Source organism: Meleagris gallopavo, chromosome 2, assembly GCF_905368555.1.
Source record: "Meleagris gallopavo chromosome 2, MGAL_WU_HG_1.1, whole genome shotgun sequence".
Lineage (NCBI taxonomy): Eukaryota > Metazoa > Chordata > Aves > Galliformes > Phasianidae > Meleagris > Meleagris gallopavo.
In genome coordinates, this window is record NC_139405.1 from 98,963,306 (window position 1) to 100,116,738 (window position 1,153,433).

Genomic DNA, 1,153,433 nt, shown 5'->3' on the forward strand with positions numbered 1-1,153,433 from the left:
AGGACAGTTCTCACTGTTTGAGTTTAATTAGGAGCAACTGTGATAATAATGAGGAATTTGCCTTTTCCCAATCAGTAAGGTTGGATTGATATATGCATAGTGTCTGGTGTCTGGTGTTATATAGAAAAGATTGCTACAAATTTTGAATACTATCAAGTTCATGTAAAGCTTTTGGACTATTTGTTACTGTGAAGCTCTGTAGTTTAAATCTTTTCTTCCAAACATCCTGAAGTGAGTCAATACAACATACAGAGATATTGCATCAGGCCTGTGGCATATAAAAGTAAGATTTAACACACTTAGCTTTAGTGATGCTGAGGTATTGGGCATCATCCTACAAGAACAGAAATAAATATAAACATTATGGAAAAACTAACAACAGGTTGTGCAGAGTCACTTCCAAAACAAATACATGCAATATAAAAACACCATACGGCAAAGCTCTTTCTACAAACCAAGGACATCCACATGAATTTACAACGAATAAACTTATGAAAAAGAAAATCAAATCTCCCTACAGAGAAGTTTTTTTACTGAAGGCCAAGAGGAAGGATGAGATTTTTATCACTCCTTCACATGCCCTTGAAAAATACAAGTATTTGAGACATGCCAAATCCTACTGAAAAGCCAGTGTATGCCTCTGCATTGCTAAGGAAGCCTACTGCACTGAACAAGAATGTTAACTTTTATTTACATACTTATTTATTCTGCAACTTCAGTAGCTGTCTGTTTGGGTATATCAGATCGCTGCTTAAGTTTGGGATTGGGTCATCAGAGAGATGGCACAAGTTAGAACTAGGTGTTGCTGCAGTCTGAAAGTACATGGATTTCCCTTGCTGCTCTTATGGTCTTTAAATAAAAATAATAACCATAAGAAGGGTAGCCGAAGCCTATGATAAGCATATCCACCAAGAATCTTGAAAGTCCACCATAACTGACACAAATTTGATGCCTAAAATACATGTGTTTTTTTCTAATTAGTATGTTCCTTATTTTATCTCACACTTTGGATTTGAGCAAGAATGTTTTTTAATCTAATAAGGAATGATAAAAAGTTTGAAGGCACAGGAATTCCTTGAGCACCAATTATTATTCAATATCATTCTAGTAAGTTCCAACAATGATTAGAATAATGCTAGCTCAGACTAAGTCAGCTCTAGGCAACTACATTTATTATGGGGAATCCTATATGATAAGTCATAGTGATGTACTTCAGACATTTCAAATTGTAGCCTTTTCTTGGGTATGTACTCCTTAGAACAGTTTCCTATTTTATGAACAGGTTCTTAAGCCTTCAGTGTATTAACACATTGTTTTTAGTTTTGACTTGTCTAGATTGTGATGTTCTTAATAAGATCTGACAACCATGAAGCATGCTCCTTTCAGAAGCATATGTTTTCCAGACCAGATTTTCAAAATATCTGCAAAGTATAACAAGTATAACATAACAAGTTTGAGGAATAATGAGATTGGAGTGTATTTTCCAGCAAATAATAAAGTTACATTTGGGATATGATTATTGGGTGAAAGGGAAACTGTCATTCTTTTGGGTGTTGACCAGTGATCATGAACCAAGCTGTGCAGAATGAGACACAAAATAAATCTGTATTACTACAATAATGTTCCTTCCTTCCTCGCACAGTAGGATCACTTCAGCGAGAGGTGGGCATATTTGTATTGCCTGATTTTGTACCTCCTTAATATCATAAATTTACAAATCAAGATCAAATTCCTTATTCTGTGTTTTTATTGCAATGGAAAAAGAAAGCAAGAAAAGATAACGGAAGAAAATAAAATAGAAACAGTACAGATAGAAAATAAAATGAAGATAGAAAAGAAGTACTTTTTATGATCTAAAGCTTTAACAAGTTATTTTACACTGCTAGTTCCCTAGCATTAATTGCAGGGATATCCTTTAACTTTGCTGTTCCATATTCAGTATTTCAAAAATGAACTCAAATGTAATTTATGTAATGATATACTTGTGCTTCAGAGAGTCTCATTATTTGAATGAATTCCAATGAATTCTTGGATTCAAATTTATTTCCAATAACGTTTGTTGCTATAAAAATTGCCACTTTCACTAACTAACCTTAGAAGTGTTTTTAAAGAGGCAATGGTAAATTCTATTTGTATACTCCCACTTTACAGTATGCCAAGACCCAGAGGAAAAAATACCAGGAAGACTTTCAGTGTGCTAGAGATAGCTTCAGGAATCACACCCAAAGTCCAAATCCACTGTTTAAAATTATTTGGTGTGTACTATCAATTCAAGGTAAGAAAAAGTAAATTTAAGTTTTCAGCTCCTGCTTCTTCATCACTTTCCAGTTCTCCATTTGTTGACCTAACAATATAACCCTTGTTAGTTTAAAAGAGGTATCTCTTTTAACACCACAGAAGAACTAGTTGTGGAGGTGTTGTGATAAACCATAGGACACAAGGAAGATTATTCTCAGTTTAGTGTTGTTTTCCTGATTTCAATAAGGAATATGCTTACTTTTGTTTATCAGAAACTTGTATGATGCACTTATTTGCATTTTTGATGAACACAGAGTTGATAACACACTGATATTTTATTGTAGCTGAGCAGTGCTGCACAGATCCAAGAACTTTTCTGTTTCTCGTGCTGCCTGCCAACAAGGAGCTAAGGATGTACAAAGAGCTGGGAGGGGACAGAACCAGGACATTTGGCCTAAACAGGCCAGAGGGATATTCCATGCCAGTAAAACTGCGCTGAGCAATAAGACTTGGAGAGCTGTCCAGGATAGAGGGCTGCTGCTGCCTCTTGAGGACTTTTACTATTATTGCTATCATCTTTTTCTGTACAATTAAACTGTCTTTATCTCAACTCATGAATTTTACTTTTTTCTCATTCTCTCCCCCATCCCAATGGGAAGGGGAGATGAATGAATGTCTGTGGTGCCGAGCTACCTGCTGGATTAAAGCACAACAGTTGTTCATTTCTATGTACGTCCAAAACTTTCCGTACCATTTTCATCACAGAAGGTGGTGATGCCCTATGTATCATTCATCCATTGATTACCTTAGATTTTTCCCCTAAGAATCAATTGCTTGCTTAGAATGATTTTCTCAGTGCATAGATATGTCTGGTTGCGTTTTTGTTTGTTTGTTTTCATCTTTTATTATTTACAGGCCAGTTCTTCCTGATTATTTTTGATGACTGAAATATAGCTATTTTTGATATCATTAAATTATCACATTTTTCCTTTGCTGTCAAAAAGAAGACAATGAATATACATGTTACACAGTAATCTGATAGTCATCCCTAATAAGAATGAAGAAGATATTCTTAACTCTCACATTTTCTTTCCAAGCACAGAAAGCCACAGCAAACTGTAAATGAACATGGATTCCTTGAAGCTAACTAGAAATCTAGAATTTCCTTTCCATTGCTTGCTTTTGGGGTACACCGATTCATATTCTTACTTTCTCAGTATCATTTACTAGAAGATACATTACAAATTGTATCTTGGAAATTTCCAACTTTTTTCCTTTCATCATCATCATCATCATCCAGCCAAACAAGCATTCTTGGCTGTGAGAGCACTCATTCAGAAGTTCCAAGTTCAGAGGTCCCTAAGGCACCCCAAGATTCTCTTGAACATCCATTTATGCCTGCTAAATTTGCAGTGTTAGCCCTCAACAAGTTACTTATCAACAAGTTCGCTGTCAGCGTGTTCACTGTCAACAAGTTCACCACAACAACCTCGCAGTCAATATTCTGCAGTAAACAACTCTGCTTCAGCAGGGGAGTTTTGAGTTTTGCCCATCCTGTCTCCACAGGGCTCCCTCCTCTGACCGCATCTTCAGCCTTGAATATGTTGTCATGGCAATGGTCTTATCTTGCAAGTATTAGAGACAATTCCAGGCATACCAGAGATAAAGTGCTTTTCATTGGTCTGGTACACATGCCAAAATGCCAGCTTGTACGAGAAAATGAAGCTGAGATCCACAGATCCAAAACATAAAAAGAAATGGTAATGAGAAGATATCCAGGAAGAAATTATACAGTCACACAACTCTTTGCAAGGAAAGACTCACTGATAATGAAATGTAGCTCCTTAAATTGTTTCCCTCGTTTGTAAATGAAATCAGGCTTTCAGAATCCTCTCAACAAGAACACACAAGACTGTTTTTATTGTGGTGAATGTACCTGAATACAGTTTCTGACCGTGCTTATCTTGCTCTTACTCCTTTCTTTTTGTATTGAAAACTGCCTCAGTGCCAATTTCAGTGTCTGGTTACTCTGAATACCACTGAGGATACTCAGACAGCAATCTTGAACTTATCTCTAGGAAAAGCCAGTGCTTTATTTCTCAGACTTTTCCAGTGCCACCTGAATTCCCTTCAGCACTGGTGATAACAGAAAAAATGTTTTGGAAGCCTGGATCTCCTCCAAAAAGCTCAGCACTGTACTACAGAACCATGTGGTGAAGGTTTGCTCTACTGTGATGTATTTTAATACTGTAATGAAGAAGACACAATTGTTTATGTCAAATCATTTAAAAGTAAAACAAAAAACTCCATTCATGTTTAAGCATGAGAAAACAGACAAACTTCCTCGCTACTTACTAAACTGTGAGGAAAGAGAATTTAACTTTGGAAAAAATACATTTATAAATTTCTGTGTAAATGTACTTCAGAAAGAAGGAATTGTTCAAGTAAATGTGAGCAGACAGAGTTAAAACTGGAATAACAAACATCTCTGTAACTAATAAATGTTGGGGGAAAACAAACATACAAAGAAAACAACAACGACAAAACAGAACAAAACAAAAGCTAAAAGGAAACTATTCCTTCATGACTGAAAGAGGAAATTATGAATATAAATAGATAAGAACACTTAGGGGAAAACAGACATACATTTTCATCAGACCACTATCTGGCTGTACTTATTTCCTCCTGTACATATCTATCAGTACACAAATGCACTTTGTGTTTAGATCTCTTATTCTTTTAAGAAATAGATTGATAAATGAAGAAGTACGTCTCCTGAATCAAGATTCTTTAAATATTGGATAACCATTCACAGGCACAGCAAACACATGCAGAAAGACATTCCACTGTGCAACAAGTGCGCTGCAACAAGTGCACCCATATTGTGCTTAGATGTATTTTTCCTATCAATTTTCACTCCATTAGTAAAGAACATTTTGTTATGTTTACCTGTCTTTATTGAAAACCATTAGTTAGCTTTTCCTATTGAACTCTCAGAAAAATTGATTGCATCTCTACGTGATGGCACATACCTTCCATAATGTACCTTGGCTGTCCCTTTCTAAGAAATGTTTTAGCACCATTCATATGGAGAAATAGCACAGGGTCTCATCCCTGAAGTTTTCTAAACTGAGCAAAAATACTTGCTCAACAGCAACAATCGGGTTTCTGAAATTTAACACAAAATAAAAAGTCGTACACTTTGCATTACATGAAAGAAAGAAATTTACAGTTCTCTCTTTTTTTTTTTTTTTTTTCCCTTGGTATTGTCTGCAGGGGAGCAAATAGTGCTCAAGTTTTAACCGAAGAGATGTAGTCAGAAGGGAAAAAATACTGATAGATATCAGGGAAAAGGGAGCCATTTGTTTTATTTGTTTTGAATGTGTTCATTACACCAATAGCACTTTGCTAATGACAGATCAAGTAATTTGTTTAATCATCTAAATGCTAGTGATAATTCCTCACACATACACAAAGAATACATTATCTTTATACCATTATTATGTGTGTCTATGCAAAATCTCTTTATCAAAAACTAATGGTGTTAAAGAGGTTCCTCATTAAAAATTATGAAGATTCGCAGTTTCTTTTGTCATAGAATGGAAATAATCTTCCTTATTCTTCAATGATAATTGACCAGCGGCATGAAGAAAGTAAAAGTTTATAATTCTTGCTCTCATTCTCCTTCACACACTGATTTTGTTTACTATTTTGCCCCAGCAAGTAAATGAAGGCCATGACAAAGGCATGGAGAAAGATTTTTTTTAATTATATTGACCTTGTCTTGATAATAAATTAAATTACTTAGTTTATACAAATTCTCTTAGAATATGTGTAAACAGAACCAACGAGCGAGTGTCTATCACTTAAACTTCCTGAAACAAACTGCTAAAATTAGGTTGATACTGAGATCCCAATTCAAATGAAAGATGCAAAATAAATATTGGACACAACTTCTTGAATTCTGAGATTATTTATTACTTTTACAACTTAGTGTGAAAGACAGAAGTATTGTTTCAGTCCTAAGAGAAACAAACAAGCAAACAGAGTGGAAGATGATGAACGTTATAAGACATCTGCAGTGTAAGAAATTAATGCAGTTAAGTTCTTGCACCATTAAGTGGATAAATATATAAAGACACAAGGAAAATTACCAGTCAGATTGTTGAAGGGATATAAGAAATCTGTAGCAGTTTGAGAAGGGACATGCATACTCATCGGCATTTTAGCACTTGAATATCTCTCGTGATCACAACAGTTCATTAGGTCTACATGTCCACCTGCACGTGAGCAGGAGCAGAAGTGCCCACTTCCCTGCACCTGCCTGTCTGCTGTGTTCCCACTGGGTTTTCTCCTACACCTTGAACTGGGCAAGTAGATAAATGCATATCAATCCAGAAAGTACGTTTTATTTTGTGGAAAAAAAGCTACATAGCCTCTGGCAGTTGAAACCCTTTTTTCTTCTTTAGGTTGTAAAGGCAACTTCTCGCTATCTTTTGATAGTGGCTTTAGAGTCTGGAGCTTTGTTTTTGTATCAGCCAAAGAAGAATCAGAGGAACCCCTTGCTATGTACATGCTTTGATCTCTGGCCTCGTGTTTCCTAACGCTTTTTGATATTCTAGCTGAACTGCTGCTACAGACTATAGATAGGGCACTCAGAAATTAATCAGTTTTTCACTCTCACCATAAAAACCTGGTGCAGCAGCTTACTCCTTAGCATTTTGGATGTCCTGGGCAAATTCTATCGCTTTGGTAATTTGAAAATCAGAAAAAAAGCACATAGATTAAGTCTAATTAAAAAGCAGATATCTTATGTCTCGAGTCCATTTACATCAACGATTTACATCAGATCAACAAATTTATCTCTGTGGGCTTTTTTTTAGAGCCGGTAAGTTGAGATAAAATGGTTAAAATGGACATGTTATAGCTGCTGGTTTTTTCTTCCGCTATGTGGTACACAAATAATCATTATTGCTATGGAACAATCCATCCTTTTCATTCACAGGAAAGCGATTAAACTAGTTTTCAGTGAGGTTTGGATCAGAAACTCTGTCAGTGTGTATTCCCATAGCTTTAAATAGAAGTTTCATAATATCTGGGAGCCCCTATCAAGCAGTGAACAGTTTGTGGAAGATATGAGTCAGCTTTCCAGATCATTCAGCACCTCTTCCATCTCCAGCCAAGAACTCCTTACTATTTCAGTTATAAAACATAAATCGTGTATAATTTTTGGAGACTAGATTACCAACTATAAATAAAATAATTAGAGGAAAATAATTATATAATTTAATGATGTGTTCATTTCTTTATGGGTTCTTCATCATGGAATCTGGAACGAACCATAGTTTGTAAGTTCAGAAATTGCTACTAACAAATTGGTTGAAGAGTGGCATCGAAAGTCCCTGTATTTTTGAGACTTCCTGCAATACAATCATTTTTTTTCAATTTTACACCTTCATCTGAGACAGATTTTTGTGTTCCACCATTCAAAAAGAACATGTAATTAATTAATACTTAACACAGCTCCCATACTTTCAGCTTTTATCAAGGTTTATCAGTATTTTCTGCCAATTTCTGGTCAATTTACAAAAATGTTGTGTATTTATTGTGTGACGAGAACTTGGATTTCTGAGTTTGTTTCCATGTTGGTGTGATTGATGATATTGATCTTAGAGAAAAGAACACACACTATCTATGATATCTTTGGAGAGAGAGTGAGAAATAACAATTGGGAATGCATGTGCTGTCACCAGTTTGTCTGGCTCCTTTCAACTATTTCCTTTCACTCCAAGGAAAGATGTTTTGGATTTGAAAATTCGAAAAGTTAACCAAAAAAGAAAAATTGCTCATTCTTTTTATTCTAGTTATCAATATTTTCAAATCTCTTAATTTTTGGCATTTTTTTTTCTCTCACTGTTAACATACACACACACATATATATAATGGCAATAGTTTATTATTATTTATAATAGTTTATTATTAGCTTATTATTATTAGCTTATTTAACTAAAAAAAAAAAAAAAAAAAAAAAAAAAATGGAAGGCAGGTAAAATATTTTAAAAATGCCAGATACAATGTGATTCCTTTCCTGAAGATCAACATGTAGTTTCACAGCATCACACACATGAAATAAAAGAGAATTCGTTCAGCCAGGAGATTTTGCTAGAAATCACAACAGTTTTTTTTCAACAAAGTAACCAATGAATTGTTCATGTAATTCTACTGCTTATTACTCAGTTCATGAAATCAAAGTATATTTATTTAACTCTAATAGATTTTACTTAACAAAATATCTACTATCAGTAACTAAGAATTTTCTCAGCTATGGATGATACATAGACATAAGCATGATCTTTTCCAAGCTTAAAAAAAAAGAAATATTTAGTCAATACTGTCCTTTCAGTTGACATTTTTACCATCATTATTGAATCTTTACCACAATGAAGATTATTTATTCTATTTTTTTTCAACAATGCCTTTTTAATGTACTTAATGCCCCTAAATATAATATTTGGCTAATTCAAAACAGTCCAAGTACACATACTATACAAATGTGAGTTTTTGCTTCTGCAAGCATCATTCACCAGATTAAAAGCCAAAAAGTGCATTTGGGTATTGTTTTGAGAATTCTTTCAAGAAAATTATACTGCAGAAATCTACTCCAGCATCTATGACTCTACCTGAGGGCTAAAGAAGTATTTAACTTGCATTCAGCAGTATTTATCAATACATTCAGTGAGATTAAAAGTTCTATTATCAAATATTCCATCAATAGTTTCAGTGAGTGTATGCATTATGACCAGAGAAGTTGGACCTGCTATTGAAATATTTTCATTATTTTAAATTTTCAAAAGATAAAGCAAAACAAAATGTAACTAACTCAAGTTACATTGCTGTATTTAGATGTTTATCACTGTATTCCAAAAATGTAATTGTCCTCTTGAGCTCACTGAATTCAAGATTGCATGAGAATCTGAAGTTCACATGCAGAACGTCTCTGCAATGCTGTCATTAAACTGGTCTCTACATGAAAGATGTTATAAAAATATATTCAGTGTGCATTTGTAAACTACAGCATGGTGCTCCGGAAGAAGGTTTTGTTAATGCACTGAATGTCAAAACATGTCAAAATTTGATCCCACCAAACTCAGTACTGAATACCCTTAAATTGTACTGCAGAAGTCTGGAGGAATGACTTCTAAATGAAGTTTGGACTTGTTTATATTAAATAGAAAATGCTGTCAAATAGGATTTGGGAAATGGGGATTACACCTCCATGGGGCCTGAAATAGTTTTATATTCAGAATCAATGGCTGGATGAATTCCTGCATGTTGATTTCTCACGAATCAGAAAGCAAAACTGCGACACACAGCCTCAGCTGAGGAGATGCAGCACTACCCCCAGACCTTGTCTGCAAAGGAATTCCCAGTGTCTCATGGATAAATGAATGTACCTATTCATCGCTAATTCACATTCACATGTATGTGACTTTGCACCAAGCAGATATAAAGTCTTAAGGATGATCCATCATTTTCCAGGCTTTCATAGGCCTTTGTAACATGTCTTCCTCCCAGGTTTGACAATCTGGTCTTTTATGTGAGACAGTCCTATATTTCAGTGGATATATTATAAATTCATGCTGAATTACAATTATTCCATTGAAAAATGATAAAAGAGAATTTTCAGTAACCTTTACTCCTGTTCAAAAATATTTCACTTCAAATATTCAAGATTTTGATTGGTATCATCATATTCCAGCCATGTATTCAGTGGTTCTTGTATTGACACAGCATCAGCATATCAAGCTCCAATATCAGGTGGACCTTATCTTGAATACAAACTATCTTTCCTCCTCAGAGTAACAGGCAATTAAGTCTGATTAAACTGCATGTTTCAGAAAAAGTAATCTTTTTGTCATGTTCCAGAATCACTGTTAAAAAAAGAAAAAAAAAAAAAGAAAAAAAAAAAAAGAAAACTTTAGGAACATTTTGTTTGAAAGTTTCCTCTCCTGCAGAGGGGAGACACTCTTAGAGCCTCTTCAATGTTAACACATGCAGATAATGTGTTAAAGGGCAAATATCTGATCTTGATTTGTGAAGAAATTTAATATGTTTTAAACAATGTGGCATGCACCTTGGAAAACTGAAGCAGGAGACTTCCTTGATCACAAATCTTTGAGCAGTGAGAGCTGCCTACCAAAATGTGTTACACAAATGAAGGCACATCGTCAGAGAGAGGAGACTTAAATAATTAAAACAGCTGACACAATTGAGAAATGAGTTCTGTTTCCATTTGACATTTATTTTTAATCTATTCAAATCCATTGTACATTTGAAAGAAAAAATATTGAAAAACAGAAAGGGTAAAAATTTACAAAAATTGTCATTGGTAAGGAGATATTAGATTTATGAATGGTTCTCATAAATATACAATTGGGAACTACTACAAGGTGATGAAATTAGTATTCTAGACTCAGAATGGATGTTGTTATTTTCTGATCATGGTAAAAGTATTTGACAACATGCAAGTGAACAGAGTTTTGTAGAGACTGTCATGCTATGTTTTACTGTTATATGTTTTTGAAAAAAAAACCAACATGATCAATATTAGACTGTAATTGCCAGCAATATTTGAGGAAGTGGAGAAATATTATGCTTCAGTGTTTAGCAAGGCAGTATTTTCAGGCTGATTGATCTGATGCATCAGCTGATGCTCCAAATTGGATTGAACATTATTACAAGTATTTGCCTGTTCACCCACCTAGTCTTAAGAACTCAATGAGAGTGTGAGTTTCTTGGTTAGAGCTGTTTTAGCCATCTGCACATCACTGCAGCACATTATTATCATATGTCTTTAAGGTTATTTTATTGTGAAGATGTAGAGATACGAATAGACATTCTTGATGAAGGAAATAGAACATTTTATTTTATTATTTTATTTTATAATTCTTCCCATTCCTCCCTAAGGAACAGAAATCCTATAATTGAAAATGGAAGAAAAAGATGTGGCATAAGAATATGTCTAGCATTAATTTGGGAAGCTGCAACACAACCATGTTGTTAGAATAATTCCTTTCTGTTGTTCTCAAAGAAAACAGCTGCTTATTTCTATCTAGAGCATTTAGAAACTATAATAAAGCCACCAAGAATACCACAAAGTAACTTTCCATTTTTAGTTATTTAATTTTAGTTGTTTGGACCCCTGCATAAGATTTTATGTCCTGCAGGATAGAAAAGTATGCACTGTAGCCTTGTATTGCTCTGTTACAAGTAAGAAATTCTCATGCAAAACAACAGTTCCTATCCTGAAACATATTGAGTACATAAATAATGAATACAAATATACATACTATCTGTGTAATATTGCTTTTTCATGCAAGTTTTCCCCAGTTGTTGTAATTCATACTCTTACTTGTTGCTATAGAAGCTTCTTTGACCTGAATTCCTCATTTTCATATTTTAAGGTCCTTCCCATATTTCCCATGGAACTAATATAAAAATGGAGAATACATGAATAAGATGATAAAAGGTGAGATCTAATTTACAAACTAAAGGATTCCTGGCTCTGATATTTCATTTGGAAAACATGGATAGTGAAATACTTTGGTAACAAAGGTGCCACATGATTTCATCCCAATTTTATAATGCAGAGAATTAATCTTGTCTGGTAATTACTGCCTAGGAGTTGGAGTCAGGGATTATCTTTTCATTTGTTTGTTTTTATCTGCATCACTGACTGTTACATTAAGATAAGTAGTTTAATATGTGGACTATTTCTCTACGTAAAAAATTGCCATGTTTTACAGCAGTGTGGCACATCATAAGCATTGTCTCCAACATCCTGTGTATACCTTATCTAACTGATAATGTAGAAAGGAGAAGTACTAATATGATGTGCTTAGGAATTAACTAGTATATTCAGCTGGTTACACAAACCAGAGCAGTATCTCTATAAATAGTTTCTCCATTCCTTCAGGACCTGAATGAGCGATATTATTCTTTCTTCATACAGCTATATTTTTGAATAATAGTGCATATTACAATGTTAATGTTTATAAATGAAAATAAAGTTTCTGTTGAATATCTCAAATACTCCCAGAATTATCTGAGTATTCCTACTGACCTTTAAACTTCAAATATTGCATCCTCAAGACTGCAAATCACGTTATCCTTTCTTAAAAGGAACAAAAAAACCCCACGCATTTGCAGTATAGTTACCAGGCAGAATAGTCACTTCCTCAGTGATTGACACAAATGACATTTTAATATTGTCTTCCTAACTGATACTTCAAATCCTAGAATGTTTCCAAGCATTCAACAATATAACATACTGCAGAAGAGATGAGGCTCTGTCTCCATACTTAATAAGGTGATTAGTTTTTTTAATATCTCATTTAAATTTTAAATCTTTCAGCATTTTTTTCTCACTGAAAATGGGGAATGGAACAGAGAATGATACTGATAAAAAAATTAAAGTTAAAATGGAATATTTTTTTAATAAGATACCTTAGAAAAATTGCATTTAGTGTAAGGTTATTAAAGCAAAGTACAGAGCACAAATTCTTTAAAATATATAAAATTTTGTTCTCTCCTATCACTCTCTTAACAAATGCTTTAATGCACTAATTGCCACCTAATTTATTGTAGACTGACTAGCAGGAAATCAGTGCTCTCCTGTGTCGTATAACAGCTAATCCATTAAGTGGAACAGTAGGATGTGAGGGCATCAGGAGCCTCTGCAAGAAGTGATCTATAACTTGCAAAGGAAGGTGGGATGCTGGCTGTGCAGAGGTATGTCCTAATCAAGTTGCAAATGCCTGTTCCACTCATCTTCATGGAAATACATTTATGGTGCTGCAGAGCTGTAATAGATATCTATGCCATCAAAGCTGGAAAAGTAGTCTTCCCTTTCCTTCATGCTGCGTTGTGTGTTGACTGCAGACCTGGAGCTAGACCTTAGCTCAGAGGCAGCTTATTTATTAGTTTTATAAATTAATCTGTCATGACTCTTTGCTATGCATTCCAGACTAAAGCTGTTGTCTTTTTTTTTTTTTTTTTTTTTTTTTGTAGGTGATGTTTACAATGTCCCTGCCTTCTAGCCAGCTATTGATTTCCTAGAAACTGTAGGAAATTAACTAACCCTGGGATCTACACTGGATTTTTGATGGTGGATGAAGGGTTTAGAAATTGTTAAGGGCACAACCATATATATCGCCAACATGATTGTATAGTATTTCTGTAGGAAATCAATTTCAAGCTAGAAATAAGTATGGAGTGCAAATTGTTACAGTAAATGACAAAACACCCTTAATTCTTTGTTGCACAGGCTTATGGGGATCATGGTAGAAGACAACTGTGCAGAAATACTCCTACTCGATTGTAGAAAGACAGCTTTGTCATGCATGAATAACAGCACCCCTGCTATTTCCACAGGTTTCTGTATATTTGATATCTATTATACAATGACCGTATTGAATAGATAGGTAGATAAAATTTTCTTAAAAAAAAAAAAAAGAATTTAGAACAACCACTTTTTCTGCTGATGTCAGAAGAAAGAACTGCAACCTAGAAAATAGCAAATCCTTACTGTGGGCCACAGACTTCATGTCTTCCCTCTTCTGATACCTGTGAAGCAAAGAAAAGGAAAGGGCAAGAGAAAGTGAAGATTTTTAACTGAACAGGATGTTTAAATCACAATTCAATTTTCAGAAAATTGCTGAAAAAAAAGTTCTAATTCTTTCCTTTAAAAAAAAAAAAAAGTTATATTGGTGTGCATATATTTAATTAAATTAAATAAGTTTTATCATAATTTTGGCTTGGTAATCTTGAAAGATTCAAACGTTTTCTTTTCAGCAATACACTCACTTAGCATATTAATATGTCTCATTTTCTTTTTCTATTGATACATCATATTTTCTAGACCCTTTGGTCCATTCCAAAATTCAGCAGTTAGGATTAGTTAGAAAAGAAAATGTAATAAATAGACTTCAAAGTGAGAGTTTCTGACTAAAACAATGAATGACATTCTTTAAAAACATGTTTAAAAGTATTTAATTTAATTTTAAAATTTTAAAAAATAATTTAAAAAATATGAAAATTGCATCATAAGTAGAACTGTGCTGTCAAATCATGTTCTTCCATGACAGTGAATTTTAATGAGAATAATAGGAGCTAATTTTGAATATTAATGAGCATTACACATATGATAGGAGAATTCATTGTTCGATAGATAACTCATTTTAAAAAGTCTTCAGTTTGGATACTGCGCTTCTAAACAAAATGCAGGCAGATTTGGAAGAGTTCAGAGGAGCACAAGAATATCAGATATAACCCTTAAGAATTCACCATAAGGAGTAGCCTTTTCAGACTAGAAAAGAGCAGCCTAAGTTAATTTTCCTTGAAATACATGAAACATTGTGAGATAGAGACTGCTGAACATTTGTTCTCCTCATTTACTGAAGAGATGATATCAAGAAATTATGTTGGATATTAGGACACTTTGGGAGATACTCTCATTAGGGACAGCAACAGAAGTGAAACCTGCAGGGTTTTTAGTTGAAGGAGGGAAGATTTAGGTTGTATATCAGGGGGAAGTTCTTTACAGAAAGTGTGGTGAGATGCTGGAACAGACTGCCCAGAGAGGTTGTGGATGCCCCGTCCCTGGAGGTGTTCAAGGTCTAGTATTAAATGGGGAGGTTGGTGACCCTGCCTGCAGCAGGGAGATTGGAGCTCCATGATCCTTGAGGTCACTTCCAACCAGGGCCATTCTGTGATTATGTGGTTCTATGATACGCTACTCAGTGACTGATGCAACTTTTCAGTATTTAAAATCAAGGTTCAAGATATCACTCCTAAAATTTTATAGAGAATAATGTCCTGTTTTCTTTGTATTTATTTGACTACATTTATCTTAGTTATTTTGACCAAAAGTATTACCAGATATGATGTTTATTCATTTTTATTTTACTCAGCCTGAAAATAGGCTGCAGAATTTCAATTTTGGGAGGAAAATTACATTGCTTTCAGTTGTTCAGTCAATCAACATAATTTTAAAAAACAGAACCACTTCTTGCAAAAGAAAGCTTCAGAGCACCTTCAGTTCTCACTTCACTTCCAAAATTTGCTGACTGTACCCCTGCAAAGCAATATTTTGGCTTCAGTGGCTTTCATAGGCTATAAAAATGGAAAGCATTTTGAATTTCTGAACTGAAGGCAATTAGGTCTGTTCTGCAATATAGATAGGCAGATTAATCAGTTTAAATTCTTTTGACACACTGATGCATATCACTATGATCATTCAGCAGAAATCATTATTGAGGCAGAAAAATGAACCATATAAAATAATCATCTTTAAAGCAGAGGAATCAAGTAATGTATTATCAGTGTGGTCAGTGAAGAGTTTGCCATAGCACTTTAGCAGACATTAAACTGAAAAAAATGCATAGTAAAACATCACATTGACAGAAGACCAATAGCTCAGCACAAGATCCGGGGGAGGGGAAAAAAAAAAAATAGAAAGGGGAAATGTTATGATTCAATGAAATGTAAATATTCTTTACATAAAACAATACCATTGCTATAGGTATTTGCACAGGCTGAAATTTTGTAACAAATCTATTTTGACAGATGCAGCTGCATAAAAACCAAGTCTGTTAGAGAAAAATATAGAAAGGAGTTTGACAAAAAAGAAACCCCAAGTAAAAATCCAACTGTAATCAAGAAGAGATTCAATCTGACCCCTTCTCAAGGAAAGCCTGCATATCAGATTAAAACATATGAAATTCTTTGTTTACCTTCCCTGGGAAAGAAAAAATAAATAAAGGCACGCAATCTAATTTCTTATAAAAAATGTATTGTTGTGGCATAATTATCTGTAAAAATAAGTGAAACAAAGCTACTTTAGTTTTTACGTCTTTCCATAGCATTTCTGAGCCTCTGCAGCAACTGAGGTTAACACTAAAAACCTACCTTCACATCTCCTACATGCATAGGAGATTTCAGTCTTTGCTCTTATTTTGAAGCAATGTACGTATCTAAAGTACAGTGTACTTTAGAAATTAGAAATGTCGGTGGAGGTATACTAGAAAGACCAAATTAAGAATGTGTTGTTATGAATTAGCTATACCTGTGACTATGATACAAAAAACAAGTAGAGATGACAACTTTTTAGAAGATTTTTGTCTAGAGATGGCCTTTAGAAAAGCTGTGCATCTGTCACCTGAGAAGGAATTTTAAGTTTCCTATGTGATACCTCCTAATGAGCAAGACTGTTGTAGTGGAAGACCATTTCTTCCAGAAATTTGGCCTAATCTGATAGGAATTCAGAAAAATAAACAAAGTTGTTTTTTTTTTTTTTTTTAATCTATTGAAGGTTTTTGAACCACTGAAGTAATTTTGATGACTCCTGATCAGTACAACAGAATGGGTGAGGCTGTTTAATTGAATTTCATCAACATTTGTTAACAAGCTACAGTGGTAAGTTATTCCATGAAGGATGTCAAAGAATACCACTCATTTTGTTTGATGGGACTCAATCCAATAAGCTAGAGACAAATCTAATTATTTCTTCTTTGTAGAACTTAATTAATTAATTTTATGTGTGTGTTCACATTTTTGTGAGAAAACCAACCTTGGTAAAATCATTCCTCCTCTTTATTAAACACTGTCATCTTTTTCATTTACATGACATTTAGATGGACTTTTCTTGTGCTGATTCTTTAAGCCCAAGAGTACCAAGATACATCACTGTGTTCAGCAGAGGAAAACTGGTCAAAATGATGTACATACTTAACCATTTATACTTCATCTGAGAAAAGACTTTCCTTTGTGCTTGTTTTGTTGGAATTTTTAGTTTATAATTTCTTTTTATATATATATATATGTAAGCAAAAACATAGGAAACTTACCAACTTATCATTCTTCTAATGAATGATAAGTAGTCTACAATCAGTAAATGAGAGTTTGGGATGGAATACATCCCCTTTTTCAGAGGGGGTGGAATAGGAATCTGGTACTGTTATCATGACACTGTAAAAAATCTTGAGGAATAGGATATCATGAGATTGATCTAAAATTATAACACTTCACTTGAAGATTAACCAATGGTAAGAATTGATATTAAAATTCTCTAGAAGAAAGTTCTCAATTGCTAGGGTTGCTCTGAAAACTTCTTATTTTGTTATGTTGGCCCATGATGTCCCACTGATATCCCGTTACATGTTGTTGCCATGTGACAGATGGCAGCAGAGGGGCAGTCTGACAAAATGGCATCTGACATGGAAGTACAGATGAAGCAAAGGTGTGTCACTGAAATTTGCAGAAAAATGCAGAGAAAAAACTTGCACCCATTGATATTTATTGACACTTACTGAAAGTTTATGGAGTCCAAACAGTGGATATGAGCACAGTGAGGCAGCGGGTGATGTGTTTCAACAGTGGTGACAGCAACATGAAAAATAAGCTGTGTTCCAGAGAGTCAGTGCAGATTTTTATTAGCATGGCATGCAAGCTTTTGTTCACTGCTCTCGGAAATGCATAGCTAATGGTCGTGACTATGTTGAACAATAGTGTTTTGTAGCTGAGAATTTGCACTATTAAATAGTGCTATTGTGCACTCTGTATCAGTTGCCATTTCCACAGAAATAAATAGGAGATATCACATTTGGTGTGACCTTAACAGTGTAAGAAGCCTATGTGCCTAATTGCATTTATTGGTTCAACACATAACATCAGCATTCTTATTCTCTCTTTTTTATGTTGTAGAACTGAATTTCAACACTAGCAGTGTGCACTAAGTAAAACATCCATTTAATTGTCTTATTTAAGGCATCTATTGAGATACATTGTTTTGCAAGAAGCTATTCTTGGTAACTTGCTGTCCTTTCTAATTTTGTTTGTGTATAAAAGTCAGAAACTGATGAATAGTGATGATTCCTAACAATGAATGGGAGAAACAAAACTCTTTGGATGCCCCAGGCAGGGCTGTCATGAGCAGGATATCAGAACCAGATAACTCAGCAGTTTCCCACATCACCCATACCACTCTGGTGTTATACTCCTTCTGTAAGTTAGTACAATAGGCTGGGCAAGTGACCTTGGAAATGCCATTATAATGCTCCCAAGTTTTCCAACTACCATTGTTTCTGGAGGACATCCACTCTGCACAGGATATCCATGCATGCTGCTGATATTTCAGCAGCTTATGTTCAGCATGCATAGGAATCAATAAGAAATTAGGCTATAAGTAACATTATTAAACAGTTAAATAACTTAGATGAGAATCTGAGATAACTGAAATGTCCACAGAGATGCACAGTTACTACATGGTGAGAAATGTGACCTAATTTTATATTCTAGATCTGAAATGAAAAGCTGAGGAAAATGTAGGAAATTCTTAGGTTTTTTTTCTGGATGTTGATTGAAGGTAACCACTAACATTTTCAGGAAAACTTAACTGATCATGGAAGCAAAGCTTTATGCTTTATCTTCATGCATTTTACATCCACATTTATGCAATATAATTTATTTTATAGAATGCGTATTATTTTTTGCAAAATTGCTTAGTCACAGCAAAAAAAAAAAAAAAAATCAGCCCAAAATTACAAATAAGAATTAAATCTGTGTTTAATTATACTGAAGTGAGGCTGATCTGGAAACAACAGTCTCAGTAGAACTTATGTAAAAACTTACACAAAACACTTTCTGTTAACTGAATCTTATTTTCTAACCGTTTCATTTATGCTTTAGGATTTACAAGACTGCAACCTACTTATTTCTCATTTTACTTCATATAAGCTCACACAATTTTTATCAATATTATAATCAAAAAGTGGAAGGTAAGCTTTTGTAAAAGCTTTTTGTTTTAAAAGATCAGACCTTAAAATATTTGCCACATTACTTATGAACCATGATACTTCCATACTGAGTATTTTGACCTGTTTTAGCATTCAATCTTCATTATCTTTCACATGGAAAAAAATTGACGAATATCAGTCCTTTGCTCTTTGCGCACCCATAGTTTTTTTATCTTTTCTTAGAACTTTTGGAATATAAAAATAGAAAGAGGAATGTTTTTACCAAGGTAAGCTGTCTTTGAGTGAGTCACAGTAATTTCAGATGTGATTGTATATTAGTAATTCCTCATTTTCACTGATATACAAAAAAGCTCTCTGCTATACTAGCAGGTATTGAATTTAAATGTACTGCCTTATAATTATCTTATGCCTCATTATATGAACTGTTATTGCTAGTGAACCAACGGGACACCGACACCTTCATTATTTCTCTATTTCCTTTTCTTAAAAATAACTACTGTATACTGGATTATCCTATCCTTTGTCTTTCCACATGCATTTCTGAAAATATCTGACAATTTATGAACTATTTAAGACAGCTCCTTCCTGAAATAGAGTAACTTCTCACAGAATTTTAGGAGAAATAAGGCTATTCCTCACTGATGCATAATATATTTCATCAAATATTGTTCATACTCATGCATTTATGTCTGTGCTCTGTTTTTACCTTCCTTTGCCATGACACTCCCCTCTCTTTTTAGCTGTCTGAAGAATTGTTATATGAAGTGTTCATTCTCTATTTTAACATGTATCTTTGTATATAGAATGTGAGTGAGAGAAAATTACAGAAAAATATCTTATTAAGCATTTCAGCTTTCTTCTTAGCATCTGCTATTTGCATTCTTTCCTTGGAAGTATGATATGTTCATCTAGCAGAATATGATTGATTAACTGAGCAGAAGGGATATTTTGTGTGTGTCAGTACTTGGAAATGCCATAGTCTGCATCTATTATGCTGCCAGTCTCTTCTCTCACACGGCTTAATACAAAATGCCACTATTTGTAGGAGCATGCCATCTTTCCTCTAGTTTCATCTGCAGTATTCTGGAAAATTACCTTTATTTCATGCAAATAAGAATGATTTTATAAGCTAAGGGGAAAAGGCATACACATTATTTTGAAAAAATATATCGAATTCTTTAAAATGTCCTACATATTTATGAATTTTTATAACATTCTATTACTTCTTGTCTGGTCCTGCCGTTTGCGTGTCCATAGGTGACAGGATCACATTAAAAAGTGTCCTGAAGTGCATATTCAGCCAGATTTGGGTTTATGTACAGTCAGTCTATGCAATTCTAGACTGTGTCACAAGGAGAAGTTAGAAGTGGCTAGTGGGAATGACAGGAGGTTTCCTTTAAAATGGAATTAGAACTGAAAACACGTTCAGTGTATTTAGAGGAACAAAGATACAAAATTGCTTGATGTCACTGTAAGTGGTTGCTCATCGTGGTTCATTTGAAAGTAGAAGTTTCTATTCTATCATTCACAGAGATAATACATCCAGTGGCTGGAAATTCACACTGATTAGGTTTAAGATAGAAACAACATGCTTGTGTTATCTCTTAATATAAATGACCTAGACATCAGTTTCATACCTTCTGCAGAGGATTCTCTATCACTTGAAATATTGTTATGAGAATTTTCTTGAAAGATACATCTTTGGTTTTGTGACTTAAAGTTCATCACAAGTAGTAAGGAGCACAGAGATAAAATGACACACAGAGCAATCCCAGTAACTCAGGCTGTCACAGGAAGATACCAGCCCCACAGAACAGGGACAACACCCATTATTCTAAGCTAAAAGTTCTTACAGATGGATCTCTTACTTCCTATTGGTCTATAGATACTTTAAATTAAGTTTGGTTAAGAGCTGTGACCAGTAAAATACAGACTGAAAAGTTAGAAAATTGCTGTGTTGTCTTTTAGGGTGTATGAAGACAATGTTCTTATTAATGCCTTCATTCTAGCTTGGGCTTTGTGCCACAGACTTCAGTGGATACCAAGAAAAAGCTGGTCAGAAAGGAAGATGGGAATTCAGATACATAGATAAGAGTTTCTAAGGGAGTTCAGCATGATATGATCTGATGTTCTCTCCCTCCTTCCCTCTTCCTTTTTCTCTTTCCCTGTTCATCTCTCTCTCTCAGCAGTGACCTACTAATTAATGGATGAGAGAAATTTACTCCGTTTTGAGAAGGGTTCTTTCTTATTACCATAAACTTTCAGCTTGTACTTCACATTTTCTGCAGTTTTATGCATAGTTGATTGTTATCTAAAGGTAATTTACATACTTTATATTTAGCACTAGTTATGACTACAGTTCTTAAGAAGGCCACAAAATATTTTTCTTTCTAAACTGGCCATGAGAATATCGAAAATTTTCTAAAAAAAACAAACATGCTAACATTTTTTTCTATAATCTAGTGAAATGAACAAAAATGTTACACATTAGTCAAGGACAATAAATATTTTTCAGGATTTGGAATGTTTAATTTACAAAATGAATGCAAGACTATGCAGTTAGAAAGAAAGAAACAAACAAGATCAACAAGAAAAAGCTGTCAAAAAGAGATATTTTAATTAAAACTTCATTTTTATCTTAAAAATACTTAAAATATTTTGTTTCATTTCAGTCCGATGTTCATTTTTAATTGGAAATACATTGACAAAACCATATAAACATTCTGTTCCATCAAGTAGTCCCATACTGCTCAATGCTTAAGACTTTCTTTACTCAATTTTATAATTTGTATTATAAACTGAAAGTCAGAGAAACCAACTAAATTTATTTTATATTAATCATCGTGAAGGAAAAAGCTATGGACCAGTAGATAGCTGATAGACATAAAAGCTAAAACAGGATAATACAATTAGAAAAGTGGAAATTAAAAAATTATCAAACATATCACTTCTATTTTCCAACCCTCTATGAAGAATATTGACTTGACAAACTGGGCAGTGTGGAAGAACACTGTGTATTGGCCCAGATAATGCAAGATACAATAGATTGGTTTATTTTGCTTAGTGGTGTCTGTATCAATTTGAAGCGATAGTGGGGAACACACAGAAATCTAGATATTCTGTGTTGGTTTTTTTTTTGTTTGTTTGTTTTTGTTTTTGTTTTCTGAAATCTGCAGTGATTCTTTCTCTATCTGAAAAGAAAACTGCTGTAGGATGGAACTTTACTGAACGTAATGCAGAGTGATTGCTTGTCAGGGTTGTTGTTAGTATGGTAGCACATCTCAGTTATTATTGTCATAAGGTAAATTTTCATATGATTTTGAGAGTACTTGGAATTTTCCTCAATTAAAAAAAAAAGGGGAGGGGGAGGCATTATCACAGCTTCTGTTACTACATTTAGTACTATTCCTAGTGAAAATTTTCCATCAAGTCTTATGCAAAAATAGCAGGAAAGAAGAAAAGTTCCAGTCACTTTAGGTGACTTATATTGTCTAATGTTTTAGGGTACAGACCTGTGGCCTAACACACACACACAGTCTACTTAGATAGGATGCATGAGCCAAATTTGTGGAAAAGACAGAAAAGTATCTTGTCTCTTCTTAGGATCTGGAAAGATACATACAAAACATGGCCAGTTAAGGTAAACAAGATTGAGAGAGGAAAATATCTTTGGGAATACTGCAGGCAGGGAAGCAGGAACACTGCATTTAAAAGTCAAATATATTCCCATATAGAAAATATGAGTTTTCTCCATTGGAAAAATATATCGTTATAATAAAATTTATTTTTGCTTTTGGAATGCCTTTTTGTCACTTTTTCCCTTTTCAAGGAAAAAAATGCATGCAGTTCTTCAATTTTCTGGGATACTAGCACAACTACAGAAACAAAAGAATAGTCCAATGTAATGGGAGAGTCCAAGTTGAAATTCAACATAATTAATTCCTTGAGCACATGAGGCATTCACTTGATTTTCTGTAAATCACCTGCCCCTTTATATATATACCCTGTGTGCTTGTGCCAGTGGAAAGGAAAACTGAACAAAGTTACTTTTCCTGAACTGAAAGGGAGGATAGTGTTAATGTATGCTTTGTCTCAAGCAATTTTGCACCCTTAAAATGAAAACATTTCTTAGAAAACACAAAACTACTAAAATTTTATGAGCCTAAAAGCACCCTGTAAAAAGATAAGAACCTGGAGAAAAGTGCTGAGATCCCCTATTAGACATGTAAAGCTCAAATGGATTCAAGTTCAGCATTTTGCTGCATGCAGAGTAACACTGAGTGCTGGCACAGTGGCAGAAGCTCCCCAGATAAGTGACCCAGTTTCGTCAGCATTACCACAAGTCACTCTTAATAAAACTAAAAAACAAACTCATGTAAGAATCAACCTGACAACAAAATGTCACTGAAGGTACTCCCAAGTAAAGTTTAATTAAGGTACAAAGGAGAAAAAATGTATTGAAAATATTTTCTGATCGATTTTTCAGAGAAAGAATTGCAGCTGTTCACATGCAATCTTCTGTGCTTCTTAGACAAAAAGACCAGATTGAAACTGATGATAGGATCTGTAACCAACAGAAGACTTATTTACCAGGCAACACATACTTCATGAATTGGCAGGCAGATCTCATTCTGTGATGGAGATGAAAACATGTTCAAATGCTCTTGAACCAGAATGATTTCTTCAAGGTACTGAAGGGCATATATAAGAAGAGGGGGATGTCTCAAGGCAGTGTAAGCATGATGTCGATGTGCTCGTATTTCCCAGGATTGGTAGTGGGGCAAACATCTGAGGTGGGACCTGGATAATACTAAAAAGTTGGTAGAAGACAGAATATTTTGTCTATATATAGTTCTCCTTTGTACACCTGTAGAGTATGGGAGGATCACAAAGAAAGGACATCTCAGGAAAAATATTGTTAAATATTTTTTAAAATTTGATCGCACTGTGGATTTCTGCTGTCAACATAAAATCCCCTTGAATCAGGTACTGGAGAAGCCTGCAGTCCCCAAAGAGAATCCAGATTAAGGGAGTTAATTACAAGAAGGTTGGAGACAACTGTCTAATCCATCATCTTTACTTTTCTAGTTTATTTTCAGTTTGTTCATTATTGGTAAGGCAATCATTTGAGCTGGAAGAGATCCTTATAGGACATCTATTCCAACTCCCCTGCAATGAACAGGAACACCTATGACTCAATCAGGTTGCTCAGAGCCCAATCCAGACTGAAACGAAGGATATGAGAAGAATCATGAGATATACGTGTTTAAAAATGTAGAACAGAATGTGCATGGAAAAGATGGATATCCGACTGAAAAAAACCGTACAAGAATGTGTCCACATTTGTCCATCTAGGATAAAATGATAGAGAGCAATGAATCTAAACAGTGACTCACATGCTACTTAAGATATCTACAGAATAAATTATCTTTTTGAGATTATTATTTCTCAATTGATCAGGAGGATGGCTAAACCATTCAAGCCACATGACTTTAAGGAACTCAGAGAGCTGTGTAGAACGTGTCCTGGACAAGTATAGTAAAAGAAAGATAGGCAAACTTTTTGTAATATTTTGTTTCTGTTGTTCTAAATGCTAATTGTAATGGAGAGTATTTACTTTACTAATTCTGACAGTCTCATCTGCTGCTCCTTTTTCTTTTCAGTAGTAAACCTGTAAGGTCTTTCCTATGGGGTTATGTTTTGTTATTGAGTATATAACTTCACTGCAAAATTGAAGCGTTATCATTTTGAGTGTGTTCAAAATGTTAGTGATAGTGAATTTCATGTTCTCCAATTTAGTAACTGAATTTCTGCACTTTGCAATTACTATCACATTGACCAATCATCCACAGAAGGTCAATTAAATGTAAAATGGTAGCAGGTTTCCATGTATTACAGAGATGCTCATTTTGTGTCAGCTAAGTGTGTGGATTGAAAAAAACTCTTGGACAAGCAATATTAAAATTGGACCTAAATGATAAATGAATCAGGAAAAAATATTGACAGGATTCCCTGCTTTCATAATACACCAGAGATTAAGGGCTTATTCTACTTTATTTCAAAATGCTTTAAGGTTACTATCATTAAAATCACCTCTTAATGAATGCAATGATTGTGATTATAGATAACATAATAGTAAAAACCCAAATAAAACCAACCCTTTGGAAAACCATCAACACTATCATCGAAAACACTATTGCAGCTGCCATCTGTATTAAAATTACAGAGAGACTGATTTCAGGACTTCACAAATCAGTTGTTCAAAGTACAGCTTCTTGGATGAAGCAAAGTATCTCTGTTTTCCCTTTGGGAAAACAATCTTAAAAAACTTGTATTCACTTTTGTGTCATGAAAGAAAAACACAAAATGCTTCACAAAACTAGAGCTTTGGACAGGTCCTCCTCTTCTTCATAGAATTATTTTTTATTTTTATGCATTCAGCAGACACAAAAAATAGTGAAAAATACACAATAATTTGTGGAATCATATAGAAGATGAAACATCACCAGAGAAACTTGCACTACCACTGTCCATTTTTTTATGGATAATTAATGCCAATTTCTAAGGGTGCCATTACTTAAAAAGGACAAAATCCTATTGTAGCAAAACAGAGTAAATAAATTATGAAATAATTACTAAAGCAAAAATATATCACATTCTCTTCTGCTCTCTTTCATATTTTTCCTATCTGAAAGATTCATCTTCTGAAGTGCAACCTTTTCTTCTGACCTTTAGAAAATTAAATAAAAATGAGGATTTTCCCTCCTCCTCACTATCAGGATGAAAAATGTGCCTCTAATATGAAGAAAGAAAAAGAAAAGGAAAAGAGAAAAAAAGAAAAAGAAAAAGAAAAAAAGATTAAAGCCTCCAGAATGCATCTGAGAAAATCTCCTAAATATCTTTTCCATCACATGGGATATGTGCAATTATGGAATATATACATATCTAAATTGTTAATGGATTAAAAGCCTAAATTGTGATTAAAATACACATCAAACTTTCTACCTTCACCACAGTCAGTTGTTTCTGACATAATTTGATGACAGTGAAATTTCAATAAGAGCACAAAAATGACTGAAATGTGTGCCATCTGTAGCCTTCATGTTTCACGTGGTTCCTTTACATACTAAGACTTTTGAGCACCGTGTACAGTAACAGGTTTGATTATCCTCAGATGGATTTCTGTTACTGAAAAGCTGGATCATTTCTCAACTATGTTTCAAATACATGATCACAGACATTTGTCATTGTAACTTTTGGCCAGTATTCTGTGTGGGTTGCATGTGGTGACAGAGATGGAAGAATATACCTGATTTAGAATGGAAAAAAAAGGGGGAAGGGGAAGTGGGCGGGGAAAGGGAAGGGAAAGGGAAGAGAACTGGATTTCATGGTAAGCCAGATCATACCCCACCCTATCCTTTTAGTTCCTCCAAAAATCAGGAATTATCCCCAATGAGACAGGAGTATGCAGCTATATTCAGGAATGAAATCTTTCCTCTTTTCTTCAGTTTAATGATGCTTGAAATCTACAGTCAAAGTTTCTACAGGATTAAATGAGGTGGCTAGGTGCTTTGAAATATACAGGATCCAAAAGAAAAACTTACTGTGTGGATTCTCTGTTACCTGACTTGCTTTGACTCCAAAAATGCTGCAGTGTACAAAGAGGAGATTACTTACAGGCTCAGCTACAAGACATAACCCTTCATCTACAGAGAGCTTTCTAAATAGGATCATGTGAAACAAAATTCTGTTGCTCTCTAGTGAATAATTCCACCACGTGTGAAAATGGCTCTTCTAAAAATAAAATAAAATAAAAATAAAAAAATAATAAAAAAAATGCACAAAGCAGCTAATGTGCAGTATGACACAGAAGTTAGCTTGTGTCTAGTGAAAGGCAGCTTGAACATATGCTGATATTCAGAGTAGGATGGCTACAGTTCATTCACATCTACCCTAAAAATATCATGCAGCATATTGCTGAGGAAGTAGTAGGAGAAGAGCAGGCAGCAACAACATTCATATCACTGTACCAGGATCTGTCTGATGAAAAAGGGAACTGAGAAGTGCAAGAAGAGGATGGAGATGTGACCTTCATCTGCTCTTGAGCAGATGAACTTTCAGGGCCTTGCTGTCCTTTACTGCTGTCACAGTGAATGTTATCAGCACAATTTTTTGCTACTGTGACACCCTTAAGAAAGGCACTTAAAGAGAAGGTTCATAATGATAATGATTGCTCTGTATCTTTCCTTAGAAGACAGGGAACAGGGTGACACTAACCTTAGCTTACAAGAATAGCATGTAAACCTCTGAAACACAGTACCAAGAGAGCTGCAACAAATGCTTTTGGCTGTGTTTTGTGCAATGTGTTTCATAAGCAGAAAAATACTTGGCTCCAGGAAAAGACTGCAAAGATTTTTACTTTTTTTCCTTCAATAATGTTTATGGTTTTGCAGATAACAAGACTAAATTGTTCCTTATGTTCCTCAGAGACTTTCTCAGCTCCTAAACATTATCATCTACAATTTATACATGAAATCACAGAGAAAACTATTGTAATATGGTGAAATATATTTTCTTTTTTATCCTGTCAAGTATTACCACTTGCTGTTCTTTATTTAAATTGAGGTCCAGAATCTTACAAAAAGTTAAAGGGAAAAAAAAAAAAAAAAAAAAAAAAGGTGTGAAATACATCTTGCAGAATGTGGGATAAAACTTAGTTGAGCTCTTTAGGACTGTAGATGTTTAGGACTATGGAGCATGAGTTTCTGTGAAATAGTGTGACAGACTTCTAGGTTTCAGGTCATCTGAAGATGGCCCCTGTTCTCTAATTATCTATACCTGCCTCTGAAGAAAATCTTAGACCTTCTATTCAGGTGATAACTTCCTACTGTAGAGGGGTGAGATACTGGCACAGACTGCCCAGAGAAGCTATGGATGTTCCACCCCTGGAGGCATTCGAGGCCAGGTTGGATGGGGTGCTGCACAGCTGGGCTGGTGAGACACAACCCTGCCCAGAGCAGGGGTTGAAATTGGATGTGCTTTAAGTTCTCTCCCAACCTAAGCCATTCTGTGGTTCTGTGATTCTGTACAACAAAGGGTAGCATCCATAGGTGATTTTAACTGAATATACTTTCAAGATGGCTGAGGTATTTGATTTGGATATACTCCTATAAATTTCTTTCCATGAAGATTGGTAGAAATTAAAATCAAACACCAATGTTTGCCCTTACACAGTTTATTCCACTCTCCTTCTTCCAAGATGGTTTAGTGCACATTATGGCCTATTTGAGGTGGCAAATGTAGGTCAGCCCTTCTGTTTTGGTTTGCTGGGAGGAGGAAGATGCTATGATTTCTTTTGGTGAAGTGTTCTTCAGATGACCACAGGGGTTGTGCATCAGAGAAGCTGCCACCAGACCATAAAATATTCCAGGACCTAAAAATTTTCTAAATGTCTTCAAGAAGCCTTCCTTTAATTATATATTATTTTATTATTAAAAATTACTCTACATGCTTCAGTATCTGTTTTAGGTTGCTTGGTCTCTCTGTTTCTCCCTGTACACCCTTTTCTCTTTGAATAGTTTAACTACCAGGAGACAGATACATTAAGCAGAATCCTTTTAATAGAAAAATGGATTTGAGTTCTTGAATTGTGTTGCTTTGGCAGCTCTGATAAGGAGAAAACACCCGCAGTGTGGTGATAATGTAGGAAAAGCTTCATCGTCTGTTATTTCTCAGTCCTTTGCTGCATTTAAATTATGTAAGAGTCTGCTTCCATCTCAGCTTACTGCATCCTACTTAGCAGCCTGCATGACTTTGCAGTTAATTCTTGCAGCTACTGTAACTGCCTTTTGAAATTATTTGACAGCACACCCTGCAAAAAAAGGCATATCTGAAAATTGCTTTTCTGCAGTCTTACAATCTCTGCGATTAACCAATCCAAAGCCAGAGGATCACACTCAAAGGAATTGAATTTCCATACCTGACTAATAGAGCCTGTCTGCACTCTCATTTCCAGCCAGTCCCCCATGAAGCAGCAACTTTTTGGTAAAAAATTCTGAAAAGGGATCATTGAGAAAAAATTAAACGGATTATTAACATTTGGACTCGATCTTTGAAGATAAAGATTAAAGAACATTTGTTCCTTGGTGATTTTTAACATCTCTTTGGAAGACAGATTTTTTGTTGTTTCAAATTTATAGTTTCTGCCCGGAAATCGATGTTACAACAAACTTTATCAAAATAGAGAGAAAGTATGTGCAGAGACACATGCCACTATTCACTTTTGGAAAGAAAGAAAGGAGTCTAAAATCTCTGTAATGCAGTCAAGCAAGACCAAGCCTCCTAAAATTCTCATGAAAAAGGGCTGTCACTTTGAATTATGTGAGCTGCTCATCATTCTGTTGTGGGGATTGCAACTGGTGTTAATAAGCATTTTGACATTCCTGGTCCCAGTTACCTAACATGTTAAATTTCAAGAACGAAGCTCAGATGTTGAAGTTCCTGTGCAATATGGGAAGATTATAAGCTCAGCTTTCTTGTGATTATCTTGTAATAACCAAAATCTTTATGAAGGGAGAGCCATTTTTGCTACTGATTTTTTTCTGTTGTACATTACAAAGTAGTAGTTGGTATTTCATACTTTGTTGGTTAGGACAGGAGATTGTTTTGTTTGTTGGATTGGTTGTTACATTTTACAAATATTACTAACTCTTCTTGAAATGCAAGAAAAGACTGATACTTCTTTATGATCGTGAGGGTTAACAGTATCTTCCGTGAAAGTGCACAGTCTATGATTCAACTCTAAAATTAGTTCTGGCAATTTCTCTTTGATTTGGACTCACGGGGAACAAGAAAAAAGATCCTAAAAAAACATTTAGCTTTTTTATGTTTTAACCCCAATCTTTTTTGAGGTTCTCTGTTCAAGTGAAAGGAAAAAAATCATTTCTAGCAACTTCTACACAAGCTGTGAAGAAATAAGGATTTGCTATTACGAATCATATACTCTTATCTTGAAGTGTGCTGGGTACATCTTGTAATGTACTAACTTCAGTTCCCATTGAAACTAAATGGGACCAAAGGACATTCAGCACCTTGTTAGTGCAGGCTGCTGGCTGACAACCAACACAGTTTATTTGCAGATGTGCTACACCGCTAACTGTTTTTATAAGATAAATTTTCCCTTAGATAGACAGCATTGAGGACTTTCCAAGGACACAGTACTTTAAAGTGTTTTCAAACCTATAGGCTAAAATAGCATCTGAGATATATGTTCATTTCATATAAAAAATAATGAATTAGCTGTACAGTTAGTATGAAAACCTTTGCCAAAAGAAACTATTTCCTATCAGAGAAACATTTCTTTTTTTTTCTTTTTCTTTTTCTTTTTTTTTTTTTTTTTTTTCTGCAGTAGTGTTTTACATACTGGCCACAAAGTACACTGCACCAATCTGCAGAGAATCACAGAGAACACTTCAGAAGTTTGCAGGAGTAGTAGAATACAGTCTCCAGCAGTGGTAGTGTCATGACTTCCTATGCCATGTTGTTAGTGTAAGGGCTGCTCCAAAAGTAATGCATCCTATTTTATTATGTTGGCACATGACATCAGAGGTGCACATTGGTGATACGGTGGTAGAAGCTGAACTTCTGCACCAAAATTATGTTTTATTTTGTTGTCTCGTGACAGATGTCAGCAGAAAGGCAGACTCACAAAATGGCGTCTGACATGGAAGTGTGGATGAAGCAAAAGGCGTGTCACTGAATTCCTCCATGAAGAACAAACATCACTCGTTGATATTCATAGCTCGTTGGTGAACATTTATGGAGACCAAACAGTGGATGAGAGGACAGTGAGGCAGTGAGTGGTGCATTTCAGCAGCGGAGACAGTGGGTCACCTCCACTGGTGCAGATTTTTATGAAAGTGGTATGCAGGCTCTTATTCATCACTGGCAAAAATGCACAGCTAATGGTGGTGACTATGTTGAAAGATAGCATTCTGTAGCTGAGAATGTGCTGTATAACTCTGTCAAATAGTGTTATTGTGCTCTTTGTATTTACTGTAGTTTACATGGAAGTAAATAGGAAGCATCACTTTTGGACTAAAGCTATGTGTATATAGTTTAGAATTATACAGAGAAAAAAGCTCTTTAATTCCTGCCATGTGTTTTATAAATATAATACAAATATGTTCAGCATGAGAAAGGATCACAGAAGTGATGAACATCTGGAATTATGGCAAACAAAATCCATATACGTGTGTGTGTTTACACACACAGATGTACCTGCTCCTGTGGTAATGCATGTTACGTGGTGTAAGTTGCCAAAAATTCTCCATTCTCCTTTGTGCCACCTCCTTGTGACGCTATCAACTTTGGTAATTAACTAAGCTGTAGGTACCTTAAGGTACATAAGGTAAGGATACCTTAAGGATTTTGAAGACTTCATTAATTCTACTTCTCAGCTGTCTGAGTCTGCATATCCAAAGTTAACTGCCACTTTACAACCTATTTGTCCCTATCTGCTATCAGCAAGACACATTTTGGTGACCTGCAAGTGTGTTCCTCTCCATAAACTGCTGTCTTACAGAAAAGCCCTGGGTTTCTCTGGAGGCAGCTCCTGAACCCTATGGATGCTGCAAAGCAGGATGGCTCAGCAGCTGCTGGTGCTCACTGCTGTAACAGGCAGTCTGCCCTACAGAAGAAGATGGGAGCTGCTCCCTCCAAGGGAACATTGTCTTGTTTTCCTCCTGTATGAGGTGATAGAACCTGAATCTTACTCAGTTCTGTAAGTAAGAGGAAGCTACTGGTTCACATGGAACAGCTTGTTCAGGAGTACCCAGAATTTGCATGTCTCTTGCTTTGACTGTCATTTGACTGCCTTTGCTCTATGAGTACAACCTTTCATTGCTAGCAAAAGCAGCCTGATTTTACTTATCATAGAGTCATAGAATCACCAAGGTAGAAAAACGTCCAAGATTATCCCGTCCAACCATTCACCTACCACCTTCATATACTGTCTAGTCATTTCATTACAGAATTTGAATATCTTTATAGTAAACATATAATTTTCCTTCTGTCTAATCAGGAAAGAATTTGTCTTTCTGTCCTCTGATCAGGTGTCTGCAGGCAGCACTAAGGTGTCAACTATATCTTGTCCAGGTGAAACAGATACAGGACTTTCAGCCTCTCCCCGTATGTGGTGTGCTCCTTCCAGCTCCCCAGTTAGCTTGGTGGCCCTTGTGAGATTCCAGAATACAAGTATCATTCTTGTACTGGAGCTCATACCTTCATGTAGTAGACCAGATTTGGTGTCACTGATGAACAGAGGGCAAGGATAATCTGCTTGGATCTGCTGGCTACACTCTTCCACTCTGTATTTTAAGTGCAAGTCAGTCTTTTCTTACAAGACTTTTCTTCAGGACAGTACAGTAGCAGAAATAATTGCTTTGGTTGCCTTCAGCTTCAGCAGCAAGGATTCCTAAGCCTTTATGATAACACTGGTGGACACTTTTTTTTCCAGTTCATGTCTCTGCCCACCCTGTCACTCACACAGCTCAAAGATCTTCCCATTCAATCTTATTCTCTCCCTTCTTCAGGATTTCCAATTTGTCAGTTCTGTGAAGCAATAACAACTGCCTCCTGCCCTTCCTTCAACCAAAGAATAGCTGTTTCATAACACTGAGGTGTTATACGCTTTCTATTAAGCTGAACTTCTTTAATAAAATTGAATTCTTACTTAAAAAGCACTTCTGTGTATTACTGTATTCTAAAATTGATGACAAGTTTTTTTAAACAAAAAAATTCACACAAATTGTCTTTGTTATCAGTGTAGTCTTTCACTGGCACCGCTCCTTCCATTACCCAGTGCATCCTGCACAGTTGGCAGGATGCACTTTATGCATATGCAGTTTTAAAAGAAAAAAGTTTGAAACTACTCTTTTTTTTTTTTTTTTTTCCTCAGTAAACAACATGAAACAGGTCTATTCAGGGAAAGGCATCTGTAAGAGATTATTCTTTTACATCATTGTCTCAAAGCTTGCTGGAGATACAGATAAAAGGTCCAGTCAAGTCCTGGGCAAGGGTTGTGAAATCCCTTGTCTGAGGGACACAAATAGACAAGGTCAAGGGCAACGAGAGAGAGAGATAAGCTGCCGATTAATGGTCATGAAGCGGTCTTTTGTGTGGACTTATCTCAAGGAAGATGGCCATCTCAGGAGGTGCTGCACATGACTCTTGCTCAAGCACCCAGGGATGTCACATAGGCAGGAGAAAAAGGAGGATAAAAGAGGAATTGAAAACCAGAGGTTTTCTGGCAACAGATTCCTCATGAAGAAGAAGAGGTTTCTGCCATGACAAGCCTTACGACCTGCCTCTCTTCCTCCTGGACTTGCTCTGTGCTCTACCACGATCCTGAAGAAGAACAAAGGTGTCTGCCATCAGATTCCTCACAACGGAATTCCTGCATGCTGACGCACTCTCCTGGGCCTGCTACCCAAGTCCTGCTGTTTCCTCCTGGATTGACTCTGCGACTCTGCAACTGTTTTATCATGCAAAAACATAGCTGTAATTTTGCAGACAAGCATTTGCACTTCCATCCTTTCAGTCAATGTCAAATATGACTGCTTGTGCGTTACTGTAGCATGGTGTTGTAATTCACATTGAATAATGTGAATAAAAAAGGGCCAGTGAGTGTTCCAGCCCTGATCCATGCAAGGACTGCACTGAGTGTTTCCTGACACAGCTTAGCAGCTTAAAGGGCCAGAGAACAACTCATAGCAAGCAGTTGGAGTGCAGTGACCTTCTTTTGGAGACTATGAGAGTTTAAAAGCACAGGTAGGATGACTTCTGCAGCTCACAGAATCATAGCATTGCAGAGTCATTTGAGTTGGAAGGGACATTTAAAGTCTGTCTAGTCCAACTCCCCTGCAATGAACAGGGACACCTTCAGCTACATCAGGTTGCTCAGAGCTCCGTCCAGCCTGACCTTTTCTCCAGGGATGAGGCATTCACATCATCTCTGGACAACCTAGTCCCAGGTTTAGTCCAAGGACCAAATAAGGTTCTCTGGTAGTGATTATTTCAGAAGTAAGGAAGCAGCCAGTGACTCCTCAAGCAGGAGGAGTTCCATCCTAATATGAAATAGGAAGAGAAAAATACATTTTCTGGGGCAAAGAAAACAAAACAAACAGCAACAACAACAACAAAAAACACAACTACACCTCTAAACAAATTACATTTGTATGAAGTGTGAAATTGTGCTGAAATGACTTTATTTATAGAGCATCTCCCCCTGAATGCATTTCCACAGATACGGAACTGGTCCTTTATATTCTTCCTCACCTTCCTAGTGAGAAAAAACAACAACAACAGTTCTTCTCTTTCTTTTGCTCATACTGTTTGACTTTTTCCCTAAAAGAAGGCTCTGGAAATCTTTTCATGGAATCACAGTATATCCCAAGCTGGAAGTGATCCACAAGGATCATCACGTCTAACTCCTGGCTCCATTCAAGACCACACAAAAGACAATCCCAGTGTCTGAGAGTGTTGTCATAGTATCTATAGACTAGCATGTTCAAACAAAGGTTTTTTCTTCATCAGTTTAAATGAGAAAAGTTTCTAAAGTTCAAAGGTTTTAGCTCCATTTTAACATGGGCCTTTCTATTTTAGGCATGCATCTGATCGTTACCAAAGTAAATGCAATAACCTTTCAGCTAAGCTGTTATCTTTAGTGAAGCTTAACAACAGTTACATCCTTATTTCTGCAGTTTCTTTTCAGCAGTTTTTTAAGTGTTGGGTTTTTTTCTTGTTTCTCACACTCCAAGAGAGAATGAGAAGATGTGCTGAGTTCATTTCCTTGATTGAATTCACTGTTTAGTCTAGTATTATCGTGTCTGTTCTCACTCAATTCTCTCACAAGGAGAACTTTAAAAATGGTCAGTGACATCTCTGAACTTTCCTTAAAACTAAAAATTTATCTGAAAGTGAAATGTCACTTAGTTTTTTCCTCAAAAAACAAATATATTTACTTTCACGTCCTCTATGCTGTGAAGTAATTCATATGTACTGGAGAGTGGTCATGGGATAACTTGAAAGGTAAAATTTGACACCGATTTGACTCCACAGTTACTTCGCAGAGAAGTTGACCCACATGTGAGGCCAATCTTAAAACAAATGTTGCTAGTGAGATATATAGCCAAGGATTTAGCCTCTGGAATGGGCAGCTGCCAGGTTTAACTCTTTGCTGTAGCTTCTGCAAGAGGCAAAACAGGAAGAGAAAAGGACATTAAAATACAGTCTGCCAAAGTAATGTCAGATGGCAGCAGTACAAATGGAGAAAAATATGTCTAAGTCCTGTGTAAAAACAAAGAATTACCAGTGTGTTACCTTACACAGCAGACTGAGCAAATGGAAAGAGTGCAAATGTTAATGGAATATGTGGTGAAGTATTTAATAAAGATGTCAATTCTTTTTAAAATTAATTTTCTACTCTATGTTTATTTACACATCTTTCTCCCTCTTTTTTTTTCTTTTTTTTTTAATTTGCATTTCTTTTCGTAGTGTCAGCATTATTTGTCTCACCATAGCATACATCTTATTTAAAATATGTTAGTATTATCCCAAGACAGATAGATACAACCATTAATTGACAACATTAGCACATTTTGGGAAAGTTTTTTTCATTCTTTAGCATAATTTATTCTGTATTTGTCATTTAGTTCATACACAATAGAAATCCTTTTAATACTCTCAAGATGTTAGTGACTATGTAAAAGAGTAATCAAAGTAACTTCTTGCTCTCCAGTTTGACCAGCAGGTCCTGGCTCAGCCTTCGTTTCCTGAGTTGCTGCACCTTCAGATGAAAAGCTCTTGCATCGTAAGGAAAACTTCCTTAAAGTTCTGCCAGCTCTGCTCCACTCCCTTATCCTTGAGGGCATATTCCCAGGGTGTTTTGCTGACTAACCCTCCAAAGAGATGGAAGTGAGCTTTCTTAGAATTTAGCATCCTGATTTTAATTTTTGTCTGTCCCATATCCCCGGGATGTGTGAACTCAGTCATAGCATGGTCACTACAGCCCAGGCAGCTTACAATCCTGATGTCACCAATCAGTCCAGTATTGCTTCTCCCGCTGATGCGGCTGTTAATTACCTGGCTCAGGAAGGTATCCCCAGTGCATTCCAGGAGCCTTCTAGATTACCTACAGCTTGCTGTGCTACTTCTCCAGCAGATGTTGGAGTGATTGAACTCTCCTTTTTTAAAGTAATTGACTATCTTTTTTTTTTTTTCATTTGTACCTCCCATCACATTTAAAAAAGCACACATTCTTCCTAGCCTAATTATTTTGAATAGTCTACTTAGTTTCACTACAGCATCATGTTACCTAGCAACTCATTCCAGCCCTGCCAGGCATGTAAGCTTAGCAAAGAATGTATGTTCTTCAGAGGAAATTAAGCCCTCACTTTGCATCTCCAGATTTTTCTCCTAAAAACAATGTTCTGCCTTTCAGATCATTCTTCAAAGCTAAGCTAGATGTGGCTCTGGGCAGCCTGATCTAGTTGTTGGTGACCCTGCATATAGCAGGGGGTTGAAACTAGATAATCATCACGGTCCTTTGCAACCGAGGCCATTCTATGACCCTATGATTCTACAAAATTATCTCACTGGTCCTTAACTGTGTTCGTACTGTATAAATTCGTACAGTTATGGTTGCAATGCAAGTAGATAATATGTTGAAAGAACTTAGCTAAGGCTCAGCTACATCTAATCCATACAGTCTAGAGTGACAAATTCTAATGTATGTTATTTGGGCAACATTAATGTATCCCACTATGCCCTTCGTATATTTTGGACATAGCTAACTGAAGTATTTCCCTTCCATCTCTGTGTCACACCAGCTAGTGATGAAGACATACTGACCGTATTGGGCAATCAAGCAAAAAGAAGCAGGAGAACGTCTATGTACAGAGTGAAAAAAAGGAAACTGGAAAGTATATTTATCCCCAACTTTCTGAATCTTTTATGGATGCCCTCATCCTTGCTTTTCTTTGTAATTTAAACAATAATAAACCACAATTAAAAATGAAAACTGAAGTGAGTAACATCCTCCACTCTGTTGACATTTCATTTAACATTTACTTGAGGCATTCTACTTTTGTTTAGAACAGAAAATAAAGAAATATTGCATTATATTAAATATTTATTTAACAGTACACTTCAACAGTGGACTTTTTTTCTGTATCAAGGATGATTCCTAAAGTCACACCAAAAAAATACCCTTCTATGTTTATCTTCTTTTGCTTAGCATTTAGAAGAAATGGAAAGCACACATCTCCTTCCTAGAGTGACCCATTAAAGCAGGGTGAGCCTTGAGATACTTCCCCATGGAGGATTCACTACCAGCCAGGTGGCATACACTATTCTTACACTTGTTCTGGAGGTGTCACATTTGGCTACTACAAACATCAGAACTGATTTTGGTGGGAAAAGGTGCCAGTGAGACAAGCTTAGCAGTTGATTTCATTTCTTTATGCAAGATCCTAACATAAACCTTTATGTGCTTACAATGGCAAATTAAGCCAGGTTACAGTTTACTTTAGGAATGGCTGCAATTTTCTAGTTATTTTCATATTTTATTATAATAACTGTTACTTCTCAAAATACAAAGCTATGAACAAGTTTTCAGTAGACCCTAATTTTTCCTATTATCTCATAGTTCCAGATCCTATGAGTGCTCCAGAAGTAATGCCTCCTGTTTTATCATGTAGGCCCACAACTTCAGAGGTAGATGATGGTGATATGGCAGTAGAGGCAGAATTTTCCCACCAGTGTTCCACATTGCTGCATGACAAAGAGGGGCAGTCTGACAAAACGGCATCTGACATGGAAGATTTTGTGTAGCAAATATGTGGCACTGAATTCCTTCATGCAGAAAAAAATGGCACTCACTGACATTCATTGACACTTGCTAAATATTTATGGACATCAGTTGGAGAATGTGAGCACAGTGAGGTGGTGGGTGGTGCATTTCAGCACTGACAACAGTGACAGTGGCTCCCCTAATGCAGATTTTTACCAGCTTTACATGCAGGCTCATTATTGATAAAAATGCATAGCTAATTGTAGTGACTGTGTTGAAAAATGGTATTCTGTAGTTCAGAATTTGTTCAACTGCATAGTGTTAGTTATTATGTAGTGTTATACCTGTTGCAGTTTCCATTGAAATGAATAGGAAGCATTTCTTTTGGAGCAACCTGCATATGTTTCTGATTTTGCACTGTTAGAGTGTAAAACATCTTAAAATATACAGCCTCAATAGACATCAGCAGAGCTCTCTCAGGTTGACTATGGAGTTTTAAATTGAAATGTTTTCCTCTGAAATCAACCAAATCAGAGCTGTCTATTTCTTTCAGGAGAGTTAAATATAAATAAATAAATTATGCCCTAAAATGTTTTTTATACTCCATCTAATGTATTTTCCAATCTTTCTCGTGTTTTTGGAGGTATCTAAACTTAAAGGGAAAGGCTAATACTATTGAATGATGTCCTACCTATGGTTATCTTTGTTCAGTCATGCTGATGTCAATCAACTATGTCATGTCTGGCGTAGTTTAATCTTTACAAAAATTTAGATAAATTCCCTTGCATTTACTGTTGAACAGGGCTACTAACATAGACAGTTATTCCAGAGAATGTAATACGTAATGAGTTCAAGCTCCACCTCACCTCAATGAAACAAAATAGAGATGTAATCTGGTTCTTTTTGATACAGGATTTTACTGAATTTCTCCACTGTATCAGTTCCTTTTCTCAGTTAGTCATAAGTGGAATAAATAGGAACTGCAGGACAAGATTCAGGAAACCATATCATAAATAACAATATTACAAGAACTGAATAAGTGAGTGCAACAGTTTTAGTAGTTTACCAGACTTCTGTAGGGGAATCAGATTCCATTTTGGGCAATTACAGCTCCAAAATCTGAGTTTATATTGCTATAAGCACCATTGGGAATAATGCAAATCATTTGCGTTTTACAGGCAAAAACCAAAATTATTCTGGGCAAGCCCACTCAATAGCACCTAGACAGGCAATATAAATATATCTTTTTTCCTTGGAAAACCACAAACCTTCCCTTTTCCGTGTTATTCAACTCCTTAGTAGATTGTAAAATGTGAGTCTTAGACTTCTAGTTGTCTACTACAGGATATAATTGGAATGATGTTTAAAAAGAAAAAAAAAGAAAAAAAAGGAAGAGGACAATTAATAGGCATAAAGCACAAGCAATTTTTGTTTTTTCATTTAACTATACAAACACCCACAGAAAACATGATTAAAAACAAATAAAACACTCATGAAAAAGAGAAATTGCATAGGACCTTGCAAATTCAATTCTATTTCTACTGTACTTCAGTGGCAAATCTAAATCACAAGAAAATGTGAAACCAATAACAATTATTGTATCAGTGGTTGAAACTGTAATTCTTTAATACTCGTGGAAGAGCAATGAGACCAGCTTTAGGTACAATCATAGGGAAGACAAAGTGAGCAAAAAGACATAGCTGAATGTAGAGATTTTTCCAAAGGTAGGGGATGAGGAATTCAAAAGAGTCTTTTAAATCAGATTATATTTACAAATAGATTACATATTACAAATTATATTTTCATGCGGAAAATTTTTGACTTCTTAAATTAAACAGTTCTGAAACAGAATGATGGAAATAGCAGTATTTTCAATTTCCAGTAAAATGTTTACATACACAAACAGTGGAGAACAATCCATGGCAATGAGGATGTGTTTGTGAGTAAAAAGCTGTGTTTAGCTGAAACCTATTTTTTAACGTGAAAATGTTCCATTACCCTTGCTATCCTGCCAAGCAAGAATGATGGCGTTCTGATCATGCTTCTCAGGTTCTTTGATGTAACTTTGGATTTTCTAGTTATTGGATCAGATTTGGGCTTAACTCAATAGCCTTAACCAGTAGGAGCTTACATAGACATTGTTTTTTGTCTGTTAAACCACAGCTATCAATACAGCACTTAAGAATTCAGGTCATTTTGCAGACATTTAATGGAGAGTAATTATAATTTGGAAAAAAAAAATCTGTCAAGATTAAGAGATGGAAGTATCTAAATTTGATGATGTTAAGGTGTTTTGGTTATTTAAATAATGACATAGTATATCTAAGTAGAAAAAGCATACTTAAGGTTCAGGTAGATGTCAATTGTGAAGTTTAAAAGAAATGTTATTTAGGAGGATAAATATGTGATGGAACCATTGAGATGAGAGTCAAATCTTTTTCACACATAGTCAATATTGCACATTATCACAGTATTATACACAAAAATATTTTAATACTTCTAGTCAAAGAAGTTAGTTAATTACAGTGGTCTTTCTTGTACTCCTTGTTTGTTCCTTAAAAATATGCAATTAAGATCACTTGGTATGAACAAAAGCAGGAATTTCTAACTTCCACTGTAAAAATCTGTCCTTATGCACAGAATTAGTCCAATAATTCCTAGAGAATAAACATCCTGCATACAGACGAGACTGGGATCTAAATGCTGCAAAATTGGAGTATACTCCATACATTTGAACTCAGAGTCATATCTCAAAGGCAAAGCTCTGCTTATGTATGTCAGTTTAACACTAGCCAGTGCATCAGACAGGAAGACAGAAGAAAACCAAGTAGCAATAATATCTGTTTGGGATTCAAGCCTCTCCAAAGTTTTCCAGTATTTCAGATTTGAAGGACGAAAAATTGTTTCTTTTCTTGTAATGGATTATAATAGAAAGATAATATGCTGTTAAAAAGAAAAAAGAAAAAAAAAGAAAAAAAGAGGAACAAGGAGGAAAAAGAAGGAAAAGGAAAGATTAGCAAAACTTTGGCAAGGGCCTTAGCAACACAAATCCAGCATCAAAGCTCTAGATGTGTCTGATGCTAGTGGCTTATCTTTTACACCAATTTATTAATTTTGAATGCTGTGCATGTTTTACAGTGATCTTTTCTGTGAGGAAGCTTATTCATCAATGCGTAGACAAAGAGATCAAAGAAAGCCTTTAATGCAAATGAATATGGAGAGTGCAATATTTCTCTTAATTTTATGTCTAGCTTTCCAGTTTACCATTACAGTAATATAAAGGACCTTCTAACAGTGCAAAAGATAAATTTTTCTTAGGTTGCAAATTCCTGTTGTACTCCTTTTAAGAGTTCATCTTCAAAGGATAAATGGTTATTTTTACAGTAAACTGACTTCATAGCTCTTTAAAGATTGAACATCTGAATAACATGGTATGACCAGAAGTGTTGCATATATCAAGCTAACTCACAGTCTGAGAAAATGATTGAGAAGACTTGCTATTGCTATTTCTTGATAAATCTATTTGTGCAGTCATTATATTCAACAGGCAATTTACTTCAGACTCTATCAAGAAAGAAATGGAAATTACTGTAAAACCAGGGAATTTTGTTCCAAACTAAATCACTCTTCCACCACAGAAGGCTTTCAGTAATTAATATACTGATGTAAAAAGTTCTGCCTTAAAGATGTCATTTCCTGGACAAAATAAGAAGCCTTTTCCTTAAGGAAAAGAAACAAGCCAACAAAGAAAAACTTCATTTTCTTTTTTTAACATATATTTTTTGAAATAAGTAAAATACAGATTTAAGAACATTGTTTAATACTGCAAGATAGCAAATACTCATTACATATTATGGAATTCTTATTATGATTACTGAAGATTGCCAAGGATCCAATGCATCTAACCTGTTATTATCTGGCTAACCTAAATCTCAGGGAATTAAAACACAGCTACTTTCAGTCTTTTAAACGCACACTGGTGTTTTCCTTTCTCTCGTGGATCTTCCTTTTGGCATCAGTGGTATAATTAAGGACCTAATTTAAAAAATTACATGTTCCTTTCTGAAAAGGCTCATGAAAAATAAATAAAAATACAAGTTTTCCCACTTAATGTTTTGGATCTCTGCTTTAAACTCAGCTTGATTTAGTTTATGATGTGAGTAGCGACATGCAGCACTACTGTGACTCTCCTCAGATCTGCACTGCAGTTTGCTCGTGCTGTGGGAGAGCTGAGAGGCACGCTGACCATGGGCAGACTCTGCCTATAAAAAACCCTTATGACAAAATGACTCTTTTTTTTTTTTTTTTTTTTGATGTTTCTCCCATTATTTTTGATGAGGTTGAATGAATTAGTGTCTGTCAGTAAGGAATCCAAAATCACTTCCATATCTCTCGGTTCTTTTCCTGTTCTCATCTAACTTCTAGTCCCACTTGCCAGGTTTAATTTCAAGTGACTTTTTCATCAAGCTCCTGTTTTCCAGTAAAACAGCAATTACTGAAGAAATCCACTTTAGATTATAGATGAATAGATAAATAACCTTTACTATCTTTAACACACCTGAGAAGATAAAACCTGGGAAGTGAGAATGTTTGAGTCTCATTCCTGTGTCTGATACTGCAGTGGCCTTACCATATATAGTTACCTCATTTTTTGCCTTGGAAATAATCATAATAGTACAATATTCCTGAAATAAATAAATAAATAAATAAATAAATAAGATCATGATAACTATAAAAGATAATAATTATGTAAATGTTAGATATCTTACATTATGCTACAACTAAACATCCTGAACTAAACTAAAACCACCTCATCCTTCTCCCTTCCAGCTTCTTCCCAGGTTCAACTTCACTCCTCTTGACTCATTTACCTTCACCCTGCTGAGCAGTACAGTCAGTTTGTAATGCGGTGTCTCTGATGGTCCTTCCTCATACTCTTAATTTGCTCCAGCATGGGGTTATTCCCACAGGCTGCAATTCCTGAATGAATGCAGACTGTTCCAGCATAGGTTCCCCATGGACTGAAGGCTGGACAACTATGTCTTCCAAGGAGGAGTCAGTTTGAACTATCTCTGCCTGATGGCCCCTGGTCTCTTCCCACAGAGGCCAACCTTACACACAGAATCTTGCCATGTAAACCTAAGTACACACTGGGAATAGGAAAATTCTGGAGCAGCTACATGATGACTCCTATGCAGATAGGGCAAAAAGAGTCCAATATATGCTTAGCTTTAATAACTATTCTGTTGTGGTATACATTTAAACAGCAGCTGAACGTAGCTATAAATACACATTTGTTATTCTGTTTTTCTGTATAGTTATTCCAACTACTCTAAGTTGTAGGCTTGTTATTGTAATCCGTAGATATTTCTTAGGCATAACTATCTCTTTGTAAAGTAGGTACCTAAAATATTTGTGCCTTGATTATCAAGAGAGAACAGATGACTTAGTCAGATGTAGACATTAGAGTGAACAATTATGTTTGAATTAGGGAGTTGACAGCCAGGAACACAGATGATGTTCATGAATTCATGGATATATGGAGGTCTATTTGGGATTTGATAGCCATATAAATGTTTCTGAAACGTACCTGGTCTCTATTAGCAGCTGTGAATTCTTGTTAAAGTTAGGACAGAAGGAATTTTCTAAGGCTTTTGCTGGTTTGATTAGGTTTTTATTGCTCTGTATTACCACAAATGCTGCTTTCTGTAATGAAGTACTATTGGTAGTAGCAATACAAACCAGCCAGTCTTGAACAGTGAAAGCTCTCTGCTGCAAAGTCAGCAGTTTGGATAAGTGACCTTCAAGGTAAAAGCAAAACACTCCTACCATAAAAGTAACAATTTCCCAACAAGCCATTTACACTTGTGTTTGGATCAATAGTATCCCAAAATTTTATGATTATTGACATTCCTCTTTCATCTACAGGAAGGCCAAGATCTAAAGCACTATTTAAATACAAGATGACACTGTCTGTTCTTCAGCAAATGCAGAATTTGTGTGGAATCAATGTCCCTCGCTGTAAATAGTTTAATTTCTCCCAGTAGAACAGGAAGACATATGGGAACTCATTCAGCCTGTTTTCTTTTAGCAGACTTGCAGAGTCATAAAAATCGCTTTCACTGATTGTTTTCTATTTGCTTTTGCTGAAGCTCTCAAATGTATCAGAGCAAAGGTGATTATAACCAAGACACTTTGCTGAGTTCTATCTGCCTTTTGTTTAACTAAACAAGTGAATTTCCACAGTTCTCAGAGAACAACTGTAGTGGAAAAAAAAAACCAATCCCTCTGGCAACTTCATTTCCTATTGCACCTGCCGGTTCCTGACACTTCTTCCTACAAATATTGTTCAGTGGTTATTCAAAAATGAGACTTAATTCACTTTCCCAGATATGAGATGCCATTTCAGTGAAGGATCTTGTTCCTCTGACATTTCAATCAGAGGAATGAAACATCAGTATCTGACCTTTACTTTGCAAAAATGGAAAGTACTCCACACATGGAAAAAAAAAAACACAAAAAAAAACTTCCATGACATCCATATCTAATGCTAGGAACTATAACATAATGAATGGGATTTTGCAGCCTAAGTGCAGTAGTTTTTTCTTTTGAGACAATCTATGCTATCTGAGACATTTTAATGTGGCTTGACACAAAACGTTGCACAAGACAGCTGTCTTCTGAAGGTAGAGTGGGAGGCTGGAGAGCTATCTTAAGGCATTTCAGGTAGCGATAGACCATGTTTTGGCACCTGAAACACTCCCTGTTAATCAGTTACAGGCCTATGGTGCTTTTCACATTAAATCAAATTTGATTTGCAATCTTCACCCATCATCACATTTACGCTCCACTAATCTGTTCCACCTATTCTGTCCCTGCACAAGCTGACTCCTTAACTGAATTGCACTCATACTTAAGGGTGCTCAGAATAAATAATGCAAGTATTAATAAAATAATTAATAAAATAATGTTGTATTCACTAGTGACTGAGCAAAACCACAGAAAATCCCACTCACTGTTCAGGTCTCCAGAAGGGCTTAACTCCCCAGGAGAATGGGAACAGGCCTGCTGCCAGTTCTGCAATAGAAGTGGCTCAGTGGATTCCAACCCCAGAGCAGAAAGTCTTTTCCCAAGTCACAGTGCACTTGCATTCCATAAGGCCCAGGTGACCTAATGCATGCACAGTCTGGACATCATCAAAACTTTCCAGGGAAACAATCCAAATATATCTTTCTATCTATTTTTTTAAAAGAAAATAAAAAATCATTTTCAGCTTTTTATTTCAAATATTTTATTTAAAATCATTTCTCCTTTCACTTTTACTTAGGCATAATATTCATTCCACTTTGAACACCACAGTGTATTTTCTTTAGGCACCAACATCTCCTATAGTTACTTTCCTCATATGATTTATTTAAAGTACTATACTATTTGTCTAGTGGATTTCCTTGTATGATCTTTGAATATTTGCACGTAGCAATCCCAAAATAGATGAAGATGCATAGTGTCTGTATGTACAACACACAGAAAGTAGCAGGCAGGGATCATTTAAGAAATCTAATTTAACAGTACACTGGTCAATGTTTGGATGCTGCCTGTTTCTGTGCTGTTGTTTTTCGTGGAGTTGTTGCTTAGGATCTGCAATGCAGTAAGTCATTTTCACTTGACTACAATTTTCTTGACATTTGTTTTTAAATCCCAGTACAATTCTCCACACATATAGATGGAAAATGTTTCTAATATTCTTTTTAGAGTACAATTTAGAGGTGTTGATTGCTAACGAATAATGCATCTGGGGACATAAAGAAATTAGTACACTAAATGGATCAGATAAACATTATTGACAGAAAGAATTCACTGAAGACACAAAGTAGTTTTGAGATTCATATTATTCATATCATGCCCTCAAATGAACCATTGCAATGTGTTTTCTGATGGCACAGCATGCAAAATTGTTCTTGCCTTGAAAAGATGCTAAGTTGTTATTTCACAGCATGGAAGTCCCATCAGTTCTGTTGTATTCTCTAAATGTAAATGATTTACAATAATGAATGACTCTCAGTTTTGCCACCTTATGAAATGTACTGATTCTGACTGTAATAATGCTGTGGTAAAAAAATGATGGTTTGTTTCTTTACTGAGAATGTAAACATCTTCAAAGAAGAAAAACATTACCCTATTCCTTATTTCCAACTAGCTTTTACTCTGAAACCTAAAGATTAAAAACCAGTTATCAGAATGAAGTAGTTCAATAAAGCAATTAATTTGTGTTTAAGTACCTTAAGTGAAGCCTTTAGAATACTTTAAGCTTGAAATCCAATTCAGGTTTCAATGACATTCAACTCAGAAACATCATAAAGAAGATTTTTTGCATAGAAGGAAGGCATACAAGAGCAGTTTATCTGACATTCTTGCCCCATGTATATTTTCTCATGAACATTTTCTGCTTTTCACAGACGCTCAACTAGATGTTGTAATCCTTTAGGCTATAAAATTAAACTGTTGTATACAACCTTCCTGTTGAAGGCACTGCAGCAAACAAGAGGACTTGGAGGAGAGTCAGGCCAACTACCTGAGGTAAACAGCTTAGGTGATGTTGATTCAGAATGAATTACTTAAAAGAACAGATAAGTTCCCTGTACATCCATTGGAGACACTGGTTTCAAACTGATGATCTTGGATTTTAAGAACAAAACCAACCATTGAGATATATAGAATTTTTTGTCTAATTACTTGATCCATTTAAGGGGAGACTAGAAGTTGCCCCATAGCAGATTTCTCATTCCAGTGAGCATGCAGGGTGTCAGATTCTCTTCTGAATGCATGCATACACATAGAGCTGTAAAACAGCTCGAGGCTGGCAGCACATTCTAGTATAGATCACATATATCTGCAGTCAGAAGAAATTCATTTCCCTATTCAATCATTCTTCATTGCCTAATATGTACAGGTAGAAGGGGCAGAAAATTTATTCATCATTCTTATCGTTGAAGGTGAAGGATTCTGCAACCAAGAATGAAAGAATTGTAGCACATAGGAAGGAAATAACAAACTGTAGACACCTAGGAGTTGGAGAAATGAGCCAGAAGGGAAAGGGTAAGAACAATTCAAAGACCGAATGCTTTTATGAACTTTGTTTTGCACATGCATACCCCAGAGGAGGTGGCTGCAATAAAATTCCTTCATTTATTTCCACAGAACCTGACAATGCTTCCAAATAGGACACCTTACACTTCAGGATGGACTTGTCTGTATAGCTTTTGATATGTAGTTAGCATGGAAGTCATTACACTTGATTCCTATAAATGTGACTTTATTAGTGATGAACTAACAGATGGGAGAACAATAAATGGAGAAGCAGAGAGATTTCCTTAGAAACGCAGATATCCCAAGGGATTATTTGTGGAGTTAATTTATTTTCTACAATAAAGGATAATGATTAAGCAGAATTGACATATAATGGTAGTTAGAGAGAAAGTTAGAGACTTCATTTGCTTGAATTCATGTGGAAATGAAATGTGAAAATGAATTTAAAATGACATTATGAGGTGAAAATTGGAAAACTATTTTTTACACCATCACTAAACTAGTGGTTCATCCATGCTACTCAGCTTACTTCAGTTTCACAAGTAAAAAACACTGGACAGGGAGTGGATTAATATAACTACAAATACTTGCTTTAGTGTGACTCTATTTCTAAAATGTATTTATGACATCTGTTGGTATGGAGAACACAGAAGAAACTAGTTAAACATGTCAAAATGTGTACTGCACTGTCTAAAGCATGCACAGAATGTGTTTCTTGTTCTCTATAAGAAGGAAATAATTTGCCTCTCAAATGGTCTAGTAAAATATCTGTCATACAATGTTCTAATACAGGATACTTGGATATGTAAATGGTTTGCAATTTAATGGAAGGTGACATACATAAAATCTAAATAAGGTTCCTAATTCACCATAAAGATAGGAAATCATAGCAATGTCCAAATCAAGCACTGCTGGGGCAACAACACAAGCTCTTGAATAGAAAACTGTACACAAACAGTACAAAAAAAAAACAAAGACAAGATAACGTTCAGCAAAATGTTAAATGTAATATAGCAAAAGCATGAATCATTGCATTCTCCTTACAGATAGTTGTATAGAGCAGAGAAGTTGTAGGGAGCCTTCACATTAGTCAACTTTCTGAAGTTCAAGAAATCTGCTTGTGTACAGAATCCTTATCAAGCATACATGTGTGATTGCTGATTGTCAAACTTTGTGCCACAGTAAATCACTAATTTCATCATGAGCAGTAAACTACTTTCCCTTATATGTTCAGATTTCTATAGCCATATTTTTTTATTATTTTTTATTTTTAATAGAATCACAAGGTTGGAAAAGACCTATAAGATCATCTAGTCCAACCGTCTTCTCATTACCACTACTACCACAAGCTACTAAACCATATCTTGCAGCTCCTCGTCCAGATGCCTCTTGAACACTGCCAGGGACGGCAACTCCACCACCTCTCTGGGCAGCCATTCCAGTGGGTGACCACTCTCTGAGAGAAAAAGCTTTTCCTCGTGTCTAACCTAAACCTCCTCTGAAACAACTTGTAGCCATTTCCCCCGGTCCTGTCCGTTGCCTGGGAGAAGAGGCAAAACTCCTCTTCACCCCAACCTCCCTTCAGGAAGTTGTAGAGTGCAATGAGGTCTCCCCTGAGCCTCCTCTTCTCCAGACTGAACAATCCCAGCTCCCTCAGCCGCTCCTCATAAGACTTGTGCTCCAGACCCCTCACCAGTTTTGTTGTCCTTCTCTGGACACACTCCAGGGCCTCTTTCCTGTAGTGAGGGGCCCAAAACTGAACACAATACTCACCTCCCTGCTCCTGTTGGCCACACTATTTCTAATGCAGGCCAGGATGCCACTGGCCCTCTTGGCCACCTGGGCACACTGTCGGCTCATGTTCAGCCAAGCATCAATCAACACCCCCAGGTCTCTTTCTTCTTCACAATCATCTAGCCACTCATCCCCAAGCCTATAATGCTGCTTGGGGTTGTTGTGGCCAAAGTGCAGGACCCAATACTTGGCCTTGTTGAACCTCATCCCATTCATCTCAGCCCAGTGATCTAGCTCATCTAGATCCCTCTGAAGGGTCTACCTACCCTCAGGCAGATCCACACCACCTCCCAACTTGGTGTCATCTGCAAACTTATTGAGGGTGCACTCAATCCCCTCATCTAGGTCGTCAATAAATATATTAAACAAGATGGGCCCCAGTTCCCCAGTTCCCTGGGGAACACCACTCATAACGGGTCGCCAGCTGGACTTAACTCCATTAACCACTACCCATTGGGCACAGTCCTCTAGCCAGTTCCTTATCCAAAGACGTGTATACCTGCCCAGACCACGAGCTGCCAGTTTCCCTAGCAGAAGCCTGTGAGAGACTGTGTCAAAGGCTTTGCTGAAGTCTAGGTAGGCTACATCAACAGCCCTTCCCTCATCTACCAGACTGGTCACCCAGTCATAGAAGGAGATGAGATTGGTCAAGCACAACCTGCCCTTCATGAACCTGTGCTGGCAGGGCCTGATCCTCTGGACACCACGCATGTGTCGTGCGATCTCACCCGAGATGATTTGCTCCTTTACTTTCCCCGGTATCAAGGTCAGGCTAACAGGCCTATAGTTCCTCGGATCCTCTTTACGGCCCTTCTTGAAGATGGGAGTCACATCAGCAAGCCTCCAATCCTCCGGGACCTCTTCAGTTAACCAGGGAATTTCCATGAGTCATGCATAAAACTGAATGCTTAATTTCTGAAGTTTGTAAAATGGCAGAGAGAAAAAATGGGAAAAGAATGATTTTCTTTTTTTTTAGTTCAACAAGATTTTTCTGAAATCTTGGAATATATTTCTATCAAATCTTGTGAATTTGAATCTTGCAAGATTCAAATTGTACTCTGGCTCATGGTGGAAGAGAAATTAGTGTGCAATAAAGAATATTAGAGCAGCTGAGATAAGTAAGATCTTCTAGACAACTGTGTTGTCCTTGGCAGTGGACAAGTATCAGATGCTGAGGATTACAAGCAAGAAATTAGAAATGATACTTCCTAGTACATTCTCCCATCTTACAACAATCTGTTCTTCAAGGGCTGTCTAATCCACAGCTATTATCATTATATTTAATTTGCTGTGATTCTTTTCCTTCTTTTATGTTAACCTCTGTGCATCCAAAGGAGGAGTTCTGTCTTGTAATGATGCTTGTGAAAAGTATCTCTTCCTGTTTGCTTTTGACTCTGTCTTCTGACAGTCTGCTATAGGAACAAGTAATCCATCTTTATTTATCTTCTTTCTGTTGTTAATCTATTGAGTGATAAAGTATAAAGGATAATAAAAAAGGCTTCTTCAAGTATGTTAACAGCAAAAGGAAAACTAGAGAGAATGTGGGCCCCTTACTAAGTGAGGGGGGGGGGTTCTGGTAACGGGGGATGCTGAGAAGGCAGAGATACTGAATGCCTTCTTTACTTCCGTCTTCAGTGAAAAGGCTCTCCCTCAGGTTTCCCACACCGTGGAGGTTAGTGAGAGGGTCTGGGGAATGGGAGACTTCCCTGTAGTCAGGAAAGAGGACGTGCGTGAGCGCCTAGGCAGTACTAAGGTCCACAAGTCCATGGGACCTGATGGGGTGCATCCACGTGTACTAAGGGAGCTGGCGGAGGTCATTGCCAAACCACTCTCCCTCATTTTTGAGAGGTCTTGGATAACGGGGGAGGTCCCTGAAGACTGGAGGATAGCCAATGTCACTCCAGTCTTCAAAAAGGGCAAGCAGGAAGACCCGGGTAATTATAGGCCTGTCAGCCTCACCTCCGTCCCTGGAAAGGTGATGGAACAGCTTGTGCTGGACACCATCTCCAGACAGCTGGGAGAAAAGGAGGTTATCAGGAGTAGTCAGCATGGGCTCATCAGTGGGAGGTCGTGCTCGACCAACCTGATGGCCTTCTATGATGCTGTCACATGCTGGGTGGATGGGGGAAGAGCGGTAGATGTAGTCTACTTTGATTTTAGAAAGGCATTTGATACTGTCTCCCACAACATCCTTATAACAAAGCTGAGGAAGTGTGGGATAGACGAGTGGGCAGTGAGGTGGATTGAGAACTGGCTGACTGGCAGAGAGCAGAGGGTCGCCGTTGGTGGTGCAGAGTCTGGCTGGAGACCTGTGACCAGTGGTGTCCCCCAGGGGTCTGTGCTGGGTCCGGTCTTGTTCAACATCTTCATCAATGACCTTGATGAGGGGATAGTGGCCACCCTCAGCAAGTTTGCTGATGATACGAAGTTGGGAGGATTGGCTGACACGCCTGAAGGCTGTGCTGCCATTCAGCGAGACCTGGACAGGCTGGAGAGCTGGGCAGTAAGAAACCGGATGAGGTTCAACAAAAGCAAGTGTAGGGTCTTACACCTAGGAAGGAATAATTGCATGCACCAATACAGGCCGGGGGATGAGCTGTTGGAGAGGAGCTCTGCAGAGAGGGACCTGGGCGTCCTGGTGGACTACAGGTTGGCCATGAGCCAGCAGTGTGCCCTCGTGGCCAAAAAGGCCAATGGCATTCTGGGGTGCATTAAGAAGAGCGTGTCCAGCAGGTTGAGGGAGGTGATCCTCCCCCTCTACTCTGCCCTGATAAGGCCTCATCTGGAGTACTGTGTCCAGTTCTGGGCTCCCCAGTACACAAAAGACAGGGATCTCTTGGAAAGAGTCCAGCGGAGGGCCACAAAGATGGTGAAGGGCCTGGAGCATCTCCCCTATGAAGAAAGGCTGAGTGAACTGGGTCTGTTTAGCCTTGAGAAAAGACGACTGAGAGGGGACCTGATCCAGGTTTATAAATATCTGAGGTGTGGCGGCCATAGAGGTGAGGCCAGTCTCTTTTTAGTGGTACGTGGAGACAGGACGAGGGGAAACGGACATAAGCTGCAGCACAGGAAGTTTCGCACAAATGTGCGTAAGAACTTCTTCACGGTGAGGGTGACGGAGCACTGGAACGGGCTGCCCAGGGAGGTTGTGGAGTCTCCTTCTCTGGAGATATTCAAGTCTTGCCTGGACGCCTACCTGTACGACCTGGTGTAGGGAACCTGCTTTGGCAGGGGGGTTGGTCTCGATGATCTCTAGAGATCCCTTCCAACCCCTACAATTCTGTGATTCTGTGACTTCTAAGTTTTTCCATCCTAGCCAAAGGTCTCTAACTTATTCAGTGTTTACTCAGTCAAAGGCTTATCTACATCTTTGGTATTCCCTGGCAACTTTCCTGTTGAGATGAATTTCTTCTGAGAAATAAGGAACATACCCCCCTGAAAAAAAGAAAAAAAGAAAGTGCAAGAACTTGTGGTTTGAGATAAGGATTTTTTAATAAGGAAGAAAATTAGAAAACTAAAAATAAAAAAAGAAAGAAGATTTGAAAAAAAACAGTAACAACAAAAATAGTGTACAAAACAAGTGACGCACAATACACATTCTTACCACCAGCTGACAGATGCCCAACCAATCCCTGAACAGTAGCAGACTCACTGGCTGTCTCCCTGAGTTTTATTGTTCAGCATGATGCCACATGGTATAGAGTATTCTTTAGGACAGGTGGGGTCAGCCATACTGGTTCTATCCCCTCCAGTCTCCCTTTGCCCCCACAGCTCCTTGATGTCAGGGTGGAATTAGATGCTGGAAGACCTTTGATTTAGTGTAAATTTAGCTCAGCTAAAATATCAGTGTGTTAACCTTGTTCTCATCCTAAATCCAAAACAGAAACATACCTACTATGAAGAATTAAATTAACTATATTCCTGTCGGAACCAGGACAAATGTGGAGAGTTTTGCTTTCAATCTAAGCCTTTAATGGAATAACCAATTCTAAATAAGCAAAACCAAGTGTGAATATTTTAGACTCTCTTCTTCATTCAGGGCCAAGTTTCTAACAGGTAATGTAAGGGACAAATTACTTATGGGATACCAGATTTTGAGAGACTCATTTCAGCCAGAAAACAAGGCAAATCTTTCAGTATACACACAGTATTCTAGTGTACTAATGATCAGCGTATGTGTCAAAGCTCACATTTATTGAAGTACTGACATTTGTGAAATATTTTAAAATTTTCTAGGTAAAGAAGATGTATGAAGCCTCATTCATTCTATGAATTTCTGTAGTGTTTAGGTCTGTAACTGAACTGCCAGATCTGTAGAATTAAAATGATAATAAAATACTGTCAACTGGGAAAAATAGAGAAAAAGCAATATGACATTTTCCCTTAAAAATTCAATAAAGAGAATTCCACGTTCAACCAAATTAATCTAATCTCAAAATCTGCTTATTTGTATTTTACTGCAAATAATTCCAACCATTTATTTTATGATCACCATCTCTGATGATTTATTCTCTATTTGACTATGGCTTACAGAAGAAAGACATATGAGGGTGGTATTTTCAAACATGAAGACTTCAAATTTTGACTTTCCTAAGTCTTCCCAAAGGTACTTCTACATATATATAACAAATATAAAATGATGTAAACTCCAACCTATTCTAAAATGTGCAGATTTTTGGATTACAACCTCAGCTCTAATATTCCTATTTTTCTGCACCAAACTTCCAAACACATTTTAAGGTTCCAGTAAACCATCACTCAAAAAAATTCATAAATTTGTTTAAAGATACTGAGGGTAATTCAGAATATACTGATGATTTTCATAAAGGTGATTTTGTTTAGCTGAATGTAGAGTGCTATTTTGAGTTGGGAGATCACATTCAAGGAGTAATTCTCACTTCTTTAGACTGCCTGTACTGGTCTTTACTGTTCTGTTTCACCAAAACTTGGTGTTGAGATGTGATTTATGTATAATATGCTGATTCCTCTTCCTGCATTTTTATTCAGAGCAATCTCTAATTGCTGAATTACAGTGAAGATTAAAATAAAAAGATGAAAACAAACTGATTAAGCTGAGAGCACTTTAGTACATTCTGCATAATTGTTAAATATTTGTAGAGTTAAGTCTTCCTATTAGGCATGTATTAGCATTTAATAAATGAAGATGCAGTGCTTTGATTTCAATTTTGAAGAACACTGAGTCATAAAAGTACATTGTGCTGCAAAGGTGTAATTACAATACATCCAACAGTAAAGTCACTACACATTTGATTTCTTCTACATAATTGTCTATGTGAAATACAGTTAAGTTCTGACATGTAAAGTGCTTTCCATTCCAAGTGTTTGACTTTTTAGTGAGATAGTATTTAAGATGAAGTATGCACAGCTTGTTGCCATGGATTCAAGAATTTGAGACAAACAATGGAGTTTGAAAACCTGAAATCAAAGTTAAGTTAAAAATTGTTTTAGTTAGATAACATAACTTTAGTTTAGAATATGCAGCAATGATCTACATGAAGTAAAATTAATGATGCTGTTGGCTTTTTTTTTATGTAAGAAAATGAGTCTCCACACTAAGAAAAGTGTGCATTCAAGTAAAGAATGTAAATATATTTCATCTTTTTGTGTTTTATGAACACAATTATATAATTATTGTAACTGAAATATTTAGTTTAGATCTCTTGATTGAAATAACTACCTAAAAATATTTTACTTTCACACTTTACTTGAATTCAAATAAACTCGTCTAAATCTAAGTTTCTTTTGAAAAGAGAAAGCATAAAAGTCCCTATAATCTTCTGTAACCACAACCACATCAGAAACACCTTTATGTGGAAAAAAGGAATGTCTTTTTTTCTGACGTGCTGCTATTTCCTCAGTTTTCAGGGACAGAATTTGCATGCTCATCCTGCCAGATGGAGAAGAACATGCATGATATGAACTATCTCAAAGATATCCTGCAACCGTTTCCCATCAATGTTTGAAAACAGATGGGTAAAAAGTTTCCATATCTTTCAACATAGCCAACATCTCCTCTTCTAATTCTGCTTCTTACCTGTGTTTTCATTCGAGAATAAGGTTGATTTTGTGGTGAACACTCCATATTGATCCTGCAATGGTGGTACACTGTCTCAGATTGCTTACTTTCTTGGCTTCATCCCACTGCAGTTCATCTGGAGGATCTTCATTGATCATGCTCCTCATGTTCACTGCTACTCATGCTAGAGTCATCTCTTGGATACAAAGTGTTATCTGCTACAACCAGCATATTTCTCTAGTCTTTTTATGCCATAAAGTGAATATGAAGAAAACAGTGCTCACCTTGAGAAGACGACTATAGCATGTACTGAAGTTAATATGTTTACAACTCTTGTGGAGGAGTGTCCAGAGGAAGATTAAACAATCCAGCTGCAATAGCAAAACTCATCTGCCCAGCAAAGGCAACCGGTGCCATTTGAGACCTCCTATAAAATGTAAGCCATTGCCAGGGATCTTGTAAATCCAGCAAAGTGGAGGTCTAGCCTCAGCTGAACTGCCAGGAACACTCACTGTCATGTTAACAGTAATTCTCATAGGTTTTATCTGGAATCTGTTTTACATTTCAAACAAGTTCTCATTTGCCAGTCGCTTCAAACTCCAGTCTAATATTACCTTGACATGGGGAAAGAAGGATAACATTAATAAGCTGTGCAGTGCAGAGTTGGGAATTGGACTAGATGACTGGTCCAACTAGAACAATTCTATGATTCTATGATTATTTTCTTATTTATTATTTCATAACATAGTAGGTCTGTTTTTCCTTTGGGCAGACTCGGGGTGGTTTATCACACAGAAAGAAAATTGTAAAATATCATGAATAGGAGTAAAGTGTTGCAGTGGAATGCTGAAAACTGTTCATTTGTAAATTAAATACATACCTCTGGACTTAAGAAAAATATGTTTTAATATTTTATGTGTGTGACTAGTAAGCCCAGAACAGAAGCGGTTTTTGTGTTTGGTTCAGAACAGAGAACTAAAGAAATGTGTATTGCCCTAATCATTTTGATTCCATCAGTCATCTGAAAGAAAGTGACTCTCTATGCCATCTTAATTCTTCATTCTTATCAACATAAAATGATCATAATATTCCATGGAGAGATGGGCTTTAAAAAAAAGAATCACTGAAAAGCAAAATAATTGTAAGCATTTTCAATATTTGCAGAAAATAAAGTGAAACTTTAGTACTTCCACAAGTACTTTGTTTAAAGTATTTTTAAAGCTAAAATAAAATGTATTATGTACCAGAAGTACGTAACAGCTGGTAAATACAAGCCTGTGTTACAAGGCTTAGTTAAGAAAACACTTGGAAAGTGTGGAGAATTTTAAGAATTACTGTTATGTGAAATTTCATATTGCTTTATAATATTTCATATTATTTTAAAGCAATTTTAAAAAAATTTTAAAAGATATTTTGCTGTATTTACCTTTTCATAAGTAAAGTCAATAGTCAATGAAATCCATGATTTTCATATTCAAATAGATATTTTGTCTTTTTTGATTGTGAATTCAGTAAGCATTCCTCTTAGATTATTAGATTAGAATAAAGAATTGCTGAAGAAGAGCATATATTTGAGAAATAATTTGTATGTGCATTACTCGGAACAAATACAATAATTTTCAAAATGCAACATCTATATAATGGAAATATTGGATCCTATCTTTAGTTGTAGTATCCATATATGTTATATGAGTTAACAGTCTTAAAAATGGATCAAGGTTTGTAGCACCTTGTCATGGTTTCATGATTTTTCATTATCGGTATTCCACATCATAACATCATGCAATGCACTGGGGGTTTGACTGCTGATGCTCAAGTTCCGGGTGCCTGTCCAGAGGAGAAGAGCAGCTACGTTTCCCCAGGGGGCTTTGCGGTCAGCGAGGAGATATAACTCCCGGCAAGGTCACCTGATGCTCTTCTTCTCTGCCTGCGCTGCTTCGCTTGCGCTTCTCTGCCTGCGCTGCTTCGCTTGCGCTTCTCTGCCTGCGCTTCTCGCCTGCGCTTCTCTGCCTGCGCTTCTCATCTCAGCGTTGTGGTAAGGCCGATCCACTATCAATTTCACATTCTCTCTCCTTATAAAATTCTGTTGATACCATATTTAGTAAATTACTTTGTTTTACCTCAGATTGTTGCCACTGTTTTCAATTATTTCGGGGTCCCTTATTTTCTTTTTTTTCCCGGGGGCGCGGATCCGCGGATCCCTCCGCCCTTCTAGTCACGGAACCGGGCCGAACCAGCCCGTAAACCGTTGACACACCTGAAAGATAAAAGCTCTGATTTTATTTGTTCATATATCAGCAAAGCGTATCTACAAGTTTTGAAGACAAGGCCTTAGGTGTCTCATTAGTGATGCTTATTGCAAGGCACTTTCTATCATGAGAAAAAGAAAGACTGGATTCTTGCAGGTGGCTGCACTGTCCTATTAGAATGAAAACTAGGGAAAATATAAATAAATCATTGGTGAAGACATCATGTAGAAATAAATCATCCTACATAATTTTAGGCAGGAAAACTTGCTAACTATTCTCCTTAACCTCCTTCTGCACACAGAACATGTACATGGGGCATGTCTATCTTCCAGGTGTCATTGCAGAGGGATGCAGGTCTCATATATTTGTTGTGACATAACTGTCATTCTTAGGTATTAGATACCTCTGATTATGGAACCCCTGAGCATGTTATATACTTGCCTAACCTCAGGCAACTGAATCAAGCATCTCGTCAGTTTAATCATTTTCTAAAATCTCTTTATGGCATGGATACTATTTCCTTTGGCAGTAAACTTAGAAACCTATAATCCCATAAAGTCAATTATCAAAAAGTAGGTATCTTAACTGAGTCCTACCACTGTATATATATATATATATATATATATGAGATAAATCCCATCACCAGAGATAAATCCTTTTCATTACAAAGGTTGAACTCAATATTTCTGATGTCTTCTGAGCCTTATGATGATCTGTGCCAGGAACTAGAGGGGCAGAGCAGTAAGTTGATAAAAAGAGAACAGATCATGACCATCATTTTTAGATCACTTAAGTAACTTGCCCTTTGTGACATATTTGGATATGACCCAGTTAGACAGCGAAACTATATGTTTCTCAGTAGGTATCTACTTGACTTTTATAAAATTTACATTAAACAAGGTACAGCAAGTACAGCATTCACAAGCCCAGCAGGTAGCACATACTTCTTAGTTTAGCTTTTAAAGTTTTGCTTTTTTTCTCTTTTCTTTTTATACTAAAAGAACACTGACCTCTGTGAGACTCATATGAATTTCCAAGAAATATTCTGCTGCTAATGTCAACTTCAAAGTTATAAGAATAAAAAAAAATTCATAACCTTTTTATTGTAAAATCTCTTCTTGGAAATTAATATAGTCTTCATATTAGCAAGATAATATGTAGGGCAATAAAAAAATCTATAAACTAATTAAAATTGTGATTATTAGTTGGAGCTGGTTGAACACCTACTGTTTGCAATAGTAATTCAGGTTTTGCAACCATGAGGGACTCTTGGGAACTAAGGACTACTAAGAAGAAGTGGAAACCACCTGACCACTAGCTTTAAACTAGAAGCAATGAGCAAAAGATATGATGTCTCACATTCAAGTACAGAAGTAGTGGACCACTTGGTTGGTAAGCAAAGGGTATAGGATGGGGTGGACAGGAGATACCTTGAAAACTAGAAAGAAGAACTGAAGGGGGGGGCAGCCTTAGGCATCTATACATAAAAAAAGATGTACTTGCAGCATTAAGGTAGAAATTCTCATAGCTTTTCTGGGATAAAATCATATTTTTGTGTCTCTGAAGTGCCTATATTCAGGTGCACACAAGAATAAAGATACAAAATTACAAATCCGTGTGCAGTTGTAGGGTTACAATACGATTGGGATTAAAGATGCAATGGGTTAACTCACATGACTGCAGATATTCCAAGGATGGAAACAGGTTTTTTAGGAAGAAGTGGCCAGGAAGGTGAAAATGTGAATCAGACTTCATGTTAAAAAAAGATGAAAATATTTTCTTGCTCAAACTTAAAAACAGATGATAAAAATTATTTGATTTCAAGCTGAAGCATTTGGTTTTAGAGTAGTTGGACAAGATGACCTTTGAAGATCCTTTCTAACTGAAATATTATTTGATTCTATTCTATTCTATTCTGTTCTATTCCCTTTTTAGTTCATGTCATTTTTTCTATAGTTTTGCAAAACTCTGAACTAATGTTGAACAATGTGTGCATGAAATCTCAGTTCAAAAATTAAGTTTAATTCAAGTTTAATTCTATTACATCTTGGTTTTATTTTGGCTCCTGAAATGAGCAAAATGCCTTCATGTGTGATTTATGTTATTCTAAATACAGGAAAGGTCTGTAAATTCCTTTCATAGTAAAAAAGTTATATTTTTACTGAACTGATATTCTAAAGCAGAAGCACATGACTGAATATCTGAATATGACTAATTATAGACTAAGCCCTCTAACGAAGTGTGCTTTGTTTCATGTTTACTTACTTTGATTTTGTGAATCTTCAAGCATGACAAGAATGGGCTTCTACCCGTGTTGTTTTCTCACTCCCTTCTTCCAGCTGTTGTTACACAGCAGTTTTTCCCTTTCTTCAATCTGGTCTCCCAGAGCACACACAGCTTCTCTCACAGCTCAGTTCTGCTCAGCAGTGCCCTTTGTACAGCTAGAGCTGGCTGTTCTCTGACATGGTGTTATCTGACGTGGGATCTGCTCACAGAGGCCAAAATTTCAGACTTCTACCAAAACCTTGCCACCTCAGCCCAACAAAATATGTTCTGATCAGATAGTTACAAAAAGCATTAAGGTTTTCCTGCATCTTTTCTTTCATGCACTGAGAAGAATCAGCTTTCACAGACCATCCTTGCATGATCTATGCTTCAACCCCTAATCGTGACAGTAAACAATAACTTTCCAATCATCATAAATCTCCTCCAACTGCAGTGGTTGGTTGTGGAGATACATAGCAGTCTTGCAACGACATCAGCCCGCTCCAGAAACACCCTTGGATGCATCCCATCACAACTCATTCATTTTGTGCATGTCCAGGAGGGTGATATTATACTTAAGATTATGTTACTCTATGGCACATATTCTTACATTACCACAGTCTCCTCTAGGCAATTCAGCTCCTCTTCAGTTCTGAGGAGGCTGTCTGAAGATCAGCAAATTTTCTCAGGCCTCTTTTCCTTCAGGCCATTTTCCTACAGGATTCTTCCATGAAGGTCCTTGAAAAAGAAAGTCAGCCTTTCTTATATACACAATTCAACCCTTTGTCTTGTTCAGTTCTTTTATTATCTTAAACTCCACAATTTCGTAGTCGCTGCAGTCAAGACTACCTTCATATCTTCAGCTAGGGCTTTCCTGTTTATGAGTAGCAGATGCCACAGAGCACCTTCTCTAGTTACGAGAGGTAGCGGGATCGATGCCAGCATTCTCCACCAAGAATGTCAACAGTTTACGGGCTGGTTCAGCCCAGTTCCATGACTAGTGGGGTGGAGGAATTTTGCAAAATCCACGCCTCCAGAAAAGAACAGGGAACCCCAAAATAATTAAAAACAGCAATGATCTGAGGAGAAACAAACTAAATTTACTAAATATTGTATCAGAATGCAAGATAACACACCATAATACAATATAATTCGAATTGAAGCTAATAAATCAAATATAATGAGAGAGAGAATATCCAAAAGGTGGATAGGCCTCACCACAGCGTTGAGGTGAGATGTGCAGTCCGGTTGAGCAGCAGGGAGACAGGAGGAGAGCTGAAAAAGAAGAGTGGATGAAAAAGAGCCCATCAGGTGACCTTGCCAGGAGTTATATCTGCTCTCTGTGACCACAGAGTCCCCTGGGGAATGTAGTTCTTCTTCTCTTCCAGGCAAGTACCCAGAACTTGAGCATTAACAGTTAAACTCCCAGTGCCCCACATGATGTTATGATATGGAATACCAAGAAACAAAAATCAGAAAACCATGCTACTGATTACCTGTGTCAAGAAATTGTAGACTTTTGGTTCCTGGAGTTATTGTTGTTCTAACAGGTATTGATATGGTTAAAGTTGTCCATAAATACCATAGGGTGTGATTTTGATGATATCTCCATGTGCAAAGAAAACCTCCTTCTCTTTCTGATAATTCATTCTGATATGGGTATTTAAAACTTCTATGCAATTCTCCTTAGAAATGACAACTTATTCTTCCCACAATTAATATTTACTATAAGGTGACATGATACATTTCCTGGAAGAACTTTTATTTCAGCAGTGTCTCTCCTAGGGTCTACATAAATAGCTAAAGTATATGCTTAACTTATGGGAGTCTAATTTTTAGGTAGATAACTTTTAGCTTTGGTGAATTTAATTGTGATGAATCTGATCATCAATTTATTAGGAAATAAATTATTGTATATTATTCTGAAAGTGCACAGAAATTAATCTTTATATTCACTTTCCATTCTATCACGAAAAGAAAAATATATATATATATCTAGGCTAAAGACACCAGTAAAAATCCATAAAATATCCTTTATCTGTAATTTTTTCATCATTTAATTTTGATGATGGCTATACTTTTGAAAGACACTATACTGACATAATTTATTTATTTTAAGTTGAAAAAGGTTAGAACAAAAAGACACTGTGATATTAATCTGCTCCCATTTAGATTTTTTTTTTTAATTAAGTTCAGGTTTTCTAGTCTGATTTAGATCTTGTGATTCATTCATAGTCACAGGAGAGAAACAGACACCTTCAGATTGCAATTCATCTCACTGTGACATATGTCTAGAAGAGTTGAGATGAATCATTCTCTAGAGCCCCCGGTTCCTTTCACTGATCATAGAAAGAGCCAAAAGCTTAGAGTAGATTTGTAATCTTTGGATATTCTATCTCAAGTAAGAGGATTCTCAACCTTCTATCATAATTTCTGCATGTTAACATGGCTTCCTTTATCGGAAATCAGTTTTGTCATCTTTAAAGCAAGCTTTAAGAGTTTTCATTTAAGCAGGAGTTGAGAACTTTTTGATCCTAATGAGTACATTAGTAGTCTAGATGTAGACAAAGAAAAACTATGTATATAATACATTTCTTTTGTTATTTTTTGTTTGTTCATTTCAGTTCACTTAGCTCCATGCCTAGCAAGATCTCAGTGTCAGAACACTGACACAGGTAAATCCAAAGGATGACGTGGAGCATCATCTGATGATGATTTACTACAGACATAGCTTTGAAGAGTTCTCACCTAATACTTGCCAACTCACAATAAATGAAATGAATTCACGTTCAGGCAGGGCTTAAAAATGGCATGACCAGTTGTTGTCTACTTTGATACCATGTATCACAGGCCATAAGTTTCACTTTTGTGTAAGGTAAGAAATAACTGTTTCACTATAGGAATTCTTTTTGCTGTTACAGATACTCTTTGTCAACATCTAAGCCTTGATTTGAATACATCACTAAGAAATAGAATTTATTTGTTCCTTCCCATTCAGATAGAGGGTCAGTACAGGATGAATACTGATAGAAAACAAGTCAGTTCCCACCTGGAAGTATTTTTCTTTCTTGACTTCAGCAAGAAAGCCTGCTTTTTGTCATTCTTTGGTTGGTTCTTGTTTGCTTGTTTGTTTACTAAACAAGTTTTGGAACTGCTGTTGGTTTTCTTGCCTCTATCTTCACATACTAGGCAGAGCTAGAGTGAGGACCATTTACACCAACGGGGGTGTTCTGGACATTGGCCATCAGTATGTTTATCTTCCTTGGAGATGAAGCTCTCAATATTATAAAGAAGATGCATAATTTTTCATAAAAATAATTTCAAAAAATGAAATTGTTTCATAAAATTTGAAAACTAAATCATATGTGAAAGAAATATTTTTTTATAAATAATCCAATTAAAACACAAAATTATGCCATGAACCTGTTTTATTACAAGTTTTATAAATCATTTCTATACACAAACTTTGACAACTCTTCTGTATACATCCTGAAATCTTCAGTTTATATAATTTATCTATTAGATAAATCAACAAGTCTTCCACACTTTTATTTGCTATTTGGAAAATAAATCATTGCAATGTTACATCCCTAAAAACTCTATTTTTTCTGACAGTCTGCTAAGGAGGTGAAATTTTATTATCAAAATAATAAATTTATTGATACAGAAAATTGATGAAAACAAAAATAATGCTGGGTGGAGTTAATTTTTCTCTTCACTTTGGCTTTTAGTATCACTATGTCTATTTCCTTTATACTTATTTTCACTCTGCTCTTTCCCACAGAGCAAACTGATTCACCTAGGAGTTCAGCTGGCAGTGTACATAAAAAAATGCCTTATCTAAAGAGAATCTTTCCAGTGGGAGTTATTTTACTTGACATTCTACTGTACGAATTGTTCTGAATATGCTCTGGCTTCTTAGTGCAAGGAAAATTGGATTTTACTGCCTTGAGGATGAAGGTTGGATTCTTCTGAGAGGATTGGAAATAGTAATTATTTCTTCCGTGAAAGTATTTATGCCTGTAGCAGAGATTATTGCCTATGACACCTGCACTCTGCTCTTGGCACAGCATTCTGAGCTTCCTGGGGATGCCTACTGTAAGACACTATCAAGAGAGATGTATGAGAGATGTATCTGTATTCCATAGCCTGACTAAGCCTTTTCTACCTAGTTCCAGAAAAGGAACAACAACCACAATGAAGACCAAATGTTGTGGAGCAAAAGTTCAAATTATTTTTCTTAACTTCTTTTTTAAGAAAGTCACATCTTCCCCTTTATTTTTCCAGTCTTAGATCTTATCATTGTGTGCATGCATATAAGAATTAGAGTTCGCAGATACAGCACGTTTAATATCTTATTATTTATTTTACAGAATCTCTTTTCATGTTGATTCTCCAAAGTTAAACTATAAATTAGAAATTTCTGTTTTATTTGGGTAAAAGGTTCACAATTGGGTTTAGTGGGTGTCACGAGTCTTACTGAAGAGGGCAAATTAGAACAACAAACTAGCAGTGTATGATAACAAGATGAAAAGATGGAACATTCAAGTGGATTCACTGTAGGTACTCGGATTGCTTTGTTTTCTGTAGGTAAGTCAAGCAGTGATGATTATCTGGTTGGGTGATTTAGCTTCACTGGCTAAATCAGCAAACTGATGATTTCCATTGTTCTGTGTACCATTAACAGAAAACAGTAAACAGAACTACTGCAACAATACAGAGTGTGCTTGGCTAAGTATGTGTTTTATCATCGTTATGCGCAGCTTCATCTGAAGTAAGAAAATGAGCTTCAGAAATACTACATTTTAATATTACACTAAAAAGTCTCCTAATGTAGAATACAGGTCTCGGTTCATTAAACATCACTGCTACCAAGACAGATTTCAGGCCAAGGTGTTAAAGACTGAAATGAAATACTTTGGAACTATATTTTATACTTGGATCTAAATTTTCTGACTCCTTTCCAAATTTATATTTATATACCAAAGATTATCTTAAGCATTTGCCATCAATTAATATTGTTAAATTTCTTTTTTTCATATAAGCATATTTTACGCAGGGCATTTAAGTAATCATTTCTTTCACCCTCCAGCAATTCTGTGATGCAACATGTTAGTTTCTATGCACTTTACAGAGATTTGGGTGCCAAAAAGGTACCTTGGAAATGAAAGCTACACATTCAATGACTAAAAGTTGTTAGTATGTCTGTTTGGAAATGATGGAAGTAATGGGAGGTGGTAGCATGGGAACTTTCCTGCAAAATAACTTAGATGTAATTCTCCTGGGTTTTGGGGAGGTGATCTGAGATGGTTAAGCTGTAGAAAGGCATGTAGTGCTATGTGACAATTCCTGGACAATCGTATTTACTAGTTGTAGTATAGCTTAGGGTGAACCAACTAGATACAGGAATATTTGGGATAATATTTGCAAGATAACTAGTCTAAGGAGAAATTCACACTTCCTTATGTAACGCAGCTTATAGGTGCCTGAGTAATGTAAATTATTTAGGTATTTTGCTGCAAGCAATTTAGATGAGTTACAACTCACTTTACATAGTATTATAATGTGTGCTATTATGTTGCATTAACATACCTATGTCACATTAATCATATAGTTACCTTTGCAATAATCTGAGCTGCATTACTGTGTGACTTGAGGGATTAATAAACTATGATTTTGATGAGTGAGTCCAGTCTGCTACCAGTCACTGGACTGGTCACTGAAATGCTAATGTATTAGCCTAATTTTTTCAAGCTGTGCATTATAACTGGTAAGTACTACAAATGCTGAGCTACATAATTACTGTTATGCATAGGATTAAAATTAGAAAATCATGTATATTTAGTGGAATACTCTTACTCTCATTAGTGAGTAGCTTGCCAGGCTCAGTGAGTTGTACATTTTCAGTCTACAGACCTATATCTACTGGCAATTCTGATTTTGTACGGGTTTTCCAGATTTAATATGTGAATACCATATATTGCCTGGAGGATTCCTGTCAGTGTTCAGATCAGCACTTCAGCACATGAACAAGTAAGACTGAAGCAAGTCTAGTGTGATGTAAAGAGTTGTACCATCTAGTAGATGGTGGGTTTCAGATTTTCAGAGGGGCTGAATGAAGGCATCTAATGAAATCAACACTAAATTTGTAGTTAGGTCAAACTTCAAAGTTAGATCAGGATGCTCATGAACTTGTTAAATTGGGTTTTGTATATCATCAGAATGGAGATCCTACAAAAAACATTACATAACTTTATCTTTTCCCTCTAGAGCAACATTCTTGAACAGTCATTCAATAAATGTCTACAGTTATATTGGCCAAAATCAGCTTCTGAAGAAAACATTATGTTTTGAAATACTGGCCTTGGAAATCTTAATTTGGATGACAAGACATTTGCTGCCTGAAGAAGGCTACTGTGATACTACTAGACAAAGCATTATGTATCTTATAACACTTGCATTATAATTGTGATCATAGAATAAAGCATACAAGCTTTTGTTCATGGCTGGCAAAAATGCATAGGTAATGGTGGTGACTATGCTGAAAAATAGTGTTTTGTAGTTGAGAATTTGCTCTATCAATAGTGTTATTGTGCTCTTTTTAGTTTCTTTGGAAATAGATAGGAAGCATTACTTCTGGAGCGGCCTACATATATTTCAAACTTAGAATTATATTTGGATCCCAGTAGAATAATTTAAATTCATATAATTTAAATGAGATTTGCTTTTTAATTCTGTGTTGTTGAAATTATGCAGATTTAGGAGTGACAGGCTGTGCAAGTGAAAGAAGCTTAGCCTAAAACAATTAATATCTTAAATTGTGCAACTTCTCATTTATATGAGTGTTAGTCTTAATAGGCAAAATCTTGAGATGTTTTACATAGAGCTAAATAATTTCTTCTTTCAGAATTGACAGCAGAAGAGTAGAATGAAAATGAATGGATAAAACCTAAAATTTTCCCTTTTTTTTTTTTTTCCATGAACTTTCCACTTCTTTCCTCTTTGTTTTGAGCCCTACGATCACACAGTTTTTGTGTCTCCAGTACAGTATTTTTTTAATCAGCCTCCTGCATTTTTTTAATGTATTCTTTCTTTTCTGATTGGATTGATTTTTCCTTTAAAATTTTTATATTTCTTTTCTCTCTTTCAAACCATCATAGATTGTCACAGATGCCATAAAAATGGTTACAGAGAAAGTGTTAAGAATAATGCTGATAAAGTATCTAGGGATGAATAGGCTATAGAATGAAACTTCCTACTATTAAATTAGTCCTGCAAAAAGACATAATATGGATTATTGCTGCTGGAGGCTAATGTTGGAAAGTTGCAAATCTCTTCAAAAAATCTTCTTCTAGAATGGAAGGGAAATTTACAATTAGAAATTGTAGAGGTAAACTTACAATTAGAAATTAGAGTTGTATTCTGCACATGAGGCAAAGTGACATTTCTCAGTACTGAATGAAAACAGAAGTTTCGAAAGCATAGAAGTGGAGGCATTCATGTAATTATCCACACAATTAATGTGTCTCTCGACTCCACTGGTCTTGACCCACCTGCTGCTTCGTAAGCATGTAGTACATTAGCAGGACTCTTGGGTATACCTTAATTCCAGTGTCCTCACCAAAAGAGAATTATCATCTCTGTTATACCTACCACCCAAAAAGGGATCTCTTCAGTCAAGCAAACAGCAGATGTGCAGATAATTGTATCAAGTCCACTGAGGAAAAATGTGATCTTCTTAACTAAAAACAAGTCTCTATGAGTTTTACAATGCCTGGTATAATTTACCCTTCCTCCATTTCCCACTTGAGAAGCACATGGATTTCTTAGAAGTACCTTGTCAAATCTGCCAGCTTTCTGTGGATGTCTTGGTGTATATTCCAAGTTCAGCAATCCACAAAGTAAAAGAAACACCAATTTCTTCATGACTTTTTTTCCAGTTTTCTCATAACTAGAAATTTTGACAATACACAAATTCTGTGCATATCTTCTTTCCATCCCTTGGCTGTCATAATGGAGCTATATATTTTATATTTTTATGTGCTCAGATGAGTTTAGCTGTCATTGTATCATTGACAGAAAGGTTTACTATCTTGCATTAATATTTCATTCTTATCCGCATAGAATAAATTTATCTTACTTCACATCAGGTCAGGAATATTTGAATTGGTAAATAAAGATTTATCAAGTACAAAATGTTTTTTTCAGATATCTGATAATTAGCTTTGATTCAACTGCATTCTACTGATGGATGAATAGCTGCGTATTTGCCTGTTTTATTTCAGAAAGAACAGGATTAGCAAACTTTGTTTTCCCGTAGAAAACAAGATACACTGTCTTCAGTAAAAAGGTCAGTAAGGAACCTTTGCATAACTTGAAAAAATAGTATTTGTTTTACTAACTATGCTGTACTGTAGTACTGTTAATATCTGTCAGATGTTATCATTTTTTGAGAGAACTAAATATTCCTTCCTTCCTTCTTTTCTTTCCCCTTCCTTTCTTTTTTCTTTCTTTCTTTCTTTCTTTCTCTTTTTCTCTATTTCTTTCTTTTTTGTCTTTCTTTCTATTTTCTATTACAGAAATAAAGGCACTCTCCTGCATAGAAACGCATAAATCCAACAGACTTCCCCCAGCAACTGTACTATTTTACTAGTGACTATAGAAAAAAATCTCTAGTCTCCAAAAGGAGGCATTCTCCAAATGATGTATTCTATCTGACATTGACTGATCTTCCACAACTGAGTCCCACTTTAACTGTTGCAGTCATCAGAAGTTCTCTGCTCTTCAGCACGTAATGTATTCTGGCCAATGTACTGTATCATCTCCAGATTTCAGCTGAAAAGTATGATATGACTCAAAAAAAACAACAACAGAAAAAAAACAACTGATAAAAGTGATATTTCTATAGCTGCATGAATTAGGATTGAATCTGGTAACTCTGGTCTGCATGAAGCATCAAGTTTTACAAACTCTGTTTACCACATGTTGCTTCACATATTTGAGACAGAAATTATCTTTTCATAGTTTACTTGTAGCAGTTGCATAGGCTTATGTGTGAAAATAAACCAAACTAAATAATGATGTGTCTTTTGGTGGATCCAACATTCAGAAAACATGACTTAGTAAATGAATGAATGAAAAACAATTTTAATGCTACTAGCTCAAGTTTATTAAGATAAATGCCATTTAAAATCTGTGAAAGGACTTCATGCACCCAAATTTCAATTTGCAGAAAATGTTCATCAGCATCACCTCAGAATGTTTTGTAGCACAAATTTGAACTCATATGTAACCACAGATGTACCATGGCTAATCATATTTGGCCTGCAAGATTAAACCTGTATGTCTCTTAGGACTGCTTTAATGCATGGAGAACTCTTACCAAGATAAGAATGACATTGCTCTGTTTCTGCTTTTTGATACAGAGTAATTCAGCCCAATTCCCTGCTGCCTGAATGTTTTTAGAATTCTTAAGTGTTGGGATTCAAAACACTTTCATTAATTTGCCTTTAAAATGTCAAAAATTGTTGACGTGAAATATCTAATTTGAACTGTGGCTTTACCAAATCTGTCTCTCTGATACTGAGAATACAGAAAAAGGAGTAGTTGTAATTTTTGCACAGAGGGGACATTTCCATTTTTTATTTGACTCTTGCAAAAATGTCATGGAAAAACTTAGCCCTTAGAATTTATCATGCTAGAAAATAACAGACGTTGATTTAGTTGGACAGAGCCTTCTTTTTGCCATATGTTGTATTTTCATTAATAAGAACTTCACCAACTTCTATAATCTTGAGAATAATTTAATAAAATAAAGATAAATAGAATCTCACACTTAGAAACTATACATAACCACAATTATTAGAAACAAAATATCAGTTTGTAGTTTTCGTAGTGATAATAATAACAGCAACTTCAGCATGGTAGAACAGAAGAGCCTCCAGAATATTAACCAAGACAGTGCTGGGAATTTAGCAATCCTCTTTTCTGCATGTAAACTATCAATCTGAACATCAGCTAATAAAAGATTCCAAAGCAGAGCAAAAAAATGAAATAAATGATGAAGTATAGAAAAGATTTATACAGATTTATAATCTGAAGCTTTTGATAAAAATTATCTTCAGTTATTACATCTGACATAAAATCTGACTATAAATGAAAAATCTTTCTGACACTAGTCCAAATATGAAAATGACTTCCCATAGAAAACTCTACAAAACTGTTGTCTACTTTAAATGAAATTCTGCAAGTCAAAATAAGTAAGGTAAGGTAATAATTTCTATTGTTCCCAAAAGTCATAGCTAAAGAAGGGAAACAGAAGAATGAAATATATACAAATAAGTTGTTTCCACTTCTTTTTATATACTGAATAGAGAGTAGATTGATAAAATGGTGGTAGTAACAGCAAATTGAGCCAAAGAGAGAAAAAACAGGGAAAAAAAGAAATGCAAGTGAGAAAATAAAAGTATTTCAAAAATGCATTAATTGCAGGTTATGACTAGGAAAAAAGTTATAGCTGCTGTGTTAATAGGAATTTTTACACTATTCCCAAAGGACTTTTCTCCAAAATATTTTTTTGCATAGAACTGTCACTCATACAAAGAGCTTGCAATGCCCTTTAGCATATTTTCAAATAGTTTTTTGACAGAGGAGCTGAAAAAAATAGTCATCTCTGCGGTTCCTGAAACCAGTTGTTTTGCTTAAGCACTGTGCCATTGCATTCAGTTTCCTGGTTTTACTGGCTATTGGACAAAAAAGGACGGAGAGGATTCTCTAGTCCTAGCCAATGTCGTTCACATATAGACAGCATCCAAGGAGGGAGCTTTTATCTGGTTGAAGTCCTCTAGATCACTATTGTCCTTATTCTCTTTCTTCTGTCAGAATTCTTAAAGTTTTCTCAATGTCCTTGAATTTAGGATGATGCCCCTTCAGTAGGGTACTTTACATGTCTTTTGCAAAGCTATTAGCAGGTGCAGAAGTTCACAGACAGTGTAATGAGTTAGAAACAAAACCACAGAATACTGGCCTCCTACCGATTTCTGAACAGCATGAGGTACTAAGTTAAGAAAGTACACTTAAATGAAAATACACTTAAATGAAAATCTTATAAAGAAGAAAGTTATTTGAGAATGTGAGGAATGACTGAAAGTTAAATCTACACTTATTTCACAAGTATAAATGATCAGCACTAGCAAGAAGAGGGAAAAAACTTTCTGGAAGATTATTGGCTTCAGTTTATTTTCTGTTAATTCAGAAGATGATTTTGAATTACTAATAGGGAACTTCGAACTGTGGTTGTCCTCAACTGAAAGGAAGTTGTGAGCAAAATGGGTCTTGGATTAAAATACTTACAGTTTTATAAACTTTGAAATTTAGAAGAAATTACTGAATCCTTGTCCAGTCTTGACAGTTATCACTGAAGCAAATAATCAAGTCTTTAAAAATAGACAAAATAACTGTCATTGGAGGAAAGAGCATATAATAAAGGGACAAACAAGCATTGCAGTGGCTTGCTTAGGTTGCTAGCACCTTTTCTTTCGGCTAGCATCTTCCAGTTGTATTTCATCCCAGACATTTTAATGGGAATATTGCAACAGAGTCTTGAAGAAAGCACTTAAAAACAGGCTTCTTGAAGAAACAGAATCCACACTTAACAAAACAATTATTAAAATTCATCTAGCAGAGAAATCACCTAGTAGTGCTCAAAAGGAAAAGGCAATTTTCTGACACTCTGGATGTTATGAAATATTCATAGCTTTACCATGAAAGATTTGAGGCTGAAAATCAAATACATTCAATGTCAGTTTGGAAGCAACAGTAAATATCACAATTCAGTTTGATTCCTGGCATTGGATAAAGTTGTGAGAGCCCAGCACAGGAATTTTCCCACTTTGCAAGAACCTGCAAAACATACATAGTGGGAATGCTAAGGATGATAAGAACATCTCTAGATTGGACGAGTTCTTTATGAAAACACTGGAGAATACTGCAGGAGAAGGTGATAAGACTACCAGCTTGAAATAAGCACAATATTTAGTCATTTTCATTCTAGAAGTAATTATGATAATTGAGATAGAAATAACAAAAATGAAAGAGCAGTAAAATATCAAGATGATAAAGGGAACTATGGGTATGGCTATCTAGCTGGGAAAACAAAACAAAACAAAACAAAACAAAACAATAACTTTTAAGTTTTAGTTTGCGATTCCACCAACACTCAACTACTGAAAAGCATGACCTGATCTTGTAAAGAAGAAAGTTGTACAGGATGGACAAGGGGCTAGAAGTTGAGTGAGGAGTTGAATTTGTGTTGAAAGGAGGAGCCCAAAGTCAATGTCCAGCTGCCCCTGCTTGTGTCTCATTGCAGCTCATGGCACCATCCTAGCAGGTGCATTATCAAGGAGATGTAAACTGGCTTCCTACTCTCAGTCACCTACAGGAAGAGACATCTCACGTTAAATAGTACCCTCAGAGGCAAGTTTCATTGAACTAAAGCCCTGTGAACTCATATGTACCTTTTCTTCCCAAATACGAACGGGGTCTGAGTACTAACAAATACTCCTTCATAACTACGCTACTTTACACCAGTGAAGGCAAAGTTGGTGAATAGCATTTCTTGGTCACTGAGGCCAGCTGGAATGTAATAACCCATTACTATACCAAAATGCTTTCCCTCCAGCAAGAGAGTAATGACATCCAAATGGTCTGTGTGGAAATGATTCATGGTGCACTCTGGTTCCTGAGCCTTCTTGGGGAACCATTTTGGAAAGCAGTCATTGGTACAGGCCAAGTATTGTCAGGGACTTCCTCTAGCTGTTGACTGGTGTAGGTAAAAGTCATTCCAGGACACTGGTCCCCATGTTTCTGATTTCACTAGTACAGCTACTGTGTTTGGCTATACTCAATGTTTTTTTTTCCAGAGAATTTAATATATTTTGCATGACAAAGAAAAAAAAATGAAATTAACATAAATTTTTTTGACCTCAGGAAAAACAGTAAGAGATCAGGCTCACAGCTCTAAAAGTCTTAGACAGAGAGATAGATGTTGAATAAAGCTAAGCTACATAAAAATTTAAGTTTCATGAAATAGAAACAGCATGCCCAAGAGAGGCATTAATACTGTAAAATGTACAGAAGAATGAAGGAAAGACTGATAGTATCCTCAGTGTGCTCTCATGGAAAGATTCAAAGGAGAAGAGGGGTCCTCAAAGGTGCATGCATGGAAATGCATGCCAAATTCTATAGCTAAAAAAGGAATTTCAGACTTCAACATTATCAGATATTTTTATAGTGACTATGTAGATATCTTGTGAAAAAAAATTGAAATTATTCAGGACAACATTTACAGGATTACTGCTGTAAAGGAGAATTCTAAACTTAAAATATACAGAAATTATTAGATATTATCTCCTAAAAGGATATCAGTTCCCATTCTGTGCCAGTAAGTGGAATATAAAGTCAGTAAATACCAATTTAGCAGTAGCCTCTTTTACAGTACATTTCCTGTCTATGTTTTGACTGTGCCAAAATTTAAAAAAAATAAAATTCTAGTTTAATGTTGCAGTAGAAATCACTGGATAAAGTTCTGTTTCTTTCTTCTTGTAGTGCTCCTGATTAATTAATGGAATACAAAATGGTCAGAATATGCATTAGAAAATTTCTGTAAACTTAGCTTCTATAAAATGCATATCTCTGAAGAATGGAACACTGATAAACAACTGCAGTATTATCAAGTACTTTTCTCTTATGCCTTTCATTTCCCTGCTTAAAAACAAACAAACAAACAAACAAAATAGTGGCAAAAAGGCAAGTACGACTGTATCTCTCTACCAAGTGCAGTTACACAACTCAATTGACTTTGCATCTACACTCAGGGACTTTCCCTCTGGGCTGAAATTTTACTGTGAAATACAACTTGTTTTTGGTTTGTCACATGTAAAAACAAAATCAGAAAATCAAGTTGATCATACTTGCTATCATTGGGATTAATAAAAAATTTATCATGCCTGAACATACTTTTTAATTTATAATTTGTTTGCTTTTCAATTATTCCTGAGTGTTAGGAAAAAAAAATAAAAAGGATTTATTCCAGGATAGAAATGTGGTGACTTTGACTAAATGGCCCCCTACATCAAGAACTTTTTGATCAGTTTTCCAACCACTGAGCACTGAGTTTATTTATCCATATGAATATGGGAGTGTGGTACTCTGTGTGCTTTTTTTTTTTATTCCTTTTTCAGGATTGTACTTTGTTTGCCAGAAGCTTCTGTTTCACAATTTCATGTTATTCCTCTGAGCCAAGAAATACTATAGATGATTCTCAAAGTGGAAGCAAATATAATATTTTCTTTTTTCTAGTACTGTTTCTGTTACTATATAATTCTGCTGTCATTATCTTTGGGATATACTGTTTGTGACTCTACACAGTTCAGCTTAATCTCTATGGAACAACAACAGCATAACAGAAAAACACCTTCCAAATAATACAGTCTGAACATTCATTTCTATAAAGTACAACATTTTTTAACTCTTTCAGAAATTTTAGAATGTTCACATTAGTTTATTCACCTAATGGCTATGTGAAAAAGTAAACGTCACAGAAAAATGTAACCTGTGAATACTATATGCTGAATTCCAAAGATCAAAGATCCCAGTGTTCACGCTAAAGATTGAGGAAAAGAGATCTAACTGCTCTTGGAAGACTATTTTTTCTTCTAAGTGGACATTATATGTGGTTTGTGACACTGAAAAGGACTATCAAAATAAATTGTAGCTGCTAAGAATAAAAACTGGGTAGCAGTGACCAACAGGGAAGTCTGAATGCAGTAAAACACTGTACCTCTTCGATTCTGCAACTACATCTGCCTCACAATATGCAAATTACTTTCACTCGCTTTATTAGAATGTAAGCAGCTTCACAGCTGCTAGCTACTTCTCACTGGCTGGCATCATTTTCTTCCTGACTGCTTGTTTGAGTAGCCAACCTCCCGATTGCTCTGTGTGGAAGCATGTCTACTTATGAGCAAGTCAGGATCTATGCAGGAAAAGCATTTTGCTATCAAGCAACATGTCACTATGCAAACAATGATATTCCTTGTTCACAGCAGTCTGCTGTACATCACCAAGCAGATCCCAGTTAAGAGATACACTGTGCTGATTGTGTATCAACCTTTCACCAGGGCTCAATCAATCGCTGTCTTTGTTGTTAGAAGGATGAGAAATCAAGCTGCATTCAGGAAAGCCGCACTGTGCATTCTTCATTGATTTTTAAATCTCCAATTTTTTTTTTTTTTTTTAGATGAGTGGATAACCTCGGTTTGTACAGCATACTCATCAAAGTATCAGAGAATAAAGGTGCTGTCTGAAATACAAATCTACACATATAAGATGCTAGAAGCTGTGGGAGGCAAGGCTCACCCTTCCTGCAGATGCAGTGAGCTGGAACTCAAAGGCTGGTTATTTTCCACTCGCCCTTGACTTGATGAATTACAATGTCATTTAGCACCATACAGATTTATGAATTGTTGTTTGACTCATCGTTCTAATGCCATTAATTTGTATTGATAAGTGAAATGTTTATGCACCTCTCTCAGTCCTACTAGACAGAGAACCTTGAAATGATAATGATACCCTCGGTTACATTTTTATTGAGAGCTGGAATGCAGTGTCCATCATCTTTCTCTCAACAAAAATCCGACACAATTAAAAATGTGCCTCAGCAGCAAGATTCTCTTGTGGTTGGGTTTTGTTGTTGTTGTTGTTGTTGTTTTGTGGGGTTTTTTTTTGTTGTTGTTGTTTGTTTGGTTTTTTGCATGCAGAAACAGCTTGAAAAGTAAGAATGGAAACAAAGGAGCAGAACTCAAGTCATCCTGGCTGAGTGATGTCCCACGATTCCTGTGAAAGCAGTGCTAGCTCTGACATGTGTGTTTCTCAGTTCTCATCAAACTGATTATTATAGAATCACTCATACAATCATAGAATTGTTTGAGTTGGAAGGAAAGCTTAAAGGCCATTAGTCCAACTCCCCTGCCATGAACAAGGAATCCTACAGCTATATCAGATTGCTTTGAGTCAAGGTCAAGCCTGACCTTGAAACATCCAATATGTCTCTGGGCAACCTGTGGCAGTGCCTCACTACCCTAAGCGCAAAGAATATTTTTTATATCCAATCTAAATCTCTCTTCTTTTAGTCTGAATGCATTTCCCCTTGTCCTATCATAAAAGACCCTGCTCAAGAGTCTGCCCCCTTCTTTCTTAAAGCCCCTCTTTAGATACACTAGTGCTGACTTCAAAATCCCTCAGGACTTGTCTCCCTCACTTGCATTCTCATGACACTAAAATACCCCTGCTAAGTGTCCCAATTAAAATGTTTCATCCTATGATTTATTTTATTCTTCCCTCCCAGAGTATCTTCCTCTCCTACCCCCTTCTCTTCTTCCCTGGTTTCTATTAACATCAGCTCTTTTGAAGCAGTGCCTCCATCAATGATTTCAAGTACTGCACCCTTGGAACTGACCAAAAGCCTCCAGCAATGGAATCCCACTCAGTCTTTATCATTCTTTCATCTTTTAATCTTGCACTGTTATCACTATATCATATCCTACAAAACCACATTTTTGGAAGATCCATCCACACTCCCCAAGCAACACCCTACCAGAAGCATACCACCATACCCTGGTTAGTATCCAGAAATTTAGTTTCTTGAAATAGGCAGCAATATTCATAGAACACAGTAGAAATGAGTGAAATATAAATTGTTTAGAAATACTGAAATATACATCAGATCTTCTAGTGACATCTCATCCTGTGATCACCTGTGATTTGATGGTACAGCTCAAAATAGAGTGTATTTTCTTCCTGTTCCCCTTCTCTCAAATAAATTATTGCTTTAGGTCAAAATGATGACAGAATGTGATTGATGTATCAAAAAGAGATCGGACAAGGATTTTTCATTTATTGGTTAAGCCTCAATGACCTAGAGTAATTTTGCAAATCCACTTCCATGTAGGCCATGTGTTGACTCTTCCTTCTGTGTTGGTTTATTCGGAGCATGTAAACATACCGAAACAATGTACAAAACTTTTTCCACATCCAGTGAAAGTTTGCAAAATTAAAAAAAATAATGTTATCTCTTATGCAGAAGATCATAAGATTTCAGGTATATCTGCGTATGCCAAGGAATAACTCAGAATCTGTAGATCAGAAATTTGTTCTGAAACTCTCTACTTTTTCGAACTTCTGATCTGATAAATATTTAAGACTGTATCTAAAATGGATAAATCTAACAGACAAGAAAACAGAAATTTAGCCTGCTAATAATATCAGAATTCTATATATTTTCATTGGAATAAGACAATATATTTAACATCCCTTTTGTCATACCTCTTTTCTGCTTCACTTACCAAAAATTTTCTAGAAAAATGTCAAAAGGCAGTTTTTTGGAGAAATGACAGAATACAGAAGAATCTGAACTTGCAAAGTAATATTTACCCCAGTAACTTAAAGATTAATGTTGTTATATGAAAAAAAAAGTCTCTCATTTGAAACAAAATAGCACTTTTGTGTTGTGATTCTCCAAAAGTAGAATATATCCTCAGGGAATTTTTAAAATCATTATCTTAAATAATGAAGAAAACAATAAACCTCAGAAGTATTTAGCAAACAACTGTATTTCCAAAGAGCTCATTTCTAATTAACCAAATCTGTCTCACTTTTTTTTTTTTTTTTTTACTCTGACATAAAGCCAAAAGGTTTTGATGGATTTTTCAAGCTCTCTGAAAGTAATGCCTCCTACTTTATTATGTTGTTCCATGATATCAGAGGTGGATGTTGGTGTTATGGTAATAGACGTTGAATCTTTCCAACAATATTCTGTTATGTTTTGTTGCTGTGTGACAGATGGCAGCAGAGGGGCACAGTCTGACAGAATGACATCTGACTTGGAAGTGCAGATGAAGTCAAAGTGTGGGATTGAATTCCTCAACTAATAGTGTCAGCTCCTAAATTGAGGGTCTGGCCTTCACAGACCATTTTCTACTAGAACAAGTGAAAACTACAAAATGGATGTAAGAATGTAGTCTGAGCTGTATAGCTGATGAAAACAAAACAACAACAAAAGTAGTGCATGGATCAGTTAACGGAAAAATGTTTTCTAGAGACCATTGATGACAGCAAAGATTACATTTTTAATTTGGCATTCTGAATTCTCATGGCAGCAAATTCCCTAAATCCAGCAAAGAGAGGTAAAGGCTGCATAAATGTTTGCAGTCATTATATTTCTCAGATCTTCACATATTTAGCTGTTAAATTCATGGTCCTAACAGGAGTTAATCCAAACATTTTTTGTATCTTGTGAAAGAGTGGAGTGTTGACTAATCTAAGAAGCTTAAGTGTTAATTAGTGAAAGAGAAATCAAAACAATCCCATTTCCATGCACATTATTCAGGTTGGTTATCATTAATTTCATGCTTTGTAGTAATTGCTCTGACAGATGAAGTTATAAGAGTATGCTCGAGGTAAATGATGTAGACAAATTATTTTCATCAACTGGATAACCTTGTTACTTTGAAAGCAACAGGCAAAATGAGAACTTTCAAGTAAAATGTGAAATTGTATATAACAAGCCAGAAAAAAAACATATTAGGAATTTATATAAAAATGCAATATTGAAAATAAATTTGGAACAGTAAAAATAAAAGACAAAGTAGATAGAATTTCTTCATAGATACAATTGGTTAAGTATGCATGCCTGAGAATTAAATTATTAATAGAAAAAAAATTGCATTGGTGGTTTAATTAGCACGATCCTAGAAATACAAAAAAGGCAGGAGAGCTAAGCATACTGATGTATGTTTGACCAAACCTATGACCCTCATGACTGTGTGACCATTCAGAAAAACAGATCAACATACTTCAAATCCTCTTTAGCAAGAAGTTTCTCTTCATAATTTAAGCTGAACATCAGTTTCTTCCATAGCCATTGGAGAGACTAACAATGTCTTGTACTCATCTCACTTGCCTTGGAATGCTACCACAGGATGGGTGCAATGAATCATGCTTTCAAGACTCTGCTATCAAATAACTACAGTGGTAATCCAGAGTACTAATTTAATTACAGACAACTTCATCTTATAGGGTGGGAGTTAGGAGAGATGCATCTTAAGGTATCACATATTATTATGTGCATATCAGCACCCGGAGATCACAGTCAAATTCTATAAGTGAACTGTGCTGTGCATGCATGAATTTTAGAAGAAAATCTGAATAGTTCATATTCTAAATATTCAAGGCAGAGCAAAGAATTATTGTTATCTTCATTTTACAGAGAGTAGAGGAATTTACCACTCAGTTATTTCAGTGAAAAATAGGCTAGTACATAAATCAGATAAAAGCAGAAATATGGATAATTCACATGCAAATTATGCTGTAAGCATACATTTAGTATATCTTCCCTTAAGAAAAAAATACAAAGAGCTTTTGCAGAATGCTTTTATACAGCCTGTGCAGAGTCAGCTCTGATGTGAGCAGCATGTGCCTCTGTCGTTGTGCCTTCACCAGAGAAGGTAACACCTGGTTAATTTACAATCCAGATAATATAATTGAGGCTATAAATACATTAATATTTAGGTTTGGAGTAGTGGTGAGGTCAGGAGGCCGATTCCCTCAGTTGAGCAGTTTTAATATATTTAAATGATGGCAGTGTTTTTGAAGGCAACTATACCAGTAACTCCAGCTATGCATCACATACGCATGAAATCTGAATGGAAATATAAGGGCTTTGAGTCAGGTCTCATTCATGTGTATGATGAGTATGTTCAATTTCCTACAAAATTTATCCTGAATTAAACCCCTCTCTCCATCCCTCAAACACATGTAACGTAGACTGAAGGTTTCAGTCAGCTGCCTCAATCTTCTGACACGCTCCTACTAAGCAGTTCTCACTGCAAACAGCCAGAGCTGACTCTGATATCACTCAGGGTTTTGCCAAAGTCTTTTCTTCATTTGGAATATAAGCAAGTACACCTATGTAGTTTCTCACAGGGTGTTTAATATCCTAGAAACTATGTTTAATATATAAAGTTTCCGTGGGCAGTTAACCCTGATTTCTATTATCATTCCTATTATTTTTCCTACCATTTAAAGTGAGTCATTCCCATATTTCAGTCTGTTACTTTTCCTTTCCACCATGCACATGGAAAACAAATTGTTCATTGCCTTTCCATAGCAGATTTCTACACGTTTGAATATTACTAGCATGCCGAGCTCCCCTATAGTTTTTGTTGTTGTTGTTACTCTGCACAAACTCAGTCTGTGTAATCTTCCTTAAGGGAAGCAAATGAAGAGGAAAGACTTCAGCAGATTCAAGAGTTGAACACATTTCTCTAAGTTTCGATCCAATGCTGTAATCATGAATCTGTCCCTCTTTTCTGACATGGTGACTGCTTTGCAAGGTCACTGTGTTCAGATTAGAAGTAATTTTAATTTTTCATGTGAAAAATTGCTGAGCCCTCACAGTAAGCATTGACAATGGAAATATTAATTTTCAAAGTAATTTTTTAGATCTTTCACTTTTTAGAAGGCTCAAAATCTTAAAGAAAAAGAAAAAGAAAAAAAAAATAAAGAAAGAAATGAATCAAAACAACACAAAACCTGGAACTTCTAATATGGAATTTCTAAGCTACAGCTTCTGAAAACTGACTGCTATTCATCTTTCCATTTCAAATGATTTTTGTTTCAATGGCCCTTGTCAAAATATATTTAATATTATAGGTAAACAGTGACGCTCATGGCTTTGATTTTGGAAGGTTACCTTAACATTATAATAGAAATTACAGTTTGACCAGTTGTTCACATGCTCTACTGTTTGTCATTTCTCAAAATCTGACCAGCCAAATGTGAAAAGCTTCACAGGTTAGAAATTCCAAGCTCTAAAATGCAAAGGAGGAGTAACAATTAAGAAAATCAAGATTTAGTGCATAAAATTTGAATTTAAATTGTCAAAATTATTTATTAATTAAATTGTATTTATATAAAAAGTAAATAGTGTCTATTGAATTAAAACAAAGGAACAATTTTTAAAAAATTTTCATGATCATGCTGTATCCTAAATCTATAAAATTTGCTGTAATTGACACAAACACAGCAGAGAAGAACATGATTCCAAAGGCAACCATTTCCAAAGGAATCAATTTGATTGCCTTAAAATGAATTGGAAAAATAAGTTGGAAAAAAATAGTTTTAAGAATACCTTAAAATAAGTTTGAAGAATGTAAGCGTCTGTAAACAAGATAGGTAACAGCCATCTTTAAAGCCTACAGAACTTTTTGTCTTCTGTTTTAACAAATGAACTGAGAAAAATGCACAAGTGTTAAACTTTAGGTTGACTAGATGCTCAGATGAGTATGTGGATTTTTTTCAGAATAGAAGAACAAAAAATTCCCCCTGTATGGGTATTTGAATCATAGAATCCTAGAATCATAGAATTACTCAGGTTGGAAGGGACCTCAAGGATCATCAAGTCCAACCGCAGCCTAATCATAGTACCCTAACTCTAACAACCCTCTGCTAAATCATATCTCCGAGCACCACATCCAAACGGCTCTTAAACACATCCAGGGACAGTGACTCAATCACCTCTCTGGGGAGCCTATTGAACCACCCTTTCTGTAAAGAAGTGTTTCCTAACATCCAACCTAAACGTACCTTGGTGCAACTTAAGGCCGTTTCCTTTCGTCCTGTCACCTGTTGCCAGTGAGAAGAGACCAACCCCACTATCGCTGTCAGCACCTTTCAGATACTGGAAGAGAGCAATAAGGTTTCCCCTCAGCCTCCTCTTCCACAGACTAAACAGCCCCAGTTCCCTCAGCCTCTCCTCTTTGACCCAAGCTCAGATCCTCGCACTAAAATACTGGGTGAGATCCACTTGTGAGTTGTGTGATGCTTCCCTAAACACTCTTTTTGAGCAAGCAGCCCAAAGTGCATCTCCATGAGTTACTCTTGTGGTGCGTAACCCAGATCCCCAAAACTGACATACATTGCTGGTCTTACCAGAACTGTGGTATGCCAAACCCAGGAACACCGTACACTCCATACCTGTGGCCATGCTTCACTACCTTCCAGAGAGATGCTCCTGGCTCATGACTTGCCCTGGAAGAACTACAGGATGTACCATTCTTATTGGCCTTTGACCATGAGAAGATGCTGACCTGTGACCAATGGTGTCAGAAATGCATTATTGTCTGATATACAAATGACCTGTATCTTATTTAGATTTATGGTTTGAGATAAATCAAGTCTTTGGAGTTGTTTCAAAACGACCAAGAAGGTGATCAGGAAAACAGTGACTGAGACATGTCATCAGCACTTCTCCAAGTCTAACTGAGGAGGAACACCTCAGGAGCACATCCATTCCTATGGAGACTGTACCATATTAAAGCGGAAGATGTACAGACAAGTTGTACAGAAAATATGCTTTTCCCGATGCATAACATAAATAGAGCAAGATGTCCAACGAGGGGATATATTTCTCTTCACTTGCTACACAGCAAGGTAGATTAAACCACAACTCACTTTTTTTGCAGCAAATGAAAACTGTAATTGATGCTTGTCTCCTATGATCATTTGTGCCTCATAATTCTTTAGGAATAAAAGGTTTAAGAAATAAAAATATGGGGAATAATTAAGTATCCTATTTATTCCTTTCTACTTGGATGATCCATAAATTCATGCTTTACCACATCCTCCAGGAATCTCTAACCACAAATGGCTTAAAAAATGCATTTAGAATTGGCTCAATTATGAGAAAAGGTAAAGCATAGAATTCATACAGAAATTTTCTTTTAGTTCTTTTAAGCTGAATTGCTATTCTATTTTTACTTTTTGTTTCTGCTTGAGCTTCTCATAATTATGGGGCTTTTTTGCAAGGAACAAAGAAAAGCTCTTAAAAACACATGGCAACAACTCCGTGTGAGAATAACTCCTTTTAACATTTTCTTTCTTGCTACCAGTTCACAAGCATATCACCACCCAATTTAGCACAGTTAAAAACTTGTGCTAAGGTCTAATTTCCAGGGATTTACAAAGCAACTTCTAACTAGATCTCTGCTGCTCATCCACAGTCTTATTTTCATCTGTGCACTGTGCTCACCCATGTTCTTACACAGTCAAGTTTCATTTTTCAGCTTTTTAACTTCCATGTGCACTAAAATTAACTTTAGAAACCGCACTAACAGAACAGCCTTGCCAGCCCTGTTCCATTTTGTTCTTCTTTATTGAATTGAGCCTCAAAATTGGCAATTGCATAAGAATACATACGTGACTAGACTGTCATATCGTGGAAGTCTGCTTGGTATGCATCTCACATCTTCCCCAGGCTTTCTATCACTTAGTGCTGACAACATGAATGGATGCAAAGATTTACTGACTGACACTGCAAAGTTGCCATTGTCAGGAGAGGCAGACGCCCTAACGATGCGCAGCGCTGCTGAACTAAATGGGAGGAGGAAAGGGACAGAGAGAGAGAGAGAGAGAGAAAGGGAGATGTTACCATGGCTACACAGTAGTACTTTTTCCGTATCTCTTCTTCATACAGCCTTCCCATCTGTGTCTATTCTGCAGATAGCAGTTGATTATGTCTCATCAAGATATTTAATGACTCCCCAGTTATTAATTAGTGCAGATTCAAATAGGATTTTGCCTTGTTGTAAACATTACTCATACACTAATCTTGAAATATACTACATAAAGCACATAATATCACCCCTACCAAATTTAACTACATATACATCAATAGATCTTGGAAACCAATTCCATAGAAAGTTGTCTACCCCAGACTTCCTTGCAATGACCACTGTTTGTTACATCAGGGCAGTGAACAACAGTGGTTCTTAGACTGTAGCTTTTAGCATCTAGTTGTAATATCATTGAAATCTGAAATACTGAAATAATAAAATCAAATTAAATCACTAAATTAAATCTTGACCCTTCGACTAACAGAGTAACCCAAAGAGCACATTTGCAACAGTGGCATAAGCCCTAAAATCAGTAGGTGCCAGTGTGTATACTCAGCCAATGGGAAAAGAAATGTATCGACCAGAGTACTGCAGTCTGCCTTGCAGGAGAACCTCCTTTCCATGGAGCTCAGGTATACAGAGACAGTCTTCTAGATCCAGCTACACACACACAGCAAAGTCAAATTGAGGTACATATATTTGGTATCTGACTGAGGCATGTACTTTCTAAAACTGCTCGGTAACCTCCTGTCTACTGACCACAATCTCTACTGGATACCTTACAGTGACATAAACTTTACCATGGCAAGTGGAGCCATTATGTACTTGCAGAATTAATACCATACAATAGGGGAGAAGATTAAAGCAGATGGAAAGCTATTAACATGGAGGATGGGATGTCCAAATAATGTTTTTTCATATTTTGAAGGCAAAAATGACTCATTTTTAGATATTTTGCCCTGGATGGAATCTTTTACTGAAAAATCTTTTTGCGTAATTCAATGGATTTGAGTACGTTTACGAGTATCTTCTGTGGATTATTCTTTATTAGCTTAGTTGTGGCCCTTCGGAGAAAACAACATTCATTTAACTGACTTCAGTGGATTCTTTTCAGCTAATGATTACAAATTAAACACTAAATATGTAGTTAAAACATTTCCAGTGTGCATATACTCTCCTTCTTAACAAATTTTTTTATACTAAGTGACTTTACTTGTTTCCAAAAACATGCAAAAGCATCAGAATGTTTATACATAAAATGATGCAAATCAGCTCTAGGCTGAAAACGTCAAAATGTGAAACGATCAAAAGAACTTGAAGAACATTTCCTAGATATTATGCATACATCTACAGCATAATTTCCTTTAGCGTCAATGGGAAATGCTTTTGTGATAAGAGTCAGAGACCTGCTGTTGTGTTACAAAACATGATTAATCTTTAATGAAGGTTTTTGTATCACTGAGATACAAGTGTCCCAAGAGCCACACATAAGACTTGTAATCCATTTCCCTGCTGAGAAAAATGAACTTTTTCAGTCCTTATTTTACCATCCTTACTGTATCGTGTAGGCCTTTAGTTCATGTGAATCATCTCTGCATACAGTGAATCATCTCATATGAGAGTTACAGAAGAGTTTCTTCATTACATGCTGCCTACTTTGAGAAAGACATGCAAATAATTACTAAAGAGATGCCTCAAAAGATCACCTTGTGCCCAGAGCCCCATCATGTTTTTAAGGCACTGCACATACTCAAAAAAATCTGTCCCTGAAATTCCAAATGCAAAGATGATGCCAATCTACAACAATTTCTGCAAAAAAAAAAAAAAAAAGCCATGAATACATTATAAATTAGTCAGCTACTGTAAGATAAATGTATACAGTGTGAGAAATTGCAAATTAATGTTCAATTTTGCGAAGATATACTGTACAGTATTATGAGTTCCACTATGCAGTTTATGAGCAGAAAGACCACGAGAGTGACTACAAAATTGGTCTCTGACTGGAATCAACTCCTGAGAGAGAATAAAGAAACAGGATTTGGAGTTGGGCTTAGCTCATCAATCCCTCTGATGTCAGAAATATGTATGAATTTAAACAAAACAACTTCCTCTTCCAATACACATATTGGAACTCTATACACACTTTGTCTGTGGAAAACTGGCCTAGGTGCTTTTGTGATGCTTCTATTCTTTTATGTTCCCATTTACACCAAAACATTACAGCATGTTTCCATTTTTAGTTAACATTATATGGATATTGATCAGATTAACTACAAAATAGAATGGACAGCATTAAAGTCTATCATGTTTTCAGCAAAATTTTCTAAAGTTCCTCAGAGAATAGGGAACGTTATAGTCAGGTTCACTTCATTTAGTTTCAATGCCCTAAAAACTAGGTGTCTGGCTAAGCTGAATTTAATCCGAATTGCTGGGAAGACATAAAATCTTCAACAGGACAACTCTTCCAACCTCCTCTAAGAAACTACTGATCATGCTTTGAAAGTCCTCTCATTCTTCCCAGAAAGCGGATGACACAACCTTGATCTAGACATTTAATTTTATGACAGACAAAGTTAACTTATAAATAACTAATGCATTTATTTCCATTTAAGGTAGCTCTTACCTTTGACTTCTATTGTCATAGTCCTTAATACTGAACACTATAGAGATTATCTGTAAGTCTCCAGAATGCAAATTAACCTTAGGATCTTTCCTGAAGTTAGGTATGAAATATACTATCCAGGAATACATCTATTGTTAATATTTCCTGCAGATGACTCAAGCATATTCCCTACTATTTTCATCTTCAATATTCCATTTTAGTCCACAATTGTTTATCTTGTTGATAGAGTTTTCACTTGTTATTAATTAATCAGAGAGTATCACTCAGTATACTCTTGGCCACATTTCTGCGTTGCAGTACTGAAAGATAGCTGCACTGCTATTGTCTTAAAATAGATCTCTAAACCTCATTACTGTATTCCCAAGTAATTACGTAAAATTTTTCACAAAGAAAATACTGTTGTTTTTTTTTTTTTTAGTCAAAGACTATAAGAATGTTTGGATTTATCATAGAGTCATAGAATGGTTTGGGTTGGAAAGGACCGTAACGATCATCTAGTTGCAACTCCCCTGCCAAGGGCGGGGACACTTAACACTATATCAAGTTGCCCAAAGCCTTATCTAACTTTGCCTTGATACCAGGAATGTGGTATCCACAGCATGTCTGGACAGCAAGTGCCAGTGCCTCACCACTCTCATAGTACAGAATTTCTTCTTAATATCTAATATAAATCTTTCTCTTTTAATTTAAAACCATTACTCCTTATCCTATCACTAAACTCCATGATAAAAAAAACTCCAGCTTTCCTATAGGCCTCCTTTAGGTACTGGAAGACTGATCTAAGTGTCATTAGAACCTGTTTTATTACAGGTTGAACACCTTCAACTCCCAACCTGTCTTCTGCTCCAGCTTTCTGATTATCCTTGTGGCCTCCACTGGTCTCTCTCCTAAAGTTCTATGTCTTTCTTAACGCTGGATCCCCAGAGCTGAGTGCAGTACTGCTGTGGGGTATTACATGAGCTGAGTGGATGGGGACAATCACCTCTCTCTCCTTGCTGGACATGCTTCTTGTGATGCAGCTCAGGATACAGTTGGTTGTCTTGGGTGCAAATAATTTCAGATAGCCAGGCTGGGAAAAATAAACATTCTGATTTGGGTTTTGTCCATAATACATTCAGACCAAAATCTGAAAGATAATTCATGTTGAGCTGCAATATCCATTATACCAATATCTTTCAGTCTGAGTGACGGAAAACACAAGATTCTTTCAGGATTGTGACTCATTATTTTGAACATGATTATAAGAATGTCTTGAGTCACACTAAAGGTCTTTCTTTTTTCCAAAAGTTGATAAAGGCAGAATTATCATGAGTATAAATACAAACCAAGGATATGTGGAATTTTTTGCTAATATTTTCCTATTCTCTGCTTTATAGCACAGAGATATCCAAAGATGGAGGTGGTCAATATGTATTTAATAAACTCAGTGTTTTTAGTAAACTTATTTTCCATGGAATTTCTCAGTCTTCCCTGAAATACATGCATATTCTTGGAATTTCTATCTTTGGAATCTCTAAATTTGGAGTACATTTTTCCACAGATAATGAAAATTGTTTCTGCAGAAACAATGAAAATTATCATGCAAAATTAATGGAGAGTTTATTTTGCATAAATCCTTATTCTTCTCATCCATCTCTCTGTTAAATAGAGATCTAGATACACTGCATCACAGTTAAGACATAAATCAAATGGAGATAATGATATAAATTAGAAAGGTAACCATGCAGCTATGGCCAGAATGACTTTATCATATGCTGTAAAACATAGCCATGATTTCATATGATCATGAGGTCAGTCAGGGGCAATGGGACCAGAAGAGTTCTATAGTCCAACTTCCTGCTCAAAGCAGGGTCAGCTATGTGGTCAGATAAGGTTCTTCAAGGTTTCGTCTCTACTTCATGGGCAGTGATGGCATAGCTTTGAAGCAATCTGCTCTTCTTATCTTTCATGGAAAAAAGCATCCACATTTTACTTTAACCACGTTATGTTCAACTTCATCCCATTGAGCTCCAGTTGGTGTTTGGCCTTGAAACTATAATATATACTGTTGAATCAGAATGTAGTCTTACTTCTCTACTGTTCTTCACTGTTCATGACACTGCTTCCTCCTTTAGGAACAGCAGCAAAACTAATTGTTAGCCTGAATTTAAAGAAACACACTCTCCCATTTTAGAACTGACTGCTTAATGACCATTGTTCACCTTCTTTGACAGTATAATATATGGCTTTATTTCTTACTTATATCTTGCTTTAATACGATGGTTGCCAAAAATAACGATGTTGCCCATTGGGAAGTCTGTCAACGAAAGAGGAAAATGTATCAAAATTATCTTCCTTATTTTTCAGTTTAAAAAATAAGTAAAATCAAAATAAATTAAAAAAAAAAAGGCATTATTAGCATAATTTTGTTCTCTGCAATGCAGAGTTTGTATTTCAATAATCCATTTACAATCCAAGGGGGTCCTAGCATCAGGATACCATATTAGATAGAAAAGCAGCATTGATATGGATTTGTATTGTAAGCAATTGCAGATTTCCTGTTAAAATATTTTGGGCAAAGTACTCTTGTAAAGTATATATAAAAAATATGCAGAGTGAGTGTGTTTGTATTAGGAATTCTTACAAATCTTTGTAGCCTACCTGTCTTCCTGCATTTAATTTTTTCATATATTCATATATTTTGTGTTAAAACTATAACAGAATAAGAAGAACAACAAAATAAAACTATTGGTAATGTGGAAATTGAAAAAATGCAGATATATACATACCTATATAAACTACAACTGACAAATTTGCTAATGCAATAAGTGAAAAATCATTAAATAATCTGGAATACAGTGCTTTCCCAATTATGATGTGAAGAACAATCTGTGGTGTAGAAGCCATCTACCCTAATTTAACCATACCTAAGAATCAGCTACATAGCTTCCAATAATAATTTCAGATTCTCCGCAAATAAAAATAAAGGAGAGAGAATGATGACTTCATCCTCAAACAACTGGAATGAGTCAATCTTAGGAGGAGCTTATTTCTGTCCAGACTAGAGGGAGGCTACATATAATAAATACAGAATGGGATGGTGATATAGAATTCAATTTGAGACATTAAAATTAGATGTCAACATAAATTAATCTGTCAGACCAAAATTAACTTGTCCAGAAGCATAAAAGCTGTCTAGGTTCTCACTGTGATCAATGAAGTTGTAATCAACATACATACAACAGTACTGAGCAAACTCACCTGACCAAGTGAGGGTGGCAGCTACACTCAGTGTAAGTGAATAACTAACTGTTCTCGAGTGGTTTTACTAAGTAGGCCTTTACGAGTGATAATGACAGTTTAAACATGTGGTTTACCTGTGGACGTATATATAAAGGCCAGAAGTATAGTCTGAAACTGAACCTTTTGTCACTGCCTTTTTAGATAGGCAAAATTTGGTGAGAGGAATCCCATGAAGTGATTTGGATTGCGTTAGGAGTCTCACCTATTTGTACAAAATGAAATTTAAAGGCATCCAGGAGGAAATTTACATGCCTGGAAGTGAGGAACACCAGCGGTACATACTGCATGGTAAGTATAGGCTGTGTTTTGTGCCCTGATTGAAAAAATAGCTCACATGGTGAATGTGAGCAGGCAGCAGATAGCTGTGTTTATGTGAGGGGTGAGTGAATGTCCAAAATGGAATTTTTCAAAATCTCAGGCACAAGCCTGATAATTAGTCTGTCTTACCTGTTGGACTGGAAAAGCTACCAACAAAAGATTTGTATGTTCAATGGATAATTCAATGCCAGCTTGCATTGCACTTTTGTGATTCAGAAGCAGAGTGCAGTCATACAAAAACAGCAAAAAAAGAGCAAATAAGATCTATACAGTAACCTTCCTTTTTATGGCACTGATAAAAAGGAAACTAAGAAAGGATACAGAAAATAAGTAGCTTGAAAATTATTTGATAGTAGAAGAAAGTGCCTCCTAGAGTGAGACAAAGAGCTCGATTTTCCAGTGATGAGTTCCATTGTGACTTTAAAATGAGTACTGAAGAACACATCACCTAATGCTGGATGTGGTGTAGTTAGAAACATAGCTCATGCAGATCTTATGAGTGGCAATGTATATCTATATTTGTATACCTGTGTACTTTTAAACATGTTTGTATATGTTTAAGTAGGGACAATGCCAACCAGAGAGGTGCAAGCGCCTGTAGCCCACACAGCGTTTGGCAGGATGCATATTTTTTGGGTTAGTTCCAGCGCCTATTTCAAAATCTGCAGCTCTTTGGTCTTATGAGTAGTGGTGCAGGTAATCTTTTTTACTACCAATATGGATCATGAATGCATGGTTCACTGTTAATCAGCTCAATTCTTAACAATTCCATACACTTTTTGGTCTGTTTTGATGAACTGTTTTTCCATGTAACACCAGTGTGCCTGTCTGTGAGTGGCATGCTGCTATATAGATCCCATGGATATAACACACAAATGCACATCTGTGCAGCATATGTTGTTTAAAGCATCTGAGTATCTTTTGCTGTACGCATACAAAAGAAGCTACTAAAAACAGACATATTTCACGTCTTCAGGGAAAAAAATACAAAGATTGCAAATGGCAGCATACATGTGGATCACAAAAATAACTCAGAGAAGAAAGAATTCAAATAGGAAGGATTTTTCAAAGGAATGATTAACCTAAAAAAAAAAGTTGACCTGAAGGAACCTCAAGTGGTATTGTGGTACCACAATATTCAGTGGTATTCGGTGGTACTGAAGAACAGCTTTCCATAACAAGCATGCTTACTGATGTAGAATTTGTTCACTTCTCTTTTTACTCTGTACAAAATGACTTTCTTTGATTATCCTCCCACATTCTTTTCAAAATAGGCCCATGATTTATAAAGCTTCTAAATAGCTAGATTAAGTATTCTTAAAGGTCATAGTGACATCTGAAAATAGTTCCTTAACATTTTTTAATGTTATGGTAGCTTAAGATACTACATTTGAATAGTAAAATAGCATGATTAAGATTATCAAGGAAAAAACCTGCTAAATAAGCATAACCTTTCAGGTTTTGTATGGATTTTTAGTACCATAAAAATGTGTGAAAAAAAATCAAAGGTCAGTTTTAGACTCCTCATGTTTAAGTTGGAAAAAGTCTCACTGTAGTTTAGTAGAAGTTTAAAGTAAAAAATTCAGTGCTCTTTTGATCTCCATTAAGGAAAGAGAAAAATAACCCCACACTCTACAGTATTAATAAAGGGCCAGAAAGATAATCAAAGGGCTGGAGCACCTCTCCTATGAAGAAAGGTTGAGGGAGTTCAGCTTATTCAGCTTGGAGGAAAGAATGCTCTGGGGAGATCTCACTGCAGATCAGCACTTGCTCCCAACTTGGTGTCATAAAACAAGAAAGTTTGAATGCATTTTTTCAAGCAATATAAAATGAGGATAGACTGTTTCACCTTAGCCTTCAGTGCATCAGAATACTAAAAGATTTGCTCAACTTCAAGACAAAAACCTGTGCCAGTGCCTTGGTCTACCTCAACACTTCACCTAATTCAACCCCATGACAGCACCGCAATTTCTAAATCCTTAAAAATGAAGAAGATGTCTTGCTTTACAGTTCAATCATTCAGTTGATGTTGCAGCAACAGTATGTAGAGTTTCCTCGAGGTGGTAAAATTTATCTCAAATGGTTGACAGTGTTCAGATCAGGATTCTGTTCCTCTTCCACCAAGGTCAAATCAGGTTTCAGTGATGAAGCACTGACAAGTCTGGTATCTCAAGTTAACTGGTGGTTTGGAGATCTTTCCAGACATTAGTAATTGCTGAAGTGCCTAAATAGAAAGCATGTGTTTCATTTCCCTGAATAGAAAACACTGATAAAAGTAATTCTGATGCCTAAAAATAAACAAATGTAATGTTTCAGTAGTATGCTGAAAAAGAGGTACTCTAAAACAGTCAGATTTCATCAGATTGTTTCAAATACTTAAATTCTATGTTCTTTGTTATGTACTGTGTTTAACTGTGAAGAAGTCAAAGAATGTTGCTATTTTAAATACAGAGAGTACATAAGATTCCTTTTCCTTTAGGACAGGAAGAGGGAGGACATGTTTAAAACAGCATTGGATTTCTCGCTGTGAGAATTCTACAAAGTATTGTACACATTTATTATACGAATGGATTCAGTCACATATTTGTTTTAAACTGTTTTTAACCCTCATACATATGCTAACTATTTATATCTGAAATTGATAAGGGAAGGTAGAGAAGTCAAAGAAACTTAGACTGCTTGAATTTTTCTATTTAGATATCCTCTGGAATGTAATGGCAATCTTAGATACTCAGGCTGATCAGTTATTTAAATCTGAAATTTGAATTGAGCTACATTCTGTAATATGTAATATACATATTGCATTCTACATTCTGTAACTTAAAAAAATTTAAAATGTATGTATTACCATATAAATAAATGTTATTTATTTATTATTTTACACACTTTTCTTTCTCTAGAAAATAGTGCAAATAGGGACTACTTGTGATGGAGAAATCCACTTTTAAAAAGACAAAAACAAACAAACAAAAAAAAGCATTTTTTTTTTCTAGATGTTTAATGAGTACATTCCTCCAGACTAAGCCTCCAAAGACTCTTTGAAGTGCCTTTAAAAGTTCATTTTCTATGTTTCTTCCCACTTGCTGCAACCAGAAAGAGGAAACAATTATTTCCTATGCCTGAATGGCTGGACTGGAAAAATTGTTTTCACACTGCATTGTTAATATTCATCTCAGGATACATTAAGCTGCAGAGGAGTTACATTAAACTTTAGACGTGATAGTTCTGCCTGTAGAGAATAAACTTTTATTAAAACTTATTCACCTTTACATATTGTTTCTGTGAGTCACCACCTATCAAAAAATCAAATCTTGGAATGCATCATCATGTGGAACAATCATTTGTATGGGTAGCCACAAAAGAAAAAAAAGAAAGAATAAAGAAAAAGTCTTAGTTCTCAAGTCATTGTAACAATTAGATTTGCTAGTACATGTTGGTCAGATTGGAATACTTCATTCCAAGTGTCTGCAAGTGCTGAGAGCAGTTCAGATTCATGTAATTGAATTTCTTCCACTTATGGTAGACCATCAAATTCAAGAGTCCCTTCAACATCAGATTCCAGACAGTTCAGTTACTCCAGTTATGTAGACTAGTTCAAGGTCTACAGGATATGATCACCTTGATCACCTGATATGATCACCTACTAATATACAAAAATAAAATAAAAAGCATGAACTAAGCTGAGGAATTGATTTTGTAAACTTCTTGATGGATCTTTAACTCTAGGAGACTAGACATTTTTTGTTAGTTAGTTCATTGATTTTTGAATGTGTGAGTGTGTGTATCTTAAGGTGAACAGAGGTGTGCAGATGCTTTTTTATATGTGTCTGAATCCTTCTTTTTTTCTTGGATCAAAGACAACTCTGTGAGACTTTTTGGCAATAAGGACAATTTTACATTTGCAAGTATTCATTTGGAGATGTTTGCCTTCAAAAGGGAGTGCTCAGAAGTGTTTATTGGCAGAGGACCTGGCCTGTGAACAGATAACTCCAACTTGATATGGGAGATTGGGGGATGACATCATTGTATCCTGTGAGGACAGGATGCAAGCTGGAGTCTCTCTGTTTCCTCTTGTCTGCAAGGCGTGGATGATGGGAACAAAGGAGTTCCTGTTGATATCCCAAAGCCAGAAGCTGCCACTTCAAAAGAGCTGACTCAACTGCTTCGACTATAAGTAAGAGTTTGTGTAGTCATAGTTGAGCCATCAACTGAAAAACACAACCTCTGGTGACTCATCACTACTGAAGATCATCATCTGACACTAGGAACAACAATGGAACCTTGCTGATGACCATTTTGCTTTCTATAAAGATTCCTTGTTTTTATTTCCTATCTCTTTTCTGTCACCCATCCTCCTTTCCCCATCTCCCTATAAGTGGCTAGGATTTATAATAAACTGGTTGGGCTAACATCTGGTCTTTGTGTCTCAATCTCACCATCAGGTATATATCAAAGAACTTCCTCTCCCTCCAATAATTGGAGTGAGACAATATGTTATCAGTTTCATATATTTCACAATTTTTCTATTTGATTGACAGTTGGGGATTAATATATCTCATTTACAACATTTTTGTTGTTGTTGTTCATAAAAATATTCTTGTGGAATATCAAGGCAGAGATAATCACAGATAATCACATGGTGATATTTAAACATTATTATCTGATTCATTCAAGTTCATTCTCTGGATGAGAATGAACTTTCTTCTCTTGTCTTGTACTCTGGGCATATTTGTTATGTTAGACATACTCTGTTACAAATCAAACAGCTATGTGTGCTGTGTAACATTTATTGATTCCATCTGTTTCTTTTTTTAAATCATGGATGGTCCAAATGTTAGTTAAAAGCTGTTTGTTATCAACAAACTGCTTGTATAAAGACATGAGAATGACTTTTCTTTGTTGAGTACTTCAGATTATATCTTGAAAAGCTTAAGATATATACAAAGATATTTACAATTGCAAAAAGAATAGCAACAATAGCAACAGCATCTTTATCACAGCATTATGATGCCACCTCTATGCATGAGGGTGAAGGCACTAGGAAAATAACAATAGAAAGGAGACAGACAGATGTAACGGACAGAAGTCACTATGCAAAAAGCCTGGAGATAATGTGTCATTTTTGTGAATGCTTTTACTGTAGAAACACATTTGTAATGAGTTAAATACACCTAGAGGTATATTTGTTGTCTACTGTAAGTTAAATATGTGAGTGAAAGGTTCTCTTAGCTTAATGAATGGCATATTATTTCTACTGGCAAAATACAGCTAACCTAATAAGATTTGTTGGTGCATATGTGGTCACCAGCACATGAAAAGAGGGTGCTTTGCATGCACTGAAGGAAGGTTTAAGGCTTCATCAGAAAAACTAGTCTGCAGTTTCCATGCAGAAGAGTGTGTTATAAAGGCTGTTCATATTTGCCTGCAGAGACTTTGCTTATACTAGTTATTTCTTTTTAAAATCTCAGGAATGGGACTATTTTTAAGATTTGCCAAGGAGAAAATGATCATCACTGAAGGGTATTTATTGGAATTTCTGCCTCCCAATAGGATACTGTTGGCTTTGCAATAATGCTGACAATTAAGGGATATCAGTTTTTGTTTGGCATAGATACTGGAAGGAAAAGGTTATTGAAATTGCTTGGACAGAATTGTTTCTACTGAAATAACACAAGTTATTAATTTTGTAGCTTTTATTAAAGATAACTTTAGGTTCATTTAAGACTGACGTACATTTTTCAAAACAAAACAAACAAAAAAACACTTTTTTTTTTTTCCAACTAATATGTTTTGATATAAAAAACATTTTTTCCAATGAAGCAATTAAATGAACTCAGGCAGTTTCAGTCAGTCCAAAAGAGTATTTTAAAGAAAATGTTTTTCCTGACAAATTCCACTCATTCGAGGTATTATCTAACTTCAGGTATTATGCCGATGGAAAATAGGGAAACAAAGACAGTTGAGAAGAGATACATTTTGCAAAGACATATATTAACCATACAAAGAGTGACGTGAAAATGTATGCACTGGAAAGAAGCAAAAAGCAAAACACTGCAAAGAGCAGTGCAGTCCAGGGAATAGCACAGTAAGATGTAATGGTGCATATGTGCTAAACTGCAATGTTCTGCTGGACATCCTGACATGAGGTTCAGCACTCAGCCGTATGTCCATAACCAGTTTATATATGTGCTAATTTAGAACAGCAAGATGATTCATTGATGTCTCATTCTCATTCCCTTGTACTGCATGGTAGTGTGAGTGGGTCCCATTCAACTCACTGACTATGCTTGAAAAAGTGGGTCTGACTAGTGCAAGAAATTAAAAAATAATATTATTTGAAGCTACAGATATTCTTATACTCTGCACAAGAGTGTGAGCGAGGCAGAGAATGAAAGCAAGATATCCAGTCTGTAACTGACTATGTTGCCAGCAAAAAGCTTTTGGCTGAGTTCTACACATTGTCTTCCTGCAAATGAGCCAGCCCTTTCTAGGAGAGAGCCCAGCCTGCCTCTCAACTGCCTTAATGTGTATGGGACAGGAGAAGTGGGAGCTGAAGTGAGATGCCCTTTGCTGTGCACACCCTGTCTACACTCTAGGTGTGTTTTCATACCTTGCTCTCCAGATTCAGCTAAAGACAATGCTAAAGGGTATGTTTGTGTGAGCTGGTTTGGAACAAGGTAGGTTTATATACCTAAACAAAAGTTCTCACTTCTGCTGAGAGGTGAAATGTAATTCATGTAATGTAATCTTGAAATGTAGTCCATTTCAACTTTTCATAAGCAAATTAATTACTGTTGGAAATTTTAGCAGTAAAGGTTAAAGACTTGTTCAATACACAGCAACAGAAATATATATATATTTTTTTTAGCTGAATAAACAAGTTTTCTTAGTGAACACTGAGATTTTACAATTAAATTATGAAAAAATTGAGTGGACTGAAACTCATTTGCTTTTATATGAGCATTTGTGTACCCTTCTGGGCTATGTATCCATTAGCCTTTTCAATGAGCAATTAATATAGTGATTTAATACAGTGAAAGACAAATTTCTCACAAGTTGCAAGTTGCTATACATAATACAGATGTTGAAAATAGGCCTTGCTTCTTCTTTTTTGAAAGAATAGTTTTTCTCCAGAAACATTACAAATTTGCGTAATCTAAACATTCCATGGGAAAAAAAAATATCTGAAACACATTATAGCTTCCCCATATAAGTGGTCTATCTGGTGATTTCCCTCTGTGTTCACTGAACAGCTGGAATGCTAGAAAAAATAGGCATCTAGTCTAGCCAGTCAACTCACTTTCTGGCCAATTTAATGACTAGTGGACTCGTTGGTTACTTACATATCCAGTTCCTCAGGAGAAAATAAGTTTTGGTGGATTGGGGTTTGGTTTTTCTTAGCTTTTTTTTTGTAATTGATAATTTTTGGAGTTTTATTATATGCTTATTATATGCTCTTTAATTAATACCCGGGTAGTATCTATAATATTCATTGTGAAACTAAGTGCCAATGCAAATAAATTTCAATAAAATGTAAAGTACCTTTATGTAGACTGAATGTATACAGAAAGACTCTGTCACTCAGACAGGAGCTCTCAGATTTTGTCAACAGTAATTTTAGCTGTCCTAGTGACAAGATCAGTGCTCATCCAGCTTCTTTTTTCATTTTCTCACCATTTTCTTGTATGTTGTGGTCTCCTAATATTTGGATATTGGGATATTTGGGGTGCAGTTTAACACCACTGAATCCTCTGGGTATTTATTTTTTATTTTGGTTCAACACTAAATGCCAATAATACCTCATCTATTTTTGCTGTAGATGCTTGTGTATTCCTGGAACAAACACCTCAGTTACACTGGAGTGGGAGAAAGAGGAATTACAACAAAAGCAGAATTAACACAACTCTTTCTGTTGCTGATTCCCTGGCCTGAAAATCCTCTAAAATGAGAGCCAAAGCACTAACGGAGTATTTTCTAGTTTGTTCTTTGTTTCTTCTTCAGCAATAAACAAAGCTTAGAAGCAATAAGATGGGTAACATAGGACATTAAATGAAATAAAAAGAGAAGAGTAAGAAATAGCTGTAGTTCCTCCTAAGAAAACAGTAAAATCAACTTTTGCATTGAAGTAGAATAGGAAATCTCTCTAATTACTGGTAATTTGTTGCTTCTCAACTGATGATGTTGGTGAAATATGATGACAATTTTTTCCTCAAGAAATCTAAAAGCAACATATTACTGAGGCTTCTTATCAGAGAATTATAGAGTGTTTTTTCTAAACAGATCAGATTATATTTAATTATATCATATCCAAGGGGAAAAAGCAAGCACTGTAAGGATCTTAAAATAGATTTGGGCAAGTGATGACTTCTCTCAGACAAGGATTGTACCACTGTGTTATTCTACCCAAGGCAATCTATTTTCAGAGCCAAGAAAAGATATTTGTAGGTCATAGACTCTCTCCAAGAATATGTTCTTCTCTCTTGTTCACTGCTGTAGATATAGACATACTACATTAAATACACCGAGAAGTTGCTCTTGAGGAAGTAACAGAGATAAAAACTCCTTCACTTCCACAAAAATAGTGTAAAAGTCTTAGAATAGTGCAACATATAGCTGAAGAAGAAAGAGCTTATTACAAGAGGTTTGCACCTCAGTGCTCTAGCTAAATTTTGCTCTTCATGAGCTCACAGGACAGAGAGAGATAAAACATAAGAAACATGACTGGTTCAGATCCTAGGACAAATAAAAATGTCACAGACTAAGAAAGGTGAATAACAATGACCCAGGAGAAAACAGTGAATATTTATTTTAAAAACGTTTTCCAACTCAGTATCACTGACCTTTTCTCAAGTTTCCAGAGCAAATTAAATACAAAGCCCATTCCATGAAATTAGAAAATCAAAACAGATAAGCAAATTAATACGATTATTTGCAGTCATTCGGTTCCATGCAGTATTCTGTGATTGTTTCTTTAATGAAATGGAGAAAAGCCTCCTCACTGCTGTAATTTGACTTAGAATTGCAAATAGCACTGAGTATACTTTATCAGCCCTAACAACTGGGCTTCTGAAGGCCATGGTCTGAACTGCTTGGCAAGAGATCAAATATTACGTAGAAAGCAAATATATTGAATAAATTGTAAGTGTGAATTTGTAAAACGTAGACAAAAGTAAAAAGTAAAAAGTCTTCCCTCAGAGAGGTACTTCCATTCATTCTTAAATATTTCTTTAAAAACTGCCAATCTCAATTGATGTTAATAGTACTTAGGCATACGCTTAAGTATTTTGTTGATCTGAAGTCTGAGGACATAAGCAGCATTGTAAAGATTATAGACTTCAAATGGCATTTAGTAGCTTTGGAACAGGTTCTCATGTAAATAGATGTGGTACGACCACAAAATCTCACTGTCTTTTCTGATAGCATTTTTCTCACCTTACTGGGTGTAATTATCTTTCAAGGTCAGCTTTCCGCTGTTCTTCTTCAAAAACTGAATTTCACTGTCAGCTGTATAAATGAAATAGCACCATTTCTGGTTCAAGTCAATTTTGCTTCCGTAGATATTCCTTCTTTCCTGTGTGTTTCACTCCTGTGTGACTTGTTAGCATTTTCCTTTGGAGAATTTACAATATGGTTGCTTTACTGGTTCTTTCTTCTTCATATAAAATATATCATTTGACTGCTATACTACACCATAAATTGACAAGCTTTTTCTTCTCCTAATCACACAGTTTCAGTATTCCTATTAGGGTATGCCTTTTTACACAGCATGTGATTCTTTTCCATGGGAAAGACTGTCAAATGCAAAATATTGATTTGTCCTTATGAGAAAGGAGAGCCTCCTGACATTCACACTGTAACGTACTGTCTGAATGCAAGGAGTTCAATCCAAGAACTTGTTAGAGGCAACTAGTGGCAAAGGCACTAGGAAAAAGCTATTAGAGCCATTACCTGGGAAAAGTCTCAGCTCAAGTCCTACCATGCTAATGAGAATTACATTTTTAGGCTTGTGAAAATCAAGATGAGAGTGAGTCCTTGACCTTCAGGAGTGTTGGTACTCAGGAAGTTAAAAAGTGGCTAGGACAAATAACACCAAACCAGACCCTTTTCTGCATATGAAAACCCTCCTTTTCAAACCCCAATTTCTGATTACTTTAGTCTTATCCATGCTCTATCTTATCTAGTATTATTGTTCTAATAATTCTTTCCTGTACATGTTGCAAAACTGTAAATCCAAGGATATTTAATCTTTAGTTTGAAAATACTTCTGCCACTAAAAACTTTTTGAGAAAAACAAATTTGGGGATCTCTGTCAGAGATTTCAGCCCCCACTGTCTGTTCAACATTAACATTGTTTGGGAACCCTGAGATCAGAAGAAAAATATTTGTTTTATCTGACCTACCTATGTGCTAGTGAATTGCTTAGATTCTTGGTCCACTGTCTACTGGATTGGTATCTAGTAGGCACACTGTATTCCAAGTAGGCATCATGCTCCTGTCTTTAAAGAGAACGTGGCAGAAATTCTCACTCTTGTTTCCATGTTTCCATGCCTCTTTAATGTGGAATTAGGACTCCAGATGTGCTCCTCAATCTATTAGATTTTACACAGTGTAATCAGATAACCTGTCTCTAAATAATGAGAGGAAAATATAAAAAAGTCACTGATCTGAGGAAAGCAGCCGTGAAGAACCAAAAAAAAAACCCTAAAGAATTAACTCATCTGATAGCCATTAGAATTGTTCAAATTTCAAAAGTGTATTCCTTTTGTTATGGCTGCCATGCAGAAATCAATGCAGTCTGTGACTTCAAGTAATTTTTTTTCTACTAGGGTAGAAGTAATTTCCCTTTGCTAGTACAAAGATGGCAGAAATGTCTCAGTACTTATTTGTAGCAGGAGTTTTTTAAGGTTTTTTTTTTCCGTTTTTTTTTTCGTGCAAGCCAACAGGTTTTCCTGTTCTTATTAATGTTCTTGTCTTTTTCTTGTCTTTTCTTTTACTGTGGTTCCTCCTTCAGTTCATATCATTTGGTTTGTGTTGCTTCACCTTTACAAGTTTCAAATTCCTTCCAGATGTTGGCCTATGGAACTGTTCCTGGGTAGATGACAAGCACATTAATTTGCAGATTGCCTTTCTTCATAATTTTTCAGAATTATTGCATTTTACTAAAACAGTTTAACCTTTGAGATATTTTCAGCCTTATTTAAAGCCCATTTTAAAGATCTGTGCAAAGATTTTCACTGAAAATTGGCATGTGTTCAGATACTGTTCACAAATTACCAAGTATACACCTGTAAGAGAAAAAATTGACTTCAGTGTGGTTATTCCAGACTCATGCTCATAATTTTAAGGATTTCAGCAATTCCAGTATTCTCATCAGCTGCAACAGTCTGGGCTCTGATATATGGCACAGTATTGAAGTAAACTAAGATAAATGAATGCAAGTTACATTGATTTTTTTTCCCCCATTTGTTCTTAACATTTCCACAGAACTCTCTGACATGTAATTTTCAGAGCTGAAAATGTGATGAATAATCACTCTATTTCCATGAACTTGGAAGAATGTTTTGGGAATTTGGTATGTGGAAAACTGATAACTTTTAGGAGTGTAACCTGAGCTTCTGTGATTCATTGCTTTCAATCCAGTATCTGACTGAATGGAGCTGTAGGAGTTCAAAAGAATCAGTATCAGTGGCCAAACCTACTCCTCATTAAAATGTTTACAGAATCACAGATTGCCAGCAACCCCTGGGTCCATCTGGCCCAACGCCTGCTCCAGCAGGAACACCCAGAGCAGGGTGCCATGTCCAGGTGGCTTCAAGAGGTCTCCAAGGAGAAGACCCCCACAGACTCTGGGCAGCCTGTGCCAGTGCTTCATCACCTGCTCAACACAGAAGTGCTCCTGGTGGTCAGATGCAACATTCCGTGTTCCAGTTTGTACCCACTGCCTCCTATCCTGGCACTGCTCACTCCTGACAAAAGTGCGAAACTTCCTGTGCTGCAGCTGATGTCCGTTTCCCCTCGTCCTGTCTCCACGTACCACTAAAAAGAGACTGGCCTCACCTCTATGGCCGCCACACCTCAGATATTTATAAACCTGGATCAGGTCCCCTCTCAGTCGCCTTTTCTCAAGGCTAAACAGACCCAGTTCACTTAGCCTTTCTTCATAGGGGAGATGCTCCAGGCCCTTCACCATCTTTGTGGCCCTCCGCTGGACTCTTTCCAAGAGATCCCTGTCTTTTTTGTACTGGGGAGCCCAGAACTGGACACAGTACTCCAGATGAGGCCTTACCAGGGCAGAGTAGAGGGGGAGGATCACCACCCTCAACCTGCTGGACACACTCTTTTTAATGCACCCCAGAATGCCATTGGCCTTTTTGGCCATGAGGCACACTGCTGGCTCATGGCCAACCTGTCGTCCACCAGGACGCCCAGGTCCCTCTCTGCAGAGCTCCTCTCCAGCAGCTCATCCCCGGCCTGTATTGGTGCATGCAATTATTCCTCCCTAGGTGTAAGACCCTACACTTGCTTTTGTTGAACCTCATCCGGTTTCTTACTGCCCAGCTCTCCAGCCTGTCCAGGTCTCGCTGAATGGCAGCACAGCCTTCAGGCGTGTCAGCCAATCCTCCCAACTTCGTATCATCAGCAAACTTGCTGAGGGTGGCCACTATCCCCTCATCAAGATGTTGAACAAGACCGGACCCAGCACAGACCCCTGGGGGACACCACTGGTCACAGGTCTCCTGCCAGACTCTGCACCACCAACGGTGACCCTCTGCGCTCTGCCAGTCAGCCAGTTCTCAACCCACCTCACTGTCCACTCGTCTATCCCACACTTCCTCAGCTTTGTTATAAGGATGTTGTGGGAGACAGTATCAAATGCCTTTCTAAAATCAAGGTAGACTACATCTACCGCTCTTCCCCCATCCACCCAGCATGTGACAGCATCATAGAAGGCCATCAGGTTGGTCGAGCACGACCTCCCCTTGGTGAACCCATGCTGACTACTCCTGATAACCTCCTTTTCTCCCAGCTGTTTAGAGATGGTATCCAGCACAAGCTGTTCCATCACCTTTCCAGGGACGGAGGTGAGGCTGACAGGCCTATAATTACCCGGATCTTCCTTCTTGCCCTTTTTGAAGACTGGAGTGACATTGGCTATCCTCCAGTCTTCAGGGACCTCCCCCGTTATCCAAGACCTCTCAAAAATGATGGAGAGCGGTTCGGCAATGACCTCCGCCAGCTCCCTTAGCACACATGGATGCACCCCATCAGGTCCCATGGACTTGTGGACCTTAGTACTGCCTAGGCGCTCACGCACGTCCTCTTTCCTGACTAAAGGGAAGTCTCCCATTCCCCAGACCCTCTCACTAACCTCCACGGTGTGGGAAACCTGAGGGAGAGCCTTTTCACTGAAGACGGAAGTAAAGAAGGCATTCAGTATCTCTGCCTTCTCAGCATCCCCCGTTACCAGAACCCCCCCCCTCTCACTTGGTAAGGAGCCCACATTCTCTCTAGTTTTCCTTTTGCTGTTAACATACTTGAAGAAGCCTTTTTTATTATCCTTTATCACTTTAGCCAGATTCAATTCCAGGCGGGCTTTAGCCTTCCTCGTTGCATCCCTGCAGGCCTTGACTACATTCCTATATTCTTCCCAAGTGGTCAGACCCTTTTTCCACATTTCATGGACTTTCTTCCTTCTTTTGAGGTTGCGCATGAGCTCCTTGCTCATCCACACAGGTCTCCTGCCACCTTTTCCCAATTTCTTGCTCACAGGACGCACCGATCCTGAGCTTGGAAGAAGAGCTGTTTAAATGCTGACCAGCTCTCAGAGGCCCCCTCACCTTCTAACACCCGAGCCCACGGGATAGCTCCAAGTAGGTCCCGGAAGAGATCGAAGTTGGCTCTCCTAAAGTCCAGGGTAGCAATCCTACTTATTGCTTTGCTTCTTCCACTCAGGATCTTGAACTTCACCATCTCATGATCACTACAACCCAAGCTGCCCCCAACCTTTACTTCCTTAACACGTCCATCCCTGTTGGTGAGAATAAGGTCCAGTAACACCCCTCCCCACGTCGGTTCCTCCACCACCTGCATCAGAAAGTTGTGTTCAACGCACTGCAAGAACCGTCTGGACCGTGTGTGTCTGGCCATGTTGGTCGTCCAGCAAATATCTGGATAACTGAAGTCCCCCATAAGCACCAGTGCCTGGGAACGTGACGCTACATCCAGTTGCTTACGGAAGGCCTCATCAGCCTCCTCATCCTGATCAGGGGGCCTGTAGTACACACCCACAACAGTGTCACCCTTACCAGCCTGCCCCTTGATTCTCACCCATAAGCTCTCCACTGCTACATCACTGTCCCCCAAGTGAAGTTCAATGCATTCTAGCTGCTCTCTCACATAAAGAGCAACTCCACCACCCCGCCTAGCCAGCCGATCTTTCCTAAAAAGCACATAGCCCTCCATGACAACATTCCAGTCATGCGAGCTGTCCCACCACGTCTCCGTGATCGCAATGAGATCATGACCTTGCGACCGCACGCAGAACTCCAGCTCTTCCTGTTTATTTCCCATGCTACGAGCATTAGTATACAGGCACTTAAGAGAAGCAGCGTCCCTCCACCTCTCTCCAAGCCTTTGAACTCCACTGTCTCTACCCATCAAGTTCTGTTTGGAGCCTTGAACTGCCACCTCAGTTCCAGCGGTCCTCATTTTGTCCCCTTCCCCCTTCATACCTAGTTTAAACACCTGTCAGTACCAGTTAAACCCCTTCATACCAGTTTAAACACCTGGAGCAGGACTTGTTCCTCCCCAGGATTCTGCACTTCTCCTTGTTGAACTCAGTGCAATTCTTGTTAGTGCACCACTACAGTCTGTCAAGATCCCTCTGCACAGCCCCCTGATGAGTCAGTCACTGCCCCAAGATTTGTGTAAGCTGCAAATTTACTGAGGGTGCTCTCTACCTCTTTGTCCAGATCATTAAGAAAAAGGTTAAACAAGACTGGACCAAGTACTGACCCATATTCCAGATGAACACTCTCTTTTGTTTTAACTCAGATGTTTGAGAATGCAGAATGTAACAATAAATGTGTCAGAGCCTCTGAATTTGCTGTTATCACCCTTTTTTGCTTATCTGCCAAGAGCTTATCATATTAGTGTCAGCCCCAAAAGTCAAGTGAAGACACATTTAGTGATATTTTCTAACTGCCCCATGGTGATATGCTTATAAGTCATTACTGACACAAATCTCACTTTTACAAGCATTGAACTAGGGTTCAAATTCCCATTTTAAAGTAGCTGAGAAATTCAAAAGTATATTGACAAACTGCAAATTGAATCTCATCTGGCCATCTACAGTTGAACTATAATGAAAATAAAATTTTTTGTAGAAACATCACTGAAAGTTATGATTTTTTTTTTCTTGTTCTACTAAATGAACTGATACATTCCAACTGTCTTTGTTTATGTTCTCACATGAACTTGATTGTCATCAGAGTGGCAAACCTGAGAAAAACAGGGTCCAAACTAACAACTGAAAATTGTATTCCAATTTGCTCTTTGTTATAGGGGCACTGTCTTTCATCCTTGTGTTTTATAAATTCCTAGGAAGAATAAATCCAGCACCAAAGCAGGCAAGGGAGGGCAGTACATGTTTTTCTCCATTTTTTGGTAAGGCATCTGTATCACAGACAGAAGTAGCAACTCACTAATGTCGTAAAGTCTGATTATGAGCAGGCTGTCCCAGACATCAGACACAAAGCTATTTTTCTTCTGTAACACTTCTTTAATTCACTGTCATTGAAAAGATTGGTACTGACTGTGCTGGCTGGTAAAAAAAGCTGATAGATGCACTGGACCATCAGTTTTCAACAGCTGCTGCTTGAGTTCATAACAGGGGAAGAATTCCAACAAATGCACAGTAAATGGCAGATTCATGTCCACAGATATATGCTCTACCAAAGAGAAAAACTGTAAAAAGTTAAAACTGTTGCTATAAAATGGATTCTTTCACTGCTGTTGAAAGTGTGCCTTCAGTTATAGTTGTTTACCATTCTACTGAACTTCAGTGATTCTACTTGCTAAAAGTTCACCTTATGCTATAGAACTAATGCATATTTTTTTTTATTTTCATTTTATAGATCTCTATTTCCCATATTATTGCACATATTATTTTTCCAGACCATTCTTTATCACTTACTCAATAATTTTATGAAGATCTTTTGTATTTGTCAGATATTTTCGCATCTCTCTCTTCAGCAGCATGTTGGGAAAGATTTTTTTCTCTCTCTTCATGTTTTATTCATATAGAGAAAAATGTGAGTCTGCTGATGTTGCTGAGAGTTTAATATACTTTGTTTTAAGTAAACAATAGAAAACATGGTGTGCTAAGTTCCACAGGGAGAAAGGTTTTCCATTATTTTCTTAATATCCTAGCTTCTAGAATAACGTGAATTTTCTACCAAAAGAAAACACTGAGTTTTGGTTTTTGGAGAAATCACAAAAAATTGAAATATTTACTCTAACTTCATCTCTGGAATTAGGAATTACTTATTTTTCAGATAAGAAAGGTAGAAAGGTAACACAAATGGAAATTGGACCTAACTTGAACCTCATAAGGGGCATTTGGTCCATTTGGTCCCTCATCATCCTCTTGGCCCTCAAATGGACACTCTTTAGGAGATCCCCGACTTTTTCGAACTGAGGAGCTCAGAACTGGACACAATATTCCAGATGTGGCCTCACCAGGGCAGAGTAGAGGGAGAGGATCACTCCATTTGACCAGCCAGCCATAATCTTTTTAATACACCCCAGGATACCATTGGCCTTCTTAGGCACAAGGGCACACTGCTGGCTCATGACCAACCTGTTACCAGTAAGGTCCTGCTCCAGAGAGCTCCTGATCTGTACTGATTGCTAATTAAGATACAAATAGCATCGTTGAATTCAGCTTTGAACCAGAACCATTTCTGTAAGTTGGTGGTTTACACAGTGGTTTCTGTCTTGTTACAGATGTTTTTTAAAATGCTGTGATTGAAAACAGATGTATCAGTCTAAAAAATGTGTCAGTCCTTTGTTTAGCCCTACTAGTGAAACAGCAACTTTTTAGATAGAAAGTAGGAAATGAAAGAAATACAAGGCAAAATTCGGATAGATGCTGAATGAAAGCTATTCCTCCCTTCTGGAACTCGGTGCTTACTAAGCACAGTACTTTGACTCCGACTCCAACAGTCATGAAACCATACCACTTGACATGGGCCTCAGACAGGTTCTACAAAAGGTTTGAAGAAGAATGGGCAGAAAAGGACTTCAGAGAATCTTTCTTGGACTTATTATTTCATTGCTGTTTCACAAAGAGTGGGATCAAGGTGAAGGCATCCAGCCGTCAAACATCTTTCATTGAGTGGGTCCTGAGCGTTTCATTTAGACCTCAGGGTCAATCCAACTCCATGTCACGCTAGTTATTCTGCATTTCTCAAGTGAGTTAGTTAGTTAGCAGAAATTGAAAGAACTCCTAAATGCAGCTGTCATCCTAGGTATTTGATTCATTTTCATAAGGATTTCCATTAATGATATTGAATTTTATTCCACTGCTAGATTCTGGATTCTAAGTGCGCTATCCAACAAAAGTATTTCAAGTAGATGCAAAAGCTCATATTTCTCATTGTGTAAGTTTTGAAAGAGTACTGAAAGACCCTTTTGCTTGGATGCCCAGAATAGCTTCCTTTGAGAGATACTTTAAACATGGTTCTGGACATCTTGGGTTTTATTTTCTTGAAAAATTAAATAACATTGTTTGGCACTGAAAGGCTTTGAAAAGTTTATGTTTGCTTTGTGATATGAGACACTGATTTATTAGTGGGGTCTTTTGCTGATGGCACATGTCACTCATAATAATGTTAGTTTTAGGGAAAAAATAAAAACTAAAAGGGAGAGGAAAAAGAAAGAATGGAAAACAAACAAAAAAAAAAAAAAAGGAAAAAAAAATAGAGAAAAACTCTGCCCCATGTCCATCAATGACCATCTTGGAAGGTAATTGATTGACTTCCCCAAAAAGCATCTCCCCTGGGCTCCTCCCCAGAACAACAGGTGGTCTCAGCAATGTTTTCCTACAAGGGCAATATCATTTTCGTTGGCCTGTTCCACTCTCCTGTTGTTGCTTCTGGTGGATGCTGCTAATGCTGATTTACACATGCTTTGAGCCAGGGCTGGTCCTTCAGGCAATAGATTGATAAGGTATGTGTCTTATATCTCTTAGCCTCAAATACATATCTTAAAAGCTGCAATCAAAGTACAGAAAAAATAGGAGGAAAATAGTGAGTCTTACACTGAGAGTAATTTGTTTCCCAGAAAAGTCCACCTATTGGGTTGTTCAGGAGCAAGGCCATGAGGCACAGGAAAAACTGCATAATAGCAAAGTCAGAAAAAAATGGAAAGCCCTGCCATGGCAGTCTGGGTGAAAGTCTGCAGAGCTTCAAGGAAAAGGTAGTCTACAAAACTGGAGATAAAAATATCTTAACATTACAAAGGTGAAGGGACATAAGGCACTGAGCATCACTTCTGAGTTTGAAAAGTGATATACTGTACATTCCCTCTGCTGATACACTTTCTCCTCTTTTTCTGATAAGTGAATGCAGTCCCTCTTTCTCATATCATCTAGACCCTGTTTCCTCTTTTTCCTCTGTCTTAACATCTCTGAAATACACTCTCTACATTACATTAATGTACCTATACTATACATAGAAGTATCTCACCTATAACCACAAAAAGCCTTCTTTTTCCTATTTATCTGAACAGCAATAGTAGTTTTCCTATTTATTGAATAAAACTTTTTTCAGCTTTGGAGCTGCCTGGAAGAAGACTGCCTGTTTTCTTAATGATCTCTTTACTGATAATGAGACAAGATTGAGATTTCAAACACCACAACACCCATATTAGTGCAAATCCAGAGCAAGCTGCACTTGTGAGCAGCACAGCTTCATTAGTTTAGGATGCAGCAGCACAGCTACACGATTTCCAGCTCTAAAGTTTTTCCACTTCAGCTTACACACACAAACTGAGCTTTGTACTCCAGAGCTTTGCATTCAATTCTGATCTCACTGAAGTCAGAAGTGCAAACAGCTTAACAGTACCTTGCAGGATCTTGCAGTGAAGAGCGAGCTGCTTTCTTTGCTTTGTTACTCACAACTGACAGCAGCTGCTTCAGTACATAGGACCCTATGCAGACGAAAAACACTTCATCCTCACATAATACATTTTCTTTAAGCAAATGCCTAGTGAGTGTATTTGAATGCAAGAAATTATAAGGAAGTACTTTCATAGGAGAAGTGCTATGCCGTTTCTTGTCTTTTTTATTGGCATTAGCAAGAGTTCAGTAAGCTGAAAAGGGGATGAAATGATTTCATGGATTCTTAAGTACCAGTTTGGTCTTACTATAGAACTGAGAATATATCCTCAGTCTGGTTAAAGCCAAGAACTGGTGGATAAATCACTAGAATACTACTTCTCCTGAAAGTTTCAACATGACTTGGCAATAAGAGTTGGGACTAGAGCTGATAACAACAAACAAAGATTTTTGCATATGAAAAAATACATGAATACACTCTCAGTCACAAGCAGCATTCACGATAAATTTGGGTCCAAACTCTGGGGGAGAGAAAGGGAAGAAATTATATTTTACCAGTGAACTTATTTCTCATTTACAGCTATTTCTAAGGGGCAAAATTTCACTATTTTTGTCATTTTCTCCCATAAATGTATAACGCACTTGACTACATCTCAATCTCTTTATTAAACTTATCTCTAATAATTCAAATAAGCTCTTCTGTATAATGCATTTTCTCAGAACTAAAATTGATCTTCATTCTTCTGCTCTCTGTTGTTTATAAACATATATATAGAAAGACTTGAAAAATTGGTAAAACTACAGAGAAAGGGAATTCCTTCTAAGCCCCATTTATATCAAGTAACAACTAAGTACATTCTAAGGGATCATAATATGCTGTTCATGCCTGAGAAGTGCAGTAAGAGTTTCAGTTAACTTATTTCTTCATCATGGCCTCCTTTTCCAGGATAAACTCATTGCTTTGTAGCCTGACATTGTCCAAGGAAGAATGCCTTTGGGGTCACTCTATCCCTCTTCATGTCTATCTTTGTGCTAGCCTTATTGTTTTGTGATATTTAATCAACTGTTTGCTGTGATTTGAAAAAGAATTTAAAAACAGTTCAAATATAGATTTTGTCATGACAGCACACTGGAATACAATTCAGGTTTTGTTTTTCAGTACAAATTTTAAACTTGAACTGCAATAGAGATTAGTTAACAGAAACTCTGAGTAGGCTGAGTAGGTTAAAAATACCCTGATTTTTTTTTGTTCAAAATATTGCTATGTGATGTATTCCTACAAACCTTAATTCCCTGATAATTTCTGTAGTATTTTTTAATTTCTTAGAAGTTTTCTAGTCTACTGGTTTACATTAAATTTCTTCATGATCATGAACAGTATAAATATAGACATATTTTTATGTCAGAATATTATCTTTAAAGATTTGAGCAGAAAAATATAACAAAAGATTACACATTTATTTTGAGATTGATAATTATTTTAAATCTGGAAATATTACATACACATGAATAGAGTTATATACAGTTGGAAGCAATAGTTTAGAATCACTGCACTTCAGAAATGTCAACAATATTGTTTGGTTTGGTGCCAGGGAATTAGAGCATCCATGTTCTTGTAATATTCTAGCACTAATCACAAGACTAGAAATATCACAGCTGAGGAGATGGATTTTAAAAACAGCAAGAAGAAATAGAGTAATCACCATTCATACTGATAGCGGGGATCTGAATGCAGCTTCACTCAACTGTGTGAGCTGGTGCCTTTCAGAATTACCGTGTGTTCAAAGGACTTTCACAGTTTTCTCAAGAGGCCAGAAACAGCTGCTTTATTAGCCTGCATCACTTAACATTTTGCAGCTTTCTTCCTTTATCTTTCCATCAACACTTAGCAAAACCATGCAGACGGAGACTCCTGATGAATCTGATGACATCTGGATGTTGATGCTGCATTGTGATAAGCCACCTGTCCAGACAGTCCTCATCTTCCCAGGATGCTAGCCTGCAGTAGACGGGAAATTTTCATTGACAGCTCTGGGGAATTCAAGTCAACTAGTCTTCTGCCCAGCCTAGAAACATATGTATGCCTGAAAAATTGCCTTAGTCAAGGTATATCTACCCATTATCTATCGGTACATTTCTATGTAATGCTGCTGAGATTAGAAGAGCAGACAAGTGTGACATTAGCCTTCTGCATTGAACAGGTTGAAGTCTTTCTACTGAAGTGTCATTACCAGATCTGCATAGTCGAAGATCCAAGAGCTCTCAGCAATAAATCTAACATATTTATGGGTTCCAATATTATAACTCCTGGATAAAATACAGCTGACTTTGTGACTCAGGAGCCTGGAATTGTCACAGGCAGACTCTGCTCAGCAGGATCACGTAGACTGTGGCCCACCCATGAAGTGGAGCTTCCTATCACCATGCATGGTAGATAATGGTTTTCTACAACATAAGCTTGAGAACTCTTCGAAAATCAGGTGTCTGGGGAAAAAAAAAATTAAAAGGATTTTATTATTATGCTACTTACTATTCTTAAGGATAGAAAATAAAAATTGCAGTATATTAGGTATCCCCAGTACAACAAAATGTAGAAAAAATTCTATAAGCACCTAGATTAAAAAAAAAAAAAAAAACACATAAAAAGATAAAACACAGAACAATTGTTTTCAAGAAAGAGAAATAATCTGTAGTTGGTGCTTTAGTTTATGAAAAACTTACAAATTAATGGCATAGGGGAAAAAATTGGATACCAAAGCAAAGAAGATGAAATAAAGGCTCTTGAAAACTAAAATAACAAAATTAAGTAATTACAGCATGAAAATAAACACAGTTAATTAACCTGCAGTACCTACAGTTGTGGAGTCAATTATATCTAGAGATCCCTTCCAACCCCTACAATTGTGTGATTGTGATTCTCTGATTGTGTAATACAAAAAGGCACAGGTGAAATGAAAATCTTACAAGGGAAAAGAAATTTAAGTCCCTCAAACTGTGCAGTGTCATGGTGTCAGTGAAAATTCAGAAGCTAACAGAGAGAAAGAAAAAATCAAACTGTGGCTGAAGGAACCTGAGATGTGCAATGACAGCACAACTGTGAGTAGGCAGATCTAAAAGATGGATTTATCTTGCTTCCTCTGTAAGGTCATGCAAGGACACTGCAAAACAAGGTGAAAATTAACAAGTACTTTAAGAAAAATATAGAAAATTACACAGTACCACTGACTACTCAGCCTATTGACTGTAAATTTCTTGAAAATACAGAGCCCATTAAAAATCATAGGCAAAAAAATCTGAATCCTATTGAACATAATATAAGAGTGTTCTGAAAACAACCAGATTACATCTTACTAAAATGCTCCAAATTTCCTTTTTTCTTTTTTTTTAACTTCATTACCTGAGGACAGAAGACTGCTTTTCATCAGAAGAGCAAATGAAGCAATTTTACCCTTCCCACTTCTGTAAAAATGGTTGTGTGAGAAGGGCAGAATAACATTAGTCCCAGGAGACATTTTTCTGCAATTATGAAGGAAAAGAATCAGATTTTCTCATGAAGTTAATATAACCAAGGAAAATGTCAGTTTATCTGTGAGTTTGACAGGCACTTCTGGATGGTAACGGTGTCAAATTTTTCTTTATTTCCTCCTCTTTCTGTCTGCTGTTGTTGAGTTTGGTGTGAAGCACCTCATTCACAGTATCTTGGTCAAGAATCATTTGATTATAAAGAAACTTCTTATCTTTTGTTGATACTTGTTAATGTAAGCTGCCCATATTTAAGTATTACTACATCAGTTGAATTAAAACACAGATACAGGAAAATGACTTAAATCATTTACCTATTCTGTGCAGTGAGATGTATGGCAAAAGTGGATTTTGAAGATAAACTGAATTAAACAGTAAATAGAGAAAATTCAAACTGTCATTCAAGTAGTCTTTCTTGTGAAGGGAGAGCGATGCATGGGAAGGCTATTCCAAGGTTCCTACCTGATACACGGATTTGGTGAGGCGCAGCTGACTGCATGTGACACTTGGCAGAAAAGCAGCAAACAGCAAAGCATCATAAAAATCCTTTCAAGAATTTTAAGCAAAAGAAAAATGTACAGAATAAAGATTCTGTTCTTGAGACTGTCATGGTGCCAGTGAGACAGACACTGAAAATAAAACATTGTCTTGACTGAATATTTACAGTGCAACACTGCAGTCATTTGTAAAATTTATTTTCAGGAGAAATGAACAATAAGTCTACTTACTGACTGTGCATTGCACCTATTTTTGCGTTTTACATATAACAGCTTAACTTACATTGTGAAACCTTGGTTTGGATGTAAATATAGCATAATGAAGTAAAAGGACTTCACAGGCATTTTATGTTCTCTTCATTAATTTGTATCTTGGACACCTTGTGAATGCCAGGCAAGGAATATAATACGAAAATTTGTGAGAACTCTGTTAAATCTCTGCTGCAAGCTAGGAGACAACAGAAAAAGAGTTTACAGGTAAGAACATACAGCAGACATATCGCATCCTTATAAATGAACGGGAACATTTTATAAGGCAATCAGGGTGCAACAGACCTGGTAGGGAAGCAATGAGATCTGTTTTCTGTCATGGAATGATATCACCATGGTAAAAATAAATAGTGATAGAACATTTTTTAATGCATTATTTTTTGTTTTTTAAAAGAGCTGATATGTTCTCGGGACAGGTGCAGCAGTCAACATGAAGACTACAGTACAGATCAGATTTTGAAGCAGAGAAGGAAGATATCATTTTCACTTGTAGTCCAGTAAAGTTTCTGGAGACTACATAATTTTCTTTTTGTGGTTACCTAAGATACATCTTCCCCTTATACTAAAGAATATATTTTATTAATTTTGACACGTTAAGTCACACACCTATGACTAATCACTAATTGAGGAGTAATTTTTACAATACAAATCTCTTCACTAATTTTCCAGGGTGGCTGGAAAAGGTAATGAAAAGTTTTACCATATCGTATCCCTCCCACTAGTTCAGCATCTTGTCATTTTCAATAGGATTCAAATCCCCCAAAGTTAGGGAACATGTCTCCCCCAGCTTTAAAGCAGTCTGTATAAAAGTTGAAGTCTTACACAGCCCTTACATCACCATAGCATCTGCCTACCCTTCAGCCTCCTATTACAGGCTCCTACCTTTCTTCAGTTGCAATGCTCTTACATAACTTTCCTGCTTGGAAGAAATGGAAGAGTGCTATTTTTAAGCTTTTTAAAGCTGCCTTGTTTGAGTGTTTATTTATAGCTAGAGGAGTTGCCACTTGCAAAGGAAAATTACGTTTTGAAGCAATTCTTTTTACCAGTGAGTGCTCATTGTATATTGTATATGCTCATTACAAAGCCAAGGTCTAAATATATGTTTACACCACAGATTGAGATTCCGTTTGGGTATAGTTTGCAGGGCTTGCTTTTAACCATGTAATGAAGTCAGTCCATTACCAATGACTGAATTGTTGGCAGATATGGACAAACTTCAGCTGTTTGTTGCAAGAAATCACACAAATCCAAGGAAAAAGAATAGACCAGTCATGTTCTAAAAAGGACAAAAGATATGCATGGTATTGCAGTCACATTGACTACATGAGTAGGAAAAGTTTTAATAAACATGTACAAAAAGGAGAGTACTTATATGGAAATACAGTGTTTGCATTACATATTAGCAACAATGTGAGAGAATTTACATAAGGTACATTAGCAAATTTTCAGTTGTAGTTTTTTGTTTAAAAGCTGTTCATATAGTTCTAAGTAGTATTGGAGTTTTGCATGGGCCAACCATAAATACATACGTAACCATATAATACATACGAAGCTTGAGGTCCAATTCATCATGTATTTCTAAATGACTGTAAACACAGTAGACCTCCATAAAAAGTTCATCAACAGCAAAAAAAAAAAAAAAAAAAAAAACAACAAGAAAAATAAGTCATTTTAAATCAATTCTGTTTGCCTTAAACCAGTTCTGCAAATCAATTTCACTACCTGAGACAGGCACAGTCATGAAGACTCTAAGAGAACTCATAAATATAAATGAGTTGACCTGGAAGAAATAGAAAGGTTATCCTTTTTCTCTAGTTCTTTTGGAGATGAGAAAAAGTGTCGGCACTTGGTACAAGAGATCTTTTCCTACTATGTCAGAGATGAAGATAGCTGCAGCATGCTTCCCCTTTCTCAGTCACCAGCTAAGAAATAAAAGAAATCTATTTTCTTCAACATAAGTAACCAATTGAAAGGTTTCTTTTTCTCTCTTGTGTTGAGAAATGGCTGCATATGCATATATTTCATATCAACAATTTCATTGTCATTCTCCCATCCTCTTTTTTGTGCTAGTTAAAGTATCTTGGAAAGGGGCAAGCGTGATTTTATAAGGAATCCTTCAGTCCTAATCTGTAAGGATCTGATGGAAGTCCTTGGACCACTTCTGTTCTTTTTAGAGGTTTTTGGGTTTTTTTTTTTTGTTTTTTTTTTTTTTTTTTACTGATACAACTGTGAAGGTTTAACAAGGCATACAGCTGTAACATAAGCAAATTTCCAGAGAGAGATTTCCTACAGATATTTTTTGTTAAGTAGTTGAAATATGCTGTCGTAATGCAAACTCTGTAGTTACTGTATAAGAGAAATGGCCAAGAGGAAAAACCCTTTTGGCACAGAGGTATTGTCATCAAACTTGCTCAGCCTAAAATAGAAATGTTCAATAATTTTAATAACTTAAGGAAGTTTGTTTCAGATGTCCTATAAATACTTAGGAAGGAGCAGTTCTCTCACAAATAATTCTTATTCCAATTTTGTATCTAAAACCTGAATGGCTATTTTTTCTTTTTTTGTATTTTTTATTTTATTTTAATCTATCACTTCTAACACAGGAAATAAGGTAGAGAAATACGACTCGACTCCTCTGAAGGAATAGTTCTATTAGGAAAAAATGACTCATGAAAAAGGCTTTGTTCTTTGTTCGTATTCATATACATCACAAGGCTCCATGGTTTGCATACTGCCAGCTGAGAATTCCTCTCACCATCTTTGCTAGTAGTGTCTTTGATGTCAGAAACTGAGTAAGTGTTTTTAACTTGCTAAGATGGAGAAGAATGATGGGAACAGAGCAGCAGGAATATTTCTCCTCCCTCATTACTGTAGATAACTTAAGCTTCTACACTCAGAGAAATGCCCCATGAATTGCCATCTTCACCTCTAATTGTCTGACAGTTTTTCTCCTATGCTAACAATATAACAGTCTGTGTGTTATTCTGTGGGCTGAGAAGAGAAATATTCTTTCCAAACCTTTTACCTGCATTTGAAGTGCTTTTATTGAATATCACAGGCGGACTTCAGACATCAGTGATCACCCAGAACTCCTGCAGGAAGATGGCCTTCTGCAGTCCTCAGTTTTGGTTGGGTCTTTCCTTAGGTTTCTCCTGCCCATCTCTAGCTCTTGGATCCTCCAAAACTGATCACCAAGATTTTCTTTTTTAAACCTTCCTTACACACATCTTTTATCAATATACTGCCGAAATTGTTTTGAAGATACTGTTAGTGTCTGAATTTCAACACTCAGACACAAGTTTGTGTGCATGAGGCCTACCTAGAATCACAGAGTCATTTATGTTGGAGACCCTTAAAATAATCAAGTCTGACCACCAACTTAACCATATTTCTGTTTGTGACCCTCTAACTTTGCAGGTAATAAAGATAATATTTTGATTTAGGGGTTGGCATCAGAACACATTACATTCTTACAATAAATGGAAATTCCAACATTCTGATGAAATAAAAAGAACAATTTCTTTTCTTCTGTATAATCTAACACAGCATCAAAAATATTACACTTGTTTGCTTCAGAAATATTAAAAACATGTTATACTGACAGAAATTCATCACAGATCATCCTCAGGTAGTCTAGCTTCAATGTCCCATCGCTGTCCTCCCATGTTTGTATGTACATTTCCTCTTTCATAAAAGTTTCATTTCATATTGTTTTAGAAGTATGGATAGCAAGTTTGTAAAATACTGATATGTATATGAAGTTTGTTATGATTGTAGGTACAAGGGCTTCTCTGAAAGGAGTGGCTCCTACCTTACTATGTTGGTCCATGATGTCAGAGGTAGATGGTGGTGATATGGCATTAGAGGTTCAACCTACCCACAATATCCTGTTACATTTTATTGCCTTGGGACAGATGGCAGCAGAGGGACAGTCTGATAAAATGGTGTCTGACATGGAAATGTATATGAAGCAAAGGTGTGGAACTGAATTCCTCCATGAAGGAAAAATTGCACGTGTTGACATTCATCGATGCTTGCTGGACATTTAAGAAGATCAAACAGTGGATGTGAGCACAGTGAGGCAGTGGACAGTAAGTTTCAGCAACGATGCTGTCACAACAGCTGTGAAGCAGTGGATCACCTCCACTGCTACAGATTTTTACAAACACATCATAAAGAGTCTTGTTCATGGCTGGCAAAAAAGACATAGCTAATGGGGTGGCTATGTTGAAAAACAGTGTTTTGTAGCCAAGGATTTGCTCTATCAAACACTGTCTTATGCTCTTTTTATTTGTTTTAGTTTCCATGTAAATAAAATGGGAGGCATTATTTTTAGAGCAACCTTATAATATATGAGAGATTCTTGAAAAGCAGCAAAAGATAATACATACTGTTAAGGATTACAATATAGTTATATGTTTGCGTAAGAAAGCTATCAAACAATTTAAATCCAGCATCTATTAACATTTAATAAAGTAGAGATCAATGGACCCTTAATGTATCATGAGAGTATTTTGTGCATTACTTTCTTACATTTTCTAATGTTGTTTGGTTCCTCCTGTTTTATTCAGATATAAGACAAACCAAAAACTTTACAGAAATCTTTCTTATACATATCATTAAAAAGTCATGGTTTAACTCAGCAGTTGGCTTAGCAACACAAAATTGTTTGTTCACTCCCCCCCTTTCCCATGAGATGGGGAGAGAATCAAGAAAAACAAAGTAGAACTTGTAGATTGAGATACAACTACTTAATAAGATAGAGAATAAGAAAAGGATAATGATTATGACAAATACATATATATATGCATATAATGTATATAACAAGTAATGCTCAAGTAATTGCTTTCCATCCCCCAACCTTTGTCCAGGTAGCCTCCACAGCAATGGAAGAGAAAAAAGATGAATTCAGCCCCTTTAAAACTCTCTCCACATAATGTCATCTTGTATGGAATATCTCTTTGGCTAGTTTAACTTAGCTGTCCCAATTCTATTCCCTCCCAGCTCCCTCGCTCTTCGCTGCAATTGGCCTTGGCTCTGTACAACACTGATTAGCAGCAACTATAAACATCAGTATGTTATCAACATTGTTTTTCTCCTAGAACCAAAACATAGCATCATACCAGACTGAAGAAAACAATTACATTCCAGCTGAAACTAAGACAAAAGTAAACTTGTTGATCATTGATGACAAATCCTTAGCTGCAACTCACTGTTTCACTTCAAGGGTCATAAAAATACTGAGTGTTCCAGTTGGCCTGGCTTTTCTGTGAAATCTGTTATTCCATTTGCCGTGCACAGTAAAGATTTATGACCTTTTATACCTCCTGAATTTTCCAGAAAATTGGGAGAAATAATCTCTGTAATGCATTATAAGTTTAGATATTTTATCTCCAGCGATCACTGATATATATGTCTGAATTTTGCTCAAATGTGAAAAAGGTTATTACACTTAACACAGTGTAATTCTTATATTTATACATATAGAAATAAAAAATCTATTCAATTCCTTTAGAAATTAGTCAAACCAAATCCACAAAAACACAAATGCACCTACATTGTATGAGAGAAAACAAATACTTGCATTGTGCATTAAAAAAAGGTGCTTCAATTCTAAACATAAACGTTTGGCAAGATTCCCTATCTATAGCAACACTGAAGGAAACTTGGAGTTTTGATGATTTTCTCTGTTTAGCCTTGCCTCCTATTTGTTTCTTCAATTACAAGGCCAAGGTCATAAAATACATGTGTAGGGAGTGCACAGTCATGCCTCTCCTAAAGATCATTTGTTGCACAGCATCATAAGCATAAAAATTGGAGGAATTAGAGCACATCAAGGATTCTTCAGGATCAAGATCTCAGACATAGATATCTCATATCTCATAGATATGAGAATAAAGGCGTGTTTACCTTTTCCGATGAAACAGTGCTTCAAGTGTCAAGAATTTCAAACATTGCCTTGCTGTTCACTTCAGAGCATAAAGCTTGCTTCTGTAGAAAGGAGAGGAAAAATATTTCAGGAGTACTGGAGATTCAGTATAAAGTATATATATTAATCCCCAAAATTGTAGGTTTCTTTGAAATATCTATTCCTCACTTTTAGAGTGTTTAATACTGATAGTTCTCTGTGTTTGAGAGAAAGACTATCCAGCTACACAGCTGAGTATGCACTGAAAAAACAATTGCCAAGCATGCATTAAATAAAACTCAATCTTCAAAGAATATGGTACAAACTGCTGAAGATGAAGCAAAATAAAAATAATAATATAGTTGAGAATAGATCAGGTGCATAGGTCTCAGCTAGTGGCAAAACACACAATTTCCATCTATTCTCAATTAGTCCAGAAATCACTTTTATCCCTGCTGTCTGTTTTTCTAAGTAGTTGATAATGCAGGAAAAGTCCCAACTTCTATTTTTCCTGTAGCCATTCAAAATCTATTCTTGAGTGATAAGAGATGTAAAATTTGAGGCCACACAGAAATATCATCATTTTGTCACACAGTTTCTGGATGGGGCAGTCTGTCTGAGAGGTAAATGGCTGCCCTCCTTTTCATGATGTCAGTTACTGGAGTTAATTCAGGACAAGACTTGCTAAATGCTAACACAGAATTGTCAGGAGCAGGCCATGTCAAAACCATCTAGTTTCTGTGACAGTATAGCAGGCCTGCCTTGTTGATAGGAGAAATACAGCAAATGTCACAGAAGACTTAAATAAGGCTTTTGACACTCTCTGACATGATATTTGCATAAGAGAACATAAGAACCAGAGTCTTGAGTGAAACAGCTGTAAGGTCAGTATGCAGCTGATTTGCAAATGTTACTTGACAAGAAGATGTTGTTTGTTGCTTGCCAGAATAGAAGGAGGTACCAAGAAGGATTTGATGTGGGTCTGTTCTGGACTCAGTATTACACAGTATTTACTACAGGAGCTGCAAGTTTAGAGGGAGAACCACCTCTTTGGAAGGGAGGGTAACATTTCACAGTCATCTTACTAAGCTGCAAAATGTGAAAAATTATGGTGCAATTCAAGGCAATTTAATGAAATAGCAGAAGAGTGATTAACAACATGAGTTGTAATGGGAAACAACTAATCAGGCACAGATGTATCCAGAAAAAAAAATAAAGGGGGGGAGGGGAGAGAGAGAGAGGAATAAAGAAGACAGAAGATATCCTAAAAATGTTACAGCAAAGGAAATGAAAGTCATGTGAAAAGGGGAAGGGGAAGGGAACATTCAAATATGTCAAATATTACTAGAAAGGCGAAAGTTATGAAATGTTCTTGGGAGAGGATGGAAATATCTTCAGCTTTCAGTGAGTCAAATATATTAGAGTGCACCTTATTGGGACAGAGCAATGGAACAGAGGTCTCTGAATCCCTTCCAGTCCTTTTTCCTTTGAATTCTATGAGATGCAAACACACTAGTTAGAATTCCTGAAAGTGAATGAAATACTGTTTCAGGGAGTGATTTTATGGCTTCAATCCCAGTCTTTTTAGAATACCCCATCTTCCAAATATTTAATTTCCCACACTACAAAGAATAATAACAAGGACGACAAGTTCTACTACCCTATTGGAATAGGGCCAACGAGAAAAAGGTATTGTGTGTACTGAGCTTGATATTGATTTTGTGGAGACAAATCTAGAAGACAATGTTATGTGTCACTATGAAAGACGGCAATATTGATAATATGATTTGACCTTGCTTTTCTATAAAACGGAACCTTGAAATTTTTTTCTCATGGAAATCAGGACTAAAGTCCACAGAAAAAAAAAAAAAGCATACATCTCTGAAATGCATAAGACACAACCGAGTAACTTTAATCAATATCAAATAGGCTTTGTGTTCTGTTTTTGTTTTTTCATCTTAACAAATGGGTTTACAATCCATCCTAGATTGTCACCCACGATAGAATCAACATGTTTTTAACAACCTAATATTTTTCGGTGTAGGGCTTCTCATTTAAACATAAATGTCAGCCAATTTATTGAATATCTCACTCAACATTAATTTCATGACAGACTAAAACTTAAAGTCATAGTACAAAGCTGAATTTTTGTTTTTGGAATGTATATGTAACTTCATTCAGCCTCATACATTTCACTCCAAAAATCATTTCCAGGTTAAAACAAGTTACTACAGTCTAAGTTGTCCTTCCAAACTTATCTACTTTCTGCTTAAAAGTAACTTAGAAGTCCAAGACAGAAGCTTCCTCTACAGTTTAAAACATAGTTTATACAAGAAAAGTAATGAAGTTCAAGAAGGAGAACTCTGAGGATTTTGAGGATCATTATTTTGGATTTAAGCAGCAATCACTGGAATAAAATGTTTGGGAACATAGCTTTGAATGGTTTGCTGAAGGTCACAGCACAGTGAATTTGTTGTAGAAAAGGGAATTGGATCTGGTTTGTCTTAGTCCCAGCACATTATCTTATTCGTTGGACCCTCATTTCTCCTTAGTTGATGCTTGTTCTATGACACATTATCCTTTCCTCTCTACACAAATTAACATCATTTTGAAACATTCTAAGAAAACAAACAAAAGCAAACAAGCAAACAGTTTAAAAAAAAAAAATGTTAGGAGCAACTCTAGAAAGAAATTCATCACTACAAATTTGGCTACTGTTACCACTCAAAATTAAAATAATTATTATGGTCACACAGAGTCAACCCTGGTTTACATCTATTTTCAAACAATTTCCTTTTCTCTGAAATTAAAAATATTTTTTACCATTTTTTAATTTACAAAGCATATCAAAAATGTTTTGATATGCTTAGTAAGAAGAATTACTTCAAAAAGTTGTAATAAGTGCTGTGAAAATATTTAATATAAAAAAGCTCAGTTAAGACTCTGCAAAGTAAATGTAAAACCAAGAACTCTAATCTCAGTCTAACAGTAAACTTCAAGATATTTCCAAATATAAATTGAATCTGAGTGACCTCAAACTCTCAATTGCCTTTTTGAAAAGGTAGCTCTTTGCTTATCATAGGAAAATGTAATTGGAAATTCTGTCCATTTTTCATTTTATTATGCATTTTTTGCAGTACATTTTTCACTTAGCTACAAATTCATTCAGTAATATCTTTTCACTCTTGCAGAAAATTTGCACATGATTTCACAAGAATTTGGGGTTTTCTTTCTTTTTCTTAACCATTGTTTCATAATGGGTTGTATATTTGATGATGACTTGGACAGAGAAATAAAATCCAGAACATGTCATACGAAATTGTCACTCACATAAACCACTCTAAGATGTGATTTTTTTTCAGGAAAGAATGAACTTCAACACTAAACCATATTTCTTAGCATCATGCCCACATAACTCTTAAACACTTCCAGGGATTGGCATTGTTCCTTTTCTTGACGAACCTCTGTGTGAAGAAACATCCAACCTAAAACTTCCCTGGCTGAATCCTGAAGCCATTTCCTTGTTTCTTATCACTTGTCACCCAAGAAAAGAGATTGACACTGTCCTCACCGCAATCTCCTTTCCAGAAGTTGTAGAGGGCAATGGGGTCTCTCCTCGTTCTTCTCCTGACGAAACAGAGTCACTCCTCATAAATCTTGTTTTCTAATCCCATCATCAGTTGAATAACTCAGTAACTTTGTAGTGAAGGGCCCAAAACTGAACACAGCACTCAATACATTATTTCTGATGCAGGTCAGGATGCCACGGGCCTTCTTGATCACTTGGACACAGTGCTGGCTCATGCCCGCCAGCACCCCTAGTCCTTTTTCTGTCAGACAACTTTCCAGCCACTCTTGTCATACCAATATCACTTCATAGTTGTTTTAACTCAAGTTCAGCATCCTGGACTTGGTGACTGTTCTGCAAATGATGGAGATGCCTGAACTCAAATCTTGGCTTGTATAAGCCAAAACATTAGTAGATCTCAGGGAAAGATCTCGATATAGGTTTACAGCAGTAGGACAGCAGCCTCTACAGGAAACACATTTTCTACTTGCTGCTGCTTAGGACAAGAGGCAGACCATAGCTAATCTCTATGTAAGAGAGAAGCACTGGCCTCTATCTGCATTATACCCTTGTCCACTGTTTTGCAGCCACTGGAAACACAAGATAGAGATATTTCTTATTCTACTTTGTTTTTTTCATATCCCCCCAGTAATGTGTATGTTGCCTCTGAGTACAACACAAAACACAAATAAAAAGCTGAACTTTAAAGTAATGTCTGTACATTTGTGTGGAAATCTCACACATACCCATTTAAATTCCATTGCTCTTTTTTAAAGTGGAGAATATTGTTTTCTTTTAACTATCAAAAACTAATTTAAAAAAAATTTAAATAAAAAGAAAACAAAAAACACCGAACCCATAAACAGCACTTATAATTTACTGCCTTTTTAATATACACTTCTTTTCCATCATTTCTGTGCTCACTATAGCTATATCAGTTGGCAGCTTTGTAGTATTCCTTTGGAAATATATAATACTGGCTTCCTCATCTATAACACAACATGTCTAACAGGCTCTATTTAAGAGTTTTGATAACTGAAAAAAGAGAATAAAGAGCAAATACTCTGCTTTTGTATGCTTCTTGTTTCTTATATTTCTAGGAGGCAAATAAAACTGAGCTTTTCTTATCAAGACCTCTGTCCTATTGTGTCTCTTTAAATTTGATTTGCTGCAATGCAGTATTTTGTTTACTCTCCAAGAATTGAAGTAAAGGACAGTGCTAAGTAGCTACAGACCCAGAGACTGCAGCACAGAGTCCAAATGCTTATGACAGCTGGTGTTTTTTAAGGTCTCCTGTACTTTGAAAAAAATGTTTAGGGAAATACCTCAAAATGAAATATTTAATGAAAGACCTAGTATGGTTAGGAAAATAAAATAGATTTTAGGCTTCACATGGGAGAACGAAGAAAATAGAATTTCTTTGTTAAGAAAAAGAAAGGTGAAGGTAGGTGACAAAACCAATGCTGATATAAGGCAAAGTGATTACATAACGACTAAAGATTCATAAAAGATACATAAGACATACCAATTATTTATGTTGCTACATTTTGATAATTACAGCCAAGAAGGTTTTTGTGATTCTTTTCCCCTCTGCTCAGAATGACTTGGCTTTTTAATGATTTTATTTAGGGATGCTTTACAGAAAATAAATGAATAGCTACAAACTGGCCATGTATTGTCTTCATGCACATAGTGTTTAAAATGTACATAAACACAAATAAACGTATATAGGTAAAATTTCTTGTGTAATACCAAGTCCAAAAAAGGGAAGATACACAAGAAGACAGTTGTTTGTAATATTTTGCTGTTACTATTTGCATTCACTATTGCTGCATAGAACTATGCAGTAGATAGATGATCAGCTCATGTCTTGAAGTCTCTAGCAGACCTACTTTTCAATGAACAAATTAACCAATTTATTTACAGTGAATATTTTTGCTAACGCTTTCAAGAAAAATATGCATACATGTCTCAAAGAGTTAACTACAGAAATAGACAGTATAGATGTTCAGTGCTGAATTACAGAAAAAAAAAAAAAAAAAAAAAAGAAACAGGAAAGGGATGGCAAGGCAGTTCCCAAAGTGATGGGAAATGGACTATATGCAAATCCCCAAACAGAAAAGAAACATAAGCTCTCCACTTCCCCCTGTAGGAGAAGAAACAACCTTATGGAACTGATTTGCACACATTATTTTTATTAGTAGCAGTACATTGGTGCACTCCATGAGACAGTCCTTTGCTGTCTGTCATGCTCCAATTCACAAATCAAAAGACATAGCATATGTAAGTATCTAATAACTAAAGAGAACAGGTCAGCCTTAACTGCAGTTACTTCACTTAGATAGGGATCCCAAACTCACATTTATGGAGATATTTTTGTCTATATTTTATTGTAAAAGAGACAGTTTCTGTGGTTATTAACTTGGATTTTATCGAAGATATTATTAATTCTGCAAAAGTGTGACTGAAGTCTTCACTAATCATTACTTATTAGTACAATTCAAAGTATGCAATATTTTTGCCCATATATAACAGTTCCCACATTTTTTATTGTCACTTGTTTCTGAGGAGCAGCTGCAGTGCAGTACTGAAGATCTGTAGCACGCAAGTGGATATCAAGAGTATAAAGCCATGGAATTAGGTACATAATTCAATGAAAAGATGAGAAAGTAACTCTATACTGTGAAATACATATGAAAGATATATTAGTCTTAGAAAAAAAAGATCTTATTCCGTCATTCTGTTCCTGTGATTACTTGTAGCATGCCCTATTCATGAAAATCCCAAGTAAAATTGCATTACTTGATTGTGCTCTATTGATTCTCTGAGTTACGTTATTTTTAGTATTTTTTTTTAATTTAAGATCTAAAATTTTTAATTGTTATTCTTGAAAAAGCTGTAAACAATTTCACATGTACCGAGTATGAACTTTGTGGAGATCTCCTTTATGCTTCATTCTTTTTTGGTAACGACTTGTTAAAATTCCTTGGAATATATATTTGTCCATGAATACGGTGAAAGAGTTGTTTGTACATTTAGCAAGCTATTTTTTAACGTCTGTTGTTCCTTTCATCTCTTTTCTTACTTTCTAATTTCTTTACTTTATCCATAAAGATAACTGCACATTGGTGTTTTTTTTACTGTTCATGATAGCAGTACATTTTGTTACTTATCGCAGACGTTTTGGAATATTGCCAATGTTTAAAATGTATAAATAATTAAATTATTTTGATCAATAATGTTTTGCCCTTTAAATGAATATGTTGGTGAATTATGGATCGGTATGGATGCAACTAAAAATCAGAAAGAGCATGAAAAAGTTAACTTTAAACACATATCCAAAAAACAAACTTTATGTTAGCATTGCTACAAAATACAGACTTTGTAAAAATGCTTTTTCCATTCACTAAGACATTCGTCAACACAAAACCGTAAGAAAGTGTTTTCTTCTGAGAAGTTTTTCTGAAAAATTTTGAAAACAAACAGTTCTAATAGATTCTAAATCTCAAAAGTCCGAATTTATACTTTCAAAATAAAAAAAAAAAAATTTATTCTAAAATTAATTTCCAACTTAAAATTTCAGAAAGATAAATAATCAAATGAAAGGCAAAAAATCAAAATAGGATTGCACAAAGAAAACAAAATGAGATATTCTGACTGACAAGCTCTCTTGTTTTTTCTACTGAATACTTCCTAGAGTTTTATCTCACTTCTGCACAAAAACATATTTATGTTATCTTGAAAATTCAAAACGATCAAAAAGACAAATTAGTCACAGAAATGGTCAGCTATCAAGAATGCTAATCTAATTTAAGAAGGTATCATTACATTTTGAAATAAATGAGGGAAATGGAAGTAAGACATTTATTTGCTATCAACAAGATATTCTGTGGATAGGAAGCAAGAATCGTATACATCGGTGTCATCTTTAGTTACACTAAGCAAGTTTTTATTTGTCTAAAAGTTGTTATCTCATCTAAATTCTGTCTCTGAGGAGAAGTAGCATCTACCGTAAGGCAAGATTCATTATAGCTTGTGTCAGGCTGAATTGTCTTTTAGAAAATCTATTTCTTTCCTTATGCTGCTCAAAAAATCTTGACATTTAGCTTTATCCAGATAATTATGTTTAGAAAGGTGAGATAATATTACCTTTAACTATATGGACCTTCAGTCCTTACTCTAAAAAGTGTTTCTGAATGTTACTTTTCAATCATAGCTAGGGATGCAAAACTGCTGGTGAACAGCATTCTGCATATGGTTAATAGAGATATGTTTTCTAAGATGAATATTGATGTGTTTCTGGATTGTTGTAGCTCTTATATAAAAAATCAATACTTTGGCTTAGGGTCAAAACTCATCCAGGTACAGCAGAGAAGGAACTAGGCATCTGATGTTACAATGAAGGTAATATCACAGTAAATTTATAAATCCAATTTTCTTCAAAGCAGACTTAGATTAATGGAGGTTATAGGAGTGGGCAAGCAGTTTAGCAAATATTATCATTTGCAGGTTTGTCTTCAACTACATTTTGTTATTCTTGTAATTAGAGAAACCAGGTGATTTAAACTGTGAAAATTATTTAGCTTAAATTTCCGTGAAAGGTACCTATGGAAATTCTCAGACTCTTCCAGTACAAACCTCTACCTAGAAGTCCAGGCAGCTTTGACAAGGTAACACTTTTCCTCCATCAAAGCAATGACTTTGAGAGCTACACCATAAATAATTTTATAATGGGTGAAAGAATAACTTTCAATATTATTTATGTCAAAACTCCTCTCTGCTCCCAGTCTACCCATACTAATCACAACTTACCAAGAACATTTCATCTTTTGTCCTTTTTTATCCCCCAGACTCCCCATATGAACCACAAGTTAACAAGGGCACTTCCAGTATTTATTCTCTTTGTCTCTTTTCTCACTGCAAAATGACATTTAGTAATCAATATGATGATGGCAGTGGTGTTCACATCAAGTTATATGACCACGGTGACAGTTCATGGCTATGAGAAGCTCTGCAGTTTCTGTTCCTGGCCAGGAGTCTTGCACACAGCCAACTGCTTGGTGTAAGGGTTAACTGCAGTTACAATGCAGGTTTCCTAAGGAATACAGAAATGACATGTGGGAGATGAATGTGTGACTGAGTGGGTCATCCTGGGTTCTGTAACAAGTGAATATTTTCCTATTGACAATTAAAGGGCCACGGTTCCTTTGCTGTGGTGCAGCCCTCAGACCCCTCAGCAGCGCACTGTCACTGCCCCCTGCTTTTATATTCTATTTATAAACAAACCAACCAACAAACAAATTACTATTTATAAATAAATAAATAAATAAACTACTGAAATTTTAGCAAGGGCAACAACAATCAGGAGAACCAGGGATGCTGAGACCACTGCACATTCAGGGAGTTTCTTGAAGCTGTCTTTTGTGTCCAAGTACAACTGAAAAAATTCCCTATAATGCTTTGGTGTGCTGACCACTTATTTTGCATACAAGGAAGCAGAACAGGGGCTTCAAATAACTATAACTGAACATTAAATTCTTAGTGAGTAACACAGAGTGGTATGATGGCAGTTAAATGCTATAACATCTCCCCTTCTGGGAAACTGTTGTGTTCCAGAAACTCCAACTTTTACAGCATCCATAAACCAGATAGACAATTAATTTATCTCTCATGGGATTGTGCTGTGACAGAGACCTTGACTGGGACTCGTGGCTTATACTGCTGCCATTTGTAACTTCAGTGAAGAGCCATGAGAAAAATTTTTCAAGACAAAATCTCTCTCAACAACATATGTCTAAGAAATCCACAGTGAATGGGAATGAACAGTTTTATATCTCCCTGCCTTCCTTCCTTTCTTCTTTCCATCATCCCTTCTTTCCTCCCTTCCATTATTCCTTCCTTCCTCCCTTCCATTTTCCCTTCCCTTCTCCCTCCCTGCTTTCCTTCCTTCTTTCCTTCCTCCCATTTCTTTTCCTTTCCTTCTTTCCTTCCTCCCTCCCTCCCAGCTTCTTAAACTGCCACTTGGAGGATTTCTGATAGAAAGAAATTTCTCAGCAGCTGTCCTTCCTTCTATTTATCCATAGAGATGGTGACAGGGACTCCCTTGCTTTTTATAGCTTCAGGCCAGTAGGTTTACAACCATACTGGCTGAAGAGTGTCTGCACTGTAATTCCTATATTGTACCATGATATTTTTATTTTTACTCTTTGAAGAGTGCTTATGAAAATCACTGGAGAGTGCTTAAAGAGCGGATTAGCATTTATCTGGAAAGCTTACCCTGAAAATGACATTTATAATACCAGATTTAACCCCTTGGTACTTTTAAACAGAAATGACATTTAGCCATAAATCCTTTCTGCGGCAGCCTGCAGAAACAACATATCAGGGTTTGGAGGGCTTCTGCTTGGACTTCATCCCTGCCTCGGTCTAACAAGGGCACAAGAACGCTGTAGGATCTGAGGATGGAAAGATTGGGTTGTATCCAGAGATATCAGAAGCCAGGTGGAGTTAAACTGCCAGGAGGTTTTGGAGTCCTGTCCTGTTTTATCATAGAGAGACTGCATTTCAAACTGCACACTGTGAGTGTAATTTCATAATCTGCAAGAAAGGCAGCTACTCTGAGAAGGCTCCTTGTTTGCTGCTGGAAAACAGCGGAGGCAGTGGATTTCCTGAGGCTAATGGACATATCTGCCCTCAGGGGCTTTGGGAAATATAAGTGGTACAGCAAAACTGTTTAAGAAATCTTTCATTTATGTATTTACTAAGAATATTCATAAATGCAGAAATACTGCAGTAAAAAAAAAAAAGCCTTTGAAAAGACAATTTTTTTTTATTTACTTTATCTCTAGAAAAGGGATGATGTAAAAGTTTAACCTCAGTTTGCCCATTTATCAGATATCCTTTACATCCTCTTTTACAGGGTTTGAATTTACTTCTTGAATTTTAGAGATCAATAGGGAAATTCTGCAAAGAGCTGGCAAACTAGAACTGTTAGATCAAGTTGCACTCCAGTTTGCATAGCACACAACAAGGGGAAAAAGCCATCAACACTCCTCTCCTACAAACAAAACAGACACCTCAAGCAAATCACTTGCTTCACATTCATCACATTCATCTTTTAGTTCTTTGATGCCAGTTACATTCGAAACCAGACAGTTTGTGTCCACCCACATCATAATGACCTACTGCATCCTTTTAGGCGCTTCATGACCAGTCTGACTTTCCTTTTCCACTGTTTTTATCATTTCTACTGGGGACATTTGCAACCTCTTTGTGTCCTTATCACCTCTCTGTAGGAAAGCCCTCTCATCCCTCCACTATTATTTTCAGAAATCAAAGTTTCATCATAATTTTAGGACAGTTGATATTTTCTTTCCAAATCACAGCTCTTGGGTCAAGTTTATATGAGAAAGAGAAGAGAGAGAGCTTTCATACAAATTATTTTTAGCTACCTTGTTCACAGTGAAGACGTAAATATTAACTTTCCACTATTTCAAAATCCAGGAGTAAAGATGGAGCCAACAGGGCAAGAGGGACTGGTGTTTAATTTCTGATCACTGTCACTCGGCAGTCACATAATAAATCAGCTCATGACCCAAGTTGCAAGTTCATTCCGGACAGATTTTTGTAAGATTTCCATCTTGTTCTGATAACTGACTCTCTTGGAAAAGAGGGAACATTTGTGTGAGGGTAACTAAACTGAAAGGGCTCAGAAAGTTGGGAACATTAATAGACATATATGGCATTGCAGCAAATATTAGGTCGAGAATTATGCTTTCATTTACAAAAGGGGTGTGTTAAGCCTATATGTCTTCAGTACATCAGTCAAATGCACATTCCAGTAAGCAGGAAAATTTCCCTCACAGACTAGGAATTGAATTCAAACTTTGGCTGCACAGTAATTACAAATATAATTTAAAAGAAATGTGGCATCTGCTCTGGACAAGACCTTCCAGATGGTCAGTCCTTAAGATAGAGGAACTGCTACAGCCTCCTACTTCCATTCGTATATTTTGATACCTAGAGAGACTTATACAGAGATAGGTATGAACATATATATCTATAAAATCAGGAATTATGCCAAGAACTGAAACAATATGCAATCCTTACAATATGTTCATCCTTCTGAAGTCAGTCCTTCCAAATTAGAATCAAGATACAGCAAACTCAAAGAATCGCTAATGTTACTCTAACTGCTCCATAAGTGAATAAAGGATATCATCTTGAGAACAATTGCAAAAACAAAAAATCCCTAACATAAGTACACTAGTGGAAGGAAGGTGAAGTCTAGCAAGAGTAGATAACTCAGAGGGGGCATTTCTGTTCAGTAATTTGACACTAAATGAAAAGCATAGGTCTCAGAAGCTAAAATTCTATAACTGTTGTCAGAATAACTCGCTCTTCTTTTGTAAAGAGTTCATCATAATGAGTGTATATTGCAAAAATAACTAGATTAATTAAAGAAATGGTTTTCTGAAGATCAGTGGTCTATGCTATTCATATAGCACTGTCAGATTAGGAATAAGGACAAATAGGAAGAAGGTGGTATAAAATTTCAAAGTAACATATTTGGCATTTATGAAAGTACTGTAAAAATATTCTTTCTTTTAAGAGTTTGCTAGCAATGAGAAGGAAGAAATAGGCAACTTGATTTACAAGCACACATCCCATAGACCTTACTGATTAGCATAAATGATATTTCCCAACAAACCTAATTTTGGTTCAATAAAAATTACTGAGAATTTAAATGACATGAAATAAGATACAGAACTGTGGATTTATGATGAACTAATTCATTTGTAAACAGACCTCAAGTCAGTTGGCTTCACAAATTTCTGTAAAGAACTGAGTCAGCAGATCCAATTTCATACCAAGAAAATCATTTCGCACACTTCTCTGAGAGTGAAAATTCAAAACTTCATTAGATATAACAACTATATTAGTTCATTTGAACACAAGAACCATGGAAGAGGACCAATTCTTGGAGTATGAGACAAAATCTTGGAGGAAGTATCAGTATGAAAACTTTCTGCTGCTCATTTATAGGTAGATTAGGGAAATACATGTCATTTAATTGTAATTTCTCATTTTCACCCATTTGCCTAAAATTACAGAGAACTATTGAATGAAAGGAAAATTTTTGTATCATACTTACATTACTGTCATATATGTTGTTCAGAAAACAGTAGGCATCCCCAGTGAGTAATTATTGCCTAGAACAAGCAGCTGTGAAAGAACAGATTGGTGGTCTGCATTTTCTGGAAAATAGTTTTAGGAACCTTCTATAATTTATAAAAGCTTCAAAGAGGAACTTAGTCATCTGAAGTAGATATACAGCATAAAATGTAAAGTTCTCTCTTTTAATAATATTTCAGAAAGCAAATTACATCACTTGAACACAAATATTTAGAATTAACTACTCAAAACAGTAATTCTTGTTTCTCCATTACAGTCCCATGTATTCATACAAGATAAAAACATTTTGGTCAGCAGTATTTTTGCTGCAAATTGATTATGCAAACACATACAGATATGTTTGGGTGTGCATGTAAGTGCATAACATAATTATACTCTCAGCATGATTTGTGCAGATTATCAGTACTTCCTATTTCTGTCATAATTAGTCTTTTCCATAAGATGCAGTTTGTGAGGGGTGGGGAGGATGTGATGCAGTCTGACTAATGCACTGTGTTCTCAGAATGTCCTTTCACTTAAATGTCCTCATCTGCACCATTTTATGAGTGCTCCAAGGAATGCTCCTACACTCACGTGTCATTTTAGTTACATTCAAAGTACCCTTTGGGGAAGGGCATCTGAGATTTTTGCTGGGGACTTGCTTTGTTCGTGACCCTGCCAGACACCACAACATTTCTGGAAAGCCAGAATACTTATATTCAACAGCATGTTTAGGGAACAAATCAATGAGCTTTCTCCAGTATGTATGGATTTTTGACACTCTTTATTCACCATCTGCTTTGACAGCATTTTCCTTGCACTTTTTGCAGACTTAAGAGAATAAAGCTCTCATAACTATTCATTATGATGCTTCAAAGCATTGGATGAGTAGCCAAAGGAAGTAGCTGCTTTTGAATAGATTATCGTCTGCATTGAATTTTTGTAGTTCTGGAAGTTTTTTTTATTTTCTTTACATAATAATACCTTCTCCCTTTTCTAAATAAAACTTCCTTCCAAACTCCAGGTATTTAGACAATTTTAAACCCATTTATGTGTCAATCCATCCATTTTCTTGGCATTCTAGTGGGAGACAGAGTAAAAGTACTACCAAACTGTCATGTTCTATTGTGTTTCACAGTTTTAAAGATACTTCCCTCAAACTCAGTGGTTTTTCACAGATTATATCCAGAGGCCACACAATCATATCAGCTCAGAGAATCTTCTGCAGCCCTAATGATTTCAACACAAACAGCTTCTCTAGGTGGTCTCTAAACTCAGTTGTTGGCTCTACTTTTCCCACCTTCAGGTGTGCATATGGATTTTCAAAACTGAATTTGTCTGCAAGAAATAACTTTGATTGGAAAAGTTGTGAACAATACTAGCAAGCACGATCAGTTTTTCTGCTAAAATATTTTTCCCTCATCAATCCAAAAGTTACATTGAGAAACAGTGGTTGAACTTGCACCTTCACAGTCGTGTAAGCAATATAACTCCAGTAGATGATCCAAGTTGGCGTAACTTGGTGGATTCAAATCAAAGAAATCATACAACTGAATGATCTTACTGGTTGATACAGTAGCACAGTATTGTACAACTAAGGAAGATTCTTCTTTTTTTTCTTTTTTGTTAGGATTCTAGCAGATATAAATGATATCAATATAAATGATGAAATATAAATATATAAATGAATATAATAATATAATTATAAAAATGATATTCTAGAATGGTCTAGGACAATTTTTTTTTATTTTTATAATTTCTGTTTCCTGCCATACTCATGCATTTAAAAAGAAAAAATAAAATAAAATAAAATAAATAGTTTCTGAAAAGTTTGAGCTAAAGCTTAGCTAGCTTCATCAGATAAAGAAAGTCAGCCCCATTCTTAAAGAGAAAAATGGACATTTAATATATGCTTTCATCACAACAATCACAACAGCACCTATGGGAACTAGTGACCTACTCAGTACAAGGGTATTATTGTGCTGAGCATGGAGTACGGAAAAACCCAAAAAGGCTGTCAGAGATGAATGCTGAGGAGTTTGGAAAAAGAGTTCAGCTTCCTGAACATGTTCTTCTAGTGCCAGACCCCCAGTGAGACCCTGGTAGACCTACAGCTGCTGCTTCAAAAGAGGGCAGGTCTCCTGCAGCTTATGTGTAAGTAAATGCATGCCTTGCTGTTTTTCTGATGGAATTAAACACCAATATTTACACTCTGGCCTTTTACACTACATATAGCACATAATAGAAAACACATAGCAGAATTCTTTTCAAATGTAAACCATCTAAATTTATGTTATATGCAATGGCAGTAACAATCCCAGCTCTCATTACAATCTGCAGAGATCTAGACTGTACATTTAATGAAATTAGGCAGCTCTTCAGCTCAGCCTGTACTAGGTGAAAGGAACTCCCACCAGTTGCTCCTGGTTTGGATCCCGCTCTCTTTTAAAACATCCTTGAATCCACAACAGGGCTTCCAGAGAGGATACTGTCTGGAGCCGATCTGCACCAGATTTTCTCTTCTGAAAGAGCAGGATGCCATGCCTCCCTAGAACCTCAATCCATAAAAACCTAAAAAAAAAAAAAAAAAAAAAAAAGCACTGAAAAACAATGCCTATGCAACGATGTCCTTTACAATATAAATAAAGCTTTTGGAATTATTTTTCTTTTTTTTTTTTTTTTTCCTGAGTAATCAGGGTTATTTTAAAATCTCTCTGTCTTTTTACTGTCATTACCACCTGACTCTTTCATTAGGCTTCCATTATAATAGTTCATTCCATATTGCATTTTAACCTTCCATCAACCTGGTTATTCATAGACTCCTACACACAGAAGGATCTAATATTAGTAATTCATTCAGAAGTACTACTAGAATTTGCCAGATTATGCTGGGTCACAAAACAGATGAACATGTATTGATCTTAGAAGCAAGGCAGTATATTAAGCATTGATTAAAAAACAATTGTTGAAAGAAGTTTTTAAACTTTAGAAATCTCAAAACTAGTCTGATTCTAATTATCATTATACAGAACAGGAATAACTGAAGTAAAATACAATTTTTCTTTTTCAAAAAATAATATTTTTTCCTCAGTCAGATATTTAATTATCCCTAAATTTCATTGTTATTTTGGGGGTTGAAAATTGCTTGCAAAATTTATTTCATCTAGTAATTGAGCTGAAAGCTTACACTGCTAACTACAGATCAATTATACAGCTAAAATTACTCAGATAATTTTAATGAAGATAATATCATATTGGCAGTTGACATACACATTGGTGAAGGCATAAAGAGAGTTTATTGTGAATGGCAACCTTTTCCTCTTGGCCTTTATACCCATTTATATGACAACTCCAACTTTAGGTAACATACTGCACATTTAATAAAAGTAAGATCAAGACACAGGATGACTGCAAGGCATTCCACAACAGTTTAATGACATTACTTTTGAAGTTGTCTGAGGTAACAATCACATTTTCTCTATTTTTATTGGAATAGAAAATATATCATTATGAGAAAATCTACTGTAGATTCTGTTGTTCTTGTTGTTTAAGACAGTTTTCCACTTTCAGAGCTGTATGATTTATCAGTTACAGGACACTAGCTCTTCGTGTTTCGGTGAAGATGCGACCTGAGACCCACTCAACTGGATTTTATTAGCAAAATAATACATAGACAATCTGAAATCTTTGCTGCAGTGAAAAATTTCCTTATTAACTTTGCTTTGAATTAAGTTATTCCAAATGGTTTCTTTATATAATATAATCTGTATAATACATACATACATAATATTAAGCTACAATTTGTTTTGATATTGATGTTTCCTTACTTTTCTTGAGAAGTATCAAAACCAGATGAATTTAGAAAATTTAATTAAAAAATTAAAAATACTTTTTTAATTCTGCTCGTGGTTTTTATTCATTCAGGAAACAGCTCTTAATATTTTTTAATACATGAAAACAACAAGTATTGGCATGTGTACTTTCTATCTAATTTACTAAAACTGCTGTTTCGTTTGCATTCCCATGCTGATTTCTCACAGAAGTCTTAAGGTCTATCAACATTCAAATTGAATAATCTTTCTCAAAGACATTAAAAAGGAAGCACTATTACACCTAAGCCTTCATTTCCATAAGAAATTAAGTTTTCTGATCCTGCACGACATTAAATGTTGACCATAAAAATTCATAAAAAGAGGACACAATGCCATTAAATTACCACTAGTAAATAAGTTGTCTAACTTAATTCAGTCCTGTAGAAAAAAAAAAACCCATCGTTATATTCCTGTGTGGAGTTTTACTCAGTGTGATATGTTTGGTTTGGTTTAACAGTAAATACCCTGCAAAACTACCATGCCTACTGCAATTATCCAGTTCCTGGCATCAATAATTTATTCAAGCTATTGTTTGCAATTAGAAATAGTAGATAATTAATGTCAGTTGCTGTCAAGAAACACCTTCAAGCTCACCCTTTACGTGTAAACACTGGCTATTTCTCTAGCAAAAATGCCTTTTAAATATTCAGGATAAACAAATAGAACAAAACCAACAATATAGATACATCACATTGCAGAAACCTGAGATGATTTAAAGCATTTAAACATATATCTCAGTTTTAAAACTGCAGCAATATAAAGATTTCCAATAACAATTTTTTTGCAAACCCATTGACTCTAGCATCTGAACGTGTAAATGAATAAATAAATAAATAAATAAGCAAAGTAAAGAAGGTTAGTATGCAGGGTTTTTTTTTCAGATGTAATCTAGTTTTTGATCTAGATTTGTTATTATTTGTTCTATGTCAATGAATCTAGATATCTAAAGGAAAAATGGAAGAGGTAACATGACAGGCAACATTGTGACCCATATGGTCTGCACATGCCATGAAAGTCAAACTGAGATCTATTCCAGTAATGTAGGCTAAAAAGAATTTATGTACTAAATTTTCAGGTATCTTCAAAATGATATCAGATTCCAATAAACTGAATTATTTTGTGTCTGGAACAATCTATCTGAATACTCCATGAAAACCTATGCAAAGGTGCATAGAATGATGTATTGTGTCCTAATATATGTTGGACAACCTCTTTTCTCCATTCTGTAGTCAATGAATCTCTATTGCACTTTCATCGGTACACTTGGTTTATCCTCTACTGGGATTCAGGTTTTGAACAAAAGATTCTCTGTGACCTGAGACATTTTTTTCTAGATCACAGAATCACAGAATCACAGAATTGTAGGGGTTGGAAGACAGATGAACTGTTCAGGATTCACTGGATCAAATGCAGTTGTCTTTAAGGTAAATTTCTGCGTCAGAGCTCCTTCAGGAGGGATTTACAGGGACTTCTAGGGAATGGCTTATCTCATTCTAAGTTAAGCATTTAAACTGCTCAGGTGAATTGCAGAGAATGGTCTTCCCCTCTTAGTTAATTATAAAAGAGAAACTAGATGATGACTCTGGTTCAACCACTGCAAATGTTTGTTTAAAAAGCAGATGAGTTCAACTACATCCATAATGCCTGCCACCTTAGTGTAACCATGAATAGTGTTCTTACATAAAGCTCTTTCAATATGTTATTTATTTGGCTTATATATGAGCAATTTCATCATTCATAATACTAGACTCTGTGTTAAGATTAGGCAGTAGTGTCCTTCTTCAATCACATAAGACCATTTTACCCTATGGAATTCTCCTTTATACTCAATCTTCTTCATAATAATGTATTCCTAGAGTATACCCTTCTCAAATAAATTCTCCTGTAGGTCATAAAGCACTGTCAAATACTATTACTCTCAACTGTCAATACAAGGAATTAGGTACTTACCTTTGGCAAATCAATTAATTAAGAGTGTGATCCCTATCATTATCACTATAGAAATACATATTTCACATAAATGATACATGTAGTCTGCTCCCAATGTTAGAATGAGATGGATTGTCCCACAGAAGGAACTATTTCTCTCCATAGTCCAGAATGACTAGGCGAGATGAAAAAATATTTATATTTTAAACATCTAAAATCAGAGGGGATAAATCTAAGAATGTGAAAATTCAGTAAAATTTTTAAATTTGTCGAATTAAATTCATACTTTATATTTTATTGTGCCCCCCAAAAACTGCATAAGTATGAAAACATAAAGTTTAAGCATTTATTTATGCAAAGGATGCTTATGTTCAGCTAGCAATTTTTTTTATTCTTAGTGTCATATTATCCACATTTTTCTTGCAAAACACCAGAAGAACTAAATCTTATCCATTATACTCTATAGAGAAAAAAAGATGGTATATTTGTTATAGCCCAGAGAAAAAAGACTTTTCACATTTCATATTTAAATAATAGGGTCATTGTCAAATACTATTTTGAAATAGATAATGCAGTTTTTATTTTTGCTCATACTAAAATTAATGTTCATCATCTGTTTGATTCTATTGGCTTCATTCATCCATTTTAACTGTCTGATAATACAACATGTAAATGACAAGATGCAACTGCAACTCTATAACTAATAAGCTTCACATAAATCACCAGCTGATGCTCACTGGATCTAAATATGTTGCTCAGTTTGCTAGATGAGACAATTAAAAGTCAAATACATAAGTATTTTCATATATGCAAAAATTAATGGTGCTATTTTAAAATTATACAGCTCAATGTTATCTATATATATACTTGCAAATTATCTGAAAATGAAAGATGATTCTAGAAGTATATATGTAAGAACTGAGATAGGATTTCTATTGGAGTTCATAAAAATGGTCTTAGGATGTATCTTGAAAATGGGATATCTTACAGTAATATAAACACTAGTTGAAGTTATGAATTCTTGGGATATGGCTCGGAGAGATCCTGCCAGCAAAAACAGTATTGACAGAGATTTGTGAGAAACTGACAAAAGTAGAAAGCAAAATATTTGAAATGGATTAGGTGGCAACAAGAAAAAAGTGTTTTTAATAAATGCTACATACAATACTAATCGATTTCCTCAGAAATTATCTGAAATTGTATCAAATGTATACATATACAGTGTACTATCTATATCAGATCTCAACTGCTAAGCTCCCATAGGGCTGGGGAAGCAGAGAGAAGTAAGTATTTCTGGGGCAAATCTGTCTTGTCTCTAAACAGACATTCAAAATGGGTTGAAGGAATCTCTGCCTGGAAGGACGATAAGCTCAGATACAGATATCTAAGTCATTGCTATCTAATGTTAAGTGAGATAAAATTCAGCCTTTCAGTATTTCTTTAAACCTTACTTAGGATCAAAGGGTTGGATAAAGAATATCCTCCTTATAGTCTTTTTGTAGGCACCTTCTATGCTGTGAGCTATTCCTTTGGGTCCTGGTGTGCTTTATTTGGCAGTGATGGGAATATTTGAACTTTTGAACTTGCATTTTTCGGAGAAGTGGTCAGTTCTGGCCCGAGGTTTGTGGTTTTGTTTTGTTTGAATACGGGTTGATTGAGAAGGGTTTTTTGCTTTTGGAGAGTTTTGAAAAAATAACAGTTTCATAATGCAGAGTTATCAGTGTCACAATTAATCTGGAGTGAACAGATGGGCATTCAAATTCACATAACGGATGTTATATGGATCAGTGCTCATATAATTAGTTGTGTATCAGTGACAGGACATTAGGTCACTGGGTAATTTTGTTGTCTGCCAGATGATTTGCCTGCATTCAGAATGAGCATCAATCAAAAACCACATTATATTCCGCTAAGAGGTAGAGACAAACTCCAGTTGTCAGCTGATATTTGAGTTGCAGATGTAATCTTCTTAATTGGTCTCCAGCAGTAGTAACAAAGGAATGAGATGTTAGCTCCATGAGATTTTGGGTACTTATGCATGGCTGGGACAGAATCACAGAAGACTCCCTTTATCAAAGACCAGTGCTCTCTTCACAAATACTATTTTACAAACTGTGCTTTTCTCATCTCAGATGCCCATTGCCATCTTTTCTATAACATGTGACAAGCATAAGAAAAAAGAAACATAGAAAGTGGTGTTTTCTTTTAGTATCAAATATGAAATTAATAAAGCAAGACAGTTATGGTATTTTGTGTTTTCCATTCACAAGGTTTTTCCTGAGCCATTAATTTTTACTGATTATATATATATTTAAACCAGCATGACATATTTCTCTCATAATAATGGTCTCCATTACTTTTTTAGAAAAGCTTTGATTTTAATCAATTGTAATAGTACAATTTTGGGTCAAATTTTTACTTAGAAACAGGATATTAGTTTCACTTATCTTAGTCTGGGAATAGGCCTTGTCAGTGTCAGAATGCAGGTCAGTGATATCCAGATGGATCCATAAACACAGGAAGCATTTTCTTGAATAGAAGTGCCCCAGGTCTCCAGTCTTATCACAGAAAAAGGAAAGTCAGAAAGGAAGTGAATAAAGGAATGATTTTTAAGTAAGGGAAGATGATGTAGTACAGATCCTGAAAAGAAGCTCCATCATGTGGATTGCCAGGTACTCAGCTCTTCCACAGCAGTCACCAAGAAATTAAAATTACATGAAACCCAGTAGGTCAGCATGTATCCAAGCTCTAGTTTTTTTCTTCCATTATCCATTCCACTTTGCTGCATCAGTATATCAATCCCCATTTTCCACCTTCACTCAGACCTAGCCAGCTCTTGTCTGAAAGGTGAATTTTACCCAGATTAATTTGGTAAATGGTAAAATGGAATGGTAAAATTACAAAATGGGCACTGATTTTCTAAAGACTTAGGGCTTCTTTCAGCCATGGCTACCAGATCACTTAACTAGCCTGGAGAGTTAGGATTGATCTCCTTCAAATTTACTTTAAGTATTTGCAAATACATTGTTAATATTGTGACTCTACTATTCTGGTATTGAGAAGGCAAATGTCTTCACAAAAGTGAAACATAAAGCTGAAGAAACAGAGCCTGCACTCTTCTCCCTTTGTCCTAGATTCTGGGGAATATTTATTCATTCATTAATAGTCTACATAATTCCAGACCCAGCTCAGACTGCCATGCCCATTTATTCCTTTGACTACATTTCCTCCAAGAACTTTCAAAGTTTACAGCACTGTACTTTAAAAGTATTAATAAATCTTCATCTGGTTGCAGCTCTGGACTTTCAGTATCAAAATATCGTCTAGGTTGTAACATCAGCACTCAGAAATAGCTCAGGTAATGGGTGGTCTCTTCAGATAATTTACCAAAAACTCTTAATCCTCATTAAACTTCAAACAAAATACTGCTCTTCATGCTCCTATAGAAGCAATACACTCTACCATACAGGATCCTTTCCAAAGTCTACGCTTCACATTGTGTAGTCTACAGCAGGCATGCTCTTGTAGAACATCTCCTTCATAAAATTAAATCCTCATTTTTACTTTGACCTTCTTTTGCCATCAAGCTATACAGTCTCCATCTTGTTCCCTACAAAATTACATATAATGAAATAGAACACAATTTAAATTATACCATTTTGTGGCATGTTTCTAATGGTACCAAATTCAGTGACGTGCTATATTCACTCTCTATTAGGTTATCCAATCCCAGTAGGTACCCAGCAACTGCTTGGTTATCAAGCCTAATGTCTGACCAATAAATAAACTTGTTTTCTTATTTTATTTACTTTTGTTTTAAATCAATCAACATTTGAAAAATGGTTATGAAATGAAAAGGTTACATGGGAATACTAAAAAGTCATGGAAAGATCAAATTCTCAAATTGAAAAACAGGCACCAACCAGGTTCCCTTTTTCTCACAAAGCTGCTAACTACAATTACCATACTGCCTTGACCCTGCTGGATCCACACATTTCATTACAACCACTAAGTGGGAATCCCTGCAGCAGACACTGGTCTCAGCATCCAAATTTTATGTGGATAACCTCTACTGAATTCAGTGGGAAGTTAATGCTGTAAATGTTTACAGTGTTTGGCCTTCTTTCTTTCTTTTTATCCTCTCTCCCCAAGATTTCAATTGCATAACTGTAAAAACTTGCTAATCCACAGATCAGATGAGAAAAAAAGCTCTAAGAGAATAATGCCTTCTCACACCTTGGTCTTTATGCTTGTTCTTCTTCACAAGTGTGGACCTGATAACCGCGTGTTCTGACAAAGAAGCAGCATATTAACATCTTGCAAAGAAACAGTACTAGCTAAACGGGGAATGAATAAAAGCTTCCTCACAGTGAAAAAATCTGGAGGAGTCTGAACACAAAAGAAAACTTTCTTGTCATCACATTTGATTATCTTGTAACCATATATGATTACTTTTTCAGATTGAAAGAAAAAGCAAAGCAGACACAGTTGAAGATGGAAAGCTGAGCAATGAAGGAAATACAAGTATGGATCAAAAGCTTCTTTTTTTTCTCTCTTTTGAAGCAAAATGGAGGAAAAAGAATGAAAATATTTGTTAGTATTTTTCTTTATTCCAAGATCTATGACTGTTCTGTCTCAGAGTGGCCCTGTTTCTGTGAGGTTCTAAGAGGAAAAAAATAAACCTAAAATATTCTGTGGGCTTTGGATCAGTTTTTTGGCTCCTTTCCACTGCCGAAGAAGCCTAAGCTTGTTAGAGTGAGATCTGATCTCAGTGAGGACTCCTGCTGTGGCTGTGCAGAGGAGTGAGCATGCTGCTTACACCTCCAAATCTCTGTTCTGATCCTTGTTGCAGCTTGCCAGGCACAGACCCCTAAAGCAGAAGAAACAAGGGTAGGCTGGATGAGTGCAGTTTAGTAAATGTTTGATGGGAATTGTTCTTTAACTTTTTCTTACTGTTACTAGTACGCCATTACCTCTTCAAAGCAAGAAGAAACTTACAGAAAAACACTATCACATAAAATGTGACATATTTTCTGAGTCATGCTTCCCCGGAGTATACTTGAGCGGGTGCAATTGATGCTCATGGCTGTATTTAAACTGTTCAGCAGAGGTACCTGCCGTGCAAAGCTCTTGTTTTTCACTTGCCAGCTTATGCAGCTCTGTAAGTAATAACACCATGGTCCCTTAGGACACTGAGAATATCCAGTCTATTACTTTGCAGGAGCTCCATCTCAGACAGAGGTCTAAAAACTATCATAAGCAGTTGTCTGAAAGAAGGAAATTGTTGATGGTTTAGGAACTGTTATGGGAAAAGAGGAAAGCTATTGGCCTTGTCAGACATCTGACAAGGACTTCTTAAATTGGTCAAGACATCTTTGTTTCTTTCATCACAGTTTGTGAAAGAAAATAATACATTCTCTGCTCTTTTCCTCGTAGTTGTTGTGGATGCCTCTCAAGCCTGGCAGAATGAGGCTGGGTTATTCCACATTACCTGCAGGAGCACTGGGGAAACTGCAAACCTGTGCTACTGTGGCAATTTTCTTCAACGTCAATTTGTTTGAGAATTTCCTTCCATGAGCACAGCTAGAGTAAACCTATTTACTCCCAAACCCTAAGAGACTACTCCATGCAAAGGAATCAAATCAAAAAGGTGCAAGACTGTCATCTGTAAACAGATATTTTCCACATTCATGCTCTGCCTTTCATGAATCATCACTGCCTCCATGTTCACTGCATGCCCCTCCACCCAAGGGGCACAATGCCTGTGCTTCATGCTGTCGCATGGAGTGTGGGCTGGAGGAGGCAGAGCAGCAGAAAGCTTTATGTTTCTAGCTAGTGTCTTTTTCATAAACTATAGACTGAACTTTTTAAATAGCAGTGATCAGTCATAGAGAAATAAGGGTGAAGGGAACAGAAAACTTTTATGCCCTTCGTCTGCAGAGTGGTTTGTCTGATCCCTCAGAATATGCCCCGTGAGCATTACATAAATAAATTAAACTTCAAGCAATAAATATTGTCTATTTGTTTGTTAATTTTGACAGTTTTCCCTACAGATTGGTTATTACTGATCTTCAGCTACATGGCAAAATTAATTGGAAGAGTTGGCATACACTTTCCAGTATGACTCCTGAGACTTTTCCTGTGGGAACTTAAGCCATCTCTCAGAATAGTTTTGCAGTTTGTGATTCTAAGTGCATTGGTAATTACTGCATACCTGTTCTAATGGGTTCCTGAAGGAAAAACAAGACCACAGACATGCAGCTGCATTGCACACTGCCTGCCCCAAATCTCTCCTTAGGTCATACCTGCACGGGTTTACACTGTATTGCCACTCAGCTGAAATGCTGCTAGCTGGCAATGTGCTGCAATGCTAAAGCTACCAGAATTGAAATTAAAATGTATATGTTTGCAGTAGGAATACATGTTTGAGAAACAAAACTTTCCCACAACAACAGTCTTCTTTGATTCTGAAAAACACATTAACAAAAATGCGATCTTTGCCTCCATATCGTGCTCTCTCCATTTGCTCAGACACTTCCTGATCATTCTGCATTTTTGTCACTGCATTTGCTGAGCTAAGATAATGTTTACAAAGATGTATATTAACCAAACCACACGTGTTAAGGGTTCCTTTTCAATGCATTGGCTAATATTACGTGCAAAAAGGTCGTGATATTAGCTGACTCCAATAATAGAGGTGTGCAGTGCGATTTGTTGACAGGTGACATTTCTGAAACCTTTCTTGCTCTGGCATATTGTTACACGCCCTGCACCATAGTGTTCCCTGTGCTACAATTCATCATTCAAACAGGTCAATGCAGCTCCTGACATTTGGAGCTACTTTCCTTTATTCCACAGGTTCATTGATTTGTTAGCTTTCTTCTAGCCTCAGGAAACCGTCCTTCCCTCTTTGCTACGTCTTCATTTCTCTCCCTCGTATTGCAGACCTCTTTCAATACTTTGATTTCATAATTTGCTTACTAATACGTTTTACACAAAAGCAATAAAAGAAGGAATAAATGCTTTGTTGTATTGAACTTCTTTTCATTTTTTTTTTGCTTGAACCATCATTTTTGCCCAGCTGGCAGATTACACTGCTGTTATACTATCTTGCGTACAACATGCACCAGCTAATCTATCTATATATATTTTAAATATAAAGGGTAGAAAATTAGTCCCCACCTTGTTCTTAGCCTAAGATAACCAGCACAACTCAGCTGCTGAGAGGGCAGGATTAGAGACAGATCTGAGTGGCGAGTGCTCCCAAAGAATGAGGATAGGAAATTTTTAGGGAAAATTAGCAGAAATAGATTTATGAGACGGAGTTCTGGGGTTAACTTAACTTTCATAATTCACAGAGATGGTGAATCAAAGATAACCTGCAATAATGCACCTAAAAATACATCAATTTATTATATCTGGTTACCCAGAAGGCAGCACAAAGATAATATTGGAAATAATTAAGAACCTGATTCCATCTTGTTTTAAATAGAAATTAATGAATATTTTCCATCAAGTTACAAGTCTTTCCCAACTTACTTTTCCAAGAAAAGAAAAAATATTTATTTAAGTTTAAAAATGAAACATGAAGTGAAAATTGAATAAACTTTAAGGTTGTTATATTATCTCTGTCCATTCCCCCACATGCCTTGGCCACGCAGGGGCTATGAAGCTGACACAGCACACAGCTTCTGCACACTACCAAGGGAAGTCATGTGCACCAGGGCAATCTAATACATCTTCAGATAACTCCTGAAGTGGTCAATACTGACAGCTGCAACTTCTTTAGAACATTACAACATTTCAAAAAGCAAATATTTAAAAGGAGAAGGAGATCCAACACCAAACTTTAACAGAAAACTGAGGCAGAGGAGGAAAAGGTAAGCATTTCCCTAAACTGCTCTCATACTGACGTTCCTCAGTTTGCTCTGAAGACAGTAGAAGTTCAGTATTCAGCTCTCTTTGCAGGAAGTGCCCACATACTAGTAGATGTTAGCTCTTTAGTACTGTCATACATGTCTATCCTCTGTACATACAGAGTTGTGCATCAATCTCGGCATTACCTTCGAGTGCAGATTAAAAACTGCAACAAATAATGTCTTTTCTGCTTGACGTTTTGGCTGTATAGATTCACATGCATGCTGCTAACCGTTTTCCAATGTTCCATAACATACACAGACTCTGCTCTCAGTTTGAGGTGAACTCACTTTTCTCATTTTCCTACTCAGCATGTAAACTGTACAGGGAACTTTTCCTATGACTAATAATGGTATGAAAGGTTACATATAAAATGGTTGCCAATTTTTTTCCACCGAAGCCAGTAATTTTTTTTTTAGCTTTAGATTCAAGAACAATGGAATGAGAATTGTATCTCACAAAAGCACTTTGCATCTTGATGTGTGTGAGCAGAGAATGAGAATTAATGGGCCATAGCAGAGTGCTTATTCCAAAGATCCAGCCAAATAAATAATCCCCCACACTTTCAAAAGCCACCCGCTTAGATGCTACCCCAAAATAAAGCACCAAGTAGTGAAGGTGAAGCTGCTGCCATAAGGAAAATAGCTTATTTCATTGAAATAAGTGTCTTCTTCAAGTCCTACTTCAGAAAGGCAGCAGCAAACTTATATACCCACATCTCCTCAGTACAGTCACAGTTAGCAGCCTTAAAGACAGCAGCTGCACCATGCAATCAAAATTGTCTTAGATTTCTTCCTCGCTGGAATAAATAATGTTGCTGTCACTCTGTTCTGGGAAAAAAAAAAAGAAAAAAAGAAATAGATATTACTGTTAAAAAGTAGATATATTGTTTTATGAGATCAGAGTGAAGGAATGAATTTCTCAAGGATTATATAGAAAAGTGCTGAATTAAACTGCATATTTGCTTGTGCTCTTTAATCCCAAAGTCATTTCTGCACAGTCTTAACCTTTTTTTCAGATATATTAGATTGCCAGTGATGCTGCCCTGTAACTATTGTTGTATATCACTTTCCCTGTATTTTCATATTCTATAATAAATCATAGCAGACGGGATTAAGAAACGAAATCTCAGCCATCTGAGGTAATAATTACTAATTACACCATAATGGTATTTTATTACTTGCCATTTGTACAGCAGCCACCATCTCCAAGGGCATTTTACAAACAAAACCTGACAGGAATAACCTTTTCATACGCGAGCTTTGGGCTGCAGCAAGTTCTGAAAGCTGACATAAGTTTTTTTCCCCATGTCCTCCTCCCTCACAGAGTGGCACTTTGTTAGTACCAAGTTTTCCAGTGAAGAAAACCACTTTAAGAAACCCCAGGCTAGCATGGTGCCCATAGCACCATGATCACACCAGATCAGTGCTCTCTTTTTGCCTCCTATCCCCAGGCAAAAAGCAATTCAGAAGATCTTACGGACCACATGGAAACATCCACTGGAAAAGATCTTGCAGAGAAGCCAACAGCTGGAATGCACTGAAACGGAGTGAAAGAGGAGGGTTGTCAGAAAGTATAAATTGCCCTTTGCCCTAGGTACAAGTTGCTGTTGCTTAAATTGTAGGTGTTGTGCATACTTAATTTGCCTTGCAAATATTTATGGTACCTCTTTGCTTCTATTACACTTGACCCATCGTGAAAATGGATCTTTTCATGCTATGAAAGAAGCAAAAAATATATTGGGATGAAATTCACTCAGATAAGCAAGGGACAAAGGCATTACATCAGCTGAACAAGATTCTACTACTGCTGAAGAGAAAAAGAATGCATTAGTGGGAGAGAAAACTTCACATAACAAATCCTGCTGGGTTGCGGGCTTTGTTAGCTTCAGCTCACTGTGACTATACTGCTGGCTGACTCTCTATGGCTCAAAACATTAGCAAAGCAAGTTAACTTCTATCTGGAATGTGCTGCTGGAGCCAAAGAGGATGGGATGTCCTCCAGACAGAAATCTAGCTAGATGTAGGAGAGTGAGTCCTGTCAGTTGCTTGGAAAGCTTCTGTGAAATGTTCTGTGAAATGTTCTGTATATGGAGAAATGTGGAAAATTGAAGGAAAAAAGTGTTATTTAAAAAAAAATAATAATTCTATGGTAAAAATCCAGGGAAAAGGCACACTCATATGCAGCAAATGAAGGGGAAGAAATATTTGTAGAGAAAATACACTTTTTAAATGTTTTCTCCATTCAATGATATAAGAAATACCATTTCTCTTCACCACATTTCTGACTAATGACACATCTGTCTTATGAAAAGTTGGTTATAGTTATAAGATTAAATAAATAGTGGAAAATCAGCCTTACCCAAGCTCTTTTTTTTTTTTTTTTTAGCATATGCATATTTTTAGTCTGTACACATATATTGTAAATATAAATTAAGAAAAATGTGTTCCCTGTTACCTTACAGTAAAGGTTAAGCCTCCCCAAGAAACTTGCAGACAGAAATACTATAATAATTTCTAAAATTAACTGAAAAGATGAATGTCTCATGCTGAAACTAGCAAACTTTGAATGTACATGTGTACCTGTTTGCTTCTGATGTAAATTCTACTTCCAAAGTTAGCCAATGGAAAAAGGAACAAGAAAGATCTTACTGCATTCTTCAGAATAAACTAGGAAGCAAATATGCCATTTAAGAGCCTTTAAGAGCCATCCTGTATAGTCTTCAGACAGTGGAGAATATTCACAGTGTCTGCAAGCATGTACCTTTGGTGCCCAGGTTCCCTCTACAGTCAGCAGAGAGAAGTGTGAATTAGCAATTAGAGCTCTCAGATTGGAAACCTTACCACTGCCAAACTGAGGCACTCTGACATGCTTTCTGGAGAACCTGAAAACTTAATGGTCAGATATGAAAAAAAAAACCCAACACATAAATAGTATAAGAATAATAAAAAGACACTTGGTTACTCATATCCATAACTGATTCAAGGGAACACCTGCTCAATTCTTGCATAACTTAGAGGAGACTTCACTACAATCCAGTCTGTCTCCAAATGTCTCAGCATCCATTATTTAATTTCTATTCATGTCCATCATGACTAAACACAAACAATAATAATTTAAAAAAGGAAGCACACTGAAGGAAGTGTGGCATGTGAAATGAAGTCTTTGTATGGCATATGAGGTTATTCAAGAGTGTTACCGAAGCTGAATTATTTTTTTCAGTAGGTCGAAAAATATCTGTTCTTCTCATATAGTATTTGAATGCATGCAGTAGGCAACCAATAAATAAAAGAAGACACATGCACAAATCCCTTCCTAAAGAAGATTCATATGCAGTGCCCAAACAACTGCCCCACCACAATGTGGCAGCCATGAGAGTCATCATCTCTCTTGTTTCACTTTTTTTTTCCTCTCCAGTTCCTCCTGTAATGTCTGGAAAATGTACTTATATTATAAGTATAATGAAGAAATATTTGAAGATACATTCACTGTTTTGTTTTCCAAAGCATAGCATCAAAATGTATTTTGCATCCTATTAGATTATATGCAAATAGCTTCTCACAGACATGATACGAAGGAATCTCTTTGGGAATAACTGGAAATAATCTGTTATATATATTTAATAATGAGATTTAATATTCCTAGAAAATTTGATTTTTGGAGCTTTACTGCATTCTTCAAGGAAATGTTATTCTCCAAAGAACAGTTCTGAGTTAATACATCTGTATTTCATAGGATTGTAGAATCATAGAATCATAGAATGGTGTGGGTTTTTTTTCATATAGCAAATAATTTTCTTCAGAAAAACTGGAATTAAAAGAATGAGTTGACAGTGAATTAATACTTTCTTCTGAAATTAATGCATACATTTTTCAGAACTATTTAGACTTGATATCCTCATGATGATTGAGGTTTATATAGATGCAGAGTCAAGAATCTCATGAATGTTGAGTTCTGTAAGGATAATCTGCAATGTGGTTAGAAGCAGATTACTTTGTTCTCATATTTTCCATCTGTGGGAATTTATTTTCCATAGCTGATATAGTTGAATGGTTTGATACAAAAATATGACAGAAACAAATCACTGGTTACTATCATGCTTATTTATTAGAAATGTGCATTTGCATATTAGTGATTTAAATTTTAATTCAAAAATTTCATATAAATATCTTGCCATTTGAAGAATGAAATATTAAAATTATCTAAGAAATTTTATCTCAAGTGCCACTTAAGATATTTTCCCAAGAATTTAGACTTTTTTGAGATCAAATTTTGACACAATTTCATTGATTGATTTTTTTAGTCTCTTTGTAAACAGAACTTGAGTTCCTAATTCTCCCTTTAAGGACTGAGAAGCTACCTGAGAAAAATGAGTACATGAAAAACAAATGGAAACTGACCTTAAAGATCCTGGTGGAGGATTTCCTATCACAAGGGCAAAAGTAATTACAACTCTCCTCTATATGCATTAGCAAATTAAATATTCAGCCCATGAATACACAATGGAACATCCTACAGAGGTGCTTATTCAATTACAGCTAGGGCTTCAAAGCAAACCACTCTAAGGGATGTGTTCCCATCATCATTGTGGTCACAGAGAGCCATATGTAGCTCTTAGCTCAAGCAGCTAGCAGCAGCAGCAAGGACCCAGCTCAGCCTGTTCCTATCACCTCTACCAAGAAAATGCAACAGCGTTACACAACTAGCTAACATTAGCAACACCACAGTAAAAACAAGCCATAAAACTGGTTGAAAAGAAGCAGCATTACATCTCAGTGCTACTTCTGCAGCATTGTATCAACAAGGCTTGTTTAACCTTGGTAAAGGGATTTTACTGGAGTACCACTAGCAGTCTGGATTTCAGTTTTCTCTGCAATAACATTAATGAGTTATCAAAATGCTAGTGACATTTAAAATACCAACAAATTTCACTGTTTGTTAGTACCAGATTGGATAGTTTCTGTGTTCCTGGAAAGAGGACACAGATTAATCATGATAAATAGAAGGAAATAGGAGTGTAGCAGTGTTTAATTTGAATTTAGGGTTGTTAATCTTCATTATTTTGCCTGTCTCAGTCTCTTAAGAAAATGTTCATTTTATTTTAGAAGCTAAAAAGGACTTTTCACTTCCAAATATACTAGGCTCAGTAGTTCTTCCCTTTTATAGGTATTAAGAGTATTTCTACTAAAAATATGGATTTTTTAAAAATAATTCCATACTTTTTTAGTTTTTATAAATCTACATAAGAGTTTCACTTTTACACATCTTTCATCTGTGATGTTCTTTGGTAGGATTTTTCATCTCATTGCAGAAATATTTTGCTTTGTCTTTAGTTCTGCTTACCCAGGACTCAGCATGGCAAATCCATTCCCAAAGTGAATTCTACTGAAAGTACTACAGAAAAATACAGAAGATAGGCTTCCCTCTCTTACAGTGTCAGATACCTTCTTAGCAGTATCCTTTAAGTATTTCCTGGCAATTAATAAAAAATTGTTCTTTGAAACAGAGAAAGATCCTCTAGCCTAAGTTTATCTGCTCCTGAAGAGTCTTTCTCTGCCTCTACGACAAAGTGAGGTGCACCAGAAGGATTATTTTATCAAGGTATAAAAGAATTAGGAATAAATTAGGTATTTCAATACAATAGTCTGAAGCCCACTGTATGAGTAAGTGGCTATGATGTTTCCTTAATCCTTTATCTCTGAATTGCAAGATGTAACAACAATTTATTTAGTGTTCCTTATAGAAATATAAACAGAGAAAGTTTAAAATAGTATAAATTAGACAGCACTGAGGGGAGCTGAGATAAATTTATTTCTAATGATAACTGAGAGTTTTCCCAACAAACTCCCTGAAAGATGCTCTTTCACAGAAACACTGCAAGAAATCAGGATAGTAGCATAATAGGGCAACTAACAGGTTCCCAGAAGAAGACCTCTAAATATTTAACTACTTCTCTTGACTCGGCTGTAACTCTTTTTTTCTGTGTTAGGGGGAAATGTGTTGCTTTTTCTTCCAACAAAAAGTTGGAAGGAAGAAAACTAACTGAACTATCGTATGCCCCCATTTGCATTACGTATGTTCTACTGAAGAAAACACACTCTTGGTGAAGCAGAGAAAAGTACAAGTCAGCACTCACAAAGGCACATAAGTAAACCAAGACACAGCTTGGATTGTTGCCAAGAAACTTCAGTGCCCAGCTCTGTGTTTGCAATGCTCTCATCCACTCATCACATTCAGGTAAATTTCTGCCCGCTGCTTGAACAGCCACAATGATATCTGAGCTTTGCTTGAAGAAATCAGACTGGGAAAGTCTTGCTGTAGTGAAGCTGCAGTATAACATACAAGACCAACAGTTCTGGAGATTTTCTGGAATTCTCCAAGGATCTTGAAGAAGTAGGTGTGGGTGTGGGATTGTGGTGCTGCCAGGACGGAGAGAACTACACCAGCTCTCGAATAGAGATAGAAAGGGTTCTCTGCTAGGTATAAAAGAGATGTGGGGATGAAAAGACAGTCTGTGATTACAGGGAAGAAGAAATCGTTCTCTAACCTAGTCCCAGAAATGAAAATCTAGTTTTCGAGATTTTTATTTCCCAGAAAAGTAATGAGCAGAGGCTTAGCAGCTGGAGCTGTGTTCTATGGGATTTTCATGTTCCACATAGACATGCATATATACAGATTCCCTACTAGCTAACTCTTTATTTCAGAAGAATCAGCTAAACTCCCAATGAATCCAATAACTCCATAGCCATAAAAATGATCTGCACAATCTTTTCCTTCACACTCATGTTTCTACTGTGATAAATAAAAGGATTTTTTAAGAAATCTCAAGCAAAAAAAATCAAGCCCTCAAGGCACAACTTTCTTCTGAAAGGGAGTAAGGGAGTACTGTCTGATGTTGTCAAGTGCTCTTTTAAATTTTATATATATATATATATATATACACATATATGTATGTATGTATATAAAATTCAAGATGTTTAAATGGACAGAGATAAAAAATCCCAGATGAGAATAAAAATTTCTCTGAGCAAAATTTCCACCATTTCTGAGCAACAGGATCACAGAAGTCCTCTGCTCTGAAGGTATCCCTGGCACTGAGTGGATACAGGGTGGGTGAACAAAGTGGTGAAACCAGAAGGCAAAGATTATCAGAGCTTCCTTCAGGTCTGATGTTACTAATTTATTTCTCATTCAAAATGTAGAACCTATTGCTGATTTTAATATCTTAGTAATTCCAGGCACAGAACTGAACAGAGTCTAAAGTTGAAAAGGAGAAATGCATAAAACCTGAATTGTTACCGACTGGGGAAATTACTTAAGAGTGACATAGGGGACTATAATTAAGATGAAAGGGAAAAGGCAGGCTGTCTATCAGAAAATAAGCTCAGAAATGATAAACCAGAATATTCCACCAGCAAATCAGATTGGAAAATACTAGAAAACAGACAGCATAACTGTTCACAAGATCCTTTCCTGTATGGCACTGACTCCTGCATCCACAGCAAGAGATCTCAAAAGAAATCACAGAACCATAGAATCACAGAATCAGTAGGGCTGGAGAAGATCTTTAAGATCATCTTGTGATCCACCTACCACCAGTATTGCCCACTAAGCCATCTCCCTAAGTATGACATCTACCCTTTTCTTAAACACTTTCATGGACAGCAACTCCACCACTTCGCTGCAGCCCATTCCAAGTGTTCATTTTCCAAGCATTCACTTTCATGATCTAAATGTTCATCTCCAAAATTGGCTTCATGCACTGGAAAACTGGGGATTAATGAAAAAGGCAAAGTGAGTGAACAATTTAAGCTCAAAAACAAGTAAATATTATTTTTTAAATACAATTTTTTTTAAAGTCACCTGTAATCATTTTGAGTGCTGACTCCAGGGTGAGAACATGGGGATGGCAATGCAGTTTGAGGTTCATGCTAAAAGGATGGCCTCTAGCAAAATGCATCCCCAGCATCAGGAGGGCAAATTGCTGCTGCCATCTGCCTCTTTGGGCAGAGGAAGTCAACAGATTGAAATAGAGGATGAACTACAGCAAAGCAGAGGCTGCAGGATGCTCAGCCTACAGCCTTATCCATTTCTACGGAAGTCTTTGATACAGAATAGATGATGGTTTAAATAGTTAAATAGCCTTGAATCATTATGTTTAAACACAGATAATTAGAAGTTGCACATAGAGCTTCCAGTAAGGCAACAGATGGTTAGAGCTGATTGAATTTTTTCCAAATTTGATTTTTAATAAAAATATTCCTGAACATTTTTATGGATATGAAATTCCACAAAAAATATTTTTTCCATAGTTTTTTTTTTTTTTCTTTTTCATTTCAGTTCAGTTCTAATAAATCTGTGAAATTGAGCTTGTGTTAATTACCTGCTGAGACAAATGTATAGAGACTTTATATTTTTTCTTCATGATGTTTCTTACTAGCAGGTCTTTTGCCCAACAGCTTCCTATGCAAACAAATGCCAACTTACTGCAGCTGCACTGTATTTTGTTATATAAGCCTTATGGTTCCAGGCAGCTCATCCATCTCAATGGAAGAGCAGATTTTTTTCTACTTATCCGATATCCTTCTTATCCAATAAAACCTCAGTCTCTAAATACACACAGATCGTTACCACAAATAAATGTTTTTTCCCTGTCCTCAGCAAGAAAGCCTAGATTTTATTTACAATTTATCATGGTGCTGAGCATAATTAAGAGGTGAAACAGATGAATGAGTCAAATTATGGAACACTATTGTGAATAATTTTTAAGTAGAATTTTGCTAAAAATCCTTTGAGAATAGAGTCAGTGCTCTTTCATCATGGAGCTTGTATTAGATGATTTAACATCTTTGGCCTACCGCAAAATCTGGAGTATAATTAACTGCCTGTTTTTCTTTTTTTTTTTTTTTCCTAAGATTAAAATAGAAATACTGAAAAAAAGGAGAATAATGAGACCTGTCCTTTGATTTCTTTCTTTTCTTTTTTTTTCTTTATTGCACTTCCTACATACTCAAGGTCATTTATATCAGTGAAATGAACTGATTGTCAGATCTTTCACCCCAGAAACAAGGAGAGAGATACTTCCAAAATAGAAAATTAATTTTAAAGGCACAAAAATCTGCCAGTTGTATTCCAGTACTAGAACAGAATAGTACTTAGATATTATTTGATTTCAAGTACTTGGCTCTGTGTAAGCACTGATCTGCAAACATCTATAATATCATTGTGTTATCACCACTATTTTCATCAAAAATCCAAACCATAACATCATATCCTCCTCTATGAAGAAAATTAATTTTATTCTCAGCCAAAACCATGATACAAATCTATTGCTGGAGTTAACTAGATGTCAGTATTTCCAGATATTCAGCATAAAGTTAGCTTCAGGTTGGAGCTCTCAAGTGAAATCTCAAGACATACTACAAGAAAGAAACAAACAAACAAACAAACAAACAAACAAAAGCAACTCCTTTATTTTTTCTAGATCTTAAATAAGTGCTTCTACATGGTTTTTTGTTTGTTTTTGCTTCAACTCACTAAGTCTCTTTTCATGTCCTTTATTGACTCTCCACTCCTTCCTTTACTCTGATCCTGACCCCACATTTTCAGTCTTCCGATTCACAAATTCATCTCTCTCAGTTCTGAATAGAAAGTTAAGTAGGAACATGTGTGTCTACATGTTGTACATGAGACAGGTCACAGATTTCTGTGGGCTCGGATGCATTCAACAGCAGTTCCATATTTTCAGGTTTGTTAGGAACAACTCTTTTCAGCTATGACTTGTGGATTCGGGGTATAGAAAAGCTTCTGATCTATCAGTCCTTAGTATTTCTAATAGCCACGAGTTTATTGATTTTGTGTCATATGGTAGAACCAACATGGAAATATGGCAACCTGATTGTTAATTTCTTATGAAGTCATCTCTCTCCTTAAATGAATTTTCAACAAATACTGGAAATGAGAGAAGGTGTAGCGTATTAGCTATATGTTATTAATGAATAAATCATATCTCAAACCCAGTCCTTCAATCCTACTCGCAGTGCAACACCCACCCAGAAAACCCCCACAATCTTATTTTCATCTGCTTGGTTGATTTGTTGTCAGCTGGGTCTGAAGATACCTGTATTACACAGAGCCCTACAGGTAGAATGAGGCCTGGTCTGGGAAACCGCTGAGATTTAAGGTCAAGCTTCAGGTAGTTTTTTGGCTTTGATAACTATAGCAAGCTACTATTAGTGGGTTTTGAAGTCTGTAATATCTTCTAAATGTTCTGGGTAGGTGTTTAAAGAAGCAGTTTGGGGTGGATCAACAAAGGAACTTTGGTTCCTTTCATTCCTACATCTTTACTTTCAACAAAGAATCCCAAAGACACAGATTTTAAAGTTCAAAGACTACATTTCCCTCTTCCTTTTGAAGAAGGATGTTCACTAAGATGTACACTCTTTTATAGTTTTGCCAGGCTGCAACAATGAAGGGGGATAAATAAAGTATTACACTGATTTAGCAATTGAAGATTAATTTCTTTTCAAAATAAAGAAATAGATTGTGTTTCATTAATCCCAAACTACTGTTTCCTTTTCATTATAAATTATACAATACCTTTGTAAAACACATATTTTTCTTTTTGGAAAGCTTCCTGGATTAAACTGTTAGAAACCCAATCAGTAGCATTTTCTATTTTCAAACAGATAAACATAATAAAAATGCTTCCAGTAGATACATCTGTAAACAGTATTCTGTTCCTAGCTTCTCATTTTAGTGCCTCCTCATTTAAGTGCCTGTGCATACCTATTGTCAAATTCAAGCAAAGACATATCCTATTATATATATACACTCTATATGTGCAACTTGATTGCACTCTCAAAGCCTAACAACTGAACAAGTTAGGCAAGCAAAGAAGACAACGCAGTCTTATTTTTTGCAATTAAAACAAACAAACAAACAAACAAACAAAAAAGCCAACAAACAAGAAGTCAGGGAAACACATTAAAAGATAGTGCACAAATCTAGTGATGGGTATAGGAAGTGGAGCAATGTAACTGGAATCAAGCACTTAGTACTGTTAATCATAGTACTATATAAAGCCTCAAGGTTATAACTTTTTTCTGCAACTGGGGGCAAATATACCATTTTTACTTAGTTAAAAAATAGCAGGTATTATCAATTAAATGCATGTATAAATGGATACACATGTCTGGAGAAGTTTATTTATGCATACTAGTATTCTTTTATAGTATAAATCTAAAAATTGGAATCAGAGCAAAAATTAATTTGTAAAAGAAGAAACGAAACTATGCCAAACACAATTTATTGCACAAGCATATATATAATTATGATGCCTAACTCTGAGTCATGACTGAGCTTTGGCAAATGTGAGCAAATGGTTTTAAAGGTTGTGCCTGTTATGTTCAAATTAATTTTCAATAATAAGAGTAAGTAATTCAATTAAAAAGGCATCTTGGGAGGTAGAGGAGGGTAGCCAAAATGTATCAGCTGAACAACACAAATCTAGCAACAGCTGAGAGGCTGCCAAGATATACACCAGTGTGAAGTAAAACAGAAATGTGCAAAGAACAGATTTTGAAAAAAAAAAAAAAGGTAGGAAAAGGACACCTGTGAATACCTTTATAGGAAGAAGATAATAGCACAAGATATGTGGGAAGACCTTGGTTGACCTATTTAATTATGCATGGAAAACAGTTTTAAGGATATCCACAGGCTATATAAAACAGAAAGGAAGAATTTTCTCTTGTTTCAGGAAAAGAAAAATAAGATAAAACAGCAATAGCAATATTTGGAACTGAGAATTAAGCTGATATCCTTTTACATTGTTTTCTTCTTTTGGCAGCAAATCCTCTACCTTTCACAGTGAGTCAGCAAGGATCTCTTAATCTTGCCATCACAACTAGGACTAATTTAACATAGCAGAGAAAGCACAGGAGAAATAAACCATCTTTAGAAAACAAAGAGAAGCTCCCATGGATTTTTTTGCTTTTCCAGAGCTCAGATATGCACAGATCCTTAGTTCAGCAGAATCCTAGCAAATATACCAAAGCATGGGAAGGTGTTGAATAGGAGAGGTTTACACCACTCTGAACTCAGCTTAGCTAGGGGGTTTACTCACTCCCTTCCTTCACCCAGGAGGTCATTTTCAGTGCTTGACACACAGCACAGTTTTTTCCATTGTACTATTAATGTGTAACACCACGTGGGAAATACATTTGAATTGTTGCTTAAGGGAAATATGCTTGGTATGGGTGATTTTGGCTTACATAACTGGCACTAAGCCACTGGCCTCAGGAGAACATCAAGTGGAGGTCGAATTGATACTGATGTGCTACCAACAGCGTCTGGTGGATTTCAGTGCTGTCGGCCAAGGGAACACAAGAATTTCCACATCTGCTGCTGAGACTGCAAACTATTTTCACAATGCTGGAGATGGCTCAATTACTAGCAGTAGTGGAAGTCAGCATTTACCTGCCTGCCAGACAGTCTCGACCGTGTGGTATCGCAGTAAGCTAATTTCAAGCTAGGTCCAGTATAGATTTGGAGCAGTGCACTAGCAATAGATGCAGTCAACTAGACTGGAATTATCTACAATATGCAAGTTTTTTTACAGCCCAGTAACAACCAAACAAGAAATATTCATATCAGTGTGAAAACTGGATTTAAGATAGCCAGCCCATGACAGATATGTTATATTCTGAATGTACAGCTAACTGGATGACTGAGCCAAAGTAATTGCATGAGGTTCAAAAAAGATAGATGTGAAGTCCAGCATAAAACATCATAATCCACAGATGGAATTATTGCTTTGGGGTCTGACTGTCTGTTGAGCAGCTCTGCTCAAAATGGCCAGGAACCTTGGGTAAGAGCAAATTCAACATGAATTGCCTGTGTGCCCTGGCAGCACTAAGGGAAAACCATGTCCTCCGCTGTATTACCAAGAGTACAGCCAACAGATCAAGGGCTGTGGTTCTCACTCTTCACTTGAATATTTCTAACCTCAGCAAGTATCTATTCAAGGAGAGTCAGTAAATTGCTCTGTGTTATCTCTTGTAACTGATAATAACCACTGCATAAACATTTGATCGGCTCAGTGCCAGATGATTATTCATTTGCATAATTTGTGGGTAATAAACTAAAAGTGATTTGGTCATTACCATAAAGCATCTGGCACCTTTTTCTATAGCTTTGATACTATTGACACTGGGAAATATCACAGACCTTGCAATATGTGCAAAAATATTTCTGGCTCTTTAGCTATTGAAAAGTACTTTAACTTAAAATCGATGAAGCGGTGAATGGAAGGGCTGGTAACAGAACAATATGATTTAAGGAATAGAGTGCACTCCCCAGCAAGCTTTTTGACAAAAAATCAAGAAATGGGGAAAAAAAAAAAAAAAATCTTGCAACTTTGTATTCAGTTCACTCCTAATTTAGATAGTTGTTTGATGACTTAAGTGTTCAAGCACTTTAATTCTAATTTTTTAGATACATGAAATAGCCACAACTATAGGAAAGAACATAAAAAACAAATAAGGTATTTTTGAGTTTCTGCCCCCAAAAAACATACAGAAGTAACCAGAAGGTCACAGAGGAAAGCATGCAGGCACATTCTGAATATCTCCAAAGAAGGAGACTCCACAACTCCCCCGAGCAACCTGTTCCAGTGCTCTGTCACCCTCACTGTAAACAATTTCTTCTGCATATTTGTGTGGAACTTCCTATGTTTAAGATTTTGTCCACTGCTCTTATCCTATCATTACACATCACTGAAAATAGTCTGGCCTCATCCAATTGCCTCCTGAACTTTAGATATTTATAAACAAACAGATCCCCTCTCAGTCTTCTATTCTCCAGGCCCGTCATCATCTTTGTCATTCTCCTCTGGGCTCTCTGCAGGAGATCTGTGACATTCTTGAACTGAGCAGCCCAGAACTGGACACAGTATTCCAGATGTGGCCTCACCAGGGCAGAATAGAATTAAGGGAGGATCACCTTTCTCAGTGTGCTGGCCACACTCTTTTTAATGCACCCCAGAATACCACTGGCCTACTTGGCCACAGGGGCACATTGCTGGCTCATGGCCAACCTGTTGCCCACCAGCACATTCAGGTCCTTCTCTGCAGAGCTCCTCTTCAGCAGGTACCATTGAGGCCAGGAGGTGGTGTCCTGGGGTACATTAAAAACAGCGTGGCCAGTAGGTCAAGGGAGGTAATTCTACTCCTCTGCTCTGGTGAGGCCACATCTGGAATACTGTGTCCAGTTCTGGGCTGCTCCATTCAAGAAAGTCACAGAATTCTCCTAGGTAGAGTCCAATGAAGGGCGACAAAGATGATAATGGCCTGAAGCATCTCCTGTACAAGAAAAAGCTGAAAGACCTGGGACTCTTCAGTCTAGAGAAGACTGGGGAAGAATCCCATGCCTGTTTATAAATATCCAAAGTGTAGAAGTCAAGTTGATGGAGCCAGACTCCTCAGTACCTTGCAATGGCAGAACAAGAGATAAGGTGCAGAAGTTGGAACACAGGAAGTTCCATAAAAACACAGGGAAGAACTTCTTTACAGGGAGGGTGACAGAGCACTGGAATAAGCTGCCTGGAGAGATTGTGGAGTCTCCTCCTCTGGAAGTATTCAAGACCCATTTGGACACTTTCCTATGTAACCTACTGTAGGGAACTTGCTTTAGCAGGAAGGATGGAGTCTCTGATCTCCAGAGATCCCTTCCAACCCCTACAATTCTTATTTAATAATTTTGAAAAATTACATTAATGTTTCCAAGCAGTTTAGTTAAACTCTTATGTGCATTTTTTTAAGTGATTTTGCAACTATTTACATAACATTTTAAGTGACATAAATATAATATGGGTCTAAGTTCCCCACCTGCTTAAGTAAAGCAAGAATGTGGAAGAACAAAAGCAGCTTTTTGTATGCTTAGGTCTAGTTAACATTTGGGGAAAAGGTACTTGCAAAATAAATTCCATTGCATTCTTCTCTACCTACAATTGTTGCAAAGCTCAATAAAAATATATAATTCTTCTGCAATCTTCACCCATTCCATTAGAGTATAGATATGTTTTGAAGATGTTTTGCCACTCTACCAAAATATTTTACCCTTACTGAATGAGTATATCTTTGCATTAAAGATACTGTCTTCCAGTATTTTGGTCTTGTTTGTTAATTAGTTGTTTAAAACAGCTTTAATTTCTTCTGAGTTTTGGGTTCACAGATCTTAATTCTCTTTGATCATTTGTCCCCAAGCGCTTCAGTTTCTATCTAGATTACATTAGAAAAATATATCATATTCCCAGTGTTAAACCTCACTGCTATTTCCTCCAAATTGTCTGCAAAGTGAGATAACTTTACCTTTGTCCTCTACATGTCTTCTCTGACCTCTAGAGCAAAGGCCCGGATTCAGCAGGACAGGTAGGGAACATTCATACTTTAGTTTAGCCTACAGCCACATAACTTCACTTATGGCCCTATATAGGCCATCTTCTTTTTGTTTTTCTATATAACATGTGATTTGAGCATAAAGCCCAGCTTCCAAACTCCTGTTTTCAGTCTCCATGAAGTTCAGGAGAAAGGCTTTCAGAAACTTTTTTTTTTTTTTTTTTTTTTTAATTTACTGTTTGCAAACTTAAATATCCTCATTCTCTACAGACAAGTATCCCCACCCAAGACACCTACCTCATTTCACTTTGTATAATGAATTTTAGGTATTTAATCTGAGTTCATTGTCTGGTACAAGGAATTGTGTGGGTACTCAGAGAATTGTCATACTTAATCCCAAATCCACAAAAGGTACTTAAAAAATATCCCATAACCCATTTGGGAATATGGGACCTCTCCAATAAAGCCCAGTATGGCAGCTTGGCCCTGGCTGATTTTAGCTCATTCTGATTTTTCCTATAGAAGTGCTCAAATTTGAAAGTGAATGGCCATAAATCCTGTCCCTATCTGTCATTACATTGGGTTGGGAATAAAAATGAAATAAGAAAATTGGTCACAAATCTTCAGATTTGAGGTGACAGGTTGAGTAAGTAAAGTATAATCATTTTCCCTTCCATTTTGATCTCTAATGTTAAATGGCAGACAGTAGTACAAAATGAAATGCGTTTATTAAGTCAGATTAATGTGACTTTAAGAATGATAACATGCCACTGCTTAACAGTCTAGCTTCACCACAGCATTACAAATACATTTTCATGCCTGTGTAATGCCATAAATACCATTCTATTCTAGTTGATCTTTCTGTAACATTCGTGTAATCATGAAGCTTCACTTAGCTGAATATTTCTCAATAGCTGCTCCTAACTGGCTGTTTTCTATTATATAATACTGATGATATACGATAAGTATAATTTCCTTATGAAATTTAACACCAAGAATTGTAATGCATCCTTTTTTGATTGTTTTTCTTTTTCAGTACAGCAGATCAAGGGTTGCTATGAGGAATAAAAATCACAGTAATTATATCTGTAGATAATAACCATGAATGCAAAATTCAGTTTTAAAAAGCCTTGATCTTTTATAAATCTTAATTATTACCAAACTCCCCTGCAAAAATATTCTTAAAGGAGTACTTCCTATCCTGTTTTTTATTTTGTAAGGCTTTGTATTACATTATTTTTGAATGTTCTGGTTCAGATCACTGCTCCCAGTACTGATAAATTGGCTACCCATATAAATATGCATTATAGCTTTAAAGGCAGAGAATTGCTATTCAGTGTAAAAAAATGTGACGAAAGTGTCACATTGCTTTATAGCAATTTTATACCACAGGGAAAATAATCAAAAGCACAAAACAATGAGTGCTCTAATCCATACTTTTATCTTCCTGACAACATAGTGATGGAGGTATCTATGCTGAAAACTCTTTTAGTTAAAGAGGATGCAGGTGATGTAGGTGCTGCTTTCACATACCACAAAGTTGCACTGTGGAAATTGTTAGAAAAACAGACTAATGGAACAATCTGAGCAGACAAACAGAAGAATCTGACCATGGTACAGCAGAGAAAAAGAGTTTTAGCACAAACAGGTGGAGGCTTTGTAGCAGGGGACTTCCTCTCTCCATTCTAGGATGTGTTTACTCCTATTAACAATCCAACTGCTGTTAGTTGCACAGATTTTGTAGGAAACTGGAAAACAAATGCAGGAAAATAACTATGCTCAGTCTCATACACATAGAAGTGTGAGGACGGGAACCCTCAGGGTGAATAGGAACCTCTTCCACAGTCGTCCACAGCATTCTGAAGACTGTGTTTCAGTTATATTAAAGGGATAGGAAGTCCCCTGCACTCCCTAAATATTTTGGGTGAAAAGGACTTCAGGTCGGAGTTTCTGCTGGAGATACTTAAGGACTGTGCAGAACAAAGCAAAACCCATCTCCTCTTCAGTCATCAGAAATTTGTGGCAGACAGGCTGTGAAACCCATTGCACCATTGTACCTGGAGAGAAGGATTGGATTTGCTTGTTAGGATTGCTTTTAAACAGTAGTTAACTACCCTTCTATCCACTCATATTCAGAAGAAGTGATTCAGTTCACCAGCAGCACTGACCCCAGGCACAGCTCTCTGCACCTGGCTACTTTCTTGTCTTTTTTTCTGGACTCTGTTCATACTTTTTTCCCTGGTCTGATTGCACTGCACATCTCTGGTAGTTTTTACTTTCCTGTAAATCTAAAGCAAATCAGACAGGGTGTTTTAAGCAGCAGATCAACCCTTTGCTTTTTTTCCCCTTTACCGCTTTCCTCTGGCATCTTCACTCCATGCCTTGCTTCCCAAGGCAGGTAATGGAGCCCATTTATTTACACTGCACCTCATGCTCAGTGCTAGTCAAAGCACAATTTCTTCCTAAAGTGTTAATATAGACCACATATAAATGTTCAGATTTTTAATGTTTCATTTCTCAAGCCTTTATTTTCTTTTCACCAGCTGCCATTGTTCATGGCTTTCTGGAGAAGAATGTAGGAAAATATATCAGGTGTTAGCCCAGTCCTTTAAAATGGTACTAAGAAATGTTTAGATTACAAGGGGCTGGAACATCCTATAGACAACAAGCCAAGCATGGACTCATTCATTATTAGCAGCAGTATGCATTGCATCCTCAAAATACAAGACCAAGGAACTGGTTTACTGTCACACCATCCATTCAAAACTCCTTAAATGTGGTGATGAGGTGATGCACAAGAGTTTATCATAAAAGATTTGTGTGGCACTGTAATTAAATTGAATATTATGGAGCTGGTTAAGTCTCTAGGGTAAATAGCATATATTAAAAAACATTAGTTGCATAGCATACATTTTAAATACATTATCATTTAAAAATAGCTCTTTTATAAACTGTAAGTATATAATATAAATATTAATTAGGGTAATTTTTTTCTGTAATATAAGCAAAAAGACTTTAAGAAGGACATTCTGATTTCTCAGCTAAAAAATGAACAAAATCAGAAAAACGCTTTACAACATGCCCAGAGATCTGAATACCTCAAGCCTGTTCTTTCAAAAAACAGCCAACTCAAATTAATTAAATTTTAGGCTAGAAGAGTCCATCTAGGTCAATTCTACCTAAGTTTCTTCTTAGAAGAGAAAGTTCATTAAATCTCTTTAATAATTTCCCATAAATATTACTACTCACATAATGATATTATGCTGTTGCTTAAAAGTGCTACGAAGAATATGAGTGCTGACAGTCCACTGATCATTTAGAAACAGATAATGCATCAAGAAATTTATCAATGTATGCACAGTCTATCTGACAGATCCCAATGCTTGATGTCTTTAACACAAGTCCCAGCTGATTATGGAAAAAAAAAGTCAGTATAATATCTCATAAGTTGCTTTCAGGATGCAAGTGGGCAGAGAGCTGGGAAAAGACTAGGAGCCTGACAGGAAATAACCAGTGACTCAAGCTCTGCTCTCACTCTGAGTGAGAGCATTTAGCACAGGCACTCCTCCATTCCTTTGGATTCCCTCCTGGGATATAACGATTATTGGAATTGTTGACAGCTTCCAAATAATAAGCCTTCAGAAATAAGCCAAATACACAGCTTATGACTGTTAAAACTCTTTATATGCCAGGATTCCAATAGCTCCATAATGTCTATGTCTAAAATCTTCAGTATTCATGTATGTGTTGGATAAGTTCTATGTACCAACTCCTGTAATATGCTTTCATTTTCCTGCTTACATTCTGGGAGGAAAGTCAGAGGGGGGTGATCCAAGAAAGATCCAGCTAGAGAATGAGATGACCACATTTCCAAGAAATACCACAGCACAAACCCAGAGCATAAGGAAGCCAATTGTGGTTCAACCAATATTTATAGACTTCATTTTGAACCACTGTTAAATTTGTTGAGACGTAAGTAACACTATGGGGCAAAATCAGTATTAGCCTTCTAACAAAACAACTATAAGGCAAATTCATAGAAGTTCAGCAGAGCTAAGATAATGAAGCTGCCCTTCCTACAAACTCTCACATCACACAAAAAGAGTTCTAATCCTCACAATGAAGATGAATAATCTTATAAAGATGGTCACAGAAAGAGTAATACTTATAAGAGTTTACTTTAAAGGGAGCATATAAACAGGAGGGGGAACGGCTGTTTACAAGAGCGGATAGTGATCGGACAAGGGGGAATGGTCTTAAACTGAGACAGGGGAGGTTTAGGTTAGATACTAGGAGGAATATTTTCAACAGAGGGTGGTGACACACTGGAACAGGTTGCCCAAGGAGATTGTGGATGCCCCATCCCTGGAGGCAATCAAGGCCAGGCTGGATGTGGCTCTGGGCAGCCTGGTCTGGTGGTTGGCGACCCTGCACATAGCAGGGGGTTGAAACCAGGTGATCATTGCGGTTCTTTTCAACCCAGGCCATTTTAAGATTAAAGGTTCTGAGGAACTAGTCCTGTGAAAACGGGACTTCCAAAACATCATCTCTTAGCACCTCTTTTTACCATTGTTTACCATTTCTCATTCCTGAGCAAAATATTTGTATCCTTCTGCATCATTGCTGTGATATAAATATCTCTTGAGTTGACCTGTGAGATTATCTGCTGTGAGGACATATGTTATTTAGTATGGCAGTTGCAAGTCTGAATACAAAAATAAAACAAACAAAAAAATTAACAGTTTGGATTTTTCCTTTGCTCTTTAAATACAGGACCTGGCATTAAATTTCACTTGAATGAAAAAGTTTGGTTCATGAAGAATCGAGTTGTTAAACTGTAGAAATTGTTTTAAGATTAAGATGGAAGAATTCACGGATTAGGACATGGTTAAAAGAGGTGTTGCCAGGCAATACATCACTCTAACCACAATGATCTGGAGTTTTTATTCTTCTGAAGACTAAAACTTATAATACAAAGTAAATTCAGTTATTTCTGGTTAGATAACTAGCTTTGTAGGTTATTAATTGTGGTCTGATTTTTTTAATACTATATTGTCTTTTTTTACTATAAATTTAATCCGGATATTTTTTAGATTTCTTGATAGAATAATTAATTACTCCTGAAAAGGAAAACCTCTACAATATAGGCGTGTAGATCCAACCAAGTAACTCAAGGCAATCTATCAGCTGTTTGAAAAGAATCACAGCAAAGAGCACTTGCTTCTCTTCTTTGACCTAAAAGACAACCCAAGGTGACTAAAAGGCAGATGCGTCCTATCTTCAGAATCTCATTGTAAAATGACATTAGCCCTTACCCACATAATTGGATGTTACTAACATAAATCTTTTTTTTTTTTTTTTGGTCTAGAAAGGGTGAGAAGTACAAAATTTTGAACAGGGAAAAGGTGAAGTATTATGTATGAAAAACATATTTTTAGACCATATTGTTATATTTTGATGTACATATACAAAATATCATGCTTTGATTGTGATGCTACCATTATATTTCCCTACATGGAGTCTTCCTGGATTAAGCATTATAATGTTTTTTTACTTCTGTACATTGCTGGTTCAGTTACTTTGGTGTTCTGTTTTATTTTTCTCACAGAACAAATAAAATCGGCCAACTCTTGCAGCCTGATAAACATAATTTCTTAAATGATAATCATGTCATTAAGGGAATAGCATTGATTATGACTACACTATCAAGCCTGAGCATCCAAATATTTCAAGAACAGATCTTTAGAGATTCCTATAATGTTCAAAATAAAAATAGTGAACATTTTTTGGTAATTAAAATGATTTTGTTTATGAATTAGTCCTTGAATAATATACAAGCAGAAAGGAGAAATGCACTTGGTTGAAATTGCAGTTCTACATAAGACATTTTGCTGAAATTATATCTTTTTTTTTAAGGAGTTCTGTCCTGAAACATCTAATATTATACCTTGTTCTCAGCAGGGAATCAGTTACTGATATACAATGCAAGTCATTTGACAAAATAATCAGAAGAAGGTGCATGCAAGTTAGAAAAATTCTTTTTCTCCCTCAGTCATGTTGTCAAATCTTGCTGTAAACTGATGAGAAACTTCAATGAGAGTACTGCTTTCAATTTAATAAATAACGAGACACATTCTTACATAAACTTGTCACTGATGTTCCTTGTTCATTGATGTTGTTTTTATCTAATTCATCCTCATCTTAAGCACTGTTTTACTGTTGGTTTGATACAAGATCCTGTGGATTTCTGGCTGAGGTTCTCAAAGCGGTTCCACTGAATTCAGCAGGAATGATGGCAGAGACAAGATATAAGCAATGAGAATTGGCTACCACAGAAAGAACAGAGAGAATTTGCCAGCAAAACCATGGGTAAAAGCAATTCTTTAGAAATTTAAAGCTATGGTCTCAGTCTGTTATCTCTTTACAGACAGTTATGAGGAATTATTTCAACTACTTGAGAATGAGATATATATAATGTTATGATGCGTGTTCATTATGTTCCCTGAAGAGTACTATTTTTAGAGGCTGATGGCACATGTTGTACGAGGACCCCAGCAGGTGAGGCTCTTGCTTAGAAATGCAATCTGTTCCTACAGCCTGCAACAGCACTCACCAAGCAGCACCTGTCTGGCTGTGCAGGCACCAGCATGGGAGGCCCAGTCCTGCCCTCCACAGTACATCTCTCCATGAAGAAGCTGGTTAAACCTTACCACCCACTTCCACAATGATGCCAGGCTGCTCTTCCAAATTCACCAACATTTCATCTTTCTTTTCATACTCTGAGAAGCAAGAATAGACTAAAGGTGTTTTATTTTCAGAAGGAAAATCCTTCTGTTAGTAAAATATTGATGCATCTTCATTAATCTACTGATTAATCTACTGAATTAATCTACTGATATTTATATGAATTCCTTACTCAGGAACTATTATTGAGGACCCATTTTAAAGAGAGAGCTGCACAATACAAATGAGGCGGTGAGAAAGGATAATGAATATCAGAGTATTCTCTGATATCAGAATGATGTCAGGAAAGAAGGCAATAGACTCTTTATCAGGGTCTGTTGTGATAGAGCAGGGGGAAATGTTTTCAAATTATATGGGGTATATTTAAGTTAAATATAAGGAAAAAGTCTTCAACAGTGGGGATGGTGAGGCACTGGAACAGGTTGCTTCATAATGTGGTTGATGCTCTGTCACCGAAGACTTTCAAGGCACAGCTGGATAAGGCCCTGGGCAACTTGATCTGTGGATGTCTCTGTTAATTGCAGTGGAATTTGTCTAGATGGCCGTAGGAATCCCTTCCAACTCTAAGGATTCTATGATTCTATAATTCTAATACTTCTTAATATTGAAAGATCTGGACATTTCAACTCATATATATAAAAAACAGATCTGCTGGTTTGGGACATAGCTCAGCCCACTCTTTAACTGCCCTGTAGAAATGTTTTGCCCTGCATCCTGATCAATAGGATTAAAGAGCCCTCTTCTTATCTTCTTGCAAAGAAATATGCAAGAATCTATGAGGAAAGTTCTGTGTCTTGAACTAAAAAGTATCTCTCTCCTTTACGTGGATAAACAATTTCCTGAGCACCTCATGAAAGTATTTCATACACAGATTTCATTAAAGGGTTTTAAATTCTCTAAGACTTTAATGGTTTCTTTCTTATAAGGAGTGAAAATTTATTGCAATTGCATGTGGGGAAAAATAATTAAAGGATAAATCTTGTAAAAATTCTTAGTCTTGTAATGGAATCTTTTGTGTAGCTTTCCTCTCAAAAATATAGATGAATTAAAATCGTGGCACTTGTGGGTGGCAAAGTACTGTTTGATATGTACAAGTACCATCGCTACATGTAAGAATACATATCTCATTACTAATAAATCTTTTTATATTGAGAAGCTAAGTTGTTTGGTTAATAAAACAGGATTTGTGCAATTTACTAGATGAACTCACTCACAGCAATCTCTTAATGCATATCTTCAATGACATTGCTGGACACTGATAATTTTCAGAACACAATATATATTGCCATCCCTGAATATTAGGATCTCTCTTTTCTCTTTCCTCTCCTCCACTTGCTCCACCTCATTGGAAGACAGAAGCATATTCCCATTGTTTTTATTATTTTGCATTTTTGTTGCCACTGACCTGTTTTCAACAGATGGAGAAAGAACAGCACATCCTCCTCCTGTTTAATGCACTCCTCTCTAAAATGAACACTTTTCATTTAAATCCTGTGAGATACTATAACAGAGTCCCAAAGAGGAGGTCTCACAACTCATTAAGCTGGTTGAATACCTGGTAGCGCATCCCCAGGTGGCAATCACCACCTTATGGGTATCTGTGGATGTTCAAGCTGTGAATCGTGTTTTCATGAGAGTGTGAAAGTTTCACAGACTGTACCCTAAGTCAGCAGACAGATTTTATCTGGCCACAGCCCATAATACCTTTTGTGTATAGTTCTAATATCTATCTCAGCAGCATACAATAATGCTCACATCTTCTTTAACACAGCTCACAGATTCTGTTTGGTTAAGTTGCTCTTTAGAATATCAGAGTGAGGATAGGATGACAGTGGTTAACTATATTAAAATAAGCGAGAAACTCGGCCATTCCAGTCCATTCTTTCACAGTGATGTTTATCCTCAGAATGGCTGCACTACTCACCCATTCCTCTTTTGTGCAAAGCAGGTAGCCCACCAAAAGTCACCTGAGCATCACTGAGCACTCAGTCATAGCCAGATACTTCAGTGAAAAACACTTTTACTGTAGGAATGCTTACTGCAGCTTAAGTGAGAAGATATGTTTTCCTTGGTGTTAAGACAGTCTGCTTCAGCACACTTTCAGCAAACCTCATGCTGCTGAAGGTGCCCTGTGGAATTCTGTCATACCCTAAAACCTATTTCACACGTGGCTCAGTGGCAATCTTTTTGGGGCAGCATAGTGCTGTGTGGCTTTTTTCCTCCTACGGTATCTGTGTTTTGAATCCTCTTTTTTTGGCTCATCCCTACAAAGCCACAATGTGCACTTTCATAGCTATGCAGATGCTACTTGATCTAATCCCTTCTTCTGCCTTCTGCACCACAGTTTCTATTCTGACCAACTGTTCTTGTTCAACGACGTGCATCCTGTCGCTACACAAAGCTGAGCAAAGCCTGTAAAACCCAAGTACGTAAGGGCAGCTGTTCATCTCATGATGCTTCCAGGGTGGACTTCTGACCCTCTTTTACCACCTGTCTTGAACTTGGGCAGGATTGAATATGTTGCTCTTAATTTGCTAAAGCTGTTATACAAGAATTATCTGAATTCTTTTTTTTTTTAATCTTCAAGTAAAAATGAATTGGACATATAATGGCCAACTCTTGTTGCAATTCCCTTTGATTTTTATTCTCTTTAATCTTTGTCCCAATACAAAAGGTCAGTCACTAAATATCAGAACTGCAGGAGCTTTTAATTCTCTCAAGATAAGCAGAAATTTATGCACTTCTGGAGCATATGGTTTTTACCATATCACAAATGGATCCCAATACTTCAGGTGTCAGAAAGAACTTATTCCGCAAATATTTCTGTCAGTTTCTCCAATTCTGGAGGTAAGTACCAACTAATGCCAGGATAGGCAACACTGACTTTTGTTTTTCAGGGTAGATTTTAGGGAAAGTTCTGAGACAGCTCTTATTTATTGGACTGCCTGAAAGCAGCCAAGGAAGCTGTGCAGTAGGATCATCGCTTTCCTTACATTTTAGCCAGTTCATGCAACTGATGACAAAAGAAATAAAAGTACTGTTTCCTCCTCTTTCGTGTATGCCACATTTTCACTTTTTTTAGCAAGGAAATCCAGCTGAGGTGTCAGAGCTCTGCAGAGAAAGAGAACAGATGTGGGCTTCAAGAGGCCAACTCAACCTGAAGATCTACCTCTCCTTGCCTACAAAGGGAGAGAAGATAATGATGGAAGAAGCCTTAAGGACCTCAAATTAAAGTGAAGGAAATCCAAGCCTTAAAGTTCAGAAAGATCTGAAACTTCATCTGAAAATAGTTCTACTTGAACAATGTATGTTTCATAGCAGATCTAAGGAAAGGAAAACCAAAACTCCTCTACGCATGCTGTCTCTAGGAAAATATATATACTAATAACTAGATATATATGCAATACTTTTTTTTCAGATGTGTTTTTTAAAAAAGATAAAAAGTTTATTAATATGTAGCAACATCAACATCATATTTCTTTTGTTAGCCATAAAATAATGTTCTCAAGCTCTTGAAAGTTAACTAAAAAATAGATAATGGAGATGAACATAGAAAAGAAGTTAAACTAGCCCAGTTGCTGTTTGCATATTTCTCTCTGTAGGCCCAACAGCAAATTATACATAGATATGAAACAGTCTCTGCAAATACGTTCCTGCAAAATTTTATAGTGAATTATTTCTGCACCAGGTCAGGCTAAGAATTCTGTGTTAAGGAACTTCAACTGATTTTAAAGCCTTTTTGAGTTACTACTGGATCCTTTCTAACAATGAAGACTATTCGTTGGAGTAAAGGAGTAGAAACTAGTTTTTCCCATCCTCCACTGCCATCCTGAAGACATCATTCCCCACAGGCATGGCATATAGCATAGCTAATAGCCACCTAAGGGCTGTGTTGGGATAATGGAGGTCTCAGAGACAATTTAGAACCAATTAGACGCAAAAAGACACATTTTTTGCAGTAGAGATAGAGGTTGTATGAGAGCATCCTGTGCCTCTGCTAGAAATTTAAGGTCTGTGGCTTAGCAGGGAGAGAGAACAAAGGATATGATCATGTTTCCTTGAGTTGGGCCTTTGCTTTGCTGTAGAAAAAAAGACAAAAATACTTCCAAAACAACTAAATAAAAATAACTTTATTTTTTGTTTAATGGAGTAAAACTTAGGAAATTGAAGGCAAATCAGAAATTAACATCTATCTTCTTCAGAAACTTAAATTTCTGAAATCAGGAAAAAGCACATAACATCTCTCTCATATGGAGAGCTAGGACATTCAAATAACCCAGAGCTTTGAAATGATTTGCTGTATTCTTCAAGTGAGCACACCAAAAATAACAGGAGAGAGCTTTGAATTGCTAGGTTATGCTCTATGACTTTTTAACGAGAAAAAAACAAAGTGGGTCAGACTAGAATAAAAAAAATGTTCCCTGCCTGCTATGTCCTTGAAAGTTGTGCATATTCCTGCAGTCTCATTTTGAGTCCAGCAATTGTTGGAGGCTTCCTGAGCTCCAACAAAATCAACACTTTCCCCAAAAGCCTTTGGAAAATCCCCAAGGTCTAGCTATGACCACTCTCAGCTCTTCTTAAGCTTATCTGATTTCTGTATTTCAATCTTCGTGCTCCCATAGTCCTTGTGGTCCCATGTTCATCCTGAAGAACAGAGATCCTTCAGTAAGAGCAATCCTGACACTGCAAAAATGGGAAATCTCTTCCTGACTTTTCTCGGGATCTGCCTCTTCACCTCTTTTCTAGACAGATGTTCAGGTTTGTTCCACGTAACAAAGAAGCATAGGCACCAAAGAGAGAGTTCCAGAGACATCAGATCTTATGTAGTGTAAATTGTCATCTTAAAGTACTTTATTCCCACTATCTGTAGAGGGAGATACAGAAACTATACATCCAGTCTAAACAGTACACTACTGTGTCCAACGTTTGGTGTGATTAACATGCCAAATTACTAAAGAATTCTCTAATGACATTACAATATGATTATTATTTATGTGCTGTGCCACACAGAGACCCATCCTTTAGACACTTTTAGAGTTGGGATGATACTTATTCTAGATGCATAAGTTCTCTCAGAAGTTTAAGTACAGACCTGGCGTAACATAACTCTTCTTACTGCAGCACGTGGGTGAGATTTGTAAATCTTACACATATCTTCTAGAAATCTTATTTAAGCTGGAATAGCGAGTTGTGAGGAATGTGTTAACTCAAGGACTCATATGCCAAAATAGCAAACTGCGGTAGCACTTGTCACTTTTGACCTATGCTACTAGAGTTAGTCCCAAGACCATAGAATCATAGAATCATAAAATCACAGAATTATAGAATCATAGAATGGCTTGGGTTGGAAGGGAACCAAAGGATCATCAAGTTCCAACCCCCTGCCATAGGCAGGCCCACCAACCTCTGGATCTGGTACTAGACCATGCAGAAATACCACTGAATGAAAGAGCACCACACAGATAACTTTACAGAATCATCAGAAATTTCAGTACTTCTTTCGGTCTGATCATACCACTAATGGTAGAAATTGCATCTAACCAGAATATACACACCTCACCAAGTAAATTCATTCCCCTCAGGAATAAAGTATATTTTAAACTAGAATCTGATATTATCAGAATATTTTCCAGTAGGAACAGATTTTGAAGATTATACAATAACCAGGATTAAGCTCAAAAGTTTAAAATCAACAGCAGTTTAGATATATAACTGACACAGAAAAAAACGTACCACATTTGCCCTAGTATAGGCTTTCACTTGCTAGCTATCCCAAGTCCTGCAGGTACCCAAATCTACACTATTGTCATAAAATGATTAATCCTCATTCTGGATTCTCTCTGTTTCATTCCCTTGTGATGCCAGATGAATTGGGTTTTAAAATATTACTCATTTTAAATTTTCTGCAAAAGATCATGATGATCAACCTTCCAGGGCCACATTTGTGTCCATTGTACCCAACTGCCAAAGCAGGCAGGGTTTTCTCCCCTGCTGGTTTCAAAGCAGAAAGCTGGCCACGCATGCCAAGACAAGTTTCTAGTTCTCCAAACACTCATTTTTTTCTGAGAAAATTACACTGAATTTTTCATTTTAACATTCTTTCTCATGCTATTTCTTTAATTACTGTCAGACAGAAAGGTTGACTTTCTAGTCTCTTGGCATGGAATGAAGAGTACTGAGACATAGGATCAGATGCAAATCTCTGTTCCAGAAATTGATTAATTATCCAAAGCAGAGCAATTTCTATAAAATTATTGAGTAGTACATCCCTGAACACCTGTACTTAGCGTATTGCTATGTACGTTAAGTAGGTTAGTTCATATGCTTTTCAGCTATTTAGAAGGTCTGGTCAGAACAAGAAGAAGTTTCTTAAGTCTCCCATAAGCTCTCCAACCACAGACTGTACAGAGATTTTATTTGAGAGTGGAGAAAGAATGATTGGTTTGTTTGCCTTTATTTCAACTTTGGGTATTAAACTCCAGGAGAACTTTAAAAGCTGCGTTGAAAAATTCTGGCAAACTCATTTTGTTGCTTTTCTTCTTTTGCTTAGACACTTCTCTGTAGAGGACAGACATTGAGTGTGTGTAACAGTTTTCACAGAGCAGCAGAACACCCAACAGTTAAGCATTTCATCATTGGCTTTGTAGTACTGAAGCTCCTTTGTATGTAGGTTGCTCCGAAAGTAATATCTCCTATTTGTTTCCATGGAGACCACAACAGATAAAAAGGCATAACCTTATAACCCTTTCTGATACAGCACATTCTCAGCCACAAACCACCGTTTTTCAGTGCAGTCACCACTATTAGCTATGCATTTTTGCCAGCTATGAACAAGACTCTTCATGTTACGCTCATAAAAATCTGCAAGGCCATCTGCAACATGGCTTGTGTTCAACATCACCATTACTGAAATGCACCACCCACTGCCTCACTGTGTTCACATCCACAGAAGATACTTCTGTTCAGCAAGCATCTGTTCAGCAAGCATCGATGAATGTCAATAGATACAAATTTTTCCATATGGAAGAATACAACTCCACATCTCTGCTACATCTGCTCTTCCATGTCAGACACCATTTTATCAGACTGCCTCTCTGCTGCCATCTGTCACATGGCAACATGTAATGGGATATCGGTGGGAAGGTTCAGCTTCTACTGCCATACCAGCAATATCTGCCTCCGACATCATGGACCAACATAATAAAAGTAGGAGGTATTACTTTTGGAGCAGCCCTCATAGCTTTATCTTTAGGCACGACATGAACTTGAGCCCTTTATACCCTTTTATAAAAGGCAGTAAAGGAAATGCAGTCTGTGAGATTCTGATGAGCAAAGAAAGCAGTGTACTAAAATCTGAGCCATGTTGAAATGTGCTTCTCCAGGAATCACATTATAAATAGAACTAAGTTTAAAAAAAGAAGAAAAACAGCACAACAACACAATCACAAGCAGTTCTATAATGTTTATATATGCATTCTCTTAATACAAATAAAACCTATTTTTGAAGATTCTGAAAGCATTATTCTCTTGGTCATGTACAACGTGGCAGTAAGCAGTACCAAATGGTGGTCTCTAATGAGCAAGAAATGTATAGATATTTGCAAGCTGTTCTGGACAGCAGTGCCTTTAAACGTACTTCCTTTAAGAATTCTTCAGCAAGAGCAACAAACAAAATTGATTTCCAGCAGTCTCTGTGATGAGATATAACAGATGGGACCACATAACGATTTTAGCTGATGCTACACAAAAGCACTGCTCCCTGGCTCTTCTGAGCACAGAGCCTGCACTGCCACGCGGCTCTGCTGATTTGGCTTCCAGGTGGAACTGAGGAAATGTTCTCTCCTCAGAAGAAATCCTAGCCTTTAACATTTCAGAACAAAACCCTAATTAGTAAGCAGGCTCTAGGAATACACTGAGTTATGGCAACTTTCCGAAAGCATCCCCAAAACTTTGAGCATTTCTTTGTTTGCCTGCTCTGAATGAAACAGCAATGCATCTTCCTTTCAGACAGTCCTGAACAGACAGACAATCTACAAGTCTGTGTACAGCCAAAATGGCTTTTCAAAGTATTCAGCTTCTGTGCTGCTACAGCTCAGCGTGGATGTCCCTCTAACCTCACTCAATCAGCACGGCAGCTGATGGGGAACGGGCTGTATTCATATACAGCTTGGAAGAAGAAAAAGGGGTCAGGATCTGGAGCTCCCTCCTATCTTATGCTTGTCTGCTCATCCATCCGTGAGCAGAACTATTCTGTCAGTCAGTTTTCCTATAAAAGAGATGACTCGAATCTTTCCAGCTTGTCTCTTTCCCTCCAGCTTCTCCAATTGCAGATTTCTGCATTTTCTGAAAAAAGTACATCAAGAATGATCCTGCATTTGAGCTATAACTTGTTTTTAAGGCATTAAAAACCATAAGCTACACTTTATGACTTGGGAAGAAATATTTTGAAGTAAAATGGGGGCTTCAAAGTGAGAGTTCAAGTGCTTTCTTTTCCTCCCTTATCTTTTGATGTGATCCAGGAGTATTTCAGTAAGAATGGAGTTGCACCGTACCAAACTTCGCATTATAAAATGTCAGAGTCAGAAGGTGTGAAACAAATATGTTGGCACTTAATGTAACTAGCAGAAAACATTTAGTGGCTTCAGGTTATACAGCAGAAAGCCTTGTAATGGCTCTATGTCATTTGTAATAGAGAAGCTATCAGAGATTTGTGCCGTATGCTTTTAAATGCAAGTCTTTTCTTAGCCTCTATTTCTGTTGCAACCATTTCTCCAATCACTCAAGTGTCCTCCTGATCACAGCACACTTTGTAGTCACATAGATACAAGCACACACTGCAAAACGGGGGGCAAACTGTGTGCTGCAGGTGGGATATGCTGGTAAAAGTGTCTGAAAAGATTTAGAAAAAGAGTAACCAGTGGTGTATAAGAGCTTCCATGTTTGAAATGATTGAGTAGGCTTGGGGTCTTTGAGCCTGAAAAAGAAATGACCTAGGAGAGTTGGCAGAGATGTACAAACCATGCATGGCACAGAGACAGTAAATCTGAATTGGCTGTTCACTTCCTCTTTCAATAAGATGGCTAAATAAGGTTATCAGTGGCTTGAATCTTGATAGAAAATCCAGGATGCTGATTCATTCTCCAGACAGGTACATCTGAGGTTCTTTAATTGACATCTCTGTGTTCTCTTTCCAGTTAAATAGCAGGATATGGGCATTTCTGTTATCATTCTTTTTCAGACTGCATTCCCCATCTTTGTTTTCTCTTCTGCATTTTTAATCCCAAAGGAACTTCGTCTTTGAGACTGCAAGACTACACAGTTTAGATCAGGCCAATGAGTTAATCAGTGTAAAGAGGGTTACCTCACATTTTTTATTTATTTGGCCTTTTTAGTTCTCAATTTTGCAGTTCTCAGAAGACAGCTGTTTTATTTTTGTGGGGAGATAATATCTATTTCTATTTCTTTGCAATTTTCTTTTATATAAAAGGCCAATAGTTGAGCAGTAAGGTTCATAACACATTATGCTAAGCTTATGCTATGCTGCATCATTTTGTCCACTGGAGCTGCACTGCATATCCAGGAAACTGGGACTGATGAAGCATTATTATTTACAGATTCTTATCTCATTCTTCACAACTACACAATCCTGAAAAAATTCTAAAATGAGAAACAAACTACAAAGGGATCATAGAATCATAAAAATCTTAAAATGGCTTTATCTGAAATAGAAAAATACTGGAAAAAAAAATGCATGAGAAGAGGAAATAATACATTTGTGAATGTGGGCACTTGCCCCTGGATAGCAAGAGCTGCATTACAGATGTTTTGCTGCTGTGCAGTTCTGGGGTAAAAACAAATCCTATAGGCAGAGGTAATAATTTTTATTAGGTCAACTGATACAAACATAAATAAATAAATAAATAAATAAATAAATAAAACCCAAATAGATAAAATGTGCAAAAACAAAAACAGAAAAGTGAAAAGCTTTCTGGCCCTTGAGTCCTTCAGATATGAAAGAAGCAGACAGCAATCAGCTTCCAGTTTTGTAAGGCACTGACTTCCTACATACTCTGCCTGCCAAAAGCTAAACTCACAGCAGAGCTTCTGGAGTTCAGTGGATGTATACAAATGCTGCAGGGGACAGATGATCACTGTGGCAACCTGCAAAAACAGGAGAGAGTATGGAGACAAAAGAATGATGGTTTAAAGGAACGGAAGGAGAATTAGATAATAAACATTTCCTGAAGTCTTCCCATCTTAAAATCATCCGTACCATCTTCATTTTTGAAGCAGAAGCAAGGTGCACTTTCCTATTAACCTCTCAGCTGCTGTCCTGAAGCACACAGACACTCACACTCTGTTCTTTCAGAAATGATTGTGCTGGGGAGGACACAACACAAACAGTATCTTAAAGAAATTACAGAGGAAAAACAAAACAACCAGGCAGACAGGGAAATAAGGCAAATTAAATAAAATATGTGATCAAGAAACTATACAGCAGCTGGGATTCTGTTAGAAAGACAGCTGAGGATTTACAACCACAATATGTCTGACATGTTTTTCAGAAATGAAAATCTCTTGACCTTTTTTATGTCCACAAAACTTAATTCTGCCACAGAATTAGCATTTTACTACCCAGCGTAGTGACAATATTCACATTTATATTTATATAAATATATATATTTTTATTATGGCATCAAACTTGCCAATACAAATTGCACGCTAACATAGAAATATACGAGCATTGCTCCAAAGGTAATGCCTCCTACTTTATTGTGTTGGCCCACAGTGTCAGAGGTGGACATTGGTGATCTCACAGCAGAGGCTGAACCTTCCCACCAATATCCCATTACCTGTTGCCGTGTGACAGATGGCAGCAGAGAGGCAGTCTGGCAGCATGGAGTCTGACATGGAAGTGTATGTGAAGCAAAGGTGTGGAGTTGAATTCCTCCGTTGATGCTTGCTGAACATTTACGGTGACCAAACAGTGGATGTGAGCACAGTGAGGTGGTGGGTGGTGAGTTTCCACAGAGACAACGGTGATGTCAAAGACAAGCCACGTTCTGGAGGGCCATGCACAGCTGTCACACCACAAAATAATCAGCTTATCCACAGGAATCATATAATGGTGGTGACTAAGGTTGAAAAATAGTGTTTTGTAGCTTAGAATTTGTTCTATCAAATAGTGTTATTGTGCTCTTCCTATCTGTTGCAGTTTCCATGGAAATAAATAGAAGGCGTTAGTTTCAGAGCAACCTACATATAAAAACTTCTCCAGTCAAATGCCATCAGAAATAAACAAGAACATCATCATTTTAATGCAGCTTTTCAGCTCAGTTGTTTCCCACATTGCCAGGTGGGATGATGCATTATGACACACTGGTAGAAGGGGAAATCATCACCCCTGATCTAAGGAACACATATCACGCAGCATGTTTTTATTGTAGTTAAGTAGTTATACTTTTCAGAGTTTTAAAACGTTTAATTTAACCTTTGAACCCTCTTTGATGCCATTTATCCATAAGATGTTTAAGCTGCTACAGCTCATTTCAAGAGTGAAAGGCAGAACTGCAAACAACCAATTTACCATCAGCATTTCCACTCCACCCAATCCTCCCAGTTTTTGTTGCCTTCCACCCACATGAATGACAAGAATTTAGACATTTCAGAGTTATAATATTTTGTATAACAAAAGCCATGTGACGAAAAACACAGCCACATTTACTGCTTTTATTTATTTTGATCCTTTCTTCGGAAGTGCAAAATTTTTATCATTCTAGATCAAGAAATTCTGTTACCGAAAACCAAGCCTGAGTATTCCCACTCTTTATATTCTGTGTCTGTTTTTTTTTTTTTTACTCACATAGATGAAGGTAGGACTTTTCCATAAGAATCAGAGTATGATCTCCACTCCCACTTCCATCTTAAATAACGGTCCCCCAACAAAACGTGATAGGACTCAGAAAATGGAGAAACTGTCTTTGGATTGTTGGTTGTTTTTTTTTTTGCTAGTTTTTTTTTTTTCTGATTGGTTTCCAATTATGACAGTGAAATGGATCCGTTTGTCCAACTGCATTATTTTTCTCATCCCACACAAGAAGGAATTTCCCTGCTTCAGAAATTTATGTGTTAAAAATATATAGAACTGTTTCCCTTAGTTTCCTATTATTTCAATTTGGGACATAGGGTGTGAAACTGAAATACAAGAAATATTCTTTCCACTTATTCTCTTCCTAGCTATGCTCCTTACAAGCCCCAGTAGCACAGAATTATCTCTTGAATATCAGTAGCTGTGGGCAAGAAAGACAAATGCCCCATCAGCTTTCCCTTCTCCAAGCTGAGCCAACCCCACTCTCTAATGATGCTCTCCTACATCCCAGGTCTTTTAGTAGACATAAGCATAGACTGCTCAAAGCCTGGCATGGTCTGTTTATTGGCATTGCAGCTCCCCTGTTCTTAAGTGGACTGCTACAGGGATCCTGGAGGCATTTATGCTGGACACTGCCCTTATTTGCTGAGTTCAATAGGACACTAATTCTGTAAATGAAGACAGACTTCAAATGGGTTAGTTGCCATGGAAAAGTAAACACGTGCACACTATTTTTTGATGAAAATTGAACCCCAACATCTTCCTCCTACGTTAAGTAGCTCGGCTGAGGTCAGAATAAATTGTAAAATAAGGACAGTGAAATGTCAGCCCAAATTAGGGGTTACTATTAAAATAATAGCAATGCAGATGGAAAACACGTATTCAAAGAACTCAGTGATAAATGCTAACTAGGGGAAACGTACTTGGATACTATCATGTTTTGATGATCCTATTTAGAGATGAGTCATAACTGAGCTCACATTTCTATGCTCCACACTTGTTCTTTTATTATAGTTAGTTCTTCTCTTGCTTTCCAGGACATTCATAAGGCTTGAGGAAATGCTGCATTCAGAATAATTTTCTTGACAGTAAAGTTAGTTTTATATAAATATCACTAATGCCACAACAAAGGATAACACTGAAGATAAAAGTGTCTCATGCTTTGAGGAATTCAGAAACTAAAATCAATTTCTAAGGCAAGTCCCATAGAAATAGCCCATGAGCAGGGGCACAGTGCTGCAGTAGATACAAAATATTTTACTTTCCCTTGTGTTTCAGACCAGTCTAAACAATTAAATTAACAAAACGTTGTCAGAAATCTCATCTGGCATTTTGTGTTGTTCTGCAAATATATGCTTTCACATTTTATTTTATTTTAAGGTTACTTGGAAGAAGGGTCATTGCTACAATAATTGAATTACATGCTCTTGAATTCTATGTCAGATTCTTTTACTGGTTTAGAATTGCAGATTTTTGTATATAGCTCAGGAATATTTTTGTGAAAATGGAACCTTAAATATCTGCTTTGGTGCCCTGGAGTAGCTGATCACAAACTGTTTCCTCAAGTGTCACATCTTCCTGAAATCTTCCTCTGCACTGATGGGTTCTTTCATTCATTCACAAAATCAGTGTTAATCCTTGTTTTAAAGGAGATAAGTAAAGAGATTAGCATGATTCGTGTAGCTCTTTTGTGTTGCCCCTTTTGTTCATTTCTACACATACAGGTGAGACTTTGTTCACCGACATCAACACAGCAGACACACCAGCCCATAAGTTTCTCTAACTACAATATTTTTATTTATATTCATGGAGAATAGAAGTAAGCTCTGGAAACAGTATTTCCTTTTGGATTACATCAATCTATGTTGTAAAATCAAGCTCAGATTGGAGCTAGGTTGACAATCAGACTGAAATGTCACGAGAGGTTCACATGAATTTTGCAATTCATATGAAAAATATTAATTTGCCTTAGATGTTTTGTTGATTTTATTTTTTCTCAGTTTGAAAAGAAGAAATATATTCTCAACTTTAGCCAATCTCTTTTTTTCTTTTATATTTTTCTTTTTCTTTTATTGAGCTACATTTATACTTAGCAATTAAAATTTATTTTTGTTTTACATTAATCCAAAAATTGCTCCTGTTTCAATGGGAATTGCTTTCTTTCAGCAGTGTAATCCCAGATGTGTTTCAAAATAAGCTGTACTGAAGAGGACAAGGGAGAGGATAAGAAATGGTATGACCAGAAACGTCTGGAGAGATGTTGAATCTCTCTCTTAAATTGACCAGACCTGGATGGACACACATTTTCAATTTGCTATAACAAACCACAGGAAGAAATCTAGTTTTCAACAAGTTTACTGGGGGAAAAAAAAAGAAAAAAGCAAAAAAAAAAAAAAAAAAAAGTTCAAGTATTCTCAATCTCACACCCTGTGCTACATGTATAAACGCTGAGCGTTATTGGTGTGGAAAGGCAGTCACATCAAACTGCAGCTTGGGTCACTTCAGGATGCTATGCTCTAACACAGAGCTGCAGCACTGGATTAGTGAACACTGACAGTTGTTACTTAATCTAGAAAAATATCATGTGTTGGCTTTAGATTATGTAAAGGAAACTGTTCAACCTCCTGCAGCCACAACATCCTACTGTTCCATGTGATGCCACAGAATCATAGAATCTTTGAATTGGGAAGGGACTTTTAAAGGTCATCTATTCCAACTTCCCTGCAATGAGCAGGGATAACTACACCTCCATCAGGTGCTGAGAGCCCCATCCAGACTGAACTCGTGCATCTCCAGAGATGGTGCATTAAGCCACGAGTGCCATAGGTTTAACTTCTGCTGAAATGCAGAGATGATCCAGGCCATCTTAACTGAGAACCACTGTTCCAAGCTCCTCCTGTCCCTCACCATGTTCTATCTCACAAGACAGTGCTACCCTGACAATGTACAAAGTTATTTGCTTTGTTGCAGAGTAGGCTCGTACAGAACCACAGGTCAATCTACACTAACAATGAGGGTGGCAGTGCCAGTGGCACGGCAGCTATCTGCACTGTTGAACTGTTAGGCTGCTCCCTGACAGTTTTGGCCCAGGATGGCTATTATTCCTGAACAGCTCCTGGGCACTTCTCAAAAGCCAGTAGAAGCCAGGCAGCGTTTCCAGTGTGCAGTGTTCAGGCAGAAACTCGTATCTCCAGGGGATTCCACACTACAGAATGATTCCATACTCCTTTAATTTCCCAGTACAGATTCAGCTTCTCTCTTGCCATTCAGTCACTAGCTAGCTGGTTATTTCTCTTTCACATCCTCCTTTTGGAACCTCCTCTTAAAACATCTCAAAACATGCCTCTTGTTCAGAACAGGTTTGAGACCTGGACTCATCACAGAGCAGTTTTCATAAACAAAATGAGTCTGAACTGGAATGTAAATAAATTTGAGTTCAACCTCTGTCTTAAGTAGCAACATTATTTGAGACTCTGAGCACATTACTCAGATTTTGGGTAAGATTTGTGTAGAACACCACACATCTGAAAGCAGAATATATTCTTTTTACATATAGCTGGAACAAAATATAATATTGCTGTGTATTGATAGCATTAATAACATAGATGTGGTTTTAGATTTTGATATTAAGCATTCCCTAAAATTTTTAATGACCTTTTTTTTTTTTTTTTTGTGATTAATAGCATACTGGATATGAGAAATTATAGCATACAGCCTAAATCAACCACTAAAAAAACAAAACAAAACAAAAATCAACTCACATAGCTATTTTTCAACTTTCTGACTGTTTTAAATGATAGCATGAAGGAGTTCTGTAAAATAAGGAGATCAAAGATATCCATGTTTGAGAAGCAACAGTACTTCAGTGATAGAAGCACTATTTGTCTTTTAAATGCTTCCAGAAAAAAAAAAAAATAAAAACAACAAACACAACTTACATTGTGGAGAGATAATCTAAGACAGCATATGGTTCTGGTTGTGATTTACAGACAACTCCTGCTAAAAATGCACGTATTATTCCAAATCTGAATTTCTCCAAATAAAACTTAAGTGATGGAGGAGTTTATTTTCTCTATCTTGTGTTACCATTCAGAATATTTTAGTAACTAAATCAAAACATACTTATACAGTCCTCAAGATGTAATTCCAGAACCAAATATCTAGGTGTTTGGCTTTTGATACTTGCAAGGCCGTGACACAAGACCTACATCTTCAACTTGGAGCTGAGCTGCATCCTTGTAACAAAAGAAGATATATTTATTACTTAATTTCTTCTCTGTCCTTAGGGGCAGACCATAGCCTGCAGCACATACCCATGTTACATACCAGTTGTAAGGCACTTACTTCATATTTCTGATTTCTCATCTGCAAGTTTTTGTTCATACATACAAGCAGCAGGAGAAGCAAAGTAGGTTCTGTGTTATTCTTGTATTTTCGGAGTGATGCAAAACATCTGTAGTATATTGATTAATCTACTTCAAATGTGTTACTTTGTCAATGTGCTGCAGTGATACCCTGCAGTTCTGACTCAGAGTCCCTTCCCTTTACTGAAGCAAATCTAAGCCAGACCACTGAATTGCTTGGGAAATGGTGAATAATACTAAATATAATTTTAAAAAGCATGTTTGGACTCAGTTTAGGCACAATGCAGGAACATGACAATAATTAATTATCAGCACTTTCACCTGCAACTGCATGCAAAGGGATTTATGTTTTAATAGGTCTTCCAGGAAATGGATGAGGCACATGACAGTCAGTTCATGGGGTCAGAGCTTTCCTGTACAACTCTATATGCCCAATGGATAATCAGAGGATTTCATTTTCTGGTGCTTGCAAAACTCAAACCTTCCACAAATACAGACATTGTTTTCAAGGAAAAAAAAAAAAAAAAACAAAAAAAAACCCCAAACCCCCAAACCAACAAAACACTGAATTATTTAGATGCAAGAAACTAGCTGTAGCCATGCACATTAATTGCTTATCAATAATAGCTTCATTCATATGTTATGAATAGCTTCGTTCATGTATTATGTTTACAATAGATGACTGGCAACTGCCTGGACAATGGTTCTAATGTCTCTATCAGCTCTCTGTGAGGCTTCTTCTCCTTGAACTGAAAGAAATCAAAGATTTTTCAGGTGAGATGATAAGCAACTGAAGGCCTAACAGTGAGATTCCTGAGGCATTCTCCTGCATTAATAGTATCAGAAAAGGATCCAGAAGACTAACAAACTCTTACAGTAAATATGGATTTTATTTTGCAGGCTGCTTTACAAGAATTAAAAAATTACTCAAATTTCAAAATACTAATGTTGGAAGCAGTGTATGTCCTTAGTAGAAATAAAAATCATGCTATTGTTTTCATTGCTAAATGGGACATGATGGATAGAAAATAAATTTTGTTAGCCAGATACAAATATCTTCCACTATGGTCTGATTTTTGGCTGGTCCTGTGTGGAACCAGGAGTTGGACTCAATGATCCCCTGTGGGTTCCTCTCAGTTCAGTATATTCTACGTTTTTTTTTTATTCTTTCCCTGAAATTTGAAAAATATTTAAAATACTAAGTAAAGAGATTCTTGCTATGATCAACTGCGGTATAATTTTTGCAAAAATTCACAGATAAATGATGACTCCTTCAAATATATACACAGATATACAAAAAGAACATCCTATCATCTCTTGCATTTTCAAGCCTTGTAAGTAAAAAATACAAATAAATAAATAAATAATATTAAAAAATAGCCAGAACAAGCTGAGAGCTTCCTATGCAGCTAGCACAGAGAGAGCAAAGCAATTTCCAAGAAATAAACAGAACCATAGATAATGCTAGCAGGTTAACTTGATTCACCCTATTCACTGTGCTACATCACAAAGAAAATGGTAAGGGGAGATAGAAGAGGGAAGAGAAAACTAGATTGCAAAAAAAGGAGTCAAAATGAATTTGTACATGCTGAGCATCTGGATCTCAGACACTGGAGATATGGACTCTTTAAAAGTCTTCCTAAGCACTAATTTAAATAATAAACAACGAAAAGAAAAAAAAAACAAAAAAGAAAAAAGAAAAAAATGGAAAAGAAAAAAATGGAAAAGAAAAAAATGGAAAAGAAAAAAATGGGAAAAAAATGGAAAAGAAAAAAGAAAAAGGAGAAAGAAGACAATACTGTCCTTCAGTAAAAGGCCCAAAGAAATCCATCTCTCGCAGACTTCTAACTTTCTCAGTGCCTTCCCCAGTGTTAAACTGGAACAGTTCTTGCAAATTTGTATGTGTTAAGACAGGATCACCATGTTCTCATATATTTTTACGTTGTAGAAGAGGAATAAAGGATTTTGTTTTTTTATTTCTGAACGTAAAATGATCAACATGTCAGTTCCGGGTGGAGTTTATGTAAACACAAATACTTGGTGAGTACGGACTGAGGTACCAGAGTAAGAAAAGGCTACTTAGTGCAGAACTGTCACCTGCCCCTATGGAGAAATGCACTACAAAAGTGCAATAACTAGAGAAGTTAACAGTGCTCATAGAGTATAACATTTAAAAAGTAGGACTGATTTGACAGTTAGTTTAGGAGAGATCTCAAAAACTGTAAGCAGTAGCGGAGCAGAAAATAATGATCCTTCATGAATTAAAAAAGCTTATTGTTAAAACACGTCTTTTCAACTTCGACACCAACTTACCATTTACCTTGATTTCTACAAGGACATGCATGACTTTCAGGAAGTAGCAAATACATATTGTTTGAGAAAACCATAAAATGAAGTTTTTCAGTTCCCAGTTTGCATCGTGCCAGGATGCATCAGCACCATTCATTTATCTGGATTGCTCTTTCCCCATTCTGTCCTACCAGATAATAAATTCCCAAGGAGAGGGGTTGTGATTCTGACTCTTTCTGCAAAACACAAAGTAATAATGCATACCCAATCATAGAATCGTAAAATGGCCTGGGTTGAAAAGGACCACAATGATCACCTAGTTTCAACCCCCTGCTATGTGCAGGGTCACCAACCACCAGACCAGGCTGCCCAGAGCCACATCCAGCCTGGCCTTGAATGCCTCCAGGGATGGGACATCCACAGCCTCCTTGGGCAACCTGTTCCAGTGTGTCACCACCCTCTGTGTGAAAAACTTCCTCCTAATATCTAACCTAAACCTCCCCTGTCTTAGTTAAAAACCATTCTCCCTTGTTCCATCACTGTCCATCCTTGTAAACAATCATTTACCCAGGGAGCTCTATTCCTTTTTCCTTCCATTTTCTCTTTGTAGACATTCACCAAGGTTTTATTTTCCACTCTCACTGGTCATAAGCCAGCAACAGATCCATGATTTCTGGGTTGCAGCAGCATAAAAGAACAGCCGAGCTCATTAATTCCTATAAATTTTTTGAAAATCAATTCTCACACACTAAGTTCTTTCTATTGTTATAAGATAAATTTTAAATGCCAAATGCAACATTTTATTTTTTTGTGTGAACTATCAAATTTCAGCAGATAGAAAGGACCAAATTAAAGTCTGCACTAATTCAAGCGATTTCACCAAGAGCTCAGCAAAGTTCAATTGCCTTTTGATCTTCAAATGCTGGAAGAGATTGTTATGATTACATGGATCCACATCACGGAACATATACATATCAAAGGGTGTAAGTAAATTATGTGGTTATTCTTGCACTTTAAGATACACAGCATTACAAAGCAGTTCTGTAAAAACTTTTTTTTCCCCCCACAGAAAAAAATGATTTATTGGAACTGAAACTTTTTACCAGTCTGTGGCCTTTTTCTCACTCTCCTCACTGGGACAATTTTCACAAACACAAAGCAAAACTGTAATTACAGCTTACAACATAAAAACCTCCCCATTACTGATATTTTGTTTTCTGGAACACTTCTGGAGATGCAAGAAAAACTACTCAGAGTTTTTAAGGTGAACTGATGTTACTTCTGCTTGAAAAATGATTTTCTGTCTCATTTCCCCACACCTTTATTCCATCACAGTTCAGAGTAGGACTCTTTTTTTATTAAGATTTTTCAAGACTATTTTCCACAGAGTCCAATAAGCTATGTGAAAAAATGTTTGAGGTGATATTTATGGCACTATGAAAATACACGTATCACCTATGGCAAGTATGTATAGTAGAGAAAGATAAGTTTCTCTTTCCCTTTACCAATGCAATATGAGTTTACTGTCCTTAGAGGAAAGTAAGCTAATTGAGAACTCATCGTTCTTGTTGATTGCACAGATATTTTCTCTTTATAATTATGGATTAAAATGTGTGATAGGAACAAAACTTTATACTTGAGATTCCTATTTTACATATATTTACAGCAGATAGAACCTTCTTTATTATTAGACATTAACATTATTCAGGTGTGGCACTATTTAAAATATTTGTTTATATTATTCAAATAGAGCAATATGTTTTTATTTTGGCATTCAATTTTTATCCTAACAGTGTAGGTATATATGTTTTCTATGCATATTCTTTTGGCCATTGGAGTACTGCGCTGACTTTACCATGTAATTGTTATTGGTACATACAGAAAATAGATTCCCAGCATAGATTCCCATTATTCTCAATTCACCATCCAGATCACTGTTTAATTTCATTTATACACATGTGACTTCTGGGTGCAAATCAATCTCAGGATCTTTGCTGATGGTGAAAATAAAATCCCAGTGGATGTCTGATCCATGCCAACGGATGCTCTCTGACATCCAAAATTGCTTCTCTATACAGTATTTATCCTCTAAACTTCTGAAGGAATCTTGGAACAGAAACCAGGAGATGAAACAGAAAAAAAAAAATCTGCCACCTACATATATATTAACTTTGTTGGAAGTTTTGCCTGACTTTCTGATGTGAGAAATGTCTTTTCTTATATTCTGGGATTTGAAAAGGATCCAAGAAGTTCTTGGAAAGAGATGTTTAACAGAAGTATTGCTTTTCTGTGTCTGCTCCTGGAGGACCTTATTCAATGTTCACCTAATTATACTGCACATTAGCATGGTCCTTTCTTTCAGATAACTTGACATTTAGATTCAATTATAAAAACAAACAAACAAAACAACACAAAGCAACAAAAAAACCCACAATGCATATCTTATCTTCCAGGGCAGAAGGCAAAACACCCAAATTAGAACACAGGGGTTTCCATGCAAACACTGATGAGCACTTCTGTACTGTGTGTGTGATGGAGCACTGGCACAAGCTGCCCAGAGATCTCCAGCAGCCACCTGCATGTGGTGCTGGGTGCCCTGCTCTGAGTGTCCCTGTGGAGCTGGGGTTGGGCCAGAGGGACCCAGGGATCCCTGCCTACCTGTTGTTCTGTGGGTATGTGATTCAAACACTAAATTATATATATAATAGTAATTATTTAAAAAATGAAATAACCTATCCACCTAGAATATTTACTACTTTTCACCCTCTCGACAAATTATCTGATTAAAAAAAAAACAGGATATGATATATAGGCCTTTCACCTTTTTGACAATGTAATACTTATTTATCCCTTTGCAATTTTCCTGCTGTCCCAAGAGTATAGTATGAAAAAATGAAGGATAGGAACATGAATCATAACTAATGTGATCTGAAAAAGACAGCAGAGCATATTTAGGAATTTTCCTTTTGTTTTAAGCCTTTGAATTTTCTTTATCCACATGTACAAGATGACAGAATTGCCACTTTACCTCCAAGGACAAAAGCAAAAGCAAGGACTTCTTCCGTTAAAATGATGTTTATAGAGATGCTGCCATATCTACTATGTATAAAGATTTAATGATATTTAATTTTGAATCCTGTCCAGATAGGAAATGTTGCATTGTACACTCATTAAGCAGACATTTTGCTTGATTTTGTCCACTGAGGCCCCAGAACCATTCTAGGAAGATAGGTCACATTACTTTGGCAATCATTTGGAGGTCTTCGTGTCTTGATTTTGATTACGGCTTCCAGAATATCATTTTAGAAACAAAAGCCAAGTGTGTGTATCTAAAACCAGAGCATTTAGGACTAGAAATGTATTTAGTCCTCAAAGGGAAACATATTTAATTATCTAGACAGGAGCTGTCATTTAAAGTAATTCCTTTAATATCCATGATATCTTGCTTGGTACTAATTTCATGATAAGAGCTTATGCATGGATTCTGAGGTTATAATGCAAAATCAGAGGGCTTAATTGTTGTAACTTACTGAAGGAGCATAACATGAAGACACAGATATCACAATTAAAGAATGAAACACTTTTCATCTCTCAGAATTCAGACATTTCCCACCCTTAGAATAATCCTTTGACCTATTTGCTGTAATTCTTCTAACAACTTCATTTAGCATCCCACTGCATCTGCTGCCTTTCTCTACAGAACTTCTCCTGTTCTTTTTTCTCTGACCCATTTTGCTCCCCAGTTAATGCACGCAGCCCTGCAGCTTTTAGTTTTCTTGTTACCACTTTTGCTCCTAACTTCTTCCATGTTGTACTCTGTTCTCAGAAATAATGATGGATGACAGTAAGACATACTCTCCTTTTGAACCCCTTGGAATAAAAAGTTTCTTCCATGGCAAAGTTTGCCAAATCCTAACAAATATCACTCTGTCACATAGACCCTTTAAACCTTGTTCCTGTGTGCTTGTCTACTATTTGATATAGGCAATGATTCTGTGTCTGTGCCCATCGTGTTGTGCAGCACATTGCCACTGCCTAAGAAATCAAAATAATCATGAAAAATACAAGGATTCATTGCTTGTATGAGAATTAGCATCCACAGAATTTAGTTCTGCAACTGCCTCACTGTTTCTGAATGGGATGAGTAAGTCCTCTGAGTCAGCCCTCGTGCCTCAGTAGAAACACTGGTGACTGACTAAGCAAGAGGTGCAATTATTAAAAACAAATAAATAAATGAAACGTACATTTATAATGGCTAATTGTTGTGATAAATAACCTGCAAGGACACAACAAGCAATAAAATGTAAATAATAGAGTAATATTATTTCACTACTGGCCTGTTACCTTAATGGCATTACAAGACAAATATGAAGGGCTGATAGTTCTAGAGACAGAAGTCATTTTTATGACCAGTTAATTCAATGGTGAAGTGGTGTTACCTCTAGAGCATTTTTCATTCAAAATAAATGGTATTTAATTAAAAATGTTTTATCAAACACCGTCAGCTGTAGCCTATCCTAAACAGAGACCAAACATAGAAAACATCTCAGTTTTTTGTTGTTTACAGTTCTTCTGCACACACCCAGAAACGCAGAACTCTGAGTAAGTCCTCTTTCTCATCTGGTGCTGATTCATAGATTGATGTTCCTTTGCTCTGCTGTAGTACTGCAGACTTGGAAACGTCCTCTTTAGAGCATATTTAACACAAATGGGGGCTCCTAAAATATAACAAAAAACAAAACCCAGAGAAAAACTGGAAAAAGACAGAATTTTGTCTTTTTTTAAATCATAACATCACTGCATCAGGAGCATTCATGAGAGACATAGGAGGCTTAAGCTCAGTTGCCACAACATTCTGGAGGAATTCAAACTCTTACCTCCTGGAAATATGAGCTTTTCACACAGCTTAGGCTCTGCTCATTTTTGTAGTCAAGAATATGACATTATGCACAAAGAATTGTACAAAAAAGAGCTCATGTAAGCAGCAATACCACAGCACTCATAACAGAAAGTGTGATTTGGTTTTGAGCCCAAATTAAGATAAATATCTCAAGTAAACTCCTCATTTCCCAGCTGAGACTTGTTTTTCTTTTTTTTCTGCTCTGTTAAAGTGCAATTAATTTAATTTTAAACCACAGTGGTTTTCAGCAGAGAAGCTGCATGCTGCAAGCATGTCTTTGTTCCATTGATGGAAATACAAACAAGCTTCAGCTGTTAAAGAGAGAAAAAGAGAAGCACAGTTTACGGGAAAGTCTCTGTTGAAAGGCAAGAGGTCTAATCTCTGTTGCTACTGCTCAGCTGATGCTGCTGTCTGGCAGCATGAATGCTTTTCCTTCTCTGCTCAAGTTAAAAAAAAAAAAAAAAAAATTATAAGAACCAGTTATTTGGCACCATCATAAAATAAAACAGAAACACAGTGTTGGTTCCCACCAACTCATGCTTGTAAAGGGACACCATTTTACAAGCTTAGGATGTTATGCATGCTAGTGCCTGGCAAGTTATGTCACAGTCCTCCCACCCAGGGTAATGCACAGTGTAGTGGGGTTGACAGTTAGCAGCTAGAAGGTTGTGCTGTACGCTCAGAAAATATATATTCAGTTTTTTCATATATTCAACACTCAGACGTACAAAAAATAAGTAATGCCATTCCACTTTTTTTTTTTTTTACCAGAAAAGTAGTGATAAATGTGCTGAGCCTAGTGAAGTTAGTAGTGTTCCAGCAGCCATTCAGTCTATTTTTTTAAAATGAGTTTGAAATACCTTTATTAAAAAGTGTTCTAGAATTAAGAATAACCAAACTGGAGATTGTTGCCTCTGCTACTATTTACAGCAGAGTTGAAGTCTAACACGAAAAATCTCCAGCCTAATAGTTAAATAACAATTTGTGTTCCTGATATATAGCAGTGAATTTATAGAGGATGTCAAATCATTTGCGATTTTCAGCATCAGCGCAATACTACAATACTATCACTTTCATACATGGTAGCACTTTTCATACGTGTAGCTGAAAGCAACAGTTCCAAAATGGCCACCTCAGTCAGAATACAAACAAAAAAATTAGTCTGAAGTCTTACAGGACAGACACACAGGACTCATGAAATTGCAGAAACAATCACAGCAAATTCTGCTTATTTTCAACCTTCATTTTTTCACTAATATGTGGGCAGAAGGATTTCTGTATACTTTTCTATATTCATCAAATAGAGAGGTCTGAATTGCCTTCCATTTCCCTAAAAGTGGTAGCATTTGTTCTTGGCTTGGATTTGGGGTCAGATCAAACTCCACATAAATACTCTAGCTCCTGGAAAGACTGGAAATAATCAGCTGAACTGCCAGCACTAAACTTGATTTTGCTACTGCATATTTTTCTCTCTCCTTCATTTGGAAAACAGACAAAAATGGTAAGAATGGCAATAGCTTTAGAGGACGAAGGCAGTCTAACTAATGTGTGATCTTGCAACCTACACAAAGTATGAGTCTTCCCTGAAAATCTGCAGTGAACCAAGGAATCTGGGGTTTAGATGCTCTGACAGGTATGAAGATGTTATTTACCTGGCCTGAGTAGTGAAAGTTCTGAGTAATTTTGAGGTTACAAACACAGTTGTAATTCCTCGGTCATATCAGAAACAATATTATCTAACTCAAGAATTATTCTGAATCTCGATAGTTCCTGGGCTCATCTGGAGGCTTCCAGCCCACAAGTAATCAGTGAAAGTCTCAAAATCATGAAAGAGTATAAAAAATGTATTTATAAAAGGGGGAGAGCCACTACCTGTAGCTCAGCAGCAATTCAGGAGGGGTAGACAAAGCCACTGTCCTGATTTCTAATTGTATTTCCTATCAGACTTGTCATTAGTGACATCACCTGAATGCCAATGTGCAAGATCACTGTACCTCAGTTCCATGGCACCCCAGCCACTCCAATACAGCCTACATCTGATTTTCTTTGCCACGGTATTACCTGGAACATTCCCAGGACCACAGCTTCGTCTCTGTGCCAGAGTTTCTGGGAATTTAATGCCTGTGGATTTCTAGACAGGATGTGAGTACTCAATAGCAGCTAGAAGGTGCCAGCACTACATCAGAAGTGTGTTAGTATAGCCTCTCTTTCATGCCGGGAATAGTGTTACTGTAAGTCTCTACATTCCACAAAAGCGAAATTCTTAAATTTTATGCACCATAAACTTCATTTGTCTTCTCTAAATGCATGTAGGATGATTTAAATACTATCCACTTTACCATCTCAAAGTGTAAAAAGGTTCCCATTGGAATTCTCAGATGAATGAAAATTCACTCTTTTTGGTGCCGCTATAGCCCAGAAGCTTTTGAGACATTATGTTCATTAAAAAAAGGAAGTCTTTGGTTTACTGAAACTGTCACATCCTACTAATGTAATTTGCCAGTCAGCTTTTCACCAAGCTTTTAACTTCCCAGAGCAAATAAATACATCAGTGAGATTAATTTTGTTTTGGCCATTTAAAACTGAAAGGTTAAAAACCAGACTCACACAGAAACTACTGGCAACATTAACTACAGAGAATATATCGTTAGAATGTCCTCTAGGCAAAAGATTCTGTCTTATGTCAATAAAATGTATGTTACCAAATCCTTGGGTTTCTGCTCACAGAAAGGTACACCTTCTCACTGCAGTGTTAGGCCCTGAGACAAACATGAATTAACTGCATTTTTTATTTCTAAATTTCCCCAGGAAGAACATGAAACAGATAAAATAAAACACCACTGTGATTGCTAGCATGTACTTTGCATGAAATGATCCCTAAATGCATTAACTGGAGAAGAAATAACTTGGTAACTCCATGTAGAAGCACTTGTTACTGTCCAAAGTCTGTCTAATAGCAGCTCATTGCTATGTCACCATTGTTCCCATAATGACACAGCTCACTCCTACCTGCTGCAAGCTAAAAATGCTTTATCCTCTGAGGACTTTAGCTTGTGTGGGGTTTTGGGCTTTGTTTCTTGCTGGTGTTTTGCTTTTAAATCTGCATTCAGGCATCTGTGTATAATGTTCTTTATAGCCAGTTTGTTCACATCCCTCTGTTTTTCTGACTGTCTTTAAATGCCTACCCCTGTATCCTCTGCATTGCAGACACTTGCTGGGGACTGTATTGATTTTAAGTGATGCCGGTGGATTTGCTGTCCTTTTTTTCCAGTATAAATTACAGAAATGTCATCTCTCTGTCAAATATTTGGCATAACATTTCTACGTATAAACAGAAAGGGTTTTATATGAGTAGCAATGTCATACAATTCTTTTTAATTTTACTTCACTGTATTTACTGCAGTTGCCTCAGTTTTCACCATCCTTCTTATCTAGGTTTATATGAAATAGTTTCTTAATGAATAAGCCATGTCTAGTGATGAAGGAGTCAGCGTTTTAGTAAGCTGGTCATTTAGAATGGCAACACCTTTAGCCTTTGGGGATGATTGGCCTACCTCTAGTGATTTTCTGGGGGTCTTCTCAAACTGGTCATATTTTCTATAAGGGAAACTGTTAGTAAGAGGTATAGCAAAGTAAAAATCCCAGTGAAAGTCCTTCATAAGGGAGAGGCATTATGTATAACTTTGCTGGTAACTTGTTTTACTTTGAGTTAAACTTGAAAAGAACAGTTTAATTTATTCACAGTACTCATTTTAGATGCTGTTTATCCTTGAAGAAATGAGCAACATGGGAAAGGTGATACATCTCAATGTGTGAGACTGAATCAGACCTATCAGCATAATTTTATAATTCTTTCCTTGAGAGCAGACACATACATTTTAATTTTGTTCCAGTAGACCATGCAGAATGCATTATTTTTCTTCAGATATATCTAACTCTTCAGAGACTATAAAACCTCTGCTACATTCAATGTGAGCCATACCTCACTCATGTCAGATATATGGGGCAGAACAGAGTTTTCAAAATCCACTTCATGTGGCTAGCTAAGTCTCACCTCTATAGCTGTTTACCTTTATTTTCCTTTAGCTTACAATGCTAAAAGTACCTCTGTGTATGTCAAGCCACCCTACTGTGAGTAGGGGCATATCAGCTCAGCCTCAGGATACACAAACATCTTCCTTGGGATTTAATCTATAAAGTTTCTTAGACTTATCTGATGTTAGCAGAAGCAGAACACGCTGCAGGACACATCTGTGACAGCACTACCCACCCTTCACCCTGCCATATCTGTGCAAAGTGGTACTTATTTTCTTTTCACCCTTAAAAGTAAAATCTCCATCTGTCAAGCATGCCAGGTAGTAATTCCTGAAGGCAGGATGAGAATGGTGGAACTAAAACCTGTTCGCCATCACTGAAACTATCTCACCAGAGAAACTCTTTAGACCATGTTACCAGAAACATTCAGTAAAATGGTGATTAGGGAATTCAACTGAGAGCAGTGAGTTGTGTCCTGGTCCACTCCCAGAGTACTGTTTATGCATTTTCTTATTAAATATGAAACAATGTTAGGATCAGGACCTAGACAAAGAAACATCAGACTCTTTAATCTAACTGCCTATTGATCAAATTATTAGAACACAAACCTTATAATCCCTTCCTTTCTGAATTCTGTGAATGACCTGTCTTTCTACCCATAAAAACGGCCTCCCCAGAGGCTGAGAAATCCATCGCTGTAAAGGTATTTTCAAAGTGCAGTGGGAAAAGATGGTTTAAACCTCAAGCAAAGCAATAAACTGAAATATTCTCTCATTACTTGAATTCTGTATACAAAGGCATACATACACCAAATGTGCAAAGTCATGTATCACCACATTCGGGTGTTCATCTACTGAGCTGGGAAAAAGATAAACTTGGTCTCTGGGATCCTGATAAAGTGTCATGTCTGCAGTCATTTCCTCACTCAGCTCTGCTGATGGCCTTATTCTGGATAACATTTCCTGCACAGCTGCATCCAGAGAGAAATTGTAGGCACTTCCTTTTGTAGGCTGGTGAATGAAAAGGATGAAGGTACTCTGTAAACCTATTTACAGCAAAAGAGAAGAGTAAGATCTCCCTCGTTATCATCTTTTTCTCAACATCTCTGGGTGGTTTTGGTTGCTTTTTTTTTTTTTTCTTCCTGAAGAGACGTTTGATAGGAATGGGGATTTGAATGAAAGATGAAACAACTCTCTCTTGTGTGGAGGGGTAAACATTTGCCCTGTGACTTTGCAAGACCCAAAAAGTTAAAGAATGTGATGGTTCTCTGTAACTGCAAAGTTGTCAAATTTATAGTAAATACGTTCTATGGGGGGATGGATTTAGCAGCACCCAGTGTCACTGTGGCACAGACAGATTCCAAGAATGTAAACAAGCTCAATCAGGTGGCTGCAGGTTTAGTTAGCATTGTCACAACACTTAGAGAAAGAGTCTAATTTCAAATAAACTGATTTGGGAAACAGGTTTGTGTAAGCAAACTTCAGGTCATCCAGGCACACAGGATCACCTTACGTTTTCCTTAAGCAGGTCAGAAAACTCTGAGATCTCTTCCAACCCAAGCCATTTTAAGAATAAACCACACCTAGAACAAAAGGCCAACAGTGAAATATCTGCTGGTGTTGAAAAAGTGATGATATGTCAGCTTGAGTTAGCAGCATGAATTCAGTCTGTAACTGACCTCAAGATTTAAAATTGTAGTTTTAAAGTGTTTATAATAACAATATAATGCTGAAATTCCTTTATATCCAGAAGTTTGCTCTTTTGGCTTTTATTTTTGGCTGAAATGTTAAGTCAGCACTCTTCCACTCCTCAGCATTTGTTCATTAATTCCTTAATGCTGAAGTACTACTTTTTTTTTTATAAGAAAGGTTTTTGCTGCAGTGTTCTGGCCAAGCACCAGCTTGGCACTTGGACAATTTTGCCTGACTAAACCGGAGTTCTGCTTGACACAAGAGAGACTTATTCTCTCTCTTAAACTGTGGTGCTCTTCATTTCACTTCACAGCTAGCTGCTCTTCAGTGCCACTGGTAATAATTCCATAAATTAGTGTAAATGCACAGTTTTTTGGGGGACCTTGCAGAATGTATATGTGTGCATCTCTGGTAGATTGTCTCATAGTAAAACAAACATGGCCTTGGAGTTAAGAGCCAGCTGATAGCCCATAAGTCCTCTTTCAAATTAGATTTGCCACAGCAGAAGAAAAAAATGGTTTTAAATGTACAGAAAGTTTCAAGGAATGGTATTCAGTTCTTCTCACACAATTATCGTTTGGCTGACCTTTGCTAGATTCTAGTAAATGAATATTAATGAATCACCAGCACAGAAATAATTTAATGAAAAAACTTAAAAGTATTTTGGTCATTGGGAAGCTGCTTCCTGCTTGCCTAGTAAACCTATTTGCTAAATGTTCAAGTAAAAACATAAATGTAAATTTAATGTTAATATACTGTAATGGCATTTTTGTTACAGATCATGCTACATTGGGAGCTTCAAATTGAAATATCCCTATTTTAAGAGAGATTCAAATTAATTCACTCAAGCTACAATTAGATTTCATTTTGTTTTACAATCAGTTTCCTTCGTTATTCATAGGTTTGAATTCATTTTCTCACTCATGAAATAAAAACCATGGTACTTTTTACCCTTTTGTCTACATTGAAGGATTGAACATTAATGTTATTTAAGAAGATACATTTACCCTACCTGTAGTATTAGTGTCATGATTTCAATACATATTCTTTATATTTTAATTAAACTAAGGGTTTACAGTTTAATCCCAGCTAAAACTTGTTTCACCATGTTACAAAGTCAGTGGGAACGAAGAGCAGCCGACAAAGCAATGCTGGTTATTCTGATTACAAGCCAGGCCTGATCCAAAGCACATGGACTGAATTATTGATGTCATCCTGTCTTCAAAGGGCCTGGAATCAGACCCTTCGAGGAGACAATCAATAGTGCCAGTCATAGGAATGAATAGCCAAGTCAGTTGATAAATAAGAAATAGCAAGTAAACTTTATTTAGATGGTTACAGAAAATTGAATGATGTCAAGGAATACAGTAAATTAACATCTTGATGAGTCGTGTTCCTATGCTGAAAAATCAATTCTGATTCTTTTAAATTTTAGGGGAGAAAAAAAAGACTGAAATGAAAATTAGTTTGCCTACGCCACACAGAGAAAATACAGAATTTAAAGTGTTTTTGAAAGAAATGTGTTAAAATTGCTATGTACTGCAAAGTAGTGGAAGCATTGGAGTCACAGGACGAGTGGAAGAGAAAATAACATTGACTGTACTGTTAACATATTTTTAATACCTTTTCTCTGTTTCTGTATGCCCATCTCCTCTCACAATTTTAGGTTCTCAATCTTCATATCATTTTCCAACATCAAATATACTCATTCATACTATTCATATGAAATAAATTGGTATTAGAGTACTATAATTGAAAACGAAACATTTAATTTACTGTAGAACAGCACAAATTTGTAGAATATTGGAAGAAGAAAAAAGATAACTTACTTTTGCCTTAATTTCAAGAAGAGTTTATTATAGCTGACAAGTGCTGTATCTAAGATGAAAATTTTGAGAAGGTAAACTGTTGGTTGATACCAGTTACTTCTATCTGCTAAACACCGTCATTTTTCTGTTATAAAAATATGGGATCGCGTAGCTGGCTTCAGTGAAATTGAAGATCTATGAATGGATGAATAATGACAGAATGTTTCCTTGTCTTTCTGGCTCTCGGTGTTATGCAAAAAAGGTTCCACACAGAATATGCAACATTACATCAGCTCACACACATCTTTCTGGACAGAGAGCACAAACAAAAATGCTTCACTGCTCTCTTTGTTCAAATAGTGCATTCACAAAAAGTACGTATTTTTCAGAAGTCTGATCAAATACTGAGTTTCACGCTTCAGGAAAAATTAATTTGAGCCAGTCATATAATTACTGAATCATAGAATATCCTGAGTTGACAGAGACCTGTAAGGATAATCAATTCCAACTCCTAGCTGCACGCAGAACCACTCAAAAATCAGTCTTCTGAAAATTGATATTCATACTGACTCCTTTCTTTTTTTCAGATTGTGTCTTTCCCAGATCCACGCTGTATAATGTTATCATCTTATTGCTCTTAATTTTTTACACAACTCCATTATTCATGGCAACAATCCTGTAGCTGATGTGAGAAACCAAATAAAAACACAGAGAATTCCGCTCTAGGAAACACATTTTAAAGTGCATTTTCTGAAGGTCCACGGTGGTGTAGGTTCCTGAGATAATGTTAAGTAAAGGTTATCAGTGGAAAGTAAGGTTTCAAATCATATTAGCTTATGCTACGCTTCAAGGAAGAATGACAGTCATCAGAGTGGGGCCTCAGAAACAGACTGGGAACATCAGTACAGGTATTTGGAAAATACTATATGCTCTGCATGAAAAAAAACCCAAAAACATAATAAGACAGCCCATTTCCTTCACTTTCTAAGGAAGGTACAAAAGGATCCAGACTGAAAGTGCTCATGTAGGTATGTGTGATCTGATCAGCTAGGAAGTGTTGGAGAAACTGCAGGTTCTGCCTCTTTCACTTTGACTGAAATCTGGCAGCTATCCTAGAACAGGCTTACTAAATCAAGAACATGAGAGAGGAAGTTACTGGTGGTTGTTAAGACTGACAGTAGAGAACTTGACAATCAAATTCATTTAATCATAATCTTCATAGCAAGGAGAATGGTCTGAGGCATGATGTACCATTTAATAATAAACAAGTTAAAACACTTCTGGCAGCTTCCACAAGACCAATACAAATTCAGCGCAGCATTCACCAAAGAAACTGAATATAAAAACATTTGATATGGATGCAAGAGTAAAAAATTTAAAGATCTTGCAATAAACATGAAATGAAAACATTCTAGCTGACAAGGATGACAATGTGAAGCAGAAAATACAAGGATGAGAGAAAAGAAGCTGACATTTTTCTATGCCATTAATTGATTCCATGTGAGTACAGTGTGAGAGAGGAAGCTTCTAAGCTTCTAACGGGCTCAGTTTGTGCGGTTCCATAGAGAAATGCACTCTCCAATTCTGCAATTTATTACCCAATCCTCCTGGATTAAATGCTATGATACAGAGGCTCTTTACTTCTTTAGATACCTCAGCTCCTGAAAGGACCAGAAAAAAGGAGAGTTGCACTTTATACCTCAAAACTCTTAGTAACCAGAGGCCTTGCTCTTCAGTTCTGAGCTTTTTTTGGCACTGAGAGTGAATAATAATACTTCTGAATGGGATTTATTCAACAGATCATTAGTCATCTTACTCACTCTGAACAGACTAGAGTAGGCCAAATGGTGCTGACAGAAGCTATCATTTGGGCAATCAAGTATTGCTGCCTGTGCAGTAGGTCAGATCCAGAGGAATCCTCCCACCAGAGTTGACAAGAAAAGCAGATGGGGCGTATGACTACAAAGGAACAAAAATCTCTGTATCGTAACAGCTAGCAGAGAGGCCCAGAAGACCATATCCAGTTTATTTATATCTAACTCTTTACTAAGCACAAGTACTTGGATTTGATTTTCCAATGGAGTGGATTTCAGTGAAACTGCTTGTTTCACTGAAGAAAGTACTTGAGTACTTTCTAAGTACAGTTTGATATACTTCAAGATTTACACTAATCTAGGAATTGAAATGATGAAACAATCAGTAAGTCAACTCCTTCAAAAAACACAGCTCATTATTAATGTTACCATCTGAGATGCTAAAATTGATATTAGCATGAGGCTGAGATGGAGAAAAAAAAAGTCTAGCTACATACGTAGCTCCTCCTCCAATAATCACTGGCCCCATCACAGAGTTTAGAGTTCTCAGCTCATTTATACACAAAATCATTTGGAATTATGTTCAACGGTATCATGCAGATATAACAACAGTTATCATGGTGTGCATTTAAGAACTGGGAGCTCAGAATGCTGTCTCAGAACAGAACCACTGCAGTAACAACAATGTATTCTAGCATGTTACTCTAATTTCTTCTTCTAAAGTTCTTCCATCTTGTACAAAAACTTAAATATTCACGATAGAAGAGATCAGAATGACATCTGAGGTTAAGTGCTCACATACTTATTGAGAAGATAGGACAAGCAGCCGTCAGTTCTTGTTAAAACTCTGCAGCTGATGCCTGAGTAAAGATATACCCATACAGTAGGACACATAAAGCATTCACCAGGCAGGCAGAAGTGAACATGTGAAGTTTCTTAAGGCAGGATTTGAACAAAAGCCTCCCACATCAGTATTATGTAAGTGTCCTGACTCCTCACCAACGGCAATGTTCTTAGCTGGTGGTGCAACTGGTGTCTGAAGTTTCCTGCTGCATTTCTGTTGTTTGCTTTTGTTAGAAATATCTTCACTGAAAATGAAGTGCTATGTCTGAGATTAAGCTAAATGCTTTCTTGAACCAAAACAAATATTTTTCTAATGAGAAAAAACAATGCAGACAATAACAAAACTATTCCAATGCATGTACTACTTTTTCACATTTGGCTCAGTCTCAAGACAAAAAAAAAATCTGTTGCAGAGCCTTGAATGAGATCACCTTTCTCATGAAGAAACAACATGACAAAAATTGTCAGCAGCTCACAAGGGCACAGTAAGAAATGCCACAATACAGTATGGAGCAAGGATGGAAATAATATACCCAGCTCCTTGCCATGGATGCAAAGTCGGTACCTCAACACACAGCCTGACAATGATGATGGTCAACTTGCAAAGCCATTGGCAGCACAGCATCAGCAGCGCGAAGCGCAGCAATAACGAATGAACCAGAGGAGGAAAAAAAATAGTAGTTCCAAATGTGAAGAACAACGACATTTTCTCTAGAACAGTAAAGCCAGATGACAGAGTTGTATGGCAACACGGGAATCCAGAGTGATATTTGTAAGCTCACCATGAAATTTCAGATGGCTATGTGCCAAAGAAACAATATCAACTGTTATCAAATTGAGAAACTCAGTATCACCTCCTTGAAATATAACAATCTCAAACAGTGAGTTAATGTGGTGGTCAATAACCTGCCAGTAATGGGAAATCTCAGATAGCAAATATTCTACTCACTATCCTACTATCCTGAAGGAGTTAGTAGTTTTCTAAAAGTTTTCTATTGCAGTGTTGCCCAAGAAAGTCCATCTGCTTTTCTAGGGGTTGTCCTGAGTTTGTTGGAAAGAACTGTCAACAATTAAGCTGTAAATGTCTGAGTATATAGATATTAAATACCAAGATTGACAAATTTCTACTATTCCCGCTCTTCCTTGCCCAGGAGTATCTCGCTCCTCACTGTCCTACGGACTTGTATCTCAAGAAATCATAAAGGATTGTAGCTGTGAATCAGGCTGAATTAGAATATATTTTTACATTTTTTTTCTAGAAAAAAAAAAAGCCAGAAAAAAAAAAAAGATGTAAAACAAAACAAAACACTACAAGATTTGTCCATCAGAAAACCTGGCAATAGCCAAAAAAAACTCATATTTGATCTAGCGATAAAAAAAAACAGATATCAAAAAAAGAGGACCATATTTTTCTCTTTCCTTGAAACCTCCAGAAGAAACATCAGCTTTAATACAGTAAGTGCAGAATAACACTGTACTTTGTGTTATTCTGTGTCATTAATGACATAATTCATGCAGGTAAAGATTCATTATAAAAATAAAAGCGATTAGCAATACAATTTTATGCTTCCTAAGATTCTGCTTAATGCTGAACCATTTATATTTCCTATCAAATATAATTCCTTGAACTTACCTGGGAAATGCAGCAAATATAGTATTCCTTTGTTACTGAATGAGAAAACACATTCAACAGTGTGTAAACTTATTTGTACGTATTCCAGAGACAAAATAGAAAGTAAGTGGAGAACAAGTGTAATGAAGGACTTGATACAAGCTTGGACTGATGATGTTTTTAATGGAAATTTTTTTAATAGAAGAGCACAAACATGTATTTTTAAAAGCTGGATAAACAAATAAAAGTAGCTCTGGGCAAATCTAATCTTCACAGCTAGCACTTACAGCATGCATTAAAGAATTTAGGCTGACACTGACCTTGACAGCACTTGCAAAAGAATTTTCACAAGGAGGAACACATCCTACACTGTGCCTTCAGTTTTATGAACAGTCCTGTAATTTTTTCAGTTTTAACTATACTTATTTCTCATACCTCCACTCTTTGCACCCTATAATTAGTTTTGAACAATAATGTTCTAAATGCAAGGGATAAAAGAACAATATCATAGTGTAGTGTACAAGTAGATGCCTTTATCCTCCTCTTAAAATGATCCTCTTCTGAAAATATGCCAAAACATTTTTTCTATAGCTTTCTTTTATCCTAAAAACTATTTTACAAGTACATTGCTAATGACAGGGTTTTTAAAAAACAAGTAAAAAAATAGACATGTTAAAGAGAAAGATATACAAAAAGAGTGAGCATAGGGCTATCCAGAAACACTTAGTACATAGAGAGAAAAAGAGGACTTATGTGTTAATTTCCATGGCACTTATAACAACGGCTCCAAAATTTATACCATGCTCATGTTCCCTTGACAATCACATTCCACAGATACCAGGAAAATTAAGATTTCTAATGCTGCTTTTTTTTTAACAACCATTCCTGCTACCAAGCAGGACTCAGAACAGCTAGTGTTAACAAAGGCACACAGGAGTGGTTGGAAACTATTCTGAGATAATTCTGCATCTTTTACCAAGGAACTCCTCATACAGTGAAGACAGCAGAACAAACCAGTAGTTCATCCCAACCTGTAAGTCATGATGTACTTCTGAAGCACACCCTAGCTTCTGTTGTAACAAGAAAAGTCAGCTATATTTGCTTTATCTTTATGCTGAAATAACCTCAGCAAATTCAGGGATGAGAGCAGCTATGAAGTGAAGAGTGCTATGGGTAAGGGCACATGTTGCTGGCTGTATTAGCACAGAAGACACTAAGAGTTTTCTCAAGTTCCAGAAAGGCTGGGAATTAAAGTTCTGTTTTCAGACACCCGTAAGATTAACAGATTTTCTCACTATCAGCTCCTGCCTGGCATACATACAACCCATCCCTCAACTCTTGCATCCCTCAACATACTCCTCCAGTAAACTAAATAATGTTCAACATGAAAAGATGCCTTTACCTACTGTGCAAATAAAATGAACACAGAATAATCCAAAAATAATTAAGAGGGCTGCTCTGGAAATAACATCTCCCATTTTATTATGTTGACCCACAATATTAGAGGTGGATGGTGGTGGGGTGGCAGTAGAAGTTGAACCTTCCCACCAATATTCCATTACATTTCATTGCCATGTGACAGATGGCAGCAGAGGGGCAGTCTGACAAAATGGCATTTGACATGGAAGTGCTGATGAAGCAAAAGTGTGCCACGGAATTTCCCTGTGCAGGAAAAAAAAAAAAAAAAATCCTATTGATATTAATTTATGCTTTCTGGACATTTATGGAGACCAAACATTGAAGAGGTTCTACTCTTGATAATATAGTGCTGTGAGCCGTTCCTTTCCTGTACCTGGCATTTTTTCTTTTAAAATACTGTATAAAAAGAAAAAAACAAAGGTTCTATGAATTATGTAAACTGGAATACATAATACAGAAATTTTAGGAAGAAGCTGTGAAAGATATCAATGGGAACACCAACGGGGAAATGAAAGTCCATGAAGGGTTTACTTTGTTTTGTGAGTAACAGAGGCAGGCTAGTGACAGCAGACAAGAAGGCTAACGTATTCAATAACATTTTTGCCTCAGTCTAAACTACTGACTGCTTTACACACAGCCCTCAAGCAGCTTGTTTAGAAGGTGGGAACTGGGGGAGCAATGCCCCTCCCACAGTCAGAGAGTGATAGAATTATAGAATCCTTAGAATTCGAAGAGATCTCTGAAAGCTATCTAGTCCAACACCCTTGCAATGAACAAGGACACCACAACTAGGTAAGATTGACCAGGGCCTAATCCAGCCTCACTTTGAAAGTCTCCAAGGATGGGGGCATTGACTACATCTCTGGACAACCTGTTCCAGTGCCTCACCATCCTCACTGTAAAAGGCTTTTTCCTTACATCCAACCTAAAACTACCATCTTTAAGCTTGAAAACACTGTCCCTTATTGTATCAAAAGAGACCAAGATAAAGAGTCTGTTCCCTTCTTTACTGTAGCACCACTTTAGATAGTGAAAGGACACTAACAGCCAGACTAGGAAGTTATACTCAACACACTCCAGGAATCTCCTGGATTGTCTGCCATCCTCTGCACCACTATCCCAGCAGATTTCCAAGTGTTTGAAATCCCCCATCAGGACAAGAGTCCATAAGCATGACACTTCCAGCAGCTGAAGCAAGAAGGCCTCGTCAACAGGCTCCCCCCGATCAGGCCTGGAGCAGACCCCAACCACTGATGGCCTTTGCTGGACCAATCCTTGATTTTAGTCCAAAAGCTCTCGATCTGTTTCTCAAACACAGCTCTTCTTAATCTAACCTCTCCCTAAAATAGACGGCAATTCCCCCACATCTCCTACCCTGTCCATCCTTTCTGAAGTCTGTAGCCGTTAATAAGAGTATTCCAATCGCAGGATTCATCCCACCCTGTTTCCATGGTAGCAATCAGGTCATATTTTCCCAATCAGGCCATAGTTTCTAAGTCCTTCTGTTTATTGCCCATGCTGTGTGCATTGATATAGAGGCACTTCAGCTCTACACTCAGTTATTGGCCTCATTGCCTTCTCAGAGGAGCCTTTCCTAATACCTCCAGGACAAGTCTGAGGTTTTCCCCTACCACCTCCCAAGGTGACAGCATTCCCACGCTCGTCTCTGTCCTCCTTCCCCCACCATATTTAGTTTAAAGCCTTGTTAACCAGCCCAGCTAGCTTGTTCCCAAGAATATCTGTGGCAACTTCTAGTCAGTCAGATTCCACTGTCAGCATTTCCCCTTTCTCAAGGCTGCATCCTAAACCATCTTACCCGAAGTCCCAAGTATTACACCATTCGCAAAGCTATTCATTCAGCATGACCACTCTCCTCCTTTTGTCCGGATCCCACTCACTAACTGAGAGGACAGAGGAGAACACAACTTGTGCTCCCAATCTCTTCAGCAGTCTTCCCAGACTCCTAAAGTACCTTTTGATCACCCAAGAACTTTTGTCTAACTCTTCATTTCCAATGTGGAAAACTAGTAATGGATAATAATCAGAGGGCTTGTTGTTAGGAACACCACTGAGCATCTCTCAACCAGGCACCAGGCAGGCAACACATCATGCTGTGGGACAGGTCCAAGCACCATACCAGACCCTCAGCTCCCATCAGAACACAGGGACTTGTTTCCATCCCTCGCTGTCTGAGGTCACCCCCTCCCACCTGATTGTGAGAGGGCAGACGATCCCGCACAGCTTGAGGAGCATCTCCCAGTGCCCTTCCTATAGGGACGGTTAAATCTGACTCCACCGGTCAATCTCCCTCTCACGATACAGGATGCTCCTCAACCTTTTTAGTTCCTCCTTTAGCTCTATCACCAAGCTAAGCACGTCATCATCCACCTGCTCACACCGCGCACAGGCAGTATCCCTGCTGCCCTCCTGTAGCAGCGACAGGGCCAGGCATCCTGTGCAGCCTGAGACCTGAACTGCAACACAGACATCCATGCTTTCAGTCTGAGAGTCCACGTCCCTTTTAGCAGCTGCTCACATCCCTTTTAGCAGCTGCTTGCGGCCCTGTGGAGACCCAGGCTGCACATGGGTGTGTCCAGAGAGCAATGTCCCGCTAAGTGACCCGTTAAGTGTTAAGCGTCCTCGTAAATGTGCAAGGCGCCCTGGCAGTGCCAACGGCCGCACATCCCCAGCGTCCCCGCGCCCTGTCTGCCAGTCCTATTCGCTGCGCCCTCTGGGCTCTGCCTTTATTCGCACAGGGAGGCGGTGCCGCCGACACTCCTGGCTCCGCCCACGCGCGTCAGAGCCACCGCGCCGCCGGGGGCAGAGGAGGATGCCTCGCTCTCCCTCAGGTCATTGCCCACAAATCCCTGGGCCGTGGGTGCTGAGGGAGCTGGCAGAAGTGACTGCCAGGCTGCCCTTGATAATGTTGCAAGGATCTTAGGGAATGGGAGATGTGCCTGAGGACTGGAGGATAGCCAGTGTCGCTGCAGTCTTCAGAAAGGGCAAGAAAGAGGACCCGCGCAACAGCAGGCCAGTCAGCCTCACCTCTGTCCCCAGAAAGGTGATGGAGCAGCTTGTTCTGGATGTCATCTCCAAGCAATAGGAGGGAAAGAAGGTTATCAGGAGTAGTCAGCATGAATTCACCAAGAGAAAGTCATGCTCTACAACCTGGTAGCCTCCTGTGATATCATCACTGGCTGGGTAGATGAGGGGAGAGCAGTGGCTGTTGTGTACCCAGTGTCAGCAAGTCATTTGACACTGTCTCCCCTAGCATCCTTGTAAAGAAACTAAATGTGGGATAGTGAGCAGACAGTAAGGTCGATAGAGAACTGACTGGTAGAGCTGACTGGTAGAGCTCAGAGGGTCGTGATTGAAATCGTGGCTGTTGGGCAAAGTCCCCGGGGACTGGAGAAAAGGAAATGGAGGAAGGAGGACCTGGGGAACTGCATGCCGGTGGGCCTCACTTCTGTGTCTGGGAAGATCACGGAAGAGATCCTCATGGGAGATGCGTTAAAGCACATGAGGGATGAGTGGCTGATCTGAGACAGCCAGCATGGCTTTACAGAGGGAAGACCGTGCCTGACCAACCTGGTGGCCTTCTATGATGGAGTGGGTGATGACACTGGTGGACAGAGGGAAGGTGACCGATGTCATCTACCTAGACTTGTGCAAGACCTTTGATGTGGTCCCCCACCACATCCTTATCTCTAAATTGCAGAGATATGGATTTGAGGCATGCACTGTTCAGTGGATAAGGAATTGGTTGGAAGGCTGTAGACAGAATGGAATGGCACTATGTCCAGGTGGAGGCCGGTGACGAGCAGCGTCCCCCAGGAATCTGTCTTGGGACTGGTGCTTTTCAACATCTTCATCAGTGACATCAGTGATGGGCCCAAGTGCACCCTCAGTAAGTTTGCTGATGACACCAAGCTGAGTGGTGTGACTGATACGTTAGGCGGAAGGAATGCCATCCAGAGGGACCTTGACAAACTCGAAAGGTAGGCTCGTGTATACCGAATGAGATTTAACGTAGCAAAGTGCAAGGATTTGCACTTGGTTCGGAGTAATCCCAGATACGTATACAGACTGGGAGGAGAACTCCCTGAGAGTAGCCCTGCAGGGAAGGACCTGGGGGTGGGTCGTGCTGGATGAAAAACTGAACATGAGCCAGCAGTGCGCTCTTTCAGCTCAAAAGGCCAATGGTATCCTGGGCTCCGTCAGAAGACGGGTGGCCAGCAGGGACAGGGAGGTGATTGTCCCTCTCTGCTCTGCCCCATCTTGTGAGGCCTCATCTGGAGTACTGTGTCCAGGTCTGTTGCCCACAGTAGAGGAAAGATGAGGAGCTGTTGCAGGGGGTCCAGAGGATGGCCAGGAAGATGATCTGAGGACTGGAGCACTTCCCCTACAAAGACGGGCTGAGGGAGCTGGGCTTGTTCAGCCTGGAGAAGAGAAGGCTGCGAGGAGACCTCATTGCCACCTTCCAGTATTTTAAACACAATTATAAACGGGAGGGAAGTTTATAATTTCCAGTTTTGAAATAGAATCTATAAAGTTGCAATCAGACATTCAATTTAAATCTGGTCACGTTTCTTTACCAGATTTCTCTCTTTTACCAGAGAAACTTATTCCTACCTTCACTGAATCCCCTGGAAAACTCATTTTTTATATATTATTTTGGAAATAAGAGGAAATGGAAATTTTGCAAGAGAGTCATTTGCTTTTCATTTAGGATTAGAATCTTCCACAGTTAAGTATGTTCCTAACCATAGTTAAGTATGGTACAGAAATAGCAAGGCTGGGATGAATCAACTGTCCTTTCACAGCTTATATAATGCAAGGAGACACTGCACATCCTGCAACTGAGAAAACTGTATTATATCATCTCAGACTCGTGGTTTTTGGTGTTCTGAACAATGCAGTGGAAGCACATAGACCCATGGTAGTCTGTTCTGTTTCGAAAGATCTAGGATGAATAGTAATTCAGACATATATAGGGCATGGGAGGCAAAAAAGTTTCTGGCTGTTTTGTGCATTGATTCTTCAGCTGAGCTGCTCAGCTTTTCAAGAGCCTATGAACTGCTATTTGGGAGAAGAGTGTGAAAAACTCCATTCTGCAAGCCATCACCCTTACTTCTCCCAATTTTAGATTAGGGATGTTACTTTGCATATTTCTCTTGGAGTCTATGTGTCTATTGTCCACAAATTTGTTTAAGGGCTTTTTGAACATATTGACATTACCATCTCCATTGCCCATTACAACAGGCATTCATATTACTCTCTGTGTAAAATGGACTCTGTTCTATATATTTTAAAGTGACTGACAATTAGTTTCAGTACTACCCGCATATAGTACTACTGTATTTGGTGAATGCCAGTTCCACAATCTACAGCCTCCTAACTTTGAGGTTGCCTTGCTTTGAGTATCAGGTAGGTCTAAATGACTTCCAGAGGTGATCTTGTATGTAACTGATCTTCCAGTATACGCTATTCTGCTATCATGAATGATGTAAACCATGACCATATCACTCTCCAGTCCTCCCCCTGCCAAACTGAAGTCTCGGCATTTCTATGATTTCTTTATATTCCATCTACTTGGGAAATGGAAACCAGAGCTATGTATCATAATCAAGCTATAGAGGTACAAAATTTTATGCAGTATCCTTTTGCTTTCTTCTCAACATCTTTCCTGATGATATTCACTGTACTGTTGTCTTTCAGCTATTGCTGTCCACAAATCAGATAATTTCTGAGAACTGTTACTGATGTCCCTAGGGTCTCTTCTCCTGAGGTGTACATATTACACTCCCTAAAGCTGTATGGCATAACATTCCGTGGTTCATGTCTAAATCGACTGATCCAATTTTTATATTTTAGCTTTGATGGATGTCATAGAACCATATAAAGGTTTGAGTTGAAAGGGACCTTTAAGATCACGTAGTTCCAACCCCTGCTATAGGCAGGAACACTTCCCTCTAAACCGGGTTGCTCACAGCCCCAACCAGCCTGGCCTTGAATGCTTCCAGGGAGGGGGCATCCACAGCCTCTGTGGGCAACCCGTTCCAGTGTCTCACCACCCTCACAGTAAGGAATTTCTTCTTACTAGCTAGTCTAAATCTACTCTCTTCCAGTTTAAAGTCATTTCCCCTCATGCTGTTAACTACATACCCTTCTATAAAGTCCCTCTCCAGCTTTCCTGTAGGTACAGGAAGACTGCTACAAGGTCTCCTTAGAGCCTTCTCCAGGCTGAAGAACCCCAACTCTCTCAGCCTCTCTTTGTACAGGAGGTGCTCTGAACCTCTGATCATCTTTGTGGCCCTTGATAAACTTCAGATTTCCTGCTTGGTATTTTTGGTACACTACATTCCTGTCTGTGCTGTAACTGTAGATTTCATGTGCATTTTGAAGCATAAAAGGCAGAGAAAAAATGGATAAAGATAACACCAGCTTCAGGGCTGCAAAATGACCAAGGTCCACCAAAACCTGGTGGAATGATTCCCGTGACTGGAGTATGGCTATCAACAGCTACAAACTGATCAGAAGGGACAGGCAAGGAAAGAGGGTAGGGAGTGTTGTAATCTACATTGGGAAAGGAATACAGTGTGAAGTTCTCTAAAGAACAGTCATGAGCAAATCGAAAAAATACGGGTGACAGAGACTGAGGCAGCAGAGGCATCCTTGTGATCGGTGTCTCCTACAGGCCACCAGACTAGTCAGAGCCTGTTGATGAGACCTTCTACCTCCAGCCTACAGGAGGCATCCTGATCGCAATGGCTTGTCCTGCTGGGGGACTTCAACCAGCAAGACATCAGCTGGAAAAGTAGCATGGAGAGCTGTAGGCAATCCAGGAGGCTCCTGGAATGGACTGAGGATAACTTCCTGAGCCAGGTAATTGACGGTCCCACCAGGGGGGATGCAGTACTGGACCTGCTGCTTGCCAATGCAAATGGACTGATCGGTGACGTCAGGATTGTAAGTTGCCTGGGCTGTAGTGACCATGCTATGGTTGAGTTCATGCTCCAGAGGGATATGAAATTGGCAAAGAGTAAAATCAGGGTGCTAAATTTTAGGAAAATGAAATTAGTCCTAAATTGTCCTCATGGGTAAGGGTGCAGAGCAGAGCTGGCAGACTTTTAAGGAAGTTTTCCTCAGGGCACAAGAGCTCTCCATTCCCAAGTATAGCAAGTCAGGAAAGGAAGGGAAGAGACTGGCATGGCTGAACTGGGAGTTGCTGGTCAAACTGAAGAGCAAGACGAAATTGCAGTGGCAATGAAAACAGGGACAGGTACCCTGGGAAGAGTATAAGGAAGCTGCTAGGCTGTGTAGGGATGAGGTCAGGAAAGCCAAAGCCAAGTTTGAACTAAACTTGGCTAGGGATGCCAAAAAGAACAAGAAGGGCTTCTGCAGGTCCCTCAGCCAAAAAACAAAAGTCCAGGAGGGCTTACTCCCCCATAATGAGTGACACAGGCAAGCTGCTAACAACAGACAAGGAGAAGGCTGTGCTGAGACCTGTCCTGGAATACTGTGTTCAGTTGTAGAGTCCTCCATAGAGGAGATATGTAGAAGTGTGTCCAGAGGAGGGCCACAAAAATGATCCGTGAGATGGAACACTTCAGCTATTTGGACAGGGTGAGACACAGCTTGGGCTCTTCAGCCTGGAGAAGACTCCACGGAGACCTGATAGCAACTCTTCAATATCTACAGGTAGCTATAAGAAGGCAACAGACTCTTTAGCAAGGTTAGTTGTGATGGCACAAAGGGAAATTATTTCAGACTAAGACAGGGGAGAGTTAGATCTGATATAAGAAAGTATGTTTACACAATTAAGGTGCTGAGGCATTGGAGCAGGATTCCCAAAGAGGTGGTGGAAGTTCTGTCCTTGGAGACGTTCCAGGTCAGACTGGACAGGGCTCTGAACGACTTGATGTAGCTGTAGGTGTCCCCTTTTCATTGCAGGGAGTTGGACTAGATGACCTTTAAGGGTCCCTTCCAACTAAAAAGATTCTATGATTCTGTATATAAATAGCTTGTGAGTGTCTTCCAAGGCTTTCTCTGCAATCTTCCGGCTTTAAGTAACAATAACTACATGGATTAAGTCTTCTTCAGCAGTATAAGGCTCAACAGCAGATGTTGATCCCTTTTATGTTTCAAAGGAAAATGTTCTGTGATTCACAGAAAATTTATGATTAAAAATGATATGAGAAACCATTTGTCATTATGAACCATAATGAACATGTGTGCAGATTTACTGAAAAGACACTGTGCATTCTTCTCCCAGAAAAAGGAGAAAATATTTCCTTTGGTTCAAAAAAAAAAAAAAAAAAAAGAGTATAAATCAAACAAAGACAAACCTACCTACTGAGGATGGATGGGAGAGACCCCACTGGAAGAGGGAACACTGGGGAAGAGCAAGGAGCAGCAGTATGGAAATCATTGCTTTGCTGGACTTGTCAGGGCCAACAAGCGGTTTGCGGGCTCTCAAAAGTGAGAGCACAGCACAGAGCCCGCAATTCAGTCCTTCCTGGTGAGAGGCAGAGGCTTCGTGTGGCCCTGCACAGGACCAGGTCTCGGTGTTGGGGCGGGCCGGCCATGGCCCCGCTGTGCCACACCCCACTGTCCCTACATCACAAACGTTGCCATAGCAGCCAGCTGGTGACATGGCAACTACATCACAAAGGGGACAACCCCAAGTTCTGGGCAGAGCGAGGCTGGGTGCCACTTTGCCTGTGAGTTGCCTGGAGAGAGGAGCTTGACTGCTTGGCTCTCTTTGCACATCACAGACATGGCTGATTTCTGGGGAATTAGCTTTTTCCTCAGCCTGGAGGATGACGATATCTTCTATCCCATCCTTGGGATCATGCTGATCATATCATTATTTGTATTCATTATGGCCTTGTGGAAGTGGAAGGTAGGAGTCAGGGCTGGTGCTGAGCCAGGCGCTGCAACACAGGGAGGGGGGTCGGTGGGGTCAGGGCCATCCGCAGGGCTGGGCTGGGGGCCCTGCCTGGGAGGAGAGGCCGTGTCCCAGCGGGGCCTGGCCAGGCTCGGCCAGGAGTCCCGGGGCAGGCATGGGCCTGGGCCTGGCTGTGCCCTGGGTTGGAGGATGCTGCTGAGGCTGCTGGGGATGCTCCCCTCTGACTTGCTGCTTTCTTTGCCCATATAGTGTGGGAGGACAAGGAGGTACAGCTGCAGTGGCAACACAGAGAATCGCAGAGGTGAGCAGCATGGGCAAACACAGGTGCCCTACAAAGACACCCCCCTGCCCCACATGTCCATGGCTCCATCAGGAAGGGTCTCTCTATCTGTTCACTCTCTGTCTCTTCTACCAACAGCTGCAGACCTCCACAGTGCTTCACAGTCCTCAAGGACACAGTAAGTAGTTAACTCCCTGGAGCATGACAGCTCCCTCTGGTCATCTACCAAGGGAGGTCCCGCTAATGCTGCTCTCTGTCATTCTGCAGCAGTTCCCTGATATTGGAGAGGGAAGATACACAAGAAAGACTCTGGAAGCTGGAAAGGAGACTTGAGGAATTTCACAGATACTTGGAAATGTGAGACCACAGAAAGGATGGTAGTGGAGATGGGCTTGGGTTGGGGATGGAGATGGGGATAGGGCAGGGAGCACTGACAAGGGAAAATGATGAGGGCAAGGCATGGCAAAATTCACAAACCTAAAGTGCAAGCGGCAATGCCATTGCAGAAGTAATGGATTTACCATCCGGGCACAGCAGAGCCTGACAGTGCTGCCAACTCCTCCTGAGCTTCTGATCGCAGCAGGTGTGGGGGGACCTCAGGCACACACAGGGTTGGTCTCCACCACAGTAACACAGCTTGTCAGCTCCTTTCAGGCAGAACAGTCATGAGGCGCTCAGAAATCCTTGATCAAAGCATGCTATTATCCCCTTCTACCACAGGTCAGTGATGGAGGCGTTAGAGGACACCAATGACCCACTCACTTCCGATAAAGCAGTGGATACCAGATTAACACCAGAGATGTCTCTGTCCTCTCGGAGTGACAACTCCCTCACTTCCATCATGGCGGCGGAAAAGTGGTGCTCTTCCAACATGGCAGAGGGAGCCCGCAGTCCCTCAAAGGCCTCCCTGTCCTCTAGGAGCGATAAGTCCCTCACTCCCGTCAAGGCAGTGGGAGCTGGGTGCTCTTCAAGGGACTCTCTGTCCTCCTGGAGTGACAGCTCCCTTGCTGCCTTTGTGGCAATAGAACCTGACTGCTCTTTGAGAGCCTCTCTGCCCCCTTCCAGGAAAAGCTCCTGCACTTCTTCCAAAGCAGATGAAGGCAGCTGCATTTCACAGCTGACCCTCAGCACTCCTCTGCATGGATCAGATTCGAGTCATGCTGCCCTGCTTGACCTCATGCTTTCTGATGCTCTTGAGCCTCAAGAAGTCCAGGAGACCTTGGACTGTGTTGTCCCAGAAGGGAAACCAGAGGAGGAAGCGGGCCTGGCAATACATGGAGAAGGGACTTTGCAGGAAAAGTCTGCTCCTCAGATGCCTCAGCAACTATCAGAGCCCCATGTGGAGGTGGAGCCCAGGGTGTGGAAGCCGTTGTTCCTGGATGAGGCTGTGAAAAGGCAGCTGGAGAGGCACATGATAAAAATACAGATACAGCGGTGCTTTGGGCTACCAGAGAAGGTTCTGGCCTCCTACAAGAAGGCCTCAGAGACCATCCCGGAGCTACAAGACTTCCTTCCTCCTCCACAGTGGCACACTGCACTGCCCTACCACTCGCCCTTCCATTGCTGGGACAGGCAAGTTCGCACCAGGAAGATGGCAGTGCGGCCCTGTAGGCCACAGCAAAAGTCCACAGCCCCTGTGAAAACAAGCACGCGAGGAACACAGACACCTGTCTGCTCTGTGCCAGCAGCTTTCATGACAGTGGCAAAAGAGGTGCCTCGTGAAGATCTGGAGAGATCCCAGCAGAAAAGGATATGTAGGGGAACAGCAAGAAGTAGCAGCTCAGCCAGGAAGAAGACCCAGCCCGGCAGTTGCACAAAGGAGCAGGGCCCTTTGGCACAAGGGGGTGATCCCGGTCCCTCCTTTTCCATCCAGGAAGAGCAGACAGTGCCACAGAGCAAGGGAGCTCCTCAGGAAAAGGAAGAGCAGGACAATGAGAACGCCACCATGCCCAGCGGGGGCAACATGGGGATCCAGGAGCTGTCACAAGGCAGGACAGCTCCTTCAGGAAATAATTCCCCACAGATAGAAGACATTTTCAGTAAGGACACTCCCAGAGCTGTGCCACAACCTCTGAACCCTGCAGAGACCAGCCAGGAAGAAAGACCCAGCCTGGAAGAGATATTCAAAGCACTTATAGACTTCTACAGGGTCAGCACAATGACTGAAAACCAGCAGAACCAGCTGCTGGCTTCCTGGCTGGAGCAGTCCGGGGACGATGTTGGGCACTCAAGGTCAGAGCCAGCAGCAGAGAGTCCCACTGCCACACTCTACAGAGCAGAGAACGAAATGCAGAAGAGAAAGGGACTCGAGCAATATGGAGTCAGGGCCAGGAGGCTCTGCCCCAAGTGCAGCAAAGCCTCCTGTGTGGATGGGAGTGAAGACACCTGGACTTCAGCTTCAGTTGCAACTGCAGCGCCAGGCACAGGAGGAGACGAGGCAGTGGGAAAGAAGCATCTATCTGGGGAAGGGGCCAAAAGGGAGCAAGGTCAGAATCAAATTGCTGATGCTGCCCAGCAGCCAGAGGGGCGCCGTGTCTACCGCTACCTGATAACAATCAGTACAGTCAAGCACAGGACGCTTCTGTTCCAGCAGGCCCCTACCAGGACCCCGCTGTCACAAACACAGTGGCTGCCCAAATGTGAATCAGAAACAGACAGGAGCCCAGCACCATCTTTGCCAAGCTGCTGCTATGGTTGTCTCACCCCTATCCTCCTTTCCCTACAGAGGGCATGGGCCAAGCTCCTAAGTGCAGGGAAAGCCCTATGTTCCAAGATAAGGAAGAAGTGAAGTAGGAGCCCCAAGAAAGAGGACCAGCCATGGACAGCCCAGTCTCACCTTGGGATAAGGGCATAGCTCAAGACTCCTGGGGAAAGGCTGCAACCATCTCAGGAGGCAATAGGGAAGAACTTCATGTATTTGGGGCTGAGACCTTCTTAATGGGAGTGACAGACAACATCAAGACTTGGTGCCAGGCAAGCATGGAGACAGCAAGGGACTGAATGACAGTGGGAGGAGTCCTGGGCACCTGTGGACGCCGGCTCCTGCTGATCATGGTGAGTCAGTCCATGTGCTGCTACTTGGAAGTTCAAACAGCAGCTACACCCTATTTGACTCATGTCCAGTCCCAGCCCAGTGTGACTTTCCTCTTCCCTTTACTCATTTCCAGGGGTAGCACCAGCCTTTGAGGGACATGGACCCAACGAGCAACAGATCCCTGCCAGGACCACCAAGGAACAGGAGCTCTCCCAATAATAAATACATAAACATCACTTAAATACATAAACATCACTTAAAATATGCTCACTGATGTCTCGTCTTTCCTGCCGAGGACCACAGTTGCCTACTCACTGCTCATACCTCCTAGCAGGGGCAAGGTGGGCAGCTCTGCTGGTGCCTTTTGGAGGAGAGAAGAAAGAGGACTAGGTTGGCACTCCAGGTACTTGAGAGCAGGGATGTGGGGCCTGCCTTCCACATGAGGCTTGTAGAGGCAGCGAGAACTGCCCAGCTTGCTGGGGGCCTTTGCACAGTACTTCTGGTTTAGAAATACTTCTGGTGTGAGAGCAGAGTGAGTCCTTCAGGACCAGTGGCAGGGAGAAATGAGGGTGGGAGTCAGCCATGAGACAGAGAAGGCAGAGGCAGCCATGCCGTTATTTTGCCTGCAGTAAGTTGGGCGGAGACCCTTGGAATAGCAGACAGAGGCCTCTGTGGGCACTACCTCTCTTTTTTGCTGTGGGATGGGATGTATGTATCTCGTCTAGAACCCCTTCCTCTCCCTTTCAAGGGTGTTAAGAGTTGTGCCAATGTGGTAACCTGAGGGCCCCGGGAGGGTGGCAGGATCTGAGTTTTGAGCTCTGGGGCTCGTGAGGAGCTCTACCTGCCCAATTACGTCCTAGGATGAGAAGAAAGGGTCAAGGAGGAGGAGATGAACAGAATCCCTAAGTAGGCAGGGCAGTGACGGCCCTTGCAGGTCTTATTCTTTTCAGTACTCATAGAATGGCCTGGGTTGAAAAGGACCACAAGGATTATCTAGTTTCAACCCCCTGCTACGCGCAGCTTCGCCAACCACCAGACCAGGCTGCCCAGAGCCACATCCAGCCTGGCCTTGAATGCCTCCAGGGATGGAGCATCCACAACCTGTTTTGGCATCAGTGGGACGGATTCCCCTCCCCTAATCCTTATCTAGAGGTTCAGGGTCCTTGATGACATGGGAAGCCTAACCACCAGTGAAGACTGAGGCAAAGCACTCATTGAGTACCTCAGCCTTTTCTATGTCTGAGGAAGCCAGCTCTCCATTACCTTTTATCAGAGGAGGAACATGCTGCTTGGCCTGTCTGCTCTTGCCTATGTACCTGTAGAACCCCTTCTTGTTATCTCTCAGTTGCCTTGCCAAGTTCAGCTCCATGTGTGTCTTAGCTTTCCTAATCCTCTCTACACACCCCAACAACAGCCCTGTACTCCTCCCAGGCTACACAACCCTGCTTCCACTTCCTGTACATTTCCCTCTTTTCTCCCAGTTTAAGCTGCAGGTCCTTGCTCAGCCGCGCTGTTCACCTGCCTTCCCTTCTCGACTTCTTCTGCTGGGGGATGGAGAGCCTTTGCACCCTCAGAAGGGAGTCCTTAAAGAACTGCCAGTTCTGTTCTGTATCCATGCTCTTAACGACAGATTCCCAAGGGGTGCCATCCAGCAACTCCTTGAGCCGCCACAAGTTTGCTCTCCTGAAGCTCAGGGTCCTGACTCTGCTTTTTGCCAGGCCTGCACACTTCAAGATCACAACCTGCACCAGGGCACGGTCACTACAGCTCAGCCTGCTATCCACTCTTAACCTCTCCAGTGCTCTCTTCTGTGGAGACCGTGGCTGCACCTGGGCGTGTCCAGAGAGCAACGTCCGGTTAAGTGACCCGTTAAGTGTTAAGCGTCCTCGTAAACGTGCAAGCTGCCGTCCCCTGCCCTCTCAGCTCGCCTTGCCTGCACCAACCGCGGCAAAAGCCGCCGTACCCGCCTTCTGGGCTCTGTTTCCATTCGCACAGGGAGGCGGTGCCGCCGACACTCCTGGCTCCGCCCGCGCGCGTCAGAGCCGCCGCGCCGCCGGGGGCAGAGGAGGATGCCTCGCTCTTCCTCAGGTCATTGCCCACAAATCCCTGGGCCGTGGGTGCTGAGGGAGCTGGCAGAAGTGACTGCCAGGCTGCCCTTGATAATGTTGCAAGGATCTTAGGGAATGGGAGATGTGCCTGAGGACTGGAGGATAGCCAGTGTCGCTGCAGTCTTCAGAAAGGGCAAGAAAGAGGACCCGCGCAACAGCAGGCCAGTCAGCCTCACCTCTGTCCCCAGAAAGGTGATGGAGCAGCTTGTTCTGGATGTCATCTCCAAGCAATAGGAGGGAAAGAAGGTTATCAGGAGTAGCCAGCATTTCTCTTTTCACCAAGAGAAAGTCATGCTCTACAACCTGGTAGCCTCCTGTGATGTCATCACTGGCTGGGTAGATGAGGGGAGAGCAGTGGCTGTTGTGTACCCCAATGTCAGCAAGTCATTTGACACTGTCTCCCCTAGCATCCTTGTAAAGAAACTAAATGTGGGATAGTGAGCAGACAGTAAGGTCAATAGAGAACTGACTGGTAGAGCTGACTGGTAGAGCTCAGAGGGTCGTGATTAAAGTCGTGGCTGTTGGGCAAAGTCCCCGGGGACTGGAGAAAAGGAAATGGAGGAAGGAGGACCTGGGGAACTGCATGCCGGTGGGCCTCACTTCTGTGTCTGGGAAGATCACGGAAGAGATCCTCATGGGAGATGCGTTAAAGCACATGAGGGATGAGTGGCTGATCTGAGACAGCCAGCATGGCTTTACAGAGGGAAGACCGTGCCTGACCAACCTGGTGGCCTTCTATGATGGAGTGGGTGATGACACTGGTGGACAGAGGGAAGGTGACCGATGTCATCTACCTAGACTTGTGCAAGACCTTTGATGTGGTCCCCCACCACATCCTTATCTCTAAATTGCAGAGATATGGATTTGAGGCATGCACTGTTCAGTGGATAAGGAATTGGTTGGAAGGCTGTAGACAGAATGGAATGGCACTATGTCCAGGTGGAGGCCGGTGACGAGCAGCGTCCCCCAGGAATCTGTCTTGGGACTGGTGCTTTTCAACATCTTCATCAGTGACATCAGTGATGGGCCCAAGTGCACCCTCAGTAAGTTTGCTGATGACACCAAGCTGAGTGGTGTGACTGATACGTTAGGCAGAAGGAATGCCATCCAGAGGGACCTTGACAAACTCGAAAGGTAGGCTCGTGTATACCGAATGAGATTTAACGTAGCAAAGTGCAAGGATTTGCACTTGGTTCGGAGTAATCCCAGATACGTATACAGACTGGGAGAAGAACTCCCTGAGAGTAGCCCTGCAGAGAAGGACCTGGGGGTGGGTCGTGCTGGATGAAAAACTGAACATGAGCCAGCAGTGCGCTCTTTCAGCTCAAAAGGCCAATGGTATCCTGGGCTCCGTCAGAAGACGGGTGGCCAGCAGGGACAGGGAGGTGATTGTCCCTCTCTGCTCTGCCCCATCTTGTGAGGCCCCATCTGGAGTACTGTGTCCAGGTCTGTTGCCCACAGTAGAGGAAAGATGAGGAGCTGTTGCAGGGGGTCCAGAGGATGGCCAGGAAGATGATCTGAGGTCTGGAGCACTTCCCCTACAAAGACGGGCTGAGGGAGCTGGGCTTGTTCAGCCTGGAGAAGAGAAGGCTGCGAGGAGACCTCATTGCCACCTTCCAGTATTTTAAACACAATTATAAACGGGAGGGATGTCAAGTTTTTACAGGAGCAGACAGTGATAGGACAAGGGGGAATGGATTTAAGCTCAAAGAGGAAACATTTAGATGGGATGTCAGGGGAAGTTTTTTTACAGAGAGAGTGATGAGGTGCTGGATCAGACTGCCCGGAGAGGTTGTGGATGCTTTGTTCCTGGTGGTGTTCAAGACCAGGTTCGATGGGGCTCTGGGCAACCTGTTCTTGTACCAAATCTGGTGGTTGGTGGCCCTTCCTGTGGCAGTGGAGTTGTAACTTAGTGATTCTGGGGTCTCTTCCAACCCAAGCCATTCTATGTTTCTATGCTTCTGTGATTCTATAATCATTGGCACAAAGTATTTGAAGGCCTGTAACTAGCAGTGTACTCTGGATACTAGCAGTGGATACTGGGGACTCAGTACTGAGTCTGGTGTTGTTCAATACCTTCATCAATTTGGATGAAGGGTTAGAATCCACTTTCAGCAAGCTGGCACACCAGATGGCAGTGCTGCCATTGAAGGAGACCTGGATAGACTAGTGAGTTGGGTAGAGAGGGACCTCTGGCAGAATTAATTTTGTGGACATAAAAATGGCTAAGTGGTTTTCATTTCTGGAAAACATTTTGTATGTATATTTTTAAGGTTTTAAATTCTCAGCTGTAACTGTCTTTCTGACAAAACTCCAGCTGCTCTCTAGCCCTTCTTGAGCATGTATTTTATTTAATTTGCCTTATTTTCCTGTTTGACAAATTTGTTGTTGTTGTTTTTTTCTCTCTGTAATTTCTTGAAGATACTGTTTGTGTTTCTTGTGTTCTCTCCAGCACAATCATTTCTGAAAGAGTAGAGCAGACATGTCCAACCCATGGTCTGTGGCCGCTCCCTGCCCCATGCCATCATGGTGGCAGCTCTGTCCCAGGCTGGCCTTGGCTGTGCACCCATTGCTCTCAACTATAACTATATGATGATGTGCGATCAGCACTGTCTGGGCTGAAACTGGGACACTGGGATGATGCAGTGCTGTGATAACTCAAGTGATGGCAAATGATTTTATGCATTTTGATGCATTGGCTAAACAGAATTCTGTGAACAGCACGAAATAGGCAGCTATGGTTTCCATTTTAATAAAGGAATTTGTGAACAAGTTTTAAGATTCCCAAAAGATCATCAATTTGCAACTCCATTTTCAACCCAAATACATTCCAGTTTTCAAATGAAATGCATAGTGTTGCAATCAGACATTCAATTTAAGTCTGATCATGTCTCTTTACCAGACTTCTATACGCCCTCTCTTACCAGGGAAACTTATTCCTCACTTCATAGTCACACTTCATTCATGTTGTCACTTCTTGGCAGTATATACATATGTGAGCAACTTTTCCAGGATGAAGTATACTTACATACCTTAACTATATTAAATATTTTATGAGGGCTGCTCTGAAAGTAATGTTTTATTTGTGTTAAGAGAATGTTTATGTAAATATTCTATAATTGTTTGTGAATGTGTTATTTTGCTGCATTTTGTTGCTGTTGATTGTATGTTTGTTTGTTTTTGGTCTTAGTTCTATTTATAATGTTATTCCTGGAGAAGCACGTTTCAGCATGGCTCAGGTTTTAGTACACGTCTTTCCTTGTTCATCAGAATCTCAAACTGCATTTCCTTTACTGCCTTTTATAAAAGGGCATAAGGGGCTCAAGATCATGGCACGCCTGAAGATAAAGCTGTGAGAGCTGCTGCAAATATAATGCCTCCTTCTTTATTATGTTGGCCTATAATGTCAGAGGCAGATATTGGTGATATGGTTGTTGAGGTTGAACCTTGCCACCAATATCCCATTACATGTTGTTGCCATGTGACGGATGGCAGCAGTGGGGGCAGTCTGATAAAATGGTGTCTGACATGGAAATGCAGATGAAGCAAAGGTGTGTCACTGAATTCCTTCGTGTGGAAAAAACTGCACTTACTGACATTCCTCGATGCTTGCTGAATGTTTATGCAGACCAGACAGTGGATGTGAGTGCAGAGAGGTGATAGCTGGGGTGTCTCAGCAATCATGACATGATTGACATGTCACATTTTGGACAACCATGAAGATTTTTACAAGCAAGGAATGCAGGCTCTTGTTCATCTGTTGGAAATGCATAGCAAATGATGGTGACTATGCTGAAAACTGGTCTTTTGTAGCTGAGAATTTGCTTTATCAAATAATGTTATTGTGCTCTTTATAGCTGTTGTATTTTCCATGGAAATAAGTAGGAGGTATTACTTCTGGAGCAGCACAGGATGATTTTTCTTTGTGAACAAGTTCAGTAACAGTTCCTGTTTATTAAAAAATCATCTGTACTTGTACATACAACAGAATTCAATTTTTCAATAGGCTATAATTGAATCCTTTTGTATTAAATAAGCCGTGGCTATATACATCATTTTAGTAGCTGATAAAAATGGTCTAGAAATGTTTTTTCTGCTTACTATTAAGATATGAAGGCACATCAACATTTGCATTTCTGTTAGACTCAGCATTCTTACCTGACCTTAGTTAATTCCAAAAAAATATCGCCAGATAACATTTCTGCAATGAAAAAAATCAAAATCTATTCATATTTCTTTTAAAAAATATATGCTAAGGCATATGGCAGGCTCTTCACTTGGCAATTACCCACACAGCTCCAGTGAAGCCAATGGAACAAGGCCAATTCATAGGGCTGATTTATACAGCTGAACACTTGCATCCTTCTCTCTGGTCTAACAGTGTACCTGAGCTTTTCCAGTTGACAGTGGACAGGGAGGATAAAGCTGGCAGAAGGCCAGACTGGTATGCCCAGTGCAAATCCTTTCTCTGTTATTTAAGATGAAGGCATGCTGCTAGCAGCTATCTTCAGCTGAATGATCAGCAAAGCATGAAGTTTACATAATGTCTCAGCTGTATTTTTCTCGTCTGCACGGTCTGATTGTGTATCTCTTTATTTGGTAGATTTGTGGTTATGTTGATTTTGCTTATTTGTTGGTTGCTTGCTTAGTTTTTAAGTTTGAGAAGGCAATTTTTTGTTTCTGGTATGTTCTGCAGTGTCACTGTCTTTCTCTGAACACGCTCCATGGCCTCAGTGTCTTTCTTCTACTGAAGAGATGACCAGATGCCTGGAGCACTTTTCCTTTGAAAATAGGCTGAGAGTTGGGATCATTTTCTTCTAGAGAAGAAAAGGCTTCAAGGAGACTTTAGAATGGCCTTCCAGTATATAATGGGAGCTTACAGAAAAGATGAGGAGGGACTTTATCAGATATTGTAGTTACAGAACCAGGAGTAAGAGTTTTAAACTAAAAGAGAGTAGATAAAAATTAGATATTAGGAATAAATTCTTCACTATGATGGTATTAAGGTACTGGATAGCAAGGTTGCCCTGGGAAGTTCTAGATGCCCCATGGGACTTTGAGCAGCCTGATTTAGTGGAAGGTGTCCCTGCACAATACAAGGGAGTAGGAATTAGATGATCTTTAAGGTGCCTTCCAACCCAAACCATTCTATTATTCTATTATTCTAACCTGAATTTCTATTACATTTATGCTTCTACTCCTTTTGAACTCTGCACTGAAAAATTTTCTGTGTCTAACCTAACAAGTACATGGAACTGAGAGTACACCAGGTGAAACTTACTCTGAAGCCTAAGCCATAACCCTCCAATTTAGTAATCTAAATTTAGCTTCCTGGAATTGTCCCTTACACACTGTTACATTTGTAACAGAAGTTTTTAAAACTGAGTTTTTAAAACTATTTAAACAGGCAGAGGATCTTAATGATGTGTAAGACAGAAAATTTCAACAGTATATTCTAATAGGTGAGAAATGCATGTCAAATTTTATTAATATTGCATGAACTTTAAAAGTCTCATCTTTCCACTAACATTTCTACTAGAAAACATTCATCATAAATTTATTTGCTCTCAAATATTCACTATTCTCAAGTATTCATAAATAAATAAATTACTAGCAAGTATTACAGTATTAACAACTAAAAATATATATAAACCATGAAGTTCAAACTAACAACATACAAATGCAGCATAAAAACTTTTCAACAATTTTCAAACAGACTTCCATTTCAAGACAGGTAAGAGATTCCAGCAAGTCATTTCAAATAAGGATGAAGTTTCTGGGGCCTGGCTTTTTTTGACAGCCCAATTCTGATTGGTCTTTTGCATGTTTTAAGAGGCTGTACTCTTGTAACTTCATGTGACAGAAAGTATCCTAAGTATTCTACAAACAAACAAACAGAAATGTGAAAGTGAAAGTAAAACCAGAGTTCCACACCATTATTACACCAGAAATATATACATATATATAATGTATTCTTTTAGGCTGAAATTGAAATACTAGCAGCCTCATCACACATGGATCCTTTCTAATTAGAAAGATCCTCAACATAATATTACAGAACTTTCCTAACATACTGGTAAGTCATATCAATCAGCATTCTGAGGGTGGAGGAACACACAGAGAATTCTGCTTTAAAACTTACCACTGGTCTGAGGGATTTAGATGTGCAACAACAAATCAGAGTGAGGCATCACTCCACTGGTGATAGTAATCATAACCCTTCATCTCGTGTCACTCATTTCACAAAGTAAAAGAGGAGAATTGAGATTTTCTGCTCAGTAGTCTATTAGGTAAGCTATGTAGCATCTGGTAATCTAGAGTATGATTAGTCATCTTTGAGTAGCTATTTTGTTTTACATACAAATTCTATTGAATAGTGTACAATAGTGGGATAGAATGAAAGACAATGACGTTTTCAACTAAAGACTAGGATAATGAAGCATCTGAAAGAAATAACAATCTCACAAATAAGAAAGTGTAAAATTTCAAGATCCTTTCCAGTTCTAGTTTTAATGATTCTATGAACAGAAGAAGCAATGAGTAATTAGCTAGGATATCAAATAGTGAACTCATCAGAGTCTTAGGCAGCCAAATGGAATCCTACTGACAGGAGAAAAAAAAACACTCCATTTTTAAGTCAGTGATGAGATAGTACTGCTGCTATGTCTTTTATAAGACTTGTAAGAGTCTGTTGGAAGAATAGTGTGGAATAAAAGTCAGACAGGTATCATGGGCGACCTGTAAAGCATAGCAGTTCTGAAATTAAGATGAATTGTAACACTGCTGGTGATAAATCTACTTGTCCCTCCTTGGTGTTCCTTTTCCTGACAGTCACAATTGAGGCAACAGTCACTTCATATGATGAAGCAGTGGGATGTAAAACAAAGAAATTACTGATATCAGAAAGTGTTAAACCTGTCCTTACCAATCTTCCTTCTACCTGTGGGAGCAACATGCTGAATTATGGCACAAAGTTTTGGTAGCTTAACTGGCTAAATTAACAGGCTTGAACGCTATAGCTGAAACAGTATTCATATCTAAATCTGAAACCAAATCGAATCATGTAGGAGCACATATGGTGGCTCAAAATCCTATTGAAAAGTTAGGGGAGGCAGACACACATTAGTATATCTTCTGGCATTGACTCCTATCAATACTGTTAGTAATCCCTCTGATAAAAACAGATATGGTCTTTCCTTCAGAATAATCAATGGCAGTGTTCAGCATAAGTGGAATAAAATTCTCTCTGCTAACCATGGATGAGAGCAAAGAAATAAAATGCCTCCTCAAGGAAAGAAGATACTCAACAGTATACTTTCTATCAGCTGAAAAATAAAAGATGAATTGAACATGAAATTTTTTCACATTCTTCTACTCAAAGTGCCTTAGGTGCCTATTGATTCTGACTAGTTCTGGAAATAAAGTATTGGGTGGGACACCTCCTGAGAAATCCACATGACAGGAAAAGATGATCCTCACCAATCATGTACGCAAAAGGAAATCAATCATTGTTAAGGTTTGATTACAAACCTAGAGAAGCTTAGATGGGAACTATAAAAAAACTAGGAAGTGGTGTGTAGGAAATAGTTGCTGCTAATTACAATAAAGAAATTGTACACTTTTTCTGTCCTTGGCTCTGTGGCCCAAAGCAATAGAGGAAGACAAAAGGAAAATTGATCTGCTGCTTTTTTGCAGGAGTTGCAATGTTTGACCTAGCAAGCTCTAACACCGGCTGCTGCATGACCAAAGTAAAGATAGGACAGATTTCCAGTAAAGTATCATTTTAAACAAACAAACAAACACAAAGATTGCTATACACATATACATAAGCTATGCATATTTCTTGCCACAAGCAATAAATAAATATGTGTTTCAGAAAGAAGTTTAGTGGCACTGGCATTTGTGGTATAAATAACATAAAAATAATACTCTTACCTCCTTCTTTCTGTAAATTATAATTTTCTTCCTTCAGAAGTGTGCTGGATAAAAAGGCAGGGTCCCATGTGTATGGCTTTTTGTAAATGGAACAAAGGTAGCCTTAAAAGAGAAGTATAAAAAACAATTAAGATTTTAACTAATTTTAAAAACAAATAATTACATTTGTTTAATTAATTTATTAATTTGTGAATGTAAATAAAACCTATATGTGTGTATTACAAGAAATATTTGTGAAGCTTCAGAGTTTTGTACTCAGAGGCCTGGCAAAATCTTATTAACATATTTGCGTAGATACAATGATGAAGTCTTTAGTCCTGTGAAGACATATTTTCTTCACTCAGATCTTCTCACTCCAGGCTTAGAAAAGTGATCACTTAGTGACCAATTAATGTAGTAACCAGTTAGGTTTTCGTACTCTGGGACAAGGGATGCAGGCTTAAGTTGCAGCATATTATTATACTGTTAAAATTTCACTGAACAGAATGCTCTCCTGAGCTTTTCTATGACGCTCTTCTAATTGTTTCGCGAACACTAATTACCTTCACAAAACCTCTGCAGTTTCAGAGATGTCTATCTTGGAAGCCAGAACCTTAAGTGATATGCATATGCTCCCTTCATGCTGGATGGAAAAATGCCATTTAATAGAGGATGCTACACAAGCATTGAAATAGATAAGGAACATGTGACTCACGCTACTGATCACCTAGCTCCAAAAGATCTTTATGATAGTATTCTACTCCATTTCATTAGCATTCTACTCTTCAATTTCCTCAGAAAAAAGAAAATTCTGAACATTATGCAATATTCATTTTGAAAAGTTAAAGTTGATTTTCATGACAGTGTGAAAGTTTTCAGTAGAATACATTTGTTCTATGACAGTTCTTTTATATCCTTCCTTCATATCCTTGCATCCTTTGTTCATATTGTTTATAACTATCACAGAATCATAGAATGGTTTGAGTTGGAAGGGACCTTTCAGATCATGCAGTTCCAACCCCCTACTATAGGCAGGGACACCTCCCTTTAAACCAGGTTGCTCACAGCCCCAACCAGCCTGGCCTTGAATGCTTCCAGGGAGGGGGCATCCATAGCCTCTGAGGGCAACCTGTTCCAGTGTCTCACCACTCCCACAGTAAAGAATTTCTTCCTACTATTTAGTCTAAATCTGCTCTCTTCCAGTTTAAAGCCATTTCCCCTCATCCTGTCACCTCATGCCTTTATAAAACGTCCCTCCCCAGCTTTCCTGTAGGCCCCTTCAAATACTGGAAAGCTGCTACAAGGTCTCCTTAGACCCTTCTCCAGGCTGAAGATCCCCAGCTCTCATAGAGGAGATTCTCCAGCCCTTTGATCATCTTTATGGCCCTCCTCTGGACCTGCTCCAACAACTCTATATCCTTCTTGTGTTTGGGCCACCAGAACTAAACACAGTAAGTACTCCAGGTGGGGTCTCGCAAGAGCAGAGTAGAGGGGCTGAATCACCTCCTTCGACCTGCTGGTCACAATTCTCTTGATGCAACTCAGGATATGGTTGGCCTTCTGGGCTGCAAACACACATTACCAGCTCATGCTGAATCTTTCATCTATCAGTATCTCCACATCCTTCTCCTCAGGGCTGCTCTTAAGCCATTCTCCACCCAACCTGTATCTGTGGTTGGGACTGCCCTAACCCAGGTGCAGGACTTTGCACTTGGCCTTGTTGAACTTCGTGAGGTTAGCATGGGCCCACCTCTCAAGCCTGCCCAGGTCCCCCTGGATAGCATGTCTTCCCTCTAGCATGTCAACTGCACCACTCAGCTTGGTGTCATGTGCAAACTTGCTGAGAGTGCATTCCATCCCGCTGTCCGTGTCACCTACAAAGATGTTAAATAACACTGGTCCCAACACTGATCCCCAAGGAACACCACTCATCACAGGTCTTCACTTGGCACTGAGCCGTTGATCACAACTCTCTGAGTGCAACCATCCAGCCAATTGCTTACCCAGCGAGTGATCCATCCATCAAATCCATTTTTTCCTTCTTCAGAGAGTGGTCCATCCATCAAATCATGTACTAATTGAGTCTGTTCTCTCTTCAAACGGGCATCTTACTGACTTTGTGATGTTTTGGGGGGAATTTAGGGCTTATTATGACAAAATTTAACAACAACAAAAAAAATAGAAACAATCTGTAATGGAATAAGACTGAATTCTGAACTATGACTGCTATTAGAGTGTACAACAGCACTAGGAGCATGGCTGTTTCACATTTGACTACCCATAGGGAAATTCCTTTCGCCCCACAAACATTGTACAGGTCAGTGAAAACTCAGCTATTGTTGTACTTTCTGAGTTGAGAAATGCAATTTTAAAGAAAAATATATCTGTATTGCAATATATGCATATATTTGTTTATTGACAGTAATTTCATGTACTTACCTTCTGCAATAGGCGAATGTAGCAACTCTTCACTTGACAGTCTTGACATACAGTACTCCTTAGATGCTTCCATATTTTCATTTTCAAGTGAAATTTTTTCATTTAATAACCTTTCATTACTGACAGTCATATTTTCCCCTTTTATAATACCACAGAGTGGAGAAGAAATATATGTTTTCTTTTCAGAAATACTTTCTGTATTTTCTTCTATACCATCAGAGCTAATTAATTCACTATAATTGTTGTGAGAGTTTGTTTCCACACTAGATAAATTGTTTTCATCTTCTTTGCTAATTTCATGAAACATATGTAGCTCTTCTAGCACTAAATCAAATTTTCTTTTCAGTTCAAATTCATATGTAGTTTTATTTTCTGAAGGTAAATATTCATCTTTTACATCTCCAAGACATCCATTGTTCATTAAAGATAAATGCATTTTAAATTTCTCCTTTCCAGCAATGAATGTTTTAGCTTCATCTTCTGAATGTGACATAATCAAGTCATTCATTACAGTCTCACATTGACTTTCATTAGTTACGTGCATTTGTTCATCACTTATCTCTTCCTCTTCTTTTACATATTCAAGATGTTGTTTCAAAGTTGCTGGGTCTAAGCTGACAGCCTTATTTGTCTCGGTATGTCCTTGTAAAGAAAAATACACCGTTTCACTAGCCTTTAATTGCAAGTATGTATATGTTACAGTAGGACATCTTGTGCATAAATAAGACATAGTGGCATAATTTTTTTCAATTTGTTTTTGTTTGTCTGCATTTAAGGAAATCCTACTATGTGTATCTTCTCCTGCATCTTCTCCATCTTTATTGACAGAAGAGTTTTTAGGTAGTAGTGAAGTAATATACAGATCACCACTTAAGGAACTAGGGAATATATTTCTAGAATTTAAATAAGCATTTGGAAATTCTACAAATTCCTTTTCATTAAGTAAATGTAGGGTATATGCATCTACTGCTTTGCAATATTCAGGTTTGCTTGTTTGGCTGTCTTGTAACGAGAGAGAACTACATTTTTCCATAGTTGTTTTTGACAGCTCAGGTAATATTAAAACATCTTTACTTTTAGCAGACAAATTATGAATGTTTTCTGAACTAATGGCTGTGTTTTGTACAATTGACAGTTTTTTGACAGAATAATCTTGATTTACAAGTGAAATCTGGTCAAAGTCTTCAGGATCACTATTAAGGGGAATTTTTTTGTATGTGTCAAAAAGAGGAAGCGATTTTTTAGAAAAAAAATAATGGGAATTTATTTGCAGATCTTTGAATTTGGAATTCTTCTTCCTGTCAGTCTTTATGCAATTAAAAATACCTGAGCATTTTTTCATCTTATATATAATTTCCCTTGTCGTCTTTACACAATTTCTATATTTACTTGTTTTGTGTTCTTTATTGTCTCTTAAATGAAGAGGTAAAGCTCTAAGTCTTTCTCTATGAAAATAACTGTTGAACATTTTCCTCAGTTTGTTCTTTGTCCATTTCATGGTAGTTACGGGTATTTGCTGATTTGAACATTTATTATTTACCTTTTCAAACCTCAGTTGTGAACAGGCAGGAAGGTAACTCAAACATCTAAGATTTACTCTTGTCAAGTACTGTGGTTTTTTTATATTATAGTAATACATTTTCTCTAGGGAAGAACGATCACAATTGTCCTTCAACAAAATTAGGCATTTAGCAACCAACATTTGTTTTTTCATGTCCTTTCTATGGCTGACAGACTCCAAGTAAGTGCTGTGGAATCTTTCACTCCTTCTGGACAAGAGGTGGTGCTTTCTGACAAATCTTCCTTTAGATAATCCACTGCTTTGGTTATGAAAGAAGATCCTTCTGGTTAGGGAAGTGGAATTTTCATTACTTGGAGATCTAGAAAAATATATTTTCTGGAGTTCATTATGCAAGTCAAAATTAATGCTATCCACAAATTTAAAACTTATGGTGCCTGGATAAATTTCATATTTTTTATAATAATCTGTGTTTTGCCTCAGATTACTCTCTGTGCATGAATTTAACTGCATTTGCTTTCTGCCATATGAAGCACGTTTCTCCACTCTCACCAATTTTTCTTCAGTTGGTAATAATGCATTCTTCCTATTGAAAATGGAAGTAAGAATTTTCTTTTGTAGTTTCACCTTCAGATGCTTTAAAATAATAGCCAGCAAATAAATATGTGTTTTATTCCTGTGGCTTGCACCGATACTGCTCTTTACTAACTCTCGAGTATAACACTGCTCATTTAATGCGACACAGATATCAAACCAGTGCATAATATTGTCAGCCTGACACATAAGCATAACTTCAGCTAACAATTTGGTCTGTGTCCTGAGCGCTCCAAATAAAAAGTTTTGAAATGAAAACTTTATTTTGAATGTTTTCTTTTCCCTCGTTACACCAAAACTCACTTTTACATCTGGAAAATTGTGTGCAACAATGGGAGTGCAACTGCTTTCAAATATAATGTTTTCAATTAAGTATCTTTTGATGTCAATTATTTTATTTGTAAATAGTTTTGATTCTGCTTCTTGCAAACTAATATCACTGTTGGAATCATGCAGACCATAATGTAGGTCTAACTTATTTTTCTCTAATACTTCTGTTATCGCTGAAATGCTTGTCTGTGTATGAAATGTTATCACGTTCTCATGGCTGCTCTTCCTCCTCATTCCCCTCAAAATATCCATAACATTGATAAATTTCTTATTCTGAACTTTTTTAGCACTAACGCAAATGTGAATCCTTGACTTCTGGTCATCATCATCATCTGAATTCTCCAGCACTTTAAAATCACTTCCAGCAAATATTTGATTACATTCTGGATCACTGCTGCCGTCCCTGATGTAAATTACAGGCAGTTTTCCTCCTTCTGCCACAGCACTGTGCTTTTGTTTGTTAGTTGATTGATAATTCTTTTCTTCAGATTCAGAACCAACAGATGAAGCTTTCACAATGTTTTTATCACTCTGCAATTTCTGGTTCCCTACCTCAGACATTTTTTGCACACCATGTATCTGTTTAGACTGCATCAAAGTTGGTTGGCCTTCTAGTATCTTCCCAACCATCTCCTTCAAGTTAGCTGATGGCATTTCGCTATTTATTCTATTTGAGATGCTAGAAAATTGAGATGTGTTCTCTTTCATCAAGAACTTAGGAATTTCCAATGGTTGCATGCTTTTAAAACGTTTTAGTGTTGGAACGATAGATGATGAATTATTATTATCTCTTTCTGTAGTAGTTGCATGATCATTATGGTAATAATCTTTGCTTTCTGTACTGCATACTTTTTCCAGAAAAACATTTTTCTCATTTTCTACACAAGAAAGCATAGAACAAGTACCACATGAAAATGGAACTTGTGAAAGCTGATATTGCCTCCACCTCTGAAACAAGTTCCTGTTTAAAGGTGTATCTGAAGACTTTTGTTTAAGTTCATTGTCAGCTTCTATTTTATTCTGTTCCATATTGTTCTGATGCAGTCGGATAGGATTTAGTACATGTAGGTTTTTACCTGTGCTAGTAGAATTCCACAGATTGCGCAATTCTGTTTCACCACGCTCTCTATATATATTTAATGAAATGTCATCTTCTATAGTATTTTGACTTTCCTTTTCAGGACTCCATTTTTTGATGGGCAGTTTATTTTCTAATACTCTACATAGTAATCTTTCATTATTAGAAGCTTGAGAATGGAAAGATTCACTTACGCAAGGTTTTCCGGCTCTATCACATCTTTCATTTTCTAATACCCAGCTGCTTTGTATTTCTGATAAATATATAGGTTCATTTGGTGGTGTTTGATAAGTGTTCCCACAATGTGTACTTTGTTCCAACTTTTGCTGCTCCTCTTTCTTCACGCTTTTCTGATGACTTTCTATTTTAACACACTTTGGATATAGGTAGAATTCATTGTCATCTGACGGTACAGATACAAATGTTGGAGAATATGTGTTTTCCATGTTCAGAAAAGTAAGTTCTATTCTTGCAGAGACAGTCTGAAAGTTAAAGAAATATTCAAGTATTAATGAATGATCTTTTAATGATGCTATTTGTCCTGCATGCATGGCAGAGATAAAGACAGGATCGCTGAACATTATTTAATACCACGATCTGGAATCCAGGAGGTTATTTACAAATGAGGCAGATGTGCATCCACGCTGTGGAGAGCACCACGAGACACATCGCTGGTGTTTCTGCTGCCTGAGGAGCGTTCCCCCTGCAGCAGGCAATAGGTCCCCTCTATCATCCCCTCAGGTGGTTCCCTCCCTGGAGGACAGCCCCTCGCCGCCCAGCTCTCTGAGCAAAGTTTCTCCGTGAGGGAAGCCGCCTCCCTCCTGGTTCTCTTACCTGCCCGACCCCGAGGCGCTCTCACCTCTCAGGGCTGACGGAAGCCCGCCCGCCCGCCTGCCTCAGGGCACCGCGCCTCACGGCGACACCGCCCCTCGGCCGCCCTCTCTGTGCTCAGCTTCCTCCCGCACTCCGAGCGCAGGTCACCCGGAGAAGCTGACCTCGCCCCTCACAACATCGCGAAACTCAGCCTGTGGCAATGGCACCGCGGCATCACCGCCTCCCGGCTCCGTGCACCCCGGAGAGGGGTGAGCCGCCGGAGGTGGGAAGAATCAATTCCTCCTCCCGACCACCGCCTCTCACCCCCTTCCCTCAGTGGCGTCGGGTCCCTCCTCCCTGAGGAAATATCCGGCTGCAGTTGCAGATGCGGCAGCAGATCGGAGTTCCAGCTGCTGCGAGGAGGGATGGCTACAAGGACGGGCTACGGTGCCTGAGCAGTGCGGTGCTGCCAACCAAGCAGCCTGCAGGCAGTTATCTCTACAAGCTGGATGTCATTTTATGTAATTACAAAAGCAAGAAGCTTTCTGCATGCAGATGCTCACATCCAGGGCCTTTCCCCACAATTTTTGTCCACTGACAGCAAAAAGGACACTTTTTCCATTCATTCAGCTCTGTGCCTCTGAAGTAGCTTTCTTCTCTTCCCCTGCTGAAATTTCCTTTCAAAATAGTTATTTTTAAAAGTGTACACTAACCCAGCTGGCTGCTTTAACACCATTAACAAGAGGCATTTAAAATAGAATCATAGAATCATAGAATCATAGAATCATAGAATGGCCTGAGTTGAAAAGGATCACAATGATCATCTAGTTTCAACCCCTGCTATGTGCAGAGTCACCAACCACCAGACCAGGCTGCCAGAGCCACATCCAGCCTGGCCTTGAATGCCTCCAGGGATGAGGCATCCAAAACCTTCTTGCACAATCTGTTCCAGTGTGTCACCATCCTCTGTGTGAAAAAATTCCTCCTAATATCTAACCTAAACCTCCCCTGTCTCAGTTTAAAACCATTCCCCCTTGTCCTATCACTATCCACCCTCTTAAACAGCCATTCCCCCTCCTGTTTATATGCTCCCTTCAAGTATTGGAAGGTCACAACGAAGTCTCCCCAGAGCCTTCTCTTCTCCAAGCTAAACAAGCCCAGTTCCCTCAACCTTTCTTCATAGGAGAAGTGCTCAAGCCCTCTGATCATCTTAGTGTCCTCCTCTGGACCAGCTCCAAGAGCTTCACATCCTTCCTGTACTGGGGGCCCCAGGTCTGGATGCAGTGCTGGAGATGGGGCCTCACAAGAGCCGAGTAGAGGTGGACAATCACCTCCCTCTTCCTGCTGGCCACCCCTTTTTTAATACAGCCCAGAACACAGTTGGCTTTCCAGGCTGCAAGCACACACTGCTGGCTCATGTCCAGCTTCTCATCCACCAGGACCCCCAAGTCCTTCTCCGCACAGCTGCTCTCCAGATCTTCCCCCATTTGTATAAATACCTGGGATTTCCCCGACCCAAGTGTAGCACCCTGCACTTGGCCTTATTGAACCTTGGTTTTCATGGGCCCACTTCTCCAGCCTGTCCAGGTCCTTCTGGATGGCTTTCCTTCCTGAAGTGTATCGACCACACCACTCAGCTTGGTGTCATCTGCAAACTTGCTGAGGGTGCACTCGATGCCATCATCTATGTCATTGATGAAGACATTGAAGAGTACCGGTCCCAAGACTGACCCCTGAGGGACTGGCCTCCACCCTGACACAGACCTATTGATCATAACCCTTTGGCTGCGACCAGCCAGCCAATTCCTAATCCATTGAATAGTCCATCCATCAAATCCACACCTCTCCAATTTAGAGAAGGATTGTGGTGAGGGACCATATCAAAGACCTTGCAGAAGTCCAGGTAGATGACATCCACTGCCCTTCCCCCGTCCACCAAAGCCATCACCCCATCGCAGAAGGCCACCAGATTGGTCAGGCATGATCTGCCCTTAGTAAAGCCATGCTGGCTGTCTCGAATCATCTCTTTATCTCGTATGTGCCTTAACATAGCTTCTAGGATGATCTGTTCCATGATCTTCCCAGGCACAGAGGTGAGGCTCACCGGCCTGTAGCTCCCCGAGTCTTCCTTTCTCCCTTTCTTAAAAATGGGAGCAACATTTCCCTTTTTCCAGTCACCAGGAACTTCACCAGACAGCCATATAGAACATATATATATATGCCAAATAGAAAGATCTTTAAGGATGTGTTACTGCCAATATTTCTGTTAGGGTTTATCTCCATGCCACAGAGACCAGGTCCTCTGAAGCCCAGCGGATCCTTTGTTTCTGACAGTAAATGCATTCAGGAACTGTATGGAGCTGAGACTTTAAACGGTTTTCAGTATTTCTGCTTTTGTAAACAAATCTGGCTAATATCTGCTTCCTAACGCTCAAGAAATAATACTAATTGAATCAATCTTTAGTTAACAAGATATGATTTCTGTCTGCATTCAACCAACAAATAGTCTCATTGAAATCAATTAGATTACATTCACATTTCAAAATACTCACAACAACGTATGGAACTAAAGTATCTAAAGGGATGCTATAAGAAAAAAGGGGACAGACACTTTAGCAGGGTGAAGCACTAGCACAGGTTGCCCAGAGAGGTGATGGATGCTCCATCCCTGGAGATACTGAAGGTCAGGCTGGACAGAGCTCTGAGCACCTGATCCAGCTGTCCCTACTCATTGCAAGGTGGTTAGACTAGATGGCCTTCATGGGTCCCTTCCAACTCAAACGATTTTATGATGATTCTATGATGAACAAAGATTGTGATATAAACTAAAAATAGGATTTTAAGGCAGCAAGTTCACCATGACACTTCTCTGTGCTACGTCCTGCGCTGGAGAAGTATCCAACTGGCACTCCTAGAAAACGAATGTTTGAAAAGTTATTGTGTTCACAATGGTTTCTCACATCTTCTGAATGGTACAGCTCCTTGCTTGGTTGTTGGCATGAAACCCCTCAGTGTGCATGATGGATTGCAGGAAGATAGGAGTTGATTTAAAAATGTGAAACTAATGGGAATTATATGAAAAATAAAGACTGTTTTTTCTTACAGCTATATGGCTATAAATTAAGATTGCTTACTAAAGTCCACCCAGTTGTTTCACACTTACGGCTTATTTTGCTATATACAATGCAGATTGTAAGAATAATTAACAGACTTTCACTGAAGTACATTCTGAATGCTCTGCATTCTTCAATTTTCAACTATTGAAGAAAAAAATAATAATTACACTTAATTACTGATATTACAAAATGAATATGATGTATTTCTACTAAAGGAGCAGAAAAGGACATACTTTTTTTCTCACTATCATTTAAATAGTATTTTAATGAGATTTAAACTCTCCACTTTTTTCATCATTAAAAAGACATATTTTCATACTTACGAACAGGTTAATTAGTATTCTAGAATTAATCTTTTTCAACATTTTAGTGTCACATATTTGAAACAAGCCCTCCATCATTAAAAATATCCATAGAGTTGCTGAGTGAAAATACTTTATACTTTCTATCATAACTGTTCAGTCTGCACCTCAAACTCAAAAACATCCTGTCTAACTATGCAATTTTGAAATACTTTAAATATAAACTTCCACCATTCCCTCTGTTGCAGAATAATCCATATTCTCTCCTGTAATAAATACTTAGCTGTTAAACTTTTTTGTATATGTTCTTTGATAGATTACAGATAGAACTTCAACTTTACCCATTGTACTCACAGTCATAATGAAGCTCATGTGTTTCTACAGGTATCATACACCTTAAACCCATATCTCAGCAGAAGCCATACGCATCAACGTTAGCAAAAAGCATCACATAAGAAATTCACTATATTACCATCAGCTTCCATTCTACTGAACAGTTCTTTTAGAAGAGAATGATTCAGCAATGTTAGTTCCACTGAGCTGGACCTGGAATAAAACTGTCCCCAAAATCACAATCCAAATGAAAAGTTAATTAGTAAATATTTACTACATGCTGAAGTAGCATTGAGATACTATTATTTTTATATTCCATTTTCTTCTTTTTTTCTACCATTATAAAATGGTGACAACTCTTTTGTTACCATCACAAAGTAGCCTTCTTCAAAAAAAAAAAAAAAAAAGAAAACTATTTCAAAAGCAGATTGTATTTCAAAAGCAAATTGTTCTTTTCCAGACTCAAACAGAGTTAAATTAAAAATACTGATGTAAAACAGAGAATGAAGGGTTTGAAGAATCATGGTGAGATTGCTTTAGGCACTGCATCTAAAACTAAGACTAATAGGAACATAGGATCTCCTCTTAAACCTTTTGAAAAGAGTTACGCACATCTCCTTCCCCATGCACAGACTTGAATTTAGAGTTTCTTTAGAGTTACTTTGCATCTTGAGGGACATGAAAGCAACATGCTTAAGATGCATTCAGGAGCTTAAACCAGTCCCATTTAACTGTTGTGTGAATCATCCCCGTGTGACCCCTTTCTTTTGTCCACTGCAATGATATTACTGCTTGACTGCTTCATATCCTACACATTTGACAGCTGTCACTTTGAATAAAAATTGTTGCATGTTGGACTTGATATGTTGGACACATTCTCTTCCTATCACCTGATACACTGTTTGATCGTACTGCCCGGCTGCTGTGATCATATCATTCTCTATTATATTAACTCCCTCTACATCCCCAAAGACATTCTCATTTTCCAGCTGAAGTACCTTGTTTGCAACTTGATTCCAAAACAGAAGCAAAAAAAGGTATTTTGTATACGGAGCCCTAGACACAGAAATACAAAGGACCTTAATCCAATTTTAGCTGCCTCTATCTATCTTCTTCATAAAGGGAAAGGGAGAAAATAGTTCTGCCTGCTAGACTGTTCAAAACTTCTTTGTTCTAAGCCTGCATTGCTGCTGAATCCAGGTCATACACACCTAAGTGCATTCAGAATGCCAGTACTCTTCGTGCTAGCAAGACAATTAATTCAGTCCATATGATCCCTAGGCCTGACTTATTTTTGTTCAAGAGACTGTACAAAACATACGGTCATATTCAAAGGGGAAAAAAAAAAAAAAGAAAAAAAAAAGAAAATAGGCTGGAGATCATCTGGACAAATCTGCTCAGAGCAGAGCTACGCTTCGGGTTGTGCATAGCTTCAATCTTTGATCAAGCTGTGCAGGACTTTCCCAGTTAAGCTCTGAATACTTCTAAGAGTAGAGATTCCCTTTTGCTTCTAGAGTGCTTGATACAAAAACTAGTCACAGCACTACATTTTAAGCAATCCTCTTTCCCTTTTTCAGTGTTGTTGTCTTCTTTTAATCTGTCTGCTTATCACGTGCAGACTAACTAAACCATGAGCATAAGTATGAGTAACATGCAGTGATTCATTTAGTCTTAGAATAGTATCTATTTCTGATAAAAAGCTAGCTAAGAATAACAGCTTATGTTTAAACAAACAACTCTTCAACAAAACACATAGTGAAGACACCAAATATCTATATTTCTGCTTTCCTCTAGAACTCTGTTTATAGTTAAGAAGTTATTTGTCAGAGTCACGATAAAATGAAGACTTAGTCATAGCTACTTACCAGTAGATTTTTATGTCCTTGGAAATGAGCCTGGTGAACTACAAGCAGAGCATCCCCCTCTGCAGTGTAGACGCTGCACAAGCTGCAGGGTGTATCTGCTCAGACAGCTTCCTAGACAAGTGGAGCCACTTAGGAGATGATAAAGTATCACAGAAAGCCTAGTTTACCTTGGGAAGTCCACAATGTCCAAACTAAGGGCAAGCTGCACTCACATAACATTCTGCATATAATCAACGCGTCAAATATCCTTGGGGCAACTGAGAAGTTGTCCCTATATTGATTGCATCTCCTGCATAAGCTAAATGCAACTCAAATAAGGGTTAGACTGTTTTAAGGCAATAAAAGAAGTGCAGATTACTCATTTTGGTTCCTGAACTCTCACATAAAGCTATTTATCCAAGCACGATGTATCATGTCTTGATAGTTTGGGGACATTTAGGAAGCAGAATGCTCTCTCATCAGGGGAATTAGAAAGATTCTGAAGTGCTGCTCAGTGACTTCCCATCCAGCTTCTTAAGATTTTCAAGATTGTATTGCTAAGTATGCAAAATTAAAGTGCAAAATTGATGTGAAAAATCAAAATCTGAAGTGCACCTTGAGTATTATGTATTTAGTCCCTGCCTAAGGCCATCAAACCTCTCGATGGGCCTGACATGGCCTATATTTGTTTTCCCTCTATTTCTGAACAGCCTGTGCTGAGAACTATTTCAACATATTTATAAATGATTTGGAAAATTATGTGAAACAGATCACGGTTATTGGAGGTAGTCATAGCTATAGCTGATTGTGAAAAATGCCAGAATCATCCTAAGTGACTGCATGATAAATATGTAGAAAGATTTTATTATTGATAAATGAGAACTAATATGTAGAAAAAAATAACTATAAACATACACTTGGAATACATTTACTTGCTGTTACTATTCAGGAAAACAAAACAAAACAAAATAAGATCTGGAAGAATTTGCAGACAGTCTCTGAAAACAGTAATTCATCATTAACAGTCAGAAAAAAGAACATGGAAAAAGAAAAAATAATTTATTGGGAAAAACATTATCATGCATTTCTGTAATGCATGGTATGTCCAAAGATACAATAGAGAATCCTACTCAGGTCATCCCATCTGAAAACAAAAAAAGATACACTGGGAGTGTAGAACGTTGAAAAAGTAACAGTGATGATCAGTAATGTTAAACAGCTTCCAGATGAGGAAATACATACATGTAGTGGAACTGGAACTTTTAACTGAAGAAGGAGAATGATTAAAAGGGAAAAAGATACAAGTCTATAAAGTGATTAAATTATAAAACTCATAAAAGGAAATCATGATCCATAGAAATTTAGAAGGGCCATGTTGCTTCATACTCAGGTCAGTCCAGCGTAGCATTCCATCCGATAGCAACCACGAGCTCAGACACTTGCAGAGACAGTAAGAATGGGATGAAATATACACATTCACTAAGAATTTTCACAGTCTTCATATTTCTACTTCACTCCTTGTCTACATATTTGGGATTTCCTTTCTATATTAAGTACATTTTTCTCCATTCTCCCTTTAAATACACATCAATTTTTATCAGCTACAAAAAGCAGAAACAAAGAATCTCACAGCTTAAGCGTTATTATTTTGAGAACAAGCCCTTACTGTTTATTTGAAAACTGTGCCATGCTTTGATGCCTCCCCTTCTTGAGTTGAAAGAGAGTGAACACTCAATCCCTATATACCTCTCCCATGCTATTTATTCAAGATATTCAAAACTGTCATATCCTGCTCGAGGATTTACTTCTCAGATCGAAGATCAATCTGGCTGATTCCAGTACAGAGGCAGTTTTGTACTTTTGTTTATTCTTAGTCTTCCTCTGATCCATTTTCATTTCTACTATATCTACATACCACATAAGATGGGGGCTAGAAGTGTACAGCAACAAGTTAAAGGCAGGCATATATGTAGGCAGTGGCATACTAATATTTTCTACTCTCCAGTCTGTTTTTTTATTCCTTTCCTATCAATTTTAAAATTCAGCTTTGTGTACTGCTTTTTCTTTTTTTCTTTTTTTTGTTTTTCTTTTGACTGGTTGATTTGGGGGTGGTTTGGGTTTTTTTTGGCTACTGAATGCTGACACGTTCATTGAACCATCCATCATAACTTGAAGAGCTGGCTTCTGTGCAATAATGGTCATTTCAAAGCCCATAAATTTAAATTTGGAGCTGCAGCAGTTTACATTACTCCAAACTGAATTTTAAGTGCCAGATTATTATTTCATCTCACACGGTCCTTCTATAGTTCTTCACATGTGGTTCTCATTTCTACTACACTAAACAAGTCTATGTCATCATTGAACCTTCTCACCTTGCTATGCACTCCTTTTTCCAGTTCTTTTTTGGATGTCAACTAGGCAATAAGAAATTCCTTGCAGGACAAGAACTGGGGCATATCACTAAAATTAATATTCTGAAAGCACAGCACAAACAAAATATAGCACTTTCCATATAAAAGTAAAATGTGGAACTCCCTACAACGTATAGCCATGAGGCTCAAAGGTGTAAGTATTTTCAAAACAAATCATAACAAAATTCAGGAAAAATATATCCATAACCTATTAGACACGATCCCTTGATTGTAAACCAAGATTCAAAAAACAGCAAAATGTTGATTGTCAGAAACTAGATAGTAGTAAATGTGTTCTTATACACTTCCCCTAAGCACCTGCTATTGGACACTGCTGGAAACAAGACAGTGTACATGTGCACGTGCATATACCTATTCACATACATATATACACATACACACATATGGAGATATACATATGTCCAGTATGGCCATTTTTACTACAATTTTTAAATTAGATTTGTATTGCAGATTGTTATTTAAAATGTGACATATCCATGAAATTTACAGGAAGAATACATTTACTCTTATTTTCAAGTGTGCTACTAATGAAAAGTGATCAAACCCAAATATTCATGAAATAATAAGCGACTGGCCTCACAAACTCAATGCTCAATATGCAGGTTGAATGCCCATCTCTCTTTAAACCTATTAAAGATTTTTGAATGAATTCTTCACCTTTTTCTTGATTATTAATGTTTGAACTTGCTCTGAAAAGAGAGGGTACATTGATTCTTCATCATACAGAACAGCATAGTGCTATGTTTTGTTCTATTGACTGAAGGTTCTGACTTCGAGAACAATTGACTGGAATTACTCAGTAGTAAATGTTTCAGAGGGTGCTTTCATTAAAGAGAGGGTGCTTTATTTAAAATGTCTGATTTGGACACTGGAAACATTTCTTTCAACGGGATCACAATTGACAATTTGTCATTTTTCTTAGACAAAAATCTGTTCCCAATTATCTGCAATCCACGACTCTAAAATTCTTCTCCATACACGGGTTCCTCTGGTCCTAAATACCAGATGTGACATGTACATAACTTCTGAATTCTTTAATTTAGTGTGATTATGACATATTTGCCAAGCATGAAGCAAGATTTAAATATTAATAAATCTGATGTATTGCTTACACTGTAAGGGAATCAGTACACTGTAATTTATAGATACATTATTTTTTTTATTATTTATTATTATCAACCACTCTCCATTCCAATCTAATAAATAGTATTTTGGACATTAAACATGGTCACAGAACACACTTGTTTGATCAGGCATCCAAATTTGATTCTCAGATGTTCTTTTTGGCAGTCACACAGAACTAATGTGAAGTAGCTGAAGTGTGTCACTGAGCACTTATGTGTTACCAGTTAATTTTGTAAAGTCTTCAGATGTTGTGGCTGTTAATATCAATACTGTGGGTAGAAGTTGATCCCTGTTTACAAAATATTGGAAAAAAGTGAGCTTCTAAACTTCAGAAAAATCTGCCCTAAGCTTCAATTCTCATCCCAAAATATAATTCCTGCAATCACACAAAACTGAGGATGCTTCTATAATACACAGCTGTATGAGCCTTCTGTTTTGGAAGCTTAATGTTTTATGTTTCTTTGGTTCTAGGCTGGAGACATCTAATATGAGGCATGCATACATCTAGATGAGGGGATCTGATGCATCAGCACATCTGTAATTGTGATGATTTAATGCACTGTAGCCTCACTTTTTACAACACATCTTGTGTAACTGGGCATTTTAAAACTCTCTTTTCATGTATTTAATGTGGAATCGCTAGTAGTTGATTATGGCTTTTCATCTGCTATATATAGAATGATGACTAAAAGATGAATTATGTTAACAGTGTTGACAAGGCTGAAACACAGTGCAATTACAAAGGTAAGGATATTTGTTATTATTTGAGGAAAATGCATTTTATAATCATGAAATGCTCTACATTGCTTCTAATCAAAGTGCAAATCTTTTTCCCTGCAGAAGCATCACTAACAGTGACTTTATGAATTTGGAATGATCAATAACAACACTTAGACATCTTGAGCATTACCTGTAAACTTAAAATGTTTTATCTAAGTTAATTGTAAGGGGAATAGATAGCAACTTTCATAGCTTTTAAAGTTGTCCCGATCTGAACAGTACAAAAAAAGAGAGACTAAGTATAAAATGCTGTAGATCCAGGTGCATACTTTCAATTGTTAATGTTTTAGACAGCAAAATACAGAAAAAAAATGAAAAAGATGACAGGTCCTGCCCACCCTGTTGACTGAGCTAGATGAGAGTACGTTTTCCTGTGATCGTGGGCTTTCCTGACACTGCTGTAAATTGCAAGAGCAATGCATGTGTCTTCAGCAAGCCCCAGGACACAGGCATAGCATACAGGTAGATAGGCTGTTCCTCATTACTTATCACTATGTATTTTAAAATATGTAGTGATTTGGTATAGCTGAAGGTCAACTAATGAGTCATTCTAGCAAATGGTAAATGCTTTCAATACTGCTTGCTAAAATAACTGTAAGACTGTATTGATTTAATATGCATTTTGCTTTTAAATTCAGCTATTATTCTTTAAAAACTATTCTCATATATTCAGATGTTGCTACTTTGAAAGAGAAATGGAATTTCGGTAATACTCGTGACATGAATAGAGATGATTTAATCATTTTGATCAAAATCTGCCTTTTAAATTATTTTCACAGCCTTAGGGGAGAGAAAAAAAAAAAAAAAGAAGGAAATTATGAGGGAGGAAAAAGGAAATGAGCGAGGACTTTAGGGTTCATAAATCCAGGAAGAATTCAATGTTCTCTTTTCAAGAATATGCATCAGACATTTGTGTTCAATAAAAGCCATAGGGACAAAAATCTTTACAAACACAAAGCTTTTTCTTTAGTTTCATGCTTAACAGCTGCAAAATGAGATGGCTTCTCTCTTCTGCTAGGTCAGTCCTAAACATGGTCAGCTATCAAACTCTGACCTGTTAGAAATCATGGGCTTTTCTTTTACATAAAGTATCTTGCAAACTGACAAACATAATTCTCATATAAAAGAAATACCACATATACACATATAGGTTTATTTATTTTTTTATTAAAAATATTAAGTACATTACTATATAACATAATTATGTCCTTTAACACATTTTTATATAAAATAGATTATAGTGTGCACAAGAACACATAGAAATAAAAAACAACAGCATCCTGAAAACCAACTAAGAAACAATAAGCAAAGGAAAAAAAAAAAAAAAAGGATAAATCAAATTTAGCAAAGAAGATACTGAGTTATTTATAAAAATCTACAAACAGGAGAACTGATACATGAGATTATAAAATAAATAATGCATGTTTAACACTGTGTGTATTTGTGTGTGGTTGCATACACACACAAATTATGTATATGCTTACCTACATTTAAACAACTCTGACAGACCATAAGATTTATTTGTCAAGAATTATGCTATTATTCAAAATTAAATTAAATTAAGTGGGACAAAACATTCTGTAATACTCTAATAAAAGCATTTGAGCAAAGAATCATAACTCACTAGCTGTTTTGCAAAGATGAGGCATCTAGAACACAACTGGACTTCAAAACCTGAACAACAGCTTCCTTACAGTATTAAGCTTAAAAGCAATCTTCTTAGTAAGAAATAAATGAGTTCTAAACAGTAGCACCATTCACTGTGTAGCTAATGATCACCCAACCACTGTAATTTAAAAGTTAAATGTCCAGTATGGGATATTTTCAACTAGATGTTGATTCATCTAAGTCTCTAAGACAAAGAAGATGTGTTGCCATATGGTGATAATGCAGCCAGTTACAGAGAATGCAAATTGACTTACACTAATGATCATTTCTTTATAATAAAGTTCAATTAGGTACAATTACTTCCACTGAACTTCTGAAAAATCAACATGCTTTACCTCTAAGAGGTGAATCTACAATTGACCTCTTAACCATTTCTTACCGAACTTATCTAAAAGATACTATGAAAAACAGAGTACTGATTAATGGATTATCAGACTCAAATGAGCATGGACTGTTTTAGGAAATACATTATATCTGCAGAAGAGGAAATAGAATCTAAATTAATGCAAAATTGGCAGTGAAGCAACTGGGACGACAGTGTAGATCCCACAGATTTGACCACCAGTATTACCATTTATACAATTAGAGGTATTTCTCAGCAGTCTGAAAACTACAGGGTGCTTTCCCTGTAATCTAATTTAGGACATCTGCACTGAGGGAACCACTCAAGGTTCCCTTTACAGACAGCGGAAAAAATAAGCACTTCTAGGCTGATATTGAATCTCAAATCTTAGATGTTCAGAAGAAGATAAATTATAAAAATGCCTTTTTCTTCCAGCAGACAATACTGGTAGCACAGTGTGGCTAATTCAAATATAGAGGGCTATCCAATGTCAAAATTCAGTCAAGGGAATTTTAGTCTATGCTTGCTAATGATGAGAGATGTCAATACAGTTATTACAGAAAAAGATGGAGAAAAAATGAGAGAAAAGATTGTGCAGTAAATGGCATTGCAGAATGCAGCATTATGAACTCTAAACAGTTCATATACAGGAAGGAGTTGCACCAAGGATAAATAAAACAGGATCCTAAATAACACTGGCATGACTATCCTACTGACGGAATGTCGGTGAGCTTGTTCAGAATTAAGTGTCTCCATCTGGTGTAGCACTGTGAAGCACAGACACATCTTTTATCCAACACTATTATTTTACTGGCTGTAACCTGATAAAATCTGTCACTTTTCCACTAGGCACACTCAGTGGGATCAGAAGAGGGAAAGATTATCTCCAATGAGGCTGATGTTTGCAAGTATTTAAACTGAAGCATCTTGTATACCTCTTGACTTTCTAGATTGCGTATGCTGATGGAGTTGCTTCATTCAGAAAAGAGAGTGTGGAATACACTCTGCTTTTATCAGTGGGCAGCTCTTCAGGGCACAAGAAATAGCAACTGCCCCCCTCCTTAGGTTTGTCACTATGTAAGGCAGTTAGTTAAGAGGACAGGAATCATGGACACCAGTCACAAGTGGTGCTCCCCAGGGGTTGGTACAGGCATCTGTCCTGTTCAGTATATTTATTGATGACCCAGCTGAGGGCACTGAGGGCACCCTCAGTAAGTTTGCAGATGACACCAAGTTGGAAGTAAGTGTCGATCTCCCTGGGAGTAGGAAGGCCCTACTGAGGGATCTGGACAGGCTGGACAGCCCGGCTGAGGCCAATGGGAAGAAGTTCAACAAGACCACGTGCCAAGTCCTGCACAACAACCCTAGGCAACGCTACAGGCTTGGGGCAGAGTGGCTGAAAGCCTATGTGGAAGAAATGGATCTGGGGGTGTTGGTTGATGTTCAGCTAAACATAAGCCAGCAGTGTGCCCAGGTAGCCAAGAAGGCCAAAGGCATCTTGGTTTGTATCAGAAATAGTATTGCCAGCAGGAGCAAGGAGGTGATCATTTCCCTGTACTCAGCTCTGGTGAGGCTGCACCTCGAGTGCTGTGTTCAGTTTTTGGCCCCTCAGAACAAGGAAGACACAGAGGCCCTGAAGCATGCCCAGAGAAGAGCAACAGAGCTGGGGAGGGGCCTGGAGCACAGGTCTGATGAGGAGCGGCTGAGAGAGCTGGGACTGATTAGATTGGAGGAGGATCAGTGCAGACCTTCTTGCTCTCTGTAACTACCTGAAACACTGTTGTGGAGAGGTGGGGGTCAGCCTCTTTTCCTACGTAACTAGTGACAGGACTAGAGGGAATGGCCTCAACTTGTGGCAGAGGAGATTCAGTTTGGATGTTCGGAAAAATTTCTTCTCCAAAATTGTGGTCAGGTGCTAGAATGAGCTGCCCAGGGAGGTGGGAGAGCCACCATCCCTGTAGGTGCTCAAAAAACATTTAGATGTTGTAGTGAGGGACATGGTTTAGTAGGGAAATACTGGGGGTAGATGGATGGTTGGACTGGATGATGTTGTAGGTCCTTTCCAATCTTGGCAATTCTATGGTTCTATGATTCTATATGCTGTAATCAGCTTCTGGAACTTTCATAAAGTACAGAAGACATATGAAGACAGGATCTTATCTCTTCATCCCATTGTATGAGTACAGGTTGTGATGAATATTTGTCTAACAACATATGAAAAAGAACAGTATGGTGGAAGGAAGTGGTCTAAATAAGTTTGCTGCATTCACAGACCTGCGCAGTTCCAGTTTAGTTACTTGAAAACTATTTATGCTCTTTTTTTATTTTATTAACTGGGAAAATATTATCTCTTTTGACTTAAAACAATCTTCAAAGTAAACCATTTTCCTTGTAAAATTCTTTCAAAAATCATTAACTAAGGCAATGTATGAGGTGCATTAAGAGGCATTTTTTAACTACTCACCTAACACTTCTGATCTGGAGAGACAAATTACTGCTCAAAAATTCAGGACTGTGGGGTCTAATAATACTACATGGAGTAAAATATAGTCAGCATTTCCCTAGACCTCGTTAAATCTGATGAAAAGGTGTTATAAATACTGATTTAAAATATCTAGTCTAAGGCCTCCATTAGTTTCTGCGATTATTGAAACTCATCCAACACAGCACTACTTTCATTTCTTTGCTCTTCATGCTGAGGTACAGTGCTATATTTTACAATACACCATCCAGTTAGCAGCAGCCCGTAGTGATACAATAATGAGCAGGGGCATTTTTATTTTTTGCAGCGAGTTGATTTTAAGTTAATTTCAACTTAGCTCATGATTTGTTCACTTCCCAAATTACAGAAACTAACGTCCTCATTATTGAACAAAACAGCATCCGGGAATGACTTAATGAATGCTGCCTAGTAATTTAGGTATCATTCATTAGTAAGCAGTACAAAACTTATGATCAGTAAAGATTTGGAAAACTGGAGGAAGGCTACTTGCACAGTATACACTACAATATGATGAAACAATCTATCAAACAGTTTAAAATAATTAAAAATCTCTGTTAAAAATAAAACAGGATTCTGTGCATGCAGAAAACACTCATTACATCCAAATTGGATAAACATAACAAAAGCATATAATAATGCGTAAATATTTTTCATTAATTTCCAGATCCACAGATATCTCAGGCAACTACAGTGTAATGATTACATCTAGAAATGCTTATAATGCTTCAGATGACAATTTTTGCAAAGAATTTGCTTCATTTGTTTGATGTATTCTGGTTTCAATTCTATATTGCTACAGCATGAATTGTTTCTGACAGCAATAATATACTGTTCCCTGTTTTGCTTCGGGTGCTTTTCTATTAGTACTAAACAAATCACAAGAGTAGGTAAAAAAGAAAAAAAATAATAATCTGATATGAGCTAATAAGCCACTTTTGAACTTTATAATACATACACAGTTGTTTTCTTCCTTTTTTTGGTACAAATCTTTATCAAAAACAACAGCCACTTGAGGCTTGTGTCCGAGATAAACCAAGGAACTCAATGAGACAGAGAATATGGGAAACTCCAGAAATGAGGTAGAGACATGGGACGGCTACACAGGGATCAGAGGTGGAAGACAGAATGGATGGAAATGTAATGATAAGAACTAACCATAGGGCTTCAAAAGGGAGTGGAAGTTATTTGGAAGGCTCAGAGAAGCAGAAACATTTGATAATAATATTTGGTGTACAGTCATACTATCTAAGATGGTTCTCAGAGATCATGGAATCATAGAATCTTTAAAGTTGCAAAGGACCTTTAAAGGTCATCTAGTCCAACTCTTCTGCAATGAACAGGGACATTTACAGCTAGATCAGGTTGCTCAGGGCTTGATCCTGGCCTTGAAAGTCTCCAGGGATGGGGTATCAACCACATCTCTGGGTTACCCGTGCCAGTGGTTTGCTACCCTCACTGTAAAAGGGTTTAGAAATGTATTGCTACTACTTCACTGCATGACAAACATTTTTTTTTTCCTTATATCTAACCTAAATTTCCTTTCTTTAAGCTTGAAACCATTTCCCCTTGTTCTATCACCGCAGCAGGGTCTAAGGAGTCTGCCCTCTTTTTCCCTGTAGCTCTCCTTCAGATATTGGAAGGTTGCTATCAGGTCATCTCGCAGCCTTCTCTTCTCCAGGCTGAACAGCCGTGGCTCTCTCAGCCTGTCCTCAGAGGAGAGGTGTTCCATTCCTTGGATCATTTCTTTGCCTCTTCTCTGGATGCATTCCAACAGGTCTATGTCTCTCCTGTACTGAGGGCTCCACATCTGGACACAGTACTCCAGGTGAGACCTCACCAGCACAGAATAGAGGGGCAGGATCACCTCCCTTCAGCTGCTGGCCACACTTCTTTTGATGCAGCCCAAGATATGGTTGGCTTTCTGGGCTGATGAAGGGGTTTTGAGTTCTTAGGAGCTGAGAAGATCGCCTCTCTTCCTCTTTCCCTCTTCATTCTTTCTCATCCGATATAATGATCCATCAGCAAAAACTCAGGTGTTCTCCAGCGTTTGACTTTGGAGGAAGACTCCTGAGTTCTGCAGCAAGCACACATGGCAATGGGATGTGCTGAAGAACACCTATTTACAAGCTTAAAAAATGTTTTACATTTTTATCAAAGAAGACTGAAAAGCAGTAGCCAGTTCAGTATTAAGCATCAGTTTAAGCTTTACGTGTATCTTTATATTATGTAATTTAATTATTTCCAAATTTGTACTTTAAATTTACTTCAGTTTTATACACCAATATTGCACAGATTACCTTGAGTGTAGCACTGTATTTCTCACTGCTGAATGTGCTATGAGATGTATTTTGAAGAGAAAAGCAGCAGCGTGATTTTGACAAACACAGATGTTGGCAATAAGAAAGGTACTTAATTAATGGCTTAAGAGATATAGAAAAATTAGACCTAGTATTACAGATGGAAAGATTTAATTACAGATCAAATTGTGAAATATTTTTTTCAATATTTTTTTTAACTTCTTTTTAATCTAATGAGCACCCCTGTCTGGTGCTACTGAACAAATCTGATGTCCTGCAGCCTGCTTTCTGAGATGCATCACCACTCCTAGCAGCACGTCCTGATTTTGTGACTGCGATCCAGAAGTGCTGATTCTCAAATTAAATGTAAAAGTATTAGTTCCAAAACAAACACTGCTATGAGAAATCACTGTGTCTCACAGTGAAATTGAATTATAAGAGGACAAATTTTAAAAGATTTTTTTTCATTTATAAATAGTATACAAAGAAAGATCCAAGCACATTTTCACTCCACTATGCTCCCCTCCTATTTTTTACTAGAAAATGTATACACAATGCAATTTAGAAATGTATTACTACTACTATTTAACTGCATGACAAACAGTAATAATAAAAATAATGACAAAAATACAAGCATACTAGTTCTTCCCCACTCCTCCCTCAAGAAACCCTAAAAGAAGTTGTTTTTTTTTTTTTTTTATGAGTTGGTATAACAAGGTATTTTATTATTAGTATGATAATTTATCTGAAATATGTGCCTTTACTTTTACTATTTGCAGTAACTCCACAGCCTGTACTCCAACTTTTTACATGTCACTATTGCAGTACTTTAGCTAAAGACAATCACTCGTGGATCAAATAAACAACCAATGCCCTCTTGCAACATCTCAAAACTACGTGACCAATTGGACTTCATGGGAATTGTTTTGTATATGCAGGAGTTCTGCCCTGAGCTAAATGGCAAAGGAAGCACGATGCTATGTTTAGGACATTTGTAGAAAATGAAATGCTTCTAAGTTTTGTCATTCCTATCCTTCTAAACAATCATTATTTACTTGAAGCTTACACTACTCAGGTCCAAAATGTCAACCTTTTATTTCCGCTTGAGCAAATGCTCACTTGAGAAGAACAACCAGAGCTTCTGTAGGAAACAGTTTACTGGTGTAAAGCCTGGGCTCATGCCATTTAGCTTTAGGCACTTTATTTACATGCCTCAATTTAAGTATATTTTTTCTTCACTCCCAGTAGCCAGATTTCTGGTCTGATTTACTCTTTCAGTGCTTTTTTATTTCCACTGATACCAGAAGCAATGCAAGGAAATAGGAAATTAACTTAGCTATCAAATTCAGGTATCTAAAGTTAGGCATTGCATGTACTCCTCAGTTGTAAGTACATTACATAACAGCAGAGATGATGTTACATAAATGATATCTCTTCACATTTCATTCCATGAGACTGAGAAAACGAGGACTAACAAATAATCTGACTAATTAAAAGAATGAATTGTGAATTATTTGGTTTGGCACATTAAAAAGTTATCTACCTACGTAAAATAATTTTATTTCATACAGAAGAAAATAATGTACTTATTAGTGAAGCACATTTTATTCTATTTTCTTAGGGGTATTATTAAAAAATGGCTGATATGAATGTGAAAGATAAACTTACGTACACATAAAATACATGTAGCACATTACAGAAACAAGGCAATCAATCTACAGTTGTTTTGAAACTGATCATCTTGGTCACTAGCACTGTTTTCAATTGAGTACGAAGGATCTCACCCTTTTCTAACTGCAGTGTGTTGCAGCAGCTTCATTTAATCATAAAGCAGCTCTCTTCTGCCAATCCCTGCAGCCGCATTGCTGCTTCCAGCTCCCTATGTAACAGACAAGTAGATTCCAGCGTGCAGAAATGGCACGAAGGGGGCACAGAAAGGAGAAAGGAAATGTCTCCTTCAAAAGGCCTGGCAGAATAAGAAGTCTACAGTTATAGATGTAGATACACTCAAATTATTTCTCATTGCAGTTATTCTGCAGTTGATATGTACAATACATAGATGTCACTAATCAAAGAACCATATAACAATCAGCAACTATGTAAGCAAGCATTAGGAAGCATTCAGCATGAGAGGGGAAGAGAAAATGCAAACTCTGAAATGGTATTCTGCAATTAGATTGGTTTTTCTAAAATAGGAGGGCATGCAAAAAGAAAAAAAAAAACCATAATCTTATTACCAGTAAGCCACCTGGCAAGATAGTGACTTCTCTCAGAGAACGCTGTGCCTTTTAATAGTGAATTCTCTAAAGCGAGGAAGGGAGAGAAAATAGGAGAAGATCCTCAATTTCATTAGATTTTGAATTTCCCTCTGGAGATGCCTACCTCCCTTGATAAGAGCAGAAGTACAGAGCATCACTTGGCTTCTTTCAAAGGCATAGGCACACTGTTCAGCATTCAGTGCTGAAAGCTTAAAGGAAACCCCTGTAAGCCATCAGAGGCTGTAAAAGGAGAATACACCTAGACATGCATGCTATTCATTTGTATGCTAAGAATTATTACATTTATACTATTCAGTGTTATGCTAAAATAAACTCTGATACACATAAAGTAGAAAATTTTGGGTCAGATCCTGACTTTGTTGAAATTGCTGTAGCTCCATTATGAGCAATCTGCTCTTTAGCTTCAAAACAAATTTAAAGTTGCTAAATGGCAACAATTAGTTTCATTTGCTAAATCCAAAGAACTGAATAGCAAGAAAATGAAAAATCCTACAATTATCTATATGATAAACAAGCAAGATGATCTAATTCTCTGCAGACTAACATACAATATTATCATTTACATAGATTAAAAATGAATGTGAAGTGACTGAAAATGCCAATGGTCTGAACTAGTAAAATTTCACACCCAGCTAACAAAAGCCTTCAGTAACTGCATAAGGTACAAGACAGCACAGTGTGAGACGTATCATAAATAGCATGAATGCCGGCAGTGCCATTATTTCCTTTTGAATGATAACCCCACGTATGGCTTATTAGGCAACATTTATTACATTGCTGACTTATGTCGAAATGAAGCATTTTCATGGATATTTTAGACTGAGCAGTAATGCAAGGAGTTTTTATTTACATTTAATTTCTGAATAGGCTTGTGTGCTGCATTGTTACTGCGGTGCAGTACATAAAAACACAAAATAAAGTCTTCTAGAATTATTAATAGCTTACATGTTTCTCAAACCATGTACCATGATTTCAAATGCACTTGAAAATATAAGTAACCTGAATTTATGAACAAATATCAAAATGTAGATAACAAAAATCATACATGAAAACTCACTACATACTATCATCTGCTTGAACTACACTTTTTCATAGTAGGTGGAATTTTTTCCACTGAATGCCATGGAAAAAAGAAAAAGCCACATGAGAAAAGTTTTATTTATAGGTGCTTTATCTCTAATGTTTAAAAATAAAGCCTACGCTTCTCTCTTTGGGGGGAAGCAAATGCTCAGCATCTCCTTGAAATACATGCCCCTCAACGATACTGACAGACATGTCATGTATAGGTGACAGTCATGCAGCAGACAACCCCAAGCTAGCTTTCAGCTAGCTGAGATATTGCCACCTCGGTAGCTGTGAAAGAATGAAACAGCAGTAAAATCACCTGAGATATGAAGGAAATACCCAGTCCTGCAGCCAGCAGAGAGCTCTCTGAGCTTCAGAGAGCAGAAGATTTATTAGAAGATGGGCTGAAGTCATGCAGTCACTGCAGTATGGGCACAACCAGAACAGGTCACGCAGGAGAGATGGTACTGTGATGGCAAGAGGCAACCACACAAAGAATGGAATAAGAGACTGAAAATATGTGGGAACAAAGTGGTTAAAACATAGCAAGCAGATGCCACAGCACCCTATCTTTCATTATGCTAAAGATGATTATTAATGATCTGGCAGGCAGAGCAAGCAATGAGGTAGTAAATATGGAGATGGCACTAAACAATTTAAATTAATCAAGATCAAATAAAGCAGGAATTTCAAATAGTTGGTGAGGTGCATCACTTCCTAACTGTATGCTTGGATGCAATCTCAATTTTTAGCATTTTCAGGCTGCATTTTTGCATATGCAGAAAACTGAAAGAGGAACTGAGGAAAAGAAATACTTTGGAAAATTTAAAAAAATATATACAAACTTAAAGTTGGAGTCATAGAAAATCCCAAGTTGGAAGGGACTCATTAGTTCCAATTCCCATTGAGTCCAACTCCTGGATCCACACAGGACCACTCAAAAATTGGACCCTATTTCTGACAGCATTATCCAGACACTTCTTGAACTCTGGCAAGCTCAGTGCCAAGAGCACTGCCCTGAGGAGCCTGTTATTGTCTCATTGCACAACGAGTTAGTAATTTTTCCTTATCGGAGAAGAATAGCTTACAAATTCAGTTATCTTTATTAGCAAAGTAAAAATACTGTCTTCCTGTGCATTTGTACAAAACCTAACACATCACTTTGTGTTGTAATTGAATTGAGCATTTCACCATTAAACCAAATTTTGTTACCATCTATCATGTGTCATGCATATTCATGATTATTTTTTTCCTGAAATAATGAGTACCATAATAAAATTGCGCATGATTTGCTCCTTTTCTTAATATACACCATTATTTTGCCTTCATTTCATTTCTTTGCTGTATACATCTGCTTCGTTTAGCATTACTCTTTGGACACGCTAAATATACTTAATTTACGTACTGTAAACAGTCAGTAGCAGAACTCACAGTGCGTAAAAGTAAATATTTACGTATAGCTTTGACACGGAGAGGGCCTAGCAATAGGTTATATGTTGTACAATGTTATTAAGGCTTACTATCACTATTATAGCAGTAGTGACAGCAAGGGAAAGGCTAGATGAGCTGGGTTTTATATCGAAGGGCAAGATCAGTGGGGCTGCATATCACAGGGCAAGATCGGTTGGGTTTTATATCAAAGGGCTGAGCAACATTAGACCAGTCTAAATATCTAACATTAACTTCAACGCTATTTTAAGAGGCTTGTGGAAAAGAGCCATGGCTGAAAGCGCTGACTGTAATGCAAGATGGTGCCTCCATGTGTGCACGACGGCCGCAGCGGCGCCGGGCACAGGATCCATTGGTCAGAGCACAGCCTGTAGCACGAGCTGTGTCCTCACACGTGTGCGCCAGGTAGAGGGGCTCCAGCCATGAGGGGACAGCTGCCGGTGGCGGTGCAGCACATGGCAGAAGGCACACACACACATCAAGCCTCCCAAAGAAGCCCGCATTTGGCCACAGCACACCGGGGACTATCGGGAACAACCTGAAGGCTGGGGACGAGACGGCTGGAGGCTCTTAAGGGGCCATTTTACCCCGTCAGTGGGACAGACCTCGTGCACCCGCGTCGGTCTGTGAGACAGCAGGTGCTCGTAACGCTGATACCAGCGCTGCCCTGCGAGGGTACCAGAGGCGGCCCCTCGGGATGCCGGCCCCCTTCCCGTCGCCCCCACACCACACCGCGGGGCCGCGCCTTCCGCGCGCTCTCCCTTTCCCTCCCGCCCGCGGCGGCCGCGCGCATGCTCGCGGGCGGCGCGTGCGCGGGGCCGGCGCGGGGCGGCGGCGGTCTGCAGTGCGGGGCGGGCGGGCGGCGCGGGGGCGCGCACTGAGCTGCGGCGCGAGCGGTGCGGGCGGGCGCGCAGCGAGGCGCCGTCCCTCCGGCCCCAGCACCCCGGCGGGACCCCGCGGCTCCAGCGCCCTCCTCCGCACCGCCGACCGCTCCCAGCGCCGTCTGTAAGTGCGTCCGGGGACCGCGGGCCGGGGCAGCGGTGCGGGCGGGATGCGGGACGCGGGACGGAGGGGGTCGCGTTGGCGATGCTGCGCCCCGAGGGTGCGAGGTGCGGCGGGCGCGGAGCTACCCGAGCGGTGCGTTCCGAGGGAGCGAAGCGCTCGTTCAGTTCCCAGTGAAAAAGAAACAAATAATAAAAAGAGAAAACCCACGGTGAAGGAGTGCGGGGAGCGGAGCAGCCCGCAAGGTCACCGCGCCGGCGGGGAGGAGGGAGCGCTCCCGACCCTCGCGATCGCGGAGCTCGCACCATCCGTCAGAGGATTTTATTCTTATCGTTTCGATTGCTCCTGAACGCGCTCGGGTGTTGGGGCCGGAGGTGGGTGGGGACAGCGGTGCTCCGCGGTCCCGGGCATTTCCCACCCGAAGGCGTGAGGAGGAGGAGGAGGAGGAGAAGGAGGAGGAGGAGGAGAAGGAAGGCGAGGAAGGAGGAGGCGCGGGGCGAGAGGTTTTCCAGTTCCAGCGCCCACAACAAAGGAGCCCGGGCTGAGGCACGGCGTGAGCGGCTTCGGAGGGCGGTGAGGGGGGTGCGAGGCGCGCAGCCCGACGCGGGGCTCTACGGGGCGAGCGCGGGCGGTGGGGGAGCGGGGCCGGGGGCAGCGCTCGGGGGCGGCCGCGGGGAGCGGGCAGGGCACGGCGTTGCGCTGCGGCGGGGACGGGGCCGTGTGCCCGGGCCGGTGCGCCGTGCGGTGCGGTGTGATGCGGGCGCTCCGGTGGCGACGGCTGGAAGCCCCCCTCCATCCCCCAAGCGCTGCTTTCCCTCCCGTCGCTCTCTGCGAGGCTGCCGTGTCCCCTCTGTGCGGGGCTCCCCCAGCCCTCCCCGCCGCTTAGCGCAGAGGGTGTCCCCAGACCACCGCATCCCCCTCCGTGCGGGATGTACCCACCACCACATCCCCACCCTCGGCCGGAGTGTCCCCCTCCCCTCCTCCCCGTCTCTCTTCTCCTTTCCCCCATCCTGAGCTCGGCGCTCTGCCCCCCCCGCCTTGGGGATGGGTATTTCTATGGGAGGGCAGCGCGATCTTATGCAACTGCAGCCCCCCCCAGAGGAGTCCCGTGGAGGCTTTGTGGAGCCGGGACGGGGCTCGGTGCCTTTCCACGGCAGGGAGAACGAGCTCGAGCCTGGGCACCGGTAGGTATACCAGGTACCGGCGGGTACAAACGTACCGGCGGGTAGCGGAGCACTGCTGCCCACAACACCGGGCTTCCCACCTCTCAAAGAAAGGGCATCTCACAAACCTGCCCTTTTCATCACTACTGAAACGTGATTACTCACAATTAGCCGAGTGCAAATATATGAATAAATTCTGCACTGAAGATGTTAACGTAGCAGATGTGCTTAAGAGATGCAGCTGCTTTTGCCAATAATTCCGCCGGCAAAATATTTTTAGTGACATTTTAGAGTGAGTGTTTTTGCAGATAGGCATTCTCGTCCTTCATATATCGGAAAGTTGAGCTCACAGAGATCTCACCACCTCTTACGAAGAGGAGAAAGACACACGTATTTATTAAGCCAGGGCTGATGAACAGAATCCTCACATGCGGAGGAAAATGAGAACGTGAAGAAGCTCGGTCTCTGTGAGATGTGTACGCACTGACTCTTTCAGAATGCACTGCTTGTTTCTATGGCACATCTTCAGATTCACTAGTTTTCACTACTGCCCTTATTCCTGTCTGAATGCTCTTTTTTTGGTTAAAGAACACAGTTCATTTGACAGCATTCATTTACTTGGAAAGTTTTCCAGTATGAGGTTAGCACGGCACTATCCATTTCAGTTTTGTGGACCACAATCAATTTTAATTAAAACTTTAATTACATTTTGCTTCTCCATTCAAACAAAGCACGAAGTGGTCTGGGCTAATGTTGCTGTGAGGGAAAAATAAGGAAACATTCTTAATCTTCATTATGTGTTATTCCTGCCTTTTAATTAAGGACTGAATCCTTATCCTATTGGACTCGAAAAGGAATCGAATCACAAACTTCTGTGGCATAGAACTGCGGTGTTTAATCAGGCTGCTGTCTTCCTGCCCCACACAGACACACTGTACGTAAAATCCCACCGCTGAATTTTGACTTGTTTTTAGAAGTACCCGGTGTTCTGGAACGCCGAGCTGACGTCGCATCAGCAGTAGTGTTGAGCAACACCTGTCTGAGGCGGGCATAGCTTTATGTAACCTCACAACTGCAGAGCAGATGCCAGAGCCGTCACATTTCCCTGGTACATGAGAAGAATCACAGTTGGTGTCACACTGTGGTACCAACCAAAAGGAAAATTGTAGTCGGGACAGAAGGGTAAGGCAAAGTCTCAATGGGCTGGGATAGGGTAGGGCAGGATCTGCTGGCAGCAATTTTGCTGCCTGCATGGGATGACAGCGGTGCGACAAAGCTGGCTTCGGTGCTGCTGGGAAAAGGAACCACATGGTGTAGGAGGTGTGACATCCCGCTGCCAGGGCTGTGCCGGGCTCCCCACCTTCCAGCACCTCTCCATACCGTGTTCCTGCATCACCATTCCTTCTCCTCTTTTCAGTCTGTTGAAGTGGTGTAGCCCTCCCGACATTTCTTGCTTTCTCTCCATGTAGCTGCGAGAACGTTCTAGATCTAAGAATGCAGATTCTTTTTAACAGGCACACGAACGTGGTGAGCTTTGCTACGGAGCTCCCAAAATTGTTTACTTGTCAAGCTGTTTGTTCTGGTTTTGTTTTTCAGTTTTGGAATTCTAATTTTATGCCTGGCTGCACCGTGCATTCCTGCGTATTTTTGTGTGTTGTATCTGAGCCTTGCACTCCTTTAGGGGTTCAGTTCCACAAATGCTGCAGATTCCCTTGGATTTCCAGAGGTTTGTGTCTCTGGGGCAAATAATCCTGGCTCTTCTAAATGTGAGTTAAACATCAGTGTGCACTAGTTGGAATTACAGTCAGAAGGTTTAAAATGTGATAGGTACTTTTGATTTTAAAATATATACTATGGGAAACATAGCACTTACCACAAGAAAACCATCTTGTCTCTGATGTAAAATATTTTCACTACTGGTCTTTATCCCTTCCTTGTTTAATGTATATTGTTTTCCTAGTGTGGGTAGTACCCACCCTTTGTTTTTTAATAGTGGTCCAAAAGGAAGATTGTTTCGGAGCAGTTTGATTGCCTGTGGATCGTGCCCTTCCAGTTTTGTCAGACACTCATAGATAACAACTGTGCGTTCTTCCTGCATTATTCCTCATGCCTAATTGTGGTTCAGACTTCACTGTAGCGAACTAGACCATTTAATCTGTTATTTTTTTCTTATGGGTCCCCATTACCCCTGTCTGCATGCCTCTTGCCGTCCCATACATCCTTTGCCTTTTTTTCTTCCTTCCCTTGGAGTGTAATTTTGTTTCTTCTCCACCCTTCATGTGCAGTGCTTGCATCTTTGGATCCCTTTCCTTTACCAATAACGTTCTTCTTAGCCCTTGGGAAGAATTGTGACTTTATCACTTCTGTACGTGGCATTGCTCAGAGCAGTGCCTGCTACGAGAGCTCAGCAGGAGCAGGGAAGGCAGTGAGCATGTGCAGTGCTGTGGGATGCTGGGATCCAGCTGTGCTCCATCACGCTGAAGCGCTTTCTCGCTTTAGCTCCAGCTCCCGTCTTTATTCATCAAAAATATCTCATCCTTTCAGTTTTATACTAATGCTGTAAGGGTGATAGCCATAATCCTTTTCAAAGATAACGAAACACGATAGAAAGGATACTTACTGTGAAAAACATAATCTCCAGGTAGTGCTTCAAATCCATGTGGCTTTTTACGCTATTATTTAAGTTGCAAAGAAGATGCATTTTTTAATTTGTGTTTTAAACTTACGTGGATGTTACCTACAGAATCTCTGCTTTTTTTTTTTTTCCATATATCTTTATGAATATGATCCAACAGACAATAATACACACATACAAAAAAAATAAAGTCAGGTTGTTAGAGATGGTATCGTAGCTGAAAGGTGTAAAACTAAGTGGTTTCAAGGAGACAGCTGAAAGAGAAGGAAGAGATACAAATGTCTCAATACTCAATTTCACTGATGTATTTATAAAAATATCAAACTATTCTTCTTCATTATGAGTTCCTTGAGGAGAGTAAAGAACAGAATACATTTTCTAGAAGATCTTGTAAAGGCACCATTAATTGAAATTAACAAGTGTTCATTTGGAGTCGGATAATAAACGCATTGACCTAAAAATGCATTCTGAAACTCTGGTGTCAAGAACAGAGGAAGAAGAAGTATGATAGATCATACTGAAGATTTTCTGCCCTGAATAGACCCCCTCTAAATCAGGTTTTCAAGTGCAGAAATGTACAAATTTAACAGATTATATTATCATTGCCGTAATTGCAGTGTTTTGACAGAGGCAGAGTTTGCCGTGTTCTAGAGTTTGTCAACAGTGTTTTGATTTTAGAAGTCGTGAGAGTTGATAAGCAATCAAGTGGATTTTTAATTACAAAAAATATTTTCCTATGAGGAAAATAAAGACTTTTAAAACAACTTTATCATCAAAGAGCAATTTGATGAGGGATATCTATATGGTCAATATTACACAGCTTCAGAATGGGGGACAAAATACACACAAAGCCAGGCTGTAATAGTGATATTTATAGCTTTTAGAGTAATATACATGAGATACTAAACTTGTTAATGAAAATTACTTTTAATCACTTTTGACTTATGGCTGATTTACTTTCAAAAAGATGATGATTTTGGAACAACATCAGTTCTGTGCAGCTCTGCTGCGTCGTCTACCTAATGGGATGTGTGTACCTATTTCTCCTGTCTGCAAACAGATCTTCTCAATATGAGAACACCTACAAACTGAGATCTGTGGCGGTAACGCAAATGGAATAATGGCACAAATGTTTTTTTTTGTTTTGTTTTGTTTTTTGTTTCTTTAGTAGTGGAATTTTGTTTAACTCCTGACGCGTTGAATCAAACAGTTGAATACCCATCAGTGGGATTACCTTGATTGTTCACTTTGATGAAGACTATATTCCCAGCACTGTAGAAGTAAAAATGTATACTCAGGAAGAAAACAAGCTGTGATGATAATTTACAGAGCTTTTAGACTAATAAATATAAGACTCTAAAGCATTTGATGAAAATTGCTTCTATTTTAACTTGGAGCTAAATATGAAGCTCAGACAGATGAAAGGTTTTGAGTCCATGAGTGTTTAACTCTGCAAGGAGTAATGAAAATTGTAACCAAGTGTCCAGCACAGCCCATAACACTGACTCACTGATATCCATGTGTAGTCTCTTAGTCATGATCCACATTCTTTTTTTCTTTTTTTTTTTTTTGGGGGGGGGAGAGGAAATAAATCAGTCATTGATTTATGAAATTATGAAAAATGATCACGGTTCCCCTTAAGTTGTAATAGCTAATTATCCTTGGTGTGCACCTTGCATCTTACCTCTGGACTTTGTTACCATTTCTTGAGCCAGTGCCTCCCTGAAGCAACTGAAAGGCAATCACTTAAATAGGTCATCTCTTGAGCCAGGTGTCTGTACGGGACCTGAGACTTGATTTTAGCATCTAAAAATAATGCCACAAAGGCACTATGTTACTGGAAATGTTTGTGGGTTGGATTTTTTTGTTGTCGTTGGATTTTTGGTTTCTCTTTCTTTTAAATAAAAGATTAGTGTTCCACTTTGAGAACATTTTTACTCAAAAGTAGATATTAAATCATTTGCCATGAAATGGAATTAAATGGCATTGAGGAGAGCTGAATAATACCCTTTCAGTGGACTGCATTTCAGAATATCTGTGTATTTAATTAAACTTTATTCAGAATGGAGTCATCTAAAATTAGAACATCTTGTTTATAAAAGCTAGTAGAATACAGCACATTTCTGCGTACTCTTATCAGCTATATTTAGAAATATAAAGTAACTGGAGACTCTTAGAGGATGAAATTGTGGATATTAGCAGTTTGAATTAAAACGTTCTTGCTTTTTAATAGAATTTGGCACACATAAAAAATGGTTATTAAAAAAGTTAATAAAAATAAACATTTTTACAAGGCTTTGGCACTGTAAATAAAATCTGCTTGTGTAATGGATAATGCTGCAAAAACTTATTTGTGTCAATATTGCTAATGTCCAGCACATATCCAACTGACATCACCATAACTGACAGACTTTCTTTACAACAGAACATACACTATACTTTTGGAGGCCGTTGTTTTTCATTTTAAATGTACTTATTTTTTTCCAAATGATACAAGTAAGTGCTGACATTCAGGACACTGGACATCTTGGAATACCTATCCTGAAGAGGATAAAGATTTCAGTTTGAAAATGCAGCAGTCTGTGAAGGAGTTTTTGTTTGATTAGTAAGACATCAAATCATACTGATGATTTTTGCAAATCCAGCTGGTTTATACAACAGAACTGTATCTTCAAATAAACTCTTAACTAATTTTGACTTGCATTTTTCACTTCTATTTTTTGCATCTGTCTGACGGATAAGTAGCCGTGTATCTGATCACACTGCTCACCTTATAAGGGCAGAGGGTGCTCAGCAGCGTGCTCCAGCAGGCATGAGAACGTACAAAAGGTTAGCATGCTTTTGGATTTGAAATCAGACAATTATATGTTTTACCTTGTTAAAGCTCCGATTTATGCACCCTTAACAGAAGAGGGTCAAGGAGTCACAAACTGTTTTTCCTGTACAAGTAGATAAGATATGCCTGCCTGTCAGTGATCTTCTGATGACACAGCTGTGTGACTGAAATGCCACTGTGTTTAAGGGAGCTGCCAAGGCTCCATATCCCTCCTCAGGTATGGTAAGTAGGTCAGCTTAAAGATAGCTTTTATCATTTTTAATTAAAAAACAAAACAAAACATTTACAAGAGCTGTCTCTTGCTGTGGTACACATCAGGCAAATGCTTAGCTATTTAGCTCCATGACATTTTTAAATTTAATTGTTATCTAGGGAAATAGGAGAATTGGAAGGGGTTATTATTATTTTTATTTGTCTCCTGTGCCTACCACAGATAGGTGCTACTGGACCACAGATCTATAAGTGATATCAGTTTCTGCATGGTTAAAGGGTGAACATAACTCATCCAGGCTTCCCTCTCTGTTGTGTGAGAGTGTAACCCTGAGGTGTCAGCAGGTGCTAACTCTGCCTTACCTTATCTCATCCTTCAGCTTTCCCTGATCCCCTTTTTTCCTCTCTCTCTGGCTCTGCTTCCTCCCTGCGGTAATTCTGCTCCATCAGTCCCTGCTTGCTGAGAGGCTCCCAGTCCTTCCCGCTGCCTGGCGGTGCACACTTCATCACGATGCATGCCTCCTCCATTTTGGGCATTTTAACTGTGTTTTTTTTTTATTACTGTTATTTTGTGAGCTTTGTAAAAAAACGATCTGGCCCTTGTAGATGTTCTAAGAAGTGCAACTGTATGTTTTTACAGCCCTATAACGTTAAATATTTACATTAAAATTTCAACAAAATATAGGAGGTGTAGTAACTACACTGCGCAGAAAGATAAGATGCGTATTCAGGGGCTTCACAGGGAGATTGAACCAATCCATGTCTGATAGCAGTGGCTGAGTCCATATCCTTCAGAGCTTATTAAGGTGCATTTAATCTGCAGTCATGCTGTGAATGAACTATGCTGACATACTCCAGTATTAGATGTACCTGCAGCAAGCCGGACACATCAGTACAGCGCTTAGCACGGCTTACGTACTCAGGTCTTCAGCCTCTTCAGCCTGTCCTTCAAGGGGTTTTGCAGCCTACACTGCCCTCTGCTTTGCCCTGACGGGGCTGCTCCCAGTGCCAAAGCCAGCAGGACTGCAGTGCAGACAGACCCTAGAAGACATTATGCACAGCTGGGTCTGCATCCAGATGTCTCTAGACTGATATTTTCAAAGAGGTCTTTAAGAAGGCACAGTGCAATGTGAGCAGATGTTGAGTACAGCTGTGTTCCTGCTGTGTGCCTGTCTGCTTTGTCGAGTGAATCACAGGCTTCAGTGCCGCAACTCTCTATGTCTTAGTGCAAGGTCCAATATGTCACTCCTGATAAATCTCTGTAGTGGGGTGTCACGTCCTGTGCATGGCATCAGAGCCTGTTTGTACATGCTTTTGTTTTATTTTCTGTGTTGTTTAATTACAGGGTAGGAAGATGTGATGTAGGAGGCTGCTGAATTATTATAAAATTTTCATAACGTATTCTTCAGATATAATTCCTGTTGTTATCAATAATCAGATGTACATATCATTTAAAGCTGTAACATCTATGCTGTTCATCTGCTGTTTTTAGACAAGAAAGAGCTGGGCAACACTTTTTTTTTTTTACTTAATTGCTATGTGATCTATTGCTGTAGAACCTCCTTCAAAGATTTTTCACTGAATGTAGGGTAGTAATATGCAACTATAAATGAGAAACAACAAGGGTGTGGATTGTTGCATGAGGAATCTGCAGTAAACATAAAATAATAAAGTATTTTGTTTTTCAGCATCAAGCATCTTTTCTTGCTGTTGTTTTAATGTTAGTGAAACAATTTAAAATCAATTGAAAAAAAATGTCCTGCAACTTCATCTGTTTCAAATATGTGAAAAATAACTGTGTTTGACTGTGACTTGAGTTGTAGTGGATACCTTATGTTTCTGATTAGGCAGAAGAGAAGAGAGTAAGATATTTTGAAAGTTCTACTTCTTCCCTACAAATTACATGGGGTTCAGGACAACAACATGTGTGTTACCCATTCCTTCTCAGTTCAGTGTCCTATTGCCAACAGGAACGTGTTATTGAAGATTAACTACAATATATCAGTGGTGTCAGCTAATCTCCAGATAGAAGAAATTATGTCCTGAGCCACTAAAACACTTCTGCACGTGACCAGATTGAAATGCACAGGGAAATCTATTGGTTTATACTCACAGAGTTGACTACAGATGTAGGTGTAAGTGTTCAGCAAGCTGGTAGCCTGAAGGAGATGAAATTTGGGGAAAAAGAGCAAGTGTGATTGTGAATCATGCCAGAGATGTAGGCAGGATGGGATCTGTGAGGATTTCAGTGCTAGGGAGATGGAGTTGAAAATGAATCAGTAAGGAGGAGGGAAGTGAGCACAGATACTTAGGAAAGGGAATAGGATATCATTAGTTGATAGCAGAGTGTAGAGGTGTCAGTATCTAGGGGAAGCTGCAAGACTGAGGCGTGGAGAGCCTCTCACAAAAGGGGTGATTAATTTGAAATGTGAAGCTACAACAGTTTGAACACTTCTCATGACTTTGTAGATGCTGTGAGAAAAAAACGTGTTGAGAAAATTTGAATTACCAGGAAAAACTGAATTTGGTGAAAATCCAGCCGATTCTTGCTGCTTTTCTCTGAACTGCTTCTTCATAGGCAGTGATGGCCAGGCTCTATCAGAACTGCACTAGACCGAAAGCATCCACTGATCTGGGTGCTCAGAGGATATCTCACTGAGATGAACTGTGATAACTTTGTATATTCGAGATGGGTGTTAAGTGTTGCTGTCGAGGAAGAAGAGGAATCAGGATAGTTTTCAGCCACCTACAAGTAAGTCCTAAGCGTGACCAGAGGAGCTCCCCCAGAGCTGGCTTCTCCTGGCAGTGAGTTCTGTGCGGGCGTAGTGGGATGGGTGCGTTTGGAGGCATTTGGGACATGAAACTAAGCGGGGAGAAGGATTGAAAAGTAAAATGTGAAGTGTTCGCATAACACTTTCTGAGTTCTCTCATATGATTCATTGGTCTTGTGATTAAACTGCTGCTTTTTAAAATCTTGATTTTCCACAGTAAAAAGCTGTTAGTTTGGGGCTCTGATTTTGAAGAATCTAAATGACAAGTTGCTCATTGTTTTGCATTTTGTTTTTATGTGCTATGTAGTTTTTTATTGCTGATGTCAGTTTTGGATGGGATAATACACCTACAGTACTGGCAAATTTATAGAATTTGAAATGCTTTCATTCACATCACATTATATGATGAAGCAGGAGGCAGTAACGAGACTTGGCCCAGAGCCTCTGGCAAAGTAATGGCAGAGGATGGGATCCAAGACCCTGGAATCTTGCAGTGAATTGTCTGCTTTATCGCAGTGCTGTAGTGCAGTTTCTCTTGGGACAACACAGTTTGCACTGCTAATTTGAAAGGAGAAAAAAAAAAAAACACCTCAAAACCCCTATTTCTAGTTGTTACAAGTCATATTGAAAAATGTTGGCATGTGTGTAAGTTTTTTTCTGAAGCTACAAAAGTTTGTCCTATACATCAGTAATGGACCAACTCCTTCTCAGAAGGGTTGCCCAAACAGCTCAGATGTAGTTCTTGTATTATTGTCTGGCTTCTGGATCCGTCAGCAGGAGCTGTCATACAAGAGCTGTTGATGGGGTTATCAGGTTTGCGGTTTAAAAAGAATGATGATGCAGACTTAGAAATTTGGATGGCAGCAGAGTCCCATTGGACTTCTGTTTCTACACTGATCTGTCCCAGCCACACAAATCCCTGGGTGTACATGAGACTTTGGACAAAGAGTTGGTTAAGTTTCTTTGGAGGGTATAGCCCTTTCTAGCAGCAGAACTGGTTAATATCAGATTAAAATCCCTATGAAGTCATCTGCCCATGAAGGAATGGGACCAGTACAGACCTGTTGTCTGCCTGTGACCCATTCCTGAGGCGTATCTTTCCTCATGGCTCTCTGATGCACTCAGCATGAAATTAAATTGGTGTAGTTCAGAAATATTGGCTACCTTGATGCATTTTTACAGAAGCCAGTAGTTTCTGTGCTGCCTGTATGTAGTTCATGAAATAAAATTAAAGCAACAATGAACTAAAAGTGTTATTTTTTTTACTTAAATTTAAATGACCAGGCTACTACCTGTCCAGGCTACTACCAGTTTAATTTTCTATGAAGTGGAAATCAGCAGGTATTTCCATTTTTTCCCAGGTACCTCTGCTTTTGCGGCTGAGATCTGTTGGGCAGTGGTGCAATAGTAAGGATCCACTTGGGTTAGAGCTGATGAGAACATGAATTACAGAGCAGAGATTGGGCTCTTGGATAGCGAGGAGATGCAGAGATCTCTGTTATCTCTGAGTTTTAATTACGCTGGATTAATTACATCACTTTATACACAATTATTGTATCGGGTTTAATTATCACTTTAGCCACAGTCCTTGACATATTTTTTTCGGTTTTATTTTTTTAATAATAAAGTGCAGGTGTCAGCACTCCACTACATATATGAAAATTGCTCATGCACAGATGCTTGTCAAAGTGGGGATAAAAAATGAAGTCCCAGGTCAGTTTCTTATATGGATTTGAACAGTTAGCTTTGTAAAGAAACAGCAGCTGACCTCAGTTGTGTGCTTTATGGCAGAGTATAAAATGGGAGAGCTCTCCTATAATTTATAGCTGCACTCCGCTTTAGACAGGTTTTGTGGCTTTTTCCCTTTGAAATGTGAAGCATTGCCCAGAGATCAGTTTGATGTGGATAAACGGGAACGCAAAAATTTATCAGCAGAGTGCAATAAACCTGCATAACCAGTTACATTCTGCTAATCCGTGGGTTGTGCCTGAGAGTTGTCTCTACAATAAGAGTAGGCAGAAACAGCCATTATGTGTGCTTGTTTGTTTCTGAGGGGAATGGGTGTGACGCTGTTAAGACTGAGACCAGGTAAAAATACATTCTTTTAAATATTAGAGCAGAAGAATAGTGAAGGTACATCTTTTATGAGGAACGGGCCAGAAGTTGTATGTTTCCTGCCTCTTATTTGAAAAATCTCTATTTTTTTTTGGCCAGCTGTGTTGGTGATAGTTACTGCCCAGCTATTATTATGGCAAAACATTTGAAAGTGAAGTCGTTTGAGCACCAGTCATGCTGGCTGTAAGCCAATTTGACTCCATCAGACTCCATCAAGTTGTTATTAAGTGCTGTCAACCAGCTACACATTGAAAAAGACAAAAGATGAAAATCTGCCATGTTTAAGTGTTGGGTATCGAATTTTTTTTCAGCATAGCAAGAATCTGGGGCTTGTACAACAAACTCCAGGTTAGCTGCATGTTCTGAAAGTAGGACTTTACAGCCTGGTTGCTCTTCAGCAAAAGAGTTTGATGGTTCTTTTCTGTTCCTGTAGCTTCAGGCCATTCACTGGAACTTGAGAGCTGTAAGTAAGGTTTTTAAAGGCATGTTATAACTGCAGAGGGTCCTTGCTTGGGCTAGAACAGCTCTACATCCCATGGCGAACTAAAGGGGTTTGGTCACTTGATTTTTTGCTTATTTCTCTGCCTGAGGCACTTCAACAGCATGTACCCTAATGAGCCCCTGCAGTTGTGCTTGTTCTTGGGGCGAAATGAATAAGCAGGAGGAGACGATGTCTGTCAGCACTCCTCTGGGCAGCTGGCATTGTAACCAGCAGGGCAGCTCCCTGAACTGTGCCATTCCTGCAGGGTTTTCCCCAAATCTCCTTTCCACTCGGTCAGAAGAAAATCAAGCCTCAAGGAGCGGAAAAAGCAGAATATGCTTGGTGGAAAATGGCAAACAGCCCTTTCATCTGCAATGTGCAGATGAAACAGTGGTTCAAAAGGAAAGTTATTTTTGAAATACACTCCCCAGAGTGGTGCTTCCTCAACCTGTCTAAATTTTTCTCAAAACTGATCAGATGGTTTCTTCTGGTTTTGTGTCAGGTGATAACCTCATGTGCTTTCTGTAGTGAAGTGAATAACAGAGAGGAGCTCTCCTGCTTCTGATGTTCTTTGTGAAAAGCTTCTCAGAAAAGATGTACACATTCTCTTAGTCCATAAAATTGTAGTTCTCTGGAAGAGAATTGTCTGTGTTATCAAGGTGCTTTTCTAAAGAACAAGAAAGGAACGTGAGTGTTATTACTTTGAATTTCTCCGTAATAGCTTTTGTATTTCTTATCCACTGCCTCTTCTAGTCTGAACTAATATTCAATTATAGGTATGTCTGTAGTGATTGAATCATTAGAAGAATTTGGAAGAACTACAGAAACTTGAAAGCCTGCAGTTATCAAAACAGTGAGAGCCCGGGATAGCTCTGTATATGGAAGAATAGAAAGCAAAGCGTGAGACTGAAACCAGGACTTCTTAAATGGGCTGACTACACAGAGCATTCCTGCCCACAAAATCCAGGAGGTAATTACCTGGCTTAATCAGGCACAAATGAAAGGCTGCCCCAGGAAGAAATTACCTCATCCTGGGCTTGGAACAAAGACAAACCTTCCTGGGCTTGAGAAAGGTGTATTTACCTTTCTCAGGATTCCCATGCTGTAACAACCTATTCGTGAGGTGCTTGGTGGTTAATATCTCCTTTTTGTCTCAGTGATGCAATGAGCCTGTATTCATTTTCCGAAAGCTGAGCGTTGTCTGAAATGCCACCGTGTGACCCGTGGAGCTCAGTGCTCAGTCTGTGGAGCTTGAAGGGCAGCCCACACAGTTTCCAGGGTGTAGGAAACATTACAAAATGATGACAAAATTGGTGTGATGAAATTAACAGTATTCTCAGGTTACTCTTTATCTTACTTTGAAAACATTACTTTTTATGGGCAGATTTTCCAGTGGGAAATGCTGAATGCAGCTCAGGACTAGCTTCGTCTAGACTTCTACTGACCCTAACTCCAAAAAAACCTCTTTGGCTCCTTGTTTACTGAGGAAAGCTAGAATAAATTCCCCTTTCCCAAGAGGAAGTCCCCACCTGATTCATTGCCTAAGACCTTTATTGCAACTGGAGACCCATATCAGCATTTTCTGATGGATAAATAACTTCTGCCTTACCTACATTTGTATGTAATACCCTGACTTGGGTGTAGCGTTTGTTGGTCACATAATCTCAAGTATTTTAGTTATCTGAGAAGTGCTCTAGCAGTGCACGCTGCAGGTGTCCAGCTGCTGGAGACGGTTTTGCTGTTTCTGTATCAATGTTCTACAGACATTAACAGCGCTGCACTTCAGAGAGAGCTGTAGCCATAAACCAAGAAATGAATCCCGACAGCTTGGCTCAATAGGCTGCTGGAATTGGACAGCTCTGGCTGTACCCACTTGAGGCTCAATGCCAATCTTGTATTTTATCCTGAAATTCCACGAGGAGACACTCAAAATAAACACTGCGATAACAACACTTTGAATTATCTTTAATGCAGTAGCTAGCATCGGTTTCTCTTGAGCCTCTGTGTGGCTTTCTTCATTGAAAATCCATGAAGTTTGACCTTTTGGATACATTTACTTTTATTTATTCGCTCTCTTGAATACAGTGGGAATTGAATGGATGTAGCTGAGAATAGAATGGGTATAATGTAGATGCTAACCTGTTATGACTAAATTGTCCCTGTTAGTCCCATGTTACCCAGTGCCAGCCACTTTCCATAGTGCTTATCTTTTCAGTAGCTTGCTTTCAGGACAAAAAAACCCAACTATAAGATCTGCGTTTGATGTTTTTTAGGAGGAATACACAAAACAACCTGGAAATTACAGGATCATTGCAGGCACCATTGCTGAGATATTCGACTTTTTGTTATGCAAATACTGCTTCTCCCTTCCTGCTTTTGGAAATAAGCTGATCTGCTCATTCTGTATTAAAGCCTAAAGGTGAATGTGATCAAAATAACCAGTTGCCAGGGTCAGTAGAGTCCTTGAATCAGTTTGCTAAATTTAAACTTCAGTGTTTTTCAGAAAGTATATTTCGCAAGAACAGAAGAGGTAGAGTGTGGGATTGGGACAATGCAGATCCATACACGTTGCTGCCAATGAAAGCAAAGCTTGCAGGTCTAATTTTAGGCTTTTCAGCCTTGGTATTCTTCCTTACAACACGGTTATTTTCCATACAATACAAAGCAGTCCTTTTTTCATGTTTTATAAACTGCTTTGGAGAGCAAAGCAAGGACAAAATGAGCATATGTCATAGTTGAAAACAAATCAAAAAACCTTATCTGAGGCTGAGGTTAGCAGCAATCTCATGTCATTTCTATTTTCAGAAGTCAATTCTTTAAGAAAAGCGAGAATCCAGAGAAACCTACTGTAAGATGTGAAGTAAAGAGAGTTATATGGTGCCTGAATAAAGACCATACAGGTTATGAATGGTTTGCTTAGCCCATTAAACCCAGGCAATTAATTACACTCTATTTAGATGCTTAGTAATTTACTCCTCTTAAAATGTAAAAACTACCTGTAGAGTTCGGAGAGGCAGGACGTCTATAGGATGTCTATCTATCTTCAAGTGCTAAATTCTTTACATAATACCATATGAATACTGTTTTCTAACCTAGCCTTTTACTGATGCATTCATTAAAAAATGATTTTTGTCACTGTAGAGTTCTAGGAACTCTACAAATGCCCGATCCCTGGAGGCATTCAAGGCTAGGCTGGATGTGGCTCTAGGCAGCCTGGTCTGTTGGTTGACGACCCCGCACATAGCAGGGGGTTGAAGCTAAATGATCATTTCTAGGAACTCTACAAAGTCATTATAGATACAGTTGTGTTTATTCCTATGTATGACCTGAACCAGTGGGTACTAAATCACTCCCCATAGAACTGTCAGCAAGTCACTGGTACTAATATGTTTAAATTATTCAAAATAGCTTTAAAACTAACTGAATTAACATAGCCTGAAAGAAATTTATCAACTAAATGAATGTATGATAATGGCTTCTAGATAAGGACTGGAGAGGAACCTGAATTTTGCCTTAGTGGGATTTTTTTAGCAAATATGGGCCCTCAAATGAGCTTTTTTTGAGCCAGGTAGATACTAAATCATATTGTCAGAAAATTTCTTGGGCAAAATCTACACAGGGACTGCTTTAACACTGAGCTGTTGTTTTGTCCCCACATTTTTAGCAGAGATCCACCACCTCTTTAATGGACTTCTCTGGCTGGACAGTGCCTAGATTTGGGTCCCAAGGATTAAAGCAGAATTTGTTTATGGGCTGTGTAGTTGTCCCAGATACAGAAGAGTCACCTAAGCCTGAGCTCCAGCAGTAGACTTTGTTTCATGCCATCTTTGCTGTCTGACAGGTTTATCATCTATACTAATCATGTTGGCTTTCTTGCTGGTCAAATGAGAATAGGAAGGCCTAGAAAGCAACTAATTCCACTTATCTTCTATACACACTTTAGCATGGCATGAATTACCTCTTGGTGAATTGGGTGCCTGTTTTTCTCCATTGTACATTGGAGCCCTGATGACTAGTTTAGATTAGATATCCAGCACCTAATGGCTACCACCCAGGTAGAAACAACTGTAATTAATCACTTTTCCTGCCGCAATACTATTCTGTGCATGATTTGTGGATGCTGTACTAGAGAAAATGTCGTGGTTTCCTTTGCAATCATTTCAAATTGTTTGGTGTTAAAAGTACAGTTGCTCAGTTTTTTGTTGTCCCTTATCACGTAAAAGTTTCAAAAACTGGAACTGATTTTTGCTATTAACTGTCATCATTAATAATAGAAACCATTTTCATTTCAGTTTCTTGAGGGAACGAACCAGTACAGACAGGCAGCTTGTTGTCTTTCTGGAGCCTGGCCAGATTCTAGGAGTCGTAAATCAACCTAGCTCACTTCAAGTTAGGGAAAAATAATGTTTCTAAGCAAGTTTGGAGCAGCAGTACTGGAGCAGTCTGGATGTATGACATCAGAAAAGAATGCGCAGTGCAGAGTGGCTTTCCTTGGTGGTAGGAAGTAAATTGATGGAATTCCTTGGCTATTCGGAAGATTTGATCTCCTGTTGCATGCCTGTTAGATTTAAGATTTATTTATTTTTTTATTTATTTCGACCAATCTGCCTAGGAAAGAGAACAGACAAAAAATTGATTGTTCCTCCAACACTGATTGTTCTAGCTGACCATTTTTAAAAAAAAGAGAAAGTACAAGTGGAAGTGGCATCTCTGACCTCACCATCTTTTTTTTTAACATTTTATCATAGAATCATAAAATCATAGTTGGAAAGGACCACAATAATCATCTAGTTTCAACTCCCCTGCTTTGTGCAGGGCCACCAACCACCAGACCAAGCTGCCCAGAGCCACATCCAGCCTGGCCTTGAATGCCTCCAGGGATCCACAACCTCCTTGGGCAGCCTGTTCCAGTGTGTCACCACCTTTTGTGTGAAATGCTTCTTCCTAATATCCAACCCAAACTTCCCCTGTCTCAGTTTAAGGCCATTCCCTCTTGTCCCATCACTATCCACCTCATAAGCAGCCGTTCCCCTTCCTGTTTGTGTGCTCTCTTCCAGTATTGAAAATGAGTGGTGAGTGCTGAGCCCTGTGTGGTTTCAGGTGGTCAAAGGAGGGCATGTGCACACACAAACCCCACACATCTGCCTATATATGAGGAGATGTGCAGCTGTCTTCCTCGTGTTAGCATCTTGCACCTGCAAACCACAGCATTTCTCAGCTGGCAACCTTGGGTTGTCGAGGTGTTACACATTGTAATTATAAGCTGGATCATTCACGTTACAGTCTGCTTTGTTAACGTTCTAAAACACTGTATAGAGCAGCACCGTGTCCAGGCCTGCCCCATCCCTCCTGATTCATGCCTGTGCAAGATCCTGGCTGAACCACACTCCTGCTCTGCTCCACTGGGTGCCTGCCTTATCTCCATGCCTGAAGGCGCCCAAACTGTTTAAATGTCAATAAGATGTTGCCCAGATGATTCTTCCTGCAGCTTAAGTAAATTTACATCTTTTTTACCTTAGGCATACACCTGGTATGCTATGAACACTGCTGCTCTCACTGTTTTTGCTGATGAAAAGCCAACAAAAGGAAAGAAAGACAACAAGGGTGATGAGAATTGGCACTGAGCAGGGAATAGGAGCCAGGTAAGAAGGAGAGAGGGAAGGAAGCTAGGAGAAAGAGTCGTGATAATCTGGTGCAGACTTACTGGGAACGGCTTGGCAGGTGCTAATGGGGCAAGAGGGAACCAGAAGCGTAGGAAAAGGATGAGAGGGACAGCCTGGGACTGAGGCAGTTTGGTATTATCTAACCTGCCTGACAAGAGCCAGGGTCACACTGTGTAGACACCTTTAGCACTAAGCATGTCTGCAAAATAAAACCAGCTTAGCCTATATTTATTGCATGTATGTAGAGATGCAGCTGTAGGTCTAGGTGTTATTCAGCAGCTTTATAGCCAGGACTTGCACTGGGCACATTCCTTATCCCAGTCTGTCAGTGTGCTCACAGCTTGGCCTGCTTAGCTCCCCAGGACGTTGTTAGTGAGACATAATTCATGTGCCAAGCTATTTTTATGAAGCAGTAAATGCCAACCTGCATGTTTCACGGTGTATGGGAGAAATTGAGACCCCCAGAATGCAGAGCAGAGGTACCTCACAAAGCAAGACATGGATGCATTGGCTGTCAAAATGAAGCTCAGTGCTTGGGCTGCTTTGTATGCTGGTGTCATTTGCTTAGAAAGCGGAGGTGACAGAGTTTAAGTTGGATTTTGAGCAGGGGATGCAGCAGCTAAATACTTCAGATGAGATTTGCATAGCTATTTAGGTACTTGGTGAGATTTTGTAAGAGCACTCAAGCTGCTGGAGAGCCAGTAGACGCATTTCTCCTGAACCTCACCTTGACTTGTTTGAATACAAAGGAATCAAGGAAGTTAGATATCAGTGCCTACATTAAGCAAATACCCCAGTCCCATGGAGGTGCTTAAATATCTTTGTAAACCAGGTTCCTTACAATGCCTGTCTTAAAGTCTTCATTTTCCATTCTGAGAGGCTCATATTTTCCCATAGAATATAATACAGAGTTTGGTATAAGTGAGAAAAGACATTGGATCTTTTTCCCTGAAACTGTTTCTTGACATATTTCTTGACTTGCTCACCTCCCTCTTTGCTTGGCCTAAGTTTACCAGGCTGCTGTGGTCAGCAACAATGAAGGGATTTTTCCACCATGCAAAAAGCAGGCAGATTTCCTGAAAATTGTTTGTTCTGTATTCCCTCTTTTTCTCAGGTTGAAAATATTTCTACCAAAAGTCCGTCATCTGGAGTCTTTTCTTGTTCAGTTCCAGAGGGGATTCTGTAACAAGTTCTTTCATACTGAGTCTTTTTGGAGTAATTAAAAAAATAAAAATAAAAATAAATGCTACAACTATAACCAGCTCAGACAATTCTTTGCCTTCTGGCCGCCAATGGTATTTTATATTTCATCCTCTGATTTGATTTTCCGGCTGTTCCAAGCTCCTGGCAACTGCTACGATAGCTTTTAAGATCGCACAATTTCTTGCTTTATTATTATTATTATTATTATTATTCTGGTATTTACCTTGTTTTCTGAGCTGTATGCTTTATTTCCTTTATCTTTTCTCCTGTATTGTTATGCTGGAGAGAAGTAAAAGCCTTACCAGTATAGCATTTAGCACAAACAGGGCCTGATCCAAAGAATATGCCACTGTTTGATCAGGTGGAACGTCCTGCCCGTGATTATAGCCACATGTATGATAAACAGCTGGTACAATCACAGAAAGTATAGAAGAAGGACACAAAGTTTCTTAGGAGTATGGAATAGAGACTAGATGGAGTCTGACTCGGTGTCACGACCAAAGAGGAGCAGCTGATTAAGAAATAGTCACTGTTTCTCACGGTGCAAGAAATAGGGTCACCACTGAAGTTATTGTATAACATTTAATTAAATTATGAAACTGATTTCCACAGGATGTTGTGGAAACCAGGATATAAATGTGGTCAAAAAGGGATCGGACAAATTCAGAAAAGCTAATTTAATCAATGATTATTAAACATGATAGTCTGGAGAGTCAACAGAGAGAGAGCAGCACCTCCATTGCATGACTCACCCCATCCTAGGAAAGATGTCTTAGCTCAGCTTGCTGAATCGCTGTCTGGAGATGACTGCATCTCCATTAGCCTAAATATCTACTGTAGTATAGGCAAATCAAATCAGAGGATGTTCAAGCCAGGTGATTGGGTTCCTCTGTAGGTGGGATCTCTATTGTAAAATTTCCGGGCACTTTTGAAGTTAAAAAAGCTGTGGATAAAATTAAATGGTAAAGATGGCATTGACTATAAAGAAATATTTATCTGTTTGTCATCCAAGATAGTTTTGTTCTTTCTTAGCAACAGTTTTTGTACTTTATTGCAGAAGCATAAAAAATATCAAATAAATAATGGCAACATCAAAATCACTCCCAGCCTCTGGAATCATTAGAGAGAGCAACAGCCATATTTTATCATAACCCTTTTCACTTCAGCATTCCCCAGTGGTGAGTGGAGCAGTCATGATGCAATGCCAAGGAGGACAGTGTTTGATATTTCTAGCTTTCCAAACTCTACATACCTAAGTAGGGCAGGGTGGCTGTCAATGCAGTTGCAGCTGCTAAGTGTCACAGAAGGGAATTGAAGTATTTCACCCATCTCTGTCACTTGTCACCTGGGAGAGCAGTTGCTATGAAAAACACAGCCGTGTGAATGCTGTCCAGGCAGTTCCTTGTTGCTTGTTGCCTCCTAGAATACCCCTTTAACTTGGAGACAGACTCTCTTGTTGGCTGCAGCAAGACCCCCGAAGTTGTCTCAGCTAGTGCAACGCTCTTTAAAACTGAATTTATTTATTTATTTAACTATTTTGTTATTTTATTTATTTGTTTGTTTATTTTTCTGTCCATCACCTTTATAGTCCAGTTTTGGGGACCTCATCTATTCCCATGGACAACCCAGTGACAGCCAGCCCTATTAGAAACAAACATTTTGCCCTCTGAGAATTAGAATTATAGATCATACCTTCCAGGGTTCATAGCCTGTATTACTGTCTTTTTCTTGCTGGCTCTCCTGAAGTAGTTTTCCTAGGTGGTCTTTATCTATATAGCAGGCAGTGAACCTGAACAGAATTTTATTTTCCCAGGCCATTTAATGAAACAGCAGCTGGTCTTTTAGATTTGCTGTTTAGAGACCATCACAGGGATTCCGAACCAGCTTGTCAGGCTGTAGCAGCCTCTGTCAATTTCTCTATCTCTGTAGATAATAAACATAATAAAGGAATTCAGACAGTATTTTTGGTGAATTTCATAGTGCAATAATTTAAATATTTATATAACTTTCACTTGTTTTCTTTCATATTTTTCATCTGCATTGCCACTGCTTTCTAGTCTTCTGTTAGATATTTTGCCACTGCCTGTTCCAGTGTATTTTGCTGGAGGAATTCTGAACGCATGGATGTCCAAATAAAAAACGTTGCAAGCATTTTTTTATTCACCTTTTTCTCTCCTCTCCAGAGAGATAACTCCTGAACTGCGTGTCCTGGAAAAACAGCACTTAGAATGCTATCTGAAAAGCAAACGTGTCTTTCAAGTAGGAAAAAACCCCTGTGTACACTGCTTATTGTGTTTCACAGGATGTGGCACAGAAATTCTGGACATCGTGGTTCTACAAATACGTCCTTTATTGTACAGGTCTCTTCCTTTTCCTCCTCCTTCCTCAGCAAAACAGATTTTATTATACTTGGACACGATAAGTGATAGTGAAATTGAGATTTTGCCTCTCACTGATTTCTGTCTGTCTTTGATTTCTCACCACAAAAAAGGCACGTGTGCACACAGAGATTCATCTGGGCAAGGATATGAGTGCTTTATTAGCACAACTGCAATAACCAGCTATAAAGATTTATTCCAGTAGAGCTCTCATTGAAAACAGTTGGAAGAAATTGTTCCAATTATTTTTAATGTATGAAATTATAAAATTATGCAGTCCTTTAGCATGAGGGCTTTTTCTCTCTCTCCCTGCCTCCTCTGGCTTATCTTTTAACAGAAAGACCATATGCTTGATTCATGCTTGAGATGTATGAAAACTGGCATTTTTTTTTTTTTACCTTGCTGTCTTTTGCAACAATTGTACAACATAAAAGAAGTAAAAACTGGAATAGCTAGCAGCTTTCAACTACTGCACATCCTCGATCTTCTGCTTTATATCTGTAATAAATTTTAAGTTATGAAGGGCGTACACAAGGCTCAAAGGCTTGCCATTAAGGTCGTGAAATAATAATGAGGTTCCTGTACTGGGGACACAGAGTCTCCTCGGAGAGAGGCAGCTTTCCTTTTGCTCTGTCCTTCTTGCTCATTTTGCAGTTTCTATCAATATTAATGTCAAAGTGCATTCTTTCCTTTTCTTTTTTCCCCGTAAATATATAACCTTGCTAGGAGTTCGGTCATCTGTAAAATACTTCCATTTTTCCAGAAGGGATGATTCGTGAGATTCATCTAAATTATCTATCAGTCTGATTTCAAATAGCATGCACTAATTAATGAGGAAATAGGGAATGGTAATGATTGTGTGCATTTTTTATGCCGCATTTGCCCACGTAGCATGGATTCTTTGTGCTGAAAAACATTTTCTTGATCTGCATTATAGCCACTTCTGTATTTTGAATCAGTTGTGTGTTTTATGATACAGATTAGATTGACAGCTCTGGAAAGTGAAACTCTTGAAGGAAGAAGCACGCATAGTGAATACTTCTAACTTCAGGCTTGGAGGGAGTAGTTTACTAGTTCAGCCTCATGCTTCCCCAGCCTTGACCTTCTTGCTCCAGTCTCCATTAACGATGCTAGTCACAGCTAAGAAATGACTTGAAGATCTCAGCTGTGATTAAACCCGTTGTGTGTCATGCTGTAAAATAGCAAAGGGGCAGCCTGTAAGGACAGGCTCCCTGCACAGGTCTCCCTGAGCTGACATGACAGCTGACTGTGCACTCTACTGGCTGCATGCATGCTAGCATGGGTAAATGGGGAAATTGACAGCTTGTTGGTAAGCATGGTGTAGCAGACCGTCAACTGGTTCATCTAGGCTAGAAAAAACTTATTTCTTTGCTAACCACCAGGTGCACAGCACCGTGCATAACCACGGGTTAAAGGAAGGCATTGCTGAAGAGTCCAGAGGGAGAGCCTATAGATAGAAGCCTGATGCATAAATTTAGATGAGCAGGATTTCTCTGATGACTTTTTGCTCTTGACCAAGCAGGTTTAGGTCACAGCAATCGATACTCTCTAAAGCACGAGTTCATGCTCTCTTTGCTGTGAGATGTTTCCCAGCCTGCCTACATAGAATTACATTGAAAAAGGGTGCAAACAAGCTGTCAAGTAGCAAATCTTTCAAACTGTAAAAATCAAAATCGACAAAAAAACTTTATAATTCATACAAGAGCAATTAAGCACTTTTTGTTTGGAAATTATTTCTGAAGGAAACATTTTGAGGTTTGCTTCCGTGTTTCTTTTATACCCAGTCGGACTGCCAGTCAAATTTTAACCGTAGTTTTCCTCTTCAAGCAGTTTATGTGATTCATTTGCTCACTTTTTTCTGTGAGTAATGTGTTTGACCGCCCTTCGGTGTCCAACTCAAAAGTGTAAAGCCATTGATTTCGTTCCGCAGACTCATGATTCATCTTCTCAGTAATGTATTTCCTCTGCATTTAATCATGCTCCATCTGAAGCAGTCACAAGGGATAGTTCTGACGATTGGTTTATAATGAATTTGGAGCGAGCGGTGTGCCAATGGATCACTACCCACAACGAAAGCGCTTTGTTTAGACTCTGAAAGGGTTTTAGTAAAATAAAAAGCTGTAATCTGCTTTCCCGCTAACCTCTTCTGTTAATATCTATCATAATGCAGTCATGTGGTTTTTAGTAATGTAGTTGTTTAGCACTCAGGTCAAAGTCATCAGCTGTAATACACTCATTCACAGTGGGCAGATGCAAACTAACTCCAGAGTCTGAAATGTGCTCTTTTCCTGCAGGAATGGAATGGAAGCAAAAGATGTAAAATTAATCTGTTTGTATTGGCTTGCATTTATTTTAGACCAACCTTTTCCATAGTGTTAAGATGCTCACAGTGAAGTTTCTTCTCAAATAATATTGTATTTAATACATATTTTTCTCATTCTTTGAGGCTGGGACTTTGGCTGACATAAGGGGCATAACGAGAAGATATTTAGGAGCATGATCTCTGCATTTTGGCTGCTCAAAACTATTTCATTCTGGGGGACACGAAATAAGGGAAGAGTTGATTTTTCCACTTTAGAAGTAAATAGCAATAAAGAAGAGGTACACCAGTACACTGTCCTTGCATTGGCATCCATCGCGCCTGAGTAGAAGTTTTAATACAGAGGAACGATTGATTCCAAAAATCTGCATGCTTCCTACTGAGCTCAGGAACGACATTTCAATTCTATGTTCTCCACTGCTGATGAGCATGGTGGGATCTTTCTCACTTCAATTTAAGCATCTAGAAATCCAGTTTCACATCTAAGCAAGTTTGCCATGTGGCTTGTACAACCATCAGTAAGAAGGAAACACTTGTAGAGGGTGAATCATCCTGTCTTAAAATAGAGATGCATATATTCATCCTGCCTCTTACAGACAACTTTCTCTGCATGGAGTGAATCACTCTGAAGATTGCTGGCCGTCTCCATTGACTGCAGAAGGACCAAAGACAAGTAACATTTTAAATAGCTAGTGTTCGATGTGATTCATCCATCAGGGCAGAAAAGTAAGATGGTGATAAGGAATGTGGATAAAAAGTTTGTATCGTGAGCAGAACTCCATGGTCCTAGAAAGGCAGGTGGTGACTTCAAACCCAAATTAGAATAAGACTGGAAGGTGAGCAAGAACTCTTAGTAAACATACAAATGTAGAGAATTTTGCTAATTTTCTCATATCAAGCATAAGGTTACAGTGACTAAACTAGCAATAATGCAAACTGCTAGCAAATCAGACTGAAATATGTGTGGAATGAAAACATGTATTCTTTTTCCAGAACACTGTCTGGAATAAATGAGTATTTACTTAAAATGAACAAAAAGAAAAAAAAAAAAAAGTGGTTGTAGGTAAATGTGGTCAAGGGCTATGTCTGAAGTCTAAGAAATCTTATCACCAAGCATGAATCATCAATAGTGTTGATCCAAAAGAAAAACAACATTTGAATAAACTCTGGTCTACAAATTGACAAAAAAATCAATTTCTCAGGCAGATGCAATGCTGGTCTAGTTTGACATAACAAAATTAGATGTGTTTCTTTATGTGTATTTATATATAAATGTGGTCCCATGGCTCCAAAAGAAGTCTGGAACTCACTCTGGAAAACTATACTTTTCAGTTGTCAATTTTGTCTTCCAAACAAACAACGTTTGCAGCAGCTGTCCCAGAAGAGGTGGAATAGTCAGTAAGTCTCTGAAATACCTAAAAATCAGCTATTGAAATGCACATCTCTTAAAGATCAGTGCTGAAATGCAACTTGTTCCACTGGGCACATTGAACTCCTGACATCCAGAAAGTCATGGATTTCAGGGTGTCTCACATGGAAAAACCTTTTGGAAGCTATAGATTCTAGAATAAAACCTCAGACCAGTCAATCAAATTATGTTTGATGTAAGGCATATAACAAACTTGTCACAGAATCCAAAGCTCCACTGGTGGAACATTCTGGATGATCATACTAGCCATTACGTAAATTGATTGGAAAGGTGTTTAGCATATGAATTATTACAAAAATATGCAGTAAATGTACTGCAGTAATGAGGGCAAATTTGGAGAGAATAGACCAGTTTAGAAAATATTAATCCAAATGCTGATAAATGAAACTTCTTCACAGCTCACATTCCACATTACTTACTGATGACCACAGCTAATAGAGGCTGGGCCAGTAGCAAAATGAAACTATGGCAACAGATGCACTTACGTGTTTGTCTGACACTAACCATTAACAAGCATATTTATTGTTCCCTTTAGGAATGATTCTCTCAATTGTCTAGGAGATCTCAGATAGGTCACCAAATGCTGTCTGGATGCTGAGAAAGAGAAGTGAACATGACAAAAGAAAATAAAAATGTTATTTTATGGCATAAAATGAAGCAAAAAAGAATTAAGGAGGAAAAGTTCAGTAAAAATTTTCTTAAGATCATCCAGAGCCAATACTAGTAGACATATGGATGCCCTCCTTCTGGTCTAAATAGAGCAAGAAAGGGAGAGATTTTGTCCCTGTCTGACAAGGATAGAGCTAAGTGGTAGAGCCTGGAAGCTCTTTTGAGTTCTTTGGTTCTGTTGACCGACACAGATGAGCCTCTGCTTTATGCTGCAAATTTTCTCCTATGTCCACTTGCAAAGGAAAAAAGACAGTCATGGCACGCCGTGAGCAGTTTCCTAATCCTGATGAGGAGAGGAGCAGAAATAGGACCCTGAGATGTACATCAGATCACAACCTGCTGGCTTTGGAGTTCGGCTTTGAATAAGAGCCCCACTGTGACCCACAGGAATGGATCAACTGTGGAGTGACCGGTGTGTCTAGGATTGCTCTTAATTTGCACATTCAAAGTGTGAAGAGTTCCCATTTTGTTTTATTTCACACTCAGCAGAAAAAAAATTCCAGTGTTTTCTCATTTTTAATAAAATAAATCCAATTTCTGTTCCCTAGTCACCTAGAGAAAAAAAAAAAAAAAAGCCCTTCCTACCAGTTGTTATGTTAGAGCATCCTTCTTTGCAGCTTTTTACCCTTTCAAATGTTTTTTTATTATTATTATTATTATTATTGCTTGAATCTAATTGAATATCCATCTCGTTTCAAGTATCATTTAAAAATATATATCTTTTCTTTTGCTTAAACCTCTTCTCTCCGTTTATTATTCAATTCAGTTGGATAATTGCATTCCTTAATGTCATTACCCTCTATTTTTCCCATTTCTTTTATGCAGAGAGATTGCAGGCCTGAATCTGATCTTTAGTAAAGTCAATAGAGTAATCTAAAATAACTGGATTTATTCCAGTTTTTACTGTAATGTAATGTTATCAGAACCTAGCCTGTTTGTTGCAGACTTAGTTCATGTCTTATGTTATCAACAGAATGTTATGAGCGTTCCTAACATCAGTATGGGGTTATATACATAAATTTAGCTTAATTATGTTTTTTTCTACTGTTTTCCCGGTGTGAAACAATATGTTTGGTGAAAATTTCCTAGCAGGGGCTTCAGTATCGTGTAAGGGGAGACCTCTGCACTGCCTGTCCCTGTTGGTGCCTTCAAATTGTTGTAGTAATTCGATGCCACTACATTACAAGATCCTTACGGTATCATACAGCACTAGCAGGACTATCTTGTCTAAAGGATCATCATCTTTTTCACGTAGAGGTAGAAAAGGCAGTGTGGTTCTGCAGTGGGGTAGGGCATAGCTGGGGGTCATCCCTGCTTCATGCAAAATGGCTCGGAAATGGTGATGGCAGCTCAAAAGAAGAGATGCTTCACAAGTTGCCAAGGAAGCACTGCTGTTGGACGGGGTCATTACAATTGTAGCCCGTATGTGAGGTTTGGATGGGAAAAATCCTCTTCCACTTATACTCTTCCTTGGATATTTCTTCTTCTGGGGCTTTGGATGAGATTGTTGGCTTTTTTGTTTGTGACAGAATAAGGCTCCAGATTTCTTCTATGAAACAAACAGTAAGTGCATGTGAGGGATCGAAGCATCTGTGTGATTTGATTCTATCCATCCTTCATGCCGACATTAGCAGAGAAAGGGCAGTGGCAGAAGTAGCCCGAGGAGAAAGGAACAATGCTGGGTGCTGTCAAGAGTTACAGTTCTTAGCAGCACATAGCTGGAAATTCAGTTAACAGCCTGATCAAAAATAAAGGGAAAATTATTCTGTTATTGTGAATTATATGCATAGTTCTGTGCTTTCCCCAGCATTTAATTGCTTTGGGTTTTGTTCCCCCTATATATCTGTGTATGTTGGAGTCTATACAGTGTTTAATGTACCATTAATAGATTTGTATTGTGTCAAAGATTGCAAAGACACCCACCATGCTTGCCTGCTTAGTGCCTGGATTTCACATGTAGTCCCCAGGAGTCGGCACATTTGTGTAGGAGGCTGTGGGCTGGGAGTGGGCAGAGGGGTGGAGATGAAGCACAGCTTTCCTTCCAACCTAATGAGTGCCTGCCAGCACAGCTGAGCTGGCAAAGGGAATGTTGTCATTTGCTTCTGGCACAGTCCACACGACTCATTCTCATTTCTCCGAGCCAGGCAAGAGCAAGAAAAATGTGTGCCTTACTAGAGGACTCATTTAATGCACATACTTCATGTAGCTGCAGAGATGCTGATTGACCTTCCCCCTCAGGTCATGCAGGATGACTGGCAAAGCATGAGCAGGAAACCAGCAGGTGTTAAAGCAGACAAAATGTACTGATAAGTTGGGGCAGTGCTTAGAGGCAGGTAGGTATCTGTGCCCAGGGTCATAGGTGAATCTGCTTGCACTCCTTTGGGGTCGATAAGGGGAGGAGGTGACTGTGGTCATCACGTCTAAATCCTTTTGATTTGATTTTGATCCTTTTGATTCCCAGCTACCTAGGGAGGAAATTTAGTGAAACTAGTCTACTGGGGATACCAATAGTCAAGCAGTATGTCTGCTACATTTCTCCCTAATTGTTTCACAGTCAGTGAGGTTGCAAGGGACCTCTGGAGGCACTGTAGTCCAGTACCTTCTCATGCAAGGTTCTCAGGTAGGCCATGTCCAGCAGGACTTTGTGTATTGCTGGGGATGGAGGCTCCACAACCTCTCTGGGTAACTTGTACCTCTAAAAAAAAAAAAAAAAAAAAAGTTTTTCTACAGCTTTCAGAATTTCCTGAATTTCAATTTGTGTCCATTGCCCCTTATCTCCCTGCTCACTACTCATAGTGCCTCTCTCTGTCTTTAAATACCCCCTGGGAAGTTGCACATTGATAGGATCCCCCTTGAGCCTTTTGAAATCCAGTGTGAGCAGCCCCAGCTCCCCCAGCCTCTCTATGTATGACATATGCTCCTGCCCCCTCCTTGGCTCTACACTGGGGTCTCTCCAGCATCCTCAAGTCTCTCTTGTATTGGGGTCCCAGAACTGGACCCAGCTCTCCGGTGTGCCTCACCAGTGCTGAGCAGGGTGAAAGGATCACTTCTCTCCACCTGCCGGCAACACTCTTCTTAATGCAGCTTGGTAAGAAAATAGTGTTACATAACTGATGTAAGCAAAGCAAGCAAAAAGGCACAAAACTGGATTTTTGGAGACCTGACTGGACTTTGCTGTTGCTGTCTTTTCAAAGGAATTTAGGTCCTTTTTCAGCACAAAATATGACATCTTTAGCAGTAGTGTTTACTCTTCCATAGAAACGACCAGAGTTCTATTTGTTTGCACTTGGTACCTTTCAAATTGAAAACCTGCCGAGGAGGCCAAAGGGGAATAGAGAGAAAGGGAAAAAGGAAGCAGGTGGGATTGGAGCTGTTTTAGCAACAGTTTGGAGTTGTTTTGAAATCATTAAAGAGCAAAGGAGCTTCCGTAAGTCATGTTTTGCTATTGAAATTTAACTTTGTTCTTCTTCTGCTTAGCTTTTAATAATCAGAACTTCAATCTGATTATTAACTGATCTCACGTTGGTAATTTAGTACTAGCAAACCATGTGGGAAAGGCAGATTTGATGAACCTGTGTGGGAATAGCTGCAAAATACTCCAGGGAAAAGCCCTGCCGTTGGCCAGGGGATTTGGGTGATGGCTGTATGGAGGCAGGGAGTTTTTAAATGTCTGAACCTCATGTGGAACATGGGGTAACATCGCGGGAAAGATACTGAACAAATGATTCATCAGGGGAGAACTGGAAGACATCTTTGTATTTTCCCTGCCTGCTGCTGGCACAGTCTGGGCTGCCCCAGTTTTGGAATCTGTTCTTTAATAAAATTCCAGCTTTTAAAACTGACCCTCCAAGTGTAAAAGCAGCCGTTCAGGTGCTGCTGTGTGACAGCCGACGTCCTGCTGCCCTAAGCTTTTCTGGGAGGACGATGTCTGTGGGTGGCTGATGGTGTCTTTTAGCACTTGAGCCAAGAGGATGTGTCTTTTAAGTTCAGCCTTTATTGCTGTTGCTGTGTGTGACACAACATAAGAGTTTCAGTATTTTTCTTGATCTCTATCCTGCATTCTATTGCTCTTGCTAATATTAATAAGCATTCTCCTACTAAAGAAATTTAACTGAGAACAAGCTCGACACTTTTACCCATGCTCAAAGCCACCCACTTCACTCATTCTTTCTTAATCATGAATTTTTCCCCCATACTTATTTGGAACCAAAGCATGTTGCCTTTTTTTTTTTTTTCTCTTTATTTTCCCCCCACGTTTTTTTTACTGATCAGAAAATGCAACAGAAAATGAATAACACTGCTTGAATAGTCACGTTGCGTGGTTGGAAGCATGGAATTTGGAAGCAAATTTGTAGTTTGAAAGAATAAAATTTACTAGACAAAGAAATGCTTGCAGAGTGACCTTTCCTCTTGAAGATTTAGTGATTGTGCAGCTGTGCTCTCCTGTATTTTCCTAATGCATATTCATAGATCTTCACAAGGAAAAAAAAAAAAAAAACATGTTTGGGAAACCATGATTATAAGTTAATTAAAAGTAGTTTTCATTTTAGAGAATTAAATTGTTGGCAGTGGCATACTCATTGCTAATGGGTGATTGTACTTTTTCAATAATAAGGGATTCAATGAAACTCCAGAAGATGTAAGAATGTGATTAACTAGATAATCTATGTATTTGAGTTTTTATTCCCAAATAAGCTGGATCTCCCAGAGCCAGAAGTGTGCGTTTATATTTGATAATTATATGAGCCTCTTGAGCATTCTTACAGATTGTAATTCAATTCTGTAGGAAAAGAGCTTTGAATCGAGAAGAAAGAATGGGTGCCTAATTACAGGAAGGCACTGTGACCAGCTTGGTCAGCTTGTGCAGTCCCTCATCTCAAACAGAGCAAGGCACAGCATGTCCCACACTGTACTGGAGCAGCAGGTAAAAGTACAAAGCCCATCAGTCCCAAATAATACCTTCTTCAAATACTGGTCTGGTTCTGTAGAACACTTCAGGAAGGTCTTTATTAAGATCTTAGCCATGCTTTTCATTGAGTTAGTAGGGGATGGAAGATTTTTAGGACTCAATGAACAACCTCTGTCTGAACAAGAAGCTTACCAAAACTAGAGGCCTGCATCACTGAGGCAGAAAAGCCCTGTCTTGTCTCTCTGTATCTGGTATTAGAAGAGGTTTCATATGTGAATGTTTGTCCAGCTCTTTATTCTTACATACAGGCAGACATGCTCCATTTTGTGCAGTTTTTTGTGCCCATACTAGCAGTAATAACGTAGCAAACTGTGGAACAAGTTCTGTCTGCTTCCATCGCAGTGTAAGTTCATGGACTGTAGAGCAAATACAATGAATGCAGAAAAGTGATTTTTAAACTAGCAATAACCGAAAATCTGTCAGTCAGAAATACCGGATCTTTGCCCATCTGAAGATGCTTTTTTTTTAACACTGAGGTAAATATTAATAGGGTTAAAGATCCAAGTGAAATGAGTCAGTTGAAAGCATACCAGGCTAAATTATGAGATCTAGAATCATAGAATGGCCTGGATTGAAAAGGACCACAATGATCATGTCGTTTCAACCCCCTGCTGTGTGCAGGGTCGCCAACCAGCAGACCAGGCTGCCCAGAGCCACATCCAGCCTGGCCTTGAATGCCTCCAGGGATGGGGCATCCACAATCTCCATGGGCAACCTGTTCCAGTGTGTCACCACCCTCTGAATGAAAAACTTCCCCCTAAGATCTAACCTAAACCTCCCCTGTCTCAGTTTAAGACCATTCCCCCTTGTTCTATCACAATCCACCCTCATGAACAGCTGTTCCCTCTCCCATTTATACGCTCCCCTCAAGTACTGGAAGGCTGCAATGTGGTCTCCCCAGAGCCTTCTCTTCTCCAAACTAAACAAGCCCAGTTTCCTCAACCTTTAGGTAGCTTTGTGAAACTACCTAAGGTAGTTGCTATAACTGATGAGAATTTTTAAGGGTCCTCTGTGTCCTAAACAAAGCACCTTATGACTGCAAAGGGTAATATTTTCATAGAAAAAGAAGAAAAAAAGACAAAAAAGGATGGGGCAACTGTTCTGCATGCCATGATTTGCAACCCATCATTCAGCAAAACAGGTAGTTACTAGACACCTGCACATACAGTTAGGCCTGTGGGATTTAACGGAAAGGTCGAACTCTCCAGTGTTTGTGCTGAAGTGACCTTTGTACTTTCCAAAGACTGGATTTCTCAATTTTGTATGAGCTGAATGCTTTGTAGAACAACATTGTTCTTCTTGGTGCTAGGGATGCTGCTGGTAGCATGGTACCTGGGGATGTATTGGTCGTGCAGAAGTGGGGAGGAATGGGAAGCTTTGTGCCTGATCAAGGATGGTTCCTGTGAAGTTTTCTAAATATACTGATTTGCTGGAACAGAACAAAGTATCTCTTTCTGAGGGGAAAGAAACTAAACATAGAAATAGGAGAAGATGCCAAAAGCGATAGATTAATATCAGTAATGGGTGGTGCTGTGGACTAGAAACCAATGCATTCAGTGCAGTGCTGTCACTAGAGACAGATGCTATACTGGAAGATAAAAATGGAAATGCTAAGCTAGGCTAAGGCAAGAAATTATTCATCTCTTTGCAGTGCTGTACAGGACAAGTTAAGTACTGTGTGTCATGCAATTACAAATTAACTGAGAGACATCTCCTGTCATGAACTAACTGTAGTTCAGTTGTACTGGAACAGGTTAAAGGAAAGGATTTCTTAAAAAATCATCTCTAAAGATATCTCTAAGGAAAGGTCAACATCGGTATCTCTGGGAGTTCTGTGCTTACATATGCAAACATGCATATTTTGTGTTTTGTATCCATGAATGCAAGGTGAGTATGACAAATGTGGTGGAGATCTCTGGAGTTAACAGTGATGCTGTGTGTGTCACTGCTTCTCCACGGTGCAGCCTGTCAACAGCCCTGTACCTGTGAGGAGTAGCTGCTAATGCCAATGTCATATCAGAGACATTGTCAAGAGAAAGATTCTGTGGACATCCCTGAATGTGTGAAAAGTTTTTGTTAGAGAGAATTGAAGTCAATGTTTTCAGCCTTCGTATGAAGAAAGGCTAAGAATTAGAAGAATCACTAATATGGAGGCAATTTTGTGATGTGGTAGTAGCACTACAGTGAAACGAGATAGTACTTTCCAAAGGATGGGGAATAATCTCTCACCAAATCAGAAAGAAAATAAATCTTTCACTTAGGTGATATTGTTATTAAAGGCAAGATATTTCTTTTCATCATTAATTTGAAGGTAGATGAGCCGTCCGTGTCCAGGCCTTGAATGATAGAAGTACGTTGTATTTTTCACCATTTCATTCTCTGATGTTCATACATAGCCTAGCTTCTTGTTCACTGGGGGAATCTGTAAAGCTGTGTTTGACTAAAAGCAGCAGCGAGTGACTGCAAAACAAGTGATGCGTTTGAGCTTCGTCCCTAATCAAGTTTAAAATGATCACAGCAACTTGGCTAATTATATTAATTTATTTCTTCTTAAGGCAGAATGGGGAAACAGAATAGCAAGCTGGCCCCTGAGGTGATGGAAGATCTGGTGAAGAGCACGGAGTTCAACGAACATGAGCTAAAACAGTGGTACAAAGGATTTCTAAAGGACTGTCCAAGTGGTAGGCTGAACCTTGAGGAGTTTCAGCAGCTTTATGTAAAGGTAAGTTATTAATTTCCTTCTGTTTGGCTTTACAAGAGGTTACAAGTAGTGCAAAGCAGCACATGGTCTTGAGCTGCCCTTCTTCTAGACTAAGGAATTCCTGGGAGAAGCAATGGTGAATACAGAGAGGTTAATAGGAAGTGTTGCCCTCATTGTGCCAACTCTTCTGATAGCTACAGTAACTGGAACCAAAAGTTTAAGAAAAAAAACCTGTGAGTTATGCAAAGAAATGCACTTTCTGTAGTTTATGGGCCTGTTTCACCTTCAGTGAGTGGTTGCAGTTCAGGTCAGTAAACCATACACTGCCTCTGTAGTACCACTGGAATATAAACCCTGTGACTGATGGACCTACATTGTCCTTCTGTTAGTTCCAGCAAAACTGCTGAGGTGTTGTGGCAGTATGTCCTGCAGATAAATTATGCACTGTGTACAAAGAATTTCCTTCTCTAAATTTTAAGTGCTGCCTTTGTTTTTTCTCTACTGTCTCTTGATAGCCAGGTTGCTCAGTTTATCTTCTAATTCTTTATTATTTTATCAAATGTAATGTAGCCTTTTCCTTATATTTAGCATGCATTTATTCTGTAACATGAAGTGCATGGGGGCTGAATTAAAAGTGTGTTCATGTTACAAAGATAATTATATTTTAATTCAGAATCGACTGTCTGCCTGAAGGTCAGAGACTTCAAAGTAATTCTAATTAGGAAAATACAGGATAGCAGCGATGAAGAACAGGATCAGAACAGTTCATAAATACAATGTGAGGCTGAATAAAATTTAAAAAAGCCTTTCAAATGTGAGTAGTTAATACTGAGGACGATTTCTGCAGAGAAGTGGGACTGTCTATTTCCTTAAACGTGTACTAGAGCCCAATCCTGAAATTCTTCAGCCCTGAACCAGATGACTGTAAATTTTCACCTAGCTCCTTCTTTTTAATGAGTGCCCTTGCAAAAACTGCTAAGTTCAGCTTACGTAAATAAGCCTCTGTCTACATATTTTAATATTAATGGCTAGAGATGTTGCCTCACAATCCTTTTCTTAAAAAAGACTGACTTTTTAATAACTGTTATTTTCAGTTGAAAGAATTTTTACTGCCTCAGGTATTGTGCTTGTTATTGACTGATAATTTATAGCTTCTATTTTAAATAGTACTTGGTGTACAATCCTGAGATTAGACATCTAATAATTTCTCTTACGTGTTTCTGAGGAATGTAAATGGTCTCTATGAAATATTCCTAATAAAGTATGTCAAGTGTTTAACTCTTTAGAAATCATAAATTTCTTTCTGTCAAACTGCCTATTTTTCTTCTTCTTTTTTCTTTTTTTTTATGATTTTATGTGTAGTGAGGGATAATATCTTCCGAAATAGCTCGGAGCTGCTAGGACTTCCTCCCTTCAAAAGGCTGTTTGAAGTATTCACAGATAATTCACGAGATACTTCACTCATCAGAGAGTAATTTCAGTATTAAATTTACAAAATGCTACTGCAGAATGTGAAATGAAGAGTACAAGAGTACTGAAATTTGGAGACAGCCCTGTACTCCTAGGGAGCTGTAGTATCTGGCTTTTCGTTTTATGACCTTACATATTTTTAGAAGTATACACCAAATAAGATGGTCTCCCTTGCTTTGGTAGTTATGCTTTGTGAGATCTGCTCAGTAATGTCGCTGTCATATATTTATTTCTAGTTTGCAGAAGAGAAATACGATTAGCTGTAGTAAATCCAGAGCTTTACTTCTCCTTCTGCCACAGAATTTCTTCTAAACTGATGGCCCTCGGCTGTCTGAGAAACTAATAGTCTGAGTGTTGTCAGTCATGGGGACCTCTTGTCTGTAGGGTGTTCTGCCTGTAGCAGACAAAAACCCAAACTCAACGTTTAATCTTTGCAGGGGAAGCCACCAACAGGAGATCCAAACATTTGTAACATTTCAGTTCCTTTGATGAGTATTCAGGTGTGAAGCTGATTTTGATTTGTAATTTCTCTGTGTGAACTTGTAGTGGGAGAGATGACGTTTTAGTTCTTGGTCGGAATAGGATTTTATTGAAGAAGATTTCCGTACATTTTGACATGGATTGGTAAAAGGGTGTTGGCCATTGTACTAAGATGCTAAGGAAGTTCTTTTCTTGTACTCATATACAATGGAAGATATCCTCAGCTTAAGGAAAAAAACATACAAACATATTTTAGGATTCCCAGGAGCATTATTTTAAGGTGAATTGTCCTGATTATCTCTTGTTACTATTTATTTTATTTTTTATTTTTTATATTTTGCACAGTTACAGAGTGAGTGCATAATCCTAGGGCACAGAAGCTGCATTTTTGTGGATGAAACTTTTTTAGAAAATGCATCCTGGAATCATACCTAATGTATTAGTGTTTCTAATGCCTGCTCATAGGCATGCACTTACTCGATAGGTCCAGGCTAGCACTGGTCTGAGTTAAAGCATCCGGAACATGTGTGATGTGGATGTCAGGTCCTCAACACAAACTGATTCATTGCCTATTTGTGTCGATTGTACTGTGCTGTTTACTGATGTAGATGAAGACTGTATTGATTAAAAGGGGGAATTACTGTAGCTTGGCATGGAAATGTTTGCTATTGAAGTTTCCATTAGGAATACAAATCAGGCAATTCTTAAAATAAATAGCAGTTGTGCAAATGGACTATACACAAAAATTATTTGCAGCGCTTTAAGTGGCAGTGTTTATAGAAAATATTTCATCAAGAACAATCTTTTAAATAAAAACCAAATAAGAAGAAATATAATTGTTACTGTTGTATTTTTAGCATTGCTTGTAGTCTTGTAGGTTCATCAAAACTTCTGGTATGCTTTTTGGTGCACAGATTCTTGTTCAGATGCAGAATCTTTGGTCAGTTATTAGGTCTCATGTCTAACTCCAAGTGCTGAACTACTTGAAGGCTTGTACAATTTTCAAGTTAATTTCCCGATGACTTCTTTATGCTCTGTAGGCCCAGAACCACCAAAAGATTTAAATGCTGCCCCACATTAGCTGCCCCAGCAGCCTACACAGAGCATGGCAGCAGAAGAAACTCGTGGATGCCATTCTGAGAAAGTTAAACATCAAGGCAGCCTGCAGTAAGCCAGTATGCCGAAGCAAAACCACAGGATAATGCTCAGGACAGGAATGTGTCTGAGGCTCAACATTTCTTCAGGGTATATGCATCTGTTTCCATGTGGGAGTGGTATCCTTCACGCCTCTCCTGCAGAGAAATATCTAGGACTTTAGAAGTGAAAGCAAAATCAGGTGATTGGAGTCCTTTTAACTTTTTCTCTTAAGGAAGGTAATATGAGAGCCTTATCTTTACCACTCTGCTTTAAGAACTCTTCAAGCTGTAGGAAATCTGGAATCAATTACCATGTTCTCTGTAAGGAGTTTGAATCTGCTGATACTGCCCCTGCATCCTTTCTCTACCTGTGATGAAATGAGTCCTTCTGGTGTGCTCACAGCATTCCAACCAAACTCTTGCTGCTAGAAGTAGTATTAAGTATCTTAGTGGGTCTGTGGACAGTCTGGAAACTATGGTTTGTATATCCAAAGTGAATGTTCTAGCCATTAAGCTAAATCCTTGCTTGTTTCCTTCTTCTCTTTATGTTTCTTTTGTTGTTGTTGTTGTTGTTGTTGCTTTGTTTTTTATTTTATCCTGAGAACTCTTTAGTTCTTCTATCTTATGTAAAACATTAGCATTGTGGGCAGAGAGATGAAGAAATTAATATACAAAATTCTCATTAAAATAAAATATACAAATAAAACATGCTGGACTATTCCCATCATTATTTAGGGTTTCTTTCAGTCTAGAGGGCCAAATAAATTTTGCTTCAGATGTTTTGAAATCGCTGAGTTTAGATGAATATGCCCTAGAGTGTGCAAGTGTGCATAAACAGTAGTAATATTCACAGGAATTATGCACGTTTATTAACTGGAAAATAGGCCTCTATATTGTGATACTTGTAGGAACTAGGTCACTGGACACAAGAAGTATATCCTCTGGATTATTAATAGCAGAAACAAGCACCAATGGTCCTTTTACCTGGAAGGGAAGGGCTGAAAGTCACGGTATAATGCTAGCATTAAATAAAGTGTGTTGCTCAGTGAATTTATTGCACATCTATTATTTAGCTATGTTTTGGGGCTTTATAGATAGCATGTAACTGAAAAATATAGTAATGCCATTTGATAAATTACAGTCAAATAACTGTCGTATTTTTGGCTTCTATCTCATATTTCCTGCCTTGAAGGGAATTGATTTCTAGTTGCTTATTTTAATGTGCATAAAAAAAGACTCAAAAATCTGTTGAAATGTAAATGGGTATATTTGCATCTTCTTCTTTATCCAAATTTTCAAGATGGAGTAGCATCCTTCTAAAGAGGGCACATTGCTCCTTGAAATATTAGGTTACAGCTTCATTTCAGGCTCAATGCATGTTAAAAAGTGGAAATCCAGAACATCACTACTGTGCTTGCAGATGACCTGAGCATAGATGCAGTTACTCTGGTAAAAACTGATTTTCCTGAGATATATCTCTGCTAACTGGAAGAGCTGTGCTGGTTTTACAAGTGCCATCTGACTACTGAAGTTCTCCCTGTAACAAGAGTAATTTGTAGGAATACTATGCCAGTACTGCTGTATTGCTAAAGATCAGGCAGATTATAAAAAATATTGATGTATCTACCGATATATTGATTTTATATATGCTGCTGATACTTTCCAAAAAATGACATTCACAGTGCTTGCAGTCTTCCTGGACAACGAGATAGTGTGTTCCTGCACAGTAGGGCGCATAATGTTACCTGCAACTCAGAAAACCACATACGTATGTCTTTATTTGTAAATATGATTCTAGAAATCGTTAAACAGGTTAATAGTACTGCTGTGTTATTGAATTTTTTAAATTGATATGGGATAATAAAACCATTATTGTTACATTAGAGTCAATTAGAAATAGCATTGGATGCAAACAAGCAAAGCAAAGAATATCTCTGGTCTAGGGCCATTACAGGGCGGCTCTGCAGGAAGCAGTGCATGTAGTAAGAAATAAGAGTTAGATACTGGCATCAGTGAATGTTTTGCTTGGTGGGAGGACTGTAGAACAATCTGCTAGGTGAAGATCCTTAAGGCATTCCCGAAATATTTAGTCAAAATCCACACATTTGAGACAACTACAGGCAGAATAGTTAGAAATATATGAGGCTTAAAGAGGAAAAAAGCCTTCAGTAGAAGTGCAATTGAAGTTTTTGAGAAAGGAAAATTAATATAGCAGAACTGAAAAGAGGAAAACAGTCACGACTGTTTACTAGGGTGGATAGTGATGGGACAAGGAGGAATGGTTTTAAACTGAGGCAGGGGAGATTTAGGGTAGATCTTAGGAGGAAGATTTTCACTCAGAGGGTGGTGACACACTGGAACAGGTTGCCCAAGGAGGCTGTGGATGCCCCATCCCTGGAGGCATTCAAGGCCAGGCTGGATGTGGCTCTGGGCAGCCTGGTCTGGTGGTTGGTGACCCTGCACATAACAGGGGGTTGGAACTAGGTGATCATTGTGATCCTTTTCAACCCAGGCCATTTTATGATTCTGCGATTCTATAATGTAGAGTATTGCTGAAAAGCAAATGTATTTGCAGTCCAGCCTTGAAGACTGATTGGATTGTTGTAAAGTTAAGACCAGAAGAGACGAGAATTGCTCTTCATACAGAACTTGGTTAATACATATAAAAAAAAGATATGGTCTTGCTGCCCTCTCACCTTCCTTGCAAACTGCTTTTCCTATTGTTCCTCCTCCTCTTTTTCCATATAAACACAAATAGGTGCTCTGCCAAAACGCAGGCCTTCTAGAAAACCACATAAGAGGTTTGTTACGTGTTTCAAACAGAAGCTGAGATTGTGCTGTGCAAATTTTCAAACAAAGGCCCAGAATTCTCCTTCCACATAAAAACAAAATCAAACAAACCCCAAAGGCAGTGTTAATTTTGGAGCTGACTGAATTATTTGGGGAAGGGAAGGATGCTGGTAACGTGCCTTTCTGCTGCATTTCTTCTTGCACACATCCCAGGAAAAACACTGACTGGAAGTCATTTTATGGAACATCTTTTTAAGTCTGTCTTTAGTATACAGAGCTTTAAAGATGAACAACTGTACTGAAGAATAAAATACAGTAAAAAAAACAAGAATTTACATTTAAGCTACAAAGTAGAATGAGAATAGTAATTAAGAGGACTGGCACACTGCATAATGAACTCTTCTGTAATTATGGCCATTAAACACAACACTGGGTTGTAAGAACCTTCGACAAGGTAGAATAGATTCACTTCAGGTTGAAATCTTAACTTCATTTAAATTAATGAGATTTTTCATTCCTGATTCTTATTAGAACTTAGAACTGCACTGAACTCTTGAAATTGTTTGTCACCCTGAGTCCTGCCAAGTCTGGTGCAAGCTGCTTTAAAATCCATTTCTTCAAGCTGGATCTGCTGTATGGAGAGCTCCTCTCCTGAAGTATAATAACATACACAATACTAAATGTCACTGAAGGAAGCAGTTATTTAAAAGCTGAATCTGAATGGATGAATGGTGAGTGTAAGGGTCCTGACATTATTAGAAGAGTAGTTTTGGAGGCAAGAAGGAAAAATTCATTTATTTTTATAGTGCTATGGATAGTGTCCAGGCCCGTGGAATGAGCCCTGCTGATAACAATTCAGTTATGCTAACACCCCTTCCATGAGAGGAAGGAGGGGTGGTCACAGATCCGTAAAGCTGTCTGAAGGCATCTCCAGTGCTTGAAGTCTCAGATGTGTGGGGTCTGAAGGTTTGGATAAAACCTCTGATTATTACTAAGTATTGAATAGTGCAGTGGTTGTGTGTGATTCCTGAAGTGTTTAAACTAAAATGGAGTCCAAAGAATTGAAAAGAATATGTCCGTCAGGGCAAGGCAGTCCAGCTGAATGCTTAAAAACCTCACCACGTACATGCATCCCTAGTTTACAACTTATCGTGATAAAAGAAGCCAGTCTGAATAAATTCTCCAACAACAGCATGTAAATCTGCTTTTGTTCTTTTATTGTTATTATTTTTGAAGTAAGCTAGACGGTTCCAAAAAATTCTCATGCCCTTTTATAAGGAACTTTGTTTTTTTATGGCTTAATTTTGCTTTGTGTTGGATTCCTTCAAAGAAACCAAAACAATGAATTTCGAATGCTGTAATTATTTCTGTAGGAAAACACTGCATTCATGAATACAGTTATGATTCCCCTGAAGGATAATACAGACAGTGTGGTGCAGCCATGAAGGAGACAGCCACTTCTAACACCTAAATGTCAAAGACTTCCAAAAAAAGACCAACAGCAAAACAAACCCGTGGTCAGAGCCAGGTTTCAGAGCTGTCATGGTGTTCAGGTTTAGTGTTTCTTGTACTGATACTTATTTTAACAGTATTACGGTAGTCCTTGGAGCAGTTGTCAGGACTGATCAGTAGTTCACTGCCTTTCTGAAACCTGTTACAAAACTCAAGTAATTTGGACTTCTTCCCCCCTGAAATCTTGTGTCTCCTTGCTCCCTTCATACCACCTCAGGGTTTTCCTTCTCATCGCAAGGCAGGTTGCTCACAAACTAGTGTAAACCCTTCAGGTCTGCATAGTGCAGAGGTTTTAGTGATATTAACTGTCTTTTTTTAAGATATATTCTTTTCTTTAGCAATCAACTAAAATGAATAGAGCCTAAAATCTCTCTGTATTATGTGTGGATAGTCAAGAAATCAGTGACTGAATCACTTGCTTGACGTTACTCTTTGTGTCTTCACTTTACTCCAAGAGTAAATCTCTGGCTCCACGCCACATCTTCAGCCTCGTTCTAGTCTCTTCCCTCCAGTGAACACATCATTCCTTTAGAAAACTACCTTAGTAATAATAAATCTCTGTACTTCCCAGACAGACATTTGTGAGTTGCTGTAAATGGGTAGGAATACTCAAAAATTATAGGATCTCGATTAGTTTGGAACATTGCTTTCCTGGCTAGCCATTGCATCTCAGCTTGCATCATGTGCTTGTGGTGTTAGACATGGCATGTCACAGTTAGCACTGCAGTGCATGCTGCTGTGGGTAGCTGTAGATATGCAGGCAATGAAATGAGAGGTGTTTTAAGAGGGTTCTGGGCTATGGAGAATCCTGGAAGCTCAGCTGGTTGTTAGTTTAAATTCAGTTTTTGTCGTCGTGTAGACAGTAGTTGAGATTCCAGTCAGGTCCCTACTAATCATAGTCTGAACATTTCCAGTACCTTGGGATATCAACTTTATTTCTCTTCAATGAGAGTAAATTTCCATCTTTTTGTGTTTAATTAAAGCTCATAGGAATAGACTTTTCACTGACAAACCTATTGATTGCTGAATTGATGATTTACCGCTACTTGCCATGAGAATTAGCTATCTTAATTGTATATTCAATCACAAACAAAACAAAATGAGAAAAAACATGATGTGGAAGATCAAGTAATCAACACAAGGAAATTTGGATGAGAAGAGACTGTTGCCGTTTTGCAGACATACAAATGAAACATTTTCAGAAGAGTTAGGTGTGAACTCCACCTGTATAAGAAGCCATGAAACTTGACTGTCTGGTTGCATTGATAGCCCAGAATTGAATAATCAGTTTTAAACAGAACTTCCTTGCAGTCCACAGAAACAGCAGTATAGGCAGAAGTGTGAACCAACACTACAGTTCACCTCAAAGTGAGTATCAAAGTCCATTTGGGCTAGTTTAAAAAAAAAAAAAAAAAAAAAAACTTTAAAAAATTGTAGCAAATTAATTGAAATAAGATTGTACATGGAGCTTGTCAGCATTTTTCAATAGAAGCTTATTTAATTACCAAGTTATTTCTAGGTACTTGTATCCCCTTGGAAGGATATGTCCTAGAAATACTATTATTCCTTAGTAAGAAACTACACATCTGTATGCATACTCATGGCTCATCACAGCTTTCTTTGAAGGTTATTCACTATTTTGCTTCTTCCTGTCAAACTGCTCATGCCAAATACCTAAGAACTACTTAAAAGTAAGGAGCCATCCTTTCATGTTTGCACGCTCCAGTTTGCAGTATTTTGTGTGCCCGTGCTGACTAAGTCTGTGCTCTTCTTATTACACCTTTTTGGTAATGGAAACACTTTTAGTTGTGTTGATGTTTGTTAATGTAGCAATTAACAGTGCCTGATTTTATAATGCGTGTCAGTGCAGACGATTATGTCATTAATGAAAACCAGATACTGTGCAGTGAAAGCCTTGCAGGTAAAGCCCGCAGATGACTTCAGAAGCCATCCTCCCTCCTAGCATTGTTCTGTTTTCACTGGAATAAACTCCAGCCAGCTGTTTCTCAGCCAGCTGCTAAACAGTGGTAGCTGGAAGGTGATGTTCTTTGGATGTGGTCCCAGGGAAATACTTGTGTCCTCGGTTCCCTTCAGAGTCTCCCTGCCCACACACACACGCCTTTGCCCTAAAAGGAAGGGATGCAGATGTTCCTCCCACTAAATCACAGCTTCTCGCTTTCTTTCTCACAGATGCTGGTCAGGTGCTGTGCCCTCGACTTGATTAACATCATTTACAAGTAAAACACAGCTCCTTTCCTCAGGGTCCAATTTCTTCAGCTCATTGAGTCTCATATTACATGTAGGCTGGTAAATCTGTTACAAACTTAGGCACAAATTAAACTTTTTCCAGTTTCTTGATGAGAGTGATCCACTGCCTTGAGTTCACACTTGCACAGCGGTGACCAAATCCCAAAGATGTCTTGCAGAAATACAGCCCTACTATTTTGTGCACATCTAAAGGTACAGAAGGGTACAGCTAAGCATCAACATTACAGTTGTTTTACTGAACAAATTTTCTTCTCATCTTTTTTGTTGCTCATTTGTACAGGAGGGACTCCTCAACTCTCCATTTATTGCTTTAGAAGTTCATGGTTTCCAGTATTTAACTCCTTTAAATATAAAGTCTATACATGATTTTTTAATGCTTCAGTGACACTTGGTCTGAGAAAGGTAAACGTACTGAAATCCAGTATCAGGTAGTTCTTAAAAAGTCAGCTAAAAAATGCAATTTAAATTGGGACCAGCTCTTCAAAGCTTATCTAATGTCTTATTGTTTTTGAACTGGAAGAACTGCTGGTATCTGAAATATGATTCCGAATATGAGAGTTCATAATGGAAATAGTTACATTATTTAATTGTAAGGATGCTATATTAATATTGGCTTACTGAAGCAATTATTTATCTATCAATTAGTTCTTGCTACAAATACAGTGTGTAACGTGGGTTGCCCAACAAATTGCTGGCCTTTTGTTAGTACTGCCAAATCCACACTGCAAATTAGCCCCTATGGTCTATTAGTCCTTCTGCTCATTTATTTTTAAGATTCTTTTCCCCTGGAGTTTTCCTGCATGGCAGGCAAACGATGTTTAATGGGCCTGATTTTATTTTCACAGGCATAAATTCTGGAGTTGTTCTCATGCATGGCCAAGAGCAGGGAGAATAAGTATCATCGCTGTTTCCAGCATCTACTAAGCTGGGCTGTTCTTAAACATGAAAGAACATGAAAGAGAGTATATGGTCTAAAAGAACACGTGTGGAAACCCCGTCTTTACTCTTTGAAGATTAAGTAGAAAATCTCCAGCAGGTTCAGGGCAATAAAGCTGAATAAAAAAATAATTCTAACAAAAATGGAGGAAATACAGTCTTTGTATGAAGCAGTTCCTCGTAAAGTCATACACCTCTTTATTACCTCTTTCTGTAAGAATAATGTTTCTTCAGCGTAATCAAATCTGTTTCCAAAGACAGAATTTAACACACTCATTATAAAAAATTACATTAACACCTAGCCAAATGTATTAAAGGCTTTTAGAAATGATTAATTTGGCACACAAACTTCTAATAGGATTCTGTAGAAGGGAAATGTCAGTGAGAAATTAGCTCTTGAGCTCTATCCAGCAGGCGATTGTCAATGTGAGGTGAAAGAACCACATTCTGGCTTCATCCAAGAGTGGAATTTTTTTTGCACAGGCACAATAAATACAGTTTTTGCTGGAAATAAAGAGGCTGCCAAATGAACCTATCTGAATAAAAATTGTGTTGTGCTTTACATGTGGGAAAAGTGGTCAAGAACAGTTAATCCCTACGAAAACATTATCTGTGCTTTATCTCTAACTGGACATGCTTGCAGGCAGTTTTCAATTACTCGTTTCCATTTTCTATACATGCATCCAGTGTTCTTTATTTGCACGGGGTTGTTCATCTCAATTGTGGTTGGGTTTTTTTTTCTCTCATCTATTTTGGGTTCATACCCATGCTTTCTTCATATTCCCAGAATACTGTGGACGATTTCTCAGTTTCCAGATTCGTAGAAATGCTGTCCTACATATTTACTACAAAAGCAAGTACACAGTCCTGAGAGGACCGCTTATTTTGGTGGGATGGCAAATATTACTGCCCAAGTACAACACTGATCAAGTACACTTTTTTCTCTTCTCCTTTCCTCCCAGTAAAAATGTGGAATGGTGTAAAAATCCCATGTGTGGTGTGAGTGAGTCAGCATAGCTCTCTAGTGAAGCATTTGGTGCAGAGTACTAGGGGATTCATTCTCTTCCAGTTTTCACTGTCAGCATGTTGGTGTAACAGCTGGGTCAACAGACAGCTGAAGTCGTGTCACTGTGCAGAGAAGAATGCACATCTTGGAGCCGAAAGAGCAAGGGGAAAACATGAGGAAAAAGAAACAAACACCAAAAACCACCAAACTTTTTATGGGAAAAGGAATCTGTTCTCTCAGTGGAGGAGGAGCTTGACCAAAGTGAGAGTAGTTCTTTAGTATGATCAACAATGGACTATAAATGCACTTTTTGAGTTCTTGAAACTCATACATTTTGTTAGGGCCTCAATTCTTGTCATCGCTGGGTAAAAACAGAATGCAGTATGGTAAAGAAATATATGTTTTATGCCCCAAGGAGCAAAATACCCTTCCTCTTCCTAAAGTGGGACAGAAGATGCAACCTTGTTATCTCCAGGGTCCTGCACAGTCCTGACTGTCAGGCATACAGAGTTCTGAACACTCTACCCCTGTCTTTTTTTTTTTCTTTTAAGCCAGAGTTAAAAAAAAAAAAAAAACTTTCCCCTTGCCTTGCCTTGCCTTGCCTTGCCTTGCCTTGCCTCTGCCCCCTCTCCTCTCCTCTCCTCTCCTCTCCTCTCCTCTCCTCTCCTCTCCTCTCCTCTCCTCTCCTCTCCTCTCCTCTCCTCTCCTCTCCTCTCCTCTCCTCTCTTCCTCTCCTCTCCTCTCCTCTCCTCTCCTCTCCTCTCCTCCATTTTATTTGTTAATTTTTTTGGCAGTAATTTCAATCAGGTGGTTGTGGTGTCAAACAGTACAAGTTTGAGTAGTGAAAGGAAAGCAAAAAGAGAAGAAATAAAGTAAGTGTAATCTCATTATAGACACTGAACTGTTTAAAATGGCATATGTTTTTATAACCTTGTTTTAATCCTTGAGACAGGTGATGAAGGGAGTGTTGTTAAGGGGGACATTATCTAGAGAATCCATTCCATATTTAATGTTATCACAGAATCAGTTACAAGGGACCTCTGGGAAACATCTAGTCTAATGCCCCTGCTACGGGAGGTTCCCTATAGTAGGTTATACATTTGTGATAAACATATAGTTCTGATAGTAACTGTATTGCTGTCTTTAAATAGCTGTTCCTTAGGTTATAAGTGAACAGATTGAATAGCCACTAGTCCTGCTGAAATCCATGGGAGATCTGACACCTTCTGTGGGACCAAGGCTTGGATTGCATTTTACCAGTTTCTTCTTTCATAACATATGATATACTCCTGAAAGGAACGACAGATGGCCTTGCAATTCTTTTGTGTGTGTGCGTGTGTGCATGATGGGAACATGTTCATTGCTCTTTATCTTTTGCTTTAAAATTCCTTCTTTCTTGGTAACTTCCGCAGACAAGCAATCTGCTATCAAGTATTGCCATCTCTCTGAAAAAAAGGAGTTAGATTATGGAAAACCTCTGTTGATGGCATTTGATAATGACTACCTTTTCTTTAGGCAGATGAACTATAAGCATGATTTCTAGTTGGAGTATGCATGTAGTCATGGCAGCCTAAAAGACTGAGTAGTGATCTAATCCTGATCTCAGGATTGCCTGTTAGAAATATTAATTTTCCAAGGCAAGGCCTTACCTGCTTAATATTATCGGATCTTTTCACTTCCTTTATTTTTTCAGCAGCTACCAACAAAACAGTATTAAAAGTCTGTTCAGTTCATTAGACTAGTCCTCCTTCTTATCTTCTGCTGGATTCACTGTATGTGCATTAGTACATGTAATGGGTCTATACTACATAATTAAAAAAGAAGAAAGAAATCACAATTGCTGTCCCTCCAACTAAAGGAAACCACCTGAGAACCTTTTCCAAATTATCCTTACATGGAGGCTTTTCCCAGAAGCTTATCTGGTTAGCTCCTTATAATTTGCAGTGCCTGGCCATAATGATGAAGCCAGTTTGAAGCTCAAATGTTGTATGACACTTTTGCATAATTATTAAAATGGACTTTATTCCCATAGACCATGAAAGTTCTAGTATTACAGGGGAAACTTAGTGAACGTGCTATGACTGGAGAGCAAAGGCATCTCCAATGGGCAAATCATGTCACTACAAGATAAATATAGGAGAAGGAAGGCAAAAACCATTCTCTAAAAGAGCTTATCTAACTATATCTCTCAAGAGTGCCAATGAACTGTTAGATGGCTAGAAAAAAAGTGTGCTCATTAGAATTTGTAAGCTATTTATTTGCTTGACTTAGTGCAGATTCATACCACAAAAAACATGATTGTTTCTGATTTTTATTAGTTTTATGATAATTATAATAACTACTTTAAAAGTCACAAGCCAGGAAATTCTAAATGAGACAGTATAATTGTTATATATAACCATAATAATGCTTCCTTCCATTCCTCGCTTGGGTATTGTGAGGCTTAATTAGTTAATGTTTGTACAGCAGTAAAATACGGAACACCATACAAGTATTAAGCATTTTTCCTGCTTTGTTTTTTCTTTTAGTGTAACTGATTGTCTTTCATAAAGATCTTAAAGAGGAACAATTAAAAAACATCTATGAAAACCAAACTATATTTTATATCTCTCTTGCTGGTAGTTGGAGTGGCAAATCACTGTTAATTGCATCAGTATTTCTTAGGGACACACAGACACTGTGACAATGGGTTTGACCCAGAAATATTTGTTGATTATCATATTTCTAGATTTAGCAACAAAATCAAAGTGTTCTCATGGGATCCAGAGACACAGTTGATGGAAATGCATAGAGAATGAGTGAGATGAGCTGACAAACCATCATATTTAGAAGGGATAAAAAATCATTAAAAAAATGGTATTCCATTGAAATAAATAAAACATTTTATCAAATGTTTACAGTAAGAAGTTTTGAAATGTGAATTTCTGCTGAACAGAGCTTGGGAAAGAAATTAAACATGAATAAATCCAATCTTGTGCAATATGTACATATGCAACGTGTAAATAACAAAAGGAGTTGGAGCTCTGGCAATGTGGCATTGCAGACTAGAATATGATATTTGTAATTATGTTTAGTTCAATAGAGTACCACACAAGATCTAGGTGTCAAAATAACTGCTTTACAGACTGTAAGAACCAGTTTGGGTTAGAAGTGGACTTAAAGCAATTTTTCTGGAGATGATTAGCACAGAGCTCAGATCTTGTGAGTTTAAATGCAGGACATTGTTTATTTAGTCACACTCATCCGTGCCTTTGAGCTCCTGCACAGATATAATCTTCTGAAGAATCTGAAGGTTAGTTTATCATTGAGGCTTCACTAGGGTCGATGGAAAGAGAGAGGCATTTCCAAATAATGATTCATTTCATCTGCTATATATAAAACCACCCCAGTATCTTCGATGAGCAGTGTACTCAGGAGGAGAGTTCTCAGAAGAATGTATCTCATCTTAGACATTCATTTTTGGCAGAATGTACTGTTTCTCTGGAAATACTATTCTATACTCACTATAAAGGGACTCTCAAGTTTTGTAGCTTTTAGACGTGGACAATTACCTTCTAAGCTAAATTGTATCCTGCACATGCAAAGATTAGGCCTTATGCATGCAGTGATGAAGGTGGGTACAACCCTCCAGGATGCTGCATGCCAGCACCTATGTGAAGGTACAGCCTTCTTCTTTGATCTGGATCATGTTCATCCATTTCTTTCAATCTGGGGGCCATTTTAGGTTCCTTATTGTTGACAAGGAACCTTATTAAGTTCACTGTTGCTGTAGAATTAGGAAGCATGAGATATAATAGATATTTCATTTCTGTGAGTGTATAGACATGCTTTTAAAAGTAGGTTTTAATAAAATAAATTGTGATAATACGAAATCACAGTTCTGTAAAGGCAGTGAAAGTTCTGCAGTCGACTTTCACCCTCTAAATGAAATGGGAGGTTATCTGTTTTAGTAGCAATCATATGGTGGTTAAAATGCTGCAGTGATCAATACATAAAAACAATCATAATTAAATATTGACTCTTGTTGGTTTTTTTTTTAACCTCAGTCTATTGTCTAGGTTGTGTCAGGCTGGTCAGCTCTGTATTCAAGACTGTGTTTTGTTTGGAAAGAATTTTTCTAATCTAATATTGCCACTTACTCTGCTTCCAGCCAATTTATAAACATCCGCTTTTAGCAGGCAAGAGCTTTCCACTTTTGTAACCGCGAGAATTTCCATTATTGCATTTACATGTGTCTCAGCTGCTGCTAAGCAACAGGGCTGAGCTACCTGCCAAAGCTGGGATTTAAATCCCAGGTCTGTAAAAAGGATGGATAGAAATATACAAGAGTAATACACTTAAAATAACGAGTGAAGTATGTGGTTTTGGAAATACGTAGAATTGTTATGGAAAACGTATAAAAGCAATAGAGTTCCAATATAGAAACATGTAAGTAAAGGTAACGCGTTGTGTTAGAGAAAATTTAGAGTGAATTGGAATTTTGTTCTATTTCGATGACTTGTTCTCAAAAATAAACTGTTGCCAGGTTGGTTTTGTTTTTGACGCATCTTACCATGAAGTTCTAGGTCTGTGTGCAGTGTTAGCTCCCAGGGAGCAAGGAGAAGAGTGAAGAAATGAAGAAAGAAACTCGGCTACAAAGGTGGTGAAAGGTCTGGAGGGCAAGGTGTGAGGAGCAGCTGTGGTTCCTGGGTTTGTTCAGCCTAGAGGAGAGCAGACTGACGGGAGGCCTCATGGTGGCCTGCTGTTTTTTTATCTTGCATTTGGCATGACACACTTCGCCGGTGGTTTCTAAGACATGGTTTGGATGTTGGAAATGTTTTTGCTGTTAATAACATAATCAAGGCTAAGGATGCATCCATTACGTGTGGTGCTGTGCCTGCACGCAGCATAAAGATGGCCTTTACTCTGCAGGGCTTACAGTTGGATTTAAGGAGGAAAAAGTATGGAGGGGAAATGGATCGAAAAACTCAAAGTGGGCAGAAGGACAATGCCAACAGCTGCAGAATCCACAATGCAAAAGCCTGCTGAGTATTGCCAAGCCTTTGGTAGCCACAGGCAGATTTAGAGAGGATATATTGAAGAGGAGGAAGTTGTGGATGTGTAGTGGAAGGACACATAATACTGCCCGCACCCAAACTGGGTGGCATCATTCCCTGAAGAGAAGAGCTGATCTCTATTTGTATCTATGTTGAGATGGTGAGTAGGACAGGATGGAATGATTTTAGAGACAATTTCTACTTGGTATAATGTAGAAAGAGGTTCCACAAAGGCTGCAGGTTATTCTCTGCTTTTGAAGCCATTTTATAATTCTTGAAAACACTCCGTTCAAAGGCCAAGTAAGAAGTTACTGTCTTTATTAGAGCATTTAAGAGAAGTTTTCTACAAAATGGTTTCTTTTTTATGCACTTTACAACACACAGTCTGATGAGAATATAACATAATAAAATGTCACTTTAGACAGACAGTTTATGCAATAAATTCCTAGTACCTTCTTTAGCTCCTTGTATTTGTGTGGAAATGTGTAAACGTGATCCTTAATGCTGGAGTTCTGGGGAACAAAGCAAGTTTCACACACTGCTTGTACTTTGGCACACAGTTTTACTAACAACCCTGTTGAAACAAGGCAACGAAACTGTTGTGACATTTGGGCAAAACATTTAGGTGCTGAAAAGCAATGAAACAGAATATTGTGCAAAAAGATACACATTTATGGCAGTGGAAAATAAGAAGGAAATAACTAGATTTCTAACATGATTCAGAAAATTCAGGACCAGTTTATCTTACTGTTACAGAACTGTGCTGTCCTTTTTAAAAGGAGATTTGGCAAGTGTCATGGAAAAATGACATACAAGAAATCAGATTAAATCAGTGGTTCTTTCTAACTGAACTCAGATTTTTTCTTCAGCACCAGGGTAGCTATGTCTCCTTTAGCTGTATTTTGGCAGCATCATTTGTATGGGGTCTGCAAATCATCCACTGGGATTCACGTATTAAATACGTGAATGGGGTCTGCTGGGCAAAAGGCAACACTGTGCATTCCTTCCACACATCTGGGAGTTCTCTGAGGATTAGGTGGGCATGTGTATGAAGGTAATTGGATGGATGTCATTCACTGGTCTTTGAAAGCCTTCCAACAGAGTTGCTGTCTAAATGGGAAATGAGTGTCACCTGGATTTCTTTAGAGTCACCTCTTGTAAATTCTCTAATCTGACCCTATGTGAAACGCTTCGCACTCTGTTGGCTACAGAGGACTCTAAGGAAACAAGTCTCCCTTGAACAACGCCAGCCTTTGGAATTGCTCCCTTTTATATCCATGCTGGGCCTTTAACTGGATTTTCTGGATTCCTATGTCTCACTGCGCTTTATTACTTTTGTTGACTATAAAATGTTAATGCTGTTTTAAAGGGCAGTGTATTCTTAGCCTTAACTGTCTTTTCTTCTGGTTACACCTAAAGCTGTAATGAGAAGCAGTGGCTATCTCATTTAAAAATCCTAGCGCTATTCTCAGAGGAGTAATTTCTATCTCAAGGAGCATGGCTATCTTTCCTTTTCTCATATGTATTATGATTCATAAGAGGGATCTAATTACTTCTTGAACAGCAGTGCATGAAGGTGCCAACCTAAAGTGTTCGGAATAAAAAGATTTTCTCATTGGCACCAGTGGAGGAAAACCATGGGAAGAAAAGTAAACCTTCAGATAATTTGATTATTTCTCATGCCAGGACTTCCATTAAAGAGAGCTCTCACCTGGGCCCATGTGTTTTAACTTCACTGAAACAATTTGAGCAAATGTACCTGGGGAGCACTTGAAAAGCAAGATAAAAACTAAATAGCATTCTGGATCACAAGTAAAATGCTTGTAAGTAGAACAAAACCAAAATAAAATAAAAACAGCAACAACTGCACCTTGATGACACCAGTCAAGGCAAGCATTTATCATTCTATTCAGTAGCCCAGTTAAATAGGAGCATGAGGGAACCATGTCCCTGTTTGCCAGGTTAACTAGATGAGTGATTCCTTATGAGGAATCCTATGAGTGATTTCACTGATTTGGGATCAGAGGGAGGTCGCATTTGCTCACGGTTGTGCTGGCAGCTGTGCCTGCAGTGACCCAGCTGGGACTCCCAGGGAACAAGATTATCTTATTACTCCTGAACCAGAAGCTCTTGAAGCTGGAATGACAGAGCACATCCAGAAAAAGCAGATAGCCTTTGTTTCATCTCTCTTCAAACTGCCTTCCCGAAGCGTCCTTACAAAATACTATTGTGTGTTGAAGGATAAGAAACAGTGCTGTTTCACTTACGGATAAAATAGGATCAGTCTACTCCGAACAGAAGGGGAAGTCATAGTCAGATGACTATATGCAGTTCTTGTAATGGACAAACAGCAGGAACAAGTCCAAAAGCTGTGACGGTTTCAGTTGTTAAAACAATCCTTAATTCTTCTGGACAACCATCCTTCACTAAACTGAGAAGAAATAAATCACAGGCTGGTCTTGTGAAGCAGTGTTTTAGCTTCTTAAGGACATGCCTTTCTCTCATTGCCACAAAGGATATCTTCATTTTGTAGATAAAAACACTTTGCCACCAAGAAGGGTTGCTGATGTCAGTGAGCTATTCTGTGATGTGCAGTCGGGAACTTCTGGCTGTTGCTTGGCTTTCTGCTGCTTGTGGAAGGCTCCATGTGTGCTGTGTGTAATCAATACGCAGGATGTGAGCAGTGGCTGTTCTGGACGGCAGGCGGTGGCTGTGCTTTTTACAAGCTAGGGACTCCCTTCCTACAGTGTGTTTGCTCTCTCTGCTCTTTTTGCCAGCTTGTGAGAAAACCATACCTTATCTGTTCTGACCAAGAAAGAAGGATCTGGGATGTGTGATTCAGTGCCAGGGTCTGTGTCTTAAAAATCTCTTTCTTATGCTCTGGCTTCAGAAGTGAAATCTGGGTGCTAACAATCTACCTGAAGTACTTGGACCACTCCCAAGGAAATGCTGCGAGATATTTGTGAGTGGACTGATTTGCAAAAAAGCTCCAAGAAAGGTCTGCATAGAAGGAAAGTACTTTTGGAGTGATTTCATGTATATAACACATGCACAGGCCATCCTTGTTGTATACTATAAATGTTCAAAAAAAACCAAAAAACAACAAAGAACGGTTTGATATGGCTGACCTACCCAGACAATTCAACATGAAACAATTTTTCTTTTTTTAATTCACACAAGCTGTATGTGCCTACTTCTTGGATAGGCATAGCTGAGACAGTTGAGACAACAGTCTCAGGAGAGAGCTGCTTCTCCAGGGAGAAATACCACGGAGGGAGTTGTAGGCTAAGCTCTACTCTCCAGGAAATGTGCATTCCAAGAGCTGGGCTGAAGATGGCTGTGTGCCTCTGTTCCAGATTCCTGGAGCCAGACACCAAAGGAAAACTCAGCCTTTTCATGAAGGTTGTGTTCCTGCCACCTTTAGACTATAGCACCTAAAATATTTCTAGGTTTTAGATGTAATCTTACTCGAATGGATTTAAACTTAGTTTCCCAACTCCCACTAAGATGCTTTGACTCTAGGTTTTAGTATGTCTTTGTCAGACTCTCTCAAGCTCTTCCACATTGTACTGAATAAAGGGGTAGCTCTGCTCTGTCCTCTGTCAGAGCTTCTGGCTGAGGTCACTGCTAGGTCCTACTTAGTCTGTCATTTTGTGTCTGTCTGGACAGTATTTGCTGTCAGCTTACTAAATGAAATAAAGATGATGTGATTGAGCTGTGTGCATGTTTGGAACTGTCTTTCTGACTTCTCCTAATAAGTTTTGAATCTATGTCCATGATTCATACCATTTGGACAGAGGAATAAAAGCCTCCATGCAACAAAAAAATCCTACAGGTTTTACATAACAAAGATTCACGTGAGCCCAGGCACACCTGTCAAAACCCTCATGCAGGAAAGACACCATTCTCTTAGATATCAGAGAAATATCATGGGCACTCTTTTGTGAGATACAGAAAGCAACAGAGTTTCTCCAGGACTGCTGCCCTTGAAGCTATCTATCCCTTGTTTAATGCATTCGATGTTGCATTCAATATTGTCCTTAATAATTAAACTCATTTGTTAAAGAGCTTAATAAGGAATTTAATTCTTCTTTGTTGTGATGTATCCTTACCGGTCCAGTGATGTGATAAAGTGTTCATGGTGTGGAATAGGACTTCATTAATAAAATAATAGCTCTTCTGAATAACTACATTTGCTCAAATGCCCCCATTTTAGAAGCATTTTAGATTTGTTGGATTTTTCAGGAATGACCAGCTTAGTGCCTCAGATCATTTCTTATCATATAGCATTGGTCATTTCTTCCAACAGGTGGAATCTTGCAGCTTCACTCCCAAGTGTTTCCTATTGCTGATCTTTTGAGAAGTATCATCCAGTTTGCTACCTGATTACTGTAGAGCTTGCATTAGAAAAAAACTATTTATAAAATCAATACAACCATACCATAATTAGAAATAATATTAGCAGGCAAGATTATATAATAAGTAGAAAACACAACATTGCAAAGTAACTTCTGTTTGCATTATGGCTGAATTCAATAGATGCTTCACTGCAACGCATCCATCTTAATAAGGAATAATCCCTTTCCCTTGCCCCGACAGGCATCATGTCTTTTAGTCCCCATGCAAATTCATGTGGTTGAAAGATTCGATGAAAAATGTTGTGAAGTGCATCACTTGTCCATCAGGGTCATGTCTTAAATGTACTTTCCTCTTTGTAAAACTACCCAAGTGATCTTTTCTCAAGTTAGATCATTAAAATAATCTTCTTTTTTTCTAATCTGGGATGATCAGCTTTGAATGAGGTTTGGGGGTAGGGCTTTCCAGTTGCCTGCTGTTATCATACAGCGGTGATTGTACTGAAATTAAAAGTCTCTAGAGCTAAGCTGTTAATGTCATAAATGAACAATTTATTATCACTTACTTGGAAATGCATTTTGTAATGGGAGAGAGCTCAAGAAAACTGAAATCTGCATTGCAGATGTAGGAGGACAGGTTCTCAGTAAAAAAAAATCAATAAAATTAAGGAGAGGCTAGATGTAGATGTTGCATTGGGTAGGCTGGATCCCCTGTTTAGGGTAGAGGGTTGTTGCTGAGGGCCAGCCTCCACGGCCATGCAGGAACTGTAGTCCCAGCTGTTGCTAATGGAAAGGAGTTCCTCTCTCGATGTTTCCTCTGGTGCTTTATGCAGGACTTTCTGCAGTATTCACCTTCGTGTCTAAAATGCTGTGTTGTTGTTTAAGATGAGGATTTTTGAGGACGATACGTTGATTTTAGCAGAAAGCCTCATGTAGAAGAGCACTTGACTATGCAGCTTCCCACTGCTCTGAGGCTGGGCATTCCGGGGGATGCAGTGTGCAGGGTGAGCTATAGAATCTGGCTCTACATCAGCAGCACCACTCAGAACCGGGCTACTAATTGTAGCACTTTTTAAAGTGAAGAGCTTTTAAAATGCAAAATGGAAGAAGTTGACATACAAGAGAGGCTTGAAGTAGTTTCACTTAAAGCTGAAAAAGCTTTTGGGATACAGTCCCATTTCATCCAAACTGTTTGCAAATTAATTATGCTAAGCAGGTTCTTTTAATTACATCGCTTGAAGGAAGAGCAGCAGAACACGTAAATTCCATGAGAGAGAGCAGAAATTTCAGCTGCCAATTACTGAGCCAGATTCAACAGAGGCTGATGCAGCTCGATGCGACAGAATGTGATTATTTTAACTGAAGTCTACAGAAACTCACAAATTCCTCATGTTTGTTTTTGTAGGAGTCCTGCAGAGTCAATTGTATCACACCAGGCATGACATTTTTCCAGAGCATTACACTTTTTTATTATGCAACTTTTGCGGCAGAAAAGCCTGTATCAAGTTCAGGCAGTTGGCTGTGGTGTGAGGCAGATCTGGGTTGTGTGACTCAAATCACAGCGCGGGTCTGTGCCGTGTGCCGAAATGTTTCTCCTTCCTCGCTCTTGCTGAGAAAGGCAAGCGAGAGGTGTCAGTGTGGGGTACACCATCACCATCTAGTGGTTACCGGAGAGCTGGAGGGAAAGTACTGGGATGGATTAACCAAGAAATTGGGAAAATTCTCACCTGGACCTGCTCCACTTCAGTATATTTCTTTGTCTTCTTAATGAAGGCATTCAAAGAGAAAAAGGCAACAACACTTGTTGATAAGCCTGTCCCTGACTACCAGCTGGAGCAGCTGTTAGAATGACGAGTGTAGACCTTGGGCAATTACAAAATACAATAGGAAAGAGCCCTATTTTTATAAGGTAACACTGAGTACAAAGTACTTGGAAGTGTGACTCCTGTGTGTCACTGGCGCAGTTCCAAAAGTAAATGGAGAAGTTTAAAAAATTGATTAAAAATTAAATCACGACTCGTTTGCAGAATATCTGTGCAATGCTTGAAGAGCCACTCTGGCTACAAAAGGCGGTGTTTAACTCACCTAGCTTTTGCACTGCTGGAATCTGAACAGGTTACCCAGTGAGTACCTTCAGTAGCCTTCTATTGAGAGGAGAGCTCATGCCACCTATTTGAGCAGCTGCCTGTTTTAAGGGCAGGTGTCATGATGGGTGTGATTGCTTCTTGCTGGGCATTGCGGAGGGAAACTTGGTAACACACTGAGATGGGTTATGTGATTTCAGGGCAGATAAAGTAAGCTAAATCTCTTCCAAACAATAAAGGCGCTATTATTAGAGCAAAGTGGGAGGATCTGTTTTACAAGCTATAGAATAATCTCATTTTCTAATGTGAATGCTAGGTAGCTTATCTAGGCTTTGGAAATTCAAGCCTGTCCCTTATTTTAAAGAAAAGGCCTTAAGAAAGCAGCGAGTTTTCTTGTTCATAATTTTTGAGAATAGAGTATCTTTAGGGTCCCTTCCAGCCCAGCCTTCTTATGATTCTCTGGCCCATGATTCTGACTGTGCGAATAAGAACTGCATCCTCCATCCACTTCTCACTCCTTCCCTCTCAGTGTCTTACTCACTGCTTTGGTCTGCTCTCTGCCTTCCTTCCCCCACTCCATGGCTCAGTCTGTCTGCCCTCTCATCTGCTGGACAGGCTTCTGTTTGGAAGTATCAGGGAGAAGCTGTGGGCAGCATAAGCAGGTCTTGCTCTGCTATGTTAGTGGGAGAACCAGCTTGGGGTCGGGCCCTTGATCTGGTTTCAGGGCAGTAGGGTTTCCACAGCTCTCTTCAACCCATTTTTTTCTTTCTTTATCCTCTGTTCCCTCATTAAGATTTATTGCCCTTGAGATATCTCAATTTGACACTAACAGAAAACGAAGCTTTTTGGCAGGTGGCTAGAGGTCTTCTCCCAGTGCCCAGTCAGTCCTCGACCTTCCTGCCTAGACTGTTAACAGCATTACCAATTCTGTTGATAAGTTTTATTTTGCAGATACTACTAGCAATTAAAGCAGGGCCACAGTCTCATTTTCCATCACTGCAAGACAGCTGTCAGATATTAATGCCCAGCGTTTGTTGTGATCAGAGCTGGATTAAAACTGGTGACCTACAAGTGAAAGACTTCATATCTCATTACCTTGAGCTATTCACTCCTAGAGTTCTTTGAAATGTAATGCTGTTTTCTGTCTCGGTCATATTAATCCTGCTTGCTGCTATCTATGTGCTCTGTTCACTGAGGTGTTTGGGGATCGACATGCTATGGTCCTCTCGCTGGTATTGCACACATTTTTCATCCATCCTCATTTTTGTTCACTCTTATTGACCTTAGGAGATCTAGAAACTGGATAATAACCTAGGAGTAAGAAGATCAAAGATTTTTGTATCTAGGTCACTACTAATAATCCAGTGGTGGTCATTACAGTGTATATTTGGTAGCTGATGTAAATTCTTTCAATCGCCTTCCATGTAGTCACAAAATCAAATGTGCAACACTTGTTGCCTTCAGTGGGTGTTTGATTAAGAATGAAGCTTCTGTGAGCAAGGCATGTATTTGGGATTTAACTCCAGTTTAGTAAGCTGATTTCACTCATTTCTGTGAGATGGAAAGCAAATAAGATCGGGTGTTGGAAAATTACCATGCCCCGAGCTTAGACCTTGCTTTGGTGTGTGCTTCCTTTCTGGGGGAAGATTATTGAGGTGGTGGTCCTACAGAAAAGCTGCAGCTGCTCTATGCTTCCAGAGAATACAGAATAGGAAGAAATGAAGGTTCTAGGCAGGGTTCCAATGCAGGGATGCTGCCAGAGTTCAGTCTGCATTTTAATCTGCTAGCGTGCATATTTTCCAGACAGACTGGTTCAGCAGTTTGGATGGTCCCACCCCAACTCCTGGACAAAGCAAGAGAGACACATGACACACACACGTGTGAGGGAGAAATCATTGTGCTTTGTGTGCTGCCTAGCTACTGGCAGATATAAAATACCATTATGGAGCAGAGAAATGTTTTGAATTCTGTCATGCATGCTTTTGGAAGGAGAGTGATGTTATTAGGAGTGAGATTCTGTCCTGAAATGGAAATACATAATTCAGTCTGTGGTTCAGTTAGTTCTATTAAAACTTTGTCTTTATTTCTGCTGTCAAAATACATTTAGAACAAAACCTTCAAGTGGAAGGCAGGAAAGATTAAATTGCTTTTATTGTTTCAAGTTAAACTGAAAAGAGATGTTAGTGGAAGGGGAATCTGGAGGTAGAACAGTCTCTGCCTTTTGCTCTCCAGGTAGAGGGAGGAGGACAGGCCTACAGGATCTCTCTGCAAGAGAGGGGGATCTATTTTCCAAGGTCATAACTGTTCCCAGTGCAAATGATCACTGTTTGCGGTGCCCCAGAGCTCTCCAGTTCCCCAAAGCTCATTTGGATCCTACCTGGGTTTTATCAGACTGAGAAACAAAGAGACATAGGAGCAGAAAGAAACAGACCCGCACTGTATAGGCCCCTAATAATTGAGCTTCATATTCCCCGCAGCTGTGGACAGTCTTTAAGTAAAGCTGTAAGCCTGACCTTAAAAGTGCAGTGTAAGGCAATGAGTGTTGCAGTATTCCAAAGAGGGTGACTGACTTCAAGGAAACGGTCAGGACTTGTTTGGAAACTTAACTCAGACATAAAAGCCTCATTTTGGCTCATCGGTTGGCTTTGGCATTTGTTCCTTTTGTCTAAAAACAAATTCCAACCTTTCCATGGAGAATTTGGAAGAAGATCTGATTTGTGATCCAAGGTATTTAGAAACCAAGATCTCACCTGCTTTACATGGAAACTGTAATTCCTGGGCTTTTCAGAGCAGCCAGAGATTGGCTTTCCCTCTCAGTACTGCACTGCTTACTGGCTCGAGAGCTGTGGAGAATTCAGCCATGCTAATTCTTGCAAATACCCAAAATTGGAAAAAAAAAAAAAAAAAGCAGGTTCTCATAGTTGTGTCTGGATTTGGGAATCCTCCTGGGGAGAGTTATGTGCTTCCACACTCCCACTATAAACAGCAGTTAAATTTTCACCTCCTAATGTCTACATACTGTATAATTTCCAGCAAGCTTTGGACTTTTGGTGTCAGCACTGGACACCAAAAATGTACGTGTATAGGTTGACTCTGACTTTGGCTTTGGTGTGCCCCGTACATCTCAGACTTGCTGTGCTTCAGTGGGGGCTCGGTCTTTGATGAGGTGCTCTCCAGTCAAAAGTCCCATACAAATGGACCCAACAAATAATGAAGTGATAGGCAAGGTATAAAAAGTGGCAGAGTTGGTAGGTGGCTTATTTATGTATAATCTTGTAAGTTTGTACCTTCTATTGTCTTGCTTTGCTGGTACTCTGGTGTCCACCCATGTGGGTTGGTTGTGGGGTTAGACTGATGCTAGCAAATCCCTTTGGGATCACTCAGCTCTCTGTAGGTGTGAAAGCAGCTCTTTTTAAAACTGAAAGCCTGTTATTAACCACACAGCTCATGAATAAGTATAGTTAGCTATATCTACAGATTGCTACCTCTCTGGAGGCAATGGGAACTTCATACTGTCAAAGGAGAAGCACAACACAGGTTGCTGTGGCTAGAAACTGTATGTTGCCTTTTGTGAAAACACAGCCAGCTGCAGCAATAGAAATATCCAAGGATACATTTCAGTTCAAAATTCAATGTGTTATGCCATGCTTTATAAATACAGTATAGGTCAGTTGTTGCTTCAGACTGACATCTCAGGGAGCGCGCTTATAGGACAACAGCACCAAATCTCTCTTATTTGTGTGCTCAGGGTTAGAGAAAAAAAAAAAAACAGCTTTTTTCCCTTGGCTCTGCAGTCACTCTGGATTTTAGGCACTTCATCAGCGTGCTAAACAATACTGCCACTGCATCTCTGTGACAGATTAGGTTATATTTCAGCTTTGTGACAGGTCTCAAACAAATGATCTTGTGACCTCAAATTTACATCGCATTCAAGCTTCAGTGCCACACTACTGCTGTCTCTCAGTGTCATTTTGCATCAGTGGTTAGAATGGTTTGTTGCAGATATTTATGAATTTTACTGGGAAAAAATCATAAATTTTTCATTAGTAGATCCAGAAAGGTTATAGGTATGTCATCAGTTAAAGACAGCAGGGGGAGAATAACACTTCATCCTTCAGATGAGAATTAAAATCTTGTTCTTTCCTAGGCTAGTCATGTATTTGGGCTATCATGCAATTCTTCATAATGGAAGAAGTCACAAAGTGCTCAGCAGAATGGGATGCATGTCATGCTTGCTGTGTTCCTGTCTTGGGACTTGTGACCCAGCACGACACAGCATTTCTTGCCACTGATAAAGAAGAGTGAAGCAATGAACTCTGCATTGGTGTTTGTCAGACTGACTGCGAAACTACACATGGCAGACTGTTTAACTACACTGGCTCACAAAAACATTTTATTTCAATAAACAGTGCTGCCAGAATAGAGGTAGCACAGGTGATACTATCATTCCAATTAGACACCAGGACTGTCCACAGCTGAACGACAATCAGAAATCTGGTCAATAAGAGAAGCCAGACCCAACCATTATTTAGGATGGAGGGTGGGGATGGAAGAACTATTGATGCTTAGATCCCTTGGCAGCAGGTGGAAATGCTTGAGACTTTTCTCTACCAGCAGAACTCTATTTAGGTAGAATGTAGATGGTTTTCTTTTTGAGCCTGGAAGACTTGGGTCTATACAGACTGTATTTTGGCAACAGTAAAAAGCCCTGGAATCTATAGTAGGCTATTTTTTTTTCTTGAGACATATCCTATCTGAAGCACATTTCAAATTTTTTCTCTCCTATTGTTTAACAGGGACTGCTAGTCAATATACACATAATAATATATATACACAATGGTTCATTATTTTTTGTTCAGCAAATACTTGTTACTTCCTCAGAGGCTGGATTCCCTGGCTGGTTTGTTGAAGGCCTTTGCCTGGGTAGTATCATCACTCTTAGGTATGTAGCTGTCACCGAGTAAAGAATTCTGAGATTCCTTTACAAGGAAATCTGGTTGCAAGCTTAGTTATAAAGATGCTGTCACCTCTCCATAAAGATCTCATGCTATGAGAAGGGGGGCTTTCCCCTATTTTTATGAGAGCACGAACACTAAAACGTACTAAATGCCAAATCTGTCATATATTTTAAATAAGATGCCACGTGGAGATGCATTCTAGAGAGAGCTGCCTTAACAGAGTGGTTGTTCATCGAATGCCTTGCAGATGATTTATACTGTTTAGAGGCTTGAAAATCCTTTGGCCATCAAAAAGACCCTTTAAGCCAGGAGTGTGTTGAGAAAGGAATGCAATAGAGGACAAAGAGAAGTGCTCATGCTTGAGCATGAATATGCCTACCTGTTAATTCTGTGTAAATAGCAGCCAATCAAGATGATGCTTTCTTGGTTTGTTTCAGTCTTCTTTTGTTGTAATTTTTGTTATTGCCTTTGTTTGAACATTTAACATTTTATGAGATTTGGCTCATTATTTTTTATCCTTAATTACATCTGACATGAACCGTGAGTCTAGAGACATAGAGATATGCAGCCAGGTCATAGAGGAGGTATGAATGAACTTGGAAATGTCAGGAACTGGGATGTATCTCCCAGCTGCAAACCTAAAAAGTACATTTTTGCAATTGGCATCACCAGGAACAGTTCCTGGGAGGATCCTTCCTGGCAAGTGTAAACCAGCATCCTTCTGGAAAACAGTTGGTAGTGTAGAGTTTGGTCATGATTACACAGTTTATTGTTCTACTGTTAATGTCTGTAGGGCTTTTTATTCATCATTATTGACTCTAAGATACAAGAATATTAAAGATGATGAGATTTTCCCCAGAGGTGTTCAGGAAAAGGTTAAATGTGGCACTGAGGGACATGGTTCAATGGGCGTGGTGGTGATGGCTTGATGGTTGGGCTTGATCATCTTAGTGGTCTTTTCCAGCTTTAACAATTCTATGATTCTGTGATCTGCTGCTCTCATAAGATAAGAGAGCTAACTTATCCAAAGGCAGGTATGACTTATCTTCCTCTGAATTCTCACCCCTATACTGAACACTTTTTAATCTATTATTCTTGTTATTGTACTGCCTGCTTACTAAGGACTGAGTAGCTGTTATTGTTTATTCATGAGAGCCTACAAACTGATTTATTTAACATGTTTAACAGAATAGTTACTTAGGGGAAAATTCAAATCTATTACTCATATTCATTACTCAGTGTGGAAAAGCAGTTCATCCTTAGGGTGAGCTAGTTACCATAATTATACTGCTGGGCAGTTCAGATGGCATCACTGTATATTTTTTAGTGTATTTTTGAGGTAATGTATATTAATGGAAAACACTTATTTTGATACATCCCTCCAGATATTCTTCACTGTGTGTATCAATAGACCTTGATTTTGCTTCTTGCAAGTGGACTTAGTTGGACTTGGAGGTTTTAGAGGTTTTTTGTTGCTGAGAGGAAAAATTCAAATGGAACTGATTTGGAACCAGGATTGCATTCAGCACTACAGTGAAGGCATCAGCTGCACATTGGAGCATTTTGTGCAGAGTGTAAGTGGTATGGATATCTTCGGTTCGTCTGGTGCACAGAGTGTAATGTAATCCGAAAGAGAAGATGTCACTACATTAAGCTTCTGGGAAAAAGAAAGCAGCAAGGAATCAACGTTAGAAAAGCAGAGTACTTATATACCTTTATTGTATCCTTTTCAGCTGACTAATAATTTTGTTATTGAAACTTTAGTCATTATGACCTTGTCAGATAGTGCATGCAATGGGAGACTTTGGTGTTGAAAAATGAGCACCAATAGCAGATTTCTTTAAAAATGCATAATGGTGCATCTTTTTTTAATAGAGTTTTCTTCACGTTTTTAAATAAAGATCATTTTAAATTTAAGTCACTTTTTCTCTGCACTTTTTAGAATTTATTTTATGCTATGCTTTTGTATGGCCGATTTTGGCAGGTGTTATTGCATTCTAGTAGTAAGTCACATACAGCGTGAGTATATGAACTATAAGATCTTAAACAAACCAAGTGCTGGGTAAACTCATAACTGGCTGGTACATCTGTAACAGAAGAGTCTGCTCTCCCCATTGTAGCTTTTTCCTTCAGATCAGGACATGCACGACGGCAGCCTTCTGATGGCAGAAAGGAGCTTCAGCTGCTTTTCAAAGGTGCTGAAGAATTGAAGTTATTCAGGAGTTTCACTGCATTATTCCAGCAGGCAGATGCAAAAGAGATGCCTGCTTCTCACCTTTCCCCCATCAAACATCTTATTCATTTAAATTAATTTTGTAGAAGTCTGCATTCCCCAAGAGTTTTTTGGAATAAGAGGGTTGAATGTAGGGAGAAGCTCTGTTCTGCAGGATGATACTATCTGCTTTAGCTGACCAATAACCTAAAAAGGAGAAATCTTCAGAAAACTTTTAGCACTGAGTATTGCTAATATTCATACCCACTGGTTTGTGAGCACAGACAGTAACTGCACAGCTACAGCCTATCCAGGGAGGTGGAATCTCCATATGAAGGCAGAGATCCATTTGGCACACGTGGGTGGTTTTACATCTCTTTCTGTTGATGACAAAGATAAATGGAAAAAAATACATGATTTACAGTGAGGACTTGGCTTTCTTGCATCATTTTAGACAAAGAAGAAGAGTATAGTGCAACTCTACATCTTTCCATTCATCCTTGGAAAGTCTTTGGTCAAGATCCCCTCCCTTAAGGGGAGTTGATAGAGCTAAGAGAAAAGGAGCAGAGAGGAGCTGTCATTTCTTGGATATCTGGTTTTCTTCTAGACCAGCTCGTATGCCCACTTTTTCCCAGGTGCCACTGGCTGTTTCATTCCTTTTTTCTTTCCTATCTTTGTAGGATAGGAAGTCAAGTTGTAGTCAAGTTGTAGTCAAGTTACAAAGAAAAGTCTTCCAGGCTCCTTGCACTGACTTTTCTTCTTTCCTCTTTTTAGTTTATTGTTGATCCCTAGTTTTTGTTGGAATGTTTCTCAACCAAGATTCATAAATACTGTGATACCTAATAACACTGTTATTCATGTGGAACCATGTTATTAATGGATTTTTTTTAGCATCAGTCAAGAGTGAAGTCTTCTAAGATATTTTTCCTAAGTAAGAACTGATGTAGCTCCTTCCTTTTATGTAGACATGATCTTTTCTGTCAGAATGCTGTTATTTCATAGTATTTACATACTGCTGGGCTTACAAGTCTTGGCATTGACCATTTAAAAGGTTCATACTTCAAGAGAAAGCCTAGGTATGGAAGAAAATATGTTATCCTGAGAAGCTAGAATCTTAAAATCCTCTTGTACTGAGTATTCTTTTGTTATTATTCTCCATAAGTAAATAATTGGAAAGGAACAGATGGATTAATATCCAATGCAAGTCTGTACAAAATTTTCAGAAGGAAGCCTGAAAACCTGTCTGCTCATAGCCTCAATGCAAAATAAAATCTTTGAGGTAGGCCTTGCATAACTTAGAAATGTGGGACTATTTCCAATTTCAAATGATTAGAAACTTCATTTTCATACAGTTCCTCTGTGACTTGTTGGATTGCTTTCAAATTCAGTACTGAAAATGAAAGTCAGTAAGATGTGCCTAGAGACAGAAGAGAACAAAAGGAAGATGATACCAAATCACTGTCACCTACCTTCCATCTATTCAACAAAAAATTGCAACCATCCTTCCTCTGCCTAACTTAGGGGTCTTTTCCTTTCCCTCAACTTTTTTCCCTTTTGTTCTGCATTGGAACTTTATTCTGCAGTACATCCTTCGACCAACTCTAATCAGTTACCAGTTTGTCTGAGCTTATGGACAGATATATGGTCTCCAAGCAAAGAGAACCATGCTGTTTCTCAAGTACTCTGTCATTAACTCAACATAGCCCTTAGGAATTGTAAAAGGTTTGCAATTTGTGATATGAAACAAAAAATAACCATGTCCACTCCATCCCCCAGAATCGGTTAGGCACAGAGGGATGAAGATAAGGGTTATGTGGCTCTGTGATGACTGGCTTGGAGACTGTGGCTATGGTCCAGTTATTTAACCTGTTATATATGTTCCTGTTGAGACCCAGCTGCCTTCCAGGTGTGTGTCTGAGGGTGCAGACTGGGGTTCCCTTTCCTAGCCCAGCAATGAGTATCAGGGCATGCTGGTTTTGTGGGCAGTCAGCTCTTTCCATTTTCTTACTAGTATTTTTCAATACTTACTGCTTTTTTTCAGCAGAGCAAGTTCTTGCAAAGTGCTTTCATATATGATAGTGGTATCATATAGCTTTCATCTTTCTCCACTCCTTTGGTCTCTCTTCATGTTGTAGTTTTATTCCTTGGACTGAAAGGTTTATGGACTGCCCTTCTCCCAAAGGCTGGATGAGCAGGAAAAGAAATGAATCCACCAATTCCCAGCTCACTGGAGTGAGCTGTGGTTGTGAAGGGGTTGCTAGTTCTTTCTAGAAGTTAAGTCAGTTTGTTTGTACCTCCTGAATTGACAAGTTTTGTACTCAGTATTAAGAAAAAAGATTGGTAGTTTAGCACTCACTGAGATCTTACAGAATCATAGAATATCCCGTGTTGGAAGGGACCCATAAGGACTATCAAGTCCAACTCCTGGCTCCACACGGGACCCAAAAATCAGACCATATGACTGAGAGCATTGCCCAGACATTTCTTGAACTCCAGCACCTGGGGCCATGAGCCCTCCCCTGAGCAGCCTGTTCCATAGCCAGCACCCTCTGGTGAAAAACCTTTTCCTGATATACAACCTGAGCCCCCCTTGATGTTCAAATCCTTAGTTCTCTGACATTCTCATCTACAGTCATTTTCCTTCTCTTTCTGTAGTTCCCTTTCGGCAGTACTTCACTATAACAACTCCATAATGTTTTAAAATTTTTATGAGGCTGTATTACATAAAGTGTGTGAGATATTTCAGGCAGAAGAATCTTTTCTGCGGCTCCATCTGTATATTCATAAGATGGATATCTCAGACTATAGTGACTCGTGATTCAAATCCCTTTCTGGCTGGAAATAGCACTTACTGATGCTTCTATAGCCCTGTTCTTTTGGGAAATCTGTGCTAAGGGCTTCGTGGCCCAGCAGGCATAGCAATCAAGTTAATACTCTGAACCTTTGGAGCCAAAACTCACTGGGAAGATAAAACATTTTTGCAGAAATGAAAAGGAGTCAGACGATCTTTGAGGGAAACAAAATAAAAAGAAATGTCCCAGATCAGTATATTCTCCATCTGGTATGTTCCCAGATTCCTAAAGAGATATAACATAATGTCAAGAAAAAGGATGTTGTAATTAGCCTGGTGCATAGCTGCAGCACAGCAGGATCCTGACATTGTCATAACCCTGTGCTATCACTGACCTTGGCGTACTGGAAGATTGTGCCAAACTTAAATAAAGTGTTCCAGTGTTGTTGCTCAGTTAAGGGAGATCAAAGAGAAATAACATTTAATCAGCCCTACTCCTCCTGTTATGGACCAGCAGTACTAATTGTTTTGACGACAGTTCTCTCTGAAGATTTTTTCCTTTAGCACCGAGTAATAACTGATGTGCTAGCATATTGACCTATAGCACTACCACAGTTCAATTAAGTTTCTCATTGTCCAAATCTAATCAGAGAAAAGCTGGGATTGAAAATCGATTCATTTCCTGCTAGTCAATGAGTAATTCCCCCACAATTGTGAATATAGAGATTAATTTTTCAGGCTGAAAGATTTGTAGAGGCAGACCCTGCTGTATCAGGGTTTCAGAAGGGGAAGCATAGTGTCTTACTTCCCATTCATCTTCCTGCAACACTTTGGCATATGCTGGCTCTGCTTTTTTACTGTGGGTCTTTGCTTTCTCTTAGGCTCTGTTTTGTGCTCGTTTTCTGCCCTCTGAGCCTGGCCTGTATTGCAGACAACAAGAACCAGTACTGATGATCCACATCTGCTCCTGAATTCTCAAATATTTATTCTCTGCATGCTTCAAATTGTCCATTTCTTCAATGGCTACAGAGGCAGGGTGACCTAGGTCTTAATAACAACGTACAAGCTAGTCCCTGTTCGTGGAAGCCTGAGCAAGATACAGACTCTGCTCTGATTCTACTTCAGCCTGTGCAAGTCTTTTCCCACTGAAGGGAAGAAGTGGTATTCCTTGGCTCTTCTACATATTTCTTCCTGTGTGAAGAACTGACAGCTGCTTATAAGCCTCCCCGTATGCCTATGGATGCACACGTGTTCAAAGGATTAAAGCTACCAAGCAGAAACATAATTAGTACATAGCCATGAGATGATTGGTCTACTATTGGTCATTCTGCCCAGTGCTTGCTAGCTCTACGCTCCCATCACAACTGTAGCTGAAGTAGTCACAGTCTTCTGTTGTGCTGATCCTCACCACGTGTGTCTAAGCAGGGGACGTGTCATGGCGGTACACATGGAGAACTGAGACTTGGATCAGCAAAGTCTCTGTCTGGCTCTGATATTTGGTGTTCTTTGGGATTATCCGTCACAGACATTCAGTGCTGCAGCTCAGCTGTCCAGTTTTTCTCAGCCTTTCCTAAAGTAATTTTAACAGTATTTCATTCTTCTCGTGTACTTTGCTGAGATCCATTTCTCATGTTTCCATAGACTGCTCTCTCTGGAACTGATGTTTTATCTCCGTTTTTTTCTATTTGCCTTGCTGTAGAAGACAACTTGCTGATTCCTGCTTTGCAGCAATGAGTTGTGGCACTACTGAAAGATTCAAGTCCATATCTTTCAGCTGAAGCCCAGATACATGTGTATTGATCCACTGCAATTCTGTGCCATGATACTCAGCAGAATACAGTCAGACTCATATTTTTGGATGACTTGAGAGAACAGCTTTAAAATAGGCCTCGGAAGGAATGTGGCTAATGGAACCCATGCAGACCTGTGTTAGCAGGTTGTGGTACTGCATGCTCAGATCCTGATTGTGACAGCCCTGGAGCTTTTGCATCCATAAAGCACAAAAAAAAAGACTAGAGTTGAGACAGAAAAATGACTCTGTCCTGATTACATAGCAGGGATTCACATGCTTTGGATGAGAAATGCTTTGGTATGTCTATAACATGCCAGAGGGAATTAATAACTCCTGGAAGGCAGAATGGGAGAAGAGGGTAGAAAAAGAAATTGGGTCATATTTTGCTCTATGTAAAGGCAACAGCAAGAGGAAAACAAACATGAATCTGACTTCTAAAGCAATGCAGCTACATTAACACAAGAGAAAAATAGGTTTATGTAGTGGCTTCATTGCCTGTTCCATCAGTAGAAGTACATACGGACAAGGTAAATGTCATCATCTGGCTGTTTCTTGGATTCTGCTAGTGTTCGTGGATAACACTTGGATAACTTGAATAACAGCTTGAATTTAAAAAGCCACGGATTCTGATGCTCCATTTTTATTCATCTATTTGCATGTTGGAAGGCAGAGGGAACACACTTCACAAATGGTGAACGAGTTTATTAGAGGACCATGCTTACTCTTTCCAGCTTTATTGGCAAAGTAAAAATAGCTAGGAAAAGACAATTGAAATGTTCTCCACGAAACCCTGCTGCTCTTCCCTGCAGTTCTCACATGCATCATTAACCCACAGAGCCAAATCAACCAGCCAGTTTTCCTTTGGCTTTACCTGTGGTGGAGCAGGGATCTCGGATCCCCCATGGGACCCACTGGTGCAGCACTTGCTTTGGATCGTGCAGGGCTGAATTGAAGCAGCGCTGCTTCTCCCCTGCAGAAATTAGTGCTGTAGCTGAGGGTGGCCACTGAGAGAGCTTTTAGACCTCCCTTAGGATTTCTCTGCCTAATGGAGTGATGATACAAGGCGAGGAGGAGCTGGGGATAGGATGGAGAAGACGTACCTTACATCTGAATATTGTGTTTGAATTCGTTTCTGGTATTCCCAGTCATGTTACAGCATTGCAGCACTAGCACAGTGTGGGGACATGGTCCAGTTCCATCTCTAGGAGTTTCAGTAATGAAATTGAATTGTTATATCCATCACTTGATTTCCAGTGAGTGAAATATGAAGAAAACAGCCCAGCCCATTCCAAGGCATGTGGTCCAGTAGTGTATGTGTTCCTCTGTGCCGAGGTTTGCTGCTCCGTGGCTGAGAGCAGAGAACAAGGCAGTAGCATCTGTGTTTCTGTGATCCAGATCACTTAACATTTGATCAAGTTGTGAATGGAAACATGCATAGCTTCCAGAATTACTTCTGCTATCATGGAATCAAATTATGCTGTACTTCTTCCTTACCTGTTGCATCTCTGTAGTAAAGCTCTGCCTCGGAAAGCTCTGAGACTCAAATGCTGAATGCTTATCTGAGTTTGTCTGAATGGTTTTCATTTAAAGGGCAGTTGGGGATAGTACCACAGAAGGACGTTGATGCAGCAGGGTGTTGGCAATTGCCTCTGGAACAGGGTGTCCAAAGTCTGCTCAAATGCGTTGTGTGAAGAAAAACCTTGGAAATCTATAGACCAAACATTTGGATAGCTTAGACTGGTGGAAGATATGGCTATGGAGATGATGGCTCTGCACTCCTCCATGCCTGGATTCTTTTTTGGGCTCTGCCTTGGTTATCTAAATGTCCTTGGGGAGTCTGGACTTCAGTAGCACCATTTAGACTGTTCAGTTCATTAAATATTTCATCCAAAGAATGGTAACTTAGGGAAAACCATTGACAGAACTAGAAGTAAGGAAATGGTTTCAAATTTAGTGTTATCATAGGCACTATTCAACCCCCACTGGGGTAAGTAGATTACTGGTAATGATAGGTATTGTGTTTAGCATTGTGATACAGATGGGATTAAAGGAGAATTGTGAAAATTCCCTGAGATCAAGCCAATTTTAAAATACTTACTGAAGGAAATGTTAGAATCCAAATCTTCTGCCTCCTTAAAAAGATGCTCAGCCACTGATTTGACTGAGAGGGGATCTGATCCAGGTCTATAAATATCTAAGGTGTGGAGGGCAGAATGGTGAGGCCAGGCTGTTTTCAGCAGTGTGTGGAGACAGGACAAGGGGAAACAGCCAGAAACTGCAGCATAGGAAGTTCCGCACAAATGTGCACAAGAACTTCTTTACGGTGAGGGTGACGGAGCACTGGAACAGGCTGCCCAGGGAGGTTGTGGAGTCTCCTTCTCTGGAGATATTCAAGTCTCGCCTGGACGCCTACCTGTGCGACCTGGTGTAGGGAACCTGCTTTGGCAGGGGGTTGGTCTCGATGATCTCTGGAGGTCCCTTCCAACCCCTCTGATTCTGTGACTCTGTGATTAAGAAAAAAGTTGTGTACTTTGATCCCTCTAGAATCATAGAATCATAGAATCACTCAGATTGGGAACTCAAAGCTCCCTGATCTCCAATGATCTGCAGCTGGCACTTTCCTCCAAGTTCAGTTTGTCTCAGGCAAGAAGGGAAGTGCATGTGAGGTTTTCACAACCAGGCGGAGACCTTTCAGCGGGGGAAGGACATATCATCATCCCACTGCTGGTATTGTTTTGGAAAGCCTGTTTTGTGGACAAGTGCTGAAAACATGTGTACAGCCAAAACACAGGAGCTCCCACACAGGAGCACATTTCAAAATCCAACTCCTGTGTCCTAGGTATTCTGCACCTTCTGAAACCCTCCCAGGTACAAGAAGGATGTCCAGAAGCTTTCCAGAACAGTGAACCTTCAAGACATTTTTCTTCTACAAAATTTAGTAGCAAAATAAGAGAGATTTGTCTTTTTCTCTTCCTGTTTCATTTCCTAATTAGTAGTTGTCTATATGAATAACAATTCTGTCCCACACCAGTGTATTATCTAACTCGTCTGGAAAATCACAGGCCAGAAAAGAGATGGAACTAGACAAGCAGAAACAAACGACCAGTGTTTGGTCACCCATAGAACTGAGTGCTGCAGAAAGCCCAGGCAGGCATGGCTGGCCTTGGTTTTGGGCAAAAAGGGTCAAGCAGGATACAGTGTACAAAGAGGGGGTACACTTTTCAGTAGCACCATTGCAGCAGCAGAAAGGGACTGCTTGCCCTAACGTGTAAATTCATCTCCTGGGCATGGGGCTTCCAAGGCTGCTGAGGAACCCACTGACCTGCCCAGCCATTGTAGGCCTCTGACAATTCCCATTACATTCCTTTGCTTGTTTTTGAGATATTCAGTGGTACCACATGAGGCAGCCTAAACTATGTGAATCCATCCTGCCAAAACTGAGTGCTTGTCTTCCAGAATTGTGTCTCCCATTTCCAGTTGGCTAAGACCAGTTCAACATGGAAGCCTACAAGGTTGTTTTTAAACAAGCTTTGACAATGTTTTTCAGTTGTTCTGAGCTAAAAATAATACAGATCAGCAGGTACAGACTGGAGAAGTGTCCTCAATCCCTAAAGGACCTTTTATTGCATTTGCTCCCTAGAGGGAAGTATATAGAAAAAATAATAAAAAAGGCATCAATCCCATTTGTTCTCCTTACAAGGCTGTAAGTGCCTGAAAGGCAGTGGCCTTTCTCAACTGAGAAAATTCACTGCCCTGTTTGTGATGAAAAAATTAGGAGGATGGTTTTCCCCGTTACATGCCATCGATGTTATATGACTGGCATGAGAGAGAGACACATCTTGCTGATGCTCCTTTAATGGGATGAGATGTTTCCCCATGATTATTCAGAAATTGCCATCAGCACCTCCAGCCACCAACTCCTCCTAATGCCACTTCTCAGTCATTTTCAGGGGTGACCTTCACTGCAGTCTAGTTCTTTGCTTCTGGCACTGCATTTCAGTGATGGGAGAAGCAGCCAAGAGCCAGTGGCTGGATGCTAACCATACAAATCCAAATGGGAAAACAGCCACTTTAGCAGCAAATGCTGACCTTAACAAAATGCCACTGGAAGAGGTACAGCGTTCCCATCTCTCTTGTTGTGCCTTCAGACCGCATTCCTGAAAGGAGATGAGCATTGCTGATACCTCTTCTGTGATAACACAAAGCTCAAAATACAAAGAAGAGCTGAAATCCCACATGTGAGGGTCATCTGAAACACTTTTCAGTTACGGCGATCACTAACAGCGGGTATTAAAGATGAGCAGCATGGCCCCATATCCTTTAACCAAATCTCAGTTTTCACCTTACCTACTTGTATTAAGTTACCAGCAAAAGAGAACGTGGTTTTGACTTTTTACAGTGAGGATTATTTTATGAAACAGATTTGCACGACAAGGAGCCCACACATGTACTTGGTTGCAGCCATCTAAGAGCTGTTATTGCTAAGCTGAATGAAAGACTTTTAAAATTCAGCTTGCTTGCTGTATTTCACAGTCGGAGAATAAGGCAGTAAATAATAACAGCTGTAAATGTAAATGCTTGGGAAGCAGGTATTTGATTTGAAATAGTTTCTAACGCAGCATAGATCGGATGAAAGTGAGTCTGGCTCACAAGACTGGCTCTGGTGCTGAGAACACCACCTCCTTAGCACAGCACTATCACAAGCTGCATCTTTCAGTGCAGTTTACTGCACTGGATTCAGCAGCCCCAGCTCATTACAACCTGGGAGCTGCTTCCCCTGAGGAACACAGGCAGTGAGATGAACTGCAACATGGAGCAAATGGGACCGGAGCCAGAGGCAGCTCCGCTTTCAGATACCGTATCTCTAATGGCAGCATTGAGTTTAGACCGCTGGGTTGAACTTCCAGGGCTCAAAGCTGGAAGGAAACCTTTTTATTATTTTATTTTGCAGTTCTTTCCGTATGGAGATGCTTCCAAGTTTGCCCAGCACGCCTTCCGAACCTTCGATAAAAACGGAGATGGGACCATCGACTTCAGAGAGTTCATCTGTGCATTGTCCATCACCTCCAGAGGCAGCTTTGAGCAGAAGCTAAACTGGGCCTTCAACATGTACGACCTGGATGGTGATGGAAAGATTACAAGGGTGGAAATGCTGGAAATCATAGAGGTGAGAACAGTGTGGCACTCAAAAAGAGCACATCTGAACATCAGTAAAGTTCAGTTACGTGTTCACAAATCTTTTAGATTTTAAACACACGAGGCTGTAGGCTCTATCATTAAAAAAGCACATTATATACATTTATCTGATACTGACACACACAGTAAGTGATTTAAACACACTAATTTTAATGGACATGTAATCACGGAGAGTTGCTGTGAGTACACATGTGCACATGGGTTCTTAAATATCAAGAGGTAAGTTTGTTTGCCAATGAATGGATTCAACACAAAAACAGCATAGCAAAAGATTTGCAAAGCCCACTGCAAAACCACCAGGCCTGCACGAAATTACTGCTAAAGTTTCTGCCTGAGTGGCTGAAACCTTAATGGAGGTTAAGTTATTGCAGAAATGTACAGAGATAACAGCACGCAGTTTTAAGGAGGTTTTCGCTAACAGACTAAAGATTTAAGACAACTGTTGTATATAAGGAGAAGTATAAAGCTTACTTCCCTAGTCTCTGCCAGTTCCTAGCCACAGTGGTTACTTCCAGGCTTTGCTCAGAAGTACACACGGCAAGCTTTTCAAAGGAGATGACTTCTCAAACTGTTTATTCATCATTTCCATGGAATTTCTCAAAGGAGTCACTAAAAACCAAACAAACCGTTCACCAGAGAATAGGTTACAACAGTTTGGTGCTGTAAAACCAAAGAAATTTACTCCAGCATGCAAAATGCAACTGCTGAAAGAAACCTACACCTGAAAAAGAAAGTAATATACATCCTTCTGTGTTTTCAGTGAACAGATTTCAGATTCCATGAAAAAGAAAAATGCTCAGGGAAGCTGGCAATCACTTTATTGTTAGAACATCATTCTGAAATTTGAACACATTAAAAAAATAAGTGAATAAAGTAAAATAAAATCAAGCTAGCCCTTACGTTGACTTTTCTATTTGGTTTCTTTCCAAAGGCCATCTACAAAATGGTAGGCACTGTGATAATGATGAAGATGAATGAGGATGGCCTGACGCCTGAGCAGCGGGTAGACAAGATCTTCAGTAAGATGGATAAGAACAAAGACGACCAGATCACACTGGATGAATTCAAAGAAGCTGCAAAGAGTGATCCTTCCATTGTATTACTCCTGCAGTGTGACATTCAAAAATGAGCTTGTGTATAATGCATCATAGACTGCACAGAAGTTTAATGTTCCATTCAGTTTGCAGCTATTTCCACACACACAGAAATTTGCTTGGACTACCTATAAATGGACTTGCTTCTTGTGTTTGAAACACTTGTGTGCATGAGAATGTCATTTGCTAAAGAATTTTAAAAGTATATATTATAAAAATAAACTGCCACAACGTGATGTGTGCAATGTCATTTCATACCAACCCTATTCCTCTGAAGCCTGTGCAGCAGTCCTGTGCTGCAGTGAATTATATTATTTATTGTTCATGTTTTACTGATGCTAGAGCTCTGTGTCTCCTAGACTGAGTAATGTTAGTGACACTGAATTCCCATGGTAATGTTAATTGTTTATTATAAACCATGCCACCATTCTGCTGTAAAGTAGTATTGGACAGACAGAGGTAAGAGTTCCTCAGTTCTTGAGTCTGATCCACACATGTGCTCGTATTGTCAGTGGATATAAATGTACTTCATTTGCATGCCTTTTAGGTTTGCCTTAATTCTTACCTCATTTGCATCCCTTCTATCTGGAAAGAGCTATGTCAGAGGAATGCAGTATAAAAAAGCAAATCCTGCTAAAATGTTCCCCTTAAAAGTATATATAAATATATATATATAATGTTTAAAATATTGTTTTATTGGAAGTTTAAAGGTTTTATTGGAAGTGTATTGATCTTTGCCTGAATTTTCAAAAGCTTCCACAGAGGTTGCAATATATATGTCCCAAATAAATTTATAACATTTGACCTTTTCCCCTAATTCTTATTTCACGTCTTCAGCATGGTAATAGAAAAAGAAAATCTATAAATCTATCTTTACTTATCTGTCACTGTACTACTGGGAAATATATATATTTCGTTATGGAAAGCATGAAGAAAACTTTGCACTCACTCGGTATAAGAGTCATGTTATACAAAATGAACAGTTGTAGTGCTTGTATTTCCAACAGAGCAGCTGTTTATCCTCTAAGATGTTAATGCTAAAATTAACAGTATACCTACTAGACCTGTGCTTACATCACTTTTTCAGCTAGCTGGAAGACAAATACAGTTCATTTGCTTGGCCTAACCCTGGTCTTTTAATGTTTTTCCCACCTTAAGAGTTTCTCCACTTACAATATGACATGAAACCACCACAGGCATTATATAAAGAAATATTGTCAAAAATTACGGCTGATAGTTTTACAGTATGATAATTGAGAAGGGATCAAAGAACAACCTTTGTTCTCAACTCTGCCTGCATCAACCAAGGTTATGCCCATAGTGTGGCAAGTATGAGTGCTGCACAGCCCCAGGGAGAGAGTGGAGAACACTTGCATACTGCAGACAATCTTCCTTATACTAGGTTTCCAAGTTGCTTTAAACAAAGTCAATTGTTCATACTTTTACCCATGAAAAAGCCTGAAAGGCTGACAGTTGCATGTTGGATATTTCTACTTTGCCTTAGGAAATAAGACCGTAATAGCTAAAAATCAGACAATAAAGCATGGCACAAAACAAATCATTGTCTGCAATTTCAAATCTAAACGGCAAGGGAGGGGAATCAGTCGTGACCACAATCACAACCATCCCCTCCTATTTATTTTTTCTTCATATTCCAAAGAAATAGGAAACAACTGAAGTTTCAACTATTTTTTTTTTTTTTAATACCAGAATTTTACTTCGCCTACACAGGTAGTATTCTTGCCAAAATAGTGGTATACTTTGTATGTTTGGCTGTAACTTAAAAATAAAAGTTCTGAAACTATAACATACTTCTGAGTACAATATGCCCATTGTTTCCATATAGGCTAAAATTACCAGTGGTAGAGAGAATATTGAATAATCCTGTGATTTTATGCCTCTTTTGCTTACACATGCTTATAAGGGCTGCCGTGCATCCACGTTTTCCTGCACCTTAAATCTACCCAAGTGGACACGCTCTGTTTACTTGAATAAAACATTAAGGACTACACTGCCATCCAAAACACCAACAGCTCAACCTAGACTCAAACGTAACAGCATCACACAAGTCTCTTTGGGTAGCTGGTTCAGGAAACTCAATCCTTTAAGAGCCAAGAATGAGACAGCTCTGAGACCTGAGAAGGATCACTGCAAAGTAAGTATCCAAGCGACTGCTCCAGTCTTAGTTTACTCAGAGCTAATTCTCTACCATGAAAATAGTTGCTTGTAATTACTATACAGCCAGGCACAGATTTTCATCAAGTACAGTGCTAGATTAGAACACAGTATATGATTTGAATCAAAGATTGGAGTCATTGCCAATTGCTCCAATATTTCAAGCAAGCCTGTAGAAAACTTCAGAGCAACCTCAAGTAGAAACGTTGTGATATTCCTTAATCTCTTTTTCCCACAAGTCATTATAATAAGTACTATTGAAGATAAAGGTTTTCCTCTGCCTCTAAACTCTTATTTTTTGGAAGCTGAAGAAAATCAGGAGGAAATAAAGCTACTGAAGCATTCTAGTTCCATCATAAAACCAAGTCCCTCTGAAGATGTGGTTCAATACCTCGTAAGAGTATTGATTTTCAGAAAAACACAAATTTGGCTCAAGTTCCAGGAAAGTTTCGCCACGGATGCAGTTTGCATTTCCCATCTCCCCTCCCCGCCAATGTTCTCACACAGATACTTACAACTTGCTTAGGACTAAAGTATTTATCATCACACCACAGGGTTACAGAATCACTCTTTGGTAGGAGCCTCCAGAGGACTTTTTGCTTGAAGGAGGTGCAGTACTATTCAGACCCTGAAAGTCTGCAGAGGAAGGAGGCCCTACGGGCTGGCAGCACAATGTGTTTAAACACCTCCTACTCCATTGTGAACAGTACCTCTTCCCCATTGATCCAGTTAGAAGCTCAACCTGCAATTCAGAGCCACTGTCTCCCATTCTCTTGCCATGCATTTCAGTAAGCAGCCTGGCACTGTTCTACCATTACTTCCTCTTGCACAGGGCGAGCTTGCTCACAGTCTGCTGGCCTATTCTCCTAAGCTTTCAGAAGTAAGCATCTGAAGTCTTTAAAAGATGAGCAGACTTCATTGCTGGAGTTTCAACCCACCAAGAAAACCAACAGCAGTTCCAGAACACTTCCTTCAGTTCACAGCTATCTTCTTTATCTTTGAGACATCCGCAAATTTAATGGTGCTCGTATAAAAACTAAACAACATTAAAGAACAAAGTAACAATTTGTAGCCAACTATGATTCTTGCCACTAAGTCAATTTACAACTTAAACTGCAATGGTGTTTTACTGAGGAGCTGCTACTTGGTAAGTAACTCCAGTAGTAATGGTAGAACTGTTCCTTGAACTGTCTTAATGACTCCTGTGATGTTAAAAAGAAATTTAGATATATATCCCTGGTAGCTGAACTCTAAATGAACTGTTTCTGAAGAGCTCCCAATAACTGGAGAGAACTGGAGGGCATTAATTTGAGGCAGTTTGGAAAATCTGTTTTTACTTTCTCCATCCATCCCCTCATTAAAAGTCACTCAAGTACAGTGTCAGGAAAAAAAGAAGCCGACAGTTTAGAAGTTTCTATACTCTCTCTCAAAAATCTTCCACTACATTCCTCCACATTGAAGCACCTCCATCATTTCGTTACAATATAATGAATGCCTGCAAACTCAGTCTGTGCAAGAGTGAGAATCACAGAATCATAGAATGGCTGGGTTGAAAAGAACCACAGTGATCATCTGGTTTCAACTCCCTGCTATGTGCAGGGTCGCCAACCACCAGACCAGGCTGCCCAGAGCCACACCCAGCCTGGCCTTGAATGCCTCCAGGGATGGGGCATCCACAACCTCCTTGGGCAACCTATTCCAGTGCATCACCACCTTATGTGTGAAAAATTTCCCTCTAATATCTAACCTAAACCAACTTGTCTCAGTTTATGACCATTCCCCCTTGTCCTGTCACTATCCACCCTCATAAACAGCATATACAGAATATATAAAGAATATACAAACAGAATATATTAAGACATAACTTACTTGTTTCTCTAAGCTCATCTTCAAGGACAAACTATTCCCTACAAGATGCTGGGGAAGGAACACAAGCCGTTTTTCCTGCTCTGAGAATACAATGCAAAGAAACCCTTCACTCTGTGTGAATCCACACTACTCAGAAATAGTTGTTCACGTTCAGCTGCAGTGCTTCTACTGCAAGTACATAAATCAATAAATAGAGTTTTACTTCATGTGTGAACTACCACATGTTTAAGAAATAAAGCAGAACCACGAATAAACCAAGATCTTTAACTTAAGGCCAATTTTCAGAGCACAGAGACACTAAAGTATCATCGCAAGCAGCAGTTCTGGAGTTCTGTTTATTAAAATATAGCTTTGCAGTTACACAAAATTCATGTCATATTTTTCTTCCATCCACCCTTTCTCCCCATAAGCAGAAACACTCAAATAGTTGTTTGTTAAAAGTATGAGCTGAGCTGTAAGGATTTTAACAGGAAAACCTTGTGCTATAAAAACATATACAAGTACTTCTAAGAGTAAACAAATAAAATATGAAATACAGAGCTTCTTTTCCTGAGGGTATATAAGAAAGATCCTCTTACCCAACAGTAGGAAACAGCAACTTTACAGACATCAGTGAACATTTATCCCCAATATTGTGCCATATTCACATGCCTTATACTTAATCATCTTCCTCTTCTTCGTTCCTATTACGGAATGTCAGTGTTCTTTGGCCTCTTTCAGGGTCTTGCATTCGGAGGATACGAATACGGGAACTTACAGGCAGAAAACTAAAAATAAAGCATGCATGATTTAAACAAGGCACTTTCTTCACAAATTTTTTTATTTGATTCTCTCTGTTGCCTTTAAATAACTGTATCTTTTTCCTTCGACCATTTTAAAACATTAACATCAGGCTTCACTAAACTGAAAGCAGAACTTCAGATAAAGACCGATTTCAATCCTGCGATCTCTAACAATAAGACCACCTGAGTTACAGAAAAGGTACTTTTTAAGAGAAGCTCCAACTGAAATAACCATCAAATGCTGTTCATATTTGCCTTATAGATCCTGATATGGCACATATTCTAACAAGCATACCTTTACCCTTTCAACTCTTTGAAAGGGTAGATAACAGTAGGACAAGGGGAAACGGTTTTAAATTGAAGGAGGGAAGATTTAGGTTGGATGTCAGGGGGAAGTTCTTTACAGAGAGTGGTGAGGTACTGGAACAGGCTGCCCAAAGAGGTTATGGATGCCCCATCCCTGGAGATGTTCAAGGCCAGGTTGGATGGGGCCCTGGGCAGCCTGATCTGGTATTAAATGGGGAGGTTGGAGGCTGTGGAAGGGGAGTTAAAGAAGCTTCATGATCCTTGAGGTCCCTTCCAACCAAGGCCATTCTACAATTTTATGAAGTATATTTACTCGCCATCTAAGAATGAAGTTACTAACCATACAATTATACTAGCTTCTCCACTGATAATTCTTAATGTACTTTTTCTGAAGGTGGCCCACACAGAGAATTGTTACAATTGTATTGAATAGATTCAGAAATTCCCTCCAGGTATTTCCATTAAATACTGTATTAGGAGGGAGAGACAATTATAATTCGTTAACCTCATTTTGAAGAGTGCTTAAAGATCTCTGCAGGCTTCAGTGATTACTTCTGGCTAGCAGAGAAGAACTGGCTGCAGGAAGGTAGACAGGGAGTGACTCCCCTTAACTGGGCATAGCTTCACTAAGGAATTATACAGTAGGATTTTTCTGGGAACTATTAAATAAAACAAACAGCATCAAAAACAGTAAACAAATTATCAGCTTGTAGATTTAAAAAAAAAAAACAACTCAGCATAAACCTCTTGAAAGTACAGTAGTATTAACAGGAAAAATGGAAAATGGCAAAGCATTGTGTCAGTTTTGTGAGGAGAGAAGAAGATCCTACCTTATACAAGGAAACATTTCAAAAAGATGCATTGATTGAAGCCCCACTGAATGTTAAGGGACATAACATAAGGAAGAAAAACAAACATCCTCCTACATTCCCAGAACTATCAGCATGGAACTGCTTAATTGTTTATGTACTACTACTACCATATTCATCTCTCTCACCTCTCTAGTTATACCCCTTGCAATCGAACGGCCACGTACTACTTCTGCTAGGAAATCTAATAATGTGATTACCTCATGCTTTGTGGGGTGAGCAAAATGAACTGCCGATGACACTGAGAGTCAGCTACCTTCAGAATCATATCCATTGCAATTCTTCTGTTGAGCATATCCTAAAGACAAAGTTGTTTAGCAGGTGGTGATACTTCACTGCATTGTCACTGCACACATTAGGGCAACCAGGTATACATAAGTTAGAAAATACTGTAATAGGAAGACCTACCTGAATTAATTCATATACAGTAAAGCTTAGCTAAATAAAAATCCAATAAAAACAATGCTTGAGAAATGCTAGGGTTAAATTTTAAAAGCTATCAACAAAACTCTGGGAAATCTTTACTCTTTAGAACTTAGTATATATGCATAATAGAAAGTTAAGTTTCTATCAAAACAGTCACATCCTATTCTTTTCCCATCAGCTTTGATATACATGTATAATATTTCTTACTTCATCTGTATGCTGAGATGAGCTTTTTTTATTTGAGTAACGTTTGCTATAAAATTCTGCCTCCTACACTCCTTTTGGAACAGTCCCATGTAGCCATGTTCATCTCTGATTGCTAGGATCATTTTGGTTATGTTTTTTTAATTGTTTCTTAGGCTTTTCTTATTTATTATATCTAAAAACACTTCCCTGAAGGCTTACTGATAAAGATGTATACAATGAAAGATACAAGCAGGGATGAAACAAAGCTCTGATTCCAAAGCTTGAACGGGAGGAGCAGCTATTTCCCTTACAGAAATGCCGATGGAGTCCTCTTGTGGCAGGTCTCCAGCATTGCAGCATAAGGAACTACACACTGCTTAACGGAATGCTGCACTTAATGGCACAGCTGTATCAAAACAAACTGGGTGTAATTACTTAGGGAATACAGAAGATTAACGTTCACTGCAGGGCCTACAGTTTTGATTATGCATCTTTGTCTAGACAGGTGAATAAAATTCTGTACAACTAATTCATAACACAGGATCTAAGCTTTTCAAGTTTGTAGAATCTATGACACAAACAGGCAAAGCTCAGTCATTTAACACACACATGCTAAAAAAAACAGCTGCTGGACCACCTTGGATTTATGCATTCCTTTCTGAAGTTCTTAATGCATGAAATACATCATCCTTTTTTCCTTTTAGATCTTTGATTCCCAGTAAATTGATCAGTGGAGGAAAGGGACACTGAAGGAAAGACAGTAGGTAGTCTTCATCTCATAGAACTGTCCTTTCTCCCAAACCACGTTGGATATTAATAAGGATATATATATCTTTTACACATACATACATATATGTGTCTATATATGTATATGAATTCCTAACTGCCTATCCAGGGAAATGATACACAAAGATGAGGTTTATCAGTTCTAGCTGACAGGAGTATTTACTGTTCCTCATTCAGCATTTCAGCATCTTGGAAAGGAGCTACTGAGTGAAATACACAGCAAGTTTTTATGTAATAACTCAACTGCTATACTTGCACTGAAAAAAGATATTGATCACAAAAGTGGTAGAAGTCAAGGCACATGCTAAAAGCCCAGGAGAGTCACTGGCAAAAGCCAAGGCACGTGCTAAACTCATGACAGTCACAGCAACAAAGATAAATAGTAAGTGCTTGGGGAAGTAATAAAGAGTAACAGGCCAATTTTTAAAAAGTAAGCTTCCAAAAAAATCACTAAATGTATTGAAAAAAAGTTCCCTAATGGCACTTCTGTTTAATATTATTATTTAGAGTTAACTGAAGTGTTTAAAACTCTAACCAGTCACAACTCAACTGTTTTGCTAATTTACACAAACTAGAATGGCACATGTAGTTTAAACCGTACCATGTAGACGTCAAATTCATCCAGGCATCTGAAAGGAGATTCAGTAATGGACCATAGAGAAAGAATGAAACAAACTGTTGAGAAGGAACGTTCGCCTCCTGATAAAGATCTCACATTGTTCGGGGCAGCTCTGTCCTCCTCTCCAGGCTGAACCTGGAAATAAAAATAACAGAGCAATTTTTAAACTTGGAGACTTATTAACAGAGAAGTTATTTTAACTGTAAATGCATTATATATGATGTAGATACATCACTTGAAAAGAAATGTATGTAATTCCCCACCATTCTGGAAAGGATCCAGAATGAAATGGCTCTAAACTACTTTAAAACACATTTCTAGGACCATCACAGCTTCCCCAACTATGGCAGAATGCGCTGAACAGATTGAATAAATGATTCTGCCAGCATTTTCTTGTTCAATTCTCTATTTTAAAAGCTGTGAAACATTATTTAGTAAAATGACAACCAGTATCTTATTACAGAAAAATCCAATGGTTACCCCAGCTATAATAGAAAAGCAGGTAACTGATTCACAGCTGCAGTTAAAGGAGGAGCAGTTTATTCATCAGGATAAGTGCAACCACTGAAAACATTTGGTTCCATTGCTTATGGTGACACCTTGTGGCACTCTACCTAATTAAACTTCAGCATTTTCTCAACTTGTTAATTAAATTACTTTTAAATTAAATTACTTTTAATAAGCTAAGCAGAAAAACATTTTGTTGGTGGTGGTTTTTTATTGTTATTATTTTGGATGTTCTGGGTTTAACTTTCTTGACTACATTTAGATCTCACGCATAAGAAACATGAAACATCAGCTAGAAAAAGAGAAGTTAACTGATAAAGTTACACGATGACTTGACATTTTTGAGTGTTCTGGATACCTGCCCTTCACCTGTTTAATGAGGACAATGTCAACAACTATTTATGCCATCGCTACACATTTTCCCCTCAATTCCTAGAACTGAAGTCTCCCACAGACTAAGACTTTTGGGGGGGCACGTTAAGAGATACACATTTACAGAATACACAGAAAATATGTAATGCTGGGATCTATCAGCCACTTAAAGGAAATAGCCATCAAACATTCACACAAATACATCAAAGCTTCCTATCAATGATACAGGGATGAATAATTCTGAAAGACTAACTCAAATGACTGACAAGTGAACTCCTAATATTAAGAACAACTACTTTAACACATATTATCACACTTGAAATAATATAAAATAACTTACTGTTATCGAAAGTGTCTCATTTTTGTGATCAAAAAGTATTCTTCCACTGCAACCTCGAATGCGTAATAAGTGGTCAAAGTACAGTTTGCACCGCAAAGAAAGGAGCCTTAAATCAATTAAATCACACAAACATCACGTCAGTACACCTTAAAATACTTGAAAAAACAACAACAGATTTCTTTTTTTTTTTTTAAATTTAAATCAGCAGCTTCACATCAGAATCTTGAATGCTGAGCCCTACTCTATTAATAACATTTTCCTATATCAAAAACACTCTCGTGCAGCTGACTTGACACTGGACGTATTGGAGAGACTCAGACACAGTAACAAGCAAAGAAACCCAGAAGTATTGGCTTTGTACTTTCTGTAAGTTTAACTCCTGCTTTAATAGACTTTTTACACGCTTGTTCCACAGCTCTAACAGAAAAAGTGGTTGGTCTATGTCTCAGTTACAAGTGGGCCAGAGTAGCTGTTCTTCATAGCATTTGGTATGATGCTACGTTTGGTTTTATGAGAAAAACAATGTTGATAGTTGTCACAGAGCAGTTCTGTATGGAGTCAAGGATGCTTAGTTTAAGGAAGTTTAAGGAAGTTTAAATGCTCTCAGCTTCTTGTGCTGCCCAGTCAGCAAGGAGGGCACAAGGAGCTGGGAGGGGACAGAACCAGACCAGCTGTGTAAGGAACTGGCTGGAGGTCCAGGCCCAGAGGATGGTGTTGAACAGAGTTAAATCCAGCTGGCAACTGGTCACGAGTGGTGTTCCCCAGGGGTTGGTACTGGGGCTTGTCCTACTCAACATCTTTATTGGTGACCTTGATGAGGGCATCGAGTGCACCCTCAGTAAGTTTGCAGATGACACCATGTTAGCAGGAAGTGTTCGTTTATCTGAGGGTAGGGAGACCCTACAGAGGGATCTAGACAGGCTGGATAGCCAGGCTGAGGCTGATGGGATGAGGTTCAGCAAGACCAAATGCCGGGTCCTGCACTTTGGCCGCAACAACCCCAGGTAACGCTACAGGCTTGGGGCAGAGTGGCTGGAGGACTGCGTACAGGAAATGGACCTGGGGGTATTGGTCGATACTCAGCTGAACACGAGCAGTAGCATGCCCAGGTGGCCAAGAAGGCCACTGGCACCCTGGCTTGCATCAGAAATAGTACTGCCAGCAGGAGTAGGGAGATGATCGTCCCTCTCTACTCAGCCCTGGTGAGGCCGCACTCTGAGTGCTGTGTTCAGTTTTGGGCCTCTCACTACCAGAAGGACATGGAGGCTCTGAAGCATGTTCGGAGAAGGGCAGTGAAGCTGCGAGGGGTCTGGAGCACAAATCATACGAGGAGAGGCTGAGGCAACTAATCACATTGTTTTTCCAACTGCCTGACCAGGTGACCTCTAAACTATCAGGCATAATAGCACTGGATCTTAGAGCAAGATTGGGTTAGAAAACTATGCAAGACAAAAGGAAGGAAGAGGAACATGACTAGTAGCTGTGCTGAGACACTAATCACTAGAACTCCATAGGGACTCAACAGCTGTGCACTGCCTCACTTCACAAGTACCATGGAATTTTTTTTAAAAAACATCAGTTTTGTCCAAGTTCTGTCCAGTATCATAGTCTGTATAATCTGTCAACTATGTCAGAGCACTCACTACAGCTTATTCAAACTGTCTAACACCTGCTGGCTTATTTAAAGCAAACATATTTACTTCTAAGTGTGTTTAAAAAAAATCCAAAGAAAAGTACTGTCAAAATGATTCCCAAATATATTTACAGCATGTGTGACAACATCAGTCCTACTCATTCTTAAAAGTTTCCAACGATAAGTGCTATAACTTTAGCACTGTACATTTTAGGCTTTGAAACTGATTTAACTCTAAGAAAGCTGTATCACCATAAAAATATTTATTTCTCATGAGCACGCTCTGTAATTCACCCCCTGAAGCACAGGCACCAATTACATATCAGCAGTATACTCTGTTAGCCAAAGAATGCAACCTCAGAGACCACTGTACCACACTCCTCAACTAGCAGATCTGAAGAGCAGCAGAAACAACTTTTTATGATGAATATTCAAATTATAATAAAGTATAACGTCAGCATGTGTGGAAATTTTTCTGTTTTACTGTATAATAAATATATCTACATCCTAGTTAACTGAAAATTGAAATTACAGTAAAATGACTTTACCTTAAGAACCGACGATATATGTTGAATCTCTGTGTCATTATTTCTTCCAGCAGCCTAATAAATTTCTTTAGGTTATTTACTTTACTGTTTGCATCCTCATATCTTTCCTTTGCATCAAGAAATCGCCTGTTTTAATTAACAGGAAGTTCAGCATTAACGTGTACTAGACTAAAATCAAGCAGTTACTGCAAATGCTGAAAATCAATTTAATAATTAAAATATTCAAATAGAAATTGTATTGTAAGGCTCCATATTAAAACTAAAAGCATTTCAACATGTCAGGTAATCCATCCTTCACAAATGAGAAGAGAACAAATAATTAAGTTTAACTTCTATTTGTTTTTCTGTTAAACAGAATCTTGTGTACTAAAGAGAATTAATGATTGAGCTTCCCATGTACAAGAACAGCCAAGTGAAATACACTGCAGCTTAAATCTCAAGTAACTGTCTAACTTCTACGTTAGTTATTCTAAGTAGAAAAATGCTTAATGCTCTGTGCATCCCAGAACAAGAGTGAGTTTTGATCTAGTCATAACCAGTCATAACTGGGGTACCTCTAAATACTTAAGTGCAAGTGTTTAATTATTGGTTGTTTCAGAGTATCAACCCTGCGTGAAACCTACCTACAGAGGAGGTTCAACTTTCCTAAGACCATTCAGTACTGGCTGACTGAGCAATCAATACAGTATGGTTCTACACATTCATCTATTGCTTAAGTATGAAAAATACATGAATGCCCTCTAAGAAAACTGGTGTTTCCTCTCTCTCTTCCATCTTACTTGAACTAGACAAACATTAACAATGACTTACTGTATTATTTCTTCTGTGTTTCCACGGTGACTTTTTTCTGTCTTTATCCTCTCTCTCAAGCGATTCATCTCTGCATCAAGACTCTTCACAGTACGGGTGACTTCTATGCGCTCTGAGTAGATTTGCCTAGCCTGTGCAGTTTTTTCCTAAAGAAACATTTGAAATTCAATTAGCTGTTACATCTTTAAAATGTCTGTTAGTCTTTGCTGCAAATATTTTGTGCTACAGAAAAAGCAAGGCTTCCAAGCAAAACCAAAAGTTTTTGCAATATTATTTATGTACGCTCATTACAACAAAATTATTGTTACCATCAACAATTTTACTAACAGCATTTCTGAATAGGTAGTTATTTAGTATTGGTCTCTTCCAATATCTAAAAGGTGCTTACAGCAAAGCGGGGTTGGTCTCATCTCACTGGTGACAGGTGACAGAACAAGAGAAAATGGCCTCAAGTTGCATCAGGGTAAGTTTAGGTTGGGTATCAGAAAAACTTTTTTTTACAGAAAGGGTTGTTAAGCACTGGATTAGGCTCCCCAGGGAGGTGGTTGAGTCACCATCCCTGGATGTGTTTAAAAACGATTTGGATGGGGTGCTCAGGGACATGATTTAGCAGAGGGTTATTAGGGTAGTACAGTTAGGTTGTGCTTGGACATGATCTTGAAGGTCTTTTCCAACCTGAGCAATTCTATGATTCTAGTTCAGTATTAACAACGATATCTAGCAATTTTAATGTATTCACTGTTATTTATCTAATAGAGATAAATAAGGAACTAAGTGCACCAATACTTCAATAGGACTTAATCATCTAAATGCTTCCATAAAGGATTTCAGAATTAGTCTGTAAAGCTTAACAAGTTCAGTCACTGAAAGGTCACGTATGAAGTCTGTACAGGAGAAAAATCTGGCTCCCAAAAAGCAGAACAGTAATATTCAGATTAACTTAAAATACGTATTTCTGGGTGAAAGCATTCCCATCTTCGCATTGCATAAATGCAGAAGAGTAATTCCTGATGGATAATCATTAACTTATCAAGACTGACATGGTGCTCTGCCAGACAGAGATGCCTTGATTCACTTACACAAAGTCTACTTGATCTACACGCGAATAGCTTGGAACATAATTAAGAAAATATTCATCTTACCAAGTATTAACCATCATCTGTATGCTATAAAAGCAAAATGATTTATTACCTCCAATTCTTTCTCTTTGGCAGCTAGTAATTCTTTATGTTTTTTTATGCAAGTCAAATGTTCTTTCTTTTTGTCTTCATAGTACTGCAAACAACGTCTTCTGTTTTCCACTTCTGAGTCCGCTTTGTCCAATTCATCCTATTTTGAGGAAGTCAAGATGTGAAAAGTGAACTGTATGAGGCAGATGCCTAAGCACCTCTCTAATATATACACACTTTTCAAGTGTAATCTGACAGCAAGAAGGGTGAGAGTGCACAAGATGCTGGAAGAGGACAAAACCAGAACCACTGACCCAAATAGACCAAAGGGACTTTCCGAACATATGACATCATGCTCAACAATAAAAGCTGGGAAAAAAGGATGGAAAGGGAGGACACACTTGGAGTAATGGTGTGTGTCTTCCAAAGAAACCACTATGCGTGATGGAGACCTGGTTTCCTGGAAGTGGCTGAACATCTGCCAGCTGGAAGCTAATGAATCCCTTTCTCTATTTTGTTTGTATACACTCTTTGTGATCTACCTAGTAATCTTACTCTCAATCCACAAGATTTCTCACTTTCACTCCTCTTCTGATTCTCTTCCTCATCCCAATGCTGAGAGAGTGAGAAGCAGCAGGTTGCTGAGATGCTTACCGGAGTTAAACCACAATGGAATTGAACCTTGAAGGGATGTTCTTTCTACTAAATCCCCCCAAAACAAATTCATTGTGTGTACTCCATTCTAACCAGAACTTCTAATGCATTTGATTACCCAGCTGTGTGAAAGTTCAGTGTTCCACTAACTAAAGTGCATGACAGCTGCTACAAAAGTAATGCCTCTTATTTTATTATGTTCGTGGGATGGCAGCAGACACTGAATCTTCCTGTTAATATTCTGTTACATTTCATTGCTGTGTGACAGATGGCAGCAGGGGGGCACTCTGATAAAATGCTGTCTGATACAGAAGTTCGTATGAAACAAAGGCATGTCACTGAATTCCTCCATGTGGAAAAAATGGCACCCACTGACATTCATCAGTGCTTGCTGAATACTGGAGACAAAACAGTGGAGGTGAGCACAGTGAGGCAGCAGGTGGTGTGTTACCACAGTGACATCAAAGACAAGCCATCTATCAGACAGCCATGCAGATTTTAACAGGCGCTGCATGCACCCTTGCTCATGGCTGGCAAAAATGCATAGCTAATGGTGGTGGCTAAGCTGAAAAATAGTGCCTTATAGCTGAGAGTTTTCTTTACGAAATAGTGTTACTGTGCTCTTCGCATCTGTTTTAGTTTCTGTGGAAATAAATAGCAAGCATTACTTTTGGAGCAATTTACATAATATAGATTATGGCAACTTCCGTATCACATGTTAACTAAATTGACTGTCTTTTCCAGACACACTTTGCAGAGTTATCAAGAACAACAATGTAAATTAAAATGCAATTTCATTCCTCAGCCCTGATAGTAGATGGCTTATCTAAAAAAAAAAAAAAAAAAAAAAAGAATCAAGAATACTAAAACAAATGAAAACAAACCATCATCAATAATAATGGATGCTCTCACCTTTTTGTAATCGTATCTTAAAGCTACAGCTTGATATACGCTGATTGTTTAAGAATGTCTACAACAGATACACTGTAGTTACTATATTTATCAGTTATTTCCTTACCTGTTTCCTTCCTCTTCTTGTTACTCTTGATTCAGGCAGACTACATATCAATACACAGTTTATGTGAGGCACATAAGAGATTTCTGCAGTGATAAGTCTGAGTTTCCAGTCGCTCCTTTCTTACATAGGTTTAGAACACTTTTTATATGCTGAACTCTGTTATTCCAATTTTAAACCATTAATTCTTGTAGTATGAGATTGCCAAGATTCCATTTTGCCAAATTTTGCCTTTATCTTAGGCTTACTATATATCTTGTGTTAATTTTCTATAATTTCCAAGTATATTCTCTAATCTTGAATAATCAAAACCATGTAATGGTATCTTCTGTGATTGTGCAGCTTTATAGAATAACAACCATTTCGTACAGAACTCCAAATCTATTTTGAAAACTGACCAGTTATGAATATTCTTAGCCAGGCCTTGGCAGAAACCACAGATGACCTATTTTCTTAGGTAAGCCTTAAAACTATCAGGAAGAACCATCCTGCCTCCATTTAAACAAAAAATAAAACATGGACATGTTGCTACCTTAATTGGATTAGTGATATCTTCTACTTGATTCATTTTCTCTTTAATTTCTTCATATCTTTTCTCAGCTGCCCGAAGAATCTCGTTCAGTTCTTCCATTTTTCTGCTTTCTTCCTGCATTTCTTGTCTTACAGATTCCATCTTGTTTTTATTTTCTTCAGCCACATCTTCCTGTCAAAATATATTAAAACAAAGAACAAAAGGAAGACGTGTATTTACACATTATTTTTACAGGAATATAGGATAAGTAACTGTACTGTCACTGTTCCTGAGACAATTATACCATTACTAACTGATTATCACCATACATGCTTCCTGTTTTAGAAAGACAAATATTAGGGAAAAAATTTAAATGGAACCTTGTATTATACTAAAATGCTTCTTCACAATCAGACAATTGTGAAAGCAAGGTAAGAATGAAAGACAAATATCAAGTGAAATAACAGGTAAAAATACATAGTAGTGATAAGGAAGTGCAGGGAAAAAAAAAAAAAACAAAACAAACAAACAAACAAAAATAACACCAAGAAATATCCAAGAAAGGACTAATGAGAAATAAATACATAAATCAACCCTTATCAGAAGACAACAGTAAAATTTCTTGTTGTTGACAAAGTGTCTGATAACCTTTTTACAAATACAAAGCAGAATGATATTCTCCTACAAAGAGGAAATGGAATATTTTCTGTTTCACTAAAAGGATGAACATGCATTTCCTACACCTACAGGACTTGACTGTCTAAAAGAAAAAAGCCCTGAACCTTCAAGAAGCTCGCAGAATCATTACCTAATGATTCTTCACTTGTTGAGTATGCTTTGAAATTTTTACTCACACATGCACACACAGAAAGACAGCCTACTGATAAAGTATGAAGTTATGCAATTCATCCCCTCACTGACCCCAGATAAAATAGTGGGAAAACTAAAACTAATTCTAGATCTTCATCACCTAGGCATTAGCTTATGACAGAAAAATACTTAAATCAATATAACTACTAATGAACAAATCACAAACATTTATATTCTGAAGTACTAATCATACATTCTAAGAACATAAGGACAAGCACTTTGAACGAACCATAGTGGTATGATTCTTCTTTAAGTTGGTATTTGCCCTTCAAAACTTAAAACTCCATGGTAAATTGACAACAAAGCAAGAAACTATGGATTCAGGGCAGAAAGGTACGATAAATTATCGTAGAATCATAGAATGGCCTGGGTTGAAAAGGACCACAATGACCATCCAGTTTCAACCCCCTGCTGTGTGCAGGGCCGCCAACCATCAGACCAGGCTGCCCAGAGCCACATCCAGCCTGGCCTTGAATGCCTCCAGGGATGGGGCATCCACAACCTCCTTGGGCAGCCTGTTCCAGTGTGTCACCACCCTCTGGGTGAAAAACTTCCTCCTAATACCTAACCTAAATCTTCTCTGTCTCAGTTTAAAACCATTCCCCCTTGTCCAATCACTATCTACCCTTGTGAGCAATTGTTCTCCCTCCTCTTTATATGCTTCTTTCAAATACTGGAAGGCCACAAAGAGGTCATCCCAGAGCCTTCTCTTTTACATGCTAAACAAGCCCAGTTCCCTCAACATTTCTTCATATTATGGTCCAGAGTGTCCTTTATCTATGCTTTGATGATACTGCTTCTAACCTCCAAGCCTACATTCACTGCTTTTCCCCAGCCAAAGTTTTTATGGTTCTGTATAACTTGAAATAACCAATGAAAATTCACAGAATATTTCTTTATTTCTTTATTGCCTTCCATGCACCCGCAGTGCACCACTCATTTGAAGAAGAGAGGAGGAAAAGTAGGGGAAAAAAAAATACAAAAAAAAAAACACAAAACAAACACCCATCAGAAATAAAATAATATCATTGACATAACTGTAGACTTTCTGTAAAGTATATAATTTTTTGCTATTTATCCAACTTGCACCCTGAATGATAATCTAGGAGATCTAGGGTGTCTGCTTGTTTCTAATTGTCAATCATTATCAACATTCAAGGATATTTTCCCACAAACTTATTAGATAAAATTGGATAATCTTTTCTTACTAATGCACGGATGTCCATGTACTGGATTTCATCAACATTCTCAAGATCTGCTATTTCTGCAGCTGTTCTTCGTGTTTTTATCTAGGAAAAAAGTAAATAATATTAAGCTTACCTAAAAAAGAAAAGGCATTCATTCATTGAAATCTACATAGAAAGTAATGCATTTCAACTTATAGTTTCATCAGTGGCTATGAGAGAAAGAATTCTTCCTGCTTACCTATGGAATCCATTTCTAAAAGGCAAAACTTAATGTGAAAAGCCTATGCACTTTAAATCATTAAATTATAACCATGTTTCCATTCAACATGAAATGTAAATCAAAAATATTTTACATTCATTTAATACAAATTCATGTGCCATTTGTGTGCTGGTTCTTATTTATGATTTACTGAATATAAGCTTGCATGGTATATATCATCTTATATTTCCTAACAGTAATAACATAATTAGTTACCATAAATATCTATTATGCCCACTAGCATAGGAAGTCTTGCAGAAAACAAGTACTGATGGTTGTAAAATGGTTTAATTTATCTTTTTTATTAAACAAAACTTAAAAGTGTGGAATATTCAACATACTAAAATAGATCAAGAATATAAATGAAAAGCAGAAAAAGAAACAATATTCTGGGAACAAAAAGGCAATGCTCAACAGAAATACAGAAGAGGAATATAGCAGAAAGAAGCCTCTACTAAATACTGCAACAATTTCCCACTTGTGTCCCAAAATAGCAGCAGAGATTTTATTTATGAGCTTTAGCATAACAGTGAAAGAACAAAATGAAACAAGAACACCATAAAGAACAACAGCAGTATTGCCAAAACTTCCATCATCCTAAATGATGAAAGTATTCTATAGATGGTAGCATATAAAATCTTCTGTGTTTTTATACAAATGCCAAAGCAAGGGTAAGCATAAATACTTAAAATTATCAACTGCTCAAAGTGAAAGTCAAAGAGAAACAGGAAAAGACTGACCAGAATCTAAAAAGGAACGCTCTGCCTATTTTTACCTGTAGTTCTTTTTGATGTTGTCGATGATGATGAAGATAACTTTCATTCTGCTTAATTTCATGTTCAGTGGAAGACAAACGTTTCTGAGATGCTGCCAACTGTGCTTTCCGGCTTGCAATTTCATTCTCCAAGAGACTTTAAAAAACAAAAAAAGTGACATTGGAATATTATTATATACACACACAAACACATTTTTGATGACAAAAGTGTGTGACAAAGCAAAGCACAGAAAACCATAAAAGATAGGTTTGTGATCAATGAATTACTCATCAGTAAAAAAAATACCAAATCCCTGCAGTAGAGCTCACAGTTGGTAACTACCAGATAATGGTTGCTTAGTCCCAGGTGAACAAAGCATTGATGTAATTTGAACCACTGGTAACTTTCGTTAGCAACTGTAGCAAACAGGGCAAAATACCTCAACTAAACTGCAGAATTACTTATAAGAATATCAATGCATCTTGAGAGAAAACAAATGCTTTGACTAGGAAAAACCTACTTCCAACTGAGAAAATAATATGAAAAAATATTCCTACATTCTCATACTTTTCTTTCTATTAAAGATTTCAGAGACTTCCATGAGTTCTTTCAGCACGCAGTAAACCTATTTAAAATGCAAAATAAAACCTATATTTTTTTATTATTATTATTTTATTATTATTATTATTTATTGATGACTAAGCTCTGCTAGAGTCCTTGATCCCTAGAAAAGGAAGGCAAAATTTTACTAATATTACAGCTCAAACAAACAACCAACACCCACAATCTTTGTGTTTAAGTGTTTAATCAACTTCTTAACTATTGTTAAGGACGCATGAAATGGATTGGACTGATTGTGTCTCATCCCAGAATCAGAATTTAATAAGTTTCATATATACCATTCCCGATGAATGTTTCGTTACTTTTGGTTACATTTGGTATTTCAGTGTCCTCAATTTACTGGGCGAGAATTCAAGATTTTAAAAATCCAACCAGATTTCAAAGACAAACTACTGATTTTTTTAATAGTAAAGGCACTGAAAGAGAAGTTTTCCAGAATTCTCCATTCTCAAAAAGAATATGTAAACCTCAGAGTGGGAGAGAAAGGAGACTATTGGAGGGTGGGTGTCTCTGATGCACACACATCCAAACAGACAAATACACAATTCCATCATTCAAATCAATAAATACATGTATGGGTTTTTTCAAAAACAAAACCAACATTGCAAGTTGCTAACCTTATTTCTGCTTCAACATCTTTGCTTAGATACTTGGGTCTGAGGTAATCAGAAGAATAATATCGTCTGTTAAATACTTGATCACCTTCAGCAGTGAAAGCTTCTCTACAATTTTTTGGAGGATTGTTAGACTGCATTACTTCACGAGCTTTACAGCTACTCTGAAAAACAAAATTGCCTCATCATATGTATAGAAAATTCACCACAATTACAGAAATCAATTTAAAACAGATCTAGCAGTTCCCAGTCCTAACGAAAAACAAGAAATGCAGAAATTGAACAATAATTTGAAAAAGTCTCTAATGTCTACAATCTGCTTTTCTCCATTGAGTAAGACATTCATGTTCTCAAAACCATCAACGCTCTCAAAAACAATCCACTTAGTATAGCTGCCAGTTTCTAAATTGTAAACTATATAATCTGATCAGTCCCTTGTAATTTGCCATGGCGGGGGGGGGGGGGGGGGGGGAAAAATCAATAACAAAAAGGTCACTACACACTAAATATATTTAATTATCAGAAATGGAATACACACCAAGAAAATAATGTTTCAAAGAGATCTGCTAAGTACATCAAACAAAATTAAATTAAAGATTGGGAAATCTGCTGGTAAAAACAATTGCCAGTGTCAAGTTAAGTGGTCACAAGTGTCCTTGTCTGAGGAAATTACTATTTATACACTCATCCATTCTGAAGCATCACTTCCTCTACATCACACTTTTTCAATTTTTTTCAGATTCAGTTGAAGTTGTTCAGTGAGATCTTAAAAGGACCAGATGGAAACACAATCAGATGGAAAATGATTTCACATAGACGTGAGTGGGTGAATGCCTAAAAAGAAGATTTTGAATTCTCAAGCAGAAGCCTGCTACTTGCTAGGTTCAAGTGGAAGGGGTGACTACAAGTTTTGGTAACACATGGACTATAGAAAACTGACACATCCTTTATCTGACAATTAGTAAAGAGACAGCAGTTAGGAGGCTGATCACAGGCATACATTTTAGACTGGAAAAACAGATAAATTAGGGGCCCAGAAAGGTGATGTATATTCTCAGAATAAACTGGGACAATCCTGGAAAGAAACAGGGAGAGCTCTGTAGAGAAAAACGCCAAGGAATACCCAGGGATGTTGGACAGTAACACCCCAAGCAGCCACATAGCAGAAATCAGCATGATTTTTTGCCTGATCAGAAGTAATCAATGCTCAAGAGGGAAGTCAAGACCTATGAACACAGTTGTGGCAAGACAGTGAAGGAAGAGAGTGAGGAAATAACAAGAACAACAAAAGCTCTAATATTACTGATTCTTAAGTAAGGCCCATATTTAGGGCCATGATGGTCATTGCCAGTTTACTCGTCTAAGCAGAAAAATGGTGTTCAAAGTGGGATACTGACAGCATATTAAGTGTCATGAGTGCCTTTATGGAAAGCCTGCCAGGAGAAAAGCACGTCTGCATTAAAACACTGATAATTGTTGCAGTTTGGGTCCAGTGAGCCAGAGACCTCACCTCCTCTCAGCGTGTCTGGAAGTTACGCTTCATAGAATCATAGAATGGCTGAGTTGGAAGGGACCTTAAAGTCCAACTAGTTCCAATCCCTCAGCCTTTCAGGGATGGAAGAATTCTCTACCTCAGTGTTTGTGATAAGCAAAAACCAGAGAAGGTCCTGTATTTACTATACAAAGAGATAATGCCTTTCTTTAAAGGCCTGTAGGGAGTGGAGAGCCTTACTTTAATTAGCAGGACTTTTTCTATACCCCTCACATTGATCAAACAGTTAGCAACTGCTGCACCATCTATTTCCAACGCTGTGAGAACTGATGGGAACTCTGGATGATGAACTCCACTAAAGAAAAGAAGAAAAAACAACCATGCATAAAACTTACACAAGATTCTTTAAATTGTATTACAAATAGTTCCTTTCAACTCTTAATAATTTGAATTACTGCAGCTATGTAGCAACAGTCCAATCACAACTTACCTGTGTCTAACATCATAAATCTTATCATGAAATTTATTTACAATTATTGAAGGTCTAGCTCCATGTGGATAATATTTTGACATCAGTTGCTGAAGAACTCTTTCATCACTATGATTATCGCAGCAAAATGCCTGAACTAAGGTCTTTAAACAAGCTTCAATAGCCAGAGATAGTTCAGGATCTTTTGGATGAATGAAAGCACCTAAACAAACACAAAAGACAAAGCTTTAGCTTTTGTCTATAACATATTTAAGCAGTGCATTTTTATCACTCCAGGTTTGTTTGTTTGTTTTCCCTTTTTTTAGAGAGTCTGAAATAAATCTCTATTAAAAAAAAGGAAAAAGAAGACTAAAATAAAAGCAAACTTTAACTAAAGAAAAAAAGCAAAACAGACAGGCCACCCCTGAGAATACAGACAATATCTTTTCCTAGAGAAGCCTACGTATATAGGCTTACTGCCTTTTTTTTTTCCCCTCCCCCTAAAAATTCTAAAAGGTCACTATTAATTTCATTGCGGCACACATCTAATAGCAGAAAAGCAAGAACAAATCTGGGCAAAGATCACTTAGAAACAATTTCATGCTTTAAGGCTAAAGGCAGAGGAATAGGTACGCTGCAAACCAAACTACTGTGAGGATTTCCATTGTGTATCACCTGTTGGCAGTACTGTGTTCACATATCCTTGCTGCAGTAAGTGTCTGGTACTCCCGTTAATTAAGCACTCTGTCTTTGCATTTACCTCTAGAACACACTGAAGCCTTTACTGCCACTTACAAACTGCACACAGCTTTGAATCATAGAATGATTTTGGTAGGAAGGGAAGGATCATGGATCTCTAACCTTCCTGCCACAGGCAGGGCCACCAATCTCCCCATTTAATACTAGAACAGGCTGCCCAGGGCCCCATCCAACCTGGCCTTGAACACCTCCAGGGATGGGGCATCCACAGCCTTCTCAGCAGTCTGTTCCAGCACCTCACCACTCTCTATGCAAAGAACTTCTCCCTCATATCCAACCTGAGTCTTTCCTCCTTCAACTTAAAACCGTTTCCCCTTGTCCTGCTATAATCTATCTTTTCAAAGAGTTGGCTCCCCTCCTGTTTATAGGCTCCCTTTAGGCTGCAGTGAGGTCACCCCACAGCCTTCTTTTCTTCAGGCTGAACAAAACCAGCTCCCTCAGTTTGTCCTCATAGGGGAGGTGCTCCAGTCCCCTGATCATCTTTGTCACCCCCTGAAGCCTCTCCAATAACTCCCTGTCTTTCTTGTGCTGGGGGATCCAGACCCCAACTTTGAATATCTCTGGCAGACACAAATGAAATCAAACTTTCTTGGAAAGTTTTTTCTAAGCTGCTCCATGCAAAGCAACTCAAGCATGACAACACTACCAGGCAGTCATTGTATATTTTAAGTAAAAACCTGTCTGACAGTAGGACAGTGCTATCACCAAGTTACAGTCAACTAGAGCACAGAAGGGTGATGTGAGACATAAAGCTTATCATCTCGCTGAAGTAATACTCTACACAAGCTCTATGCAACATGCAGAGGAGACCTGCAACACAGAAGGAAGCTCAGCTATTTTGCACTGAAATCTTACCTATGGTATAGTCTTTTAGTATATGTTGGCAGCCATGCACAGAAGTTCCCTCTGTATTTCCCAGACTAAAGATACATCTGAAGCTTCATAAACAACAGTTTTTCTGAACTTCACTGTTGACGTTATCAGCTCTTCAATAAAGCCCATAAGGAAAAAGCCCAAAAATTGTCTTGAAAAAGCTGAAAAGCTGTCATTCTTACCTAAAGGTCCAACAGGTTTGTGTTTAAATTGCCCTTGCCTGTAGGCTATTTCAACTTCTTCAAGCAATGATGGCATATGTTGTCCAAATCTTTTAAAGGCATTTGTTTTACTATCTCTCAGCTCTCTCAGATGCTTCTGTTTAGCATCCAAGTCTTGTCTCACATCAGAGTCTTCTCTCCTAAGAGAAGAGATTTTTTTTTTTTTTTTTTCCCAGTAGGAGAACAGCCTTAATTTCACAGAAATAGTTATTTTTCAAGAACTAATATAATAGGACAGCATGTCAGGACCTCAGTATTTCAATGTATAGTGAGCTACATACTTGCAACTATTTTCAGAGCTTCAAAAAACATGAAATAAAAACCAAAAAGAACCCCACACAGGTAAGAAAATGCTACTTTGCAACACAGTTTTACATTACTTCTCTTTCTATCTTTCATCGTGGTTAAGAAGAAAAGTCACAAATCAAGGTACAAATCCCACCAAAGTAGATGAACAGAAATGTTTCCAAAAATATCAAGTAGTACAATTTCACTTAGTATAAAATTCAACTGAAGAAAAAAGCATAATAGCAGGACAGTATTCTAACATGATTTTTTAATACAAATAAAGACATCTAACAAATTGTAAATTTATAGTATATATTGCTGTGTAAGCAATGTGCAATACTGACATAAAAAAAACCAACAAAGGATCAATATAACTTTCTATTTTCATATTTCACCATCTTCTCTAACGGTAAAAGATGTTTGAAATAATACTTCAGTTGTAATATGCAACAATTCCCAAATCTCTTAAAACAACAAATACCAACATCACCATAAAGCTCTCAGGTAACCATTGTACGAAAGTTCAGGTTCCCAAATCAAAACCTAGGAACACTTTGTTTTTCTAGTTCAGTCATGGTTAAATAGACATCTAAAGCAAATGATTCAAAGTCTATAAATTTGCACTTAGATACAATAGATATAATAGTTATCATGTACAGTTCTGTTAACTCTCCATAATTTTCTAGCTTCAGTCATATTTTGCAAAGAAAAGTTTAGCAAGTCCTATGATAACTGAGGAAGAAAGTAGGTGGGGGAAACGAATACAGAAACTGAACCTAACATGTCAAGAACACAAAGAATTGCAGGTACTTAAGAAGAGATCTCAACAATATGAAGAAAAATAGTTATACTCAAAAACTAACTCACTTAAGTTTAGCAAATTCTTCTTTGTGCTTATAAATAGCTTGCTGAAACTGATCCATCTGTTGGCCAATCATTATTTCTTCATCACGAAGTGCCTTCAACTTCTCCTTTAACTGTGTGATTTTCCTTTCTTTTTCCAGCCTTTCAGACTCTGAAGCCTGATAAGCACTAGAAGAAATCATCATACTTCAGTATTTGAAAACAGCAAGATGATTTGTGATACAGACTTTATTTAACGTAACATATATGAGATCTACGTATCAAAAATTTATATTTAAGATTCAGAGCATTTACAAGATCTACAAAACAGGTACCAGTGATTTATTTCATTTTCCATTTGTAATTATACATAACCTCCCCTGGTTACATTCCTATTACATTTGGTTTAATGATTAATTATTTTGCAACACTGTGTAAGCTAGAAAATGTCATCAGGAAAAAAAAATAGCCTTTTTTTTTTCTGCCCAGTTGCCTCATCATCATCCAATGGAAACCTTGTTATACAAAGTAGAGATGTTTAAATATTTAAGTGGAGCCTGTGAAAGATTAAATAAATGTTTTTTCTTGTTGTAGATTTTCTTATTACCCAGAAGAGTTCACTCTGTACATATCTATACATTAACAACACAACATCACAGTATGAGTATTTACCTCTTTTTCATTTCCTCAATTCGGTTACGTAGCTGTTCATCATCTTTTGCCAGACGTTTCAGCTCAGTTCTGACACGATTATGAAGCAACTGTGAAGGAAATAGGACATATTAGTTTAATGGAAGAGTAATTTCAACACAGAATTACAATTTTGAGGAAGTAAACACTGAACTGCATCTGTACAACAAACAATTATCAATACTTGAGACAAGAAGAACTTTAATTTGAGGTTAACTTTGTTATTCCTCCCATTTCACACATCTGAATCTTATTAGTGCTGACTTAGGCTGTCCATTTCTTAACACCTGTGTAAAGATATAAACTCTATGACTGTGAACAGAAGCTGCTTGCCAGTCAAGCCAGAAATTACACCTATTTTGAACTACACTGAGCTAGATGACATTCATAAAGCCTAGACACAGACAAAGAAGTACATATGGGTAGACCATGGACAGGATTAAGGTTTTAAAAAAGTTCCTTCGCCTACCTCAGCTTCATTGACTGCTTTTCTTCTTGTCTGAACTTCAGCTTTTGAAGACATACACTGAGTATGCAGGGCTTCAGCTTCACCATTTACTGTTATCAACTTCTCTTGTATTGCTTTGCATTTTTCTTCCGCTTCATTTACTTTTATCTTTAGGGTAACAAGAGAATGATATGTGTGTAGAAAGAAAAAAAAAAAAAAAAATCAGAACCTCTTCATGCTATAGAAGAAATACCACTGAAAAGAATCCATTTGCTGACATGTCTTATATATATGTATTTGTATGTCTTATGTATATGTAATTGACACTACAGATATGCAAAGAGGAAAATAAACATAGGAGCACACTCCGAAAACCAATTAACTATCAAACCTTCTTTTCTTACTCAGGTTTTACTCAGATATCAGACTACTTCTACAGTAAGGCCAAATACACTGACATGGAAAGAAATGAGACCACCATCCAGACGAAGTTTCCTCAGTACCACACAAATACATATGTAAGGCCATAAAGTAAAAACACTTCAATTGCAAAAGTATATAGTTTTAATTTTTTGCATATTAAAAATTTCAGTGAAAAATGAGTGCCAATTCAGAAAATTTGGAGGAATTTTAAGAGGCTAAAAAGTTTAAAATAACATTGTATAGAATTTTTCTGCAAATTATGTGTTTTATGCATAACTCTGAATGTTTGTCTTTTATTATTCTTTCCTGTTACCTCCAGAAGACTTAATTACTATCCAAATAATTTGTTTTATTTCCAAGTCTCTTTTTGAATCACGACACTCTCCTGTTATAGAAATAAATATTGAGTAACGAAGGACTCTCAACCATGAAACAGTTTAAATTGCCATTCACTGCTACAAGCAATATTAGCTATCCCAAATTCCCAGTCAACACAACATAACCTTTACCTAAATGAAAGCTATCAGCGTGAAAGGAATACACACATGTACTCCTAACAACCAGCAGAAAACTAAGCACCTTAGTATTTTTGCCCGATGAAACGTGGAATGCAAGTGTTACTGTTACACTTCAGATGGCCAAATAAACATGTAAATGGTAACCACTGCTATTTGTAAGGTTGCAGCATCTTGTAAAAAGCCAAGATGGCCAGCTTCAGTATGTTAAAGCTAAAGGAGCATCCAATTTAAATACTATTTCTATCCCTGAGCCAAAGAAGCTGGAAATTAACATATGGTTTTTAACCTTTTATGTACCTGACATTCCTCCAGCTTCTGATCAAACTTCTCTGTATTTCCTTCTTCAGCTTTGATGCCTTCTCTGATCGGCTGTATTTCTCTCTCCATTTCAGCCACCTAAATATTAGCATATATCAGAACGTCTGCAGTAATTCCGAAGTAATTTAAACTAAGTTTCACTTGAGGAAACATTTTATCAAGAAATTTACCACTGCCCAAGCCATCTTATGCTTCAGCTCTTCAAGATGTTTTTGCATTTCATTCACACACTCGATGCTTTCATAGCGCTCCTTTTCTTCACAGTAAATTCGCTTAAGCTCTTTTAGACGCTTTAGGAAAAAAGTTCAACTGTGAGTACATAAAGCTACAATGCAATGAGACATTGGAAAGGTACGTTTTGGAGCTTAATAGTTCAACTACTAATTATTTCAGTGCTCGAAACAGTACTAACAATTATTATAATTTTAATATACCTCCACTCCTTGTTCTATCTGAAGACGTGTATTTTCTTTAGTTTTCATGATATATGAATAATCTTCTTTCATTTGTTCCAGCTGAGTTGCCTTCATAAAAAACTAAGGGGGAATTAAGAAAAATGCAGATGTCAGATTCAGCAGCAGACCTAAATAACTTTAAGTAATTATCATAGAAAAATCATGGAATCATAGAATGGCCTGAGTTGAAAAAGACCACAATGATCATCTGGTTTTAACCCCCCCCGGCTACGTGCAGGGCTGCTAACCACCAGACCAGGCTGCCCAGAGCTACATCCAGCCTGGATGTGACTCATTCCAACTGCTACACGTGTTATATAATACTTACAGTAAACAACCCATGGGGTACTTTTGTTCAGTAAACTAACTCAGGAGTGTACAAAAACAATCATGAATTTATCAATGCCGTCAGAGGAAAAAAAAAAAAAATTCAAAAAACTGTTTTTGCAAAGTGGATAATTGCTCCAATTAGATATTTAAAATTTAGATTTCTGAAAACGATTTTTCTTTTCCTACCTCTTCCATAACTCCTCTACAAATCTGAAATCAGTATTTTGGTGTCAAATGTTTTGTTTGCTTGTTTTACTGGGCTGCATTTTTTAAATAATTGCTTGAAACCAACTGACTAATTCTGAAAGTTACCATTTATTATTTGATCAAAGTGTTACATGACTTTTCTTACCTTATACTTGTCACCCTCATTTTTAGACTGTAAGAAGAGCTTACTCATCTCTTGGGTTAAAACAGACACAGGATTTTCTACCTGTAATATTGGATATGTTACTTCATTTATATTTTAGGGAAAAAAAGACTTATAATCCCACATCCCTGAAAGCAGGGACACACACACACACACACACGCACACACACTCCAAATGCAACTTTGCAACACAATAAAGGCATCTAAGGAATTGTTTTCACAAGAATCAGTGACTTCTGGGAAGTTTTATTTACTTAACAAGTCCTGAATTGGGAACTTTGTGCAACAACATTTAATTCTTCTTTAATCAACTGCCAAAGTACTGCATTCAATTAAAGGAATTGCCCAATACATTCTTACAGAAGTTTCCACAATAAAATCATTACACAGTAACAGAAGTTTATACTATTTGACAGGTGCAATATTTTGAATAGTGTACATCAAGTATAAAGTAACTGATTTTTCATTAATCACTTAAGCAGGAAAAAAAAAAAAAAGGAAAAAACAAAAAAACGACATTTCTGTAACAGCAGAAACTGAAAGAATCTGCAGGTGATTAAAAAAAACAAACAAAAAAAAGCTTTGCATATGAAAGAAGTCTACCAATGCTGTCTTTCATTGACAGGACATATCAAGCTTGTAGATGACGGTGAACATTGACCTGCATGGAATAAGGTCTTATCCAGCACTGTACAAGGTTTATTAAATTGTAATGCTCTCTTGCCATTGTAAGTGATCATAAAAAACAAGGAAAAGGCAAACTTCTCTCATTTAGAAAAATGAAACATCACAAGCTAATGTCTTAAGTTAAACAGAATTTAAGCACTAACAATTACCTGTATATTAAAGTGATCAAGCATTCCTAAGAGTTCCTCCTTTTTTGAAGAAATGACAGTACCTAATGGAGAGAGGAAGTGTGTTTGAGAGAGAAAAGTAACTGCTGTTGACATGCCAACATACTGCAGTCTAACATGCCAACACAGATACAGAGAAGTTAACCTTGTAAGAAAATCCTTCATTAACATTAATGCATTTAAAGTAATTAAACCATTAAACCATTTAAAGATTGAGGGCAAAACAAACTATCACCAACCAGATTTGCTTTTCAGTCTGTAAGTTCTGCTCCCTTCCAGATTAATGTGTGTATTCACAATAATAGAATCACCATACAGTTCCGGTTTAAATGCATCTCTGCCTTGGTTTTGCAGTGTTACTGAGATATCTGCAGAGCTAAAGGAAAAAAAAAAAAAAAGTAAACACACAAGCACCCACAGATAGCTGAAATGAGTTATAAATTAAAAAGAAAAATAAAATCAGAACTTAATTTTCCACAAAAAGTCATTCGTAGTACAGATTGGAACAAAACATACTGATATCAAAACCAAAACAGCATTGAAGACAAGTGGACAAAAAGATCATCACAATCTGTTTTATTTGCACCTTCAGGAAGTCATGAGCAAAAGCAAATGTGCAGACTCTCCCACTTTTCCTTCATACCTCAGTACCTTTATCTTTAGGTTGCATTATCAAGTTCCTTTCTGGTTGTTCTCCTATCTCCAGGCTGGCTTACAAATTGCTTGGCTTGTATAGCCATCTCTAAACAAAGTAACCTATAGTTCACTACTTAAGGGTTGTTTGTTTTTCTTTTTGGAAAAGAAGGGATGTGGTTTCAATTCTGAATTCAGATATTTTGTTTCTAATGGGAATGCTGAAATGTTATTACACAAGACAGGTACTGAAGCAATTTTACTCCAGATATTTCTGAAAGGAAAAGTCTGGGGCTTCAAGTTGCAGTTTTATGTAAATACAAAGAATCAACCCTCATCTTTTTTCTGTTTTCCCTAAACATACTATCCCCACTCTTGCAGCAGACATTAATTCACATCCTTCACATTAAATAATTCCCCCCATGTGTCAAGGTCTTTGCACTGTGCATACACTCATGTCACTAGAAAGAAAGAATTAAACTCATGCTCACAGAACAGTAATGATTCATTTCTGGTGAACTTTTCAAATGAACTCTTCAATCTGTAGGATATTCAAGTACATCTAATACATGAGAACTAACTTAAGCAGTACCCTTTGCTGTGCATTGGCAAATAGTATGCTACTGGTACATTTCTCTTTATTTTTAACGTGCCCCTTCCAGCATTTTGATTTTTATTTCTATCTGTTAGACCTAGTAGGGGAACAGAGAAGAATTAAGTTGCCAGAATACTGAGCAAGTAACCTGAATCAGTCTCGAAACATATTCCACCTTAAAACTAAGGAAGTTATACTTACCTCTCTCCACTTTTTACAAACAATTTTAACGAGGAACCTCTATTAGTAGCAGTGGCTTTTCCTCCAAGTCCAACAATCAGCGCAGTTAAAACAGAACTTTTTCCACCTGAAACAGAAGCACTGAAGGTTTTTTTTTTCTTCAAACAAAAAACAAGGAAACAGAAAAAAAACAGAAGTTACTGTGACTTCGTCTTCAGTTCATTTGTACTAGAAGTTGTTGACTGCTTACATATTCAAGCAGTTAGATCTCAACTTGTCAGATATATAGAACAGCCACAAACCTAGGAAAGAATATCATAAGTCAGGCATTTCCAAGTTTCTCCGCCAGAAAACATGCTGAGCCAAACTTCATTAATTTGTGTTCAATGAGATGTTCTATCTCAAGAAGAAAGAAAATTCCGTTTCTTAAAAGCACACAGAAAACACATATAATACAAAAGAAACCAAACACATATTATCACTTAGTTAACTACCAGGGAAATTTTAAGCCCTCTTTAATATCTATGTATAATTTTTGAAATTCTCCCTCCAAAATAAATTAACTTGGGTAAGTATTACATCCTGCTAAAACGGTTTCAAGTTAACATATATTTGGACAACTACTGTGTATTTAAAAAATGAATATATGCCTATGTGAAACTTAAATTTATGTATAATTTAGCTATGAAAAGTTTTGCTTATCTTTCATAAATGTCTGAATTTAAAACTCTTTTCACTAGCTCTGCACTACTAGGATAGACTGTGATTCTCCAGTATAAAATTGAATCCATCTACAGCCAATGGGATGAAGTTCAACCAGACCAAATGCCAGGTCCTGTGCTTTGGCCACAACAACCCCAGGCAATGCTACAGGCCTGGGGCAGAGTGGCTGGAAGACTGCGTAGAGGAAATGGACCTGGGGGTATTGATTGATGCTCAGCTGAACACGAGCCAGCAGTGTGCCCAGGTGGCCAAGAAGGCCAATGGCATCCAGGCTTGCACCAGAAGCAGTGTTGCCAGCAAGAACAGGGAAGTGATTGTCTCCCTGCACTCAGCTCTGGTGAGGCCAAGCCTCCAGTACTATGTCCAGTTTTGGGCCTCTCACTGCAAGAAAGACATGGAGGCCTGGAGTGGGTTCAAGGAAGGGCGACAAAGCTGGTGAGGGGTCTGGAGCACAGGTCTTATGAGGAGCAGCTGAAGGAGTTGGGAATGTTCAGTTTGGAGAAGAGGAGGCTCAGGGGAGACCTCATTGCTCTCTATAACTACCTGAAGGGAGGTTGTAGTGAGCTGGGGTTTGGCCTCTTCTCTCATGTAACTGGTGATAGGACTAGAGGAAATGGCTTCAAGCTGCACCAGGGAAGATTCAGGCTGGACGTTAGGAAATACTGCTCCTCTGAAAGAGTGGCCAGGCACTGGAATGGGCTGCCCAGGGAGGTGGTGGAGTCACCGACACTGGAGGTGTTCAAGGAACGTTTGGATTTTCCTGAGGGACATGGTTTAGTGAGAACTATTGGTGACTGGTGGATGGTTGGACTGGGTGATTCTGTGGGTCTTTTCCAACCTTGGTGATTCTATGATACAGTCCCCAAAGATTCAGAGATGAAGTAGCAATTCTTTTTCAAATAAAAATTATACATTTTAAAGTTTCAACAAAAGTGTTCTTCTGTATAGCAATGATACCATTAGTACTTACTTCCATTGTTTCCAATAATAAAATTGAGATTTGATCCAAACTGAAAAGGCCCCAACATCGAATGGCACATGAAGTTCTTCAGCTGGATCCTTTCAATTATCCCAGCTTCCCCTACAGTCTAAATAATCAGAATACTACGTCACTTGTGTGTTTTAACGAAACACATTTCACATACCTTAAATATAATGAGAATTCAAATGACTATGATAGAAAGCATGAATGGTAATAAACCACAAGGAAATCAGCATTCATCCATGATACTATGAAAATTGCTCATTACAAAACAGTTGTTATGTAAATCAAGATCAAAACAGCGAAAATTGGTCAGTTCTCTTCCTAACTTATATTTTATATGACATCAAAGATTAAGATCATACATTACAGACAATTATTAGAGCAGTTAATAAGGAGTATCATAGAAAGACTTATTGAAATAACACTGCAAAAAGCCTTGGAGTGACTTTGAGAGAGAGAAGTAGGAGTTAAATTAGGAAGGAGGAAATGAAACTAGGAGCAAAAGAGACATTCCGATGTACAACTCATTACGTACTTTTCTGACAAGAGATTTTTTATTATCAGTGCTTCTGAAAAAAAAAAAAGTGTTCTAAGCAAGAAAAAATTTCAGGAGTGACACAGAACAGAGAGTACTGTTCAAGAAAATTAAGAGTTATATCTCTGTGGGCTATAACTCAACATCAGTATCTTATAATATGCAAAGCCATATATTTAAGCTCAATAAATATTTTTAAAAAGATTACCACCAAACTTAAAATTCAACTACTACAGAAAAAGAGAAAAGAATTTTCATGTCTTCAAGTTTCATTTCATTTCAAACATTTCTGTTATTCATTTGCAAGCGTCAGCTATGAAATGAAAGCATTCAGTGCTTCTTTAAGCAAATCATGTTTTTCTAAATACACTTTCTACTTTTCTTAATACCTTAAACAAATATGCAATAATTCTATAAAGCAAAATCTTTTTGCTTTACTTATTTGTCAATTTCAGTAGTATTCATTCCATAAAACCAGGATACTATACTATACTATAATGCCTCCTATTTTATTATGTTGCTCCATAACGTCAGAGGCAGATGGTGGTGGTATGGGAGTAGAGGTTGAAGTTTCTTGCCAACATTCCATTACATTTTGTTGCTGTGCAGCAGAGTGGCAATCTGATAAAACGGCATTAGACATGGAAGTGCAGATGAAGCAAAGGTGTATCGCTGGGTCACTTGATGTGTAAAACAATGGCACATAGTCTGGAGAATAGAAGGCTCTGGGTAGATCTGATAACAGAATTTCAATATTCAAAAGATGGCTATAACAAAGAAGGGGACAGACTCTTTAGCAAGGTCTTTTGTGACAGGGCAAGGGGAAATGGTTTCAAACTAAGATGGGAGATTTAGAATGGATATAAGGAAGAAGTTTTTACCAAAGGGGTTGTGAGGCACTCGAGGTTGCCCAGAATGGTGGTGAACGCTCTGTCCTTGGAGATGTTCAAAGTCAGACTGGATGGGGCTCTAAGCACCCTGATGGAACTGTAGGTGTCCCTGCTCATTGCACAGGAATTTAATTAAATGATCTTTACGGTTTCCTTCCAACTCAAACAATTCTATGATTCTGTGAAATAGGAGGCACTACTTTCAAGTGACCTACACGTTACTTTATGATCAACTGCCAAAAATACACAATCTAAAAAAAGAGTGAACTCATTCAAAAATCCTATTACAGTCATTACCTCTAATTGTTTCATTTTTTGTATTGGTTCCATTGAATGCTGTATTTAAGACTTACTCCAAAAGTCACAGGTTTACTTTTTTTTAAAATATCAATTTTTTGGGGGGATTTTTTAGAACAACTTACCGATGTTAAAGAGAAACTATTATCAGCTGAAAACCGTGTGTTTTCTTCATCACTGGACTCATCACTATGTTCATCTATGTGTTCTTGTCTCTGTCTTTTGTGGAATGGAGGCTTTGAAACACTTTCTTCCTTTCTCTTACCCATGAGTACTGAGAAAACATGAAACTAACAGAAGATTGAAACTTATAATTTGTTAAGTGAGAACACACCAACAGATAATAAAACAGACTGTATTTATTTAAATTGACACAAGAAATACAAATAGCAAATGTTGCATTAAACTGAAATCTCAGTGAATTCTCAGAGCTGAAATCTCAGTGAATTTAAGCTTAAGCTTAAAAGACTTTATAATAATAAGAAAAACAATTTCATTATTCTAATCACGTTGAGTTTCTGAATTACCAACAGAGGTCAACCTGGATTCTATTTTCTTTGGTATCTTACACTTTGGATATCTACTAAGATTGCTTTTGATTAGTAACAGAGCTCAAGTTTTAGATATACACCACTATCATAAGATGATCAATGCAGGTTTGAATAAAGTGATGTGCACAGTGAAAAGTAAAACGTGTTAATTATATGCATTCAAGAGATCTTGGAAACGAATATCTGAGATACCAAAAAGTAAGAGAGGATAATTTAGATTTATGGTGCTGCTCCCTTGCAGTTTCTGCAGAACGCACACTTGTCTTCGTAAGGTTTTGTCTTTATCATGGAAAGCAAAATGCTGTTGTTTTACTAATGAAGGATTACAGTTCTCTGAGAACATACCTACACATGTATGCATGTACAAATGCTTCCTTTACAAATGGAGAAATAACCCATTGCACTAATGTGGCTACTAAACGAATCTTGCAAAAGTAACAAGGTCTACTCAAGTCACATATAACCAAAACATGAAGTATTAAACACCAGTCAAAATGTAATCTTTTCTGTAACAGGATGTGTTTCTTATTCCTCAAAAAACATTTATTACATTTGTAACATCTAGAGACTGAAAACACTACAGAAGGCAAGCAAGATCATTCAGCCATAGAAGAAAAAAGATCACATTTCTACAAAGACAACACAGAATGGAACAGTAGTCCATTCTATTGATAAATGTTCTCACCATGCTCCAACTAATATCCACCACATGATTTTTTGATGCCAAAATATGTGGAATAATTGGAAACATTTTGGATTGTTTTCCCACTCAGGGTAGACCCATCTGCACACTTTCCTGTGTGACCAACTGTAGGGAATCTGCTTTAGCCAGGGGGCTGGCCTTGATGATTTCTAGAATTCTGCTGTTCTTCTACCTGAGCCAGCTTAATGTACTAGTAGAACATCAGCCTGATTTCAACAGACAAAAGGCTCATACTTACAAGTATCACAGGCAATATCATGTATTACATCAAACACCACAGACATTAAAGTTTGTGACACCACTACAAAGACTACTGAATTTCTTCCATGAGTATTCCTTGACTTTTATAAACAGTGCTTAATAATTTCCTCGTTGTCTTAGTGCACATAGTTGATAAAAAACAATATACAACTCTTTCTATTAAGTGTAAAGGAGAAATTTCAAAATAAAAGACAGAAACACAATAAGCTTCCCATCTGACGTTCTTTTATGTTACACAGTCTAATACCATACTTATAAAGCAAGAAGCAAGTACATTTCATCATACAGTTACATACCTTTTATTGTGTTACTTTCAGTCTCTTACAGAACTATCTCTGTGTTACTCAGATCAGCAAAGGTTACTTGTAAATTCTTGGAATTTATCCATTACTTTAACATGAAGATATATCTTTGTTCACTCTGTTGTTCCATTGAAATCCCACTCTACAAAGAAGAAAAAACATACACATTTTAAATGCTGTAATTAATATTAAAATCAGTGGTATGAATTCCATCTCAACTGGCAAAAATAAACATTAGTACAAGTACATTTTAAGACAAAGTAGGCTAATAGGAAGTCAACAATGAATAATATTGACAAATGTTAACAGAAGTTTGCTATAAGGACTAGACACAACATACATCATATTTTAAATCCGAAGTCTAAATTTATGGCTACACTGCCATATATAGGACTGTGAATGGAAATTTGTGATGACAAAGTCAGGAACATCAGTAATGTAAGTGATAATCAGACTGTCCAAAAGACATTCCAAAAGACAATACAAAAGCATCAATTCAGTAAAGAGCATGAAATCTACCAGCATGGAATATACAAGCAGTTACAAACAAAACCCACAGCGACAACCATGAAGAAATAAGGGCAAGACAAATCCAGTTATAAAAACATCACCGATCAATGCAAATTATCACAAGTAATTGTTATGCGCTTAACAAGAGCATAAAAGGAAAACACAGTGTCAATACAGGATAAGCACTGTTACACTTGACAGCAGAAAAGTACTTCCATCACTATGTCACAGCACAGGAAGACAGGGTGCATTCACTACAGACAGCGCGCACAACAGGACGCAACATTCCAGGTGCGGCCTCACCAGGGAAAGGATCGCAACCTTCGCTCCACCGCGGCCGCCCCCAACCACCGCAGCCCCACGGGGCCGATCGCTCCTCTCCCCACCTGTCCTCGCCGCCAGCGGGACCGTTACAACGGGCAGAAAGTTGAACGCGACCAAAACACCGCTTCTTCAGGGAGCGGCGCGGATGGGAGCGCGTAACGGAAGAGCCGCCAAGAGCGCGGCGCATGCGCGCTGCCCGCCGTCCGCCGTCCGCCGCGGGGCCGTTTCCGTGCGCCGCCATTTTCGGGAGGGCGGAGCGGGAAAGTGCGGGGTGAGCATCTGCGGTGTAGGGGTGGTGGTCGTCCTCGGATACGGGAGTTCCGGACCTCTGTGTCTGTCTGGGGCTGCGATCGGATCGAGGCGGGAGTTTCAAGTGCTTAAATTGGAGGGAGGGCTTCTTCGTGGGCACAGCTGTAGGGCGGGAGGACAGACTGCTGAAAGCCTCAGCTGTGCTCCATTGAAAAGGTTTTTGTGTGTGTGTTTTAGTTTATGTTTCCTGCTAGCGATCTTACGATACTGTGCTTATCGCCGGTGATTCGTCTGTATGTAGAAAGGAAACCAGGCTCAGCCTCCGTCTTTGGAAGCCTCCATCTCTTTGAGACTGAAGGATGCCTCTTTTTGTCATTCCATTGAATCCCCGCGTGTCTTTGGAGAAGGTTTGTGTGCCTCTCTTGGTTTCCCCTGGTGCTTCCAAGAAACGGATCGCTCTGTGCTTTCAAGAAGTAACGCCGCTGTTTGTATGTTTTATTCCTAATTTTAACTCATTTTATATCCTTGAGGTGTAACAGCAGCAACGTCTACATAGTTTTACTGTGTTATGCCTTGAGTGCATAAAACTAAAACCGGGTTTTGTGTCTGAAGAAGAGGATTACTGAAATGCAATTTGTGTTGATGGTAACGCTTTCTTTCAGGATATGATAAGAAAAAAAAAGCCTAGAATGCCTGCTAGTAGTAGAAATGATACATTCCTGAATGGCTGCCTTGTGTTAAAACAGTACAAAACAGCTTGCAAAGACAGCCTTGTTGTGCCAGGTGTTGGATGAGGGAGCTTCTTGAGTTTGATGTGGCCCTGCTCACAAGAAGCAACAAGATGGAATATCCTCGTGTGTCTTAAGCAGGTCAGAGTTCCTCAAGTCAATTTCAAAAGAGGGAAGTGTATTCTTTGTGTGTGTACAGTTTCAAATTTAGGACATAAGAAATAAAAGAATACTTGAGATCTTATTTCTGTCTTCTGATATTGAGGGAATTGAGAGAAACTTAAATAACATGAGGCAAACTTGGTGTGATAAGGCAATGCAGGAATAGATGAGTACTGTGAGGGTCTTCCCTCCCTTTTACAAGTCAGAGGCTTCATATAGAAGCAGCAAGATATGAAAACCAAAACTATCCAAGGAAAGTGAAGAAAAGGAAATCCAGTCATGCAGTGGTATGGATGACAGCTGCATAAATAAGTAAGAGACAAAGAAATATACTGCCTAGTGGGTGTATGTTATCTGCTGGTGTTTCTTAGAGGTATTTTAGTGCCAGTCATACAATAAAAAATTAAAAGTAGTAAGAAGAGAGATGTTAACATGTTCTTGGAGTTATGCTGTTATAACTTCAGAAATGGTTTTTTGAAGGAACAACTTGAGGTTGTCTGTGTTGTCTCCTTGCAGGTGGATTCTACAGCTTCACATAAGGAAGTAATTTCCTCAGAGAATGTGGATATTGTTTTCTTTGTTTTTAAATAAGTCGTGGAATTTAGTTATGTATGGGATGCTTTAGAAGTAATTTATGGGTTGGTTTATTTGTTTCAGTTGAATTTATATTGTGTTATGTGTTGTTTTTAGATTCAGACTGTTAGAAATGAAAATATGTAATGCAAAGAAGGTACCAAGTAATAAACCATCTGTAGAGTGCTTAGAAGTCTTGTGTGTTCTTTGCTCCTAAAAGCAAAACTGATAATGTCTGGGTATTTGTTTTCTGGTCTTAGCGTTCATAGTATGTCATGTTTCATTTTATGAAAATATTTTATTTTCCTTAGTCTTTACAGCTAAAACCTTCCTGCTGACAACGAAGAAGGTAGAACAATGGGAGTGACTAATCTGTGGCAAATCCTGGAGCCTGTGAGGCAGCCTGTAAGCTTGAGTAGTCTCAAAGGAAAGACGCTTGCTGTTGATTTAAGTCTGTGGGTTTGTGAAGCACAGACTGTTAAAAAGATGATCGGAGTAGTTACCAAGCCCCATCTGAGGTATGGTATCCATATAGATAACTAACAAAATGTTCAGGAACTGTATGATTTAGTTATAGTTCTTCTGAACTTGTGACTCCTTGCTCCAATATTCAAATTACTGTGTTGCTTTGATTCTGCTATTAAACCTGTGCTGTGTACATAGAGGGTTTGAAATGAAGGCACAGTCATACTGGTTTAATTCAACTTAATGCTTGGCTGCAAACAGGAGAATTGGTTGAACCAGGTGTGCCATTATTGAGGCCTCATCAATGGGTGAGCGGTGTGCAGGCAAAGCCGTACTAGTCTTACTGTGATACCGTGCTGCATCATGTATCAAGCTGCAAGAATAAAAGTCAGCATACTCACTGCCATGTATTCCTGAGGCTGTATTGGAAGTTGGTAGGGAAATTTAAGCCGTTTTTGACTGCTATTTGGAGGCTGGTAGAGTCATAATGTACCTGGAGTTATGCATACTTCAGCCTGATTTTGCGTATGAATTGGAATTCTAGTTAGATCTGACATTGAAGTAAATGTGTTTAAATCATTCTTCAGGCTAAAAGCAACACTGAAGTATGCCTTCAATTCATACGAGCAAGTATAAGCAACCATAACCTGAGAGCGCTGTTTACTGCAATGATGCTGACAGTAGGTATTGTGAAACTACATGTAGACTTTTAAAAATGAGCAGCTACTGGTTAGCACAAGAATATTGACCTAATAGCTGCTGTTATATATTTCTGTGGCATCTGTTGAGTTTATTTGATATGAAAATTAGCGTCTTCTTAGAATCACTTCTTAACATTTTATTACTAAGACTGCTTACTAAGACTGGATCATTAACTAGAGAATGAAGCTTAACATGAATTCTTCACTTCTCTGTGATATAAAGTCTTACATGCGGTGGAATGGAAACATCAGCCCAGATACCTTGCACAATCTTTCAAAAGTGAGATGAAGGGATGGACGGATTTCTACCAAAAAATAAAAGATAATATTTCAGGTAGATGGAGATTAACTTAATTTGCTAAGCATTCTGGAGAAACTACTATTTAATTGGATTTATATATATATGTTATAAAAATAGAACTTGCCTCAAGAGATTAGCTTATTCTCTTTTACCAGTAACAAATATACAGAGTTAAATCTAAAGTAATGGTCTTTCCATGTCAATTGAAGCATTGTAAATGTTTGCTTGCTCTTCTTTGAAATATTAATTCAGGAATTATAGGGAAAGACATATACTGTGTGATTACTCTGATACTGCTATTGTGTACCAGGTAATTATTGCTGTCTTGCACATCACTGGTGGGAAGAATTTTTGTATTTCCATGTGAAATAAATTGGCGTAATAATGGTATCCATGAATCTGTGTAACAGCAGTATTCCTTTACATCAGATACACCAGCATTGATAGACTTGGGCTTAATGGTACAAAACAATCAATGCAGATGTATTTGGAAGCAGACTTTGAATAGTGCATTTTATGTGGCCTTTTAAATTTTCTTATGTTCTTAGAACATAAAGACAAAGAGTATTTTTAGGAGTATTTGCTTGGAAATCTTGTAATGCTGTTACAAGTTGGTAGTGAAACAATCTCAAGTAAAGACAAGAAAATATAAAATTTTTTTAGCCTGGGGATGAGGAAATCATGGGAGAAGAAGAGCAAGCCAAGACTGAGCTAGATTCTCAGACACAAGAATCTAATGAAGTTTAACAAGGTCAAGGTGTTGCTCTTGGGTCGAGGCAGTCCCAGATAAGAGTAGAGACTGGGTAGAACTCACTGAGAGCAACCCTGCAGGAAGGACTTGGAGGTCATGATGGACAAAAAACTGAGTGTGAGCCAGCTGTTTGCTTGTGCAGCACAGAAGACCAACAGTATCCTGGGCTCCATTAACACAGGTGGCCAGCAGAAACAGGGAGGTCTCCCTTTACTCTGCCCTCGTGAGGCCCCGTCTGGAGTGTTGCATCCAGGCCTGGGGCCCCCAGTACAGAAAGGATATGGAGCTGTTGGAGAGAGTCCAGAGGAGGGCCATGAAGATGATCAAAAGGCTGGAGCACCTCTCCTATGAAGAAAGGTTGAGGGAACTGGGCTTGTGCAGCTTGGAGAAGAGAAGGCTCTGGGAAGATTTCATTGTGGCCTTCCAATACTCAAAGGGAGCTTACAAGCAGGGGGGAACTGACTTTTTACATGATCTTATTGTGATAGGATAAGGGGAAATGGTTTTTTGAACTAAAAGAGGGGAGATTTAGGTTGGATGTTAGGAAGAAATTTTTTACTCAGAGGATAGCGAGGTGCTGGAATAGGTTGCCTAGAGATGTTCTGAATGCTCCGTCTCTGAAGGCTTTGGTTGGTTGGGATCCTGGGCAGCCTGATCTAAAGGTTGGAAACTCTGCCCACAGCAAGGGGTTAGAACTAGGTGATATTTAAGGTCCCTTCCAACCTAAGCTATTGTATCATTCTGTGACTGTTCCTGGAGTAGACTGAGGGTTGTAAGGAAATCTGATTTCTTTGGATTTCTTTCCTTAATTCTGGAACACCTTACTTTATTGCAGAAACCTGTTTTTTCGGTATTCTTTTTTCACATCAATGGGGATTAAATTGGTGTTTGTCATGGAAGGCGAGGCCCCCAAGCTGAAGGCAGACACCATGAGTAAGAGAAATGAGATGCGATACGGAGCCTCCAACAAACATGGGGCTGCAAGAACAGGGAGATCTCTTTTTAAATCTATTTTGAAAGAGGTGAGTAACTGGGGAGTATCTCTCAATACTTTTTTAATGTGATAGAAACCTTTAACAGTTTGAAGACAACTCAAGAGTATAAGTAGTTTTCTGCAGAACAAATTTCAACAGTATTTGGAATTAGAGGGAGCACACCTCTTGCAATTGTGCTTTCCAACATGAGTTGATTGTTGCAGTAGGGTGGCAGTATCAGAACAGTTCTCTTGTTTGATGCATTCTCTGTGTTTTATGCTGCAGTGAGCCACAAATGTAACTGAGTGCTTATTACAGAAATGCAGCTTCCTTGTTATTTGGTGTATTGTTGGAAATCTGCTGCATTAGCTGAGAAGCTTTGGCTGCAAAGAACTTCTGTTCATTAATTTTTATTTTAATTGATTATCGCAGGTGTTTTGCCATTCTTATGTAATCAGAGTTTTGTGAAATAAAATATGTAGACTTTCATGGTAGCTGAATGTATTCATGTTCTGTTCTCAAACTTGTAGAAAGTATGTGTTTGTATATCTTTCAGTATGTCCTCAATTGTGGTCCAGTATTAGTTAGACCAACAGTACTGTACTTTTGTGCTTGATATTTTGGGGCAGTCTGACATTTTGTTGAAGGACACTTATCTAGGACTGGCACAGACTGCTGAGTAGTCAGATTTTGTGAAGGAGTAACTGTTAATCATGTTGTGTAATTAATATATAATGTATTAATCTGTAATTAATGGTCTTAGTTGAATATTTCTTTTGACTGTTACAATAAGATGCTTTTGTAAAGCAATTGTTGTATTGATATAATGTTTTATATATACTCTTTCAGAGTGGACTTATAAACTGAGAAAATACATGCTAATAACTGGATATAATCTAACATTCAATGTGTATTTCCTTTTGGGTTCTTTTATTTAGTGCCTCCAGCTGCTGGAGTGTTTAGGTGTCCCATGGGTTCAAGCAGCTGGGGAAGCAGAAGCAATGTGTGCTTACCTGAATGCAAAAGGCCATGTTGATGGGTGCATTACCAATGATGGAGATGTTTTCTTATATGGAGCTCAAACAGTTTATAGGAACTTTGCTATGAACTCTAAGGTAACCTACATCAGTAGGATCAGAAGGAGATCTTGCCGGCTCTTTAGGGTCATCCCAAAAATGTAAATGGAAATTAAAAGGAGGCCCTTGAAACAATTGCTTGGATATCATGCTTATTTACTAGTTTGTGTTGATTATAACTATTCTTTAAGATAGGAACATTTTGTCCATGTAGTGGGTTTAAGAATAAAACAACTGAAAATCACTTGCAGTACTGTCACCTCTGTTTGTGGTGTTCCATGGTGTGTAATAAAGATAAGTTACTTTTTTTTTTTTTTTTTTTCCTTCTATAGTGGAGAATTTTAGTGAAATCATTGCTTCCTATAAATTCCCATTTGGAGCATGTAGGAGTGTAGGAGTGGTCAGCCTCCTGGCTGGTTTGTGTGTGTGTGCATTGTACACGTTTGGTTTATTCATTACAAATATATTTACAGTTAATGCTCCTAGCCTTAAATGTTGAATAGGAGAGAGATTATGCATCTGTATTGCAATTAACAGGTTGTTGTGATCATTCAGTAAAAAACAATTTATGACCTTGAGCTGAAAATATTTATTAAGAGTGCGTTTTTCTAAACCTGGCAGATCCAAATTTTCTTAGTTGACACTTTCTCTGTAAATCAGAGAAAAGATTTAATGTGTTTTGCTTGGTAAATCTACTAAGAAAGTGGAGGAAAAATGAGATTGGGTTGGTATTTCTTTATCTAAAAGGTAGTTTTTAAATAGTTGGTATCCATGCTTACAGCTTGAAATTCTAGAACTGCTGCTATTCTCATGGTGTCCATGTGCTACATTATAAATTTTAGTTGCTGCTTTATAGGATTTTTCCATCAGACCCTTCTATATTTTATAGGGTAGACCTCATTATAGGGTAGAACTGCAGACAAGGCAGTTCCTTCCCTGGTGTCACAGAAATGAAATAAATGATAAATGTCTTTTTCAGGAGCCACATCTTGACTGCTACACAATGTCCTCTATTAAGGAGAAGCTTGGTTGTGACAGAGAGTCTTTGATTGGACTAGCTGTTCTTCTGGGTTGTGATTATCTTCCAAAGGTAAGCAATTACTTACAGCGTATCAAGGAAGACTTCATGCTAACAGAACTGTGTACAATACATGATTGCTGAGATCTAAGGATGCTTAGTAAGTCATAATTTTTTGTGATAGTTTGAAGATAGTTAAAATGGAACATTAATCTTTCTAAATCTGATGTGTTAGTCCAAATTCAGTCTTCATCTCCATTGTGTGAAAGTTGCAGTTTAATGATACTGAGCAAACATGAGAACTGCCCATTAGCACGTATAGTACAACCCTGGCATAGTAGCTGAGGAGAAAAAACACTGTGTCCTTTGGGATAGCTAGTAGTCATCGTTTTGAACTGCAGTTAGTAGTAACACTTGTTCTGGATGGAACTTTAGGCTTTTATTTAGTAATGAATGAATGAAGTTTTCAGTGGGCATTTTTTTCTTTTTTCACCTTGAAACCTCTTCTGTTGTTGTTGTTGAGGCTTGAACAGTTTTGGAATGGAAAGGAAATGAGATGAAACTTATTTCTGAACACTCCATCATACGGTGACCACAGGCAATAATTGCTCCATTCTGGTTGTCTAAGTTAACTATTAAATCATGGTGTTTCAATTTAATACATTTGTACTTTTAAGCAACAGGCAAAGTGCATCAATCTAATTCTTTCCTCTTTTTTCTTTAATGGGAGACTTGCTTCTGTTACAGTAATCTGTAAGCACTTCATTATCACAAAAGAAACTGTAATGAAGAGGGGAGAGGCAGAAAATAGTGGCTTATCAGTAGTTTCTGTAATGCCCCTAGTAGCTTTTGGTATGCTGAGTTATTGCATAGTCCTAGAATGGCACAATTATGTAACACCAGGCCAGTCTTGAGTTGCTGCAACCCAGCAAAGCAAATAACGATACAAACTTCTAAGGAAAGCTGAACTACAGGAGTGCATTGGGTGTGGGGATTAGCAGATCAGATAAGTGAGAATACCACTCTATAACTGCACTTGCTTTGTTCATTACGTACAAAAATGCTGCTTTCCTTGCAGAAGCTGAATACCTGATACTCTGCTCAAGTGTCTGGCTGTCGTCCAGTGACTACTTCTAATTGGTTTTGAAAATAGATTCATTTCATGCAGTTGCAATATATTCTATTCGGTCATTATGTCTGAATGAAACTTGTAGCAGTGCTGTAGGAAGGACACTCAATATGGTGTAAAATCCAACTGCACTGATTCTTGGTAAAGTAATGGGCATAAGAATTGAACGAGGAACTGAAAAGCAGCATGTACTTCAGTGAATTTAAGAGTTGCAGTGAAGTCCTGGATTTCTGTCCTTGAGCAGCTCCTGAAAAACAATTGCTGTTTCCATCCATTAAACAGTGGTAGTCTGTTTTCCCATACAGGGCACGTGTACTGCAGATGTAGTAATGTAGTAAATATCAAACAAGGGAAGAGGAGAACTTATTTAAGGCTTGAGTTTTTAATTAACTTTCAAATAATGCTTCTGCATTATTCACTGTAAATCACCTATCAGCTTGAAATCTCAAGTATTAGAGGTTTCCTTGCCATAAAGCTGTTTTTTCTCCTGTGACTGAAAGCTTTTTCCTGTTGTTTTTTTTTTTTTTTTTTTTTTTTTCTGCTTGAGTTTCTAGCATTTTGACTTCAAATAAAGAATCTTCATCTTTCCAAAACTATTACGAAGAGTTTCAGCTGTATGGCTGGCACATAGCTGGCAAGAACACAGCTATCCTCTTTCAGATAGGAGAGAGAAAAAGAAAATGCAAGAAAAAGACAGTAAGAAACAGGAAAACACGTGACTTAATCTGAGTTGTTTTTGAGGATAAGGCCATTTCATGCATCTTGCGTGTCACGCTGATTGTGTAGCTCCAATCTTTTGCCATTTCTAGCTTCATAATTTTGTAAAAAATATATATATATATATATATATTTTTTTTCTTCTCAGTTTAGCTCAGTGCCTTGGGATTGTTATTTCTGTCCATAATGTTAGAAAGGCAATAAAGATGTTTGTACTGCATGTGTCATTTCTTAATGTTTCATATTTCTGTCTCTATAGGGCGTTCCAGGAGTTGGAAAAGAACAAGCTTTAAAATTAATTGAGACTTTGAGAGGTCAAAATTTACTGCAAAGGTACAGTGCAAGTGTTTACCCTGTATGCTCAAGTACTTTGATTTTAGTTCACATACTTGCTGGTATGGGCTTCAGCTCCAAGACAATGCTAGTAATATTTTTAATTTTTTTTTGAGAGAGAGTCAAGAGTCAAGTGGCTGCATTGTTGTTTGCCTAAATGAATTACATGGTGTGCTGTGTGAACTTGTGGATTGTTTTAAATATTAGCTGACACCTAGCTTTAGAGTATGTTGTTGCATTGGAATAGAAGTCATGAGGACTGATAATTTTTATTTTTTAACTGGTTTGTGGATTAGGACACGAGGTACTAAATGCTTCCTGTGTTTGTTATCTTAATGTGCATGTCATTATTCATAATCCAACAAGGATATGCTTGCAAAACAAATAATCTAGTTTCTTAACTTAGGAAATGCTTCTTGAGCAAATGCTTGAGAATTACAAAGGGACTACTTGGGTATTTTATTTTAAGTATGAAAGTATAAAGCATTTCTTAATCCTTTAAATATCATCCCTATAGGTTTGAGCAATGGAGAGAACAATCAGAGCATGATAATAATCCACCTTTGGTTGTTAAAAGAGTAGTGCACTGTTCTGACTGCCATCATCCAGGTCAGTGTTGAAAGAGTGGAATTTTATTTTTAGCTTAATCATTTGTTTGCTCTTGATTCTGGATGTTGGGGTCATCGGATGGTTGAATTTTTGTGACTAGCATTACAAACTGCTTTTCTTGTCATTCAGCTTCGACTTCACATTTGCTGCACTGTGTATCTGTATGAAGGCTTTTTGAAGGTACAAGTGACGTTTCTCAAATATGAAACCAGCAGAATGTTAATACAGTGCATTGTGTGATCCCAGATATTTACCTTTTTAACAGCGTCACTAAAAACAGCATGCTGTAATGGCAAGCAACTTTCTTTTCTCCTCCCTAAACTGGCCTTGCATGAGGTCTGAACCCATTGGCATTGCTGGATTTTGCTGTAGCTTTTTCTTCAAAATAAATTAGTCCTAACCTCATTTTTGTGGTGTCTTCAGTGAACTCATTTAAAGGTATTGCTCTGGATGGTAATGAGAAGGGGAAAAAAGCTTGTTTTATATATCCTTTACTTATTATTTTGTCAAGATGTCCCATGCTACTTCTGCAGCATTCATTTATAATTCCTCAGCACAAGGTCTGAAACAGGCACAGTCTTAAGAAAATAATTTTAAAAAATAATACATTCTTCTTGTCAGTTTTTATGGTAGTTATATAGCTAATGTACTCAGATATGCTTACAGCTGTTATTCATGCGTGTTCTGACCTTTATATTTCTATTGCTAATATTGTTTTTGGAGGTGTCTAAAACCTCCTTTCTCATTGAGATTTGTGCATCTTCTATAGGATCATACAAGGAACATGAGCGCAGTGGATGTAAATTCTGTGAAAGCACTAGATACTGCAAACCCAGTGACTCCAAAAACTGCTGCCCTTGTGAATGGCATCAGTTAGAGCAAGTGAAACAAGCAAGTGCAGTGGAGGACAATATCAGAAAGTAGGAATGTTTTGAAAAGAAACTGCTTTCCCTTTCACGTGCAGAGTGAGCATTTAAAATGTGTATTTTTTTCTATTTGTTATTCAGTTCCTAACACACTTGTTTTACCTGCAGAAAAGCTAACAGTTGTGAAGGCTTTCCATTCTCTGAGGTAAGAAGCCTAGTTAAAGATTAATTTTCCAAATCAGTTAATTGAAATTTCAGGTTTTTTGCCCTTTCCTCAACTACATCTTTTCTGTTTTATCTCAAGGTTATCCAAGAATTTCTTGTAAACAAGAATAAACTGAACAAGATAATGGAATGCAAAAGGCCAAATTTATTGTCATTTCAGGTATATGTGAAAATACTGAATATTCAGCTCTGTGGATTTTCTTGTTTTTTTGCCTTAAGGAAGTCATCTGTCATTTTGATTTATTTTTTTTTTTTTTCCCATTGGTAATTCTACAGGAAATACAATTAAAGTACCTTGCTACAGCTTTTTAATTCACCTCATTCTTTTTGAAAGTTAAAAATTGGCAACTGTGAAAAATTAGTTGATGTAAATAGGCATTTAGAAAAGCTCAAGTACAGTAACTTGGAAAAAAGGTCACTTGCTATTGTTCCATTTTTCACTGTCTAGCATTACTAGAGTGGATTGCTGAGCACTGGATCATCTCTAGTGTATAAAATATGGTGTGTTTATGAGGCATAATGCTTCAGGAATGTTATTTCTCCCATCTTTTGTAAAGGCTTTAACAGGTGTGGCTCTTGGTTTTTACTCACATTTGCCTTGTCCTCTTACCAACATATGTATATGCTAACTCAAGTTACGTTTGCAGACTTTGAGGTTTTTGGTTGTTTCTTTTTTTTTTTAATAATAATTTCTTGGTATCACTGAGGCAGCTGGCTTCTATACATAACAAGCAGAAACATTTATTCTGAATTGTGCATATATCCCCCCCAAAAAAGATGGCAGGCCTGTATTTAGCACAATCCTACCACCTTCCAGGTACAGAGGCCTTTTAATTCCAAGTGCTCAAAGCTCAGAAGTGACATACAGAGTTTGCTCCAAAAGTAATGCCTACTGCTTGCTTCCATGCAAACTGCAGCAGCTACAAAGAGCACAATACCACGGTTTGATAGAGCAAACTTTTTGCTACAAGCAAAGCACTTTTTTTTTTTTTTTTCCAACACAATCACCACTATTAGCTGTTTATTTTCACCACCAATTAGCAAGATTAGCAGTAGGGATTTCATGTGTCACCACCCCATAGACTGCCATTTTGACTCTGACTTGTAGTCTAGCTTGTCACACAATGTGACAGCTCTGCATGGCCATCTGGAACGTGACTTTTCTTTCACATCACTGTTCCTTTGATTTCTTATTGGCAGCAGGTGGATGTGCTCATTTACAGAGATATCTCACTACCAAGTGGAGGAAGTTATTGTTTGGCATTTCTCTAACTTACAGAATGTTTAAAGCGTCTAGTTCTGTGTTTCTGCTCAACAGCTTTTGAAGTTTGATATCTAACAGAGTAAGCAAGTTTTAAAGCATGTTTTTTTTTTTGTTTACTTTATACTAACAGATATTTGCTTCTGAGAAGATGGAATGGGCAAAGCATTATGCTTGTAAGAAGCTATTAGTGCTGCTGACGCGTTATGATATGATCCAGAGGAAATCTGGATACATTGATTCAAAGCAGCTGCAGGCAATACGGTAATGTAACAGGTGTTCTTCAACCTAATATTTTACTTCTGCTGCTGGAGGAATTTTTTATTTATTTATTTATTTATTTTACAAAAATGTAATTATTTTCTTTCCTCTCTGGTTCAAGCTATGTGCTCATTTTGAATAGAGTTAAAAATTTAGATGAACATACTAATATATATGTTGCTGTTGCACAAAGTTATACATACAGCAGTTTTCTTATGTTCCAACAGAGCCTGCTTTTTCCTAAGCTTACTATTCCATTCTGTTTCCTTCGGTCTGTGCACAAGAGGTTTACCTTTTAAGGGATTATTTCTCTTCTCAGATACTTAGTCAATTTTGATTGACTTCAGTGATTAAAAGATACGAGCATGGACTTATAAATAAACATCTGCATACTCAGTTGTGTCTAGTGAAATTATCGCCTTCCATTTTGTTTCTGCTACCCCTTCCTCTCAAAAAAATCCAGTCCTTTGTCATTACTGACATGGCCGTGGATCCTGGGTACTTAAAATGGATATGCAGGAAAAACAGTGTGATGCAAGTAATGATTTCCATCTCAGTATTTTCCTGGCATCCAGTTTCCGTTACTCAGGAATTCTCTGGGCCAGAGTTAGTATCATTTTGATCTGTCATCCCTCGGTGGATCTTCTAAATGATCTAATATTTTGTTAAGCCTATGTAAGCTTTAAGAATCTACAGTGTCTGTTGGCAAAAGATAGCTAAGCTTAACTTCACAGTATGAAAGAAATTATTTGACTTCCTGAGGGGATGTTTTGATGGGATCCACTTTCTTCTATTGTAAGGTCTATTTGTCGTTCCATTTCTTGGTGCTGTTCAGTTTTTTTATAGATTTAATTTTAGGGAACAAAAAGCAGTCAGTGTCAGTATGGCATCATCTCTTTTGGATTGATGGGTTGATAGTCTGTTAAACTGTTCCTCATAGAGAAGCAGTTTTGTTTAGCATTATCTTACAGAATAATGACTGGATTGAGTATGTTGTTTGGAGGCTGCTTTTTAATGAGTTGATTAGACAAGTTACTGATACTTTGCTTTGAATGAAAGAATTGATATGTTCTGTTCATGTTTCTGTCTAATGTTTCAAGAGTTTAAAAGACAGGTCTTGATCTCATTTTCTTTTCACAGTCATTTAAAAACATAGTAACGAGACAGCACCAACCTCTTTACGTGTAGGAACTTTGACTGTCCCTGTTCTGTTCACGGTCTGTCTTAATGACAACCCTGTTTACTATCTTACTTCATGCTCTTACGCAAAAGATGTGAACGATAATGTCTGTTCAAATTACTGTCTATGGCAGCAGTCTTCTCCATGGTATAGTTGAAGATACCAAACTGATGTTTGTGGAAGTTTGCATCAGGGTTATATGTTCAGAACAGCTTTCTGATCTTTGGTTCTGCTACTCAGCACAGTGTCATTTCTCCTAAATGAATAATCAGTATTCAGCATCTAGAGCCAAAATTTTAGTATACAACTTGTGCATTAAAAAAAAAAAAGCATATTTTTAAAATGCTATGCTTAGTTCACTGCTACAGAGATTTTCTTCTGCTCTGAATTATAAATTAAAATAGCAAAATATTTTTAGGTATCTTAAATTCTTCCTTATATTCCTTGTTTCTTGTTCAGACAAAATCATCTAATGTGTTGCTTTCTTTTCTTGCAGGATAGTCAAGACACGTGTTAAAAATGGAGTTCCCTGTTTTGAAATTGAGTGGCAAAAACCAGGTTGGATGGATTTCTATGCTTATTATTGAATAGCCTAATTCATAGAAAAAGACAAAAGCATTCTTTAAAGAGTAGTTTGATAGCATTATGAGTAAAAGATGTGTGAATAAGATTGGGAAAACTGCTGTGAAAGAAAATGTCACATTTCAAGTACCCTGAAACCAAGAGCAATGCTAAAAATCAAAATAAGACAAAACCAAACACAAATAACACCTTCACCCCCCCCCCCCAAAAAAAAAAAACACCACCTATTTTAACTATTTACCCAGAAAGCAAGAGGCTTGGTTTCCAATTATTTTTTGTAGTTAATAAGATCTGGACTTTTTTCATGTCATGTTATGTCTTGTTTCATGATGACAGACTTCAGTCCTCAGTCTGTATGATGTAGGAGCTTGTCAGAAAGCAAACTGTGCCATAGCCGGGCCTCAAACTTTGTGCTGTTTGTCTCTTTACATATCTTCCTTACACTCAAATATTTTTTTCTCATTCCATCCTCTGAAATATTTGTGTATATATTTCTAATATAAATTAATTAATTTTGATAGAACACTATGTTGATGCAGAAGATGAGCCTGTGGAGTTGTATGTGGTTACAATAGAAGAACAGCCTTTGTTTCAGGCTGCTTATCCAGATGTTGTTGCTCTTTACCAAATGGAAAAGTCAGAAGCTCTGGCAAAGAAACAGAAAAGTAAGTCCAAAAATTTTTATCTTATGGGCCTTGCCAGAATACAAGAAACAAAAGTAAATATTGCTCAACAGTGGGGAAAAGTACAATGTTTGTGTGCCTTTTTTTTTTTTTTTTTTTCCCCCAGACAAGAAAAACAGACCAAAAGAAAAGGAGTTATTGGATGCTTATGGTGAAGTTACCAATTTTCTGTCTCAAATGAATTTCAAGTCTGCGGATGAAATTATTCCTGTGCCAGATCACACGTCTGATGGAAAAACTCCACCTGAGTATCAGATATGCCAGAGAAGCACGGAATCAAAAGATCCAGCAATAGCTGCAGCTTCTTGTGTAACATCTGTTCAAATGTCAGAATCGGTTGGACTTTCTCAGACAGCATCACCTTGCTTGCACTTAAAGAGTACATTGACTGACTCATCTGTAGCACCAGCACAATTTACTAAAAACTCAGGAGTGTCATCCTCTGTTACAGCTGATCCACAACTGAGCAGTACTGATGGGAAAGGAGCCTTCTTCAGCACTTCACCAACCCATGGATATAATACCTGTGATCCAGCACCTGACTTGACTGCATACATAAAACACTCATATTCACTACATCACAAAACAGTAAAAAATAGCTTGCAGTATTCTGGTGCACAGTCAGATCAAGATCATTCTGATAGTGCAGATGACTTGTTTTCAGATGGCCACGTGGAGCAACCTGAAAAGTTGTCTTTAAGTGAGCGTATATTTAAGAAGACTTCTGTTCCATCAAAGTCTGTGCTGCCAGAAGATGTAAAGCAACAGGAGCCTTTCAAACATTTTAAGCACACAGAAGCAGCATTGAAACTTGATAATGATCTCTCGTCCTCATGTCAGTTAAATAAACTAGTACAAGACACTAAAAATGTGTTCCCAGAAACCTGTGCAAGTGAATCCAGTGCACCTGTTTCTCAAGAAAGCGACACCCAGCATGAAATGATGCAGAAAGACCGTATTATAAGCTGTTCAACATCTCTAGTCCCCAGTGGGCAAACAACAGAGCTGTTGCATACTGTGTGTGAAGTGCTTCCATTGCCTCTTCCTTTGCCAGCAAATGTTGCTCCTGTCCGTAACGTAACAAAAACTTGTACTCAGACTGCTTGGAAAACTTCTTTTAAGAGTGTGTGTCAGAGTAAATGCTCCTCTAGCGAGGACAGTGATGATGGGAACATGAATAAAAATCCAGTATGTAAGCAGAAGAAGAGGCAACTGAACCCTGGCCAGTTTAAAAAAACTTTTACAAAGAAAAGATATAACACTGCTAGTAGCAAAAGTACAAGCAGTGACTCAGCACTTGTAATTAAAGGGATGGAGAAAACCACCAATTTTAAGCAAGTTGGTGGGAATTTGTCATTGGAAGTATCTCCAAAAAATTCCTCTGTAGTTGAAGTTGATTGTTTCCAAAATTCAGAACAACTGTTTCAGGGCACAGGTTCCAGTCCTGCACAGCAAGTTGACAGTGATGTTCTGATTTCTTCATGGGCAGACAGTCCCCTTCCCCTGTCTGAAAGACTAAAAAGAAGACTCAAAAGTAATTAGGTTGCTCATAAAATAATTATGGTAACAATTAACTCTGAAGCTTCACTTCTTATAGAGCTCTTTTTCAGTGTTTCTCCTGTGCTGTGTCAACTGAAGTGCAAACATTCATGATGAATAAGTTGTGAAATACTTTATTTTGGTGCTGAAGCTTGAAACTAAAATGATGACAAAGGTACTAAATCAGACATTGTGGGCAAATACCGATTATTCTGGGCTTGGTTATGTTTTGAATGTGTAAACAGCAGACTGGTATAAAAGGGAGCAAGGTTGGGACTTTTGAATTATGAAGTCTTTTTTTCCCTGCCAGGTTGTTAAGGCTATTAGTCCTTCTGCTTATACAAACAGACTTACTAAAAACAGTGCCTGTTATTGGATGTGTTTAATAAGGCAAATCAGCACAGCACTTTACAGCTGAAACTTTCAAATCTGCCCCACTGACTTAATTTTGCTAGTTTAAACTATGCTTTTCAAATTATGGGATGTTGGATGTATTGATTATCTCTAACGGGTCAGCTTGAGACATGCAGCGGATGTATGTTTGAGCATAGCTAAATTGATAATATGCTGTGCCCTATAATAAACCTATTTGAATATTTGTACCTTCCAAATGGAATAAGCCATATAAGGATATTCTGGTTTTATGGCTGTCACTTGCGCTATTCAAGAAAATTTGATGGCAGTTTTAACCACATGTTTCTAAGTTAGGGCATTTTTAATTTACAGAGGGTATGCAATTTCATCTAACATTCACGTATACCAAGAGAAAGGTTAAATACAGAAAATCAACATCTGACAACAGTATTGCAGGCTCTCTGAAAAATATCATGCACTGTAAATGTTTGATCTTATAGCAGGAACTTAAACACAATTGGATTTTTGAAGGTGTTTTTTCTTTCCTCTTAATAGTCAAGCAAACTGATCATAAACAAAAAAAATTGTCTTCTCAAGCTTATTAGAAAATTTTTCCTTACCTGTACTTACTTCATAATTTTCCTTTTACTGACCAGAATGAGGGCCCACCTTACATGCAGTGTTTATGTTCTACTTGGTTTATATTATTCGTGCATTAATGAAAAGGTCAATTATTTCTTAGAAAGGCAGAAACCTTAGAAGTTAGGAAGCAAAACTCTGTGTTAAAAGAAATAGATAATATAATCTGTAATTAGTAAAATTGGTAACTTCTTAGCTTGGCCAGTAGCAAAAGCTGATTTGTGTAAATTTTCTAAATGAAAAATGAGTTATATAGATGAGCAAAAGTTCCAGAAGTATTGGAAACATCTCTTTCTGGAAGCTCACCACCCAGATGGTGTGAGCATATAACTGAAAGAACAGAAACGCTATGGAGAATCAGAGTAACAGTCACCTGCGAATTAGAAAGGGAGAGATTCCAGATGTTCTAATCAATTGTGGACAGACTCTGTGTGTGCAGAAAAACACATCTGTTTGATTCTGTTTCTTTCTTGCTGCTGATTTTTGAATACTGAAAGTTGTAATCAGCTGCTTGAATTTTCAGGAATAAAATATCAGCAAGTACTTATTGGAAGGATCATAAATTTTTACCCATACCTTGTGGGTTTCTGTACTTTAGATTTTTGTTTAAAGCTGATGGTAAGCTATGTTTTTGTTGTTGTTGTTATTGTTTTTTTTTGTTGCTTTTCAGATTTCTGGAAAGACTGCCTTACTGAAGGATTTTCCAAAAATACTGTGCCATAATTTACAACAAATTCATATTTTATGGATTATGAAAGTCAGAAATGAGATGCGTTCATGAGCTAGTAAGAACTGCAGTGGAAGAAAGTTAGAAGCAGCAATAGATTTGAAAATAACTGCATAGGATACCGCCTCTCACACTATTTCTGCTCGCTGCAGCAAATCAACATAGGAAAATTTATCCTTGGGGGTATCATCAGATTTGCAGTTCTCTGCAGACAGTTTAAATGCATTTGGAGTTCTCACCTTACTGTAATTTACTCAGTGCAAGGACTAGGGCCAATTTCTCTACTTTGGAGCTGTTCTAAGTGTCAAAGCTGACTGCTTTGCAGGCTCTCACATTTGTGAAGAAAATGCTTAAATATATTGAATGTCTGTAACAGATAACATCTGCAGAAAATATTCCTAAAAGATTATGCTAAACAGGTTGCAAGTATAAGTGAATGTAATACATCTGCCTGTTACCACTGAATACGTTTTCATTTATCCATCCTGGTCAGCCAGCACAATCTGTATCAGGATGCTTCATACAAAGCAATAAAATTATATCTGCTGTGAAGATGGAGCAGGTAAGGTGCATCATTCTTCAAATACTTCTCTGGAAGTTTTTCTATGAAAGCACTCCCCCAGCTCACTGGTGTATCACTCCTGATGAGGGTGTCATTCTAGCTCAGTTGATACCTGGAGTAACAGACCAGAAATTTAGGTTCTGTCTTAGCAGTATAAATACCATTATTTCCATTTTAAAAGTAATATTGTTCATCTGCTTTAACATAGAACATTTATATAGTATATGTTAACGAGGGGGAATGTTTAGGGTTCTTCTTGTGATTCTGTTTGAGTTCTATGGGGAAATCAACCAGAAAGTCATAAAGTACCGATATGGGGAATGTATACGTAGGAAAAACATATATATACATGTTATATAAAAACATATATATATATATATATATTATATATATATATTATATATATATATATAGTGGAAAATGATCAAAAAAAATCTTTATTTCCTGTATAGCCCACTATTGAGCTGCAATTGCTTTTACTGTTTTTTTTTTTTCATTGGGGCGTATTACTGACGTACTCGAGTATGTTCACAGATGCTGCTAACAAGAATTTTGTTCATAATCATTGTGTTTATCTTAACAATAGAATTGATAAATGGAATTTGTGTTTATATACAATTGACAGAAATATTTTCTAATTTGAGAATGAGATATCTAAACTGAATTTTGAGGATTAGCATGGGTTTGGCTGTATGCTATTATATAACAAAGAAACTGGGAAGATGTGGTGAAAGAGACTAATGGCAGCTGCTACTTGAGACAAGATAAAGTCTTTTCATGTCTAAAAAGGTGTCAAACTCTGCCATGTTGTATCAGTAGATAAAAGGGAAACTGCAGTTAGAATATTATTGGGAGTTGTTGCAAACTTAAGTGCTGCTGGCTAAACTCAGCGCTAGATTTAGCGCTTTTCCCTTCAGGAAAGAAAACAACTGTTAAAAGAAAAACAAAATGATGGCAGGTGACAGAACCACTCTGGCACAATTCTCTTCCTCCTATCCATCACTGTGGTTACTGCCAGTGCTGAACTGAATTTAAGACTAATAAATAAAACCACAAAGCTTTTAAAAGTTCTGTAAACCAAAGTTTTATCTCTGTCTCCTGAAAGAATTTTCCTTGTAGGGTTTGGGGAGATCTTGATCACTAAGCATAGCTGGGAAAACAGATATCCTTAGAAAATTTTGCTCAAAGAAAGCTGCTGACTACACTCATGGACCGATGGCTATTTGAAGTGAATTGGATGCCTGACTGAAATACAACAAGCTAGCTTCATGGATAATTATAATGCAAAGTAAATTTGTGTTGAAGTAGCCATGCATCAGCTTTTTTTTTTTTTTTTTTTTTTTTTTTTAATGCTATTTGCTCAGCCAAATTGGATGTGCTGTCACAAACATTCTTGATGAAAGAGCTCCTTGTCAGGCTATTGGTATTCTCAGATAGAGGAAGGGGGAACTTCAGTCGCGGTCTGTTCTGAATAAATTTGTGTGCAAATTTACTAGATGAATCATAGAATCACTAAGGGTGGAAAGTACCTCTAGACTCATCTCATCCAGCCATTAACCCATCCCCATCATGCCTGCTCAACCATGTCGTATTTCCTAGTTTCTTGAATGCCAATGGAGACAGCAACTCCACCACTTCCCTGGGCAGCTTGTTCCTATGAATTAGCACTCTTTCTGAGAAGAAGTTTTTCTTAATATCCAACCTGATCCTCCTCTGGCAAAACTCAAGGCTATTATCTCTTGTCCTGTTGCAGTTACTTGGGAGAAGAGGCCAGCACTCCCCTCATCACAACCTCCTTTCTTCTAGTTGTACAGAGCACTAAAGTCTCCTCTGTGCCTCTTCTGTCTGAACAATTCCCTCAGCTGCTCCCTGTAATACGTGCTCCAGGCCCCTCGTGATGTCATGGCCTTTCTCTGGAAACGCTCCAGGGCCTCTGTGTCTTTCCTGTAGTGAGGGGTGCAAAACTGAATATAGTGCTTGAGGTGCAGCCTCATCTGCACCACAGGGCATGATCATCTCCTTGGTCTGCTGACTGCACTGTTTCTGATACTAGCCAGGATGGCGTTGGCCTTCTTGGGTGTACTGCTGGCTCATGGTTAGACAGCTGTCAATATCCCTTAGAGCCTTTCCCTCTTCAGTTTTCCAACCACTCTGCTCTGAGATTGTAGTGATGCATGAAGTTGTTGTGTAGTAACATAGTCTTATTGAACCTTTAGAGCTGGCCTCAGTCCATCAACTCAGAGGAATCCAGATTCCTCTGTGGAGCCTTTCCTACTCTCAGGTAGATCAACACCTCCTCCCAACTTGGTCATCTGCAAACTTACTGAGGGTGAGCTCAATCCCCTCATCCAGGTCACCAATAAGCAGGAACCGACCCCAGATAAATACCGTTAATGATCAGTTGCCAGCAGAATTAAACTCCATTCACCACCAGTCTCTGGGCCTAGCCAGCTAGCCAGATCCTTACATGCTATTTTATTCCTCCATCCCAGCATGCTAATGCTGCCTGGGCAGTATTCATGTGACAAATAACAGACAAGGTGTCCCGAGTTTTATCTTCTGCAAAATAGATGGAATTTGTGGCCTCATTTCAGGCTGAATTCATGCTGCTTCCAGGGCAACATAATACCCAGATCCCAGAAAGCTTTAGCCTTTGTCTATAGCTCAGTGCGTTATTAAATGTTGTAAATATTCCCTTTGACTCTTTCATGCTGCGCTAAATTTGCTGGGTGGAAAAGAACCCTGTGTTTCCATTCTTTGAAGCCTGAAATTTAATGGAGCAAAGGGCTCCAGGAATTATAGCCACATACTTGCCTACTGTACGTGGGCTTTATAAGACTTCATCAAAACAAACATGTTGATAGCTTTTGTAGTATGCCTCTACCAAATAAGATCTGCCAGTTAGAAATATGAGACAGTCTATTTTCTTGTAATTAGTTATAGGGCTGATGTCTCAGTATGACCTAAGATGATGTTACTGAGGGAGCATCTTTTACATTAGATGCTGCCAAAGGAGTGGACAATTTGCATTTTGTAGAAGACTACATGGCTCTGAACCAGTTTTATTAATTGCATTTTTCTGTATTTTTGTGGATTTCCTGCTTTTGCAGTTTAACTTGGAGATGACTCTTTACAAAGATTGCTAAGGTTGCCAGTCTGAGCTGAGTTTATAGAAATCTGAAAGCTTCCTGAGTGAGAACCAAAACTATTGCTCTGTCCTCTCTTATTCTGTTATAGTTCAAGAGAGTGCTGAGTGTCTTTTTGCCATAGAATTTCTTGATAACTAGAGAATTTCAATTGGAAAAGGGAAAAACAAGGCCAGTGCCCTTCTTGCCCTGAATATGTTCAAATCACCTATTTGTGGGAAAGTAGCCATACCACGCAGTTATGAGCATGGAGCCTTAGGGAAAGATGCCTTGTCCAATTGAATGTGATGGGATTTGCATCCAAGCATCTCCAAGCGCAAATATCTTTTTTTTCAGTGTCTGCTCATATGCCATTGTCAAAGAAGGATGCCACTCCATATCTGGGCTTTTCTTTGTTTACCCGTCTAAAAATCCCAAGTCTTAATGCTCAGGAAAAAAAAAAAAAAAGAAATTGCCTCATCATTTTTTGTCTGTGGTTTGTAAAGAAATACTGTTTTCAGTTGTTAGCATATTAAAAAAAAAAAAAAAAAGCACAGAGAATGTGTTCCTCAGCTGTTCTGATTTAAGATCTTTTTGGTATTACCACAAGAAAACATTATGACAATCACATGCTGATTTTTTAAGATGTAAAAGTCAGGTTTAGCTATTTCTTCCCCCCCAGAATGCCTTATCCAGCACCACTCTGCCAGCACCTTCCATGTTGCTATCTCTGGTGTAAGTGATGTGAAAGGTAGGCTTTAAAGCAACCTATAATAGCTGATTGATTTCCATATAGCAGCCTAACAAATTGCGTAAACAAATAAAAATCACTTACCCTTTGTATGTTCTGCACTAAGGTCTTACAGGCAGGATTTTCTTCTCCCCATGTTGATAATCTGAAGAATGTAACTGTAAAATGAGCTTGTAGGTCTTGCCTGAAGGGATTTTATTGTACTGAAAAATTGCTTCAAGAAAATTATATTCCTTAGAACAATTGTGATGTGTATCTGTGTATCTTACTGCATCTTGTTCATGACAGCATGTTCATCCTGTAAAACATCAGGATGAAAAACCTTAAGTGAAGGTTTTTGTCTTTTTTTTTTTTTTTTTAACCAGTGTGTTAAAAACAAGCAAACAAAAAAAAAACAACTTTTGTGCTGGGAGGTCATTAAACACAAATTCAGAATAAATGACTCTCAACAGTCACAAATATCCTCCAACTGCCAGGCCCAATTTACTGCAAGCCCAAGACTGCGGTAGACTTAGTGACAGTGAACAGGAAAAAGCTTCAGAGCAGCTGAGTCCTCCTGTTGTGACACGCATGTAGGTATCTGTGCAAGGTATCACCTTGCACAGCCTTCTTGTATGAACACATATAACCTTGTTACTCTCCTTTGGGGAAAAGACATTGTTTTGTATATTGTATTTAACTGATCATTTAGAGTGTGACTCATGTGGTCACTGGGGATGGAGATGTATCAGTGGGGGAATATATCCAAACTATGACCAACAGAAAAACCAGCAAGGTGCAAGGTATCTCTGTGCAGAAATTACCACCCCAGATGTTCTAGTCAGCCTCAGCTGACCCTCATGGGGGTGCTTGCTGATTGGTCTCCACTCAGCACCCCTCAGACCTTTCTCTAACCTGACAAGAGCTTCCTGATCAGGGTGCATCTTCTTCCAAAGATCCCAATAACGCTCTCTTAAGAAAACCTCACTGGAGTTGTTAATTTAACAAAGCGAAGTGCTAGAATTTCCCCTTATAAATCAGCATTAAGTTTGTGCAGTACTTTTTAAACTCTTCAAGTCAGTTAATCAAATACTTAACGTGCCTTAGTCTATTTTTTAAACTACAGCTCCCTGAAAGAAGGTTGTTGCGAGGTGTGGGTGAGCCTCTTCTTCCAGGTAACAGTGACAGGATGATGTGTAATGGCCTCAAATTGCACAGGGGAGGTTCAAGTCGGTTATTGGGGAAAATTTCTTCTCAGAAAGAGTGGTGATGCATTGGAACAGGCTGCCCAGGGAAGTGGTAGACTCACCATCCCTGGAGGCGTTCAAGAGCCATGGAGAGGTGGCACTGAGGGTCATGGGCTAGAGCAGTCGCAGGCATGGATTGGTGGTTGGCTATATGATCTTAGTGGTCTTTCCAACCTTAATGATTCTATGATTCTATTTTAAAAAGTAGGAAGGAAAGAAATGTATTTTCTTCACTAAGAAATTAGTTATGTTTTCAAAATAATGGCAGTCTAAAATAAGAATGGGTATGGTATGTGTCCAGAGAACATATAGGTTAGGAAATGCACATTAACGGAATCCCCTAAATTTAGTTCAACCCTATAGCAAAAAAGCCAGGTGATAATTGTTAGTGTGTAAATCTCAGCAGCTCATAGTCTGTCAATTGAAAAGAATAGCATATTGTGAAGACTCTTTTTGCCACAGATCTCACTTTAATAGCAACATCATGTGATCAAATATTGTATTTTTGGATCATCTGAAGTATTCGTTATGCAGATATTCCTGTCAGTGGGCTATTGGACCATTAGCCAAATAAATCCGAAGGTAATAAAGCTCACAGGAAGATAAATGGGTTTCTTTTTCTTGTTCTTGCCAGCCAATTCAGGCTAATTTAAGCCTTTCACAGAATGGTGATAATGAAGGATTTGTTCTCAGCAGAGTTATGGCAGGTGATTTGCATTTGAAAGTTTGACACATTTATAGGGCTTTGATCTTTTCCCTCCAGTGCTGTCTCTCCCTCCTGGCAGACACCTACACCCACGTTTTGCCAGGTGGAGCATCCAGGGGCTCACACAGCTCTGAGTGTCACTGGGAAGAAATTCACTAGAAAAAAAATAGCCAAAAATTAGCCAAAAGTCACCCAAAATTGCAATTCTGTTGCTGAATTTGAGTGGCCCTAATACCATGCAAAAAAAAAAGTATGTTTAATTTATTTTATTAGATTTCATTTAAAGCTAGAGCAAATCCTCATGGAAAATTTTGAACAATTAGAGATTCTACTATAATGTCTACCAAGACAGGAAGATTGGCTCCTTCTGTCTGTGTGAAATTACTCTTAAGAGAACACATCTCAGTCTATGACAACGAGAATTTTGTCACCTAGCAAACCTGAGAAAAGATAGCCATGGAGTTGTCTCTTAAATATTATTTTTTGCTTGGTTGTTGGACCAGAAAGGGAAGGTAATCATCTGGGCGTGAAAGCAATCTCCAGCTGGAAGAGGAAGCCTGGAAATAAAATCAGAGATTTACTGACATCATGAATGCATGTGAGCAAAATCAAGAGTAAAGCCTAGGAAATATAAAGGATGTTCGTAGTAGTGTTTACTGTCTTATCCTGAAGTAAAAAGGGACTCATAGGATTCAGCAGGAACTCATCTAAACATTTGAAACGAGATCACTGTATCCTTCATGATTGTAAAATTGAATGTAACATTTGTTTCCTCTGCTGCATTGTAATGGTGAATTCCAGATCCACATGCTAGGAATTCATTTTCTTCTCACCTCAGAACTGATTCCTAAGGGAGGAACTAAGTAAAAAGTTCTGGCATGAAATTTCTTCCTGTCCAAATAATATATTTTATTTCTCCAAGCTGAGCTTTCCTTCTGAAAGAAGAGAAGGCATAGAATCAGAATCAGAGAATCCTTAGAATTGGAAAGGACTTTTAAATGTCATCTAGTCCAACTCCCCTGCAATGAGCAGGGACACCACAGCTAGATCAGGTTGCCCAGGGTTTGAGCCTTGAAAGTCTCCAGGGTCGGGGCATCAACTGCATCTCTGGGCAACCTGTTCCAGTACCTCACCACCCCCACTGTCAAAGACATTTTCTTTATAACTAATCTTAATCTCCCCTCTTTAAGCTTGAGGCCATTTCCACTTGTTCTATCACCGCAGACCCTGCTTAAGAATCTGCGCCTTCTTCCCTGTAGCTCCCCTTTAGATACTGAAAGGCCACAATCAGGTCACCTCACAGCCTTCTTTTCTCTAGACTGAACAGCCCCAGCTTTCTCAGCCTGTCCTCGTAGGGACACATGGAGAAAGAAAGCCTGATGGAGCTTGGGGATGCTTGGAGCTGGCTTCACACTGCATGCTGTGTTTGGGAGGTTCTGGCTGCCCTAAGGAATGCTTAAAAGTCTTTTTAAATCTGTGTAGCGAGTGTTTATGAGCAAGTGTCTGAAGTATATCGAAAGAAGCAGGGACTGTGTAAATGTTAGCTTACATTATATGCATAATAATAGAGAGTCCCTACTAGGTCTGCAGAGTCTTTTTGTTCCCATTCCTCTAGAAGATGCTCCTACAATCTAAGAGTTAACTTCATGTTGATCATACTTGAAAATTCAGCTACTGATGCATTTTGCTCTTCAAAAGAGAGCACTATCCATCTGTGTTACTTTGCTTTCAGCACATCACAGAATGTCAGCTATCAGATCAGAGCAGGAGACTGATGAGCGTGCATCCAAGCCTGACAGGTCAGGTCAATGTCAGGGGAAATTACAATTCCCTTTTTTCTCTCCCTCTTTCCTCTTTTTTTTTTTTTTTGACTACAACCCATTTGCTAGTATTTACTTTAGAAGACTATGTCCCTGGGGGAGGGCGTGATGGAGGGGCTCAAAAGCTTTAAAGTGATATTGCTTGGAAAATTTAGACTTAGTTGGAAAATTTAGGCTTTCTGGTCATGTCCCCATTTTATGCAGTGTTTTGCAATAGGAAAGTGCCAGCAGCTTAAGTCAACCCCTGTGGTAGGCACCATGAAGGAGATCTTATCAGAGAGGGATCCCTACCCTGGCACAGTCACTGTCTGAAGAAGCAGGAGATGGGGGTTCTGGGGTTCTGCAGTCAGCAGTGATTTACTGTTCTCCTAGGTTTGCCCCCAGAATAGCAGACTCTTAGTAAAGACAATCTGCCCTCAAGATGTGCATATCTGCTGGTGTAAGAGCTGCCTGCTCATCCATGCATGCACACATCAATTGCCATTAACTATGCAGGAACGTAGGGCACACACCAGAAACCTGTCTCTCATCAGAGTGATGGGGAAGCCAGCAGCATGCAGTGAAATGGGGTGCCAGTGTGAAGGAAGTTATCTCCTTGCTTTTTGACCTAATAGATAAGGATACAATTCTGTGATTCTGTGATTCTGTGATTCTGTAATAAGCTTAACTTACTGGCCCATAGATAAGTTTTCCTAGTCAGAGTTTAGGCTTTTTTGCTCTCCCTTGTCTTTAAAAAAATAGAAAATAAAATAGTAATAGTTTGCTAAAGTAAGTTTGGCCTCAAGTAATGGCTTCTTGCATCTTTGCAACCTTAATAACTACTATAGATATTTATTTTATTTATTCTATAACCTATGCTTTGGACAATTCCAAGTGGATAATGAAGTAATGAAGTGTGATGAAGTGTACTTCTAACATTAGGTTTATCCACATAGCTGAGCAGGTAAAGAAAGATGTATGATTTGTACAGGCAGGAGATTTTAAAAAGGCATCTTGTTCTACCACGAAAAACATAAGGAGAATGGGAAAGAGTCTGAAAATTAAATATACAACTAGATCAAATCTTAAGAAATAAGGAAGGAAGAAAGGAAAGGAGGGAGGGAGGAAGAAAAGAGGAAGGGTGGAAGACGGAAGATAGGAAGGGAAAAAAGGGGGAAGGAAAGGAAAAAATAGAAAGATATAATATCTAGTCATAGAGAGGAAGATGGAATTAGAAACATTTAGATGAGACAGACTGTAAAACCTGATTATAAGGCAAAGAAAGGGAACAAGGTCTACAGTTGTTGAAAATAGTCCTGTGTGCTCATACGCTTGTCACTCAGCTGTCTCAAATCAGTCCAACTGTCTAAAAATGTAATCAGAAAGGAAAATTATTGGTGTCCTGTATAACCAGAAGTATAGTGAGAAGTTTGTAAGAAATCACTGAGAGACTGAAAGCCCATAAAATTCAGCACTTGACGTGCTCACTGTGTTTTATTTTTTTTTCCACTGGGAGCCTCTGCAGAGAGCCTGAATGTTCTTCTTTTCCCTCTCCCATCATGTGGCTGCAGCCACCAGGTTTACCTGGAGCCTTCTCAATCCCAGGATGGACAGACCGACCTCTCCAGGTCTCTCCCTGCACACTATATGCTCCAACTCAGGGTCCCTTTACTGAACCCACTCCAGCCTGTCAGCTTCTGCTGGTCTTCTGCGCAGGGGAAGCACTCAAGCTGCTTCCTGGCTTGTTATCCTGTTCCTGTGCTGCATGAAGCTCTCCCAGCCCCTAGAAAACTGTAAGAGTGGTGAGGCATCGGCACAGGCTGCCCATGGAGGTGGTGTAGTTACTATCCCTGAAGGTGTTCAAGAACCATGGAGATAAGGCACTGAGGGCCATGGTTAGTGGGGGGCACGGTGGGGACGGGTTGATGGTTGGACTAGATAATTCTAGAGGTCTTTTCCAACCATAATGATACCATGACTCTTCACTTTTGCTGTCTCTGTACCTCCCAAGGATCTTCTCAGACAGTTTTCTCTGCCCATATCCCTCTGAGTGGCACCTCTGCCCTCCAATATATTAATCACTCTCTCCCAGTTTGGTATCATTTGGAAACCTGCCGTGTGTTCAAAGTTTAGCTATTGAAAATAGCAGCAACTTTGCTCAAATCTTTTTGTGGAGCCATTATAACACTGAGTTTAATTTCTTAGGCAGATTCACAAAGGCATCTGGAGAGAAAAAAAAAAAAGAAAAAAGAAAAAAAAAAAAAGATTTAGTACAATTCCCATTCATCAATGGACTGAAAGACCAATTTGCTTTTTGTGGAATTGAATGTGATTAAAACTGAGATTTGGCAACTTGCAATTTAAAGTCCCCACCCACAGGTTAACCAAGTGCTTGGGGAAGTAAGCCTGAACATGTACTCTATTTCAGAACAGGGGAAATATGTAAGTGCTAAATAATATTTACAATCTAACACTTGTTGGTTGTCTCTTACCTTAGACTATTGATCCGTTTTATAATTATTAAACAGAGCTGCAGGCTCTGTTCATAGCATAACTTCATTTAGCAACAAGATGAAATATGGTTTCTATTAGCAGCAAGCAGCAATTCTGCACATCAGTGCTCAGACACGAGGGAGGGAGAGATGAGCAGGTCCTGATGAGGCTCACTGGATAGAAAGGACAGCCTGAGATGAAATGTAATCAGAGCAATTGAAAAATAGTCTCCTTTACAAACACTCAGCTTCAGCTCTGCAACTGAAATTGAAATAAGCACAACTGAGATTTTAATTCAAATTTAGAAACACAGAATCATAGAATTGCTCTGGTTGGAAAAGACCTTAAAGATCATCGAGTCCAACCGCAATCTAACCATAGTACCCTAACTCTAACAGTTCTCCGCTAAATCATGTCCCTGAGCACCACATCCAAATGGTTTTTAAACACATTCAGGGAAAATTTCCTGGCCATTGGAATTTCTCATAAGAATTAGCGAGGTTTAGAAAATCTGTCGCACTGCAAAATGAAGCATTTGGAGCACAGGGCGCAGAGTATCAGTGCTATGGCAGGAAATGGAGAGTACCAACCTTGAACTTTGTCTGGAACCCTTCTGTCCTGCCCCAGTGAAACCTCTGCCAGACATGACAAAATGAACCATCAGGGTGTTCACAAAGAGATTACAAGAAAAACTTGGAAATAAACTATACTGTACTTTATGAAACTTGATCCTATACTTTCGGGTAGAAAAGGAGGCATTGCTCAGGATCTTAAAATGTTTACAGCAGATATTCCTCCACCTCTCCCATGAAAAACTTTGAAATAAATCAACTCAATTTCAGTAGTCATTTTGTTCTAAAAGCATGTGAAAGTTAATGCGATGAATCTGCACTAAGAGATAACGGAGTTCTCCCACCTAAATGACTTCTATTATTCTGATAATATCTGAAACTTCTCATTTTCTGAGCAAAATGAGCCTCATTAGGGCCCCCTCCCCCCTAAGCTTTGCCCTTTCCTTCTGGCTGAAGTAGCCAGTAGACATTAAAGACCAACCACATAGCCTAATCTCCTTTCAACTTCTGTTAACAGAGGTATTAAAAAGACATTCCTGAAAAATCAGCTGAAAGCCACTAGGTAATAAACTCCCTACTTAAAAGGTGGATAGGTGTAAATTCCACACGTAGGCCTTTTCATCTAGGAAGCCAGTTGCTTGGAGATCAGATGTTTTAAATGAATTGCGGAGCTGATGTCACTTTTCGGTCAACAGAGACTGCCACTATTCGGAGGATCAAATAGATGTGAGGATGTAAAGCTAGTAGATTGGTCCTGCTCCTGCCAGGGCAACTGCAAAGAGGTGCCTGCCACCATCCAAAGCCCTGGTGAAATCTTTGATACATAGCATGCCATCCACAATACTTGTCCTTCATCAGCAGGCTCTTGGTGTGGTATTTTGGAGTTGAGAGCACTGAAGAGTTTAAATGTCTAAGGCAGGATTTTTAACAGCTCTGCAACTCACCAGTTTCTGGTCTTACCACATATGAGTAGCAGTGTTCTCTCATCCTAGCCACCAAAGGTGGTGATAACAATTAGGGATCCAATTTGCAATGGTTTTCACTGATTGTAATAGGGAGTTGCAGGCTCCTTTTTAGGGGTCTGGACTCAGGGTCGGTTCCAGTTCTTACTGCCTTGCTTCCCCCTGGGAGTTGTAGATAAGTTGTTCATCCATATTCTTTGGAATAATGACCTCAGAAAAAAAGACTTGGATATTTGCTGGTATAGTGCAGCTTATCTACAATCTACTTATCTACAAATCCTACTGATTTCAGCTGAGATTGAACTCAAGTTAGACCCTCTTCCAGAAGTATTAAAAAATCCTCAAATAAATTCACTGAAAAAAAAAAAAACAAACCAAAACAAAACACTTCTACTCCAAATTAAGGGAAAGCATTAAAAAAGAGAGAAGCATCTCCCAGTGGCTAATGGGACTCTGGATAACAAATGTGCTGGATCCTTTTCTTCCTTTATTGCCAGCTTAGGCGTAAACAGAGGTGTCCAGTGTTACTTTTCAGAAGTGTTGAACACCTGCTGAGTCTACTGAAGCCAGGGAGACCTGCAGCTGCTTGCACCACGTTTTACATCTGTGCGGCTGGGTCTGTGCAAAGCAGGACCAGCAACAGCCAGCTGCACAGAGAGTGGGAGGCAAAGCAGAGAGTGCTTGGGAAACCATGTTAAATGAGAGATGAAGTGACTTTAAGAGCTTTGCAGATGTAGAATAAGGTTGAAAACATATCATCTTAGAGCTCTATTTGTATAATATACTGCTTGTCAGTGCAGTAAGACTGGACTTCTGTCTTAACTCTCAAGGAGATGGACTGCTAAGTGTTAGTGAAATATATTCAGCTATTTTATACAACTTTTTCCTCACTATTTAAGTCTGTTTACTCTCCAAACCTCACAGATTGGTGGAAATATGATCTGGAATTTTTACAGACTAAAAATGTAGATCAGTCCTTAAACATCTACATAATTACCTATCATATCTATGAGTGACAGATTACTTGGACATCTTATTTTAAATGTAAACCCTGAATCAGACAAACACAGAAGCTCAAAAAAACAATTCTATTTTATGCTTTTCTTTTAGATATAAAAAGTTTTGCTCCATCCATGCTTCTCCTTCCTTCTGTTATAAATACAGAAATCTGAGTAGGGAACCTTTCATTTTAAAAGAGATGAAGATGGAGATGTTAGCCTTTATACTGCTGAATAAATTACTGGAATGGAAATCAAAACTGTCAGTCAAGCAGAAAAACCCTGATCATTTTGTAAGTGTGAATATGTCACTGGTATTAGCCTTATATCTTACTGCCTTGCAATCTTTTGGCATTACTGGGAGAACAAATGGGACTTCCCCAAATCTGCTCAAGGTCGAATAAAATAAAGATTGCAATGCTTTTTTAAATTTTTTCTTCTTCTTCTTTTTATTTCCCCCCCCCCCCCTATGTATTTACACTTTAGGAAGGTGACATTTGAAATGCTAGACTTTCTTAGCTCTTTAATGGATGAGCATCAAACAGTCATAGAGTATATAAGGATATACCTGGTATCCACCACATAGCCATACCCTCCTCTGTATCACATTTTCAAACCTGCTATAATGGAACACCATGAACACTTCTATCATTTCCAATACATGTTTTTTTTTTCCTACTATAACTGTCCCTACTTTGTGAGATCATTTCCCAACCGATGATTCTCACATTGCAGGTAGAGATGTAGTTGCAGACAAAAATTAATTACAGAATGACAGAATCACAGAATGAATCCAAGAAAAGCTAAAGCCATGATGCTCTGTTCAATTAAATAGTCTGTAGAACATACAGGAATCACAGACCTTACACTTTTTCTTGATTTGGCCGAAACTTTTCCTTTTTGGTGTCTGAATGATACTTTCCATAATTTACCCATAATTGATGACATTTACCATTATTATGCATTGGTTAGAGATAGCAAACAAGTGATTTGTTGAAATTTTTGCCTCCAAATTTGACTGCCTTTAATGGCTTCATTTTTTATTCCAAAATCAAAATCATTGGGAAGAAAGGGTCACGTATATATAAATATGCATTTATATATGCACTGTGAAGGTGCTCCAAGTACAAATACTGTGAGGAAAACACAAAAAGAGAATGGGAGATTTTAACTGGGACAAAAGTAACTCACTTTTATGCTAAATCAGTTATTGAGTCTGACTTGTGACTTGGTGACCTCTGAAATGGTGCTCAATGAAGCTCACTCAACTCGCTAAAGTCACAAAAATACCTGCTGTAAATATTCTCTTAATTTTAATTTATAGCAGGAATTTGTTGTTCTTTGGACTATTGCAACTCATTTTCCTTAAAGAAAAAAGAAAAGATCAGAACGACACAGGATAACTGGAAAACCCAAAGCAATCCTGACTGAGGTAAGATGTGCCCTGAGTTTCTGCATGGGATATATTTCATCACAGCCAAATTGTCTCAGACTGGGTTGAAATGCTAAAACCCTTCACATTTGCTTTGTGGTTCTTTCTTACTCACCTCATGATAAAATCAGTAATTCTCTTGCAAGCAGCTTCCAAATGTTTTGATCCCAAACTCAACAAAAATCCATAAGAGACTTCAGTGAATATTGGATCAGCCCCTATTTTCAGTGCACATAGGATTTTCCTCTTAGTGGCTGTAGTGAGGATTTTGTAGTCACAAAGAAATGGTATCTTCCAGCTTGCTTTGACTATGTGCCATCTAAAAGCCTTTCTCCCTTTTTTTCAGAGTGGATTACTAAGCACACAGAGATCATTATACAAAAGCTCTAAACTAAATCCTACCCCACTTTTCTGGGTCCTTCAGGTTAGCACTTGCTCTCTCTTTTCATTTTATATTATATTTTACCTCTATTATGGATTAATATGAAGTCATGGCTAACAACTGAGCTGCTCGGTGGCTACAGAGCTCAGTAGTTTTCCCGGTGCTCCTAATGATTTGCTGTGTGGTCTTGGGCAAGTTCCTCCTTGACTCTGCTTATCCATCACAGAATCACAGAATGGCCAGGGGTGGAAGGGACCTCAAGAATCGTGAATCTTCAACCCCCCTGCCAAATGCAGGGCCACCAACCTCCCCATTTAATACTAGACCAGGCTGCCCAGAGCCTTGTCCAACCTGGCATTGAACACCTCCAGGGAACGGGGCATCCACAGCCTCCATGCCTGTTCCAGCATCTCATCACTCTCATAGTTAAGAGTAAAAGTCTTCATCTCCTTGGGGAATGAAGATCATTAATCATCGCTGTAAACTCTTCTGAGGCCTACAGATGGAAAATGCTCATTATTAATGCTATTCATTTTTAGGGCCTACAGATGGAAAATGCTCATTATTAATGCTATTCATTTTTAGGATATATTTTCATTTGAAATGCCTAACATTTAAATTCGCTGTTGTATTCAGTAAGGGCTGGAAAAGGTTTTTTTTTAGCAGAAAAACAGATTCATAAAAGAAAAAATTTTTATATAAGTATCTTCTTCTAGTCTTCTCTTTCTCTTTCACATTTCTAACCTACATATAGCTTTGAATTAAATTCCTGTCTAAGACAACTCTTCAGGCCCAAAGTTTGTGTTGATTTAATTTCCTATATGTTTACTTTTTTTAATTACATCTTCCCAAATCTTTTATTGAATAAGACTCTGACTTTCTTTACAACTACAAATTTCCTTTTCGTCTTTTGACTCAAGATTTGAAATGGTAAACTAAGCTGCAGACTACAGGGAATATCTAGATTTTCCCCTTTCTCTTGTTGAAAAGCAAATTATTCGAAGAGAAATTACAACCTAACGAGACGAGAAATCCACAGAGCCACACACATCAAAGTCCAAGGCAACAGTTTTTGGGTTTCACAATTAAGATACGTTTAGTGAGAGAATGTCAGCCACAGTCAGCGTGGATCAACTGATCACTTCTGTAGTGCAGTTCCTTCCAAAAAGTTACACAGAAAACAGGCCTCAATAGTTTAAATTCTGGCCCTATGTTAGTTCTCGCTATCTTTAAACTCTCTGTTAACTGCTTTGTAAAATGGTTAATTTTCTTTTTCCTCTCTCACCACTTATCCCCCCAGTGCAACGTTAAATGTTGATGCGCAGCCTTAATTGGTTTAGTCACAAGAAGATAATCTTTTTTTCCTCCTTCCTCACTGTTGCCTGTTAGGTTAAAGGCTTTTTAGCTGAAGGTTGATAATTATCACTGAGAAGAAACTAGCACATCAGGAGTTCATTTTCCATCTTAGCACTTGTGGTGCTCCTTTGAACTCTCCTGGCCAAACCCGCGTTCCCACTTTGTCACTTTCCTCCCTCCATCATAAAAAGGTCTCAGCAGCCGGCAGCTCCAGCCTTTGCTGGCGGGCAGCGGGAATTGCTTCTCCCGCGCGCTCCTCCAGAATGGACAAATTGCATGAGACGTTGATAAATATGGAAGACACTTTGGGTTCGGAGCACTCCGTCTGCTTATCCTCCTGGGACTGGAAGAACTCCGCCGGGGCTTTTGAGCTGCACTCTGTCTCTTCTCCACACAGCTTGTCCCCAACGCCGTCCTTCGAGTCTTACTCCTCGTCCCCATGCCCGGCAGCAGCCGAGACCCCATATAGCGGTGGCGGCCTGGTGGGCTACGGCCTGGTGGACTTTCCCCCAGCCTACCTGCCTAGCCCCGGTCAGGCCCGGCTGCCCAAGGGCACCAAGGTGCGGATGTCAGCTCAGCGCCGGAGGAAAGCCAGCGAGAGGGAGAAGCTGCGGATGAGGACCCTGGCTGATGCGCTGCACACACTGCGCAACTACCTGCCGCCCGCCTACAGCCAGCGGGGACAGCCCCTCACCAAAATACAGACCCTCAAGTACACCATCAAGTACATCAGCGAACTGACGGAGCTCCTCAACAGCGTCAAGCGGGTGTAGGGCCCGGTTGGAACACCTGCCCTGGCACCCCCACGCTCTGCCGTGGAAGAGCCCTTTGAAAAAGACAACAAAGCCAGCCCAATTTCTCCTTTGTTGGAGCATGGTTGCATGGGGTGACAGAGGAACGTGAGGGAGGGAGAGCGAGGGTTGCTGCATATGTAGGACGCGATGCTGGAAGGTGATGTAGGGCTGCCTAACGCCTGAGCTGCAAGTTGCTGAGATGGAAGTCTTGCTTTTCGTTTTTCTTATGCTTCTGTTTTGTTTGTCATTTTTTGTTTATTTTAATGATAAGCTTCTGACAAATTTTAAAGCTGATCTGTTATGAATCAAAAAGCCATGTGAACCTTCTAGGATTTACATATCTGTGTTCTGACTGATCTTCTGTTTAATGCAGACAACAGTAAATCCATAGGTTTTAAAGTGAATTTGTAAAAAGTAACAACAACCGCATAGGATTTATAAATGTATTGATTTGTAGGCACTTTAATATTAGGATGAGGAGGAACATGTTTAGCTAGTTCAAATATTACTTATTTGTCTACATTTCCTCTGTACTTAAAAATCAAGAAAGGAAGTAATAGCAGGAACTTCTTTGCTCATAACAAATAAATATCAATGTTATAATCTGTACTTTGTATTATATACCTCGTAGATAAGTAAAGTCTAAAACTGATGATTAAATACTGGAAATGAAATATAAACCAACTGTTCTTGTACAGCTAAATTGCTGCTAAAGTCTATCTTCTGTTTTAACATACATAGAAACAAATCATACTTTTGTTTTTAATCTAAAAAAACTTTGCTTCAGAGTCTGATAAAATGTGGAATACATTTTTATATCAAACTATTGGAGTAAGGTTAGGCTGAGCTCTGTCCCTCCTCTTCCTTCTCTCTGGTGTGAAATAAATTGATTCAAATATCAGAAAGATGCAAAATTTTATCCTCAAGATGTATTGGAACCTAAGAGGATGCTAGTAACTGTAAAGTCCTTATTAAAAGCTGTCACGTCGTCTGTTTCTTACAACCAGTAACAGTCCTATAAAACACACACATGAAACCTTCCAAAAGCCAAAGAAATGAGAACATAGTACAAATCTTTAATTTCTTTTACCTTTTGTGTGACCGAGATCACTTAGGTCTCACCAAACTGGAGGAAAAAAAAGAAAACAAAAGCTCCATAAATCTCACTGCAGATCGATTTCAAATACTTGGCTACACCGAGCCCAGCAACGCACAGAGAGGAGCAAAGTCTGGCACAGAGTTGCTGTATTGCAAGGCTGAACAGCATGGAGTTCATTAAGGCAGATTAACCTTTTCTTTGTGGGGAGATGTAAGGCACCAGGAGAGCAGCAGGCACAGAAAACAGGCTTGTCTCACTGGGATGAATAGATCAACATGTCTGTGTGGGGCAGATGGCTTTGGTTTGTGAATGCATCCTGCAGCAGAGCTCTGCAAATCTAAAACATTGTTGCATTTCCCTCTTCTTTCTTTCCTCTTTCTGGTTGTTTGCAATGAAATAGGTAAAATAGGTATATGTAATATATAATAGTAAAATAGGTTTTGTACTTTTTTCCTCCCTGCTTCAGCCTAAGCTCACTCAGTACTCTTCTCAGATGGTATATGCATACTGGAGCAACCTGTGTGAAATCCATCACTATCTTCAAAAGCAGTGAAGTTCAAATTTATGCAGGTAGAAGTGTCACTCAAATGTATTCACAAGTAAGCATATCCTCTATGCTCCTGTCTGTTTTAACTCACATTACATTTCTCACAAACTTTTGGGCATTAGTAAGAGTGTAAGTAACATCATTTTTTAAAGCCCTATAAACCTGTCCAAATAGAGATAATTGCCTGTGCACGTGAAATGGCAGCACTAATGTCACCATAGCATTCCTCACTATGAGCCTGTATGCTAGATCCAGATTTGAGCAGATGAACAGCCTCACAGGCAAGATCAGTCAGATCAGATCTGGAACAGGTTGCCCAGTGAGGTAACGGATGCCCCTGCCCTGAAGGCATTTAAGGCCAGGCTGGATGGGGTTTTGAGCAACCTGGTCTAGAAGGAGGTGTCCTTACTTACAGCAGGGGGTTGGAACTACATGACCTTAAAGGTCTCTTCCAACTCAAATTATTCTATGATCTCTTAATGATTAAGGAGATGAAATTGTGCACTTGCCACAGGATCTCACACTGAACCAGAACTGAGAACTTGATTCTGAGTCGTTTAACAAAGACTCTCACTGTAGCCAGCAGCTGTAAAGCAGTACATGCTCACTAGTGCTGGCACAGCACCAGCAGATACACAGAAGGTAGTTCCATCATTGTCAACATTTTTGTTACAGACCTTCATCATCTACTATCCTGTTTTGATAGATTATCTATGCTTGGTAAATCATCTAACCCTGCTTCTTAAATCTTTCACAACTTGAACTGCAAGTAATTAGTATGCTTTTCAGCTAAGGAAGCCTATGGGTTGTGCTTAAAGCAGTGGATCAGGGATGTGAGAGCATCCACTTTTATTGCTAGTTTATCTCTGGCCTCGACAGGTCCTCCAGCATCACTGTTTCTGTTTACTCAACTGTAAAGGAAGACATTGATAGCTAACTGTTTCAGAAGGCTGCTGCTAATAAAGCTAAGTAACACCGCATGCAAAAAGATTGTCCTAGTAGGAGGTAGCCTGTAGACATGCATCAAGGCTGATTTTCCCAGCTGCCCCAAGGAAAATAGCAGCCAAACGTCCTGAAAGTAGTGGGCCATAGCTTGCTAGTTTTCTCCAGAGTCCATCTCTCCGTAGAAGTCCAATGAAGAACAACTCTAAACAACCTCAAAGGCAAGGCTTTGAGTTTCTGACAACTTTACTGTTCCTGTACTAGTTAACCAGACCTTGCCTTTACTCAATCTATAGCCTTAAAAGTCCAGTGACTGCTAAAATGTTTTTAAATACTTTGAGCTTTAGCATAGGATGAGTAGCCATTCCTGAATGTGTTTAAAAACCATTTGGATGAGGTGCTCAGGGACATGACTTAGCAGAGGGTTTTTAGAGTTAGGGTAGTATGGTTAGGTTGTGGTTGGACTCGATGACCTTTAAGGTCTTTTCCAACCTGAGCAATTCTATGATAAGATGGCTGTATCTAAGATACCCTTAGGAAATAGGCCTTGGTCTGTCTTAAATTGCACCCTGCATGGCAATTGGACCAATGTCCCCATCCAAGATAAGGTTAATTTACTAGCATACTCTTAAAGTGATTTTTTTTGGTGCTAAGAGTTATTCCTATTTCAGGGAATCTCTCCTTTCACCTACAGTTGATGTGGAAAAAGTGACCAAGACACAGGAACAAGAAGTATAGGTGGATTCAGTTCTCCTTTGTTAGAGTATAGTTCGCAAGTCTAGGGCGATTATACTTCCCTTCTATTCTGGTTTTATGAGATCCATCTGCAGTGCTACACATTCAGCTCTGAGGCACCCAATACAGGAAAGATGTGTAGCTGTTGGAGCAGGCCTTGGGAAGGGCCATGAGGATGAGCAGAGCGCTGGAGCACCCCTCCTACAAAGAAAGGCTAAGCGAGTTGGGCTTGTTCAGCATGGAGGAGGGAAGACTTCAGGGAAACCTCATTGTGGCCTTCCAATACCTAAAAAGTGGTCCTACAGGAAAATTGAGGAGGAAATCCTTACCTGAGTTACAGGAATAACTGCTTTAAACTAAACAGAGATAGAATTAAATTAAATATTCGGAAGAAATTCTACACTCTGAGGGTGGTGAGGGACTGGAACATGTTGCCCAGATAAGGTGTAGATGACTCATCTGTGGAAGCATTCAAAGCTAGGCTGGATGGAGCTTCGGGCAAGGGGGTTGGAACTAGATGATCTTTAAGGTCACTTCCAACCTAAGTCATTCCATGATTCTGTGGTCTGGACTTCCTAGGATCTGCCACCTTTGCTCTGAAGGACATGGAGCATTTTTCTCTCTCCTTTTGTAGTTCATTTGTACACCAAGGGAAGAGATTGGTGTATTCACGATGATACAAGTCCTGCTGTTAAAAAATCAGTAGGAATAAATATTTATTAAGTACAGTGAAACACAGTTGAGATTATTTGTTTTCCATTTCTTTACCCCCAAGGATGTAGGATATTTATTTGGCGTGAAAGAAACGAAGAATTAAGTCCCCTATGTGAGAAAACAAGTTCTAACAACTGCCAGGACTGTATGTAAAATTCATGAGGCAGTATTGAAGTCCAATAGCAAAATTAATAGCCTATAGCACAGAGACAAAAAAAAAAAAAAAAAAAAACCACAACATTTTATAGCCTGAAGAAATTGTAAAAGACACAGAACTAAAGAAAATCACATACAAGTATTGTAACACATTAAGAGATCAGATGGAAGTAAAACTACAGCAGTAGTAGTAACATAGCAATCACTAGAAGTCTGTGGCTGAGAAATTATATTACATTTTGCCTAAGGGACAGAGTTGTTCACCATGCTAAAGAAAAAAAAGATACAGCAGAGTAAAAGAGGATCAGTCAATTAACTGAACTCTTCCAGTCCTAAAATCCCTCCAAAGTCACATTTTTGCCTTTTGCAGGACAGCATCATTGAAATTCCTTCATTAACACAGATACTAAGGAAGGCTAGAAAGAAGAGTTAAAAAGAGAAAAACAACACCCAAAGCCTTCACCACAAAGACAGCGTTCTATTGCATTAATGATTTTCTAACGCAAGAAACTAGTTAGCAGACTGAATCAGAACTTGATTCATTCACCATTAGGACAAGTGCTAATACCAATGATGACAAATGAAGAATATTCTAAAATGTTTCAGTTAATTCATTTTTGTTTAATTTATTTCTGTAGAAGATGTTACAGTTTTGGAAGAAGCCTTGAGATAAAGAAACTTGACAGCTGTTTGGAATACTTATTCCTGAAGTGTTAGTTTAGAAATGAAACCACAATACCATCCTGCTGTCAGATGCTGCACACCACGAGTGGTTGTCTTTTAAATAAGTGCTCTCAGACCTTCAGAGAAAGGCAAGAGACATGAGGAAGGCCAGACCTTATCCTCTGCTTTCCTGAGCTGCAATCTGTGCTCAGGGCTACAGGTACACACTGAAGATGAGCGTGTACTCAGAGAGAGAGTATTCCTCAGTGACTGAGACTTTACTTGGAAGATGTCCAGGAAAGCTCTGGCTCTGTGAGCAGCAAAACACAGGGGATCCCGTGGCTGCCTGCCCCCACACAGCACTTTGAAATTCTAAACTGAGGAGCACCACATAGGTGCCAAGAACTTTTATAGTTACACATTTGGGCTGCATGTAGGTGAGTTTGATAGGAAGAAAACCTCTTGTTAAGGGACTTCAATCTGTTCCTAAGGGGAACTACCAGCATACCAGACGTTTTTATACAAAAGATTCACTCAAATACATCTGTACGTATTTATACATAAAGAAACACGCACCTCAATTTCTGAGGATAAAGTATCTGACTTCCTTTTGCCCCTAACTTAATGGTTATACAGCCACAAATGTTATTTGTTTTCCCCTCATTTAACAGATAGAAAAACATGACTGCATGGAGAAAAGTTCAGCAGTGAGCGAGACCCATTTTCCTCCTTCTATCTGAAAGATCTCCTTGGTCTTCACACAGCATGAACCTAGACTTGCTCTTATCACTATACCAAGTACTGTAAGGAAACTAACTCAATTTACTTATGCTTTAAAGCATTTAATTTGAAGTAGGTACCTGCTTTGTTAGTGTGGCACTCAGATGTTTCTGAACTGGCATGCTCAAATAGAAGGAGAGTTTCTATGGAAATTACTAGCTGCAGACTATCAATAGGTTTGTGGTAGAAACCAAAGCTTCCCAAATCATTAACTCATTGTCAGAGCACTTTCCTCCAGACAGAAGTGCATGGTCTTTACGCTTCCACTGAAGCCATTAATGATTATAACAAAGAACAAAACAAGTGTACCAAAATTAATTGAGCTGTAAACAAACATCAGTTTTCTTACCTTCCAAAATTTGGTTAAGAGTAAGGTGTTGTTGCTTTAAGAAACTAAAGCAGCAGTTTCAAGAACAGTAGTCATGCAATTGATAATAAAGTACAGTAAAAATGAAAAAACTATTTCTATCAGGAGCCAGATAGAGCTAGCTATAGCATTGACTTACTGCCATTTATTTCAAGTGGAAATATCTGTCTGCAGTAGGCTTCCAGTATTGTTTTATTTTCTTATAAAAACAAATTACACCAGACTTCTCTTTTCCTCTAGACTTTTATCATTCACCTGTTGAAATTGCAGGAGACATAAAGCATAAACAAATAAGATTGATCTCCTTTCAACTTGTGTTAACAAGGATATAAAAATAACATCCCAAATACCAGGGGGAAAGTATGTGGTCATAAAAAATCCACTTGAAAGGCAAAGAGGTGTTGAATCAACACTTGAAGAGGATATATATTTTTTTTAGATATATAAAACCAGGAAGGCAGTTAAATAGTTTTAGTATAAACAGGCATCTCTGAGGTAGAGAGAGTACTGTCATGTCTTCTTCAAATTCAATATTTTGCTGATATTGAAATAGATTGTCTCACACTGTTGAAAAATCTGACAAAGTTTACTCGAAACCTTTCCATGGTTGAAATAGGAATCTCATCAATTTTCAGTAAAGACCACTAATCTATTAACATCTCTCATTGTGCAAGACGGTACTAAGCAGAGTTTAAGAAAGACTAAAGAGTAGAAACAAAGTTTAGACTTGGCATTATTTAGCTTTTCAACATCTCTTAAATCCCTGGTAACAGGAAAGAACAAGATATTCACTAATCCTGGGGAATGAACAACCCATAGATGAAAGATTGTAAATACTGTTTTCTGTTAAGTGATTTTCCTTTTGTGTCTTGGTTTGAAGAAAAAGACTGTAAAACTCAGCAAGCCACAGCAGAGACAGAGTTAACAATATGTTGAAATAGACTACCCTACCTTATGCTTAGTACTCACATTAGTTCCTAGTTATTACATGTTTCCCCCCAGCTCCTGCACTCCTGGAGATGAACGTAGTTCAACATCCTCAAGGCAGCCTACTGTTAAAACACCATCATGGCAGATGAAAATTGCAGATCCATCTGGAGAAAACACTGCATACTACTCTTATTTCTTAGGAGAAACTCAGCATGATATAGAGATATATAGGGACATCACTATACCACCTGTATAGAAACTAAACTGGAACCTATTAGACACAAAACCCTAGCAAGTATATCATGGATGTGCCTTGTGAATTCACTGGATTGTACCCACAGACTCAGGAATAGATGACACTTAACAACTGGGTTAACATAGGAGAAATAATCACTAAACACAAAGTAAATGGTCTGTCAAGCTTGTGCTTTGCCTTTCCTTTTATTCTCTTATTGAAGAACAAGATGCACATTTCAGTGTCATTCATCTGGCACAACAGTAAGCTGTAAGTAAGCAGCAGTAAAGTAAGACTCCTCCTGCATTGTAGCAGTCTCCATAGGAAAACAGTCTTGAGGCACTTTATATGTCGTTCATCAGGAAGCCTACACATCTTTTATTGTCCTTTCTAGCAAAAGAATCTATCAGCTACATATAAACCTAACAAGAAATTGTAAGATTGACAAGATTTACAAACATGAGCTCTAAGTTACAGCACAAACTGGTTTAATGAGGCCACTGCATAGGTATTACAACAGAGCTACAAATCCTTTATTCATTGTTTTTCTTCACAAGGTACAAACAGATTCATGAAATAGCTTCTTGCTCAAGGTGGCTTTCACAGAAATCCCCTACAGTAGAATTCAATTTAATAAAGTTAAAAAGCAAACCGCATTTTATACTCATTGTTGTAGATTTAGCCCTAAGCAATAATGATTCATGCCAAGCAACATCTTTCCTTACAACAGGAAAATAGAGTACTGAATCTGAATGGTTTTCATGGCTCTGTTCAGATGCAGAGAAAAAAAGACCCTTTTCTTCCCACTAAAAAAAAAGGACAAGGTAATCTAACAGGAACTCCTAATATAAAGAAGAACCCTCAACACTTTGTAGATAGAGTTTAGTAATAGTTGTTACGATAATACACCAAGTCTCCACTAAAAGCTTATCTTCCTCTAGAGTGGCAGAGTTACTGGTGCAATCTGTGACTGATTCTTCCCCACTCCAAGGAAAGCAACAACTTGACATTGCAGAGCCACAGCCCTCCACAGCTCACAGATATTCTGTCAGTTGCCACTACCGGATCAAATATGGTCATGCTCACCTTGCTTCAGAAAGGCTTACTGATATTAAGCTCCCTGCAACACTTAATTCATCTTAAGTCTTTAAAAAGAACAACAACCCACCACAAATGACTGACTTGATGCCTGCTGCTACCATCATCCCTCTGCTCTGAAACAGATGTTTACAACTGCAGTATGACTAGAAGAGTTTCAGAAATGTTTGCTGGTAAGACTAGGTCAGATGCAAGTCACACACAAAAAAATACAACTTCAAAGCTCTAGAGAAACACAAGAGAGGAGCACACTGAAGTTTACTAAGAGATTACATCAATGTTTGTTTAGCTGACCTTTTTCCTCATAGGCACTGAGAATGTATTTTCCTGGCAAATATTTTTAAGATGCCCTTCCTTGTAAGTCCGGGCAAACTACTCAGCTAAAGGCCCCAGTTAGGGGCCTTTTAACTGCAACTTTATGGAACTAAGCAGTCCTTGGATATTTCCTCAGAAATCTGTGCGTTCACCTACAGGGAAGAGAGAAATGCCTCATGTTAAAACCACAGTACGCTTGGTATATCAGTAATGTGATCTGAGAGCAATACCAACCTTTTCTGACTGTTTTTTCCTTTCTAATAAGCACTGCTCCAGATGACACTTGCCCCTGTGGATGGGGTTCTGCACTGCGGTCTAGTGAGACATTTCAGTTTTAATATTCTGTACAGCACTCACCAGGAAGAGTCTGCCAATTGACAAAACTCCAAACAGCATACAGTGAGCTGCTGAACAAGCTCCAGGAACAACTTGAGAAATACCAGTTTTCTTACCAAGGCGATGTGTCCCAGGATTGCATCTCCTCTGACAAATTATATCTGAAGGCAGTGGTGTAGTGCTGCAGATCACAACACTGCAGTGGAAATATAACTACAAGAAAAAAAAAAATATTGCAGCATGTACAGTAAAAATTGGATACACAGACTCCAAATAAGATTAAGTGAATGCTATTGTATGGCTAGGCTAGTCTTTATGTACTACTCCTAGGATTATGCCTTGAAGGCAGGTAGCAGCCTCCAACAGTGTCTGGCTAACTGAACTCCTCTACAGCATTTGTTGCATGAACTGCTCTACACATTGGGATTGCCAACATGACGAAAAAGAGATTTCTCACCTGCATTTGTAATAGAGTTGTGCCTTGTACAAAGGTGAACACCGTCACTTCAAATCTCTTGAAGTGCTGAGGGAATTTTACTCTATGGCTGTAATTAACTTCATGGGAGACTGTTTTGTAAGAGTCCTCACTATTTTCACACCTTTTGGAAAAAAATAAAAGAAAGCAAACATAATCCAAGCCTTCATTTCAGTAAGTTCCTTCCACAAGCTATGGATGTGAAATGCCAGAGAACTTGTTTTCCTCAGAGCACAGCAGTATGGACAGAGCCCCTCGCATTCAGGGTTCCTGCCTTTGGCCATGGTAATAGTTGCTTCTTAGATGTTCATTAGCGATAGCTAGAAGCACCTGGTACTTTTGACACCAAAAGCCATAGCTGGTGCGCAGGTACCTTCATGTATTTTGACAGATACAGAGTCAGGACAGAGGAAACCTTTCTAGGCAACTTCTAACCTTTTCCCCATTCCTTCTAGTTAAGGTTAGGGGCCTTGTGCTGAACAGTCATCAGCCACGAGAAGGATGCTCTTCTTACCCGTTTATGAAGATTGGCCATTGTGGAAGACTGTCTTGGCTTCGAGAGTTGGTAGCCCAACAGTCTTCCAAGTTTAGTTCCAGTCTTGGGTCCGCAGGCTGGAGCAGCTCAACTTCGAAGTACAGTGCCTCCCTCAGATATTTTACCACAGGATATTCTAGTTCCCGATAGGGCTCAGAATAGGATTTCTCTAGAAGAGATGTTAGAGTTTCCTCTTTACAGAATAAACATTCACCAATTTCAAGTCACTATTTTTGCATCATCATTCACTCTGATATATTATCGGAACTGGAAGAGTATTTAAGTGTCAGCAAATAGGGCGGTGATGGCAGACAAAATAAGAATTAGTGAAGAAAGAGATCAGAGGATCCAGACAAGGAAGAGACACTTCCTTCTGTAAGATCTACTGCAATGAGATGTTTATTCAAAACTATTTCTAGAAAAGCACTGAAAAATAAGAGCAGAGCCATTCCAATCAGGGTGGTAGTTTTGTTCAGGCTTCAGTTGCCTCCTCTGCCAGGAGGTTACCATGTTGCATTATTGTAGAATCATAGAATGCCCTGGGTTGAAAAGGACCACAGTGATCATCTAATTTCAACCCCCCTGGTCACCAACCACCAGACCAGGCTGCCCAGAGCCACATCCAGCCTGGCCTTGAGTGCCTCCAGGGATGGGGCATCCACAGCCTCCTTGGGCAACCTGTTCCAGTGTGTCACCACTCTCTGTATGAAAAACTTCCTCCTAAGCTGCATTGATACAGCTTCCTTCTTTGACACAGCACTGGTCACAATAACCATAACCTAAATTCCTCTGCTTAGCTACACTTTAAGGGTCGATACAGAGATAAACCAACATCACAACCAGTACACAAGATAACATGACTACCCCAGCAGAAAACCCACATCTTGGTTGCACATGATATGATTGACTGTAGATCCCTGGCCATTTGTTACATTCTGGAGCCTTCAAGAAGTCTTTCACTTTGCCCTTGGCGTTATTCAAAAGCAACCTAGACATGGTCTTGGGCACTGAGTAACCCCGTTGAAGCAAAGTTGAACAAGATGACAATCAGCAGCTTTTCCAACCCTTTCCTTCATAAAAAAACTTGATCAGAAAAGTTACCTTTAAAAAGCTTCAGTGAGAGATCTAAAGAGCCAAAACCTGGCTTAATACTCGATGGAAAGTTCTTCTTATTTTCATACTTGACCTCAGCTGAGTGCTTGATTGTGTAAACACATATAAACTTTAATCTGAGGGAAAACACTCTGGATTAGATTTTAGAAATTAAAATCACCTTTGACAATCTCCTTCTAGGGAACAGTACTTACTGGTATACTGGTATATCGTTTCCAGGTCTGAAATAGAGTACATCATTTTCATATGTTATAGATCTGCTGTTGAACTGAAACATACATATTGTTACAAACAAGACAGTTACTTTAGAACTGCCTTTTTTACTCCCCAAACACAATACCCACATCTCTACACTTGCCTGGCAATGTGGCAGAGTGCTCTGAGCAGGGTGCACTTAGAAATATCAAGAAACTAATGGCCAAAAATCTTGTACTCACTAAGCTAAAGCTAGTAACAGCAAAAGTCATGATAAAGAAGACCCAATCAACCAACACCTTGAATGACTTACAAGCCCAGAAATAAGTACGTTGGGCCTGAGATCAGAGTTCAGTTGATTCTGTTAGCAGAATTTGTACCTAGCATTCACAGAATTAAGTTGCATTAGTTGCAACTGGAATTTTAACATTAGATCTTTTGTTCTTTTTCTCTCTATTTTCTACTTACATAAATTAAGTCTTAGTCTAGGCATTCATTAGTGATTACTAATCAGCTTCTACAAGGAAGCTGAGTATATATTGACAACATAAGCTCACATTCAAGTCTGCTACAGTCTTACAGTCAACAGTGTCAAACTAAGTTCTGTTTCAGAAAGCATTTCTGGCTCTAAAAATTGTTTTCACTAAAAAATTATACCTAACTGAATTTTGCATTCTCAGAAATGAAGTGTATGTATACTGCTTTTCAGAAGTGACCACTTGTCAGCTGCAACCTTCTTGCAGCTTCTGAATCTCTGCCATTTCTAGTGCTAAACCTATCCCCATAGGAAGTAAATATTACTAAGCCCTTACCTTTCTACTTGTTCCACATGTGTTCACATTGAATTTAAAGGTTGCAGTCTTCTTTGTCACTAGACTGGGTTTACACTGTTTGTCTCTTAAGACAAGCAGGCTGGTGTCCAGATCTGCAAGTCTTACTAATTTTATTGCAGTAATTACCACAGTGCCATTGGGAAGGCACTCTGAAAGAGAAAAGTATATTTTTCAGTACAAATCAGGTTACAGAATAAAGGAGCTGGAAGGCTACACTGAAGTTCTTTACGGACTTGCTAGCAAGGCTTTTGGTAGCTCATGAGAGCAAACATTTGAGCAAGACTTTCATACTAAGTTTTAATTTTCTTTAGCATTTTTACTGTGTGTAATACATGGAATAGTGATGATTTCACATGCTTATTCTTAGAAAGCCTCCTCTCACCAAAAGATTTTTCTAGCCAATATATTTCAGCACAGTCAATCCAGATGAGTATGTTTCTCAATGAAGAGTTTATAAGCTGACCCCCCCTCAAGGCCTATCTTCATAATCATGACAAAAAACAAACAACAAAAAAGGCCCCAAGCAAGCCCAAACCCTTCTGAGAAATGTTTTTACTTTGGATGTGAGAGAGCAAGAAGATTTTGACTCCTTCACAAAATCCAGACCCAACAGGATAGCCTCTCCACACTGTAATTTCACTTGTCTTGTAGCATATTACTTGGCATAAGATTTGACAGGCAGATAAGGTATCACAGAAGCATAAATACTATAAGCCTTTAAAACCGTGTAGGTTTGTGATTACTTATGCAACTCAACGAATAGCATTTAGGAGCTAAGACCCAGTGCGTTAGAAGTAAAGTTCTTACGAATTAGCTCCGAAGGTGGAAATCTGCAGGAAATCGAGAAGTCCTTCTTATTAGCCAAGGTGATGCCATCCTTCAAGGTTAAGTGAAGTGAAGCCATTACACCAGAAATATGAATATCCTAGGGATGATACAGATTAAACAAGAGAATGAAGATCCACTACTTTTCTAGAAATACTCAGACAGCAGATTATCACAAGCCAAAGGTAATGGTCCTTGATCAAAACCACATCCACAAGAGATGTTTTTATTTTAATCCAGAGACAGACACAAAGAGCTTTTTCAGTAGTTTTACAATACAACTTAAATGTCATTGCCTGTACAATTTCCATTAAAATGTTGTTCAGCCTTTAAGTGGTTGTAAAGTGCTTTTCTTGGCTGTAAAGCATTCTTCCAGAGTAGAAAATGCCCTCCATTAATTATTTGAAGGCTATCCCAAATGGATGCTTTATTTTTATCTACAAGGACATTGTATCATATAAATATCTCATAGATGATAGAACATGTATTTTAATTGATGCAGACTAGTAACCTTACCTTATAGTCCACAAGGGAGGAAAGGAAAGGGACAGAGATAGTCAAGTGAGTGCCATTGTCATTCAGGCTATAGTGGTATTTCTGGGCAATCTCTGGCATCAGAAGCTGATCTGAGATGAAGGGCAGCCAGTTTTGGTCCACATTCCCATGGGTGACAATGAGATGGAAGTCATCCTCATCACAATATCCCCTTGCACTAGGTAGTACTGTAATACAGTTAAGAGTCAGCCAACGTGCTTGCTACTATCAGAGTTTAAAAGAGCTATTAGCACTGGCAGCATCACTGGCTGAATGTAGCCTAGTTAACAGCTGAGTTTATCAGGCTAGTTGCAGCCAGATAAAGACAGTCTTGCTCAGGTTCCACTAGCTTACCAGCATCCTTAACAGCAGACACTGTTACGATGGGGACAGCAAATGTGTCACTTGTTGGAAGGATGATGAACTTCAGAGTGAAATTGAGTGTGTATTCTCTTGTGTCATCAGTTACGTACTAGGAAAATCATATTTAGAAGAAACACTGAGTGATACAATTTCTACACCATGGTATACTGCAGTGCATACTCTTCGTACACACCTCTTTCTTAATGCCTAGTGCATCAAATGAGACTTGTATGACATAGATTTTGCTTCCATTAGGATATTGAATCTCATATGTTAAATATCCATGCTGAGTAGCTTCAGGTACAGTTACAGCTGTCCCCTCAATGGTCAAGTTCACAAGCTCCACATCCAGGAGAAACATTCCCACTGTAACATTCATTAGCCTTGCACTCAGATTGGAGTCTGAAAATGCATAAACCAACATTATTCTCCTATGAGTATCAAAACCTTCAGTAAACAGTGTTAAGCTACTTACTGTTAGTTACAGCAAGTTCTGCTTGTTCAAATGGTGTTTCTATTTCCTTGATGATGGTATACTTGGTTAGTCCCCATTTATTATCCTCCCACTGGTGTTCCAAGAACAGGTTGATGGAGTATATTGTCCCATGCTTTCCACTGCTCACAGAAGTCTGCAATTTCATAATCAACACCCTTCAATAGAATATGACTCTACATTACAATCAAAGTCGTACCATAACATTACAGAATCTGCTAGAACTATAGTTCCAAATAAGTGTCCTCCTCTGCTCTGTGAGGCCACTTTTATGCTTGGAATTTTGGGAAAAAAAAAAAAATTAAAAAAAACAATCAACACCTGTGAGGAGCTGACCTCTTATGCGGTGCTTCCTATATCACTATTACAGGCAGTAGTTCTCTAAAGTCTGGATTCACAGGATACTCAAGAGACTATCTTCTAAAGTCATCCCCCACCTGTTACTTCCAAAGAAGCAGGGGACTGTTTAATCAGGGAAATGGCTCCTCCTTCAACTTCTCTAAAGCTCAGTTGTTGTAGCATTTGCTCAGGACTCAGTTCATTTCAGGGAACTACTAGATTTAGAGCTACAGTCTCAAGGCATCCCAATATCACATGATCTTGTAAACAAATCATGTGCTCTTATTCTCTTCTGTGTGCTCTTTTTGTAAAATATGATAAGATCTACATGTTTTATAGCTTTGGAGTGTGACAAGGACCGCAAAGCCAAAGCTCTATGTTAACATGAGGCAGGAGACAAATCAATATTCCTTGTTAGTAAGAGTCTTCACAATGCAATGCATACAAGAGCTATTTGTACCTCACATTTCCCCTTTTTTCCTCCTTTCCTTACTTCTTCCCCTCCCTTATCACTTGGAAGGAACAGAATGAAGACTTATTCCTGCCCAGGAAAACAAGATGCACCACTGTTCTATCACTATTTGAATACTATATATCACAATCCTATGATCACCACAAAAAATGAAAATCCTGAAAAAAGACCAAACTACCAAAAACAACAACAACAACAAAAAAAAACACCACACACAAAAATGACTAGACAGAAAATCCACTTTGCCTGCCATCCAACATGACTAACCTTGTAAGAGCCACCTTCTGCACCAATAGGTATCTTCATTGTAATTGTATTTAAGTCATTAGATAACACATATTTCCTGAAGGCCATTTCTTCAGCAGAGAGTTTGCGTAGATTCACACCAGCTTCAACAAGCACATCCTTAAAGCCAGTTGCTCCAGCACAGAGTGCTTGAGAATATTTTGGAACAGTCCAGATGATTGTTTTGTTAATGTAATTCACACCATCTTAGGGACAAGATAAGAAAGCTGTCAGCTCATTACTGTAGTTGCAAGCCAGATTCTGTATATTTAAGCAGTGGGGTAAGGTACCAGGTTTCTCACCTACAGGACATGCCAAAGCAGTATCTACCATCAGGATCATCCACTGCTGTTTGTAAAATGTACTTGATCTCACTGCAGAAAAGGTAATTCCCTGAGCCTGCAGAAAGAGATCTCATTAGACTTGTACAATCTGACAGCTTCCTGGGTTGGAGGCAGTGTACCAACCTTGACCAGCTGAATTTGTGCAGTATTATATGGCACTCGCAGCAGAATTCTGGTTTCTGTGGTGTTGAGTCCATAGCCAGCCCTCCAAGCATCACTTACAAGCAGAGCTCTTTTTTCTTCTGGTTGATGAAACACTATCTGCCATACTGAGGCTTCCCCTTCTTTTGCCTACCCAGAGAAATTCATTAACAGCTTGAACAAGCTCTTTAAAGTGAGTCATTTACTACATGGGATGATTTATTGTATTCAGCTGCCCAGCAGTTCTGTTGCCTTATTCTAAGTGCTGGTCATGTGATAGCCCTTAAGCTTTGCCTTGCTTAGCCTCTTACACAAAGAAAGATTTCTGTATCAGGAGTAAAAAACAGATAAAGAACAGGGGGGAAAAAAAACCAAGACACAACAAAAACCAGACATCCCTTCTGGTTTGAAGATAGATGATGGGGCAGGATATTGGCAGCACTACTGCTCTGAAATTATAGGGTCTAAGGAGAAAAAAGCCTATCTGCAGCTCATTCCTGGGCCAGAAAGTCTTAGAGATTGTGTTGCACACACTCTTGTCAGGGAAAACGTGACTTTTAAACTGAGAAACTTGTCTCCATTTCTTCCTTGGAGATTAGGCCTGCAGCTTTCTATATTTCTAATGTGGAATACCTCTTTCCTAAAAACCAGTTGGTAAAGGAGCTCCTCCTACTGAAGTGTTCCTTTGAAAAGGACAATTTATACTGTGTGGACACTGAACGATGGTAGTGTTAGAAGTAGCACCAGCTTTTACTAGCAAGAAAAAACCTGCTTTTTACCTCTGGATAAGGAAGAATCCAATCCTCAGGTTCATTCAAAATGATATCCTTCTCAATTTGGAGAATATCTCTCTGGACAGAAACCTGAATAGAAAAAGGCACTCTAAGTATTGGTGGCACTTTTTTCCTTGTGTCTTGATTTCAGCTTACCTATTACCTAGTTTTAGTGTTTTCACTTCTATTTAAAGCCAGGAAATTATTTTGGAGAGGACAACAGGAGTCAAAAGAGTTCTTCCCTCCAGAGTTCTCCCCAGCAAACTTAGTAGGTATACTTTCTGAAGGAAATTTCCATTTCAGTTGTTTTAACACGTTTTGAAATAATATCCAGCAAGTTCAACCCATTAGCTTAACCTCTTGAATACTGTTTCACACCTTTTTTGGCTATTAACACCATTCATAACATATATAGACATAACATAAATGCATCACTAAGCTCAAGGTGTACGCTAATGGTTTCACCAGTTAACCTTTCATAGTGAGATACACTCTGTTTCTAGTACTCATTCCTATCATTTGATCTGCTTCCAAATGCAGCATCTTCTAATATTCACCTCCTCGCCTCAAGGTATTTTACCATAAAACACTTCCAATGCTTACTTCCATGTAGTTGGTTTCACATACTAACTCTCTTGGACTCCATGGGCCGTAAGGGCAACTTGCACTTTTCAGATGAGTTGTAGCATTTTTCATATCAGAAGTATGGGACACTTTGATTTGTACAGTTAACGTGAACACATCTTTCTGCATGGACACAGGAAACACATGTTAAATTGGTTTTTCCAAGCAGGACATTAGCTCTTCTTGTGACCTAACTCAGGAAATCCACCCATCAGACTTTCCACAAAAGAGTAACTCCATTGCTGAGATATTGTTTTCTACTTGGTTAACTATATACCTTGTACACATGGAGGTGCATAACCATATAGCCACACTAATACAATGGGGAGGAGCTTCAGCCTTCCATATAGCTTCAGAGCTTGACAGGAGAAAACACATCCCAAGACGTACCTGCTCTTGTGTTTTACAGCATAGCAGCAGTGGGCATGGAACACATGCAGAGAAACTTTTGAGATTAACCATTACACCATCTCAGACACAAAACACTAAAGCAGAGCAGAACAACAGCCAGATGGAATTCTGTGTTTTTATCCAGGAAAAGGCAGTTGTTCTTCAAGGGCATGTGATGTGCTTCTTCCTATGCTCATGTGTGCTATTATGTAGTACATTTGGACGTCAGTACCAAGGATTATTTTCAGACCTCTGGACACATTGAGGGGAATTAAATAATTTTCTGCTAGTCTATGTTCAACACACTACAACCCCTCAATAAACACCTACTAATAATTGCTTCATCTTCCACCTAGAGGTTATTCACAACAGCACTGCATCTTGATTTGACTTACCTCCAAGTGAGAATGACAACTTAGCGCAGAAGCACGAAATACAATGCTAGTCCTGCTGCTGTAAGTTATTGAGTAGCCACACTGAGATGCCAGGGCCTCATCTAGCTCCCAGGTTATGCCAGATCGGTCTACGAGCAATTAGTTGAGATCAGCATTAATTAGTATAATTTCTCTGTGGGCTCTCAGAAACCTACCCTTGCCCCTAGGGTTGAGCTGTCTTAGATCATCTATGGCCTGACTACATACCATGTAGTCAGATTTGAGAGAATTGCAGATAAAATTCTGCAAGGAAGTATACAGAAAGGGAAGTAGGGTAAGATTACAAACAGACTAGGACAGGAAACACTAGTAGCTGAAGGGCCAAAGATAATAAATAACCAGTATGGCAGGATGTGAAATCCTAAAGGGAGAGAAAGTCTGGGTAAATACAGAACAGACAGATCAGTGTCAGAGTTGTCATGGTTGACTGACAGTGACAGTTTGCAGTATCAGGGTGCTGTTCCAGGGCTGGCACAGCTCCATATTTCTCTCTAAAGCCTTCTTGGCCAATGGAGACTCTTCAGGAATCTTAACCAGGACAACAGACACACTAATGCTTAGATCAAGTCTCTCAGTCTACAGAGCTATGAAGTAATTATTTTTGACTAAAAATATGATATTTTCAATCTGTACATACCTCAAATGCAGAGTCTGTTTACATATGGGTGAAGATGCTTAAGCACAGAAACATACAGTAAGAAGGATCTGACATAATTGTAATGTTCTTGAAAAATGGATACTGTGTAATTGACTGCACCTAGTCAGACAACTAACGAGCACTAAAAGCTAATTCATCAGGTGAAAGATTACACAAATTTAGCCTTAATTTCTATTGTTCTCAACTTATCCCACTTTGACCTTCTAGTACACTCTGTGGCATTTCTCACTTGAAAGTATCACTTGTTGATTACTAAGCATCTGTGCCAGAGAAGGCACAGATAGTTTCCCTGCTTCATTAAGAACTTACACCCATCTACTGGGTCTGTGAGTTATAAGCAAGAAAGTGGGTGACTGTCAGTGCAAAACCAATAACATAGTACCAGCTAAGGCTACTGCATTTTGAGAATAGGATATGTGGTGACTAGATAAAATGTGTGTACCAGAAACAATATCCATCGGCATCAACATGCCAACAGCTACCATATTTTCCTACAGAGTGTTCAATATCAGTCCAATAGCAGTCATGATTAGACTTGATAGTAAGTTATAACTTTACAAGGCTATAATTTACACAAAAATAAAGGTAGCTTTAAAAACAAGAAATAACTTACTTCCACAACTCTATTAGCTTAATATGATCCTGCAAATTCTAGTGTAGGAAGAACTCAAATGATTTTAAAGACTCCACCATTTACATTTCCCCTCTCTAATTTCTTCTGTGTCAACTTACCAACAGCAGAAAAAGATAAATATTTATCCTTAAAATGTTCCATACTCAGGGTTAAATGCAAAAAATTCTTCAAGCACTCTGAAGTCATAAGTCCTGTATTGAAGGCATTGAAAGACAGAAATACAGAATTAAAGACAAGAAATAGAAACCCTCTACTTCCCACACAGTTTTGTATCAGAAATTATCTCTCTGTATCTTCTAACAAGAGATATTAGATTTAAAAACAAAACACAAAAACAAGAACAAAGAAACAAAATCAGTGAAGAAGTCACCAACTAGTATTTCCAACACAGCCATGAACATGTATTCCAATAGTAATTGTAACTGATGAGCTGACACTACCACTTTGAACAGCCAGTGATGGAAACAGGATTCCGCAAAAGGGTCAAGAGAGAAAAGTTTGCTGCCCTAAACTGAACTTTTAAACAGGAACAGAATAAAACAAGAAAGACAAGAAAGTCTCTAATCTATTAAAAGGAAAATGAAAAATGATAATAGAAATTTTTAGGTAAATGCTACTCACAGCAGTATTACCTGATGCCACTTGGGTCCATGTTGTAGAGATGAGTATTCCTATTAATAATAACCTGCATGAAAAAAAAAAAAAAAAATAAGGATTAGCAGAATCTACAAGATTTTGTGCTCAGAAACATAAGCCTAGATGTTAGAATTACAAGTCTAGATACTGGAAAATAAGATTGCCTTGGTTACCACTGGAAAGTTAGGTATAACAAAGAAGCAGCTCACAACACTGATGCCTTGAGGAAAACAGTTAACATTTAACTACCATGCAATTCTCACCTCAGCACCAGACCCAACTTCATTATGCACTTGCTTTGCCTCAGTATTCTTTCTGCTAACAGTCATAAGATAAAAATTTCTACCATCAGCTTTCCACAAAACTAAAAGATTCTTGTCTTCACCATCTTAAGAGGAAAGGCTGCCCTTTTTACAGTGGTGAAAATCATTTTCAGCTGTGTCCTCCTAATTACAAACCTATAACTCATGTCATCTGCTCTTTTGTTTTGTTGATTAAAACCATTTCTATCTAGGCTCCTTTGGCTCTTAGCTGCAGGTTTCTGTGTGGTGGTGGAGGGAGCATTTGGGTAAGAAGTGCTGTTCTGGTAGAATATGACAATTTATTGTTTCTGAGTTGCTTCGTTTTTGCTTTGTTTTCTCTGTGGAGAAGCTTTGATGGCCTTTCCTGGAGAACTGAAATTACCTCTGGACAGATGTGTAAAGTGTAGCTTTAAGGCAGTAGATATAATAAAGAAAGAAGGGACTCTTGACTGTTGAAGTCATTGGTTGCAACTAGTGTTGTAGGTAGTATATAGCAGAATCTGATGGATATCTCAAACCAAAACACAGAATGGTTTGGACCTGAAGATCATCTATTTTCAATTGTTCTGCAGTGGGCAAGGGATACCTCCTGCTGGATTTTGTTATTCAAAGCCCTACCCAACCTGGCCTTGAACATCTCCAGGGATGGGGCATCCATAGCTTCTCTGGGCAGCCTGTGCCAAAGCTGAGTGCCCCCTCAGTAAAGAATTTCTTCTGAACTATCAGACTTGGTGACCTGTAGCACTCTTAAATCAGAAATAATTCCTATTAGTGGTGGTCAGCCAGTTTTGGGAAAATTTCACCAAAACTGTGGAAGAGTGGGTCTGACTGCAAGCAGATCAGAAATGAGGATGCTGCATTTGCTGCTTGCTGAAGGCAGAGAAGTTAAACTGTGGTTTTGGGTCCAGATGGCTATGTGGGTGCACCATCACCACTTTGGGTGCATTCGGATCACTGTGGGTGATGCATGGATTTGTGACACCTCTGGGACTGATGAGCTGAGATGCTGGTGGCCAGAATGTAACCAGCTTGTGTGTTACTACAGCAGTATTAATAGCATAAAGGATAATAAATCCATCACTGCTTGATTACTGCATGTAATTGAGTGCAGTAATTCAGCATTCCTTGTCTTCAAGAACAGCCATCATTTAATCCAGCGGTCAGTCATTCTGTGCAGATAGATTCCTAACTGCTAGAGTCAGAGTTCCCCTGTGGCATTTCTCATTTCTCCCCTTTTGTGGTCAAAATTCTGCTTTGATTTCCCTACTTCTTTGGGCGTTATTTCCCTATTTTCTTTCTGTACTTTCAAATAACTTTACTGGGAATAAAGAATACTGACTTTGTAACACTCTCCGAGAGGTGAGACGTGCAAAAAAACCCTCTCTCTATTACGTATTTTATATGGGGATGCTTTTGTCTTAGGTTTATGCTGTGACAGTTCGGTTTTGCTCCTTCCTCCGCACACGTGAAGGCAGAGGACAGAGCTGCAGGGCTTGTAATTAACAACAGCATCCTGGAGAGGGAGCCTGAGACCCTCCTATGGGGATGCTCTGCTCTGCTCCGTTGGGCGGCTGCACCTTCTTCAACGTTTGTTCAGCGTTTGTTCTTAAAACAAATAACTATTGATCAAGGTCGTTTTAGACAAATGGATGCATTTATTCTGAAGCTAATTGTTGCAGCTATCCTTACTGCGCCACTTCAAAAGTATTAAAAAGATAATAAAGTCAAATGTAAAAACAAAGTTTAGCTACACCTCAGGTTTATCACAGAAATACTGAAAGCATTACCCATCTAGGTCACTTGCACAGTTTCTGTCTGATTGTTCCATTCTTCTTTTTTTCTCTGGTTTTACCATTCAACTATAGATTAATTTCCAATGATATTTACCTCTCTGTTTATTTATTTATTTTAAATTTCTTTTGTTATGTAGCACTCCTGTCTTAATTTGTAATTGTGACTCTGGGCAATAAAGCAGCACGTATGAATCCAAGATTATCTATTCCTAGTCAAACCTAAATTGTCAGCTGACTTAATTAAAAAGGAAGACATTTTGTCTGTCACAATTTTTATTTCTAACAATTTGAAATCAAGAAGACTTTACTCAAACTCTACGGCCAAAACCTTCAAGAATGACAAAGTTTTCCTTCTGGCACTTTCATTAGTATCAGGGTAAGAACAGGAAGAAGTTACTTCCTGGGATAACTACTGTGTGCAAATAAGTGAGTTTAATTTGCCAGTATCAGCGTGGCTTAGCGTTACCAGCATGCTGCCTGGTAACTGATAGTTCTCCCACAGCAGGCAGTGACTGAGCTGTAGGGTGTTCATATAGTGTCAAGACACTTGTGTTAAGAAGATCTTAATGACTATCTGTCTGTTCAGTTTAGTAGGGCTATATGCTAACTGTTCTTCGAAAGCTGTTTTGACTTCTCATTTTGAAGGCAAAAATACATGATAAATAAAATCCATCTAACAGTACTTCTCGTATTAGATAATAGATAATTCATTGTTGATAGGAATAATAAAACCAAGATTTTGAGGTCTCACCCACGTAAAATGTCCACCAGAAAAATTATTGCTCATTTTCTTTGCAGGGTTACAATGTAAAATAATATTTATTCAATGTAGTACCCTATCTGTCTCGCCCTATATCCTCGTCCCACCATGAATCTGTTCCTAGACAGTGTGTTTAAGTGCTAGGCTAATTCAAAATTTTTCCATGTAAAAATAGATAAATAAATAAATATATGGGGAGATAGAAAGTATGCATTTCATCTGTTAGCACTAACTGCAAGAACAGACACATTAGATAGAAAGAGGCCATTAACCAGAACTTAGCAACTTAGCCTGGGCTATCTCTGCTGCAAGATATTCCTCCTCTGGGAATATGAATGATTTCCTAAATCATCACTGACTTGATTTTCTGCTAGGCACAGTCCTGCTCTGGGAGTACAGTACAGTTCAGATCCCCAGAGAGCCAGTAGCCATCTGTCTCAGAGCTATGGGCAGCTTTCTTGGGTCTCCCCCCTGTATGGAGCAGTACTTATGGCTGTCAGTTTAGCTGACAACTCACAGATTAAACAAGGGACTGGCAGGTTTAAAAGAAGAAATGTTCCTAATTAAAGTTGTATAAGTCATGCTATGGTAGTCCTTTATTCTCTGAATAGGGTACAGGAAGGAGATTTGAAACAAGCCTCCCCCCAGGAGTGTCAACCATGACCTTGTGAAGAACATAGTGTTTTGCACACACAGCACTCACAGTATTAGGAGATAGGCATGAAAGAGCTCAGATCTGGGACCCATGTCCTGGAGAATCCAGTGAAAGGAGGTCTTTAGTGAGCAAAGGTTCTTAGAAAAAAGATTAGACTACCACTTCAGTTATAGTTTATCATAGAATCATGGAATGGTTTGGGTTGGAAGGAACACTTAAGCTCCTCCAGTTCCAGCCCCCTGTTATAGGCAGGGACACCTCCCTCTAAACCAGGTTGCTCACAGTCCCATCCAGCCTGGCCTTGAATGCTTCCAGGGAGGGGGCATCCACAGCCTCTCTGGTCAGCCTGTTGCAGTATCTCAACCTACCCTTAGTGGGGTACTACTTAGCAGTAGTCTAAACCTATCCTTTTCCTGTTTAAAGCCATGCTTCCACCTCATCTTCTTCCTGCTGTGCTTTCTGAGTGTCATGTCCTTCAGTGTGGTGGCTCAAGGGCAGTGCATGTCTTCCTCTGAACCAGGACCATAACCCATGCAGTTAGGGGTGAGAGTTCCTATAATTGGGAATATCATTTCAACTGTTTGGCTGCATCAAATCGGCTCAATAGAAATGAAGTGAATTAAGACAAAGAGATACATCAGGAAGTAATCTGGTCCTTAAAGTCCAGTTAAAATTTGAGGATAGGAATTTATGTGCAGTGGAGAATAGTTCTGTGGAAGTATCTGGAACCAAATGGAAAGCAATTTAGATTACTGTGATAGTACAAAAGCGCTTTGAGTAGACAATTTAAGACATCTGTCCGTAGTCCAGACATCTGCGTGCAATGAATACTGCTTTCAAGCAAGCTCTTTATTTATCATTTCGTGATGTCCATTAATAATTGCTGCCCCTGTACAACCCTTTCTTTGTCTACACATAGTTACTTGACATCACTAATAAACAAGGAAAGAATTACTTGTTCTTGAATTGAAAATGCAATCTGTGACTTAGTTCTATTTCAAATGTAGGCAACAGATTTTTTTCTTCCCTCCCATTCTCCCCCTTTGTCTGCATTTGAAGATGTTATTGCACTTTTATATTCCTCAAAGTAATGGACACATAAACTAGCTCCTGTCATGCAGATGGGTCACACAAATAAAATCCTCTTGTATTTTTAGCTCATTTTTGTGGTGATGAAGAGCCTGAAATGCTCAGATCTATGGTCAGAAGCCAGGCTTCTCTTTAGACAGACATATAGATTTCTCTTCCGTGGTCACTTCAAATATTAATAGTCACTATTTTACTCCTTTGTAGTCCAATCTTTCCTCATTTTTAAGTAAAGCTTTTGAGATCTTACAATATCATTTATTTATCAGAAAGTAAGTCTTAGTGTTACAAGAATGACATCAATTTTCTTTAATGCAAGACTATGCACTAGTCTGAATTAGAATCTGTAGCAACAGAAGTATCAAGCAAAAATAGTGTTAACTTCAGCAAATAAACAGATTTGTTCTGTTTAAATAATCCCACATGATGTCTTATTAGCAGTCAAACTAAAGCACTACAGAACCAAGAGAACTCTTTTCAGAGTATCTTTATAAAATCGGATTTGTAAGTCTAATTGTAATTTATTTAAATGCAATTTTATGCTTGTTATTGAAGTATCTAAGGTTTTGTGCTGCAGTCTTGAATGGATAATAACCTGATCCTATTTTATTTCAGTGGCCTTTGGATTGGACTCCCAGAACCTGGGGGACGAGGTTCTCTTGTTGCTCAGCATAAAGCAAACAGAAATTTATTTAAGATTGGTATACTTATAAATTTGGGAGCATGTTCAATTGCATCAATGTTTGATTACATTGCTCTGCTCGTAGAACTCCATATTGCCTTTTGGGGAAGAAGGTAAGTTCAACTTCAGGTTGCACATCTAGTCTCCCCAGAGCTGGTAGTCATCCAGTGCTAAGTTAAAGGTCTCACAACACTTTCTATAACAGCTGGGGAGCAACTTTGTCTTTTTGAGAAATATATATATATATTTTTTTCTGTGGAAACAGATTGTAATTGTAAAGATCATGAAAGATATGGAGAAGGTAACTTGGAATATCAGCATTTTGCATGATGAATTGTATAAGGAAATACCAGTCGATCTGTCATACTATGGAGAATGCTTTGTGGATAAGGTGAATGAAGCAAAACAGAACGGACAAAACCTCCATTTCATCTCCACAGCAGTTTGTGGAAAAAGCAGTGCCAATGAAAAGCCATGCCAGCTCTTCCAAACCCTCTTTCACTGAAGTGTTAAGCAAGATTAAAAAAAAAGGTTGTAAATTACTCATATACTACAGAATATGTGTGCCAAAGGGCCATGTAAACATGGAAGATTGAGTGTTACTATAGATACACTATTCTAGATACAATAAATCTGGATTTACATAGTTCAGTGACTGCAGGGAAAGCTGGCCCTAGTCAAAGTATTTTACAGAAAAGGGAGAAGTTTGTGGCATAAGAAGATGCTGTTCGTATCTTTTTGGTGCTTCTTATACTCCGACTGATTCTGCAGTAAAGGCCATGGACACTTGGTAGTTTGGCAGTTAGTATTGGCAAGTTTTAATGCAGGTGCTTTTGTCATCTTGCTGAAAGGATTTACTCTACAGTAATGAACAACAAAAGTTCATTAAAAGTGTCAGGGAGATGATGTGTTCCCAGGAAAGATTATGGATATGGTTTAGTGGGGAAATATTGATGGTGGGTGAATGGTTGGACTGGATGATCTTGGAGGATTTTTCTAACCTTGGTAATTTTGTGATTCTAAATCCCCTTTATGTAACACTAACTGGGACAGCTATAAGCCATTCAGGCATAACAACTTATCCTCTCTGACGACTGTTTTGATTTGATTTGTTTGATTTATATGCTGTTTTGCTTCTTAATTTCACTTTGCTGACGAAAAAGAATTATTTGCTAGGATTTCAGACTTTGAGTCTAGTAAAAAATTCAGAAATTGATCCTTATGATTTTAAGTGAAAGCTTGATATTTTCTACAGAAGATGCTAAGAGTTCTTTTTGCCTCCGATTTTAAAGTAGGTACAGAAACAGATTCTTTTTGAAGACACAGCAATTTATCAAACTGTTGACTGCAAGATTATGATCTTACTCTCATCACATAAAATTAGAAATTGTTCTTTTGAAATCATTAAAAACATAAATTGAAGGGAACCTCATTCAATGGATTTTTTTTTCTGCATGTTTCGTTTTTTAAAGAGCAGCACTCTGCTGTCATTAGAGAAGTACTGATGAAGCTTTTAAAACTGTTTGTCAGCTTAATAATACTGCATCCACAGGATGTCCCAGGACTGCTTTTAGTGATCCTGTGCATAGCAAGTGTCTGCAAAGCAGTTTGCTTCAAAATCCTTTGCAATCTCTTTATAGCACAAGACTAGGAAGACAACACCAGTGTTGATTTTCTATGGAGGAAGCATTATGTGCTTTGAATGTCTTCTGCTCCTCAAGGCAATGAGTGTTGTCTTTCCCTCTTGCAATGCAAAGAGCAGGGAGTGGCATTTCAATAAAAATTACTAAATATCAATCAATAAAAATTAATATTAATTAAAACAGATTCTTCTGCATCTACTTCAAGACAGATATCTAGGAAAGTACAAGTACTACAGGGATCATCTAGCAAATTTTCATATACCTGCAGGGGTCAAAAATCTCAGGTTTTTGCACTGTGTTAAAACCTTCATAATTAATCCAGGTAAATATTTTCCAAGCCCGGTACCATTTATTACATTTTTACAAGGAGGTGCTGCAGTGCCGTGAAGCCTAAGACCACTATGGGATTTATATATCCCTCCACTGAGCAATCAGGTTACTCCATAGCTGCTTTATAATCAGCCCATCTGTTCCTATTTGATTTACTTGCAGCTGTATCCTGAAAATCTCAGGACTGGGAAAAAATTTAGGAGTCTATAAATCCATATATTTGTCTCCACTATTGCAGGCAATCCTCTATACAATCATTTTCATGGGCTGATTAAAATCCTCTCCAAAACAATAATTTGCTTACTTCCCCAGACTCCCTAGTGAAAGAATGTTCCAGGTCTTTACTTCTTTGATGTCTGGAAATACTCTAAATTTTATCCAGAGTTCTTGAGCAGTTTATATTGATTTATTCTGTACTAGTACAACTTGAGCTTAAATTACACTTATTTTTATTTCTCATTTTTAAAGGGAGAAATCATGCTCACTATTAGTCTTCATTTTATAGACCGAAGCATCTGTTCCTTTCTCCTTCCATCTCTTAGGCTTGGCTCTCTACTCATCTGAACATTTAAGTAGCATCTATTCCATTTTGACGTATCTTTCTGTATTATGGGTGATCTGAACTGACTGTAGATGAGGTTTCACTGGCATATATATATGCTGATGCAAATGCTTCTCTATCTGTACTGAAAATATTTTTGTTAGTTTTTATGGCTATGTTTATGGGTCATCATCATCCTGTGACTACTTATTGTGATGACATCTTTCTCTGTTCTCACTACTGATAGTGATGAGCAGATGGATTCAGTAAAAAGCACATCTCCTTGGTGAGTCTGAACTGCTGGATGTGAAACGGTTCCCAACTCTACACAGTACAAAACTTCTTATCACATTATACCTTGTTAATACAGCTGTATGGAATGGAGCTTGCTTACACTCAACAAACTTCAAGAGCGAGCAGAGAAGCATCACAAGAAAGGTACGTGCAGTATGTATGTAAATGTAAGCCAGTTTCATGTGTTTTTAACAACCAACACAGGCTGTGCTGCTTAATCATTTTTGCTGGGCATTGGACTTGAGATGAGTTCTAAGCTAGGGTTTCAAAGATATTTATGTTCTGGGTTCAGACAGATTTTTAGGTAGAAACCATAGCGCTTGCCTAGCATAATGCAACACACTGCTGTTAGACAGAAAATTAGATAATAGCCCAAAAAGGCTTTGGCAAAGCTGTGCTTTAGAGCTTATAGCAACAGAGGGTAAAATATCCCACTTCATGTTTAAGATACATGGGAAAAAACACCCATCGCTGACAAAAAAGTGTCCTAGCTTATTATTTTAGACTGAAGACCTAATCTTGGGAGGGACACAAATGGGTGACCTTCATATCATTGCACAAAATACACTACCTCTAGAGCTGAAAGATGTCTGTATGGACATTCTTTGGAATTTATATAACAATTGCACCAATGGTTTGCATCCATAGGTTCTTTAGATTATGACTATTCCAAAATGTGAACAGAGTTCTGAGCTTTAAGTGCACTATTTTTCCCAAACACATTAAATAAACACAGGACAGTAATGAAGAAGCTCCTTCATACTCTCCAAAGATTTTATTTGGCTAACCCAGACCAACAAGAATTATATAGCTGCTTTCATTATTCATTAGAAGAGCATGGTGGAATGCTTTCAGATGTAAATACCCTTACATCTCAATAATCAGAGCTATATGCCTATATAGCTGTATTGATTGCTGGCTCGTTTTTCTCTGAAGTCTTGAAGGAAATCCTTGCAATTCTATCTTTTACCCACACAGCTGGTGACTGATGGCAAGTCAGAGCAATGGACATGTCAAGGACTTCAGAGCTGAGCAGAGATGCAAAGTAAGGACAAATTCTAAAAAGGTAAGAAAACTAAGTTGAACTAGAAGTATTGCAGATTTGAAAAAGAGCAATAAATTTAGACATGCTATAACTTTCATGTTGTTCCATTCATTTTAATACTACTTCACCTTTCAAACTCTATTTTTCAGTTTATTTTCTCTATAGCCCTGTCTGTATTATCCAATCTTCAGGATTTTTTCCTTTGTGCTTGATTGTGTCACAACAACCAAAAGAAAATTATGTGCCTGCTCTGGGACAGTCTCAGTAACACTGAATAGTAGTAGAGATGAAAACTAAGAAGAAACACAGCGAAGGAGAAATAAGAAGCAAAGGGAAGAGAAACAAGACTGAAGAGAAACAACAACAACACAACAAAGTAACAAAAAAAAGAACCCCAAACAATGTTTTTATAATTCTCCTTCATCTTAAGGAAAAAAAAAAAAACAACCAACCATGAAACACCACCAATAACCACCAAAACCAACCAATCTAATCCCCTTCCCAAAGACAGACAAACAGAAAAACTCCAACAAAAATAACCCAAAGCTCTTTATAAACCTGTAGAAGAAATGAAAAGATTATATATGGTCTTCACCATTCTTTACAGACATTCTTCTCACTTGAAATAGCTACGCTTTTTCCCATTCATTTTTTAAAAAGGAATAGCATTGTAAAGCTCAGTGAATTTCTTGTAAGCAAGAATTCATCTGTGACAGACAAGCCAGATTATGTATCCACTGTGTAATTTCTGTATTAATAGGCTGTGTAATGATAGCTGCCACAATCAAAACTTCCATGTGAGTTGTCATTTATACATATGGCCCTACTTCTGACCTATTCTACCAGAGGTCACATTGTAATTTCAGATTAAGTTAGGAAGAATACCAGGAATTTCCTGTCTATCTCAATGAACAGTAATTCAATGAACTTGCAGTCCATCACTTCATGTCAAACAAGCTTCTGTATTAATATGTTTTCAAAACATATGGAAAAATGCACTTTCCAGAAATGGAAGATGCTTCAAGTACACATACGTCTGAATTCTCTTCCTAAGACATGTGTCTTACAATAGCACAGTAACTTATGAGAAGCTTGGAGAGATAAATTTCTTCCTTCTGCTAGACTGAAGGCCTGGGATGGTTCACATACTCCTAGAAACAATTATAGATACTTTTAAATTGAAATGTTAGCAGTGTTCCCCTCTGACCACTGCTGAAATCAGCACTCAAAACAGCAAAACCTCTGGAGTTCCAAATTCTGGTTCTGCAGCAGATGATGTATCATTTCCTCAAGTCACAGCCTCACAAATTTTTAAAATTTTATTTTTTGTTATCACTGGAAATATGCAATTAATGAATTGAAGGAGCTGCATTGCACCATATGATGCTGTTTTCTCAAAGAGTTTGTCTGCTCAAACTAAATAGCAGAAGTTATAAATACACACTGATTTTCTTAAATCACAGGATTGTAGGCAGCACCCAGACTGGGGACACAAGCACAGAAATGCTCTGTTCCCAATCTACCTCTCCATAAAGATGATGTAAAAATATCATACAACTCTAGTTCCTCTGATTGGTATGAGCAGGAGGACCAAATCTCTGTGGGTATAAATGCAAACCACACACAGAACTCAGTGGAAGGAAACAATCTGCATCCAACTGGGGTGGCTAATGAAATCTGAAGTCCTGCACTCAAAAACATGATGGCCAATAGGAGAGTGATAAGCTGTGATCTGTAGGGGTTCTTGTGCAGCAAATGGGAATCCTCTGTGCTGGCTAGTGGTGGCCATGGAGCAGCAGCCATGCTGCCTGTCCCACGTGTCTCCTTGCAGGCTGGAGCAAAGTGGGTGGGATTGTGTGGAGCAGGGCAGATCAAATTTGGCTCTTATGGACAGAGGAATTGCCATTGTAATTGCTTCTTCTTTTCTTTTTTTCTCCAAGATACAACCCGAGGCAATGTGACTCCCACTTCATCCCACAGCTGGGCAGTTTGAATGATGAGCATCTATGGAGGAAAAACACGCAGTCCATTTGCCTTTAATAGGGTCCTCTTGGTTTAAGTGCTGACAGAATTTAGTTGAATTAAGGCAATTCAGGGAAGGAAACAAATAGGGGAATAAATGGCCAGCCCCCCTGGGATGGCAGAGTTACACAAACAACAAACTCCTGCACAACAATGCTCAGGGCTTTGCTGTTTCCAGTTCAGTTTAGCCACTGGCAGCCTGATAGGATGAGCTCACTACGTGGTTCAGAGAGCCATAAAAAGGAAATAGGCCATTTTATGGGGCTCGCAATCTCTTGTAATGTAGCCATATGTTCTCCAGTGCAAATTTTCACTCCATTTCCTCCACTTGTGAAAATCTTCACATCTTAAGAGGGATTCAAAACAATGTTTTTTGTCTTAATTTATTACCAGCAGCTTTGAAGGAGTTAATATTCATAAAAATGAGTCCAGACACTTGATAATGTTTTCCTTCAGAATACAAGCCCTTCTGGTTGGCCTTTGGCTAGATTACAGGATACTGTGGGCCAGCCTTATATATGTCACTCATCCCCAGCAGTCTTCATCTCACTGTTCTTTTAATCCAATAAACAACAATAAGTACTATTTGCACTATTACAAACCTCCGCAGTGCTACAATGGTAATAGTGCTGCAGCCTGGATTCCCCTCCATCTCTTTTCCCATTGCTGCCAGCTAAGCTCATGCCCACCACCGACTGCTGCAAAATAAGTTTTCCTGCACTGGGAAACAAGAAATGACCTCTCTCCTTTTCCAGAGGAGCGAGTCAAGCAAATTCCAGAGCATGCTTTCAAATGAAGATGCAAAAACCTGCCAAAACCCTCAAGTCAGCCCTCTGTGTAACAACATGAGCACAGCTCAGGGGAGTTTGTGGTGCTGTAGTGGAAGCATGCGAAAAAACTGCTTTGTAAGGAAAGATGCTTCTTCAGAAAGCTGTACTGCCTGAGTACTGCTTATGTGGAAATGAGCCATGATGCATCAAATACAAAAATAAACACAGTTCCTAAGTCTTGTGTTATTTCCTGATGTGAATGAGAAGATCTCTGGATCTGCAGAATACTGGGAGGAGAGAACTGACATTTCTAAATTACTGCCCCCAAGGGACTAGGTTTGTTGTCCAGAAAAGAACAGTACAAGATGATGCTGATGCAAGGAGCTGTGAGTTATGATAATGCAGGTTGCGTCTTGGGAGAATGGGTGAGATGCCAAGAGAGAACACGGCAGGCAGCACAACCATGGGATGTACCAGCAAGTCACAGCGATGACTGAGGACTAGGATAGTGGACCTGAGCAATGAGCCCTCCCCCTTTGCCACACAGACCTCAGCAGGCATTAGGGAAACGGATATCTCTACAACTCCCTGAAAGGAGGTTGTAGCAAGGTGGGGTTGGCCTCTTCTCCCAGGTAGCAGTGATAGGACGAGAGCGAATGGCTTTTAGTTGCTTCAGGGGAGGCTGAGGTTGAATATTAGGTAAAAATTTCTTCTCAGAAAGTGTGGGGTGAGGCATTGGCACAGGCTGCGCAGGGAGATGGGGGAGTCACCGTCGCTGGAGGTGTTGAACTGTGGAGATGTGGCACTGAGGGATGTGGTTAGAAGGCATGGTGGTTGACAGTTGGACAAGATGATCTTAGAGGTCTTTTCCAACCACAATGATTCCATGATTCTGTGATTCTATAAAGGCCAGTGCTCATGCTGTTTGGGAAGCTGCTCCCCTCCCTGAGCAGTTTCCAGCCTCTTATATCCTCACCTGTAATGATTTGTGTTGTGCAACCTTCTGACAGACTGCTATGCCACTGCATCATTTCCAAAGGCAGCGGCACTATTTCTGCAGGATCTTTCAGATTTTATTCTGAGATCCCTAAGTGACCCACTGCGATGGCCTCATTCATCTTCAAGAATTCTATTCACATTTTCTTGTGTTTGGATAGTTCCAAAAAAGTCACTCTGTATTCAGTGCCTTAATTTCTTATAAACTTTGTGTAACTAAATGTCAGTCTGTGCAGCTCGTTGCTTTTGATTTAATATACTGCTGGAGAATCTGTTTTTTCAGAAAAAAAATGTAAGAGAAATGCAAATTGCTGTGCACAGCACTGAAGAGTTCACGGTTTTTTTTTTTTTTGGACAAACCATATTCTTTAGTGATTTTTAGAAGTTTTTTAGAAACTTTTCTGATTAATGGATCACGAAGATGATAAACATTCTTTTATTAATGCAATTTTATACCATGACATGGAAGAAAAAGAACCCTTTACTTAAGGGGAAGGGAAGGGAAGGGAAGGGAAGGGAAGGGAAGGGAAGGGAAGGGAAGGGAAGGGAAGGGAAGGGAAGGGAAGGGAAGGAAGAAGAAAGAAAAGAAAGAAAAGAAAGAAAGAAAGAAAGAAAGAGGAGAGAAGAGAGAAAGAGAGAAAGAAAGAAAGAAAGAAAGAAAGAAAGAAAGAAAGAAAGAAAGAAGGAAGGAAGGAAGGAAGGAAGGAAGGAAGGAAGGAAGGAAGGAAGGAAGGAAGGAAGGAAGGAAGGAAGATTTACTGCAACACTATTATGTTTTGTTTTTTTTTTTTCCTATTAATTATGGAAAAAAATGGAGGAAATAGTTACTTTTTTTTTTTGTTGTTTTCCAATTGAGTTATGACAACATAGATTTAGGGGGCTTCCTTAAGGAAAAGTTTGGGAAAGTTTATGAAAAGTACAGAAAATCATCCTTTTTTTTTTTTTTTTTTTTTCCCCTTTTCCACCTCCTTTTTTTTCCTTTTCCATCAACATTTGTGAGGCATAAACTTCCACAGCATTTTTCAGCCAACACCGGAATGGACAAGAAATGCAATCAGAGAACCACAGAACACCCCGGGTTGGAAGGGGCCCATAAGGATCGCTGTGTCCAATTCCTTCATGCCGCTCTTTACCCCACTCTTCAAGGCCCGGGGCTGTGCCCCGCGGTTACACAGCGAGCTGCCCTCACTTCTCGCTGCCTCTGGGCTTCGGGTGAGGTAGAAATAAAACAACTTGGAGGCACAGCATCGAGAGGAACCACTTCCCCTCGCAGAACGCGGGGACCCATCACACCTCACAGCAAAGCCGTCTGTTCGCCACTTCAGCAAATGAGCGGCGGCGAATCGATAGCGGATCAATCCCGTTCGCGGTGTCACTCAGCGCGCGTTGCCGCCGCACAAAAGCGGGGAGGTGAGAGCCGAGCGCTCACTTCGCAGCGACCCGCGGCGGAGCGCGCAACCTGCGCCTCTCGCCCGGCAGCATCCCCGACCCGCGGAGCGTGAGAGCGCGGGGACTGCCGGTAGGTGGGCTGCGACTGGGAGAGGCGGAACGCGCTTTTTGAGGACGGGACCCACCGGGATGCGGTGCGGGACCCGCACGGACGGCGGCAGCGCGGCTCCGCCCGCCCCGCCGGGAAGGTGCCGGGGCTGCCCGAGGCCGGGGTGGGGACTCGCCGGAGCCCGCCCGCCGCCTTCCCGCCCCCGGCAGCTCCCGCGGAGCGCGGCGGAGGCGGGCGGAGCGCGGCGGAGCCCCGCGGCCCCAGGTAGGCAGAGCCCCGGGCGGCTCGGATGGCTTCTCTGTGCGCTTTGCGGGACGAACGGCCGGCGTGGAGAAGGAGGAGGAGGAGGAGGAAGAGGGAGGTTGCAGCTCGGTGTCGGGGAGCCCCGCTTCCAGCCGAGCGACGCCCGCAGCTCCCCGTCCCCCTCACGAAAGAGGCGGCCCCGGCGGTGGGCACCGCTTCGGCTCTTCGGAGGGGACGAGATGATGCCGGGCGGCCGCTTCTAATGGGCTGTGCGGGAGCGGATCGATAGGGAACGTCTCCGAGTCTCTTTCGCACTGCAGAGCTCTGCCTTGCCTTTTAAAAATGCATTTAGATAGAAAAGTGAAGTCGGTTTGAGGAGCCGTGGATCACTAAATAGCCACTGTGGGTGCAGAAATGGGAGAGAAGTCTCTGCATGGCCAATGTGAGGCAGAGTTACTGAGTTGGAGATAGTTTCCTGATTTTAGATCTAAGTGGATCTGATCATAATAAAGACTTTTCCTATGTGCTTCTGTAAGAATGCAAATCCTCGCTGCTCAGTCTCTGGATTCCCAAGCAGTGTGAGCTAGCCTTGTGCCAATACCCTTTTTTACCTAAGTGGTTATTCTGGGAGCTGCAGTCTGAAGCACATTCAGCCAGGCAAGGTGGACCTCAGGATCAGAGTAGTGGCAACGTATTGATTCCATTAGCAGAACTTGCAGATCTACCCTCAGATCCCTTGTAACGTAGTTGCTTTCTCAGAATTAAAGTTCTCCTCGGAGCATCTATCTCTGGTTGAGGCCAATAGATGGCATAAGTTATTCAGACTAACATCCAAAGAAGATCGAGGAGGTAGGAATACACTTCTTAAAAGAGCCTGAGTATTTGGTGCAGTGGTGACTTTTTAACTCTGTAGGTTGTATTTGCTGTCTCCTGCTGAGAAGAAGCTGCCCATTGCAGTGATGTAGAGAGCAGTAATCATTTCTGATGAGAATTGACTTTAATACAGAACTGCATCTTTCAAAACCTGCACTGTCCCTGGAGGTTTTCAAGGAAAGGGTAGACATCGTATTTAGTGATGTTGTTTAATGGTATGGTGGTTCTACTAGATGATCTTAGTGGGCTTTCCAGCCTTTATGATTCTGTGATCTTCTCCTTGTTAACTTATACTTGTCCAGTTTTCACTGTTCAGAAAGGTTGCACTTGGGGCAATGGAAGACAATTGGCAAACTGGGACAAAACATCATGGATTGTGTATCTGAACTTCTGCTGAGACAGCACTGTGGATAGGCAAAGAGAATTTTATGTTCTGAAATTGGGTAAATGATTTATATGTGTGTTGGCAGCTAAATGATGATAAAAGAGCTTTCACTGGCAATATCCATACCTTGCTTTTGGATGGTTCATGCTTTTGAAAGCATTTATTTTTATAGAGGCACAGTATCATTAGTTCTGTGATTTTTTTGTTGGTGGTGGTGGTAGTTTTTTTTTGTTTTTTTTTTTCAATTGCAGGATTTGAAGATAGGCTCCAGAAATAATATCATAGTATCATAGAATGGCTTCGGTTGGAAAGACCATCCAGTTCCAATATCCAAGTTACCTGGTTGTTTACTTTGTCTATTAAGCCTTCCTTAGACTGGCTGAAAAGATTTGTTGAAATTGATCTTAAAATAAGTGAAATCTATATGTATTGACAACAGAGGATGTTACAGCTCTTTTTGAAGAAACTTTCCTCCTTGAACACTGTATCTGAAAGTCTTATCAATCTTGCTGCTGAGACAATGGACAAAAATGGTAGGAACCTTTCAACTTCCCATTTGTGTTTGTGGACGAAGAAGCAGATATCAATAAAAGTGGAACTGATGCAAACTTCACTATGATCCCTAGGGAAGTGCAGTCTGGATGTTTTCTTAAAATGTTCTTTATACAAACAGAGTATTCCTAAGTAAAACATTTCTTTGCTCACTCTCTCTAGAACCATAGGACAGGTTCAGCCTTGGAGCAAAACGAAGTTCAGCAGTGTCTGAGTTCAGCTGCAGGGAAACCACAGGGGGACGGCTGGGCTTTCCCTGTCCTGAGCATCTGGCAAGCCCCCAGCACAGCCGTACTGGGCCCGGTGCTGGCCCTGCAATGGGACAGCTGCCAGCACTGCTGCCACTGCATGCTGTGTGCTGGGAGCTGGGTGCAGCCCTTCCTGTGCCAGCTGAACGCGCTGAGCTCCACATGCTCCCAGGTGTAGCAAATGTCAGCTAGCAAGGAATGCATGTGAAAGACAGATGCTCTGCATAAGCTGACCTAAGCTGGGGTTGGAGTGAGCAGCAGAGTTGGGCAGCATCTTTCCTAGCAGCTTGTCCATCCTCCTGGTTACTTGCAAGTGGGTTGTGGCTAGGTTTGCTTATTCTCCAGGAATCCCTCTCTGGCTCGGCCTAAGCTCATTTGTTTGCAGCGTGCATCCTAAAGGCTCTTGGTTTAAAGAACTTGTTTACTTGCTACTGGGGCACATATATTAAAAAGCCCTGCCCAAGGCTAATGACTAGAAACAAGACTCAAGTCTCCAAACTCACATCATTCTCTGCTTTGCAAATTTTCAGTTACGGGATCACTGCCAAGGACACATAATAAAACAGAGCTCATGAATAAATGAAACGTATTCCACTAACCTGTGGATATTTTCTTCTAATCTTGCCATTGCCCTCTCTATGTGTTCTTCTTTCTTGTTCTCCTTTCATACTTTTCTGTTTAGCTTCTTTCTTCTCTTCTGGAATTTGCATTCCCCTTTGCTATTGATGAGATCATCTTATTCCCTTGCTATGTTGCCTCTTTATTTTCTGAGTGGAGAACACCTGGTCAGTCTGGTGTCTGATTGCCCTTCTTTGGTTCTGTGCAGAGGGACAAATCCTTAGTTGAGAGCCACCATCACTGACCTGTTGCAGTCAATGGCTCTGCACCAAGTCATCAGCTGCACCAAGACACGACCCTCGTTTGCTTCTCCATTCTCCATCATTCATTCTTTGCTATACCTCATTTCCTTCTGTGCCTGTTTCGTTTTCTATATTTTACTAATACTTCTTCTCTTTGCACTCTACTTTCCATTATATTTGACTCTGTTCTATTTTGTTGTGTCTTCTTATCATTCATAGCATATCTGAAGTCTGAACAGTAGTGTGCCAAACTGCTGTCATCTGTTATTTGTGGATAACTAATTCATTTTTTTTTTTAAAAAGAAGATTCTGTATATGACAGTTACATATAATAGTTTTGCTTTGTTTTTCATTCTGCTCTACACTAGGTGACTGTTAAAATATTTATCCTGCTTGTCAAGGGAGAGGGTGTTGACTGTGGCTTTAATTTGTGCCAAAAGAGGTGCAGGTTGGATATTAAGAAAAATTTCTTTGCAGATTGAGTGGTGAAGATTGGCACAGACTGACCAAGGAGGTGATGGAGTCACTGTTCAAGAAACATGGAGATGTGGTACTGAGAGAAGTGGTTTGGTGGTACGGTGGTGATGGACTTGATATTGGTGTTCTTTCCAACCTTAATAATTTTATGATTCTATGAGTTTCTCTTCTCCATGCTTTTATCCACAAGCTCTCCAGCTCATTTTCTCACCCTTCACAGTGAAATGCCTCACCCATTTTGTCTTCAGATTTCTGGGAAGTCTGAGCTGAGAGCTCCAAAGTTACACTCTTACAGATGTGAGGAGTTGGGAGATGGCCCATGGGGAGGCCCTGATGGCTCAGCTCTTGCAGGTGCTTCCACCAGCCCTTAAGGATTCCCTGCTGTTCTGAACAGCCAGCACTGGGAGCTCTGGATAAGACCCTCTTGGAATAAAGGCTAATCAATGAACTTTTTTTTTCCCCCTATTTTTTGGAAACGTTTTGGTCTTGCCAGTCTCTTAATAAAAACAACAAAAAAGACACATGGGCAAAACAGAGTGTGGCTGCTTTAAGGAAGACAGGTTGTTTATCATGAGTTGTTTATCATTTGAAATAGAGTTTTGCTTCCCCTTTCTTTCCTCCAGTGTTGTGCATTTTTGTCCTCTGTTCATCAGTGCAGACAAGCAATTTAGATGCCAGCTGATATCTTAGGAGCTGGTTAACTATGCTATGTGTTTAATCATTCCAGTGCAGTACTGTTCACACACCAGGCTCGGAGCTCAACCTGTGCAGTTTGCGGCTGGTCTCTCTCCTACAGTTCTCACTAAAAGCAAAGCAAAGACAGAGGCTTTGTAGCTTTGGGAATGCTGAAGTAGAACACCCTGACTTGCTGTGTGATACTGAACAGGTCACCCCTCCAGTCTCATGTTCTGCTTCCAAAGCATGGAGCTGAAGGCATCTGCCTCCCAGCACTTCTAAGTTAATAAAGTTCTACAAGATTTATGGACAAAAAGTGTCTTGTATGTAGTAGTCTTGTAAAATTTCATATTAGCAATTTTGATGTCCCATAGACTGGGCATTTTATGTTTCTCTGTGCTTTATTTTTATTTGAGCCTAACAAATCGATCACTGCTGTTGATATAACCGTAGGTAGGTTACCTGTGGGAGGCAGAGAACCAAGAAAAAATCTATGAACAGTTTTGATTTGCACGGAGGAGTTAAGACACAGTCTGGGTAATTTGATGATAATTGGAGACACTTCTGATAACTCTGTGCTTCTCTTCTACCTCCTTCCCTTCACTGATGCTGTTTCCAGCGATGCTAACTGCTGTGCAGGCTGCAGCTTGGAACCTCCCTGATGTTGGGGGAGGAGGTACTGCAGAAGTGACTCTCACTCCTGGCTTCAGTGGGAAAAGGATTGACCTCATAGTCTGTGAGATGCAATGATTACTGTACAATATTACTTTAGTGTACAGTTGCTATCAGTTGGTGTGTTTGTGGCCAGCAGGGAGAGAGATGTGCTTGTTCCCTTCTCCTCTGCCTTTTGTGAGGCCCCATCTGGAGTCCAGGTCTGGGGCCTCCAGTACAAGAAGGATATGGAGCTGTTGGAGTGGGTGCAGAAAAGGGCGATGAAGACAAAAAGCTGGAACACCTCTCCTGTGAAGAAAGGTTGAGGAAGTTGGGCTTGTTTAGCTTGGAGAAGAGTAGGCTCTGGGGAGACCTCATTGCAACCTTCAGTACCTGTGAAGGGAGCTTATAAGCAGGAGAGGAACCGACTTTTTATATGGTCTGATAGTGATAGGACAAGGGAAAATGGTTTTAAAAGAAAGACGGGTGATTTAGGTTAGATGTTAGGAAGAAATTTTTTACTTAAAGAGTGGTGAAATGCTGGCATAGGCTGCCCAGAGAAGTTGTGGATGTCCCATCACTGGATTCTGTAATTTAAGTTGTGGTGCAGAGGATCAGATACATCCCAAGGAAGACTTATTTTATAGGAGGTTTTATTATATATTTTCTCTCTGCAGTTATCTGAATCACTCAACTGCTGTTTTAACTGGATCACAGTTCCAACGCTGCTTTGTAATTTTATGAACTTTGTTTATTCCCAGTTGAAAGAACAAATAGAGCCATAAGTTAGGCTTTGATTTTGAAGAGAGCCAAGCCACTACTGCAACCCAAATTTAGATCAGTCCTTGGTGTTTAGCGCTAGCTAATGACAAGCACTGAGTGATGGCTTCAGGCATGACATTTTAGTAATACCTTTTCCCTGAATGAGCTGTGGAATGGATGCTGCCTTGTACACTCTTAAGCTAAGCAACTCGATGTACCTCCCTGTCCAGCATAATGTTGACACTGAAAAGAATAGTCAGTGTGGATCAGTACTGATCTTTTAATTCATCTGTGAAACTGGTAAAAGTTTGAGCTGAGCAATAAGGATAGCATGGGTCCTCAGTGATATTTTATCTCATTGTCTTCAGTCTGGAAATAGTAATAGTGTTTATGGTCACATTTTCTTGTAAAATGCTATTTTCAATGAGTTGTGCTTTTTCTCTTACTGTTTTCTTTTATAAAGAATTATTTCCTCCCTCATTCTGATTAATTGGTTAGGATGACAAAAAAGGGCAAAGTGAAGGACAAACCAGTTCCTTGAGTTTCCAAGTGTATTTGACACAAGCAGTCTGTGGCATACACTGAAACCTATGAAACTTAAAAGAGCCTAATGTTCTGGCACAGGCTGCCCCGAGAGGTGATAGATGCCTTGTCTCTGGATGTGCTTGAGACCAGGTTGGATGGGGCCCTGAGCAAACTGACAAAAGGATAGGACAAAGGGAAGTGGTTTCAACCTAAAAAAGGGGAGATTTAAAGTCTGGGTATAAGAAAAAAGTTTTTTACAGTAGGGATGGAGAGGCACTGGCACTGCTTGCCTAGAGATGTTTTGGATGCCCCATTCCTGGAGACAATCAAGATCAGTATGGATAGGGCCCTGAGCACCTGATGGAGCTGTAGATGTCCCTGTTCCCCCTGCAGGGGAATTGTATTGGATGCCTTTAAGGGTCCCTTCCAACTCAAATGATTCTATGATTCCATGATCTGCTCTTGATTTAGTGGTTGGCAACACTGCCATGGCAAGGTATTTGGAACTAGATGATCTTTGAGATCCCTTCCAATCCAAGCCATTCTATGATTCTATAATTCTGTGAATGTGCAAGCACATGAGATTCCTCTGGCATTTCCGATGGTTGCTGGCCCTGGACTCATGACTTGGATCTCAGAAGCATTCAGGCATTTTTCTCTCAGCAATAAATCCTAGTGATTACAGCTGGTAGCAAGTGTTTGTGTATTCAGATTCAAAGTCTGAACATTACAGGTCTTGTTTTCACCTGAGGTAGTGTTTATATAGAGTTAAAACTGTACTGAGTACATGGTGAAGTGCTTCATTCAAATGTAGCCACAAGAAAGGTAATGTCATTTGCTTTCTTCCTAGTGAATTGTACATTTGTTCTGCTGCTAAAGCCAAAAAAACCAAAGGGTTTTGCTTAAAGTGGTGCTTTGTGGTGCTTTGCTTTAAGCAGCAGCCTATAAAGGGAAACTATCAACTGAAAACAAATGTGTATTGTTCTTAGTTTCTTCTGATGCACTGAATGTGCTTAATTAAATTTAATTCTTGCTCTGAAGCTATTCTCTACTTCAAGACTTCAAGACTTCTACTTCAAGGAAAATCTCTAAAATATGAGTTCTTTCAGCTTACACTGAAGATGGAAGGCACTGATCCCACAAATGTTTGTGTCTGCTTGTACTCATGGATGTGGGTAGTGAAGCAGGAACATAACACAGCTCAATTTAACACAAAAATTGTGGTAAGCAAAACACTGATGGAAGATTTATCTCCTTTTTGGGAGATATATAGCTCGGTTCTCAGATCTCTTTCTGGATCTGTTGGTAAGGAGCTGCCACCCTGCCATGGCTCCTTTGAAATTGTTAGGGCTCTTTGTGGGAGGTTAGGAATCTGTCCAGCTAAAGTGTAACCCAGCCAAAAACCTGGGAAATCCCTTGTCTTTTTGCAGTCTTCAGCAAAACCTCCGCTGATTAAGGATTTCGCGCAGTCATTTGTATGGGTTATCCTAGGCATTAGAAAACCATGTTTGTAGAAATAGGGCAAGAGTAGGCAGGCAGGGAAGGGATGCTTCTGTCTTCTGAAATTCCTTCTGATTTAGTTTGTTGTCATAATTTGTTCCAAACTTTCTGCCATTGAATGGCAATGGTAAAAATTTCCCGAGTAACTTCAAAGGGCTCAGCATTGAGTCCCGGGTTGAGTAGATGGTGATACTGCTATGAGCTGTGTAAACACATTTGTTAGTGTTGCTAGAATGCAGCCCATTCACACAATGCCTCTAGTATCTCACAAGTGGTGCCAATGTCAGATATAATTTTTCATATGTAAATCCAAGTGTTAGTAGCTACTCAACACTTCCTTAAAAAAAAAAAAAAAAAAAGATGGATAGTAATACTGACAGGTGCTGAGATGGATTGCACTCATAGGCTAATGCTTATTCAGAGAAAAACTTATTTGCTGGCTATCCTGTTTTTTTTACATGCAGGAACAGTGTCTCAGCGATTTCTCTGAATAGTCAATTGAACACTTGTGCAGTGATGCAGTTTTATATCTTAGCCTGTCATATACCTGCTTCACACCTTTTCTGGCAAATATTTTTTCTTGTAAAATGCTATGTGAGGACAACCAAGTTGAAGTAATCAGGACTGAGATGGATAATACTACACCAATATGCTGAAAGGATGCTGTTAAAAGGGATTTCAGCTGCCTGGAAAAATTCCATCCAGGCTTCAATACTCCCATGCAGCAGTACAGTCTAGGGCACAATCAACATACCCAAGTTGGAAAGAAAGAGCTTCTGGTTAGACAATAGAAGAAAAAAAAATCATTGTAGGAGAAATCATTGGCACAATGTATGCCCAGCAAGTTTGAGAATTCTCTGACCCTGGAGATATTCAAAATGCAGTTGGCCTTGTGCAGCCTGCTGTGACTGGACTTGCTCTGAATATTGGGTTGGACAAGATAGCCTCCAAAGGACCACTTCAAAGCAGATTAGTTTGTGATGCTACTTGGAAAGTTTAGGAGAGGGGAAGAAAGTGATGTCCAGTAGCAGAGTGGTGGACTAGAATTCACAATGCCTGTGGCTAGTCTTTATTATAGTAGATTAAATAAACATCTGTTAAAAATTCTTTAGGAATATCCGGTACTACTTTGAGGGATGGGAGGATTTGAATTAGGTAACTCTTCAAGCTTCATTCCTGTCCGAATTTCTGTAACTGCTGGTGTATTACTAACACAACCATTTATTCATAAATAAAAAAGGGACGTACTCACAGAAATATTGTAAGGAGAGACTATTTAAAATACTTTATCCCAAAGTTAGAATAGAATAAAACTAACATGAATTCAAAGGTTACAGGTAGTCAGTTCAGTAGATTAGTGCAATGCCATCCACAGCTGAACTGTCCTTTTTGGTATTTTGATGGAGTGGCTAAGTACTAATAAAGGTGTTATTGCTAGCTCAGGCAGGACTTACTGCAGATGTCTCATAAGAGGTTTTCTTTCCTGCAACATGGTCTTGGGTTTTCTGCTCATTGATGCCTCTTCCCAGCTTAAGGTAGGAAAACCTTGTTTTATGGAGTGCATGCTTGTGATGTTGTGTATGCATCACTACAGGTTAGGGGGGATGATCTGCGGGAGTGGAGTTCTGCAGAATAAAACCTGAGGGTTCTAATGGACAGCAGGTTGGCCACGAGCCAGCAGCATGCTCCTGCGGCCAAGAAGGCCAGTGGTTTCCTGGGGTGCATTAAAAAGAATGTGGGCAGCATGTTGAGGGAGGTGATCCTTCCCAACTCTGCTCTGATAAGGACCCTGACAGAGTGATGGAGCACTGGAACAGGATGCCCAGAGAGGTTGTGGAGTCTCCTCTGGAGATATTCGAGGTCCATCTGGATGCTTCCCTGTGCGACTTGCTGTTGGGAACCTGCTTTATCATGGGGTTAGACTCAATCTCTAGAGGTCCCTTCCAATCCTTACAATTCTGTGATTTTATGCATAGATTTGTCATTGTTTAGAACAACTGACTGTTGCAATTTGACTTTGTGCACTTTAGAAACATTGTCTTGCTTCTGAAAAATAGATTAGGAAGAGTTAATTTCATGAAGCATAAATGATCAACAGTCCTGTGGTGTCAGGAGTCATCCACACTAGGAAGCAGAGGACAATTCCTAAGACTTCAAAATGAGAAAAAATATGTTTTTCCTTACAATTGCAAATTCTAGGGTGGACTAACAAGTGGATATTTTGAATATCAAGGTCAGTCTTCCTGGCAGTGAGTAGAATCTTATTTTTAACTCTCTGTTCTCCTTCTACAAGAGGTAAAAATGGTCTGAATTTCACCAAACTCCTACTTCCTTCCCTTAACATGGGAGAATTAGAATAACTGATTGCAGGTGTTACTTGCCTCGGTGCCGAGGCTTGTGAGCAACTGATACTCAGATTGGAAACTCAGGAGAGTCTTAAGTGGTGCATGGACCTCTGTGTTAGAGAAAGAGAAAATATGTCTAGTTGCTTACCCCTTTATATCAGGCCTAAGGGGTTGTAGTGATTGGATAGATGTGGAGTTTCTCACCTCTGCACTGCACTATGAATGTATGAGTAATATTTAGATTTTCTACTGTGGCTAAATGTGTTGTTTATTTTCTTCTTTTTGTTAAGTTTATTTATTTATTTCCCCACTTGGCTATTTGCATCATCTTATTTACTCAGGTAACTAACCTGTCAAAGCTCAACTATCTTTATGAGTGAAATAATGAGATGATGAGATGAGAATGAAGAATTATTTGTAAGAAATATACCAATGTATCTTTATTCCATGAAATTTTTCCTTTGTGGAAATGTATCTGATGCTGGGATCACGTATCAGGAGTTTTTGACCTTTAATGGTAACATAAACTACCAATGTATTTTTATTTTACTTGTTGGAAAAGTTCTTGAATGGGAACAACGTAGGACTCTGTAGAAAATGAGATAATGTGGAATATTGATTTTAAGGAAGGGAAACCTATAGAAAATGTGCTCCTTATAGAGGTGCTTTGACCTAGGAGTTACAATGTTCTGTTCAAATAGTACTTCTTGTTTTGAACCTGCACTTCTGATGGAAGCAGGATGCCAAGAATATGACTTATCACAGAAAATTACTGTCCAAAAGTTAATCTGGAGAGAGTTTCTTTTATCACCAAACTATAGCAATGCTGACTTGGTTCTAATAATGCCATGTGCATCTTCTCATCTTAAATTTTTCTGTGAACTTCAGCAATTAGGATAATATAGCTCAAGGAAATTATTAATATCTTCTGCTCACTGTGAAAACTGACAGGTGTCATAATACAGCATTGTGACTGCTTAATTGGTGGGGATTTACAGGTAGATTTTCAAGCAAACAAAGTTTAATCTGTCAATTTCACTTTGTTAAGGTGGATAATGGTCTTTTAATTTTATCTGAGCAGACTATAAATTGCTGAGCTGTTGGGAAATAGAGAGGTGCCAGGCTTGTTAAATGTCAGAATGCATGTTATCCCAAGGAACTTTTCAGGTTAGGATGAGGATACCTTTTTCTTTTTCTGTCTTTTTTTTTTTTTTAAATATCATTTTACAAGATGACATTCTGATAAGTGGAATTATTTTTATGTAAAACAGTTCAGACCACAAATCATGTTCCCGAGGAAAGTTTTCACTTGCTCCTTTCTTATACCTTCCCCTTGGCCTATACTCAGTCCTTGCCAGCATTCTCACAGTGATAAACAGCCAAATTTCACTTTTTGGGAAGATTGATTTTACCTAATGCTAGCCATACCCAAGTTAGACATCTTACAAGTAATCTGTGCTACTTATCTAGTTAATATACAGAAAATTACTTTTCTAACAGGTGATTCACCACACCTGAAAGTATGTGCATAAGATCCGTGGGATCAACCATAGTCTGGAGTGGCATATTCCTCTGTTGTTGCCTATGTTCTTTCACTTTGAGTTGCAATAGTTCCATTTCTTCCTTGCAACGCAGTCTTGTGAGGGAGGTGACTTTTTTAATGAAGACAATGAAAACTTTGTTTTGAAGACTGTTTTTCCACGGGTACAGATGTTGAAATGATTTTACATTTTATTGCCAGTGGTGCTCTTAGCAGCTGCTGTTCTTTCTTTCTGTTTTCCTTTTCACTGCAACAATGCACAGGCATATGGTGCAAGTTCAATTTCTGAAAATCTGTTGACATAACAAAATCGAACCAGGGATGAATTTGGCCAAGTAGGTTTACATAGCAGTAACTTCAGAATAACATTTGGCCCTGGAGACTTCAGCACGAACTTCATTTACCTAAGGTCTTCTGGGAGGCTGAACTTAATCCATTTCAAGAGAAATGTAGCTGCATGACTCAATTATTTTCACTGCATTTTACTGTAATATTCTGGATAAAGCATGTCACCGCTAATAGAATATATAAAATAAATGACAACTAAGCAAATAATTTAGCTGATGAATTTATCCTCGTTGCCTCACAGTGCATCCATAGCCACAGAATAGTTTCTTTGGATGTTCATGCTATGTGTGCTAAATGACTTATTTTCTTGTAGATTCACTTCTGCCTTCGCAGACTCCAAATGATTTTGCAGTGAACTTTACAGAATCAAATATTACAAAATGGAGTTGGGTTCAGCTAATATCACAATGAGAGAGGTCGCACCAAGTAATATTGTATCTTTTCAGACTTAATCATGTGTGTTCAAGCAGTTACGACTATCCAGCTGACAGGCATTAACTTAAGTCATACTAAATGGATTTCAATTCAGACTTTAACTGTGATTGATTAAGTAAATGCACTTAGCTGTTTTACTGTGTTCAGTGGGTCAGAAAGCATACATGGCAATTTAAGGTGGTGCATTATGCAAGTATTTGCTCTACTTAGTGTGGTTCTAAATCTGTAAGTGTTTTATGTAGTGAAGTACAGCATAGTCTATCCCAGCATGAGTCAGTTTGACTTCCTTTGCTTTGTGCCTGGATAATCACAGACAGATTAGTGCTAACAAAAGCAGAAGTGGTCCCAATTTGGAATTACCAATAGCTGATACACGAGCATAGTTAAATGTTCAGTATGTCATAAAAGCTTTCCTGTGGGATCTCACTGACTACAGAGACTTTTTGTATAGAGTATGTGAAAGAAAACTTAGAAAGAGAAACTTTCCTAATGAATAAATTTGTGATATGGGGTTCACATCCTCACTAAAAACCTTTAAGGGATTTGATCTCAAAGAGGTTGGAAACCACAGCCCTTCACTCCATGTTACACATCCATGGTGTAGCAATCTCAAAGGGACCATGCATATAGAATTTGTCCCTGTGGCTCTTCTTTTGTAAGCTTTAGGGATTTCACAGCATGCTAAAACCCCAGAAATTTGCTATCCCTTTCCAAGCCAGACAATGAGTCTGTGGCCTCACCAACAATGTACTACTGTAGAAGCGCTGGCTAAAGCCCATCTCCATATTGGATTGGGAAGAGCTGAATCCTGTTGCTTTGTTTTTTATCCTAATGTTTATATCCTTTTCACACCGCTTTCCTTATGACTGGTTTTTATTTGGCCCTCGAGCTTAACATTTGGAACTTCTATTGCATGGTTTTGTTGTTGTTTTTTTTTTTTTCTTTTTTAGCTTCTCGGAGAATAATGTTGATTGTTGCAATAAACATCTTTCTTTCGTGTTTCATTTCATTTTCTATTCTATATGAGTTCTTACCCAGTAGCTCATCAAAACAACTGAATCAATTAAAGCAACCAAGTAACTAACATCTGCTATGTGTTTGCTTCCTCTCTAAGACTCTCTAGGGCAAGAAGTGTGTGCTTTGGAATGGTTAGCTGTTTATTATGTTATATATGAATACTTGTTTACAGAAGGCCAGACCAAAGAGGTTGATGATGTTCTTGAAGTGGAGAGCTGCAAAGTTTGTGGTAGCTCTGTGTTCTTAGGAGGATCATGATGCAGGCTTTTGCACTCCAGGAAAGCATTGTTTCAAGTGGAGCACAGTTTTATCCTTGGGTAAAAAGATGAGTGAGTAAAGGACTCCCTTGAGTAGAAAGCATGTTGTGCTGGGAGAGAAGTTGTCAGGGCTACTTGGGGCAAAAACTTGCTTTCTTTTTGTTATAGTTACCACTCACTCCTGATAATTTAAAATCTTGCCTGTTTTTTATAGCATTAGCTTACATTCTAGTGCTCTCCTCTTAATGAATTGCTGAAAGTGGAGTTTTACTCACTGAAATTAATCAGTGAATAGAGTCAGCGTGGTGTTGAATCTACTTTGACCTCCAGTTACCCCAGACGCTGAGAAATTTTGGGAGGAATATATACCGATGTAAAATCACAGCTTGGCTCTTGATCCTGATTGAAGCTAATTATCAGCTGATAATATCCTTCTGCCTTTCATCTCTGAGTGGAAATCAGTGCTTTTATTTTATGTCTTAATCATTTCTAAAAGCTGAGCCTTGGGAAGCGCTTGGAGCAACTGTGTTTTGCAGTCATACTATTAGCTAGTAAATACCTGTCTTCAAACTACATTTTAAGTTGTAAAATCGCTTTTATGTACCTAGTTTATTGTCCTGTAAAAGCTGACTGCTCTCCGTCTTGCTTAGTTGGAAAGCAGTGTGTCTCATACATTATTTTTTTTTCAAGAACTTTATCTTGACTGCATGATAGTCTATGCATACAGTAAAATTTATGATGTTTCCAACTAATCTGGGTTTAAGAAAAGTTTAAAGGGGCTTGCAGTGGTTAAAAAAAAAAAAAAAAAGCTGTTTTTCAGTTTTCAAAATAACTTTCACTACAGAAATAAAGATTAGTCTGGATGCAAACATGATTTTTCTTGCCAGAGTAGATACTTAGCTGCAGCATCTTATGTGCCTGGTTTTTGAAGTCTTATAGGTGTCAGTAGTTGTTGTTACACACAAGAGGAATATCACGAGGTTTGCAGTAGCTTTGGTTTGACTGACACCTGTGAACAAAGATTAGGAAATACATGCTTGTAGCATTAGACCCCATGCTACTAACATAAGGAACTGTGGAAAAACAATACAATGAGAGTACTGGAAAGAGAAAACAGTACTGAACAGATCTCCAACAATGTTTGTGGCAATCCTAAAAACAAACCCTTGCATGTGAAGATGCTAAAGGTGAAGGGAATGAGAAGGTCGTGGCTCGGCATATCCTTTGGAGCCTTCCTCTAAACACAGACTTGAATCTGTCTTAAATCATTCTTTGAAATGCTGCCATTGTAAGATCCTGGTGATCTATTTTCTCTGTTATTCCTCTGTCTGGAAGGCACTGGAATGTCAAGAGGACAAAAAAAGTCCTTTCCTTCATGGAAGTTGCAGGAATCATACAATCACCAAGGTTGGAAAACACCTCTAAGATCATCCAGTCCAACCCTCCACCTATCACTAGTATTTTCTAATAAACCATCTCCCTCAGTTCAACATCTAAACGTTTCTTGAACACCTCCAGGGATGGTGACTCCACCGCCTCCCTTGGCAGCCCATTCCAGCACCTGACCACTATCAGAGAAGAAGAATGGATTTGCTGCTCCCCGAAATAACAGGTGTACTCCGTCCACAGAGAAGAAGAAATCATTGCATTTTACAGGTACTGCAAGATAGTCTCTGTTGGAGAGATTCAATTTCTGGTTGATAAGACTCTTCTGGGCTTCTTTCTCTCTCAGAATGATCTAAATCTCAATTTCCTTCTTCTATTGGCATTTAGTAGAAAGTTTGAAATCAGTTTTGTTGAGTTTTCCCATTTCTCTCTTTTGCTATAAACAAAATATGATAAGGCCCACATTGCACATGAGACTTGACCCTACAATGAGACAGGATGGTATTACCTTAATATAGGTCTTTCTGTAGGCTGGAGAAGTTCTATAGTTCTGTGGAACCTTTCCTCCAAGGCAAGCAGCCTTTTTGGATCCTCTTATGTGGTGTGACAGACTTAGGGTCACTGGAGAGTAGCTGCATCTCCATAATGCATCCAGTTTAAAGTCATTTTTTTTTTTTTTTAATATAAGAGAGAAGTCAGTTTTGCACTAGACTTTGCAGATAAAACTGCAAAGCAAATTACTTTGGGTGACTGACAGGGCTGTGGCTGGCAGTGGTGTAGATGCAGACTTATCCCTGTTCAGGGTAGACACAGTTGATTCATACCAAGAGGACAGTTCATCTCAGTCAAGCCTTCACCACAAGACTTCATGGGTTTCATCTTTTATGTAGAGCTACAGCAATAAAATGCATGATATCTTTACAGATTGATGCAGTGGGTCTAGAATGTGTCAGAAGAACTCATCTATTAAGACAAGTACCCAAGGCAGAATGAATGTTAAATTCTTTTAGCTGACAATGAATAAAAGTTGTAGATTTTTTTTTTCTTTTTCTTTTTTTTTTTTTTTTTCTCTTGATTCCTACTTGTTCTGGTGGTATAAGGTGGGATCCTTGAGATCTGGTGTCTGAACTATCCACTTTGGCACTTACTAAAGACCAGGAGTGATTTCTATTAGAAGAAAGTGCCCAGGTTTCTTTAACATAGAGAAGCATTGATGTTTCTGTCTAATGTTTATGTACAGTGTGGTTACAGACATGGTGCACACACCATGAATGAAGAAATAGATACAACCTTCCATAGATATAAATTTAATGATCTTCTTAACTGAGTCAGGAGACCTCGAGGAGCAGCAGAAAATATTCAGACTCAAATCAAAACAGATCTCAAATTGAATAATAATTGAGACTAGTGCAGGAGGCACTGAAAAATAGACAGCTATAGGAATTCTCAGTTCACTGAATAGATTTTCCAAGTCATTATAGAGCACCAGAACAATATTTTTGCATGATATGAATCCATCAGTTAGCACTGGAGGATTACAGTGCCCTCTTGTCATAATTAAAATTAATTGTCTTCCCTATTAAATTAAAATAAATTAGCTTAGTACATATTAATTAATGTATAAGTGTCAGAGGTCAATTTTTTTTTAATCTCCTGATGATCAGAAGTTATATACAATCTCATGACAAGTGTAAGAACTGCCAGTTTTTGCCTGAAGACTATGGTTTCTTAAAAGGAAAGCAAGAGCTAAACTCTTTTGGAGAATTTAACATGTTTTCTAGTAACTATAACTGCATTTTTTAAATGCTATCTGCAGATATTCATGTATGTGCTGAGGTAAATTTTTTGTAGAAGTTCTATCTCTGGAAGTTTGTTTCCAGAAATGACATTTCAGCACCAGCTTCCCAGTGTTACCATAGTGGCTGTATCCGTACTGTGGCAGAATAGGAAGAGCTTCTGGAGCTGACCAAGGTTGTAAGATCTGGGACACTCCAGGTGAGTAAGAACACAGAGAACAAAATGCGGTGAGGGAGTGCAGACACCCAGGGCAAGACAAAACTCTGAAGTCAGAGATCAGGAAGCTTCAAATGCACGTTTGATATGTTTTCACGAATACAGAATGCTCTTCTGTGGATGACTCCAGAAGGAAATGAATTGGTATTACAACAGAAGTAATTGCAGTTCATGCTCATGTGGATAATGCTGAAAGTAGTGGATTATAAATTGCCAGTTCATTTAAATCAATATAGCTCTACTGACACCATAATTGAGATGCCTGCTCTTAAGCTTTGCCCTAAGTGTTTTGATGGATTGTCAAGTTTTCTTTCTTTCAACCAAAGATTTCCAGCTGCACTGCAGTAAATCTATGAAGTATTAATGTCAATGTGATAGTAATAAAGAGACTGATTTACTAATAAATTAGGCATTCTTCTGCCACACTAGAAAAGTTTGAGGAGTGCTAAACTTGAATCCATGGCTTTCAAATTTTGTAAAGCTGAGTTAAACCATCAAACTAAACCCACTTCTGTGAAATGCTTAATAATGGTATTCATCATTTTTGTTTTGTTTCGTTTTGTTTTGTTACAGAATTTCATAGTAGTTGGAGATGGAAAAAAAGAATGTGTCACAAGAACAAAACTGAACTAAATGATCTAATAATATTTTATGTTCTTTTTAGGTTCAATGTAATCTTATTGGGCATCAGCAGTGGAACTGTTCAAAATGGTTTATGGTGAATTTTTCCGCAGACCTGGCAAAGATGCAGAACTTATCAATTTGAATGTGGGTGGCTTTAAGCAATCAGTGGATCAAAGCACTTTGCTCCGATTCCCTCATACCAGACTTGGGAAACTTCTCAAATGCCATTCAGAAGAGGCTATTCTAGAACTATGTGATGATTACAGTGTTGCAGATAAGGAATACTACTTTGACAGAAATCCCTCTTTGTTCCAATATGTTCTGAACTTTTACTACACCGGTAAACTTCATGTCATGGAGGAACTTTGTGTCTTTTCCTTCTGCCAGGAAATAGAATACTGGGGGATAAATGAGCTGTTTATTGATTCCTGTTGCAGCAATCGGTACCAGGAGAGGAAAGAAGAAGGTCCTGAAAAAGACTGGGATCAGAAAAGCAATGACAGAAGCTTTGACTCCTCTAATGAAGAATCATCCATATTTGATAAGGAGCTGGAAAAGTTTGATAATCTGTGCTTCGGTGAAATAAGAAAGAAGATCTGGGTCAGAATGGAAAATCCTGCTTACTGCTTGTCTGCCAAGTTAATTGCCGTGTCCTCCTTGAGCGTTGTCCTGGCATCAATCGTGGCCATGTGCATTCACAGCATGCCTGAATTTCAAAGGCTGGATGCCAATGACAGAGAGATTGAAGACCCTGTGCTGGAAGCTGTGGAGATTGCGTGCATCATCTGGTTCACTGCTGAGCTAGTGATCAGGCTCATCACCGCTCCAAGTCAAAAGAAGTTCTGGAAGAAACCATTGAATATCATTGATTTTGTCTCTATTATCCCGTTTTATGCCACCTTGGCTGTGGACACAAAGGAAGAAGAAAGTGAAGACATTGAAAACATGGGGAAAGTGGTGCAGATCCTGCGGTTAATGAGGATATTTCGCATCCTGAAACTGGCCAGGCACTCTGTAGGACTGCGGTCTTTAGGCGCTACTTTGAGACATAGCTACCAGGAAGTTGGTCTTCTCCTTTTGTTTCTGTCTGTTGGGATTTCTATTTTTTCAGTTCTTGTCTACTCAGTGGAGAAGGATGATGACTCTTCAGAACTCCACAGCATCCCTGTTTGCTGGTGGTGGGCAACCATCAGCATGACTACCGTTGGTTATGGGGACACTTACCCAGTCACACTTGCTGGAAAGCTGCTTGGCACCTTATGCATTATCTGTGGGATACTAGTGGTGGCACTTCCAATCACCATTATTTTCAATAAGTTCTCTAAGTACTACCAAAAGCAAAAAGATATTGACCCAGACCAATGCAACAATGATCGCAAAGAGAAATGTAATGATCTACCTTATTTTAACATTAGAGATATTTATGCAAAAAAGATGCACTCGTTCATTTCAAGCCTTTCCTCAGTAGGAATTGTAGTCAGTGACCAAGATTCAACAGATGCCTCCAGTATCCAAGATATGGAGGATGTTTATCACACAACTACTTTTGATAATGGTGCAGGAAAATGAGTGGAATCACTTTCTCTTTTCCTTATTTTTCTTTTCTGAGTCCTGGTAAACATGGACTTAAAGACTTCAGTGAATTTATTAAGTGCATTTAATTCTCAGGGTACTTAACTCTTAGCCATATTTGGACATTCTTTGCTCTGAGGATGCCATACAAGCTTCGTCGGTTACAAGAGGCTTTAAAATACGCCTCATGTGGTAGTTTGGTTTTTACACAACTAATGATATGTATTTTCTTTGAGGAAAAATGTCAGGAAAACAGTTTTAAATGTGAGGTCATTGTTTCCTGCAGCAATATGATAGCTTACACAGAATCTTGCTGCTGTTCAAGTAGATGTATATTGCAAACATATAAAACCTATGGCACATCAGTGGAGTTTGTACTGAAAATATATCAGAAGAAAGAAGGAATTATCTACATGTAAAGCTGTGCTCACTAACACATTTATGTAATCCTGGTGTTGGGAACCAACTTGGGACAGAAAATGTATTGGTACATAGTGTTCTTACTCCATGGCAGCATAATATTTATGAATTTCTTTCCAAAAGCACAATGCATACTTATTTTGTTAAAATAAATTAATCCCATTGTGCCTATATTTTTCCCAGCGTCCCACCTCTCGCATGGACAAGCTCTGACAAGTCCTGAAGGTTCTAAACCAGGTGCATCAGGATGAAACTTGAGGCCTAAGGCCAGCCAGGAGCTTATTGTACCTTTTTAGCCACCATCTCTGCCATTGCGAATCTGAGCTCTTTTAGTGCCTGGAGAGGATCCTGCTGTGATTAAGACCACCCCAGTGGCTTCCTTGGAGGCTTTGTTTTGTGGGTACTGAAGTCAACTGCCACGGTGGACTTTAGAAGTTACTGCTGCATGCTGTCAGCTCTGCTGGAGGATGCTGCCTCAGTGTGTAAAAGCAAACATGAGCAGCATCTTTGCTGCACTGGTTCCCAGTCCAGGGCTGTAATGCCAAGCACTGGAGATGTGTGGAAATGCTCTCCTCTACCATATATTGCCACTCAGAGGTAGGGTATGAACTGCATGTGGGCACCCATATGTTAACCTATTGCAGCTCATTTTTTGAAGGTCTTCTGCTGGGGATGGCAGCTGTCCTGGCTTGTACTATGGGCTGGAGCAGTGCTTATGGCCTGGCAGAGCTCTGCAGCACTCTTTGTTCCTCTTCTCTCCAGGGATTTCTTATGCAGCCAGCTAATCCTGCTGTGGTTCAGACTGCATTTTCCAGGGGTATCTGAAGGGAAAGCTGGCACTGGAAGCCCCCCTACAAGGAGTGCGTAAGAAACTTGGGAATCTCAGAAGTCAGTAATACTTCTGAACACTCTTTTTATTTTATTTTTTTTTAGTAGATGCTGGGCAGTGAAGAATCCAAGCTACTGTGATGTTGATGTTTTGCTTAAAGAAAGACTTCACTGTTTTTTTGTTGTTATTATTATTTTTTTTATATCATTTAATCTCGAATGGGCTGAATCCTGGTAGCCCTTAGTCAGTTTCTATGCAGGCAGATCAAACACAGTAGGAACTGACTTAAAGACTGAGTAAACCCAGACGGGAGCCCATTTCTAGCCTCTGCAGAGTAGCTCAGAGGGCTGTTTTTTCAGGTGTGTATCAGGATTTCTGTTGTAAAGTACACTGAGTAAGCAGCTGAGTTGCACTGATACTTGCTGAGGCACAGAGCTCCAACCTCTTCACAGGTCAGTGGAACAAAAGAGAATGGAATGGACCAACCTATACCTTGGAAAGAGGTGTTCTTCAGGACGGTTGTTCACCAGAGTAGTAATGTGAGACTTGGGAACACTTTGAGTTTTGGAGAATCTTCAGAATTTGGCTTATTACTTGCTGAGTGTCATAAGGGTATGTGATGCTTCACAGGTAATCAAAATTAATTCTTCCCATTGTAAATGCAGGAAAACCAAAAGGGAAAGTTAGCCTACATGTGTTTTGTTCTTAGTGAACAGTTAGCATTACAAAGATGCAATGATATAAAATAATAAGTATGTATGTGCATATGAATGTAATAGGAACCAGCAGAATAACAATATAAAAATTGCTCTGTCCAAAGAAACTCTCTTGGTATGCTCCATATGTAGATCATGTTGTTGAAATTTAAAAGCAATGAAAAATATTGTAATGCAACAAAAACGGCAAGAAATTTGTATTAAACAGCTGAAAAAACCTAGTATTGATAAATCTCTTTTTGTATATTAAGCATTACACAGAAATAGTACTAAATAGTAATTTGTCATAAATTGAACTACCCTTGATCGGTCACATACGGATGTGGTACAAAGTTTCTCTGGCTTTTTCCGCATAAGTTGATCTTGCAATGCAGTGAGGCATGTCTTTTAGACTGTGTAATAAGAGGGAACCCTTGTGCCATGCAAAGTGCTATTTTGATATCTGGGATAACGCCAGAGCCCTGTTCAAATCAGGTGTGTTTTTCAAAAAAGCTTTGTTGTAATCTTTTTCCTTTGCTGGAATATTTCCAGCACCTTGCTTTCCCATAAATGGGAGCAGGGTGTGAGCTGAAAGGTGCTGCTCTCAAAGCAGAACGTCAAGTCCTGTAATGTGCACTGGTATGAGAAAGTGACATAAATTTTGAGTGCCATAAAAAGCAGATGAGAGTAAATACAGAGATGCTGCATGCTCTTTCTGCTAGTGGAAGTTTTACAAGAAGAATTTTCTATCAAAAATTGAACGTTAGAGAGGACTTGTTTCCTATTAATGTCCTTTTTTGTCTAGAGTTGCGTATTATCAAGAAATAGTATCAGTGGAAGGCAGATTATCTTTAATGCTTTTCTTATTCCTGTACCTTTTTCCTGTATGCTTTTCTCTTTAAAAATGCTGCTTAAATTCTCTCCACCCAGCTGCTGTTTCAGATAAAAAAAGCACGAAGGAGTTATGTTCAGATTCATGTCCCATTTTGCATGGGAGGGAATTGCTGGTCTTTATACAAAACAGCTTCCTGGCACATCTTTAGTTTCTTTGTCTTGATTGCAAACACCACCCTTTTGCTATTCAGTTTTTCCACAGCAGCATCCATCCTTGTGTAGTTCTGTCCCAATGCAGTGTAGAAAGGGCTATGGCCCAGCATGCCTCAGCTCATACTCGGAGCAGCTCTGCACTGCCACCGCTCTCTGGTGTGTATTACAGGAGCTGAAAGGCAGGTGTGGAGGTGTAAGAAAGGAAAGCTTTCTGAGTCCAGAAGGACATCTCTCATTCATCTGGCTGGCAGCAGGTAAAGCTTAGCTGAGGTGAAATGAGCAAAGAATCTTGCTGTATATCTCAGCACCCTTTTTTTTTTTTTTTTTTGAGAAAAGGTCACATAAATCAGTGTGGCGTAAATCAGTGGCAGAGCCTAAACATCAGCTAAATAAATGATAGCACGTCTGTGCTAAGCAAAGTAACAAAATATCTGCTACTTTTTAAGTATAATTACTGTCAGGTACCATAATGCAAAATATTAACTATTTAAAAAATCAAAGAATGCTGAAAGTGTCAGGCAGGTCTGTCTGGTAAGTGCAACATGCGGTCTCATCTGGGCTGGGATTTTGTGTATTAATGCTTTTATTAATTTCCACACATCCGTAATGAGCAGAGCAAGTGACAGAAAGACACTAAGCTGCAGAGAGCTTCTCTAATGTTTTTTGATTAGCTGACAGTGTTTGTGAAGCTGCTAATACCTCTTTATCCACAAAAGAACAATTCTCAAACAAAATCAAAATAACCCTGTGCTAGAAGTGCAATTTGTGTTTGATAGCGGTAGCTCAGCTGCAGTCGGTAAATACTGCTGTCTGGTGCTCTATAGCTGCAGTGCTGCTGCTTGTATTGCTGAGATGTTTATGCTCTGTCAATCAGGAGACAGCAGATGCCATTAAACCATCTCAGCACTTTCTCACTGCACCATAATTGCATATCTCTTCTAAGCATAGCAAAAATTCGTGACTTGCTGAGACTTAAAGCTGTAGTTAATTTTTCATGATGGGCCTATGGTCCAAATATGATCTAGCAGAAGAAGTCACTGTGTGCCTCTAGATAGAATCACAGAATATCCCAATTTGGAAAGGATCCATAAGGATCATTGAGTCCAACTCCTGGCTCCACACACTACCATCCAAAAATCAGACCCTCTGCCTGAGAGTATTATCCAAATGCTCCTTAAACTTTCACAGCTCAGCCCTGGGGAGCCTCTTCCACTGCCAATGCCAAGGTCTGGCAATCAGTGGATATTGCACCTGCACATTCATTCGTACTTTTTTTGTTTTGGGGTGCTAGTTGAATTCAGGCTTCTCAATGTCACATACAAAGATAGTCACAAAACATGTACAAATGTGCTTTTCAGAGTTCTCCTTTGTATGCACACTAGAAGCATGTGTAGGAATGCCTGGCTCACTGAATGACTGGAAGTGCTTGGTATAGGTTACAAGATTTTTCTATTTATTTCCAATCTGGATGTTACCCTCCCACCCAGCTGGAAAAGAACAAACAGCAGTAATTCTTAGTTAAAGAATAAAAAGCAAAGCTCCTTTGGCTTTTCAGTATAATTAGATTCAATATCAAACGTAACTACTTCCTTGAGGAACAACCTACATGTCATTTCTTTTTAATTAATATATTAGAGAGGGAAGTTTTTGCTTGGGATATTGGAAGAAATGCAGAGATCAAAGGCTCCTTCATCTATGTACGCATCAATTTTCCAAAACCTCATACACCAGTGGGACAGAGAGACTTTACAGGACCCCTGACAGCCCAAACCTGCAGGCCAAAGACCTGCTGAGGCCTGGTTGTGGAGGAGAACTCATCTCTGGCTCTGGCTTCAACATTATTCCAGGAATGAGCAGTCTCAACCAATTCCGTGTTCTGCTGACTAAAAGCAATACCACGTGGTGACTTATTGACGTAATCTGCTTTCACTGTTTCTTTAAGACTTTTCACAGAAGGACAAAAGAATGTGAATTGTAATTTAATAGCATTACAGTGGTTTCATCTCTAGTTATTCTCTACTATTTAATAGCATAAATACTGAGTTTCCTAGTTATTTTATGACATGCATTGCTGTTTCCACTGCACTGCTTGTTATAACTAGCACACAACTGTGCTGGAGATTGTTATGGCCTGATTTAGAGTCATTGTTCTAGGAGCTCTTTTGAGTCAGCACAGACAAGGGCACCCTGGGCTGCATTCGCTTCCCCCAACTTCAGCTATTGTGTGGCTGGTCCTTTGGGGTTCCACTGCCAACAGACAAAAACAGACCTCCTCAGGAGACAGCACATCTGGTGTGTTCAAAGCTCCTGTGTGAAAATGGGAGAAATGTCTCTGTTGGATATGCAGTAAGAAAGCAAAACAATGGCCTGAAGTTGTGTCTGGGGAGGTTTGGATTGTATATTAGGAAAAATTTCTTCTTAGAAGGAGTAATGAGGCACTGGCACAGACTGCCCAAGGAGGTGGTGGAGTCACTGTCCCTGGAGGCGTTCAAGGACCGTGGAGGTGTGGCACTGAGGGATGTGGTTAGTGGGCACGGTGGGGATGGGTTGGGGTTGGAGTAGATAATCTTACTGGTCTTTTCCAACCTTGATGATTTTATGACTCTATGATTCTATAAGGATATATGATTTTGTTAGGCTAGATGTCTGGCCTTTAGGTACTTAAAGGTAGATGTGGTGCATTCTAGACCACTGGACAATCTACTAGTGCTAGACCACCACTGATGCTTCTGTCCTCCTCTGAGCATTGTGTGTGTAGGATGGACTGTGCTTCTGATATAGATCTCTGAACCTGGGTGACATAGAGACAGACACAGGAATTTATGTTGAAGTCTGAAAGCTGCTCAGTGTTAGCAGCTGGGTAAGCATTAATCCAGTGTAGCATTTCTGAAGCCAGCTTCCTCTGCAAGAATCTTTTCCCCAGAATCTTTGCTAGCTATCTCTTAGTCTGGAATAACCTGCAAGTTGAAGTTCAGCCTCCTGTAATAATTAAAAAAAATATACCTAATAAAATACCAGAGAGAGCAAACTTGTATTGGCAGAGGCAGGCACAATATGCTGACAGTACTTTTGCAACTCAAATTTGCATTATTTCTTGGCTTCCTGTAAGCTACATAAAATATTCTGACTGTGCCATGTGTTATAAAGTCTATCCCTGTGCACTAATATAAATATAATACTGGAGCCAAATCCCAGTATTGCAGCTGTGAAGCCAGAAAAAAAAAATCTGACCTTGAAGAAACTGCTGAAATATTGCTTGGCTACAACTGCTAAGGTTGTAGCTATCTCAGTGGTGGGGAAAACAAGGGGGCCATGCACAGGTGTCAATAGGTGGGCCTCCCTTTCCTCCTTTGGGTATTCACTTCTGAGCTCTTGGTGGTGCTGAGGGAGCTGTGTGGCACTGGGGACCATTCCTGAGGCTGTTAAGTTTGTGGCTATCTGTCCCTAGGAAGGGGTGGGTATCAGTCAGAGAACTAGGAGGTCTGCATGAAATAAATAGCACTTTGGAAGGTAGACTATTATCACTGAATTCAATGTCTGTCCTCCCTCCCCCCACCCTGTACCTCTAAGAAGCAACCTGGGAGAGAAAGCAGAAATGAGGGAGAAGCTCAGGGCAATAGTATTTAGTTGCAGCCATTTGGAGGCTGCTATTTGTTGTGTAATCCAAGTGCTTTTGGGGAGTCACAGGTAGAGGTTTGTACACAGAGTTAAAGCCATTCCGTTAGCTGCAAGAATATATTTTGTGTTGCAGGCACAATAATTCTTGAGGGTAGTTTCTGGGTGTGATGCTGTATCTGCTTTTCATATTGACTGGAGTTTGTATTGTTCTGAAGTGTTAACATGTGGGTTGATGGTTGGACCAGATGATCTTATTGGTCTTTCCAACCTTAATGATTCTATGATTCTACATGCTATAAATCATCACTGCAGATTCTACCTCATTTCATAGAAACCTAGAAACTGTGAGCATGAGGGGGTTCTGTCAGTTTCTCTAGTCCAGCATTACTTTTGACAGCACAAATAATGTGTATTTCAGAGAAAGGGATTCTTTCTGATAGTGAATGGTGATAGAACAAGAGGAAATGGTTTTAAGCTAAAAGAGTGGATATTTAGACAGGATACAAGGAAGAAGTTTTTACAGAAAGGGTAGCGAGACACTGGCACAGGTTGCCCAGAGATGTGGTGGATGCCCTATCCCTGGAGACATTCAAGGTCAGGCTGGATGGGAATGTGAGCACCGATAGAACTGTAGGTGTCCCTGTTCAGTGCGTGGGGGTTGGACTAGATGGTCTTTAAGGGTCCTTTCCAACACAAATGATTCTATGATTCTGTGACTTCAGGCTGCTTTTTATCAATTATTTGAAGACCAACTTAAGTTGTTCAACAGGCATATAGATATGTCTGGCATCTAATTCTGGGTGGCATAACCCCAACTATAAAAATAACTATCCATCTCTTTGTTCTTTGTTTGTATGTTTGTTTGTTGTCGTTGCTTTGAAAATGACTTTGCAATCTTGCATATTTGGATTGTGGGAAAAAGTGTGGTGAGTAAATAGCTCACTGTGCAAAGAGCCAGTTTAGTGCTTGGAAGTGTGTGCAGGAATTCTGTGTGAAGCAGGAGGGTGCTAGTGTTTGGGGGCATGGCTTCATGAGCTTCCTGGGTGGAAGGAAAAACATTTTTTTTGTTTTGCTTTGTTTTCTTCCTCCAAGTAGTTTAGGGGGATATGGAGAAACAGTCTCGCTGTGCTTTGCTAATAGTGTTGAATGAGATGATGGGCACACTGTTAAAAACTAACACCAATTTTTTTAAGTAAGCACTCCCATCCCCTGGGGCAATCAGTTTTTATTTGCCATTCCAACTTTTTTGATCACTGTTTCAAATTTTATTTCAAACACAAAAACAACATACCAGAAGCACAGTAATCTTTTTCTTTGCCAGATATTTTAAAGATTAAATTAGCTGTAGTGATAGGTGTGGAAAGGGAAATGGCTGGTGGGCAGGATGTGGGGGGAGGTAGAATTTTTAGAAGTCATTTTGAAATTCTGCGCTTTTGCCTTTGGCATCACACACTTTTTCATTCTTATTTCTCTTCCATAGTGACTGAAGAATCAAAATAATATATATATATTTTTTTCTCGAGATTCTTTTCAGACACTTGAGCCTGAAGGAGAAAATACAGCACGTGTTATATGTTGTAGTCAGCAGGAAACAGAGTTGCCAGTAGGAGCAGGCATGTGTACTCAGGTCTGCTGAGGCTGTGCTGCATGTGATGTGTTCAGTTTGGGCCCCCCACTGTAAGAAAGACATGGAGGCCCTAGAGTGTGTCCAGAGAAGGGCAGCAAAGCTGTGAGGGGCCTGGAGCACAAACCTCATGAGGAGGGGTTGAGAGAGCATGGTTGTGATGGGCTGACAGCTGGACTAGATGATCTTGGTGGTCTTTTCCAACCTTGACAATTATATGATTCTGTGGTATATTATTACATGTTTTGAGAATGAGTTACGCTCTCGTGAGAAGCATTTCTAGCCAACATATAGATTCGTGTAGGTATATATACTTAATATATCTTAAGTCACAAAACTTAAGTTCTGGCAGTATTTGATGAACAAAAGGTTAATAGAAGGGATGAATCTAGTTCTGTTCTAGCAGCTTTTGGTAAAGTCATGTGCTTTTTGCTTTTAGACTGCCTTTGTAAATGGGAGGCTAGTGATTTGAGTCTTTTGTATATCTAGATGTATACACACTGATTGGACAGTTGTCAAAGCATTATTATGTGAGCTTTTAGAAATCTGGCACTGAAGGTAAACTCTGTTCGCCTACCATGCTGGCACTTGCTGAGGAGCTGCTGCAATAGAGTGGTGTGTGGTGCATGCAAAGCAATCCCATTACACAACACAGTGTAAAGGCAGAATGTAGGCCCTTGCCAAGAATGCTCTGAGCTGGAAGTCAGTTTTTGTGAGTTTGTTTTCATGATATTGTCACTTGCTGAAAACCTCTGTGTGCACCTCTTAATAAGTTTTAAGTCATCCCAGTACATTTTGGGATATCCAGAAAGGGCTTTGAAAATATGAAGTTTCACTGAAAACAAACACTGCTATGAGAGAGAAGAGTTTCCTCAAAGACTTTTTTTCCTAGCTTTTATGCCCCTGGCGCAGAAGTAGGAGAACATAATGTTGGTGAAATGTCAGTGTTAGGAGAGTCTGTTTAGGGCCATTGTGACTCTGTATGAAAATAAATGATGAAGGAATCTGGAAGCTAGGATAGGGAATCTGTTTGCAGTACAAATGAGCCATACAGCATTTGTACACACTTGGGGTGCTTGGGATGATGAATGGAAAGATGATTTCTCTGCATCAGTGGTTTTCTGTTGTATAGCTGCACCACATCAGCTTCAGCATTTTCTGTCGTATCCACATCTTTCTCAATCTGATGCCAATTTTTCTAAGGTCTTTGTGTTTGTAGTCTTGAAATCAGGAGAAAGGCAATGAGAGTAGCTGGAATGAAGTAAAAGAGAAAGAAAAAAAAAAAAAAAAAGGATTGGTGGCAAGAGCCGTGCTGCAATGATACTTTGCTGGGAAATATTGTCCCCATGTCTTGAAACTTTTCCTCTCCTCTCCTCCTACAGAAAAACATGTTCCATGGAAGAGGACTGCGCCATAGCATGACTTTTGCTAACTTCAGTCTCCTTTCTGCTGTTCATTTAAAAGTGGGGGAAGCACTGTGAGTGTAACCTGGAAGAATGGACAGACCAGCTCACTCCTTGGTCTTTTTCACTCTGTACTTAGTATCACAGAATCATAGAATCATAGAATGGCCTGGGTTGAAAAGAACCCCAATGATCATCTGGTTTCAACCCCCCTGCTATGTTCAGGGTCACCAACCACCAGACCAGGCTGCCCAGAGCCAAATTCAGCCTGGCCTTGAATGCCTTCAGGGGTGGAGCATCCACAGCCTCTTTGGGCAACCTGTTCCAGTGTGTCACCACCCTCTGTGTGAAAAACTTCCTCCTAATATCTAACCTATCCCTGTCTTAGTAGCCATTCTCCATTAGTAGCCTGTAGCTCAAGGGTTTTGGTAATACATTCCCCACCCCTTTGACACACCATGCATTAAGGTATACAGTCCACACAATGTTTGCAGCTACTCAGCAAACTAAAATAAAGAGTAAAGGCAGTGAGATCATGAACGAATGCTTTATGTTTTGTTATCCCATATCTATTTTCAGCATGTGGTTCCTTTAAAATGCAGGTGGCTTCACCATCACAAATGTAGTTCAGCAAACAAGGTCACTACAATAAACCTTGCATGGGATGATGATTTTTTTTTTTTTTTTTTTTTTTTTTTACTTTTGGATGGAGGAAAAAAAGAGAAGTGCATAGTGTGGTGAGAAAAAAATATATATATTTGAATAATAACTCTTGTGGCAAAATATTTCCAGTTATTGGAGTGTGATTGTTTTGTTGGACTAAGTAATCAAAAATAAACTATATATATTGAGCATTAAAAAAAGGAAAGGAAAGAAAAATTGCTGACTTTTCCTCTCTCTGACTTCTTTCACAGAGATTGAGATACCTGTTTGGCTAGTCAGATGATGAATCACTTGTTAATTAAGAGGCCAGAAAAGTAGCTGAAATAGGAATTTGGGATCTGAGGTAGCCTAGCATGGAGGAAGCCAATCCTGTAAGGTTTTGACACTTTAATTAAGAGAGATCTTTGTCAGTGTGATGGAAACTCAGGTGCTGGCAGAGTGTGCATACAGAGAAGCTTTTTGTTACCATAATTACTACAGTGTTGGAGGGATCAGAAGCAAATTCTGCTCCCATTGGGAAGCCCAGATTGCAGATATTTCCATAGAAGCAGGCATAGACTGGGCGGCACAGAGTGGGGCTGGCTCAGGCACACTGCTTTCATGGTGAAGAGCAGCAGCTTTGGGCTGCAAAGGATTGGGATCTTCCCTTGTGACTCCAGTTGATGTTTCATGTGATCCTATGCCAGCCATTCTGTCATCCAGCACTTCTGGTTTCCATCGTTTCTTTTGCCTCTCTTTTCTGATATTTAAACTATGTAGGACAGCAGTTTCCTCATCCTATACAATCCTTTCTGAGGAGGAGTGTGATGATCAAAAATGGGGTGGTGGTGTTGCATAAGACCTCATGTTACTGTGAAAAGTATGATTTCATGACTTCAGCTGTGGAAAAGTGGAAAAAAGTTGAGGTCTTGTTGGAAAAAACTGATTTTTGTTCTGGCCAAGCTCTTTAAAACAATCTGTCTTTAATGAAATGTCTTTAATGAAAAAAATCATCCCCTGTGCTGTCCTGTCATAGTTATATAAAAAGTAGTATGTTTTTGTAAAGAGGACAATAGATTTTTGTTTGGTTGCTGAACCAAATTGTTTGAAAGATCCATAATTTAAGACTCCTTGAACTTTTTTTTCATGTTTCATTTGATTGTGAAGGGTTAATTCTTTTTGCATCTAATTAAATTTAGGCTGGTTTAAAATTTTACAAAAAGTTTCACAATGAAAGGAGTTTTTTTTTTTTTTTTTTTTTAAGAATATGTTGAAATTCAACATTTCAGTATCTCTGGAAACAAGATGCTCTTAGAAAATTTCACAATGAAATGTGCACTGTTCCAAAATCCCTCCTGCCTTTTTTGTTTTGTTTTTGTTTGGATTGTTTGCTTTGTGGAAAATTCCCACCAGCCAGCGGCTGGATTCAGAAATAATTTCCTTGTCACAACCTTTTTCAATGAATTCTCTATTCACAAAAAAAAAAAAAAAAAAAAAAATCCATGTTGCTTCTGTGGTTGCATTAGATCATCCATTGCCTTCTGCTGTTGTTCATGATGTTCAGTTAAGGGTTAGTAAGGAGAAATGAATGGTCTATTTGGTTGAGATGGGAAGTAAAAAGCTGATACAAGAAAACCATATTTTAAGAAAGGAAATGAGCCAATTTTTTTTAACAAATTTATGAGTGAGAGCTTCATTATTAAGCATACTTAAAAAAAAAAAACAAACAAACCAGCAAACCAAAACATGAAAAGCCTGGTGGACCCCATCTGTTCACCCGATCCTTTAATGGGAATCTAACTGTGAAGTGTGATCAGAAAGAAAATTATTTGTTTTAAGTAGTAGTTACAAATGGGTATGTATGTTCCTCTGGAATAATTGGTGAATGCATTTCAAAAAGGGCTCTTTCCAGTAAATAAACTAGCATCAGCCAGTAACTGCTTACTGGCTGGTAAGCAGAAATAGAGCACTGAAGTGGATAGATGGGCTCAAGAGAGAAATTGTTCTAATATTATTATTTAATGTTCATGCTTTTTACAGAAGAGGAGACTTTGACAGATATAACATTCTTTATATACGTGAAATTGTGAAAGGCTTTTTTTTTCCTGCACTATTTAGGGAGTTAGGGAGCTGAGCTCAAGCCAGCAATAATGAAGATGAAGGGTTGGTGATAAAAGTTGCCCAAGGATTCCTCCTGCTCCCCTGTGACACCTTGTCCAGCCCCAGATCCAGCTGGTCATTATCTCAGTCACACTGACATAAATCTGTGTCAAGATAAAGGAGATTCCAAAAATGAGCCAGGTTTAAAAAAAATAAAATAATTCTCTGCTGAGTCATGAAAATCTGAGTAGTTGGAAGGGTGATCTGAGCTTGAGAAGTTGGAAAGCCTCTGGATCATTGTCTTCTTGGCGGACACCCAACTTTTTTCAGTGACTCCATAGTTGTGGCAATAAGTCAACACAGCATAATTTGTCAGTTTTCTGAGAATGGACAAATTTCCTCTACTGAGGGCCTTAATCAGTGGCTTTAATATGAATTTACTGGGCTAGATGCCTGCATCACAAAGGCCTGAGTATTGAGGTATGAAGAGGAGACTTATAGGAAATGTGATCCAATTTTGTACATTTGAATTTCAGTTGTAACAGTGTCTTGGGCTTAAGTGGAGAAGTTGATATCCTCTGTGGTGCCAACTAATACTTCCCATGAAGGGCCTTCAGGGATGAAATTGGGAATACACGTCAAAAGATACTGAAATGTCTTCCTAGACAGTAAATTGATTCTTGAGGACATGGACATGAGTGGGGTACTGTGACAGTCTGCCAGGAGCAAAATTCCAGGGCTACTCTTGATTTTTTGCATATTTGCCTATTTTTTTCTTGGTAGGGCTCATTTGACAATGTGAGCACTATACAGATCTGATTTATCTTCCCTGAACCACACTTTAAATGAAGTGCTAATATTTCCATTTCATGTCTGATTTTAAAAGTTAAAGCATGAAGCAGAAATATTTAATCTTCTCTGTGATCAGTTTGATTTGTTGGAAACACCTTTGCGTGTAGCAGTGAAAAAGTTTTTCTTGTGTGTTAAGTATAAATGTTATGGCATAGTTATTAATATTTTGAGGATATAAATAGAACTGAACTGAACTATCAAAAAGAAATCCTGATCCTTACTTACATAAAAACATGTCATCTGCAGGAAGTAACAAGTTTTAGTGGCTCTAAATTAATAGTTTTCCCTAAAAACTTTCTTCCAAAAGAAATTTCAAAATCTCAGCCTTTCATTGTGATTGGGAATGGTTTTTGCTTTTGTTTCAATTTCTGTGGCAACAGGAAATTTTGTTTTCTTACAGGCTTTGTGCACATAAATCTGATTTCTCTGGTCTCTTTTGAATACATCAGCTTGCATTTTTATCTCTGCTAGTACTTCAAACCTCTATCCTTAACCCTTTAACTCTGTTCAGTTCATTGAAACCCTATCTCCTTAGGCAAAACAGTTTTTCCATATTTTATTAATGTTTTCAGATATCATTTTTTTCAGTCTATCAATATCATAAATATAACCACATTTGGAGTAGAAATTGTATTCTTTTCTTATAGGAGTATTGCTATATTTCAAATGAGTTATAGGAAATAAATTTACTCCAGATCTGGCTTCAAGGTTGTGGAATAAAATCTTTGGACTATATCACTGTAAATTCAGGACCTAGTTTTCTTTACTATGTTTTGTTTCCATTAATGTATGCTATTGTGTTTGATGTACTGATTAGCCATTCCACATGTGTTCTTGAAGAATGCCTTATGCATAATACGATTGCTTCACAATTATTGAACTTCGTACCAAGTTTCCTGCAGTTTTGAACAAAATATTTCAATTGATTTCTGAAAAGATGTCAGAATTCTACGTTTTTGAAACTTTGTTGTTCATGGAACAAATGATGAAATCTCATTGTATTTGTAGTGCCAATCTGAGCCCAGTCAGATTCCTTGCTTGGTTCCTCTGGCTTGGATGCATGCATTCCCTTCACTAGAGGAGAGAATATTTTCCCCAAAGCACCCCCAATTTTTTGGCCCTTTGTCATATACCAAAATAAGGCAGCACTCATAGCAACTGGACATGCAGATGTGCAGTCCTTTTTCTTGGTGGTTAAGGAGAGAGGAGCCAGCACTCCTGATATGTGAGTTATTGGCAGCGCGATAAAGCTCTGAACGAATTAGTGTGGGAGATCAAACCTTTGAGCTCTGCTTTACCACCACAGTTGTTTGAGAACTTTACAGAGGAATAGAAAAAGATTATGTTCTGAGGATTGCAACTTCCAGCTGCTTCCTAACTTTATAGGGAATGGTCTGATGATAGGAATTAATTTAATGTCCTTAAAGCATTAATAAGTTATAGCGTCCAGCACATTCAGGCAGTTATCTGCAGTCTTTTTCATGTATAGGTATATTCTATATTTATCCATGTCTTTGTGAAGTTGCTTCCCATTATGAACATAGATACATTATATATAGGCTTTGTTGATGCTGATATAATTGAGTTTTCCATTGATGTTGAGGTCTGAGTTTAATTATGACTTTGCAAACCTATTTGCAAGTCCAGTAAAACTGATCTGCATTTATTTTTGCTGTCAATGAAATATATCTAGCTTGTATTCATTGTTAGTATCGATATTTATATATCTGTATCTGACTTGTTTTTTTTAGCTGTTGGATCTCATTGCTTTGCTTGCATGAATTATCTGAGAAAACTGCATAGGCTCTGCATGTGGGAAGATTCTGTCTTCATATACTTGTGCGTGCCAAGCAAACCTGTGATGTTACTCTGCTGGTCTGAGAGTTGTTTTTATTTCAGATAAATATTTTTGAGACTGTATCTATTTATGACTTTAGCCTCTTGTAAATGGTTACTGCAGGTCATCTCTTGGCTGGTACAGAAGTAATAGTTAATCATACAGGAAAGAGAACGAGAGAAATTTGATGATTTCTTCCTGTGGGAAAGCAAGCAGTAATTTTTGTTCATTTTGAGCTCATAAATTAGTTCTCTAGAAGCTACATTTCAGCCTATGTCTTTGTAAATAGCCTTGTAAATATTTGAAATTACATTTCTGAATTCTAAGGCTGTAAAACAAGATTCCAGCACTTATTCCTAACTTAGCTCAAAAAAAGTTCTCTTTAATGAATTTTAGAAAATCACTTTCAATATAAAATATCAGCAGTGTCCCATATTTAAAGTTCATCCTTAATGAATACTGTGGGCCTTGAAATAATTGAGAATAACTTGTATCACAACATCTTTATTTCTTCTGGACCCTCCCATAAAAGCATTGTTAGGAACAGGGGCAAATCAAAGGAGAACATGCAGTGTAGCCACAGCCATCTCTGCTCTGTGAGTTTTAGCAATTTCTGAAGAACACCTTCCTCTACTCCTCCTGTTTCTGGTTCACATGAATGGGTGGAAGATGTTTATATGAATTTGGTTTTGACAGGTCCCATGTTCAAGGTTATTATTTCTGCAACTTATCTGTGCAGAGAAGTACATTAAAGGTAGTCCATGGGGCACTCTGGCCTTCCCAGGGATGGGAGCAATAGCTTACCTTCATTCTGTCTGGAAAACAGATCTACTCAGTCTCTGTCTCCCTTTTTTACTGAAATTTTTCTGCAAAATCCTCCCTCACTGTTTATTTTTCCTAAGACAACATGGGATAGCAGGATTCTGTTCACTGCTAGCAAAAAGCTTTGTCTTTTACTCTGTTACTGTGTGACTGCTGGTTTTGACAAAATCAGGGATTTGTTTTACGTGCTCAACTAATGATTTTCATACATCTGTAGCACCAGTAAACTACCTGGATCTTGGAAATGCTTCTGGTCCCAGTTTCAAATTGAACTGGCTCATTTTATTGGACATGAATGCATGTGGACACTTAGATCATAATTCCATTGCTGTGCATCACAACCCAACAAGAGATCTGTCAACCCCTGCTTCCCAATCCTCTCCCAACCCCAAATCAAATGCTCATACTTCTCTAATGTAGCTGTCTGTCATAAGTTTTCCAGAGGCTATGCACAGTGTGGAAGAACCACGCAAGGATGATTGTTTGCACACATGAGCTTTCCTTGGGAGTACTGAAGATCAATTGTATTACTGATATCAATGAACCTCTCTTTATGCCCACTATCTGAGGGACGTGGTTTATGGACATGGTGGTGATGATTGATGATTGAACTAGATGATCCTAGTGGTCTTTTCCAACCTTAATGATTCTTTGATTCTATTCTGTGATTCTTTGTGAGGTCCTTTTGGCAGGGTAGATATTTATAGAAGGAAGATTTTAGAACAAGAGTCAGATCAACCAGCCATTTTCATTAGTTGACTCTTATACATGCAAGCTTAGCAGATGTTCCTAGAAATGGTCAAACTAAGGTGTGGAGTAAACACAGATTAGAAAATACCTGCGTTGGACATCTCACTGAACATGAAGGTAACACAAAGCCCAGAAGTGTATGTACGTTAGACAACATAATTGTAGCCTAATGATTCACTTTTGCCTTCAAAACAGTGTGGAGAGCTCTAGCTGAGATCCACTGGAGGTGAGAGATGAGATGCAGAAAAGCAGCCAGTTGCAGACAGCTACTCGGCAAATAAACCTTGTTCTGTGCTAGTCCCAGTCTGAGTTTGCACAAGACAGTGGCAGCTATGGAATTGCTGAACTTCCAGGTCTGTGCATCATGTCCTGGGCTTACCAGCATTTATCAACCCTTCCAGCCGTTTTGTTTCTTTACAGCACAAAGAATTTACTTTAACTTTGACAAGTGTTATTGCTGGTAGAATGAATGAGAGTGTGAATTTATCATTAATTGATAAACTGGCTTGGGAATGATTTATTTGCATAAATATGAAATACAAGATTCAGCATGGACTAACAGGTAATCCTTTCAACTCCTCTTGATCTGACATATTTCCAGCCTATGGAAAAAGGGGTGAATAGAAGAAGGATAAGTTAAGAGATCTGGTGTCTTTGGCGATTATAAATGAATTAGACAATAATATGGTGTCTGTCTTTTCTTGGAGATAGATGATAGCAATTAGCTTGTCCATAGCCCGTAAGTATAAGCAGTAAAAAATACTTTTACTTGGGACTTTGAGGCTTAATTAAACAGATGGTTTCATTTGACCACGTTGTTTTACTTGATAACATTTGTTCACAAAATAGGTTGGAATAAACAGTTTCTCTTCTCTGGTTCCTTACTTCTGCACTGTAGATTGAAATTCTGTAAACCACCTCACTGGAAGTGGAGATTTGGTATATACTAGCCTTAAACTTAATGAATTAATGTCATTTCTGCAAGAGATTTTGGGTAGTGTTTTTCTAGTCTGTGAAAGATAACATTATTTTGTGAAAAGATGTTTAAAATAACTGGAGTGTTTGCTTTTCCTCTGAGGCATGCAGGCTTTCTCCTTCTGATCTGTTTAAGTATGGAAGATGTCATAAATCGGATTATTAACAGCCTGATCCAGAGGGTCAGTGTTCATCAGTAGGCAAAAAATAGATAAAAAGTAATTTGAAATATTTGAAGATGAGTTAATATATTTCAAACTTGTAATGAAGATCTGTGTATTGAATCTAGACACTTTTTAATGTTTTCCTTTCGATTATTGAATAGGAGTAGGACTTCAGAGATGATAGCTAAAAATTTTGAACACTTTCTACGAAAGTGGTGTTTTACAAATGATTTCTTGCCGTGTGTGGTCATCAAAAGGATTTTCCTCAGCAGTCCATGTGTTAGTACTCATAACCATGGCATTCAATAACATTTGTTTCTTGGTGCTGAATGAAGTAAGACATCATAAAGTGAAAATTCAAAACTTCTAACTTTAGTATCAGCTATTTGGAATACAACTTGTCCTTCACTATACTGGGAAGAAGTTGGACAAAGTAACTAATTCATCTGGCTTCAAAACTGAATAGATTCTCCCAGAAGATGGCAGTGCACCTATGAGTAGTGTTCTTCTGTCAGATATAAAAGCCATAACATTTCTAGCTATTTTTTGAATATTTTGTGCAGTAACAAAACCAAGTATTGAAAGTTGGGTGTAGACACAAATGGCAGTTTTGATCCTGAAATTGGAAGTGGACAATGTTGTTCCACAAAGCCCCTGTGTGCTGCATGGATGAGTAGTGGACTGGACACTATGGAGCAGGCTGGCAAATTGCTTAGCATTTTGCTACACCCAGCAGCATGCTGAAGATCCCCTTTCCCCTGGAATCCTTCAAATAATACCTCTCCAAAACCCACATTCATAACTTTAAAATGTGTGTCAGATCTTAAAATGCCATTGCTCACAGAAGAAAAGTAGAACAGTAACAGTAAGAAACACAGGAAATCACAACATTTAAAACTTTGGTTACTCTTCTGCTTCCCTGATTCTCAATGAAAAATTTATTTATTCGGACAAGGATCAATAGTATATGTTTAGAAATACCAAGACCAACTACTTCTATATCAGCTCTAGTCTAAGAACAGTCAGTAAGTGCTGTAAGTGTAGGGATATTTCCAGTTTGGTTAGCATGGCAGTAGCTGAAGGGTAGATTTTCAAAGCAGAACTATTTAATCTTTCGGAAATGTATCTACTCCTTATCATTTTATTTATTTCAGAATATTCAGTAGGGAATGCTAATATCTTTTTTAAAATAATCCACATTAATCTGTAGCTATAATTTGCAGAAAACAAACAAACAAACAAACAAACAACAAAACATCCCCAAACATTAGCTTTTCTTTTATGAACTGTTTATGCGAGTCTTTACATGTATGGACAGGCTCTTTTCGTGGCATACCTGAATGAGGAGATGTTTGTGAAGAGCAGAGGGGGAGCTGAGGGGTCCTTAGAAAAGCAGCAATGCTTACAGGTAAATTTTGGATCTCAACTTTGCCACTCATGAACTGTCACATACAGCTAGAGAACACTGAAATATTTATTCTTGGCAGCTTAATCTAAAAAAAGTTCTGATGTGGCTTGTTTGTAACCACTTATTTAGTTCTCCAAGCAGCAGAAATGCATTGACAGTGTAGGGAAAAAAAAAAAAGTAAAATAAAAATTTCAGCTATTTCTGTAATGTAAAGAAGAGATGAAAACCAATTGTGTGTTCTTGTCCTGCAGTCATATATAATTCATAGTCTTGTTTTACTATTTAGAAACTGTGGGTGCTGATTTTACTAAACTAACATGAGCTGCAACATTTCCTTTGCCAAAATTAAGCAAGAAATTTTTATTTTTTTGTTGTTTTTGCTTTCCTCCTGCAGTAATTCATGTGAGCTGTGAGACACATTAAATTTTGAATTTCTAGATGTCAGCCCTTTGTTTAAAAGTGTATTTGTTTTCCTCATGAAATGACCATCTTTAGCCTCTTGGAGGACTCATCTGTGATTGGATCCCTCCTGAGTGAGCATAAACTCAATCGGACAAAATCAGCCTTAGCACCTAAAGAGACACAGCAGCATCTTCCTATTGAAGTAGCCAACACACCTGTCTATCACATCCTTAATGGACAAAATCACAATCCTTAAATTCAATAAAGGGGACGGTGAAAGATTTGATCCTGTCACTCACTCACCAGTAGAGACTATTTTGCCAGTTCTCATTTCACCACCCCTGTGTCATGGCTTTGTGATTTTTGGTTTTCAATATTCCACGTCATAACATCACATGGGGCACTGGAAGTTTGACTGTTAATGCTCAAGTTCTGGGTACCTGCACGGAAGAGAAGAAGAACTACATTCCCCAGGGGACTTTGTGGTCACAGAGAGCAGATATAACTCCTGCCAAGGTCACCTGATGGGCTCTTTTTCGTCCACTCTTCTTTGTCAGCTCTCCTCCTGTTTCCCTGCTGCTCAACCGGACTGCGCATCTCACCTCAGCGTTATGGTGAGGCCTATCCACCTTTCGGACATTCTCTCTCTCATTATATTCGATTTATTAGCTTCAATTCGAATTATATTGTATTATGGTGTGTTATCTTGCGTTCCAATTCTATATTTAGTAAATTAGTTTGTTTCTCCTCAGATCATTGCCGCTGTTTTTAATCATTTGGGGTGCTCTGTTCCCTTTTTCCAAAATCCCTCCGCCCTGCCAGTCATGGAACTGGGCCGAACCAGCCGGTAAACTGTTGACATTCTTGGTGGAGAATGCAGGCATTAGCTACTTTTTAGCTTTTTAGAACCAATCTGTCTCTGCCCTCAGAGAGCTTTGTTGGGAAAGTTTATCTTTTTCACAGGTGCTCACTGAAAACTTGACCATGAAAGTCCAGGCGGACTGCCAATATTCTGGGATATTTGTAAACTTTGAGCACTGCTATCTTGCTTCTGTAAAGAGAAAAAAAAATGATTCCTCTTTCTCTTTTAAACCTGTTTGCAGAGGGAGCTGCTAATTTCACAGAACTTGGGATTTTTAAGCAGGCTCCCAGTCTCTCCTTTGAATCCTTTATGCAGTTTTTGAACGCTCACCTGATCACGTTGTTAATCTCCCTGAATTTACTGTTCATCATTTCAGTCAGTATTTGTATTTATCATATTTTGAAGAAGCCTTCCCCAAAACCGGAGAATACTGAGTGGCAGGGAGTGTGGAGAGGCTTGGGAGAGACTTTAGAGAGATGGACATCTTCCGTGTCGTGGAACTTTACTCCTGAACACCTAAAAGACCCTGAGAGCTTAAACACATATTTGACACAGGAATGTTGCGGCTCAGGCAGATCTGAGGAGGCACAAATGATTTGGGGCCTGGCTAATGCTTATCAGACCTTATTCAATACTATCCCAGAGAGGGAGAGAGTTTGTGAAATTGAGAGAGAGTGTCGGAGAGCTGAGAGGGAGAGTCTCAGGGAGACAGTACAAAATGAGCGAGAGAGTCTCCAAGCTAAGAAGGAGAGTTTCCAGGAGAGACTCTGAGCAGAGAGGGAGAATCTCCAGGCTGAGCGAGAGAGTCTCCTAGTTGAGAGAAAAGACCTCCAATCCGAGAGAGATGCCCTCCAAATAGAGAGAAACTTCCCACAATCCCAAAGAGAGAGTCTCCAAGCCGAGACAGAGAATCTTTGGGCTGAGAAAGAAAGTCTCCAAGCCGAAGGGGAAAATCTCCGAGCTGAGAGAAGGAATCTCCAATCTCAACGAGATGCCTTCGAATCCGAGCGAGACTCCTTTCAATCCAAACTTGAAACCCTCCAATCTGAACAGGACACCCTTCAAATTGAGCGAGACACCCTCCAATCTGAACTAAATTGTTGATCGATCTCTGAAAATGAATGAAATTCGAAGTCCCAGAAAAGACTTCTCACATCACCCAAATGAGCCTATTGTCACCTGGGTACTTCGATGTTGGGACAATGGGGCCAACAGTGTGTGGCTAGATAGTAGAGAAGCTTGCCAACTGGGTGGCATTGCTAGGGACTCAGCCATTGACAGAAGTATTAGTATATGCCAGAACCAGGCCTTTACCCTCTGGAAGATGATGCTGTTAGCTGTAAAAGAAAGATACCCCTTCAAAGACGATCTGATGCCTGAGAAAAAGAAATGGACTGATATAAAAAAAGGCATTGTTATTTGAGAGAATATGCTGTGATGGAAATGCTACATAGCCCCGATTTCATTCCTGATGAGCCAGATCAAGAGCATGATCCTGGGACAGTCAGGTACACCAAACATGTGCTGTACATTCACAAAGACTGCACCAGAAAGGTTTGCCAGTACATTTGCGGCAATGTATGGCAGAGGGGAAAGAAGACCCCTTATAAATGAACTGATTAATAAACTTCAAGACTTTGAATTACATTTAAGCCCTCTGCGAGCTTGTGTTTCAGCCATTGTAAAGGTAGCTGAAAAGCTGAACGGAATGGAGAGCAAGCAAGAAGATATAATAGACAAACTGTCTACTGTGCCTAATGCTGATGGATCCATGGTGGTAACAGATACATCCAATGGAGACCAGAATTCCCAAAACAGCCTACTGGAGGGGCTGATCAACTTGATTTCCTCCCAGCTGGTGTCATCCAATGTCTCAGCTATCAAAAGAAGATGTCCTCCTGCTCGAGCAAGTGACAACAGTAAGACTATGTCACATTTTGCCTTATGGCATTACCTACGTGACCATGGAGAAGATATGAAGGAGTGGCATAAACAACCCACCCCTGCACTTCAAGCACGGATAAAGGAATTACAAGACAAATCGACCACCAAGGTGAACTTCTCCAAAAAGGTGCTGCTGTTGCTGCAGACAACGGAAGTAACAAACAGAGGAGCCCAGCCCCCAGCCAGGGGGGGGAAAGGGATAATAGAGTATATTGGACTATGTGGATTAGATGGCCTGGCCCATTAGAACCACAGAAATATAAGGCCCTGTTGGACACTGGTGCTCAGTGCACTCTAATGCCCTCGAGTCACCAAGGGACAGAATCAATTTATATTCATGGGGTGACTGGGGGTTCCCAAGAGCTGACTATGTTGGAGGTCGAAATCAGCCTCACTGGTAAAGGTAAAGACTGGCAAAAGCACCCTATTGTGACTGGCCCAGGGGCTTCATGTATACTTGGTATTGATTACCTCAGAAGGGGATACTTTAAGGATCCCAAAGGGTATCAATGGCCTTTGGAATAGCTGCTGTAGACACAGAAGATGTTAAGCAGTTGACTGTTTTGCCTGGTCTATCAGAAGATCCATCTGTTGTGGGGTTGCTACGAGTGAAAGAGCAACAGGTACCGATTGCTACAAAAACGGTGCGTAGACGGCAGTACCGCACCAACAGGGATTCCTTGCTCCCCATTCAGAAGTTGATTCATCAACTAGAGAATCAGAGAGTGATTAGCAAAACTCACTCACCTTTTAAGTCCCATATGGCCAGTGCATAAAGCCAGTGGAGAATGGAGGCTGACAGTGGACTACCATGGCCTGAATGAAATCACACCCCCACTGAGTGCTGCTGTGCCAGACATGTTAGAGCTCCAATATGAACTGGAGTCAAAAGCAGCCAAAAAAGCAGCCAAATGGTACGCCACCATTGACATTGCTAATGCCTTTTTCTCCATTCCTTTGGGCAAAGAATGCAGGCCACAGTTTGCTTTCACCTGGAAGAGCATTCAGTATACCTGTAATCGTTTGCCCCAGGGGTGGAAACATAGCCCAACCATTTGCCATGGGTTGATCCAAGCTGCACTGGAACAGGGAGGTGCTCCTGAGCACTTACAGTATATTGATGACATCGTTGTGTGGGGCAACACAGTAAAGGAAGTTTTTGAGAAAGGAGAGCAAATAATCCAGATCCTTCTGCGTGCTGGTTTTGCTATTCAGCGAAATAAAGTGAAAGGACCTGCCCAGGAAATTCAGTTCCTAGGTATAAAGTGGCAAGATGGCCGTTGTCACATCCTGACAGATGTGATCGACAAAATCACTCCCACATCTCGGCCCACTAATAAGACAGAGACACAATCATTTCTGGGAGTAGTGAGTTTTTGGAGAATGCATGTTCCAAACTACAGCCTCATTGTAAGACCTCTTTATCAGGTGATACGGAAGAAGGATGATTTTGTGTGGGGTCCTGAGCAGCAGCAGACTTTTGAGCAGATTAAGCAGGAGATAGCCCGTGCTGTGGCCCTGGGGCCAGTAGAGATGGAACAGAATGTAAAGAACATCCTCTACATTGCTGCTGGAGAGAAAGGTCCCACTTGGAGTTTGTGGCAAAGAGCCTCAGGAGAGACCCGAGGCCGACCCCTGGGATTCTGGATTTGGGCGTACAGAGGGTCAGAAGAGGGCTACACTCCAACTGAGAAGGAGATCTTAGCCTTAGTATGAGGGGGTTCGGGCTGCTTCCGAAGTAATCGGTACAGAAAACACAGCTCCTTCTGGCACCTCGACTGCCAGTGCTGAACTGGATGTTCAAGGGAAAGGGTCCCTCATGCTATTGATGCCACTTGGAGTAAGTGGATTGCATTGATTATGCTGCGAGTGCAGATGGGGAACCTCAGCCATCCAGGAATCCTAGAGATGATCATGGACTGGCCTGAAGGTAAAAAGTTTCTAACATCACCAGGAGAAGAAGTATCACGTGCTAAAGATGCCCCACCATACAATGAAGTACCAGAAAATGAAAAGAAATATGCCCTGTTCACAGATGGGTCATGTCATATTGTGGGGAAGCATCACATATGGAAAGCTGCTGTGTGGAGCCCCACACGACAAGTTGCAGAGGCCACTGAAGGGAAAGGAGAATTGAGCCAATTTGCAGAGTTAAAGGCTGTCCAACTGGCCTTAGATGTTGCTGAATGGGAGAGATGGCCAATACTTTATCTTTACACTGACTCATGGATGGTGGCAAAGTCTTATGGGGGTGGTTACAGCAGTGGGAACAGAACAACTGGCAAAAAAGGGGTAAACCTATTTGGACTGCTGAGCTGTGGAAAGATATTGCTGCCCGAATAAAGAATATGGTTGTAAAGGTGCGCCATGTAGATGCTCATGTGCCCAAGAGTCGGGCTACTGAAGAACAGCAAAATAACCATCAGGTAGACCGAGCTGCCAAAATTGAGGTGGCTCAAATAGTCTTGGACGGGCAACACAAGAGTGAATTATTTCTAGCTCGGTGGGCCCACAAGACCTCAGGCCATCAATGAAGAGATGCAACATACAAATGGGCTAGAGACCGAGGGGTGGATTTAACTATGGATGCTATTGCACAGATTAGTCATGACTGTGAGACATGCACCACAATTAAACAAGCCAAGAGGATGAAATCTGTCTGGGGGGAAGAGCGATGGCAAAAGTATAAATATGGGGAGACATGGCTGGTTGATTATATCACCTTGCCACGATCTTGCAGTGGTAAGTGTTATGTGGTTACTATGGTAGAGGCGACCACTGGGTGGCTTGAAACATATGCAGTACCCCATGCTACCAGCCGGAACACCATATTAGGCCTCGAGAAACAAGTCCTGTGGCAATATGGCACCCCAGAAAGAATTGAGTCAGATAATGGGACTCATTTCAAAAATGCTCTTGTAAATACTTGGGCCAAAGATCATGGCATTGAGTGGATTTATCCTATCCCCTATCATGCACCAGCTTTTGGTAAAATCGAATGCTACAATGAGTTGTTAAAAACTCTGCTGAAAGCAATGGGTGGCGGAACATTTAAGCATTGGGAGAAGCATTTGGCAGAAGCCACCTGGTTGGTCAATACTAGAGGATCAATCAATCGTGATGGTCCTGCTAATTCCCTACATACTGTTAAGGGAGACAAGGCCCCTGTAGCACATGTAAAGAACGTGCTGGGTAAACCAGCTTGGGTCTTTCCAGCTTCTGGAAAGGGCAAACCTCTTCATGGAACTGTATTTGCCCAGGGACCTGGGTCCACTTGGTGGGGGATGCAGAGAAATGGGGATGTTCAGTATGTACCACAAGGGAATTTAATGTTGGGGGAGTGCAGTCAGTAATTCCATGTATATATATATAGGTTTGTGTGTGTGCGTGTTTAATGTTTGGTAATTATTGTTTGTATATATTAAGCATGATGTAGTGATGTAGAATAAGGGGTGGAATGTCATGGTTTTGTGATTTTTGGTTTTCGATATTCCACATCATAACATCATGCGGGGCACTGGGAGTTTGACTGTTAATGCTCAAGTTCTGGGTACCTGCCTGGAAGAGAAGAAGAACTACATTCCCCAGGGTCTTTGTTGTCACAGAGAGGAGATATAACTCCTGGCAAGGTCACCTGATGGGCTCTTTTTCGTCCACTCTTCTTTGTCAGCTCTCCTCCTGTTTCCCTGCTGCTCAACCGGACTGCGCATCTCACCTCAGCGTTATGGTGAGGCCTATCCACCTTTCGGACATTCTATCTCTCATTATATTTGATTTATTAGCTTCAATTCGAATTATATTGTATTATGGTGTGTTATCTTGCGTTCCAATTCTATATTTAGTAAATTAGTTTGTTTCTCCTCAGAACGTTGCCGCTGTTTTTAATCATTTTGGGATCTCCTGTTCCCTTTTTCTGAAATCCCTCCACTCCACCAGTCATGGAACTGGGCCGAACCAGCCTGTAAACCGTTGACAGCCTGTATCTACTGGCAGCCATCCTTCCCTTTTGTCAGAAGAGGGCTTACATTAAATCTAACACTCTCTCCTTTTTAATACTCACCTTTTTAACATGATTCCTCTGATGCCTGCATGACTCGCACTACTTGTGTGACTGACTAAGCTTTGGGGTTCTATGCAACTGCTCCATACTGTGTGTTGGCATTTGCTGCTGCGACTGTGTAACCTGGATATGCTGTGATGTGTAGATAATACTGCTTGCTATTTCCTTGCTCCTTCTGTGTAAAATCTCAATAAAAGTGAGAATTATCACTAGTCAAACTGTGCAAATATCTTGGCTGACTATTCTGCAATAAGGCAAGCTACTTCAGCACCAATAAAATGTTGGCATTACTCTTTATTTGTGTATTTTTTCACAGTAGTATTTCTTAGTTAATTCTCCATCTGTAACCACACTGCTTAAGGTAAAAGTGGCTGTATGCTTTGGTCCAGCACAATGCAATTCTGGACCAAATTCTGTGACCCTTAAGGTAGAAAATATTTATGTTATAGACAAAAAACTGCTAAAAGTGAAGGACTTCTCTTAAGTGTCTGTATACTAATGCGCGTAGCATGGGAAATAAACAGGAAGAGCTGGAGTTCTGCGTGCGGTCACAAGGTCATGATCTCATTGCGATCACGGAGACGTGGTGGGACAGCTCGCATGACTGGAATGTTGTCATGGAGGGCTATGTGCTTTTTAGGAAAGATTGGCTGGCTAGGCGGGGTGGTGGAGTTGCTCTTTATGTGAGAGAGCAGCTAGAATGTATTGAACTTCACTTGGGGGAGAGTGGTGTAGCAGTGGAGAGCTTATGGGTGAGAATCAAGGGGCAGGCTGGTAAGGGTGACACTGTTGTGGGTGTCTACTATAGGCCCCCTGATCAGAATGAGGAGGCTGATGAGGCCTTCCATAAGCAACTGGATGTAGCGTCACGTTCCCAGGCACTGGTGCTTATGGGGGACTTCAACTATCCAGATATTTGCTGGACGACCAACATGGCCAGGCACGCATGGTCCAGATGGTTCTTGCAGTGCGTTGAAGACAACTTTCTGATGCAGGTGGTGGAGGAACCGACGTGGGGAGGGGTGTTACTGAACCTTATTCTCACCAACAGGGATGGACGTGTTAAGGAAGTAAAGGCTGGGGGCAGCTTAGGTTGTAGTGATCATGAGATGGTGGAGTTCAAGATCCTGAGTGGAAGAAGCAAAGCAATAAGTAGGATTGCTACCCTGGACTTTAGGAGAGCCAACTTCGATCTCTTCCGGGACCTACTTGGAGCTATCCCGTGGGCTCGGGTGTTAGAAGGTGAGGGGGCCTCTGAGAGCTGGTCAGCATTTAAACAGCTCTTCTTCCAAGCTCAGGATCGGTGCGTCCCTCTGAGCAAGGAATTGGGAAAAGGTGGCAGGAGACCTGTGTGGATGAGCAAGGAGCTCATGCGCAAGCTTAAAGGAAAGAAGAGGGTCCATGAAATGTGGAAAAAGGGTCTGACCACTTGGGAAGAATGTAGGAATGTAGTCAGGGCCTGCAGGGATGCAACAAGGAAGGCTAAAGCCCACCTGGAATTGAATTTGGCTAAAGTGATAAAGGATAATAAAAAAGACTTCTTCAAGTATGTTAACAGCAAAAGAAAAACTAGGGAGAATGTGGGCCCCTTACTAAGTGAGGGGGGGTTCTGGTAATGGGAGATGTTGAGAAGGCAGAGATACTGAATGTCTTCTTCACTTCCATCTTCAGTGAAAAGGCTCTCCCTCAGGTTTCCCACACCCTGGAGGTTAGTGAGAGGGTCTGGGGAATGGGAGACTTCCCTTTAGTCAGGAAAGAGGACGTGCGTGAGCGCCTAGGCAGTACTAAGGTCCACAAGTCCATGGGACCTGATGGGGTGCATCACGTGTGCTGAGGGAGCTGGCGGAGGTCATTGCCGAACCGCTCTCCATCATTTTTGAGAGGTCTTGGATAACAGGGGAGGTCCCTGAAAACTAGAGGATAGCCAATGTCACTCCGGTCTTCAAAAAGGGCAAGAAGGAAGATCCGGGTAATTATAGGCCTGTCAGCCTCACCTCTGTCCCTGGAAAGGTGATGGAACAGCTTGTGCTGGATACCATCTCCAGACAACTGGGAGAAAAGGAGGTTATCAGGAGTAGTCAGCATGGGTTCTCCAAGGGGAGGTCGTGCTCGACCAACCTGGTGGCCTTCTATGATGCTGTCACATGCTGGGTGGATGGGGGAAGAGCGGTAGATGTAGTCTACCTTGATTTTAGAAAGGCATTTGATACTGTCTCCCACAACATCCTTATAACAAAGCTGAGGAAGTGTGGGATAGACGAGTGGACAGTGAGGTGGGTTGAGAACTGGCTGACTGGCAGAGCGCAGAGGCTTGTCGTTGGTGGTGCAGAGTCTGGCTGGAGACCTGTGACCAGTGGTGTCCCCCAGGGGTCTGTGCTGGGTCCGGTCTTGTTCAACATCTTGATGAGGGGATAGTGGCCACCCTCGGCAAGTTTGCTGATGATACGAAGTTGGGAGGATTGGCTGACACTCCTGAAGGCTGTGCTGCCATTCAGCGAGACCTGGACAGGCTGGAGAGCTGGGCAGTAAGAAACCGGATGAGGTTCAACAAAAGCAAGTGTAGGGTCTTACACCTAGGGAGGAAGAATTGCATGCACCAATACAGGCTGGGGGATGAGCTGCTGGAGAGGAGCTCTGCAGAGAGGGACCTGGGCGTCCTGGTGGACTACAGGTTGGCCATGAGCCAACAGTGTGCCTTCGTGACCAAAAAGGCCAATGGCATTCTGGGGTGCATTAAAAAGAGTGTGTCCAGCAGGTTGAGGGAGGTGATCCTTCCCCTCTACTCTGCCCTGGTAAGGCCTCATCTGGAGTGCAGTGTCCAGTTCTGGGCTCCCCAGTACAAAAAAGACAGGGATCTCTTGGAAAGAGTCCAGCGGAGGGCCACAAAGATGGTGAAGGGCCTGGAGCATCTCCCCTATGAAGAAAGGCTGAGTGAACTGGGTCTGTTTAGCCTTGAGAAAAGACGACTGAGAGGGGACCTGATCCAGGTTTATAAATATCTGAGGTGTGGCGGCCATAGAGGTGAGGGCAGTCTCTTTTCAGTGGTACGTGGAGACAGGACGAGGGGAAACGGACATAAGCTGCAGCATAGGAAGTTTCGCACGAATGTGCGTAAGAACTTCTTCACGGTGAGGGTGACGGAGCACTGGAACAGGCTGCCCAGGGAGGTTGTGGAGTCTCCTTCTCTGGAGATATTCAAGTCTTGCCTGGACGCCTACCTGTGCGACCTGGTGTAGGGAACCTGCTTTGGCAGGGGGGTTGGTCTCGATGATCTCTAGAGGTCCCTTCCAACCCCTACAATTCTGTGATTCTGTGATTCTGGACAGATCAGGATATGTGGTTTATTGTAGGGTCAGTGGCTGACAGAGTATTTTTATTTTCCTTTCCAATGTGCATGTGAATTATAAATAAAGCTGCTGTATTTTCTATAATTAAGGCATTAAATTCAACCTCTGTCAAAGGGTATTATGATTAAAATTGTGTGATTCGGGTTCTTAAGGTACTGAAATTGACCTACTTCTTTCTTCTGCTGGATTTTCATATATCTTTTGGGAGTAGAAAGGAACTTCATACATAGCCACAATTTTGTCTGCTTTGTACTTAATATGGATCATTCTGTCTTTGCTAAAAGCTTTAAGAATTCATTTCATGGGATACACTTAAAATACATGAAATACATTGGCTTCATTCTGAAAGCTCAGTCACATCTTTGTTGTTAAGATAGAAAAATGGTGAAAGTCAGTTGCAGACTTCATGTGATAATTAACTGCAACTAATAGCTTAAAGCATACAGAGCTCCCCTAGGAAACAGGAGAGCCAAGTCTGAATTACCCTTCAGCCAAAGTGGGTTCAAACATGCCTCTCCCAGGTCGGCTCTCACCCAAAACTCATCCCTTTGATGTAACCATGTCCATAGACACAAATTAGCAAGGAATAGTTTGCTGAGACAGATCACACAGGTGTCCTACAGACACAACTAGCATTTGACTAGTTTGCCTTGACTTGTCCACAGTCTTCTTACAGTCCCTGATAGTGTTGTAGTCTCACAGTCTGCTGCTTTTCAGTATCTAAAGGGGGGCTCTAGGAAGGAAGGGGACAGACTTTTTAGCAGGATCTGTTATGGTAGAACAAGGGGAAATGGTTTCAAACTAAATGAGGGGAGATTTAGACTGGATATGAGGAAAAAACTTCTTATGATAAGACTAGTGAAGCATTGGCACAGGTTGTCCAGAGAGGTGGTGGATGCTCCATCCCTGCAGACACTCAAGATAAGGCTGGATGGGGCTTTGAGAACCTGATGGAGCTGTAGGTGCCCTGTTCATCACAGGGCAGTTGGACTCAAATGATTCTATGATTTCTATCCCAGTGCTGAACATCCTTAAGCATCTCACTACTTTGAATGTCTTGCAAACCAATCTTCTTATTACTGATGAAATTCTAATATCAGTCTGGGTAGCCTGAAGATCATGGGAAGGAAACTGGACTGCCCTTTTTAGCCACAGGAGATTCATACTAAAAAAAATAAAAATAAAAAAATCCAAAACAAGACTCCTAGGTGCTCCTGAAGGATGTTGTGGGGCTGCACATATTTCATTTGGAATCTGAAAACAGTTTATTGAAAACAGCTAGTCCATGAACGTGGGTTTTGATTTTGCTGATGCCTGAAGCAGAATTAAGAAGGTAGACCAGTCATACCAAGTATCTTGAATATAGTCTCAGACTGCAAGTACAATACTATCATTAACAATCAGAGCTTATATTGTCTAGTGTTTACAAAGGACCTGGTTATGTTTGGGAATCGTCACAACTCTTCTCTCATTACCCATTTCATACGCTCCTCCATCTCTCTTTTTAATTTAAGGTGCAGACATACATCTATTGTGTCATCTAATCTTAGAATATGTGCAGTTTCACGAGTAGTTCCTACCCAATAGACAGCACACTTCTAGTAGAGACCTGAATTTTGCCTTTTGTCCCAGGCAGGCAGGATAAGCTATTTCCCCTAGGTGCTGACATTTCTTGAATGCAGTGTGTGCATCACAAAGGTAAGATGTCAGTAATTATTATAGTCAGTGAAGTTTAAAGAATACTCAGGTCTATTGGAGGCTTTCAATATACTTCAATTTCTCGAACACACAGAAGGAATGCAAATGTTTCCAATGGAAGTAATCACACTGCAATATTTTTAGATCTATGTAGCTCAGTCCTTTGGCTATTTTAGGTTCTTAAGATCACATTGAATTTGGCCCTAAATCTTTAGGTTATAAATAATTCTCAGGTCAAGATGATTTATTCTTTTTTCCTAGTGAATCACCTTCAGATTTGAATGAAGTACAGTTACACAGCAGGAGAAGGGAACATTGCATTGTTGATAGAGCATTTATTGTCTGAATTTCTGTGTCAGGGCATGCATTAAATTACTAATATTGCCAATGCCATCTCTGGAACCAAAAGTGCTGAGTAACATTTGTGATTGAAAAGGAATGCAATTCTAGTTCTCCTCTTCAAGCTAACACAAAGTTTCAGAAAGCCAGTACATCAGGTTATTCTGACTGGAATAGCCACCATAAAAACAATGATATTTGTTTTGATATTTGATATTTGATTATACATGTGCACATATACATTGCATAAGCATAAAATTTGTGTATTTGTTTATGAGTATCAGTGTGTTTAACTATCTGTTTCAGTACATGCACATAATATAATCAACTCTCACACACTCTTTCGGTTTCCAATTTTCTGCAAATGGTTTGATAACAAAGAGTTTTCAGAAAATCCTTGACTCACTATGAAATGTAAAACTCAGAATATCTTATCCATGACAGCCTTCTTTCACAATACCCATTTTTTCATATGTTGTGGCTATAACGATAGACACTGGATCCAAAGCACCTTGCATGGTATTGACAATTTTCATCAGCTTATAATATGATATTGATAATATTGAAAGGAGTTATTTGGGAAAAGAGGAGTTAAGAGACAGACAGAATTTTTTCATAATCTAAGAGAAGTTCTGCTGCAGAGCCAGCAGCAAATGTGGTGGGGGTTGGGTTCCAAAAAAGAGTTTACAGATTTTTTTTTTTTTTTTTCCAAATCCAGTTTTTTTTTTTTAATATAATTTTTTCATGGCTTTGTATACTTTAAGAAATGGGGAGAAAGACTCTCTTACATTTACAATAGATCTTAATAGTTGCAAAAATGTGTACCAGTTGTCCAGAGCTGGTTTGATTATCAAGGACTGGAGAAAGATACGTGACAACCTGAGACAACTCTCTACATATCACTAGGCCATTGATATAGTGTTTGTGAAACAGACATTTTGGCCATGAGGCAAATATTTTATTTTCAAAAGAGATTTGTTTAACATCACTATCCTAAGAAACATTTCATCTCTTCTTCCCAGAATTCTGGGTTCTAGAGTTCAGAGTTCTTCCCAGAGCTGGCTGATATGGTTGCCAAGTCACTCTCCATCATATTTGAAAAGTTGTGGCTTTCAGGCGAAGTCTCTAGGGAGTAGAAAAAGGGAAATGTCACTTTCATTTACAGGAAAAGGAGGAAGGAGGAGCCAAGGGACTACAGGCCGGTGAGCCTCACCTATTTGCCTGGGAATGTCATGGAACAGATCTTCCTGGAAGAGTCTTGGGTCATATCAACCATTGGCTACTAGCAATGTTCAAAGGGTTTTGTAAGTATCCAAAAGCATTTTTTCTATCCCTTTCTTGGAAGGCAGGAAAATGAGACAGAAAAGATGCCACAGAAACTCTTGCTGTTTCAGGAGGGAATCCTTAGCCCTGGGAGGATCATTTGTTAACTCATAAAATAATTCCCAACTGTGACCTCAGATAGCAGCTGGAACATAAGAACCTGCTATTTAATAAGGTGAATCATATGAGATCTTTTGGCTTTTCCCTCAGAAGTTGCCTGGGAAGAATTAACACCAGAAGATAAACACATGACTAAGCAGTATTTTCAGGTGCATCAAGAATTTAGAGGCTGTTTTTCCAATCTCCTTTCCCTGTTTTCCTGCACCACTCAAGGCAGGAGGTAAAAGAGGTTAGGTGGGGGGGAAGGTGTTTTTACTTTGTTTTTTGTTTTCACCGCTTTCATCTATTCACAATAAGCAACAAATTGTATTAACCTCCCCACACTGGCTCTGTTTTGCCCATGACGTTAATTGGTGAGTGATCTCTCTGTCTTTATCTCAACCTATCAGCTTTTTCTTCATTAAATTTTCTCCTCCTTTCCATCTGAAGAGGAGGGTGAGAGAGCAGCATGGTGGAGCTGAGCTGCCCAGCCATATTAAAATCCTGTACATTTAGAGGTTCATGTGGGAGCAGTGCTTGAAGAGCTACGGCCTATGGGAAGCCCACATGGGATCAGTTCAGGAAAGACAGCATCTCATGGAGGAAGGACCCCATGTTGGAACAGGGACAGAGTGACAGAGTGATGATGAAGGAGCAGAAGAGACAAAGCATTAGGAACTGGCTGCAGCCCCCATTCCCTGTTCCCCTGCGCTGCTTTTAGTTCTCACTGCTCTTATTTGTTATTAGTAGGCAATAAATTACAATTTTCTCACTTGTTCTCAGTATGTTTGGCCTGTGACAGAGATTGGCTAATTATATCCTTGTATTTATCTTAACCCATGATCATTTGTTTCATTACATTTTTCCTCTTGCTTACTTCAGGAGGGGAAATGAGGGAGCAGCTGTGTGGTACTTAGCTGGCCACCAGTGTGAAACCACCACAGCATCATCCTGTACTGGTTGTATACTAGGCACTCCTTTCACCAGAATTTTGAAAACCTTGCATTAGTTTTGAGGAAAATGGTATCTGATACATATAGCCACGTCAGCAAACATAGTGAGTGCACCATATTTGGTTAGCAACAGGAAGACTATAACCAAATCTGTATTGGGATACAGCCATAGCCTTCTTGGGATAATGCCTTTTCAGTTGCACAGGATATAGTTCCTTTTGTAACACATCTTGCCTCTGATAGCACCACCCTTCTGTTGGCCTTTGATGTTGACTGCATACTCAGATTACACAGCAACTGAAAGTGTCTGAAATTGATTTCAATTAAGATGCTACAAAATAGGGTGGAGAAGTGTCTTAAATTGTTAGCAACAACATTTAATGAAACTGTTTTTATTAGTTAGCTCAACAATTCAGAGTACTGTATCCTACATCTGGTTTCTTAATGGTCATTGTTTGAACAACTCAAGCACCTAGAAAGGATTCATCCCTGCTACCCATTCTGCCAGGCTGCTGCATTCAATTTTGTATAAGAGGTAAGTGCTGGAACCAGTAGGTAATTTGTAGCATAACTAAAGTGAGGCACTTCTGACTTCCTTCAAAACCTCAGAGGACAATAGCCTTTTCCTATCTGCATCTTACTAGGGTTCCAGGAGATGAAATTAATTGCAATAAAAGATGCTGAGTTTTGCTGATTAAGAGTTCAGTATAGATGAAGGATAATTAACTAGCTTTTATAAAGTGTTTTGAAATCCTAGTGTGATTCAGTGGTGATATTTAGAAGAATGTGTTTGCTTCTTTCTCCAAGTAGTGTTTCCTTCTGTGTATTTTGTCGTTTCTGCAAATCTTTACGCACACACTTACTGTTAAGCACATAAGCTGTTTCTTTCAAGTTAATTGGAGTATGTGCATTTGTGGGAAATAGAATTCCCGTTAGATACTCCATAAATATCACCGTTTTTTGTATAGTTATGTAATAACATGTATTTATTAAATCAAATTAATACAATTAACCATTTACTTTATTACTTGAAAGAAGCTAAATTTTAAGAATGTTTGCAATTATCTTGAATATCATATCCCACTTTCCTCATGCACGTATCAATTTTCCACTGAAAGCTTTAGGCTGTCAGTGGAAATCTAGGCTATTCGAAGACATGAGCATTATTTATATTTGTTTATATTACAAAAGATCCTGAAAGTCTGACTCACAGACAAAATCTCTTTAAACTAAGCAACTATAATGCCAGAACAAATTGCATTCCCTGCTCTTGTCTGCTTCAGAGGCAAGTTAAAAAATGAACCAAAAGTATTCATTCTTGGATAGAAGGGTCGAAGTAAGGACCTGGGAGGAATGAAGAGACATTGCCTTGATATAATTAATACCAGACAGGGACACCAAGGGCAAAAAAAAGCTTCTATAAGAATGTCAGTAATAAAAGGAAAAGAAAGGAAAAGTATAGAAAATATGAGCCCTCTCTCATATGAGGGAGATGAGAGACCAGATTACCTGAGATATAGAGAAGGCTGAGATACTCAATGACCTTTTGCCTCAGTCTTCACCAACAAGTGCTTTAGTCACACTGCCCAAATCACAGAATGCTAAAGCAGGGGCTAAGATGATGAAGAACAATTCACTGTGGGGTAAGATCAGTTTTGAAACCATCTAAGGGACCTCAAGGTGCACAAATCAATGGGAAATAATAAGGGGTGTCCAAAGCTCCTGATGGAACTGGTGAAAGAATTTGTTAAGCCCTGCCCATCATATTTGAAAGTCATGGCAGTCAGTTCCCACTGACTGGAAAAGGGAAAATAGTATCTCAATTTCTAAAAAGGGAAAAAGGAAGGCTTGGGGAACTACAGGGTGGTCAGTCTCATCTCTGTGCCCAGAAATATCGTGAGCAGATCCTCCTAAAAACTAAGGAGTTGCTAAGGCATATGTGATGGGTGATGGGCAATATGGCATCACTAAGGGCAAAGTGTGTGTGAGACAAATTTGATGGCCTTCTATGTTGGGCTTACAGCACTGGTGGATAAGATAGAGGCAATTGCTATCATCTACCTGGACTTGTGTGAAGAGACATTTGATATGTCTCTCATGACATCCTTGTCTCTAAACTGAGGAGAAATGAATTTGAGGTATGGACCTCTTGGTGGATAAGGATTTGGCTGGATAGCAGAATTCAGAGTTGTGGCCAATGTCTTCATGTCTAAGTAGACAGCAGTCACAGAATAACCGAAGTTGGAGAAGACCTTCAAGATCATCCAGTCCAACCATCCATCTATCACCAATAGTACTTGCTAAACCATATCCCTCAACAAAATCCTAACATTCCTTGAACATCTCCAGGGTCGGTGACTCCACCACCTTCCTGGGCAGCCCATTCCAGTGCTTGACCACTCTTTCAGAAAAGTAGTATTTCCTAATGTCCAGCCTAAATCTCCCCTGGTGCAGCTTGAAGCCATTCCCTCTAATTCTATCACTAGTTACACGAGGTAAGAGGCTGAACCCCAGCTCACTACCTTCAGGTAGTTATAGGGAGCGGTAAGATATCCCTGAGCCTCCTCTTCTCCAGACTGAACAATCCCAGCTCCTTCAGCTGCTCCTCATAAGACCTGTGCTCCAGACCCCTCACCAGCTTTGTCGCCCTTCTTTGAACTCGCTCCAGGGCCTCCATCTCTTTCTTGCAGCGAGGAGCCCAGAACTGGACAAAGTACTGGAGGCTTGGCCTCACCAGAGCTGAGTGCAGGGGGACAATCACTTCACTGTTCTGCTGGCAGCACTGCTTCTGATGCAAGCCAAGATCCCCTTGGCCTTCTTGGCCACCCTGGCACACTGTTGGCTCATTTCAGCTGAGCATCAATCAATACCCCCATGTCTATTTCCTCTACACAGTCTTCCGGTCACTCTGCCCCAAGCCTGTAGCGTTACCTGGAGTTGTTGTGGCCAAAGTGCAGGACCCAGCATTTGGCCTTGTTGAACCTTATCCCATTGGCTTCAGCCCAGCTATCCAGCCTGTCCAGATCCCTCTGTAGGGCCTCGCTACCCCCAGGCAGATCGACACTTCCAGCCAACTTGGTGTCATCTGCAAACTTGCTGAGGGTGCACTCAATGCCCTCATCCAGGTCATCAATAAAGATACTGAAGAGGACAGGCCCCAGCACCGACCCCTGGTGTACACCACTTGTGACCGGTCACCAGCTGGATTTAGCTCCATTCACTACCACTCTCTAGGCCCGGCCCTCCAGCCAGTTCCTTATCCAGCCAAGAACGTCTCTGTCCAAGCCACAGGCTGCCAGCTTCTGCAGGAGAATACTGTGTGAGACAGTGTCAAAGGCCTTGCTGACGTCTAGGTCAGCCTTTCCCTCAACAGCCTTTCCCTCGTCAATCAGATGGGTCACTAGATCATAGAATGATCAATGATGATCTGTCATGGTATGCTTGGTAGCAGTCATGGTCAATGTTTAGGCACTGGTATTGGGACTGACTCTGTTTAACATCTTTGTCAGTGATGTGAACAGTGGGATTGAATACTCTCTCAGCAAGTTTGCCAATAACACCAAAATGATCGGTGGGAGCAATATGCTAGAAGGAAGGGATGACAGCCAGAGGGACCCTGACAGACTTATGAGGCGAGACCATGAAAACTAGGGCCAAGTGCAAGATCCTGAACCTGGGCTAGGGCAGTCCTGAACTCAAATACAGGCTGCCAGAGAATGGGTTGAGGGGAGCCCTGAGGTTGATGAGAAGCTAAATATGACCTGGCACTGTGCACTTCCAGCCCAACCATATGCTGGCCTCCATCCAAATAAGCATGGTGAGGTGAAGGAGGTGACTGTCTCTCTCTAGTCCACTCTCATGAGGCTCTACCTGATGATCAGAGGACTGGAGCACCTCTCTTATGAAGACAGACTGAGGGAACTGGGCCTGTTCAGTCTGAGAAGAGAAGGCTCTGGGAAGACCTTATAGTAGTCCTTCCAATAAAGGAAAGCTACCAGAAAGCTGGAGGAGTGTAGTGATAGGACAAGGGGTAATGTCTTTAAAAGTGGGAGATTTAGGTTAGATATAAGCAGGAAGTTCTTCACCCTCTGGGTGCTAAGACACCGGAAAGTAGCTCAGAGAAACTGCCTCATCACTGGAAGTGTTCAAAGCCAGGCTCAATGGAGCTTTGGGAAATCTGGTTTAGTAGGACATGATCCTGCCCATGACAGTGGGGCTGGAACAGGGTGGTCTTTAAGATCCCTTCCAAATCAAAGCATTCTATGATTCTGTGATCCCAAACTCACAGTCAACATGTGAAAAGAAGGTAAAAGGCAGAAATTTTGCAGATGAACAGTAAAGAAGCTTGAAAGGCCAAGCAATTAGTTTTGATGTATGCCTTCGCTGATAAGGGAAATTTACCATTGACATCAGTTCTGTAGGGACTTTATCTTTGAATCTGAAGAGTGTGCTTACATATTCACTTACATTTACATACTACTTCCATTTTCATAGCCTGAGATAATATAGAGACCTCAGTATTTTGATTGTAGAAGTAGCTGTGGAATTACATTAGAAAGATAACACTACATTTATCTGATGCTAGATGCCAGCAGCTATAACTCATCTCATTGAAGTATTCTGAAATTTTACATCAGGTGTCAAAAGACCTTTGCTTTTTTTTTTTTCTACAGGAGGATGCACGTTTTATCACCAGCCCCCACCTACCCCCCACCTTTAAAACAGCATTTTACTTTTAAAATAAGAACCATCCTAGCCCCCACCTTTAAAACAGCATTTTACTTTTAAAATAAGAACCATCCAGCTCATGAACCATTGGCAAATAACATTTCTTCTTGATTGATTCTGCAACATAATCTCAGTTAAGTGTAGCATGACCAGTTAATTGAAAACTGCTTTCCATTTAGAATTCACTCTCTGCTAGTCAATGATAAATAATTATTTCATCTGGCTCATTTCACATAATAAACTTTAAACACTCAAGCCTGTCACTGACTTTAAAAAAGCAAAGATATTATTCTGTATTCCACAGCTTTCCAGTACTCTTTATTTTATGTTTCATTCTCCTCTTTTATGACACTTCTTTACTCTTAAATTGCACTTATTCAGACAAATGGGTGAGACTGCATATTTTATCTGTCCTTCCTTATTTCCCTGAAGATTGTTCCTTATTTGAAATATATTGAAAAAACTGAGTGAACTCTTTGACTCAGCTATTGTGGTGCAGGTGCTATAAACCTGTGAGGGTACATTTTGTTTTCAGAACTGAAATGATCACGTTAGTATCTGGGAATGAATAGAAATGAACTATGCAAAACAATCAAATTGAGAAACAGATATTGAAAAAATTTGTATTTTGTATTATCACCTTCAATGCTTCATGCTAGAGCAATTTTCAAGTCATCTGAGACCAAATTAGAGCCATATAAAATACCCTGTTAACATATGAAATGAGAAGATGCAGTTCTTATTGTATTTCACTTTGAGACTTCAGATTTTCTTCAGTACTCAGTAACAAGGTACAGGGTGACATCTACTTTCCAAACTTACCAGAACTATCAAGTCTTCATTCTGGAGTTGCTCTTCCTGTTTGTATTTCTATGATTAATGACTATGCTATAGGTGACATTTAAATATTTAAATGCACGACTGCAAAATTTTTATGTCTTATTTCTTTGCTTTTTGCATGTTAAATTGATTTGCTCTTTTTTCTTAAGTTTGCAGTGCAAGCATTTTAGAGACTTACCTTCAATTGACATTCACTCTCCAAGTAGCTTTATGGCACTACTGAAATTATTTACAATAAAATGCAATCACATACTGAGGTACTGGTTTTGTTTTACATTCACTTTGTTGCTGAGAATTGGCAGACCAACATGCAAAACAGGAATCTCAGCTCAACTACTTGATTTAAGCTGAGTTGAATTTATGCTTCAAGGAAGAAAATAAAATCTAAAATTCTGATTCCTTAAGCCGTCTCAGATGATTTATTGTAATATATAAAAAAAGAGAGACTTTAAACTGTAATATGGTTAGTGATTTGCATTTGATGGGAAGAGATAATAGCTGAAGAGCTCAATGGAGTGATATTCACATCATCCATTACATCCCCTTCTCATCCAATGTAATCAAAGCCCTATGTAAATTGGCTCATTACTGGGAATGTTATGACGGTAAAGGTTGAAAAGAAAGAATGCTAAGCCCCTTTTCTCAGACATGGCACACTTTTGTTTTGAGCAAAATGTTTAGCTTTCTTTTTTATTTAGGTACATCATCAAGTTTGTCTTCCGTACAGAAAGAGGACCTTCTGACATTCAGGTGGAATAGATAAAAAAAAAAAAAAAAAGTCACAGTAACAACAAATTTAAACTACCAAGCTACCAGATACGATAAAATATTTTGGTAAGTAGATCTCCTATAATTCTACATGGAACATTAGGGTGTCAGATTCTCCATACTGTTATACCTGTCATAAACTAAAGGAAATTTCCATAAATGGTCTTGAGCTATCACAGTCAGGAGCCACTCATACTGCCGAAATATTTCTCTTCCTCATAACAGTAATCATTTTATTAGAGGAAAAGAAGTATGATAATTTTCTTTTTATAATCTTGAAACACTTTCATTTGCAACTTCTAATGAAATCCCTGGCTACAAAACAAGAATTTTGGGACAGATGCCGTTATGATAAAAGTCATGATTCTGAATATTTTTAACGGGAACCCTGCAAATAGAGTAAAAGTGTGCATCAGTATATAAAAGGCATAAAAATACCTAAAATAATTTTAAAATGTTCAGGAGAGATACATTTCTTGTTAATTCTGCCGAGTGCTAGAACCAGTAAAGAGTAACATCTAGCAGTGATTCTTATTTTCTGTTAATCTTACTATTCCTACAGTGAGAAAAGAGTGCTCTCCTTGCAGATCAGAGCAGGGTTTAGATTGCTTCCTTCTGCAAACTTTTTATTACTGAAGAAAACTAGCTATTCTGTTTTCCTTTCTGTATGATGTACTCTGCCCAAGGATTTTGAAAGCCAGTATTTGTGACAGAAATCTCATATCTAACTGACTGCATATGAGGATTGTGTTCTGGGTTAAACAGATTTAAATAGAAAGAAACATAACCAAATGTGTATTCATATTTCAATAATGCATAGACACCCTTATGCTTAACCAGGCTTGCTCTGTATTAAATGCTTATAAACCTGCAGACCACAGATACATAAGGACAAAACATAAACATTATACAGTTATTAGTGAACAATAGCTGTTGTAATGGATATTCAGTGCCATAAAAATTATTTGGATAATTGAGAAAAAAAGCAGCCCTCCGCACTATAACATGAATATCCAAGATGGGGTGAAAAAAACTGATGTGGAGTGTGTGATCTCTGAGTTTGATTTGGTCACCGATTTTCCTTGGGGAAGTCACCTCGCACCTGCTTCTCCTCTGTTCTTTTCCTTACTTATCTACTTCTCTAGATAGGAAGCAGTTTGTCACAGAGGCTGTCATTGGCTTATCTCAAGCAGTGCTACCTTATTACCTCTGTTTTACTCTTTACTCTGCAACATACTATGTGGCAAGCTGGATCTCATTATTTGTCATCAGGATTCCCCCTCTACAGGTGACCTAAGACTTGTAATTAGCATTTTTAGCTATCAATGTAGAAGAACTATACTTGTTTTATACTTGTTTTGATAAGCTGTATTCTTTATGCGTTCTAGCCAACCATTCATCTTTTGCATCTATCAGCTCACCTCCTATAAAAGTTACTCCAGAGATCATAGTCTAATGGATAAGTCCAACGTCACAAGTGCTTGGAGGGAGCTCAAAAGGAAACCTAATACCAATTTCTCATCCAGTATAGTAAATGTTTTTGACATCCCATACTTTCCACTCAGCTCATCCCAGGAGACTGTGGTTAAATAGCAGCAGAATAAGTGTTCCTAGATTAACTGTCTCCATTTTCAGACTGCAGTCACATTTACAAGATTCACAAATTCTACCATTAATCAAGAAAACAATGAAAGATCAGGGTTTTAAAAAGAAATCACTTCAATGTCGACATGAGAACCTGGAATTCCCATAGAAATAAATAAGTCAAAACACATAAATAAAGTCAAAACAGGAGCAGAAATTCAGAGTATATTAACAAAGACATCTGGGCAGTAAGTCTATAAAACAGACTTCAACCCTCTTTGTATATTAGTGACAGAATATGAACACAATAAATTCAAATATTGCTACAGTATTATTAAAATTGCAATAAGTGAAGTAAAGCAGTTCTATTTTCTTCTTCATCTCAAGTCACGAATGTGAATGTGATTCTTCACAATACTTTCAGCAGAGATTTACATCCTTGCAGTGAAGAATTATAAATCATCTTGTGCATTAGAGCTCAAGTACATGTCACAGATGTTTTTGATATTCTAGATATTTCTAATATTCTAAATACTTTGGTCACATATAGAAATGGTCATATAAAAATTATTTACCCATTATAAAATCTATCTATCTAGATATTATAATAATTGCCATTATATAGATATTACGATATCCAGATAGATAGACAGATATTATAACGAGAAAAGGATTTTCTCTGGATAGATAGATAGACAAATCTGGATGACATAACCTCAAATCAAAACCCAGTTAGGATAGTATTTATTCAGCAATCAGTACATCTATTTTAATTTATTTGTATCTGTAGAGATCATTAAAAGACTGGCATTCTAATGGCACTAATTATTCAAGTTGTTTTCACTGTGCAAGCTTGTCTATTTCTTTATGCTTATAGTCAGAAAGAAGTGTCATATAAATAGTATTCATAATCAAATATTCTCTGCAGACAGTCTTATGCCTATCATTATTTTATAATAAATATTACTTGCACACAAATACTAGATAAAGCACATCGTCCCACTTCAGAACATTGAATAAGAATGGTTAAGAATGGAAAAGAATATTTTATTTTACCTCTGGAATTTCAGTCATAAACATATGGTTGCCCTTATGTTAATCGTTGGTGACTTTATTACAGTTTTTTTTAATTTTTTTTTTTAGAATGTTGGGGAGTCAGTGGGAAATGAAGAAGCCCCAAATCTAGTTCTTGTTCATAAAGAATTTGTTTGTTACATGATATTGCACTTGGCGTGTGTGCAAGCTAGAAATACTGCAGAAACAAGCATTGGTCTTTGACTTTTCAACTTTGCTTGCGTACTTGACTGTTTATTCTGCTATTTATATCTCAAAGTATGGCAGAAATACACAGTAAAATAACTTAAATCAGATACACTGTCTTTCAGCCTTCCTTACTTAAAAAGGGGAAAGAATCCCAGAAGTAATATAAATTGAAGAAGCACACATCTTTATTTTGCCCAACCCAGAATGCTTCAGTCCAGCTTTAGCCTCTCTGATGCCCTCAACAGGCCATGACGTTTTGGGGATCTATTTTACATTGCTCCCAGAATACAATTAAAATTTTGCAGTAGAATTATTTATGGAACGAAAACCTTTTTTTAACAAGCAAAATTTCTAAAGGTGTGGAAGAAACAAAATATTAGTCTAATGAACTCACTAGGTAGCCAAAAGATAGCTTAGAAGAAACTTTTCCTTAGGATCATTATTAACCCTTCCACAAGAAGGCTCAAAATGACTGTGCTCAAATGTTTTGTTGTTGTTTGTTTATTTAGCTGCTTGTTTGTTTATCCAAATGCAGAACCTAAGCACCATTCTTAATTTCAGGTCCTCAAAATCTGCTTTCTTTGATCACCCAGGCAGAATGAGTTGGAAGAAATTGTTTTCAGATACTGCCAGCACACTGTCAACACTAAGGACTAAGATCTTGTGAAGGTGGTCTCTTATGGATGGTTACTACCTTTGTTTTCTTAGTTTAACCTAAACATACTCAACATACACACTGTGCATTCTGAATCTTGCATTTCTTTCAGTTTGTCATTTCAGTGCAGTAACTAAGATGTCATTACACATCCAATCAGAATTTAGGACCCCACTTTAAGTGGCACCATACAAATCCAAACTGGGACTCTTTCATTAACCTTCCTACTTAGAACCCTGTAAGAATTGATACAAATGCATCCAAAATGTACCTATGATGTATCTATGGGAATGAGAACAACAGCTTTTATGAGATTATCTAATTCATTCACCGGAAAGAGAAGCAGTAATCACTTAATTTGTAGTCCACCTAGATTGGATATTGTGAGTAATTCACACTGGGAATAGAGAACACCCCCCATGAGCTTTTATGCTGAAAAGGTTCAAAAACATCTTTTGGAGACCATCTGAATTAGAGACAATCTTAGGATCTTTCAGATATTTCCCATCTTCCTTGAAGCTTTCTCGCTGTGTAGCAAAGAACTGAAGAGTCATTGGACTAAACAGAACTTGCAAGAATAAGCACAAGATTTTAATCCTGTTATCGGGAAACTTGCCCAAAAAGGACGAACTGTGGATTCCTTTTCTTGTTCCAAGCAGTGTTTATGTATTAAATGTTAAACAGTTAGTGAATAAAATAAACAAACATGGTTCAGAGCTGGGACTGGAACCTGGTACTTAATCTCCAAGAGAGCTTTGCCATCACTTGCTGCGTAGGTTATTGGAGGCATTTTTCTGCAGAAATTCAGGGCAGCCACAAACAGAAATGACTTCTAGCTAGTTGTCTAAGACTTTGCTGGGAAATGTGTGATAACTATCAACTCAAGTTGATAACTCTTCCCAGGAATGTTACAAGGGGTTTGTGTGCCCAGCTCAAGGCTGAACCTAGCTTATGGAGAGCCAAGGATGCCTGCCCTCCTGATACCAGTACTAATATCTACACTAGGTATTAAGTGCATGCAGGGCTGCCCTCTGCCATGGAGGCCAACGGTCAGAATACTGCCTGCCTTATTCTTCTTCAGTTCTTTTTTTTTTCAGAATATAGTGCCTTCAGCACCAGAATATAGTGCCTATAGCAAAACTGCCTGTTGGGAATTCCCACAGGCCTACACTGTCTTTCAAAGCAGAAACCCTCTGGGTGACTTTCAATGCCAATTTGGGTCATTTTAACAGTTTCACCATGTAAGTCAAACTCCTGTGCTTGGGAACATTCCTTCATGCTGTTTAATTCATTCTTTTAAGCATAGCTAAAGTGATCTATCAAAGTCAAGCAGGAAGCATCTTGTCCTTTCACTAATCTGTTTTTTATTTTTTTTTGTTTTTATTCCACTAATCTTTTTGTGTTTGTATTCTTTTCCCTTCTGGCTGCAGGCAGTGGCCCTTGGTTTCTACACGGATAACTGCTCCGTGTAGAATGGAGCATTTGTTGGATGCAGAAGCTGAATGACCTGCACAGCTCAGTGTGTGGACTTTCAGGATCTTCTCTGCAATATGGAAACAAGAAAACTCACAATAAAGACATTGTGTGAAGGAATCTGTGAAGCAAATTGCTTTTATAGTGTATAACACTGAGGTGCAAGTCTTCTTTTAAATTACAAGCTGTTTCTCTGTGTATTGGCTGCTTCATAAATATACTTAATGCTACATTATTCCCAAGGGGTACCTGATTGACCACTGTAAGTGATAAATTTTTTCATAAAATCATCACTGATCATTGAAACTTGCTTTTGTTTTCATCATTGAATGGGAAAGATCTGCCTGGGCATTCCCTCTACCAGTTCCAGCTACATGAAATCCTTTTTAATATAATCTTAGTTAACAATTGAAGTACCCTGAAATAGCTGGAAAGTCTATTTATAGTTTTGGATACCAAAATGCACTAACAAATCTTCAAATGTTCTTCAGCTTATTTCGAACTGCTTGAGATAAAACAGCCCCAGGATATTAGGCTATTTACTTACAATTCAAATAGACATTTAAGCACTGACATTTTAGACCTTTGGACCCTGTGTGCCAATGAAGGAATTTACGTAACACATCGTAAGCTATAGCTTTGTGTCATATGCAGAGGCACCAAGTCTGAAGTGGAAATTCACCCTTCATTATGCTCAGTGCTGGATTAACAGCAGGACCTAGTAAGTCATGGACTGATGCTCATGCATGCTTGAGTTAAGAGCGAGATAGAGCATTCTGGCCCAGCACTGACTATTGTTACCAGCTTCCCGTAACAATAGTTACTCGAAATCAGTAGGTACTCTAAATCAGGGCAATATCACCTCATTATTGCTTTTAATGAATATTAATTCTCACTGAGTCAGCTACGTGAGCTGGGCTTATCCGACATGCTGCAGAACTGTCATGTGTTCTGAACAGCAAATGGAACAGATCTTTCTTAAGGAAAAATTAATACTCTTATACCGCTATTCATTTGGATGTTATGTACAAGAAGAAAACATCTGTCAAAGAATAAAAGTTATTAACAACTTATTGCATTTCTCTACATGTCAACCACCATCTTACTGTTGAGAAGATATATACAGCTTATGGATAAATCTTATGGATCAGCTGTTTGACAGGTGTGACAATGGAAGTTTATAAGTTCCTCAGTCTTACCAGAGCTCAATAATTTACATAAATAAAAGAGTATTTTTGAAGTTCACCCTTTTTTGGCTACATTCTATAGATTACAGATCCCAGCTATACTGAGTTATGTATTAACAGCAATAACATGAACCTAGCACTTGAAAAAATGAAAAATAATCTAATAGCATTTTGGAAGTATACTTAAATGAAATTAGAATTATACTTATCACTTATGTACCTATTACATGAGAACAACTTGGTCTCAAGCTTTAATGTGCCCTGCTATTCTAACTATATGCTAGTTACCGATGTGCCTTGTTGTAGGCAGAACGTAGAGCCTTTGTCTGTGTTCAGAAGAAAGGTAGCTCCTACCTCAGAACGGACAGTGAGCTTAGATATGAATGCCTTTCTGAGAACCGTCTCTCTTCAGAACCAACAATGCTGTGTTTCATCCTTGTGCTTCACTGCCAGTTTTCATTAGACTTGCATAAAAAGTTATCACCTTGATGTCTCACTGCTGGCAGTGAAGGGCTGGCAGGCATGCAGCTTTGCATAAAGCTTTTCTCCATATTAAACTGAAAACACGTTTTCTCCCTTTCCCTAGAACTCTTCCATTTAAAAAATAGTTTTTTTGATGTGCATGTGCAGAGCAAACAAGAAGTGTTTTCTTAAAAAAAGTGCAGTTGTGTGAATTTGAGCCATATGAGTTATTTCAGTATGGTAGCTTTTATTTTCCCAGAAGCACACGTGGTGGGAAGGCCCTGTGGGTTATGGATTGTTAGCTGTTCCATTTTGTTTTCTTGAATATCATTCTTGGCAAATCTTTAGCTAAGACTAAAATAAATAAATAAATAAATAAATAAATAAATAAATAAGATAGAAACTGCTTTTTAAAGACCAAAACTTTACAAATTTATGAGAAATAGGTGAAGACATTTCTAATATTACATTATATAATACTGTGCATTTGCTATAACACGTCTTAAAATGGCTCGACATGGACAGAAAACAACACAACATTATTGATATGCTGGAAAAAGCTATCTGAATATTTACAGCTTCTTCCGAGTCCTTCAAGTGCTTGCATTGGCCTTATTAATTTCTCAGGGATATTTTTCATGGATATCCTATGTTATTTTCCTTTTGGATATGACAATTGCATTGTGATTTTTTTGTGGATTATTTGTAACACGCAAATAGTTTTTTTGTTTTTGTTTCTTTTTTTTTTTTTTTGATAGTTTTTCTAAGGATGCAGCAGTTCTTAGAAATAGCACAAAATCCTCTTTTACATCTAACTTCAGAGTTGCTTAACTTCATCACCCAAGATCAGGACCTGAATTTTAAACTAACATAGAGAACTATAAAGTTAACTTGCTATTACAAAACACATTTAAATGCAGAGAAAGAGCTTGAATTTACTAGCTAGGGAAATTACAGCAAAGCTATAAGCTAATTCTCCTGTACAGTATTTTATAGCTTTGGAAAATCATAGAAGATATCAAGGAAATTTGTCACTTCTGACATTCAGAATACATCTCTCTTTGTAAACTTTGTCATTCTGTATATATTGTCGTAGGCATATAAGGTGTCTGAGCAGTAGCTTACAGGCAACAGGCCAATCTCTCCTGAGATAACCTGAGAGACAGCGTTATCTCATTGGTGGATGAAGCCATTTCATATTTACTAGTGCCATCTTCAATTACGTCTACTCAAATCCCAGGTCAGTTTGTCATAAAGAAAACTGAACCTTCAGTAAAAGGATTTTTTCACTTAAATTTATAACTATAATTTTACATTAAAAGTAGCTAGTTGATAAATGGCTCAAACATTTTAATAACTTGAAATTTATCAAAAAAAGATTCTGTAAACAAACAATTTTGCAATTTTTATCTGCCCTCTCAATTTCACTGCATTATTTTAAATTCACACAGTGTCAGTTAACAGCAACACTGCTAATTAAAGATAAATCCACTTTAAATTGACATTGACAAATCAAATATAGAGGACGCATAAAAGTATTATAAAAACTTTAAAAGATAAACCATGAGGATATTAATTTATTTTCTTTAGCAAAAAGAATGTTCTTCACAGTTTCCATGTTTGGAGAATGTGGTTACAAAGGAAACAGTGATGGATTGTTCTCTGTGTCTCGTGTTTCTAGAAGAAAACAGGAATTGGATATGTTTGCATCAAAGATTTATGCTGGGTATTAAACTTACATTTATCCTTAAGATTTTCTATGAAGCTGTGGTAAAACAGCTACCTATAAAAGTCATGATACCGATTTTCCTTGATGTATTTAAGTAGCTAACAAAAATGTATGGGATCAGCAAGCCATAGCAATGTGCTAAGGCTGTATGTTGGAAATTTTTTGATGATAAAAATGCAAGGTGAATGCAGGGCTATGAGCAGCAGCCCCTTAGCTTTTGCCATGTTCGGAAGAAAACATAGCAGCAGAACTCACTATCTGAACTCTGTACCACCATGGTGCATTTGTGTTGGATGGACTTCAGGAGTGAATTTGGAATTAGAGTCAGGTAGGAAAAGGATTATTCACTGAAGTCAAAGCAAACTGAAGAGAGAACAATTTGAGAATTAGCATCTAGAAGTTCTGTGTCACCTTGAGCAAGCTACAGCAGATTTTACAAGCTAGTTAGGCAATGAATCAGCCAACAGGACCCTGGTGGAATTTTCAATAGCACGTAGACATGCAGTGTCTAAATTTTCAAAGGAAATTAGAATCCGAGGTGCTTTAAAGATCTCACCTGGGGCTATGTGTGTCTACAATAGTCACAGTGTTACCTTAAATATATTGCCTCCCTGCAGCCCACTTTCCACCTCTAAAATTGAAATAATAGCCATAATGATAGTATCGTTTTCTTCCAGTGCGATGCTGAGAGTAACTTTGTTAAAAGAAGACTCAAATTCTCAGGTAGAGCGGAAGAACTAGAACCATCACTCTCCATGCTGATGTTCACATTCAAGAGTGGGCCCCAGACTTCAGCTAGCAAGCCATGGAGGCAGCTGCAGGATAGTCAGGGAGGGTGACCCTACAGTCACTTCACAGATAGCCCCAGCATGCAAACAGTTGCCTGTGTTCATTTTCTTTCTTACCTAAGTGAAGGATTATTTCCTCCTGCTATCGTCATCAGTAGGATTAAGTCAGTCAAATTAAATGGGTATTTCAGCTGAAAGACTCGATAGCCATGGCTACAGTTAATCCCAACATATTTGAAACAGAGTCTGAGGTGATGTTCTTGCTGCAGTGTCTGTTTTTGCACTTCTATATAATTGGGATAGGATTTAGCTTCAGAATAACACACTTTATTTCAGATGTTTTCTTGTAGGTGCTTGCATGCATACTAGTATTGAGTAGTCGGCGGAGACAGGCTCTGCTACCTCTAGAGGGATTCATTGGAGCCTGCATATCTGTCCATTTCACCCTGAATAAGAAAGCTATCTGAACTTAGGGCACCTATTGTCATTTGAGTTGTCTTTGGGCTTCCAAAACATCTGTTACGGGCTGGCAGAAATGCACATGGAAGTTGCATTCCCTAGATACACTGGCATTGCCTAAAATGACACTATTCAAATATGTCTAATCAACTGAACCCCACCTTTATCTTTGGTCAAATTAATTTATCCACAGTGGCTGTGCTGGGAGCCTAAGTGTCTCTTGACATGACAAAATCCACACTGCAGACCATCATTCATCATTTCAAAGTCTTATTTTTACATGGAAGTCTAGCTGTAGAAGATATATAGTAGAAGATATTATGTCTCATTGCAAAATGGGACTTTCTTGCCTAATTATATTTTGGTTACATAATTGCATCATGGTTTCAGCTACAATAGTTACTACTGATCCACAGATTGGAGCATAATTTAATAAAAGCATACACTTCTCAGAAGACAGCTCCCACCCCATGCAGGAACATTTAATTTCAGTTTGTTTTGGCTTCTTTCCCTGACTGACAGAAGATAAAATCCTTTTCTACACTGTGGCTCTCTGGTCAGTACAAGGTGCTTCTTCTCCATTCCCTGTGTATTATCAGCCCTCTTCTAGCTCAAGAGCACAGCTAAAGTTAAGCTAAAAAACTGAATGCATTTATTGGTTATTAAGACTTTGCAAACCTGTGACCTTTACTGTGACTTCTTCTCCTAACAGAAGCACTTTAAATGTCAGATACTATTGAAACACACAATAAGCAATTTAGAGCAACTGATTATTCCTTTTTCCTCTGCATTATTTTCTTTGCTGATATAATCTGATTTCCAGGGACAGCAAAGAGCAGAGTCTTTAACTGATATAACTGTCATGCAGTACAGGTTAGTGAGTAGTAATGTGCCCACTCTTAATTTTCTCCTTTTTAACAGAAGTATTTCAAATCTCCATCAAATGTACTCTATCTTACTGCCTGCTCTTGCTCATATATCAAAGGAAAACCATTCCATTTTGATCCATTCCCACACATCTGCAGGGAAACATTTTGGTGCTTAACAGACTCTCTCACTCTAAACATCCCTTATTCCCCATAGTTTGGCCTCTTTTAGTTTCCATAAACATTCCTCTCAGGCTGCAGAAGCAGCAGTCAGCTCGCCCTGGATATATGCACAACCATTAGAGGCGCTTCCAAGAAAGATGCTCGGGAAGATCCCATTGTTTGACCCTTTTGGTCTGCATTTATTCCCTAGTGAGTGCTATGATTTGGGATACTTTACTGCACAGCACAGGTTTTTCTTTACTCCTTTTTCTCTGTAGTTGTTTTTCTTAGCTTTTTTTTCAGGCCTGATGCAAAGTAATTTTCTAGCAGACATACTTGTTCCTAGTACTAATGCAAGATAGACATACCAAACTGACATATTTGGTGGCACTTGGTGGTTGATTAATTTGTTTGCTGTAAAACAAGATTATTTTGTTTACACTGAAGTTTTAGTATCTCAGCTTTCCCCAGGGAAAGCAAGTAAGGAACAAGGGGGAAAAAGTGGCAGTAAATCACACAAGGTCACACAGTTTCAAATCTTTGTGTCGGTAAGCCACAAACACTCATTCTTGGGGCAGGGAAGGCAAGGTGCCCCAGGGAACACTTGATAAAACATGCCTTTCTGGAGCAGGTCTGGCATACTGTAGTTTGTCTCCATGCCCATGTCCTAGCTCCACAGAAAGGCTCAGCCTTAAGAAATTTTAGATGGAAACCTTAAGGCTGAAGATGCAGAGAAGGGCATAAAGCAGATGCTGTTTTAGAGGGTAATGCAAATAATTTTTACCTTTATCCTTTCATAAAGCCTTAATTAAACATGACTGTTTTACTTTTAGGAGAGCTGCTGGTTTTTGGTAGAATCTCAGACACGTAGGTGTGTCAGAGGTAGGGTACAGTCATCATCACACAATAGACACATTGTCTGTTGAGATGATGGTGGAGAGGGACAACATGGCTGGTGTTTCTCAGAGCAAACATCAGCTTAGAATGCAAGTATTCTTTGATATTTAGTGTCCCTGTGGAACAGATAACATCACATTCTCCTTCAAAATTCTCTACAGATAGGTCTGATCTGTAAAATTATAGTGTGCCCATCTTGTATGAATTCAATTACACTCATCTGTTCTTTTCTGGAATTTAAATGTGCCAAGCACTTTACTGAACACCACTGTTACTGAGCCCTTTTCCTCATGTAAACTGTCTACAGGCCTTGCAAAATGAGGTCTTCCATTTGCTTCATATGAAAGAGCAAAATTTATAATGTCAACTGCTATTGCTGATGCTACAGCATGAAAGACTTGAGTGGACTTGTTAGATTTAATGGCCAGGCCAACATCCTAACCATCCTGTCTTAGGCATTCTTCTTTGTGCAACCTTCATCTTTGAGCTGATGAGGTCAATTTTCAGTTATTAAAAACAACAACAACAACAACAACAACAACAAAACAGAAGTGTCTGTCAAGCTAATACATCCTATTTAAGGGAAAAGCAATGGAAAAGGAGGTATTGAGGAACAACATGCAAGTAACACCAGCTGTATTCCAGGCTGTGTCAAAAGAAGCATGGCCAGCAGGGCAAGGGAGGAGGTTGTTCCTCTCCAGTCTGCTTTTGTTATACTCCACCTGCAGTACTGCATTCAGTTAGGGGAAATAATGTTATTCAAACACTCAACATCTTGCAACAGTGGAGATGAACTAGTGTTTTAATGATGGAAATCTTTAGAATTAGTCCTAAGCTAAAGACAGGGTCAAAAGGTCAATCATTTTCCTGTAGCTCTTAGCTTTAATTCCAAAGTAAGGGCATATTTCCAGACTGCAGATAACATTGTGTAACAATCAATGATGAATTATGACAATTTAATAGTAATTGCCTTAAATAGACCACCAAAACCAAAATATTCATAGATGTATCAAATGAATAGCATCTGTCAGAAGTATGTCAGCCATCTATTAAACTTCTGTTACAGATCCAGCACTACCAGAGAGCCTGTGAGAATTCTCAAAAAAAAAGACAGTGCAGTCCCTGATGTTCTTCCTGAAATGACTGACCCATCTTACTGAAAACATTTTAAAAATAACTTCATGATACATAAAAATAATTGCTATCATTAACCTAGCAGCAACGTGATAAACCCTTAAGACTGCTTGGAAAATTTTCATCATGAAGAATTTTCAGTGGAATAAAGGAATAGTTTTCTTTCAAAAATGGAAAACAAACAAGTTTGCCAGCCTGGTCTGTAGTACATAGTTGTTGCCAGTGGAGTAACATCTATGATCAGGTCACCCATTACGATAAATTCTGCCTGGATGGAGCAAGATGATCTTTAAGGATACATTCAACCTAAGCCATTCTGTGATTCTATGACACTGTGATGATATTCAGTCTTCACACTGATATGACAAAGATTTCTTTTCAAGTCTACGGTCAAGTTGTGGTCTAATAGCTTATGCTTTCTCTATCAATATTTAAAAATCTGATTTAATTCCATCAATTCTGTTTTCACTGATTAAAAAAATCCAGGCTATTCATCTCATACTCAAGTCAAAACCCTTAAATGCTGAAAAGCATGCCTTCAATTTTGATATCCTTTTTAAGTTAGAAGATTAAGCTGGGGATAAACATACTGTCTGTGGTACATGAAACATTATTTGCACTAATGCAAGAATACTTGAACATGTTTGCCACTTGATTAGTACTTCAAAATGAGAAGAGCCATATGGACAGAAAAGAATTGCAGTTTCAGTCATCAATTTTAATCTTTAAGAGCAACTAATGTCATCTGCCTGGACTTGTGCAAACCATTTGACACAGTTCCACATGACATCCTGGTTGCCAAATTGGAGAAAAATAGATTTAATGGATGGACAACTCACTGGATAAGGAACTGGATGGTTGCACGAAATCTTGAGAGCAGCCCTGAGAAGAAGGGTTTGGGGATGTCAGTTGATGAAAGACTCAACATGAGCCGGCAACATGTGCTTGCAGCTCAGAATGCTAACTATATCCTGAATTGCATCATAAGAAGTATGATCAGCAGGTCAAGGGAGTTGATTCTGCCCCTCTACTTTGCTCCTGTGACAACACTACCTGGTATACTACGTCCAGTTCAGGAGCCCTCAACACAAGAAGGACATGGAGCTGTTGGAGTGGGGCAAGAGGATTACAATGAAGATGATCAGAGGGCTGGAGCACCTCCTCTACAAGGACAGACTGAGAGAGCTGAGCCTCTTCAGGCTGGAAAAGAGATGACTCCAGGGGGATCTTATCCAGTACGTGAAGGGAGCCTACAAGGAAAAATGGTTAGGAACTTTTTAGAAGGGCATATAGTGACGGGACAAGAGAAATAGCTGTAAACTGGAAGAGGGTAGATTTTAGACTAGATATTTGGAAAAAATTCTTTACTGTGAAGGTGGTGTAACACTGAAACAGGTTGTCAGCGAGGTTGTGGAAGACCCCACCTTACAGGCATTCAAGGCCAGGCTGGATAGTTAGCAAGCTGGTCTAGTGGAGGGTGACCCTGCCTATAGCAGGGGGTTGGAACTAGGTGATCTTAAGGGTCCCTTCCAAGCAAAACCATTCTATGATTCTTTGATTAAGACTTGCCTAACTTGTAATCCTGAACTGCATTATGCAGCATATTTCATTGAGGATGTTTTAGAAAATACGAATTTCAGAAGGCATGCAAATTGTTTGGAAAAAGTACAGAATGCCGACTTGCAATTAATATCAATGAGCTTCAGTTCTATTAAAAAGAAGACAAGATCTAGAACACAGAGTAATTAGATGACACATATATAACTTTTAGACAATATTAAATTTATTGGTGAAATATTTTATAATCTTTGGTAAACAGTCTTAGTGAAAGAGAAACTGCACACTTAATGGCTATCTTTAAAGAAGACAGTGAAAATAAACTCAGACATACTTGTACATCAAATGTACTTTAGAAGGTTATAGAGTAGCCTACAGGGAAAGGGATGCAGACTATGAAATGATAGCAATGAAAATTAGGAGACAGGGCATGCCCTATAATGCTAAATAAAAAACATGTATTTAGAGTAATGCGTATTCTATAATGAGAGATTTCACCACTGTCTATTTAATGGCTTTAAAATATTAAAATGCAATAAAACTAGGAAGGGCAAAAGTATTTTAAACATAAGCCTATTGATTATAAACCTAAATGCTAAGGTATTGTGCAGTCAATCCAGAAGCAGAAAAGGATATGGAAGAAGAACATAGAGGTCTTTAAAAATGATCACTTTTGATTGAAGCACTTAACAAGAAATATGGGAACTTACGGGTGGTTTCAGTTTTTTAGGATAATTCTTTGATGCTGATTGGAAAAAAAAAAAATTGCTCTTCTGAATGCAACGTGAATGAAACAACAGAATCTTGATTCACTCCTATAGAATTCTTTAGTTAATGCTTGTCTCCATATCAACCCTTCTTTTTATTTTGTAAGAGGCGGTTCCTTGGTCTGGTTCAGATTGTGATTTTAATTTTTATTGTTATTATTTTAATTTGCTACTTGTATTTTAACATATCAGACTGGGAAACATTTTGACTTGCATGGATTCTGCTCCTTTTGGTCTGCAGGCTTATATAAAGAAACCTTTGCTGCTTCTGATAAAACAAAACCAGTAAATTGCAACCTCCTCTATTTTAAACAAAGCAGAAAATTACTGTTTTCAGCAGTTTGCAATAGGTTTTTCCAACTCATCATGCTATTACAAGCTTTGAATATTGAAGTGGCTCCCCCATACTGCCTAGGGTTTGGTATGTTTTTATGTATTTTTAATTTTTTCCCACTAGAAGTGCATCATTCACAGTCAATGCAAAAAACGAAAATGTGAATTTTTTTTTACTGATGGATGAATGATAGACTTTTCAAGGGTAGAGGGATGCTTTCATTTTCATTGTCAAACACAGTGAATTTCTAGACCTACAATGTGATGAATCTAGGATGTGGCAAGTAGAATTTAACCATGTATTTAGAGGCAAGCACATGGTTGAATGCTCTGCTAACCCAGAGCTCAAGATGTTTGTAGAGTAAAACATACTGTGCTTAAAAAAAGGGAATAGGCTATTTGTATTTCAAATGTTTGTACAGTTTGAAAAGTGTTACTGCATTAGCCCTGTCAGCATAACTTACTTTACTGGCTAGTCTTCTCTGTATTACTTTTGCTTCTGTTCGCAGTCTGTTCATGTCCTAAAATAACTCACTTACAGAGTAAATATAATACTAATTTTATGCCAATTATTTCTAATTTCAAGCATTTTCTTATCTGATTAATGTCTGATTGGCCCATGCAGCATCTTATATTCTCTTAATGCTGAACTGATGCAAAATACCAGTGGTTGATTGTGATACATGAAAACTGTAATAATGAGTGAAACTCAAGTCTGTCTGCAAATCTCTGTACAAAAATTACATTTCCTACCATAAGCAATGACGTGATCCCTTTGGCTGTGTCAGTAAAATTGGTCTAATACATCTCATTGTGTTTCCAACAGCTCTTGTCCTTAGCTGTGCAATATGTGCTCCATTCCAGCAGTCTATGAGGATGAGACCTGAGTGGCATGATCCCCTGGAGTGTCTTGGTTTGTTTTGTGAGAAATTCAGATGTATGAACTGGGAGAAGATGATGGACTTTTCTAATAACTCTGTTGTTCTGATCAGAACTCTGGAGATGTTACATCTCTGGTGTCCGTGTTGTTTGGAGAACTTCATAACTGAAGGGACTCAATCAGATACAGATATCAGCACAATTGTGGATGTTCTGAAATAACATCAGGGCTTATATTCCACCTTGAGTACTCTAAGCTCCTGCAATTTAAATGATGCCTAGCTGGTTGAAGCTAGCTCAGACAGACCTGACTCTACAGGCTGCAGTCATGGCATCACACATCTAACCAGAGTGCCTAGGCTTGAAGACCTAGAATAATGGCCTGACACTATCAAAGTCAATGAGATATTGTCATTACTTCTATATGTCTTCGTAGCCAGAAATCTTTCTAATTTCACCCTTATTAATGCTAATGTCAATGCAAAGAACTTGGAGAAACTGCCCGTTTGCAGCACTACATTAAATCTGTTGCAGTATTTGTTTTTTCAGTACTGATTTTACTGGTGTTCTTTAAGTTATGCCCATTGTTCAAAGTGTCATATTGGAATACAGTTAGAGATTCTAATAAAGTAACTCAGAAGTATTTATTTGTTTTCTTAATTTTTTTTTTTCAATAAAAGAAAAACAGCTAATCAAAAATCGTTACTTGATGCTTCAATAACTAATGTAATATTAGACACAATTGGGAGAATTTCTTGAGCAGACTTTACAGCTTATAAGCACATAAACCGTATAGTTATTTTGGGGAAAAAAAGATTCAGTAGACTCTAATCAGCTGAATTGCTGTTCACTTTTATGAAAAAAAAACAAATGTCTCCGGCACTAGCTTTATCTTGTGGACTGTTACATATCTGAGATGCATAAAAAGAAGGGGTGAAAGAAAAAAATAGGGATTATACACACTGCTTCCTGCTTAGACAAAATGTCCTCAGAAATTGCTCATTTAGAAAGCTGACTATCTTCCCAAAATAAAACTTGGAAGATAATATACCTTTCAGACTTTTTTAGGCGGTATCAAATTACACTGATAATGTAAATTCTGTACATGCAGAGACAACATCTTGTTTGACCAAAGAAAGGCTGAAAATGAATGAAGACTCTGTGTATGGTTTCCCCGGTGGTCTGAGTCGGTTGCCTCGCTAACAGTGTTTAGTCTTTTAAAAGTAGAACAAAGAAGCAAAAATTCCTATTCCAAACATGAAGCACCAGCGCCTTCATCATTCGCATCACTCTGTAATAACAGCAACGTAAGTCAGCAGCAGTGTGTGAATGCTAACCTGGGACCCATGAATCACAGCTCTCAACTTTTTCAGCTTGTGCTTTCAAAACTTGGTCTTTTTTAAAGTACCTTCCGTTAATTCTTAAACATTAAGAAGCATTCTTAAAAACATCTACAGCTCCAGGGAAACAAGCTCATTTCTCTTTATTCCTTATCTTGAATCTCAAATGAAAGATAAACAAAGTAATAGCTTGCTTAGGAAGAAATTGAAACACGTGTAATAAGCAGAAATGTTCATATTCCACAAGATAATTCACATTCTCATATCTAAGATAAATATTTGCTTATGTCATCGTTGAGAAGAATAGCAGATAAGATGCCAACAAGCTCAAAATTATTTTATAATCAATACTCAAATAAAGTAATTTAATAATTAAATTACAAATGAGCCCATGTTTGAGGGAGCACTCAAGGCTGTGCAGCCATAGTGGTTCTTGCACAATATTATAACATAAAAGAAGGGCTGCTGGGAATCAAGTTTGTTGTTTTTATTGGCAGCACCAGAATTCAGCCTCTCCACTCTGAAAGCTGGTACTTATAGGCTTGTAGAGACGTTATCAATTCTGGGAACTCTGCTGAAAGAAGGATATTAGCACTGCAGTGGTTGAGCCTACACCTGTCAAATAGCAATGGAGCTGCCCGTTTGGCTGTTTAATTATAGCCTGACCATAAAAATGGAAAGGGGAAACCAGATGTACTCAATGTGCAGCCCAGATCCAGCTCTCTGCGGGAAACAATTTTACAGTTAGTTATTCATTTTTTATATCAAATTTGAGTGTTGTTGGTTTTTTGTTTGTTTGTTTGTTTGTTTGCAAAATATTGCATTTTCTGTCAGTAAGTATGAATTCTATTTTCTTCAAGAATTATTTTTTTTTTTCCACTGATCACATTAGAAGTGGCCACCCCATCACTGTTTCACTTTTAATCATTTTCATTCAGATTGATATTTCCTTCTTCCCTTCAGTCCCAACGCAGTGATTGCTACTACGTCATACTTTGGCAAATCTTAAGCAGTCTATCAGGACTCTCAGATCTGCATTCAGATCAGTTTTATTTTGTGCTTTAGCTAGACTCCCGTTTCCAGTTTATTCCAACATCTCAAATGCATCTTTGAAATGCAGCATATTTTCTAAAAAATTTCCTGTGTATCCAGCAGTTTCATGAGAAAATTCTGAAGCAAAGCAGAGCGGGGAATGACTGAGGTTTTACACTCCTGCACTACACTTATTTTTTGATTTTCAAGGTACTGATCCATAGCACTTCACAGAGAGACTTCAGAATATCACAGCTCTGAAGTATCACTGTATACAATTGCCTCCAGAATGAGATTTACCAGTACTGATCTTCTATTCTCCTGCACCATGAACACATTTCAGAAATACATGCCTTAGTCTTCAGACTAAGTGACCACTGGATGATGAGATTTCATATTACTGGAAGAGAGTGCCTCGTATGCATGTTTCTTTTTGGACAACTGCCTTCTTGCCATTTCTCTTTATTCTAGAAGACTGGTAGATGCTGAAAATCCATAGCAGCATGTTAGTATTCCCCCTGTGATAGTATACTTAAAGATATTGTAAAGTACTAGACAGAATAAAACAGAACTTTTGTCTGTTTTTTTCTTTTCTTCAAGAAGAAAGTCCAGAACTCTCAGTGAATCATTGCTTCTGTTCTAAAAGTTATATGTAACGTTCGTCTTTTTATCACGTCTTAAATGTACATTTGGTAGTAAATTTTTTTGCGTGTGTTTCGTTTAAATAGAAACTCTAAAATATGTACTTTTAGATTTCCTTTATCTAAAATTCCAGGCCCTGTATATTACAAGCTTAAAAAAACAAAACAAAACAAAACATTAATTCTATTCAATTAAGTAGAAAACATATCTTGAAATTATCAATGTATTTCTAGAAGAAGACTTGCTGAGTTGAGCATTGTACAGGGAGATTTACTGGATGTTAATTTAAAACCAGAAGTTCAGATCACAAAGCAAGAATTTCTAAATATTCATTATAGCCCTCTAAATTGCACTCCTTCCATCAAGGTTACACAGTTTATTAAATATTCATAAAACAGAGTACCAAAAAAAATTCTAATTGCAAATAAGTGCAATTGATGTAGATTGCATTATTTATGATTCCATTTGTTAAACTAGGACAATAGAAATTGATGAAAGACATTAAGTGGACCAAAATCCAAGGCAAATTTGGTACAGAATCAGGAAAAAACTCAGTTTTGGGTTGTTTTTTTTGTTTTTTTTTTTTTGATTGATAGAACTTCTTGTCTATAACAATAACTGTCAAAAAGACTGATTATTTCTGCCTGCCTTAATGAAATCATAATTCCCATATGATACAATGCCACTACAAATGCACAATAATTTGTGATTAATTATTATTAAGCTCTGCGTGTCATTAGAAAAAAGTTAATAAATGGCTTTCCTATATTTAGGGAGAAGCTCTCAACATCAGACAACAAAGACTTTATTACACTGAGAAACAGAGTTTGAGCAGTTGTGCCTTCCTGCTGGGAAGAGCGGAAACATCCTCCTTATTGAGTTACAGGTGACCTCCAACTAACCACAGTTTAGTGTCATCTGGTAAGAGTGATGTGGGGACAAGATACTCAGTTCATTTGGGTAAACCAAATAATGAACAACACTTCCGGATGTTCTGCTCAGACCTCTGGCGTGCACCTACTCTCCTATTCCAACAGTTGTGTTGTACAAGACATTTTGCCATGGTTGGATTGGGTGACATTCTACCAAAAAAATACAGAGGGGAATATGATCAGATGTCCACATAACACCTGAAATCAAGATGGAGTTAGATGAGATGGACTCTGACCTTCAGCTAGCTGGAATAAGCCTCACTTTAAGTAAGGAGAAAAAATTGTAGGACAAACATAAAAGTACATGCAACAACAAGAAAATGTAGCAGCATACACCATTTTAGCTGAACAGTCTATTTATCTTTAGGTATGATATACATCTGTAGCCAAAACTACAAATGTTTGATATCTCCAACAGCTTTTTTGTTTCTTTGCTAAAAGTTATTATATTTCTGCCTCTCATTTTTCTCTATAAGCTTTCATAGATAAAGATCCAAATCCATCATTTCTGTTAGGGAATTACTGATGTGTAGAGCTGTAGAAGGCAAAAGTCCTTCCTGCAACAGAAGCCAAACTTCTTCTGCTACATGGAGTATGTCATGGTCTCATGCTCTCAGCTCTCCGTATAACTTATCTTGTCAACTAAAAGGGGTCCAATCTTTCACCAGAACCCTCTGTATTTGGAGATTTTCTCCTCCTGACAGCCTTATGACCTCACAGTTTGGAATTCAGTTCCTTATTAAAGTTCTGCACAAGGCAGAAAGATTCCTAATTGTTTCAGCAGACTGCCTTTCTTAGCTCCAGTGGGTGATTAAATACCCTTTCTCTTGCACTCTGATTTTTTCTTGCTTGCTTATCCACAGCTAATTCTGAGTTTCCTGTATGATGTACAGTACACTACTATCTACTTAATGCTAGACCAAGACTATAACTTCCAGTTTCCTATTCCAGCCAGGAGCATGTAAACTAATAGCACAATATTTCTTTTCTTTTTGTTACCTTTTAATTCCTATGACTAAAATGTTTAAGAATTTCCAATTAAGAAAAATAATATACTCACTGAAACTAATGAGGAGTTCTGCCACGGGCTGCTACAGAGATAGCAGCAGAACTGAAGCTCTAAAAGAATATTAATTTGTCCTATGCTATGAAGATTGAACGTTTCTATCATGCAGTATTTTATTGACCCATGCAATTATCAAAGAAATTGTTGAGATTATGAGTCCTGAGTGCTACGTGTCCTCACACTCTAGTAGGCTCTGTGCAGACCACTCCACTTCACATTGTGTGTAATGACACAGAATGGCTTTTACTTTTCATATGTGCTAATGAATGAAGCTGTGACATGACCAGAAATTAATTATCATGATGATACTACGACCTCATACAAATGGGAAAAGTTTGAACTGCAAGAGTGAAAAAGGAAATGAACAGAAACTACTTTTTGTGTTGTGTGTTTAAGACAATCTGAGGCACAGGAACAGAACAGAAAAGACTTCGGGATACATGAAGGCTAAGGAGCCTCTTGGAAGCAAAGTGCCTTCAAATTAGATGGTGTCTTATTATGTCCCATGTATATATTTAGAGAAATGCCAGCTGAGAATACTTCACTTAGATCTGCAGTTTAATCATCTTTCTGGCTTCTGCAATGCTGTTATAAAAAACTGCTAGTGGGAGTCAGTTATCCACAGAGGCACATCCCTTCTCTCCTGAAAGCAAGCAGTCTGGGGGCTCAGAGCATGTCACCTGCTTTAATAAAATTCTGGATGATGGGACAGAGCAGTTTTGGCTTAAAAGATAAAACCAGTATGTTAGCAATATAGTATCAAAACATACATCCAGACTCTTTATTCAGGATGGATTCTAGGTGAAAATTCTGTATTTCATTATCTCAACTGTTTAAGTTTATAACGTATTACAGAGGGAGTTATAACCCTTTACATTGATTTAGGACTTCAAAATTTGTAGAATTCACAATTCCTTTTTAAATTGTTGCAAAATATTTTTAAACCATACAAATGCAAAACGGAATTTTTAGGACAGGTCTGGGTTAACAAAAGTCACAGAAGTGTGCAATGATAGCCAGCCTTGTCTTGGGTAAAAAAGAACCATAAACCAGATGGAATATCAAGCACAGATGAGGATTTCTTTAAGTTAGAGCTGAATCCTGCAGAAGGTAAATGTTTTCGTTTTGGATAAGTGAATGCCTGTGTGTATTTTTAATTGCAGCTGTACTTGTCAGAGAATTATCGACTCTCAAACTAGCAGCATAGAAGTTATTTATTCAAGCACAGCTAAGTTTAGGTTGCTATTGCCAATTACTCAGATGGAAATTCAGTGTACTTAAACAGAGTGATGCTTAATCTCCGATACAACTGAAATTTCAGAGAAACATGAGATCTTTCTCATTACATTTCTGTCTCAGAAGGGGAGTTCTCTTACTCCTACCAGAATGGCCAATTTCTCTATCAGGGGAAATAGGTGCCATGTAATTTACTAAGGGGAAACCTGTACTATTCTGAAATATATCACATAAACTTGGCCAAAAGTGTCAAAGCTTCATCCAACTCTGTTTAATAATCAGTGCTTTTTCCCCAACTGTACTATAAGGCTTCTGAAATTAAAAAATAGTACATAAGCAGTATAGTTGAAAATCATTATTTTCCTCTCCCTAAATCATCAGTTTTCCTCCAAAAGTTTATCTGAAAGTGCTGCTGAAAAATAAAAAAAAAAAACAGGTAGTCCTGAGGATGCCAGCAAGGACCGAGTTTCTAAGTATATTTGTTAAGAACAATAGAATTTTTGACCTTCTGAAAATAGTAAAAAGATACAACAACAACAAAAAAAAAACCCCACAACAAATAGTTCATGAAGACAAAAATTACTCAGATCTGTACTAAGTTTCAGATGCTTTAAACTTTAGTATTTGCTATATTTTTTTCTCATAACACACATAGAAAAGCATAAAGACTGATATTTTTAAACTTTCTGCCTGTCAGTCATTTTTTTAGATTCAAACAAGAGATGTGTTGGCTCCCGAGTCCTCAGAAAACTTTGCTTTTCTTGGCAAAATCAGCAGGCTGCTGCTCATTGGTAACTGCACTTACCCCAGGAATTCAGAAACAGATTTAAACTCTGAGAAAACACCAACATATGGGGATTTAAAATCCCCATACGTTTCCAAATACTTTTCCAGTCCTTATTTTTAAAACAGTAGTGAAAGATGAAGGAGATAAGGAACTGAAAGAGAGCACGTAAGAAGGTGGCTGAGCCCATGTTGAGTCATTAGAACACTCAGAAGAAAAAGGAAGGAGAAAGGAGTACATGTTCATTTAATGAATGAATGCATTTTTTTTTTCTATTTACTGTAAAATACAAAGACTGCAAACTCATGTGAGACACTCCAAGAACTTTCTGTTCTATGACTGCTATTATGTTGGCAGTGCAGCAGCAAATCTTCAACAAGATGGGTTAAAAACCAGTACCATGCATCATATACAAATATACATGGCTAAGATACTCATTAGAAACGGGTGAAATAAACTTTTTGAAGGAGTTATCTAAATATAAAGTGGAGGAGGATCTAAGTGGAAAGTGTTGTTGATGACCTGGAATCCCTGGGCATGCGCAACTGTTCTCTTGCTGACCTAGTGCCAAATACTCTGTGATTTGTATGGAAAGCATGTCCATCTAGAAGCTGCTTGGAGGGCTGAGGAAATCTTTCCGATGAAGAGGAGCTGATGATTTGCACACTCAACAGTGGAAATGCAGATTCCTGGAGGATTCAGAGTGATGAAGAGTACTGACTATGTAACTGCCTCCACAATGGGACTCCAAATGGATTTTGGTGTCTGAAATGGCAGTGAGATGATTAGGAGGAAGCCTATTTGTCTCTTCTCTTCTGTAATGTGGAGAATAAATCTGAAAGCTTTTCATTAGTGGTGGAAAGTGCTGCAGTTATGATGATGAATGGAACATTCTCAAGATTCACAAAGCTTGCATAACCAAACGGGAGCCCAAATCAAAGGTTTGGTACATACAAATATTTTTCTATACCTGCAACTTTTACAAGAAGTGTAATTTGACTCAAAGTATTGCATTGCTTTCCAGATAGGAGTATTTTGATTTACATTCCTTTCTCTCATTAGTTTTTTCAATTGTTGATCAGTAAAGAATGCTAGCACTCCAAGAATGGACTGGTGAGAGCTGGTAATTGCTTTTCTGTTGAGAAAAACCACATATAACATTAAAGGTAATCTCTGAATTTGGGAAGTTTTGACTTAACTGGGATGAATCCATGGTTAAAGGTAATTAAGTCAATTTGGGTCTCCACTGAGACAGGGAGCCCTAATGCACATATGTTGCTCACTGCCTGTTGTCTCTAGTCAGTCGGGTGTTTAGACTGTGAAAAAGGTAGTTTTCATGTTAATGTGGAGTAAGGGGTAAAATCACATTGGAAGATGTAATTGTTTAAATAAAAATGAGAAGAATCAGTTTTATACTGATCATTGCTGTGGTGAATAATGCTTCTGGAAGTCAACCCAAGAACTTCTCTGTTTGCTATCTGCTTCCTTCTTCTTTTTTATGGCAGTATAAATGTCAAAGTTTTCTGCACTATTCCTGCAGTGAATAACGCTGAAGAAGACATTTGGCAGTAAACAGTTTACCCTTCAACCATTTCCCCCATCCTGGGTGGAACACGTACATTACTTTTCCTTTTTTTAAAGGGATTAAAATTTTATGAATAGTTGAGTGATAGCAATTTAAACCAAGTAGTTTAAGATTAATTTTATTAGTGCTTCTCTTTCTCTGTATCTACTTCAATATTCATCTATTCATCTAGTAAAATACCTCTTGGGAATATTTCCTAACAAACGCAACCTTCCAAAATGCTTCCCAGAATTATATGGAGTTGAGTTTCTCAATGTGGGCCAATTATGCAAACTTCAGAATATGGATGACTAACTTCCAGCATCTGGAATTAGAACCATGGAAATGTAGAATCACCAAGATTGGAAAAGTCCTCCAAGACCATCCAGTCCAACTGTCCATCTATCACAAGTATTTCCCATTAAACCATGTACCTCACTACAACATCTAAATGTTTTTTGAACACTTCCAGAGACCATGACTCCACCACCTCCCTGGGCAGCCCGTTCCAGCACCTGACCAATCTCTTGGAGAAGTTTTTCCTAATGTCCAACTTGAACATCCCCTGGTGCAAAGTGATGCCATTCCCTTTAGTCCTATTACTTGTTGTATGGAGTAAGAGGCCAATCCCCACCTCACTACAACCGCCTTCAGGTATTTGTAGAGAGCAATAAGGTCTCCCCTGAGCTTCCTCCAGACTAAATAATCCAGTTCCCTCAGCTGCTCGCCATAAGGCCTGTGCTTCAGACCTTTCACCAGTTTTGTTGCCCTTCTCTGTACACAATCAAGGGCCTCAATGTTTCTTGCAGTGAGAGGCACAAAACAGAACACAGTACTTGAGATGCAGCCTCACAAGATCTGAGTACAGAAGGATGATCACCTCCCTGCTCCTGCTAGCAACACTATTTCTGATACAAGCCAGGATGCCATTGGCCTTCTTGGCTACCTAGGCACACTGCTGGCTCACATTCAACTGAGCGTCAACCAACAATCCCAGGTTCATTTCTCTACACAGTCTTCCAGCAACTCTGCCACAAGCCTGTAGCGTTGCCTGGGGTTGTTGCAGCCAAAGTGCAGGACCCGGCACTTGGTCTTGCTGAAACTCATCCTGAAACTCAGCCCAGCTATCCAGCCTATCTGGATCCCTCTGTAGGGCCTTCCTATCCCCAGACAGATTGATACTTCTTGCCAACTTGGTGTCATCTGCAAACTTATTGAGGGTGCCCTCACTGCCCTCATCTGGATCATTAAAGATATTAAAAAGGACAGACCCCAGTACCAACCTCTGGGGAACACCACTCTTGGCCATCTTGATTTAACTCAATTCACCACCACTCACTAGGCCTGGCCCTCCAGACAGTTATTTACCCAACAAAGAGTGCACCTGTCCAAGCCATGGGCTGCCAACTTCTCCAGGAGAATACTGTGGGAGACAGTGTTAAAGGCTTTGCTGTAGACTATGTCAACAGGCTTTCCATCATCTGCCAGGTGGGTCACTTGATCATAGTCTTGCTGCTTATCATGGTGTATTTAGTTTTGCATATACCATATGTACGTAACTTAAGTCCAGATCTTCAGGATTGGAAGACAACCCCATCCATATTCCAAAAGAAATTTATCAAATACATATGGACAATAACGTCAAGTCGTCTTGTCTGAAAACATAAATGGAAGTCAGGATTTACAAAAGCAACTGTAATGCAATCAATAGTAATGTTACCCTGAAGGGCTGTCCTTGCTAAGAAAAACTTATAAATATCTGTTCTTGATGAGATCTAACACTGTATTATAGACCCATTGGTAACGGGAGCAAGTCTGATGGGTTGCTGTGGTGTGACATGAACTCTGAGGGTCACAACACCAACCTCTTTATTTTTCCATGGAAGGGCTATGTTGCTCTTTTTATAGTGCCTTTTTTTTTTTTCTTTTTTTCTTTTTTTAATTTGCTGCTGCAGTCCTTTTCAAGGCTCAGTTTGTGAAGCCACTACAGAAATTCTGGGAAACAGCATTGTGACTTGATGACACAGTCCTTAAAGGAGGATAGTAGAACTTTTCTTCCATACATGAAGTCATGAAATATGAGGAATAAGGAAATAGGAAAATGCAGGTAAAAGGGAAGACACATATAATTCTGTCTGTGCATAAGTGAGAATAAAGCTCTAGAATTTCTCCTTTTATCTGTCACTCATCAATAAATTGTATCCTAATGTAGCTACCAAAGCAGATATTGCATGGGATTCTTCTATCTCACTCAGATCCAGTGGGCTTTTCTATAGGAACAGACATCTGACCTGAACCCATTATTGTGATCATTGCTGTTATTATCATTATTGCTGGTTGTTATTATCATTATTGCTGGAAATATACCAGACTGAAAAATAATGTTATTGTACTTGAAATATAACTGAAATCGACATTTCCAAAATAAGCTGCCTAAAATAGCATGAGCTGCTATCTGCATCTTTCAGAGAGAAGCCAGGAAGTCAAAATCTGAAGTCTCTAGGTTGCCAAAGAAGATAATTGCCCAGTTCTTTTAAAATGTGGGCTAGGTGAAGAAATGCATAAATAATTTTTATGGCCCTTTCTTCTTTCTGCCTTGCTAAGCAGAAACATTCCACAATCATGGAATACTCTTTTCTTTCCTTTTTTTTTTTTTTTTTTTTTTAATGAAACTATTCATTTTTGTCTTCTGAATAGACTTCAAGGAAAGTTATGTAAACTTTCAATGACACTGAAAGTCTATGGCTGTCATTTTGATTCATCCTTTAGCTAAAAATATAACAATGACTATGGAAAAACACATTAAAATGGACCATTTTGACCAGAAAAAGTAACTTGTCAAACTCCAAACTTATGCGAGTGTGTTCATTTCATTCGAATGTGAAAGGAAAAAAGTGTTTAAAATATATGAAGGAAATTATTTAAACTTTTAAACAGTTTCCATTCAAATCTGAAATCACTGAAATGAGAACTGATTTTTTGTTGGATCTGAACAATTTTTCTTTTCTATGATGAGAATTTTATATATATGTTCTTACATTTTTTCTTACATTTTTTCTCTGACATAATGTGCAAAAGTAACTTTGGCATTTTCTGAGGAGTAAGTTTTCTGAAGTCTCAGCTGCTGCAGAGCTCAGAGTACTGGTGCTGCAGAGCACTGTGCCTGACCAGCTGAGGCCATGCTGCATCTCTTCCCCTCGGAGAGTGCACAGCTGGGATTACTGATGTGGGTAAATGCTTATGGAGTGAATAAAGATTGCCCAGCCTTAGCCCTTTTTGTATTCTCTACTCTAAGTCAATCAAATTAAAATAAAACCTACCGATCTTTTCTACATGACAGAATTGCATGAGAATTGTTTACATAAACAGTTTTCCATGAGGATGATTGAAGAGTTATGATTAGAAGATTTCAGAATCAGTGTATTAATAAATAAATGGCAGGAGCCTTCTCCCTTTCAAATCACTGGAAATGACAGTTTTTCTTTCTTTCTGGTGACTGTACCAACAAGTAATTGTGTTCAACTGCTGTTAATAGGCTGGTGAAAGGAACCATATACAACTCCTGTGGACAAACAGATTTACCTGGTAAGACCATGCAAACAAGTCAAGTGTTTTATTGCAATTTCTGAGCCTTCATGAAAGATTCAGAGGCTTTGTGCAAAACGAAGACAGCCCTAGAAATAGTGTATGTCTGTGAGCATGTACATCTTTGTAAAATTTATATATTCCGTTGTAATCAGAGTATAGAGGCTTTATACACTGATTCCTCTTTAGGACAGCCTTTCCTGATGTTACAGAGAAGGTTTCTGATTCAGCACTGGCCTGATTCAGCACACAGGTCACACATTTGCAATCCCTTTATGTTGGCAAAGCCTCCTAACACACCAGCTGGTCTGGCTGATGTTCACACAATTGCTAAATCTGTTGCAATGAAAGAAAAAAGAGCAGGTGGCAGGGACTGGAGAAGACACTGACCTTATCATCAGCAACCTGCAGGAAGCATGGTTTCAGGACTGGATCTTGTTTAGCTTGGAAAAGTATCTGGGGAGACTTCATTGTAGCCTTCCAATATTTGAAGGGAGCATATAAACAGGAGTGAGTACGACTATTTACATGGGTAGACAGTGATAGGACAAGAGGAAATGGTTTTAAACTGAGACAGGGAAGGTTTAGGTTAGATGTTAGGAGGAAGTTCTTCACCCAGAGAGTGGTGATGCACTGGAACAGGCTGCCCAAGGAGGTTGTGGATGCCCCATCCCTGGAGGCACTCAAGGCCAGGCTGGATGTGGCTCTGGGCAGCCTGGTCTGCTGGTTGGCACATAGCAGGGGGTTGGAACTAGATGATCATTGCGCTCCCTTTCAACTCAGGCCATTCTATGATTCTATGATTCCATAAGTCCTATGTTTAGGAAGTTTGAAGAAAACTTTGCTTTTTATGGCCGATATTTCCATTTGTCCCACAGATTTGGGGACATTCAGTTTTTAAACATTTATATGATAATTATCCCTAATATATATAATTTCATGAATATACTAAGCAAAGCTTGATAAATAAGTATATATTATATATTGATAAATAAAAAAACTTGATAAGTAAAACTAACAATATTTCGTTTATCTTCACCTTAAGTGAAAAATATTGATGCTCAGCTTGCAAAAAAAAAAAACAAAAAAAAACTCACAGATAGTTGAATTCTTCTACTTGCTGAGGATGCTTTTTTGCTACAAAGATCTGATTTATTCTATGGTCTTACAGGCAGGGATATTCATTTCTTTAAATATGAAGAGAATGTCACAAGTGATGACAGCATTCAAAAATCCTACCCACTTTGTTAGTACCTTTGTCATTTCCTGCAGTATATGTGCCATGTCTTTCTGCTGCCTGTCATGAAACACTGCTGCCACCTGATGAAGTATTTGAGAGAGTCAAAAGAGGGTGACCACTGAACTGATGTTTTATGAACTAAAAAGACAAACTGCACCTGCAATTCCATGTTGCAGGTCAAACCAGTAAGTGGTCCAGCACCTGCAGTGTAAATGGACTCTCTTTTTAGCATTCCAAAAAGCCTTCTACATCTCATAAGGCAGAAAATATAAAAGGCCATACAAATCTGGCTTAAATGAAATATTTTAATAAATGAAGCACAACTATGCTTAATAATGCATGGAGTTTTCTGCAGAGCAGAGATCTCATTTTTCTGTTTGAAAAAATATCTGTAGAACTGAAGTTTCACAATCATGAAGTCACAGAGATGATGAACATTAAAATGATGTAGCATTATATGTTAGTTCCTCTAAACAAAAAAACAGCATCAGTTGTTGATCTTAATAAAAGCAGTGGAAGCACAGAGGAAGATATAAGTCTGGAAGAGTGAGAGCTGGGTGTGAAGGGAGCTGGTAGGGCTGACATACTGCTTCTGCATTTCAAGGGCCATTAACTTATTATTGAATATAACGTGGCACCTGCCTTGACATCTGGCTTTTCAAATTTATCTGTAATGACCAGGGAAATTGAATTTAAATTCTGCAGCTACTGACAGGTGCTTTTGCTAAAGGATAAACCTTAAGGTTATTTATCATATGGGTGAAAATACAAGGCTGTGTTTTCTTGACCTACTCCTCCATTCCCTTAGAACTTTACTGTTAAAGAGCTGATATTACAAAAACCCTTGTAATTCAACATGCCAGTAAGCTTTTTTTTTTTTTTTTTTTTTTTTTTTTTTTAAAGTCTGAAATCAAAGGACTGTTTCTGTGGACAAGAGTAAATTCTAATAGAGACTGAAACGGTAATCCTGCTGCTCGATATAGTACTGGAACCTTTACAGCATCTCTTCCTGGTTTTCCTCACAGTTCGAAAATAATTTATTTTGAAAAGTGTAATAATTCAATTAATAAATACTCTTTCATGAAAGGGAGAGGGAGAGGGAGAGGGAAAGGGGAAGAGGAATAGAAAAGGAGGGATGGACAGTCCTGATGGCCATCAAAAAAGTCAGATTATTTGAAGACATATGTAAAATAATGCTCTTCATCTTTCAAGATGCAGACAACTTCACATCAGCTCGCCTTAATTTCAGTAAATTATGGACCTAAAATTTCTAAACAGTAATATGTCTGAATGTCTGATTTAGATAATTAATGTGGGCATAAATTCAAAATAGAGTAAGGGGATAAAATTACATGTCTTTGAAAGCTGGAAAAAAGATCTTATGTTCCTACCTTAAATTTAATCAAGCAATTTGATTCAATCTTCAAACTTTCTGGGAGACCTCATTGTGGCCTTTCAGCTCTTGAACAGACCGTACAAGCAGGAGAGGGGGTGACTTTTTACATGGTCGGATAGCAATAGAACAAAGGGGAATGGATTTAAACTAAAAGAGGGGAGGTTTAAGTTAGATAGCAGGAAAAAATCTTTTACTCTGACTGGTGAGGCACTGGCAAAGGCTGCCCAGAGAGGTTGTGGGTCTCCCATTCCTGAAGGTGTTCAAGGCCAGATTATATGGGATTCTGGGCACCTTCATCTGGTGGGTGGCAACCCTACCTGTGGTAAGGAGTTGGGAGTAGATGATCTTTAAGTTCCCTTCCAACATAAGCCTTTCTATGATTCTCTGATTCTTTTGTCAGTGCAGTCTATGCCTCTGAGGCCAATACCCAGTGAAAACCACGCATACAAAATCTGGCTAGGTGTGTGAGTGAGCTCTGTGACCACAGCAACAGTTTCACAGTTGATTAGTAGATGCTGGCACAGTCTAGAGCAGCCTCACCCTCATTTGTTGGATTCATGAAAGTTTCCTCAAGGCAGTAATAAAGATGAATGCAGGAGGGCATACCTGAACCTGAAAGAAGAGAACATGGTCAGAGCATGATTTATTTTCCTCAGCTGACAATTTGTGAAAAATAGTACTTGGTAAACATGCATAGAATTTCTCTGTGGCTGTGTCACGTGTGAATGTTAAATGTGTGTGGCTTAATTATTCCAAAAGGATATTATATTTTTACTTTCTCATCCACAGATCCTGCTAGATAACAGTACAATACTACTGGCATAGTACTTTTTTGTGTTCATTCTCTTTCTTGTTCTATTTTTATCTTGTTTCATAAAAGAATGATTCCAATAGTGATGAATTTTGAAGTGGAACATAATTAGTGTGCAATGTTTTGTTATTACATATAAAATTTCACATCTAAATTGCATAAGTTACAATTGCACTGGCATTCTAATTGCATGGTGCACTGGGCTCCAATATCCTGCAGCACAAAGCATTAGTCAGCATGGAAAAATGTATCTTCAACTGCAGAATGTAAAACTAAGAATACAGTCAATAAAGTGTATTAAATGATGTGCTTTCTGCAAATGGATGAATGCGAAGTTTTATTGCGGACCATAAAGTTTCCCTACGCTTTGTATCACAGAACATGTCTTTTTAATATGGAAGATCCTTTCTGAAGTTTAATGTGTTGAGAATAATGCCGTTTTATTATGTGACTGCAGCCTCTTTTATTTTTTTGATGGACCTAAGCCCTTCAAATGAATATCTCACTAAAGACAAACATAGGCTGCTGCATCCTTCATGCCTTGCTTATGGCAAAGTAATTATACTCAGCAGAATACAGATTAAACTACATCTGATAGTTTCCAAGTTTCAATTGCACTTCAGTAGCAATAATTATATATTTATTTTTTGCCATAGATTCAATTTCTGGATTAATGCTTCTTCCACAGTATTTAATGATATTATTCAAGGTGATTTTGATGAAAGGAGAGATCCAAAGCTCACCTAAAAATATGGGATGCATCTAGCAAACTTTAGATGATACATGTCTATGCCAGAGCACATTAGCTACACTTCCTTATATATTGTAGACTTTATCCTCTAAAACATTTTAGACATTAAAAGAAACTCAAAACAAATTTTAACTCAATTTCAAGACAGAAAAGAACAATTTCCTCAAAATTAACATTCTCAAAGTGAAATCTCAAACTGTAAACTATAAAACCATTAGATGCACTAGTTGATACAAACGGATGCAAACATTTCACCAACATCCCCTGATTTACTAAAATCATGGATAGAAGCAATGGTTTGTCAGAAGTGCTTTGTGCTCTTCTTTATAGGCAAGGTAGTGTAAAGGTATCCTGGCTGTGTCAAAACCTATATGAAACTGCAAATTGAGCTCATGTTTACACACAGCAGCTCAGAAATGGCTTTGCCTGTTATTCTGCTGTTTCTGGACTTATTGATCAGTTCTTACTGTCTGTACTGTTCTGCCTAGGTCTATTTCAATTTACTGGATTTGATTCTTTTCATATAGGCTTTTTTTGCATCGTCAGAACCAAGTCGTCTTTAATAGCTTTCCTGATTGACTGGACAAGAGTTTGAAAAGACAGATTTATGGTTCTGAGATAGCACAGACATTCAAAGTTCACTCTACTCACAACATTTGCCAATCTTTTCACATGCCGTGTATTTCTCTACATAACTGGCTACATGATATTTAGCCCCATTTTCAATTATATGACTTTTATCCATATTCAGAAATTCAAATTCAAGACTATGCAGATAAACTCAATGAAAAATGTATAAGAAAGAAACTATTCAAGTATGAAAAGAGAGACTGAAAGATCATCTCCTGAATATCATCTAGAAGAAGGGCTGAATATCCTGTTATCATGAGCTACACACAGAAAATACAGCATTTTTTCTTTTATGCTAATGTCTATACATGATTGAGCCTATGGCAGATTACAAAACGAAATAATCTCATTTGCATTCAGTCTTCATTTCAGTACAGTCCATGCTGGCTTGAAGGAATCACAAAATTATGGCCTTAGATTTAGGTGACTACATAAAAGAGCTCTCCTTATAGATACTGGATACAGAAGAGCTTTCCACTTTAGAGTAGTGGTTGCTTACATTTTACAGTGTTTTTAGATCTTCCTAAAATCACAACTGATTGTAATGGTATGTGCATTTCCAGGTTTGTATGGCCTTCTTGAAAATGTCTCTTTTGATAGCATCTTCAGTAAAATAAACATACATTTAAACAGTCTCCTGGAAAAAAATAAAGTAAAATAAAATAAAAAATCAGCAATTTGATGTGAGTTTGGATTCCTGGGACTGCAAAAAATATTTTTTCTGATTTCTGTTGTCATCTGTTCTCATAGTGATCTGTAAGAAATGAGAGATGCAATTAGCCAAGCGTGGGGAAAATCAAATTGCCATAATCAGAAACCAATCCTGAATGTTGCAACAGTTCCAGATAGCAATCAAATGAACATAAAGGGTATAGACAAAAGAAGGTCTGGTGTTAAAAAGAAGCAGAGTAAACTAGTATAGGTGAATTTGTCAGTTGTTCGCTGCAATCATGCCAAATTCAAATACATTCTTTTTAACTCTGATCTCTCCAATATTCTGCTTGTTATTGATTATGAGGAATAACTGCATGGTGAACAATTCATATGTAGAAATACAAATGTCTGATTAGTTTCAATGAGCTCTGTGTGGGCCCAAAGGCTGTGTTCCTTAGAAGAATGTACAGCACGCACTGATCAAAGCAGGAGGAACATAAGCTTTGTTGTACTCAGTTGTATTTGAGTTTGGTGTCAAAGGGTTCTGCAGAGGTTCTGCAAGCAGGTTACTGATTTCATTAGGGGAAGTGAAAGATGATAGGATTTTACTTAGGCAAATTATCAAGGCTGAATTACGTCTTGAAGGAAGAGGGAACTTACATTTAGAGCAGATTTCTCTCCCCATTCCAGAAATAGGATAGTAGGACAGTAATAGTAGGACTTTAGATACAGAGAGGGTTATTGATTCTCACCTCTTACATTTGTGCACAACAACTACTAGAATCTTTTTTTTTTAAATCAAGTATCTGTGATTGAAGTGTAATTTATGTAGAAAAGTGTATCAATCTTTAATGTAAGTTCCATTCAAATAAGTCTTCCATGTCCCTTTGTAAGTTGGTTAAATATCCTCACTCCTAAAGTATGACTGAACTTATCCAGTGTCAGACAAGCAAATTCAGCGTATTTGCTAGGTGCTTTCTGAATGGGAGGCTCTTATGTAACCACATTTCTTTTTCCTCTCTTGAAACTTTACATGTCAAAGATACTACATTTGTTGTTAATCATGAATCCAAATGAATCTTTCTTAGACATTCTTGAATTTCTCAACTTTCTGCTTAAAGTTGAAGATATAGTATGTAAAGCAAGTATTTCAGTGAGTATTCAGTCATAGCTGTGACTGTCTCTAAAATAGAGGGATGTTCTGCTTGCTACTTCACATTTTCCTACTTTTACCAACAAGACTGTATTAAGTCTGCTCTCATCCTTGGCAAATGGTTGAGGCTCAGTCAGTCTTCAACACGAGATAAATCCATACTGTTGGCAAAGTTTAAATTATAAATGCCTTCACAGATGACCTTTATGTGCCTCCCTGAAAAGTGATTGCTAAGCAGTCAGCATGCCTTCTACATTATTTACTTCTCTATCTCACAGACTTTATCAGTAATTATTTTTTATTTCTTCCTGGCTAATGATAAAAATATATAATCAGCTTAGGTCAAGATCCAGTCCTTGTAGGAAAGCCCTAGAAATGCATCTAGCTATGGATAATTTCATTTACAGTTATACAATGAAAGTCACCTGCTAACTAAATAACTTCATGCATAATATAGATTTAATGTGGCTTTATTTTTAAATACTAAATATTATGTGGTAACAGTGCCTTATTTGCTGGTAAACAAGAATTAAATATTTTTTTTAACCTTCTTTAATAAATATGCTACTCTAAGCAAGTCATTGCTATCAGGCTTGTTGCTAAAAGGTCCTAAAGAGTCCCATCAATATTGCTGAAAGACTATTTTAGTCACATTAATAACTTTATCTGTGTGAACTACTGATTTTATATATATATTTTTTATATAAAGAACTTTGTTTTATAAGCTCTAAATATCTAAACCAGAAAGGAACAAAAACAGATCTTTCCAAAGAAGCAGATGTTTGGTAACATGGTTGGCATGCAGTTCTCCAACCTGAGCTTTATGCATAGTGACAAGGGAGCCTGGGACAGCTCTGACTGTCCAAATATTCGAATAACTAGACTCCAGTATTTTTTTATGATTTCATGACATGTAAGTATGCTCTTCTTCCCCTTGATTTGTTAGTGTACAACATGCATTATTAAATTCTGGTCTGAAAAAGCTGTAAGCCACTTTCTTTTCATTCTCTTTGTTTCCTATCTGTTTGTATACTTCTTCTCCATCATGTCCCTATGGGAATCCCTTCAGGAAAGGAAGAGTCAGTAGCTCACATTACAAGTAATGGGAGCCACTGATTTGTCATAGAATCATAGAATCATAGAATGGCCTGGGTTGAAAAGGACCACAATGGTCATCTAGTTTCAACCTCCCTGCTATGTGCAGGGTCACCAACGAGCAGACCAGGCTGCCCAGAGCCACATCCAGCCTGACCTTGAATGTCTCCAGGGATGGGGCATCCACAACCTCCTTGTGCAACCTGTTCCAGTGCGTCACCACCCTCTGTGCAAAAAACTTCCTCCTATTATTTAGTGTAAGTCAAATCAGCAACTAAATAGAAACATCCCTGGCATGATAGAATAGGTGAGTGTGGAACTCCCTGAGGCAGAGATTATGTTGACTGCCCTGAGGTTCCCCAGGAGTTTACACAGATCACGATGGATATTGTTTTCCTCCTGATTTGCTTTTCTTTCTGTCACTCTGTTCCTCAAAAAATGGCAAGAGATGCTAAATTAATGTGAATTCAGCGATCAAATCCCCAGTTAGAGAAAAAAACTTGTTTCATTAAGTAATTGCACCTCTTAAACAAGATAGCTTGTTGTGGGCTTACTAGGTTTAGCACAAAAAGAAGATTAATGACCTTACACAATATTTAAGATTATATAATGCAAATATAGCATTATGCTAGTAATATTACATAGTGGCTTCTCTGAATCAGTATGAAGAATGGGATTCATCTACCTTGCTTTGACTAACATTTATTTAAGCAATCTGAATAAATCCCTTGATCTCTTGTCCACTATCATTAGTAAGGGACACATATTTCCAGAAGGCAATTCCTCTGACCCATCAGATGGGTTTTAGGATGTGACAAATCATTATCAGAATGTACACATTTATTTCAGTTTAATACAGAGGGACTTCAGGCAACTTAACTAAATAATAAACTTTGGATGCCAAAATAAGTGAGAGCAAAGGCCAACAATAATATTAAGCAATTTCTTAACATCAGGAATAGTAATATTATTTACTATAAGACTTCTAAAAATTTAAAATTTCTATGATCTGATTTAATTAAATTTTGCTGACTTTAAAAATATAAATAAATTAGTAGCTTCTAGGATGTGCTGCTACTAAAGCCCTGGCATGCTGAGTGTTCTATTATGGCCCCATATGTTAAAGTTACATTTATAGTTTCGGTGCAAGTGATACTCTTAGGCTGAATGGAATCACAACTTGTTTTCGTGCACAACTTCTGTATGCATGCATGTTTATTGCAATTCAAAGCAAATTGTAATTCATAGGTCAAGACTGCAGCCTACTAAAATTGTAAAGGTAATTACTCCTGGAGTGATATTTGGTTCAACTTTGAACTTAAGTTATCTTGAATGATATCAAGGACAAGTCTCTGCACCTTCACTCTCTGTACCTTCAATCTCACAAAATGAGTTATAACTCATGGCTTCCCCATTTGTCAGAGAAATGGTTATAGTACTGAAGAACAAGAAATTGTGTTATTATCAGGGATGCTCAGAAATTTCAGAGCAATATATTTGATCAGAAAGTATTAAATGACAGAAATAAAAATTACACCCAAGAAAGGATCAGTTTTAACAACACATTTTTCAACATTCTTTTTCCCTGTTGTGTATGAAATGACAGATCTATGACAGATCTATACACCCTATTCCATTGAATTAAACTATTTATTAGGGCACTGACAGGCCCGCAGTCCATATAAGCAAGCAGTCTTGCAGATAAACATAGGTTTATTAAATTACTTAGGTTACAAGAGGTCCTTGGATGACATCTTTTCCAACATGCTGCTCAAAGTAGATTGTTCAGTTCCTTAACTATGGCTCATCTCCTAGCATGCTCTGGGGATGAGGATCGTCTAAGAGTAAGATAGTTCAGCCAACTTCTTGAGAAGGTGAAAGAATTTAGTGATACAGATACAAACCATCTATGTCAGGTTGCCTCAAAGCCGGAAGGCAGTCCCTAAAGTATTTAATTTACAGAGTATATTTCTTCTTTCTAATTTTTTAAAAACTTCAGTAAAGAAAGTTGCGTGCATTCAAAAGGTATCTCGTGTCACATGCTGTAGACAAATACCCTAGAGCAGTTTCTGCCTTGCATTCCTTGTTTTCCCTCTAGGATACCAAATGGATTTGATTTGAGTGCCAAGGAAGAGTAAGGGGTAAGTTGCTTCTTCAGGACAGATCACTTTTCCTGATATCTATGTTCATGTCTTCATTGAGCATTGGCACTTCATTACAGTTATGAATACTGGCCCGGGAAGTAACTATGCTCCTCCTGAAAAGTGTACCTTCTGGTGAGATCTCTCTTAGGCCCTGTCTAACCAAAACATTTACAGGACACTAGGATAACACATAAACCAAAATACTCCACAAAACATTTCAGGAATTGCATAATTACAACCCCTAGGATATACTTATGATATCAAGAATGTTCTGAGTAGATTTTCCCCAAGTAACCTTTTCCCCTGTAGCTTATCAACAGAAAATAATATTGCTTTCTGTTCCAACAACACTTTTAAAATTTTCTCCTTTTACAGTCTGTCTTTCAGCAAGATGCTATTAGATCAGAAATATGAGAAAGGAAAAAAGGCTTATAAATCAAAATATTACCCAAACATAAAAGTGTATCTTAGCATAACTGATCAACAAACATGCAATGAATACACTGTTCTGTTCTTACTGAGCTGTAAAAAAGAAATCACATTTCTTTCAATATCGGAAAACATACCATAAAGAAATAAATCAGGTACATACAGCACAATCCCCAAAGGGAAGTTCTTCAGGAGAGAGAATCATCAAAAGTTTGCATTAACGAAAGAAACAACACAGTAACATTAAAATTGTCAGTATAGATAATGTATTTCCCTGACTTGTAGATAATACTGTTATTATTGTATGTACATAGTAAAAGAGAACAAAAAAGGAAAATACTGTTATTTCCTCAAGCTTTGATTTACAGAGCAGTAAGGGGGCTGAACCAGGCTCTGAGCACCTGATGGAACTGTATATGTCCCTGTCTGTTGTAGAGGGCTTGGACTAGATGGCCCTTAGAAGTCTCTTCCAATCCAAACGATCTATGATTCTGTGATCTTGTGCCTGAAAGCACAAACTTTCTATGAATGCTGGAAGGTGACTATGCATTGTAGCAACCTCTACACCGACCAATAAAGCAAACCAGGACTAGATTTTTTGGCATGATGTGGCAGTATTTGGGCTACAAAACAAAGATACAAAGATGCTGAAGGTAAACTGTCTGTGGAAATTATTTCTGGTCCACACTAACCCTGATCTGTTCCCATGCATCATCTGGGGGAAATGGGTGCCCTGGCCAGAGGGTCATTGAGGTCAATACAACAACATGATAGTGCCAGGAGCAAGCTTCCCTGTTTGTATCTGCACTATCTTGCCATTTAATATAATTCTACAAACATATAGTCATGGAGTTTTGCAGGTCTGCTTTGTTTGGTAAGGCTTGGAAGTAACAATAAGGTGCTTCCACTAAAGTCCATGGATTCATTCTAAGACAGTGCATTAAGAAGTGATTTGAAACAAGAGTTCATATGAAAAACATAGATTACCTGTTAACCTTTTTATACTCCCTCTGAGCAGAAATGATCACATGCCAATCTTTTCACTTTCCTCTTTTTTTTTTTTTTTTTGAGCTGCAGTTAAGCAGTTCTTGACTATCAATTATAATGAAGACAGAAGAAGATGAGGTAGATAATTGAATATACATTATTACAGAGATTGAACTATACTGTGGTTGCTACAGTGGGCTGATTCTGTAGGTTAAATTGCTTGATAGCTTTTTGCAGCTAATGATTAATGGTAGGAACCTCTTACAGGATTTCATTTGTGGAAGCATTAGGGACTGTTATGTTTTAGCAATACTAAAAGTTGTTCCTGCGATGCAGTGGCTGAGAATTCTTACAGGAAACATCAAACAATTTCCTTTGTTCAATACTACTAGTGCACAGTAATTGTTCTGTGAGTAGTTCCAAGTATTCTGTAATTCTTAATTTACTGCTTTGCTCTTAGAGAAATTGATTCCAAGCTATAATTTATTTAACTACATGTGCTTTTATGCATTTAATGATCTCTTTTCCTTTTTTTTTTTTTTTTATTTTTAATTTTAACAAGCAATTTATAGTTTCTCATTTGTTTCCTACCTGCAAAATAGAAGGCCAACAAAAGCACACGGGAACAATGAGGGCTCATCCTTGTGTGTGTTGGCACTGCAGCTATGGGTAAGCAGATTTGCTGCTAGGCAGCCCCACTAAGGGAAAGACAGAATACTCCAAACTCAAGTGAAAGATATTCCTGAAGGTCAAGGGAAGCAGAGGATGATTGACATTAAAACATTCTCATGGCTGTGGCTGGCTTAGACTCAAGGATAAATCATTCACGTTAGTCTTAGACACATTTTTCAGATACAGTGACTTAAGAAGGTTATTTTATAAAGCTATAAATAAATGTTTTGGCATAATTCTTGGAATATAAAGACATGAAAGACAAATGCCACATATAATTGAACAAATTTGTTGCTATTAAAAATGTAGAACTGTATAAAAGATTTAAGAAAATACCTCCGAAATGACAGTATGACAAATGAAAAGTAATGTACAGCAAATTCCGCTAAAATAAATTAAAAGGCATGTTCAAAAAACGTATTGCTGGGGGAAAAAAAATAAAAATAAAAGGATTCTGTGCTAGCTAGGGTTACTTCTAGATCAACTACATCATTCACTAATATCAAGAAATAGACTGTGACGAGTACAGAATTTGGGGGGACAAAACATCAACAAAGATTGTGCTGTGAGTTGACTTTTAGTTAATTTGAACAGTTGCATCTTCCCCTTCAGATTGATCCATCTTCTTGGATAGGATTACAATTATTTAATGGCCTGGCTGGAAAAGAACAATGAACAGGCTGTGCCTGTTTTTTATTTACTAGAGGCATGATTATCTTGGCATCGGTAAGAGTTCCTGACGTACTCGTTATGTGTAATTAAATATGTTTGCAGATATTAACACTATAGTGCTGAGGCATTCTCCATTGCAATGAGCAGAGCCAGGTACAAAACAGTAGAGGAAGATGTTATCATGTAGTGGTCTGCATATACTGGCATTGCACTCAGTGGTGTGGCTGTACCTAGTATAGACATATCTGAGCGAGTTCTACTCTGGTGAGCACTGGTAATAATTGTGATAAAAATGAAATAATTGTGAATTTTAATAAAGCTCAGAAACCTGAAGAAACATTTGGAGTCCCCTGTCAAATGGTACATTGCTGAATGTTTTTTGTTGTTCTCACCAAAGTTGGTTAGGGTATATCTAAGATAGCAACCCATTTTTTCTGTAGATAAAGTTATCTAAGACATGAGTTTCTCTTGCATAGGTTAACATTTCTGTGCATGTGGGGAAAGGGAAATACAGCAGTCTTCCATTTCTTTATGAATTCACATATGGTGTTCAAGAAACATTTAGGTGTGGTACTGAGTGATATGATTTAGTGAGGTTACGTTGGTGGTAGGTGGATGGTTGGAGTGGACAGTCTTGTAAGTCTTCTCCAATCTTGGTGACTCTGTGATTCCCATTTCTTTATGACAAGTTGCAAGAAAGTTATGTTGAATCTCTGGATGTGAGTACAGCAAAAATACCGCATTAAGATAACTGGCAATTTTCAAAAGGTCATCATAGCACATTTGTTACTAACAGCTGCTAAGCACTTGCTAAGCTGAACTTTCTAAGTACTCCTCAGTTTGTTTCCTAAGAGCTGAGTTAACATTTTTTCTATTATCTAGTTGTATAACCCTACAGAATGTTTGCTGAGAAGTAGAAAAAATCAGACAGTACATTCATGCTCTGCATAATAAGTTCACTATTCACTGCAGAATAATAATATTCTGGTTGTGTATCTCACTTTTTTCTAGAAAAGAACGCAATGAACCAAAAGTCTGGTAATGAAGGAGGAACTGAAGAGGCATACATCTGCTGTCAATGACACAATGATTATGATGAGAGTAGGATATCTCTACTGCAGTAGCAACTGCAGCTTGTAATCAAAATTGGGACATTTTATACCTAAATATTAGAAAAATATAGACATACATACATTTTTTTCATAAAAGGAGTATAATATTCTCTTCTCTAAATCATAGACTTATCAATCCGAACTCTATCTGAGATGTTTTTCTTCTCCCTTGCTGATGTTCAGCATCAGTAACTTGCTTAGTTTGTAAGGTAAAATAGTTCTTGGAAACTGTGTAAAACTTTATCTTTATTCCATTGGTTTCAGTGGATATTGGATTTTGATAGTGAGTACTGAATAAATAGCCTGGGAAGGGAAGATCAGAAAAATAAACAGCATTAATATTTTGAGTTTGAATATGAAATATATGAAATAATAGAATTTTAAATGAAGCATAAGGTGTTAAGAAGCCAAACAGGATGTCATGAGAAGTACAATCAGACAGAAGAAAAAAAGAGAGAGAAAAAAAAAAATAAATGGGAAAAAACAACCATTGCATGAAGTGAGATGTAAAAAAGAATAGAGAAGATGGTTATTAGTACAAAAAATTGTACATAATCGATATTAAGGGAAAAAATGAAAAACTGCTACTCTTCCTCATTACTTCAAGTGAAGGAACACGAAATTAAAAACTACAGAATTCCAAAGCTTCTATTCTATTTTACATAACTCATTTGAAAAATACCTATATTGTGGCTTCTTATGACTCACAAATATTGATTTTTACATTTTAAAAACAAGAAAATATACCTGAACAATAATTATTCCATCTGGTCAATTCTTAGTGACCTATGTTTGCACTAGACGATTTTTAGAGTAGCTTGCACAACATGTACTAATCATTTGAAACCTGTGCACCTAATCATCAAGTCTATTTGAAATGAAATTGATGTGGTTTCATTTTCATCTCTGATCCCATCTCCATGCATTTTTAAAGCTAGATTTTTAATGAAAATTTATCTGTTTAATTGAGCTTTGATTCTGAATGATTTTTTCCAGCTACTTTATTACCATTATCTAGTGTATATTTGTTTAATGTGCTAAGAATTGTACAGTTACAAGACATTATGAATTATAAAGAAGTACATAATTACTATTACAAAGGCTTCTTTCCTTTAGATACTTCAAGGAAAAGTACTGCTATACTTTTGTTGGGGAATAAAGGGAAGGGGAGGGAAGAAGGACAATTGATACTTAACATTTAACTCTGACCTACTGCAAAATTGGGATCAATCTCATTGATATCAATGAAGTGCTAGAGGTCTTTTTTAATATTGAAATTTATGTAAAAATGGAAATGGAATTCCCTTTTAATACAGAAATACATATATACATATTATATCTATAATATATATGCATCTATTCAGTGCAGTGTTGCTGTTTCTGCAGCAAGCCTCCCTGTGCTCTGCGGCTTTGAAAAAACAGATCTTTCCCTGTATATTGCATTGCTGTTTGTATGTTTACATAATAAGCACAACTGAAAGAACCTCACAACTAAATTGAAGTCATAGGCCTTTTTGCACATGTGTAAATAGAGTTTGAAGCAGAGTGCAGCCATCAATATTTATGCAATATGAATTCAGACAGGGATAATTCTGCCAATATATCAAGTAGATGTGCAAAAGAAGGGAATGAATTAGTGTGCCCACTACTCAGTTATAAACTGCAGAACCAGTGACGCAATTTTAAACCTTGGCATAGGATTTGGATGTATAGCTGATGTGAAAGGAGTGTAGGACAAAAAATTGAACTTTTGCAATGGAATTTTTTTTGCTTTGTAAGAGCAGGCTTGCTCTGCATTCCAAGTACAACTAGACCAACATGAAATACTTTAGCTTCCTGTCAGTGATTTTGCTGAACCAGAATAAGAATCAGGGCTTTGCTGTGCAAGGTACGCACTCATAACAAAAGCATTGCCATCATCACAGAGTTGCAATCTGAGCCTGGGGAGCTGCAGGAAAACTTTGCTATAACAAAGGCAGCCACCAAGAGCATAATCTGTAGGATGAGAAATGGGAGGAACCACAGATCTGACCAACAATTTTTCTTAAAATCGTAGAATATCCTGAGTTGACAGGGACCCAGAAGGATCACTGAATTTAATTCCTGGCTCAGAATGGGACCACCCAAAATCCAAATCCTATGTCTGTGACTGTTGCCCAAACACTCCCTGAACGCTGGTGCAGACCCTGGCCCTAACCCAGAGCTGCTCCTTCCCCAACACAGCTCCATGCCATTCCCTCAGGCCCTGTGGCTGTCACACAGAGCAGGGCTCAGCCCTGCCCCTCCGCTCCCTGTGAGGAGGAGCTGCAGATGCCACGAGACCTCCTATCAGCTCCTCTGCTCTGTGCTGAGCAAACCAAAGGACCTCAGCCACTTCTCATACAGTTTGTCCTCTAGAGCTTTCACCATTTTTTTATTGGAGCAGCTTCCAGGAAGAATCTGAACAAGTAACAGGCTAAGGAAGATGGAGCTCTTCTTTGACCTTTGACTTTCCACTTCACTTTAATTTGAATTACAGATCTGAATTCCCATGCCAGGAGCAAGCACTTATTCTTCACAGCAGCAATGGGCTGTGATTACTGACCATTTCAGCAAACCTAAATGTGCTACTTATTCTGCACACCTACTGGATCCCCAGTGTATGTAAAGGAATAGCCAGCCCCTGGGGTGAGATGGTGACTGCACAGCACAGGCCAGAGACAGACATAAAACAGTTAATGTGAAAGGATGTTATTGCTTATAAAGGCATTGAAATACAGCCTTGGCCTCAACAGCCAAGAGTTTTGTAATATCCTTGATGCAGGAAAGGTCCTGTTGTGTGTTTTCATAGAGTTGAGCACAATAGGTTCAGAATCTTGACAGGGCTTTTGAACATCAAGATAAAAGCAGGAATTTGTGCTTGGACTCTAACCACAAAAACACAGCAAAGCTTTTCCTTGACTGATGTACAAAGCAGCTCTTGACTACTGAAACTGCAGAGGCAATGAATAACAAGCTGAAAATGGACTGACAGATTTATACAAGAAGTTCCTACTGTTTCGTAAGCTTTAATCTTAGTGTTAGGTATTACTCAGTGACTAAAACACACTCCTTCATCTCTGTTCCCTTAAAATTCTGGTAGAATCCTCTTCTTTCTTTTTCCAGTAGCCCAAAGGTCAGAACACTTGTTCATATAAACCTTCTGCTGCCTGATGGAGTCTGAAGCCATATAATATTTTAGGACAGAAGCAATAAGTTTTATGTGGATTTACAGAAATGGATGCTCTCATTCTCCCAGGGGCAGTGTTTTACGTGCCATAAATCAGCAAGTGCTCCCTGGAGCCAGGCTGCAGTATTGAATTCTTTGCTTCAGGTGGAATGTTTGCTATCAAACTCTTGTTCACTACAACTTAAATGTTTTGCTAAATGTGGAAATACTCAAGAGGAATTCTAAGTGCAGAAAGCAATCCTGCAATATTACTTCCATGAAATTTCTGTATCATGCTTTGTCCAAGAATTTTGTTAGAAGATGGAGGAAATTCCTTAGATTGATAAAGTCACTTAACCACACAACTTGCTGGAAAGTAGGAGAGCATACTGGTGAAACTTAACCACCTAGCTGCCCTGTTTTTCATCTGACTTCTTAAACATCCTTGCCAATGCTCAGAGACATGATCTTCAGCTTGATGAATGAAATTGTTATACTTAGTGTAACATAGAATTGTTTATGTAAAAAAAAATATTATTCAAAGCTGCATATTAAAGTATCAACATTAATAAATATACTCTTAATTGGCTTATGACATTTTGGACAAAAAATACAGCTAATTAATATGTATATGTATATGTATATGTATATGTACATGGGCTCATGCTTTCCTTTTTGCTGATTAATATTAGTGTTCAAGATAAAAAAATATATACCTGCTATATCATTTTAGTACTTGATTCTCCTAGGTCAGTTTCTGATTTGGTGCTGAACACGTGGTAATCTCATATGGTTAGTAAAGTGTATGTGCAAAGCATTTCTAAACTACTGTATTTGTTAAACCCAGCATCACCTGGACATGTTAGATTCATTATATATAATGTTACATTTATTTACATATACAGAATAACATGTAGCCAGGAATAAAATCTGCAGAATCATCTGGATAGGCAAAATCACAGAATCGTAGAATCACAAAGGGATGGTGACTCCACCACCTCCTGGGGCAGCCTGTTCCAGCACCTGACCAGTCTTTTGGAGAAGATTTTCCTAATGTCCCACCTGAACCTCCCCTGGTGCAACTTCAGGTGATTATCTCTCACCCTATCACTAGTTATGCATGAGAAGAGGCCGACCACCACCTCATCACAATCTCCTTTCAGGTAGTTGTAGAGTGCAATAAGGTCTCCTGAGAGCCTTCTCTTCTCCAGACTAAACAATCCCAGTTCCCTCAATCACTCCCCATGAGACATATGCTTCAGATCCTTAATAGCTTTGTTGCACTTCCGTGGAGATGCTCCAGGGAGGACCTCAATGGCCTTAATGTAGTAAGAGGCATAAAACTGAACACAGTAATTGAGGTGCGGGCTCACCAGACCACTATTTCTGATACAAGCTAGGATGTCACTGGCCTTTTTGGCCACCTGGGCACACTGCTGGCTCATGTTTAAGTGAGTGTTGACCAGCACCCCCAGGTCCATTTTCTCCACACAGGCTTCCAGCCACTCTGCACAAGCCTGTAGCATTGCCTGGGGTTGTTGTGGCCAAAGTGCTGGAACCTGGTGCTTGGTCATGTTGAACTTCATCCCATTGGCCTCAGCCCAGCAATCCAGCCTGTCCAGATCCCTCTGTAGGGCCTTCCTACTCCCAGGCAGATCGACACTTCTTGCCAACTTGGTGTCATCTGCAAAATTCCTGAGGGTGCACTCAATGTCCTCATCTGCGTCATCAACAAGGATACTAAACAACAGGCCCAATCTCTGGGGAACACCACTGAAAAATAGGTCTATGATGGGGACTCTCATGGTACACACATTGGACATCTCCATGTTTTGTCTACCATAAGCTTAAACAAAAAGATAAGGTTGTTTACCTGTATGAATGATGAGTCACCTTTACATCTCTTTCTGTTGACTACTAGTCTGTGTTGTGGAACTAATGTGGGAGACATGTTTGCTCTTCCAGTTCATTCCAGGTAGTGATCTGAAGAATGAAATTAGCACAAACCAAGCTCATTCAGTAATTAGGATTAACTCCACCAAATTTGTTCTCTTTCAGTTGAACACTAAATCTAAGCTCTCTGGTTAGCTGAGAATTTGAATAGTAGTAAAGGAAAATATATTCTTTCATAAGGGAAGAGTACAATGAAGCTAAAATGAAAAACACTTAATGATTTAAATTTGTGTGCACTCAAGTAGAGAAAAAAGCTAGATGACTCCTTAGACTAGATACATAGACTTCCAGACATCAATGCTGAGTGAAATGAATTTATTATAAGCAGAAAATAATTTTGGTTAGCAATTTCAGAGGAAGCCAATACTTTCCACATTATATGTTCTACAAAGTGTGCACCTAAAATATAAATTCCAATAAAATCCAATTCAAAATTGAACTTGCTGCCCACAATTCTTTGACATGAATCAGCTCTGTAAGTGTATGCAAAACAATATTTTCTTGTTTGAAAATTTACTCTGCACACTGGAATTTTGTAACAGAAGTGTAACAGTTTGCATTTTGTTGTACATATTATAGATTTTTTGTGAGTTGTGAGAACATTTTAGCCAGAGCTTTTTAGCCAATTAGGATATTTCCCAGTAGCATTAAGTAAAAGTGAAGTTTTACTGGCATTTATTTTGACTTCACTGTGTTATAAAAAAGATAAAGCTTTTCTTTTTTTCCAACAAAGTGCTAAAAAATGAAGCCATCGCTGAATTTTCTTCTAAAAGATTATTTACTGGTAAACATTATGAAAACCATGAGTAAACATGAATACAAATTTTTACAGCATTTTTGAAATGAAATGATATGAATGCTAAATTACATTTAGTGTTGATAGTCTACTTTTGCTGTGGGAGTTTCACAGGTTTGGAAAAATGTAACTGATCATTGCATACTGCACAATATCATGAGTAGCCCACATACATTGCCATTTCTCCATCCCATTGCTGTGGGTTTCAGGATATATCACAGAATGAGGCTAGTTGAGAATATGTTGATATATTCTATGCCCAGGTATGCAGATAGACTATGAAGAAGGTAGCCAGCTACCTCAAGTCCTATGGCTCTTGTATAGCAGTACATTACTGCAATTAGGTGTCAGTGAGTAGAAATATAATCTCTATTTGCACTTCGTGTTGTTCTTATTTTTCGTTTATCCAGGAGTTGCTGTTTCTTCATCTTTTTTTTTTTTTTTAAGCAATAATAAATGCAAAATAAGCACTTCCTGTTTAATATTTTCATGGTGCTAACTAGTTTATCATTGTCTAATGTCATCCGTATAGCAACAAATGCAGTATACAGACACATTGCTGAGGACAAGTCTGTGACAGAATGTAATAACTCACTGTCAAGTTTTCTCCTTGTCTGTACCAGTTTGTCTTTTGCTGTCACAATGTGCTGTAGATTGGTGGGGAACAGGACTCCACCTCTGCCGTTCACACGGATAGAAGACTTTCTGATTGTTTGGAAAACTGCACAGTCACTTCTTCCTTTTTTTGTTTTTTTTTTTCTTCCCCATAATTGCTTCATAGAAACAGAAGCATGTATGTTGGTATTCAAGTTTTGTTTGTCAGCACAGAGAACCCACAACATCGATCACTCTGTTGCTTTGCTATCTACCCCTTCCCTACCTTGTGCTTGAAAACACTGGTGGATAGAAATGTTTACTTATTCAAGGGAATGTGACTTGTAGAGAGTCAGTAAGCATCCCGTAAGAAAAATGACTGATAACAACGACCACACTGCTAGCTCCAGGTATCTCCCCAGTTACAGCAGAAGTAAACATAAACACCACAATACAAAGTACATCTTTAGTGCAGCAGGACAGCTAAGTCATTGATGATACTATTTCCATTTGAATTAATGACTTTGAGGCATTAACGAAATTGGAAAGAGTTGCTGCAGATGAAAATCTGATATAAACATCTTCACTTCTGTTCACTGCATGAAATTAAATTTCCAGTGGCATAAACTGGCACAGTTCCAGCACTGAGATAGAATTGGACCAAGTGACCTAAGCTGAGAACCTGAGCCCTTTTATTTTCCCTGTTTTGTGCATTACACAGTCTTTTTAGCACACCCTTTACCAGCGGGTCTGCAACTGAGACTAACAAACTCTGCAGTCTAAAACAGGATAAAAAGTATCTGCACTGGCTGCTTTATAGCTATGTTTTTTATCTGGATATTTTGGCTGTTTAATTCTATTTAAAAAAAAATCTCGAAAGCTTAATGACCACTTATCTGCAACTTTTCAGTTTTAGAGACAAAGTCAAGTTTTAGTTCAAATATGAAAAAAAACCTCATATATTATTCCCCTCTGGGGAAAAAAAAAAAAAAAAAAGGAAAAAAGAAAGAAAAAACAACAAAAAAAAACCTTTTGCTTTCATCATAGGGGTAAAAAGTGAATTAAGAGTCTATGACAACTTGTATATCAAGTTTGAGCTGATGCAGGCTTAAATGGCTGAGTTATTGACCTCTGAAAAATGGAGTTTGTAATGGAAATTCTGACAGACTATAAACTATAACTCTGCTACTGGGGAGGGAAGAGAAGGAAAATTCTGTAATTACTAGTACATAAAAATTGTTCTACTATTGCTTTGATGGATTAAAACCAGACAAATCAAATGCAAACATGTCATTTCAAAAGCCAAATCTACAGTCAAGTTTGTGGATACCATGAGGTGTATTTTTAGCCTTGCTTTGTACTTTTTCTTGTCACACCCTTATGGCTTCCTGAAATGCTTAAGCAGAGTACAGTAGCCAGCAGATTTCTAAAGCCATTGAGGTTTGCAGAAATTTGTATTTGGATCCCCTAAAATTGTATGGCACTGACTACAGCAGTGAAAAGAAAAAGACAGAAGTGCTGCATGTGGGAAAGAAAAGCATAATAGGAATGAAAAGGCAAAATAAGTGATTGGAAGAGGAAGAAAAAGGAGTGGGAATGAGGCTGTGAAGGAAACAGTGGAAGTGACTAAGAAGCTCAGAACAGTGAAATGATGGAGATGAATTACTGGGAGTTAGACTAATTAGTAGAGGACAAATGGTGCAGCAGATTCAAAAATAACAATCTGAACTGCTATTTCCCACAATGTTCTGTATATAAATAGGGACACTAGGAGAAGGGAAGGACCTCTTCAACCCAGAACTGCCACCATGAGGAAAATTTTCCTTTCAACAACTGATGGGAATATTGATTTCCTCTGGAAATCCACATTAACTCATTTGAGTAGAGTAGAAAAAGACTAGTACCCATAACACAGCTTATTCTGGTGATTATGGATGGGACACATCTTAAAAGTAGCCATTGCAAACATAACGAAAAGTGCTGAAAAGGGATTGGATTGACAAATCAGTTCAGTATAAGAAGATCTTTTGTAAGTAGTTGATCATTATTAATCTTAGACTCCTGATCCCAGACTTAAGAAAACCTGCAAAAATATAAACTTTGAGTTAGAAAAAGCATGCCATTTGATTTGTGCCACTTAATGGACCTTTATGCATAAGGAATCTAACCCAAAGAAAAAGAAGTCATTTCAAGTTGAAAAGTTCTTTTGAATCCTCATAGGGATTTTTTTTTTTCTTTTAAGGATTTTTTTTTCCCACATTCTTCTAGGTTTTTAGGCAAGCAGTAAAAACAGAAATAAAGAAAAATCTAGAAATAATTACTTCAACAGTATCCATTCTTTTGCAGTAAAGTTCTGGTAAGCTGATTTCACACAACTCTGAAAACTCCCAACACTTATGAGTACAAAGACTTCACCTCTGCTTGAAGTACTCTTCAAGACACAAACCACTGGAGAATCAAATCTATTCTCTGAAGAAATCATCAGATACTTTCCCTATTCTTAAACTTTCCTTCACGTTTCCACCTCCTGAGTAGGTAATTACAGTCTAACCAAAAATAGCTGTTCCGTGTTATGATGTTGACAAGGTTTCAGAGAAGCAGGGGTTTTTTTTGTTTTTTTTTTTTTTTCTTTTTTTGGTTTTTACTCTTGTCTATAAGTAGCATGTTGTCTTCTCTATTGCACTAGTACAGATATTTTAGGAAAAAAAAATATTAAAAACAAAACAAACAAAAAGCCATAATCATAATATCAGTAATAAGAGTAGCAAAAAAGGAGGCAGCTTACATGAATAGATTCACGTGTAATTTCTAAGAATGAACACTGGCATTAGGTAAGCCATATTCCTCCAGTGTACAAAAGCTACATGCGGGTCAAGGATCAAAAGGGACTTCACTGTCTTGGGAAAATGTCTGAAAGAACTGAATTCACAGATCATCTTTTCTTCTCTGCCTCCCACGTTAGGTAAGGACATGGAAACAAACCAAAGGATCTTTAATATTTAAATACCTGGGTTCGTGGCTGGTGCTGTTGCCAGAACAACAACAACAACAAAAAGTATTTTTTAGACAGCTGAATGGCCTACATGGCATCGAGTCTGTGGGCACTGGATGAAGTTTGCCTTTCTCAAAAGGGGAGAAGGATCCTTGGGGAAAAACTTGTGGGGCTCGTAGGGAGGGCTTTGAACTACGTCTGAAGGGAGATGTTGGGGACAATGAGTTCTCCCATTACCACTGCTACCACAAGCTACTAAACCATATCTCATAGCTCCTCATCCAGGCGCCTCTTGAACACTGCCAGGGACGGCAACTCCACCACCTCCCTGGGCAGCCATTCCAGTGCCTGACCACTCTCTGAGAAAAAAAGTTTTTCCTTATGTCTAATCTAAATCTTCCCTGGTGCAACTTGTGGCCATTTCCTCAGGTCCTGTTTGTTGCCTGGGAGAAGAGGCCAAACTCCTCCTCATCACAACCTCCCTTCGGGAAGTTGTGATGATGAGGCAGTGACTGTGGGACAAAAGGAGAAGGCAATGGGGAAAATCAAGGGAACTACTTAAAAGGAATTTAAAAGTTATCTTTTAAGTGACAAGATCAGCTGCCACGCTGAACTGCCTCTACACCAATGCATGAAGCTTGGGAAACAAACAGGAGGAGATGGAAGCAGATGTGCTACTAGAAAACCACAATATAGTTGTCATCACCTGATGGGATGATTCCCATGACTAGACTGTGGCCATTGATGGTTACAAGCTGTTCAGAAGGGATAGATAAGGAAGGAGGGGAGGGGGCATTGCTATCTACATCAGGAAGGGAATAGAATGTGAACAGCTGTCCCTAAAGAACAATCATGAGCAAATTGAAAGCCTATAGGTGACAGAGACTGAGGCAGCAAAGGGAGCCTTGTGATTGGTGTCTTCTACAGATCAGGCAGAGGCTGTCGATGCAGGCTTCTACCTCCAGCTACAGGAGGCATCCTGATCGCAATGGCTTGTCCTGCTGGGGAACTTCAACCAGCAAGACATCAGCTGGAAAAGTAGCATGGAGAGCTGTAGGCAATCCAGGAGTCTCCTGGAATGCACTGAGGATAACTTCCTGAGCCAGGTAATTGACGGTCCCACCAGGGGGGATGCAGTACTGGACCTGCTGCTCGCCAATGCAAATGGACTGATCGGTGACGTCAGGATTGTAAGCTGCCTGGGTTGTAGTGACCATGCTATGGTTGAGTTCATGCTCCAGAAGGATATGAGACAGGCAAAGAGTAAATTTTATGAAAGTTAATTTCAGCTCTTCAGGGAGTTAGCAAAACAACCTGGGAAACTGTCCTCATGGATAAAGAGGCAGAGCAGAGCTGGCAGATCTTTGAGGAGTCTTTCCACAGAGTGCAAGAGCTCTTCATCCCTTGGTGTAGCAACTCAGAAAAGGAAGATAAGAGAGTGGTGTGGCTGAACTGGGGCGACTGGTCAAGAAGAAGATGCACTGGCAGTGGAAACAGGGATAGGTACCATGGGAAGAGTATAAGGAAGCTGCTAGGCTGTGCAGGGATGAGGTCAGGAAAGCCAAAGCCCAACTTGAACAAAGGTTGGCTAGGGATGTCAAAAAGAACAAGAAAGGTCATATTTTCACTCACCAGCACACCTAAGTCCTGCTCAGTGCTGCTCCCAGTTCATTCTCCACCCAACTTGCATTTGTACTTGGGATTGTCCCAACCCAGCTCCAGAACCTTGTACTTGGATACAGGACCTTCTAGCCCTAGGCAACCTTCTATTTAGACATATGCAGATTCATCCAGGGAGGACCTTGGTATTCTCGTTCAACAAAGAAAGGATTTCTGCCCTTGAGCAAGCACATTTCATTTTGTGCATTCTGTGTTGATATGGCGTTATCTCACTGAGGAACGTATGATGTCTTGTGATGAGTCTTCCCTCTAGTCTGTTATTAACCCTCTTATTTTGGCAGAAAATACAGAAAGGAAATTTCTAGTTTAATTATCTATTTAGAGTTTCCACATAGTAGTAATCATTAGTTATGGGGCAGGGTATCTGTCACAAGGACAGCTGTTCAGCTTTGGCGAAAAAAGAAGGCTTGGGATGTTCCACTGTTTGGCAAACTTGTTTAAACTTTCTGAATTCTAGGGTTCCATTAAAGACTGGAGTAATTCAGAGCAGCCCCAAGACAAGAATATGTGAGTCCTATTTTGGCTGGTAATTTGTTTTGTCTTTTCTCTGATTCTTTTAGGACCACAGCTGATGTTTTAAAACCTTTAAGTTTAGCCAAAGCAATTGTTCCTGCAACTGTGTGTTTGCAAGGTTTCAATAAACTGTACCGTTAGTGGTGCAGGTGGAAATCTGAGAGTGAAATTAATCTAAAGCCAAGACTTTGGCTTTTCAAGTGAAAGTCCTTACAGGTTTTGCTGTTTTGTTTGGAATTTATGATACTTTGAGCAAAAAAAAAAAACAACCAACCAAATAAACAAACAGACAAACAAACAAACAAAAAACTAGCTCATCCCTGCTTTTGTTTTCTGTTTGCTTTGATTTTCTAAAGGCCTCCATAAGGACCCATGCATCCACAAGAAAATCCAATTATACTCAAAATGAAGGAATTTCAGGCAATCTATCAAAAAATGTCATTTCCTTTTCCCACATATATACAATTATTACAGTTCTCCTAGTACCTTCCAAGCCATCCTCACTGGAAAAAAAATGAGTTTTGTAGCATGTCCTGGTGAATACTGCTTCTGCAATGCTTGATTTCATAGACAGAAGAAAATTCCAAGGCTATGGCATTCCTGCAAGGAAGCTTTTGCTACATGTAGCATTTTTCATCTGAGTTTTTCAAATATCCAGGAGAAGTTATCACGAGAAAGCACATTTTTATTCTGTGTTGCAGATATTGATTTGCCCTGTTACTGAATTTTCCTCTTACTCCTAATCATCAGTCTGCATAGAACTTGGTTATGAGCTTTGGTGTACACTGTAAAAAAGAGCATTTTCAACCTTTAACACTGCAGAAAATGCATGAAAATTTAAAAGATGTTGAAAGATGAGAAGGTATTTCATAATGGTGATACCTATATCTGTTCCTAAGAAATATCATTTATTCTACTTTTGAAATGAATTTGATAAATAATTTACATTTGCACTCAATATTATTTTCAACTTGCAATATATTTCACCTAGTTACTGGAAAAGTACTTCTTCATTGACATCCCTTGTGAGTTGAAGCAGAACTAATCAATCGAGTATAATAACAAAAAAGATTTATCAGTTCATTTTACTCAGCAGGAGTGATTTGTGGTTAGGACATAAAAGTTTTAAATGGAAAAACGTTTATTACGGCTGTGTTCTGAACTAGACTAGAGGTGTAAAAGCTTCTGACAATTTGTTGACCTGTGAACTGTGGCATCCAATTCACTGCAGATGCATTTAGACCTTGATTTATTAAAAATATATAAGTAAGGGTTGCTTTTCATGTTGGAGTCGGCAACAAAAGTTGCCAACAAAAGAGAGATCCTCAGGCCTTACATCTTCCCGTGCAATCTGGGAGTTGATTCCACTCTTAAGAGATCCATGAGAATCTTTCCATTGATGTAACAGGAGTAACTCCCATCATTTCTTTAAATCAGTGCTGAGTATGAGACCCTGCTTCTAAAGTTCAAAGTGAAGTCAGCACAACTAAAACCAGTAGATGATGGCAGTAGTTACTTTTGGACCATGCTGCAACTTTGACAAGATAGAGAAATCTTCTGAACATGCTTGATTCAAGACTTCTAATTCATGAGCAGAGTGGTATCAAGAGTTCCATTTCTTCTTGTAGACAAAAACATTGTTAGTATATGCTTTCTGATTCTGTGGGCAGAGGTGATATAGTCATATATTGACTGTCCTGGTACTCAAGACAGAGTGGCTGCAAGCACACTGCCTATAGGAGTGGTCTTTGATCTCTGCCAGTTTCCAAGTTGTATATCTGGGGGTTAAATGGGACACCGCCCATATCAAAATGTTGCATGAACTGCTCTATCAGTGCAAAAATAAAATAACCAAATTGCAGCTCTCAGACCTCTGCCCCTTCTCTGCTTAGTTTATTAATGGAGATTAACTAAGAGAGCCTGAGGAGCTGCCTTATAGGAGCAGCTGTATGCAAAATCTTTGTCCTTATTTTACATCTCCATGGAAAAAAAATGTGCCGTGTTAGGGTGGCAGCATGGACACATCACTGAACTGTGATGTGGAACCATGCTGCTTCCAGAGCTGGCTAACCTGAAGCATGGGCAAAGCAAATCCAGGATCACTCAACTTGGCTTTCTGTAGGCATGTCCCTAGAGAAGAAGAACCAAATGAAAGATGTTTGTGAAGTTGTTAGGGGTGGAGCCGTTTGTACTTAAAGCAATAGCACACACAGTTCAGATGACGTCTCCCAGCTGAGATCAGTGGAATTATTTTTGCTTGCCAGTGGTGTGACTGAGTTCAGACATTGACTTAATGTAGAGTTGAGAGCTAGGAGAAAGTTGCAAAATGCCCCTAGAGACTAATGGGTAGCCTAAATTCTAACAGTGTCCTCAAATCCTTAAGAGGACGGTTATGATAGAAACCAGAATTCACTACAAACAGCAGCACTGTATTTATTGTATTAAAGGCAAAGAAACACTAAATTTAAACATCATTCTCCTTATTCACTTAAATTGTAGTCATCAACTTTCTTCGGGTGTCTTGTTTCAAGATACTGGATTGTGGATTGTGGATACTACTTCATTTCCTTGGAAAGGATCAAATTAAAACAAAAAATATTTTAAAAAGTGCCAATATTTCATCTTAAAGTAGATATGCACGCAGAGCAGCAAGATTTGTAATGTACTTACTCCACACAACTTTTGATAGATTTAAGAAAGAAAATCATGAATATGACTATATATGTGCATATGTAGTCCTACATTGTAATTACACTCTGTGATGTATTGGTCTATCATGGGCAGTGTTCTTCGTGGAAATCTGTACTTGAATTTGAGAGCACAATATGCATTAATTGCAAAATGTGCCTTTCATTAAAGATAGTTTTTCAATTTCAAGCTGGGTATGTGAATTTCCTAGAGAGATTTTACTCTTTTAGAAAGTACTAGCATGAAAAAAGAAATGAAAGCATACTTACAGATTTCTGGTGTTTACTCAGTAATTTTTATTTAGGATTCAAGACAAAAGAGTCCTTGATCCTCCGATCACATTAACAGAAGCTGATTCTTCTTTCACTGAGCCCAAGTGACGTGGGAAAGACAATATGCCCCTGCGCTTAAGACTCACACTAAATATTCAGCACAGCTGTCAAAAACAGCAGTACTAGATATGAAGCCCTTTTTAAGAAGGGGAAAATTACAGTGGACTGAAGTACAAATCACTTAGAGTTAATTGGCAATATTAAGTGGAAATCAGTAATACTTGTCTAATTAAAAATATATGATTCACCTTTTAATGTGGAAAAGGGAAAGAACTGCATTAGATGTCTAAAAGAATTTATACGATGCAGGACTACTTTTCTGTCAAATACGAGGACCCAGGTACTATCCAAATGAGGGATCTGAGAACCACAAATATGGGCATTTGTTCAGCATCTTACTACCTGCTGAGGGCATAACATAACTTTAAGCACTTAAATAGCATTTAAGAGCTACTTAGAGGGAAAAAAGTGAATTCAAAGTACTGATTCAAAAATACCATTTTATGACCCTCCTTCCATTTGTGATCCTAAGCCACTAAACACTCCCATCTTCTCCCTTTTTGCTGAAGTTAGATTTCCTAATGAAGCAGAATCAAACACAGCAACTTCACTTTAGTGAAAGGTTTAATGTTGTAGTTTTTATCTGGTTACAAACAAGCACCACCAGCAGTGTAATCACAGTGTAATATATTCAAAACAGAGCTTTGCTTGCAGAAGATCCATCAAAGGGCGGAAGTTCAAACTATACCTGATTTCTGTTTCAGAGGAGAACTTCCCAAATGTTGAGCAGTTAAGTACTTATAGAATCATATAATCATAGAATCCTTAGAGTTGGAAGGAACCTTCAAAGGTCATCTAGTCCATCTCCCCTGCAACGAACACGGACACTACAGCTAGATCAGGTTGCCCGTGGCCTGACCCAGCCTCACTTTGAAAGTCTCCTGGGATGGGGCATCAACCACATCACTGGGCAACTTATTCCAGTGTCTCATCACCTTCATTGTAAAAGATTTTTTCCTTATATCTAAACAAAATTACACTCTTTGAGCTTGAAACGATTTCCCCCTGTTCTATCACCACTACTTGGTTAGAAAGATTTAAAAAATACAGTATATTTAAGAACAATGTGCAGAATTAAAGAATCTGAATGTCCCATACAATCAAAAATAAAACAATTATATAATTATATAGACATAAAAAAACCCCCTAAACTATACATTTTATTGTTAACATCATCACATTGTCCCATAAACATTTGTTCTGAAGACAAAATGTGATGACCTTGACCTTACCAAGACTAAACTTGGTAAGTTGATAAGTATGAAGTGGGTTTAAAGATTGTTCCCATCTAGTGGGAAACAAAATCATACATAAAATACATGATAATATATTAACATGTTTTGATAATGTACATATGCAATTATAAACATTATGTAAAATATCAAATGCAAAATATAATTTTTTAACTATAAAAAACTGAATGTAGAGGTGGTGTATTGTTGCTCTGGTATATCTTTATTCCTTTTTCTATCCTTTCCCAAGTATATATCAAGTTAAAGCTAACTAAAACTAATCATATCTCAAAACTCATTAAAAGTCAAATGTTGTACAGTGTTTCCAGGAGTCATTTAAACCAATTATATGACTGATATTCAGTGTGTGTTTGTCTTCACTTATTGCTTGTGTTATTTTAAGCTTGAAAACAATAATAAAAAAAAGATTTTGGCAGAGTCAAACATAAGATGAAGACTTCGGGTTTATTATTGTGACAAAAAACTCAAATTAAAACTGCTTGACAGTTTTAGAAGGAAGTTCTAAAAATTATTCAAGTCAATTTAAGGCTAGTCCATTAAATTCTCCAATAAATTATCCTATGACACTCTCAGTACCCAATGCAAAAGCCCTGCCAATGCACTGTGGGATAATTTAGTATCCGATCAGTGAATTAAATGTTCTTATTGCTATTTGAAAGACTGTGTAGATGGAAGAAAAGTATTATAGCTCCCATAGCAAAACCTGGAATCTCTGTCTTGCCATTTGTTACATCCCGATGCTCATCTCTCAGCCTGGTATAGCTCAGCTTATTTTGCAAAGTAGAATTGCTGGAATAGATGATATTTTACTGTGAAGTAGGCAGACACAGTCTCCTGGTAGGTAGAAAATACAAATTTGCATCCTCTTTAGTCCAAGGAGTTATGAAGCCCAAGTATGAAAATTCATTCGAAGGAAACGTTTTAGCCAGTGAATAACTGAAATACAAACATCCTCACAGTGGCCAAATAAGAGAAGCTCTGACCTCTCTTTAGAAAGGTAAAACTTAGAAACCTAAATACAAGAAAATATCATGAATCCTGATCTCCTGACACCTGCTTTTCTTTAAACCAATTTTAGCACCGGCATTCATTCTATGGGTTCATAATGATCCCTCGTAGCTTAGTATGAAATGCAATAAACACTACAGACTCAGCAGCTTTTCTCACCTATATGTTAAGGTTTAATAACAGTATCACTGTATGAGTTCAATTCAGCATCTGCTTCATTTGTATAGCATGCCTGTATCTTTGTCCCCTCACAAAGGTAAGAATATCTTGGCTGAAATTCAGGCACCTCACTGGACATGTCCGTATACACTAGAATGTCCTGCTGGGCCTCAAGGTGAACTTGTAGAGGGGTGAGTCTCCTCTGGGATCTCTAATACTTCTGCAAAGGATCTAGGATATTCTAAATAGCACTACACCATTTTTATGTATGCAAGTAGTCCTCTGCTGTGGATATTTTTGAAGGGTTAATAATATCTAGTAAATTCATGTAGCAGATGTGATAAATTTGCTAGAACTATTATTTTTGTCTAAAACTTGCATAGGAACATATTTTTTTATCTTTCCTTCCCTGAGTAAGAGATGAGAAAGAGAACCTCAGAAAAAAAGGATTTAAGATTTTTCTTATCCTGTACAGTGAAAAGAACACAGCCAGCTTTTGCTAGTTGGTGGAAACCAACCAACCAACAACAACACACACACATTCAACTCATTAATCAAAAACAAAACTGAAGATGTCATGTAAAACACTTGAGCATCACTTCCCTCACAGGATGTTTTTAACAGGCTGTCTACACTCTACACTTACAACTCTGGACTGCCTGCATCTCCTACTAATTTAAGGGAGTACTCACTCTTGGGATGTTAAGAATTATTATGCAGATTTTTTAATAGAAAACAATGCATCACAAAATCATGCAGGGTAAAGTCTTTGTTGCTGCAGTAAAACTCACACAAGAGAGAACATTTCACCACTGTTCCCCTCAGATATTTTTTCACAAAATGAAACATTTGTTTCTCCACACAGGATTGCTGGATGAGCTGGCCACGCAGATTGCAATTGTTTGCTCTGCTTGGGCATGAGAGACACAGCCCTGTAGTTGTGCTCTGGCTGAACTCTAAGTGCCTCTCTGGCATTACTCCCAGCAGTGTTGCTCCAGCTAAGCTCTCAGGACCCGACCTTGTGGAACAGCCTTGTTAAACTTTTGGGGAATCAATGGAGGAAGCATCTTTGCTTTTTAACTTCCTATGAATGAAAAGCAGGCATAATGCATTTTCCCTAGATTGTTTACTTGTGCTACACTCCACATCAAATCCATTAGGCTTGCCACTCCCTGTTTGCCACCTGATTTGGGGATGAGACAAGAGATTTCTATGGAGTCAGTACAAATAACAAAACCATGGAAGCTGATGCCAAGCTTGAAGAGGGAGGAACCTTCCTTTGCTTCCTAGCAAAACAGCAAAAACCTTTTGGACAACCCATGATGACCTCATCTGTGCCTCTATCTATGCATATATATATGTGTAAAATACTTACAGGCAAATATTTTCTGGCTACCTGAGTCTGTATGCTAACTGCATGTCAAGAGGAGTTATTTAGGCTGCTACAGAGACAACTTTTATCCTTATATTCTGAAGAATAAACAACCTGCAGTTCCTTATGAATATATCTACCAATTCTCTGTCTTGGGAGGGAAATGAACTTCTAAAAACTTTGTATGCAATGCCACTAATAATAAGATTAAGCTACAAGTGGAGGTAGCACAAGGTACAACTGCAGAGTGTAATGCTTCCCAGCCCTCCGTAGGCTGTTGTACCTCCTCCAGAGTAAGGTACTGAAATGAAAAGTAACCTCTCCCTCACCCCCATCTGCTGGCAAGCAACATGATGAGTGGAAGTACTCTGAAAGATGTAATTAATCTTGTAATGTAATGTTCTACATTCCCATTCTGCCAGTGCTTAAACTCTTGTTACCTTATGTACATACACTTCTGGTACATGCAGTCCAAGACTGTGATTTTTAAACCTTTTATTGATGGAAGGAGGGCACCAAGTTAAGTGAAAAATCTGCTTTTTCCTCATTTCCAGTGTTGAAAAAATGTGCTTCCTATTCACATACTCAGGATGAAGCACACCCTTTAAATCACTTTCTTTCCCGTATCTTCAACAAAACTCCCTGAAGATATGCTATGAGATTCAGATTCATATTATGTGCCTCTCGGGTTTGACATTATTGGCAACCTCAGCTAACTGGAACTTAATTTTACCCTTATATCCTGAAGTTTGAGAATTAATTTCTGTCACTGCTTCACTTGTAATATTAAAGGTTTACTTGTGGTGAAAATGAGTGAAGTTTAAATTGCTAAAAGTGATCTAAGTATCTAACATATCTGATCCCATATCAAATTCATTTAACATAAGATAATACAGCAACAATATTATCACAGAACAATACAAGATTATTGAAAATGAAAAGGAAGATTTTTGATTCAAGAGAGGTTGTGATAATCCACGTGTGCTTTAGATGGAACGCTGAATTCAGGTAGCTGTGCTGTTAATGAGTCTGCAGTGCTTCTCTCTAAAACCCTCTTGAATTTCAGTGAGTCTATTCATGCAGTCTTTTTATTTTAACCATGAAGGGAGTGAAGAATCTAGCTCTTAAATTAATTATCAGTTTTATTAAGTTTTTCATATGCTAAGCCAAGGGGGACTGTCAACACCTTAGCAAAACATTAATCACAATAAGGAAACTGCTCAGAAAAACATTTATGTGCAGGTTTTGGTTCAATTTTGGAAATAAATTCAACTAATTCAGTCCCTCATCACCCCTAGTTGGTTACTCCTTTGCATTTGAACGAAGAATATATGGATTTATCTTCAATTAAAATCTCACACAGCAAAATACTTGATACTGTATGGCAGGAATTGTCATGGAAAACTTAACTGACTGATGCCTGCTATATTACCATTGGCAATGATTTCCAATTTAATTTTAAATTATCTCTCTTCATGTAGGAACAACTAGATGTCTCAAATGGAAAAAAAAGATTGGTATTAAAGAATTGTCCGTTAGGACACACATAAATAAAGCAACAATAATAATAAAATAATAAAATTATATTATGAATACATAATAATAACAATCACATCTGTTTCCTAACATGATGAGTCTCAAGCACTGCTCTGTATATGGGCTTGGGAACTTTCCTAGGTACAGTTTGAATTCATAGACTCATATGATCACCAAGGCTGGAAAAGACCTCCAAGATCATCTACTCCAGCCATCCATCCATCACCTATCCCACTAAACCATATATCTCAGTACAATACCTAAATGATTCTTGAACATCTTGAGGGTTGGTGTCTCTGCCACCTCCCTGGGCAACCCCTATGTTCTTTATTAAACTAATTGTGTTAAAAACATATGACTTCCTTTGAGATAATGTTCAGAGCAGCAATGGGAGCATCATTTGAATCTGCTGAAGTCAACAAGCTGAACTTCAACTTTTTCTTTTGGTGAGAGTGGGAATTAGCAGCATTTGGGCCATTAATCTCAGCAAAATTGCTGCAGTTCTGTAACAGCGAGTAAATACCTGCACTTACTGTGCATGCCATGAAAATGTTTTTTACCTTTGATACTGGAGAGGAAGTTTGAAGTAAATTAATCACCAGGAACTTGATTATTTAGCAATTGATCACAATTAATTGACTATCTCTCCAAAAACAGTATTGATGCTAAAAAAACCCCAACAAACCAAAAACGTGTAAAAGCTCCATTTCAAAACGAACATAATATAAACCGTATTTGGCATATCTCAGCCTGAAATGCTTTGACAGGGTGACTGATGAGAATATCTGACTGTATTTTAAATTTTGACAAGGAAATACTTTATTACAATACCCTAAGATACCTTATTACAATACCCTAATTATTCATATACACGCTTTACCTTTATAGACCAATATAGATTTTATAACAGTAGGATAACATTTAGACATGATGATCAATCAGTAGTATTTAACATAAACACAGAGAATTGGATAGCTAAGAGTTTATGGTACCATATTCCAAAACAAGAATAAAACCCTGAAACTTTCATTTTGCCTCAACTCTGCATTATTTTGTGTGACATAACTTCAAGAATGTAGATATTCTGTCTCTTGTGAAACAAATGTCATTAAAGACAGAGAGCTTCAATTTAGAAATTCTCAAAACAAGTAGTTGAGATATGTGACAGATTCTAGCCTGCCTGTAAAACTGAATGCAGTTCAATATCAGAAAATCCCATGGATTCCTGCAACATTTAAGCCGAACATAACCTTTCCTCCACATCAGTACTTAAAATGGAGAAAGGTTTCTACTTAGAGCTAAATATTACCCTTGTTTTTGTTGGCAAATTGTGCATGTGTCAACAAGGCAGACTGGCAAAAATATCTGGGAATCTAGGAAGAGTTAGATTACACTATGCCCTCAGTTTGTTTTGCTTTTAGTTCTCACTCTAGCAATGGGCAGTAAATTATATTAACCTTCCTACCCATGACAGTAATTGGTGAGTGATCTCTCTGTCCTTGTCTCAACCCATGAGCATTTCATCTTTAGATTTTCTCCTCCTTCCCTTCTAAGAAGGGAAGTGAGGGAGCAGCATGGTGGAGCTGAGCTGCCCATCAGTACTAAATCACTGTACAGGTATAGATTCAACTGTGACATTCCTGGAGCAAAGCATTTAAGTTTTTAGGTTAGAGCATTATCAGTGCCATCTAGAGCATGTAGCCTCTTTTTTCCTCTAACTCAGTGAGGAAGTTATTTTATTTACAATTTTCAAATGATTTAATAAAAGCTACAAATTGACAGTTTAAGCTATGAAAGCTAAATGAATGTTCAGTGCAATCCTGATTAAATCCAGGATTCTCATTTTTTATTAAAGCTTTATTTGGTATTGTTCAAGAGTTGGTAAAGTTCCATATCTACTTTGTGTCCAGAATGTTCTCTAACACTCCTTCAGACAGTATATTGTGTGGTCTGCAGAAATCTGATGGCAGTAAATGCAGTATTCATGGTTTCATGGTTTCTGTATTTTTTAACATTCCAAGTCAATGTCAGCACTCTGTCCATCAAATTCTTCCTGAAATACCTGGAAAAGCAAAAAACTAATGACAATACCCTTCAATCACTTTATACAAAAAGGTCAGCTGAGTGAACATTACATCTTGTAGTCATTATTTCATAAGTCCTTAAAGAAAAAAAAAAAAAAAAAAAAAAAAAAGCTAGATAAAGCTAAGTATTTCAATGTCACTGCCTGTATTTACGTTTGGTGGTTTTGTCATACTGTTAGCTTTTATAGCACACTTGTCCTCCACATAGTACTTTATGTAAGAAGAGGTGAATCGTATTATCCCAGTTTTGCAGTAAGATGAGGGAAAGGACAGAGAAGTGACCTGTTCAAGGCTATTTCTCACATCACAGAGTGTAAGAAGTGCCCCTATACTTTCCAAATGCAAACCTTTAGCAAGTACTTTCCCACTGTAACACAATTCGCTGCATTGTTCTCTTCTGCTTTTCAGCTGATCCTAGTGAAGTTAAATGTGAAAGTGTTCTTGCAAGAAGTAAATTCCAAACAAACAGCTAAAGAACCTGGTTCATAATCTTTCAGACAATTGTGAAGAGATCCTACCTTTCTTCCTTAGGTTAATATTTGGCTTAAAATGTTTAATTTCAGAATTTATGAGACTTCTCAAAAGGTTTTTATTCTTTTAGATTAATTTTACAAGGAAGAACAATTCTTGCAACATTCAAGTGATTTATTCATGATCTAACAAGGCTTAGTATGACAGAGAACTAGAGTCCAGCAGTCCAAATGATTGAAAAATCTTTTTAAATAAATTTACCTTTAATTTGAAGTACTCTTATATAGACACATATATATATTTTTTTTTAATTGAAGTTTCAGTCTTACAAGATGCATTTAAGATTACTGGATTGTAAAAATTAGAAGATGCCTAGGAATTGTCAGATGTCTTGGAACCATAGGTGGAAACCACTGACACCTCCCTTCATTCTTGAACTATAACTTTCAGAAAAACAAATGGATTGTTTCCCTGAGGGCACTTGAGTTGTTCAGTCTGGAGAAGGCCAAGAAGTGACCTCACTGCTCTCTGCAGTTCTGTGAGGAGGAGAAGCACAGGGAGGTGCTCCTGTGAACCGATGGGAGAACGGGAACAGCACAGAACTGCACCAGGGGATGGTCAAACTGGGCACTGGGAAACACTTCTTTTCAAAGGTGGTCAAACACTGGTAGATGCTTCCTAGTGAGCTTATTGGTTCCCAATGCCTGTCAGTGTTCAAGAGGCACGTGGTTAATGTCCTCAATAACATGCTTTAACTTTTGGATGGCCCTGAGGTGAGTCAGACAGTCGGACTTGATGATCTTTATTGGTCCCAGATGAATTAGTCTATAAAGTAAAGTTTGACATTAGGGAAAGCTTTTCCAGTGGGAGAGTAGTGCGGCCCTGGAAACAATATCCCAAATGGTCTGTGAAGTCTTTAACCTTGGAAGTTTTTCAAGACTTTGCTAGACAGAGCCATAATTGACCTGACCTAGTGTTGTCACTAGTCCTGCCTCAAGTGGAAGGCTGATCTATACGACCTCTATCTCTGTGATTCCACAAACAAGACAAATGGTTGTTTCTTTTTCACTGCTGTTTTTTTCTATAGCATACTTGTATTGGGTTTTCTTTAAAGTGTCTGAATATATTTTTGACAGAAAAAAAATGGTTGGAATTCTTGAAAGAGCGATGAGGTATATCAATAAAAATATGAACCATAAATATGCAATATTAACAGACTTCAACTTGGGAAGCAATCCGACTCTCACTGAAGTCTATGTTATAGTTCTTACTGACTTCTATGCTGCATCTGAGCAAAAGTAGAAGGACTTAACACATTAAAAGTCACCCTAAATAGACAAGTAGGTAATAGAATTTGCCCTCTGAGAACACTGTGGAAATATATTTAATTATTTGCTGTGCCGTCTAGTGAATTCCTGACTAGCTATGGAACATAAGAATGAAAGCCTTCCAGGGAGCAGAGCCTATACTGATGTGAGACTGACCTATCTGTGAGTGGCCTTTAGTAAGCCAGCCACTACACACTTCAGCCTTACTTGTGTCAAAGTCATAAAAATATTAAATAACCATTTGTTTCAATTGGACATATCTGTATTTTATGATCCTTGCATATATTGAAACTCTAATTGTGTTACTGGGGGAATGCCAGGTAATTACATTAATTTTTACATGAGGCACACGATAGACTTTCTGTAGTTCATGAAATCCCACTCATGGCCCAAAACTACATGTCCAGACTCTATTAGCTTTGTCTCTAAGTTAACTCTGTTTGCATCCCACTCCCATAAAGTTTTCTCAGCCCAGATTTTTTTAAGGAAATATTTATAAACTGTAATATTGACTGGTCAATGGAACTGCAATTACTTTTCAAAATGTATTTGAAGTTGGTTTGATTGATATCGACAAGTTATTCTTACTCTGCAGACACATAAACAATTTTAACTTTAGGGTTTTAACTTACAAAACAAAACAAACCATAACAAAATAGAAATTTTTGGTCCAGGCCAGACAATGATTTTGAGCATTGAGGCATCTAACTTTTAGGCCCCTCACTTATTTAGAACTTGAATTGCAGAGTTGGCTGCCTGCTGTATGAGAACTGAATTGCAGTTCAGCTTCTCACACTGAGTAAGAACTAGCAGTCTGAAAGTCCTATGCAAAAAGCCAGGAATCATCTGCTAGCTGGAGGTGAAAAATGAGCACAAAGACATGGCTGCAGTCCTGTTCATCCTGTCTAGGAATTTGAGTTAAGCCTTATGAGAATAACACCAGCAACAGACTGTTAGCAACATCACTGCAAAATAAAGCCTGTTAGATATCTCCTACGTGGATAAATTTTATGACTTTGGTTGCATAAATTATTTTGGCATGAAGTTCTTAATTAATTATGTTATGTTGTATTGGCAGCAGAATTGGCAAAAAAGAATTCATATCTGTTTTCTGAAAATAAGTCACTTGAGTCTGAAACATGGTAGAGATGGAGACTGGAGAGTAGGCTATCATGCAGAGACCCTTCATTCATGTTCTTTGACAGGTGCCTAATGTACTGTGCAGTAGAACTGAATGACATCTGTTGAACTTTATATTGCGATATGTTCAACATCTCTGCTTATATTACATGCTTAATATAAAACATTCCCCACCTTCTTTAACTGCATATCAGAGATAAAAGAATTTATGCTGACATTGAATGTGGGGTCTGAAGGACACAAATCTCCATGAGGCTGTGGTTATATAGATCCATAAGTCTTGTCCCTCGATTTAAGTTAAAATATTAAAGGGTCTTTTCCAAGACTTGTGCATCATTTGGGGTCTCTGGTGCATCCCTCAGCTTCTATACTGTATCCTTTGGCTTTGGGTTTTTTTTTTTTTGTTTGTTTGTTTGTTTTTGTTTTTCCTATTGAATACCTTCATGGAAGGGAGAGTAGCATCAATGACCTTTAAGCACAGCTTAATTGATACTCAGGCCTCATTTTCCATGTCATATTTATATAGCTGATCATGCTTGCGTAGTCATTCAGTACTCTATCACTAAACAGGAATAGGAAATCGTATTTCCCCAAATCTTAACTGAGAAACTCAGCAACTCATTTTAGATCCTAGTTTACTTTTACTGTCTCTGAAATTTTGGGCAGTGTTTGCACTTAACCACTCATCAGCTGCAGGCATCTGGGTTTCTTCCCACTCATACCTTTCTCCTCTAGGCAAATTTAGACTACGTAAGACAGTTTTTTTAAAAGACAATTTAGTTCTGACAAATTCTCTGGTATGTTTGGAAATCTCCTTTGCAACCTTAAAGGACAAATGGTGCACTGCATAAAGTTTTTTTAACCTATTTCTGACAGCGATCAGTGGATTAGAGGACATGCTTTAGGCTCTAATTTTAGATTTAATCTTCCTAAGCATTATTTCAAATACTGATATTGCTATTATCTTCTGAAGGGGGTTGTATTCCAAGTGATACAGGGAAGCCCTGAGGAACAGTGAAGGGTGCTGGAAAGACGAGCAAGGCAAGGCAGCAGATCTGCATCCAGCAGCTTCCAGTACCATTCATAATTCAACCCTGCATCTTTCTGGTCTTCTTAAAAAAACAAACCATGGCTTTTATCCTCTGTAAAGGCAGTGCCGACTGCTCAGTCATCTGAGCTGAGCCTCTTTCTATATATATTTAGATTAATCAATGTTTTCTATGACACAAATTAGTAAATATTTCTTCTGGTAATGGAGAGCTGGAAGAGAGGAGGAAAATGAACAGTGAATGAATCACCTGGTTGTATTTGGAAATAAACAAAATTTTTGCTATCAAAGAGTTACTCCTAGGAGATCCAATTCAGTTTTTTTATTTGTGTTTGACAAATTTGCCCCATTCTGGCACTGGAATTCATCCAAGGATTTCCATAACAAATTCAGATGTAAAAGTCTATCAAAAAGTATATGAGAACAGGCTGTTAATGTTGAGGATGCAAGATTTTACTTTAACAAACTCATGAAGTAAATACCTAAGTGCTTATTCGTAATAAAGAACTATTTTTAAAGTGCCTAATAGCACGCTAAAAGTGGCTTAATAAACTGCTTGACATTTATAGGTCTCTTCTGAGGAGTCGTATATAAATGTCTTAACTAAGGTCATCAGTCAAATACACTTGCATCTGCATGTGAAGGAGCATATAAAAATAGCTAATCTTTTCAATTTATACAGCATAAAAAATTACGTGCTCATTATATGCCCAGACCAAATGCTTAAAGCCACATCAGAACAAAACTAGAATATTCATGTTTAATATTTCCTTTTAAATGTTCTCAGAATTCATTATAATTACAGTGTAAAATGTGAGAACTCCAAAATTTGTGATGTTGATCTGATATTCTGACAACCCAGAATGCTTTTCAAAATGTGAAGCTGATGCAGCCTCCACCTGGATCTGTTTTCAAGGAGGTAGGATTAACTCATCATTCAAAACGGAGAGTTAGCATGAACATTTGGGAAGAGAAAAAGGTGAAGGACATCCAAGTACCACTCGCGGTGCTAAAAGATCTCAAATGTCCTAGGAAAGCATAGCAGGTCTTGATATGGTGATGTCTTTTTAGGTAGTACCACACACTAAAACAGATTTGTCCCCATGTCTGAACATCCATCTCCCAGATCATTAATTTATTCCTCTCTATGCAAAATACTTCCAGTTCCCTTGATATGAAGCAAAGACTGCACTAGAGCGTATTGTTCATTAAAGTATCTAAGTATGTGCTTAAGTCTTGATCCTACAAGAACTGCCTATAAAACATCCGTGTAATGTGCTGAATGGAAATTAACTATCCTAAAATCTTAAGGAGGTCACCTGTAACCTTCTGTTCATAGTATAAATTATCAGAGAAGATATTTTATACAATTGCTAGCTAGGTCAGCTATTTCTGTGGGTTTTTTTCTTCAGCCTTTATCACTGAATCTATATGTTTTTCAAGCTCTATTCAAGTTAGTCACAAATCTTAGTAGTGAAACTGCATTTTTCATTTAAATCTGCATCACATAGCTATAGTGACATGTTTTAAGAATCCCATGACCCAGAAGAGGGTATGCTTTATTTAAAGAATATGCAACTGTCGTAGCTAACGTATGTAAACCCAGTATTAGTTCTCTTACAGACTTCATAATCAGTAAAGTAATATCAAATATACTTTTCATAGCTCCTCGTTTTCCATAATCTAGCTATACAGTGAATTAACTGAAGCCATGAGTAATTCCTGTATAACCTCAGCAAAGAAAACTAAGAATTGCATAACATGTATTTCCTCAGAAATTAGCATTTCTCTTCCATTTGCTAAACAGTATAAAGTCGGAAAAAAAAAAAAGCATACTTTTTTATATAAACCTATCAACTATTTAAAGAAAAAACTTGTGATTTCTTAGCTGAATAAATTTGGACCAAGTATGACTTAGTTTTTTAATTTTGTATTGTCACCACAGATTTAACAGGCTAGCAAATTATAGAATTGCAAACAAGCTTTTCCTTTGTAGTTTAAAGTAACACACTATCAGGATTTAAGAAGAGACAGTCTGATAAGATTTGGTAATGAATGTTATATTGATGCAATCACACATTAAGAAGAAAGTAATCACAAAGAAACACGTGAAAGAGAAGCGGAGCTCAAGCTTCAGTATTATTATTACTTTGATAACCAGAGGAAATTGGGAGACTACAAACAGGAGAGGAATCAACTCTTTACAAGGGTAGATAATGGCAGGACAAGTGGAAATGGTTTTAAGTTGAGGAAGGGAAGATTTAGTTTGGATGTCAGGGGGAAGTTCTTTACTATGAGAGTGGTGAGGTGCTGGAACAGCTGCCCATAGAGGTTGTGGATGCCCCATCCCTGGAGGTGTTCAAGGTCAGATTGGATGGGGCCCTGGGCAGCCTGGTCTGGTATTAAATGTGGAGGTTGGTGACCCTTCCTGCGGCAGAGGGATTGGAGCTTCATGATCCTTGAGGTCCCTTCCAACTCTGGCCATTCTATGATTCTATGATTACTAAGGGTACTTTTTTCAGTAGTGAGATAAACTAAAATACCTGGTAATGTGATCAAAGGAATTTTTATATTTTGCTCTGCATTCAACATCGTAAAAGAATGCCAGCAACATGACATTTATGATTGCCAACCTACAGATTTCCTGAAGTTCTTTGATTACCTAGCATTATTTGACAGTTAGAATCACTGTTTTCCAGAGAAGAGGATTTGTTTCTTATTCTTTGTGACTATGATTTACTATAAACTTTATTGCATACGACTTCAGGAGCATTATTATTATTATTAGAAAATGTATCATTGTTCACAAGGCTCGTGAGCCCAGCTCCCTGGTTTCTCCAGTGATTTCCTGTGGGGAGAAAGTCTAAATGCCACATGCTGAAGATGGGAAGCTCACAAGGCATTTTTGGCAGATTACACTGGATTTTATATAAGCATAGGTCAAACTGTAAAGAAAGTCAAAGTCAGAAATCAAACTGTTACTGAACGTGAAATAAACTCTTCAACGAATTTGCTGAAAAAAGAGAAAGGAATTATGTAACTAATTTAGTGTTGTCTTTCACATGCATACTATTTTATTACCATGTTTCTGCTCTTTCTAAAAAAAAAAAACACCTCTCTTACCAGTGAAGGAAGAACATTTCTCAATTATACAACTTTCACTTGAAAGTTAGCCATAATCAAACAGTTTGCCAGAAAAATATTGCTTCCTAAAAAAAGCACTTTTGCTATTTGTACTTACCCAATTCCTTATGGGCATCTACTTTTTCAAGTGTCTTTCACAATACTCTCCAACCACATCTCACCATTTGAGAAGGAAATGCAACAAAAAAGAAAATTCATTTGCCTTTATTTATTTTTCCACTCCACACTTTTTCCAAAATACTGAAAATTAGAAAATGAAAGAAGGTTGATATCAAGACAAAGGAAAAAACAGACTCTTTGCATTCATTTTATGATACAGATTTTGAAAGCAAGAAAAAGAAAAGAATGTGCAAAAATAAAGAGTTTTAGTTTAATAATTAATTTTCATTTTTCATTCTTGGATTGTTGGATTCTTTTCTTCATTTTACACTAATTCATAGGAAAAATTTCTTTCAATGACAAAAAAAAAAAAAAAAAAAAAAAGGAGCAGTACCAGATACTTTCTGCAAAAAAGTCTTCATTCTTTAAAAGGTCAAAAATGTATTATTTAAAATGTCACTGATTTATCAAGTGACAAATTTTAATGTTCAGCATTCAATGTAAACTGCCAGAATATTTATCATCTGAAATTACGGTATGAAAGCCAGAATTTAAAAGCAAGATGTGGACTATTTTAGAATGAGCCCCAAAACAGAAAAGATAGATAGTTATACACAGTATTGGGAAATCAAGGACATTGGTTTGTCACTTGATAGGGTTTATTTTTCCAACTGTACCGGCAGCTTGAATACTGAAACAGTTTATACTGGCCTTTGCTGTGAATACTGAAATTTAAAAGGGGAAAACATGCCTGCATATTTAAGAAGTGTGGCTCTAGAAATCTTGCTTGTTTTGTCATTATTTATGTTTTTGCTCAAAAGTAAGTGAAATATGTGAATCCACAAAACTAGAAAAAGTAACAATGAACGCATATCTACCTCATGTTTAATTTACCCCACTGCAACAACAGCTTGAATATATGGAAACTTTCTACATCTACGCTATCCTTGTAATTGATCTTATTCTGCTGTCGCTGACACATTGTTTGCCTTTTGAAGAGGTTGCTGAATTCACACACATTTATCAGCAGTACAACACATGCACTGAGACCGCTGATTTAAAAAGAAACTTTAACTGTATATGTGTTCATTTGGCAGTTATTCCTTTTTCTCAGTGCCATGTGATCTGTGAGCTGGGGAGTACCTGCACTGGCAGGATTTAGCATCCCAGCTATCAGTGTGCTGGTTTTGTGATGAGATCCTTGCACAGAAGCACAAATTGATGGAGGGAATGCATGAGGAATGGCTTTAGCTCCCATCCCAAATTCACACCAGTGTAATTCCACTGTTCCTATGAACGAGGTCTGAGTTTCCAGGCTGTGATGAAAACTTCCTGTGAGAAGAACAAGAAGCTACCTTAAGTGTGAAACTCATCACCTTGTAGCATGACAGACTGTTGAATATCTTACATATCACTACAGTGTAGCTTACTTCTTATTTTGAATATCTACTTTTATATTTCCAATTTCCAGCATGAATTTGTATAGTACATTTTGTAAAAAAAATACCTATTTTTATATACATCAATTCTGCTTTTACCTTTCTTCATTGCCTTCAGCTGTTTCCAGAATTGCTCCAATTTCTTCAGTCCTTCTCTTTCACATTCCTGTAGGAGTCATCAGGGTACACTGTCTCACATCACACAGGTGGGAGCTCACTGAACTTTTGAAAATCTATTAGTTTCTTTTAGAGTCATTCTCCATTTAGCTTTACTGTTTGTCCTGAAGTATAGAAAATATAAGACTTTCTGATCTTTTTTCAGCATTTAGTGACCTTATTGTGTGTGCGTATGTGTGCATGCCATGTATTTACCCTTTTTTATCCACTTAGATTTATGGTTCTTGTTTTTCTAATCAAATTAGGGCACAATTTCAATTAGTAATTTTTCAGCTTAATATACAACAGATGGGATAAAATTAAAGCAAGCCTCAGAGTGCCTACATAATATATCCCGTACGCTGGACTTGAATAATGCTATATTTCTATAAGCTGTTAATCTAACAGTGGACAAGAAATTCTGCAAGTTACTGTTTAGCTGCATTAAGGCATCCAAAATGCATTTTAAGTCTACATTCAGCTTTTTCTATTTTCAAACATGCCAAATGAAGAGAGGCATGATGAATGAAAGCAGCAAGACAAGTTTCCCCAGCACATTTTATGCAACATGTATTCCCTCACTGAAGTTAATTTTTGGCCACAGGATGGACAGCCAGTGCAATGATGTTTTCAGGCAGACTTAGTTTCCCTCTTCACTTATATGAAAGGAAATACTAGCATGAAAACAGAACTCTTGCTCTCTCTTGGGAGAGAACTATCTCCACAGTCCAAATAGGTGATTGTACAAAACAAATATCACATGACCTCTCACCATATGAGCTTAGAAGTTGATAAAGAGTAAGGAGAAATAACAGGACTGGGCTCTCCTTTTTCTCCAATCACACATCTCTTTCTCCAGTAACAGCCCTTTCCCACTTTCATGGTGTACCAACAAATGATGTTTCTATCTCCATCCATTCCTGTATCCTTAAGCACTGGAATCTTTGTACAGCAGTTCTTCAGTCTGTTTTTCGGACAAGGTGATAGAACGCCTCTGCACTTGTGCAGATTTTATGGCAATTTATATTGAATGCTGAACATCAAAAATGGTGGGGAAGCAAATTTCTTGACTGGGGCTCCAATTATGTTGTGATTTTGTCATTGTGTTACCGGTACTCACTTGGCAGAACATGGAACGTGTTGGAAAAAGGCTGGACAATATGCATTCTATACAATAACTATCTCTAAGTATAAGTACTTTTAATCCTTTATGTTCAAAGAACTGTCAGAAGTGTGGTGAGAAGGTTGCAGAAATATACTGTGCAACTACCCAAACTTCCCCATTTTTTACTTTACCATCTTACTTACAACTTTTTGAAATATGGACTGTAGGCACAGGATCTGTTAAAAAATAAAGAGGATGCATTGTAAATGCAACTGTAATGTAAAAGCAGGTAACATCTTTATTTCTGTAGGGCTTTTTTTTTTTTTTTTTTTCATGTTACATTTAAAGAGAATTAGTGTTTTCACAAATATAATGTTTCTTTGCGAACATCTAATAAAAAAATCTCCTCCTCTTGTTTTGTTACCTTCCTGTGCACTGCTAGGAAGAAAAAGCCTGAAACAGAATTATTTATGAGACTTTATAGGGATCTTTTCTGAATTGCTTGTTTTTCTAAGCCTTATTTCCAGCCTTTGAAGATTGACTAGAGTGGGAAAAAAGGGAGCTTTTAGAATCTGGACAACCAGAAGCATGAAACACATGAAGACAGATCTTCAGGAGGATCAGAAGAATACTTTTGCAAATAAAACCTATGAAAGCCTCTGATATCATCCTGTTGAACTAAATAACACAGACTTATTGTCTTAAAAAAGGAAGCATTACTTTGTGTTTAGGCGATTAGCAGTGGCACCAGAAAAACAGACTTCCATAGGCAAAGCCTGGACAGTAAAATTTCCTTCTGACTCAAATTAATGCAAGACAATTAGTGCTAATTTAATTGCACCTGACATGTTAGTTGCTATGGGTTGATCAAGTGCAGATATCTCAGCACAAAGTATTTGTGCTACCGAAATCTGTATCCTATTTAGAATGAGAACATAATGTAAAAGTGAAAAAAGATACGAGATACAAATATTTCTGTACACTTCTTTTTTCAAAAAATCAGCTAACAGACACCATGAGGAGAATTTTTTTTCATTAGTGATCTGCTAGAGATAATTAGTTTTAGTAAAGACACGGGGGATTAGATCAGGTAATGTCTGTTTTTAATGATGATAAATGAACTTTCTGTAGTTTACTTTTTAAAAATACTTATCTATTTTGATAACTATCCAAGACAAAAACTCATTTCAATTTAAAATCCCTTCGTCCCTTTGCACCAGTGGTAGCAAGAGGATGATTTTTTTTTTTTTTTTTAATAAATATCAAGATATATTGCAAGGATTGCACATACATCATAAATTATTTTAGTCCATTACCCAGCCAAATGCATCCTGATAAGAAAATATATTGTGGCCAAAAAATAACAGGCAGCTTGACTTTTCATCAATTGTGAGAATTATTCTTCACTTGCTGTGCAGCTTTTATAACTTTGCTGGATGCTATCACAATGTTTGCAAAATGAAGATACAACCATAGTAAAATTGCCAAGAAATGTGGTGGAAAACAAATATTTTATATTAAAGCTGTTCATATATTTTGAAAAAGTCTTTTGGGCACAAAACACTTCTCAGATGTGAAGCAGAAATAAACTTGAAGCCTTAAAAGATTCATTCATTGATGCTAAGGGAAGATTTTTTTTTTGCTAAAAGAAACACCTACATTTTTTCCAGTAGTTGGTATATACAATCTAGAGTAGTTTTACCTTTCTTGCAGACTTGTCTTGAAAGTAGACTTAAATAACCCATTTTACCTTCCGTAATACTGCTTCTTCTATTGTAACTTAAGTGGTGGCAATTATTGGCATAGCAGTTCTACCAAGCTAATGTGTTAGAACTTAAATGCTCTCTTAATGAAGAAATTTAAATCAAGGAATAAAGAAATTTTACACAAGAGGAGAGGGCTACTAGCTGGTGGAGATGATAATCATAGTTTAGCACTGCCAAAGCAAAAAAGAAAAGCAGATTTTTATCAAGTATACAAATTTATCAGCTAATCACAGTCCTTTAATCACTGAATGGCAGTTGCCATTTCACTGAAAAGTAGAAATACTGATGCATGAATTATTTGTACGTTGCATATGATACAGAGATACATAAGTCTACTTTTACATGATTTACATCCTTCTATAATTTTGGTACTTTAAGGGGGGAAAAAAAAAGAGTTTATCTAAACATATCTGAAATTATAACTAGTTTCAACTAAAACCTAAATTATTTGTAAAAGGAAAGAAAATTAGTACAGTAACAATTTATAAAAAATGCTTTTTATTTTCAATTTTGAAAGATTATGTATTTTTCCTTTCAGATGCATCTTTTTGAGGGTTTTTTTTTGAGGATTGCAGATAAACAGAAAGAAAATTAATGATTTTCACACAATTACAGGCACTGTTTGAATATGACTGGATCTAGATGTTTTTTTCTTTTCATAGAATCATAGAATCATTTGAGTTGGAAGAAACTCTTAAATACCTGTAAGTCCAGCTTTCCTGCAATGAACAGAGATACCTACAGCTCCATGAAGTGCTCGGCACCCCATCCAGCCTGACTTTGAGTGTATTCAGGGATGGGGCATCCACTACTTCCCTGGGCAACATGTGCCAGTGCCTCAGCACTCTGACAGTGAAAAACTTCATTTTTATATCCAATCTAAATCTCCCCTCTTCTACTTTGAAACCGGTTCCCCTTGTCATGTCACAACAGACCCTGCTGAAGAGTCTGTTCCCTTCTTTCTCACAGCTCCCCTATGTCACTGTTAGGTCTCCCTGGGGCCTTTTCTTCTCCAGGCTGAACACCCCCCACTCTCTCAGCCTCTCCTCCCAGGGAAGGCATTCCATCCCTTGGATCATTTTTGTGGCCCTCCTCTGGATGCACCCCATCAGGTCCACATCTTTCTTGAGAACTCCACATCTGGATCCAGGTGAGGCCTCAGCAGCACCAGAGTAGAGGGGCAAGATCACCTCTCTTGATCTGCTCACCACACCTTTGATTCAGTTCAGGATACAGTTGGCTTTCTGGGCTATGAGGGCACACTGCAGGTTCATATCCAGCTTGCCATCCACCAGTAATCCCAAGTCCTTTTGACAAATCTGTACTCCATCCTTACACTCTCCCAGCTTTTACTGACAGTGGTGGTTGCCACAAACACAGATGCAAAACCTCACAGTTGGATTTACTGAACTTCATGAGGTTCACCTGGGCCCACTATTTGAGCATATTCCAGTCTTTCTGGATGGCATTCCATCCCTTGGGCATGTCAACTGTACCACACAGTTTGGTGTCATCTGCAAACTTGCTGAGGGTGCACATGACCTTACTGTTGACATCACTGATTAAAATGTTAAAGAGCTCTGGTCCAACTTCTGATCCCTGAAGGACAGCACTCATCACTGATCTCCATCCAGACATTGAGGCATTGACTACCACTCCCTGGGTATGATCTCACAACCTGTCCATCAAACACTCAACCTATCAAATTCCTATCTTTCTAATTTAGAGATAAGGATGCTATGGGGGACTGTCAAATGCTTTACTGAAGTTCAGATAGATGACATCAGTTGCTCTTCTCTTTTCCACTGATACAATTAAGCCACCATAAAAAGCAATAGGGTTAGTCAGGAAGGACAAGCACTTGGTGAAGCCATGCTAGTTGTCGCATATCACCTTCTTCTCTTCCTTGTGCCTTAGCATAACTTCCAGGAGGATCTGCTGCATGATCTTCCCCAGCACTAAGGTAAGGCTTACAGTCAGTAGTTCCCTGGATTGTCCTTTCTACCCCAGTTAAAAATATAGTTTTGTCTTTTTATTGAAAAAACATTGTTTACTTATCTTGCCTCCCTCCTTCCTCTATTTTTTTTTTAAATCCTGAATAAAAATTATATTACTGACTAGTTTGAAATCTTACTTTATGTCTGTGTTTCCACCTCTTCTGACAGTATCTCATCTGGATTATTCACATTGCATTTTAAACTGTCATTAACAATGCTGCTATGTGTGTGAGACCTTAGCAGTCAGTCTCTGGTTTAAGAAGTGTAATACTCATCTGCATGAGGTAAACAACAAGCTCCATCAGGGCAATGACATAAATCTCAGTGGAACACCTAGCCAACAAAGTTATCAAATACTCCTACCTTATTAACTTACCTAAAATGCACAGCAATTTGTCTTAGCTCAGTGATGAGGTAAAGTAATAACAGCAATAGGAGTCTCATGGCTATGTGAATAGATTCTCTCCTGAAAGCCTGTTTACCCAAGGTGAACTTCTGGCCTCATTGAAAGTGACAGCAGAATTCCCATCAACCTTATCTGTAAAAGAGCAGAGTTTGAAAAATATTTATTTGCCATTGAAAGTAATGGAGCTGCATTTTTTCCAGGGCAGTCTCAGTGTGAGAACTTTCAACATTACATTCATTAGATTTAGAACACTGAAATTCTGGCACTTTGTTAGGATTAAACCAGAACTGCTCTCTCATCATTGATTTTAATGAAATTTAAGCAAGTTTAACTTGTTCCTATGTTAGAAAAAGGGGTGCGATACACTAGAATAAAATGTTTTTATACTGATACTGCTTCTATATTTCAAGTGTATACATACCAAGGCAAGGAAAGAATGGAACTGGAACTGGAATTGTGTTGTTTTGGTAGATTTATCTTCCAGCGAACCGCATATACCAATGTGAAAACAGTGATGGCCAAACTAAATATTAAATGGGACCATTTAAATACACATCTGGCTTGATGAATCTTAGCCATAAAAACAGCAAATATAAAAGCAGAGTTCTGAGTTCTCTGTAGTAAATCCTTGCTGCCCATGATTGTACACTGCCATATGTAAACTGTCTGCTTTCGAAGGCAGGCTGGGAGCAGAAGAAAAGCTAAAGGTCAGTGCAAGTTGAGTAGTGATGGAAAAAATTCCACTGTAGTGTAGACAGCCTGTGCCACCCACTTCCTCATTAAAACAAGTCTTCAGTAGTGCAGATGTTTGCAGTCGGGTGACTTGAGATAACATATACGAGGATTTTATTTAGTTTCACAGATATAAAGAGAGGGAAAAGAAAAAGGCGTGTTTAAATAATCAGGATATCTGTCATTACTACTTATAGTAAAGGAAAGATTCTTTGATGGCCTGTGAGCTTTTAAGTACAAAGTTTTACAAAGCCCAGTGAATAGTTCTGAAGTAATGATCCAAAGATTAATAATTATGAATTTTAGTGGTGACCCACTAAGGCATGACTGAGTCAGATGATCATCAGAGGTATCACTCTGTAAAACAGTTTATTTCCAAGAATAGTTATATATTCTCCTCTCAAAGCCCGTCAAAGCTAAAAACTAATGGGGGTGGGAGTAGTGGGTTTGAACATGTGACTAGAAATCAGAAAGTAGTGTCTTGACTTAAGTCTTCACTAAGATCTCAGGGGAACAATCAACAATTCCGACGTATTTTATATTGAGTGATTATATGCATTGTTATTTGCTTAGTGTCTCTGTGATTTAGTTTTCTGCTTCTAAACTGAGAACAGCTAAAGAGAATGTTATGTCTTTTTATCCATGTAGCTCAACTACGCTACTTGTCATAAACAACTTGTGCGTTAAGGTTAAACACATCTGCACTGCATGCTGAACTGGCATATTAAAAGCTTAATGCAAGATTGAGCATGCTAAATTTCTGGACTCCCTGAGGTATTTCTTTGCTAATTTGTTTCTATCATAATATAATTTTACCTTATTATTATTACATATTCTGTTAGTAAAACTTAAAGTAGTATTTTAAAAAGAAAAAGCCAGTATAAGTCTATTTCATAAAAACCCTCAATATTTACATTTATTCTTCTGAAATGCCCTGTACCAGTCATAGAGCTACAGTTATTACAAAACAGCATGTATGTATATAAACAAAACAGGAGACTGTGTTTCACACTGCTACGAAGATTTAGGTAAGAAATGAAAGAGCTCATAAACATGAATAATGGTATGAACTCAGTTTTCACCTTGAGTGTCAAACCGACACTTATTGAAAGTCAAAGGCAAAATTCAGAAGACATTAAAAAAGCCATTTTAAGAACATCAAATAACTGTTCTAGGTTCTCTGTCAAGAAAGACATTGAATTGAATTACATTTAGGAAAACAGAAAGATATTCAAAGTGCTAAGAAAGTGAATCTCAAGTTATCCTTTTTATGATTTATAAATCTTTACTTTAGATTATGTTTGCAAATATTTAACATTTTATATGACTTTGTACACACTTATAACACATGTATGTTCCATGCTTATAATCATAGAATCATAGAATGGCCTGGGTTGAAAAGGACCACAATGATCATCTAGTTTCAACCCCCCTGCTCTGTGAAGGGTCACAACCACCAGACCAGTCTGCCCAGAGCCACATCCAGCCTGGCTTTGAATGCCTCCAGGGATGGGGATCCACAGCCTCCTTGGGCAACCTGTTCCAGTGCGTCACCATCCTCTGTGCGAAAAAATTCCTCCTAATATCCAACCTAAACCTCCCCTGTCTCAGTTTATGGCCATTCCCCCTTGTCCCATCACTATCCACCCTCGTAAACAGCTGTTCCCCCTCCTGTTTATACAAGTACAGGAAGGCCACAATCAGGTCTCCCTGGAGCCTTCTCTTCTCCAAGCTAAACAAGCCCGGTTCCCTCAACCTTTCCTCACAGGAGAGGTGCTCCAGCCCTCTGATCATCTTTGTGGCCCTCCTCTGAGGAGGAGGAGCTCATTCCTAGAGCTCCATGTCTTTCTTGTACTGGGGGCCCCAGGCCTGGATGCAGTACAGATGGGGCCTCACAGGAGCTGAGTAGAGGGGGAATGTTCAGATTAGTCAGGCAGGACCTGCCCTTGGTGAAGCTATGCTGGTTATAATGTCATCTCTCTCTGTTCCATATGCTTTAGCATTGCTTCAAGGAGGATCTTTCCCTGGTACAGAGGTGAGGCTGAGAGGTCACAGAATCACAGAATTGTAAATGTTTGGAAGGGATCTATAGAAATTATCGAGTCCAACTCCTTTGCTAAGTCCCTACAGTTGGTCGCATAGGAAAGTGTCTGCATAGGTCCGACATAGGAGACTCCACAACCTCCCTGGGCAGCTCGTTCCAGTACTCTGACATGCTCACAGTAAAGAAATTCTTCCTTTGTTTGTATGGAACTTCCTGCATTCCAGTTTCTGCCCATTGCCCTTGCTCTATCACCACACACCACTGAGTATTGTCTGTCCCCATTGATTTGATTCCCACAGTTAAGGTATTTATAAACATTGATGAGATCCCCTCTCTGCCTCCTCTTCTCCAGACTGAACAGTACCAGCTCTCTTAGTGGTTCCTCATACGTGAGACACCCTGGGACCCTAATAATCTCTGTGGCCCTCCGCTGGACTCTCTCTAGAAGATCGCTGTTATTTTTGAACTGAGGAACCCAGAATTGATCACAGTACTTCAGATGAGGCCTCATTAGGGCAGAATAGAGTTTGAGGGTCACCTCCCTTGACCTCATGGCATCACTGTTCTTAATGCACCCCAAGGGTACACATCTGGTTTATGGCTAACCTGTTATCCTGCAGGATTCCTAAGTCCTCCTCAGAGCTCATTTAATGCAGGACATCCCCTAACCTGTACTGGTGCATGTAATTATTCCTCCCCAGGTGCAGGACCCTATACTTGCTCATGTTGAAGTACAACAGATTCATCTCCGCCTAACACTCCAGCCTATCCAAGTCTTGCCAAATCTGGTGTGTCAGTTGCTCCTGCCAGATTCATAAAATCAGCAAACGTGCAGAGGGTGGACTCTACTCCTTCATCATCCAGAACAATCTGGATCATGAGGTACTCATTACTCCTAGAGAACAAGGAGGCCTTTGAGGAGCTGCTGGCTCCTGCTGCCATGTTGGAAGTGAGAGTTGTAAAAATCTGCGTGGACATCCAGCACATGGATTATCTTTCACATCGCTATTGCCTCTGCAGAAACACACCACTCACTGCCCCAGTGTGCTCACACCCACTATTTGATCTCCATGCATGTTCAGCAAGCACTGATGAATATCAGTGGGTGACATTTTTTCTTCAAGTAGGAATTCAGTAACACACTTCTGCTTCATCCATGCTTCAAAGTCACATGCCATTGTTTTTAGACTCCATCACTGCTGCCATCTGTCACACACAGTAAAATGTAATGTAAAATTCATGGGAACATTCAGCCTTTACTGCCATACCACCAACATCAGCATCTAATGTCCTGCACCACCAAAAAGAAAAAATAATAATAATAAAAAATTAGGAAGCACTACTTTCAGAACAACCCTTGTAGTAAATGTAAAATCAAATGTAGATGTATGTGTGACTGTTCAGAAAATTATCACTATCTTATCCTGAGAGACACAAAATTTTAATGAAGGCTAAAGTTTTCCAAATGTTGGTTGGATGACTGAGAGAAAATAACAGTGCAAAACAGGACAGATTTGTCAGATATGCTCAAATATTGAACCATATTTTGAAGATGTGCAAAAGGAAGTGCTGAGTGTTTCTAGCTTTGTGCTCAGATTGATGACTATCTTGTAAGTGCTAGGAATTAATCTATACCATACGATAAAATCAAGGTCAAGGTGCATTATTGTTAAGCATTAATTCAGTACTTAGCATTGCGAATGCAGCTGTATTTAGCTTGTTCTATAAATATTATCCTTAGATAACTTTCCACAGAACTTACTTTAGCTATCCCTTGAGATATATATTATGTGAAAAGTAATCCACCTATCAGGGAAGAAATAAGCTATTTTTGTCATTATTAGAGAACTTCAATGAAATCTTCCTAGATAAGTTACCAGTATGTTAACATCTCTGATTGCATAGTACAAAGAATGTAAGGCATTAATTTGATACTGTCAGTAATTATCCTCTGATTTCTCTTCTATTACTACCTGATGAAGTCACAAAAATGCATTCTTTATATAAGTGAGTAAAATTTGCCTTTCTGGTCAAGACTATCCTTGGTTTTATTTAAAGAAGGGCATATTATCTGCTCTAGAGTAATGGATGCACTCAGATATTAGTGAACCAAAAGACTGGGCAGATGTTTTGTTTCTCAAGAGAGAACATTGCTGCAGTAATTTCACTGCAAAAAAAAAAATATTTACGGAAAAAATATGAATCCATTAATGATATAGGCTTTTAAAAACTTCTGAATTTTTCCGCACCAGCTCTTAAGACTTTCTAAGTTAATAATCCAAAAGCAATGAAGAGTAGAAATAAATGCTGTAATGCTTTATAATCTTTCTCTTAGCAGCTCGTAATTATGTTCCTTCATTGCTTCAAGTAAATTCTGAACACTTTCTATGGCTAGTACAAAGGCACCATTTTTTTTCCTCACATAAAACTCTAAACTAAAGCTAATTCAATTCACTCTGGAAAGCAAAGAGCATAAAACTAAATAATTGGATGAAAAATCAGGGACTGTTGAGTGATGAGTTCCTCCTTGCATTAGCATCCATTTTCTGGCTTGTAAATTCTTTTCTCTTTCAGTCTTGTAATTTTATTGGAGTTATTTGGGTTTGGTAATCAGGTTTTTGAATATCACTTTATATATTGATCTTTAAATCAAAATAGATTTTAAGCATGTTAGCTACCCAGTGTGATCTTCGAGTGATTTTTGGTTACAAGTATTTGTAAAAAGCTGCCATTTAAAAAGCTAATTTGAGAGTATTAGCTCTAAATTCTTTAGAATTCTCATCAATTCAGTGAAACATAAAACTAAACGTGAATTTTGCCAATCACAAAAATTAAAAATGATCAAAATTTTGCTAATGAAGGCCTGTTCTTGAGTCAGAAGTTGATTCAGAATTACAATATTCTTTTCCCAGAAGTTTCCTTAGGATATCCTCTTATAAGAGAATATGTGAAAGAGGGTTGAGAATGGAATTAAAATATATAAGTATATTGTTAAATTTAGATACAGGTACTGTAGATGCATTTTATAATATCATGCAAGTCACTCACCCAATCTTTTTAAGAGTACAAAGTACTGTTTGTTTGTTTTTTTTTTGTAAAAGATACATTTACAATGGTGTCGATACATTGAGTTTCCATACCATCTGTGATGTAGTCACTCTTTCATATATTCATTTTGCACATGTTCATGAGGAAAACCTAATGAATAAAAATTTGTTTCAAGGAATCCTTACAATGTTTTGATTATTTCACAGATGCTTTAATAAATGAAGCATCTTAATACTTGCTCTTTTTTGCTGAGATTCTTTGCTGTACAAAGACAATTCCTTCACCATTTTTGAGCGTGCTTTACAAAAGTTTGTTTTTCTGATTCTGAGACATAATGCAATGGAGTACAATATTAATTAGAAACAGGGATGTTGTACTATTCCTTGGCACAGAAAGATCTTTTTTAATATAGCGATGATATCATCACTGTGTTTCAGTACCAAAACTGATTATTGCTTCCCTGTTTTGACATTTCCTCTTTCCAAGCTGGAGATGTATTTTGTCTGTTGAATATCACATTGTATAGAATCATAGAAACCTTAGAGTTGGAAGGGACCATTAAAGGTCACCTAGTCCAACTCCCATGCTATGAACAGATACACCTACAGATACATCAGGGTGCTCAGAGTCCCATCCAGACTGAGTTTGAATGTCTTAAAAGATTCCCACACCTCTGGGTAACTTGTTCCAGTGATTCACTATTTTATCATGAAAAACTTTTTTCTTATATCCTCTCTGAATCTTCCCTGTTTATGTTTGAAACCATTTCTCCTTCTCCTATCCCAACAGACTCTATTAATGAGTCTGTCCCCTTCTTTCTCATAGCCCCCCTTTAGATATGGAAAAGCCTCTATCAGGTCTCCCCAGAGCCTTCTCTTCTCCAGGCTGAACAGCCCCAGCTCTCTCAGCCTGTCCTCACAGGGGAGGTGTTCCATCCCTTGGATCATTTCTCTGGATGCGCTCCAAACAGGTGTACATCTCCCCTGTACCGGGGTCTCCACATCTGGATGGATTACTTCAGATGAAGTCTCACCAGCTCAGAGGGACACAATCACCTCCCTGGAGGGATTCTGGACTTCTGGGTCAGGGGAGACATTACTGCTCTCCACAACTACCTGAGAGAAGGTAGAGAGAAAGTAGTAGTGATCTTTTCTCCCAGGTAACAGTGATAGGACAAGAGGGAATGGCCTTATGTTGTGTCAGGGGAGGTTCAGGTTGGATATTAGGAAACATTTCTTCTCAGAAAGAGTGGTGAGGAATTGGCACAGGCTGCCCAGGGAGCTGGTGGAGACATCACCCTGGAGAAGTTCGACAAAGGTGGAGAGGTAGCACTGAGGGACGTGGTTAGTGGGCATTGTGGGGGTGGGTTGACAATTGAGCTAGATGATATCATTGGTCTATGATTCTATGATATTTTATGTCTGAGGAGATGTTCTCAGGTACTGCTGAAAAGCTGTTGAGAATTTTTTTTCAGTGGATTTTAATTTTTCAGTCCTATGCACTGAAAGATAGGGCAAAGGATCTGGTCATGTTACGCATCCAATTCTTAGAGAAGAAAGATCTTCATTAATTTAAACAATGTCCTTTATAAATACTGTCATCTAAAGGATGGTTTGTATTGCAGTAACAATGCACTTTGGTTTATGTTTAAATAAAAATCATACTCATCATTTAATTGCATACAGTTAATGAAGTTATGGCTTGTAGTTCCATAATTGTCCAAATTTTGGACAATGGAGATGACAGTCTGGAAGATAATCAAGTAGCGTTGACTTCATGTGTGGCTTATGCTTGCCATTAGTCCTTTTTTATTTTAACACTATAAGCTTGGCCAGCAGTTAAATAAAAACTATTACAAATTATATGATTTTTTTTCTTTTTTATTATTTTTATTTTGTAACTGTTATTTTGTTTGTAAAATAGAATGAAAAGTAGAGATTATTTCACATCAATATTTGCAGGCAATTTTTTTGACCAGTAAGCTTTACATAGAGTTGCAATGTAGGCTTGACAGGTGCATATTTTACTCCAAAATTCCATGGGGAATTGAGATTGGGATTTTCCAGATGCTGCTGCTAGCTTTATAACATTTTTAGCATAACAAAATTAAATGACCTTTGTTAATTGCACTCTGTGTGGAGCACACCTGGGATTTATAGAACAGAACAGGCACTGTTGAGGAACTACTTTTGGTGTTACAGCATTGAATCTGGAATAAGGGAAAGCTCTTTCATGAACTCAGCAAAAGCTGTGAGATGATTTCCTGAACAACTCCTGTTGTTGAGTTCACTGTTCTCAAGTCTAATTGTCTAATGTGTCTAATTACTTAATACTTCATGAAATAAAAGAACATTCTCTTATCCTTCCGGAGCCTTTTTGAGATTCTTGTTTGCTTGTTTGTTTGCTGAGGGTTTTTTAAAATTATTTAATTTGTTTTGCTTTGGATTTTATTTTCTTTGTATGTGTGGATGTATGTGTTTGTGTTTAGGAATAGATGCAATCAAATATAGTTTTGACAAGAGTCAAATTTAGAAACAAACAGCACTAACATACTAGGAGTAAACATGAAAAACAAAACACATGAAAGACCCCACAAATAAATAGCACCAAAAAAGCAGAGAAATTAATTTTCAGGTATCAGAAAGACAGAATCTGGGAAAATAAGTACTTTTGTACTTTTACATCTAACTCACCTCAGAGGCTGCTTTCTGGGGAAGAGTACTGCATCCAATGGCTGCAACTACATTGTTTTCTGAGCTGCACGCCCATCAATTTACACAGACAAAAATTGCATCCTTTTATTGCTCACAATCTAAAAGTCTTCTCTGTTTTCCTCATATTTTATGTCAAGTTTGTTTATAGCCAGGCCATTCTGATTGATGTAGAAATTGCAGAGCGTCAGCACACTTTGAACATTTTGTTATATTCCCAAATTATCAAAACTAAACATGAAAGGCCAGACATTCTCAGGTATTCTGTTACAATGTCTGAATATAATTTGTACTGGACATTATAATCTGAAAATATTTTAAAGGTAGCAGACAATGCCAAATATATCAATGATGTTCTTAAAATGTTTGTAAGCACTGCAGAGTTATATGTGCTTTTTTTCTATTTGTTTTTTATACCTCTAAGATAGAACAAAGGGCATCATAAAACTCCCTTTACAGCAACTTTACCATATTTAATTAACAAAAAGCTGTGATTATTACAATATATATTTTTTTCCCTTTTCTGTTCCTCCTGCACTTCCGCTCTTTTTTCTTTCTCTTTTAAGACAACACAGTATGGAATTCCCTGGATTCTCTACAGATACCTTCAGCTTGCTGTTTTTTATGCATTCTGACTACTTTTTCCAAATTCTTTTCACTGTAACTGAAATATGTTGTGTATCTGTTTATTTCAAATTTTCACTTTCATTTTCTTATTAGGGATGTTTGCATTTTAGGTACATTTTATTAATTTCTTAAACCTTGTCATTTTTTCTTCCTAACTTAACTCCACTTAATATGTCCCACTTCTGGCAGACATTTCTATATCCATTGCTTCCATTTCATTAAATTTTACTTGTAATCCTCATTAGCATTTACTACAAATATATATAGGACAATTGCATTAATTATTTGCTTATTATATATGCAATATATACAGTATAAATATATAATATTATCTCTTCCCCTCTCAAACAACTACTATTAGTTTCATAAGATATTATATTTGGCATTTCTGTCATCCTCATGGTTTTTAGCAGTTATTAGCTGCCAGAAGAGATAGTTGAAAGAGGATGTCTGATCTGGACTGGTTTAAAATTGCTGACTTAGGGCTAAAAAGGCACTTTCAATGACAAAGCAGCCATATGGTGCCTAAATGGAGATACACATTGCACGCATTTAACACCAGTTTTTTTGCATACAGACTTCAATGTGTTTATTGCCTTTTTAATCACTATAAGAGCTTTCTTGCAAGCTGTGTTAAACACTGATATTTTCTGAATAGACACCGTGGCCAGAGGATCATGTTGGTGTCATCAAGCCCTTCTTTCATACTTGTACACTGAATTAGGTATACAGATAAAAACAAAATCAATAAAATCAACTTTGTTTTTAAGGAGGAAATCTGTAACTTTTGTCTGGTGATATAAATCTGTTGGCTTTGGGAGACCTGTAACTGCCTTGGAACACCTGCCCTGAGATTTTCCTTTGCTTATGGTATGCTTGCTTGAAACAAAATTTTGTTTGTAGATGCAGAACTCAGCCAAGCAGAGTAAAGCAGAGATGTTCAAACAGCTTCTCAGTTGCATGATCTTTTCAGATTGCGTCCCTGGCACTATCTGTATGATTAATTTAATCAAAATTGAAACAACGAATCCAAATAATAAGTTTCTGAGATGGAGGAAATCTGCACACATAAAAATCTATCTCATCTTCTTGTATTCACTTTACCTTTCCAGTGGGTGTTTGCTTTTTGCAGTTCTCAGTAATTGGAAAGGTCTTGGTGCTTAGAGCAGAAAAGAAAACAAAACAAAATACAAAACCGCAAAGCCACAAAGACCTCAGACAACTGAAGCACTGACTCCTGATTTTTGGCCAGTTCAGATGTCTCTTTAGGCAAGGAAGTTGTGCCAGAATGAACAACAAATAAATTAATCATGTCAGAAGTTCTTAAGTCAAAAGTAATTTTGAAAACATAATCTAACAAATCAGATCTTCAAACTTAATTTGCAATTATATATCTCTCTCAAGCAGAGAGCTCCACACTCATTATTTCTCAGATTCCAGGAGTGAGCATAGGTGCAATTTGGCCTAAAAAGCTGTTGGCAGGCAAACTGAGCAAGAAAGTAAACAAATATGCTGGTCTTGGCTTTGGGAGTTATAGGCACATTTTAAATAGAATTGCCTCTAAACACAGCTGCGAAACTGAATCTCTGATGTAATAAAGCTGTCTGGTTTATGGCAGACATACATCAGCGCTGCTCTGATAGCTCAATCCGTTAGAATCACAGAATGACAATAACTTCTTTGTGTATTACAAATAAATCATTGCTATCACTCAGCATGTTTAGATAAATCATAAATCATCTGTGTGAGTTTTGCTTGAGAAATATAAAGCTCTCTGAGTTCAAGAGAATTTAGAATTATCAGAAAAAAATGTGAAGACTTTATCTATTTCCTCGATCAACATATTTATTTCACTTGAGGGACTTCAATAGCTACATGCATTTAGAAAATTAAAGTCAGAAAACTAACACTTTAATGATTTTCTCCTCCTACATCCAAACTCATCAGCAAACCAGTGAGCTGTAAGAGACTTTTAAAAGGAGAAAAGTATCTCATTTAAAAAGTTTATGCAAGACCCATTTGCTGCTGTTTGAATCCAAACAACCTTACTTTTGGTCGGAGTTGAAAACATGATGATTTTTCAAGGCAAGAGTTCATCTGCATTTATATTTTTCCAGATATAAAAGTGGGGAATTGTTTTACTTCAGTTTGCCAGTGTAGTTTAGTTCACTTAAATGGCTGTGTCCATAGTTATTCTCTGAAACTGTCAAAACGGATTTTACAGATGTACTTTTAAGGGCAAAACTTTACTTGGATCCACAGCTCCTGCTCACTCCCTGTTGATATATCTATCACTACTGATATATCACTTCTCATGTGGTAAAGAAAGGACGGGAGGTAAAATACATGATATATGCAAATATACTGATGCAATTATATGTATATACAGTTTTTTGATAACTCACTGACAAGAATGGGGGAGGGGGTACTTGTCGGTAGAAATTTAACAACTTATGCATATTCAAACAAATCTGGGGTTTTTATTTAGAATCATAGACTCATAGAATCATAGAATGGCATGAGTTGAAAAGGACCACGATGATCATCTAGTTTCAACCCACCGCTCAGCTTGGTATCATCTGCAAATTTGCTGAGGGTGCACACAATGCCATCGTCTACGTCACTGATGAAGATGTTGAAGAGCACCTCCCCTATGAAGACATGCTGAGAGAGCTGCGCTTGTTCAGCCTGACAGTGGCTGTGAGACCTCCTTGCTGCCTTCCAGAATTTAAAAGGCAGGGGAATCAACTTTTTACTCAGGTAGATAGTGATAGGACAAGGAGGAATGGTTTCGAGCTCAAGGAAGGAAGATTTAGATGGGATGTCAGGGGGAAGTTTTTTACAGAGAGAATGGTGAAGCGCTGGAACAGGCTGCCCAGATGTATGATCCAGCTGTGGATGCCTTGTTCCTGGAGGTGTTCAAAACAGGATTGGATGGGGCCCTGGGCCCCATCTGGTACTAGTACCAGACCTGGAGGTTGCTGGCCCTGCCTGTGTTAGGGGAGCTGGAACTCGATTATCCTTGGGGTTCCTTCCAACCCAAGCTATTCTATGATTCTGCGATTCTATGACTCTATGATTTACTGCTCCAATGAATCGGATCGTATTTTGGGATACCTATGAACTTTTTTCTTAAAAACATAGCTATGTCAATTAAATGTTACATTTATGTGATGTGAATTTCTTAGACTTCTAGTAATATAAAAAATAGAACTAAGTTAAAGGTACAAAAGTACCAAAAAAGGAATTTTATTTCAGAAGTTAGGACTAGATTATGTTTGACAGCACTGACTTAGTGTATGCTGCAAGTCTATTCCTTTCATCGCTGTTTTCAGTCAAAATGAAGTGGGTCGCAATCTTTAGTTTAGAGCAAAGTAGCAGATCAGCATGAGCCTGGTCATGAGTTTAAATGGGCAGAGCTTCCATTCCAGCTGAGAAAGCCAGAAAAGAGTTGAAAATTCTTGTATCCAAGTGGAACTCTCAGCTGGGTTAAGTGTGGCTGGTTTCCAGGTTCATTTCAATTTGCTTCTCGGAGGGTCTGGAGTGAAACTGGAGAATGAGTTTGTGTTGTCAGCATGTTCTGACTTGGACGGGTATGGAAAATTGGTTTAATCAGCTAAAACTAGACTAGAGCTCTCAAAAATTCTTGCTACAATCCTGGTGTGATTCCAGTTGCAAATCAGTTCTTGTTCCCTACAGAACGCAATTACAGTTTGAGGAGAACCAAATTCTCAAGAGGTTTTCTGAGTGGTGAGCAAAATGAAACTCAATGTTATCTCCCCTTACAGCTGCAGTATCTTAGTCATCCCTGATTACTGAAAAAGCAGATTGTATTTATTTATTTGTATTTATTTTTGTATTTGCTTATTTATTTATTTCTGGGATGTTACTGGAGATTTTGGGCGCAATCTTGCATCATTCAATTCTGGAACAACTTGGTGGACACCTGGGCCACACTAATTCCAGGTAGCATCCAGGAGAAGTGGAGACGGATAAATTACAGCTTCAAGAGAGAGTTGCCGTATTTTACCGATCTGCATTGGTCAGGACTGGCATCACTACAGCGACTGCACTGGAAAGAGCTTTAGTCATTGATTAACATCTGTAAAATAACTAGATTGCTACTAGTTTCTAGGCATGCTTTTGGAAAAGAGTTTGTACTGCCATCTGCTGACGTACTAATGGTTAAAATATTTCCCAGATTTTTCTACAGTGTTAGGGATTGGTTTCTACAGTGCATGTCAGATTTCCCAGTCTGGGCTGGTGTAATTTAAAAGCTGAAGGAATTAGGAAAAGCACAGGGTGCTTTGTTGTTTGTTTGTTTCATTTTCTGTAATTACTTCGGAGTTTAATATGAAAATCACAACAGGACCTTGAAGTTGAGAATCACATTGAATACATCTCCTACAATGATCCTGCCCATTTTGTGCACTTCTTGATTGTCTGCATTTCTGAGCTTCTTACAATTGTCTTTGAGTTCTGCTTTTTAGAACTGAAAATATGTAAAATCAAAGTAGCCTTGGAGAACTATGGAAAAAATCTAGATGGAAGAAGAAATCTCCAGTATAGAAACACTGAGAAAAGAGAGATGGGAAATTTATGAGAGGCTACAAATATGAAATTGAACCATTGACATTTCATTAGCAGAAAGAAATATGAAAGTGCTTGCAATGAATATATTAATATTTTTACTCCTCAGATTAAGACAAACCTGAAAGATAGCTTTGGCTCGTGAAATTAAACAACAAACTTTTGGCCCAAGATTCACACTTATATTTAGAAGAGGAAGTAAACTGGGGACACATCATGGGATCTGGATTTGACTCTCAACTGTTGGCTTCTACTGATCATCAGAATGTATGTGTGTTAATAGATTGTTTCTGTGCCAGCCAGCACTTTTCCAGGAAACGGCTACACATGTTTAGGATAGCATATCTAGAGTTCATCCAAAAAAAAGAATAAACTTGTTATTGTTTGAGGGAAAGAGACTTAAGCTATGGGGATGTGAAATCTACTACATCAGCTGGTCATGGGCCAATGAGTGGTCTCTAGACTGTATTCTAAACCAGCCCAGAACATAATCTGTTTGTTTTGTTTTGTTTTTAAATGTATTTAATACAATTGGGACTGTGGATATTTCTAATACTGAGAAATAACTGTCCATAACAGATTCAGATTGAAAGAAAATATAAAGAGTGGAAAGAGCTTGGTGACTATTGGTATAGTCTTCTGAGTTTCTGTTGATAGTCTCAAGATGGCTGTATTAAGACAAACAAGCAAACAATCAAAAAAAAAATCAATATTTTCTTGACATCCAGCACATATAATGCAGAGACAATTCTTTGGTGATAAAAAGGAATAAGGAAAGTATTGAAGTTACGGGGTTATTCACTGAAATTTAAACTCAGATGCTGATTAGTGAATACATTTATCTTATGTTACATAGTTTATCTACAGTTATATGCTTGAAATAGTTTTGCTACTGTCAGTTTGGTTTGCTTGTTTGGTGTTATAACTTTATGCTCTTTAGTATTGTCTAGTCTAACTGCTCATGACAAGAATAACTAGATAAGCAACCATTGCTGGGCTCCATTTCATGCAGTACACCAGTTTAGGCTTTATATACAACATCCAGAACTAAACTGCGGCAGAAAATGAATACTAGGAAACTTTAAAGAAACATAACTAGAAGTAAAGTCTCTCTGGTGTTACCTGTTGTTTGGGGATTCAGGCTGTTCCATATTACATGAGGTTTTATTTTCTTTTCTGCTGATCCCCTGCCTGCCTCACTTTGAAGACATCTGTCTTTGAGAAGTTTGTTTTTCTTTTTGCTCTTGTTGTTTTATTTTTATTTCATTTGTTTAATGATTACATCTAATAGACTGAATAACATAATGGAAACAACATAGGGTGCTCACTTTTCCAGTGACAATATTGCAGGTTTTTTTTTTTTTTTCTGAAGGTCTTATTATTCTTGTAGACTCAAGTAAGCCTACAGATCCCATGTGGTTTTGGGGTAGATAAAAAGGGACTCATGGTTAGGCTGTATTGTAGAAATCCAGGGTAGACTATTTGCAACTAGCTGGATAGCTGGATGCCTTGCCTTGACCTTTCTTAAGCAGAAACTTAAATTCCCTTCTTTAGTATTTATTGAATGTACCCTCTAGAGAACCTCAAAAGCATGGCTCAGTGTCCATAAAATGCAGATAAGATATGACTGTGGACTAAAGCTCAGGCTTGTAGTGGGAAAATGCTGTAGACAGTCTCACTTTTCTTGATGCCTGTAAAAAACAAACTCTTTTTACAATGTGCACTTCTTTGTTAGAGATTTTCTAGTCTTATTTATTAATGTTATATTTTTGGAGGTTTCGATTGGTGTTTATTTATTGGATTTTAACGGTCTTGCCAAGGTTATGAGTGCTCTGGCAGGGGGACTCATAAATTCTTTTCTTGCTATTGCTGGCTTAGTGTGGCTCAGTTGAATAAATTTAAACATGATAGTGACATCTGGCAATTTTGCAAAATAGAGTCCATTAGAAGTCACTTGTTTTTAAATTCTGTCTCCCAGAACAAACAACTGCACTATTTAGATCTTTTTAGCATATTCATAAACAAGATTCACAATAATATTGTAATATTTATCCTAAAATGAGGTGGCATATGCATGAACGCATATAGAGTATGCATGCATTTTTGTACATTCATAATTTTGTTTGAGGAGTTAGAATAGTTTATTGTCTTCTATTTGTGCTGCAAATATTATTTATTGTTTCTTAATTTCAGATTTTCAAAATTGCTAACATCAGTGCTATATGTTATTTGGAAAGATTAATATTTCAAACATCTCTCATCCAGTGCCATATTAAAACAAGATGTTCTCCATTATATTGTAAGTGACAAATAATGCTTGTATTAAACCAACAATAAAAAGAGGAACTGCACAGCTAATGACACATATGTGCCATAAATTATGAATTAATGTCTTATATAAGGGAATTTGTAAGATACATCTATCAAATTGGCAAGACACAACCAGAGTATTATACCATTATACCAATATTACTTCTATTTACTTTTTTTTTTTTTTAAACTAAATATTGCTTTGTTGTTTGTTTGCTTGTCTTTTTTTTTTTTTTTTTTTTTGGAGGGGGGAGTGGGGGGTGGTGAGGTTGGTGTTTTTTTTATAACTCTATTTTATTCTATTTTATTTATTTTTACATCCCGAAATCATCTGTCAGATCTTCCTGTCCCTTGCAATCAACAGGGCTTCTATCCTTCCAGAATTTGGTGTGCAGTCACTCATCAATACCTTTTGAATATCTTTAAGGTTCTTGACCATGCTGTTTCCCGCAGCGTGAAAGAGGATTGTATAACAACATACCTAAAACCTTTTTCTTCAAGCATACAATTATGCAATCAATACTAAAGAAATGCATAATGGAAATGATGCTTACACCCAGTTTCTGATCAAAATAAATAATTTTCCTGATCTTGGTAATTTTTATTCTAATATCAACTACAAGTTCAAAGGATGGGAGCCTGTTCTTTATTGACGACCCAGATTGAGGGCATCAAGTGCACCTTCAGTAAGTTTACAGATGGCACAAGTTGGCAGGAAGTGTCCATCTGCCTGGGGGAGTAGGAAGGCCCTACAGAGCGATCTGGATAGACTGGATCGTTGGCCTGAGGCCAGTGGGATAAGGTTCAACAAGACTGAGTGCTGAGTCTTGCAGTTTGGCTTGGGGCTACAGGTTTGGGGCAGAGTGGCTGGACGACTGTGCAGAGAAAACAGATTAGTGGTACTGGTTGATGCTTGTCTGAACATGAGCCAGCAGGAGCTGGAAGGGGATTGTCCTTCTGTATTCAGCACTGGTGAGTACTTCGAGTACTGTGTTCAGTTTCAGGCCTCTTGCTGCAAGAAAGACATTGAAGCCCTGAAGTGTGTTCAGAGAAGGGCAACTAAGCCGGTGAGGGATCTGGAGCACAGGTCTGATGAGGAGCAGCTGAGGGAACTGGGATTGTTTAGTCTGGAGAAGAGGAGGCTCAGAGGAGATCTTACTGCTCTCTACCAGCACCTGAAAGAAGGTTGTGGTGTGGTGGGGATTGGCCTCTTCTCCCACATAACTACTGATAGGACTAGAAGGAATGGCCTCAAGTTGAGTCACAGAAGATTCAGGTTGGATGTTAGGAAAAAGGCTAGGCAGGTGCTGGTATAGGCTGCCCAGGGAGGTGGTGGAGTCACCATCCCTAGAAGTATAAGAAATGATTAGGTGCTGTACTGAGGGATGTGTTTTAGTGGGAAATATTGTTGGTAGACAGACGATTGGAGTGGATGATTTTGAAGATCTTTTCCAACCTTGGTGATTCTATGATTCTGTGTGGTGTTTAACTGCCTACATTGAAGCTAATATCCTTTGTATTTGTGCACAATAAGAGTAATCTCTAAAATATCTAGGTAAATTAGATATTAGTGCTAGAACTCCATGTTTGCATGAATGCTGTGGATTATCACTTGCCCCCTAATTATACTAAGCATAGAACATTGCAGTACCTCTTAGTGAGCAAGATTTAAAAGTTGTACAGGGGGTGCAATTAAACTCTGAATAAGAAAACTAAAACTATCCAAGGTAACTGCCCACAGGTTGCAAGCTATTTTCACAGCATCCCAATGGCTAACTGAAAATATAGGTTTTTCTATATGCCATATGTTAAAATCTTCTCAAAATTCTTAAATGCACTTCCTGATCAAAATGATTCAGCTGCAGTTCTCATCTCTTTTCCTCTCTTCTTGACACTAAAATATGGGAAAAAGCAGCTAAAATAAAAATTGGCTGGAAATTCTATGCTTTCGATTTTTTTTAGCAGAAAAATAAAAAATACTTAAAATGCAAAATGCCATGAATTTGAATGAAACACTGCACTTTGGTGTAAAATTGCAGCTTTTCCAGAAATGTATGTAGAATTGTTCAGTCAGTTGACAGACGGATACATCTACTTGTTCTTTTCTCTGAAACAAAAATAAATGCTGAAACACTAGATTTAGCACATAATAAAAATAATTTCTGAACTGTACTTTTAAGTTATTTTAGCATAAGATTAACAATGCTAATTGCATTTCCTATAAGGATATTATATATTTTCTATATGCTAGCATGAATTTGTCCAATAGATAAGACAAAAGCAAGGAAATATCATAAAAGAGTATTACTTTGGGGAAAATGAAACTTTTTATAGGAATACATATATTAGTTCAACAAAAACAGAATCATCACCCAAAAGTAAATCAAGAGGAATAATGCCCCATAGTAACCACTGCCACAAGAGACTGAATATTCCCTTCAAATATAGTGTTAAGACTTTGCTTCATTCAAATAAGATTTTTGACTCTTCATTCCTGTCTTTTGGGAGCATGTAATAATATATAAAAAGTTTTGTTCCTGCTAGGTCCAGGTGGAAAAGTGGCACTAGGTGGTGCTTGGCTTGACTGTATTGCCATCCATGCGTGGAACAGTAGCCTAAGGACAGACAGATTTTTCATAAGTTCATTTAGTGCTAGATTTTATAACAAGCTGTTACCTGTCTTTTAAAGATTGGCTGCTGTTTAAAACTCAGACTGTCCTTGAGTTTATGGCATAATAAGACAATGGAAAAAGTTGTCTTTAAAAATCATTTTTCTAGGATGTTGATGTAACACTGCATGTTACCACCTCCAAAAATAATCTTGCAATACAGAAAATTTTTTAGAAATCATCCCACTTCACCAAAGGGATGTGAATCCTCCTTACGGTTTTATGGTTCCAATAGTATATTATTATAAAAGCACAGCTTGATGTCATAACCTGAGACAGAAGATGGAGAGTCTGATGTGGAATCAGTTTATGCTTGGAGCAACTTTACACAGGCTTTCAAATATTATTAGGACATATATAAACATCAGTCTCTAGCTCTTTGCAGTTGTTTTAGGGATTGGTATACTGTTCTGTTATAGTTTTTGAATTTCAAGAAAAAAAGTTCTTAGGGAGTATTCTGCTAAGCAAGGTTGGAGGTAGTGGAAGTGGCACAAATCACACAGCAGCAGGTGAAATCCTACAGTCCTCAAATCTTATGGACAACATATATAGATAGAAATTAATACTTAATATGGAATTACTCAGTACAGAAGTTTCTTGAAGGACTATGCTACACAAAATGTGTATCAGCCATTATTAGCTTAAATCTAGGCTCTGGAAATCTCTAATGTCCATGAAGCAAGAATGAAAAAGTTTCAAATAACATTTCTTCTGTGGATTGTAAAACACTCTTTCCATCACTATGCCTTGAGAGAAAACAGAAGCCAAATCAAAAATCCAAAATTCACAACTGCAGTGTTGTAAAAAAGAATCTCAAAATATGTGATCATTATGTTTTCCTTGCTTTATTGCTAGGTAGCTGCTCTTAATTAATTTCACTGTCCATTCTAAAGTATTTCATTAACACTCCTAAAATACGATTGAGCCCATTACTATACTTGTAAAAACATGTTGAGCCTCAGCAATCTGATCCATCCTTTAAAATCACAGAATGTGGAATTTTCTTAATGCACTGCAAAGACTATGGATGACCTTTCTAGGTATTCTCCTAGCATTAGTGGCAGACCTTTAATTTTTATTTGGGTACTCTCCTGGGATGAACTGCCTCAAGCTTACGTCTTTATTTAGGCTTTCTGTGAAATGTCACTAGAGAAATATTTGCTTGTAGAGAGAATCCATATTTCTTGACATACTCTGAAGGAAGAAAATGAATATAAATTGAGAGGCTTTGACATCTGCACACTTCCATTTGCAAACCACCATTAGTTCAGAGATTTTCTCAGAACACAGGCATCAGTCACTTCCAAAACCCACTTCCAATAACTATATCTCAAAAAGAGATGTGAAATTCACAGAAATGAAAAGTCATTTTCAAGTCTGATAAGATATATTTAGATTAAAATCATATATCTAGAATATGTTCTACGTATGTATGTCCTTCATATGATTGTGGATGACACTGCACGATTACATATGGTGTATTTTACTCTACAGGTTAGGTAAAGCGTCATCACATTTTGCTCTGTCTTAAATCCCTCACTGCAGGATTTTTTTCCCAACAGAACAATTTTAAAATGCTAAAGACAGTGTTTTTGTTGTTGTTGTTGTTGCTGTTTTGTTGTTGTTGTTGCCATTTGTTTATTTGTTGGTTTAGTTGGTCTTGTTTCCAACTGTGAATCAGAAGAAACCAAAACTGCAGTATCATACCAGATAGCCCACATTTTGGGGGAAGAAATCTCACATCAGAATTGGAAAGGTAAAATTTATTTTCAGCAGGAAGTAACAGCTGGCTATCTATGCTACCAGCTACACCAGGAAAACGTCCTACAAACAAGTCCATGAGAGGCCCAGATCTAACTTGAGCTTTTCGGTTATAAATGAGATACATGACTTCAGTGTGGATCACTCTCAATCCAAGCTATTGCCACGATCACTTCTAAACTGGGTCACCCATGAGAAACAGCCTTTGTTCCATTGCAAAGAAAAATAATGATGCTTCAAAGGATGGGAAAGACATTTTCTTACAGATCTGCTTTTACAAAGGCTTGATTCTTAATGTTTTTAGTAGTATTTGTTCAAGCTTTGTAATTCTATAAAAATACACATGCAGATATTGTGCCTTTATGCAATTAATTCATAGTATTCCTTCTGTTAACCTGCACTCCTATATGAGTATCTTTGAATAGAAACACACATAACTCTAAACTAAAGAATGAATGCACAGATTTCAAATTCATTGTAAACTGGATAATGAAAGAATGTAAACTCAGCAGTTTTCCGTACTAAGATTTATCAAACAAATCTTCAACAGACATCTTCTGGATTTTTATTAACCAGTCTATCAACTCACTGCCTAAAAATTGTATTTTGGAATGTTTCTCAACAGTTTTCCAGCAAGAATCATATCTGTACAAAAAGTTCAGGCAACAGATAGCTAAGTTGCTGTAGTAAGTATAATGTCATAGAGCTACATCAGGAGAGATTTAGATTGGATATGAGGAAAAGGCTCTTCACCAGAGGGTGAGCATGAAACAGGTTTCTCAGGGCAGTGGGCACAGCCCCCAGCTACTGGAGTTCAAGAAGTGTTTGGACAATGCTCTCAGTCTTAGGGTTTGATTTTTGTGTGGTCCTTTGTGGGTCCAGTTGTTGGACTCAGTGATCCTTGTGGGTCCATTCCAGCTCAGGCTATTCTATGACTCTGATTCTGTGATTCTACATTTTCTATAACTGGCCTTTTCAAAGGTATTTTAAAGCACTCAGAAACAGTTCAGCAGCCAAATGTTTGCCAGTGTTTTACACTGAATTTGTCACTTTTGTTTCTTAGATGTGTCTTGGAATGATAACAAAAGAAATTGTGTCAGCTGAAGTTACAGCGTCCCTACATGCTCCATATTGTTCTGGTTCATATCCTGTTGCTCTGTTGCTGTTCAGTACAGGGGAGTCAGATTTATATGGAGAAAAAACAAAGCAAAACAAAAATGCAGGATATTAAGCTCTTTGGAAATTCCCTATACTATATTAAATTAATTACCAGTTCAAGTGATAATTAATTCCTGATGCCAAACTTTTAATATCCAAGTACAAAGCATCTCGACATAAGAAACACTGTCATGGGTAAAACAGACTCAGCTTGGGGGATTTAAATACTAACATAATTGCTGATTCAGATATTGAGAAACAAAGAAGACAGACTTTTATACACATGGGGAAAACACCTTTCCTCTCCCTTCCCCAGGCTCTACATATCTCTGGACTCTCCTCCTCTCCACTTCCTTGCCTTTACTTAGCTTGTCCTCTCCACAGGCTATGTTCAGGCCCACCAGAAGAGGGGTGCAGGAGGCTGTGGTCAGTACAAACTTCTACCCTTTTCTTCCTCTGCTACTTTCTTCATCCTTCTGCTTCCTAAGTGAATATCCTTAAATAAGAGAAAATGGGAAGAATTGTTAAGAAGTTGATAACTAACTCTACTAACTGCTATTGCTAGTCAATATCTTTTGTTGCGCACTTAAAACATTTAACTTATGGTGAACAGGAAAACAAAGGATTTTATTAGGCTACAGAAGAAGAAATCAGTTTGGTTGTACTGGGGTTGGAAGTAATACTTATACGGTCTGCATCGAAGATACTGCTTACAGGTTAAAGGTTATCTGGGAGTTGTCCTGTTGTTAACTGATACCTATACATAATATCTAAAAATCATAAACATTCAAGTTCTGTTAAACTTTTCCCTTTCCAAAAATAAAAATTAAATATATATATATATTAAAGAGGAAAGCAAAATCAACAGGATAATTCTATAAAAATCTGAAAATCTGATCATTTTGCTTGGTTACATGAATTGGCTAAATACAAGAAAAACAGATTTTCTCCACTGAGATCTTTAAATGCTCTGAAGTTGCATAAGCAGTTTCACAACGCAGTGCATCTTCAGGACCTGTGAAATAAATTCCCTAACAGCTGATTTGTGGTAGAATGGATGTATGTTTTAGATAAGAACAACCAAGATTTTTATGACAAACATCAAGTTTTCCAGTTGTGGAACAAAAAATGCCAAGTTCCCATGCTTCTAATTAATGACCAATTAAATAATCATCAATGTTTACATACAAAATTCTGAAATGCTGGCATGCATTAGAAATAGAGCATTCTTTATTCACATATTTTATGCACCCTGTGGGACTTGCTTTGGCATAGTGTAAACAAGGCTCGCTCCAGTGTAAGAGGTCAAAGCGCTCATTTGTGTGTCTGAGAGAGGAGCTGTGGGTGGCTGTTCATCCCACAGAGCAGAGCAGGCAACAGCAGGAGGGAAGGCTTCCTTTGTTAACAGTAAAATGTGCAGCCTTCAGCCATGTCAGCTTGCTTTTTATTGTCTTTATTTCCTCATTTTGAGACCAAGGGTGCCCTCTAAATACTGATCCGTTGATTTTTGGCCTCCAGAAGTTTTCCCTGTGGACACAAAGAATTAATGAATGGGAAAGTTCTGTTGAGTAGTCAGATAGTAAAGATTTCCATGAAGACACTTGAGCTGGGGTCATCATGTGTCACAAGGTACACCACTCAAATTAAGCTTTTTTTTGCTCCGGTTAAATTATTCACAGAAAGATTATTTGCACACATATTTCAGTATTTTCCATCAGCAGCAGCCCAGTGCTACAGTTTCAGTCAGTATTCTTTATGTAGATTGCTTGAGTTTATTGTACTTTGAGAAGCATTTAAGCTTATGAATGGAGTTTTATTTTACAATGTTCATCATAAAAAGTTAAAAAATATGTTAGATAAAGACATCAAGCAGTTGGAATAGAAAGTTAGAGAGGAGGAGTAATAACGTAGTAAGGTATAATTCAGGATCATTGCTCAAGCTGATGATGCTTATGATAAGGTATAATATAATCGCTCAGCAGGCTAAATGCAATAATGTAGTAACTCAGCAGACCTAAGCATGGAGATCATAACCTGCCTGTTTCATATAGCTAATTGTATTCATAGTGCTATTCACTGTGCTAGTTAATGCATCCTGGACTCCACTGATAGACATCTAACAGCTGTCCAGATGTCCAGGCATAAAGTGTGTATCTTGAATATCATCCATATATATGTCCAGGAAGAACAGAGCAAGCATATATATTTCCTCCTATGGCTTTTTCAACAAAAATAATTTTAGGCTCAGGTCAGTTGTGACTTTAAGCCCTAATACAAAGATCATCAAGATAAAAAATTCCACTAATTGGAAGTAATACTGTTGAGACTTATGGAGAATTTTAGTCTCCATTTAATTCTCTTATTCCATTAATGGTGATTTAGTAATTAATGAGTAGTTGTCGATAACTGTTTTTGTAAGTCCTGATCCTGTAAGTACTTTGAAGGTCAGCATATTATTAAAAGGCTATTTCAAAGTCCTTTCCCTTGGGAAAGGTATTTTTTAAGAGTGATCCATTCTATTAGGCTCAGAAGAAAATTTCATTAGATCCTCTGGCAGAGCAGCCACAAAAATATTAACTTAAAAGTGCAGTGTATCAGAATTATATTTTTATGGGAAACATCATTTAATTTGATATCTTTTCTATGTATCTGTCACATCATTAGGACAGCTAGCTCCAAAGCCAGCCATATCTAAGCCAGGGATTTTTAAAACTTCACATACACTTTAAAGCCATTCCCCTTTGCTCTATCACTATCGGTGGAAAGTTGGTCTTCCTCCTGTTTATAATCTCCTTTTAGATGCTGAAAGGCTACAGTGAGGTGTCTCTGGAGTCTTCTTTTCCTGAGACTGAATAAGCCCAATGTCCTCAACCTTTCTTCGTAGGAGAGGTGCTCCAGCTCTCTGAACATGTTTCTGGCACTCCTCTGGTCTCACTCTAACAGCTCCATCAGCATGGATGCAATAAATGAGAGCCACAGACCATCACAGTTATAGTTTCAGAATCCAGGAATTTAACCAGCTGCTTTGCAGGTCACTCTGGTGATATGAAATACGGAAGTAGCTTGAAGCTTCAGATATGTTTCCATATCTTTTAGCTGCTTGCTGTGATCACTTTGGTATTACACATCTTACAGCTCAGATAACAGGATTTTCATTCAGAAATGAATTCTTTTCAGGTGCTCAGTATACAGGTGGTGGGAACCAGAGGCTGCTCTTGGTGTCGTGAATAAACCAGCAGCACTGGATTCTTCAGGGTTCTGGTGCAAGTAGCATTTACTTTGCACATCCACATGCAGCAAGTTGCCACTCAGTAAGCAGAGAGCTAGGCATTGCTTGAAACAGGACAATAAGGCACTACGCCATGGGTGTCCAGCCTTTTGGCTTGCTTGGACTGCATGGGGTGAAGAGGAATTGTCTTGGGCTGCATACAAAATATATAATGTAATTAATGTATATAAATACAAGACCATTTTTAAAAAAGAGTAGTTTTGATTAAAACATAAAAAAAGAGAGCAAGAGAACATAAAATTAACAGGTTTAACATGTATGCTACAGTGCTACACAGTGTGGTAGAAGATTAAAAGTAATTGTTTTGTACTTGTAAAACATGAGTTGTGCATTTCAGTGCTGGTTATTAAGAGCATTATGGTACTTCATTAAGTATTATAGCTTTGTTTTTACTTTTGGAAATACAAAGGAAATTAAAACATCAAAATAAAAAGTATTTCCTTGTACAAAACTTTTAACGCAACCTTCAGTCATTGTCTTGATAGAAAACATAGATAACACTTGATATAAAGCAGCTGAGAACACTTCCAATCACAGGAAGCAGCAACAACCTGTGCCATCAATTCTGATGTTTGTCATATTATTCTTCCAATATATTTTAGTAACAAAGTTCTCAGATTATAATTTTTTCTTTTAATCCTGTGAGTGCTGTCTTGCACAAAAATAATTAAGCATCAGTCTTGTTTGGAACCACTTGTATTATCCTGATTCATTTTCTTCTCAATATCAGTGAAAGGTAAAGACCAGCTGTTATCTTCATTCTGCAAAGCAGCCAGCCAGCTCTGCCATTTTCACTGTAATAACAAAACTTATCTGCCTCCAGGTACATCTTCCCTAATGAGAAAAATTCAATTGTGGACTTTTACTGTGGGATATAAGTCAGGAAGACTATGACCTCATATTGGCTTTGAAGGAGCTATTACAATTAAACAATAAATACCATCTTAACATCCCTAGTGTACATTTTGCTAAGTGAAAAACAGCCCTATTAGATGGTCCACAGGCTTCGCCCTGAAGAATTTTCTATCTAGAGACTTAAAGTAATCATGGATAAGAAAGATGACAGAAAACTCAAGCAGTGCTGTTGGGATATGACTTTTTTGGATTTGTTCCCTTTGATATTTAAATACAAATACCCTGTGTTTATCTTTATTTTATCTTTTATCTAACCCAGATAAATGAAATTTCTTAACCGTAATGGTTCTGGTGCTAGTGGTCACATTAGAGAGTACTTTCCCTTCATTGTCAGTTTTCTTTGACATTTCTAGAAAATGTCCTTTGTACAACTGTAGCAAAAGAGCAAACATCAGGATTTATATTACTAATTCTTTAGGAATGGGATGCTCTTTACGCAGTAGGATCGACAGTTGCTGTGTTATACCAGAATGCCCATAAAATTCACAATTTCAGGAAGAAATGAAGTACAAAGAAATACCTCATCCATTGCTTCACTAAAAAGGACCTGAATTCTTCATGCTACAACGTCAGATGCATAATAACAAAATTCCAATGTGTAAATGCATGATAATTTCGTTTAGCCAGCTAATGTTTGTTTTTTGGTTTTTGGTGCTTTTTTTTTTTAATGTTCGTAAATCAAGTGACAGCAGGAGGCAACAGCACATTCCAGAGAAAATGCAATTCCCATAGATAAATGTTCTCTTCAGAAACAGCCCTTTACCTGTAATGCCAAGACTATATTTGTAAATAGTGGCAGCTTAATTAAAAATGTTGGAGTTGAAATCCTTTGCAAACTTACATCTTTTCATATTAACTCAAGTGCATCTTTCATAGAAATCAGTGCAAGTTACATGTCTAAAAACTGTTTCAGGACATGAATCCAAGTCTCAAACACCATAGAAATTAAACTTTTTCCATTACCTACTGAATACTTTCGTTTTTCCTCCTCTGGCCTAGACGTAATTTCACCCACTACTTCTATCCCTTCTCTAAAAACCTGTGACAGAGAAACACTGACATGGTCTGTATGGGCAACTTCAGACGTCTCTTTGCCTTAGCCATGATACAGTGCTATTAAAGAAAACAGAAGTCTCTGTTATCAAGGAAAACTCATATTTCTCCTATGGAACCACCACTTTGTTTATTCAAATGTGGACTGAAGAATAGGTTTTTTTGGTCCTGAGAAGTGTTTTCAATTCTCTTGTCTTCAGGTTGGATGCTAGCAAGCCTTAAAGAATTTGCTGCTTAAAGTTAGCGCATTGATGTTCATTTTCCCCCTCAAATGATTTTCCCACATTCTAGGAATCTTGATCACTCCTTTTTTCAATACTCTGAGATATAGCTTTCAACTTTCACTAAGGCTTGTAAAATCATTTATAGCTGGACAATAAGGAACCAAAAAAACATGCATCAAAAAGATACAGCAGTATTAGCCACAAATCTTGAAGACAGGAAATCCATGGAAGTGAAAACATTTTAAAAGTGCTTTGGTTTCATTAGCTACTTAAAAGTGCAGAGTACTTTGGGTTTCCAAGGAACACTGAAAGTCATCTTATTCAATCTCTCTGCTCAAATCAAGAATGATGTTAGATAAGGTTTTTGGGCATCCTCTCTCTGCTTCTCTCCATTCTCCCTCTAGCCCTTGGACCATACTGATGCCTCCATTGGAGTCATTCTAATACACTGATAGGCTTTTTGCACTTGGGACCCCAAACATGCTGGTGCTATTTTAACTTGACTGCTAATCTATGCATCAGATGTTAAGTAATTAGTAAGTTTCATCTTCTATTAAAAAAATAAATAATTTTATGCCAATTTCTATTACTTGAACAACATATTCATAAGGAAAATACCAATTATATTTTGTGAAATAGTTCCTCTTTGTAGGTGGGAAACAGTCTGTTATCAGATTTTCCCTCTCTGTGTGGACTGCATAGCTGTAGAAATCTGAAGTATTGTTCTAAGCAGACATTAGAATTTAAAAGACAAGATTACTACTGAAGTAGACATGTAGCATGACTTAATTTGTAGGACAAATGTTACAGATAGATCACAACGTGATGTCAAAGTTCTACATGTCTTATAAATCATTCAAGGAACATTCTTAGAGAAATCCAATTAATTTCTAGAAATCAAAAAAAAGCATCACTTTTATAAATGCAAATTAATGAGATTCCTGTAAGCAGAGATCAAATAAAATCATTCCAGTGTAGGAGGCTTCATATGAAAACCCCACCTGGCAACTGCATTAAAAAGCATGAATGGAGTACTGTTGAAAGAGAAGTTGTGCAGTGCTGATCTGCCTAGTTGGGTTAAGACACAACACCTACTTGACAGATGAAGCTGAAGAAAACCTTTCTTCCTTGTTAGCCTCAATTCAAACTATTGTCATGTTCCAAGGCAGCAGTAACCCAAATAGTCCAACTGGTAATATTTTGCCCATGGATCATTGGATGTTAAACCATGCTTCAAAAATCTTTGCTTCAAATATTTGAAAGCTATGAGCAAAGTGAACAGCACTGCCTATAATGGCTTGCAATTCATTTCAATATAGCTAGTGTCCATGTGAAGACTTTCACAGTTATTGTCTTATATAAAATACTCTGTGAAAACTGAAAATTTTGTAACTTGGATTGTTCAACTCACTAAATTTTTGCAATATGTTGCTGTCACAGAATCTCTTTGTGCAGCAATCTAGCTAAGATGTACTAAATTATTTCCTTTATTTATAATCAGTGTCAGAACTGCTGTCACTTAGTATCATTTGGAATTTCTCTATGCCATTTTATTTGTCATACCTAGCAGCTTCCTTTAGAATACCCACTGATTATTTTCGCCATTTCAGCCATTTCTTCAATACTACAACAATTGTCCTGATTTTGCAGTATTTTATCACAAAATGCTTGTATTTCCCACAACGTCTTTTCCGCTCACAATATTCTTTTTCACTAGGAGCTCAGATTTGTAAATGACTATATCTAACACATGATTTATCCATTGTAACATTATATACTCTGCACTCCCACAGAAAAGCAATTAATAAAGCCAAAACTATCATTAAATTGAGCTGTAGAACCAACATTTGCAAGTGCTGAAATTAACTGTTTTGTACATGGTATGTAGCTAGTGCTGTCTTCTACACTTTTATTCCTCCCAGTCTCACTTTCATTGTTAATAATGTGGACAAGGATCATGGAGAGCCTTTGAGACTGAAGGAAGAACTGAGGTTACACACAATGGAGCTCAGCTGGATTTCTCTGCATTCTTGATGCTCTATGCTTGATGTTTTATCTTATTTGTCTGTCTTTTTCATCAAGAGGTTTAAGCTATTATGTCATGAGTGGCTGAAATGTTCAAGAAACCATAAACCAGACTCATACTCTGCTAGGATGTCCCTCTCTGATGCTGGGCTGGGAAAATATATTAATAGTGTAATACGGATCATGTATGCTAATATAATCTCTTCTCCAGTGCCTGTTCATGTTAAAAATGTTTTGACATTCTCTCCTTCAGACTATGAAATCCAAGAGATCCAGGATATCAAGACAAAAACAAAATGCATACTGATCATAAATGTCAGCCAGTAGTCAGGTCCTGCTTTTCACTTAAAAATTTCCTTTCTAAGTTCACCTGGAACAAATCTGTACCACTAGAAACTGAAAGCTGAAGCACCAATACAATTTATATCTTAAAATGTCTTGTCTGACAAGCTGGAGCCAAATTCATGCCCAGTTAAATCTTTCCATGGGGAGACATAAAAGACTAGTTCTTTTTACACAGCTGGCACCAACTGCTATTGCAGATTACTGGGAACAACTGTACTCTTGTCCAATACCAGTAATTTGTGACCATCTCCCACTGGCCCAAAGACTTTTAAAATGTTGGTTCTTCAGATATCATTAATTAAGTTAATTCTTCACAATGTAAGGAAAAAAATCAACAGTCTATTCTAGGAAAGAAAAACAACAACTAAAACAAATGTCAGGAAAATGCATTCAATGCATTCATCTTTCTTTAATTGATTTTTCTCAGACAAGCCCTCACAAAATTCGTAGCCTCCATTAATATTGCATTGTTTTTGACTGATTCCACTTAAGCATCTCATTCTATTTTACTTTTACTTTACTTATTACTTTTTTCCCTGATGTAAAATCATCTATCTGTTTTCAATTTCTCCTATAATTTTTCAGTAGAAACCACACTTCATTTTCCTACTGTCTACTATTACCACTACAGAATGAAAAGTCACTGAAGCTGGTCTGGCCTTTCTGTATCCGTTGCTTCAGAACAGAACTGGGCCTATAATCCTTCAAGAGCTGCTCCAGCACAGGTCCCCATGGGCTGCAGCTCCGGCCCGGGGCCTGCCACTCTGGGGGCTCTCTCTGGGCTTTGGCTTCCTTCAAGCCACAGCCACTGCTGCACCGTGGGCTCCTCCAAAGGATGCACGTGATCAAGAGGATCTTTATTTCTTGTATCTTCTTAATAATTATTCCAGTTTCTCTTTCTTTTTATCCCTTGCCTGAAGGACCTCCTTGGATATGGTATTTCCATCAGTTTGGTGAAAGGCAACTTCCACACAACAAGGAAAAGGCAGAACTCCCTTTAGGCTCAAGTCAGTTTAATTAGGTCGTAACTTTAATTATGAATATGATTCAGTGAGCGATTATGAAGATTTTAGGACTAGGTTCCACCCAGAGTCAGGTCTAGGTCAGTGCAGAAGTACCTGAAAGTACCTGACTTGTCATTCCACCTGCCAAGGCACAGACATTGGCAGTGCATGAATGATGCCTAGTAGACCATTTGCAAAAAATAAAAATAATAATAATAAAAAAAAATTGAAAATACTGAACATTTTATTATTTTATTTTCAGAATAAATGTTGAGACTATCCTCTAGACATGTTTTTCATAGTGATGCTCTGGTTCAATACATCTCTCACGGAAGATATCCCAGTCCTTGGAAATGTCATTAAAAGTGAGAAAGAGATACAGAGATCATTCTCTCGTTACAGTTTTCTACTCTCAGAGAACAAACACCCAGGAGGATAATGGGTGTGGACATAATGATTTGAAGCAGAATTGCAATTAAAGAAGCAATGAACTGAGTGCTCTGTTAGGAACACATTTTTTGTTTGCTTGTTGCTTTGTGGGTTTGTTTTGATGTTTTCAGTATTTTTTTTATTGATACCAAAGGACCATCTATGAAGTAACTTGAACAGAGGGTTGGCCTCTTCTCCCAAGTAGCAAGAGAAAGAACAAGAGGGAATGGCCTCAAGTTGTGCCAGGGGAAGTTCAGGATGTATATTAGAAATAATTTATTCTCAGAAGGCATGGTCAGGCACTGGCACAGTGGTGGAGTTACTATCTCTGGAGGTGTATATGGAAAGGGCAGATGTAATACTGAGGGACATGTTTTAGTGGGCAATATTGGTGGTATACGGATGATTGGACTAGATGATATTACAGGTCTTTTCCCAACCTTAATGATTCTATGATTCTATGAACTGTGACCATTAATTTTTGATATGAAAGGTCCAAGGTTATAGCAAAATGTATTCTATAAAGTTTTGAAGTAGTCTAAAGCAGAAAGTGATTCTTTTTACCTAAAGAATGCTTAATATTTCATTCATAGTACATCAAATTATGAGATTTGCAAATACAAGGGAACATGTCCTGCCACATACTATTTAGGCATTAGCCCATAGAATCATAGAATGGCTTGGGTTGGAAGGGACCCCAAGGATCATTGAGTTCCAACTCTACTGCCACAGGCAGGGCAGACCTCCAGGTCTGGTACTAGACCAGACTACTCAGGGCCCCATCCAACCTGGTCTTGAACACCTCAAGGGATGGGGCATCCACAGCCTTGTGGGCAGCCTGTTCCAGCACCTCACAATTCTCTCCAGGAAGAACTTCCCCCTGACATCCCATCTAAATGTTCCCTCCTTCAGCTTAAAACCATTCCCCCTTGTCCTATCATTATCACTCTCTATATATTGCATTTTGCCCAATTTAGTGACAAAAGTCAGAAAAATTATTTGCATCAGGTTGTAGTAAAAATCCTTCAGTGAAATTTCAATTGAGTATTAGACTCTTCACTTCTCACAAAATAACATTTAAACTACATAATATATCGTGATTCAATAAGTTATTCTCTATGTTTGGTGACAGATATTTTTAAAACTAAAAATCTTTTGAGCAAAGGAGCATTCCCTGTAGTGTAGAAAATACCTCATGAGTACTTTATACTGTCAAAAGTTCAGTACTAAAATTTCATTTTATTTCATAAATTTCCTTAATAACATCTCTCCATCTCAGAATATCTCTAGTCTCAGATATTTGATGCCTTTCTACTCAGCTTTACTATGGGTCTTGTCTTCTCATTCCTCTGATTTCCCCTCCAGGGACTTGGTAAAAGGAGTTAGAGCCAGTATTTCTCCATTTTTCACACTGGTCACATAGGCTTTTTTCTTTTATGTTTTTGGAGTTTTGTTCATTTATTATGTTAATAACTTATGTTAATAAGTTATTAAAATAGAAACTTTCCTGAAGACAAGTGCAAGTTAGATTTATCAATAAGGCAAATAGATTTTTATCCTGTTTGCTTTGAAAATGGCAATCATTAATTCTAGTTATCATAAAATTATATTGCTGAAAATTGATGTCAAGTAATTCTTTAATTGGAACCATGAAACATCCTCATAAATCTCAGAGAAAATCAAATTGCAGTCATTGATTTCCATCTCTCTGAAACATAATATTGCAATTCAGCAGATCATTTTTGATTGTAGAACAGTAGTTAATTTAAATACAATTAAATCTAGGAGTCTTTGTATAATACAGTTAATGCTTCACAAAAGCAAAATCTACTCTAGGAAAGCCATTAACCTCAGAACCATTGTCCTTAAGTGATCAAAGCATACAATTGCAAAGTCTTTTTAGCTAATTGTAACATTTCTTCTCTGCAGATGAAGGGGTACTATTTTATATGACTCCTAGCTGAGGTGAACGCGCTATCTCGTTTAGGCTATCTTTTGTTATGTTCCTGTTAAGTCCTTCTAAATAACTGAGAAATATTAATGAATATCCACAATATTTTCCATTTCTTTCACTGTCATTTCACCACATAAACACTGAAGTAGACTGTGGATTAATGTCTAATCATGATTGCACCAATAATTTGGAGCACCTGTGTAAAAAAAAAAAACAATAATGATTTAGAAGAACTTCTAGAAGAATTTAACATTCTATGGAAAATGCATAGGAGAAGAGGGGACAGCATGGCTAAATATAAATCCCCTTGGCACACTGGCCACTGGAGGCTTCACATTGCACTGTATAGTACTCATTTGTACAGTATAGTCATTTCCTTCCTTCACACTTTGGACACTGTGATTCTTCTTTTTCTAGAAGTTTAGAAGTCTGTACAGCTGCAGTTTGGCATTTGAGTAATTTTTCAGCCACACATAAAAGATCCAGGCCCTTAGCTGACAGACACGTGCTATTTGAGTGAGGTCACTGTTGCCCATCAGTGGATGCCAACAGAGGACATCTGGACTATCAGTAGGTTGAAAAGTTGGTGCAAATTCCATCACTGTTTCAGAAGCCCACCTAGAGTGCTTTGTGGAGTAAACATGCATCTTCACCATGGCAATATCACTGCAGCAGGTCACAAACAGCCATTCAGTGTGACATGATGAAACGCTGGCTTTGCAAACAACAGAAGAAACTGAAAGGCAAATCTGCCTTTCTGCCTATCTTTTTTTTTTATTATTTTTTTTATTTTTTCATGAATATACCAGGAACTAGCCTGTTTGTTTGCCCCATCCTCAGTTTGATAGTTGACTGTGATCCACAAAAAGCTACAAATCTTTAGGAATCATTTATGAAGACTAGAAAATCCCCATTTCTCTCGGGTACTACTGTGTTTATGTTCCAGCCTCACTGTTGTTTTATGTTTCATGTTCCACTTGAAGCTCATCAGTTATTCATGAGAATAATTTATACCCATTTTCTTTGCTTACACACAGCACCTGGATTCTGTACTTGAAGGTCTACAGATGAGAGAAAAGCAGTTTCAAAAGTACAAATTAGATTTTATTAATAGTCATTCATGTGATGAACCAAAGAAGCAGGTTGATGGATAGCCTGAAGTATTATAAGAAAAAAAGTACTATTTTTTCTTACTTCCCTTTATATTTAGGCCTTAAAGCTTTTATATTTTGCCATGTACTTCTCTGTGTCATATAATTATCAACCAGAAAGAGGAGCAGTGTTTAAGTGACACAGGTAACTGTCATTAGAGGCACCACAACAATCTGACTTTCCATTATTTTTATCGTTTACACAATTCTGCTGCCTTTTAGTAAGTTAATAACCTTGTGAGCTTTTTAAACTTACCTCTTGCTGTTACCATTGATAGTGAAATGATTATTCTAACCAAATTTATGAAGCTGGGAACTTTGGCTTACCTATATGCTGCTTTTCATCATGTCATTGAAATTTTGGTAGCAAGTTTGGCTGTGTGTCAGTTGGCATCAATAGCATAACTCATTCATCAAGCTGCAGAGATTAAGAGAAGTGAAAACATAATTTAAATGTTTAGAAATACAGCAAGAGCAGAAAAAGTGTCTACTTTCATAATCTGGGAACAGTGAGAGATTAAGCATTGTAGGACGATTATTCATGTCAACGACAGATGAGTTACACTCTGGTGACTCCCATGAGATCTATTTCTGCTTCAGAAGCTTTGGAACAAACCAGTTCCTGTAGGCAAACTTGCTTGTTCAATACATATGAAAGCTGAGGGGTCTATTTACTGCTCAGATGAGATCATGTTGCCTTGGCTGCACTGGAGCAGAAAAAGAAGAATCCATACCTCTATGACAGCCTATTCCAACAGCTTGCCCTGTTATAAATTCTTCTATCAAGTTACGCAAAAAAAACCTATTTTGGCATCAGGGCATCTAACAAGTAAATGGGAGCACATAATAAATAAATGAAACTTTAAACTTTACTTGAGGAAAAGAAGAATTTCTTCAACACAGCCTATTCAGACAGGTAGATAATTCATCTAAAGTGACCAATACTGTCAGCTAGTAGAAGACTATTAGCTTCTCTCTTAGAAGGTAACACATGGAAATATTTGTTGTTCAAAGGACATATTAAGGAAAAGAGGTGACTCAGGACATTCCCTCACTTATCACAAGTGACTAGCCCCTGAGGGTAATTAGTGTCATCACTAGACTCTTTCTACTTGTCTCAGTGAGCCTCTAAACATCATGCTTTCTCTTATAAAGTGAGCACTAGACTAAACTCTCTCATTAAAGTGGGATTACACTAGCGAGTACTACAAGTAGTGATGCTTGGAAGACAAAGATGTTTTCTACCCCTTTGAAGTGTGTTTCTATACAGCTGAGAAACACAGAGAATTAAACTTAGATGTAGAAGCAGAATTTCTATTTGAGACTCTTTTCAAACTCCATCAGAATTAGGGAGGTACACCGTTATGACACCAGTGAGACGTATTTTCCGCAAGACTTTCATAGGATTTACTCCGTCTACTGGCTGACAGCTTTATTATGTCAGAACACAGCTTTGATTCTTGAATGGAGTGACTACCATCAGCCCATGGACAGCCCAGGCGCTCAAAATCCTGCTCAGCAGAGCCAATGGAAATTTACTGCTGCACATCAAAGCAATTTGGCCTGAGGGAGTTGGGTAATATGCTGGCATATCTTACCTTTTGATGTAATTAAAAATCACACTTCTGAGAATCCATTAATGACACAACAGAGATCCCAAAGGACTGAAGTCATTATGCGTATGAATTATGCTCTGTCATCCTCAACTTCAGCTATCATTAAAAAGACTTCTTGGATCTTCAGAAGATTCAGACCACAATGTGAATCTCTTTAGTCACAATCCGTTTCCTAAGTGCGCCCTAAGGAAGGACTTTTCCACAGTAGTCCAAACATTAAGTAACTATAAAGCAATTATTTTGTACTTGGAGAAACCAAACATTGCCTTGATTTACAACTTGTTGAACTAAACTAATTTCTCACTAATTTTCATTTTCTAGGATGAGATTCTTATGGCCAAAGTTGCTGCAGATATCCAGTTGGAGAGTAAATAAAAAGAAAGGGAAAATAGGAAATCTCTTAAAAAACTGACAGAGAATTTTTCTGGAAAGTAAAAGGAAACAGACAGACAAAAACTCAATAAATCAGACCTGCTACCAAAACAGCAGTTGAAATATATATCAATGATTAGGAGAACAGCTCAGGATCAGAGTCTAAAAGTTTATTCTACACACCTAGCCAACATGATGGTTCTCTGATTTAATATTCAGAGTTTAATAATTAACCTCTGTTAATTATTTCTAGTGTTTTCCTTCTATTCGCATCCCTCTTTGAATGATTTTATGTCCAGGAGACAGAAAACCCAAACATGTATTCATGTTATGGTTTATATAGCAGTTTTGTGAACTTCACTAGAAGTTTAGACAAGATTATAAAACAGACATCCACTTAAGTAATGATGTATATAGAAACCACATTTGGCTCAGAAGGATCCTAAAGTCCAAATGTTTGGATACTGAATATGAAGGGTAATATATATGTCCATGTTTGCATTCTTCCTTAGACAACCATTTCAACCATTATCATTTTTAAATGGACTGATATTTGCCTTGATCTAATAGAACTTTTCTGTGATAACAGGGAGCCCGGAATCACTTTATAAGTAAAGCTATGAACTGTAGTGGATGCCTAAATATTGCTACTGAGAGATAGGCCTGTTTTAATCTGTTATCTCACTTCAACTCCCTTTGAAAGTTGTCTTTGCCTTAGCATGCATTTAGGCACTACCTGGGCGTGGGCCTAAACAGTATTCCAAAAACACTAACCAGGAATAATATTTGCCTTAAGCCAACATAGATTTAATATCAATCTTTAAATCTAATTGCACGAATATAACATAAAAATATTCTTAATTAAGCATGCAGGCTATAATGCAGTAAAACAAATTTTAAATGTCTTCTTCTAAATTACTCATCAATAATACCTATTCTGGAGAGGCCACAGTGCAGGGTCATCAACCACCTGCCTGACCAGGCTGCCCAGAGCCGCATCCAGCCTGGCCTTGAATGCCTCCAGGGATGGGGCATCCACAACCTCCTTGGGCAACCTGTTCCAGTGTGTCACCACACAGTGAGAAGGAAAGGCAAAGCATTAGAAGGTATTTCACACAGTTCTCTCCCTCTTTATTTTCTTTTTAACTTTAGCTTCAGCTCATATAGACATAGACTGGCGCTGTGGCCATTGTGTGAACCCAAATGCTGGATATAACCAGTCCATACTGTTTCATATCTGCAACCAGCCTGAATTTTGATTGCATCTTTCAGACATGGCAGCCAATGAAGTGTGACATGCCAGTGGATTCTGCAGCCATGCCTAGTGGTACTGGCTCCACCATTCCTCTATGACCTAATGTATCTTGTGTGACATGATCAATTGAGTATTGCTTTTATACAATTGCTGAATAACCGTACTCCAATTTTACTAGGTACTCATGGTATTTTCCTAGTGTGTCTACTGAATAGTCAAAACCTATTAGCTCGTGAGTCCTTTGGTAACCTCCTTTTCACTTTTGTACAAACAAAGGTTTGCATAGATTCAGACATGTTACGCCTTAATCTTTGCATTTTCAGTCATGTAATCTGGATTTACCTCCTTGGCAGCAACAAGATACTATGACAGCTGTCACCACAAGGAAAAGGACTCTTGGTTATTACTCTTGCATTTTTTTAGCCTTAAAATACAGTCATGTTCATTCAGTCCTGTGTTTACAAATCACCTGCTTTTGGACAGGTATAATATTGGCTTTAGAAGACGAAGTGCCAAAGGATGTCACAACATTTCAGGAAATTGATTTTTGCACTTCTACACTGATTTTTCTCATTTCAGTCTGATTATATGGGCCCACTGATTAATAATGAAGATGTATTATTTACTTGATTATGGCTGTGAATTTTCAGTGAAGTGAGGTAGGAAATCTCAGTTTGTTTTGAAAGCATAACATAGAATCATAGAATCACAGAATCATAGAGTGGCCTGGGTTGAAAAGGACCACAATGACCATCTAGTTTCAACCCCCCCGCTATGTGAAGTGTCATCAACCACCAGACCAGTCTGCCTGAAGCCACATCCAGCCTGGCCATGAATGCCTCCAGGGATGGGGCATCCACAACCTCCTTGGGCAACCTGTTCCAGTGTGTCACCACTCTCTGAGTGAAAAACTTCCTCCTAAAACTTCACTCATAGGCACTATGATGAGCATATCTGGAGCTGATCATTTTAGCAGTGAGGCCAAGATTTTAATGGATTGAAAATCTTCCTCCTAAAACTTCACTCATAGGCACTATGATGAGCATATCTGGAGCTGATCACTTTAGCAGTGAGGCCAAGATTTTAATGGATTGAAAAGATTCCTCTTCAGTCCCTGCCATGATCCACAAGGCTCATTGAAGAAGACTGCACTCAAGCAACTGCTGCTTTCACTTCCTTCATTCTGAGAACATGCAGAGAATTTCTGTCTCCAGAGATATCCAACTGACATTAAAAATCAGGACTAAGATAAACAAACTGTGTGTGCTCTCCAGGAATCCAAATTGAGTGATTAAATCTATTGAGAATCTGGACAGACTGTAGATCTGATAATGGATTTGGGCTTTGAAGGTGATTCAAACAGTGGTCTCAGTAAAACTTGGAAGAGGAGCCGACCAGAAAGAACAATTTATTGTTTTGCTAACTTGAGATCTTGAAGTATAAATCCAAACACACAACACAGTGAGTTGTCAGCTCATCAATATATGTAATAAATCTAGAATTGTTCAGATTCCAGAGCTTACAGGGGAAATTTATTAGCCATTTCTCTGCAGTAAATATGTCAGTGGCACAACAGTGAGAGTTAAGAAAGATTCAGTATTTGTCTCAAATAGTAATGATGCTGCCCAAACAAAGAGCAGCACACATCACTCTTCCCGCATGACCAGACCTCACATTATCGTTCTGGAGTATCTCAGAGACCCTTGTTTCATTATTATTTTTTATTTATTTATTTATTTATTTATTTTAGGAGAGGAAGCACAAGAATACAATCATCTCATGAATAAGAAATGGCATTTAGAATAAACCTTAAATGATTTACTTCAGTAGGAGTTTTAAAATATTCTTCTTCCCCCACTCCCCCCCAAAAAAATCAACACTTCAAATGCATTTTTCTTACAGTGAGTAGAATCACAGATTCACAGAGTGACCAGGGTTGGAAGGGACCTCAAGGATCATGAATCTCCAACCTCCCTGCCACATGCAGGGCCAACAACCTCCACATTTAATACCATACCAGGCTGCCCAGGGCCCCATCCAATCTGGCCTTGAGCACATCCAGGGAGAGCATCCACAGCCTCTCTGGGCAGCTGTTCCAGCACCTCACCACTCTCATAGTAAAGAATTTCCCCCTGACATCCAACCTAAATCTTCCCTCCCTCAACTTAAAACCATTTCTCCTTGTCCTGCAGTTATCAACCCTTTCAAACAGTTGATTCCTCTCCTGTTTGTAGGCTCCCTTTAGGTATTGAAATGCTGCAATGAGGTCACCCCGCAGCCTTCTTTTCTCCAAGCTGAACAATCCCAGCTCCTCAGCCTGTCTTTGTAGGGGAGATGCTCCCCTAAATAACTACACAACAGGGATTTAGTGGAATTTATGTAATCCAGAGCCCACACCTTTCATTTTTCTTTTTTCTTTTTTTTTTCTGTTAAGTGATGCAAAGTGTAAATGTAAAATTAGTAGAATTTTCTTATCGTGTTTTGAATTCCAACTTCTCCAGCAAGGAAAGTATCTCCCATAGCTTTCTATTCAGAAATTACAAAGTACAACTAAATGACTTTTCCCCTCGTCCACCAAACTTGGAATGAAAAAGAATACCGAAAGCCCATCTAGTGCTGAGTGCATATTTGAAAAGCATGAAGTTGATAGAGCTCTGGAGTGAGAGCTGTATTCTGCTGCCCTCTCCTGTCACTGAATATCATTGCATTATAGGCTAAAGGATAAATACATAAATGTATAAAACATCCCTCTGTTTATGGAGCTGTGCAGCTTGTTTCAAAAGGTCCTGTGAAATCAGACCTTTCACAAGGTTATTTTGATTTAAATAGCAGATTAATTAAAGCTATGAATCTGTGTGTGGTTCTATGCTTCTATATTTTGAAAAAGAGCATTTAGATTATGAAGTCTTTGAAATACTTCAGGTTAAAAGCCTCTAGATGTAAAGCCTCTTCATAAAAATAAATGGGACTTCTGAAGACTCCAAGGAGTCCACAATTTAACCTTCTCTGTAAATAGCATCTTAATTACATTAAAAAATGATGAAGTATTCCCATTGATTGATTCTTAAAGAAGCAGTGAGAGTCTCTGAATATCGGAAGCCTAAAATATATCACCACTTTAAAATCCTTTCAAGATCCTTTTACCTTGAAGCTAAGAAAAGAAAATTGACTTCCTGGTTTTCTGCTAACAACATGAAAAAACTCAATACCTCACTCCCCAAAATCCTACCTACTATCCTACTATTTGGAAGTCTACGGTAAAATAACACAACTTAGAATCTGATAAGGTCTCACATATGTCTCTCTAGATTTTAAAAAAAGTAATAGATTTCTTTATTTTCATTAAAATTCTCTTATGATTCTGATATTTAAAAAAAAAAATAAAATTGCAGCTCTTTAGTAATAGGGGAGAAAAGCTCAGGAATCACTCTGCTAAGAAACAATCAGTTCTTCTGTACAACTATATTTCTGCCTACCACCTCCAATCATAGAATCATAGAATGGTTTGGGTTGGAAGGAACCTTTAAGATCATCCAGTTCCAACTCCCTTCTATAGGCAGAGACACCTCCTGCTAGACCAGGTTGCTCACAGCCCCATCCAGCCTGGTCTTGAATGCTTCCAGGGAGGGGGCATCCACAGCCTCACTGGGCAACCTGTTCCAGTGTCTCACCACCCTCACAATAAAGAATTTTTTCCTGGTATCTAGTCTAAATCTGCTCACTTCCAGTTTAAAGCCATTTCCCCTCACCATGTTGTTACATGCTCTTTTAAAACATCCCTTCCCAACTTTCCTGTAGGCCCCTTTCCAGTACTGCAAGGCCACTATAAGGTCTCCTTGGAGCCTTCTGTTCTCCAGGCTGAAGGACCCCAGCTCTCTCAGCCTGTCCTTATAGAGGAGGTGCTTCAGCCTTCTGATCATCTTCATGTCCTCCTCTGGACCCACTCCAACAGCTCCATGTCCTTCTTGCGTTGGAGGCTCCTGAACTGGACATAGTATACCAGGTGGGGTTGTCACAAGAGCAAAGTAGAGGAGCAGAATAACTTCCCTCAAACTTGTGGTCACACTTCTGTGGCTACAACCCAGGATACAGTTGAACCCAGGATACAGTTGACCTTCTGGGCTTCAAGTCCACACTGATGGATCATGTTGAGCCTTTCATCTACCAGCACCCCCAAATCCTTCTTCTCAGGGCTGCTCTCAAGTCATTCTCCGCCCAACCTGTATCTGCTTGGGATTGCCCCAGCTGAGGTGCAGGTCTTTGCACTTGGCCCTTGTTGGGCATGAGTCCACCTCTCAAGCCTGCCCAGGTTCCTCTGCATAGCATCCCTTCCCTCTAGCATGTCAACTGCCCCACTCAGCTTGGTGTTGTCTGCAAATTTGCTGAGAGTGCACTCGATCCCACTGTCCATGTTGCCTACAAAGATGTTAAATAACACCGATCCCAACACCAATCCCTGAGGAACACCACTCATCACCGGTCTCCACTTGGACATTAAGGCATTGACTGCAGCTTTCTGAGTGCAACCATCCAGCCAATTCTTTATCTAGTGAGTAGTCCATCCATCAAATCCATTTTTGTCCAATTTGGCTAGAGGATGTCATGCGGGACCATCAAATGGCTTGCACAAGTCCAGGCAGATGACGTCAGTTTCTCTTCCTTTATCTACTGACCTTATAACTCATAAAGAGTAAATGAACCCCACTTGAACTAGCTTTTTGGTATATGATTATAGTTAACCTGACTTTACCCAGAGTGAATTAGATACACAATTTGGTAGTTATCTGTTCTCCACTGTACATGAGAAAAGAAATTCAGGTTAAGTTCATTATCTTTGGGACTCTGTTGCAGAAGCATAGTAGATAATGACTCAGATTTCAGATTTTGTGCTCAGACTATTGGATTGCGCTGACTAATATAATTATCTCCCATGCAAAAGTAGGATAAGAAAAAGGCTTTCCCTTGTCATCATCAAACATGCTAGTATAGACAATGTCTAGACAATGTCTATTCAATATAGAATTCCTGCATGGAATTCACAGGTTTTGGAAAATAATTCTATTTTACCTACAATGTGGTATTTATTTGTAATGTAAGCTTTTGGAAAGTACACACTCTTTAAATTCATAAATTTAATCCATTGATAATCTTAGAATTTATAAATACTCCTCCTGAAAGTAAAACCCATCATAAACTATGTGTATTGCACAAAAAAACCACATGAATAATGAAACTAGTGTGGCTAACAAAACCAAGAAAAGAACAGAATTCATTACATTTTTACATAATTATTTTTAATCCCACTAAAGGAATTATTCAGAAATAGTAAATACTGAAAGTATCTACAAACTGAAATGAAAGGAGCGTGGGAGGAGTTACCTTTGCTTCTGAATTTCTTTCTGGACTGTGACTTACTCTGACTAAGGAATTGAATAGTGATAGGACAAGGGGGGCAGGAATGGTCTTAAACTGAGACAGGGGAGGTTTAGGTTAGATCTTAGGAGAAAGTTTTTCACACAGAGGGTGGTGACAGACTGTAACAGGTTTTCCAAGGAGGTTGTGGATGCCCCATCCCTGGAGGCATTCAAGGCCAGGCTGGATTTGGCTCTGGGCCTGTGGTTGTGACCCTGCACATAGCAGAGGGGTTGAAACTAGATGATCATTGTGGTCCTTTTCAATCCTGGCCATTCTATGATTCTATGAACCCTCTTCTTTATTTTGCGCCCCGTTTTCTGAATTTTATGAGTGTTCTCATGCTGTGGAATTTAGATTACTTGATTTTCTCCACTACTGTTTATGAAGATTTATTTACTTCTAAAATAGATAATTCTTTCTCCCTGCATGTGAAGAGATTATATAGTTATATTTGTGTAACAGTCGTGGAAGGAAACTGAAGCACTGCACACTTCATTCATAAGAGGAAGGCAGAAAGATATTAATTGATAAAAAATAGATATAATATGATAATCTTAACAACGACAGTGACTTAACAAGATTTGAAATGGCCAGATATACTTGGCCATTTGCTACACAGAGGGTGGGAGTATGAAATGAATCTAAGATGAAATCAATTGAAGCTGGTATGGATTAAAAACAATAAATCACTTACTGAGGATCTGTCAGCAAGGCATCACCACATTCCAGGTGAATGTCTGTGCAGACATTAAGTAAGAATGTGTCCCTACTCAAGGGGAGATTCTGCTTGCCAGAAGAACTCTCAAAGGGGCTCTGAAGCTGCTTACTTTTATGGGGTAAGATGGCTGACTCATCATCATATGACTTAGAATTGAATCTATTGAACCAGGTGTCTGAGCAATCCAGTTTGAGGCAATATGGTGGTCATTAACTGTCTCTGGTGAAACCCTGATTGCTGTCAATCCCAAGGACAAGGCCTTTTGCACCTCCTTATACGTGCTATGCCTTGGGGAAAGCAACCAGTCTGACTGGGGGAGCAAGGAGTGCTCTGTCACAGTAACCAGGATAACTTCTGGTAGCAAAGGATAAATTTTGGACCTACTTACCTTAAGGAAAATCCAGTGGAATTATGTTGGTCATGTTTCCTCTATGCCATGTCACCTGTACAGAAAAGCAGAGAATATTTCCTCCTGTTCCTATTGGCTTCCTATTGAAGAAAAACAGCTGGACACCCGCCTGTGGATATAAATGTGCTTAATTGATTTAAGGAAATGAAACCCATCTTCTGTTCTCAAGAGTCTTGTTTGTGGACTTCAGAAATACCCACACTACTGAACTTTGTTGCTTTCCAAGCATCCCAACTAGTAGAGAATGTCTCCAGCCTATACTGTTTTCCAAAATGTGATAAGTCTAGCCCTATGGCTCAGAGGATGCTAACAAATAGGCAAAAGCCAATGTGCAGAATTAACAGAATTCTCATTCCTACTATGATGTTCAGATGAAGGGAAGCCACATAATACATTGTATCTTCCTTTCATCTTCTTGCATTTATAATTTGTGCCTTCTAAATAAGACAACTTATTCTGATTAAACTAGATTTACTCATATGCTGAGTTCCTACATATTAATACCAGTTTAAATGAGAGAAGAGGCCAGTTTCCCAAACATTTCTTTTTTTGGGAAATCTGCCAGAATTTCCTCTGAAATCAGGATGAGGTCTGTTGAAGGCAATCCAAATACCTCAGTGGGACAGCAATGGAACATGAGAACAGAGTTTGTTAAATGTGTTTGTTTGGACCTGAAGGGATGCATCGTAACGAGCAGTTTTAGAATGTTAGTTTTCAATTCTTTGAAATGCGTTTTGCTTATGTAAGAAAACCTTTCCAGTTGTGCCAGAATAGTTATACTGCTGCTAAGACTAGCTCATTATTTCTGGATTAGATACAAGAATTTGGGGACTGGCCTATATACAAACATGGTTTGCAGTCCCTAGTAACAATGGCACACAAGTTCAGTACTGAGTATCCATAGAGCACTTCAACATCATGATATGAGAGGATTCCCTGAGCTAGAGTCGTTCTGTGTGTGACAATATCAATGCTGCAAAGTGTGAACAGCCCACTTCCTACAGAAACCCTACTGCTGGCTTGTGGATCTCAAAAGAAAAGAGGAGTTTCTGGGTCCCCTAGACACTTGCCCTAAAACTGCACTGCTGTTTTAACTTACGCCATTAGGACTTTGGTAAGAGAACAACCTCTGGCAAACACCACTAGATGGAGATGTTTTCTCACGTTGTCCTCATTTGCTCGCACTACCAGGGGCTTTGCAATTTTATAGGGTATTTCTATTTTTCATGGCTGCACATTGAGAAAGGAAAACGAGTTCAAGTAACTTTCATATGTAAGAAAGCCCCGTGTGTTTGAAGTGTTTGCACATCACATTGCACACAGGAATTAATGATGTCTAAAGTTTAGTTGTTTTGTCTGAAAGTACTGAATGGATGCTTTTACACAAGTAGGAAAAAATATGTATGTCAAACTACGTGTTTCTAAAGCTTTAGATTGTCTGGTCACCAGTTAGAATCAGAAACATATAATACATGATATGCATAGATATAGTTGTATCTTTGTGACAGAACATCAAAGAACATGATATTCTGTCTTTTCTACAAGTTTTACTGTCTCTTCTACACATATTAACATACATGTACATCCCAAACTTCATTGTCAGGGCTTGTTTGTGCCAGTAATGAGAAAGAAGGGTGTGTATCTAACTCCAGGTGGAGAAATCATCTGCAAAACATTGCTGGCTCAGAAGCAAATTGGAAGTGTAGACAGCAAATTTGTTTAAATACCTATGGAAAAAGGCTTTATTCAGTAGTAGTAGGTAAAAAGTAGCATTTTACAATGTAGATGCTTCCACTTTCATTCTGAAAGAACTTGAAACATCTTTACTGTGTGGTTGAATTTCTCTATTATGACTTTTAAAATGCATTCCAATATATTAAAGGCTATGAAATAGTAAAACAAAACAAAACAAAACAAAAAAAAGGGACAAGAACTGTATTGTGCATTTGCTCATTTGTAATTTCCCTGAAATCAGTTAAATATTTAGCTACTAAAAACTTGTTTATAACGTGTTGTCCTAAGTCAGCAATTCCTGCTGAGTCAGAAGCACATGGCTAATAAATCTGAGCTTAAACACGAGTGAGTAAATCTGGGCAATATATAAAAACTCTGGAGTTAGCACATTCGAAACAGAAGCTTTAAAAGTAAATGTTTATAAATCAACTGTCTAAGTCAAAGCAAAACAATGATTTTTATTTGCCTTATAGAACAGGGAAAGTTACTCCCCAAGCAACTTGCACAGATTAAGGCTCTGTTTTTAATATAGCTGGATGTATTTATGCATGGTAAAACTGCAGACCAAAGTTAAGCAAGTAACATAAAAACTCCTAAGTACCAATTCAGAAACACTTTGACACCAAGTAGTTTAACAGTTGGATAATTCAGAAGCATTTTTGGACAAAAACAAGTAGGGAATGACCACACAGCAAATGACAACCAGCCAGGGGGATTTTCATCTGCTGTAAATTATGCACAATTTAATTAGAGGAAAATTATGAGGCCTAACATGAACGTTTTTATCAGTTTATATGATGTTTATTAAGCTTTCAGCATCAAAGACTGCACATTTCATCTTCTGCTGGGACACTTGTCTTGTTTGTAAGTGTTTATTTAGGTATACATCTGTGCTGCGATTAAACTCTAGCTTTGCTGAGTGTATTATGGCTTGTATTTCATTAGAGGTCAGGTAAAAATGCAGGGAGTGTCCTGGCAAATGAGGTGTTACTGTTCAGATGATACATAAAGGTAAACAACTGACACATCACATTATTTTGCAAATAATTTTCTCCAATTTTGAAAACCTTTTTTAAACTCTCAGTTTTTTGGGGCCAGAAATTTCTTCTGAAAGTAACCAGACTTCCACCTGTCGTTAGCATTAGTATCTGAGGAAAATAATCGTGAAGGAAGTATAGAGGTATTGTGGTAAAATGATGTAGCTGATAGGTAACATCAGGGTGGAACACATTATTGTAAAAGGTCTCAGAAAAGAAAATCTTTCAGTAGTTCCTTACATTTTGTAGTAGCAAGCTGGACAAATACGTTTCTTTTACATTTGAGTTTAACTTCCAGGATTGGCTCCATCTCTGAAGAACTGCAATATTTGTAAGGAGTGTATGTATATATATATCTAGGTGTGTACATGAGGATATATGTTTATATATATTTGAGTACACCAGGCCATATATTAATAGACCAATCTGTTGAAACAACACAAACATTTCAATTCTATTTATATTATACATCAAACTTTATCTTCAGTGTGAATTACTGCCTTTCTGCAATTCCCAGATGTAACCTTCTTTCTCTCAAAACTAGTGATGAACCAGGTCTAAGCTTCATTTTAGATTGCATTTCCATCAAGGAACAGTTGTGCTTGTCAGAGACCAGGCATATAACGGAGTCCAGAAGGAACCGTAAGAGACCAGAGGACAGAGTATACTCATTTGAGTGTATCTGGCTGCAGCATGAACTTTCAGAGAAGATTAATTGAATCTGGAATCTGCCTGTCTTTTAGAGGAAAAAAACAACTGCAAACCTTTCCTCTGTGATAAAGACTTTGCTGTAACTGGTGTTATACATACAATATAAATCACAACTCCACTATACTTTTTTTTTTTTTAAATCCCATTCCAACAGAATGTTCTGTATCCTAGTAAGGGAGAAGAGCAAATGCCCAAGAAATTCTGTAGACGTTTTTGTATTACCCTGTTTTATATGGCAATTTCTGAGTAGAAGATACTATAGAAACTTTGTTTTGTCTGTGTTTGAAAGCACGTACTGGTCACATATACAAAGGTTTATGTGAGTCACAACTAAAGCTGTGTATTTGAACCTAATATATAGAATAATTTGGCACATTCATTGCTTTGGGAGGAATACTGAATGTTGTTTTAAATTACTGAGTGACTTGATAGCATAGATATGTACATGTATATATCCCTAATCTGTAGCTCATTATATACAGACTTGGGAATAAAGGTAAAAGATGAAACATGAAAGTGCATTTATAAAATGTAAAAACAGAAATACAGAAATAATGCACTGTTTTTTTCTTATTATTTTCAAACCTCACCTATGTTTGAACTGTACAATCTATACAGAAATTATCAGCACAGAACTCCTAAGCATGAAGATAATTTCCTCAATTCATATCTGGTTAATTTCTCCTCTTTCTACAGAAGATCACAAAACTGGCTGATTGTTTCAAATCGTTTCTCCTGTTATGATCCCATCAGGATACTGAGAATTTGACAAGGCCCCAAGTATTCATTTTGGTGAAACTGCCTTTCCTTCTGGCTTGTTCCTTCTCTTGTAAGGGTCTGCCCATATTGGCCAACCATAGCAGAGGTTCAGGATATTAGCTTACCTGCTGGCATGTGATGGATCAGAACAGCTAACTATTTAATGCTCCTTACCAATGTGGTTGATTTTACCATTCCTGCTTCATTCTTTATTCCATTCATTTTATGTACACTATTTTCTACCTTTTCTTTGGATCACTGTTCATTTTCTCATCTGATTAAAAATGTGCAAACATTTCATGTTTGACCGAAGATTTTGGACTTCTTCTTCATGCAAACAACGCTGATCAATTAATTGCTTGTGACACAAGATTACCAGATTGCAAATAAACCTTTAATTGCTGTTTCTGCTTGTTCTGTTTCTCCCATATAATCAGATATAAACTTATTCTCACAGCTATGTAAGAAGTTTGTCTTTTTATGATTTTTCTGAATAAATGTAGAAGCAGATAAATTTTAATCTCTAAGTAAAGAATATTTGATGACCCTTGAGAAATAGAAAGAAAACATCCTTGACACCGGGACCTGAGTCTATGTCATTGAATGATTTATGGCAAAGGGAATTCACTTCTGGAAACTTTGAATCCATTTCAGTTTTCTAAATTTCCACTATCCCGTTGGAGCTGACCTATTAACTTTCCTGCTCCTCTGAAATACTTGGTGCAATCATTCTACTCCCCCAGCCAGAGGGAGTCTGGACAGCACTTTGTTCACCCGGGTACAGCCCTTCTCTACAACTGTACTAGCAGGACTGCTGTTATGTGTCATGTGTTATGTGAAAAAATTTACTGGATGGTGAGTGGAAAGAAGACATCAAGCTAAAGAAGTAGAATAATGTAGAAATTTTTCTTATACTAGTGAATTAAACAGGAACATTTTTTTGGTCTGAAGTCTGCTTTGGACTTGTCTTAGCAACAACTAAATGCCCAAATGGGGTTACTCTATTTAAAAATTGGTGTATTAATATGCCATCACAAAATAAATTGACAAGCTATCAAGAAATATTGATGAGTTTCTGAAGAAAAGTGTTGCTGAAAGGTTGTTTTATCTTCAGAAAAGGATGCATAAGATGGAATTAAGAAAATGGGATTCTCTTCATCGAGTCTTTTAAGCCTTAACCTGGCCCAAGATTTAAAGGTCTGACTCTAGAAAGATGCCTCTTCCTCTATCAATCTTGATCCAAAAAGAAGCTACAAAGGAGGGGAAAGCAGGAACTATATAAATCCAGCTAGAATTGCAGTGAACCAGAGATTTCATGTTATGTCTTGTCCACATTAAATTTCCACTTCTATAAACTGAGGACTCAGCAGGTATGTCAGGCAGCCAGATTTCTGAGTGTTTATCAGAGATGAACATTCAGACGTCTGGGGATCCACCCTTCATAACCCAATATACAAAACTGCTGGATGCTATTGTAACCAGAGAAATATATTTTGTACCACTGAAAACAATGCAACTGAAATTAAACCCAGACATTTCTGCTTAGATAATTTATCTTTATGAAGGACAATCAATTTGATGGAATCCAGTGGAAAAAATATCAGCTCTATGCACAGACCAGGCCCTTCCAATCATTTTTGCAGCTGAAACACGATATAGAGTATGAAAATTCTAATCAATTTGAGAAATTGAGATGGAATACAATATAGCAGAATAAGATGCAAAAAGATACTTGATGTCCTAAAATTTTCCTATTCTCTTCAGCACAAAGAAAAGCTGCCAAAAATGAGTAGAAGAGTTCATAAAACATTCAGGTTGCTAAAAGCACATATGTTATTGATGAATACTCGTAAGAGCCAAAAGGAAGGTAACAAAGCAAGCTCCCAAGAGGAGACTGGCACAGTGATGATGGCACATGCATCTGAAATATGATTTTCTCTTCTGATTTCTCTAAATGTTTTATTCCACAGTGAGTTTTCTTCCACAGGTTTTGCTTTACCAGGCGAAGGTTCTTTTTTCAAAAATACTTATGCTATTAAATGTATCTGATCAGGTAAATATATATATATATTTATATATATATTATTCTGAGGAACATTTCACAGAATCACAGAATAGTAGAGATTGGAAGGAACCTCTGGAGATCAAGCCCAGCCCTCTACTAAAGCAGGTTCCCCACAGCAGGTCACACAGGAGAGTGTTCAGATGGGTCTTGAACATTTCCAGAGAAGGACTCTCCACAACCTTTCTGGACAGCCTAGTACTGTGTTCTGTCACTCTCACAGTAAAGAAGTTCTTCCTTGTATAAGGAACTTCTGGAAGGGTGAGCAGTAGAGCAGCACAGTATGCCTCTGTGGAGGAGGATGGCAGTCTTGTAGCTCCTGGATGGTCTCTAAGAGCTTCTTGTAGGAGGCCAGAACCTTCTTTGGTACTGCTGTATCTGTATTTTTACCATGTGCCGCTTCAGCTGCCTGTCCACAGTCTCATCCAAGAACAGCAGCTTCCCATACTGGGCACCACCTCCACATGGGGCTCTGATGGTTGCTGAGGCATCTGAGGAGCTGAGATTTCCTGTAGAGGCCCCACTCCACACACTGGCAGGCCTGCTTCCTCCTTTGCTTTCCTTCTTGGGACAACACAGTCCAAGGTCTCCTGGACTTTTTGAGGCTCAAGCATGAGGTCAGGCTAAGCCATGGCAGCATGATCCAAATCTGCTCCATGCAGAGGACTGCTGAGAGTCAGCTGTGAAATGCAGCTGCCTTCATCTACCTTGTATGCAGGAGCTTTGCCTGGGACGGGGCAGAGGGGACCCTCCAAGAGCAGCCAGGTTCTGTTGCCACAATGGCAGTACGGGAACACTTTTCCACTGCCTAGATGGAAGTGAGAGTTGTCACTCCAAGAGAACAGAGTGGGGATCTCTGGTGATGAGCTGGTCTCCACAGCTTCGTTGGAAGTTGAGGGAGTCATTGGCATCCTTCAACATCTCCACGATTGACCTGTGGAAAAAGGAGATAAGGGAAAACTTTGGTTAAGGACTCCTGAGCAAGTCAGGACTCTTTCTCAAAGGAGATGACACTCTGTGTTACTGAGGAGACTGCCTGCTGCAATCAGAAGCTAAGGAGAAGTAGGCAGCACTGTGAGGCTCTGCTCCACCTTGGTAGTAAATCCATTGCTTATGCAATGACATTGCCCCTTGTACTTTAGGTCTGCAGATTTTGCCATGCCCTGCCCTCATCATTTTCCTTTGTCAGTGCCCCCTGTCCTATTCTCATCTCCATCCCCAACCCAAACCTATCTCCGCTACCATCCTCTCTTCAGTGTTCTCATATTTCTGTACATCTGCATAATTCCTTAAGTCTCCTGTCAAGCTGATAGAGTGCTTCATGAGTATCTTCCCTTTCCAGGATCAAGGAGCACTGCAGAGGGGCAGAGAGCAGTGTTAGTGGGATCTCCCTGGTGGGAGTCAAGCTCCTGCCTCCAGTCAGCTCATGGGCAAAATGGCATCCAGCCTCTCTCTATCCTAAAGTTGTGGTTTTCCCCTGTGTGATGTGAGTTGCTGAAATTATGGCTGTGGTTGCCTGGCTCCGGCTGGGCAACTATGCACCTACACAGCTCATCCCCCTGTATCTTACTCCAGCTGGGGTGTGGGAGAGAGTAGGAATGAATAGAATGAGAAAATTCATGGGCTGAAATCACAGAATCACAGAACTATAGTGGTTGGAAGAAACCTGTGGAGATTATCAAGTCCAACTTCCCTGCTAAAGCAGGTTCCCTGCAGTTGCTTATCCAAACGTGAGCAGTGGGGAAGAAAGGAAAATGATCTCATTCTTTTTAGGTAGATTGGTGCATGTGGAACCAGAGTGCTGTGGTAGTGCTGGCACTGGTGATTTTGCTCTGGAATCAAGATGATTATTATTTGGTGTATTCTCTGCCAAGATGCCCTAATATCTAGGGCTATATTGTTCTCTTTTACTAGGCAGGGGAAGTTTAGATATCAGCTACTTAAGACTATTGAGTAAGAAGCCAGACTGGGAATGTGCAGTGGATGACTTGCTCTTCATCTCAGAAAAAAAGGGGGCATCCAGATGATCCAAACATGTTCTTATAATCTTTGCTATGATTTGTTATCTCAGGGTCTACATCAGCAGGCTAATGCTGCTTCAGTTTATCAATAATGCTAGAAGGCAATGACTAGAAGTGGAGAGTATGTTTAATGATAAACCATGGAAAGGCAAAATTCAGGGTGATACACATACTACATATACTAGATAGTAAATATATGGTTTTTAACATCAATGAAGAAATCTGAAAAGATTTGGGTAAACATTACCAAAAAGTTTGGATTTCATCCTGATCTTATCTGAGTCTTAAGACTTAGCTGGAAATCTCACAAGAATTGGTTTTCTCACAGTATTTCATAAACTTCCAGACAGATCGTAAATACTTATGGTATATCAGCAATTTTAGTTACAGCTCTGGCTTTAACCTGGCAGTGTAGAGAGGCACAACATGAAAATTGAAATGAAAATTGAGGGGACAGCAGGAGGAAAGAAAAGATATTTTTCATAAGATTAAGAATCCTAACCTATCTAACTCAAGGAAACAGTGGCTGAAACTGTATTCTAAGGATAAATATGGTTCATTAAAACGGAGTAAATAAGTGGACTCAGTAGGTAAAAAGACTAGATTAAGAATAACAAATTCTAAGAGAAAAATGAGTGCCAGGAAAATAACTTCTTGATAACATTTTCTGTTTAGGTGAAGGGTTTTCTCTCAAAGGAAATAGCAAAGGTTTTATAGATTAGGACTTTCAGGGCACAAACCCAAACCCTTTGAAGTTAACAAAGGTCTCATGATATGTAAATGCAATGTATACTGGTTGCTGAATATAATCTGTGTTGTTTAGTACTAGAGAAACTAGACAGATGGCTTCCTTTAGAGAACATACATAATTACATTGCATATTTCTTCCCCTGCTTTTAGCAACCAAAGGTATGGTTTTAATGGTTTCCATTCTAACCCCTTGCTTGGAGTCACTGACAGCTGTTTTGGGCTGAAATTTACTATGTTAGCCTCTTATGCAATAAGGTTGCTTAGTTGATAGCTGTTAGTTAGAAACTTCCTAACATTCAAATAACGAGAATGATGGGAAGAGTTTTTTCCTAAATTTCTAGTACAAGAATGACTTGAAAAATATACAGGACTGGAGAGATTTTGAGGCTTTCAACTTAAGGCCCATGAAGCACTGTGGCTTTTACCTCTGTGATTTGTGAGCCTCTAATCCTGTGGAGTTAAAGAGCTCATCAGGATTTACACTTCAGTTCTGAAGAGCTCTGATCAAGCTGGGCCTAGATTTGCCAACACGAGCAGATACGATGGCTAGCATTAAAATTGTGCAGATGTCTGTAAATACTACTGCAGACTCATGCTTTTCTTGACCCTTAGAAAAGTTAATTTCTGATCAGAGTTAACTGTGAGAAAGACATCACACAATTTCAGAAGTTTATTTCCTTCACTCTTTCAAAGCTCTTTTAGGCAAGTAATAGCTCAACAGTGTGTATGTGTTATCCAGGGGCATTCATTCAGTTAAAGGTACAGCTGAATGGCAACTGATTTACCGCTTTTGTTTCTTCATCACACAACTCACTTCCAACTCATCATAAGTCACATGCATGGCTTATGGTATGTTCTGCAGATGAATCAGCACTAGTGATCTTGCAGCTGGTTCGTGTTTGACATACAGGTACAGCATGTTTGCATGTAATTACTAGCTAGTCAGCCAACAATGCATTTTTGGCGGGAGCCTTATGCAGTTGTTTTATAGTCAGATAGTGGTTTTCATAAATTTAGCTGTCCATATTGCCTTCCAGGTCATTCTTATCTGCTATGCCTAGCTATAAGGGACAGAGACATATTTAAGATACAATGAGCATATAAAAAGGAAAGAGATAGGGAAAAGGAAGGGAAAAAGGGAAAAGGAAAGGAAAAGGAAAGGGGAAGAGGAAGGAAAGGAAGGGAAGGGGAAAGGAAGGGAAGGAAGGGAAAGGGAAAGGAAAGGGAAAGGGAGAAGGAAAGGGAAAGGAAAAGGAAAGGGAAAGGGAAAGGGAAAGGGAAAGGGAAAGGGAAAGGGAAAGGGAAAGGGAAAGGGAAAGGGAAAGGGAAAGGGAAAGGGAAAGGGAAAGGCAGGAAAGGAAAGGGAAAGGGAAAGGGAAAGGAAAAGGGAAAGGGAAAGGGAAAAGGGAAAGGGAAAGGGAAAGGAAAAGGGAAAGGGAAAGGGAAAGGGAAAGGAAAAGGGAAAGGCAAAGGGAAAGGGAAAGGGAAAGGGAGAGGAAAAGGGAAAGGGAAAGGGAAAGGGAAAGGAAAAGGGAGAGGAAAGGGAAAGGCAAAGGGAAAGGGAAAGGGAAAGGGAGGAAAAGGGAAAGGGAAAGGGAAGGGAAAGGGAAAGGAAAGGGAAAGGGAAAGGGAAAAGGGAAAGGGAAAGGAAAGGGAAGGAAAGGGAAAGGGAAAAGGAAGGGGAAAGGGAAAGGGAAGGGGAAAGGGAAAGGGAGAGAGAAAGGGAAAGGGAGAGGGAAAGGGAAAGGGGAAGGGAAATAGATTCTAGCTATATTCAAAAGATCTCTGTGTCTTGTGTCATGCCACTCAGGAGACAATGTAGGTTATGTCTAATAAACACAAAAAAAATATTTTCCCTTAAAGTGTTCATTCCATTCTCAAGTAAAGGTCTACGTCCATACTGAGACATTTCTAAAAGGGCAGTTTCTCAGTGAGTCTGATGATACTCAGCCAGTTAGTAAGATTACATAGTGAAGATAATGAGATAGCTTAGCCAAACATCATTCCAAAGATGTACAAATAAAACCTCTTTTACAATTTCAGAGTGATCTTCAAGTTACCTCAGAGAGGAAATCTGTAGGTTTTATCATCAGAAACATGTTTTAGCTTGCCATTATTAAATGTCTAAATGTCTACATCTAATCTAAAGTAGGTTCTTAGCTCCCTTCTATAAGGAGGGAGTGATATTCAAAGTTATATTGAACCAATCTATTTTCAATATTTCCTTCAGAAAAGATGAAAATACCTGATGTTTTTGGTCTCAATTCACATACATAATTAGGCTATAAGATTAACTTAGTCAAAGCATTTATTTTTTTCAGGAATCTGAGGATGCTCAACAAATGTCTTTATGCACAGTGCTTAATTCAGCAGGTCGAGAAGGAAGATGAGAGAGAACTCCATCATGTTTGCTTTGCCTTTTAGTTACTGTAGTTCTTTCACTTTTAAGTAATGACATTGCTGGGAGTTTGAGAGTGTCACAGATTGATTAATCGAACTCCTACTGTTAGTTCAATACAAAAGATATATGAAGCTTTCTTGCTGATATATTTTCTCTTTGAAACAACTTATTTCCATTCTTGTTTTTGCAAATATCTTGTAGAATAACAAGAACCATACTTTTGTGACTGTAGTGGTTTCTTTAGAAGACATCGAGAAATCTGAAGTTCTGACACAATAAATCCTCATGCTTCTGTTGTTCTTGTCCTCCCCAGTAACTGATGTTCCCTGATGTGAAATAGGATGACTGGTGTGGAGCATGTTTCTAATTTGTCTTGTGCAAGAGTTTCGTGAGTATCAAGGTCAGCGTGACAGAAAAAGGTTTCTATTCTACATATCTCATGGTGCTTCAGATCTCATCCAGTATTTACAAGTATGAATCTTTATTCAAAATTAGCATAAACACCAAAATGGTGCTCAGTCTCTGATAGTACATCATTTCACTCTGCTTTTTAATAAGTTTTTTAAACAGATTTTTTTCTCTCTTTCATTCTTCTGTTGTTTATTGGGAAAAGTTGGCAACAACTGAAAGAATTCCAAATGCAATGTGATTGACAATCAACCATTTAAATAGTGCTTTCAATAACTGTAGTAACAAGACTACGACCCCATATATGTTGGCTTGTTTTAGATCATGCATGTTGGGTAAACTTTCAGAGTTCAAAATAGTTTTTACTGAGTTGTTGGATTTTGTCTGCTTGTTTATTTGTTTTGGACTGATTTTTTGGTGTTTGTTTGTTTTGTTTTGTTTGTTTTATTTTTTTGATTCAAGAAATAAATTTGGAAAGATATCTCTCTTCCTCAAGCTGCAATACTAATAGACACAAACTGAAGTATTCTTATTTCATGCAGTTATATGTTCTGGCTGTTTTTATTTTCATGAACTGCCCTTGCCAAGGTTCAAACAAGCCACAGACATTTAAAGTACGAATACTGTATTTTAATCACCTTTGAGATGCTCTTATCATTTCAAAACTTTATGGAAATATTTCCCAGACAGGCAGAACAAATATCCTTAATGTCCTTTTGTATTAGAAATTCCAGACAGACCTAAAAGTAGGCAGACCCCTTTGAAAATGGAGGATTCTTTTTTTTTTTTTTCTATGAAGAAAATGGAATAATAACTCAATGAATGAAAAAATAGGTATACTTGCAGAAAAGGTGCAAACTAAGAGAAACAAATATTAATTGTAATGGAGAAGATAATCCTTCTTAAAGAGCAGTAGGCTTTATTTCCTAAAAAATGCTTTCAGAGAATCGATTTTGTCTTCCTTTCTCTCCATTCTTTACTTATGAAGTCTGAAATCAAGATGTGAAGCTTATATCTCAATATCCATAAAAAGCAAGGCAAATCTTCATCTTTAAAATATGAAAAACATGATTTTTAAAAAAAAATTATTTATTTACTTTATTTTAATGTCAACACTTTGTTGGCATTCATGTTGCAAATTCTCTTCCATTGTATATAATGGAATGGAATGGAGCACTCAGAAATTGTTAATCCTGTAGCACTGAGAAAGAACAGTATTCATATTAGTAGCAATTCATCTACAGAACTTCCTGAAATGAAACCAATAGATAAGCTGAGGATGTGTGATCCTCTACAGATCAGTTCTAACTTGAATTAACAATAAATATATGGGATTTTACAGTTCTACTTATATTGTGCATCTTACTTAGGTAGTAAGTTTCAGAACACGGTAACACCTGCAGAGAATGAAACTTTCAAAAAATAGTAAAATCCAGTAAAATCCAAGAAGGAAAATCAAACAATGTCAATTATGTTTGCTGTAACTATAACAGTAGCATTTTAGTGAGTTTCAAGGGCAAGAGATTGCCTCTTCTGAGGATTTACTTCTGTTAGCATAAGAAAACACCTACATCTCAGTGCAGCTAAAGTGAAACCACCCTTTTGACACAATGGAGATGACACACCTACTGATAATGAAAACATCACCAATGGACACACAGTCAATTTGTTATTTATCTAACAGTCAGTACCTTGTCTCTAGTGCCTGCTTCTACCCCAGGGTTGCATGTACATCTTAATTAATAGAAGTAAAAAACTCGTATCTTTTAAAAATGAAGACAGAGTCTGAGTCAGTGTCTGGAAAGCAACTATGTTCAACAAATTATTGATGCAATTGTTTCGTAGTCATGTCTAAGGAACATATGTAAAAATCTTGTCAAGAAGCAAATGTTGCGAAAGGTTGCCTTCAAAACCTGTAACAGTAGTTTAAAAATAATTCCAGTGGTCAAAGTTTCCTCCAGTAACTGTTTTTTTTCATGTTCTAATTTCAACAATACACCTTAAGAGACTTAAAAACAAAACAAAACAAAGCAAAACAAAATAAACCTGCTCATAGACCAATTCATCTGCAATTTACTATACTTTGTATGTTTAAAAGCCCCCACATGCCTTAGATGCAAAAAAAAAAAAAAAAACCCCAACTTCTGGACACATCAATAAAAATGTATTATAATTCAAAACATCTGTATAGAACATGCCATTATACAAACTGATACCATATTTTACACAGATATTATATTATTATACTATGTAAATCTTCTGTCATGACTCTGAATGTTGTACTCAATGAGTAAATAAAATGTAACATTGTGTTCAAGAATAAAGCTACCTGTAAGTGTACTAAAATGTTGTAACTGTTGGACCATTATTTTATCATATACCTAATACTTGCATTCTAAAGTATTGTACAAGTGTTGTCAATATATTACCCTATAAACATTATGATTGTATATGTACGTTTTTTGTGATTATATTCTGTGATGGTGTAACATTCCCTGTAGATCATGACTTAATCAAATATTTGGTGTCCAAAAAATTTGATAACAAGCATTTCAAGATGTAATATCTTTCCTAAATTCCTATTTCTTGAAAAATATCTCCTTCTCTGCAATCTGAGCTATGAATTGATCAAAGACCAATGAGCTAATTATTTAACATAAGACTCCATTTAAATTTATTATTTATATTTGCCATGATTATTCTAGGGATAAAATTGTACACTACATTTTAGGAAAGCTCTCTTCATGTTCCTGTTCAAATCATCTATGAAATTACAGTCAGCTTCAGTGCTTCAGAATTACAATTTAATGCCCAAACAAACTTTCTTTCTTGAATAAATGAACTGGACTAAAATCGGCATTTCATAAACCTTTTACTGTACATGTATTCAAGAACAGTGAGTCAAAAAAAAAAAAAAAGAAAGAAACACATGGAATTTATTTTTCAAATTGATTACATCCTTTATAGAAGTAACTGTAATCGTTTCTGTAACTAGTTTTTAATTCAAAGTTGTTGGCTGCTCAATACAATTATGATTTCATGGGTAACCTAATTTGCAATTACCACATTCCCTAACATCAGCATCCTTTTATGACATTAATGATGAGGAGTTGAAGGTGCAATATCTTTATGAAGATTAAATTTATTTTATTTGCTAATTTTGGTAGATCTATAAGAACTAAGAGCTGGCAGATCTTTTTCTTCAGAAGTTCCAGTGGAAAGAGGAGGAGGAATACTGTTTCAAGAAACTATGCTAATTGGAGACAAATTTGTGTCAGCTCAATTTCCCTTTTAGATTATTCTTCCAGAATCTCCTACAGGCTCAGTGAACTTCATAGCAGGCATGGTTTAACCATGGGTCTCTTCATGCTCTTCAGTGCTCCACTGAAGATCTTGTATTTCTCAAGACCAGAGGTTCATGAAGTATCCTTACAGAGCATCAGGTTTCCTCCTGTATCTTGATCCCACATCAGACACAGGGAGAAAAGTGAGATATTGTGCCAAACCTGTTTTATCCCCTCATCTGCAATCCCCATACGAGAGAGATCTTTTCCCCTCTCTTTCTCCTGTCTCTAATCCAATTGCAAATCTCTTCTTGTGTGATGAAATGCAGGCATGTGGTCCCAGCATGTGCCAAGCTGTAAATGGCCTTGTGATGCAGGATGGTCTTGCAGATGATTTGTACTCATATATTAACCTACAGAGGACTGTGAGAAGGAGGCTCAGTTCTCTGCTCCCCTCATCTCTATTCATATCAAGAAAAAGTTTCCATATTCAATGCCCAACCAAAATGGCGCAACCAGCCACAGCAAATTCATTGCACAGAGCACTTGGTTATATTCCAGGAGAAAGTCCATTTTTTCTCAGAAGACTATTTGCAGCAGACCATCTGTTGACTCTTATCATAACACTATAAAAATGCAATCTAAATAAATATCTGAAAAATAAAACAAAAATAAACATACACAAAACATTTAAGTAACTATACATTGATTATTCCTCTACAAGTATTGGATGCTTGGGGTGGAAGTGTTATACTTACAGCTATGTATATAAAAGTACCTAAGGGGAAAGAGTCCAGCAACTTTAAATCATAATATAGACAAACACTGTACTCAATTTAATCATCACAAACTGGCACAGACTCACATCCTTTTATTCTCTGCTCTCACATACTGAGATGGATCTTATATGGATTTTGTTCACAAGAAATATTAAAGCAGTAAACTTTTTTTCTCCTCCACATTCCTACAGACCCATAAATAGGGTGGCAAGTAAAAGAAGTGTATGTCAGAAATGCTCCAGCTGTTCCCCACGCTCCGTGTTCATTTCTTTTCCAGAGTACTCCTTACACGATTTTCTTTATTCAAAACTTACAGTAAGGAGAAGAAAATTTCTCATGGAGGATTATTTGTCTTCATCCGACATGCTTTTTGCTGCTCTATCTTCATGTGGCCCTTTCCTACTTCATCTCTAGAATCCACACAATACCAAGGAGCTGCCCTCTACCAAATACTGCTCAGCACCACTGCCAGCCCATCTTCTGGCCCTCACGACACACCAAAGACTGGTTTGAAATGCTCATTTTCTCCTGGCAGCACTGTTTTCATCTTTTAAGCCAGTTAGATCTATGAGGACTCTGGCCTTGTTTTCTCACACCCTTGATAAGTATTTTTTCTCCCAGACAGCCCCTGTTTTTCTGACCACCCCTTCCTCGTCCTATGCATATATCAACATTTGTGCAAAATGAAAGATACCCAGCAGGACAAATGCCAACTGACACAAACCTTTTTGACATACTCATGATGAACGGAGATTTAACCTACACTTCTGCATCCAAAGAGGTCTGCATTTCTTTTTTGTAAGATTTTGAAACTTGGGGGCTTGTCTCAGTGAGGCTCATGGGAATGGCTGAAAAATTGTCTTTGGACATGAATAAAACCATCTTACCAAATCCACTTCTTTTCAAATGCTGCTACAAAGATGATTTCTCCATTTTGCTGTTTTTCATTAAAGAAAATAATTTTCCACCTCCTGTGGCTATACTTTCAAAGCTCCATTAAGCTTTTTAAGCATTTGCTGCACAAATTCTGGGAGTATCACCACACCCACTAGCACTAGCCTGTAAGTGCTCAGGCCACATATTCATGTATGAAGTAACTTGTGCTGTTATCTACCAATATTTTGTAACAAGAGATGGGGAAAAGACTGAAAACATGAAAAGGGGACTGTACTTCTTGGTGACAAATATCTGCACAGGTCACTTACAGCCTTTGAGCGCCTGGTAGCTTGGCAGTTGGCATTGTCTGCTTAGCTCTCCTGACCTAGTGCATATGGATCACCTTGCTCCTCCTTCTAGACTCTGCACTAAGAGAACACAGTCACCCTGTGGGTTCCTTTCATGAGCCAAGGTTATAAATATTCCCTCACTTGGAAGAAACCCGAAGGCTTGGCCTGGAATCAACGCCGACCAGCAACCAAGGATGTGACTCAAGCTGTCAGGAGGTGAAGAAGAGACTACTCCTCAGGCCCGTGTGCAGTAGAAGTCGTGGAGGGGGAGATTTTGCAATTAAAAACTATTCTTAGAGTACTAAATCAGAAGTAAAGCTATGAGCGGTTAAATGACAACATGTTGTCCCAGCAACCATCCAAGCTATTACAGCTGTCCAACACAAACACTTCTATTTCCTTAGCTAATCCAGACTCTGGGTAAAGGAGAGTATACAGCAGTCAGCTCCAAAGACAAATTTCCCAGTGGTACTTCAGAAGCCACTGGAGAGTCTGTGAGGAGTTTAAAACTGAGAGTATGACAAGGGTCGAAGCTGTGGTTGGTCTAGGCCTCAGCTGAAGCCTTTTTGAAAAAATCTGTCCATTGCCGGCCACCACAGAAGCCCATTGAATTTAGACCTCTATCACATATGGTAAAGCCCCAGCTCACTCTACCAGTTTATGCTGATTTTTCTAATTTAAGATTTATATTTGTCCATATGGGAAGTTAAGCAAGTGAACCAAATAAAGCAACACTAAGCAAAATACTCCCTAAAAAGTATGTCCAAAAGAAAAAAAGGAATAGGTTGTTGTTTTTTTTTTTCCTTCTCCCCTTATCCTCCATCTTTGTGTTAGCTCACTGAATGAATCTGGAGACATTTTAGAGAAGTCCTTGAAGTCTTCTTCAAAGTGACATGCAACAAACCCCAAGCCCTCTGAAATCAATTTTCTTCAAGTAGAAGTGGTGCTGTCCTCAGATTCCTCTTAAGGCCAAAGGTGCTCCCCATAATTTTTTTTCATAGCCTTCATCTTCTGGGAAGTCACAGAGACAACATCAGATGTGTCTTATTCTCCAGCAAATCAATACTTAATGGGATAAGACGTCATTAATGTTGATCCAGAAGATAGCTAGATGGGCTTTTCCTGAACTGAAAGAGAGGGATAGGGAATGAAAAAGTTTAAGGAGTGGCAACTTGTCTGCTAGAGTAGCAATCATTCAGGGATACCTCTGTTTCTTTAACCCCTTAGGCACCATATGCTTTATTTTACATGACAGTCTGAGAAGCAGTTCTGTCCCAGTGTAATAGACATACAATAAAGATGCACACAGAATACTTCTGTGTTACACAACAGTTCCCATCTCTCCACAGGTTTCAGTTCTGGTTGTGTTACTAGTGGAATCTTTGTGTTTAAATCTAGAACACTGAGTGAAAGAAAAACTACCATAAGAACATGTTACAGATATTTCTATACAGTAATTGTGGAAAACATAGAAGACTGAGCACATAGAGTGTGACAGTTTTGTTTTAATTTATGACGTGGCTATAGTGCTCCTTGAGGAAAAACCACTAAAATTTCTAAGGCCTCTTACACTTGGGATCATTCTAACCTACATTTTGATGATGCGCCAATAGGATGATTCAGGAGCCAGATGATCTTGAGCCTGTTGCCTCTCCTTTGCCATTTGTGTTAAATTGAGCTCAGTGTTCCCCCCAAATGCTCATTGTGCCAGGGTAAGTTCAGCAGGCAGCAAAGTTGGCCCACAAATGCTGCATTGTGTACTAAAGTAGCACAGACCTGCTTCCTGTGCCAGGTCAATGTTCTCTAGCCCTGAGGCCAGCTGGCACCGTGCTACCAAAGTCATAATCTTAAACACACTGTCCAAAGAGTGGCTTCATCCAAATTGCCTATGCAGTGCTGTTCCTGGCCAGGTATAATTCTCACAGTACATCCAGGAATTGTTCTGGAAAACTTGCATTTTACATACATCAGAAATGGTTCTGAAAATGTAGCCATATGGAAGAATGACAAACCTGTGTCTATGCTTGTGTCCTTACTTTGCTAATGTACACATAAGATGGTGCTGGGAACAGAATTGTGCATACTCACATTCTCCTAGAAGTCCTATGTGGCAAACAACTTTCAGGAGGCCTGAGGCCAACAAATTAGGACTGATATGTACAAGCACACCAGTTGAAGGAATGATCCTTATTTTGCTTCCTATTCTGCTATTTGTTCACTCAAGGGCCCTCTCTCCCTTTTGTTTTGAGTAGAAACCATTCAGAAGTATTTGTATATTTTACTCAATGCTACTTTAAGGTCATTCTTTATTCCCACCAACATTTCTCTCATTCTACAATTTGCACAGTATTCTAGTACACAGCTTTAAGTCTATTTAAAATACTTCAAATTTCTCCTTGAACTTCTCCTTTGCTGAGCAGTGTAAAAACCTAGTGCTAAATAGAATATAAGGAGTTCGCTTCCTTCCCTTGACATCCTGAGTGTTGGTTTTGCTTGTTCTTCTACCATTAGTGCAGACTTTTTTTCATTTTCCTTGCCTTCCCTGCTCTGCCTTGCTTTGCCTTGAAAAGAACACGAAAGTTAAGAAATATTAGAAAGAGCTCAACAAATTCTCTTTCCACATTCCCATTGTTCATCACTCTCACCAATTTATCTTTTTCTGAGATATTTGAAGTTACAGTAAGAAAGACTGTATATATTTCTTTCCCTGTGACTCATTTGTGTTTTTCATATATGTCCAAGACAGTCAATGTACTATTGAAAATATACATTGTTCTCTCCTAAAGGTTACTGGGAGTTTAACATGGTGTAATATGGAAAACTCAGCTCTAACTCATGTTCTCTTCACCTCACTCTACCCTCCCAAACAAAACAAAAATCAAATCAGGATAAAGTGAGTTTAGTTTGACATTTCAGCTGGTTTGTTACTGCCTATGTTAAATCTGGGGGAAAAAAATGCTGAATTTACAGACTTTGATAAAATGCTCATTTATTTCCCTGTCAGATATAATGAAAGTCGAATGAAAGAGTCAGTTACAAACATACACAAAAAGCACACTCCAAAGCTCAGTATGAGGACTCACATGAGCGAGGGTCTGAATAGCAGGAAAGTCACGTAAACTTATGGCAAAAAGTGCTTTAATTTACAACAGATTTTTGTCTTCACCAACAGCTGAGGACATATCAATGATTAACTTACAGACTGGGTGCTCTTAGGTCTGAAGAACTTCAAACTTGTTGAAGTATCTGGAAAACATGTCAGATAATTCCCATCCTTCCTATTCCTGAAGGATCCATACAGCTACACAATGCGGTCACACTAAAAATATTGAAAATTCCTGAAGGATCTCAAGACTTCGCTTCTGACAGAGTAGTGAAAGAAAGAGAGTGCATTTCTATGTACATGCTGATGTATGGTAGAGTAAATATTTTATCTTAGTGTTAGTTTGGTGGAGAGGTCTGGTTTCAGCTGGGATACGGTTAATCTTCCTAGTAGCTGGTATGGAGCTGTGTTGTGGAATTAAGATTAGAATAACGTTGATAACACATCAGTATTTTAGTTGTTGCTGAGCAGCGCTGCACAGAGCCAAGAATATTTTAGCTTTTTATGCTGCCCTGCCAGCGAGAGGCAGCAAACGGAGCTTTGGGGAGACAGAACCAGGACAGCTGACCTAAACTTTCCAAAAAGGATCTTCCATAGCATTTGATGTCATGCTGAACAGTAATATTAGGAGGGGGCAGGTGGGGCTAATTGCATTGTGCATCACTTGTTTTGTATATTCTTTTATTATTATTACTATTATTATTACCTCTTCCTTTTTTGTCCTTTTAAACTGCTGTTATCTGAACTTATGAATTTTATTTTTTTTCTGGTTCTCTCCACCATCCCATGGATGAAATGGAGCGGGAGGAGAAGAGGGAACAAATGGCTGTGTGATGCTGAGCTGTCTAGTGGTTTAAACCACGGCAAGAGGAAATGGTTCTGTGTAGAAAAAAGATGCCAGGTTGCTGTTTCATATCTTTTGTTAGTAGCTATTCAGTATTCAAAATCCTAGCAAGCTCACTGTAGCAGTGACTGCAGCACATAATATATGGGATTAGTAGCACCCATACAGCCAACATAATGTGAGGATTGTCATTTAAGGCTGATGTGGTCTCTTTTGCAAAATACTTGCATACAAATATATATGCATGGTCCTGGGACTCCATGGTGGTAAGATGTTCACATAGGATTTATTATCTGGATCTCCTGAGATGTTTGCATGTATCTGGCTGACAAATTAGGGCACAGTCCAGTCTCTCCTTCTATACCTCTGTGTCTTTTCAGTTTTTGAAATGAAGGCTCAGTTAGAATCATGGAGCAAGAGAGTAATCTTTTCAGCATACTGGTATGCAGGAATTGGAATGCATGCATTTAAATGCAACGTAATTAACAGATCCAGAGTTTAACAACTAATAATAATATCTTAGTGTTTAAAATAGTTTAATTTTTTGTTGTTGTCATTTTTTGTTTTGTTTTCTTCTTCCTTTTTTTTTTTTTAACACCACTTATCCTTTTAAGGAAAAGTGCCTAACACTTCCATTTTGCTAGGCAGACTTAATCTCTTCTGTTGGGCCAACACTAACTCAAAATGACTTCTGAGAAAGGCTCACAATATTCCACAAGCAAAGCAATGAAAGCCCCAAGATTTAAGTTGCATAAGATTTCACTGATAATAGCATCTTTGTTATTTGGTAATGAAAAAAAATCTGAAGCATAAATCATTGACTTTGTCAACATCTAGTGCAGCCTGATGATTGCAAGAAAAGATAAAACTCTAATAAATGTTTTGTTATTTATAAATGTAGTAGGCATGGTTGGGAGTTATTTAATTAAAGATTTAATGCTCTCAGTCCCAGGCCTCTTGCCCTTCTCCCCAGAGACGTAGATGCATTTAAAACCCATATAAAGTCAAACATCCCTGCTTGCTTTTAGATTCAACATAGCTGCCTACTCAGGCTATTGGTCTTTGTCAGATAATGGGTTTCATCCACATTTGCTGAGCTTCCAGATAAAACAACAATGTAATACTGAATCCTCCTTAACTACAAAGAATTAACACACATTAACATTGTTATTTTTAGAATTGGGAAATTACTGGAAATAATTATTGCCCTAAGTTGCTTATTATAAATGGCAGGGTCTAGTTTCTTTCCAGCATGTAGTATTTTAAATAGGAAACCACAAGCATCTGTAAGTATTATCATTAAATACCCCCAGAAAGTAGAAAAAGTTTTATACGTAGGTTGCTCCAAAAGTAACGTCTCCTATTTATTTCCAGGGAAATGACCACAGATACAAAGTGCATAATAATACTTTTTAATAGAGCAAATTCTCATCTATAACACATTATTTTTCAACATAGTCACTACCATTGCATATGCTTTTTTGCAAGTCATCAAAAAGAGCTTGCATGCTGTGCTTGTAAAAATCTGCATGGCTGTCCAGAACATGGCTTGTCTTTCAAGTTGCTGTTGCCACTACTGAGATGCACCATGCACCACCTCTCTGTACTCACAACCACTGTTTGGTCTCCATAAACGTTCAGCAAGTGTTGATGAATGTCAGTAGTTGCCATTTTTTTTCTGCATGGAAGAATTCATTCACACACCTTTGCTTCATGCACACTTCCATGTTAGATGTCGTTTGTCAGTGTAATGCTGTAATGTGACGGAAAACACAGCAATGACAGCAGAGTCCCAGGTTGCAGCAAGTGAGGATAAACTCAGTGATGCAGAAACAAAGGAAAAAAGCTGCTTACCCTCAGAAGGCCTCAGGTAGACAGGGATCTCTAGCAAAATACCCCAACAACAAATGCATAGTTCAAGGTATCCCATAGCAAATCCACTTGTAGTCCAGAGCAGGGGCCTGTCATGAACCTAACATTGAGTCCATTCTGATAGGTAGGCCTAGGCATGGGGACCTGGGTGAGAAACGCACATCCCCTAATTATTGTTACCAATTCACAAGCATAAAGCTGCCTGAGCCACTGCCACATCCATACTACACTGCTATCAGGAGGTTCCCTGCTTTCCCAACAGATGCTGGATTTCATCGTACCCTGCCTTCAAACAAATTACTGTTGTCAACCTCTTCATATAGAGATAGTGCCAGCCAACAACACATCATAGGTGCTGCTGGGACAGCATGGCATTTTCGTGCTTCCGGCCCACCATGTCTTGCCTCCCATGGCAGGTTCCACTGGCAGGATGTATTTTGAAAATGAGGTCTCTCAGTTTTGTTACTGTCATCTAACATTAATGTATGAGTACCTACATACTAATTATGGCCTGTGGAGATTAAATCATTACAGGAAATGGAGACTGACAGAATTTAGAACTGTAAGTAGAAACCTAGCGTTGTTCTGAGAGGTTTTAATTTATCCAAGATATCTGCCCAGTGTCAGAAGTTGCAATACAGAGCCTATGCAAAACCCATATCCTTTTAGAGAAGTAGATAGAGATGAGGTGTAATACCCTATGGTACTCAAAGTAGACAAATATATACCTATAAGATTAAAACCTGAAGTATATACTTCTATTTAGCCTATATAAGGAAATATATCAAAATATATTAAGTGAACTCTAAGTGCCCTAATTTCAAACAAAATCCAGTCCAAAGTGCCAGTTCTCTGAGCAGAAGAATGCTTTGATTTCAGTCCAACACAGTTCTGTATAATTGATCTATTGAGATGTGCAGGTGAAATCTGGGAACTCAGAAATTTCCTTGCTATGGATGAAGTGTGCTGCAGGTATTTCAAAACACAGAAGCTGTCTATCATTCAGAAAAAAAAAATTGTGATGACACACATTGGCTTGAAAGAGGAAAAAAAAAATGGATAGGAAATTTTTGTTCAATTAGGTTACTTGGATTGTTTGCAAGTACTGTTTATGGTTGGTAACAAAGCAAAAGGGTAACCATGCCAACTTATTAAATGTTGCCATAAATGTGACAAAAGTTTGTCACTGGAGCAAGTAAAAATTACATTTTAATTTCTTAATGTGCTTAAAATGGTAGAAAATGAATATGCTAATCAGAAAAGTAAAGTGTAAAAGACAAGATAAAGATTGATTCTTCTCAGCTGTCTGCAGCTGTTTCTGAATGTCAGCGTGATTGTCACAGGCGATGCTGGAACAAATGAATAAAACAGTATTCTGATGTTATTAACAATAAATAGGGCTCTGCTGCCTGAGAAAACCTCTGAAATCATTTTAGCAAAATAAGTCAGAAATTCATCTAAGTAAGAGTAACAGATCCAAACAGACAGTGGCTAACATCAATGTAATTAATAGTGAACTGTATTCCCAGGGGATTTACTCAGGTACAGTGAGAATGAGTCAGCATGACTTATCTTGGTGTGTCTGAGGTCTAGTTCTCTCCTATCTGTCCTTAAGAGCCATAGACTCCCATACTGTCTTTCCCATACTTAGTCCTCTGTGACTGAACCAGATTTGCTTGCTGTAGGACTGTTGGCTTTGAACTTGTCTGCCGTTTGAACATACCGTGACCAAATCCAAGTGCAAGGAAATGTTTCCACCTCAAAGACCTTGAAGAAGCCTCATGCACTTTTTAATGGCCAGGCGTAGGGCCACACTTCTGTTTGCTGTCTGTCTTCAGGAATACAAAACCTACCTCCAATTAAGTCAGGTTATTACTAAACCAGGCTGAGCCCATTTAGATAAGGGTTGTCAATTTAGTACAGAGAGATTTTCAACAGAAGTATGGGAGTTTTTTTAGGAATATATTCTCTGTGCAGCATTTCCCACTTTCTTCTCCCACTGGAAGCTCAGAGACTGTGGCTGAAAGACTACCAGGTTATCTTATACTCTCTCATACAGTATTACAGAAGATGGGGATCATTTCCCCTCAATAGAGGTAAGATGTTGTATACAAAATAGTATATCAGTTGACATAAAGGCAATACTTTTCAGAAAAGTGCAGTTATTGAGATCTCCTATTTTAATTTGTGCTTTGAGAACTATTCATATGGCTACCTGTAAGATAAATCTTCTATTTTTTTAAAGGCACTATCTCATTAAAAATTAGATTTTTAATGAATTAGAAGTGAAAAATAGTTATCCATTTTTGGTACTCAGATCTGTTTCAGAAAGATATTACAAAAAAGGGAAGCAGATGAAGAAAAAGATCAACTTCAGAGGCAGTGACATCTGTCCCTGAAACATGCAGATGTAATTTTATTCACCTTTGGCCACATCTGAGCTGCAGTGGGAGGATAATCTCCTTTTGACTTGACATTATTATGAAACCAGAACTATGCAGTCACTGTAGGTTCAGTGGTTCAAAATCAGCTTTCCACTAATAAAATCCCTGAAATTTTCAGGAAGTTCTGGAGTCTTCTGTTCAGGATCATTCTTAGCTTGAACGGAGACATGAGTTCAGCATCAATTCAATCAATTTATTAAGAGAGTTACATTAGAATCTGACAGTTAAAATTATCCAGATTCATTAATGTAGACAATAATGGCCAGTAACTCAAAGGAGAAGAAAAGCAAAATATCTAGCTTTCTAACTGAGCTGCATTAAGATCTAATAAATACTGCCAAGAAGGTATCCAGATTGCTAATAAAATAAATCTGAGGATTATGCTGCTTTACAGTGTTTCAAAGGAAATAAGTCTCCAATACAAAGTCCACATTAAAACAATATTTTGTGCTGCAACTCACTGTCCTTTGGTTTAATAGGTCACCTACTTCATGGTCTTCCAAGCTATAGCCTGTTAGGAAGGGATGTTGGCAGCTCCTGGCACGGCAGAGGCAGTTCATGTGAGCCCCCCTGAAACAGGTACAGCCAGAGGGCATGTATTGCATTCCGTCTTTCCTTTAGAATCTCATGCTCTGTGTTTCCATAGAGCAGGATGTTACTTTGTGTTTATATTTCATAGCATCCCCCTTTCCAGTCCCCATGAAGGGAGGTCTTGGGACTAGCACATTATTCTATAGCTCAGGAGGGTTGGATTTAGTTTGTTTGATTCACTACAGGCTTTCTGCTTGACCTGGGGCTAATCACTTTGGACTAAGGCCACAAGGGGATTTAGGTAGAACACAGATCCTCACCACTGTTGCTTATCCAATACCTAATCTTCTGCTGGTTGGCACGTGAAAAATTGCCTCAACTCTGATTAGAGCCAGGCAACTTTTATGGAAGAATTCTTTGTTTGTTCAAAAATGCATTTTCGTGTTGATGGAAACTATCTGCAAATTTGTACCAGATTTGGCCAATTGTTTCAGCCAAAAAAAAAAAAATACTGGAAATGTCAAAATGATTTGTTTGAACATTTTTACGGAAAATATTTTTGAAACTATTCCATTTTGAATAAATAATCAAATATTCAGTGAAGTAGAACTAGGGTCTGACTTACCCTCATGTTAGGTAAGAGCCCCCCAAAGAGTTCCTTTCTTGCTTGCTCTGTTCCATTGAAAGAAAGAGAACTTATCTAAAAGAGAGACCAAACATATCCAACTGTGCAGTGACTTAGAGTTCTTTGTGAATAAGGACAAGATTTAAGCTCTTTATAATCCAACAGTCTGTTACTTTCAGTTAAAACTGACACTACCTTAGTTAAAACTCAAAAACATTGGTCCACTAACAGCAAAGCTGATGCTCTTTCATGCCTATTAGACCATCTAGAGACATTATATCCAGTTAATAAACCAACACAGAATTTAGTGTCTATCTGTTTTTTAGAGATAAGAAATGTGGGCAGGGGGCCAACTTTTCTCCCAGCGTTTTTTACTGGCCCCTTATTGTTATTTTTCAAATAATTTAATTATCTCATGATCATTCATATTGTTCCCAGTCATGTATGACTTTCTTTTTTAACACTTATACAATATATGAATCACAAATTCAGAGCTACAGAGTCCACAAAAGGAAATGTGAAAGTAAATATTGCAGTATGCAAAGTCCTGCTGTATATTTCTGCATTTGGTTAGTTTATTTAGTGCCACAGTTTTCTGCTTGCACATAATGCTTCCCCATCTCCCAGAGGTGCGGCAAGTCTTGAATCTTAAGAACTGTAACTGAGTTGCTGAATGAGAATATATTAAGCATAACTAATTCACCTAAATGTAGGTGTTCATTTGTATTTGAGATGACCAGGCATTAGTTCTTGGCTTCTACCTTCTGCTGGGAAGCTTCCTGTGGGAAATACACATCTGCCATCCCTATAAGGAGGTACTACATTCCCAAGCATGTGTCAAGTAAAATAGAAATGAACCCTAAAAACCTTAAGGGTTTTCCTTCAGTGGGATCCTGGCATTCAAAGAAAAAGTTCTTGCTAGCACTGTGTAACTTCTAAAGGAAAAATAATACCCCTAAATGCTCTGGAGGTCTGCAAACAATCTATGTGTTAGACAATCTAAGCTCTGTTAGTCAAATAGTTTTAACTCAGTGTAAAAGCCAGAGGTTCGTTGTTTTATCCTTTGGAGACTAACAAGCGATAAGGTGGCGGGGAGAGAGGGGATGAGAAGGAAAACCATATCATTGCCTTCCGTTTATGAACTATCAGAGAAGTTTCCAGTTTGACACCTGGGTAAAGCGCAGCAGGTTTTTTTTTCATTCCTGTTCAATAGTTCTCCCATCACTACCGATTTTGAAATTTTACTATGCAGGATCGTGTTTAGAACTCTTGTGTACTCCATCCAGTGTAACAAATGCATTTCTGAAATTGAGAAACAAGGCAAAGACAGCCTGAGATTTAAACTTCTTATATCTCAGTGAAAAGTGAGAAATGAAATATGTTGCATAAAGCTAAATTGTCTTCTTCGTTCATTTGTTCTTTTATTCTCTTGCATTTTTTTTCATTTCCATGTTCCACCTCACTTGGACGTCTCCCACTGAAGCAAAAGGACTGAATATCCAATTGGAGGTACAGGAGTTTTTGAATTTCCAGTCCCTGTCTCTGGGTGATTTACATTCTAATCATGTCAGTTGTGTCCAGCACATGGATCCAATGCAGTGTGAGATGCTCTGCCTATAAAAATGCAGGAGTAAAATTTTCCATGTTAATAATGTCCAACAGGTCTCTCTCAGTGACTTCTGTAAGCTCATAAACTTCATTTATCTACACCCAGTGAGCTACCTTCAGTGAAAGCTTCATTCTGAATGAACCCATTGCAGTTGGATTTCCGTACAGACAAATTCATAATTTCTTTTCTAATTTTAAAAGCATTCAAACCTCCATAAGTTAATCACAGCTTTCTGTCTTAAGATAAGGTTTGATGGATGCCTTTTTTCCAGCAAGTAGTAACAATCCTTTAAAATTCAGTTAATTTGCTTTGAATTCACTGAATCATTTAGGTTGTCATAACATAGTCTTTTATAACCTTTTGTGTATAAATTGGGAAAATTAATTGCTCCTGGCAACATCAAAGTGTTGTTTCACTACATGTTTAATCATTAGCTTTAAATGCTCCCAAACTAATGTTCCAAGACACTGTGAAGAGGTAAGAAGTTCAAAGCAATATGAAACATAAAGCAGGACTCCAGAGCAAGTTGAAAGGATTTTCTTTAAATGCATAAGAGCTTTCAAACTCATCGTACAAAATTGTGTAGGAATTTTGGCCAGAACTAAAAGAAGAGCCATACTCCCATATTTGAATGAATTACCAGATCTGCTAGATACTGTACGCCCTTCTGAACTCAAGCAATCTTTCTCCAAGAAATAAGAAGTACCAAAGCAAGCTTAATTGGTTCAGATACATGTCAGAAGTTGTGCTCGTCACATATTAATGGAGCTGATGAATAGCACAAATGCTTAATATAAGGTATCACAAAGCCTGAGAGTATCACAGTATCATTATATCACTTAAAATGTTCAGTTTTCTTCTATGTGTTCAAACTTCATTTGTTTTCCTTTCAACTAATATCTAGTTGACTACAGAGATGCACAATTTTTTGTAGGTCTAATTGTTTATGAAAATACATATTTTGGTAAAAAAAATTTATTTTGAAGGAGTTGTTTCTATAACTGATATAATCAGCCCCCAAAATATCCTTCCACTTGAACTGCAGGCTCTTTGAATGTTTTTGTCTTGGGGAGACTCACAACAGGGTGTAATGCAGTTTTAAGGCATTTAATAATTTTAGAGACAACTGTTCAGTAAAGGTGGGGCATAAGAAAACCTGCATTTATTTTGAGGAAATTTAATGCCTGCTACAAAGCCTCTTGTAACCAGTAGGAGACCTTCCTACATGGAATTTGGATCAGGACCATAGTGTTGTTCCATACTGCCTCCAATCTATATCCATAATTGGTAAACTGAGAGCAGGAAGATCCAGTCTCTTAGGTTTTTGTTAAGTTCCCATGCAAAACTACACATGCATGAGTTTCATGCTGAAAATATTTAGTGCTGGTACATAAAATGGAGATTTGTGACTGTATATGTAAGCCAGCACTGAAGTGAACACAAATTGTACACGTACACAGTAGATTTTTGCTAACACTTTGGGAAACACTAATGCCTAAGGACATTGTGGCACAGGATAAAGTAGGGGACCAGAAGCTCTGGGAGCACATCTCTGAGCTTTGCTCTAGCATGAGCTTGCGTGGTGACAAAGAGGACTACCTAAGCCTCAGTTTCCCTAAGACATTACAGCAAATATTTATTCTTCTCCAAGGCTCTTACATGTAGAATTTTTTGGAAATCATCTCTTAAAGAAATCTGCAAGATACACCTGTCTTGTAGCACATATGGGCATCTGCAGCAACTAGTTCCATGGAGAACATATTCATCCATTCAGCATACACTCTGGACAATATAATTCCACAATTTTTTATGTAGTTATTTATTTTTAATGTGATCTTCACAAGATTATTAAAATTTTAGCTCAAATGAAAATGGGGGCTTATTAACCACCCAAAATACCTCATATTACTGGGCAGAAGTACTGGGGAGAGGATAGGGCAGCCAGGTACACATTTACAGACTGACTCCAGCTATGAGCATCTCTTATTTAACTCCTGGTAGCCTGTCCCCAGAAAATACGGGACACTGTTTCTGTTTGCAATTCTCCCAAATGCTGCTCACCTTTTGTAAGCTGAATAGCACCTGTTCTTTCATTAGGCAGCCTTTGAAGATGCAGAGGAGAGGAGAGGAAATAATTTGCCGCTGACTTCTAGCTCTTGCAACTTTGATGCATAATGAATACATGTCATAAGCACTTTAAAGGAACAGTTTATTATTAATTAAAGAGTAATCAGGAGCTAAAGGAAATACTCTTTCCCTTGGCTTAGGCATTCCAGTTCATTTTGTTTTAAATCAAGAAATAAATCTAAAGCTAAAAAATTCTCTATATAAATCTGCAGAAGATCATCTGAGATAGACAGCAGCACATATGTTTATAGTTGAAAATCTGGCAGCCAGAAGATGTAACAACTGATGGTCAAGATGTTCTGGTTCAGAGTTGGAAAGTAAATAATTCCTGAGAGGAAGGATTCTACAGTTCTGGGCAGCTGATCCGGTAATAAAATAAATAAGCAATAAAATCCACTTCCTGTTTTGAGAGTTCACATTTCATACTGGCAAAATTCTCCTATTAAATTCAATTTCATGCTTCCATAAATAAACCTGGCACCTTTTTAAACACTTTTCCATCTGTTTTACAACTAGAAGTATATTATTTAATGCACTCTTGGGATTCACACCAATGGGAAAAGGACTACTTGTGAAGAACACAACATTTGAGTTGGAGGGAGTACAGAAAAATAATCACTAGCTTCCCTAAATTCTCAAACAATTCTAACAGGACTCTGATGTAATCATTTTTATCAGGAAGAAGAAAGAAAGACTTTTTTTTCCTTTTGTGTGTGTGTGTAAATATTATTTTTATTCAACATGAAATGAATTTTAAATCAGAACAGGATATCTACTCTTTGTTCGTGAAGAGACATTTCTTGTTCTTCAAGATTTGGAAAATGACTACTATGTGAACCAAGAGTATAAGGAGCTAATCATGTCTGTCAATCCCAGAAACTCTTCCAGACATAAGCTGTCATATTGACAAAAGTGTCATACTGGTAATTACTTTTTTTTTGAGTCACCACTAATTTTTAGTGCCGAAAGCCCATCTTTTTATCTTTATTTCAAGCACAATAATACGTAAACATCATAAAATAAAAAGGTGAAGTCATTTGCCCCAGTCATCAACAAGACACAGACAGTTAGATTTCTTGAGACCCAGACAAGGTAGCTGAACATTTGACTCTCCTGTATCTCCATTTGGGAGCAGTGCTAACAAGGTAACATTCCCAGGGCTTTTCCATTTGGTCTTAATCTTGGACTGAGACACAGTGCTGGAGCTGAGGGAAAGCACTTGAAATTCATGCCTCTGTTCATTACTCACTGAATTTTCTGCTATTATTTCTGGTAAATAAATCAAAAGACATGTGGCTTAGTTGCTTATTTTTAAGTGTGAAAGGTTAAAATGTCAGCATTTAGGGTAGACATCCTCTTAACCTCTGAACCGCTCCAACAAACATCCAAACATCAACTGAGAATAAAAAGCTCCAGCTCATCATACAACTTTCACCGGGTAGAGAGACGAAACTTGAGAAGAAAATGTGTATCTCTGCGAGTACGTGACAGTGTGTCCTATGAAGGCTAAACAAAAGCACTGGCAGAGATGAAGAAGTTCTGAAGCCATAGCAGAAGTAATCACAGAACTTTCTCCAGAAAAAAGCAAATTTGTGGGAAACAACAAAAGTAGAAACTGGATGGATAGAGATAGATGTTTGCCTCATGTTCTTAAGACTGTACTTAGCTTTAACTAAATGCTATGACATGTTCTTCCTGCAGAGAGAAATATGGAATCATCATAGAATCAGAGAACTATAGAATGGCTTGTCTTGGAAGGGACCCAAAAGATCTTCATGTTCCAACCCCCAGCCAGAGGCAGGGCCACCAGCCTCCAGATCTGGTACTACACCAGGTTGCCCAGGGTCCCATCCAACCTGCATAATAATGTTCATTTTTCTTGAGGCAATATGCCACTGCCATTACTGTTGTGATCACAGCATCCACAGCTATCTACATATTGGTGACTTGTCCAAAGCCAGGAAGTGTCTTGTTCCTTGTAGATCTTTACTGTCTTTCAAGAAAATGAAAAAGGCTTACCAGCCCATTTCATTCTTTTCTTGCCTGCATGCCCATTATACACATACAAACCAACCACTCATGCAGTTAGACCTATATAAAAACCCAACATGAGCCACAGAAGGCATGCAAGGACCCTCAGTCCCAACATGTGCTGTGGATATTCTCATCAGTCAGAGCCCCTAATCCATGTGCTAGAGACTTTGAATGAGTTTGACCCCTTTTGGTCAGACATCTGTAGAGAGGCCTCTTGAAGTTTCAGATATGATGCGTTTCCTTGGCATGCTGGATCCAGATGACTTTCTTATTGCTACACTGTGAAGAATTTTTACCTTTTTAAGCAATAGTTGAGAAAATTGTTTAATACTGCATTTCTGATTTCCACATTGTCTTTGTTACTGGGGCAGATTTACTAGGGGATCAAAGGTGCAATAGTACCCCTTGATTACATCTGTACTCATAAATTAAACAACTCCAGAAAGCATTTCTGGGGTACTGGAAGTCGGTCAGTCATATATATTGCTAAATTGCCAGCAGAGTACTTGGAGTGGTTTTGACCCAGGTCAACAAGCACTCTGCCATACTATTACTGGGGAGGTGTGAGAGTCAGAGTGGGACTCTGAACAGTCATTTTGGATGCTGTTTGGTGTAAGAGAGTTCAGTAATGTGAATAGAGGCTGTTCCACGCTAGTTGGTTTCACTGGCATAGAGGAACATTGGACATTAATTTTCTGGACCCTTAAGATTTCTGCTTTGTGAGTGGCAGTACTAGAATCGAATAGCAAGGATATTGCTGTGCTGATTTTCCTTACATCAGCACTGCAGTTGCATCTAGTTGAATGCAGAGTGAGTTTTTGCTTTTATTTTTCTGCACTTTCCCTTTTGCTGCTGTTATTTAGGTTTTTATGACTATACAGTATCAGCACCTGCTTTTTATAAATAACTTGTATATTTAAAACCTTTGGGTCTATCTTATTTTAAAGAAGCTGCTTAGTGCTTTCTAATTGTCCAGAGGCAAAATGCAATTTTGAGCTAAGTGAGCATTTCTCATCAGCTTTTCCTTTGTTGTCATTTAGGGACTAACCAAAGCCCAGAAGTACTTCTTGCATTCACAGCTTGTAATCTCTCAATAGGGACTTCAATCAGATAAATCTCTCTGGCTTTTCACATCTAGAGAATGCTTTCTGGTAATCTTAATAATCAGCTTATTGATTCATACCATTTTCCTGGTCTTTTATGCAGTGTAGTAAACACAGAAATTGCCTTGGACTCTCGTGAACGTGTATGTATGTATGTATATGCAAATACATACCCATATGATATATATATGAATATACACATGTATACAACAGGATGATTAACGTCATCTAGAAATGATCTGGCTGGAACTGTCCCATACAAGGAAAGTCTCAGTGCACATAGTATACAGAGATGTATACATTTCAAGAGTGTATGATTTCTACTCCTGGTGCAAAGCTGTTGGAGGACCTAATGACTATAACAGATAAGAATCTACTGAATTCTAGACTGTATTTATTCTGGCGCCAATTTATACCTTTCTCTTGTCATGCCAGCACCATCTTTAGTTTGAGTCTCTGTTCTTTTTTCACAGTATTAGCCTCTCTGATTTATTTATAGATCGTAATTTTGTTACTTCTAGATTTTGATTTGCCAGGCTGGAGTAGCTCTCATGAGAAATTAAATAAAGCCACTTTTGCTGATCTTAGCAGAAGTCCTTTTCTGCATCCTTTTCCCCAGTATTGAACACAAGATTAATTTTAATATCTAATTACTGCTTAGTAAAACCCATCCATATTTACCTCTCTCTGCACCATTTTGTCAGTAATCTTGCAGAGATTCCCATTGTGAAATTCTTCCAGCTGATAAGGTCCACACCACTCCTCTCCAAAAAATAACGCTATTTTTGTCTTATCAAATCTCATCTCAATCCTACAGTTCCTAAGCTCACCCAGTTCTCTTTGTGTCTTTCATCTTCACTGTTGTCTAATTGTGTGCTTTTGACAGGCTTCAAGGTACAGCTCATCTTTTGTATCAAGGCCATGAATGGGATCTTTTTTTTAACTCCATCTCCAAAATGTTCACAGGAACAAACAAAGACGTTTATTCCAACTTAAGTGCTCTTCTAGTACCAACTGATTTAGTGCCCTTTCTGGTCAAGTTGTATACAGTTTTGTGCTTCCTCTGCTGGAGTCCATTTTTGAATTTGGTGATAATCTTTCAATGGCCACCACATCAGAAGTTTTTACTGATATTCAGAAGGACTGTGCTTGTCTATTTTCTTCTTTCTGGAAGTTCATTATTTTAACAAAGAAGACCAATAAATATTTCATTATTACCTGTCTTAGAAAAACTCTTTCGGTAGTGGATCTCCATGCCTATAATAGTTTTTATTCAAGGGTGTTTTTAAGAGCCACTTATTGAAGTAAAATTTAGCAAGCATACAGTTGCTCTCATCATTTTCACACTCCATCTTTTTTACTGTGGGTGTGACGTGTTGCTCTCCAAACATTACATGCCATCAAGGCTCTATGGACTCATTAAAAATACCTGATGTTCCACTTTAAATTTTCTTTTCTAATTCCCTCTTGAGATTATACTTATTTTCCATGTTTTCCCTCCTGTGCTACATTATGTTCTACAAACCTTCCTTTTGTCTTGACTGTGCTGATTTCCACTTCTGTACCTTTTTTCCCCTATTCTCACTTTTTCCCCCATGATCAAAATCTTTGCTGATTTTTTGAAATGTGAACTAAAGCATAATGCAGTTTTCAGCCTATACTTGATTTATTATTAATTTATACTCTATTTTCTGGCCCTACTTCTCTTTTCTACTCTTCTTTTTATTCACGTGGCTGCAGAATCTTCTGTTATGTGTTTTAATATCCTTTTCAAGGTCTAACTCAGCTTGACTCTTTGTTATTCTCACTTTATCTCCACATTTTTTGGCTTCTAAGGCAGTATTCTTTGATGATCAGTCATTTTATCCTTAATCATTGTAGGCAGTCTGCTTATTTCTAATATCCGTTTTTTTGTTTTTTTTTTCTTTCCAAGACTCTTTGCCTGGTCAAATCTGGAATTACTTCCTGCAACTTTTCTTTTTCTTCTTTTTTTTTTTTTTCTCCTTTTTTTTCTTTTCTCTGAGACAGAGATTCATGATAACTTCTGCACTTTGGCTTTAAGGATTCTTCTACATTCAAGTATCAAGTTTAAGTCCAGCTGAGTTAACTGTCTGGTTTCCACTGTTTATCAAAATTTACCCTCTGGAAATTAAGAATATTAATGTTCCTTTTTCAAATTTCCATTTAATTTTAAATAATCACTTTCAGGTAATTCAAATCCTCTGTCATTTTCTATGAAAAAGAGCAGCTCACTTCTGATATCCTTGCTATCAATCAATCAAAAGCAAATTTAACTTCACAGCATCTTAAGTTGTATCAGTGCATATCTGGTTGTGAGAAAGACTACAATTCAAAGATATTGGCCCTACTTTTTTTTTTTTTTTTTTTTTTTTTTTTTGTGCCTGTGCTTTTGATTTAGGAACTATTTATTGCATATCTGGGTAGTGGTGTGACTGTTGCTATGCTTGTAGAGACTTCTCTGATCTGCTCTTTGCCATTCAGAACCAGCAAGTATAGTCTGACCATGTCCACACTTGCCAGAATCTGTTCTCAGAACCTTATGTCCACATCTTGACACTGCTGGGATCTTCTGTGCCTATGCAAACTTCTGAATTCAGAACTTTTGTATGTAGCTGAGCACCACTGACAAAAATCATGATGAGATCTATTATGGCAATTTAAAAGTATATTCAGTGGAATACTAGTGCCTGTATCTGTACCTGAACACTATTTAATTTACTATGTAAACTAATTTGTCTGGTCTTCTCAGCACTCACAACTGGTGCAGCTGGAAGTGGAATGAAGGTTCCAGCTCTCCTGTTTGCTTAGCACTAACTTGAATTGCCACACTCTTCAAGTATGCCAGTCTTTAAACTGGGGAAGGAGATAGTGAACTTGAAGAGATCTGAATGCCGTTGTTCCAGGAACGGTAGGTTCTCTATTGCTTTATTGCAAGATCTACCTCATTAATAAGCTCTGGGCTGCTCATCTGTTAGGCTGGCATCATATGGAGAAGGACACAACCATTTTACTAGGTTTAGCAGAAGTGTGCTGGGAAACAGAAAGACTCAACTGCCGAGGTCCCGTTCCTACTTCTAATGTGCGAAGTGATTCAAGAGTTAGAGGGCATTTTTATACCTCCAAATCTGAATTTCCTAGACATGAAATTCTATTTCTTCAGATTTGCTTGAGATGTTTTGTAACAAAAATACATTAAGTACTTCATACTATTGAAAATCACCTAATTTTTTAATGCAGGAAATATGGTTGTTATTAGTCTGACATAATTATTCTGCAATTCAAAATGGGAACTTCTAAAATCAGTTTAAGCAAAACTGTCATCTACTTTAGGTTGGGTGGAACTCTGACAAAAGGATTTTTTCATCTCTTCCTATTTTTTTTTTATTTTTAGTTTTTGATCTCCAAAACATCAGAGTAAAAGTTAGTGGAAAACACTGCAATAATGTTATATCTTCCAAGCAATCAGTAAAGATTTATTTCTCAGAGAGCTTCAAATTATTTAAATTTCATCTTGTTCAGTTATTTGACATTTGGTTTTCTTTGAATACCAAAAGATCTTAGCTTTTGACATACTGCACTGCACTATGAGTCAAAACATGCCCAAATGTCTCTGGGAAACCATGAGCAATAAATGGGTTATGAGCAGTGGATGTGCTCAAAGGGTTTTCTTCAAAATTGGACACATTTCTATAAACTGTTTCATTTGTGATTAACATATTACTTCAAAGAAATAAAGATCTCTTCCTCAAATAGAATCTTACTAAAATAGGAAATATAATGCTTGCCAGATATTTCATTCATAATTTATAATTCCAAGAGTTTTTCTTAAAAAGTTTTTTGTTAAAATATTTCACATTTACAAGATCATATATTCTTTAGAAAACTAAATAATAAAGGTTTGAGATTCAAAGTGTTTAAGATCTGACACAGATGTACCAAAAATAAAGGTGGATACAGGAGTTAAGAGTCATAGAATCAGGTAGGTTGGAAAGAACCTTTAAGTCCAATTATCCACTTAATTCAAGTCCACTGCTTAGCCATATCTCTAAGGAAAGTCTGTTTTGCTCATATCAGTCCCTTGGGCTGCTGTGAATGCAGAAGTTGGCTTATTCAATATACTGGCTATGGAGTGTGCATCATCTAGTTAAGGGACATATAAAGTGATGAATCTGAATCCGAATCTTGAAGTGTCATTACCTCTGTGAGAGAAACATGATTGATATGCTCTGAAATTCTCTTATAAAAAAGAATAATTTATGCAAACACAGCATTAGACCTAATCTTAAAAAGAGATATTCTTATTCTGCTTGCATTCTGTCATTCTATATTCTTCCTGATGAAGCTATGATCTAAGTGAAAATCTTTTTATATCAGCTGGAACTTCTGACAACAGCTTGTACAACAATACATGAATTGGCTTAAAAGGATCCGAAGAGAGAAATGACTTCTCTTGTCAACAGAATTCTCGAAAATAAAAGGAGAAAAGATTAATGGTTGCAGAAGTTTTTAGTCAACATTGTTGATTTGTTTTTTCTGTATGAAATAACATAGAACCATAGAATATCCTGAGTTGGAAGGGACCCACAAGGATCATCAAATCCAACTTCTGACTCCACAAAGCAAAAGGCCAAAACCATTCTCTATGTCTGAGAGCGTTGTCGGAACACTCCTTGAACTCCTTTCAGCCTGGGGCTGTGCCTGCTGCCCTACAGACTTGTGCCTGTGCCCAATCACCCACTTTTTTTTAACACCCACCTGACCCTCCTCTGACACAGCTTTATGACACTGAAATAGGCAAATAAACTTTTCATTACAATGAATGATTGGTACGGACCATAACTGTAGTTCTTTATCTAACATAAGGGAACATGAAATCGATCTGGTAGTATCTGCAGGCAAACATCCCCTACCAATATCTCAGATACATCTTCGGACATGTAATTAAGTGGATAAGATGTTGTCCAAGTCTCAGATTCCTTCCCGAACTGCCATGAAAACTGAAAGCTCTGCTTTGACAGACACCAGAAAATTAACATGAACAGAAAGGAGGAAGGGTATATAATGTCCCTTCTAAGGCAAACAGCACATAAGTATTCAATTCTCATCAGACAGCTGATGTATTTTAAAATCTTTCTGATTTTGTATGGCATGGGACTTTCCTGGTTGATATTCACAACAGGAATGGTACATGTTTCTTTTAGGAAAGACACCATAGCTGATCTTGCTCTAAAAGTTTCCTACTTCTTTTGAAATTAGTCTGAACTTTTTTCCTCCTCTTCTTTTTGAGTTCTTTTTGTATTTTTTTTTCTTTACCTAATCTGTCTCTAAATCTTTCTTTACCGCTGTCATACCTTTCAACCCTTATTTTTCTCGTTTAATAATTTGTGTTCTACAGGTTATAACTTTTCTGTCTACGTCATTCGTTATACCAAGCCCTCCTCTTCGTGTCTGGTAGATAACCTTGATGTATATGTCATCTGCTTCCTCCAGTTTCCGCAGCTGTTCCAACAACGCCACCTATAATGTTTCCTAATACCACTCATTGTCATACTTAGGACCTTGTTTTTTTCATCAGCCTGGAAATCTTATGTTTTCTATTTGTCTTTGATCTGTGCATTATTTAACTTGTCACTGCAACAAGAATAAGACTTTTATCTACAAAAGTTGCTTTGGATAATCTCTTTAGATGTTTCTCAATTACAAATTCTTAATGATTACTGCTGTGGTATCACTGATTTGATGATTGGCACAACATGGATTTTTAAATTAAAAGGAGCTGTACAAACAAACTTTTCACTTCTACAGCAAGACTACATGTATTTTGTATCCTGTTATCTAGTTCCTATTTATTAACGGTGCTGAACTGGGTGGGCACACTGACTTATAAAATATTGTACTGATTGGTAGGATTTTAATGTAAGAGTTGCATGTCTACAATGCAATGGTTTGATTCTTGCTTTCTCTCATTCTTCATATACACATGGAGCACTGTCAGTAGAATTTTACTCTTATTTGTGGTCTATATGTATTTTTAAAGCTTCCTCTTTCACCACTAGCACTCAATTTTATTACCTAAAATTTTCTTGCAGCCAAGCAGGAAATTTCAATAATTTTCTCATTGGTGCTGCTTGATTCACACTATCTTAGATGGTGTTGGAATGTTTCATAGCAGATGGACTGATGGTGAATTGAGGAGATGACTATCATGTTTTTGTATTTTCCAAGAATCATGGGAATTCATCAGAGAGAAAACAAATAGCATCATGCCTTGAAATAGTGACCCACAGCTGCCACTGACAATGGCACCTTTTGTAATAGGGAGTTTCAACAGCTCAAGGCACTATATGTTTGTGACAGAAAAGTACTTTTCTCAACAAACCAATTGAAAATTGAAGTGTGTACACACATATAGAATGTACACATGCATATTGTGTTTTTGTTGTTTCCTGCTTCTGCAATTTCTCTTTCCCAGGTTGCAATTTGAGATGTAGCAAAATGCATTTCTATTAAGCATGCTTTCCCTGGAAGCTTTAGCCTTTTGTTTTTAATCAGTGTGTGGTAGTGTGCAGTTAAGTATTTTTGGCTAATGGATATTTGAGTGAAACTCTGCTCTGTACACATTTTATGCTGAATGTTGTCACAGTAGCTCTCTAACCATTTGTGTAATTTGCAATAAAACTATTAAAAAAATGACACGAGCTTGCAAGTAACTTCAGGAGTATTTTCATTACTGACAATAAACAACAACAAATACTACTTTTCTGAAAGAGTGGTCAAGCACTGCAGTGGGTTTCCCAGGGAGGTGGTGGAGTCACTGACCCTGGAGGTGTTCAAGGAACGGTTGGATTTTGGGTTGAGGAACATGGTTTAGTGAGAACTATTGGTGATAGGTGGATGGTTGGACTGGATGATCTTGGAGGTCTTTTCCAGCCTTGGTGATTCTGTGATTCTGTGAACAACAAAAAGCACCCACTGGATGCTCAGTTACTAATGTAAATTTATTTTATGAGCTTTAGGTTTGCCATGTCTGACAGGGATTCAGAATGGAGCTGAGTTGCATCAGATTTTCAGACTTTTCCCTAATCTGTATTCTAGCAACAGATCTTTTTTGTTGATAATGTAAGTTATTCCTTTCCTCCAACAAATTCTATTTTTCTTTAGAGGCATGTTTGGAGGAGACAGCATTTCAGTATTGTACTTGATTTGTAAAATGAGGAGTTAGTCTATACAAAATACAAAATTTTGTGATTTTCATGGATTCTTGAATTTTATCTGAAGATTTTCTGAAACCACGGCAATTGCAAGTGCAAAATCTACTCTTTTACTTAATTAGGAGAGATGATCTGATTTCCCTAGCTCCCATGCTATACTTGCTGGAGGAGAAGCGTCTCATTCAGACTTTCTCTCTGGGGGTGTTCTGTTCTGGATAGGACTCACAGAACTTTATAGTTTCTTTAGGACACTAGTATATTAACTTTTTTGGGATTTTTATCATTTTTCATTTTGTCCAGACTAGTCACTAACTTTTGCTTGGATTCTCAGTGTTCATATCAACTAGAAGAACTTTTGTGGCATATAAAATACTCACATACACGCACAGAGTTGCTCAGCATTTCCCCTCCATCTATAGATCAAACAGTTGAGAGTAACAGAGAGCGCAGCAGCTTCAACACTACTATAGACTTGTCCAGAGCAGACAATATTTGCTTTGGGCTTTTTGATATTGTGCTGTAGCAATGAAAGTGTAGGACAGATTTGTAGAAGTAAAAGAACAGACTTCAAGGAAGCAATGCCATGGTGAACAAGGTGACAGAAAACCATCCCAAGTGGTTTATTTATTAATATCCTGATAGGCACATGCACAATCAAATGACTCTCAGGTCTACCTTAAAAATCAGGGAGATGAAAGATTCTGGGAGCAGGGCAAAGCCTTTAGCTATGTGAGTGGCAAGGGAAAGATATCTCAGACAAAATCTATGGATAAAAAATGTGCCATTTAAGCCTACACTGAGATGTGGCAATAAAATGTGGCTAAAAGTTGCAGCCCTGATAAGGGGAGATAAAGTAATGCATCAGTCTTGAGGGGATGGAAGATTGAATGGTACATTACCATTCCATTTTTTAGAGAAATGATTTGAGAAATATTTTGAGAGCTGGCAAACATGCCATATGTCTAGTCTGACCAAAAAGAAAACAAGCACAAAAAAGTAAACAAACAAAATAAAACAAAACAAAACCAACAAAACAGCCCCAGTTTTGCTAAGAAAGTCAAAATTAAGATCTAGTTTGAGAGAGACGTGAGATATTTTATGCCCATATTTCTAAAGTTCAGAAAAGCTATAAGCAACTGGAAATAGTATTATATTATGAAGATTCTTGGCAACCTTAGCTCTAGGTATTGCTAACTGTGTAACCTGTAATATACCATTTTGGCAGGGGTAGAGGGTGAGTATACATAAAAAGGCTAGAATGATATTAAAAATAGCACGGAGAATTAGAGAAAAATATGGCTGACAGACGGTATCTAACATGTACAAAAGGTTTCCACAGAGACATGTGTCATGGACTATTCATATTGAAACGGCAAATATATTGGTCTGCTAATTGTTTTAGCATTGGGATTGGTTTTATGCCAGCCAAGTGAAAGGACTCTGTAATGGTACTGGTTAGGATAATAAAAGAAGAATGTTGAACCTTCCCTCCAAACTCATTTAACCAGATTCTCTCCTAGCAAAACTCAATTGGCTCCAGAAGGGCTGCACCAGAGAGAAATTCATTACAGTTCTATTTTTGCAATGCAAAATTCAGCTCACTCATTCTTCTGTGCTTTCACTCAACCTGGAAAAATAACAATGCATGGCAGACCACCATTCTGATGAGGAAGAGCGATTCCACAGCACTCCTAGCTGCATTCTAAGCTGCCAGGGACTGCCATACAGAAAAGTGTTGCCCACCTGCTGCTGTCTTCCTCCTGGCAGCAGATGGTGTCTTTGTTCTCCCCAGCATCCTGCCTGCTGTGCGTGGGGCTCCCCACTAACATCTATCATTACCCACATTGTGAAACACTGCCGAAAACTTTTGTGTTCCCATGCTGATTGTATTGTTTTCTTTTACCATTATGTAACAGTCAAAATCCAATTTTTTAAATATTTCACAACTTCTGTAATTCTAGCACAACTCCAGCTACCACATGAGTCTGGCAGAAAACCAGGACATATTAAGTATTGCTACAAACAGTCAGGGTAGTGATGCTAGCTTCCTTGGTGTGGGATAGAATTTCTATTTCCTGCTAGACCGATCAAGTAGGGCTGAGGGTGAGTACTTTTCTATGCCCTTCTTCTGAGATAGAATTGCAGTGCACAAATAAAGCCTTTCATTTTTCTATAGCAAGAGACAGAACTCCATAGAAATTGAGTATTTTAAAAACTGTCTTATCAAAGAGAATAAAAAAATGTTTCCCTGATAACTCTGAAATTTGTAAATATAAAATAAATGGGTAAATATTTTTCCAACTAAACATTTTGTTTAAGTGGAAAGATTCTGAAAAAAGGAAAAAAAAAGATCCTTCTTATCAGACTTGGAAGCAGAAACTTTTTTGGTTCTTGGGATTTTAGACTGTCAGCAAGAAACACAAAAGATTAATTCAGTGTGTATATTCTGTTTGAAATTTGGGATGAGGAAATAACAAAATGCTTTATTAGTTGTTTTCATGACAGTAGAATTGAAATCACTGAAAATTTATTTAAAAGAAAGAAACTTGTCTCTTTTCCCCAATACAAATTAACACTAAACTCAGACATAAATAGGATTTTTGTTTCTTTGTTTCTTTTTTTTTGTTTTTTTTTCCTTTTTTTTTTTTTTTTTAATTGGTGTTATGCTTTCATCCAAGTTTACTTAAAGGAAGATTTCTTGCTACAGAGTTTTTTGTTTACATTCATATTGCAAATCCTTGGAAAGCAGTCCATAAACATTTTAAATGTAGCTGTAGAGCCATACGAGTTGTTTGAGACTTCACATGCAATTTATTTCAGGATGGACATAAGACCTTCAAAAATAATGAAAAAAAAGAAAGAAAGAAAGAAAGAAAATGCATGCCCAGAATCTCAGACCAACACCAAATAAAGAGTCAAGTTTTCTATACATATGCTCATTTTCCACATTGCTGCAGTTCTAATCTTCCAGAGCCTGCTAAATACCTTCTTGTTAAGGGAAATATTCTGTGACAATAAAAATATTTTTTGAAGTTTCACAACTTTTAAGCAATGTTTCCAGCAGATGTCAGCAATGCACTCTCTAAACTCAAGCTGCTGGAGACCTCAAGCCCTCCCTGGTGTTATAGAAATCACTATATATAAGTGATATACACTATATATAAGCAACCAGAGGAAAACAAAATGACCATCACTGCTTCTGAAGAGACTCAGCATTATTAAGTTTGTCCAGCTAATAATGTGATTCTTTACATAGCTTCCTCTGGGAAGGAGGTTTTATTACATATTGGATCACTAATGTGCTCCTCCTCCCCTTCCCCGCCCCCCCCCCTTCCCCAATTTCTGTACAGTGCTGACTGTCTTATTTCTGTACATGTTTTCCTCTGCTAGACTATCAAAAATAATGGCTTTGGTTTTATTGGTAACTTTACAAGTGAGAGTATATAGGAAATAGAAATCACAGAATCATCAAATCATTGTGGTTAGAAAAGACCTATAAGATCATTGAGTCCAGCTGTCAGCCCATACCCATCATGCCCATCAAGTCATGACCCTAAGTGCCACATCTACAAGTTTCTTGAACATCTCCAGGGTAACTCCGGGTTGGATACTAGTTCTCTAGTGTTTGTTTACCTGAATTTTTTATGATAATACAGAATGACACTGAACCACAGGGAATAGCAGAAGCACTCGGATCAACAGTAGAAATTACAGTTGAGGAGTTACTATCTCCTTGGCTGCTTTACCACCGGGAATTCAGGCATGCAGCTGTTAGCCAAACAAAATACAGAACATTGTTGGGCTATGATTTGGTTCATAGAGAACTGTTACTTATTAGCTTAAACTCCTAAAGCTCACTCACATAAAACAAAAAGCAGCAGATTGACCTCTACTGTGACCGTAATAATGCATGTGTGGTGCCAAGGCAGACATGATAGTCGCTTCACTTTAAAGTCCCTGGCACTGCACTGACATTTCAGAAGACTATTTCTTGTTTTCCAGGGACTTCTAGAAATTATTTCACAAATTCTTTTGGAACAGTGTTGATCTTTCAGAAGCTGAAGTTTCAGGTTTGGCCAATATTGCTTAGAAAAGATTCCTCATGTCAGGGATAAAATTTCTGGTTAAAGCCACAAAAAAGCAATCCCCACTTCTGAGTGAGAAGGGAAGCCTGGGAACTCATTTAGTTCATGATCAACTTGACTCAAAATAGACTTTAAACTGTTCAGGGGAGTCTCCTGACTGTTGGACTAGAGACCAGTGTCTAGAAACATAACAGCATTTAAACAAAGAACTTAATGAAGATGAGACACCAAATTATTTTTGTGTATTGAGTTTTATCGGCTTTCTCTGGATCAATCAGTAATATACAAATAAAGCAGCTATACCAGGAAAAGAGAGGAAATTCATGAAAAGACTTGAAGTTAGGGCTCATTTCCAGGAAGTGGAGGGTGTAGGTCAATTCTCTGTTCGCCATGTAAATAAGAGTGGATATGTTCTCTCTTTTTCCATGAAAATGTCAAAAGCTGTTGGGTTTCTGCCAATGTACAATTAAAAAAAAATGTTGGAGGCTATGGGAAAACTGATCCTGCCCAGTTCTAATTATAGGTCTGGCTGGTAGCACTCAGTATTTTTCAGGTTGTCTAACATGTGTCATTATACAGTACAGCTTTCATTTGCTTATAACTTTGCCAGAATATTAGCTGTTTCGATAAAAATCTTCTATGACTTTACCTGTCTCAGGCAGATATTTTGGTAGCTGCCAATCAAATCAGTTCAAGCCTTTTGGAGTGTGAGTTAGGGGAAAAATATATGTAAATTTTACTGCTAACTTTTGTTCATTGTTTTGTTTAAGTGATACTAACTTCCTTGATCTTGATCTGTGGGAGGGTTGAACCAGTAGAAGTATAGTCTGTGCATCTGTGCAGACCTCTGGAGAATCACCGCATATTTTCACAAATGATGAGCTCTTGGGGAAAAAAAATAACAACAACAAAATCAGTTCACACTTCTCAATAGCAGTTTCTTTCTTTGTAACTCATTCTAGCTTCTCATAGCTCCTAGGATCTCCAGAGAAATCTGTACTTATCAAGCATGCTCAAATATTTCAGCTTGTGCAGACAGCAGAGAACCCTACAGACAAATGATCAGGTTCTTCCCAAAGCTAGGAAGATGAAACTAGATATGAAAAAAAATGATTCCAGAGAAATTGGGATGAATTGATGAGAACCATGCCTGGAACTGACATAGATGAAGGAATATTGAAATATGATGAAAGAACTGGGAATGGAACTGAAAGCCAGGAATGTAGTAGGGATAAAGATTAAAGGAAGGTGTTGGGAAGGCAGTGAGATTAGCTTGAGATGAAAAAGTGTTGAATATAAGAGGAACACGGGTTTTGCTGGAACAGGAAACAGAGTGGAAGCAGCAGCCTGGTTAGCTGAATTCTGCAGCGTGCTGTTTGTCCTGGGCCTTTTATCACCTGATCTGGGTTTAGAGGGAGAACTGATGCACATCCAGTTTGTTCTTCCATGGAATTGAGGCATAACCAGAGTAGGCTCATGGTTTCAATGTTAGTCCATCAGTATGGATGTCACGATGCGCTGAACAAAAGAGCTGGTTAGGTGGTTCAACTTGCAGCTCCATTCTCAGAATTTTCAAGTGTCTCATTTTAGGAAAAAAAAAAGGGAATACAGATACTGATCTGCTGTGAGAATAACAGATATGAAGGAAAATGTAGCTCTGGAAGAAAGTTCTTTGTTACTTTGACAAATACATTCTGTGTGAAAACTTATCCTGTTCACTAGACAAATTTCAATGTGCAAGAAGTGCAGAGAGTGCCCTGAAGAAAATGTCTTAATTTATTACATAGTATTTGTCTGAGCCCAGAGCAGACCTTACACTAAATGAAGTTTTGTGAGAAAAAATACCATTAATTATGTCATTAAAAACCTTCTCATTGTGTGTACAAATATGACTGAGAGAAAGATGTGAAAACAGTCTGAATTTGGTCTTTCAGCAATTTTTAAACACAGTTTCCTTTAACTTGTTTGTATCTAAAACACACTACTGGAGATAGATTTATTCAAGGTCTTAAAAATAAATGGTATAAGTTCAAGCTACTGTACCAGTGTCCAAACCCTGACTCAGTTTTTGTTTTTTCCCTGTTCAGGCAAATCTCCCTCTAACTTAAGCACGATTAAGCTGGGTAAGTATTTAGCAAAACTCATCAACAATTTCATGATTTGGCTCAGAGCTCAGTGAAAAATGAACTCTTTAAAAGGACTGTCATGGAACTAACATAAATTTACCAAGTCAAACCACGGAATATTCAGTGATTCATGGCAGTGTGGTTTCTATTAGAGCTTCACTGAAACACAGCGGGTTTGCTTAGCAAGGGTTCACGCAAACATTTTCTTTGGTTTCAAGCTGCAAAGGTTCACACGCTCCAAGTTTCACTTTAAGCTTTGGGTTTGAATCGTGGAAACATCCTACTTTCGCTCAATTTTTGTATCCAAACGATAGTAAAATAAATCTAGCATAAACATGAACAAAATTCAGGCTGGCTAAAATTCACCTAAAGCTGTGATTGCAGTTTAGTCACTTGGAGTGTTAAATGGCTTTATGTTGTTCTTAACCACACAACTGACATCACATCGATATTCACCTTCCATTTTCTAATGTGCCCCAGATTGCACGGCAACTGTGTGAAACTGAAGGTAATAATAAAATGAATGTCAGTCACATGAATAAGGTGAAAGACTATGATGACATTAGAAGATCTGCATTAGCAACAGGTTCCAGAGAAGCACATGAAGAGTATACAGCTCCATTTTATCCAGTATCATAAAAAGTGTGGTGTTAATATATATCGTAATACAAACTCTCCCTTTACCAACAACACCCGTACTATGTTATCTCTCTGTAACCATCTATGAAGTGGTCTTACTGACCACCCTCAACTTCACAAAGAAAACACTCCTACTGTTTTCCTACTTTCTTTGATATACTCTTCAGCCTGTTATTTCTGAATTCTTGCATCCTGCTGGGCTTTCACCTTTCCATCTCACCAGGAAATCCAAGGAAAATTAGACTGACTTGGGAATGGTTCTGATTTGATTGGAAGGATTTTTAAACAGCCACAGACATAGTGAAAGCATTTACTGACATTTGCTGGAAGAAGGACAGTACCAACATGACTTGAAGAATATGAGAAATGTAACAAATACTTCCCAACATAGATGAGCAAGGCAGGACAGCAATGTAAGCTGACTGAACTTTAGAAGACATTTATATTAACACTGTATTTTAGTTGTCAGCCTGCTATTAACACTCAGCTTAAAACCAGCTGAATATATTATCAGTGTGACTCTTAGTTTTGAGCGTTTAGCTGCCTACTTTAGAAAAATACTGATGTATTACAAGAATTTTATGCTAATTTTTCTTTAATCCAAGATTAGAAATAAGTACCTTGTAAATCTGAAGCTAATTTCTTAGCTTAATATAAATACGACATAAAGAAAGAGTCAAAGAGGCTACTGTGCTTTAGAGAAGTATTTGTTGATTAGGATGAAATTTAGCATACTAACTTAGATGCCAACTTGTTCTTTCTCACAGTCAGGATATAGCAGGGGAGAAGCCTATCCTTTACTTCATAACTTCTGTTTTTTTATTCACCTAGCCTAACTGTAGTGGCAAAGCTCAAACCTCTACTGAACAGCCCTATGTCAAAGCAACATTCTTTGCAATTACCCCATTGGCTCTTAGTTTGTAAGTATATTCTGTTCTCTAAAATAAAGAGTCAGAAAAGTGCAGTGTCTCATACCACTTCTTGCTGCAGAAAATATCTTAGAGCTCAGTTTAGTAGTTCTATACATGGTCTGTTAACACCTGAGTTTGTTTGGCCATCCAGCTGCGATTTATAGACAGATCTCCCATAGATCTCAGTTCATATCAACCAATCAAAGGGATGCCTTAAATATTTCACAGGCTATACAATGGCACTAAACACTTCCACTTACATCACTTCAACTGTGCAACTATAGGCAGGATATTTTTTTTCCAGTCTATTCAAAGCAGCTCGTAAGAAGTTTCTTTTCACCCTTAGATCTTCAAATAGATAGCGCAAAGAGAGAAACTATTTGAAAACATCCATGAAAACATTTTACTTGCCTAATGTTAAGGCATCTAGTCATATATGTTCTTCATAGAGAAGTACGTCTGGTTTGGGAGATTGTAGGTTCATTGCCTTCATTTGCCTAAGACTATAGAAGAGTGCAGAGTAGAAAACACTGCAGAGAGGGATTTGTCTACACTACTACTGAGATAATCACACCCTGATTTAGTTACCTAAATTCAATTTTAACTGCCCTTTAAATTCATTTATCCCTTTGTTCATCAAGTCTAAATTGCAAGTCCCACTGAGTATCATATCAGAATACTTCTTAAATGCCTCACAATTTTTCTGGGAAGGTGAAAATAACTATATCATCAAATTAACAGCTGGAATTTAAGATACAGAGAACTTGGAAAACTTCAGTTAAAATATGCAAGGAGCCTGTTAGTGCAGGTAACTGAACCTTTATTTCTCACAATTCATGCTCAACCACTACACAGTCTTTCCGTTCTCCTAAAGCATTTGAGTAAGTACTTTAGGGCAAGAAGATAACAATGGATGTAATAAAAGAGCAGGGTAGAGTAATGGCCAGAAGATAAATATTTGAATAAAAGAATAGGCAGAAGAGGTGATAACACAGATGCCTATACATGGACTGAAGGTAGCCTCAGTATCTGTGTTCTCGGTCTTCAGAAAACTCCAGTTTAACATGTAAATTGGCTTCAGAATTGCACAAAACAAATGCTAGTGCCAGCTTTTTTCAGTGTAATGTATTCCATCTGCTTCAAGAAACTAAATAACATTCTAGACCATCCCAGGTACACAATCATGTAATATATAGCAATAAATCATTCTCAAAGAAAGCAATAACATGTAGCTGAGAGCTCTAACTTTTTGTGAAAGCCACCATATTATTATACTACAGACCAGAAGGCTGCTCTCACAGCTTAGAAATTCTGATTGAAAAGGACTAATGCCTGGATTTGTCCCAGCCATCTGAGGAATCTGTGTGGTCTCTCTACCTCCAGAAATTGTCAGTAAAATAAACTTTTAATTCTCACATTCAAAGAGTTCCATGAATGAACTGCTGCCACCAGTCTCACCAAGCTCCACTGATTAGATATGGCATCTAAGATGGCAATAATTTAAGCTGAGGCACACAGGGAAGATGCCTGAATATAGAGTGGATCTGTTGCCTCCTGTAACAGTGTTCCAGGGCTGAGTGCCAGCAATCTCCTTGGTCATTCCTTTGCAACTCTCTGCAACTCTGGTGCTCTCCTGTTTATTAGTGTATGAAGTGAAGCAAAAGCAAAATAAAAAACAGGTAACAATGTGAAGAAAGGCCTGCCAGTTCCTGATAGATGCATTTATTCCTAAATTGAGCATGCAGTTCTGGAGTGAAAATGGACTTTGTGTTCTTGTACACTCTTGCAACCGGCTAACTGGCTCCACTTTTGATCAACCATACTCTTGTCAAAAACATTGTTCAGAAACTCCAACAGGAATCCTTTTTTTTTTCTTTTTCTTTTTTTTTTTTTTTTCTGTTTGAACATGCTTAAATTAAGAGAATAAGGCAAAAAGCAGAACCCACATTTTTAAGTCCTTTTCTTTCAAGAATCTTTTTCCAGTTCCACCTGCAGATCAGTTATGAGAACAAGTTCCTTTCACTTCTGAGCTAACTGGTATAACCACCTGCAGATGCTGTCCCAAGCCATCTGCTTCCATGATTTCTACCAAAACTTAAAGGAAAAAATCCCAACTGTATGCAAGGTCACATAGGTGGAAGACACTAGCAAGTCTGTTCTACATCAGAGGTGCTGTCTCAAATGAAAACTCAAACACTAGATGAGGACCTGATTTATTTATCCTTAACTCTTTCTTCTTGAAAATGGGAGAAGTTGCCAGCTGGTCTGATTAATAGCCAGACTCTCTGTCTTCTGTTTGCATATTGCCATCTTTGCAATGAGAGAAGCATGTCTGTGGAAAAAGAAAAGAAAAAAAAAAAGATATTTTTCTGAAAAACATCAAAAACTTGAAATATAAAACAGTAAAACAAAGAAAAATGCATTTTTCTTCCCCCCAAAATTTCAGTAATTTGAGGAAAACAAACCTTATATATGTACACACATAAACAATGTCAATTTTGTTTAAGCAAAAACATAATTTTCTTCTGATTAAAAGTATTGAGAAGATTTTGTTTGATTCTTGAGGCTAGAAATACAAGTTCGAAGAAGGTCTGATCCTAAACAGAAAAGGAGAATAGCTTTCTCTCGCGGTTGAATACAGAAAGGTGGATGCAGTTTCCCTCTGGTTAACAGTGTGATAGCTCTGTCCTCACACAATATGAAACACGTGCCACCTCATGCAGTAATGTTGAAGGAGATGGGCAGCAATAGTCTTCATTCACTCCTCAAAAATCTGTCCCACAAATTTGTAATATTTCTCATTCCTTCTCTAGTGTTTCTTTTACTTGAAGATAAACAATGCCATACCACGTCAGATTTGCCACATTGAGGTTATGAACACAGTAACAATTTGATGGAAAAGGAATTTTCTCATCCTTTGACATGTTCTGAGATTTCACCATTTTTCTAATCTCAGTATAAAACTGTATACATCAGTATCAAAATATGTTTCACTGTCACTTTTAAGGCTTTTGGCATGATCTAGATAGTCTGAACCAAGAAAGGTGAGTGAGCAGAGAGTAGAATCATAGAATCATGAAATCATGAAAGGTTTGTGTTGGAAGGGACCTTGGAGACAATCTAATTCAAATCCTACTGACATGGGGAGAGATCAGGACTCTATTCAACCTGGCCTTGAATGCCTCCAGGGATTAGCCATCCGCAACTTGTGTGTGCAAACTCTTCCATTATCTCACCACACTCTGAATAAATAATTTATTCATAATACCTGATGTAAATCTTCTCTCTTGTAGTTAAAGCCATTATTCCTTGTCCTCTCCAGCTTTCCTATAGGTCATTACGGACTGGAACACTGTATGGTCTTCCCAGACCCTTCTCATTCCCAAGCTGAAAAACCCCAGATCTCTCAGTTTGCCTTCACAGGAGAGGCACTCCAGACCTCTGAACATCTCCAACAGCTGCATGTCTTTCTTATGCTGGGGTTCCACATCTGGGTGCAGCACTTCAGGAGTGGTCTCACTGGGGTGGAGTAGAGGGAACAATCACTTCCCTCAGTCTGCTGTCCATGCTTCTTTTGATGTTGACTTTCTGGACTCCATGAGCACGCTGATGGCTCATTAATCAGCACATCCAAGACCATCCCCTCAGGGTTGCTTCCAATCCACTCTCTATCTAGCTTGTATTTGTGCTTGGTCAGTGCTTGAAAGAAATATTTTGTCTTGCCATAAATCCCAGCAGGTGAAACATCAGTTTTCCTACATCAAAACCTGATACTATGGCATTACTAGAGTTAATAATTGCTATCTAGGGACTTTCTCAGGTAAACTCTGGGAAATTTAATCAGCATTTACACTACATATTGAGGTGACATAATATTCAATTATAAAATTACCTGTTTGTTTACATGCTGTATTCTGTGTTCCAAAGTTATCTCGTTGTCCAGTTCTATTTAAAATGATAAGAACTTTCAGTGAAGATACAGAGAACGTCTGAGACAGCAGGGGCTGCACATTTTTTCTGTCTAAATTCCTCCCTTTAAGTGAGTGTAAAATGATACCATTATGGTCTGGTTAAATTTAATTGTGTAATTTGACAGTCACCACATTTTGTATCTGCTTCTGTGCCTGGTCTATAGGGTATACATATTAAAGAGCTATTAAAGCTGTAGGCATAGTGTTTGCAGAGAAGCATGTTACTTAATCTGGTGAGGTATATATAATATGCTTTTAGCTTTGGTAGTAGTAGTTCCAAATTGAGACAGTCTGAGAGGTTTTTAGGAATTAAATTTTTGTGGGGAACATTTTTTCAAATAGCATATGCCCAGGTCCCATGTTTAAAAGTGTGTTAGGTATTTTTAAGCCCTGTGGCAAGTGGGATCAGTGGGCATAAATATTCTAAATGAAGGTTTTGAAAAAATTGAAATATGTTCTTTCATTCCACTGCAGGATCATGAATGGGAGATCTTTAGTTAAGCACCTTATATGCATCTTCCATGACTGCAGGCTGAGAAGTTTCTTCCCAGTGCAGTGTAAGATACTTTCTCCAGATTATCAATTTTTTACCATCCCTTTCCAGAGAATAACTTATCCATCTTTCTCTCTGACATTAATCTCTACATTAAGAAAAAAGCAAAACAAAAACACAAATAGAAATACAAACAAAAATACAAACAATTCAAAGAATAACCTAATAATATTTCAGATTGCTAAGAACCTATTTCCATTGGTGAGTGCTTCTCACGGAAGCAACTTCACGGAAACCACCAGACTTATCTCTGTGATTAACTATGGATTCATATTCCCACTGGCAAGGAATCTGGACTTTAGCATAGTAGTCTGCTTACTTTCTCTGTTTTAATGACTTCTTTGTGCTCTCCATTGGGAAACAGCTTATCACAAGAATGGCAAAAATCTTGCAAATTTGATGTTGTTTATGTTTCCCACCACTGTCAGGGAAAAAAAGAAAAAAGAAAGGAAAGCAGCAAAAACATAGAACAATTTTGTTCTATTTGTATACCATGGATTAAACTTTCAGTTCATGTTAAGTAGTAAAATCAGTGGAGTTTTGCTGACTTGTTCCAGCTGAGAATTTGTTCCAGTGTATTTTCATGTAAAATCGCACAAATGCACTATGTGGATGGAACGATATGTGAAAATCAATATTAAATTCATCATATTTAGCTGCTACAGACCACAGTGAACACTTGCTCTCTAATGGTTAAATGCCCCTTGGATCTTAAGCCCTTTGATTTATTGGAAGAAACCTGCTGGGCAGAACATACTGTGGAGCTGATTAATGTCAGCTTCTGTCATCAGTTTCCACTTAGATTCTTGGCCAGCTCTGACATCTCCTCCCTTAAGGATCCAGAAGAATTTGAGGACTGATCCAAGAGCTTTACTGGCATGGGATTTGCAGAATGTGGTGCTTGCAAAATAAGCAAGATGAATGGAAGTAAAATTCCATGTTCTCTACTGGACTTGTTTCTTTAACTCATTTCTCTGGAGAAAGAGACCAATGCCAGGACCACACCAGCAAGGGAAACAAATCAATAGCATGTTCACTGGTTTTGTTACAGATGTCTTGCATTTCCTTTGCTGCTTTATATGCTCCCTCATAGCCTGTCAAACTGGAAAATGACTGCAGTGAGAATGCAGAGCTACCATAGCTGTCTAGATTTACACTCACCTTTGCATGAGGAAACTTACAAACTACAAACCAGTTGGTAGTGCATACTATTTGAGAAAGAATAAGTCCTTATCTGAACAGGTCTAATAAAAAGTGGCAACTGCTGTGATTTGCAGGTTGAATTTTTGTAAGTAGTGTGAGCTTTTTAACAGTAGAACCTGATCACTCGTCTCCTGATTCTATGGTTTACCCTCACTCTCCCTTGGGAATGATGACTGTTTATAGCAGATAATTTTCTTGTGTTTATTTTGACACATTTTCTTTGCAGTTTCTCATTTGGAGAAAATGACTCTTACATTTCTTCTCAGCATAGAATTCTCCTGTTGCTCATCACACACATGGATACTTCTGCTACAGGAATCACACATATCTATAAAAATCCTAGCAGTGCTGTACCAGTTGCTGAAAACATTCTCACTGGCTAGATGAAAGTAAAAACAAAGAGTCAAATGTGAATGTCTGAGATGGAATACTGAAAATATTTGAGCGTTCTCATGCAAAATAATATAATGCTGTGAAAAACTTAAAGCAGGGAAATGAGCTGTTCTGGAAGTCCCATTTAAACTTCTAAGATTCCAGGCTACAGCCCTTCTAATAATTTAAAGATAGGATTTCCTGTCCTCAGTCTCACTAATGACAGCTTGATTTGTCTGAAGTACTGTCATCTAGATTAAGAATATTACACCACTCCTTTTAAAGGAACTAATATGTTACTGTTAGTGATCCACATTGATAAAATGAGTCTAACCTGCTCCCCTATGCAGCTGTGAATTTGATACCTTCCAAGATGAGCTGTAGAAGGCTGCACAGAGTTTGAAGCCATGGTTTCGTTCCTTTCTCTCATTTACATCCCATTCCCCATCCCTTCTTTCCTATTCCTTCAACACCACTTGTGTTTTTTAGTCAGTAGGGAAAGCTACATGAAGGACGGCCAAGAAGAGAGGGCTTTTTCTTAGTGACAAGCCAAATAAGTTGATAGGCTTCTATAATATGGCACAATCAAGCAGATTATTTTCAAATGTTGCTGTGGGATTTTGTTGATGACCTACTACTGTTTGCAAAGAATTTTGCAGCTATGAAGAAGCTAGATGCCTAAAGAGAAAGCATAAAACTGTGAATTGTACCAAAAAAAAAACCCCAATCTTTCCAATGGCAAATTAAGTCAATACCTAGATTCCCAATGGCTTTATGGGCTTTGAATCAGTTCCCAAATGATCACAAACCTCCAAAAAACAAACTTCAAAACAAAGCAACAACAACAACAGCAAAAAACAGCATTTACTATCGAGTTATTTGGAAGAGTGATTTAACTTGTCTATAAAATCAAGTCAAATTTTACGTCAGACCTGGTGGGAAAAGTTCATTGACTGCAGGATGTTTAGAATTAAATAATACAGAGACTGCATGAACTGGTGTTTTTTTACAAAACATCACTAAACTGGAAAATTTCTGACTAGTTCCACTACAGATAAAATTAGCAGATGACACAAAGTTTGGCAGAGTAATAATTAATGACAAAATATTCTGGACTAATTTGGAAGCTAGGCCAATTTAAACAAAATATTCAGTACAGCTGAATATGAACTTATGAATCAAAGAATGAAGAACGAAGAACTTGCCTTTATTATCATAAAAATAAGCTACTCTTTATGCCCTGATGGAAAACCAAGAGAATATAAACTTCCATGAAAAAAAAGGCTAATGTAGCCATGACATTTATACAAACAGGAGCAGTAAAGTGTTTCTAGTTTTGAATGCAGCTTGATTATTTAATACGGAGATTAAAGGAGTTGCATTTTGTGGTTATCAGTAAGGAGTTAACTTGATTATAGTGTATGGTTAGGGAAGAAATGTAAAATAATAATTACCAGAAAAAGCTGGCTAATTAGCTATATAGACAGGTTTGTGTCAGGAGCCAAACTAGCCCAGTTTACAGACATGTTTACAATGAGGGAATAGATTAATGGAAAGAAATACCAATGAAGGTGGCTGACTCTCCATCTCGATATCTTCACAGCACAAAATCGGAAGATATATTTTAGATAAAGACACAGTCTTTATCTGAGTATCAGGGTAATTGGAGAAAGTAAAATAACCTACTACATGCAGGAAGTTATATTGGATAATGCTGTCTTGCCTTATTTATGAAATCTTTGAGATAATAAATGATAGTTGTAACTAAGTAATAGCTAGTAAAAATTTTGTCAGTACTGTTGAAATAGTTCAAAAACCATTATGGAAGAAAAATCTGTATGAAAGTGTGAAAATATATAATGCATTGAACTTCGTGTACTACATTAATGTAAAGGACCAAGTGATCATTCTCTCTTCCATTGACTTTAACATGGTACCTCCTGTTGACTTTGTTTTGAGCAGTAATAATCCCGTAATCATTACCAGCATAGAACTCCAAATCTGATTTTCTCCATACAATTTCCTTTCAGTCAATTATTAACAGCTGGATTCAGGCTCTTTAATTAGGCTGAAACTAATGTCAACCTGAATGAAAGCATCGAAATCCAACATGGCCCAAGTTATGAAACAGACAAAGTGTTTGTTCTTTTTATTAGGTGTTACTTGCTTAACATTTTTGCATGACTGGATCTGACATTCACAGCTGATCTTCCAGGGTGCTGCATAACTGAGGCTTTAAATTAGCTTAAATTATTAGAATACCCATGAGACGCTCCAAGACATACAGCTAGCCAAATGCAGAAGGCTGTAATTCTCCAGAAAAGCCCTGTCAAAAATGGCACCTGCATCATGCATGGAAAATACACTACACCCATACATTTTAAGCCTCTAATTGTAATAATGAATCTGGCACCAAACCCTTTTGGAGGATTGATAGCTAGCTAAGGCTAATGGCTCTCAGCTGAATTTCAGGCCACAGCTCCACCCAAACAGTCATTAATCTTTAGGAAATGTCCTGTGCTTCCATCAGGAGCGTTTAAATGTCACTGTATTTTTAACTAGGTTATCCATAGCATGTTTTTGAATTCAGTTGTATAGAAAAGTGGTGCTTCCTGACCTACCTTAAAGTACTCATTAATTTATTTCCAAAAATCTGTGTTCTTAGGTCCCTACAAAGATTTCCAATGACCTCACTGAAGTTACTTTAAACTTAAACATTGAACAATAAAAATATAAAACAAGGTTTTCAAATGTACTCCACATTGCCCCAGCCTAACTGTCCCTGAGGTCACTGGATATGTCAGTTTACCAGGATATCATTTAGTTTAGTTCCCCAGCTCACTCCTTGATCCTCATCTCCTGCAGACCCATGCTGCTGATTTGCTCACAAGTTATCCTCCGAAGTGAACCAGTCATCCTGTGTGAACAGAACCTTCCACATTTGTTGTAATGGTTAGACTCAGGAATCACTCCCAATAGATGATGTGAAGAAAATCACATTAGTTTTGCCTCTCCCCATCCTGCATAGTTCGTTAACACATTCTGCCAGGCACTGCATCTTCAATCATATCCTCATGCCATATCCCTGTTCACAGTTTACGCTCTCCATTTTATGCTAAGCAAACACAATTCTGTCAGGCTGTAACCTAGTCCTTACTATTCCTGACACTGTAAACTGAACCACACACAAAAAGATCGTTATGATTTGAGGTCACAGGGGAATCATACGGGGCCCAGTGGAGATTCACGACCATGTGCTACACAGTTCTGAAGCAGACAATCTGAGCTAACTCTGAGCAACATAGACACAAACCACCCTTCACCATTTGGAATGAGGGCCAGGAATCAGTCCCAGTATTGAACACACTTAGCAGTGCAGCCAGTAATAACATTTCCTGGGAATGAAGTGAGACCATTGCTGGACTGTTAGGAAAAAATTGTCCTATCATCATTTTCACTATAAATCATTGACTGTTACACCAACAATCAGAAAGCTATGCAGGGCTCTTTCTGGAGTGATTCTTTTAAAGACGGTTCAGAAAAGCTACCAAGTTTTTACTTCATTTTGGCCTTACAGCTGCATCACACAAATAGTTTAAAAGCCAAGACTGTCCTATTTGTCATAACTTTCAGGAGCATTTAGGTAAGGGATTTACGGGGTCTAAGAGGCCATAAAGCAGTAAAATTCTAAACTGAAGATTTCCTATAAAGCAGGTTGGAAGATTTAAAAGAAATAGACACAACTGTAAGCTAGGAGAGACTCTCCAATAAAAATAAATGTGAATATATGCAAATTATAGGCACTTCCTGAGATTTTATAAAACAGCTTTTCAAGAGATTTGATAGCAACGGATATTTCCAAATACTTATATCCACTTGATTGTTGTGCTGGTCTTTGCTTCAAGGCTGTATACTTTGAAATTGTATAAAGAATTTACTTAAGTTAGGATAAATATCAAAGAATCTTAGAATATCCTGAGTTGGAAGGGATCCACAAGGATTACTGAGTCCAATTCCTGATTCCACACAGTACCATGCTGAGCTTTAGGTATACCAAAATGTGATAGAAATAAGTATCACACTTTAGTGTATAAATGAACCATTGATCCCAGATACCATCTTACTTCCTACCATTTCCCACCAAGAATATGACATCTACAAAAACCTATGATCTATAGACTCCATCAGTTTTACCAGTAGAGAATTTTCCTTAGCAGTAACATTATTAGAGTATATGGCGGACCTGAGTAATTCTCTGAAACCAGATCCCAGGAAACCTGATAGCACGCTTTTTTACCCATATATTACTTCATTCTTCAAAATTTTGGGGTCAAAAGCAATCTTAAAGGCCAGTTTTTACTCAAAAATCAGTGAGTCTTGTTAGAGCTAGATAGGGTTGGCTTCCCATGAGGGAAATTTTAGATTAAAAATAAATAAAAGCCCTCTTCTCACTGTGTGATAAATATAAAGCCTTCTGATACACTGTTTTTCATGGGACCATTGTGAAGAAGGGAACCGGCACACAAACACTGGTCTGGGCAGCCCTACAGCATTGACTATGGACTCACATAATAAGCTTTGAGCTCCTGCTCTCATGTCCCTGTGAGCTTCATGCTGAAGTTCCGCAGGTAAGTGCTGAGATCACAAGACGATTCTCAGAGTTGTGGGCATTCAGTGGAATTTCTATTCTCAGCATTTTACAACATAAAACATCTTACTGAGTAACTCCCATTTAGCTCTACTAAATGCGTAACACTATAAAACACTGGAACATGGGAAAACTTATATTCCCATTGGCAATAAGATTTTAAAACATGAGGGGATTTTTCTATGGTTAGAATATGATTCCTTATGCAGGTAATGTGAAGTACAAACTATGCTCGAACATACCTTTAACAGAAACATTCTAACAATACAAATTCAACTAAGGAAAACTACTTGCAGGTATCTTTATCTTTTAGATATTCCTAAATACTTTGTCTAAAATTAAAGATGGGTTATGGACGTTGAACCATTTGGCTTTTAGCTCAAAACATATTGAATGAAATATCAATTTGATAAACTACAGAATGGCCAATTTTAAGGGGATTACCCCTATCAGAAAGCATAATCCACAGTTTAAAACAGCAATATTATTTTTTAAAGCTGGTGGATGGAGCAGCTGCTTTGTAAAGTTATTAATTTCCTGTAAAAAATACTGGATGCTTAGCAATCAAAATATAAGGCAGGATGTAGTTACATAATCATGTACGCGCATCTTTTATACATTAATTCTGTACAGAACTCCATTCTCTTTTAAAATAATCTGCTATCTGGAACCAAATAACTTTCACAGACACAAAAATGCACTCAGTACCTGTTAGAAAGGAGTAGGCCACAGTAACATGAATTTGAGACATCTGTACAACTTTACTCTTTTCAAGCAATCTGGTGAGTTTGACAAGAGGTGGGTTATTCTCAGAGTGGTCATGGCTACAGCTGACAGCCGCCCTGCTGAGGATGCAGTTCCTCTCCTAAGATACTTTTTTGAGTCAGAGATCAAATGTTACCTGTGCAGTTATTCATTCACTTATCTCTGTAAACTCTCTCGTGCTGCTTTTGCATACCATCTATTCTGTCTTCTTTATGTTCTTAAAGAACATATATTCTGGGGTTACTGTGTAACTGCATTTTTCTTGAGGTATCTAATTTTTTTTCTGCTCAGAAAACTAATCCAGGAGATAGTTCAAGATTCTGAGAATGCCAAAATCCAACTGCCTGACAAATCTCCTGTGCTGCTGGATTCAACCTCAGAACACACGTGCTGCATTCAGATGCTACACTTAGTGTATACATAGTAAATGTATTCCCAATACATCAGATTTTCTGCACAGACACACACTGTCTGGGTAGCACATGGGCATTACTTGTGGGCAGGAAATCCTGGAGAGAAATCTGGTAACCCTAACTACCTACACTGAGAACCAGAGCTAATTTTTTCCCCATGGCCTTAAATGAACATAGCTATTTAGCCCTTGTCTCTTATCCAAAATAGTTTCCATGTTTCATGCACCATAAAATGTTAAACAGTCCTTACCATCAACAATATGCTCTATCTCCCTCATATCGTACTTCTTCATAAAACAGTGAGTGAATATTTTTGTATTTATATCTGTGGTAAAATCCCATATCCCACTCATTTTCTCCCATCCTTTTTTTAGGGGATTGTTGCCAGCTGCTTATATCCACAATGAGTGTAACAGACGCAAGGAATTAAACAAAAGTCCTCAATCTACTTGTAAGTGAGAAAGAAACCTTTCACACATTTTCTGCCAAGAGATCTACCATACAAACCGGTAACAAATAACTAGTAGTAGCAAATCTCACCTTGCTTTACTTTTCCATCTATTAATGCGCACTGCTCCACTTTTCCTCCAAGCTTGGACTTCAATGGAAACTGGACAAAGACAGTAGGAGAGAATAATGGCAACTGGCCATTAATGGCAATTAATTCCAGGACAAAAAGACAAGTCCTAAAAAAATCCTTATTTCCAATGGTGCTCGAGGCATATGTGCTCTTTCCTGAGGAAAAGAAGTAATGAGAGTGAATGATAGATGGAAAAGAAGGGTCTTAAAGGTAGAAGGAGAAAGTGTCATGTTCACATGAAAAGGACTTTGATATTTTGCTCAGAAATGAAGTTAGCATTCTTGGAAATTTTGAAAACTGCTTAAGACATAGAGGGATATATGAGTAGCACTCGTATATACATACAGATATTGCTATTGCAGTGTACTCTTCGGCTCAGGAATGTATGTAGGCTGGCTTGCCAACAAGTCTCTGTGGTTTGTACAGGGCAGCCTTCCGTTTAAATAGAGGGAAAAAAAAAGAAGTGTTAATTGAAGCTCTAATTCTGTTGAAAATGATAGTTTCGTATAAGACAATCAGCTAGAGAAAGCACTCACTCCCTAGTGCTATTTAGCTCATTAAACCACAAACCCCAAGCAGCTTGGTCCAGATTCTCCAAAGTGTTCCAACTCTTATAAGTTACTGGAACCATTCAAAGGAGCTGGACATCAGCCAGATGTGTCCAGCTGAGAGTTCCTCACAGTGTGGGATCCCTGTATGTGCACAAAGGAGCACAAATGGTTCCTGCTCTGCCACCCCCTGCTCCTACTTCATTTGGCCCTGGCACAGGGACAATGCCACAGGGAGGGACAGAATGTTTCTGACTGTGTTCATCTGACATGCAGCCCTGCAAGAATCAAATCTTGCTTGAGGAAACCAGAGCAACACACGAGCTCTGGTGCAAAATCAGTAGGGAGCTCTGCTTGACAGCCCCTTGGCAGCTTTCATTCACCAAAGTCATGCTGAGCAGAAACACAGGAAAACAGTGCACATTTCTCCAGTCACCACAGAAACTCACATTTTGTATTCTTTTATGCATTTCATCTTAATTGTTAAGAACATTTTGCAGTAAACTAATTTCAGAGACAAGTCTGGCTAAAGAAGAAACAAGGTGGGCAGAATTCACTGCATAGTTTGGGATACCTCAAAGTGTAAACTTAGTATAAAGTGGGGATCTAGTCAACACCATCAATACAACTAGAGAAATATTCCTTTCAACCTGATGCTTATATGAATTACCTAAACACAAAAATGCTGGATCATTCTAGAGTCCCTAGTACCTGTCTCTGGTCCCAGCACACTATGTCAGAAAGCCATTAGTAACCTGTAGGTTACTTTGTGGTAATGTGTTAAATACCTGGAGACATTTCAATGCCACTAGACAACCAACAGAGGTGAAATGACTCCAGTCTTCTGAGGTCAGTCAGACAAGTTGCTCTTTTAGCTCCTCTGACTGTATTATATTTGTCTCCTTTGACTACTGACTCAGAGTCACGAAGTTAACTAGATCAATCTATGCCTGCAACAGAGGGGCAGTGGGCCCCTGGGCCCTCTGGTCCCACAAAATGGGAAGGAAAAGGAAAAAGGGGAAGGGAGATAGAAGCTGGGCTCAAGGGAGGGGAAAAAAAACAACAACAACAACAACAAAAAAAACAGCAGCAATGTTCTTTAGAAGAAAACTTATTTTACTGACTATGATACCGGAACGCAAATAACACAATATAATACAATCTAATTGAAATTGAGACTAATAAATCAAATAAAATAGGAGAGAGTTCCTGAGACAGAGTTAAACCTGAAAAGCTTGGTACAGCTAGGAAAGCATCCTCCAGTACCCAGTGGAAGGCAGTAAGAGACCGTCCAACCAGGAAGGGGCAAATCCCCTGACTTCCGTGATGTACAGGGACAGGTACCCAGAATTGGAGCATTAACACTTTAGCTCCCTTAACAGTACATGATGTTACGATGTAGAATACCCAAAAATCAAAAAACCATAACACTCAGTGAAACCCAACTCATACACCAAGCAAGTCTACATACACATACAAGTAGAAACTTCTACACATAGGTGTTTAGCATAATTTCAGATGTCCAAACATTTTCCACTCATTCCCAGCTGAAGGTACTGAAGATTGTAGGTGTTCCACTTGTCATATGACATACCTGGCATTCCTTTAAAAGTTCGTGGATTTCCTAAAATATCTCAAATAACATTGGACAATTATGTTTATGCAATTGATATGATCCATAAGGGTCTTCAAATGATATTATATCTCAGTGAAGAATTTATGTGTCTCAGACTGAATCCTGCCTGAAATCATCATGCAGCAATATCATACATTTTTCAGGATTAATAATTTCACATTACAAAAAGTGCTGAAACGCTGCTGGAGCTCAAAGAGAAGTCTATGAATGAGTAGTTCAGTGAATTCAGTAGTTCACTGAACTCTGATAGCAAAAATTCTTTCTTAAGAGGAGGAAGGTTGGGATAGAAGATCCTTGTTACATTCTAGTCAACAGAATATCCCTTCCCCAAATTAACAGGGTAAATGAACTTTTTAACACCACTCCCATAAATGTCTGCATCAGAGGGACATTTCTAAAATGAGAATGGAATTTATCATAAGTAGAGCAAGCTAGGGAGAAGTTTGAAGGAAAAATGAGTTTGATGAGAAAAAGTACTGCTAAAATGAGAAAGAATCTCTTGAAGGGATTATTTTTTGTCTTATTGATGGCTTTGCAGATTTTGCTGCTGACCTTTCAGTTGTTTTCTTTCTAAAACTATATTATTTTTTTTTTAATTATTATTATTATTTTTTTTTAATATAAGTCAAGCTATTCAACAATTCTTCCTAGGTCTAAGAATCAAAGTGTACTTGACATTTAAGCAGAATCAGATTTGCCAGTGCTAGTTTTTTAATTTTTTTTCTTGTGTCTCTGAGAGAAAGCTACTGGGACTGCAGTAGAAACTTTCAATGCCTTTAGAAATATGAGTGTCTTCAAAGAGGAGATTAGTTTCTCAGAAGTGAGAGCTGCAGCAGCTTGTGAGGACTGAAGCTGTGCTGCATGTGTGAGACTTCAGATGCATGCTCTCAAGGCTGCATACACATTTGTTTACAGAGGCCCCACCATGCCTATACTCCCAGCACTGTTAAGCATCAGTATTTAAATTACACAATTTCACACGTTGTCCAAGACAGGGCTTTCATGTCAGCCCAGGACTTCATTTCAGCCCCTCGGACTTCCAGCCCCTACCCAGGAGGGTTGCAGTAGGACCATTCTCCAGCTCTCTGCAGCCCTGTTGTACAGGCTCAGCTGAGCCCAGCCCACACACAGGCCATGTCCCAGCCTGGCCCCAGGGGGGTACCTGGTGCCTAGAGCTGGGACTAACCCCATTTCCTGCTTCTGGCTGGGACAGTCTCTGGCTGCCAGTCTCTATTCTGACCCACACAGGAGCCCTCACAGCTCCTGGTCCCACCATAGGGATCCGAAGTCCTTCTGCACCCTCGCACACAGGTGTATAGCCAGAGCCACCAGCCAGGCCAAATCCACTACCACAGCTCTCGGAAAAACCTGGCATCTGCGATACCTGGTGTTCTTCTGAGAGTTAGTAATTTCCTGTGTTCGGTATTAATAGGAATGGCTTCTTAATCCTTCAAAGCACTAAATATACCAAATATTTTGACTGCAGCAAGTATTACTATTAATAAATGGCAGGGAACAGTGGGTTTCCTGTGTACATATGCCCCACTGATGAGGTACACATAACATGTGGCTCCTAATACCAAAGATGGTGTAATCCTTCACTTGTCAGCACTGCACTAAAGGTCAGTCTGGTTTTTCTCACTTTACAAACTTCCATCTGTCAAGGGATGCTTAATTCACAGTTTATTCTCACATCTACCCCAAGGCTGTCTAAATTTAAAAACAGCCATTTGTTTATCATGTTCTGTTTAAAAAAGGGACTTTTTTCAAGCCATTGGTTTGTCACAAGAAAAGACTTAGAGGAGTCTTTTAAATTAAAATCTAAAAGAATGACTGCAGTCTTTCTTGTAATTATAAAATTGAATGCTTACAAAAATCATCAGCTTTCACTGCATAAAATGTGTACTGAAATACATACCCCCTGAAACTGAACTAAGGACCTCTGTATTTAGAAAACATAGGACATCACTGATAGTCCCTGTGGAATGACACCTTACCAGTTCTTTGATATCTGGTAGGATAAGTATTCATTAAAGAGGATCAGTCAAAGTAACAAGTAACAGAATTGGGTCATACTGGAACATTATATATACATATATATATGCATATATATGTATAACGAGAGAGAAATATACACATTTTAACTAAATTTTTAACAAAAAAATGTCATTGGAAATAAAATAAAAAATGGCATTAGTTTCACGAGGCATTCAAGAATGGGCGTAAATTTTGAACACACACAAAGTTGACGATGGCTTACAGTTGACCTCTTGCTCCAGTGCCTTGCCAAAATTTGTAGTCTCCATTACAAGGCACCTTCACTTACTTTAACAATATCTGTTTACATAAGGATTTATCAGATATTTGTGAAATAAATCTCGTTGCAATGACAATGATAAGTGGACTACCTATACTCAAAGTGGCTAAGGCAAAGGGTTCAGACCACCACCATCCTTTTTAATGTGAAAGAACTGGATGTGAGAAGGAAGCTGTGTATTCATGGTGGCAATTGCTATATGAAGTTTCCTAATGAGCTTAGACTTGGACTGTGGCAGTAACTTTTTTGTTAATTAAGATCTGCCACATCTCTCTTTTCATGCAACCCAATGTATATCTAGCAAATTGATCATGTTTTTTTTTATTTTTTTATTTTTTTAAATAAAAGAGCATCTGAGTAAGATTCAAAGACTATGGCTATAAACATGACTGTGAGTATGAAGTGATGGGTGAGGTGGGGTCTTGGACCATATACCTTGCTTAACACTTAGAATAGTTTAGTTTAGGCTGGTTGACAAGAACTATCCTGGATAGTTCCTGGAGTCAACTTGAGGGCCCATTACTAACAGTCAGTGTAGCTGTAAACTTATTTTGAAGGCTACAAGAATTACCACAGAATGCCCCAGGTATGCCAGTTGGTATGCAGGTCAGAGCACAGTTTCTGAGTTGAAAAAGTAGGTGAAACCTAAATGTGCTTAAAGGCATAAAATGATAGCAAGGTGTCATGTATCCAAGAAAATTCAGATTTAGCTAAACTGCAGTACTACAAAGTAGCATTAGAGGTGCAGACTTCCAGTCCTTTTCTGCTTTCGTGAAATACAAAGATAACTAAGAGCTTTGTGGTTCAGGAAGTTGAGTGAGTTACGACTTCCTGAAATTTCCTGGACATATGATGCTACAGTGAAGGGATGAGCCACCCATTAGCCCAATCACTTTTACTGAAGTAAAACTTCAAAAGTGAGAATAAATCTGTAAAGGCAGTTTTCTTTGTGGCTTAATTCTTCCTGAAATTCTGTAGGGCCTGAAGATGAGAGTTAGGCCACACTGTGTGCAAGATATCACCTGCAACAAAGCTAAAACACCAAAGAGCACAAAACTACAGGGTATTAAAAAGGTTTTCTGCAAAATCCCCTCAAATGAATTAGTTGATATTCAGTCAGAAAATTTCTAATACAGTTTTAAAGGACTATGCAAATTATTGCTTCCCTGAAAGTCTATGTACGTGAGACACCTCTCCTCTGTAGCTTTCATACCAAAATCTTCATTACTTCACAACTGAACTGTACTGCGGTCTCACCTGGGTCTTGGGAGATTCCAAGAGACAAGGCAGGATCTGATCTCTCAAAACATTAGAAAATTTGTACAATTTGTTAAGCTTGAAAGACCATGGCAGTTATGCTACCTAACCTCTACTCGGCATGGGTGACATCATGTGTACAGCAGGCACCCTGAAAACTGCAGTCTAAATAGAAACCTGGTGATTGTAAACCTGAAAGGCAAAATAGCAAAATCGGAGATCTCTTTTATTAATGTACTGGTACAATGAGCCATTCATAGAGGTGGCTGTCCTCGTGGAAATGGAGCAGAGTTACTTTTGCAAATGTTCATCTGATTCTTTTCTCTCTTTATTATTTATCTTGTTCTAATCTCTATCATGTCCTCACAAACACCCACACTTATATACAAAACAACACCCTGTACAGCAGCAGGCCCTCTTTTATATTACTGAACTGTCAAGAAAAGCCTTGCATTTTTCCTTTTTATAGTCACTGTGACTTGACCCAGCTGAGAAGAAAGGAAAACACAGTGACAGTGCCAAGAAATATACTGAGTTACAGATCATCATCAGAGGCTTCCATTAATCATGGTCAGAACTACAGCAAAATAAGGAACATCTTTTTTAGGTTCCCTTTTGTTTAAGTCTCCTAGGAGATTTATACAACTCTGATGTATGTCATGAACCTAGAGGATATGTTTTTAAGGGCTCACTTACTCCATCTGAAATTGAGCAAACATGTAAAAATAAATAAAATAAAGCTGGTCTATGTTAAGTGTAAATATTGCAAATAGTGTAAACTGCATCCTAATGCATTTTTCCTTTAAAAATAAAAGCCAATCCCCTTCTCTCTTTCCATTGTTTGCAGTATCTTCTAAAGTTAGAAACAAAATACTCTCTGTTGACTTCATCCTTCCCACTTGGCAAATGCTGGTATTTCTGTTTTCTCATTGGAGTGATACCAAATAAGCCCATTTCATATTTCTTTGCTTTTACACTGAGATCATTAGCAGTAAAGCTGCCTATGTTCCTGCACTCATGTGGCAATGCCACTCTCAAACAAAAGAACTCAAGCTCTTTCTGCTGAGTTTGCAGTGCTCTGAAAGAACGTACCTACATTTGTCAGCTTGCTGCATACTTCATGCCAGCTCAGTTTTTTTGGAAGAAGTATTCAGGCTGTCACTCATTTGAGTCTTCCTGGCAATGCAAGTCTTCGATCTCTTCATGAATTATGGGTCCTTATGTGCTCCACTTCTGCCTCAGTCCATATTTGTTTTTTTTTTCTGTGCAAAAAGAAATCTGAGGTGGAGACTGTTCCCATGTAAACATAATCAGAGGCATAGTATTGCCGATCCTGCAAAGCATGATAAGTATGATGGAGCTAAAGGAATTTATGGCAGATGAATATGTAAACTAGTATGTAACTTTTTAAAGGTTAGATTCTCTTCTATACGTATGAGAAGTGGAAGAGTTATATTTTTGTGTCTCTAATATATACACTCAAAAGTGCTGGTAAAATTTGCTACAGTAACAATCCCCATGTGTTGCAAATGACTACAACATGAAAATAATATTCAACCTAACTTCTAAAGTTCTAACTCAGTGGAATTTCCTTCAAAAATATTATTATGCATGATTCTTTATGCAGTCTTGAAAAGCAAGTAGTTAAACTGAATATTTATATTTCAAATAGTGATTTGTCGAATCTTAGAATCAGAAATATTTGAAAGAAAATGTGTATTTCATAGTTATTTTCATAGGCCTTCCAAGTTAAGAATGAATTGTGTGTTCAAACAACATATGAGATACATGAGGCCGGTGCCACAAAAGTGACTCCATTCAGGACAGGAATTAAAATGGAGCCTATCCTTATTTCTAAATAAATATTTGAACTGTAGTACTACTGATAGTTCTGGTGAGCTGCTTCCATTTGAAAAAAAATATATACATATATAATTATTTGCCTTGTATTTCTTCTACGTAAGAGCTAAATGAATGGGAAAACCTTGAATTTTTTTTCCTGACATAGAATTCTTTTTTTTTTTTTTTTTTTTTTTTTTTTTCTGGACAGATCTGTTTCTAAAAGCCAAAATCAGGGGAAAAAAAAAAAAAAAAAAGCAGAAAATTTCATTTCTGCCTAAAAATGCCCATCGAGCAGGACTTAGCTTTTGAAACAAAAACATGTTGTATAATGCAATTTAGAAATGTTATTGAATGAATTTAACCTTCATTTTTGGATGAGATTGCTCAAGGCTGGATAAGGTTACACTGGAAACTGATACTAGATTCAAGAAAAAAAAACTTTATTTACAAGTGTCTGAAAAAAAGCACAAACTGTAGCTCTTAGAAAATTATTAGTTTCTACATCCAAACACCTCAATAATAGCTACATACACTAACATTACAGTGATGCAATCCCACGCTGTTGTCATACCATTGTTAATATCCCAGTCATATTAGCAGTGATAAAATCATGGCACTGGCAATGGATATTGCCTTGTTTAAAATAAGGTAATCTTCCAAGGCTTTGCATAGACACAAGGGAATGAATCTGGTTTCTATACACAGAATGAAGAAAAGTGAATTAAGATTATTGTAATTACTGTGTATGTTTTGCGTGGGATGAAAAACTGTTAAGTAACACATTTCCATGTATATTAAAAAGAAAAAAAAAAAGTTATGAATCTCTAGTTTCCTTTCCCTTATTTTTGCAGTGATCTTCTGTTTTGTTTTTTTTTTGTTTTTTTTTTTAGAGGAATACTATAAAATAATTTATTTTTCCTGAGGGAACAGTGTTTGTATTGGATACATAAGGAGTTTTTTGTATTCTTTTGTTTTTCCCAGCCTTGTCTCTGAATTTAGAAATGCATTTTGCATGTTTGTATTCTGTGTGATATATCAAATAGAATGAAAGTCCTATTTCCAGTCATATCATGCAGGCAAATATTTATTTACTTTGGATAATATAAAAGATATGCACTGGTTCAGATGCTAGGCAGCCCAACATTGCTTGTCAGAAGATGTCATAAATACTACTGCTCTCATTTTGTGTTCAGGAGAGTGGACTTAAATTCAGTCACTTGCCCAGGGCAACATAAATGTTAAGAAGCCACCTGCAAAGAATAAGTAGAATAAACCAGAATTACAGAGAGGGGTTCCTGGCTCTCAGCCAAGCAGGCTGTGAAAGAACCAATGTATTTTTTATTTAATCAAAATTTCTGTTCAAAAGAAAGCTTAGATTCCCCAATGGGGGAAGAAAACTCCAGTTTTAAACTCATGAAACCTGAGTCCATCCCTCATTTTGCACTAAATGAATGTAGACAAGCTGCTTTTGTAGAAGCAAGATCTGAAATGTGTGAATGAAATGCAATTTGCAGCCTGGGATCTGCTCTTTATTAATCATTTGTTTGAATCTTAGGTGTACTCAAGGGCCCTACTGAGGAGCATGCCCTACCAGGCAAAGCTTGGTGCAGTATGCATCACCCTAGACAGCCAAGGTCCTTAAAAGAGCTTAAAAGAAAAACTGCCAAAGGGAACAAGAGCAGGGCATGCGATCAGGTCCTGAGAGGCTAAGCATTTGCTAGTTACAAGTCTAGTTTCTTAATAAAAAATGGGGGCTGTGTTTTTTCATGGATTTTCTGCAACATATCTGCCTAAGTGGATTTTGTGGGGGAGAGATTCTTGGTAACAAAATCTGAAAGACTTTTGTTGTTTTTGAGAAAGAAGGGAAGAAAACTCCCCATGACCTCCAATTAGTTTTGAGCAAAACTGAAACAGGTTTCAGAACTGAAATGCAGTCCCAAAGTGATTTACATCTGCTCAGTGGGAACCAAAGGAGGAAGGAAATACTAGTGGTACCATCTTCCAAGACATATCTGGTCCTGTTAATATTTGTTAAGTTGTGGTATAGTAAAAAAGTTCCAATACTGTGAAAAATTATGTGGCAGAATATGTTAACAATTAACAGCATATACCACAGCAATGGAAAGCTCTTAGTGCTTCGTATTATCCACATTGAGATGTGGTCAAAGGAGAAAAATTAGGTTTCATTTTAGCTCTAAGGCAGAATACATGTAATCTAAAATGAAAGGAAAGAAAGACAGTTCTCAGTAGTCAATCTCTGTGGAGGACCTGATTTCTGCTCAGATATTTGCTTAGAAATTAGATGTTAATGCAAAGTCATGGTCACTAAGTCTTATGGTTCTCAGTAAGAGTGAAAGAGATATTAGCCTATTGGAAGTATATGTGGCTCTGTGCATTTTTAAGTCCAAGTGTCCAATGAACATACAAGTCAACTTCTCAGATGTTGCAATTTGCTTTGAAAGCATGAGACAGCAAGAAGATAATTAAATGCTGTTTGGAAGCTAAGCTGGGGTAACATATCTCCAGACCATTAAACTTGAAGCAAAGTCCATTTATCCCACACAAAATACGCAACAGTTATATAGCTCTGCAAATGAAGTCAGTAAGCAAACACATGTTTTATGTGCACTTAGAAGAGTTGGGGTGAGAGGAACAATAATTTCAAGGTTAAATATTGATAATGCAAAAGACTGGACGCATTGATGCAGAAGGCTCTCAAAGCCTATATTCATATGAAGGCGAACTTCACCGTTCCAGAAACTCAGGTGTGTTCAGTGGCTTACTTCAAATTGCAGCATTGCTCCCAGGTAAGAACAGTAGGTTATCTCAGCTAAATATGCATCTGCATCTTTGTAATATATTATTTATTCTACAGACCACTCCCTTACACGCTTATCAGTACATTTCTTATGCTCTAAGTTTTAGCAGTCAGTGGAGTCTTATCCAAACAATTAATATATATATATGTCTTGAATGTTGTGCACGTGCATTTACAATCTGCTTTTGTTCATCCATATCTTACTCCTTTTCAGCTTTTGTATGTGTTTCTTTTTTCATGCCACTTTTTTTGAAAGAGAAGGATGTGAACAAAAACTGGCACAGAATTTAAGTGAGAAATTTGAGTGAAACTAATGTCAAGACGCTGCAAAAAGAGAAATTATATATAGATGATTATTTTATCTGCGTAACTGCACCCACACTTGGGGTTTCACTGAATTCTGATAAGTTTCTATGTCAATTTTGTCCAATTGGTACTACAGTTGGCCTGAAAACAAGAATTTTATTTTGCAAAAAAAGTCATGGTTTCAGAAATCATTTTCAGTCTGCACTCAGACATTGCTGAGACCATTCCAGAAAAAAATTGCAGCAAAAATGCATGTGAATGAGTCTTTTTCTTGAGTATCTTATAACTTCTGTATATGCTCACTGGGACTACTGTATTGCAGCTGTAGTAGTAAACAAAATAACCCAGGGACTGCTTTCTGCCTTGAGGCCAGCTGGTATTACTTGTGTTGACACAATTAATTGCTTTTACTCCCCAAAACATGCTGACTGCATCCACACTGGCCCAAACCATCCCTTCAGCTCTTGTGGAACATTTCTGGGAGAATGGTTGTTAGCCCCAACCAAACCACTGACTGGGACCACGCAAATAATTTAACTGTTCAGATAATCATCTGTTCCATGTTCAGGTTTGCTCTGGCCCTGTTTTGCACAATTAAATAAGATTACTTAGGAGACCATACTGAAGTCCTTACTATTGCTTTTCCAAGCCAGAGGAGTTCCTTGTGCCATTAGCTATTTTGAGAAGGGATTCTCCATCCTTGGTTTTGATGAGAAATTCCAGTCTCGGCTTGCAAAAACACCCTGACAAAAATTTAATGGAAACACGTGCATTATTGTAAGAAGTTCAGATGAATCTGCAGTTTTCTTCAAAAAATTCAAGCTTTTGACAAATTCCACCAATACAGTGTTTGATAAAAGACATGCCTTCATTTTAGTACCATCTGTAGTTGTATCCGGCTGGTTTTCCAAGGCCATAGTTACTAATGCAGTTCACTCCATAGCAATTACATTGTGGTTTTATATACGTAAGAACTGGATTAAACAGTCTTGCAGATATCAAAGGTATGAGCATTCTTTTTTTCCTTCTTTTTTTCCCTCATTATTTTCCTGACTGTAGTGGCTTCACTCACTTCTAATGGAGTTGATAGATATACTGTGTTTGGCAATTATTAGTACACATATGCTTTGTCCCCTACTAATTCCTATGAAATGTTCCCCCTTGAGCATTCATCAATGCAAGAACCAAGTATTTGAATAATGGTAGAAAAATAAACAAAAGGATTTGCTTGCACTGAAAGTTCGTTTGCATTTTATTAAGTTATCTCCAGATATTCCCAGTTTGTGCTTCAGCACACTTTTCCAATTCTTTCCTTTTCCTTTCTTGTTTATTAAACAAGTCATTACATCAGCAATAATAAGCGTGTCCTCTTAATTCCAACTTGCTTCAGAACCTGCTTTCTCACTATGGAATAATGAATAGGGAAATCTCAAGGATGTTTGAAGTGGTTTTAAAATTCTTTCCCTCTTAATAAGACAAGTTGTGTTTATCAGTAGCTTTAACTTTAGGGGATCTACAAAGGGACTGGTATGTCAGCAGAAGACTTATAAGTCTCCCTAACAGTATCAAAGACATTAGCGCTCTCTCAGTGGTAAGATGCGAGAGTTGCATACTAAAGATAGCAGACACATGCTTCATGGAAGTAGCACTACTGAAATATAAACAAGCCCCCTTCATCCAGACATTTTTGGTTATGTTTACAGATTAAATCTCAGGATGTGTATATTAGATGTTCTTGTTTCAGGATATTAATGGCAAAATGAACCTGTTTTTGATGTTTAAGTCACATTAATGTCTGATGGACTGTTAAAATGTTAAAGGGTACACCAGACATGCTGGAGTATGTGACATATGTTAGTCATACCATACAAGCTTGGAATTTGGATTTGTTTATAATGAACATAAATTGACTCAATTTAACCCCCCTCCTCCTCCCCCAGCAGTTAAATCACATTAGGTTCCATTTCCTCTGAAAGACAGTCTTGAAAAATTAGATGAAACTTGAAAAGCAGTTGTATATTGATTTCAACAGTAGTACGTAGAAGTAACCTGTTAGGCAATATGAATTTATATGACCTGTGGGCAAATAATTGGATATCGGGAGAACATTCATAGGTAGCTGCTTGCACTTCAAGCAACTTGGTGTAATAGTCATCATCACTCTCAAGACCTCTTTAGAATAGTTATTTACAATCATTAAAATAAATCATTTTAATCCTGGGCATGTTTGTGCTCTGGGTCACTTAATTCACTCTGGTATGAAAATGCTGGCTGTGAACATCGTAAAAACTGAACTTAAGCAAAGTAGGCATACAAGTAGGAAGGCCAAAGGAAACAGGATAGTGTGGCACGGAATTCAGAGCTGATGGTAGTGCACTTCGCAAAAAGCAGTGATGCCATGCTATTTCCATGTTCTTCTCACCCATGTCTACCTCTTAATTCTTTATACTAATACTGTAAACACTTTCATAAAGACAGTGGTTTTACTCTTTCCTACTGTGATTGAGTTTTAACCATGACCAGATATTTATGGCATAAAAGCTGAAATTTGCTTTTTTAAAAACATTGTTAACTTGCACAGGAGTATGTCTGCAGTGAGAGGTGTTGAAGGGTGGCAAGGAAGGACTGTCTTGTTGTTAAACTTCTTGGACTTCGCTACTGTGGTAGATTTTGGAGTGATTTAAGTAAGCAAAACCTTAAATAACTGTGAAAGGCAAGGAATTACATATAAACTGGGAGATAGTATAGCAAACACAGCCTTCTTCACAAAGCTCAGCCTGCCAGAGGGCAGAGGGCTTCCTGGAGCATCACTGAGCAGTGGCAGACCAGGTGACATTTCAGCATCAGTGTCGATCATCTGTGTCTACCCACACCCATGAGGAAAGTGGTGAATGGAAGAGCAGCTATAACATGCATCTAAGTCGTAGAGCACAGTTTTGGGCTGGATTCTAACTTTCTAGTGAGCAAAGCAAGGAACACAGTGACTGAGAAAGTGTGGCTGGCTCAACTAGCATTTGAATGGAACAGCTAGGAAATGCTTTTAAATATTGCCAGTGAGTTGAACTCATAGGGCCTAGGAAGACTGGGCAGGGAGGATGCTTTTCTCTGCCTGTTCTCTATCTTCTCTGTAAATATAGCCTTTTCACTCATGCCAGGCAATGCAGCAAAGGTGCCAGAGATAATGAAGACACCTCTGTTGGCTTTACAACAGTCAGCCCATCTTTTTGGAAGAAATATCCAGGAGGAACCTCCATATGGTATGCATCACTTTCCTCTACTGTGAAGTGAGCTATAAAGCAGCACAAAATGAACTCAATAGGCTGAGGTATCTGGCTCCTTATATCAAATCTGTATTTCAAAATGCTGATATACAGGCTGATGCTAATAAGTAAACATCAAACCTGATACCACTGAACATGTTCTTCACAGATGCAATTGAATACAACCATGAACTTCAATCAGGCCGCTGTTTTAATGTTATAAACCAACACAGCTGCATTTCCAGAGATGATAATATTTCATTTCATGCCCTCTAAGCACTTAAAAGTTTGCAAAATAACATAAAAAGACAAATATTTTTTGCTCACCATCTATTGAAGTGTTTTGGTACAGAATATTCTTTCAGTTTTGGATACAGATTTTTAAGTCCTTTCTGAGGAACAGTGAATGTCTTTTCCTTTTCAGCTATTAGAGATGGTTATGGCTGACGCACTCTTGGTGGAATATCAACAACAAATCATATCTATGCAGAAAATAAATTTTTGCAGGATTTTCAGATTTGATTATAGGCCAGTTAGGCATGACTTCCAAAATTTTGAAATGATCTGAAAGAGAATGTTTAAAAAAAAAGTCTCATATCAAATGAAATTTCTCAGAGAGAAATGTCTGATTCTGGATGAGTTTTTAATTGTGTTGAGAACACAAAATGAAACACATCATAAGAACATGAAAAACTATTTTGAAAGGAAATATTAGGTACCAGTTCCAAAATTATAAAACAGGACATTTTGGCAATGTCAGGATATTCTCTCCTATTTGCCAAAATCCAATTTCAGCAAATCGTACAGGACTCTGCATATCATCTTGGTGTCAGAATGACTATATTTATCAATTCTTTCTTTCTTTTCTTTCTTTTTTTTTTTTTTCTAGCCAAAAATAACATAGTAGCAGTTTTCAGGACATATGACCTGCACATCTAATGTTCTTAAAATTGCCTTCTGTTTTGAGAGGTGTTGAAGAAAGTTTAATTAAATGTTAAATATTTCAATTTAAAAGCAATTAAAAAATGGAAGAAATTAGAAAATAACTTATTGTAATGGTGAAAGAGTGCAACAGATCTTAGAGCCTACTCAACAAGTTCATTTTTGAAGCCTGACATAAAAAATGGAATTTATATCCACTTAGTTTAATTACTTAAACATTGTGCATATCTACTTAACAAGGGCTGTCTTTTTTTTATAGCGGGAGAGAAGCATTTCCACTGGAAGATTGAAAACAGCTTAAAACAGAGGCCTACGGTAAGTGAGATTAATTTTCTTCAGAATATATTTTTGCAGCCCAGGTGAGCTGGGTGAGGAGCGCTGGCGTATTTTGACTCACTTTTTGCAAACTACTAATAATATTAGAAAATTTGGGAAAAAAAATCAGTAGTTGATGAGAAAATGAAAACTCATGGTTAATATGTGAGTTGTAAAATATCTGCTTAGGCACATCCCACCCTTCTCACTAGTGATGAAAGAAAGGAGACTGAAGGCAGACTCTTCCCCAGAACAGGTCTTGCCAGTCCACACAGCAGCACTGATGGAAGCTCTGTTGATGCTCTCATCCATTAGCAGTGCTAATGAATGTGGAGTTAGAGCTAAAGCTCAAGCTGATGGGCGATATCTGCCCCATTGTTAATGCACGTTATAGACTCCAAGGGATGTTCCATTCACTTTACCCAAATGAGAAAATATGTGAAAACAAAGAACTTCTGATTCATTTATTACAGGCTTTCAGAGGAATTGTAATGAAAAGAGGAATCATCTTAAGAGCAAATCTTGTAACCGCTGTGTTTTGCCCTGAAGGAACATCCTAGCTCTTCATTACCTGTTAGTCACAATCCTTTGACACATCTAGGAAAGGATTTAAGCATAAATGGTTGTCAAATCACTCTTGCAGTCTTATGGTATGCTGTAGGTGTTAAGGGAGTAGAGTGGAAAATTTGTCTTTAAATGAATCTGAATAGAACTTCGAGAGGCTATGTGGATCTCAAATTTGTCTTCAGGGTATACAACAGTTCATAAGACTGCTACTTTTTTGTGACATAGCTTTTATGGGGGTAGAGCCAGAATATTAAGCTCATTACTTCCAGATGGAAAGGTTGGACAAGACAGAAATCCTTGGCATTGGGACCATGGACAGAGTGGTGTGATATGGACATGACATATTGAAGTAATCTAGATAGAAGATGCAATGTCAGCCAAGGTTGTCAGTTGGACAGTTTTTAAAACATTATATGGTTTGTAACAAGGTATTGTGTATCCTTCGAAACCCTCTAGATTGACATCCTGGAAAGACTGTGGGGAAAATTGTGATTATTTTGCTTAAGTTACTAGAGTTCATTTTATATATATTAAGAGCTTGGCATCATTTGCCTGAAAGAAATTGTAGGCCAGCAATTTATACCGTACAAGCAATGTACATCATGCTAGCAGCACTTAAACGAGTCCAGGTGCTCATTTGTAACTTGGGATCTTGTGTGTTCTTATTCATGGAATATACATCGATAATAGTGCAGACCCTTAAATAAGAATGCAACTCAGATACATTTCACAAACCACACATCTGTTTACAAGAGATGTTTATGCATGAGATCCTTATGGCTACACTGAGGAACTTTTCCACCAGGGGGCATGTAAAGCCCACAATATTAATCATTCTTCCACTTATTTTCCCTGGACATGTTACCAATGAAAACTGCTTAAAGCCGTTTTAGTAGTCAGAATCCCCACTGAATCAATTCAAAGTTTATATTAGCTGTGTAAAAAGTAGGAAGGTATGGGACACATTACAAAGATTGAAGAAGTGCAGACACTTTGTTTTTGCATTCTTCACCTGTCTAGGTGAACAGTATCTACTAATAGTACTGCTACAGTACTATTCCTACTTGCAAATGTTCATATGTATGAGATTTTTATACTTGCTCTGGCTTCAGAAATAAACAATATAAACTTTTAACCAAAAGTTTTCACTGGAGCTATTTTGTACGGAATTTTTGTTGAATACACAAAACATAATCTAAACATTTTAATACTTCCAGAAAGAACAAATCAGGTGCATCATTTCAGACACACATGAATCAGGCAGAGAAAAGTACGCTACTAATTCCTGTGGACTTGCCCGTTTTTGGTACATCAACTTCAAACTCATTAGTACACCATGACTGGGTCATCTCCAGTTGGTGTTAAGTTGCCTAGTACAAATCAGTGTATACTAAGTTTTCCAATTAGCTGAATTCTGTTGGATTTTTCATCATTCATTTCTTTTGCTCAATTACAGTTAAATCTACTTATTTTTAATTGATGGGAAAAGAGATTGATGTGATAGCCTCTGTTTGACGGGACATCCAGTCCTCTCAAAATGGAACAGAGCAGAGTGAAGCATACTCATTAATTTTTCTGTAATCATTTCTCATAGATAGTGTCATCCTGTCATCCTTCTCTTCATATAGTAAAGACCTATGTAGAACTTTACATATCCTTCTAAATTTCCAAAGGCTGAGAACAACCCAGATTTCTCTCCTTAACCCAAGACCTTGCAAGGACCCTCCTTGGATTCCATAGTCTTTCTTTTCCTAGCTTTCAGCCACAGGAACCTGGAGGAAATAATGTCACCTAGTTGTAGTTGCTGTCAATATACCTACCAAAATTTGATGCCCCTTGTCTTCATTTTTAGTCAATGGACAGAAGCAGACGGTTTTTGGGAATGAATCTTACACTGGCTGCCCCAGGATGTCTCTTCTAGAGACTCAAGTTTCTTTCCACTGATTGTAAATGCAAGTCCAGGAGATCAGTTCAGAAGTACTCGCAGAAAACATTCATTCACTATTAAAGCCAGAAAACAAAGTTGGTGCCTACATAAAAACTACTGTCTCTGTTGGCAAAAAAAACCCTAAGATCCTCAAAATTTCTCTCCCATCACTGAGGAGCTACCCTATGCCAAGGACAGCTGGGGGCTGGAACTAGATGATCTTTAAGGTCCCTTCCAACCTAAGCCATTCCGTGATTCCATGGTTCTATGACAACTGTGTTTTGCTCAGTCCTGAAAGGAAAACTGACTACATCAGTCATGGTTGAGCATCTGTAAGACTAACTCTTAGCTATTAATATCCACAGGTTGTGTATACCTTTGCTTATCCTCAATGTATGAGGTGTGCCCAGTGATTACGGTGTACAATTTGAACAGAACATAAACTATTGTTCCAGCTCTTGTAAGAAATATGATTTTGAAAATGGGTTATTTCAGATTTTTCTTTCACATTTAAGTACCTATACCACGGAGCTTGAATTCATTTATTTATTCTTACAATTCTTACCAGAATAGCTCAGTGCTTCATGGAAAGTTGAGCTTCAGTAGGATTTGATAGTTTTCTGAAGTAGTATTTAAAGGCTAGAATAGTCAAGTAGTTCAAATCCTCTCCATCACAGGCAGGAATTGAACAGGAACATGCTACATTCTGGAGGATTTAAAATCTAAAGAGATGTAAGATGAGGTATCTTTATGCTAAACTCTTTGGTTATATTATATTATATATACAAAGTCTTAACTGTAAACCTCAGCATACAGGGAAGGGCCCAAAGTTATGAAATCTGATTGGAAAAAATGGGTTAATCATGATTAAAGAGTTAAGTGCATAAATGCCACTGAGTTGACTGAACGTTGATAAATCCCCCCACATTAGAGTCTTCTCTCCGTTAGTTTAGCACCTTGAGGAGTTTGTTGGATGTTCAGATGTCCTTAGGCATCTAAATGCTGTCCTTGTACTACCTAAATGCTCAGTTGGCCATCCTAGTTTGGAAGAATTTAGAGGTGGGACAGAGTATGTGAAACACGGGTAATGTCTGGAAGAAATCCTTTTGTGTCCCAAACTATCACACAGTTTCTCTTCTTAGTTCTAAAGAGATGTCTACAATCTTTTTCTTTCCACCTTCTTTTCTACAAAACATTTTAATCATTCAATTATATTTACTTTACAAAAATAATTGCTCACAATTTTTCTTTTAAAATATTATCTCTTATCAGAGATCTGGAAAGCCGTGTTCTTCCATCTGTCTATATATACTCACTTTTAAAGAATAAGACTCAGAAATATACTTGATAGATTTCTGAAAAGACTACGGATGCAATGTCTGCAGTCAGTATATGGTGCAACAGTTCAAATCAAGCACAGAGAATTCCACAGCTCTGGATTAAAATATTAGCCACAGATAATTTTGTTTGTTTTGCAGTCATTAGTGCTCTACTCTTTAAGCACTGGGAACATCAAAACCAGAGGGCAGAAGGGCTCCATTTTTAAAGAAAACATTAATAAACAGACTCATGCAGGATCACAGGAAGATCAGAAGACCCTGGCAGTAAGTAATAGCCATTCCTCTTTCAGGAACAATTAGCTCTGAAAGATATTCTGACAACCTATTTCTAAAAAGACTGCAAAACACCACTTAGAATTTGTCATTCTCTTTTACCTAATTGATTTCTACTCAGACTAGTGGAAATCTGTTCTGTCTGTTTCACAGTTACAGAACTGTAATACAAAACAGAACAAACAAATAATCAAAACTTTAAAAAAGCAAATAAAACTTAAGAATCACTTATTTTTATTTTAACCTGAGGGAAAAAAAAAATATACTAAATTTGACCTAATAAGCACAGTTATATAATCTGCTAATATCTGAATTAAAGCCAGTAACTTGTTTCTAAAAAAAAATGTATCTTTCTAAAAGGATTTGAAACTTCATTTGAAAACAGAATGAGATTAATTATTCCATCAATTAAGTATGTTAATCACAGTACAGAAAAAAAGAACCTACAGTATATTCTTTTGTGATGGGACTTCATATTCTATGAAAGAAATTCATCTTTGAAGAGACTTGTCTATTTATAATTGTGAAGAAGAAAAATTCCTGAATCCTCCCAAATCAAATAAATCGAGATTTAGAATTAGAGACTAAAATAGATGTGATTTATATCTCTCATAAACAGAAAATAGAACTGCAGTAAGAAATTCTTTCTAGGAAGCGACGAGAAGTCCTCAGACATTATTATCCATCAGATCAAATTAAAAACATATTTACCATATCTATCACCTCAGATTTTGGATTTAGAATGATTGCGTCTAAAGGAAATAAAACTGGCAACAGTAGTTCCTTTTCTGTGCATTGTCATAGGGAAAGAAAAAAAAAAGGTGGGGGTGCAAATGTAGAGTGAAAAAGTAGTAGAGAATATGCAGATATGTAAGGAAAGGGCTTAGGATCTGGAAACAGTAAGCATGTGATGTACTGGTGGGAGTGTTCACAGCCTGTGAGATGGTTCCTGGGGAATCCTACTCACTGCAAATAGGTTCTGGCATGCAATTTGGGAGCACGAAACCCATTAGACTGGAAAACCTTCTTCAGAGTTCCCACAGACATGGAACTCTACACTAGGAAGTGTACGCAGCTATGTGCATGGAAAGAAACACAGAAATAGAGTCAATGTACACTGTATTTTATGCTTCAGTGAAGCATGGAGTGAAACTCTGCAGAGATCTGTCTTGTAGGATCACCATTTCCCTTCTAACTGCAGGAGTGAGGGAATAGCAATGTACTGCCAAGAACAGAAGAAAGAAATGGAGTTTCACTGAGCTGTGAAAAGAGATGGCGAGTCCATAAGTAGGGGACCTGTGCTTTGCAGTCAGTGTGATTTCACTGCATTTTGATTCCCTGGAACAATGCTAGTATAAATTACCACGGTCTGATTGATGCCCAGATAACACCAGCCTCTGGCTGTACTGTAGAAGACTGATACAGAAGCAGTGATTTTAGTATCCTTGCGTTTCCTATGGTACTGCTGGGTAATATTCAGACTGAATATTTTTAAATTTTTAAAAAGAAAGGATAAATGGAAAATGAATAGGATAATAAATATGTAGGACCAAGATGGGACACGTCCAAGTTGTGCAGGAGGCTGTTTCCCCAGCATTTGTTGTCCCAGCAGTGGCAGCCCAGTCCCCAGAAAATCTGCCCCTTTGGAGGACACATGGCTCTACCAGAAGCAGCAGGTTTCTGTGGGGATCACTGAAATAGTGGTGTGTGTTACATCCAAGATCAGAATAGATGATCAGAAGAACCTCTCAACCTAGAAGCTTATGATTCAACAGTGCTTTGTCACAGACAAATACAGTAGCCAGCAGATTTAGAAAAGGATATTTTGACCAAAGCAAGAAGTATCAGTAATAACCTGACACTGAAAGGAATCCCCTCTACAACCAGATACATAAAATGAAAAGAGACATTTCCTTAGAGGAAACAGAAAATTTCTTTCAAGACTTAAAACTTGGGAAAAGCATCAGTTACAGACAGATTTCCTGCAGCTTTTTAAAATATGTTTCAGTAACAGCTGTGTCCAGTCATGTAGAAATATTCCAGAAGGGAATCCTGTCCCATGACACAAGGACTGCTTTGATCACGTTGATTATAAAAGCAGATACAACAGGTCACAGTGACAGAAACTTTCTATTTCTTTTCTGAATGTGGAACCTAACCTATTAACCAAGACTTTTGTTGATTGTGTATGTGAAATTGTTCCACTCTCACCCAGAAGAACCAAATTACTTTGATGAAATCTAAACTGAAGCAGTCAATACTCACAGCACTTCTCCTCTAGAGCATCAAGCTCAGCTGTCATGAGATCAGCCTTCACTGTCTTTGCTGAGAAGGCAGAAAGGTGTAGATGGAGACACAGAGATTGAAAACACTTTGGTGAACATGTAAAACACATCTACCCTGATGTTTCTGAATCCCTGTGTACTTCCTTCTTCCAGTCAAGAAGCATTAATTTCCAAAATATTCCATTTTAAAGTATACACTTTTAATTTATATTTTTCATGTGTTTTGTATTGATCCTTTGCTTGCGCCAAAACCACTGAAAACAAAACATATGCTTTTAAGAGAGATTCTCTGCTAAGACGTTTTTGATTCCGAGACACTTAATATCCTTCACCTCTGTGATCTACCACATACCTTAACCTCCATGCAAAATGAAAAAAACCATGGCAAATGGAGATATCCAAGATACTGAAGCGGAAAGTATGTTATTTACTTTCAACTGACTTTATACAGACACGGCAGCTTGTGAATCCTGTCCAAAGTAGATTCTGAGTTATGACCATATTACATATTAAGGCAAAGGAAAAAAATGTTTTTTAAAATCCTTTTATCATTGCAATAGCATATGGAAAGCAAGAGTGAATATCCGTGTTCAAAGGAGGGCAACAAAGCTGGTGAGGGGTCTGGAACACAGGCCATATGAGGAGAGGCTGAAGGAGCTGAGAATGTTCAGCCTGGAGAAGAGGAGGCTCAGGGGAGATCTCATTGCTCTCTATAACTTCCTGAAGGGAGGTTGTAGTGAGCTGGGGGTCGGCCTCTTCTCTCATGTCATTAGCGATAGGACTAGAGGGAATGGTTTCAAGCTATGGCAGGGGAGGTTGAAGCTGGACATTAGGAAGTATTACTTTTCAGAAAGGGTGGTCAGGCACTGGAATGGACTGCCCAGGGAGGTGGTGGAGTCGCCGACCCTGGGGGTGTTCAAGGAAAGACTGGATGTTGTGTTGAGGGACATGGTTTAGTGGGAGCTATTGGTAATAGGTGAACGGTTGGACTGGATGATCTTTTAGGTCTTTTCCAACCTTGGTGATTCTATGATTCTATGATTCTATGAAATATCCATCCTTGGTTCCTCTATCTACATTACAGGTTTATTACTTCTTGCATTTCTTCTATTTTGTGTGTGAGTTGTGACACTATGTATAGCAAGAACTAATACAGGATGAAGGAGACAAAGAATATTCTGCTATTGCAATTTGAACTTCACAAGCTGGGAAGAGCAATGAGGGTCCATTCGTCAAAGCTGTCTGAAATCTAAAGGCAACAACTTTGAGGTGCTTCAAGTTCATACACTTGCTTGGTTGCTATGTAAGGTTCCTTAGGAAAATAATTCCTGCACTGGCAAACAAACAAGCACAAAACTTAATTTCTAGCCCTGATACTGAAGCCCAAGCATCTAACAAAAAGGAAATTCAGTTATTTTAGAGTTCACAGGCTTCACAGGCTGGAAGCAAATCAGGGCCCCTCTTTCTTCCCGCTTTACAGAGTCTAGGGATATAGGTTTCATCTCTGAGGCTGTAAGTGTCAGCAAACCATGTGGAAGGTTTTCCATGCCAGAAATACTTGCCCGTGAGTGAAATGTCTGTTCCTGCTTCTTTCTCTTTTGAACCAAGCAGGACGCTATGAACCAGGAGCCCATGGTTACTACCTAGTAGCCCCTGTGTAACCCTACTGACCACAGCATCTTCTGCATTCATAGCTTGACACCCAAGAGCTAGGTATCACACAAGAGCCTGTCCCAGAAATGAGTCAGTGATAAAAATTGAGCAGAAGCTGTAAAGCATAGAAGACAGCAGCTCCTAAGGCTGCCTGCTCTGCAATATCTGCGCAATGTCACCTGGTAGTTGATCCCATCCATACCTCCTGTTCATTTTCCTCTGGCAATCAGAAGATAGCCATTTCCCTAGGGTTACAACAGCCTACCAGTGCTCAGAAAAACGCACACTCAAAAAAAAATCCCCACACTCAGAAAGTGATGGGTCAGCATCTGCTCAGTTTGAGGATAGCCCTGGCTGCACTCAGCATTTCCACACACTTGTCACTTCGTGAATCTGCTGCTACCCCCTTTTGGAAAAGAGACTCTGATTCCTAAGTCATTTAGGAGTTTCAACATGCTTCTCCCAAAGTAACTGGCCCAAGGTCACAGAGGAAATCTGTAGCAGAACTGGGAAATAAATCAAGATTTGAGTTCCAGTCCGGAACCTCAGGCACAAAACTACCATTTTTCATAGGAGGCTTAAATATGTGATGAGTTCTTTTATAATCATATAGTTTCCTTTCCAATGCCTTAAAGTTTTCTTGTTACAATCATTAAACTACTAGCTGTCCACTTTTAAAAGTACTGCAGAAATTCTTTCATGTCAGTACTGTTTGATAATAGGCCACATATGAGGTTCCAAACTTACTTTTTCCATTATTAACCTTTCATTTACTGATGATATTTCCCTCAGTATGTTTTGTTCTTATACCGTCCTGCACCATATGTTTATAATCATCTGAAACTTCTCAGTAATCCCATTATTTTTCTATTCTCTCACACATCATAAATGTGGGATAAGTTCCAGGATAATTTATGCAGGATTAAAATGTGGAACTGGCTTCAATGCTTCATCGATGATGTCTTTAGAGTTTATCTCCCACATTTGTACTAAAAGTCCAGGAGATGAAAATCACAAACACAGTTACGCACATTCACGTGAACACTGAATATCAAAGGGAGTGAAAGAAGAAGAGGAAAACTCAGGGGCTCATCAAAGAAAAAAACCTAAATAGAAGCTTATTGAAATCAAGAATAAAACTTCATTTCACTTCTTTCTGCCTCGCACTAATTCACTATGTTTAACAGTGAAGCCTGAAATAATTATTATACTGATGAGGTGCAGGACCATAGAAAAGCTTTTTCTAAAGGGAAGGCACAAGGAGTGAGTGTACGGCAGAAGAAACTGTGAGTATGTGACAGGAGAAATAGTAACTGAGAAAAATCTGGAAGCATAAAGAAAACAAGATTCAGACTATAAACCCAGTGTGTGAGGCTGCAGCTAATACCTCCCTGAGCTCACTGGTTTTATTAGCCTATTTTCTTTTGTCGTAGAAGAATCAAAAATCCTCCCTCAGGGGAGTCTAGTGGCTGCTGCCTCCTTGTTAAGGAGTTTGTCTGGTCGCATCCTTCAAACTCGGCTGTAGGCTGAAGATGTCACAAAAGCTATGGCTGCAGTCACGAAAGTCTTAGAGGTGATGAGTTGCACTGCAAGCACAAACAAGTTGTGCAGCAGAGTGTGGAACAAGCTCTGAAGATAATGAGAGAGGACAGGAATCACCAGGAGCGGTACTCGCTGGAGGCATCTTATAACAGCTGGTTCAGGACTTGGCAGCCAGTTTTAACAATTCCACCAAACCTAGTGAGCCATCTCCAGCTATAGTGCTGTGGCTGCAGGCTGTGAGCCAAGCATACATCATGAAGATAGATATGCTCCTCTCAGCACGTAGCCTATGTTCCAGCACATGCAGTAGTCTTTTAATAGGACAAAAGACATAACAGTGGCATGGAAGCCCCATCAGACAAGTGCAAGCTTCTGCCTATAAAGAGAAAATCAGATGCTTGCTAGAAACCAGTATTATTATTCTGATTTCCTTATGATTTTGCCAAACTGTCACAACCAGCACTGTGACTCCCAACAGTGGATATCAGTTTAGAACTAAATAACATGAGGTAATTTGGGTTGAATACAGCAAACATTTTTGAAAATAATGAAAACTCACTTCTTGTCCCATGTTGAAAAATGAAGGTGATTTGTTCATTGAACACTAGTGGCATTCACAGAGTTTGGATACGGGAAAACTGACCACTGCAGTTGGGAATAGGTGAAGGAAGAGGGTTGGGATGTAGAGAAACAGTGGGATACCTCTTCGGCTGCACAGTGACTTAAACATACATTAAACTGTGGAAAAGTTATTTGCTGGGTTAAAAGTCTAGAACTAAAATCAGAAGGAAAAAGAAAAAAAACAAAAGAAAGAGAAAGAGAAAGAAAAAAGGAAAAAAAGCAAGAATGGCATGAGAACATGAGTAAAACAGGAAAAAAAGGCAAAAATGGATAGTTTGGCCTGATAAGTAGAAGATAGTAGAAGATAGAAGGGTAAAGATAGAAGTGTATTCAAATATATGGTCACAGTCATCTCTGCAGCCCAAGCTACACCTTAATATTTGAACATTTATCGTCTCCTCTATTCTGAGACAATTTCAGCAAGAGAGAAAATTAATTTGCACCCTAATTGCTAGAAAGACCCTGGGGAAAATATAGAATGTACTTTGGTCCTCTGGAACAGGCTGAATGGCGATAGGCAAATAGAAAAAGAATATGCATACAGCTTTAGATAACTGAAATCAGCTTCAGTATTGGTCCTAAATAGCAGCAGGGACTCATCTCAGATTAGAGAGAGATCCCACGACTAACATGATTTTTATTTTGCAATTACAGAATATAAAGTACTGTACAATACATAACAGTATTGCTTCCTCTTACAACTTCTGAGAACAGAACATTGAAAACAAAAGCCTTTTAGCCTAGCCCCTCTGTATATTTTTTGTATCTGATGGGAAATAGTCTGTCCTCACATTTATGGCATGTTCCTTACAAGCTTTCCCAGTTCATATGGCATTCTCTCACAGCACAAGTCTGGCGACAGCTCACCTCGCACAGTGCCCTGCTGGGCCTTTGAACTGAGTGTTACCTGACGGGATGGGTTGTGCCGCAGGATGGGGCGGGAGGCAGTGACAGGGTGCCGGCAGAGCGTCTGGATAACAACGGATTAATCAGGCAGTTCCAGAAGGATTCATAATAATCTAATGCACAGTGCTAGGACTGCAGCAGCTCATTTCTCTATTTTTAGTGAAAGTGAGGTCCCAAGCCCACTACAGGCAGAGAAACAACATCTGGACTAGAAAATTAAATGGGCCAAGGACTATTATTTGTCTCTGAGGCCAACTGGAATGGCAAGACATGCATTCCTACTGTGAGGTTTTGACACCATAACAAAGCTGTGTTACATGGAATGTGCCTAAGCATTATTTAGGAAGGTGTCTGGTCCCTAAAATGGGGTTAGGGAACAATCTGTGTATGTTTGGGTGACAGTGGTGGGTCTGTGTCCAGGCCTTGGCAGTCTGCTGGCATAGGCAAAGCCAATTAGTCATGCTTTATCCTCAGTTCCTACAGATTTTGCCTGCCTTGATAATCCATTAACTGAATAATAACAATAAGAGCAACAACAGTAATAAATTACCCTTATAATTACCTAGAAAATTTCAGGATGGCACTGGAACATATACTTAGAGAAAGCAGGTAAGATGACACTGGTCTTCTGATTTCAAGAATTAGCATGGTTTGGGACCTTTTAAAAAACATTAGCTCAAAATTTGTAGTGATTCAGTCTGGAGAAGTGGAAGCTCCGGGGAGACCTTATTGCTCCTAACAGCTTCCTGAAAGGAGGTTGTAGCAAGGTGGGTATCAGTGTCTTCTCCCAGGTTACAGTGATAGGATGAGGGAGAATGGCTGTAAGTTATGCCAGGTGAGGTTCAGGTTGGATATTAGGAAACATTTCATCTCGGAAAGAGTGGTGGAGGCATTGGTACAGACTGCCCAGGGAGCTGGTGGAGTTACCGCGCCTGGACATGTTCAAGAAATGTGTAGATGTGGCACTGAGGGACATAGTTTAGTGACATCATGGTGATGACTTGATGGTTGGGCTAGAAGACTCTATGATTATATGATTTTCTTAAGTACAAGTTAAATTTATTTGAAAGATCACTAAACTGGATCAGCTCCTTGAGCGCAACATCAACTCCTGGAAATCAGGAAGCAAATAAGTCACTGGGGATTTTTACTACTTCAAACCATTTGGTTGTCATGTTTGGTCCAAGGTACCTTCTAAACCTTGTCCAAATTATGAACCTGAACTGCATGTAGTGTAGATGGAGAGCTTTTGCAAAGAACAAACTTGATCTACTCATCTGCTTTGGGCTCCAGAACTATATTGCACCAGGAAAGCCAAGAGAAATTCCCTTCAAATTAGGGGATAGCAGTTGATGAGAGTTGTCCTGTGTTTTGAGTCCGGATAGGGGAGTATTTCTAAATTCCATATGTGTGTGATTTCTGTTAAGAATTCTGAAACTCTCCAGAAAACATTTCATGTAAGTACCTAAGTTTAGCTCAATAAACATTTAAAGTACAGAAGCCTGTGCCGTTACTGCCTGGTGTCAATTTTACTAATGCTTTATTTAGCTTTATAAAGAATTTTAGCCAGGAATAAAAAAGTGTTTGCAAACTGCCTTCTTATGAATTTTGGTTTAAGACTTTTTAAAAGTTATTTTCTGAAAGTCTAGTGGATACATTTTTACTATTAAAGGTCAACTAAAATAGCAGTGGAGTGAAAGCATTTCTTTTGTTTTGAAAATTACAAGTGCAAAGATACAAATGCAGAAAAAATGGTGGATACATACTGTAAGCATTATGAATTAAAAAAAGGGAAAAAAAAAAAAAAAAGGAAAAAATGGAAAGCAGGGCAAGTGCTATGTTTTGAATTTATCAGTGACAGAGCAATACAGACAGCTCCCACAGCCCTGAACATTACAGGTTACAGCTGTTTGTGACTGTGGGTTTTCTGCTGGATGACCCTTCAGGAATCTGAAAAGTTGGAAGCAATGCTGTTGCAGCAATAACGTCTTGTTTGGGTTGGAGGGTTCTGAGGTGGGCACTGCTGTGGACCTTTCCTGTGAAAAGAAGCTGTGTTTTGGGTCCCTAAGGTTTTTTCTTTTCCATTCTGACAACTGCTTGGATGCCTGAGGATCCAGAGATGGAGCTGCTTGAGTCTGCAGGACAGTGCCAGGGAAAGGAGAGTGGGAGGGAAGCTCCATGTAGCATGTTTTCCATAAGGGCTGCTTGTCTGCTCAGAATCACATTAATCTCCCTGCCCTTTCCCATTGCCTCCTGGGTCATTGCAAGGTTTTTCTCTGTCAATTCTCCACTTGTGGAGAGATGTTCTCTGCCAGTTCCTGGGCTGTATTTTCACATGTTCTGAAAAGTTGAGAGTTCTCCAGTCATTTCCTCACCCTCAGATTTTGCAAGACATTTTGATAAGGGAAATGCCTCTGAAAGCCACTTTGTTTAATCCTGCTCATAGTTCGGAAAGTATTCAACTTTTTTCCCCCCTCACAGCTACCACAAACAATTTCCTCCTTAAAACGTTATCCTCATAATCTCTGGTCAGCCTCAAGAGTCTGAAGGTGGTAAGTCCTTTCCAACCCATGCTCATATGTCTGAAAATCCTATTGCAATGAGCTCTATTCCTTGCAGTGAGCAGCCAGCTGCTTTGAGTTGTTGGCCTGATGTTTTTCCTGTTGGTTTCTATAGCAGCAATAGATTGGCATGTATAGACACCAGTGTTATCTTTATGTGCAGGAAATGCTGAAGTAGGATGAGGGCAAGACTATTCAGCCAAGTGGGAAAGTAGGCAGTAGTTCTTGGCAGATAGAGCACTGACATCTCTGCTGTTATAACCCAGTTATCGTATCTGATGATTTGTCACTGATCCATGGGCTTAGGAAACAGAGAAAATGATTGCTTAGGAGGTCTAAGGGGGGGTAAAGCAAGATACTTTCTGATGTTATTTGCATGCTTTTCTGAGTGACTGGGAAAATTTTGGTATTTATTCAGGAGTAAGTGGAAGAGATATAGCACAGTGTTAACTGTGCTTATGTGCCCATTTTCTAGAATTTTCTGACATTTGTGGTGAGATACATGAAATCTGTAAATTGTTTCATGGACCATTTACAAGTTAATATTGTTGCCTGGTACTTGTGGTATAAGAAAAACACCTTTCATGTTTTATGCTAATAGATGTTACAGGATGGACTTGGAAATATCTCTAATGTATCTTAAAAGCACTGCATTATATGACAAACAGGATGATTTAAAATGTTTTTCAAAAAGTCTTTTTTTCTTAGTCTATTGCACACTCAATGAAAGTGACTGTGGTAAAGTTATTTATGTTGGATCTGAAGCTTTGGAGAGGAGCAGAGCAATGGAAGCAGAACATTTCTGCAGCAGGAAGAACAGAAGGGATGTGAAGAGGAATCAAAGCACTGGGTGTTTTGAAGTGGAAGGAAACCTGTGAAATACCAGTGACTGTGGCAGGGCTGATGAATGCACAAAGTAAAGGGAGATATGGGGAGAATTGCAAATGAGGTAACAGAGAAGGGGTGGGTAGAGATGGTAATGAGTAGAATTGATACACGTGACTGTCTAGTGTAATCAATAGCAATGTCTGGGGAAATGTCCAATCATCAAAGTCAAGGAGTTGCAAGATTTCTCTGCATTCACAATGGTGGGGGTAACAGATCTCAGCCATACTCCTGGCATACAAGAGCCTATAACCATTATGCTGGAGAAGCCAAGGGAAGTCAAGGTATTAACATTGACTTTCTGGAAGAAGTCCAGCAAGAAACATCTGTGTTTCAATCTAGTTGTGGGTAATACTTAACTGTGAATTTTACAAGTATTTGAATTTACAATCAAATATTTACAAGGCACAGACATTACGTAGTACCTAATGCATAGTAATAAGTAAAGAAGATAGCAGCATTTCACCAAGATTAGGTAGCTATTTGAGAGGCATGGTGATATAGTCTGGGAAGTCAGGCTTTGTCTTAATTTTATAAAATGACAGCTACTTTAGAGATGCTGATGATAATGTCCATGTTGTTTACAGGATTGATTCTGGCAAAAAATGTTCCTCACTGTATATTGGAGAAGTCATGCATTGAGAATCTGGGATAAAATTGGGCAATTTCACACTGATACTGTGGTCCATGCCAGAGCCAGTCTAAGCACTGCACTGTCTCACCTTCAGTCGTTAGAGGAAAATGACATAAGAACAGAAAGCATATGTGAAAGAAGTCCATCTGACTTAATATTACTCTAGTAAACTCTTCCAATAACAAGGTTTTATTCAGAATAGCAAGAAAGAGTTTGTGTCTGAGTCCTAGAAAAGAGGCCATGAAAGCACCATTTCCTCCTAAACATTCATGCATGGTCATGCAGGAAAACATGCAGGAGAGTGAGAAACTGACTCCAGACCTTCCCAGCAATGCCCTGGTGAGTGGAGCCCCCTCAACTAGGTTCTCCAAGCTCTCCTTTACTGTCTTCTGCTTTCCACCTCTGACCATACTCTCACTCAGTTCTCTAAGTTCTTACCAAGCACCCAAAATTAATTTGATCTCTGATAAAAAAATATGGAGGCAATGGTAGCAGTTTCATCATCTTATCGAAGTATAATGATAATGTTTACAGAAGATGATATATACCATGTTGTAATGAATGACTAGAGTCTGCAAAAGCTCATTTTATTAAGATTACATTTTTAAAAAATCTCAAAATTTGACTTCTGTAAATGTTTTGGGGGCTGATGCCGTCTTTTATCCTAGCATTTTGTCTCATTGTGGTTACTAGGGCTCTACAGTGAAACTAATAATGAAAATAATAGCAATGTCACTGCAGCTAGGCACAAGCATTGGTATGCAGAAAATGCTTTCATCTGAGCAAAATACATTACAGCAATGTAAATACTCCCCTAAGACAAACAAACAAAACAACAGTAAAAACACCAAAGAAACCAACCAGCAGGATAAAAGTAAAGCTAATATACACTGGAGAACTAAAACATGCATTAGGAGACGGGAAAGGAAAACAAGAAAAGAAAGGTTTTTTTCCAGAATATTCTTTTGTATTACAGTCTAGGGGAAAATGGGAAAAAGAAAAAAAAAAGAAAAAGAAAGCAAAAAAAAGCAGAGAAGACAGAAAGGAAAGTAAAATAAAAAAAGAAAAAGAAAAAAAAAAGTAAAGAAAAAGAAAAAGAAAAAAAGGAAAAGGAAAAGAAAAGGAAAGGAAAAGGAAAAGGAAAAGGAAAAGGAAAGGAAAAGGAAAAGGAAAAGAAAAGGAAAAGGAAAAGGAAAAGGAAAAGGAAAAGAAAAAGAAAAGAAAAAGAAAAAGAAAAGAAAGAAAAGAAAAAGAAAAAGAAAAAGAAAAAGAAAAAGAAAAAGAAAAAGAAAAAGAAAAAGAAAAAGAAAGCAAAACAGGAAAAGGAAGAGGAAAAGGACGAGGAGAAGGAAAAGAAAGGAAAAAGAAAAGAAATTGTAAATGAAAAAAAAAAGAAAAAAAAGAAGAAAAAGAAAATGGAAGAGGAAGAGAGAAAGGAAGAGGGAGGAAGGAAGGAAGGAAGGAAGGAAGGAAGGAAGGAAGGAAGGAAGGAAGGAAGGAAGGAAGGAAGGGCATAAACCATCAAGTTTTTCATATAGATTTTTAGCATTGTTTTCTACTTCAAATTTAGAAACAAAATTCTACAATTTGTGGAATTCCTTGGATTACATGTCCCTGGATAACAGCTATCAAAGGAAACATTATAATACTGTTTATCATAATAACAAGTGGACCACAGAGGGTGATAATTTTTTACGTATGAGATGGATCCATCATGGAGATGCATAAAGAGTTTGGTAAGGGTCCCAAGGACATGCTAGAGTGCTTCATGTGCTTCCCCTTTGCTCTCAGCCCCCAGATGCAACAGTTTTGTCAGCATGGAGCAAACTGGTGGTTCAATGATCCTTCACAAGTCACAAATAAAACTCTTCTCCTCAACCTGGTCTCAGCACACAGACTACAAAATTATCTCCAGGCAAAAAGTGGCAATTCCTGCCTTTTCTCCAACACAAGTGTCATCTGAGCACTCACAGAGGATGTGGAGGCCGATGGCAGCAGTATCCTAGCCCCTAGGTGTTTTGTAGGTTATATACAAGCACCTACATGGGAGGATGGAGGTGACAGATAGAGAGCCAACCTGTGTAAGCTATTCAGATAAAATACAGGCAAAACTAGATAACTGAGTCAGAGAGTGAGCATGAGGGCATTCTCTTAGAAAAGCTATTTTTAGCCTCATCTGGATCATATTAAGTATCCACTTGCTTCAAAGACTCCCTTTCTCCCACTCAGTGATGTTACAGGGCCATATTTGATCCTTCCAAACAGCATAGGCAGAAAAAAGACTTGAGCAGTGAGAGCCCTTTTCTCAGTCAATTACTGTAACCAATGTGATGTCAGCAATGACAAATGAGAAGGAAATTATATTTTTTCAGCTGTGAATGAACATACTGGTCTAGATTCAGTGTTGAACTGAGTCCTATGTCCATAGATCCACAGCTGCATTTGGAAGTGTAAATTCTAAACTGATGGGATGATTTTTCAGACACTTCTCCCCTTGTTCATGCATTTTGTATCAGTCATACCACTCAGTTTTCTAATAACTGGCTCAGATTTGATGAATCAGTCTGATCACCTGCAGCATTTCATCTCCATTCCCTTCTTGTACACAAAGGGCGAAAGAATGGAGGACAGTTGTTTCCGCCTTGGGAGCCACCACTCACCACTCTCAGATGTGAGCTTTGTTTTTATAGTGGGTTGCTAAGTTTTACAGAGCTGTAGAAATGAACTGTCTGTGTGATAGTGCAGGCCAGGGTCTTTTCTGCAAACCCATCTTCCTTCACTAACGAGAATTCTTTTCTGTCTCTCTATAAATTATTATTTTTTTTGCTGCAGTACTACTCTTTGTTAAGTATGAATTCTGGATTGTCTTGGATGGAGCTTGGGAGGAGGAACCTGGATTTAGCAAACTCAGACAACAACAGACTAAATCAGAGAGAAAACACCCTTATCTAAGTCACATGTTTCTTGTTTTCCCATTACAAAGTAATACATAACTTATTTCCAGTAAAGCAAGAAGAAAAGAATATCCTAAAGATTATAAAAGTTGTTTGTCTGTTTGCTTGTTTGTTTGTTTAAAGTTCTATTTTTGCCTGTGTACTGGCAGGTCACACGTCTTAGCCTATTGCACTGCTGATCTGACATTTAATGAAGTGTGAATGGATTAAGGCAGAGAATGGTGCTCAACAGCATAAATGATTTCTGAAGCAGGAACTCTAGATGTTGCTCATCTGAAGTTGTATGGCTCTTCTGTGTTTTTTTTTTTAGGAGCCTGGATACTCAGTGCTTTTCTGAAATTCATCTTGTTTTCATAAAACGAAGTGCTGAAAAGTAACAATTCTTGCAGTGATTTATATTTACATAGCTTGTAGGGCATGAGGTCAATGAGATGGGTTGACAAGGAATGGTAGATGAACTGCTTTTCCAGTATCTGTAAAGTTGGGATATTTGGCACTTACAGGTGATGAATATTCCATATTGAGACTTTAAATCTTTCCATAATTCTTAAATATATAAATTGAAATTTTGACACCATGACATTCACCATGTAAAGAGGAAAAGTCTCACAGGCATAATCATCCAACTTTTCCAAGTAATTCCTTTTGAATTTTATACATTATTACACCAGGTGGCAAACTGCAGTGGAATAAACTGCGCAGTACCTTGTCATGTAGTGGGAAAGCATGCAATATTTAGAATTATATCCAATAAATTCTACACCTATCACCTTCTGCTTTTGAATGGGTTGTTTACTAGACTATTTGATCTGGGTTTGTGTTTTCTCTCTTCATGGATTCTATCTTCATTATGTGGATTTGCAGCATTCTGTCATGTCAAGATCTTGTGTATAGTTTTATCAAGAGTGACAGTGATTTATTCAATGAAAAATTCCTGCCTACATTTCATGATAGGTTTGGCAATCATCTCTTTTCCAAACTTGCCGTATGATCCAAGAAAGAGGACTTAGGTTTAAGAGAGCTGCAGCTGTTTGGCATCTGATATTGGGAGCTTATTATTATTAGTGATTTGTGATCTCTAACCAGTCAGATCACTCCTTTCTCTAAACATTTTTTAGTTTATTTTTTTCATAGGGAATGTAAAACCTTCCTCCTTTAAAGTCCTATTGAGGGAGGTGAAGACATTTATTTTTCGAATGTTAATAAAATGAACTTTATATTATTATTTCAGTGACTGATTAAAAATATTATTTATACCATACGAATGCTTCTATGCATATTATAGGGTGTTTCATTTGTGATCCAGTTGAGATAGAACAGCTCCATTTCAGTTAATGTCCTGCAGCACGAACAGAAATTATTCATAGAACTCTAATATAAACAGAAGTTCCTCTGGGTAAAGTATACCTTTATGATTTTCCATTCTATGGGAAAGAAAGGTTTGTGTTTGCAAGGATTCAGGGAAGCCTCATAGCTTGTGTTAAGCAGGAGGTCAGAATAACTGATCACAGTGGTCTTGTTGGTCTTACACTTCTTAAACCTATAACCAGTTACGCTGTACATAACTCATACAGACCCCATTCTATCAAATCCAGTCACAGTGAACCCTCTTAAACTGGTGGAGGACTTTACCCAAAATTCTCCATTTCTCTTCATTTAAAAAATTAGGCAAGTAAATCTTATTAATTCAATTAACAAAGGTAAGTTGTGAGCAAAATTCTTCATAGAAGTTGTTAATATAAATCAACTGCTTTATTCTGATCATGCAGAACTAGGTCTGCTGAATTGTGCCGTGATCAGTACTGGCCATAAAAATGGAACCATGAAATGGAACCAGAAAACTGGACAGAGGTCAGCAAGCTCAATTTCCTAAGTAAATCTATCATAGAATCATAGAATGGGCAGGGTTGGAAGGGACTCCAAGGATCATCAGTTTCCAACCCCCTGCTTCAGGCAGGGCCACAGACCTCCATATCTAATTCTAGACCAGGCTGCCCAGGGCCCCATCCAACCCGGCCTTAAGTACCTCCAGGGATGGAGCATCCACAACCTTTCTGGGCAGCCTGTTCCAGCACCTCACCACTCTCATAGTAAAGAACTTCCCTCTGATATCCAATCTAAATCTTCTTTCCTTCAACTTAAAACCATTTCCCCTTATCCTGCCATTATCTAACCTTGTAAAAAGTTGACTCCCCTCCTGTTTATAGGCTCCCTTTAGGTACTGAATGGCTGCAATGGAGTTACCTCACAGCCTTCTGTTCTCCAGGCTGAACAAGCCCAGCTTTATCAGCCTGTCTTTGTACAGGAGGTGCTCCAGCCCTCTGATCATCTTGTGGACCCTCTCCAACAGCTCCATCTTTCTTGTATTGGAGGCCTGAGACTAGGACTCAGTACTTCAGATGGGGCTTCACGAGGGCAACCTATGTATAGCACCAGCACCAAAGGGCGTTGCCATCAACTGTGTTATTTGGAATCAAGTCTCACTCAAACTTTTATCTCAATATGAATCCGAAATAGTAGATGTAAATGTTTCATTTGCCACGTTTCCTTAGAATGTGCTTCTGCTGGAGTCTCCAGTTTGTACTGGGGTGAAGTTCTTAGTTTGCCTCATTCTGGATTGGTACTTGGAAATATATCAGCTGCAGCTAATTGCAGTGTTTGCCCTTGCTGTAATTGGTCTTGAATATGTATTTCATATTGAAATCCTTCAGAAACTATGCAAATGTTATTGAAGTATGAAGATTCCTGAGACATTAGGGAGCACTAAATTAAGCATTCTGCAGCTGAGTGAGTATGGGTTGTTATAGTTAGGGTAGTATGGTTAGGTTGTGGTGGACTTGATGATCATGAAGGTCTTTTCCAAACTGAGCACTTATATCATTCTATGGTAGATTTTAAGGTTATGAATAAATCTGAGCAGTCTCAACTCCTAGTCTCTTGCCATAATCACTGAACAGTATTGTGGAAGATACTCCAGGTTAAACTGAAAAGTTTTATTTGAAAGTCTCTTCTGTTGCATTTACTTCAATGCAATATTGCTGAATTCACTAAGTTTTCACTGGAGACTTTTTTGGTTAGTTGTGTAAGCACATCCAAATCAATGCTTGATCTTTTAAATAGCCTCAAGGAAAGCTGAGCTAAAAAGCCCAAATAATCTAGAATAGCTCAGGTTGGAAAAGACCTTCAAGATAAAGTCCAACCACAACGTAACTATACTTCCCTAACAACCTTCTGCTAAATCAAGTCCTTGAGCACAGCATCCAAAAGGTTTTTAATCACATCTAGGGATGGTGACTCAACCACCTCCCTGGGGAGCTTCCAGTGCTTAACAACCCAGTAAAGAAGTTTTTTCCTGATATCCAACCTAAGCCTACCCTGGAGCAACTTGAGGCCATTTCCCCTCGTCTTGTCACCTGCCACCAGTGAGAAGAGACCAGCCCCACTCTCCTTCTAATACCTTTCATGTATTAGAAGTGAGCAATAAGGTCTCCCCTCAGTCTCCTCTTCCCCAGACTAACCAGCCCCAGTTCCTTCAGTTGCTCCTCATAGGCTGTATTCTCCAAGCCCTTCACAAGCTTCCCTGTCCTTCTTTGGACCTACCCCAGCACCCCAATGTCCTTTCTGTATTGAGGTGCCCAAAACTGATCACAGGACCTGAGGTGAGGCCTCACCAATGCCGAGTACAGGGACAGGATGACTTCCCTAATCCTGCTCACCACATCAGTCCTGATACAAGCCAGGATGCCACTGGCCTTGTTGGCCTCCTGGGCACACTGCTGGCTCATATTCAGCCAACTGTCCATCAGTACACCAAGTAGTGCAGAATGGTCACATCCAGCCTGTTTCTTCAGAGTACACTGGCCATATCCACACAATATATCACTTGACTATGGTTCTCCTTTGTCCCTGTATGCTGTCTTTTGGTCCTGAAACACATTATCTGAAATGGCTTGGACTGGAAGGTGCCTTAAAGATCATCTGTTTCCAACTCCCCTGCTGGGGGAATGGTTGCCACCCACTAGATCAGGCTAGACATGGCCCCATACAATCTGGCCTCACAGTGTTATGAATAATGTCTGGACTGGCACAGAAAATTTACAGCATGAGACAGACATTATGCATTGCATATCTTACTATGTAAGAGCATACTGAAAGGCTTGAAGATGCAAAGCTTTCCTGGATAAGGTTGGAGGGCAGCACAGAGCAAAGAGATTCAAGTCTCTTCTACTGGCTGGGAGCAGTCTAGGAAGGAAAATACCCTAAAGAAATGTACCTGATGCTTTCTAAGGAAGTTAATTAGATAGAAGAGAGAGTGATAAAAGAGAGAATTATGCTAAAGTACCTACTTGTTCTTTGTTTCTTCTGCTACACAAATGTGATTGCTTTTTACTTCCCACTGCTGTCAAACACTGGATAGAGCATCCATTAACAGTTTGGACAATGACCAGCTTAGTCTATGAAAAGTTCTTTTGATGTACAACTAAAGCCAGGAGCAGGAATCTGCAGCTGCAAGCAGGAAAGCAGATTCTATAGATTTATTTACTTTCATTAACTCATCCAATTGAGAATTTCAGTCGGCTCTATCAGATGCACAACTCATGTTTTGTGAGAGAAGGGCAAAATGCTGGTTCTTCCTTAGATTATGCTGCAGACTACTGTTACTTCTGCAACTTCAGGAGACTGACTTCTCCCAGCTGTCAAACAACCCACAGCAGTAATAAAACTGTGTATTTCATCCTTTGTGAAATATTCAGATATTGCTCCAACTCATCCTTAAATATAGCAAACAGGTTACATACAATACAGAGATTTTACAACAAAGCCCCTGATATTTCATCTCAGAATACCATAGAACATGGTATTCATGTTTTCTTGAGCTCTGGAATATCACTTTTTGGTGTACAAGTCTTTCTGTGAACTGGGCAGGGAGTCTGGGTAGATTATTTATTTATTTTTCTCTTCTGATTTTTGTAGCCTGGGAAATATCTGAAAATGAAACTTAGCAACACTGAGGGTTGATCTATGCAGTCCATAAGTAGCACTGCAGTATGTCCTCTAACCACAGGCAATCATTCTATTGGGCATTTAGTGTGAAGTCAGCCTGAAGTAAACCCTTCCATGCCAGGCAACTGATTTGGCTTCTCCTCTTATGACTTCCTCAGTGGTACATAGCCTCCATTAGGGAGAGCGTGATTCCCATAAGCACAGTGCTAGCAGATAAGAAGTTTCTCAGACTGCCTGACTGGTATACTTCCAATGAAACAGTCAAAAATGCTGATAGTACATGAAGAATCATAGAATCATACAATCACTCACTTTAAGGTTGGAAAAGACCTTAAAGATCATCGAGTCCAACCACGACCTAACCATACTACCCTAACTCTAACAACCCATCACTAAATCATGTCCCTGAGCAAAACTAAATCATGTCCCTGAGCAAACGCCTAGAACACCTAGACACGACAGCAACCTTAGAAAGTTTCTTATCATCTCGCAACCGTCCATGGCTCTCAAATGAGAACAGAGGCCTGCCCCTTAAGCACTTCTAATGCACCTCTGGAAACTCATTTAACATCCCTTGTTTGCCTTTGCCTGGAGCAGATGTGGAGCACTCAGTTGGCTATGAATGGAGGCAGCTGCAGGAACCACCAGCTCCAAGACAAGCAGGTCCCTGGCTGCAGCAGAATCTTTGGCATTTGCACTCTATCATGATGAACATGGCAAGAGAGAAAATGAAGTGTAAGCTAGTGCTGGCACATCCATGCACCTTATCTTTTCAGCCTACAGGTCTGCTGCTCAAATGTCTCTCGAGGTATAGTCCTTTTATTTTATTTTATTTTATTTTTCATTGTGCCCTGTGTGCAGGCTAAAGGATGCATGAGGTTATCTAGACAAACCACTCACCCAGTGATCTTGTCCTGATCACCTGTTTTTCTCACACTAAATAAACCTGAAATAGGCAGACATTCACTTATATACATATATTTATAATGTATATAAGTGTATATATTTCTATATATGAATATATATATTATTTGCTAATTTGTTTTTATTTATATATTTTAGTGTACATAATGTATGTATTTATAATCCAATATTTCCTTGTAACATTACTGTGCATGCACTGTAAAACTTAGTTTATTCTAAGGAATAAGGAGTGTGCTATCCTCAATGAGAAGGTCTGTGCTCAGCTAGTGTAGCTGAATTATACATGGCTTGTAAAAGTGTAAAAGCAGGAAACTAAGCAGCAGTTTCTTCTAAATACTGACACCATAATTAACAAAAGTGTTTCTCCATTCCTCTACAGTGTAGCAACATGTAAAGTCTGCTTAGAGTAATGACATCTGATGACTTGAAGGCCAAACAAAAAGTAGTTATTCCACTGTTTTGTATGATTTAATGTATAATTGTTTTTGGATTTTTTATTAACAGACCTACAAGCTGCAGTAGCTTAGGCTTTCAATGACTGAGATATATCTGAGGTATCAAAAATGGTGAATAAAGGAGCAGTTTGGTTTACATCTCCCTTCCACTCTGCTACTGCACAGAGCTGGAGAGAGTTGAGTCCCAGTGCTCCTACAAAGTGATGTTATCCTTACAGCTACTTGTGTCAGCCAAGCCATATGGACCATGCAATTGAAGGCTGACCTCTGTTCGGATCATATTTTCACAAAATTTAAAGAACGACAGGATCATTTCCTTTTGTTTATCTATTCCCTTGTTCAAATAAGAGAAGTTGAAATAGTATGAAAGATGTCGAGTTTTGCTATCAGTTGGACTAACTTACATAGCTATAGAACTATTTTAAGTATTTAGAACCTTTAATTAGTATGTTTTCATAAACGGATATTTCTAATCTCTTTGGACTTTCAAGCAGATGTTTTTGAATTAGAATCATTCTATTTCAAAAGGCATCACTGGGTTTATTATAATATTTAAGTAATGCATTCCTTTTGATCACGATATTGTGACATACCTCAGACATCTTCATTGTTTGTGCTATTTCTTCAGAGCACAAGTGAAAGATGATATCATGTTGGCACTGAATCAACCAGTTACGCTGGGCACTGGTCTGTGTTAGGCAGTGTTTACTAAAATCAACCTTATAAACAGTTTAAAGCTATTATTATTGCAAGGGAGGCCTTTAAATTAATTTGTGCTGACAGAAATAATACAAGCTCTGATCTGCATCTCCAATTGCCTGAGAAAGCAAGGGCAATTGTTCAAATATCATGCATAATATAAATAGTTCCATATTTTATAGTATCTATTCCAGAAACTACACTTGACTGGAGAAAATATTCAACCATAATTACAAGTGTGACGAGAAACAAGGTACTAGGAACATTTCTTCATCACTGCTGTGATGTCGTATGTAGTAGAATTGTTGTGAGGGGGATAAAAAGGAAGTGCCATTCCTAACCTGCCACTTCGATGTCTCCATTTCACAGGGAAGAAAAACAATTTTCTGTGGAAGAGTTTTCTTTTTTTTTTTTATTAGTTACTGCCTCTTTGTATAAATCAAAATTCTTAGATGATATCAAATATTCAAAAAACACAAAAGTAAAATTTTCATCTGCTTTAAGTTTAACTTTAGACTCACTAGACCTTTTATCTTTTGGGGCTTTGTTAGCTTTAGTTTTGCTGCCAAAGCTGCAGGTTTCAGATTTGGAGACTGGAATGAGCAGAATGTGCACACAATAAATTTAGTCTATGAGGGTATTTCGCTGCAGTATTTCAGACTCTAGCTAACAAATAGAGTAGCATCGTCTAAAATGTAAATGCACCTGTAATATCTGGCCTCTGTCACTCATATTGTTATTTGCCAATCTATTTTATACAATATGTATAATTAATCCTTCAAGGAAAATGGGTCATTACACTTTCAGTTTCTTTCCTAATTCTTTGATTACATTTTTTTTCCTGCTCTTGCTAAACTTCAGAAATATCAGAAGTTTTTACTGGGAAATAAGCTAAGAATATTTATTTAATAAAAAGTTAAACAAAAACTATATTTATTCAAAATGGTCAATTTTTCAGTCATTGACAACATTCACACTTTAAGCAGTCTGATTAACACGCTGAAAACCTCACGGCTTTCAGTCATTCCTCAAGTCCTCATTTCATTGTCTCTTCATTCATCACGTTTTCTAGGCAACAGAATCAGTCAAAAGGATGTAGAAAAAGTAAAATCTATCCTGTGCAACATATTTGGCAAAAAAAAAAAAAAAAAAAGTAGTAGTAACTTGAAAGAGTGCTTTTTTTCTTGTTACTCTCAGAGAATGATTATTGTTTCCAAAGAATTTAGTAATCGGGAATAATAGATAAGAAATTATTTCATGTCTTCACAGAAATCTCACTGGACCCTGAACTAACATGAATGAATGAAAAGCAATCTCATAATCTATGAACAGCGCAGACCCATCCTTAAAGCATGTGTACAAACACAAGGCCATGCTGCAGTGCAAATTTGTAACAAACAACGTGTTTCAGAAGCAGCAGTCAATTTGCTCATTTCTAGAGAACTGGCCACCAGTTTGACTTGGTGAAATTTCAAAAACACATAATTTAAGTACCATGTTTAACAAAAAAACAGGGACAAACTTTCCTAGATAAAAATTATAAATTAGATTCACATTGTCAATAGGAGTGAAACTTTAATGAAGTTCAGTATTCCACACTGCTGGGAAAATTAATTTGATTCATTTATACATGGATTCATTTGCTGTCTTCCTCCAGTGCGATGGGACCAGTTTTAAGCAGAAACTGAAGCCTGAGAAAGGGCATTTTTCTAAGGTAAATGGAAATGGATCTACAGTGCTCTAGTATGGCCTGCCTGGTGCAACGCCACGCGTGTATGGGATTTATTGCTGGAGTATGCTCCGTGCTTTGGGGTACATTTGGACCATTTGATGGAGTTGCAGAACAATGAGAAGGAGTCTGACTTTTATAGTCAAGAATTCCCAGGCTTCCTCCAAGCCAGCCTAAACCTGCCCATTACCATTTTCTTCTGCTCTTTCTAAACAAGCTCTTCCAGCAAACTCAGCAGAGCTATGACACAGCCCTTAGCTCTCTCTTGGTAGGGATCAAATCAAAAGCACAGCAAATAAATTCCTGAGTCAACAACGTAAATGGATTTCTTACTACATTAACTGTCTGACTGTTGACTTTGCCCTACTTTATTCTATTCCAATCATTTTCAGGCAGTGAAGTTCCAGTTTGTTTAGCTGCTTAGCTTCCCTACTAAAAAAAAAAAAAAAAACAAAAAAAACCAACAAACAATAAAATAAAAAGAAAAGCAGAGTTAGCAGAGTTGATTTATAATTGTATGAATGACTTTGCTTTTTCAACTGTCTTCCATGTTATAATATTTATTGTGTATAAGGTGAACAGAAACCTACTGGAACAGAATCCCAGCATTTTAACAGCAGCAGATGAGAAGAATTTATTTTTTTACAGATGGTAAAATATATGCTTTCTATATTTTTTTATTTGAACAAAACAAAGCGAAGAATGAGAGGAAAAAAAATATGAATAAAAAAATGAAAAAGAGAAAGATTTTTATTAGAATCTTATGAAAACAGTTTGCCATGCATATTTTGTTTCAAAATATATTAATTGTAGTCTACTAAGATCAAATAAAACTACAGCATAAAAAACGAGTACATGTTTTCCTTGTGCTCGGCAGGATTATTCAGATTTGTTTTTTCATCAGACATCGTTAACATAATAAATTGCACATGTTACACTAACTGGCCTTTTACAACATTCCTATATTAGTCTTCAAAGGAACATTTAAATGATCTTCCACTAAAAAGGGAAGAAAATGCTGAATGTACAGTGCCTTGAAAATAACAGAGCAGCATCATAAATTTTCTTGTACATTTGCTTTTTCTTTCTCAGTCTACCTACATTAATTGGCAAAGCTCTGTAGAAGCAAAACAATAGAGATGTATTTGTATTTCTTTTAGGCAATTCACCACCTTGACCAGCTGCAACATTGCCAAACTAAAATCAATGGCGGCAGAACAAACTTTAGAGAAGAAAGGCTTCCCAGATGGGCAGATGCTGAGAAACATTCCATTCAAATATATGTGTCAACGGAGGTGATGGTAACGAAAACAGATGAAAGCACTGATTAATCTCCACTGTATGTGTGTGATGGGCCTTACTCTGACTCAGTCCACATCAGCTTATGTTTAAAATAATTATTGAATGCAGATGCTTTTTGAGGTAAAAACAGCAATTTAAGCTTTTCCTATGTTCACTCAAGTTATAACTAATGATGATTAAAAAGTGAAACTCAGCGCTTCTCTTCTTTTTAGCAGGTTGATTTTGCCTGGCTGACTGAAACAGTTAAGTTTTCCATCCTTTCCACTCTTCCTGAAGAGTTACTGTTTTGTGGCAAGGATGGTTGGATAAAGCAGGAATCCAGTGCAAAATTACCAGAATTCACAGCTTCATATACAACAGAAAGCTGTGACAGCATCTCCAAGAACCAGCAAACTGACCTGTGAAGCACCAAGACATGATCAATACTCCTTGCTTCACCACCACCTGTCTCTTGGAGAAGGTGAAAAGCAGCCCTAAGAATTACCCATAGCTCTTACCTAATCCAGAAACATACACGAATGCCCTTTCCATTGTCTGTAGACTCCATTTAATAAGCCATTAGCTCAAGCTATATTTCAAAAGGCACGTCTACATTTCTGAACAGAAAGGTCAGTCTTGGCCTCAGGATCAAACAGAACGGACCAACCTGCTCCTGTCTTGCTTATGTCCAGGTCTCTCTAGATAGGACGTTCTTGCATTTCAAAGCATTTAGTACTAGGTACGTGCATTGCTACATATGATGAGCTCGTGGCAAAAATATACAAACATCGTGTTGTGCATGATTTTCAGTTCACTGTGTCTGGAATGAGATCCATGTTGCAGTACTCTGGTGCGCTTTTATAGCTCAGAACTTAGTTTTAAACCATAGGATGCGGAATAGGGCCATGAAGAAGAATTGAAGGACACATAACTTGTTAGAATAATGTTGGAAGATTGGATCAGTCAGCCCCCAGGTCTTGTCCACCCATTCCGTCTGGAGAAAGCTAATCCCACATCATGGTATTGAGGAAGAAGTTGGAATGATCCCAAGCAGTCAAGTGACATGCTAAAAACAAACTGTGGACAATCACTGTGTAAAAATTGTGCTTTTGCTTGCCATTCAGTACTGTTCTCACAGAGTTTGAGCCATTTGAAATACACTTGTTGGTATAAAACCTCTAAATTAGTATGACTTAACACAAAAAAATATGGTGACAAATTAAAACCCAAAATACACTCAATATGTAAATATCTCAACAAAGCAAATGAGCTATGCACAAACATATAATCAAGCAGTTTACTAATGAGAACGGACTTTAGTATGTAAAAAAAATGTATTGTGGTGTCTAATCTTAATTCCCCTTAAGTAAGAAATATGTATGGACAGAATGGTTTATCCTTTACACTAGAACAACTGGATATTTACACGCTATTCTCTGAGGTTGAGAACTTATACCACTGAAGTCTGCGGAAATCCTCCATCCGATTTCAACTAAACTTTGTTTTAGACTGGAAGAGAGAATAACTGACACTCTATCTTCAACCATCCTGTTTGAGTGTTACAGTTTAATCCTGTAGGCAGCTCAGCAGCTCATAGGTATTCGCTCGTCCCACCCAGTATGATATGAGAGAGAACTGGGGGAAAAAAAGTAGCATTTGTGCATTGAGATAAAGACAGAATAGGAAGAGAGAAACAATAATAATGATAATTATGTATAAATATTTACAAAACAAGTAATATACAATACAATTGCTCACCACTCACCAATCGATTTACAAAAAATACTTCTGTGATTTAGATGGGTAAGTTCCACTAGTAGGAATCATCCTCATAGCAGTAGGAATCATGAAGCAAACGTATGGCTGAGAAAGAGTCAATCCACCTAAGTCTAATCATGAAAAGTTGGGGTTGGGCTCTTCATCATCCAAGTGTCCTTCAGCATCAGTGGTGAGGTGGGAATAGGTAAATCCTGCCAGACAGAGCATCTATTCAAAAATAGGCATCAAGGAGAAACAGGATGAATTAAAATGAGGAGATGTTTGTCTCTTACCTGACTATGCTTTCATATAACTTAGACAACCAAATGAGCCCATGCACCTGACTCTTAGATTTCTTACATCTTCCCTCTCTACCTAGATCTTGTGAAGCCCCATCTGGGATTGTTTAGTTTGGAGAAGAGAAGACTCCGAGGAGACCTCATTGAGGCCTTCCAATACTTGAAGGGAACATATAAACAGGAGGGGGGAATGGCTGTTTACAAGGGTGGATTGGGATAGGACAAAGGAGAATAGTTTTAAACTGAGGCAGGGGAGGTTTAGGTTAGATCTTAGGAGGAAGTTTTTCACACAGAGGGTGGTGACGCACTGGAACAAGTTGCCCAAGGAGGTTGTGAATGCTCCATCCCTGGAGGCATTCAAGGCCAGGCTGGATGTGGCTCTGGGCAGCCTGGTCTGATGGTTGGCGACTCTGCACATAGCAGGAGGTTGAAAACCTGGGTTCAACCCAGGACATTCTATGATTAAAGCAATTAAGAAAAATGTGTCTTTGTTTAATACTTTAACTGAAAATAAAAATGACACAATGTTGATTTCAGGGGAACTGGGAATGCTTTGATCACGCTACTGAGTTTGAAAGTGTTCCAAGTCAATATTCCTTTATAACATGTGCCACAAGGCAATCATTTTGGTCCCTGGTGTGATACTGGCCTTTGCCAGCATTTTGTCAGACAATTCTCAAGTGTAACCAAAATTGCCAGGAAACATCCTGAAAATGCAGTTTGGATGTGGATACACTGTTGTGTAAGATAAAGAGAATTCAAGAGCACAGATGCAGACTGTGATATTCCAGTTGGCCTCACTGCCAGTGAACATTCCAGGTACATTTAATTTACTGATCATGGTAGAGCAGCAGAGGCAAAGGACTGAAAAGTATTGGGATTGCCTATGAATGGACACCATTAAGTACAACATCCATTTCTTTCTTCCTCATTTCACAAAAAGAGGTAAAAATCAGAAAGGATGTGGAGGAGAGACACAGAAATCATCAGAAATCTTGGAAAAGGTCCTCGCAGAAAGAGATTAAAGAGATTCAGTCTGTTGAGTTTCATAAAAACATGTAGAGATGATTTTGGTGATTACAATGTGTGAGTATCACCACAGGGAGAAAATACTGAGCAGGGCTCTCATAACAAAAAGCATAATCAGAGGTGATAGCTGGAAGCGAAAGCCAGACAAATTCAGGCAAGAATCAAACCACATATTTTTAAGAGAGAAGGTGATAACCATTGGACTACACTGCCAAAGGAAGTGATGGATTCTCCAACTACTGATGGCTTCAGATGTAGACTGGATGTCTTTCTAGAAGATAAGCCTTAGCCAAACACAAATTGCTGGACTTGACACAAGGCTAACTGGTTTAAATTAAGTGGCTTGTGTCATTCAGGAAGTCAGACTAAATAATCTAAGGCTCTTTTCTGGCTTTAAAAAATCCATGGATCTATAAAATGCAACTGTGTAACTGTGAATTGTAGTCCAAGAATAACACATTTTGATATAATAAGATTTCTATAGTCCAGTGCTACATTAGTGGACACAATTCCAAGTGATCAGACCATAGCTATAAAATTGAAAATGAATAAAGCATGACGACATGGTGATATTAATAACAATATCAATTCTCCATGTGTTTACAGGGTCAGTCAATAGAAACTGCAGCACAGTCAGTGGAATTTTAGCACTACAAAATTAGTAAGAGAAAATATACTTCAGTTTTCCAGAACAGTCTCTGGATGTCATGGAAGTAAAGTGAAAAATCACATCTATTAACACTTGAGGGAGGAAGGGGGCATTTTCTATCTCTGCTTGTTCCACTCAATTAAGGAGTGACAGAGTGCCAGCTCAGGCACTGAAATTCCATCAGTTATGGTGTTTAATATTTGGGGCAGTTCTTGGCACAGTTTTGGCTCCAGCCAACTAGCACTTTCTGAAACAGCTTTTGCGTCACCCAGGAGTCAGCACGGGCCAAGGACACTCCTGAATAGCCATCTGGATGTACCGCCACTTCTTTTCTGGTAGAATAGAATATGATAGCAGGAAAACTAACCCACTATTCCATTTAGCTTGTGGCTTAGGAAATAGTCCTGGCCTTTAATGCTTAGCAAAACAGATGCAGCAAATGACTTAAAGAATCAGCTGCCCTTTAGGAAGACAACTGTGCTCTCAATTCTTTCCCTATCTCTGCTACACAATTATTTACAATATGTATATTTTAATTTCACATATAAGTTACAGTGATCTATCTTTGAAGAAAACCAGCACTTTAAAAACTGCTCAACTGTACTTCAAGTTAAAAAGGCATCTCCCCAAAAAGACAACTGCAAATTGAACCGTAAGATCTACTTTCTGAAGTGATTCATCAGGGTAAGATTCAACTAAAACCAGAAGTGTCTACAAATAAATCACAGTCAGCAGTTAACTTTTAGGACTTAGATCTAAGAGTGGAATCCAAAGCCAGTATTAGAGAGCTTTTAGGCACATGGAACTAGGTACTGTGGAAAAATAAGTCAAAAAAATTCCGCATACCGAGAAAGGAGCCATTACATAATCATAGAATCATAGAATGGCCTGGGTTGAAAAGGACCTCAAAGATCATCTGGTTTAAACCCCCTTGTTATGTGCAGGGTTGCCAACCACCAGACCAGCCTGGCCTCGAATGCCTCTAGGGATGGAGCATTCACAACCTCCTTGGGCAACCTGTTCCAGTGTGTCACCACCCTCTGTGTAAAAAACTTCCTCCTAAGATCTAACCTAAACCTCCCCTGTCTCAGTTTAAGATCATTCCTCCTTGTCCCATCACTATCCACCTTCGTAAACAGCCATTCCCCCTCCTGTTTATATGCTCTCTTCAGGTACTGGAACGCCACAATGAGTTCTCCCAGAACCTTCTCTTCTCCAAGCTAAACAAGCCCTGTTCCCTCAATCTTTCCTCATAGGAGAGGTGCTGCAGCCCTCTGATCATCTTAGTGCCCTCCTCTGGACCCGCTCCAAGAGCTCCACGTCCTTCCTGTACTGGGGGCCCCAGGCCTGGACGCAGTACTGCAAATGGGGCCTCACAAGAGCCAAGCAGAGGCGGACAATCACCTCCCTCTCCCTGCTGGCCACCCCTCTTTTAATGAAGCCCAGAACAAAGTTGGCCTCCTGGGCTGCAAGCACACCCTGCTGGTGGTCCAGCTTCTCATCCACCAGGACCCCCAAGTCCTTCTCCACAGGGCTGCTCTCAAGCAGATCTTCTCCCAGTTTGTATAAATACTTGGGATTGCCCCGACCTGTTTAGCAGCAACATAATAGTGAAGTGCCTAGGTCCAGCTAGAGCTAGAATCACCAGGAAAACAAGCTTCAGGAGATCAGGAAGGGATCTTATAGGAACAAACACTAACCTAGAGATGGATGCTCAATGCTCTGGTCCCTGAGCTCTGAGGGTACAAATAAATGTTGATTTCAGTGGGCTAAAATCAGAGTAGAATTCAGTAAAATTTTGAAAATAAAACATCAAGATCAATGCAGGTAAGAAAAATACTTAAAAAAAGATAAATACATGATTAATTTGGCATATCTCTTTCCAGAATATTCTTTTAATATAATTTTAGACATTCTATTGTACAGTGCCATTTATAGCCTTGTGTGAGCTATCTAAGGTTCAGCCAACTAAGCTGCACGATCTGTAAAGAGACAATGCTACCACACACAGGGTTATTTGAATTAGTGAATACCATACGCAAGTAAATCATCTGCCAGATGGCACTGGAAGAAAGCTGCAACTCTCTCACTTTCATTTCCACAGCAGCAAACAATGTTCCATGTTTAAAATAAACTCTTCCAGATGAGTAAAAGATAATTTGTGGTGCTTTTTCTTGGTCTTCTCTTTTACTTCAGCTTTTTTTTTTCTTTTTCTCAAACAAACAAACAAATAAATAAGTAAAGCTAGTTGGTCACATTAATGAAAAAATCCCAATTTAGACCACCATAGTATAAAGCAGTCCCTCTAGGCAGCATCAAAATTCCATGCTATTTATTGAACAAAAGACAAAAATGTAATATAATATTTTCACTCATCAACTTCTGTCAACAGAACCCTTAACAATGAACACCTACCACATTAAGCCATTTCCTGTCATTTTACAGGTTTTCCATAATGAAGAGCATTACTTTGTTGAAAAATGGCTATTTTCACATTTGCTGATGTTTTAACCCTTTTTTTTTCCCCACTTCTAAATAGCAAACAAATCCCTCAGAAGCAGAAACAAAAAACAGCTCTCAAAGCTTTCTAATTATTCTTTTAGTGTGTTAGACCAGCCTCCTTTGAATCTGCAGCAGACAGCAAGTTGTCTTTTGTTCTTTTCTACTGTCCCAGGGTCCTAGTTTTAGCTGTACTCCTGAGATACAGCTAGTTCTTAACATCACCTGGACAGTACACAAAATGTGAAGTCATGTTTTTTGCAAGACTCTACTTGTAGCAGATGCCTCTATAATGCATGCCTACATGTCTTTACAATACCTTTAAAAAGTCATTAGAAACAACTTCAGGCATTTTAAGTTTTCCATCAGAGCAGACAGAAAATAAGGAAAGTTAAACTTCTGATGAAAAGATAATCCAAACAAAACAAGTATCTCCTCTTTCTCCTCAAGTATTTTCAAAGCCAGGTGATGTCTCAAGCAAATTGAATGCTATTGAAGGGGTGCTACTGAGCCTGTCCACAACAAGGTGCAGGATGCGATAGCTAAGTTAAGGGACAAAGTGCTAGCAGGAGCCCTCAACCTTTGGCATCTTATGATGATGAAGGCAACAGGGAGACTAAAGGTAAATACTGCAAAGGAATTAAGGAGTTATCCACCAAGAAGGCAACAAGTCCAGCTGCTCAACTGAACTGCCTCTACACCAATGCCTGCAGCTTGGGAAATAAACAGGAAGAGCTGGAAGCCACTCTACTACTGGAAAACCAAGACGTAGTTGCAGTCACCAAAACCTGGTAGGATGATTCCCACAACTGGAATGTGGCTATTGATGGCTACAAGCTGTTCAGAAGGGACAGGCAAGGAAGGAAGGGAGGAGGCATTGCCTTCTACATCACGGAAGGAATAGAGTGTGAAGCTGTGTGGTGTACTTGACACACCTAAGGGACAGGATGACATCCAGACAGACCTAGATAGGCTCAAGCAGTGGGACCAGGGGAACCTTACGAGGGTCAATAAACCCAAGTGCAGGGTCTTGCCTGGGTCATGGCAACCATCAGTACAAGCTGGGGAATATAAGGATGGAGCACAACACTGACAAAAAAATACCTGGGGGTATTGGTGGATGATTGAGCTGGACATGAGCCAGCAATGTGCCCTTGCAGCCCAGAAATCCAACTGTCTCCTGGGCTGCAACAGAAGAAGCATGCCAAGGGAGGTGATTCTGCCCCCCTACTCTGCGCTTGTGAGTTCTCATCTGGAGAGCTGCGTCCAGATATGGAGTAAAGGAGACACAGACCTATTGGAAGTGCATCCAGAAAAGGGCCGCAAAAATGATCCAAGAGATGTAACACCTTCCCAACAAGGACAGGTTGAAAGATCTGGAACTGTTCAGCCTAGAGAAGAGAAGGCGAGATGACCTGATAGCAGCCTTTCAGTATTTAAAGGGGGGCAGACTCTTTAGCAGGACCTGTTGTGACAGGACAAATGGTTTCAAACTAATAGAGGGGAGAGTTAGATAAGATAGAAGGAAGAGGTTTTTTCAGTACGGGTGATGAGGCACTGGAACATGTTGCCCAGAGATGTGGTGGAAGCCTCATCTTTGTAGATATTTGAGATCTTTAAGGGTTACTTCCAACTCAAAAGACTCTAGGATTCTATGACATCAGAAACACTTGTTGCAGTGTAAATAGGTTCTGGGCCTCCAGGCACGGCACCTGCTTTCTTCAGACTGTGTTCATCACTCCTTCACTGAAGACTATAGAAAGGCTTCATCACTGTTTGTCTTAAGAGTAGATGGAATTTACTGAATGGATGGTCAAGATGTGAGTTGGGAGGGGCCTGGATAACTGTTGGGGAAGGTTGCAACAGACACTGATAAGCTCAAATAACACATTCATCACAGAAGAGCACTCCAAATGGTAAACTGAAAAGTCTGTTAACAACTGCAGAGATTAGGTGACATTATGGGGAGGAAAAACATTTCTGGAGAATATTCCAGAGTATTTGACATACTCATAACTCTTTCTTCTCCACACTGTAATTTGTGAAATATTAAAAAATAAAAAATGCCACACATACATAGAACTGCATAAAACTTTATTCATCAAGCTTTAAAGAGTTACCATCCAATACACTGTTAGAGTTCTGCTGCCCAAAGCTAAAGCTAGGACTATAGGATCAGCAAAAATATTTAGGTGTCTGACTCCCAAAACTTTTAGTGGGACGGGAATTTCAGACTGCTTGCTCTGGCTATGAAGCAGATGACAAGAAGTGCTAAACCAATTACAGATTTCAAACATGCAACACCCTTTTGACTCCTTCATGGCAAATAAGCTATCAGCTCCTTCTCTATCTCATTTAACTAAGCTTATTTCACATTACTTGAGAATATATGTAAATGTTAAATGTAAAAAGAAAGTGATTTCAACCACGTTTGGGGGTCTGTGTGCCAGCTTCCCCCAGATAAGCAATTAGGGAAACATTCCTTTCCCTATGCTACATAGGGCTTTTGGAATCAACTGAATATTAAAATTGAATGTCTTGAAGTGAATTCAGTTCCAACAGGTATGAGGCTACCAGTGGTGGTAAGTAAAAAGCATAGAGGGAGGTCATCGTTTTCCGTTATGAGCAATAGCAGCACTGTTCTGGGACACATCAAAAAGAAAAATTCAACTGTGTAGCCCTCCTGGATCTCTTTGCAAGTCAATTACTTTATAAGTGATTAGTTTGGAAAAAGGTATGTGAAAAAGGGAACAGGCCTCCCATTTTAAAGTTATTTGTATGACTCTTGAAGTTGTTTATTTCTTTACAGCCTTAGGTGGAAAGAAATTAAGTGTACTGAAGGTGAGAATTATCCACATTTTTAAGCAAAAGCATAAGCCTACCGCAAACTCACAGGACTCAGGCTTTGAAGCCTGTGAAGCATTCACATAGTAGGAAGCATAGGCAAACCAGACAACCATGAAGAAAGAGGAGAGAGCTTAAATACTTCTGTTTTTATTGCATCATGGAAAAACTGATCATTTATCTCATTAAGAGGGAGTATTTTTACTGGAGAACTCCTGCTGGGTTTATAAGCTTGCCTGCTGCTTGTGTTTTAGTGCCTGAAAGAGCAGTATTGTCCCTTAGGATAGATGTTGGTCTTCGTGGCAAGGTAAGGAAGGTAAATTATTGAGAGAGTACTTAAAAAAAAAAAAAAAGTACATAAGTCTCTCTTTACTTAAACAGATGTAGCATATAAAATAAATACATGCAACTGCAATTTTAGCTTGCTTGCAGAAGCCTCATTTAAAAGAACTAGGTGTGTGCGGAGGGCTGGCTTGTAGTTAGGGGCTGGGACTGAGAATCAAACAAAAAAAAAAAAGAATTAGAAGTTCATTTCTCAAACTCTTATTCTATCCACAAAGGAAGTTGGGAAGTTGTTTACAAGGATGCCCTGAATGCATCCCAGCAAAGGTACAGGGTGCTGGTCTGACAGTGCTGGTGGATCAATCAAATGCTCAAATTCTAATAATTTTCACAAGATAGCTAAAGGTAAGTTTTGGCTTTTGAAATAATTGACTTAAAATTTATGTTTATCAAATACCTCAACAAAATCTTAACTTCAGCTGTGGCTTTCTTGCATACCTGTAATGTACTTATTAACAATGTGATCAGCCTCGGTACCGATCTGTGAAGGTTGTTCTTCCCTGGTCTTTACATGTTATCCCTGGCCACTGTCTACCTCTTTCACTCCTTATTTTTTCCAAGTTTAGTTCTTAATGAGAAATAAGATTAATTTGACAGCAGTGGTGCTCATATGGTGCTGAGAGTGGAAGGAAGCACCCAAAACGTGTCCCAGTTTTGGTTTTATGACACCAGACAGTTTCTTATCAGTTTACAGAATAGTAACATGTAAAGCTTCCACATCTTTCTGGAGGCAGTGTAATACCGGGGTGAAGTGAGAATTGGCTGGAACAAGATACTGATTGCTCTAACAACTCCAGGAAAAGCTATTTACCAGACAAAACTCACATCACAGATAAATGTCTGAACTTAGTAGGATCCTATATAGCATAGCATAGCATAGCATAGCATAGCATAGCATAGCATAGTATACTTTCTAAGCCAAATTGTTTCCAAACTAGTTCGAATCAGCAGTACCAACTGCACATAAGAGATCTTCTGTTTTGTACTTGCATACATTTTGCAAGACTTCTCTCAAAATCCTAGATGCTACTGCAATAACAAAAACATCATATAAGATAATATAAAGAGTAGCAGCAGTCTCAAGAGAGTAATCAAATCTTTTTGGTGCACAGAGACAAATTACATTAGACTCTGAAGGTGACAAATATTAATAAAGTTGGATGCTGGGAAGAAAAAAAAAAAAGCTGATGTGTTGATACCACAGGACCTAACAATCCATCTTTTCAAAATGTTTTCAGGCATACTATATTTCATTATATCTATCTACTATCACGTAATTACTCCTCTGCCCTCTACCCTCCTCTACCCTGGAACAAGGGCTTTAATCTATATGTGATTACAGGAATTTAATCATTTTCTGACAAAGGCTCGTATTTCTGCAGTGTTTTCAAAGATGAAACACCTGGTAGATGTACGAGGCATTGCATTTTATACAATCATACTATACAGGTGGTGTATATAATTCTACGTCTCTTATTTTTGTGCTCTCTGTACAACATACATTGATCGTGCAGTCTAAAACAAGAGCAGTTCTTTACCACTGTACTTCCAGACTAGTCATCTTCACCTCCCACCCAAGGCTTTACCTTTAAGAGAAACAGGTTAGTTTCAGCACTGAAACAAAACAGAAGTATTACTTCAGTATCGCTACAGTAGTACTACTGAGAACACAAACCCGAGTTTGGCTCAGCTTTTCTTTATCTCCTCCTTGTTTTTTTGGCAGGTGAAGTACATCATATTCTATTGGTTTGAGACAACCTGCAGTTCATGGAAACATTTCATTTTGCTGTTATCTTGCATACCAGATGTGTTAGTGAGCACATGTAGCTGCTTCAAGGGTTCTGCATACAGCTATTTACAAGTATTTATAACAAAAATATGAAATGCAAAGACCAGAGAAGAATCTTCTGTATGCATTTTGCAAGTCTCTCTTCAGTATAAGAGAACTTTGTACAACACTCAGATAATGTTTTGACAGCACACCCATCTCCACACCTCTCCTTACAATGAGCAGAAAAAGGTTACTTATTAGAGGATCTTAGAAACCTGTTTGGTTTCATAACTTGTGTTGTGGTTTTCGAGAATGCTTCTTCTCCCACCCAGTCATTCAGCCCAGGCTTGTGCTGGCAAAGGTAAGGATAAGCAAAGCCCACTTGATTAAGTTCAAGCATGCCTGAAGGCTGAGTAAACAACCAAAGAAAGGATCTCAAAAATGAGGTTGCTACCTGGATGTATGTATTCAAAGTTATATAAAAAAGGATCTATGGAATATACAATGTATTATTAATATTCTTTCCCTTGAGTAATACTTAAAAAGGTAAAGCACTGTACGAGGGTGCTCTGAAATAAGTGCTTTCTGTTTTATGATGTTGGCCCACAACATCAGAGGTGGATGTTGGTAGGATGGCAGAAGACCTTGCACCCTCCCACCAATATTCTGTTACATGTTGCTACCGTGTGACAGATGGAAGCAGAGGGGCCCTCTGACAGAATGGCGTCTGACATGGAAGTGCAGATGAAGCAGAAGTGTGTCACTGAATTCCTCCTTGTGGAAAAAATCACACCTACTGACATTCATTGATGCTTGTTGAACATTTATGGAGACCAAACAATTGAAGAGGTTTTGTTCTCAATTATTTAGAACAGTGAGCCATTCCCTTCTTGTAGTAGGTATTTTGTCTTTTAAACTATTATACAAAAGGAAAAAGAAAAGGTCGCATTAATTTTGTAACTGAAATGCATAATACAAAAATTTTGGAAAGAAGCTTTGGAAGATGTATAAATAGCTTGGGAGTGTCTATAAAGGCTGCCTCTGCAATCTCCAGTATTTAAGTAACAATAAACTGTGTGCATTAGATCTTTTTCAGCAGGATAAATCTCAATACCAGATGTTGACCCTGTTAATATTACAAGGGAAAATGTTCTGTGATTCATAAAAATTTATGATTAAAAATGCTATGAGAAATCACCTGCCATTATGAACCACAATGAATATGTATGCAAAGTTATTGTAAAAGACATTCTGTATATTTTATTCCCAGAAAAAGGGGAAAATGTTCCCTCTGGGTCAGAAAAATGTATCCTCTCTACTGAGGATAAAGAGAGACTCCAATGGAAAAGGGAATGTCAGGGAAGAGCAAGCAGCAGCAGCACGGCCATCATTGCCTTGCTGGACTCATCAGGGCCAACGAGAGCTTCATGGGCTCTCAAAAATGGGAGCACAGCACAGAGCCTGGGATTCAGTCCTTCCTGGTGAGACGCAGAGGCTTTGTGTGGCCCTGCACAGGACCAGGTCTCGGCGCTGGGGCGGCCTGGCCATGGCCCCGCTGTGCTGAGCTGGCCCCACTGTGCCACACCCCACTGTCCCTGTATCACAGATTTTGCCATAGCACCCAGCTGGTGACATGGCAACCCACATCACAAAGGAGACAACCCCAAATTTGGGGCAGAAGGCTGGGTGCCACTTTGCCCATGAGGTGACTAAAAAGAGGAGCTTGACTGCTTGGCTCTCTGCATGTCACAGATATGGCTGATTTCTGGTGAATGAGCTTCTTCCTCAGCCTGGAGAATGACGGTATCTTCTACCCCATCCGCAGGATCATGCTGATCATATCATTATTTGTATTCATTATGGCCTTGGGGAAGTGGAAGGTAGGAGTCAGGGCTGGTGCTGAGCCAGGCGCTGCAACACAGGGAGGGAGGTCAGTGGGGTCAGGGCCATCCCCAGGGCTGGGCTGGGGGCCCTGCCTGGGAGGAGAGGCCGTGTCCCAGCGGGGCCTGGCCAGGCTGTGCCCTGGGTTGGTGGATGCTGCTGAGGCTGCTGGGGATGCTCCCCTCTCATTCAGTGCTTTCTGTGCCCATAAAGGGTGGGAGGACAAGGAGGTACAGCTGCAGAGGCAACACAGAGAATCACAGAGGTGAGCATGGGCAAACACAGGTGCCCTGCAAAGACAGCCCCCGGCTCCACATGTCCATGGCTCCATCAGGGAGGGTCTCTCCATCTGTTCCCTCTCTGTCTCTTCCACCAACATCTGCAGACCTCCACAATGCTTCAGTGCTCAAGGACGCAGTAAGTAGTTAACTTACTAACAGGTGGCCTCCCTGTCTTCTAGGAGCGATGGGTCCCTCACTCCCATTGTGGCAAAGGGAGCTGGATGCTCTTCAGGGGCCCCTCTGTTCTCCTGGTGCAACAACTCCCTTGCTGCCATTGCAGCAATAGAACCTGGCTGCTCTTTGATGGCCCCTCTGCCCCCTGACAGGGAAAGCCCCTACACTTCATCAGGGCAGATGAAGGCAGCTGTATTTCACAGTTGACCCTCAGCACTCCTCTGCATGGAGCAGGCTTGGGTCACACTGCTGTGGACCAGCCTGTTCATGTTTTCAGATGCTCTTGAGCCCCAAAAAGTCCAGGAGACCTTGGACTAAATCATCCCAAAGAGGAAATGCCAATATGAACCTATTAATTACATTAATTAAAAAAAAAAAAAAAAGTACAGCTTCACGTAACATCCATTTAGTTATTTGGATACAGGCATTTTATTTCTACCTCTATGTGGCAGAGACTCCCCAGAGTAAAACAGGTGAATATTCAACCTTTTAAAGGTGTGTACACAGACTACTGGTTGTATCTTCCACAGTGAAAGAATGAATGCTAAGGTTTTTTTTAAGATTTTTATTAAAGAATATTCATTAAGCTGTATCAGTCAGACTTACCTAATCTCACTACTGAGTTACAAGTGCAGTCAATCCAAACGCATGAAGAAGCATATTCTCTTCAGTCTAATCTGACTGAAGTCTTGAAAACTTTGCATGGACACAACTCATGCAAAATCCTAGTGAGACATGTCAACTACGTTTTTAATGAAACCTAAGGCATCTGCATATCTAGAAACAGCAAGTTCAGGATATGTGAAAACAGAAATAGAGCTTGCACAATGAACTGTATGTATTCATTGAACAGCAGTTACATTAAACTCAAAAAGTAACTTCACATTTCATCGCTAAACTGTATTCAGCTCAACAGTTTTGTTCATGGAAGCATTCAGTGGACAAGTCTTCGAATGGCACTCATGAGGCCTAATGATTACAGTACAGGATACCAATAAAGCTGTGCTCCAGATTTCACCATGATGGCTCAAAAAGACAGATCTTAGTATTAGGTTCTATTTTTCAAACAATTTCACAGGAAGAGCATTTCACCATCAACACCCTATACTGTCCAGCATGCCTAAAAGTAGCAGAACATGACAAATAGGCAACATTTACCGCAAAACACAGTTTTGTTTAATTTTATTTTAGAACATGACTTTCAGAACAGATTTAGTCAGAAGTTACATTCTCAATTTCAGGTTCTTCTTGAATGCTTGTGCTTATTAAATAAAGATCATCTTTATTTTAAAACAGAATTCCAGCATAAATCACTCCTCTATCAAACGTTTATAAGCATAGACCTGTGTTCTCACAGCATTTAAGGTGAGAATTACAGTTCCAAATATGTATTGCATAGTTATCTGCATTTTTCTTATCAGATAATCCCTGGCACTTATTTCAATAATCCAACCATCACTTCACTTATATCCCACAATTTTCTTGCAACCAGGTCATCCATGGCTTTGGGCAGAAGTTCCTCCTCTTTGCAGTCCCCAAAATATTTCCCAGACACACCTTCAACATCAGGAGAAGAGGCCAAATAAATAGAAGTCTGGGCTCCTTCCAGAGGTGTTTTGAAGAAAGCCCATGACACCAAATTGAATAGGGGTTTTGCCAGTAACGGAATATTCACATGTCTCCCTAAATTTGTTCTGACAATACCCGGATGAAGTGAATTGACAGTGACTCCTGTCCCTTCCAAACGACGGGCTAGCTCCCTTGCAAATAGTATGTTAGCCAGTTTACTCCGGCTGTAACAAAAGCTTTTATTGTAACTTATTTCACTGTTCAAGTCTTCAAAGTTGATTTCTCCGTACTTGTAAAGCTTTGAGGATACTACCACAATCCTGCTCGGAGCAGAATTTTTGAGGAGGCCCAGAAGAAGGTTGGTGAGCAAGAAGTGACCCAAGTGGTTTACACCAAATTGCATCTCAAAGCCATCCTCTGTCTTCATGTATGGACACTGGAATATCCCTGCATTATTTATCAGAACATCCAGCCTTGGCTCTTCCTTTAAATAGGAAAGAAAAAATTAATTTAGTTTTATAATCATTTGTCAAGAAAACATACTATTATGTTTAATATTTCTCACTATGTACTGTTAGAGGAAAATCACTTCACTTCTAGTTTTCCAAATGGTTACTTTCCAACAGTTTCCAAAGCATTACTGAAAAAAAATTAAACTACCACTAAACTGAATATTTAACTCCAGCAGGCTTCCAGTACATCACAGTAGGTCTGTATTTACTTATAATGTATGCAGACTACACAATCACCTCCAGGCTGATTATCTTTGTGATGCATGTGTTTTCCTCTAAAAAAATAACCTGTTTATTACAATTGCAAAAGCACATACATTAATGCATGATAATAGTTTCTGACAAACCTCAGTCATGGGCAAGGATTCTACCATAAAAACAACATGCAGACATGGCACAAAAGAATATTACTGTTGAAGAGAACCGTCAAATTGTAGACCCGCCATCTCACTGTGGAGATGTTGTAAAAAGATTTGCAAAACAACATTTTAATGGCTTTAATCGCTGTCTTAAAATTACTACATTTTATTGTCATATTTAGTGCAAAGTATAGAGAAGAGCTCATTACAGAAAAGTAAAGTTCATTATGTTATTAATCTCAGCAAGTTTCATACAACAAGTTGAATCTAATAGGCATACTCAAGAACATATGTCTACAGGACTGAGGCTTGAAATTTTTATGATATGCTCAGCACGTGCTATTTGATGGATCAGTATTCTGGTTCAGGAAACTGACATAATTAACACAGAAAGCGGTACAGATAATTCAGACATAATTTACAATACACTCACGTATCAGCACCCACTCAACAATTAAGAGCTTTCCAATTTAGCCCAAACAACAGCTTTAAAAAAAATAAAATAGATCAGACTAAGCTGCCTACCTGAACTCCAAATTCAGTGCTTTCACCCATGTCTGACAAGAATGTGAAGGTATCACAGGAATTCATGCTTGCATGACTCAGAAGCAAATGCATTTACTTAACAGAAAAAGCAGGACGTGTTTCCTTTACTGCCAGTTCTTTAAAAACAATGTGGAGCCAGCAGACAGACAAAGATCACTTTGGGTCACGTTGATCATAAAAACAGAGAATCTGTAGATTAATTTGATACTGTTTATTTTCATTTGACTGCCATTACCTGCACAGATGCTCAGAGAGCAAAATCCAAATTTGCACTTTGTCATTCAGTTTAGTGATGTCGGCATCTGATCATGCACTTCAGAGGCACTTCAGCCTCTGATTTCTGCAGGACTGTTTCACACAATTCCTGAGGCATTATCAAAGAGCATCAAATTCAATTCTCTTCACCCAAAAGCGCATAATGGTTTCTATCAATAAGCAAGGACAAGACTGAAATTCTGACCTACTGTAGATCTGCTAACTAGCATTACTTTACTTTAGAAAACGTTGCTTTATAAGCCTTTTGTAGCATCTGATCAGATAATTTATTTCACAGGAATTAACACTACAAGAAGTTCCACTTGTGATATATTCTGAAACTCCTACATTTAGTAATCTCAAGTAATGTGAACAATGCTAAGTAGCTACTATGACCAAGCCATAACAAATTACAAAACATTGCTTTGATGAGCAATACTATTCCTGTAGCTTCTGAGGTTGCTTCTATTTTCTCCATTTTTCCTTGGAGCCCCTCAACATCCCTAAGTCCTCCTTTTTTTTTTTTTTTTTTTTTTTCAATGAATTTAAAGAATGAAAGATGTAATCACCTGTACTTTCAGAATGGAAAGCTCCCACAAACAAAGTTAGGCTGTGGGAATGCACTGTATCCCCATCCCAAAAAATATTTAAGTCTTTTTCACTCTATCCTGACAATTTTTTTTAGACTTCTTCATCTCCAAAAACATACACACAAAAAAAAAAAACACAATAACCATCCACCAGGCAGCAACAAAAATAAAACAAACTGTGCAATAAAGGATCACAAGTTCAGAGAAGACAATTAGTATGAGTTTAGACATAACAGCTTCTTAAAATTACATTCCTTTTCATTCTGCTGCTTTTGGGATTAATTAGAAAATGAAGGTTAAAATGCCTATCAATGCATGTATTTGCAGTGCTGCTTTCTCCTCCATTTATCATTTACAGTCACTTTATTGGCTTTGCTGATAAAGGGACTGTAATAAATTTCCATTTCTAGATACTATGTAGTAAATATAAAACGGTTAGGCAGTGTGTTTCTTTTCTAGTGTTTTATATCATTTTGTACACATCCATATTTTCCCAGTACAGTGAAGCAAGACTAGATTGACCTTATCATTGGATTCAATGTATGAATTCAATGTATGGATTCAAATGTATGAAGGGAAGATTGCAATGCTCCATTACAGAACTTAGCTTTTTCAGATAATTAAATTTACAAAAGCTATTTGAAAGTCAATGCGACATAGTCTCTCTCAATATTTTTTTTTATTACAACGGCATCTAGACACCTTTCAAGTACTTAATAAGCAGTTTTCCAAGCTCACAACTCACTAAGCCTGGTTTCCTATGGCTCTGTATCTATCTCATGGTCTGCACTGCCAGATGCTGTCAGATGAGCGTCTCAGCCAAAGCTTCTCATGGAGTGGAATGCATCTAGTGGAGGCTCTCAACTGAATAATCCCTTTGATAGGAAATGGTTTCAAACTAAGAGGGAGGAGATTTCGATTGGACGTAACAAAGTTTTTTTTTACCATTAGGATGGTGAGGCATTGGCACAGGTTGTCCAGAGAGGTGGTGGACGCCCCATCTCTGGAAACACTGAAGGTCAGGCTGGACGGGGCTCTGAGCTCTGATGGAGCTGTAGGTGTCCCTGCTCATTGCAGGGGAGTTGGACTAGATGGCCTTTAAAGGTCCATTCCAACTCAAATGACTCTATCAGGTGGAAAATTGATTGGCCATCTCCGGCCTCCTTAAGCTCGAGCTTTCAGGCCATGTGCAGAAATGTTACTATTCAAGACTATCCATCTACTAAACTCGGGTACTGCCGAGTGTGAATCTGGGGAGGAGGCAGCAGCGCGACACAGTTCTGCATAGCTCACTCATGAGCCTTAAGCTGCGGGGACAAGGCTGAGCTGTACGACCAACTGAAAAATTCAAACACAGCTTGTCTCAGCAAAAAACCAGAACCAAAACTACTCCCAGCCACACCTCGCACCACCCCAGCCCGGGTGCCGGCGGGAGGAAGAGCCCGGCGCCAGTCGGGTGGAAGGCCCGGCACAGGCCGTACCTGGAGGACGCGGTGGCAGAAGGCGCGAACGGAGCGCAGCGAGGCCAGGTCCAGCTCGCGGACCACCAGCTCGCCGCCGCCTCCCTCGGCCGCCTCCCGCACGCCCAGCTCGGCTCGGATCTCGCGGGCCGCCCGCTCGGCCCGGGCCCGATCGCGGCACCCCATGATGACGCGGGCCTGCATCCGCAGCAGCTCGGTGGCCGCCGCCCGGCCAAGCCCGCTGTTGGCCCCGGTGATGATCACAGTCTTGCCCCGCATGGAGGCCCCGGCTCCGGCTCCGAGGCGGGCCGCGGCCCGCAACCAACGCCAGGCGGCGAGGAGCAGACCACCGCCCAGCAGCGCCGCCGTCAGCGCCGCCGGGGCCATGGCAGCGGACCGACGGCGCTCCGCACGGCCGAGCCCCGGGCCTAAGTGAGGCTGCGCGAGACTGCGTGATGCTGCGCCCGCCGCGCCGCGCCGCGCCGCATTGTGGGGAGTGTAGTACGAAGCGGCTCGGAGCCGAATGGCGGGGTCCCGAGGCAAGATCGCCAGGGAGTGCCCTCCTCGCTGCGCACAGGGCAGGGCTCAGATAGTGCTCTCCCACCTAAATGCAGTTGGAGCCCAAAACTGGGAATAGTAACTGCACGGTTCCCTGCCCTTCCCCTCTTGTCCCTTGCTCTAAACAGCCCATCATACAATTTGTGCAGCCACAGATTTTCTCACCTCACATTTTTATTTCATAGAATCACAGAATGGCCAGGGTTGGAAGGGATATCAATGATCATGAATCTCCAACCCCCCTGCCACATGCAAGACCACCAACCTCCACATTTAATACTAGACTAGGATGCCCATCCAATCTGGCCTTGAATACCTCCAGGGAACAGGGCGTCCACAACCTCTCTAGGCAGCCTGTTCCAGCACCTCACCACTCATAGTAAAGAACTTCCCCCTGGTATCCAACCTAAATCTCCCCTCCCTCAACTTAAAACCATTTCTCCTAATAAAACTCCTTACCTGTTTAGATAAGAATCCCCCTTAGTTTGCATGACATTCCAGGGAAAGAGGGAATTTCCTTGTCTAATACTAGCAGGTTTCACACCAATAACAATAATAGAATCATAGAAACATCGAGATTACAAAGACCAATAAGATCATCTAGAACAACCATCAGTCCATGCCTGTGACCATTCTAGACCATGCCACTCAGTGTGATATCCACCTTTTTCTTGAACATCCCCGGTGATGGTGGGTAACTTCCCTACCTCCCTGAGCAGCCTGTTTCAGTGCCTCACCACTCCTTCTGAGACAAATTTTTTCCTAATATCCAACTGGAACCTCCCCTGGTGCAACCTGAGGCTATTTGCCAAGCTGAACAGTGCAGTTGATACAGCAGAAAGAAGGGATGACTTCCAGTAGGACTCTGACAAACTCAAAAGGTGGGCACTTATGAACCTAATGTGGCTCAACAAAGCAAAGTGCAAGGTTTGTACTTGGGTCAAGGCAATCCCAGATATGTATACAAACTGGGAGAAGAACTCCTTGGGAGAAGCCTTGCTGAGAATCACACAATCACAGAATAAGGGGTTGGAAGGGATCTCAGGAGATCATTGAGTCCAACCCCCTTGCTAAGCCAGGTAGCCTACAATAGATTGCAGAGGTAGGCATCCAGACAGGTCTTGAAGATCTCCATAGGAGACTCCACAACCTCTTTGGGCAACCTGTTTCCAGTGCTCCGTTACCTTTACTGTAAAGAAGTTCTATCTCATGTTAATATGGAACTTCCTATATACAAGTTTTAGGCCACTACTCCTTGTCCCTTTGCTTCAAATTACCAAGAAGAGCCTGGCCTCATCCATTTGTCTCCCACTTCTCTTTAGATATTTATAAACATTTATCAGATCTTCTCTCAATCTTCTTTTCCCCAGGCTGAATAGACCCAGGTCACTCAGCCTTTCCTCATAGGAGAGATGCATTCATCTTTGTGGCCCTCTGCTGGATTCCTTCTAGGAGATTCTTGTCTTTTTTGAACTGGGGACCCCAGAACTGGACACAGTAGTCTAAATGTGGCCTCACCAGTGCTAAGTAGAAGGAGAGGATCACCTCTCTTGACTTGCAAACCACACTCTTTTTAATGCGTCCTCCAGGATACCACTGGCCTTCTTGGCAATGCATGAAGGATATAGAGGTCCTGGTTGATGAAAAACTAATATCAGCCAGTAATGTGCACTTTCTGCCCGGAAGACCAATGATATCCTGGGTTCCATCAGAAGAGGGGTGGCCAGAAGGGCAAGGGACATAGTCCTCTCCCTTTTCTCTGCCCTGGCAAGGCCCCAGCTGGAGTGCTGCGTCCAAGTCTGGAGCTACCACCACAGGAAAGACGTGCAGTTTTTGGACAGGGTCAGGAAGAGGGCCATGAAGGTGATCCAAGGGCTGGAGCACCTCTCCTGAGAAGATAGGCTGAATGAATTGGGCTTGTTCAGCCTGCAAAAGAGAAAGCTGTGTGGAGAACTCATTGCTGCCTTCCAGTATTTAAAGGAAGTTTATAAACATGAAGGAAATCAACTTTTTACATGGGTAGATAGTGATAGGACAAGGGGTAAGGATTCTAAACTAAAGGAACTAGATTATACATCAGGCAGAAGTTTTTTACTGAGAGCAGTGAGGTGCTGGAACAGGTTTCCAAGAAAGGTTGTGGATGCCCCATCCTTGGAGGTGTTTAAGGCCAGGCTGAATGGGGCCCTGGGTGATCTGATCTAGTACTTGGTCTAGTGCTGGCAACCCTACCTGTGGCAGGTATGGACTGGGACTTGAAGATCCTTGAGGTCCATTCGAACCCAAGCCATACTACAGTTCTATGATCCTATCACTGTTACCTGGGAGAAGAGGCCAACCCCCACCTCACCACAACCGTGAGGTCTCTCATGAGCCTCTTTTTCTTCAGACTAAAAAATCCCACTTCCTTCAGCTGCTCCCCAGAAGGCTTGTGGGGAGCTTTGTCACTCTTCTTTGGACACGTTCCAGGGACAACGACCTGATCATTCTCCTTTGGTGACCTTAGGAGCAGCTGTGTGTTCTTTTTTAGGTTCCTTGGCCTGTCATTGTTCCTCTGATCCTTGCTGGGTTTAATTTGATTAGATGTTAGACAGATAACCTAGAAGAGCCATTCAGAGGGGCTGAAGCAGATAGAAGGTGACAATAAGGTTAAGCTACAGGTTCCTAAAATGCAGTTAAGATCTGAGGAAAAAACTGCTGTTGAAAATCATGACCTCAGAGCACTAATATTTGAAATGCAGCCTTTCTGCTTTGCAGTAAGTGTTACAAAAGTGATCAAAGAGCTTTACTTTCTACTGTAAATGTAAAATGGCACCTGTAATAACACACTTTTAGCTGGACTGTATTGTTACACTTTACTCATTTTCTGTAGTCTCTGGAGTCTTACAAAGCTGTCAGATTTAGAGGTTGGCCTGTCACATTAAAGGACAGATGGCATTCACATCTTTAATACTCCTTCTTGTTGAAGGCTGAATCTTGTTTCCCATTTCTTCTCTACTTTGTATTCTTAGGACCTGTTCATCTAAATCCAGAAAGCATCCATATTTAGGTTTGTAAAGATCCCAGCTCACCAGCATCGTAAGAACATGCAGAATGTGCTCTCCTGTCCCTCCGCCATGCCAACTTAGCTTTGAATCTTCAACCCAAATTCTTTTTTAGCCACCATCTTCATTTATTTGCTCATATCCTACCTTCTCTAAATCCAGGCCATGTTGAACCTTCCCAGAGGGAGACAACAGTTCTGTGAAGGACACCAGAAATAAGCCTGATTGCTAAATAAGCATAGAATCATAGAATATATCAAGTTGAAAGGATACCCAACTCCTGACTCCACACACAGAAATTCAAACTCTATATCTGAGAGCACTGTTCACACACTCCTGGAACAGCTTGGATCTGTGACCAATGACTTAGGGAGCCTGTTCCATGCCCACACCTTCCCAATCCCCAGCCTGATCCTCTCCTCCATTCCCTGTGAAGAGCTGTAGGCTGACATGAGGCCAACTCTCAGCCTCCTATCTGTCTTCAGTCAAAACCTAGTATGTTTGGGGAAATGAGGAAGAAATTCAAGAGAAAACCCAGGAACCTTTCATCCAGTTTCTTGCAGTTGGCCTGGATGTGATAACCATTTGCAATTTTAACCTCCACTTAACAGTCATGTGCTGATGCTACCCACATCTGGGTATATGTTCATATTGCTGCAGTCTGCTCTGAGGCTGACTTTAGCTCACATCACAGCCAAAGAGATGTATCCGATTTTTCTGCATTTTTCTTGCTGTCTCTCCTCTGACTGCCTATAATATTTCTCAAACAGTTTAACAAGCTGTATAGTACCACATCTAAACACATTTGATTCTCCGAGAGACCTCTTCTTTGTTCTCATAACAGAAAACTCTCATCACCCTTTGCCCTTCACTCCACTGTCTGGTTCACGATTACACCAAAGAGTATTTTAATCAGGTGACACCAATGTGTCTGCTTGTGACAGAGATAGCTTTTGGCATTCTTAAACTAATGCAAGGGCCATAACCAATGTGAGGTGTTCTTTCATACGCTCTTCTGAGAGAATATTCTGCCTCCAGCAGGTGTTGGAACCACGCTTAATTACTGCCTAGTGACCTTGCTGACAAAAAGTATAAGAAAGGGACAGTGGTTTACAATAAGATGCAAAGTTATAAGAACTAGAATATTCTTTATTAGAGGAATAGATTCATCCTGCTCCCAGTGCAGGATAAAGAACATGATGCTATTTATCATCATATGGCAGTGGGGATTCCGACAGTCAGCTCTCAGGTAAGGACTGATGCTGCAAGGGATAGACCTCTACCACTGTGTATGTACAGACTAAAAAAGATATTAGAACTGGAAGCTTCTAATCATGCCCTGGCCAGCATGTTTATAGAATCATAGAATTATAGAATCATAGAATCACCAATGTTGGAAAAGACCTCCCAAGATCATCCAGTCCGACTGTGCACAGCTTTCACATCTGTAATGCTAACAATGCATGCGTGTAGGATGACTGATTACATTCTGCTTTAGCAAGGCAGGGTCAGTCTTCCTACAGTTTGCAGCCATGCTTTTGTGGTGAAGGTACATGTGCATTTTATACTTCACAGCTAAGGAACATTTTTTGGATGCCTTGGAGAGCTGATTCGGAGCTCTCATATGAAAACATCTGTTAATAACTTTTTTTTAATTATCTCCATTTGGTGAGGTAACTCTATCCCATCCTGGCAATGACCAAGCCACAGTTATTCACTTCTTCCTCATCTTCTGGCTGAGCTATAGAAATGTGATATATTTTGGGCATAAAGCCTTTAACACTTATGAAATTCCAAGTACACCAGAACTCTGCAGTCCATTCCATCAATATGGTAAGCTAGTGTGTGAACACAAAATCTTTCCAGTGCTTTCTGTTCAAGTTTTGCACAGAATCATGGCTTTCATCTTTTGTTTCCAAAGATCTTTGTGGCTTGGATGAGAGCATTTAAAAGATTAGCTACATTTTTGGGAGGCAAACCACAATTAATGCAATGAAGCTTTCTGCAATAGCAGGACAGTTCATCTGGACAGAAGAGACTGAACCTTCTCAGAGGCTAACATGAGACTGGAGTGAATTCCCACAGGAACCACAGATTACCACAAGCATTCACTACTGTCTTATCCTCCCCCTGCAAGGCACATTCTTTTGGTTTTGTCTCTTCTCATATAAATACACAGCAACAGTAAAAATAAAACAGGACACTTGTTCCACTGGGGAGGGAAGGAGAACAAACACCACCTGACAGATGTTAACTGTGTCATTTGGAAGGCATTAAAAAACATGGACGACACTGAGATACAAGAACTTAGCACAAAAGAGGTAGATTAGACCTACGGTGTAATTTTACATGAATTCATGTTGCAACAGACACCTGTCCCATGGAAACTCGTCTGAGTTTGCCAGATTCAGTTCATGCAGATTACAGAACAGACGCGAATACTATTATGAATCCAATCAAGAAATAAATTGTTCTTTAGTCTTTGCCTAAGTCATGATATTCATAGCATATCTGACACATTACCATGAAGTCTATTGGAACATACATGTCTTTGAGACCTCTACCTTGTAATTCCCATGGGGCTGATAGCAGTTAATTGTGGTTCTGTTCTGTTTTTAGCTGGGATAGACGTAGTTTTCTTCATAATGTCTGATATGATGTTATGTAGTGGATTTAGGAGAAAAACAATGCTGATAATACACTGATGTTTCTAGTTCTTGCGGAGCAGTGCTGTATGGACCCAAGGACATTTCAGTTTTTCAATATTGTATTGTCCTGCCAGGAGTTTGAGGGGAACAGAACCAGAACAGGTGACCCAAATTGGCCAAAGGGATATTCCATACTATATAACATCATGTGAAACAAACAAACAAACAAACAAACAAACACCCTATAAAACTGTGAGGAGTTGGATAGGGAGGGCTGCTGCTGCTCAGGGGCTGGTTGGGCATCAGTTGGCTGTGGTGAGCAATAGCTTTGTGCATCACTTATTTTATATACATATTTATTATTATCATTACTGTTATTTCTCTTTTTTTTTCTGTCTTGCTAAGTAGTTTTTAGAATCTATACTCATAGGTTCAACTCATGGAATTTATGAGTTCCACCTTTTACTTTTTTTTCCTCCCAATTCTCTCTGTCATCCCACTGAGGCAGTGGGGAGAATAAGCAGAGGGTGGAGTGGTGTCTAGCTGCTTGCTGAGTTAAACCACAATGGGTTCTAAATACCTCACCTACCCAATAAAGAATTGCTGATATAAATTCATTTTGCGTAGGAAATTATACTAAAGCTTGTACACAGAAAAATGACAATGTTCTGTAAAGCCAGCTTTATTATAGTAGGAAAACAATATAGAAAAATAAAGGGTTCTTGTAAACACAGTATCAAATATACTCATATTTCACTTGAAAGACAATCACCCATGGAAGCTGAAACCTGCAGGTAACAAAGCTACGGAATGCACATTTAACAAGGTAATGATATGCAGGTAAACTGTACTTGTGGTAACTTCAGAAATGAACAGTAAGGGTTATATCTGCAGATGTTTCTTCTTATAAATAACTCAGTAACAGTTTTTTAGAGAAAATATTACTGTTCTGTCTTTAAAATATATCTCAAACTATAAAAACAGTACAAACCCTTTTCTAATATTGAAAACACAGTGTCGTATCCAGAAGGGTAAACAAAAATAAACCCTAAACTGCTTAAGAATGCTATTAAAATAACTACAAAAAACTGGCCTATATTAAAAATATTTCATTTAAAGGTTTTTCTAGCCAGAAGTTAAATCTTTAAACAAAGTGCTTGTAGTACACAAATGTAGAGGTTTTCAGACCTACTAGTATATTAGAGGCTGGCTGAGTCAAGAACTTTATCCATAATGGTACCACCCAGTCATGCAGATTTTTGGTATTTCTGAGCAACACCATAGGGAACATGTGCAGCTATGGTGCCTAATTTCTGTGCTCCTTCAATGTGAAACATCTGGTCATCAAAGAAGATGTGTGGACGTATTTTCACTAGGATTGGTCCTTTAGGAGCTCCTGCTAGGAAGAGTGCCTCATCAATCTCCAGACCCCAGCTACGCAGAGTCTTCAGTACTCGGGCTCCAGAACTTGCTGCACTTCTGGCTGTCACCAGGAAGGTCCTTATAGGACAATTTAATCGCTCATTTTTTGCATAGAACTTCTTCTGGAGTTTCCCTAGGTCTTCCAGAAAACCTTTCAAAGGACCCTGAGAATGAAATATTAAATGCACAATAAATATTTGCTTGTAGTTCCTAGAATCATTCCCGTGCTTTCTTCCAGATAATCACTTACATAGAGAATTTGTTCCTTAATGCTATGATGCTTAGAGCAATCTCTATGTGTAATATCTCTAAGTGGATCTGCAAGGGCTTACAGGACGTCTTACAACATGAACTTATAACTATACTACTTAATATTGTGTACTTTAAAAACACCAAACTTATCTACAATGGTGTAGATGGTGCAATCACTTGCTTGTACAAAGCAAGCAGACTTAATTACACAGATATCACCAAAGTCATTTCAGATGAATGACAACATTGTAATTACATCCTGATTAAAAGAAGTAAATTATATTTTGAGTCAATTTCCAATAAGTTGCTTTCTGCAGAACTTTCATAGATCGAGTTTTTATTCTTGATTTATACCATTGTTAACAGCAGAGACAGTGTTTCATTTTAAGCTAATTTTAAACTATTTGTGCTCTTTAGACAAATTTCATGGTTTTACCAAGTACAAACCTGTGCAAGAGGCTTATTTTCATTCAGCTGTTCATGTTCAAAAAATTTATCTAATCCTTGCTCTTTGACGATCTGTTCTGATTCATCAGAAAACAGAACTGCATCCCCATCAAATGCCACTCTCAGTTGTGTATCTGAGTAAGCAACATCCTTGTTGGCAGTGAACATGGTAGCTGATGCAATGCCTGAAAGCAGATCAGAGAACTTCAGTTGCCATGCCCTGCAAAGTCATTCATAGAATTATCAGCAGTTCAGTTCCAATGGTTTATTTGTAGTGACTTTTATATATAGTGAGCAGAAATCATTCCTGAAATTAGTTTGCAATGGCTAATCTGTAACACATATATATGAAGGCTTTCTCATTGAAATAACTCATTTGATAGGCTCACTTTCAGTTCCATATAACACACAAACCTGGTCCCTAAGGTGTTCTACAAATTAGACAAAGCATGAAATTCCAATGAGACTGTTAAGTCAAAATACTTGCTTTTCTTAGTATTTTTTGCTTCTAAAATACAGAAGTTAGCTTTTGTACTCCTATCAAACAAATGACTCGATTCAAACACACTGAATGGGAACAAGCAGGGATGCACGGGAATTCAATTCCTGGAGGATGGCAGCAGAAGACGCAAAAAGGTGAGACAGAGGTAGAGGCAGATTAAGTTAGCATTATCAGCAGACTGTAGGGTCTAAGGGGAAAAATGCAGAGAAACATTGTTAAGTACTCTAAATGATAAGATTTTGGCATGCATAATAATGACTTCTGTCGTTTGATGAAGCAGTACTACTTTCTGTGAAAGACAAACAGTTCCTAGGTTGGCTTTTAACAACAAACAGAAACAATTCCAACCTGCTTCTATAGCTTCTTGCACTTTCTCAGAGTCTGCTGACAGGTACAAGTTGGTAAGATACGCAGTCAGGTAGCCAACAGGACTTTTTCCTCCTGTCATGCAGAAGCGTTCGATTGTTAAACCTGAAATAAGAACAGCACAAGGTATGACTCTACTTGACCCTACAAACCTGGAAAGGGAAGCTGTGAAAAATTACTCTAGCCTACAAGTGACAGTAAGCTTCAAAAAGGCAAACCTGTTCACTGCTGTATCAACAAATTACACAACTTAAACTGACTGTGATGTTTAATCAGTCCTTCCATCTGGAGAACTTAACACGAAATCCCTTTAAGAAGCAGAATAACTGCTGTGAAAGGACATGTATATGGAGTGTGAATACCAAAGAAAGAAATGAACTTACTCTCAGAAATTAGGATTCACAACTGGTTAAGTCTGAACTTTGGACCAGATCGTGTTTAACACTATTTCACTTTGACACACAAAAATAATTATCGCCCCCAAAGGAACGGGTGTCAGTACCAAAAGAACTGTTTTCAATAAGGTCAGAGCAGAAAAAATTATTTTATTATACAAGCACAGGCAGTTCTATAAAGTAGTATTTATTTTACTTACCGTAGTGATTAATGCTGTTTATGAGCCTCACTCCCACTTGGGCATGGTTGTTAGTCATCAGAACAATGTCAAATCGTTCTTCATCATCAGGATACAGTTCGAGAAGCCTGGCATTGACATGCTCCAGTGCCTGCGGGTAAGAAATGTGGAAGTCAACAGGCACGTGGTATGTGCCTTCCTTCCTCATCACTGTGGCTTTAGTGATAGGACTGTCCTAAAGGAGAAATACTTGAAGGTTTAACTTGTTCAACTTGTTTTAATCCTTTCTCCTCTGTTGCTCCCAGGAACTCATTGCCTGAACTCATTTTAAGACAAGAAAGTCTCTTTTGCTCAAGGTTACAGAATTTAGCTAGAATGGAAATCCCTTTTCTTGAGATGCTGTGATCATCCAAAGTGTATCAATGCACATATTGATTCTATGTTTTGTTCTTGGGAAATCAAGCAAGAGGGGGATTTCTATAGGTAACTGCTTCTTATGAACAAATGTGAATTTGGGTAACAGTTACACAAGATTTCACTAACACAGCTCGGGTGGTAAGGTGTCAAAGACCATCCATAATTAGTGAGCACCAAATCATATCCTATCAAGCACGATTTCTTGGAGACATCTTACTGATTTCAATTTGAGATCACTTTTAATGGGCTAACACTCCAGTACACTGTATTCACAGTCTGGCATTCTTATATTTCCTTGACCTTCAATCTGCTTGTCTCTCTCTGTATCCATCTTCTCTTGATACATATTTAGAATCTTATTCCTTTGGAGTAATACTTGCACTTTGCTCTAGATTTATACACAGACCTGTGTTTGAGAGCTTGGCCCTTGAATGGAATTCCTTGGGTATGGCAATAAAGACAACAATGAATCATCAAATGGATGCAAGATGGGTTGTTTCTCATTAAGGTGCTTTAAAAAGCCAGACCAACTGTTAATAATTAAAATGTAGATTTTATAACTAAATTCTAGAATTCTGAGAATCTCACTTTAAAAAGCATGTCTACCTCATGTGGGACCGCATTTAGGAGAACTCTAAGTCAGAACCTGGTATAAAGTTCTAGGAAACAAGACAGTTTCTGATCACAAGCCCACGGTACCTTTTTTTCCTCCTTTTTAAATTCTCTGCTATTATTCTAGTATACCAAAAATTTCTTAAAGTATTAGAAACTAAGTGGAAGCGGAGGCAGGGAATGCCATTTTCTGTCCAAGTGCCTGTACACTCCCTGCCCAAGTTGATCCCATGATATGGGAAACCAAAGGAACATGGGTTCTTACGTACTTCATGCATGAGATACAACACCATTAAGTTAGTATTGTAAAGATTTCAGTAAAGGAATACAAACAAAAATAAACTATTTACACTTTCTTTATCTCAGATAGAAAGTTGCCATTCAACAAACCTACATTTCTGCCGCCTAACAATTCCTGTCACTAGGCAATTTATGATTATGTAAAGAATTCAGATGCAAATAGAATAATGAAAGGGAACAGAGGTCAAGATGCATTTAGCTTGGCCTAGCTAACAGTTCTGATTTTCGAAGTGTGAGTCAAATCTTGCTTATATTCAAAAAGAATTGAACACTGAGCCTTAAGAAATCCCGTGAAAACTGACTGTGCTGGCAGGGCTGCTCTGTGGTATCTGCTATAGGTAGGAAAAGAAGCAGTAAATTCCCAAGCCAGTATGGCCTCTCTAGTGCACACAGCAAATTATTTTATATCTATGCTTTTGTTAAAAACACCTTTACTAAGTTTGTACTTTTAATGCTATTCACAGTTATTTGGTATACTTTAATAGCACGGGTATTGACCTCAATAATTTTTTCCATTATGTATTTTCAAAACCTGATCAAATACACTGAAAATGCTTACGTTCCTGAGACTAGAACACAACAATAAAGATCTATCTTTAAGTGAAATTTTTTGTTCCTAAAATTGCCGTGGTAGAGCTTATCAGACAATTTTCCACGGATATAAAATGAACTCTGTGGACAGCAGTTTCTTCAGGTTAGTCCCACTAAAATCTATGTTACTCAAAATCATACATATGATTTCAACCTGGGATTTTTTAGCTTGCTTTCCATGCTGGAGGCTGTTTGCCTTGGCCATTTTTCTTATCTTGTGCAATGAAGGCAAAATATTCCATTACACCTCTTCTCAACCCTCGACTCCCAACTGGGGGTCTACTGTATTTCCTGATCCTCTAGAGTTATTTCCAGGATGAGAAACAATCTTAGAATCACAGAATGGCTTAGGTTGCAAGGGACTTTAAAGCCCATTTATTTCCAACCCCTGCCATGGGTTGGTTGCCAGCCAGCAGATTAAGCTGCCCAGGGCCACATCCAACCTCCAGGGATGAATGCCTCCAGGGATGGGGCATCCACATCTTCTACGGGCAGCCTGTGCCAGAGCTCTGAATAAAGAATTTCTTCTTGACTTCTAATCTAAATTTCCCCTCTTTGAGTTTAAAACCTTTACATTTTGCCCTATGTGAGCACTCCTTGACAGAATTCCTCACCATTTTTTTCTGTAGGCTCGTCTACAGAAAAACAGGGTACTGGAAGGCCACTATAAAGTCTCCCTGGTGCTTTCTCTTTTCCAGACTGAACAAGCCCAGCTCCCTCAGCCTGTCACCCCAGGAGAGGTGCTCCAGCCCTCTGAGCACCCTTATGTCCCTCCTTTGCACTCATATTCCAACAGGTCCGTGTCCTTGTGCTGGGGTCCCCATGGATGAACAAAGTGCAGCAGGTGGAGTTTCACGAGAAGAAAGCAAGGAACAATTAAAGCTGATAAAAATAGTTCACTTCTGTATACAGTAATTTGATTTACGCTAAGTCAACAATGACCTTAATTACAGCAGTGCTAATACAAGTGGGACTAAAAAGTGAAACTGGGATTAGGAACTGAGGGTTGTGTGGTGGTTTTTTTTTTTGTTTTTTGTTTTTTCTTTTTTAGGGGAGGAGGCTACAACAAACTTACAACAGTTTGAGGCATATCTTAACTGTGAATCACCTCACAAGGAAGGGTTCTGTGCCCGCACCCACTAATGCTGGAGGCACAGGGCCAGGGTTATCTCTGCGCAAGGAGGGCTCCCAGCTCCTCCTCTTCCCCAAATCCGCCCTCGCAGCATCCCATGCGCCCCGGAGCCGCGCACCTTGACGAAGTGAAACGCCGGTCCGGGCTTCAGGGTGACGTTCTCGTTCTCCTGCTGGTACTCGACGTACTTCTCCAGCCCTTGCTCCTCGTAGATCCGCCGCTCCTCCACCAGATCGAAGAGGGCTCGAGACGAGACGGCCACCGTGATGGCATGCTGAGGCTTGGGCTGCAAGGGCGAGAGGAGGGTAGCGACGGCTCCCCCGGCACCTCGGTTATCCCCAGCCCCATCCCGCCCCCGCTCACCGGCCGCGGTCTCTTGGTGACGAGGTTATCGTAGAAGGCCTTGGCCGCCGCCCAGTCCCGCTCGGCTTCCTGCAACCCGCTTTCCTCGGCGCTGCCGGGCTGCGACGCGTCCGGTCCAGAGCCGCTCATGGTGCCGGGGGACGGGGCGCGCTGGGCGGGCGCGGCCGGAGCTCAGCACCGGGAAGCGGCGGGGCCGCCCCGCCCCGTTCGGGCAGGGGAAGGCGGCAGGGCGGTGGCTTTCCCTTTCGCTCCAGCCCAGCAGCACCCGCCCCTGGGGCATCGGGGACAGAGCGCGTCCACGCCCTGCTCTATGTTTGGCAGCACCCGCCGGCGCTGATCTTACCTACGGATGACATTTTATCTGCGGCACTTAGAGATTTATTATTGCTTTAACATTGGTTGGAGGAAGTTCGCGGTGAGAAAAAATACAAAATGCAGTAATAAGGATCAGGTTGGCCATGGTGCAGCGTGGGGTCCACTGTTCCACGCAGCTCTTAGGATTGGTCATTTAAACGATAGCGTTTGGTTTGTGTGTAGCGAGCTCAATGAGCTGTCATTCTGGCAGGTGGATTGGTCCTAAAAAACAGGATCCCGCACAGGGACACTTACATAACACGGCCTACTTATCTCTTGCGTACCGCTCGGAAATGCTTCCAGCCTATCTGAACTGCAGCAGCGCTCCCCGTGCTGATGGGTCGGAGGCGGCAGTGGGAAGGAAGCAGTTCTGCTGTCAGCTCAGTGCATCCACAGCCGCTGTTGGCAAGCGGTGACTCCACAGTGTCAGCACACAGCTCAGTTCAGAGGAGTTGGGATATTTTGAAGACAGACCTTAAACGTTGCCTCGGCCCCTTGCTGTTGCATAATCTTCAGCAAATCATTTGTTTTCTGCCTTTGTCCATCCCCAAAAGGAATAATTGTGGTGTTTTTTTTTTTTTAAACAGGGTTTCCTGATGCAAGGAGGCTTATGTGATTATACCATCTGTCCATCGTTCCCTAGTGATGCCCAGTTCCAGATGAATTTGGCAGAAGGATAAAGATCTCAAAGAGATTTAAATTCTCAAAACATTTAATGCCCATCACCAGCAGCCTGCAGGAAAAGCCCGTACTGCAAATGCAGTATATTAATCTGCTTGTTCTTGTGCTACATAATAGTGAATGAATACTTCCTGGCTGCCTTCCTTCTCCAGTCAGCCCTATTGCCCATGGTCCCACCAAGCACAGGGGGTCTGGAAGCAGGAGGATCTTTGTGGAAGGTAGGCAATGGGCAGAGCTGACCCGAAAGGGGAAGAAGGGCTGTCATAAAACCATGACAGAGATGCATGGGGAGTACCTGAGAGTAGTTATTAGGAAGTCAGATAGGAAGAGAGGAGTTGGAGTTATTGTAAACAGTTGTTGTCAAATTGCAACATTCCATCAGAAGAGGGGTGGCCAGCAAGGACAGGGAGGTGATTGTGAGGCTTGATGTGGAGTACTGTGTTCAGGTCTGGAGCCCCCAGTACTAGAAAGACAGGGAGCTGTTGGAGAGGGTCCAGAGGAGAGCCACGAAGATGTTCAGGGGACTGGAGCTCCTCCTCTACAAAGACAGGCTAAGGGAGCTGGGCTTGTTCAGTCTAGAGAAAAGAAGGCTGTGGGGTGACCTCATTGCAGCCTTTCAGTACCTAAAGGGAACCTACAAACAGTAGGGGAATCAACTTTGAAAGGGTAGATAACAGCAGGACAAGGGGAAATGGTTTTAAGTTGAGGGAGGGAAGATTTAGATTGGATACTGGGGGAAGTTCTTTACTATGAGAGTGATGAGGTGGTGGAACAGGCTGCCCAGGGAGGTTGTGGATGCCCATTCCCTGGAGGTGTTCAAGGCCAGGTTGGATGGGGCCCTGGGCATCCTGGTCTGGTATTAAATGTGGAGGTTGGTGGCCCTGCATGTGGCAGGGGTTTGGAGATTCATGACCCTTGAGGTACCTTCCAACCTTGGCTATTCTGTGATTCTGTGCAACATCAAAGGCATAACAGACATCTGAACGAATCTGGATTTAGTGGCTCTGCTACTAATAGGTGTAGTTTGCTGACCGTACAAAGCTGGGAGGAGCAGCTGACACATCAAAAGGCTGTGCAGCCATTTACTGAAACCTAGACAAGCTGCAGAGTTGGGCAGAGAAGAATCTGATGAACTTTAACAAGAGCAAGTGTAGGGCCCTGCACCTGGGAAGGAATAACCACATGTATCAGGTTAGGGGATGACTTCCTGGAGAGGAGCTCTACAGAGAAAGACCTGGGTGTCCTGGTGGGCAGCAGGTTGGCCATGAGACAGCAGTGTGCCCTTGAGGCCAAGAGGGCCAGTGATATCTGCATCATGAACAGTATGGCCAGTAGGTTGAGGGAGGTGATCCTCCTACTCTCCTCTGCCCTCATCTTAGATGAGGGCCACATCTGGAGTACTGTATTCAGTTGGGGTTCTTCACTTCAGAAAAGACAGGGTTCTCCTAGAAAAGGTCTAGCAGGGGACCACAGAGATTATTGAGGATCTGTAGCACAAGGAAAGGTTGAGAGACCTGGGACTGTTCAATCTGGAGAAGAGAAAGCTGAGAGGGGATCTCATAACTGTTTATAAATACCTGAAGTGCAGGCATCAAAAGAATGAGGCCAGACTCTTTTCATTGCCATGCAGTGACAGAACAGGAGACTATGGGCAGAAATTGGAACACAGGAAGTTCCATACAAATGCAAGGAAGAAATATTTTACAGGGAGGTGACAGAGCACTGGAATAAGCTGCCCAGAAAGGCTGTGGAGTTTTTTTCTCTGGAGATATTTAAGACCTATCTGGATACTTTCTGTGCAACCCATTGTAGGGAACCGGCTTTAGCGTCTGGGTTGTACTAGATGATCTCCAGAGATTCCTTCCAACCCCTATGATTCTGTGATTCTTTTCCCTGAGTTTTGATCCTGAACGTTTCCCTGCACTGTCTGTACTCAGAGCTGCTGCATTACACGCTACTGATAACCCCCTCTCCTTCCTGTAGTAAGATCAGGCAAATCCCTGCATGTCTGTCAGCATCCATCATGGGGGAAAAGCTGAAAAAGGGAGTTCAACCATAGAGCTGCATCTCGTCCCAGTCATTCCCACTGTCCTGCTCAGAGGCTTCAGCACCAGCCTGAGAAGGTGCTCTCTAATAAGATGCTACTCATGCATCTAGTCCTGGTTAAGTGCTGCAGTTGGTGAATTGCCTTTTCTTGAATGGTTTGTTCCTCCAACCCAAGGAAAAGAGTTATAGCTGAAGGACTGAAGACTCCTTTTAACCTTTGCAAGGCATCTGAAAATGTAAAAGATGATAACTTGGTTCTGGTCCCAAGCACTGCTGTTGAAGTGCTGCTGCTGAAAGCAATGCTATGCTAACGTAAATATTTAACTCTCAGAACCCGCATGGTATCTCTACATAGCACTCATCTGTGTGAACATATGCACTGAGCTGAGCTGTCTCTATTCTGCACTCCACTGCTCACTGCTGACATACCCTCCATTTCCTCCTTTGCTGGAGATTGTGAACTTCAGGCCTGACATGAAAGCCTTCCAGCTTCAGCACCTTATAAATGAAATCCTGACTTTCCAAACGCGGCATGTAGCTGCCTTATCTACATCTAAAAAATGTGGTAATGCCCATGGAGTTCCAATAAATAGCTATGTCTTGCTTTTACTGAATCTCCTGGGGAGTCTGAGAATAGGAATGGGTCCAAAATTGAATGACTTTGTGGTTTCTGAGCTAAACTCAAAAGGAAAGGAATTTTCTGCTATCACCCATTAATTTGTAAAGTTGTAGGGCATTTGTATTAAAACTGAAAAGATGTGTGTAACTCTTTTTGTGCCTACCTTTTTTTTTTTTTTTTTTTTACATGCCTTGGGCTGTTAGAACCAGCAGAATGGGAAAAAAGTTCCCTTGTCTGAGCGCCATGTATTTTTCCAATATTAAAAGCAACCATTAAGTAAGGTTTATATGTTTCTTTTCAGGAAGGAGCTCAAAGTGTGTTATTAATGGAAAAAAAAAGCAAACCCACACTTCTATCTGGAAGGACGTGAAATATTTCCAAACATTTAACATACTGAGACCAGAAGTAAGGAAAAGATCACAATGGAAAGACCTTTTCTGCCTTTAAACTTGTCAGTCCTACTTCGTATTGTGCATGATTATGTCACAGACATTCAGTCTCTGGGGCCTCATTTAGTCATACCAGGGCCACTTCAAGCTGTGCCTCCTGTGATCCTTTTATGACTAATTGTGTACTAAGGCATTCATTTGCAACAGAAACATAAGTTGGATAGTGATTGACAGCTCATGTTCTGCTAAGGCTATCTATTCTATCTCCACTACCTTTTGCATGACTCATTCCAGTGTTCATGGGGCGGGTTATGTGACACCCAAACCCAGCCGTACAGAGGTTGGCAACAGTCACGGAAGGAGACTAATGCACTGCACACTTTGCTCATAAGAGGAAGGCAGAAATATATTTATTGATATAAAGCAGATATAATGTGGTAATTTGAACAATGGTGACAGCGACTTAACAAGATTTGAAACAGCCAGACATCCTTGGCCATTTGCTACACAAAGGGTGGGGGAGCATAATTAATCTAAGCGAAGCTGGTATGGCTTAAAAACAATAAATCACATACTGAGGATCTGTCAGCAAGATGTCATCACATCCCAGGTGAATCTCTGTGCAGTCATTGAGTAAACGTGAGTGGTATTCTTACTCAAGGGGAGATTCTGATGTGCAGCCAGCTGCTTGCAAGAACTCTCAAAGGGGTTCTCAGACTGCTTGCTATTTATGGGGTAAGATGATTTGTTGGTTCTGTCTGTCATCATGTGTCTGAGCACTGATGGTGAAACCCTGATTGTTATTAGTCCCAAGGACAAGGTCTTATGCACCTCATGGTATGCACTATGCAAGGAGTGCACTGTCATAACTACCCAACCTGGTTAGGTGACAACTCAGCGTAAGTACAGAGGTACTGTGGGTACTGATGTGTGAAGGTATAAGGCTCACTGACTGCTGATCCCTTTTCTCTAAGAAATCCTGTTTAATTATTGCAACGACAGTTTTGTTTCTCTTTTTATTGAGCTTTTCTATTCCTTAATCTTGTCAGGATGAAATCAGCAGCTAAACCATGTCCTTAGTTTTCTGGACATTTCTTCTCAGGGCTTACTACAAATTTTCCTAGTAAAGGATAACTTCTGTAGTATTCATACTGAATTCAGACTGAACTGATTTGCTAACTCTTCTGAGCTGAGGAACAAGTTGTGAGCTTACTTTCCCCCAAGGAAAACTAATCATGTAATTGCAAGCATTCAGAAACAAATCAAAGAGAATTCTGAAATTCAGAAAAATTTTATCTTTACCTGAGCATTAGCCAAAAAATATGGTAAAACAGCATCTTAGCTTCAGGACTGAATATTCCTGCCCCAGATAGGTGTTTGCTAGTGGAAGAATTAAGAAGGATTCAGTGACTTCTCTCACAACAATTGAGCAGGAGTCAATTAATCATAGAATTACAGAATAATCATAGAATCACAGAATCATAGAATCACAGAATGGCTTGGGTTGGAGGGGACCTCAGGGATCATCAAGCTCCAACCCCCCTGCCACATGCAGGGCCACCAACCTCCACATTTAATACCAGACCAGGATGCCCAGAACCCCATCCAATCCAGCCTTGAACAGCTCCAGGGACGGGGCATCCACAGCCTCTCTGGGCAGCTGTTCCAGCACCTCACCACTCTCATACTAAAGAACTTCCCCCAGTATCCAACCTAAATCTCCCCTCCCTCAACTTAAAACCATTTCCCTTTGTCCTGCCATTATCTACCCATGTAAAAAAAGGTGGAATAAGACAAGAATGTAGTCTTGCTGAAAGTCCATGGTTAAAAAAAAAAAGGTACACAAGCTGTAATAAAATAATTATATTAATGCTTTTTCAGCTAATTTAGGAAAGAAACTAATAAAATCATACTGATGGATTAAAAGTGAAACCAAACAAAACAGCAGTACAACTACCACCAATGAAAACAACAGCAATAGTAATGGATTTAACTGGTCTGAATTTGTCTTTGCAGTAATGGAATTTTGCTATGGGCTGTGTTCCCAGGTGAAGCAGAATGTCTGCAAAACAAAACAACCACACACAAAAAAATAAGATGGAAAGCTGGAAAAATGTGCATACAAATCCCATGGATTCTACAGAGTAAAAAATACAATGCCTCCCCAAATTTACATTCTTTTTTATCATTACATTAAAGATAATTCTTTAAATGTTTTTTATTATGCACCAATTATCTCATTGATAATAGAAACAAATGGAGGCTGTAGCCAAGCAAGTAGCTCTACAGAGGAACAAGTCTGAGCAAGACTGAGACCATCATGGTGAAACCCTTTTGATTAGTTTTTCTATCAGAAGTTATACTATTTTAGGATTCACCCATGTAATTAAATATATTATTTTGCATTAAGTGCCCAATGATCTAGCTAGTAGGCCACTTTAGATTCCGTAAGGGTTTACATATAAATTAGGTCTTTAATGAGAAAATCATATTGAAAAAGACTTGTAGGTCGTATTTTTACATGCTTGTGCAAAAATGCCTTAGATATAGCACTTAATCCCTCTTGCACTACTAGTTATATTCAACAAAAATGAGAGGACAAGCAAGGCTGTTAGATGGGTTTCTCCAGCCGTTCTGAGCAGAATGTGGTTTCACACTAATCTCCTCATCAGAACAGCGTCTCAAACAAAGTTTGCACTTGAGTGTCAGTGAGGGAAGTAGTGCACAGTCCCTGTTGCGATGATGGAACCATCGGTCCTATGGGATTTGGGCAGAGGTAGCAGCAGAAAACCAGAACCATTGGAAAAAAAAACACCCGCAGTGCACTATGGCACTGGCTGTCTTTCACACATATATTGGGGAAAAACAGAACCACTGCTTTGCTAAAACAGAACATCTGCCTTTTCTCTTTACATACATAGAAAGCTTCACTACTCTGCCCCCATGGTGTAACACACAAATAATGGGATCTACACAGCACACTGAGACAGGATTTTTGTGTGCATAGCCAGCCCTCCTGCTGCTGTCCTTGAGGACAAAGCCTTTTTGTGTGTTCCTTAAGAGCATCTGGAAAGAAATACTCTTTATAAGCACTCTATCCCAAAGGGTAGGGATTTAGTCAGAAGCACAAACTGATCCAAGGAAAAGGTGTGGAATGGTGTGATTATACCAATAGATTCATAAAGTCATAAAATCATTAAGGTTAGAAAACACAACTAAGATCAACCAGTCCAACTGTCCACCTACCCTCAATATTGCCCACTAAACCATCTCCTTCAGTTCAACATCTCTACATTTCTTGAACTCCCCCAAGGACAGTGATGCTACTATCTGCCCAGGCAGCCTGTGCCAGTGCCCAACCACTCTATTTTGAGAAGAAGTTTTTCCTAACACCCAACTTAAGAGGTGAGCTTTAACTGCAGAAAGTTTTTTTTCTGACTGCACATGGCTACCATCTATTTCCAAGAAGAGGATTACAAGTGACTAGGGCAGCACTAGGGGGAGAGAGGAGCCAGAAGTATAAATACAGGAGGAGATTTAGGGCTTCTCTAAGCCATAGCTTCAGACCTGTCATCAGCCTGCACACGACGTGCCTGTTACTTAACTTACAGTGTGACTGCACTTTGCAGGGAATGTGTATCCCATTGCTAGTTTGGGTCCCCTCCCTCCTTTTGGCATGTTAAGCATTTGGGAGAAAATGAATGAGGACTAAAAGTGATGATAATCTGTTATTGTTTGTGTTATGCTAGTTACCAAGGGCCTCCGAAAGCACAAGGGAACTTCTGTGTTTGATCCTGTAGGAACACACAGGAAGGTGCTCCCTATTTGACGTCCATCCTCCCCTCTTCAGTCCTCTCAGCAGAAAGAAAATGACTTTTGCAGACCTCTCCCAGCTCAAGCATGAAGTGTGGGGCTTGCACAATTGCTCTGCTCCTCATGCCTCCCTGCAGCCAGGCCCCTGCCTCAGGCACTTGCAAAGCAGTGCCTCAGTCCTGCACTTGGCCTGCACACGGCCCACTCCACGTCCCTGGAGGTTCTCAAGAAAAGGCTAGATGTCACACTGAGGGACATGTCTAGAGCAATCACAGTCATGGGCTTATCTAGGTGATCGTAGAATCATGGAAGGGCTTGGATTGGAAAGGACGTCAAGAATCATCAAGTTCCAATCCCTCAACCACAGGGCTGCCAACCACTAGATCAAGTACTAGATCAGATTGCCCAAGGCCCTATACGACCTGGCATTAAACATTTCCAGGGATGGGGCGATCGTGCTATCTTAATGGTATTTCCAATCTTAATGGTTCTATGATTCTGAGTCAATGAAAATCAGGTTGCTGTGAGCACCCTCTGGCAGAGGGGGCCAAGTGACATTGGTGAGTTTGTGGGACTGATCTGCAAACAAGGCTGAGACTCACACTCAAACCAAAGCTCCTTGTGCTATGGCTTCTCCTTTTATCTTGTAACTTACAATGTTCCTCATACGTGTACATCAGCTCACAGCACAGTACAGCACCATCCGCTGATCAGGGAAGGTAACACTCCAGCAGTCTGCTTTTAGTTCCCTTGGATGTACCTTTTAAGTTATATTATTTACATCAAAGCTGTGTTTGCATTTCTATTTTCAATATATTTCTTGAGGATATGGAATGATAACAGCAAGAGCAGCAATGACAACAACAGTAATAATATAAAAGCAGTGTTTCCAGTAGGAGGCTTTTACAATATGAAATTCCATCACAAAATCCAAAAGAAATTCAGAGGGCTTTTAGTAGGCCTTGAATCACACAACTGGGTTGTGCAATCAGCTTCGGTTCCTGACCTTAAACAAAACACAGACTCTTTGCCCTGCTTTCATTGTAATTTCCTTCCAGCACAGAAATTTCCAGGGTAGTTGCAGTTGTTGTAGGCTTCCTCTGTGAGAGAGGTATGTAGAAAAGCAATTCATTCCTCGCATGCACCCTGGAGAGACTCTTCTTTTTCATACTAAAAGATAAGGTGGGTAAATCATGTTTTTAAACTTGGGATTGAATGGTACTTCTGGAGAAAAAACTCGGGAGCTGTGAACACGCAGCTAGCAGGCCTCTGGCAGTTCCCAATGACTTGTTCCCTGATGACAGTGTCTTCCACTGCCTCCATATGGTTTTAATTAAATTGCATTGAGTGTTTTTGTGACCTACAGCCATGGCCCTTCGCTCTGCCCTGTCTGCTCATGGGGGCTGAAAAGACTGTTGTAAATTGTGACTTGCATCTCTGGAATCAGGAGGCTGAACTGGTCCTGATCCCACTGCCGACAGCACTGCTGGGAAAGCCAGTCACAAAATTTAGGCTGAAAATCTGGTACCTGGCTAAATTTCAATTTCAGTAACAAAATATTGTTATATACAGTGTAGAAAGAAGGAAAAGAGGCAAAGAGTAAGAACAGATTTCCTGAGTCTGTTTCCTTGAATTCACATTATCTGTGAGTCTACTGATGTGTATATTAAAACCAGTTTGATGTCTTTCTTTTCTTTTTTTATTCTTTTTTTTTAATTCTTTTTTTTTTTTTTTTGTTAAAGTGGGAAAACTGTTAAAAACTTACTCAGACTTATTTTCTCTACTTTCCAGACTTAAACGAATGTATAAGCTTGACTTGACAGACCAGAGCTTTCTGTTATGGTTCTCTTGTCTCTATGGGAGTGTATCCTCACAGCCTTTATTTCGGTGAGGTGCTTTCCCCATTCACTCCAGTTTTCTTTCTTTGCATCTGTTCCAATTCCAGTAGCCCCCCCAATGAACCAAAGTAACCAAAGTTTTTTTTTGTATATACCAATGTTTTACCAGGATTTTGTGGCATTTCATTTCCTGGGGTACTGAACACATTATTTGGATTGCTGTAGATCTTTTAGATGCTAATTCATCAAGCCTCTTGTCTCAAAAAGCTGCCCATAAACGATCGGCCAGGAAAAAGAAATTTGAGTTGCTTTTAAGCCTTGACTTGTGTGTCATTTGGTATGTACTCATTACATTTCGGCAATATTTACTAATTCTTTTCTAACAGCTTTTGTTAACCAGAGAGATGCCAGACTTCTTGTTCATTTTCTGCACTTCTTAATCTTGTGCCATGTATCATTACATTTCATTTCATTTTTCATCTGCAAGCTTTCAAGGCCATTCAACCTTACCGAACAATTTAAAGTGAACTGGATAAAATTTACTGACTTCTCTAAACCAGAAATGACTAGGGACATTAACAAAAATTAAATAGAATCAGATTAATGAATGAATCAGGAGTAATTACCTTCAGCCAATGAGTTTCTCCAGGTCCCATTTAGTTATTCCTTCTCCACCATAATATTCATTTAATAATATCACATAAGTAAAAGATTTTGTAATAAATCATTATGTATTCAGTCAAATATCCAAAATAAAACTCTTCACAGATCTTCAAGAAGATTTTTTTAAAGTACTTCCTCTGCATAAGATCAGATATAATGAAAAAATATGTATTCTTGCCTGCCTGTGTTAAAACTATCTGATATTTTATTCTACATCTGTTTCCTTCCTTCTAGTTCTGACTCAAAGCCTTGAATGCTACTTGGATCTTCAGCTTATTTACAGCTGACTCAATTAATAATTGTCTGATAAAAAGCTATCTGTATCTATTACTGTAGATATTGCTTCTTTAATATCCTTACCATTTACACGAAACAAGTAAAAATAACATTGCTTCTTATCCAGCCTGGAGATATGTGATGAAATCTGCTGTTTATCAAATCCAGAAGTAATTAGTGTTATCATTACTGGTACCGCTTGTTCTTCAGTCTATCCATTCATTTCTGCTGTAATGACACAGTTCCTGGTGGTATTTATATCTCTAATAATATCACAGATATTTGGATATGGTATTTCTCACTGCCTTTTCTAATCAGTTTAATGGCTTTCCTCCCTATTCATGAACCTCTTTCACATGACATCTTTAAATTAAAGTCTATGGTCAAAATGCTGTCTTTCATGCTGGGAGTGAGATATCTTACATAGAAGAATTTCACCCTTCCAGATATTGGCTCGCTTGTCCAGGAATAGGCTCAAATGAGCCACAGCAGACTGCCAGTGACAAGGTTTGCATACAGCCCTCACAGAAATGAAATCTTTAACTCTTAGCAGACTGCCTCAAAAATTGAAAGTGGCACAGGAAACACTGGGTTTGCTCTGTTGGCTGAATATTTGAAATGGAAGAGTTGCATGATATCTAGACAATTGATTTCTTCTTGTCCTGTAAGAATCATCTGAGATAGAAATCTCTCTGTTAAGCTCCTCAGATCTCCAGTTAAGCTGAATTTCATCAAGTTCTTCCTCTTCACCAATCATGAACATCACAAAAATACCATTGAGATGAGGGGAAAAACACTGTGTTTTGTTGTAGTTTCTGTCACCATAACAGATTCCACATAGTACAGAAGCACAAATCAAAAGGCACTTAATTCCCTATAACAAGTTTTTGTTTCTTTTTTGTCTTCTTCTATGGGTTTCAGAATGTTGGCAGAAGATTTTTGGGAATCTGGGTGAGAATGGAATACGGTCACTGCAGATCTTAACTTCATGAATTCTTGCTAACTCAAGTATATCTCTCCTGGGCACATAAACAGCTTTTCCAAAGTCTCGTGACTTGGCAAATTTAAGTTGATTTTCAGAAATATGGGAAAAGTTACTTAAAAATATTAATGTGAGCCAAACAGTTTGTTATTCCCAAACTGCATCATGAGAGGCAGATAAACAAATTGTGTTGAAATAACTTTTCTCAGTTGAGGCTGAATTTAGAATAATAATAGTAATAGTAGTAGTAATAATAATAATAATAATAATAAAATGCAAAGATTTAAACCTTTGGCAAGGTGGAAAATATTAGTCAGCTTAAGTTATAGCTATTAATACATATTCTGCCAACACTGTATTCATTCCAAAATGGGAGAACTCTTTGCAGTTGAGTAAAAAGCTGTGAAATAACTGGTAGCCACATTCTTGGGTTTTATTTAGTGCCAAGAAAAAGACTCTAAAGTGCAAACCGTGCACTGCATATGATTCTGATGAAAAGCAAAATAAGGTAAGTAGTCAGATAAATTAAAGCACAAAAACATAGGTAAAATGAGTTTTTCAAAGGATGTGGATACCAATTTCTTAATATATCCTAGTAAAGTTAAGTTATGTTGTGAAACTGTAGGAAAACATCAGCCATAACATTTGGTGTATCAAGTATTCTGATATCATACAAAAACCAATGGGCTACAGCAGGCACTCTGACTGAAGGACCCACAGTGTTGGGATAGCAGCTCCTCAACCTGCAATGCCACTGCAAGGAGCCTGGTATCAGGATCTCCAGGACACCTGACTCCAGACTGTATAATGGTTGGCAATGTAGTGATTGCTCTCAATTTTAAGGATGCGCAGGTAGACAGTGCAATGTGTTTGCAATGAGTAAGAACACTTATGACTCCACTTCTTCTCAGTACAGGTGAGAATGAGGTTCTTCCTTGCTCTTGACTTTGGATTTTAGAGTATTAGTGCATGACCTTATAAGGAATGAAGAAGTTATCCAAGACCTCTTAAAATACGTTTTTTTTTAGTCAGACACCGCTGAAATAATAACTATATAATGCCTTTAGTTTCAGATTTCCTGTCAGTGGCTTTCTTATTATTTTAAGACTTAATTGGCTTTTAAATTTTTAAAGATTGCAATGTAATTAAGAGGCAAAAATAAATAAAAATGTTCATATTCTATTATGCAATAAATGTTTAAAAATGACATAGTATAAATCATGAAGATGAGGTGGATTATGATTGTTTTTCTAGAACAAAAGTTAGTCTCAGAAAATGCAAATAAATTGTAATGGAAGGTTAAAAAGAGTTTTCTGTCATTCAGAAAGATGTTGTAACTGGTGCTTAGGAGAGAGGAAGCCATAAACCTGCCGATTAATAAATGCTCTGGCAGCACATAATGTATTGAATGAGCCGTGCTGCTCTGCTTACATCCACAGAGTGGCAGTGCCCAAGGCAAGTAGTTTGGACTTACTCTGTTTTCTGATTTTTACATATAGAATCATAGAATCACAAGTTTGGAAAGGACCTACAAGATCATCCAGTCCAGCCATCCTCCCATTGCTCTTGCTGCCACAAGCCGCTAAACCATATCTCGTAGTTGTTGGCCACAGTAGTATGCATGTAATGTTATTTACTAAAAAACCTTGACTCTAAACACCTACTCATGTTGGAATTAAGGCTTTTGGGCAGATTTCTGCATTCCAGTCTCTGGAAATACCTTTGCCTATGTGGCCTCAGTCATTTATAACATCGTGCTCAATAGGGAGCAGGTTGATTTATTGTTAGCGATACCTCCATCATTTAGAGAAGAGCCTCAGGCTCTCTGACATATCTTCCCTCTCCCAGAGTGTCCAGTAACATCTATTCAGTATTTACTTCTGGAAAAATATAGAGATAACAAGGTGATTTTTGTATGACTTCGTACCATATTTCTTTCTAATCTCTGGACAGAGAAATACATCATCTGAGTTTTCCACTTCATCAGAAACATTTTTTTCTAACAGGGTGTTCTACTCCTCCATAACACCGAGATGATCAGAGCCCTGGCAGGGCAGCGGTCTGTCCAAGTGCCAACAGAGAAGCTCCGACCTGACAGCAGACTCAATCTTCTGGTCTAATGGACGATGGTGGTGCCAGCACATGTGTCTTCTGGGAGATAGGAATGCGGATCTCACACAGCATAGGACTTTTTTCCCTTTACAACAGTCGAGCAGAGCAGCAGCAGTGCCATTGATTCCTGCTGTTGCCGCCCTGCTGAACGCCAAGACAGATAAACTGTGGGATGTTCTTAGCAGCTCCTCCATGGGGTAGTAAGATAAACATGAGAAACATAAGGAGATATTAAAGACTAGATTATAATCCATTTTCAGGAAACAGCGTTTTCTCCAGCAAGAGAGACTGAACTTTATCAAAGGGGAAACTTCTCCAGGAGGACTTGCCAAAGTAAATCTCTTTGATGCAAATGGTTTAAGCAAAGACATTCACCTTAATCTACTGTGTGGTGACCTGCTCTTCTGATACAAAGAATAATTATGGGTGTTTTCGGAATTGCTGTGGTCTGCAAATCCTCCAACTCTAAGTTCTTAATGTTCCCGCTTCACCACTCTGATCTTGGTCACCCACATTTCTTGTAATTTTGGCATTGCTTAATGCCTTTAGATGTTGCTTGGAAGGACTTCACTGCCTTTTGAGGGACAGATTAAAAAAAAGCAAGGTTTTTTTTACCTTTATGTTTTATTATTGTGCCTGTGTTTAATAAAGTGAATGACCCACAAATAACTTGATTGAAGTTCAGAACACAATAGAGAAGACGAGTGTTTAGCTGTTGAAATTAATATTTTCATGCAGATTGATGTTTGTGCCAGTTTGCCATCCCGGACGTTTTCAGTTTAGTTTATTTGTATTACAGTAGTAGTGACAATGTAGTTAAATATAGCCTCAGAAAACAGGATCTCTGCCTGTTTCATTTGTATTCTACTGTTCTTTCATTAAACATTTCTTCATCTTTGCAGAGCCAAATTCTTACAATAATAAATCAGAGACACCTAAGGTTCTTGCCAAGTCAAATATCTACAGTTTCTGGCAATTATGTAATTTCCAGATTTGCTACAATGACTCTTGCCGATAAGTCAATTGTCATAAAAAGAAATGTTCCAGACCAATCTTTATTAGGGTGTCCTTCACTGATCTGTGTAAAATAATCCCCCTCCAGCCCCACTTTCTTTTAGAAAAGAGAAACATAATTACAGCTTTTTCCCTTGCTATGAATGACTCTTCATCATAACAATTTATATCTGGAAAATGTCACAAGAAAATGTGAAAAAGGTAAGTTTAAACCAAAGAAATCAGGCACTGCTGTTATTAATAGAACAGCTCAAAAATGTTTCCCATGATGTGTTATAATGGCTCTGTCTTATAATAAAATTTAACAGTGATGTATTTCCCTTGTTCTCAAGTTGATTTTGTATTAGAAGTCCAGACAAAAGTAATTTGTAGCAAAGGTCCCTGATCCAATGTCTGTATATGGAAAAGACTCAAAGGACTTTGTGCCCATTTAAAAGCCCTTTAAAATGATTAATGGCTAAATACATTACAAATTATCAAGTATTTCACACTGACAAAACAGAGAACTTATTCTGAGTTTGGGCCAAATTTTCCTTCCTTTGTACTTAGAGTAAAATATCACACAAACAGTAATTTTGGGTGGTGATGAAGGAAGGGCAGATAAAAAAAGTTCAACATTTTTTTTTTACCCATTTTTTGTTCTTTCATACAGATGTTTTATATTTAAAAGGATGCTTGCAATCCTCATTGTCACCTGTTTTGCAAAGCATACTCTGAACGCTTCATCGTTTTGAAGGCAAACAAGGAAGAACAAAACGAAATCCCAGGACTTAGCTGCAAGTTCCCAATTTCTGATCACTCCTGGAAGTGATTCTGGCACCAACTCTGAAAAAGAAGCCTGTCCTTTTCTGCACTTAAAAGCTAATGATTTATTTTCCAGCTCTCACTGTAGTTTCTTCTTGAGTTAGAAGGCAAAGCCAAGATATATTGCAGTGGCCTGTTGGGGCCAGTAGAGTTGGCCAATCTCATTAGCCAATGTTCATTTGAAATAGAGACTTAATTTTTTTTATTTATTTATTAATTTTTGGTACAAGTAGAAATGTTCATAACTAATAGAAAGGGAAAAAAAAAAACAACAACAAAAAAACCCCACAAAATACATCAACCAATCAACCAAACCAACCGTCAAACAAACAAACAAAAAAAGCCCAGAGAAGCAAAAAAACATGTTTCAGTACTAGTCAAAGAAAGAAAACGCTTCAGACACTTGCACACTCGTAACTACCGTGTTTTTTCTTGGTGGTGTTCTGGACTCCTTGTTGCTGGTGATGGCCACTTCAGCCAACCAGAGATATCGGCAGATGCCTCAAGCCCAAACACAGTGGTTCATTAATTCATGCTGTGATGGCATCCCTTGGAGGCATGCTCAGGCATCACTCACTTCACCTCCAACAAGCTGCCTCTTCTATCAGCAGCTAGCACTCAAGAAGTTGGCAGCATGCCTTTGAGGGATCTGCTGGCTGCCACCTCTGCTTGAACTGCCACGTAGGAACACCCCACACCCAGTCCAAAATGTGTTGACAGCTAAGAATGTATCAAATTATAGTAATAATTACATGTATTTAATGACTGTATGTTTACACAATTTTATTAGGTCACACACTTACTTTATGCAGGGAGCTTCAGAGAACTGGTAGTTCATGGGTGTTCAATCTTGTGGCTTGTCTGGGCTGCACTGAGTGAAGAGGAATTGTCTAGGGCTGCATCCAAGGAGGTCGTTCTGAAAATAATGCTTCCTAATTATTTCAATGGAAATTGCAACAAGAACAGCAGAATAGCAGTATTTAATAGAGCAAATTCTCAGCTACAAAACACTTTCACGACAAAACACACAGTCATGACCATTACCTGTGCATTTTCACCATCATAAGGCTGACTGTGGAGCAAGGGGTATTTCCCTTCCCTTCCCTTCCCTTCCCTTCCCTTCCCTTCCCTTCCCTTCCCTTCCCTTCCCTTCCCTTCCCTTCCCTTCCCTTCCCTTCCCTTCCCTTCCCTTCCCTTCCTTCCCTTCCCTTCCCTTCCCTTCCCTTCCCTTCCCTTCCCTTCCCTTCCCTTCCCTTCCCTTCCCTTCCCTTCCCTTCCCTTCCAAGTAAAAGCAAATAGAACTGAATTGTCTACCACAAAAACACATCGTGAGGGCCATAACATGGAGGAGACTAATTAATCATGCACAGGACACAGCCAGTCTGTGAAATATCATGGAACAAAAAAACAGGCCTCTGTATGTCTGTTTATCCATTAACGTATTATTTTCCAGTTTCTGTCTCTTTCTACAAAACACTGTTTTTTCCTCCATGCACGTTGTGCCTTGATACTGCGCATGTAACTCAGTGACAGTTTGGAAGCTTGGCAGGTTTCCAGTTGCCCTCATCTCATCTTTATGAAATCTGAAAACATTAGGATTGTACCTATTATCTTTTCAAGTGATGATATGATTAATTATCCTGGAACTCATTAGCTGTATAGGTCTAGGAAATGTATATTATGGGCAAACTCAACTGTTTAGTGATTTGTCTCAGGGCATTGTTAAGGTCAAAATTAAAACTGCTGTCCTGTCTTCCATTCCCTTCTCCCTCTTCATTAGCATGTTGTCTGTAATAAATAAATAAAAATGAATTTTGCTACTAGGTATTTATAGAGCTAAGGAGAAGTCTCAACCAGTAGAAAAACCCCAATACTCGTTCAAGCAGACTCATTCAAAACTCATTAAACACTCATTCCAGCACTAATATTTCAGAGTGTTCATGAAATGATAACATTGTTCAGTTATTTCACAATACCAATACCAGCAAAATAACATTGAATCACAGGATTCAGTGGAGAACCAGTGGAGGCCATCTGGTCCAACCCACTGCTCACAATACCATAGAGCTTTGTTACCAGTTGTAAATAAGGGCTCACCAGGCTCCCACAAAGGGCAGGGGTGGTTTTTCACTCCCTAGCCTCTTACCCACCAGCTCATCCCACTTCTGTGGATACAGGGATGTGCTTTTTGGGGCTTAACCCCCAGGTTGGCATCTGCTATATCGTCTGGGCATCCTGGAAGCCTTCTCCTTTCTATCTATCTCCTATGGCAAGGCCACTACGTTGGGCAGGCAGCTCAGAGCTGGAAAATAACACTGAAAGAAGGGCTCAGGCACTATTCTATTACTGCAGGGCTTGGTGTTGTTATGCTCCTGGGGATGATGGAACAAGCCTTCCCCACCATGCCCAAGCCTATTTATGAGGATTTTATGTGGCAGATGTGACCCCCATTGTACTCACTGCACTTCGGCAGAGAGGAGATTTTATACTTGTGGACATGAATTGTGTCATGTCAGCTGGCCTCAGAGAAAAGGATAGTTTCCAAGTTGTTTTTTTGTTGTACAGAGATAAGCCATATGATCCCAGTGAAGGCTACTCTGTTCTTCTGTAATGCTGCACTTAAGAAATAGAGGAGTATGCTTGACTGACAGGAAGGAGTACAGTACATGGTTTGCTTCAGCTCGTCCCACTTCCATGTGCTGGAGCAAAGAAATTCAAACATCCTTATCTGTGCTCAGAGACCAGGGCAAGAACAGAGAGATCACAACGGGACTAGGAGCAGGACACAAAATTAGCAGAGTGAATACAGCAAGTCTATTAACATCTAATAATTCTGGCATTGTTTGGAACAGGGGATATTTAAGACCATTTCCATGGTATTAGTGCATCTCCCATCACTATATTCAAGTATTAAAATATGGATTATAGCTAACATTAAAATTGCCCTCATGGGACCCAAGAGACCCTTTGCACTTTGGTGAATTACAGGAATGCTTTCAGAGAAGCAGATTCACTGATGCAAATAAGGCAAAATCTACTCTTAAATTTATGACTAGCATCATAATGCAAGCTAGATCTGAGGGATTTCTTTTTTTTCCTTTTGCATAAAACTATATATCTACAGTTATCCTAACAAGCAAAAACATTGGTTTTGCTGAACAGTTATCTTTTGGGTCTGTGGAACTCACATAAAGTATCTTAGCAAAAGCACTCTCTCAGTTGCAGCAGAGCCAAGATCTTACAGCTGTGACTGTGCTAGGAGAGCTGCCATCAGTATGGTAGTAAAAAAGAAACAGGCAGGAAATAGATTTCACATTCTGGCCAAATATAACAGTATGGAAAAATGTTTATGTCCTGAATCACGACAAAGGAGTCAGAACCTAAAAACATCATGGACTGTAAATTCAGAAGATATGGCTTTGGTTCAGATCAGCAGTAACATTTTGTTTTGGCGATTTGGAAATGTTTTGGTTGTTTTTAATAAATATTTTGTGGTCTAAGTTGCTTAAATTTCTTTATAAAAAGGAACTGTGGGTCATAGTATGAACATTTCTGGAGACAAAGTCTCAGTTACTTCAGAAAACTTTTGCATATGTTTTTCAGTCGACTTCTTGAGACCAGTGTTTCTCCTTGAAAAATGTTTTATGAAGTAATCAATATGTTCTAATTTGAAAAGTAGAACAAGAATGTTTCTGACTACCTCACTGATGTATCCTTAATGACAACAATTTTCCTTGATAAATGAGGCTTGGAGCAATTCATATAAATTAGAATCATATATGTGGGTGCTGAAGGGCTGGAAGTGATAGCTTTGTATGTTTCAGCAGTTTTATATGCTCTGTCTTCATTTGCTGGAATTGGTTGGTTGTTTTTTATTTTCTGATAGTGTTGGGATTCTTTCTGCTGTATATACAGACATCAATGAGCAGAACTACTCCCAGATAGTTACTATTTGGTTTGCCTTTAGGTTTGAACAAGACAATTAAGACAACCTAAATATTCAGAGTATTAGTTCCATGATTTAGGGTAGATTGAAAATAAAAACTGGAGTGGAATTTTTGCAAAGTATCCCCTGCTTTTGTTTTATTTTATTTGTTCGTGTGTTTCTGGCTTGCAATATTGAAGAAAAATAGAATGATAGAATCATTTGGGTTGGAAGGGAACCTTAAAGATCATCTAGTCCAACTCCCCTGCATCTATCCAACCTGACCTTGAATGTCTCTAGGACTGGGCATCCCTCTCTGTGCAACCTGTGCCAGTGCCTCACCATTCTAATGGTAAAAAACTTCTTCCTCATGTCCAGTCAAAATTTCCCCCTTTTTAGATTGAAACCACTTCCCCTTGTCCTATCACAACAGACCCTGCTTAAGAGTCTGTCCCCTTCTTTCTTATAGCCCCCCTAAACATATCTGAAGAGATATTTTGGCAGAGCTTACTGATACACACTCATTTTTTTTCTCTGGAGAATGACATACTCATTAATACATGTGCAGAACACCCACAGATCTGCACACAAGACATCCTCTGTTGTTCACAGCAGAATTGATTTTAGCTGAACAAACTGCCAAACTGTAATTAATATAGGATAAATGATTAACAAATGTGATAAAAGCTGACTCGAGGCAGAACAAACTGCTCTTCTTCGGTTTCCTCCAGGAAAGAATGGTGGTTTCTTCTAGGGGCTGATTCAAAGCAGCAACTTCCCACAGGGTCTCTTGGGCTGAGCCAGCACATAGAATCATAGAACCGTAGAATCGTAGAATCACAGAATCATAGAATCATAGGGGTTGGAAAGGACCTCTGGAGATCATCAAGTCCAACCCTCCTAAATGAGAGGAATGACCGTTCCTGTAGCAAAACCTTGCTGTCCTGGTTCATGAGGCACCATGGCCTCATTCCAGCTCTGTGAGAGGAGGAGATGGGGTTATGTTTCATTTGCTTGTGCATCAGGATTTCCTTCCAAAGGAAACAAATAGGTTTATGGGTAGGGGGGCTATCAAATATCATTCCTGTTTATTCACTGATGGGAATAACTGGAGGGCAAACTGCAGAGCTTATTTTCCCTGCTGTATGGATTCTACTGGGATCAGAATGGCAAGGGCTACCATCGAGTGCCCTCATGCTATTGCAGGACAGCTGCCTGCTTCTCAGGACCCCTTCCTCCCTCCATCAGAGATAGAAGCAGTGTAGGAAAAATAACTACATACTTCTGAACTTAAGCTATTCAGTATTTCTCCCTCCAAAGTCTGAAAAACATAAGCCACAAACCAGTTACTGTTTCTTTAACATCTGGAATGAAGCCCAAGTGCACTGAGCAACATTTTGCCTCTTAATTTTTACAGTGCATATCCTTTAAAATATGTTGTCTCCCGAAAAGAAACTATGGAGTTTCCTGATGCTTTTTTAGTATGAGGTTTATTGATGGCTATGTCAAAATAAACCTTCTCTGGAGACTGTAAATACTTAAAATCGTGACATGATCATCAGTGCTGATCAAACTCTTCTTCCTGATCTGGAAATACCTCACTCTTTGTATCTACCTGTGACATTTTTGGTTTTACATACACACCAGCAGAGTTCCTGGAGTATTATTTAAATAGCTATATTATTCAGCTTAATTTATCCTTATAATAATTTTCACTGTATGGCCCTTTGCTGCTGTGCTGTAACAGCTAGAAGCAAATGACTTTGCAAAAATGAAGAGCCATTCCTGAGGTCATTACGCTTTCTTATTCCAAATGTTATGTTATATACCTACAGAAATTATATTTTAGTTAAAACATCTGCTAAAGTCATGCACAAGCTGTTATTTAACAATGTCTGCAAATGATCAGATGCAGCCTCACAACCAGGTCCCTCAGTCGCAGCAAATTACAAATGCGTTTCAAATAGGATAATTTGACCAGCTGAAAGATATATAGAACTATGAAGAGAAAAACATTACAAACTTCTTGCCCAATACTTGGTTTTGTCTTTTATAATATCCCTAAGAAGGGACCAGGGTCCAAACCACAAAATACAAAGCTGGATTTTAAAATTTTGAATTTGGTGGATCTGATTTGAAGTTTTAGTTCTGCTCATTGTTGAAGGGGATCTCATTTGTGAGATTCAGAGCTGTGTCTGGTTTTGGACTGGAAATTAGTGCAAAGAATAGGTATATTTGCTTCCAAGAATCTTGGTTCAGACCCTGCTTCTAATTGTTGTCTGCGCTGAGGAAGCACTGATGGCTAATGCACATCATTCAGGAACTCGGTACAAGTATTCTTGCACAATGTTTCACTTTACTCAATTGGAAACAAACGTAGTGCTTGCAGCCAGACCTGCTTGTGCCACCAGTGGAAACGGTTCCAGCTTCCACAGAGCACAAAACCAAAGCTTTAAAGTTATCAGGTTATGGTTTCTACAAGCAGTTCTCACCAAACACCATTGCAAAATAACCAAAAAGCCAGGAAGTTGTATAAGAAGTTGTTGTCATTGCTATTATTTTGCATTGCTTTTTTATTTGTTTCCAATAGAAGTAAAGGTTACGGATGTTGTATTCGTTTCTCTGACAGCTATTGAATTTCTTGGAGACATAGAATCATTAAGGTAAGAAAAGACCACCAAGTTCACCTAGTCCAACCATCGACCCATCCCACCATGCCCACTAACAACATCTCCAGGGACTAATTTCAGCCAAACATGACAGTGGTATACCTGCTAAAGATGCCAAGTTTCTGTAGAACTTGGCAGGGCCTGTTTGAGAGTCTAAGAATCAACCAGAGAAGATGACTGCAATGTGATTATCAAATACATGCCTTATGGAGAGAAACACGATGAATGGAAGACGTCAGCCTAAGTTAATCCTTAATGAAGTAGTGGGGAATCCCACTCTGAAATCCTAAGCCATAGGAAATCATGTTTAATTAGTTTTATCACTTTGAAGACTTTTGCTTTTTTCTTTTTTTTCTTTTTTTTTTCTTTTTTTTTTCTTTTTTCCTTTTTAGGTTTGTGTAACTGTTGTGTTCTATTTTGAGCCTTGTTCTTTGCACTTCTCAACTTTCATGTGCTGCTCTCATGCAAACAACTTCTAAAGCAGCAAAATGAAGTTCAACTAAAAGCATCACTTCTTAGATGGATTCACAGAAGATCAGAAACTGATTGAATAAAGAAGATAAACGGTAGTGAACAAAGTCCTGAGAATCTCAACTTATTCTTAAGAATGATACCACTGCTTGCCTAGTTAAATCTTTAAAGAAGTCAATCAAAAATGAAGTTAAAAGATTCACTTTAATGAATCCAATCTTTTAAGATTGGCTTTTTTCAAGAACATCTGTGCTAATTCATTCATCAGCACTGGGGAAGAAGATTTCAATCGTGAATGGGGCAAGGGATTAAACATGAGAGAAGAACTCTTTTAGCACTGTGAGGCAAACAGGGCTATCTTACTTGCTGGGAATTTATTAGGAGGACTTCCCAACATAGACCTATTTGAACTTAATAATAAAGAGTTGTGTTTGTGTCCATGATAATGAAAATAAAAAATAAAAATGTAGACAATCGTACATATCAGTTCTTTGCAAAGGAGGTCTTGATGATGGTCTGATGACTTTCCAGACTGAGTCAGCGGGATTTATGTTACCATTCAGAACAGCAGAATGTAAGAATGGTATTCATTTTTTCTGAATGTTCCACCTCATATATTCCAACATTACTTATTGCTCACTTCTGAATCTTCATTAGGGTTTCAGGACTTGTTGCACACATTGCAGAGCATGCAATCTTCAATTAACTGCTTTTAAAAAAATATATTTTAATTAAAGCTGAAAGTAAACATGACCTGAATAAAATTTTGAATCCTTCTTTTTTATACTTCGTTTTCTACATCTATGTTTAGCATCAAATCAGCAGATGGATCCAATCCTGGAAGGGGCCTATTTTTTGTTTCAGACATTCCTGAATCTCATGAAAACAGCCTCAGGATATTACTTTTAATATGTCTAAGCATTTGTCCAATTTGCCCTCAAACTTCAGTTACAAATCTAACCTATCTCTGGACACTAATGGCCTGTGTATAATAAAAAATGGACTTTTATTATCAAACTGCACTGTTTTTGTCAGTCACTTGGTCCTTTGAGACCAAATGTCCCAACGTAATACTAATTCTGAGGTATTTTATGATATCTCTTTTGTAATCCTCTAAAAACATTTTATAAAAATAACTTATATCATATCTGTGAAATATGTAACTGATGTCATATTCTTTGGGGACATTTCAGAGTCGAAATACTTTTGGAACCCACAATATATAGCTTGTCTGCTGCACCTAAGAAAAAAATCCTGAAATCCAGCCATCCTTCTTTTGTAACCAGAAAAAAAAAAAAAAAAGAAAAAGCTGTTTCACAATAGCTGAAAGGCTACTATGATTTTTTTTCATGCAGGTTTCCAAGCTCCTGTGAATTCCCTAAAAGCCACGTGGAAAAGGGAGGGAAGTATGAATTTAAATCAGTGATAAATTTATGTGATGATGGCACAAGGTTAAAACTGAAGAGGTGGATTCACATCATTCCACGGGTCACTCTGAAAGTCCCAGAAGCTCTTTGTGGGCTGATTACCTGACTGGTTTAGTGGCAGCCCTGATTTTTTGTTTCTTGGAGCTGTAGGTGTCCCTGCTCACTGCAGGGGAGTTGGACTAAATGGCCTTTAAGTGTCTCTTCCAACTTGATTGTATGATTCTCTGATTGTAAAATCTTTGAGTACAAAGCTTTCACTTAGTATAAATCACTGTACTATGCCTGATATTAGGGATCTGAGCTCAGCTGGGCCTTATTGGTGCTATTATAATGCACCAGTATTCATTTTCTATTCAATTTCAAATTATAGTTTGAAATAACATCATAAGAGTATTACGTTTCTGTTGCACAGTGATTTTCCTGCTCACAGATACGTTGACTAGGAGAATTTCTTACGTTAGAATTTTGAAGCCTGACTTCTCATCTGGGCATAAAAATAGAGTAGCTGAAATATAAAGTGATTTTGCATCTTCCCGTATTTGGAAATTGACTCCTGAATGGTTTCACGAGCAATAGCAGTGAAGCCTTCGGGATCTTGGAGAACTCTCCGCATACCATAGCGCGGAATGACCACTGGGTGGCTACACTGCCCTTCGGCATAGCGAGCCGCTCTGTGATCCCAGGATGTAGCTATTAAGATGAACAATGGAAGGATACACTCAGAAATCTGGAACTGTTCAAAAAACAGGCTTCACTGGTCTCTTATTTGTACACTGTGGCCTCTACATTGAAAAGTTACAGTGCTGCTGGAAATCACCATCAAACAGAAATAAACATGCAGAGGGAGAAAGGGAAACGCAGAGAGGAGTTAGCAATAAAGCAAGCATATTCTGCACATTTATCTTGTTATTCTCCATGTCCTGGCCACTGCCCAGTTTGAGCGGCTCTGCTGGATATCCTACTGGTTCAAAACTGCTTTGGATTTTGATTCCTTTTCCTCTGCTGGCATTCACCGAGGGGCTTCCTGCCATGTGCTGGTGTGAGCTCCTGGTGATTGATATTAAGAAGGGCTCTGACCACCACTACTTGACGCCAGGTTGGATGGGGCTCTGAGTACCCTGACTGAGCTGTAGATGGCCCTGTTCATTGCAGGGGAGTTGGACTAGATGGCCTTTCAGTGTCCCTTCCAACTCAAAAGATTCTATGATCTCTTCCTCTCAGCCCTACTGGGAAGATGTGCTATGTGTAGCTTTACAACATTCTCAATTGCAGGGATGAAACCTTCCAAACCAAACTCATAGCAGAAGATCAATTTAGTGATCTCCAAAGAGCTTTTGACACAAGGCAATTGCTGGATCTACAGCAAGACAAATAATATTAAATGATGAACAGCACCAATGTGATTAGAGGATCAAGCAGCTCAGGTACAACATATCCCGTGGCACTGTGAGCTGGGACAGCACATATTATTTTTGTGTAATAATGATTGCTGCTGACTGCCATGAACAGTCCCATTGGAAACGGTAGCACAGAAGCTGAATCCATTTCAGTGCTTATTCTGAAAAGCAGTGGTTCTAACTGGTTATGACTGATGCTTATTACTTTTTGGTAGCTCTTTTGTTGTTGTCATTGCTGTACAGGGGAAAAGCATGATGTAATAACTTTTTATTTGGAAAAAAAGTAAATGAAGTTTGCATTTACAAAATGAGAGCTTTGCTGCAAATAGGAAAAGGTGTTGTAATTTGGAAATGTCAGATGTTTAAAGCTAAAAAAAGGAGACAAAAAACCCCTAAAATGTCAGTCAATGTGAATGTGTCAATAATGCTCCAGCATGAATGGATGGATGGGTCAAGAAAACACCCACTTATCACACTGCCATTTTAACTCTGGGAACAGTTCTATGTTGTGGCTGGCAGAAATCAGGATGTTAGGGAGAAGGAGAAAGAAAGGAGTATGTTGGCAGAGGGAATGAAGTCAAGGAAGTAATTCTGGGTCTTGTGTGCAGTAGAATTCCCTGTCTCTCAATACAGGAATGAAAGAAGGCTTCTCAGTCTAAACATAGCATTGGCTGATTGCTGTATGATGTGTGCTGAAAGGTTTCTGCCCTGATGACCATATGAGTGGGAGGTAAGATCTCTGCAGGCAGGCTCTACACTGCTGTGTGTTGCTGTGTGATAGCTGTGTGGCTGTACTCAGTAGTTTGTACCAAGAACTTGTGATAGGAAGAATTTTGTTTCTGTCTCTGCAATCTCTGCAGTCTTGACAATCTCTGACTGTGGCTTTTAAATGAGAAAGTTTACCCAAACATCTGACTTCATGATGTAAAGCTTTTGTTCAGACTGTGTTCAGCAGTTCTGCATTTATCCTCCAGCTCCCTGGCTTGTGGGAGAATATTAGTCTACAGATCCAGACGCAGCTGCAGTGTGCAGAGCAGAGGAGTGCCCTCGTTATCTGTACAGCCTCTCCCTCACCACGTACTATGATCGTGCCACAGCTGGGAAATGTTGGAGAATGAGCGAGTGGAGAAACAGGATTTAGTTTCTTGGATGGCTATGAATCTGATTCTGTCCCTTAGGAGAAAGTAAGAGTTATCTCTGGGGAGGTGAATTAACTCAATAGTATCTTGTGCTTCTTTCTTGGAAAATATATGTTTTGTATGTCTTATCCACTCCTCTAAAGGGCTTCAAGGTACCTGAAGAAAATGTGCTACTTAAACACTGGGCATTATTTTTAGAGCACTCTTCTCTCTAGATAAGCCAGATGCAAATTTTTACTCCTCTTTCTTTAATGAAAATTGGAGAAGACAGGATCAGAAACTTGGACCATTTCTTGATCACTCTTGGACTCAGATCTGGCAAGTAGCACATTTTCTCCTTTGGAATAGCATCTTTTGAAGACAAAGGAAATACTATTCCTTGCTTAATTTATTTCCTCATTGATCTTCTTTGCCTCTGCATTGATTAAGAGTAGCACTGTCGTAAGAAGAGGTCAGCAGTGTTGCTTTACTGGTGTTTCACTTTTGAACCTTTGAATCTCCCAGGTATAAACTGTAAGTAAGAATTGTGCCAGTATGATACAGCTGCTTGCCATATGTGTCGGAGGAAGGAACATGTGATTGTGAGGAGTATGATGACATCTGAACCGATAAAACATTCATCCCAAGGTGAACGGGTGTATCTGTTATATATTTAGGCATTCTCTTTTACCAGCAGACTTAGAGCAATTTAAAAGCATAAAGCCATAAAAGGAGGAAAGATCACAAGGGTTTGTGAGAGAGAATGACAGAAATGGAGGAGAGGGCTTATCACAAGCAACAGTGATGAAAACAGTGGGAGGCATATAGATGAAGTGGAACCACTTTCAGGTCCTCCTTCTTACACATACGTTACAGTAAAAATGGCTGTTTTCCAAGTACGTTTTTATCACTGAGAATATCTGTTTTGCTATTGATTGCCTTTTAATCCCTTTAAAAATCTCTTTGTTCTCATTTTGTTTTTGTCTCTCATACTGTATCTCACTATCAGAGTCCAAAGCGCCTCCAAAATTGGCACCAAGTTAGAATGACGCTGACACAGATCAGCACAGCATATCCTAATAGCTCAGCCTACAATAATCCTGTGAGTTTGCCATATCATAATAGACTGTTGTTTGATAAAATTATATCTTTGCCATGCGTAAAGAAAGAGCTCAGCATAGAAGAAACTTAGGCCTTTGGTGCTCCTTCCCTCAGGGTGAAGCTTCTCCCGAAGTAGAAAGGAAGCAAGCTCTATTTGGCTCTTTCCAATTGAGCATCAGTGGCAGTGAGCAGTGTGGAAATGCCTTTTTGAGGCTGCATAGACCATACACATTTGGCCTTTGGAGAAGGAAGAACATCAAAAGTTTCCACAAGAGATGTTACTGATCAGCTTTATTTTCCATTTTATGCTTTTCTCCTCTGGCAATGACTTCTGCAGAAGCAGAAATATTATGTTCTGGTTAGCTTCTCTTGTGTACAGCATGCCTACCTGAATCAGTAGACACGATGTTTTATACTCTTGAACTCCTAATTCTTTTCAGAATATACCTACATATTGGAAATATTAGAGAACTTTTGAGATTCCAGAAGCATTTTTTTCACTTAGCAGTGTTATTCAAGCATGGTGACAGTCATGTGATTGTAGATTTTTTATGTTTTTATAATCAAGGATAAGAATTTGTTACTAAGGCAAGTACTACATGATTTAGAGGCCCAGTGAGGAAAAAATTGAAGAAAACACAGAAAAGCAAGTAAGTAATTAATGTATGATGAAGGACAGATAAGGCACAATTTCAAGTACACAAACATGGTATTTTAAAATCATAAATTGACATAGGAAGTAAAGTCATTGGACTATTTGTCCAGTGCTTAAAAAAACACCGTATCTAATTAAAAAATGAATACATTACAGTCAGTTCCAGTACTTGTAGGAAAGCTGGAAGTACTACACACAGAAATGTCAAAGACCATCTGGCTAGGCGGAATTTTTCAGTGTGTAGTATAACACTAATGTATAACATAAGCATGATTGTATCGGTGTTTTGCACTAACTTGTAGGGTTGCCACTTTGAGAAGCTAGAATGTGTGGTTGTGTCTGCTAATTATGAAGAAGATTCTTGAGAATGGCTTATCTGAACAACACATCTCCCGTCTTCATGGGAACCTCACAGGCAGCCTGAGGAAATGGCTGATAGTAGCTTTGTGGCTGCAGTAAAGTATACAAATGGACTGAATGAGGCAGGTGTTATCTAAAGGGTAACTCCACCATATGTGGCAGGGCTTGGGCTGGAAGGTTTGCTATTTAAAGGCCAAGCAATCCACATTTGAGAAGAGAGTCAATACACTGTATAATTCCTATACCAAAATGGAAATAGGTATTTGTATGCAACACCTAATACAGTCATAGTTTGCTGGTGTTGTTCTCTTCGAGGCAGCAGGTTTAATACTTCCTTGATGCTTGCCATATGTATGGTCTGATGTTGATCATCAGCTGGAGTGCTATGTGTTTACAAGGCATAGTGAAACACATACATTTGAGTGCCACATTAAAACTCAGTTGGCTGCTGCTTGCTCCCAGAATTTCATTGTAGGGAAGATATAAGTTTTAAGAGAAACTCCATCAGGATGTGTTTATGCTCCAAAGCAGAGATTTAGATTGAGTTCTAGTGAAAGACTGAAACAATTTCAGAGTAATTAATGGGCTTGCTGTGATTGCTGATACGATCTCTTCCATAACTAATGGTGGAAATTTGTACACACATAAGATGAACATGGACTGGATATCCAGCAAGAAAGATACAGCATCTAGCTAATAACTGAAATGAGGGACAAGTGAATCAGTGTGGAAAGAAGAGGTACAAGCGTAATGACTTCTCTGGATCAAAAAAGGTACATACTATAAAGTTCACATGATTTATATTTTTCTACCTCTTTTAAAATAGCATAGTTCAGTTTAAAATGTCATAGTTCAGTGACCTGATAGTTATAATTTACAATACAAATACAGATGTTAACACACATAACAAAAGACTGAATGTAAGATAGTGATTGTAACGCTCAATCTAGCTCCACCTATTTAAATTCATTTATTTTCATGCAGAAAACCATGATGGCTGAGGGAATCCTCTGTAAACTCACATAGTGCTGCTCTGTCCTAAGGCTGCTCCCTCTCCAGCAGTGACAAGCGTGCAGTGTTTCAAAGGGAAGAGAAACGCAACAAACCAAACAACGCAAAACAACAACCCACTAGCTGAACAGCAGTGACCAAATAAACAGAATAGCTCTTGAAGTTGTTCAAAAGGATGGAAAAGATATTTTCTGATTACTTCAGGCAACAAGCTGAGATGGAAACACAGCCAAACTCTAAGCCCAGAGCTGGTAATAGTTTTTGCTTGCTGTAGCAGCCCATGCATCCCAAATTCCATGAGAAAGGAGATTTATTAAATCAACCCCCAGAAGTGAACCTTAAGCACTTCGTTTAGTGCTGTTCCTTGTAGAAACTGTCTTGAAACACCTTGTAAAAAGGTACTGCAGTCTTCCAGCTGATGAGGGTGCAACACTCTTCCTGTAACATCTATATTGTCTAATTATCGTCACACAGAGAATGACTCCTCTCATTTTAGGGCTGATTTGTCTAATTTGACCTTTCATCTCTCAGTACTCATGAGTGTTAAACAGCAAACCTACGTTGGCAGTTCTGCTCATCTCACCCATACGTTTCCGTAGCTTGATGGGACACCATATGCTGAAAACCTTCACAAAGGCTCCATCTGTCAGTGAGAGAACAAAATGCAGCAGAAAAGAAAGCGCTTACTTCCAAGTGTCTGTTTGTGGGTAACCAAGAAAATGAAAAGCAAAAACTGGCTTTAACTGAGTGCTGTGCAAGAGATTTTTTAGCAACATGGTTTGGAGAGTTGTGTAAGTTGTGTAGACTTCTTCCTATGCAAAATGCAGTGAGTATGAATGGATCCTGTGAATGCACCACTAAGCCCTGCCAGGACTCCATCAAGAAACAGTACATCTCCCTGGATCATGATGGGTTTGGGCCTTAAAGGACTTTGTTAGTCAAAGCTTTACATCTGCAAATTTAAGCATTTATGCAAGTCGGGCTTTAGATAATATTATTTAAATAGGGCTTGGAATGCTGCAGGCAGCCAAAATTAATCTTTCCTCTTAATATATAGTATGATATGGTATAGCAGAACATTTAAGCCTTTAATCTTTTTAAGTAGGAGAGGGGGAGAGAAATCAAATATTTGAAGTCAATAGGCAGCTGATAGCAGGATTATATTCATGTCAAAGGTAGCAGCTTGTGGTAGAGAAGCTGTGATCTTCAACTACAGAAGAGAACTGTTATATTATGGATTGCTTAACAAATCCGGGTATTTAAAAACTCCCTTAGAAATGAAAGGTAACTTACATTTATAAGACCAATGACTGTTTTTAATACTTTGTAAAAGAAGTGCATTTAAGTAAGCTGAGCAATAAGGAATTCACAAGGATCCAGTGTGTGACAATATACAGTAAACCCACAGATGCCAAAAGTTTTTTTCATAAAGTATAAACGTTCACTTTGCAGAGCCAGAGTCAAAATTTCACTTTCCATAAGTTGCTTCTTCTTTGTCTTAGACATGAATTTTATAAAGCAGAATGCAGATCTGAAGTTCTTTATGATAATTGTAGTGAAGCACTGGCACAGGTTGCCCATAGATGTTATGGATGTCCCAGTCCTGGAGACACCCAAGGTCAGGCAGGCCCTGAGCACCTGATGGAGCTGTAGGTGCCCTTTTTCACTGCAGGGTAGTTGGACTAGAAGACCTTTAAGTGTCCCTCTCAGCTCAAACGATTCTATGATTCTGTGATTCTGTATTCAGCTTCAGACTTTTCTGTAGTATTAATCTAAAGGCAAGATGAAGAAAGTATCTGCCAAGTCTTCTCTGAGTGCACTGAATTTTTATTTTAGGCAAAATAGATAACATTCCTGATTTTGCAAACACTTAGTGCATGTTCTTAATTTTGTGCAACCCTTTCATCCACGTAACTAGAAAAGTTTACTCTCATGTGTTAACATTTGGAAGACCAGGAATGTCAGAGGAGCAGTATGTGTTTAAAAGGGAACAACAACACCAGAAGCTGTAGTATTTCACAATCTAAAGCCAGACTAATTCTCCTTCTGGTCACATCTAGCAAACTGATTCCCACACTTTTCTCCAAAAGAGTACTTGAAGTTTAACTATTGAAGTAATGAGATAGCTACTTAAAATTGAAGTGTATGTTTTGAATGGTACAGCTAAATCATAGAATCATTGACTCATTAAGGTTGGAAAGACCATTAAGATCACCCAATCCAATCATGAACCCATGCCTGTGACCATTCTAAATAATGTCCTTCAGTGACACATCCACTCTTTTCTGGAACACTTCCAGGGACGGTGACATCACCAGTTCTCTGTGAATCCTGTTCCGATACCTCAGTACTACACTTTCTGAGAAGAAATTTTTCCTGATATCCAACATGCACCTCCCCTGGCAGAACTTGAGGCCGTTATCTCTTGTCCTTTCAATAGTAACCTGGGAAATAAACCTTGCATCTTTCTGCAGTAGATGAGGTCAGGATAATTTTGCTTACATAGCACAAAGATGGTGAATCAAGACATAGGACTGTCCAGTTGTGCCTGGCAGGACATAATTAACAGTGAAGAGAAGGAAGGTGGAGGAGAAAAAGATGGAACAATTAAAAAGAACTCATTAGCACTGCACGTGTGATTTGTGTCGTATGAGAAGGGGCATTTCTGCAGCTGTTTATCACTGCTGGATTGCATCCAGCCTTGCTCTACCTACTAGACAGGGGAGAGAGTGGCTTTGTGCAAGCAGGTTTCTGCTGGTACAACATGATGCCAGGTCATGATTGCGAAGGAGAGAACAAACAACACCAAACAAAACATGCGGTTCCCTCGCTACATCTGTGCAAGACCCGTAGACATCAGTCAAGGTGTGAATCGACTCTAAAAAAAACAAATGGATAGATATTGTCCTTCTTCCATAGCTAAAATCGCATTTGTTTAAATACCTGCCATTTGTTATTAAAGTTGTGCCAAATAGAAGACTGCATTTGGTAAAAGATAAAAGTAATGCTTTTAATTAAAACAGATTCTTAGAATGTTTCATTTGATAAAGACGTCTGAAGATAACTTTGTTCCTTAGTGGGGCAGTCCTGTTGATAGTGTATTAATCCGGTGGATTTGTCACTTGGAAAAAAAAAAAAAACTATAAAGTGTTTGATTACTCTTTTATCTTTATTCCATTTTCCTTTGGCTTCATTTTAAAAAATAATTTCCTTATCTGCTCTGCAGCCTCTGCTCAGTCTTTGTCAGAGATGTGTTTCTTCTTTGACACTATCAGCATTAGTACATTTGCTGAAGTTGCACTATCTGTGTTGTCTAGAAAGTGGTTACTTTGCTGACTCTAGACTTAAAAAAAAAAAGGGAAAAAAAAAGTTGGCAAATTGTTCATTAAATAATGCATGGTATTTAATGAAGCATTCCTGACTATAAAGGACTTAGCAACATGGGTGAATTACAAAACTAACATTAAATATGAATTGCTTTCAGAAGTGTGATTCTGCCTTCCTGACACAATGGCTCCATCCTGATGCCTCCATCTCCCCCTGCCAAGCAGTAGCAGATGACAGGCCTCATGTGCTGATTGCTCAGAGGAAGATCAAGCAGTGACGGCGAAACTGAGTATGGTCCAAACATAGCTGTATTTCATTCACTGCCCTGGGCCAGAGGTGGTCAATCAACAAGCAGAATAAAAATTGCTTTCTGTGTTTTCCAAAGAAAACAATTGATTCACCAGTACTTTAAATAAGTTGGACTGGATGACCTTTAAAGGTCCCTTCCAACTCTAAGGATTCTATGATTCTATGATTCTTAAGTCTTTCCACACAGTTCTTTACTCTAATCCATTGTTTCTATGCTGAATTTGGCATGACCAAGAAGCTAACTACCTCGTGTTTCATCTTAGAAAACTGCTGCATACAAAGACAAGTGTAGCCCCCCCAAGGGAGAAATTCATAAGCCTGTATTGAACTGCCTTCCTGCATAACACCTTCCTTATTATGCATTTCTTTACGAAAGTAATGATATCATTTTAATCTTGAAGATCACAGTTTCTGCCCTAAGAGATGGTTAGAAGCCTTAAGGATACAATAAAGTTTCAAACAACACCAGGATTTGCATTACAGCTTATCTGTGTGATTGATTCTGGGAGGGATGAAATTCAGTCCTGAAATAACTTTCAAGCACATTGATACTTCAAACTAGGAGCTGTGGAAAGTGTTTTTGCCCTGATGTATTTTCTTCCACAGGATACCCAATGCCACTCAAGTCTTACAGAACATGGTAATAATTATACAGTAGTTTCCTGATCCTGACTTTTGTCATTTCCTTTGTTACCAGATGTTTCTCCTGTCCTCTATTTCTGCTTCTTTAGGGAGGGAGTGAAAGAAGGAGCCCTTTCTAGAATTGATAAATTTTCCCTGTGGATCCAGAGTGAAAAAGAACAAACTGAGTTCTTTGAGCCCTCCAACTTATCATGGGTGTCAAAAATAAGATGATGTTGGTATGGGTAAGAATAAGCTTCTTCTGTCAGAACTGGGGAAATAAATGTAGGTTAGAACAGGTTCAGAACACCATCTGGGAGAAAGGCATCAGGGTAACTGCATATTAAATTACTTTTCATTTACATCTGTCAAATGAGATGAAGTTCACTGTCAGAAGGAGGCTTGAAAATAATTCTTCTAAGAGGACATTTTTTCTGTGTAGGTAATCAAAAAGGATGAGACAGATTCAAAGAGCAGAGCTTTTTACGTGTGGTTATGTCCATATGAATGGGTACAGCTCTATGCCGAATGGCCCAGACATGAACCATCTGCAATTTGAAAATTACAAAGCTGTCTTAGCACCCAGTTCTAGTGTAAATATACACTAATACATACTAATGTGCCGTGTGGTGTCTGAAATGGAGATAGATTTTGTCTGCCTGCTTAGAGAATGGACAGAAAGAGGTCATCCCTTCCATATAGGCATATGCAGCATTATCACTAGCTCATGCTAGCCAGCAAAAAGGAAGCATTTCCAGGAAAGTAGTGGATTTGTTTATTCCTCTAGATTGGTAGCCAACTTTTCCTTTTGTTCCCATAATGATTAGTTCTCATAACATATGAGAAAAGTAATTCCCTTTGTCTAGAAACATGAAATAACCATATCATTAGGAGCTCAATGCTTGGCAGCTTGTAAACTACATATTAGAAGTCTGAAACAAACAAAAAAATCCGTGGCTATTTAAGCCATTACAACCAAACCACATGGCCGCTTTGAGGGACAAAGGAATTTTTTTTTTTTTTAATTAAATATTTTTTTCTGACAACATTTTCAGAAAATTATTTGCAGCTTTTCTAGCAGCTCTGAAGTTTTTCAATAGCTCTACGTGGAACTGAGAAACATCTGCTTTCAAAACAAGAGACCCTAGTGTTGGAGCTAAAGTCAAATCGATGTTTGGTGATATGTTCATAAAACCATCAAGTAATTTAGAGCCCATACACCAGATGATGTCCACAAGCCAGTTCATTATGTCTTTAATCACAAGTGTGCACAACTTTTTGCTGGAATCTGGCTCCAGAAATGGTGTCAACAGTGATGCAAGAGCAAAAGATGAGTTTAGAGCTCTCCTGCTGAGATGGGGTTACATGAACCTGACTCTGCATTAGGTAGTGGGGACAGCAAAAGTATCTAATTTTCTGAGGAAGAAGAGAGTTGGCCAGCTGGCAGCTCTTGAGAACCACAGGGAGCAGGAAAAGAGCCAACTGGAGCAGATTGGTTGAGGGGCTGGGAGGTGCTTGGATGGAGAGCGTGGGAATGGGCAGATGGAAGGCTTCAGAGGTAGATGAGAACAGTATTCCAGAGCTGTGGTAGATGTGAGTAGGGAGCTTGCATCTGACATGATAAGACATGTCAGGCATGCTAATGAAGGGATTTGAGGCAGAAAAGGATGGGAAGAAAGGAGAAGTTCGCTTTTACTTGAACAAATGGAAAAGCTAGAGATGAGAGATCACAGAGCCAGCAGAAAGAAGCAGCCAAGATTTGAACCTGGCCTGTATTGGGAGGAATTGGTAGAATTCTGAATAGTAAAAATAGAATAACTGACTTGATTTAATGACAGGGTTCACATCAGGAATATATATGTCAATTTTTATATGTAGGCGTATGTTTTACTATCTAGCTGCAAACCCTTGCACACAGAAGTGGCAATCTCACAAGTTCTGCTTTAAATCATTCTCCTCCAATTTAATGAGATGTGAAACTTGGTCTGTGCTATAATTAATGAAACTTTGGAGCAACTTAGCTAAGGCAATGTGGAGTTTTTTAAGTGGCTAATTAAAAATGAACTTCTTAAAACTCAGGATATTATCAAATAATATATTCTGAGTGAAAATGCAGGTAGTGTGTTACACAGCAGATAGGTGATCATGCTGTTCTCTTTTGGCTTTAGCATGCATGAAAATCATAGTTGGAGATATGATTTTGATACTCTTCAGGCTTTGCTGCTGTGTTTAGAAGTGGCTTTAAGGGAATGTGTGGTCAAAGCCAAGCTAAAAAATGGATATTCAAGATGCGTATGTGAAGTGGTACTCTTTGATATCATAAAAAGGCCTTACATAAAACTAACTCAGCTTTTGTTAGGTAATAGAAGGTGGTTCTCATCTGCCTTGGTAACCTATGTCTCTTCCAGAAGGAGTCCCACTTGCCATTCGGTTATGCCTAAAATGAGGGAGCATGAGTCTCTAAATAGAGGTCTTCATAGTCACTTAGTTTTCCCCATAAATTGCATGGAAAATTTAAAAACTCCTTTACAATGACCACCACATTAGGGATATAGTGGTGTAGACCAGACTTAATGTAGACACGTTATGTTCACTGGGTTGTTGGTTGAAAGGGCTGCCATGAAAGGGTTTTTCAGCCATTCTAATCATAGAATTATGTCTTATCCACTGAGACAACTTGAAGTAGCACTTTTCTCTTAGGTCTGGTACTTGTGAAATACTTGTTAAATCTCTTCAGATATCATTAGATGTATGCCAAGGAAATTTAGGATGAATTCCAGTTCAATGAAAGTAGCTTTCCAAAAATCTGTACATTTTGGACACTCACAAGTATATCAATTAAGGAATCTCATGAGATATTTGCAGTGCCAGAAGATGTTGTTCTTTGCAATTCAGGCTGAAAATATTTTCTCAGGAGCCTAGTATATTTGAAATATCATTTTTGGTAAGAGCAGAATCACATATCTCAGCTGCTGAATTATTCATATTTGCAAAGTATATAGTATTATCTTATACTGAATCTACTGTTTGCATTCCCTGGTCTACACTGAAAAGCTCCTATCCTTTTTCTGATTTTGCACTATTTTTGCAAAGTATGCTGATGAACTGAATGTGGTTTGATTGCCGTATTTCACCATTAATCACAGCTAGAAGTCCTCATTCCCTTCTCACGCTTTCTGAAACGTGAAGTCAAAACAGAATGAAAATGGAGTAAGATGCAAGGTCATGCAAACAATCTGCAGCAGGGCTGGGATGTGAAACCAGACAATCTTGGGCCTTCATTGCAAGGCCTTTCTCCTCCTCCAGCTCTTTTTAGTAAAAATGCCGATTACCTTCAGGCAGGTTTCCATGCTCAGTACATCTCTGGAGTTCAGAGAAGGGTGGGAAAATTTCCCTTTGTCAGTGTGTGGGAGGGCTTTGACAGCTGCAAGGTGGAGCTGGGGCCCATCTAACCAATTTGGCAGCCCTTGCTCTGCTCTGGCCTCTGGAGATGGTGACCTGGAATGCAAAGCCTCCTCCTTTGTGTGGTCTTGTGCCTCTACATGCTGCACAAGCCTAATGCTAGTCCTGCTAGAGGAGATAAATTAAAGAAATTATTCAGCTATATAGAAATCTTAATCAAAACCCATGAGCTCAGCACAATCCGTAAGTATTTCAGCATTATTTCTAGGAGTACAGATGTAAAATAAATAATTAAAGAAAAAAAAAGAAAGAAAGAAGAAGAAGAAGAAACAATGGAATGAAGGAAAAAATACCTTCGTATGGCCAATTATTCTGGAAAGAGTAAATGTGTTTCAATTGGAACTTTGAAAAAGGAAAGTCTTGGCCTGGTTCCTATTGTGGCATTATCTAAGACTAAGAAATAGGGTGATGAATTTGTTGGGATACTCACTAGAGAAACTACTTGATTGCAATCTGGCCTGCTGCTACAGGAAAATAAAACTGAGTTCTCATCAGGCAACAATCCTGTATAAGTTAATAGGCTTTAATAATAGCACCTCATTACATTTTTATAAAACTGCCTGGGAAATGTATGCTGGAAATGCAAAGGAAAGCTCTATGGAATCAGAGTTATAAGGCAAAGATAACACAGTCAATATTACAGCATTTCAAAATAATGCATGCGCTGTACTGGATACCACACAGAATTCAGTGACCGGGATTAGGGCCAAATAAGCTTTTTTGAATGGATGTCCAAAGCAGATGGGAGACCTGACTCATGCTTTGGAGTTAAAAAATGATTTCTTGGACAAGGTGTTTGGGAAGCTTGATAGCAGTCAGAAAATAGGGGGCACTAGCCTCAGAGGATGTTGACGTACAGGAACAATATTGTGGTCACATTCCCTAGCAAATAAAATTTTTACTTCTGTATCCAGGACACACCACTTACTTCCCATGGATTTCTAATACCTTGGTGAAGTAACTGTTGACAAACGTTTACGTTTTTGAAAAATGATGAGCACTGTGTTTGTGAACCTGGAGGCATTTCTGTTCCCAACAACTGGCTATTAATCAACACAGTGGTAAAGAAGCTGTTACACTCAGTGGAGGTAAGAGCAACAGAGAACACTTCTGAAATGATGCAAGACAAAATAGCATGGACTACAGAAGACAGTCTTTGTATCAGAGAAGTCATTCGCACTGTCTATAGTAAAAATCAAATGTAGATGTTTTGTGTGGGAGCTCTGGCTTTTGACACTGACTGGTGGAAGATGATGGAGAATTTCGGAGTTGGACTGTAGTTAGAGTATTTATTTGAATTCTTATTCTTTCCATTAACTGTACACAGAGCCTGAGCAGATATCTAAATTAAATGACTGAAATCAAGGGGAATTTAACTCCCTCTACTCCAGTGTGTTCAATCCCATGTAACACTGATGTTTCTGAAAGCAGCGTGTACCCACTACTTCCCAGGAGGTGTTTAGTACATCGGAGGGAGATCTCCTCTGATCTTGTGTTTTCAGTACTAATGCTATATTTTAATCAGTAGATCAAATTTATCAGCTTGTCAGTGTCAGTGGCAGACTAGAGATGAGGCTTTCATGCTATACTCACTGACTCCTGTGGGATAGCAATATATCTATGGAGATATGTTATTCTATGGAGAATGGCTATTTTGACTCTGAGGAAAGGTGTTCTAAGAAATGTGCTCAAACCAGAACATGACACATTCCTTGGATGTGGAGCAATGCTTCTCCCCCCCACCAAGGAGACCAGAGGGCAGAATCAGAGCAACTTTTCAGAAGGCAAGGCTCACCACTCTAACTTCAGCAAAGACTTAGTGTGATTTCTCATCAAATACTAAATAATCATAGGGTTCAGATCTGAATCCAAACTTCTCATCTTGTACCATTCCAACTAAGCTGGTTATGAACCACAACACTGCTCAGAAAACCCTTTGAACTTTGGAGGAATTTTGGTAGTGGATCTAAAACCTGAGTTCAGTAGGGTGTAACAAGGGCTTTCAGTCAAAAGGGAAGCATGAAAGGAAAGAACTTAGAATTATTTTTGTAATATATTGGAGTAAACAGTAAAGAAAAAGAGTTCAAGACATTTGTTACTTGCATTCTAACAGCCAAATTATCTAAAAATACAAATTAAAAGTATGAAACGGACTTGTATAAGTACATTTGAAATACTATTTCACAAAAGTTTTAACTGCAGAAAAAAACTTTATAACACCACCTGCTGTTCTGCTGGTTTTGACCTGACCCCTTTCTCCTTTTCTTGTTATTATAAACAGTGAGCTCTTTAAGTGAGAGCTGTTTAAAGGATAGAGGGCTGTAAGTGTTCCTTCCTAGATCCCAGATGCAGTGGGAGACTGATGGGCTTTTTGATCTTTATTTTATGAGTGTCTGATAAATTGCCTCTGGCACCTGGCAACTGAAATTTCACTATCTGAAAACTAACCCTTATGTCAAACAATGTGGCCAGTCTGAGTTAAAGAGCTGCATGCATTTAAGTACAGGATGTTTTCCAACATTCAGTACAGTATGTAGTGAAGCCTTGCTTCACATATTATTATTAGACAGATCCTCAGCTGATGTAAATTGGCATAGCCCCATATGATTAAAGGAGCTGAACTGTTTTACATCAGCTGGCAACCTGGTCCAAAGTGTAACACACATACTTTTTGATTTAAAATAGCATTTTGTATGTGATTCTTCAAAGGTTAGTATGGTTCAACTTTTTCAATACGTTGCTCAATGGCCTCTGTTTTTTGTTTCTGAAACAAGCCAAAAAAGAAGAAAAGTATTAAGGTAAAACACTGTGGGTAGCATTTTCTGGTTTGCTTGTTTGTTGGCTGCTTCAGATAGAAATGGAGCTATCTTGAGTTTGAAACAGAAGTCTCAAATGGTGCTCTAACTGATGATGACCAAATCATATTACTGTTTGTGACCCAGGGGAAGACATCCTGCTTTCCACCTCATTTCTCATTTGTTCTGGCAAATGATCACAAAACTGATGCCTACCAGCGTCAGAATTGAAGAGCAGCATCTGATCTGATTGAGATACTGAAATTTCAATCTTAATACCAATGTTCTGTACTTTTATTCTTTTTTTTTTTTTTTTTTTTTGTAACAGAAGTTTGTGAGTGGAAATGACAAAAATGGCGGAGAGACCATATCATGAGCAACGGTGATAAAAAGAGTGGGAGGGATATAAATAAAGTGGAAGCACTGAAAGGAAATAAGAGCAGAGGCTGTAGCTTGCATGTTTAAACCAGCCAAAAAAAAAAAAAAAAAAAGTTGCAAGGTGCTATCTTAAGGTGGGCACAGAGCTTATGGAACCATGCAAGCTCCAGGGATGGGCAGCTTGGAGATGGTTCAAAGATAGAGATCTTTGAGTCTCTGCTGGGGTTGAGAGCAGAAGAGAGGTTATGAACTCCCCCTCAGCCAGGAGATTTTAGAAATGTATCAGCAAAGCCAGAGGGAACATTAAATCTGAAGTTGAGCGAGAAATACCGAGTAATTGAAGATCTTAATCCTAATCAGTACAGTGAACAATAAGTGTCAATCATAGCAAACACAATGTTTTCTGTGATGCATTTTTGAAGAGACATGAAATGTGAAGTAACTCAACAGGAACATCAAGGCAAGAAGTCAGATTAAGCTTTTATTTGTCTCCTTATGCAGGATTCATTTCCTGTGACACATATCCAAATGGTGCCAACATGACTGAGTTTACAGCCCAGCCGTATTCACAGTCATCGTTCTTTTGTGTTGACAAAGACACATGGAAATTTTATTTTTCTCCAGATGGAAAAATGCTGTCACCTACCACATGTGTCTCTGCATTGCTTACTACCAGATTCCATCATCTACATTAACACTGCTGAAGGGACTGAGGCACTTTCTTGGGAAGGTCAGTAACACGCAGCACCTAAAGTTTAAGGGTAGGTTAGATGGCTCCATGGGAGAGATCCCACTGTAGGATGACATCCCACCCAGAGTGCTAATAAAATGGTTCCTTTTACAGGAAAGCTCATGCTGGCAAATTGTCTTTGACAACAATGCTGTTTGCTTAGACAAGAGTGTTCTGTATTTTCTTGCAGCAAAGACAGTGGGGCTGGTGAGGCGCTGGGTTAGGACTCCACATGTCTGAGCTCTGGTGCTGGCTGTGTCTCCAGGCCTGTGACAGGGCATGAGGAAGCAGCCTTTCAATTGCTGTGCATCCCTTCTTCCCTGACAGCCTTGTGGGATTGTATAAAACCTTGCATAAATTGAGCCTGGAACGTAGAGGAGACTGTTGGTTGCTACTGAAGTACAAATAAAAGTAATACATAATTTTTTTATAGAACATTTAAAGCAAAACAGTCTGGGAACAGGAACAGCCATCTTTTACTTCACTGAAAAATCACATAAGACAAAAGGAAATGCAGATGGTCTGACTGCACTGTGTTATGAGCTGTTGACTAGCTAATTAATCAAAGTTGTCAAGTGATTCATTGATTAACAAAAGTTTTTGCAGTCATGAACACATCACATTTCACAATGGAAAATTTAGCAATGGAAAAAGTCTGGTCATTTAGTTCCTTCTTCAATCAAGACAGAGAATAGTATGAGAACTGAGGACATTTCATGTATTAAATTATGCCAAGCAATCTAATTGTATGATAGTATTACTTAGGCAATTTTTTGTTTGTTTTTTCCATGCAGCTTTTTCAAAAGTGATTTTTTCTTTTCATATTTTACCACTGCCGGTACACTTCCCATGTAAGAAGCCCTATAATGTTTTCCTGTATGTATTGTCATAAGTAATACTCTCTATCATTTTATCTATCTATCAAGGCCAGGCTTGATGAAGCTCTGGGCATTCTGGTGTAGTGGTTGGAGACCCTGCACATAGCAGGGGGGTTGAAACTAAATGATCATTATCCTTTTCAACCCAGCCCATTCAACGATTCTATGATTCTGTTCATATTATGTAGTCTAGCAAAGGATAAATACATAAAAAGTACTTTACTGTAGGAGGAGAATGATATAAGTAAAATATACTTAAAATTCTCTTGGAAGACTGAGAGCTACCATATTTGTCAGTGGTTCCCTTCACTTGGTATCCATTCCTATGATAAGGAAGACATGATACTTTTTTTTTTTTCCTTTCTATGAACATGTACATCTGTACATGTAAATTTTCTTATGGAGAGTTTTTCTGCAAGGACTTAATTAATCAATGCAAAAGAATAGTCAAATACATGTATTTTAACTGTTATTCAGAGGACTGTGGGGTCTGTAGCTATGCTTGTATGTCCTGGAAGATTAGGTTTCTCTGTCATAAGATAAATAGCAGGAGACCTGTATTGTATGGTCATAAATCTCACCTTTCTACTTGATGGAAATCAATGCTAGGGATATCTTTCTCCAGTGTGTTATAAGACTACCTACTGTAGGACAACTTAGCAAACTATTGCACTCAATGAGACACTGCTGTATCCTGCAGAAATGTCTTCCGGCATAGCGGGGGAATGGAGGGCTCAGCAGAGGAAAATATGACAACTCTACATTAGGAAGTTGCCCTACTATCAGGAATCCACAGAAAATCCAGAGCCCAGCTTCAACAATGCTATAGTAACTTTTTATTATACTGTACTCTGTTGTACACTGCTGTATTGCTTTAAGTTCCACGTTATTTTTTACATTACATGTTATTATTTGTACAAGTAAATCTGACTCCAGGAGAGGGAAGCTGATGTGGGTGTGATTCTTCATTACTTATTTCTGGCTGCAGGAGCACCCCATTGGGACAGCCTTTGGCTTCAAAATTAGAGTGTCTTTGATGATTTTGATGGTACTGCTTAACACAAGTGCTGAATGAATGGCTCAGTAGGTGCTGAGGGAATTCAATCAGATCCCTTAAACACACCTGCACTGACAGCTCAGTATACTTAAAGGATGAGGTAATACCATTTCAGTGACTAGAAATCCTCAGATTCCTCTGCTGATAACTCATTTCTGAGAATGCAGCTAATGATTTCCCAATGGGAAGAAATAAAGTAGTATTCTTCCATTAACTGCAATATCTGGATATTCAATCCACATAATTTTTTTCTAATATAACTTTGAATTACCTCTGTTAAACAATTCTTAAGATCATTCTAATAAAGAAGTAAAACATACATAAAAAATAAGGAAGGACGTCTTTATATATATACACTAGTGTAGTCTACAGAAAATAAAAGTCATCTGAAAAGTGTATATTTAGAAATGTAATACAGTCTTGTGCATATATGTACCCTATCCTACACAAATAAAGGCTTTGCATAAACTAGTAGAAAGGAATTATTCAAATAATTAAAGGAAACGTAGCTTAATTAAGGAGCCTACTTTTCATGTTCCTTTTGGACAATGACTGTATAGTGGTCTTCTAGGTATTTGGACATTGAAAAGAGTCATTACACTATTTTTGAAGAGAGTTTTGCTTACTGACCAAATCTGTTTGCATTTGCTCTGCATCTTTCTTTGCACACAATATTTCTGCTTACGTTAGTCTGAAGCAGCTCTGTAACAAAGGCAACTGTAGAATACAAAATGATTTTCTGAGGATTAAAGGCCTACAGTCAAGGGAAGACAGAAAGCATTTCCTCCCAGAAATCTTACTAAGCATCACCTTTAAAAGATATGAAGGACCATTTCTGACTCTGTATCTGGCTGTTCTCTGCCCTGTGAGGCAACCATGAGGCTTTCCCCTGGGGGACACGCAAAGGCCATAAAGCTCTCATGAATCTATTTACAGCCAGCAGGGAAAATAAGAATCCGAACACGACTTCAAAATCTTCTCCTCTTTTATTCCCTATTACCCAGCAGTCGTTTACTTTATTGGTCGGTTTTGTTTTAATGTGTGTTTTATTTGTGTTATCCTATCCTCACCAGTCACTGTAGTTTCACTGCAAGAAAGGTTTTGAGGCCCTGAAGTGTGTCCAGAGGAGGGTGACAAAGCAGTGAAGGGTCTGGAACACAAGTTTTATGGGTAGAAGCTGAGGGAGTTGAGATTTTCAGTCTGGAGAAGAGGAGGTTGCAAAGGGTCTGCTCCAGTAGTAAATATTACACCAAGAGCTTGCAGGATTTAATACTGATGTTTCATTCCATCTTAATGTATGCTACAAAAATGATGTTTATTTGGCTCAGAAAAGTCTGCATAGAAACGGGAAATACATGTAATCAGCTTCCTTCACACTGGGCTGCATTTGGAGGACCTCATTTGGAGGCACATAGCATTGGATTTTTGCAGTTTCTGGGATCTATGAAGGGGAATACTCCTGGTTTCACGAGAGGTCCTGGGAGACACGGTCTGGAGCAGCCACAGGCATGGGCTGACAATTAGAGCAGATGATCTTAGTGGTCTCCACAACCTTAATAATTTTGTGATTCTATGATTCACACAGTGGGGCATGAGGGACTGATCCAGCTGTCACAGTGTCACTAGAGATGCCTACCAGGACATCCAACTGCTGCTGGGCTGGGCAGTATACATAAGCTATAGGTCAGCTGAGTTTTTCCAGCTTCAAATGTCCTGTGGGGGTTTTTGGTTTTTCCAGGACCATCTCTCCCATCTTTTCCATGTTTTCTCAGCTTTCTTTACTTTCAGGCTTGTTGTTGTTGTTGTTCGTTTGTTTTTTTTTGTTTTGTTTTCTCTCTTCTTAGAGGAAGCTGAAGAAAATGCAGTGAGACTGTGGAGTTCCCCAGGTGCTTCCCTTCCTCTCATAGGTTTTGCACCATAATGGGACATGTCACCGTCTAGTCCTCAATTGACATTGGCATGAGCAATGGTGGCTTTGCAAATCTGGGTCCTGCAAGAGGCTGGTGAAGTCAAACCTTTGATCAGTTACACGACACCATAGGTGATGTGGCACCTTTTAGTCAGAGGTTACCTTTAATCTCTAATTTGGCAAAACAAAACAAAACAAAGCAGAAATCCCCCTGAAGCATTTCGTATTTGACTTTAATGCCAGAGAGCTTAAGTGTGGCAGTTTGGTGATGTGCTATGCAAATGAAAGCTATGAAAAAACAAAGCTAGTTAAACACAAGTTTTTCTCTAGCAGGTAATTACTCTTAGCTGTTTCCACATGCTTCCTTGCAACCACGAAACCCTGGTACATAACGATGAAAGACTAATTTCAGAACTCACACATGCACTATTTTGTTAGCAGTGGAAGCACAAGCAGAACATCTGGGTGCCAAGTTCAAGCAAAGTGCAGGGTGTTGGTTTTTTTTTTTCAAAATTCAATGCTGGTGAGTCCCATCATGTAACTATGATATATGATAAAAGGAAAAATCACAGCCAAACTCAACCTTGTTCAAAGCAAGGTGCTAGTGAAAGGATGGGATGGAAAATAAGTACTAATGGATTAATGTTCCATGATAAATGTTTTATTATAAAAGCTAGTGAGTGATTAGATAATTCTTGCTTCCAAAAGTAGGATTTAAATATTTCTGCTTGGCTTGCGACCAAAATAAATACATCACTTAACTATCTGGTTTATAGGAACATCTATGTGAACAAAAAAGTAGGAGATTTGCTTTTCTTTTGCACAGTAGGAGTAATAAATATCCAGATACAGCAATGTTCTGCTTACTGTTTGGAGCTGTTGTGCTACATTAAAAAAGGTTATTGCAAATATTAAAGACATAGCCAGAATTGTCCTCTGTGCAAGGTTCACTAACTCAGTTATTAAAAGGGTGGCACAGAGAAAGCTCAGATAAGAATTCTTACACTTTTAGGAAAATAGAGACATAAACACTGACAAATCTGAAAAAACAGATTTGTAAAATCTCTACAAACTTTTAACTCCAACCTATTTTTATTTCCATAAGTACAGCAGTTCTTCTTACTGAAAGGATGTAACGATATAAAGTACAATCACTTGTAAAACTGTACTTCTATTGATATCTTTACTCATTAATGGATCTCAAAAGACTTACAGGGGAAATGCATGTTACTCCTTTTTCTTCTGGTAAAGAAAAGGAGGTATTCAGAAGAAAACAGCTCATTCAGCACCATCCAACAAACTTGTGTCTCACATCCAAAGGCAATACTGTGTTTACAGCATCATGATAGTAGCAATTGCAGTGGTTATACTTGATGCAAATGGTTGGATAAATCTACATTTTTAGCAAAAAATGTTCTGTTTAGATAACTGTCTTTAGAGGGGCAGTGTCCTCAAATTAGGTCATAATGGTGACTGCTGTGTGCTTTTCTCTGAATAACTGACATTGCTTTGAACAGTGTCTACAAGAATGAGCACAAACTGGAAGGTGCATCCAAAGAAGGACAGTGAAGCTATGAAGGGTCTGGAGCACAAGTCTGGGGAGTGGCTGAGGGAACTCAAATTGTTTAGTCTGGAAAAGAGGAGGCTCAGGGGAGACCTTATCTCTCACTACAATTAACTGGAAGGAGGTTGTGGAGGGGTGGGGGCCGGCCTCTTTTCCCATGTAACCAGTGATAGAACTAGAGGGAATGGCCTCAAGTTGAGGCAGAGGAGATTCAGGTTGGATATGAGGAAAAATTTCTTCTCAGAAAAAGTGGTGAGATATAGTAACAGGGTGCCCAGGGAGGTAGTGCAGTCACTGCCCCTGGAGGTTTTCAGGAAAATGGTGGATGTCACACTGAATGACATGAATCAGTGGTATGGTGGTGGTGGGCTGATGGTTGGACCAGATGATTTTAGTGGTCTTTCCAACCATAGTGATTCTGTGTTTCAGTGACTCTATAGGCCTGGTTGGGACTTCAAGAGAGTTGTAGGAGAAAACAGAGAAGCTATCACATACGGAAAATGTGCATCCTGCCTAGAGCTACTTACCTATGCACAAGAAGGGCAGAGAGAATAATGAAATCTGTAAGTCACAAATTCATTCACAGTCACAGTTCACTGAGCAAACACAGAGATGGATTATTTATGGAGAAGATGGCACAAAACTTAATTTTAGTACCAGAAGAGCAATGACAAGAAATAGGAAAGCAGAAGCACAATTCAGAGAACTGTGCTTGTGCTCTTTCCTCCTGTCAGCTTAGCTGGTGCCAGGAGTGTAGAAGGAAGTGCACAACAGGCAAAGAAACCATATGTTGGTCAATTAGGTATGCACACTGAGGTCACCCATTTTCAAAGTATGGCAACATGACACGGGACAATGGGCAAAAACTGGAACACAGGAAGTTCCATAAAAACATAAGGAGGAACTTTGAGGTTGGCAGAACACTGGAACAGGCTGCCCAGAGAGGTTATGGAGTGTCTTTCTATGGAGATACTTACAACCTGGCTGGACACTTTCCTGTGCAACCTGCTGTAGGGAATCTGCTTTAACAGGGGGTTGGACTCGATGATCTACAGAGGTTCCTTCCAATCCCCATGATTCTCTGATTCTACAGTCTTTTGATGCTTTACCATTGCACTGCTCCCAAAAATTATATTTAAGGGTTCAGGGTGCTCTTGTTGCTGAGAGCAAACATTATTGTCTTAGTGAAGGCATCCTACGGATAAGTGTGTGCTCATAGACTTCTTTCCTAGCTGTCTAGAACACAGTATGTTTAATAAGTGTGTTTAGTGCGTGGCGTCTGCTGAGTTGCTGGCTGTGCTGAGCAGTTGTCGCTCTGGCTTCTGCAGTCTCACCAGGTTGTGCTTTGTGTAGAATCGGGGAATCAGAGCATGGGTGAACCTGCAAAGCCTGAGTTCCCTGGATTTTGGATAGAGTATTCTGGTCAGCAGCTTGGGACTCAGACTAGCCCCAAAACTCAGTAACTATGGGGTTGGCCAGCCTGTGCTAATATCTGTGCTATCGCAGCTGTGCTGCAAAGAGTACTCAGATATTTCTTAAAAAGCTTGCTCAGGAATGTCTGCTCAAACTACACTCACTCCAGTGTAAACACACCCCTAAAGCAGATGTAGAACATGTCCCAGGGGGAGATAATGCAACACCCAGCGATCACTGCAAATGAAGCGGTCTACGCACAGTCACTTTGCACCGTGGATTCATACTAAGCTGAAGGTCAGACTGCAGTTCAGTGAAAAGCCAATGGAGCATGACAGCCATATAAAATACTGTATAATAAACATATGGGAGGGTTGCTTTCTTCTATTGCTATTGGTCTCATGGATGTCAGTGGAACGACGATTTGGCCTGTGCTGTACGGCCCTACAGTAGTTTTACAAACAAGGTAGATTTATATGGCTTTGGAATTAAGCTACTGCTGCAAATAGAAGTCCCGTAGAAATGTTTAGTGTGAGATTATTTACAGAGCAGCTACACTGGTTCCTTTTGTATTAATGCTGAGACTCTCTCAAGGTTATGTGGAACATAATTCTTTTCCATTTCTGCTCAGGGAGGTGGTTGAAAAGTTATACTTTTATGAACAGATCCATAATCCTAATATCCATGGCTTACACTAAGCTCCTTTATGAAAGGATTTCAATTAAACTGTGCACTGAAAGCCAGTATAGGAAACTTTATGTTGAATTGTCTTGAGTGTATAGTGCAAGCTATTAGGAAGTATGGCTGGCAGAGCTGTGTAGTGCGTATGTGTGTATGAGTAAAGACCTATAGCCACCACCACAAGTCACGGGAAACAGTTATTCTAAAGTTAAATGAGCATCAGAATTAGGATTTTCTAGCAGCTGAAACTCATTTCTCAAATTTACCTGGATTGCTAATTCCCATATAATTGAAAGTTTTGTTACCTCTGATAGATTTTAATAACTTTGATCAGATGGATCCAAATTTGTTATCTGTTAGAATTACAGAATCACAGTATCGCAGGGGTTGAAAGGGCCCTCAAGAGATCACTGGGTCTAAACCCTCTGCTAAAGCAGCTATCCTACAGTACATCACACAGGTAGGTGTCCAGACAGGTCTTGAATATCTCCATAGAATCCGTAGAAGGAGACTTCACAACCTCTCTGGACAACCTGCTCCAGTGCTCTGTCACCCTTACTGTAAAGAAGGTCTTCCACATGTTAGTATGAAACTTCTTACGTTCAAATTTTAGGCCATTAATCTTTGTCCTATTGCTACACACCACCAAGAAGTGCCTGGCCTCATCTATTTGTCTCCCACTTCCCTTTAGATATCCCCTCCGTCTTTTTTTTTCCTCAGGCTGGACAGACTCAGGTCACTCAGCCTTTCCTCCATACAGGAGATGCTCCAGTCCCTTTGTCATTTTCATGGCCCTCTGTTGGACTCCTTCTGGGAGATCCCTATCTTTTCTGTACTGGGGAGCCCAGAACTGGACACAGTAGTCTAAACGTGCCCTCACCAGGGCAGAGTAGAGGGGGTGAATCAACTCCCTTGACCTGCTGGCCACACTCTTCTTAATGCACCCCAGGATACCACTGGCCTTCTTGGTCACAAGGGAATGCTGCTGGCTCATGGCCAACCTATTACCACCAGAACACCCAAGTCCTTCTCTGCAGAACTCCTTTCCAGGAGGTTATCCCCGTAACCTGCACTGATGCATGCAATTATTCCTTTGCAGATGCAAGACTCTACACTTGCTCTTGTTGAACCTCATACGTTCCTCCTTGCCCAACTCTCCAGGTCTTATTGAATGGCAAAACAGCCTTCAGATGTGTCAGCCACTCCTCCCAGCTTTGTATCATCAGCAAACTTGCTGAGAGTGGACTCTATCCCCTTATTCAGGTCATTGATGAGGATGTCGAACAAAATCAGACCCAGCACCAATTCCTGGGGAACTCTGGTAGTTACAGGCTTCATCATCTTTTGCAAACAAATTCATAACATTAGAAATGTGGTTATTTCAGAATTCCCCATGGAGGCTGAAAACAATGCACATGGAGCTACCTGAGGAAGATGCAGGAAAAACCTTTTCACTGTGTGGTGCAGACGGAACTCAAGCACTCCAGTGGATCATTGTTGCTTGTCCAATAGCTGAGTCTACTTTAAAGAAAAAGGAGACTATCACTGTCTAAATACATGTGATGTGTGTGAAGAGGAGGGAGATGTCTTGTTTCCAGTCACTCTGTGTAAAGAGAGCAATAGCATATTTCTCTAAGCACAGAGTTTAGCTTCAGGAGAATTTTGTCAGAGAGGAGGACTGTAGGGCCTCCATCCCCAGCCACAAGAAGCTTTGTGTCTCTCTGGTCTGGAATTACACCAAGCAGCGGATGGGTGCACTCATCCTGGCTATTTGTATTCTCTTATCTCGAGTGGAAGTTCAGGTTGTATACCATGGTGAGCTGTCCTCAGGGTGCAGCTCACACCAAGAGCCTAACTAGGCTTCTCTGAATCACTTTATGAGGCATCTCTCTCTCCTTAATTACGGTAAAGGGAGTGTAAGGTGACTAGCTTCCAAAATTAGTTGCTTCCAATGGCTCTGTGAGTATCTACTGAGGGCCACCTGGAAAGGAATTTCTTCCTCCCAGCTCTCTGCAGACTGATCTCGTTTACTCAGGCTGTGCTCCTGGCAGGACTTTTGCCCCTGCCTGAACTCAGATAGAGTGAAGGTTTGTTTATATCCAAGCTGAATGAATATTTCCAAACAGGTCAGGCTATAGAGCTGTGTGAAAATTGCAGCTCTGACTCCAGGGAGTCTTGGCTTACAGTGAACCTCCTCAGCAAAGAAACATGAATTTTCTTCTCCCCCACCTCTCTGATTCCCCCACGATGAGCCAGAGGAATTCAGGCAGGGAGGTGGGGGTTCAGGCTCTGCTCTTGGGGCTCTTCAGTGGAAAGAAGATGCTGATTTCTCATGATGCTGCAAGTAAATCTACTTTCCCAGCTTGAAGACTTGCCTCTGACCATGCACAGAAATTAATAGTTTGTTGTTAAAAAAAAAGAAAATAAAAATTGCCCTCAATCATCCATAAAAGAGAAAGGCTTGTTGGAACCACACACCTCCCAGGCACAGTGCTATTGGTTGCCCTGCCAGCCCCATGATGTAAATTACCTTTGCACTTTGTAATAGAGTCAGCACCATGACAGGAACTCACACATCACTCAGTTGGCTAAGGCTAATAAAGAGGAAAATCAAAAGGAGCATGAGTTCATGCTGGAGGTATGTGCAATCAAGGAGAAAGATTTATGACAAAAGCTGAGTTATAATATTAAAGGGTATAAACAGCTTCTTACTGTTATGCTTTCATACACCCTATATTCCTTCGGAAGAACAGTGCTAAGTTTGGGGGAGACTTAGCTGCAAAACACTGCTGTGTTAGAAAGGGCTCTGGAAATGCAAACTTGCATGTATAAATAAGTTCACCTCCAAGGTTCAGCCTGTGTCAGTGCAAGTGATTGCAAGGTAGCACATTTTGGAAGTGTGGTGTGAAACTCCTCATTTGTTGACAGCAGCTCAGTGTCTGCAATACTCCCCTTCTCTGTCCACAAAAATGCATATAGCACCAGTTACCACCCACACATTTACCAGAAATTGAGCCAGAAATTGTGACACTGAGATGGCCTGAATACAGATGGAACCCTATTGATTCTTTTGAGGAGTATGACATTATTTATGCATCCTCTGATATAGGCCGTACCGCCTCAAGCCAAACCTTTGCTTACCCCAGTTTCAAGGCCTTGATGGCTCTGATGTCACAGATGCCGAGGGAGGCTTGATGAGCAAGGCATGGCACAGTGGGCTCCTTGGGCACGTGCTGCCACCTCCCCACCAGCTATGAGCCCCAGCTTTCCTGCATGATCTGCAAAATAAAACCTTCAATTTCTATGACATTCCTAGTGATCTTTAGGCCCCTTTTATTCTCAGCAAGGATGCCAGGCAATGAGATCTCCCAGCCACTACTTGCATTCTCTTTGACAAGTCATAGCTAAGAGCTAGGTCAACGTCCTACAGGATTCTGGTATGTGGTATATGCGTTTTAATCATGGTTTCACTTGGGATGTCCATTTCGTACCACATTTCAACACACAACTCCACGAGCTGTACTGTGTAGAGGAGAAGCCAGATTTGGTAAGAACTTGTATTTCATTGCAGCTTCACCCAGGGGTAAAAGAAAAACATGGAAAACATCAACCCACTTTTTTATGTTACACCAAAAAGGATGAAGCAGATGTTTTTAAGTAAACACGGGCTCTTGTTATGCATTTTTTGAGAAGTCAAGAGAAGCTTTTTCAGAAGCAGGAGTAGCCCATGAATTTAAAGGAGTTTTAAATACTGTACTTTCCCATAAAGCTATAAAGCTCTGGCAGAAAGCTCAGCAGCCAATCAATGAGGAATGAACCTGAGCATGTTATAACTCAGATTACCAATAAAAATGTCAGGCTGAAATCAGAAGTGGGTAGTTTTATAATCCTGAACTGAAAGTATTTTTTTAATTGCTTTCAAATGGGGAACTTAACAATATAATTAAATATATGTATAAAAAGTCCCAAAGTGCTACAATCTGCTTTACTATCTGACTTTGTCAAGCTGATTATTATTACAATAGGGGAAATGGTGGATTTGAATGTCTTTTCCCTGGCACTGCAATTTCCCAGCTGTTTTATTGAGATTGTATTTAAAGTAGACAAAATGGACTCTGCTGCTTCCATAAAAACCAGTTGAGCATTAAGAGTTAATACCAGCATTTTTAAATCATTAAAACCAGCCTATAGCTGCAGATTAGTGTGGGGTGAGATGTGTTATTTGAAGCAGGTGTGATCTGTCAGGAGCAGTGTTTTGGCATTTTACAACCAGTGGGGCTACGTGCACAGCTGTAGACTGAAGAAAAATGGACCAACGTGGGTACAATGGGCTGCTTTGTATATAAGCTGCTATTTTGCTAATGCACTTTAAGCATGTATAGAGATAAACAGTTCAAATATTGATTGGTATTTTCTGGTATTAATAGGCTCACTTTAATCTGGTTTAGTCTCTAAAGTATATTACATTGATCAGTGACCACTGATATATTTTCTTAGGGAGACTAATTTATGCTCTTATCCAAAGGATGTGTGTGTAAACAAAAGTGCCTATAGGAATAGTTTGGATAGTGAAAGAGAGTAGAGTGTGTGCCAGTCAGGTGTAAACTCCAGGAAATAACCTGTTACTGTGTATGGACCAAGATGTACAGAGCACGTTAGAATAAAGTGGGTTGGGAGCCAGCGATCAAATACTTCTTTTGTTTGGAAACTGCCAGTTTGGGAAAACAGAACTGTTTTGTAGGAACTTGTCAGTTTCGATGAAGTTTTGATGAAATACATACAGGGTCCTGCTGGAAGTCTACTATGTTCTTCTCAACCCACTTACAGGTTGTTACTGGACCAGAAATTGTGCATTCTCCAGTGTTTCACATTGATAGGTCTGTCCCAGCCCTACTTGACCCTCCATAGTCCTAGTGGTGCTGGGCAGTGCTCAAACCTTGACCAAAGAGCTTTGGAGAGTGGACTTCCAAGAACTATTTAATTCGGAAACTTTCAAAACAATATGTCAATTATGACTAAAAACTTTTTACATGAATCTTCTGTTCTGAGGAACATTTTTATATTTTTAGTTTTCCAAAAGTCAGCGCTGAGGTTTACAATTCTTTTAAGATATTTTCCTTTCAACTTAATCTTATATAGTTTATGGAAAGAATGTTTCTGAGATGATACACATAGGCTTTTGAAAATTTCACATATGTTTCTCAGGTTTTGACACCTAGAGGTTATTTGGGACCGGAACAGTGATATTCCACTGTTTAAAGTAGTAGAATACATAATGTCACATTTGAAAATTTACCTGTTATTGCTGTTCCCAAGAATGACATTTATTATATTATAGGATCTGTGGAAAATACTTTTTTTATCTTATGTGGTGAAAATAAAATATAATTGAGGCATGTAAATGCTGTAAGTTTATGGAAACAATGAGTTAACACCATAAAGTCTGGTAATTTGGATTTTAAGAACAAGTACAGTTTTGGGAGTTTAATAGATTATAGACAACTTGTAGATAGTGCTGTTTCATTTGCTGTAAATTGGAAGACCCATTTTTATTCCCATCTATACTAATTCTTTTTACCACTGTAATTCCATTTGCAGCAGAGGAGCTACTAGTGATTTATACTAGTGCAAATAAGAGACAGTATTAGGAGCATTACTTTCAACCCAGCAGTGTCCATTTAACTGTCACAGTGGGAAAAGACAAGAACTCACAGAGAAGATTGTTTATCCTTATGGGAAGGGACAATAAAAAACACAGGGGATTTCCCTTCTAGCCTGGGTGGAATTTTAAGGGATGGAAAAGGGTAATTTTTATTCCCTGCTTTAATTAGCTGAACTCTTTGATGTTAGTTGTAGATATCAGTATAAATCTCAAGGGCATGAAGTTAATGGAATTACATTAAGGGTGAATTTTCCTCAAGGAGAAATTCGCAGACTCTATTTTGCAGCTAGGAGTGCTATGGGTCAACGAGGCTTTGCTAATTATTACAGATCATGTCAAACATGACTACCAAACTACAGAAATATGTACTACTCAATTACAAATGTATATCCAAAAAGACAGTGTTATTCTGAATCTTTCCTGTTGAACAAAATGCCAGAACATTTTATTACTACACTCCAGCCAGGAGAACTGGTACGTTAGCTGGAGGATTCTAAGTATAAAACAGACCTTAAGAGTTTAATTCTCATTTTTGTACTTAAATCTTGGACTTTTTACATCCTCCATTACTGGGACATTCACACGATCCCTGGTGACTCCTGGGATGCAAAATGTATATCCTGTGCAGCCAAAGGAGCAAAGCCAGCACTGTCACATAATAAATAAAATGGTGGAAGATCAAATGTTAGAACATCCTGAAGGGTGCAGTGAGTGAGGTCAAGCTTAGGAGGAATGTATCCAGACAGGCTTGTGAGGCAAAACCAAGGACTTTCAGTTCTGATTAGCCCAACATGGGAGTGTGAGGGCATTAGTTTCCTAATCTCTGGGGATAAAAGAGATGTGGGTAGCAACAATGACATGAAGATCAAGGAGAAGAGCTGCTACCAACACTTTTCTTGTCTCCATTGTGTAATGGTGGCCATCATTAAAAAACCAACAGTGGTCACATGAGGTTATATGATATTGTTATAAACTCTCTTTTGGGAAGAGAAGCTATTTGGCAAGATTTGGAAATAACTTGCTGGAGACAGGTCTCTGTATTTGGAAACAATCCATGTCTGTTGGAAAGGCCTGGGGTTTACTCTTATTGATGGTGAAGTTAAGGTAGAAATGAGTTATAGGGAAAACTGCTTTTTAGAAAGGCAGTGGCAAGCAGAAAAAGTCTCAATGTATACAGTGGCTCAGTCTGCAATGGCATTAGGTTAAAGACTTCCTATGCTTTGCCATCATTAGCACATTGTAAACACATGAAGCTAACTATTCATAAAATAGCATAAATTTCAGGGGCCAGATCACTCGCCTCTTGTGGGAAACCGTGCAGGAAGGGAAGGGGGAGACTCTGGAGAATGCAAAACTTTCAATATCATTTCTTTAGGGGAGATAATACTTCTCTTGCCCACAAACAGAAGCTGCTTTGAACAAGACAGTCTGAGGATCCAAAACCCAGAGAAGCCCCATGATTCTGCATCACAGAAGTACAGAAAAAATTAACTGTGGCTAGAGCAAATTGCATACTTATTATTCAACAAACTAGGGCTTTTGCAAGTCTCTATGCAAGAAGTTAAGGGAAAATCTTACATAAGATGCGGTAGGTAATTTACTTGGAAATAATGAGGTCTCATATAAAGAAGTGTGATGAGTTCTGCATTTGAAGGAGGACACAGGTATGCTGGATAGAGAACAAGGTAAACAGAGTGGTAGAAGATTTAATATATGTGATGTATGAAGACAAGCTGAGAGAATGGAGCTTATTTTCTCCATCTGAAAAAAAAAAAAAAAAATGCAGTCTGTGATCCAGTTTTCCTGTCTGTAATACATGTTTTGGAGGGGAAAGCATTGAGTTGTTTTCCCCATTAAGGCAGAATAGTAGAAAAAGAAAAAAGAAAAAAAATATGTTTCCTCTGCAGCAGTTATGAGCAGCTCAGTACAACCATCCTGCTCACCTCCTCTCACTCGAGGTTCTAGAAACAGCGTAAGCACAACATCTGTCTCTCCAGTGTGATCAGGGTATTACTTGATGCTTCTCCCAGAATGCACTTGATCAAAGGGCAGCAGCCACTGAGAGATTTTGTATGACACACAAAAGTGTGATGGCAATGTCAAGCTGAGAACAGGTACCATCTCACCTCTCGGAAAGCCAGCATCTCTTGGTCACCATTACAGTTCTAACCATCACCATCTGCTGCTAAGTGATGATTTCCATTCTTTCTCTGCTGTTTTGCACTGCATTTCTATAAATCTGTGTCCGTCTACCACCACTACTTCCCAATTCATCCTTGTTCCTATGGCGTGATCTATGCCAAATGATTGTTGAACTCAAAAGGGGGACATTCACTTCTCTGCTGATTTTTGAGGCAGGAGAGTAGGAGGGAGAGAGAATTGCCTCCACCTTCCAGCCCTGCATTCTTGCATTCACACATTACAAAGGCCATTGAGCTGGTCAGGAAGATGCATGGGCCAGCACTGGTGTCAGTCTTTCATTTCCAGTTACAGAAGTAATATGCGCGTCTGTGTTGTAGAGGGACACACTGTCCCTCTGTAATGAGATATAAGCTTACAGGAATACTAGCCTAATTGCCCCAGCATAGTGCTGAGAAAAAAAAAAATAAAACATCTCACAGTCTCTTTCAATTAATATAACTTGCATGGCACATGAAATGTATACAGTGCCATGTGAAGAAAAGCATACACAACCAGTGTGAGCAACAACTTCCTTCTCTGTAAGAAGCACAGAACACATTTCTTGCTAAAATGGATCTTGATTTTAACTAAAGGCACTTTGGGCAGCTGCTAAATTGTATTCTGAACTGGCATTTTTAGGCATTTTATCACATCCAGATTGAGGCAGAAATTGGACAAAGATGTGAATGTCCACGGTCCATCTGAAAGCTATTTCTATATGCACAGTAGAACTGTTGATATTTGAATTATAGAAACACCCCCTCTCCAGTATGTTATTCCCCCAAACCTTGCAGTTTTGTTATCCTATACCAAACCCCTCTTTAGAGCTGCCAGTGCTCACCCAGCAAGGGTTGTGGCCTGGAGGAAAGCACTCATTACTTGTCACCTTCTCCACCATGTCATTGACAATTGGGGTAAATCAATATCACACACTCAGTGCAGCAGAAGTGTAGCACACAAAAGTTTGTTAAACAATTGCAGGATGTAAATGTGTGTGTATTTATGCATATGTATATTTTTCTCTGATGGTAGCAGTATTTAGAAAACTGCTGGTAAAGGACACATGGGCAGAATCACCATCTCAGTCTTCCTTTCAACTTTGCCTTGCTCTGGCAGAAGTTTTAACAGGTGAGAAAGCCCAACATATTTCCATCCTGCAGTGGTGAAGCAGAAGCTCTAAGGCTAGGCTTTCACTTGTGGATGATGGACTCTCAGACTTGAAACAAAGCATGCAACTTCTCTGAGGCCCAGTTGCAGTGCCAATAAAACAGACCGGTGAAAGATACTTCCCAAGGGCATGGTGAGGATTAATAAATGGTTGAAAGAGCTTTGAGACACTCAGCTGAAAGGTACTTGATACTGTCAAATAATCACTGTATTCTTTATTCACTGATAAATAGCTATTTGGGCATTCCTTGGGAAAATGTGGACATTTGAAAAGAGGCCAATAATATACTTTACAGGAAAAGCAATGACCATAAATTTGAACATGCTTTATATAGGTTACATCTGAAGAATGAAAATATATCTATAGATTAAATTACTACATTTGTAGAGTATAAAAATAGGATATAGTCATAATCCTCCTTTGAGTAAAGCAGGCAAAAGAAAAAAAAGTCCCCCAAACAGCTGCTACACAAAGATTATAGATGCAGAGTTCAATAAAAACTTGATGTATGTAGGATGTATAAGCAGAACTGAGCCTGGATATATTAATCTCCAAAACCCTTTATTTTGCAGCCAAAATATGCCTACATGGAGTAGATTAAAAATATTTATACAAGGCAAAATTCCAAGGCTAGTGAACATCCTGTTGCCAAAGACATTTTGCGGACAACAATATATCATTTTACCACATACAGTAGTTACTACTTTCACAGTGAAAGAGTATGATAACATACATCTACACACTCACAATTCAGAAACTATATTTGTGCCCACAAGATGACTGAAGTCTCCTATATGGCCATGCAGGAGACCAAATCTTACGAGTGACTGTAGCTGCCCTTTTTTTCAGCTGCAAATAATTGTTTGAGCTCTGAGGTAAAGCTGTGTAAGTCAAAAAAATGCTGACAAGACATGATGGATGTTTTCAGTTGCTAGCTGTAGAGCTGAGTTACCCTGCTGCACCACTTCTTGAACGACATGGGCAGTGCTTTAAGTCCTTCATGCCAGCCTTCAGAGAAGTCACTGGCATGGCTGGGTGGAGTTCAAGCCAGCCCTCAATGATTGCCTAGAGGCTCATTCAGAAGAACAAAACAAACAGTGTATGTATGGTCATCCTGATTCAGACCAAATATTCACAACTGTCCAGAGTCCCAAGTCTGAAATCAGCCTTTGAATAATCTTTATATTGCAGATGTACTTAATCTCTTTGAACCCATCCCTGCATCCCAAGGCAATGAGTTCTGAAATTTAATTCCTTAGCATTAGGCAACTCTCGTGTTTCTTTGGAATCTGCCATGAGTTTATCTCAGTTGATGAGTTCCACTCATGATAAAAGTGAGAGAATGTGATCAGCTGTTTCCAATTCAGCTTCTCTGAGGGACAATTGTACGCACCTCTACCAGATCTTTCCCAGGCTGAAGACTCTACATTCCTTGTTTCTTTGGGATAAGTGCTTCCATATCGTGTAGCATACATACTGCAAACACGCCAAGCTAAACTTCTAAATAGAAGAAGAGTGAATCCAGACCACTATTTTTCAGTTCCTTCTGTAAAAAAAAAAAAAAAAAAAAAAAGGGTATGGTGAAAATCAGCCTGAGAAACATTTAAATATTATTGTAGTAGGAACATGTCAAATAAAATTACTACATTAAGAAGCAATATTTTAACTAACTTAACTTTAACAGTGTGATTATCTCCAGCATTGGCAGTTATCTCATTTGGCAACATTTATATTGAGAAAAACAGAGGTGAGGCATGTGGAATATGATAGCATTAAACAGAGATGTTATTTGTTCCTGAAAAATCAGATATATTGATTTCCTGATTAGCAAAAATTAAACCAGAAAAAAAAATAAAACAAACAAACAAACAAAAAAACAACAAAACAAAACAAAAGACAGTGTAATCTGTGTTTTTTGGGTAACCTGAGGAGAAAAAAATAAACAATTACTTTTACTGTACTTTAAATACAATCATGGTATGATGTTATCAATGACAGAGTTACTACTGTTTGTGTATTGCCATGGCATATTTTGTAAATATTTTGTTGTGTTTTGTTTTATGTGTATTTTAAGTTTTCTGAATTCTCTGGAAATTTATGACAAGAATGTCAGGAAATTCCATCATTTGGAAAAAAAAGTCAGTACAAAAGAGAATATTCCTCATATTTTGAATAAATCAGTAAAATTAATTCTTCCCTTGTATTCCATTTCAAACACTTTTAGTAGATAAAACTGAGAAACTGTTCAAATATTGAAATTGGAACTGCCTAGAAAATAGTTTAAGATGATGTCATTTCAATACAAAGTTGTGTAAAATGTTGAGATTTTAATTGCAAAATTAGTGCATTCTTGAAACTGATTAGAATTTTCAGCATAAAATTACAAGAAGTATATATATTTTCAAGTATTTCCACTTTGTGAGGAAGTATTTATTGACATTTGTTGTTGTTTGCTGTAAAACTCTCAGGCAAGCTGTTGTAATCTGGTCTCATTACAATGCCCCATTGTACAATAATTAGACCCATCTTTTAACTCTACGTACTCTGAAAATGAAGTTTGTCTGAAGGAAATCAAAGCTGTGCAATTGACCTTATAAAATAAATGAGAACCAGCAACTTTGCTGTTTTGTTACACAGAAGGATAAACAGCTTCTGTCAATCAAAAGAGTGAAGTATCCAAAACTATTTAAGCTGATCTGTGGTACCCATCTCCGTCTTTTTTTCTTTTTTATATGATTGCACTTAATTAACAGTGAAGGAAAACTGAATTCTGATTTCTATCCTCACCAGGCTTCCCAGCAGAAACAAATACACAGAACTCACAAAACCTGAAACAGAAGTAATAAAGTACCAAAGAAGAGATGTGAAAGTCTCCATTCCAAAATAAAACCTTTCTGCTTTTGGCAGCTACTTCCCAGGACACCCTGTTTTGATTTTTCCATTTCATCTGTTCTTCACCTCTCCTTAAGTCTGGTCTGAAGCATCTTCATTCTTCCTTGCCTTGCTGTACTCCTCTTTCTCTCTCTCGCTGATTTATGTTTAATTCTAAGTGAAAATGCTCTGCCACTGTTTTACAAACACTTTCAGTGAAGAGCTTAACACGGAAATGACATGGAAGTGTTGTCTTTTTTCTTAATTTCAGAAAATAAGTAAATAAACAGATGGGGAAATTTCAGACAGTAAAGGAGGCTTTTGGATGGTTGGTAGTATTCTGGAAACAATAACAATGAGGTATCTCCTTCACATAGACACACGAGTATCAAACTTTTGATAAAGTGATGTCCTGTTACATGCTTTATGTGTGTGCTTCGGTATTTCAGTATTTCAGGTCTTTAGACATAGTGGAGTGACTCTTAAACACAACCATTTGCTACACAGGCAAGGCCTTATCTTGCAGACATTTACTCAGGCTAATGGGTAGTTCTGTTAGTCAGAGATTTATGCAAAGTTGCTCAAATACATAAAATAATGAAGAATAGGAACACAACATAGAGATAAACATATCCTCTTTTTTTCCATCCAAGTCTTTTTATTTCCAGATCTACAAACTGTAGCATTGTAATTGCTTACATCTGCATTTCCCAGGGCTTTTCTTCTTCGGTGTTCTTTGGTAGAGACACTGTTCTTTAGTAATGGTAAAAATATTTTGAATGCTGTATACATTAAGGCTGTTGATTGGAAAACTACTTCAAGATACTTATGAATTCCTTTACCTCTCTATGCACTCTATATCCTATAAGAAAAACCCTTGCCCTGCCCTTTTTATTTAAAATAAAGGAAGACCATTCTTCTCCAATCTGGCAAATAAAACTTAATAAAATTATATTCTTTGATCTCTACCTAACAAAGAACTGTATATTGTTAAATGAAGTGGAACTGCAGCTACACAGTTTGCTGTGGACACAAACTCCTGGAATCAATTATCTATAGATTTTAGAGGAGCACAAAATTTACAGACTTTTCAAATGGAACTGATGGTGAGCTGAAGGAAAAACACAGATGTTTCATGGTGGTGCAATGACAAGAAAGAGATCAATAAAACACTGTGAAGGAAAATTTTAAAGGAAATAATACTTCCAGATTTAAGTGTAATATTTCATTGGGCACTCCTGGAGGAAATAATTAGATTGTTTGCTGAGATAAATTTGTACAGCTTTTAAAATAGTTTCTGTGATGAGTTACTGAACAGTATGGAAATTTAATCTAAGTATTAAGTCATTTTCATATGTATCACATATTGTTAAGAAAGTACTCCGCACAATAGGAATAGTGCATCACTGGTAGAAATTGTACAGTTACCACCAAGGGTGCTGGAAACAGTAGAAGGGGCCATGCTATTTTGCTTTGATATACATTTAAAATTCACTAATTATCATGGTGAAGGAAATGCATGTAAGCTATTCTAGTGCACCACTAGCAGATAACTTCTTTGAACAAATATTTTATCCAGCAGTGTAACCATTTGATAACAGACATATGTATATCCACATTCAGGAAATTGTTACTCAAACTTTAGAAAATGGACAGGGGTATGAATAGGTTTCCTGTGCATTCATTAGAGAAAGAAAAAAGCCCTAAAGAAAGATTCATACTAGAATGCAGTCCAGGCTGTAAATTTATGCATTAATTTGAAGGTGAGTAATTCAGAAATCTGCATCTGAGTGAAGTTACTGTAAGATCCTTTTATGGTTAACCGAGATTCATAGGCATACATAAAGCTCAACTAAGCAAAGTAAGGCTATTTTATGCACCAACTTCAGGATGAGCTGAACTCCATTCTAGAAACAGCTATATCTCTCCACTGACTATAAAGACAGCCTAGACAACTGGCTCAGATATCAACTTTTATGTTGCTGATACTTCCATGTGATCAAACAAGTCTTCTGGGTTGTCTCTGCCTGTGATTCAAGCCAGCTGAAGAGAAGTCAGCTCCAACTCAGCAGCATTAGTCATGGTTGCATGCTGCAACTGGAGCTGTCGACTGATTTTTAATTGGTACAGGTCTCAGAGTGTTTGTAATAACCTACTTCAAAAACCTCCTAGACACAATCCTGGAGTACATGGGGAGCGTGTTACATCTGGACCTTAGAGCTTTTATAAATATTACATTTGCAAAACATGTGCTTTTTAAAAATTAACAAAAATCTTTTTGCTTTCCAACCTAGTCTCTAATTTAGTCATTGTGGATAAATTGTCTTCAGAATTTCAACATAAGACTACTTGATAAGGTATCCAGTGCTATGAAAACCAAAAGAAGACATGGAAAATGGCAAAGAAGTCTTGTAAAACTGGCAGAGAGGTAAAACCAGGAGCTGGTGAGAAAAAGAAGCCTTGCTGCTTATAGATTTTACTGTGCAGAAAACCAGAACAAATAAAAGATTCTTCAAAGAAAGGAGAATGGGTATGGATTTCAGACAACAAGCAAGGAGGATGACTCTATCTGGTCAACTTTAGAAGTCAGGTGGCTGTGGCATATCAAAGAAAAAGAGTTTCAAGCAAATGAAATGGAAACATTACGGAGATCTGACAAAGATGCTTTGGGAGCATATTATGAGGAGAAAGTAATGTATTTTGGATTGGGAAAAAATACAGTGCTATGGCAATATATTCTGCTATAGGCTTGGGGTGGAGTGGGTAGATGACTGTGAAGAGTAAAGGGACCTGGGGGTGTTGATTGATGCTCAGCTGAACATGAGTCAAGTGTGCCCAGGTGGCCACACTGGACTGCATTAGAAATAGTGTGGCCAGCAGGAGCAGAGAGGTGATCATCCCCCTCTACTCAGCACTGGTGAGGCCGCACCTCAAGTATTGTGTTCAGTTTTGGGCCCCTCACTACAGGAAAGATGTTGAGGCCCTGGAATGTGTCCAGAGAAGGGCAACGAAACTGGTGAGGGGTCTGGAGCACAAATCTTATGAGGAGCGGCTGAGGGAGCTGGGATTGTTTAGCCTGGAGAAGAGGAGGCTCAGGGGAGACCTCATTGCACTCTTCAACTTCCTGAAGGGAGGTTGGGGTGAAGAGGGGTTTGGCCTCTTCTCCCAGGCAAAGAACAGAACCCGGGAAAATGGCTGCAAGTTGTTTCAGAGGAGGTTTAGGTTAGACACGAGGAAAAACTTTTTCTCTCAGAGAGTGGTCAGGCACTGGAATGGCTGCCCAGGGAGGTGGTGGAGTTGCCGTCCCTGGCAGTGTTCAAGAGGCGTCTGGATGAGGAGCTATGAGATATGGTTTAGTAGATTGTGGTAGCAATGGTAATGGGAGGGCAGTTGGACTACTGATCTTGTAGATCCTTTCCAACCTTGTGATTCTCGATTCTGTTATTCTGTGAATAGTCAGAGTGCTGATAACTGTCCCATGCCAGAGTGCTTTGACTCAAAAATGCTGTAGCGCAGTAGTCTGCTTTCCCATAGGTAGCTGGCTGGTGAACCCTCATAAATACTGGAGATTTTATATTTCTATCTTTGTATTCTGCTTCTTCTTGCAAGCTATTAATCTTTACATTTTGAGAGACATGAGTGAAACTGAAGACCACTTCTAATGGTGGATTTGCTGGCCATAGTGCTCTGAACCAGAAATGTAGCTGCTACCTTCTATCATATATTCTCTAAATTTTATTCTAACGTCTTTCTCCTTTCACATAAATATTGCAGACTAGCCTCATACATGCATTTGCATTTGGAAAAACATACAGGATTACCATGGGACAAGGACTAGAAGTTCTAATAGAGACAGCTTTCTTCTCATGATGAATACCTCCTGGAACTGGGAAGATCTAATTCCTGATATTACCTTTATTATAACACCCTGAAATACAAGAAGAAGGAATACTGCAATCATAAACTATTCTGCTTAAAGATAATAATGCTGTAGTATTGTCAGAAGTCACAATCATGAGACTATCTAACCATCATAGGCAACCATGATATTCACTCCCTGTTGAGCATGTTCTGCTACACAAGTTATGTTATTGTGGAGAACATAAAGAAGAGCCTAGATCTGCCTGTTGTTATGCACCAGCAAAAACTTCCAAGTATCTAAGTTTAATTAAGCACTTACAATTCTATGTGGCACAGATGAATTAGTGAATGCAGGTCCCTAAGCTTAGACAGCTCAAGGAATTAATTTGCTCTCTGGGTTTGAATAGATTTCAGGACGTGGCCTGGGTACCATTCCTGATGAAGTGGAAGCAGCAATTAGCAGAAGTGGAAAAATCACAGTGATGTTTTAAGCTACAGCTTCTGTTTACAGCACAAGCATGTGCCAAGCACAGCTGCACTCAACATTTATCAAAGAGACCTCCAGCTGTCTTGTTGACAGGTACTAACTTTGCATTGCTCTGCAATGTAGCAATAGATTGTACTCATGATCAGAAATATAGTATCCTACTATACTCTCAGTCACAGACCCTTTGTGCCCTTTACACATCAGTACTTACCTAGACATTTAGTAATTTAGTGCTTATGCAACAGTGCAACCAATAACACTAGATAGCACTGTTTTAAGATCTTCTGTAAAGATCTCTGGTATAAACTTAATCCTGACCTGAAGCTGCCCTCCTCTTTTGGAAGTGGGATGATATTTTAAAATATGATGGTGCCTGTAGAGCTGAGGATAGGGGCATTTAGGCTTAAGTGTATGATCTTTGCACCCAGAGTTAAGCATCATTTAGACAGCAGAGTGGCTTAATTTTCAGAAGGGCAAGCTGACCACAAATGTACTGGGTAATTAACATCCCACCAGTCCATTTAAGTAACTTAATAATGTTATTCCTGATTATTGAGCAGGCCTCTGCCTCACAAATCAATGGCATGGCCAGGAGGAGATCCCACCCGTGTAACTTCCCCTCTTGCGCTCTCACTATTAAGCAACGAGTCGAGTTTAAACCTCTACAGATATTTTGTGGATAGCATCGGTAACCTCCAGCAGCAGGTGAGGTCAAAGCACAGGCATGCACTCACCGGGGGCCTCCTAAGTAATATCAGATCTGCCTGCACCTTTGTTCCCCATGCAACTTCCCAGATTTTGACCGTCTCAGAGAGAGAGTCAAATCCAGCCTCAACCCAGTAGTGGCAGTAACATGAGCTCCCCCCAGGGCCAAAATTTCTGATCACACACTCAGAAATATCCATGTGAACAATCCCCCTTTTAATGTTGTTTCTGTATAAATTATGCACTGCTCCTTTCCAGCCAACTTTTTTTTTTTTTTTTTATCAGTAAAAGTTATTTGGTAACGTTTTTGTTTTCATACTGAGTTTTGATTAAAGAGGAGGAAAAAAAGAGCCTCATTTCATTTTCACAGTATCTCTCAGCAGTGCAAGCACTCCTGTTTCTACTGTGGGATTTTGTTTTTCTCTACAGCATGTCTTGACAAATAGCCCTCTCTGATTACTGCGCTTGCACAAGATTTCATTACGGTTTTGATAACATGCCACAATCTTTAAGTTTCTGTTTGATATAAAGAGTCTGTCCCTGAACAGTAATCATGAGAGAGTGGGGAATATTGAGTGTTAGAGTTTCCATATTTTACGAGCTGCCAAAATAAATGATTTAGAGCAGAGAAGCCTGTATTAGTAGCAGATCTCCAACTTCACTAAAGCAAGAAGCAGTGCTGACGAGTAGGCCAGCTTGTGAGAACTTATTTTTAGGGTTATTGTTATGATTTCAGCCTTCGGGCTGAAGATTCCCAGGTGGTATGAGTTGATCTAGTTGCACGATGTTCTCTGTGATTGTGAATGCTCCATTAGATGATGATGTTCTCTCCAGCCCACATCCTTCTAATCATCTGGTGCTGGTGAGGCAAGATTCTTCCAGGTATGTCTAAAATTTTCATTTTAACTCTGCCCAATACAAGCAGCATTTTGATTATTTGCAGTTATTCTTGAGGTCTTTCTGATCCTTGCTATGTTAATTCTGTATCTTACTGTACAAGTAGTATTAGTCAAAGGGGAGTCAAGTTAGTTTTAAACTTTGGCTGGCTGCAAAAGAGGAGTAATACACCAGAGATCAAAGGGAAATATTTTCCAAGGATCTCATCCAAGGGAACTCCTTCTGGATGAAAATATTCCAAGGGCCACACAGGCTGAAAAAAGTCTCTCCAGAGTCCAGAACTGCCCATTTTCAGATTCTCTGTGTTAACAACTTCCAATTCCCTATTTGAGCAAACTTCTCTGGTGGTTCCTGTTTCACTGCATTGTTTATTATCTGTCTACTTGGGAAATTTTATGTAGTTAGTGTTTCCCACCACATTGATTTTATCTTATATGTACCTTAAAAAGTAATGTTGAACTTCTCAGTGAATCTGAGATGCAAAGCTACACAAAGTTGGGTTTCTGGGTAGTTCGTTGGTCACATTTGTGCTAGCGGTGCAGTGAAGTGAACTGAGATGGCAGGATGTTATCTCAGCAGGATTGTCATCACTTTTTTTGTTGTTGTTTTCTTGAATGGAGAATTTAAAAACATTTAAAATCAGAGAAGAGGAAAGTGAGGTCTACTGTAGATGGCCCAAAACGTGTATAAATTGGGATTAAGTTAAGATATTGTCATGCAAATTCCAGACTGTGTACTAGCCCAATTGTGTACACAACTACATTGTTACATAAGCCTGAGAGAGTTTCAGGGTAATAAATGTCGCAGAATTTTTTCTCAGTTACTCACGCTGATGTACCTCCTTTTGCATACAAAACTGATGAGTAAAGATCTTTCCCAGAAATTAGCATAACACACTATCATTTTCATTATTTTATTGGATCTATATCAAAGGAAGGAAGGGAGGAGGGGAGGAAGGCAGGGAGGAAGGAAGGGAGGGAGGAAGGAAGAGAGGGAGGAAGGAAGGGAGGGAGGAAAGGAGGGAGGCAGGAAGGAAGGGAGGGAGGGAGGAAGGGAGGGAGAGAGAAAGGGAGGGAGGGAGGAAGGGAGGAAGGAAGGAAGAAAAGGAGGAAGGAAGGAAGAAAAGGAGGAAGGAAGGGAGGGAGGAAGGAAGGAAAGGAGGAAGGGAGGGAGGGAGGAAGGAAGGGAGGGAGGAAGGAAGGAAGGAGGGAGGAAGGGAGGGAAGGAAAGAGGAGGGAGGGAGGGAGGAAGAGAGGGAGGAAGGAAGGGAGGAAGGAAGGGAGGGAGGGAGGGAGGGTGGGAGGGAGGGAGGAAGGCAGGAAGGCAGGAAGGAAGGAAGAGAGGGAGGGAGGAAGGAAGGAAGGAAGGGAGAGAGGGAGGAAGGAAGGAAGGAAGGAAGGAAGGAAGGAAGGAAGGAAGGAAGGAAGGAAGGAAGGAAGGAAGGAAGGAGGGAAGGAAGGAAGGAAGGAAGGAAGGAAGGAAGGAGGGGATTAGAATTTTTTACTGTCATTGCTGTAAAAGATGTGTGATATAGGAATCAAGTGAAACTCATTGTCTTCTGCACATTGCCATAAACAATATAATAAGGTTTTGAAAGTCACATTAGCTTGGCTTTTAATTATGCATTCTCATATTGTCATATGATTTTCAAATTTTTTTTCAAAAGACCTTTGTATATTTTAAGGAGTATACTGAGGTAGGTTATACCTGGCTTCATACTCAGAGAGGAAATTTTCAGAACTCTTGATTTTTCTAAGATGGGGAAGGAAAGGGTACAGCCTACTATCTACAGAAGTCAGAATGCATTATAACCTTATCTGCACAAATACTGATTTCCTCAGCGAAAGTAGTTGGGCTGATGACAAGTGATCTGCTGATGTTGACAGTTGCTGATTACATTTCTGTTCTACATATTTTTTGAAATGGTGGTAATGTGGTGGTGGTGAGAAAGAGTGAAAACTCTTCTAATGGGATAGGTTTCATTCAAATGACACATCAAAAATATTTTACCTCTCAGTGTAAATACTTAAGTATGACTGTGCATTAAACCAGTGTGGTTTTGGTGTTTTAAAATAGTTCAGCTTCTGAGACTCCTCCTTAGCAGAGCTTCATTACTGCTGAAGATTTGATTCTTCTTGGCTCGGAAATAATATGTGTGAGATAATGAGAACATTAAGAATTATGTAAATAGATAATATTTTTAGCCAATATAATTTGTTTCTAGCACAAAACAAAGATGAATCTTACAATACCTGGTTGTTACAATACAATTCCCTTTTGTCCCTTACTTCTTTTTCTCGTAATCTTTAATAAACTATTTTAAATACTAGTATTATTAAATATTACCTGTGGATGCAGATCAGGATGAATAGCTCATTTCACATCCCTCACAGTTGTTGTTTTAGTGTTTCTATAAACTCAGTGAGGCATCAATGTATCAGTTACATTTGGGTTATATATTCAAGACTTTCTTTAAAGCATTAGGGCTAGCATCTCATATTTTATGCTGTTCAGCATACTGTAATGTAATGTTAAAAAAAAAAAAAAATTGAAAGTCAAAATTAAAAGGATTTTGTTTTGGTCAAACTGAAACCTTTTCAACTGACCCCAAATTAATTTCGTCTTGCATTTTGCCTGCAGATAATTTCTGAAATTTTCAACTGGGGAACAAAGCCAAGGTTTTAAATCCTTTGTGAAAAAAGATTTTCATTCCCTGCAGAGCTGTAAAATTCAAGTAACAAACATGTACATGTTTTATCCCCTCCTAAATCATGTCAGCTTCCTGCAGTCAAATGCCAGCAGTTTCTGTCAGAGGTATAAGGTATAAAACTGTTCTTTTAGGAGCTGAGCTTCAGAGACTTCCTGGCTAACATGAGGATTGTAAAAAATCCAAAATAGATTGGAAGGGAAGGTTGCATTCATGTGAAACATGGAAGATTTGCTCCAAGATCAGAGGTGAGTTTTAAAGGGTCAAGATATGCTGATTTGTTAGGATGGCCTTGGGCTTTTCTTTGGAGAGATACAACTTGAAGAAGTGAGTGTCAAGTAAAAATGACTCCAGTTACAGGATTCTTCAGCTGGAGCTTTTCTGAAAACTTTGAGAAGGAATATGTATCCTCACTGGAGCTCACACATGAACTATGAGTGGGTAAGGAATAAGGCAAGAAAAGATCATTTTTTCAGGAAAAAAAAATCCAGATCATTTTGAAGAAGGAACTGAAGCCACATTGATAATAAACATCTAAATCATATTTAGTTATCCATACTAAGCTGTCTGAGCATGTCCCTGATTTAGATGAGTATTCAGAAGATGTACAGAATGAGGTAGTTTGGAAGTAGTCCTTAAAAGTTGTAAAAGCATTTTTAAGTTAAGCAAATTCAGGATATGTTCAGTGGTTCACTCCTAGTCACAGCAGATACAAATATTAGAAAAATACTACTTTTTTTAGTGTACCCTCTAGCCTGTGCAAAGTTGTTCTCCAAAGGGTAGCCTAGGATGTTCTTTGGAAAAGCGTTCCACAAATAAGTCTGTAGAATCTTTTTATCAGAGAGGGAGCCACTTTGATCTTAATGCTGAGGATTTGTTTAACCTTCAATGCATCTGCAGAAAATATAAAATAATTTAATCTAATCATTTCAAATCCCATGGAACTGCTTTTTTTTCAGTTGTAGAGCTGGATTTTCATTCATTTCAGGTTGGATATTAGGAAAAATTTCTTCTCAGAAAGGGTGGTGAGACCTTGGCTACCAAGGGAGATGGTGGAGTCAGCGTCCCTGAAGGTGCTTAAAGGAGAGGGTAGATGTGGCATTTAGGGACATGGTTAGTGGGCACAGTGGTGATGGGTTGATGTTTGGACTAGATAATCATATTAGTTTTTTCCAATCTTAATTATTCTATAATTCTTTGTTTTTAGGGGGTACACGCAGGTGTCCAGCCTCGAGTTTGTGTAAGAGCTTGCCTACAACAGCTGAAGCAAGGATACCCATAGGTGCAGTGGCTGATCTTCCAGAAATACACACCTTGGCTCACCTCAGTGCAGTTTGCACAGTGTCTTGAGTCCAGTTCTATGAGAAATGAATGGAAATCATTGAAATCAAAACAAGGAATTAAATGTTTGTGAATACTTCTGCTTAATTTGCAGCCCTTAAAACTATTTCAGTTAAACCCATATAGCTCTCATTCTATCTCTAGCTCATCTGGGGAAACTGGCTGCCCATGGTCTGGACAGGTATACACTTCTTTGGAACTAGGAACTGGCTAGAGGGCCATGCCCAATGGGTAGTGGTTAATGGAGTTAAGTCCAGCTGGCAACCCATTACAAGTGGTGTCCCCCAGTGGTTGGTACTGGGGCCCATCTTGTTTAATATATTTATTGATGACCTAGATGAGGGGATTGAGTGCACCCTCAGTAAGTTTGCAGATGACACCAAGTTGGGAGGTGGTGTGGATTTTCCTGAGGGTAGCGAGGCCCTACAGAGGGATCTAGATAAGCTGGATCACTGGGCTGAGGTGAATGGGATGAGGTTCAACAAGGCCAAGTGTCGGGTCCTGCACTTTGGCTGCAACAACCCCAAGCAGCATTATAGGCTTGGGGATGAGTGGCTAAATGATTGTGAAGAAGAAAGAGACCTGGGGGTGTTGATTGATGCTTGGCTGAACATGAGCCGACAGTGTGCCAGGTGGCCAAGAGGGCCAATGGCATCCTGGCCTGCATTAGAAATAGTGTGGCCAGCAGGAGCAGGGAGGTGATCATCCCCCTCTACTCAGCACTGGTGAGGCCGCACCTCGAGTACTGTGTTCAGTTTTGGGCCCTTCACTACAAAAAAGATGTTGAGGCCCAAGTCTTACGAGGAGCGGCTGGGGGAGCTGGGATTGTTTAGCCTGGAGAAGAGGAGGCTCAGGGGAGACCTCATTGCACTCTTCAACTTCCTGAAGGGAGGTTGGGGTGAAGAGGGGTTTGGCCTCTTCTCCCAGGCAAAGAACAGAACCCGGGAAAATGGCTGCAAGTTGTTTCAGAGGAGGTTTAGGTTAGACACGAGGAAAAACTTTTTCTCCCAGGGAGTGGTCAGGCACTGGAATGGCTGCCCAGGGAAGTGGTGGAGTTGCCGTCCCTGGCAGTGTTCAAGAGGCGTCTGGATGAGGAGCTATGAGATATGGTTTAGTAGCTTGTGGTAGTAGAGGGAATGAGAAGACGGTTGGACTAGATGATATTATAGGTCTTTTCCAACCTTGTGATTCTATGATTCTATGATTCTATGATTTTTTCTTTAATAACATTTAATAGTTATTGTCTATATATCTCACAATGCTTTTTTTTTTTTTTTCTTCACCTGGACAGATGTTTACTTTCTTCACCTAGATACTTGAGTAATCTTGTAAAATTTCTTGGTGTCAGCAAGACAGAAAAGATATGAGCCTGATTAACCTCTAGCTCTTTCTAGGCTGCTGCAGTGTTGTAGATCAAATCTGACACTGAAGTTCTATAGTTCTAAATCAGTTACATGAGGTTGAGGAGGCAAAAACAAATAGTTCCTGAAATCACACTGGTGAAACAGCAGTTCTGAGCATTTGAGATCAGCAAAAATGAATACTGAAGAAGCATGCCATTCAACAGTAATGAATGGTCAGATAGAAGCTCCATCATATATCTACAGAAAATAACATTGACAATACCTATCATATTGTCTAATAAAATCTACATATATCATGCTGCTTTGCAATACAAGATTAGGGGTGTTTCTCTTAAGGCCAAAAACTTTATTGTAGTTTGATAATTGATAAATAAAGATGAGACTGCATGCAATCTAATTTGAATGGAAGTTGAGACCTGCAGTGGTCCAGGCTATCAGAATATCAGACTGGTTGGGAAAATGTGCAGCAGTCAGCAAATTTTAAAAATTTGAAAATTAAGATCACCATTGCCAATTAAAATATACAGTTGTCACATTTAATTCTAGCATAATCAAGAAAAAAGACTATTATCTTCCCAAGTGAGGTGTTTTTAACATATTTCAGACACCTACAATGTTTCTAATGCATTTCAAATTCATGTCATACCTAAAGTGCATTAAAGTTCATAGCTTTATCTCAGAATTATTGAAGTCTGGATTAATTATCAATAATTATGTCATTTTTCTTCCCTGTTTTATGATGCTTAGTGATTGTTCCCCCCTCTTTATTTTTATTTTTCCTTCTCCTTCTCCTTCTCCTTCTCCTTCTCCTTCTCCTTCTTTCTCCTTCTCCTTTTCTATTTTTCTTTTTCTTTTCTATTTTTTCTTTTCTTACGTTTTTGTTCAATGTTTTCGTCTCCCACTGTATCAGTCCCCTCTGAGCATTCTCTGTTCCTTAAAAAATTTCAAATCCTTCAATTATGAGTTCTGAAGCATATATCTATTCTAATAAAATGAGAAATCCCACTGATTTTAAAGTAGTGCTTCACATGCTATGAGATAGGCACACACTTAAATATAGCACCAAACTGAGGTTTTAACACAAAGCTCCAAGGGACTAGGAGCTTCCATCTTCTGGAACCCCCTGTTTTAGTGAAAGACATTTCTGCCATCAGCTGCTTGTCACCCTTCTTTGGCTCTGACCGAGAAGTTCCCATCTCTGCAGCTTTGCTGGTAGAGCATTGCTCTCCTGGCCCTGCAGGTCCCAGTGTCAGGCGGCACCACAGACTGGTGACAATGATGGTGGCAACCACATCCACCAGCCCCGCTGCCCTGGGAAGAGGCTGCTTGCCATGGCCCAGCTCCCTTTCCTCAGGCACTAACAGAGACTCAGAAAAGGCCTAACACATACAGAGCTCAATATAAAATTGATTTAAGGTGTAGTGTGCAGCATGCCAGGAAACACTTCATTATGGTTGTAGGTGTTACCGAAAGAGCACTAGTGTGTTTAGCATTTTAGATTTTCTACCCTATAACACATGACACAAAGTTTATGCTGCACATGCTTATGTCAGAAAAGGTGTTATAAGTAGAAAAATGAGAAAGGAATTAAAAAGAACAAACAGAGCGCTCTGTGCACTCGGTTTCACAAATAGCTCCTCCAAAGTAATACCATTTTAGAAGATGAATCAGAAAAAGACTATTTACTTCTCTGTGAGCCAACAGAGCAAAAGTGATTCATTTTACATGACTGAAACATTAGACATCTGCAGCATGGTCAGCAAACTTCCTTCTCCTATATACACTCATTATCAAACAACCATTGGCAGAACCCAAATCGAAAAATTAAGTTTGTTTATTTGGGGGACAACTCATAGCATTTTTTCCAGCAGTCCTTCCTACTGTAAGCTAACCTGTATTCATTTAGGGCCAGGAAAATCACTATAAATTTTGTCCCACAAATCAAGAGATGGAAAAATCAACATGGAAATGCTTGATTATTAAAAGAAAAAAAATGGCCACAATTAACAACAAAAAGATCTCATTATAACCTGGGATGATGAATAAGTTGCACATATATATTATTCACTTACAAGAAAAGAAGGTCAAATAGCTAAAGGATTTTTGAAACTTTGACTAGGACCTATGCAATTACTCAGTATTTCTCTCATCAGTTGTTATAAACGTATATATAAGCTCATTCAAGCCAGGAAGGATAGCCTGATGGAAATGGCACAGCAGTTGAATTTAGGAGCAGCGCTGTCTAAACAACTTATCTTTCCACTCTTTGGCTGAACTAAGAGAAAAAATATTTCAGGTCAACCCAAAATGATTTTTTTTTTTTTATTTTTTTTTTGCCGAAGTGAAGATGAAAGAAAAGGTATTTCAGTTCTGATGAAATTAAACACACTACTTGACTTACAATGCTCCATTTACCTAAGATTTTTGCTTTTCATCATTTCAATTTTACATTAAAAATGGTATTTTTTTTTACGTCAAAATGTATCAAAGTGAAAAATCTGTTTTTTTTTTTTTATAAAAATGGGTGAAAATAATGTCTATTTCTTATTTCAAACACAGGCTTAGTGTATGATTTGCATCCACTGTTAGCCTTACACCTCAGCTTCTCTATGCCAGAAAAGCACTATGTACTTTGATGCCCAAAGTACATAGTAAAAATTAAATGTAAGGGACCCTTTTCTGCTCAACCTACTGTAGGGAATCTGTTTTATCGTGGGGGTAAGAATCAATAATCTCTTGAAGTCACAATCCAACATTGGATCCAATCTCTTCCAACCCATGTAATTCTATGGTTCTATGATTCCGTGAAGGTGGCAAAAAATCTAAGATTTTAAAGATCCAATTAATTGAGTAGAAATTATCTGAAGTCAATAAACAAACACAACAATGTCTGTGAATTACTTTTTTTTTTTTTAACAGCCTCCAAAGAGCCACCAGCCTTATGATATCCAGAGTATTCTGTAGCTGGTGAGGACACACATTGTTCACAACTGTAGAAAAGGAATACACACTTCTTTCCAGACCTATCTCTGTTAAAATATGCTCCATGAATACTTGTTATTTCATCTCTGCCATTTTCATGATGAAAAGAATTAGCAATTACAAGGAATGTATCTGGGAATCAGATAGACCTGCCCTGACAACATGGTACTAATTTGTTTCCAATCCAGTGGCAAATTACTCTCTTTTTAAAAAGAGAGGGGAAAGAGGAGAGTCATTTCTCTCAGAGGGAGAGAGAAAAAAAAGAAGAAGAATTAATAAATATTTCGCTGAAGGTGAACTCAGAGGTCCTGAAGCAAATCCTGAACAAATTACAGGGAAGCAGAAACAGCTGGAGAGAGAATACCATTGCAGTAAGCACACTGCCTTGACCCAGCCTGCCAGCACCCTTCAGCTCCCAGCTTTACTGTTTCTAAACACCTTGGCAATAAATAGGCAGAATATCTCTCATTTATTCAAGAAAAAAAGAAGGGGATCCATCCAAGTTCTTTTATGAGACAATCTGAAGAGGATCTTGGGGTTTCTATGATAGGCAACTCTGTGTGCTCTGAAAAACCCTGCAAAGGAAGCTTGCTAAAAAAGAAGCATAGGAGGGAGCTGGGAAGGCAGAGTGGCCTCATAGGAAATGAAGGTAATAATGCACAGCTCATGAATACAGGAACACCACTGATGTGGGAAAAGCTCACATTTCTTATCGGCTATACCACTACTGTAGAAGGACAAGCATAGGGAGACTGTTTTTTTTTTTTTTTTTTTTTTTTTCCACTCTGTTTTAGCTTTGTTATTACCATTTTTGATATTATTTTATTAATTATTATTATTACTATTTCAAGTGAATCATATAAGCCAGAGAAGGCAGATTGGCCACCATCTTGGTGGGGGAAGGAGAGAACATTTTTCTGAGAGGTCTCCTAAGAGGTCCCCATGCAGGTGCTGTGCTGGCAAAATATCTCACCATAGCATGAGTGGCTCAGAGCTGCACATTACTCCTTTACTTTTTTCTCTATGGCCAACCTCCAGGGTTTTTTATCCATCTTTTATATGTTGCCTATGTAATCTTTTGAAAGATGTGTTGCATTTCCTCATATAAGATCAGCATGACTGAACACCATCTTGGATGGAGCTGTGATGTTAGGTAATTATTTTTGCTTTATATAGACCATAATAGAATATAGGTCAAATGAAAAAAGGAGTGAAAGAAAGAGGGGAAGACTGGAATACTGGAAATATCTTTAATGTTACAAGCTATTCAATAACTGAAATCTGGAACAACTTGAGTTCTGTTTTTTTTTGTTTTTGTTTTTGTTGGTTGGTTGGTTTGTTGGTTTTTATTGTTTGTTTGTTTTGTTTTTTGTGGGTTTTGTTTGTTTGTTTATAAAGAGGTTTAAGTATTGAGCTGTTATTCTTGAGAACTTCAGGTCCAGAATGGATGGTTTTCTAGGAAAGATGCATTACCTCATCCAGAAACTGCTGGCTTACTGTAGTTCTCTTCTGGTAACGTATGACCTACGTTCTCGGGGAAGCTGGACTGTATCTTCAGAATGGTCTCTCATGTTCTTCAGACCTGAATCTGAGTACTTCAACTCCATTTACAAACAGTTAATAAACTGTTAGTTTACTGGTTAGTAAACTTTTCATAGGCTGTCAATAAAAGACTAATCAGTCTGCACAGTTAAACTTCAATCCTGTAACAGCTTCTGTTGAATACTGTCTCTAATGCTGCTTGTAAATCCTTTGTAAAAGGAGACTTAAAGTGTTACAAAGTGCTACAAAGTGACAATAATAATCAGAATGTGCAATCAATTCTCCCTGCTTTGCCAGCAATGCTGATAATGAGCTAACAGAAGCACTGATGATTGCTACCATGAAGGCTGTGGGGAGCAAAACCCTAAAAGCTTAGCAACACCAAGACACACTGGTGTTTCTTTCCAAACCAAAATGAATCACCTCTTCTGTTTCTATATGGCTCTAACCATTCTTCTCATTGCGCTACATTGCACAATATGGTAAAAAAGTGATACCTGTGCTATTATACTATTATACTAAATACTGGTTTGAGTTTTATCCAAGCAGCTCCATTCTATTTTTGTCTTTGCCAAATATGGAAAATATGGCTTTGAGATTTCAGCTAGGGCAATTAGGTACATTGTTGTCTTTTCTGAGTAGATAAAATGTACTGGAAGGCTTGAATATTGATTACACTGTAAAATAAAATCCTGAGTTCATAAGCCAGGTAAAGCAGTAGCATTGCAAAAGTCTTACCACCACCTGACCCTGGCTTGAAGAGTAACCATTTCATGAAGAAGGGAGAGCCTTATTCAGTGTTCAACCTGTAAACTGAGGCAGCAAAGAAACTCAGATAGGATGGCATGGTTGAGAACTCTTGGCTTTTCTTTTTTATATATATTCATGATACAAAGCATCTGTTTGGATCCTTTAAAAAATTCACAAAGGCAGTGAATGACACAGAAATAATTCAGGCCACTGTTATAAATTTAGACTCAGAATAAAGATGGGGTAAACACCATCAAAATGGCTTCTTGTATAGCGTGCTCTTTTCAAACAACAGAAGCCACATTCAGCACAGCACTGCACAATCACAGCTCCCCTTGGCTCGTGTGGGAATTGTTAAGTGGCCAACACCTCCAAAAATCAAGTCTGAACTGTCTCCCGCTGGGACCCAACAAATGAATAAACAGATACAGTCCCAAACGTGAGCTGACTGTGGAAAACTTGGGCTCTGAGAGTGAAAATCGCAGTAGCTTTTGGCTGTACCTTTGTTGCACACCTTAGAAATAGATTTTAAAAACAAGATGGGGAGCCCTTGCTGCAGGCTCTTTAGGTGCTGTTGAAATAAAGCCAACAAAGCAGCACAGGGGATCTTCAAGAAGCCAAAGTATTATTAATTACTATTATATTTATGCGCTAATGCTGGTAATCTTAAGTAACTGTTTGTGAGAATGTTTCAGCCTGGCTGAATCCAGAAGTATTGTGTAGATGCAGTAACTGTCAAGAATATGAGCTGTGGAGCAACAAAAGCCACCTGCATTGCTCATGAAGGTCTGGAACCAAAGTACCGGAAAGACAGGGTTACATGCCAAGAAAAGAAAAATCCATTTTGTATGTTCTACATATGGACCGAGGCATGAAGCCCATAAAGATGAAAAGCTGCCGCTAATTTTAGTGGGATGTTTCTATGACTAATGGGCCATGTCAGTTATAGGTCCTCTGGATATGCCACAGTGCCTGCTTGGAGCTGAGGAGAAATACTTGATACTTGATTCCCAGATGGACACCCTAGAAAACCAACATTCCCACAAGCAACAGTATACCTGTAAAGTAATGCTGTAGCAATGGTGATGAAAATAAAACGCAGTCAGATCCTGCACTTTCATGGCTGAAGGCAGCAATCAGTGAATCGTCACATTGCCAGAGCTGACTTCATTTGCACTTTGGCAAATCTGTGCAGCTAATCTGAAATCCAGGTATTATTATTTTCAGTCAAAATTCCAGCAACTGACATCTTTTGCTACTTTTCAAGTAGCCCCTAGTGAGTAGCCAATGCTAAAGGACTTTGCCATATTTGTGGGAGCACAGCCACTAAAAATAGTCAGGCATGTGCCTACAAGATGGCTTAGTTTGAGCAGGGTTATAAAACACACACTGGACATGTGATTTGCTTTGCTGTCGTATTTTCTGAGTTGTGAGCAGCAGGCTGCCAAAATAGAACTCGTTTGGTGATTTCTTCAGACCTGTAAGCTTAAAACTGGTTTTTCTGTTCTTAATTTATGTCATGGAGTCTCAACAGCAATTTAATGTGAAGCCTCCGAGTGGGGGAAAGCCAGCTACTGATGTCTGCAGGCTGGTTGAGCGTGTGCTGGCAGAGGGCTGGAGTCAGAAGCTGTGCTGGTAACTGCTTCAAAGAAGTGGCTGCTCAATGCACAGACAGTCTGATCGTTTTCTTTCAGCAGGTGACACAAGAACTGGAGCAGAAGTCTAGAAATGCAGATGGCAGCATCTGGATATTGTACCTGAGAGTTACACGGCCAGCTCAACATAAACAAACAGCATAATGCATACTTTGCAGTGGCTAAAAATGCAGCAAAACTGTTTTCACCTCCAGAGCAATAGTTCATTTCTTTGCAGAGTTACCTTTGAAAATGTTGAAAGGGATTCAAACACTCTGGACTTCAGAAAATGAAAAGGAAACTTTAGTTTCAAATAATTTCAGTGTTAAAAATGATTTCCTCAATGGCTCTTGTTCTGGTTAAGATGGTATACAGCAGTGTTGTGTTTTTTTCAGTGTACTGACCTATGGTTAGAAGGAAAAAATACCCAAATATTTCCTAGCAAAAGATCCATTTTTAACCCACTTATAGAGAAGCCATTTTTGTTTTATTTTATTTTATTTATTTTTAATATGTTCATCTTGGAAATAGCTGTTTCCAAATGCACAATTGTTCATAAATCTATTGACAAGAGAATGCTATGATAATGTGGCCCGTCTGTTCAGACGCAGAGGATTTCAGGCCTTAATACATCTTTTGTTACATAACAAATAAATTAGTAAGGCACATCAGGGTTTATTTTTAATGTTGCTTATTAATTTTACTGCATAAATCAGCCTTGACAGGACCTTGTCACAAACAGGACTGCCACAAATCATTGCTGCCGAGAACTTCAACCCAAACATCAACGTGGGACTCCTAGGACAAAGAGGGAAAGAAGGGAGGAAGGGAGGGAGGGAGGGAGGGAGAGAGAAAGAGAGAAAGAAAGAAGGAAAGAAAGAAGAAAGAAAGAAAGAAAGAAAGAAAGAAAGAAAGAAAGAAAGAAAGAAAGAAAGAAAGAAAAGAAAGAAAGAAAGAAAGAAAGAAAGAAAGAAAGAAGAAAGAAAGAAAGAAAGAAAGAAAGAAAGAAGGAAGGAAGGAAGGAAGGAAGGAAGGAAGGAAGGAAGGAAGGAAGAAGGAAAGGAAGAAAGAAAGAAAGGAAGAAAGAAAGGAAGAAAGAAAGGAAGAAAGAAAAGAGAGAAAACCCCCCAAGCGAATTCCTATATGCGAAATATGATTAATATGCTAAGATTGAAATTGATCTTTCTGCTACTTGCAACAGCTCCTCGTGAGACTGTTAAAATTACTCATAAAGAAGCTGTAACAGTGCCATCTGGTGATTGCTGCTGTACTTGTGCCACAGCTGTCATAGGAAGAATCCCGCGGAGGAACTGCACAACTGATGCTCGGCATCAGCTTAGCTGGAGGAAGCTCTGTGTTGTTTGTTACTGTTGATGTCAAGAATCTCTATTACAGTTAGACTGGTGATCTAATTGATGGGCACAGAGGGGTATCTGAAAGTTTCCTAGTTAAAGCTGGATGTGATTTTTTTAGTTTTCTTCAATATTTTTATTCCAGTTCTTTTCTTTTCTTCCATATTGTGAAACTACCTAGTGATCCAGGTTCCCCAAAAAGGCTCTTCCATGTCAAAAAAAATTCTTACCCTTTCTGAAAACTTGTCTGCACAACATAACATGTGCAAACCACAGTTTTTATGTTTATGTTCTTGAAAAATAAGTTATAGAAAAAAGCTATTGCTGGGGCTTTGTTAAAAACCAACTAAACAACAACAAAACCAAGCCCAAACCCCAAAACCACCAAGAAAAAAAACAGTAATGTCTCATTTCCTAACTTGCAGTTTAAGTTAATGGACAAAAAGTAGATTTACCTACCATCTGACCCATTTTACATCCACTTGTCAAATGAACCACCTAGAAGTTCCTCTTCCCATCTGCTGAGCACGAAAGTGAGCATAGGGAGATTAGCTTTGCTTCAGACCTTCAGACTACAGGCGGCTGCATTGCGCCTGACAAGTGCCACCCCACTGCATGTGTGATTCCTCTTACCCCTTCTTTGTCAACGGCTTCTCAGGTTTCCTTACACCACTCAGCACAATGGGAGCTGGCTTTGGGTATGTTTTCTCAGCAGTGATTACTTTCAGATCACTATCCTGGAAACAGCACCTTCAAGGAGGACTGATTCATAGGAGGCTTTGAAAGGAGCCAAGTAGATGGAGGACAGGATCTCTTCCTAAAAATATCTTTGATCCAAGGTGAGATGCCAGGCTGGCTCTGTGAGGAGCACAATGGTCTTGGCACCAGAGTGACTAGTACATGGATCCATACGGGAGGTTGGGTTATGAACTAAGGATGACCATCAGGTCCATGCAATAGGAAACCTGTGCACATGCATTGCACATTGCATTGCCCTGAATTGTGTTGACATGGGCCTGATACGTAGAAACCTCCAGGAAATTCTGCTCTCATCACCAGTTTCAAGACCTTCTTCTTGCTGGTGGTTTCCAGTCTGTGACTTATTTATTTTTTTATCCCACGTTTGATGGGCATTACCTCTGTACTCAGCATTGGTGAGGTCACATCTCAAGTAATGCGTTTGGTTTTGGGCCCCACATTATGACAAAGACATTGAGGCCCTGGAGAGTGTCCAGAAAAGGGCAACAAAGCCATGAAGGTTTTGGAGCACAGGTCTCAGGAGTGCTGAGGGAACTGGGATTATTCAGTCTGGAGAACAGGAGGCACAGGGGAGACCTTATCACTCTCTACTACTCCCTGCAAGGAGGTTGTAGCAAGTTGGAGGTTGGCCTCTTCTTCCAAGTAAACGAGATAGGATGAGAGGTAATGTCTTCAAGTTGTGCCAGGAGAGGTTCAGCCTGAATATTAGGGAAAATCTTCTCAGAAAGAGTGGTGATGCACTGGAACAAGCTTCTTAGGGAGATAGTGGAGGTGTTCAAGAAAAGTGTAGATGTAGCACTGAGGAACGTGGTCTAGAGTTGTTACAGGCATAGGCGGGTGGTTGGACTAGATAATCTTAAAGTGGTCCTTCTAATCTTAATGATTCTATGATTCTATGTGCAGGCAACTCTTTACTTTTAAAACAGATGCAACTACTGCATGTAAGGAGTGAAATCCACGGAGCTTCTGCCTAAGTTCTAAAGGCTACCCATAACTATAAATTCAATTCCTTTTTGCAATATCTACATGCATGAGCAGCTACGGGGTGCAGATGATTCAGCCAGCTCCCCTTCAGTGTGCTATGAGAAGACAAAAATGATATATGGACCACTACTCATTTCTATTTCGTTAATTATTCATGTGCCCGACCCACCGGCTCTTTCTTCCACCACACCAAATTTATGTGCACACAACATATTCATGAAAACCAAAAGTGTATCATTTGCTGCCAGCCAGCCTACGTCAAATAAATACAAAAAGGAGAGTACATTACAATGTGGGAAGTATGATATCAAAAATATGTGCGTAAGTAAGGGCTCACCTCGTAATTCATGTGTGAGAGAATAAGTATGACATAGCTAAGAGTTTTCATTGTTAATTTTTTTCAAGCAGATTTTAATTGTTAACAGGCAGGAGCTGTGGCTATGTGTGGTCCTTCTCCCATCTTCCACTTCTGGCAGTCTGAGGGTGCTGGTGAGGAACACTGAGTTTGGGCTGACTGTGACGCTTTTGAATCACCCACACAAGAACTTACAGAGATGGAGCTATTAAATGAGCTAAAATTCTTTCACCAACCCCAGCTGCAACCACAGAAGTGATGTCTCTCAGGGTAGCATCCCTGCCTGTGATTTCTCAGAGCTAACAATTAATGTCTGATTAGACCAGAGCCCACTCCTCTGATGCAGTATGGCAAATCTTGTGGTTTACTGGCTACAAACCTGGTCCTGCTGCTGTCAGCCATGGAGTTGCACACATCGCCTTTGATGAAGACGATTGGAACAGACACTGCTGATTAAAGAAGCCTGTTATGATTCTAAGTGTCTTGTACAGTGAGTTTCCCAATTAAACTTGGGCATTGTAATGTACTATAGGCATTGTAATTGTAGCTACACATGTTCTGACTTTCAGAAAAGATTTCCTTATGTGTCGTAATGTTACATACTCAATGTGAAAAACAATCCCTTCACTAAAAAATTATTTCTTTCTGTGCATGGGGGACAAAAATGTCCATCAGATTCAGCTAAAGTTTTGTTGTTGCTGTTGTTTTCCAAGTTCAAATTATTTTAGGGTATTTTATTTTTTATACAAAAGAAAACCACTCTGACAAGGCATCATAAGCCAATAGTATGTAATCAGTATTTTCCCTACAAAGCTATAATGAGGTTTTCTCTTCAGTGGCTACTTCTGATTTTTGCTACTCCAATTAACTCTTACATGACCAAAAAGCATATGCATAGCTTTGAGGAAACTGGCATAGCAATGACTTTCACACTGATATACATCCATATTCTTGGTTCTTGTGGTTTTATGTTTTTCAGAAATGGTTGTGCTGAATTCTGTTATATTTTTAGCAAATTATATTTTAAAAAATTAGCAGGATACTTTGCTTTCTTAATGTTGAAAAGTTATCAAAATTTAATCTGATGTGATGTGACACTGTGAAACCAGCCTTGCAGAAAATTGATTCCAGCAAGCAGTAGTCTTGGTAATGGTTTCCACTCACCCCTCCACTCCCCATCTCATGACAAAGTCTTTTGAAGCTCAAAATCTATTTGTGGCTATTTAAATGGAGAAATTATCAAGTACAGCAATTCTTTTCCCTTCCTTCAAATAAAATTAAATGCATTATTAAAAAAAAAAAAAAAAGAAATGCAAGAATGTTTTTTGGACTTTGTGTTTTGTGCATGATTCAGTATGCCTTATCATGCAGTAACTTTAAATTTAATAAGATTCCTTATAAGGGAAAAGAAACAGGAGACTTCAGAGATTTTAATGGAAACTTCAAAAATCTTCTTTTCAATTTTGCTTTAATGGGAAATGCATTAAAGCAGTCATTGTATGCCTGTAGACTACATCTTTTGTAGCACATGACCCTCCTGAGTGAAAAGAAAGTCAAGAAAAGTAGTAACTGAAGTGGTGAGCATTATCTGGAATTTATATCTTTATACACAAGCTGATTGCACACCTGGATAATTCTGAAAGCCTCTGGAACCTCCAGAAATGGGATGTGATAATTGCTTGGCATGTGTTGGGGTGACTTGGAGGCAGCATTGCAGCAGGAATGTTCTGCTCCTAGAATGAGAGAGAGATTATAGAAATATCATTGCTGGGAATCAGGTGAATACCTTTTTCCACCTTCATATGAAAGCTTCAATTTAGATAGGATTTGGCTCATAGTCTGTGTTTTTTTAGACCTAAAAGAGCCTCAGAGAGAACAACTGTCTCTTGAAAGGCTGCAGATGTGTAGTCACCAAAGATATAGCTGCATTAAGTGGAGATTCTTCTTCTACTAAAGAGAGAAGAAGGGCAAAGCTGAGTGAAGGGAGAGTTTATACATTCTTCCTTGAGTTAGTTGTGTTTACAAGAGAGCGGCAGTGTTTTGCGGAGTGTGAATCTCGGAGATATTCTGAGAACAGTTATTGTATGTGCTGATCCAAATGTCTGCAATTATGGTATACACTGCACTTTTCTATTTCATCAGCATTCATAGACCAACTAGATATCATCCATGAGACTGAAAAACATAACTGAGCAGAACCAGAACTGTTTCTTGACATAATTCAGAGATGTTTTGAAAAGACTGAAGTACTGTCATCTTCTCTGGAGTGAAATGTCCAGGTGATGCACTTTACATAGTATGGTCAGAAAGCTCTGAAGGAGTACATTTAAAAGTGAACACTAAAATATATCCTTTTCAGTGTTAGTGGAATAGATTGCTATATCCACTTGGATGTATTGCCATATATGTGAGAAATGATGTGAGGAAGTCTGTGTGAGCAATTTATCTTTGTGTTTTAAATCACCTATAATAGTCCTGATTAAATTTGCAATACTTATAATACATATAGTACTTACTGTTTGCATTATATATTTGCTTTACAAAGAAAACATTTGAAAATATGAAAATTGGGGATTTACAAAGTTAATTCTGGCAGAAGTAAAAAATGAAAAATGAAAAAAGAAAAAAAGCCATTGTAGTAATATATAAAGGCACATTCCCTTATACAAATCAACAAATATATTATCTTTAGCATATATTCCAGAGTTTGATTATCCCATTATCCTCCAAAAAGCCTTAACTCACTCAAATTATGCAGCCCTGAACCTGTGACCATCAGAGCAGGCATGAATAGGTGAACGGTTGGACTGGATGATCTTTTAGGTCTTTTCCAACCTTGGTGATTCTATGATTCTACGATTCTATGAATGGCACCAGCACTGTGCAGGTTATGGCAATTTTTGACACTTAACACTGAAGAAACCAACAGAAAGAATTATTCAAGAAATTACACAGACCTATTTCTGCATTTCAGAAAGATTTTTGTTTCCCTGTCTACTTCTGCAATCAATATCTTTGCAAAACGCTGTCTTGCCCCAAAGTGAAGACTTCTGTATGCCACACAGCACCACACATTGCTGTGGCTCAAAACTTACCAGGTGTTAACCAGAGATCATGACTTAGGTGTCTGGATACCGTCAGGTGCATCTCAAGTTTCCTTTGGTATGCAGACAGAAAGCGGAGGAAGAGTCATAGATTTGTTAGAGTCGGAAGGGACCCTTAAAGGCAATCCATTCCAATTCCCCTGCAATGGACAGGGACACCTACAGCTTCATCAGGTTGTTCAGAGCTCCATCTGGTCTGACCTTGAATGTGTCCAGGGATGGTGCATCCGTGTCTCTCGACAACAAGTTTCAGTGCTTCATTACCCCAATTGTACAAATCACAGAATCACAGAATCACAGAATTGTAGGCATTGGAAGGGACCTCTAGAGATCATCGAGACCAACCCCCCTGCCAAAGCAGGTTCCCTACACCAGGTCGCACAGGTAGGCGTCCAGGCGAGACTTGAATATCTCCAGAGAAGGAGACTCCACAACCTCCCTGGGCAGCCTGTTCCAGTGCTCCGTCACCCTCACCGTGAAGAAGTTCTTACGCACATTCGTGCAAAACTTCCTGTGCTGCAGCGTATGTCCGTTTCCCCTTGTCCTGTCTCCACGTACCACTGAAAAGAGACTGGCCTCACCGCTATGGCCGCCACACCTCAGATATTTATAAACCTGGATCAGGTCCCCTCTCAGTCGTCTTTTCTCAAGGCTAAACAGACCCAGTTCACTTAGCCTTTCTTCACAGGGGAGATGCTCCAGGCCCTTCACCATCTTTGTGGCCCTCCGCTGGACTCTTTTCAAGAGATCCCTGTCTTTTTTGTACTGGGGAGCCCAGAACTGGACACTGCACTCCAGATGAGGCCTTACCAGGGCAGAGTAGAGGGGGAGGATCACCTCCCTCGACCTGCTGGACACGCTCTTCTTAATGCACCCCAGAATGCCATTGGCCTTTTTGGCCACGAGGGCACACTGCTGGCTCATGGCCAACCTGTCGTCCACCAGGACGCCCAGGTCCCTCTCTGCAGAGCTCCTCTCCAGCAGCTCATCCCCCAGCCTGTATTGGTGCATGCAATTATTCCTCCCTAGGTGTAAGACCCTACACTTGCTTTTGTTGAACCTCATCCGGTTTCTTACTGCCCAGCTCTCCAGCCTGTCCAGGTCTCGCTGAATGGCAGCACAGCCTTCAGGCGTGTCAGCCAATCCTCCCAACTTCGTATCATCAGCAAACTTGCTGAGGGTGGCCACTATCCCCTCATCAAGGTCATTGATGAAGATGTTGAACAAGACCGGACCCAGCACAGACCCCTGGGGGACACCACTGGTTACAGGTCTCCAGCCAGACTCTGCACCACCAATGACGACCCTCTGCGCTCTGCCAGTCAGCCAGTTCTCAACCCACCTCACTGTCCACTCGTCTATCCCACACTTCCTCAGCTTGGATGAGGATGTTGTGGGAGACAGTATCAAATGCCTTTCTAAAATCAAGGTAGACTACATCTACCGCTCTTCCCCCATCCACCCAGCATGTGACAGCATCATAGAAGGCCATCAGGTTGATCGAGCACGACCTCCCCTTGGTGAACCATGATGACTACTCCTGATAACCTCCTTTTCTCCCATTTCCTTATCATTTCCTTATATCCAGTCTAAATCTTTTCTCTTTTATTTTAAAACCACTTCCCCTTGTCCTATCACAACAGACCCTGCTAAAGAGTTTGTCAAGGCCCTGATACTTCAAAAGGAGAGCAGGTCCTCCAGACAGCATTTGCTACAGCTTAGCTGTGCAAAGAGGTTCAACTCACCTTGCATTTTGTCTGAGTACTTTACTGATAGAAACAGGCACTCATGGCATACAATTCCTCTGCTCCATTCAGATGTGTGAGAAGGAGAGTTATGCTGAACCCTGGCAGGGTGTATCTTTCCTCACCCATGACCTAGAGGGACAGAAGACACGGATGTTAAAACTGTGAATGTCTACAGTGCAGATGTCTAAAGCCAGATGAAATTCACAGAATGGTTTGGGTTGGAAGGGACTTTAATTATCATCTTGCTCCAACACACCTGCCATGGGCAGTGTTGCCCACCATTAGGTCAGGATGTTGCAACCTTGAGCCTCTCTCCCTTGGCTGGGTCACCAGTATCACATTTATCCCATGAAGTCCCCCCGACCCCAATCCCAAAGCTGGAGGCAGCCATTGGTGTCTCATGGACTGCAGCCAGCGGGGGGTGGCAGGGAGACCTCAGCCTGCATAAGGGCATGGATTGAGGCACAGGCCACAGCCCTGCAGTACCTCGGGCACTGCTTATTCCAGGGTGATGGGATACGGCCCCCCAGCCATCTTGGGGGCTGCCCTGCAACCTCTGCAAAAACTGTGTTGTGATGAACGGGCAAAAACCGAGTGGCAAAACTTTAACAGTCCGTGTTCTTTGGCTGGTAGGCAGGAGGCGCCATTTAACAGCGTGTGAAGGGGACAGGAGCAGGGAGGCAGCTGTGAGAATCGGGCGGGACGGCTTACTGCCATCGGCTTGAAGGAACAGTGTCCCACCTTCAGAAGCTGCAGCTGCAATGAAGGGTAGCCCAAGCCTGCAGCAGTGCAGCCCCTCAGGGCAATGCCGTGTGGTTCATCTCAGAGGGAACCCTCAGCCCCCTAAAACTGGGGCAGGGAAGCACGGAATGGGGATCTGCTGTTGTCATGACCTTGACAGATGAAAAGAATCAGTGGTGCACTGAGTGTGAGCATGGGAAGCTCATCTAAAACTAGAGCATACACTCTTCAATGTATGCTTTTACTCTTCAAGGTCCTTTGGCACCAGAGATGTTTTCATACAACAGATATTAAGGGGTGACGTTAGCACAGACATTGCCACCTGGAAAACTACAACCAAAAGTGCCAGAGATGAAACAATGTGATTTTCACCACTGTGCTCTAGGGCTCGGTCTGTTCTTCTGTCTGAAAAACTTAACTGCCTGCTTCAGTATGCGAAACACTTAACTGGAGAACATTCCTTTTCCTTCTTGGGGGAAAAAAAAAAAAAAAAAGAAAGAAAGAAAAAGAGAGAGAGGGCGCAAGAGAAAAAAAAGAAAAAAGAAAAGAAAATAAGAAAGGAAGGAAGGAGGAAGAAAGAAGTTTTCACTAAAAAGTAAAAACCCATCATCAGGTTAGAATATGTTTGAGGATTTTTTAAATTCACATAGTCTTTACATTTGCACCTGGAATGGGACGGGAGATAAAAAAGGAAAAGAAAAATCATGGAAAGGCAAGAGGGGGGAGAGGAGAGAAAAAGAATAGAAAATAAAAAAGAAAAAAAAAAGAAAAAGAAGAAAAGTAAAGAAAAAAAGAATAAAAGAAAAAAGAAAACGAAAGAAAAAAGAAAGGGAAAGGGAGAAGGAAAGGGAAAGGGAAAAGGAGAAGGAAAGGGAAAGGGAAAGGGAAAGGGAAAGGGAAAGGGAAAGGGAAAGGGAAAGGAATAACACACTCAAAGATTTCCAGCAAAACTTTCCATCAGCAGCAGGAACAAAAATGTATGTAGCTAGCAAGTAGTTAAACCACATGAATAAATTTACTCACCTATGTAACATGATTTCCTTGTTTGCATAAAGTTTATGAACTGCTCATATATCAGTATGGTGGATTCCTGTTAAAGAGCTGATTTATTTCAGTGAAGTAATCCTAGTGCAAAACTGGTGTAAGAGCAGGGTAGGTGTCTGGCTTCAGTAATTCCTGACTTACATCACGAGCCAGCGGAACTGAACTCTGACATTTCTTCTTAAACATGCTCAGTATTAAATGAAACCGGCGTGTTTGACCTAACGTTGTTCGCTGTTCCACAGGAATAATATCAAACTCTGTCCTGACATACATGTATATAAGGAAAATGGAACTTGTGCATACATCAGAGGGCAGAATTCACTCCTGTATTTATAATAACCAGAAATTTCAGCTACGTAGCTGGCACACAAAGAATTTTAGATCAGAACAATCGCTGAATAAAAGCTAGCCATTTGCTGGCTTTATCACAGCCAAGCCAATTGGAAAGAATGTATAAACTTCACCTTTTGCCTACTCCATCTGCCTATGCCTCAAAAGTTGCCTTTGCATAAACCTTCCTCCGGTATTTTTTATCGACTCTATGGACACACTGTGATTTTTATTTATTTTGTTCTTTTTAACCACAGCAGCCATCAATTCTAATAAGAACTGGAGTTCTGCTGAGATTTTGTAAGATATTATTATTTTCAAAGGCTTATGTTTCGGTATGACAGTAAAACCAGCAAAAGCTGTGCCCTGAAGAAGTTCGGGAGGGCAGAAGAAGGCATAAGACATGGGGCTCAGTGGGCGGAATCAGCCACTCGCATGGTCATCCCGTAGCAAAGCTCTGAGCTGCGAAAAAATCGGGATGCTGGGTTTGTTTTTTTGCCCACTGAAGTTTCTTACTGGCCAAGGATGCAACTGAGAGCTCATTAAAGGCTTTCGCAAGCTGCGGGTTTTCTGCCGGCCCCCGGGGGGAGCTGCAGGCTGAGGCAAACGCCCCATTGTCCGGCTTAGGGGGACGCGTTGAACCGGGTAAATCGCCGCTTGGAATAAATAGCTTGAGATGGGAAAACAGTATTCCAGAAAAAAAAAAAAAAAAAAAAAAAAAGCAAAAAACAAACAAACCAAAAAAAAAAAAAAAAAAACCAATAAGGAGCTGAAGCGCTTTTTTCCACCTACAGCTGAGAATGCGTTTGAAAAGCAACACCTAAAACATGTTAGGAAGGAGACAGTTTGTTTGTCTGAGTGTGACTTTCTTGGCAGCAGGATTTATCCCTAATTTATAACCATTATGTAAACTTCTGACTTCCAGATTCACACTGTGAAAATATTCAAGATGAACTAATCAGGGTGGAAATCTGAAATTGTTTCTGCATGGTTTGTATCCCCCATCTGGCAGCACAGAACTAACAATACGACCCTGATGGTGTTTACATGAGTTACCTTGTTGGAGGAAATGATTGTACTTAGAAAATTGTCCCTGCTCTAGAAATTTAACAACTTGTTGGCCTAAACAAGCCGTGATATCTTTTTAATCTCTTCTTTTTTGTTGCACGTGTTTGAGGAGGGGGACGTTATTAGCTGTGAAATAGAGCTTTCACACCACATCTGTCTTTTAACTGCGAGCTGAACTTCAGTTAAATATTGCAAAGTTACAGTTGGTGCCTCTGCTTGCTTCCTATAGGGAACTGAACTGCTGATCGTCCTCAGAAATCGCTGCTCGCATGATTACCTATTAAGACATTCAGTGCGGCTGTTTTCTTGGCTGTCAGCAGTTTCAAGGCTCTGCAAACACAGTGTGCACATTCAAAAAGCAGAAATGCTCTCTGTGATTTTAATTGCGCTGCACCCTCAGTGGAGTTTCACTATAGCAAAGCATCGTACGGACAGTTTTCATGGGGGGAGTAGATTTGCTGCTCTGTCATTCGCTTGCATTTTCTTTTAGAGGGAGGTAGAGAATAGCTTGACAAATGCTAAGAATGATAACAAGAGAAGTTTGTCTTCACAAACTCTGAGTTTTCAGCAACTTCAGTACAGAAACTGTGTTTCAGTCCTTGCCTTGCAGTGAAGAACATTTTGTATGTTTGTAGCAGAGAACATGAATCTGCATCCAGAAGCGTTCCAGAAAAAATAGAAACATATAATGTTATACCGTGAGAATTCGTAATCCTAAAATGTAATAGATTTTGTGAAGTACGGTCATTTAAATTAGAATTATTACATGAAGTTAATAAGGGGAGATAATGTTTCTTTTTTTCCTTCTTATTAAAAACAAAACAAAACAAAACAAAAAACTAAAATAAGTGCGGTCTTGTGTAGTGATCCATTTCAAGGTTTTGGCTCTAGTTTGTATTATTCTGTAGCTTTCAGTTGGCCTTCTGGTGATCACTGTGAATTAATGGGATATGACTATGTCATGTGAGCTTTCCAAAAAAATGATGGAATTATATTAAATTTATTTTACTATGAATTCCATCCATGTTCTCCCAGAAAGATTTCCTGGACACAAATAATTTTAAAAACAACCACACTGGCTTGTCTTTGTCGCCAAAGCTCAACATTATTTCCCAAACACTTAAAAACATAATTAAAAAGTGGGTTTTCTTTCATCCCAGTGTAAGGAGCCAAAATAATGCATACTTTGCATTAAAATGTTGGCAGTTTTTATGCAGTGATTTTTAAGTCAAGATCAAATTTACATGCAAAGTGATTTACATTTAATTTGTTTAATATTTCTTAGCATGAAGGTTTAAGAAGATTTGAAGCAAAACAATATATCCAGTATCCCAAATTGAGTCTAAGTTAAGATCTGGCTCGCAAGTAAGGTAGATGTTTAATTTGGATTTTGATTATTATTAATTATTATTATTATTATTTTAATGAAATAAATGTTCTCTTTTGGACGGAGCTGTGGCTTCATAAAGCAGAAAAAGGATCCTACAGAAAAGCAAAAGCGTGGTCCTTCAGCAAAGCAAAAGTGTCACTGACTTAAGGAAACAGAATTAGAGTCGAATTATACAAAGGAAAAAAATGGGAGACTTCAGCAACGAGAGAGAAGTTTACATGCTGAATGCAGCACAGCGTTAGAGAGATCCTGTGGGTGTTTGAGCATGACCACGCCGTAGGATCCGGGAGGCACACAAGAAAGTTGTGAACATTTCAAAAAGCATTTCCAGCTGATTTAAAAGACTGAATTACGTATCACTCACTAGAATGCGAGGGAATAAAATGAAAAAAAAAATTGGTTTTGGAAGTACTTTGTGTCTCATTTATAGATCTAATGTGAAGACTGCTGGTTTTAGTTTTTAATTTTTTTTTTTAATTTTTTTTTTTTTTTTTTTTTTTTTTTTTTTGTCTTAGAGCTGAACAGCAATTAATTATGAAAGCTTCAAGGGCTGTTTTGGAATACATCGCTGTAAATGTTTGGTGACATGAATGCTCTTATCACTATTTATAGGAAACATAAATTCTAGGGCAAAAGAAAACCTGTGGAATGTTGAGTAATAACTAAAATAATAGGGTAGATGGAGTGTTAATTTCAAATCCTTTGCACGAGGAAAAAAAAAAAAGTGAAGGTAAACTGCTGTTTAACAGCTTCCCACTGTTATATAAACTTTCAAACAACCATGAAATGTAGGTCTCTGGACATCACTTAAAAGAACCACAAATAAACAGAGGGTCGTACCACACTTCTGTTCCCTAATGTGTAACTAAAAGGTTTAGCTAAGAACAGAAAGTGTCTAAAACCTTTTTTGTTTATCTACTGCCTTGTGTACCATAAACACAAATAAGCAAAGCGGGGCTGGAGGTGGGATGCTGCCTGGCTGTGAATAGGGCACAGAGGAGTTAAGGAACCCGTTAATGTCTCCGGAGGGTCATTTTACCTTTGTACGTGCAGCAGACTGGGACATTTATGTAGCAAAGAATCACCTACTTAAAAAACAAGGATGCTGCACTTAACACTCCTGTGCCAGAACATCTCTGGGGACTTGTATATCTTTCATGGAAATTTGCTAAAGAGTAACGGTTTAGCAATTACTGGGGACTTAGTATAATGGTGTCCTTTTAACAGAGTAAAACACAAACAGGGCTGTTAAACATAATGTACCTTCAGGCTGCAAGGCTGCATCCTCTTCAGACGTAGTGGGATCACGACCAGAAATTTGTAGGGTCCTAAATCGTGGAAAATTCCTCTGAAATGGAAGGTGGCCTTGCACCAGCTGGAGTTTCCTCTTGGGAGGAGGCAACGGTACCCGTGTGCTCTGGGTGCTGCATGGGCTAAGGACGTGATCCTGGGGGGGGATGGCACAAACCCACAACCTGAAAGAAAACATCAACAGCTCTCAGTTACGCTGGTGTAACCAAGAGTCATGCAAGGGAAACTGCTCCAGAAGTACATCAGCGCAGAAGGATTTTTTGCTGCAAACACAGTGCTTGCAATGCTCTTATCCCTTGACACCAAGACAATGTAAATAGAAAGTAACAAATCCTACAAAGATAAATTTCTTTATGTCTTACTCCAGAGCTATTCCCCTTTGGCCCTTCCTCTCTTTCACCACTCACCCCCAAGGGAAAAAAAAAAAAAAAAAAAAAAAAAGATCCTGTTGTGTATTTCATTCTTTCTTATAGTTTAGTATAAAAAAGTGCTTAGGCAGCAAAGTGATGAGCAGCATCATAAATCCAATACCTCACTGAATGCAGCATGTTTAGGAGAAAAGTGGGGCCTCTGGTTCAGACAGAGTAATTAATATCTATTGGTGTATAGGCTTCCTTAAATTCTTCATTATGGGAAATCAGGTACTTACATGTGCAGCAATTAAGTTGATATATATGTGTGGATATATTATTTGTTTATTTATGTGATGTGTGTGTGATAAATTAGCCGTACGCAGACATCTTTTAAAACCTGTTCCTAATCTCCGTGTTGGTCATGTAACCTAAGAAGGAATGAAGACATAAGCTGCAGTGATGATGGTTATACAATACCACAGTGAGAGAAGTCATTGCAGAGCAGGGCTGCACGCAAGCACTTTGACTGCTTGCAGATTTCATCTGGGTGATAAAGCAAGGTGTGTGTGTATGTAGCAAGGATTAATCAAAGGATCTATTTGCTCACTTGGTTCCTGTTTATAGGAACATTTCATGGCAGGAATTCAATGGCAACATTTTCTAGAGCAGTGTAGAAGGCAGGAGACTATATAAAGGGTTACAGGCTGTAGAATGAAGTAAATAGCATGCAAGCTACCCAATAATAATGCAAAATGAAGAAGAAATATATAGAGAACAGAAAGGAAAAAATATATTCCCCATCTGGGCAGTTATTGAAGATTTTGGATCGTGGAACGTGCAAAATGGGGTGGAGCAGAGATTTTCCTGGCTTGCCTTCCACATCAATCAGTTTGTTGGGAATTGTGCACAGCAAACACAGTTGTGCCATTCTGAAAAAGACAATGGATCAGAGGAACAGCAACAGCATTTTTCCAAAAAAAATGGGGTCTCACTGGATGTATTTTGAAGCTGTCACACTTTCAGGAAGCACTGGAGCCCTTTTCTCTGAAACTCAGGCCGTCTCAGTCAACCGAGGGCAAAGCACATTGTGCTGTGAAGGCTCTGAGTGAGGGACATGAAAATACTCACCCAGGATTATTGCATTCAGGGATTTCTGCCACTGCAGTAAACAACTGTGTGAATTCAGATTCACTGTTCTTGTTATCGAGGCAAGTGATTTTCAACCCAAATAAAGAAATAATACATTGTTGTGAAACAGGAAAAAATGTAAAATGAGAGATACCCTCTGCAATGAAAAGCATTTCAGGGAATGTGCTGAGCCCATTACTTTTCTGTAAGAAGTAATAATACATACAATTACTTCTGAGGTTGTACGCATATTTCTCATATGACATGGACAAATTCAGGTTACAAAACATTAGGGCTTTATCGCCAGAATGTCTTTGTGTTGGCTGTTGGACTGCTTGTAAAAGGCTTTGGACCCAGAACAGTGTCTTTCATTTTTAAAACGTCCTACAAAGGTGTAGTGGGTTCTCAAGATTATAATGGACTTTTCCTATCTTGAAATCCAATTTTTTTTTTTTTATTTTTATTTTTTTTTTAATTTGTATAAGAAATATCACATATCATCTAGAAGAGAGTGGTAAACCATATTGACTTGGAATGAGCATGAGAGATTTTTCAATTTTTTTTGTTCATCATCATATTTAAGTTGTTTAAAAAAGAAACCAGGAAATAAATAATGAAAGTTTCTAAATATCAGTTTTTCTCAGAATGAAACCCCCAGTTTGTCTAATTTTTTTCTTCCTTCCTTTCTTTTTTTTTTTCCCCCCAAAAAAACTGAAAAGATTCAATTATCATAAAAATAATGTTTTAACTTCTATTCTTTATAAAAGAAACACTGAGAAAAAGGAAGAAATTATTTCTTCTTCAGAGAAATCATCAATGCACTAGTTGCCACTGAAAGCTAAAGGCTCTGAGTACTGGAATATTTTTCCATTCTTTCTTTTATATACTTTTTTTTAATGTCTCCCTTTTACAAGGCTGTAAATTGTGATTAATCTACCAACCTATCAGCAAGACTGAATTACATTTTTAACTGTGCTGCAAGACTAATTAATTTAATAGTGTTATGTAGGTACAGGCTAGCCGTGGCATTCTGAGCATCTTCACACAGGTTGATTTTGAGGTTCCAAACCAAAACCCAAACTTTTCAGGTTTATGTTATGGGCAAGACTGAAAAAGTACCAGCTCTGGTTGCTGTGGCCAGTGCACGCTCTGCCCTGCCAGATAGTATTGGGATTAGTTGAGCACAAGATAGACAAGCACACACGCTCTTTCCATTCCCACCCACTGAACTTCACGCGAGCAAAAAAAGACTCATTCCTAAGAAATTCCTGTCTCAAATATCTTCCCGTATGACTTCCCTAAACTGACTTCTCAGTTTGCTTTCTTCTCCTCATTGCCTGGGCACCTTCAATTTTCCTTCAGCTTTGGGAACATGGGAACAGCAGATCTACTATGGTTTCTAATATCTCCTCAGTTGATGGATGTGAAGGAACTTAAAATAGTGGGTGAACTGGTAAAATGTTCTTCTCCATCCACTCAGAGGGGCCATTAAGAAAACAGTAGTAAGGAATGAAGCCAGATTATACTTTTATCTTACTATTCATGTGCAAATAATGATAAAAAAAAAAAAAAAAAAAAGGCATCATATTGGAAGTAGAGGAATAAAGCCCTTTACTCACGGAAGGAATAAAATTCCTATTTCTATCCACCATCATGAATACATATATCTCGCTATGGTTTTTTGTAGTGCAGACACTGTTTTTCTCTGTATTCTGATATGAATTTCCTTTATGACAGAGCTTTTTTGTACATATTCTGTTCTGTATTTTCTAACTTTGCTGTTGGCTTCCTGCCCACGGTGACTGTATTTTTGAACTGGTTTGGGCTAAGACATTTTGTTTGTTATTATTATCTTTATTATGATTTGCATAACATAATCTTTTACTCAGCTGAAAATCCTGGCCTGCATTTTCACAGCCCTGAAAATCATGAAATAAAGAGTAAATTCATGAGGTGGAGATGAAAGGAAAGTCTCTAGAACAGAAAGGCAAATTTTGTCACCCAAAGTACAGATATTGTGCTTGAAGCTCAAGAGCTACCCAAGATAGGAGTCAGTGGATCATGAAGGTCTTCTAATTCAACTTGGAAGGAATCCTGATTTCCCTTAGAGCTAAATTAGCTCCCTACAGTGTGCCAGGGCAACCACTGTCACCTAAAGCAGCGGGACTTCATTGCCCAGGTTATCTCAGCTCTATCAGTCAAAAGCATTACGATTTCGACATTTGGGAGAAACAGTTGCAAGATTTTAATGAGAGCAGACACTTATCACTCCCAAGTAGCTAAACAGGCTAAAAATATCTCTTGTTTTGGTATTTCTAGGTACCCTGAGGTTAGTGATATGTTTAATTTGCTGTCTGTTTCAATACAGGAACTCCCTTGACAGATTTTTGACAGTGGAGAGTTTTGTTAACAGGAAGGTTCAAGTCAAGTAACATGCCCACTCAGACTCCTTCAGTTGTCCTCAGAAGGGTGTTGTTCTCATTTTATTCATAAAATGAGGGGCAACAAAAGTTGTAGAGATCTGACAGGTTCTCTTTTGTTCTTCATTTTCAAAATGGGATCATTCCCAATGAACTTTTGTTCTAGTAATTTATTCAGCCTCAAAATAAAAGTAAATAAATAAAAACAAAATGCATGCATTGATGAAGCTTTGGCTATAGCTTTCACTGTTCTAAAGATTTCTTTTTGAGGTTCTCCACTTGAATTTTCTTTCATTCCTTCCTTACTGAATTATGACCTTGTGCACTTTGATCAATAAACACCTTTGTGCTTGTTCCATGTTAGGAGTAGTAGTGGCAGTAGTCTCTATTATGAAGACGTAACCAATCCTGAGATCAGCAGCTTCTAGGAAGTTGATGTAAGAGACTTGTAATTTTCTACTTCTAGGCTATATGTTAAGCAAACAAAACAAACAGTTGTCAATTGATTATGATATCCATGTCTCCTTTCTGTGGGGAAAGTGAGGTAGGGGAAAGGGAACTCACTTCTGAAATAAGGTTCTAGAGGATAGCTTTCAGCATTGGTCTACATCTACAGTCTCACTTGGAGGAATCTGAATAAGAGAAATGGAGACTTGAGACCAGTATCACCTCTCTTGACCTGCCAATTTTGCTTCTTTTGATGCAGTCCAGGCCTTCTGAGCTGCGAAGCATAAATATATAATCACTATGTATATCATTATCTATCTATCTATCTAATCACTAGCCACCAATTGTGGATGACAGTCAGACATATGCACACAAGGTGATGGCATTCCCAGTACTATTGGCATTCCCAAGTCCTTTGGACCTTTAAATGTGGGAGGGAAACGTTTCTGGACATTTCTGTTGCTCTTGACTTCTGAATTTGTGAATCTCCTTTCACTATCTTGGGTTTCTGGAATGAAACATCAAGAAATGCAGTGTTCCTGTTCTGGTGTGTCATAGTCCTACAGACTACATTTGTACTAACAAACAAAATTGTGACTGCCTATTTTCTGACCACGGGGTATAGTCCTGACACTTACATATTATTAAATTTTCTTTGTTTTCAGGATGAAAGCTATTTCAAACTGTCTTTTCTGAGTGGTCATTTTCCTACATTAACTTTTGTACTGTGCCAGGGAATTGTTTGGGAAAATGATAGGTGGCTTAGGCAGATCCATGCCAGGGGCCATTCTTAAGATTTAACCATGTAAATAATTGTTTGGCAGTCCCAGAATGTTCCCTGACACTGTTTATGACTGTTAGCATAGGTATAGTCATAGGAAGAGACTATTGTATCCATAACTGGCAATACAATTCTTCTTGCTTGCAAGCCAGAACATATTCTTGGCAGCCAAAGTACCCCACAAACTCATGTCCATTACTTTCTTGTATATTAGAATCACGTTTGAGATAGAGATTAAAACAAGAAAGCAAATTAACAGCCTGTTTATTCATTTTCAGTGTTCACATATTCTGGATAAGAAATTAGAGGCTGCCTATCCCATTATTTGAGGTTTGATTTATGTTCTGAAGTTTAGTTGATCTGCACTACTTCATTTTTCATTTTAAAATAGACTCAAGGACCCTGACCCTCTTAAAAAGAAAGAGCATTAGCTTTGTGGTATTGCTGCACAAAAAGTAAACAGCCAGTTTTATGAGGAAAATGTCTTCGGGATGCATAACTCTCGCGTGCCAAAGCCCGAATGTGGGATGCAGTGTGTGACAAAGACACAAAATAAGGGACACACAAAAACTATTCATCCACTGAATTTAAAATGTGGTGGGAGACAGTCCTGCAATGTGAATAAGTCTTGCTGTAACCTCAAAATCATGATTCCTTATTTCTGATGTAAATGGTTGTCAACAATAAAAGTGTGGTACAGCCACATTTGTATGGAAGACAGGAATCTGAGTCTAACATTGGAGAGGAATGTCCAAATATATGTTATATACCTATTGAGTTCTTGTTATTGTTCATGGATTAAATCCATTACAGGTGATACTAATGTCTTACTTCTAATCCAGACAGATTTTATAGTCTACTAACACCTTTGGCTTCCATGAAATAATTCCTGGATTAATCTGATGCAAATGAGAAGACAGTCCAGCCCCAAATGCTGCAGTTCTAAAGTAACCCTTCTCCCTGATCCTGTCTCTGACCTCCCATACTTTATCTTCCAAAGATCAGCTTTGTGGTGTTAATTATGGGGTAAGTAAGCAGTTACTTCCTAGAGCAAATCAGCAAAAGTCCAGGTTTGCTCTAGAGGTCCCAAAGATCAGAGCTCTGTGTTTCTTCAGGTTTCAATTTACCAGGCTCAAAACACTTAAAAGCACAAGGAGGAGAGGCTGGGGAGTGATCGGTTTACAAGTGACCTGGGAGTTCACAGTCTCCATCCCGTGAAATTACAGCCCGTATAATAGGTCTTGTGCAGACAAACTGCAACAAATTAACTCTAACCTTTTTTTGTTTGGAGGAGAAAAACACCTCTGCTTTATTAGCATTTCCCAGGCTGTCTTTCACTGTAGTGCCAAACTCTGTGTTGTTTGTTTGTTTATTTCCAAGATGAGTGTTTTGGACATGACAGACACTTTGTTGTTTTGCCAAGCAGGCAAACTGCATTTAGCAGTAGAACAAGGGATGCTCTGAAAGTAATGCCTCGTATTTTATGATGTTGGCTCACAGTGTTAGAGGTGAATGGTGGTGGTATGACAGTAGACGTTGCACGTTCCCACCAATATTCCATTATAATTCCTTGCCATATGACAAATGCTAGCAGAGGGGCAGTCTGACAGAATGATCTCTGACATGGAGGTACATATGAAACAAATGTGTGTAAATCAATTCCTCCATGTGGAAAAAATTGCACTCATTGACATTCATTGATGCTTGCTTAGCATTTATGGAGACCAAACAGTGGATGTGAACACAGTGGGGTGGTGGGTGGTGCTTTTCAGTAATGGGGACAGCAATATGAAATATAAGTTGCATTCTGGATGACTATGCAAATTTTTACAAGCACAGAATGCGGACTCTTGTTTGTTGCTAGCAAAAATGCACAGCTATTAATGGTAACAATGTTAAAAAATAGTGTTTAGTAGCTGAGAATTTCCTCTGTGTTATTGTGGTCTTTGTATCTGTTGTAGTTCCCATGGAAATAAATAGGAGGCATTACTTTCAGAGCAACTACATACAACTGAATGTGCTGACAGAACAGCATGATGCTGCATCAGATTGGTTCAGATTGGCATTAGAAAAAGTTTCTACATCTGAGGGCAGTGGGCATGGAAGATGCTCCCCAGAGCAGTGGGCATGACCCCAGGCTGCTGGAGTTCAAGGAGCATTTGGATAACACTCTCAGACACGGGGCTTGAATTATAGGTAGCTCTTCCTGAATTCAGGATTTAGACTCAGTGTTCCTTGTATGTCCCTTCCAGCTGAGGATATTCTATGATTCTTTGATTATGTGAACTCACTTTGAGTCAAAACTAATACATCAGCCTACAAATACTAACATGCACCAAAGACTTTTCTCATATATGTACTTCCACTGAATTTGATCATTCTCTGGTTGTTATCATTCAACTGAGTTCCTGCCAAGTGAACCTCTTTTCTTGGTCATAAAATTCTTCTGTGACAGTTATAAATTTAATGGTATGTAGAAGAGCTTGAAATATTTAGCATTCTGTGAGCAGTGTATTTGTCAGTGCATGTCAGCCAGAGTGCTTGATGCCATCTTATAGACGGTCTGGGAATGAAGGTGTCTGTATTCTCTGTCAAAGCCATGAGAGCAATGAGTGACCACACCTTAGTGGAAATTAACAAAGAGAGGTCAGAAGCACTTGGCCTGTAACAAGTTAAAATGTGCTTAAAGGGAAAAGACATTACCTGCAAAACCAGTGACATTTTTATTGATGTGCATCCAGAAAATATTTCTCAAGCCATCTTCATTTTTTAATTTTTTTTTACCTTTCTGTAAAAAGTTGTTTTGTTTTGCAGATGTCAATACTACAAAGGAATTCACAGATTTCAGTGTGAAACCTTCAGAAAAAGGTGATTTCTATTCTGGGATTTGAAAACATTAGGTTATCTCCAGCACTGAATCCTGGCACCCATTTCAAAAAGCCTTGTTTTTTATAGCTATGGCGTAGTGCAGTGATCCTGAAGTTAGACTGCAGGCACAGATTTAAGGTAGTTAAATTAATCTGCTCAAGAATACATACATCAGCGTACATAATTTTCAGCAAAGAGTTTAATACAAGACTCTGGAGGTGGAAGCATATAGTCTTCTTGGAGATTAGCAGTTGTTTGTAGGCCCTCACCTACCTGTGCAATTTCCTCGATGTTTCCAGAGGACAACTTCTCTCTATATAAAAATACCACATAAATAACATTTTAAATATGTTTTGGTGGTGCTCTGTGCTTAAGACTGAATATTGCCTGATTCGTCTGTTTATTTGGAGAGTAAAAAAGATAATTCTACTTTGAAAACCCAAAAGGGCACAGGGGAGTATAAGTGATGCTGCATTTATGTCCTCCAGAGGTAAAGGAAGGGAGAAGAATAGGAGGTAGTGAGGTGCACAGGAGAGAAATAAGTTGTGCTTTACACTCAGAATCGGAAATATCCAGGAAATACTGACCAGTACTATGAAGCTGCAGCACAAGCTTTTAGCTGAAAGCAATCATTTTTTACAGCTGTGTATTTTGCTCTCCAGAGATTTGAACAAAGTTGGACAGTTTCTTATCTGTTTCTGTGACTTCACAACATCTGAACATATGGGGAGTGGAGAATATATACGCTCACAAACAGTTCCAAGGCCACTGGAATAGTGCTTGAAGTGATATTTAGGCATGCATAATAGAATCATAGAATGTCTTAGGGTGGAAGGGACATTAAAGCCCATTCAGTTTCAATCCCCCTGCCACGGGGAAGGTTGCCAGCCCCTGGATCAAGGATTCATCCAATCTGGCGTTGAACATCCAGTACCTCTCTGGGCAGCCCCAGTTCTCCACTACCCTCTGAGTAACCCGACTCTTCCCACTTTTTGTTTGAAGCCATTCTCCCTTGTCCTATCACTGTTAAATCGTGTAAAAAGTCAGTCCTTCCTCCTGCCTGTAGGCTCCCTCCAAGTACTGGAAGGTCACAATGAGGTCTCCTGGGAGCCTTCTCCAAGTTAAACAAACCCGACTCCCTCAGTGCTGTGCAAAAGATTTCCAAGGCACCACTTGACTGCTAACTGGAGATACTTAGTACAGGGTTAATGGAAGGAAACTTTGGTAATGTCTGATACAGCAGTCATACAGTAGCTGAGCTGATTAGGGATGAGGCATAGATAGCAGAATGCATTTTTAAGGAGGGAAGAATAGGGCTAGGTCACTTGGGAAACAAAACAGCAATCAGTCCAGCAGATGACAAGCATTCTGTGTTGAAAAGTGGAAGAAAGGTGAAAAAACATTATGTATGACAGGATTTGAACAACAGAAAGAGATTACTTTCTTAGTCTACAGTACTTGCAACCTATTCCCAATCCTAATGAGTAATTGTTACTGTATGAGGCGTAGCTAGCAGGCAGTAGACAAATACTCCTCCCTCCACCTGTATGAACTGTAGAAATCCCCTGTGCTCCTTGGTGCCTCCAGAGGCCAATTCTGGGAACATTATATCAGTGTCTAGCTTCTGTGAGATGGTTAGTAGCTTCTCAAGCTGCCCTTATCCATTTCAGTCCACAAAGAAGGCCTGAGTATCATATGCTGTCTCACCTTGAACCTTAGCAGCACAATGATCTTAAAAATTTGCCATTGAGGGAATTGCAACCTTGTTTCAGGGCTGTAAATTTTTGCACTGTAGGTAAGTTAAGAGTTCAGATCCAGAATGCTGACCTGAGCTTGACATGCAATATAAATGCATCCTATGATGGGTTTATTACATCCTGAAGTCTGTGATTGTTGTGGATCCAGACTGCAGACTTAGCTGTGTCCTAAGGTTTCATTTTTACCAGCAAGTTAAGCAGAGCACAGACACAGGCACTAAAACTCCATTATCTGTATGTTAAATGGAGCCTTGCCTGATTTTGACTCGAGATAACAAGCACTCTGCCTGATGATTCCCAGGTGCGGTCTGGGGACGTTGTATGGGATGAAGATATTCCTAATTTTGAGTTTGAATGTAGCTACCTTATTTCGGATGTCACGGGTTTAACTCTGTGTAGAAAACTATATAATCTCATCATATCATTCAGAGCCACAGTATCATATGGGTTATTAGTATAGATGTAGGCTTTGAAAGTTATCCAGGAGCTACTATTCTGACCAATCCTGTATTCCCAGCTGACATAGAGGCTGTTTTACCACTTGGGAGAAGATAAAATTCCCCTCTGTGAAAGAGTGCAAGGGGTGTTTCGGTATATGCATACCCTAAGACAAACCTTATGCTGAAAATATATTGAATAACAGTATGACAGGAATGTTTGCATGGAATAATTTAGCCAGAGTTCCTACCTAGTAGCTGTTCAGGGTGAAATCTCTGAGGCATCCCAAAAGCTGATTAAAAGAGTGGCTGTGTATTAAATACAAATTCCTAGTAAATTGTGCAGCACATGCTCTTGATGTAAAACCTTTCCTTGTAAAACCCTGAAAGGACTGAGCTGCAGCTTGTATTTCAGCAAGGAAATAAAACAAGGTGGAAGGAGAGAAAAATAGTGAATGAGAGTGAATAAGTGCATCATAACCCATTATAGAAATGTCAAACTTTTGCACACTATGGCATACAGTCATTATCATGATTTCAAACTCTTCGTGTTTCAACTACTAACTCATCTCCTTCAAACTGGTGTTGCCTAAATAATCCTTTTAGTGTCTCACAGCAATATAAATCTGAAATAGACATCATTTAATCCAGTAGTAGGAAATTGCCTCATAGAATCCTCTTTACAAACCTGTTACAAACCTTTTCTTAACAGGAGTCAGGTTCATCCTTCATCTCTGGCAGAATAGTACTTCACTCCTCTGCTTCATACCTTTCCACTTCCAGACTGCATTTTTTTCCCAGCGAGTTTTCACTAATTCATTCCATCATCCTTAGCTCTTCTGTTTTCTACTAATCTCCCCAATATATTTGTAATCCACAGATATATGTCCCTTTATAACAGCATTGTTTTCACATTGTCTTACAAGTCTTTCAACTGCCTTCCCTTCTCCTGCAAAGTTGTGGTGCATATATCCCCTCTACTCAGCACTGGTGAGGCCACACCTCAAGTATTGTGTTCAGTTTTGGTCCCCTCATTACAGGAAAGATGTTGAGTTGAGGCCCTGGAATGTGTCCAGAGAAGGGCAATGAAACTGGTGAGGGGTCTGGAGCACAAATCCTATGAGGAGCGGCTGAGGGAGCTGGGATTGTTTAGTCTGGAGAAGAGGAGGCTCATTGCACTCTACAACTTCCTGAAGGGAGGTTGTGATGAGGAGAAGTTTGGCCTCTTCTCCCAGGCAACGAACAGAACAGAAAATGGCTGCAAGTTGTTTCAGAGGAGGTTTAGGTTAGACACGAGGAAAAACTTTTTCTCTCAGAGAGTGGTCAGGAACTGGAATGGCTGCCCAGGGAGGTGGTGGAGTTGCCGTCTCTGGGAGTGTTCAAGAGGCGTCTGGATGAGGAGCTACGAAATATGGTTTAGTAGCTTGTGGTAGCAATGGTAATGAGAAGACAGTTGGACTAGATGATCTTATAGGTCATTTCCAACCTTGTGATTCTATGATTCTGTGATTTCTATATTTCTCTCCGCTTTTCTGCTCTATTTTCCTTTATTATGTTTATCTAGTTCAATCAGTGAATACCATTGCCAGTTGTCTGATTTAATTGTTCATGTTTTACACAACAGTGGCTCTAATAAGAAGAAAGAGCTGATATCTGAGGCCAAAAGTTCACTTCTCAGCTGAATAAAACAAGAACCCTCAGAGGACACATACATCTATTTGTTCAAGAAACATTTAGATATTGTACTGAGGGCCATGATCTAGTGGGAAATAGGTAGATAGGTAGACAGTTGGACCAGATGATATTGGAGGTCTTTTCCTACCTCAGTAATTCTGATTCCATGAATCTGTTTGGCATAGAAACTTAACCTGTGCCAGTCCAGAAAGAAAAAGTCATCCAAAGAATGCAGGAGAATCCCTCCTTTCAAAAATGTTGGCAGGATGAGAACATATATAATTTATTCCTTCAAAGAAATTATTATAAGACGGAGAACAAAGTCTTCTGCTGCTGGTGTGGTCCCTTGTCTATCGTCTCTTGATTCTGTGCAAGAATGTGACTCATAACCAGCACAGAAAATCTGTACAAATCTGAATACATACTTAGGATGTGATAAAGAAGATTAATGAAGAGATTCTAAAGATATGTCTGTTTCTTATCCGAAATACTACTGTTGTTCCAATTTTCATTGTTTTTAACACATCACTGCTCTTATAATTTAGGCAATTGTTAAGTTTTCTAGACTTTGAATCTTTTATCAGGGCATCTTTGCTTGCAGTTTAATCATGTCACCCTTTGCCATAAATGTGTAGAAAATGAAAATGAAACTAACTTTATAAAAAGTGCTTGCATCAATTTAGTGACTTTATTTTTTATTTAAGATATATTAACATTCTCATTTTGTCGCTGAAAAAAATCTTTATTTTGACTTGCAAATATTTGAAATTAAAATGTTTCAATGCAGCAGTCAGATGCTCTTACTAAAAATAGTAGTTCAGGTTACACATATTTAAAGCACTGAAAACCTGGGAAATGAGAACTGAGACAAGAAATAATGTTTCAGTTGTAAACTAGTTGTATAGATAATTTTAAACAATAGTAATGAGACCCAGGATATAGACATCTTGAATTTTGCAACCCCTGTTAAACAAAGTACAGCCAGACGCAACAGTTAAAAATACGTAACCACACAAGGTCCCCATTTGCCCTTTTTTTATTTGCTCTGTGTTTTCAATTTGTAATGACAATTTTGTATCAGAACAATAAACCGTGGGGATCATCTTTCTTTTGCCAGCTGTGACCCAAATGACTAGATTTGACTGTCCCATGAATGGAAACTGACAAATGAGACTTCAAAAGACTTCCCATTGCCAAGTTTAACAAAATTCTGCTATCTTTTAACCAAATATTTATGTATTACATGACTGTGTTTTATTATATTTATATATTACATGGCTGTATCCTATTAAAATCAAGTCTTCTCAGATCAGCGATACTCCCTTTCAGTGTCACTTGAAATATTTGGTTTCAATTAATATACACTGAACTGAAAGAAATATACCAAACCTTGTTTATTTTCCATCAATTGATAATAACTGCTTAAATCATTACATAAGACATGCTCTCCATTCCCTGTTTACTGTACAAAGCAGCTGGCAGGCCGCACCTGTCAGTCTAGGAGAGAATCTCATAAAGCTGCCAGTAAAACGGTGGGGCTGAATACACATCTGCTAATAAATTCTTTTCATCATATCCTAATCAAACAGCACATGTAGTTTATGGCCCTCCTAATAAAGGGTTTGAAATATCTGCTCATGATTTTATCAAAGACAATGCCAACCTGTATGACCAGTTTTTATTTACTCCTTTGCTCAGTGGTAAGGTGTGTGGTGAAACTGCAGGTCAGGTAAAGAGGGAAAAACTGGTTGTTGACATAGACAAAAACTATTCTTCTGTGAATAATATTTTTTAAAGAAGGGGTTATTTTTAATTAGACTTCTCTGCCTATTAATGGGACTTCTTCACTATTCTGCTTGCCAGTCATTCTGTTCCTGATACCAGCTTCATTGGGCAGATAGTTGCCAAGTGGGTCAGGTGGGCATTTTTTGATCAAATAGCAGCTATAACACACAGAGTGTGACTCACAACCTGAGTCTCATGGTGCTCGACTCTGACTGGAGATTAAAATATAAGGCAGGTAATGATGGAGGGTGATTTTCAACTTGTGTATAAAAACATGGAATTGCATCCTAACATGGACACTGACTTGAAGGGTTGGTGCTGAAAAACATTATGTCTTTTCACATCAATATCAATATTTAAATAGTTCCCATCCAGGATTACTTTTGTTCTGAATGATCTTTCTGGACTAATATTCTTTTCTGTACATAAGACAGTGTTGTCTTAATGTGTCAGCATGGTTCGTCGTGTAACATACCCTTCCTCCTTGATTTTTTGGTGAAGTATATGCGAAAAATACTTTGCACAGGCATAACACCTGTCCATGGAACTGCTGTTCCATCTGCATCAATTTTCTTCAGTGCTGAAGTCCTCTGTGGCTGGACAAAAACTACTGGTTCCTTTTCCCCTGAAATCCCAAAGAGAGCTATGACACATCTAGTACAGTTTGTTCTTTGGTTACTCAGGTTATTCTATATCTCACCAAAGTATTACACCGTGAGATATCTTTTATGCTGATCTGGCAAGAAGCCATCCTTATCCTGAATCATTTCCTTTTTAGCCTTTCTGAAAATATATAATATCATTGTGTAGCCAACTCTAATTTTTGCTTTATTCTTTACCTGTAGTTGCACAAATGTCCCATTGATTCATACGTGAATAATGGTACAACAAAAGTTCCTCTTCAGTGTCTTCCTAATCTTTCCCTCTTGAAGACCTTCCAAAAAGTATTATGAATTTTGAAGTCAGGAGCTGGATACTAGTTCCAAAAGCACCTGCCCACATCTCCTCCACACCACAGCCCTCCCTTGTTATGTCTGACATTTGACATATTTTCATTTGGCACCTATGAGCTGTACAGTGTGACTATCTCAAGCCTAGCTTCCTTTCTTTTCCTAGGTACATATAACTGTCCTTCTAGACTGTGCATCTCCCTTCATTTGTGTGGAGTTGATATCCACATGAACTACAATAAGTGGAAATTCCTCAGTATTCTTCAGGATATCCTTTGGTCTTTTGGTCACACAAATCTTTTGGAAATTTTTATATGTGAAATACAATCACATGGATGATTCAACTGTAACTGTAAATTTTTTGTGTCACCTTCATTCAACATCTTTTTTTATTTTTGTTTCTTTTTTTTTTGTTTGTTTCTTTCACTTTGTGCTACATGGTCATCAGCAGGAAGTTTCACTCACCTTTTCTCATTGTTTTTGTGTCTCTGGACAATAGATATACACTCAAACTGCTATCTTATGTGTATCTAGCTCTAAAGAGCCTGAAGAGGAAGGAAAGAAAAACAAAGTCAAGACACTGGCAGTGTCATATCACTTCCTCTCTGAATTAGAAAACACCATTTTCCTGTCTTTGGAAAAACTGTGTTTAGAAAAAAATGATGGGAAATTGGAAGTTCATAAATGATATTTCTACTTCAAAGGAAAAAAAAAAATACACCATGTACTGTATCTTATTTACTACATATTTACTTTTATTTTTACTACATATTTTTATCTATTTTATTTTACTACATATTTAGAATGCAATGTAAACATAAATTATTTAAAAATATTGTTTAAAATTATTTAATACCTTCAACATATGATTATTACTACATAATCTTGGGTGCTTAAAAGGTCCAAGGTGCATGGAAAATAAAGATGAAGTGATCTGTAGTAACCAACATGGTTTCACCACAGGTTAGTCATGACTGACAAACATGGTAGCCTTTCATGATGGAGTTACAGCGTCAACAAATAAAGGAAGATCAACTAATGTCATCTACTTGGACTTGTGCAAAGCATTTGACACTGTCCCACATGACATCGTGGTCTCCATATTGCAGAAAAATGGATTTGATAGATGGACCACTCACTGGATAAGGAATTGGATGGATGGTCATGCTCAGAGATTTGCAGTCAACGGCTCAATGTCCAAGTGGAGACTGGTGACAAGTGGTGTTCCTCAGAGATTGGTGTTGGGATCAGTGTTATTTAAATCTTTGTAGGCAACATGGACAGTGGGATTGAGTACACCCTCAGCAAGTTTGCAGATGACACTAAGCTGAGCGGTGCAGTTGACATGCTAGAGGGAAAGGATGCTATCCAGAGGGACCTCGACAGGCTTGAGAGGTGGGCCCATACCAACCTCATGAAGTTCAACAAGGCCAAGTGCAAGGTCCTGCACCTTGGCTGGGGCAATCCAAAGCACAGATACAGGTTGAGTGGAAAATGGCTTGAGAGCAGCTCTAGGGAGAAGGATTTGGGAGCGTTGATTGATGAGAGATTCAACATGAGCTGGCAATGTGAGCTAGCAGTCCAGAAGGCTAACCATATCCCATGCATAAGAGGTGTGACCAGCAGGGTGAGGGAGATGATTCTGCCCCTCTACTTTGCTCTCGTGAGACCCCACCTGGGGTACTGTATCCAGTTTTGGAGTCCCCAATGCAAGAAGGACATGGAGGTGTTGGAGTAGGTCCAGAGGAGGGCAACAAAGATGAGCAGAGAAATGGAGCACCTCCCCTGTGAGGACAGGCAGAGCTGGGGCTCTTCAGCCTGGAGAAGCAAAGGCTCCAAGGAGACCTTATAATGGCCTTCCAGTACCTGAAGGGGGCCTACAGGAAAGCTGAGGAGGGACTTTTTAGAAGGGCATGTAGTGACAGAACAAGGGGAAGTGGTTTTAAACTGGAAAAGGGTAGATTTAGACTACATATCAGGAAGAAATTCTTTACTGTGAGGGTGGTAAGACACTGGAACAGGTTGCCCAGTGAAGCTATGAATATCCCCCTCCCTGGAAGCATTCAAGGCCAGGCTGAATGGGACTTTGAGCAACCTGTTCTAGAGGGAGGTATCCCTGTCTATAGCAGGGGGTTGGAACTAGATGATCTTAAAGGGTCCTTCCAACACAAATCATTCTATGATTCTATGATCAACAGTCTCCTCTATCATCACATTAAAGCTGATAGGTTTATATTTATATTAGAAAATTTTGCCAGAAATTTAAACTTTTTCAAAAAAGAAAGAACTTATTTCCTCATAAATGTTTCACTGACCCCAAGAAATATTTTTACTACATCCATGAGCAAGGAAACACTGCTTCCAATGAGGATCCACAAACAAAATTCCATCATGGCTGAGAAACCTCCTAGAATTGAGCTGAAAATAATACCAATAAAACTTTTCTTTGTTCATCTCAGCTATTTCATCAGCTAGAAGTCCATTGTTGTGTCATACTGAGACATAAAGAGAAACTGAGCTTAGCATCAAAGCAGCGTTTGATTTAATATTTGTTCACGAGTATTCTTGAACTCCATCAGCTCATAGAATCACTATGATCTATGGGCTATGATTCTATGATTTTATCTCAGGCGAGTATCCTAATTCGGCAGGTATGTACCCCCTAATTCTCTCTCTAATGTTCTAAGTAGGCTCTCTCTCCACTTTTTGATAATTGACATTAGGCATGCTTTGAACATAACTAGAGGATTAAGACTGCCTAGCATGATAGAGTTTCCTAGCAAAGGCTGAAAACACAGCTACGGATCCTGTGGCTCTGGTCTGAACACACCCTCTGTCTTAATGTTTTGAGACATGTAGTCCATGCTTGTAGTAGAGAAAAACACATTCATGAGCAAGAACGTGTATTTAGAGGAGCTGACACCTGAAAAACCATTCTGGGAATGACTTTACTCCATGTAGGTGGCTCCAGTAGGTGGCTAAAAAGACAGACAGATGTTTAAGTAATCTTGAGCACATTACTTTTATGAAAGCCAGAAATGAAGCTTATGAGTTCAGGCATCTCAATGTTGGTAATTTCCAATCAGCAACTTAAGGACTTCTCCAGAGAGTGTAAGCAGTCAGCAAGGAACCAGGGAAAATAATAAGTAAGGGTGTTTGTTTTTTTTGTTTTGTTTTGTTTTGTTTTGTTTTTATAGAAGGAAAAAGAATAGGATTTAGCAATAATCTCTGTGAACAGGACAAAGTTCTACAGGATAGCTATAGCTTATTTCTTTCATATATCCTTAGAGAATCATAAAATAGCTCCCTGGATACCTCACTGATACTTGATAAATTCTCATTTTAGCACTACATTTTGATGCATGGAACATTTCTGTGCTTTATAGCATAAAAAATATCAACAAATAAAAAGAACTAAGTAGATGTGAGATTGAAGCAGAATATTTTAATTATTTAGGCTATCATATAAAATGGCCAGTGCCACTGTTTAGAATGTTTTTAAATTTCATGCGTAGTGTCTGCACAATGTATTAATCTCAAAACAGAATATAATCCCTCCTGGCCCCGTATTTGGTTGTAATACTTTAAGCAGATATGTGCAACTTTGTAATCAAAGCCAAACCAGGATGATCTCTGAGCAGAGGTATTCTGAGGTGGTTTCTATTTGCAGCTTCTGAAAAAGAAGTTTTCTGCCGTAACACTTTTTCTATTCAGCTTATGAAAGAATCAACAAATAAAAGGCAGACTGCCAAAGAAATTGGATAAATATATTTACTGAGTAAATATTGTTTTATTACATAAAATGTGTAATAGTTCCAGTGCACGAAGCAAAACTGGCAGAAGTGGACAGAGACCTTTTGACTTAACTGAGGTGGGTTTTCTGTGTTTTCCCACCACTCCTCCCTCCGTCTTTGACTAACACAGAATATGGTTTTATGCTTGTCAGAATTTTTAGAAGGATATAACAAATTAAAATTCATTGTAATGGAAAGCATGAGGAAAAAATACATTTTATCTTCAGCAATCGGGGATGAGAAGTTATAATTCTAGGATTTGAGGCTGGGAAGAACAGAAGAAGCGATCTTATCTCTGTGTTTGACCCAAGAAAAGATCAAGTAGACCAAAACCATTCCTGGCATGTTTGTGTAACCTGTTCTTACAACCTGTCAGTAACAGAAACAGCACCAGTTGCCAGACAAGCTATTTCAGGGCTTAACTCTTCTTGCACTCAGAACGTTCTTTACAGTGTCTGACTTAATTCTCCCTTCCTGCAATTTAAATGCACTGTTTTTCTTCCTGTCCTCAGGGGATCTGGAGAACAGATTATTCTGTTCCTCTTTTCAGTAGTCTCATAATCGCTTCATGCCAGGGCCCTGCTCCCCAGGCTGGCCACACTGCATATTGGGTCACCTCCAGCATCCATTCTGGAGCTGAACAGAGCAACCAGGCCTCTCCTCAAGCAGCCTGTGGTTCATTTGATAGCCCACGGTCTGATTCAGAGAGACCCCACATCTCTTGATGTTCAGTAAACCTGTTTCTTCAACTTCTGCTTACCCCACTTGACCTTGTGTCCTTTGCCTTCACACAATATCCTTCTGTCTATCACCTATGCCTATACTGTCACCTTGTAAACAAGTATGAATATTACAGATGTAAAGCAGCCACTATATCTGAGGCGGGCTGAAAAAGTGTTTCTTCTTAAGAATACTAGACAATAGAGAAAAGATCTTAGTCCTAAATATAAGCCACATGAGGCAGGAGATCAAGGTCTTGTGGTAGTGCTTTACAAGCTGTTCCAGGATGAGGTGGAAAGGGAAAAAAAGGCCTATGAGAATATCACTAGATATCAACAGGAATGCTGCTGTTGCAGCTGTGAATCACAGGTGGGAAATTTTTCTTTTCAGCTTGTGTGAGAGGGTGGCCAATGAATTACTGAATATAAAGGTCTGTGTGACCAAGATAAGTTTTATTTCATCTGCTGCTGTGTGTGGGTGCGATCAGAATGCACTACAAGGAGCTAACAAAACAACTTTTTCTAACAACTGTTAGAAAAAGAGAGCTCAGCTACTCATGCAGGACTGCTAGTTGGTATAGAACAAATCTGTGTTAACAGTTTAACAATATAGACAGTTGCATGTTAGAGCTTGGGTCTTGTCTGTGGCACTATCATGGCAGTAATTGAAAGTTTTAACTGAGAGTCAAATGGGAAAACCTGATGCATGTGGAGTGCCAGATCCTAATCAGAAATCTGCAGAGATGTTCCAGTATTGATAGTTTGGTAGAAATAGCAATTACAGATGAGAGTTTTCTTCTTAACTATGCTACCTATGTGAACAGTTCACATATGTTCTATGTAGGATCTCAGGTCACGTTCAATCCTGGAGTGTGAAATCAGCTTCTCCTAATGTAGTAATTTAGTTAATGCTTTGGCCAAGTGATCCTTTTTCTCTTTATCCACATTGCAGAGGGAAAATAAATAAAAAATGTGGTCTCAGAAAGACTTCAATCAATGTTTTAGGTTTTAGTGCTCTGTTTTGCTTTGATTTTTAGTGCCTTTCCTGATCTCTATTAATAGATATGCCAGCATAGAGAACTGTATTCTGAACATCAAGAAGATTGTAAAGTGTGTGTTAATTCATTAATTTAATAGTTAATCAATGAATTTCAAAGTCTCGTGTACATTGCTTTACAATTTTATCCTGTGCAATCTTAAAAATAAGACCTAAAAAAACCTCTGCTAATATTTTTTAATATCTTGTAGCAAGTAGTACCACAAATGAAGTGATTTTTAGGGAGAAAATATTTCCATTATTATTTTAAGTGTATAAATCTTTTCACTACTTTGAGTAAGGATAAATAAATCCAAGTTACATATATCTATAACATTAATTATTGCATAGAGTTAATGTATCATGTACTAGCTAAGTCCTACTCTTTTTAAATACTCGACAAGTTCCTCTTTTAAGTCCTTAATCATTTTCATTGCTTGTATAATGTTCCCATCTAAGTAATTAGTCCATCTAGAAGAAGCATTATACGCTTTACAACATTTATAGGTGAAATGTGTTTTGGTATTAAAAGGTTCCTTAACAAAAATAAAAATTTCAGTAACAACTATTTATTGAGAAAGTTTGGTCCAAGCATTGTACATGTTAGCTGTTCTTAAATCACTACAGAAATGGGTTTGGATTGCAGCTTTTCCTTTCAATTTAAGTTGGTGAGCAACCAAATTATAATCAACATCAATAAAGCATACAGGCTTGAACAGTAAAAAGTAATGGTAAAACAAAATAGTTCATGTCAGTTGAAACAGGGAGATAGATTCCCAGGTGGCTCATAAAGAAAAGGAAAAGAGCCATAATGAACAGTACATTGAATCCAATCCTCTAGTCCTTCCTGAGGCAAATCTTCCTTTGACTTTAAGCCATGTTTTTTTGTGTAAAAATTTGACCAGGGCTTTGGTGTGGGAGATCTTGCTTATTTCCAAATACAAAACCTTCAAACTTCAGAACCCCTTTAACTCTGTGTGTGTTCGTGTGCCTTCTCTCAGTGACTGAGTCTTGTTCTCCATTAAGAGATGTGACACATTTTATTCTCTAGCTTTCTTCTGTTGTTGGAAATATTCATCCTTTTTTATTTTAATGTTGAGTTTAAAGCAAATGGGAAAACATCCCAAAATTCAGAATCACAGAAAGGTATTATTTCACACGACATATCATTTTGTTCGGTGTCCTCCTACTGGGCTGGATTACTGGATGGAAATGAAAGCTGGGCCCTAAGTGACTAAAGACATTCAAGTTCTCATCTTTAATTTGTTTTGAAAATCACTTTTTAAAACATAAGGGAGGCATAAATTTTTGTTTTTATGTTTTAAAATATGTTTGAGCCTGAAACAGATGGAAGACAAAATATGTGTGTAAAAAGCTAACCATTAGGTACAAATGAAATGCCATAAACCTCTACCTCAACAAACGCTAATGGAAATCCAGTTACTTTCTTTCCTGTTCAACTGGGTTAGAAATGTTTGTGGAGCTGCATGAAATACTTTGCTGATACTCAGACACAAAGGTATAAAGGATTCATATGACTGCATGCATTTTAAGTGAAGACACCTATGACGGGACTAGCTTTTCAAGTTCTCTTTATGACAGAATCATAGAATAGCCTGGGTTGAAAAGGGCCTCAAAGATCATCTGGTTTCAGCCCCAATGCTATGTGCAGGGTCGCCAGCCACCAATCCGGGCTGCCCAGAGCCACATCCAGCCTGGCTTTGAATGCCTCCAGGGATGGGGCATCCACAACCTCCTTAGGCAACCTGTTCCAGTGTGTCACCATACTCTGAGTTTTTTGAGGCTCATCAAATTATTCCCCTTCTAGAATCTCCTTTATATATTTCCTACACAGAAAAGTAGGTTTAACTTCATACTAAAGTAGTCATCTAAAAAGAGTGAGATGAATCTAGCCCCTACATTGTCTATTGACTCAAAAGTAATCTTACAGAGGCTACTGAGATTTAGATGCCTATACTGGAGACAACTGAAGTTAAATGAGTTGTATCCTATACAAAATGCTTCCGTTCAGAAGAAATAATTGGGCAATTTAATATATTAAATTGAGCAAAAATCCCTGACTAAAGAATGGCTTTTGTTTGGCTGAAGCAAATCTTCCTGAAATGCAGCCAATATTGCTATGAAGAGAAGGAGAATTCACTACTTTCCTTTATAGCTAGCTTTTGTGATTAATCTCTCTCACTGCTGAAAAATGTGCCTTATTTCCAAACCAAACTTGTCTGGTTTTAGCTCGTACCCATTGATTTTCTTTAGGCAGTTTTCCTTTTGTCTAAGGGTCCTTCCAGTGGTTTTTCCTAACGCGTGTACAGGCATACATAACCAAGTTAATCTTAAATCAACACTATTATGCATCTTCTCCATCCTGAAATTATTCTTAAGGTTCTTTTTGCATCCTTTCCAATCTTTCAGTTTTTTTTCTTTTTTAAATAGGGACACCAGATGTGCATGCAATATTCTAGTATCAATCTCATCAATACTACATATACAGGTAAAATCATTACCTTATTTATCATTTAGAGAGTAACGTGTTTTTGATATTTTTTTTTCTTTTTTTTCCTCCTTGAATAATACTAATAACTTCTGCTTCATTTCTTGTCTCTTAAGACTCTCAGATCCATTTTCGAATAATCTTGGCTATATTAAACTGATTAATTGAAATGGTTTCACCTGCCTAAATAGATCAACTCATTTGGTGTATCTCATTATTCCTCTCTTTATTTTTGTGAAATCCACTGTTCTCTTTGGCCAATATTTTGGATATATTTTGTGTTACACATGGTGACTCTTCAGGCAGTTCTTGGTAGATATCACTAGAGATAAAAGAGTGCTTCATTAATGGTTACTTTTGGGAAATCTTATCCAGTTTTTAATCTCATCAGCTTATTCCTGTATCAGTTCTTCATTATTTTGGCTGGGACTGATGTAGAGTTAATTGGCCAATTTACCCTTTTTCTATATTAGCACAGTATTTGTGCTCTTCTAGTCTTCTGAAATTTCTCCAGTCTTTTAAGGCCTATTCAAGGGTAATGTTAGTGATTCAGTTGTCTTCCTAGGAAACTGCTGAGGACTCTTGGAATCAAGTTATCTAGTCTAATGATTTAAAAATATTTAACAGTTTTTATCTAATATCCTTGGAAACTCCTACAAGGTGATTTAATGATCCTGTTTTTCTCCACCAATTAAAAGTCAATATTTACTGAACATTTATCCTCTTGCTTTACCACTATTAATTGATCTTACAACCTTATCTAATGACAAGATTGCATCACTTCTTCCACTTTTTTCTATTTTTAATATAAATTTTAAAAAGCCTCTTTCTTTTTTTTCAATTACAGCAATAATTTTCCTATGCTTTTAGCTCCTTAAACTGTTTTGTTCTGTTCAGCATTTCTCATTCATAGATAAAAAATCTACCGTTTATATCAGTTTTCATGTATTATGCATTGCTTTTGTATTCCTAATTTCCACAGAATGAGGTTGGGCTTTTTAGCCAAAGTTTGTTCTTCCTTGATTGTGAAATTGTGGGGTTTTAGCCATCTAAAAAACTCCTGTGTTTCAATTAAAGTTCTCTGATTACAATTTACTTTCCAGGAATTTTGCTCATGACATTTCCAACCTTTTGGAAATTAAGTCTTTTTAAAGCATGATCTATGTGAATGATTTGGAATTTTCTTTGTTTATCTTTTTTAGAAGGAAGCAAAACATGATTGCTTGTTTCTAGGCTGCCACCATCCTTTGATCTAGAGAGATCATCTACAGTCTAGAAATACAACAGTATCCAACATAACAAGGCCATATCTTTTATATATATACATATATAAGTATGTAAATAAATAAATATTTAATTTGGAGAAGAAAAAATCTTTACCTGAAGAACCAAGTATTTAAGATGCTGATGTTATACTGGATCTAATATTGTTTAACTTACTCATCAGTGACTTGCATAAAGTGACAGAGTGCCTCCTCAGCAAGTCTGCTGACAATAGAAAGATGGGAGGACTGACTGATGTAGCAGAGTGCTGCGCTGCCATTCAGAAGTATCTCAACAGGCTGAAGAGATAAGCAGAGAGGAACCTCTTGAAATTATGTCATGGTTTCATGATTTTTGGTTATCAGTATTCCACATCATCTCTAGCTCGATGGGCCCATGAGACCTCAGGCCATCAAAGAAGAGATGAGACATATAAGTGGGCTAGAGACCGAGGGGTGGATTTAACTATGGATGCTATTACACAAATCATTCATGACTGTGACACGTGTGCCATAATTAAACAAGCCAAGAGAATGAAACCTCTCTGGGAGGAAGGACGATGGCAAAAGTACAAATATGGGGAGGCATGGCAGGTTGATTATATCACCTTGCCACAATCTCGCAATGGTAAGCGAAAAACAAAAACAAGTAGAGGGCAGAGATCCCATGCACAGGTATTGTTTAGGGGCTGATCTTCTGAAAAGCAGCTCTATGGAGAAGGACTTGGAGTCCTGATGGACAGCAAGTCGACCATAAGCCAGCAGTGTGCCCTTGTGGCCAAGAAGAAAAATGGTGTCCTGGGGTACGTTAGGAAGAGCACTGCCATCAGTGGTTCAGAAGGTTCTCCTTCCCCTCTGTTCAGCCCTGCTAGGGCCTCACCTGGAGTGCTGTGTTTAGTTCTGGGCTCCTCAATCCAAGAAAGACAGGGAAATACTGGAGAGAAACCAGCAGAGGTCTTTAAAGATGATTAGGGACCTATAGCATCTCCCTTATGAAGAAAGGCTGAGAAACCTGCGATGTCTCAGCCTGGAGAAGAGAAGGCTGAGAGTGGATCTTATAACTGTTTACAAATATCTACAGGGCAGGAATCAAGTGGATGGGGTCAGGCTATTTTCAGTGGTGCCCACTGACAGAACAAGGGGCAATGGGTACAAAATGGAACACAGGAAATTTCACAAGAACTTGAGTAATAACTAGTTTACTGCGAGGATCACAGAACACTAGAACAAGCTGCCCACAGTGGTCATGGAGTCTGCTTCCTTGGAGATACTCAGAACCCACCCAGATGCTTTCCTGTGCAACCTACTGTAGGGAACCTTCTTTAGCAGACGGTTAGAATCATTAATCTCCAGAGGTCCCTTTCAACCCCTGTGATTCCTTGATTCTGTCATCAGGGGAATGGAGCATCTCATGTATGAGAAAAGGCTCAGGGAACTGGTCCTGTTCAGCCCAGAGAAGAGAAGGCTCTGGGGAGATCTCATCAATGTGTATCTGAAGGGAGGAATGGCAGCAGGTTCTTGAAGTGTCCAGCACCAGGGGGAGTGGAAATGAGCACAAACTGAAACAGAGGAAGTTCTGAGTGAATGTGAAGAAAAATGTACTTACTGTGAAGATGACAGAGAACAGGAACAGTTTGCTGCGAGAAGCTGTGGAATCTTTTCCTGGAGATATTCAAAAGCCATCTGGGTAATGAGCTACAGGGGATGCTGCTTGAACGGGGGAGTTAGACTAGATGATCTCCAGAGGTCCCTTCCAACCTCAACCATTCTGTGATTCTGTGATTTGTGTTTGAATTGGACTCCCAGCTTTCTGCCAAGCCTCCATATGACTAGATAATGAAATTATTTTGTTGTGATGAATAAAATTGTTTAGAATCAAGGAATAGAAACAAACAAAATGAGATTTATTTTTTTTTAATGAATTTTATTTTAATGTACCCTTTCCTGAATAAATATTGCACGAACAAGCTGTTTTGTTCATTTAACCACATATATTTGGACACACTGAATTATAACACAATACCTTATGTCTGATAAAGTGATAAGCTCTCTTAAAAACAGCTCGAGCTGCAGTGAACTTTGGAAAACAAGCCCCCTAAAGCTTGTAAATTTTACTACCATTTTACAGGTGGGCTCATAAGAAAAAGGAAGGCCTTAAAATAATGGTAATAGCAAAAGCACACTCAAGGGCAACTCAGAAATTTGAAAGAACACCAGCCAATTCAACTGTCATGCTATTGTGAGGATATTATCCAGAACAACAGTCTTGCATCTCCGTTATAAGATAGGTTAACTTTCATCAGGTGCATCTTGGAAGATACATATCAAGCAGAGCAAATGCCCAACAGACAGAGAGAATGCTACATGTGAAAGAAAATGTATTCTCCCAAATTCAGGATCTGCTATCAGTAGTGTATAATGAGATGAGATAAAAAAGGGGCACTTTTCTGATTTATATCACAAAGCAATGATTTTTCCCTCCTTCCACACTCTGGGAAGGAAGATACTGGCTATGAGAAATTGCAAGGAATTTACTACATTCAGACATCCTTCCCCTGTGGCCTGACTCATGTTTCTTTCTCTTCTTGAGTGCAAGCTTCTGCGTATCCAGTGAGTGCTTAAATCCCAAGCCCCATATATAGGCATCCCACACAGAATTAAAGTGCAGATATGCCTAATCTTTCTTCATCCATTGTGTTCATTGATAGTATGGAAAAAAAAAAAAAAAAGAAGAAGAAGAAAAAAAAAAGGAGAATGTCCAGTGTGCAGTCCAAGTCCATCCATTTCTGCAATCCTCATTTTCATAATGTCTGACTGCCTTAATATCAGGTGCCTATTCCTGACAAAAGACTAATTTTGGGAAGTGATAGGGCAAATTATTCAAGACTACACAGGAAATTTGTAACTGAAGAGAAATTGGACCTCCTGAATCCTGATTTCTTTATTACAAATGGTGGTGCACAGGACATGCTAGGACATTTCTGTAGGAGTACACCTGCAGTACATACTTGGTACTTTTGCTGACAGAGTTGCTCTCTTTTCAGGGGAGTAGCAAAATGGAAAGCTGGTGGTTTGGATTAGGTTAACGCTTCCAGAGCATGAGATCTGCAAAGCAGATCTGATACCATCAACAAATGTGTATCCAAAGAATGTCTCTTTCAGAGCAGGAAGAGAAAGAGCCAGAACATTCTGTGAAAATATGCAAAATACTCATCAGACAAGAACCAGTTTCTGAAAGAAAATGTTTAACATTTTATCCTGAAAAGTTTCAGTTTTCACTTACTTATTCTGATTATGACATCTGGAAGAGACTAACCAGGAAGAGAAGATAAACTTCAAAATCTGTTGCGGAGTTTGGGATGAAGAAAGTCCTTGCACTTTGATGTGCTTTTATGATTCCCTCTTAGAGATTTTTGTATGTAAATAATGGAGTTGAGATCACCCAGAGTAAAGTAAACCTTCCCCTTCAGATGCTCTGATTTCTTTCAATTTGTGTACTTGTGTGTGTTCCTGTATAGCTGAGAATAGTCACTGAATTCAAACACTTCCAAATACATTGAAACAATATTTGAGAATTATTCCTGTGCCCCCAGAGTTGATGCTTTACAAAATAGAAGAAATCTTAGCTGCTACTTCTAGAGCATTTTGCCATATTGTCTAAGTTAGAGAAATTAAGAAATAGACCTATTTTAGGGCCTGGAGTAAAGAGGTACAACTTTCTTATCAGCATAGGAATATTGCTTATCTATGCCAGGCCAGGATCAGATACAAAGATATCACTTTTTAAGCTGATGGCTTATATGTTTGCTCCCGTGCTTTATCCTGATGTATTCAATCATAATAAAAGAGCTGAACAACAAGTACAAAATTTGGAAGAAATGCTATTTTGGTTCCACCAATCTGATTGGGCATAGCTATTTCAGCACATAGCCTCAACTGTATCAAAGAGTGCAAAATTCTGAAGGTATTTGGCATCTCTCACTGAGTGGCATTGGTTCTTTGTGGTCAGCTGCATTATGAGCATCACAGACTTTTAGAAGCACTGACAGTTCTACACAGCTCTTTCATGCATCCTATGGAGTATTTGACACCATGAAGAATGTGGCAATAAGTAATCATAGATTCACAGAATCATTTGAACTGGAAATGGCCTTAAAAGTCACTTAGTCCAATTGCCCTGCCTTGAACAGGGACTTCTACAGCTAGATAATCCAAAGGTGATCCTTATGAACTTCTAATGTTCTCCAAAAATAACCTATCTTTACTCTGAGAGTAAGTTGCCATTTCCACTAATGTCAGTCACAAATTTTGAGGGTAGGTGTGCATTTTGCATTTCCACAATCAATTTTCCTGATTCTACTTCCAAACTAATGCAGTCTACACTTGGCAATGGGACTAAGTGCTCGCTTGTATTACTGTTGATTAGATCTGTTGATCTGAAGTTAGACCACAATTCTTTCACAAATGGAAATAATCTTGGTCATCTTTCCCCACTCACAGAGGGCACTTGTTTGAAGATTTGCTGGATGGGTAGAAAAGCTGCCATTCAGTGCTCACTCAGACAGAACTGTCTCTGTTTGCCATCATCCCTTCCACAAGTCAGGGCTGTCAGTTATCTTAGTTGTTTCCCCAGCACTACTTTTATCCAATAAAGAAAAGCAAATAAATATTGAGAAGTATGTTAAGCAATCTCTCTCTGTTCCCTTCAGTAAGTCATAATGGAACAACTATGTAAATAGAACTGTCATTTTTATAGACCTCAAGCCAACATAGCTCTCAAGTGCAACAGATTCTGTGGGATGTGGTTCCACATTGCAGTGGCTGCAGCCTGTCCTATTGCCAGCCCAACACTGTGTATGATTTCGTGACCAGAGAAGAGATTCCCCGAGGGGCATTGGCACCTGCTGTGGGAACCAGATGGTACATGTTTCTAGTCCCCATCTGTTGTGGTAGCTGCTGCTTGTATCTCCATGTGCTTCAAAGCCTTATTATTGAGCAAGGTCTTACACTGGACCTTAGGATGGCATTTTTTCCATTTTCCAAAAAATTAAAGGTTTCACAACCTCATTTGCTGTGGGCAGGGAATATCCTCTTCAGTGGCATGCCAAACCATAGCCATTAATATTTTTTGATATTAAGGATAAGGGTGACATATTCTTGGCTTTGGCCCCTCATCTTTCCAAACTGGCTATTCAAGGGAATTTTCCCTCGTGTACCACAGATAGGACTAAAGAATTTGAACTCAGTACATCACAAAACCGTCACATGAAACAAATGATGAATAAACTGTCATCCCCTCTAATGAATGACAGTTTTTTAACACAAATATCATTGAAATATTATGATCAGCCAAATATGGAGCACATGGCAGTGCCTTTTTAAAATGTTTTTCCTCTCTTGGACTGAAAGAGTATCCTTTGCATAAGTTTTATAATTAAAAGCTATACTGCCTTCATTATGAAAGCACCGAGTCTGCAGCTGGATGCTTTCAGTGAAAAAGCACTAACTGCTTTGTCATGCATTAGCCGGGTTGGGAGATGTGAGATATATTATCCAATAAATCACTAGCATATGATCAACTGACATCTTATTCAATGCTGCTATAGGCACGTAATAATCGAAGCATTATCTTTATTCTTGACATTCTCTACTATTAACAGTAATGAATCAATCCATCTATCCCTAATTACCCTATCTGTGATTCGCTCTGTGGTAGACAACGAAGGTAAAAATCAGAATTCAAATGGTTATCATGCCATTTCATGTATATTTTTTGTATTATCATTTGGCAGAATGCAATTTACCAATTTAAAACAACTGGTCCAAGTGAGTTAAACCAGTTTAATATCCGGGATATATCACCAAGGGAATTACTTATTAAATTATAGGAAGTGATCTTAGATTTCAATAGTGGTTTATTATTCAACATTGTTTTTTCTTACAACAAATTGTAGTTTTTTGACCTCAAAGTTTGTATCTTTCATTTTAATATTGTAGTAGTTTATTAGAATCATAAATATTAAGGTATAAAAGTTTATTATCCCAAAATGTCAGCAGAGACTTATTGGAAACTATTATTCCCAAATGCTTTTCTGATGACAGTAATAATGTACTGTAAGTTTAGTGAAAACTTTTATTCAACAGTTCAGCTACAGTGCTATTTCTTTCTGTTACATAAAAAAAGACCACACCATTTCACTGAAACAAACTCGAATCATTCTGTCATTCATGTAATGTAAGCTTTGCTGCTATTTTTAAGATCGTAGGTCCATTTCTTCCTTCATTGTAAGTCTTTTCAATCAGTTTTGATGTAAGTATTCCTGATTTACACTGGTTTGAGTGAGATCACTGACAAATTCCAGTCTTGCTCAGTCACAAGGAGAAAATATAGTTTCTGGTTTCCTCAGAAAACTTATACAATTTTTTATTTCTGAATATGTCTTTCGGACAATGGAATAATAAGGCATAATGCAGGCTTGAATGAAAACAGTCTGATAAGACAAGCTAGATGGAAAGAGTGTGTTTAAACCTAAGTAATCCTGTGTGGAACATTCCTATAGCCAGTCCTGTATTTCAGTGTTCACTCTTGAAGAGAAGTTTTGGTGTATTCGTTTGCTTTGTGCTGAGCAGGCCGTAGAACAATTTCTCAGAGGGTAACTGTGAGAATAATTGAGTAGATTTGGCTTAAGTCTTGCCTGCCTGCAAGGCAGGCAAGTGCTCTGTGGGTCCTTGCACATAATTCACCAGAAGGGCTAGAGATATCTATAAGGTAGATTTTTGTCTCTCAAGTAGTCACCCCAACTACTTTCTCATCAGTGAGAAATACAGACAAATCTGACAGATGAATCAGATCACAGACTTTTAAAATAGACCAGATTAATTATGTTCCAAAAGTGGTTACTTATTTTCACGAACTACAAAAGCAATCTATAGTGCCTAACTTACATAGTTACCTACAGTGTTAACCTTAAAATGATGTGACCTCAAAATTATCCCACTGTAGGACCATAGTTTATCCAGCTGAGTTAGAAAATTGCAAACTCCATTCTCAGCTGTCAGGGTGTGATCTAAAGACTGAAAGCTATTTAGCACTTCAGCACTACTATATAGAATGCAATAAGCTTAGACAAGATGCACCCTAAATGAACCCTTTCAAAAACGAAGTAAAACAACTACAAAAAAGCAACAGCAATCAGCTGAAAACAAAACAACTACATAGGTTAAAATAGGAGATAAGGAGGTTAAAAGCTGAATCTTTAAGAAAAAGTTGAGCATGTCTATATTGAGTGACAAAGCATATTGCAAGTTCTCCCAATCAAAAGTAGCTGGGCAGGCTCCAATCTGGAAATCAGCACTGGTATTACAGAATAATAGAATCACAGAATATCCTGAGTTGGAAGGAACCCACAAGGATCAGAGAGCCCAACTCTTCTATTCCTGACTTCACACAGGACCACCAAAATTCAAACCCTATGTCTGAGAGAATTGTCCAAATTCTCCTTGAACTCAGGCTGCTTGGAGCCATGATCACTGTCCTGAGGAGCCTGTTCCATGTCCATCACTGTTTGGTGAAGAACCTTTTTCTAGTGTCCAACCTGAATGTCAAAATTTCATGCTAGTACTACAATCCTTTTCCCAGAATTTGGAGTGCTACTCTAAGCTGTGTGGATGCACTATGCTGCCCTGCAATAGCACACCACTCAAGGAACAGTAGGCCACTTCTCAGAGGAATCACACTGGTAGTATTTATGCAGTAGCCATCCTATTGCAAGAGGCAATCTATAGCATTTGATGATTAGAGATACAGTACTCCAGAGGGGAAAAAAACACACACAAACGTTCTGGGACTGGATAGAGAACATTGTTAGATTTTGACTTCTTATGCAATAAATAAACAGGCAATACTAAGATGTTCAGTTCCTGGATGTAACTCCCGTCCAAACCAAAAAATGACAGTGATTCATAGAGCATGACTTGCCAAAAAGTGTGATATGTTATTCAGCTGGACACAAAATTATCATTTCTTCCTCAGCCTTCTCTTTCCTTCTTATTCAAGTGATGCAAAGAACCAGACATATATTCCATATTTACTCTTTTGCAAGTGAAATTTCATTTGGGTAGGCAAGCAATATGATTTGAGTATAAAACTGCTGTTTTCAGTATAAAACGGTTCCACTGAGCACTGTTTTCTGCATGCTGACACTGTGATTTTGATACCTTTCTAGTAAATGCAGGCTGAAGGTTTCTCTTGCCAATTTGGCCAAGTATCACAGCAATAACTGTGGTATTAATAAGGGCAATAATTTAGGAGTGACTGTGCTTTTAATCTGTGAAGCTGCACAGAGCAGAGCAAGTGGAACAACTCCTTTGCTTATATTTTTAAAGGTCAGATTCCAGGCGTGTTATTCATGGTTTATGCTACTCAATAGAACCATCTTCTAAATGAATTCTGAGAGATATTTGCATATAACATTGCGTGCTAGCTGGGACCTAAACATTCTTCTATCCTTTTGCATTTGAAATGGGTTTTCCTTTGGACTCAGGCTAATTAGCTGGACTTAAAGTTAATATTGGGAGTTATTTTCCAGGTGGAAAAAAATTAACTAGTACTTGCTCCCAATGAAGACAAAGAATAAGCATTAGAAGGTGGAATGTCTGCCAGCACCCCCCTGTAAGTCCCAAAACTGGCTTGGTATAAACATTCTCCAGTTGTTCACCAGGAAAGCATCATAGGGCAGCTCAGTTCTCTGCAGAAAGAATTATGATGAGTATGACCTTAGGTGTCTGTGGTAACACATAGATAACTACAGAATTTGGGAGGGCACTGTCATTTTCTAACAGCTTTATGGCTGGAGGAGAATGACTTGTATGCTCCAATGCTGGTGCCAGTCGTGTAAGATAATTCTGCAGTGAAAGCATATCCTCTGTGTAAATTTAGCTAAGAATCTTTTTTTTCCTTTTTTTTTTCCCTAACAAATGAAAAAAACTTCTGACTTCTTTCTTAACTTGCTTGTGTGAATTGTTTCAAGCATGGTTTCCTTCTCCTATCCTCATAGTAACCCTCATAAAGTATTTCTATTTTTGCCCGTCCATATCTTCCGATCCCTCAACCTGTGATTCATTGTCTGGGCAATCTGCTGGGAATACTGAGTCAGGCTTTCTTCTCCTTAAGTCAGGATGACTTGCACTGCTACTGAATGTACTACTAACACATATGGTAATAACACCTGCTCCAAATTCTGAAGTTCCCAGAAACAGCTCTGGCTTACACTTTGAACTGCCTCTCAACTAATCCCTTCCTTTAAAGAGGTAGAGAAGAAGATGACAATAGTTCTTTGATGTTTTTAAACAGTACTGCTGCTAGTAGTTTTTCTAGTGATTACAAAAGCAGGCTTTTTTTGCAGTGGGTCCATTGCTTTAAAATATTTTGAGCATGGCTTTGTAGTTAATTTGATCTCTGAATGTATATTTCCATCATCAAACCATTAAGTGTAACTGATCTTTATAATTACTTCTTTTCCTGATTTTCATGATGTATCAATAAAAAAATGGATGTATATTATTAGCAAAATATGAGTAAAGATGAGGATAGTGGAAGAAACAGCAGAACATACAATGAACTTGAGGCAATGTGGAAAATAATGAGTACATTTTCCATTAGTTAAGTGGCAATTATACTTTTATGCATGAATGTGTATAGATGACAGTATGACAGGCAACACTGAAAACTCAAGCTAAGACATAAGACACAAGCTTTGTTCTTTCTCCTCATCCTTTCATCATAAAAATTAATAGAATGGTTCAGTAATCAGAAAATAGCAGGCATCTTTGATGATACATGAAGCAGAATGGAATCCATCTTGCTCTGCCATAGATTCATTGCCTTTCTGCTGCAGACAACAGAAGATAGTTCATCTTGATGAAATAAGCAGATGTGATTTGAAGACGGAGCTGAGCAGGTCAGGATCTTTCACATATCATATTTGCATTGCTACTGTTCTGATGAGAAATATACTTTGAAAAGTTTGTTTGCTTGTTTTGTTTGTGTTATTTTCTTCTCCTAAAACAAGGAAATGAAATCACCAAAATTTTATATTAGTTATTTATTTCTGAATAGTCCAAGTATTCAGGCCCCTATGTTGAAGTTAAAGTGGATTTTAGTAAAATTTGTCAATCTTCTCTCATTTTTAAGAACTGTTAAAGTGCAAAAAGCACTTTTCTTATTTACTCTATCTGGAAATTTATAACATGAGTTGCATAATAATGAGTTGCATGGCTGTGGATGTGTTTTACAGAAACGTCCCCGATCCCCCCCAAAAAAGAGAAAAAAGAAAAGAATATGGAACGTGGTATGCTAGGTTTTCCCAAGAAAGAGATTGTCAAAGCATTGACCAAATCATCCTGGAAAATGATGAACTATGGTATAGAATCATAGAATAGCTTAGGGTGGAAGGGATCTTAAAGCTCATCTAGTTCCAATCCCATGCCATGGACAGGGTTGTCACCCACCAGATCAGGCTGCCCAGGGCCCCACCAAACCTGGCTTTAAACATCTCCAGGGATGGGGCATCCAAAGTTTCTTTGGGCAGCAGTGGCAGTGCCTCACCACCATCTGAGTGAAAAATTTCCCCCAACATATAATCTAAATCTCCACTCTTTTAGTTTAAATCCATTCTCTCTTGGTCAATATCAGACCATGTAAAAAGTCTCTCCTCCTCCTTCTGCTTCTAAGCTCCCTTCAAGTACTTCAGGCTGCATTGATTTCTCCCCAGAGCCTTCTCTTCTCCACGCTGAACAAGCCCAGCTTCCTCAGCCTGTCTTTACAAGAGGGGCTCCAGTGCCTTGATCATCTTCCTGGTCTTCCTCTAGACCCACTCCCAACAATTCCACATCCTTCCCATACTGGAGGTTCCAGACTTGGACACAGTCCTCCAGATGGGGCCTCACGAGGACAGAGTTGAGAGGGACAGTCCTGTCCCTTTCCCTGCTGCCACCCCATTGATGCAATCCAGGATACTGATGGCCTTGCAGACTGCAAGAGCACACTGCTGGCTCACGTCCAGGTTTTCATCCTCTAGAACACCCATGTCCTTCTTTGCAGGGCTGTTCTCAGTGAGTTCTTCTGCCAAAGTTTATTCGTAACTGAGACTGCCTAGATTTAAGTGCAATACCCTACACTTGGCCATGCTGAACCTCATTTTGTTCAAGTGGGCCCACTTTTCAAGCCTGTTCATGTCCTTCTGGATAGTGTCCCTTACTTCTATTGTATCATCTGCACCACTCATTTTGGTGTCATCAGCCAATTTGCTGAATGTGCACTCAGTACCACCATCCATGTCATTGATACAGTTGCTAAAGTGCATCAATCCCAAGACAGACTTGGCAGACACCACTCATCACCAGCCTCTACCTGGGCATAGATCTGTTACCACAACCACACAATTGCTTGATATCTTAACATTAAAGATCTGAGTGAAATCTTCTTCTCTGCTATATACATTTGCAAAGAGGAATGCATGGGCATGCATGTAGATAGCAGCCTATGTGACAAATGACATTTTTCCAGCATCATGTTGTGAAGCAGGTCAAAAGGTAGAAGCCCTTGTTATCAGAAGAGCCAGCTGAGATCTGAAACAGATTCATAGTTATTCAAGAGCAGCCACAGATGGAATCAAATCTCACATGCTTACCACTGTGAGAAGCCTGATGATTTTATGCAGGCTTTCCCATTCTCCCCACTACTTGGCTTGCAAGATGGTATGAACTCTTTATTCTTGTCAACTCTAAAATTGCCTCCTTTGCAAAGGACATGAAATAAAGCATTGCTATGTTGTTTGAACTTCTCAAAGTAGTAAAAAGATAGCAAAATCCTCAGTAACTAAGGTTGGGCATTCTGGCCTTGATTCAACACTGCACTTAAAAATATGCTCAAGATCATCCCCATTAAGCAAAGCACTTAAGCACATTCTTAATTTTTAACATATGTAAAAGTGCTTTCCTGAGAAACGAAAGATTTAAGCACATGCTTGTGTGTCATACTGGATTGGGGCTAAAATCAGCACATATTAGTTCTTTCCAACAAATCAAAGCATCTGTTTCAAAAATAACAACGGATTCTTCATAGCAAACAGCTGTCCTCATTTACAAAGTACTTCAATCCAAGGAATGACTTGATGACTTGATGTGTATAATAAGATCCCTAGTACTATTTAAGATGGACTCAAGTTTGAAGAAAAGATGAAACCTAAAGAGAAGGGCAATTACATCTTCTTTTGTCCGTGTAACTCCTTCTTTGTAGTAAGAATACAAATACATGTATCTAAATGCACACTTTGAGATAAAAAGAGGAAAAAAATGATAGTTTGGATTTCTTCTATGCTGTATTTAGAACAGCTAGAATTTCAGTTTGTTAAAACATTTCCAAAGCTATGGCTATTTTCATTTTTCCACAGGCAAAGGTTTGCATATCTTTAGTGTTAATTCATTTTAATAAATAGGCACTCGTTAAAAAGCTGTATAATAGAAGGAATAATACTTGTAATGCAAGTCATCTAGGGATTAAGAACTAATAATATCACACTACTCAGCCCAAAGGATCCCTAAACACTGCAATGGCTTTATAAAAAGATATCAGTCCTCAATCACTCACTCTTTCCCTTTTGGGGTAAACCACGGTAATGATTTATCAAGGCATAGCCTTACAGCTAAGAACAGAAGGAGAAGGATATTATCTTTGACTAAAACAAAAGAGAGAATTTTACGTACTGTAGACAGAATAATTACCCAAATTGGAATTGGCCAGGGCAGAGGAAAAAAATGGAGGAGGTGAACAGAAGGTCAAAATGAAGAGATGGGTGACTTCTAGAGAGCCATCTGTCACCTAAAAGGGAGGGGAGGAGGGGAGAGAAAAGCAGAGAAGAATTATGATTCTCAGTGGAAATCAAAGCAAAAGTATGCATTCCTGCCTTCAACATTGTTGTTTGGTAATATAAGGTTGTGGGGAGCTTGACAGAGAGCCAGAAATAAGTTTCTTTTACCCAGAGAGACAAGACAGATATATCTGGGAAAGAGGCTTGGGAGCCCTGTAACATGCTGAATGTGAGCCAAGTATTATTGGAAAGGACCTGGGAGAAAAGAGAAACTCCAGGCACTGCACTGGCTTTTTTTGTTGGATAGATCTGATCTTTTTGCATGTGATTTGAGATGTTGTTATATATGTGAGTGTGAGAGTGTGAGAGTATATGTGGGTGTGGGTGGGGGGGGGGGGGGATGCATTTTGCTTTTACAGGAGCAACACTTTATCAGGAGTTCATTTGAGTCTTTGGCTATCTCTGGACATTGGGATCAGCATGAATTTCTCGGAGGCACTGTAAGTTGTTCAGGCCATGCATTTGTTTGTCATCTCAGATCACAATGGTATTGTGATGTTGATGGAAGACACTTGTTGCTACCGAGGATTACATACCAACTATAGTCATGTATGTTTTTTAAATCTCACATCCTTACTAACAGAGTGCTTCAGAGCAATGACAATTCTATTGCAATATACAGGTCATGCCTGCACTGTTAGAATATTAAGCAGAAGGATATCACTAGACAGAAATATCTGATTTTAAGTCTCTACTAAAGTCCCTTGGTATGATTCAGGAAGGGAAAACAAATAGAGCAATTATTCTTTGGATTCATTGTGACTGCAAAAAAAAATGAAAAAAAGAAGAGGTGGAAAATTCAAATGTTATGCAATCTGGGTACCTTATGAACATGACTATGTAGATATCTGTAAGTCCCTTTTTACTGAAGATGAATCACTATCATTCTGAGTGAAGTAGGAATTTGGAAATCTACTTTTATAAATTCTTCCATTCCAAACTATGCTTTTATTTCAATTGCTCTGCAGGCAGTCATAACAAAAATGGTTTGAGTCGGTTGAAATGTTGTTTTTGATAACACAGATATTTCCCTTCAACATTTTTTATTACATCAGATAAAGTTCATTTAGAAATGAAAAATCATTTAGAATGAAACATTCCTTTATGTTTGTTACCCAAATTCTTTCTAACCATTTTCTTCTCTAAACATAAATGAATCAGTGAGATATGTGCAAATACAAAATCAGATTTAGAAACAAAATCATTTATTTAGAAGGGACCTTCAGAGATGGAAGTTGAGTTGAACAGCCTGACTACTTCAGAGTCAACCGAAGTTTAATTATGTTACTGAAGGCATCGTCTAAGCACCTTTCGACCACTGACATCTATGGCGCACCAACCATCTTGCTAGGAAGGCTGTTCCAGTCTTTGACCACATGCACAGTAAATACATTTTTCCTATATCTGATCTGAATCCAGTGCTTGTGCAACTTTGTACTGTTATCACTGGTTACCAAGAGCAGAAAGGTCACCTTTCAGCCTCATTTTCTCCAGACCAGGCAACCCGAGTGTCCACAGCCTCTCCTAGTGCCATCCAGCCCTGTTACCAACTTAGTTTTCATCCTCTGGATTAAATGAAACTTCACATACTGATACAAAAATAAGACTTTGGTACAAGAAAAAGAATGTTCATTCTTCTGAGCATGAGGAAATCCTGTTCCTTCATGCCTTTGTCTGAGCAGAAGAGAAGTAAAAGGTCATTTAAAGTAAGCAAGCAAACAAACAAGCAAAGCTTTTTTTTTTTTTTTAATAGTTTTAGTCTTAAGTATTTGTAAATATTAAAGCTGCTCTGGGTATTGTCGACTAATTTTAATTTTCATCTCAGAACTTTAAGACCTCTAGCTCCTTCACCTCTTTTTGTATAGTGTGTCTCTTCCATGCACAGCAGCCATCAGTTCTAACCTCTGTCCTCATGTATGCTATTAATCCAAAGAGAACCCCTTTTACAGTATGCCTTTGTGTTTACTTAAAATTTAGATGATTATTGTTTCAGCTGTTTGGCTCCATTGATATACTTTAGAATAAAAGGCTGCTCCTACACCTACCAGCTTCAATGAAGTTTCTCCCAACTTCCAGCATAGCTGTTGTAAATAACTAACCCTATCTCTCCTACACTTGAAAAACAAAAAAAGAATGTTTCATTAAAGAAACAAAGTAAGAGGCCAATAGGTTCTGCAGGTTGGCTGTAAAAATGTTTTAAAATTATTTCTGTGAAGATACCTCCTTAATCCAAATGTGGTCAAGACAAAGAAATGTCTTTTTGAGGTTAAACTACTTTGTTTAAATCATTTGTCAGATCTTCTGCAGACATATATGTTAGGCAGCTCCACATACTGATTCTACATGATCATGCAGCATGGCATGCTGCATCCTGGGCACTTACCGAGGTACGTGAGTTATATTCCCTTCCTGGATCTGGCATTCTTTTCTTTTTTTCAGATGGAATGTAAACAGGCCAACCTATGTGAAATCTGTTTTGTCAGAGATTGAAAGATATTTCTTTTGCAAAATGGTTTTTATACCACTCCTGTTGCCTGTAGGAGGTCCCATAAATGAACTCTTTGCTTCTGCATTCTAATACTTGATGCTGAACCTTCCCTAGCAAAATGGCAATCAAGAACATCCATCCCACATAGTAGGTAATTCATGTTTAGTTGCTATCCTGACTTTGGACAGCTTTTTTCATTACACAAAGTAGAAAAAAAGATACGTCCACTAGAACTTAATTTTCATTGTGATAATATTAACCTGGAGATTTAGAATCATACTGTGTTGAACATGCGTCAGTGATATGGTGACAGGGAGAAAGCCGGACTTGCTGAATTGTACCAACACCAGTCATCTGTGCTTTACAGTTCCCTCACACAGCATCAACTGCAACACAGATTCACTGGATCTAATTACACGTCTTATAGCTGTGTCTGTACTTGTAGTTTAACAGTGCCAGGCCTTGTCCTCTGACATGGAGACCAAGTTGTGCAGTCTAGCTAATCCATGGTATTAAAATCTCTGACCACTAAAAACAAACAAGATATACTGACCACTGTGAACTGTGATAGGCATTTATTTTTGGAGAATGGCAGGCAGGCTGACAAAATATGTGCCCTAACAATCAAGAAAAAATATTTCTGGTACCTGGGCCTGGGTCCTAGAACTTGTCACTATAAACATAATCTCAGAGTCTCTCTGAGCTCTGTGCTCTTCGATCTACACTTTCATACTAGAGCAACTGCAAACTGGTGATTAGCATTTTAAAACCATCCAGACATCTCTCTGCATTATGAATTCATTGATATGACTGCCGTGGCTTCAGCAGAGTTTTGACAGCAATGCGTTAGTTGCTGGTTACTATATATATATGACAATTAATAACCCCCATGTTAACAGAAAAATCAAATGGAATTCAAAACAGTCAGAAGTGTGGAAAAGAGAAATGGGAGGCCTAAAAATGTGAGAGAGGAAGGCAAGACTATAAGAGTCACAGCACGTTTTACTTGGGATTTTATGTAAGAATAATTTTCAGACAATCAATATTAACAAATCGCTACCTGACAAGCTGCTATTAGATGGCAGTTTTCATCACAGCAATAATGAATGACTTCAAATCGCTGAGATTTTTTTTTTTATGACATTGTGCAGAAATATTTTCTCATGCACAAGAAGCATAAATTGACTTTGAACATAAAGATAAGTCAGTCATTAAAGGAACAGATTATGGATTGCATAGGTTTAAAGTGAAGAAGTCTTCAACATAGTTCTGATTGAGAGAAAATTAGAAAGAAAAAGGATATGATACTTCACTGATAAGTACTGACCTCTTGACAGGGGTTTTTATATACATATGTACATACTAGTGGCTTTCTCACAAATTAGCAAAGACTGGAGAGGGGATCCATGACTAATGTAAACTGGTACTTCATTTAATTAAGTGAAAGATTTGGCCTGAAGCTAGTGCACAGAGTTAACCCTTCCCCTGTTAGTAAAACTTCTAAAATTCTACAAGAATTGTTGGAAACATGCTTAGGGTGAGTGATGCCAACACGTGTCCTTGTGCCACTTTAGCCCATGAATTCTTGAGCATATGCTGGATGGCTAAGAAAATCTCACATGTAAGAGATCCCACAACTCTTATAAGAACCAAATGAGAATTGTCAAGCTTCTGTCGTCCCAGTATCTTTCAGTACTAATGTCCAGCAGGGTTATAATGAGCCTTTTTCAGTGATGTCCTTGCTTCTAGTATTTTCTTTGTGCCTGGTTTGTTCCCTTCCTTGATTAAGTCATGGGCTCCCAACCACTGGCTTAACCAAGTCATGAACCTCACAAGGAAACACATTTCAAGCAAGAAGTAGATCAACTGTAAGTAATTAGTGAACATAGTGAGCTATTCCTCAGAAAGCCAAACAATTGACTTATTGCAACAAAGCCTAAAAGAGACTGGAAGTGGAATGCCGAGATATTTACCCAGTAAATTTTTCAGCAAATGCACAAATTGTATTTTGACATAATCTGAACCAGAAGTCTTGGAAATAAACTTGGCACTGCTGTTTAAAAAATGGAATCCTTTTATGTTCACCTAACATTTCACTGTGATATATGGTTAATGAGTGTTATGAATGTACAATATTTTTACAAATTCTTTTTACTACTCTGGAAAAGATTGTTGTGCCTACATTTCTTTGGCATTTCTATTGATTTCAAAGCAGGGAGGAAAAAAAAAACCCACAACACTAGAGACTTAAAAGATCTGTTATTAGTCTAAAAACTTAGATCCAGATAATAGTTTTGATATTTACCCTATAAGCTGTCATTTACAGAATTCCTCCTCAAGACATTCAAAATAAATCGTGTGCATAAATCAGACACAGTCAATCTGAAAAGTCTTGGGCAATTTTATTAGGGAAGAAAGTTTATTTTCTATACTCACAACTTAACAATCACTGTGTTTTATGAATATTGATATCATATTATACTACTAGTATAATTAATAATGTGATTATAGGTAGAATTTAAAAACTTTCAGATTTTTTGAACTGTCAGTGACAGAGCTTGAACATGTTCACAAAAATGAAATGAAGAAATTTTAGGTCAATCATCCTAATTGAAGAAGTAGCTGAAAATTCCCGGTGCAACTAGACTTCTTTCTCTATGCAGATACGTTATGAAGTCTCTGTTGTATATAATGAATTATTTAAAGTTTTATTTATATAAAAAATAAACAGTTCCAGGATATCTATGAAAGTTGTGCAAAAAATTTCTGACTTGGAAAAAAGTCAGGGTGTTTTGCAATACAAAATGAAACATTACAGAAATAAGTTTGCATTTCCACTGATGGTAACAACAGCAACATTTTTCATCAACCAATACTTTGTGGATCCATACATCAGTTCCTATGAATGTGGACCTTTATGTGAAGTATCTAAGATAGTTAAGTAATGGAAGTAACTGCATGAGAATAGAATAAACAATAATGAAAACAACCAAATCTGTTTGCTTTTGCTACAGAAGGAATGGAGGATGGCTTACTATAGAAGTTGAAATATTTGAAGTCAGCCATGTTAGCAAGGATCATAGTTCCAGCATCTTTGCTGCATTTTATTATACATTCTTTCAGAGAAAGGAAAAGTTTTGTGTATTTTTAAAAGTCAAAACATGGCTTTAAATATTCGTATTTTTTGAAAGAAAGCATATTGCTTTTCTATTGAGTCATGCTATGAGAATAAAACACAGACTGTATTACTGGGATTCCTACAAGAACTTTCAGTTGCTTGTGCATATTGTATAATCTGAGAACCAAGGGACTCAGCTGCAGTTAATTTTCATTTGCTGTTTGTATATAAATGCTTTTAGTACTTAAACTAAATTCAGATCAATTAAACTAATGTTGTTTGACATAATATTCCTTGTTCCAAAATCAATATCCCTTCATTTGACAGACTTATTCTTGAATTCAGGATGTTTATTATTCTTAAGGCTTACCTATAGACCTGGTTTTTGTCTTTGATGATGTAAAACAGTTCTTCCTTATGTAGCATAAGCCAGAGAATAATGGGGTTCAAATTTCTCTGGTAAATATATTTAATTGTAAGATCATGTCTGTTAACCTCTTACAATAGTGTTAACTTCCTATCCTGTTCTTTTGTCTTTGTTATTTTCTCTCTGAGACCACATTGTTTCAAAGAAGCTACTTTATTTTTTAAAGAATTTTGCTACTGCAGGCATCTTTTCCTGAGACTGTGGTATTTGATGATGAAAGGTTCTTCACCAGATTTTGGAGAATGAAGTCCTCCAATTTCATTTCAGTCAACACATTCCGAAAAGGTCTGTGACCCAAAAATCTTCCTCCATAATGTGTTTGGTAACATTTATGTCATTGCTTAGTGAGGAAGGAGGAAGGAAAAGTAAAGGGAACTACTAATTCTATCAATGTTTATTGTCTCTATATTAGGGGAATGCAAAATGCCAATTCTTTGCATTTCAAGGTGATCCATAGTTGAAGTAAGTAAGTTGCGGTGATACTTGCTTTCTACTTTTTCTTTCACAACCTCCTTCATACATAAGGAAAACTGATGTGGGGAAACACTGTTTTGCCAGTGCTGCTACTCTCACGTCCTCCCACAATGAAGATCAGAAATCACCATTTGACCCTTAACTGTGTATTTCTTCAGATATATCCATACTAATGGCTTCAAGAACTTGCCTAAGTGATAGCTGGTAAAGCACTCAATAGAGTCCTTAGGATCAGATCCACTAGCAGTATTTTTTTTTTTTTTTTTCCTAAGACAGAGCAGGGCTCATGCCCTTCAGATCCTCTTTACCCTCCCACTGCGGTACTTATAAATCTTGTGATTTTGTTTTGTCTGGCCCTGGTCCAAAAACAGACCTGTCGAATGAAAGGCAGCTTTGGAATAATTTATCAATGTAACAGTGGGAATAGCAGGCTGAACAGTAGTTTTGTGCCGTTACCTAGTGAAACCATCATGAGCAGTTACCTAATTGGAATAATATAGCACATGTTCCATAATTGCTGTCCTTTGATAACTTTACTTAGGTCATGTTTTCTCAGTTAATTATCATTAAAAAAATATCTAATGAAGGTAAAAAGGGCTAAGAGTTGCAAAACAAATGGGTATAGGTCGCAGTATAACTTATTTTCAGACACAAATATTTTCTTTACATTAGTGGTAATAGAAATGATATAACTTGGCATTAACTGCAAATGTAATCAACAGCTATGGTTCCCAGGTATTTATTACGACTGAAGGTCAGAGTGGAAGAGGGGTTATTAATGAAACTCAAGCCAAACTGTCTCAATTATACTGCTGGAGGGCAGAGTTCTGACCTTGTCCTCTTCTACAGCTGCCCAGATTTCTTCAGTTCTCATTCTTCAGTTCTTCAGATGAGAACTGAAGCCTTACAGCTTCATGTAGATCCTCCCTGGCTCTCAAGCTTTGCTTCCACTTGACAAAAACATGAACGAGATGCATATTGATCCATACTTAGAAAAGAATGAAGGTAGCACAGCTGCTGTTAAATTCCATCATATTCATGGGAGAGATGTGAGAGAATATAAATTTAAATAGTTCTGGGCAACTACTCCAGAAAAAAAAATCTTTTCATCCTTCCACACTCTGTTTTACTCTGTGGGAAAATGTTTAAGTTTTCTGACAGCAAAAGTTCTCTTAAGTATTTACATTGTTTTTCCTGAGTAAAAAATGTAATTTAATCTATGTGGTCTTTAAAAGGTATCTTAACCTGGGAGATATGCTTATAAAATTGTACGTATTAGTCTGATATCTGCCTCACCTTATCTCAGGTGCCTAATAGTTAGAAGTCTAAGTGTGACCTGGTGACCTCAGACTCACTTTATAGCCAGAAGAAAAAATGGGCATTCCTAGATTACCATCCATCTTATTTGAGCTAAGTATACAAGACAGGTCAGATGAATTGTGGCCTGAATTTGCTTCCACTGAGTATAACAGGAAGCCAGGGTAACTAGCAGAGGTTTAAATGTTGAACTTTCAAATGTCTAAATTAAAGTAGATGAATTGCACCCTGAAGTTATACACACTAATAAATTAAACAGTACAGGAGAACATGCCCTGCCACTTTGTAGCCTACAGTGCAAACCAGTCAGAATGGTACCTGGCTGCTTTTGTTAGCTGTCCAAGGTTAACCCAGGTTAACTGTCCAAAACAGTTATGGAACAAGCTGGGGTTAGAGAATCTTTTTAAAAGGCACCTGGATGTGGCTGCTCAGTGGCTGGGCACAGTTCAATAAAATGTAGGCAGGTCCTTTCTGCGCTGGTTAGCAGTAGTGACAGAGAACGGCTGTGAGCGCATTTAAATTTCTAATATGGACACGGTCATAATAGATGCAGGAAACAATTTAGATCCAACCCATTTGAAAGCTACAGAGATCAAGTCACGCTTTCCTACAGATTTCAGTAGAAACAGTCTCTAGACAGATATATGGATAGAAGTCACTTCCTCCAGTCTCCAAGGGCCTTCAGAAACAAACAAGAATTCTCTTTTAAAAAAGTATGAGCACTGTCCTTACTGATAGGCAGTAATGATGTGAGTATCTGTCAGACAACATCTAGCCAAAACATTGCACTTTTAGACTGTGAATCTGTTCCCACTGACTTCAAAGCTACAAGATCAAGCTTGAAAAGTTTCTGAGTTTTTTTTTTTTTTTTTTTTTTTTTTTTGTTTTTTTCCTTTCTGGAATGATAATGGCCAGAAGTGGAGTTATTTTTATTCTTTATGAGAAACAATGAATAAGAAATCACACTTACTTTGCACTGGAAATTCTGAAACAACCAGTTCACTTCAGAGAGGGAAGAAAAGTAGTCCTCTGCACTGAATTATTTTTTTTCCACTATGATCATGTACACTTTCAAAGAAGAATGGCTCTAGACAGGCAATGGAGTATAAGGCCAAGCTACTAAAACATCTTTCCTTTCCTTAGACATTTAAGGCCTGTATTCTTTTTGTATATTTTGTCACTGGGAAATAAACCAGCTGTGTTTTTGAAAACTCTGTTTCTCTTTGTTCTTAGCTCAATTCACTTTCATGAAGAAGCAAAGTTTTTGCTGTTTTTTTTTTTTTTTTGCTTTTTTTTTTTGTTGTTTTTGTGTGTGTGTGTGTTTGGCTTTGCTAATATCACTGAGTGAACCCGTGTTTTGATTAACAGGCTTTTGCTTTTTTTTCTTTAAGCTTGCTTATTTGTAAAGCAGATTTAATTAACCAAGCTAGTAACTTATAATCAATTACAGTAACTAAATAAAACAGAACGTGAAACTATGAAAAGATGCAAATACTATTAAGAATTAAAGCCCTTTATACACAAAGTTCTTCAGCAGTAATAACTAAAACCAATCTATAGGAACATGACTTTTTCTTCCTGAATTATGTGAAAAGCTAATATACAATTATGTGTTGCATCAAATCCTGGAATAACTTAGTTGGGAAGTTATCTCTGGAGGCTTGTAGTGTGAGCTTCTGATAGAAGCAGTGTCATCTATAGGATCAGATCAGGACCTTAGTCAGGTCTCGACAACCTCCCAGGACAGAGTTTGCATTACCTATGACCACTGATTTTGACATTCTTAACTGACTCTTACTTGTCTGTGAATACCAGATCCAGATGTGAATCAGTATTTTGGCCCACTGTATTTCTACCAAGAAGTTATTCTTCACACCTTCCAGAAATCCCTTTCATTTCTTGATCTTACCATGTTATCTGTTCAGAAGATGTCAGGGAGATTAATGTTACACATTAACACTGAAATTTATGATTTCAAAATATTAATTACTTAGAAATTATGACATTTCACAAAACAAGTTAAAATGGGAAGGTTTTGAGAAGTAATTTCATTACAGAATCCACAACTAAGATAGATATCTAACTGTGATGGTGATCATATCTATGAAGATGATGCATTTATCATGACATTTTTGATGGAGCTAAAATAACATCAGCTAAAGTAGTTTTTAAAGTCAGTTATGACTTTTTTATTATGGACCACTCAGGAATGTTTTATTGACGATCTACAGAACTGTTCTTAAACATCTACAATTTTGCTTGGAACTAACTATAGGATTCCTTTGAGCTTCAAACTAAGAACCAGATTGCGTCACACACTATCATAGAGAATGATACCTTCTCCAGTGTTCTAGTTTTAATTAAGTTTATATTAAGTCAAAATGGAACACAAAATGTTGTTAATATAGGTAAAAACAGGGTATCTGTTTATCTCTTTTTCACTAGAAGTAAGAAATTTAGACAAAAGTGGACCTATTTGGAAGAGAAATTTGCTGCAACAGCTTGATAGTCCTTTTCAAACAAAACATCTCTGCATTTAATCAATATTTGAATGCTGACATCTTTTTCAAGAGCTTTTCAACAGCTTTTCAAGAATGTGAAATCACTGTATCCCACCTGAGTCCAAACTTGCATTATTGAAGGTCTAGCTAAAACTGGAAAACTTGTTGTCGACCAAGACCTTCAGGTCCTTTTCTGCAAAGCTCCTCTCCAGCAGGTCATCCTCTAACCTATACTGATGCGTAGGTATTTCTTCCCATGTGATGGACCCTACAATTGCTCTTGTAGAACTTCATCAGATTCCTCCCCGCCCAACTTTTCAGCCTGTCCAGATCTTATTGAATGGTAGCACAGCCTGCCGGTGTGTCAACCACTCCTCCCAGCTTTGTATCATCAGCAAATTTGCTGAAAGTGGACTCTATCCCTATATCCATGTCATCAATGAAGATATTAAACAAGACTAGGCCCAGCATAAACCCCTGGGGAGCCCCACTAGCTACAGGCCTCCAACCAGACTGTGTGCCACACAACCCTCTGAGCTCTGCCAACCAGCCAGTCCACCTCACTGTCCACTCATCTATCCCACACTTCATAAGCTTACCTATGAGGATTTTATGGGAGACTGTTAAAAGCCAAGAGATTTGTTGAAAGATAAGAGAGATGGAAGCTTTCTTTTATTTTATATTTGCAAATGATCTCAACAGAATAATAATCAATTCAATTATAAAAAAATATCTCTACATATATGCAGAAATAATAATCAGCTCTCATATAGTATTTTTTGCTTAGAAGAAAAAAAATCTACAGCAAGTGATCTCAGGTTCATAATGTATTCCAAACTGATATGAGTCAATCACAGTTACAGAAAATCAAGTATTATACATACATTAAAAATGTTGAGCTATTTATCAGTTGAGGTTTTCTAAACATTTATTTACATTTAAAAGTAGTGAAAAAGTCCTTTTTCAAAACAGACTTACTTTGTTTTGCACTTGAGGATTTTATGGAAACATAGTCTCTTTAAATTGAAAAAAAAAAAAAATTATACATTTGAAGCTGACTTATAAATGTTCAGCCTGAAAGACTGAATGTTCTCAGAAAAATTAGCTTTTGTGTCCATTTTTAAATTTATTTTTAATTTTTGTATAGAAAACTGAAGAACAAAGAAAAAATATAATTAAAACATCATGTTAGGAACTTAGATAAGGGTGTTGGGTTTCTTTTGGCAATGTAGTTAGTTTTAAATAAATGTCTTTAATGTCTTCATAAAAATTATCATTTCTTTTAGAATAACACTGTTAACATAAATACTATGAATAGTAAAGGTGGCAATAGTCAGTTAAATATGTAACTAGGAGTTACATACATACATACATACATACAGATTCAAAAGGCAGGCAATTCTTGCAACATCACATAAAATGTTTTATATCTACTGATGGAAATATGGATGGAAGTGGCACTGTTAGTTCTATTTATTACTTATTTACTTAGATGCAGTATTCAGAAATCCCAGGATCAATTCCTAAACATAGCAGATCTCGTGTGTGACTGGAAAAAAAAAACAAACATAAAATCCTCAGTAATTTCTATTTTATCTAAAATATTGAGACAATCTTCCCTTATTTTCTCCATTTTACTGATTTAAACTGTAAGCTCTTTTATAAAAGATGTTTTCCTCACTCTATTTAAATGCTACCTAAGTGACCCTGTAAATAGAAATATAAAACATTTAGATGAGGTCAGATTCATCACATGTGGTTTCAACAATGTTTTTGTGCTTCTTCATTGACCCTCACCCTTGGGCTAGCATTAATTCTCACTTCAGCTTCTCTAGATGAACCAGCGATAGGTGGAGGATCCGTAAAGAAGTTATACATTTTTCCCTTTCATAAAGAAAGCCAGCAAAAGTCACAATTACCATCTTGTTTCTTGCTTTACCAAAGTAGAATTGAGGGAAAAAAAACACATTTTATACAGGCATATATTTTCCTTTCAACAAATGAAGACATCTATTGCTTTGCATTGCACTGGTGGCGAAGCAACTAATATATTTACTCTCACTGTAAGCCAGAATGAAAAGGGCAGACTATTGAGATGTCTGAAGAAAATTCTTTGATATTTGATTTCACTATGACATAAGGAAGAGCAAATTCTCTTTTATTAATCTTTTAACCACAAAGTCTTGGATACACAACTTAGATAGTTGTGCTGCATGGACTTACAACAGTGTTACGCTCAGGAAAGGAGTATCCCCAAACATCTGCACTGGCATTGAGAACTAGGGATTTCAACATCTAAATTTAGTTTAGGGAGAGTTTCATCTTACTGTGAATTAGACACCTGCCCTTCGTCAGCTGAGAAAACTTTCTAATCTCCACTGGCTGTACTGACTTCACAGTCATTAACTATGAATGGGAGTTTAGAAACAAAACTTATGTTAGACACCTACATACTGCTGTTTAAATTTAGCTGTCTGAATTGGAAATGTTGGATATATGAAAGGGAGGAGGGAGATCTATAAAAATCTAGACTGTTTCAACCAGGGGTTCTCATCAACGGATATGTAGCTTCTGTTCTCTAGAGGCCTGTGCTTCATTTGCCTCTGACTCATTGGGTGAAAGATTGGAGGTCCTCTGAGGGGTTGGCCGGCTGCATGTTATTCTTGGAAATGCTCAAGCTATGGATATTCTGTGAAAGTTACACTGAACAATTCCAACGTGGAGGTTGTGGCTGCATAAACACCAGTAAATAGAACAAGTCAAGACATGAGTTTAAATATTGGTACATTATCACATGCTTTTCTGCATGCTCATGGCCTTTGCCTACTATCATGTTCACATTAGGAGTTTGTCCCTAATCAATATCTTTCTAGGCTCAGTCTCCTTTGTTGGGTAAAAAGAGAATTTATGTAAATTTACACAAGCTGCAGTGACTTTCAGTATCATGCCCAGGGGATGGACCCAACCCACTAACAGAATATACGAAACCTTTGAGGCACACCAGCGGCTGTGATATGTGAAGTCTACACTTGCTTGAGCCCTGTTTCAAAGCCAGCTTTGTTAAACCAGAATTCCATTTTCTAATACTGTCCATGGTATCAGTAGCCAATATGAAGCAATAAGAAATACGCTTTAACTCTTCTTATGTACGCATAGTCAGGATACAATCTGGTTTTGATCAAGTTAAATGTAATCAAAGCCTTGAGCAGAAGGAAAAGAAACACCTTGGCCTTTTTCTTTTTCTTTTCTTTTTTTTTTCTTTTGCTACAAAGCAGATATCAAAATTACTTTAAAAGCAAAAGAGACACAGGAGTTTTATACACTAGCAATCTTTCAGGAACCTGTCCCAAAGAACAGACCATCTGTGGTCCTGACCATTCTGGAAATCCATGAACTCTTTTGTGTACGTTATACTTTACTTACCCCATTAAACTGCAAGGGACTTCCCATATGAATAATATTAGGCAGCAAACAGTTCAGACGTAAGCTAACTTTATTTGCTATCCTTAACTTACTAAACAATCTCTTATTTTATTTCTCCTCTGCCTTTTTCTCTGGTGCTGTGGGGTCTATTTCTGGAAGAGTTCAATGTGATTTCTATAGAGAAGTAGTAAGACAAGTAGTCTTGAGCTTTAAATCAATGTTTCCAAGGGGCTGATTTTGTCACTCCAGCCTCTCAGAATAACCTTGATACTGAGTCCAAGTACCTCAAGTGCATATTCAAGGCCTTATATGATCATTGACATGAACAATTTAGCCTTGATGATGTATGTAAATCAAGATTTATACCTTTTTAAAAATTTATTTTCTGGTTAAGAATCTGCCTCTGTCCTGTGACAGACCCTTGTTGCTTCTAAGAGGACTGCTGTCTAGACAGTAAGCTCCTACTGTGACAGTGTTGAGTTAGGGTGTTAATTGGCTCTTAAAATCAGATTTAATTAAAATAAAATAGAATTAAAATTAAAATCAGAGATTTAAAAGAGGAAATCTCTTGTAAAAGATTTACATTAAAAGTGTAATCTCTTGTACTGAAATTAAACCAATATATCTATTAACACTGTTGCAAGCTATGTTTAAAGAAAGGCAGGTCACACAGGTCACAGCAGCCATATTTCAGGGAAAAACTGAAGAGGTTCCTTACATTTGCGAAGTGTTTTGCTTTGTATTTACTTGTTTGGCTAGGCTGGTTAGTTGGTGGGAATGTGGTACTTTGTTGTTGCTCCCTGTCTCTGTGAGTTTCTGTTATCTGAAGGGGTTACCTTCACACAAAGCATTCTGTAAAAGGCAATTTGTCATCAATTGAGGAGGATTAAAGAGGGATCAGTTACAAGAGAGTCTGCTGCTTATATTTACGCTATTCACATCAACACCTCTTCCTACTTTATTGAAATTGAAACCTAGTACATGAATAATTTGTCTGTCTCTAACAAGTTTACCTGATATTAAGACCTGATCAAATACAACCCACAAGCTGGAGCCTTTTATCTCTATATTTGCCTTTCAATTGTTGTCACAATTCAAGAGCACAAACATTTCTCGATGGTGAGAGTTAATCCCTTTTTCATGCTTGTTTACATACCCCTTTCAGAACAAGAAGCCAGTTGCACTTTTCACTTTGGTGTTCAAGTAGTCCTGCAAACAAATGTCCCAAACCTGAGCAAACTTTTTTTGTGCTCACCTCTGTTTGTTTACCTCATGCTTCTGCCCACTGTTCCCCTTTTGGTTATGTATTCATTTTAGAGCTAAAACACAGATGTCAAAAGCTCTGAAAATACATTATGAAAACACGAGTGAGCAAAGGATTGGACTGACCTTTGTGCAAATCCTGTAGTTTCAAAACTGTCTGCAGATACTCAGATCTTGTGTGTGCACATATATGTGTGTATTTATGTACACACACATATAACAAATACCACAAAATTACATATTTCTATGTAGAAAAAGATGAAGAAACATTACTTTCCACAAAGAAGGATTAAGCCACTGCTTAATTTAAATCCAAGATTTCTTGAATAAGACAGAGTGAAAACCTTTTTTTTCAAATATTTAAGATAGTTTATCCTAGAATGTTGAGGATCACCACCCCTGTTTTGATTATTAAATGAGCTGCTCAAATATGTATATTTTTATTTTTGTTCTCATTCAAATTTCATAAGTTCTTTGTTCCATTATGAGCACATAAGTAATGTTCTTGGACTGGCCAAGCAAATGTGACAATAATGATGGACAAGAGCCAAGGGACTGTGGGTGACTTTTACAGTGATGAACACACTGGCCCCAGTTCAACAAAGCACTTAAAGTTAGAGCACGTGTCTGTTGTAGTAACTATCTGCAGAATAATTGGTGACAATACAATCTCACTCAGAGAAACTGTTTTTCTTTCATTGACCCACTATTCTGTTTTCTTGTGCTTTACCCTTTGCTGGACAGTATGGAATATGAATTGTATGTTACAGTTTATTACCCTGATGTTGCTTTAGCTCTAATTTACATATGCAAATAAATTTCTAATGAATCTTTGTCTTCCCAGAAATAATAATGTTTCTTGACTTTTTAAAGACTATCTTAAAGACTGATATATATAATAATAGATATATATATAATACGCTTACAAGTGCAATATTGTTTCAGACCAGAGGTCTTTCTGTTCACAGCTATACTGCTGTTCCAGTATGGAACATGGAGACCAGATAAACGCTGACATTCATTCATCAGATCACCTTAGTTATGCTGATATAGTCTCTCAAATAGACACTGAGGCTACAAATCTTTATAGTCAGCCCTTCCAGTGTGCAGTGAAACTCTGCTTGCCTGCTTTATCTGGTACCACATGATTTCTCAGTGTATCTGAATATCATAGAATCACAGAATCACAGAATAGCTGAGTTTGGAAGCTATTCCTCTAGATGCCATTTGATTTAATATCTGTGCTCAAAACCAGTAATGCTAGTATAAGTCATGGAACTACTGGAGAGATTCCAGTGGAATCCAGGCTATGAAGATGGACACTGGATCATCTTTTTTATGAGGAAAGGTGAAGAAAAGAAGACTGATGGGGGATCTTATCAATGTATACAAATAACTCAAGGGTGGATGGCAAGAGGTTGGGGCCAGACACTTTTCAGTGTCTGGACATGATTGTGTGCAACATGCTATGTAGGACCTTGCTTGAGCAGAGAGGTTGAACCAGATGATCTTCAGAGATTGCTTCCAATCTCAGTGCATTCTACATGATTCTGTGTGAATCTGTTTATACTGTGTGAGGTGGTTCCTCTTCACCACAGCAGCTGCTCACAAGATCACTTTTCAATCTTTCTCAGAATTTCAGAACTAAAAATGCTAATAAAAATACAGGCAGATACTAATGGGGTCAACCTTTGACAATGGTATGATTTTTGGTTTGTATCTTTGTGAAGTCCATTCCCACAATGCTAATTTATTCCTATGTGCTTCCGTTTTATTGCATAATGACTATACTGGATGTTCTGAAACAGCATGTCTGGACTGGGCTGGCTAGTAGTCTAGCATGTCTGTGTACACGCTGGACATAGACATGCTTAGGTTGCTTGCACGTATTTGAGGTGGGCATCAAATTGTATTGATGTCCTGAAATATGGTGTGTCTTTCTGCTGGACAGATTTCTTATGTATGGCAAACTAGGTCTTGGGGCTCAGCATCCAATACCAGAAAAGAGACCTCCAGGCAGGACAGCAGAAGGTTTGATAAAGCCTGAGAACAGATGGAAGAAAAGGGAAAGATGTAGTGGTCTGCCTAGGCCTCCTTCCATTTGTCAGTAAGAGACTGAGATCTTCTAAAGAGTCAAATTTGATCCTTATTCTCTGATAATGAGAGATTAATATGGGATTTCTCTAAAAAAGGCTTCCCCTCCTAGGAAGCATTTTCTTACTAGTGTAGTAACACAGGGAGGTTAACAGATGAGAGAGGTCTGTGTGCTGCCTTTGCCACACCACTTTCGAAGAGACAACCAACACTGGAATATGCTCACAGCTGTGTTGCATTTCAGGTTGCTCCATGTTGTGAGGCACTAGGGTGTAAGCTTTCCTGGTGGCTTCAAAGGGTGCACTGGAAGGTTTCGTGACACCTGGGGCTTGTTAGGATTTTCCTTCAGGCATTCCAGATGGAACACTTCAGTGATACTTCTGAGTGCACTCTGAGGCCAAGACTAGTATATCTACAACAGCAATTTACTTCAGGTCAGGAACACGCTTTTGAAGCTAATCAGCCAGTTAACCCCTCTAACCACGTTTTGGATTGCATCATGAAGTGTCCTTGTATCACAGGAAAAGAATATTTTGAGGGTCAAAATAAGCAAATGACTGTTCTTTGGCATTGTACCTAGCACGCTGGAAATGATAATGGTCTCAGGTTAACAGGACCAAAGCAGAGCTAGATCAAAAACAAGCTCCTGAAATGAATTTAATGTGGTTCATTCTCAGCCCTAACTGACTAACAGATATGCTCCTCTCACATCTCGCTAATATAAATATAGCTTGTGTGGATAGTTGGGAAATCAAATTTGAGTGTGACGCTGGAGGTATTTTAACAGCATTTTGTAATAGCTGATATTTCAGAAGAGTGCAAGAAATTAACGTGAACTTCCCAATATATAGAGAAAGGTTTCTTTACACTTGCTAAGAATAACTGTTGTTGCAACTGTCACAGTTCTTTGTTTTTATGTTTTGGGTTTTTTTGTTGTTGTTTTGTTTTGTTTTTTGTTACCACTTCTAGGCTGGTACTTCCGTAGGAATCCAGTGAATCCATGGTGCTAGGCAGTGCACATGCATGAAATAACAAATTTAATCCTTTTAACTTTTACGGTCTGAGTGTAAAGCCTTAGTTGATCTATGCCCCGAAGCATGAGAGTTTATTTTGTTTCCATACTTGATTTATATCAGGGATATTCATGCTGTTATTGCAGCATGGTTTTCAGAGATCTTTTAGAAGATGTGCTTAATGTTATGGCTTATTCACAATGCTGCTGCTTGAGTGATAGCTTGTTCAAAGATGACAAGAATGCATTGTCAGTCTTGGGATCTTTACATTAGATTTTGATTACATGTTCAATTAATATATATATGTAAGTGAATGTGAATTGTGATGCATGAATTCACCCCCTGTATGTTGGTATAACAGAGGCTGAAGGCTAAAAACAATCAAATAGTTGTAAATTTATAAAACAGTTTTCACACTTCAGTGTCTTTTAGAGATGATAAGTTGCTGTGAAATGTTAGTTTTAACAAAGAAAATGTCTGCCACTCACAAGTTCCAAAACCAGTAAGTTTTGCATGATTACTATCACAGATCTTGGAATCCTTGCTAATTTTCCCTATCTTTCAATTATGTATAAGTGGGGAGTCTCATAAATTCAGAGCCTTTCTGAAATCTTGCTATGCTCCAGTGATTGCTATCCGAATCCCACCTACTAAGTGATGATAGAACCAGGCTTCATGTTCCTAGCAGCTACTTAGCTCTCTAGATTTCTATTACATACATACAACTTGACTCTGCTTTTTATTCATTAATCTGGTCATAACTTAGATGATCTCTCTGCATGGTAACATCTAAGAAATGTAGTGAAGGAGGAAGTCTTGAGAGTTGTTGAGGTCCTTTACATGGAACAAATGTGTGGGAACCAGGAGAAGGCTTGTAAAATATACTGATGCTACTGACGCTGTAGGAAAATCAATTTACCACATAACCTCCTTTACTTGTTCTACCTTTTTTCTCTCATTCTACCCATTATCACTTCCTTCTTTGTCAGTGCTGTCAGGTGCTTGGAATTTGCTCTTGCCTGATTTATGATTGTTGCATCAGGGAAAAATAATGTAAAAAAAATAATGTAAACTACAAATTGTAGCATTACAGATGATGGATAATAAACTAATGAATATGAATAATAATAAAAAAGTATCATAACTAGCTATGTACATGCAGGAAGAGCAGTTGATGTTGTGTACCTTTGACTTCAACAAGGCATTTCTCACCATCTCTCACAACAACTTTGTTATGAAGCTTAGAAAATGTGGCATGAGTGGACAGTGAAGTGGATTGAGAACTAGCTGACACGTGGACCTCAGAGGGTGGTCATCAATGGCATAGAGTCTGGTTGGAGGCCTGTAACTTGCAGCGTCCCCCATGGGCTGGTGCTGAGACTGGTCTGTTCAGCATTTTCATCAATGACCTGAATGAAGGGATAGAGTCCACACTCAGCAAATTCGCTGATGATACAAAGCTGGGAGGAGTGGCTGACACACCAGAAGGCTGTGCTGCCATTCAGCAAGACTTGGACAGACTGAAGAGTTGGGCAGGGAGAAATCTGATGAGGTTCAACAATAGCAAGTGTGGGGTCCATCACGTGGAGAGGAATCACTGGATGTATTAGCACAGATTGGAGGATGACCTACTAGGGAGGAGCTTTGCGAAGAAGGACCTGGGGGTACCAGTCGACAACAAGTTGGCAGTGAGACAGCAGTGTGCTCTTGTGTCCAAGAAGGTAAGTGGTATCCTGGGTGGCATCAACAAGAGAGTGATCCTTATCCTCTACTCTGCCATGGTGAGGCCACATTAAGGCTACTGTGTCCAGTTCTGGGCTCCCTGGTACAAAAATAGACAGGGATTTCTTACAAGGAGTCTAATGAAGGGCCACAAAGATGATAAAGGGCCTGGAATATCTCCCATAAGAGGAAAGGTTGAGTGACCTGGGTCTGTTCAGCCTGGGGGAAAAAAGATTGATGGGGAGGGATCTGATAAATGTTTACAAAATATCGAAAGGGAGGTGGAAGGCAAACGAATGAGGCCAGGCTTTTCTTGGTAGTGTATAATGACAGGGCAAAGAGCAGTGGCCTAAAACTTCAATGTAGGAAGTTCCATGCAAACATGCAGAAGAACTTTTTATGGTAAGGGTGACAGAGCATTGGAACAATTTGCCCAGAGATGTTGTGGAGTCTCCTTCTTTGGAAATATTCAAACCTGTTTGGATGCTCACCTGTGCTACCTACTGTAGGGCATCTAATTTATCAAGGGGGCTGGACTTGATGATCTCTTGTGGTTCCTTCCAACCCCTGCAATTCTGTGATTCTGTGAAAACATTTCAGGGAAAAAAAGCCAGCAAGAACAAGATTATCTGAATGCTTAACTTATCAGGTAGCTATTACTTCTCCTATTAGGCTTTCTGGTAGATCTTGTCACAGAATCATAGAACCATTTGAGTTTTAAAGGGCACTTAAAGGCCTTCTAGTCCAAACCCCCTGCAATGAGCAGGGACACCTACAGCTCCATCAGGTGCTCAGAGCTGACCGAGAGTGTCTCCAGTGATAGGGCATCCACCGCATTTCTGGGCAACCTATGCCAGTGCCTCACCACCTTTGTTATAAAAACCTTCTTCCTTATATCCAATGTAAATCTCCCTTCTTTTAGTTTGAAATTTCTCTAACTTCTGTCATAAGTTAATGCTGAGATCTCCTTACCATGGAATTTTATTCTCTAGTTATTACAATAAGAGAGGAAGCCAGCTGAAAACATTCATAACAGAAGTGAATGTTTCTAGTTCTCCTGGGTGGGAATACTATTCAGGAATGATGGCAACCTGGAAATTATTATTTTTCTGCTCATGTCATTACTATTGTAAAAAAAAACATATGTACTTTATCTTTTGTGAACTCAAATCCAATATTTGCTGCTATGTTGTAGCACTGGACCCTTGGAGTTAAGGCACCTCGGTTTCTATATCACAAATGGAATCCTTCCCTTAAAGTTTGGGAATTAAAGTGAATATTGCAATAAACATTATTACTTTTTAAAAGAAAGAAGACATGAAACATAAAGTATAGCAATTTTGTAGCTTAACAAGTATTTCTCATCCTAAATCTTGAAGAAAGTGGCACAAAAATGAATGAACCCTTACTATGAGTTGCATTTTAGTTAGTATGAGTTAAATGACTGGAACTGAGAATAGGTAAAGCAAGAGATTTTGGTACATGCCCCAAACTACCTCATTTACTATTAAAAATATAAAGAGGAGACAGGAGAGGCAACAGAAATGCCTTTTATTATTGTTGTATTTTGCTTACATTGTTCAGTTTTAAATATTTTTCAGTTACATTGTTGCAGTTTGCTTTGGGAACTTTTAGACATGCTTGACCTAGAATGTGCTTATTATAAAATTAATTTAATGTTTTACTACATTTGCCTTTGAACATGGGTCCTCTTCATTTTTTATGGTTAAGTGAAATGTGGAATGTTGAATTCCACAGTTGGCAGCCGTGTGCTCTAGTAGTTATTCATTTCCACACCACAGATTTGGTTTCAAAGGCATCATTCCTGAGCTGGATTCTGTCCATTTTTCTGGATGTTGTTCCACAAAATGCCCCCAAACATGAACAGTCTTATTCTTGCTGATTTCCTAAGTGTACTAGAATTTGTAACATAATACATGGAAAACTAATTCTGACATTTCTGTAAAGCTAACTATATATGTGTGTTTATAAACTTCCATTGGTTTTGTTTTGTTTTTGTTTTTCTGAATATATGGACTTCAGTATTTTTTCCACCAAAAAAAAAAATAATAATAATAATAAATCAGAAAGTTGTATTTTGGTTAATTTTGCAAAACCATCCTGGAATTTTACCTAATTTAAAAATATAAAATATAAGGTATAGTAGACAATAGGAAATAAATCTAAGTTATTCTAAATAAGAATAAGATAAGAATAAGATAAGAATTTTCTGAATCTTACATATCAGGACACATTTTAGTGGAGAGAAAAGTTGGATTAATACAAGCAAAGTCTTCTCTCAAAATCTAAAGCAGCATTTTGTAAGAAGACTAGTCAATAAGCATCACATTGACTCAGTTAGTAGAACATTTAGTAGTTAAAGTATGGGTTCTTTTTAAGCAGTTTTCGCAGTGGAAATCCCAACCAATTTTTATGAGAGAAACAAAACCAGCCAAATAGCATCCAAAATCATAATTATTTTCTGCAGTACAATGGGGAGTCACATGGATTTTTAATTATTGTCTGTAGAGCCTTTATTAGTGCAGACTTTCACACCAGTTGACTAATTCCCACCTGCCTTTTTTTTCCTGGGGGGGTCTTACCTGCCAGTAATTAACTATTTCACACATAGGAGAAATTGAATAAGCAGACAGAAACCTTCAACAGGGTAAGGAATTAATGCTGATGTGAAAGATTACATCATTCAATTTTTATAATTATACAAATTGTCTGACATAATGCAAGTAAATCATAGCACGTTAGATGCCAGACATGTTGACATTTATTTTGAGTGAGCTTGGATGAAATCGTACAAAACTTCAGTCATTCAGGTCTGAAAATCTCCTTAATGTCTTTTTGGATACAACTAATTATGTCAACTGTTTAAGATAACAGATAATCTCAATTATCTCTAACTGCAACTAAATGAACTTTTTGTGAGTAGTTCTGCTTCACTGAAGTTTGCTTGGCAAGGAAACCAGGATAAGGAAGGTCACAGGTGAGCATTTACATCTCATTTACTATGGAGGCATGGTACAGCTGAAATGTGCACAGGATAACTTATTTAGGTAAGTCAGTTTGCACAGAATATTCAAAGCTTATCAGAGGTTATTCTCCTCAGAGAATTGTTTTGTCTCTGTTCCATTTCTGTCTTTGGGCTATGACGAGCAAAAGATGTCTAGGCTAGATTTAGAAAGCAAACTTGGAGATATACAAGGTAAGATTAGATCATCCTTATGGATATGTCCCTGGTATATAAAAAAAGTCAAGATACAGCACAGCTATACTTCTTTCTCTAGGTGAGAAAAAAATTAAAGAAGAATGAAACAAGAAGGGCCCACTGGGTATTCTGACCTGCTTTGCAGCACCTCAGAATGGAGTGCAGTTTCAGCTTTGAAACAGAAAAATGAGCTCATTTTAAGTTCTTTTACTCCCACTTGTTTTAAAGGAAGCCTATTAAGGAAGCATTTTACAGAGGGAAGTTAGTGTTGGTCTCACTGAAGAGGCAAAATGTTGCCCTGCAGTAAATATTTTGGTTTTTTAGAGGTGTTTATATGTTTCTGATGTTACTGTTGTTTTAGCTGATAAATATTTCATTTGCTGTTATCTTTCTCTTTGTTTCTTGTCTCTAATTTCTGGTGAAATAACTAATTTTTATTTATCCTTAACCCAGCAGCCCCCACTAAACAGACAACTCTTAAGATGAGGTCTATTTATTTAAGCAAAAACAATTTTAAAAAATAAATTTAGTGGAGTACTTCCTGGCATTCTGCACAGAGATTTTATCTTGTAGATAATCTCACTTACACTGAACTTTTGAAACAGCTGATCTTTTTCCTGTAGCAAATAAAATTGCAGTCCTCGGTTGTTCCAAGATCAAGAAATGACATCTCCATTTCTTTCTCCAGTCAGTGAATTTCCATTTCTTGTAACAATTTTTTTTCAGAGTGGAAATAAAAGTGGTTGCCATTTTAGAACCTGTGTTTATCTTTCTGTCTTTTCTCTGTAAAGAAAAACTGTTTATCTTAGCTGTATTGTGTTTTCAGAGAAGAACAACAGCTAGACATTTCAGAGATTGGTATCAGGCTGATGAATTGCTGGAGACAGAGGAAAAGCTGCACTGCTGCCTTCAGCTCTCTTTCACTCTGCTAGAAGGCTGCAGAGAAACCACTCTGGCACTTCAACATTGTTCATGACAAATACTAAGAAAACATTTCCACCTTGTTCAAGTGCATTCTTTTGGCCTCTGTCCTGCTGTCATTTGCTCGCTGCATAATACCAATTTTCATACACTTTAAATTAGAGCTGAGTGAAACAGCTGTCTGTTTCAGGAGTACCAAACATCCTGCCATTGCACTACTTGTGTGCATGTCAGGTTATATCAGGTTGAACTAAGAAGTGGATGTCTAATATGAGTCGTGTTGATGGAACTTGAGTAGGAATGGTTAGGCTTTTGAAAGGGGCAAGTTTTGCTCCTAAGAGTCAAGTCCTGCTTGAGTCCATTTATTTTTTTCCATTTACTTTATAACATTAATATAGCAGATTAGATTTTTTTTTTTTTTTTTTTTGAAGGATCAAAATGATCTCTATTTTTTAAGTGGATGGTGGGGTTTAAGCAGGGACCAAAACATAAAAATGGTCACTCTCTGCTGTCAACTTGATAGATTACTTGTAAAAATAACTTTTTCTGCAGCTCTCACTTTCTGATTGTCTCTGAGCTAAACTTCTCACAGTATATCCGGTGCTGTCTTTCTCCAAGAGCAACACCTCATATCATTTTTTCTGAACCCTTATTTTCCCATTAGTTGCTGCTTGCTTTGTCCTCTGTGGTGGCAAACTGTGTGATGGCATCCTCTCACTGCTCTAAAATCATTATAGGATCTTAGGAATTCAATGTAAAATAGAGAAGTTTCAAAAAAAAAGTACAGATATTCTTGGTGACACTTTAGGCAATGAAAATGCCTTTTCCATAATTGGTTTTCTTCTTACATCTACTGCAGTGAGAAGCCAAACTTTAGGGCACAAGTGTATAAATATAATGCAGGAAACTGTGTCATCATTCCCTTCTCCAAAATAACAATGTGCAAGTCTGGGTCCAGTTCTTAGCCAGGCTTTTGTCTGGGGTTTTCCAGTAGCAACAGCGAGGACTAGGGCTTTTTTCTTGACAGACTATTCTGATCATCTCTGGCACTGCACTGTTGCTGGTTTGGTTGGCTTCTGTGCAGTAGAAATAAGCCTAGAGTTAGGCAACTGTGGAGGATCTGGTTTGCCTTTATTTCTTTCTGATGTTTTCTCTGGTTTGTACATAAAACACAGCACAGAACTGAGGCTGGATTCATAATAATGGGCTTCCATTGTATGAAAAAAAAAAGTACAGTAAAAAAAAACAGTCCTCAATAAAACTGTGTTTTTGATTTATTAACAAAGTTGGTGTATTTACTGCAATTAAGCTCATAAACTCATGATTACAATGATTCAGTTTGCACTTGTGTGATCATAGGATCGCAGAATAATTCAAGTTGGAAGGCATTTTGAGTGACAAAGAAGTGCTATGAGGTGAGATGAAGTTGCTCATTGTTTTTTTCAGCTCAGTCTTGAAACCACAAAAGGATAGAGACTGCTCTTCTCCTGGACTATCCTAATGGGGAAAAATTTTCCAGGTAAATCCAGCTGAACCTGTTCTCTTTCAGCTGGGGTCTCTTGTCTCTCATCCTCTCACTACATTAAGCAATTTATCTCCACCTTCTTAGTCTTCTCCCCAGTGGCACATACAGGCTGCTGTTGTGTCCCTGCAAACTAAGTACTGGCAAGTACTCCAGGGATGATGACTACCCCTATTCATATGGTGCAGGATAATGGCAGTGGCCCTGGCTGGTGCTGGGCTCCTGTGACTTCCATCATCTGAAACCCCAAAAACTTTCTACGGAGCTGCTCCACAGCCACAGGAGATCTGCTTTGTACTTGTACATATACCATCTATCCAAAATGTGAGAAACTCAGACATGGAGCTTCAAACTTCAGATTAGGTCAGTAATACTACCCTCTTGGTTCAGTGCAGCATCAAGCACCTAAGATTTTCATATGCTTGTATTTTTATGGCTTTCATAGTTCATATCTTTTTTTTTTTTTTAACTCCTATCTGCTTGTGTGCTGAGGAATAGCTTTTTGTACTGACTTATTCTTGTTCACAAAGGCAAACAATCTTAAATTTCACATCTGATTTAGTCCAAATTTGCTTTTCCTCCTCTTTGACAACTCTCAAGCATTGCTATACAGTCTTTCAGTGGTAATTATTGTTATCTTATCGAGGTAGACATGGAGATAAGCAACATCTTTGAGCACAATCAGCATGCTCTGAATGAAAGAAAAAGGAAATAATCCCAGCATGTGCGCAGCAAAATAAACTGAGGAAACTCAGCCACATGTCCTGTGACATCATTGTTGTGGTCCTTAGCACAAGGCTGTGCATCAGGGCCATATTACTGCCTGGGAGCTGGCACAGAACAAGAACCTTTGCTCAGGGGCAGCTTGAAGGCATGCGCTCTGCTCTGGAGGGTAATAGGTTGCAGTAGAAGGGATGAGGTCAACCTGTGCTTCTTTCGCAGGGCTAGAGGAAAGGACAGAAGTTTCTTTGCAAAAACAAATCTGACCTAAGCTCTAACTGAGACTTTCATATCAGTTTTATTAAAAACACATCAAGTTACAAGTGGTGATGCTGTCCTTTAGGTGCATGCAGCAGATGCAACCACCTAGTTCTGCTTGCTGAGACAGGGGTCCTATAGTCCTCCTTCCTTTCCATATCCTTCCCATATGCTATGAGAACTTCATAAAACACTGAAAAACAAATCCAAGGCAGGTTGTGTGTAGATGTGAGGACTGAAAAGATTCTGGAGGAATCTTTGGAATTTGGAATTACTGCTCCCACTTAGTCTGCAGCTTGGGGTCTTTTAACATGGTGAAGGAAAAGTCTTAGAATCATAGAATCGCTAAGGTTGGAAAAGACCTTAAAGATCATCAAATACAACCACAACTTAACCATACTACCCTAACTAACAACCCTCCGCTAAATCATGTCCCTGAGCACCACATCCAAATGGTTTTTAAACACATCCAGGGATGGTGACTCAACCACCTCCCTGGGGAGCCTATTCCAGTGCTTAACAACCCTTTCTGTAAAGAAGTTTTTCCTGAGTAAAGAAGTTTTTCCTGAAAAAAAAATTCTTAATTTGTTGAGTGCTCCAGTTCAATCTTGGCTTCTCACAGTTTACTCACAGACATGCTATTCCACTAATACTGCTATCTATTTTAATCCCTCTTCTTGCTAGAAGAAAGTAAGCTACAAAAGAGCTTCTTTGCCTACAGTGAAGTCTGAAGTCTATAAAAACGCAAGGAATTCCTCACTGGATACAGTTACGTTGAAGAGAGAGAGAGATTTGTTTTGGTTTTGTTTATTTTCCTAACAATTTTTTTAATACTTATCCATAACAGCAAGAAAATTTTCTGGAGCCTGATTTAAAGCTGACGGTTTTAAAAAAAAAAAAAAAAAAAAAAAAAGCACTTTCTACATAATGGCAGCAAGATTGCCTTTGTAAAACACATCTAATAAAACTGAGATCTACTACTGTTTAAAAATGAGCAGGTCAAAGTGTTTGACCTAACCCTGATGGATTCTGCTTATAGCATCTCAACTCCAAAAGACTTCAAGCCAAGTGTTTAACCATTAATTTCCTGCATATGTGAATATGTGTATTTTCTGTGCATGAATAGGAAATATATGTACATAAAAATAGATACAGATACATATGCATACACAAACACTTGAATCAGAAGACTTGAAGCAGATCAAAAAATTAAACAATGTAGGCCTTTACTTGCATGAAAAACTAAAGACTTTTACAAAATCATTCTCTTTCAAAGCAAATAATTTTCTTTCTTTACATATACAAAGAACAAATGGAAGACAGATTTTATTTTTATTATTATTATTATTTTAAAAATTTTGAGATGTTCACATTACCCTTTTTCTTTTAGCTTGGAAAATCTACCAAAGAAATCTGATTAAAAATCATGTAATTCAACTGCCCATGTTTGCAGGAGCCTGGTGTCAGGGCAATTTTCTTCATTTGATAACCCTTTCACCTTCAAATTCTTTTTCTGCTTCAGACTGTCATGTCTTCTAGAAGACTAGGAGTGAATGTGCTTAACCTACTAATGCAAGATCAGTTTTAAATGTCTCGAGAAAAAAAAAAAAAAAGAAAAAACACCACTTTGCTGTATATTCTATGTAGTTTTCCAGTTTGTATGGTGCCTATATGCCTTGTAACTAAATCTCAAGGCTCTTTATGAAATGATAATAAATTATATGCATCTTGAAAAGAAGTATGCATTTATCTTGCTGTTCAAAACTGAACCCCTCTCAAGCCTCTTAGCCAAGAGTTACAAATCTTATTCTAACAGCCATCCTGTACAAAGTCTCTACAGCCCTTTCATATAAATTCATTAAACCTATATACCAGATTCAGGTAAATCTCTTCTCAAACCAGTCCTTTTTGTGTAACGTTGTTGGATACAACCATTCCAAAGATTTTGTATTTTGGATGTTTATGTGATGAAAGAAGATTGTACCTGAAGTATGTCATTTGTGGACTATAAGTGCTGCTAATAATAACGTCCATGAAAGCATCTGATATTGAGTTTGTGAGTAGGGTAAGATTTGGGACCAGACTGCTCAGAATTGCCTTGTTTTGTAATGCTTTCATTTTTATGAATTCCATTTTCCACTACTTATATCATACTTGCTATGGAATATGCAAACGTATACTCTAGATAATGGTTGTGCTTTCTTCCCCTCACTTTTGCCAAAGAAACTAGTCAGTGTACATTCTTTGAATGAAGTTTTTATATTCATGCACCTGTAAAATGAGCTCATCTAGTATTTAATCTCATTTCATGTTATAAATCAGTAAATAATATATGTGGGAAAACATCTGATGCAGTGTAGCTGCTGGCCAGTTAGCAGGCATCCAACATCCACCTGGATGTGAGCTTCATTGCAGTACAGGAGCATCATTTAAATCTCTGACCCTAGAGATATATACAAATAAGTTAGTTCAGTATCTATTGGATTTTCAGAAAATGACCACATACATAAGTGTGTCCAGTAATTAAATGAGATGAATCCCCAAAAACTTTACAGCAGAGGTTCTGAACCTCAGCTATTTCCATTCTAGCAACTACTGCTCACTTTCCAATAGGAAAAAGGGTGAAACATCTTCCACCTTAGAGGCAGAGAGGACTCCTTTTCAGAGCCAGCTGAAGACATACAGTAAATAACACTTACTTCCAGTAAAGACAAAAAAGAAACAAAAACAATCCTTGGTAGAAACATTTGGTGAGAGTTAAGCTCCTGCAATCAACAGACAATTCCTATCTGATTTTATCTAAAGGGTCAGAATCAGTGACACACCCTTCTTTTGAAGAGTCCAAATTCTTTTTAACTTTACCAAACAATTTAAAAGAAAAATGACCTTTGGAAAGTAGTGAACTATTTTTAGAAGAGCAGGAATTGGAGCATAATTACATAAGAGGACAGTGTCAAGGAGACAGTTAAATCCAGGGGAGTGATTCTAAGAAGAAACTTCAACTTTATACAACAACTGTTGCAGTCGTTGCAGATGCAGCTTTAATATACTGATGTGGTCTTATTACACTGCATTGCTCACTTATATGAACATGTAAAGTTAGATCCAGAGAAAATCAATTTTTTTCCTCCAAGTTTTTTTGCAGATTCATGTATAGCCAAACAAAGTCTCAAGTCAAGGCTCTGGTTAAATTATTTTGGTTGGTGGCACCCACACTGTAGTTTGTGGCCCCAGGGTAATCCATGGAGAATAATTCACAGAGAGCATGCCTGTATTAGTATAGCTCTTTATAGAATCATAGAATGGCTTAGATTGGAGGGGAGTTTAAAGATCATTCAGTTCCAAGCTCCTGCCATGGTTCCCCCAACCTCTAGGTCAGGCTGCACAGAGCCCATAGAACCTGGCCTTCAATGCCTCCAGAGATGGGGCACCCACATCTCTAGGTAACCTGTTCCAGCACCTCACCACCAAATTTATTCTTAACATCTACCCTAAATTTCTCCTACTTTAACTTAAAGCCATTCCCCCATGTCTTATCACTATCAGACTGTGTAAGATGTTGGTCCCCTCTCCTGCTTGTCAGTTCCCTTTAAGTACTGGAAGGCCATAATGAGGTCTCCCCGGAGCTTTCTCTTCTCCAAGCTGAACAAGCCCAACTGCCTCAACCTTTCTTCATAGGAGATATACTCCAGCCCTCTGATCATCTTCCTGATCCTCCTCTGGACGCACTCCAGTCACTCAACATCTTTCTTGTGCTGGGGGCCCCAAGCCTGAACAGAGTACTCCCAGTATACTCTTCTGTATTTCCAGGTGTCTCTGCTAGGGTCAGTACTCTTGTTGATGTTTTTTTCCATATTATTAATCTTTTTCTGTATAAATTATAAACAAAACTTCTCCAGAATTTGGATTTGAATGTGAATTTTCTTAGAAGAGGTCTGAAGAAAAAAAATGGGCTATTGAAAGGAAATGAAATGAAAAAAAAATGGTGTCTGTTGCTAGAAAAAATTCCTGATTTGAAGAAGCTGTGTGAACAGTTGGAAATAAAAGTGGAAACAATGAAGACTGGTACTCTATAGTGAGAACCTAGGGGAATGAGGTGATGTGAGAATTTTGATGGCGTGAATGTGTGAAGTTGATATCTTAGCACCAATATCTTCATGAATTGTTTTTATTTTCAAATATCTGAGCAGAAAATAAAGGAAAAAGAGAAAGGCTGGGAAAAAAAGGAACCTTTAAACCTGGAGCTGGTTACATAATAACTGAGAAACCTCAAATTATCTTGTCATCTAATTATAACAGGATAAATCCTGCCTCTTAGAGTACTTACACTGTTTCTGAGTTGGAAACGAAAGATCTGGGAATTTTGAATCATTGAAAAAAGATTATCATTTGTCCCTGGAGTTTATTGTCTTCAAAAAAAAACATTCTTTCTAAGCCCAAAAGAGTAGTATTTGCTTTCTGCTACATATGTTTGACAGTGAGTCTTATCATTAGATAAGAGTTAGAGTAGCTACCATCCCACATTCTCCAAACACAGCCAGATGTTTTGAGGACTAAGTGGTGGAAAAGCTCAGTCTTCAATCACACAAAGCAGTCTGCATCTTTATTGTACCATTTGTTTAGTAGGCTGACATGGGATGCCTAACATCCTTAAATATCTGTATTTAGGCAGCTGCTTAATTAAATTCTCAAGGCTGCATTTTGATGGGGGTAATTCATTTTAAATGAACAACAAAACATAAGCCCTTTCCTGCCCTCTTCTCTTAGCAGATTATACTCTGTTATCAGTTGCTTCTGGCTGGCCACAAATAACAGTGACAGCTTGAAACGAGTCGCTGATCTTCACAGCCCCCCTTCCCTACAAAGATGTCTCAAAATCTGATGGAAATTAACATAGGTGTTTTATAATACCTTTTTTTAAAGCAAAACGTTTCTGAGTCCTTTTAATGGCCCTCAAGTGTCAGAATCTGTTCAGGAGAATATCCTGCTTTAGCAGTGGGAAAAGTTTTACTGAACAAGACTTCACTTGCTTATTTTTGCATATTAAAACAATTGCTACCATATAAGAGACTATTTATTCTTAAATAATAATTAAAAAAAATTGAAACATAAAATTAACAGTTTGGATTTCTTTTACTTGACTGAAATTAATCTGATTTGCTTTATATCTATATATATATATATGAATGTATGTATGCTTGCTCTCATTTTTCCAGGATGTGCAAATAAAATTGTCAAGCAGAAAACACAAAACAAACAAAGATACAAACAAACATCCCATGATGATAAGGTAGTTCGAACTGAGGTAAGTAGGCAGCTTCCTAATTATTAATTCTATAGAAATATATGCATACAAGTCTGTTTTCTATCTATGTATACAAAATATAACAGATGATCTCAAGTCAAATATGGCCCTACAGTTACAAAGGAAGTTTAACAAACTTCAGTAGAGTTGTCACAGGAAATATATATATGCCCATTTCGTTTGTTTATTTAATAATTTAAGCTATTCAGAGTTGGCATTGCTTTTACTTTTCATTTCATACAGCTTAAACCACATTCTCAAGTAATGGTAATGATGATGATGAGACAGAATTGTTAATCATCAAAGTGATTACAAACCTTGAAAACTGATTTAGACTTTCTAATAGGTGAAAATGGCTTGTGAAATATCTACTAAGACTTTTCTTCATTTACTGCTGCAACACTTCCTCTGCTCATATCCCAGACAAAATTAGCTCCTACTGACTGCAGTGGCTTATCCAGGGAGCAACTAATCTTATCTGAATTTCACAAATACCTCAAATGGTAGCTTGTGACCTTGATTACTAGGAGAGTAGGGCTAATCAGATTCCTTTCCTTAAAACAGTGGTTCATTCAGACCCTTCGCTCTGAGAGATCAAAGCTGTTTCTTCTCCCTGTCTGCAGGGAAACTCATTAGAAGGAGGTTGTCAGGGTTATAATCATGCAACAGTTTTACTTCTGGGTTATAACGCTTTTCCTTTCTTATCAGTCTGTGAGGTCCAAAGTGAGAAGAACAAAGTAGGTATCACTGACATACGATACTTCTAATACTTTTTTTTGCTGTGGTCTGCTATCCATTTTATTCATTTCTTCAATTTTAAAGTGTTTTGCATTTATACTTCAACGATAAAACAAGACTGGAGGGAGGGTTCTCTGGCTTCTAATGTTAAAAAATCAGCAATTATATAAGCAAACTATTTTCCAATTAAAACTTCATTAGTTTGATTGCATCAGGTGTTTAACATGTTAGATGTTTGCACATTAAATTTATCTTAAGAACTACGTATCATTTAATAATTTTCCTGTTGCTTCCATGTACTTTCAGAAAAATACAGGAAAATAAATAAGAATATAGAAAAATGTGTTCCTATGTTAGGCCACAAATTAATCTTATACAATGCATTCAACTGTATGTTTTCCAATTAGAAATTACTCAACTTTTATTCTGATAAGTTCTGTAATGTGATTGGCAGCTTCAAAAAAGGAGAGAAATTTACTTTCCTGCATCAACCCCCCTGGATTTTAATTCCATTTCATTTTCTGTCTTCCACAGTATTAAATGGTCAGTGTGTCTGAATAGTGAGTTCTGATTAAGAGATCACATTTAATAATAATACATTAATGATGATACCTGGAGACTACTAGGTGTTTAATGACTGAACAGGATATTGGAAAGATAAAACAATATGTATGACTTCAAACTTGTAAATACCTTCTTCAGTCTATTGCATTCAGAGCCTCAGTGAATTCAGATGCAGTACTCATTTGAGTGGACCAAAATAAGGATCAAGACTTAAGTTACAAATAATATAAGCAATGGTGGCATGAAATACAAATATATTTTTAACTTTTCTATTGAGCATGTATTGAAAAACAATAACCTAACAACCTTACATCTAATAACAAACTTTGGCAAAAACTTGTGCATGAATCCAAGGCATCAAAACTTAATGTCTTTTACATCTGCAAGATGTGCAGTAAGAAAAAAAACAGATAAACACATTATTAGGATATGCCTACATTGAGTAATCGGTTGCAAAATGGTAGGACTGCAACAGTCATTGAATGAACATGTCATGGAATCGAAAGCTGAATGATCACATCTCTGCGGTACTAGGGCAAGCCAAGCAATCTGAGAGTGATGTCATGCCAACAGTTACACAATCTCCAAGAACAGAGCCAGTGCCTACACAGCATCACATTGTATTTCTTTAGCATTCCTGTGTATGGGTCCAAGTCTTTCAGTTCATTCAGAGCTAACTCAAGGATTTTTAGTGTATTGTCTTGTACAGTAATATCATTATATGTTCCTTCATACTCAGGCATTGCATATCACAATGGGTTTTCCAGCTTACCATTGAGTAAGCTTTACTGTTCTCTTCTTCATCCATTTAATGAGCTGATCCACGCAAAATACTGTTGGTACCTCTTGCATCTGCCTCCTGGGTCCTTTCTCTGCTATTTCTCCCTCTGCTGTTGCCCCGTCAGATCTTCCCTCTCAGGGCTCACACTATTACCTACCAGCAGCAGCTCTTTCTCATCACCATTTCAGCTGTGTGACAGATGGCAAGTTAGTGGTCTGTTAAGCTCCTTTCTGCATCACAGTTAACTTTTAAGGGTGACATGTCTCACAGGCAACATGTGTTTTCATCTTGTGATCTGTTTTTTTCTGCAGTCAGCTCTTTGGAATCCATTCCCAAAGACATTCTCTGCACTACCGCAATTAAAATCACGCTTCAGCTTAAAATATAACATAATATATTAAAAATATAAAATAATAATATACAAGTATTTATACAATAAATAGGTGAATAATAAGACTAAACAGAATGTTTAGGTATTTTGGGACAATATTCACTGCTCTACCAACCACTAAAAGGTGTCACAGATAAGAAGATTTTCTATTTAACAAACAAGGGTTTTCCTCTTCCTCTGACTGAGATCTATGCTCTTCTGTATAATTTCAGTAGTTAGAGATAGTATTTAAAACTGATCTTAATGTAAGAGAAGCTGAACACTACATAAAACCAGCTGGAATCAGTCAAAGCTTTGAGTGTTCAGAATCACTCAGGATGGATATGCCTTATCCTTTCCAGTGCCTTATCTTAGATAAATAAAATAGAATACAAAGTTATGCAGTTATTTTTACTGAGTCTTTCTTTGGCTCCCCACATTCACTTCAAGAACTTCAGAAGTCTTTTTCTATCTAATTTGAAAAAGAATAAATAAGCACTGAATTCACTGTAAAAAAATCTAGGAGTTGAGGGTTTCCTTAATTGAGCGAATAACAGTGGAGAGAGCCCTTCACCAAGCTGTGTGTAAGGGGAACTGACATGCTGTGTGTTCTATATCCATCTTCTGTATCTAATCTACCTGGTCTCCTCAGAAGTTCATAATGGAAGAGGGAAAAAAAAAAAAAAGAGGGATTTTGATACCTTTTCCAAATACACACTTTCTCAGAGCATATAAAGCACCGAATTTATGCAGTTGAAAATACAGGAACAGATAAATTTGAAATTTGCAGTTGACAAAATTTAAAGATGTGCATGCAAAATCAAGAGCCTCCATGACATATGAATGACATTAGGAATGAATAGCGCTATGTTAGCAAATTCCACATGGTGAAGTTTGTCATAGTGGTCAGTGATATTTGTTAAGCTGAATTTCTCAAAAGTGCCCAGCACTAAACACATGACTGTAGTCCTGTACAAAGCAACAGCGGATATTTGGCCAACTAGGCTGTGTGATTGGCAAAACATTCAGATATTTCATTTTGGAAAAGAAGTGTCACTTTATGGAGTGGAACTTCCAACAGACTATTCCACTGCCACTGACAAAAGAGAAAGAGTCTCTATTTTTTCCTTTATTTTAAAGTAGAATAAATTATTTCAAAATCATGGGCATATGAATATAGTCTTCTGATACGTAAAATATTATCCTGTTTTTAAGTTACTGGAAAAAAAACATAACTGAGTTTGGTTTTTTTTTTTTTTGTGTGGATCTATGGGGTTTTCCAGCTTGCTCCAATGACATCACTATTGTATTTAGAACAGTTAATTTTATGTCAACAGTCACTGATAATACTCTAAATATTTTTATTGTTTTACCACCTGTAGATTGAAAAATATTTTCACAAATGCCGCTGAGGAAAACAGTTTTGATTTTGTATGAGATAACTTCAAAGCACTGGGTTTAATGCATTTAGATGGCCATCAATATGGCAAAAAAGCTACAAGATAAAACAAAAGTAGGCTTGTCTCATTGTTTTTCAAAGTAAACACTGCTAATAGTTTAGGAGGTGTAAAAGGAGCATGAACAGTAGGTGCCTTTTCCAACCCTTTTGTATTGGAGCTCACAAATAGTGCTGGGGACGGAAGGGAGAACAAACTTTCTTTTTCAAAAAGAGAAACCAGCTGTGATAAGTAGTCCAGAGCTACTGATCTTCTATGCTCCTCTCTCTTCTCTGTGACAGTGCTGCCACATTGTTCAGAGAATTTGTACTGTTTGACAAATAACCCTTAATAAAAGATTTGACTACACACTGCAACAGGCATCAAAATGAAAGGTTTCTCCACAGAGACCAGGAGGCCTGATTTTTTTTTGTCACAAGACCAGCTCCAGTTCTAAGCAAAATACTGTCTTTTTCTCCAGAAAACTGTAAGGCAGGACATCATTTTTGCTCAGTTACATTTTAGTTGGCACATTTTAGTTAAAAGTAGATGGTACTTTACATTTTGCAGAGTCAAATCAGAACAACGTAACAACAACAACAAATAAAAAAGATTACTTCCTGAAAAAATACTCACTTGCTCCACTGTCTTCCTTTGGTGGTGCACAAGAGGCAGAGGACAGGAAAGTTGGAATTGTGTTCTTCTCTTGAAAGAATGCCCTCCAGGTAGTGAAAAGTCCACCTCAGATCTCAGCTGGATATTGATTTCTCTCTGACAACTCTGTCCTGAGCTGCAGCCAGCTTGAAATGTATGAGGTACTTAAGAGGCAGCTCTTGGACAAGTGCCAGTGTGTTTGTTATGTACTGCACTCATCCAGGAGAGGAGCAGAATGGAAAAAACTTCAGCAAGAAACCTCTTTTTAGCTTCTGGCTGGTGCAAGGATAGAGTAGTTGTGGATTTGAGTAAGTAGACAGACTTCTTTAGCTAATTAGTAAATCAGTTAAAAAGAAAGCAAAATGTAACATCAACTCATCAAAATATCGACCTTTTTAATTATCCTAATTTTTCACATGAACTTGCATAAATTATTAACCTGTGCACCTTTTGTTCTCACACCTATCTTCAAATTAAGTTTGTCCTATCACTCAGAATGTCTTGGCAATTGCTGTAAGCCCCATTTGCTTCTTGTAGTGTAGAGATTCAGTAAGATAAGAGATGTTCCCACCATTTCTCCATTAAAATTTCTCATTAGTTCTAGATTGAGCAAACACGGACCTTAAAGTGACTGACTTACAGTTTCTTTGGTCTGTTTTAGGTTCTTCACCACTGTCCCACTCGAAAGCCCTGTGGCTTTACTGAGTGCATACCCTCTGTAGATGTCCTCACAGAATCACAGAATCACAGAATGGCCAGGATTGGAAGGGACCTCAAGGATCATGAATCTCCAACCCCCTGCCACATGCAGGGCCACCAACCTCCACATTTAATACCAGACCAGGCTGCCCAGGGCCCCATCCAACCTGACCTTGAACATCCCTCCAGGGACGGGGCATCCACAGCCTCTCTGGGCAGCTGTTCCAGCACCTCACCACTCTCTTTGTAGAGAACTTCCCCCCAACATCCAACCTAAATCTCCCCTCTCTCAACTTAAAACCATTTCCCCTTGTCCTGCAGTTATCTACCCTTTCAAAGAGTTGATTCCCCTCCTGTTTGTAGGCTCCCTTTAGGTACTGAAAGGCTGCAATGAGGTCACCCCGCAGCCTTCTTTTCTCCAGGCTGAACAAGCCCAGCTCCCTCAGCCTGTCCTCATAGGGGAGGTACTCCAGTCCCCTGATCATCTTCATGGCCCTCCTCTGGACCCTCTCCTGCAATGGAAAAATTTTTACTATTGTCTCTAGGTCTCTATTCCATACCTGTTTTCCCTCATCATCACCTTAAGAACTGGTTTGTTCTCTTTTACTAATAGACTTATATTCAGATTTTCTCTCTTGTGCATGTGCAGGAGTTTGTATTTAAGAACTCAGTGAGGTGTTCCAAAGAATTGTGACTTGACACATTAATGCATCTCACTACACATTCAAAGGCAGAGCACGTCTCACTGTCAGTGGCAAAGGAGAACAGTTCATCACTCAGCTTGACACACTGTTCATCACTTATGTGAAGTGGGAAACACTTCATTCTTTGCGAACAGACTAGCTGTGTATGAAAATCTCTTTATTCACCTCTGAAATAATGTTTTTTCAAGATATGGCTAACAAGGAAAGTAAGTCCTTTACTCCATGTTAATTCAGCCATATCTAATCTTCGGTCCTTTTAATTGCACTAAAATACTTGGTTCATTCATGCCTCCATGATGCAGCTGGTATGAATATTGCTTATAACTTGTTTTCAACATTAAAATGTGAAATTATCCCATTAGAGATATTAGATGACTAAAAGCTGAATTAAAGTATGACAGAAATCTGACTGTAACAAGATATATACCATTGTTTTAATTTTAAAGTGTATAGAATTACCTTATTGTTCCAAATGTGCGCTTGTTTTAACTAGAACTTACATTTTTTTTAAGTAGCATAACAAATATGTAACTATGAACATTTGAGCTATGATTCCACACTATTTTTGCAAAGTTCCGTGTCATGTCCCATTCAACCACCCCTCCGAAGACATTCTAACAAGAGTACAAGGCACTTTATCAAGAGTCCTCAAGGTTCTTCCATTGAGTACTTGCTCTTAGCCAATGAAATGAACCTAGGAACAGTGTTGAAGGTTGGGGGCTGTGTGTGTGTGTGAAAGGGGGAAGAAGTATGCAAGCAGAGATTTTGTGGCCGAAAGTCTGAACTTGCTACCTGCTTTTAACTACCACAGCTGGAGAGGACAAAACCATGTACTTTTCTCACTTCTTTTTTGGGTCTGTCATCTATTGTTGTTGAAAACATATAAGGAATTTTGTATTATGATGTAATTTATGTAACTTGTCCAAAACAATATTAGATTTATTCCATTTGCTATATATGAAAGATATCATTAGAATGCAGCCCATTTGGCAAAACTTGTCTCATAGTTCCGGGCAAGGATTCAATCACCTGTTGCTAAGATACTTAAAAAATATTGTCTGTTTTTAAATGTTCCTTTTTAATTGAATAAACTGTTAGTTTGAAATATTGCTGCTGAGGTTAAAAAGGTTTATAAAATCATATAACTTTTTTTACTGCAAGGCAAGTTTCAGAATCGCTTAAATGCAACAGCTGTGGCTTTTATTTATTCTGTTCTTTAGTTAGACATTAAAAGTTGCATTCAAATAGTGACTGCTTGAATATTTTTGAACTGAGTTATTAGAACAATGTCACAGACCAGCTTAAAATTTTGAGTACCAATACATTAGATCCACAGAATGCACGTCAGCTCTATAAAAATTTCCTGGAAATAAACTGTTCTTATGTGCTCTGATAATGCACAGGAATGTTACACTGATGCTGGCACATGTTACATCCTTGCAGTGAAATTAAAAGCATAAAGCCATATACTTCCTATCACTGTATATTTAGAATGATGTAAGATGGTCATAAAATATATCAAAAATGCTCTTTTTCTTTTATTTTTCCTCCAAAAGTTTAGTATCCTTTAATACCAAACATGTATATTTATACATATTTTGTCAGAGGGAGATTCCCAAGGAATGGAATTACACTGACATAATATTTGATTACTAAAGTATGAATCTGTTGTATGTGAAATTCAGACAACACAGTAGAGTTCACTTTCTCATTGGATAAGTTTTTATCTCATTGCACTAGAATTTATAGGCAGAAGGAGTGTTCTGCTTGCCTAATAAAATTGCACTTAGTATATTAACACTTCTGGGCCCTGGCACTCACAGGTAAATACTCAGGAGGATTTGAGAGTCTTAAAGGGATAAATATCGTTCCTTTGAATTTATCTTTTGTAGTCTATAAAGAGCAGAGAATGTTTTATACCACCAGTCTGACCGACGAGCTGTTTAAATGAGTGACACCCAATTCTTTATAAATCTGATTTTTATATTTCGCTGAAGAACTTTGCTACAGAATAAAAGATATCAATCTATGCTTTTGGGTAGGGAAAATGTAGACTACTCGTATTCCCAATATTTGACAAATATAAAACTAATTTGTTTTATTTCCTTTTTTTTTTTTTTTTTTTTAACAGGAATTGTATCCTTTGCCTGTTTATTAGCCTCATGAACAGTGTGCTCATTTAGCCTGGAAGACACTGCTGACGCGTCATGAGGTTCATCTCCCCGCATCATAGCAGAATCAAAGACTTTACTTCTGAGCCACTCCCAAACAGATAGGTGGCTTAGCCCTGAATACTCAAGTGAGGTGATTCCATGACTTCTTTTGGCAGTGTGCACCTCTTCCTGAATGTCCTTGGAGTTTTTCTAACATTTAACCTAATTTTTCTCAACTAGGTTTCAATTTCACTACACTGTGTTATTTCATTGATGATGAGCAAGAGCAATTGGTTTTCATCTCTTTTATCAAATATCTCTGTAAAAATTACCTCTCTATGAACTTAGGAATTCTACTGAGGGTTGATTAAATGTTTAGTAAGGTTTACAAGACTTATGTACATTGGCAGTGGGCAAGTTATAGATGTATTAGTTTTACTACCAACATTTCAAGATAGATATTTCATTGACTGAAAACCTACAGTTTAGAAATTATTAAATTACTAAAAGGATGATTCTGAAGTTTTGCATTCATGTGTAGTACAAAAAATCTTTGCAAAAGAAGCACAGGGACTTTGTTAATAAATAAAGGTCACAGTGTACTGTCTAGGGTGATGTGTGCCAGAAATACCAGTGGACCAAGGCAATCCAAGACTATAAATCTAGACTTCTCCAAACTACCATAATGTTTTCTAACTGTTTCCCTAGTCAGTGTGGTAAAAGAAAGGCAGGTAAAAGACCAGTCTGATGAACCCAAGTCCTACATCATTGTACAGAATTTTACATTGCTCTTGCTCTATACCTTGACAATTGAACACAAAGACTCAACTGCAGTGGTGCTGATTTGGGAACACATTTTGTCATAATTGTTACTTTTCATATGTTAGTTTAAAAAAAAATAAAAAGGAAGTTGAGGAGATCACTGTTTACTCATGTACACTAAATAATGATATATGAGATACTGTACTATGCCCAGTATTCATGAAGAAAATGGGGAAAAGGAGGTATCTTGGAGTTGCATCCTGTCATTTTAGTGTTAAAAGACCAAGAATAAAGAGGGATATATTGTTCAAAAAAAAAAAAAGAAAAGTAATTTATATGCGAATCAGACTAATCTGAAAGTCTCATCTGGATGAAGATGTGATCTATGAAGTGTGTCTGTTCCTTAATGATTATCATTCTCATGTATAAAAAATAAAAAATAAAAAAATTAGTCCAACAAAACCTGGATGTCTTTGTATCAGCTCTTGCCTACGCTTACTTTACAATGAATACAGAGCATAACCTCTTCCTTACTGAAATTCATCTCATCTTAAAACAGTCTTCTAAGATTGATCACATGAATCATGCCTTCAAGTCCTTATTTTTCTTCTTTTACTGTTAAGGAATCTGGAGTAATCTTATCTGAGAACAAACAACTAGGGTTAAATGAGATGAATATCTTCTCCCAGTCACTTTGTCTGGTAAGTACCTGCAAATGCACCTTCTTTCCACATTTTAGTTTTTGTCCAGTATGCAGTCTGATGAAGCTGATTTCTATGTCTCATCGCTGCACAGAAGTGTGTTCCAGAGCTTAGTTGGAAGCTCATAAAATCTAATGCTTCTACTCATTTTGAAATTTATTATGTTTCAAATTGAAAACTCTTTTTCTGTCCCCATGTGAAAGCTGTTTAGCGGCTCTTATCAGCTGTGATGAGGGCACTCCAACAGCCAGGAACCTGTTTCCAAGCACTGTCCCTAGTCCGTGAAGCAGTTAACTTTCTCTTGATTCCAGGGGATGAGGCTTTAAGCAGGTTAGTTAAGTTTATTCAGAGGAATTGACTCTGACAAAGTCTATGGACTGGAGGCCATGGATGTATTTAAATGTGTTCTCCACCTGTACACATGCACAGCAGCATCGTCAAACTCTGATGCATTTCAAATTGATTGAAACTATAAATAGTGCTGCTGGCAAAGCTGCAAACAGTAACTTCTGGACTAAATTTCAGATCAGTAAAGTTAGTCAGATCAGTGAATAGTACAGTTTGTTGGGTTTTAAGGTATGTTGTTGAGTCCTCTACTTCTCATAACACTGTCAGACTTACTTCTGTTTAATCTCATGCAGTAACAAGCTAACGGAGTTTAAATAAAAAATTCTCAGTATTAAAAACAAAAGTGATTATCCTGAAATCCCCAAAGGTCTGGCTGTTGCCAGCAGTTAACCGTTGATGCGTGAGAATGACCCGGAGGTCAAAGGAGATTTCTTTAGCTAAAGAGCTTGGTTTGTGCATGGCTCAGAGATGTGAATCAACATTTTCAACCTCTGGTAGTGAGGAGAGGTGAGACTGGTAAAAGTTTCAGATTAGAAAGAAAGAAAAAGGAAGACGACAACAATTTTTGCTGTGTAGCTTTCACCATATGCCTAAAATCAGCACTGTAGGACTTAACTACATTACAGTTATCAGAAAATCATCAAAATTATTCTTCACAAGATAGGTCCCTGAGTTTTACAGCCACAACTGAAGTTTTCATCCTAAATATGATTTTTCAATTAGAAAAACATGACTAAGGCTCATGTTTTCCAACCAGCTGTCCCAAAATTTCTGATCTTACATCAGCCACTGCCCTGCTGTGTGACTGCAGGCAATTTCTCAACTCATTTATTTTCATTTATGATTATTTGTATTGCTGTATATCTAGGAGCCAGAGCCCTCTGTGCCAGGTACTGTAAAAGAGAACAGACGACAATTCCTACTGGACAAAGCTGAGAGTCTAAATACAGCTAAGGGACTGGAATGGACACAGCCTGACAGCTGAGGAATAAAAGAAATGAGTGATATATTATGTCTTAGCACGGTATGCAATTATCTTTACATACAATCGCAGAATCGTTTGAGTTGGAAGCGACTTTTAAAGGCCTTCTAGTCCAACTCCTCTCTAATCAACAAGAATACCTAAAGTTCTATCAGGTGCTCAGAGCCCCATCCAGCCTGACCTTGAATGTCTCCAGGGACAGGGCATCCACTACTCCTCTAAACAACATGTTCCAATACCTCACCATCCTTATTGTAAAAGCCTTCCTTGTACTCAACCCAAATGCCAGCAGTGTGTCATTGTTTTTTATCTCCATCCTCCTAAAAAAGTATCTTACAAAATAGATTAAAAAAAAAAAAAAAGTAATTTGACAGTTTTGAGAAACTCTGAATCTCTTTCAAAAGATAAGAGGTAGTACATGAGGAAGAGCAAAAGTGCTTAGAAGCCCAGACAAGTCAGACATGTGCAGACCAGCTGGGAACTGCCTTGCTGGTGAAGGTCCATGGGTGTCCCATTGATTTATCAAAGTGATGGAAGAAGGACAGAGTTGTACCCAACATGTCATGTAGTGGGAGCTTCCTTGAGTAGTAGGCATGCGGGTTGTAGGGAAAAGTTGTGTTTTAGAAACATTATAGTGAACATTTGAGATGCACCCTGAGTATGAATATCCACAGTGAAATGGCTCAGTGATTGCATTTAAATAGCACTTAAATGACAGAGTTATGGCAGCCTGGTGATGCTACTCTTTGACTTGGAAATATTGCAGTCACTTCAGTGATGGCATTCCATTTTCACTAGCACTTAGCAGGATGTGTCCTCTCCTGCATTGTGGCAAATAGCTAATAGAAAATTCAGTATGTAAATAGGTCCCTCAGCTCTCTTTAAATTCGTTTTATGGATCTAGGTGGTGAAAAGCTCAATTTGAAGACTTAATTAAGAAAATTACATACAAGGGAGAGGACCAAATAAATCCACAACACCTGTGGATTCTGTGAATTCATTTTGTTGGCGTAATATATATTAAAAAAAAAACCCTCATCTTCACACTTAAACTAATCCAACTGTTGACCATCCAGATTTCACGTGATTAGTTTTTATCACTGCCACATCTGTACTCCACCAGGATTTAAATCAAAATGCTAATCTTTCCTGAATCACAGCACTTAAACTTCTAATCTTGTTTGTTTTGATTAAACAAAGATGCTCTGCTTTTTTTGTAGAAGTGATGTCACCTAATTGACTGCATGTTGGTTTAGCCTTTAAAGTCATAAAATGTGATTCTATTCTTCGTAGCTTTTAAGCTTGATTAAAGCAAGCTCCTCAAGTTGTTCTGTAATAGCAGTGCTCCCCAGAAATGGGGAGAGATTCTCAAGTGGTTTAATGTTTAGAAAATGAAGAAACATCTCCACCCTCTCATGTAACCACAGGAAACAAAGTAGTAAAGTTGGGGAGGGGGAAAGGAGTGGGAGAATGAAAAGTTTGTTCTCTGTCTTTCCCCTAAAATATGAACCACAAAGAATTGTTTTCCTTTCATGTGAAGGAGTTTTCAACGTTTCATTTCTTAGCCTTCTATATAGTACGAGCAAAACTCTTAAATCACTAGTTAGCGGTTTCGATCTAAATCTCATCATCTAATTATTTTTACAACGCATTCTTGGAAGGGTAGGAATGGTTCTGCCAGAAGATGTTTCACAATAATTAGAAGCCCCGATGGGTCTCTTAAGAATGTTTAAAGGGTTCCATATGCAGACTGCTATGGGGACCCATACTGTACACAGCTCTTCGTTTGAAGAAACAAGTCTTGACAGCCCTTGTTTTATTTTATTATAGCAAACAAAATCCATGCCAACCAATCAGGTTACTGGATGCTTTGCAGTTCTACACTGGGAAAAATAACAACGGAGTTCAGTTAGCTAAAAGATGCTGTCATATTCATCCAAGTATGGGCTGCTCGAAAGGTGTTTCTCTCAAGAACTATGTTGTGACATGGAGATGAGACTAGAAGGTGATTTTTAGCAAATTAATCTGCTTTAAAACTGACACATAAAGTTTTTAGTTTCCATGTTTATGAATGAATTCCAATGAATGTACTGAAATGAGTTTTTGAAGTTGAAATGTATTCACCAGAATATGGCTTCATAATGCATATGCAAATAGCCAATAAAAGCAGCACAGCCTTCCTAACACTGTGTGTTTTAGCCAACAAATAACTCCTGTATACTTTTGGCTGAGTATTTCTTGCTTGTGTAGTCTCTTTGTATACAGTAAGTGGTGCTAATATGCTAAGCAACGTGTAGCTACTTCAAAGACAAAAAGCTAGAGCTGTACAGTGAAGTACTTATTCATAACAAGCATGTAAGCAAAAATAGGTAATTGAGGCAGACAAAGAAAAAGAAAACTCTCCAAACAATCATTATTATTACAAAGGCCTAGCAAGAAAGTAGAACATTTCAATAGCATCCTCTTCCTTCTGAGTCTCACATAGCGCTCTGACTTTTCAGCTAGCTTTTGGGAAAACTTAGCTGAAGTTAACTGTTGGTCCTTGGGAGTATCAGAACTTTTTTTTTTTTTTTTTTTTTTTGTAGATAACTAGAGATGTATGTTTCCAGAAAAGTGATTTTCGTGCATATGATAAATATTTGTGGCTATATTAGACATGCTCAAATGTATGCATGCAATTGCATATGCCTACATTTTCTAACTTAGTTCACAATGTCTTGGTGTTAGCATACAGACACATTTCCTGCGTCAACTGTAAAGTAATTGGTTTCATCTCTACTTTTATTTTAAGTGAATGCTCTGGCACAAACTCCTTTTCAGACATTATGGTATTGAACAGATATCTATGTTTCATTCTGTGCAATTGATGCAGAGTAGTCCAGGATTTAAATACTACAAGAAGTGAATTATTTCAGTAACATGTTTCGTTTGGAAGGTTAATTTTAAATCTATATTTTTTTTCCAAGATACTTATAAATTTCCTGTGAGAATGTGTTTTGCAGTTTTAAAACAATCACTGTAATTTTATGTAATATGTTCTGATAATTTCAGTCAATATTTAGAATTCACATTAATTCTTTGATTCACTGCTTCTCTTACAGTTTTGAAGTGAACAATTTGAGTGTTCGCTCTCTTTGTGAAATGGACAGGAGATATCTACTGTATATTTTACAAGAATTAAAATTGCTGTTCCCCCATCAGACAGAGGACATAATATAAATCTGACATAGATCATGTGTCTTTTTTTAAAAAAAGTTCCTTGCAAGTACAAGGCAGCATGAGGTATTTAGACTAGCTCTGATTTTTGCATGAACTTTTCACAAACACAATATTAGCTGTTATCTGAAAACTTTTTCTTTTCTTACGTTTTTGATTTGTGTTTCTGTGTTTTTCACAGTTCAAGTACAGAAACAGGCTTACTCAGAAATAAAAACTACAAACTCAAATGGAATAAAACTATCCCTGGAAATGTCCATCTTGCTTTGGGGCCTGTAGAAGATATCCAGAGCAAATAGCCTTCAAAAGTAGATAGCTCACAAAGGTGCCTGTAATTAGACCTGAAGAATTTAGTTCTAATTTTATTAAAGTACAGAAAAAACAATGCCTTTCTGCTACCCCTTCTTCATGCTCACTGCAAACTGCAAAACATCCCCGAGTGTGCTATGAAACAACGAGATGTTAGGTGCAAAAGACAGTGATAAGTATTCTCAAAATCTCAAGAGAAATAAAAAACATTGTCCACAGAAATAGTGTGAAGTTTTAGAGATGACGATGCCCAAGTGATTCTGAAGAATGATCTGTGTCCTGTGCCAAGGAAGACTGCGTGCACTCTTCAGTAACCTTTGCCAGGTTGACGTGGGACCTAATCAAGATGAACTGGTCAGACGTAGGTTGCTCGGAAGATAATGTCTCCTATTTATTTCCATGGAAACGACAACAGATACAAAGAGCACAATAACACTATTTGATAGAAAAAAATTATCAGCTACTAAACGATACTATGAAAGCAACCCTCATATATTTCTGTACATACTTCTTGAATTGTAACTTAACAGTTGTCAGAAGAGGAAGAATGCTTTCTTTCCAACAGCCCTTTGGAGATAGACCTAAAATAGCTCTATAATTTTATGAGGAATGTACTTTTGTACCTAGACATAATGCAAGGGCTTCTCCAAAAGTAATGACTCTCATTTTCATGATGTCAGAGGCAGATAGTGGTGGTATAGCAAGTAGAGGTTAAAACTCTCCATCAATATTCCTTAAATTTTGTTGCTGTACAACACAGATAGCAGTAGAGGGGCAGAATGACAAAATAGTATCTGACATGGAGTGCCTATGAAGCGGAAAGATGCGGAATTACAGAATGCAGAAAAAATGCCCACTGACATGCTGAACATTTATGGAGACCAAACAGTGGATGTGAACTTAGTGAGGCAGTGGGTGATGCGTTTCAGCAGTGGTGATGGCAACACTGGAGTACCTCTACAGGTTCTTGTTCACTGCTGGTGAAAAGGCATAGCTAATAGTAGTGACTACATTGAAAAATAGTATTTTGTAGCTGAAAATTTTCTCTGTCAAATAATGCTATTGTGCTCTTTGTATCCAGTTCCATAGAAATAAACAGGAGGCATTACCTTCAGCCCAACCTACTTAGTTATATCATGATAGTCTGTTCTTCAATTTACTTACCTGAGGTTCCAGCCTCTACTTTTCCTTCTTTTCCCTCAGTTTAATCAGCAGTTCCTTGCTCAGCCATGTTGGTTTCCGTCCTCCTTTTCTTGATTTTATGCTGGGAGATAGAGAGCTCTTATGCTCTCAGAGGTGACCTGGAAGAGATGTCATCTCTGTTCAATCCCTATGCCTCTAAGGAAGGATTCCCAGGTGAATTCAGCCAGCCATTCCTTAAGAATCCTGAATTTCACTGTCCTGAAGTTCTGGGTCCTGTCTTTGCTCTTTACCTGAAGTTTCTTAGGTTTTATCTTAAAAATCCAGAATATTTATTTGTTTCTATTTGGTTCTTCTATAATCAGTGTAATCAGCTCCATCTCTACTATTGAAACCTTTTTCCTTCCATCTTATTCCAAACTCTTCTTTTATATTCTTCACAGAATCACAGAATCGTAGGGATTGGAAGGAACCTTCAGAGATCATCGAGTCCAACCTCCCTGCCAAAGCAGGTTCCCTACACCAGGTCGCACAAGTAGGTGTCCAGGTGGGTCTTAAATATCTCCAGAGAAGGAGACTCCACAACCTCCCTGGGCAGCCTGTTCCAGTGCTCCATCACCCTCACCGTAAAGAAGTTCTTGTGCTGCAGTTTCTGGCCATTCCCCCTTGTCCTGACTCCACACACTGCTGAAAAGAGTCTGGCCTCACCATTCTGCCCTCCACACCTTAGATATTTATTCTTAGCCTCAAGGATTCCTCAGGAGAGGGCTAGTTATCATAGGCCCAAAGTGCTCCAGCTGGAATTGACAGAATCACTAAAGAGGTTGCAACATCTCACAGCTTTTAATTACTGCGTGTAGTCTTTTTAGTCCTTTTTTCCTTTTTTCCCTCCCAGGATAGGAAATTCTTCCTCCTCACTATCATTGTTTATTTTCTTCTAATTACTCTCAATTCATCTCTCTATTTATACTCAGTCAATTCCAGGTGATCCTTAGACAGCACCTCCACTTTGAGAAAATTTAGTCTATGAAGGACTCCTTCTAGCTAAACATCCTAAAATTCCAAGAAAATTTATATCCCCAAAATATTTGTTGATCTTCATTTTCTTTTCTTTTCTTTTCTTTTCTTTTCTTTTCTTTTCTTTTCTTTTCTTTTCTTTTCTTTTCTTTTCTTCTTTTTTCTTTTCTTTTCTTTTCTTTTCTTTTCTTTTCTTTTCTTTTCTTTTCTTTTCTTTTCTTTTCTTTTTTTTTTTTTCCATGTCTTCACTCTTATTGTTTAAGGACTTGGACTATCCTTCTCTTCTCAGATTTTTCAGAAGTTGTTGTAGTCTGTTTTGATTTATGTTATCCATCCATTAGTCAAGACCTTCATTTCAGAAAAAGAGATCAACTCCAAAGTCTCATTCAGATGCTCCTGAAACTCAGAACTCTATCAAATTGTGGAATAAATTTGCATTCCTTTTGAATCCTCACCTTAAATGCCCTGTCAGATAATATCCCTATTTCTAGCTGCTAATATCCAGCTATCCTGAGTAGTGCCATTTAGTAACGATCCAGATCTCTTGCCATGTTTTTTCAGTTGTTTCATGTCTCAAGTGATACTTCACATGAAAGTTAATTTTATTGGGAAACCTCCTCTAGAATCTTCCACAGCATCATATGTTCAATCAACTTCATGAAGTAATGATCATGAAGGAATGGGCTGCAAACCAGCACTCTGAAGCTGAATCATGAAGCAGCAAAGTTTAGTTCCATAAAATGTGCCTCTGGAAATAAAAGAAATCTGTTGAACTATAGGAATGCAGAACAATTCAGATTGGAGCAAACTTTGGAAAATGGAACCCACACTTAAGCAAGGCTAGAGTTCAAATCAGGTCAGCTTGCCCTAACCTTGTGTCTCTCTCCGATTTATAGGAGGGAGATGAGATTCTTTTAATATTATATAATTGGCGTGAGATTAAGAAACAATGGTTCAAATGTTGGTCCAACCAGCTTATTATAAATCTTAATTAGGGAAATAGGGAAAGGGAGGACAGACACTATTATGAGTTAGAGCAGTGGGGAAGGGAAGAAGGGCAATAGAAAAGATAGGAAAGAAGAAGCAAGGAGTCTCTATAGGAAGCAAGAGAGAGATAGTCACCACCATGGATCCAGAGTGGTTCATAGTTCAGTCATTGATCTTCAGTAATGGTGGGTCATCGGGCATTGTTGTTGTGTTGACGAAGAAAACGATGACAGCAACGACGACAACAGCAACGACGATGACAGTGACCATGGTGATGATGACCCTTTTTCAATGGTTTCAAAGTGGTCGAGTCAGCTGTCTTTTGGAGTGACAGCTCAATCCAAAGTGATGCAGTCAGCTCTCCTTGGAGTGGCAGCTTCTGGCTCTGGGATCTCAGCAGAAACTCCTTTGTTCCCACCTTCCGGGCCTTGCCAGCTGATAAGAGGGAGCAGGGATGCCCATTTGCATCCTGTTTTTCACAGGACAAGATGGTATCATTCCCCAATTTTCCCATACTAAACTGGAGCTATTTAGTCACAGGCCAGATCTTCTGCCAGTAAACACTCCTGAGCACTCTCTTCCCGAGGCAAGCAGCTCTGGAGGAAGGGGCTTTCAAATATTCCCAAAGTGATGTCGATTGTCACACAGTAGCACCCATCATTTGGCTCCTCAACAAATCAATCAGTCTTATCACAAGAAATACCTCAGGAAGCAAGCTTTGAGCCAGAAAACAAAGAAGGATTCCTACACCTTGTCCTCACAAACCACGTGTATCTCCAAGAATGGAAAGTCCATAGCACATTTATGAAATTTCTTGCTAAATTTAATCATCACAGTTGATTTTTTCTATGAAACCAGAATCTAAATTTTGCAACATTGTGTATATTGTCTGTTCTCCTTTCAGTGGCAAACTACTAAAAGAAGCTAGATCATTTGTCCAACATTTGGAGAGAAGTTAGATTCCTCTTGAGCCTTCCCTTCTCCAGATTAAGTAAGCCAGCTCCTTAAGCCTTTCCTCACGTGTCACGTGCTACAGACCCCTAACTGTCTTGGAGGTTCTCCATTGAACTTACTCCTGTTTGCCAATGCCTTTTTTGTTTGGAGGACCCAAACTGGACACAGTGTTCCAGCTGTAGCCTCATGAATGTTGAATCAAAGGATATAATCATTTCCTTTGATCTACTAGCCATGCTCTTGCTGATATAGACCAGTATGTGGTTAGCCTTTACTGCTGGAAGGGTGCAGAGTTCACTCCTCTGCAGCTGAGAAGGTAAAGATATCTTTCCTGTAACAAGGCAGGAGTTTTACAGCACACTAACCACTGACATGACGTTTTGTACCTGGGAGGTCTCTCAAACAGCTGGCTTGCACAGCTAACCAAGGTGTCACACAGAGATCCTGTGAAGTTATTTGTGGAATGGATTCTTTGCCTTAGAGGTAGGGATAGCATGCTGATTTGCTTGTATCTATTTAAAAGAAATAAAAACAAAAACAATCTGCCATCCTCTCCCCCCGCACAAAAAAAGAATCAAAATATACTTTATAATTCTTGAGAGTTCATTATTATTGTTTTAATGATACTTAAGCATTTTAAAATATAGTGTAATTTTAAAATATCAAATATTTTATTTTAGAAAAAATCAATGATGATGGCACGCATGATATTTCTGCCCATTAGACCTCGTTATTCTGGAAATCTGCCTATCATTTGCAATTGATCGTGGAACTAAGCAACCTTCTTGCTTCAGTACTGAGCTCTCAAATAACAGTTTAGGACTGCTACAATCACTTACATGAAAAGAATCTGTAGCGTGATCAATTTTTGTCTACAGGATTCATGGTCTGATTTTATCCCTCATAGAGCTCTTCTCTTCTATCAGGTAGTTTATACTGGCATTAAAAAAAAACAAAAACAAAAACAAAAACAAAGACCAAGGTCTTGCCACAGAGAACAAAAGGATTATTAGATAATTATGATTGAATTGCTAGCAAGTGACAATACTAATTAGAAGAAACAAGATTTTATTTTCTTTAATTATTTCATAAAATGCTTTGATAAATGAGAATGCAATTCTCACTCTTTATACAGTGGTCTCTCATAGTCAGCAGCTTTCCTCAGCTCGTCAGTGGAAACATTCTCTGATTTTTGGGGCAGCAGAGGGAAAGCAGTACTTTAAAAGCTAAAGGGACATTAAGAGAGTCTTGTACATCAGCAAAATCAATTAAAAGTAGGGACTGATGGATCCATTTTGATGATTTTTGTTTGGGAGCTAAACTAACATGTATATAGTAGCTGAAGGGGCTTAAATAGAGTGCTCAAAGTGTTATCCATCACAGTAGTGTGAAAATACGAAAACCTCATTGCCTTACAAAGTACTTAATGATTTAATAATAATTTTCTCTGTGACTTTTACTTCAAAGAGAATCTTGTTTCCAGTGGTGTGCAGTCTTTCCAGTAAAGATACTGAAAGCCACGTGCTGTTTAATATAAATAAAATTTACATCCAGTTTGGCCCTAGCTGAATAAATATAGTCCAGACTGCATAGTTGGAGATAGTTTGAGTGGCTTAGAAAGTCCAAAACAATGACATCAAGTTCTAGGTGACTATTTAACTAGTTATCACCTAAATAGGAATGTATAGTCTGAAATTGAAGAGCCCAGTGACTGCCATATCATAGCCCACACTGTGGCTGATTCTTCAGCTTTCAGTACAGGCAACGGGATCAAATGATGAAGGCTACCTGTATTTATTAAACAAAGTATAAATCTTCATCAATAGCAAAATGCCATTTGGAGCGGCTTCTGTAACCAGTTACTTGGCTTCTTGCCTAAAGCCCTTGGGTAACTATTTGCAGATTAGAAGCGGGAACTAAAGACAAATGGTGTCTTGAAAGTAAAAACGTGACCTTTCCCAAACAACATGATACTAAAATGCTAAGTGGGAGATAGCCCTGCAGTATAACTTGAAAGAAAACCACAAGTTCTGTTTGCTTTTCAGCATCCACAAACTATTATTCTGTAATAACAGAGGGAAAAGATTTCTCCAGGCAACCCTTCCAGTAGTTGCAAACTGGAAATAACTTCCAACCACTAAATGATGTTTAATTTTTCTTTTATTTTTTTTCTTTTTTACTTTCCTTTTCATTATTTTTTTCCATTTCATGTACAGAAAAGAAAATGCATTCCTAAGGATGTGCCACTCCAAGTGCTATGTGTGCTAAGCAAGATACCTGATGAACAGAAACATGCCGTGAACTGTACAAACCCACCGAAGGGAAAAAATTTCAGAATACAATTCCTTTTGACCAGAGGACAGTTAGTCTCTTCATGATTTTTCTGTTACTTGTGTTATCATGAGCAAGTCACTTGTAGCATTTCTGTATGCCAGCACATTAAAATGTAGTCTGGGAAAGATGCTGAGCTGATTTGTCTTTGAGTTTTACTTTCCAGTGTCACCCAACACTGGAACATAAGCAGGACAGCCTGAAGAAGAGGAAATCCATTATGATATTAAAATGTTTTTTAAAAGGACACTTCAATAGTAATGTTTATATCTTTATTTTATGAACTACAGTCTATATATTTACTTATATATTTTTTCCTGAGACTCATGTTACTAATGAACTGGCAGTTATGGATATCAGTTACTTAACCTTTCCTTCATCTCCCCTCATCAGTAAAGGAGGCAACTAGGAATGAACTTCAGATTTAAAAAGAAATAACCTGCTCTACTGATGTGCACTGACAGCTGAAAATCATCCTTCAATAAAGGGGGGATTAATTCTATCAGTGTGACAGCAGACCTAGAGAATCAAAGGATTTAAGGGCGAAAGGTCTCTGTTTAATTTGAACTCTATCTGACTTGAGCTTACATAAACGTGAGCATTCACATTTCATACATAAAAATTTTGATTTCTTAACAGAATACTTTATTTTTGATTTGAGTATCCAGTCTTGATTTGAAGGTATCATAAGATGGAAAAGAACATGACTTCACTTTTACAGAAATGGAATAATCTAATTTTACCATTCTTTTTATCCGTCTTTACTTTTTTTCTACCCTATGTATGTCAAGGACTGTATTGTATACATGACTGATAAAAAGTTGCATTTAGTTGATTATACACTTCAAACCCCACTCCCCATAGTAACAGTTGCTGTCAGCTTGTGAAGAACCCAGAAAAAAAGAAAATTAAAAATGCCCCTAATATCTGACCAGAGTCTAGGCAGGTTAACCATGCTTCTGTCAATAGCCTCTATAGATGAAAGATTTGGAAATAGGTAGATATGGGAAAAGGGATGTGGAAAAAAGGAGCATGACACTGAACTGAGTTTTAATGGAAAGTGCATACCTCTGAGATCTGCTTGAATACAACAACTGAAATGTATGCTTATTCCTTCCTGTCTTCTTTTCTGTGTTCTTTCTTATCTATGCCTTTAGGCTGTAGTCCCGTAATGAGCTACATATGCAGAGACCCATGGATTTGAAGGAGTTAATTGGCTGCTTTAAGGATCCATGTGGAGGTGGGGGTCCATCCAACAGAGTAATTTTCAAGTTGAAATGTTGAACGGTAAACTGTTGGCAGCAGAGACCATCTTCATTTTTGTCCTGTACAATACCAGGCATATTATGGGTTGCTTTGTCTTTTTCTCTCCTTATTCAACAAAATTGTACATAGAAACCACATGGGCACAGTGGGGTTCCAAGTAAGCTTCTTTACTAAATATAGAGAGCATACTTATACATGGTATTGCTCAAACAAGTCTTTAAAATGCTAAATGTCAGAGCACAAAAAAGTGCTTGGACTACTGAATGAAACTATACTCTCTCCATTCCAACACATTATATCAGTACTTAAAAATAATAATAAAAAAAAAGTTATATTGAAAAAATTGTTAGAAAATAAAAATAGGAATTGCTTCTGACTAAATGTAATTAAAAGAAACTGTCACAAAATAGTAAGTGAAGATCATTATAGTCAGAAATCACAAAGTTTTTCAATAATGCCAAACCACTAGCTTTAAATAGAATCTGATTTTCATTAATAATTCTGCTTTCCAGGGTTTTTTTTTTTTAAATGATTTTTCAGCAGACCTTACAGATCATATTTAACAATAATATGAGACATGCCACAAAATATCCATTTTTAGATGATTTTCCAGAATTTTGCTTAGTTTTATGAGCACTGGATTCAAACTCAATCTGAATTTGCCAATATTCTAACCATTCATTAACTCAAGTTATCAACAAACTGGAAGAAAGCATCTATTTAAAAAGTTTCATATATATATTTTATATATATGTATATATATGTATTCTCTTACATGCATATGCCTCTACACAAATATACACATATGTATGTTTGCGTATATACTCATGCATATATATGTATATATATAGTTACATCCTTGGAATAAAACAATAAAAAGTCGATATATATAAAACTGTAACTCACAAGCAGAGATAAAGGTCTCCTTGAAGACTCAAGAATTAAAGTCTAACTATGTGTGGAGCATTCAACTTTCTAAAAATATAAAAATTCCCACTATATGAAATCTCATCTCTGTTTCTAACCACGACATGTTCAAAACATAACATAATTTAAATAAATTAGATATATTGAGTCATACTTTGGAGTCCTTATTAATTTCTTCCTTGACTTATGGCCAATTAGAGGACTTTTGAAGGTTGTTGCCTCTGGGAAATAATAAGCCTCCCTCTCTTCTGAGCAGTAGATCCACTAATTTTTAAGGCAACATTTTGGAATATTAAAAGTTATGGATACAACTCGGGCAGTATAAGTCAGATATACTTCCTTTGTGTATTTGAATCAGTCTTCCAAAAGAGTTTAAGTCAGCATAACAGCTCTACATCCAAGTGGAAGACCGTTGACAAGTGGTGTCCCCCAGGTGTCTGTCTTGGCATCGATGCTCTTCAACATGATTATCAGTGATGTAGAGAGTGGTACTGAATGTACCCTTAGCAAGTTTTCCATTGACACCAAGATGATTGATGAAGTTGACAACACCAAGATGAGTGATGAAGTTGAATGAAGGAAGGGATGCTGTCCGAAGGAACCTGAAGAGGCTTGAAAGTGAGCCCGTGAGAACCTAGTGAGACTCGACAAGACCAAAGGGTTGCACTTGAGTTGCGGCAATCCTTGATATGTGTACAGACTGAGAAAAGAACTCATTAAGAGCAGCCTTGCAGAAAAGGAGTTGGAGGTTCTGGTAGAAAAAAAGCTGGACATCAGCCAGCAGTGTGCTCTTGCACTCAGAAGGCCAACAGTATCCCAGGCTGCATCAACAGAATGGTAACCAGCAGAAAAAGGGAAGGGATTGTCCTCCTCTATTCTGCCCTTATGAGGCCCCATGTGGAGTACTGCATGCAGGCCTGGGGCCTCCAGCACAGGAAGGACGCAAAGCCATTGGAGCAGATCCAGAGGAGGGCAATGAAGATGACCAAGAGGCTGGAGCTCCTCACTTATGAAGAAAGGTTGAAGAAACTGGGCTTGCTTAGCCTGGAGAAAAGAAGGCTTCAGGGAGATATCACTGCAGCCTTCCAGTACTTAAGGGGAGCATAAAATCAGGAGGGAGACTGATTTTTTGCACAAACAGATAGTAATAGGACAAGGGGAATAGTTTTAATCTAAAGAACCTGTACACTGTCAAAGGAAGTTTTTCTTCTCAAATTGTTCTGTAATCTCATAGTTAGGACACTAACTATGGAAGCAGAAGATTCTGGTTCAGTTTTATCTAAAATCAAATTATATTTATCAAATTAAGCACGAGAACTCCGTATTGTATTTTGGATCCCAGATGAATGGATTTGTTGCATATACAAACACTTCCTTGGAGAGTTCACACACAACACATTGTGTCCATTCTTTCCTATGGGCAAAATCTACCATCCATGTTCTACTTTGACTGTTGTCCATGCTTAAGCCCAATACTTACCTTTGTAGACTGCTAGCAGTCTCCATTATTAGATTGTGGATCCTTCTTGCATAGACTGGACAATTATGTTGAGTAGTGGTGATCTTGCTCAGTGCATTAATTAAGTAATTATCCTTGTTAACATTATTTACCACAACCTGAAATGATCTCCTGGATGAATTTTAGATTTCAACATTTTCAGAGGCAAAATGTGAGACCAAATTCTGCTTTTATTTAAAAATCTGGAACATTTCCGCTAAGGATTTCATGGCTGTGTTCATGTGATGTACTCTGGACTATCTGTTCATTCTCTCAGTGCAGTGTAGTCATGAGAATGATAGATCCTCTTTATATACCCTGAAATATTAGCAGAATCAAACAGACTCTGTAAAGCATTTTGACAAATCGGCAGATTTCCATAAAATATTTTTCCTTGGAATTTTTATGACTAGCTTACCCATAGTCTTTTTCACTCATGCATGAAAAATGCCAAAAAAACTATATAAATATTTAGCCTGATTTATGATTGTTTTCTAAGCTTGAGAAAGACTGTGAAACAGCAAAGAAGAGCAGAGAAATCATAGTCCAGAGAGCATGTGGCAAGGCATCAATTGCTGTTCCTTATTAATCCCTAAAGTGCATCTCAGCAAAATTAAATAAATTGGTTAAGCCTGTTCACCAGGCCTTATTATTGTCCCAAAAATGAATGACTCCTACTGCCTCAGAATCAACTGAAATGCAGATCATCACATTACTCAATTTGGAAAGATATCATTAACTCTGCAATTGTTCGACGTGCTTTCATTTCTGCAGCAATCTACACTAATTCCATGCAAAAGATATGAAAATATAAAAGAAAAGTTTTCTTCACAAAATATCCATCCATTTTTACAACCCAAAGTGTTTGGAATTATTTGAACAAAGATCAGAAAAGCTTCCAAGCTTTCTGATGTTCCTGTTTAAATTACATGGGATGCTGGGGACACATTAAAGGATTTTAAATGGTAGGAAATGTACTATATCAGTTTTTGAGTCCATAAGTGTTTTTCTGTTCTTGCCAACTGTACTTGTGAGACTCAAGGGCACAAACAGACAGCCAAAGAGCATTCTTAATGGATTCTTTCACATAAAATATCAACTAGTTCTGCTGCCCTTGCTTATATATTTTTACCCCAAAATATGCTGTAGTGATCACTTCTTAAGTAAAAGAGAGAAAAAAATGTTTAAGTACCAAGATGTGAGTTTATTTTTAATAATCCCTCATGTTCATTGTGTTATGTATCCAATGGCCTTTTAAGAGTTTGGCAGGCAGCCTACAAGTATAACACTAATACTGTGGGCTCTTTGTGTTACTGGTAAAGCCTTCTTTTCAGGAATTTTAAAAGATATTAGTAACACAAGGCATTTCAGCAATAAGCAGGTAGTTAACATCATACAGGAAACAATGAGTTTGCTATTAATTTGCTCACTCAGCCGCATGTGATAGAGGGAATTTTCAGCTTTGTGTGGAAGAAGCTGGTGCCTCTTTCTTTCTATGATTTGGGAGATCCACTCCATCTCAAACATAATAAATTTCACAACAAATTTCTCTGCCCAAAACTGAGCAACTCAATTATTTTTTGAGGAGCTGTGTCTCTGTTTGTTTCAGAAAACTAATTTCTTCAGATTCATGTAATTATTTTTTGCAAACAGGTGGAATGACTAATGTTTTAGCTATTAACTATTTTAACAACAAAAGAAAAGAGGATGCATAGTCAGGATATTTTCAGTAAGAGAAAGTAATTCAAATGTTTCTCATGAAAGATGATCTACAAATAGCGACACACTTACTAATCTATACTGTATAATACCAAATATTTTGCTCTTAAAGTCAAATCATTTTATCTGCCTCCTCCTATTAATTCCCCAGCTATGGTTAGCTTGGAGTAATGTAACATGGGAGAGAGAGATATGGCTAATCAATTTTAAATAGTGGGTCTCCTTCCTCAAAAGTCTTTTCTAGCTAATTTGTCTGTGAAAAACTTCTAGTGGCAATGTGGCTAAAGACATGCCTTGACCAGATGCTATCACTAAAAGCCAAAAAAAACCCACAGTTGTTTTTATATATAAAATAAACAAACATGAGCTTGAATTATACAACAGGAAAGAATCCCAGAATCTCAGAATGGTTGTAGATGGAAGGGACTTCTAGAGGTTATCTGGCCCAATCCCTGTTCCAGCAGGGACACCCAGAGCAGGGCACCCAGCACTGTGTCCAGGCAGCTGCGGAAAATCTCCAGGGAGAACTACAGCCTTGGGGCAGCTTGTGCCAGTGCTCCATCACTCACACAGCACATAAGTGCAGCTGGTGATCTGATTGAACATCATGCCTCTCCATGTATAATAAATGCTCTGGTAACCTAATCATCACTGTGGTCCTACACAGACTTTTCAGTTCTCTCCTTTACTGGGGGGGCAGAACTAAATACAAGACTACAAGTGCAGCATCAATAATAAGCAGAGGGGAAGAATCACCTCCCTCAACCTGTTGGCATTACTTTGCCTAATGTAGCCCACTGACCTTCTTAATGGCAAAGACAGGTGACTGGGTTATGTCCACCAGGACTCTACATTCTTTTCAGCCAAGATGCTTTCCAACTGAGTGTCCCCAGCATTTTCTGGTACCTGAGGTTGTTCTTCTCTGGGTGCAGGACTCTGCACTTCTTTCTGAACTTCATGAGATTCCTACGAGCCCATTTCTCCAGTCTGTTCCCATCATACTGGATGGCAGCAAGACAGTTCTTTCCAGTTTTGTGTTTCCTGCAAACTGCAAATTCTAAACATAGAGCAGGTACTGTATTTTGGGATAATAATGTAGTCTAATGCATTGTCTTGTTTGTATTCTCAGGTGGATTTTATGAAACATTTTCTCTGGAAAATAATGATTGTAAAAATGCACAACATAACCTTCTCTTTGATATCAGTGATATTCATACTGCAACTTACTAAAAAGAGGGATTGTATGGGAAAAAGCAGAAGGCTGGAGAGAGCTGAAATGTAAGAGGTCTGCCTGCAGATGTGGGGACAGACGGACCAAAGCTCAGTTCATCTGCTCTTTGTCAGTCACTTGCAGACAGAGGAGATCACAAGTGACCTCAGTTGGACTTACTTTGGGGCTTTCTTCTAGCAAGGATCTGTTTATTCAGGACAAGGTGCAAAAGGAAGACATTAATGGTCCAGTGATGAAATGTGCAGTCATGTTTGTAAGCTGAAACACACCACTGACATGGCTAAGTGCTGTTAACTACCAGAATTAATGTTCATCATTGCTTGGCATAGCTCTCTAGTTTCACACAAGCTACTGAATGCTTATGAAGCAATAGGTTCTGTCAGTGTAGTTCTTTATTTGATTTAAAATAATAGCCATGATGTGAGAAGTCTGGAGTTTTAATGCCAGTCCTCTGGGTTAGACACAACCCTGCAAAATTCCAATTCACTGTTTTTTGTTGTTTTTTTTTTAAGATTTTTTATTGAATTTACAAGACTCAAGACTGCTCAACCTAAAGAAAACCAGATCCTATGACTTTATGGCCTTCTTTCTTGTTTATTTTTAGGGAAGTTGGGTGAACCTGTGCATGCTCAGCATTTCAAAAGGCAGCACTTTGCTGCATTATGTTAGTAATTGCTGTGAACCCTACCAGAAGGGTTGAACAAATCACTGCATGGCAGCTGTATCTCCTGCTCCAGGAGATAATTAGCATTAGATAATCAGCAGCGTGCTGCTTCTGGATTCATGACACTATATAAACTTCCTCTGCTTCTCACAGGTTAAATTTTTAGAGCACATAGTTGGGAAGATGCTTCTCTCCACCTGCCTCCAGTAGCCACAAACGTACCATGTTTTTCTAAGAGTACTAAAAGCTGAATGTCCTAAAGCTATTTCTATACAAAGAAAGGCAAGTCCATAGTAGTATGGAGAGCAAGACCCTTTTTGTATTGAAGAAAAAAATAATATTCTTCACAGTTGAATTATTCAGTATTTTTCTTTGTCTCCTATTGAACCTGCACTATTACACAACAAATGGGACTGGAAGGGAAATTACAACAAAACAATTCCAAATCTTTGTGTTTTGTTGTTGTTGTTTGCCTGTTTATTTTTGTATTTTTTACCACGTACATTAATAAATGTAGGTTGATAAAAAATGTACATTACCATGTACATGAATTATGTCAATAAATCAGGGAAGTCAGTTACTTCTTGTTCAACTCAAGAACACTGTTCTCTTTATGGTACAACTTCAAACAGAGCAGTAAGCACTGTAATACACTATCACATGTGAGGAGCTGGGGCTTAAAGAAATGCATTAAGAACTTCCTGGGTAAATCCAGGACTATTTTTAAAAACCGGAGAATGCTTCTTTCTTTTTAAACACAAAGCAAAACAAGAACATCAGCAATAAAATCTGTTGTAAAAGATAACAAATATGATTACAGCTTGTGATAGGCTTGATCCTGCTAGAATGCATGAACTGGGCTTCAGACATATTTACAGGATTAAGCCCTTTGAGGAACTTTGGTATCACGCAGCTGAGTTTCTGGATCACATTAAGGCCTGGGTAGATCTGGGCATGCACACAATGCAGAACTGCAGGTGCCTAGGGAACATCCAGGTCCAAATGTGGTGTGCCTGATGAGTTCAGATGCTTTCACAATTACTCAGTTGTTGGGTGGAGATGGAAATGGGAGGAGAGGAGAGACTGAATTGCAGATTAGGACTTAGATATCTAAGGAATATATAAAATTCTATTTCAGATGAATACTTTTCTCCTTTTGTTAAGTCTTTCAAATGCAAATTTAAGAGTAGACAAGATGGCACAAATTCTACTTACATGGATGGAAAATATTTTGATTTATGCTGATGCAAATAGTAGAAGTTATTCCAATAACACGAAAAATGAGTGATTCAACACTTTCCCAATGAATAAATTATTCCTTCCTCCTCTATGGAAGGGTTAAGAATAAGCTGAGTAGATACCAAGTTTTGGGACTAAAATTCTTTGTTTGAGAAAGCAAATAAATCAATGAACATCAGAGAATAATGAGAACCAGATATCCCTAAGTTAATTTCTGGGATATATCATGGTTTTGGCTAAAGTCTGGTATAAAATATTCATGATGCAAAAATTCTATCACCCATGGTAAAATGTATTTTGCGAACAAAGAAAAGGAAAAATCCTATGCTGTATATGGGGCCAATTTTTTTTCTGTTACAATGCTGTCAATCTGGAATGTTTCACTTACATTCATATATATATACATGCATATATATACACCTATATATACAGACAATCATGAATATCTTTGTTATTGTTGCAATGCTGTACTTTTTCCCAGAAAGCAGTAAATCAATGCCTTGTAATAAGAGCAAGCATTTATTTTACCATTCATCTGACTAGATTCCCAAATTAAATGCAAATCTATTGGAAGCCTTTTTGTCCTGTCTAGATGCAGTAAGCCAGATACAGACTGAGGACTCTGGAGAGGTTTGGAGAGCCACTAACCAAAACTTCTTCTTGCATTGTAACCTAGACTATAGATATATAACAGAGAGGTAAGAGGCTACTGCCTGTAGCCTTGGAGCTAGCTGAGATGTGAAAGAAGATCTGGACACTTCACTCAGAAACTTTTGCCACTCCTTAGAAAAGTAGGATGCGAATATTAATTTTAGATTCTTGATTGTTACTGGTGGAAATATGGTTCCAGGCAGCTGAGAGGGTGCCCATATCTGTCAGTTCAAGCAGACTTGGGCTAATTGCTCAGGTTGAACAAGCCCAGCTCCCTCAGCCTGTCTTCGTAGGGGAGGTGCCCCAGCCCCCTGATCATCTTTGTGGCTCTCCTCTGGATCCTCTCCAACAGGTCCTGTCTTTTCTGTACTGGGGGCTCCACACCTGGACACAGTACTCCAGATGGGGCCTCATTAGGGCAGAGCAGAAAGGGACAATTACCTCCCTGTCCCTGCTGACTACCCCTTTTCTGATGGAGCCCAGGATACCATTTGCTTTCTGAGCTGCAAGGGCACACTGCTGGCTCATGTTAAGTTTTTCATCCATCAGGACCCCAGGTCCTTCTCTGCAGGGCTGCTCTCAAGGACCGCTCCTTCCAGTCTGTATGGATGCCTGGGATTCCTCCAACCCAAGTGCAAAACTCTGTACTTTGCCTGGGCCCACCTTTCAAGTCTTGTTATAGGAGGAAATTCTTTACTCAGAGAATGTTGAGATAGTGGCACAGGCAGCCCAGAGAAGTTGTGGATACCCCATCCCTGAAGGTGTTCAAGGCCAGGTTAGATGAGGCGCTGGGTAGCCTAATATGTTGAATGGCAATCAGCCTACGGCAGGGGAGTTGTAACTAGATGATCTTTAAGATCCCTTCCAACCTAAACCATTTGCTGATTCTGTAAACTAAGGGATGAAATCAACAGATTTTTTTACATTAAGAAAATAACAGATTTTAACAAAATAAAAATCTCTATCTGAAATTGCAGCTCAGGTAAGAGAAGGAGGAATTACAGAGATGGGAAGAACAGCCATCACCATGGTGGGGCCAGAACTGGACAGAGTACTCCAAGTGTGGCCTCACCAATGCTGAGTAGAGGGGAAAGATCCCCTCTCTTGACCTGCTGGCAGTACTTTGCCTAGTGCTGTGAAGAGTACCACTGGCCTTCTAAATGACCAGAACATATTGCTATTGACTATTCAACTTGTCTTCCACCAGGATCCCCAGGTCTTTTTCTGCTGAGCTGCTTTCCAGCATGAAAGGCTGAGTAACCTGGGTCTGTCCAGCCTGGGAAAAAAAGTATTGATAAGGGATTAATGTTTATGAAAATCTGAAAGTAAGTGGGAAGCAAATGGATGAAGACAGGCTCTTCTCAGTGGTGTATAATGATAAGACAAGGAGCAATGGCCTAAAACTTGAACATAATAAGTTCCATTCAGACATGTGGAAGAACTTCTTTACAGTAAGAGTGACAAAGCACTGAACAAGTTGCCCAGAAAGGTCTCCTCTGGAGATATTCAAGAGTCATGTGGATACCTATCTGTGAGATTTATTATAGGGTAACTTCTTTAGCAGGGAGATTGGACTTGATCTCTTGAAGTCCCTTTCAACCCCTGCAATTCTGCAATTCTGTGATGTTATGATGTTATGGTGCCTGGGTTTGCTTCTCCCTGTGTTCAGAACTTTGCACTTGCTGAATTTCATGAGATTCTTGGCAGCCAATTTCACCAGTGTGTCAAAGTCCACTGGATGGCTGCACAGCCTTCTCATGAGTCAGCTTCTCCTCCTAGTTTCATATCATCTGCAAACTTACTGGGGCCACACTACCTCACTGTTTAGATCATTTATGAAAATGGTTTATTCTGTGGATGCTGCTACCTCCTAAGGCTTAGCATTAATGAATTATTCGCTGACAGAAAAGGTGGGAAAAAAACTCCTACACAATTCCTCATAGAGTCTATAATTCAAGCAAGCAGGTTAAATATTTTCAGTAAAATACTGCTCATGAAAAAAAATATATATATTGTCTTTCAAAATACACTACTTTGGAGTAATTCTGAACAGAACTGTAGATAGGGTGGGAGAGTAAATGTACCAGGTCATAGTCTATCTGACCTAGAACTACAGAAAATTGGGTAGCATTCAGTTATGTCTAATGTCACAACTTCTGTTTGTTTTAGCTAATTTGCCTTCTGGGAAAAAAAATGTTTTCTAATGCATTCCAGAGTCCTTGCATTGTAAAAGTTCATTTTACTGATCTTAGAATAAAACTTTAAATATATGACTGTATGAGCCTCCTTATAAACCTCCTTGGAAATCTCTCTCAGATGCTACTAAAATGAAAGAGCACATTGTCTCACATACATCTTGGAACATCAGGTACATTTCCTAGGTCCATCTGTGAAACTAAGGTCCAGTTTACCCAGTCCTCCTCAGGCTATTTAGTGACTTGCTTAATGAGTAATCAAGCTGAAATCATAAGCATGAGGACAGGCTGAGAACAGCTAGAGCTGCTCAGCCTGGGTAAGAGAAGGCTCCAGGGAAATGTGAGAATGGCCTTCCAGTTTCCAAAGGGGGGCTGTAAAAAAGAAGGGGACAGACTCTTTAGTCTGTGGTGATAGTACAAGGAGAAATTATTTCAAACTAAAAGATTGGATATAAGGATTTTTTTTTTTTTTATGAAAGGATAGAGAAGCACTGGCACAAGTTGCCCAGAGAGGTGGTGGATGACCCATCCCTACAGACCTTCAAGGTCAGGCTGGACAGGGATCTGAGGAACATGGTCAAGCTGTAGATGTCCCTGTTCATTGCAGGGAAATTGGACTAGGTGATCTATAGAGATCCCTTCCAACTCAAACTCTTCTATGATTCTATGATGCTATTAAGCATGGAAGAATACATCAAACCCTCAGTAACACTGCCTGATCTGGAAAAAACACCTTTTATTCTTGGCAGAATTTTATGAATCAAAGACAGAAATTTTTGAGAACATAGATAACCTGTAAGCATTTTCATTCTATTTGCAAATAGACTGAAGTATATAATTTGTTTTTATGAGGTTCTTCCTAAGAGTTAGCTAGCTCGCACATTTTGAGGAGGAAAGTGCTCTTTATGCATAAGATATATTGTCAAACATGCTCCAAACCACAAATGTCAGATCTTGAACCAGATATGCTTCTCTAATTCCCCAAAGGATTTGTTAGTGGGGGAAGAATTGGACAGCCCTGGGTCAGGAGTTCTGTCTTGGCCCAGTGTGCAAATAAATTCAAGCCATAAAGTTATGATCCAAATTTCCCTGAAGTTAATTGGAGTTTGGATCAAAAGTTCCATCTCTAATTATGACTCATATTAATAACATTGGGGAGTGTGATTTTTTTTCCAAAGTGCTCAGCATTACTCTTACTCTGATCTTATTCAAATGCAGGGAAGAATTCTTATTTTTTCTGGGGGGAAAAATGTCTACATCGAGCACTTAGAATAATCTCCTCTCCTTCCTGCCTTCCCCTCTTCCTCTTTGTTTCCCTGCACCACCTCTCCCCCACCCAAGTCAATGTGTTTAGCTCATTCTCCATAAAAGTTTCAAAGCAGTGAAAATACCATCTGTTAAAAATTCCAGTTCTGTGTTTTTGATAAAAGGGAAAGCTGTTTGAACAGTGCGTGATTTTGGTGGTGGTATGCTAGCTGGAAGAGGTAATGTTTGCAACAACACTATTTGGATACAAATTTACATAATGAGGAAGACCCCTATTTATATAATGCTAGGTGAGATCAGATGTCTCAAACTATTCAAATCATTTCTTCAGTCAAGATCTTACTGCAGATGACACCAAGTTGGCTGGAAGTGTTGATCTGCCTGCGGGTAGCGAGGCCCTACAGAGGGATCTGGATAGGCTGGATCAATGGGCTGAGGCCAATGGGATGAGGTTCAACAAGACCAAATGTTGGGTCCTGCACTTTGTCCATAACAATCCTACAATGCTACAGGCTTGTGGCAGAGTGGCTGGAAGCCTGCGTAGAGGAAATGGACCTGGGGGTATTGATTGATGCTCGGCTGAAATGAGCCAGCAGTGTGCCCGGGTGGCCATGAAGGCCAGTGACATTCTGGCTTGCATCAGAAGTGACTGTCCCCCTGCACTCAGCTCTGGTGAGGCTGCACCTTGAGTAGTGTCCAGTTTTGGGCCCCTCACTGCAAGAAAGAGATGGAGGCCCTGGAGTGGATTCAAAGAAGGGCGACAAAGCTGGTAGGGGTCAGTAGCACAGGTCTTATGAGGAGTGGCTGAAGCAGCTGGGAATGTTCAATCTGGAGAAGAGGAGACTCAGGGGAGATCTTACTGCTCTCTATAACTACCTGAAGGGAGGTTGTAGTAAGCTGGGGTTCGGCCTCTTATCTCATGTAACTAGTGATAGAACTAGAGGGAATGGCTTCAAGCTGTGCCTGGGGAGATTCAGGCTGGACGTTAGGAAGTACTACTCTGAAAGAGTGGTCAGGCACTGGAATAGGCTGCCTGGGGAGGTGGTGGAGTCACCGACCCTAGAGGTGTTCAAGGAACATTTGGGCATTGTGTTGAGGGATATGGCTTAGCCAAAGCTATTGGTGATAGGTAGATGGTTGGACTGGATGATCTTATAGGTCTTTTCCAATCACCTTGGAGATTCTGTGTGATTCTGTGATCTTGACATATTACAAATGGGATCAGTTAGAATATTTTTCCTCAAAATTGCTTTTGACCAAAAACTGGAGAGAGTGAGTTATTGACACTTCTTTTTTTTAATAGCAAAAGACCCGAAAAAAAAAAATGAATTTTTAAAATTGAAACACAAAGAAAAATGATTAGATGAAATTTTTTCATGCTTCTTTTCAGTATAAAATTCCTGGTGGGGGGAGAGGGGGAGGGAGAGTAGTTCATGTTGCTGTTGTGTTTGGGAGGCTTGCTAGGTTTTTTCTGTGAGAAATATCCAATATTTCCAATCATAAGTTCTGCCAATATGCTTCATTTTCTCCAAGCTTCTTAGAAATTCCTTAGTTTCTCTTTATATCTGTTTGGGTGAGACAATGGCCATACAACTTCACTGGAAAATAAATAAATAAATAAATAAAAAATAAATTCTGTCCTGGTAGTTGTGATCTTGAAAAGAAATAATTAGAATGTTACAGGTGAGTGCTGTGTTAGCTAGCTACAAGAAAAAGCAGTGAGCAGTCTGTAGGAAATCTGTATGTGGCAGTGAAGTCGGTATCCAGTAGTTTCATTCTTCACTTGCTGAGTTCATGTTTAGATCATTGGTACTGAAAAGTAAAGAATTGTTATTATAGTCTTATAATTGAAATTAAAAGGAAGCTTATTTGATCAGGAAAAACTGTATGCCTGCACTTGGCTATCAAATCACTGCTGTTAGCAATTTTAAGCTGTTCCTCCTTTCTTATTTCAGTACGTATTCTAGTTAAAGGCCTCATCTAAGTTCCATAGACATGATTTCAAATACAAGTTTATTTTGCTCCAACTGATCGGAGGAGACTTCAGCTGAAGAACTTGGCTTATAGTATGTCATGGTGGAGGGGAGAACCAGCAGGATGTGAAGGAATATAGAATTTGGAATTTCTACAGTCTCCTTATTTTCCTCTGATGCAGCATGTACATGTGGCTATACGTGTGTCTACCTCTATGTGTGGGGCAGTCATTAAAAGATGGTGAGCTGAAGAAGGGGTGGCCATACCCCACCTCTGGGATTTATCCAAAAAATGCCTGAGCAGAGTAGTACAGGGAAGTGTATCTGGGGTTTAATGCAACCCATTTGGCCTCTCTATCCTACAGCCTGTCAATGGGAAAGTTGTACATGAGCTGAGGTAAGCTCTTTGAGGAAAAATTTACGATGACATTTAAATCAGTAAAGCTTGCTGTAGCCCTAAATGTTGAAGCATACATGCACACTTCATATAATCTGATCTTAAGCACCCACCAAATTGGAGGTTAAAAGAATTGTATACATTGCTACCAGTTACCACATCAACATTTCAGATATGTACATGTGATTTAAGTGCAGATGACCTGGAACTTGCTGATGCCATAACTTAAAAAGCAATTGGTCTGTGCGCTGGCTAGAACAACAATGTGGGCATTATAACAATCTCAGTCGAACAGCCATTAAGACATCTCCAGCACACTGTTGTACCACTAAAATGTAATTCCCAGTAGACAATAATCCTAGACCCCTAGACTGTGAATCACGGGCAGTAAATGGCTGATGGGCAGGTTAACAATGGGCTCTGTGGGCAGCCTGACATTGTACAGGTGTGCATCATCACAGTGAAGTAATTAACAGGTACTTAAAGAAATGTACATTTAAGCTCAAAAAACCTGTTAAGAGACTTTCTAAGTGGACTGCTATTTTTTCTTTTTGTAAACGCCACTTATATTTTATGACTGGGTAAAAGGACTACAGAGCACAAAATCCAATCTAAAAGCAGATCTGCAATCATTAGTTCTCCTATCAACGCTAGGCTGCTCCATCAACAGTACCATGTTATAACTGTGACATGCTCTAACTAAGGATTTGAAATAATTCAACAACTCAATTAGACTCCTATAAAGAAATTAGGCATTTATCATTTTATCGAAGGAAAGTCTATAATTTTTTTTTTGAAAAAAAAAAAAAAAGTGGATATTTCTAGGAATACTCATTTATGTATATATGCAAATATGCACTTAGATACATGAGTGTGCATATATACTCAAATATATATGCAAACCAGGAACTCCACCTGATACATATCTGCATGTTTTTTTTAGATAATATTGGACTTATTTAGGCAGTGAACAAAGACAATATGTGAGTCAAGAACAGGGGAGCTGCAGGAGAGACTGCAATTTTATGTGCTGAAGTAACGAGTAGTAATGGGAGTGGCTAGAGTTCTCTCTGCATTTCCTCTTCTATTTCTTCCCTCTCCCCTCTAGTAAATCCAAGTCTGGCAAATATAGCAGATAAAGAGTTTTAAATGTACAACTTTATCCAAGGTTCTTTATGGGAGTAACAAGATCATCTGGTTAATAAATGCTTGATTCAATCCTCTGCCTACAAAACTTTGGCCAAATACTTTCCAGGCATTAAAGGATTATCCCCAAAGCATTGGTTTCCTGCCTGCTTAGGTTATCCTTTGCAGGTTAACAGTGCTTTTCCTGGTAGGTAGGTTTGGACCTGGTGGGAAAATTTTGATGATTGAACTGGTAGCAAATCAAGAAGTGAGTCTATTGATTAAAAACATTTCTCCACAGAATGGCATTTGCATAATCATTTTAATATGTGGAGAATCAAAATAAGCTACAGTGACATCATCACTCTATGGATGGTTTTAGGTCTTTGCATTTCTCAGTGGTAAGGTGGGGTCAATCTTATCTGAAACTGTGTAGGTCCCCAGAGGGGATTTGCTTTCATTTTTTGCTCCACTGTGTCTGCTGGTAAATGTTTTGCTCCTTTTACGGAAGGTGATGCTTACTGACTGAACATAGTGACTGTACACTGCAAAGTTTCTGCTGTTTAGAGAGCCACAGAGTGGCTGAGGTTGGCAGGGACCCCTGGGTCCCTCTGGCCCAACCCCAGCTCCACAGGGACACCCAGAGCACGGCACCCAGCACCACGTGCAGGTGGCTGCTGGAGATCTCCAAGGAGACCCCACAGCTGCTGGGCAGCTTGTGCCAGTGCTCCATCACACACACAGCACAGAAGTACTCAGAGGTCAGAAGTTGTCAGAGGGAACCTCTTGAGTTCTGGTTTCTGTCCACTGTCCCTTGTCATGGCATCATACACCACTGAAAGAGCCTGGCTCCGTGCTAAACAGTGCCAGCTCTCCCAGCCTCTACTTACAGGGGAAGTGCTCCCAATATCTTCATTGTCTTTGTGACCTCACACTGAACACTTTCCATCATTCCCATGTCCCTCTTATACTGGGATACCTGGAACTGAACATAGGTCGAGAGGTTTAGACTCTCTCTTGCTCCCTTCACATGGGGGATTTTCATGGTCTCTGCATTCCCGACACTGATAGTGCCTTTCTATGCAACAAAACCACCCTTGTTTCCTTATATGTGGTAACCAAGGAAAAGGAGATTCTTCCTGTTTCGGGACACAAAAATACTTTTGCAATATGTATGCTGCAGAGGCTTGTGCATTGCCACAACTGAACAGCACTTCTGCTTTGAATTTTGGCATGGTAAATACACTCCTATGGAAAGTGTTTCAAACACTCTGGACTACTTCTTTTGCTGCTGTGGGAGTTAAACCCTGAGGAAATCTGGCACATTTGTTTGGACATTTTTGCATTAATACTTTTATTTCAAAACAGTATTAGCATGAGCATATGTTTGTTTTATAAAGTCTTAATATCATCCAAAGGAAAATGCTTTGGAACAGTTACACAGATACATGTCACAGATGTACTTTCCAAGATCTCCATGCATATTTCATGCTAAACCTATGTATTCTATATAAGACCTTATTTTTGCCATCCATCTTGTTCTATCTAATCTTTTCCCAAGTGAGATTTTTATTTCGTTTAATTTCATCTATTTCAGGACATTTTTCACTGAGGATGGAGTAGTCTTTCTGTGCATAAAAAAAAAACCTAAACACTAATTAACCCTATTACATCCTCCTTAAGGAACTGAAAAACATTATTGAAGCCATTAAAATGTATCATTTTTATTCAAAGTAAATACACTGACTATACTAAAGGTCCAGGCCTCTATCTGGAGTAGATTTCACTTTGCCTACCTAGAGCTACCTGTAAGAAATACATCTAAATTATATCACAGAAACCTGGATTATTTTCAGATAGAAAGAAAGTGTCTTACACTTCTTAGGATCCCAGCTGAATGTAAGTTTCAAAGATAAATGCGTGCATCATTCTGCAGAGGTGCCTAATTCCCTATAATAATAAAGTTGCTCCACAAGTAACGCCTCCTATTTATTTCCATGGAAACTACAACAGATGCAAACAACACAATAACACTGTTTGACAGAGCAAATTCTCAGACACAAGATGCTATTTTTCTACATATTCACCACTATTAGCTGGTTCTCACGGATGAGCTGATTTACATGTTCTTCGTTTTGTGGGGTGACAGCTATAAATGTCCACCCAGAACACAGCTTGTCTTTCATATCACTGCCACCACTGCTGAGACACACCACCCACTGCCTCACTGTGCTCACATCCACTGATTGGTCTCCATAAACATTCAGCAGGCATCGCTGAATGTCAATGGGTGCAATTTTTTCCTGTGTGGAGGAATTCAATAGCACAACTTTGCTTCAAATGCACTTCCGTGTCAGATACTATTTTGTCAAACTGTCCCCCTGCTGCCATCTGTCACACAGTGACAGAATGTAACGGAATACCAGTGGAAAAGTTTCTGTCTCTACTGCCATAGCACCAACATCTGCCTCTGATGTTGTGGGCCAGCATAATAAAACAGGAGGCATTACTTTTAGAGCGTCGCTCAGATAACAATAATAAGCTATTTTAAATGCCTAAAATCATATTTTTTGAATTTATCCTCTAGTGTAAAGAGTTTCACTGAAGAGATTAATACAGGTGCTCTATATCAACTAAGAACACGGTTCTAGGAAGACTGTTTTTTTTTCCTTTTATTTTAAATACATGTATGTGAATAAACAGTTCTATGGACTCATGACTGATCTTATGCGATATGCTGAAACACAGTATATGGTATAGTTTGGTATTCATGTATAATTTAAATTACCTTTCCATTATATTTTTTTCCATTACAGGAATAGTACAAGTAGTGAATGAAAATATTTCCAAAATGTTTGGATATCTATCTGATCCAGATTGAGCCTTAGAGTTTGATGAGTGCAGTCTTTAGAGTCTTAAATTTTCTGCAAATCAGATAATTGATAGTACTTGTAATGCTCTTAGACAAAAAAAAAAAAAAAAAAAAAAGAGGAAAGAAAAGAAAAAAGAAAACGAAAGACTGTGGAGGGTATAAGTTACCACTGGTTTATTCAGAAGCAAAAAAGGCTCAGAAAGATGAAATCTGATCAAAATAAATAAATACTTGCAAACTTTCAGGTTATAACTTTCAGACAAAAATGTTTCTAATGTTAATAAGGGATGTAGTCCAAAGGCTTTAGAAGTTGCTATTCTTAAAAAAAAAAAAACAAAAAAACACTATGATTTATTTGATTTTTTTCCAACTTGAATGTCATGAACCAGACATACATAATTATATTATTTGTCTTATGCAAGTGAACAAGAATAAATTAAAACTGGACATGTTGCAACAGGGCTGTTGACATTATATACAAAGTCTGCTTATTGTCATAAGATACTCTTAACCTTTAAGCCAAAATCTTTCAAAACTATTAGTGTTAAATCTAGCAGCTGTTGTCAAATTTTTCCCTTTCTCTGCTTTATGCATTGTGTTTTATTTGAAATGTTTGTTATATTTGTGTATATAACTTTCTGCAAGCTGTCCCTTGAAAGCTCAAGGGATTAAATGAGTAGGTTGAGCCAGTTCAAAAGAACAAAAGTTAACAAATTAAAAGAAAACTTTCTAAAATGGATGTGTAAACCATTAAAATATTTAGCTGTATTTGCATTGGATAGTTTCCCCTATATAAAACAATATGGATTGTTTAAATAAATGGGGTTAAGGGAAAATTATTTCTACTGTAAAGTTTATTAAAGCTTTAGGAATGATGGCTTCGATCCTTCAAATGCTTACGTGTTTAATTTAGGCATGGAATAATCTCATCCTGGCAGTGCTAGCCAATCCTCACAGCTTTCTCTTCCAGAAAGACAAAGGCAAGGAGGACATCCAAAGACTGGAAAACCAGGTAAGGATTTCCCTATTCTTCTGTTTAGCCCTTGTGTGGGCACTTAAGCTGCAGTTCAGAGACAATATATTCTTCCTATTTGTCAATAGCACATGAGCCTGTAGATGCTATTCCAAATGTAGGCTCAAGGGGCAAAAAAAAAAATCAATCCTCAGAGATTATACATGAAGCAGAAGGACAGACTAGTAGTTTTGGTATCATTGCAGCTTTTGATATTTATGAAGTTATTCTGCAAGAAGCTGATGAGGGATGGCATGTGTCTTGTTTCATGATGCATCCTATGCTGTCCTATGATGTGCTGTGAAGTGGGTTTAGAAGGCTTTCTTTGTAGTGGAGACTAAGAATACAAAGACAAGCTTCTCTTAACATGACGCTCTGTCTGGGAAATTAGGCCTTGTTATTAATTGAAGCTCTGCACCTATGACATCCTGAGGACTCATCCCCTAAATCACTGCAGTGCCATGTGGGTGTACTGGCCACTCAAAGATGACTCCCACAGACCTTTGGGTACTTGTCCATGCGTAGTATAGACAAGTGATCTAAAAGAATCTCATTTCTAACTGGATTTCATGTGCTTTCATGATCAGAGTGACGGATGACCTGCAGTAAGATGGAACAAGGGGCTGAAGCATCCTTTCTCATTTTAAGCTGGCTTAAATCTCACTGGAGAGTCTAACAGCTGCTTTTTGTTAATACTGAGTTTATAAAGTCATCAGAGCCACTTTTAAAAACGCTTATCTGAGGCTATAGGTTCCTCACCTGGAGGAAGCCACATTCAAGTTAGAACAGTATTGATTATCCAAGGGAGGTATGCTCTTCTAAATTCAGAGTTGAGATTCAGTTACACTGATACAAATTAATTTGTGAAAATTTAAGGAGGAAAAGGAACAACAACAGCAAAGCAATAATATCACAGAGAAGTAAACAAAACAAAACAAAACAAAAACAAACAAAGAAACAAAACAGAAAGGGGAAGAAAAGAAATGAAGTCCCATTTACATGCTAAGTATTCCTGAGCTAAGAGATGTAGTGTGCTATATCTTGTTTGCAAACAAGCAGTGCCACATCAAAGAAAAATACCTGTATCTGTTTTAACAATTAAAAATGTTCCAGGGTGCCAAATTTTGCCTTGCCAAATTCCAGTTCCATATTAGAAAAGACTGAATTTTCCAAGGTAGAGTTACTCAGTAAAATCAGAGGGAAAGTGGTACCTATTGTTTTTCCAAGTTGGTTAAATATTTCTAGCCAAATTAAATAGCATTCTCTCCTAATATTATTCCTTTATAGGTAGAAGCAGAATTTGAAGTCCAAACAGCCTTTCAAATTTACACAGGGTTTGAAGTGAATATCTCAGACCCTCAGACCAGTCTTCACTATTGCATGCACAGGTTTTAAAACACATTTCCAGACTTGAATTGACGTCAAGAATATGTTTCCCTAATGGCATTTTTTTGTCTCCCAGGAATGAAAGAAAAGAAAAAAGACAAGAAAAAGAATGTATGAAAGATTTTGATTTCCTATGCAAGTCTGACAAATATTATCAGTTGATTTAATCAGTCCGACTTGATGAGTACACAACATTTAATCTAGGGTTATTTTGCTACTCTTCATCATTCTTGTACTGTTTGTCTTATTATTTCTCATATCACAGTTAAAGAATTAACTCAGAGTCTGTTGTGATAGGATAAGGGGAAATGGTTTCAATCTGAAAGAGGGCAGACTTAGGTTGGATGTAAAGAAAAGTCTTTTACAGTGGGGGTAGTGAGGCACTGGAACAGGTTGCCAAGGGATGTGGTTGATGCTCCAACTCTGGCGACTTTTAAGGCGAGTCTTGACCAGGCTATGGTCTAGCTGTAGATGTCCTGTTCATTGCAGGGGAGTTGGGCTAGATGACCTTTAATCCCTTCCAACTCCAAGGATTCTATGATTCTATGAACTCTTGCCTTGTGTCTTAGGGACAAAACCAAAGAATAAGAACTTTTAATGGTTAGTCAAGTTTTTCAGTTTTCTTAGTAGTTCTAGTCACTGACATATAATTACCTGGAGAGGCAAGAAGATTGTTGTTTAGTTTATGTAGTAACCTTAATTTATATAATAATGAACTGATGTACACAAAAATGCTCCACTTCTGAACAATGAAATTAACATTAAAATATTCAAATTTAATAATGTCTCAGTGCTAAGTAGCTATAAATATTGGAAATGATGTGGAGAAAAAAAAAAAGCAAAACTAATAAATGCTAGGCATCACAAGCTGGCACTCAGCACACAGGGTGAATTCCCACCCAACTCATTGCTACCTGAAAGCCAAACATAAACCCAAGCTGGTTCTTTAGACTCCACCTGCAATCAAAATTGAAAATTCAACACTTTATTTTTCTTAGAAATGTTCACCTCATTTGCTCCTGAATTTTATTGGTCAGGGCACAGGAACCTGTGGGCAAGCTTGTGCACCAGAGTCAACGTAAAGCCCCATCTGGAGCGCTGCTTCCTGGCCTGGTGCCCCAGTACAGGAAGGATGTGGAGCTGTTTGAGAGGAGGGGCAGGAAGATGATCAAAGGGCTGGAGCATCTCTCCTATGAGGAAAGGTTGAGGGAACTGGTCTTCTTTAGCCTGGAAAAGAGAAGGCTCCAGTGAGATTTTGTTGTGGCCTTCCAGTACTTGAAAGAAGCTTACAAGCAGGAGGGGGACTGAATTTTCACATGATCTGTTAGTGATAGGACAAAGAGGAATGTCTTTAAACTAAAAGAGGAGAGATTTAGGTTAGATGTTAGGAAGAAATTTTTTTCTCAGATGGTGGTGAGGCAGTGGAACAGTTTTCACAGAGAAACTGTGGGTGTCCCATCCCTGGAGGTATTCAAGGCCAGGTTGTGTGGACCCTGGTCAGCCTGAACTGGTAGATGGCAGCCAGCCCATGGCAGGGGAATTGGAACTGGATGGTCTTTAAGGTCCCTTCCAACCTAAGCTATTCTACGATTCTATTACTCTAACTGGATCAGCATGGCATGCTGGGGCCAATTCAGGTGAAGTAGTGCAATATGCCACCTGACAATTAAGCCCTGCTTCTCAGCAAAGCACTACAGTATGCATTTCAGTGTTGCAATGACTAAAGTTGTCGCAACAGGCATTATGCTCTAGTGCTTCTCTTATAATGGAGCAGGACAACATGCCCTGGCCAATCAGAAAAAGAAAGAAGAGTGAAAAGAGTTGCTGAAAATGACACACAGCAAAGAGGGAGCAAATGCTATGCTTGAATTAAAATTTTGTGAAGTCTTTATTTTTCCTTGGAAATTGCCTCGCTCACAATGTGAAGTAGCTAGAAAGAATCTGGGGGTTGGACTCGATGATCTTTGGAGGTCCCTTCCAACCCCTATGATTCTGAGATTCTGTGATCACATAGACCAGAATGAGGAGGATGAGAAGGTGGATTTTGAAAGCCAGGTGAGACTAGGGCAGAGAATGTGCCACAGGTGCAATGGTGGGCCCATCCATCTAGCACAGAGGTGAGATGCATTGAAAGACACCTATCTCTCCCTCTAGAGTGGAGTTGAAAATATGTACAACCTGAATGTGTGCAGCATCCTGAGACTGCTCAGAAACCTGCACAGTGTCCTCTGCAGCTGCCAAGGCCACACACCAATTATTCCCTTAGTGCTTCACCCACAGGTTGCTTCTCCTTGCTTCTCTGAAGAGAGCACACAATTCCTGCATTGTTGCAATGGTCCATATACAACAAAGAGTGAACACAGTTCAGAAACCATTCAGGAAAATTTTCAGTGACTCTGCCCCACTTACTGGGCGGTGCTCTCCTACATCACAGATCCAACGTGTAGAGGACCTTAGCCCATGGATAATCACAGGAAGCTAGTGTCTTGTATTTTATTGTAATGATTTCTGTAGCTTTTGGATGGCCTCCTAATTAGAGAATGTGATATACACAGAGCGACTTCCGCTTACCAGTGGAAGCTGGTGTAGGAGGAGACTGGGGAGCCCAACCAGTAGAATTTCGTAACATTTATTTGTTCAGATAATTTACAAAGGGTTTACTAGAATAATCCCATGGAAAGATTCACTGTTCTTTGTCATAACATGGACTGGAAGCTTAAATTTGTTTGTAAAGCTCTACAATGGCTGTGGCCAGATGGAAGATATGTTATTTAACAAGCTTGCTGGTTAAAGGGAAGAGCTTGTTTAGCAGCAATGAACACTATCACTTAGTATTAACTGAAGTTCAAGTTCAGCTGTCTGGACACAGGCAAGATGCCTGCTCTCTAGTGTTTGTGAGGCAAAGCTGGGGGATGAAATGCAGATCTGAACAGGAGATATAAGGAAATTGTTTACCTGGGTCAGAAAACAAGAAAGATATATCACAGAAAACATATGGTTGCTATTTAATTTATGCTTTATCATTTTTCATTCTGACATTAACATTGTTATGAGTGGGGTGAGAGCACTGTACTTTGTACGACGTAATATAAAATGAGGGTTACCACTCCTTGCCAGAGGAAACGTGATTCAGAAACAATTTGGGGGCAATTGCAAGGTGATGTGGCACAGAGAACCAGAAGCTATTGAAACTTTAAACATCATTTCTGGACAATATAAGACTTGCTGCAAAATGACTTGTAAAAACACTAAAACGTTACTTTCCTGACCCCAGAGAATTAGAAATTTTTAAATATCAGTTCCAACAATGCCTCTTAAAGGGCACCACTCTTTTTCATTGCCAGCTACCATTATTTTTAACAGTTTGTTTAATATACTGCAATAAAGAAAGATTAATGGCTGAGATATAACCCAAAAATGCAGTGGTCCACGAAGAGATCTGTTACATGCAAGCAACTCAGTGGTGAGACATAAAGGGTATTTAAGTAAAAAAAACTTAGCCCCAAAACATTCACTTTTGAAGAAAAAAAAAATGAAAAAGTGATTAAAATGGAAATTAATTGTTCAGGGAAAGCAGATTAAAAAGCATGCAGAATGGAGAGGTAAACAGTGCTTTATTAAAGAGTACAAAAATAATATAACGATAAACCCTTATTTTAAGGATTAACAATTTGAATTTATTTAAGTTATTATTTATGTTTATATAAGAATTGATAAGATTCCTCCTCAGTCTTCTCCAGACTGAATAGTTCCAGGTCTCTCAGGTAAGATTTCAAGAGTTTCTACTCTAAACTGGATTAAAACCAAAACCTGGGTTATATTTTCCCAGAAAATGAGATTTTAATCAGAATACATAGTGGTGTAACATCAGTAAACCTCCTATATCCTGAGTTAATATTCTAAATGTCAAATACCTAAATGTTAGGTAGTTTGGTGTTAAACTTTGGTTCTGGCCATAACACTCTGGAAAAAAATTATTTTAAAACCTATTCATGAGAAAAATCCAGACATTTTGTGAAAAAAAAGTCTTTCTGATGGCAGAAGTATGAAAAGAAATGCCAATAAGCATTTCAGGATATCTTTCTGAGCTTTGCTTCACATCTTATAGGCTTTCACTAAGAATGCTAAGAATCTCACTAAATAAGATGACACAAAGAACTGGAACTTCAAGAAAAGCAAAATAAATAGTATTGGGTTCATGTTAAGATCATGAAAATATTAAAAAGCAGTTAAGATTCCTGATCATATTTCAGTAAGCAAACAAATCTTTGTTTAATACAGTTGGCAATTTTTGTTTTCATTAATAGACCTTCACAATTAAAGGTTAAAACTATTCTATTTTTAAAGGGTATTATTGTATTATTTTATATTTGTAAACAGAAAATATTAGAAGTTATCTGAGTAATAGTGTTTATATATATGTATGTGCATATGTAATTTACATATGTAATAAACACACAAACACTTGTTTACTGACCTTACTCAGTAAATGTTTTTCTCACATTTCCTAGACTCTAGGCTGCCAGAGTATTTTTTTGTTTTTGGAACTTCTGTGTACAAGGAAAATACTACAAGCTGAATGCTAGAGATGTGTTTCGGTACTACTGAAGCATGCTGGACATTTATGGGTTGTTATCTTGATGCTCACCATGACCAGCTAGATCCACCATGCACATCTTAGCAGGAACAAAGCTGGTGTAAAAAATACAAAACCAGCTGCTTTGTTGGTAGATCACTGTGCTTTTTTCTCATTGCAAATCAAGCTAGCAATATTAATCACTGTCTGAGTTAGTTGTGACTTAAAAGAAATAGCTTAACAATGAACACTGAAATTCTATTCTAGTTGATTTCAGCATCTTTGAATATTAGTATCTTTATTGTTATTATTTTTATTTTCACATAGACCTTATAAATTCAGATGATTAAAAAGACTTGAAACATTTAGTTACAAGTGAACTAACATGCTGATCTCAGTAAATTCAATGATAGAAATAACTAAAGTACTGGTTTAGTAAGCCTGATATAGTCACCCACCTTAACATTACAGAGCAGCTATAAATAACGTCTGAAGAGTTTATACATGAGTAATAATTCTTTTAGTAAATTGTAAATCATTTCATAGTGGTTATTATAGAATGAATAGATCAGTAACACTTATTAAGATGCTTGTAACCATCCATAACTATACTACTAAAGTATATAATAGGCTCCTAATATCTAGTATTCAATTACTAACCTCTGTACAAATCATTTATATTGATGCCTTAATGTAATGTTTTATTACTATATTAAAGTAGTGATTTACTTTGTCATACTTACACAGTTAATTTACTATATAAATCTTTTGTCTCGTCCTACAACCTACATTATGGAGTAATGCTCTGCAAAGTCGTAAAAGAAGCTATCTAGAGAAACAATTGTTGGGTTGGGTGTCCTACTTTCTTAACTGAAATGTTTCATGCAAAATTACTGTCTTTGTCAAGAGATTGATATTTTAAAGAGATTTATTAGGAAAGTATCCTAATAAGTTATGACTTGCCCTTCAGAAAGAGACAGACTAATCCAATGTTGGTTTTCTTGTTGTTGTTGTTGTTTGTTTATTCATTTATTTGTTTTGTGTAGTGGTTTGTTATTTTTGTTTTTGTTTTGTTTTATTTGCACTTTGGTTAGTTTGTTGTATTTTTTTTTTTAATGTTCCTTGCACACTAGAGAAGTCATGGCCCTTGTTTTGATTCATTCCCATTTTGAACAGCCATAAAGTCAATAGTACACAACTGACTTAATACGTATTTTGAGGATAATATGATAGTTTTCAAGTTAGGACTTCTGCAGACTTGCAAAATCAAGTGAAAGTGATGAATAATAACATAATGGAAACAGGATGGCAAATTCAAATTCAATAAGAAAACCTTAATATATTCATAGCCCTAAACTAGGGTTCTGGAAAGAGGCTAGAGAAATAAGAAATTCTGTCCATGACTGTGAAATGAAAGTGTGCTTCTGGACAAAAAATTGGTGCCCATTTTTCTTTACATATCTGACTGTTTCTTTTACATTAATATTGGTGTTTTATGCTCTCCTGATGTATCGCAGTTTAGCAAACCAGACCATTCTTGCAAAACAATTGAAAAGTGGACCACCTACTAATTATTTCCCTCTCCTTCATGAAAACAACAAAACTGAAGGTTGCAAAACTATCTGTGATGTAAGTCACTCTATGTCAGCTTTCCTCTGAACTATTTTGGAGCAAATCCATAATCATCTATATCAACAGAAGCAAGGGCTGAAACCTCAGCCTTTTCAGGCAGCCCTGTAATCTCAGAGAACTGAGTTGTTCTAGCCCTTTCCCTGTGACCCAGAGATTGATTAAAGTCTTTGCATAACAGGGAAATGCCACTTCAGAAGGTTCTGTAACCCCTTGACTGAGGCACCTCCACATGAGATGAACAAAACATTCAGCGCAAATCCCATTAGAACTCTAGAGAATGTCCGACTTTGGCTCAAATCCAAATAATTCCCTTTAGGTCTAGGAAGAAGCTGGGAAAAGAAATGAAAGAAAGGGAAAACTGAGATTTATAATTTTAAAATTAAGACTCAGAAAGAGCAATTGTGAAGCATTTTTATGATTCGGAAATTAATGCTGTTTAGAACTGTAGGACTTGTCCACTATCTTCTTTGTTTGATTTCTTCAATTGATTAAATGCCATCCGGGGAAGATGGCAACCAGAAGTACAGTAGCAAATAATAATGATGTGATAAATTAAAGACAATTTTCAGAAACTTAAAAAATAAAACCAAAGTTTATTTTCACTGTTGTGTAACTCTGATTTCCCAAATTGTCAGTTTCTACTTATTTTTTTTCTGAAGGCCAATAAGAACCCAACTAGTCTAAACTAGGTTATTAAACATTTGTATAGTTCTGGATTTGAATACATTAACATAATAGAATAATGGATTGTAAGTAGTTCATCAGTAAATAATCCACAATTATGGAGTTTGCAGACTGATCGAAAATAAATAGCAGCATATTGTATAATTAAGCCATAATCAAATGTCTTTCTATATACAAATGATAAAGTGTCCCCTTGGGCCATGGCCATGTGCTGAGGGTTTTATTTAGTTCAATAGCAAAAGCCTTTCTGTGCCAAGTTTACACAAAAGAAAAGTTAGTGAATTGCTAGGAATAAAGTTGACTGATCTCTCCACACAGTGTAATAATTAGAGCCAGCATTACTCTGTGCACATTTTGGATACAGGCTTTTACAGCAGCTAACAAGATTAACCCTCACTTGCATTCAGAAGTAGTGTTTCTTAGCCAAAGAAATATTATATTTTAGTTAGTATGTAAAGCCAGTAACATTTCAATTAAATTTCAATGCATATTCCATTATTAGTACAATTTGACTTCAGCTTAGAGAAAGCTGAATTTTAGTTTAATATATCAAAAACAATAGGCTTGAGGTTTTGAGCAAAACTCAGTGTGTGCAGGTCCCAAATTTTGTCTGAGCCACTCGTTATGGACATGCATGTAGATATATAATTTTAGGCTAGAGGCAGTACAATAATATTTTAAAACAAGAATCATTGCTTTTCCAATACAATCGCCAATTAGAAAGTCATATAGTGGAAGGAAAAAATTGAATACTTTTCAAGATGAAGAAACAACAGAACATTTCAAAAAGCTAGCAGATCTTGAAGTAGGGAAAAATATATTACCATGCAGGATGTGAGTCTGAAAATGTCTTATTTCAAAAGGGCTATGGGTGCAATTAGGTGAATATCATTTAATGAAGGCACAAATTCTGCAATACTTGGTCTTTTATTTTAAAAGGGATAAACAGGGAGCTCATAATTTCTGTTGTTGGAGGCAAAACCACTGCATGATATTGGACTTATGTGGCATCATTCGGATACCATTTCCCATGGCATATGTTCAGATAACCAGCAATGCTGCTCAGGATTCAACACTACTTTCTAACAAACTAAACTGTAACTAGCCTATAGCCCTAAAAAAAGTAGTCTTAGGAATAATGCAGCTGAAGGTAGTTTAGCAAGGATCTGATCCACTGGATAATTTACAACATTCAAGTGGTTCTATGGTATTAAGAACTCAAAGAGTGGATTGAGTCTGATAAAGTCTTGACAAGGGCTGTGAGTCTCTAGGGTTAGCTTTGAGAGAGAGCCAACATCTCAAGAAAGACAAGCTCAAGACAGACTCTTAGGATCTTCAGTTGTACTCTTAATGTAGCACTACATTATACTGCTTTACAGTCACTTGTCTGCTTTGATGCTGCTGCCTGTGATCTCAACTTTTACAAATCACAGGACAATTCTGGAAATTGTTTCCGTAAGGGAAAGGAGCCAAACTTGTTCTCCCAAACTGACCCCTTTTAACAGCAACATGGTCCAGGCTTTTGATTCAATTCTTCTGTGTTGTGCTCTGACACTTTACATGCTCCTTGATTCATTAATGTAAAATGTTGAACCTCATGCTGCTTGTTGACTTCTTGACGTTCATCTACGTTTTCAGTTTTCAGAACCTTAAAACTCACACCTGGGATTTCAGTTCTAGTTTTGGACCAGAGGGAGCTGTACCAAGATTTTGGTTCTTATAGTTCTCTTTTGGCTCTCTAGGGAGACCTATATAAAGATGTTTCCTTATCAGATAAATGTTTTCACTAAAACAATTAATTTACTAAGGTGAACAAGGCCTGTTTTTATCTTCTTTGTATAAATTGCTATAAAAATTAAGCATATTGAGCCCTTGTTAAACTCAAAGCTTTGAAACAGGTAGCATCTCATCCTGTGTGCTCTCTTAATTGTCGAGTAATGTTTATGACCACATGAATAAATTACTTGGAGGGAAGCCAGATCAGAGGTAGAAAATTAGGCATAGGTTACTCTGAGGTAAGTGACTATGTGGATTTTGTTCTGCTGCAGTAAATGTGATCTCACTTGTCCCCTAATAAAAGTTCATGAGAGGTTGAAATATAAATATTACAGAGCAGCTGCTGTGAGTTTAATCCACATTCCATTAATGAAGATATTTTGCTCACACTGCTGGATCAGAATCTGACGTATTGTTTTCTTGCATTTCATGCTGTACACCTGCAAGACTTGGTGATATGCATTAGATAAATTGTTTTCTAAAACTAATTCTGGAATATTTATACATTTGCGAAATAACGGGGAGTGTAGAAAAACAAACTACTGGATTCTGCTCTGACTGTAGACTGGGAAGGGAAAGCTTTGCAAGCAGAATATAAATATACTACCATCCTAAAAGAAACAAAGCATAAGACATGAGACAGGAAGGCACACAATCCAAGAAGCAACAACTTAGTCAAGACCTTCTTTCATCTCCTTTAAATGTTGCAAACGAATATCATTCCAACTCAACTATTTATTTCCTAAGGTGATGAGAAAGACTTAAGTTTTATTTTAATGAGTGCTTGTGAGGCCACCACAGAAATCTTTCTCTTAATGGAAATCCAAAAATAAAATAAAACGTTCCTCTTAATAGTAATCCAAAAATAAAATAAAATGTTCCCCTTAATATTGGAAGAGTGAATCCAGAAAGGGGGAATTGGTTATCATAGCTTAATTTGAAAAATAAGCCAAAAAAGAAAGAAAGAAAAAAAAAAAAAAAACTCTGATAAATGAGAAATCGTCCCATTATGTTATTATTCTGTTACCTAAGAAACTATCTTCAAAACAGAAGCCCTCATAAATACTCTGGAGATGCATCAGACACTTTTCCCTGCTGTACGACATTGTGTATATGGTTTGGCAGCAGTTCATTTTGTAGAAGATAAACTAGCACATAGTGCCAGGATTCTATTACTCTTGACCCTGACCTTTGGCTGCATGCTGTTTCCAGTTGCACTCCATCTTTAAAAAAAAAAAGACAGCGCCCATTTTTTTATCCTTTCTGTTTTAACTTCTGTTTGTAAACTTCTCCACAATCTACCCTTCTTCAGATACATACTTGAAAAACAAGTTTTCTGATCTCTTTCTTCTCTCTTTTTTTTTAACTTCTGTTTTTCATTCCTTTAAACCAGCAGTAGTGCTCCTGCCAAAGTTGGCTTTCTCATTCAGATGTCTCTTTTTTTCACCTCCAAGCACTAAATAGCTCAATAATGTGGAATAGTATAATATATTTTAACCACAGAGAAAATACATTCTTGGAAATTGCTTGTTTTTCTATGCTGTATTTACTATTCTCTGAACCTGAGATATCCACTTATTGTTACCAACTGAAGATGTTAGTAGTAAAGGTATGTGAAAGGAGATGCTATATTCATTAATACAGAATCTATGTCCAGAACTATTAACTCTGTACAGACAAATGTAGAACCACCCAGGACATGTAGTAGATTTTAATATGTTTGATTCCCAAAGAATTGCAAGTTCTATGAATCACCCAAAAGCACTGAATATGAACATGATAATTTGCAAAGCACTTCAATACGCTGTTACAATGTAAGTACTTGTAAACTACAGAGATTAGATTAGTCCACATTAGATTAGGGGGATATTCTTGAGAGTTTACAGGGCCTTCTCTATGCCTTTTTCAGGCAAAACTCCCATTGATGTCACTGGGAATTCTGTTTGTATTAATCAGGACAAAACTGGGTCTCTGTTTTTCCAGTAGAGATCAGGCTAACTGCCATGGATGAAAATCTTTTCAAATGGAAAAGCAAAATAAACTTTTTTTTTTTTTTTTAAACTATCTCTGACTGTCTGGAGTGGACTAAATCCTAGTATATCCAGTGACTTTCCACTCTGTGAATACTGCAGAAATCTGAGCATACTCACATGTTTTTGTAGAACGGAAACAAAATAGAATAAATACAACAAACTCTAAGATCTGAAATTTTTAGAAGAGAGGTAAGGTCTAACTTCACAGACATGCTTTACTTAGAAGAACAGAGGTATTTAGAAATCAAGTGTATCATAGCCAGATAAAAATCTCTGATTTATTATAGTTAAGAAACATGTGATGCAATACAACTTTACTAAATGTTTAGCTTCCTTTACAAACAGAAAATGTTAACGCTGTAAACTTCCAATACTGATTTGTATTTGAGGCCAGGAATGAAAATGATACAAAGTGTTGTTGCAACAAATGTCTTCTTTAAAAGACTCTTTCATTCTACCTGTAATTACTAGAGAGTGTAGTACAATACCAAGGAAGAGGTTGAAAGCATGAAAGAAGTAAAACCCCCTAAAACTGACATTCACCAGAAGTCCTTAATATATTTCACTGGCTGATTATTACTTAAGTGGTAGGATTGTGCTTTGTTACTCCAGGACCCATGCTCATCTGAAATATTTTCCTTCCCATAAAATGGAGTATAAAAATTATCACTAAGCTTGTAATGAACTGTAACTGAAATACAGAAAATTTAGAAAGTAGTAAATATGAAGAACTACACAAGCAGCTCTTTACAAAGTAAAAGAACATTAGTATTATCTGCCTTATATACTTGATGGTAGATTGCATTGGAATCTAAATTAAAATTTGATTTTAATAGAAAGTTAACAGAACGTTTAATAATCTATGTTAAATGTGAATTTACACTTAAAAAGGAAGAAACCATTACTAAAGAAATGTTGCCACAATTTTAATATTGACAAGAAGCATAGTTAACAAATATTTGTGTTTAAACCTTGTATTTCTGAAGCTTATTCCATAGGAAATTGTTTTAGGGAATCTAAAATGATGATAAAGACTAACAAATATTAGAGGGAATAATTTTTCGAAACTGCTCAATACCTTTAACCTGGTGTCTCACATCTATGTGAACAGAATGCATGTAAAAAGTATCTAGGACTATTTCTCGGCCTAGAAGCCAGATGACATAGTCTGGCCCCACATACACTAATGAATTTTTTTTTTTTTTACAGAGCAGGATGGCTGAATTCAAGCCATTGCTTGGGGCTGGTATTTGGTGTGTTCTTGTTACTAGGCAGGCAGAGCTGTTGAACCCAGTAACGTTTATTGGTTTGTTATACCTGGAACTATTCAATTCTACTCTACTCTACGCTACTCTATTCTCCTCTACTCTGTTCTACTCTACTCTACCCTATCCAGAAGTGTACCAGGGAAAAAATAACAGCTTCATCCTGTGGATAACACTGCTTGGGTCACTGTCCTGACTTTGTTCACTCAACTGATATAATCATAGTCAAAGATTATGGCTCCAATCCTTCTTATATGCCTATTTTCAAAATGTGATACTTCACATTTTCTACGCATAAGCTAGATAATATTAGAGGATACCTGTTTTATAGTGTTATTGGAGATATACAGAAGAAATGCATTCCAGAGTAATTCTGAATTTTATGATTAAACTAATCTCCCAGAAAATATAGCCTTTTTAAAATCTTATCTCCAAACAAAAAGAGAAAGAATTTTATCCAAGGTTTTAGGTAAGCATCTTAAAACGTATCCAGTTTACAACGAAGTCAACTGAAGAAGTATTTGATGTGTGATCTTCAGCGGTGAGCACTTCAGGATTGTGGGGATTATCTTGAGGACTCCATTTTTATCAGTGTTTGAAGAAACATCGAGACTGGACAGTAGAGTTCAAAGTTCCTGAAGGGAATAAGATTTCATCTAACAGATGACAGGTCTACTTATTCACACAAACTAGTATATTGACATGTGGAAGATAGAATGTAAAAATTCAATCTGTTATTCTTTTTAATTCGAAACAAAGATTTGCTTTTATTCCTAATCAAACTTGCTTTCCTCATTTAAATTTCATGACTGGCTAGGTGAATTTAAATCTATGCTATTATGAAAGATGTTTTAATCAGCTGGATATTGAAGTATTCAATGACTGCCACTCTCTTCATAGTCATAGAATAATAGAATTGAGTTGGAAAAGTCTTTTAAAGGTGGCCACCTACTCCAACTCCCCTGCAGGGAACAGGGATACCTATAGCTCAATCAGGTGCTCAGAGCTCTGTCCACCTGACCTTGAATGTCTCCAGGTACAGGGCATCTACCACATCTATGGGCAACTTGTGCCAATGCTTCACTACCTTTATCACAAAAACGTTTTTCCTCATACTGAGTCTAAATCTCCCATCTTTTAGTTTGAAACCATTTCCCCTTGTTCTGTAACAACAGACCCTGCTGAAGAGTCTGTTCCTTCCTTATAGTTCCCCTTTAGATACTAAAAGGCAGCTTTTTCCCCCTGTGATGTGATCCAGTCCTCTTCCTTCTTCTGGGCTGAATATGGTCACTTGGCTTAGAAAGCTCATCTGGCAGTTTCTGTAGTTCCACATATAACACAAATACAAAATCAACCACACATTGTAAGGCTGGGAAACACGACAATTTCAGAAAAATTGGTTATATACATAAATTGGTTATAAATATAGGTACAATATTGGATTTGCATAACACAGATAAGAGAAGATTAGAGGAGGAAGTATATCAAATATATTCAAATATAATACAGGCTGTTGCAAAGAAGTTACCTTTCTGTGTAGCAGTGGATAAGACAAGAAATAATGGAATTACATTGCTACCAAGTTACACTGATAAAAGTTAAGCTTTAGGAAAAACATCCTGTGGTAGAAATAGTGATGGTCTGAAACACGCTGCTAAAGGAGAGTGTGGAATTGATATCATTACAAGTTTCTAAACCAGTTGTTTTTCTAACAGCTCACCACAATATCCTTAGCAGAGCTGATTCTGCTTTGGGGCAATGAAATGTACCATATGAGTTTTCAAAATGCCTTTTCAATTCCATTTTCTGTGATTGCATGACTGGATTAAACAAATTGTTAATTCACATTCTGTGCATTTCATGATAACTATAAGTTAAAGGGGAAAGAGCAACCATCCAAAAGAAATATTCTCCTGTTTTGTATGGATTTCATCACCACAGCGCCTGAGTGGGAGAAGAGAGATTGAGTCATAGGATGCAAGAGTAATTTGTGCCCCTGGCAGGAACAGTGCCTTTTTTGAGTTCTAAAAATTCTTTCAATACTGCAGTTCCCTTCTTCTTAATGAGTATAATTATTTCTCGTTACTAATGACTAGGATTCTCCAGATGGAAGCCATTGTAGAAATACTGCACCAGTACCATTCTCTCATTTGACAAAATACTGCCCCAATGAAGATGATGTCTGGACCCAAATACTTAAGTTAGGCAAATTATATCTTCCTTTAGAAGCATTTTGAAGAACTTATCAAAGAACCATTTCCTCTGACAGCGTAGGGAATTTTAGTTATTTCAGGATCACTGTTTCCTGAGAATTTCAATTCTAATAGTAAATCAAATATGTCAAGGACTGCTCTCTGGCCTCAGAGTCAAATGCCAAAATCTGGCTCCAACCATGCTATTAAATTACTTTGCCATTCAAAACACCTATTGGGAAGAGTACATGCTAAGTTCTGAGTTGTGCCAGAAGTTGTTCGGGAATGTGTTGATTGACCTTGTTGGAAAAACAAATCAGAGAGAATTTAACAGTGTAGCTGCTGAAATCCAAGTGGCTGGAAATATCTCCTAGTCCTATTTGATTTACTAGTGAAGATCACATATGATGGCTAAAAGCGTGTTACAAGTTGAATAGCAAAACTAGGTTGAATCTCATCATGAAGTATGCTAAATAGAGAAATACAGTTGTTTGGTTTTTTTAACATAAAAAAAAATCTTTTTCTTCATTGTTATTGGCACAGTGGCTGTATCTGCCTGTTTTGATGATTTTCACAGTTTTGGTGAAACAGAAGAAATTCCTTACAACTTTCAAGGAGGGGCTCGTAATCCTGCAGCTGAAGAAAAATACACCTAATTGATAAGTGATGTGTTTTTTCAGGAGGCAACTAAGTACATAGGGAGGAAGATTGTAAGGAGGCTGATAAATTCCTGCAGATGCAGCTGTAAAGATAATTTCAGTGCAGTTAAAAAATAAATTGCACAAGCACCTGAAATGTTCCTTTCCTCATGATAGTTTTATCTGCCTTGTAGTACATTCCTGGGGTATAATCCCTGAGTTTATCTGAGAAACATACTTCAAAAACCTTCCTCAGTATGTCAACAGGGCATGTGAGCGAAGGAATTCACATAAAACCAGGCAACCCATCAGAAGATACTTGTTCCTCAGGTAAACACTGGAAAGAGACTCATGTTCTCTAGGAGATGGGCCAAAGGAAAAACACCTAGGAAATGGCAACATAGCCAGCGTAATTAAGTACAAAAGTATTCCAAGAACTCCATTAAATACATAGAGGTATTATTTGGTAAACCTAAATTAGAAAAGTGCTTATTTATCAAAGATAGCTGGAAAGGGAACAAAGAGGACGGTAACTGAGGTTTTATAAGGGCTGCTAGAAAAGTAATACCTCTTATTTTATGATGTTGGTCTACAAGATCAGATGTGGATGTTGGTGGTACAACAGTATATGTTGAACCTTCCCACTATTACCCCATTACATGTTGTTGCTATGTGACAGATGGCAGCAGAAGGGCAGTCTGGCAGAATGGCATCTGATGTGGAAGATTGTATAAAGCAAAGTAACTAAATTCCTCTATGCAGAAAAAAATTGCACCCGCTAACATTCTTCGACACTTACTGAATGTTTATGGAGACCAAACAGTGGATGTGAGCTCAGTGAGGCAGTTAGAGGTGTGTTTCTGCAGTGGTCACAGCAACAGTGGGTCACCTCTGCTGGTGTAGGTTTTTACGAGCGAGGCATTCAGGCTCTTTTTCATCGCTGATGAAAATGCACAGCTAATGGTGATGACTCTGTTGAAGAACAGTGTTTTATAGCTGAGAATTTGCTTTATCTGTTTTTGTATTATTGTGGGCTTTATGTCTGTTGTCCTTTCCACGAAAATAAATAGGAGGCAATACATTTGGAGTGACCCATGTAGTTAAGGTAGAAAGAAAATCTAAAGACAATGGGAAAAAATCAAAACAAACTGGATGATTTACATTTGAGTGTAAAAGCATCTAAGGCAGCACGAAAGAGAGACAATTGGTACCAGGTTGAGAACTCAGTGTTACAAGCATCTAGGCAACATTCTGGGGCAGTTGTGAGGAAGAGGCTAAGGCCCCAGGAGAGCAGTGATGGGTAATCTACCCATTTATAGAGACCATTTTATTTTAGAGAGCACTGTGTAGTAATAATGACTGATACCCATTTTATTTATTTACAGGAGTGTCATGGTTACCCAGATAAGTTTGAGTCTCTGTATGCTGGGCACTAAGTGCATATGCTATCCACACCTCCAATAGCAAACAGACCATCCAAATGAGGAAGCACATGGAGATCCAGCTGGATAAGCAAAGTACAATATGACAGCAAGCATCCAAAGTTGCAGATGCTCAGCAATCTGAGCTTGTCTTAGCCTCATGACAATGCAGTGCCTCAAACTCAAATATACCCTTTCTTTATTAGCCTTAGATCATGGGATGCCAGAAATGCTCTAGGCTTTATAATAAGGGCACAGCCACAGTTTATGGCTGGAAATTCATTAGTCATGTGCATTAATCCGGGCAAGCACCGCATGCTAGAATGTACCATGAGAATCCTAAGAAAGAAGAAGAAAGCTTAAAAAAGCCATTGTTGCTTATGCAGTGGTCACTGGACTTGTGAAGTGCCTTCTCAAATGATGGTATAGATGCAAAAACTTATGCAGGTCCAACAGGACACTGTACAAGGCTCAGAAAAAAAATCCGCTGAGGATTACTGAGCAGATAAATCATGTCAGACTCAGGAAATCCCCTAAAAGTAGTTGGAAGCTGAGAGAGCACATGGGAAAGTATCATTTATGCTTCTCCGCTTTTGCTGTTCTTTAGGTGTCCCTTACAGCCAGTGCTGGAGATGGTATGTCTGTTCTTATGACCTTATGTACTAAAGCAGCAGCTGAGTAACATCCTGATTCATGTATGGACTATGTCCAAGGTGCACATATCTTGGTCTTGTGTAACAGAGACCACATGGCACCACATGTAGCAAGACTATAGCATGCTAGTTTCCCTCTTTCCCATTTTTTCCACCCCTCCTCCCCAGAAATTCTGTGGAAGCAGCTGTTTCTGTTACTCCTTCGTAGGCCAAAGAATGAATGATGTCTGTGCTGCTTTGAAGGAATCCCTCTTTGAAGGAATTCCTCTTTGAACTCCTTTTTGAATTCCTACATAAAGGTCCTTCATTCTTGCATGGAAAGCATAAGAACTAAGGTTTGTGGACATATTTCAGAGTGTTCACATTAAAAGTGGGAACTGACATTTACTATATACTTAGAGTGTGAAGAAACAAGGCTGAGACTCTAGAGACAAGTCCCCTAGGTATTGCTAAAATGGAAAAATAAAGGAATCATATTGAATCAATTTGGCATGTGGTCTTTATTTTACTACTCTTTCCTCAGATTTTCAACTTCAAACCTACACAGAAAAGAAAGGAAAAAAAAAAAACAAAAAACACTGTCATGATAAAACTTGCAGTGTTGCTTATAGGACAGTTAGTGATAAGAAGATCATTCAGTAGAAACAAACAGCAGCACATAGAGCTGCCACTTTGGACAAACACCAGCTGTAATGCTTATGCTTATAGCCAGGCACCAAGGGAAAATCTTGTCTCTATCTCCCCTTAAGACTTCTTCTTTTAGCAGAACATAAAACATAACTTCTTTTGCTGATTTTGCATGGGCATATATATACACACATATATAAACACGCATACATACATATTTATGTTTCAATGCACACATACACACATATACATTTTTATACTTATCTAAGAATAACTACTGTGTATATTATACTTTCTGAGATATGGGCTAAGCAGCTAAAATTACTCATTTTTATGCAACTTTAAATGCATTATGAGAGCAGGCAAAAAGACTAAAGAAATAGCAAAAGCTGGAAAGAGGTGGGACGGACAAACTCAAGCCTTCAAGAAGAAGGCAGTTAATTACAAGGTTTCCACTAAGCTTAAGTTATGTAGCATGCACATTTTCATTTACTTTTGTTTGGCTTTTTGTTTTCCCGCACAGCATAAATGGTCTTTTCTTCTAGAATAGCATTCATCTAATGAACATATCTGCTTGCATGTATGAATGAAGATTGTATGCTTGCAATAGAGAAGATCTGGAGCATTATTATGGTTTCAACTCCAGCAAAAGATTGTTAAGTGTAAAGCTTGGTCCTGGCTTAGTTTCTCCTTCTCTGTGTCCGTATGCTGATCTGCCTTCATGTATATATGTATTATAGTCACATGCCTTTGCAAATTTATATGTGCTAGATGTTTGGAAAACAATGCGTGTTCTTCAAAGACAAAAATAAACCATGTGGAAATTTCTTCTAATTATATTTTTATTTCATTTTACTTATTTTTAAAGCTGCTGCTGTTAATGAAAATCCAGAAATAAATATATATTATTACATTGTGTTAAATGCCACGGGGATAACAGGTTCAGTATAATGCGTGTTCTGCTTCCAGTTGGACTAGAATCTAGCTATAATCAGTAGATCACAAAGGTTTTGTGTGTATGCATGTATAAAATGCACAAGTCAGTTTAAACACAGAACATATTTTTAAAATTAAGTTTTAATTTCCCAGCTTCATATTTGCTAAAATAAATAAAGCCTCTACAGTATGGATATATAAGTAGAGCCTGAAATCATGGAAATAAGTTTGACTTAAATGAAAGCTCTAGTTCACATATTTTCCAGCTTATACCTGGAAAATATCAGCTTTTATTACAACTTATCTGTAAAGACTAGCCTATAAGAATTAATGAAAATAATAGGAGTGAAATTGAGATTAAAACACCATGATTTCTCTACACGTGAAAATGTTCAGATTTTTCAGACCAGTGTACTATTATTGTCCATGAGCCTGGAAACAAACCCTGATATAAACACAGGATCCAAACCACAGAACATGACTTGTTTAAAAAGTTAAATTCTGTGAAGTAAGGCAGGAAACGAGATTTATCCTTCTGGGAATTTTTTGGCATGAGCAAGGAACTAGGCATGCTCAGTGCATGTCATATCCTTCATCTATCACTGCTCTCTGAAGTAAATCAATTTCTTTCTTTTTTTTTTTATTATTTTTTAACTCAAACCGAGGGAAAGCAACATAGTCACCATCTGAAATGTGTAGAAATCCTTCTGTTTGACATGGCATTAAACAGAAGAAGGCAAATTACAGTGTTTTGCCTTAAGGATTATTGTTGCACATTTTGTGCCTTCTGGCTGTGGCAGTGTTTGTTCCTCCAAGTGAAATTAGCTGGGTCGGAGCCATTTTGCAACACTGTAAAAATAAATTGCTGTACTTGATAAGTAAATGTTCAACTTGTCACTCTAAGCTCACTGCAAAGTGTTTTTAGTGTGTTTGGGGTAACTTGGCAATCTCCAATAGGCACTACTCACAAGGTCAGTTTTCTCTCTTTGAAGCCAAGTTTAGGCTATAGCTAGGGAACCAGTGCAAACACACTTGTCCAGGAGCAGAACTTTCCAGATGCAGTCCAAATTAGTCTATATCAGGTTAAAAGTCTGGGATCACACTAATACTTATATCAAATCACATTACACTTGTAGGATAGCGGTATTTAAAAATCAAGATAAGCTGAAATATTATTTAGGAGGTTAGAGAGGAAGTCATATAAGAAGGAAAGAAGATTGAAACTAGGTGGGGATTGGCTTTTTCTCTCAGATAACAGTGATAGGATGAGAAATAATGCACTAGCTTGCACCAAGGGAGGTTCAGGTTGGATATTATGAAAAAAAAACATTAACATAAAGAGTGGTGAAGCATTAGAACAGGCTGCCAAGGGAGGTGGGGAGTCACTGTCCCTGTAGGTGTTCAAGACATGTAGCACTGAGGGACATGGTGTAGTGGACATGCTGGTGATGGGTTGATGATTGGACTTGCTGATCTGAGTGGTCTTTTCCAATCTTAATAATTCTATGACTCTAAGGAAAAACAGATGGGAAAATTATATTTGATTGGCCAATTTTGTCATATAGACCAAGAGTGCTTGTTCCTTAGTGTCATCCTCTTATGACTTTTCAATCCAAACTGAACAGTGCACCTTCCTGTAATCACCAGCAGGATGAAAGCAAAAAGGAAAAGGTGGAGTAAAACCACCTTTATGTGGCTGAAACTTGGGAATTATGTTCCTTAGATATATAGCCTGCTTGGCAGGCTTCACAGCTGAAATGCAGTGGCCTTTTTTCTCATCATCCTTGTAAATCTGGGAGTCAGTCAATCAGTCAGTCAGTCAGTTTCTCTGTTGGAAAGTCCCACTTCATAAAATCAATATGTGCCCTAAGGAAAATGGTGTTTTGCTGAAATAACAAGCAATTTATTTTTACACAAAAAAGCTGAAACAGCATCTTCCTTATTAACGACCTCAAGATGCCTGGACAGAGGATCACAGAATCATAGAATCATCATAGAATTGCTCAGGTTGGAAAAGACCTTAAAGATCATCGAGTCCAATCATAACCTAACCAAACTACCCTAACAATCCTCCAACTAAATCATGTCCCTGTGCAGTCCCTGAGACAGTTCCTGAGTCCAGGCAGGCTGCTGAATGGACAGTTCAGAGATGGAGAAGTTTGCTCCATCACTGGCAGTTTATAAGGGTGAATAGTGATAGGACAAGGGGGAATGGTCTTAAACCGAGACAGGGGAGATTTAGATTAGATATTAAGAGGAAGTTTTTCACACAGACGGTGGTGACACATTGGAACAGGTTGCCCAAGGAGGTTGTGGATGCCCCATCCCTGGAGGCATTCAAGGCCAGGCTGGATGTGGCTCTGGGCAGCCTGGTCTGGCCCTGCACGTAGCAGGGGTTTGAAACTAGATGATCATGTTGGTTCTTTACATCCCAGGTCATTCTATGATTCTATGATTCTATGATTCTGTGATCACCCCCAGAGTGATGCAGCACCTGCTGGCCAGAGGTAGAGCAAGTGGCTGCTCACAATCTTGCAGAAAACTCTTGACAGATCCCCAAGTGCATCCAGCAATCTTTGCCCAGGTCTGGCACATAGGAGAATTAAAAATTGCTCCAGTGCAATTGCTTTTAAGGGAAAATTACTGGAAATCTTCTTAGGAATAAAATAATTACATTTCTGTCTAATATTTTGCTAAAGAATCAATCAAATAATATAGAATCATAGCATTGTTTGAGTTGGGAGGGTCTTTTAAAGGTCATCGAGTCCAACTCCCCTGTAGTGAACAGGTACACATCTACAGCTCATTCAGGTGCACAGAGTCCCATCCAGCCTGACCTTGAACATCTCCAAGGATGGGGCATCTACCACCTCTTTGGGCAACCTATCTCAGTGACTCACCACTCTTACTGTAAAAAATCTCTTCTTTATATCCAATCTAAATCTCCCATCTTTTAGTTTGAAACCATTTTCCTTTGTCCTACCACAACAGATCCTGCTAAAGTCTGCCCTCTCCTCTTTTATAGCCCCCCTTTAGACACTGAAAAGCCACTACTCTGCCTTCTCCTCTCCAGGCTGAATAGCACCAGCTCTCAGCCTGTCCTCATAAGGGAGTTATATCAAGTGGTAGTTTTGAGAACGAGTAAAGAAAAGGAAGTCAAGACTATATTGTTTTTGGAATAGATCTCCCTCTGTTTCAGTTTTGCGTATGAGTACTTGTTTTCATGCTTGCTCTGTTATCTGGCAGGAGCAGTGAGAAATTTGTATCTTCCATACAGGGTGCAGAGGAAAGGAAAAGTCTCCAGCACATGCCAATTATGGGGCATTGCAACCCTTTTTTGCACTGCTTACTGCTAGTCTTATGTGACCTGATTGAGTGAGACAGTAGTTTAGAAACTCAGCCTGTGCATTCTCTGGCCCCTTTCTTCCAATACTGTAAATACAGATGCCTGCTCCAGCAGTGACTTTTGTGATAATGTACACCTCCTTAGGGACCTGGATGAAGCCCAAGATTGAGTTACTATAGCAACAACTTTCATGAACTCATTGCCAGTAAATATTATTGTGATTGGTTACTGAAATCTAGGGTAAGTCATTATTCATGGCTTCGGTACCAGATATAACGAGGAAGGATATTTAATAATGACTTTTCTAGACCAGTCCTTGCAAGTTGCTCTAGGCAATTCACAACAGTTTAAAGTACACAGTAAAATACAAACAGCAGTGATCCATAATTTTGTGAAAATGCACGCTGTGGTTCAGCTCTTATGGCACTGCAAGAGAAGCTCAGGACTTATGGTGGAAGAACTCCTTGTTCAAAGCAAAAAGACAACATCTTAAACATTTAAAATATATATCTAACAAGACAGTTAAATAAATTGATTGTGAAAGCTTGATGAGTTTGTCCCTGAAGCACCACTGCATTGTAAGTAAAACAATATTTTTGTGCTTTACTCACTGCTAAGGATTCACACAATGAAGTCTCAGGCACACAAACTGCAATTGCTGAGGCAATTTAATAAACCTTCTCCTAAACTGGAAGAGGCTGTTTAGAGGAGCAATGGATGTCCCATCCCTAGAGATATTCAAGGCCAGGTTGGATGGGGACCAGGGCAGGTGGGTGGCAACCAGCCCATGGCATGCAGTTGGGGGCTGGATGATCTTTAAGGTCCCTTCCAACTTCAGCCATTTTAAGAATCTATCATTCTCACTCCTCTGTACTGACAGATAACATCTCCTGGTTTAAGATGGGTTCCATTACAAATAAGTGGAAGAAGGTGCTTTATCTGTTGGAGTATCAAGATGGTAGATCACTCATAGTGGAAATGAAGCATTTTCTGGTAAAACCAGAATTACTTTCCTCACTACACTTCCAATTAAACAAATTTCCTTCCAATTACATAATTTATTTATTCTCAGAAATAATTTCTGAAATATTTTGCTGAATTATATCTAAATGCTTAACAAAAATCTTGGAGTAGGAATTATCTCAGTAGATATTCTTTGCAGTTGAAATCCTATATTATATTTGATGCTAATCAAAAAGAATTGAAGAAGATTATTCTGCCATGATGATAAATATTCAGAAACTGACATATTAGGACAATATGAGAAAATCTCACAGACACTCTGTGTTGTAGAAAAATAAAATGTAAGTAAATAAATTAAAACAATGGCAGTACTTAATGCTTTGCCTCCTGGTCTCTGAGTCATCTTGCTTGCAGGTTACCTAATCTAAACTTCCTGTACCATCAGAATGTTACTTTAGGTTAAATCTAAATGGAATTCTCACACCACCATTCATTACCAAAGAACAATATTTAATGAAAAGTGAAAGATAATGAAATAATTGTTGATGACACCAGGAACCAGAAACACAACACAAAATGCAACACCTTAGATCCTGCACAGGAAAAGAAAAATAAAATTATTGTTCTGCTGTGGAAAGCCTTGAAGCCCACCTGTGCAGGTGGAGACCCCCTTTATTTTTCTTCCTGCTCATCAACAACATCTTTGCTGGGTACGGGCAACAAGACTTGATTTTCTATTGCAAAATTTGAGGTGCAGGAATACATTCTTAGTTTTTCCACGTGGACAGCACTGATCATTTCCCATTGACATTTCCTCCACAGGGTCAACACATATTTGCCAAGGGTAGCGTTGAAAAGCTGGGGGCTCCTATATGGGGCGAAGGAAGATGCTGTGGCATTGAGCTTTAGAGGAAGCTGCAATAAGTCATTTTAAGTGAAGAACTGAAGAACCTGTCCCATAGGAAACTTTCTGTCTTTAGTGCAGTAGTTGAGGTCATCTTCAGCACTGCAGGACGAATACAGACTGGAAGAGGTATGCATGCTGTGAAAACATTTTTCCTCAGTAGTAACAGTCATAGGTCTGAAACTAGAAAAAAAGCTAGAAAAAGGGCTGCACTTTTTTTTCCATAATTTCTTTATTTGGTGACTAAAATACTTTCTTTATCCCTCCTCATTTATGACTTCTATTTTATAAAATTATTTATGTCTGTGAGAAGGGAAAGTGTCTCCTTTCTGGATTAAAACTGTTTGTCAAAAAAAGAGTACTGTTGTAAATGATTTTAAAACATTCTTTTTCTGAACGACTGTGGTTGCAGATGATGCAACCCCACTTTAAGTCATATTTGGAGTTTTTCATGGTGAGATCTGCCAATCTGGTATTATTTCCAGCAAGAAACATAGATTTTAACTAAAATGTAATTGTTATTAGCTTCAACCTAAATGATACTTACCATTTTAGTTGTCTTTTTGGATTAAAGCAGTGAAATTTGAAGTCGTGTATTAGCTAGAGTAGAAAAATGCAGTTTGCTAATACAATTAGGATCTCTTTCTACTGTCTCCATATGCCAAAATCTGTGAGAACTTGGTGTTCAGATGCCCAGAAACAGCATCCCTTGCTAGACTTGGCATGGGACAGATCTGAAAAGGACAGAATTTGAGAGTATACAGAAGTCTAAGCTAAAGTATAGCCAATGCAGCCTGCTTCTTTGTTGTCTGTCCTGTAAGCAAGAGGACCACCTCTAAAGACTAAGAACCTGGAGAGTGCCTGCATTACATTTTAAGGTGGCATGGCATGGTATAAGAAATATAAGGAAGTTTTATGGCTTTACCTGTGTCTCAGTGGAGGGAGAAGAGGACAGAATGAAACAAGTGAGGAATGGGAGATTGGGCAGGGCTGCAGCAGGAACAGGCTGCTGCTACAAAGCACTCTTGCAGTCAGTTTGTTCTATTCTTCAATTTGCCTGTTCTGCTGCCTGCAGCTCTGAGCTGTGGATGTAGTGAAGGTATGAATTACAGGGGGTGAAGCTGTGGTTGCAGCTTATACCGCAGCTCAGCTGATGCATGATACTAGCTAAGTAGCAGCAGCTTGATCGCGTGTCTAAGCTGTAATTGGTGTGGCTTTGTCTACTGTGGTGCTATCTGATCTGGTAAGGGAGATGACAAATATATGGATTTATTTAATTTCTTTATTTACATTTACGATAATTTAAAAAGACGCCTTTCCCAGGCATCTAGCCTCCCCCCCCGACATCGTTAATAATTCTATAAAATAAAAGCACCATTAAAATAATCATTTCCACATGCACTGAGCCAGCCAGCTGCCTTCTGAAACTCCTTCCCACCCCTTTATCATTGTGGGAAGCCTACAATCAGCTCTCTCCAAATGCTGTATCGAACAAATGTCTGGACAGACTGATGCAACGTAGTGAGGCTGTACAATGTCTCCATGGAGGGCACAGTGCATTTTCAGACCAAAAATAGATAGTGTGAAGTTATGTCATTTTCAACCTGTAATCTATAGCTCTCTTCAAGGTAGGTGCCAAAAGAAGTTCCCAGTACTGCTGCTGCCTTTCTTCCTCAATAACTGTTTCTATAAGCATTTTAACTACAGACAAGATCTATTTATTTGTTTCCTTAAATTCCCTCATAGGCAGATTCTAACTGTCAACAGCCACTGACGTGATATAACTCTGCTAAAGATCTCAGAATGGAGACCTGTTGGTCTTGCCAGCCTTTTGCTGTTGTGTCTCCAAGCACTATGGATTTTTCTGCTAAGGGTTCATAAGAGCTTTTGCCTTATGTGAACTTGGCTCAGACTATAGCATATTTAATAAAGTAGAATGATAAAATCAGTTAGCTAGCAATAAGTTTCTACCTCTATCCTCTGTCCTTTAGAAGTGTACAAGGGTGTCAGAGAAATAATGGAGTCCGCCCTATGAGAATGGATTAAACATTATTCATGTAGCTTTGTAAACTGAGGTCTGAAAAGAGAAATTATATCTCCTTATAAGCACCTATGAATGGAAATTAAAAAAAATGAACAACACCCAATACCATATAAAAATAATATTAGTTAAGAAGAAAATTAATATTGGCAAACAATTTAGTTTAATTACTTCCTGAACATCAAAGGAGTTAATGTACAACTTCTCAAGAACCACAGTAGGAACAAATATAACTAAAGAGGTTGGAAAACATTTGTGCAGTAGGAAAAAACTAGTCTTGATTCTTCAAATCAGGTTGCCCAGATTGGTGGTGGATGAATGGGGCTCTGAGCACCCTGATCTAGCCGTATGTGTCCCCGTTCATCACAGGAGAGTTGGACTAGATGGCCTTAAAAGGTCCCTTCCAACTCAACAAATTCTATGATGCTATAAAATCAGACCTTACTATATTCTCATTGCAGGGACAAAACACTAAAATATGAGTTGAGTTTATGCATAATTATATCCTGTATACATCTCCTGCTAGCATTTACTATTATTCCTTGCAGTATTATATCTTGCAAAGGCATTAACCACTTTTCATACACAATACTAGATTTTCACGTTCAGGATGTTCTCATTCTGCTCTAGTCTTGACATGTCCCCTGTAATTCATGAGTATTTTTCGGACACTCTCCATCCACTGTAAATCAGTTCCTGTTTAGTAATAAAAGGTGTAAAGAGTACTGTAGAGCTGATATAAGGAGTGATCATATGAGTCTGATGAATGTGCAGTGAAGATACATAATAGCAGTAACTAATCAAAAGGCCCACAGATAATTTAACTGGTTCCCTTGAGATTGTTGAGGTGGAGAAGATCCTGCTCTGGGTCAGAAAGGAGGAGTAGATGATCTGCAGAAATTTTTTCACAGCTTATGAGCACTGACATTTCTTCCCAGCTTTCCGTTTCATCCCATGCTTTGCTATCAGTAAGTCATGATCTCAGGTTGCTTCAATCCTGCTGTATTTTTGAACTAGGAGCATAACAAGACCAAGAAAATGTGGCTATATGTGCATATATAAATAAACATATATATATTTATAAATATATATATGTGTGTATACATATGTATTTACATAAAATCATAGAATCATAGAATCATAGAATGGCCTGGGTTGAAAAGGACCACAATGATCACCTAGTTTCAACCCTCTGCTATGTGCAGAGTCGCCAACCACCAGACCAGGCTGCCCAGAGACACATCTAGCCTGGATCAAAGAAAACCTCCCCTTCCTGCTGCTTTCATGCAGTCTTTACTCATGATGCATTTTGCAAAAGGAAAGCACCAGCATGCACCCAAGCCTGATGTCTGCGCAAAGAGGTGTTTGTTCAGACAGTAAATGGAAATATACATTAATGGCAAATGGGTGCCACCAACAGGTAAAAATCTGGAAAAGACACAGAATACATATTATATGTGTGATTTATAATTTTGTGTAGTTTTGTATAATTATGCATAGATAATTTACTTAATAGAAAATTATTATTCTTTCTGAAAACTACAGTGTTAAAAAAAAATTACATTTTCTGCTAGCTTTGTGATTACAATGAACAGAGGCAGTGCAATCTCAAAATCCAGAACAAAATCACTTTTTTTTTTTTTTTTTTTTTTTTTGGAAGGGGGGCAAATTGCTGTAACACAAAGTAGTTCAAAAAACACAAACATTTCCTTCAATTTTTCCCCTCAGCAGGGAAGAGAGTTCCTACGGGGGGTTAATGAAGCTCAGCTGAGCTTTGGAGAAGGGCAAACTGTCCCTACACTGCACATTTCTCAGGTTTTCTGACTATAGCTTGCAGAATAATTCTACCATGTAGATGTCCAGCCTGAAGAGACAGGAGTGAAAAAGGATCATTCTTTTGAGTGATTTCTCTAGTTTCTCCAACATGGCTCTCTCCTATGCCAAGAAAGACTAAAATTCAACCTTTCCAATTTAAAAAAGGACAACTGCTGAGAGACAGTAGGGAATCAGGTCTATATTTATTAGTGTGTTTCTATTTCATGCAAGAAAAACATTTAATAATGGAGAGAAGCAAGTGCTATTTCTCCCACTTCCCCAGTATTTCTTTGGCACTAGGTACATCACAGTTCAGCCAAAGAATGCATTTCCCTCAACATCTCCTTCCTGCAAGCATGATCCTATTGGATTGATCCCTGCATTTTTCTGTGTTTCTTATTATCTTTGCTAAATATCACATGCTTAACTTATCTCAATTTGAAGTTTCATGACCTCTGTATGCTGTTTCTTTCCTCATTTCTGTAAGAACTGTGCCCACGGATGAATAACTGTAAAGATTTCTCACAGCAACGGGAATGCTTCTTCTGTCTATTCTTATGAGATTTGCACCCCAGTTCCAGTTTTAGCCTACCTTTTTCTTTATGTTTATGAAAGAAACACACAGAACAAAATGTCACTCAATCACTTAGCTCCTCCATCCAGGCCCACATTTATCATTATTATATTAATTTGTTCCTAGAGTCTCTTTTAAAGGAAAACATTTAAATTGCCTTGAGACAAGATCAAAATTTACATCTAGGATAGATTTTTGTTTTATATTTGCTTTATTGTTGTTGTTTTATTTATATTTATATAGCAATAAGAATGTCTCAGGATTCTCTCAGAACTGCCTTGCAGTAAAAGCATTGCCAAACACACCAGAGTGTGTTAGCCCTAAGCACTGTGCACACCACATACTCTTCACCATTTCCATTAGGGTAATAGCCATTCCCTGAAGCAGAATCCTTCATCAGTGAAGAAACAGCCAAACCAACCAGATGACCATTTTATGGATATATTTCTGAGAAGTTTCAAAATTTCTTTCTTTCGTAACTCCTGGAAATTCCTCTCAAGAGCTATCCCAAGGATGGTGAGGGAGAGCAATGCATCTCTAAAGAAAAAGGGACTGGGAAAGAAGGATTAGCAAGTGTCTGCTAAGAACGTAACAGCTCCAGACAGTATCCGTTGCTTGACTGCAGATCAATATAAGATAACTGCCAAGTGTTGGCTTCATGAAGAACACCATCTTTTACACAAAGTAAGATGGAGGGATAAAAACTCATTCCAAAATCCACCCTTTATTTGGAAGCAGATACTTGGATGTGAAGACATACCTCAGGTCACTATTTTTCCTCATTTGCTTGATTTTTGTTTTGGTTTACTTTCAACATAATGCTGAACCAAACCAATGCAATTATCCATCCACCAGGCCCAGATGTATTTTGACAGTAGTCTAACACAAAAAGTTGGTTTATTCCTAAAATATGTATATCTCTCTCTCCTTGCCCTCCCTCCCAAGGGAGGATTCTCAGAGCCTAATTTAGATAATACATTCAGTTTCAACAAACTAAAGTTATGGGCAATGAATCCTATACTATAGCAGGTCCAAGTTTGTTGGGCTGCACACAGATGGCCACACAAGTGCCAAATGCATTGTTGAATACTACATTGTGCAGTCAGTTTGCTGTCATCACTTCAAACATTACATTTGGCACTAATAAGGTCTTGTGGGAGTCAATATATTGTTACTAAGCTTTTATGCTCTAAATATTCTTGAGTTTATTTGAGGAACTCTGCTATTTCTTCAGTTTTCTCCGTATGTTCAAGATATGGGTAACTCACTTAACGGGAAAGAGGAAATCATCCAAAGTTATAAAAGGAAAACTATGGGTGCTGGGAAAAAAAATTGTAGAAAGAAGAGTTAAAGTCTGGAACAGGTTACTCAAAGAGGGCATGAAATCTCCTTTTTTGGAGATTTTCAAAACCATATGGGATAAAACCCTCAGAAGTGTGATTTAACTCTGAATTTAGCACACCTTTGAGAATGAGGTTGGATTATGAACCCTTAGAAGTCCCTCACAACTTTAGTTTTTCTGTGATTCTGTGATGGAGCTTTTTCATGCCAGTGAGATGATGCCAGCAAGCTTTTGGGAAAAGGACTGCACTTTCAGGTTCCCTTCTTTTTTTTCATCTCAGGGCCTTGGTTTGCCGGTCTTCCAGGCATATTGTAATGACCATTTCTTCCCAGAGACTTTTAATGACCCTTGGGGGTTATATGCAAGTACTGTAGTTTGAAGGATTTGGATGAAATTTTATGACATGGTCAGGTAGCACTTCTAAGAGAGGATATTCAAAAGCACTCAGTATTGGCCTAAGTAGTTCCACTGACATCATTGGGTGTTTTACCATAGATATGAATGGCAGCAGTGTTAGGTTAAGCCTAGTACTTTGGAAAATCCTGTCAATAGTTCTTTTGGGAAAGTCTGCGGTTTGGAAAACCCATAATTAGAAACTTAATGAATCAAAGTATCGTAATGAACATTGTGGATTTCCTAACTAGGCATGTTAAATTTTAGGAGGTGCCTCTAACTTCCGACAGCCACCTGACTAATCAAAATAAGAAATAGTTCTCTGAATTTCCCTCTCCAAAAACCATAGCAACAAGAAGATGAAAGAGGTTTAATAGGTTCCTGCTATATTAGATCTCTACCAAAAAGAAAGAAAAAAAAAATCTACAAAAAGAATTCAATATTACTAGCAAAAATACAGATGAATTTGAATAATTTTTCGAAATGACAGCTGTTTTACTAATGAATCACTAAAATATTTTTCATTCAATCAAACAATATTTTAGAAATTGTGGTACATAGAAAGGATATCCCTTGCTGTGCAGAGCAACATAATATGTGCTCCATAGAGTAGGAAACTTTAATGATATATGCAGTTTTGTTATTAAAAGTGAGTTATATATTTTGCTGTGCAGTGGAAAATTGTGACCCAGTATAACATATCTTCACATTGTTTATAACTTGAGGAAAATCAACATTCTGGGTTCTCAGTTCACACAGTAGGAATTACATTTATTTTGGCCAAATGTAATTTATATAACTGCAAGGAACAATAAAACATGAACTTTATAGTGTTTTCTTACCTAAAAATAATATAGAGCTTGTAAAAGTGAAGAGATTATTATTGTAAAGAAAAAGACAGTAACTTAAAAGCTGAAGCTCAATTTAGAGCTATGTAAAACTTATCGCAGCTCAAACATTAAGGCACCTGTGTCACCATTTTCATTTGAACCCAGTAATCTCTGACAGTAAACTTTGTTTTCTCAGTAGCAGTAATCACTGTAGCAGGAAAATCTTGCTTTATATATCATGCACTTTTTCTTACTTATCTTACTTACTTAGGATTTGCTGAAGTTCTAGGGAACACTAAATTTTGTTCTCCAGCAATACGGTTATGGGTAAACAGTGAGTGATCCACAGGTCCCCAGTTCCATCCTATCCTATCCTATCCTATCCTATCCTATCCTATCCTATCCTATCCTATCCTATCCTATCCTATCCTATCCTATCCTATCCTATCCTATCCTATCCCATCCTATCCCATCCCATCCCATCCCATCCCATCCCATCCCATCCCATCCCATCCTATCCTATCCTATCCCATCCCATCCCATCCCATCCCATCCCATCCCATCCTATCCTATCCTATAATCCTATAATCCTATGCCATCCCATCCCATTCCACCCTTTCTTAATGTCTTCAGCTATACCGAAGCTCTACATTACATAGCATTATAACACAAGTGCTCACAGTGGAGCTGGCTCTTGATCATCTCTACTCTTGAGTGGTTTGAACAGCACAAACAAAATACCTCTTGAATGACTCCCGTGCACCATTCCCTGGTATTATTTTCAGTAACCAGTCACTTTGTAGTGTAGGCTAAAGTAATTTAACAGTTGTGGGCAAACTTCCCCAGTTGATCCCTTGGACAGGGTTTGAACATTGACCTTTTCATTTATTACAAAAGATGTGATGATTAGACTGAAATGTACTACGTATAATATATCAGAATGCATTCCAGTGATACAGGCCTTGAGAACAGTAAAATATGCCACGAGTGATTTGCTCTTTTTCTTATCCCTTCTCTGAAGAGAGAATATACAATGGAAGAAATATTACTTCAGTTTCACAATCAGGAAATGATAATGAAGTGAATTCTCAAAATTTCATCTAGGATTTCTGGGAGCAATCTTATTGGTCTCCATTTTTCCACTGTTTGCTTTTTTCACTTTCATTTAAATACTTTTCTAACTGAAAGAAGATATTGCACTGTAATTATAGAGAATGCACTATTGAAAATGCAAAAATAAGACAATAAAAAGCAGAGACAGTATAAACTTTAGTCTTGAAAAATTATATTATCACAGATAATCTGTGCAGTTTCTTTCAATGGATTTTCCAAATGTGAAAGGCTGGAGATGATCAAGTTGAACCTCTCTGAAGAGAAACGAGCAATAGATGAATGGTGTTGAGAGTTCCCATTTCTTACTATCCCGATTATCTCTGTTCCAACATTTCATGTTCTCATCGTATCTGTTGCTTGTACGTATTTGATCCATGCATATGCAGTTGCCATCTGTTCAAAGTGGATTATTTGATTCCTAATGGAGTGAAGATAGTGGTCCAAAGTCCTTGTTCCTACTTATCAGTCTAAAACAAACATAGCAATAATCATTAAATATTCAGCAAATCTTACAGGGTACTTACAGAGTACTCTGTTTTGGATAACTAACAGATTAGTTGATAATATATTTTTTTTTCCATAGTTTTGGAAACCACGTTCTTGATGTAATATTCATAGATATGGATATTCTGCCCAATAAGCTTTAGTCATTTTCAGGAGACATCTAAATAAGATATCAACAGAAATAAACAAGGACCAGTGAAGGTTGAATCAAGACAACTAAAGCTGGAAAATCTTTTGGATAAGTCCATCCTTTGCCCTTTGAGAAAAAACAAGCCTTACTTCTCATTTAAGTCATAAAGCCATAATTGAAATGGAATGAATCCATTATCTGTGCTTCACTTAAGACTGAAAAAATAAATGGTCTGGTTTCTACAAACTAGTAACATTTAGGAGCAAGTGAAGAGTTTGAAAGGTCACTGCTGATTTTCATGATATACAGATATTAGGAAACTTTCTTTGCCACGAGGGTGGTAAAATACTGGAATAGGATCCCTAGTAAAATGGTCGATCCCCCACAACTGTCAGTGTTCAAGACTCTTTTGGATAACGCCTATAATAGTATGCTTCAACTTTTTGTTAGTCCTGAAGTAGTCAGGAACTTGGATGACAATCTTTTTAAATTCATTTTCTTGTTTTCTCACATAATCCTTCACTGAGAACAACTATTGACTGCCTACTGATACATAGTAATTATGAAGTAGGATTGCTGGAAAATGATTTCATTTTTATTCTAATCTGATATTCTATCTGATATAAACATTTTTCAAGTTTCATGGTTATAATTATTTTAAAGGAAATTATTATTATTATTATTATTATTATTATTATTATTATTATTTTGTGAAATACCAGCTTTTATAGGAATTGAATATTATGAAACTACCATGGACAACGTGATTGAAAAACAATCTTTTGTTCTACTCTGCAGTTCCAAACCACTCATGTTATCTAAATATCCCAGAGGTTAGTACATCCCTTGTTGAAGGCAGGTGTTTCTGACACACCTGGACATGTTTTCTGGAAGATTTCAGAGAAATCCTACTAAAGAACAAGAACAACTTCAGACACCCAGGAAGTCCATTTTCAAGAGACAAAGTAGTTCCTTTGGAAAATATTTCAGTTTTCAAACATCAACTTTTAGGATTTTGTGTAAATTCTTTAAATTAAAAAAATAAAATAAAATCTTAGGACATAAGAAAAACACACCAAGTTTTCCGCAGAAAAATGTAGAAGCCTTTCTAACAAGCAGCATTTGTATACAGACTCGTATTTGTCCTTCCTCCTCCCCTCTTTTTCTACCGTTAGTTATGCAGGATGATTTTATCATATCTAAAATACATCATTGTTCAGAAAGTATTGCTTGTCAGCAATAGACCTAATGCCTTGACCAGGACAAACCACAAACACTCATTCAGTTAAAAAAAAAAATTAACTAGATTTTTCTTTTCTTTTGTTCTGTTATTTTTCTGTGGTTCATTTTCGTTTATTGTTATTAATGGAAAACCTATCGCAAATTACTGAAAAGCCCCAATAAAGTGGATAAATGCAATAAAAACAAGGTAATGGATAACAAATTGTACTTTGCGTATTTATTTGGACAACTATAGTTTAGTTTAAATTTTTAATGATGTTCTATTGTGTCCAGTAAATGGTTCTAAGATCAGTTTTGTAAGAGATAATAAAATGTTGGTAGCACCAGTTCCCAGAGCATTCCTTTCTAATAGGAGAAGACAGATGGATCATATTTTTTGTCATGGCCGATATGTTTTATTTTGTGTAGTGTAACCAACTTAGAAAGCTTTGAAAGAAAATACAAAATCAATGGGATGATTTTAATTTACTCTTAGGTCCACTTATACAATTCCAGCAATGTAAAAGGTCCCTATAAAGTAAATGCAAAGAAGCCATAATGCAATTGGCAGTCAGGCCTAGTGTAATTAGTATGAGGTGCCTATGAATTACCCCAAAATGCTGGATGCAAGTGTAAAATGCAGCTAAAATGGAATTGCTTTTGGGTTGATTGTTAACAGGGGAAGCAGCTCCTACGCAACATCTAAGACGACTGGAGAAGGGAAAAGAAAATTCTCATCAGTGCTATGGAGAAGGCATGTTCTCAGGTCAGTTCCTACCATGTTTAATCCCCGAGGCAAAGCAGACTGTGGTTCAGGAGTGCATGGCTGGCTCCCTTTTGAAGGGCACCATGAAATTTTTTATGTTCACAGATTGCTGTCCTGGCCACAGGAGAAAAACTCTGAAAAAAAGGGGGCCAGGAAACTTAACAGTTCCTTTGAGGTCATCCTGTTCAAGGTGTGGGGTTTCCTGCCAATGAGCCTTCCACAACCATCACAGAAATCTCCATAAGAAAGAATTTCATGGATCTGAGAATACCCATGGGGCTCAGCCTTTTAATCTAAACTGATTTTCTTTTAGTATTTTCCTGTTTTTTTTCTGACAACTGGAGTATTAAAGAAAGTGCAGTAAGCATCCAGGAATGTAAAGTTATGCTTCCCATATGAATGTAATAAAAACATCAACATTTCTTATTAAAATCTTCTGATATCATTTGAATGCTGTATGTAAAATGCATAGTGCTGGAAAAATGTGATTAAAAAGTACTTACTGCAGGGTTCTGATAAGATAGTGCACAGTTTATTGTTCATCCAAATGCAATGTGCATAATTTTATTACTTAGGCTACCATGTTCCGCTTAATCATTATGCCTACTTACATGCATATATGCATATATATGCATGAAAATATTCACATGTGTTCATGAATTAAAAGCATGTAGTTTCAAAGTATTTAGAACTCTGCCAAGAGGCCAGTCCCTTGCTTCATTCCCCAAGTATGTATAAATCCATGCAGCATTATGAACTGGAGTTATCTTGTTGACTTACTTGATGTAAAGGCATTCTTAAATGCAGTCACAGGAAGGAGTGAGAGAGCCAGAGAGGAACACAACAAGGTTTTCTTTCAGTTTATCACATTCGTGATATAATGGGAGCATATACAAAAATATTTGGAGCTTTACAGTCAAAAAGTTACTTCTTTATTTAAAAGGCAGAATCACTATACTGGTATTTGTAAAGAATCAGTTGTTGTTAATGAGGAATTTTTTTTTTCAGCATTTTTTTCAGCAAAAGATGTAAACATGGGGAACACAAACGGAAGAATTGTCTGTTTTTTGTATCTCAGTCTTTTCAGTGAGCAATATCTAATCCATTCAGTAGGAGAGGTGAGAGCAGCTCACCTCAGCAGCATACCCAGAAACAGGCTGGGAAGTATGATGAGGTGAAAATTTTCCAATGATGTACTCAGTACACTTGCATGTTATGGCAGGAGTTCTAATTAATTGATTATTAAGAGAGATAATCATGATTTACAAGGAAGCTTACCTACCTGCCCAGACTGAATGTGGGGAACTGCACCTAAAATATGCTTCATGCCCTGGGATGAGAACCACAGTAGCCCCTAAAACTTCAGCTGCAACTGGCATAAAACTGGTCTGCTCACTTTCAAACAACATGGAACAACTACTGTCCAAACAGAAGGCCATGAACATGATTTCTGTCTATTAAGTTACTTTCTCTTGCTCAAATACACCAAATCTTTGGTAAACATCAAGGAGAAAATGAAACTCAAAAAAAAAAAAAAAAAAAAGCCAAATGAAATGATAGATATGCTTCTTCACTAAGAAAATTTGAGAAACATGGTGAACAAATAACTGATGGATGGAAACAATGGAAACATTCACAAGCCGCCATATTACAGAACATCTTTTTCTTTAGTGGATGGAATAGCCACATCAACAGGGCCACAGGGCATGGAAACACATATAAATGGGGCTCACAAGGGTAGCATAAAACAATTAGTCATTTAAGAAAACAGCAACACTACAATTTGAAGGAATTTATATGAAAATAAACATGATCTGAAAGAGAGTGGGATTAGACATTTATGAGACTGGATGATGAAAGCTATTGCACCATCTTGGATTGCTCTCTTTTTTTATCTTTACTGCCATATTTTTGCAACATGTCTGAAGTAGTAAACTGCTCTTGTAAATGTTTCTTTTTTCATGTTGGTGCAGTAAACTCACACACATAATTTTTGCATTAAAAAAAAAAGGCATCATGTCCTCATGTCTCATCTGATATAAACCTGTGATCCTCTGACCTATCTCTGACATGTCTTGTTTTCTAACCTTGCCACTGATACAAGCTGGGTGAAACCTAGGAGCTTACTGACGATAACAAGAACCTCAGAATCGGCCCATAGGCAATAAATAACATATCTGAGTAGTTTACTCAGTGGAGGGTTGGGGATGGAAAAAAACAATGAACCAAGAAGAAACTGGAGTGCATAGATCAAATACTCCCTGAACCTAGAGGATTTCACAGAAAATACTATCCACGAGCAAAATGATTTTTAAAAGTTAGTCAACCTACACTGAACCACCCTAAATTACAGTACCAATTTCTTTAAACTAATCAAAAATAGACCCCAAATTGACTTCTTCAGGAGCCTATCTGTAACAGTTGCATATAAGAAGCTTGAGCTGGATGCTTGAAGTTAGGCAAAATGAGTAACACTCTTCTCCATTTCTCAGTCCCTTCTTCCCTTTCTTGATCTCATTCTTTCTCAGATCCTCTACCTGATTCTTTAGTACAGAGGAGCTTATTGGAGTGGGTTTTTTCATTTTTTGGTGTTTTTTTTTTCTTTTTCCTTCTTCGCTTAGTCCTTTGAATAAGTTTATCTTCCCCTTTGAGATGAACACTGTCTCCTCTCTGAAAGGAATGGGAGGGGGTCTAGTTCATAAGTGATCAGCATGCAGCATTCTCCTGCAAAATGTGATGTTTTGTTTAACTATCACTGCTGGACCTTGCACAGCTTGCAAATATTTCCTGCTGTCTCTGCATCTCAGATTTCATTGTTGTCTTCAGGATTGTTCTTCACACTAAACCTAATGGAAGCATTTAGACTAGTAGGCGAAAGCAAGAACATGCATTAAATATCGCCAGATACACACCAGTGGATAGTCTTCCTTTGAATTCACAGGTAGGAAAAGTAGATCAAATTTCAAAACTATTCAACATGTGAAGGATGTATTTTGAGATGTGTATGTGAGACTCTCATTGTACCCCGGAATAGGTACAGCTAGCTGGATAGACTGACTTTTCCTAAGCTGTAGAGATTAGTCTTGCTATAGAGGCAAACTCTGAAACTGAATTATTGAAATCTGCAAACCCAACATTGTGTGAACCTTGAGATTGCTTATCCCACAGCTAGCTCTGCTTAGGAAATGGTTTGGTCAAACTTGAATGCTATAATACATATATATGAACATGTATCCATAAGTTTGTATGCATAAATACAATGACCTTAGAGAGGTCTCAAAATAGGAATTCTATGAGTATCTCCACATCAAAAACACAGGAGCAGGAAGGCATCTAGACATATCTAAGTGGCTTCACACAAATTGTGACAGCAGAGGCAATTGCTACCTTTTTTGGCTCTCTCAGGCCTGACAAGTTAGATTAGATATCAAAAGTAAGTCAGTGTGCATATCACAAGAAGTTCTGGTGACTTGATGATAGACATGGTTTGAAATCCTGTATGAAATGGAACAAGTAAGGCAGCTTCCACTAGTGGGTTAACAGTGTCCAGGTTTCCTCTTAAATAGCTTTTACGGGACTCTAACACACAAAGCAAGTCACAAAAGATGTTAAATTTTGGCATTGGAACGGATGATTTAGTAAAGATTAATTTTAAATAAATGTTATTCTTAGTACAAATAAAAATTTCAACTTAAGATACAAAGCATTAAAATATGTGAATATACACAGAGAAAGACTTGCTCTAGAGAATTTAAGGGAACAGATAAATGGTGAGAAAATGGAAAAAATACAGCATAGACAGATAGTAGCTTGCCAGGAATTTCAGAAGAAGCCTTCTGGAGGGGGAAAACATTTAGAGAGCTGGGAACTAACCTTGAATTCTTTGAGTTTTAGCCCAGTGCTAAAACTAGCAGCATTGTGTACACAGAGGTAAAGGCCATGCACAGCTATGGCTTTTACCAGTTAAAAAATGTGCAGTTAAAATATGGTCATTAGAAATTGGAGAGAACTTTACCATTGGGAGCAACGAGGGCAGAGTCCCTCTGACACAAGACTGAGGTGTTAAAGTTTGCTGTTGGTGGCCAACAGTTTCTGCTGACAGACTGTTCACATGCTCTTGAAAGCCTGAGGAATCATCCTGTGTTAATAGCCCAATGGCTTCATTGAGTAAATTACAGAAAAAAACAGAGCCAAATGACGTTTCCTTATTTTCAATCTTTTCTGTGATATGTGAGAGAATTGGAGGCCTTACAGAAAGCACATTTCAGTCACTGAGTAGGAGTGTATCAGGCTGTTCAGGGAAAACAGAAACATAAATGCATTTTGCTTTTGGCAGTTTTTGCACAGAACTGCAGTTCAGAAACATGCTCACAGATGTGAGTAGTCACCAAGGAAGTTAGAAAGGCCATTTCAGATCATTCCTTAGTCTTGGCTGTATGAACTCATGGCTCTTGTCTCCCAAGAGAAGACATGAGACTAAGTAAGCTGAAAAAGGAGTGGAATAGGTCTATGGGTCAAGAGAGTTCTCTTGACTTTTCTTTCTCAGGTTTTTCACACGAAAGACAATTTGATCAGAAAGAGACTGTAGAGTGATGTGCAATACCATCATTTAATGGTTTGAGTACCTGATTACCAGCATTCGTGTCAAGTCTATATTCAATTCAATGTCTGTTTAATGTAAAAAAAAATATTTCTTAAAGCAAAGACTATTATGATCTCCCCTTACTATCTGAGAGTCCTAATCAGTTATGCTTACACTGTGCCATGCTCTCTGAAACCTGAATTATCATGAAGTATCAGAAGTACTCTACGCTAGAGATGTTTGAGAATAATCACTGAGGATGTTCTGGAATCCCTCAAGCATACTACTTTTCACAAGAAAAAGCCTGATAAGAGCTTCAAAAGTTTAGAGAAAGAAGCTCATGTCAACACAGAGCTCATGATTCACTTTTTAAGCTTATTCTGATCTACTAAACATTTATGTGATGAACTCAATGGCTCACAGTATGCGCAACACATGCTGCTAGCTTTCAAAGCTGTGGTCAGTTGGCAAGTTAATTTGATCCCCGCAGGATAACCTCATTCTTGCATCAAAGGAGGAATTATTTTTTTTTTAGAACTTTCCCAAGTCTTCTGCAGAAAACCTGACATGCCTAAAAAATAAATAAATATGTGTATTAAATACTGAATTAGAATACAGGTACTGATAACAGACTGAAATTGCTGACCCATGTTGAGGATTTTCACAATCATTTACTTCAAAAGATCACACATGACAATGTGAACATGAGAATACAGACAGGTCAGAACTGTTATATATATAGTGGTTAATGTGTGCCTCTGTGTTATTTCAGACATTAATTCTTGGGTTTTCAGGTGTTCACTGCAAAATAAATGCTTGTCTTGCTTCTGAGTTTGAAGATCTTCATTATCCTTTTTTAACCGCACCATAGACACTTTCATTAACAAACAACTTTTAAAATACAAGATTGATAAAGTAGTTGGGAATGGGAAACTGTCTGTAAGAACCACTCATACATTAGTTCTACAGCAGATATTAAGTACAGCTTATTGGGAAATATACCTGCTTTCTTAGTGATTGAATGTTAACCTATATAAATAACGAGTACCAGTGTAACGTAACGGGGAAAAAAAGGAAAAAAAGAAAGAATGAAAATTGAGCTCTACATGAAAGAAGTGGGTCTGGTGTCACAAGAATCACACTAGGAGCTTGGATTCAGCTTTAATTTATCTGAACTCCACAGCCAGAGTTAATTTTGAAAGAAATGGTTTGAAAATAGCAGTAGGATAAAAACAGATGCACCCACATACACAAAATCCCACTTCTGATGTCTTCTTTGTTTACCATACATAGGGATGGCATTTGCATTTAGATGGTCACATAATTATTGCCTGCTGTTTTGACCAGTATTTTACATGGATCATAGAGAAAAATATGTGTCAAAAATCAGGAATGAAATTCTAGGCAATCATCAGATTAAAACCTGTAAAATCTGATGATACTGACCTAACAATTTGCTTACTTGAGGAAAATAATATCACTTTTTGAATTGTCAGAATGAATATTGAAGTGCATGATTTCCCTATATATTTGCTACAGTCACACTAATCTTGTTCAGTTTGTCATTCCATAAAACTAGATTTTTTGTCTTTATCTCTCAGGAAGTCAGTTTCACTAACAAGAAGGGAAAGAACAACATATATGTATGTATATTCAATGAACGTACAAACTGAACCTACTTTTAGTCTTATGTTTCCCTGAAACTTACAATATTATAACATCTGAAAGCTTAGCATTTATTGTTGGAAATGCTCAAGTGGATCAAATTGGAAACCATCGCTGAGTATCGAACTCCAAATAAGTATAACTTGACTGCCAAATCTAATGACCTTACACCAACTAGCAGCTAAGATCATAAAGGTTTATTTTATCCGGCATTTTGGCCACAGTCTTCATTAGCAAAGGCATGGAAATAAAAATGTGGTTGTAAAACCTTGGAATGAATCATGAAATTTAAGTTTAAAAACAAAAATAAAAGCAGTAAATGCTGCTGTAAAGGATGCCAGCGTTCTTGATTACCTAATCTTGTGTAGTATATTAATAGCCAAACAATTAGACATGAGAGCTTAGGGAGAAGAAAAGTACAGAGTTAGCAGAGAAATGTAAATCTCCCATCGCATATTAGGTATAAAAGAGGGATAAATATGTGCAGCTGTGCACACGTCAAAGGCATGTCAGCTGCATACTTACTCAGTGAACAAGCAACTCACAAAGTAGCATTTCCATAGTTTTACAGAAAGATGACCCAGCTCTACCAGCTTCCAGTTACTGATCTCTGGCCCCCACAAGAACAGTTACAAATGGAACATAGAATCACAGAATCATAGAATGGCTTGGGTAGAAGGGGAATCCAAGGATCATCAAGTTCCAACCCCCCTGCCACAGCCTGGGCCATCAACCTCCAGACCTAGTATTAGACCAGGCTGCCCAGGTCTCCATCCAACCTGGTCTCAAACCTCTTCAGAGATGGAGGATCCACAACCTCTCAGGGCAGCCTCTTCCATCACCTACCACTCTCTCTGTAAAGAACTTCCCCCCGATATCTAATCTAAACCTTTCTTCCTTGCACTTAAAACCATTCCCCCTTGTCCCATCACTATCAAGCCGAGTTAAAAGTTGATTGCCCTTTTTTTTATAATCCCCTATTAAATACTGGAAGATGGCAATGAGGTCTCCTCACAGCATTCTCTTCTTCAAGCTGAACAAGCCCAGCTCCATCAGCCTGTCTTTGTAGGGGAGGTGCTCCAGCCCTCTGATTATCATCATGGCCCTTCTCTGGATCTCCTGCAACAGCTCCTCATCTTTCCTGTACTGGGGGCAACTGACCTGAACAGAATATTCCAGATAGGGCCTCATTAGGGCAGAGCAGAAAGGGACAATCACCTCCGTGTCCCTGCTGGGCAGCCCTCCTCTGATGGAGCCCAGGATACCATTGGCCTTCCGAGCTGCAAGAGCACACTGCTGATTCGTGTTCAGCTTTTCATCCACCAAGACCCCCACGCCCTTCTCTGCAGGGCTGCTCTCAGGTTCTTCTCCCAGTCTGTATACGTATCTGGGATTACTCCAAAACAAGTGTCAACCCTTCCAATGATAAAGCCATGCTGGCTGTCTTGGAACACCTGCTCATCCCTCATGTGCCTTAACATGTCTTCTAGGAGAACCTAAGAACCTGTTCTGCAATCTTCCCAGGCACAGAGGCGAGGATTACCAGCCCATTCTTCCTTGGGTCCTCCTTCCTCCCTTCCTTGTAAATGGGAGTGACATTAACAGGTCTGTCCCTGGCCCTGGGTGCATCTGTGTGTGATTTTCCATGGAGTTTCCTCTCTTACCTGTAAGAAAAGGATGGGCATGTCTGTGCCTTGAACATGTTTTGTGGTGATGCGAGTCTCATATTTGTGTTGTAGCATTTTCGTGTATGAAACAAGATATGATTAAGCGAATTGTTATTTCATCCTTAGCCATGGTCCTGCAAATAGAAGTGTGGGAGGAAATTTGAGTTCCTCTATGCAGAACCACTATGTGGGGTTCAGCTAACTAGGTTTAGACATCTGCATTTCAGATATATACCTCTTGAACAATCGTTCAAGGGAGAAGTGGCCAGTACTGGCAGTCTGTCAATTAGAACACCAGCTTTAGGATGAGATGAACTGTTCCATGTAAATGCTTATTTTTTTCCTCTCCTCCAAATAATTTCTCCCTTCAAACATTGGCACAAACTGAACAAGAAACAAAACTAAGAAAGAAGTATCATGAATAAAATTTTATGTCAAATTTTCCTTCAGTGTAACCCTGCATTAATAATGCAATGTATAGGAATGTGAGAGCCTGAAGCTAATTGACAAAAACCTCTTGTGCATTATGTAAAGAAAGTTACATAATCTTGTAAAGAACTAAAATAAATCTGAGACAAAACTTCTTAGTTACATAGGTAGATAGGTAAGAAGGAAGGCAGAAAATAAGGAAGCCATGAAGAAAGGAAGAGATTTGTGATGATATTTTTCTTTAAGTTAAGGAATTTGAAGTATCTCCTCAATAACATACACCTATATAGACTTTTCTTATAAATTCATTTGAGGGCAGGCACCTGGCATAAACTTAATTCTTTCTCAATCCCTATAGAAGTTTCTGTACATACATAAATGCATACGCATGGGTGTGAATGTAAAACCAACTGTAGAGCACTGGTAGATTTACGGTACATTTATAATTAAGTCCATGATCCTGCATGCTAAGAAATCACTCTATTAAACCATGCCATACAAGCTGTAGGTGGGCTTAGAGTTTATATTTTCTTCCTTATTTAAAATGTATATATTAATGTTTGAAAATTCCCATTTGATGTACGTAGTGCATTGAGACCAAAGCCAGGAGCACAAAACCACTGCCAACAAAAACGGAATATGTAAAACAGGTTTAGTTAATTCTACATCAAAGTTTTCTATTGCTTTGTAAAAGAAACCTACAACAATAGCAGGAAATTGTTACAAATATGTAATGGAGGAGGGTATAGCTTGTAAATCTAACCTCATTCCTGGTTAAATTAATATATATTGTAATAACCCATGGGCACTTACATGGAATTATAGTCATATGTTTCAGAAAAGAGCAGCCTTACTCCCAAAAACAGGAGAAAGTACTCAGGGCCACCCACAGGCTAGCAAGTGGGGCTCTTTTCCCCATCTACCTCCTCAGATAGAAGGATGGGCCACCACAGAACATAGGGATTCCCCATTTGACAGCAGCTTTGCCATACATAGGTGAAGTCCAACAATTCGTGAAAGAATTAGATTTATCGAGAAAATGTACTAAGTCTGAGTCTGTTGGGATAACATTGGCTGACCTGTGACTGTCCTGTGAGTTGCATGGTGCAAATGGTCAAATCCAAGATTTCCAGGAATTTATCAGTCTTTGAGGAAAAGTCCCAAAGTAGTGTTCCGATTCATGATTCTTACACAGTAGTGTCAAAACCTTTCATTAATAAAAGGCATGTTATGCATTTGGAAACACTGACCAAACCAAGCATTTTTTCAAAAACTACTCACACTCTATTTCCAGATTTATTCTTTGGAGTAAAAACAGAAATAAAATAAAATAGACAAAAAACATGTTCAAACAGAAGTAGGCTAGAACTAAGGCAGCATTTGATGTTTATGGCCAGCAGAGTGAAAGACAACAAAAAGAAATTTTGAGGAAGTGTAGACCTGAACCTTGGTCCAAGTTGATACTGGGTGGTACTGCCTGAATCTTTCATTATGCCAATGCCAAAGAAGAAACAGCAATATCTCAGAGTATGAGTATTGCTGGTAAATGTTTGGACAAGAGATTTTGTGTGGCAGGGATCCTTAAAATAAACACTCCTTTTCCATTTCACTTATGGGATGGAAATCTTATGGTAGCCCTCTCCCTCACTAAACTTGTAGATATTTACAGATCAGGTCTACACTAGTAAATTAAATGATGCTCAGCAACATTCCCAGGCACTGGAACATAATCATCTAAACTGCTACATTTTTAAGAGCCCTTAGCATGTGTTGGGTCCTTTTCAACCAACATTCCCTCTAACAGTACTCAAACATGGTTCAGAAGTCAGCAGTTGCGTTGGAGCAATCCCAAGTATTTATACAAACTCAGGGAAGATCTCCTTGAGAGCAAGAGATGGACTTGGGGGTCCTGGTAGAGGAGAAGCTGGACATGAACCAGCAGTGTACACTTGCAGCCCGGAAGGCCAACTGTGTTATGGGCTACATTAAAAAAGGGGTGGCCAGCAGGGAGAGGGAGGTGATTGTCCACCCCTACTCAGCTCTTGTGAGGCCCCATCTGCAGTACTGCGTCCAGGCCTGGGGCCCCCAGTACAGGAAGGATATGGAGCTTTGGAGTGGGTCCAGAGGAGGGCACTAAGATGATCAGAGGGCTGGAGCATCCCTCCTATGAAGGAGGGAACAGGGCTTGTTTAGCTTGGAGAAGAGAAGGCTCCGGGGAGACCTCATTGTGACCTTCCAGTACTTGAAGAGAGCATATAAACGAAGGGGGAATGCCAGTTTATGTGGGTGCATAGTGATAGGACAAGGGGGAATGGTCTTAAACTGAGACAGGGGAGATTTAGATTAGATATTAGGAGGAAGTTTTTCACCCAGAGGGTGGTGACACACTGGAACAGGTTGCCCAAGGAGGTTGTGGATGCCCCATCCCTGGAGGCATTCAAGGCCAGGCTGGATGTGGCTCTGGGCAGCCTAGTCTGGTGGTTGGCAATCCTGCAGTGTAGCAAGGGAGTTGAAAACAGATGATCATTGTGGTCCTTTTCAACCCAGGCCATTCTATGATTCTGTGATTCTGATTCTATGAGCTGAGGACCATCCCCAGTAGGGAATGAACACAAGCACCATCAGGTCCTGCTCAATCTGTTGTCTTTCACAACACCTAGTCCCTTTTCTGCAAATCCATTTTTTATCCAATTAAATTCCAACCTGCAGTGTTACATGGTAATCTAGGAAGGAATTCCTAGATTCAGGGTTTTTTTTAACTTCTTGGGGATCAAGTCAACTCATTTCTCCAACATGTTGAGCTTCCTCTAACTAGCAGCCCTACCTTCTAATGTATTTATTGTTCATCTCAGTCTGGTGTGTATTAAACCTAAAATTGCACTCCATTCCAGCATTCAGCCCAGTAATAAAGGGATTAAGCATTTCTTGTTTTAATATTGATCTCTAAGGGGCACAATTAGAAGCTACCACCAGCTGGCAATTGTTCAACTGAGCTAACGTGGTGGTTTAACCAGATTTTCACTCACTTTACCATCCATTTGTATGGTCCATATTTTACTAATTTGGCTGTCAGGATGCTCTAGAAATTTACATCAAAGATGTTGCCAAATTCAGGCTAAACAACATCCATTTCTCTGCTCTTGTTGATCAAGTCACAGAAAAGAATCAGAGTGGTGAGATGTGATTTTCCTTGATAAGTTCATGCTATTGCCCTTCTTTTGTGCTGTAGCAACCAATATGTCATCAGGTAGTACTGTCCCAGGTAGAAACATAAGGGAAGGAAAAGAGTGGAAGAGTAACAATATGTACAGACAGCAAAAGAGAGAAAAAGACTGGGGGGTTGAGAGGAGATGGAAGTACATTGTATAGAAATGTAGTATCAGGAGAAGCACAAGTGAACCATAACTGCCATATCTTTTCATACAATGTATAAGTGAAAACTAAAGCACTACACTGGTGTGACTGTATCAGCTGTCACTAGTTCAGAAACACACAACTTCACAGCATCTTGGACATTCATTGTAAATTCTGCTTAACCCAGGTAGCAGTGCTTTTCACTGACTGTCTCTGTATTTAAATCCAGATCTTCGCAGAGAATCTCATGAACACAATAAATACCATTAATCATAATTCAATGAATTTTCATGGCAACAAGGGATTTGGCCGTGGGGGTCATTGTGGAATGAAACAAGCAAAAGGGAACTGCTGAGATAAATGCTCTGTAGCAGAATTTGAGTGTCACAGTGTGTGAGTGTCACTTCACATGTATGAGCATGACTTGGAAGAACAAATCTGATCTATCCACAGAGTTTAGGCATACAGGAGTCCAAGTCTTACTGTTTTTCTCTGAGTGCATCAGTTAACAGAATGGCCTAAAACGGTTACTTTTGTATGCCAGGGAGATGAATCTTTGTCTAAACAGCAGAAGTTCCTCTTTCAAAACATATGCCAAAGAGAAAAAGATACAGGAAGAAAAAAAGATTTTTAAGGAATTCAGAAAACAAATTTTCAGCCTACACCTTCATGCAGTAAACTGAAAGAAGGAAAATAATCTAACAGTGTACTAAAAAGGGGCTCATCTTTCCAAAAAGAAGCTGCTTTTTGTAACGTGACCTTTGAGTGACCCATAATATCCCAGTCTGTGGTCTCCATAATAAAATAAAAAGATAGGGAATTCTACATAAAGCTGTGACATATCCCTGCTGGCTCAGAGACACTACAGTGTGCAGATTATGTTGATGCTTCCTTCATATTGCTGTACTTGGCGCAGGATCACAATGAAAGACTGAAGCACTATTTTTTGCTGGCATAGAGCCACAGCAATAGTAAGGAGTAGGACAGAGAAGTGCTCTGAGTTATCTCTGTTCCTTTCAAAGAAGAAAAGAACAGAACAATGCCTAAATATTGCAAATTCCTCACTTGCAGCCCGAGAGGATTAATCTCATGAAGACTGCAAGGTCATTAGTGCAAGTATCCCACATCAAGCACTGGCACCAGCAAAATGAGCATGTACAAAGAACCATGTCTGAAAGATGGTGGGTAACCCTCAACACAATTAGAGCAATATGTCCTTGCTCCTGCAAGTTTTTGCCTGGAGGGCAGAAGGATTTTGTCCCCTTCCTACACACTCAGCTATGTATATTTCAAGCCCTGTTACAAGCAAGTTTTGGAGCACAGTTTTAAAACCCTGCTCCTGGCTGGACTAGCAGTTTCTGTTATTTTCTGTTTCTTCACTTTTTAAGAAGAAGAACTAAATTTCAAAAGACGACATATCTCCTCTAGATTCTCTCAGAGCAACCACCAGAGAGTGCATTGTCCAAGAAATATGTCATATATTCAGGTTCCCTTTGACAGCTCACAGATGACCAAGTGGTCCCATGCAGCTTGATGTCCTCATTAATTAGGGTTTACTTTGGAATCACTTTTTCTGCAGTGTGAAAAGGATTTTCCCTAGTTAAAAGCCACCAATGAGAATAGCTACTAATGCAATACATTCTCTTAGCTGCAGTCCAATTACAATTAGTATAAAAGAGGTAAGATTTTATGTTAGTGCCTTTGTGAAACTTGGACCATGCCAGTACTAGATAGTACAGTCAGTACAAAGAATGCTAAGTGTTTAATGCATGCTGCTCAGAAACTTGTTCATTCAAAATGCTTTTTCCATTTACACTAAAGCAAAACCAAGTCTGCAAGAGATTATATTTTTTCCTAGGTCCATACAGAATATAGAGCAAACAGATCGTGGATTTTGGGAAACACCATGTTATAAACCAACTGTAGTCATAAGGAGAAAATGTGTTTGAGCAATTGCTCTCCAAGTTAATATTTACTATTTACTTGATGATAAGCATTAAAAGTCTACTAATTTTCCCTCTTCATTCTTTTGGGTGATTTACTATTACTATTATCACCGAATGGTGCAATTTTTCCACAGGTCTTGTTAATAAATTATTTTCATACCTATTAATATATCTTTTGCATTTGGATAGTTAGTGTTATGGTTTATGCTGACTGGTTAGAACAGTTATAGATTTGGAGAGGGGCTGAACTGGACTGCTGATTACAACTTCCAATTTAGTGAAAAATCTTGTTTATAATTTGTGGCTGAAAAAGAGGAGAAACTACCAACTTGACAAACAGCTTTGAGTACAAAACATGTTTACACCAAAATGAAAGCAAGACGTCATCCCATCTCCCTGCATGGTTTGGCAGTTTATGAAACAACCACAGGCAAACTGCGTGTGGCCTAAACCAGGCTACTCGAAAGGAAGTTCTATTAGCAGGCTGTTCTGGTCAGTTTCAGCACGAGGAGTCAAATGGCTATTCCTAGGATTAGGCTCCCTGTTCGATTTTTAATAAACAAAAACCAAATGAAAACGTCCCAGTTATTAACATTGGGAGAGTTGGCTACTGTACGCATACAGTATATTTTCATTATATTTTAAAATCAATTCATAGAGCTGCAGGCCAGCATTCCATAGATGTACTGCTGGCCATGAATGATGTCTCTATAGTGAAATGGGATGGAAAATGCTCTCCTAAATGCACAGTGGATGCATTTTGCTAAATGTTAACAACTGAAACATTTTCATTTGTTTTTGCTTATTACAAAAATAAACAAAGTAAACAAAAGGCATGAGTGCAAAGTAAGGGAGTTATTAAAAAGAGCCTTTCACTTAAGTCCTTCTGGCTCAGCCATGTTCTGTACAATTTAATTTCTAGTGGGTATTCTCTCAGCTGGTTCCATTTAGTTTTGACTACCAGATGTGAGCATGGGTCCAATCCTTGGCTTAAAGGAGAGCAATATAGGCAATTACGGCACTCTGAAATCCTTAAAACATTGTTTTTCTGTTTTAAGAAACCTCCTTTTCTTTTCTTTTTTTTTTTTTACTTCCTTTTCCTTGTTGCCTTTTTTTTTTTTTTTTTTTTTAAATTGGAACAGTTCTGGGAACCCATTACCTAGTGAAGAGCAAGATTCATGGTTGAAGCAGTCACTTCTCATAGGTGTGAGACAGGCATTTCCCTTCATAAATACTCAGCTTGGGAAGGCAGTTTAAATGCAGTAACCTGCAGGGTTTGACTTCATGAGAGTTGCTAGCTCTATGGGGGTGTAACAATCTGGGGTTGGAAGGCAGAGAACATCTGCAATGTATGCTCTGTCCTACGGGGAATACCAGAGGGAGGAGCAACTTCCTCCCATCATTTGTAATTACACACAGTGGTCTGGCCTTCAGATTGAACAGAGCTACGATTCAGAGATTTTGAAGGTACAAATTACGATAATTTACAAGGAGACCCACATCTATTGTGCAGCTAGCTGTATGGAAGATAGGAATTCAGAATAGCAGAAGTTTTCCAGATTTCATAATTTGTCCTCGTTCACAGTTGGAAAGAAACCTTGTTGTTTCAAAGGACTCCATGAAAGACAATGAAAATGGTTTGAGGTCAGTCAAAGCATTGTATTACAGTTCTGAGTTTTGCGTTATATATTATACTATATATTGAAAATAAATCAAGCAAAGAGCCAATCTAAAATCAAAACAGCTTGTTCTGGAAAGCTGGAGCTTTAGCTGCATCCACATAAGAAAGCTGTTCAGCCCAGGAATGGGTCTATAGTGAGAAAATGGTGGTGTTGAGGGCCTGACATCTGTACTATACATGCTTTTGGGGGGTTTGCTTCACACTAGCTGTAGTCTGTTCCCAGGGTTTAGACATTTGTAGCTGTTTAGAGTGCATTAGCTGTGCTTCTGGAGCACATCTTCCAGTTGAATTTAATCTGAAAGGAATCCAGTTCTCTCACTCAGAGACTGCTCCGTGATGTGAACTGGAGTGTGGTAAGTGGAAACAACATGGGGATTCGTTTCGGCAGCGTTCTCCACAGCCCAGTGAGCACACTAACGCAAGCATTCCCTTTCTTACCTTTCTAAGGCCAAATTTTGGACAAGAGGACACTTTTTCCTTCAGTTCTTCAAGTCTAACAGATGCATGCTTTCTGACAGAAAGCTGTTCGAAGTTCTTTTTCACCAGCTTTATTTATGTTTTTCTTTTCAACAGGAAATCAAACAAGAAGCAGGCACCCATTTCAATAACCCAACCCCACCCCAACTCTATCGAATGCAGAAAGACTTCTTTGGGCCTTGAACTGCTCTACAGAAATGTCACCAGATCCTGCAGTATCTGGCAAATGCCCAGGGGAAACATATGGGAAGCATGTGTTGTGACTTGGGGTGGGGGTTATTATATTTTTAATCATTGCCATAACAGAGTTTTATGGTTTTTTTTGTTGTCTTTTTTTTTTTCCTTTCTTTTTCTTTCTTTCTTTTTATTTATTTATTTTTTTCCCCCAGAAATATCACTGGATTCAATTTGAACACAAGTGTTATTCTTCCTTGCCCCTCTGCTTCTTGCATTGGAAACTTCCACACAAAGGCTCTGCCTCACTGAAATCACATAAAAGAAGACAAACTCGCTGAGAGATTGCACTGTATAGGAAGCTAAACTGTTTGGCACTGTCTGTTCTTCATTTGTCTTTTTCCGTTAAAAAACAATTTAAAAAGCTTCTCCCCCTCCCCAGTAATCTTTTATAGCTTGTATATTAGCTAATTACAAGCTCAATGCCATTGCTTCTCCTGACATTGCTTTTTCAGGTACTGCAAACCACCAACTGTACAGCTGATGCCAAAAGTGCAAATAAAATTTCCCAACATCAAGTTTATTGAACCAGATTTTTGTTTCAGCTCCATTACTTTACTTTCCCAACTAAAATAATTGCTTTTTATGCAAGTGATAGCAGGGTTCTGACAGATATTTTTATTGTATATTGAGTAAAATGACAGATTTTTTCTGCAGTACTTCTGAGACCCAAACAACAAAAGGATCCTAATAGAAATTCAGGAACAAATATTTTGCTCAGATTTGAAAATGCTAAATTGAAATTAGGGTTTAGCTATTTAGCTTATTTTAGAATTAACATTAATAGTAATCCTCTCTAGAAATTTATCTGTTTTTAAACCAAGATAAAAATTTCATCCCACATGTTCGTTCAAGCAACAAGCTATTACTGTAACAGAACATAGACAGTGGATTTTGATGCCAGCCACAAAGCATGACACAAGTCATGGCAAAATTGGAAACCTGTCTACATATATTTATATATGTCCTTTGTTTCATGGTTTCAATTCGTGACTGTCTTCCAGAGTGGATTAAACACCCATTTTGTCAAAATTGAACAAACAGAATACAAAGCAATGACAGAGAAATGAAGTAGCCACATCAATAATTTTCAGGAATATTTTCCTGTCTGACACAGGACATCTGAGTATGAGAAAGAAGTTTTTTTACCATTACGGTGGTGAGGCAATGTCAGATGTTGCCCTCAGAGGTGGTGGATATCCCATCCTTGGAGACACTCAAGATCAGGCTTGACAGGACTCTGAGCAGCGATGGTGCTGTAAATGTCCCTTTTCTCTGCGGGGCAGTTGGACTAGATGGCCTTTAAGGGTCCCTTCCAACTCAAACGATTCTATGATTCTGCAATTCCCCTTAAGCAAAGCTACATACTTTAACATCTTACTGAAAATTAAGACTAAGAGAACAGGATCCAAAATAAAGCCAAATAAACCTTGGAATAGAGAGTTAGAATCTCTTTAATAGGATAACCATCCTCTGCAAGGGATTTGCCTGTCACCAAGCAAAAATGAGAGGAAAGAGTAATGTACCTCTGGAACATCTTTTCCAAGGGACTTGTAGACATTTTTCTTATAGACATAATATTTCTGCCTACTTGTGCAGCCCACAAGTGCTTCTATTAAGACATTTGCTGTACCATAATTTCTTTGCACAGTTCCATAAGGCAGTTACTGAGTACTCAAACTGTTGTGCAAATACTCAGATCTGGAGAAAGAGCACTGAAGTTGCTGGCCAAATCTGGAAAAGAGTTCTGGAAACCCAGAACAGCTCAACTGCAGATTTCCACATTTCAAGGAGTGACGAAGATGTGAAAAGCCTGAATGCAGGGAGCACATGTGGAACAAGAGGTCCATCAATCTGGAAGGTCAGAAGGAAGGAAAAAGTACTGATACCTGAAGAATGCTGTCCAGCTGCAGGGCAACTCAGACAAGAATATAGGAATTACTACTAAATAGTATTATGTCTTTTGATCATTTTGTGTGTTTGTGTGCATTTTTCCTAAATGACCTTACTGTTTAAATAAGGGCATTCACTTGGCTAAGGTCTTGACCTGAGATAAACCTGGCTATGGACATTATGACAGAAATAACCATAGCAACTGTAGAGAATTTCATATAACATTTGTTTGCTTCTGTATAGCTAGAAAAGTCCAAATAAAAAAATGTCATATATATCTACTGTGTGTTATACATTGTGCCATAAATGTCATTTGTTAGATGTTTCTCTTTTTGTGGTTTGGGAGGAAATTCCAAATGTAGCTGAGGGAGTCTGGCTTTAAGCATACAGAGAGCCTTCATTCAGTATTGAAATGCATTCTGGGAGCAGTGCAAGATGTTTTGTGCAAGCAAAATTTGCATGTGCGTGATAAGAAATACTTCAGGAAAGCATAGCGGAATAGTCAAGAGGAATCAGAAGAACTGAGAGAGCATGAAGACACTTTCACAAACAGGCACGCTGATCACAGTGTAAAAAGAAGATGTAGTTTCATCAATGTGTTCACAATTGGAAAAATCCCTGGCATCTGAGAAAGACATAGAGAGCAAAGCTTTTTCTCTAGGATTCGTGTTTTATAAGCTTTGTCCCCACAAATGTTTTGTCTAAAGAGATATTCCCCAGAGGATTTCCCAAGAGACCTATTGCTGATATCATGTTCCAAACACTGTTCAAGGCTACATTTTATCTTGTTTGATTTTTGACATGAAACATAAAACAAACATATCAGCACAGAATAATCCTAGTTTGAGACTGTTTTAATTTACTCCATACCAAAAAGGAATGTAATTGTCCAGACTGAAATTTTCCTCAAGAAGTGACATGGCTGTGCTAATGACCATACTGGTAAAAATGTGATTTTGCATTTACAGTAGCTTACTGTGGTACTGTGATGAAGTGCTGGGATAAAGGAAAGATCTACTTAGTGAGTAATCCTGAAGTTTTGAAAAACATTGATTTTCTTACAATCTTTCCACTAAGCTGTGGACTTTGATCAGTCCTACAATACTTGTCCAGAGGGGAAAATAGTCAAAGTTACAGTGAACTACATGTCTAAGTAAAGCATTCTGCCGTTACTTCATCATGCACTGTGTTTCAGTACAAGTCCAGAGAGGAACTAAATTATGTTATTTTCAAAACTGATCTTGATAAGTTTAATAATAGACATATTTGTTGTAGTGACTGATTACAGATGGATAATCCAGGAAGTCACTTTTGCTTTCTGTCCTGTGTTTATCATGCAAAAATTTGATGCATTGTGGCGGTGATGGGCTGAAGTTTTAGATCCTCTTTACCTGAGATCCAGAGACCTAGGCTGGATGAGACAATTAGGCAGGATGTCAAAGGGAAGATCTCTTGAGTACACAGGTCAAAAGGACATCTTTAACCCAATCAGCTGGAATTCTCTTTAAACTGCTGGTGTAACCTAAAATTTCATTAAGATCCATATATTTAACTTTATTTTTACATTTTATCTCAGTAGCAAAATAATCCAGTAAAAATCATCTGACCACAAAGCCCTTGTCCTATTGCTTTTTACTGCTTGTTGAAGGTGCAAGTTTCTGCATAGAAGTACAGAGACTGGTCCAGGTACTGGTATCTGATAGGGCAAACTACAGTCAGAAAAGAATCAGGAGTTAATTTCATTCTGGAGATAAGCCAAGCACTGCTAAATCAGAAACTGTGTCAAAGGAACTGAGGACAGATTGACATCTTGATTCAAGTAGGAAGAAGTCTTTTAAAGGTAGCTTGAGGCAAAATCCACTGGCTGCACACATTGGAGTACCATCAAAGAAATCATTGCAGTAACCCAGTCAGCACAAAGAAGAAAAAAATCTCAAGTCCATCTGCACTTTAATCACTATCAATCACATTTATTTTCAAAATGGATGATTCTTCACATTATGTGTGGCCTCACCATTTCTGTTATGCCTTCTATGGCTGTGAAGTTGTGTCACAACTTAGTGCCCTTTTTTGGAAATACTCATTGCAAGACTGTAAGGGATGTGAGTCCAGGATGATAACAAGAGCAGTGGACACCAGCTGAAAGGCCCTGAAAGTGTTCTGGGGCTTAGGTTTTGGCAGACATGTCCCCTTTCTAACAATGATGGATAAAACCCGCTTAGTAGAGACAGAAATCATCTTCTATTGTTTCTTCTATGAGGGCCACTGCTAAACCACAGGTATCAGAGTGATTATACCATGAGCTTCAGAAGTGCAAGAAAAGTGTAATATGATCAACAATTAATTAGTTTAGGATTGAATAAAATTAAAACAAAGCACATTGAAGAAATTTAAGCAATGCTAAATGGATGATGGAATCATATAATCCAATTAAGAACAATAATATTATTAGGTGAATAAAAGATTCACATGCAGATTGCAATATAGTAATGTTTACAGCATAAAGCAAAAAAAAAAAAAAAAAAAAACATAGCTCACTTTATGCTGTAAAGCTAAGTCTGTGCACTCTACGTTGAAAAAAGAAACATAGTGCTCTGTAGCTGTACTAGCCTTCCTTCAACACCAGTATGAGCTGGGTTTTTTTGTTTTGTTTTGTTGTTTTATCAGTTGTAACAATATAGCTAAATTACTGTAATCTTGTCAAAGCAGCATATAGTGAAGACATTTGTTTTCATTTGTATAAATGTAATTAATTGATACAAGAATTTAACTGCATTCTTTACATGCTGCTAATAGAAGCAGGAATACCTTGTCTGTATATTTTCTGCCACTTTACAAGTCAATACCAGCAAAGCAGTTATCAGCTTTCACTTATGAACTTCTGTATCTGATTAGACTCATAGAATCCTCAGATTTGGAATGGACCTTTAAAGGACATCTAGTCCAACTCCCCTGCAGTGAACAGGGACATCTACAGCTAGATTAAGGTGCTCAGAACCCTGTCCAGCCTGACCTTGAGTGTCTCCAGGGACTTGAAAGCCTCCAGTTACCACATCTCTGGGCAACCTGGGCAACCTCACCGTACTCACTGTAAAAGATTGTTTCCTTATATCAATCTAAATCTACAGTCTTAAAATTTAAAACCATTTCCCCTTGTCCTGTCATCACAGACCTTGCTAAAGAATCTGTCCCTTTCCTTCCTGAAGCTCCCCAGAGCCCTCTCTTCTCCAGGCTGAAGAGCCCCAGCAGAGTCACAGCAGAGGTCCAGTCCTCACAGCAGAGGTGAACATCCCTTGAATCAATCGTTTTCGTGACTCTCCTCCTGATGCACTCCAACAGGTCCACATCTCTCCTGTACTGAATACTCCACATGTGGTTGTAGTAATACAGGTGAGGCCTCACCAGCTCAGAGTAGGGGGGCAGGATCACCTCCCTCGACCTACTGGCTGTGGTGCTTTTGATGCAGCCCAAATTCTAGTGGTGCATTACAGGATGAATAAATACATTTGGAATTTAATGCACTAGTCTATACAGTTGTATAAAGGGAAAAGATGTGCCATGTATCCCATACCACAGATTTTTGAAATATGTAGCTCTAAATCTGAATATTCCGTGAAAGTTTGTATACTCAAATGAGCATAAATATCAGATGATAAATGAATACCGGCATCATCTTGGCTAGGCTACTGTAGTACTCAGATCATACAGGCCTTTTACTTACAAAAGCAAACCTGTGATTTCTGCTGTGTTATGAGATAACCTGGCTCAAGAGCTACAAATCATGGGATAAGAAATACTTGCAGTTGAAAAATCCATTGTCAGACTCAAGTAAATAAACAATACCTTTAACAGTTCATATTTCTGTTTTACTGTTCTTTAGAAAGGACTGAATGTCTTAAATGATCCATAAAGAGCAATGTTTTTCTTCAAGGGGTGGCATTCACTCTGTGCTAACTTCAAGCACCTAAGTTATTACTATGAATCCTCCTGAGATGTATCCTGCTTACTCTTTTGACCAGACAATGATTCTACCCTCATAAATTTTGGTTATGGAACTCAAGCAGAGTGAGTACCCTTCTATGCCAATATCTCAGTCTTTGAGCTAGCAACATCAGAAAACTGTGACCTCCATTCCAGCACTGCCTAAAGTCAAGTTATGTTTGTTTATATACAAGATTTATCTATATCAGTATTTATGTATATCAGTATGTCTGTTTATTTATAAGATAAATATGATCATCTCCAGTCTCATGAGATTGTGACTAGTCTCAACAGACAGCTGAATGGCTTTTTCTGTGGAGAAATGAGATTGCTTTTCTCATTCATATACCATGGTCTCTTTGTATACTTGAAAAGGAAGCCCAACTCAGTCAGTGATAGTTACTACCTATGGACAGTAACAACTATGGCAAGTTTCTTTGGCTGAATTACAGCTGAGCTGGTACACTGAAGGCATTTAACGCTGATTTTTCCATATATATATATATTTTTTTCTTTTTTTTTGTGATGGTGGAGTTGATGTGTTTTAAAAAAAATTTCTTTTCATATGCATTTGTTCTTGAGCAGTACAAAACATTTTTTTTCTCAAATCAAAGTCTATACTTATATATTTATGAGTACTGCATAAAAAGAAAAACAGAATAGATCTCACTGGAGAAAAGTCTCTGCTGAGGTAAGGAAGATGAGAGGCAGAAGAGGAAAAAAATTAGATTATTGTTCAAGTTTTATGCTGAAATAACCAAATAAAGTCCAGTTTAGAAATTATTCACTACATGTTTTTTCAGTATTTACTATTTTGTAATCTTAGATTTCATATGACTACCATTTTTGTTTGAAATATTGAAAAGTATTTTCAAAGAAAACATATAATTCTTCTATTTTTTGCCTTTCTTTGTTAGTAAGATGAAAGAACCACATATGAATCTGAGAAGGAGAATTATTTTACATTTGAGTAAAGTTTTTCACCAGGGTAAATAAGTATTTCCCAGTTCTTGCTTTTAGTTGATATAATTTTATTTTCACTGATGGGAGATGGACTCTTCTCTTGTGTTGTTTTGAACAAATAACTGTGGTTGATCTTCTCTTTCTCAAGATTTTAAATGCTGCAGCTGCACATTTTCTGTTCCATCTACCTCAAGGTTAAAGTGATAAGTTTGCTATATCCTGCTGTCATCATCGAAACTGTAGCCAGAAGGGTAAATTTCAGAAAAAGGCTTACCAGTAGAACCAATCCTCCTGTGTATCAGAATAAATGACATAGAAATCTAGAGTTATTTCATGCCAAGGAAAAGAAAATATTGTTTAGATGGAAGGAGGAGCTCAAAAGCAAGGCTGTGGGGAAGTAGGCCTGTCAAGCTGCATTGAATGGGCTGAGGGCCTGTGTACAACTCAATCTTTACTCTTGAGGGCAAGTTTATTCCTTTCTTTATCATTTTCCTTTAAAAAGTTAGATGGATTTCCTTCCACATTTTTAATATGTCAAAAGCAAACTGACAATACTGTAACATGAAACAGATTTATTCAATCTGAATGCTTCATCTTGTGAGAACCAGAATATCCTTAACTCCCTTCACCCAACCCACTAAAAGATCATGCGATGCAACATATCTCATGTCATTCCTCTCATTGCAATGTTTTGCAGCACACTGAGCTCACTTGTACATGAATTGTGACCACTGGAGTAATCAAGAAGAAAATGTTACCAGACAAAGACTCTACACACACATCAGGATTCTTTTTGCAAGCATATCATCTTTGCTAGACATCAGTAATAACAAACAGTGGTAATGTAAACATTTGAATGGATTGGAGCAACTTAAGAGGTTGGAGCAGGGAATATACTTCTGAGTGACAGTGGAGAGTCAGGGAACACATTTATTTCAGGAAGCAGCAGGGGAAAATCTGAGATTTGTCCTAGAGGAAATCAGGAGTACTTCTCCAAGAACGTAACATGGCTATGACATCTTTCAAAAATGTAATAGCCCAACTGAACTACACCAATGCACACAGCAAGGGAAATGGGCAGAAGGAAGCCACCATGCAATTAGAAAACTATAATTTAATTACTATCATGGAAACATAGGATCATTAAGGTTGGAAAAGACCTTTAAGATCATCTAGCCATCCACCTACCGCCATTCTACCCTTTCCTTAAATACCTCCAGAGACAGTGACTCCACCACTTCCCTGGACAACCTGTTACAATGCCAGACCACTCTTTCTAAGAAGAAATGTTTCCTAATACACAACCTGATCCTCCTCTGGCACAACTTGAGGCGGGTGTCTCTAGTTCTATCACTACAAAGCAAGGGACCTCAGACACTCCTCACACCTTCCTCTCCAGATCCTTCCCCATCTTTTTAGCCCAAATTTCCTTTTTGATTTCTCCCCAATATCTAACATTGCACATAAACCTAAAACTTCAAAGAAAGATGTATCAAAAGAAAAACAGTTTATTTTCAAGAACAAAACCCTGAAATAGACCAAAATTATATTTCTCTCTAAATTCTAATTCACTCTGAATTTTCTCTAACACAATCTATTGCCTTTATTTACATGTTTTTAGATTGGAACTCTATTGCTCTTAAACCTCCACATTTCTACATATTTCAAAAGCCACACACTTCACTAGTTATTTAAAGTGATTACACATCCATACTTGTATATATTCTTTTTTTTATATTCTGTGATTTAAATCCCAGCTTTGCAGGTAACAGCCAAGTATCTTTCTTGTGGTGAGGAGCACAAAACTGAATGTAGTACCTGATGTGCAGTCTCACCAGAGCTGAGTACAGGGGGACAATCACTTCCCTCCTCTAGCTGGCTACACTATTTCTGATGCAAAACAGGATGCCATTAACCTTCCCAGACACCTGAGCACACTGCCTATTCATGTCCATCTAAGCACTGATGGACAACATCCCCAGATAGTTTTACTCCAAACAGTCTTCCAGCCACTCTGCTCCAAACCTGTAGCACTGCCAGGGGTTATGATCAAAGCACAGGACCCAACATTTAGTCTTGCTGAACCTCATTCCATTGGCCTCAGCCCATCTATTCAGCCTGTCAGATCTCTCTGAAGGGCCTTGCTGCCCCCAGGCAGATCAACACTCCCTCCCAACTTGGTGTCATCTGCAAACATACTGAAGGTGCACTCAATGCCCCTCATCCAAGTCATCAATAAAGATATTAAACAGGACAGGCTCCAATATTAACCCCTGTGGAACACCACACATGACTGGTGGCCAACTGGATTGAATTTCATTCACCATCACCCTCCGAGCCTGACCATGCAGCGTTTTTTACCCAGAAAAGAGTGTACCTGTCCAAGCCACAGGCTGCCAGCTTCTCCAGGAGAATACTGTGAGAGACAGTGTCAAAGACTTTGCTGAAATCCAGCCAGACTACATCAGTAGCCTTTCCCTCATCCACAAACCAGATCACCTGGTCATAGGAGATTGGTCAGGCAGGATCTGTCTTTCATGAACCTACATCGGCTGGACCTGGTTGTCCCTCACATGCCATTTGATCTCATTCAAGATGATCTTCTCCATAAATTTCCCTGGCATTAAGATCAGGTTGACAGGCTTATAGTTCTCTGTATTCTCCTTATGACCCTTCTTATAGATGGATCTGCATTCTTGGAACCTCTCTGGTTGATTAGGAACACTGATAGAGGGTGGAGAGTGGCTTGGCAGTCACCTCTGCCAGCTCTCTCAGCACCCTCAAGTGGATCCAATGCCATGGACCTGTGACAGTCCAGATGGAGTAGCAGGTCTTTAACTGTTTCCACCTGAACTATGGGAAATCTGATCCGTTCCCCATCCCAGACTTCCAGGTCATGGTCATCTTCCTGCATGGTGGGACAAATAGCACAATGGGAATACTATGATTGAGAGCTGCAAATTTTTTGAAGAGATAAGCAGGGCAGGAGGAGTGGAGGAGTTAGTAAGTCGATAGATTATGAAGAGATGTCTCTAAAAAACAGCAATGATCAGGTCAAAAACTTGTGGATAAAAAGTGGGGACTGAACCAATAAGGAACATCTGTTGGCTGGGGTCTGTAACAGATTGCCCAAACAAGGGGAGGCTGTGGATGAGTCCTTCTTTGTTTAACTACAGGAAGTGTCATACTCACAGACTATCACCCTGATGAAGAATTTCAGTCACCCAGATGTCTGCTAATAAAGCAGACTGCAAGCAACCCAGGATGCTCTTAGAGTCCATTGACAACAACTTCTCAGTCCAGGCATTAGACAAACCAACTGGAAGTGAAATATTACTGGACCTGGTGTTCACCAATGCAAAGGAGATCATTAAGAGGTTAAGATTCTATGATTCTATGAAATTAATATTAACAAAATGTATGACAGAATACAAGCAAGGTAACTTATTTAGATGATCTTTTCTTAAACCAATTGATACAGCTGTGGAAACACAGAAGCCATTTGGCACACTCATCCCAGGTTTGGACTAAGATATAAAGCCTCAGTTTACCTGGGCTGTGGAAGTTAATCTTTCTTATTCTGAATGATGTGTTTTAAGAGCATATATTAATACTGCACTTATACAGAATCAGCTCAGTGGATTTCTGCTCACAGTTAGCCAAAGTGCTTTACACACTTTAACCAAGATAACGCTGTGAATAAGAGGGTAATGTTTGTTTCAGTGAATTACCTGTGTAAAAGTAAACTAAGGGATAGGATGCCATCTTGAACACTGGTATACTACTCCACATGTTAAGAAATCCTTAGTATGGTCTTTGGCACTGCTTTGATGTGTTCCAGCTAGCACTGTACCAGGTAATAGAGATTAGAGGACAGCATGAGTTAGAGACTCTTCCCAAAAGATGACAAGGATGAAGCAACTTTACACATTGGGCAAACATATATGTTTAATCAAAAACAACCCTAATATATTTTGGTTGTAATTTTAAATACTGCAGTCTTAAAGTGCTAAATCATTGCCCTGTATTCATGTTTTCACATTTAGGTTGGGTTCCCTTCCTGGATGATGTATACTATTGTATTCAGTGGAACTACTTGCATTATTATGGGGTTTTGTGGCTTGTAAAAGCTTGCAAAACCCCACAGAGAGTGGAAGCTTGTGGAAAAAAAAAGCCCTATAGTGCGCCAGTATTGAAAACTGTTTTCAACAATTGCTATTATTAGGAAAACAGCTGTTTTTCAAAAAGAGTGCCTACAGGGAAAATCTGATTTCTTTATACAAAAACATTTGACAGAAGAACTTGTGAGCAGTGCTTGCCATGTTCCAGTTTCTAATCTGCTTGCCTGACAGATTCTCATTTTGACATCAGGGATTTATTAATGGAAGTTGTATATTGCTTGTTCCATGGTAAAATTTGACTTCAGAAGATAGTCTTATATATAGAGAAATGCACAAACCACCAATACCAGTACTGTTTCAAATTCATTTATTTAAGAAATTTTCACGTTCAACTGAAAAAGACAGAACTGCAAAACAGAATTTCAGGGATTTACATATATTGTAATCTCCACTAACTTAGAGAAGAATATGCGTTCTGTCAGAGATGATCTCTGCCCCAAAGATATGCAAGTCTAAAAAATGTATGAGTTGGAGTAAAAAAGCATTGGCATGATCATTTCACAATACTGTTGCCTATGAGGACAGAGAAATCTTTATCAGTCAGTAACTGCATGTAACCATATACTGCACTGCTGCTTTACCTCACAGAGACCAACCAGTGGTAACAAAAAATTAAAAAAAAAAATAAAATAGTACCATTTACAATCTACTACTGAAATCAAACTAGATGTAACGGTAAGTCTTAAAACTTTTATGGGATCACAAAGAAATCATGATGAACCAAGAACACAATTTGAAATTTCTTCTATTCACTGAAGTTATCTCTGTAGCTACTGAGCTTTGTTTGCAACCCCCATATTAACACCACTGAGTCATGAACTCTTTAAAAACCAGGATATAAATATAGGGAATTCACTCATGTCATACCTGAGGTTATGTCTTTGAATTTTGGCACTGTCACAAGCAATACAGGACTTTTAGGTGTGCTAATGTAATATCTGTTTATGAGCCAAAAGACTTTTTTTTTCTCAGGCTTGTCTTTATTTACCTTATAGCTTAGGCATTCTTTAAATGCATTTCTGTTGACGAGCTAGAGCAAAGGAGATTATTAGTGCTTTTTGAGCAATGAAAACAAGCAAGCTAAGCAAAAACACTTCTAAATTTTTTTAGCTTTACGTTGTAGGTTCACGGCTCCTTCAATATTGTGCTGTCAGCATATTTTACTAGCCTATATCATTTTTATAGATCATGAACAGTAGAGGCCTAAATGTTGACCCCTGTCAGGCCCCAATAAATCTAGTTTTCCACAATCTAACATAGCTTCTCTGTTTTCTGTTTTTCCGTCAGCTCTTTATCCTGGCAACTTTTAGCTTAAACAGAGACCAGTAGTATGGAACTTTGTCAAAATGTTCTGAAGATACAAATAAATTATGCTGTGTTTTATCAGCTTTGTCTGTGGCCTCCTGAAGCATCAAGTTAGCCAAGACCTTTTCTTTCTAAATCATGCTTGCTATCTCTGTTAGTTTAGCACAATATACTTATTTTTATAACATTACCGTATTCTGTATTAAATGCCAAAAGGATGCAACTGTCGTTCCTTGAGAATGCCCTTTTCAACTTTGTGCAGAGCTGCATTGCATTACCCATCCATTTCTCTAGTGGCATGGTAACTGAGTAGAACAAACTTTCTAGTACTCTATTGGAAACCAAGTGCTTCATGAATCTTAGTGCCTTCCTGCTTGTTTTCAGACTATTTAAAGGTCCCTAGTTCTTCAAATATTTCCATTACGACTCCACGAAGTTTGAATATATTCACCTTTATACACTTATACTGAGTACTGTCATGACAATAAAGTAATGTCATCTTTACAGTAAAAGTTTTCAAAACATATTTAGCAAAGTGCAAAGTATTTGAAAGATAGTGGAGATATTGTAGATTATGGTTTTGTTGTCAAAAGACATCTACGCTATAAATTAAATTCTTCAACTGTCAACATGTAGACTAAAGCTTTCATTCAAAACTGAATTTCCAAATTTTGTAATCATTTGTTAATTGGTTGTCTTTTTCTAAGGGAAGTTCTTTCTGGACTAAAAATCACTTTTCCAGTGTTTAAAATTGTTATTTTTGGAATCTCAGATACTTAATGAGAAGCTGAATTTTGAAGAACATCTTAACTGTTTATTTTTTCTGGCATGCATGGAAAAATTTCTGTTCTTAAAAAATCTTTAAAAAACTAATTTTTAAATGATTTATGGTTTTTTCATGTTTTAATCTTAAACTGCCTGTTTCTTTAAGTCTTGTTTTTTTATCTCAAAGCCAGTCAATTGCTAAAGTAAAAGGTAATTTTCTGTTATGTCTTTGTTTTTTGGAACCATTGACACTATTGTCAGCTTCAGTATATTCCCTTCTCTTATAAAAAAACCACAGATCTGACAGTCTGAATAAATCTCTAATTTGCTGAATCAGTAATGATTATACATCGAGTTAAACAGAGCTTGTAGCTTTACTTCCATTAGTTCTCAGCAGAAAGAAGAAGATCCTTCATGTGAGATCATTGGCTTTGTTTTGAAGCCTCAATTCAATTACTCAACATTGATATCCAGTGCTATCTGAGAGCACTCAGGGATGCCATAACTAACCACCAGATACAACGCAACCAATGAATGCTGGTCTCTTGTACATTTTGTGTCACATCTAATCGCAGTTTGCAGAAATCTTAGGAAGCCTGCTTTTCTTCAGAAGGCATACACAATAATTGAACTCTCAACAGATTTTTTGTCCCTGTCTTTAGATACGTGCACTGAAGATGCTTTTGACTGGGCTGGTCATTGACTATTTGTGTAATCAACTGCATAAAATAGACTTTTCTAATGTACAGTTTATCTTGCTTGTTTTAAGAATCACTGAGAAGAAGAGAGTACTTGAAACACCTACCTGAGTTGGATAGACATGACAGAGAACTTTTGAAAAACCTGTGTTTCCTGGAATGGTAGCTGCAGGCCAAGAAAAGTACACTTCAAACACCACCATGTGTTTACATTCAGCATTTTGACTCTGTGTTTGGATCTTCACTGACTGAGATTGGAGCTCATATGTGAACACCCACGCTGCAGATCTGTTCATCTGCCTGAAGGAAGTGAAATTGCACCTTACCCATACATATAGCAATGGCATTATTCTGTCACTTAACATTAGATAAACAGATCCACTGTGTTATCCATACAAGGCATGCAGACTAACCACCTAATGTAACCTGCAGGAATCTGACAGTTTAGAGATGCATCAATCTTCTAAACCCCCATGTTGTAGCTGCCTGTGAGCCACATAAGATCCTAGCATATCTCACATTGCACTGAAAGCCTATGTTTCATCAGCCAAGTTGCATTTCAAATTTAGATTGAATAGCTCTAGAAAAAATTAAAGCCCTGAAGTAGGAGTGCAAGGTTTCTCTGAGAAATTCTTGGATACACTGATGTTATTTTAAATAAATAAATAAATAGATAGATAGATAGATAAGAGTTAAAATACCAAGTGTTTGTTCATCTACAATTCTTAATAAACAACCCAACTGTTTCAAACTAGCCCATCCTATTATACACGAGAGATTTTATGTCACCTGGTCTTGAGACAAATACTTGTTTTCACTTAACAATGAAGAAAAAATAAGGCTGTTCCACTTTACTTTGATGTATGAAGATTTGCAAGTACAGGAAATTAAAAAAAATTTAGGGGCCTCTGGTCCAGAGGACTTACTTCAGATCAGTGAATATCAAGGACGGTGAGCTGGCTGCCTGTATATTTAGCTTGAGTAGACATGGATAAATTGCAAAACCAGGCCTTTATGCCTTTCATTAACAGAAGCACTGAATTTATAGCAATTCAGTGTCAAACAACAGAATTTACTCTTGAACAGAGATTCCATATGTGTCAGCAGAAATAGAAAACAATCTATGCACATTTGTTTCTATATCTAAGCTACTAAACTCCACTGAGAAGGTTCATTTTGCTCCATCTCGATAGGAGTACTCCATAGGGAAGTATCTATGTGCTAAACATGTATTTTAAAAATGATCATCCATACCAAAGGTATGTGGAAGATAAGCATCTCAATGATAACTTCCATTTATAAACAGAGAAGGGATTTGAGTTCAGGATTACAAGATGCTAATTCTTAGGCTATTTTTCTTCTTGGAACCAGTACTGCAATATTACAGTCTACAAAGTAAATCCTATAGAACTCTATAAACAAAACAACATCTGGATAAGTTACTTACTTAAACTAAAGTAAATATATCACAAGAAGCAGTAGCTTCTATATTTTAAAACAAAATGTGAATTGATCTAAATCTGTGTTCAATTCATGCTGATCTTCAACACAGTACTGTATTTCATGACATTTGTCAGCATGACTCAGTCTTTTGAGAAAAAATCTTGAGATTGTTGGTTGAACTTCTGGCCTTTTGCTAGTTTACCCTATGGTCCTAACAGCTATTTAAATGTTAGCTTCAAACTCACCATCAAAAAAAAAAAAAAAAAAGGAGGGGGTTTAGAAAGGTGCTAAATAAAAGAGTGGAGTGAGAAAAAGAGAAAAGAAAATTAACTTAGTTCAATAATCGTATATGGCAAATTGCTGTAACATTTTCTTTTGGCTTTTCTTGCCTGTGAGAAAGTGTAATGAGCTTGCATTGATCTATGGACCTTATTCTTTGGGGAAATATGAGTCACAGATGCATACTTTGGAGACACTCTTAAAAAATATTATCTCTCAAGTGTTGTGTGAAGCTTTACAGCCTTCTTCCTGCAAATCTTCCATGACACTGTTAGAACCAAGTCCAAAATATTTACATCCAAACAACTTATGGCATCTGTCAATAAAAATTTAGTCTGCTCCTAAACATTTCTAAGTGCAACATTTAAAACTGCATAAACAGGAGTGAACTAGTAGCAGTCTAAAGTTGTCATCATTGACAGTTATGATTTATCTTAACTCTCCCTAGCCATTTGGCTAAAGTTTTAAGTAAACACTTTCAGTCTTCCTCATGTTCTCTTTACTGCCACCTCCCACTAATAAGAGTTGTTGCCAAGAAAAGCAGCCAGACAGTTCATTTACCTCCCAAACTTGCCTGAAAGTAGCTCGCCTGGTTTAGACAAGGGTCGAAACTACTACTGCACATTTTCAACAGATGGAACAATGCTTCACAAATTATTTACATTAAAGTTATTTGCTTTCAGGATGTGTGTTTAACGAATGGTTAGTTGAATGAAATATTGCAGCTCAGACAGAGAATGCAAGCAATTCAAGCAAGCCATTTATGGTGATAGATGTAGCTGTGATCCTTAATTTTCTACAAAGCAATGTAGCATTTTGTCCTCATTCTTCACCAGCTTCCTTGAATCTGACAAAAGTATGGTTTCTATTTTCACTCTCTTCCTCCTCTACTACCCCCCTCCCCTACAGGCATATTCCATTAATCAGTTATGTAGTAATAATACCTTACATTGATAAGACCTTCTCTCATTAGGAGATCTTCAGAGATTTTTGTAGACATTAAATATAAAGGATCATGTGAAGAACTCATCCTCATTTCAAAAATGATGATATAGAGAGATTACAATTTTTAATTGAACTCAGTCAGCCAAATACAGCCATAAACTCTGTAAATCCAGCTCGTTGTTCACTGTTCAGTCTCATGTACTGTTGTTTTCCTTTAAAAAAACTTCTTAGGTCACTGCTGCTAGCTACCATCATCATTGTTCTGAAACTTTAAACAGGAGAGTAAACTGTACAGGAATTTCCCTTCTGGTTGTTTTTAAAGAAGAAAATTCATATGGAATTTTTCCCTTTACGATCAGCATGAGTTGGAAAGCATATCATTGCTACATTACATTTCTCTGCAGCACATGAAAATAACAGAATCCAGCCATAAAATATCCTTAGATAATTGTTAGGTGGGCTGTCTGATTGCAAGAAAAAGAATAGCTTGAAGAAGGGAAACACTTGACCTTGAAATACTTTCTGTTCCCAATCAACACATAACAAAAAAGAAATCTCTCAACTCATTTATGTTCTGGCAAAAAGGTACCTGCAATATTCTGTTTTTCAGTAAACTAGTAAATAATTCCTCTAAAACAGATGACCACCGATAGGATTAGGAGAAGCTTGGTCTCAATCTGTACAAAACAATAGAAATATTTCTGACATCAGTAGGCCTCTGTTTGGATCTGTACATTAGGGAAAATCCCAAATGAATGTTCTGCAGAAATAAATGATAATGAGCAGAAAGCAAGAAAATGTTTTCCTTAGATTGTGAACTGTCGCCCTAATTTCTGCTTTTCCAAGAGGAACACAGTAACTTGGAACTTCAGGGGTTTGGCAGGTTGATACGGTATATAAGCAGAAAGTTAAGATTCCTCATTCTTTCTTTGGGTCGTGTATATCATCCTGAAACACTACTACTTTGCCAGAACTGGTGGATTTCTCAAAAGTCTTATACTTCATGCTTTCTTATTTACCCCCAAATAATTTTTCGCCCTAGACAAGTTTACAATAGAAACAATTGAAGAGTTGGAGTTTTTTGTTGATGGTAATGGTTTGGTTTGGTTTTTAACCAATCTTCATGACAAATTTTGAAACATCTACAAAAGCACAGAAATAAGAAACAGTCATCCTCAAATAAATTAAAAAGCTAACTCTAACTTATTTCACATTTTATCTGACCTTCCTTTGCTAAAGACAAAATTTTCTCTTGCATCTTCCACTCAAATTTTGCCAAAAACTTAATGTCCTTTTGTTGAGTAGGAATTGAGTTCTACCTACAAAGAATTCTTTGTTAGATATATCCTTTTTTCATTTTTTCAGTTTGGATTGAGGATTTCCTCTTCCTTGGAAGTATGTTCTGAAATTATATTTATTGAAATTTATACCTTTTTGTCGCTTTAATGATGCCTCCTCTACCAGCTTAAAAGATTTAGCTTTGAAAGAGCCACCAAGATGGTCAGGGCTGGACAACTTGCTCTGCAAGAAGTTGGGGGAGGTGGGCCTACTCCTCTTGGAGATGTCTTCTGAGCACCCTAGCAGCAGTCAGCCAATGGCAGCAGGAAGATCAGGCAACTCACTCATCTATGTGGTGGGAAAATGAAAGGCAACAGTCAAAAACTTGTGGGAAGTTTTGACTAGATATAAAGAATAATACTTTCACTGCGAGGATGACTCAACATTGGAGCGGGCTGCCCTGAGAAGTTGTGCAGGCTCCATTCCTGTAGGTTTTCTTGAAACAAATGAAAAAGCTCTGAGCAACTGACCTGACCTTTATAGCTAAGCCCACTTTGAGCTGGAGGCAGAACTAGAAACCTCAGGAGGTCCATTCCAATCTGAATAATTTCATTATTTTGTGAAATGAAATAGCAAAAGTATCTCTGGTGCTAACTCATAAAAATGAGTGCAGTTTTAAAACTCAAATGTCTTTTGTCTTCTGTCAGCGTAAGTGAAGACAGCAAAAGTTAATGGCTACAGAATGGAACACAAATGTCATAAGTGGAATAGGAATAGGCCATCAGCTTTTAGACCTATAAGGAATATTTCAGGATGGTTTTTCTAACACTATGTGGAACATCTTTGCTTTGCACTATTCTTCACCTCTCTATTACGTGAGCAAACATTGTGTCTCCTTCCTAGCATATATGCTGTGGCATTGTGTATCTTTTCTTTGTGTAACAATGGGCTCAGAAGTATAAAAATATGCATCCATATATAGACATGTATTAATGTATGTATGGTATGGAGTATGAAGCACAGTAAACCACTAAAAAATACACAAATTAATTTAAATACATACTCATTTAAATACATCAGGATCTGTGCCCAGGAATGGCCTGAGTGTTAAGGTGCGAATGGGAAGAATGGAAATGAAAATATAATGAAAAATTTCATTTACACTTATCTGAGCTGACTGCCAGCTCTATTTCTGTCTGAGAGGTTTGTATTTTCCTTAGAGTTATACTAGAGACTGGAAGGAGACATCACATTTTGAGGCTCCCCTGCAAGACTAATCAGAAAAAAGTACAAAAGGTTCAAGACCAGAAGTTCTTGCAATGGAGGACTGAGAACAGGTTATTTAGTTTAGGTGTCCATCTGAGGGGAGGACAGTATGACCACCAAATAGCAGGAAGAGATACTACAATTCAACAACAGTAGCTGAGAACACCTTCTGGTAAGATGAGTTCTCTAAGCCAGAAGTTAGAAGTAGCCCAAGGACAGAGGATGCAGGGCACACAAGCATGTGAACAGAAGAACATGATTCACACTTGAAAAGAACATTCAAAAAGTACCAAAATGTCCAGCTAAAGCACTGTACAGAACACAAAATCCAGCAGTGACATCCTTTAGCTATTTCAGTGAATTTCTTGAGAATAAACTGAAAATAAACGGAAAGTAATGGGAAAAATATTTGGCCCAGAGTGTTCTGAGATTGTAGTTAGCAATTATGTCCCCAGCATTGAAAAAAAAGACCACCAGTAGGCAATAATGTCTGAATTACACCTTCTTTCTGTACAGCTCATTTTTCAAACTTGGGGTTGCTATGCAAATTAAATCATATATACAAAATTTGAATATAGCAAACTGTGTCATATGTAACTTAATAACATCCAGAGTGTGCTAAATAAAATGCAATGGAAAGTAATAATTTTATATTGTTTGATATATTGCAAGTATTTTAAGTTTGTGGAAACTCATCTATCAAGAATTTCTGTTCAGCTTCTCAGAGGACTGAGACATTTTATTCTGTATTTGATACCATGGGAAAAATAAATTCACAAGTGTGCAATGATTTTGAGTGACTCTCTTAATCTCAAAGTGAATATTTAACTAAGGCATCTAATGTTCTGTATGAATCAGAAAAATACCAAGCTTTTACAGCTTAAAATTTAAAACATACTTCGTTTCTCTCTCACTCACATTTCTTTTTTCCTTAATGGTTTCATTATTGCATGTTTAATAGGATAGGACAAAGATCCTGACCAGATAGTTATCACTCTTGGCAGGAATCTTGGAGAGATGGGTAATGGAAAGCAGTGTCATGGATGCTGACTTCCTTAGAATAAAATAAAATAGAATAGTATAGTTGGAGGGGGCCTTCAGAGATCATCTAATCCAACTGCCTTGCCTCTTTGGGCCTACTTAAAAGTTAAAGCACATTATTGAGGTCATTGCCCAAAGTGCCTCACAAACACTGGCAGATCATGTGGCACTAATGAACCCTCTAGGAATCCTGTTCCAGTGTTTGAACATTCTCACAGTAAATAAATGGTTCCCAGTACCTAATCTGATTGTAGAGTCCAGAACTGAACAGTTTTCAAAGTGAGGTTGCACAAATGCTGAATGTTACAGGAGAATCACCTCTTTTGACCAGCTGACTATGATGTGCTTAATGCACCAAAATGCAGTTTTCAGATTCCCTGGCTCCAGTCAGATCCACATTCCTCAAAGTGGTGTATTACATATATCTTCTCCCACCTACTGCAGTATATTAATATTTTCTTACTATGATCAATGCAGGGCATTTATGTATTTCCAGAAGACTTTCAGAGTTCCTATTGCTCAAATCCATGTGTTTGTTGTTAGGAAACTGAGATAGTATTTTCTCCAGTGCAAAGACCACTAATATTGATATAAGGTCAGTGGTAGACCTCCACATGTCTCTATACAAATTGTTTTGACACAGCTAGCACAGATTTTTCACATTTATACTGACTTTTATCCACCTCTGCTAGTCCTATCAGTGAGTCAGCTTTAGCAGAAAGGTACCATGTCTAAGGATAACAAGGCCAGTGATTCCATTGTGGAATTCAAAGACAATGAAATTAATTAGCTATTTTTACAAAGGCTGACTTCCCACCTGAATTACTCAGGATCAGTCTCTCATCATTGCCACTGAACACTAGCTAAACAACAGCATGCAAACAGCACACAACATCAGCAGCACGGCAGTATATCTGGAAATGAATGGAAGCCAGCTCTGTGAAAGAGAGATTTGATACAATTCAAGTTTCCACATGAAATCAAAACCATTATCAGCAATTTACGAGTAACAAATTAAGCAATTTACCAATTTAAAATAAATATATAATTAATTTATTGAGAAACCATTAAAGAAACGTACTTCCAATGACCCATGTCTGAACAATGATCTTGAAAATTTTATGACTACTATGTAGTTTTAAAACTAAATCACATACATCTGACAGTTTTTGAGAGGGAAAACATCTATAACTGATAGATTGTAGTCACTGCTGTTTAAATGTTTGGCCACAGATCACAAATTTCAACACATGTGGACTTAACAATTGCCAAACCTTGTAGACAGTTTTTTCTTCTCCGTATTGTTTCTTGCATTTTGCAAGATGACACATGCTTACATGAAAAAGCAAGCCAATAGTTAATCTACCCATTTGCTTCATGCTTGTGGACAATGAAAACCACCAAAACAGTGGAGAATCTCAGTTTGGATCAAAATACTGCAGTTTAAGCCAAGATTTTATATTTTATATTTGACTTATAATAGCGTCATGATTAGCATGCTTTACAGCCTATGCCACTGTTATTATTTACATAATACCAGAAATGTACATCAGGTTGTAAAATGATGATCTTTAAAGTATGACTGGATCAAAACGAGACAGAATTTGCTCCACGCATTAGATCTGCTCTGAGCTTTGAAGAAATGCTGTTAAAAATGTGATGTTAATGGGGAGCTTGTATTCTGGACAGGCTGAAACAAACTAGCATACCTGAACTTTGATAAAGTCTGGATCCAGACCTCAACTTTTGGGCTCTAGTCCTCACTGCAATTAATTATGCAATGCATGATTACCAGAGGTTGTGTCAGGAAACTTCTCTACTTTTCAGCTGTTTGCATTCTGCACAGATGAAGTATTAATCTTCTGGTAAGTTCCATTATTACCATCTTTTCAGGAACAAGTGCTGAAATCACTGGCTGATGACACAATGTGTTGAAATAAACATGTATTAAATCATTAATAAGTAATCATAACACTATCTTCTTGGCTGCCTCTAGGGGGTTCAGAGTGGTGTGGGATGCAAGAGATGTCCTTTGGTTTCTTCCCGAGTTGACTCTAAATCTGGCCACTCTGAGGCAAGCTTGGCAGCTGCAAAGCACACATGCCAGTTCTCCAATTAAATTTTCCAGCAGTTGGAAAATGAACTGGCACATTTTCTTGGCTGGTTCTAATAAAGTCATTTCTGGGACAGGTCTAGAACAACCTGTGGGACTGTTTCAATGCCAAGCTGCTGGTGGGATATTTTGTTTTTGACGTGCCCGTTATATTATGAAAAAAAATTGCTTGCCTGTAATATGTCAAAGGAAGAAAAGGCTGGTAAAATGGCAAAATGTATTGAAACTTCAAAATTCTTTAGGATTTGGGGGGAAAATAGGAACAGATCATTTCAAACTATTTTTCTACATTTTAAGTGAAAACTTTTATACTCCATAAGATTAATAGTTCTCTAATGGAATGGCCCTATTGCTTTTAAAAGAACTGGAATAAAGTTTTCTACAGAAATACATTTTCTCTCTTAAATTGCTGGGAATAGAAATGTACGTACAATCAGATGCTGAAAATATTTTTAATTTAGTTAGGTAGTGGAGGTCTTCCATGCGATTATTTCCTTGAAGTAAATAAATAAATAAATAAATAAAAATTACCACCACTATTGAGAGGACACTGTCTAATACTACATTTTCTATTGAAATTTATCTGTATTTCCAAAAACCTCTTACAAGAAGGGCACTTGCAGTTTTCCCTATTTAGAATACCATCAAAACTTTAATCTAGCCAGAGGGAAGGGGATCCCAACCTCAAAACCCAATCATTTTGGGAGGAGGTGGAAAGTCGGTAGGAGAGATGTTAAACTGGTGTAAATCAAAATCATTTATTTTCACTAACTGGTAAAATCCTGGCTTGAATTAAGATAATGACAAAAGTAGTGGAAACAACTCTCTCTCCATTGTATTATTATTAGGATACTTGTGTGATAGTATGCCTCCATCTATGATGTTTACAAGCTTTTCTACCAACCAGATACAAGCATTTTAATAAATATCTTCAAATATTTACTAGATTAAAAAAAAAAAAAAAAGTATATTGAAGTCATATTTTAAAACTTAAACTGACTCTAGACTTTGCATAATCACTGATGTTTATTCTTTGACCTTACATGGAAAAACTAAATCTTAAGCATTTTCCATCTCCAGAGGTCATTTGAGCCGTCAGCATAGTTAACGTCAGATTTTGCCAAATCCCCAATCTCTTAATGGTTATACAACAGAAAGAGTAAAGAAGTCCAAAGAAACTCTGAGATTTCTCTGGTGGTCTCCTTTCTTAATGTTTATATTTTCAGAGCTGTTGAGGAACAAAGCACATAGCATCCAGAAGAGCTTGATACTGGAAATGCATGAGGAAGAAAATCTTGCTCTGCACAAGATCAGTCACATGGTGATAATATTAGGCTGCCTTCTTGCTTGTCTGAGAGGGTGACAGTATTGTTCCTGTAAGATTGCCTATGTCTAGGTATATGCTGCTTTTGGGTTTCCTCCTTGAGATCTAGCTCCTGGGTTGAAAAAAAAGTGTTTTAATTTAAAAAAAATTAAAGATACTTCTAATTCTAAAGAATCAGTGGTGAAAAATGTTTTGCAAAGCTGACCTAATGTCTAAGAAAACATTTTTTATTTTTTTTAATGAACAAATAATGTTCAATATAATGTTTAGGTTTATTTGTGTTTTGTATTGTTCCAATAACCAAAGCCAAATGCAGGTGCTGTATTTTCCCTCTGTATTTCACTTATTCACATGCATTTTGTCCAGGCTTAGAGCAAAGATTTGATTCTGCAAGAATCTCCATGTTAGTATCTGTTGTACTTATGTTCTGTGGAGCGCGATGTTAAAGACTTATGATCAGTTTTCAGTATCTTCTTCCCACGTTCACCTAACCCCTATGAAAGGCATATACAAGATCATAGTTATAACTCAAAAAAAAAAAAATCCAAGCCACTTTTGAAGAAAATCCCAATTTTTCATCTATTTTTCCTTTTCACTCATTCCAACATTTTGACCTTTTTGTGTCAATTTATATAAAATAGCTTAAAGAGTATAGATTTAGGTTAGATATAAGGCTAAAAAATCTTAACAGTGAGGGTGGTGAGGCACTGGAACTGGTTGCCCAGATACGTGGTGAATGCCCTGTCCCTGGAGACTTCTTAGGCAGGGCTGGCTCAGGCCCTGAGCAACCTGATCCAGCTGTGCATGTCCCTGTTAATTGCAGAGGAGTTGAACTACATGACCTTTAGAGGTCTGTTCCAGACTACTAGATATTCTGAAGTATATTCCTCATGTCAATAAGCCAGCACTGGCTGACAAGAATAATTGTGTCCCAGAACACAGATCAGATCTTCCTGGATATGTGGACAATCATTGGTAAAGCAAGTTATTTTCATACTCTCGTAGTCTGTCTTCACGATCACTTAAATACGCATAGTATTTATTTCCATCACGAGTGATTTCAGCCTCAGAGAAACATACAAGGAAGATATATAGCTGTTTGCTGGAGACATCAGATTAAAACCATCCAGTGCCAGTCTCTAACTCCTGTGCATTCCTCCCACCTCTGCAGCTTGTTGTTGTATAAAATAATGTATATTTCTGGAAGTAGTAAGAGAGCACATCTAAAGCCCTGAGACAAACTATAGAACTGAGAGTAAGTATCAAATATCTTGGCTACTTTCTGTAGTCCTAAGTGTCACTTCTTTCCCTGGTGAGCCCTCATAGAAAAGTCAGAAGCAATTTCTTTCAGCATGAAATAAGTTCACTGTGAATACGAAACAAAGGTTTATTTTATTTTATTTTTTCTATATGTGAAGATATCTAAAACTCGTCAGCTTTTCTTTGATCCCAGTTGGATTGGAAACAAGTTGTTCAGAGAGGCAACCCTTTATAGGATCTGTCCTTAGAAGATTTCAATACCTGAGCAACTTGATCAGATCTAGGAGATGATGCTGCTGTGAGCAAAGGATTGTGCCTGAGACCTCCTGAGGACTTTTGCAACTGGAATTATCCTTATGATTGTATGATCTCATGTTCAGTCACATTTAGTGATTTTGTCAATACTTCACACATTTTAATATCTTCCTATTACTGATAGTATTTTGTGAGTTCAGCAACATCTAGCCTCTTCTGAGGTATTTAAGAAGATAGTCTAATGTTTCTTTGTTTTCATCTTAGTAAGCTATTTCCTTCCCTCCATGCCAAATAAACCAGATGGCTGAGAAACAGCATCTATGAGCTCTAGCATTACTGATGGATGTCTGCAAGGTAAAAATGAGATCTCCAGCACCACAGAATGCTAAGGAAGCTACCTAACCAACTGTAATGCTTGAGGGGAAAAAAAAAAAAAAAAAAAAAAAAAAAGGTGAGGAGAGGAGAGGAGAGGAGAGGAGAGGAGAGGAGAGGAGAGGAGAGGAGAGGAGAGGAGAGGAGAGGAGAGGAGAGGAGAGGAGAGGAGAGGAGAGGAGAGGAGAGGAGAGGAGAGGAGAGGAGAGGAGAGGAGAGGAGAGGAGAGGAGAGGAGAGGGGAAAAAAAGGAAAAATTAGTTCGGTGCAAGTCATGTGAAATATTAAATTCCACACAGCATTCACATAAACATAAAAACACAGAGGTAATGAAGCTTAAGTTTCATTTAGGCATTCATAACATTAAATTTATGCCAATATTAGGGTGAAAAACATCCCCAAAGTATCCACCCATTTGTAACTTCTAAAAACAAAGCCTTAGAATATTTATCATGGAAGGCTGCAAGAAAATGGCTCAATGCCATTCCCAAGTGATATGAAGTCATACAAGTTTATTGCCACTGACTTCAGCTACTATTATGTTACATTTCCAAAGTGTTCTGAGATGAATATGACAAAAAATTAAGAAAAATGTTTTTTTCCTTTTCCAGGATGCTATTTGTGGTCTGGATACTACTCTATGTTAAATTCCTATAAACTCAGAGATTTTTAGGGCAAAGGCATTAAATCAGCTAATCTCACCCTGGCATGTAACTAAATCATAACTTTAATCCATTTGTACATACACTATACACAATTTGTATGTTAAGCATTCTTTTCAGAAAGACGTGATCTGAAGGTGTTAGGAGATAAAGCATCATCTACTTCTGTGGGTCTAGAAAAAGCTGAGTAGGTAATTTTGTCTAATTTAATCTAAATTTACTTTTCACAAACAGTATGATTCCTTTGTTTACCAATTTTCTTCCATACAAATCTTACAAACCTAGACTTCCTTGTAAATGTAATGTAATTCTGAATATGTGTAACTTGTCTTCTTGAACTTTGTAATGAAAAAGGCTCAAGAACAACAGTCCTTGAGGAAGAATTACTATGTAACTACAAGATGAAATAATGCATTCATTGGAAACTGCATTTTAATGCCAGTAATAAATAGAAATGAATTTGAACAGTATCTTGAGTAACCTTTACATGAAATTAACTGTTAAGATAATAAATACATTTTGTTCTTGGTGTAATGCTGAGAATAAATTTGTCTAGTCATCTCTAACAAAGTACCATTCAAGTATTTCTTAACTCATATCTCTTTGTTTTGTTGTTGAGCTTGGCTATGGCTACAATTGCACTTAACATTTTTGTCAAGAACACACTGAACAGTTCTTTGGTCTTCGTATGTCTCTTTTTCTACATAAGTCTTTTCCCAATTAATAACTAACAAATTAACTAAATAAATATATCTGTCTTTTCACAATGTGCTATCTCACAAAGTCTACATTCTGCTATGATCCTCAGGACTCCTGTTAGTATCAGCATGCTATGGTTTGGCTTCATGGTGACACAAAACAGGCTACTCTGGAAAGGCATATGCAACTAGCTGCCACATTCTCTTCTGATAGCCTATGTGCAATGTCTTGATGAAAACGTCCCGGTGTCACATCTCTAATGTAAAGGAACTGTACAGACAGACCAAAATAGGAAGTTTCGCATGAATGTGTGTAAGAACTTCTTCACGGTGAGGGTGACGGAGCACTGGAACAGGCTGCCCAGGGAGGTTGTGGAGTCTCCTTCTCTGGAGATATTCAAGTCTCGCCTGGACGCCTACCTGTGCGACCTGGTGTAGGGAAGCTGCTTTGGCAGGGGGGTTGGACTCGATGGTCTCTGGAGGTCCCTTCCAACCCCTACAATTCTGTGATTCTGTGAAACACCTCTCTTGAAGACTGGGACAGTGGCACAAAAAATCCATACAGAAAAGCATTCTTCTTTATCCAGCATCTTCCAAGTTGTATCAGAAACTTTCACTTTGACTTCTCATACCGATCTGTGGGTATGCTATATCCCTATCTGCATTTGAGACTTCAAGCCACAGCATGGCAGACATAGTTGAATAACCTTGCAACTAATCATATAACTAAGATCAAAGGAGGAAGACCTATGACAAATAATTACACCTTCTTTTTAGCTGAAAAAATAAATGCTATGAAGAGCAGTACTGAATCATTTTAAGAAAATAAAAATGTTGGATTTTAAAAATAAGAAAAAAAAGACTGAAAAATAAATTTTATTTCATGAAAATGTCACATTTGATCTAAAATGGAAAACGTAATCTAAATCCTAGGGAATTTTTAGTATTTCCTTTTTAAATGACTTTATTTAAATATGAGAATACAAAAAAACAAAATGTTTTGGCTATTCAAAAATATTTTCAACTATTTTCTTACCAGAGAAGTTTAGTGAAATGAAGACAAATTATGAAAAGTTTACATTGTCTGGGATCTATTCTGCAGTAAATAAACTACACAGAGAGAAAACAAATGTTTTTACTTATTAAAGAGGTCTTTGTAAAAGACTCATTTTTTTCTCTAGAGCAAATAAAATCTCTAGAAGAAGTAGAAACTTACATTTTTTATGCACTTTTCTACCTAACTGGGAGGTTCTTCATACTGTAAATAAGACATGCAATCTAGGATTTACAGAGGTAGAATACTATATAGTTTCAGATAAGCTTCACTCTTTGAGTCTCCGAAGAATTTGAATATTGCAGTGAAATTTGCTATGTAAAACACTAGTATAGGTAAAGACCCATTAGTCCTAGAAAATCACTCACTTTTAACTCAAATTAAAAAATGCAGATTCCCATCTCATTTTGTATCTAGAACGTTGTTAAAAAATAGCAAACCCAGCTATTTATTAAGAATGCAATGCAACAAATATAGAAAACAATAGGTGGCAATATCTCCTAGCAAGCCTAATGTGTGAAGTTTAATGCCATGTGCAATCTGCTGCCATATCCACTATCAATACTTTCCTTCTGAGTCACATGTAAGTACTGAGAACAGAGATTTAGAGTGTCCACAGAACACAGTGTACATCCAACAGAACGGCATGTGTCCAATTCTATGGAAGGATGTACGTCACCAAGCTCTGCTGAGAACCAATGGTGTCTCATTCAAACAGGAGCAATTCCTGAGTATTCAGGATCTCTGGTAGTCAAGAATTTGACATTTCTTTGTTTTAAATAAGTATAGTTTTACTTTCTGTCACTCTGTTAAACTGCAGAAAAACAACATGGTCTCCAGTTTGCTCACTTCAGTGAAACAGTGAATGAAATCATTTTAAGCAACGAGCTAATTTAGCCCAGAGCTGTTTCTAGGCTACTTCCTAGCTTTCATGCTTACTTCAGCTGATTGACTCATATATAAATGGAAAGGCCAGAGCAATTCTCTCAGTGATAGTAATAGCAGAGAAGTTCTGCGCAAACTAGGAATTGTTGCATGAAGCAGCAGCACTGAAGCTGAGCATGCATCAGTACAAAATGCTTCATCTGAGTCTGAATAACTAGGACAAGCTTTGCTGGATGTCAGATCTGAGAGTTGATGGCTGTCCCAGTCATGTGTGATTCAAAAGAAATAGATTGCACTGGCAAGGCACAGAGAATTCAGATATTAGATTTGAAGGCAGAAAACTCAATTTCTCCTCCTGGTCTCATTACTGAGCTGTTCATTTTGAGCCCTCCCACACATTTTCTGGTATATTTTAAAAGTGAACCCTCTGGAGCTGGGTTTGGGGTTTGCTCACCTTCACTACATGCCTGCGTGGGTCTTCCTACAAAAGGATCATGATTTTGGAAATGGCTTCTCAATGGTTAACTTAAGGAAGGCAGCTCAGGAAAAATGCTATATTTGAAATGGCAGACTGCTAGATCTTTCTTGAAACACTGGTTAAACATGGAAAGCCAGATATCCAGCCTCATCATTTCCTGGAAGCACTCTATTGTTCACTGGGTTCCCCTGTAGTTAAAGAAGTGATGATGCAGAAAACACTATAGAAGAAAAATCAGGCATCCCTCTCTGAATTTCTCATGCTAATTCAAATGTGGAGGAAGAAATCACATTGCAAAGAACAGTACTGTCCCTTTTTGGTCTAACTTTTCAACTGGTTGATGCACCACTTTTTTGGGAGGAAGGGGATGTATGCTAAGGAAAGGAAGGAACATGGTTGTATGATTTCCCTTCTAGGTTAGAGTACATAGATATATGTAGGCTGTTCTGAAAGTAATGTTTCCTATTTATTTAGACAGAAACTACAGTGGATACAAGGGTACAATAATAGCATTCTCAGACACATAACACTATTTTTCAACATAGTCACCATCATTCGCTGTGCATTTTCACCAGTGATGAACAAGAGCCTGCATGCCACACTAGTAAAAATCTGCATGACCATCCAGAGCATGGTTTGCCTTTTATGTTGTTGTCACCACTGCTGAAATGCAGCACCCGCTGCCTCACTGCGCTCACACCCACTGTTTGGTCTCTATAAACATTCAGCAAGTATCAGTGTCAATGGATGACTTTTTTTTTTTTTGCATGGAGGAATTCAATGACTGTTTCGTTCCAATTTATAGGAGGAAGATGAGGTTCTTTTAATATTATATACCCGGCGTGAGATTAAGAAACAACGGTTCATATGTTAGTCCAACCAGTTTATTATAATCCTAATCAGGGAGACAGGGAAGGGAAGGAGGGCGATAGAAAAGATAGAAAAGAAGCAAGAATTGCATAAAGCGGGGATAGTCACCACCAGGATGCAGCAGCGGTCCCGCTGCATGACGTTTCAATGGTCCGAGGTAGAAGCAGCAGGGGGGGAGAGAGAAGCAGCATGGCCGGCCTTGGGCAGCAAGCAGGTGGCAGAAGGAAATCGTGGAGCCGATCCAGGAGGAAGCAGCAGGACTCAGGTAGCAGGCCCAGGAGAGTCCGCCGGCATGCAGGAATTCCGTGGTGAGGGATCTGATGGCAGACACCTACCACCATGGTTTTCGGTTCCTCCTTTTATCCTCCATTTCCTCCTGCCTACGTGACATCCCTGGGCGCTTGAGCAAGAGTCATGCGAGTATCCCCCAAGATGGCCATCATCCTGAGATAAGTCCACACAAAAGACCGCTTCACAGCTATTTAGCTGCAGCTTATCTCTCTCTCCTTGCCCGTGGCCTTGTCCATCAAAGTTCTCCAGACAAAGGATTTCACAACCTTTGCCCAGGACTTGCCTGGACTCAGTCAAGTCCATCTGTGTCCTCAGCAAGCTTTGAGACACTGATGTTAACAGAATAATATCTTACAATGACACATCTTTGCTTCATAGGCACTTACATGTCAGATGCCATTTTGTCAGACTGCCCCTCTACTGCCATCTGTCACACAGCCACAAAATGCAACATGATATTGTCATGAAGGATTAGCTTCTACCACCAATACCACCAACTTCTGCCTCTGACACCATGGCCAATATCATCAAATAGGAGGCATTACTTTTGGAGCAGTGTTCATATATTCATCCATTGGCATTCACAAATGAATAAAGGTATAAACCTTGGTTTTCAAAACTAGCTAGCCAATGAACTTCCATTTTGAGTCTGACTGTTGTTTTTTTCTATTTTTCATTTTTTTCCCTGTGTTTCTAGTGTAATATGGGATTGAAAGATGGCTTTTCTAGAAGCTCTTATCAGTACAATTGTTCATTAACTTCCAACCAGACCTGCACTCAGTGTTTGTACAAATCTACTTATACGGTTAATTTTATACCTCAAATAAAGTGATTTAGGCTATCACGTGATTGTAGTAAAGAAAAGACTCCCTTAGTATATACACTTCCATTTAACTTGACTACTTTCTAATGTCACTATAGCCACTATGACTTAGGTCTGAAATCTTAAAACTGCTTATTACTCTTGCTCTGTTGATGCTTATCTGATGCAACAAATTGAGTTCTGCTTTATCTTCTCCTTATTTGTTTTGAAGAAATCTGACATATGGTTTGTAAAAAATAGTAGTGTACCAAAAGTGGTCATATGGAATTAGAAAATAGGAAAATGATTTTAAAATATACATATACATGTTATTCTAAATTTATAACAGAGAAGAAATAATAATGGAGTATATGTGGAAAAATATTCTTCTTCCATAGATGTACAATCAGCAGATTAGGAATGCATTTTAAAAGAATAGATACAGAAAATAATGAGTGCTTGGATTCCTGTGCTGTACAACAAATTGGGCTAGAGGAAGGTAATATCACCATAACGCTTTAAAATTATTGAAATTTTGCCTATTTCACTACCACATCACTAAGAACAGTCTTGGGTAAAAGGCTCATTCTCTGTGTTTCTACTCCTTCAGCTGCTAATGCTAAACAAAACTCTGAGCCACACAGAAGCAAATGAATATTTTTTTGTAGTTTTGGCATATCCCTGTCAGCTTGAGGGAGCTAGCACGAAAATTGTGTGGATCTTGTGAAAGTCCCCTCACTTCTAATTCTTGCTCCACACAACATTTTCACTGTGATAGCTATCCTTGCTACTAGCTACATTCAAGTTAGCATCCCAGTGTCTAGCCTATAATTATAACCAGACCCCCATCTGATTACCCAGGGGTATCTGCAGAGTGGCTTCATTAATGAAAACAGGCTGCTCTGTGTCCTTGGGACAAGTGCAGGAGAAATATTGGCTTTGGTCTCCATTTAGAGGCTTGGGTAAAAGCTGCAATCAAGTCTTGGCTTTTGTAGTATGAGAAGGAAAGAAAGACTCCCTGAGGAGAACAGCATGATGGTAAAACAATTCTTCGTTTTTTTTTCATATATATCACTATGTATTTTTCATATCATTCACTACTTCTTATCTTTAGGCAGTGTCTGGTGTAGGTAAGATGAAATATGTTGAATGAAGTGTTCACTTCTAAGATCAAACCTAGATTGGGTAACTTACTTTCTTAAGCTCTTTTTAAAACCCTGTTTTTAAGCTTGTTGGGAGAACTGCTGTTCAACTTGAAAAAGAAATGAAAATGGGTCAGTAGGGGTTTCATGGGGTGGGGGCATAATGAATGAAATTGAAAACCAAATAGTTTTCTTTCTGTAACTTCACAAACATTTGCTAGATATTTAATTAATATCATATTCCGTTTTGCAGGCTGGAGCCCACATTAGTAGCTGCAGTTACTAAACATGTAAAATCTGAACAGCAACTACTTTTTTAATCAGCAAAATTGTTAGCTGTGTTCTGTCAGTGATGGTTTATGGAGGCTCCATATATCCAATGATCTGACAGGTTTCTTTCTATTTTGTCTGATTAATTCAGATACAGAAAGGAGATTAACTTGTTCATCATGAACTTTTGTTGTAATATTGAGTACTAATGCAGTCACGTGCAGACTGTAGGCACTCACAGGAACACTATTAGCACTTCTTACTCTTTTCTATTAAAAAAAAAAAAAAAATCACAAGTCTTTCTTTTAATCTGGCACAAGACAGATCCCCAATTAACAGTGCATGCTGGTCCCCATCCAGCTGCTCCACAGAGAAATGGGACACTTGGTTCTACTTCTGAATCTCTAAGAGATAACTTGTTGGTTTTCTTGCCTTTTTTAGCTCTATCTCCGTGATTTATGAAATAATTATGTCAGCTTTATACAATATAGAAATTCACTACAGATTAACACTCAGCTGTCAAATCCAAATGGGGCAAAGGCAAATAATAAATGCTTCCTAACTTGGAGAAATATCTAAAGAACCATGCCTGTTGTGATGGACAAAAACCTGTAGCTCTGCCAGCAAAGAGACTGGCCTTTAGTTTATTAAAACAAGTGGTTATCTTTTAATTGCTGCAAATTATATCTTACTGTTTCTTAGCACTTCTTTACTTCAGGTTATTTCTTTTGACGCTGAAGGAACATGATACTTTTCTTTGCTTCAATTTTACATAGGTTGCAACAAAAGTAATGCCTTCTATTTTTTAGCATGGAAACTGCAACACCTATGAAAAGCACAACACCATTTGGTAGAGCAAATTATCAGCTACAAAATACTCTTTTTCAACATACTCACCACGATTAGTTGTGCATTTTCAGCAGTGATGAACAAGAGTTGTATGCTGCACTTGTGAAAATCTGCATGGTCATCCAGAACGTGGTTTGCCTTTTATGTTGCAGTTGCGACTGCTGAAACACAACATCTGCTGCCTCACTGTGCTTACATCCACTGTTTGGTTTCCATAAATGTTCAGCAAGTGTAGATGAATGTCGATGGGCACTTTTTTTTCACATGGAGAAACTTGGTGACACACCTTTTCTTCATCGGCACTTCCGTGTTAGACACCATTTTGTCAGTGCCCCACTGCTGCTGTCAGTCACAGAGCAACAAAATGCAATGGCATACTGGTGGTAAGGTTCAACCTTTACTGCTATACCACAAACATCCATCTCAGATGTTATGGGCCAACACCACAAAATAGGAGGCATTACTTTCAGAGCAGCCCTCAAATGTTTAAATTTCTTTATCCCTTACTACACAGTAATTTTTGCATTTGAGTTTCAAATAACAAGGGTCCTTATAAATACCAGCTCTGAAGAAAACAAAAAACATATTTAAGTCAAAGGTGACCCCATTCTCTTTGCAAATGAACCATAAGGAATATATTTTTCTCCAAACCAAAATGTCCAGTTTATCTCTCAATCTGAATAAAGTTCTCTGTAAACCGACTGTCCATAAAGAAGATAGTAGTAGCTTTGATAACTTTAAGCCTTTAGATATCACTGAGAAATAATTTTTTCACTTTAATAAATTCTTACCCCAAATTCCACAAAACTATCATGTTTTAAGTATTGCAGTCAAAACAAAAAGCAGATATAAGGAGTTTGTGCAGAATAGAATTCATCTCCAACTTTCTAGTCTTGTGCTGCAGAAGCTCTTTGACTGACAGAACTTGGGTGAAGCTTAATACCCTGGAAAGAATAGGGGAGACAAGTGTGGAGGCTAAGTTACTATTTTACTACTTTAATTCATTAAGAATCTAAATTATCTGTGACTTGAATAAGATTTTGAATACTGCTGTTTTATTATCATTTAAAATTGTGAATCTAAAACTTCAGAATATTTTTTTGTAAATACAAGTAAGTCTATACCACTGGAAGCATGTTTTACAAATTTATTTATTTCTCTCAGCTAGTACATTGTATGTGTCTACCACCTTCTAACAGTGTGTTAAAACATTCGGGAATCTACACCCTAAAGGAACATATAGTCTTTTAAAACACTCTGTAATGAGTATTTATCTCCATTTTATTTACCCTCTCTCAATCTACAGGATCTGTTTGCTCATAAAAAGTAACTGCATTGCCTGGGCCATTTGTCAGAGGTTTTTTTAAGAACAGGACCATATCTAGTGTTCCTCATCCACCTAAAACTCTTTTGTCAGTAGAAGGACTGGGAATATAGAAATGGATCCCAGGAGGGATATATAATAGCTATGAATAGTATCTTAGCAGACCACAAAGCAGAGCTGTTACTGGCACAAAACAGAGACAGATCATTAGAGAAAATAATATTGTAATAGTGGAAGAAGTTTTGCTTCAAATCGCTTTCCAAATGTGGCATACAGCAGTGAGATAGACCCTAACATCCAAAAAGGATAGATGATCTTGAGATTAAGTTATGGGATTTTGATTCCAGGAGAGATCTTTGCCAATGAAGTTTGTGCTAATGGACACATACAGGCCTTGTCTGTTCTTTTGCTTTTTTTCTAAATGGGAGTTTTTCCACATGAGGGTACAGGCTTAATTAATTATTTTCTCGTTGCTCTAAAGCCCTTAAATGGATGGTGAGATACAGCTTCATATGTTCTCATGTCCTCAAGAGAAAGAATGGACCATGTAAAACTGGACAAGGGCTGATAATTCTTACCTGGCATGTGGGTTACTTGTGAAAATATTTGTGCAGTAACATTTTACAGGGAGGTTTAAAAATTTGTTTGTTCTACTGAACGGAGTAAAAAATTTACAACATTTTTATGTTTTCAGAAACAACAGCCCTATCATTTTTCCCAGGCTTCAGTACAGAATGTGATGTGACTTACTCAGTCACACAAAATTTCACAATAAAGATACAGAAGTCCAAAAGATGTCAGTGCCTCAGTGAAAATGGTTGGGAATTTCCTGAATGAAACTTGAGCTTTCCCATTGTTCCCATCTCCCAAAACAATAGAGCAAATTATGTCTTCTTGTGATAATGTAGGTCATTTGTGAAATTCATATGATCACTTAATACTCCATAAACTACTTAGTATGTCATATAAAAAGCTTATATTTCTTATTGTTTCCCCTTTTACTGGAGCTTATTTTTGATACAAAAATTTAGTCACCTAAATTTTGGGTTTAATCCAAATTCAATGAAATTTCTTAAACAGTAGGTACATCACCCTAATTAAGGACAGTTAAAATCCTTTTTGCTATAGCAGGCAACTGAAAATAACATGTAGAAACACTGCATTTGTAAACTGTGCATTTTTATGGTTCTAGTGTGTTTTGCAAAACTTCAGTGGAGTCAAACTCATTTATGAGCTCCTTTAACTGCATTTTCCTCATACCTTTTAAACTCCATGCTTTTATGCAGTACACAGTAGGTCAGCTTCACGTAACCCACCAGAAATACTTGAACTGGGTCACAAGTGGTTCAGTTTAAATTGTTTAGCTTTTCCTTATCTTATTATTCCATCTTTTCTCCAGCTTTAAGTCTAGGGTCCTTTCTTTTTTTGATCACTTTTAATGTTTCGAAGTTCAAGTCATTTTTTCCTCTTCTTCACATTTTGTAGCATTCTTGAAATTCAGATTCAGGAACATAATATCAGCTTTTCTGGTTCAGACCTTGGGTCCATCTTCTCATGCATCTGCCTCCAACAAGTGGTCAAAGGTAGACAGATGAAAATACAATACAAAATTGGCTATATCAATTCTCACTTAAATCATACATTCTATACAGAAATACATTCTGTGTGTTACTATCTGTGGTAGATTGAACAAATCTACCACAATTGTGGTAGATTGATTCATTCACCCGACTATAACCATCTATAGTCTAGAGAAGTACATCTGAACTTATCACTTCAGGCCTTTTCTAGTCAGTGGAAAGAAATACACTCTTCTAAAGTGCAACTCAGTTTATCCTAAAGTCAACAACTAAAATGGCTAAGATGAATTCCACTAAAGTTTCTCTTTCTCTCCAATGATTTTAAGGGAAGCCTGGTTGACTATCTAAGATAGAGACAAAAAGCAATTACTTTTGATTAGATGACTTTTCCCCAGGTTGCAAATTTTATTTTGTAATCAGTCATCAGAATCTTGCTCTTACTCGTCCTGTGACATTATTTAAACTTAAATGTAAGTCATTCTGCAGTGGAAACCAGGCAAGGTTTTGAATTTTTAGTCATAAAATCAAAAAGTTCTGCATCTCTGCATCCTGTTTTATTGAAACATAGAAAAAAAAAAAAAAAAAAAAAAAAAAAAAGAAAGAAAGAAAGAAAGAAAGAAAGAAAGAAAGAAAGAAAGAAAGAAAGAAAGAACAGAATGAAGGAGTGTGCTGACCGCCATTTTCTTATAAATTTATGCTACCTTTACAAGAGGTTACATTACCCAGGAGTACAGTGGATCAACAAATGTCCCCATAATCCCACATCTCATTTTCATATTTTCCCTCCAGGTAACATGAATTCTTGAAGAGATCAGGCTGCTTCAAGTCCTCCCATCTCTGCCTCAGTTGCTCAAGGTTATGACAGAAGTTAAAATATTAGCATAAATCTATGTATTAGCCCCTTTTCTACCCATCTCAAGCCAACATCTTACAACAAGCCATGGACTGTTAATCTCTCTCATAAATGCAACATTGTCTAAACATTTCATTACAAGTAATGTATCTCTTCCAAATATTGTCTACTATAAAACAGCAAAATAGGTGAAATTCTTGATTGTCAAAAGTCCCATGTGATGTATCTGCTTGACAATCCAGTTGTATAGGTAAACTTGCATACTGATGCGTGCCATGTGATGATGTAACAAGAGCTGGGTATCTCACTACAGTTTTTATGAAAATCTCTCCCAATATGTTTTGATAAAGGATAAATTCATTGCTGACACTGATTTTGTGTTATCACAGTCTTAAGCTCCATAACTCAGGAGGATTTGGGCATTTAGTGCGCATGGGAGTTAAACGTTGTGGGAAGTTTGAGTCCCAGAATGCTGTCCAAAACTCTCATGTCAATTGAAGTCTCTCCAAGGAAGACTGAGACTAGCTAAGTTCTGCTCTAGCTTCAGTGATGCCATACTTTATTAGTATGCAAATGAATCTCTATATCTAGGAGGTGCTGTGATACTGTAGTTAGCCAGTGATGCTCAACAGCTATAAATAATGAAATAAGAGGGAAAAAAATACATTTATTGCTTTTGTTAATCCGTTTAAGAGAGAAAGGGCAACTTCTGCCTCTCCTCACTGAAACTATATTAATAATATTTTATATGGAATTTCAAGAAACGTGTAGTTGTTTAGCATCTTTTACCTTGATATACAACATATATATGCTCAGTGGAATAAGTGGCAAATACAGCAGAACTTCTGAAATATGAGTTATGTTCAGACTGCTGGTGACTGCAGTGAGCAGTGGAAAATGTACGCAAACCATTTCCAGCATAATGTTCCTAATGGACAAACCTGTAGAAGTACTTAAATGTGAGAGCAGAAAATTACATCTACACACATCATTATGGATGTTTTATTATTAGTGCATCAGTGTTTCATAATCTGGGTTGCTAAATGGTATTAGTAGAGAAAAGATCTAGTTCAGTGCTACTATAGCATGAGCCGCTGATATACATTTTTTAAAAGAGAAACAGAAGACAACCATTTCTGTCACAAATGAATAATTCTCTAGACATTAATCATTAAATGTTGCTGTCCAAAAGAATATTTTAATTGTACAAGAACTTTAACAGTACAGATACTTCAATTTTTCATATAAATGTGACATACGTAAACTGAAATATTTTTACAAATTGGGTATTGAAGCATAGCTTATAATTCAGTGGAAATAATTACGTGAAGCAGCACATTAAAAGGGAATTATACAGGTATACATGAACAATCAGCTAAAAAAAAAAGTATTGCCACTGGTAGGAGTTCCCACAGTTAAATTTGGGTAATGGTTGTCATAGGCCCCAAATCAGTACTTCCACTTCTTAATTGCTTCTATCTCATTTACTGCACTGTAGAACTGTTGCTCAGGGTTTTATCCTTGTTTAACAACCTCTACCAAGCTAAGCACAAATCTCCTCACTGCTATCCCTAAGGAAAATTATACAGATTGCCTATGATACTAATAGCAAGGATAATATGGATAATATAACATGTCAGTTTTTAGAAATTTCTGAAAACAGCTAAAAATAGTGTTCTGCACTTTGGGAAAATTAGTCAAGGAGCAATAGTGCTGATGAGGTGATATAGCCCAGCTTTCTGCCTCGTCATTGTCATGATAATGTTCTTCTGGAACCAGGCAAAGCTGGACTGCTCTTACCTCAAGTTGCTTGTGCAGCATCAATTTCAGTTCATTCAGCTGAAATACCATCATTTCTTGAGAAGAGCCATTGCTGTACTTTCCTAGCCCAGACTGAGAACTGTTGTGAGGGACCAGAGTCTTAACAGTTAGAGTCCACACATGAGGAAAAAACAGTTCCATCCAAACAATCACATAGCTCCCTGGAGATCATTCCCTGGATCTAGATTACTAACAGTGGGAGGAAAGCCAATACAAAGGCATAAAATACTACAGGATGACTAAAACAATGTGGCATGGTTCTTAGGATGAACTTCTAAAGCTATCATTATTCATAGATGTTAATTATTTGTTGCACAAGATGTGCTATAAAATGTTAACTCTTTTATTTATAGTTATTGAAAATATTCATTTAAATTTCAAAATAAACGTGCTTCTGACTTCTTGGTTTGCTTCTAACTTCCACTGCCAGAATTAATTTAATCATGTATGCGTTCTCTCTGACTCGTTCCAACTGCAGATTTTCAAATTACTGTACCATGAACGCAACCGTCTATGATAAATACCAGAATAGTATTGCAGCTGATGGAACTATAGCTGAGAGCAGATGTGTTATGAATAAGTAAATAAATGTTAAAACTAGAATAGAATACACATCCAAATAATATATTTAGTGGAATAATTTATTTTTAAGTTTGAGCAGGTAGGAATATGAACAGATCAGTTGTCTACAGGAATCCAATTTACACTTATTCTGGGTAATCTGAAATATCTATTTAGAACATTTTTATGCTATCAGCCCTGAACTGTCTACTCAAAATGTTCCTTGATACTTTGAGGCACAATTTGTGCACATGCAGTAATGGAATAAAGCCTTTTAAATTGAAGTTCTATCATGACAGAGAATTGGGCATTTGCAATTCTTGGAATTTAAAGATATCAGAAACTCAGCTTTACAGTTCAATATGTTATATATTTTTCAACTGATTTTGCATCAGTTCAGGTAAACACAGAATTAATATATGACTGAAACTGATGTAGAAATTGTAGAATCATAGAATGGCATGAGTTAGAAGGGAATGAGTCTACATTTTTTCTTTCTCATATGATTCTTTTGAAAGATTATATTTCTTATATTGCCATAATAGACCCTTCATTTACCAAGAAACTGAACAAGAAGAGGAACAAGCAAGGTGGATTTAGTTGGAAATTGAGTCCTTCATCCTGAGCACCTTCACAGACCTATAAGAGCTCAAAGGGAAAATAATGGACATATATGGAACAAACTCAACTGTCACTTTCTGGGTGATGGTGTTCTCATTAACAGAAATATCCCAAATTACTGCCTAAAACAGTGGTCCACCCACTCCTACTCTGTGCCTTCACACACCTGCCAGCCAGCCCTCTTGTGAGAACACAAATGTTTTTATGGAATGTCAGATCAGAGAACTGATGCAAATGGATATGCTGTATTGGCTTGTTTGTGAAGCTGCTATTTTGCTGGATGAGCTACTTGGAAAAAAAGGAGGAATCCACACTGATTCTTCCTCCTCACTTTGGGTACAGAAAAAAAGATCAAAATCAAGAAAAGGCAAGAAAAGATTTGAAACATCTTCAGGTAGCAGGACAAGAAAGACATTGGGCATGCGTACCTTCATCCAAGGAGATTTAATCTCAAAATTCAATGAACTTTGATGTCGCTTAAACTGAACTTTTGGATCCTAAGTACTAGCTCCAGCACCTAAGATCTGAACAAAATCTTACTAGAGCTAAAGAACCTGACTTGAGATTTAGTGTTGAAGTCTAATCCCAAATGAGGGAAATTCCTCCTATAGACACCTGGAAACAATGCCACAGAGTACACATGGCACAAAAAAAAAAAAAAAAAAAAAAAAAGACCAAAGCATGTCTTTGTGAGAACCTATATATACCTTCACTGGCCCCCAGACATGTCAGAGGCTGAAGAGTCAGCAGAAATTTAGGAAAATACATCAGTAGGTTACCACTAGCACTCAAATCAGGGCTAATTTGTTGAATAATAGTGGGAAGATGAGCACCTGTCTATACTGACACTGATGTCAGCAATTGTTTCCCCATGCACAACTGGAGACAGTTCAGACAGCAGCCATCTGAGGTAAGCCTGCACTTTCTACCCAAATCTAAACAGGTCATGATCAAAAGTAGGCCCAAGCCTTTGGTTCTTGGGCGGCTCTGCATTAAGAGCTTTCAGTGGCTGTGACCAAACCTGGACAGGAATCAGCACAAAGCAGGTTGGTGAAACTGAAGGATTTCATTACCAATTCCCCGAACCATCCAGCCTCTTTTCAACCAGGCTTTCTGCCAGTTTTCTCCCTGATGATATTGCTTTGCCACAATGAACAAGTTATTTAAAGAGCACTTCTGTATATACAAACCTCTTAAAGTAAAGTTAATTTTTCTCCTACTTTTAAAAAAGATATAAGGGAAAAGAAAACCTTAGAAGAGACTTTCTACGCCAACAATAAGACAAGAATTTTTCACCTTGATGCTTAATTGGCAATATAATATTTTAAAATGTACTTTTAAGAGGTTTGGACACACTAACTAGTATTATCCTGTCCAAATGACATTAGTGCTTTGTTAACACTCACTTATACTGCACTCAGTATGCAAGAAAGCGTCTTGCTGTTATACCATAAGGATAATTTATAAAATGTCTCCAAACCATCAAACTGACACTTAGATGAAGAAAAAAATGAAGCATTTGAAGTAACTTAAAAATGTGAAATAAAATATAAATTAATATTCTATAAAATATGACATCATATTTTTTCTAGTTGAGGTTGGCATTTTTTCCTGATCTGGCTTCATCAAATCGCAATTGAGTGCACTCTGGATGAAAATTATGTTCCTACATTCTGCATGTGATGAATTTGCAAGCTATAAGTATGCAGGCGTGAAATCTGGCACCTTCCAAAGCTGCACATTTGTACTTACAAATTCACTCAAGATTTATAGCCATTACAAGCAGATGATGTCATCAGCTATTGCACATATTCCCTACCTCATTTTCCCAAGGTAGGATTTAAAGTTTTCAAGGAATGTTGAACTGGCAACGAACAGTGATAACGAGCAACAAATAGCAGGGACAATGTCAAATTATTTTAATGCCACATCGCTTTTCCTTTGTGGTTAATACTCTGCAAAATGTTAATGCATCAGCAGCTTTGTTACCACATATGTATATTTCCTACAATATTAGAAAGTTTCTCTCTTACCTATAATTCCAAAGTTGCTAATTCAGCAAGAAGGTGACCAGCTCAGAGAAGCTGCCCTCCAGGGATAGGACATAAAATCAAATCCTGCCGTAATCAGACAAAATTCCTTCTAAGATTTCTAGAAACTGTTATATAGCTAGACAAGTAGGTCTTGGCTCTTTTTCACTCTAAGTACAGCATAACCATTGATTTATAGCAATGGGCTAAATTCTGCTCAGTAGGATTTGGGTAAATCTGAAGCAACTGCATGAATATCAGTGAGCTTATTCTGGACAGTCACCAATGCAAATAAGAGTACAAGAATATGGCTCTTTGCATAAGGTTGCTATTTATTCAAAATATGCTCATACAGTCTGTTCACATTCTTTCTGGGAATATTTTAGTGGTGACTCAGGGCTACGGATTCAATGCAAAATGAATCACTAAAATATCTTCTAATGAAAGACTTCTAATGAATGGTATACGTAAAGGAAAGGTGAAATCTGTATTTAACAGTAATTTGAAAAACATCAGATATTCCTGCTGACCATAAGGGGCAGTCATGAATCATGCAGTGGAACATACACTCTACCTCATCTGCAAATTACAAAAAATTTATTTCTTACAGAGAATCAGATTAACATTTCATGGAAGAATTATTAACATGTGCCAGCATCTTTTATGGCAGGATATTGTTGCCCAGTAGTATATTAATACAGCATACACCAACTACTATATAAAGCAAGTCTACCATGGAACAGTCCTTTTTCCATCAAGTACTGTGCTATGGCTGGTGTCAAGGAAGATGTGCCACTGCAGGCTGCTGAAGCTAATTGCATTCCAGTTGTGATCTTTTTGCTTCTTCTCTTCCTGGAAATCCTGAAGTCATCACAAGATTTATTTGCTCTTGCAAGTTTGCTTGTAAAACTTAATGTGGGCAAGGAAAGCATGAGATTGTCACAATAAAACTCCAGCATATTTTATCAGAGAAGCCTGTTCTTCCTGAAGTCTCCATTTTGAATATAAAATACATATCTATATCTCTTTCTACACTGACCTTATAGAGGACTGGACTCCTCTTTTGAGCTGGAAGCAAAGTTGAAAGAGTATTCAAAACTTAAATATTGAGTTAATGAATAAAAGTTTATGTAGAGCTGTTTTGGTTTTGTAGCCATACTGAAAGATCACAACTTACTGACTTCATCTAGTGTGATGCCTCAATGATAGCAGAAAAGTAACTTTAAAGTAAGTAGATTTCTGGGATTGGAGATGTCTGTTCTCTCTATTTGACTAGAGAGAGGAATTAGAATAATACCATTTTTACATTAATAAGTACTTAAATTAGCTGAAATGAGTTGAGACCATTGTTCCTGAAGCAAAATTTTGTTTGCGCAGGGAAGGCCTATACTCACAGATATGGATTTTTGTAGACATATAAAACGACCACTTCAGAGACCTCTCATGACATTTTTAAACCACACCTATATATTTCCAAATTTACTGTGTCTTCTCACCAAAATAAAGCCTTATGGGAGATATTGTCTGGTTTGGTATCTCAGAGTACATACAATTAGAATAGGTTAGATCTGCAAAGTATTTGGTAGTTTCTGGATTGAAACATATACTCTTCACCCAAACTTTTTACTTGTTTGTTTGGGGGTATTTACCTTTTTTTCATTCTCTCTGCAGTAAAATTGCAGAAGGCATTCATCAAATCATTTTTCTGGGAGTAATTTTTTCCCATCCAGCTCTCTATATAAATAAGTAGGAAATCTGGCTTTTTCCCATATGACACATTACAACCTATCAAGCATAATAAGCATGGCACAAACACTAGCTAAGAACTGTAAGATCTGTGAAGCATGAAGCTTCCTCATATTGTGTCGTCTTAGTGTTCTGTGCAGCTAACCTAGCTGTAACACAAAACACTGTTAATTAAAACACTGAAGTCATGACCCAGGTATCAGTTACTGCAGGCCACTCAAGGCTCAGAGATTTAAACACTTTCAGAAAAGAGACCTCATCTTATAATCCATTTCACTATGATTTATGACTCTGGTTGTAAAAATTCTAAGGAAATAATTACTCAGAATTTCACTATGTTCTTGTTCTTCCCCTCTCCCCCTGCTCTCTTTTTTTTTTTTTTTTATGTTTTTCATTTGAATCTGGACCACTTTACCATATAATGGATAATCCATTATATTCTGTACTCAGCTTGGACAAAGCTTCAAGCAGCTCTGTTTCAGCTCAGAAGTGCAGAAATGCACAAGCTTTCTATCTGGTCCTCATATCCTTTTTGTCTGCCTACATCTGGTAAGGTAGTTTTCTAAATTTGTCACTATTAGAGCAATGCAAACTATTTATAAGAAAATCTCCAAACCACATGAAGCGCACCTGTTTCCATGTTTCATTACAGATCTGAAATTCATTCCCGGCTTCATCAAATATTTTACAAAGCTCAAAAATCTTTCAAACATACCTGACTGTTGTACAGGTCTACATTTAAGCCAACTAGAACTATGTGCAAGTGAAACTAAAGGAATCTCTTAAATTTTTATTTTTTTACTTTTTAATTCAATTTTGCTCCGTGCTGGCTCAGTTCATGCAGGTTCCAAATTTGAAATAAAACTTTTCCTTCTTGCTGAACTTTCACCTAACTCTTCTCTGTTTGCCAGAAATATGATCAACAAAAATAGCTCTGAAGACCTCACCACCTCAGGCAAAACTCCCATTCCCATTTTTCTCAAGGGAAACTTGACCTAGCAAAGAGGATAAGAATAAACAAGAAATAAAGAGGCAGCCTCAGGTAAATACCAGAATGCTATTCCTATGTAGTCAGAAACCTGCTGCAAAAAACATCGGCAACCCTGAAACTGCAAAGAATATGTTTCCCAACAGAAAATCCATAGTTATCTGGCATTCTCATTTACTGCTTGCTTAGCTTGGTGTGCTGAGCACAGTGTAAAACCTAAGTAAATGGAAGCCCTACTCAATAACACATAACATGGATTAATATGACTGTATTTCTTTTTTTTAATTTTTATTATGTTGAGGTGAATATGGAAGGGAAGAATCTTTGCAAATTCAAACTTATGTGTATTCTGAAGTATCACATTCAAACACAGGCATATCAGAGGGTAGTGAGCACTGGCACAGGCTGCCCAGAGAGGCTATAGATGCCCCATGCCTGGAGGTGTTCAAGGCCAATTTAGATGGGCCCTCGGTATCTCTGACGTGGTAAGTGGCAACCAACCCATGGCAGGTGGTTGGAGTTCAATGATCTTTAATGTCTCTTCAAACCCAAGTTCCATGATTCTATGGCGACTGTATTCAGTTCTATGAAGAACCTTATATCTCTTCCTTTCAATGCCTCTCTACAGCACATGAAGTCACATAACTTGTATCTGTCATTTTCAGTTTCTCTCTCTGCTGTGCAAAGAGGTACTCTGGGCATATCATTGCACTTGGGTAACACTTTGGAGAGGGAGAGTAGGAGAGTTGAGTGATAAACATGCTGCAGGTATCAAGTAGAAAAGTGGGCTGGATGGATGGCATATGATAGACAAGACAACATGGGTTGTTCGGTGTTTCTTTAAAAATTTCTTTTCCTGCTAGAATTAATTCCAGAAACTTGGACCAGCCCCTTGAAAGGAATGTTTTTTCCTCTGCACAGACAAGTGATACCTTCTGGGTAGAAAGCTTTTGCTGTGCTGGGGCGGAGATTTTGCATCCCAGGTTCCCACCCCAGTGCCAGAGATTCTTTGAAAGCCTGTCCACACTGCCAGCTGCAGACAGACTCACTCCTCCTGCGTTAACCCCAGAACCCAGAAGGGCAGTTCTGGATAAACTGCCAAATCAGGTCTGGAAGCAGAATAGTCACGTTCACACACAAAGGGCAGGGTAAATTAGCTTGGGCACAGCGCCAAGTACTGGAGCTATACTGCTTCCAGATGCAAACTGGTGAGTCCACAAAGTCCTGCTCTGCACTTGCATGGACATACTAACTTGGATCTCTGGACCATAATCTATTTTGCCTTACCTATCCGAATCCACACCATAAATCATCCTGCAGACAAGGGGAAAGATTTCTGTTTTTTTCTTCCTATAGGAAGCCGGTTGAGAGAGAGGACATTCTGGGATAGTTATACAGCTTGCATTGTTGTGTCACACTATCACATATAGCCACAAATTCCTAGGGCAGATGGCTTAGTGCCCAGCTACATTGCATTACTGAATTCCAGATGGGAGGTGAGAAAAGCTTGTATAAACTCAGATGGAGGTCATCATTTACCAGGAGAGGTAGAATATCCTTGTCAGAGAGAAAGGGAAGCAAATTGCACTCTTTCATTGTGGCTGCATTAAACATCAGAAATCTACTGTCTTAAATTATTGTTTTTAAGATTAGTGCTTGATTTCCTTTAGATTCAGTGGTTACCAATACATTTGTGTTGATTCTGATGCTGCTCAGACCAGAGAAGTTTGTTTGCACACTGCTGAGAGTGATCATGTATAGCAGAACTTGGGAAGTGAGCAAAGGCAGCATAAAATCAGGAAATATTAAGTAGGCTATTTGCAAAAATTAATTGCAAAAGGTCTACCATATTTGGGACTCAAATGACTTTCAACTAAACAGACATACATAGCTTAGACAAAAAAAGAAGGAAAGATTTACTACTCAAGATCAAGAGGTGTACAACCAGTTATAGATCACATCTTGAGGAAGTTGTAGAGGCTTCTAGACACTGCCTACCCAAGCAGAACAATTTTTTCAGCCTGTCCCTTAACTCTAATACCTGGAGTTCAAGTTAATGAAAGTCAGTGTCATTTAATTAAAAACTACAGCCTTGTTCTTAATACCCAGGAAAAATTGTAGGAGTTAAGGAATAGCTCAAACATGGTTTTATAGAAACAACTAGCTTTTGTTCCAAGAATGGAATTCTCATAAGAAACCAGTGTAAGATAAAACAACAGGCATGAATTGTTTTCTACTAGAAATCATCCAAGATAAACAACAAAAAGCAAATTGGAATCTTAAAATCTAACTACCTTCTAGAAACCAGCTTAAAAAGGATACAACTAATCAGAAAACCACATCCCTGTCCTTCAGGCAAAAAGAGATACTGAAAAGCTTTTCTTTGGAGAATTACGCTGAAGAAAAAAAGCACAACTGGAAATAATATTCAAGTCGTACTACTCTGCCTGTAGAAAGATTTCATTGTTTCAATCATCTCTAAACTGTTCATTTTGTGTCTTAGTAATAGCTGATATTATGAGAAGAACTATATGAATACAGAAAATCTGATACTTTCCATTTTGAATATATTTAAATCTAATAGGTTAAAAAGTATTCTCAAAAACTTTCCCCAAGCATTAAGAAGTTAGAACAAGTAGTCATTCTCCACAGAAAATTTCAATTTGAAAAAGGTAAACGCAGCAGGAAAAAAAATATTTGAAATTCCAACTCAGCTGCAGAAGACACTAAGAAATAGGGATGCACAGATGAAGGGCGAAACTGTTGGCTTTTAACGACAATAAGTTTTGTTTTAGCTACCTTATACTAATCTGGTCTTGTCATTACATTCCCATCCATTTTCTCCTAAGGCCAATAAAATAACAGCCATAATCTTCGGTCCCCAAAGACAGGCAACTCGGAATACAGGGATAAGATTTCACGACACAAATATTTTGGGCCTTGTGTTGCAAATCCTCAGCTACCCTTAAAGTAAATTAGAGATTAGAGGAAAGGAAAGCAGATGTGTAACTAAAGATTCACTCAGGAGTAGGGGAATTCTCCCTGCCCACAGCATCCACCTGCATATTATCCATCCAAGTAAAAACTCCTCCTGTTGTAATTTGGCATAACTACTGAAGTAAACATAAATTGATGACATTTAGCATCCCAGAGGACCAACATGTTTAGAAGTAGCATTTTTCTTCATGTATTTTGTCAACACTTGAAGTAAAAACAATTGCCCACTATGTTTTATTTATTACATTTTTCAAGTTTACTTCTGCTTGTTAACAATCTGACTGAATTTCTGAGACTAGAAAGAAGTTAGAAATTAGCCATTCCAGCTTGAGGTGACTGAAACAAAGGAAATGCCATAGAACTAGCTTAAGAAATAGTTTTGCATAAGTAACCAACAGATGGTAACTAGAAGGTACAACATAGACAACCACTTGGAACTGACAGAAGCCTTTAGACTCTATTCAACTCTTTAAAAAGCACCTACTGTCAACTGCATGAGGACAGGTTGGAGTGTGAAGCCCTGTCACAACTGTGAACTACAGCAGAGTAGATTTTGGCCTCTGCAAGGATCTGCTTGAAAGACCCTTGAAGATAAGAAGCCCTGGAGAAAAGAGGGATCCAAGTAATTTCAATAGTCTACTTTTTTCCTTTTTTTTTTTTTCATATTTTGAAAGGAGAAAGAAAGTGGAATGTAGTATTTATTTTTTTCTTTTACTTCCAGATAAAAGAGGAGATCAGATGTCCTTAAAAAAAAATAGAAATTTAAAAAACACAGCCATGTAGTGATTAGCTGAAGTATACTGCCCAATTCTGCATTGCAAATTTGGTCTTTATGTCAGCAGAACTCCATGAAGTCACTGGGAGACTTGGGTTTTCTACTGAAGAAAAACACTGAGCTGTGAGCTAAAGCTTGCCCTGTAGATTCCATCCTCAGCTAGTGGAGAGAGATACATTCAAGGACCTCAATCCTAAGAGAGGTGCTGAATTACTTTAGGAACTGGAATGGCCTGCCAAGGGAGGTCATGGAGTCGCCATCCATGGCAGTGTTCAAGAGGCACCTGGATGAGGTTCTGTGAGATGTGGTTTAGTAGCCTGTGGTAGCAGTGCTAATGAGAAGACGGTCGGACTAGATGGTCTTATAGGCCGTTTCCAACCTTGTGATTCTGTGATTCTATGACTCTATGTGAGGAACAGAATCTATTTCCTGAAGAGAGCTCTGGGTGTCAAACTTAAAAATCTCAAGCTTCTTGGTGACCAAAGTTAAAGTAGAATATATCGCCTGTCGTTATAATTTTGTTCTGAACTGTATTTTACACTACAGAGAATGACAAGGATCGCAAAAAGCAAAGCTATTTCGGATGAAAACCAAACCAAGAACCTCAATGTATTTCAAATTGTTAATATTTTAATAATTGCTACAAAACTTATTTTTTCATGGTTATATTGCATAATAAATTATGTGTTTCTTGTTAAGAACTCCCACTGTGAGTAAACTATGCAAACACAGTTTGATACCTAGGACTTTCCACATTTGAGAGTGACACACTAATTGAGCTAAAATTGTGAGTACACATGTATTCAGAATCTGAGATTCTTTTGAAGATGGAAAAATATCATGGTGTTTCAAGTTTTAAAATTTAAATGGATTTTTTTCTTCATATACATTTCCAACTGAAACACTATGGAGAAGGCCATCTGCTGGGCCAGACTGCTAACTTTTGGACCTAGGAAAATCAAGCATATATCCCCTACATATATTTTCCAGATTGCTACATAATTGGCACATTTTCCTGCAGAATACTCCTTGGGCTCTGAAAGGGACAGAGAGAAGTTCATCCCATGACTTTGCCATTAATTTTGGAAGAGGGTAATGACAACAGCCCTGGAGTTTCTTATTCAGCATGGACCTGAGTTTTCTTGCCAAGAAAACTCCCAAATATTCACATAAAAATGCTTTTTCAAGTGCCATCCTGGGACCCAGGAGCAAGGGTGAGTTCTGCAGGCAAGAGTTTAGCCATACTTTCTGATATACCAGCACAGTCAGAAGACTACATTCCTCTATTTCCCATGTGCATGGCCTGAGGGCTGCTTTAAATATCTTCACTCTCAGTAGTTTGCAGTGTTTTTTTATTTCAGTAAATATTCCACATGAAAAGGTAATATTTACTGAAAATCACGTGCTTTAAAATTATTTTGTAGCTAACACACAGCACTGTAATATTATTCTTCACACATAAAACTTGCTGCACAGATTGACATCAGCTTTTATTAGTACCGAGTACTGTGTAATGTTGATAAAACTAATCACTTGTATAGTTCATTCATAATTTGATTATTTGATCATCTCATGCAAATAAGCTAGAAATACCAAACTATTTCTTAGGACATGATGAAAAGCTATCACAATAGTAAAACAAACTTAGAAGTATCAGACTAATTTTCAAATATTGCAAAGAAGCAAAGTGTTTGCCATTACCTTGATTCACAGTTAGAGATTTTGTCAGACATTAATGTGAAATACAAGTTAAGACAGTGAAGATAAATAGAATTAATGAAAATCAATTCAAAGTTACATAATTGTAAATCCTGTACTTCACAATTCTTTTGAATATCATGAAAGACCAAGGCAAAGATAAATATGTACTAAAAAGATCAGTGCTTGAATATGTTGGCCATATATCTCGTTAGGTATCAGCTTTTGCAAAATATCGTTAATGGCAAAAAATACAGAAGTCAGATTCCCACTACTGTTAAAAAATGTTAGAAATAGCACATGATATGAAGTAGCTAGTTTTGAGAAACAGTGTGAGTGTGAAGTTCAAATGGAGGATCAAAATTTGAAAATAAGGAAACAGGGAGGAATATACACCAAAAGATTAAAAAACAAGCATTATATGTTCCAAAAATAATTGTGATGTCATTTTCCAAATGCCGCTTTTTCCACAAGATGCTATTTGCAAGAACACTGTATCACACAAAAGTCTACTAAGGCATACTACAAAAAAGCCTATGTATCTTGTATAAAGAGTTCAAGTTATAGATGCCAACAGTTATTTATTTCTTAAATGTCCACCTTATGATAAACCTGACTGCTTTCCAACACTGAAAATTAAAGTGTCTTGAACAAGGCAGTTTGGCAACTCATAAAAGTTGGAAGGAACCTCTCGTCCACTTGATGTGTCCTGTGGCCACTTGGCAGCTAAGCCTTGCCGTGCAGCAAGCCAGCTCCTTTCCTGGAGCACAGCATACCTGAACACATCTATACAGTGGAGCAGGGTTTATGTAAACCAGGTGGCAGAAACCAGGGCAGTGTAGAGTGCATGGGAGAGAAGTTACAAAGGTTTTAACAAAATTGTTTGGTGCAACCATTTCTTCCTTTTTAGGCAACCATATAATGTGAGAACAACAAAATGCTTGATGAAAGGGAAGTAAATTCAGAACTTTTTTTTTTTTTTTTCATGTAAAATACAATAATTCTAACTGACCATTTGAATTTACTGACAGTACTGAATTTACTTGCTTAGAGGTAAGTGCCATGTTTAAACATAAGAATTAGGATAATTTGTTGACAGATAATATTTGTAGATGTGTAGTACTTATAAACTTACCTTGAAATTTGTGCTTTGGGATTTAACTATCTACAGATGTTTGGACACACTTTTTTCAAATAAAATCATGTATATAAGGATCCTCAATGGGTGCAAAAGTTTATTGTTCCAGGAATTTAGAACCGTCATGGCAGCTTTCTGCATTAGTAGATCTGGTCAAAGATGTTATATTTACTTACTCCTTTAATATCTTTTCAGGAACAGATTGTGCAGTTACAAGCAAACAAGAAATAAGCTGAAAACTAAATCCAATCTTTATGTAAATTTTTATAGATCTATGATTTCAGCATACCTTAGCCAACTTAGCCAGCAAAGGACAGCTGCCTATGTGTGCTGAAACACCAAAAGCTAAGGAAACGTTTAGTAATACCTGAAAGAGGCTGCTGCTTTCTCGGTCATTCTTTTGGAGTACCAGTTGTAGTCTACTCAGGCTCAGTAATTTTTCACGGAAGAGAAGTATAAGGATATGCTTGGAGGGAACCTCCAACTGGTAGAGAGCCAGTGAAGATGACTAAATGTCCACGGAATGGATGTGGGGAACTTCTACTGTATTTCCAGCTGCCAGTATTGCCCTTGAAGACTGATTACTCCTGCTCATAGTTTTTAGCTTTTAGCCCCCTAGAACGTTCTAAATTTTGCAAGGGCTAAGTTAGGGAAATAAAAATTACTAGTCCACTAGTCCCATCCCTTGTCACGCTCATCCCACTCAGCTTAGGCAAACCTGGAATTTAGAAGGAGCAGCAAGTCCAAACCACAGCACATAGTAAGTTGGGATCTGGGGGTAAGTTGGCCCACCATGGAGGATGGTGGGACCACCCATCCCAAGAACATGATTTATTTCCATCGAAGTCAGGGGAAAAACTTCACTGAAGTTGGATCAAGGTTCTGTATCTTTCCAACTTCTTTTTCCCCTATTACCTTGAGGAGACTGTCAGAAATTTGATTTGACTCCTCTACAACAAATAAAAAATATTCTAGAGCTTTGCAAATCTCTAACTGTATGAACATGGATATAGGTACTTATACTTCTGTACTGAGTTTAAGAGAGCAGGGTCCCTCTCAAACAGAGATACACACAAGTTGTAATGTGAATATCACATCTTCCTCATTTAATAACCAGTTTTCAGAATTTATTACAATCCTTACTCATGGTGTTGCCATCTAAAGTTGTGTCACTGCTTCTGCTGAAAAAAGAAATTCCAGATATGTACTGCAATTTGAAGTTTGCTTCTGTAGAGTCTATGTTTGAGAACAGATTTTTTTTTTTTAATTGGCACATGCTTTCTCATTCTAAGTTTAACTTACAGTGAACAATTTCTTAATTTATTTCAGCTTGGTTACATTAGTCCACTTCCATAAAAATAAAAAACAAACAGTAAATTTCTCATGACAATGAGAAATGAGACCAAAACAAATCCCTGAAGAAAAGTCTAAGTAGGAAGTTTGTGATCAGTTTGTGACTGTGGTCATACATCTGGTTTGAAATATGAGAGAAGATGTGATCATTCTAATGAGAAAAAATCTAAATTTCAGATTTAAATCCTTCAAACGAAGTTGCTTCAAATTGAAATAATTTGGAAGTTTTATATAATACAAGGATGAAAATGTTACATCCAAGTTGCATTTTTTGGTGGAGGAAGGGACTGGATATCCATGGATGTCACTAAAACATCTCATGCAGAAAACTGGATAAGCAATCATGCAGCAGAAGTGGAGTGGCTCAGATAAGATGGCTCATGCTAGAAGCAAAAGTCAAAAGCATTGAAGTTGGTGAAAGTACTATGGCTATTGCTTTCCTCCAACTGCTCAAGAAGTGTTTCTTTTCTTTCTTGTAAGTAGAAGATGATCTCAAAATAGTATTGTTTTACATAGTGTCGTGTCCTAAAAAAATGTTTATTTGGTGACTTAGAAGACCATTTATCTTCACTTCAGCACAGATATGAAATAAGATAATTGGATGACTTTAAGAAAGTCTTCCTTATTTTCTTAAATGATGTTTGAGCTTTTCATCTCTAATGCTGCTAATGCTAATTCTTACAGCATTTGGAAGCCAAATATGAGAGTTGCTCATTTGGCCAATTGTTGGGCCAGTGGAGATTTAGGTTGGATATCATGAAAAATTTCTTTACAGAAAGGGTTGTTAAGCACTGGAATAGGCTCCTCAGGGAGGTGGTAGAGTCACCATCCCTGGATGTTTAAAAATCATTTGGATGTTGTGCTCAGGGACATCATTTAGCAGTGGATTGTCAGAGTTAGGGTAGTATGATTAGGTTGTCTATGAATTGCTGCTCTTGAATATTGAGTTATCAAGGATCAAGAGTTCTGGTTTTGTTTTATGTTCAGGGCAGCTTTTCCCACACTTTCATCTCACAAGTTTTCTGGCCATCCAAAATAAAACATATCAAAGTATTCCAGAAATTTCATGGAGCAGTTCTGGGCAGGTAACAGCTACAAAAGTTCCCCATAAAACTGCTCGATTATTGTACTGGTTATGCTATTCTAGAGATCCTGAAGTAAAAAAGAAATTCTGAATGTCCTTAATCATTACAGTGCTTTCCTTTTGCTGCATGTTCTTCACAATATTATTTCTGGACTCCTTTGGTATGACTGTTGTGAACATCCTCTTTCTCTAAAGAATAAGAAAGCAATCTTTTGCAGAATAAATAGGAAATAATTTAGATCACTTTTTTTTTCACCCCTCACAAGAAAAAAATCTCATCTAGTTGCTCTCTGTCAAAATATATTTCAGTTGTACCACCATTTCACATGAAATCTTGGTGCCCCTAAAATCATCCTAACTCAAGTCCCAAAGCTCTTATTTGAGCAAGTGAAATTCTGCAAACACTACAGGAAAATCTACTACTTCTTCCCCCATGAGTTATGTTTGGTGTCTTACATCTTTTTATGACACCTCCACATCTCTGGTACATATGGAGGGTCCTCCCAAGCTGAAATCTAGTGTCACAACATTTATAGCTTTGATAGATTAATGATTATTAAACTGATTGATTTCACCTCAATCTACAGATTGTATCTTCTTTTCAAATCCAACATAATTTCTCATCAACCCTTTTAGTAATTTCACAATGATAAACAAAAGTTCCACAAAAAAATACATCACTGTCATCTCTTTCTGGTTTCAACAGTGCCAGCTCCCTGGTCTTTCCTCCTGTTTTGGGAAGTATGGCTTCATGAGAAAGAAAATTGCAGACGATTGCAGTGAAATGCTTGGCTGGACTGTAGTTGAGATTTCTGGGGAATTTATTTTTGTGGACAAGAAAAAAAAATATTTGGGAATGCATAACTGTCACACAGACTCTGGTGCTCTGATGCTGACTTTTACTGTTACATCTTCTACCATTATCTGAATATCTCAGCAACATGTTTATAAGGTCTCCAGACTTCCATCATTAAGGTCACATTACAAAGTAACTCTGGACAAACTGTGATGATATTGCAAGATCATAGTCACTGCAAATGAACTTCCTACTTTCCTACTGATAGGAAACTGATTACTGATAGGAAACACCTGAGAACTACTGATCTGCAGTAGATCAAGAACCACACTAATTTTCTGCCATGTTTAAGACACTCTAAGCTTCTATCATTTCCTTCTTTCTTCCTGTTTCTCCTTGTTCAGCATTCCCTTTTTTAGTCTCATTACTTGATTAAAGATAATGTTTATTTTCTTTTAGTCAGTCTATAACACTCCATTACTTTATCATTATGCTAGAATTCTATTTCATTAGAAGTTGCCCTGTTAATATGGGGATAATCAATTGTTGATGTTCCATTCGCTTCAGATCAGACATCTAATCCTATCTTCACAGAAGAGTCTGTTTTACGCTAAGATGACCTTTGCAGTTGACTAGAAATAATATGATTAGTGATAGTACACTTTCCATTCATAAATTCAAGACTGAAGGTGTGTGCTATGGACTGTCATGTGTCATGAGTGAAAGATAAAAATAGCAAAGACCTGTAGCAATGCGCTTCAGAATTCAGCTTGGTACATTGCATTGCTACATTCAAATAAGGAGTACACTGATTTTTTTAAAAAGTTAACTAAGCATAATTATGCCCTAATGCTGTGGCTCTTTCCACTGCTTACTAGAAGTTTGCATTTCTTGTTACCATTTACTTGGCTGACACCATTCCCTGAAAGTTGGAATGGGTGTGCTTGTTGAACCACTAGCATTTCTCAGTTTGGATTTGATCAAAGTTTCGTTGTATTCTTTTGGGTCCATTCATTCCAAAAGAAAAGAACCCAAAACGTTTTCCTATTTCCTGCTCCTTATTAAATTCATTGAAGAAATTTCTGGTGTCGGCCCACAAGAAGCTGAGTCCAGTATGAAAACCTGGTGGAGGGAAGAACCACCAGTAAAAGTTTTGCTTTTCCCATACATGCATACCACACTAATAATCATCAACAGAGACGATGGGAAGGGAAACATGTTTTAAAATTATGATTTCATTATTTTGTTATATATTATGATATATAATATATTATGATAATACATAATATAATGATTTCATTATTTTATTTATATTATGATATCATTTATTATGATATAGTCATGGCTGCTTCTGTATTGATTTTTATCCCATGCCACCCTTTGGAATATCAACATGGTTGCATCAATAGCAATCCTATGAAAAAATGTATCTTAATATTTAATTTTTATTAACTGTTGGTATAATAGACCTTACTTACTTGCATTAGCTTTCATACAATGCCCAAAATAATCTAGTATGTAGGCAAATAATTCCACTCCCTCTTCCTTTTGCATGTCTGAATGCATTCTTTAAAAGTGTTATCCATAAACCTCTGCTAAGAACATAAGAACTGCTTTGTACATTACAGTTTTTGTGATAGAAGAGAGATAATTAATCTCCCTAAACTTTAATATCTACAACATGTACACTTCCCTAAGCCCCCTTTGAAATTAGCAGGGATAAATAGGAGCTGTGTGAATGAGTATTCAGCTGGCTAGTTCTAGGTATCTAATTTAACCTTAGATAAATCAAAGCCTGGAAGTGTTATTTTCTTGCCACTGACCACAGTGGGAGCTTATGAGGACCATTTTTGATGTAAACCTCTATATTTGGTCAGATGGATCACATCTGGCTCTCTTTATTTATGTGTATTGTTCAGAAGTCATCTAATTTCAAGTGTTAAGCAACCAACAATAACAAATTCTTTACAGACTATAGCTGCTACAGGCTCTTGCTTGGATACAGTGATGTGTACTGCCACTTGTCACAAGTCTCTGCATGAAAAGTATGTGTGCAGAAATTTAGACTGTGTTTTTCTCTGAATTTTCACTGATAACTGTATTTTGATTTTTTGCTGAAAAAGTTACTTTTTTTTTCCCCACTTGCCACACCATTATTTGTCACATTATTAACGGCTAAGAAGAAGTTAACAATATGTCTGGCAACAAACTCCAGATGAAAGGTGATCACATTGGAATACAACTTCCCGAAGACATCTGTGGGGATAGCTCAGGCTGCACTTCTTAGGAATGTATGATTTTCTTAATAAGGCCAAGGATGTAATTAAAGTCCTAATTCCATGCATAAGCTGTGCAGCCAGCTCTGCACCTGTCATTCTCAAATCACTTAAGTGTCCATATCTGCCCTTACTCACCTGCCTTATACGTTCTTTCTAAATCTTCCTGAGTTACACTAAATCTTTTAGCCTCAAGAGAGATACTCTTCTCTGGGTTAAACCACAGTGCAACTTCTCTGGCAAAGCAGCTCTCACAATGAGGTTTTGTGCTGAGTGTCTTTGAGAGGTATTTATTACTTGAGGCCATACACTCTTTTACAGGCCAGCATACGCTTTCATTGTTTTATGTGAAAAAAATAATTACGCAATGCTGGGTTAGTATAAGCTTCCTGGAAGCAAATAGAGAGCTATTGTGTAATAACAGATGTTATTGTATAGGATTTTTTAGCGTTTATTGTAGACCAGCAAACAAGGGCACACTTTGAGTGGAAAGCACTGCATTAACATGCCCAGAAGTCAAGGCTTTCTTCAAGTACTTCTTAATAAAAAGAAAAACAATATTGAATTTCCAACATAGACAACTCTTATAAAGACATTACATGATAAATCTAAAACCGTGGCAGTCACCAAGGGGCATAAATACATTGCTGCTAGAATTTCTGGAAGTTTAAGAGTCAATGAAAATAGCTTTCATTCCTCTGGTTGATGGTGGTACTGGCATGCAGTAGGAGGTGCCTTAGGGATAACAATTACAGAATAGAAAGCTAGTGTCACTCATGAATGAAAATAGCACATACTCTGACAGCAGATACAGTAAGATACTTGAAAGGATGTAGTATTTGTAACTTTTGTTGTTTAAATAGACATCTTGTTCTTCCCTATGTTTCCTGAATCCAAACATATTCAGTTAAACTGAGTATTGCAATAAGCCTCGAAGAAAATCTAAAGTGTCTGCTGGTACTTGGAAGCAAAGAAACTCCTTCTGAAGGTCCTTTACAATACCAGGCAAAGTATAAGTAAGAATACCAATAATCACATATAAAAAGAACTTGACTCACTCAACTGCTGATGAGGATCTTCTGACTATTAAATGCTCCTTCTCAAGAAGTTGCCTTCACCCAAGAGACATTCTCCCTTTAGAGGCTATAAGAGATTATTCCTTTTGCACCTTTGTTTCAAACCTCGCTGAGGAACGAAGATGGATAAGTCCAGGAAAGTCCTGGTCAAAGCTGGAAAAATATTTTGTGTGAAGATTTGCAGGCCAGAGGCAAGGAGTGAGAGATAAGCATCAGCTTAATGGGGAAGCAGTCTTTTGTGTGGGCTCATCTCATGGGAGATGATAACCATCCCAGGATGACTCCACATGATTCTTGCCAAAGTGCCCAGGAATGCCACATTGGCAGAAGGATAAAAAAGGAACTTAGAACCAAGAGGGTAGGTGTCTGACATCAGATGCCTCAGGACATGATGCCTGCCTGCTGATGGACTCTCCTGCTGATGGACTCTGATCAGAGCATGATGCTTGCTCTGTTTGTACCTGCTTGCTGCCTAAGGCTGGCCACTCTGCTGCCGCTCTCCCCTCTGGACTTTTGCCTTGGACCGTAGGAATGGTGTGCAATGGGACACTGCTGGATCTTGGTGGCAACTATCCCCTCTTTAAGTAATTCTTGCTTCTTTCCTATTTTTCCTACCACCTGCTTTCCCTTCCTCATCACCTTAATTCATAATAGTCACCAGCCTCCCCCATCTCACTGATTGATTACGATTTGTAATAAACTGGTCAGACCACCATTTGAACTGTTGTTTCTTAATCCCATGTTGGGTATATGTATATTAAAAGAACCTCCTCTCACACTAATAATTGGAGTGAGACAAAAGCTAACCCTTAAATGAGCCCACAGAAGGGTGGTCATGTGGGAAGCACAGGTGAATTACTTACACCTGTGCTTCCTGGCCCAGCCACTCTTCACCAGATGTTCAGTCATAGAATTCTGAGAGTTGGAAGGGACCTCTGAAGACCATCTAATCACACTCCCCTGGTAATGAACAGGTACATCTTCAGCTAGACGAGGTTGCCCAGGGCCTTATCCAGACTTGCCTTGAAAGTCTCCAGGGACAGGGCATCAAACACATCACTGGGCAACCTGTTCCAGTGCCTCACTACCCTCACTGTAAAAGTGATTTTCCTTATATCTAACCTAAACCTACTCTCTTTGAGCTTGAAACCATTTCCACTTGTTCTATCAACACAGATCCTGCTAAAGAGACTGTCCTCTGCTTTCCTGTAGCTCCTCTTCAGATACCAAAAGGCTGCTATCAGGTCACCTCACTGCCTTCTCTTCCCCAGGCTGAACAGCCACAACTCTCTCAGCCTGTTCTTGTAGAAGAAGTGTTCCATTTCTTGGATCATTTTTGTGGCTCTTCTAGAACATGCTCCAACAGGTCTATGTCTCTCCTGTACTGAGACTCCAAATCTGGATGCAGTACTCCAGGTGAGGTCTCACAGTGCAGAGTAGAGGGGCAGGATCACCTACCTCATCCTGCTGGCCATGCTTCTTTTGATGCAGCCCAGGATACGGTTGGCTTTCTGTGCTGTGAGGGCACATTGCTGGCTTATGTCCAGCTTGCGATCCTCCAGTACCCTCAGGTCTTTTTTGGCAGAGCTCTCAAACCTTTCATCCCCCAGTTTGTATTGGCAGTGGAGGTTGCCTTGACCCAGGTGCAAGATCTTGCACTTGGATTTGTTGAATATCATGAGGTTCACCTGGGTCCACTGCTCAAGCATGTCGCAGTCCTTCTAGAAAGCATTCCATCCCCCTAGTATGTTAACTGCACCCCACAGCTTGGTGTCATCAGCAAACTTACTGAGGGTGCACTTGATCCTACTGTCAATGTCATTGATGAAGACATTAAAGAGTATTGACCCCAGCACCAACCCCTGGGGGACATCACTTATCACTGATCTCTTTCCAGTCATTGAGCCACTGACCATTGCTCTCTAGACTTGATCCTGCAGCTAGTTCTTCATCCATTGAACAGTCCAAGTTCAGTTCAAGCTGTGACATAACAGTTCCCCTACAGTTTCAATGCTCAAATCTCATTGAGACACAAGATGAAACTGCCTTTTGAGAACTGTGTTGCAACCTTGGAACACATGGCAATGAGAGGAAAGCTGAGTAGACTGAGACGCAGTTTCAGCCCTCACACTCTCACCATTAACTCATAGATTCTTTCCTTGTCCTTCCTTCTGCAGGAACTTGAATCTTAGGACACATTTCAAAGCACCTAACAAAGACAGTGTGAGCATTAATTTGATATATCTAAAGTAAAGTAGAAATCCCCGCAAACCATGCTTTCTCCAAGCTTTTTTGGGCCTGATCTACTTAACATCTTTACTGGTGATCTGAACGAGGGGATTGAGTGCACCCTCAGTAAGTTTAAAGATGATACCAAGGTGGGAGGAAGTGTCAATCTGCCTGAGAATAGGGAGACCCTTCAGAAGGATCTGAACAGGCTGGACCAATGGGCTGAGGCCAGTGGCATGATATTTAACAAGATCATATGCTGGGACCTGCATTTTGGCCACAATAACCCTAGGCAATGCTACAGGCTTGGGGCAGAGTGGGCGGAAACTGTGTAGAAGAAATGGACCTGTGGTGTTGGTCAACACTCAGCTGAACATGAACCAGCAGTGTGCCCAGGTGGCCAAGAAAGCCAATGGCATCTTGGCTTGTATCAGAAATAGCATAGCCAGCAGGAGCAGAGAGGTGATCATTTCCCTATACTCTGGTGCTCTGGTGAAAATGCACCTTGAGTACTGAGTTTCATTGTGCTCCCCTCACTACAAGTGAGAAAGACATCAAAGTCCTGAAGCATGTCCAGAGAAGGGCAATGAAGCTGGTGAGGAGTCTGGAGCACAAGTCTTATGAGGAGTGGATGATGGAACTGGAGAAACTTTTTAATCTGGAGAAGATGAGTCTTAGGGGTGCCCTTATTGCTCAGGTGGGGGTCTGCCTCTTTTCTCGCCTTCCTAGCGATAGAATGAGAGGGAATGGCTTCAAATTATGCCAGAGGAGGTTCAGGTTGGGTATTAGGAAAAATTTCTTGTCCAAAACAGTGGTCAGGCACTGAAACAGGCTGCCTGAGGAGGTGTATGAGTTACCATCCCTGGAGGTGTTCTAGAAATCTTTAGATGTTGTACTAAGGTACATGGTTTAGTGGGGAAATATTGGTGATAGGAGGACGGCTAGAGTAGATGATCTTGGAGATCTTTTCCAGCCTTGGTGATTCTATGACTTTAAGCTTGTTTTTAGTTTTTCCAGGAATCAACCTGGTATTATCCATTTGCTGTGAAACAACAGTCATATCCGAGTTGTAATTTTTTCTGGACACAGCACTTGATAATGTTTTATAATCTTATAGCTTCTGGTTAGTACATCAAGAACTCTAAAAGCCCTAACTTACACTGCTTCTCAGCTTACAGTTAATCTATCTGAGTCCTGAATTCATTTTATTTTTTTTTTCTCAGATAACTCTATCTTGCCTTTCATTCTGTTTTTTCCTTACAGACAGTATATATCAGACATTTTATAAAGTATCACTACAAATTAGGATCTTTTGGTTTCCGATGCCTCCTATTCTGTAGTTTTAACTAAAATCTATCCTATCTCACCTCAAATGCTTTTAGAACCATGTTACAGACATCATTTTCTTGGTTGTTTATTTCAGCCGCAACATTTGACTCTTTGAAGGTTTACTTCAAGATATGTTCTTTCAGGTCCTGTTCTTTCCATTAATGTTTTGGCTTTCCACACCAGCAAAATGTCACCCACCATCTCCATCCTTTTGATGATCAGATGACGAGACTAAAGGGCTGTAACCAATGTGGCTGCAAACCCACAATGCCCCCTGCTCCCATATCTGGTGATGTGAAAGCAAAGCTGACAATAGTGCTCTGTCATCAAAACAGTGCTCTCCATCAAGTGATCTCCATCTAGATTGTCCACTAGACCAATTTTACTAAAATCAACTTGAGGTTTTATCTGTTAACCCCTGTAGAAGTAGCATTCACAAAACCTTATCAGGAATTTCCCTAAGTTCTTCTCTTCCATAATGTCTTCATGGCAATATGTGGCTCAATAGCCAGAACTGATTTTTCTTCTTGTCAATAACAATCTCATTGCTGTCCATATTTGATAAATTCCTCTACAACTTCATACTACACTCAAAGTTCAGGCTGTTCAGGTATGGGAACTATCTTTCACTACATCACAATATCAGGCCATGGTACTGCCACTCTTGGCAAGCAGTTCATCCAAGGAAAAAGAGTATTATGTTACTCCTACTGACACATATGCTCTGTGGGACAATTTCTCATTTCAGCCACAACACTATAGATCTGGAATAATTCCACTGCAAAGCTGCTTTTCTGCACCAGAACATGGTGTATTATATCTACTGTTCGCTGTTAAACATGGGGATGACTTTTCCATTTATACATAATTTCTTTCAGCTTTAGCACTATTTCAAACTTCACATGCCAGCTAGCTATGATTCAAATGGCACTAAAATAAATCTCTTCCTCTTTTCTCTCTGCCTTTTTTTTTTTTTTCTTACTGAATAGGAGATGCTAATGAAGTCTTTTCCTTATTAAAGACAGATATGTATTTTCAGCAGTTTACTAGAAGTGTCATTTCTAAAAATATATGGGAAACAGAGAAAAAAAAAATCACTTCAAATATTCCTGCAGAAAGCAAGGATACGTCTTATTTCCCTTTCAGAAGTACTTCTGTACTCAATAGCAGGCAACTGCTATTGGTTTTCACTTACACCCTGGCATATCCTGTCCTCACAGAGCCCCATCCAGGTCTTACCTTAATTACATTCACTCCATCTTTAGGTACTAGTAGTCAAGTAATGTCATCAAGAATTGATAGTGCTTAATCTGGAAAATACTGGTTTCCATGCTCTAGCTGCAGATTGAACTGGGGCCTCTCAGAGTAGTATACAGTGCTACAGAGAAATGCATGGGATGTGTTGGGTGTTTTCAGGTTGTTCTGAGACTCTCAGAAGGCAGGCACCAGAAGAATGTTGAATGCCAACCAGAAAGTTTGCCCAAAATGTCCTTTACTTTATTAACTAATATTTGTAAACCTTGATAAAAGAAAAAACAATAATCAGCAATGAAGGATGGTGTAAGTAATTCTTTGAAATTAATTTCCAGACAAATGAATGTCTCTAAAAATGTCACCAAGATAAATAGACAACAAGATCAGTACTTGTTTTCAGATTTCGAGGCACCCTATCCAGTGGCCATGAGAGATGGAGAAAGGCATTTGGTAATCCTATTTGTTTATTTCTGGTAACATCCATTTGGTAAGTCAGTAAAAATAAATAAGGAACACTGCAGTAGTTCTTCTCCAAATGGTATTGTAAATGATGTTTCATAGAAAACAACAAAATAATGACAACAATCTACTCGATGTCTAATTAGAAATTGTAACTATTTTTACAATATTTCAACTGCAAGAGATTTTCAAAGGGAGAGAAAGCACTGAGGCCACCAACAATACACTATCAAGTGAGTTCTGAAGACTTTAGGGATGCAATGGAACATGAATGCATTTGTGAATGTGTCTTGAATTTCCTGGTGCCAGTTATCTTCTCTGATCAGTGTAACTTTCAACAGGCAAACCACAGTATGCAAGATTTTTATATGTCCTGTGTAACTACAGAAGTTAAAGTTTAAACTGTACCCTCTCCAAAAAGCATGTGGAAATGTAAAAAATCAAAGTATTGGGCATAGCAAAATGTTAGGAAGAAGCTCCTAAGATCTATAAATAAGCAAAAACTGTCAGACTAGACAAGAAGAGCAAATGCAAGACTCAAATATTCACTCCTGCTACTAAATACTGCTTTTATAAAGGAGTAATAAAATATATCCACTAACTGTCAATTTCTCCATTCTCAACTCTGTGTTATGAAGATCACTATCTAGGAATAAACTTCCTCTAAGATAAAACAACAAGACTGCAAACTTTGGACACAATAGCAAGATTGTCCCCCACGCTGAAGACGCTAATCCTTAAGAATTCTAAAGAATATAGTATATTCTTCAGATTGAGCCTAGCACAATTAGACTTTGTTAAAAATTGACTCCCAGCAATATGGGGGGTGGAAGGATAGGTACAGTTCTCGTTTGTTACATTCTTTCAGTAGACCAAGTGGCCAAATTTTGCCCTTAGGTTATATTTGATTGTATTCTCCAGAGCTGCATGTATGTGCATTAAGGGATATTTTCACACATGGTTTTAGGAAGCTTGCTACAGTTAAATATCTTTTCATTAAATTAGTAATTCTGATATAGATGGTTAACATTAGATTATTGCAGCTTACTCGAATGAGGACAATATGGATCTAAGCTATATATCAAGAAAATAAAAAGAAGAAAATAACTCATGTTGGAGTAACTGCTTTTGCCAGTAATGCAGCTGGCAATACAGCTGTGACTCTGCAGAAAATAACTTTTATCTCCAGTCTTCTTATGTAAAGCAACAATTAAGTAAAATAGAACCATATGGTATTACTGATGGGAAGGAGTTCTTTGAAATATTTTTAGTTTCTAAAAAAAAAGGAGAAGAAATGAGAGAGAGAGAATATGAAAGTGTGTATTTAAATGCACTGCTTCTATTAGATCACTGTTGAAAAGTGAAGGGGACAATACAGCAGTATGAAACTGATAAAACATAATTGGCCCTGCTCTGCCTGTGGCACGTGCAGAACTTATGCTATTGCGTAGTTAGAGCTACTTATATAGCGCGACATGCCTAACTACTTCCAGCTCCAGCTTTTGTTACACCCACTGCTGCTTCCTGCTAGTTCCCCTCTGTACAGCACGCTGGGCACATCTATCTACAGCTGCTAATTTACACTTGGCTTCAGTTATGCTGCCATTAAACTCTCATGGAAACAAGTATGGATGCTCTGGAATAAGTGCCATTTTGGGAAAGCAGGGTGCACTCAGCCTGTCTGAGTCTCTCCGTGAAATGTGGAAGAGACAGGTGTTCCGGGTCAGGTGCTGAGGAACCCAGTGTTTTCAGTTTTTTGTATGTTTGAACAATGTGGGAGCTCCTGTGTCCCTTAAATACAGCTCTTCAAGTGAGTTAGACTCCATCTCACTGCATAAGACTGAATGCATAGTACAAAATAGTACAAAATGTGAGCACAACAGCTCACATCCACTTCTAGCGTGGAAGTACCCATCATCCTAGAATGATGGCACGGTGTTGTCTAATTTGATAGGATAAGGGAATATGGTTTCAAACTAAAAGACTGGATATAAGGAAAATGTTTTTCATGATAAGGGTGGCGAGGTACTGGCACAGGTTGTCCAAAAAGGTGGTGTCCCTGGAGACACTCAAGGTCAGTTTGGACGGGGCTCTGAGCACTGATTAACCTTGTAGGTGTCCCTTTTCGTTGCAGGGGAGTTGGACTAGATGACCTATAAGGGTCTTTTCCAACTCATATAATTATATGATTCTATGATTCTGTGATTCTAATTTACATGAAGCATACCAAAGCCCTGAAACGCAGATGAATGCTATGGATAGTGGCGTAATACATGCTTGATGATGTAAAGTAACATCTTCAAGCATCTCTAGCTGCCAAATTCAGTGGTCAATATCAAGAGTGATCCATATTGATAAACTCTTAAAAAAAAGGAGTTTTTTGAAAAAAGATGTTTTGCTGTAAAGGCAGCAGAGAGCAGAAAGGAGCTATGGCTGCGAGTAATGTCTGAAGGAAATTATAATACTAACTTGAATTTATAATTCACATATTAAAAAAAATCAGAAATCTACTCCTTTTTCTCTATTCTTATTGAGACAATTTCTTCTTCTGCAATGTCAATTTATAGTGCAGCTCATTCATGTCAATAAATTCAGCATAGACATAGACAGTAGCAAGTTTTGAAGATTTTCTCATAAGCGTAAGTTAGTTTAATGTAGGTTTTGTACAGATATAAGCTCTACAAGAGTGAGTGGCTTGGTTCACATGAGAGTATTTTGGTATAAGATGCAATTCACCCGTTTCTGCCCTCCAAAATGGTGTAACAGAACTCAGCCCGAAAACAAAGTGCAGTAATTTTCCCTGCTGTGTTGTGAAGTCAGTACAAAGCTGGCTGGCTGGCTGCAAATATTTGTTCGTGTCAGATTTGAGAATATCATGTTGGTCTGAGACAATCATTGAAGGGCTTTGGTTCTTGTCAACCTGTGACTTACACAACACTGTTCCCATATGTTTTATATTATTTGAAAGAAAGCTGGATCTACTTTACTTCAGATGAATACTAAAAAATATAAACATGTATAAATCTGAAAAAGAAAAAAAATATGGTATTTTGTCTTGTAAGACTGGCCTCCCAGGATTGAGAGAAGGTCATGTCCCCCAGGAGGAGCAGTATGGCACAGGTTAAAGACTGTAATCTAAATTCCACCATAGTAAGTGAAATTGTAGTGACACAGATTTACCATCTCAGTCCAGTCTGGACTAACTGGGAGCTAGGCTTTATCTAAATTTCAGTTACAAGAAAACTCCTGAACCAGTTTTTATTTCTTCTTTTCTCCATGTTTCAACCTCAACAAGGCCCATACAAGTTTTCATCATATGAAAATATTCCCTGTTTCACTCTGACCAAAGCTTCGTGGAAAATAAGGAAACATCATGTAGGCCTCTTCAAAGCACAGAAAGCCAGCTTTCTGTAAAATATCCAGTCTGGTTTTAAATTAACATGAAAAAATGTGTTTGCAGTGTTCTGGGAGGAAAATCAAACCCCAAAAGCGCAAATTTAAAATTGCAGTGGGATTTTTGTGGTTTTTTTTTCTTTCCAAAAAACTCCATAGCCAAGGAAACCAATAACATTTTGCTGGAATAGGTTTATTTGTTTTGAACTGGGCTGATTCAAACAGTAAACTTCACAACTTTGTTTTTTTCTTAATTGTGTTGCAAATGTTTTGCCAATTATTCTCGCTGATAATCAAAGCAGTGGTCACTCCCTACAGTATGCTGGGAGACAAATTTCAGTTCTAACTCCATGGATGCTCAACCCAAGTAGATGGATGAGAATGAGAGAGTACAACTGCAGCTGAAAGCTTCATCTGTCAGAAGCAGGTGCTGCTTGTTTTCCAACAGTCTGCTCCTCAAATAAGATAAAATTACAAGGAATTTTAGTTGCAATTGGACATTCTCTTTTTGGTTTAGTAGGGGAGAGATTATACTGGATTGATCTTAGTTTTATAATGAAAACGTAGTTTTATGATGAAAGTGTAGTTTGCTCAACCTGTAAGAGTGAGATTACTAGCTGGGAACTTTTATCTAGAGTGAGCCAGAAAAGAAAATCGTAATAGTTAAAAACTGGGGTCTGGTTCCAAGAAACATTCTTATATTCCACTGTTTGTTTCAGCCTTAACTTACGATGAAAGCTTAAAATACTGAAAGTTTTCTGCAAGGGAAAAGCTCCAACTAGGTTGGACTCACTAATCGATAAGTACTCTGTTTACATTGGTGTACCAGAATCTCAATGCTTCTGTTATGTTTACTGAACAGAGAGGTATGCTGGATATCCAAATCAGTTCAGCATTAACTGTATCAGATCCAGAACTCTGTTGTTCTGCGAGTGCTTCATTATTTAAAAATATCTGTGTTGTTTTTTTTTTTCCATGTGGATCAGACTTCTTGGCCGCAGTGTGTCTCCTGCAACGTATTATCAGCTTTATCAAAGGGAGACCTTAAGCATTTCATTTTAAATCTGAGTGTCTTGTGTCAAGCCAACAAACTAGCAATGCCAAAATCCAAGAAAGTCTGGGTTGGATGGATCTAAAGCAAAATTCTGAGCTTTGGTTTTCCCAATGGAATATTTCTTTTTTTTTTCTTTCAGTAACATTGAAATTTACTGTTGAAAAAGTGAACAGAACACTGAGAAAAATGGCCAGTGAGCTCTCATATAAACCATGTGTGAACTACTCAGGCTCTCGATTTAGACAATTAGACTTTTTATATTTCTCTGGATATTGGGTATGTATATTTATTTATATACTCACATATAACATGGATATAGCAGTTCTTGTCATATTTTTTTTCTACTTATCAAAGGTTAAATCACATCAGAGATAAAAATTCCATGTGTGTTCTTATAAGAATATGGGAGAATAGAACCAAGATGTTCTCATTATTCTGAAATAAGAAACTCCACCAAAACTTTGTTGGATAATTTATCATGCTGACATTACCATTTTTGAAATGTTGTATTTTCATAAGAGACCTTTTAAACCAGTTTTTATCTCTCTCTTGGTAGCAAAAGACACTCCAAAACTAGTGAATATATGTTAGAAAATGTTTACTTGAACTTTCTAAAGCAAACTGTTCATCTTGGGTGTAACAGAAATGCTCTCCTTTTCTATTACCGTTCCCATGTCACTCTTCAGCAACTGGCCAACCAAAACACCTACTTACAAAGATGAACTATACCACTGCAAGTTCCTTGGCTATTCTACCATTGTGTTTCACTCGATAAATTTGTATTTAGCGCTTAATTTGTTCAGTATGACTTACTAATTTGGCAATATTTATTTTGGCAAGTAAAATACACGACAGATGCTTTAAATGTCCTGCTAAGTTCTTTGTTTTGCTTTGAGAGGTTTCTTTTTTGTGTGCTTTTTTTTTTTTTTTTTTTTTTTTACCCTTTTCTTTTTCCTTCATGAAAGGATCTAAGATATGAAAAAGCTCCAGTGTCGTGGACGGGGCTGAGTTTCCTGTTTATGAGTCACCATAAATATGAAAGGTGCTGGTTGACATTTCTCAGCTGAGGGATTCAACACAACACTGTGTTGAGAGCAAATCCCCAAGCAGGGTGGTCTTGCATTGACATGCCGACCTTGTACATTGCTGAACAGAATCACTCTTAAAGAACAGTAGTTAAAGGAAAAGTCAGCTTCTCTGGCAGCTATTTGTATTGTTAATCTATTTAGAAAAGTGTGCTATTGTGAATTTGCTGTGCAGAAGCAATCATTGAACCATAGTTTCATAAGGAGAACAATTACCAAAATGAACTTGGATTTATTCCTTATTCACAGAGCCCTTGATTTCCCTCATTTCCCAGTGTTTCTGAGTCGCTTCTCAACACTCAAGTAGCCAAAGCATTATTGCTAATGTGCAACCAAAGCAAACACAAGTGAAGCATTTTACTGTCTTTTGTGTGTACATCTGTCTGGCACATCTCTCAGTCATACCAGTGCTTTCAGTAGATGTCTTTCTTTAGACAATTAATTGCAGGTGCAAAAAAAATGAAAATGTAGATATGGTTAATATCTGAAAGTATGGAAGCTAGATGGGATGTACATGAAGTGTACACTATGAAGTTTGTGCTGAGATACAACTAAATTTTAAAGTGTAAGTAGATGAACTTGTCACTGGTGAGAGTTTGCCTCAACCTTCCACTCTCCAGACTGTGGAAGATACGAATTACTTGTGAGTGTGTGAGAGTTTTCTAAGTTCTACCATTCTTGAATTTGGCAGGCCTGGGACAGCAACTTTTGTAACAGTGTGGTGTTGCAACATGTCACTAATGAAAGCAAAGATTGGTATGAAATGTATAAGAATATATATAGGAAAACACAAATTATGATGTTCTTCCAGTAGGCTCTGAGTGACATCCTGTTTCATGTGTGTTTTATTTAAAATATTAAGGAGAGGAAATGTTTCATGTCATCGATAAGAAAAATGTGCTTACAGAACTTCAGCATATCTTGTTTCCATTCTTCATAATCCATGAAAAAAATTCTCTTGGTCCTTAATACTTTAGGAATATGCACAATAGAGATTGGAGAATAGAAAATTAAAAAGGTAGGGTAGAAAGGAGGAAGAGCTAGAAAGAGATGTTTATGTAAAAAAAAAAAAAAAGACAACAAAGACAAGAACAGACATGAGTGTGGCAAAAGCATGACGAGTAATATTAAAAACCATCATAATTAACATTTTTGGTTTGTAATCTACTTTAAAATTTGGTGATGGTAAAATATACATAGATTAGAAGGAATACAAGACTACACTCTATGAGTAAAGGTACAAGTGTCCTGCATTAATTACTGGTAAATTCAGAGTTTATTATTTTCAATTTTTTCTTTTTTTAACCAGTTTATATCAGCTTGTATAAGCTTGTAATGCTTCAAAGAATCAAAGTTTTACTACTCCTTAGCCAGAGTATGACTGGAAAAATCAAGAGTCAAAATATAATTTTTGTTCTGATCTTATCTTTCTTGTTTGCCCATATGCCTTAGATAGCATAATAAATTTGTGTTATCAAATAACAAACAGCAAAACAAAATACAACAGTTTGGGGTGATAGTTCAATACGTATAGATATCCATGTAAATATAATAAGAATATTCCCATCTGGTGTTTCCCATGGCATCTGCACAAGATGGGGTGAAGCAAGAGCCATCATCATTACTCTGAAAGTAATGCCTCCTATTTTATTATGTTGGCTCACAGCATCACAGACAGATGTTGGTGGTATGGCAGTAGAGGTTGAACCTTCCCACCTATATTACACTACATGTTGCTATCAGCAGCAGAGGGGAAGTCTGAACAAAAGTGTCTGACATGGAAATGCAGGTGAAGCAAAAATGTGGAATTGAATTCCTCCCTGCAGAAAAAAAAATGGCATACACTGACCTTCATCAATATTTGTTGAATGGTTATGAAGACCAAACAGTGAATGTGAGCATAGTGAGGTGGTGGGTGGTGCATTTCAGAGGTGGTGACAGTGACATGAACGACAAGCCATGCTCTAGATGGCAATGAACAGCAGTCACATCATGAAATGAAGAGTGTTTCCATCAACTCGTCTGCATGAATTGGAGGACTATTACTACAAAATTCTGTACAGAGCTGAATAACCGTTTCAATGTGTTGGAAATGATAGTGGCAACATTGGAACATCTCAAAGTTTACACCACGTGGGTCCCACAGATTTTGACCCAGGAACAAAAAGAACACTGTACGTCAGTTTTTTAGAACTTGGGGCTGCAAATAACAGATTTTGTTGAAAAATAGCATTTTGTAGCTGAGAATTTGCTCTATTAAATAGTGTTATTGTGGTCTTTGATCTGTTGTAGCTTTTGCGGAAATAAATAGAAGGCATTACTTTCATACTTTTCAAATTATGTCACTTATGTATTTACAATCACAGGACTACTTTCTTGAAAGTAAAATTATCATTCTGCATAAATGTTTACAGAGTTGGGACACAAATGTCATCTTTTCTGAAGAGGGAAGAAACAGAGAATATACATCACTCACTTTTTTGTTTTCCTGTGCTTCTTAAGAATCTCATTCTTCTATTTACTTTTGCATATGTTTGCCCTAATGCCCCAATTTAAATGAGCTTAAAAATACTGCATCAAGTTTTCAGCAACAACAAATATTCATCCCTTCTCTCATGTGACTGAAAATACATATTCAGTGAAATTGTGCCACAGTTGGATAGCTTTACTGCCAACACCTGCCTATGCTAAGACAAAACATCCCAGGATACTTTCATATTTTGAAAGAGGTAATCTGTTTTTCTTTCCCAGCTTTGACCCTAGTCTTTCTTTTATTTATAAAGCCTGAATAAGTTGATAAAAGTTTTTCATAAAACACTGCAATACTTTTGCAACAGAAGAAAAGGTATGTCATTCAAATCAGTGAAAATCTTCTAGATGGGCATAGTTGGCCTGACTTTTGGGGATCTAAGTTGTTGTTCATATTCCCAGTATAAGATACAACATGCATAATAGAGTGCAAACAACAACAACAACAACAACAAAGAAGGAAAAAGGCTAAATCACAAATTATGTGGAAGCCTTTTGGCTTCGGTAGTTATGCTGAAAAAAATATATATATTATTTCTCATATTAGTTATTCTTTCATACATTTTATGATTATATCTTTCTAGCTGGACATATAATAGGTGATGTTTAAAATCGTAATTAAGTATTACTGGTTTTTAAGTTGGATATACCATTCTTCAGTTTCTGATGACTGTTATCAAAAGATAAGATTTTAATTCACCAATAATTTTATTATTTACAATCAAACATTATGTTAAACATATACAGATAGGAGAAAACTCATGTTCCAGTCAATTCGAAAGTATCCTGTCAATAAAAAAGATTTCCATACAATTTCTCTATATTCTGTGTTTAACTGACAAAATTGGGACTCATAAAAAAAAAAAAAAAAAAAAAGCTTCCCCTAATTCTGATGTATTTCCCTCTTTTAAGAGATTTGTTCAAGTTTTTAATACTTCCTATCAGTTGCTGAATTCAGCAGAAATATAATAGGGATATGATCCTGCAATTACAGGAAAATTATTCAGAGGAGTTTCTGATTGCAAAACTCTTAAAGAAACAGAAAATACTTTTCTTTTGATGGTCTGACAATGATAACACGTAGCTCTGAATCCCCGCATGCTCTATTGATATTACCCATAAAAGGCCCATGGTTCTATCTCTTGTTTGTCTTCTTCATTTTATTATCATTCTCTCTTGAAGGTCAGCAGTACTGGTCTCACAGAGACCATTAGCATGCTTTTGCTTATTTAATTCACTAACTGCTGAAGTGCATGCTGCTTTTAGTGGCACTCATACAACTCCAAGCACTGAAAGGTTTGGTTTCATGTACTTGAACTCAAGTGACACAAATATTTCAGTGGTGAATCAATACTGGGAAAGGATGGTCAATAAGGTAGGGAGTGTTTATAGAAGATGTTTCATCACTACTAGTAAAACATGTCTTATTGTTAGTTCAGGAGGTGCTGGTATTTAGCTCTTTGAAGGAGGCTTCTGGTAAGTCAACAACTCTCATCCCATTAGTAAAATACAATTTAAAAATTGTGAAAGGTTAGAAATGTAGCTTTTTGCAAAAAGTGTGTGGATTAACCATTGTGAATTTCCAGGAAAAAAGAAAAAAAAAAAAAAAAGACATTTTTCTTGCTCCCTCATCATGAGTGAAATTGACAATGCGGAAATCATAAAATCATAAAATGGTTTGGGTTGGAAGGGATCTTAGAGACATCTAGTTCCAACTCCCTGCGATAGGCTGGGACACCCTCCTCTAGACCAGGTTGCTCACAGCCCCATCCAGCCTGGCCCTGATCACCTCCAGGGAGGGGGCATCCACAGCTTCTCTGGGCAACCTGTTCCAGTGTCTCACCACCCTCACAATGAAGAATTTATTCCTACTATCCAGTCTAAATCTACTCTCTTCCAGTTTAAAGCCATTTTGCTTTGTCCTGTCACTACATGCCCTTATAAAAAGTTCTTCTCCAGCTTTCCTGTAGGCCCCTTCAGGTACTGGAAGGCTGCTAGAAGGTCTCCTCACAGCCTTCTTTTCTCCAGGCTGAAGAGCCCCAGCTCTCTCAGCCTGTCCTCATAGGGGAGGTGCTCCAGCCCTCTGATTATCTGCATGGCCCTCCTCTGGCCACGCCTTGTGTCCTTCCTTGTGTTGGGGAGTCCAGAACTGGCTTCTCAACACAAGAAAATATTGATTATGAAGTCCATTAGAGTATTTCATTTGACCTGACAAATTAACATTTGCTACTACCCTAAATAAAAAAGGTAAGTTGTAACATTCTTAGGAGAACCTGTAAGTTGACTATTATCTCGCACCATTCCTTACTGAAGCAAAAACAGTGTTCCTGTCCACCTGCTCCAAAAACACAAAAATGTAGCATTAAGTTTAAACTGAGATGTCAGTAGCTGTTAAGGCTGTCCTTTATTCAATTCTAAAATTGCCGTTTTTCTACAATATAAAAAATCCATATAAATAATTTCATACTGATTCAGAGGCCTACTTTTTGCAGCGCTTCTTCAGTGTAAGACTGCTTTTCAGTTTACTGTCAGTTAATAAATGAAAGGAAGGAAAGCAGAAGTATAAAATATTTATGTACTTCAGTATTGTACCTGGTCCGAGTGAATTAAGTTCACAGGTAAATTAAAAGCTATTTCTGGTTTCCTACTAACATCCTGAGTGCTTCTGAGGAACTGAAGCCCTTGGGGCGCACTTGTGACTAATCTTGGGTAATATAGCTGGCAGAAGGACCAAAAGAAGATTACAGTTAGAAAAACACAGGAAGGCCTTTGCCAAGAAATGCAAACAAAAAGGAAATATTTTAAGAAAATAAACAAAGCTACTGAGTAAAACATACAAAGAGAGGAAAGAGGAACAAAAGAACATTTGAGTCGTGATGTCTTAACATTTTGTGGCAACATATGTGATTGTCCATCCAGAGTGTGTGAAAGAATGTTACAGCTGTGTAAGCTATGAAATATCCATACACGCCTTGAGATCAGGAAAGCCCACCTAGTTTGCCAGCTATGCAGGTCTCCAACTCTACTGAAAATAATAAGCTCTATCCAGCCCCATCCATACGACTCTACAAGCTACACAGCAAGTCAAGGGGTTGTTTGCAAAGGCTGCTATAAATAGAAACCCTTATTCTTTTTCCAAGGTGCAATGGTTTACAGGAATTTCCTGAAATTATAAAAAATGCATCTTAGGGGAAGGCAATCTCATCCAATTCTAGTCTGGTCTTATTGTGGCTATATGCCAAGGACCAGCAAGTGGCTGTTAGAAGGGTATCACAAACATTCAAACAATTGTACAGCAGCCCATGGCAGTTGAATAGTGTTACACTAAGGCAAGAAATGGTCAGAAAACATTATGGCCAAAAAGAAATACATCAGTGTGAGAATATTCACATGTACATTCTCTGTACATCTACAGTTATTTCTTCCAGGCCATGGCTCTGCCATCAGATGAGCACGTTCTCAGACTTCACATGTTGCCTACACATTGTTTTATGTTGGAGGTTAATTTACCTCCAATTTAGAGCTGCCCCCTCCCAAACTCACTTCACCTCTGGTGCTGTGGCCGCAGTGTCCTCATCTCATTATCCCAGCACTCATTGTCCCAGGCTTGACCTCAGCAAGTAAGGAACTTTACAGCACCCAGACCACAGTATTTGTGGTAAAAACTCAAAGTCTACACTTTTTCTCCAGGAACTCACAAAAATCTGTATCTTCATTTTACATTTCTCCAGCCTATGTATTTTAAGATATCAAGATAGGAAGAAAGGTTGATCAAAAACAAACTGAAAAGATTCTTGTAGCTTCTGTTTAATTGTGTAGGAAATAGCATAGAAATTCCTTTTTAATATCTTATTGGCTTACATTTTTTAATGCATGTTGTCATTTTTGCAGCAACTTAAAAAGAAATTCCATTATATTTTTACATGGCCCCAGGTGAATAGTTTCAAAGTAACTTAGTTCCCATTTGTGTTCTTACTTGCTCTAGATGTTGCAGCCTTGAGAAAAATATCTGCCATTATGATCCAGTACAGAATATCTTGCAGCTCTGATCTAATAGAAATCCTCCAGAATTGTCAAAATAAGTTTGCTAAGGAAATGTTCTGAAAAATAGACTGTACTACAACCAAATAAACTTAGATAAAGAGAAAGAAAAGCAACTTTCTGCACATCTATATCTTAACCTTTCTTCTCACACTCCTGCTAAAATACAGGTTAAGCTTTGTGACATAAAGGCAAGAGAAAATTGCTTTCTGGAGAGATGCTGATAATACGAATGTTGATTAGTACTTATGCACTTCAATTTTATGGGAATTATTATTAATAATATTATTATTATACAAACTGAATATGAAATTTTAAATGCAAAATACTCAAAACAAGACTTGTAAATAGCTAAAAGAACTGAGAATATAGCAGTGTGAAAGACTTGATACTCAGGAAACCTACTTCAGTATCACACATTTTCCAGTGTTATCTTCAAATGTGTTAAAATTGTTTGATTTATTTTTCAAAAAAATACTAATTTTGACTTACTTTATTGAAAATTTACCATTATGCTAAGCTGTGGTTGTGATAATTCTTCACTGACAGAAAGTAGAAAGTTGAGGCTGGGTTTTCTGTTCTACTACAAACTTTCTGTTGAGGAATTAGGTTTCTTACTGTGTTTTTTGTTCCCATAGCAGACAAATGAGGCTAAAAATCCTCTTCTCCCTCAGAAGGAGAGAAAAAAAAATTGAAACACTGTGAAACACTAATCTTACATAATAATCAGAAGCCTCAATTGCATTTATTTATTTTAAATTCTTGTTACTACATTGAAAGTATGTGGGCTTTGTTAATGATGCAAAGGTGGGATTCAGATGCCTAAAAGTAGGACTTATTATGGTCAAGCTCTTTGAAAATACCCGAGAGTGGAATTTTTAGAGCATTTATATACTACTGGAGTGGCAGCCTCTCAAATAATATTAGATTCAGTCTGACCCTTCTTAGACAGTGACAAGCACCCAGGCATCTAACTCATCTAATAGTGTCTTACAAGTAGGCAGGCTCATACTGAATCTTCCTCTGACTGTCTTTTTTGAGCCTTGTGAAACTACCTCTGTTACTGGTAATGTGAATCACATGCTTTAGCTCATGAAGGTCTAGAGTTTAAAATTTTTACTCTTTTATAATTTTAGTGAGGAGAAGAATTGTCATGTATTTACATACACATGCAGAATTAAAAAAACATATTTTCCAAAACTCGAATGTCTCTAACCTTACTTTTACAGTCTTCCCAGTTTGCTGGCAAGCCTTTAAATTCTAGCCTGTAGGAACTCAATTCAGTTGCTTGTTTCAAGCTCTCCTGTAGAAGCTTTAACTATCACACCTGGCCTCCAGCTGCAATTTCAGAAGAAAGAAGTCTCCTTTATGTCTGGGGATACATCTTCTAGTCCTGTATCTCAGATATACGGAGTATTAACAGTTTAAACCTCATTAGATGAAGAATTAGCATAATTTATCAAATCTACATTAGGTCATATTTCTGAAAACAATACTTGTTTCCCAGCTATAGCTAAACACGCACCTGACTAGCTAACTGTATGGATAAAGGGTTCCTGAGTGACTACATTTCACAGATAGGAAACTTAGTCCGTTATTTCAAAAGCTCTATTTCAGGGAATAGAAAATTGATCAAAAATAAAATGTATACTTAGTAGATTAACAATCTATCACCATTGTTTATTTATTTTTCCACTAACATTTGTGACACCCAAAGTTTTATTTTCCAACAAATATCCTTTCAGTACTCAAGGGGAGCTTATAACTGGGAGGGAGACTGGCTTCTTAAACAGTCTAATAGTGATAAGACAAGGGGGAATTGCTTCAAACTAAATCAAAAAATATTTAAGTTAGATGTTAGGAAGAAATCTTTTCCTCAGAAGGTGGTAAGGCCATGGCATTGCTGCCCAGAGAACATGTGCGTGCCCCATCCCTGGAGGTGTTGAAGGCCAGGATCGGTGGGGCATCCTGATGAGGTGAGTAGCAACCAACTCATGGCAGCAGTTGGTGCTAGATGAGCTTTAAGATTCCTTCCAACCTAAACCATTCTACGAATATACCTTTTTTCTTGATTTTGTCTTTCTTCATTTCAAGATGACTTTTTATTGCCCTGTCCTGCCCTGTGGACAAGGAGAAAGAATTATTCCCCAATTTTTTTGCAGCACAATTGTACATATTTGAACACTTCTATCATGTCTTCCTTTAGTCTTCTCTTCTCTAGACTAAACAAATACTCTTCTCTCAGCCTTTCCTCAGAGGTCATATTTTCTAGACCTCTGATCTCTGCTCTGGACTCACTCTCATAGCTAAATGTTCTTTTTGGTGTGGGGGTTCCCAAAATGAAGCAAAGCTTTAGAAAAGGCTTAGCAGTGTTGAGTAAAGGGATTAGAAGTCTTACATTGATCTTGTCATGTATACATTTTTTAGATATAATTCTTGCCTTTTTTTTTTTCCAAAAGAATATGACATCATGTTCTGAGTATCTCCTATTGAAGGTGGCCAAAAACAGATTGTAAAAGTATTTTAAGTTAGAGTAAAATGCCAGCTGAGAATTTTTATTAGTATTTGGCAGTAATACATGGTTGAATCATGCACAAGACCATGAGCAATTCTAAAATCAAAGAAGTTATATTTTCATTACATTCTGGTGGTTTTTGGATGTTGTTTTATGTGTGTGCGTGTGTGTGTGTTTGGTTTGTTGGTTTCTTGTGGGTTTTTTTTTTTATTTGTTTGTATTTTGTTTTTAAAGAAAATCAGTTTCAGGAAAAAGTAAATAGGATCAGTAACTGGATTGAGTAAGTAAATACTTTTTTTTCTTTTTAGGGAAAAAAGTACAATAAACGTGCATACAAAAACTACAATTATTTCAACTGAAATGTCCAAAATATCAACTACACAATTATTTTCCTGAAGTATTTCCCACGTCAGAAGTGAGTATACTTACCTTTCTCATATTAAATGTTAAGAAGATTTTTCTTTAATATATTACAAAAATCTTGTATGTTGAAAAATATGCTATTTTTATATCATTTTACTCCTTTCCAAATACATTCAAGTGACTGCAATACCTTTTATCTTAAGTGCAATTAAGAAATATGTTTTCTTTATAATTCTCCATTTTCCAAAAAATAGAGATTTGTGTGAGCAAAATGAGAAACTTCATGAAGAATGAAAGCTGATTTATCTAATTATTCTATGTGCACTACGTTGCTATTTAGATTTCTGTGCAGAATTGAAATACAGCAACATCCAGTGCATTTCTACAACACCAGCACGTATTGTTCTCTCTGACACTAACACTATATTATTCTCTATTTTTGTTTGACTGCAGATTATTATATACTTAATCTTTTCACATAAAATAAATACATTTTGATTTGATACACCTTTCCACGACTGTTTTAATGTGAAATGGCAAGCTTTGCCCAGCACCCCCCATACTTGTCCTTCAGACACTGATACATATGACTAACTATGTCCAGATGAGTGGTCCCAATAACTTCAGAGAGGCCTTTCAGATACTCTGATGTCACTTAACTCAATCCTGCCCATCACTGGGAAGCATTATGGATCTGACAGGGAGACCGAAGGCTGAACCTGCTCCACACTGAACACTTTGTGGTCAGGCAGAAGGTGGGGGAAGGTTGCATTTCTTGGTATGCCAGCTGAAGCTAAGTCTCTCAGTTGGGGACACTATTTCAATTGTATGAATTCCAGCACCCAGCAGTCTATATGAAAGTACAAATAAGTTTTAAAAACAACATATGTATGTGCTTTGATTTAGCTTTTTGAAATTTAATACAAACTACGGCATTAAAACACATTGATTGATTTTTCTTGCTTAAAATCATAGCACTCATAAGATGTGTTTCTTACTCTGATTTTTTCCAAATGAGTTTACAGAAATGATGTTATAATTTGTCTCAGTTCAACACCAGATGAACCTGAATTAGTACATCTCAACACATTAGAAAGAAGATTAAAATAGCAGATAAAATACAGTCGCTAGGGTACAGAAAACATTGGACTTTCTAGGTTCTATGCACTTACAAGTAATTATGAAGTAATTATACTTGCAAGTATGAATGGATTACAAGCCACCATTCCTCTAAGTAAATTTAAACAGTACCCTTGATCTCTATCAGTAAGTCTTTTTCCGTTAACTAATAACACATTGCAGCCAAACCTTTCACTGCCATCTGTCCAAATGGAAACATGTGGTATTAGAGTTCTAATACTGTGCTCTTGGTAAGGATATACCTTAGAGATTTCTTTTGGAAAACTTCATAGTTAGCAAACAATTTGTGGGCAGTTAATTTGCTCCCTTGCTGGGATTTGCATTCCCACGTGTGAAATGTGCTATTCTGATGGTAATGTTAAATTAAATGAATGTACACAAGATCATATTTACATAATATGGATTGTATTTACTCTGTGGGAAACTTGACTGTCCTGCAAAAGACCATTATTGAACAGAACAGAGAGTATTTGAATTTATTTTTGTTGCTCTTCTGCTCTTCCTGTGGCATAAAGTTGTAGAACAAGACGTCCTCTTTTTGCATCAGTTCACGCCTTATTTTATCATAGAAATGAAAAACACCTTCAATGCGTGCTAACACATAGAGCCACACACACACATCTTGAAGTACAAGTTCTCTGGGGACTATGATGATTGAAAAAGTATACCATATTCATACTAAAGAAACATTCCTTTTTTTTTTTTTTTCTTTTTCCTAACAATCACAATGTAAACTATTTTGAGGACATCTTCAAAAAGCAATTCCAGATTGTGAGACATTTACAGTGAACAGTCTTTCCTCAGGAAGTAAGCTATGTCTGCGGGCATGGCTAGGAAAATTTTACTAATTATCTTAGAAGTTGAATATATGGATTAATACATATCTTTCATGAGCTAAAGTTAATAGAAAAAGCTTTTTATTTTGGTCTATCTCAATTTAGTGAATGTATCTGACAAAGCAAAATGAAGATTGAACAGTGAATGCAAGAACATTTTACAAAAACTACTAAGTACTTGTTTTAACAGTAAGGAAAAAAGTAGGAATGCTTTTCTTCAGACCTTGGAACTTACAAATTAATACAGTAGACCATCTGGCCACTATCATAATAATTTTTAAGGAAATGGAGAAACAATTAAAAAGTTATTTAAATCCTTTATGTGTTAAAGCCCATAAGATAGCACTGCTATTGTTCTCAAGTTCCTGCCTTACTGACTTATTTCATGAACATGAAGCTATGCAGCCCTTTCTTTTATGCTTACTCAAATGTCCATGATGTGGACATCTCTGCTGAGCAGGTCAAATCCTTCCTCTAAACATGGTATGAGCATTGTTTCTGGCAAGGGAAACAAAGGGAAGGATAAAAGAGGACCAAACCGCAGCAAGATTCTTTTTGTTGCATCTTACTGCATTTTCCACTAATCGACGGCTTAGAGGCTTCCACAGAGGAAGATCTGCACCCACAATTCCAAATCTAATTCTTCTTTTTTAAAAAATCCTATTTAAATCCATCTGTAATTTTTATTTCTATATTACATAGCAGTTAGTTCCATGGATAAAATACATATTTCAATTAAATGAATATTTCTTTAGCACACTTTATTGCAAATTAATGATAAGAAGAAAAGTCATATTCTCATTTGTCATCAGTATTTTAAAGTCTCTCATAGCCTTCCTTTAAAATATTGCAATTCTGTGGGATAGAAGGATATCTTCCTACATGGAAGATTATATGGGACTCATTTTTCTAATGAGGTACCACTCACCTCGCCACCTGTTTGCACTCTGGTTCCTGGCCCTGTTTCATTTGTCCATGTAATTTTGTTTCCTTCCTGCACGGCAGGTACACAGTTGGACATCTTCACGAAAAAAATTCTTTATCATCTGCAAATTAAGAAGTTGAGAAGATGCACAGTGCTACTGGGATGTAACTTTATATTTTGCCACAACATATCCTTACATACATAGAACTGAGGCCAGGCCCTTCTCAGTGATGCATAGCAATAGGAAAAGGAGCAGTGGCCTAAAACTTGAACATAGAGAGTTCCGTACTAACACGAGGAAGAACTTTTTTATGATTAAGGTGATGGATCACTAGCACAGGTTGCCCAGAGAGGTTGTGGAGTTCCCTTCTATGCAGATATTCAAGACCTGTCTGGCTGCCTACCTGTGCAACCCGTTGTAGGGTATCTGCTTTAGCAGGGGAGTTGGACTCTTGTGGTCCCTTCCAACCCCTGCAGTTCTGTGATTTGATGAAATGAAAATGTTACTGGGAACAGAATTTTCTTAATTTATGAAGTGCATTTGGGACATTTTACATGAGAAAGAACAGAAAATCTTTTTAGGAACTCAAGTTTTTATTTTTTCAAGATAAATAAATAGAATGTAACTCTTACAAAGAATTTAACTGAAAACTGCTTTTGGTGAGCACAAGACTATCTCATTTCACTTTTAAATGATATCATTGACATTTACAAGCAGAATTTTCCAGCAAAAGTAACAGTTGAAAAAGCTACATATTTCTCAAAGCCAAGCTGACCTAACACAATTTTAGATTGGAGTTATAATTACATGTCATGCTGTTTTGTTTGTTTTCAGTGGGGTTACCATCTTATAACAACATTTGGAAATTATAAAAGGATAAAGTGAGGACCCTGTCTGTTTATATTAACACTGTATATCCATAAACAGGAATGAATCAGTAAGTACAAATATCCTTAATTGTTTTACGGTACTATTTATTTTTAGTATGTTTTATGTATCCCAATGAGAAGCACTAAGTTATTAATCATCTAGTAAACCATATTATGTATGAACAGAACTGTATGCAAGAAAAAACCTCTTTCCAGCATGTTTGGCTGACATACAGATTACACTAAATCATCCACAAAATAATTCCACCCATGGTATTTATTATAACGGGTTAATAGCACAAGCATATTAAATATTTATGGTATTTTCTAAAGTCATTTGTCATCATATGGAATATAAAACAAGTAATGAAGATCAGAAATATTTTTGAAATTGCAAAATCCTGAAATTCTGGCATTATTCTTAACACAGTTTCTTAGCTGAATGTTTAAATCAGCCTCTGGGGCTTTTAAGAATTATACAGGTATATATTTTCTAAGGAGGCTGTGGGAAAGAGGTCGTAATGTGTATCAGAGACTCTATGCTGTCTCTGTGAGCAGTGCAGTTAGGTGCAGAATTCATACGGGCTAAGAATAATATCTAATTTGAGACAGAAAACTCTGGCAAGCATCTGTGTGTGAGATGTAAATACATAAGTAATCATTATATTCTCAGTAGGATTTCTGTAGATTTAGGTGAACTAAAGACATGAGCATAGCAGTTTCACAATCATTAAGCTGAGTATCCTGACATTGACCATATAAGAATTTACGCTGCTTTGTTTAAAGCAATTAAAGGTAGCGCAATAAATCACGAACTTCTTCATATATGAGTAATATCTGATCTGCTTTGCAGACTGAACTCTATTGATCTGTCAGAATAAAGCATTCACTCTTAGAAAGATGGTTTGTTAGTAATCTATTGACCTAGAGCACCATGCTTTGCAGCACATAGCAATGACTTTTTAACAGTGAACAGGAAAACCATCTAACAGCTTTGATATAAAGTAGACAAGGAACAATACTGAAACCAGATGAAAACTCAGGGTTGTTTTTAGAAAATGTGAATGTAATCTTCCAGAATACTAAAACTATCGGAATAAACAAGCTTGCCTGAGTAGAAAACACTGTTGGACCTTAAACAACAACAAGAGAGCTGGGGCTCATTTCTAATTAAAAATTTCAGCAGGTATTGGACTGCTTATTTCAAAAAAAAAAGATACCTCATTTACTTACTAGACACTAACATTTTGGTCAATAGAAAGAAGGCAAACATGACAACATGACTGGTTTGGGGAGGAAAAAATATCTTTCATTACAGACGGAAAGTCACATTTTTATAGCTCTGATTCATTGCAATATCTGGTCTTTCAAAGACAGTAAAGAATCATAAGAATAACTTGACAATTTCTTATTTCTGAGGTACAGAGTACATTTCTTTTTGACTGCCTCTGCAATCTAGGCATTTCTGACATGCTCGTCTTTGGCAGTAATACCTGCTGACTTTGTGGGGTTTTTTGCTTGTTTGTTGTTTGTTCAGTTTTTACTAGCATGGATTTACTATGAAAGAATTATTTTTGTCCTCATGTCATTAATATCATCAGATTTTGGCAACATTAGTGGTTAAGGAAATAAGCATTCATGGAAATTTAATATTAAGGTATCACAGATTAATTTCTGAATAGAAATACATAATGAGTAGAAACAGATGATTCTACCCAGTTATATTCAAGAAACCATAAATTAACATGCCAAAGTTAAAACTTATTGTAAATTACTTATTTAGGTTCAAAAAATAAATTAAAAAAAAATAGAGAATCTAGCAACAACACCTATATTTATTTTGCTTCACATTTAAGAGGCTCTCATAAACTACTGTGCACAGTTCTCAGCTACATAAATATTTCAACACAGCAAAATTTTGTGTTTAATCGGCTGGTTAATTAATATAGCTCTAGGCAAAATTGAAAGTTAAAAGTCTTGGCAAAGAGAGGAAAAAAATCTGTTCTGAAATCCATTCAAGAGTCCATGTGGAAAGGCAGTGTATGATACACGCCTGGGATTCTGCATGGTGCCAATGTGACATATTATTTCAACGACTACTTGCATCTGCATGGTAATAATTGCAGTGAGCTTAGCCAAAAAGTTCTCAAAGACTGATAAAAACATCGCTGAGCCACTGTTTTTCCACATTGGTGAACTACTTCAACTTATTTTAATAACCTATATCATTTAAGTTTGTTATTGGTCCTTTGTATTTTGAGGGGCTAATATCTGTGGCAATGAACATATAGATTCAGGAACAGTGTGGTCCAGTGCAGAGATTCCTGCAGAAAGAACAACTTAAGGGAAATAATGTTGCCCTGTGGACTATGAATATCCATGGGATAGAAGCTGCCACCTGGCTTGCGCAAAGTAAAGGGACATGCCTCTGCATGATCTCCTACTGTCACCCTTCCGTAGGACATGCATATGACTGCCAATCACTTGTCACCATGCTGGTGCAAAGATAGATTTAAATAGGCATATATAATTTATATGCACTTTAAAATGATTCTACAGTGACCAAGTTACATAAAGTGTTTTTGTTTCAGCAGACTGAAGCCAGCATCACAGAAATGATAAATTCTTTTCAAGGAAAAAAAAACAGCACTATGATTCTGATCCTATTTTCTTTTAGTTTTCTAATAGTTAAGTTCCACTGGACTGCTTCTGATTTACAAGTGTATGTTAACAAAAGGAATCAGGCAGTAACTGTACTTCCCAATCGCTCACACACATCTTTGTACCTTTCAAAGTTCATACTTTTAAAAAACACACTCCACTTGATGTTGGAGGGAATAAAAAGTTTCCAAAACACATTACTCCCCTAGACTTATTTTGTTTCCGGCACATGTAGAACAGTGCTTAGAACTGAACTGGAACAGTAAGCATTTCTTATTTGAAAGGAATGCTTACATTGTTATATGCAGAGTTGAGTCTGGCTAATAGGAAATCGGGAATCTTGCATCCCAGTTCAAAAAGCATTTGCTTAAAATTAAATTTAACCATGTTTTAAGTGCTTTTCTGAATTCAAGCATAAGTAAAGGTACTATTTGAATAGGTGACCATAAGAATCTGAGGCCAAATTATCAGGATTTAATCAGCGGGTCTGAGCTGGTTTAAGCCAGAAGAAGGTTGTAACTGGCTGGTAAAAGCTTGTTTATTGATCTTTGATATTTATAATGGCCATACAAAGCTGCAATCTTTACCCATTGTATTATTTTCCTCATTTATCTGTTATGAATTTCTTGTGTGAGGTTGAGACAGCCATTAATGGCCAACAGTCAAAGAGCCAGAACTAGATGTGGTATAGCCTTCTAAAATAAACTGTCTTTCTGTTACCACTGCTACTGTTGCAGTCCAAAATTTAGAATTTTAGTTTAAATTTTAAATTTTAAATTTTAGTTTAAAAGGGATTTGAGGACGTCAGCGCCTTCACAGAGAACAGCTTGTTTCACTATAAGATCGAGTTACTCATCATCTTGTCACACTTACTACTGTCATTGTTTGTGTTACTACTCAGCACTTTTCAAGTTATTTTGTGAACCTGTTTGTTCGTGCTTCACTGTGGGCTTTATACAGCTATAGAAGATGTCTATTCCAGTCTTGAGGTGATCGTATCACTGCAGCAGCATGCATATTTATTTACATTGTTCTTATTTTATAAACTAGTAATTGGTTTCTGTTATTATTCCAGTTAATATTCCACAATGTGTAACCTTAGAACAAGAAAATGGTACTTCCCTTTTGCAGCAAGTAAATATCAACACGTATTCATATTATTTTCCTTTCTTTAATGCTTGCAAGTTGAGTTATAATGCTGTCTTCATGTTTCTGTCTCTCTTTCATTATTAGGTATAGAATAATTCTTCACATATTGTTTTCAAGATGAATTTCATTTTGTTATTTTTACTTTTTACAAAGGCACATAGTGATAGGATGAGAGGTAACGGCTATAAACTGGAAGAGGGCAGATTTAGACTAGATATGAGGAATAAATTCTTCACTTCTGAGACACTGGAATAGGTTGCCCAGAGAGGTTATGAATGCCCTCTTCCCTGGAGGTGATCTAAGCCAGACTGAGTGGGATACTGAGCAGCCTGGTCTATTGGGAGATGACTTTGTCCATGGCAGGAGGGTTGGAACTAGATCACAGAATCACAGGGTTGGAAGGGACCTCAAGGATCATGAAGCTCCAACCCCCCTGCCACATGCAGGGCCACCAACCTCCACATTTAATACCAGACCAGGCTGCCCAGGGCCCCATCCAACCTGGCCTTGAACACCTCCAGGGATGGAGCATCCACAGCCTCTCTGGGCAGCTGTTCCAGCACCTCACCACCCTCTCTGTAAAGAATTTCCCCTGACATCCAAAGATGATCACTAAAGTCCCTTTCAACCCAAACCATTCTATGATTCTGTGACTTTTTTCTGGCCATCATTCTAATATCCCTTAGTTGGAAGGGATACACAGGATTGTTGACTCAAAATCCTGGCTCCATAAGGGATGACCCAAAAATTCAAATCCTATGTCTGAGATCATTGTCTAAATTCTCCTTGAATTCCTGCAGAATTGGTGTCAAGACCAAGTTCATATGCTCCAGTGCCTGACCACCCTCAGGTGATGATAATGTTCCTAGTACCCACTCTCACCCCCCTCTTGACACAACTCCATGCTGTTCCCTTAGGTCCTTTGGATGTTTTCCAGTAGTTTTATGTACTTCTGATATTGCAGTGTCCAAACTGCACGCAGTACTGGAGGTGAAGCCACACCAGTGCGGAGTGAAGTGGGAAGTTCCTTTGTAGAATCTTTCTTTCATCCCTTTCTGCAAATCTACCCTCTTATTCACTGTAGAAAACATTCATTAATGGGTGGCACAATTCATCTAGATGATTAGTGAAAATGCTAAATAAAATCATACTGAATATAGATCCTTGAAATACCTCACTAGGAAAAGACCTTCCCACAAATCTATATTTTAATGTTTTTACTTCTGCTTTTGTTTATAGTCCTTCAGCCACTTTTCATTCCACAAGATAGTGTTCATACCCCAGGCAATTTAAATTAATTCAGCATTTTCTATCAAATAGTTTCCACATCCTGGGCCAAACTCTCTCCCAGTTATTCAAGAACACATTTCTTCATATCAGTGGGATTATATACAAGTAATGCATGAAAGAATTTGGTGCACTTTTTTGTGTTTTTGTTGGGTGGCTGTTTAGTTGTGGTTTTCTTTTTTCTTTTCTTTTTCCTTTCCTTTCAGTTATAAGGTGTGTTTTTTATTTTTTGTTTGTTTGCTTTCTTTTTAGTTCTGCTTTATGACAATCGTGAATTTAAAAATTTTAAAATTAGAACATTTGTTTTCTTTATGGTATGTCAGTATACTTCATGCTGTTATATAAGAAGATTGAATAATCTGATTATGCAAAGAAATTATTTTCTTCTTCTCTAAACTGTGGGCTTACTTGATGAAAAATATGGTTGAAACTGTACTCTCTTCTTTATAAATATATGTAATTAGCTATACATACATATACATACATATATATGTATGTTCCAAAATAACTTATTCCCCTCCTTCTAGAATCAGACTAATTTTATAGCAGCAGTATTTCTTGAAGCTGAATTGATCTTTTAGGAGAGTTATGCTTATATTCAATTAAATTTAAAATTTGGAACTTTCTGAAGTAGTGGAATGCTCTTGGGTTTTTTTCCCCATGGTCATTACATGGATCTGACATACTGCAGAAGATGCATCTTGAAATACTTTAAATGACAATCTGAGGAATGGAATCTGAGTCAGAAATCATAAAAATTACCATTAGAACAGCCAACAGAATGCCTTTTTAATTAACATCCTATCTGTGTACTTAAATGGTATCCCCAATTAGTATTAATAAAACCTGTTTAAAACCAGATCTAGCTGGAATAGCTGAGGGTTCTGTTGGAAAAGTTTCTAGGTCAATGATTAAATCCAGTACAGTTCAGTAATGACTGAAATTTATGTTTCATATTGAACATGGAACATTTTGATTTTATATAGCCCAGTATTCAGTACAAAGGTGATTACATTATTAAAAAAGATATTTATAAATGCTGACTTTCCCTTGAGAAGATCTCAACAGAACACAGAATGTGTAGGAGACTTTTTTTGTAATCACAACAAAGACGTCTCACGTTACAAAATGAAAAGTATTAGCAGAGTCTTGCCCAGCTTTAGTCTGCTCTTTCCCTATTATGTTTATCAAAGCATATCAATCAAACTAGGTAACTAGAATCACCATCTGCAGGTTTTCAAAAGCACCCTCCTTTCTTTGTTAACTGCGTGATGACTTATTTTATGCAGCCGGCTTCATTAGGCAACTACAAACCAAACCATGTGCCTAAGTTAGGGGAATTCAGCCCAACCTGGAAAATACATTTTATGTGCATGTACATTCATGTTAGCAGTGTAAATGTCTGCCTCTGAATGGTTAGATGTTAGTTTCTGTGTTGCCTCTTGACAAGACTAGCCTCAGACAAGCAGAAATATGCAAACTACATTTAGACTGCAGAGACTGATTCCTTGATTCCATTCCATAAAGAGGCTGACCTGTTTGGCAGAGGTTATTTAGTATATACTGATAACAGATGGGTCCTACTAGTGGGGGACAGTACTGTCCAGAACAGGCCAAGTAAAAGGGAAAGAAGAAGTCAAATTCTGTACCAGTGTCAGACAAAAGTGATGGGAGCAGACCAGTCCCACACTCTAGCAGATGTCTTTTACCATCACTTGTATTCAGAATAAATACATGCTTTACCTTCTGATCCACTTTGAATCCAAGAATAAAAGATGCATTTGATGGGTCAGGGAGAGTGTTAGATAGATGGAAATGTCTTGTTAAGCCTTTAAGTTTTCAAAGCTTTTTTCTGATCCCTGTATTCCTGGGAAAAATTAATTACACTTTGTTTGGGCTGACTAATCAGCTATTCTCACTAGCTGTAGGAGGGAAAGACTGGAATAAAATGCATTTCTCAACACAAATTTGAGCTCTGATGGGGACATTACTAAGAACAATAAATGAGAATGTATCTGTTCTGCCTTTGAACTTCAAGTTAAGATTTCAGAAGACACATATAAAGCAAAAAGAGGTAGGGGCAAAATATTTACATCACAAATCTATCTAACTTCTATGAAGTCAATGAAGTTGTTACTGTCTTTTGCTAACCAAAAATGACAAATTAATTTATTGTATGTACAGTTACTGAAGTCAGCAATTTAAAGAAAAGAAAGGTAAAAAGCTTAAGAACTGACAGATGGTCTTTCTAGGAGATGGCCTAGAAAGACAGCAGAGGCCAGCACATAATTGCTATTCTAGTTGCCTAACTGCATCATCCACGATTTCTTTGACTGGAGCAATTGGGAGTTGCCTGTGCATGTCTTCCATGTACCACTTACAGGTACAGTCCCAATGTTAGGCTGAAAGAACTGCTGCAAGAGCAGCAGCTGTCAGAAAGATCTGAAACGTGCAGGGTCTCAGCAAATATCAGTTGCAAGAAAAAAATACATGCAGGGTAGCATTTTTCCTGTTTTTTTTTTTTTTTTTTTTTTTCCTCCTAATTTATTAGAAGTCATTTCATTCTTAGCTACAAGCTAACACCATGGCTGGCATTTAGCTATCTAGCTAGAACATCCATTCAAGTCAATGAGGAGAGGCAGGTGCTTTTAATGACTGTAGAGGTGTTCTGAGTCTGCAGAAAAGAAACACCTAAGTTCCGGAGTGAATTCCTTTGAGTCTGCCGCATTAAAGTGCTGGGGAATGAGAAGAGAGAATTTAAATGTAGAATTGATGAGTGTGCCACATAGATCAAATCTCATTTATTTTTATACTGGCTTTGAATTTTTCTCCAAGATCCATCTTCACTAATGGAACAGCTCTGTCATCCGTATAGCTGACTGTTTATCTAATCACTAGTTTATCTAATCTTATCCAGAGATACCACTTTTTACCCTAATTCATCCTCTGTATTTTTAAAGCAAAGAAATAAGAAGTGTGTACTTGGGGGAGGAGGGGAGAGAGAAAGAGAGAGGAAAAAAAAGAGAAACAGTTCCTTAAGCAGGTATAAGATAAATATGTGAAAACTATAGACATGAAACAGACACTGATCAGGTTCACAAGAGGATGCCTGTTTAATGTCCACTTTGTACCTATTGCTTGTACAAATAGAAAGCAGTGGCTTTGTACATAACCTTCACTTTACCTGACCCGATGTTGAACAGACCTACTTTCCTACAGGAGACAAGAAGCAGTGGAAGTACAGGTGCTGAGTAATAATAGTCACAGGAAAGATCTGGACACACAAAGTCAAACTGGTGAAACTTGTCTCTGCTCATCTTACAGCTAGGAAAAAATAAACTTAGTCACATATATGCGCACAAGAATAGATGGATAGATAGATACATAGATGGAAATAAAAAGAAAGAAAGTGAAGGAATGTAAGATACAGTTTATGTTATTTTACTAATCTTGCTGATTTCCCCACTAGCTTGATTGTTTATTGTCTTGCTTTCTTTTGATGACATCTTCTTGATAACAACACCCAAGCAATATGTTATCTTTATAACTGATGCATTGAAATGAAGTTTCAGAAACTTCTTACATTATATCAACTCAATTGTCCAGTGACTGTGGAGAAAATAAACCAGAACTATGTATTTCAAGTAATGCCCAACACATGGCAAACATCAAGTGAGGAATGCAAGGCCTATGCTAGTGAAGAATGCAATAAATATAGGCCAGATCATAAACACTGCTATAATAAGACAATTGAGGATGAATATTTGAAAAGATAAAATTGATGTTTGTACCTTTGCTTTTGCAGCTTCTCTAGGAAAAAAAATAATAATAAAAAAAAAATTGAACAAATAAACCCATCACCTTTATATCTGATTCAACCATGAGTTTTGAATTCCGTATTCTTGACTTTGAAAAAAACAAGGAATGATTCTGTCCACAGCATGAATTAATCTGCAGAACACTCTGGTTTGAGTTATGCAGGAAATAAGAGTTAGATGACTACAGCACTACCTCTGGTCTTAAAATCTGTTAACTTTGAAATAAATGGTGCTTCACATCAGTTAAACATAGTGGTTCACATCTTCTTTTGCTCTAGTCATCAACTCTACTCACTAAGTTCTATAGTGAGCTAAATGGGAATATCATTCTGCCCTTCCACAGTCATTTCTCTGACCAAGACTAGTGATTCAACACTTGTAGCACAAAGCAATTGCTGTGGCAAGTTAATAAGCAATATGTGAGCTGGCCTTAGGAATGTAAGATTGTCTGGGTTTTTCTTATCTTTCACTATATTGCCTTTGTGCATGTGTGTGTGTGTACACCAGTATCAAAATGCGAATAAGACGTATCTAAATCCCCTTTCAATGGCTATAGGGAATGTTGCACTGACAAAATAGTTAGCACTGTGTACAGTTTTGCTCATGGCTAGAGGAATTTGAGGGGATTTTGGAGCAGCTTTTAGCTAGTTGAAAATGTGCTCTATGATTATGCAACAAATTGCAGCTTTACTCAAAAGAGGTTGCAATTTTTTAAAGATATGCAAAGAGAAAACTTAAAAAGGGAATTGGAAGTATTAGGTAAATAACAAGGACTGTCTTAACAGTCTGGCAACATGAACAATGCAAAAGTTAAACTCTATGTTCCCATACATTTTGGCAGGATCAATAATATTATTGATGATCTTAGTAACTGCTTGTCAGTAACTGCTGGCAAGTTTTCAGTAAAGGTCCTAACTCCATATCCTGTCCATAATAATTGTTTGTACACCAATAAGAGATTCTAGTGACAACTACAGGAGACTGGATAACCACATTGTGCTTCTGTTTTCCACCTCCTAAATGATGCTCTGTATATGCTACAATTACATATACAGTTGTGTAAACTGTAATAAAACTTAAGCTGCATATACTTGTAGACTAAGATTTAATTTTAATCTTTCTAAAATGCTTTGAGGTTCTCAGACAAAGAACAGCCACAATGCCTGGAAAGCATCAAACACTTGCTATTGTTAAAAATAATCAAAGAAACAGACAAGTTATGCAGCAACAAAACCACTTCCATACTCATTTATCCTGCTTGTCTGTAGCCCTTTTCTTCCAAAGATAAAAAGTCCAGTATAGATAACATCTGGGATGTGCCACTAACCTGGTGAATTAGAGGTCAGATTTACTAAATTTTAAATTCATAGAATCAAAGAATGTCCCCAGTTGAAAGGGATACACAAGGATCATCCAGTCCTAGATCTATACAGGACCCACTCAGTATTCAAACCATGGCCAACCTGTTCCATGCTTACCACCCTCTGGTGTAGAATCTGTCCCTAATCCCACCTGCCCCTCCCCTGACACAGATCCATGCCTTTGGACCCTGTCACTGTCACCAGAGAGCAGAGTTCAGCTCTGTTCCCTCACCCAGCTAACAGTGCTGGGCCTGCCACACCCCAGGGCATGGCTGTTCCTCTTGGATGCCAAGTGTGTTACTGGTATGTGCAGCCAGCATTCACAGAAATAGTGAAATAACTGTGCAGGCAGGTAACTGTCTTTTTAATTAAGCTTAATTAAGTACATATAGCATGTGAGAATACACATTCAGTGTGATATCGCCAGGTCCTCTTCAGATTCGATGGGTATTATTTTGCAAATATTTCCCATTATGTTAATCCAATAAGAGTTTGTTTGGTCTTGAACTGCTTCTTGTTCTGTAAGGTCCTGAGCTCCATCACTGACATCAAGGAACATCTTTAACATCTTTAACTTCTGAGTTGCATGTTGAGCCCCTCGTCAGCTTGTAAGAGGCACAGATAGCAGAAACCTGTGTTCCCAAGACCTGGGATTTTTACCAAAGCTCCAGGATAAAACAGTTTGGGTGAGGATCAATGGCACCTCTTCCTGGCTGCCTGAAATCTTGGCTTTCTGCAGTCAGTGGAGACTGGCAACCTTAAGATGGAGAGTCATCCCTTGGTCTTAGGTTGGGATGAGAGTGCCTGCTGCTCCACTTTGAGAAGGTAGAGTGACTAAACAAGGTAAATGTGAAATTCAGCAAGAGATTTATACACCTTACTTTAACTGTCTAAGCATTACTATTGCATTACATGGGCCAAATAGCTAAGCTCGTGCAGTTGTCACGAAGATGGTTAATACATTCACAGATAGCTCTCAGCTAAGGCAAGACTCAGCTGCCTAAACACAAATTCCTTATGTCTTTTGAAATGCTTTAAGGTACCAAACGGAACTGCAGTTTATAGGCAGATGTGGCACAGGAATTATGGGGACCTCAGACCTCGACTGAGAACTGGGTGGCAATAAGTAAGGTGTCACAGAATCACAGAATGGTTGAGAACAGAACAGTCCTATGGAGACAATCTTGTCATCCTCCCTGATCAAGCAGGATCCTCTGAACCACACTACTGAGCATTGTGTCCAGAGAGCTTTCAAATATCTCCAGGGAAGTAGACTCCACAGACTCTTCGAGCAACCCTTTCCAGCACAGTCACCCACACAGTAATGAAGTTTTTCATCACATTCAGACAGAACTTCCTTTGTTTCTGATTGTGCCCATTGAGAAGAGTCTGGTCCCATCCTCTTTATGCCCAGAGCCTTCTCTTCTCCAGGCTGAATAGTCACAGTTCCTTCAACATTTCCTTGCAGGAGAGATGCTCCAGTTCCATAATCATTTTAGCAGTCTTTTGCTGGACTCGCTCCAGGAGCTCCATGTCTCTTTTGCACTGGTGAGCACAAAATTGCACACAGTACTCCAGGTGAGGCCTCAACAGAGCTCCACAAAATCATACATGCTTTGGTATGTATAAGACTGAAGCAGGTGAAATCAGTCTAAACTTTTAATTCACAGAGTTGATAGAAAATGTCTAAAAGTGCTTAGGAGCAAATTATATAAATTGTATAAGAAATACTTAAATCACACTCAGTAAAAATTGTACTTTCAGATCTTGTGACTGCTATGTCTCTTAGTAAAGATGGTTTTGAGTTTCACTATGCCTGATAAATCCAGTTACAATGTCACTGAATATTTAAGTTGTGAGCTTCAACAGCAGCTGATTTCTGACTGACTCAGCGAGAGGAAGTTTGGATTGGATTTGCATTAAGAAAATAAAGACATAGCTATAGGCTGTCAGAAACCAGAGTTTCTAGAAAGCTATTCTAGTTATCTTACAAATTTGACACGTGGGTTGCGGAAGTATACCTCCTGTTCCCGTTACATATTACTATCATTTACACATAATCAATTCAGTTTGGCATTAAAAAAATAATAATAATAAATGTGCAGACAACTAGTTGTACCATCCTACCCAGAGAATAGAATAGCTATACCATTCCTGGCAATATATATGCAATATGTAATTAAAACTTGTTTTCAGGAGCATAATTTGCTTTGAAAAGAAGCTGATACTTAGTTTCTCTGAGATGCTATATTCCTCAGATCTCTTTTTCATCATTCACTGACACATGTGAAACATGTGACTTTATAGTCCCTCTAGAAAAAAGTTGCCCTATAGTCTCTCTATCCATAAGCATATTTAATCTTGGTTTTGATGCTTACTGAGATCCTGACTGTTTCTCAGATTCTGAATACCTTTGGGATAAAGGTCCAAGATAAATATACTTTTGACTCAAATATTTTAGCACACTGTCTGATGGTTGTGGAACCAGATTGAAATCTGGGCAGAAAATAATAAATGGTAAAGCAAAGTCACTCAAAAGGTGCAATTATAGCAATGTACAAGAACATACATCAACACCAATGTTTATTTTTAGAAAGATAGGAAAGCTTCTTACTCTGCCTCTTAGAGTCAGTAAGCTATCTAGTTGAGGTAAAAAGTTAAGATGCTTAGTTAAAACTTCTCAGTGTCACAAATTGTCCTTATTCCATGGCTTCCTTATGGTTTCTAGGCACCTAGAATACACAGCACCTCAATGAAGTATCAAGTTATGGATATTTTTAGAGCTTTTCGATTTGCAATATTTGCTGAACAAATGTTAATCATAAGTGTGTTGGTTAACTGAAAGCACTCAGAAATAAGTTATTCTGAAAATCAGATCTTTTGAAATGGGATGTCATTAAGTTTGCAGACTAGACTTAGCCAGGGAGAAAACATCCAGTTAAGACAAATTCAATGTTCACAAGTTTATCTGGGAAAAAGCTACTTTTTCACTTGCTTTGGTTGTGAAGACACTACTTTAAGTCCAGGAAGTTTTAATGCAAGTTGTAACTATGGGAACATTCAATGAGCACACAAAACATGTTTAATCTCCAGATGAGGGAGTATGTCCTAATTAGTTTTGTCTGCTCTAGTGTCTGGCTACCAGCTGACAGACACGACAGCTGATCTCTCTGAACCAATGCAAATTGGAAAAAGATTTGGGTTGGCGGGTCACTTTCTGAGTGGGCAAAGGTTGGGCTGTTTATTATTTAGACTGAACTAGTTCATTCATCTCTAGTTACCCAAATGTCAATACAGTAGATTCCCTTAAAATAATATGCCAGAGGCTAGAAAGTTCCTGTTTTGTTTCTACCTGCACATTTTCATGAGATGCTGCCAGATGAGGAAAACAGTATGTCTTGAGACAAGGAGGAAGTTCTGGACACTTCTAGAACTCCAGAATACACTGTGAGAATAGACACTTTGGATGTGCATTTTGTACAGTTCGTGTTAGAGCTCAAGTCAGTCGGTCAAAAGCATATTTGTATGCATACAATACAGCTAAGTAAGGATTTGGAACTTTTATTCTTCAGATCTTCTCTGACTATCCTTGTCTTAATTTAGCTTTTACTATGAACTGGAAAAACTCATATCAGAGTGATGCAAAATGCAACAAAATTAGCGGAAAACCTAGCATGAATTTCAAAGGACATTGTTTATCACATAAGTTCAGGAAAACAAAATGTTAGATGACTGAGTAATTAGCAATTTTATTTAATGAAAGTCAGTTTCTAATCTTTATGCCTAACATTCTGTGATTCCAAAAATTCCATAGTGCAACTGCATTATTAGTTTTATGTCACATCTTCTGAACATGTTGGCTCAATTTGTAAATGTAAAGAAAAACCATATTGGAGAGGAAACCAAGTGATAAAAATAGAGAAAATTTTGCTGTGGACATACAGATTCTGAATTACCAAATACAAGAATAGAGGCACAGAAGTAATTCTGCGAGAGAGAAATTGTAATCTCCTGTAAGTTAATATTCCATTGCCAAGACAGAGCAGGATATTATTTTTAGAATAATCTTGCTATTGCCATCATAATCTCGTTAGCATTAGTAAGAACAAGTATTTTCTCTAAATTAAGTATGTGGGAATACTTAGATTCACAGAATTGTTTGAGTTGGAAGAAGACCCTTAAAGATCAACTAGTCTAACTCCCCTGCAATGAAAAGGGACATCTAAAGCTTGATCAGATGTTCAGAGGTCCATCCAGCCCCACCTTAAATATCCCCAACTTTGGGACATCCACCACATCTCAGAGCAACCTGTTCCAGTGCCTCACCACCCTTATCATAAAAAACCTTTACCTTATATCCAACCTAGATCTACCCTCTATTAGTTTGAAACCATTTCCCTTTGTCCAGTCACAACAAATCCTGCTAAAGAGTCCTGTCTCCTTCCTTCTTATAGGCCCCTGTTTGGATACCAAAAGGCCACTCTGAGTCTCCTCCAGGCTGAACAGCCTAGTTCTCTTAGCCCATCCTTGTAGGGTAGGTTTTCCATCCCCTGGATCACTTTTGTGGCTCTCTTCTGGACATGATCCAATAGGTCCATGCCTCTCCTGTACCGAGGACTCCACGTGTGGATATATTACTCCAAGTGAGGTCTTAACAGAGCTGAGCAGAAGGGCAGGATCACCACTCTTGCCCTGCTGGCCATGCTTCTTTTGATGCAGCCACATACAGCTGGCTTTCTGGGCTGCAGTGGCACACCGCTGGCTCATGTCCAGCTTGCCATCCATCAGTACCCTGAAGTCATTTTTGACAGGGCGGTTCTCTATCCTGACACCTCCCAGCTTGTATTGGTAATGAATGTTGTCTCGACCCAGGTGCAAGACCTTGCACTTGGATTTATGGAATCTCATGAAATTCTCCTGGGCCCACTGCTCAATCCTGTCCAGGTCTCTTTGAATGGCATCATGTCCTTCTGGTGTGTCAACTGCACCCCACAGCTTGATGTAATCAGCAAACTTAATGAAAGTGCACTCGATCCCACCATCAGTGTCACTGATGAAGACAGTAAAGAGCACTGACCCCAGCACTTATCCCTGGGGGACATCACTCACCACCAAAGGAACATCACTCACCACTTGCATGACGAATAAGTGATGTTGAGAGCAAAACAGTATAAATCTATTAAACAAGTAAACAAGGCAGTGTCTGCCATTGGCAATTTCTAAGCAGTTTCTGGGCACTGTTAGGGAGAATAGGCCTGGGTACAATTTCCTAAAGGCAGTGAGGTCCTTTGAAGGATCAGGAACTTTACCAGCTTTTTGTGCCAGTGTTAGAAAACAGTTTTCAACGTTGTTTACACAGATGCAGCTAGAGAGTCCTAGGAAGTGCTTCCAAGAGTTGTACCTGCTCTGAGCACTAATTGGAATAAAATGCAGAAGAAATTATTATTTTAGGAGCCATCATGTGAAAAGAGCAGAACATCTTCCAGCAAAACATTTCCATTTTTGCATTGACTAGCATTACACTCCTGAGTTCATAAAATAGATGAAAAATAAACAAGAAGTACCAATAAGTATTTTATGTAAGTCAAATTTTAAAGCCTCGAAAGGATCTTTCATTTAGGACTTTTCTCTTTCTGCAGAAAAATGACTTGAGTGATATTCTTCTGCTACCTTCCCTTAACTTTTCACATCTGTCTCTTACTTGCTTTCAACCTTTTCCCTGCCATCCCCTGACAAAGTCTCCCTATCCCAGAGCATAAATGCAGGATGTCCATAAAGCTAGTAGTTAAGTATAAAATCTTGTCCACACACTTTAATAGAAGTCTGCCCAATTACACTGTGAACTACTTGCTTGTGGAATGCTTACCATAATCTTATTATCTTATTCCATCTTGTGTTGTTGAAGAAGGTAACGGGGGTCCACAATCAAAATTCTGAGCATGTAGACCTTCTGGATTATCATCTGGCAAACATTATAAATTTTTCCTTCCATGAGAATTTTCTATGTTTTATGGTCTTAAAGCACTGCATACTAGCTCCACTGATTATAAATTACAGGATGGGGAGAGATCTGATGAAAATATTCACCTTCAAGTGGCCCTGTATGTCTGTGAGAAAAAACGTATTTCTCATTTCTAACAGATGCAGCTCAGATGGCAGCCAAGCAATCGCACATAACATATGGGTACACACCTATGTTACACATATTGCACGTGCACATGAACACATACCCTGTATCATTATAAATTATGCTTTCACTTTATCACCATAAAAAAGCAACTGATGAATGGTCCAGAGGTTGCAACACTTTGGTGTGCAGCTGTCTGGCATAAATGCAGCAAAAAGCAAGTGCCATGACAGCAAAATGGGACACAATAATGAATGAAATTTGCAGATTTGTTTTTCTTTGTGCCAGAAGTCCTAAGTGTACTGCTACTGGAGTACTGATACTCCTTAAGACCCCCTTCAGCTGCTGGTAATGCTACTGAAAAGAATATTATCTTCTGTATTTAACTGTAAACTAATATGCTGATTCTCTTTTAAAATGTCACTCCACAACTAAGTGCTCATATAAATGTGGAGAATAACAATATTGACCTTTATCGAGTACTTTAAAATCCAAGGGAAAAAAGAGCCATGAGAAAAGCTGGCGTTATTATTATTTTTTTCTTTCCATCTGCAGAGGAAAAAGAATAGAAGTTGATATAACAGAAACAAAGAAGCTGAAGTGTTGTGGCAACATCTTATAGGATAGAATTATCTGGGTGGAGGGTGGTATTTGCATGGAAAACTTTGCCAATTTTCAAGAACAAAAAAAATGAATCTGAAAAATAAGAGTTTAAACTTCATGCCACTGACATGTTTAAAATTTGAATTGAAAGAGAGAGTGTAGTTCAGTTAACATTCAAATTTATTTATTTATTGTAATTTTATCCAGCTGTAAAGACATGTATCTAGATTTTGAATGCTTGTCAAGATTTGAGATCTGATTTTCCTATTTAAATTGGGCTATATTGGAAATGATAATAAGACGCAGCACCGTTGACAGACTTTCTCATAAACAGCTGAATAAAATGCTAGAGAAATTGCTATATATGCAGAGATTTGGTAGAAGGATTCAATATCTCTCAATGGCCCATCAATGTCATCTCTTCTCTACTTTTCTATATTCTTTTTAGCTCTTTTTATTGTTTGATAAGCTTTGTTTCATCTCATTAACTGTTGCTGTTGAAAAGATGGCGCTTCGTCCAAGTTAGTCATTCAGCCTCTTTTTTATCATAAGCAAGGGGTTATAGGCATGTATAGAAGACTATATGGACCTGTCTTATATCTATCTCTTTGAATAGGTTAAAACTGCCATTTTAAAAGCTCCTTTTCTTTCCATAGACTGGTGAGGATGCCAAACTGTCAATCTCAGACTAAATGCCTAAGTGTTTAATGGCTACAGTTAGGAGAGAAAAATTGCACTCCGCGTTGTACTTAACAACATCTTCACAAAAATATAGAGAAGAAAGGTCCTGGCCTCCATTCTAGGAGCTCAAATCAAAGAGATGGACATATCAGAAGTGAGGGTATAACAGGAAGGACAATAGATACAGAAATAGCAGTACACAATTACCCCTTTTAGGCATCCATTTGGCTAGATGTGTTGTTTCATTTAAATGATGTGTAAACGCACTCACTTAATGGCCCTCATTTATACATTTATATATGTCATGTGAGCACTGCAACACATACGGTTTTAATTTTGAAACTTAAAGCACAAGTAGCAGACCTCACCTTTGCTGGATGCTGTCGGGTGTCAAAACCGAAAAGTTCAGCTTGCGCCCCTTCCAAGGAAATATAATACATACGCATCTGTGCACCCTGAGGTCTGCGCACAGCTGCACAATGTTTTATGAGATGTTGCAGTGGCTTCTGCTAGACTTCCTGACGTAAAACTACAAACAATCAAACCCTCTTTCCCCCACACCACATTCTCTCAAGTAAATACCTGAGAAAAGAGACTTTTTTAACCAACTGTGTCGTTTAAACATTTTTGCTCTCAAGAACAGAATTAATCTCGGTATTTACAGAAGGAAATCATGATCTTGGGTATTTCAGCTTTGAGTAGAAAAAAAAGCCACAAAACAAAAATTTTTCTCAATAAAGTTTGAATCAGCATTAGAAGGCAGAAATAAGTATATTCCATCAAGCATAAATGCATGAGCTGGCATCTGAAATTTGCACCGTGCCATCTCCATCTCACCCACCCAAGAGGGAAATGATTCTACATTAACTGAAGAAAAAGGTAATCATGAAAATTGCATTTAAACCAGGACAACTGCAATGCAGTACAGTGCCCCGGTACTCTACTTTCTTATATGCTAGCTTTTTCATCCGTCTTGTATTCTTTTCTAACTAGATATAACTAGTTTGTATGTAGAATAAAATAAAATTTAAAAACATCTTTTTTTTTTCTCCCAAGAAAATGTAAAAATGCAAACTTCATAAACCAATATATTTTTAAGTTTTACTGGTTCTTAAAAAAAATACTGTCTTGTTGGAACACTAAAAAACTTCATTTTTACACTTTCAGAACAAAAGATTTAGATTAAAAAAGAAAAAAAAAAAAAAAAAGTGGTCATAAAATACACAAATTCTGCTACAATTCAGTGGGAACTGAGTACCTAAGCTCACCAGCCACTCCTTAAAATGCAAGTCTTAGTGCTCTTATACAGTCACCTGCAATTTCACTCATCAGTGTCTAGAGCAATAGACTCCTAGATGGAAATCTTTTACTGGTGGCCCTTCGCTTGGAAGATGTCAGAAAAAGCCTACTGTGAGTGACATTCCTTCCCATACAATCTCACTTAGCACTGTTACTGAACAAAACTAGATGCACACACAAAGTGGTGGTGTCTTGCTGTATAACCATTCAGCAGCCTGGCTCTAAGGGATATATGATCACTCATTTCAAATGTTGCCCTGGAAACAATTTGTCTTTTGGCAGACGTTGCATACTTATATAGGAAACTAAATTTAAATCCTTAGGCATAACATCTTGGTCATGCCTGCCCCTTTGTTTGAACTCCTTTAATAAAATTCTTGCCCTCACACTTGGCTGTACTAAATCCAACTATGATCTTTTCTTCCTCCTCATTATTAGTTCAGAGGGAACACTCCAGTATTTGTATGTAGGGTTATCCATTACCTAAAAGGAAAACGTGCCAACTTAAAGCTCAGTTCATTGACTTACATGATGTTTACCCAAGGATTTTCATGCAACTGACTTATAATGGTCATGTAATTTTCCTCGTCTGAGCAGTTTTACAGAACTGGTATTCATCATCGTACTTCTCAACATGCAACAGGTGAGCCAGTTCATAGGTGGCTTGGGAATAAACAACAGAACAAGGTGGAACATTTACCAAAAAAAAAATTAAAAAAAAATAAAAAGAACGAGGCAAATAGGACTGGTGCAATCAATCATAAATATGATTCTTGAATAAGTAGTTTTAGAGGGGGGCGACGACAAATGAATGGAAATGTTATGTACACAAGTTAGCCTCATACCTGGCTAAAGGAATATAGCACAACTGGAAATTTTGGAAAGAAATGTCTGCCCACCTGCCTGGTTTCCTGGCCAGCAAAAGCAGCACTTTCCAAACAGACGAGAGACTGAGGCAGTTTTCCACTTTTGTACACAACTGTGGGAATCCCCAGACAGGACAGGAGAGAAGAAATCATCCTGCTATTCCACAGTACACATAAGCTCAGACTCACATTATGTTTTTCATCAGCTACCACTTCTGGAATACCTACAGAATGACAGAGGTTGTACAGATCTTAGGATCCCATATTGTCCTTTAATTATGGCAAAGCACCAAAATTTGTCTCCAAATGAACACAGTTAAGGTCTCACAGGCCTTCTGGGAGAGATGAGACCTCCCACATTAATAAGGGGTTTAGGAGGTTATTTTTCCCCCTCTTGCCTTTTTTTTTTCCCCCTTAAATTGATGCTGAAGCAATCCCATTGGCCCTGGAAGCACATGTAAAGGGAGACAAAATTGGATATGAGTCTCAGAAGGATGGCATAAGCATTTAACAATACATCTTGGACTTGAATTTACAGATGAGGTAGGTGCTGGCGGAAGACTGTGAGGAATTATTCAGAGTGTTTCTTCCCTCCTTTTTCTCTTCATAAAATACCCAGTGAGGTAGAAAGTTCCTGAGACATGAGCAATGTTTCTTTTGGAAGTGGACAAGCTTTAGTAGTGGGGTGAAAAACAATTTTCAAAATTTGTTTTTCACCACTGTGTAACACCTTGAAAATATTTTGGCAAAAATGCTAGGCGTTATGCAGTCCCAGGATTCTATCAGAGTTCACCTTCTTTGGCTGGTAGGATAGAAAATGCTACCAGCGTATTGGAGGAAATATGAATAGCTCTAGTTGAATTGTTTAGCACTGTAGGCAGGATAAAGACGGAGTGCATATGAGGTTTTCTGCGTCTCATTTAAAGCATCATTAGGCATGAATTAAGGGAAGTGAAGCTTATTTTACAAGTTCATCAGAAAATAGGGATCTGTTGTGCTGGGTACTTTTCAAAGAGATGCCAGAAGGCAGTTGCTGTATCTCAGCATTTAGCGCAAGTAAATGGAACATTTCATTCTCATTTTACATGTCATGATCAGGAAAACCATGTCCTGCAGGCAGTTTTACCAAAAGCTTGTGATAATTAGAAACTGCATGCAGAGATCTCAAAATTCGTTTTAATGCTAGAAATTCAAGCATTTTCTTCTCAGAAGTTTGCTCTAGCTTCCTCTTGCACATAACAACTACTCCAATATTGTCAAAGGGAACAATCATGCTGAATAATAAAGATAAAAACAAATGTCAGACCCAGCCAAATGCACACTCACAGAACCAGATTCACCACTGTGCTCCAGGGGCTTTATTTTACCCTAGTGATACACAACAGTCATAAAAGCAGATTAACTAATATAAGGCTTCTGTGTGTCACCAGAGAAGTACAGAGCAGCTGTAGCATCTATGTGAAATCTATATTGCAGTGTTTTACTGTTTCTACCTTCTCACCTTTCTGACTTTCTCACCAAAGATTAGTAGCAGTTCCAGATGCAGGGAACATACATGGAAAATAAATACTAGAAGAAAAAAAAACATTAACTCAAGCAGGTCATAATTTCTGTTTCCTAAATTGGTGTGTGAGTAAATTTCCACTGCTGTGCTTTTTAATCTCATTGCTAGATTTATTTGTATGAAGAGACAGCAATATTGAATTAGTTCTTATTAATAACATCATCTCATGCTCCTCAACTCTGAAATCAGGAACTTCTCAGATGCAACATCTGAAGTTTATGGTAGGCTGGAAACTCCTTAATTAACTATAGATTTCTGCTCCACCATTCCTCATGTATAAAAAATACAGGTGACTTCATTCTGTATAGTTATCATTGTATGAAATACATACAGATTTATAAAACACAAATGAAAAGTAGTTTCTTACTGTACTGGATATGGTGCAAATGATCTTACAGTAAAATGAATAAAATTATTTTAAAAATGTAAAATTCCAAATATTGCAGATGAGGCGGGAAGTTACATGCAACATTTTCAAAAATTCATTTCTACATCTTCAGAGTGGAAGAAAATGTGAAATACCGACTTTAAAAATGTGAGAAAAAATCTTAATATTTTATATCTAAGGATGCTTTTCCACACAAACCCATGTAACGTTGTAGAAAGGCTTCAGACTGAAATCTGAAACAGTTGGAAAAGGGCAGAAAGAATTTCCTTAGACAAACTTAAACGAGATAGAATTTCCTAGCAGTGAGAATGATTAAATATTGGAACAACTTACTCAAACTGTCCTATCTGTAAGAAAGGACAGGAGATGGCTCGCAGCCTGTGTGCAGAGATCTGGCTGAACACGATGGTATGAATCTTTTTGGCGTGGGAATCTGTGGATCTGAAGTCATCTGTTCATCCTTTACCTTTCATACCATGAACATAGTCACAATGTTTGCTATTTTCTCATAGGATAATAAGACAGAACATACATTTAGTGAATTTGAGGACTGTAATAACCTAGGGGAAGTTTCTGCCATTGAGATAAACTGAATAGCAGAGATTCACTCCAGTGGGAACCTGATAAATTTGAGGTCCATGACAAAAGATATTTCATGAAGTTCAATCAGAAGAGCAAAGTACTGCACCTGGGACAGAACAATTCCATGCTTCAGCACAAGTGGGAAGATGGAGACCACTCTGCGAGTACACAGTGTACTGTCATCATGAAAAATGCAAAATGCATACTTGACTACATTAGAAAGAATGTGGATAGAGGATCTAAGCAAATTGCTACCTCCTTCCATTCAGCATTGATGGGGACCTACCTGGCATACAGTGTCCTGTTTTGAGCCCTTCTGTACCTGTTAGAGGCGAGACCCTACAGAGACTGAGTTGGGATTTAAATATTGTGTGAAAAAGTTCTTAGAGGAATAGATGCTTGGATGGGAGATACAGACATTTAAATCCTAGGGATAAACAGGAAGTCCAGATGAAACAGTTTTAACTTGTGTCTTCTGTCCTTAATTTCGATGAAATCTGAAATAACCAGTCTATGATGTTAATTTGTTTCACTGATGGTTTTGGCAGGGCTTCTCTCTCACCGTGTTGCCAGGAAACATGGCAGAGTAAAATGACTGTTGGACTGTCACAGCTTTAGGCCTTATGACTCTGAGGGACGAATGCCAAGGCAATCAGCATGCTGAGGAAGTTGCACTCTTTGCAAGCTCTGCAGCATTACGTGACCATGCAAAGGGGGAAACTCATGAGGTTAGAGAATTGAAAAAAATGCAGGGAAGGAAGAAGCTACAGAGAAGTCAGTCCTACCATTTCATCTGTATTGGACTCCTACCGCTGGTATTTCATCTGAGCAGATGTTATTTGAACAGATATTCTGAAGAAAGCAATACAAAAAGAAAAATCAAATGATGGTAGGACAGTAACCCCTCAGTTCCCAAGCAGGGTTGTGACCAGGCATCCTGCAAACCAGCTTATCCCACTTAACTTTGTACCTTTGTCTTGTCTTGCATTATCTTGCTATATCCTGTATTTATCTTGCCTTGCCTTATGTTATCTTACCAAGACACTCCTGCCTGAGCTAGCTGAGAATAGTCCAATCCTAATTTTTCCATCAGATTTTCCAGCCTGTATTAAATTTACCACTCATGGATGAATAATCTGTTATCCTTCTGCAACAAATTAATTGCAGGCTGTACGAAATGAGTGATGTGGGTACAAATTCTGTGAGTCTCTGCTATATAAAATTCAATATAGTCTTTGCTGCTAGGATAATCTCGTGCCAATATACTTGGCAAAAAATACAGCGTGTGTGTAGACAACATGGCTGTGTTTCAGGTTGGTATTGACAGTTGTGTATTTATTTATTTTTCAAAAATATTCCAAAGATATAGAAAGGATTATTTTGAAGTATTCCTACTAACCTACATACTTTATAAACTGCCCGGGGTTCGACATACAGAACATTTTTTCAACATAAATGTAAATAACTCCTTCTGATTGCTTTCAGAGCTGCACCCAGCTCATCGCTAGCACAAAATATATGTCCCTTATTAAAAAACTGAAACAAAAATCCACAGGCATGTGCATGTCATGCTCTGTTAACCTGGCTTTTTAGTCTGCACATATGGTGAATGAGGGAGTGGAACAGCTATGATATAATTAAAATTCAGTCCTGCAAATAATTGCATGAGCTTAATGATCACTATTTTGGGAGATGCATACACTGAGGTATGTGCTATGGCTGCAATTCCTACACATTCTTTGAAGATGATTTATCTTCAAACTAACTCAGCATTGCTAAAAGTGCAAATATCTCAGTATGGTATGGGTAAATTCCATGACTCTTTACCCAGTTTCCTTGTTGGTTTTGCGCCCTGCACTGAATCTCCATCTACATTTCTAGCTACTTTCCTAGCAGTGTCCAAGCTAGTTTATTCAGAAATAGCTCATGTCTACATGTGTAGTTTGTAGACACAATACAGAAAAATCCTCAGGCAGTGAGAACACTTTAATGCAATTAACATTTTGCAATAGTGTACCCGTAAAAATGTGTTTACAGAAGGATATGGACAAACAGATTCCAGCAACTAGCATAGCTGAGGCATTGAAGAACATGACTTCTAGGACTGGAGGAAGATGTATTCTGTGATACTTCAGAAACTGTGGTTAGTCTCTCTATAGCTATGTGTTGTCAATCTGCAGCCTTGGTTGAAATCAGCAGGAGTTGCATGTGTGTAAGGGAAGAATCTGGCCCACTAGGACCTAATGTGGTGCATCAAAGAAAGATAGAGCTGGCATCTCTGGGAGAACTTTCTGATATTCACATGCAACTGCACACTGTGGGTGGCATTGAGCTGGGTATGAATTAGTTGGAGCAGAGACAGGAACCAGAGCAACTAAGAGGAGGTCTGCAGACCACCCCCAGGATGCCGTAAGACCACCGGTTGCCTTCGGAAGGGAAGAAGGCTAGGGTAAATGGAGGCTACAAGGAATTACATACTCTTGTGACAGAAAACAACTGTTACCAATGGGAATTGCAGCTAGAGAGAGAGGCTGAGTGTCATTGTTCATACTCAGAAGTAGCTCCTGAGATCTTGTTGAGAAAATACTCGATTGAGCAACCTTGATGAAGTGGCAAGAATGAGCAGCTTGGGCATGGGTCTCAGACTGTAGTCTGCTCAGTCTGGTAGAGATTTTGTACAAACATTTGAAGATCTTGAACTATCTTCTTATCATGTATCACACATAGTATAGTCTGGTGTTATAATCTATTCTTAGTTTATAATACACAGGTGTATGTACACAAGCGTGCTGGGCTATCTAATGGTTTGTCTTTGGTTTGGGGCTGATTGTTCTCATGGTCACAGGTAACAAATTAAAACTCCATACCTGAATCTCATAGGTTGTGTTTAAAACTTAAAGCTTTCTACCTTCTAAGGCTGCGTTCTGGTTTCTCCCTTCTTAATGTGTGTGGGCTATTCCACGTCCCTCATTACTCCTCAGATTCATCGTGCCAGACCCTTCTCATGCTGGCAGCATGCATTTTGGTGATTTATAATTTCTTGGGAAAGAATGTATTTCACTGGCAATAAAAGGGGTTGTTGTGCAGGTGGAGATTTGTTTAAACGTATCTGAATCAAAACTGGGATGCAATGAAGGTTGGTATCTTAGTATAAGCTCTGAACATTCAGAAAACTTACATTATTTTACACATCTGAAACCTGTCTGAGCTGTTCGTTTCAGAAATTACCATCTGCTGAAAGGAAAAAAATGTATTACTGGGGTAAATGTGAAATGAAAATCAAATGTTCTTATATATAAGGCTGTGGCTGTTGCACATCTTAAAAAAATAAAAAAAGTTATTGTTTTCAGCACAGTTAACAAACAAATTATTTCTGTTTTCACAGTTCAGTGAGGTCTTTGATTTTACTTCCAGCTTCCTGAAAACAGATTTCAGATATAAAAAATGTCTCCCAGATGCTGTCATTCTGCAAAATACTGAAGTGGTAGGAGAAAAAATAGCTGAATGGCAGATAAGTCCCAAAAGTTGCTGACTAAATATTCTTCACTGAGTGTTACCCTAACAGTGCTAATATCTATAAACTACAAATACAATTTTCTATCCAGACAGTTGAATGAAAATGTTCAGACGGCAACTTTGGTTCAATCATCTAAAAGTGAATGTTTATTGAAATTATCTGAACATATCAAATCTCCACTTTGAACTGGCAGTCTCCTAAAAACCAGCATTTCATGTGAAATTTCTGGCACTTACCTTTCAGGTGCTTGCCAGAAACATCATTTTTGTGGTGTGACTGTTTCAAACCTTGATGGCAATTACAATTGTCAAAATAAAAACTCTCTCTACTTGTTCCAGAACTTAAAAAATTTTTGTTTGCAGTTTGGTTCTGAAAGTGTGAAAAGGTCAAGGAGAAGTTTTTTACTTTCCCTTTTTTTTCTTTTTTTTCTTTTTCCCCCAATTCCATTTGTCTCTTTTGAATCTGTTCGTCATTACCTCAGGTGAAACGTCCCAATAGGGAAAAGATCCTAAATTTTCTTTTATCTGGTAGTTTTTGTGACTCATCAGGCTCATCAGACCTATAAAGCAACTGCTACAGTAGTTTATTTCTTTGTCGTCAGCTCTGTCTGTTGAAAATTAAAACATTTTCCTCATCTTGATGTGTGGCATATCTGACTGTGAGAGGCTTCACTATCTGTTTTAGGGCCTGTAGAACTTTACAGGGAATGTGAAACACTATTGTAAGAAGCTTTCAGTGTTTGTTTTATTTAATTTCAGATGCAAGCTAACTTCATATAATCTCAATACAGAGGATTTTATACATATATTTATTTAAACATAAGCCACTCTAGCTTGAAAAGTAGATTTCATATCCTACATTAGGCTCCAGAAAAAAAAAGAATACTTTTTTTTTACAGCACACAGACACAAGTCTCTGCTGTAAGAGAAGGCTGGTGTTTCTCTCATTTAATTTTAGCTGTTTAAAAGAGAGATTTCTATGAAGCTAACCATGTATGTTCCCTCTGCTGACTGCAGGCGGATTCCACCTGGTCGTTAGCTAGTAGAAAGAAAAAGTCCGGCAGTTTGAATCTCAAAGTTTGGTCCATTTCAGTGGAGGGAAGAAGTGTGTTGCACCTACACAAAGTTTCCTTTGCTCTCAGTATTGAGTTCTAGCATTTGGAGATCAGGACAGACCTTAAATTTCTGCACTCAAAAGAAAACCCTCTAGAATAAACTCAGATGACAGAAATAGTTAATTAATCAGTTAATTAACATACTTACATCTACTGGAGCAGAGATGTGTATTACAGTGGACCTACTTTTTTCCCTCAAGCAAGAGACTGCCAAAATAACCTCTGGGATTACTCTTGGTTAATTAGGTTTTAGAGTTGCCAGCTGAGATAGGAGTATCTTCTTGGACTTAGTAAATGGAAGGAAAAAAAAGCCATGATACTTTTAGAAAAAGTTTTTGTTTGTTTGTTTGGTTTTTCATAATATCAAACTAAAAGCCATGGAAAAGCTCCCAAGTGCATAGATGCACTGTCTTCAAATACGGCTACTGTCACATAAAAACTTTCTTTCCTTTCTAGTATGTATTTGTTCTCCTTGGTATATCTCATCTAGAATCTGTTCTTGCTTGTAACGCTAATAGAAAAAACCTACACAAACTTAGACAGAAAGAAATTTGTGTCTCAACTTTGTGTATCTTTCCTATGCAGCCTGTGGGCTTCTTCACAGATTAAAATGTGGCAGGTAAAATTTTGCATCCAGCTTCAAAATCGTATCTGCCAGTCCCATGATTTCAATTTAATATATTTTTTTTAATCTGAGTTCTGACATAGTGTTCTGGTAACTTTCATAACTCAGCCGCAAACCTGGCTGCTGACTATTTTGGCTTATGAAATCAACTATGAAACTTAAATCTTTAAACAATTATTGAAGTCTTGGGGTTATAGTGATTCCACATCAGTTAAACTAATTACTTATAAGACATATCTCCAGACTTGGCTGCTAGGGAGAATTTCTACAGTAATGCACAATTTTTCATACACAGAACTGAAGATAATTATTTATTCTTTATCTCCAGTTGCAAGTTTGTTTGCAATCTTCTGCACAGTTTTTTTACCTTTAGTTTAACCAATGAGGGCTGTTTGGCACTCTCTAAAACCTCTGTCTACCTCTGATGCACTTTTGCCTTGAAGTTAAACTTTCTTCCTTAAAGCACAATTCAGATTTATACGTCCTAACTCCCAAAAGAAGCTGGATAAATATCTAAAAGATTAAGACTAATTTGTAAAATAAAGAGATTATAAGCAGGTCATAAACAACATCTATACAATGGATTTGAGTGTTGCTTTTAGCTTAATAGTCCATCATGTACTGATTATACACCCCAAAGGACAAATAATCCAAGCATCGTAGTCTAGGGGCGTTTTTTGGGGAATATTGGCAGCAATGGTGTCTGTTCCCCCAAATTAACAGAACATTACTAAGATCTGTCTTATTTTCAGTGCATAGGATGCAACTGCACAAATATGAAATCGTCCATCAAATGTCTCAAAATATTAATATGTCTGGGAGAAGGATATGGTGGACAGAACCTAGCAAGATATACAACACTCTTCAGAAAGTTGGTAGTCCAACAATCCTGAACTTCTTCCCTAAAGTCCTTAGAGATCAGCAGTTCTCAAGGGTTTTTGTATTTCATGATATCGAGCTAATTGAGGATGGGATCAAAATTATTTTGGAAAACTAGAAATCTGGAAAAAAGATTATCAGTCATTCAAGTCTGCTAAATCTATAATTTATTGAACTTACAGTGTAAAAAGCTATTAGTTTTAGCTATGTGGTATGTGGAAAAAATATGCACATTTTGTATTTTTAAAAAATGAGTGCTGTCAACATCTTATCACCGTCATTATGTATTGTCTGAGGCCAAAAATTAAAAATCCATTTGTCTTCTTGTTGTAGACATGAAAATGTCTCAGCAAGTTGAATGATAAAGTAGCTGGTCAATATTCTGTCAGTCCTGACTCAGAAGAACATCAATAGAAGCTTTCTAGAACTGGTAGTGGTTAAAAGTGTAAGGACTTCAGGACTTGGCAATCAAGAAATTATTTCCTAAGTAAAACCTGAGTATGGGACTCAGAATTTGTTTAAAGATTGTTTAAAAATGAGGCATTGTTTTAATTTTCCACACATGTAGAATTTGGCAGGAAGTAGTGAACGTGCTTCATTTGACATCTGTTGACCTCATTTAATAATTGTTACTAATTCTTCTCTTGCAACTTCATTAGAATCGTATTATTTTCACAGGACTATATGGGTGCCCTCTGGTGGTTGGACTAACAATTCAATATTTGTCCATAATGTCTGATAAAAAAGTTCTTTATTGCCTTATTCACCTAAAGAAGTATTAATTTTACTTAATTTTACTTCAATAAGAGATTAGACAGTGTCTGATACATAGGTACCAAATTCAGCCTTAGGGTGAAATAAAACTTTATGATTAGGGTTATTAAGGAATAATAGGAATATTATAAGGTTATTAAGGAATAATTATTTAGATATGCAATGAAACTTTCTTCTATAAAAAAAGAGTCAAATTCAAACTTTCTAGATAAAGCAAAACAGAAAAGTAGTCTAACTTTTGTTCTTTTTTTTTTTTTTTTTTTTGGATTGGAAATGTTGAGAACAACCTCATCTCTTGATATTCAGAAACTTCCATTTTGAAGCCACAATTGGGAATTGCAGGGAAAAAAAAAAAAAAAAAAAAAAAAAGGAAGGTGAAGAAGAAGAGAAAAACGAATAGGAAGAAGGGTAAGAAGAAACAATATTAAAAAAAAGAAGAAAAAAGAAACACAAAAGAGTCCGAATTTGAAAGAAAATTCAGTACTCATTTTATTTGAAGCAAGTTTGGTTCTAATCCGAAATACATTTCTCTTCAAAAAATAATTCTCTTAAGAAGATACGTATTTTTTGCTTCACGTGACATGATTGCAAACCGACTAATCAGTTATTTATATTTCTGAAAAACATTTAAACTGATCCAAAACACAGAATGCATCCAGACTGAAAGCTAAGTTAGGAAACTATGCAGTTAGACCATCAGATATTTTAAAGTGTGATGCTGGTCAAAACAGCCAACTTCATTAAAAAAAAAAAAAAATCAAATCATGATAAATACATTTATTTTACCTCTGGGGATCAAAAAGAAGACTGATTTGTCAAGTCTCCAACAGAATGAATTAAATTTAATTTTTTATAATACAGGTGTCTGGAAGAGAGGAGAGGAGAAGAGAGGAGAGGAGAGGAGAGGAGAGGAGAGGAGAGGAGAGGAGAGGAGAGGAGAGGAGAGGAGAGGAGAGGAGAGGAGAGGAGAGGAGAGGAGAGGAGAGGAGAGGAGAGGAGAGGAGAGGAGAGGAGAGGAGAGGAGAGGAGAGGAGAGGAGAGGAGAAGAGACAGCTTTGGGCATCTCACCTTCTCTTCTGACATCTCACTTTCTTTCCTCTGAGGTCTAAAAAGATAAGGAGGATGATTCACATTCTGAGGAATTAGAAAGAAGCAGATGGAGTTTTCTCCTTTGGGGTAACAGAAATCTGAAGGCTCACTGTGGAAAGACAGAAGAGGTCCAGCTCACTGAGCATGGAGAGCTTTCCTTTGGCCATGACAATGAGGAGATATCTTTTAGTGTTACTGTTGCTGTCTCCACTGCTTTGTGTGAACTGTGGCAGTATAGAATGCACGCATTCACTTAATTACTTCATTACTATGAGTTATTATTCACATTTCAGGCTTTGAGACTTCTTTTTTTCTCCCTTCTCACCCTCTTTCTTCAAATGCTTTCACCTACAGATTGTTGATAGAAAGAAAAAAATGTGCAAATAAGAGAAAGTTAGTTTTCTTAAGCAAAGAAGGAAAAAATAGAAGGAAATATTTTATCAAAAGGCAAAAACACCTTTTTGGTGTTGCAGGTGAAGTGAGAAGTGATCACATTTTTCTGCCTAAATTGTTAATTTTTAATCCCATGTAGCTGTGGTGACCTGTGGCTCTCCCACCTGTTATAAGCCTGGTTTGGACACATTGTCTTAGGGAACAGTGATTCTTTAAATTCTCAATTAAAGAGGTATTTTCTGAAAAAAAGGAATTGTCCCACATGGATCCTCCAAAAAATTGCACTTTGAAAGATCTTGCAGTGTATTTTCTAAAAATACCATTTAAACAAATCTCTTTTGTGTTTATAAGAATGTGGAAATTGAGAACAAAAATACCAAATTATCCATCATGCTACCCTAGAAAAATGTCAGGTTCTAAGTCTCACACATCATCAAATCAATGACACCAACTGTCTCTTGAGTTCCAGGAGTCTTAAAAGCCCAGAGATCTGTTATGAATTTCAGTGCAGAGAAATTGGGAAGTTAAACACAGGAAATAGCATAACCAGAGGATCAGTATAATCAGTATTTTTCAGTGTCATGTCTTCTGCCTCTGCACAGCCTTTTATTATGGCTGAACGACAGCAAAAAAACAAATGATATTTTCTCTAATGTATTTCTATCAGAAATTCTTGCACCTTAAGAATACAGAGATGGAAATCACTATGCGTCTTTCAAAAAGAATACGTTAATATCTGTTCCCCAGCATAAGAAATCAAGCAGAGGAGGCAGGAAACTGGCATGACTGAACAAAGACTTGCCAGTTAAACTGTGGGATATGAGAGACATGTAAAGGTCATGGAAGAAAGGGTGCAGGGCCTAGAAAGAATACAGTGATGCCATTTAGATGTGCTAAGATAGGATCATGAAAGTCAAAGTGTACATGGAACTGAATTTGGTGAGAAATGTTAAAAATAAGAAGGGATTCTGCAAGTACGTTGGTCAGAAGACATCTCTTCTGACAAGGAGAGTGTACTCCCTCTGATAAATGAAAAGGGAGAACTGGTTTCAACAGACACGGAGAAGTTCTTTGCCAGAGTCTTTACTGCCAGGTGTCCTACATCTCTCACGTCCCTGAACCTTTGCGTGGGGGTCAAGGGAGTGGAGTCTCTCCTTTCTTAAGAGAAGAAGTACAAAACCACTTCAAGAGACTGAATCATAGAATCATAGAATTCTATTCATAGGCCTGGGTTGAAAAGGGCCGTAATATGGGTCCCACAGGCAGGGTCCCCAGCAACTAGACCAGGCTGCCCAGAGCCACATCCAGCCCGGCCTTGAACGCCTCCAGGGATGGGGCATCCACAATCTCCTTGGCAACCTGTTCCAGTGTGTCACCACTCTGAGAGAAAAACTTCCTCCTAATATCTAACCTAAACCTCTCATGTCTCAGTTTAAGACCATTCCCCCTCATCCCATCACTATTCATCCTCATAAACTACTGTTCCCCCTCCTGTTTATATGCTCAAATACTGGAAGGCCACAGTGAGGTCTCCCCAGAGCCTTCTCTTCTCCAAGGTGAACAAGCCCAGTTCCTTCAACCTTTCTTCATAGGAGAGGTGCTCCAGCCCTCTGATCATCTTAGTGGTCCTCCTCTGAACTCTGCACCTTTTTTGTACTGGGGGCTTCAGGCCCCCAGGAATGTATATAGGTTTATTGGGCAAGATGACAGGCATCCCAGGGAACTGAAGGAACTGGATGATGTGGTTGCCAACCAGCTATCTATCACATTTGAGAAATCAGGGAGGTCAGTTAAAGTACCCAGTGACTAGAAAAAGGAAACACAAGTCCCATTTTTAAGAAAGAGACAAAGGAAAATGCAGGGAAGTAGAGACCTGTGAGCCTCACCTCTGTGCCAGAAAGATCATGGAGCAGATCCTCCTGGAAGCTGTGTTAAGGCACATGCAAAATGAGGAGGTGATCTGAGACAGACACCAAGGGCAGATCATGCCTGACTAATCTGGTGGCCTTCTATGATGGAGTGACAGCATCTGCAGACAAAGGATGTGCAACTGATGTTTTCTTCTTGGATTTGTGCAAGGTCTTTCACATGGCCCCACATCTCTAAATTGGAGAGATATGGATTTGAAGAGTGGATTAGATATAAAGAATTGGTTTGATGGTCATGATCCGTAGTATCTTTATCAGTGACACAGGCAAAGGATCAAGTGCACACTCAGCAATTTTGCAAACTACGTCAAACTGAGTGGTGTGGTTGATACAACAGAAGAAACGGATGCCATGCAAAGGAGCCTGGACAAGCTAGAAAGTGGGCCCAGATGAACCTAACAAGGTTCAACAAGTATACAGACTAAGAGAAGAACTCATTTACATAAGCCTCGCAGAGAAAGACTCAGAGGTTACAATGGATGAAAAGCTGGACATGATCCAGCAGTGTACTCTTGAAGCCCAAAATGCAACTGCGTCCTGGACTGCATCAAAAGTGAGGTGAACAGCAGGGCAAGGGAAGTGACTGCCCCCTTATACTCCACTTTCGTGTGGTCTCATCTGGAGTCCCTCATCCAGGTCTAGGGTCCTCAACTCAGGAAAGCTGTGAAGCTGTTGGAGAGGGTCCAGAGGAAGGCAATAATGATAATATAAGTGCTAGAGCAGCCTCTTCTACGAAGAAAACTTGAGGGAATTAGGCTTCTTCCACTTGGAAAAGAGAAGGTTCCAGGGAGACCTCATTGCAGCCTTTCAAAACTTATAATTTCAAAAAACTTCAAACTTTTAAGGAGGGAAACCAACTTTTTGCATGGTCTGATAGTGATAAGACAAGAAGAAATAGTTTTAAACAAAAAAAGGGGAAATTTAGATTCGATGTTGGGAAATTTTAAACTGAGAGGATGGTGAGGCAGTAGAACAGGCTACCCAGAGAAGTTGTGGAGGCCTGGTCCCTGGATGTGTCCATTCCAGATTGGAATGGAGCCCTAAGCAACCTGACCTGATGCCTGATTTAGTGATTGGCAACTCTGTCCTCAACAGAAGGGTTGGAACTAGATGATCTTTCAGGTCCCCTTCAAAAAAAGCCATTCTATGATTCTGTGGTCTTAATTTCAAGCAAAGAAGCACACTGCGGAGGTCTTAAATTACATTGTTTAAAATAAACAAACAAAGAAGAATTACTTCTTATAATTCATCGTAGATAGAAAGATTTTGTCCAAATTAACAGTGGTTCTTCAAACAAGAGACTTTTACATGAATCCATGTTTATCAAGTGTGTGTCAAAGTCTCTCTGCATTAGTTCTAAAGGAAAACTTGAGCACTTGATTCTGGGATGCACTGTCACATATTCACCTTCAGAACAAGTATCTGATGTGGAGGACCAGTCTCCATTAACAGAGGGAGAACAAAATATAAAATGAAATTAAGTCCATTTATATAGCTTTAGATAAAGGGATGCTGTCTTAACAGCAGTTAATACAGCCCTGTGATTTACAGGGGAGAATTTTTCATTCTGCCCTTGAGGAAGAAGTGATCAAAACAAACCTTTTATTTCAGTCATCCAGAACATTGTGCTCTGAATTTGTACAGGTGCTTTTGAATAGACAGTCTTGCAGTTTTAATTGCCAGTCCTTATTGACACAGAATGTGTTGGCCTTTTTTATACTAGGATACTAAACATTCTCAGGGAACATCATTAAGACCCAGAACTCAACTTTATCAGTACTATCAAAAATGCTGCACTTGTTGTGGGTAACTTTTCACCAAGACCAAACAGTGCTTTTGTTAGACAACACTCAGCACAGTGTAATAGTTAGTCCAAGTTAAGGATCACACTCAATAGATAGTTTGGAGGGATCTGACAAATTTTGGAAATTAAAGGAGTTTGATCTTGTGTACTTTTTTGGGCAATGTCAGCTGACCTTAAGCAATAGAATAGATCAAATTGCAAACAAAGGTATGCTACTAATTCCATTTCAGTAACACTGGTTTTACTGCATCATGACTGGGTCCAGGAAGCAGAACATATGGACAAAAGCCAATATCAGTGTACTTCTGGACACTTTTTCCAAACATTTCTGTTCTGTGGCTCTCCTGTGTTTCCATTTTCACTAGAGATGTTTCTTCCACATTTACCAGGCATCCATTCACTTCATTGTTTCAGAAATACCTTTGGTCAGTGAGTCCCCTGAAGACACCATTTGTCTCTCCCCTGAATAAATTGTAATATCTTCATGCTCTCTTGAAATCAGTGAGTTGATAGCCCCCTCTTCACACTCATTCCATTCAGTTACAACATGAAGAAAAGTATTTCAAGTGCCCCCGGTATGTGTTTAAGTGTGCATCACTTAAGTAAACAAATGGTAAGACAAATTTGCACCTAAGAAGAACTCATCATCCAATGCACTAAGTCATCGATGTATACTAGATTAATTTTTGGAGTCAGGAGCCAGGTCATGTCTCATTTTCTATCTCTAATCAATTCTTCATACTTTTTCCTAGTAAACATTTAGAATCATAGAATCATTTACACTGGAGAACAACCTTAAGATCATCAAGTAAAATTACCACCCAACACTATGAACACTACCTACTAAACCATGTCTCTAAGTGCTAGCGCTATATCTACACATCTTAAATGCCTCAAGGGATGATAATTCCACCACTTCCATGGGCAGCCTAACTAATCCTACTGGGAATTAATTTTTCCTGATATCTAATCTAAAGATCCCCAGCATAGCTTTAGGCCGTTTCCTTGTATCATGTCACTGAGAAAAAGACACCATGTACATCACCACAGCCTCCTTTCAGGTAGTTATGGAGAACTATGACGTCTCCCTTCAGTCTCCTTTTCTTAAAACTAAACAAACTCAGTTCCCTCAGCAGTTCCTCATTTGTCTTTTTAGTCCATGCACCAGCTTTGTTTCTCTTCTCTGAACATGTTCCAGCAACTCAATATCCTTCTTGTACTAATGGGCCCAAAACTGAACACAGCGCTTGTATTGCTGTGTCACCATGACCAAGTACAGAGGAAGAGTCATTTGCCTGTTGCTGCTGACCACATCATTTCTGATGCAGTCCATGATGCCTTTGGCCTTCTTGGCTATCGGGACACACTGCTGGGTCACATTCAGCAGATTGCTGACTAATACCCCTAAGTCAATACTGTTGCATGGGGGTTTTTGTGACTTAAGTGTGGTTCCTGGCATTTAGCTTTGTTGAGTTCCACACAACTCAGCAGTTCGATGCAGCCCATCGAACCAGCCTATCCAGATCTCACTGCAGGGCCTTTCTATACTCAAGCAGGTTAACACTGCTGCCCATCTACAGATTGTCTGAAAACTGAACCCTGGTGAGCACTACTTGTGACCAGACACCAGTCAGATTTAAATCCATTCACAATGATCCTCTGGGTCCAGCTATCCAAACAGTTTTTCATCCAGCAAACAGTACAACCACCTAAGCTATAAGCAACCAGTTTCTCCATGAGAATGTATCAGCAGAAAGTAACAAACGCTTTGCTGAAGTCCATGCAAACAACATTCATAGTTTTTTCCTTTGTCCACTAAGAGTGTCATTTTATCAAAAAGGAGATTAGGTCAGTCAAGCCAAACCTGCGTTCATAAAGCCGTGCTAATTGGGTCTGATTAGCTTGGATTTTTAATTATTTCTAGTCTAAAAGCAAAACATGGATTTATAGATGTTATTGTCCTGATTTATCGTAAATTATCCTTACAGAAAGAACCTTTTCAGGATAAAAAAAGTTATGTTGTTTTTATTTATATTAAAATATATCTTTCTTATGGTCATTAGGTGAATTATATTGCTTGAGGTAAAGCATACTCAAGGATCTAAACATAAATAAAACCAGGTACATTACAATTACTATCATGATGTTTATCACTGATGGAGATTATATGATTGCAGAACTACATAAAAATCTTTAGGGATTACCTTAGCTTAATGGTGTTCTTCCCTTTCACTCACCATCCATTTCTTATTGCAAACATCTGCTTGGAAATAAAAAGGGTTTTATATTTCCCTGGGACATACTTGGCTCTACAAGAACATTGTTCTTTTTATTTAAGAAATACTTAAGTTTAATCAAGTTTTTAATTCCAGAAATATTACAGCCGCTCATATTGAATGACTTGCAACTCTAATCTATATATTTTAAAATGTCATTAATGAAAAAGAATAATATAATAGCTATTGTTGGATTCCGTAGCATAAAATGAACTTTCTTGCTTTCTCTTTTGATTAGTGCTCTGGCATTTATTCAGTGACTCAGCCTTGTTCATTTTAGCTTTAGTGCAATAATAACAAATGAACCCTGTTACACTTGCTGTTTATTTACTTCTGTTCTGATGCTATGAACTCTTCAGTTCATCTTGTAAATTACAGCTAATATAAAAAAGAAATATCTCCATATGAATAAAAGAAAACAGGCTCCTTATAATCTTTACAATAAACTTTCTTTTTAAATAAATCTAAGGGTTTGGGGGAAAAGAAAATTATGTGTTTGCACTCACACTGATGAATGCACAAATTATATACCGTATTTTACTTATTAATGTGCACTAGTAAAATTCATGGCATGCTGTTTTACAGGCAGTAAAATACTTTTTCCAGATGTGGTTTCATAATTCTCCAAAGACTATCATAGTTATCATAAGATTTATGGAGGATAATTTATTAATCACATTTTTTTAACGTTGGAAATCTGTTTAGTAAGATGAAAGAGAGCTTTAAAATAAGTCATTTTAACCAAATGTGGATGGTATTATGATATCAAGTTACCCCTTTTGTTCAAATTATTTTTAATGATTTTATTTGTTTTATAGCCTCCACAAGTCAGTACCAACTTGGTGGTAATGATGTATCTGACAAATCTCTAACATTTTGAAATCCAGCATGGAAACTTTTTCTACTATACTGAATTAACTGAGCTGTACTATACCATTCTTGTTGATTATTTAGAGATAGCTAAGCTACTTATTTTTGTAAGATTTAAATGATACAAAGCTTATAAAAACTCTGCCTAACTATTTTAACTCTGCTTCCTTAATGAAAGTCTGCAAGTGGATCATATGGATAAAACAATGCATAAATGTACAAATGCTGATTTAAAACCTGTATTTTACACTCAAATTTATGCTGTTCAAACAAGTTTCCTTAATCTTCTGTGAGCATTAAAGCCAAGATAGGTCTGATTCTTGAAGATAATTCGTGCACAGATGACCGGATCCAAAATACAACAAGGCTAGGGAAAATAGTTTTCTCAACTTTTGTAATGTTTGAGTCATACCTATAGAGTAAACTGCTTTCAGCACCTGGGAAACTATCCTGGATAAATTCTCCCATTGGTACCCTCCCTGAACTATGTGAAAAGTGACAAATACATATAGACTGTATATTAGATTTGTGAACAACATCCCAGATCGCAATGGCTGAAATTCAATTTTCTACAAATAGGCTTTTAGGGCCTGGTGATTTGCCTCAGTGTCCTCCTAGGCCCAGTCCCAGTGTTGGGATTCCTTCTCACCCAACGTGACCACGGCATCCCAAAGCTGGATGTCCCAGTGTTGGGGTCCTACGGTACACACTAAACTGCTATAGCAATCCCAAAGCAAGACATTCCTGCAGAGCTAAAGATATCCAACCACATGACTGACTTCCAGAATTTGAAGCAGACAGTCTACATATATGTGCAACTATAATTCTAAAAATAACAAAGGCATTCTCGACCAAATATAGACTGTTTTACAGAGTTTTACATCCAAGGTAGTAACTCCTGTCTGCCTTTGTGTTCAACAGAGAAAAATGAATATTTTCTAGCAGTAATTCATCTGATCCATTTCAGGCATTATTTAGAATGAGGATTATTTGTTCTCTGCAACAGCCTGTTTTTCTTTATTGATTATCCAAGGCTTGGAAAACTAGTGCAAATTTAGATGTATACTTTATAGATGTCTAAATTTGAGTAATTCAATCCAATGTTCTGCCTTAAAATAATTTCCTACTGATTCTGAGATGTTCATAATTTCACTATGTCAAGGTTTAATCGGGCTTGCAAAAAGAAAGCACACATTTTCTAATGAGGTGCTTTGATTTTCTGATGTTCTTTCTTTCTTTCTTTCATATCTCATCTTTGCCAAACAAATTTACTTTAAAACAGTACACACATGTAAACCATCTTAGCAATATATACAATTTAAAATTTAATAAAAATAGTACATTAAAATATTTTTATGATTTTTGAAAAGTTCTGACAACTTATTTTCCTCACCTAGCTAGACAGATTGATGTGATATCTCAAGTAATAAGATAGCAATATACTGTTCTGGTCTTTCATGCAGTCATGTTATTTACAGTGTAACATGTTTATAGTGTTATTTCTTACTTCCAAATGATACTGAAGAAGCTCAAAGGTAATTCACAATCTCTAACAGCAAATTCACATAAAGTTTTATATTCTCTGAAATCCTCACTGTTGGTAAAAAGAACATTGGAAAGATATATTTTGGAGACTTCTGCAAAAACTAGGAATTTTTCTGGCACTTAGCTATCTTTTTTTCTTGACAATGAGTTGAATAATTAAAGTTCAGTCTTAGTATGTATTATGAAAATATGTACTTATCTTGAGAGGGTGTGTTTTTCAGAGGCCCGATAGGCCCCACAATTCTTGAGAAACATTAAAATATCACAATCTTACTTATTTATGGTTCCTATTTTGCAGCTTCTTTTATATCATAATAATGGCTAGAAAAACTTTGTTCAAATGAATTCTGGCATATTCACATATAGTATTTCTCAAAAATGAAGGAAGAAAGAAAGAAAACAGTAAAGATCACATGAAGATAATTCCTTCTTCCTTTCTCACAGTCAAGCTATTACTAAATTTTAACATTCCTTATCTCTGTTCCAGGCAAAATTTGTTTGGACTTTTTTTTTTTTTTTTTTTTTTTGTAGGGGGTGGGGGGGGGTGGGAGGGGGAATAATACCAAATACTATCAAAGAGTAAAACAAAATAAAACTGAGGCATATCCTAAAGTCCCTGGTTCAATAAATTCAAAGATATCCTTAATGAGAATATGAAACATACGACAACCACAAAGAAGTCTTAGAAGAGCAAAGAATTCCACTGTTTTTCATGCTTCATAAACATTACATAATATTCCTATCCTATTTTGAACAGTTTGCTAATTTCAGTTTGAAAGTACTTTCAGTACTGATTAAAAAAATAGCTAGTTTATAAAAGAGATACAATGGCTAACGTAGGTGCAGAATAATATTCCTATTGTTGCAGAAGATAAATGAATCAGAAGCTTCCAATAGATAGGAAGGGAAAACATTCTCTTTCTATATATTTAGCTGGGATTTACAGCATTATTCTACCTAGCTACATAATTCTACTATCATATTCATTGTCCTGACTCTCCAAAGCCTATCTCTTGCCAATCTATTCACTGGGAAGATAAGAGCGAAGAGGTAAGGCTGTCAACATAGCGTCTGCCTCAAGCTGAAACAATTCCCAGTGATCCTGGTACTCTCCCAGGGCCTTCAGGTCATCACTGTGGCACAATCCTAATCTTCCTCAAAAAGGTGAGACAAGGGTTTGGAGGAGATGGACACATCTTGTCCTACAGCAAGGAGTGGTGGTGCCCACAGAAGCATCTGCCTGCTATTACCAAGGTCACTATCCATCCTATTGCAGACAAAAGAATGGGCAGAGCTGCCTCCATCTTCTCTGTCCCATGGCTGACTCCCAACCTCATTTCTCTCTGACAGATGTTGTCCTGAAAGACTTACTCTGCTCCCACACCCAAAACCTAGCTGTATTGTGCAAAGACCTCCAACTAGCTGGACAGTCTGTGCAATCTCTAAAAGCCTCATGTGGAAGGCAGACCCCACATTCCTGCTCTCAGGCACCTGGAGGGCCATCTTAGTCCTCTCCTCTCCTCCTAAAGGCACCAGCAGAGCTGCCCACTTTGCTCGTGCAAGGAGGTATGAGCAGTGAGAAGGCAATTGTGGTCTTCCACAGGAAAGAAGGGATGTACATGAGCTTATTTTGAGGGACATGTTCATTGAGAGAGCTCTTGTTCATTCATGGATCCATGTCCCCCATTGAGTGTTTCTTCCCCTGGAAAGCAGCAATGGGAAGAGCAAAGTCACACTGGGCTGGGCTTGGCACAAAGAGGATCCAGCTGCTCTTTGAACTTCCAAGTAGCAGCACATGTCTGACTCACCATGGTCAGCAGAAGCCGGCGTCCCCAAGTGCCCAGGGCTCCTCCCATCCTGATTCAGTCCCTTGCTGTCCCCTTGCTTGCCTGGCACCAAATCTTGATGGTGCTTGTTGTTTTCACTGAGAAATCTTAGCCCCCAAATGCCACTGAGTTCTTCACCATTGCCACCTGAGATGGTTGCAGACTTTACCTAGGAGCTGTGAGCAATCCCCTTATCCCAAAGTAAGACTCCGCTGTCCAAGGTTGGTCCTCTCTTTCTTGGGCTCCTCACCTCACTTCTTCCTGATTTTGGAATATGGGGCTTTGCCTGTACTTAGGAGCTTGGCCCATGCCCTCTGTAGGCAAAGAAGGATGGGGATGAGACAACCACAGCAGCAACTTAACAGAGATGGTGTCTCTGGCACTGGGCTCCTGAGCGTGACTGATGCACATTTGGGCAGTGACTGTGTTCACCATGGCGGGATCCTGTTAGGAGTCTGCTGGGACAGAAGCCTCCTCTGCTTGTCTGGAGGGATCAGCACCACAAATTGGTACACATGGACTTCCTCTTCCCCAGATTTCTGTATTATGTGTTCCAATTCACATAATTCATGCAACCTTCCCTTTTTCCTTTTGTTTCATATTTTAAAAGATAAAATGCCTGGTACAAGAAAGGAATGGCTCACTGTTCTATATAATCAAGAACAAAACCTCTTCTGCAGAATAAAATGCTTGTCTCTTTTCTACTGTCTGAATCTGTGAACTTGATATTATTTATGACAACAAGCAGCAGAGACTCTTGCTAGGTATAAGGTTCATTCTCCTCATTTGCAGAGTTACTTGTAGTGTAAACAGCAAAGTCATAAAATTGTGAGAGGAAAAAAAAACACATTTGTTTAGGACTTTGTATAAACCAAAACCTCAAAGAAAACCTGTTAACAGGAGCTAAAATTGAACTTGTCATACAGGAGTCCAACCAGAATTACATGTCTTGTCTCATAATTGGCTCATAATTGGCTCATCATCACATTGTAGTTTTCCTTTTAAATCTTAGCCAATAACTTACCAATTGCTAGACAGAGGCTTGAGAGATTTTCATGGTAAACACGTTTGTTTCTTTGTTCTCTTTTTTATTTTTTTAATAAAAATCCAAGAGAAAATAAAGGCATAGGCTGACAATGAAAGAAGCAGTTTTCAACAACAACTCCAATTATGTATAACCCCTTCTGTATGTCACGTTTTTTCCGTATGCTGATAGCAGGAACTTGTCTCAGTGATAGCATGCCTACATACAGAAAGCTTCAAAGTGCTTGAAGCATGTAACCTGTACTTTTGTAGTCTTAAAAATGACAGAAGTTTGATACAACCGGAAGAATCTTCAAATGCTTCAGTGGTAAACAAAAATGGTTATGTATGCCTGCACATATACTATAGAAAAGATCTAATGTTTGGTATCATCTTATAAACTTTTCATCTGGAAATCTTCTTGCCCCAAAGACTGATGCCAGGTACAGCTGACTTTATGTGGTGGGTATGAAGCTGGAAGAAGACCAAAAAGCACTGTTTTCACATTAGACTCACTATCGAATACCAAGTTCAGAAGTTGCCAAAATCTGCAGCATAAACTACCACCAAAAGAAAGAGGACAGCTTTTCCATGGATCTAGCTGTTTCTTATTACCTGTTATTCAATGAATTAGATGGGGATGATTTCCAGCCTTCCTTCATAGGCTACTAATCCTTGCCCAGGACACGTCCTCCTCGGACTTAAAGATGTCTGGATCCATGAAAAGAAAATTCAGTGCATCTTGAAATTTCTAGTAGGCAGCAAAGGCAGCACCAAAAGAAAAGAGTATGATTGAAAGAGCATGACTGAAAGAGGGAAAAGGATGAAGGAGACTTCTGGAGTGAGGGGGGAAAAAGATACTGAATAGAGACTAGTAAGAAAAGGAAAGGGGAAACACTTCCTTATATTAGTTTTGATCTCACAAAAAAAAAAAAAAAGAGGATTCATTGATCATGTTTTAGTACACTGGGTATGAATCTATGTGAGGCAAAAGGACTGAAATCAGCTGAATAAAAATGCTACTCAAAAAACATGCTACTGGCTTTATGGTTGCCAAAAAAGCTATCTTTCCCCACCATTTCTGGTTTGTCAGGTTGTCTTGGCCTACCTGAGGCAGACCAATGTCACTCCCACTTTTGGATCTTGCCCTACATGTGAACCTTTTCACAAGACTCTGAAATGCAAACTTCCTTGCATGAAACACAGGTATTGTTTAAGATTTCACAGCAACAATTAGAGGGCAGGAAATGAAGAATCATGTCTCCACTTCAAACAGCTAATTATACTTGTTTCAATGTAGTGTTAAACTTTTCTGTTATCATCAGCTAAACAAGCTTTTATATCTTCCCAAGCTGAAGTCTTCTAGTGGCTTCACCATGAGCTGCAGCCTGTGTTATGCAGAAATGGGGGGGCAGCCTTTTTGACACCAGCTGTGCCTTGCTTCTCTTTAAACTCTGCATGCTAAGACAGCAGTACTTTTGACATCAGGTTTCTTTCAGTCAAGAAGGCACACCACATATCTTGGAATGTGAGGAAGTTTTAATACTATCTTGAATAAGTATCATAAACTAGAAGTAAGATCCCTCCAAGAAAGGGAGTACTATACACAATAATTTCAGTAGCAATATCCTGTATTTTACTAGTCAAACTTCAAAAACCCAGCATCATTTTTTTCGTTCTCAATGTCAAGAATTGATTCCTAAAATCAAATCTATCAAATCTGAATCTGAAGCAGTGTATTATGAATTAATGCAAGTAATCAACACTGACATCTCTGTGGCTAGATTAGCTTAGCCAGCAACAAGATAAATAAATAAATAGATAAATAAATTTGTAGCCAAGTTCTAAGCCTTTCCTAGGGTTGCACTCATTTACAAACAGAATTGAGAGGTGCCTGAGGACTAGAGTGTTAGAAAAAGACAAGAAGGTGGACCCAGGCAACAACAGCCCAGCCAGCCTCACCTCCATCCTGCAAAACTGGTAGAACAACTTGTTCTGGATGTCACCTCCAAACAAGTGGAAGAGAAGAAGGATACTAGGAATTGTCAACATGGAGTCACCAAGGAGAAATCATGCATAATCAGTCTGGGAGCATTCTATGATGTCACTGGCTTGCTTGGCACATGAGGGGAAAGCAGCGGATGCTGTGTATCTTGATTTCACCAAAGCATTTCACATTGTCTCCCACAGCATCCTTTTACATAAGTTTAAGAAGTGTGGGATAGATAAGTGAACTGTGAGGTGAACTGAGAACTGTCTGACTGGAAAAGTGCATAGAGTTGTGATCAGTGGCATAGATATGAGTATGATTGGTGGACTATTTAATGGATGGGCAGCTGGTTGTGAGATCATACCCAGAGAGTGATGGTCAATGGCTCACTGTCTGAATGGAGACAGGTGATGACTGGTCTTCCTCACGGATCAGTACTGGGGCCAGCGCTCTTTAACACCTTCATCAATGACATCGATAGTGGGGTCGAGTGCACTCTCAGCAAGTCTGCAGGTGACACCAAGCTGAGTGGTGCCGTCAGTATGCCTGAGGGATGGGATGCCATTCAGAAAGACCTAGACAGGCTCAAGTAATGGGTCCAGGAAAACATCTTGAGGTTCAATAAATCCAAGCACAAGGTCTTGCAGCTGGGTTATAGCAACCTCCACTATCAGTACAAGCTGTGGGAATGTAAGAATAGAACACAGCCCTAACAAAAAAGCCTTTTCAGTAGGGTTGTCATAGACATGAACCAGCAGTGTGCCCTCACAGCCCAGAAAGCCAACCATATCCTGGGCTGCATCAAAAGAAGCATGGCAGTCAGGGTGAGGGAGGTGATCCTGCCCCTCTGCTCTGTGCTGTGAGACCTCACTTGGACTTCTGCATCCAGATGTGGAGTCCTCAGTACAGGAGAGACACAGACCTGTTGGAGCATGTCCAGAGAAGGGCTACAAAAATGATTCAAAGGATGGAACACCTCTCCTATGAGGACAGGCTGCGAGAGCTGGGGCTATTCAGACTGAAGAAGATAAGGCTTCAGGGAGAACTGAGAGCGGCTTTTCAGTATCTAAAGGAGGAGACAGAAGGAGACAGACTTTTCAACAGTGTCTAGGACAAGAGGAAGTGGTTTCAACTGTTGGATATAAGAAACAGGATCTTTATGATTGGGTAGTGGAACACTGGAGAGATGGCATGGATGCTTTATCCCTGAAGACACTCAAGGTCAGGCTAGATGGGGCTCTGAGCACCTGATCTAGCTGCATGTGTCTTGTTCATTGCAGGGGAGTTGGACTAGATGACAATTAAGGGTCCCTTCCAGCTCAAACGATTCTATGATTCTATAAATTTCTAAAGGGCAAGTGTCAAGTGGATGGGGTCAGGTTCTTCTGGTAGTACCCAGCGGCAGACAAGGTACAAAATAGATCACAGAAAGTTTGAGATGATCATGAGAAAAGCATTCTTTACTTTGAGGGTTACAGAGGTTGTGGACTGTCTTTTTCTGGAGTTACGCAAAATCCAAATTCGCCTGGACACTTTTAACAAGGTGTTAGACTCAATGATCTCCAGAAGTCCATTCCAGCTCCTACAATTCTGTGATTCTGTGAAATAGGAACATGAGCTTTAGTTCCTTCACCACAAAAGCAGCTGACTTGCACTCAACATACCACCAGAATTCTGTAAAACTTAAGGTAGATGCACAACCCAAACAAAACTGTACAATAAACACAAACAAAACACATCTGCATATCTTCAACAGTTCCAGCTATGAGCAGCCATGCCTTTCAGTTTAGCCCATTCAATAGAACACAGGTGTAGGCTGGCACAGAAAAGCAGAAGAACTCCCATAAAGATGTGTGTTCATGTATCAGGTTTCCAGGAGTTGTCCAAGAAACATGTCTGGGTGGGAAACAGAATTATTGATTCAAGATGAAATTTGAAACTCCCTTAATTAGAGGAGAAGAGAATGCTTCATATTGTTTTGGTTTTGTGAAGCTGGATTTTCATGACAAACTTGCAATATATTGTTCACATCCTGCATTTCTATTGATGAAAGGAACATTTTTAAATGACAGAAAGTAAATTCCCCTTCCCAGGCTTTTAAGAGTAGCAGCAAGACCATACATCTTTTCCCAGTTTTTCAAAGAAACTCAACCTGTTTTTATTCACTTTGCAAGGAATGAAGAAAAATTATGCAAAACTTTGCAGAACCCAGGGTTATATAAGACGGTTGTCTTCTTGGTGTTGCTGCTCATATCATGATCTGAGTAGCAGCACACTGGCTTCTGACTCTTTGTAGCATTTTGCATTTTTGTCTACTTCTATATTAGCACATTAAAAGGATCCAGATCATGATATTAATTTACTAGCACACCTTCTGGCACAGTTATGGTCCAAAGTAAGATTCTTCGATGTCTTTGCTAACCCAAGAAACAACAGCCTGTTTGGAGGCAGTTTCAAAGAGTGAATCACTTCATCTGTCTGATCCTAAGCTCACTCATGTCAACGCACCACAAAGCCAAAGGGGATATCCCTGGGCCATTGTATTTTCGGGTTATAAATGTAGTCCCAGATTTTTGTGTTGTGGCTGCACAAACACAGTGTTGGCAATAATGGAATAATGGAATAATGCTCTCTAGATTCTCTTGCTTTGTGAACAACACATCTTTTACCTTTCAGTTATTACAGCACCCCTGGCGATCACCTTCCTTTGCATTAGCACAGCAGATATCAGGAAAGATGTTTGATATTTTTCTGTAGATAAGCACAAAATTTGGATAGCTCCCATGTTTGCTAAATATGTAAGTAGCCAATACAAGTGGGGGAAAAAAAAAAAGAAAGAAAGAAAAGAGAGAATTTTACTCCGTGTGACTGCATGACAGATGAGTAACACAAGTATATTTCTTAGCCAGTGAGAAGAAATAGAGGAGACTGACCAAAGGTTACGGCTTAGAGGCATAAATTTATCCTTTGTGATGAATTGTAACCAGATCCTACCAGTTTCAACTTTGAAGTTTTCCTAGAGCTGTAAGGTTATAGGTCTGAACATGTCTCTATCTCTGGCTGCCATATCTTTCGATTTTCTTCGTTTTTTAAAATACAAAAATAAAGAAAAGAAACCAAAGAAAGCAATGACATAGTAAGAATTTTGGTCGTAAAAGAATATAAAGGTATATTTGTAAGCATAGTTAGTGCTTCTTTAAAAACAGAGGCAGCAACTTAATATTATATGCAGAAAATCCATTTCACCCATATTTCCTCATAAAAAGAAGATATACAATTAAAGAAGAGCCATAATATTTATTCTTAAGTCTGCATTTCTTCTTGTAGGAAAGAAGACGCTATTTAAAAGTTCATAATTTACACTCATCCTCAGAGTCCAATGTGAAATAAGGATTCTAGATGCAGATAATCGCAGAAAATGATTAAGACTGCCTGCTCTATTACTAGGTTTCTCTAGTGAGGAAAATCACCATGGCTGCTCCAAAAGTAATAACTTCTACTTTACGATGTTGGTCCACAACATCAGAGGTGAATGTTGGTGGTATGGCAGCAGAGGTTGAACCTTCCCACCAATATCCCATTACATGTGACAGATAGCAGCAGAGGGGCATCTGACATGGAAGTGTGGATGAAGCAAAAGTGTGTCACTGAATTCCTCTGTGTGGAAAAAATTGTACCCATTGACATTTTATGGATACTTTCTGAACATTTATGGAGACCAAACATTGGATGTGAGCATGGTGAGGTGGTGAGTGGTGTGTTTCAGCAATGGTGACAGTGATATGAAAGACAAGCCACATTCCACACAGTCATGCAGATTTTTATAAGCACAGCATGCAGGCTTTTGCTGGTGAAAATGTATAGCTCATGGTGGTGAGTATGTTTTGCAGCTCAGAGTTTGCTCAATCAAATAGTATTATTGTGCCCTCTATATCTGTTGTAGTTTCCTGAAAATCAATAGGAAGCATTACAGTCAGAGCTTCCTATGTACCTTAATATTAGTATTCATGTAAAAAAAAAATTAATCACCTTCTTTGGTAAAGCTAGTGAATGCTGGTTTTCATGAGTATTAGTGTCTGTAATTCCATGCAGTAAACAGAGTAGGTGAATCAGCTGTGTTACACTGAAGCCCGCTCTTCTTCAAGATGCTCCTTGAAATGACTACAGATGAATAACACTTCTCACTGAAGCTAAAAGTTTCAGGATCTGTCTGCTATGTAAAATGTTGTGAGCCTTATCTAATATAACTATGCCTACAGCAGTTGTCTCAGTAAGAAAAACTTTCTGTAGTATAGTTTCAATTAATGCATAGGAGACAATATTATTTTGCTTTAACAACGCATAATAAATCTTTCCTGATACTGTGTGTTGGAATTGGATTCAGATCAGTTATCACAACTGGCTGAAAGTGTGGGTCCATCCTAAGACAAACGTAAGCTTATGACAAGTCCCATTCTAGTCACTGGAGAAATACAGGTAGTTCTAGAAGGCTTCTCAGTCTTCCTCACCCAGGTGTACAAGAAAAGTAGAATAAATCATACTTTCTGCTGACAAGAAAGGGAATTGAGGCAACTAATTTTTTTCTGGGCTTTCTAACTTTCAAACCTCTACAAGGACATGACAATGTAAATTGGATCCAGTCCAAAGTCCAACTAATACACTTTGTGGTGTTCATCAAGAAATTGAGTGAATTCATTGATGAGTATACAGATTGAGGAAACATCTGCAAACCTACCACTTTAAATCCTTTTAGTTCTCACTGTCAGGATGCTTTGTTAGAACACAGCCACTCCTTCACCTGCAGGGAACAATGGCCTTCAGAGTCTTTATCAGGAATTGCTTGAAGTTGCTTTTTCAAGAACTAAATTTAGATGAGTAAGACTGGAAAAGCTTAGATGGAAACACCATCACTTTATAGGGAGAGGGGATGATTAGATGTAGAACTGATAGCTGATTCATTCATTCATTTCCTTGTTAGAATTGCCTACAGTCAACCTAGATGGTCAACATCATCACTCTGCACATCAGTTCTGTGCCACAGGAATGTAATGCCCCAAACTTGTGGATTCACCACAATTTTTTTTTTTTAATCTTCCTCTTCTGGGGAAAAAAAAATACATAGAATCTGACAAAGAAGGAGTATTAAAGCTCTGATGTCAAACATCTGAAAGATGGAAAAATACAAATTAAGCATTCAGCACACCACATGAAAGGACCCTCCAAGCCATGCAATGCACAGAAATGACCTAAAATAAGGCAGAACTACCTCCATGATGGTGATATGGCATTCTCTAGCTTTCGGTTTCTGAATCTTTCATCCTAAAGAACATCTAAAGAAGTGTATATATTCAAATGTATTTATCTGCACAATATGATCTGTATATTCAGTCAATCCTCTATTGCCTGTGCCTTCAGCAGTAAACTTGCTGATAAAGATCAAGCCGGGTGAAATTCCGTGCCTGTCAAAATCAAAGTTATAGTGGAGTATGTCTAACACCTTTAACAGCAGTGGGAGTGACTTGTGAGTGTTGTGTCTGGAAGTCAGCACACAATTCTCAGCGACCCCCGCAAGGCTACCATTTACACAATGGTCATCTAGGGAGTTAAAACTGTGATCCCCACTGAAAAATCATTCATTGCTTAGGATGAAGATTTTGAAATGCTAGTAAAAAATTTCAGTGGTATTCCCAAAAGGCAATGGTATTTAGATTAAATTCCCAAAGGAAAACATTTATTTTATATAGACAATGTGGTTTAATGAAAATGCTATGTATCTACGTTGATCTTAATTCTCCCTTAGTATTCTTATTTACTGGTAAATACATAGAAGGATATAAAGAGCTACAAAATTTACTTTATCTTGATATTAACTCATCACTCATTTCAATAAATCATAATTCTAACCAACCACCATAAGAAAATGGAGTTGCACATCCTACTCATCTGTATTACAAGGCTGGAGAGATGGACTAAAAAAACAGATCCTCATCTGGGACAGAAGAAGCACTGAGGAAACCCCACTAAGTGTGAGGCATGAACATCATCCAGACTTGGTTGCTCTTGTATAATAATAAGACAACAGTCTGATTACAGGGCATTGGTGTCTTCTGCTTGTGTCTAACAAGTACGTCTTGTAAAGGAGTCAGGCAGCCAAAAAGCACATTGCCCAGTCATCTCAATACCTTTTTTTCCTCACAAGATAGACTGAAAAGAAATATCAAGAGGTAAAAAAAGATAGTACTTCCTAATGTGTCTTTGTACACACACCACTCTTGTCCCCAGAAGCATGAGCTGCAGAGCTCTTCCTCAAAAGTCGTGGTTCCCCAGCACAGGGTAACACAAAGAACTGTTTCTATCTTTAAATCCCTCTGCTGTTAATCTATAAACCATATGTGCAAAAGATGCCTTCTAAACAATACCCATGTGCAAGTGAGCTCTCAAGGAATACCTGTCAGCTGCACATGTGAACCCAAAAATTACATGCAAGTGTTTTTCTGAGCACTGACAGGGTCTAAACTGAGACTCCTTGAAAAAATTGTTTCTAGGGTTTAATAGTTGAAATGGACTTCTTAGTTTAATATTTTCATCAGTATAGAAAGATTTATGGTTTTGGTCCCAGGCCATTACAAAAGCCTTTCTAATTCATGATCAAGATATTTAAAAGGACATCAATTTGCCTTGAAAACCCTTGATCTGAGATTATGTTATAGTCTCCATACCTTCACAGAATTTTAAGAGTCTATATGTTTATCAAGGACATTTTTATTAGACACCTAGGATTTTAGGGATCCGTGATATGCATGATATAAGGACTTTTGCTAAGGTTATGCAAGTTGCTTTTGGAATAGGATCAAAACATAGTCCAAAGCTCCCTACCTCCTTACTTACAGAGCTCCTGTTATTGTATTTAGGTTTGGATAAACTTTTCTCTGGAAGGTGATTGCTCACAGCAGTTAATTTTAAACTTGTAGGCTTAGATCTGGCTCTATGTGTGTGAACAGGCTGTCATCATACATTCCAGGTTACTCTCAGAAATGAATGTGTCTTTCCTCAGCGTTTCTTAGTGCCAGGGCGTCAGACATTCCTTCTGCTTTGCATTAATCCAATTACTAAACACCTGCAGACATGCAATAACAGTTTTTGTGCCAAGTCTCTTAGAAATGGTTTTATAGGAGAATGTAATCTGCTGTCCTGCTATCAGGAGTCGTGTTACACACCTGCCAAGTCCTGAGCTGAAAAATAACAATCAACGTTCTAATTCATTGCAAGAATGTTAGGGGCACATTAAGAAGACAAAATGACATTCTTCTTAATTTTACTGCCATGGAGTCCATTAAACATTTAATTTTATTAAAAGCTGGTTTCAGGTCTAAAATGTTTATCGTGTGGCATGATAAAAACAAGCTTTTCATGGCAGCTTAGGCAAGTTCCAAAAAAATCCATTTAAGAGAGAGCTGCTTCAAGCATATATATAGTGTCATTCCAATTCCATTCTTAGGGATTTATCCAATAATCACCAAAATGCACTTCAAAGTAGAATTTGAAACTATGAATTAATTTATTCTTTTTTTTATACTTGTACCTAAAGTTGTCCTTTTTTCCTCCTCTGTCTTTAAATATGCTGTTCTCTGCAGAGTTGAAACAAAAGTTGTTTCCAAAAAAGAAGACTTTTCAAGACCCAATTATTAATTAAATTCCAAAGAATAATATAATAGAATGAAATAGATTTAAGAGAACGAATTAGCTGCTGACTGCAGCACAAGTTTGCACAGCCTTGGGTAGGTCATTTCATGCCTTTGTGGCACAGATTTTTTTGTAAAACACACTGAAGAGTTACAGGAATGTCAGTGTGAGTAATAAAAAACATTAAGACTTTCATAGAAAGCCTCTTTGTAATGCTAGGTTTCAACATGAGAGACAAGTGTAGCCATTTACTAAACTAAACAGCTCATCTTTTCCCTGTAAGACTATCTACATGCATCTTAATGTCATCTTACTCCATCCTGTTCCATTAGTTTCAATTACAAGTGCAGGAGTGCAAATACAGAAAAATTATTTTAAAAACGCAACAATTCCAAGCATAAATTTGAAAGAAAGTCTCTATAATAATCCTTAAAATTGTTATCCTTGTTTACTTTGGCAAGGAATATGCAGCAGTGATAGTATGTGCTCCATTCGGGAAGAGAAATTGGATTTGACCGGAGTCACCTGCAGTTTATAGCACTGCAGTCACTGCTCAGGGCTATACATAATGTCCTAAGGGGTCTTTTGCACAGCTGTAGACAAGACAGCAAGAGATTGCTAGCCAACAAAGAGCATTCCAAGGCTACAGCCCTGTGTACTAACCCTTTCCAACTAACTTTACATTCCCCCATCCCATATGTAACCTCCAGCCCCCCACTTGAAGCAGGCAGTCTGACAATAATAATAGTAGTCACAAGAAAATGTAACCTCTGTCATAGTAATAATTTTTGAAAACTTAAATGCCCAGGATGTGATTTTAATTAAAATGCATACTGCCTGGCTTGTCTGTTTCCAGGAGAAGCTTTCTCTCGCAGAATGAAGCTGATCTGTTATGCCTATTTGCACTCCCTCATTTAGAGGTCAGTCCCATCATTACATAGCCTGATTTGTAGAGAGCACATAAAGTGATATATAAACATGGGAATGAATCTGTTTTGCCTTAAGTTTGGCTTTGCCCAATAACCGTTGCCTGAAGAAGAATGTTCAAAACAAAGATTTTTTACTTTAGCAGCTCAATTGATGTTATATTGTTGCACCGTCTCCTGCGTAAATTCTAGTAAGGGCCAGACACTTGTACTGATTGCCTGACTAATCCACCATCACTGTTCACACTTAGCTAATACACAGAAATGGGAAGAAGTGGATTTACAAGGGGAATGACCAAACTCCTCCCTCAGTATATATCATAGAGAGGCACATACATAGTTCAAGTTCTACAGTTGTACATCTCTACCTCCAGTCAGCACAGTGAAGGCCAGTCATGTCCACCACCCAACCAACAGGTTGCATGCAGCCTAGTATCCCAGCACAGCACCAGGCACACCTGTCTCTCAACAATAGCCAACAGTGGTGTGCCATGGGCACTGCATGGGCTGAAACCAGGGCAAGGGGACTGTGCTGTGCAGTGCTAACTCAAGTGATGCCAAATAATTTTGGCTGAACACAAACCTGTGAACAAAGAAAAATATGCAGCCATGTTTTCCGTTTCAATAAAGGAATTTGAGAATAGGTTTCAAAAGTGCTGAAAGGTCATCAGTTTTTTTGTATATTTGCAACTCCATTTTAAGTTGACATAAATTCATGACTTTGAATTTTCAAGTAGAATGTATAGAGTTTCAATCAGATATTCAACTCAGAAACTGGATCATGTCTCTACTAAACTTTTATAAGTCCTTTCTTTCCAGAGAAAGATATCCTTCACTTCATAATTAACCTGATTCATGTCATCACTGTTTGGCAGTACATACAGTTGTGAACAACTCTTTTCAAGGACAAACTATAAAGGAAGTAAATTTGCTCAAAAAACTCTGATGAACACCTTGAGAACTCACTAAGAATTGCAACCACTGCCGTCAAACCAGAAATTGCCACAAATGTCAAAGAAACGTGGTCAAATATCTGTCTAGTTTTATGTATTTTTGCTCTTTTTATATTTTAGTAAAAAATATTTTTAAAAAATTAAGTTTGGCTGTATATACATATTACCTATATTACACATTTTATATGTAGCCTGAGACAGTTCACTCAGTATAGCTCAGGAAGGTCAAAAGGCTGGAACCCAGAGTAAGCTAGTTCTAGGCTTACGTATTTCTTCCTTAAGAACTTCTTCAGGTGTTATATAGCATTTTATAAACTTTTTTGTTTCTCTTTTACAAGAGGAGTTCAAGATTCTTATGTCATTTTTAGGGGAGTACATGGAGGGGTTAACCAAAGTCTGTATTTGTCCATGAACAGAACTGAAAGCAGAAACTAAGTCTTTGAAATTAATCTCAAGTACTTTAGGATTGATGCAGCTCTACAGAATTAGAAAACTATTTATAAACCATTATTTCCTAAGCATCCAGAACACTTGCATTATTTTGCCTTCCACAAAAAAAAATGCACAGCAAAATATTTCCCAAGATGTTTGTGATCCAATAGAATTTCCAAGAGACCAAGAATAAAAGCTGAATATCACGTTATACTATACCAGGATCCTCTCTAAAATTAAGGACTTGGTGCGAAGTGCTTTGCTTCAGTCCTTCCATATCCTCTGTCATTATCCCGACGTTGGAACTGATATTCACTTCATTATGTTGCTTCCACATCATCAATAACTTTGCACTTTATAAAGAAAATATAAAATATCACTATGTGTGTTCCAAGATATATGCATTTGAAATAGTCTAAATATTGAATTTGCACAGGAAACACCTATATTATGAACTTTCTGGGATCTAAATAGATAGAATCATAGAATCCATGAAGGTTGGAAAAGACCTCTAAGATCATCCAGTCCAACCATCCGCCTACCACCAATATTGCCCAATAAACCATGTCCCTAAGTATTACATCTGCCCTTTTCTTAAATACTTGCAGGGACAGTGATTCCACTACCTCCCTGGGCAGCCAGTACTAACACCTCACCACTCTTTTTAAGAAAAAAATCTTCCTATTATCCGACCTGAACATCCCTGAGCACAGCTTGAGACCATACAACCTACCTCTTCTATTATCTATTGTATTTTTTATTTGTTTTTCCAGAGGCAAGCTCAATGACCAGTCCACTTTCCACAGAAGCCAGTGAGAGTCTTGATACTTATTTCATGACATAGAAGGTCATTTCTACTGGGGATTCTAAAAATTACACAACTTTTTGGACAAAGGAAGACCCAAGGGGTCCATATGTTGGTCTTTTGCTGAGCTGACATTTCAGGGGAAGGTCAGTCCAGTGTGCAAAGGGACAGGGAGTGAACACATTTGCTGCATGCGTGGGAGAGGAAGGTTGCTGCTGGGAAGCGGGTCTGGATGTTTAATTCCCATTGGAGTTAGCATCCTTCAGGAGTTACTCCAGCTCAAAGCCTTTACAGTCTCAGAATATTTTTTCACATGCTTTTTTTTCAGTTTTGACTCTTTTCAAACAGTAACAAAACTTCCTTATCATTCACATGCCTAAAATGTAGATCTTGATTATGAATCAAAGCAGGACTCCTACAGACTGATGCTGATACTTTGGAAGATGATGACAGATATGAATGAGCTGGAGAACAGATCAAATCCTACTCCATTCATTTTCACCACCATCGTGCAAATTGCTCAACCACAAAATGTTTTGCAAGGATCTGTATATTTATTATTTTTATTTTACATTTATTTTATTTTTTATGTTGTGTGATCAGCAGATATACTGGAGTACATAAACTTTATATAAATGGATTCTTTCCTTCTGGGAAATAGTTCCCATTCTATGATGGTCAATCAAAACTTTCCCTCTGGGTAGCAAGTAACTTCCACAATAGTACAATCCAAATGGCACAGATGCTTCCCAAGGCCCTTGGGAAGAGTCCATAATGAACTAAGCATGATAAAAAATTAGATGCTTTTGTAATGCATTGTAGAGAAAATACATAGAAAAAAAAAAATCAGTTTATTGTTAGTGGAACGTTCGTTTCTGTGTTTGCATATCATTTGCATAAAATTGTAAATTGATTGTAAGACAAAATAAGTGTAAGATGTATTTTTTTTTGTTTCAGCATATGAAAGGAAATAGTTTACTATTTCACACAGACGAAAAAAATCATTTCTTTGATCACAGATCTTTTTCTCTTTGCTAAGTGTGGCTCAGGCAGATGGAAATGAATTTGAAGTTACTGTCTGAACTTATATGAGAGTAAACCAGATAGAACAAAGAACACTGCATCATCCTCATTCTTTAAAGGGCTGAGTTTGCTAAGTAAATAATTTATTTGTAGCAACACTCAAATGCAGAGTTATCTGCTGACAGAAGGAATTACACCTTATATGCAGAATGAACTGCAGACAAAGCACTGGAAAAACTGTTTTGAACAGATCCATCCAGAACAACAAGTAATCAGAATCCATGCATAGGACAGGGCAGTGCTTATAACCTCCTAGGCTTTGTCTTGATTCTTTGATATCCTTTATTTACCACAGCACATTTATTTATCACGTCTAATATAATCATAGAATCACTAAGGTTGGAAAAGACCTCCAAGATCATCTAATCCAACTGTCCACCTACCACTTATATTGCCACACTAAACCATGTCCTTTAGTAAAACATCTTAACTTTTCTTGAACACCTCCAGGGATGGCAACTCAACCACCTCCCTGGGCAGCCCATTGCAGAGCCTGAGCACTTTTTCAGAAGAAATTTTTCATAACATCCAACCTGAACCTCTCCAACCTTGAGGCCACTCCATCTCATCCTATCACTAGTTACAGAGGAAAAGAGGCCAACCCTTACCTCGCTGTAAACTCCCTTTGGGTAGCTGTAGAAACCCATAAGGTCTCCGCTGAGCATCCTCTTCATCAAACTAAACAATCCCATTCCCTCAGCCACTCCTCATAAGACCTGTACTCAGACTCCTTACCAGCTTTGTTGCCCTTCTCTGGACACACTCCAGGGCCAAGAAAATTGCTGTCAATCATCTTCAGCCCTATCTACTGAGATTTTGGATGTTGCCTTATCCTTTTCTGTTCTTCATGTCATAGGATTATGACTGCCAGTGACCCCAAAAGATTAACCCTGTGTTTAGTTACACACAAAACAAGATTAAACACATTTTGAAGGACTTAAAAAGCCTTAAAATCAAGAACATAAAGACAGTTTGAAAGGACAGTCTCTTACATAGTCCTGCATGGATTTATATTACAAAATATCCTAGGGTCATGTATCAGTGTATCATCATTTTTAACCCATAATATCATCCAGATTGCACATTTGTTGTACACTTACTGTCCATATTGATATCTTAGTCTTCACTTGTTCAACAAAAACTTTGTTCCTGCATTTGACTGAGGTGAAGCAGAGGAGCTGAAAACCATAAAGCTACTTTAACAACTTGGAAAAGTGTATCACTTTTGCAGAAGCTGTCACTGAAAGAATCAACATCATATGATCCACAGATGTGTCAGTCAATAAACCAGGGGAACAATTGAAAACTTGCAAGGATAAAGCTGTGGTTAACACCAGCATTGAAAGCAAGGTTCAGCTGTAAACACAGTTTCAGATATTACACCATCCACCTGAGGATTAAGCAGAGAGGTAACACTTTCCAAAATGTTGGAATGCTTTAGCGCATTTTAGAAATATTGCACAGAGTCCAAGAGATGTAGCAGGTCAGAAAAATATTATGTGCATGACATTTGGAAGGGTTTTCACAAAGGCTCACTTTATCGTCACAAGATTAATCTCTCTAAACATCCTCTACAATGAGCGTAGCAAGATGGGCTTCCCCAGAGAGCCTTTGGGAGTGACTCTATTAGGTTAGGTTAACCTTTGTGAATACCTCTTTTCAGTGCAAAATAAACACTATGTTTGGATTAACTATCCTATTTTCAGATCAACACTAGTCATAAATCTAAATGCAGTTCGTAGTGCAAGTCATGTCACACTACCTCCCTCTCCACTTGAGCCCTGGGGCTCCATGCTGAACGCCTGGTTAAGTGCTTTGCTGGAGCAGAGCCATGTTGTTCTGCACCTTATTGATGCTACCTCAGATGGGTATGTGTGGTCTACAAAAGAAACATCTCTGAGGTCATCAAAGAGTTAAAATTAGACAGTCCTCTTAGCACTGCCCTTTGAGCTGTGATCCTCTCAAATTCTACAAACTAAATTAGATCAAGTTGGGTCACATAAGAATCAGAGACTGTAACAATATAAGGGGTAGCATTTTTTCTCAGTGCTCACTGATTTGGAAAAAGAATTCAGATTCCCCAACCGGTTGTGATTAGAAAAGAACCCACAACTGTTAAGGAATGGGGAAAAAAAGAAAGGGCATATGTCCATTTTAATGTTCTGGAAGAATTCTGTTATAAGGTAATTGCTATAGCTGATCATATAAATATGGTTATATATTATCTGTATGTTAAAATAATAAATAAAAAGATTTGCTACCAAAAGTCAAAAATTAATAAATGTTTTCAGTTTTCTCAAACAGAAGAAAAAGAGGATTTGTCAAATTTCTACATGATCTTTTCCAAAATTATGTTTCTAACCAAAAAAATATCATCAAACCCCTTACATTTTTATTTAAAACCAAACATGAAGAATGTCCTTGAGTATTTATATGGAGGAAGAAAAAAAGTCATCCCAACCCTAGTGATAGTCCCGTTATGTGGTTTATCTGGGATAAAGTTAATTTTCTTCATAGAGGCTTGTATTACGTGTTTTGGATTTTTGATGAAAACAGTGATGATAGCACAACAATGATTTAGCAGTTGAGTAGTTCTACACAAACCCAAGGATGTTTCAAGTGCAGCGAGGGCTGCACAAGGAGCTGGGAGGGGGCAGAACCAGGACAGCTGATCTAAACTAGCTAAAAGGATATTCCATACTGTATGGAATCATGATTAGTAATAAAAGATGAGGTAAAGAGGGAGAAAGGGAGGATATTCAGAGTGATAGCATGGCATTTGTCTTCCCAGTAAAAAATGAAGCGTGATTGGTTGGTGACCCTGCACATAGCAGGGGTTTGAAACTAGATGATCATTGTGGTCCCTTTCAACCCAGGCCATTCTATGATTGTATGATTCTACAATAGGCCCTCCTTTCTTCGAACTGGATGAACAGCAGCCCTCCAATGGGAAGTACTGAATGAATTCCTTGCTTTGCTTGCTTGCATGCAGCCTTTACTTTACCTGGTAAAATGTCTTTGTCTCAAATACATGAGTACTCACACTTTTACTTTTCTCGTTCTCTCCCCCATCCCACCTGGGAGAAGTAAACAAGAAGCTGTGTGATGCTTAGTTGCCTGTCGGGGTTAAACCACAGCACTCTACATTTCTAAATTGCTTTTGGACCCAAGGAGTATGTGTAACTGTGTGCATTCTCTATTTCTGAATTTTACTTTATTTCTTAATTCTGAAAATGTACAACACATAATGTGTGCAATATGTCTGGGAAGACCACCAAATGAAAACCACCAATGCATAGCACCATATGTTCAGATCATGCAATGCAATCGAGCCATAAAGTTGCCTTGGTCCAGAGGCAGAGCAGTGCTCATAGCCTGTGTTGCTCTGGCACGCCGTATCTACCAGCGCCATCTGGTGATTTTTGCAACCTCTCCCTGCCTGAAGTTTCCTAGGTTTCTTTCCTCCATCAATCTTCCTGAACTGGGAGCAGATTTAATTACACTGAGTTCTACAGTGGATCTAAACAAATGAAGGCAGTTGGCTGCTGGATCTATCTCTGCCATGGATTTTGTACCATTTCTTTCAATCCTTTTTTCTGCAGGAAGATAGTGTTGGCAATATATTAATTCTAAACTAGTGAAAGAAATAGATGAAAGAAATGTATTCATTTCATGAAGAAGCCCATAATAAATTAATAACAGCTTATCTTTACTCTGGCTTCAGGAAAAGAACTGCATGTGGCTGCCCAGTTCACTTTTGAACATGGGAAGTAAAGAGCAATCCCAAAAGACAAATCTCAGGAAGCAGATGAGAAGACCAAGCACACTGTGAATCTAGATCATGAACCCACTTCCGTGGGCTCCAATCTTCTCACATTCAGCCACCAATATCACTGTTGGGTTTTTGGTAACTGCACTGGTGCTTGCCACAGCATACAGTGGATGGAAGTAGGAACGGATATCCATATTTCCCTAGGAGAAAAGAAAGTGAAATCTGACTTTGCAGAAAAAAATATTGGGTGACGAAGCGAATGAAGATTATATTGTAATAACAGTGAGAGTTGGATTTCATAAAATTTCATCAGTTCATAAGTTCATGGGTTGAAACAAAGCTGTTCAGAGTACCCCTGATACAGCTCCTAAACGAGCCCAAAGAAAAAGGCAGGATCTTTACATCTTTGCATTTTTCTCTCTACATTAATAAATATTGGTATGTGGAATATAAATCCACAAGGAAAACATTCCCCCCCCCACCTCCAAAAAAAAAAAAAAAAAGACAAAAAAAAAGAAAGAAAAAAAGACCCACACAACTGCAAAAGTATTTTCGTAAAAACAGTTCTCCACCTGGTATACACATAATGAAATTCAAGTTCTGCAGAGTGAATGCATTTTAAAATAATCTATCTGCACATTCGCATGTATCATAAGTTGTCTCAGATACTTGAAGAAAGAGAACTGGTTTCAAGGAACCAAGGCTACTTGGAAAAAAAATAAATCAGGAAATACTGTGGAAAAGTCCTTCAATTAATCCAACAAGCATATTTGTCCAGGCATTTTCATTATAGAAATAAAAACTAAAACAAAAACCATCCTCAGAGTATTTGAAGTATTGATTTTCTAACATTTAGGTGTTCTTACTATAAATGATAAATACAAAGTCAATCAATCCTTCCAAATATAGGGAAGTGAATTGAGAAGAATGTATTTCTGGTAACAGGTACACTTCATTCTACTGTAGAAGTAAAAGTTGGATATCTGATCCTGAACCTTATAAACATTCTGAGCTTAGTTAAGCAGAGTTCCTAGGTTAACATCTTGTTTTTCCTGTGATATGAAAGTCACATAAACTGGCTCGAATTTTGGAACAAGCTATCTGACAGATTTAGAACTGTGAAGAGCAATGGCAGAATGTCCCTGTAGAGTTAAAATGCCATTTTGTTGTGCAAGTTGTAGTTTGATTGTTTTACCATCTTTCTGCACGTGCTTCTTCTCACTGAGGCAACTCAAATAGTTGCATGGTACAGCAGAGCTTGAGTGGAAGTAGATGTTACTGTATACACCCTTGTGAACACCTTCTAACTCCCTTTAAAGATCTTTTGGGACCTCCATAAGGAAGTGAGATGAGAGGCAAAGTCTTGATTTCATTCCTTTGGCTTTGGGCTGAATCTCATTTTGCCCTTCTGTAAAATTTGTACAGTTGGCTTATGGAAAATCAAAGACTCTGACTGATTTCCAGTCTGAGCTCAGACACTGGTGCTATTCCAGTCTTAGCTTTTACCTATTTTGTATAGCATGCTAGAGTACTTCTCACTGCCATGCACTCTTTTAGAGAAATTACAGAGACTGATTCGATACCAGCTAATGATACGTCTACTCGGGAACATCAGCATGGCTCACAGTGTGAGCACTAACAGTTAAATCCAGCTAGCTCCAGCATCTAGAGCTAGATTTGCCCTCAGGTGAGGAATTAGTTAATTTCATGAGAGAATATAGGTGGAGGAGGCCCAATGAGAAAACATACAGTGCAAGCCAAGCATTTTGGCTGAAGACTTTCAAGAACGCAGATATTATCATTTTGTGACTCCCAGATTTCTGTTAAACATTTGTGCTTAGGTAATCTCTTTCCAGATGTACATCTTTTGTTTTAAATGGTTTAAGTTTAAATCTTTTTGATTCACAGAAGGATTTGATTGAAGAGAGTGAGTAAAGGTAGAGAAATCTTACAAATTCAATGTTTGGATTTTTTTTTTTTTCAAGTTTCCAGGCAGAGATTTCCATTGTTTGTTTATACGATGAACTATCTGGAACAGCAGAAGTGTTTTAAATGAATGAACCACCTGTGCAGTGCTATAGGAAACAGAAGAAATATAGCTTATATAGCTTATATAGCATTATATAATTGTATATGTACAAGAGAAAAAAAAAGAGAAGGAAAAAAGTCAATTTATTTCTTAGTAACTGGATAATTTTCTGGGAATTGTTTGGGAATACTGAGTAGAGATATGCTGTATCATTTCCTCTCCCTGTGCACACACAAGTCTGTGAGAGTGTTCAAACA

General features: G+C 38.2%; 10 protein-coding genes and 2 long non-coding RNA genes across 37 annotated transcripts; 5 read left to right on the forward strand and 7 right to left on the reverse strand.

Moving 5' to 3' along the window:
- The first annotated feature begins 56,553 nt into the window (after nt 1-56,553).
- On the forward strand, nt 56,554-501,397 carry KCNS3 (potassium voltage-gated channel modifier subfamily S member 3). Of its 16 annotated transcripts, none has more exons than XR_014881638.1 (6): nt 56,554-56,855; nt 488,571-488,709; nt 490,180-490,315; nt 496,047-496,182; nt 499,525-499,632; nt 501,049-501,397. XR_014881638.1 is itself a non-coding variant. In XM_085218069.1 (3 exons), the coding sequence occupies exon 3, from the start codon at nt 454,080-454,082 to the stop codon at nt 455,562-455,564; it is 1,485 nt and encodes a 494-aa protein (XP_085074195.1). In that variant the 5' UTR covers nt 436,321-436,543; nt 439,918-451,628; nt 454,036-454,079; the 3' UTR covers nt 455,565-457,876. The 16 variants fall into 16 exon arrangements, 3 of the variants coding, with proteins under 3 accessions (XP_085074195.1, XP_085074196.1, XP_085074197.1); XR_014881642.1 differs by lacking the exon at nt 56,554-56,855 and adding an exon at nt 494,454-494,641 and having other exon boundaries at nt 487,790-488,709; XR_014881648.1 differs by lacking the exon at nt 56,554-56,855 and adding an exon at nt 494,454-494,641 and having other exon boundaries at nt 487,790-488,709; nt 490,250-490,315.
- On the forward strand, nt 213,539-215,606 carry LOC109366306 (uncharacterized). Its single transcript, XM_019613289.3, has one exon. It carries the CDS (start codon nt 213,546-213,548, stop codon nt 215,604-215,606), a length of 2,061 nt encoding a protein of 686 aa, XP_019468834.2. The 5' UTR covers nt 213,539-213,545.
- Nucleotides 223,533-232,313, reverse strand: RAD51AP2 (RAD51 associated protein 2). The gene is made up of 3 exons (XM_085218061.1): nt 228,314-232,313; nt 225,896-225,997; nt 223,533-223,840 (listed from the first exon to the last, which is right to left on the reverse strand). Exons 1-3 carry the CDS (start codon nt 232,278-232,280, stop codon nt 223,713-223,715), a joined length of 4,197 nt encoding a protein of 1,398 aa, XP_085074187.1. The 5' UTR covers nt 232,281-232,313; the 3' UTR covers nt 223,533-223,712.
- Nucleotides 255,049-331,676, forward strand: VSNL1 (visinin like 1). 6 transcript variants are annotated; one of them, XM_085218065.1, is made up of 4 exons: nt 255,049-255,188; nt 288,604-288,770; nt 328,527-328,742; nt 329,703-331,676. In XM_085218065.1, the coding sequence occupies exons 2-4, from the start codon at nt 288,609-288,611 to the stop codon at nt 329,898-329,900; spliced, it is 576 nt and encodes a 191-aa protein (XP_085074191.1). In that variant the 5' UTR covers nt 255,049-255,188; nt 288,604-288,608; the 3' UTR covers nt 329,901-331,676. The 6 variants fall into 6 exon arrangements, with proteins under 6 accessions (XP_085074191.1, XP_085074193.1, XP_085074190.1 ...); XM_085218067.1 differs by lacking the exon at nt 255,049-255,188 and adding an exon at nt 255,584-255,731 and having other exon boundaries at nt 288,608-288,770; XM_085218064.1 differs by lacking the exon at nt 255,049-255,188 and adding an exon at nt 255,605-255,758.
- SMC6 (structural maintenance of chromosomes 6) lies at nt 334,213-366,782 on the reverse strand. 2 transcript variants are annotated; one of them, XM_085218062.1, is made up of 28 exons: nt 366,651-366,782; nt 365,749-365,896; nt 364,063-364,227; nt 362,201-362,318; nt 360,529-360,634; nt 359,339-359,475; nt 359,082-359,143; nt 358,228-358,308; nt 357,525-357,626; nt 357,261-357,380; nt 357,070-357,168; nt 355,853-355,999; nt 355,366-355,454; nt 354,718-354,882; nt 353,524-353,702; nt 351,731-351,932; nt 351,481-351,595; nt 349,752-349,912; nt 348,534-348,669; nt 347,521-347,601; nt 345,464-345,634; nt 343,285-343,422; nt 342,094-342,239; nt 341,284-341,409; nt 339,103-339,208; nt 337,866-338,018; nt 336,067-336,164; nt 334,213-334,676 (listed from the first exon to the last, which is right to left on the reverse strand). In XM_085218062.1, exons 3-28 carry the CDS (start codon nt 364,204-364,206, stop codon nt 334,568-334,570), a joined length of 3,291 nt encoding a protein of 1,096 aa, XP_085074188.1. In that variant the 5' UTR covers nt 364,207-364,227; nt 365,749-365,896; nt 366,651-366,782; the 3' UTR covers nt 334,213-334,567. The 2 variants fall into 2 exon arrangements, with proteins under 2 accessions (XP_085074188.1, XP_010706264.1); XM_010707962.3 differs by having other exon boundaries at nt 366,568-366,708.
- Nucleotides 366,728-388,861, forward strand: GEN1 (GEN1 structure-specific endonuclease). Its single transcript, XM_085218063.1, has 15 exons — nt 366,728-366,859; nt 367,075-367,706; nt 368,612-368,818; nt 371,354-371,540; nt 372,431-372,607; nt 373,548-373,658; nt 375,692-375,765; nt 376,283-376,374; nt 377,144-377,294; nt 377,409-377,445; nt 377,545-377,625; nt 378,860-378,990; nt 380,664-380,725; nt 381,271-381,414; nt 381,539-388,861. Exons 3-15 carry the CDS (start codon nt 368,658-368,660, stop codon nt 382,972-382,974), a joined length of 2,844 nt encoding a protein of 947 aa, XP_085074189.1. The 5' UTR covers nt 366,728-366,859; nt 367,075-367,706; nt 368,612-368,657; the 3' UTR covers nt 382,975-388,861.
- MSGN1 (mesogenin 1) lies at nt 399,867-402,405 on the forward strand. The gene has a single exon (XM_019613299.2). The coding sequence runs from the start codon at nt 401,319-401,321 to the stop codon at nt 401,826-401,828; it is 510 nt and encodes a 169-aa protein (XP_019468844.1). The 5' UTR covers nt 399,867-401,318; the 3' UTR covers nt 401,829-402,405.
- ZPAX (egg envelope component ZPAX) lies at nt 409,205-422,148 on the reverse strand. The gene is made up of 21 exons (XM_085218517.1): nt 422,126-422,148; nt 421,859-421,911; nt 421,325-421,417; nt 419,896-420,023; nt 419,090-419,233; nt 418,493-418,576; nt 417,696-417,863; nt 417,531-417,627; nt 417,211-417,434; nt 416,115-416,268; nt 415,833-416,041; nt 415,631-415,748; nt 415,259-415,464; nt 414,725-414,842; nt 413,897-414,066; nt 413,084-413,157; nt 412,878-413,005; nt 411,756-411,945; nt 411,224-411,365; nt 410,883-410,979; nt 409,205-410,745 (listed from the first exon to the last, which is right to left on the reverse strand). Exons 1-21 carry the CDS (start codon nt 422,146-422,148, stop codon nt 410,579-410,581), a joined length of 2,787 nt encoding a protein of 928 aa, XP_085074643.1. The 3' UTR covers nt 409,205-410,578.
- Nucleotides 486,610-549,568, reverse strand: LOC146545101 (uncharacterized). Of its 5 annotated transcripts, none has more exons than XR_014881653.1 (5): nt 549,393-549,568; nt 543,299-543,408; nt 529,820-529,957; nt 527,669-527,740; nt 486,610-488,530 (listed from the first exon to the last, which is right to left on the reverse strand). It is a non-coding gene; the product is annotated as an uncharacterized LOC146545101 (long non-coding RNA). The 5 variants fall into 5 exon arrangements; XR_014881654.1 differs by lacking the exon at nt 486,610-488,530 and adding an exon at nt 510,537-520,108; XR_014881651.1 differs by lacking the exon at nt 486,610-488,530 and having other exon boundaries at nt 510,537-527,740.
- Nucleotides 549,569-737,491: 187,923 nt separating this feature from the next.
- Nucleotides 737,492-742,084, reverse strand: RDH14 (retinol dehydrogenase 14). The gene is made up of 2 exons (XM_085218073.1): nt 741,651-742,084; nt 737,492-738,391 (listed from the first exon to the last, which is right to left on the reverse strand). The coding sequence occupies exons 1-2, from the start codon at nt 742,014-742,016 to the stop codon at nt 737,774-737,776; spliced, it is 984 nt and encodes a 327-aa protein (XP_085074199.1). The 5' UTR covers nt 742,017-742,084; the 3' UTR covers nt 737,492-737,773.
- A 6,892-nt stretch (nt 742,085-748,976) lies between these two features.
- On the reverse strand, nt 748,977-755,086 carry NT5C1B (5'-nucleotidase, cytosolic IB). The gene is made up of 6 exons (XM_085218074.1): nt 754,855-755,086; nt 754,610-754,777; nt 751,461-751,590; nt 750,848-750,970; nt 749,998-750,182; nt 748,977-749,462 (listed from the first exon to the last, which is right to left on the reverse strand). Exons 1-6 carry the CDS (start codon nt 754,981-754,983, stop codon nt 749,124-749,126), a joined length of 1,074 nt encoding a protein of 357 aa, XP_085074200.1. The 5' UTR covers nt 754,984-755,086; the 3' UTR covers nt 748,977-749,123.
- Nucleotides 755,087-837,589: 82,503 nt separating this feature from the next.
- LOC146545102 (uncharacterized) lies at nt 837,590-848,789 on the reverse strand. Its single transcript, XR_014881777.1, has 3 exons — nt 847,994-848,789; nt 842,155-842,286; nt 837,590-839,038 (listed from the first exon to the last, which is right to left on the reverse strand). It is a non-coding gene; the product is annotated as an uncharacterized LOC146545102 (long non-coding RNA).
- Between the last annotated feature and the right edge of the window lie 304,644 nt (nt 848,790-1,153,433).

Bases quoted from the DNA above. Each gene is read 5' to 3' on its own strand.
- MSGN1 (XM_019613299.2), top strand. From the start codon at position 401,319: ATGGACAAATTGCATGAGACGTTGATAAATATGGAAGACACTTTGGGT.
- ZPAX (XM_085218517.1), bottom strand. From the start codon at position 422,148: ATGAAGTTGGGTCTGGTGCTGAG. The intron at 415,749-415,832 runs GTGTGTACGAAG...TGATTTTCCTAG, and splicing joins CACTAGGCATTAAGAAAGAG to TACGTAACTGATGACACAAG. The intron at 411,366-411,755 runs GTAAGAAGAGCA...TTTTTCCAAAAG, and splicing joins TGGCCAATCTTCATAAACGG to GTGTGAAAATAGTGAGGACT.
- SMC6 (XM_085218062.1), bottom strand. From the start codon at position 364,206: ATGGGTAAGAGAAAGGAAGAAAGTGTTTCAAAGCCTCCATTCCACAAA. The intron at 359,476-360,528 runs GTAAGTATAACT...TTTTTCCTTTAG, and splicing joins TTTGTAAAAAGTGGAGAGAG to CTCTGCAGATATCTCAGTAA. The intron at 354,883-355,365 runs GTAAATACTCAT...GATTTCTTCTAG, and splicing joins ATTGAGGAAATGAAAAAGAG to TGCTTATCAGGCTTCAGAGT.
- RAD51AP2 (XM_085218061.1), bottom strand. From the start codon at position 232,280: ATGGAAAACACATATTCTCCAACATTTGTATCTGTACCGTCAGATGAC. The intron at 225,998-228,313 runs GTAAGTACATGA...TTCTCTTTTAAG, and splicing joins ACATTCGCCTATTGCAGAAG to GCTACCTTTGTTCCATTTAC. The intron at 223,841-225,895 runs GTAAGAGTATTA...GTTTGTTTGTAG, and splicing joins TAATTTACAGAAAGAAGGAG to AATACTTAGGATACTTTCTG.
- RDH14 (XM_085218073.1), bottom strand. From the start codon at position 742,016: ATGGCCCCGGCGGCGCTGACGGCGGCGCTGCTGGGCGGTGGTCTGCTC. The intron at 738,392-741,650 runs GTACGGCCTGTG...TCCTATTTAAAG, and splicing joins TCTGCCACCGCGTCCTCCAG to GAAGAGCCAAGGCTGGATGT.
- VSNL1 (XM_085218065.1), top strand. From the start codon at position 288,609: ATGGGGAAACAGAATAGCAAGCTGGCCCCTGAGGTGATGGAAGATCTG. The intron at 288,771-328,526 runs GTAAGTTATTAA...TTTATTTTGCAG, and splicing joins TTCAGCAGCTTTATGTAAAG to TTCTTTCCGTATGGAGATGC. The intron at 328,743-329,702 runs GTGAGAACAGTG...TTCTTTCCAAAG, and splicing joins AAATGCTGGAAATCATAGAG to GCCATCTACAAAATGGTAGG.
- NT5C1B (XM_085218074.1), bottom strand. From the start codon at position 754,983: ATGAGCGGCTCTGGACCGGACGCGTCGCAGCCCGGCAGCGCCGAGGAA. The intron at 751,591-754,609 runs GTGCGCGGCTCC...TCTTACCCGCAG, and splicing joins CGGCGTTTCACTTCGTCAAG to GCACTGGAGCATGTCAATGC. The intron at 749,463-749,997 runs GTTTGTACTTGG...TTTCATTCTCAG, and splicing joins AAAATAAGCCTCTTGCACAG to GGTCCTTTGAAAGGTTTTCT.
- LOC109366306 (XM_019613289.3), top strand. From the start codon at position 213,546: ATGGAGGCGTTAGAGGACACCAATGACCCACTCACTTCCGATAAAGCA.
- GEN1 (XM_085218063.1), top strand. From the start codon at position 368,658: ATGGGAGTGACTAATCTGTGGCAAATCCTGGAGCCTGTGAGGCAGCCT. The intron at 376,375-377,143 runs GTCAGTGTTGAA...CATCTTCTATAG, and splicing joins TTCTGACTGCCATCATCCAG to GATCATACAAGGAACATGAG. The intron at 377,446-377,544 runs GTAAGAAGCCTA...TTTTATCTCAAG, and splicing joins AAGGCTTTCCATTCTCTGAG to GTTATCCAAGAATTTCTTGT.
- KCNS3 (XM_085218069.1), top strand. From the start codon at position 454,080: ATGGTTTATGGTGAATTTTTCCGCAGACCTGGCAAAGATGCAGAACTT.